The sequence below is a fragment of the Megachile rotundata genome, chromosome 14, assembly GCF_050947335.1.
Source record: "Megachile rotundata isolate GNS110a chromosome 14, iyMegRotu1, whole genome shotgun sequence".
Classification (NCBI taxonomy): Eukaryota; Metazoa; Arthropoda; class Insecta; order Hymenoptera; family Megachilidae; genus Megachile; species Megachile rotundata.
In genome coordinates this window covers 3336360-4489792 of record NC_134996.1, presented here as the reverse complement: position 1 = coordinate 4489792, position 1153433 = coordinate 3336360, and the positions used below count along the sequence as shown (strand labels likewise).

General features: G+C 33.0%; 9 protein-coding genes, 6 long non-coding RNA genes and 1 pseudogene across 74 annotated transcripts in view; 4 read left to right on the top strand and 12 right to left on the bottom strand.

Annotated features, from left to right (window-relative positions):
* Positions 1-157085, bottom strand: part of tmod (tropomodulin) — a 515016-nt gene extending 357931 nt beyond the window's left edge. For 3 of the 5 annotated variants that reach the window (XM_012279167.2, XM_076539662.1, XM_076539659.1), the window contains exon 1: positions 156443-157085. In XM_012279167.2, coding sequence (XP_012134557.1) covers positions 156443-156601 — 159 coding nt within the window. In that variant the 5' untranslated portion in view covers positions 156602-157085. Of the gene's footprint in view, positions 1-44382; positions 44615-44939; positions 45094-156442 lie in introns of those variants that run through there. The other 2 variants (XM_012279169.2, XM_076539661.1) reach the window with 2 other exon arrangements.
* Positions 157086-157685: 600 nt separating this feature from the next.
* On the bottom strand, positions 157686-159540 carry LOC100881809 (methylthioribose-1-phosphate isomerase). 2 transcript variants are annotated; one of them, XM_003700591.3, is made up of 5 exons: positions 159407-159540; positions 158889-159124; positions 158618-158826; positions 158332-158540; positions 157686-158248 (listed from the first exon to the last, which is right to left on the bottom strand). In XM_003700591.3, the coding sequence occupies exons 1-5, from the start codon at positions 159536-159538 to the stop codon at positions 157967-157969; spliced, it is 1068 nt and encodes a 355-aa protein (XP_003700639.2). In that variant the 5' UTR covers positions 159539-159540; the 3' UTR covers positions 157686-157966. The 2 variants fall into 2 exon arrangements, with proteins under 2 accessions (XP_003700639.2, XP_012134569.2); XM_012279179.2 differs by having other exon boundaries at positions 158332-158522.
* Positions 159541-159613: 73 nt separating this feature from the next.
* LOC100881525 (zinc finger and BTB domain-containing protein 8A) lies at positions 159614-357419 on the bottom strand. 30 transcript variants are annotated; one of them, XR_013040452.1, is made up of 6 exons: positions 356797-357405; positions 350583-351136; positions 349322-349501; positions 346248-346371; positions 319911-320052; positions 307985-308121 (listed from the first exon to the last, which is right to left on the bottom strand). XR_013040452.1 is itself a non-coding variant. In XM_012279160.2 (5 exons), the coding sequence occupies exons 1-5, from the start codon at positions 356819-356821 to the stop codon at positions 159614-159616; spliced, it is 1026 nt and encodes a 341-aa protein (XP_012134550.1). In that variant the 5' UTR covers positions 356822-357404. The 30 variants fall into 30 exon arrangements, 28 of the variants coding, with proteins under 28 accessions (XP_012134550.1, XP_076395759.1, XP_076395761.1 ...); XR_013040453.1 differs by lacking the exons at positions 307985-308121; positions 319911-320052 and adding exons at positions 338463-338741; positions 345918-346052 and having other exon boundaries at positions 356797-357404; XM_012279160.2 differs by lacking the exons at positions 307985-308121; positions 319911-320052 and adding an exon at positions 159614-159756 and having other exon boundaries at positions 356797-357404.
* Positions 357420-383775: 26356 nt separating this feature from the next.
* Positions 383776-647753, top strand: LOC105661769 (protein meiotic P26-like). 9 transcript variants are annotated; one of them, XM_076539766.1, is made up of 6 exons: positions 383776-384024; positions 384415-384684; positions 384762-384844; positions 385055-385258; positions 385345-385425; positions 515273-515461. In XM_076539766.1, exons 1-6 carry the CDS (start codon positions 383907-383909, stop codon positions 515444-515446), a joined length of 930 nt encoding a protein of 309 aa, XP_076395881.1. In that variant the 5' UTR covers positions 383776-383906; the 3' UTR covers positions 515447-515461. The 9 variants fall into 9 exon arrangements, with proteins under 9 accessions (XP_076395881.1, XP_076395882.1, XP_076395885.1 ...); XM_076539767.1 differs by lacking the exon at positions 515273-515461 and adding an exon at positions 534004-534123 and having other exon boundaries at positions 383777-384024; XM_076539770.1 differs by lacking the exon at positions 515273-515461 and adding an exon at positions 647682-647753 and having other exon boundaries at positions 383778-384024.
* Positions 385302-516513, bottom strand: LOC100881700 (uncharacterized). 3 transcript variants are annotated; one of them, XM_012279166.2, is made up of 3 exons: positions 516302-516513; positions 386993-388527; positions 385302-386498 (listed from the first exon to the last, which is right to left on the bottom strand). In XM_012279166.2, exons 1-3 carry the CDS (start codon positions 516354-516356, stop codon positions 386163-386165), a joined length of 1926 nt encoding a protein of 641 aa, XP_012134556.1. In that variant the 5' UTR covers positions 516357-516513; the 3' UTR covers positions 385302-386162. The 3 variants fall into 3 exon arrangements, with proteins under 3 accessions (XP_012134556.1, XP_076395864.1, XP_076395865.1); XM_076539749.1 differs by lacking the exon at positions 516302-516513 and adding an exon at positions 459621-459750; XM_076539750.1 differs by lacking the exon at positions 516302-516513 and adding an exon at positions 401666-401770.
* LOC143265785 (uncharacterized) lies at positions 590712-595921 on the bottom strand. Its single transcript, XR_013040489.1, has 3 exons — positions 595792-595921; positions 592012-592044; positions 590712-591685 (listed from the first exon to the last, which is right to left on the bottom strand). It is a non-coding gene; the product is annotated as an uncharacterized LOC143265785 (long non-coding RNA).
* On the bottom strand, positions 621661-624410 carry LOC143265781 (uncharacterized). The gene is made up of 3 exons (XR_013040485.1): positions 623856-624410; positions 622399-622455; positions 621661-621966 (listed from the first exon to the last, which is right to left on the bottom strand). It is a non-coding gene; the product is annotated as an uncharacterized LOC143265781 (long non-coding RNA).
* LOC143265754 (uncharacterized) lies at positions 632287-643135 on the bottom strand. Its single transcript, XR_013040430.1, has 2 exons — positions 642858-643135; positions 632287-634250 (listed from the first exon to the last, which is right to left on the bottom strand). It is a non-coding gene; the product is annotated as an uncharacterized LOC143265754 (long non-coding RNA).
* LOC105664082 (uncharacterized) lies at positions 639950-642862 on the bottom strand. The gene has a single exon (XM_012297021.2). The coding sequence runs from the start codon at positions 642148-642150 to the stop codon at positions 639955-639957; it is 2196 nt and encodes a 731-aa protein (XP_012152411.1). The 5' UTR covers positions 642151-642862; the 3' UTR covers positions 639950-639954.
* qin (tudor domain-containing protein qin) lies at positions 647728-1088795 on the top strand. Of its 2 annotated transcripts, XM_076539747.1 has the most exons (24): positions 647728-647752; positions 750718-750761; positions 1057934-1058155; positions 1067275-1067402; positions 1071235-1071383; positions 1071795-1071881; positions 1071991-1072143; positions 1072292-1072571; positions 1077505-1077661; positions 1077728-1077844; positions 1078021-1078123; positions 1078452-1078621; positions 1078733-1078959; positions 1079152-1079770; positions 1080071-1080219; positions 1080296-1080645; positions 1082142-1082317; positions 1082397-1082516; positions 1082655-1082765; positions 1086154-1086630; positions 1087473-1087566; positions 1087686-1087836; positions 1087967-1088126; positions 1088194-1088795. In XM_076539747.1, exons 1-24 carry the CDS (start codon positions 647743-647745, stop codon positions 1088302-1088304), a joined length of 4365 nt encoding a protein of 1454 aa, XP_076395862.1. In that variant the 5' UTR covers positions 647728-647742; the 3' UTR covers positions 1088305-1088795. The 2 variants fall into 2 exon arrangements, with proteins under 2 accessions (XP_076395862.1, XP_076395863.1); XM_076539748.1 differs by lacking the exons at positions 647728-647752; positions 750718-750761 and adding an exon at positions 832643-832741.
* Positions 658073-658500, bottom strand: LOC143265769 (histone-lysine N-methyltransferase SETMAR pseudogene; annotated as a pseudogene).
* On the bottom strand, positions 775320-1040682 carry LOC143265784 (uncharacterized). Of its 13 annotated transcripts, none has more exons than XM_076539761.1 (5): positions 1040392-1040682; positions 836525-836749; positions 777503-777537; positions 777373-777447; positions 775320-777284 (listed from the first exon to the last, which is right to left on the bottom strand). In XM_076539761.1, exons 1-5 carry the CDS (start codon positions 1040450-1040452, stop codon positions 777201-777203), a joined length of 480 nt encoding a protein of 159 aa, XP_076395876.1. In that variant the 5' UTR covers positions 1040453-1040682; the 3' UTR covers positions 775320-777200. The 13 variants fall into 13 exon arrangements, with proteins under 13 accessions (XP_076395876.1, XP_076395877.1, XP_076395878.1 ...); XM_076539762.1 differs by having other exon boundaries at positions 775320-777269; XM_076539763.1 differs by lacking the exons at positions 836525-836749; positions 1040392-1040682 and adding exons at positions 783975-784167; positions 784266-784402 and having other exon boundaries at positions 775320-777269.
* Positions 1009333-1016776, bottom strand: LOC143265786 (uncharacterized). The gene is made up of 3 exons (XR_013040490.1): positions 1016446-1016776; positions 1016279-1016362; positions 1009333-1009800 (listed from the first exon to the last, which is right to left on the bottom strand). It is a non-coding gene; the product is annotated as an uncharacterized LOC143265786 (long non-coding RNA).
* On the top strand, positions 1074728-1077457 carry LOC143265787 (uncharacterized). Its single transcript, XR_013040491.1, has 3 exons — positions 1074728-1076589; positions 1076877-1077001; positions 1077189-1077457. It is a non-coding gene; the product is annotated as an uncharacterized LOC143265787 (long non-coding RNA).
* CstF64 (cleavage stimulation factor subunit 2 CstF64) lies at positions 1088475-1090799 on the bottom strand. Of its 2 annotated transcripts, XM_003705539.3 has the most exons (8): positions 1090681-1090799; positions 1090525-1090603; positions 1089637-1090208; positions 1089352-1089523; positions 1089256-1089282; positions 1089085-1089182; positions 1088817-1089013; positions 1088475-1088693 (listed from the first exon to the last, which is right to left on the bottom strand). In XM_003705539.3, the coding sequence occupies exons 1-8, from the start codon at positions 1090739-1090741 to the stop codon at positions 1088574-1088576; spliced, it is 1326 nt and encodes a 441-aa protein (XP_003705587.1). In that variant the 5' UTR covers positions 1090742-1090799; the 3' UTR covers positions 1088475-1088573. The 2 variants fall into 2 exon arrangements, with proteins under 2 accessions (XP_003705587.1, XP_012146043.1); XM_012290653.2 differs by lacking the exon at positions 1089256-1089282.
* A 22919-nt stretch (positions 1090800-1113718) lies between these two features.
* LOC143265761 (uncharacterized) lies at positions 1113719-1121878 on the top strand. 2 transcript variants are annotated; one of them, XR_013040445.1, is made up of 4 exons: positions 1113719-1118628; positions 1118766-1119882; positions 1119951-1120076; positions 1120717-1121878. It is a non-coding gene; the product is annotated as an uncharacterized LOC143265761 (long non-coding RNA). The 2 variants fall into 2 exon arrangements; XR_013040444.1 differs by having other exon boundaries at positions 1113782-1119882.
* The last annotated feature ends 31555 nt before the right edge of the window (positions 1121879-1153433 follow it).

Below are 1153433 nucleotides of genomic sequence, written 5' to 3'. Positions count from 1 at the left end.
AGAATATTCATAATTTCGCGAAACAAATATAAAAAAATGATAGATAGAAGCTTTACCATCTGTAATAAGAAACTTTAAAAAGATGTTTAATGCAAATGAATTTATGTCATAAATAAAAATCGATCCTTAATTGAAGATCTCATAAATGACTGTTTGTTACAGTTTAAAATTTAATTTACGTCTTTGAGAACTTCGTATGATGTAAACGCATAAAACAAAGTGAAGATAAACTAGACCACTATAATTTTCACGTTCAAACGCAAATTAGAACATTGTGAAACGCGAGAAATCTCATTTGGCAATAAGCAAAAGAGTTATGCCCGTGTAATTGATGTTTTAAACAATTTGTACATAAATTTATGTCTCAAGCAAGGTTAGCAAAGGAGATTTCTCTCAAGTGTGATTTTAGAAACATTGGAATTGAGAAATTTAAAAATTTAAAAATTTAGGAATTTAGGAATTTAGGAATTTAGGAATTTAGGAATTTAGGAATTTAGGAATTTAGGAATTTAGGAATTTAGGAATTTAGGAATTTAGGAATTTAGGAATTTAGGAATTTAGGAATTTAGAAATTTAGGAATTCAGGAATTTAGAAATTTAGGAATTTAGAAATTTAGAAATTTAGAAATTTAGGAATTTAGGAATTTGGAGGTTTGAAAATTTGAAAACATAAGAACTCGGATATTTAAGCATGTGATAACATGAAAATGAAGGAACTTGTAAATTCAAAAATTTAGAAATTTGCGCATGTGAAAATGCGATAATTTAGAAATTACCTAAAACGACAATTTTGAATTTAAGAACATTTGGTACTAGGAACATTTCAAACAAATCTGAAATTTGGAAATTCGAAAAATTGAAACTTTGGTAATAAAAATATGGATAACTGAAAAACTAAAACTTAAGAAATTTTGAAACTTGAAAATATTATAATTTGGAGTTTAGTAACTTGCAACTTTGAATATTTGGAAACTTCTTAGTTCAAAAATTTAGAAACTTGAGCGTATAAACACTTAAAAATTCGAAATTTCAGAATTTCAGAGTGAAATGTGATAAAGTATTTTTCACAATTTTAAGTATGGTTTAGCAGACAACAAAGTTTCAAGTGCGGAATATCACACATTCAACTCACGCTAATTAAATTATTATATAAAAGTACAAAGAAAGTTTATTCTATTTTTGAAAAGTACTTTTATTCTATTTTTGGAAAAGCAAATACAATAACCTTCATATTTCAAATTGCCAAACAAACAGCAAATAATTAATAAAGGTCACGAACAAATAAAAACTGCAAAATCACAACACAGTAACGACTGAATTTTTGGCATAGCTACGTCAGAGTTTAGATCATAAAATAACCACGTTTCATACGAAAAAGTTACAAAAATGAATTACTTTTATTTTCAATAATATCACAGTTATTTTTAATAGTACTTCTTGCACTGCATTGCAAATATGTTACATAAAATAACATACTATGTAATTCGCATATTTCATTATATGTAAATAAATCAAATTTTATATTCAGATATTTTAACGAGGTTGTTGAAAATATTCCTGAATTTCCAAAATACAATTTTTCCTTCTACCTTCTCGAAATCCTGTAATTTTGTAATAGTATAACATTCTTTTTTAGATATTTTTGTTAATAAAAAATATTTATTTAATGGTTACAGTAATTATTAGTAACCAAAATAGGATTCTGGTCATCAATAATGATTAACAACAATACCAATAAAATTTTGGTCAATGATGATTGTCAGTTACCAAAAGAAAATTCTGACTACATACAATAATTATTGACAATCAAAATACAATTTCGGTCACTTATATTGGTTAATAATAATAAAAATTAAATTTATGTCATCCACAACAGTTATTGGTAACCAAAGTTAATTTTTTATATCAATAATAGTTACTAGCATTCAAAAACAGTTTTAATTATTTGTAATGCTTCTTTAAGCTAATTATTGTTAGTAGTTATGCAAACTAAAGTTGTAATAATATATAAAGTTATGATTGCATTGATGATATTCATTATTGTATCGTATTATATCGAAACATTTCATGTAACAGTTATGATGTCAGATTTGAAGAAAAATTATATAACACTGAAAATTTGTAACTTTATACAAAGAAGAAATATTTAGAAAAGATTTTCGATAATTTTAATTGTAATGAAATATATAAATTATTTCGGTTTTATTTGACAGAATTATCATGATACATAACATTATATTACACATAATATTATTATCTTATACAAAACGAAATTATATATATATTATTTTGTACGTAACAAAATAGTTTATACATGTATAACAAAATAATTTATATATTTCATATATAACAAAATTACAAAAATTACAAAAATTTCCGTTTAGAAATCAATGCAATAATATACCGCATTTTAACAAATGTATTATTTTTTACATAAAATTTCAAAGAATCAATTCCTGTTGCTCTACAAAAATTATAAAAATAAAAACAAAATAAATCACAAAGTTCGTGAAATATGCTGTCGTCAAGTTATTAATTCGATCAACGTTTCAGGCTGCAAATCTGATTAAAATTAATTATATTTTCCTGAAAATTTCAGAAGACTAATTCCTATCATTCCAAAAGACGTTCCTCTTAAAATATCCCACGATGCGTCGTTCATTCTGACGCAGTTCGAGCTTGCAAGGCCGATCCGCAATGAACATTTAAGATATGGGCGTGTACATCCCGTTGAAAGTTTATAGGTCACGTTGCCAAAATATTTTGCGACAATAATACGTTGAAAGACAAACACGAGAAACAACTGTTATTGTCAATGAACAAAACTCGCTAACAAGCTGACGTCGTTGTTGGCGGATGCTTTCATTATTTTCATTAAAAATAGGAAAATGAAATATGGTAAGAGCAACTCGAATTTCTATGACGGACATCATCGCTAAAATATGATTGAACTGAAAATAGTTCAAAAAAGAACAGCGTTGCGAAACAACAATATAAATATTAATTATTATTTTAGGTTCTAGTAAGAAACGACCTGTAGAATGTACAATGAAATAAAAATAAAACTGCAAATTTAACTTTCACATCCTTATAAAACGTTTCACTTATGAGTTAAAATAGCTCTATATTCATTTATGCTAATCTCATTTTTTTAAAGTTCGAAATGTAATCCATTTTTTTCAAGGTTGTCATCTATATTTTTTAAATTCTCAATGTTAATAATGTCATTTCAATATTTATACAAAAATACAAATTGTATCACATTGAAACAAGCTCAATTCATTAACTACAGCTAGTGAAATTTATTTCACAATTTTCTTTTTTAAAATTAAAACGATGAGTCGTAGTTCGAATTTGGATGAACATCAAATCAAACAGTCTTAATTGTTTACAAAACTCGTAAGTTATGATATCAGTGTTTGTTCAATCATACTAATTGCTATTGGAATATTTGTTCTAAATACGTACAAGAATTTAGACTACATATTATAGCGACTATCGCAATAATTTTCTCTGAACGCACGTATGAGTTTATTCTATTTAAAGGGTGAATAAGTACGTACTACAAGATCCCCGTAAAATTTATTGTACGAGGAGCTTCAAGTTATATATGGTCTGTCCTTAGTGCATGTCTAAAGAATCTTTTCGGAACTTATCCATACCTACAAATCAAAATGTTTTTCCACTTTAATGCGGAATGAGAAGGTTACGGAAATTATTTAATTCTGCAAACAATTGCAGCTCACGACAGGAACCCAAAATTTTAAGTGGTTACTTTGTGCTACAGTGCAGACAATTGATAGGATTATGCTACAAAATGTATGGAGTGGGCTCGATTATCGTCTGAATGTGTGTTTTGTCATCAAAGGGGTACATATTGGACATTTATATACGGTGTATAAACTTGGTGAGTCTGTGGTTCTTTTCGTATGTCTTTCATGTGTGTATGTGTAATACATTTGAAGATATAGTTTTTTCAAAATGATTGAATCATTTATGTTAGTCCTGTATAATAAAGAAATGCAATTCATTTGTATCATAATATGGTAACAAGCAGAACACTATTATGTATATTAATATTAAGTAGACCCAAAATTAGTTATGTACAATTTAAAAAGCAAATATAATGAAAAAAATATGTATGATTTTTGCTCAGTGGAGGTACTATACTTATTTTAATATAAGGTGAAATGGGGTAAGTTCGTAAACGGGGCAAGTGCGTATACAGGCTATTTTTATTACAATATGAGCGAAATTTCTCCATTTAGTACGTTTGTTTCCTTGTTTTGTTTCACTATATCCCCTTTTATATTTCAGCTAAGAGTACTTGTTTGCAGTATAGAGTACTTGCATAATGCAGTAAAAAGCATTTTATAGCAAATTTGTTAATAATTCTGCTCTTGCCCCATTGCACATGAAATAAAGTTTCAAAGTATTTAACTTCAAGTTACGCTCTTACCCCATTTTCGGGGAAAGTGCAAAGCAGTTGACATTTTAAACAATTTCCTATCAAAATCTAAATGTACAAGGAAAATTATTGCCCTAGTTAATATTGATTAAATGGTAGTAATTGTGTAAAGCGTTCGATATCGACAGCGTTAAGAATTTACATAGCAGACTGAAAATACTTACGTTTAAATACCAACTTTACAAAAACCAGTCTGCACGTACCCCACTTCACCTTACTTCAAAATTGATTATTTAACCCAACAACATTCATTAATTGTTGTAAATTGAATTGTTCTTTCATCTTACACTAGAGTAAGATATATCAAAATTATTCAATCCCACAAATAATGACCCGAATTCAAAGCCTTTCATCATTAAAAGCCCAATTAAATAGCCTGAACTATTCACCGTGCTCGTAATAACCTCGGAACGCCAAAAGCCACTACTAATATGCTTGGATTCAGTGTATCACGAAATTCCATCGCAATAGAGAAGATGAATGGTCCAGCATACCATTTATCTCATGAGTTTACACATTCCTATTGTTGAAGACCTCTAAACATGCTCAATACGCATTTTCTACTATTTATCGTGTTAATAAGTATAAAGTCTAAAAAAAAACCCAAACTGATAATCGTTAAAAATATTACTTCCGCGATGAAATTTGTTAAAATTTAATTATAAGATTTTAAATTCTGGAGAATGACAAGGAGTTAAACAGACTGATTGTGGAGTTAAGAAACTTGAAGTCACTGTAATTTCTTTTTGCTTTAAAATGAATTTAAAAATTTGCTATCAGATGCTGACAGATAATGGGGTGCATCAAAAGAGAATATAAAATAAATTTTAGTAGCTATATTAAAGTATAATTTGTCTAAACACGGTCAATTTGCAAGTTCTAAAATTTCTAAATGGATTCTAAATTTCTATAAAGTGATCTTAAAACGTTTGCAGTTCATAAATCCCCTGACGGTCTTAACCTGACATTGAGAAAAAGAATTGCTTAATAAATATATCGCGATTTAATGTTTCTTTGAAAGAGCAAATTTTATACGTATTGTTTTATCTACTTTGCTTTTACCAATTAGATGTTGTAAACAAAGTTCCAGATATTTAAAAATCAGAAGGTAGCCAAATTATTACATTCACGAGATTTCTTCTTAAATATACGTAGAAGCGCGACTTCAATTGCATCAACAATGTTACCGCTTCTTGATATACTGATAACCTTCAATATATTGCAAATCTGCAAATAATCTACTAGTACATAAACTTTCAGAATAAAAGGGGTGCATTGATATAAAGTTACATTAGTTTTCCATGTTTCAGGGCTGTATTAGTGGTTGAACAAAAACCTTGACTTTACTTTAAGCGATGTCTCACTCGGTAGGCGTAAGATTTTTATACACTTAAAATTGTAAATAAATTTTCTTGTATAATATAGTATTTGATATATTCGACTTATTATTTTAGTATTTGACCTATGTCTAACCGCTCTATTCTTATTTCTAATTGCATGTATTACTGTTAAAAAATAATACACCGTAATAAAATATTTACATTTACTAAAACGCTGTTATTCGTTCGTGTGTAAGTCACGAAATCATTCAGGTTGAAGTACGATATTCATCCCTAGCCAATTTTACCATTACAACAAAATCAATACAACAAATCGACTCCGGCGAAGAGCGTAATAACTCTGATTTTCTGGTCTCGAGACTCTGAGCACTCCTATAGGACCAATCCCAGAAATGTCAAAACTAATACAATATTGTCACAAAGGACCGTTAGCGAGGGGTACAGATGTGTTAAAAGTATTATTTTAAGGGATGAGATAACAAAGAATGAATCGGAAGAAAAAGAAAGAGTGCATGGAATGGAGGAAAGAGGCAGTGTATAGAAGAGCGTAGAGGAGTAAAGAAAGTGTGGAATTTGTAGATACTATGGATACCGACAATTTTTAAATACATATACATATATAAAGAAAGAAGGTTTTTCAAACATTTTAATTTGATAGGAAGTAGCTATTTTTGAGAAAAGAGCGATTAAAAATTTACTTTGATTGTAAGATACAGTATGCAGGCAGTTTCATTCATTTACCCAATATTTAGATCCCAATACTTTACCCAATAATATATCACATTCAGAAAAATTTAATTGCACGATTTTGAAAATAAGAAAAAATACATTTTGAAGTTTATAATCATCATAATAAACTTTCTACAATCGTTTATTTCGAAAATGTCCGGTAATAAATAAAATGAACAAAACGAACAATATCTTAAAAGCCATGATCCTTTGCGTAAGGCTGTATACAACTAAATATGTTCAAAATGTCCTTTTCCCTCATCCCTTGCAAACTTTCTATGGACCTACCTAACTCCCCGTATAGAATAGTTCTATAACATAAAAGTCTGCACGTGTAAAACAGTAGTAACTCTCAACAAACCGATCATAGCACCTTTAATCTCACAATATATTATATTGCGAAAATGATTCTCAGACTACAAAATAAGACTATAAAAGTACCTGTTCAATTATAGATATAAAATATGAAATCCTTGTTTGAGTACAATAATTTGAACACCCTCAAAATATTTTAAAATTATATTCTTATCGAGTAACAATGCAGACTATCCTAGATACATGTGCCATCTAGGATTTATGTCAAATGTAACAATTACGCTTTTCTACCGTATCACGGATCAGTTTGATCATTTTTCACACAGTCAGCCAGCATTAAGACGCGTAAATTGAAAAGCTACCACGCGAAACCAGAAGCCCACCAGTACCATCGAATTCCGTCCTTGATCCAACCCGGGAGCCATAAATCCTTGCTACGGGAACCCACTCTTTCTATTTCCAGATTTCTTGGAACGCGTGTTTTATCACGAGGCCGGCATTGCTCGGAACCCACGGAAGACCCACAGAAGACAGCTTCGCAAAGATTCGCCTGGTGTTCGTTTATCATCCGCGCAGATGATGCATCGTTGAAGAGAAACGATGCATCATAACTCGGCTTAATTATCCCTACAACTGTGGATCCTCGGAAACAAGATTACAGACGAGGTAAATGCAGAATTAACACTTTTATGATCAGCAATCATTTTAATGACATATGAAAGTGTTTGAACTTTGCCTTTATATCTGAACTGAGGTAGATAACGTACGTGGGATGAGCATTTGTCGTCGTTCTGGGGAAGATCTAAGAAGTGCTGATGATAGCAAGGTTCAGGTTGTTCTACTCTATCTACTCCGAACTCTAACTCGAAATGTAATAGGTCGCATTTGAACACAGTGGTATAATGCGTGATTACATAAAGCGAAACCATGTAATCTAATTATGAATGGGTAAATGTCTAATGATGGATTCGCAAACACAAGGGAAAATGAGATAAGCTTTTGAAGTTTTAAGTTCATAAACTTGAAAATTGGGAAGCTCCGAATTTAGAAAACTGTGACCCTAAATATTTTGGGAATTTAGGTATCTGAAGATATAGGATCTTGAATATTTGTAGATTTAGAAATTTAGATATTTGGTGATTTAGATTCTTGAAAAACTGGGTATTGTATACTTGGTTATCTTGGAATGGTGCAATCTGGAAGTTTAACAATCCGGAGATTAAGCAATTTCAAAATGTGGATACTTGGAGATTTGAAGATTTGAAAATTTAGGAATTGAGAAATTGGAATGTTATATGTTTCGTGATTCTTTCATATTGTAACTTTGGAATTTAGGTTGTTGGAAATTGCAGAATTTAGAAATTTAAGAATTTAGGAATAGGGAATGTGCACAATCAAATATTTGTGGTTTTCATACTTTCTGAATTTGAAGACATTTAAGCTTGAGAATTTCAGGATTTCGGGATATCGGGTTTTAATATTTAGAACCTTAAAATAATCACAAAGTTGAATATTTTAAAATTTTAAAATGAAGACATGGGATGATCTTATGAAATTGTCAATTTTCAAATTTGGATATATGTGATTTTAGAATTTGAGAATTTGAAAACGTAATCGAAAATTCGGAAATTCAAAAAATTCCAAATTTTTTAATTGGAAACTTGTCTACTCATCAATGTTTACCAATGCACGCTGATTACTGATGTAATGCTTGTAAATTAGAGATATGACACATAACAATCAAATACATTAAAATATACAATAATTCGTAGCAATTCAAGCAGCGTAAGTATAATGTGTAGCAGTTGCAATATAATGCGTGGCATTACACTGACAGGAATACAGTAGACATTTGGCAATATAACGCACGTTGTTAAATATACGAGTGGATTTGCAACTCGTGACAGCGTATCACGTGGGTATACGACACGTGGTAATATGCGGAACTTGCAGCCACCTTACGTAAAAAAGTTTAGAACAATATTTGCAGAGTATGAAGCGCACAATAGATATCAGTAAAGCAAATTTTAAAAACAGTTTGTTCTCTTGGCAAAGTCAAGGTCACCTTGGGTTTTTTAAATAGGAACATATATTTTTTTTATTCATAGCTTTAAAGGACATCGAGACGAATTTAAAACATATATTACATGATATTTTTATTAACATATCACTGAATTTACAGAAGTGGAAATGTGAAGTACTTAGCTTTTGACTTTGGTAGTGTTACCATTATTTGATTCCGAAGACATTACTGAATATAAACACGCGACTAGAATGTAAGAAAAATATAGCTTATTTAATTACATGTTCAAAATGTATGTCGCCTTCCATCACGTAATATTCCTGTCTTTTACTTCACATTTCCTCTTCTGTAAATCGAGTAATATGTTAATAAAAATATCATGTAATATATGTTTTGAATTCGTCTCGATGTCCTCTAAAGCTATAAATAAAAAAAAATGTATGTTCCTATTTAAAAAACCCAAGGTGACCTTGACTTTGCCAAGAGAACAAACTGTTTTTAAAATTTGCTTTACTAATATCTATTGTGCACTTCGTACCCTGCAAATATTGTTCTAAACTTTTTTTCGTAAGGTGGCTAACGGTGGGAGAAAAATCGTGAGTAGCGTTACAGGTAACACCCTGTATAGTACATGAATATAAAAAAGCCTGGATGTAGAATTCGTAGATGTAGAACACGTGAATATACAAAGCGTGAATATAGAAAACGTAGATATAGAACATGTGGATGTAGAAACGAGGATATAGAACACGTGGGTATACAACGCGGATACAGAATATGTTCATATCATATGTGAATACCGAATAGATATACAAACTCCTGATCATGTGTGGTAATACAAGGCGTGTCGATCTAATATTTACCCTTCTCAAATCAAATTATATTCATACTTGGTAGAGTTTAGAAAGCGCCTAACTTCGAAGCTTTTGCTCTTTACCTTGGAAAGAAGATTCCTTATTGTCTAAATTTCTGATACGCAGTGTATGTGTGAGATATTTGCCGTCGATCGCGAGTACCATAGAAAAGACAAAAGGATACGTGTCGAAAGCAACGGTTGAATTATTTTTAAAAGAAATATCGTTGATCGAATAACAAACAAGTAACCTTATTGTCAGTATTAACATACACAATGAGACGTGTACAAGTCTATGTTGAGGGTAATGAGGGTCTGCGTAAATTGGCACGATAGCATCCTTGCGGTACGCGCGCGACATTTTGTGATAAGCTTTTGGAGAATTTTGAAAGAACCGGATCGCCGGATCAATTCGTAATAACTGACCCTGGCGGCTCTAGAAATCAAGTTTTTACTGAGGGAACTTCTGTGATGCAATCTGAAAATACGAGAGAGCTATGAGTGATCTGAGAAACCAAATATACAAGGAATTGTGCAGTCAGTGTTGCAAGTGTTAGGATCTAACCCAGGTATACAACTCCGAAAAGAATCTAGCCGAGAGCTTGACCCACAAACATCAGGCCCACTACTATATCCGAATAAGGAATTGTTTACAGTTTACACTATGCCTGTAAGCTGTCCTATTAGCACAGACTAATAAGTAGTAAAATTTTTGCATTTTAATAATGATCAACATTGTTACCTATACAACCTTTTTACAGGAAAGATTTACTTGCACTCAGATATCGCGCCCACGCTCTTGTGGAACAGACTGTACTATTGGCGTTGTTCCCTGGCGTTTATTGTCATGGTTGGATTAATAACATTAGGAAAGGTGTTGTGCACATAATCCGATAGAAGTCAGGAATACCTCGAGAAGAGGTGAAAGGTTTTATGTGCAACAATGTATGTATGCAGGATATCGTAAGTCCTCACATCAGCGTCTGTATACCCGCCTGTCTGGAGTGGCAAGAATGGACAAAACCCCGATAAAATCTTAGGTTCAAAATGCTACTACGGACAATGAAACCTGCAACTAATACAAACGTCCTACTTCGTGCAGTTATATGCAAAATGAGGATGGTTTTAACAGACCATGGTATGAAATCAATATTCATAATGCTGACCTTTGTCGCACCACACAACTGGGCCCTTGAGCTTCATCCGATAGCGTTACAAGCCAAAGAAATGCTGAACAAATTAGCAGGGCTTGAGAGAATTTCTCTTCTTGAAATTGATAATTCTGTTTAGTTCTGATGAATTGAACCATCAAAATTACCTCGATCTCTACTAAGCTGCTATCAACACGGTCATATGCGACAAAGCCTTGGGTGTGCCGGACTTTATAAAATGATTGACCGATTTCCTTCGTTATTATTAACGTTGTAAATGACTTTCCTTAGTAAAACTACGCTGGAAGAATTCGCAGATCAAGAGCCGTTCCCAGATCAAGTGAGAACCCTCAATGCAAAGTCAAAGGAACTATTACGGGAGATAGGGTACTCGGTCCCCATCACGAGCGACGAGGAAAGTAAAGAGGGAGAAAAGTCCAGAAGGAAGAGAAAGGAACAATCGAAATGCACATGAAACCAGTAAAAGAACAAACAAAGGTCATCAAGAAAAAACGATTAACAAGAAAAGAAAGACAAGATAGAGAAAAGAAAGGAAAAGGACCGTCATGCCATCGAAAAGGCCCGTCACAACTGACGATGAAGAAGACACGGCAAAGCTCATAAAATGTTGAAGATACGTCTAACCCCTCATCACGTCCTACCAAACCATCCGCTGCCAAAAAGACAAAAGAAAAAGGAGAAATAATGATCCTCCTTAAAATGATAATAGAAGGGCAGGCTACGATTGTAAACAACCAAAAAACGATGCAAGCCCGCTATCAAGACTACACCAACCGAATCAATGTCATAGAGACACGAATTCATGCCCTTCACGAGTTATGGTGAGTCGAGCAATGCAGGCAACCTTGAAGGAAGCACCGCAATGATACTAAAAAATTCACTGGCGTTAACCCTTAAGAAAATCAAATTCTCGAATTTGAAAACTCGAATTGCGAGATGGTCTCTTCATTTTCAAAACTATAAATTTGATGTAGTAATTTTGATAGTAATTTAATTGTAGTAATTTAATTTTGATGTAGTAAATTTGATAGATCCTCGAATAAGATAGTGTATATTGATTTTCTAAGTCGACATATGTTAAGCATTAACTTTGTTAGTGACAAGAATGAATGGATGCATATTAGCTAATCCAAGATTGAAAAAAATCGCCGAACGTGTCACATTACAAGGAAACATTTTAAATTAACTAATGATCTCTTATTTTATAATTATAAGGATAAGAATTGATTCGTAGTGCTAGATAATATGATGAACAAGGTCATCAATCCATGTCATGACTGCGTTGGACATATAGGCGGGGAAAAACCCTATAAAGGGACACAGATCATTACTGATTTCCCAATTTACAGTTCAAGACCAACAATACATTGATAATTGTGTAAAATGTCTCACAATCAGTCACACTCCATAACTTCACGAAAACCAGAAAGAGAAATGTGAATTCGTTAAAAAGTCTATCCCCGATGCAAACTATACATATCGATAACTTTGGCCTTCTTAAAGAAACTAATGATAAGTTTAAACATATTTTGGTAGTTGTAGACTTTTTTACAAAGTTCCTATGCCTCTCTCTTGCACATTGCATATACATGTATGGTCCCATTCAACGAGTCGATTTCGTAAATTCGTATATAAGGCTCGACGATTGTAAAAATGAAGTTTTTACGAGTACACTTTTTACTACTTTCATCAGTAGTCTTCACCACAGGGTACTTAGATATTTCTGGGTAGCAATAAATAACATATGTTTAATAAAGTCGAATTTTGGAAGGTGCAAGCTTGAAACAGATACTAATGTAAACAAACATGATGATCGTAAAGAAACAAATGCGAAGCATCCACCTTAAAAAGAATCATGTCTTCACTTTCGGCAACCGTTTAAAATCAAGTATTTCATATTAGGTGCAGTTACCTTAACTTCTTGCAATTCGATGACGAATCTGACTCGTGACACACTCGCAATTCAAACGTGATCTTATTTGAATTTTTCATAACCTTAAATCTGTAGTACAAGTCCAATTATAATTTGCATAGTCAAGAAACGCCTAACACAAATTTGATGTAATATTTTAACTTTCTTTATTTGTTTTGATGTTGTAGCAGTCAGTAGTGACTAACGCACCTGACAAACGAATTGTACAGTAAGGTGTTAACCATCTAAGAACAAAATTATTACCTTGAACCGTTACCAAGTAAGCTGAAAATTAACCCGTCTCGTTTTAATTATTCAGCACACCGTTGAAACAAAAGAATACTTAACAACCAAGGATTAATGTAATCTGAAGACTTCAGTTCACCAGTGAGGTATGGAAGATCAAGCACGTTAACTAAACAAATCGATCGCGTTTTCGAAAGCATAGAATAAAATCGATATAATTCGTAGGTGGCCTCCGCTATTTCCATCGACGGAGCCTTCGAGCAAGTAGACGTTGCTTCTATTTAAAATAAGCAACTTTACGGTGCATCAGTGGGCTCATGCTGCAGGCCTTCACTCTTGTGTCACTCTTCTATTTCCAGAGGCATCGTGTGTCTTTTATCGTCGCGATGCGTTCTCTCGAACTAAACGTTCATGTCTCGCATCTTTATCCTCATAATAAACCATGCATGCTCCTCTGAAATGGATCGTTTAACAAATTTCCTGCCATCGGCAGAAGAATAACGCTTGTCAGACCTCAAGGCAGACTTTCGGCTGGTCTGTACAGGGTGTCCCGTTCGCAGCGTTCGCCTTGAATACCTTCAAAGGTCTTTATAATGTGCAAAAATGTTTTGAACAAAAACATTTTGAGAGGAATATAATTGCAAGGTGTAGAGGTCATATGTAAGTCAATGTATTTCTTTAACCAGTTAACTGTGGCGATATTTTTGCAAAGCGATTTTATGAATCCATCTCAAATCATTTACACTTTTTATTTGTTTATGTCATTTCGTGTTGAATGTAATATGTTGACTGTAATTGAAAATAATCGAGAATTATAAGGATGTTATTGCCGATGCTACATTCTCACTGTGGGGTGATACTTGCATTAACACATCTGTCCCCATGTAATGCCAATTACAATTAATTTTTACGCCGCCATTAGACTCCACCTCACATGTTCATATGTTCATATGTTTTATTTGCATTTCAGTGTTTTACATTTTCACGTACTTGAACCGTGCATGTTGAATTTCATTTCTTTAATAAATCTTTTATGTTCTTGACATAATTCATCATGTCACTTCGATCACGGATTCTCTCCCACAACAGATCTCACTATATAAGTTATAAAGAAACACGTGAATATCGGAGGTGAAATTCATATGAACTGTTTCAAAAGTTATACAGGATCGAATGTAAAAGAGTATCAATTATAGTAAAGTATGCATAAGAGTATTAATTACAGTAAAGAGTTCACAGGATAGAAAAATTTATTTTGAATGTGAAATAAACAATATTACTTTAACATTCGAGACGTTGGATGTTCGGCGAATCTCAACAAAATCTTGCGAGACGCCAAGACGAATAAGCATTTGCAATGCGGTAATTAATTGCTAAAAATGCCATGTTATTTGGAACACCGTTGTTCGACCGTTTAAATATATTAAATTTATATTAAACCTATAATATTGTGGTTCCTCCTATTGTATTCCTTCTGTATGTAGGAATATGGAGTTAGAAGTGACATATGTTTCAATGTACATGAATTTGGTCCTTTGAAAACGATTATCGCATATATGTATGTTTTAAAAATCATGGTATTTCTGGTGATCCTTGTGATAATTCTACATACAAAAACAAACTCACAAAAAAGACTATTTTCTTGTATTTGGTTGCACTTTTAAGGAAACTAAATTTAAAAATTATTTATAAAATTTGTAAAGAAATGAAGATAAACTTAATAATTTTTTGGTTATTTCGACAATTAATTGATATTACATGTAAATTAATAAATATACTTGTTAGTATTGGTAAAATAATATTAGTAATAATTAATGTTCTTTATGAAATTGTCTTCCATATATCAATCTTCCTTTCAATTAGATCAGTCGCTATATAATATTATTATAACAGTAAAGTTAGGTAGAATAATCATAAATGATGTTTAATAATGATACTAATGTTTACATTCATTAAACTAACATGCATTAATTGTTCAATTAATGAGAAAGTTCAAATTACAGCTCCTGGCCAAACAATTAGAGTCATTCATAGTTATCGACTATTATTCTACATGTTATTCTACCATTACTATTACTATTACTTTCCGATTACAGATTCTGTTATTCTGTCGTAATAGACTACTATTTCATAATTTCACTGTTTCACTATTTCATTATTTTACTATTTGATTATTTCATAACTTCACTATTTTATTATTCAATTTAAGCAAACGATCTTGTGTACTTATAATAAACAATATATTAATAAGTATGTATAAATTATATTGATAAATAAAAAAGTTAAGCAAAGTGCTTTACTTTGATTAAAAATACGAAAGATATTAAAAGTTAATACGGCTCTTGAATTTTTGGCCCGGGTTTACATTTTTCTTTCTCATAAATTTTCTTTTGCAAATATTTTGAAGAATGTTACGTTTAAGTTCATTTTTCCTATAAAACATAAACAAATATAAAGAGATGTTAAGATGATATTTTTACAATTTTAACTTATTTTTATTTGTAGAATCATCATCCATTTGGTTGTACAGTATATGTATATGTTAAAGCAAACTATTGAGATAACTCACAAATTTCAGTATACCTTTATACACCAGTACCTATTTGCTTATAACTTTAATATTAGATTTACGGAACCTATATAAATGACGGATTTTAGATTTATTTTCAATTATAAAAACTAATACGAAACTCTTATTAAAATGTGTACGTATTACCATTCATCAAAATAAGGAATCGTTATATAAACCAGTTTATGTATTATCCATTTATTTATTTTTATAATTTAGTTTCAACTTAAATACAAGTGGTCGTTAAACGACCATAAATCTAGGGTTAAAATTAATGATTTGTGGATCTGTTCAACTCACGCGAATTCGAATGTTTCTTTAAAATTCAGAGTACCTACTGTGAACATATGGATGAAACAAAAATAAGATGTAGAGATTTTAAAATCATTTCAAATGAAAAAATGTTTGAAACTATCGAAAACAATACTATACACGATTATTTTTTATTTGACGACGACTACCGTCAGTGACGACAAAGTATTGTCGTTAGCGATGATTGATAGAGCTTTCAACATGGTTTCAATCAATTTTATGTGTCAAAAATTATCGGAAACGATATTAAAACACGGTTTTTTATCGATTCAACGTCAGGTTCCTATTGTGAGATCGTCGCCAAAATTTATACAGCAAAAGGGTGTCTTACACATCGATATATCGATAAATATATTCCACAAATTATCTACATTGAACTGATAATTTGAAAACCTAATAGTTTTAGCAATTATTTGCATTCATACGAAAAACTGTCGAGAGATACATTTGGTCGAAATTGATATACACAAAATCGTGGTAGACATACACACACTCACTCAACCCAAGGAAACACTAACCAGTAACAAAGTGAACAAACTCAACCATTCGAGGAAATGTCAACTATTACCCGAACCAAAAAACCACTTTCGGAAACCTCATCCGAAAACCCACACAATCCGACAAATATGGATAAAATAAATAATTTCAAAACACCAAAACAATATACCGCCATTAAAATACAAACTACAACGAACAACAAAGAAAGATTAATAAAACTAGCACCTCTGAGCTGCTCAGCCAAGACAATGAATGAAATGCTTATCACAGTAAAAGGCGAAATTGAAGATCCGAATAAGAAATACGTCCTCAATTATGACAAGTTAATAAGTTTCTTGGAAAACGCATTCGGCGCTCCAAATCCAGCCAAAATCGCCCAAGATTATACTGGAAACGAACTTAACCAAATCCTAATGTTGTCCGTAATACATTCATTACTAGCAGACCGCAGCATAAAGAACAGGATCCGTAGACTAACTAAAACACTACTTGAGCAGTTACCCACCGAAACCTCGATGAACTAGAGCTCAGACTTCGATACATCTTAAAATGCAGAAAATACCACGAAGAACAAAGAAAATTAAATATCAAGGAGGACCTCACAGAAGCAATCATCTCGTCGTACCAGAATACCTTGATTACATTCTGCTAGATGATCGGAATCCTCAATAAGATATAAAACTCTATAGAACCCGCAGTTTTCTCCTCAATCAGTTAGTGAACAACAATAAGTATTTAACTAGTTAACTGTGGCGATCTTTTTGTATGTGTCGCGATAATCAAGCGATGACGAGTTAGCTCTCAAGAATTTATGAATCTATCTCAAATCATTTACACTTTTTATTTGTTTATTTCATTTCGTGTTGACCTCTAAACATTTTAAACATATTACAATTTACGAATATAATTTAGTTTTCGCCAAAATTACAATTTAAGTATCAAATTGTAACAAAATTTTACGCATGACGGACACAGTCGTCATGACACAAAATTCTGACACATCTCCATGACGAATATAGTCGTCAAACACACTTAACTGGTTAAACTAGTAGACAGTCGCTAATAACCCTTGATGTTGATGCGACTACAAACCCTAACTAAAAAAAAAATTCTAGTAGAAACAATGTTAACACGTGAGTCATATTTGAATCGTCATTTCAAGTGTATAAATAGCGTTAGAAAGTTCCGTTTTGTAATGATATAAGACAATAAGATGGTGTCCAACTAGATTTTCCATCGACAATGATGTGAAACTATGAAAAAGATTCGAAAATTACTTTACGTGGAAATTCGTCGAATTCTTCTAACCAGGTATTTAAAAACTACAGGATCTTTATAAGAGATTGTGAACAATGGTAGAAAACCCAGCATTGGTTGAATATTTCTCCAAAAGAGTACTGCGTAATTATTTGTAAAAGAAGCTGAAGCTTTCACGAAATTAATGCTGTCCATTGTTTACAATACCTCTTGCAGTTTCACTTCTTGTATTCCTATAATTCTTTTCTTTATCTACTAAAAGCGAAAAGAGCTTCGCTAACAAATAATAAAAACGCAATTGAAATTTATGTATTCTATGAAATCTGTTTTATGTAAAAATATATTTATTATGCAGCTTTTTCAAATTTAAATATATATCATATAATATACAGCATGGAGTGAAAGTAATTATAGCACAAAACAGTCTATAAAGTCTGTAAACAATTAACATATAAATGATAATTTATTACGTAATTACGATAAAAAATGGCATGAAGAAATTAACAAACAATAGACCTAGAACAATAAGAAACTATTAATAACTCCATTACATAATTAAATCAGATTGTACTTACGGACTATATCAATGAGATCTATAAATCTCAACTGACAATTACAACAGAATTTAATGAAATTTAGATATAATAATGATATGAAGTATTCGATTATACCCATACGATCCATTTTATCTATTTGGTATAAAGTACAGTATCAAACATAAGTATACTAGTTCGACACTTTTATATGTACGGTGATAATCTGATATATTTGGATATAAAGTAGGCATTTTTAGAAGGCATGTACACAAAATTTGACAATTCTAAATTTCTAAATTTGAAAATTTTAAAACTCTTACTTCTTCAAACTTCTTAAACTTTGAAATCTGCAAATTCTAAAGTTATAAATTATTCAAGTTCTCAAATTTCCCCATAGTTCTTTAGATACCTATGCTTCTAGATCTCGAAATCCAAATCTCTAAATCTCACCGTCTCCAAACACACACATCCCTATTTTTTGAAACTTCTGTATCTCTAGATTTTCATATCCCCAGATTCTCAAATTTCTTAGTCCTCAAATCCGAATGTTCTAACATTTACGGTCGCAAATTCCTAGACCGCCATATCATTAAGTCCAGAAATGTCTACTTCCCCAAATTTATAGGTTTCTAATTTCTTGGATCACCCAATGCTAAAATCTTGAAATCAGAAGATACCCAAATTCCTAAGCTCCCATCTCCAAATTCTTCACTAATCATTAACATGACCCTAAATTTTCAAATTCTTAAAAGTTCCTTATAATCAACAATGGATCCCTTTCTCTTTCGTTACCACCTTCTCTCTAGGGAAGCATTGTTAACTGGACTTAAGACTGCTTCGTAATTCAGTGGACAAACGTCATTGAGATCTCAAACCTATTTGTTCATGTACTAAATTTAATATATGTATATATGTATATCAGTTCAATTTATTGAATATTTTTCGATTAATTGAATATTTTATCAAAAAATTTTGCACAGAGGTAGATCTTCTAACAAGAAACGTAAATATATCAATGAAAATTTCAATACTTAATAGTAATAGAAAATGTTCGGCATATTTCTTTTATTTTTACCTTCGACTAACCTGAAGGGCATTGTCTTGAGTCTTTCAACTCGTCTTGAAACACACGTTTATATGATGCGAAAAATGATACACATAGCATTAAATTTAAAAAACTGAAGGTCTGTATACAGCAGAATATATTAAAACTTTCTCCTTTTCCATTTCTTTGAATTCCTTACCGTTTACCTGGGTATTACAGATATTAAAAAAACGAATCCATCCGCTATATGCACAGTAAATATATAGTTGTATATATGTATATACTATGTATGTATGTATAATGCTATGAGATGTATAATGTAGTCTATCGTAAATTTACCTGAAGTCTTTTTTCGTATATTTTAGAAACTAAGGTCAGAAGGTGTTTACATACGTAAGCAAAGTGATTCAGAATGTCAACCTTGACAACATGTTTCAAAGTCATCGAAATCGGTGAAATCTGTAAATAATTACCACATTAAAAATACTTTTGTGAATGTCTCTTTGTGAGATTAAGGACGAGTTATGTACAGGGAAAAAATTTTCAAAATAATGTTGTTTAGAATATGTTCTAAGGTCATTAAAATTAAAGGGAGCTATTATCTACAAAATTACTGAGTAATTTTCATAAACATGAATTACGTTTATTGTCTAAATAAGGGATTCTCAATTCTTTTCTTGCATGGACTCTTTTTAAAAGGACGGTTTTCAAACCCTTCACATGTTCTCTATAATATGCAGCATACAATATAACTATAAGGTGAAGTGGAGTAAGTGCAGATTGGTTTTTGTAAAGTTGGTATTTAAACGTAAGTATTTTCAGTCGGCTATGTAAATTCTTAGCGCTGTCGATATCGAACGCATTGCACAATTATTACTATTTAATTAATATTAACTAGGACCTTAATTTTCCTAGTAAATTTTGATTTTAATAGGAAATTGTTTAAAACGTCAACTACTCTGCACTTTCCTCGAAAATGGGGTAAGAGCGTAACTTGAAGTTAAATACTTTGAAACTTTATTTCATGTGCAATGGGGCAAGAGCAGAATTATTAACAAATCTGCTATAAAATGCTTTTTACTGCATTATGCAAGTACTCTATACTGCAAACAAGTACTCTTAGCTGAAATATAAAAGGGGATATAGTGAAACAAAACAAGGAAACAAACATACTAAATGGAGAAATTTAGCTCATATTGTAATAAAAATAGCCTGTATACGCACTTGCCCCGTTTACGAACTTACCCCATTTCACCTTAGTATAAATAATTTAACATAAATAACGATGATAATAATTAGATTATGAAATAGTTTGCGTTCTTTGAATTTTTTCTTTGATTGTACCTTTTTACCTGCGTTTTACTTTTTATATTGCACTTATTGCATGCAAAATTTGTAGACTTAAAAAAAATGTATTGATTTGGAAAGATACTGAATACTTTTGTGTATTTTTTCTTTTATACTTAATTTAAATGATTTCTTAGAACGTGATATAGCTTTGTGTTAACAAACAATTAATTATCAATTTTATTAATAAATTTTTCGTAAATAATATTTTGATCATGTGAATCAAGAGCCGATGCATATTCGACTGTCGACCTTCCATCGACCCCCTGATCATTATTGATTACTTTTACATTTCATAAACCAATATTTTAGATTTCATCAACTTCTAAGGAGTCAATATCAACCCCGTTGGAAAGTCCTGGTCTAAATTGTGAAGCGATTTCAAGTATCTGACTGTCACTGTATTCAAGTATTTGACTTTCACAACTTCAGTTATTGCCATTGTTTCGTACGTTTCTATAGAACCATTTATAAACGAAAAATGTATTATTTACCATCAAGTAAAAAAAGGCAATAACTAAAATAGGGTGGAATCGTTGAAAATATCAGAGATTGAAAAGATAATTCTAAATTTATCTCGAACAGTTATCAGTGTTACTATTCATGAGGTAAAAATATGGGTAAACGAAACATTTAATAATTTGGAAGAACTATTGAATAATTTTTGTTAAAATTGATAAAATTCTTAGCATACAATTTATATTGATTCTACCAGAGATCAAAACCATTAATTTATATTAATCCATTTAAACAGATTTTTATTGTAACACAATTTTAAGCATTTGAATCAGCTATTACCAAGTGTTTAACCAGTTAAGTGTGTTTGACGACTATACCCGTCATGGAGATGTGGCAGAATTTTGTATCATGACGACTATATCCGTCATGGGGTAAAATTTTGTTACAATTTGATATTTAAATTGTAATTTTGGCGAAAATTAAATTATATTCGTAAATTGCAATATGTTTAAAATGTTTAGAGGTCAACGCGAAATGAAATAAACAAATAAAAAGTGTAAATGATTTGAGATGGATTCATAAATTCTTAAGAGCTAACTCGTCATCGCTTGATTATCGCGACACACACTTGTGCGCGCTTTACAAAAAGATCGCTACAGTTAACTGGTTAAGCACTTCCTGTGCTGTATATGTACATATACCAAGGTATAAATGTAACAAAGTGTTCAATTTATGACTAAAAATTTCCAAAAATCAGTTCCTGTAAACTTCTACGCTAATTTTTAATTATATACAAGAAATGTTCGTTGTACCTGATGAAAGTTGTACTGTTATATAATATAATAGATATAGTTACATAAAACAAATTTTCATATGCGATACAGATGTTATGAATTATTTAAATTTAGTGATTCATACTTCGTAGAAGATCGTAAATATGTAAGATCGATGACCTCACTCTATTCAACGATTCACAGATTATTCTGGCAATAAGATATATCGATGATTTAATCTCCCGAAATCACATAAATTGTACGTGCACGTTTTGCTACATGAAATATATCGATGATTCACCTTCTTTAACAAGAACCATCTTGTGTTTTTCACGTGTCTTTGGTTAGACAACACATAAAATTACACAACTGGTCCATTATTTCACTTATAAATTTGTGCAATTCTGTTTACAACTTCCAACTATGATTTTGCAGATATTTGGAAAGCACTAAATTTACACCCCAAGAATATTATTTATAATTGAAGTAATAGTATTACTTATAATGATTGATTTTTTTAACTACGGCGCACCTTACCGAAAAATCTGAAAAAATTAGGGAATATTAGTTATATATTAGAGAATATGTAACCGCATTAATATAAAGGTAGTGCTCCGACATCTTCTCTAAAAAATCGCATTTTTTCCGGATTTTTTTCGGTTTTTGTTTTTTTACAACTACAATTTGCGATCAAAAAATCTGAAAAAATTCCATAATATGCGCTACGAAGACCTTAATGTCTCAGAATTTTTTCAAAATTTTTGTACAAAATTAAATAGGCAAAATGGATCAAAAACCGGAATTTCGTTTTTTCCATTTTACTACCCCCACAGATGGAATAGGGGATTGAAACTTGGTGTGAGATGTTTTTTTTGGATATGCTACCAGCTGACATATTTGGTTTCTCATTTGACTCAAAGGCACGTTTGACCACCTTATCCGGCTATACCCTTTGTTACTTGTTTTATAAAATGATGATATAAAGAATGTTGTCAGTAAATGTGAATGCAGGTGTTATTAGAGAAACTATACTAAATATGTCAATCAGCAACTGCCATTACTATTTAGCTACTTCACTTATTTGTTTTTCAGTAATTAAAAATCTACTATTACTTTCTATAACTTTTATTTTTTTTACTTTGTTTGTTTCAAAATTTGCTATTATATCAAATTGAAAAATAATTTTGAATATGTCATATTGAAGGTATTAATATACATATATTGAATCAGAAAATCTATCCTTTTAGCAAGACCACATATTTTGAACCTTCAGAAGCAAAAGACTCGTTTTTTTCAAAATATGAATTTTATTCTGCTGTTAGTCAAGCTTTTAATACATTCAAACAAAAACAAAATATAGTACCCATTGCAAATAAGGTTTCATCTATTTTGTGAACAAATAACGTTTACACAAATAGTTATTTTCCTCAGGAATTTAATTTTGGATCTTACTAATAATTTTACTAATAAACGAGATATATAAACCTACCCTGGTCAGATATCTATCAAGAATCAAAACGTTACATTTGTTTTTTAATAAAAGTGCTTAAATTTATGACTGCCAAAGCACCTTTATTTTTATGATCAAAAAATGTTTTGAAACACATTACAGTACTTGAGATTCAGGTTACAGATCGTTTCGAATAATTCATTCGGAACGTTTTGACATCATTCCGCAGATATATTCTAAAATTAATTACAGAGAAACGATCGGACTTCGCAACGGATTCACTGGCATTGCCAACAAATTAAAAAGTCAACTTCGATCATAGTTGATCTACTAAGTATCATCACCTAACATGTTGCTGTCAGTGATGTTTAACAAATGACGATCATTCTGCTGAAAAAACTCCACGAAATTGGCAAACAAGACGTAACTGCGTGACAGGCTTTGACGATGTACAGGAAATATGGATTAAACAATGTTCTACGTACGTTATAAATAATTTGACGAGTTGCATCACAAGATTAAGGATAAGGCGAATGGCATTTTGCCGTAAACACGACGCGAAACCTTAATTCGTTTCACTTTTGCGCAAGATACTCGGATCAAACTTTAGATTCCACATTCCGTCGTCACCTGCGTTCAATCTTTCCCAATCCATTTCGAGTTCTACAATTTTACGACAAGTAGAAATTCAAATAAGCGATGGTAAATATAAAGCTAACTATAATATTAGACTGCCAAATACTTCGCGGCTTTCACATTTCAAAATCTGCAAAATTATTAATCGAAATTCGCTGAAGTCTGAATGAAAGCAAGCAGCGTTTGGACTGATAATCCTTCACGATATTTTTGATCATTTTTCGATTCAATGTGGTAGAATTTTCAAACGATCGGAAAAATTCTGAACTTAATGTTATAATACCTTATTTTTTAGGGTTTTCGGGGATTTAAAAATTTCGAGATGGGTTGAGAATTTGATCAACTTGGAATGTGGAGATATATAAATATAGGGATTTAGGCATTTAATAATCAACAGATTTGAAGGTCTAGCAATTTGGGAACGTCAAAAATTATTTAGGACTTAGGGATGTAAGGAATTTTTGAGAATTTTGGGATTCATGACTTTGAGATTCAGGAATTCATAGATATCAATACACCGGGATTTAGAGAGTTGAGAATTTGGGGATGTAGCAATGTGGAATCATAGGTATTATAAGAGTTTGAAATTTGGGAACCTACGAATGTGGAAATAGCATTTTGAGGACCTTGAGATATGGAAATCTACGAATAAGGAAATCTAATGATATAAAAATCTGGAAATTTGAGAACTCAAAAATTTGTGGATGTAAAGATTATGGGACCTGAAACAGAGAATAACAGAGAAATTTAAGATTCAGGATATCAAAAAATCTACGAACTTGGATTACTTCAAAATCTATGAAATTTAAGAAATTGAGAATTTTGAAATTCAAGTAATTTGAAAATTTGAAAATATAATAAAAGTATAATAATGTAGAAGTTAGAGGATGTGAAGAATTTGAAGCTTGAGAATTTGCAAAATGTAACAATTTAGGGATTTGGAAAATTTAGAAGTTGAAAATATGAAACATTGCGAGTTTAAGAAATGTGAAACTATAAAAATGGTATAATTTGAAAATTTAATGCTGCCAACATTTAGGAACTAAGCACTTTGATAATCAATAAAAATTTGAGGATTTAAAAACTTATAAATTGAAAGATTTGAAATTTTGAGCACTTGAAAATTTGATACTTTTTAAGGTTACTTGTGCGTCGTTGTATAAAGCCTATGGTAATTTTGAATTTACCCATATTTTCAAATTACTAAATTCGCGTATATCTCTAGATAACTGTACCAATATATTTCTATATGCCTATATCAGTACATCCCTACATTCCTTCATAAAGATCACTTAATCTTTATTTTCTCCAAATAGTTCGTAGAGCACATTTTTATACAACACCCTATAGATAAGATCATAGATATACATATATTTTTCTATTATATGAAGATACAAAATAGGATGTTCGTTAATGATATATTTATATAAAACAAAAACTTTTACATAAAAGTATAAAAATTCATGTTAACATATTCATATAGCATCATATCGCTCATGTGATGCAAGTTAATTGATTTTAAGTTATTTGATGTTATCTTTCTAAATTACTGTATTATCTCGTTCGCGACGGTGAATTTTCTTTCTCTCAGTATGCCACCGGTACTTTAATCTATCGCGAACGCGTTAAAGCAAAATTATAAATATAAATCTTCATTTTATCATAATTGACAGGTACTTCATATCTCCACTTATAACAAATGGCAAGTCTAACCCACATATCACTCACTTGATTGTTCGAAAATAGATCTATGCTTGAATTATAATAGAATTCCATCTAGATTTAAATTTTCAACAGCAGAACTATGTACTACGTTAAAAGATATGGTGGTGTATGATATTGGGAACATTGTATTTGTAGATTATGACATTATACATATATTTTTAGGACAGGAGAATTGACATTCTATTTGGGCAAATATTAACTTAGCACCTTTACTTTGTAGATAGTGTAATAAAATCTATAATTTAAAACTACTTTTGAGCAACATGTACGCAAAACTTGAAGAGCATGTAAAATTATTAAAGTTAAAAGCTATTTGATTCATAAAGTAAGAGTTATTGTTTTATCATTCAATAGAAATCTATGCGAAAATAGTGTTAGTGTATAGTACAGCTATGGGTATTGTAGGGAATGTACTTTGTAACGATATATGATATACAATGTATTTTGTAACGTTCGACTATTTTATGATAGAATTTTTCGACGATTCGAGGCATCGAAAATATTCGAGACGTTGAATGTTCGACGGATCGTTAGGTTTTTGTTTTTGGACGCGTACGTTTAACACGTGTGCTTTCCACAGAATCTTGCGAGATGTCGGGACGAATAGACGGGACGAAATTGGGAATTGAAAAAATTTAAAAATTCGAAAATTTAGCCAGGGTGTGTGTGCCGTTAGCCTGTTAAAAATTACAACATCAATCCTGTCCTTCTTAAAACAGAATATGTATTCCTATATTGACTACTATTATTCCCTAAATATGTAACTTCTTAGTCAATAATAATAATTCTTCTGAAAACTGATAAAAACGAGGCCGAAGAATATTTATGATATAAATAGAAAGTACTATTATCGTAATGATTCGTTGTTTGTAAATACGGCACACTTTCTTATGCTGTAAAACGGATATAACTTGACCTTTATGTAAAGGAAAGTGGCCAAAGTCAAACTCCTCCCTCTATGACGGGCTTCCGATATATGTTGTTCATCAAATACCTCAAGTAATGATGGGTGGCGCAAGTACTTCAAAATAGCGACATGAAATTATGGAATTACGGTCATTCATTTCTTGTTGGCAAACATTACTGAATTACACGTTGCGTTCCATTTTTTTTTGTAATTCATAAAATTGCTTCAACTTGCCTTCTTTTTGATATACAGCGACTAAAATTATTATACTCAAACAAAAAATTCTATATTCTATAACTTCATTTGTTGGAATAGAATTTTTATTGTTGGAACAGATATTTTTATTGTAATGTTACAATATGAATCACCTACTATTCGAATGCAATAAGTATCACATCCAAAGACAAAAGTATGGAATAACGCCAACCAAAGCCTTAACTTCACAGAAACATGTAGAAAATACCCTGAAGTACCTGAAAGACATCAATATGTACCACAGAATATAGCCAAACAAAATGTAGGAAACAGGACCCAGTCGCCGCTAATGACCTGATGGTCGATGAGACGTAAAACCTGAATTAAAAAAAAATTAACGAACCTATGACATATCAAACATATGAAACATTAACGAACTTATAAATTAAAACTTTAGAGATTGTGAACAATGGTAGAAAAGACTAATTGCTAATTGTCTTTTGTTTGGTGTAGAATAAACATGTATCGGGAATTCCCGATAAAGTATAAACATTTCCTAGGACGTATATTCTTGTTTGTATGTTGGCTGTACGAATACGGCTGAGAGATGGTTTTTATGGACAATTACATTCTTTTTCTATTTTTTTGTGTTTCTAAATGATAAAAAGTAAAACCGCTTTGTAAATAGATGTAGAACAGTGTAATAATTAATTTTAATAAAGATAAATAAAAAGTATCCCTAGGTAAAGTGGTGTTTTCTCATTTATACTGAACGCGTGTATGCTGTACGAATATGAATGGGAGTAACTGTATATTATATATTTTGTTAGAAGTAACGGACAAAACAGATGAACTGCGCTTTGCGCGTCTGAACACGCACCACGATCCTTTGTCTAGCAGTTACAGTTATACCTTCGTCAACGAAGCACCGCGCATTTTTGTAAAGACACATTCATATAATTAAAGTATTTTCTGTTCACCTCAGCACTGTAGTTTATTTTCCCGAAGCTAATCCTAACATATTTCGTTTTAATGCATTATTTGTTAACAATAGTATATGTAACCAGATGTGAAAATTGAACACTTAAACATAAGTCGTACACTATATTATACAAGAAAAAATGATTATTTAATATTTTTATCCTAATATGTCCTATAATATCCTAAAAGTATAAAAATCTATGTAGTGTCTATTGAGTATAATTCTTAAGGTTTCATAATAATTCGCTTTATGAGAATTGTATTGATAGACTGAAACGTTTAAGAGTCCAACTACTAAAAATGTTTCTCCGAAAGAAACTATTTATTAATTTGGCTTGAAAACAATTATAAATAATTTTTAGAAGTTGTTTTAACATATTTCACGACGTTTTTCAGTAAATTTAAATAAATACGAAAAACATTCAGAAATGTGGAAGAATTGAAAAATGACGGTTTTTATAGAAAAATTAAAAATTTTTCGATTTTAATATAAAGAGTTAAAATTTCAGCTGAACACTCTTGACATATAACAGTTTGAAGAAAGAAATAGTAAAACACCTAGGTTTCAAAAAAAGTATTGATTCAAAGTTTGAGGATATAAAATGGCTAAAATTGAAACTAAATTGGCTGGAGTCGTTTTGTACAAGATAATGTTGCTTAAATTGAAGTCAAGCTTTTCATTCAACAGAAGCTCGAAATGTAGAATTCTTAAAATACAATTATATCTACATATACCTTTAACATTAGAATATATCAAGTACCAATAATAGTTAAAGTTGTGTCTGTTCTATATTTTTAAAAAATAATTTTTAGAGTATAATAATTTGGTCACCCATTAATTTTTAAATCAATGATAGTTCAAGAATTTTCAAAGTTGTGAATTGGAAAAAGTTGAAAATTTATAAATTTATAAATTTGAGAATAATGACTTAGAAATGACTTAAAAATTTAGGCACATGAAATTTTAAAATTGAGGATTTTCAAATTTAGGTTCTTTTAGATTCCAAATTTCTTTTGGAAATTTAAAAATTTCCAAATTTAGGAATGTGGAATCTGAAAATTTACACGTGAATAATGCAATAGAAAAAAGTTCAAGATTTAAGATCTCTAAAACAACTTTGAGGCATTTGCTAATAAAAGTATGAAGGAAAAAGATATACTCGCGACGTCGGTAAATAAAGTTAACAGGGTTTTGAAATTTATTATTATTGTACTCGATTTATTAAGTATCTTCATGTTCTAAAATATATTTGTACTTAAATAAACCATTCTGTTACATAACAGAAACCTATTTTAGTTTTCAACATAATTTATACAGACAGTCTAGTATGTGAGAAATGAGCGGTATGGCCTTAGAAACTTTCCATTATTTCAACAATTTCATACTTTTTCATAAGTTCGAAAAAAATTATTTATTGTTATTTTTTTACATGGCATCTGCGCCATCAAATATTTATGTAACCAGTCAGAAAATATTGTGTCTCTGAATAATTAATTTTAATGTTAACAGTAACGAAAGTGTACAAGCTAAATCAACTATTGTTTAAATTTTGGAAGCATTACATGGGCTAGCTTAATTATTGAAACATTTTCGTATGTGCTGATCGTTTGCAGTTTTTTATTTGCAGTAAAACGGTAAGAAACAAAATAATTGTAATGGAAGATTGGTTATTTTTAACCCGATGTGAATAATTATGTAAATATTTCCGCTATGTTTCGAAACATATCAAATTATAAAATTATAAAGTTACAAAATATAAAATAATAAAATATACAGTTATAACATATAAAATTATAAAATTAAAAATTCAGATCCTTGGTAAAGTTTGAGAAATATCTGCATCAGAAGTAATAAAGAGTAAACTGTCCATTTACTCATGATTATTCAATAGAAAGCTTTATTTTCCGAATTTGAGAAATTCTCCTTCAATTTTAAATTTAAAATCACGAATAAAAATCTCACCCATATTAATAAATACTTATTTTGAATTTGTATATCTGCCTAATTTAATCAAAAAGCGTCATGTTGTGATCATATGAAAAACTGCACAGAAATTGAAGTACATGCGTCAATATATTAAGTTAAGGTTAATAAAAGAATTTTCATGAATAACTAATGTCATTTGAAAGGACATGATTAAATCTTTATCTGAATTATATAAAGTAATTGACTCTTAAATATTTATGTACTATATCTGTACTAAGTACCTCATTGATATTCAAATTAATCAATTATGTCGATTTCAATACTCTGAACTGATTGTGATGTTGAATAGATAATAGATAATTGGGGTAAGGTGATATGCGGGCAGACTAATAGGAAGAAATTTTCTGAACACTCCATATATGTAAGTAGTTTGATTAAATTGTACTATTTAATTATTTATTACGATAAAATGCATGTACGTATGCATTTGTAAAATTGGAATAATTGTATTGTACATTTGTTAAATTGGAATTTTAATTCAACAATTTTTATACTTATAGCAAGAAGACAATGTTTATATGGAGTTCTCAATCCACCTACAGTGTAATTATAAAAAATTAAATCAGATAAATTGGATTTGTCTTACTTCAAAGTCACAGTAATTTTATAATATGTTGTTACTGTGTTTGTATACTCTACATTATTATCTGAGAATAATTCTAATAATGAGACGTTTGTGTAACGACTTCTTAGGTGGTACATTGATACGTTATCTCTGGGTGATATTGATACAGTCATTTTGTATTGATTTACGTCATTTATTATTAACTGCATCCTTTTCTCTTATTTCAACATAATCGCATGAGAATTATGGAACGACAATAAATCGTGGCCAAATATCACAGGACATTGTTAATAAAGTTTATGCTTCATAATATAAAAAAAAGAAAGAAGACTCATTAGCATTAATTATGTAACGTACAAATATGTATAAAATATATAAAACGACTTTAATAAAGTATGTTAATAAAGAAACTAGAATTCTGATGTAGAAATAGTTTATTCAAAACATCACCTTTTAAGTCATAATTTAGAACATAAGCTGCAGAAATACATTAGGCATCCCTAAAAAAATTAACGCGGTTTTACCTTTAACTGTACAGGAATAAAAATCAGTATTAACATTGAGATTATAAACTCATCAAAATGACCCGTTTAAAGTTTTACATTTTATATCCAAAATTGTTGCATTTTGTAAAAATGTCTGCCATATTTTATTCTGATGAAGAATGGTTGCAGATGTTAATGGATACATCGCTATTTACATATCTATTACTTAATTTTCAATTTAAAATTAATTATGTATTTAACGCTAGTAGTTCTAGTGTTAAAAGTTATAGCAAAATATTTGACATGGTATATTCATATGTCATTGAAGACTATTAATAATAAGACTGCCAAACCATTTGACCTGATCACATATTTTTCTAAGTCACAAAATTTGTTAAGGTACTTTCATCAAAATCTGTGCTGATTTTTATCAAGTTAAGGAATTAAGGTGTGTATTAATTTATGTTTCATCTCTTGTTTATTTATTATAAGTTATGTGTGCATTGCACGCCGTTAGGTTTAATGTCAACTTGCGTTACGGTGAGCTAAATTCATAAATTGTGGATTTATCGACCATTTTCCAATTTATTTTGTGTGTATTCCGATCACATTTTTATTTACCGTAAGGTGAGGTGGGGTAAATGCGTAAACGGGGCAAGTGCGTATACAGACTATTTTTATTGCAATATGAGGGAAATTTCTCCATTTAGTATGTTCGTTTCCTTGTTTTGTTTCCCTATATCCCCTTTTATATTTCAGCTAAGAGTACTTGTTTGCAGTATAGAATACTTGCATAATGCAGTAAAAAGCATTTTATAGCAGATTTGTTAATAATTCTGCTTTTGCCTCATTACACATGAAATAAAGTTTCAAAGTATTTAACTTCAAGTTACGCTCTTACCCCATTTTCGGGGAAAGTGCAGAGTAGTTGACATTTTAAACAATTTCCTATCAAAATCAAAATATACAAGGAAAATTAGGTCCTAGTTAATATTAATTAAATAGTAGTAATTGTGCAAAGCGTTCGATATCGACAGCGTTAAGACTGAAAATACTTACGTTTAAATACCAACTTTACAAAAACCAGTCTACATTTACCCCTTACTTACTGCACTTACTTCACCTTATACATACAAATCTAAAATATGTTTTAACGTATTTTTTACTAAATAATTAATTCGAACACAAGTTGTATGAATTAGAAATGGCTATATGTATCAATTTGTTTCGTTCTGTCCTATAAACTACTGGCAACGATGAGATCCAAAGCTCTCGGCTGAAAAATGTTGGAACATCGAAATAAGTGGATAAATAAATATTGGAGAAGCCGGGGGATAGAAGAACGCAACAAAGATATGTTATTCAAGACACGTGCGAAATGATATATGAGAATTCTAGTCGGAAATATCGCTGTTATTCTGCAAAACATTGACGTACGGCTTGAACATATCCCAGGAACGTTCAATATTAACCCCCGAACGTACAGTTTGATTCAGATTATTTTTACCTACGGATACGATTCAATTTTCCGATCTCTGTATATGTACACGGTGATTGAAAGGGGAAAAACATGTTTAAATAGTTATAAAATTCCTACATGTGAAAGCAACTACTTTCAACGTTACGACGAAAATATCGAAAAAACTGGACGTACAAAAATAATCTTTCTTATATTAATATTTCCTGAATACCTTACATTATTCATTTAGTTACACAGTGCAGTAAATATTCGGTATTAAGACCAAGATATAATATAAACTTCAGTTTAAAAGGGAACTTGTTTAACGATGAAACAATTATATCCTTTACTTCAATTACTTACAGAAATAAAATTATTTACAATAGCAATTTAACTATACCTCTTTTGTACACGATTTTACCACTACTACTACCACATCAGCTAAACTGACTGTTTTTACTATTTCATTCTTAAATTTTTACTTCATTGTTTTCGCAATTATGTGATGACTTTTGCAGCGATAACTAACTAAAGGTGTAATGTAATGAATTTTTGCTTCATTTATTCAGCATCAAAATAACTTTGTATCGTGGCTGTTCATACCAATCTCATTGTCAGACATTTCTCCTGGTTCTCCCCAAGAAGGAAAAGATATGATCTTTTTACCAAACCCGAAATCGTTTATTAGACATTTATCGATGTTTTGTTATGAAATTTTGTAGCATGCAACGTTTTATGCTACAACATAAATATAAACATAGCCGCGGTGTAACATAATATGATCATTGATGTTGTTTCTCGCAGTCATTTTGTACACTGCGTATCAAAAGTTTAGACGTACAGTATTTTTTTACAAAATCATACTCGATGCTGATATCATTTTTCTGATGCTGATACTCCAATAACAACATTAGATGCCGTCACCATCCTACCTCCATTTCAATTTTGAAATAGATATCCTCAATACACTTTTTACTTTTACCATTATTTCTTAATAGTTTAGATCATTTCAAAATAAAAATTACCGTTCTCGAAATTATAAAAAAATAAAATATTTTCAGTGTCACTATATTTTTTACAAACATGGTACACTACTGAATGAACAGATACAATCCTTTAATTGCATAATCTAAATTAATCATAAAGTCATTACACTTTATGCACGTACAATTTATGGGTTTAGATCTCGTCAAATACTGCCACCATTATGCACCCATAACGCGGAACAAACAGGATACCTGACTCGGGTCCCATGTTCTGTAGAGGCACCTATGGACCTTCATGTTCTTTTTTTAAATAAATTAGTGTAAAAAATGTAATATAATTCGATTTCCAGAATATTATATACAGAAATCAGTCATGCACCGAACGGAAGGTAAAATGTGCGCATAACTCGAACCATAGTAATATTTTGTGCATGAGAAAAATAAAAAATTCCAATTTATCGGTATTTTTTCTTTGGACCCAAAGTTTACGTATGCGAAATTTGATCAGAAGAGTTCAACGTTTTATTTAAAAAATTTGCAAAATAATGTTAATTTTTAATATATTTTTTAAACAAATAAATTTTTCAAAAATCCACTTACGCCATATTATTGACCTTCGGAAACGGAAAAATTTGCATTTTGAATATTTGTCTAGGCCTACTAGTTTCCGAGATATTTGAGAAAATAATTTTTCTACCTCCAACTTTAAGGGTTATTTTCACCACTGCAAAGTGGATATTCGCCGATAAAAAAAATACGTGATAAATATTTTTTCGAGTTTTATAATATAAAAATTTCATTAAAACCGGCGTGTATCAATTAGGTGATGTCCCTTGTTAGTAAGAAATGTTTAAACATACATAATTTAATCTGGATGGGCCAGATGAATTCAATTCATATTGGCGCAATTTGTAAGATAGCAATAAATTAATATATACAAATATGTTATATTATTACGTACTTTTTAAAGATCAGCCATTTTTACTTATTTTGACAGAAATAGTTTCCGTCGATAGTTTCAGTGTTAACGTATACTGCACAAATTTGAATTAAAAGTAAAAAAGAAAAATGAATACATCAATTCTGTGAGAAACTGTTTTTCATTATGAGTAAAGTTTAAGAGTACATGCATAATAAGAAATGTGAATTGAAATATGAAAGAAGAAGAGCATTTAACTGGAGCGACATTGATGGACAAGCGAGTATTATAACAGAATTGTAGTGTACCGTGTGAATTCAGAGTATCATTCCAAGTATTAATAATATATTACAAACAGTATTAGTTAAATTCTTATTTCGATCTCTATTTCAAAGAAGATCATGTGATGATTTGGAAATTTTAATGTTGAGAAAGAGAAAGCTATATGTTTTTTCTTCATCATCTGGTACAAAGGGATCAAAAGTTTTAAAGGTTATAACTACTTTAATATGAATAACCTGATTTGTAATGTAATCTGGATCAGAGTAAACCATCACAATTATAGTTAAAGAACTTTCATTATTTGAAACTAACAACAAGATATTTTTTCGAGCTCTAATAACACTATTCAATTTGTGCGGTGCTCACATTTTATCGATCGAAGATAACGATCGACCACACAAACATTCAATCAATTTAACAGGTTGAGTTCAGGGTCAGTTCTCTGAAAAAGCTTATATAATTAAATACATGCCTACAATAATATGTTTTCATATTTTTTAAGACATATACAGGGTGTCCCAGTTTTTTCCAGCCAAACTTTGCCAGCGCGGTCTACACGCAAAAGTAAGAAAAAAGTGTTATATGAACATATGTTCTTAAATGTTATTAACAGTAGAACTACCAACCAGTCTAAATGACTGTTTTCAGATTTCTTATTTTATATTACAAAATTTTATTGTCGTGATTTTATGGAAATGTCTATCATATTTTGTTGAGGTAAAAACTAGTTCTATATGTTATTTCCCTTTTCATTTTATTTATTATTCTTCGATAAACGAGCGTTGAATGTCGGTAGTTCTAGTGTTAAGGAGTTATAACTAATAATATAACATTATAATGAACTGGTATTTCGTCGACACAACTGCGCAATAACGGATGTCATTTTGAAATGTTAATTTCGCAATAAAACGTTAATAAAAAATGTGGAGATCAACTAGCAGAGCAAGTAGACATAAGAGTTTATATAAACAAAAATAGAGATATTTATAATACGTTCGTACGAAGTGTCGACGAAATGTCAGTTCATTATAATTTTGTATTATTAGTTGTAACTCCTTAACCCCTTCCTGTGCCATTTATTTATCAGATGTGTCAGTTAAGATCAACTATTCAGAATTATAACATTAAAACGGACAAAGAAAATTAAAATGTTCTGTGTATTTTGTATTAAGGGACCCTTGATAATGCAACTCATAGTTGGAACTAAATATCAAGTTGAAAAGTATGCAAAATTTGAGTAGGGTTTGTCATGTTTGAGCAATAAGTGCGTCACGAGTAAGACTCGTTAAAGCATGGGAAGAGGCTAATAAAAATTTTAAGGGCATATGTTCATTAAGGTGGCCCTTAGCTATAGAGCTCGATTTTTTTTTTCGATTTTTTCATCATCTCACCCCCTAAAATTTTGACACTTGATGAAAAAATGATAATGTCAAAGTTTCAGCATGACTGGATAACAGGAACCCGTGCCGCAATCGAGTTGAAGTTTTGAAATTTGCACGATTTCAGGTTATCGTCGAATATCTTAGTGGCCTTTTATTTTACAAGTATCAGCGAATATTTTATAATGAAAATATAATTTTTTACACGTGTAATACTAGCGTTTACATACAATTACAACACATACTTATTTACATATTTACATACAATACATTTACACACAAATGTAACGTAGCTTTTAAGTTACCGGAGAATGTGGCGGTTGAGCAACTGGGAGCTGTATATAATTTGTACAAAAGTTGATAAATTTTTCAATAGTCTCGATTGTATTCGCACTTATAAACGAATTTTTTTTAAATACTTATAAGCAAAATATTCTTTAAAGGAATTTCAGTTATGTCTTATAAATTAGCCTATTATTAAATTGTACGTAGCGTTTAATATATATTCTGTGTTAATGTAGATTTGCTTACATTAGGATAAAAGCTTTTCTAATTCTCAATTACTTGTAAAATGTATTGTTTTTCTTCTTCATTTTTAGTCAGCAGATTATTATATTCAGATATAAGTTTAACACCACGTTCAGCGGTATCGTTTACCACTTTCAAATTTCTTGCAATTTCCAAACCTTTTTGATATGAAATATCATTTTTCCATAAGGAAGGGTCTTTTTCTAAGAAATCTGTAGGTATATTGTACCTGTTAAGTCATTTTTTGGATTCAGTAGAAATGAAGCTATCAATATTCATATTTACATAATTTTGTACGTTTTCCGGAAGTATTACAAGTTTCTTTGCGGAATGTTCCTTATTATCATTTCTTAGAGCCTTAATCATTTTCCTTTTTGTGTTCAATGGTATTATTTCATTAAAAAAGGATAATGCCACGTTCTCAGATACAAGGTACCATAAATGGTTAGAAAATTTGCGTATTCCTATTCTAGCAATATTATTATCAATTGTAAAATACAAGTATAGATTTTGTAGGAATTTTAGATCTTGTACTGACGCTCTTGCGGGAATTGGTGCATTAATTCAGGCTTGAATGTATAAATTAGCTAAAAGAATACATATATCACTTATCCCTATGATTTGTCGGAATAAATAAATTTTTAGTACGTAAATTGCTTTAGCCATCCACCTAGCATTATGAAACGCTCCAGGAACATGAAAAGTATTTCCATCGTGGAAGAGATCCACCAAGAAAAATTATCATCAACTCCAAAAGTTCTTTGTGATTATCTCTCGGCTGCTTTTGTCGTAAATGGTACAAGCAAAAATATATTGTTTCTTCTACTTCCTGGAGCTTTCCATAAATATAAGAATCTTGTATACCTGTTTTAAAATTTGATAAATTAATCTTAGGCCAAGCTTTTTGAAATTTTTTAAAAAGCGGTACTTCTTACCTGATGCCTTGATCAGGTAAAACTCGGTAATATTTACAACTGCCGGGAATGTTTTTGTATACCTACCATGCAGAGCACCTACTATACATTCTTTTAATACCGAAATATTTGTTTCATTTTACATAAGATCTTTAATGGCTAACTGAATAGGAGATTAGTTTTCGTATTCGAGATGACCGCTTCAGCAACTACAGAATGAGATTCATACTAATATTAGCGGTAACATTCAGTAATTTTTAATATATTTTTGAAAATCATACACCAACGCTAAAATTATATATATAAAAAATGATATTTTCATTATAAAATATTCGCTGATACTTGTAAAATAAAAGGCCACTAACATATTCGACGATAACCTGAAATCGTGCAAATTTCAAAACTTCAACTCGATTGCGGCACGGGTTTCTGTTATCCAATCATGCTGAAACTTTGACATTATCATTTTTTCATCAAGTGTCACAATTTTAGGGGGTGAGACCAAAAAAAATCGGAAGTCGAAAAATAAGGGCCACCCATCCATATAACACTTTTTTCTTACTTTTACAAGCTGACAAAGTTTGGCTGGAAAAAACTGATACACCCTGTATGTGCAAAGGGATACGTCAATTAACTAATTACGGATCATTAATGAATCGGAAAGTAATAACTATACCAATTTTTTTTCATTATACCACAAACGTTCGGAATTTCAGGAACAAACAGATTTCAATTCGGTGGATTGGATGTGAATTTATCACTGTAGCTAGTTAAATCACTTGATTTAATCCCTTTGGATTTTTAACCCGTACGCATGGAGAGTACAGGATGAACTATCCCAGATTTATGAAGATTTTAAGTTTAAAAACTTAATAATTTGATTATTTGAAAATTTAGAAAACCAATAATATAAACATTAGTGAATTTTACAATACAAGAATATTGACTTTTGAAAATTTAAAAATTTATACATTTAGAGACTTGAAAATTTGTAATTTAAGGAATTTACTGATTTGACAATTTGGAGATTGATAAATTTTGAAAATGTTTAAATTTGGTAATTTGGAAAATAAAAAATTTGGAAACATGATCATTCAATTACTTGGTAGTTTAGTAATTTGATAATGTGATACTTTAGTAATTTGGTAATTTGGTTATTCAGTAATTTAGTAATTCTGTAATTTGGTGATTTGTAAATACAGAAATCCAATAACACAAAAATTTGCGAATTTCTATCAATTGTTATTCCCAAATGTAGAACTGTAAATTTTTTAAAATTGAATAATTATTCACATTTTGAGACCAGTGAATTTTAAAATACGTGGACATTTCAAACAAATTTTTTTTAAATACTTCTGAAAAAATAGTTTGGTAATTTGATAATTTGATAATTTGATAATTTGAAAATTCAGAAATCTGATAATATGGGAATTTTTTAAATTTACGCATTTAGAAACGCAGACATTTAAAAATTTAGAAACTTAGTTTGAAGCCTTACAAATACGGGAACTTGGAAATTTACGGATTTTAAAAATTAGAGATTGAAAAAATTGTTAAATATTGAAATTTATTACTTGGCAAACTTTTAAATTTGAAAATTTGGAAGTTTCTGGATTTAAAAATTGAACTCCTAAAAATTTTCAACTGTCTAAATTTAGTAATTTTGAAATATTAAAAATGAGTCATTTTAAAATTAATTAAACATAGGGGTTACAAATTTAAGAAATTTTAAATTTTGAAAAAGAGAAATTGTTTATTTATGAATATCTACGATATATATACACATCATTTATACAATGTGACGCATCTTACTCTCGTGGGCACAGTTGTGCGTTGGTTTAAAAAATATCTTTTAAAATATCGTTAAATGATTCAAGCTATGTAGAGATACTAATAATTATGTTAAATATTGTTAAGAAACCGCCACAATATCAAAAGACAAAATTTGTTGGCCAACTTCAGGTATTGCTACACTGGCGGCCTCACAAATGTCTTTTGTAGCAATCTATCATCCTGTAAATAAATAGTTTATTACTTCATTGTTCTTCATTGAAATAATACTTGAACTTTGGTCTACATTGTATATTATAAATGTCGTACGTCATTGTATACTTTGGCTGAAAGTTATCCAAATGAGCCAAATTCGTCATCCGAGTTCGGACAAATAAATACTAGAAAAATTTATGAAATTAAGGAATTTTCGAACGGTAGATCCATCGACAGCTTTGTTTACCATGCAAACTTTTAGACGAGTCAAAATTTAGAAAAATTAGTTTCTTTGAAAATAAAAAATAATATGGAGTAGCAGTCCTAGCAGTCTTAAGGAAGAATTGCTATATTTGTTAAGGTAATTGAAAATACCACAAATATAGGAAGATAAGAAACAACACTTCACTTATATAAAAAAAAGTAACTTTTATTATTATAAAAAATAACTGAGTGTCTAGTCACATTTAGAAAAAAGTACATATAGAAAAATTTTTTATTTCTTTTATTTTTTTATTCCTATGTTCGAAAAATTTTAAATTTGAAAACATAAATGTTGAAAACTTTAAAATTTAAATATTTGGAAACTTAAAAGTGCGTAGATTTGAAATTTCGAAATTCTTAAATTCGCAAATGTCCGACATTGGAAATTTGAAAATTTCTGTTTCGGTATTTTTAAATTTGCAAATCTTTAAATTGGCAAAATTCTAAAGCTCCAAATTGCCAAATTACCAAATTAATAAATCACCAAATCACCATATTATTAAATTTCCAGCTTACCTAATTTTAAAGTTCCCAAATTTATAAATTTAAAAATCAAAGAATTTAATAACTCTGTGTTTGTAAGTTTTGAAATTTAGAAATATTTAAATTGTACATCCAAAAATTAGTAAATTTAATATTTTCGTGTTACTAAATTATTAAGTTTTCAACGTACCATATTTATACACTTATAAATTAAAAAATTTAATATTTTTATATTTATAAATTTTCCATTTATAAGTTAACAATTATTACAAAGAAAAATTAAACTTTGTCATATAATCCAAAATATAATACAACATATAAACAATGCAATGCTATGTTTAATGCTATATTTATATTTTTTATATTTTTGTTTTAAGTATTAAGAAAAGTGATACACGATAACAAATTTGTTAAAACTTATATAAGCATATTGTAGCAAGTCACAATATTTTGCATGACAATTAACAAAATTATCATGTTTAATTGTAAGTTAATTTTACAAATATTTGTAGATACTTAATGAACATCAAAAATCGACTTTGCTAATACTTTCACTGTCGTAAATGCTTAAATAATCATACAATCCTTCAAACCTACACCTATATTATTAATAATTTATAAAGTTACTAATTGAAAATATTCGCATTAATTACTTGAAACTACGAATAATAAGTATAACAATGTATTGTCGAAACATTTGGTAAAATTTATTCAAAATCAAAATGCCCAATAAAATTTTCAGTCACTTCCGTGTGACAATAAACACGTCACAAACAAAGTGCGATAAACAAAATTTCATTCACCATTTTCAATTTACTGTTACGCGCAGAATCACTTATTTTCTCACCACGGTTTCATAGTACCCTTGTATATTACTGTTCCAACAGTTTATGGAACATGAGTGTAAATCGTTTCGAAAAAAGCTAACAAAAAGAATCCCAAATGACAGTCTGCATACGTGTTTTTCTTTCCTTTTTTTGTTAATATCGTAAGTTTTCGTGGTCGCGACATAAGGAACAGTCAACAGCTGGGATTATTCATCGTGAGCGTTTACGATTTTCACGGGTGTTTATCACGGCTGTTTCAGTTGGAAACCGACCTTGAGTCCTGGCAACGCTCCTATAAACGGAGGAACATCGGAGCACGAGAACATCGTTTCCAAAAGCATATTATCGTGTGAATCATTTCGGCGAATTTCTACTTTAATTTCGTTTCGGCGTCCGCTTTCGTTCGTCGTTCGATCTTCATTTGCATACTAAGAGACAGTTCGAGCAAGTCCTTCCGTCCAACCGGAAGACGCGTGTTTACTCGCGTGTCACGAGACGCTGACAGAAACGTGCGCTATTTTGATGCTACATTTTAGGCAGTCGTCCTATTCCATTACTACTCTGGTCTTCATTTACAAAATCGTATTAGCGTTTTGTGTTATGCAACCGTATATTTCGATGTTACTATGTCTAGGTACAAGATTGGAGGATTTTATTATGCCACCAAAATAACAACACGGTTCATACTTCTCTTAGCTCAAGACTCTTAATATATTACTTATAGAGCAGTTACAAGGTTTCGAACTTGCATAAATATTTGAAGCAAAAAGGAACGAACATTTTAGTATCACCATATCTGGGTTCGAGATAAGAGAATTTCATTATACCACCGAAATAACGACGCGGTTTATACTTCTCTTAACTCAAGATACTTAATATAAGCTTTTCTACTTGCATAAATTCGACGAAAAAAGTGAAATTTCGTTGCTACTATGTCTGGGTCTGAGATTATATCATTCAAATAGTATAATAAGGTTTATAGTTGTTTTAGTTCAAAACATTTAATGTATCATTTATAGAAAAATTATAGGGTTTCGATCTTGCACTGATTGTATATTTGAAGAAGGAACAAAAAGTCGTAAATTTGGAAGTACGTGATTAAGTGTTCATACTGTGATGCTTTATTTGCGTAATAAATGTTTATAAATTCAATTAAACTAGCTTAAGTTAACATAAGTAACGTAAACTAACTTTTTCAGGATTAGAATTTTTTGTTTATTGTTATAAGTTTCGCAAATGTTGATGTATTGCTTGAGTTAGAAATGTCTAAATATAAGCGATTAAAACACTGCGTATTGTAATAATATGCTGATTCTTAATCTGTCAAAAGATATCAATATCTGGAAGATCCATTATAAAGATAGTAACAACTCATAAAGAAAATATATATTATCACATTATCTAGTCATAAATCTATTTATGATTGCTTTGCGTTAATTAATTTTCCCCTTTTCATATCGATCTAAAGATTCAGTTTTAAGATCAGTTTTTAAAACTTATTTTTTCCTATAAAAATTTAATTTTGGAATTATTATTTATAAAATAAAATCGTAGTTTTATTTCATTGATAAAATAAAACAATGTTGATTGACCACATCAAGCAGTAAAACTTAATCAATAATATTATATAAAATTATTTAATCTTTTTCAGAATCTTTTCATCATGGAGTAACTACACCATATATAAATTAAACATTTGTCTACAAAACATGAGGAATGTAGTTAACATGTTTTCATTAGGAAAGTTTCTTTCCTTAAAGGTGCAGCGCGGTGGCGATGAAACGACGGAAAAAATAAAAATATTCGCAACTGAAGTACTATTTACAAAGTACATATCAGTACGGTCTTAACTTGAGAGGATTTTAAATAGATCCTTATTACTCTCACACCTTTAAAAACCATGTATCTTTATACTTTTAGTGATTTTGCAACTTTTCCAAAATTGTCGTCTCTGTGAAATGCATTCTTAAACACAGTTGCAATTGAAGATATTAAGATGTTGAAATGAACAAAATACTACTTGTGCATTTCTTTATTATGTTTTATACGTCTAATATTTTCTTTTATAATTATTTCCGTTGAATTGCTGCGTTCCAACTGTGTTTAAAAAATGGTTGGGTTTGAAGATGTCAAGTTGAAATTAAAGTAAGCAAGAAACTTCATATTTCGTTACAATGTTAGATCATATAGTTTCAGCTTACTTTTATAAAAATTGTTAAAAAATAACGGAAACATATCAATTTAATACATAATGAAGCATTAATGAAAATATATGATTCATTCTATAACGAATGTATTAGAATTTCAATTTCGAGATCGGCAATCGACAAGACTATTTATCATATTAACTAGCCTAAATATGTTTGCACAATGTTTGGTAAAATAAACCTATGTTCTAAAAGCGAAATGTGTGTATACATTCTTGACTCACGAATTCCTATGTTTCTGAATTTCTATATTCTTAGATATATAGATTCTTTAATCTTTATATTTGTGGATTTATATAATTCTACAGAACTGAGTCCTTATCTAGATCTCTATGCTTCCATATTCCCAAATCTTGATATTCGTATATCGCCATACTCCTATACTTCCAAATTTCTATATCTGCAAATCCCTATATCACCAAATTTTTGTATTTCAGAATCGCGACATCCTTGGATCTGTAGAACTCTATATCACCAAATCCCCGCATCCTCAGATTTCTATACCCACAGATCTCTAGATCTTCAGATCTCTACATCCCCAGATCCTTGCATTTCCAAATACCTACATAACCAGATCCCTATACCCCCAGATCTCTATATCTCCAAATATTTATATCTGCAGATTTCTCTGTGTCCCCAAATTTCTACATCTCCAGTTTTCTATATGCCAGGTCCCTACATTCCCAGATCTCTATATCTGCAAATATCTATTCTCTTAGATCCTTATACCTCTGCATCTATATATACTTATATCAATACATCATTCTATTCCTAAGAACCAATTTTCCTTAAATTTTTCATACATAAAATCCTATGCTTTTAGATCATTATAATCTTTAAATCTCTATATCCGTATATCCGATACCCTAAGTACGCATATCTTCAGTCTCCCCTCTATTTCGCTAATTTCCAAAAACAGTAAAATCATTAAATTTCGTTAAATTTCTTAAAAAATAATCCCAAAATTTAAGTTGTCTAAATGATCCAATCTAAACTCATTTCCAAGATATACTTAAATGTTTGATGCAACGAATTAATAACACTTATTTTCCCTATATTCCCAAAAATTAATTACAGCCATTGATCACCACATTAGATGACTTAAATTAATTAGCGGGAGTATGTATAAACTTATGATATATTACAGTTCTAAACTAGCTTTTTTATCAGTTTTCCTAGAATTTTATTTTTACTGCAGATTTACCATACTAGAATGATCTATACGGACTTGAGAAAGCGTCTGCAAGTAAATCCAAGGTATAACAAACTTCCGGGACTAATAGTACTAATTATTTAATTAAGTTTGCTAAAGACTCCAACCATTCATCATCATCAACGAACGCTCAATTTCCTCCAGTCTTACCTCTCGCCTGGTCGTTGTGGTGGTAGTAGTGGTTTTACGGGTGGTGCTCGTCCTGGTCATGGAGCTGATGGTATCATGGGGCGAATCCCAATCCTGGAAGACCTGCGTGGTCGCCATGACGACTTCCTCACGATCCTTCGGCCTCACAAATCAAACTTCACCAAAGACACGGCAGACGGCCCGTGAATAATCCCTTCACTGACTCACGATACGCACTCGAACGATCTTGCGCCTTAAACGACAACCTCTGATCTCTTAATCTCCGCAAACCAACCAGAACATTATCCACCAATCGAGAAACCTACTAGATATATATCCAAACTTGAGACGTTTCACTGAATACCTTCGAGCACTAGATAACGTTTATCATCACCAAATTAATCCAGCCGACTTTCTTAGCTTTTGCAGTCAAAATTCTTTGTGCAGATAAAAATTCCACTCCTCTGATCCGGTTAGAAAGCAGCAGAAACACCATGGACTAAGGGTATTTTGCGAATTAGAGGATTTCGAGGAAATATCCAGGAGGTTCCTCGATTATCAGGATCGATGATCGATACCTACGTGCTCGCCCCATCGGACGAGCCCGATTCACAAAATTGATTTAGCTTCGTGGAGGATGATATCCGCGATTCGAGGTGGGCCACGCGCGACTGAGCTTCGGAAGCATGTCTCAGCTTGATCGCGAGTGAACCGCACCGCGCCCCATCCGCAGTCTAATTCCAGAAATACGGAGAAACACGTATAATTAGGACGACGACGACGGCCACTGCGTCGCGGCGACGCTATGTACGCGACGAGAAGAGCCGCGGTCCTCTACCGAGAAACTACGTATACCCCGTCGCGGATGGATCTATGGAACACGACAATGTCAAGGGATTACAGGCAAACTCTCTCTACTTGGCAATATCCCTCTGCCGAGTGTCAATTACAGAACAAATGGCAGAAACGTTCATGTGTTAGCTAGCTTCTGATACATAGGGTGTATCAGATTTTTACTAGAAAGCTTTATTAACTATTTAATTTGTAAAAATTGAAAGAGACATACCAATAGCGTTTGAAACACTTTACTTAACACTTTGCAGTGTACTTCTGCACGGAACGTTATTATATATGTATTAAATAAATTTATATATATGTAATGTTATTCAGCCATTTAAATGGTAAATGATAGACGATACGATAAATTGCATGTAGATCAGTTTGATAAAACAATAAATGCGTTATAGTAAGAAAAATTGAGACAGCGTACAGTTATATTAATATTCAGGCACTACAGTACATCAGTATTTGTTAATGCATACAGAAAAGAATGATACGTGTATCATATAACTTATTTTACAAAAGCATGTATATTAAATCAGTATATTAAACTGAATCATTAAATCATTTATATTAAACTGAAAATATATAAGCAATTTCATTTTAACTATACAGTTTGAATAACAGGTTTACACATGGCGTTTCACTAACTTTATTGATCGATATTTCCATTATTTTTAATGAAACGCGAAAATATTGTTTTGTTTAGAGGGACAAATATTATGGTAAATAAACTCTTCTCAAGCTCACTTTTTTTCAGATGGAATAACAGAATTGTATTATTGTGACTCAATAGTTGAAGTCAAGAGATATCTGATTACCCCTATGACCTTCACGTGACCTTGATTACAAAAAGTTTGTAAATGTTTGGTAATAAGTGCAAGTTACGAAATAAATGCAGTTACTATGACTCTTCACTATTTACTACCAAATTTAAATAGTATTATTAGCACATCATGACGAATATATTTAGTTGGATAGTGTAACACATTTCAGTGGTCTATGTTCCTTTAAACTCTAAATGCTTGAATTCTATAAAGTTAATTATATATTTTATTTATTATTCTGAATATTTGGCTGAATAGATCTGAACAATATGGTTGACATTTCGATGACATTCGCATAATACCAGAACATAATTAACGGAATCATTAAATGTATCTATTTTTATCTCAAACTTTGTCAAAATACATTCTTACAATATCGAGAATGATAACAGTAACTTAATTTATGACACATGCTGCATCACTCTGACACTTGATAAATGCAAATATATTTATGTTATTAATACATAATAGATTAATACGAATTTCAGCATGTATTTAAAACCATTCGAAGGTTTATACACTGCTAGCCAAAATTAACGCACCACTTTCTTTAGCCCATCGTCATTTCCATCCTGTCAGAGATATTCCCAAAAATATGATTTCAACCCCCAACTTCGAGGGCTATTTTCACCCCTTCAATGTGAACAAAGGCCGCTAAAAAAAATACGTGTCAAATATTTTCTTGAGAACTATCTTTCACATAAGTTTCATTAAAATCGGTGTGTCGTGGTTCGATATGTTTCCTTGTAAGGGATGGTATTTTCGATTTTACTCAAACTTTTACCGAAGCTTCCTCTCTACCCCAGTTATACCTGGTAAAAGTTTGGTCGCGTTTGCACCAACACCTTGGTCGCTACACGCTGTCAAAAAACCACCACTTGCTGTTTTTTCACCTTTTTCACAGTTAAAAATCAATTTTGGACCTGCAGTTCACGAAAAAATTTGCTTCCGTGCCGACGGTATCGTTCCTGTTGATGGTTTGGTCCTGGCGTGAAACCAACCCCCGCTGAGGGGGTTCTTACTCCCAACCCTCTCAATCTACCCCCGGGGGTGAGCGGGTAAATTGGGTGGATGCGATCGATTAAGGGATCATTGGAGCATTTTTGTACAAATTTTCAAATCGATTACTCGAACCATTCTTGCGCGATATGCAAGAAAGTGGAAATTTTGAGATTTGCAATCCCAAGTTCACCCCGCAACCGCAACTTATTGGAGGCAGTTGGCATCCCGCGGATCGACCTCTCACGAAGTTTGAACCCTCTTCTTTTCGATCTCAGAAGGTGCAATCGCTCACATGATCCACACAGCCTCCAGCGGCGTCGCGAAGATATCCTGTCCGAAAAGAAACCAGCAAGAGTGCTGGAAATGTGAACCAAATGAGTTTGAAAAATTGTCTGTTATGTGTTGGCGTGTTGAATACTGTAATTTTTCGTTCAATCCGCAACCGCAACCTAAAGAACTTCATTTTGAAAAAAAATTTCGGATTTTTTCTTTTTTTCGGTCGAATTTAGAGCCTTTTTTGTCGATTTTTCGACCCCCTAGCATTCAAGGGGTCGCCGATACCACAACGGGGTGGCAGGCAACAATGGCACTCCTGTTGCATTGAAATAACCCATGGGCCCACCTATCCTCAAAATTTCAAAGTCCTACCTCCAACAGAACATAAAGAAAGAAACGGCTAAAGAAAGTGGTGCGTTAATTTTGGCCAGCAGTGTAGATGATTAGATTGATATTAACTTCGATTATTATGTCACGATAATACCAACATATAATCTCGTTAAAAAAATAATGATTAACATGAAACATATGGTCATATCGAAAAATATGACCTTAAAAGGAAGTCCTTATTTCCCTAATATCTGTCCCTTTTTCGAAACAAACAATTTACGTCTTTAATTACTTAAATTGTCGTTAAGAAGAATAAACTATACAACAGACTAAGTAAAATATCCTATATACAAAATGATTTTAACAATCTTTTAATATAGTACTGGAATATATTTTTGAGAAAATTGTTTCTTTAGATATAATTAACAATTCAAGTTTCCGAAATATTCACAAAGCTGTCGATGTTGTTACAGTACATTTTGCAGCTAATTTTTTCAATTTATAAATATAGAGAGATGAAAACACAGTAAGGATTAACAATTTTTCTTTTACAACTGTTATCCTTTACATCGAGATTTCAATTCTAATTAATGCGTGACTCCCATATTTAGGTTACTATACGAACAGCCATTGATTAGATAATAATTGGTTTATATTAAAAGTTTGAATTTTAATTTAGTTAATTTGAATTTGATTTGGATTTTCGAAATATTGGTTTTTAGAAATTTCTAGTTCTTGTAATGCAAAATTCTCAAGTTCTCAAATCTCTAAATGTCCAAATTTCCAAATTTCCAAATTCCAAATACCTAAATCTATAAATCCCAATTCTTCAATTTTTAGATAGTCAAACTGTTAAATTTCTAAAATCTCCAATTCTCCAATTCGCAAACTTCAAAATTTATGAAAGTACAAATTTGTCTCCTTATATTCTCTAGGATTTCCGTAGATTGTGCACATGATTAGCTAGAATCTCCTTAGATTCTGTCTACGCTCTTCTTAGGATCATCACAGAATATGCGTAAGATTTCCGCAAAATCTTAATAAATATAAAAAAATTTCTGCATCAAACACTTCATCTTCTAATGATATATTATGCAGAATCATCCAAAAAATTAACTTACATAAAAAGGTACTGTGTTCTATATTAAAGAATTACCTTTGCCTTGAAATCTTTTTCCACGAACAAACTATTTCCAACACACTACCATTCTAAATAACTGTCGCAAAAACATTTTTTTAGAGTGAATCAAAATCCGGGAGTTTATTTTCAAGATACAGTCTTCAAGTTTTAAAATAACAAAAGACGTTTTAGAAAAAGGTTCATTTTATGGGAGTTATGCTTATTTGATTTTATCAAAATTTTTGTTATGACATTGCCTATTCGATGATTTTGCTAAGCAGTGTAAAAGGTGAAATAGAAATTAGTCCTCGGAATTTTTCAGCCTTAACAAACGATCTAGCAAAAAATGTTTTATACTAAGGTTAATCAGTAATTAATCAACATGAAATTCCAATTTTTTAAATTAAAAAATCAGTTGACTTTCGATGAAAGTTAAAGTCACCGTTGTATTTTTATATGAAAGTTGGTATTTTTAACTTTCAGGTGTACTATGCGATCTTGAAAAAAATTGAAAACAACCTAATATACAACTTTCGAATGACAGTGAAAGAAAAATTGAAGTGAATTATTTGCCACAATATTTGAAATAATTCGTGCACAACAAGGTTTCGTATTTAAACACGCACAAATGAACATAATAATTACGAATGCTCATTTATTCAACTTCAGAACTTGAAATAAAAAGGAAAAGAAAAATGTAGGCAAACTAAATTTAAAACATGTACGTAAAAAATGTGCACGTAATTAGCAATGAAATTAAATGTTCAAATTGTATTCCACCTCCTGCAACGCAAAGTTCTGAAGTTAAATAAATGAGCATTTATACTGTTTACGTTCATCTGCTTTCGTTTGAAAATTAAATTTTGCTGTTATATATTCGAATTATTTGTAATATTGTAACAATCAATTCGTGTCAATTTTTTTCACTGTCACCTGAAAGTCACTGTGTAGCAGATCGTTGAATTTTTTTCAAGATCGCATACATACTATGATGCTCAAAATGCCCACGTCTATTTAAAAATACTTTGACCAAAATTTGTTAAGGTGAAGTGGGGTAAATGCAGACTGCTTTTTGCAAAGTTGGTATTTAAACGTAAGTATTTTCAGTCTGCTCTGTAAACACTTAACGCTGCCGATATCGAACGCTTTGCATAATTACTACTATTTAATTAATATCAACTAGGACCTTAATTTTCCTTGTACATTTTGATTTTGATAGGAAATTGTTTAAAATGTCAACTACTCTGCACTTTCCCCGAAAATGAGGTAAGAGCGTAACTTGAAGTTAAATACTTTGAAACTTTATTTCATGTACAATGGGGCAAGAGCAGAATTATTAACAAATCTGCTACAAAATGCTTTTTACTGCATTATGCAAGTACTCTATACTGCAAACAAGTACTCTTAGCTGAAATATAAAAGGGGATATAGTGAAACAAAACAAGGAAACAAACATACTAAATGGAGAAATTTCGCTCATATTGTAATAAAAATAGCCTGTATACGCACTTGCCCCGTTTACAAACTTAGCCCACTTCACCTTACTGGAATTATAAATACTGATTGACTTTAATAACATATTTTGCTGTCACTGAATTATGAATTAAAATGCAATTCAGAGTAATTACTACGTCATTAGAGTAATTTACTTTCATCGACCACCGTCATTCATTTCCAACAATAATAATCACTACGTATCTCGTTTATAATCAATTTTACAATCAACTGAATGCAAATTCAATTTCTGCTAAACTTGTAATCGACATTCTTTCAATCACGAATATCGAGATACAATGAGAGTAGAAACACTGCGAAATTGTAGCTTATTATGTAATCTTTTTATGAGCTGTAAGCATATACATATTCTAAGAAATCTTGAGAATAGATGCAGTAAAAATGTTAGTTCTTTGTAAAATTGACAAGAAAAAGAAAAATCGACAGAAATGTACAAGCAATAAGTACAGTTGTTGTTTTGAACTGCTTACAAGAGATTTTATATTATAAACGTAAGAATAATACTTCGTAGTTATGATTGACATCGTCAGTACATTTGAGAATGTTTTTGCACCAATAGTATTTGAAATATCGAATCATTTAAAACTATCATTGAAAAATGAGACATACGGAAACTATGCTGAGGGGACTTGCGGAAACTGTACTCGTCGTTCACAAAAAATTATTTAAACAATAATTTCACGAAGTTGCTTGTAATTATGTGGTATACAAATACTTTTTACAATCAATGTACATATATCGCGAGAAACGTCGATGGTTTCACGATTCGAGCTTAAAAGAAACAAAGAGGCTTGATTGCGAGTCCGTTCGCGAACAAAATCCCCGCAAAAACGAAGGAAGAAACAGCGAGGAAATCGTGACGGGCATCGATTCGAAAGAATAATGGTCTACGCGATCTCTATTTTGACCACGTGGCTAAGAGATAAATCAAATATCGTCGTTAAGTGTCCGTAAATCGAATTCCTGCGAAACTGGCTCGTTGACAGCTCGGACAGTGTGAATGAACTCGTAAGACACATACACGTTTACGAGCTGCCCTTCTCGTCGGATTTATGACGATTATATACGTTCACGGTGAAAAAGAAATCTTTTGTCGGGCCAGAAACGAGCAATGAATATTGTGAATCGCGGACGACACCGTCGAAATAGGGGCTTTGATCTTTTACTCGTTTCGGCTGTGACGCCAAACGACATAAAGGAACTTTATTTATCGACGTGCTTGTTGAAAGATTGTTATTCAAAACAACACAATATTGACTGTTAAATTGTAGTGTACTCTATTTAAGTTAACCAGTTAACTGTGGCGATCTTTTTGCAAAGCGCGCACCGGTGTGTGCCGCGATAATCAAGCGATGACAAGTTAGCTCTCAAGAATTTATGAATCCATCTCAAATCATTTACACTTTTTATTTGTTTATTTCATTTCGTGTCCACCTCTAGACATTTTAAACATATTGCAATTTACGAATATAATATAATTTTCGCCAAAATTACAATTTAAATATCAAATTGTAACAAAATTTTACACATGACGGATAAATTCGTCATGACACAAAATTGTACCACATTTCCATGACGGATATAGTCATCAAACACACTTAACTGGTTAAAAGTATTTTATACTTCGTATAATAGTATTATTCTAAGTACGGAAAAGCAATATAAATATTTGCTCAGAAACGTTTCCTATTTAGCCCGCACAATTGTAAGAAAACTTTTACTAGAAGTTTTATAAAGTTCTTATATTGTTAAAAACTAACGGAAAGTCCCGGTATATTATTAAAAGTTTCAACAAGTTATTAATAAGTTAGCAAAACTTTAAACTGCAGATTCATAAAATTACGAAATTCAATTTACTTGTAAAATAAGATGCAAGTTACGAAAAGCTGTTGATTATCCAGCGTTGCTAAATTATTCTATTATGCTCCAGACCTAACTTCAGGTTGAAATTAACAGAATTATACTCTATCTTCGAAAAATAACCTACACACTACTTATTTTTAACAGGATTAGAACTAATATATTTCTTCTTTAAATAATTAGTAAACAAATTTATCGAATCAATCGAAATTTACTTGAGACCTATTAAAAATTCAAATAATAAATTTTTTAAGAGGAAAAAACTCACGAAGTATATTCTTAAAATTTTCTTTGTATACAAACATTTAAACATTACTGTGTACAGTTTGCTGTTACACCACATGTTTAATGAAAAATATAATAAAAAAGTTTTTAACGTGTATTTGTGGAATTTTATTGATTTCTAAGAATTATAGAAATATTGAAAAATTTAATGTAAAATATTAGCCCTGTAATGTCTATACACAAAAATAAAGTTAAGGTGGTTGTTTTACGATAGGCAAATAAAAAATTTGGACTATTTGAAAATATGACAAATAAAGCAATTTTATTCCAAAATTTTAATTATAAATTATAGAATTGTTAACACAATATTGGTACAAAATAAATAAAATATTTAGCATTAAAGAAAGCAAAAAACAAACATTTTGTCTGTTAATTATTGGATGCAAGCTATGAATGAGAATTGCACCTGTTTTTATTTTGGAATTATATTTTTTAAGTAATATGTTAAGTCATTTTCATTTTCCTTTACATTAACTTGCTATTATATCCTTCTATGTATATCTCTTTAATTTTTTGAGAAAATTTAAAGTAATTTTTCTCGTTGTAAATAATATTAATAATTTAAGTTAATATCTCATGCAAATGATTTTTCGTTATTTTATACGTTAAATATCAATAATGATATAAAAAATATTGTAACTCTTGTTACAGTGTATTACGACTATAGTATAATTGTATTTAAAAAATAATCCCATGTGCAGTGCAAAAATCATGCTTCTGCAATGGGAACTATTTTTAATTATCAGAGGTCCTATATTGCAATTTGAAATTTCTGAACTTTCGATTTTAAACACTAGTTTCAATTAGAGACAATACGCAATCTAATTACTTCTCCAATTCGTTATTAATAATTCAGTTACAATGTTCTTCATAGGAGGTATTAATATTATAATTTTCAATGGAATTATTTTCATCGTGATACCGTAAATCGTTTTGAAACTCCACTACAATAGATATCGATTCACTGCAATATACTTCACTGTATAGATATCGTTATGATTTACACTCAGTTGACTACAAAAGAATTTTATTATAAATTATAACTATGATACAGTTGTGTAGGAATAGAATTTTTATAAAGTATCCTTCCTTTATTAAGAGAATACAATAAAGAACACAGCAAAAACAAATAATGATTAATGTATTCAACTATGAATCATAAATCGTAAATTGTAAAATCAAACAATTTGTATTTTGCCGTTTCGTCACGTTGTATTCGTTCAAATCCCGTATTTATACTGAATCCCTATCATTACTTTTTCTCGATCGCTAGTAACCACTTGGCATAGCATTTCACATTTTAACATTCGTAACTTATTTCACACTTTATTTACACAACCTATTTCACACTGTCCCTTTCATTATGTCAACATTCATACACGCAGTCATACACGCAGTTTCGCAGTTGTTGCCATTTTATACATTTTACGCTCCTACAGTTGCCGTAGAAAGCTACCAAAAAATAATTCTAATCCAAGTTTTTCTAAGCATGAGTTACATGTGTCTTCAACTACCCAGCCATACAGCTATAAGAAATAAAATAAGAATCCTTCTTCAGTGCAATTGCATAGCGAATACAAACTGAGAATAAATAATCGCAATGATCCTCCTTTTTCGTAACTGTGCTCATGTAGTTGTACGAACAGATGCAAAACGTGCCCGTTAGTTCTGCATCCTGTGTTCTCCATAGTATTAGTGATCATGATATATCATGACTCACATTACAATTCAAAAACCTTGTAAACGACTGCCATATCTCTTCTAAATTATCAATGTTTCGCACGTATCTTCTGGAAAACATTCGATTTACCATATTATGATTTCCATCGGCCGCGCTTCTAAATATCTTCCTGAAATGTCCTCAACCAGTGAATATTTTAATCAGTATCGTCCTCGAATAATAGAGATTCGACAAGTCCTGTCTTGTTGGGGTTAACGTACATTTGCTAGACATTTATTTTCTCGCTCATCATCGTATATTAACGTCTCTCGTCGCTTTCATCAATGTAAATTCTTTTCTGGCATAGTTCATTCTACTTTGGCGATGCGGCTAAATTCTCAAGAAATAGCGCGCATTATTCTCGCTATAATCAAAGAAAGATCTCTTTGGATACCTTCTAGGAGGCAATTTGGCTATCAGCGCTTCCCGCCTGACAAGAGGTATAGCACACATCTGCGCAAAGTGAAACAGACGTAAAAGAGTCGCCGTCAACATGGGATCCATGCTAGACCACATTCTCTATCTGCCTATAGAGGTTCGCTACTCGTACTAGTAGTTTATCGCCAGGGCTCTTTTAACCAGTTAAGTGTCTTTGACGACTACATTCGTCGTGAAGAGGTGGCAGAATTTTGTGTCATGACGAATATATCCGTCATGCGTAAAATTTTGTTACAATTTGATATTTAAATTGTAATTTTGGCGAAAACTAAATTATGTTCGTAAATTGTAATATGTTTAAAATGTTTAGAGGTCAACACGAAATGAAGTAAACAAATAAAAAATGTAAATGATTTGAGATGGATTCATAAATTCGTGAGAGCTATCTCGTCATCGCTTGATTATCGCGACACACACCGGTGCGCGCTTTGCAAAAAGATTGCCACAGTTAACTGGTTAATTATTTTAGAAGTACTTTTAATATCGTATTATATCTTAACTTGGAAAACTTTTGATGTCATTGTATTATTTCTTTCTCATCATTATATTTGTTTTTTAAACTTTCCAGTTAATGTATTTGTATACCTTTTCACATTTCTACTTTTTAATAAATTTACTTATTTTTGACAAAAAGAAATTAAATGGCAAAGATTACATAATACATATTTCATTTTGCTAAACCATAAACTTTTGCGAAGCATGGTAGAAAGTTTCAAAGAAAGAGGGAAAAAGTAGAAAGATATTAAACAATATAAAAATTGTATACTCAACGCATAGGATTTACAGAAGCAGAATAATTAAAAGAAGGGAAAGAAGAAACAAAAAAGGTTATAGAATAAAGAACATTGCGCTTAATTAACTTATAAAATCAGTACATACAAAATTAATAATAAGCAAAGAAAGGAAAAAGAAAGTATTGTATAATATGAACTATATTGTTAGCTTGGCTTTATACAAATGCAGTTAAAACGGAAGAAATAAAAAGAACTAGAATATTTTGTAGATTAATTTATAGAATTCTAGAAATAATAAAAATACTTTCAAAAAGAATGAAGAAACGAGAAAAATTAGATAACACAAAACTTTGTAGTTATTCATTCATAAGATTTGCAAAAGCTGAGTAAAGAATCTCTAAAAGAATGAAGGAGAAAAAAATTAGATTATTGCATTTACTATTTTTACTCGTAACTTAACTCCTTTTCTTTGTGAACTTTGAAAACAAAATAAAATTAAATTAATTTTCCTATCTTTGAGACATATTGTTTTGAAATATAACCAATTCGTAAATAATATTAGGTGCACCAATAATTTTCCGCCGTTTTTCATCAAACGTTACGCATTTATTGTGAAAGATGGGAATCTTATGTTTTATTCGAAGTATTGTCCATCGCTAGTCACTACTTTTCCCATCTTTCTGGTAGCAAATGGATACTGCTTTATCTTTTGATACTATCCACGAATTATTCCAATTTTTAGTATCTTCATATAATGTGTAGTGTTAAGAGCGCAGTTATTTATAACCAGGAAGGGTCCTTTGCCGAATTCGAATTTCTAATCTTTATTTCCACGTTTACGCTCAAGGAAAAAACCTAAATTACGGTCTAGTTTAAAACCTAATTCACTTCCCTTTCATAGTCGTCGGCAATAGACATATTATAAACCATAGGCAAAATATTCATACTATATGCACGTCAATTTGGGTTTTTCCGAAACACGTACCCCGAGGAAAGGGCAGAACAACCCCCGACATCACCCAAAAATGATGATTTGACAGCGACTTTTCTCCACCTTAATTTTAGTTCTCACCTCCGAATACACGTCCACAACCGGACATTGATAAAAAGCACAACTCGATAGTTTTTAAGCAGAATTTTTGTAACAACAAAGAACAACACATAAAATAAATCAGTCATTGTGGAAAGTTCAGTACGCCAAAATTCAGTACGCCAGTACACACGAATTTAACATGTAGTGACTACTGAACAGGTAGTAATCAGAGGGGGCAATGTCTGGAAAATACGGGTGAGATAAAACTTCCTGTTTGAGTGTATCCAAATATGTTTTGACCAGTGACGTAACATGAGGATGAGCATTATCATGTAAGAGAATAACTTTGTCGTGTCTCTGCATCATATAGTGGCTGTTTTCCCTGCAATGATGGTCTCAATTTCACTAATTGTGTTCTGTGGATAGCTTCAGTAATGGTTTTGTTCGGTTTCAACAACTCATAACACACGACACCAAATTGATCCCACCGTATACACAACAAGAGTTTCTTTCCATGAATGTTTGGCTTAGCTATAGATATGGAAGTATGGAAGTATGACTTCTTCCTTTTTGGATTATCATAGTGAATTCACTTTTCATTATCAATGATTGTACGGTGCAGAAAAGCCTTTTCTTTGTAGGGGGTGCTTTAGGAATGACGTCGCCAATACTAGCTAATTAAAGTAATTCGATAGTGAATCGATTCTACCATGCATATCTATTCATTTTTGTTTTTGTTGGTTACGAGGTAACGAGGTATAATTGAAAAGAAGAGAGAGTCGTTGATAAGAGTTTGAAGGGTACACATCGTGGAATTTGTAAAAGCCTGGTTAATTATTATAATTCATAATTTGAAGGTGTGGAGTTGTAGTTTTGATTATTATTATTGTTTTCAATTAAAATTATTTATAAAATTCCTACACCTTTATACCTGGCAGGCAGCATTTCACACGCAGAAAATCAGCGTTCAACGTTTCCCGGCGTTAGTTCATGTGGAACCCAATTTCCTTGTTTCTGAATCATTTTCAATGATTTCAAATGATGCAAAATTGCTTATTGAGTTACGCCTACTGCAAATGCAAGTTTGCAAGGCCTTTTGGTCTTCCGTTACGTTTTTTGTCTTCGGTGTCAGATTCACCATTCTTAAACTTTTGAAACCACTCACGATAGCTTCTCTCACTAAGGTAGCCTCACCGTATGCTTTAACAAGCAATCAATGCGCCTCTGTTGCAGATTTTTTCAATAAAAGAAGTAGACCAAATATTCTCGCAAGTGACGGTTATTCGACGCAAAACTTTATTGATGATAAAACGAAACGATACACGAATTAACATTTGTCTCCATCTAACGGAATTTATTATTTATTACATCACCATAAATATTTCTTCTCGCGTTCGCATGTTTCGATTGAATTTTGTTCTTTGCCTTTTTCCTCACGTTATTGAATTGTTCATTTTGTATTCGTTATTATATAAATATTTTGTTCGTTCTTTATACAATTTATTACATCACTTTTCGACAACGGATCTCTTCACCTACAACAAACTTGACATTTTCGCACACAAAATAATATGTTTTATTGATAAACATTCACTAATATTTCAACGCTATGTTCTTGATAGATGACTTACGGTAATGACGTTAAACATTTGACAATTTTAACCATAAATAACTGGTAGTGCCAACTTTTGTATACGGCAAAAACTTATTTGTAGACTTAATACATAGTCCGAAGACTTCCTCTTAAACATTTATTTTGTGGATTCAATCCCAGCTAACAAAATCACATATCTTTATAAATTATAATAGATATTTTTCAATTTGTTTAAACTCACACCTTTAAATATCACAAAACAAAAAATATATAATTTAGATCACTTTTGTGATCAGGAGTACATATCATATTTATTAATTATATGCAGGTGATTACATGAGTAATAACATGAGTAATTATGTCTTTTTTTGTAATGATTTCATAGGGAGATGTTTGAGACATTTTTTGTGACGATGTTTGCAGATATTTTTTGCCGATAAAATTCGATCGAATAAAATGACAACAATGTAAGAGATGTGACTAATGTGAAATGCATACAAGAGAAACAAAGTATAAATAACTCTAAATTTATGACCGGTGACTATATTGTAGTGTAATTTTGAAGTTCGTGATATATCAGTGGACTAAGAAATTTATAACACATAATTTTCGGATATAAATAAATATAAATTGGCAATTCTTCATTGCTTGTATATTGTGATAGTTATGATCTATGTCTATAATGCACATATGTATAAGCCGTAAAATCCATATGTAGCTAGAAATTTTTTATATTTTTGAACAATTTTATTAAATAGTATAACTTAGTCAAATAAATAAGTGTATAATTTGAAAAATATAATCTGAATTTATTAAAGTTTATTGAAATTTGTTAGTTGATCTAAACACAGATTTTTTAAATATTTGAATATACGAATAAATGGACTATACCACTTTCAAAAGCAGCAGCTTAAATTTTGTTTAAAGTGGTATAAGTTCATTCACAACCCAATATAGCTTAGCGTAATTCTAACAGTTTTATTAATGTCTATCAAAAAATAAACTTTTATATATTTATATCTTGAACGCATCATCTGGTTCTATTTATATTTATCGGTATTTTTAAATCAATTCCATTTTATACCAAATTCAAAAAAAGTCAATGTTTTCAAGAGTGCTAACAAGTGAGGATAGCAAGTTTGTTTATTTATGTACGGGATAAGTATCTTTGTACAAAAAGAAATATAATGTAAAGGAGAAGGTTTATCAGTTTTTACAGTTCTGCAATCACCAAGAGTGAATAAGACACAAATTAGAGTTTAAATAAAAACAAATAATGAAGAGCAGAAATACAATATAATATAGTAAAAAATACAATAAGGTGAAGTGGGGTAAATGCAGACTGGTTTTTGTAAAATAGGAATTTAAACGTAAGCATTTTCAGTCTGCTTTGTAAATACTTAACGCTGTCGATATCGAACGCTTTGCACAATTACTACTATTTAATTAATATTAACTAGGACCTTAATTTTCCTTGTACATTTTGATTTTGATAGGAAATTCTTTAAAATGTCAATTACTCTGCACTTTCCCCGATCGAGTAATATGTTAATAAAAATATAATGTAATATATGTTTTGAATTCGTCTCGATGTCCTCTAAAGCTATGAATAAAAAAAAATGTATGTTCCTATTTAAAAAACCCAAGGTGACCTTGACTTTGCCAAGAGAACAAACTGTTTTCAAAATTTGCTTTACTAATATCTATTGTGCACTTCATACCCTGCAAATTTTATTCTAAATTTTTTCCGTAAGGTGGCTGCAAGTGGGAGAAAAATCGCGAGTAGCGTTACAGATAACACCCTGTATAAAACATATTACATATTAACACGAAAATATAACATGATTAAAAATTAACCCCTTGCCGTACAGTTTATTTGTCAAGTGCGTTAGTTAGAACTAACTATTCATATCCACGATATTAAAACAGACAAAGAATGTTGAAATGTTATGTCAATTTTGTAATCCGGGATCCTTGACTTTGCAAATTATAATTGGACTCAAACGCCAAATTGAAACGTATTAAAAATTCATGTAAGATTTGTCAGTGCGTCACACGTCAAACTCGTCAAAATACAGTAAAGGGTTAAATAAGTCAAGCAGCGAGTGTTTTAAAAATGTTATGAAGATACTGTATAAACCAATATTATTATATACAGAGTTAATATAACTTTTTATTTGATTTATGCAACTGAAATAACCGTAATTAGTGTAATATTATTCAGTACGAATTACTGTGTCGTTTCTTAGGCAAGTTGTGGGTTTAGTCAAAAAGTAAAGCTGATTGGGCAACAGGTCGTACCTTCCATTATCTTGCAAAACAATATAACGTCGTACAGTTTTCTCCTATCGTGTTGTGTTCAAATATTTAGATTATGAAGAATTAAATTATAGTCGTAACAATTAACTGTAAGCCTACCATCGTATAATCCACATTTACATTGAAATTAAAAATGAAGTTGAAGATATACAAACAAGCGATAAAATCTAGCCTAACCCATTAACTGGCAAACTTTTATTTTAATTTTATCGCATATGTAGCAAATAAATGTCAGAAACTTTTATAAGTCAGGCAACATTAAAACAAAAAATAATATTGCAAACTAAAATGTACGTGTTGGCATATTTTATTTAACATATTCCTATTGCAAAAATATACATATATTCAAATCTCTATTTAAGGATCGCGGTAGCAAATGAGTTAATACATACATCAGTTTTTTATCTTCACGAAAATCAACAAAGATATCAAGAAAACTACTTCAACAAATTTTGTAACATAAAATAACCTTGTAAAACGGTCATTTGAACGCTTTGGTGATTCTAGTGTTAAACGACATGGAACAACCACTACGCTTCGTAGCCTTCAAGATTTCTGTTGGAGGCATATGACATCATTAGTACGAGATTCATAGTCTATTTCTGTAGACTCATACACAAAATAAAGAATCTTTGTTAGGTCTTAAAATACGATACCATAGCGAGAACCCAAAAAGTTTCTATCAATATAAAAGTATACCGTATAGGCTTCTGCAGACACTTTGCATAGGTTCAAATCAATAGGTAGCAACAATAATACCGAAGGAGTCGTTACATTTTGTCGAGTATTTTTAGTTTATTATTATTCACATCAGGTTGACACACCCCTTAATATTAGTAGTAAAATACTTTATTTGTGGTTTCCTATTCATGTCCAGGTGTAGCTTGATTCTATTTATTGCTACAGTCACTTTTTTGGAATATTCAAATCCACCACGTTACTTTTTTCATTTCCATCTGAATTTGTGTACCCATTAGAAACCAGGAATCGTTTCCCTCAGTTTTGTTCGTAAAAATTGTACACTCACACCAGGCTTTTATTTTATGACATAAGCAATCGAAAAGGTAAACGAACTAGAAACGAGGTTGTTCACTTGGAAATATCGGATACATAGACACGAGGTTATTCACTTCGGAACAACATGGGATACATATAGACTCGTAGTCGTTCAGTTTGGAACATCGTTAAAAATAAGTAGAAAGCACCTATCGGTATTATACAATTATTCAACCTACGGTCCATTTGTAAAGACAGGACTTCAGACTAAAGTTCCCCGCATCGTTTCATTGTCTTTAATATTGCCAACGCTGGGACACTCTTTCATCTTTACATTGCAAAAGAACATGGCTAATTTAATTATTCAGTTTAACAAAACCGCGATTAATAAGGTATTAATGCATCGACATCATCGTGAAACCAGGAGCCAAACTCGTTTAACTCTCGACACAAGCGTCCCTCTTCCACTGGGAATTCAATTTGGCACTATCTTGGGAGATAATTTATTCGTTGCTCCCGTGTCGCCGTATTGAGAGAATTATTTGAAATCCAAGAGCTGACGATAAACTGTCTCCGAAGTAGATTAAGATCGGGCTGCAACCTGAAACGTTCATGGTCGACGTTTCCTGTCGAATTCCAAAGAAAATGCTCCAATTACTGAAAAACGAGACGCAATAATTTCGTTCAATCAAACCCCAAGATAGAGAGTCGCAAGGGCAAATATTTAGCGAATAAATTTACGACAGTGAAGTTGGAAATTTTCTTTCGATTTACAATTGCTTATTTCCTTCGCAAAGCCAAGAATCTGTGTACCAATTTCCTCTTACCTCTTTTCCATCGACCTATTCGCTGGAAAATTCCGTTTCGTCTTTCGTTTATTTTCTGACTCGATGCCTTCGACCTCTCCTCCCGTTCCGTTGAATTTTCTTCTCGTACGTTTCCATTTTCTTACCTCTTTTTCAGCTTTCTTTCCACGTTAATCGAGTTACCCTTTCTTCCGAGTTAACGGTAAGGATTCTTATCTGTATTTTATTCCAGACCTGTATTTCGCCTTTTGCGCGAATACTCTCCTTTCGTTTGGTACAAAGAGAGGCAAAATTGAAGGAGAAGGAAGTACTTCATGCGACACGGTGATTGGAAAAGCTTCGTTTCAGCAACGGAATTCAATTCTTGACTTGGTAACACTTACGTTTAGGGGCGGCAGCTTCCTTAACAATAATCAATTAACAATTATCAAGTATTATCATATACAGGGTGGCTCACCATATTTTGCCATCTAGATTTGCGTCATTATTATTACTCATTGCAAACAATGTTTCAGACGAAGTGGAATGGTTTTGAGAGGGGCATATGCTGGTGGTATATTGTTTTTGTAGGTGGACGTGTAAAGGACATATGAAGGTCATTAATGTTTTTTTAAATGAAATTATATATATTTTATTGCATCAGCTCATATTCCTTCATATTCTTTACAAAAAAGTATTAATCTATTTATGTGAAAAAATCATTAGTTTAGGAGATATTTTGATTCTAACTTATGAGGAAATCGTGACTTTCTGGTTAATATTATGAATTGCCCTAACTGAACAGCAAATGTTTTTTTACATGCTTTGAGAGATCACGTGTAACCAAACGAATTGTGAGTTTTTGTTTTTTTTTATTACGCAGTAATAGTGAAATTTAGTCTCTAATACGATGAATACGACGGTACGGTGAATTATCACATCATAATGAAGTCTTCTAAAGAAGAAAAGATAGATATGTTATCAGTTTATTTTGAAAAGTGCTACACATGCAGAAAGATTATACACTACGGAATGTTAGTAAGTCATTAATTTCTCGATTCAGAAAGTGTTCTGATGCAAATGGTCACCACATTGAACCTTTTCTATAAGTAGACATTAAAATTAAAATATCTCCTAAACTAATGATTTTTTCACATAAATAGATTAATACTTTTTTGTAAGGAATATGAAGGAGTATTATCTGATGCAATAAAAAATATATGATTCCATTTAAAAAAACATTAATGGCCTTCATATGTCCTGTACACGTCCACCTACAAAAAAAATATACCACAAGCATAATATGCTCCCCTCAAAACCATTCAACTTCATCTAAAACATTGTTTGCTATGAGTAATAATAATTACGCAAATCTAGATGGCAAAATGTGGTGAGCCACCCTGTATATTATCATATATATTAACTTATTGCAAAATAGGTTCTATTTGTGACTTATTGTCAGTAGGTAATAACTTTCTCATAAGAAATGAACGACGGCAAAAATCTTTTGTGTGTTATTCAAGAGTGTGACCTTCAAAATGTATGTCAAGGTCAAGGTCATCGGTACTGTTCTTCTTAAACGTAAGTTTTAAGTTTGTAGGATCGGAACAGCAAAAATTAATAAAGGTGATTTATGAGAATTAATATTATGAGCGGAAATATTATCGTAATCGAAAGCATAGCTATTCAAATATTCAATTATTGCACGAATTTAATATGTAATATAATGGATTTGTGAATTAGAAATTTGAATATTTCAAAACTTAAAGTGTTGGTATTATTTTTGTAATGCATGTATGAGAAAAGAGGATCGCTACGTATAGTTTAGATGTTTAATGGCGATCTTACACGTCGTATGTTTTAACGAATTATTAACCATTCAGTGCATTTCTTGAATTCGTGTAGTTCCTTTTCTTTATCCACTGAATGCGATAAGAAATTCGCTAATACGTTGAAACAAAAAGGAAGTTGAAATTTGAAAGTACAGGAACAGAGAACGTGTATATTAAAAAATTATAAGACATGAAAAATACAGTAAATTTTTAGATTTTTTTGGGTTGGGAACTTGAACCGTTGGACATATGTATATTTGTGAATTTTGTAATTACAGAAATTTCAAAAATTAGGGACTTTAACACTTAAGACTTGGTTGAAAATAAAAAGATTTTGTAATTTGAAAATTGTGAAATTAAAAAATTAAAAAGTTTGAATATCTGAAAACTGAAAAATTAGAAAATTGATAAATTTTAGAACTTCGGTATTTCGAAAATTTGAGACATTTAAAAGATTTTTAGATTTAAATATGGAAAATTTCGGAATTCAAGAATCAAAAAATTGAGAAACTGGAATTTGGAAGTTGGAAAATTTAAAATATGTTGACACTCAGAAAGATATATAGAGTCCTAGAAATTTCAGATTTGGCATTGCGGATGTTTAAATTTGTGGAATACGAAAGAATTTAAAATTTAGATATTTTTAAATTTATAAATTTTGAAATATATTTCAGTGTCTTGAAAATTTGGAAATTAAAAATTTCTGAATCCCAAATATTAGAAATTTCAAAATTTGAGAGACAGAAAATACAGTTATCTCAAAACTGGAATTGGAAAATACAGTATCTCAGAATTTGAGAATTGGAAAATACAGATGTCTTAATATTTGAGAATCAAGAAATACAGAAAGCTCAAAATTTGCGAATTGGATAATACAAAAATCTCAAAACTGAAATGAAAATTCAAAGATGTAGAAAAGTTCATATTTTAAAATAGGAATATGTGAAACTTCAGGGACATATAATAGTGAAAATAAAAACGAAAACATTTTGAAATCAAAAAGTGTTAACGTCTTCAAATTATTAAAATAATTGTAAGGATAAAGGTTGCCATGTTACGAAAAGTAGCGAAGTACTTTTATTTACACATATTAATAGCATAAAATAATAGCTGTAAAAAACGAAAATTCAAAAATTATATATAAAATTCAAAATATAAAGGTTGATAGAATCCACTGTAAATATGTAGAGTAGATTCAAAACTTTTGAACGGTGATGTACAAAGTGGCAATGGATCCTCAATGGTGAATGACACTGACGGCTGTAACCATCAGCAAAATGGATTATTTATAAACGTAATTCCGTTTCGTCGGGGTCTGGCCAGATGGCAACACCAACCGAAAGCTTTCGAAAGCTTCTCGAGTCGAAAGCCTTTCCGCAAGAACCGCCAGATGGAGACGAGCTTACATCGGGAATAATAAAAGAACGACAAGAAAAACATTGTTCTTTACTGTTCCACTAATTTTTCCCAGTATAAAAATTCATTATAGGAGAGTTCATTTTCTTTTCCTTTTTTTGAACGAGTGATTCAGGGAATGCATAAAATACTGCCGCAGCAAAAACTATCAGAATGTTTAAGATTCTTAGTTTAAATTAGAGAACATTTTTAAGATGGTTGTGGTACAACTACGTGACTCAGTATGGAAAAACCAACATTTACTGATGTATTTTAATTTAGGAATGTTATGTAACAATCTTCGTAGAAAATATCAAAGTACAATTCCAGTGTTTCATTTTCATTATACATTACACTTACAGTAACAAATGACCCTAAACCAACGGTAATAACATCATGTAAGGTGAAGTGGGGTAAGTTCGTAAACAGGGCAAGTATACAGGTTATTTTTATTACAATATGAGCGAAATTTCCCCATTTAGTATGTTTGTTTCCTTGTTTTGTTTCACTATATCCCCTGTAAAAAGCATTTTATAGCAGATTTGTTAATAATTCTGCTCTTGAACCATTGCACATGAAATAAAGTTTCAAAGTATTTAACTTCAAGTTACGCTCTTACCCCATTTTCGGGGAAAGTGCAAAGTAGTTGACATTTTAGACAATTTCCTATCAAAATCAAAATATACAAGGAAAATTAGGTCCTAGTTAATATTAATTAAATAGTAGTAATTGTGCAAAGCATTCGATATCGACAGCGTTAAGTATTTACGTAGCAGACTGAAAATACTTACGTTTAAATATCAACTTTACAAAAACCAGTCTGCACTTACCCCACTTCACCTTACTCGAAATGACATGAAATTCACAGGACCGTAAGAAATCGCCGGGACACAAGTATTTGTACACTTAATTATTGCTGCGATTATTGTAGAGGGAATCTTATAAATTAATATTTTGTATAATAATCCTTACGTGAATTACTTCGCGTAATCTATAGGGCATTGACAACACGAAACTTTTAACGAAGTCAGTTTCTATATTACACCATTCTCTCTTTAGTACTTCTTTTAATTGTTCTTTTGACGTTATGTTGTGTTTATATATGTCACACATTTTTTTCCAGTTTCGTCTATGCATGTTCGATAGTATTTAAATCAGACGACTGTGAAGGAGTTGCTAATCTGTAAGGAATATTGTATAACAACCACTGACGCACTATTAAGCTGCATGTTTGGCGTCACAGTCGTGTTGAAAATAAATTGTTTTTCCAACACCTAATTTGTCCGCACTATTCTGTAAATTTTCTTTTAGAATATTTAAATATAAATGTTTATCCATTATTTTGTCGGTTATTACTAATTTGCCGCCTCCAGAAGTAGTAATACATCCTCGCACCATCACACTTCCACCTGCATATTTCGTCGTCGGCACATCAATTTTTGTATACTTACATTACTCAAGTAATGAAGGTGTTCTTCAGTTTTTCTAAATGGAATGCTATTTTTTATAATATATGAAAACGTATACTAAAACGAGTTCAACCAATTACTATTGTTGGTTTTAGGTCAATTCCAGATCAAAAACAAAAATACATTTCAAATATTTCGTATTACTATTACAAATATTTTTCATTAATGTGTAGATGTAAAATAGATGTAAATGTAAAATGTTTACATTTTGTGTTCAATGTGACTTCTATTGGCTAGAATGCATTTTTGGTAGTTTTGCGTTATGATTAAGTTTGCACTGTTGCTGTCATAATATTTACTTCCATTACAAAGTGTACAAAATTATTTCAATATTATTTGAGAAAGCGTTCGATGATATTTTAATGCGACGTATCCGCTATTTGAGGCAGGAGAAAATAAAAGAGATAGCAAAGTACCGAGAAGAATTTCTGAATAGAATAATACTAATAAAGGACATCACTCAAACATTACATGCTGATAATGATGAAATTTTGATTACAGAACTTGAAAAAATATTTGACACGTATTATTTTTACGTGCGTATATCCACTTCATAGTAGTGAAAATACCCTTAAAGACAAAGGAGTTGTAGAAACTATTTTTACAAATATCTTGATAACTATTAGCTCTAAGTAATAAATTCAAAATGCAAATTTTTCCATTTTAGAAGACCAAAAATATGGCATAAGTGGATTTTTGAAAAATTTGTTTATTTAAAAATTATGTTAAAAATTAACAATATTTCAAATATTTTTAATAAAACATTGAACTATTTTCAAATTCCATGTACGTAAACTATAGGTCTAAAGAAAAAATACGAATACATTGAAATTTTTAATATCTCTCATGCAATAAGTATTACTATGGTTGGAATGATGCACATTTCAAATGTGCATCAAATGAATGCACATTTTATACCTTCTGTTCAGTGCACGATCGATGTCTATACATAATGTGCTGGTAATTGTGGTATATTACATTTTTTATACTAATTTATTTAAAAAAAGAACTTAAAGGTCCATAGATGTCAGGTTTATAGGAGGCAGATATGCGTTTGCCCCGCGATATGAGCGCGTAATGATGGTAGTATTCTATGTACGAAAGATTTAAGCGTGTTAACCAGTTAAATGTGTTTGACGACTATATCCGTCATGGAGATGTGGCAGAATTTTGCATCATGACGATTATATCCGTCATGCTGTAAAATTTTGTTACAATTTGATATTTAAATTGTAATTTTGGCGAAAATTATATTATATTCGTAAATTCCTATATGTTTAAAATGTCTAGAGGTGAACACGAAATGAAAGAAACAAATAAAAAGTGTAAATGATTTGAGATGGATTTATAAATTCTTGAAAGCTAACTCGTCATCGCTTGATTATCGCGGCACACACTGATGCGCGCTTTGCAAAAAGATCGCCACAGTTAACTGGTTAAGGTTACTGTATAGTAAATTATCGTGCATGAACTCGATATATCAATCGATAAACAAAATATAGTTTACTCTCACGTTGCATTATATAATTGTGAACACCGACATGTATTACTGTTATTGTGGAGTTGTTTTCGTGACATACATATCAATTTGTTGTAAAATCATATTACTTTAACAAACTGAAGAGATAAATTCAGATTAACATCCGTTTATTTACGGTCACGATCTATTATTGCGTAATTCTAACAAAAAGCATGGATTGTACATGTGTGAAGTGTAATATCTTCATAATTAATTTATATTATGTACAATTAAAGGTATCAAATTAAGAAGTTATATCTGTTCATTGAGAATTGTTTCACATTTGTGAAAGATATAGTAACTCTGAAAAGGGCTAGTTTCGCTGAAGCTCCGAAAGGAGCTTGTTTTGCTGTAAATCTGAAAATATCTTATTTCTTATCATTTCAAAAACGGTGATTTTTATCTTGAAATAGTATTTTAATTTTAATTTATTAATATTAGTAGCAAATATAATTTTTCTTCAAAATTAAACAGAATTTGAGAAAAAGATATTCTACCTTTTTATATTTTTGCATGTAAAGTCACACGGCTGTTTGTACTATAATTTCTGGGACACCCTATATAATTTAAAAAATTTATAATAAATATTTCTCATTTAATGTTTCGATTTAACAGATATAAGATAAATGATCCCGTTACCGGGCATGTAGAGTGATTGTTTCAATATATTCATTTTATATTATAACATTGAGATTTTTTAATATTCATTATTAAGTATTGTTTCTTGTAGGTTTGTAAGTACATCAGTTTTTATTTGAATATTCACAGAAAAAATATTAAAAAGGTTACAGTTATTCTGACGTAACCGTTATTGACCATCACGGTTTTTCCTAATTATTATAAATGTGAATTAATGTGTTCACGTTAATTTAATTTACTGTTAATTACATGTGTCCTTTTAATTAAAACAAATCGATATAGAAGCTACATTTCTCTATTATGGAATTTATAACTTTAGGGTATACATATGTGTTTAGTAATTTATCTTACTAAATTTTTTAATTATACTTGTTCACGATCACCTTAACAAAAAACTGACGAGTAAATAGTTAATAAAATCATTATTTTAGTAATTTAATATTTGGACCAGTAAATTGCTTTCCTTATAAAAAAACTCGTTATTGGTGACTGCATTCACCTTACTTATCAATATCAGTATTAAATTTAGAAAAAACTGGACGCACAACTCGGAAATTTAAAAATGTAGGGGATTAGTAACCCATAATTTTGGTAGTTTATGAAATTTGAAGTTGAAAATTGGATATTCAGAAGTCTAAGGATTTACTGATTTTTAAGTTTAATAAATTGAAATTTTTTATATTAAAAATTTAGAAATTTGGGAACTACAAAATTTGGAAATATAGATTCTTAGAAGTTAGTAACCTAAAAATTTGGGAATTTGAAAAATTTGAAGTTTCAAAATTTAGGGATATGGAAATCTACAAATATGAAAGTGTAGAAATTTAGAAACATAAGGATATAAACACAGACAACTTCAACAAAGTTGAATATTTAGAAATCTACGAATTTTGGGATTTCGACGTTTAGGAAGAGGATATGAAAATTTGTCAATTTCATAGCGTCGAAATGGGCAAGTTGAAAATTTAAAAATGCCAAAATTGACGGACTGAAAATTTGAAGATGTACAAATTTATAAACATAGAAATTAACAAAAATATTTAAGAATTTGTAACTTCATGAATTTATGGATTTAAAAATTTGAAAATATAGAAATTTAGAAATACCAAAACATGTTTTTATCCAAAGGAATAATCTGAATGTACATTCTAAAAACAAGTACATGCGCCAAACATAAAGAGGTCTACTATAAATAAAAAGTTTCAACAATGATTCAGAAATATTATTGAACGTAGTTGTAATAGCATTTAGAAGTACGTTTTAAAAATGCAAAAAGTTGGACTGTTTTAATATCTGAAGAACTTTCACGTGGTTTAATGCTCAACCTTTTTATTAAAGTTGGGCTAAACCCTTGATAACTCTGAGATAACGGTAGCAGGTTTATTAAATTCGATGCTGCACTCGCGTCAACATGGAGAACATTTTCTTTTGTAAATATACAGACAGTCTGCTAATATAGCTGGTATTTATTTTATCATATTGATACTAGATAGTAGTTTAGCTTGGTCAATAATTTATGGTGGTTTGTAGTTTCAAATTGTGCAACAAATTGATACAATATCATGATATGTATTTCCATTAAAATATTATGATCCTATCTGATTAAGGAAGTTATGGCATTTATGAAGTGTTGACATTTCATACGGTAAATTTTGTAATAAATATACAGTGGCGTGCAAAAGTTTCCGACTACAAAAAAACGAGGATCAATTAAGATATTTGTTACAGGTGATGCAACAACATCGAAAAAAATGTTCTTAATGTAATAAAAATGATTATTTGACAAAAAAAATCTGGAGGACGCATATATTAACTTTTTAGAGAGTGCAAGCAAACAAAAAGTGTTTTGAGCCACTCTAATGTATACATACAAATATAGCATACAAATTCCATCATTTAAATTGATATAAATAATATAAATATATTAAATGTATCTATTGGTGATAAAATGATACACATATTAACATATTTGTCTCCATCTAACGGTAATTATATTTTTTATATGGCCATTAAACTTCGTCTTGCATTTGTATGTTCTTTTTTTTGCGTACCGAAACGTACGCAATCCTATCAGCCCTTAACCTTGTCAACAGATCTCCTCAGTCCAAGTTTATTTTCTTCTCTGGTTCCCCCTCTACCATCCGGAAAATTCAAAACATAAAATACACTACTGAAATGCACTTAGAAATTCAGGAAAAATATGATAAACTAACCAAAGACAACAAAATTGTAATCGTAGCGTGGGTTCCTTCCACATGGATATCTACGGAAACAGCATGGCCGATCTTCAGACAAAAATTGCAGCGACTACAGTCATAGAAAACCAGTCGATATTAAACACTTCTGCGGACATCAGTAATCATATAGCGACACTACTAAAACAGTCATGGGACTCTACATGGAGAAAATACAAAGCCAGCTCAACTCATCAACAACTCGACAAATTCTACGATTTAAAAACTAACCCTAAACACAATAGAAGAAATCAAGTGGCAGTAACCCGAATTAGGACCGAACACACCAAATTGATTCATTCATACATACTCTCGAAAACGGTTTCCACAGAAGGTGCGATATATGCAACACCACCATAACCATCAGACACATAATATTGGAACGCAGAAAACATAACCATGCCAGAAGAAGATTAAACGTCAAGAACAACCTCACTGAAGCAACCACATCAACAGCGTATCAAGACATATTACTAAAATTTTGTAAGACTATAGGGACCCTCACCCAACTATGAAAAAATTATGTCAAACCATCCACTTCCAACCATAACTCCGTAAACTGGTCAACAGTTGCTAATAACCTGGGTAGTTGATGCGACTATAAACTACTATTTAAAAAAAAAATCTTGTATTGCTTTATTAAATAAATATTTTTCGTTCTCTATATAATTTTATTACGTCATTTCAATCACGAATCTCCTCACCTACATATCTTCTAAATTTATGCCTAATTGATTACTACAGTGAAAACCCATGTGATAGGTAAATGGAATGTATGATTTTTGAAATACAGACTTGATGTAAGCTATACAAAATTTTAGCAGATATTAAAAATAGGTTTGCTAAATCATAATACGCATCTTCATGAAAATGAGTAGAAGTTCAAGTCCAAAGTCCTTTGGCGTCAAAAGTGGAGGTCACTAGAGACCAAAATTTCACATTTAACAGATTCTCGTTGTAGAGTCGAGTCTCGCTATATGGGCCTAGAACTTTTTGGAGCGTTTGATTGGCAAAAGTCTGCTGCCAGTAATTTGCTGTGGATAATTTTAAAATTGTTGAATTCCTCGATTGCGAACTTACAAAATTTCTGAATATGAAATTTTTAATTTCCTCAGTTACAAAATACAAAAATTTGAAAATTTCTAAGCTTGAAAGTTTTAAAATTTAAAAATTCGAAAGTCTGAAAGTTTCAAAATTCTTTATTATGTAAATTCAAACATTTATATGTTTAGAAGATTCAACATTTTCTTAAATAAAATTATAAACTATAAATACGTACAAAAAAGTTATGAATCCCTGAATTTGAACACCCGAAGACTAAAAACTGTTTAAATTTCTAATATTCAAGTATATAAATTCATAAATTAGAAAAATTAATTTTACTAACCTTGAAAATGTGTAAATTTAAAATTTTTTAATTTCGAAATTATTGAATATTTTGCTATCTGAATTTTGAAATTTGAAATTTTTCTAGTATTAACATTCCTAAACCTAAAAATTCGTAACACTTGGATTGAAAAATTTATGTTTGTAAACATGAAAGTTCTATATTTTACCATTGGACAATTTGGAAATTAAACTTTCTAAATTTTGAAAATTTGTATGTTTCTAAATTTTAAAAATTCTAAATTAGAGATATCCTTCTTCCTCCATTTGAATATTTCTAAATTTGAAAATTTGAAGTACTTAAACTCCTAAATAAATTTCTTGATTCCCAAGATTTGAAAATTTGTGATATTGTGAACTAAAAATTTTTAAATTTCTCAATTTGAAAATTTGTAAATTTGAAACTCTCCAATTTGAAAATTTATAAATAAAAAAATTGTAATATTTGCATATTTATAAATTTATAAATTTGAAATTGATATAATTAAATTGCTAAATATGAAAACTGAATACTTAAAAATTTTGTATTTGAAATGTCTAAATTTCTAAATTTCAAAATCTGAAAATCTCCAATGTGAACTTGTAAACTTCAAGATTTTACAACGAAATCTGACATTTTTGAATTTCTCTATTTTAAAATATTAAAATGTTTGAATTTATATTTATATAAATTGCATTCCACAATATGCACAGGCGTCAAAATATTAAATTAAAATAAATTCAGCATCTCGCAGTTTCCATATACACAGAGGAACAATTATTGAACATCATTCTTCAATTTGATCACACTAATGAGCAGAAAAACAAAAAGAAACGCGTTTATGAAACAAGTCTTTGAACTGCGATACAAAAGCTTTGGCAAACTGCAACGGGACAAATTTTGGCATCGACATGATGAAACGCGAAAATATGAAAATATTCGCAACGTGTCTGACAAATACGATCCAGCACGAATAACGAGAGTCGCACAATCCTCGTTAAATAAAATCCTTGTTGTATTAACTTGCGCGAACGAAAGAATGGTAATTGTTGAAGCCGACAAAAGAGTATTGCGAATATTTTACCAAAATGAAATCGTGGTTGGCAAACGCAACCACAATTAGTTAAACAAAGAAGACGCATTCATGTTCACGATTGCAATTTCGGGTCGGCATCCATTCCGTGAGTAATTAATTCCACTCACTAATTAGCTTCGCATTCTCTGGATTATTCCGAGTTCCCTGGCTTCGAAATGGCGAGGAACTTCTTGTTTCGTGATTGTTAGTTTGAAACGCTTTTGGTGTTCCCTGCCACCGCAATTGATCTTTCTGCTATTTATTCGTTAATCGAAGGTTTGAAATTTTCGATGAATATTGACACAAAGCTCCATTGACCCTGACACATATTATTAAGGGCTTCTTCCTGAGTAACTGTTTCCTGCACTTTAATCGGCGCTCATTGTTCATTCAAAAATTATTAACTGTTGCGGCGAATTTTAACATTACAACTACCAAACCGGCCAAATGACCGCTCCACAAGTTTCTTATTATAACGTACACATTTTGTTAAAGTACATTTCTTCAAATCAGCATTGATTTTTATCAAGATAAAGAATAAATGTGTGCACTAATTTATGTTTTGTCATTTGTTTATTTATTTTTTAACTTCATTTTTAATTTCAAGTTAAGTACACATTATATGCCGGTAAGTTTAGTGTTAAAATCGTAACACCATCAAGTTTATTTCTTGGAATATTTTGGAAGAAACAACAGCTGCCTTTTACAGCTGTTTGTTACGAATAATTTGTATTTCCAAATTTTTTATTTAGCATATTTCGTCAAAGGTCAGCAAATTTTGTGATTTTATTACTGTCAAATCGTTAGGTGACGAGCGACGGCGTAGTTTTTACTCTGGTCAAATTTGACCTCAGTATGAACGTTTTGTAAGGGTGGTTCTTAACCCCTTCACTTAATATTTATTTTTAACCAATGCAATAGTTCATTTTAATCAAAACGTCTGCCCATACCCCACCAGCGTGTCGATCCCACATTTCAGTTTTTGGCGAAATATTCTTTTTAGACTGGTCAGCTCTCAAGAAGTCAAGTACAATTTTAGAGTCCGTAGCTACGAAACGTTCTTTTAAAATGCAACAATCAAATTTTCACTAATAAATAAATGGAACATATTTATCCTGAAATAGTTGTTAGTCTATTGTGCCTGAGTTGTGCAAGTTCATTGTGCATCAGGTGTCATTGATGCATACATTAAATTAGCTCGCATTATCATTCACAAGTTGAATTGCTAATAACAGTATTAACCATGAAATATTTGTAATGATCAAGATTTTTATGTAATCTGACAATGAAAAATGAGCGATTTTGATAGCAGTTTAGTATTGAAGCCTACGATTAGCGGAGGTATAAAACGTGAATTTGTAAATCAAGTTGAACAGATCTCAATGATTTTGAATTTCAACTTCTGTAACCGAGGAGTACTATTCTGACCCAACCCAACATAACATGTTTTATAACATAATTAAAAATCAATGTTAGAGAGTGAATATCATAAACTACAATACATACTAGGTTAGGTTAAGATTGTTTAGATTAATATTTCTTCAAATATTCTTTGTTAATAATACTGCAATAAACAAAAAGCGGCGATTAAGTTCAAAGGAAAAATTACTGAGGACAACCTTGATACCGTACGTCAAGGTCAAGGTTACTGTGGCTAAATCCTCTTTTGTAAATATTTTCTGATTTTGTCTAAATGTTATCATTAAGTAAGGTGAAAGTATGATGCCATTCACTTCGTGCAAAACTAATTCTAAGTCAAGATCTAAATTATTTTTAAAGTGCTCAACTACTTTTATCGTACTTATTCCTGGGTTTTGTTTTATCGTTCTAATAATAACTGGGTAAAATACTGATTAATTTTCCGTGGACGTCCACTTCTTGAATCATTTTACAGTCTGTTTCGTAGTTCATACCTATCGATTGTACTTTGTGCAGTAGATCATGGTTTCTTTACAATCCGAGAAATTTTTACTCGGATTATACAAGTTAATAATAATCTTTCTTCACTCAACGTAGTTTCCGCACGTTTTCGTCTCATTTTTCAATAATAGTTATAAATGATTCGAAATGTTGTATACTGGTGCTGACAACGTTCCCAAACGTATTTTCAATGTTAATCATAACTATAAAGCAATAGCGTTATGTTTACGATATAAAATTTCTTGTAAGCAGTTCAAAATAAAAACTATATGTACTGCTTGTATATTTCTATCGATCTTTTTTCTTTCTTGCTATTTTTACACAAAATATAACTAAATTTTTTTACAATATTTATTCTAGAGATTTCCCAGAATATATACACACGTATTGCTTATAAAAAATTATTCACTAAGCAGCATTTACACGGGATCTTGTTTTAAATTGATCGATGTTCGAATACTTTTGATGAATAGTCAACATTAATCATTAAACATTAAATATTAACGATAAACTATTAAATATCAAGTGTAAAATATTAAATATTTGAAAAGATTTTGATCTAACATTAAATGTTATTAGTGAAAATTAGAATGCTACAATTTTTGCGTAATTCGCGAAATAATTCCCTGTATGGTTCAAGTACCTCTTTTATTCGACTAAAATAAAGTTTCCTGGTCAATGGAAGTTACATCATCCATATAACACAATCGCGAGCTTTAAAAATGGCTGGATTCCAAGAAGAAAAAGAGGAAAATTGAAAAATTTTTCAATGAGAACTCCCACAAGATACTTGCTAGCAGAAACTTTCCATCGCTTCGGCTGTTTCGAGTAGGATGATATTTTTAAGTCCCCTTCCGCCGGCGGTGTCAATGTTAGTAGCCCTTACGTCAGAGATATTACGGTCAATACGATTGTTTTTCCCGTGTTGTATTAAAAAAAAATGTATATTTTCAGCTACAAACCTTCTCCATTGACCTTCGATCTTGAGTGGTCCTCGACAAAATATTGTAATAAATTAATGATTCTAAATTAACCGGTTTAATATTTCGAGTGGATATGAATTTCAGAATTCGTATTACAAGTGTAATAAATTTTCGATTCAGGTTCGAGATAATAAAACTTGTATTTTTGTAGAAATTGTAAATAAATCCTACCTTGGAGGATTTATTCTAAATTATTGTATACCCAATATAATAAGACAATGAAAATAGGTAAATATTTTCTGCTCTAAAAATTTATTTAAAAAATTGTGTATGGTAATGATACCAATATTTTACCAGTCACAAAAAATCTTCCAAGTTAACAATGGTAACTGCTTGTTCTGTTACTAAATAGCGAGAGTCGGTATCTGCAGACATCTTTTAGGCCTTCTAGATTATGCAACAAGAAAAAAAGATAAGTTATAGAAATTTGAAAATTATATTTAAACATTCGGTAAATGCTACAGAAGTTGATCACTCTTAAAAATAAAAGGATTAATAATTAACTCTCCGTTAGTAGCTGACCACCTATACTAGAAAAAATACGTTTTATTCGCTAAGTGTTTATGAATATTTATGTTTTGATTATGATTTATGAACGCATAAATCTTTTTACCTGAAACATAAGCTACTCTTAACAGAAACATTAAGGAAATAGAAATATAACAGTGTATAAATTATGTTAATGAATTTAAATGTTCATTATTAATAGGTATACTTTATTTCACATAAAATTATTGAATTGAAAAATTATTAAATTGTAAAATTTAATTGACAGATGTTTTACCATCTGAAAGTCACTTTCATTTAAACTGCGCAATTATACAAACCTTATTTTTTATACTTTCTAAAAAGTAGTCAATTACTGATATGTTTATATTAACTCTTTGAGGCACACGATTTTAAAGTAAATAAAAGCCCTAGTTGTACAGAATACATAGGCATTACACATTATATAATATTAATAATAATAAAAATAATATGATATTATTATTATATTTAGGCATTTACCGTTAACGCATAGGGTATTGTCAATATAATAAAAAATTTTGAATAAAATATTAAACTGTATGACTATGAATAACTTGGACCTTTCGAGGTGAGTTAAATATATCCCACCATGCATCAAAAGCTAAGCAAAATGTGCGATAATTTTTAACCCACCTAGCCCTAAAGAGTTAATATCTCAAATCTGAAATATTTTGAAAATATATAACAAAAAATTGCTATTATAAAAAGTAAGAAATATTTTCGACAACCACATTAATTATAAAATTTATAATTAGTTGATATTTGACAAAAAATGTGAAGATCATATGATATTATTTCTCGTAGCACATTTGCAACGCAATGTAATAAAAGGTTAATATAATACATTAGGTGTACATTATTAATATAATACACGAGAGTTACATTTTTAGTGCAATATACGAGATATGCATTATTTTTGTCACCATATTATTCATGGAGTGGATGAATAAATAAATAGATGTTCTCGAACATTGAAGCACTATTTACTATTCACGTTTAATAATTAAAATTTATTCAATTAATCACATTATATTTCAAGACTGTTAGGATAGAAAACGATTTTTCAAAAGATTACACACGTGACAACAAAGACTATTAATAATGTAATTCATTTTGTTTTTATACTATAATGTGACAGTGAGGATTTTGAAATCTTATTATACATATATATGAAGCAGGATCGGTTGTACGATGCTGCATAGTTGCCGATCGTCTTTTGATGTTCTCCGCGCTGTGTCCGTTGTGTTTTTGGAAAACATAAGAATTGCAAAATTACCGTTGAACAAGTCGAAAGACGTTTAAACATCGGTTATTGTATTTCCATATCTTTTCTTCAAATAAATACCTTTTGTTCTAAGTAGTTGTCTTTTTCCCAAATCCTTGTGTTTATAATTTCGCTCTCGATTAAACAATATTTAATCCTGCATGTATATATAAATAGGTCGCAGGGAGATAATAAAAATAGGGATTTAATCAAATCCCTCAGGTATATGATAAATTCACGGAAGGTGTTAAAATAACAACTCTGTTAGGTGATTTCCCTGTAGAAAGTAAGTGATTTGATCAAATTCGGTAAAAGTTTGATTTTTTTTCAAGTAGAAAAATGAATCCAAACACAGAAAAGAATCGAACTCTGACCGAATTTGATCAGATCACTTACTTCTTTCAGAACAATCACGCCACAGAGTTGTTATTTTAACATCTTCCATGAATTTATCATATACAACATGTGTCCAAAACATTAAAATAACTTTTAATATATAAATATAATATATAAATATATAAATATTAGTCACAAAGTACATATTGGTATTGGACAACAGAATTCCATATCCATGGCTCGCAGCTGATCGGGTTGACCAACCAATTTTGAAATTTAGAAATGTTTTGATTTGTAGATATCCATATTTAAAAATGTTCAAAGTCACAAATTTAAGAATTTAGGATCTCAGAAATTTGGAAAAATAAAAATTTTGAAATTTGAGTTGTTAAAAATTAAAGAATCTGCAGACTTTGCTATTTTATAATTTTAAATTTTAGGATTTGAAAATAGAAAATTTAGAAATTTAAAAATTTAAGTATTTAGGATAAAATGAGGGATTTAGAAATTTGAGAATTGATGGCTGAAAAATAGAAGAGTTTGAAAATTTAATAAATTTGAGAATTTAGAAGTCGCAAAGTTTGTCAACGTAAGAATTTGCACATTGAGTCTCAGGGTAATTTCTTTCTATGAGGTTATTTCCGGAGAATTTAAAAACTGAACAATTGGGAGATCTGAAAATTTAAAGATTCAGGAGTACAAAAATTGAACGATTTCAGAATGTAGAAATTTCAGAAGCTAGTCATTCAATTTTGAACATTTGAAAATCTGTTCTGAAAATGGGAGTTGAAAGGTTTGAAAATTTGTAAATTTGAAAAATCGAAAATTTGAAAATTTAGAAATTAGAATAGTTGAAAACTTGAAAACTTGGGAACGTAAAACTTGATAGTTTGAAACTGGAAATTATCATTTTTTTCAATATTTGATATTTGACAATTTAAAATTTTGAAAATTTGAATATTTTGGGATCGGAATCCTGAAGGTTAAATAAATTAGAAAATAAATTAGTATATTAGTATATAATTCTGTATCTGTCCGAAAAAGTATATTAATTGCTGTCAATTAAAAGAAGAAATATAAGATCCTTCATTTTGATAAAGTTAATAACTTCATATCAATATTTAATTCTCTAATGGAAAATTTGTCAAGTTAATAAGAAAGATTTCGTCATATTTTTTAATAAATTAGAATTTCTATTGTATTCAATCTTAGTTAAGTGTATTTAAATTTAATTATTATTGAACGTAAGTAACTTCAAGTTTGATTCGAGATTAATTTCAATTTAAGATATTTGTATGATAATTTTACAAATAAATAGTAACAAAAATCCTTAACAAAAGTATTAAACCTTAACAAAAAGGTTCATTTAATCAACAACAAATACCACTGAATTTAAATAAATATCCCCATAATATATCTCTATATATAAAAGGATTAAATGCACATAAAATAATATTACGATAAAAAATATATATTTAGTGTTTCTTTCAAAAGCCTTTCTTTATTGTCTTTTTCGATAATTCATAGCTCCACTTCTACCATTGAAGACAGGAAGCAATATTAACAAACGTCACACTGTGACAATTCATTATGCAAAACGAAAGAAATATATAAATAAATAAATAAAATGGAATCAGCCGACGGGAACAAGAGACACGTGCTGTTTATTACATAACGTAAGAACCTTTTTATCGCGAACGCGTTATTTCCGTCACGAGGCTATTTTGCGAGAACACTTTCGACAGAATCAAGGAAACTTTGTGATGAACGTGAAAACGTACCGGTTTCATATCCGCACCGTTTGATTAAGAATACATATACACTGAAAGGTGGCATTATTTTTAATCACGGGTAGACAGATTACCCGCAAAAGCCATCTTCGAGAGCAGTGACTCCAATGTTTACTGACGCATGCAATATGCCCGTCGACGATCTTTTAACTACATTAACCCTTTCAACGCTACGAACTGTCCAAAACACATTTGCTCGTTGGTAGCTCTAGATTTACGGATATTCCTACATTTTTGCATTACAATATTCTGGAAATTTAAAATCACTAAGTATACAAATTTGTAAATTTTTGTATTCTTAAATTGTTTAATCACAAAATTCTAAAATCTATAAATTCCTAGATTTCTGAACTCCCAAAATCTCAAATTTTTAAATTCTTAAATTCACAAATTCTGAAATCTTCAAATTTTCAAACCGCGAGATTCTCAAATCCGAAACTTTCAGGTCTCAAATTTTTAGATTTTTAAACCTTCAAATTCTAAAATCTCTAAATTTTCAAATTTCGGAATCACTAAATTCTCAAATTTATAAATTACCAAATTTCTGAATCCCCAGAATCTTAAATTATTGAACTCTCAAGTTCTAAATTTATGAATCTCCAAATTCTCAAATTTTTTAATTTATAAATTCTCGAAGTTTTGAATTCTGAAATTCTCAAATTCTAAAATTTCCGAATATCCAAAGTTTCAAATCTAAGTTCACAAGTTTACATCTAAGTTCACAAATTTGCAAATTTTTAAATTCTTGAAATCCTCAAACTTGTAAAATCCAATACCCTCAAATTTCCAAATTTCTAAAATCCCAAATTTACAAATTCTTAAATTTTCAAATTTCAAAATCCCAAACTTCCCTAACCCTGAAATTCTGAAATTTCCAAATTCATAAATTCAAAAATTTCCTAATCATCATATTTAAAAATTGCTGAAATCCACGCTCTAGAAACATATGCTCCACTATTAATAATTCGTATATAAAGAACTGTTACTTTTCTTTAAAAAGTGATTCAAATAATAAACCATGTTGATGTTACAGACCCTTAGATGACGGATGTTTATGCATTTTCGATATACCCATGTCTGCAAACTAAACATAAATCATGTAATCTATAAACTACGAATCTCATATGATTTGTTTATACTCTTCAGGTCTCGATTTATCACAAATGTATAAACGTTCACAATCAATCGATAACTGATAATCAATGACTATTTTATCTAATCATTTAACTGAACAATTTGAAAACTAATATGACAACTAACATAACCCTAGAATATAATATAATATATAAAGTCATAATTAACAATTTGCGACTAGTATAAGAGTAAATAACAGAAACTGGTTAAAAAGATGAATATGACAAAGTATGAGTATGTTACAAATGCGCGTAGTAGTTTTGAATGTGTGAATATTAAAGAAACGGATAAAAAAGCAAATACTAACAAAATTGTAATAAAGCTTCATAACATAAAGATTAAATTGCATTAAAAGATTTATAAAAGATAAGGATTCTTGGAATCATTAAACCCAAATCCTATGACAAATTCGCCATCAGCGAATAAAAAAATCCTTAAGTACAAACTTGTATGAAAATTCATTCGAAAATATTGTATCTGTGAGATTGATTTTACAATCAAAATGAATTGGTAAGACTGTTGTATGAATGAGGTTGGTAAGAGTGTTAAGTGAGTGAATTTGATAAGATTGAGATATTTTTTCGGTTCATGAATATGATTAACCAGTTAACTGTGGCGATATTTTTGCAAAGCGTGCACCAGTGTGTGCCGCGATAATCAAACAATGACGAGTTAGCTCTCAAGAATTTATGAATCCATCTCAAATCATTTACACTTTTTATTTGTTTATTTCATTTCGTGTTGACTTCTAAATATTTTAAACATATTACAATTTACGAATATAATTTAGTTTTCGCCAAAATTACAATTTAAATATCAAATTGTAACAAAATTTTACAGCATGACGGATATAGTCAGCAAAATTCTGCCACATCTCCATGACGGATAATATAGTCGTCAAACACACCTAACTGGTTAAAAAACAAAAGAGTGTTGTGGAATGCGTGGAAAGAAGTGTGCTTTGAAATAAGATGCTCCTTCGACGCATGGTTTAAAAAGAGTTCGTAATATTAAAATATATCATTTTCTTATTAATTATACATTAAATAATATAAAATAAACAGTATATAATATTTCCCCCCACAGTATCAATAAAAATTGTCAGAAATAGCATAAAATTTTCAACTTTGTAACGTGCCGTTGGAGTACAGACACTTAGCTGGGGGTTATAATTGGCTATGGTTTTTGTTAGTCGGTCAACCCAGAATTATTAATTAACCTGAGCACCAAAGGATTTAGTAGTGGAGACCAACCAACGTATGACTAAACGCCGAGTGCTCCAGGAGGAGTGCTCTAGTAAACTAGCCGGGTGTTACAAGAAAGATCAAGACATAGAAACTAGTCGATATACGTACACAGTTCCTTCAAAAAGTTTCGGGACTAATTTTTTTACGAAAGAAAAAAAGACTTTAGGAAAAAGTTTTTATTTAGTTTCCAATATAACCCCCTCCCCTTATGTACAAATTTTGCTGTTGGTCACTCGTACAGCCGCTGGAATGACCTGGAGAACATCTCTGGAATAGCTTTCAGAGTCCTAGTCACATTTCTTTGAATCGCCTCAACATCTTCAAAACGTTTTCCCTTCGTCGTTATATTTAATTTAGGCAATAAAAAAAGTCTGTTGGAGGCAAATCTATAGAGTAGGACGGGTGGTATATCGTGGTAACCGACTATTGGGCCAAAAATTGTGTTACGAATATCGAGAAATGGACTGGTGCATTGTTGTACAAAAGGAACAAGTCACCTGTGAGGTACAATTCCGGTCTCACGCGTCGAATATGCATCAAAAGTCGACCCAGAGCACTTTTGTAGAATGCCGCGTTCACTATTTGGTCCGGGAGCACAAATTCATTATGTATAATCCCACGAGAATCGAAAAAAGAAATTAGCATTGTTTTGATTTTCACCTACTTGAACCTGGCACCCGATTTATAAAATTTTATTTACTTTCGTTTGTACTCCAAAGGGTGCGTTTGTACCGCCTTTCGAAAGTACCAACAAGGGGTAACTTCGCCATTTTTTGAGATATTTCAAATCTTCTTGCGGGCACTGTTTCCTGCTTAGTAGATTTGTTCTAAACTATTGTGTGGAATATAGAGGATTAAAATGAAAAAATTACAATAATAAAAGAAAAGCGGAAATTACATACAATTGGAACAGTGTGACAAAGAAATTTTGTCTGAAACACTGTGTCTCTTCGTTGATGCTTTTGCGTTCCATTTCATACTCAAAGCGCATAAAAATCGGCGTGTGTCGATTGGGTAATGTTCCTTGTATGTATGATTATGTATTTATTTTTATTTTATTTACATTAAACTTGAACAATGGTTATGGGCCCAGGAATGCACAGAGTGAAATATAACCTGAAATAGCGACCACGTGTTCGATTAAGATTCTGTGCGAAAACGAATTATTAAAGTGTTTTTGTATCAATCAGAAAAATGGATAGAAACGAGTTTGAGGTTATGAAGCTGTCTGATAGGAATTATCGAAGCTGCAAGATAGAAATGAAGTGGTTATTGCGTGTAAAAGGATTATTAGAACACGTTTTAAGAGATATAAAATTAAAAGAAAACGCTACTGAGGCAAAAAGAAGAATTTTTATAAACAACGATAATAAGGCAATTGCAGCAATTGGTCTAAGCATACAACCGGAACAACAGATCCTCATAGAAGACAGTGTAACAGCAAGAGATGCCTGGAGATCTTTAGAACAAGTACATCAGCCAAAATCTAGGGTAAGAATACTTCAGCTTAAAAGAGAATTCCATCATTTAGAAATGAAAGACAATGAGTCTATGTCTGCTTACATATCAATTGCGAAAATTATTGCTAATAACTCGACGGAAGCAGATGCTGAAGTAAAAGATGGAGATTTGACATACGTACTCTTAGCAAGCCTTCCAGACAAATATGAAAATTTGAATATGGCATTAGCAAGTTTACCAGATGAAAAATTTATATTCACAGAAATTAAAAGGGTATTATTGTCAGAATATGACTAAAGAATATTAAGAGGAGGCGATGAAGACATACATAAAGAAGCGTTCCAGGTCACGAAGAAAACGGAAGTGAAAGAACCAAAGGGACAATGTCATAATAAGTTTTAAAATGTTACTTCCTTTAATTGCAAAAAATTAGGACATTTTGTTAAAGATTGCAAAGTAAAAATGGAAAAAGATAAGAGGAAGTTTGAACCAAAATCAAAGAAGATAGGATACGTTTTTGGTTTCTGTGAATCATGTTGATATTGAGGATGGACGAATATTGGATAGCGGACGTACACATCATGTCTGTAAAACAAGAGAATGGTTTTCTAGTTTTTAAAAGACAAATGTACATGTAATAAATACAGCAGCTGATCAAAATAGTACTACGTGTACAAGGAATTGGCAATATCATACTGAAAATATTTGTTGTAAATGAGAAAAGGGATGTCATACTGAACGATGTGTATTTTATACCTAATCTTAGAAAAAACTTAATGTCTGTGTCTCAAATAGAAAAGAAAAATAAAGAGTTACTTTTTAGACAAGGAACAGTGAATATAGCAAATACTTTATCAAAACAAATCATGTGTGAAGCCTATAGATAGAATGATTTGTATATAGTCAAAGCTGAAATGTTGACATCTTTTCAAGAAAATTGGAATCAAATAGCTTGAGTCTTCAAGATGAAGCTATATGGCATCAACGTTTTTGCCATGTCAGTAATAATGGAAAGAGGAGTTATTTAAATCAGATCAAGTCGAAGGGCTGAGTAATACAAAATTAGATAAATATACATGTGATGTCTGTTACGTGACAGGAAAAGCGACTAAGAGTCCTTGTGAAAAATTAAAGGTAAGGCAAACAAAAGAAATACGTGAGTTGTCATTCAGATGGCTGTGATTATATGCCAATTCCGACCATTAGTGGCAGTAGATATTTTATAAATTTTACTGACGATTTTTCAAGAATGGTGGCGGCGAAATGCTTGAAAACGAAATATGAAGTAAAGGACGTTATCAAGGTCTATATTACGAAGATAGAACGTCAAACAGGAAAGAAGATAAAACGTTTTCGTGCCGAAAATGGACTGGAATATTGCAATCAAGATTTAACTGCATACTTTAATCAATTAGGAATTAAACACGAGAGGTGCAGCGTAGAAACACCACAAATGAACGGTGTAGCCGAGAGATTAAACAGACCGTTGCTGAATTTAGTAAGAGCCAGTTTGGAGTCTTCAGGATTACCTCAGAAATTTTGGGGAGAAGTAATTACAACATCTGGCTACATTAACAATAGAGTCGTAGCATTTAGAGTCGTAGTATCGTTGACGTTATGGGCTGATCGAAAACACAGTGTGCGGCATATGAAAGTTTACAGTTGTTTAGCACATGCACGTGTACCTCATCAAGGCCGCAGAAAACTTGATGACAGTGTCATGCCCTGATAAGAGATTCGTCACCTCCAGCCCTCTTCACTTTTAGTCACCGCTGACTCCTAAAGAATCTCGGAGTTTTCTCCTTCCGTTGATTTATCACCAACCCTGGGACCCAATTAGGCCCCTCCACCTAAGAACTAGATGTATATAAGACCCCGTGTACAACAAAATAAAGATCATTGTGTATCGAAAGTTACGACTGTATCGAACCTCTGCCCGATATTCCTCTTTCCATGGAATTAGGGACCTCGTATAAGTGGAGGAATCTTTGATATCTCAACTTTTGTGTTCCAGTCCCCGTGACAATAGAACTGTTGAGTGTATATTCATGGGATATGCTACTCAGACGCGTGGATATAGATTATGGTGTCCACTGAAGTCTCTCTCAACTTCTACGATGGAGGCAGAATACATTTCTTTAGCGAATGGAGTCAAGGAAGCCATATGGTTACACATGTTTTTGTTTGAGTTAAAATTAACAGATTATACTTCATATCCCTTACAGATCAATTGTGATAATTAGGCGGCAATCAACTTCGCCGCAAGTGGAATTGAGAAGAGCAAGATTAAGCACATCGATATTGCCTGTCATATCATCAGAGAGAAATTAGGAGAGGGATTGATTAATTTAGAATACGTTTCATCGAATGAGAATTTAGCAGATAGAATGGTCAAAGGTTTGAAGAAGATAGTTATGTGAAGCACATGGGCCTCACAAAATGGGGGAATTGAAGAGAGCAGAAGGAGCTTTAATGTGATATAGTTGATTAAAATTAAACCTCTTAGAGCAAATCTACGTTTTTTTTTTTTTTCAAAATATTGTTTACAGCAATCTTGCGATTGATTTTTCAAAAAAAATGAACGAAGATTCTTACATCGTAAATAAATAAAATATACCTTGCAGTTAGAAATCTTTAATCATTAATTAATCTAATTAAATTGCATTATTTATCTCACTACAATAAGCATTACTTAATGCAAATAAAGTTGCCTGCATATTCTTCTATTACCCTAACCAATTTAATTGAACAATTTCGCGTTTTAATATCCGAATCTCGTTAGTCATTTGGAGGACGCAAAGGAGCATGAGTAGCAGGAAATTCCTGCAGCACAAATCAAGGCAGAAATGTCAGCGAGTTTTCGTCACGAAGAGAAGAAAACCTTCAAAGGCGAGCGTAAATCTTATCCGCGAGATGTAAGTATCTACTAAGCTCGCTTGGTTGTCTTATGAGTATGCTCGAGCAACCTCGGCAAAGAAAGCCTTTGTCTGAAGACAATACGATGAGAAAGGTAATCTTCAGTCCACGAAAAGCTGAAAAGTCTTAGAAACGTGTGTGAAACACGGAGAAAATAGTAATCGTGAAAATGATCTAAATCGTCAGAGACAACCGAACAAATATTTTTCCGTTCCCTCACTTCCAACCATTCGTTATTCTTTGATGCAACACAGAATGAATGTTTAATACATACAAGGCTCTATTTATATATTTTACTATATTTATCTCGTTATGATTATGGGCCATTAGATATCGTTGAAAATGTAATAATTTTCATAATTAAAAAATATATTTATTCCGGAAGTGTCACTTAATTAAAACCCTTTATACTAGTCCACATTACGTATATTGAATTTGGCATATTGCTTGTATGATATTTATGGTTTCCTATTGAACAAACTTTGACAAAATTAATTATCGATGTTAAACATAAAATGGTAAATGATAAAAATGCTAACGCAAACGTTAGTATTAAACATAGATTTAGGTGTTAATTGGTTTGCCAATTTTTCCAGCAAAGCAAATATGAAACTTTTACCGTCGTGTTGAAAGGTACCATCAAAGGTGAAAACATCGATTTTTTAAAAATAAAGTAAAATACTCCAATAAACTCCTTTGGGGTTGCTACTTTGAATATTGATTGGAAAAGGAGGAATAAAAACTTCTCTGGATCCGAGGAACCTTCAAAGTAAATACTAAATTTTCTTCCTTGCATTTTCATCGCATATTACTACAATTTGTACATTATGGAAGTAACTCGTTACTTATTTACACAAAATTAGCTTTCTAGCTTGTCTTACAAGCGTAGGGAAAGAGGAGACAAGATGATGACACGAGGCAAGGTGGGTTCAATCAGTATTTGTGTATACGCAAAATGTCATGTATAAAAAATATTGAAATTAACAAAGAACTGAAACCTTTAAAAGAACTGAAATCATTTCGATCAATTTAGAGTTTTTTTTATGCACAAACTATTCTTCCGTTTCACGGAATTCTGATCTTATTTTCTTTTACCTTTTGAACTTCTTCAGATAAATTACAATTTGCAATAATATTATAAATAATAGTGTACCTTAAAGAATATATTTACATTTGTGGAAGTTATTCATAAGAAAATAAAAATATTATCATTCGTTTTGTTTCAATACGTTTGGGGCAAGATGGAAATTTCATGAAAACTAATTTTCAGATATAATTAATACATAAAATATTAAATTAACATGTAATTTCCAGATAAAATTATATTCGTTTTATTACGTTATAGTGTAAGAAATTATCTCAAATACTACTTGGTTTTTATTATACCTTCCCAAAATACTTTAGATCTTCGATACTCTGTAATTTTTCTTCAAATAAATATTTAAAATAGAAAATATATATTGTTATATTCTCATTATTATTATTTGTAAGATTTCTTCTGCTCGTATGGTTATAAAACGTCGCTAACATTTGTATGATTTGAAAATAATTATACACTTTGTCACACGTATAAAGCAAGGCTTGATTATTATTGCTATCATATCAATAATTATTTTACTGTTCCTTTTACTTATTAACTAAAATATATATTTCAATATAGCTTTATAGCCAAATACGGACACAACATTTAATATTAATTACATATATGCATTTAACAAATATAATGTTTTACAATCATTTTTTGAGTCTCCATCTTGTCCTCCTTCTTCCATCTACATGGAATGGAAGTGCATTCCGCAGAATTATTTACAAAAAATTATAGCTATACATTAATTATTATATAGCTAATTAAACAAAAAATGCTACCGTACAAAATATTAACATTTTACAATTTTTGTATTATATACATAGAATATTATTATATAGAAAAGCATTGCAGAAAATTAAATGTCCAAATACTTCTGCGACGTCAAATACATTTCCTATGTATAATTTGTTATACGACAAATTAATTACTTTAAACAAATAAGATTTTGTAGTACCGTTAAAAAGGACACATGTTTTGCAATTATTAAAAAAATTAAATATGTTAATTTAATTTTGTAAGAAATTGCAGAGCAGTAATTGAAAGAATTCTACAGTGTCCAAATATTAATAACAATTACTACACACTTCTAATGTAGCTGGATTAGCAAAAACGTTTAATTCTGTGTGTTGTCCGTAGCTAAAGAAACAGAAAGATGAAATTGGAGCATACAGATAAAGACAATAAATAAATCGATATTTTAGTTATTGTTATATTCGTTTCGTGTTACATTTGTCTCCGAACTACCCTACATATGTATAACGTTATGTATATTCGTTATACGGTATATTGGCGACTAAACACCATTAAAATTGACCAAGTATTCTCTGCTACGAGTACGCGATCGCCGGTAACATTTACTATCGTATTTCCGTCCCGATTTGAAGCACGTATCGTAGAAGCTCGTTCTAAGTTTAGGAGTACACGATCAGTTTACCGCGTTCATCGACGAATCGAGTGAAACGACCGTTCGAGAGCAAACAATAATTCACTTCCTTCTTGCTAAAACTGTTTCCACAACATCCGGCAAGTTTTGGAATAGAATAATATCTTGAAAAAATTATAATTTATTGCGAATTAAGACAAAATATATTTGAACATTTCCCGCTAATTTAATACTTGTGCAAATAACACTTAATGTTACATGTATTTACTCATTCATATATCAATTATTTTATTTGCTGAAACATTTAATGTGATATATTCATATTTCTTTTCAGAGCGTTGTTATTAAAAAAAAAGTCTTCTTGAATTCTTCAGTTCATTTTATTCAAATACTATTTTTATTTCATTTGCTAAGAAACCTTAATTTTTTTGTGAGATAATATTATTAATATTTTGTTTTTTAAATGCATTATTAAAATTAAAATTCGTTTAATTTTGTTGTTTATATAATATAATATAATATAATAATTATATCTGTACTTTCATATATGTATATTACAATACACAAGTTACACTGCTAACAAGGTTATGAGCCCAGCTATTACGCAAGTAATAAGTAGAAATACATACATTGATGAAGTAAAGTCATTTGCCGAAAAAGAAATTTATAAGTTTATGTAAAAGCGGCCACGTGCCCAAAAGAAGAAGACAATTTAATAAGTACAATGTATGTACCCTCTACGATATAAAATGATATCTGCGGTACCAGTCGATAGAATAGATAAATAAAATGGACATAATAATGGGTCGTGGAAATTCAACATGAAAATGAGCCTGATTCTACGCGAGTTATGGGACTATGCATCTGGCGAAGTCGCCAAATGATGGCGAAGTAAAGGAAATTTATAATAGAAAAGCAGAAAAGGCGTTAGCAATGATCGCATTAAGCATAAAACCAGAACACCAAATACACATAGTAGATTGTTATAAGACGTCTGTTACAAAACGAAAAAATTTCTTTTCAATCCCAGAGCAAAGAACAACCATTATAGAACGAAAACAGGACAAAATTCTCCCGTGGCGTATCAGAACACCAAAAGTCGATACAACCCCAGCTGAATGTAATAAGAATTCTAAAACTCGATACAAAATATACATAGTGCAAAAAATTCTTCACTGATGCATCCAAAACCGGACAGGGAGTAGGATACGTCATCATTACAGACGATAATACTATCAAGAAACGATTACGTACACAAACATTTATTTTTACTGCTGAAGTCTATACAGCACATGACGCACTCAAACATATACTGCAGGGAGGATTTTAACCCTTTACGAACGAGTGTCGGCATATAGCCGCCCGAGCCTTTTTACCGTTCCGGACGCGTGTCGGCATATAGTTGCCTAACATTTTCGGAATTGTGAACCTAAGAATCCTTCGACTTCTGAAACAGCAGAAAGGCTGAGCGGTCTTTTACCATATATATTATTCGGCGAGATAATATAGAAAGGAGTAAAGACTGTCTAGTGTGTTCTAATCGAAATGTAAAGCATGGAAGAAGAGAGTCGAGGTATTATTGTGCAACTTGTACGGTTAAACCAGCCTTGCACATATACTACCGTCCATAAGTATCCGGACACAAGCGAAATATGCATTCGCGTTGCATGAAAGTTATTCAAATATCTGCAACAGTAACTAAAATCGATTTTTTTTCTGAGATCAGAATACTGGAACGTTTTTCGATTGATAATTCTCGTTTAAGAATTTCATTGTTCATTGAGGAAACCTAAACGTCTACCAACAGTTTACAAACACTTGAAACATATCGAAGAATCCTCTGAATACGTTCTGCACCGTAGAAATAAAACACAGTAGAAATTAACATTTTTTTTAGAATCGAAAGCGTTCCGTTAGATTCAGAAATTTGGACTTTGTACTTCTGGACATGAATTTTACTTTCACACTTTCATTGTATAATTTGTACTTAAAAATTAATTCTTTTACGTTATGACACCTCAAAAAAGATAATAATAATTATTACAAATGATACGATAACCCTAAATACCTTTCGTACAAAATTCAACTATGTTTTGTGTAACGAAACCAAGCGTCCGGCTACTTATGGACAGTAGTGCAGTTGAACGATACCACACAATGCCGGAATATAAAACGTAAACATAAACACAACCAAACTTCTTTTGTTGTTTTTTTTTTCAATTTGTTTGTTTATAACTTTTTTTGTATTTTATGAACAATTTTGTGAAACGTTCAACGTATTTATTTTCCTTACTGCTCACTCCAATACCTCTCGTCCACAGCGACGCTCGCTCGCCGAGCGGCTCCGTCCGCAAAGGGTTAAGAATGTTGTCGCCGATACTGGCGCCGTGAATGTAATTAGTAATACGGTTACTAGTGAATTAGTGAATCGATTGTATCGTGCGATATCTTTTCATCACTTGTTTTTTTTTTTTTTTGTTGGTTACGAGGTAACGCAGTATAATTTAAAAGAAGAGAGAGTTGTTAATAAAAGTTCAAATTGTGCACATCGTGGAATTTGAAAAAGCGTGGTTAATTGTAATAGGGTTTATTGTTTTTCATGGCTTGGAGGTGTGGAGTTGTAGTTTCGATTATTATTATTGTTTCAATTAAAATTGTTTATAAAATCTCTACAATACTATATACCTACAAATATCAAAACCACGTAATCTATGCTGACTCCATGAGCGTAATTCGAGCTTTAGCAAATAGTGCCAAAAATAACAAAAACGAAATTATCAGAAACTCCTTAATACACGGAACTTGTCTCCTCCAGCAAGATGGTACATATTATATGGACCCCCTCGCACGAGGGAATAAGTGGAACACACAAACAGACTCCGGGGCCAAAGAAGCAGCCATTATGTAGGCCGAATACCAGCCAACACCTATCCCATATCAGGAAATCATTCACCATCAAAAAGTGAGAATCCAGGAAGAATGGAACAACACTGGTCACTGGAGAATGACGCACGAGTTTCTTATAAAAAAGATAGACCCACCCATGTGTTGTGAAACCTTGCTCACAGTAGACCACTTTCTGTACACTTGCCAAAGTTAACATATTGTACCCAACGACTGAAATTCAAAATTAATCCAAATACCGCCCTTATGTCAGAAAAACACATAAGAAACACCATAGATTTCCTCACACAAACCAATCTATTCCATAAGATATAAAATCAACATAGAAGCCGTCACTAATGATTTTGATGTTGATGCGACGTAAAAGCCTCACATAAAAAAAAATAATGTATTTGGTATAAGTTTACAGAATGTGTAACATGTTCCCAATATGCGAAGAAATTTATTATCAAATGGAAAGAACATCCTTCTGATTGATTTATAAATGTGGGGAAACAAACTTCCATCAATTCTGGATCTTAAATATCTACATACTTAAATATCTACATCTACCTTTTTACATTTCTAATTTTTTTAATTTTCGAACTGTTAAATTATTGAAACATCAAATTACAAAATTTCTACATTTCTAATTCTGAAAATTTTAAGGGCCATCAGTTTTGGAAAATGAGAAATTTGAAAAATTGAAAATTCAAAATTTTTATATTTTACAACTTCTAAAATACATATTCCTAAATTACTAAATTACAAAATTTACAAGTTTTTAGTTTGCAAGTTTAAGAGATGAAACATTTGCAAATTTAAAAACTCCGCATTTTCATATTTTATATATTCTGAAGTATTAGATTTCTAAACTATTAAACTATCAAATTTAAAAATTTCCAAATTTCAAAAATTAAAAGTTAGAAAACAAAAAATTATAAGCTAAAAAACTGAAAAATTTGTACATTTGAATATTATTAAAATTTAAAAATTTGAAAACTTGATGTTGTAAAGTTCGAAAATTTGAAATTAGTATTCACGAAATACCTCTTCTAGGTTTCTTTGATTCAGTTCCACATTTATTTTTTACACAGAATTAATAATGAACCTTACACATGAAAAATATACATAAAACAATTAAAATTCATGTTCACGTTAATGTAACGAATAACAATAATTTCACTTCATACTCGTAGAATGTTTCAGGAAGCTTGAAACAAAGCCGTCAATGGTTTTTGCGTGCATTTGATAGAAAAATGATACAATTAGCTCCTGCATAAGAGATGAGAAAGAAAGCAAAGTGGAAAAACAATGGGAATGTTCCAAGTGAAACAAATACCACCGAACAGTCAAGTCACATACTTTATAATCTACAGTTCCATGAAACACAAGCATCTGTTCTCGAATTAGTTTTTCTCCGATGAAAGTGTTTTAAAAATATTACCATCATAAATAATACTTTTCATAGAGAAAAGTCGTTTCTAAAACGTCTTGCTATGTTCTAAACGTCCATATCTCTCAAAAGAAATAAGTAAATGTAAATTTATGTAACATGAACGAGAACAACAGGTCATTTCCAGAGTCGAATACATCACTCTTAAAAATACATTGCGATAGAAAACGCAAAATCTTTCTTTTTATTTCATTTCTACGAAAATTACACATTTATAATTCACAGCGAAAAGCTAAATGTTTCTTGAATGCTTTTTTTTAAAACTATTTTTTATTTTTAGTTTGGCAAGTGCAATAGTATTATTTTTATTCGCGTTTTACACACAAATTTTATTTATAAAAAATTTCGAATATTTAAATTTGGGATTTGGCAATGTTAAAATGTGAAAGTTTAGTCTTTTGAAATTTTGAGAAGCTGAAAATTTTGGAATTCGATGATTTGGAAAATTTTAGAACTTATAGTCTGGAATATTTCAGAATTTTAGAATTATTATATTCGAGATGTTCAGAAATTTCAAAATTAATATTTGGAAATACAGAAATTAGAAGTTTAGGAATTTGAAAAATGTAAAGTTTTGGAATTCTGAAAAATTAAAGGTTTAGTAATTTAGATGTATAGAAATTTGGAAATTTAGAAATTTAGAAATTTAGAAATTTAGAAATTTAGAAATTTAGAAATTTAAAAATTTAGAAATTTAGAAATTTAGAAATTTAGAAATTTAGAAATTTAGAAATTTAGAAATTTGAAAATTTAGAAATTGGGAAATTTAGAAATTTAGAAATTGGGAAATTTAAAAATTGGCAAATTTAGAAATTGGCAAATTCAGAAATTGGCAAATTCAGAAATTGGCAAATTTAGAAATTTAGAAATTTGGAAATGGAAAAGTTTCCACCGAAATCCCAAATTTTCAAACCTTTATTTTCTCTTACTGATTCACAACATACACGAATAGCTAACTAAATTAGGTCCAAATGGACCCAGATATAGTTTACCATTTTGTCTGGCGAACCATCCATCCTTCGAAAATTAAAAAATAATAATTACCAAAATTATTAAGAAACTTAAGCAAAATGTACACTGATTTGCCTCGCAGTCAACGTCCTTATGATTACACACGCTAATTTATTTCCTACCCTCCTGTAATTCATTTTCAGTTTGAAGGAAGGTATATATCTATTGGTGATAAAACGATACACGAGTTAACATTTACATTTGTCTCTATCTAACGGAATTAATTACCATTAATATTTTTTCTTACATTCGCATGTTTCGTTTCAATTTTGTTCTCTGTTTTTTCCTCGCGTAATTTAATTATGCATTTTGTAATTGTTCTTGAATAAATAGTTTACTGGTTCTATATATAATTTATTACGACACTTTATTCGACCACGGATCTCCTCGCCTTGAACAATATCTAGCACCAGTTGTTCTAGCGTTAGTGGAATAACAATTAGCCGATGCAAGTGACCCTAAGTGAGTCATACTTAACTTTTGATCTACATTTCCTACTCTAGCCTCTCGTTAAATTCTCCCTGCTAATTTGATGTCGCAGTGCACTCGACCCTCTCTGTAAAATTCACTCGACAGACTCCCTTTCTAAACGCACTCCTAAAACTTTCCCTAAACACTCTCGCTCATCACGCATTGTTCACTTCCAAGAGGACTTCTTATTAGCACACACCGGTACATAGGAACAAGGGTTCTGACCTCCTCAAGGTACAGTCATGATCAAATCTAGTTTCCTCACGAAAAATGTTGTAACGAATTGTGAACAAATCGATCACTCATGAATTTAAGGGATTTTGAAGATTTGATAATTTAGAGATACGGGAGTATAGAAAGTTAGGAACTTAGAAAAATATAAATGTAAGAATTTGCGGATAAAGAAATTTGAGGATCGAGACATTAGATGTCTGAAGTTGAAGGATGAAGTCTAAGGATGAAGGAATTTGAACGTTCAAAAATGTGTCAATCTAGGGATTTCAGTATTTTTTAAATTTGAGGTTGTAGGGCTTTAGAATTTTAGGATTATATCATTTTGGGTATTTACTAAACGTATATGTTCATTTATTATTTTTTATATGACTGTTCTACTAACAAGGGATATTATCCAATCGACACACGCCGATTTTTATGCGCTTTGCGTATGATATAGAACACAAAAATATATTTGACACGTATCTTTTTTATCGGCCATTATCAATGCTGAAGGGGTAAAATAGTCCCAAAATTGGGCTTGAAAACATATTTTATAAAAAGTATTTAAAAGATTTTTATAAAAAGTAGTACCAATAAATTATACATCTTGGCAAAGAATGCGGATAAATTGGAATTTTTAAATTCACCGTCATAATAGATATTATTATTCTATAAAATGTACTCACATCTCGACTCTACTAACCCCCCTATAGCGATATCTACGTTCTATTTTTATATAATTTTTTGTAATATTATTCAATTACTTTACTCTGTGCTTTGTTAATCGCTTCATGAGTAGAGGAAAACAACATGGCAAATAGAAAGTACCGGGAATTCCCATCGTAAAAGACGAAAATACGGTAGACGGAATGCGAGTGGTTTGTTGAAATAGGAATGTTTGTTCCTTCAAAATTGTTCCTTGTTTAGAAAGGTATAGTAACTGCGAAAAGAGCTGATGTTATTAGTTCTAAAAAGAACTGATTTTGGTACCCCGAAAAGGGACCGGTTTTGTAATTTCAAAATGTGCTGAAAAAAGCGCTTGAAAAGTTTCAATCATAAGGAAGCAGTAGCTGAAACTAACAGTATATTCCAAATTTTTTGAGGTACAAGAAATGTGGAAGTAAATAAGAATAAATATTTTATAGATCCATGCAATTATATACTAATTTATATAATTGTCACAATAATGGAAATTCAAAGAAATGTATGAAACCTTAGATGCCGTCGACACAACAAACATTTCAGTACAAGTTTCGCGCAATCTAAACAATTCATGGATTCGAATTGATTGAAACAAAATTTTAGAGGGGTTTCAAAATGTTCTGGCCTGATATCCGTGTAACCAGATCGAAACCAGAGATATTTAACCAGTTAAGTGTGTTTGACGACTATATCCGTCATGGAGATGTGGCAGAATTTTGTGTCCTGACGACTATATCTGTCACGCGTAAAATTTTGTTACAATTTGATATTTAAATGGGAATTTTGGCGAAAACTAAATTATATTCATAAATTGTAATATGTTTAAAATGTTTAGAGGTCAACACGAAATGAAATAAACAAATAAAAAATGTAAATGATTTGAGGTGCATTCATAAATTCTTGAGATTTAATTCTTCATCGCTTGATTATCGCGACACACACTGGTGCACGCTTCGCAAAAAGATCGCTACATTTAACTGTTTAAACTCTCTATGTCTAGGTGCAGATAACTGATTTTTATACTTGTATCACGCGTACGTAAATTAATTTGTAAATTTAATATGATTACTAGATCTGAAAATTTCCGAGTAAAATTTTTCCAGATTCTAAAGCCGTACACATCTAAAGACCGGATAAGGCCCACGGTATTTTTTTGGAATTGTTAAGATTGTAACAGTTTTATTTTGCAGTGTGATATTTTGATATTTTCTGGTCCATGAATCTAATAATAAAATGTTATTTTCGGTCGTGTTCGGAAAGTACAGCTGTTCCGACCATTGTTTCAATAACTCTTTATTTAAGTTACCGGACATTGATGCTTCAATAACAATATTAGGCGCTGTGAATATTGATCGTTGTACACGAGGACCAATTCGGCCACTTGTTTCTTTTAGTGCTATATACAGCGGAGGCAAGAATTGCCCATCTACCGATATTGTCGGCTGTATGATATAACTATGTGTTATAGCTGATGATGATTGTATTGTATAATTGAGTCTGTATGTTTTTCTCCTTTGAAAGGATACGGCCACTGCATTCCTTGAAATTAGTGTCGATTTTGAACAAATAAAGAATAAATGTGTATACTAATTTATGTTTCGCCGTTAGTTTATTTACTTTTCAAACTCATTTTTAATTTCAAACTAAGCACGCATTATATGCCGGTAGGTTTTGTGTTAATAACATTTATGGGATTTACTTTCATTTTAATGCAATTGATTTTTTGAATAAGGAATAAAAAATATTGTTACTTTAAAAAATTACGTAAATAAAAATAATTTTACACGAACAAATTTAAATTTAAATTAAATAACTATTACAAGTAAATTATTATTACTGGCACTTGTTTTAATCCTAATGCTACAAAGTATGAATCCACTGTTTGTTTCGAACTACACTCGAACAGAACGTATTATACTCGTACAACACTCGGAAACAATCTGAAGCTGATGATCAGTGAAAACTTTACTGAATTTGTTTTCCATAATCGTTAGGTGACAAACAAGCACTGTTATTGGACGACAAATAATGTGGGTAATCTGTGTATAAAATGTTGTGATTGGCCAAAGGTTTTAGGTGGTTTGGAAAAAAGTGAAAGATGCCATAAAAATAAGTAAGAACAAGCGGGTAGCGGATTCGAAGTCCGATGGTCCATAAACAATGAACTAAAATAAAGAATACGTGTTTTTGGAATTTGTTGTTTGTAGCAATGTTGATTAGATATATAATGTAAGCCTTTATGACCAATATTGTTAACAAATAATTTAATTTAACTCTATTTCTTTAGTTTCTTAAAAATCTCAATGTTTCCAAAAGTTTTAAATATCTTATTTGAACTGAAGACTGTACTGCTGTAAAAATATAAAATCAGTATTTGCAATAAAAGCCTATGTTTCTTACGGCGGTGATTAGAACCGCGTCACGCTCATACCTGCTACGCTTACAATAGTCATTCAGAAATCAATTAACGGCATACGAAAAGGTATAAAATGTCAAGAATATTGTAAAAGATTATAAAAATAATAATATCTTTAATAAAAATGCTGATTGCCCCTTTTCAAAGGAGGTGATTTTAAATTATATATCTAATAAACATTGCTACAAACAAATTCCAAAAACACGTATCCTCTTATTTTAGTCCATACTTTACATACATAAAGTGGCAAAAAATAGATCGACATTTAGTACAAAAATTTAAATTAAAATTATAAATTTTCAAAATATTATTCAAACAAATAAAGTTTACTAAAATTTTTTTACGCACAAAAATTCGCTATTTAAAGACCAATAATTAAAAAGAAAAGCATCCAATTATCTCCTTTAATTCCGAAGATATTCCCAAACGTATGATTTCAGTCCTTAACTTTAAGGGTTATTTTCACCTCTGCAATGTGAACGATGGCGGATAAAATAAATACGTGTCAAATATTTTCTTGAGAATTATCTTTCACATAAGTTTCATTAAAATCAGTGTTCCGGTTCGATATGTTTCCTTGTTAGTAGACAATGGGTTTTTGACGACATCGAACGAATTACCAACCATTTATTTTCTGAATCAGTTCCGAACAAAACGTTTGAGACTTTACTTCGTGTAATTAAAAAGTGGATTAAACCAGTTTCTATCGTTATATCAGATCGGTGGAAATCTTATAATTGCCTCAGTGAAGAAGAATATAAACATTTAACTGTGAACCACAGGATGAATTTTATCGATACAGATAGTGGTACAGACATTCAAAACATCGGACGTTATTCGTGTAAAACAAAAACCAATATTCCACGATATGGAATCCGGAAAGAGTATTCTACATTGCTGAAGTTTTGTTTCGACGGAAGTATAATTTCAATATAAGAATAGTTGCAGTTTTTTATACAATGGCAGACATTTTTCCAATTTCTATTGATAATGATTAAGAAAAGTTAAATTACTAAACTTTAAAATATTAATCTCTAACATAACCTGTTAGCTTATAACATCAAGTCAGATTCGAGACGCATGTTACAGTTCAAATGTGATAAACTTAAATGGTATTAGCATAAAGATCGAGTTTTGAGTTCGATATAAATTGTAAAGTGTATTGCTTAATTCAAAATATATTAGAGGGATCCGAAAGTAATGTCGTTTTTTACATGAAGCTCAAACACATAAATTTTTAACAATTTTCATTTTTATTCAATAATGTAATTTCGTTCGCAACAATCTCTTGGCATCAAGTGTACAAATGTTCAATGCCAGATGTATAAAAATCAACTTATTCTTGAGCAAAATATATTAAGATATTGTTTTGAATGTCATTGAAATTTTCAAATTTTCTACCACTTAGAAAATGTTGAAGTGGTCGGAATATATAATAATCCGATAGTGCAATATCAGGCGAGTATGGTGCATGAGGCAATACCTCCCACCCCAATTCCTTAATTTTTTTTCCGAGGTTCGCCTTGCGTAGGATGATCTTGCATTATCGTATTGCAGAATAACGTCTTTTCTGTCAACAATCGGTACTTTTCAATTAAAGATTGATTTAGATTCTCTATGAAATTTACATTTAAGGACTGTGAATGTGGATGTAGAATTTTTTGACAATTATATAAGAAATATTCTTGCACTATTCGAACTCTGTTTATATTCCCATATTATTTGCACTTTTTAGTAAATTTTGTTAAGGTTCAGATACTCATTCTCGTTTAAAATATCGTCTATAAACACCAATTCACCAACGCCTACATTGAAAATGTACCTCCACACAGTTATAGAACCTCTTCCGAGTTTTAAAATAGATTTTAGACTTTTTGGTTTTAAAGTTTCACTTACTTCTTGCCACACTATACTTTTTGTATCCGGACCAAAAATACAATATTTACTCTCGTCCACCAAAATAATATTCTTCCATTCAGAGATTTTTAAACAAATTCCCCAGCTAAAATGAATCTTTTCTTCCGATTCACGTTATTAATATACGGCTTTCCTGTTGTTATTCAATAATTATACCTACTGTCTCTCACTATTCTACGCTCAGTTTCAGCACTGACTTTTTTCCACTTTCAGGATAAATCTCTGAAGCTAATGAGCTTGTGCAATGTCGCTGCAATATAAAGCGGATTTTATTAACTACTCGTATTTATTTTATTTCTTCTCTTCCATTAAAAATACGAGATTGTCCTTTTTGTTTTTAATTTTCTTCCTTCTATCTTAAAACAATGTCTGTTACTGAACTCTTATTCATTATTAATAACAATGCTATTTCTCGATAAGTTATAAAACTTACATACATATAAGTTGTCCGTTATCATACATTCTTTGTATGGGAAATTACAAGTTGTTTCTCAACAAAATTCGTATTCGTTTCTTTTCGTTGCATGTCAAATTTTAGTTGTTTACTTTTCATAATGCAACTGTACACTAAAGTATAATTATATTCCAAAAGTTTGTATACAAAACAAAGCTAGCCCGCAGTTAAAACGGCTTTTTAGTATTGCTGGCTTGTAGAAAGTGTACCAGTGTCCAGAATATTAATGAGGTATGCAAATACGACAACAATGTGTTTAAAATGAGTTGTTCGACTAAATATTATAACAAAAAAAAGTTGTACATGTTCAATTTACAGTGAATAGTTCATTTTGATGTAAAGTGAGCAATACATCTAAATTAGCTTCTCTTATGCAAAACAAGAAACTCAGGAATACTGCGATGTCCGAATATTAATGTGAGTACTTGCAATTCCAAGCGTTTTGCTTATATTAAAAGTTTTACTCTAAAAAATTATTAGAAACGACTATATCCCGAATTACGCGATGTTTAATCTCACTTTAACCAGTTAAGTGTGTTTGACGACTATATCCGTCCTGGAGATGTGGCAGAATTTTGTGTCATGACGACTATATTCGTCATGAGTAAAATTTTGTTCCAATTTGACATTTAAATTGGAATTTTGGCGAAAATTAAATTATATTCATAAATTGTAATATGTTTAAAATATTTAGAGGTCAATACGAAATGAAATAAACAAATAAAAAGTGTAAATGATTTAAGATGATTTCATAAATTCTTGAAAGTTAATTCGTCATCGCTTGATTATCGCGACACACACTGGTGCGCGCTTTGCAAGAAGATCGCCACAGTTACCTGGTTAATTAGGTAAATGTCACATATCAATTGCGAAATGTATGAAAACAGCACGGAAAATAAAAAAGGTTAGCAACGCAGTAACATTGTAAACAATACAACAGATTTCTGAAGCATTATCAACTGCCACAATCGCAGTGGCATACTATCTTTTCAGTGGAAACTATCTTTTCCTTCGTTCGAAACTTATTATTGTAAGTTAGGGTTTTAAGAATGATGTCGCCGATACTAGCGACGTGAATGTGATAAATGATACGAAAATGAATCAATTGAATCATTCGATATCTTTTTTATCATTTGTCTTTTGCGATTTGGTTACGAGGTAACGAAATACAATTTAAAAGAATAGAGAGTCGATATTGAACTTTTGAGTTGTGTACATTGAAGAATTTGTTAATTTGTTAAAGCATAGTTAATAACTATAAAGTTCATTACATTTCATATTTTTAAAGCGTACAATTGTAGTTTTAATTATTTAAATCGTTCTTGTTAAATTTATTAATAAAATTCCTATGTTATCGATAATTAAACCAGTGAATATAGTCCAAATTATATCGTATTTAGTCTCATTTAGTTGCAAAAATGCAGAAAATCTATTTGCTGAAGTTTCATACCAAACCCTAATGTTTTTGCGACGCGACGTAGGAAAAATTTTCTAATATATTGTTGCGACGTGAAATGGGAATCGCAGTGTTACAACGTGAAGCAGGTCTCTACTGCAGTTTGAAACTGTTTTTGGAAGTCTTCAAGCGAACTGTGTACCAGTTGTCAAAGTTCCGGTCGTCGAGAACAACCGTGGTGTTTGAATGAGAATAATGCGAGAGCTTGAAGAGACACATTGAAGGTGTACAGAACTGCGATTGTTTCATTAATTAAACTATTCTTCTTGAATATTGCTCAGTGGCGATAAATAAAATTTGACATCTCCTAACTTAACTCCTTGGCGCAACAATATTAGCAATTGTGCGACAGTTTAAATAGTTTAAAAAGGCAAAATTTACAACATATAAAATACATGTATATGTATTATAATAAGAATACATGTTTTATGATAATGCATATAAAAAGAATACATGTTTTATGATAATACATATAAGAAGAATACATGTTTTATGACAATACAAAACAAAAAATACGTTCATTTAATTACGTATTAATATACGAAGTAATAACTGATAGAATATTATAGTGTCCGAATATTAACTAATTAATTGTGTTGGATGTGTATATGTTACAGTGAAACACCGAAATCTGGAGAATGTCGACTTTCACCGGTGAATGGCAACATTCACATAGTCCCTTGGTGTATGTCCGAAATATTTGCTAAATACTCTTATTTCTGACTTACACCGGTAAATGTCGACATACACCTAACCTAATCTAACCGTGATTGTCGACATACATCGCCTATAGTTCCCAAGGGATTAAGGGTTTATCCCTCAGTAAGCGTAATTTTGTCGTGTATATTGTGTAGGTAATTTTCGCTTATATCAAGATTTTAATTACCATCCAAACGTTGAAGTGATTCATAGAGGAAGAAAATCTGAGGGGTATAGCAAATCAAGAAAAGGATCGGCGGTAATGCGCGGACGGACAACGAAGCAGATCTATTTAGAGAATCGGTCGCGGATCGGCCTCAGTGCGTCGAGCGTGACCGAACGCCCAACGTTCGCTAATTGAGACACCAGAGACATCGAGCACAAACCAAAGCGGAAGCCGAACAGCCGCTCTACCCTCGTCGGCTCTCGACGAAATTGCCCCTGGATCCCGTTGGCAAAGCGGTTCCACGCGATCTTGCTTCTTGATCAACGAAGCGAGTCGTCGAATTTGTCTTGCGTTGACACGCCTGCACTGTTTCCCGTTTCTCTCATCTTCCACCACATTTTTTACCGTAACTCATTACTGAGAGAAATTCGTCGAGAACAAATTTTGCCTGTTACTACGATCATATATTATTCTTTGTGTTTGAATATTGAATATCGACAGGTGATTGTTAAAATGTAGGAAGTTCAATGAGATCTTAGAATATTATTGGGATGAGATAGAATTTTTATTTCCGCTATTACAACTGAATTGTTATAAACGTTTATATAACCTTACATCTTTATTTTATTTCATAAAATAAATGTATAATAAATAAAATCAATAGTATTATTTTGCCAAGAAAAATGTACAATTTTTGTGACTAGTAATTAAATTTTTAAAGTAGTTGAGATATAAGGTTCTAGGTATATAGGATTCTAGAAATGTAGAGGTCTAAGAGTTTGGAGATAGAGAGATCTATGTATTGATAAGGTGATGAATACAAAGATACAGAGGAGTAGGATTAGGGTTTGATAGATACATGGATGTAGCAATATTGAGATTTAGGGATATAGAGCGTAAGGATGCAGCCAGCAGATATAAAGATATAGAGGTGCAGTACTCTAGGGATATTTTAGGTTTTAGGAATATAAAGCTTGCAAAATACAGATGTCAAGATCAAGGAATTTATAAATCTGGCAATTTAGGGATTTAGTAGTCCAATAATCGATTGACGTAAGAATCTAGCCATTTGGAGATCTAAAGATATCAGGATATAAGAATACAGGAATTTAGTAATTTAAGAGTATATAAGGTGTTGCGTGAACAGCGCGAATTCGAGCGCCCGGCATTATTCTGACCTAGTCACAACTTAACCCTTTCGCTACGGTGATTTTTTCTGAGAAATGTGATTATGGTCTTATTTATTATAATAAAAAGTCAGATATTCTTATTTATAAAAAGCAAAGCTAAAGCCTTTCTATACAGTTTTTTATCCTTCCTTTATGTACAAAGGATAATACAAATGACAAATGTTATAACACGCCGTCATAACTCTTTTTTATAAAAACTTTTTAATCGCTAGGAAAAAACTCTGTTGGTATAAAAGTGGGCGCCTATAGGCGCTCTCAGTAATACAAACACAAAATTTCTAAGCGCCTATAGGCGCCCACAGTAGCCAAGGGGTTAATGAGCTCTGAGTCTGATTATAATTGATAGTCCGTGTTAAGTTGTTGATTCGTGTTATAAGTCGATTCGTTTCGTGTTATAATGTTCGAGATATGTGTTAATTCGTTTCGTGATATAAATACATTGTTTGAGATATTAGTTGGATTCGTTTCGTGTTTTAAGTGTTTACTATTCGATATGTTATTGAGTTCAATGATTCGTTTCGTGATTTCGCTACGTGTTATTCGAGATATTGATGAGTTCGTGATATTCGTGATATTATTGAGTTCTGTTCTTTTCCACAAAAGTAACTGTGGACGTTACCTCGGGATCGGTGATTTGTAAGGGGGTGTGTTTGTTCATTGGTCGTGATTTTTGAGAAGTTACCGTCCTCGTACAAGAAATGGTCACCCCTGGAAGTATCCGCGACCAAGGAGGTGATGCACGAGGAATTCCGCGATTTAGGAAATAGGTAATAAGGTAATAAGGTGAAAAAGCACTCTGACCCTGACTATGACGGTTGAAAATAACGGAATTGGAAATTAAACATGCTGGTTCCAAGCAATAAACTTGGGTTGCCGACGCGAGAGTAATTTTATCTATCGAAAAATGGTCAATGGCTTCATAAACTTATTGCCGGTACGGTCAGTTCGAAATTTTCGGTTTATTGCCTTTTAAGATATGAAAAATAGTTGCATCGCGCTCTAAGGCAATGCAACATAAGGATATAGAAATACTAGAATATAGAAATATTGAGATATGAGAATATAGGAATACTGGAATATAGAAATATAAGAACAAAGAGAAAAATGGATATAGGACTCTAGGGATAAAGGCATGTAGAGATACAGGGACCTAGAAATATACAGATATTGATATCCAAAAATATACAAATATAGAAGTATAGGTATCTAATCTCGAAATGTAAAAATATACGTCTTCATAAAACATACACACAAGCATCTTTTATAGGATAAACAAATATGATAAAAATTTAAAACAAGCAAAATAGAACGTATCCTACTTCAGTTTACTAATTCTATTTTTAAACAGAAATAAAAAAAAAAAAAAAGTAAAAACAAATAACCTGATTAATTTTCAGTAATGTTGATATCTAATTGATCCACGAGAAAACAAGAAAACATAAATGAAGAAACTAAAATAAAAGATTCCGTTACGGCTGTATGTCAGATTAACGAGAAAACTGAAAGTGACATGCGGTACCTGCAAATTACGATGACAGCAGAAACGAAGGAGAACGAATGTATTTTCGCGCTACAATTTTCCTGTATTAGTATTCCCTTCAACATTGTTAAGGCTCCGTGTTTGATCTAGCTTCTTCTTCAAACATATATATGGTACACGTACAACATGTAGCAACGTAACTTTGCTTGCCAAGTGGCGCATTTCATTCAAGATTGCTCGTTGTCTGAATAAAGACCATCCTATCTGCTCGATCCTTCTACATTTCCGCCCCATTATTCCCGATAGTTGCAAATTGCTTCTATAATCACGTACAATCACCTTGGATTCCGTGATCTTGTTACACTCACAAATTTGAAAATCAAGCTCTGCCAACTGAAATCGTTGCACCGTTTTGTTGGAAAACTCCCTGCTTCAGTTTTAATACGCACGAAGACAGAATGGAGTGTTCTCGTGCCTTTACCTTTTGGTGAAATTATCCATGTGTACTTTCAAATTTAGATGGTACCATCAGACTATTATGTCGCTCTGATCCATTTCGCTCTAGATTTCTAAGAGCAAACGAACTTATGCTGCAACGCTTAAGAATGCTTTCTTACTGTAATTATTGATCGTAAGACTGATTAATTTTTTATTTTAAGTTTTTATAATAGTTTCTTACGTTACATTATTAACGTCGTTCAAAACTTATGTGTATAATATTTTGTTAATAATTAATAATAGTATTTAATAATAACAATAATTTTCTACATAATAATAATTATATAAAATATATATAATATTATTTTATATAGGAGTATTTTTTGTAATAATTATTAGTTTAGTAACTAAAACGATCTTCATCATTTTTGTGAAAAAATTGTGCACTGCAGTTTCATATACAGCATTTATTAATCCATGGAAGCATCACTGGAATAAGTAATCTACTGCACTTTTCTTAGACCATTTTCGACTCTACTATGTCATAATTCGAGAGAATTTAGATGCCAACATAGTGGCAATGTGTCTTACGCGTCCATTTTCATTGCGACAAGCATGCGTTAAAATACTACAGCCACTAAATCGCTGCGGGATCAAGATCGTGTGATAAATTACGTTGACTAATTAATATCTTATAGCAAATGCAAAATATCACAAAAAGTTACACAAGGAAACTTGAAATTTAAAAAATCAAAAGTGAATAGAGAGCAGTTATAAAAAAAAATTATTAGAAAAGTAATATAAATCAGGTATTATAATTATGCCAACTCACAAACAATCAAATTTTAACATTGCATCGATTGTATTATTGAATAAAATTGTATTTTAACAGTTGCCCTTTGGTTATTTACTTTATTCTGCAAAATTGTACTTGAATTATTAACAAACAAAATGCTATTTTAAAATAAATACAATTTTATTTGTTTCTAACAAAATGTAATTTTGAAATACATATACATCTATTTACTAATATGAAGATATTTTTATTTTATAAGTGGAGTAAGTGCAGATTGGTTTTTGTGAAGTTGGTATTTAAACGTAAGCATTTTCAGTCTGCTACGTAAATTCTTAGCGCTGTCGATATCGAACGCATTGCACAATTACTACTATTTAATTAATATTAACTAGAACCTTAATTTTCCTAGTACATTTTGATTTTGATAGGAAATTGTTTAAAATGTCAACTAATCCCCATTTCCTCGTAAATGGGGTAAGAGCGTAACTTGAAGTTAAATACTTTGAAACTTTATTTCATGTGCAATGAGGCAAAAGCAGAATTATTAACAAATCTGCTATAAAATGCTTTTTACTGCATTATGCAAGTATTCTATACTGCAAATAAATACTCTTAGCTGAAATATAAAAGGGGATAGAGTGAAACAAAACAAGGAAACAAACATACTAAATGGAGAAATTTCGCTCATAGTGTAATAAAAATAACCTGTATACGCACGTGCCCCGTTTGCGAACTTACCCTACTTCACCTTAATATAAGAATTACAAAAAGTAGAAATATTTTGGACAACGCAATAGCATATTGGTGATAAAACGATACACATATTAACCCCTTGCAGTATTTTGACGAGCCAGGCTTATGACGTATGTACATACTTACGGTTCAAATGTGACAAATCTTGTTTGCATATTTAATACACTTCAATTTAAAATTTAAGTCTATTTATATTTTGTATACATAGTCAAAGACTGCTGACTACAAAATCGTCACAACATTTTGACTTTTTTTTAATGATTTTAGTACTATTGCAGTTAATAGTTACTTTTGCCTGACGCACTTGACAAATTAATCATATGGCAAGGTTAACAAATCTGTCCCCATGTGACGAAAATCATACTTTTTACATCGCCATTAAACTACGTCTCGCGTTCTCATGTTTCTTTTGAGTTTTGATTGTTTCCTGTTTTTCACGTAATTGAATCGTTCATATACTGTATTGCTTTATTAAATAAATACTTTTACATTCGTGCTGGATTTTTATTACTTCACACTACAATCACGAATTTCCTTACCTACAACATAGCAGACTAATAAATTAATCAAAATATTTAAATTTAAAGTCCCATTTTCACTGTTCCAATCGATATGCTATTTTATTCCAGAAATTGTTGGAGATATTTATAAAAACGGCAAAACTAGTCTGTTCTTTTAAGATAATTCATGTATAGGTAACTAGAAAACTTTGATTTCCACAAAGGAAAATTAAGGGAAACTCTCTGCAGACTTAAGATAGTAAAGAAATTAGGAATTTAGAAATTGGAAAGTTTAGGAATTTAAAAATTTGAAAGCTTGAAAATTCAAAAACTTGAAAATTTGTGAGTTTACAAATTTGGAAATTTGATAACTTAATAATTTGAAAATTTAGTAATTTACAGTACAAAAATTAGGAATTTAAAAAATTGAAAGTTTGTGAATTTAAAACTTCGCAAATATGAAAATTTTCGAATTTTTCGAATCTGAGTTTGGAAATTTAGAAATTTGGAAATACTAATATATAAGAATTTAAAAATTTAGAAATTTTATAATTTAACCCTTTCGCGTCGAGCGCCGCATATATGCGACATTCACTCGACGACCTGTGGGTACGAGCGCCGCATATACGCGGCATCCGCGCCTCGACTTTTGGGTATGAGCGTTCTGTTCCGTGCCGGTACTTCGGCAGATGGGCCTGCCGTAGCGAAAGGGTTAAATATTTGGAAATTTGATAATTTAACAATCTGGAAATTTCGTAGTTTAGAATACAAAATACTAGACTTGTAGAAATTTGACGACTCAAGGATTTAATCGTTTTGAAAATTTACAAATTTGAGAATTTGAGAGTTTGAGAATCTAAAAATTGATGAATTTAGGGATTTGAAAGTTTAAGTGTATGAGAATCAGCAGTAAAGAATGAAAAAGTTTGGGATACAAAGATCTAGAAATTCGAAAATTTAAGGATTGAAGAATTTAGAAATTAAAAAATTTCAGGATCTGAAAATTTGCAAATATACAAATTGAAAAACTTGAAATTTTGAGAAATATAGGAATTAGGACATTTCGAAATTTACATATTTGATCTTTAACACGTTCCGTGCCAAGCCATTTTTGTCTGACTTGTCGTTCAGGCCATTTGATATTTTGACTAAAGATTAATATATTATCACACAATATTTCATTACATCTTCAATACATAAGTAATTCTTGTTTTCTTTTGTTCTATACTGCATCTTGTATAATGCTTCATTTTTTAGGTAGAAATATAGTTTACAGAATTATATTTGTACTAAAATATATGTTTTCAGCGCATTGAATAAATATGACTGCGTGTTCCACCGGTGGTACACGTGGCCTGATGATCAAGTTTACCGTGTACCACCGGTGGTACATGTGGCACGGAACGTGTTAAAAAATAATTTTTAGAAAAAAAATACACCGACTTCGAAATGTACTAAAAAGTATAAAATAATTTCTATTTCCTAATGAAGTAATTTCTATTTCATTCAATCATACAATTACGTAACAGATATGAATGAAACCTACTTACTCGTTAGGTAGTATATTAAATACATTTCAACCTTTTTGGGGGCGGCGCAAAATTAAAAGCTTTTCTTGAACATGTCAACCTTTGCAGAGCCGAACATAGGCTAAGCTTGTATAGCTATTTTTTTTTCTATACATATAACTCGGCAGCACGCCGCGAAGTAGGTGTTAGTGCGTATAGAATGTAACTATGGTCTATCTAGCCCTTTGCGGACGGGACGGTTCGAAGTGAACCGTACCGCGGGGCCGAGCTCCTGCCAGGATAGTCATTAAAAATTGCCAGCGCATGTTTCTGCTTAAACGCGGTTTTCGTTCATAGCAATCCAAGTCAAATTCTGGACATATTATATGTACATGCACAGATTTACGTGCATGCACACATGTACGCGTTTCTCGGCTCTATCAGTTGTTTTCGCGGAACGCATAGTTAAGTTTCTCGGCCATAGCCACGCATTTACGTGGGACACATATATGCGTTTCTCGGCTCAATCAATTGTTTTCGCCAAACGCATATATGAGTTCTTCGGCCAATTTGATGATTTACGCAGAACGCATATATGCGGCGGTAGTCCGCAAAGGGCTAGATTCATAGAGTATGCGACGGAAAGACTCGATATATGCTATAAAGATAGAGCCCATCTGCCGCAAATTTGGTAATTCCCGCGTCGTGGGTTCCGTTTATAGGTTCTTAGATCCATGGCTTCCACATGCGAACGAAGTCGATTCAATTTCATTTATATCAGAAACGTTACGAAATGAAGATGCAGTCGTTACATTTACGTATATTACCAGATATATCTATAATGGTTCGTATTCTTTCTCAGGATTTATTAATTTCCAATACGCCATACCACAATCAACTGGTTATTGGCAGGAACGTTTACTGAGGTATTTTTAATTTTGCGCCGCCTCCGAAAAAGTTGAAATGTATTTAATATACTACCTAACGGGTAAGTAGGTTTCATTCATATCTGTTACGTAATTGTATGATTGAATGAAATAGAAATTACTTCATTAGGAAATAGAAATTATTTTATACTTTTTAGTGCATTTCGAAGTCGGTGTATTTTTTTTCTGAAAATTATTTTATTTCACGCTTTTTAGTGAAATGGGGAGAATTGTATAGGATACTGTGAGACAGTTCTTCCGGGCTTTTTTTTGTCTGCGTAAATGCCATGAACATAATTAAGTAAAAGACAACATGGATATTCGTTTTCCAATTTCTTTTTTCGCTAATATCTTGAAAACTAAAGCTTTCTGTCAATTATGCATAAGGAGAAGGTTGTCCAGAACCATGCCCCTGACAACATATTAAAAGGACATTAAAATCGTTCGAAGTTGATTTCAAAAGTTAATAACAATTTTTTTCGCTAATATCTCGAAAACTAAACATTTCCGCGAAATTTGTATAGGAACAAAATTGTTCAGAATCATGTCCGTGATAAGATATTGAAAGCGCACTAAAATCGAGAAAAGTTTATTTCAAAAGTTGCCGGTTTTTTTGCAATAACAACACTTTGTAATTAAAAAATGAAAAATTTTTTGATAATGGTACCAATGGGGAGTCAGAACCTACCAGATGCAAAAGGTTTCGTTCCGATCGGTCCACCCAGCTAGGCGTAGTCGGCGAACATACATAGAAAAAGAAAAAAGTTGCCGGTTTCTTTGCAATAACAACACTTTGCAATTAAAAAATGAAAAATTTTTTGATAATGGTACCAATGGGGAGTCAGAACCTACCAGATGCAAAGGGTTTCGTTCCGATCGGTCCACCCAGTTAGGCGTAATCGGCGAACATACATAGAAAAAAAAAAAAAAAAAAAAAAAATACTGATCGAATTGAGTAACCTCCTCCTTTTTCGAAGTCGGTTAAAAAATCAAAGGCAAGTAGTGTACAGCTATTAACAATACTTGTGCTTTTATATAAAATGAAACCCGTTCAATTGCTGACGTGTAATAGATAGTAAGGCGGAAAATGATCTTAATTGTACTAAAATGTATTGATTAGAAACTGAATATCAAACTTACAAGTGGAAACGAAATTAGTTACTAATGAAAGCATACGAATATTTCAAAACTAAAGTGATAGATGCGTTTCAAAGAAAACAAGGAAAACAACACTTCAAAATCGATAGAAAATCAAGATTCTTCTATTTATTTTCATCAATTACCAATACAAAAAATGAAAATAGCTATCAACCAATCACATAATTAATGAACATTTGTACTATAAAATTTAATTTTGAAAAGACCAATTACGAATGTAATTACGAATATTATAAAAATTGAAAACTCTAAGGATGGATTAAATTGATCATACAATTAAATTCAAGAACTTTTAGAAAACATAATTATTCTGTACTCATGATTAATCCAGACTGCGGTATTCTTTTTCGTTAAACAAAATCTTAACCATCCGAACCGAATACAGGAACAACACTTGCACTTTACAAGTGTTTCATACAAGTGATCTATACAGAGATCTTCAAACGACTTACAAAACCATCAATATAATAGCATAAATATTGTTGGAAATGCAATTCAGTACGGTTTTCCTCGCAGATAATTTCGGCATAATCGAGTGCCTTCTTAATTATTTTTGTCAATGTATGAACATATTAACAACAGTTTTGTTTTTGTCAACTCACTCTTGTTTTTCAATGGCCATGTTCTACACGTTTATGTTAAGATAAAGCTTTATATCAAGATATTTGTGTTCTTTATTCGGTATTTTAAAACTCTCTGCCTGCTCCATTTTCAATAAATGTAATTACAAATAATGGATGCTACCTAAAGAAGGGCCAAATAAATATTACCGAATAAACGAATGATTCTCGTTTTCTTCAATTCGACCTAAATCATTTTTAATAGAATAGTATAATATAAATTATCGAAACGAATTACAAATCCAAACTGTCCTCCATATCCTCCCAATCATTCTCTCGGAAAAACATCTGTCAGCGTCTCTCGCCTATTTCAAGCTGGGGCTAAAATAAAATATCCCAAAAGAGCGGTATCTTGCATGCAAAAAGAACATCACTGGCCTAGGCGTTTTCGTCGCAACGATCAATAACATAACTTACTACGTGCTTTCGGACCAATCTGGCAAACGTTTGTCCGAATAAAACGAACGTCTCTAACTGCACATTCGCATTAACCTAACTGAACATCGTATCCCGTTGTCTTCGTCTGGTCCGTGCAAGCCGCCAAAGAGGATCACCGAACATATTTTTGAGCCTGACCAAGCGATTCGGAAAGCGCCACCGTTCGACGTTGTAATTCACAAGAGAAAAGACGTTGCCAAGGAAGAGAGCACGGGAAAACGATGGCCACTAGCGATCTGCAACGAGAATTCCAATTCCGACTGCAACAGGTCTAAATAGTAGCTGCGAGCACGTAACGCTGCCGGCGACGAATATAAATAAGCCTATGTATACTTACTGGCAAATGACGTTGGACCCTGGCGAAAAACGAACGTTGCATCGACGTCAGACGAAAGACCATCGACGCGTCTCGATAAATGACGCACATTGTGATATTTCAACAATCCACAAGGATTTTGTTAGGTAAATTTTTGTGACGTACTTTTGGAAATATACTCTTGCTACTCCATGACACTAGTGGTGTTTAAAATTAAACTTTTAAAATATTACTTGGATACCCTTGCCTTTATTTGTTGGGTGTATAGTTTATTACTTTTATCCACACAGTAGTATTAACCGTTTGTGCTCGAGAGATGACTCTCAGTCACCATTTTATTTAATACAATAATTTGAAATAAACATTTTTTAAACGATTCTATAAGATGACACGTAAGATGTATAAACACAGTGAAACAAACAATACTGCGAATTATTAGTAGAGATTTAATAACCTCCATAGAAAATAAGTTTTAAAGTTGCTGTTTGCAAACAGTGAAATTATCTTCGAGTGCAAAAGGTTAATACTATAGTTATCTAAGATAAGTTATCTAGGATAAAAATTCAATTTTGTATTCAACAATCATGGATAATAATTAATTGGAGTTAAACTTCAAATTTAAGTGTATTATAACTTCGAGTAAGGTTTGTCACATTTCAAATGTGAGTGCATCAGACCTAGATATTCACTGGTACAATATTAAAACGAATACAGACAGTTGGTAAGTAAAAATCAAATAACAAAGTTATAAAAATCCAAATTATATCAAATTATAAATGAGCTGAAACTTCTTTAAGTATATTAAAAATTTGAAAAAGATTTATTTGAATTTTAGTTGTGATAGCATTATGAGTCAAACTCATCGAAATGTAGCAAGGGATTAACAACTTGTTAACTATGCTGACAAACAAGCTTAAAATTTGGTTATATTTCACAATATTTTAGGGCGTAACCGCTTACTAATATTTTGAAAGACGAAACCAAGCACCTGGTTCCCAATAAATCTGAAAGGCGGATTATCAGCAAGTAGCGCACCAGAAGCGAGCGAAGAAATCCGCTGTTTATTGTTAATAGTTTACGGGCTACGACAGAAATATACTGACATTAACAAATTGATTTTATTAACTTAATATATTTTATATTATATGTCAGACTTGTATAAATTTGTTTTTATACAATCTACACTGCTCAAAAGAAATATGGCATAGAAAAATTTTAGACAAAAATTGGCCAAATTTGACTAATGATAACTCCGTTAAAAATCATCGTAAAATTATGCTTTTTTTTTAAATGAAAGCTTGAGATCTCTACTTTAACACCCTGCAGTTTGATTTTAGATCTGATGCATCCCTACCACAATAACACCGTAAATGCTAACACCGTCATGTTTGCTATATTGAAAATTACAAAGTTCGACGAAATGCATAGACTTGTCACATTTTTTTTTGGTGATACTGTTTACAAGAGCATGAAGTCTAAACCTTTATCTTTAATTTCCCATATGTGAAAAACTGCTACCATTTTTTTTCGCAAAGATACAGAACTTTAAAGAAACCCTTGCTTTTATGGCATATACCACTGGCATTAGCATTACCCGATGTGCACCTCGAAAAGGTTGCTGGACAGATTTTGCACATCCTATCGCTCTGACAAGAGCCTTTTTTTGTGTGTATTTTTGTGTGAGTATCTGTGTGTGTGTATGTTTGAATTCTAATAACGCGTGTTTCCTCCGCGTTGATGACTTTTCACGGAGTTAGCATCAATTAAATTTGGCAAATTTTTGCCTAAAATTTTTCTATGCCATATTTATTTTGAGCAGTGTAAATTTGTAAAGGATAAATAGATTTTTATGAATGTAAAATGAATGAAACAATATTTTCTCATAAACGACATTTGCAAAGTTTTTTTAAAGATCATTCACAGTTAAAGAAAATGACTAGATGGCTCGTCCCATTTAGTAGCTCATCCAGCTTGGTAACTAGTTCGTTCCAGGTGGATAAATAGATTTTTATGAATGTGAAATGAATGAAACATAACTCTTTCTTATAAACGTCATTTGCAAAGTTTTTTTAAAGATCATTTCCAGTTAAAGAAAACAGCTAAATGGCTCGCCCACTTTAATAGCTCATCCAGCTTGATAACTAGTTCGTTCCCGGTGGTTCGATCTGTTCAACAACTGCCAATACTATTATTACTTTTCCTACAACGTCGGAAGTGGAAATATACATCCTCAAAATAAAAAATGGGAATTGCAAAAATAGTTCTCACAATAAATTTGTTCGTCCTCTGAGCGAGAATCAATTTATATAATACGATGTCTGTATTTTATTTAAGCTACTACCGCAAACCAAAGCGTCCTTTCGAACAGTTAAAAGAAGAAATTCATCGTCACTCATCGTTGATAAATGTGGACAACGAACGTTCGAGCATCGAGGTTTGTAATTTAGAAACGTCCTGAAAGCAGCTCGCTGTAAATCGCGACAATTACTAGATCGATGGCCGGTAGCCATACACGATGGAGTCTGGGTCGACAATTTTGGCGGAAACATTAATCGTGTACGGTGACATCACCGTGGATAGCTGCACAAGGTCATCGTAACATCACCGATGCTGTCACGAATAATTTCAGGAAATTCACTCCGTGTGCAACTCCTTCTAAATTTCTCAACGCGACTTTCGCTGCGATAAAGGTTACCTATTTCCTATTGAAAAATTACAATTTTACTAATAACATTGCGCAGTTACATTATTACGAAAAGTTATACCCTTTTGGTAAAACAGATATTCTTTATGAAGAACAAGGTTAAATACCTGTTGCAAAATTTTTTTAGGAAAGAGAAATTCTTGTATTTTAGATTAGATTTAAGATTAGGTATTTCTATAGGAAGAAGAAAGATGAATGCTAATCTGTACTGGTGATTAAAAAAGCGATAAGTTAAAATTATAAAAAAAATAGAATCGTTTATTTATTGCATCAGGATTGAACACATTTTACTTGAAAGAATATTTCTGTTGCGTTTTTTCAGGATTTATTAGGACATTTAAGCGCAGCTCGTTCGTCAAAGAGCGCTAAGGGTGCTTGGGTTCTTGCTCCCATTTATTTAAATTGGTTTGAAAGATTTCATTTGAAATATTTCGAATAAAGATAATCTTTATTTAAAAAGATTTGAATGGAATTTACAGTTTTTTAACTGAACGTTAAAGAGAAGTGTCAATTTGTTTTTAAATTTGTTCTTTCCGATTAAATTAACGTTTATTCCTAAGAGAGTTGTTAATTGGTTCCTTACTCTTCTTCATTTATTAGATGAGCGTGTTTACAACATATCTATGACATTTGTTTATGTTGGAAATCGGTCAATGACGGCCGAATATTCAATTTAAATAGAGCGCCAGTTTACTTTCTTTTGTTTGCAAGATTACAGCTTGTGTTATTTTATTTCATCCACGGAAATTCTGTCGTGACAGCGACGCGGCGGTTCGGCGGCATCGTAATGTCCGGAGGTTTGGCCATAAAGGGATGGCTGCGTAACAAAGATCGACGGAGGGCGCGCCTATGATTTCTCATGAAATCGGCGTGATTGCTAGAAGACGTCGTAGGGGAATGCGTAATATAAAATGATGGATGGCCTTGTGGTCCACACTTCGTCTTTATGATTTGTATAGTCAACTTCGTCTTTACGATTTGTATAGTGAACTTCGTCTTTACGATTTGTATAGTTCACGCGGTTTACGAATTATACATAGAGTACACTTAGTTTTTATGAATTGTATCGTTGATCTCGTCTTTACGATTATGTAGTTTACTTCGTCTTTGCAAGTTAATTCACTTTGATGGTACGAGCTTACGAGTCACTTGGACGTGTCAAGTAATAAACAAATATTAATCAATCTATTAATTGGTTAAATCCCATCGGAGTGCGACCTTTGAATAATCGGAAAGTTCGTCGTAATACACCATTTATGAAAAATTAAATATCACTTAAAATATATTTTGTATTAATCCAATTTTGATTATAAATAGTAACAAGAAATGAAATAGGAGAAGTATTTTTTATTTTTAATGTTAAATAAATTTATATATCGTTAAACTTAACATAAGATATTGCTATTATTTATTTATGATCTTCGTGTGACCGCTTTAAAATATTCATGATGCATAGAAGGTCCATATGTAAAATAATAGCTGATCCGTATCTTTGTACTCTTCGTATGTAATAGGTCTGGCATCGTTATAAAATGGCGCTAGGATGATTCTTTCAAATTTTGGCTGTCTTCCCCGACATGTAGATGATAAATCTAACGTCTTAAATTCTTTGTTCTCCATCGATATTTTATATAAAATAGTAAACGATGCACTTTTACAAAACCTTACCCAACATTTTTTTAACTAGTTTACCTTTCCTCCGTTAGTATCTTTTCTCATCCCTTACTTTTTTTAAATATTTTTATATTTTTTTTTATTAAAGTGACGAAAAATAAGTATTTCTTTATTCTACTAGTAAAGAAAATTAAATTTCATTATCTAATTCTGTCTTCAACCGTAGCATAAAATTTGTCAGTTACTAGAATAAATATACAAACAGATCCATAATACAATCAATAATTTTCAAATTGCCTACAACCTCAGCTATAAAACACTCTAATACTGTTACACCACTTCCGTTATCTTCAACAAGCTAAAAATTTTGTTATCGGATGCCTTGTAGTTTTTTTTCTGTAGTACAATTTTTTGCCGTTGCATCCAAAGATATATTTATTGTCATCGGAAGAGATGATGCATTTCCAAAAGTTTAGAAATATACTATCATATTTCTTTGCAAAATTCATTCATAAGCGATTTTCCGCACTAACGAATAGCCTTTTCCTTGCATCGCGTGCAAACTATTTATGTTTCCTTAATTTTATCCTTAGTATTTCAAAGCGAATTCTGTTTGCTATTTCTTACAAATCTTGTGCTAGTTATGTAGTAAAAATGAATCTCTTTTACATTACACAATATAAACTTCTCATCACGATTATACATAATTTTTATGGTTTAACTGAGCGTGATGAATTACAGTCTAACTTTATTTGTACTTACTGATGATATACTGAACAGTAGCGAAACTTTTGTTTATTATGTTCCCATTTCTTGAAGGCACTTACTTGTACTTTTGTACATATGTACTTTAATTATTACATTTCATTCACCTTCCGTAGTTGCTGTGACCACTGAATTTTGAGAGAAATCGGTTAGAAGAAATTGGAGTAATTGCAGTAAAAGTAAAAGTTAATTTCTGAAATCCCAAATTTAGTTTTTAAAAGCTTCATATTTAACTGAAATATGCCTTAATACAGAGCATTAATATCACTCAAGCTTAACAAAAATTAAGGATTAATAAAATTTAAAGAAGAAAAGTAGAAATAATTGTTTTAGTCCATCTAAGCTTGAAGAATCGATTACAGTCTAAGTTTCTTTGTATTTGCTATTAATATAAATAAATTCTATAGAAATTAATTGCATTAATTTATTATTTAATTATTTGTAGTTTGGGAACTTTTCTAAGAGTCGAAGATATACTGATTTATACATATGTATCAATCGAGAAAATTTTGCAAATTTTCTCATTGTCGCTGTTTGCATCTGTTAATGAGTTCATTTACCTTATATGCTTAAGTAAGAAGAAGATCAATTTAACCAAGTACAACGGCTATTTAACAACGCTTTAGTTAATGTACCACAGGTTGCCAAAAGACGTAACAAATACCTAGAATTTTATCAAAGGTGTGAATTACAGAAGCCAGAATGTCGTCACCTTACGGTCTTCGAGACGCAAGGTCAGAAGACCTAAACGCGGGCCGAGATTTTTGTCAAGACTTCGTTGCTCGTGCCAAGAATGTCACGAACCACAGAATGCGCATTCTGCATTACTTCTTTCTACTTACGAACAGTCTGTTTTTTTCGGCAGATCATTAACGAGTGCCTGAAATGCTTTGCTTCATTTGGTCCTTAACCAATTAAGTTTGACGACTATATCCGTCATGGAAATGTGGCAGAATTTTGTGTCATGACGACTATATCCGTCATGTGTAAAATTTTGTTACAATTTGATATTTAAATTGGAATTTTGGCGAAAACTAAATTATATTCATAAATTGTAATATGTTTAAAATGTTTACAGGTCAACATGAAATGAAATAAACAAATAAAAAGTGTAAATGATTTCAGATGAATTCATAAATTCTTGAGAGCTAACTCGTCATCGCTTGATTATCGTGACATACACTGGTGCGCGCATTGCAAAAAGATCACCACAGTTAACTGGTTAAGGAGGCATACTAAAGTAATTCATAAATAATGTTATTTCAGAATGTTTTCAACTCTATATTGTTACTAGTGTATAAAATGCATAATGTTGTAAAGTAGTAGTTTTTTAATGTTGAGTGTATGATAGAAATAAGTTTTTTAATGTGAATAAGGAATAAGGATAATAAATAAGGTTAATCAATAAGGAAACAGTTCTTAATAAAACGTAATAACTTACATACTTAGGACCTTATCATATCTTGGTCGAACTGTTTAAAAATTAGAGTTGTCAGTACCTATGTGATGAAATGCAAAAACCAATCATTTGTCGACATACGTTTGACTTTCGATACAAACAAAACGCAATAGCGGAACTTGTTTACAGTTTTCATGGGCTTTCTCAATCGTTTTATCACACCTATAAAAGCAATGCTGTAATACTCTTAGATAGGATCAATAAATAACTTTTATTTCAAAATATTTCACACAACATTTACGTAATAAAATAATAAAATAAATATTTAGTGCAACTTAATTTATAACGCTGCACTATCAAATATAAATAATCAATACCTTAACTTTTTACCACTCGACATATACCGTTTCATACTAATTCTATATACTGGTTGTCTCACAACTGGTGTAGGTTCCTGAAATGGGGGGTAGCTGACATGATTCTGAATAAGATTTTCCTTTGCAAAAATAGGGTTTGAAGCTTCGTTTTTCAATTATTAAAGAAAAACCCGGACCAATCAGAGCGCGAGGATTACGCATGCGCAGACGCGAGAGGGACAGCTTCGAACCTAGTGGCTAAGCACGCGTAATCCTTGCGCTCTGATTGGTCCGTGTTTTTCCTTAATAATTCAAAAACGAAGCTTCAAACCCCATTTTTGCAAAGAGAAATCTTATTCAGAATCACGTCAGCTACCCCCCATTTCAGGGACCTACATTAATTGTGAGACACCCTATATAATTGAATTTTGTTACTGTCGATAAAAGATCCAATAATTACCACTAATCTTATTATTGGCATTATTTATTTTTGTTATAAATTAGATCGATTTCTTACGTTTTGCTTCCTATTTATGGGAAAATAGCGCTAAATGCGTATAACAACCATTAACCATTAATTAAAATATTTTTAATGAAACATATTCCAGTTACACATGCGTTTAGTGCCAATAACGAAAAATTTGTATATTATTTTACAAAAATGCGTTTCGAAAAATAATTTCAAAACGATCCTAGAAATGAATATTAGGAACACAGAATAAACTTTGAACATTGTAATGCACATACAATATATAAAACATAAAACACATTTAAAAGCAATGTATTATGAGATGTGAACTTTATATTTATTAACTACTTATTTTGATACAATATATCGAATGAAATATTACTCCGATCAATTCCAAAATAATTTCCTACGCAACTCTTTAAATAAATAATTATTCTTTATATCAAACAGATTAAAGACTCTCTTTTTTAATAAAATACCGAAATAAATCTGATCCAAGTTAGAAGTTGTAACTTGAACCTTCAAGGCTTTCACTTGTCTACAGTTAATACTGTTTGAGGTTTCCGTGTGTAAACTACATTTTTTTAAGAGGTTTCATTCGCACCCGTTTCATAAAAGGCTTGAAATCGCACAAGTGAAGCTTCTTTCCTGGTTATCGCCTGTTTACGAGAGTTTCGCTCTGGGCACGGATTATTGATCGCTAATAATAGCTATTAATTTATATAATTTAATCACCAATTATAGCTATTAGCTATTAAAAAAACTTAAGCCATAATTACATAAAAACCTCGCATCATACTTAAGTAATAATATTAAAAATTTATTACTTTATTTAATATTCTGTTCGTTTTAATTCTGTATCAATTAAAACAAATTTATAATTATGCAAGATGCTAATTAATATTTTAAAAACATTTCATTTAAGTCCATATGCATTATTAAAATTATTTTACAATATATTTTTTTGCAACCCTTTTTCGTACAGTATAAAGTATTAAAATGGTAATTATGAAGGTAAATTAATTTATTCACATTTTCATAAGTATTACCCTGAAAGGACACATTCTTCTAGTAAACAGTCACTCCTTTCAGAAGACACAAATTAAATGTTTCAGTATCACCAGCACACACCATAAATCTTGCAACGCACTGTCATCCATGTTACAGAGATAACTCATAAGACAATTAGTCATACGAAGATTGTATTACTTACTATGAAACATGACTGTCCCATGAGAATTTATTCATGATATTTGCTGTCTAACAGCCACAGCGAAACGAAAATGCATTCGTCAACACTGTGGTAACTTATTCGTATTATTCATATTTTGGATATAAGAATTGAAGGATTTTGATATGTAGGAGTATGGGGATTTAGAGTAGTGAGATCTAAGGATATGGGGATATAGGGATGTTGAAATTTATGAATATTGGAATCTATGGATATGACGGTTTAAGGATATTGGCTTTAAGAATGTTGGAATCTAGGGATACTTGGATCTAGAAAAATTGGTATACGGGAATATTGAATTCTAAAAATAATTGTATTTGGGGGAATCGGTATATATGGATATTGTCATCTAGTGCTATTGGTAACTGGAGTTATTGATATCTAGAGATTTTGATATTTAGGATATTTTCATCTAAAGATATTGGCGCTTAAGCATGTTGTCATCTAGCGATATTGTTACCTGGGGACGTTGGTATCTAGGGATATTGGATACGAAGAATATTGTTGCCTGGAGATATTGATATCTGGGTTCATTAGGATCTCAGGGACATTAAGTCTAGGCATATATGAATTTAGAGACATTTGGATTTACGGATACAGAAATCTAGAAATATAGCAATTTAAGAATTTTGGAATTAAGGGTATTGGCATGTATGAGTCTAGAAATATCGAAATCTAGGGATATACGAATGTAGTAATTTAGTGATCTGCGCAGCAAAAAATCTGGTGATGCATTCATATAGTAATTCAGTAGTATGCGGTTTCAGAGATATAAAAGTTTAGGGATGTAGCAATATAGGGAATCTCAGAATTTCAGAACGGACTTCTCATTACAATACACATTCATGTTTCGCTCGATAATACAGATTTAGGCATCTGGTTGAGTATAAAAGAATAGTTAGGTTATGTATAAAAGAAATTTCCATAAAATGCTTCCATCTGACATAAAAGTTGTATTTTCATTGAAGCAAAGTTAAAAACTGAACGGAGATGTTTTTTTAATTCCAGCAGCTCTGATGTTGTTTGATTCGTTTAATCATAAATTGAAATGAAAAATTTCGTAGTTACGTTAAGCAAGGAAAGAAACAGGAAACGAAAGTTTCGATTCAATTAATCGAAGAACGACAAGCAAACGATAAGAAACGAAAACATCCACGCGTAAACTCGATGGCTCTTTCACAGTTTGCGAAATTCGTCGGGAAAATTACTTGCAGTGCTTCTGACGTCCAATTAATCATCGCAATTTTCACTTACTTGACCGTCTGGCAACCGTTGAATTATTTTCCAGCTCGGCACGGACCGATCTAAACATCTCTTCCTTCCGCTATCGTTACGAACTCCAAGTAGTACTAATGACTAATTTTATCTCATTTATTTTGACAAGTACGTAAATCAATCACAGAATCGGTGTCAAAAAATACTCGTGAATATTATTACATCACGAGTTTAGAAAATCGTTATCGAAACGTTGCAAACGTGCTCGAAGAGGTGTCAACAAACTAATTTTACTGTGTAGTATATAAATAAGTTATTTTAGAAGTCTAACTGTCATAATCTATTCATTTTTCAACGTCCTTTCGTTATACACGTATTTTCAGTCACAAAATCGCAAACAGATTTCATTACAATACCAAAGGTTAACATTTACGTAATTGCAAAAATAATTTCTGTATTTGATATTTGTTACTTTGGAAATTTCCCGCGCAAAGAATATGATTAAACTTCGTATTTGTTGGGTTTTTTAATTAATATATATTTAACTTGTAATATAATTTCAATCTTTACGGATTACAAAATGCACGTGTGCATCGCACCACGCGCCACGCCACGATTCGGACTCTCCTTTTTATTCTTTTGTCTCCCACTGCTGCCAACTCGAATATTATATCTATTTCATACAAAACAATAGAACATAAATGGCGCGAATAATACAAAGCGCGACGCAAGTCTCCACAATTCCCCACCTGCGTAGAGCTTTCTATTTTTCGCAGTACATATAATTAATATAAACCTATTTGATTACAACTCCACACGAGTTTTTCTTTAGTCACCGCTTTGGTAAGAAAATCCGCTTTCATTAATTCTGTATTAGTATAAAACACATGGACACGTCCTTTGACAACTTCATCTTTGATAAATTGAATCTTTAACAAGACATGTCGCAGTCTACGAGATGATTTCGCTTCTTTAAGTACATCGATTGCTGATTGACTGTCGCTTGCGATACGTACAGGTGGTTTACATAGTGTTTCAAAACCAAGTTCGGATAACAACCCAGTTAGCCATTTTACATTTTTAGTTACATCATGAATCGCAAATAGTTCTGCTTCACACGTAGAATCTGCTACGCATTTCTGTTTATGACAATGCCATGTTATAAGAGATTTTCCTAATTGTATTACCCCACCTGAGAAAGACTTCATTTTAACTCCATTTCCCCAACTGGCATCACTACTTCCATTAAGTTCGCCTTGTTCTCGATCATAACGCAACTTATAATTTAAGGTATTCGATAGGTAACGCAATATTCTTTTTCCCATCACGTAGTGACGCTTTTCTGGACGAGCATTAAATTGTGACAGGTAACTTGTCGCGAATGCAATGTCTGGTCTGGTTCTACTACTTAAATAAAGTAACTCCCCAATTAATTCTTGGTAGATCTTTATGTCAATGACCTCATCAGACGGATCAGGCTCTTTATCTTGTCCTGGAACTATGGGTGTGGTCACCGGTTTGCAATCCGACATCCCATATTTTTTCAATAACGTTTTAATGTATTCTTCCTGAGAAATCGTTATTTCCTTCTCAAATAATTTAATTTCCATACCCAGAAACGTATTTTTACATGTAGTCTCCTTAAGTTCAAATACATTGTGTAATTTTTCAATAAATACGTTGCTAGCTTTAGGATTATTATCAATAACAGAAAGGTCATCGACATATACAGTCACACAAATAAAAATTTCACTTTCATTGAATACGAAAATACAGTTATCGCTAGCCAATTGCTTAAGACCTAAGTTTAACAATTCCTCGCAAAGTCGTTTAAACCAATTGCGCCCGGATTGAGGCAATCCGTAAATACTTTTTTGCAACTTACATACTTTGTTAGAACCAATCATACTTTCGAACCCGGGAGGTGGTTCCATATATACAGTTTCACTGATGGATCCATAGAGATAAGCTGTTTTTACATCAAAGAACCGTATACGCATATTTTTCTTGGCAGCGACACTCAATAATGCTCTCCATGCCTCGATATTAACTACTGGGGAATATGATTCCTCATAATCTTTATATTTAACTTGGTTAAATCCTGCAGCAACTAATCGCGCTTTGAATGTTTTCGTATTATTTTCGGAGTTATTTTTAATAGTATAAATCCATTTGCTTTTGACAATCTTTATATTCGGCGGCCTAGGAACAACTTTCCACACATTATGAGAGTGTAACGACTCGAGTTCATCCTTCATAGCCTTGTGCCAATTTACCCAATCTTTATTTTCTTTCGCTTCTTTAAAATTATTAGGGATTACCATATCATTAGCTTCGTTAGCTTCTATATCGTCAACATTACGTGCAGGAGCATTATTGGTATCTCTGTCAGCAACCCGTCTCGACCTACGAACGCCTTGCTCCAATAGTCTTGCTTCACGTTCTAGCCGATCCTGTTGTGAACGAACTTGTATCACAGCATTTGTAGTTCCTCTCGGTCTACCCCTACGATTTTCATTTGCGTTAATATTTTGAAACAGATTATCTCCATTATCAATTATATCTGATCCGCTATCGGATTCCGCATCTACATAAATCTCATTGTCAGATGTATTTTCTTCATTTTCTAATGGTGTATTAATTGACTCCCTATTCCTTCTTTCGAGTAACAACTCGAAGTCAAACGTTTTATACCCCTCTTTAAGTGGTTCCTCGGAAATGAAACTATAACCCATAGTATTTTCATGGAATTTGACTGTACGTTCCTCTATTACTCTACAGTTTTTAATATCATAGATGCGGTATCCGCTACGACTCCTAGCATAGCCTACCATTATACCAATTTCGCCTCTTGGTTCTAATTTATCGCGATGTGTTTTTGGTACATAGAAAAACGCGACGCAGCCGAACACCTTTAAGTGTTCCAATGACGGTTTACGACCGAAAAATAATTCGAAAGGAGTTTTCGCTTTTCCTTTTCTGGGAGTTAAATTTGAGACGTGACATGCAGCTGCTACCGCTTCTGCCCAAAATTCGGGAGGCAATTTACTATCATTAAGCATAGTACGGGCCCTATCCAATAATACGCGATTTGCCCTTTCTACTTTTCCATTACTTTGCGGATTGAACGGCACGGTTTTTTGATGACTAATACCTGACTCATTTAAATGTTTACGGAAACTCTCGTTAACAAATTCTCGACCATTATCAGTTCTAATACCTTTAATCTTTGTTTCTAATCTGTTTTCGAATTTTTTCTGAAATTCAATGAAATAGTTTAATGACTCACCTTTATGTTTAAGAAAATATACAAAATACATGCCTGTATAATCGTCCACTATCACCATCATGTACCTGGAACCTTTAATTGAGTCAGTTGGCATAGGTCCGCACAAATCAATATATACAAGTTCTAATGGCTTACTAGTAACCTCGCATTCTATCGCTTTATGGGGTTTTTGTGTTAACTTTGACATACTACAACACTCGCATTCAATCTCTCCTTTGCAAATTTTATCGGCGTTTTCGACAAGAGATTCTTTAATCAATCTATCAATATATTTAGGACTCAAATGAGCTAATCGTTTGTGCCACAACATTGCATTATTTACGTTTTTCATATTTTCTATAGACTCGAAACAATTATCAATCACAATCTCGCTCTCTACAGTATATTTAGGTCCATTTTTAAGCCCTTTACCTACAAGTGTTTTGTTGCTGTCATAGATTAAAGCTAGATCGTTACCGAAAATGACTTTATAGCCCATTTCATCCAATTTTCGAATAGAAAGTAAGTTATTTCTTAACTCAGGCACAAATAAAATATCTTTGAGGTGTACACTATTACCGTATTCGTTATCAATTTGAAATTTGCTGTTCATTGACCCGATTCCCTTCGATTTAGTTACATTGCCTTTGCCTGCCAGAAAAACGTCACCGTTTATATAATAAAAATCATTAAGTACATACTTTTCTTTAGTCATATGACTACTGCAGCCGCTATCGAGTACCCAATTTACTTTACGTCCATCGCTTACATAGTTCGCTTCGCTCGCTTCAAATGCATAGTCGTCAGTAGCTTCATTGGCTTTCTCAATTCGATCGTTGCGTCTATCCTGGCGATTTTGTTGCATACGGCCATGTTGTTGTACGTCACTGCGTTGATTTCCGCGCCCTCTGTCTTGATACCGATCCTTCCTCTCGTCATCGTTATTAGACCTACGGTACCAGCATGATTTTGATAAATGTCCAGATTTTTTACATACGTAACATTTTTTCTCGGCGTTGCGTTTTCCATCTCTCACTGCGTAGGCTGCATCGTTCCGTTTTTTCTGACTATTCAGCTCTCTTTCTTCTTCCCTTAAATCTTCTAGCACATCGTCGAGTTTCTTCTCTCGCTGCGTTTTTAATGTACTTCTTATGCGATTAAATTTACCGTTCAAACCTCTCACAACATAGTAAACGAGTTCTCGATCTGAAATATTAACACCTAGGCTTTTACATTTTGATGCCATACCTCGTGCACGTGCGACGTAATCTGCGATCGTCTCTTTTTCGTCCATTAATATACTGCGTAATTCGACTGTGGCGTCGATTTTGGAATCTTCAATGCGTCCCACGTATGTTTCTCTGATTTTTGTCCACAGATCCTTTGCACTGGTTTCGCTTGCGAATTGCATAGCCTGGTCATCGGACAATGTTAGTTTTATAATGGATACAACGTCTTCGTTATCGCTGTCCCATTTTCCCCGCGCAATTTCGTCGGTTACAGGTCGATTCGTTTCAAGAACGTATTTCACCTTCTTCAGGCATAATATAGCTTCTAATTTCATAGACCAAACGTAATAGTTTGTACCCGTAAGTTGAGGAACAGAACTCATTGGTATTTTGTCCATTTTTCTTTCGTGGCGTTACTTTTTACTTTCCGGCGTGTCAGCTTCCTACCTTGATTTCGGCTTATAGCTCCTTTATTTCTTCTGCAATTTCCTTCCTCGGTCGCTGTAACCACGCTCTGCTACCAGTATTGTTGGGTTTTTTAATTAATATATATTTAACTTGTAATATAATTTCAATCTTTACGGATTACAAAATGCACGTGTGCATCGCACCACGCGCCACGCCACGATTCGGACTCTCCTTTTTATTCTTTTGTCTCCCACTGCTGCCAACTCGAATATTATATCTATTTCATACAAAACAATAGAACATAAATGGCGCGAATAATACAAAGCGCGACGCAAGTCTCCACAGTATTTCATGCAAAACTGTAGGTATAATAAAGATATAATTTGGAAAGGAAGACACTACTAAATATTTATAACATACAACATAAACTACAGAAAACTTAAGAAATACCTTAGAACAGAGTGAGTCGAAAATGATAATAAAAATGATATCAATGTTGAATATTTATGGCGTAAATTTGTTAACATATTATCAATTTAATACGTGTTTGTTTTACTTGTTAAATTATGTAAGACTAGAACGTGCATACATTTTATTCGAACATTCTGTAAAATTAACGAATTTTAAAACCTATGTACAACTGTTTATTTTGAAATAATTAACGAAGAAACTTCAGGATGAAAACTTCATAATCCACAAATGTTTATTAACGTTTATTTTTGTAAAATGAATCTAGGATATCAAAACATAGTTTCTAAATGTTGCAAAACCTTTGGCTGAAGCTTGAATATCATTTTACCGTCAATCTTGCAGGCACCTTCAACTTATATTTACATCTTGAACTTTCATCTCAAATGATACTGAATTATTTATTGTTGCTATAAAATTATAAAATAGATAATACAAAAACTTCACATCGTAGAGTCATATTACATCGTAAATTGTGCAAATCTGTTTGTACAAGTTTACAGTTAGAATGCGTTGCACACTTAGTAAATTTAAACAATGGTAAATAACTCGTACCACATTGAATACTATTAGTTTAACACTAATAATATTTTATACATTTACAAACACATAGTGTATAAAGATTTTTTATATGAGAACATTATGTAAAAATAGATAATAATTTTTAGTATGATGTTAAGGAAATTGAAATGAGCGAATTGTAAAATTTTTAATTTAGAAACTTTCAACTACTTAGATTATCAAGCTTTTGTGCTTAAAAATGTGCAAATATGGAAATGTTTAAATTCACAAACTTTCAAATTTAAAAATTCACAACTGTTTAGATTTTTGAGCTTCTATATTAATAACTATAAAATTTAGAAATGTTCAAGTTTCAAAATTTATAAAGCTTCAAAAATAAAAGGAATTGTGTTCACAAATTTCTAATAATATTAGTAATGGTTATGCAACAATTTATTTGATAAAATCGTAATTTTTTAAATGGTAATAAGAAATAAGACCGCAATAAATAGAAACAGATTTGGAAGACCGTAATAGCATGAATCTATTGTGTCTAAGCATTAATAGTATTTACTTAATATGTATGAAATTTTACTTGTTCAATCAACGACCATTTAATGCTATTAAATACATATTCCGCACATATATAAAGATCTTCCGTGCGTCGAATACTGCCACCAATACGCGTCCATAACGCGGATCAAATAGGATATCTGACTCGAGCAGCATATTTTTATAGAGGCATTTATGGACCTTCAAATTCTTTTTTTAAATAAAATAGTATCAAAAATGTACCATAATATGATTTCCGGAATATTATGTGTAGAAATCAGTCGTACATCGAACAGAAGGTATAAAATGCACGTATAACATCAACGACAGTAATATTTTTTCCACAAGCGAAATTAAAAAATTTGCAAAATAATGTTAATTTTTAACATATTTTTTAAACAAATATATTTTTCAAAAATCCACTTACAAATAGTATTTACTTAATACGTATAAAATTTTACTTGTTCGATCATCGACTATTTAATGGTATTATATATGCAATCTAGAAAGCGTGAATCAGATACATATTAATTTCTAATGATAATAGCGGACAATAGCGGATAATAACGGACAGATCATGTCTCAGCAAATAATTAACTGAATTATGTAGCAGATGATTTCTCTACTTTGCAATATTTACATTTGGGTTATCTCTTAAACTTACAGCTTTATTCATTTTTCTCGTAATGAATAAGCAGTTATATCTTCACTGAACCATCATGTGATTTAAAATTCAAGTTTCATTTTAAATTCGCTTTCATTTCACAAATATCTAAGTCTACGACGAAATATAGATATACATGCAATAAATTAAGAGGGTATCACTGTTCATTGGTATTTAGTTGAAAAAATGTTAATTTTACAATTAAATTACAATTAAATGTTTTTTTTTTCAATTTGAAGCATATTAAATTATATTCCACAGCGTTGGGATATTTCAAATTTAATGACAAATCTAGTTGTTAATTTTGAAAATGGTTCAAGTTATTGAACCATTTACTAATTCTTAGTAAAAAACCATACATTATTCACTTAATAATTGTTATTATTTTAATAGGAATTGTAAATTTAACTCTTTTAGATACACTTCAGATACCTACATTGGTACATATATTTCTAATGTAGGGAATATATTTTGTAACGATACATAATATATAATGTATTTTGTGAAATGCGATGTATTTCATGATGGAATTTTTCGACAATTTTTCAATGTCTCGAATGTTCGACGGCTCGTTAGGTTTTTGTGTTTGGACGCGTACGTTTTGTACACATGGCTTCGAGAGAATCGGCAAGACGTCGAGATGAGTAGACGTTTGCGCCGCGCTACTCAATTGCTAAAAACTAAGGACACCATTGTTCGGCCGTTTAATTATATTAAATCTATATTAATTTCATTGAAACGCAAACTCTTAAATATCTCAATTTAAATATGAATGTACTTACGCTACTTTCGAAATAAACGTCTCAAATATCTCAAACAGACTTATACCATTTTCAGAAACAACCGTTCAAATGTTAGTGCTTCGTAGACGCATGTATGTCACCAGTTTTAAGCACGATTTGAAATTAACACTGTCAGTAATCTTAATTTCCATGTACTCATTTGTACAACCCATCACGTTGAGCCTCATCGAAAAGGAAGCAAGCAAACGAGCATTGTAACGTATTTTTGCCGACAAAAGGAACACGATGCCGAGTGAAACTTGTACTGTGTTAATTTAGAAGACGAATGAAGGAAAGAGGGAAAAATTATATCCCCGGTGAACGTTAGAATATCACGAAACGCTGAGCATCACCTCATAAATCTAACATGTTTTACCTTAAGACAAAATTAATAATCACCTAGCATCGTATTTGTATCTAAACGCGAAGCAACGATGCATTAACTAAATCGTGGAGTATTTTGCAGCCGAACAACCCGTGTTTGCATAAATTTAACGGCACAGCCTGTTTTTCGCTGGCTTTTGATTATATCGAATGTCCAAAGAAAATCTGTTCGTTAATGAAACGTCCGAAATTAATATTTACGCGACGTCATGGAGTATTTGATGAAATTATTAGCGCATTAAAATAAATGTAATGAAGAGAAATTCCAAATGAAATATTGCATTAGCAGCAACATCGATTCTGGATTTGATTAATAACATGTTTGTCGTGTACACTCGGGTGAAACGTAGAGTTCTTTAAATAAAAATCAACATACTTTCTATCAATTTCAGCATTAACATGTATGATTAAATAATATTAAATTTGTAAACATGGAAATTTTTCAATTTTAAAATTTCGAATTTCCGAATCCTTAAATTTGTAACCGCATGTAATTTTTGAATCTCTACATTTTTAACTTGATCTAATTTTCAAATCCCAAACTGTAAATTTAAATCTTTAAAATTGCATTATTTAAAAGAATAAATCCCTCATTTTTCGAATTCTGAAATTCCCAAAATTGTCAAATTAGCATATTTCCCAACATTACTAAATTCGCAAAGCCAATAAGCGAAATCCCAACCTTTATGTTTCTTAAATATCCACACTTCATATTCGTCTATACTCAATTTCCGAATACGAAAATTATGATTTCTCGATATTTAAAGAGCTCATATTATCAAATCTTGAAATTTTCAAATCACCTAGTTTAATAGTCCACAAATTTGTAAATTTTGAAATTTGTAGATTCCCGAATGTCGACATTTCTAAGTCACTAATTTCTCAAATCTTCCATTTACCAAACTTCCAAATTGTTAAATTCTCAAATTTTCAAATTCTGTAACATCCAGAAGAATATGTTCAAATACTCAAATTTTTGGATTCTCTAAGATGTTAACGAATTTTGCAAAATACATTTTTATCATAAAGGTTTATGATAAAAATCTGAGGAATTGTAGGAGGCAATATTGTATATATATATACCAATGGATTTGTAATAAAATTCTCTACACTTTTTGTCATTATACAAATTTGAATGAATTGTAAAATAAGGTTATGAAAAATTGTTTTGTTATAAACAAATTGTATTTTGCAAAATTCGTTAACATCCTGTTATTATACGCAAGAAACCATACAACTTTTCTATTAGAAGTTTTAATGTATCTCGTATGGTTTTCGAGATAGCCAAAAGGGGTCGAAACTTTAAGGGCTCGTTTCACACCTTAAACCCGCGTCTCAGCCGATAAAAAAAATACGTGTCCCTTATTTTTGCCTGCTTAACAAACCTACGAAGTTTCATCAAAATCGGAGGGGGACACTTGCGTGCCTTTCCTTGTAAGATAGACATAAGACCACTGATCACACTGGCTGTTTCTAACGCGAATTTGAGATGTTAACTCTTTTGATTAACACTCTCACTACCGCGCTTCCTTATCCCTTCTATAGCAACAAGGATAGTTAAATATAAGTCACAAGTGCCCCTTTGAGTTAAATACAATTGATGATGAGAAATATTATGAACGAGATTCTCGTTGAATGTTGCTCCGTTATATAAACGCTAACTGAACATACCAGTGATAGTCAACTTCACGGTTTTTAACTCTGAACATGTCTCTTCGTTATAGACTGAAGTAATCTTTATGATTGTCTGAACTGAACTTGTTCTCTTTTCGGTTTTTTGTAAATCTATTCACCTCTCTGTCCTGTTCAATTTATTAGGTTGAGGAATAAGTTCGTAGCGTTTTGACATTTTTTTTTTTTACAACGACATTTTGCAGTTTGCAAGAGGTTATAATATTCATTCGATAGAGCTCTTTCTGTTCTACAAAACTGTGTTAATCGTTTTTTTTTTTCAGTAGATTTATTCGTCATTACTATTGAGGCTCAGAAATGGAATATCAAGAAGGTAAAAAGCAGCATTTTCGACACCTGCTCTTCTTCGCCTTCCATCGCGGCCAAAAAGTTGTGAAAAGTTGCTGAAACAGGCCGGGATATTTGCAATGTATACGAAGAAGGTGTCATAGGTGAGTTGACAGCACGGAAATGGTTTGCAAAATTCAACCTAAGGTTGGGCAAGAAGTTCGTAGCGTTCACTTCGTGAGGCACGCAGGCTCCCAATTTTTCGACAAATCCCATTGAATGGAGATGATTGAGAATAGTTTTGTGGTTACAGTTCATTTTTTCGACCAATTCACGACTAGTTCGAGGACCATCCTGCTTCACAAATGCTCGAAGACGCTTTTCGTCAAACTCAGAAGGTCTTCCGCTGCGGGACGGGTTTTCGACGTTAAAATCGCCATTTTTAAATTTTGCAAACCATTTCCGTACTATCGACTCACCTATGATACCTTCTCCGTATACATTGCAAATATCCCGGGCTGCTTCAGCAGCTTTTTGGCCGCAATGGAAAACCGAAGAAGAGCAGGTGTCGAAAGTGATAATTTTTACCCCCTGGATATTCCATTTCTGAGCCTCAATAGTAATAACGAATGAAACTACTGAAAAAAATGATTAACACAATTTTTTAGAGCAAAAAGAGCTCTATCGAATGAATATTATAACCCCTTGCAAATTGTAAAATGTCGCTGTAAAAAAAAGAAAATGTCAAAACGCTACGAACTTATTCCCCAATCTAATAATTAGCGAATGAGCTTCCGGGAGTTGGTCTAGCATGAATATCATCAAAGGTAATCAATCAATGTGGTTGTTTGACCTTTGAAAAAATGTGATAAGCTAGTTCTAAACGGCCGTAGACACTTCCCTTGTATGCCTGCCATAAATCCTGCTGTTGTAGTGCACGTGGTAATTGTATATGGTTCAAGCCCGATACCCACGTCCTTGAAGTATGCTTAATGAGAGAACCCCTTGATAGGTCTCATCTCTGACTTCGCGGAAAGCGCCACAGGAGGTTCGTTAAAGACACGGGACGGAGATTCAGAGACGGTGTAAGCCAGTTCAGAATTGTGAAAATAAATTAGACGTAAGTTGGATTTCTATATAGAATGAACGAAGACAACGATTATAGTAATTACTTTAAGAAAAATGAATGGACTGTAAATGAGTGGACATTATTTGTTGTTCTAAATTATATATTTTGTGACATCGCGGAACACTGGCCCAACGTATTATACTTTCAAACGTTTCACCAGTTATACCAAATAAAATAATAGAGGAAATTGTCAACAGAAACAACGTAAGACTCGGCTCCAGAATTACGCCCTTAAAAGCAGGTATGACAGATTCCGAGTATTCCCACATTTCAAGTTTCAGAAGATAGGTATATGTTAATCCGGAAGATATTAATAAAATTCACGGATTATTCACCGTTACATTCAAAGATACCATATATAGAATCTTCACACTTCTGACAGTTTGAACTGCTTCATTTGTAAACAGGCGGGTGTTATAGGCAAACAATGCCCCACCACACCTAACTTACCGAAAGTAATGTGATTGCGGATGACATTAATACAGCCATAAATCAAACCGCAACAACTAGCACACCTAAACACACCATGGAACACCGGAATAAAACAAACCACCTCAGTAACCGAATTAATAAATACATCTACCAACACCAACCAGTAAGGAAGTAAACATGCACACTGAACCAACCGAGCAAAGGTCAACTATTACCGGAACTAAGAGGCCACTTTCAAAAACCTCATCCGAAAACCTATACAATCCGACAAATATGGATAAAATAAATAATTTCAAAACACCAAAACCATATACCGCCATAAAACACAAATTACAACGAATAATAAAGAAAGATTAATAAAACTAGAACCTCCGAGCTCCTTAACCAAGATCATGAACGAAATGCTCATCCCAGCAAAAGGCGAAATTGAAGATCCGAATAAGAAATATGTTTTTAGTTATGACAAGCTAATAAGTTTTTTGGAAAACGCGTTCGGCGCTCCAAATCCAGCCAAAATCGCCCAAGATTATACTGGAAACAAACTTGACCTAATCCTAATGTTGACTGCGATACATTCATTATTAGCAGACCGCAGCATAAAGAACAGGATCCGTAGACTAACTAAAACACTACTTGAGCAGTCACCCACTGAAACCTCGACAAACTGGACCTCAGATTCCGATACATCTTAGAATGCAGGAAATACCATGAAGAACGAAGAAAATTAAATTTCAAGGACGACCTCACAAAAGCAATCATTTCAAAATCGTACCAGGATACACTGATTGCATTCTGCAAGACGGTCGGAATCCTCAATAGGATATAAAGCCGTATAGAACCCGCAGTGTTCTCTTCAATCAATTAGTGAACAACGATAAGTATTTAACTAGTAGATAGTCGCTAATAACCTATGATTTTTTTGATGCGACTATGAACTTGAAATGAAAAAACAAAAAATGTGCGCGACTATCATCTTTTCGAATTTCTACATTTCGTTATTACGAAGTTTCTAAATTTACAAACATAAAAATTTCCAAAATCTGAAATTTCTACATTTATACACTCCCAAATTTCTATATTCTTATATTTCGAAATTATCAAATTTACAAATCAAAACATTTCTAAGTCAAACTTTCACATCTCCAAATGTCCCAATCTTCAAATTTCCGATTTTCCAAATTTCAAATTCATATAATTTATATTTTCAAAAATATTTTGGAAATAGCTATATTTTGAAATTCAAAATTTCCAAATCTCAAATTCTCAAATTTTCCATATTTCTAAACTATATTTCCAAATATTTTCAAATTGTGAAGTTTGAATATGAGTTTTTAAATTTCTTAATTTTCAAATTTCTAACACTGTAATCTAGAACGTTTGAAAATTTGTAAATTTCTGAAGTTGGAAACTAGCCAATTTGTAAGCTCCTAAACTTCTAAATTTCTATATCTGAAAATTTGCCAAACAATAAACAACAGATGTGTCGAGCACATTTCACTGTTTTCCTTAGTAAACCTTACAGCGTTTATCAGTGTATTAACCTAAAATTTCTCCTCCAAAACAGAAAACAGCAAAATCTAAATCATCATACTGAAATAAATTCATCTGAAAAAAATATTGATGGACGTTTGCCTCTCCAAATTCATAAATCGCGCGGTGTATAGGGATCGAGCTTTCTACGTTTTTTTTTTTTAATTAGTACGATGTTCAAAGAGCATTGAAATGTAAAATAATATTACTGTTAAAAATATAACAAATTATCGCACACAAACCCGATACATTAGTCGATTAACAAAAGATAGTTCTCTATCATTACATTATACGAGGTGCGATCATTAAGTTCCGGGATTGTGTCTGCTGTGACCAGGTAGCATATTTATGGTAGCATGCGCACGTTCTCCTTTGCGAAATCACGATGACATAAAAAAAAAAAAGGAACCTGGTCGTCCTTTCCCACCTTCCGTATTCACCACATTTGGAACCCAGTAATTTCTTTTTGTTTCCCAAAATCAAATTAAAGCTCATTGGGCGCCGATTTGACACGGTGGACGAGATTCAACGCGAATCGCAGCAGGTGTTTGACACGCTACGACAAAAAGACTTCTAGGAAGCTTTCCAAAAATGGCAGAGGTGCTGGGATCGGTGCATAGCTGCCCAAGTGGTGTACTGTGAAGGAGATAGTAGCCAAATTTGAAACAGGTGACTTTATCTGCATATGCGGGACCAGTCCCAAAACTTAATGATCGCACCTCACACACGACAAGCATGGAATAAAGAATGAAGTACTTCTAAGAAAATAAAAACACACAACATAACTCAGGATTTCTATGAAACAATGCCTAGTAACGAAATTAAGAAGAAGAACAGTATAATCTTGGCTAGACTCAGAACCAGTCATTGCAAACTCACACACGAGTACCTTATAAGAAAAACAGAGCCACCAATATGCACGATCTGCAGGGAACAATATCTCGACCCACCATCTATTATTCGAATGCAATAAATATCACATCCAGAGACAAAAATATGGAATAATACCGACCAAAGCCTAAACTTCACAGCACAAAATACCCTAAAGTACCTGAAAGACATTAATATGTACCACAGAATACATATAGCCAAACAAAACGTAGGAAACAGGACCCAGTGATTGTATAACCTAATGTATAACCGTATAACGATGTATAACCTAAATTAAAAAAAAAAAAAAATTATGAACACCACCCTGAATTACTTTACATCGTGTAGTTATCGTACCGTTCATATCAATTTGTTGTATTATAATATTACTTTAATAAATCTTGGAATTGTGTTCGGATTAACATCCATTTGCTAATCCTCAATCGTGATCTAATACTGCGTAATTCTAACAATAACTTTTATTTTTAATAATATTCCTCTGTCAAATTCATTGATTTCAATTGCTTCAGAAGTATCATTAACACGAAGACATAATTGTTTATTAAACTCGTGCCAATGTGATTTGCTCGAGTGATTGTCTTTTGTTGATAAATGATTGACGATTGGAGTGAAAAAGAAAGGGGTCGAAAATGATAGTTTCTCTAAAGACAGCAAAAGAGAAGTTTCATTAATATGCATACACAGTTTGCATTAATTAATACTAAAAACCCTTGTTAAAACAAGTTAAAAGTTCTTTTGCAAGGATTTAAATTAAATATTTCGTTATATGTATCTTATAGCATGTTTCTCAATAATTCAATTTTTTTAATATTACAGTTGCGCCGGGAAGTTAAGATAGGAGATGCCATAAATTATTGAACAATACTGAGAAATATTCAAGAACAACAGTTTAATTCATGGAACAATTAGAATTCTATACCTTTTTAATGCGTTTATATTCTTCAAGCTCTCGTGTCATCCCCATTTAACCACCGCGGTTGCGGTGCTCAGTCCGCTTGAAGACTTCCGGGGATAGTTTCCATCTACATGTATGTGTGGTCGAGATCTGTTTCACGTTGCAACATTGCGACTCCTACTTCACGTCGCACCATTACGAAGCCCCATTTTGTATTAATGATACAATTTTTATATCAATTTTTTCTACCATAACTGGTGTTTATGGTCCTCATATAATTACTGTAACTTCTTTTTGTCATATTGTTTTCGATTAATTTCTATAATTTTTATTAGTTTTGAAAGAAAACCGTGATCCTGACATTTTATCGATTAAGATGGCTCAAAAAAAAATTATTTTTTCGCTCTAACCCTCAAAAATATTAACATATGAAGTAAAAAAATCCTCTCTAAGTTTGAGCACAAAAATTTAAATTTAGGATGTCACTCAAAGCAATTATAAGTTTGCAAAATAAAATTAATAATAAAATTTGTCAAGCATTTCTTTACTTATTGAAAACTATTTATTTGTCAATAGTTATTCTTGATATTAACAAGTTATAGACACTCTATTAAATTTATAATGGAAATGTATTTTTATTCATTTAATTTAAGGTCCAGAATTTTTCTGCCAAATAACTATTTTTAATACATGATGGTTATCCTTTTCTGTGTTGTCGCATTACTTGTAATCAACATTGCAACTGATCCTCGTTTTTAATTAGGTATTTATTTAATTCTTCTATTAATGCTACTCCTTGTTTGCCATATCGTTAATAACTAACAAATTTTTTAATATTTCTTGGCAATTATTATAACTTTCATTTAAAATCTAAAAAATAGAATGTAAATCGAGGAATTTATGAGGTGCTAATAAAAACAATTAATGACTTTTGGTCACAAAGTAAGATCTTTTGTAGACATGGAATGAATATTTCTTGACAGCAAGTAATATCAATCTTGGAACAATCATCAAATTCACTTTCATTACAAATACTATTCTTAATCAATTAACTTTACTTATTTATTGATTCCTCAACTCTATAAGTATGATTAAATCAGCTGATCGATATTGCTGTGAAACTTGATACGAACATCTAATTTTGTGCAATTTTATCGTAACTTCCGCAATCGCTTAAATTGAAGTTAAAAGTTGATATAATAAAAATCAGTATAATAAATTTTTTGGGATCCAGCTTATTGTTGATGTTATTTGATTATTTTTATTTATTCTAATTTATTAATGAAATTATTAACGACCAGATAATTATAAAACTTACCGCAAGATTGCAATTAGGTATAAGTATTTTTCAACGATCATACTTATCGTCGATAGAAATTCATGAAACGTAGGCTAGTCGAATCTTCGTTTCGACCTCGATGCTATTTTAAAAGTACATCAGTACAGCCGTTCGATCCCTCGAACCCATGAAACTAGTAAAAGCGAAACGGTTCCTGAATTATCGAAGAAACGAATCGTCTTGTCGCTCTTAAATCGCGAAAAGGAGAATAGAAACATCAAGGTACAAGGTACAGCAAGATATCCTGTTGCTCTCTCGCGAAGCAATCGTCGATTCAGTCTCGCGTTTGCTCGATTTAAGCAATTTCATCAATGTGATAAAAGGATGATTATCTGTCCTCATTTGCTTTTAGACACCTATTCAAGTAGCAAATTGTGCCTCAACGTCTCACGTTTGTTCTTTATAATTGTTTCCGTAGGCTGCAATCTGAATCGTCATTATCTGAAATGTCGGTTTAGAGTGGCGGCTGAATAATTCATGAATAATTACATAAACTCAATAAAACGTTTCTTTTATAAGCTTATAGACTTATTCAAATATTTTATAAATATAACTACATACACTGTGTTAGTAAATCCCGAAATTTTTGAATCTGCAACTTAAATCCATAAATTATCAAATTATTGTTAAGTCCATAAATTATCACATCTTTGAGTCCTTACATTTCAAAATTTTTAAATGATCAATTATACAAATTTGTGAAATACACATATTTTAACATTTTTGAAATTTTAAATATCCAAATTTTCAAATAACTGATTATTCAAATTCAAAAATTTTGATAATTTAAAATTTCTTGCATATTTCAATTTCTATGTTTCAGATTTCCAAGTTACCCAATACCCAAATTTGCAAGTTTCTAAGTTCCTAAACTGTCAAATTCACAAATATTCAAATTTACAATTTCTCAAACTTCCAAATTTACAAATTCCTAAATTTAAAATTTCTAAAATTTTTGAATTACCAATTTCCCAAATTATTAAATCTTCAAATAAGAAATTTTTTCAAGTTCTAAAACTTTTTAATTTTCAAATTTTTCAATACACAAATTTTAAAATTTCAAAATCAACAAATTTTCAAATTCAAAGTTATCATACATTACATTCTAATATTACTGATATTTTAGTACTGTCAACAACTAATCAACAATCAACAAATTTTGAACAACATAATTTTATTCAGATAAATATGTTGTACGCCCAGATAAATAATGCGCAAAAATGTAAGATGCTCTTAACACACCAAAGAGAACATATTTTACTCAAAAATTTCTACATTTTGTATGATTTTATGCATTCCTAAATATATGGATATTAATATTTATTATAAAGATTTATACTCGAAACTGAAAATTAACTATGGCGATTTTTAAGAAATTGTACATTCTCGAAAAAGAATGTTTCTATCTGTTATACAACGGATAAATCTATTGCACGTTATATCCCGAGGTTTTAATGCCTGTGTATTATGTGTATTCTACGATAGCTGTAAATATTCTTTGGTCGACATTTAAACCACATCGTAAAACACCTAAAAATACCCCATTTTATAAAGAACGTCACTAGAGTACAAAAGCCTACTATCCTGCAAACATTGAAACCATGTAGTTAACTATCAAATCAATATTTAACTAAAATTAATACTAAATCCGAGTTAATTTACAGAAAATAAGAGATATAATATAACAAATATTGTACTTATTTAAAATAAAACATCAAATTAATATACATTTTCCAAAACACTATTTAAATAACCTCGATGCAGAAAAAATACAAAATTAACTAAAAAAATATAACCTGAATAATAAAGAATAACTTGAGAAGGTATAGGTTTTCCCGTCGAAGGAAATTTTCGTTGCTTTATTATAACATTAATAATAAAAATTAATGAAAATTATTTCATTAGTTTTGAATCTTCGCATATTATGAAGGGAATATTTGTATAAATTGCTGTGTTAGTAGAATGAAATTGCATTAGTAGAACAAAAACTTCTTTCTAATCGAGCCCCCAAGGATCAATAGTGTCCCACCCAACTTGATCATTTTAAATATCTTGCTTATTTTGTACGGGTAAATATTGTCTAAGAAATTTTTCTCAAGGTCATATTTTTCGGAAATTTCAAAATTATTAAAATTCTTTTAAATGGGACAATATATTTTTATCGCCATGACGTGTTATCTAAAATCAGGATGAATCCAAGGACTTATAATACTATGACCTTCGCGTGACCTTGAAGTACAAAAAATACATAACAACTGATTCACAAAATGAAAATATGAAAAAACATGTAATTAACAGTGAAATAACAAGAAATTAAAAACTTCTGATTATATAACTAAAAAATCATAGTGATTCATAAAAGGAATAATAGACTATGTACAATTGTCATTAATAATTATTTTTTACTTTTTCTATATTACAATTTACAATTAATTTACTTAGAAGAATAGATGTCTTATTAAAAAATCTTTATATGCTAAGACATTACTAACCAATAACGAGTATACCTTATACAATTATTAAAATACGAAAGTATGTAAGTTATTAATATAATACTGTTTATTATGTCGGAGAACATTCACTGATGTTGAACTTGGTGGAAACAAAGTGCGTATCAATAATACTATCTAGATTTGGTTATTTAATTCGAGTATAAAAATAACTGATCAACAATGTATTAATAAGGAGTAGAATCATTTACCTCGGTATAAAAATAATGACTATTATGTTATAAAAAAATTCGTATATCTACAATTATGACCCTCTATTAACAGTTTGACTACCCATATATGGATGAGACTTAAATTTCTACACAGATCTAACATTTATATTATTAAGAATTAATATCTATTAGGGGGACCGAAAAGTAATCAAAATCTTGTTTGCTGGCGAAAGACATTTATTTATTAAAGAAATCTTAAATGCTAATCACCAAAATAATTTCTATTATTTTCTAACGCTTTTTGGCAGCGTAAAGGCAATCGTTCGATTCCCTTTTAAAAAAAGTCCTTCGATTTTTCATAGAAAAACTTCGAAGTCATCGAAAAAATTTTGAATACTTTTCGATACCCATAATATATTACTAAGAAAAATATGTTTAACAAGATTTTGTGAAAATATTTTATAAGATTCGTTAAAAATAAAACTACGCAATGCAATGTTTAATTGCTTCGATGTGGCAGTCAATGTGTTAGAAAGGCATTGTGTTCTAGAATTTCACAAGATGGAGATCAATCACTTTTCCTTCTAAGGATTTCGATATGTACTATCTCCGTTAATTAACAAATTCGTGAAAAGCGTTTATGGATCGTTCTGAAGCGGAGAAATTTATGTGGAGATAATTCAATATCTGTCTGTCGTCGCAACACGACAATGATAATAACGATACGAATGATTTAGTTGAATTATCCGTGGCTTCCTAACCCGTCTACTCATGGCGCACGTGTTTCAGAATTAATGCCTCGGGACGGCCAAAACTATGTCTATCTTCGACACGTCTATATGGAACGTCCGCTCGACAAGCGGCTGAAATTATCCTCTTGCCAACCAACCGATCTCCAACGTGAGTTATTATTGAAATCGTCGAGTGATTCCGGTAGGCCCCGGTGCCGTACACCGACCGACCTTAATTAAATAAATATTTATCTAACCGGCAAAGGTTCCTGGTAACGCGTACCAAACAATCGTAGATTCACCGTTATTTTTGATTCACCTAGGAAAATTATTTACGGAAAGAACATTTGTCCAACTGCCGGCACTGAGGAAAAAACGATCACTGTACGCGGTCTGGAATTTAACTCTTTGCAATAAAGGGTATTTTTGTTGTTGGCAGGTAGCAACTCTAGTTTCTAATGGAAAAGTCTGATGAATTCTTTTCAGGTTATTATTTCTCTGTTATTAATTACCACTATTGTCTGTTTTAATACATTCATCACATGTAGAATAAAATAGATTTAGTTGAAAAATAATTATTTTGAGTTACTGTATTCACTCTTTGACTTATAACGTTATGTCGGACATGTGATGCATATTGAATTAAATATAATAAACCTAAATCATAATAATAATAAACCTGAATCGCACAAGAATTAAGTTTTGAATTCAAGATTGGTTAAAGTTTTAATAATTAAATATTGCTAAATCCAAAAAGTATCTAATATTTAAAATTTTTTTATTGGTCTTAATGTTGCAGTAATAATTAGCTGTGACTGACCCAACTTCCAAAAAAATCATAGGTTAAAGAGTTAAACCGAATAGGGAGCATGAGTCATCTTTTGAGAGCATAAGTTAATATTCTTCTTGGGTAACTTTCATTTTAAAACATAAAAAAATTGTTAATCTCTTTATTTACAATCTGATTGAATATGTGTCCTAATTACGGAGACTCCAAAGAATCTAAAAATATCAGATCTTTTACCGTTTATAAACCTTTACAAGTTTTTTCACAGTTTTTTGTAGTTTCTAAGTAAATCCAACGCCATTTTAACTTCTATTTCTCATCTGATTGATCCACACAGGCAGGTATCAAAACGTTGTTAACTTCCTCTTCGAAAATAAATAAGAAACAAACTAAAGAAATAAGGGAAATAAAACCCGGCAAAAGAAATAAAGTGAAAATATCAGGTATAAAAACAGACTAAAAAAGCAAAGAAAACAAAAACAAACCCAAAAAATCAAACGGAGAAATAAAAGTAAATAATTTTCCGTGCCCCAAAATGAAATTGTACTATGCCTCCGAGTACATTCATAAATTTTATGAAAACAAAATTTGTTATACCCTAATTTTTATTTTATCTTTATTTTAATTCAAAGGAGTATGGACTCTGGTAAATTTTTCCGGGAAAAATAATTCTTTTCTTTGACATATTAAAAATCATATTAACAATACTAGAATTGGTAATACGTAATAAAAACATATGTTGGTTTACTAATAGAAATTAATAATGTGATAAAAGACATGAAATAGAAAGACATCACAATCCACGGTTGAAAAAGAAGATGAAATTATTAAAGAAATGCAAAACCTATAAAAAAACATAGTCATCATTGAATCAAGTAATTAAGTACTTAAACATTACTATTACAGTTCTGTTTCCATTGATATGTAACTTTCTTTTTCAATTAATACTATGCATGTCTCGAATATTTAGCCAGACTTTAATCATTCTTTCAGTGAAGAGTTATAAAATTAATCGTTTTTCTTCGAACCCAAAATTCCTTAGACCCCATTAAAACCCATTCTCTCCTCTTATTATGCTATAATTTCGCAGTTTTTCTTAAATTCTTAAACAAGATCTTAAAATCTGAATTTCAATTTAGAATGGACAATTATCCTTTTCCGTAGGACTCATTAATTATGAATCTAAAAAGAAATTAATGTTTGATATGGTACTCCTCGTAGTCTATACATATTTCTCAAGTGGTTCAAAATCAAAAAATGTCGTGCGATAAAATAGAATAATATGAAATCCTGAAATTAGTCTGTTATTAGTCTATAGACTCATCAATAATTCCCTTCCACGGAAATCTTTAGTAAAAGGCGAAAGATTATGTACTTTAAAAACCAATATATCGGAAAAGTACATCTGCAAAGAGAAATAATGATATTTTTTTAGCGCATTGATACTCTGGATAATGCATGTATAAGGGCTAGGATGATCGGCACAAAGATAAATTATAAAAACAAAGATTTGAAAATAATGATGCGATGCAAAAATACTGTCATACCTTCTTCGATACTAATCGTACCAAACCGATTAAATGACAAGTCTACACGTTTTTATTTTAAAGGACAGAATTTGTTAAAGTGCTTTTCCTGAAATTTGTATTAATTTTCTTGGAGATAAAGAATTAATTTGTATTTTCAAATATGTTTTATCATTTGTTTATTTTCCTGCTATATTTTTATCATAAAATATGTGTGTATTACACGCCAGTATGATTAGTGTTAAATTGGAAGCCAACTGTTATACACATTTAATAAAATTAATACATTAATAAATTGATATTTACATCGTACAGTAAGTTCTGCTGGATATCGCCAACTTCGAAATTAAATAATCATAACTCCACTAAAACAACATATTTTCCATTAAATTCATACACCTTGGTCAACGTTTATTTATTTATTCCATTTACAAAAAAAAAAACTGCGTCGCCTAAAGACAATTTTTACGATAGTGTGTACCACATCACATTTGCTTCAAAATGTTCTCTCCTTCATTACGTGTTTAAAGTGTTTATTATAATCTTTAGAAAAAGATCAGAAGAACAAAACTGTCTGTTATAAGTGCTTTTTATGTTTTGCAACATATGAGAAGAATGAATGATAACGACACGAAAATTCACTGATATCAGACAGCTTGAGTGGAACCCATTTATCCATTCGCTTTGTTTTATGTTATCTATGTTTACTGCCTGCGTTTCCCATATTATCGGTTGATGCACTTCAATGTACTTACTTTTCCTACGATTTTTCGCATTTGGTTCGTATATTTTGCCCAATTATCGCTTTTGAAATACTGTTAGGGTGCGGTCGAGCTCTGGTATACACACCATGTGCCGCCTATATTCTCTCTTCCATCTATATTAAAGGACCACCTGAAGGGAAACAGCTTTCGGACTGTAATAATTTTAGGACACGTTGATTAAGTGCAGTGGTGAGAATTATTTTTCAAGTGTGAGTGTGTAATGTGTAAACGGGTATACATGTACGTATATGTATACTTGATTTAACCTTTTAGTGCTAAAGAACAATATATCATTGTTAGCAATGCTTGCGAAATGCAATTGGCATTCATTTATTTTCCCTTTATTTCGTAATGTGTTGCTCTTTGATTTCTGTAAATATTTCCACTATTTTTGTTGTACACCTTACCAAATTTTGTTAGTTTCTATTAAGTTCGATTTCTTCGCATAGGTACAATTCTTTCGGTCGGAACTACAAGGCTTAAGGAGAATGTTTCGCTGCGGTCATCTTGCTTGTGTACATCAGCGTCTGTCTCACTCATGCACCTTCGAAAATTCGACTTTATTCAGTATAGAGTATTTATTACTGTCTAAAGCAACCAGAACACCCTGTATGGAAGTTCACTGATGGGTGCTGTATTCGTAAAAACTTTATTTTCGCAATATTCGAACGTTAAAGTCAAATCTACGAAATCGCCCCATCTCCTTCGCACATCGCATTGGTATGAGAGAGACGACTCGATTTTCGTAGATTCGACTTTAACGCTCGAATATTGCGAAATGAAGTTTTTACAAGCAAGATGGCCACCGCGGGATACTCACCTCAACAATGTATGAAAGTAATAAAAATTAAAGAGTACGAACCGCTTTTGAGTACAGATGCGAGAAATGTCACCTTTTAGAATATACATATATATATGATATTTGTTTTCAATTATTCTAATATTCTAGTAGACAGATACTGGTGGACACTAAAAGGATTTCAAAAGTACATAACTGTCTTCTCTTGTCATGTCGGAAACCTCATTAGGTCAAAACTCTAACAAATATCATAATCAGTAATGCTTAGTTAATTAAAATATTCAAGAACTTCAAGATTTTTATTTTTTATGCAAAATTTTTGGAACTAACGCTGAACATTGCAATAATTAGTTAATTTAGATCTAAATATTGTATTAACTTTTTGTGCTTTTTTAATAGTAAATAACCTACGTTTAAATTTGTGAATCTGAATTATATGAAGATTACAGTTTTTTATAATCAGATAACGTCGAATAAATTAAGCATTTAATTAAAATAAAAATCAAACAATAAGTAAGGAAAAAGAGGTTAAGTTAATAATTAAAATAATTTAACTTCATTATGAAATAAACATCATTTTCTTTGAAACTAAAGAATTAAAAATGTGGCAGAATCTTCTTAACAACTTAATAGATCTATAAGAAATTAAAAATAAAAAATAGTTCAAAAGAATATGTCTTTTTGAAGCGCGAACAAACGACAAAAGGATCTGCAGCAGTTTCTCAGCTGGAAACTTTTTTAGTGTCTACGATGAGTGAGTGATTAATGCTTCAAAAAATGAGCAACACAAATGTCCATTTATTAAAATTAATTTCCTTTGTATACCTTATACCCTTTTCGCAAAGACAAAAATATTAAACATCATATAAAGCATTGTATTAAAATAATTGTATTAAAAGAATAAAATTGTGTAAAAATAAAAAAGTATTATGAAATATTAGTAAATTACTAATTTCTTTTTCAAACACATTTACTATTTCTTTTCCTATTTCAGTAGATGTATTTTTAACATCTTTTCTATTTAAGGGTTAGTTTTGATTAAAATTTCAGTGCGATCAGAGGTTTGAGTTTTTCGGTACTAACGTTTGTACGCGAAATTGTGTACTGTATGAACTTTTGCCCGTTGATGTATAAAAAACAGGCTATCACAATTACAAGTTATAATTGTAATTACACAAGTTACAAAGAAGCAGCGTATTCTTACCCTCTTATTATATTCGAGATATTTAAAAGTAATTTTTCTAAAAATATTCAGAACGACAGAAACAAAATGTAAGTCGGGCATTAACACGTTCATTGCCACCTGTCCGGTAAAACCGTGTCTTCATTTATCATGTCGTTTTCGTCGATTGATATGGTGTGAAAAGCAAAAAGGCGCCACTGAAATACCAAAAAATAAAAAAGTAGAATTCTTAAACGAAACTATTAAAATAAAAAACTGAACTGAAGTTTTCAAACTACAATTCCTCAAATGGTATAGCGCTTAAACCATATAAATAAAAGAATGAAAAAATATTTTAGCGGAGAACCATTCGAAACTTGTAAATATGTAACATCTGCTGATATACCACAACAATATAGGATCAGTTTTCTGTATGAACGTATCCGTTACGTCCATCGTGTCGTGTCATGCGCGAGGTCATTTTTTATTTACTTGTTCTTTTTCGAACGCGGACAGCGTCTTTTTTTCCAAGAATGTAAAGCGTCACCTAAGACAGTGGGGATATTCGGTGAACTATGCTGAACGCGTAACATTGCATACGAATATTAAAAATCTCGAGACAATTATTTTTCTTTTGTTCTGTTTCAATTGTGTTAACTGAAAATTTTTATTATTTAATAACTCTTTTACATTGAATACTTTGGTTTTCTTACAAATCCTTCAATAGTGAATTTTAAACTGCAATAACTGTTAAGTTAATAGCTTCAAGACGTCAAATTTTGTTTGTAAAAAATAAAAATTGAATCGATTAATACATACATTGAAAATAATATAGTTTTATTAAGAAAGGATGTAGTTGTACTTTTCAATGTTACGCGTAACACTCGAAATGATTAAATAATTTTACTAGACACGTGAATGAATGAACGTTCTTCCCATTTTCAACGATAATAAATGTACAATACACCTTCGCGTACATAGTATTTAAGTAAAATTTCATTCAAGCAACTCCCACGTTAACACCTTTATTTATTATGTTTACGTTACCAGTCAACAAGTTGATGAACCATTATTTTACCACAATTTCACGCGAATAACGAGAAACAAATTGTAGAATATTTGGAAGCAGAAGACAATTATTTTCATGAAAGAAACATACGAGATAAAATATCCCTTTTTTTTTTGAACGATCGACATTCGTCGAGCATTCATCGACCATCGTATTCGCGTTCTTCTTCGTTTTCTCCGTTCGAAGTGAGTTCGTTGCCAGATCTAAAAGCGTCTTACCGACAATGACGTAGAATCTGAGTAAATCGCGCTTATTGTCCCTCATTTTGCATTAACGCCGCTCGACTAATCTTTCTTATTCCACGTTACACCGTGTCGCGTCGATTTAACCTTTGTGGCGCAAGATATAAACTCAGGAACAAATGAATGAATAATGAAAAATTTTGCATAGTAATGTTCTGCTAAGAAGACCGTTCATAAACGATAAAAATAAACGGAAACATTTAAGATGGTTGTACCACAAAGACACGATGTTATTGTAGGTATAATAAACTATTTCAAGAGTTTTGCTTATAGCAAATTGTTGTAAAAGTTTCTCAAAATAATATCGGCTATTTATAGTTCCTTGAACTATTGCTCGTTCAGCTAAATTTGAAACGACTAATATTTCAAATAAATCAATATCTATAAATATCAGTACTGAAAATAACCTATCATTAATCTAACACTTTGATGGCCGCGCATTCTGTGGAATTTATTTCTTGCAATTTTACATACTATTATTTGATGTATTTATGAGACATTACTGATGGAATTATGTTTCATGAAATTAGTGTACGTTGCAAAATTATCACATTATCCGGCAATTAGCATTCGATAGAATGAATAAGAATGAAGTGTAAAATTATAGGGTAAAAAATCATAAATATCTGATAGCAGTAATCAAAGTATTAAAATAAAATTAAAATTAGACCTTATAGATTATATATTAAACCATACCTTTGAAACATTTAAAAATGGAAAAGAAGTCAAAGAAGAAAAAGTCAAGTGATATAAACAGGCCTACAAATTTCTGCAATTTCAACTTTTCATAAATGTAATGATGCACATAAAATACGCAAATGCACCATTTTTTAAAATGAAACTGTTATTTTTTATATGAATTAATTTTACAAAAACAGATATAAGTGTAAAAATTAAAGATCGTGAAATATTATAAATTTAAAAATGAAATATTTTATACAAAAATTCCTCACAAAACATGGTTTTAATTTTAACATTGAACTCTAGTATGTTTTAATGCAGGATGATGAAAAGGATTAATCGGTATAAAGCATGTTATATTTATATAACACAATTATATTTATATTTATTTACATTTCGTAATTATATTTATTCACATAAACAATTCAGTGCATTACTGTACGAAAAAAGTATTATAGTACAATGACAACAAGTAAAAGATGTTTGAGATATGATACACTTTTCGAAAAATGTAATTTCTGTTTTTTACTATTAAATTGTAGTACTTTTTCATGCAGAATTTTTGAAAGAATTGATCTACGTAAAAGAAAATTATATTCTTTCGAAAAACAGAGATATTCATATAGTTTTTGCATAAATAGTTGCACTTATAACATACTTGAAATTGTTGAAATATAGACTCATACTATTAAACCTCTTCCTCAACAATATTTCTTTACTTTTAACCCTTTATAGATATTCTCAACATTTATGTTGGCACCTAAATGTATACATTTCTATTTCAATATATTGTTTTAATTTTATGTTATTGTAAAAATACATACAAATTTTATATACAGGGTGTCCCGTAACTAGTGTTACTCCCTGAAAGGGGTGGTAGAGGACGCCATTCTGAACAAGATTTTCCTTTGCGAAAATGGAGTTTGAAGCTTCGTTTTTGAATTATTAAGGAAAAACACGGACCAATCAGAGCGCGAGGATTGCGCGCGTTCAGCCGCTAGGTTTCAAGCTGTCGTTCTCGTGTCTGAGCATGCGTAATCCTCGCGCTTTGATTGGTCCGCGTTCTTCCTTAATAATTCAAAAACGGAGCTTCAAAGCCCATTTTTGCTAAGGGAAATCTTATTCAGAATCACGTCACCTATCGTCCATTTCAGGGACCTACACTAATTGTGAGACAATCTGTATGTATTAAAACTTCCTAGGATAAAAAGTGTCAGTATTAAATGGTCCCAAAATAAAAATTTTATACATTCAAACTTCACAGAATAAAAAATGTATATGTTACAACTTTCCAAAATACAAACAAATAATATATTAAAAGATATAAATAAATTTTAAATACAAGACTCTTTATCATTCGCTTAAATTTGTAGCATAGCGACGCATCGGTCATCAGTGACCACCATTACAGTCATGTATTAACAGTTGTAGATATAAATTATCAACATTAAACGGCCAAAGCAAATAAAATATAATATATGTTGTAAAAAGAATATTTGTAAATTTTGTTACATAATTCATTTCCATATATGAACATGATGGAAAAATCAAAAATTATTTTCGGTCACTCTAAATTCAGCTGAAGGTTAATTTCCTACGCGAACTTCCCTATTATATTTTCATTTCGCTCTGCTTTAAACAAGCATCAAAACAACCTATCAAAAATATTCAGTTTGGTGTGATAAAAAAACGCGAAACGCGCAAAGTTTGATGAATTTTTTGAAATATCTGATTCACGACACACGTGAAACGCATTGTTTCTATTTTCGCGTTTTAAATTGTTGTTTAAAAGGATGAAAGGGTGGGCGTTGTGTGGAGGTGTGGTTTGTTATTGAGAATCCTTCAAACTTCTCTGAAACTGTTTTCAGAGTTTCATAGAAAGTTTGGAAAAGATTTTTATATTCTGCGCGTAGCTTATTGCGAAGTACATTAATTCAGGTTTCAGAAAAGTATAAAAGATAATTTTGCAAGGAATTATTAGGTTGTATAATTGTAAAATTTAAAAATGTTATCTGGTTGAACTTTTGCATTTTTCTGTTTCATTCGTATTAATTTTGATTAAAAAGTTTCTGTTCGATAATGTATTTTACTTCCGACAAAATTGAGGATTTCATATTGAATTGTCGAACAGTTCTTCAATATAACTTTTTGATATACTCTGAATTAAATATTTGAAAATTAGTATATAGTTTTTATGCAAGTATTTACGTATCACCCTAACATTCGGTTCTTAAACCAAATATTATACATTGTGTTACTTTTATATTATTCTTCAATTTTATATTAATTATATTTATATTAAATAATTATTTGAACAATATTAATGTTGATTCTTCAAACGAAAAGCAAAACAATTTAATAAATTAAGTGCTGTATAAAATGAACATTGAACATTTTTATACATTTTATATGGCGAACATTAATGCCAATATTTTACTTTTTGTTTTCTAAAATATAATTCGGTCAACGATGATTTATTTTGTGTTTTCTTCACTTGACTCTAATTTTTAGTATTAATAAAAACATCAATACCCACAGAAATAAGGCCCTATATGTACAAATTTCAATTAATGAATACCGACTTTAATATAAAATAAACACTTCTATGTTTATATACACAATAACATTTGTAAAATATTCTTTTCTTTTCTAGTTATTAATTTTAATTCCTTTACTAAATGTATCTTTTAATTTACAGAATTCTGAAAATAAAATTAGAATGCACAGAAAATTCCACATTTACCGAGCTTAAATTAAATCAGATCTAAATGAAAGTTTAAGATCGTCCTACACTGGGTGAAATTAAATTTTAAATTCAAATTAAAACTAATTTAGACTAAATTAAGTGTCGAACGGTAATTAAATCCCTATTAAATTCTGTATACTTGGCTCCGAATTTCAGTAGGGACTTTTAAACTTACTGAGAATTATTATGAAGATTGTTTTATTACTAACGCAATTTTCAAACATAAAAATAACCTAAGTGTTAAAATGAATAACAAAATGAAATTTTAAAGAATTTTTAAAAGCCTTCTTTTATATTATTTTTATACTAAACTATAACAAACAATTTTTTTAAAAATTAAGAAGAAATATTTTCACATTTAAGGATTATCATTTGAAATAGATAAAAATTTCATCTGTTCAAAATTTATAAAAGATATTGTTCGGAATAACAAAAAATCGTATCAATTTCCTGTTTATTAAAGTTAGAAAACGCGGTGTAGTAGCTTCAAATGTACAATATAGTATAATTATTTCCGTAACGAATATAAAATATATATATCTGCATTAATTAATTAAAATTATCTCAATTAAAGTGATATTTTAATCCCTAGAAAGATGTGTACTTACTATATTTATCCTCTTTAAATTTCGCAAACATTTTGCATATATTTTGCTTATTTACAGAATATCGTCTTTACGTAAACTTCCGCAGTCTAGTGGTCTACTACCACACTAACAAATAAATGATGTTTACTCTAGTGGCCAAAGTCAATGTTACAATGTTAACAAGTTAATCAATATTTGTCTTATAAATCTTTACTTATATACGTATAAGAACATTATCTCAGATCTACGTTCTTTATTATTGAATTAAATGACATAACAATAAAAACATGCGACTGTAAATCGTATTCAAAATTATCATCAAAAGTGGCCGGGAGAAATGCGGCGATAAGGTGCCAAAGGAAAGCTCGGAATCCTGTTGGCGCGTAAGTTTATTCATTGTCGGCGATAGCACGGGCATAACGCCCAATTTTCATCGCGACCGAGTACGGTTACGCGCCAAATAAAGTTGGTAAATCCCACCGAATCCGGTGGATCGAAATAAGTCCGTTTATCCTTGACGAATATCAGAATGAACCGAGATTTTCGAGCCACCGTCAGAACAGAACGGTCTGCGCGTTTATTTCTGGCGTTGCACGAATCGCCGACATATCGGTCGTACTCTCGAAGAACGCTTTAAATCTCGAGTCATCGTTTTTCGACGCGTGTACCGAACCGGCTGCGACGACGTCCGATTTGATGATGCTCGTTTTGTTGTGCATTAAACAAAACGAGAGACAAATAGTTTTTCAACTAGTCGAATTCATCGAGATTTAAGGCGATTTGACAATGTACGATGACGCGTTTGTAACCAGAACCGCCGCGTGTAGGAGTGCAAATTGTTCACCGCTTAATAGTAGTTAAATCAGAGAAGTGATACATATTCTCATGACCCAATTTAAGAAATCCCATGGATATGTTCTGTAATTTAATGCAAGAAGTACCAATATTAGAACCAATATTATTTCTGACATAAATTTTAAATGTTGTTTTTCTGATATAAATGAACGAATTAAAGACTAGATTATTGAGAACTGTTTAGTTTTGGTATTTTTTGTAGAAAGTTTATTTCGAGAAAAATGTTGGCATTTGCTATTATAACCATTTCTAGGTAAAATTTGAAATTATTCTTTGAATAGAGTATACAATGATTTAAATTTTCAGTACTGGTTATCTCATTTTTGTAAAAAAATATGACATTGGCAGTTCTTACACTAAACCACAAATGAATAATGGACACCCAATACAACGTAGGCTTCCTGACGGAAATTCCTATTTATCTCTACTAAATCCTACTTTCTTGAAGACACACTTTTTTTTAATCCTTTGTTGCATAATTTTTATAATTAAGAAAAAAATGCATTTTTGAATAATTATAGGTATCACTAATAAGAAAATAGTAAAAAACAACTATTTTTTAATATGAAAATTTATTTAAAGAAAAATGATATAATATTACGAATTTGTAATATTTTGAGAAGATATAACAGAGAATCAAAATCACAAAAGACAAGAAATATCTTTGACAGTATTAGGAATTGTATTACTTGGACCTCGTTTAGGTCTAACAAAAGACAAGAATTTAATAGTTTATTGTTTTACATAGTATAGTTGCAACAAAAGAGTTAACGATTCGCTAAAAGAATATTACTACAGTAAACTCTTCTTATATCACCACGCCTTGTATAGCCTTGCTTGTATACTCTCGAGTTGTATAGATATATGTATAATTATATTGCACAGTTTTGTGTTGAATAGCCTCAGATTATATCATTATATCACGAGTGATATAGTCTAACAATATATAGTTATAGCCTCATATTATACAGTCTCGCATTATATCACCACACATTATATAACCGCACATTATATTATCAAATGTAGTATCATATCACAATATATTATCATGCAAGATATAATCCCTGCGATTCATTACTACGCGACGAATAGTTTCGAGTTACATTTTCGTGTGTAGCCTCGAATTATATATTTGTATACTTTAATTTTGTATAATGTCGCGTTATATAGCCACGTATAACATAGTCTCGCGTTACATTATCACATATTGTAGAGCATTGCCTATTCTCGAGTTGTATAAAACTTGCGTTGTATCACCACTCATTATTTAAACGCATTATATTATTACTACGCGTTGTATAATATCCTATTATACAGTCTTGCATTTAATAAACACACACTATATTATCACACATTATATACGTTAAAGTTCTGTAGCCTTTCTTTATATTGCATATTGCTTTGTATTCAAATGTGATATAGTTTATAATTATACTGTACATTACGTAGTCTAACATCACGTTAGATTCACCTTGCGATATACCATCACGTGTTATATAGCTTCATCTTGCATATCCTCGTGTTACCTTACCCACTATAAAACACCACACGTGGTATAGCGCTGCATTATATCACTATGCGTTGCATAATCTCGAGATATATTGCTACGTGTTGTATATTTTCGCGTTGCATTGCTATGCATAGTATAAACCCGCGTTATATCGACACACGTAATATAGCCTCATGTTATGCTACCACGCGTTGTATTATCTCGCCTTACATTATTACATGCTGTGCAACACCATTATATTGTATATCCTCGCGTTATACAGCTTTATATGTACGTTAAGTTTCTTTTAGACCGTTCCAAAAACGAAAACAAATGATGGAGGTCCCTCGCCCTCTATTCCTGCTTCTAACTAAAGAAAGCCTATGTTGCACTGGAAATACATACACTGTAGTCATTTAACTAGTTTTTCGAAGAAGGGCATTTTTTAAGGCCTGCACAAGGACAGCTCATACGCACGCGGCGATTCTGTTTCTGATACACCCACGTCGGGGCGCTAGCGACGAACCCAGGTTACCGTAATTCGCACGTGTCACTTATATGTGTCGTCACTTACTTCTTGGATCTTATAGCTGGTCCGAATGGTTTTACGCTTCGTGGTGGTGACCTCGTACGTCTCCTCAACGGTAGGCGCATCATCGTTTTCGTTGTTGTTCAGAACACCCTCGTCGTTTCCCGACGAAGCGTCAGGACCGAGGACGTCCGTGGCATCCATCCTCGTGTTCTCCGTATCAGCTTCCAGGGTGAACGACCGTTAAAGCAAGCGAACCGTCCGAAAGAAATCGAGAAACGATACTTTTACGCGGAGTTGACCGATTCACACACAACTGTTTTCGGGGTTATGTACGGTAAACTCGCGAGCAAACGACTGCAGATTGGCCTGTGCGACGGCCACACGAAAAACTTTAACGGAGCAACCGCCGAAAACTATTCCGGGATCGGCGAAGTTCTGCACGAAGCGGAGAGACTGGCCGTACTAAAGCACCACGGTTCGAGAAACCCGCCGCGAACGTGTTCCCGCGCGCATTTCAACGGCGAAAATAGATCCTCAAGTTATCCCGAAGGAACTGCACGCGTCGCAATTCGCCGACTGTCGAATCTGTCCGTCGCCGTTACAATGTAAACATTCGATTCGCACTGTATCCGATTGACAACTTTCGATTCTGTATCACAAACGTTTCCGGTCAAAATCACGTCCCCGACTGATCGTGTATAAACGCGTCCACGTGAAAACGCGGGACGAAGCCGCACAACCGACACCGATAGGACTTATCGATTACAAGGAAATCGATTGTTACGGTACACCTTGGCTTCAGTTAATTCAATAGTTAACACAATATTATGGTTGCGAGAAACGTTTGTATTATATTTGAAAATGCAATAAATTTATCGAAGAATCACTAATGTTGTTAAATAAATCGAAAGTACAAATAATTAGATCATAATGTAACGCGGGAATTTACAAAATTTCTTTCACTCAAATCGGTCACTTTATCGCTCGTATATAATCATAGTCTATTATCACACTTGGTATATGTAAAAATGTATATTTTTAAATATATTCACGGACATGATAAATAATCCATTTTGCGATAAAATTAAATCATTTACGCGACACAAAATTGAAAATGGTTAACTGTATGTGGTCTTCCGTCAAATTTTTGATTACGCGCGCCATCTGATGATACGCGGGTTAACCATAATCGTACAAATGCATTATTACAAAAATGTTTTCGATTATTTTATATTTTGTAATCACGATTAGCGATATTTTCTCGTAATATCAATACAACTATCTATTCAAGGTAGTCATCACTATAAATATATTTGTAAAAATCACAGCGAGGTTAATAAGGCATTTTTAAACGCAAATACGTATATCCACGGTACATTTTTCTGCGTTCATCAGGCTTAACGTTTGAAATAAGCGTAACCTGCCAACAATTTTATTATAACGCGAAATTTTTAAATAAACAAGACCTGCTAACAAGTTTTTTGTAACATTGGAACCACTAATTAATCCTTTTGTATAAATGCATCAAAAAGATTTTCTCTTTCCTTGTATTAGTCACTTCTGCTTTTACAAGTTCTCACAGTTCTTCAATTGTATCAAATCTTTGGGTCTGTACACTCCAACTTCTGTTATAATGCCTCTAATCAGACTAGCAGGGGTTACGTCGAAGGCTGGGTTCCAGCACTGTATTCCAGGTGCAGCGACTCGCTGATTGTTAATATGGGTTAATTCCCTTTCTGGCCTTTCTTCGATAATAATATGATCACCACTAGGTATACTAAAGTCTATAGAGGTTCGTGGTGCCGCCACATAGAATGGGACATTATGATACTTAGCTACAATTGCAATCTAAAGATAATGCAATTAAAGTGTTAGCAATATAAATAATGTTTTAGAGATTACAACCAATGTAATGTAATTTTATATCTTACTTGATAAGTTCCAATTTTATTTGCGGTATCACCATTTGCTGCGACTCTATCTGCTCCAACGACTACAGCAGAAATATTTCTTGATTTCATTAGTGCTGCTACCATGTCATCGCAAATGAGAGTGGCAGGAATTTTTTCATAAACTAATTCATATGCAGTCAATCGTGCTCCTTGATTGTATGGCCTTGTTTCTGAGCAATATGCATGTTCTGTAACGGTAAATAGTACTGCATAACTTCATTAAATTGTAAATAATTGTTAGTGACTAAGATCATGCAAACGTTACCAAGACTATTTTTTTTATGGAGAGATCTAATAACACCTAAAGCTGTGCCATAACCTGCTGTCGCAAGGCTGCCAGTATTACAATGTGTCAAAATTCTGACAAAGTTATCCCCGGACACATTTTTTAAAATCTCTTGTGCACCATAGTCTCCAATTGCTTTATTATCAGCAATATCCTTATCAAGCATAGCTTCTATGGCTTGAAGAAACCTATAAATAGTCATCAATTTTATTAATGATGAAAATGAATTACATAAAACTAGTTCTCATACCTTTGTTTCATTTCAATGACATTAACAGTCTCATCTTTGCTAAGTTTATTAGCCAACTGAATTAATTCTTCTGCTGCAATTTTCATATTAACTGCTGTTGGACGGGCAGACACTAAATAATTCAATTTACCCTCTATGTCTCTTCGAAGACTCTTTTTGTCCATGTATTCTTCATTCTTAATCTCTGTCGCTAAACTTAAACAGCCTACAATGGCTATAGCTGGTGCACCTCGAACCTGCACAAATCACACAAACTTAATCAAAATTATAGAGCAAACTTGCTCCATTAAAATAATCAATAATTCTTTCATAGTCAATAAGCAATTTGAATAAAGTAATTCTACTTGCACAAATCATTCCAAAGTATCATGGAATTATTTTATTTTGACTTAAATGGTGTAATATTTTATTTTTTTACTTAACATATCTGTACACTTTAAAACGATATTTTCATCCATGTAAGCTATTGAAATCAACTACGAAAGATTTATTTTTATATTTTCTATAAAGAAACGTACCTGCATATTATTGATCACTTTCCAACCATCCTCCACACCTTTGACAGGAATGTACCGAGAAATCGCCGGCAACAGTATCTGATCGAGGATCTCCAGTCTGCCGTTTTCCCATTTAATCGCTTGTAGCGTCATTTCGGCACGTCAAAGATGAACACGTGTCGTATGCAGCACTATAGTTGGTGAAATATGTGCAGATTCGAGACGCGGTTAGCAGAACCGCGGCTTCGTAGTTTCTGAATGAAACGAGATCCCGTTCATTTGAAGCTCACGTGCACTTCGAACGACCGTGACTCGAAGCCTATCGTAACGACGTATCGTGAAACTATCACGTGTACGTATGTAGACTGCATCTATGTATGAATTAGTCTCTATCAGTGCCATCTGCTGATCATTTGGAGAACTAGACTTCCTCTTTGACGGAAGTCCTGTTGCAGGAATCATTCAAATTATTTCGCGTTGTAGTAGTGTCTATTCTTACTGATTTTTAAATATTATATGTATTGATTTTTTAAATAATATAATGAAAGAATTGATTTTTCAGAAACTGTTATTAAATTTTTTAAAGTTATTTAAATTCCTTTGTTTTTTATTTTTGTCTTCGAACATCATAAAGCTTATTTACAAAACTCTTTTACAAAATATTTATTGTTTTTATTTTATTTTTGTTTATTATTTGTTGCTTCTCGATAAAATAATGACAACATAAGTAATTAAAATTAAAATTTTTTCTTCCTTCTTATACTAAAGAACTTCACAGAAATATTAGTTATAAATGTTTTATCTGCAATTTTTAATTTTGTACTAAATTTATTGTAAAAATAAATGATCAGTCGACGTTTTAAGCACTTTTTAGAAAAGTTTGCAATAGTCCATAGATGCTGAAGAAAATTCGATAATATTAAGAATGAAATTTAGTGTTAACGTTTGTGTTAACGTTTATATTTCTTGTTTCTTTTTTATAAACAATATAGTATGTGAAGATTGTGATAAAATTGATTAGATATTTTCAATTACTTTTCATATCAATTAAATATTGTTGAATGAGATGTTATTGTAGGTTTATACAGGGTGTTCCAGTATTAATGATACAATTGAGAAAGATCTTTTATGAAATAAACCTGATGCAAATGTAGTGCAATGCAAACAGAAGAAGCATTGATTATTCGTGTTATTTTGTTAATTAATTTATCGATATCTGAATCGTTTTACATTATTAACTTGATATTGCAATCTCTAAAGGCATAGAAAAATATAAAATTAATTACACCTTCAGTTCCTATTATTCTGGGTATATTATTGATAAAATTATGAATATTAGAATCGTTATTATAACAAAAAATATGTTAAAATGTATACTTGAAAACTGAAAATATTATGTTAATTTTAATTTATTAAATATACTTGTAGACATTACAAATTATCACTGTTATAAAAAATTGACTTACATATAAATTAGAGGTTGATAATATTGCTTTAGGTTTCAAAATTAATTAAGAGTTCTAATTTCAAAAATAGTAATAAATCAGCATAAAATTAAATAACTTGGTTTGTACACTAACATATACTTACTATTATTGAATTGAATGTTTCAATAAAAAAGCTAAATGTTTTGAATCAATCAATTATGTCGAGTCATTTGATTAATACTCCGACCACGTGATAAGTTAAGTATCATTCCAATCGTACGATGATCACAAATTCATCACTTTACGAAACTCTATCATCTTCAAAGATTATGATCAATTAAAACAGTGAATTTAATTAATAATTGAAACAAAACTTGCGTTTTCCTTCTGCGGTTAGGAAAATTAGTATGCATATAAAACCGATAAAATATTCATTATCCTTCATTTCAAACTGTAATTTTTTTTTGTAGTCTAACAAGGGACCATCCCGAAGTGATAATTTCCGATTTTTATGAAACTTAGATATAATATAGTTCTCGAAAAAATATTTGACATGTATTTTTTTTTTTAGCTGCTGACATTCATGTTAAGGGGGTAAAAATAGCCTTCAAAGTGGGGGTGAAAATCACATTTTGAATTGCAAAGTTGTGTATTTTTTAATGCGGAATCCGAATGTACAAGTAAAATTCGCATTTGTTTAAATAATATATTAAAAAATGACACTTTTTTGTTCATTTTTCTGGTTAAAAGTTGTTGTATTTTCCTGTAATTTTTATGTGAAAAGTATACTAGTAAGTATAAAATACGGATAAAATGGAATTTTCATTTTTACATTGTAAATATAGATAACGAAGTTGTATTTTTATCGTACCTTTGCGGGACGCGGCCTCGAATGCATATAATCAAGTATGTAAAGAGCTTCTACGTCTTTACTGATAACTGTTTTACAGTCAACTTGACAAATTTTTTTCAATTGGGACCAGAATTACCGCCTCAAGTATAAAAGTTAGCCGGCGGTGACCGTTAAGATTTTTCCTCGCGGACACAAAGCTTTTATTGAGGAGGCTTCTGCACTCAAATTTTTTCAAGTTTTTGGCAACTGAAACCAAGCTGTTCCACGTTTATGAATATATGGGAGCTCTGAAAAGAGCTGGTTTTAATATTAGTTCCTGCAATTTTTTAAAAGGCTTAACATCATGAAAGTATTAGGTCATTCAATATATTGATTGCAATAATGATATTCCACTAGAAAATGATTAAAACATAAATGCTCCTGACACCACGAACATTTTATACAAATAACACTACTACAACGATTACAAGTTATACTTGATGTGTTGGTGAAACAAAATTCTACGAGGTTTTCAAATTCTCCAAGCCTCTCGTCATCATGTATAGCTGCATCGAAACCATGCATATTGGAACAATTTTGTTTATCGAGGTGTTGATAATTGGTTGTGCGATTGAATTTTTATTATAGTTTCACTGGCATGTAAATTTATATTGAAATTTAATGTTATGCCCAAATCTGATAATTCTCATACGAAATTTTTCCAAGCGCGACATATAACGGTTGAATTAAACCTGTAGTATTTTTTGGGATTTTTAAGATCTCGAAATTTATTTCTTCTGAGGCAATACTTTCAAATTGACTGTACTACATAAACAAAATGTGATTTTCACCCCCCACTTTGGGGGCTATTTTCACCCTCTTAACATGAATGTCGGCAGCTAAAAAAAATACGTGTCGAATATTTTTTCGAGAACTACATTATATCCAAGTTTCATCAAAATCGGAAATTATCACTTCGGGATGGTCCCTCGTAAGGACAAAAATGTTTTCTTAATGACTCATAACTATTTCTCGTGTTTCAAAACACTTTCTTTCAATATTAGCCGTAAGATAATTTTGAAATACCTAGACACTCTTAGAATTTAGAAACACATAAAATTTCTATGCGTCATCAAGGATTTCTGACATCATCACAATTATAAGGGTATTTGGCATGTTTCAAATACAAAGCAATTGTTTTTAAATGTTTTTGTAATTGTATTTAACTTATTAATTCAACTAATAATTTTTCAGTGATGAAATATTTAATGTTAGAGTATTTAAACACTTTTCAAGATATTTCGACTAAGGTCGAATAAATTAAAATAAATTTGTCACTCCATAAATAAAACTACAATTAGCTCGTAGTTATATTTCGAATTTTATTGTAATATTTTACCATAACGTATTATGTTGTATCAGTAATATCGTTCGAATGCATATGGTAAACAAATATATCTGTGTTTCATTAATTTAAAGCACAGTGATGTTTTTCATCGTAGCTCCAAATAATCAAATATTGCTGTTTGTAACATATCAATTGAGTGAGTTAGCAAATACAAATTCATATTAATATGTTATTTACTTATTTACTGTACAAATATTATTACATTACTCATCTGTTTTAATTTTCCAAGTGACCATTCCAAAATTTAATCTTCCAAATGTGTTAAAATAATCGTTTTATGCTACAATAATTTTCGTACAATTCAAAAAGAATTTTATTCGAGCAAATCAACTTAGAGCCAATTCTTGCAGCGCGTTTTCAATTTTCTGCTTCGTTAGCAATTCAGAAACACGAAACAAAGTAGCTCCGTGAAGAATTGGGGCAAGATAAATCTTAACAAACACAGTCAGAGAACGATAAAACGCGCAAAGCGACGATAATGATAGTCCAAGAAACACTTTCCAGCCGAACTTCTCGGCTGGGAAGTGCGCATAATGCCCTTAAAGTTGAAATCGTACAAAGAAATCGCTCAAATTTCCAATGCAATTCGTCGCTTTGATCCTCGACATGTTTCCGGGCAGCTTTAGTTCGCTCGCGACCGAATGTTCCCAGCATATTTCGAGTGCAAACTATCCCATTTACTTGCTGCGTTTTAGGAAAAAAAAACCTTTGCATTTCAAAATAGACCGCGTGTGCTTCGCCTGTTCATGCGAGAAACACGCTCCACAATGAAAGCGTAATTTCGTGCCGCTGAATTTCAATCGTTTTCCGCGAGCTTTTCGTCTGATGATAAGATCAAGCATACCTACAAAAGAAATTTGACGAAAAACGGAAAAGTATAAAGCAATTGGTATGATGATAAGCCAGATCATGTCAATGATGAATTTGCGGACGTAACGCTTTGTTCGATTCACAAGGCCGCGTTTATATTTTCGGAGGCCCTAGGCGAACAATATGAAGTCTGAGACAAACAAGCCCATTTCGGTTAATTAAATTTATGTAAATTTATACTTGTTGCAGGGGCTAAATAAAATACTTATGTAGAGGAGAAAGTATATAAATAATTGTATTCCAAAAAGGCGGTAGAAATATACATAAACATTTCGGTAACGTTTAGAAGATGGCACAATTAGAAATGTCTATAAAATTCGGCAATGGTATACAGGGTGTTCAGAGATTTACTAGCCAGCGTTTTTCGACTGGTACGGTGGTTTCCATTAGTTAGAAAGCACTTTTGGTAGTTTTATGTTATGATTAGGTCATGATAATGGAAACTACATTGAATACGAAATGTAAACATATCAGTAAAAAATACCGGTAAGTACATACAGTAATATGAAATATTTGAAATATTTCGTTTGTTTCTGACTCTGAATAGGGTCTCAAGATCATGATATGGTTCATCGTTGAATTCGTTTCGATATGCCCTTTCATGTGATATAAAAAAATATATACCATTCCATTTAAAACACTGAAGGTTACCTTCACTTCTCGAAAAATAGTATAAACACGAAAAATTTATATACTTCGTTATGTTGATTGTAAAAAACACTATCACTTTTTCCTCTTTCATTTTTTTCTCGTACCAGTCGTTTACGAGAAAAACGCTGGTTAGTAAATCTCTGAACACCCTGTATACATTCATAGCTGAAATATTTGCAGGCGTATCCAAATCCTAATTAGTCAATGTGCTATAAAAAGGAAGGGAAAAAAGCTGTTTGCTATTTTTCCAATATTTATAGAATATAAAGATTTCCACAGAGTTCAAGCAATATCTATTTTTTACTTTAACAATACTTTTATGTTTAATAATAATAAAACGTTTCGATAATAACCTATTTTAACACATCGGGCAACGACGGCACGCATTCTGTAGAATATGTGAATTTCTTTACACCTGGTATTTGATTATATGCGAGTATTGGTACTTGACTATATCTCAAGTTCCACGCTTTGGAATTAGAAGGACATTTTAACTCTCAAATTTTCAATTTACAAATTTTTAAATTTTAAATTTTTGTATTTCTAAATTTGCAAGTTTCAAATGTTCAAACTGTGAAATTTTAAATTTAAAAAATTTTAAGTGATCACATTCTTAGTTATGAAGATTCTTAAACTTCTAAATCCGCAATTCTAAGGTTCTAACATTTCAAGTTTGATAATATTATTACATTTACAAATTTTTAATTTCACCATTCCCAAGTTCAAAAGTATTCAAATGTCTAAACCCTCGAACTTGGAATCCTTTAAATTCCCAAATTCCCAAATTACCTAATTCTTACGTTTCTAAATATCCAAACTCTAAATTTCCATAATTTTTGTACTTTGAATTACGAAAGTTTCTAAATTTTCAAAGTCCTCAATTCCCAAATTTCTAAATCCCCAAACTAGCAAACTTCTAAATTCTCATATCTCCAAATTTAAATTTCTAAATCGTTAAGACCACAAATTTTGAAATTTCTAAATTTTCAAATTCTTAAAATCATAAGTTGTCAAATCGTAAAATGTCCAAACACCTTATATAAACATAAATTTCCAAACTTTTAATCTCAACAATTGTCGAAATCACCGAATTTTCACATCTTCAAATTACAAATTTTTAAAATTCTCAAACTTCAAATCAAATTTTTTTATTGCACACTTAACCAGTGAGTATTTATTATTGTTCTAAAATGTGTTAAAATTAGGAATATATTTCATGTTTCATATAAATTTTACTTTACTTAAAATTCTTTACGATGCGTTTCTTAAAATTTATGTTAATTTTCAGGGAGGCTTAATCTGTACATTCAGTTATATTTTATCGTTTGTTTGTTTATTTTTCTGCTATATTTTTAATTTTAAAGTACATGTGCACCACATGCTGTTATGATTAGTGTTAAATAATATACAAATGTTTTTCTTCATAACAAGTATGTTTATCTGAAATTGTCATTCTTTCGTGACTTATATATATGACATAAACGTCGAAAGGTTAATGAAATGAAACAAATATAACAGTAGTATACATGCACATGTATTAAAAGAAGTATAAAAAGAAATCGGTTCACATGTAAATTAAAAAGATTATTTTTACAAAAAGCGTCTTCGTGACTTTGATTTCAGTGAATAACTTTATAACGTTATCATCGTTAATCGAGTCCGTTACATCCAATTCATTAAATTATATAATAACGCAACTAATTAAATAATAGCGACAGATTACTTGTGTTGTTTTGATGCAAGTTTCAACGTTGAAAATGAGTGTTCGGTATTTGTGTTAGTAACAGGCATTGTTAACGATAATTTTTAAATTATCTCTATCGTTGGAAACGTAAATTGTAATCCATCTTTTATACATTTTCATATATTTTCAATTAAAAAATTGTTCTTAATTGTTATTACTAAAAATTGCCGTATCTTGTCAATAAATTTTATTCGATTAAAGTTTGTACAATGTTGTTAATAACAGACGTCTATTTATTTTAACCTTTCATTGTATTGCGTTACAAATATGCTACAGAAAATAGTATCCTACGAATTCTTTGTAATTTGTCAAATATTATTAAATAATAAATTTTATAATCAACAAAATTATCAGAAATATTTTTTATTCTTTGTCATTACAATTTTTATGTTGTTTTATAGTAATGCAATTTAAAATATTATATTATTTCATATTAACTAAATATTTTTGACAGAAAAAATCTCTTTAGTATTACTTGTAAAAGTATAAAAAAACATTTTTATCTATCAATCAAGCAATCTTGTAAGTGGAAATCAATTATTACTACATCTTCAAGAAAATTTGTTTAAAAAATATGATCTCCAAATTAACATTAATCGAAAATAACTATTATCCAATGGCAGAAATTTAATTTTAGTTACTATTAGTAAATATAAATGATTGAAATTTCTTTTTGTTACCACTAACCGTTATCTGTGATTAGAATTTTAGTTTAGTTATTCACAACTTTAATCGACGAGAAGAACCTTTTCTTGTTTAGTGCCGAACTAATATCGGCGACAAAAAGGTGTTTACTTCATAGACATAACATGTCGCTCAATAAGTCCCCAGTCTGACACATACATATATGGCGATACTGGTGACAGACCTACGTTATTTTCGAATAATACTAACCTTCAAACAGTACGTGTCAAAATTTCAGGGTATTGTGACCAATAGTTTAGAAGTTACAGTCATTTTAGTACCCCCAGTTTCATAATTTTGAAAACAATGGATAGAAAGGAATTTCGTGTGTTGATTAAACACTGTTTTTTAATCGGAAAAAATACTGCTGAAGCCAAAAAGTGATTTCATAAGCATTATAGGGACTCTGCACCAGGGAAGTGAACTATCATTGACTGGTATGCTCAATTTAAACGCGGTCATACAAGCGCCGATGATGCTGAACGCTCTGGTTGCCCAAAATCAGCAGTCGTTCCGGGAAACATAAAAAATGTCTACAAAATAGTTTTAAAGGGCCGTAAACTTAAGTTGTGTAAGATAGCTGATGCCTTGAAGATATCAGAAGGTAGTGTCTTCACAATTTTGCATGAAAATTTGGGCACGTGCAAATTGCTTTCAAAGTGGGTGCCGCGTTTGCTGTTTCACGAAGGCAATGCGCCGTGTCAAAAGTCGATGAACACGATGGTTCAATTGAATGAATTACGTTTTGAATTGTTTTCCCACACACCGTACTCTCCAGATTTGGACCCCAGCGACTACTGGCTCTTTGCAGATATTAAGAAAATGCTCCAGGGAAAGAAATTTGGCTCAAATGAAGAAGTGATTGCGGAAACTGAAGCTTATTTTGGGGGCAAAGACAAATCGTTTAATATAAAGGGAATTGAAAAGTTAGAGGTGCGTTGGAATCAATGTATCACACTGAAAGGAATGTATATTGATGATTAAAGTGGAATTTCTAAAAAAAAAAATTGTTTTTCTTAGTTAGACCGGAGACTTATTGAGTGATGTGTTAAACCTCTATGTGTCTATGACCCGGTTACATTTGACAAAATCTGTCTAAAATGTAACCTCTAACAAACCGATGGTAAAACGAAAATAAATGGTGACTTATTTTCGTGGTGAAAAACGATCATTTAAAATTTAGAGGTTTCTTAACAAACTATATAAATAACAGGAACGGGGGAGAAAATTATAGACTCAATATAGCAACTGGTATGAATGCATAATAAGAAATGTAAACAGATGGATAAACAAATAAGAAAACCAACGGGAGTTACCAGTGTGGATATTCTCAACAGTTAACGATGGTTGTATGAAATTTATCATCGAGGATACTATTGCACATTATCAATATTGCACATAAAAAAACTTCTAACTTTCGATAAAGATTATTATCAGCAAAAAGGAAAGAATTCTGGAAATCCATAATGGCTATTTGTAACCAAAATACAATTTCCGTCATTTGTAATGGTTATTGGTAATAAAAATACAATTTCCGTCATCTGTAACGATTACTGGTAACCACAACATCATTTCAGTCATCGCTAACTGTTAAGCGTAACCAAAATTATATTTCTATTAGTTATGGTAGGTGACCATGTACCAGTAGATTAGTTTTTAGAAAACATAACAAAGTCTTATAAGTTGAGCACTTTTGATGTATGTGAACTTCAGGTGCCACATCTATCAGTTAAATTTTTAAATTATTACATGTGAAGTGAAGTATTCTTATTAATAATGAAGATCTATATTCAGTAATATGCCGTTATATTTCTGCTACATAACATATTTCACCTATTATATTTCTTTTATAATTTTAATATTTGTAAACCGATGGGCGAAGATAAGTGTAACGAGACTAAAAATGTGGCATTGGCCAAGAATGATTGCTAATATACTTTTGGAGGGACAACTAATATACGAGGTCTTCTTGCTCTGCTTTGACACTAGTGGTACAAAACAACCGATGAGAATCGCCTACTTGAAATGGAAGTACAACACATTCTTTTCCAATTTATTATAACGTCAATTTTCGAGGATCCATCCTTTTGAACAATTCATTTTATAAGGGAAGCTTCGAGGAATATGATCACATTTTTGTTTTTAATTTAAATCTTTTACGCTTGTTATTATAACAACGCAAAAAAAGAATTAGTTAAAATTTTTCGATATTATAAAACAAATATTTTATAATAGTCCAATTCTTTATGAATAAAAAATGTAGCTAAATCGGACTAGTAGTTTCTGAGAAAAAATTTATAAAATGGGCAAAAATTGCAAACTCTGAAGATTTGCTGTTCCTTAACAGATTTGAAATCGGTAAAGTAATGACTTAAACCCCTCTTCATTTCACACGGACTATAACATATTTCTATTAAAACAAAATCTCAGATGGCGAGGTCAAAAAGTGATCGATTTGTCGTGTAATGATTAAAGCAGAGATAAGACACGGTTAAATAAATCATATTCATCCTTGATTAATTGAATCAAAGTATTAAATCACTTAGGGAAGTGCCATGCTGTACCGAACAGTCTAACTTTGTTACTGTAATTTGAGTTAATTTCGATGAAAATTAGATTAACCACAAGTGATTTACAGTATAAATGATAATAGAAGCAAGGAAATTGTCCTTGTTTAATATGATAATGATAATTGTTAATCAGAAGAAGTGGAGGAGTTGTAATTTGTAATGGATCAAAAATTATCATCCATTGCCGAGAACTTTTTACTAGATTTTCAAATGTAAGCGATTAATGTTAGCAAAGATACATTTGAACGTTACATTTGATGAATTACCAAATATCACCAATGAATTGATTATATTATTTAACGATATGTGTTAAATTTTTACGTTTGATGCTCCGTACACAATCTGTGCTAAGTGACTCTTTATAAATGGAACACTTAGTGACCTCTCTTCTCTTACCTTCTTCATTATTTAGATATCATCAATGTTTCTTATATTATGTAGGAGAAAGGAAGAAAAGGATTTGATCGGTATTGCAGAATAGATGAATGGTCCGTACTGGGACCATTCGTGACTACTTGGAGACAATTCATGTTGTGTTTCACGAACTGCGACCGCTTAAATATTTTAGTTGTTCCCCAAAACACAAGTAAGTGTTACATACGGAAGTTGTATGATTTTAAAAACTGAAGAAGGTTGTTCGTCCATTTTCAGTTCTAAGGTTGGCAGTGGGATTAGTTTAGGGATTTTTCGTTTATTGGGTTCGATGCGTGCCGATTTTCGGCCATGCTTGCGTGCGGTTCTTCCCACTTCCGTTGCGACCGTTACAGACGTAAGATGTGCAGTTGTAGCACTAAGTTTTTTTTCCTTTAATTCATTATATTAGTTTGTATTCTTTTGTATCTTTATCTTTTATATTATATACTCTTAAAATGGTTATGTGCTTCTTTTTATTCCACGGAATTATCCCCCGAACAAAAACTGTATAATATAAATGGTATTCTTGTAAGTCTCCACTTGCACCTCCGTGCAAGGAAGAAGCGGTCACCTATGTTCCCTTAACCAGTTAATTGTGGGGATCTTTTTGCAAAGCGCGCACCAGTGTGTGTTGCGATAATCAAGCGATGACGAGTTACCTCTCAAGAATTTATGAATCCATCTCAAATCTTTTACACGTTTTATTTGTTTATTACATTTCGTGTTGACCTCTAAACATTTTAAACATATTACAATTTACGAATATAATTTAGTTTTCGCCAAAATTACAATTTAAATATCAAGTTATAACACAATCTGACGGATATAGTCGTTATGGCACAAAATTCTGCCACATCTCCATGACGGATATAGTCATCAAACACACTTAACTGGTTAATAAGCAACAAGCATTTTCAAATCACCAGGCGAAAAAAACTCAGAAATGTAAATGAACGATGTCGATTAGTAAATGATTTATAGCTCGTCTTATTCGTTGTTTCTTTGTACAGTGAAAGAAATCAATCACTCAATAGTCACATTATATTCGGTTCGAATTTTTAACGAAACTTAGAAGGATAACAACGTATAATGATTAATGGAAATGGTTCGATCCTTCATCCTGATAATGTTCGCGCATATGCCTTGTGTTTGACGTTGCAGAAATTGAGTGAGGTCAAATGTTATCGCACTTGCTGAAATTCCTACATCGATCCTTCTTCTGATACTATTGTTCTACTATTGTGAATACTAATGTCATGGTTTGAGGCAGCTGTGGGCAGATTATGTGTCCTTTTATTAGCTTACAAGCACTGGCGTGCATTATGCGTACCGAATCGAATAAAATTTATAGAAATTGTATGTTAAATATTATTTCAAATACTTGCTATTCTGCAGTTATAATGAAATAATATTTTTGATAGTAAGTTTTAACATATAATATATAATTCATATATATTTATTAATATATAAATAATTTTGTTGTAATTTTGTAAACGCGCGCGGTTGAGAGGAGCGAATGAGGGCTAGAGAGAGAGAGAGAGAGAGAGAGAGAGAGAGAGAGAGAGAGAGAGAGAGAGAGAGAGAGAGAGAGAGAGAGAGAGAGTGCGATTCATGTAGAGAGCGAGTGTACAGTGTAAAGCGTACGCGGAAAAATATAGCAGCGCATCATTGACGGCGAGTCCGAATTATTTTCCTTATTCTTTCCTTACCCTGATTTTCTCCTTTCCTCCCCAATTTTTCCTTTCCCCCTTTTCCTCCAATAATACTACAATTTATTATTTATAAATTAATAAATATATGAGTTGTTTATTTTTTCTTGCAAATAAAATGTTTCATCTTTAAAAGTACACATATAATCAAACACAAAATAAGTCATTCTCTATTATTTGAGACAACAGTTTAACCAACTCCGGGCATGTACAGTATTTTTGTTTTCGAATTCTTAAATTCAGAAATTTTGAAGTCGGAAATTGACAACTTCGAGATTCTAGAATTTGGAAGTTCGGAGCTATTATTGTTATGTCTTGGTGTTAATGTGCATTAACGCCAAAATGTGCATTCTGAAATTAAAAAGTTCTGGACATTAGGGATTTTCAAATTTGGAAATTTGGAAATTTAATAAACTAAGATATTGATAATTTAAAAAGTTGGAAATTTGGAAGTTTGAAATTTTGGAAATGGGAGTTGGAAATTTTTTAATTTTAAAATTGATAAATTTGAATATTAGTGATTGTAGAATATTAAAAATTTGAAGATTTGATTTGAAAAATAGAAATTTAAAGATTTGGGAGTTTTAAGTTTTGAGGCTCAGGAATTATTTAAATTTGGACTCTGGACTCTGAAAATTGCAAAACCTTTAAACTTGATAATTTCAGAATTTGAAAAGATAAGAATTTAACAAGCAAAGAAGTTTTGCGTTTGGGATTTGATAGTTTCAGAATTTTGAAGATTTAAGAATTTAGTAATTTTAAGAATTTAGAAGTTTGGAAATTTGGAATTTTAGAAATGTAGAAATGTAGATTTAAAAACTTAAGAGTTTCAAGATTTGAAAATTCAGAAATATGGCATTATGAGAATTTAATTAATGGGTTTGGACTTGACTTGAAAATTTGGAAACCTGAGATTTTTGTAATTTGAAAATTTAGAAATTTAGAAATTTAGAAACTTAAAAATTTAGAAATTTAGGAGATTAAAAATTTTCAAATTTAGGAGTTTAGAAATTTTTTAATTTTGTTATTTTGGAATTTCGGAATTTTGGAATTCAAGAATTCAGAAATGTAGACATTTAGAAATTTGTGATTTCAGAATTTAGAGATTTAAAAATTTAAGAATTTAAATATTCGGAAATTTGAAAAATATAATAAGTAATTTGGGCATTTAAAAATACAGAAATTTTTAATTTTCAAATTCGAAAATAGTTTATCCATGGGTGTCCATTAGGCATTGCTAACAGTCGAAGGAGATATCCAGGAAATATCTAAAAAAGACATATTAAGAATAACTTAAGGCAATTATAGAGTTTAGGATGTACGGGGAAAAATCTACGGCAGGAATCTAGAAAAAGTCGCACCTAGACACTTTCCCCTGATTTCTCTTTAATTAAAAGAATATAATATCTGATATAATATATCTAAGTGCACATTACAAAAAAATTAAAGTTAAAAATTTTTTGGAATAAAGTAATGTACCTTTCTACGTCGCTACGGAATTTATAATACCGTCTGTTAACAATTTACTCCAAATATTTTAATATAAAGAATTACAACTAAATAAATAGTTCATATAGGCTTATTCGATAATAAAAAACATAAGTTTATACGAAAACACAGAATTTTTGCTATCTAATCGTTTCTTATGCTCGATAAACATTAATATTTACTCAGAATGTGTGTTACCGTAATAATTATCAATATTTCTGTAATTCTTTTCATTCTGATTCATTTTTTAATGCAGAGTTAATAATAATGACATATCTTTGATTGTGATTGGATAATAAAATTGAAGTGCGCATGTTTCACGGTACATATTAGAAATCGCGTTTCCTACAGTTTCTTTAGAGATTTTAGATTTACAACTTTGTTTTTCACGAAGGCAGCTAGCAATTTGTACACTGGACTAACATTTGGCCTGCACGTTGCTAGCGCGTTCATGGCATGCAAGTACCAGAGCTGTTTTTGAGAGTCTTTTGTATTTTTTAGATTTATGATTTCTATGTCTAAGCTCTCTCGACGGTCTCAACAGTTAATTGCCAGTGCCATAAACGTGAATTTCCTGAGGGTCCGAGGACAGGGCCTAGGAGACATAAACCAGGTCCCCTTGTTGACAACCCAACGGAAATTCTGTCTTACGTTCGATTTCTCTTCACACCCCCACAAGGCCCACCGTACTCCGCACGGATCGCGCTAAGGGCGCACGGGGTAGGGTGGTGTCCTTTTTTAAGCATTACTATTGGCAAACAGCAAAACCAATCAGGACAGTTTCCCCATTTTGTCATTTTCCATAGTTTTCCTTCTTCGGGACAAGTCCGGAAGGATCACTCGCAAACATTTTTTCGAACAGTTCAGATCACTCACAAACATTCTTTCCAACAGTAAAGAACTTTAAGACATTCTATCACAGTACATAACTCTCGCGGAAAACTATCTACAGTAAAGATTTTCCGTACAGTAGAGATCAAACAATCTACAGTTATATTTAAACATTTACATTCACGAATCCGGTACACTTTAACACATAGACATTCTTGTTTTTTCTAGTTTAAGTGTTTTTTTAAACATTAAATCGTTATTTACCAAGTTAACAGTATTCTCATCTTTTAACAACCAACCAACTCTATCGCCGTAAAACGCCGTAGAGTCACGCGTTCGAAGTTTTCGGTAATTTTGATCGTGCGCGTAACAGCGTATTTCCTAACTCTTATCTTACTTACGAAGAATATGGAAAATTTGCGGATATTGAACAAAACATTGTTCCTTTCGATTCTAAAAGAAATGAGCAATAAACGGAAATTTCTAGAATGACGATTCCATCAAATTCGTTCTGCATTTGCAGCTTGACTTAACACAGCCATCATGCCTATTTTGTTTTGGATATAGTATGTAAGAGTTAGCTTACATCTACGATACAGCATGACCTATCGAGTTTCGCTGAAACTTTACTGAAATAAAATTGAAAAATTCATGTAGTCGTTCCCAATTAAAATTATATTACTTAAATATAAGCCGTTTATTTTGAAAGTAGAACAAGAACATTTCTCAGAAAAAATGAAGAGAATGATAAGAATAGATAACAGGGTATAGCCGGATAAGGTGGTCAAACGTGCCTTACATTAGAGTTAATTGAGAAAGCCAATACGTCAGTCAGTAGCATATCCAAAAATTTCTTTAACTAATATATCATTTGTATTAATTATGAATGCGAATCTATTTAAAATTACTTAAAATATATACTGATAAAAGAAGGCACGTAAATTCAAAGCGGTAAGTATTGTTTTAAACGAATATATCGGTTTTTTATTTTTTTAATTATGGCGCACCTCACTGAAAAATCTGAAAAAATTGGAATATTAGTTATGCTAATATGTAACTACGACATTAATATAAAAGTAGTGCTCCGACATCTTCACTTAAAAATCGTATTTTTTCGGATTTTTTTTCGGTTTTTGATTTTTTAATTTGCGATCAAAAAATTTGAAAAAATTCTATAATATGCGCTACGAAGACCTCAATATCTCAGAATTTTTTCAAAATTTTGTTACGAAATTAAATAGGCAAAATGGGCCAAAAACCGGAATTTCTTTTTTCCCCTTTTGCTACCCCCACGGATGATATAGGAGGTTGAAACTTGGTGTGAGATATTTTTTTTGGATATGCTACCGACTGACGTATTGGCTTTCTCATTTGATTCAAGGGCACATTTGATCACCTTATCCAGCTATACCCTTTAATGATATTTATATCTGTAAATAATCTGTAGTCAAAGTAATTGAAATTTGCTAATACTTGGGCGAAGGAAGTTTGGGTGATTAACGATATTTGAAAGATGTTTATTTTAAGAGCAGTACAAGTCTACCTGAGGTTCAAATTATTTTTAGCCGAATAAATTATAGTGAAAGTTAGCTGCCGTAAATTTTAGTAATACTGAAAATACTGTGAAGAACAGCAAATTGTATAATACTGGTGGCATTACGTCAGTATGAGTGAGGATCTAGGTTTGTCTAGGTATCACTGCAGATTTCTATTATCAACTTGTAAATAAGTTCCAGTTTCTTATAAATATTCAACAAGGTTGACACGGTGCTTGCTTCAGTATCTGTGCACTAAACTCTTTAACAATTTCACTGTTATTTAAAAATTAATTACGAATTGAGATATGTTTTATTAAAAAAAATGTGGCTCAGAATGATTTCAACGAAAATTGATGTATCTGAAAATAGAGTTGATAAGTAAGAATAAAAAAATAAAAATACTTTTTTGAGTAATAACGCCACTTCAATAAAATACTCATTTCCAATGAATTTTATTATTCTTATTATGTTCATGGAAATAAGACTTATGAGAATTGATAATAAGAGAAAAATCTTGGAATCAGAATTTGAATATGAAGGTAATTCGACCTAAAACGATTCAAAAAAATTAAGAAAAAGAATAACTGAACAACTCAAATATTATCCAGTTAATTAACGATTAAAATAATTCATTTTTTTTTTACGTTAGGCAAGTACATCTAGGTATAGTAAAACCTTTCATTCTTTTTGGCCTACACTCTAAACGTTATTAGATAATAAACCTATACTGTTCAACACCATAAAATACAAAAAGTTTGTCTATTACTGCTTATATATTATAATATTCAATTTATCGAAATCTGAACTCTTAAATATCTTTAAATAACAAAAAGTAGACTTGCCCCACTTTCAAAATAAACGGCTCGTATCGTGGTTCCTTCGATGCCTTACAAATTTTATGAAAATAATTTTCCTATATTTCTTTATATCTCGAAATAATGCAGATAATTAATTCCCTGCCATGTAATTTATTCGTCAGATGCGTCAGTCAGCATTAAAAATCCATTGCCATGATATTAAAACAAATAAGGGAAGTTAAAGTGATATGTTATTTAAGTATACAGTGATCTTTGACTTTTCATATTATAATTAGACTTAAACTTCAAATGGAAGCATATTAAAAATTGAAGTAAGATTTATTACATTTGAATTAAAATGCGTCATAAGATAGACTTGTGAAAGTCTGACAAAGGTTAATATAATTACGTTTTGTGGTTTATCCCCTATATCATTCATTATTTTGCTTTTATTGAAACATTTGAACCAAAGAAAGTGTTTTTATAGCTTCCATATAATTTCTCAAGAACATAATATTTTTAAAATTGATTTAGGTAAGAATCGTACAGTACCGGTCAGTTTGCGGTACCGATCAGTGACTTCTTTCTTTCTAAATTAGTTGGATTCATTTCACATAAATAAATAAATAATTAATAGAGTTCCATATAATACGTTCCAGGCTCATAGCTATTATTTTAAGGGGTAACACCACTCTAGAGCCCGAAAAAGAGGCCTAACTTTGACAATTTTTTTTGGAAGAACGATAAACGGGAAAGAATTTCTTTTCAGAGGGTTTATTTAACACATATCGAACTACAAAAAAATATTTTTTTATTGTCAGTTTCGTACAAAATGGTGGCGACAGAGCCCATCGTCGGAAACACGTTTTGGAAAAACACTGCCACGGGAGGACGGATTTCTCGCCATGTGTGAGTCCCGGAATAAAAAATGAAATAAAATAATTTTAATAAAAAAAATACGCCGACTTCGAAATGCACTAAAAAGTATAAAATAATTTCTATTTGCTAATGAAGTAATTTCTATTTCATTCAATCATACAATTACGTAACAGATATGAATGAAACCTATTTACTCGTTAGGTAGTATATTAAATACATTTCAACCTTTTCGGAGGCGGCGCAAAATTAAAAGATTTTTGAAGTCGATTCAATTTCATTTATATCAGAAACGTTGCGAAATGAAGATGAAGTCATTACATTTACGTATATTACCAGATATATCTATAATGGTTCGTATTCTTTCTCAGGATTTATTAATATCCAATATGCCATACCACAATCAACTAGTTATTGGCAACAACGTTTACTGAGGTATTTTTAATTATGCGCCGCCTCCGAAAAGGTTGAAATGTAGTTAATATACTACCTAACGAGTAAATAGGTTTCATTCATATCTGTTACGTAATTGTATGATTGAATGAAATAGAAATTACTTCATTAGCAAATAGAAATTATTTTATACTTTTTAGTGCATTTCGAAGTCGGCGTATTTTTTTTCTTAAAATTATTTTATTTCACACTTTTTAGTGGAATGGGGAGAACTGTATAGGATACTGTGAGACATTTCTTACATAACAATACCAAAGAATAGGAATTTGCAATAACAATAGTTATTATACATGTATACTGATTTTCGGCCGACAAGACGTGTTTGTAGAAACAGTAGAAAATCGGCGACTGCATGTTGACTCATACACCACCAGAGACACGGAGGCATACGTAGAATTCAATATATTAGTAACAATAGTTTTTCGCTAATAACTCAAAAACTAAAGCTTCCCCTTAATTGCGGATAAGGAAAAAGTTATTCAGAATCGTGCCCCTGATAACATATTAAAAGGACATTAAAATCGTCCAAAGTTGATTTCAAAACTTTTCAACAATTTTTCGCTAATATCTCGAAAACTAAAGCTTTCCGCGAAATTTGTATATGAATAAAATTGTTCAGAATCATGTCCGTGATAAGATATTAAAAGCCCACTAAAATCGAGAAAAGTTTATTTCAAAAGTTGCCAGTTTTTTTGCAATAACAATACTTTGCAATTAAAAAATGAAAAATTTTTTGATAATGGTACCAATGGGGAGTCAGAACCTACCAGATGCAAAAGGTTTCGTTCTGATCGGTCCATCCAGCTAGGCGTAATCGGCGGGCACACATAGGGGAAAAAAAAAAATATATATATATATACTGATCGAATTGAGTAACCTCCTCCTTTTTCGAAGTCGGTTACAAAATTTAGAATCTATATACCATTGGCTATAAAAATACGTAGGGGTTTTTTGATTAATCAATTTTTGTGGAAGTTATGCGTTTTTTAAGGAATGAATCGACTTTTTGCATGAAAAATGAGCACTAAATTGTTTATGAAAAAAAAAGTTTACATTCAATCAAAAAACGGCTACGTACTTCGAAGGACAATATTGTTGTGCAGCTACTGTAAAAATTTCAGTTCAATCCATGCAATAGTTACCGAGAAATCCGTCCTCCCAGTTTGAAGAAACTGGTTTCGAGAAAAACGCGTTTGAAGTTTTATGAACATTTTGATCCTTAAATTCCCTATTCATCGCTAATCTGCAATGCTTGTACTATACATTTGGCTATCCAGATCAGTGTTTGCCACCTTCTCCAGCTTTCTGGATGCTTCTGTTTGTTTTGTAGGTAACAAGTAAACTTATTATTTTAAATGATAATAATAATATGAAAGCGATGAATTGCAACATACCGCGCGAGTACTCGTGCGCGCTCTGAGGCGCTGCGGCAAAATTGATAATTGAACCATTTAAAATTTGTTTTTCACTATAAATCAAACGGCATTCTGTTCTTAAGACCCTAAAGTATTGTTTTAGCAAAGAAAAAAAAAATCGACTTTCTGAAAATTCTAGAGTGGTGTTACCCCTTAATAAAATTGAAGTTAGGCAGTACTGGACGTGTATGTTAATATTCAGTGATTAATATTTTTCACAACTGACGTTTTATATTTTCATTTTGTCCTATCATGTATGCTATCTTTAATTTATACGGTGCTCATAAGTAATATCAGTTTGCAATTTTTTTATACATTATAGAGTGCGTCTCACGAACTTTCTCCGCTTAAATATTTTTCTTATTTTTTGTTAGCGTTCAAGAGACTACATAACATGGTATAAACGGTATTTTTACAATTGGAGGCACGGAAGTTGCGATCACTTTTTCTCCTTAAATGGAATGTCCACTTTTTTACGATCAACTTCGAAATATTTACATATTCCGAGTATGAAAGTGCTGAAGCATATTTAACCTCACAATTACCGTTGCTGAGATATTTGAGTTTTTTCATGAAGCACGTTCGGAATGTCGGCAGCTATGCAGCGTCGCAATCTCGAAATACATACCTTAATGAGAGTAATATTGTAAATAGTAAAATATTTCAACAATAATAAGCATCAGGACAAATGCACCTTAACACCTTCATACTCGGTATACGTAAACTTATTGAAATGAAGCATACAAAGTTGGACATTCCACTTAACCAGTTAAGTGTGTTTGACGAATATATCCGTCATGGAGATGTGGCAGAATTGTGTGTCATGACAATTATATCCGTCATGCGTAAAATTTTGTTACAATTTGATATTTAAATTGTAATTTTGGCGAAAACTAAATTATATTCGTAAATTGTAATATATTTAAAATGTTTAGAGGTCAACACGAAATGAAATAAACAAATAAAAAGTGTAAAAGATTTGAGATGGATTCATAAATTCTTGAGAGCTAACTCGTCATCGCTTGATTATCGCGACACACACTGGTGCGCGCTTTGCAAAAAGATCGCCATAGTTAACTGGTTAGTTGGAAAATGAAATTATTATCGCTGTATATTAGACGATCAAAATAGCCTTGGATAACACAGAGCGCTCAATCTGTACCATTATAGCTGCACGTTTTATTTTTACTACTTTGAATGTCTATATCAAAATACTTGTTGTATTTTTAACCGAACTGAGGATATCACACGAGACTTATCTTATAGAGGGAGGTCTGTCGAAGGCGAGAAGCTTAAAAGCATATAATATTTATAGAAACTATAAATTTCAAATACTATCGTATTATCAAGTTTCTAAACTTCTAAAATGGAAACGAACAATATTCTATGCAGCAAAGAAATTTTAAATATTCTGCACTAACAACTCACGTCTTTATCTGAGATAACAAATAAAATAATTAATTGATAACAAATTTAAATTAGTAGAAAAGAGTTCAAATTAATAGGTATAATAAGTTTAATGTTTTAACAAAGAACTAATGAAGAGTAAATGAATAAATATTTTGTACTAACAATTTATTTCCATTTTGTGAAAATTAAATATAAGTATTGGACATGGAAATTAATTGATATAAAAGGTTTAATGTTTTAATACACAATTAAAAGATAGCATTGTAACTCTCTAGTAACAACTGGTAATACTAAATAAAAATATTATGTTTCTGAATTAAAAGACACAGAATGTTTAATACTCAAACAATAAATTAAATGTCCCAATTTAGAATATAAAATTATATATTTTACACAAATAATTTAATTGGGGTTGTGCTGATATGAAATAAAAATATGGAGTTTATAAGATTGTTAGTTGTAAATTGTCTACAAAATTGTCAATATTTTGTATTAAAAATTACTATAAATAAAAATATGTAATGATGAGACTAAGAAATTTTAAATGTTTCCGAATAACAATTTGCTTCCATTCTGAAAATACTAAGTAAAGATTTTCTAAATTTAAAAACAAAAGTGTTAGTATTCTACTCATTCAAAAAATTTATAGGTAGCATTTTGTTCAAAAAATTCACTACCTAAGTTTAAGAAATATTGAGTATTTAAATGCTTAAAAATAAAAAATTAGAAAATTAGAAATAAATAAAAAATATTCTATTTATCCACAAAATTTATAGATACTGTTAGAACTACTAATTTTCTATCTGTCTTAAGTTTAAAAGTAAGAATATTGCTTACTTTAGAAAGTAAGAATATCCTAAATGTTTAGAAACAAAAATATCTAATTAATTAAGCAATTGTTAATATTTTATTCTAATAATTTACTTTCATCCTAAAAATATTAAATAAAGGTTTTCTACGTTTCTAAAAGCAAACAGTTACATATTATATTCATCAATATTTACAAGTGTTTCGCATTAACAATTCATTTTCATTCCTGAGATAATAAATGAGAATATCAAGTTCCTTAACTTTCGGTAATAGTAATCTTAATATTCCATGATAGTAAAAAAATACACAATAAATCGTGTTAACAATTTACTTCCTTTCTTCAGACATTAAACAAAAGGTCATCGAAGACGAAGATATTTATAGACTTCCCTTGCGCGATACGATAATAAAATATAAGAAAACGACCAATAATTCAAGAAAACATAAGCACGAAAGATAAACAGTGTTGACGTAATTAATAATAATCAATCTTTTCTTACATTAATATAATATTTAACGAGTAAAGAGTCACCGTATCTGTGTCACTCGAATACAAAATCCACGACCTACAATAAACTAAAACTTTTCCTTTATAATAGCGCTATTAGATGACTACTAACTTTTCATTCTTGTGTTCCAGATAAACGATCTTATCGTCGGCGATGATTAAGCGTCTTGTCACTAAGACCACTTAAAGCATTACAAATAACCGCTGAATGTAATTAAACAGCTCTAAGTATTGCGTGAAACTTTTGAAGAATTCTCTGTAATATCATTCCGGTAGTTCTATTGTTTTATGATGCAATATCTCATATAATGAACACAATTGTTATGTAATAAAAATATATTCAAACTATGAAAGTATATTCAGATTATAAATTCAATAGAATGTCTATAATTGATTAATATAAGAGATAAGGTAAAGTGGGGTAAATGCAGACTGGTTTTGGTACAGTTGGTATTTAAACGTAAGTATTTTCAGTCTGCTATGTAAATACTTAACGCTGTCGATATCGAACGCTTTGCACAATTACTACTATTTAATTAATATTAACTAGGACCTTAATTTTCCTTGTATATTTTGATTTTGATAGGAAATTGTTTAAAATGTCAACTACTCTGTACTTTCCTCGAAAATGGGGTAAGAGCGTAACTTGAAGTTAAATACTTTGAAACTTTATTTCATGTGCAATTAGGCAAAAGCAGAATTATTAACAAATCTGCTATAAAATGCTTTTTACTGCATTATGCAAGTATTCTATACTGCAAACAAGTACTCTTAACTGAAATATAAAAGGGGATATAGTGAAATAAAAGAAGGAAACAAACATACTAAATGGAGAAAAATAGCCTGTATGTATATGCATTTGCCCCGTTTACGAACTTACCCCACTTCACCTTAACTATTGATAGCTAAATAATTTTCAATAAATAAAAAGTGGTTAAAGTATCTTATTTTTAATTTTATTTTGGAAACATTTAAAATACTTTGAGCGACTTCTTAAATTTAAATTTTTAAGTAAGAACTTTAGGATGATCCTCTTACACCATATACTGTAGAAAACTTATAACTGAATAGACATTAATTAACAGAAGATTTAAACATTTAATTAAATTTTCAAAGAAAATTACACATGTTTTTAACTGTTCAGGGAAAATATAAGACTAACTGAAAATTAAACGAACATTCACAGCAATGATGTGTTTTTCAACGAACACACGACATCACCTGCAACCCCCATTCACTCCGTTCACACTTCAAGGAGTAATTATAATCATTAACGGGTCACAAAAACAATACGGAACCAATAAATGTCTACAATACTAAATTTTAAAATACAATTAAAAATTTTAAATGACAGGGGAAAAAGGAATTTTTTCAGCCATTCTAATGTTCATACATCTTTCGACGCATAGAAGTATAAAAAAATGCTAAATATGTTTTATATGTAATAATCAAGGACACGATATTAGATTCTAAAGGTATAGGATGAGTAGAGTAAAAAATAACAATATTTTACACTATATTATTAGAAAATATATTTAAATATCTGTAATCTATTTATAATTATCAAGTTAGTAACAAATAAATGACCGTCTTTATTACAGATATTTAATACAATCTAATTTAGAAAAGGATGAAGAACACTAATGTGCATTATAGATGTTCTAAAGAAAAATGGTGATATTCTAAAGGAAAAAAGATGCAGATGAAAAAATATTGGCCATTCAGTTGGTGCTTTTTAATGTATAAACTCAAAAACGAATGAAGTTTCAAGTGTAGAAAGTTTAGGAACTTTTAAATTATCAAAATAAAAATTTTCAAATTTATTAATATAAAAAATTGGCACTTTAGAACTTGAATATTTGAGAAACTGAAGAGTTGGAAGTTTTTGGTTTAATATTTTGAAACTTTGAAGGCTTAAGTATATCAAAAATGTGACAATTTGGAAAATTTGGAAATTTCGACTATTAATTATTTGGGAAACTGGGGTTTTGGAATTTGCAGATTGGGAAATAGCAAAAATTGGAAATTGAAATATTTGAAAGTGTGGGACTTGCGGATTCAAATATTTGAAAATATAGGAATTGGGAAATTTTCGATTTTGGATATTTGAAAATTTAGAAATTTGGAATTTCATGATTCAGAAATTTGGGAATTTGAAAATTTAAAACTTTAAGAATATAGTCGGTTCAAAATAGAAATTTAAGATTTAATATTTGGAGATTTAGAGATTTGGCGGCATATAAAATTTGGGAAACACGGTAATTTGAAAAATGAGGTTCTTTAATATTTCAAACTTTAGGCATTTGGGAAATTGAGGAGCTGAGAATTTTTTAATTGAGGAGTTTGGAATTTATAGATTTGACAATATACGAATTTTGGAAATGTTGGCATTTGTGAAATCGAAAATTTGATATGTACATAGATTTAGAATTTGAGCACATGAAAATTTCTACTTTTAGCAATTTTTAATATTGGAAAATTTAGGGTTCTTACAAATTTATAAATTTGAATATTTGTGAATTTGGAAATGAAAAAATTGGAAAATTGGAAAATTTAAATACTGAAAACTTGAAAAATTTGGAAATTTGAAGATTTGAAAATATTAAAAATTTTATATTTGATCCATCAAAATTGAAGGCAAATTACAAATACATTGCGCGTGAATGTACAATATTAATTACGCTTTCCGAAATTTTGGAATTAACAGTGTCATCGAAATCTTTCACAACCATTGCATTTGCAGCCAAATTTTCCGGTTTTACATAATCGCAAATGCGAATATTTTTGTAAATAATTATAGCTTGTTGGAGACAAATAGCAAAAAACTGATACAATTAATTTACATTTCTTATTATCGCCTGAGAGAAGTAAAAGTCATCATTATCGTACAGTTGAATGAATATCATTCATTACTCATACATCATTCGATTATTTAATTTTGATTGTTTTTTTTCATTCAATTTTTGTGACAATGTTTATCTGTCATGACTGATCCCCACCCATTTAAAAATGTACTAACAAATAATTTCTGCTACAACGATAAGGTAAACTCGAATGTTTTTCATTTCTAATTAATCTAACATGTAACATTTGCATAATATTAACAGTATACTGGCTCCTTTTGATCAATTTTGTTAATTAAGTATATTTATTTAAATCTTGAGTTATATAGCGTAAGTTATTTAAATTATATAAATTCATTGACCTGTGTATAAACATATACATAGATTCAACAATAACTGAGTAAAAGGGAGGTAAGATGTTTTAAATTATAAGTATCATATTTATTTAAAGTGCTAAGAACATGTCCTGTTATGTCAACAATTAAATTATATTAAATGTTACATATTGTAAGGATATCTTAAATTTAACACACAAATTAATTCAAGAACTTTTAAAAAACTAACTATTTTTATGCATGATTAATCCAAACTCCCGTCTTTTTTTTAAATAAAATCTTAACTGTTCGAGTTAATCACAGTTTTGCTTGCAAATTATGAATGTTTCTATACAGATCTTCAAACACAGATGTCTTTGCACAGATCTTCAAACGATCTACAATATTACATATTATTAAATATTAAACATTAAATACTACATATTGAACATTTTAATTTAAATAAAAATGTCGGAAATCAGAAACTGAAAAGGTTTGGATAAGAAATATTAAAAAGGTATTAATATAGAAAAATAAAAAATTGTCAAAACATCAAATTGGTAGAAATAGTATTGAATATTTTTCCGACTGTAGAATTTACGAGTTTTGACTTCGAAAATTTACATTTTGTTATACCCAATTAAAATTATTAATAGAAGAGCTTCGCGTAACAAGCATATGCTGCAAAATAAATAATTTTTAACTCGCGACTAGTGTCAGACAGAATACGTAAAAAGTAAAGAAAGAAATACGTGCAGTATAAACGTTGAACGTCAAAATCAGGAGTACGTGAATACATGAAACTTGAACTTTAAAGTTGATATGCCGGTATCGGTATTTTTAAGTCGTCAGATTGTCAGACTCGATATACAAAAACATAATTAAAAGCACTTGCTTTTACAATTGCTCGTCAGTTTTCACGATGCATTCGCTAAAACAGATCTCGACGATCTCTTTAAATATTCAGACACACGCTTCAAACACGAGGTTTCTGATCTTTGGACCAACACGGAGAGGTTGATAAGATAATGAGAAACGTCGCGGCACCGCGTGACTAATTTCGCTGAAATTTTCGCGTAACAAAAACGCAATTCGCCAAGAGCGAATGGCTTTTACCTCGAACGAAGTTATGAAAATGCACAACGTTGACAGTATTATTATTATCATCAAAATAAACAAGGCGTACAGTGCAAATAATTCGCGCAATAAATGTGCAAATCGAAATTGCTGTATTCAAACGAAAGAGCAAAATGAATTCCACCAAAAGTGTTTATAATCTTTCGACGGATAAATCGTGTTTAAATGGAAATGCCAAATATGAATCTCCTATTTTATTTTATTTTTTATTTATACCGTTCATTCGCACAATACGCTGGGATTACCGTTTCTGCGGGGGATTGATTCTAAAGCCATCCGCGGATACTGAAACTTGCGAATCGTACTGTATTCTATTATACAGAGTCTTCAAAAAGTCCCGGACCAGTTAAATAACTTGAAACGTAGGCGTTGCTCAAAAAAATGGTTGAGACAAAAGTTGCAGGAAATTTCCCTGGCTATCCAACCGCGACTTCGACCGTGACCTTGACCTTGACCTTCAAGATTATTTCAAGGTAAAGTCCAATTTTTAAAATGGCAACCCTCAATTTTAACACCGGAAATGAAAAGGGCGGACAATTTTACGTCTAGATACGATCTTGAACATTCGAAAAATTTGACCTCCATTAGCTGGGTATCACACCACCTTGGCTTAGTTGACTGGGACGAAGGCGAATCTCAGTTTCTTTACGTTAACTTACCTTAATTGGCTGGTATGAATGCAAGTTTCATTTTATCGAATTCTTTAAAAAAATTAGTCCTTAATATGACCTTATAGATCAAGATATTACCATGACACAGCCAGGGCAATTTCCTACAACGTTTTGCTGAAACATTTTTCTTTGAGCGACGCCTACTTTTCAAGATCTCCAGCCGATCACAGCTTGACCTTTACTTGATCTTCCGAGATCAAATTTTTCGAATGGTCAAAATCGTATCTAGACGTAAAATTGTCCGCCCTTTTCATTTCCGGTGTCAAAATTAAGGGTTGCCATTTTAAAAAATGGACTTCGCCTTGAAATGATCTTGAAGGTCAAGGTTAAGGTTACGGACGAGGTCGTAGTTGAATAGCCAGGGAAATTTACTACAATTTTTGTCTCAACCATTTTTTTCAGCAACGTCTATGTTTCAAGTTATTTAACTGGTCCGGGACTTTTTGAAGATCCTGTATACATTATACGTGCATACAAATTTTTAAACTAAAGTTTTAGATTTCGAAGTATTCAGACTAAAAAGTTAACTCTCAAAATTTCTAAATGCTTAAAACTTTTAAATTGTAATTTTTCAAATCTGCAGAATAGTAAATGTACAAATATTTCAACTATTACATTTCCTAGTATCTAGACTTTTGAATTTCTAACTTTTCAAAGCTTAAATTTATTAAATCATAATTTCTAAATTTCTAAATATTCGAACTTCCAAATTTCTAAGTATCCAATTTCTGAATTTTTAAAGTTTTAAGGCTTGAAATTCAAACCTACGTATTTCTACAATTGCAAATATTTCAATTTTTAAGTTTCCCAATATACAAACTTTTGATCCTATTTTACAACGTTCAAGATTGTTAAATCCAAAGAATTCCTAAATTTACAATTATTCCAATTTTTAAATTTCCAGCTATTCAAGCTTCTAAACTTCTATATTTTTAAGTCTTAAAATTATTTAATCTTAAAAATTTCTTTTGGAAAGTTTTAAAATTGTTATGTTTCCAAATTTCCAAAACCTTCAATTTTCAGATTTAAAAAAGCTGAAATTCGAACTTTAATATCTTCAAATACAAAGCTGTAAATTTGATTACTTGAAATTTTTTAATTTCTAAATTCTGCAACTTTTAAACCATTAAATTTAATCTCATTTTTATTATTTAATCGATTTAGTCGACATTTTATGTGCGATCGAATGGGGGATTTTATAGGTATTACACGGATGCAGAACGTATTTAAGGTGCTAAATTTAAACTGTCCAAATATGCCCGGCCTCTCCGGTATTACAATACATATTATAATAATTACAATATATAGTGTCCTGAAATATAGTATTATTATAACATAGTATTATTACAATTTATAAAATATCAGATGTAATAACAGAACTCCAAAAACACTCTTTCTAAATTAACGCGAAACGTATAAAATAAGCACAACTATGCAAAGATAGACAGACTACATATTTGAACGCTGTTTCTCTGAACTACTATTAAGTGACGTTAATAAATTTGCGGATACGGCGGTTTACTGTTTGCTTGATATTTTCATTTTAATACCACATGTTCAAGAAAATGAAATTTTCAAAAGGATAAGGAAAACTGATTACTTCAATCTAATTTCTTTATATGTTATACAATAAATTATGGATATATGATACGTACATGTAGATAAGAATATATTATATATATTAAAAATATTAAGTAGAAAGCTAGACTGAAATAATCCTGCAAGATTTTTTTTACGTATTTGAGATTAGAATAAGGATATTAATTTGTTTATGAACATGTACAGAAGTAATTATTAGAAATTAGAAATTTTGAATATTGTGTGAGATATACTCTTTTCTTATATGAAAGAATACAAAATATGATTAAAAGGTTTTTAAAGTGTGTATATTAGTTTAAACATATTATAGTGTTATCTCAAACTATGTCAAATTAAATATATCTAAATTATCGTAAATAATATCAAAACGTGGTCATTAAAAAAATTAGAAAAAATATTCTTTCTTTCGTTGCCATTGTAATGTAACGTGAAAATTATGCTAAATAAAAGTTATAAGTATATTTATAGTATCTATAATACTAATACACATATTAATTAGGAATTTCTTTCAATTTTTTGTTTCTGCCGATGCTGAGTTGAAAAATCAATCAGACTGCAGATGTACATTTACTTTGATATTCCACCTTCGCGCAAAGACATAAAATAGTACGTAATAAAATCATTTTGCAAATACTTTAACGAAAACTACACATACTTATATGATCCAACATTGTATCAGGAAAAGATTGTTAAATGTAACTGACTATTTTAATTGTCGAAACAGATAAAATAATTCGTCAAGTCAAATGATCATTTAAGTGAAAATTCATCTAAGAACTCCGTAAAGATAATTTGAATATCACTTATAAGGAACTATATGCGGAATATTTAAAACCAGCTGATACCATATCTAATCTTTGAATTAAAATCTCATTAAGTATCCATTTAATTTCAGACTTAAATAAAACTGTTTCACAATCTGTAAGGTACCAAGCATTATCTTGCATACATTCTTATCAGATGATGGGCCAAATTTAGCACTTCCTATTGGAGCTTGTCTGTATGATTGTAAATTTCCAAATTTCTACATTTTTTAATTCTAAGTATTGGAAAGTTGAAATATTTAGGAAATGAAAAATGAAAATTTAAAAGCTTCCAAATTTCCATTTTTCGAAATTTCAAAATTTAGTGTTTCTACATTGCTAAATTTCTGAACATTTCTCACTTCTTAAATTGAAGTATTTGAAAAATCCAAAATTCACAAATTTACAAATTCTCTATATTTCTAAACTGTTTAATTTCCTGAATTTTTAACCGACTTCGAAAAAGGAGGAGGTTACTCAATTCGATCAGTATATATTTTTTTTCTTTTTTTTTTTTTCTATGTATGTTCACCGATTACGCCTAGCTGGGTGGACCGATCGGAACGAAACCTTTTGCATCTGGTAGGTACTGACTCTCCATTGATACCATTATCAAAAAATTTTTCATTTTTTAATTGCAAAGTATTGTTATTGCAAGACAACCGGCAACTTTTGAAATAAACTTTTCTCGATTTTAGTGCGTTTTTAATATTTTATCACGGACATGATTCTGAACAATTTTATTCATATACAAATTTTGCGGAAAGCTTTAGTTTTCGAGATATTAGCGAAAAAAAAAATTGAAAAACGAATATCCATGTTTTCTTTTACTTAATTATGTTCATGGCATTTACGCAGACAAAAAAAAAGCCCGGAAGAACTGTCTCACAGTATCCTATACAATTCTCCCCATTCCATTAAAAAGCGTGAAATAAAATAATTTTAATAAAAAAAATACACCGACTTCGAAATGCACTAAAAAGTATAAAATAATTTCTATTTCCTAATGAAGTAATTTCTATTTCATTCAATCATACAATTGCGTAACAGATATGAATGAAATCTATTTACTCGTTAGGTAGTATAAATACATTTCAACCTTTTCGGAGGCGGCGCAAAATTAAAAGATTTTCTTGAACATGTCAACCTTTGGACAGCCGAACATGGGCAAAGCTTGTATAGCCATTTTTTTTCTATACATATAACTTGTCAGCACGCCGCGAAGTAGATGTTAGTGCGTATAGAATGTAACTATGGTCTATAGTCTATCTAGATTCATTGTTCGCGCGATGGGTAAAATATAAACTGTTTACAGTTATTTACGAAGGTTGTAAATCTTCGTCGACCCATGGAGTTTCCAGAACCTGTTACAGTAGTGGAATATTTTTATAGTTAATATTATAAGTAGAATTTATAGAGTGGTTCAGAGTCCTCCACACTGGTGTGTCCAGGTCATTGAAGGATGTAGATCATCATCCCACTAGTTATAATGGTTATTATGTGTTGTTGTAGTTGATAGTTACAAAGTTAATCTAAGACTGGCTAGTTGCCTCTAAACAGCCAGAAAAGAAAGCACAGGAAGAAGTTCAGGACGTGAAGGCGTTGCTAAAAGGGACCAATCAGGACAGATTGTTATTTATAAAAAACAGTGATTGGTGAGATGGTTCGACGAATGAGATTGTAAGATTTTAGCCTTCACTCCAGGGTTGTAAATAACGTTTCGTTAATAAGGTGACCCAAACAGTTAAGTGATTTGGGTCCTTCAAAAGAACTAGATAATAGGACACATTGCGAGACTGCTGAATGACCGAGTCAGGGTGCCTGGTCCGCCGAGTACGCAAGGATTTTCGTAAACACTGCACACAGCAAGGGTGCACAGTTTAGGACTATGGACATAAACTTCTTTAAGGAAAGATATATTGGCGTTAAAAAGATGTGCTTTTCTGGCCTGTTAAAAGGCTATTGTCAATAGTTAAGAATGTCAAGCTGTAGAGACATCCATGTGATCTTGAAGATCCGTTTGAAATTGCAAGAGTAAAGGTTTGACAAAACACCCATAAATATTACGCTGATTATATTCCGAGTGACTCGGAACATTCATAGAGTATGCGACGGAAAGACTCGATTGCCGCATATACTATAAAGATAAAGCCCATCTATAGTTGTTTTGTTGTTTGTATTTAGAGAATAAACTTCTGTTAACCAAATTTTAAAATTTTCTTTTTTAAGTTCTCCGGATGTCGATGCCATAACAAAAATATTCATCGCCTTGAACATGATCTGCTGTAATCGAGGTTCAAATACTCCATGGTATAAAGTGGATACATATCGTCAAGACCTCATTTTCAAAATCCCGTATTTTACTATGCATCACATAATGAACCACTATGCCACATATGTAGTGACGCAGCAATTATTTTATGTGCATAATGCATCGAAAACCGTTTGAATCATTTCTTCGAGCAATACCACCATTGCCGTGAATATGTTCCTTAACTTATTCAAACTGTCCATTACCTAATAAAGTTAACATATAAAATACCTCTGTAGTTTAACGATAAATGTTAATTATAACGCAAATGTAATTGTTTCTCATTTATGCTTATAAATAATGTTGACAGTGTAATATCGTCCGACTTCATCCGATTTAGTATAGTGTGGAGCGTCAGCGGGCGTGCGCGCGTAACCTTTATGATAAAAATCTAAGGAATTGTAGGAAGCAATATCGTATATATATATCAATGGATTTGTAATAAAATTCTCTACACAAATCCATACAACTTTCCTATGAGAAGTTTTAATGTATCTCGTATGGTTTTCGAGATAGCCAAAAGGGGTCGAAACTTTAAGGGCTCGTTTCACCCCTTGAGCCCGCGTTTCAGCTGATAAAAAAAAAAAATACGTATCCCTTACTTTTGCCTGCTTAACAAACCTGCGAAATTTCATCAAAATCGGAGGGGGACACTTGCGTGCCTTTCCTTGTAATTTTGTAAATCCGTGAATTTTTTAATAAAACGTTTCTGTCTTATTAAATTACTATATTTTCAAATTACCTCATTTCTAAATTTTTAAAATGATCTTTTGAAAGTTGAAAGATTTGAACATTATAAATTTGTATATTTCTAAATTCCTAAATTTTCCAACTTTCCAAACATTCAAATTTCCAAATTCACATATTTCAAATTAATGGATTGAGGTTTCACGACGTAGAAGTTACTCGCGTACACGAAAAATTTAGAAATAACCGTGTGTGACAATCGAGTATGCGTCGCAACGAGTTTGCGAGGTAAAAATGAATGCGTCTGGTATTACGAAAATTGCGGCTCTCACGGTATCGAACTTTGACACATGGAAAATTCATGTGCATACGTTATTAATGAAGTGCGATTGGTCGTGAAACTAGAAAGAGGAAAAGAAAAGCCAACAAATGTAAAATGCGATATTACATCAACTGCTGTTTTGATGTAAAAAGACAATGCCTGAAATTTTCCCAAGCATTACAAGAAGTAGTAAGTAGAAAATTGAAAATATATTGAAAATTTCTAAAATGTAATACTTCTACGTAAAATTGGTTTTACCAATCATCAAATAATACGGATCGTCTGTCCACAGATACTTCGCGTAATCTTAATTACATAATATAATTTCAACAGTAGTAGTCTTGATATACATATGTATAACGATCCGAAACACAAATCGAGAATAGTTCAGGAATATTTCTTATATGCTTGTCCGAAAGTGCTCCATCCTCCATCACAATCACCGGATTTAAGTCCAATTGAAAATTTATGGGACTTATTGGATCGTAATATTAACCTATATTACCATTATAAAAACCCCTATAAAAACAAAAAACGAATTAAAAATACGACTGACGGAAGAGTGGAAACGCATTACTCAAAATTATTTAAATAAAATAATTTCAAACCTGCCAATACGTTTGCAATACGTCATCAGACAAAAGGGATATCCCACAAAATATTAAATTAATATTAAAATTATAATTTTGTTGTTACATATGTAACAACCCTGGAACCTAAGTTCAGTTTATTACAAGCGCTGAAAGGTAAAGAGCGGCTTTTACCCCTAAACGACTCGATTTCTACAAATTAAGATTGTGGGATTCGTGTGGTGCGCGGTTAAGGATTGAAATCCAAAGATCAATATCTTTCAACAATTAAATTTATTCAATAAAAAGAAATAAAACTAACAAATAACAATAACAGCAAATAAAGAAAAATATATAGATTATAATTGATTAATTAGAATAGAGAAACTAAATAGATCTTGAAATAATAATAGTAATATAATTTGATAAATTAAACAATATGTAATTGATAATTGTAAATTTAACGATATGAAACTCGCTATGTAATACTTTATATTGGACCGTATCTGAATCGGGTCTCTGATAAAGCAAACTTCGCATTCGTAATATTAACTAAATTTGATACACGATTTTTGTATTCGACGCTATAATCTAAGAGCAATTCGGTATCTAGATATATACATATAATGAAATTTTATAAAGTTAATAATGTTAACGCTTTGTAATCTACCGCCGCGAGGAATTCGACCTAAGTGAAATTCTCTAAACGCACCTAAATACGCTTTCGCAAAAATTAGACAGATTTAAACTACTATCTAACGCGGTGTAGTCGACTACGGAAAAGACGCTAAGTGAGAACAGTATTCTTTTATTAATTCAAGTTACCAAAAATTATCTGAATCTAATGAATTATTATGATTCGGAACAATTACTCTTGTGATTTGACTCGACAACTAATGTCCATGACCCTTTTTGTCAAAGCGTACACTGACACCCAAAACCAGATCGCTTAATTGGGGAGCCTGTTGTTCACTGGCTACTAAACGACCCAACGATCTAGAGTCAGATGAACAATATACGTCCAACAGGGTAGCAAATCAAACTTGACTCTAATTATGAAATCGTAATTGCTAGACTGCCCTTGCTGGCACGTCAGCAATTTGACTAAGATCAAGTACGAGTAGCTGTGGGCTTTTCGCTCGATGTCTTAATCTTTTCTGGCGCAAAGTATCGCACTCTCCTGACGGAGTTCCGGTTACAAGATCGCTTAAACAGGGAGCCTGTTGTTCACTGGCTACTAAATGACCAAGCGACCAAGTACCCGAATGGCAAACACCCGCTTGACCAGTCAAGGCTTAAGAATCTGTTAGCCCTTTAACAGCGAAAACTGTTCCTTATCAGAGAGTTGTGACTAGCTCTATTTCGAAGACTGTTCTGACCCGAGACGAGTTTCGCTCGCCCTTTTATACTCGCAGGTCCGCAGAATTCCTGGAATTTCTGTGACTTCAGAATATCTAAATTTCATATAATTTCGTTATTATACATTAATTATAAAATTGAACGGTTTAATTATATTTTAAATATCGCTCTCTAATTTCTGACTAATAGTTCGGTATTAAAATAATAATGTGACGGCGTTTTAGCGAAAAATGTATTTTCTATCCTTTTCTAATTAGTTACGCACGAGTTCTACGAGAGTCAAATCTATTCCGATTTACAGTTTTCTTTTGTTGAAGGAGATAATTCTGATTTCGGACATTAATAGTTCGGTATTAATTAATTTTACATATATATATAAATTGATTTAGTTAATTTAATTAATTTAATATCTGATAATCGTCGTAGATAGAAATAAGAGACAGAGAATAGTATCTCTGTCCTTTTCTTGGATCAACGCTGGTCTCAAGGATTTCGGCGAGTATCGCGGCACATAAACACATTATAGCGTAACGGAAATTCTTATACAAACTATTTATTAGAAAAATAAAATAAAATTATCTTGTTTTAATTATTCCAATTCAATATTCAATTATCGGTATGAAAATATTACCTATTCTAAATCAAAATCATAAGTTAATTAATATAAATGAAAATATATATATATATTGATTACCGACTGTCGAATTTGATAGATATGGTAATAGATACCTAATGTACTGTCGATAATTGGCAACTACGGTCGATAATTGACTATTCTAATCGATGGATACAAGATTGTCGCGATGATGCCGGTAGAAAGAAAAAGGGTTTCCCCAGGGACGTTACACATACACTCTAAATAAGAAAAAACTTTATGTAATATTAAGTGTCCGAATATTTTTTCGACAGCAATGTCGGGTCTAATTTCGTTTATGATTTATTATGTGGAAAACAATAAAAACTAAAGTATTTAATTTTACATATTTGTAAACTAGAATATGCGCTTCATTACGAACCAGAAAATTCGATAATTACATTGCAAGTAAGTACAAGAAGCTTTAATTTCGCAAATACCATAGTGTCCGAATATTAAATCGAGTAACTGTAAGTGCAAATGATTTAGATTATAACTACTGTGATCCTCAGACCCGTAGGAGTCCGTGAAATAAATTTTGACATTAAATTTACATTCATCAATTTATCGTTTTTATTCAAATAAATCATTCATTAAAAATTCCATAGTTCAGATTTTTTGTATTTGTTGTCATTTATCTAGTTATACAATCTTAACTATAATACTTCAAGAGAATAACATACCTAGCGTTAGGGTGTTAGACACCAGCCATTAAAAATATTTCTTACAAAAAAGCTACACATTATTTTGCCTAGAAAGAAAGTTATGAATTATCTTTGAAAGTTGTTTTCATATATTTCACAGCTGATTTCAGTAAAATATAAAATTTCAGTGTTGAATATGAACAAAACTTCAGAAACGTGTAAAAGTTGAAAAAGACGATGGTTTTGACAGAAGTATACAAAACTTTTTTCGATTTTAATGTAAGGAGTTAAAATTTTATTTCAACACTCTTGAGATGTAAGCTTCATGATAAAAATAGTAAAAATACCATTTTCAAAGAAGTATTTATTCAAGTTTTCAGGATATAAAGCGTCTAAAATTGAAGTTAAATTACCTGGGACCGTTTTATATCCGAGTGTGACCATTAAAGGTTAACGTAACTGGAGAATAATTGAGCCAGAAGTTAAGTCTCAAAAACGACCTAAAATGTGCAGGATTGGGATGGGGTTTGCAAAAAGAATGTTGTTCGAGAGAGTGTCCTTGGATAATATAAATTTAAAAATCCGCGATTTACATGATGTACGCGAAACAATTATCCTTACCAATGGGAGGGCAAACCCTTCAAAATGCAGAGAAGTTCAGCGAGAAATGTAACGTGATCCAGATTCTGGTATACCCGTGAAACACCACCAATGCAAACATAAAACTTCTTTCTTTCTTTATTATTATTTTGTTATCAAACTTTTATCAATGGACTTTTAACATTCTTTCGGCTAAAACGAGATCAAATACGATATAGTTTGTGTTAACAGTATTTACTGGTTTAAGTAATGATAATATGTTTTGTAGGCAGAGAACAATAGCGAATGAATAAGAAATACAGTTACTCGATTTAATATTCGGACACTATGGTATTTGCGAAATTAAAGCTTCTTGGACTTACTTGCAATGTAATTATCGAATTTTCTGGTTCGTAATGGAGCGCATATTCTAGTTTACAAATATGTAAAATTAAATACTTTAGTTTTTATTGTTTTCCACATAATAAATCATAAACGAAATTAGACCCGACATTGCTGTCGAAAAAATATCCGGACACTTAATATTACATAAAGTTTTTTCTTATTTAGAGTGTATGTAACAACAAAATTATAATTTTAATATTAATTTAATATTTTGTGGGATATCCCTTTTGTCTGATGACGTATTGCAAACGTATTGGCAGGCTTGAAATTATTTTATTTAAATAATTTTGAGTAATGCGTTTCCACTCTTCCGTCAGTCGTATTTTTAATTCGTCTTTTGTTTTTATAGGGGTGATCTTAACATTACGATCCAATAAGTCTCATAGATTTTCAATTGGACTTAAATCCGATGATTGTGGTGGAGTATGGAGTACTTTCGGACAAGCATATAATAAATATTCCTGAACTATTCTCGATTTGTATTTCGGATCGTTATCCTGGTAGAACTTAAAACTATCGCGTATACCCATATTTGTTGCACTTTTTAATAAATTTTGCTTTAATATGTCTAAATATTTGTTCACTGTAGATGCTTCAATTGTGTGCATTTGCAAAGATCATAAACTTGTAGTATTGTTTACAATGTTGATATGTTGCTAACTTTTTGGATTCGCACGAAGTTCATCAGTCTGCTATATTTGTGCTCATTTTTTTATGTTCCTTCACTGTGGCCAAACAGCTTGACTAATGTAAAAAATTTGTACTAGTCAATTTTTAGCGAAGTTTGTAGACAACCTACGGCCAACCGGAAATGACTAATACCATCTACAGACTTCGCTGAAAATTCATCTGTAAAAATGTATGACCAAACAGAAGTGGTCAAATTTTTCAAAAAATCAAGAAAAATGCATATTTTATATAGAACATGTAAAGCAAAAATGTTCTTTAGAAAAAAATATGTAAAAATATAAATCCAGTTTACCTTACGTCAATCGGAAGTGGATAAATTTAATGTTTTGCCCTCTCCGCAAGGAGAAGAGACATAAAATGAGCTCAATTTGCCTCATCAGCATTGTGTGCGAATCCAGAAGAAAATTCTCGCGAGAATTTCGACATAAGCTCGTTTATTTTTAGTTCTTTCTTTATATAACTTTTCTCAATATATTTGTGACACTTTTCTAATTACAATAACACCAAACACCAAGTAATTCGGGATTTACTATCCATTATATATTAGAGTGGAACCCTCAATATAAATGAAACATTTAAAATTGCAAGCAAATATGTTTCAAATTATCGCGATTGGTATTATTTTAATGAGGTAAATGGTACAGATTTGTTGGTAGTTTCATAACAGAAAAATAAAAAATAAGAGTTCTTTCCTTGCATTGATATTGTCCCTTAGATATGTTATTGCAGTTTACTTTCGATCGTTCGGACGTTTTCTTTGCTCACTGACCTTTTCTATGTTGGGCAAACGTCAATGTAAGAACGTCAGTGTACGACATACGCGAAAGTTCAGATCCGAAAAACTCACTTTGATCTAGATTTTATTGTATCCCCAGAATTTAAATAGATAGAATCTATTGTTGGCTGGAAGTTTTATTTTGCAGATTACATATGTGTGCTATTACTGCATTTACAGAAAAAGGATCAGTTACAGACAAGGAAACGTTTTCAAAAAGTTGTAAGGAAAGAAAATAGATACGCAGATACGTATGTGGAATATGTGTAACGTCCCTAGAACCTAAGTTTAGTTAGTTACAAGCGCTAAAAGGTAAAGAGCGGCTTTTACCTCTAAACGACTCGATTTCGCGAATATAGATTGTGGGATTCGTGTGGTGTGCGGTTAAGGATTGAAATCCACAGGTCAAAATCTTTCAACAATTAGATTTATTCAATAAATGATAAGAAATGAAACTAACAAACAACAATAACAACAAAATAAAGAAAGTATATAAATTATAAATGATTGATTAGTATAAAGAACTAAATAGATCTTGAAATAATAATAATGATAGAAATAATAGAAATTGATAAATTAAACAGTATGTAATATGAGACTCGCTGGTCAGTACATTATGTTGGACCGTATCTAATTTAACTTCGCATTTGTAACATTAACTAAATTTGATATTCCTTATATATATTTGATTTTCGTGTTCGAAGGTATCGCAGTGACAAAGTTTATCTCAATTTGTACGATTGATTTGTATAAATGTTCTTTGACGAAATTAATTAATACTAGAGTTTTATAATCTACCGCTGCGAGGAATTCGACCTAAGTGAGATTCTCTAAACGCACCTAAATACGCTTTCGCAAAAATTAGACAGATTTATCTATTATCTAACGCGGTGTAATCGATTACGGAAATGACGCTAAGTGAGAACAGTATTCTTTTATTCATTCAAATAACCAAAATTTATCTGAATCTGAGAACTACTCTTCGGAACAATTACTCTTATGATTTGACTCGACAACTAAATGGTTAATGACCCTTTTAGCCAAAACGAATACTGACATCCGAAACCAGATCGCTTAATTGGGGAGCTCTGCGTTAGCCAGCTACTAAGACGACCCAACGATACCAGAATCAGGTGAACAGTATAAGTTCGACAGGGTAGCAAATCAATTGACTCTAATTGTAAAATCGTAATTGCTGAACTGCCACCCAAAAGACACGGGTTTCAGAGACCAAGCCGCTCAAATGGGGAGCCTGCTATTCGCTGGCTACTAAACTACCCAGAGCGAGCTCCGAGAATCTGATGGCGCGTTAACAATTCGACCAAAAATCAACTATGAGTAGCTGAGAGCTATCGTTTCGATATCTTAGCCTTTCTTGGTGCTAAGCATAGCTCTCTCCTGACGGAGTTTCAGATACGAGATCGTTTGTATGGGGAGCTCTGCGTTAGCCAGTTACTAAAACGACCCACGACCAAGTATCCAAATGGCGTATACTCGCTTGACCAATCAAGTATCAAGATTCGTTGCGGCTCTTAACAACGGAAATTGTTCTGAGTTCTTATTCTTATCAATAATGCTTCTATCGTGCTCGACTGCGAAAACTGTTCTGATTTTAGACGGGTTTCGCTCGCCCTTTTATACTCGCAAGTTCGCCGAATTCCTGGAATTTCTGTGACGTCAGAATATCTAAATTTTCATATAATTTCGTTATTATACATTAATTATAAAATTGAACGGTTTAATTATATTTTAAATGTCGCTCTTTAATTTCTGGCTATCGTTTCGATACTAAAATGGTACTCTAATGGTGTTTTAACGAAAAATACATTTTCTGTCCTTCTCTATCAGAGGCGAGTCTATTTCGATTTACAGCTTTCTAGTTTAAGAAAATAATTTTGGTTCCGGCCATGAGTAGTTTAACACTGGTTGATTTTACGTATATAAATTGATTCAGTTAACTAATTAATTTAATGTCCAAAAATGCCGAAAATAGAAATAGTATCGCTATCCTTTTCTAGAATTAGCGCTGATCTCAAGGATTTCGGGCGAGTATCGCGGCACGTAGGCACATCATAGCGTAACGGGAATTTCTTATACAAACTATTTATTAGAAAAATAAAATAAAATAATACATAACTTTGTTTTAATGATTCAAACTTAATGTTCAATTATTTTCGCGGAAAATATTACCTACTCTAAATCAAAATTATAAGATAATTAATATAAATGATAATATATATATATTATGATTACCGACTGTCGAATTTGATAGATCGATAATCGATATCTGACATACTGTCGGTAATTGGCAACTACAGTCGATAATTGATTACGCTAGTCAGTGGGTCCAAGATTGTCGTGATGTTGAACCAAAAAAAAAATTCTTCCCGGGGACGTTATATGTACATATAATTGCACATATACATATATATTTATAGATACATTATTATACATTACAATAATACTTATAATTGTTTGATGGTTTACTGTATATTTGAAATGTATTTGCTTTGTGATGTAAAGGTAGAATAAGTTGAACGGAAGTAATATTTGTTACAAAGTTTGCATTTAAAATAAAGTGAAATTGATAACTTTTCGAAAGTGGAGTGTAGATCATTTTTAAAATAATCTAAAAGAAAAGTAAAGATTAAACATTTACAGGTTGAAATATTTAAAACTGTGCTCAATATATCGGTAGAAATAAACTTAAATATTTATAGTCAATTTATAATTGTTGTTGCGTGAACAGCGCGGATTCGAGCACCCGGCACTATTTTGACCCAGTCACGATTTAACGAGCTCTGAACCTGGTTTTAAGTGATAGTTCGTGATGTGATGATTCGATTAAGATTCGTGTTATAACGTTCGTTATTGTGATATTAGTTGATTCGTTCGTGTTTTTAAGTGTTTATTCTGTTCGAAATACAAGTGAGTTCGGTTCGAGAGTTAGATATGTGTTGTTCGTGTATTACTGAGTTCTTTTCGTGATTTCGATATGTGATGTTGAGATATTATCGTGTTCTGTCGTCTTTCGCCAAAGTGGCTGTCGATGTTACCTCGGAATCGGTAATTTGGAAGGGGATGTGTACGTTCATTGGTAGCTGATTTTTGAGAGGTGACCGCCCTCGTAAGAAATGGTCACCCCTGGAAGTAGCCGCGACCAAGGGGTGACGCACGAGGGATTCCGCGATTTGGGAAAAACCCGTAGCAGGTAATAAGGTGAAAAAGCACTCTGACCCTGACCCCCAAGCAGTAAACTTGGGTACCGACGCGAAGGTATTTTTTGCCAAACCACTCAGACCACTTTATTCTTTTGAAAACGGGATACTTTAGAAAAAGATGCTAGAGATAAAAATTGTAGGGTTTTCAGCGACACAGCAGGTAACAGTATTAATTTGAATAGCAGCGTTAAGAAGAGTGTCCCACGGCGGTCATCTTGCTTGTTTACATCAGTGTCTGTCTCACTCATGCACCTTCGAAAATTCGACTTTATTCAATATAGAATATTTATTACTGTCTAAAGCGACTAGAGCACCCTGATGGGTGCTGTACTCGTAAAGACTTCATTTTCGCGATATTCGACTCTAACGCTCGAATATTGCAAAAATGAAGTTTTTACGAGTACAGTAGCCAACAGTGGACTTCACTACAAGGTGCTCTGGTCGCTTTAAACAGTAATAAATACTCTACACTGAATAAAGTCGAATTTTCGAAGGTGCATGAGTGAGACAGACACTGATGTAAACAAGCAAGATGACCGCCGTGGGACACTCTCTTTAAGATCATAAGAAGACGACTTCCAATTTTTCAATAGAATCCTCCTTTTATTATTGTATATTCCTATAACTAATCTCAAGAGCTTTCCAAATCACCATAATAACATATTTTTTATTAACCCATTTGCAACCGCAGTCCTCAAATGGAGATTTGAATATAATATATTTTTATATAATGTTATTTTATCACTTACAATAGAATTACGTTAAATACTTGTTTTCAAAATTATTTTTTGTTTCAATATTGCCTAAGTTTGAAAAATAGTTGACATTTAAATTTAAAACTCATGTGGTAAAATGAAAATAAAAATTTGGCATTTAATGGGTTAAACACTACGAGTTACAGCGTTTGAAAGTTACCGTACCGCCTGCATTAGCATTACCCCAGGTGCGCCACGTAGAGGTTGTATGGCCAGATTTACACCTCTTATGCGTATGTGTGCGCAAGCACGTATATGTGTGCATGTGTGCAGCTGATGTAATTGCGCCTGCTGTTTGAAATGTTCACCGTTTGCTTCAATACCAGCAAGTACTCTAGACTCGAAATTATTTGTTGTACGAAGAATTTGATCAGCGTCTAAAGACCGAACAGATTCGTGTAGTCTGCAAATTATATCCTTTCTTGTCGTTTAATGTTCGCGGTATACCAAATCTTTTAATTTTCTCTATAAATAATAATCGAGAATACAAATAATAATTGAGAACCGGTGATCGTGGAGGCCAATTGAATGGATTACACTTGTCTATCTATTTATCTAGAAATATTTCGTTCAATCTTTTATGGGAAACTTTAAAAGTATCAGTTGGGCACCTTCCACGGTACATCTTTTGTAATGCTATTTCAAACCTTATGTGTAAACTGCTTATTATTATGTGTAAAGTGCTAAATAAAAAAGTATATTGTTATAGTGGTTTAGGAAGCTTATGAAATCAGTTATACGAATATGCAATGAAAGAAGAAAGGCTATATTAAATTTATATATATATATATATATATAGTTGGTAGCAGCACTTGTAAAATACAATTGGCATTCATGTACTCTCTTTATTTCACAACATGTTCCTTCTTGAATTTTGTAAATATCATTTTTATTATTTTCTTTACGATTTTTTCTTAAATCTTACTAATGTTTTTGAATTCCTTTCAAATTCGGTTATCTTTACTTAGGTCGACAATTCTTTCGGTCGACATTAAGAGGAATAAAGGTATCCTCCACGTGACTTACAATATTTGTCTCAAACATTCTTTTCTAAACTGTACGATAAAATTGAATGAACCGTGTGGTATGAGATACCCAGTATATGTCATTCCTAAAATCAGCACAGATACCATCGGTCGTTGGTTTTGTAGAGATTTTTGGAGATTTGCAAATTTAGAGATGGGTCAAGAATTTGAGAACACATGAATTTGGAAAGAAGGACATTTAGGTAATCTAGAGATTTGACGGACTAGAAATATGAAAACCTAGGAATTAAGGGCCTTAATTGAGGAAAATTATAAGTATTTTGTAACTTGAGATTTGGAAATCTATTGATAAGGTGATTTGATAATCTACGAACTTAAATATCTAGGAATTTAAAGGTTCAGAAACATGGGAAATTGGGGACTTCGACATTTGCTGTGCATAAAAATTTGGGAATCTAGTAATTCGGAATCTTAAGAATTTGTAACACGTAGGATTTTGAATTATAGGAATCCTAGCATCAAGAATAGCATCAAGAATTTAGTAATTTTGATATCGAAAAATTTGGAGATCAAGGGATTTGGAGACTTAGGAATTTAGGAATTTGAAGAATAGATATACATTTCTATATAATAGAATTGTTATACATTTCTATATACACCTGCATATAATAAAGTATATGAAGGGGAATCGGTTGTTCGTGGTACGGCGGTGTGTCAGTGCCGATCGTCTTTTGGAGGTCGCCGTGTCCGTGACGTTTTTCGGAGACAAAGGAGTAAAAAAAATTCCGTTGAACATGTCGGAATGCGTTTAAATGTCGATTACTGTATTTTTATATCTCCTTTTTAATTAAATTTTTTTTTATAATGTTAGAAAATTCCCAATGACCCACCCCAATAAAGCAGGGACGACGGGCACATGGCTATCCTACGACGACCACCACAGGGTCAAGGTCTGACGCTGTGACATCCGGGCCATAAAACAATCCTGTGGCCCCAAGTTTCGCGGGGGACTAGGAAACCTCGCGAAACGGGAAGAGGGTATTCTTCTTGAGAGACCCTTCGAAGACATTACTTCGCCCACGGAACCGGCTTTATAGAAAATATATAGTATTTTTCAAATCGAACTTATTGTTAGTTAGCGTTTCAATCATTTTCTACCTCACTTACAATAAGTAGCTGTCTTTTTTCCATATCGCGTTTGTAATTCCGCTCTCGATTAAACAATATCTAATTCTACATACATACATATACATAGTAATATAATACACATATGTATTATATTAAAAAACACTTTAAAACTGTATTAATATTATTAAAAACGATAAAACAAATGAAATATATAACAACTGACGTATGGATGTTTCATTTGATTTAAGGGCACATTCGACTATCTTATTTGACTAAACCCTTTGAGAATAGAGGTAGTTGGGGATTTAGGGGTTTGATGATGTAGAAATTCAAGAATTTGAATATTTAGAAAGCTAGAAATCTGAAGTTTTTGATATTTTCGAATTTAAAGGTTTTTAAATTCGCAAATTTGTAAATTTAAAAACTTCAAAGTTTGCATATGTACAGAAACGTACATGAGTGTACAGTACACAGGAAGTACTAGATACTCGAATGTACCTAGATATAATACGTATTATATAAAAACACTACCCGGAATTTCGTCTCATTTCAACACTGTACTTCAGAGCGGTTCAGCGTATTCAGTAATATGCCGAAAAGTGGTCCAAATTCTAAATAATCCATGAAACTGGGTTTATAGCTTAAATTTACGGCCACTTGTTCAGGGACATTTACAGCAACGTCTGTTAATACTACGCGATGTTATTCATTGTATTTATATTCTGAAATTCACAAATTTCTAAATTCTTAAATATTTAGATTTCTAAATTCCTAAATTTTGTAATTCTGAAAGTTTTTACATTACCAAATTATAAAATATTCAAACCTCTAAACTTTCCGAAGCAATAAATTTTCATGTTTTTAATTTACCAAATCCACAAATTCTCAAACTTAAAAATTTCGAAATTAAATTATCGAACAATCAAATTCTTATATTTTCAAATTTTCAAGTCTGTAAATAAGCGATCCCACAAATTTTCAGATGCCCAAGTTTCCGAAATTCAAAAGATATCAATGAAACTGCTAAAACTCCAAATACTAAAATTTTTTAATTTGAAACTCTTCAATCCTCAAATTTTTAAGTAGCTAAATAAATATATATAGATAGATTCACTATCAATAGATAGATTCAATAGATTTACAATAAAATACTCGTCACTTCTTGGATAAAAAATTATTTTGTTATAAAGAAATTGCATTTTGTCCAATTTATTTATATACTATTACTATATGCATATAGGAGACCAATAAAACGTTAAAAGTTTTCTTGTATTTTCGTTGGTTTTCAAGGTAGTACTTGTAAGTCGCAACTTTGAAAAGTGATTTTACTCCTTAACTAGTTAACCGCAGAATTTAGTTTAAAAAGTTCTTGGATGCTTAATCAAGATCAATTAATGACAAGTATACGCATCGAAAGCAGGATAAATGCCTCAGTTATAAATTTTATGAAAAAAAGTATGACAAAACGACGAAGAATTATACTTTCATTCGATAAGAGTAACAATTTGTTAGCGTCAACCGCATCAAAATTAATTTTTGGATTCATGGATTAAAGTAGATATGGTAACGGTACCAGTAGTTGACAAGCTTTTAGAATACAAACATAAGATACAAAAATAAGATTGTATAATGCACATAAGTGCATTTCAAGAATGTGAACTTCGAATGCCACGATAACTGTCAGTTAAATTTTAAAACAAGTATAGTGAAATGAAATAAATTTATTAATGTTGAATTTCCATATTAAAGTGGCAAAAATAAATGTATTAAGAAGACGATAACGTATGCTGATGTCGGTAATAAGACGTCGATAATTATGAATGTTAGATTATCGATTATTTACATGATGCCACTCGCTTTAATTTAGATTCGCAAATGTTAAATAAAATAATTTTAATATTCTCTTTTGTTTCTTGCTTCTTCGTGAATTTTCCTGCATTGCACACGGATATAATATATCAAGTTATTTAAGTGTTCCTTCCTAAGTCTTTCTTAATTATAAATATATAAAGTTTATTTAAAAGTTATAAGTGTTAATTTCTATTATTCAGTATTTATATTAATAATTTTATTTATTCGTTTAATACCCATACCATAATCCATTATTAATAATGAACATCTAAATTCATTAGTGCAAGCAATATGCCGTTATACAGTGAGCAACAAAAGTAAGTAAACATCTGGGGTTTGCAACAAAGAAACATTTACACAACAAGTTGCAATTACAAACAAAAATGTAACAACTTCACATAATAACAGCAGTGATACTCATCGCTGAAGGTCATTTTTTTCTGCGAACATTTACCGGATTTATTGTGATAATTTTTCCAAAACGTTTGACACATATACTCAAATACGATTTGTTATCTTTCTTGGATTTACTATTTCATTTGCTATGATTACAATTTTTCCTAAGTTTTTAGTCATTGAAATAAATCAAAAAATATCAACAGACATCACCGGGAATTGAGTTTCTTCCTCATTTCCTCTGACATTTAAGTATATTTAAACAATTACAATATAATCACAATTTATATAATTTTATTGAAGAGAGCTTACAGAATAATTTGATATATGTGGTGTGTGTGTGTGTATGTACTATGTAATTGTATGATCGGCATGGGTGCATAATATGAATGAAGCTTCCGTATGGTATGATTGAAGTTTGTGTAACCATTCGTATGAGGTTACTCGCGCCGCGAACTGATTGCACGGATTCTTTAACTCCGTGCCACGAGGTCGTAAATCTCGTGACTCGTTTGGCTACGATCCTTCGCGACGCGCTGCTCTGCCGACTTAACTTTGGAGCAGTAGTTCAAAGTGAGTCCGAACGTTTGACTCTTAAAAAATGGTTATTTCCGTAGCGATTGACTTCTCGAAAATTGTACTCACAAGGGACATCACCAAGGTGTCACACGCGGATTTTAATGAAATTGACATATGTTGTAGCTTTTTAAAAATCATTTGACACGTATTTTTTTATATCTGCGGACATCCATGTTGAGGGGGTGAAAATAGCCCTCAAAGTTGGGGGTTAAAAACACATTTTCTTTAATATCTCGGAAACTAGAGGGAGTAGGAAGGTGAATTTTTTTTTAAATTGTGTAGTTTTTAGTCAGGAATTTAGGTAGTATCAAAAATTTCGGGAGAAATTATTTATTTAAATAATATATTAAAAAAATGCACTTTTTTTTCAATTTTTCACCCTAAATGCAGTTCGATTTTTTTGCAGCTTTGTATACTAAAAATATAGATCAAAATAGGGGATACGTGTTTTTGGAATTTTTTGTTTATTGCAATTTAGCAATAATTATTACATATACAATTTTCTTCTACTTTTTACGGAGAAGTAAGTTGAGATCTGTTTTCGAAGAGGGTCAGCCCTTTTTATGCGATAATTTGTCACGTCCTTAACAATTGGATAATATCAGATGTTTATTGTTCCATCGGTAGCCAGGGAAGGTCCAGCAGACAGGTATAAGTCCGCCGCAGTACCAGTCGTCGTAATACGGAACATAGATTTCTATGGTCAATGAAACTTTTAGCTGAAGATATAAGTTTATTTATTTGACTTTTAATAATGAATTTCTTCATTGAATTTTATTATTGTGCACACTATATAGCATAATCTTCAGAAGCAAGCATTCAACTTTTATTACAAAAATCAATTTTTATTACATTGTCTTTTGTGAATAAATTTGTATTTAAATTCAATAAAACTAAAGGATTAGAAATTTTATGAATAAAATTTTTTCAACTTCGAAACCTATTAACATTAAATGGTTGAACAAACGGTAGGGTATTTTTTGCTATTTTTAATATTTCCTGTTTTTTACACTGTTTCTTACCTAGGGATTGATCGTCATAACTTCTTCTCGCTATATCTTTTCCATGAATCAAGAAGCAAAACAATATTTTCTGGTTCACACAGATCAAAAACATATTGGCGGGTTTTTAAATAAAAGGATGTTCCATTTCCTCTTAATTCGCAAAACTAGGCAAGAATTAGGCATACGTCAAGTCATTAAATATAACCTCTTGTTGCATTTCTATATCCGTATATGCGCATTCTTTATACATGTCGATTGCATCTGTTATGCTTTGTGCCAGTTTAACTTTGTTTCGATTTGTGTGCTTCCTACTTATTAGAGTTAAATATTTTCATTAAAATGTTTATAACATTAATGGGATTAACATCCATACTTATAAAAAATAAATTTTACATATGTTCAAAAAGGGAAACAATAATACAATTACCATATACTTATTCATACCCACTTTCCTGCAACAGTATATTTTGGAATAATTTTCGTAAAGAGTTTCATTGGCCATAGAAACCTATGTTTCGTAAAGTAGAAGTAGAAGAAAATTGTATATGTAATAATTATTGCTAAATTGCAATAAACAAAAAATTCCAAAAACACGTGTCCCCTATTTTGATCTATATTTTTAGTATACAAAGCTGCAAAAAAATCGAACTGCATTTAGGGTGAAAAATTGAAAAAAAAGTGCATTTTTTTAATATATTATTTAAATAAATAATTTCTCCTGAAATTTTTGACACTAACTAAATTCCTGACTAAAAACTACACAATTTAAAAAAAAATTCACCTTCCTACTCCCTCTAGTTTCCGAGATATTAAAGAAAATGTGTTTTTAACCCCCAACTTTGAGGGCTATTTTCACCCCCTCAACATGGATGTCCGCAGATATAAAAAAATACGTGTCAAATGATTTTTAAAAAGCTACAACATATGTCAATTTCATTAAAATCCGCGTGTGACACCTTGGTGATGTCCCTTGTCAGTTCGACTGCTAACTGTGTTTCGTCCGTTATGTTCTGCGCGACGGGTAATTTTGTTCTCTTCGAATGTGAGATATGTTCTGTTCGAATGATAATTTTGTTCTGTCCTTAGCTCTCGATCGTGCGAGCTAAGGGCCCTGGCGAAAGTTTTGGAAACACGCTGATTGGTCATCATTCGATTTTTGATTTTCCAATCAACGTGTCCCTTGACTTTCTCCCACCCTTCCGTTACGCCCTTAGCGCGTTTCTTTAGGAGGGTGGAACGGTACCAGAGCGTACATGAGAAATCTGCAAGTCCGGCAACGCCGGGGTTTTTCCTCTGGGTCTCAGGTCCGATGGCCGTAAAGTACCGTAACGAATGTACCGTCAAAATGACCCTTCAGAATTACCGAATTTATGAAAGGAATTGGCTATCGAGAACGAAACGAAACTAAAAATTTAACGCTATTGTATGAAAAAAGGTAAATGAGTATTTCAGGAAGTAAGGAAAAAGTCTTTCTCAAAAATAGCCTTTGTCGCGGACCTATCATAAACTCTCCAAGCGGAATCCTCACATACCGTGTTCCAATGGTTGGTCTTTTTGGTGTGTTTGAATGTTTTCGGAGCGAAGCGAAGAGCTCATTGCTTTGTGTTAATTGATAAACTAACATTGAATAAAACGAAAGCAAAATCGGGATTGATTAATAATTTTATATAAATAATTTAAAATACAAATTGTACAAATTCTTAGATGAAAATATTTGATGACAGTAACAGGATTTGTAGAACGTAAAAATATTACCCGTAATAGACGAACAAAACCAGAAAATTATAATCGATTCGCAAAATACGAATGTTTCGTGTAAGCGCGAGCGAAATAGGTCCTGCTTGTTCAACAGACAAATTTATAATGAATATTCGGGCCTCGCTCGAGCAATGTTCGCGACGCGCTCGGGCCTTTCCTCGAATTCTACCCTTATCTACCATACCAGCTTTCCTCCTAGACCAGCCTGAAGGTCCCGGAGAACCGCCAGGCGGTTCTCCGTCCACTGTCTCTAATTACCGGAGATTTTCGACATCTCCTACTGTGGGACTACCAGCCTCAGGGCGATACATACAGTACCTTCCCTAGCCGTTGGCCTGACCGGCCCCAGGTTTGCCGAAGCACCCCTGTGCACGTAAGGAGATCGCCAGCTAGGCATCGTTTCTAAGAAGTTTATTAATGCTATCTCGCTCGCTCTTACTTCGCTCTTCGATACAAAATAAACTTAACGCTACATTCGCTTTACAATATAATATACGCAATTCGCAATATTTCGCACAACGAATAACCATGGTTATTTTACATTCACTCACACATAACCCATACTTATACAATTTTCACTTAAAAACTAAATAAACTAAATAATCTACGATAAGTCTTTAACACTTTGAGAGAAATTGTGAGAGAAAGACGTGCGAGATTTATAATTCGTGAGATTCCGTTTGTGTTGCTTTGAATTTATATCTAATCATATTTTGTCAATAAACTTCATTAATCTTTCCAACTATTAAATATTATTCTACATATAAAAGTAAACTGAATATAAGCAACTATAAGACCGCGAAACATTTCCAAAGTCGAAAATTACAAATTTTCCTTTAAGTCAAATTTTCTCGAAAACTGTAACCACTACAATAGGTAGAATCTATAAGAATCATTTATAAACAAATTGCAAAATAGCAAGTATTAAGATATTATCGAGCAATGTAGGTTGTGTTTACTTACTTTTGGAACGTGTATTCGTTGTATAGGGTGAATCTTTTTTATTTTTTATCCAGTACTAATCAACATTTTATCAGCATAGTTATGTAGATTGTTACATGCAGTTTCAGCAGATATACATATAATTTGTTTTTTGAAGTTACGTATTTGCTTTGATACAAATGTCTCTTTGCTACAAATTCCAGGTGTTTACTTACTTTTGTTATCCATTATACATATATCCATTTCCCCAACGTTTCTATTAACCAGTTAACTGTAGCGATCTTGTTGCGAAGCGCGCACCAGTGTGTGACGTGATAATCAAGCGATGACGAGTTAGCTCTCAAGAATTTATGAATCCATCTCAAATCATTTACACTTTTTATTTGTTTATTTCATTTCGTGTTGACCTCTAAACATTTTAAACATATTACAATTTACGAATATAATTTAGTTTTTTTTTTAGTTTTTTTTTTACGCATGACGGATATAGTCGTCATGATACAAAATTCTGCCATATCTCAATCACAGATATACTCGTCATACACACTTAACTGGTTAAGAATAGCTGTACGGTTCAGTCCAGTATAAGTGGTTAGTTACTAAAAAACAGTGGCTCAATTATTATTTCTTTAATTTTAAGAGCAGTTAACTTCTAAAATATTTACTACATTTTTAAATGCACTTTTCAAATTTGTATAACTGAACTTTTTTTAAATGTGGTCTTGTCACATAATCAGAAGCTCAAAAAATGTTTCTAGTTTCTAGACATCGAATTTCGCTATTCAATAAAAGAACAAGCGGTTACCACTGTTCACATAGAAAATTTTTCTTAACTGGTCAACTACTGGTATCATTACCTAAATTGGTTAAAGTCGTGTCTCAGCTAATAGAGAAAAATATGTTTTCCTTGTTTTTGTTTGCTGAAAAATACGAAGTGTCATCAAAATCGAAGGACACATCCGTGGAGTATCACAACAAATTTAATTTTCTGACGGCGAAAAACGCACAAATGTACTTCAATTAAGTATAACAAACGTATTACAATCAAGTAGACGAAAAAGTTTGTTCAAGCAACGAAAGTGTCTCTGCGCAATGACAAAAATGAAGTGAAGTCCGGGCCCCGGTGCTCTCGCATATTTTATATGTTTCATTCCCCTACGACGTCTCCTGGCAATCACGCCGATTTCTCCGAAATCTGCCACGTGCCCTCCGTCGCTCTTTGTTTCGCGACCATCCCTCTACGACCGAACCGCCGAACCTCGCGATGCCGCCTGCCCCTTGCGGCCGAGCCTTCGCCCCGTCGCGTCGCGCGCCGGCACTTGCCGGTATCTGCTATCAAACGGAGCGGTCCGCACCTTTGTACGTATTTCCAGAAATTACGCGTCTGGAGACGTCGCCGAGGAATGCCTTTCTTTTCTGCCGAAGTGCGCACCAAGGTTCGCCGACATTCCGTGGTAGATCAAATACTTATTAATTTGCGTTTTACTTGGAATTTCAGAGCATATTCCACGTGCCACTTGCCACGTGCCATTTGCCACGTGCACCACGCACGTGTACATTTCTTAGAAAAATTAATTATTTATCGTCTTCGCGTACGACCGATCCCGCAGACAGCCAGCCGAAGCGCGGGGCAAGTAAGCTCGCCCCCGCCCGGGTTCTCACCTCTCCCGAACGGAGTGGCCCGCGGTGTTTTGGTGAGCACCACCACTCCCGGGCGGATTGGTTACCCCCGGTGCTACGATGGCGTTTTCCATGCCGAAACATTCATGATGCTCGACGAATACGGCCACAGGTTTCCCCGTGCACGTAGAGCTTCGAGGCATGGGACTCGCCATGCCTGCTGCTCTTGACCAGTCGCCCCCGAAAACTCTGCTAAATTCGTAAAATCTTCTGTATACTTAAATTCTTGTCTTATGGTCTGATATTCCTCGTTCGACTATTTCTATCCGTAACACGTGGCTTTTCGTTACCAAATCATCCAATTCTCAAGTGTGCAAATAACCTCCTTGAGTTATCAAATGCCAAAACTTTGTAAACTGTTAGTGCCCAAATTTTCAATTTTACAATTTCAAACTGCCAAACTATTTGTAAGGAAATAGAAAATCGACAAACGGTCGGTACGGGCCACGTGCTTTTTGTCAGTGCATTCCCCTTCCGCAGAGAAACTTCGCTGGGCCTAGGTGCCATAAACAACCATACTGACGGGGGTGTCCTCAAGACGGGACCGTGTCTAGAGAGACATTCCTGTATTGGCATTTGCCGTGAGACGTTTCCAGTAAAGCAGTTAATATTTCACGTAAAATGCCCACCGTTTATTTAGCGAAAAGCCTTACCACTATTTTCATTCCATCCATTCATCTTACATATTCAATTCTAAAATTTCCAAATCACCTAGTTTCAACATTCCGAAGCTCCAGACTCGAGAAAACTTTGCTCCGTCGACCTTGAAAAGTAAATACAGTGGTTAAATTGTCTGCACTCTAACCAAATTTTACTTTATGTCATATTTCAATTAGGCAAAACTAGATATTTTTTGTTTTTTGTCATTACGGAGAGTTTGAAATGTAAAAGTTAAGGCGAGTGTCCCGCGGCGGCCATCTTGTTTGCATAGATCAGCGTCTGTCTCACTCATGCACCTTCGAAAATTCGACTTTATTCTGTACAGAGTATTTATTACTATCTAAAACGACCAGAGCGGCCTGTGGGAAGTCCACTGATGGCCGGTGTACAGGGTAGGTATAGGGTACGCAGGATCTTACGTAATTGGTATCTACGACCTCCTCGTCTTTGTCTCCCCATGAGCTGACTAAAGATGCAAAGGCATCAAACACATCATATGCGCACCGTGCAGTTATGTCTCGCACCACCGTGGCGATGTGAATTTCCTATCTCGATTCCGCAATATAATGGATCTCGTGCGGCTATGTCTCGCACCACCAGATCCAGCGTAATCGAGTATACGTATAACAATCAAAAGCTCTTAAAGAGATCTCGGGTTTATAGGAAATGATTAAAAGCGAATATAACTAAATATAAAATATATTCAATACTAAAGATGATGTCGGAATATAAACTAATACAAATGAACTTAGAATTGTAATATAAATGAAACGCGTAGTTTGGAGTTGGTAGGAAATGGGTGGAATTAGGATGGAAACTTAGCAGAGTCCAGTACGAGGGGATCGGACCCTGTGACTAGTCGGACTGCTACTGCTCGCGAGGCTTTTCGAACTGGCTTTTATATTGCTCGGTGGTGTCAAAAGGGAAGATAAAGAGAGATTAGTTATGATTAGTTAGTCTGGAGATTGCGTGATGTAAATAAAGGTTCGCGGAATTAGATAGGAATATACATAGCAGGATGTTTAGGTTAAGATAAAGGGTGAACTTGAGGACCTAGGAGGAAAGGAATGTGAAACTTACGCTATCTTATTTATAACGCACGCGGGACTGTGTCTTATAACTAATTATGTCAGAAACGCAATATACATATATGTATATGTGCTTAATAATAATAATAATCTTTAGACAAATAGTCCTTAAGCAACTAGATCAAACGTCGTCGCACGACGTTACAATAGTAAGTTTCTCGTCGATGTTTTGATGAATTATATTCCATAATTTCCTTTCAGTTTAATGTCCAGATCAATGAAATGTAATCCCGTTTGATTCGATTCCGATAAACATATGAAGTTCACCAAAATTTTTTGACTGTTTAATTTTGATGTATCTACTTTCCTATCATAATCAGTAACATTATTTTTGAATTAGGATCTAGAAAAGAATGACAAAGTTCTAATATGCTGCTACTAGAAATAGTTTTGTTAAGTTGCTTAGCTTCATTCTCAACTTGTAAAATGCAGTAATAGATACAGCTACCAGATATTAACTCAATATATCCAACACATTGTATGATTAAGGTGCAATCTATTTACTTCTGAACAATATTACCCGTTATTTTTAAATAATTAATAAGTAGATAACCCATTTTGCTTTTTTTAGTTTGGTTCCAATTACCTGCCATTTTAAAAATATGGAATAAAACAAGAGACGATCGCAAATAGTTGGCTATCACTGCAGAGCTTTTGAAATGAATAACCTTGAGGATGTTAAACTTAACATTGGAATTAAGTTTGTACAAGAAGGCGATAAAATACTAATTAAGCAGAAGGCTACATCGAGGAATTACTGGAAAATTTTGGGTAGCTGAAGTTCAATCCTGCGTTTGCTCTGATGAACCCTCGGATGAAGTTGCGGAAGCGAATGAATCAAATTGTTCAAGAAGTTGAGAAACTATCTCATCGTGAGTTAATCAGTAATTTAATATAACTGACTTGTTCTATACGATCCGATATTATTTACAGATTAAGCTCAATAATGTGTTACCACAAAATGTACATACATGTATAATGCATAATATTTTTATGAACTTGTAACAAACGAAGTGAAGTGTTTTAATACTTACCAGAATTGGATAATAATTCATTATTTTTTGTTAGTTTTGTAACTGATTATTAAAAGCAATCATAATAATCATAATCATTAATCAATTAATGGTTCTTAAGATAAATCAATAATCTATGATTACATTTGACATATTGAAACCATTGCAAGGGTGGACATAATCCTTTATTTTTTCAAAAGAACATCTTCGCTAGAGGCTGTGCGGATCATGTGAGCGATTGCACCTTCTGAGATCGAAGAGAGGAGGTTTAAATTTCGTGAGAGGCTAATCCGCGGGATGCCAACTACCTCCAATAAGTCGTGGCTGCTAGGTGAACTTGGGGTTGAAAATCTCAAAATTTCCACTTTTTTGCATATTGCGCGAGAACGGTTCCAGTAATTGTCTTGAAAATTTGTACAAAAATGCTCCAATGATCCCTCAATCGATCGCATGCACCCAATTTACCCGCCCAACCCCGGGGGTGGATTGAGAGGGTTGGAAGTAGGAACCCCCTCAGCGGGGGTTAGTTTCACACCAGGCCCAAACCATCAACAGGAATGATACCGTTGGCATGGAAACAAGTTTTTCCGTGAACTGCAGGTCCAAAATTGACTTTTAACTGTGAAAAAAGTGAAAAAACAGCAAGGAGTGGTTTTTTGACAGTGCGTAGCGACCAAGGGGTTGGTGCAAACGCGTCCAAACTTTTACCAGGTATAACTGGGGTCGAGAGGAAGATTCGACAAAAGTTTGAGCAAAATCGAAAAAACCGTCCCTTTGAGAGGGGCGGAAAATTAGGGAGGAGGTTGGGGGTGTCGCAGGCGGTTGAGCCGGGCATTTTCGGAAAGGCCGCAACCTAAAGAACTTCATTCTGTAAAAAAATTTCGAATTTTTTCTTTTTTTCCGTCGAATTTAGAGCCTTTTTTTCGGTTTTTCGACCCCCTAGCATTCAAGGGGTCGCCGATACCGCAAGGCGGTGGCAGGCAACAATGGCACTCCTGGAGCATTGAGATAACCCATGGAACCAACTATCCTCAAGATTTCAAAGTCCTACCTCCAACAGAACGTAAAGAAAGAAACGGCTAAAGAAAGTGGTGCGTTAATTTTGGCCAGCAGTGTAGTACTAACATTGTAACCAGTATAGTACTTTTCTGGGTTAATAATAATCACAAACGTAATCATTTAATGATACATGATTATTGGTTATCCATTTTGGCTAGTATACTGATTATATATATTTTGATTACTTCAGTTAATAATGAACCTTGATTGCTAGATTACTTAGTAATTAATCATGAACTTGCTGTAATGGTAGTTATAAGCATTAACCCTTTCACTGCGGCGCGATTTTGGAATAATCCATCAATAGGGACGACGCCTTACAAGGAAACATATCGAACCGCGACACACCGATTTTAATGAAACTTATGTGAAAGATAGTTCTCAAAAAAATATTTGACACGTACTTTTTTTTATCGGCAATCGTTCACATTGAAGGGGTGAAAATAGCCCTCGAAGTTGGGGGTTGAAACCATGTTTTTGGGAATATCACCGGAACGAAAGAAGATAATTGAATTCTTTTTTTTGTAAATTGTTCGTCTTTAGATAGGAAATTTTTGTGCGTACAAAATTTCAAGGAACTTTATTTTTTTAAATAATATTTAAAAAATTTATCATTTTTGTTTAAATTTTTGCACTAAATGTTGATCTATTTTTTTGCAACTTCGTGTACGTAAACTATGGACAAAAATAGAGGATACGTGTTTTTGGAATTTGTTGTTTATTGCAATGTTTATTAGATATATAATTTAACATCACCTCGTGTGAAGAGGGGTAATCAGCATTTTTATTAAAAATATCATTATTTTTACAATCTTTTACATTATTTTAGAGATTTTATACCTCTATATATGCCGTTAATTGATTTCTGAATAATTATTGCAAGTGTCACAGGTATGAGCGTGACGCGGTTACAATCACCGCCGTAAGGAACATAGGTTTTTATGGCCAATATTGTTAAAAAATAATTTAATTTATTTTTATTTTCTGAGTTTCTTAAAAAATCCCAATGTTTCCAAAAGTCCTAAATATTTTATTTAGAATGAAGTCTTTACGCCTGTAAAAGTGTAAAAGCAGTATTGGCCATAAAAGCCTATGTTCCTTACGGCGCGGCGTTAATCATAACCGCGTCACGCTCATACCTGTGACACTTGCAATAATTATTCAGAAATCAATTAACGGCATATATAGAGGTATAAAATCTCTAAAATAATGTAAAAGATTGTAAAAATAATGATATTTTTAATAAAAATGCTGATTACCCCTCTTCACACGAGGTGATGTTAAATTATATATCTAATAAACATTGCAACAAACAACAAATTCCAAAAACACGTATCCTCTATTTTTGTCCATAGTTTACGTACACGAAGTTGCAAAAAAATAGATCAACATTTAGTGCAAAAATTTAAACAAAAATGATAAATTTTTTAAATATTATTTAAAAAAATAAAGTTCCTTGAAATTTTGTACGCACAAAAATTTCCTCTCTAAAGACGAACAATTTACAAAAAAAAAAATTCAATTATCTTCTTTCGTTCCGGAGATATTCCCAAAAACATGGTTTCAACCCCCAACTTCGAGGGCTATTTTCACCCCTTCAATGTGAACGATTGCCGATAAAAAAAAATACGTGTCAAATATTTTTTTGAGAACTATCTTTCACATAAGTTTCATTAAAATCGGTGTGTCGCGGTTCGATATGTTTCCTTGTTAGATGCATGTCGGTCGCTGCGCCGTGCAGACCAGTGACCATAACCGTATCGAGAAATTTGATACTATTCGTAGGACTTGGAAAACAATCAATGCAAATTGTTGAAAATAGCAAAAATAAATACAGAAATATGTCGGTATTTTGCCAATAAGTCGGTAAGCAGTATGTATATTTATCTACTATCTATATGATACCGCTCATTTCAATTAGATCCTCAAATGTTAAAATAAAGTAATATCTATATAATTCTTCTTTACTGTTCTCTCTGCAATGACGATATCGTACACGTATATTAAAAGATCTTGTGTTTCATTTAAAGTTCCTTCTTTGTTGTTTCGCGTTTTAAAATAAATTCATTTAGTGTTCAAATTGTGTTAATTGCGTTGTCTTATATTTAATAGTTTTCAATATTATCTTATAAATCTGTACTCCCATTTCCATCACAAATGAATTAAATATATCTATTATTGATTCATTTTAAGTAGCCTTTTATAAAATGTAGCAAAGCTACATCACATTCTTTGCATTTATACCTAGTTTCTCGATGAACTTTGTGCTTACTGGATACTGCACATTTTCGAGCAGGATTTTTTTTTTTAGAAGACGGATTGAAATATGTGCTGGAAAAATGCCTTTCAATAGGACGTAATGGGCGTATATTTAGGTCCCTTGTATATATCGATGAACATCTAGTGACGTATATATACGTTTTTCGTGTATATCGATAGACTTCTCAGGACGTATATTTACGTCTTTCGTAGTGAAAGGGTTAATAACTAATCTCATTTGCCCAACTCTGGTAGGAACTGAACACCTACTACACGCTTAACGAAATTCCGATAATTTCACATAATATTTATTTAAATTTTCGAATGATTAGTAAAAGAGAAGTAAATTTTATTAATCTTGCAATACATATAATTAGCTTTAAAGTAAAGTATATATTATTCTAAAAAATTAATTCCAAAAATATGTAATTTTCAGAAAGTGATATACGAAATTTCTAGTTTCACTTAATGCAACACTTCATTTACAGTATGCAATGAAAATTTTTTATTGCGTCTTAAATGCTAATAGCCCGCATTTTCACCAGTGTAACGAATTACTTCAAAAATTCTACTGTTAATGTTTTTAATTGGAGCTTATGGGGTTGACACGACTACATTATACCAAGCTTGCTTTATGCTGCTTTTAAGCTCTAAAACTGTAGCACACTGCTTTCCACTCGCGTACACGATACGAGTTAGAACTCCCTAAAGGTTTTCAATTAGGTTTAGGTCAGGAGATCGAGCAGGTCACTGCATTAACTGGATATTTTTAGTTTGAAACCATTGCTTTGTGATTTTCAACTGCGCGCGGCGACTATCTTGTTGAAATATTCACTCTTCAGAATTTGATTACTTCTTGAATTAAACTAAAACATACTTCAATATTTTTACGTACTTTTTGGAATTAATTTTCGTTGATATCCAACATATTGACGTCTTCCTCATACAGCTAAATACGACACAAATTATTATGCTTACGCTATTCAAATTTCGACTCATAGCGACATCTACATTTTTGATAAAATTATGTAAATACTAATAGAACTGAAAATCACCTAGCTTTTCCATGTTAAACATTTTTTCGTCTAAAAGAATTACGTGTTTCCATTCTTCTCTCCGAGTTAAGTGTTTTTTTTTTTGCGAATATGAGTGTTTCTTTTTTACGGTGATGCATCAAAAGTAATTTCAAGACGTATTTCATCTACATAAAACATTTATTATTTCTTGAAGTCTGTTGCATACACCGTTTCGTAATAGAAAATATTAAACCCGCCAGTATTCGACCTGTTGTTACACTTTTATTTGCTGCAATTCGAAAGATCAACAATGTAGCTTTTGCGTCAATATCTTATTTTAGCCCTTGAAATATTTCTTTTTATGTTGATCACCTAATCAAATAAAATTATTAATCACGTAGAGTAATCTTCGTATTTTTAGGGTAATTATATTCATTTATTATTAAAATCAGTTATTTTGATCTTTGGTTTTCTATTTAAATAACGTTTGCTTCAGTATACGAGGTGTGACACAAAAAAAACGAGACTAGTCCCATAAATCATTGTATCTTCAGAATCAGTTCTGACATTATCACCGTCAAAGTCCCCTTCAGCATTCACACATTTCTGCATTCGGCGCTGCCATTGCTAGTAACAATTCTGGAACGAGGTTTTTGAAAGTCCCTTTGGAAGATTCTCCGTTTCTGCTTAACCTCTTCAACTGAGGTGAAATGGATTCTCTTTAAGCAAAAATTAACTTTAGGAAATAAAAAAAAGTCGCATGGAGCCAAATCAGGTGAATAAGGAGGATGCCCCATCACAATAATATTTTTGCTGGTCAGAAACTGCTGGACGGACAGTGCCTTGTGAGGGGGTGCATTGTCCTGGTGCAACAGCCATCCATCGCTCCACATCTGTGGCCTTTTTCCCTAATTTTTTCACGAAGTCTTTTTAGTACTTCACTGTAATAGTGTTGGTTAACAGTCTGACCATTGAGAAACCACTCAATCATTACAATTCCATTAATGTCAAATTTTGATTTTGACATGCGTGCTTTTTTGAGTTTTGGGGATCCTGGGGACTTTCACTGCATCGACTGGCGCTTACTTTCTGGGTCATAGATAAAAATCCATGTCTTATCACATGTTACAACAGATTTCAACAAATTTTATAAGAAACTTGATGTTTATTCACTGTACAGTTTTTACATTAGACTTTTTCCGGCAGAATGCAGTTAGCACGTGTTTACTCAATGATGCATTACTCCCAAATGGCATGACGGATTAAATCGAAATTTGCAGCATGGATAGAGGATGTGTGTGGGATGATGCCACCAAAACAATTTTTGCCAACTCCATTGATTTTTCAAACTACACACCTAGCCTCGTTTTTTCTTGTGTCGTAGCTCGTATTTGAAATAAACTAAACTAACTTGAAAGTACACCTATCTCCGATTTATAAGGTATTAAATTTCGCTTCTTCACGGTTTTTACAACGAATTCAAAACAAATTGGCGATAATGAACGGTTTAACAATACCAACGCAAGGATTTACTTTTATATTTTTAATTTTTTGAATATGAAAGTTTTACTAATCGATTTTGATGCATTTTTATTAAAATGTAATTAAACATGATTTAATTTGAGTTATATTTACTAATTTAGTTGATAATAATTTCGATTTATAGGGTATTCATGGTTTTCTGTGTATATCGGGGAATAGTTGTGTACATTATGCAAAAAATAAAATAACTATTTTTTTTATATAGCCTGCAATACTTACGCATTTGAATGAGAGAAAGAAAAGGACAGGAGGTATAGAAATTTCGCTCGAATTTACAATGCGACATATTACGGTAATAATGAGTAATGAATAAATATGAATATTGCAATAATGAAGCCCAAAATTCGGAGGTACCAATAAAACAAAATAAATGAAATTGAAATGGAAATTCAACATTTCATTGTTTCAATCGGTAACAATTAACTGTGAACTATGGAAATTTCGCTGACAATGCATAAAACTGAAGCTGTTATCAGTAATCTGTAACTTAGAACTTGAGACTAAATGAATTTGAAGTATCTAAGATACGAAGTAATCTAAGATTGTTTCTAAATGAAATAACAGACAGCAACTCGATATTTTAATTCGAACTACTGAAATCTACGTTCTACATTTCTGCTGGACATAGCAATTACTTAATATATATCATTAATTATAATTATAGCGGTAAATTTGTGACTCGATACTGCAAATCATAAATTCTCCGATTTTCCACTCACTGTCAAGGCGCATTTCCATAATTTCACTGGCGGTTATGAAAACGATCTAACTGAAAAGTCCAAAAGAATACAAATCTTTACTTTTTTTTTACTTGAATTTTTGTTACATTAATCTACTCGGTTGTTAATAATTATGGTGTCATTTTTGGTTATATTTAAATCAAATGAAACGTTTATATGCTTAACATTTTGACCCTATGAATGTATCGTCTATATTATTAAGAATTTGTCCACTAACCTAGCTTGAAATATTCGTATTAATTATTTGAAACTATGAATATTAAATATAATTAAATAATATGAGAATATTTAGTAAAATTTGTTAGAAATAAAAATACTATCTAATCTAATTTTCAATTGCTTCTGTGTGGCAGTCAACGTGTTAATAAATGTTAGGATAGCCTATGCAATGTACAATACAAATTTGGAAGAATTTTGTTATAGTTTCTTATATTCCGATATTTTCCGTATTTAATTAGTACATGTTCAAAAAGATGTTAACTTCACAAGTGCTGCAAGACGGTGGATCACTTTTAATTATTAATGTTTATCTCTTCCGCTGAGAAACAATGCAAGGCTTTGTTCAGAAATATTTACAAGAGAAATTCTTCACTTCTCTGTACCATATCGGCTAAACATACTTCATACTAGATAAATTTTTTAAAATATTCGCAACATGAATTGATAACGTTATGTGGCTGAAATTCAGATCTTTTATTTAATAATGATGTAATTATACAAATTTAATTCCTTGAGAATTTTGTTTTAGACCAGTTTCATAATCACCAAGAAAATTGACTATCCAGAATAAAAATCTCATCAGAATTCTATATTAGTTTATTAATAATAAAACAGAAAGTAGGTGAGGGATAAGAGAAGACGCATGATTTACACAAATTCATATTCACTTTAATTAAATATATCTATGTACATTATAGGTACATCATAATACATTCACCATATGACGACTGTACAGCTTAGCAGCACTTTCAATACTGTTCACAAAAATACATCGCATATAAACGAGCAATCGGTTTATACGCAAGGTCGGCCCAGGACTTGCGACCGCTAAGGAGCATCTCTATCTCTATTCTCTTTTCTTTTCTTTTGATCTGAATGGTGGCCGGTGGTACGCGGCCATTATGTACAAAAAAGAATTTGGCTCGAGTCGCAGGTCGGGCCAAAAAAGGAAGGAACGTGCCACGAGAAAGTACGATCTCATCCAGGGATCGAAACTGTTACCCAGTCACAACGCTCGAATCCGCTCCACGAAGGTTTTCCTCTTTACAATAGGTGCGAGGAATCGAATCGCCGTCGCAATTGCGACCGATCGAAACTTCGTGATACGATCGGTCGAAAAAGTGCTACAATGTTTTCTCGTACCAGGCTTTGTTTTCATTCAATCGAATCCTGACTGTCTTCGATCAACTTAACTTAATACACTTTTTACGAAACGCATCGATTTTTAAATAACAAAGTGATATCGTTGGCGTTGAAAGCATATAAGGTGTACAAGTAATATGTTTAATTACATTTTTTTAGGTGGAGATACTTTCAATAGTTGTTTACGGATAACTATTTTATATCTTATGTATAATATACAGTAAGTTCGATAAGTAGTAACGCAACAATTAAAATATAACTTCTTTAAGACTGAATCAAAGTACTGTAACGTTTTTGAGTATCTCGAAAATCTATTACAATAAACGGGATTTTGTCGTTTCGAAAATGTAGTAAATCATCGGAATTGTGAAGAAGATAGTAAATCGATTTAGTTTGAAAAAATTCTGTTTCAAATGGTCTGCGAGTACTTACATCCGCTACATGTAACTTCACTAAGGTATCATAACTTTTGAAACGATTCCACGGAAAAGAATTGTTCATTGAAAATGAGGGATATAAGAATGTATGAATGTACAGATACAGGGTCATAGAAATCTATAAGATAAAACGATATAAAGGTGCTGGAATCGTGATCTAGGAATATTATGACACATGCATATTGTGATGTAGAGATATCATCGTATATGCAAAATTGAAATTTACGGATATTGGGATATAAAGATATTGCGATCTAGAGATTTTCGAAGATGGGGATAATTGGATCTAGGGATACTTGAGTCTAAAGATATTGGTATCTAGGGATATTGGGATCTAGTAGTATTGGAATCTAGGGATATTGAGATGTAGGGATATTAGGATCTAAGGATATTCGAATCTAGGGATATTGGAATTCGAGAATATTTGAGATCTAGGGACGTTACGATTTAAGGACACTGAGATATGGGGATATTGGGATCTGAGAATATTTGAGATCTAGGGACATTGTGACTTAAGGACCTGGGATCTGGGAACATTTTTAGGTCTGTGGATATTGAGATACTGGGATATAGGGATCTAGGGATTAGCAGAAGTGAGATACGTATCCAAAGATCTAAGAATCTAGGGATATGGGAAGGTAGAAATATATAAATCTAGGAATATAACCATCCAGGAATTTAGAAGTGTTGAAGTACAGGGACGTAGAGATTTAGGAAGTGAATACTTAGATATTTTGGAGTGAAGGTTTGGATATAAAATACTGCGTTGTTATAATACAGATAAAAACAATTTTAGCAAGAAATGTTCAATAAGTTTAAAATATGGGATAAGCGTTCAAAGGTAATAAGTTTGAAATTTCGATCGAAAAAATTTTAGTACACAGAATCTATAATAAACAATTACACATATTATTTATAGTAGAATGAAAAATCGATGAGCTTATGTCTAAAATGTTTATAATTAAAAAACAAAACCTTGTACGTAAAATTGTACATCACGTATTCGTCTCAATCCTTCACGAAGTATTAGCACGTATTAATCCATAGGTATTAAAGCTATCAAATATTTATTAATTAATTAATACTCTTAACGCTTCGATGGAACCGAAACCTGAGTAACCAGCACGGTTATCGATTTCCGGCTTGATATTATTCTACCTATCGGAGAATTTTATAAAGACTGCTTATTTTCAGAAACGTGATCGTCGCTGTATTCAGTTTTCAATCCCTGAATCTTACGGAAGAATTATCAACAAACAGCCGACCGCCCAAGTGGGCTGCGGATTTACTTTAAGTACCATCGAGAAAACACGAGATATTGACACTTTTCATATCGATGATAATTTTATACAATTACATAGACTGTGTGCAATGAATTCGGCCTTTAGCTGTCGTAACGAGAACGTGTCGGTTCTATTTTACGTCGAGTCTATACATGGCATACACGACATTAAAATGTAAAAGTTTTGATTATTTTTACACGTTCCTGCTGTATTTTTTAATATTTGCTTCAGTTCTTATGATCTTTATCTGGTTATCACTAAACTCATAATATTTGATTGGTAATTTAATATTTGTGGAATAATATTTAATTACAATATTATGAAAATATATACGTAAAACAAAACAATGAAAGAAACAATTTAGAGAGGAGTGGAACAATTCTCGAGTCCTTGTTTAAATGAAGAACAGTATAAATTTCTATTCAAACTAATATTTTATCTTCAAAGAACTGGATAATATGGACTAACGATAAAAGTTACTCAAATTTACATAATTTCATATAAAAATATAATGTATGTTCCATAAATTTTTATATAAATCTTTTTAAACCAGAATGTAAGGAATTTATTTGAATTTAAAATAACTATGCTAATGCACCGAAAAAGCAAGATTAAAATTTTTGCATACACCTAATAGAATGTCACTGATTAAAAAACACAAGAATTCATAAAAAGATCATGGATGTACTTGAATTTTTTTAAACTGTTCAACTTTATATAAAATAGAACAATTTAATATTTTGATTGTTATAGCGAAAACGATTTTATCTCGTAGAATAAATCGTATGCTATTAAAATTGTTAACCCTTTGACTGTAATAATTGATGGTATTCCTAGATCTAATAGGTCTAAAAATTATATTTCAATACGATTGGTGATATATTTATCGTAATTAGTAATATCCCAACCAAGAAATATTAAAGATAATGGTTAATTTAGGAATAAAGTAATAAATATTAAATTGCTTCACCAATTTTATCAATATGTGTGTTACAATGTGTTAAGATCTGACAGTAATTATATTAGAATCAGATATTTTATTGGACATTGAATTTGTATCCATTTTGTATTTTTTTAATGTTAGCAATTTTTATGAATTTTCTTTAATTTCTAGAGTTTTTAGAAAGAAAGTATTTTTTAATTCTTATTACACAATTACTGTAATATCAGAATCTCGTGTCGATAGTTTCTATTTTTCTAAATATCTAATCGAACTACAGTCAAAAAGTTAAAAACATACATATTTAATTTAATTGTTCGAATTTTGCATCACGTCATGAATTTCTCCGACACAATATTATTCATTTCCAATAAAAATTTCGTTATGTACAAATTACCATAATTCCAAGATATGCACAATACTCAGTCACGATCGGACTAATTACTTATCTTATCTCAACACTTAAATTTTGCACAATAGGCTACACAATTTAAAAACTCACTGATATACACAAAAATGATCATACCAATAATAAAAAAAATTAAGCCCAAGAAGATATTCAAAATATTATTAACGATGAACAATGAATAATAACGATGAACTAAATTGAACGTAGAAGTCGACTTGTTTGTTAAGATCTATTAAATGGTCAAATTGACTCGTGTTCACTAAAATCTATTAAATGGTCAAATTGACCCCTGTTACCAAGTACATAGCTGTTATCGCACATGACAACAGCCAACCACAAAATCTTATCAGTGAGAAGGGACAGAACCGACTCGCTCTCGTCGAACACGTTATCACAATTTTTTTTTATATTCAAATCTCATTCACTCTCACTCTCTCAGCCACTCTCTCGCTCTCATTCGGCGTCACAATGTGCTTCAAGGAAAATCGTATAGCGTTTGCTATTCACGATTATTATGTACAGAGACGATTTTACGAAACAACTTAAGGAACATTTGGTATCGAGGGCAATAATTCGGTCGGCGGTCGCGATGGTCTGCCGCGAGAAATCGAACTTCCCGCCACGACTGATCGCGTAGGAACGTTTCTTTCCTCCACCGGAAACCGATTCGACCTCGTTGTTGTCCCGTAACTTTCTGGCTGATCGAATCGAGAATGAAATGACTTTTTTTCATTTCTTATGTGCTATGATATGGAAGATAATGACTTCTTTATTCTTTGTACGCTGGAGCGTGGAAGATGATAAAGAATCCTGATAACAATTCTGACACTGAAGTATTTAGGTTTTGCAGTTAAACTTAATTTATTCGTACAACCTTCAGTTGCTGTAAAATATTAATTATTAATTCTTATTGCTCGATGATCTTTTTTTTATACTACTGATTAATGTAAGTATTAGTATATTTTTATGCTAATAAGATATCGTTATACAGTTACGATAAATTAAAATATGAAAAAAATTTTCCGAACACAAAATCGAATTTTAGGATCTGTTTGAAAATTTGGGGAGCTGAAAATTATGATTTAGAAATTTAGGAGTACGGAATTTAGAAATCCAGAAATTTGGAAATTTAAAAACTTTACAAGTATGGAACTTCGAAAATTTGTGAACTTTGAATTTGAAATTTGGAAGTTTGAAAAATTATAAGTTTGGAGATTGTAAATTTGAAAATGAGCAAATTTGGTAATTTAGAATTTGGGAATCTAGAATTTGAGTACCTCTAAAAATTGAGATTTTATATAGGGATTTACCAATCCTCTAATTTATAGAATTAAAAACTAGAAATACGGAAATTTGGTATTTTGTAAAATTCTTAGTTGAGAGTTTAGTATTTGAAAAATGATGTAATACATATGTAGATTAATTATGAAATTTAGTAATGATTGATTATGGAATTATGAAATTAGTAATTTTTTAATTTAGAAATTCAGGAATTTTGCTTAAGCTGATTTACAACGGTCGACAAAATTCTTAGTTTAATATTTCATCTTTTCGATCTTTAATCAATTACCAAACTTTATTTCAGATAAAGTGGTTTACTTGGGACGATTATATCTTTTGATTGAAGTTAGAGAAGGTAACGCTATATTGTGGTGTTATCAGTTGTATCATTTTGTGATTTTATTAATTAGTTTTATCAATTTTTGTATCGAATTTTGTTCACATTTTGATTTATTTCATACAGATATGTTGCGTCATTCCATTACATCATTAAAGTATAGTAAAAATTATACTAATACTTGTGCTAATTAGATGTAAATGTTATTAAAAACAATTGTCAACCACTAAGGATTAAATTTTCAGCAACATTCGCTAAGCATATTCAGATTAAAATGCATAAAAAATAACACATGAATTTCTTAGTGAATTATTATTTGCTCTAATATCCAGCTATTTTGTATTAAAAATATGGATGAAGTGTTAGTATAGCTATTTTCACCAATTTTAAAATGAACTAAAATTGGTTAAGTATTACTGTGCATACTATTATGTATTAAATCATGTTGAAGCTTTTGTTTTGAAATTGCTCATTTGATATGCAATAACATAATAATCAAGAATAAAAGTTTCCTAAATGAAAAAAATATTAAAATGTGTAATTCAAATTAGAGTAAACAAATTTTTAAAATATTTCAAATATACTATTATTTGCTTTAATATAGCCAACAATTAACAAATCCCATAAAATTGTTTTTAAAATATTTTGTTAAATAAATACGTGTCCTTTAGTACAAATTATACTATAATAGTTTGAGAATAACAGTTGTGTATTTGAGATTCGTAAGAAATAAGTTCTCCAGGTAATGACATTTAATAACTAAACGGGAGAAATACTTTCTAAAATTTAGTGGGAAGTATTAAAATACACAGTAATGTTCAAGACATACTTTTACAGCTTAATTAATATTCATGCGACATAAATCAACAAATAATCACGCGAAACTTGTTCATCACTTCCGTTTAAATTAAAAACAGAAGTATTCATATTTAAATATCAATTGAAACAGAAAACATTAAAACAAGATTGTAAATACAATTATTGTTAACATTTATTATTAAAATATTTTAATTTCGATAATTATGCAAAAGAAGGAAACCGCCTTCAACTGTAAAGACCTTGAAATATGTCGTCAAGGTTAGAATACTTAGCAAAATTTTCGAAAAAATGCAATAGTCACACTTACTTAGTATTTTAGATATATACAAACGAAATATTAATTCAAAGCTACATAAATTATTCACTACATTTTCTGGTCAATAGCGAATTAAATATATAAATACATTTTGTTTATATTTCTTGTTGAAATCGTTAACTGAATTTTTTTAGCAAAGTCATTATGCAATTAAATATATGTGTTCTATGAATAACATACGGTTTATACATATTTCTGATATACTACAAATATGATTATTGCAGTGTTACGTTGAGTAATGTAATTTATGCGCAACAATGAGATTTTACAAGTTTTTAGTTCTCACAGTAAAATTTAACGAATTAATTAGTTATTTATTTAAAAAAAAACGTGGTTCGCGGCAAAGGGAAATTTGGAGCCATTCTTGTACAAATCATTCGTATATGCAAAGGAAAATATAATACCATTTTTTAAATATAACATCAACTAAAATAAAAATTCAGTTTATATTCATAACTTTTCTACTGTACTTTGAATATTATATATTCAGTAATATAAAGGGTGAAAAATTCAGTAAGATCACAAATATGAATTTACACTGATCACGTGTACACAGAAGTATGACAATTTTCCTGATACAGTATCGTAGATGTCAATATATAGGGTGTCTCACAATTAGTGTAGGTCCCTGAAATGGGGGGGTAGCTGACGTGATTCTGAGTAAGATTTCCCTTTACAAAAATAGGGTTTGAAGCTTTGTTTTTGAATTATTAAGAAATATAAATTTTCACTCCGCAATTTCCACGCGTTGTATTTCTACGCATCGAAATTTCTAAGCGCCATAATACCACACACCGTAATTTTGGCGCGCCATAATTTCACGCTCCGTAATTTCTACGCGCTGTGATTCTCACGCGCTATAATGCTACGCGCTGTACTTCCACGTGCCATAATTCCACGCGTCGAAATTTCTACACGCCGTAATTTTCACGCACCATAACTCCACACTCCGTAATTTCCAAGTAATTTATATTAAGAAACATAAATTTTTTTTTAGGCTCGAAGCTGTGACCAATCAGAGCGCTAGGATTACGCGCGCTCAGTCACTAGGCTTGAAGCTGTTGCTTTATCGTCTGCGCATGCGTAATCCTCGCGCTCTGATTGGTCCGTGTTTTTTCTTGATAATTCAAAAACGAATCTTCAATTATTCATAATCATGTCAGCTACCCTCCTTCTCAGGGACCTACACTAATTGTGAGACACCCTGTATAGTTAAGGCAAGTTTTATGGTATGCATACTTTTGTGAATATCTAAAAAGGTGAAAGAGTCTGATTATTATACGTATAGAAACAAGTTATCCAAAGTAACCTTAACTACATATTTCAAGGTTATCGAAAGCTGACTCCTTTATGCTGTATATTTACCTCAATTTGTTTTCACAAAACTCTATATATGTCTATACTGTACATGATTGCAAACAAGACTCACAAAGTATTAAAAATATCAACAATGTTGATAATAACAATACAAAATAAAAGTATGTTTGAACAATTTATCAAACGAAATAAAAGTAAAATATTGCTGCAAATACTGGAAATCAATATGTTGGCGTTTAATGCTTAATAGTATCTTCTGGAAGGCGCAATCAAATTTATAAATAGTTGAATAATATTGGTTTACGAAATTAAATCAGTGATTAATGGAGAGAAAAAGAAATCATCGAAATTTCTCCAAGCAGCGTATAACACTTGCACGAATATTTATGATCATTTTCACTTAATGCCAGGCAATATTTAAATCGAGCTTTCGATAAGGAATGGCTAGAACGCGGGGGTGTATATAGATCGATCATTTGCATTCTCTGAACGTTCTTTCTCTCAGGTATATTTAAAAATTTAATGTGTTCAACTGCAATAAAAGTTCGATGGATTTACGACAGTGGTTAGAATGGAAAACCCATAAATTTGTCAGAAACATGTAAAACTCAGAGAAAACGGTGAAATACTCAGGTGTATTGAGAGAATTCATTAAATATTTCTGTTCGAGAATAAAGAAAACAGAAAAATAATGTGCATCGTATTCGTTTTCACTAAAAAGCTAAACACTGTACATAAGTAATTAAATATTTGTGAAAAATATTTGTGAAAATTGGTTTCTAAATATACCGTTAACAGAATTTGATTTTTGCGATCGGGCAATATCTGAAATTTTAAACCGAACGGAAAAAGTTTCCTTGTTGATACAAAAATCACTAAACTATTTTACGAAGTCGAATTCGTTAATAAGTTTGAAAAGATTTTAAAAACAAAAATTATAAACTCATTTCAAAATGATGCACTTCTATATTCATTTACTAAAAAATACTTGCAATTTTCTTATTTATTAATAACATAAAATATTGTTAAGTTGACCAATTTTATAGACGAAGTTTCCTTCTTGTAAGTCTTTGGTATTAAATTTGTGCGTTCCTCGGAAAGTAATAATTCTTTATGGTAGCTCTGACTTTAATATAAAATATTGACTTACAGAAAACCGATAAAAAGAAAAGTTATCGAGTCGTCTGACGGATGTTCATTGATATCCTGTTAAACTTGTAAAATATACTTCTGACGTCAAACAGAATTTACCTACTACAATTTTTCATTTTCGTATCACTGGTTTTCTCGTTACATTTCAAGAGTTGTACTAGCATTTATCAAGAGATCGCTGTTTGGTCAGCTAACACGTTTTAACGTAATGTATTATCGCTACGAAGAAAATGGCTAAAAAAAATAGCATTATGTGTCTGAGCTGCAAAAAGTCTAGAGAATAATGTACATTGGCGTGGTACTCTTTCTATCTGAAAATTCTACAATTATATTTATATTTTTAATTTATCGTGTAAAATTAATTGTTTATAAAATGAAGTTGAGTATGTTGCGACTTCCAAAGAATATATTAGGGGTACCGAAAAGTAATCAAAATTTCGTTTGCTTTTGAAAAATATTTATTTACTAAAGAAATCTTAAATGCTAATCAACAAAATGATTTCCATTATTTTCTAACGCTTTTTGTTAGCGTAAAGGCAATTGTTCGATACTCTTTTTAAAAAAGTCCTTCAATTTTTCATTGAAAAACTTTGAAGTCATCGAAGAAATTTTGATTACTTTTCGGTACCCCTAATATTATTTACACACTTCTTTTACCATATTTCATTGTGTCTCATTCCTTATTAAAAGCAGAGATACCTTTATGAAATGTAACATTATAACGAGTTGAAACTAATTAATTACATAAAAGAATACTACAAAAAGATATGACACTAATGAAGATATATGTACGGAAATTTTTATTTGTGCTTTCTTTGGATATGGTCGCGAATATTTCCATTATTCTAATACTGACGGAATAAAAAGATTTAATAATTAAACATTCTTAGATTACCATTTCAATACTAATCAAATATTTTAAGATATTTTATTATGGTGAAACTCTGTTATTTAGGAATCAAATTTGTCCGATCTTCTACAGTCAAATAATGTGTAAGAAATCGTTTAAGCTAAGTCTTATATAAAACTGTGTTTCATAAACCATAAATAAGTTCATACAAAACAAGAGAAGAAATTTAAAGTGATTTTTTCATTTGACTTATTTCAGCACCATAGCAAATCATAGAATTATGTACATTTAAAGTAGTAATAATAAAAGTGACAATTTACAAAGATAAAAAGTAGTTCTTTTATAGGTTTTATAATACTATCAACACTATAGTATTCTATGGATCATTCATACTTAGTATATTTAACAAAATTATTTCAATAAAGTTTATAAGCACCACTCATGAAAACAATGTATCTATTTTCGGTGTATTATCATGTTAACATATTCACAGTTGCCGACATAAATTTATGTTACTTGTACTACTTAAATATTTTCTTATTTCATTCCTCTTTTTTTTCCCGCTATAAATTTATAATGAGAAAATTCATTGTTTGTTTATGAAAAGTTACAAGAATTTTTTAATTTCTTACTCTTATTTCTTACAACACATTTTAAACAAACTTTATTTACTTATTCTACTTAAAAATTGTGTAATTTTGATCCTAATTTTAATGACAGAATTCTGCAATCAGGTTTCTAATTTATTTACTCAACTTTGTATCCTCACATAAATATTTAAATATTAATGCTATACAAAACGTAAAGAAAGAATTTTGATCACATAAACATTTTATGTTTCATAAATCTATGAAATTTTATTGATTTTTAAAAAGAAAAGGATTTATAAATTAATTTAAAATATTAGCTTAAGGTTTGTATCTTATATTTCAAATATTATTTTACATTTTTATGCACATAGCAAAAATTATTTAATATTAGAAAACTGTGAACAACATTGAATATGTTAGTCAAAATAATACGAGAAATTTATTCATTAAATAAAGCACCAGAGAGTCATTAAATTGTAAGTGAATAAATTTTGGAGAACAATAACAGCAATGCATCACAGGAGAATCGCGTAGTAATATGAAACTTCTAGCCACTTAACTTAAATTTTGATAGATTTAAGAGTAGCTGAAAACTTTGTTGGCTCCGTTATCTGAATCTTTCGTTTCCGCGAAATAGACTAACTTTATGGTGAATTGTGCTCACCATTTTGGCAGAAACGAGTTTAATAGTGGAAAATATAGGGATAGTTACGTATGGAAATCTCGAAATTTTAAATAGTAGCACTTATTGTATTGCAGACGAGATATTGTCGTTTAAAAGCTTCGAAGCAGTCACACTTTTGGTTAAATAAAATATTCTTTAATAATATGTCGATGAAAATTATTTATAAGAAAACATCGAGCATGATATATAGTTTGAACATTATAGTTTGAAATTTTTTTTCCAACCTTATTTTTTACACATTTTTCATCTTATTTAGTTTTATGTGCATGTTCTATTACTTTTTTCTTTTCAACTGATGAGAAAAGTTTCACAGACTCTATGTTCATAATTAGAATTTGTACAGAAATTATTGAACAGTTACTACAATGAACAAAAAATTGTATGTTTTTGTTCTTTTCAAACTGATTTTGCTATGTATAATCGTAAACAAAATAGATAGATATGTATAAACTTTCATGATGTGTAAAATTTTAAAACTAATAAAAGATCTGTAACTACTTTTAATATTTTGTTGAACTGCTTCCAAGCTTTTGAACGGTACTGTATATACTCGTGAAAAACTGTCACTATAATTTTAAAACGTATATTGCTCAAAATGATAAGTTTACTCTAATAGCCGTATTGTGAATATATGCGCTCAATTATTTTTCAATTTTTACTTATTACGGTTAAGTTACTGTAAATGAAATGACCAATTTCAAAAGTAGAAAGATGACACAAAAGTACAGGAAAATTATTTATGGTGCATGAAAGTGAAGCTTAAAGCTTCAGGAAAAAGTCTTCATAAATTTTGGAATAAAATGATTATTTGCCAATTAAAGAAAAATGCCTGATCTTAAAAAATGACATGAAAATATCGATAAATACCACTTATATCACATAAATTTGAAACTTACATAAAAATAAGTTAAACGAAAATGACTATATAATTTGTGCATTAATGTTTTTCGTCAAAACGTCTAAAACCTGACATGATTTGATGATATGAAAGTGCTGTAAAATAACAATTATATTGTAACAATTTGAAGCTGAATATTCAACGAAAAAAAGCATAAACTACTAATATATGAAACACAAGATGTCTAGCTCTTAATTATAGTAAATAGTGATCGCTTTCAGAACCTGTAACGTCTGATACAATTTGATCACATAAAACCATTAAAAAGTAGCAATCACGTTACATCAATTTAAAATTTAACATTTGATGAAAATAAACAAACAAATTTTTCGTTAATACTCCTAATTTAAAATTGTTGTTTGTTAGATAACTATCTTATTGACAATTACACATATAATCGATAATTCGTACAAATCGATTTTGGCAAATTACAATCGTTTATGAAAATTTGTGCAGTTATTTTCAATAAACTTAACACTTCTATTGATATATCAAAACTATTTTGTAGTAATTTTATGTCATCAAATTCTGTTACATTTTTGATGTTTTAAAATCAAGTATTTCATTTGCAGCAATTCGAGATATCTGAATTTTTAATCAATATAAATTTTTAGATGATTCTAATGCGTAATATTACAAGTTTTGTATTATTTTATTTTTGTATGATAAAAAAAAAATAAAAAATACTTTCAGCAATACGAAGTTCTCAACTGCATGTTACTTTATACTATGAAGTATAAGTAGTCCAATAAAGAAAGTAATCTTTATTCTGTGAAGGTTCTAATGACATCGTGATGAATACGAAATAATTAAAAAATATTTCTGTACGTATTGTATAAAAAGAGAATAGAGATTCTGCAATTATACATTAATTACATTTTCATTTCAATTATTAATAAGTGAAACTATTAACATTAGAACCCGGGTGTTCTTATTTTTACCGTTTCTGCAATTTTAGTTATATTATTTTAATATTCTTGATTTCGCAACTTCAGTACTTTATGACACTGTATATTCCTGTTGAAATATTCTATATGCAAACTTTTATAATTACAATTGAACTCATTTGAAGAAAAAAAAAATGCAATTTATACAAAGTTTGACTTTTTCATAATTAAAAATCAATGTTCTCTTGTAATTTAAAAATTAATTTACAATACTAGAAATTTTAAACAAAATTATTAATTATGAAGTAAGCTTTCATTGCATGATTTTTTGTCAGTTTTACATAGACTGTAGTTCTATGAAATGACAATAAACAAATATTGTTTATTAAGCTAATTTTTGCAGAAAGAAATATCATTGCAAATACAAAAGGCTGTAGGTATTGTTCTTTAAAAAACTGCTTTCTGTTTATAAAAGACGTTTCTAAAACCAATATCAACAAATATGTCATACATCATTTTAGTAAACATAAAATTGTTTCTCTAACTGTAGCATTTACAGTCTCTTTATTTTTACTTTTCATACATACTGCAAATTCGAAACATTTTAACAAGACGCAATGAAAACTTGTAATTACAAGAGACAAGAAATATTTTTAGTAATATTGCCAATTATCAAATTTATTACTCAAGTATATTCAGAAGGCTGAAAGAATTTTGTAGCATAGTTTTATATGCTGAATTAAAGATAAAAATATAACGAAGAGTTAATTACGTTATGGTAATTAATTTCATTAATCAAGTTATAATTATATATACACAAGAATTTACTATTCATTTTTTACATTTTCATAATATGAATAGATTTTCATAATTACTGAGTAGAGAATTTATTAATTATGTTATGTATTTAAAAAAATACATAAGTGAATATGAGCACGTATTTCAATAACGTAAATGAAATAAAAGCGAACGCGATCGAATAGGACCGCTATCGGGTTCCAACGGTAACATATTAATTGAAATGAAAATCTAGTAAAAAAATTTAGTTCAGATGTAAAACAAGCGTTTAACTGTTGGGTCACATTTGACTCCACGCTCGTTAACGACAATTAACAATCCATAATGAGTATTTGTATATTTTCACTAAATTTAATAACTGCCTAGAATATGAAGAAAATGAGAATAAACAGTGAAATAAGGTACTATTAATTGTAATTTGTCCAATTCTAATGTCAAACGATGAAAAAATTATTATTCGCCATTTATTTACTCTTTCACCGCAAAAATGCAGCACATCATCCACGGTAACTTAATTATATCAGACTATGGCATAATTTAAATAGAAGAGTGCGTCAGAGACCAGAGTGCCGCGATTAATCTCCAGCAAAATTCCATATTTCATTTCAGCAAGGGCCCTTTGATTCTCATTAAAAAGAGACCATCGCGCCTCGAACTTTGCAATACAGAACAAGGTGGAAAATTTAAAAGAAAACCCGATACCCCGGAAGAAATTGCACGAAAGCGAACGACGAGAAATAATTCGCTCGAAATTACTGTGTTCGATGATCGGAGAGAATCGTTTCAGAAGTTCTCGAATGGCGATGAAAAGGAGGAAATTTTTATCTGAAACTTGATCGACGCAGTCGACAGAGTTTCGCCTCTTCCATCAAGAAAATAGCAGAAATTCCCCTCTTCCTTTTTTTCTCTGCATCGACACTTTTGTACAATTATCAACAATTATCAATGGATGCAAGTACATGACTACGATATACTTTCTTGTAAAAACTCTGATTGTTCTTTCTGAGCATAATATTCGGCGACGCTACCGTCGATAGAATATTACAAAATCTCTAATTAGTGTACTTAAGAAGATGCGGAGGTGAGTAATATGTAACAGCTTAATTTCGAATTCAACGAACTTACAATTTTCTTGGGAAAGTTGCGCAGCGACGAGCATAGTAGGCTCTCTTAAGGGAAAATAACGATGTCGAGATATCGGGACACATTATTCGTTGAAATCTGTCTAAGTTTGCAACATTTATAGAGTACAGAATTCGAAAGTTCGGATATTTTTGAAGTCATCAATTATGGAATTAAGAAGGTTAGAGATTTGGAATTTGAGGATTAGAAAAGACGAAAGTATAAGGATTTGCAAATTTGAGTATTTGAGAATTTAGAAATTTAGAAAATATAGGAATTTCAGAATTAGAAAACTTGAGAATTTGTGAGTGAAAGTTTGGGCGGTTGGGAATTTGAAAACTTAAGAATTTGAGAAACTGAGGATTCGACACTCTGTGAACATGAAAATTTGGGAGATTAAACACTATTAAACTATGGGAAAATGGAAACTATAGTATTTAAATACATAAGAATATATCAATTTACAAATTGAGAATTTCGAAATTTAAAAATGTTACGATTTAAATACTTGAGAAGTTACAGAATTAAAAAATTGGTAAAGTTGGAAAAATAAAAATTAAAAAATTTAAACATTTGTAAAATCAGAGAATTAAACATTTTTTAATTGAAAATTTTGCAAAATTTGTAAGTTACAAATTTGAGAATTCAAACATTTGTAAAGTTAGAGAATTAAAAATTTAAGAACTTAAGGAGAAATGGGAGATTTTGGTAACTTGAAAATGAAAAAATTTGTAAACTGAGGATTTTAGAAAGGGAATTTGAAAATTTAGAAATTTGTGACGCTGAAAAATTCGAAAATTCAAAAATTAGAATATTTTAGAATTTTAGGATTTGGAACATCCAGGAACGTGATTTGAACATCTGAAAATATCGAGGTTATGCGAACTCAGAAATTTGAAAAATTTAGAATCAAGAAATTTTTAAAGTTGAGAATTTGGGTGTATCAAAAAATTGGAAAATTTTGAAACCTGCAAGACCTTAGAATCAAAGACAAATACTAACAAGTTGAATAGTACTTGATACACTATATATTCCACAAGAAACCTATGTTCTACTAAACTTCCAAACGAAAATTTAATATAAAAATGTTACATAATATTAAGAAAAAATAAACTGCAATCATATAGCAGTTATCAATCAATCGTAAAAGAGTAGAAATTATTAGATTCGCAACTGGTAGTATAAAACATGGCCGTAGAAAAAATGAAGAACAGAAGAAGTTGATAAAGGGATGAAGATTGATGAATTCGCAAGGCAAGATAAAGGAATAAAAGGATATTCTACGAATACGAGAAATTCTTTCTCGCTACGAAGATCTTGTGATTCAGTGAACAACAAACTCGAAGAAAAATCGTGACAAAAAAAGGAATGATCTTCTACTTGTTTAAGGAGACAGCGTAATCTCTCGTTGAGAGAAATGGAAGTAAATTAGCTCGCTTTATGCATCCGCCTCTGACGAGCTGTTCGTAATAAAGTAAAATTCCTTCTATTTTCAAGCAGTAAGACTGAAATTCCGTCCGCGTTAGTTAAACCATACTTGAATGCGTTTCAAAATTGAAGGTTTCAACGAAATTTCAGAAACGGGGCACTTGATAAAATTCTAATCTACGTTGCAAACGAGTGGCTTCAATTTTCTCTGAAGAGAGTCATAAGAATTTTCATTTAACGTTCTGACCATTGCATATTTTATGAATATCGGTGGATTTCATAACTTTAGGTTTATTTTATGACCTCGAAAAGATCAAATGTCGGATTATTGGGTGAGATATTTTTGGGAGATGTGGCAACAAACAACATTGAGAGCTGAAGATTTCTCTGAGAAAAATGGCGCTTAGGAATTTAGGCATTTAGGAATTTTGAATTTTGGGGATTTAAGAATTTTGAATGTTAGGGATTTAGGAATTTTGAATTTTAGGGATTTAGGAATTTTGAATTTTAGGGATTTAGGAATTTGGAATTTCAGAGATTTAGGAATTTGGAATTCTAGGGATTTAGGAATTACTTATTTTAGAATGTGAGCAGTAAAGAAGTGCAAAAACTTCGGAATTTGTAAATTTTAGATAGTTTAGAGATTGGAGAATCAGAGATATGTGAATTCAGAAATTCAAGGATTTAGGATTTTAGAGCGAGAAATCAAGAGATTAAACGATCTGAGTATTTGTAAATTGTAAAAATGTCATAAATAGCAGGATGAAGGATATATTCATTTAGAACATTAGGGATTCGTGAATTTAGGAAATTGTGATTCTAGAATTTTGGAATTTAGAAATTCAGAATCTTAAGAATTCGGGAATTTAAGCATTTTAAATTTAAAAATAAAAATTTGAGAAATATACAAATTTAAGAAATGGAAATTTCATTTCTTGGAAAACTGGGGATTTATGGATGAAGCATTCAGGTATTTAGGGATTTGGGATGTTAGGTATTTGAAAGTATAAAATCTACATAAATTTGTATATCGCAAGATCTAATAATTTTATACGTACAAGCTTGCCAATTCAGAAATATAAAAATGTCAAATAATCAAATTTACGAAATATAAATGAATAAATTACGAAGTTATTCAAATTTAAAAACATAAAAGCTTAAACTTTAAAACCTAAATGTTTCAAGGTTTAAAAATTTGGAAAGTTCAATCTTTCAAGATTAGGAATTCAGAAAAACTTGAAAAATCTAAGGATTTAGGTACCTTGAAATTTCAGAAATTAGAAACGTAATAATTTAAAAATTTAGAGATGTAAGAATTTAGGATTTGAGAAAGTTAAGTATTTCGAAATTTCGAAATTTAAGACTTCAAGTGTGGCTAATGACCACAGCAATCAACTTCAATAAAACGAACCAACAACAACAGAACTTAGGGATTTAAAAATTTCTGAATGTAGGAGTTTAAGAATTTAAGAACTTTTAATATTTCAGTTTTAAAGAACATCCAAAATTTGCAAATTTCAAAAGTTAAAATTTGCACATAGTCAAATAAAAAATTCCAAATTTACAAATATTTGTATCTAGAAATCTTAAAATTACAAATTTGGACATGTAATTCCAATTGTTGTAATTTGTAAATTAATCAATTTTAATTGTCGAAATTTCATCATTTCTTAATTCCTAAGTTCTTAACTTCAAAAGTTTCTAAATTCCAAGACTTTACAAATTTAAATATTAAGATTTCAATATATATTAAGATTTAAAAATTAAGATTTAAAAATTTAGGATCTAAAAATAATGTCATTTCTAATTTCCTAGTTTTTCAATTCAGCAATTTTTTAATTTATAAGTTATTAAATTTTGGAATTCAGAAGTTTTATATTATCCATACAAATATGGTGCACATTGTCCCTTTACAGCAATTTTGATTAAAGGAGCCTACCATGTTTCACTGTGTTACAAAATTACTAATTTCTTTTAGTAAATTAAAAGACACTCAACATAAAAATTTGTGATTTTTTTCAACAACTATATCCTTTTGCCATACACTTGTCATAAGTGTAATCAAAGATTGATCTAATTAAATAATAATAAAAATACTGATTTGTGGAAATTAAAAATAATTAGAAGTATTAATATTTAGGAAGACAAACTATTAATCAATCTATTCGATCATTCGAAATTGTATAAGTATCTTATCGTTGAGAAATATGCAAACTGCTGTTGACAGCACTGACATAAGTAGCATCAATCATTCTGTTCACTTCTAATTAAAAAGTAAATCATAAAAAATACTGCAAAAATATTATATCACTAAAGACGACGGAACTTCGAGTGGTCAAACTTGAAGCGATCCATCACTTTCCATTGAAAAAAGAAAAAGTACATCAAAATTTATCACCAGATATACTCATTAGTTTCATCGATCATCACCTTCAAACTGTCCATAAATATTATAAAATCGTGTTCGATTAAATCGATCAAAAGTTTTTCAATTTTTAACCTGTTCCGTGCCGTGAAGGATGTCAAATTTCTTCCAGAAACCTGACATTGAATCGATGTATTATTGAAATTATAAGTAAGTAAGAGTAAAAGCATTCAAATTTTTGACATTTTTATCAAAAGTCATAATAGTTTTCAGCCGCAATTTTAAAATGATTCAAACAAGATTTTATATTAGAAAGTTATTCAAAATATTTGAGAAGCAAAATTAATTTTATTACCTGTGTGTTATGATTATATTCTATTATTTTGAAATTATTTTGAAAATATAATTGTAATTATTCAAGATAGTTATTGAAAGTAGGAGAATTATAATTAATGGAAATGTAACTACAATATTTGTTAGAATTTTATGTAATAATTGTTAAACTAATTGAATGTAATATAATAAAATGAAATTTGTGTACATAGCAACTGTACAGTTTTGTATTTTTATTGTAATTCCAAAAATTTAAATAATCTAAATTTCCAAATTTAAAAATTTTTCAGTTTTCGAAAAAGAAATTTACTAACTCTTAAATTTGAATTTTTCAAATTTCTAGATTTTCGGAATTTTAAGTTTATGAATTTAGAACTTTCAAAGTTTAGAAATGGAGCAATTTTAAGCTTTCAATTTTGCAAAATTATAAATTTACAAGTACCAAAAATTACAAATTTGAAATTCTCAATTTTCCTGCTTTTAAAATTGGTAAATTTACAAATTTGAAATTTCTAAATCGCTGAAGTTACAAATTTGAAAAATTCGAATATTTAAATTGAAGTATTTAAAAATTTCATATTTCCAATTTATTAAAATTGGAAATTTGCAAATTCTGAAAATTTAGAAACAAATCTGTAAATTTTTGAATTTTGAAATTAAATAATTTACAAATTTGGTACTTAAGAATTTAACAGTTTAAGAGCTTACAATTTTCAAACTGCTAAAATTAAAAATTGTCAATGTTCAAATTTAAAAACTCCGAATTTTGCAACTGAAAAATTTAGAAATTTTAAGCATTCTTACAATTATAAATTTACAAATTTCAAAAGTTCAATTTTTCAAAATTATGAATTTACAAATTTTCAAAATTAAATAAATAAAATTTTCGTATTTCAAAATTGAAGAATTTACAAATTTCAAATTCAGAAATTTCGAAAATTACAAATTTACAAATTATTAAAGCTACAAATTTCAAATTTTCAAACTTACGAATTTTCCAATTGTATGTTTTGGTAATTATCAAATTTTTAAGCAATAAAGACATTAAAACTCTCCCTATTTTTCAATAAATTTTTCTATAAAAAGTTCATGTTATCGTAAATTGCATCTGCACTCGTAAAGCATAGCGATAAAGAGGTCCAATACTTTAGGTTTACAGTAACCTAACGGCACGAAACGATTAACGAAAACATAAACATCGGAAGATTACTTACAATCAGAGGAAAGTAAAAGCATCTCTCGTCGAGTTTCCGGCTATTCCGTCCTTTGTGGTCGTCGGACGTATATTTGCCTTTCAATACCTCGGCTTCGTAGTTATCGATTTAGGAACCGTCGATACAGCCAGGAAGTCAAACAGTCTTACTCGAAGCTGCGATTTCTATCGCGTCAGGCCACCGACGTGCGGTTTTGTGTACACGTATATATATCTACCTATCTATCTATCTATATAGATCCATATTTAGATTTATGCGTATAGGTAATGCGTGTGTATCATATGGATGTGTGCATTCTGGTTCCATTTTGGTCGTGTGTAGGAGTCCGACGATCAGTCGTCAGTCCACGCTGATTCAGCTAGCGCGGATGTTTCTTTTAACAGCAATGTCTCTCTAAAATCGACAGATATCTATCTTCCTATTCGCGCCACATTTTCGTCATTTCTACAGTAGTACTGTTCGAGACTTTTGGGTTTCACACGAATTTGGTTTTTTAAGAATCACAAAATTTTGCCAAATATAACAAATTTTTAATATAACAATATTGTCCATTAGACATTCACAATATACATGAAGTTTTTTCTAGGGATACATTAACACGTTCACGCCGGGGCTAATATTTACATTTTTCTTCGTGGGGCGGGGCGACACTGTTACACCTTTGAAGCTTCGAACGCGCTAGATACGAGATCAAAACAGTTTTAGCATGCTTATAAGTAAATAATTGTTATCAATTTAAAATATTGAATGTTAATGCTTATAATACTCAATTTTTGTTTATAATGTTGACAAAAAATAAAATAAACTTATTTTTTGAAAACCTACCTGTAATGCACGTCGCCTCACGGGACAATTAAGTGTGACTCACCGGTGGGTCACGCTGCCCCTCAGAACAGTCAAGCGTGACCCACCGGTGGGTCACCCCGGCGTGAACGTGTTAAAGGAAGGATTGGATTTTCCTAGGATTTTACGTACATGTACTTGGGAAATCATTAAGAGCTTCTCTTTTCTTGGATCCCCATGGATTCTCTCAGGTATCCCTAAGATCACCATTAGAGTACCTTGATATCATACTGTTGGATACCTCTTAAATATTCCTGGTACTGTTCAGGATCCCCTTTGAATCTCGTTGACATGTTCCTAGAATATCCTGAAGATACTACTGGTACTTTCTGGGATCTTATTTGGATCTCCTTGATTGATACCAAGTATAAATTCTAGGGTGATTCCTAGAATCTCCTTAAAATAGTTCTGGTATCCCCTCGGATTTCACTTGGGCCTTCACGGTATCTCCCTGAGATCTTACAGGAATACCACAGGTATCTCGTAGGATCTCCTTATTACTAAATTTCTGTACAATATCTCCAATATTCTGTAGGACCTCTCTGCAATATCCATGTGATCCCCTTGGTATCTTTTTTATCTAGAATACCCCTTGAATCTCCCTAGGATCTTCCTTGAACTTCCCAAATTATAAATCATGATATGGTGTCGCTATCAACAACAAAAAATTCAAATTCACAAAATAAAATATTCATTTATTAATTTGCAGTGACTAATAACGTGCATGGTCACTGTGCAATGATTTCTATAACAAATCTCAATCGATTAATACGATTTTTTTTGGCGAGCAGTATATTTCTAGAAAAACATTTCTAGTTAATTGCCAATTATTCATTAAACGAAAAATTTGATAATTCTATCAAAAATAACAGTTCCAACAAAAGAACTTTTTAGCACCGTTACATACAAATAGTTTGAATCACAATAACATAAACTCAGAAACTTCAAACAGAACAGTCTATTAAGCTCTAAATCCTGAAATCTTTATGAATCTTACAATTTTTCAGGAAATTAACCAGATCATAATAACTTACATTCAAAAACTTCAAACAGTACCATTTGTGAAAATTCAAATCAACAAATCCTTATGCGCGTTACAGTTCTTCGACAAATAAATTGTATCTTATCTTGAACCCAAAAACTTCAAACAGTACTGTCTGCTAAACTCGAAACCATGATATTCTTATGAATCTTATAGTTTTTCGATAGACAGTAAAGGGACGAACATGTGGACACATACCAGTGTGAAACCTCGTCAGCAAACTCGCTTTTTCTAAAAAAACAAGGTGCTCTCACTGCTGCCATTCAGAGAGGCAATGCTGCATTTTGTTAGAAACAATTTTCCACTGTACCATCGCGATACTTTATTTACAACATCCATCCTCAGCCAGAATGAGACGATCTCGATCAGCCATGACTCTACCGCGTCGTCGAACAGAGAACTCTTTGAATCGCGCATTACCCGCGGACCTTGAAGCCAAAGAACACGTATCGAGTAAAAACAATTTTGTAGTTTTACGAGAACAACCTTAACTTTCCGCTCGATAAAACAACAAACTAAAAAAGCTTCGAGCTTAGACGTGATACGCGGTCTCTGCTTCAAACATCCGAGCAGTAGGACTCGTCTCTGTTTCCACATTGCGAATTAAAAGCCTAATTTATCGTCCCTACGGTATCACATAAGTTCCACGCCGACTTGACCCGCTACGAGATAGCTTAGGAACCACACGCTCGGAGATTTCTTATACCGACGAAAGATTTTTCTTAGGTACTTGAACGAGCCTCGACAACAATTATTTTAATAGACGAAGAGTATTGGTCCAAAGAGAAATGTAATTACACGAATCTGCGGTAGGTTCGAGGCCTCGAGCTTCGAGGATCATCCTATTCCTTGAACAAGTGCCGTCAGCGTTCCTGAAGATGCTCGAGACCTCAGGGACCCTTTCGCGAGTTATGTACAACTGTTGTTGCTATGGACATCGCACATGCACGCAATACTGTCGACACTTAACACCCGGGAACCGTGAGTTTCTCCTTCTTCGAGTCCGCTTCGTGATGCTTGATTGTAAAACCGAGCCTAACGAACAACATTAAGATACATGTAACGTGACAGCGATTATAATTCGTAGTACCCTTTGAGTTTTCGGTGTTCAATAATCACAGCGCGCGTTTCAGCCTTCCATTGCGTAAAGAATTAGACCGTTTAGTTATATAAGCTCGCTGGACCCATCTGCACGTTTCTCCTCTTCCTTCGGCGGCCTTCCTTCTTCGGATTCTACGAAGGGAAGAGAAGGAAGAGGAGCCAACACGCTCGCAAACTCGACGATTCACTGGGATAAACGAAAGGGATCCGCACACGATTACGGTCCAAACGAGCCAGTCTACAATACTTCGATACTATTTACACGAATCCTAGCGAGTTTCGGTGTCCACCGATTTGTACGATCGTTTACACGCGAAGAAGAGGTACAAGTCCGATATACCAGCCAGGAATATGGGGGTAGCAACGTACCCGTGTTCGAGGAGACCGCTCGAAGCGCTACTATCGATTGTCCTCACGAAATTCTGACTCCGTTGCACCTGGTCTTCAACATCTGTTTACTCCGCTTCATCCTCTTCGTGTCTCCTCGATGTTCCTCGCAATCACGAGGGTGATCAGCAACAAGCTGAACACATTCACGCGACACTTGTTTCAGGCCATTCGTTGCATGGTTTCGCCCCGCGAACCGCGTCCTTTACGATCGTAGGAAACTATCCCACCACGAACCGAAATGTCCCGAGGGAACGACCCGTTCGATTGCAAACTAAATAACCGATAACGTCCACATCTTTCGCGATATTTCTCTCGTTTTTAACGTGATTTGAAATTAAAACTCGGTGAACCTTCTGACCGCTTGGACGCTGGGTTATGATTCTTAAACTATGACTGGATCAGGTTATGCGGTCAAAAGGTTGACAAAAGTGAACCAGGTTTAAGTACCCGGGATCGTAGCTCGAAACTAACTGTCCCTAGGAGTCAGGTTCCGAATCACTGAACCGTGTCTCGAAGTACTTGAAGCGTAAATTCAAAACGCGGTCTTCGTAACTTTCCGACCTAGCACCGATACCCCTGTGTATCCCGTTACACGGCGTATCCTCGCGAGATTCGTGATGCTTCAAGAGCCCCGAGATTCCCGGGATCTTCACCGATATAGAAGAGAGAATGTGGGAAATGCTCGTCGAAGGTCTGGTCAGGCGTTCTCCTCGTAGGCATAGGCTCGTTGTCGAGCTTCGAGGCTCGGTCAGGGCAGTCCAAAGCCGAAGAAAGGCGCGATAGGCCTGCCGTCGAACAGACGGGGTGGCGGAAGAGGCGGTGGCCGTTTCCTCCGCGGGGCAATCAGCGTCTTCTACAAGGAACCTTTAGCGAACACTATCTCCCGGTGCTTGGTGCGTATGTGCGATCGGAGGGTGTCGATTCTGCTGTAGGTGGCCGGGCAATAAGGGCACAGGGACCGTTGAGCCGTGTGTATGTGGAAGTGGTGCCAACGGTTGGTCACCTGTTTGCCGCAAGCTCGGCATCTCCATAGGGCAGGCGAACCAAGCGATACGGCGAACATCTCGTGATAGGAGAGACCGACTGGCACGCTGGGCATCGTACCTGCAAACCCAACACGCCTTCATGCGATATCGTCTCTCCTGCGCGATATTTTATCGAAAATTCTCTCGTCCTCTCACTCTTACTCTCTCTCTCTGAATCCTGTGTATTATTCGCGACACGCAAGTTACCTGTGACAACAATGAATTGCATTCTTCTTGGGTAATCTCTTGTGTGTTGCGGATGTGTGTTAGTACCATTTTCACTTAAGGTAGCAGCTGCAGTGATGAGACATTAAGTATTCGAATTATCCCGGTTAACGGATTCTCATAACCAATGGGGCGCAAGAAAAACGTAATATAACTGGACCTAATCAATCAGCAGATTCAACTTGTACTCATCTTACCACTGGATCTGTCACCTTATTTCATTCGACGAAATTATTCAGTAATTTACAGCGTTGAGATTCTGTGGGTTATTTTGCAATCATCTACTAGGAATAGGTTAGTTTAGTTATGTGATGGTTTGTCGATAACTGTTCATGTTGTAACGGTTTATCCGAGATTATGTGTCGATCAAACGAGACAATCATCAAAATATTCAAAACTGAAATTCAGTATTCGAAGTAAACGAAATAGACACACAAAAGTTCACTTAACAAGGAGATGCCTAGATGTTGATATTTTTGTTATTACGTTTGATATCTTTTTTATCTTTGTCACAATGCTTTCCTTAATGATATTATCATTATTAGAAGATTTATCCAAACAGCAAAATGCATTTTTGAAACCATTTCGAGAAAAACAGCTTTCATAGAAGATATGATCGAATAAAGGGGTGAGGTTGAAAATTCATATATACAAATAAGAGTTTTGTATTGAAGTTGAGGATGTATGTTTTGAATAAATACTTATTATAAATACTCTTATTATTAAATTTTACTATGACTGTAAATACTATTATGTTGTATTTATTTAAAATGCATTGTAATTGAAAAAAACCAGAAACAAATGTCTTATCGATGATTTTTGTATTAAAGTAACTTACACTGTGAATTTTCGTATTTTCTCTGTTGAATCACTGTGTTTTATACGATGTTCAATATTTGTGCATTCCGGAATACAGCAGTTAAATTAATAAAATTAAATAAAACGAGCTGATTTAAAATTCCGTTGATTATATTCTGAAATATTGGAGAGAATTTCAACAACATCGATGACCCTCCAACAAAGTATAAACCTACTTAATTGTTGAAAGGTTTTTATACGTAGATTCGAGACACATGGAATTTTATTTATTTTTGTTTTTCGTCAATTACAGTATTAATAATTCGAAACTATACGGCAACGGGCAATGTTAGTTTGGAAATATTTTAAGAATACTTTTTAAATATTTTGGTCTGCAGTATATATGAATAAAATATTCAAGTGCTTTTTATGTTAATATTCTATAATACTTTTACATTTATTTCTTTTTGGTTATTACTTTTTCTTTTAGAGCATACATATGCATGAATGATTTGATAATTAGAAACATTCTAAACGACGAAACTTTTATTCATAAAATTTTTGAATAAAATTAGAAACATAATATTTTAGACAAAAAATTATATGTGCAATAAGAAAAACTTATTTTAATAATAAATTTAATGAAACTTTAAAATACTATTCAAAATCTCCTGCAGAATCTAATTATTAATATCATTTACGTTAATAGATAAATTTCATCAGAATATGGTAATAATGCTTAATTCTGTATAATTTTCTAAAAAATACTACTTTCTAAAGGAAAGGTAATAAGAATACGAAGAAAAAGTTTTCCTCATTTATAATTATTGAACGTTTATTAAATGTATAATTCTGATAAACTGTAAATTAAATTTTCATAAATAAACATTTAAATACGTAAAGCAAACAAAAGAGGAAGTCTTGAATCTTTTAAAAATTGCAAGATTTGTCTTTATACAATCCATTTAGTATACTCGAAATTTTTAAATATTTTTTTGTTTAAATTAGTTAAACGGCGCATTTCACGTATTGGGCAATCAAATCTCCTAATAATGACCTTTCTATTAAGGAAAATAAGATTTGAAACAAAAATCCCAATATCTAGTTGTTCTTTTATAACACATTCTTTTTAAATATCAAATAAAACAAATGGTAAACAATTTTTTAACTAACTCTGAAATATTATGCTCCAAAATATGAACAAATTTGTTTACTACACCAGTTATTTATTATGGAAGTAGGGCAAAAATATGTTTTAGAAAAGAAATTCGATTACACACTGTTTTGGTTTTTACTGAAAATGATTTTACTGAAAGATAGACTTGCCCCACTTTCATAGTAAACAGCTCATATGTTGCATACCTACGCTTCTTGAACAAAAAAATCATAAAATTTGATGAGAGCATCCGTTCAACGCAACCAACGTTAGGTCATAAATGTATATGATCTCCTCGTATATATTATATGATTTTATTTATTAAATTTTGCTACTGATTAAATTTTAAATTAAAGATTAGAAAATAATTCAAATATTCATAAAATTTTATTTATTCAAATAAACCAAGGAGATTTTGTGAATTTCGAAACAGCAAATTCTTTCAAACTTTGCATAATTATAAAAAATACCAGAAGTAGATTTTTTTTAACCATAGCATGCAACTTTTTAAAATAAGGAAAAAAATTGCGTTAAGAATGTCTGTAATTTGCATTTATTTAAGAAAGTGACTATAGTATAAAATTAAAAATGTTTTATAGTTTCATTACCATATATTACGTTTATTAAACCAAACAAAACTTTTTGCATTTTTGATTTCTTTTTTATTTCTTTAATCCAATGTAATTATTTTATTATTTGATGTTTTGAATCTATCATTCCATGATAGATATAAAGAAATAAATTCTATTTAATAAATAACTTCTTCGAATCCTTTTTATTACTTTAAAAGTAACAAAATAAAAGAAAATAAGTTTCCTTTTTTTAATAAAAGTTTTCTGTTCCAGTAAAAAAAATTTGTTTTTTAATCAAAAAGTATGGAAAACAAATTGCGTATAACTTTCGCGGGTATCGAACTCGACACCCCCGATTTAATAAAGCCAGATTTTTCCATCAGATTACAATTCTCGTTTCCATTCCATGTAACAGAACTGAGTATAAATTACAAGAACTTCAAACATAAATTACTTGTTTATTTCGTTGAATTGCGTCTTATGGTTTTGCATAATAATTACTTCTGATGTCTTTCATAATTGTGTCAAATTTGAATAAGATCTGGGTTTCAAAGATTGTGAAGTCTTGTGGACAAATAACGTGGTATGACTTAACGTTCAGCAGATTAAAAAACTGCTCGTTCAATCGAACTTGCCAACTTAGAGAACAGTGTATCGTTATGATAATGAGTTTATGTACACATCTGTGTATCTGTGTATATGGTGAGCAAGTGTGCGTCATAAATAAAAGAGCTCTCAGACTTCATTCACGCACACGAGCATCCCTCTCATTTCTCACGACAAGCAGTAAGGCATCTCTCACAAAATGTGCCAGGATACTCACGTTTCGAGGCGACGCAGACCATGGACGCAGCCGGTAAGAAAAATACTCGAACGTTTGCCGATATTATCGAGGGATTACCTGAGAATGAACCTCGCCTCGCTGCCTCTAACCCTTCTGACAAGGACGCGGCGAAGTTATGATTGCGTTAGACTGCGATCGATACTGAAAGTAGCTTAGGTATCAGTTTCCATATCGCGACTACGTTAGCTTAGTGTTGATGCTATTTAGAACCCTCGAAAATACGAGCACTATTTTCTCTTACTCTCTGTTTCTTCGCTTCTATTCGATTACAGCTAGTTAGTGTTACCTATAGCCACTTTATAGCTAGTTAGTACAAGTATTTGAATTTTAGGGATGTTTTGACGATTTAAAAAAAATACGTTTTCTTTCAAGTTTTTAATATTTCAAGTGTATTGAATATTAAAGGTTTCTTCAAAACTTTAACTTCAGAGCTGTAAGGACAAATAGGGAGCATCATACACAAAAAGGCCTCATGGGCTGGGTAGAATGAGGATGTTCTTATTTCTTATTGTCTCTTAAGGAAATATAATTTTCTTCAAATGTAATTCAAGTTTTTTGTATTATTCGTAGATTGCTACAAAATATAAATGTAAATTAAGATTAGAATTTTATCTAATCTAAAATTCTTGGAGGAAATTTCAGTACTTTTTGGTGTATATAGAGCAGTCTAATGCAAAATTAAGGCTAATCTCACTTTGTTAGTCTTTTCACAACTCATATTATTAAGACAGTACCATTATTGTAGCGTTGTATCCCAAGTGTTGTTCCATTGTTATAGCGTTGTTTACTACTACATGTGTAAAAGTTCAATATTAATAGTGTTTATTTATCTCTGCATAATTGGTTTCAATGCAATTCGCGCACTCGAGTAGCATGTCTTCTTTTTTCTCAAAATTACAGGGTGGTCAATGTACAATCAGTTCATTCTAAACGACGATCAATTATTTTGCATGAAACATTCAAATAAAAGGTCACTTCCAACATGTTGTGATATGATGTACAAATAAAGTTAACTTCCGAAAAAATGTCACTTACCTAATTATACTAAACCAGTATATTATACCAAACCAGTACTTAATATTAAGTAAGATACTGTATATATTTTCTTTTGTTTGGCCGTTAAAACATCTCTGATATTACAAATTCGAATTTGTTCATTATTTCAAATTCAAAGAAAATATATATTACGGTTATTTATCGCAGGTGGTACGATAATCATATTAAACTTTATTTAATTTACTTTGCAAATGATTTTCTGGCAAATACGAACAATAAAGCCGTCATCATTTTGTAATAAATCAATATTTTAACGGGATATAAAGACTGAATATTCATGAACCGAATTTCAATAAATGTATTAAGTTATGTATTAATGAATGTTCGATTAATTTTAAATGAAATTACAGATTCTTTTGTAGAGAGCTTTTTTAAAATTTTCAAAAAACTTATTGTTTATATAGATCGTCACCATAAGAAAATCTATTAAGGTTGAAAAATTGTAATTTAATAAAGGGTATGAAAATATCTAGTTCTCTTTCGCAGTTTTCTTAACGATTTCAAGATTAGATTTCTGAACTGTTCTTGAACTACTCTGAATTGAAAATTTATACAGATTAAATTATATATATAGTTATCCGGATTGATGAAGTAGATATTCATTAGGTTTAGACAGTAGGAACCTGTTGATCGCATGGGCAGCTCTATTAATTCAGGTACGAAATCCTTTAATGACTCAGATTACGCAATTCGAAGGTAACCATTTAGATTTTCAGATGGACTGTTCCGAACTCGTGTATTACATTATCTGTTACTTATTACAACTTATATGTTTAGATAATACATATTTAAAATGGATTATTATCATTTTCTGAAATGAATCGTGAACGAAGTCATATAAATTTGTGAAAATATAGCAAGCAAGAAACAAAACTTTCTCATATATTGTAATTAATACTGTTACTGCAAAAGTACTTCAGGAATTATTTAAGTAGGAATTTATTTGAATTTTTCATTTCATAGAAGTAGAATAAATGACGTAAAAAAGAAGTCATTTTTATATTCAAACCTGATTATTTTAAATAATACACAACGTTCAAAAATTAATTTTCAAGTTTTTAAATTGCTAGTCTTGCGAATTTTTGAATTTTTCAATTCATGAACATTTAAATTTTAAATATTGGAGAATACGAAAATATGAATCTGAAAGCCTGAAAATTATAAAACTAGTAGATCTAAAAATTTAGAAGTATGAAAATTAATATGTAAAGTTGAAAATTTAAAAACATGAAAGTTCAGAAATTTGTGAATTTACATTAATTTGAAAATTCGTGAATTTTAAAAATTTATAAACAATTCAGTTTCGCAATTTGCAAACATTTAAAGTTTCCAATTTTAATTATATTTAAAAATGTTTAAATGCATAATCATTCAAATTGTCTTTGCTCATTTTCAGATTTAGAAATTTAGAAGTTTTCTGATATACAAACTTTTAATATTTCAATTTCATATATAGAAATTGATCTTCCAAAGTCAAAGATGAATAATTGCTTTTTTTGTCCCCACCAGGTAACCCAAATATAAAATACTTGATGAATTTTCGAAACCAATTCCGCCGGAAACAAAATCCTATAAAAGAACTGTGTTCTATATTCCTAAATTATCTTTTCATACAAAATCAACCATTTCTTTATTTATATATCCTCTATATACTATTATAATAATGTCTAGTTAATGTCCTGCATATTATTATAATAATGCGAAGTGGACATCCTGTCCATTATTATAACAATTATTATAAAATTATTATAATAATGTATAATTGACATCCTACATATTACAGTAATAATGAGCAGTTGATATTCTATATTTATTATAATAATACGCAGCTGACATTCTGCATGTTATAATAATGAGCAACATCACATAACATTAAGTTCTACAATTATCCAACACAAATTGTTAAACAAAATTATCATTTTCTGTCGAATAATTGTAGGATTAATTATACATACACAGTATTCTCCTATAAGAGTGAAAACTTCAGGTCTGGAGTTTCACATTTATAGAATAGGTACTACATTCTTTGTAGTGAGCCGAACGTAGAAAAGGAAAACAACACAAACACAAAGAGGACCTGAGGTTCGGCAAACGTGAAAGACTCGTGCGTGTTCTGTCTTTTAAATTCAAAAATCAAACTTCTTTATTTTTGGTTTTTCGTGAATGAGACTTTGATTATCGTATTCGTCTCGTTTTTCTGATTAAAATGATACTAAACATGCTATAATTGGAATCATAATTACTTGTAAGCTGTTAGGAGAAATTCGTATCTCTATCGTAAATGTAAAGTTTGCCGCAAGTGTGAAAGTACGAAACTTTTATGGCTTGTTATATAAGTAATTACGATCGTTATCATATCGTGTTTCGTGTCATTTTAATCAGAAAAACGAGGCAAATACGGTGGTAAAAGTTCCATTGACGAAAAACCAAAAATAAAGAATTTTGATTTTTGAATTTAAAAGACAAAACACGCACGAGTTTTTCATGTTTGCCAAACGCTTTAACCTTCTGCCACTCTTTCTTTTCCATCCGCCGTCCTCTTTTATGTTAAATACTTTAATCATTCGTTACACACACAATTGTTAACGTAATTATATTATGTTTGGTGTCATTTTAATCAGGAAAACTAGACAGTAAAAGTTTCATGAAAACGTAGTAAGAAATAAGAAAATTGCAATCTTTTCCTCTGCTTGCATTAGTATGTGTCTCACCGATATTCGATCCTCGTCGTTTCGGCAACAGATCGTGTTTTATTCTTGACTGGTTCCGAGGGGGATCACCCCAGTAGTGGGGATAAAATTTTTACACTTACGGTAGAGATCTTTTTCACACTTACGGGGAGAATACTGTATTATCCTTCCGAAGTTCAGACAAATTTTCCTACAAAGTACAGACATCCCTTGAATAACACGATACTTGTGCGATTAAAAATTGCGACAACCTTCAAATAACACGGAATTCGAATTACACGAAGTTGCGAATATTACTGGACGGGTAGCACGATATAATTAAGTTCATTGAAGAAAAGAACGATATAATAAACTGAGTGAGAATGAACTTAGTTACAGAAAATCCTTGGTTTCGAATAACCTAGAACCAATTATATTATTTGAGGGATGCCTGTATACGTTATCGTTGACTACCTCCACAAGTGACGTGTATAACTTCCATCGCTCGGTGTCCAAATAAGAATGAAGCTATTCTATATTGTAACAAACCGAATGAGATAGATTAGTCATTCTGCGAAAGTAAATCTACTGTAGCGTTTCCTCTCCAGGATTCAGTTATCCCCTTATTTCTCTCGTTGCCTGGTCTCCAGCTGCAGCTAATCTCGAACAAACAACAGCATGGTCGCGGGTAAAAATGTTTGCCGGCAAGTAAACCATGAACACCCGTTAACGAGGCTTCCCTGCTGCGGTTTACCTGCACAGTATTCGAGCCGTTGAATATTTCACTCGAGCCGAGGTTATTTGAAAACCGAACGCTCGCACGCTGCTTCTGATAATCCACGTTGCAGCGGGAACACAACTATACCGTCACGGTTATGCCGTCTGGTTATCGACATCGTGTACGGAGAAGTTTGCACACGATCTATCGAGCAACGCACCGCGAGTAATCCTATTTGAGCCTGATTGCTGAGAGCCAGCCGTACAGGCTTGTTTACGCTTCTGATACACCGCGGCTAAAATTGCTTTCTCGAAGCAGGCTACTCGTTTTCGAGGCTTTTGCGACTGGAAAACAGTTTATCCTAGATTTTTCCTTCGAGAACCGAAGAAACGGCTACAACGACTCGAGTTTTCCGTTATTGAAATCTTCATGGACAGAGAACAGCTCCAGTTTTACTGCTGGGAGTGATTCCAATAACAAGTTGCGAACATTATTAGCGACATTTTATTTATTACTCGTCAAATCTTTCGCTACTGTACTTTTAGAACCTGTTCACATAATGGATAGCAAATTTTATTCGCTACATTTCAGATAAAATATACTGTAGTCAAATATTTTCATTCTTCTAAACTTTATTTATTATTCGTCAAATTCTGTATGATACTGTTAAGGATGATTTGAATAATGAACTACTTTTGTTCGCTATGATTTAGGAGATTATTTAAATAAGAAATTACCAATGTTACATTTAAATAAAAATGATATCGATTAAAAGTTTTTGTTTCTTTCAAATTTAATTCGTTAATTGTTCAATTTTTAAATGAAGTTTTTTCTATTTTAAATGAAGAATTTATTTTAATTACAAATTTTTAACTTTTAAAATATTATTCATTATCATGATAATCATCAAATTTTGCATTACATGTAATGTTGTAAGTTAACCAAATAACAAATAACAAATAAAATAATTTATCTTTTTTGTTCTCCACTGAACAAGATCAAGTGGTGCAATTATTTAGATAAGGAAGAGTAGAATTAAGCAAAATACTTTATGAATTATAATAAACCAGAACAGAAATCTAAAGAATGGAATTTGTAAATATAAAAACATAGCTATCTAGAATTATAAAGATTTATGTATATGGGGATCTAGGAGTATATAGATTTAGGATCTAGGAATATAGGGCCATGTAAAATAGGGATATAAGATTAAATAAATGCAAAGGTATAGATATCTATGAAAATACAAATCGTGTATTAAATGGATCTAGGGGTATAGAGATTATAAGGACCTGGTGATATATGAATCGAGGAATCTAATGATTTCGGGATATGGAGATATAGGAGCATAGATATTTAGGCGTGTAAGAGTCTAGAGTTACAGGGATTCAATATGTAGATCTAGGATACGAGTTTAAAAATATAGGAATCTAGGGGCATAGAAATTTAAGTCTGCAGAAATCAAGTTGTAGGGATTTAACAGAATAGAAATCTAGGACTATAGGGGCTTAGAAGTGTATACATACAGTGTACGCGAAGCCTATATTAAGAAAAATATGGGAAATTATAAAATACTTTATGTGTACATGGGTGATAACCGGTTAGAAACTCGATTAAATCTAATTACAGCTATAAAACGGCTAGAATGGGAAGTCTTTAGTACAAAACGGAGGTCTTCTAATTTTTCGTCGCACAAACTTCCAGAGGTCTCGAAGTTACGAGCACTAGGAAGTTTAGTCAAGTTGAGAACAGTTAATGTTCGACCACTTTGGACCATGGGAACTTGTAACTTTCGTTAGGATCGAGACTAATCTCTTGCGTGCAACATAATGTTGTGCCTTCTTTAGTTTTTGAAAATTTTAATAAAAACTGTATAGAACTATTTTACAGTCTCGACGAGTTTCAGAGAAGCAAACCCAGTGTAGGTATTTAATTCATAAAAAGGATTTTGTATTCCCCATTTTCAAACTTCCACTCGCATCTTTTAAAAGCTTTAATAAAATATTAGAATCGTTAAAATATTTCATACATTTTAATGGCCTTGCTCTTTCGGTCCCTGAAAGCTTGATGAAAATATTTAAAATATTAAAACGATCGGAGTGTTTTTATTCTCAGGATTTCTTAATTTTATCAAATAATAACCCATTATTTTGCACGGAGCCTTGGTTAAACGCTCTGATTATTAAATGTATGGTTCATATCCTGAGAATCTTGTTTCGTTTTGTTTCAATTTCGAGGTTTCCACAATTTATCTGTGCTGTTAGCCCGTGGTTATTATACTTTTGTTCTTTTACTCCATTACCTGGCAGCTTTAACCAAACATTCTAGCTACCAGAAGTCGTGAATTGTCCTGATAATTGTCTGTTACATTTCCTCTATTTATTTTACACACTTTTAAACATTTCCCCGGGATAATGGATACCGCTAGTCAAATTCACGGTCCCCGTGAATTTCTTGTTCAAATTTCTCGAGCTCTTATTTCCCGTTGAATTTAAAATGCACTACCGTTTCCAACTAAACGACATACTTTTTTATTTAAAACAAGATTTCTGTATATTTCAAGTTGTTTCTAGTTTTTAAGTATTTTATAACGAATTTAATATTTTATAATAGCCAATATTTTATACTTCTTAAAAGAAAAATGTTTTTCATTAAAAATGAATTATATTAAAAAAAAAGAGTTCGAAGAGTACTATGTTTATTTTTCATGCAAAATTTATTGAGGAAATGAAGTAAAATACAGAGGATTTATTACCAAGATTGTTAGATTCTATATTCCTATTAAACCAAGTTTATTCTATTTTTAGTATGCTTTGAGAAAGTAACTCCGGCAATAGTGTAAAATATACAATGACGCATATTCATTGAAACCTTTCTTCTTTATTTCCCCTGGTAACAGCCCCCTCGTAAAATGTGGCAAAGGAGGACTTTTTTTATTCAAAACTAAATGTCGTTTTGCCCTCCATTGCTAGAGTTAAGCTACTTGTAATACACGTTTTTAATCTTTCACGACCCAAATTATAGTGTAAATCATATCATACTCTATAATATAAAATCGTAACGTAACGCGTAACGCGTAACGCTGTCACGCGATTCGCTACCCCCTCTACTCCACAGTCCAAGGTCCACTCACCATGTCATTTTAGAAACGTATTCACACGAAATAGGCGCGAAGCGCCTCGGGGGGTTGGGCCGCGAAGCGGCCAGGGGGCACCGCCCCCTAGTTATTCATAATTGTGATGTTCACAAAGTATCAAAATGAATGATATTACTAAACGATGACAATGCGCCTCATTTAATTATTGAAATATGTATAATTTTGTATGCTACGCATCTAGTAGCGTCAATAAGAAATGCGCAGTAGCTATACCTACATGTGTAACATGTATGTGAGTGAGTGTGTGCGTGCAGCGCTACGAGACTAGACACACTCGACAAAAGACAATTCGTGTCGCAGAAATATATCGAGTGGACACGATGCAAGAGCCGTATCTTGTTGCATTCGTAATCTGCATGAAATAGTTTTAAGAAAAAAAATACGCCGACTTCGAAATGCACTAAAAAGTATAAAATAATTTCTATTTCCTAATGAAGTAATTTCTATTTCATTCAATCATACAATTACGTAACAGATATGAATGAAACCTATTTACTCGTTAGGTAGCATATTAAATGCATTTCAACCTTTTCGGAGGCGAAAATACTGAGGTATTCTTAATTTTGCGCCGCCTCCGAAAAGGTTGAAATGCATTTAATATGCTACCTAACGAGTAAATAGGTTTCATTCATATCTGTTACGTAATTGTATGATTGAATGAAATAGAAATTATTTTATACTTTTTAGTGCATTTCGAAGTCGGCGTATTTTTTTTTTTTAAATTATTTTATTTCACGCTTTTTAGTGGATTGGGGAGAATTGTATAGGATACTGTGAAACATTTCTTACATAACAATACCAAAGAATAGGATTTTGCAATAACAATAGTTATTATACATGTATACTGATTTTCGGCCGACAAGACGTGTTTGTAGAAACAGTAGAAAATCGGCGACTGCATGTTGACTCATACACCACCAGAGACACGAAGGCGTACGCAGAATTCGATATATTAGTAACAATAGTTTTTCGCTAATAACTCAAAAACTAAAGCTTCCCCTTAATTGCGGTTAAGGAAAAAGTTGTTCAGAATCGTGCCCCTGATAACATATTAAAAGGACATTAAAATCGTCCAAAGTTGATTTCAAACATTTTCAACAATTTTTCACTAATATCTCGAAAACTAAAGCTTTCCGCGAAATTTGTATATGAACAAAATTGTTTAGAATCATGTCCGTGATGAGATATTAAAAGCGCACTAAAATCGAGAAAAGTTTATTTCAAAAGTTGCCGGTTTTTTTGCAATAACAACACTTTGCAATTAAAAAATGAAAAATTTTTTGATAATGGTACCAATGGGGAGTCAGAACCTACCACATGCAAAAGGTTTCGTTCGGATCGGTCCATCCAGCTAGGCGTAATCGACGGGCACACATAGAAAATAATAAAAAAAAAAAAAAAAAAAAAAAAAAAAAATATACTGATCGAACTGAGTAACCTCCTTCTTTTTCGAAGTCGGTTAATTAATAAGGGTAATCTATACATATAATTAAATAAAGTCTTATTATTATTATTCATAAAGTGTATTAAAGTGTGGTAGAACCTTTACTTTTGGCGATCTAAAACCCATTTTCTTAACATTAATAAAAGACAAAATTGCAGTCATTCTTTAAATTTCTATAAAAAAAATAACTGAATAAAAAATTATTCACATTTAAATGTAAACGAACTGTCGTTAGGTCTTAATGAAATTTCTCAAAAAAAGGAATGATCGCAAAATATAAATGTTTAATTATTCAACTTATTACAATCTATTTCGAATAATTATTTCTTTTTCATATTACTAAAATGACAAAAATTAAATTTAATTCTGTCAATAACAGAAATTAATTTTAGGCGAAAATATACGTTATTAAAGATGGAAATTTTATATTCATTACTATTGATCGACGCAACTGACATGATTTTATCGGAAATAAGAGTCGTGTGATATCTGAAATTGTTTACGTTTTTCCCGTATTTTTTAACGACCGTGATATTTTATATATGCAGCAAAAATTTATTAAATAACAATTTATATCTGCTTAAATTGTGTCTGTTTTCTATTATTATTGTATAAATTTTTAATTATTCTCTTAGTTTAATTTTTCAGTGTATAAAATTTTTGATGTAGTTTTAGAAATAAAAGAATATTATTAATAAATACATCATTGTGAATATTTTGGCAAGTTTGGGTAAATTTCCTAATTCGAAATTTCTAAATTTTTAATTTTAAATTTCTTGATTCCCACGTGATTAAATTTCTAAACATTGGAGCAAAATAATTGAAAATTTTTATATCTCTAAATATTTAAATATACATATTTGAAATGTTTAAATTTCTAAACTCAAATATTTGAAGAAGCTAAAATATATAAATTGTGAAATTTGAAATTATATATTCTCGAATTCAAAAATTTCAAATATTTTTAAAACTTGAAATTTCGGAATCTCCAAGTTTTGAAATTATGGATTCTTATATTATTCTTAAATTCTGAACTATAAATGTTTAAATTTCAAGATTATAAATTTATAAATTTCTATACATGAGAATTTAAAAAAGCTGAAATTACTAAATAACTTTTAGAATTTATATAATCCTGTACTTCAATATATATAACAGCATTATTTGTAATTTTTAAATTTCAAAGTTGCCAAAGTAAAAAATTTAGGTTGCAAAAATGGTTAAATTTGAAAATTTATAGCTTTGAGACTCGCAAAAAACAAAATCTTAAAATCTGAAGAAACTAAGATTTCTAAACTCCCAAATTAAAAAATGTATGTTTTAAAATATCGAAAATAGCTTCAATTATTAAATTTGAAAATTAAAAAAGGGGACATTTCTAACTATCTAAATTTGCAAATTACTTAATTTCTAAATTGTTAAATTTAGCATATTCAGATTTCCACATTTTTGCATTGCTAAATTTTTTAATTCATCAAACTGTAAATTCCCGGATTTGAAAATTCGGAATTTATAAACTTCTTAACATGAAAATAACTTATAAACTCCCTAATAGGAAAATATGAAATTCGTAAACTTTAAGTTTTGAAATTTAGAAGTTTAAAGACTTACACTTAATTATTTAAAATCTTCCCGTGCACTATATGCATGGCTTCTAATTTTTCAAATTTTCAACACATTTATCTGAAAATTTCATCTGCAACTGTAATTACAATTACGTTTATTATAGCCATAAACCTATCATTCTATCAAATTTCATTAAAATCGATGAAACCACATCTAAAGCGTCCCTTATTAAATTGTGGCAGAAGAAGATAGACTCCCTCTGCTACCTCGTTCGTCGATTTATTTCATGTGAAGGGACATCAAGTGGAATATAGCTGAACATTATTGCTTCTGTACATTAGAAATGTTAAAAACTGAATGAATTCAATGTATAATAAATTCTCCGATAGTACAGAAATATCATTAACCTAGTTCGCCGTTCGTTAACTGCGTACAAAAAATTAGATTAAATTTGAAAAAACCAGTTGAAATATCTTTTCTTTTTTTATCATTTCAACATATTCCCGATCGATTCTCGTAGGTACATTTGTCATCGACGCAGGCCATCTTTTGAGACGTTCTATGTATTATTGAGTATAGCACAGAACATGCATTCCCCTTGTCAAACTCGCTTCTGAAAGGAAATATTTTATTGAAATTTTTCTAAGCGATAAAGCAATATCGTTATTACTTCTTAATTATTTTAACCAGTTAACTGTGGCGATCTTTTCGCAAAGTGCTCACCAGTGTGCGTCGCGATAATCAAGCGATGACGAGTTAGCTCTCAAGAATTTATCAATCCATCTCAAATCATTTACACTTTTTATTTATTTATTTCATTTCGTGTTGACCTCTAAACATTTTAAACATACTACAATTTACGAATATAATTTAGTTTTCGCCAAAATTACAATTTAAGTATCAAATTGTAACAAAATTTTACGCACTACGGATATAGTCGTTATGACACAAAATTCTGCCACATCTCCATGACGGATTATAGTCGTCAAACACACTTAATTGGTTAATACTTTCGGTACTAAGTACCTACTCAATATCATCAAAAAGTTACATGACTTACGAGGTCGCACACTGCAATTCAAAAATTTATAAAATAAAATTAAAAATAAATTTTTTGGCCATTTTCTTATTTATTAGAAACGATTTATTTATCAATAGTTATTTTGTATAGTAACCAGTTATAGAATAATCATTTTTATTGCATGATAGATATTCTTTTCTGTGTTGCACTACTTGTACGAAATATTGTAACTGATCCTCGTTTTTAGTTAAGCATTTATTAAATTCTCCTATCAATGGTACTCCTTGTTCTACTGTACCATTAACAACTTGCAAGCTTTTAAAAATTTTTTGATAATTTTTATAACTTTCATTTAAAGTCAATAAATCACATGTAAATCAAGGAAATCATATTGCAGTTCGAACTGTTTAAATAAAATTAATAACTTTTTTGTTACAAAGTCGTTAAGATCTTTTATAGACAATGAATGAACATTGTTTGGCCCCAAGTCATATCAAACCTTCGAACAATTATCAAATTCACTATTAACCTGACTTATTATTTTTTAACTCAACTTTGTAAATATGGCTAAACCAGCTGATTAACATTGCTGTGAGACATAATATCAAATTGTAGTTAAAAGTAAAAAAAATCAATACATATATCGACAGAAAATTGCTTTGAGCAACCACTTGAATTTAAATTTTTTAATTCAAATACTCTTTGCACTCGAAGATAATTTTATTGTTTGCAAACAGCAACTGTAAAATTTATTAATTAAAATGTTGAATGAATTATTATTTCTTATAATAATTTCTTACAATATCTTCTTATTATTTGAGGTAATAATTTCCACTATTGTCTGTTTCACTATGATTATACATCACACGAGCATTATTATAGAATTAGTTAAATAATGCTTATATGAAATTGTTGTGTTAAATCGAATGGCACTTGAAAGACGCCTTTCGAGCGCAAAGGGCTAAATTTTTAGAGATTGAAAGCGAACAAAATTTATTTGGACCTATCCTAGTAGCATATCTCTTATTGCACAATTTTCTTTTGGATTATTTTATTTATTACACTTCACCCTTTTTAATCCAATATTTTTCACAATTAAAAAAACACACCATTCGTATAAGAAACAGATTAATAATACTGAGTTCCGGACTGAAGAGGTTATTATAGTACACCAATGTCATTTCCTGACAATTCAAATGTAGTTGCATGTACATATATATCATACTGCAAAAATATCTTTTGTTATACGTTCTTAAATTTGAAATAAAATAAATGTTACATACAATATAACATACACAAAACTTTTGAAGAATTAAAATGTACACGGAAAAATAATTAAAAACCTCCACATATGAAAAGTAGTGACAAGTATTCAGGAAACATAATAAATCGAGAGGTTACGAGTTAAATTGTTAATATGAATAGAAGCATTTTAAAAGTGTCCATTGAGCAATAAATACAATAATTCTACGCCTTTCGAGAATTTGAAAGGTTTTTAACACGTTCGGTCTCAGTATAACAAGCACACAGGAGGTCGTTTCTTTGGAATGCGCAATATTATGCAATCGCGCTTAACCAGTTAAGTGTGTTCGACGACTATATCCGTCATGGAGTTGTGGCAGAATTTTGTGTCACGACGACTATATTCGTCATGCGTATAAATTTTGTTACAATTTGATATTTAAATTGTAATTTTGACGAAAACTAAATTATATTCGTAAATTGTAATATGTTTAAAATGTTTAGAGGTCAACACGAAATGAAATAAACAAATAAAAAGTGTAAATGATTTGAGATGGATTCATAAATTCTTGAGAGCTGATTCGCATCGTTTGATTCTCGCGACACACACTGGTGCGCACTTTGCGAAAAGATCGCCACAGTTAGCTGGTTAAAAGTGTTAATTCTCCAAATTTTGAATTACGACTGTCTGATTTTTTTTATTGTTGATATTAAAATTCCATTTCCTTCGATTGATCGTAGTAATCTCCTGTACGTATTTTCGCAAGAGTTTGTTTAGGACCTTGAAATTTTTAACAGTATTGTTTTTTCTACAGAATGTATGTACTTTCTATAAACTCTAGCACAGAATATACCAACTTCGTACGAACTGCAGTACAGAATTTAATTGACCCATATTGCCGAATATGAAAAAGCAGAAAAAAAAGCACAAAGCCCCTTCCTAGGCTTCTATTTATCTTGATTCGTATAACGAGCTAGGAATGTGTTTAAATAGAACGAAACGAGGCTAATAAATGCCTGGTTTTCACGAGCTCATCGTCTTGCACGTGTAAAGTAATTTTCTCGATTGCTCGGATTAGGGTCGAATGGAATGCGAGTGCAAATACGGTGGGAAATTCTGATTTTCCAGAATTAGAAATGTTCTCTTTACGATCTCCACAGCGGGTATACATTTTGCTTTTTAAAATCTCTGTAACAGGATATTCGTTCAATTATCACTGTTATTTTTTACTCGATGCTTCTGCATATGTGGTAACTTTACTGAATATCACTTTATGTAACTGAATATCGAAAAAAAACAAACATAGGATTAAAACGAAAATTGATAGAATAAAAAAAATAGTACTGGTTATTGGATCTTTATTTATAAAAAATATCTATTACATGTCGTATATAGAATTAATACTTTGCACTTTTTGATTAAAAATTGTTTTTTATTAAAAACTTGATAAATTGCGTTGATTTCCTGAATTGTATAAATGAAATTAGTTAACATAAAATTCTGGGAAGTTTGAAGAAGATTCAAAATGTACTGCTTTTATTTTTTTCCAAACCTCAACTAAAATATGGAATACGACATTTTTATTATCGTTATTATCAGTTTCATTATCGAGGTCCTGAGAATCTACATTCGTATAAATTCAAGTTTACACAATTTTTAATATACTTTAAAAATAGTATCATAATTCTGACAAAAGCATAAAATATACGAGAGCTTTAAGATCTACGTTTATTAAAACCTTTCTTGTTTATTTTCATTTGAAACAATGTACTTGTAAAGTGCGACAAAGGGGAGAGCCCTTTCATTTAAACACTGTTTTGTTGAACCATGTATTATTGCAGTCATTATACCAGTAATAATTGTTCTCAAATTTTCACGACCTAAATTATTTTAACTATTCAAAAATTTGAGGTTTACGTATTAGTCTAATTTATAAAGGTTAAAATTAAAGATCCAAATAACATTTCTTTTCTCAAGTTTCTATGAAACAAGTCATTTAAATAGCAGCTGGTTATTGAATTTCAAAGAAATTTCTGAATAACTGATGATTAGAAAATATTAAGTTTTAATTATTTTTATTATTAATAACTATTATGAACTATTCGAATTTTATGTACCATTAGTAATCACAATTGATAATAGAAATTAATTTTTATTACAAATAACTGCTGTCAATGGCATAAACATAAATTGTTGTTATCATTCAAGGATATAAATGAATGGATTTGCTTTTCTGTGGTCACCAATAACCATTATTAATGATTAGAATTTCTTTGGTTAAAGATTTAAAGATTTGGGCTATTGTCTGTACTACTAATTCCCAATAAAAAAAGGAACAAAAAAAAAACAAGAGAAAATATGAATTGTAATTTAGAGGTTTTCTAACAAACTTTGCAGCAGTAACAGTAAAAAAAAATAGCACTGCTAGTTTAACGAAATTTCATCCAAATAATTTTCATTATCAGGTTAACAATTGACGTAAATGCATAACGAAAAGCGTAAATGAATAGACAAACAGACAAACTATTTCTAATAAATAACACAGGTGCGAATAACAACTGACAACGTCGGTTGGCGTAATTAAATAAAACGTTGTTCTTCGATATTGATTAGGCGGTAATCGAAGAAATTTCATAAACATCGATAATGATTATGAGTAACTAAAATAAGATTTTCATCAACGATAATGGCTATTGGTAACCAAAATGCAATTTCGGTCGTTTATATTAGTTGAAGGTAATCAAAATTAAATTTCCGTCATCGATAACGGTTATCAACTGAAACTAAAATTAGTTTCTCTCACCAATAATGGTTACTAGTGTTAACATATTTTAATCATTCATAACGGTTATTCGTTACCGGAATTATTTTATTAAAATTGTAACTGTTATACTAAGTCTTTCGAATTTTTCTTATGATGTCTAGATAAAATAATTTTTATTCATATATTATACAAAGTATTTTTAAAATATATATATTCTTTTTCTTCATACGCTCCAATTATTGTTAATGTAAAATTATATCATGATTTTGATGTGTCTATCAGATTTACGTAGTACCTATGGTATAAAACAAGCCACTTTTAACGACGTAGACCCACATTTCTCTCAGGTGACTTTTTGCCGTAAGTAGTATAGTGGTTCAGTTTATTTAATCTCTTGCACTCAATGGATTTTTTGCTGTTATACAGGGTTTGTCCAATAAGTATCCGGACTGATTTTTTTCTGCTAATTTGGTAGGTCAGGGAGCAATCTCTATTAGCTAGATCGATGCGGAAAGTTGTTATGTATAATAAAAATCTAGGTTCATTTGTTTTCCACCATTTGTTTCGTTTATATCGTGCTTGAAGTGGAAGCGTATTTAACGTTCGCGTCGAGAATCAAAATGCAACGAAACATCGAGCAGCGTTGTGCGATTAAATTTTGCGTTAAGCTAAATAAATCTGCTACGGAGACATTTAATATGATTCGTCAGGCCTACAAGGATGATTCCATGTCTAGAACGAGTGTTTTTGAGTGGCACAAAAATTTCAAAGATGGCCGTGAAGACGTTGAAGACGAGCAACGCGTTGGACGACCGTCGTCGTCCCGATCCGATACGAATGTCGACAAAGTGCGGGAAATTTTGAATTCCGATCGCCGTTTAAGCATTCGTTTAATTGCACAGGAATTAAATTTAACGAAATCCACTATTCATTCTATCGTAACCGAGGATTTGCAAATGCGAAAAGTGTGCGCTAAATTGGTTCCGAAGGTTTTAACAGAGGAACAGAAAGAACGCCGTGTGACAATTTCTCGTGAACTTTTAGAATGTTTGGAGAGGGATTCAAATCTTTTAGACAGAGTGATTACCGGTGACGAAACATGGATTTTTGAATACGATCCGGAGTCAAAAATGCAAAGTGCTGAGTGGCACACAAGCGGCTCTCCTCGACCGAAAAAGGCTCGCATGAGCAAGTCAAGGATAAAATCGATGCTTATTGTCTTCTTTGACGCAAAAGGTGTTATCCACAAGGAGTTTGTGCCTGCTGGACAAACAGTGAATGGCCAATTTTACGCAGAAGTGCTCGAACGTTTGAGACTTAAAGTACGCCGCGTACGAAGGGAGATCGCGAATTCCTGGATGCTCCATCACGACAACGCGCCAAGTCACACGTCGTTAATTGTGAGACAGATACTGACGAAGCATAACATCACAACACCACCCCAACCACCCTACAGTCCAGATATGGCACCCTCTGATTTTTTTCTGTTCCCTCGCATTAAAAGAAGCCTTAAAGGACATCGTTTCGGGACGATTGAGGCGGTTCAAGCGGCTTCGACGGAGTGCCTGAACAGTCTTACGCTTGCCGGCTTCCAGGAAGCGTATAAACAATGGAAAACCCGCTGGCAACGGTGTATTGATGCAGGAGGGGGGCATACTTTGAAGATTATTAACTCAATGTACGTATATCTTCAACGCACTTCATTTTAGGACATCAATCCGGATACTTATTGGACAAACCCTGTATATCAACTTTAAAACATTTTAATTAAAACGTTTGATAGAATCTTTTAAAGTAATTATTTTTCTATTCTTAATTACCACAGAATATAATATTTTGAAGTACAACTTCATTTTCGAAAGAAAACTCAGTTTGAACAATTCTGTATTTGTAAAAGTATTTGTTCACAGTACGAAGAATGATAAACACAATCATTCCATTAATTTAAAGATTATTGGATGTCATTGAAAAACACTCGAAAAATGATCTATTTTGCTCTTCTCGAAAATGAAATTGCACAAAAAATGTTATTCAATATTTTTAACGTATTTTTCACGCGAATTCAAGGCTTTTTTGTATGAAAATACTGTATATGAAATGTTGGCAATACCGTATTTTAAACCAAGAGTTGCATCTGCTCCATTCTTAATAAAACCATAACTCTTTTTTTATGTCATTCATTTTCATCATGAGAGAATATCGAGACAAAATCCGTCACTGCATCAGTCGTCTGCAGGGTAGTAATAATGTTTAAGAGCAAAAGTGTCGGAGAGCCATCGGAAGCTCTGAACGCACGTGATGTCGGGACAGGAAATCCATGCACATCGGTGCCAACGGAATTCGCAGACTTTAGAGTCGTCGTAAAACGTTTAACAGTGGCCATCAAATTTTCCGCTGCCACGTTTACGGCGTTAGAACCGCGTCAGGGTGACGAGAAGTCGAGTCAAATCGAATCACGTGGATTAATAACCTTGGCAGGACTGCAGCAAAACGGGCGTAGACGATCGAGAAAACTTGATCTTTAAGTTCATGGAAATACAAATACACGAGCACGCTTCGAACAGACACATCTTTTATTTTGAACGATCAAAAAATTGCTACGGAAACCGATTTGGACTTGATTAAAGCAATTTCGACGAAGGTTTATGGCACCTCCTTAATTTATAGAAGGAAAATAAGGGCGATCCTTCCTGCTTCTCGTTGCAGCATCGTACAGAATGTTATGTTTTAATTTACGTATGATATAACGTCGTGAATTTTCTTTTTCAAATAATTTTTGCAGTAAACTTTACGCTGTTTTGAGAGGAACATTTGTTTCTATGAAATTACAAAACTTTTAAATTTGTAATTTGTATGACTTTTTAATTAGAAATACATAGATATGTGAGTTTTTAGTATTAAATCATTGAATATTTGGAAGTTTGTAAATTTTAAATTAATAAATTACTGAACTTTTATGTTAAACATTTAAAATGTACGTGTAAATTAAAAACTGATACATCGTGAATTCGAAACCTAAAATCTTATAAATTTGTAAGTCCAAGATTTTGCATTTAGTAAATTCAACATTTCAAAATTTGATACTGAAACATTTGAAAGATTGTAGGTTCGAAATGTGCAAAGTTCTACATTCAAAAATTGAAAATTGAAAATTTTGATACTTAAAACTTCTTAATTTAAATGTTTATAAAGTGAAAACTTTTAATCTTACAAACCTAAAAATTTAATAACTGAAAATTTGAAATTTAAACATTTAAATGTTTGTAAATTTGAAACCTACAAATTTCTAAATTAAACAATTTGATATTTAAGATTTTGGTATTTACATGATTTTAATTTATATATACATTTACAAATTTAAAATTAAGAAACTTCTAAATTTGAAAGTTTACAAACTTGAAATTTAAAACCTTATAAATTTTATAATTTAACATTCAAAATTTTAACTACACGAATTAAATTTTAAACTACACGATAAAGCTTAAATTCTTTAACTTTGTACTATCGTACACTTTTAGGTAAAACATTTAGAAAAATAAAAAATATAAAGTTACATTGATAACACACAAAGTAACAAAATGGAGACCTTGGATTAAAAAATTAGAATAGTAAACAATTAAAATGTTAAAAACAATAAGACAATTTTACATGTAATATCACAAAATAAAAATGAGATGTAAAATTACAGATGCAAATTTACATATTTTAAGGAATATATTGTATAGCATTCGATTTTTAAATAATCATTATCCAAACAGTATATTTCTTTTTACAATATGGATACATCGTATACAAACATTTCTTTCCAACAAATAGGAAAAATTCTAAGACATTATTTCCTTCCACAACAATAAAAAGTAATTTTATTACATAATCTGATAATTCATTTATTCAATTTTCTCCAATTCTCTATTTTATGATTCGATCATATATTTTGGTCCTCTTCCGATTTTTGCAACACTATTATAATAATTTTATTTACAATGCTTCAATTCCTTGCATGAAACGCATTAAACAACGTATGTACAAATTGTTAACAGATTTTGTTAAATGTGTAACTTAAATATGCATTATATTAAAAACATGCGTATTAAATATATTAACTTCTTACTTTGGCTGATATCAGGGTATCTATAAATCACAAGATTTCTTATGAATTAATTAAAATTCTCTTGCAAATGAACTGAAAGTATATTAGCGAACTGTTGGCGCGCTAAATAATCCAAATTTAGGAGATCAAAATCGAAATTTAAACGAAAGATATTTGGACCTGAACCAAAACGTACGCCATGGATTTTTGTCTGATCGTAAAATCTGACACGAGCAAGCTGGAATCAGCTGAAATTTTCGGCATAAAAAATCAATGAAATGTGGTCCGTGGTGGGGTAACTAAAATTTACAAGCAGTGATCTACATTTACGAAATTTCTGTTCTCAGCCGTGATTACCAATTATTTTAACCTTGAACTTTCCAGACGAGGATAAATTGTTCAACTCACCATCTATAAAAATGATTTCAAAAAATTTATGAACCAAAACTGTAAAACTGCTAACATAAAATCTCGATTTAACCCAAATGCCTGCACTGAAAGATCCTGGCTATTCTCCAAAATTTTTTAACATAAATGAAAAATCATTAAAAATAACAAATATTGATTTTTAAATAATATGTGTAAGTAATTCTGAAAGGTAACTTCATAAACAATTTAAAAGAACTTAGAAAACATAAGATAGATAATTGTGTATAATTATTGAAATTAAACAGTTTTTCGTGAAAATCTGAAAAAATCAGAAATTTAACAAACATCGACCGACAAAATTCAACGAAGGAACTCTGCAGAATTTTTAAAAACAATTTAAAATTAAACTCGAGCTCGTACAAAAATATTTTCAGTTGAATATATCAGAAGACCCTCGTCATTTTTCAAAACCCCCTAAAAATACGAATAATACATTCTGAGAAATGTAAATATAAATTTTGAAAAACACTTCGAAAAACTTCAAGTTCCGCTCGATAAGAACGAAAACACTGGAGACAGAAACTCCCAAGGGTTTGAAAGTTCCAAACGTTGCAAACTTAAACATTCCTTTCCATTAATCTTGAAAAATTAATTTCCTACGAACAGATAGAAAAGTCTAGTTCTGGAACTTCTTAAAAGCTTCATTTATTTATTCATCGGTGAATATTTCAACCATCTTGAACAATTCCAATCCAACAATGCAAACTGACAATTCGTTTAAATAGAATGTTTTGAAAAGAATAAGTAATAACTTTTACACTGTTAGATGAAACTGGTTTAATATTTCACTATTTCTGACTGTAAAATTCAGTCCATTCGATTGACTGAAAAAATCAGCGTTTCAAAAAACTTCAACTTTCTTCGCGATAACTGAAGAAGTCAAAAAACAGTACTTTTTACGATGAACAAATGTTTGACAAACTTAAATACCTCTTTCCTATTTAATACAATCATGAGAAATGAATATGTTGAAAAATTATTTTTCTAACGATAGGATGGAATAAATTTTTCTCAATTTTGGAGTACAGGAATTTTGAGTTTCAGAATTTCAGGATAATATTTGGAGCTGTAAAAATTGAAAATTTAGACATTAGAAATATAAACATTTGGAAATTTAGGAATTTATAAATATAATAATTTAGCACTTTAAATTTTTAAAAATTTCGTAATTTGGAAATTTAAAAATTTAAAAAAATCAAAACCTTAGTAATTTTTAGATTTTGAAATTTAGGAATTTAAAACTTTTTCAGGAATTTGGTAATTTGATGTTTTGGAAATGTATGAATCTGGGAATGTTAGAATTAGGAAATTTGAGAATTTAGATTTGAAGATATTCAAATTTCTACGATTAGGAATCGCAAACTACCGAATTTAGAAATTTATGAATTTAGAAGTTTAATTTGAAAATTTAAGCACTTGAATATTTGAACATTTGAAAATTTAAAAATCAGCAAGATCAGTACTTACGAAATTTAAAAAATTGGTAAGTTGAAAATTAAAAAAATTAATAATTTGCACTCACAATTTAAGAAGTTGGAGTATTTACGAACTTAGGAACTTGATGAATTAGTAATTTGGAAATTTAGAAACTTGATAATTTAAAAATTTCGATTTTTAAAGATTGAAATATTAAGAAAATTAGATATTTTGAAATTTAGTAATTGGTAACTACTTGTGGACTTCGACTTAAAAATTTAATAACTTGAAAATTTGAAAATTTCGAAATTTGAAAGGTAGGTAATTTGATAAGTTGGTAATCTTGCAAATTTGAAATATAAAAAATTAGTAATTTAGGAATTTAAGAGTATGAAAATTTAAGAATCTGGAAATTCGATAATTCAATAATTTGGTAATTTAGTAATATAAAAGTGCAAAAATTCTTTGATTTAAAGATTTGCAAGCATGGAAGTTTAGACATTTGGAAACTGAGAAATTTAGAAATCTGAGAACTTGGAACTTAGATATTCGAAATTTGGAAGTTTGAGAACTTGGAATTTAAAAATTCGGAATTTGGGAACTGAAAAACTTTGAAAACTGACAATTTGCAATCTGCAAAATTACGTGAATTTGGGCATATAGGAATACAGGAAAATAATTTTAGATTCAGGAATCTATAAATTACGCGATATATAAAAATACGAAGTGTTTACATTTTTCAGTTTAGGAATTAAAAAATTTAGAAATACAGAAATCTTAGATTTTCAGATTATGACTTTGGATATTCACCGAAACTTACGAGTGCAAGGGGAGAACAACAAAGCAACTGAACAGTTTTTTTTTTTTATCAGAGAACGTTTTTAATCTTTTCGAAAGGGTGCCAATCGAGTGATAGAAGATGTCTCCTCACGCCCCATTGAATTCAGAACGTTTAGTATACTCGAAAAGTACCTCACCCATCCAAAGAGGGTTTAAAAGACTTTAGAATAGATGAACAATTAAAAACGATAAAATGTCATCCAAATTGTTGAGTGCGGAATTCAACACAAAGCAAAATCCCAGATACGAAACACTCCACACCGTTTCCACAGAGCTCTCATGAGTCTCGCTGAAGAGGCAGCAAAACTTATCGAAAGGGATTGAAGAAAACAGAAATTAAGAAAAATTCTACTAAAACAGCAGTAATTTCACAAGGTATCGACTGTAAAGTTTGAGACAGAAAATAAAACGATCGCAACCTTAATACATAAGTATTCTACGATTATAGCGTACCTACCATATATCGCATAACCGTTTCCAGTATGACACTTAACATGATACAAGAAGTCAGGAAATTTTACACAAACAGAATATGTAATTAAATATTGGATTTCTGTCCACCTGAAGCTTCAAATTAACCTAGATCCGTGAATAGATGTTGTCTAGAAAATGTCATTCCAAAATAATCAACTAGTTCAATACTCTCCGTTCCTGAATTTAGACGTCAGTTGCCGATAATTTTAAAAGATCAGCATGTGAGAAAATATCAAGCTTCCTCCCAAAGAGCAGGACTTTTACGAATCAGCGAACATTTCCTCGATTTAACCACTCGATGCAAATAATTCTGAAAAATCGTGTTCGTCCGAACAGATAGCAAAGACGAAAATCGTAGAACTTCCTGGATCCCTCGAAACTTTCTCATTCATGACGATTTTTGGTAAGATAGCCGTCTGGAATGGGGCGTCACAGTTGACCAGGGGTGTAAATTTGGGTCGAACAGAATTCCCTTTTGGATCGATCCTAAGGGATCCGCGCGCTAGATCCACAGCTGACAGGACGTGTGTATACGCTATTGCGCGTGCGCGTGTTTCGTACGCGTGTGCATGAGCAGGGTGTCGCTGCGCGTATAAACTGCAGGGCAGAGCGGACAGGCATATTTTCCCGGAAAATGCACGTAATAGTGATTGCGTACGTTCGTCACGACCTTACCGCACAACGAGCATCGCCTCCTCTCGTCGTTGTTACTCTGTCTCTCAAATATTTGCGAAATCCGCCAATTTTTCAGTTCTGCAACAACAGAAACCACAGGGTCAGCAAGCGTACGAAAGCAGCGCGCCGCGTCATCTCTCTATTTCCGCTTCTTTTCTCTGTTTCTTTCCCCCGTTCGAAAGTCCCATCGTGTGTCTACGCTAAATGCATACAGGGTATCCGGTAGGAAGTTGCTGAAGCTAACGTGTCTTTCCGTCATTTCAAACGATATCCTGTTTCCTGAGACGCATGTCTGAGCCTCTGCAGTTTTATTCCAGCTCTAGACGAAATAACTAGAGCGGCCAAGCCGAACTGAAAGCACCCTCCAAAATTCAAATAACATTTTCTGCATTAACATTCGAATCTTCTATCCAGGAAAATTATATATATGCATAACTGGCAGATATGAAAATTGTATACGGCTGTTTCGCTAACTCTGTTATTAGGCGACATTTTTGTTATTTTTAAGGATACGTGAAAATGTCAAGAGAAAAAATTGTTTAATTCGAAGGAACAAATATTATGGTAAGCGGAAACGTTTTTTCAAGATTTTTCGAGACTTCAAGTTGATTGATCTCTTTTTTAACTAGTATTTTATTCAGTCATTGCGACAATAGTTGAGGTAAAAATCAAAGATTCGATTATAAATCCTTGTAACTCTATTGCCTTTACGTGACCTTAAATATGAAAAATTTGGAAATGTTTAGTAGCAAATGTAAATGATGAAACAACTACAACCGATGTGACTCTTCAGTACCAAAACACTAATAGTATTATTTTTGTGTCATGACCAACATATTCCTTTTTAGTTTCATAGGTCAATAGAGTGTCATGGTTGAAAAAGTATTTTTAAACTCCAAAGGTTTGAATCCGACATATGATTTTTTGAACATTTGACAGTATTTACCTAATACCAACAACGTATCAACGGAATTATTAAATATACCCAATTTTTGTTGAAACTTCCATAAATTAAATCTGTACAATACTGAAAGCGAGCTGACAACAACTTTATTTATAACACCTGCAGCATTATCTTGTAATAACTGATGAATGTAAATATTTGTATTATGTTTATCTCGAAGTTCGCTGCTTTTAATACGATGATTAATGGCAATACAAATTTATTTATTTAAACATTTTTGAACGTTTTATGTTAAAGGTTAGGCGAAGGTTATTGTGTTATATATTATTAGATTGATCTTAACCTCACCTATTATATTATGGTAATACTGGCACACAATTACATTAAAAAAGACATCCATCAACTTGTCCCGCAAAATGTGACTTTGAAGAAAAATGTTCACCATAACATTTTTTTCCCTGGAATTTTAATATTTTCGCATATCATTAAAAATAATAGAAATATCGTCTTGTTAAGGAATTAGTGAAGCATTTTGTAGATAATTGTAAGTATAGAGATTTGGAAATGAAATTTGAAGGTACAAACATTTGGGAATATAGAATATTGAAAAATGTCGAGATATGCGAATTATAGAAAGTGCGAAATATAAAACTTGGAGACAATAGAAATAGAAAAACACAAAAATTTGATGGCATCAACACTTTTAAAGTTAATGATTTGAGAATAATGACAATTTGGAAACATACGGAATTCAGAAAATATAAAAATTGGAAACAACAAAAAGTTAAGGAAACAGTAACTTAAGATATTAAAATTTATGTATATAATCATTTAATAATACTGAGATATGGGAATGTAGAAACTTGGAGAGAAAAACACTTAGAAATTAGAGGAACATAAAAGTTTAGGTACACAGACTTCTGGGAACATGTAAACTGGATAATCTGAAGTTTTAAGGTACAAAAATTTGAAGATATAGTGATTTCAGAAAATTAAAATTTGGAAATATAAAGATTTTTATATATGGAACTCAAAAATTGTATAGATTTGAGAAATATAAGAATTAGAGTTGACAAAACGCTGGAAATACAGAAATTTAAAGATACAGAATTGAGGAGTGCAAGGGTTTGAGAATATGGTAATTTGAAAATACATTCTTATTGCAATAGATGTGCTGGATAAAATTACTATTAATAAAATATTATATACAATAGTTTTTTGATATAGTTAAAAACAAACATAGCATACTTCAGAAGAAAATCCCACAAAATCCATTACACCTCGCTCATATGTGAATCTGACAGCCACACAAAGTCGTGACATGGGCACTCTACGATTGAGTGGAGCGTGCCAAAACATGAAGTGGATGGATAATAGTGATTTTTTATCTAACATAGTTTTACATGAACTATTATTTGTTTCAAAATATTTATAATTTCCTTTTTGTGTATGTTTTTCTTTTAATTTCACAAGAAATTTATAAAAATAGATCTAGGGAGAAGTGTGGCGATGTTGAAATAAAACAAATAGATCACTTCACGCGTTCTACGTTTATTAGAAGACTTCAGTAATAACAGCAAATGTTAAATTGCAAAATAAAATAAAAGTCATATCTGTTGAATAATAGACAACAAAACAGTCATTATCCATCCATCTCAAATTTTACAGACATTTTACAGAATACGTTTCTTTAAATCCAAACTTCTGTAAATTGTGTTATTAAAAAAATTTATTGTAAAATATTTTTACTTTTCAGTTATATTACTTCTAGACCAGGAATATGCTACTCCAGGGGCTTCATTATTTTCAAATTACATTAATTTCTTTATATGCTGTATGATATAAATTCCTACTGTAAAAGTGAAATATGTACGAATGTGTTGCACCTAAGTTTCTTAAATGTTGATACTCTAAATTTCAAAATTCGAAATCCCCACATTCCTAGAGCTTTATATCACCGTAATAATAATAGAGATACGCCTTCATTTTTAAAACAAAAATCTAATCAAATGCAAATTTTCGAAAGGTGAAGGTAGAATGTGAGAAATATGTAGTGTTAATATACAAGTAAATGTCATCACACAGGAAAGTCGACGTTTAAAAAATATTTCATGATACTTGTATCCATTCGTTTCTTTAATTATTGATTTCTATTATAAAAACTTCAAAGGAAATAAATGCATTTATAAAATTCATTTTGTTAATTCTGGCCAAAGATATTTCAATGCTGTATTCCTTGATTCGTCGCTTATGTAACCACTACTAGGCTAAAGTTTTAGAAGAATATATCAGATATTATTTTAAGAAACACTGTTCTGAAATTCAGATAAAATTGTATTTTGAATAGGAAATAAAATTTCAACAAGTAAAATATTGTTACTCTCACAATCTAAAGGATAAAATAAAATATTTTACTATGGTATCATAAATAATATTTAAAATGTCCCTTACGAACTAAAATAAATAAAGGAAAAGTTAAAATTGAATTACAAGAATCCACAATACCTGCAAACTAAATCTACTTGTTTTTTAATACAACTTTCAAGTCAAGATTCAAACAGTAATTTTTTAGCTAACGATATTAAATTGCAAACGGGTGAAATACAATCTTTTATTTACTTTTATTTACATACTTTTATTTACAATCAACGAAATGTTGTATAATTTCAATATCACAAAGATAGCAAACAGTACTCGTATTATCATAGAGGGACGTATTGATATTTTAAGAAATAATAACTAATCGTTAAGAATGAAGAAACAATTAACTGATTGAAATATTTCAAAGATAATCCTCGATACTTTTAGCAATATTTAAGGAAAGTACTTTCAAAACTTCAAAAACAAAAATAAACATTTGATGTAAATATAGAAATTGCTGTTGCCATTGCTACATTGACCTTACAATATGTTGCCAAAGGCATAGTTAACAAAATTATACCATCTTTCGATCTCCATGACCTTGAAATATATTGCCAAGGACAATTAAGTGAAGTTAATCGGTTAGCCTTAATGTCACCAATATTTACACAAATTATCATTTAAATTTGTGTTACCATTCTATAAATGTATTTTACTACTGTATATTTATCACGCCATTGATTTATTTTTCTTTAAGAATATTCCTAGCATACAATTAGGTATATGTTTCATTGTGAGATATTCTACTGTCATATATCCACTACACCATAGATGAGATTATCTGGATTTATATCTGGGTGATATAATACATACATGTGGCGGCATACAAATATTAATAACGATATATTTGACTACAGTACATTTACGTAAATTTTACCGCGGAAATTCTTAAAGGATCGATATTATGGTGAACCTACAGTAAACCATATTAATACATGATATATGAATTCCGAAAGCTTGTAAGTATCTATTAATAACATAAAATTAATTGAATGTTTTACGTACATCATAGAAACTACGGTCAAGAAGTTATGTACAAATTGTCCCAATAAACTGCTCGATATGTAATGCAAGTGACGAACTGTACCAAGTAAGAAAACTTTAGGAAACATAAGTCGGAAGGTTATCTGTTTCTGAGGTATAAACATTTCCGTATATTAATATTAAGATTGTTTTACAGATTTCTATCACTGCATAAGAAACTGCCTCAGTGTTTAGAAACTGCAGTATAACTGTCCTCATTCAATTTCTATACAATCTTTAAAACGTCATAATTGCATTAGTAATCAGTGAGTTGTAATAAACTGTCGATTGCAAATATATGTATTTAGTTGGAAACTACCTGGCTGAAAATTTCAGCGTATTGAACGAAAAAACAGTAGATATGATGTTAATGACAGTGCTTTAGTTCTATGCCTTTACGTAGGAACATTTTCTAATCAAAGAATCCCCTCTCACATGCTGCTTCAAGATCTTAAACAATTTTTGCGAATCAGACTTATATAGAAACCACCGCCGAAACTGGCAAATCAAGATTTACATTGATGCCCAGCACAGAAAATCACGCTTAAAAAATTGCGGAAGAAAATTCTGAAACCAACATAAAAAGAATATCCGATGCCGTAAGAATCGGTACTACTTTCCTCTGCAAAATACTTCATAAACAGTTCTCTACCCAGCTCATATCTAACAAGTGCAAGCACCCACTACAGTAAACTATCAAGCAAGAAGAGGATTTTCGTAGTGGCTACTCGTAAAATGTGCTTGGAATCCGAATTCCGCATTTTGCATTTTGTTCACTGATGAAGTTGCTTTTACCCAAAATAGAATCACAAATTTCCGTGGTGATCACAAATGGACAGAGTAAAATCATTACGGATTTATTAAAACAAATTACCAAATAGTTTTCGTAAAATATTTGCACGAACACTATAGGAGATTACCTTATTTGTCCTATAATTCTCTAATATCGGCTTTCACATGTGTATCACAATTTCTTGGTAAATGTCTTATTGTACTTCAGTTGGATGACAAAATTTGGCAAGATTATTGATATGGTACATACTTTATGAGATTCCATCTCATTTTGAAAGCAATTAAATACAGCATTCAGTTAATGGCGGATTAGATGTGCACCAATTACATGGAGTTCCTCGATTCCTCGATTCCTCAATTTTAACTCTTTGGTCTTCTCATTATTTGAAAAAGAAAAAATTCAACAGAGACGCAGAATTTTCGAGAAAGTTCATGATTTTCCATGAAAAAGATGCCAAGTGTGGATGAAAATGAAAGGCAAGCATGTGGAACACCCTGTGTAAATATCGAAAAACCAGGAATAAATTAATCATGATGCTAACAAAAATGTTCACATCTCAGAAACAGTTGACCTGTGACCTATGCTAAAGCATTTTTAATGAGTATAATGCATCCCATACAAATGTTGACTAGGTTTTTTACTGCTTATATAAGTAGAGTTATTCAAGACGGTGACCGTAATAATACATATCAATGTTATCAAAATTAACGAAGTTTTCTTGTAAACAATTATTACACTGTAAATATTTTAGTGAATATTTCTAAGACTAAGGCCGAACACTAATTTTATGTTCAAGAAAAATTGCTTACAATGTTCTCGTTACCATACTTCAAGGTCATCGAGGTCGGAAGGCGGTACACTTTTGTGAACACATAAACGATTTATGAATACAATTTGTAAATACGATTTACAAATGGTCTCAGAAGTTATAAAAGATTGTTGATTAAGCTATTAAGGGAAAGTTTCTCAAACTCGTACCCTTGATAACATAGTTTTGAACAATATAATTGGAGATGACATCAATCTATTTACTATTTACCGTGTGAATGAAATTTCATCCAGCTCTGAACTAACTATGCACGTACGTATATCTACTGGTTATGCCTCCGTAAAATAGTGTTTATATTTCGCCCTGTTGTTACACAGTATATGCTACGTGTTAATTTGAAATTAGATGGAGTACAACGTAAATTCATTAGGCAGGAAAAAGAGTATCTCGTGCAGTGTTGTTTTAAAAAATAAATTTATTGTATGGAGGTTAATGCACTGTGTTCGGAACCTGGAGAGCGAAAGCATTTTGACAAGGTAAGATATTAATGCAAATTTATATTTATTAACCAAGTCGCTTACGTTTTAAGTTATAATGACTACCGATTAATTTAAAAGGAAAATTATTAATAAAAATTACATTTGGTTTATCCATTGCGACCTTTTATAATTATGTAAATTGGAATGGATATTTTGTCATTTTGCTGTTAATTGCAAGTTTCAGTTATGTAAGCATTATCATATAGAATCACATATTTTTTCCTATGAAATTGACAATTTCAAAAAAACGTAATTATAATACTTAATAAACATTTTAATAAAAATGTAAGTTTCAAAATATTGTAAACATTTTTAACTTCATTGTTTTAAGGTTTTGGTCATTAGGTCACTTTATTTGAAATCTTTTATGAAATAAAATAGTTCATCACTAACACGTGGTTACTAACGAATTTACTTTAAATATCATAAAAATAATAAATTAGGTTTGCGAAAATGAAATGATTAGACGTCAGAATTTTTAACGTACTTAACACGACGCTTAAAGTGTTAAACTGCAAAATTTTCTCGATTTAGGGCAATGTTATTCTTTCTGCTAAATACACGCGTTTTTGGACCGTACCCAAGTAATTTCAATACCACCCTTCGAGCAATAACTTTCTATAACGGCTTCAATAATTTCGTGTAATACAAATTTTCGTTTTTAAGAAACCAAACGTTTCCTACAACTTGCAAAAAGATTCGCGGATATAATAGATTCATGATGGAACGAAGAATTCTCTGTTCAATACAGGGACCATTATTTATCAAGCCCTGAGTCCATTTACAACATTGTATGTACACGTACCGGCGATTAGATTCTCCTTTTACGGGGACACGTATTTACGATCGATGAAGCGAACGGGTTTTCGTGGTCAGCAGATCTTCGACACCCTCGTTGAATCGGGTATGACCACTTGGGTGGTCAACTATAGCATTAGACCGCTGGGAACTTGTTGCGCTGGAGGATAGTGCAAAAAATACCACAGCACGAACATTTCTTCGATTTCCTATCTGAGAATTACCTACGAAGTCCGTAGTGAATCGATTTAATGTTGGAGGAAAGAATTTTAATGTTATACCGTAATTTGCTAGACCTTCGGTTCTGGAAAGACTATAAGTACAGGAACAGAACCAACCAGATATACTACAAATACACTGCGTTATAAAATTATAATATTTTTCAAGTGTTTAAATTTGAGAGTTATGAAATTTAAACATTGGAAGTACGTAAATTAAATAATTGGAAAATTGGAAAATTCGAAATTTGATAATTTGAAAATTCTCACTGCAGAAAGTTCGTGCGAATGCAAAAATTCAGGCTTGAAAATTTGAAAGTTTGTAAAACTTGATAATTTGAAAACTATTAATAATATAACAATTTTTTAATTTGGAAATGTCACCATTTAAAGGTAAAAAACTTAAAATTTATGAATTTATAAATTTGTAAATTTAAAAATATCAAAATTGTTAAATAAAACATTTGACAATCTGAGAATTTGTAAATGTAAAAACTGGAAGTTTGTAAATTTATAAATTCGTCAATTTAAGGATACCTAAATTAGTAAATAAGAAAATGTATAAATCTCTAAACTGGAAAATTAAAATACTTAAAAATTGGAAAATATCTGAATTTCCAAATTAGACAATTTGAATACTTGAAAATTTCTAAAACCAAAAAGAGAATTATAAGAAAAGATTGTGTTATAGTGAGAGATTCCTCCCTTTATCCATACGCTAACCTTAAAAGGCCTACATGATGATACATATTCCCGAATAAATATGTATCGAATATGCCATCGACGATATTAGTAAAATGCTAATATAAAACAGCAGGATACCAAGCAGTGGTAAAATACAAGTATAATAATTTTCCTATCCTCGTATAAACATATTTTTATGCGTATAAACATATCTATAGTCAACACGCATATTTCTGTGTAACTTCTTATAACAGGAAAATATGTCTAGCTCAATTTTTCAGTAAACTACTAGGTGTTATCTACATAAAAGTGTACGATAATGGAACCCCTCCTCATACAACCTCCGCACATAACTTCCTATAACCGTCCTACCTTATTAGCTCGTTAACTAAGTCTTCTGAATTTGAATATCGATTGAAGAGAAGTCGATATAACTTCTACAGCGTAATAAGTAAAGACTGCTGATAATTTTTGTATATCATTATATGTATCAAGCGTAGAGTTTCGTCGAACAGATTCTTCTGCTGTGAAATAGTTTTAGAAGCATCGAAAGGAAGGAATCTTTCAAGGAAGTTGTGATGAATTGATTTACTTAGAACACCTGGTGCGCCTAGTTTTAGTTTAGTATATAATTACGTAGTTACCGAATATACAGCTTAACACATAGCAAACTGCAGTTACCGTCGTCTTAGGACTTTGCCTTCGGATACTCCAAATTTCTAGAACATACGTACCTACTAAAAAGTTTGGGTACTTTGATCAATTAGACGAACCTTTGAAGACTTTTATACATTAGAAAAGTGATATCCAAATAACTAGAACTAAATTTATGAAATTAATATGTGATAGTAATTCTGGACCATATTATGCTGGACTAGTGAAGATTTGGTTCATCTGAAGATTATGACTATAGATGTTAACATTCATTTAATTACTACAGGGTATCTGACATTCCGCTAATGTTTATTAAATCGTAATAAAAATACAAATATCGAATAAATGTCACCTTTCTTCTTGTTCTATGAATTAATAATAAACTGAATGAATTAATAATGGACTCATTCTCGAAATGCTTAAAAAATCAAGAATATTTTCTCAGATCATCTGTGATATTTAAGGATTGAAGAGAGAAATCGTTTTAAAAGGAAAATTGTACAATTCAGAATATTATAGTAGTTAATCATAACAGATGGAATTGTGGCAAGGGATGAGTAAAAATCCTTTGCAGTTCAAGTGTACTTCCTAAGTAAAAGTAGGGTGTTGTTACTTACAATAACTGAATGTTGGAAATTTTAATAAAAAGAAAACTTTTCTTCTCCGATACTGATATACATGCATTTTACTTTCTAAGAAGATTGGTGTAGCACTTATTACTTTGAAGTGAATTGGATCAAATATGAAGGTTAACATTTGGAGTGCTCTTGTAACTTTATATTCTTTCTTATCTCGGATGTGGTAGAAGGGGTGATACACTGTAATACAACCTTCTTTTAACTGAAGTAAAAGGAGGAGTTTCGCACTGTTTGCTTTTAATTTTGGGAAAACCTAGGAGAACATCATTTAAAAATGGCGACGTAGGGAAAAATCACTCTGGTGCAAAATTCATTTAATATTTACTTTGTTATCACTTACATGCCGAATTTTATGATAGTAATTGAAATTTACACTATTTCCTTTTGTTAATTAGTATCCTCGACATTCGAATTTTAATAATTACTAATTATTCCTTTCATCAATAGGAATAATATAGGAGGAGATTCCTACGGTTTCTTTTAAATTTTGGAACACTAAACATGTAAATTCAAAAATTTGAAATTTCCAAATCTTCGAATCAAAATCCACAAATTTCAAACTTTCCAAATTAAGAAATTGCGGCATTTCTTAATTTTAAAAATTCCGAATTTACAAATTTTTTAATTTTGACATATGCGAATTCTTATGATTTGATTTTTTTGACATTCTTCAAATTTTCAATTTTCCAAATCCCTATATTTCCAAATCTTTAATTTCTCAAATCGCGCTTTGTTTAAGTTCTCAAAATTTCAAACTTTTAGATATCCTAATTCTGAAATTTCTAGCTCTATAAATTCATAAATTTCCAAATCCTCTAATTTCCAAAATAAATCCTAGAATTTCCAAATTTTCTAAATTCTCTCCTTCCACAGTTTCGAAATCTTCTGAATTTTCTACTTCTCCAATAACTAAATTTCCCACATTTTTATAATATGCAGTTGCGCAAATAAGTTTTCGAACAAATATTAATTTTTATATTTTGTGCAATTTCGTATTATTCTTTTGTAGTTACAAAGAACTCTTATGATATGCATCGGTAGGAATTTAATGAGCTACAAAAGTTCATTAAAAGATAAAATTCCATATTGTTCGTAAACTTTTGTCCATAACTGTATTCAGTAATTTGTAACTTGAAAATGACCAAATTTGAGAATTTACCAGCCAAAAACCAAGAAATAATGGGGCTTTGTTCAGCTATATCACTATTTTCCCTAGAGAAACCTACCACACTCGCCAGTGTTCCACATATTCAGCTACCTCCTAAACATAAATTGCTACATATAATTCCAATTGTATTTCAAATACGACAATTTATACTAAATAAACATTGCGTAAATATATTTTCCTGGTCCAAATATAATTAAAAATTAAATTCTGTTGCTTCACCTCTTGCTTTATAATATCGTATCCATACGTGATTTTAGTTTAAATGTAATAAACCTGATACGTGTTTTTACCGCGATTAATTTCGAGTTTAATTCCAATTGTGATTTGCACAATCAAGGATCGCTGAATGCAAAATACACTTATTATTTCAACTCTGTTTATTTGCCTTAATATTGTAGCAGTAATTATTTAGCTCTGATTCACAACTGTCATAAATTAACTAGTTAAAATACCTGTGAACTGTTATAACTCCGACAGTAAGACGCTTATAAAATGAATTCCTGGTTTCTAAATTTACCATAAACGTTTGCGGAAATAGTTTCATAATTAGTTCCAAATATATAAAGCGAGTAAATGAGTCACGACGAGATACCGTGGTAAAATAAGAAACATACAATTATATCCAACGTCCCGTCTCTTCGTACTCCACGATGAACAAAAAAGAGATCGATTGCGGTGACAACGATAATTGAATTGCACGTCAGAAACGGAAGAACATGACTCGCAGACGGACGAATTGTCGGACGTTTCGATTCCACTTTTTCCGACAAGGAAACGTCCGAACGTCCAGACAGAAAAGCGGAAGTATCGGCAGACAGACGGCCCTGAAACTCACGGATCGATTCGACCCGCGAAATAGAACACTTGGACGGATTGGAAGCCGCTGTCAACCTTTTCACAAACGTATCCTAAAGAACGCTGAAATCACGCTGACCTCGTGTTCGCTAGCGTGCATCATCTTGTTCGCATGTTAAACGGTCCTCGGCAACGCGTTAACTCCCGCACGATGCTCGACGATCCCTTCGATTTAATCTCTCGATAAATATTTGTGATTCATAAATAAAATCTGAACCGTAAGTCGAACACCGTACGAAGGTTAACGGCAGGGAGAACAATGATCTGGAAGAAAAAAGAAAGATAGACGGCTCGGTTAACACACAATTATGTTTAATCAAAAAATTAGTATGAAATACATTAAATGCACATGTGATTAATTCTCCATTATTTTTTTTTGTTGTTTTGTTTATATATATATATATATATATGCTTTGTAATGTTTCTTTCGTTTATCCTCATCATCCATATAGTATCTACACTATGCAGTAATTAAAAGTGTATATAATAATTGCAATCGTAACATAACACTTGCAATGTTAGAATAACCATAAGAATAAGAATATAATCGTAGTAACAATAAGAAGTAGTAAGAATAATCATTTTTTTCTTTTCCTCGTAATAAAATCGTTTTACGCCCTATGATCGTGTTAGTCCTTTGTTTTTTTTTTAATCTATCAGCATGGTCAGCGATTTTCGCTTTCACAAACGTTTATTTTCCTTTCTATTTTTTTTGTGGGGGACTTTTAATTTTCAGCATACGGTTCATCTTTTTACAACGGCCCATCTATTGTACATTTTTTCAAAATGATACGTAATAATTCGTACGATAGAACGATGGAAACTGGCGTGCAGGTAGCGATCCATCGTCGTCAATGACGACCGCCATTACTGACACGAGGAGGATGCGCGTCCACCGAACAGGAAGGACAACTAGATCACTCGATCACGTGATCGACGCATCCTCCTCGATGTCGTCATCCGGTCGACGACGGAAGGCTCACCATGCTAAAGCAATCGTGTCTGATCAGATACCACACCCTTTCTTTCTCTACTTACACAAACCACTTGAACTCTGCTCAGTCACTTACAAGATCAACAACCCACTCATAATCTCAGATTTTAGTCGAGTATGGAAATAACTACGTGATATGTAACGTCCTACAATTATGATTATTCAAATTACGATCGTGTCAGCTTCCAACTTATGCGTCTCATATACTTGGAACTCGACGAAATTAAAATGCAGATCATTTGAAAAATCTAGAAACAAAAGATTTTCTAATAGAAGAATTTAAAAGTCTATACATTTTAAAATTCTGGAATTTAGAACTTTGGAAATTAAGAATTAAAAAATTTAAGAATATACGCAATTTTTAACTCAGAAATTTTCTGGTTTAGAAATTTCAAATTTTCAAATTTAAAAACTCATACATTTTATTAATTGAAGAATTTAGAAAATTTTTAATTTCCAATATATATATTCAAAGAAACATTTTTCATTTAAAAATTTCACAATCATACATTTAGGAACTTCAAAAGTTGAATTTCCCAAATTTTAAAATATCGACCAAAACTATAGCAATTAAGTACCGCACAAAAAAGGTTTCGTTTATATAACCTTTTCCACAATTTCCACAAGAATCTTTGCTTTGAATGCAAAGTAAACACATGATTTCAGTACCCTGCATTTAAAATTGAAATTCCGACAAACACTGCTTAGAAAATCATAAGACTGCCGATTAATGAAATGACAAGTGGAAAGTTTAAATTGAAAACTGCAACGATCGTATTCAGAATAATTGCAATTATAGTGTACTGTACTAAATACGTTCATTTTCATCGCGGCATTTAACGAGTTAATTAACCCTTGAACGACGGAAGCCGGGTCAAACGTGACCCAGATCTACGAAGTGAATATAAAGGTATGTCAATTAGAATGAGGTACTGAAATATACAAACGAAAATACTACATACATTAAACAATAATATTTATAATCCCAATCTGAAATATCAATCTTAATAGATACCTCAATTCAGACTTCAAATTATTGTTATTTCGACACGTTGTTCATCAATTTACACATTAATTACATTGGAGTCATCTGTCACTGATATCTCTAATGTAATAAAATCAAATAATTGTTAGTAGAAAAGAGAATAATTCTTCGAGAAACAAATTGGAAGTTAATACTTAAATGTTAATTACCCGTATGTTTCGTAATTAAACTTTCAATATGCCCACTACATATGCGAATTTTTATGACAATTCACGCTATAAATTCTGCCGCTCAATAATATGAATCTTTCTGTCATCGATGCAGACATTTATTAATTTGAAAGATATTTAACACTTTCATTATGGTACACCCACCCCAACAGTGAGCAAAATAATTGTTACAAGCTAATGAAAACTGCTGTTATTGTGATAACAAAGAAATACAAAATCGTGTTTTCATAAATTGTTTTGAAATTTCATTAAATTTCTAGTTCGTCATAAATTGTAATCACAAATGATTATAGAAATTTATAATAATTGTGAATTTTATTACAAATAACTGAGAACTGCTACTAAATTACTGTAAATAGTAGTTATGGACTACTATATAATAATTATAAATTTGCAATTACAGATTATTAAAAATAGTTTAAAAATATTAGCATTTCTTTCAAACAGCGCTACGTAACAATAACAAATGACAAAGATTCATACATTATATTATATTGAAACTGGATATAATATAGTTTGAATCAAGAATGACCAAATTGTTAACTTGATATAAAATTACAAGGTACCAAGTCCATAAAAGTATCAAATATAAAAAATAATAAAACGGTCAATTTTAGAAGTATATTTTGTGTCAACTAATGCTTATAAGATTGAAGGTCCTAGAAATATACTATAAAAGAATATGTTAGGTTGTATAATAAAAGATACAAAGTACGTATATACGTGAATGATCTTTACGTCCAATCCATTCGTCAGTTTATAAAATGAAATGTGACCCGCAGCTTGGAATCCTGTTATCCCAAATCAGCTGTAACAGGCGACCAAATGGTATTAAAATTAAAACGTTAAATATCCTTCAAACCATTTAACCGTCTGCACCGGGATCCACAGTAACGCGATCTATCAGTATGCAAAAGCTGATTAAAATCTGAGAAAATTGAGAAGTGCTGTGCTTGTTACTGTGCGCGGAGTGTCGCGACTGAACGAAATGAAACGAAGGAACAGAAGGAAAAGGAAGAGAAAGAAGCATCAGACGGTGCCTGGAGTTCCACGTACCAGAAACGTAACGAAATTGGTAAAAGAACGAAAAAGGGATGTTTCCCATTTCGAGAGGGTAGGGGAGGTGTATTTTTTGAGGACATAAGGAAATTCCTTGTCGGTTTTGGTTCCTTCTTCTATATGTTACACACGTACACGTGTACCACGCACGCACGATCTCTCACTGTGTCTGCACATCAACTGAAAAATGCAACGTTTAACGACCTTTTACTACCACTCGTCTCGCCTAAACCGTAGAGACCCACTTTTGTTTCATTTTTTTTTCTCTTTGTTTCGCTTAATTTCTCTGCTCTCTATTATATACACATACACACGTGCCGCGTGCGCGAAATCACAACTTTCAGTCTGACAGTCACGCCGATTTCTGTTTTCTCATTTGAATTATTCTTGTTTTCGTTTAAATCTTTGCTCCTTTCACGCTCGTTCTATTTAATCTTGGTTTTGTTCGTTTTACCGTCAAACGATAAAGTAGAACACGCAGAAATTAGTCCAGCGCACGGAGAACATCGACATCCCACGCGCGCTACCATTTACAATTAATACATTAGTATTTTTTATCAATTTTCCTTCATTATTCGCTAATATATTTATATATATATATATATATATTATCCCCCGAGAAAAATAACAAAATGTATATTTATATTTATATTCATATTTATATATTCATACGAAGATAGATATATACATATAACCGTGTGTTGTGTATATACATATATATCCATGAATAATCCGCACTTTATATATATATATGTATATATATATATATATATATATATATATAAAGAGATTATTAATAATAGTACTTTTTTTTTCTTTTGTTTAATTAGTTCGGTAATGTACAAGAGCGAACGGGACGCTGTCACTCGACGAGGTGAAAACAAAACGCATCTAAACGTGCTCCTTATCCTATGATCAGCTAAGCCTAGACCCTAGGTAACACCTACACCTATGTAACTACACTCATAATGTTCACTTGCACAGCCATAGTTTCTTTTCTTCTTGTCGTCTCTCTCGTCTTTGAATCTCCTTTTGATTCCCGCGCTTTTTCACCCTGTTTCAGATCCTTCGTTGTTCGTCGACGAGTATGAAATTTTCAGAAGAATGATTATGATCCGAGTCTTTTCGAATTTACGAGTAGCGAATTGCATTTAGTTTAAAAAAGAGACGTTGCTATTGGCCCCTTTAAATAATTACTGACTATTCTCTAATATTGCTTATCGTTATTAGGAACAGCAATGCATTTTTTCTTCCGTACAGTGATACAATTTTTTGATAAAAACGAAATAAAATTTTATTGCAGGAATTAGAAATTTGTGTAAGTGGTTCTGAAAATTGCGATTATTGACGAATTTTATTGACGAATACATCAATTGTCATTGTGCTTTTAGATAATTTATTTTAATTAAATTATTATGGAAGGAAACAGATTTTGATACTGTTGGGACCAGTAGCCGATTAAATAATTTCTTGCTTTCGGGGCTCTAATGATGAACATTAGTAAAAAGTGAGCATATACCAAGTGTCAATGGTATGTATATCTCTTTTTAGTTCGTTTGTTTCAATGTGAGTTAATTTTTTAAAACTAAGTCTACAGTGATCAAATTATGAGATTTGCACAAATTGATAATTTTACATAATTACATTTAAATGATATTATTTTCTTTTTAGTAACGGCTGATGTTTGTAAACTGCAAATATACTCTTGACTATACTATAACCAAAATTATTTATCAGAAAGCACGTTATTAGTACTGTGATTTTAGTAATTATCACTATTTACTAGATAATCATTAAGTACTATGGTGTCAACGTACTCTGACATTTACTAGTAACTTGGTGCTAATCACTTATTACAGATAAAGAATAAAATCGAACAAAATAAAATTGAATAAAATTATTTACAAAATAATTATTTACAAAATAATTTTATTAGACAGATTACTTATAATGTAAGTAATTGTTCATTAAATACTGACAGGATTAATGACGACACAATTAATAAATCTCTTGCTAAAGATTTCGAACAAGCAAATATCAAATGACTACTATATTACTCACTAAAATGACTACTATGATACTCACTAAAATGGTAAATAAACAACTTTAATTGAAACATTATTCAAGTGTTTTAACGTTACAATACGTTAGTGAACGTATTAAATGATACTAGAAATGAAGTTAGAAACTTTGACATTTCAATAAAACTCTAAATGGATTTTATGGAAAATAAGAACCAACTGATTACCACGGCAACACACATATAATTCAATTTGGGCAAATAATTGTGAAACCAAGAAAGAATTTTCTGGTAGTAATATTTTCCCAACAGTATGGTATGTTAAACTGAATAACCTGAAAAATTAAATTATTGTGTTAATAAATTTTATCCGGACACTACGGCAATTGACATATTAATCAATATTAGAATTCAAAATAGATTTCTTAAAATTTATACAAAACGAAGTTAATATACTATCAACCAAAATTTTATTGTAAAAGAAAAACTCGGAGCTACTTTTACAAACTGAATTCAGGAATATGATTGAATTTCAACAATAAAAAACAGAATTAAAAATTGATCTAATAATATTTTACTAATCATAAAATGCTAAATTGAACGATATAATTAAAAACTTAATAAAAACCCTATTATTGATAATCTTCCTTCAAGAATTTCACTGTTACAATTAACGCATAAATTAAAATTAGCTGTTTTCAAATTTTACAATAAAAGTTCGTCTTTAGAAAATCAAATTCTATTAAAAAATTTGGAATATATTTCTTTAAAATACCAAGTAGCGCTTAATTTGATTAAAAATTACTATTTGTTAAAGTTTAATAAACAAACTTGTAAAAGTGCAAGAGTCATAAATTAAATTGCTAATTAAATGCATTAATTTCGTAGGTACCAATCGAAAAATAAAAATTTTAACGTAAAACAACCGTAATTTAATCAATTATACTTACACCGTCCATATTTTACACAACCATTTGCACTGTGGCATTAAACGCGTTATTATGTTTATAACAATATCCGTAACTATTAAATTTGAAAATAGAACAAAGGAATTAATGATCGAGGAGTATTCCTTTCGTATGGAAAATCGCGTATTGATCGCACAGAGAAAGATTGGCGCGACAAACAACGTCGGAAAAGAAAGCGAACGGATAGGAAAAGCTGCAGAGACAAAGAGATCTCGATTTCACAGATGGACAGAACACGATCGTCATCCGCCAGACTATTTCGTGTGACTATCAGTTGGCCGATGTGTTGCGACGCGACGACTTGGAAAAGTGAACGGAAACGTGATTTTCATTCGTTTTGTGCCTCGCTCCATTCTCCCGCCACTTTTTTTCTTCTTTTTTTTTTCTTTTTTTTACCACGGAAAACTGAACGCGTTCTTCGGCGAGTGACAGCGACGCGGTCCGCATTTTACTATCGCAATATTGCACGATTTTTTTTTTTTCATTTCTTTAAATTCTTCTTCAATTTCAATAAGGTGTTAGCACCAATCTATTATATCACAATGTTCCACTCCACACCACGCAATTGTAAATATATAAATACCTATATGTAATAGTAGTAATAGTAATAGCAATAGTAGTAATAGTAGTAGTAGTAGTGGTAGTAATAGTAGTAGTAATAGCGGTAGCAATAATAGTAGTAGTAGTGTAGTCATAGTAATAATAGTACAATAGTAGAGATTTCCGTTTAATTAATAAAGGTTTCGATATAACAGCCAAACGACTCGCGCACGACGACGTTCGAAACATATCGTGTGCTCTGGTCATTTTCGATATTTTTGTGGATCCTATGTGTGCCGAGTATTTCTCTCTTTTTTCACCCTTCGTCGTCATTATCCTTCTCTCTTTCGACTAGTCGATTACGTGTACGTCGTGTTTCCGTGTGCTTCTCATGCGATTCCTACGGATATGTATTTCGTGTGTGTCACTGCATGTTTCTCCCTTATTGTGTCTCCGTTTTTCTTCCTATTTCGTCAACGAATGGCTAATCCCGAGGATCCCGTCCGGAAAAAAATGACTGAATTCGTGATTTGAAAGAAACTACGATCTTTAACTACCGGAATTCCATTACAAAACTTCCGTCTCCCAATTTCAGTGGTGCTCGATTCATTGAATTTAACGACTTTTACTTTAAATGTAAATATTTCAAAGAAATATATGAATATTTAGTATTTAATATATTTTGAATATATGATGTATTTGAAATATTTTGAAAGAATATTCAAATATATAATATACTTAAAATTTATTTAAAAGTATTCAAATATATATTTTTAATATTTTTAAAGAATATTTAAATATCTTTTAGACACTTTTAAAAAATATTTTAACTTATATAGGAAAAATGTATAAATTCACTCTTTGCTGTTATATGTATACCTTTAGCTACCGCATCATAAAATTATGCACTATATTTATTTCAAAGTCAACACTTACTGGGCATACAACTCATGTATCAATAAAAATTCAACAATTGTTTTTGGACATAAAAGAGATAATTAATTCCTTCGTTACGAATTTATAATTAGTTACGACCAATGAACAATTAATTTCGACTGGCGGGACATGCAAAATTTGAGGAAATACGACTACGAAATGTTAAAGATATACATATAGATATGTACTTCAATTCTAATAGTATTCATCTTTGGAGATATTCACTATAGATCCGCATTTTAGAACTGTTCACTGTATTGCATAATTTATGTATGGCTTTCTTATGGCCTAATACAATACTTCGTATGTAGTATTTTTGTATTCACACGATACGTAATGCTCTCAGTCACTATATATTATTTTATGTATTTTAATTGTGAACATATTACACTATTTTTATGTAGTTATTGGCATTTACTGATGGGAGGAATATTTTATTGCAACCAAAAACTAAAAATTTTCGAAATTTATATTTTAAAAAATATGTTAAATGTTAAATTTTTTATGAAACGATTAGATTTTTTTGGATATCAGACTGTGATTTAATAATCCATGCAACCGTAGTTTTAACGACCTTCGTGACAAATAGATGAAATAAAAATTTGCGCTAAACGTGGTGTTATGTCAGTAAGACAATATGTGGTGTCATATGGATCGTGCATACAACAAAAATTACACCTTTATCTACTTTTTATAACACATCCTTCCTGCTTGAAAAATGACCCATTTAAATCAGGGTTGAGAAGCCTTGTGTACCATTAAAGGCGTTAATTCTATTCAGCTTTCATTATTTTTACTTGAATTCCAAAATGAACATAATTCAAATATCAAAGAGTGAAATGATTTTCCTAATTAATGACTATAAATAAAATGTAAGTTATTTATTATAAACGCAATTATATCACATTGGAAATTTGTGCATTTATTGAAGTAGGTTAATAAAATATTGTTAAAAATAATTTACGTTTTTGAATGATAATAATATTGTACTGGAATTTAAAAGTAATTAAACATTCCTGTTCTACGATAGTTCCCACGTCATTCCTATATAAAAATTTCATATCACAAGAAATTCTACACGCTTTTAAAATAATCGTATTAAGTATTTGGAAATTACATCAGTAATTATATCATTAAATTTTAACAAAATTATGAGAAATTTTGACATGTACATTATTTGTCGCAAATAAAGCATTAAAAAGCAATGTTTGGGACGAAGAAAAGGATTCAAATGATTAAAGAAAGTTGCTTGCAACATACGAAACATGTAAGTATGATAAACGAATATTTTCTGGATGAATTTAAGGACTTCATTTTCTTAACATAGTCATCAAAGAATAATGTCATTAATAATTTCAATCGCCAACAAATATTTATGTTTGTTTCATTCTGATAGTGGTACAACTAAATATACAAAATTTGGAAGAGAAACCTTTTAACGCTAAAACTCTCAAAGCTGTCAAATGATGTTTTATGAGTTTCTTATTTCATGTTACAAAATTGGGTAAGGTTACTTCCTTGAAATTTGTGTAGATTTTCATGAAGATAAAGAATTAATATGTACATCAATTTATATCTTGTCGTTTCAAAGTAAATATGATTTGAAATTTATATTTTTGAAAATATTAAATACAACAAATTTTAGCTAATAATTTAATATAGGCCGTTTTACCCCATAAAAATAGAAACACTATTTTGTATAAAATAAAACCGAATTTTCAATTCTTGTGTTGTGCCACTATCGACTGCAAACAGGGAAATTGCAGTCTGTCGCATCTAAAGGGTTGAAACGTATAATTTTTAAACAAGAAAAGATGGAAACGATTAGAAAGATATTTGCTTGTAAAGTGCAAGATATGAGAAAAAATTTGCTGAACTAAATAGTTGTCGTTAATCTCGTGAAAGATTCGATACTCGATCTCGTGTATATCAGCGCTGAGATCCTCTTACACGCTTAGGGGGTGCTACTCGCGTCATCCTCCATCCCCTACTCGTTTTTCGTTCCGTCAGCTTGAAATACACGGCGTGCCACGAGTGATTCGCATAGCGATCAAATACTGAAGGCGTAACGAGCTGCTCTATCCGTCGATTCACGCGAATGCCTCCGAAAATATTTGCGTGGCTGTGTAAGTAGGATACCAGACACCGCACGCACGAGGGAAATGTTTTGAAAGCAAGCTGCACCTTTCCTTTTCTCTTTAATAATTCCACTCTGGTATGTTAATTAGTAGACTAAAAACGATTGAGCGTAGTTCGAGCGAGATTTTTCTTTCCTGTGTGATCGTTTTAACTGACATTTCAAAACTGTTCTTTGATGTAAGTACATGTACTTATCGGGTGCGACGCGAATTATTATTATCAAGTGAATGTTCGATAAAATAATTACTATCAAAAAAATATGCGTCGAAGATGAAAGTACAATTCTAAATTTTTTATGAATTCGTTTATAATAACACGCTGACACACTGAACCCATTATATAATGCACGTTTCATTACAAATTGAAAATAAAATAAAAAATACATTAATCATGGATACAATGTAAAATAATATAGACGATGACTCCGTATCTCTATAAAGATTAATTCATATTTTTAAAAAATTGTGTAACTAATAAACTACAGGAACTTGAAAACCATTCATTTTTACCGCATTCGTTTTTCTAAATTGCTTTGATTGATACTTTATGTCTATCGAATAAATACCTGTTACTTATAAATTACTGAAACTTTTTATTGACGTGTTTCATTAGAATCGAAAAATTCATTACAATAAACAATTTCATAATTTATGTAAATTTTTAAGTATGTTCTCGTTTTAGCAGGAATTTTTGAAATGATATAGTAAGTGTACAATACCCCCTTTTGTAACACGATGATAAAAAACCAGTAAATGTAGGCTTAAGTTATGCACTAAAGAAATTTAAATAAATTTATACTAATTCCTGATTTTACTGATAAATTAAAGCGTTGCATTTTTATTTGAGTGCAAGGTTGCATTTTCCTTTCGCGTGCGAAATAAAAAATTAACGAGGAAGGATTAATTTATCCTGTACTCGACGTAGTCTGATAAAATGTATTTTTATCTAAATTATGGATGATGTAATTACATTGTTCCTTTCACAGTAAATGTGATATTTAATTTCACGTATCGTTCATTAAAACGATCATTATTACCTTTCATTCAAACAACTTTATTCATTTTCCTTATTATTTAATTCACAAAGTAATTCAACTCTTTTTACTTCTTTAAAAACGATGACCAAGGTTCTATATCCTACTCGAACTACAATCATTCAGAGAGTACTAAAAAATGAAGAAAATATATTTTTCTACTGAAAATCAAAATTAGATCAAAAGCTGTTAAATACTTATGTGTAAATCGTTTTTATACAGTGATATACCAAAAAATTTAGTTGTTCTAGAAGTCGAAGGTAGACCAAGAATTATTAAATCTTGATACAGAAATCATTTTTGAACCAGGTTATATTAAAAAATCTAAGTTTTCTATTGAAAATCTAAGATAAACTAAAAGCTATTGAATCTTAATAAGTAAAATGTTTTTATGTCTGATCATTTTAATAAATTAGCTGTCACATTTATGAGGAATTCCCGGGTTACACAATACAATAAAACCTGTTAAAATTTTGTAAAAAGGAATATTTAAATATATACATAATACAATCCTGTAATAAATAAAAATTACTTAAAATTTATTTAAAATTTAAATATTTAAAATGTAAATTTTGTAATTTTACATATTTTACACTGTCAGTCACCTGACACGACCTGAACGGAAAGGTCAATGTCAGTCAAAGGTGACTAACGTGACAGCTAACGTGTTAAAAAATTAAATTTTTCAATTGAAGATTAGAAAACTGTTGTCGTGCGAAGTCATATAAAAAATCTTTTTCTACTGAAAATCAAAGATAGACCAGAAATCTTGGTACGTGTGTTTCCGCAAGCCAATCACGTACAGCTTTTTCCGTCGCTCAAAGCGGAAATAAGTGGTGCTGCTAAACAACAGGCACGCCCGCGTAAACCGAAAAGGTCTGGCTCGACGATGCTTGTCTACCTGGTTGCTAACGATCCTGTGTTTCACAAGGCTGGTTGCCTCGAGAGTCGACCAAAGTACCGTTTAACTATTTCATTACCCACCGCATACATATGCGCCTTCGAAGATCGTCCATTTATGGCAAAAATTCGAACTATCTAATCAATATTGAGTAGAATAAAGTGCGTACTAAATGTGAGATATACATATACATTACTGAATTTTTGTTCTCATATATTTACTGACATGCCAGTAAGATTACATAAGTAATATGTGTCTATTTTTGGTCTGAATAGATTAGAACAATAATTAATTCATCTTCGGATTTATAAGTTTACTTTTGTGCAATAATTTTTACGAACATCTAACTTTAAAATTTAAACAACCTCAAATTTTAAACTCCCAAATTTTTCAATTTCTATATTCGCAAAATTTTATTTCCAAACTGGAATTTCAAAACATTCAAGTTTTCAAACTACACTTTCGAAATCTTCAAGCTGCCAATTTTCTAAATTCTTGAATTGTTAAATTTTTAACAATTGGAAAGCTGCGTAACATTGAAAATTTAATTATTATAAACTTTTATAATTTCAAATTGCCAAGCTTTCAAATTATTCAATATCCAAAGTTTAAAATTTAAAAATTTCGAAATTCAAAACATTGGAAATTTAAAATTTTCCATAATTTGTATACTTAATTTCTGTATACCAAAATTTCAAAATCCGTAATTAAAAAATTTTCAAATATTCAAATACTTCCTAATTTTTTAATTTTTTTAACTTTCAAATCCGTAGTTTCTGAAATTTTTTAATTTTTTAATTTCAAGACTACCAGGTTTAAGAATTTCAAGACTTCTCTGAATTTAGAAAAATTCTAAATTTCCATATTCCTATGTTATTAAATGCTTTATGCTAAACTTGAAAATTAAAAAGTTCCAAATTCAGAAATTTTTAAATTCATAAATCTGTGGATTTGAATTCAGTTTTGAATTTTGTACAATTGAAAATGTGAAAATGGAATACTTTGGAATTTCATACAATTTAAAATTAAAAAATTTATAAGTTAGGATGTTGTAAAACTGAAAACTTAATACTTATAAAATTCTAATATCGAAATACCCAAGTTTCTAAATTCCTAAGTCTCTACATTTAAAAACGTTTCAACTATTTTTCACTCACATTCAGTACGCCATTTGATCTACAAATTTTTCTCGAGTCTCGACACGACCGGCAAACGAATTACATTTCAATTTTCAGCGATCGAATAACGCATTCTTGTCGCCAAACGTATCTACCTCGATCCATCGAAAGTTCACACTAAATTGATCGATCGACTGTGAACGTCAACACAGGTCATCAGCCACGCGAATCGATAAGACCAATCGCAAATAGACGATTCACGATTAACGATCGATCGTTTGACGACTTGTACGTGCAGACAATTCCGGAAATTGGCAGTGCTCGAACATATCCAGCAGTGGGTTAGGTATTAGCAGACTCAAAGAGAGGACAACGTCGTCGAGAATGAGGGATCGATACGTTCAGCCGAGAGGCTAATTATATGTGTAATATATCGTGTCGATGCGGTTCTTATAATAAAATCACGTTCAGTCGCGACGTGTGACTCGGCGTGAAACTGTCCATCGCGGATAAACGTTATTCACTTTGCGATTAATTCCTCTGAAACACTGGTGTCGCGTGGCTCGTGAAACTCCAAACTACACCGATGAGAGATGATCGTACGAATTAACGCACGAAAATCTCCAGCATGTCCTGCGATTAGAAGTAACGTTCAATGCAATCACATCGATTTAAATTGATAGTTTCCCTATTTGATCATTCTGTCTTTATAGATTTATTTATAGAAGAAGAGGATAATATATAGATCATTGGTGAACGGATCGACTGTTTACCGAAGGGCCACCGATGTGCACGGTAGGTGCAGCGATATGGTTTCGGAGATGAGTAGATATTTCAAACTTAGAGATTTGGTGACGTGGAAAGATCATGTCACCAAATCTCTAAGATCAGTTTTTAGACTGACAAGTTTACATCAAAGCAAACAGTTTACATAAAATTTGGAAATTAAGTAATTTGAATAATTGAAATTACGAAAATATTTAAAAATTAAGAAATTTAGATATTTAGGAGTACATACATACTGAATTAAGTTTACAAATTTGGAAATTTAGAAGTTTAAAAATATAGAAATCTAGTAATTACATAATTTAACAATTAGTAATTTAGAATTTAAAAATTTGCATTTTTAGAAACAAAATATTAAATAATTCGCTCAAAAATGAAACTTCAAAATATAGAAATATAAATTTCGAATCTTCATACTTTTAAATTTTCTAAATTTCAAATATTCATATTTACATAGATAATAATTTGCAAACTGATAAATTGAGATATTTGAAAAGGAAAAAATACAGAAGTTTCTAAATCTCGTATCTTCAACATCTACCTCTAAACAAATTCCATGTGTTTAGATACAAGGTTTCGTCCGGAGGAAACAGGAAATATCCGACATTCAATCGATATAAAAGAAAGAGTGAAAAAGAATATCCTGCCCAGAATTTCGATCAATTTTTTTCTACGGAAAAACGTCAGTTCTGCGGTTGCGCGAACCGTGTGTATCCACGATTCGAATGACAAAATGAAACGAACCACGCGACTCTGGCGTAAAAGATAAAAATCAGAGAGCACCGCAGAAACACGAAAACTTTGTTTCGTGTTCCATTAATACTTGGCGTCGCGTGAAGTCAGCTCGTCCAGTCCCGTGTTAATCGAATCCTATATCGCCGGAATCGGAAGATAGCGATCGAATTTCCTCGTAAAACGGAATTAATCCGTCACTAAGTACGAGAACGTGTGCGGACACGTAATCACGAACTGAATTGCTCCGCGGTTAGAAATATCAGAATAACGACAAGAAAGAGGCATCGAATTCCCTTTAGAAATCTCGAATGATCTTAATAAATCCGGAAGATCTTGAAATCTAAGCTTACATGGAACGCTGAACCAGCATGATACGGCTGTAACTTTTCATCCAGTAATTTTAATCCCTTCAATTCTTTTGTCAAAGCCAACTCGGTATCGTATTCGCCTTAATCGTCTCTCTTTCGGTTGAAATATGAAATTGTGAACAGATTCTGAAAGAATATCTGGATAGAGACTGAATTACATTTTCCTGAATTATAATTGAAACGACGAGGCAGACGTTAAATTTTCATTTAAACACTTTTTTAGGACAATCAGCTGTGCCTACCTACAGTCTAACATACACATGATATAATGTGTAATAATAACTGATAAATGATGATACAAAAGCGCAATAATAATCAAATCGTGTTCTTTTTTATTTAATTGAAGGGGGATCCAAATTAATTTCTGGATTTAATGTTGAACTTTATAGAGGAAATTTTTTAATTTTTTTTTCATAGTTGACTATTTATATTTGTAATATTTTTAATTTCAATAATTCCTTAACCTGGGTTATGATTAATCTATACACCGTCACTCGTGAGCTAAAAGCTTTGAAACATTGATACATTTAACTTCAGCCAGTAGCTAATGCAAAAGGTTAAATCGTCAAATTTCTCAACTTACAAAGCAGTCTAAAAGTTTGTAGAGAAAAATCGATTAATCATCCCTCACAAATTTGTCGTACAACCATTGTCTATAATCAAGAGTAATTTAACAGTCGTGATAAAATCACGTCGCGAATTTACTCAATTTTATACAGTGAAAGCCTTGTATTCTATGCACAGTTGATAAAAATTGAAGTTAAGATATCATTATGAGCAACCATGGCTATAATTACGTGAATATACTATTGATATGACATGAGAGACGATGAGTAATGGAGCGAAGAAGGTGTACTCGCAGAAAAGCAGTGAAAATAACCGTAACTGATCAGACACGCAAGTTCCATGTATGGATACCGCTGACATAGCATGATTTGTCGATAACAGGTACAACTGTAATGTAGAAGTCTAATATCAAGTAAATTTAATTATATAATATAGACAGTTCTATCATATTTTTCTGTTGAACAAAACTATTCGAACTGAAATGATTCGTACTTACATATTAATTTGTGTATTAAAGCAGAAATATTTTTCTTTGTTTGCGAATACGTTTATTAACGGAAATTAGAATAATTTGAGTTTTCATTTTTGTTTATTGCTATAAAAATTTGATTAGGTAGTACATAATTTTATTTTTGATAAAATTTTTAAAATACTTCGTTACTGAATCCTTAAATTCACGACAGGTTGATTTGTCTTTTCAAATTTCTAAATTTCCAAATTCTCAAATACCAAAATCTTTAAAAGCCGAAATTATACAATTCTCAAATCCTAAATTTCTATATTTATAAAATTTCAAATACTTCTATTCCAAAGTAATCCAATTTTCAAGTTATAAGATTTAAAATTTTGAATTTTCTAAATTTTCAACTTCCCAAACCTCCAAGATGATTAATTTCCAAATCCTCAATTCTCAAATTTTTTAATTTTCAAATTCTTAATTTGTCCAACCTATAGCTTCTTAAATTTTCAAACGTTAAAAAATAAAACTGATCGACCGCGGATAAACGAATCGTAAGTACCGAGATCCTACTACGCATCTTTTATTCATAACTTTTAATACGAAATACGACTATTTCTAATTAGATAAGTAGAAGAATTTTTAATAACAGGGTTGATGAATTTTTATGGAAATTCCAGCATCACCCACGTACACGAGGCGTGATATTCAACGTATTAACAATTCTTATTATGTCGCGCCAAATATGAATATTTTAATTGGTACAGTGAGAAACGATCACGTGCTTCTTGGCATTGTTAGTGGTGTAAGTCAGAAATTTTTAACTGCCTTCCTTTTACACATATTGATTTTGTGATAGTAATATCTACGACATTTAGCATGGACAGTACGGAGACTTGGATGAATTAAAAGAAAATGTTGCGATTAACATTTAACTACTGTTATTCTTAAAAAGTTTTCATTATTGAATTGAGGTCATGACAAAAAGTAATTCGGCATTCTTTTATAAATCACGTGAATTTCTGTTTATTAGCGAATCTGCAATTTTATATCACTGATAAATACTGGAATTAAAATATGTATGCTGACATTGCTACCACGGGAATAATCAACGCGTTAATAGACTGTCATAGTAAAAATAACCGTAACAGTGAAACATATTATAATAAAAGTAATTAAAAATTTTTATATTCTATTTTACATTATTAACACTTTGACTGTTACGAGTGTTATAACTGATTGATAACAGAAATGAAATATAATTGAATAACTGAAAATATGATTACGAACAGAATTATTGTTATACTAACAGTATAAAGTGGAAAATGAGAAAATTAAATTTGAAAGTTAATTAACGCACTGACCGTCGCAGGGTCCACCAATGACGCCACGAATTTAATACAATCAAATATCTGTAAGTAAAGCATCGATAACAAGTGACAATTTGAAGTAAAAACAGGGAAATGCTGAATAACCGGAGATTATATAGTCTCCATTAAAGTATTAAAATGTAAACTAATATTAACCCTCCGTAAATTACGAATTTACTCAATAAAAGTTTCCATAATATGCAAATCAACAACATTATATTAATCTAAAATGATAAATAGTAATTGGAGAAAATCATATTGTTTCTACCAATTGTAATTATAATAAATTATACAATTCAAACGTCTACGAAGAAATAAGAATGGTATAGTTTAGTTTTAATGTAACATATTTGCAACATGATGCAGTAAAGAATTAACGATGTTAAAAATTTGTATTTATTTCTCTTTCTCAAAAACTGTCACTGAAATTACTAAAAACTTCGTAAACTGACAAATTCTTTTCGATAAACTGCAAACGGGATCCATTAAAAAAGGAATGAACTTAACAGACTGAAGATCACTAACAGAAGAGAGCTCGAAGCTCTTTAAATAAATGTCTAACTTCCAGTCTTAGAAGTTTTAAAATTTGATCCGTTCTGGTTCGAATTATGTTTGGAGCATCGAAAATTTCTGACGAGCGTCGGGTCTTTCGGGTCCTAAAATGATATCTCGACATCTCATCTATTAAGGAAGTCATAAAATTTCAAATGACAAAACTCGCGGCGACGAAAGTTCGTTGCGCGAGGGTCACAAACGAGACGGCTTCTTAAAATTTCATTTTATCGGTCCATCTATTAGAGAAGTTGTAAAATTTCACGTAGTTCGAGCAGTCGGCGAGGCTAACGTGGCTGCACGGAAGATAATCAAGTCTGACGCATCGAGAGCACCACGAAATCGTGTTTGGAAGGAAAAACGGTGACACCTTTATAGTTCCGTCGAAAAATGGAGGACGGAAGAATTGCGAAATTTCGTTATCGCGTCCCTTGCTCCTCCCTTTCGGTTCCAGGACTCTAACGCGATGCCATTTTAGTTCGTCTTCTTTGACCAGCACTCGGAACACTCGGCTAGCTTATTATTTGGTGCAAAGTACATTTAAGAAAGAAAGGGAAATAAAAACAAACAAAAAGAGACGTAAACGCGAGCAAAGATTGTATCGTTGCCAACGAAGATAAGCCAATGAGAAAAGAAAAGGAAAAGAAAAGTGTACAAAGAGACAACAAGAAAAGAGGTTGAAGGTAGGCCTACAAGTACACCTAAATTCTCCCCTGTCCCATGAATAATAAATAATAAATTCTGCGTATACCGTGTTACTGCAATTATAATAATATTGTGTGTGTATTTATCTGTACTCGTGTCTCTCTCTCTCTCTCTCTGGGTGTACGTATGTATTTCGTGGTAATATATAAACAGTGAATAACACGTATATAAAATCATTAAAACGATAAAAACAAAAAATAAAATAAATTATCCAATATATTAATTAATATACTTAATCATCTGCATAATATATTAATATTTCTGGTTATTATATAGTTGTATGTATATATATTAGATATCGTTAAATTATATAGGTAATATGCGTGTTGGGTAGTAGCCTTAACTATGCAAAGTGCCCCTTCTTGCAAAAGAGAGAAGATCGACGGTAATATCATTTCATCACAATAATATAGCAGTTTGGCTCTTTGAATAGCTAGCGGACTCGACGTAACACTATATCAACGTGCACTCGAATTTCGAAGCGCACGTGACCACTCGAATCTGTCCATCGACATGCTTTTCCAGCTTCTGAAACACACGTGTATGTATATTTACGTTGGTCCGTCCGTCTGTCTGTCGGTCATCATGTACGTGGTACGCAGTTGACGTAGAACATCAAGCATTACAAACTCGCCTAGGGAAACCGGCGACTTAAGAAAAAGAAACCCATTAGAAATTACCGAATATGGTAATATTGCCCGACGAAAATGGCAAAATAACGAAAGGAAGCCGCAACATTCTTAAAAAACAGTTAATGCCATAATAAAAATTTAAAAACGTTTTAAAGTACAAATTTTGCAACTTTTAAACGTCTAAATATTTTATTACCAAACCTTAAAATTTTGCAACTTTTAAACGTCTAAATTTTTTATTACCAAACCTCAAAATCTGAAACTTCTCAAACTTACAAATTTACAAATTACCAAATACTCAATTACTTTAATTTTGAAATATTTAAATTCTAAACTTTCACATTCTCAATTATTAAATTTTCGATAATTTTTTGGACTCAAATTTTCGAATTACAGGATTATAAAATATAAAAATTATAAAACTTTAAAATTTTCAATTTCGAAATCCTACGATTCTAAAATTTACAAATCCCCTTAATCAAGAATTTATAAATTACCAAATTATGAACTTTCAAGATTATAATTATCAAATTTTAAAACAAATTCTCAATTTTCAAATATCCAAATTTCAAAATCCTTAAATTCCCAAACTTTCAATTTTCAAATTTCCAAATTATAAGAATAGGAGCATAAAACAGAATAACTGTTGAATGTTACAACAGATAGTAAAGTTTTCTTCCCTTAAATCGCGATTTTCCCCAGAAGAAGTCTAAAATACTCCGGAGCGTTCAACTGGTCTCCATCCACTATGTTTTAAATCTTTAATAGTTAAATGTTATGTATAAGGAAGTAAAGATAGATATATATTTATATAATATATATTATGTATATAGATAAATTTTTTGTTTCGCGTAAAAAACAAACAAAGAAGAAAGTAGAACAAACAGATTGTACCCCAACCAATTTAAATATCAACGTGTAACGATGCGATGAATATCGTGTAACCAGCCCTCTGAATAAAATTGACCGTTATTTAACGTAACACTAGTCTCCAACCGATGTCGATTACTACAACTCGTCGATTATAAATAACGTGATATAATTATTGTATAGTACTAGAAATCAATCCGATACAGATAGATTCTTATTGTGTGTGATCGCCTATGCACTTAAGTCCCGAATCGTGGAATGTCTCGCGTGATTTCCACTATCATTTGCTGCAATGTTGCATTCGCGGTGAAACCGTTTTAAATATCATAGATTTTTTGCTTCTCCTTTTTTTTTCTTTTTTTTTTTTCAGGTGTTTCAAGTGTAACAAATAACGCGTTTTATAGTTCAGAGCTCATATTAGAACTGCAAAGCGTCGCTTCGCTTGTTTCTTCTTTTTTTCTTTTTTACTCTATTAAAAAAGACCATTGGAAACGATGCATAGGACTAAAAGATTTCGTTGTTAGTCGATTAATATTACGTGTAATCCCGTACACTCGACCTGTTCCGGAAGTACGCGAGGGTGTCGTGTGGTTGCGTACTCCGAGTTGTCTATCGATGTACGTGTGTGTATGTGCGTGTGTCGTGTCTGTGTTTCTGTGTGTTCGGATATGAACTCCTATCCCCCGAGCTGAAAGTCCGCGAACTGGACTTGCACGTGCGTGGGCGTAATAATTGCCAACGATTCTCGAACGCCGATGAAACACACGATTACACTCTAATATGAAGTCCAACTATAAATTCTTCAACAACTATTACGACTCACCCTGCGTATCGAATGAATTACCTCCAGTAGATCCGCTTTAATTAATAATTAATTAATTAATCGATTAATTATAATTCTTTCCGGTTGTCGAACGGCGTGTCTTGGCCGTTTGACAACAGCAACTACGGGAGAAATTGGCACCACGTTTTGCTCCCACTTTATATATACATATGTAAATATGTATATAGCAATAATGCGTGAATCGTGAACTCTCCCAAGCTAACTCTCACACTCTCTCTCTCTCTCTCTCTCTCTCTCTCTCGTTCGCTCGTTCTCTCTCTCTCTCTCTCTCTCGCTCTCTTTCTCTCTTTAGTATCGTCGATCGGCGCAGCGCTCGTTCACCACAAAAAAAATAAAGCTGCCCGGTCTTTGGACATGTTCGAAACAACGTTTCGCACGTGAACCGCTTCGATGGCACACGTTCAATGCGCACGAATCGTGTAGGGAGAAGCGCGCGTACGCATGCGTGTCGCCGATCGGCTCCGAGGTTCCACGAGATTCCACGAGGTGAAAGATCCGAGATCAAAAGCGACCCGCGCCAACTTCGATTCGTCTCGGTCTCTCCTGCGGACTCTCGGACGCGCCGATCGTCAATGAAAAAACAACAACAAACAACAAACGGCCAGCTTGGCCAGCAATCGAGAAGGAACTTTGTCGTCGCATCGATCGCAGAAAACCGATTCGAGTCCGCGACCACCGTGGACAAAATTGAACGATTCACGAATCGGCTCGTTAGAGAATGTTCCCGCGGCGTCGGACACCGCGCACGCGCGTGCGCCATTTTCCCTTCGTTGCCGATCATAACCCGCGCATGCGCACTCGTGAGGAACATCGCCTATCGCTCCCCCACTCCATCGATTCGCTGGCTCGCACGTGTGACACTCGGTCAGCTCGTTCTTTTTCTCCTTAAAAACGTTTTGTAACTAACGACAAGCCCACCCAAGAAACGTCGCACGTCGATCATTGTACACACCCAGTGTTACAAACCCTACCCCTCCCCGCGATAGGAGAATCTTGTCGATTTCTTAAGCGTAGAACCTATAAAAGATTTGGTGTTTCGAAAAAGAAAAAAGCCGAGAAATCAGCCTTTGCCGTTTGGCCGTGATATCAGGGCCGTATCGTATGTTCTTAGGTGCGACAATACCCCCTGTGGGCGCAGCCACTCACGTTCTTTGTTTTTCTTATGCATGCGTGTATATATATATATATATTTATGTATATGTATAATATATATTATTCATTGTTACTTTTTTCCGCTTTTCTTTGTTTTCGGAACGTGTATGTAAGTGTAAATATGTATATATATATATAATATATATATATATATACAGACGCGCGCAATTCATCCACGTTTTAGGACAGCGTGTTCATAGTATCGTTAGTCATTGCGGAGAGCGCTAAGGTGCCGGTCATGAAATCGTTTAGATCGATTTTTCTTGCCTCGGGATGTTTGAATTTAAAGTGCGTGCGCAGGTTGTCGCTACGTGTATACGTGGCACGACAGAGAGGACACTCAAACCTGCCGGGGAAGTGGACGTGGTAGTGGTTCCTGATGTGCGTCACGACCTTGCCGCACAGCTTGCACCTGTGAAGGTTGCAGCCGCCTGGCACCCGGTCAAAGGTCAGCCGCATGTGCCAGGCTTTTGAACCTGCAACATCAACACAAGACAAGTCACTTTCAACTGTTGGCCTCCCAACGCGACCTACGACGACGAGCCGCCTGCGGCCCACTCTGTGTCGACGGCGGCTCGATCGCTTCTTTCTTTCTTTCTTGCTTTCTCTCTCTTTTTCTTTCCTCATGTCCACTCTCTCTCTCTCGTTCTCTCAGCCGCAGTTTCTCTCGCTCTGCTTGCCTCTCTAGACTCCATCTCCTGGCTCTCCCATCCGAGCCTCTCTTCTTTAATTCCCCGTTAATTTACCCTCCCCACTTATGAATCAAGGAGACGTGATACGCCGTGCGACAGTACCACGCGTTAGTATCTACACACGTGCTCGTTGATTCCCTTCCTCTCTATACTAGACCTTCCCTGAGCCGTCTCTCACCTTAGAATTTCTTTTCTCCACCCCAAGAGAGAGGTCGTTCGCGTGTTACTCTTCGACGTGTCGTGCACGAGAGAGAGGGTCGAGTTGACTAGCGGATCGATTATAGTTGTACGTGAAGTATACGAGGAGGAGATTTTAGAAGGAAGGAACGGATTATGAAGAAAGAAAAAGAGAAGCGGAATGATATTTCGAGACAGGACGCAGATCATTTGTAAAAACGAGTTGATTAAGAAGAGAGCTGAAACAAAATCATTGGTTCTGTGCCGCGTTTCATACTGGCATCACAAATTTAACATTTTCAAATAATTCAAAAAAATATAAAATAATTTAATCGGTTAACCTGTTAATCTTTTATTAATTTTCGACAAATATATTCACTGCTAAGATATAATAAGGTTGTAATTTATACTCCCAAGAAGTAACATCAAATATCTAGACCTTACCAAAAGTTCTATTTTCGAGTTCAAAATATAACAGATTGACACTTTAGAAAATGTCAATGTACAGTCATGATTGAAGTTTTACATATTTTAACATCTGGAAAATTTTCAACCTCACTATTTCGTATAAATAACCGTACCTAATGATACAATTATAAAAAATTGTCGACTTTTCTACATAAGAATTAAATAAGGAATTAATTTTTAGCTTGCTACTTTATTATGTTCAAATAATTCTTTTCAAACTTTATCTGTCTCTTCTATTCTGCTTATATGAAATTTGAGGTGTTGATCATCGGTGACCTTCATGGCAGTCAACCGCGTTAATGTTACCTTCTGATGCATAAATTGACTCTACTGTAAAACACGATAACTGATGGAATCAAGTTTAACGCGTAGTATTGAATATTAAGCACTTAATCAGGCGTGATTTTATGTGGGATCCCACAATTCTCGTTAATATGAGGACTCTACTCTAAGTAAATTAATGCAACTAAACTTGTACCGAACTTTATAGTTATAATGCAATAAAGGAACAAAAGAAAAAAACTGTAACATCGTAAAAAAATTATAAACTACGTTTTACTCGACAATATTTCAACAAATAATGTTTTGTTGAAGTTTTATCCTGTTCAAAAAATTCTAAAAAATTTGAATGTATTTTGTTAGAAATTATTACTTACGAAGACCTTGATCGCATCATTGACTATGACTGCATTTTAAAATTGACAACTAAATTACTATTCAATGACACAATATAAAAACTTAGAACTTGTTTCATCTTCTTAAATGAATTTTTTTAACGTGAAAATTAAAAATTAGCCTCTTCTTGATCAACTCGAATCATTTTTTCACAAAACATGATCGATTGAACGCGATTTATTGTGCAACTCTGTATAATTCGATCACTTTTATCGCACACCTTAGAGGACACTCCATTGCGTGAAACAGTGATACCAATTTATGATAAAAATTAAATGTCACGACGACTTTCCTTGCTTACAACACAAATAAAAAATAAAGAATAATAATTATACCGTATAAGTTATAAAAGGACACTCTGTACAAATGGGATTAAGTGCAACACACATTTACTTTTGCGTAAGTCGTCTGTAAAAGGTCGTTCAAATTTCAAATCAGTGCAATTAACAAAGAAAATGCATGACGGGTGACGTGTACAAGTTTGCTACAAGTTCTGTGCGTAGGCAAAGCGAGCTATCCAAAGATTAATTCGGACTGGTTACATCTGCGTTAAAAAAAAAATTAAAGAAAAAGACACTCCATCCAAGGAGAATGAAGAAAGAAAAAACTTCAACATTGTATCAAATTGATTGTTAATTCCAAGGAAGCATTGTTTCTCGCCAGGAAGGATTAACAGGGATACAAAGATGTTAAGAAAAAGATATATCTTCGGTATGTACACGTATAAGGGATTCAAAGAACAAAATTAAATCGAACGCGTAATGGAGTAGTCTCTAAGTGTCTAAATCAGCTGATTAATGCAGTTAACAAACTCCCCAACGTGAAAACACATAGAACACCGAGTGTCAGGATCTTTTGCTTCTATTTAGCATATTTCTCTCAAATACAGTAAAATATAACGGTGGAATCGTTCAGTGAAACGTTCTGCTTGGAAGCTGGGTAGCATAAAGCTGCAGCTACTTATTGGGTACAGGTCGACGGAAAAGGAATTATTATTCGTCGATTGGATTCGCGTTGGAGCAAGTAGTGATGGGAATAAGCGAATCACGAGCAACAACATGAGAATATTAAAAATGATATGAACAAAATCTAAATGTACCGACATGTACATAAAAATGTATATTTTTCAATGCAAAATGATTTAGATAAAATGCACATCTAAGGGACATAATTTTGAAAATATAAGTTTGAAAGTTATATTCAAATTGCAATTTAAGTTTTAATATAATTAACTTTTACTATGATGAATGTAAATTTATTACTCTATGTATTTCTTTTTATAATGAAAGCTATACTGATTATAGGAGGATAGTAAGCATAGAGAATGCAATAAAATATGAAAATGACTCACACTGATTGTTTTATAGGCACACAACGTTTGAAAATCTATTAAGACTTACTTAGAAGACGGGTCGTTTCTATTTGCCATTTGTCTGATACAAATAAAATATTCTTAAGTAACACTTGATGCGTAAATTTTATAAATAATGAAATTAATTTAATAAAGCTACAACTTTAAAAATACGTATGGTTCCGCTAAATTTCTTTAAAATAATTTAAATTTAACATAACCCGTCTTTTAGGTATTAATGTACCAGAACAGTATCACGAAACATGATTTCTTCTAATCCAAACAAACAAGAACTGCGTATTATAATACAATACTATGCGTTACAGAAGATACTTCACACTTTAAGTCGTACGTTAAATATTTGAGAAATATGAATTTCTGCAAAAATCTGTTATCAATTTTTGCGTAAAGGATTTTACTTAGACAACTGAAAGTAACTTTATTAAATTTTTACAATTTAAGTCTATGTCATAGAAAAATCTAGATATCTTAATACTTCATTTGCTAAATATAAAATTAATAACTAGATGAATTTCAAAATGATAAACATGTTAAATCAATGTGTATTATTATTATTTTTTGGATTAGAGTGTATCGTATTATCCCAAATTATTGTTCTGGTGTGTTTCTAAGAAGTAAGTTATTAAGGGCAATTTCTCGGAGTAATAAATAAATTAAAATATGACTTGCTTTAACCCTTTCGCCACGATCATCTCTTCAGAAAACTGTTCCCATTCGTTTATGCAGTTACTTATTTAATTTAAAAATTATCAATGCATTGGTTTTAAACTAATTATGAAATGTTCGAAATTCATTTCATTGGAATTAAAAAATTTCCAAATTTTGAGATATTTGAAATGTTGCTATTTTTGGAAATTTAAGATTTTTGGACTGTAGAACTTCGAAATTTTAAATATTATCTTTTTTTAACTGTAGAATATTGGAATTTTAATTAAGAGTGTTTGAACTTTAGAGTTATCGAATTTTAGGATTTTCGGATTTTGGAATTTTAAAATATTTAAATTTTGAATTCTTAGAATTTTAGAATTTTCAATTTTTAAAACTTGGAGGTTTTCAAACTTTGGAATTTCGAAGCTGTGAAACTTAGAAATTCTTGAACTTTAGGATGGTAAAATTCAAAAATACCAAATCCATGGAAAATAATGCATTACAATTTAATGGACATGGCGAAAACTACCCATTTTGAAAATGAATAATCAACCTACAAAAATTTAATATATCAAAAATAAATCTTTGATCATATTATTTCTACTTCTATTGCAATTAAAAAATTTCTACCGATTATCTTTTGATTCAAAATGGACGACGATTCACAGTAACGAAAGGGTTAAGCAGTCAACATAACGCACTATTAAATCATCCTAATACTTCTGCGATAGTATTTAGTAAAATTATACAATTTCGGAATTAACGTTAATTTCAAAATCAAAATTATATATAAATTACAAATTTAAACACTCTATGAAATAAAATGATAAAATAATGCGTTATATTCCCAAGTAGAACGACGCGTTCTAATTTATGTGCTTGGCAATATATCACATTACTCCGAGAGACAATTCTGATGCCCATTCCTGCATTAAATTCATCGGTACTCTCGAGTGAACATTAAACTCGTTCCCATCGCTAGCAAGCCTTCAGTCCGAGGTGTTCTATGATCTGTAAAAATGGAATCCCACGGAGATAGATCGAACAAGAGAGAACGAGAGTGAGGAAGAGAGAAAGAGAGAGAGAGGTAAGTCTGATCAGAGAGACTGATCAATATTTTCTCAAAGACTTAAACGGTTCCGTGCTACGTGGATGCACGTGGCTCAAGGTGCGTGTACCGGTGTCGATAACGGGAACGGTGATCTTTTTATTCTTGCCACTCCAGGGGGCTCAATGAGCGTGTACAGACTCCATTTTAATAGTTACCCAAAGCACGAGCATGTCAGTATATACGCGCGGCACTTGAGCTCTTTCGTGTACAATGGCTGATATAAATATACGTATGTACGTGTTCATGTGTGCATGTCAGGCTAGTATCTCTCTGGCCCTTTTGATGAAGATTGATTCATAGTATCCGTTCAGACACAAAATGGTTCCGTCAGGCATAAATACAATCACAATTTTTACATCATCGATTCAGTTCCGACAACGTTAAACAAACGTTTTGATATTTATATCTATTTTCCTATTTATCATATTTACATCTAAAATAATGGAGCATGCATGGCTTTTTATTAATTTTCTGTTTATCACACTTATATCTGGAAAATTTGTGTTTGACCATTTATTAATTTCCTGTTTACTATATTTACATTAGAAAAATGTTGCATCTATGATTATTTCCTAATTTTCCGTTTATCGTTTTTATAACTAAGAAATTTACCATCTTTTATTATTGGAAGAAAATAATGTCCGTATGTATTATGTTAAGGGAATGCTAAAACGGAGAAAAACTGATGGAAATTGGACGCTGTTCAAAGAGCTAGTGGATGAGAAAGGGAAGTTGTTTTAATACTGAAGAAAATCTGTGCATGATTTCAATATTCTTTTTAGGAAAATAAAATATTTCATTGAATATTGAAATTTTAACGAAGAATGGGAATGAAGAAAACCGTAAGTGTCATTTTATTCGTAAGTTGTTTTTCGTTTATATAAACGAAATGTTTATATTAACATGAAAACTAATATCAGTAAATTAAGATAGGAAGTGTTATTGAAATATTTTGTAACCTTCACGAAAAACAAGTTTTTATGTATTTTATCAATATATAACATTTTGATTAAATGAAAAGTTATTTTTCTAAGAAATTTAATGTTGACACTTACAGCCTTATTTATTTGCATTCTTTAATATCGTACATGTGCTACTAAGCATGCTAGTTTTACTGAGGCAAATAGGCTATGTAGGGAAAAGAAACGCTATCTATCGCCTTAATACTCGAAAGTCCGCGCTATTATTTATTTAGTACTAGTTGATTATTTAACAAATAAATGACAAGTTCAGCGCACTAACTATTTCACTAAATATTAAACGAATTACTTGTCTTTAGGAACACTGATTAAATATTAAATAAAAAATAATGAATACTGAACCGTATGCTGAAATGCAGTATGTCGTGTAAAGTACACATAATAACTCTCGAGTACTACGACAAATGATAGGGTTCCCTTACTCTGCATCACCATTTTCCCAGAGATCCCTAGCGTGCTCACTCCTGCATGTACTATGTTGGAACAATTTAGGTTAACATAATTTTGTCCTAAATGATCATTTCAGACTTCGACAAAAAGTAATTATTTTTGAGTTTATTATTCTGAAAATTATTATAATATGAAGAGGTAGATCAATATATACATAAAATTTTAGGGATAAACATTACCAAGTTGTATTTGCCTTATATCTGACGTTACATGATCCCAACTGCTAAAGTTACAAAATATTGAAGTTATATTTGCAGAGCAGCAAGATCAGAAACACACTCTAGCTTTAGAACAAAGTGACGTTAACCTGTTTTAAAGCTATCCCAACATATGATATATTTTCATCGAAAATGGAACATTGGAACTGTTACAGAAAAGGAGAGAAAATGAAGACTGTTCGAGTATAAATGCTCATTTTACAACAGAATATCGCGAAGTAGTATCGAATCAGCTTCAAAATATTCTTTTAATTATAAAAGGTATCTAATTTATAAAAATTCGATACTCGTATATATTAATATTATTGTATTGACTTGATACTATTTAGGTGTTATACTGTTAAGTGAAACATAACCTAATGAACATCATACAATTGTATCCGTTCATATACGCTTCAAAGAATTCGCAGACCACAGCCATGATGTACAACGCAAGTAGACATTGCACTTTGTGAGAAAAGTTGAAGTCGACGTAAGAGGGAGAGAAAGAAAACAAGAGTAATAGACGTGGTCATTTCCTCTCTTTCCAATATATATGTGAGTTAGAGAAGAGATTCTTGTACCCTTGTTATTCCCTCATCGTCCCTATTCGCATCCTCCCCTACCTATGTAACGCGTAAGGGAGGAGATTCTATAGTAGGGGATTATAACTGCCTTCCGGTGTGAATCTCAGTACTCCTGTAAGAGCGCGCTGTCTACCTATATGTTTATGCTTCACACATGTTGTAGTCTATGCTTGAAATGTAAAGGTGCGTTTAGACTAATGGCGGGCAAATCAAGTACTCACCGAAGAATTCAGGGGAGTATAAGCTGTATTCAGAGATGAGATGTGCAGAAGAGAGATACTAAATCTATTTCTCGTTTTAAAATATAGGAATCTGGCGAAAGTAAAATTTTATAAATTAGAAATATAAAGAGTTACAGATTTAGTTTTGGTAATAAAAAAATTTGAAAACTTTAACGGTCTGAAATGTAAAAATACGGTACATTAAAGAATAGAAAATTAGGAAATTTCGAAGTTCAGTCATATAGATGATTATGGAAATTCAGAAACTGTATCATTTGAGAATTTAATAATGCATAAATTTGAAAGTGTAGACATTAAAAATAAAAAAAAATGTAGAATTTTGGGAATCTGAAAATTTAGTAATTCGATATTTGAAACTTTGTAATTACAAGGATTTAAGACGGCAATTTGGCATTTCAAAGAATTGATAATTTGGAAATTTGAGCCTTAGGAATTGACATATTTAATAATTTTTAAGATTATGGGTTTAGAAAACTGATATTTTGAAAATTAACAAATCTATAAATTTAGTTATTTGTAAACAAAAAAATTTGTTAAATTTAAACATCTAATAGTTTGAAGATTTAAATATTGTTAATTTGGAAGTTTCAAGATTCATAAATTAATGTGTTTGGTAAATTGGAAATTTTGAAATTCTAAAATTTAGTTAAAACTGTATAATATGTATTATTCGAAATTTATAAATATAAGAATTTAGTAATTTCAAAAATTAGAAATCAACAAATTTACTGATTTGGATTTTACGGAATTTAATAGTTCGATAATTAACAAATTTTTAAACTCCATACTTTTCAAATTTAGAAACTAAAAACCCTAAAAGTTTGGTAATTTGAAAAATTGGAATTTACAAATTTAGAAAATATGTAATTTGGAAATGTGGAGATTTAGAAATTAGTTACTTGAAAAATTATGATATCGAAAATTTAAACATTTAATTACTTAAAAATTTGTAAAGAAGTTTAGGAATTTTTGTAATTACAAATTTTAGGAGTTTAATAATAATTTGAATATTTGAAAAGTTAGAAATTGAGTAACTTAGAAATTTGAAAGTTTAGAAATTCAGAAACTTAAATAATTATAAATTCAGTAATTTGGAAATTTGGGCATCGAGAAATTTATAGTTTCGATATTGAGGAATTAAGGAATTTTATGAACTAAAAATATAACAATTTTTATAAAAAATCTGTAAATCTTGGAGTATAAAAATTGAGTATTACTAAAGGATTTGAGAATTGAACAATTGGGAAATTTGGGATTTTGATAATCTGTAAATCTAAAAATGCTAAATCTCTCAAATGCATATCCAAGCTATGCGCCCTCGTATGCACAGTTACTCATCTCCAATTCAGACCAGAAGAAAGCATCGAAAACTCAACTGTGAACGAAGTGGAAAGAGAATACTGTATTTCGTCAAAATGGGAAACGGGATGGGAATCAGCTCATTTAATCTAAACGCACTCTAACTTGCCCAATGAAATCCTGTCTGGTAGAGATAAACATTCTCATGATATTACTTACAAAATTCTTTGCCTGAACGGAACCGTTCCACGTCTGAACGAATAATATGAATCTAGCTTAAAAGGCACCCTACGGCGAGTCGATGTATCGATCTACCGCTGCATCCACGCTACCTCCTGTTCCCGATTAACGTACAATTTAAATAATATTCGCGTGATAGGCTAGACAGCAGACGTTTCACGGGGAAATGTGAAAGGTTGTTTCGTTGAATTGCGATCGATCAGCCGTTGAAAGGGAAAAACGACGGAGGGGAACACGTAGAGGGATGAAAAACGTTAGGCAAAGGGGGACGACTACCGCCGCTATATACTGTTCAAAGACGTTAAAACTTTTGACGTTCTGCAGCCAGTTCGATTTTCAATAAAATCTGATTTCTGGCCGGCATCGCACGCGTTTTCATTTCGCGAGATCTTCAAAGGTAGCGGGAGAGGAGCGCAGTCTGCAGCGGAATACAGTTCAAGCGTCGATCCATCGACGACGACGCGTTTGCTGCAAGAGAACTTTGTACAACCTTTTTCCTTTTTCACATTTATATACATACAGATAGGCGACCGGGATATTCTGTAACAGGTGGTGCACACGGGGAACAAATCATTCTTTGCGAAAAAATAAAATATATTGAACTATATTCCTCCTTTTGAATAACTGAATGTGCAGTCGGTGAGTACAATCACACAGAATGTCCCGTTGAAAGCGATCTCCTAGAAGATTTCCGACATTAGTCGTGTTTCCAGAAAATGTTTCGGGTACGAGTTAAAGAATTCCGAGATGTAATTCGATGTTGAATACGAAGATCAGCTTCATGTATTTTTTAACACATCGACCAATGTAGCTCATCATTCTTTAAAAATCATTACTCTACTCATATAAAAAAAAACTAGTAATATGCTCAAGGTCCAATTTACTATCTATGAAATTAAGCTGTTTGTACTTTTTTAGGAGTTTGTAAACAGACATTATTACGTAAGCTGTTTGCACATAGTAAGTTACTGCCACAATAGCATTTCAACGAACAAAGCTATTTTGAAATTCGATTATAAAATTATTAAATGACGTATTAAAATTAAAATATCTCAAAGTAATAAATTCTCGACATGAATATAGTAATTTATTACAGGAAATGATGAGCTTCGTCGATAACTGCTTTTAAAGACATAATGTTGCGTTATAAAAACAAACTTGACTTTTATATGTCGACGCTTCCGCTACAAAAAAGGCAAATAACATCAGCTATTCCCATCGGAACTATTTAATTTTTGTCCGAAACATTTTCCAGCATCATAGATAATTTTTGAAATATTTGAGGAGATCGCTTCAAATGAGATACTCCGTATAATGTCGTATAATAGGAGTCATATGGTATCATATGCAAACGCAAAATCGATTCTGTGTTTATACTGGAATTTTCCTTTTATTAAACTTTTTAATTAAACAGAATCTATGTAAATACACTGTAGTTGTTTCTGTTTATTTCTTCGGCCGAAGGAATACACACAGGCTGTTTTATTATTAACGAGACTCACTTTAGCAAATAAATAGTTCGTATGATCTACTTAACCCTTTTCCGAGTGATCAACTCTAGTTATTGATTACTATCATAAATGGTTCACATATATGGAGGATAAAAATAAGATTAATTGTAAAGAAAGTACATTAGAGCACTAGTAAACCTAACCCTTCTCCGAATTGTGGATCAAACATACTACAATTTGTGATCAAATGAATGGAGCATACAGAGGTTTAATTAAAAATCTATAAAATTCTCTTTATAGGATATTCACTTGTTATTAATTTGTAATGCACAATATTGTAAAAAAAGAATAATAATAAACAACTCGTTCAATTTTACTACGTGACATTACGTAACTGAATATGCAAAATAATAAAATGATAAAATAAATCTTTGTAAAATCAAATTGATACACACCTCGTATCTTCACATTTAACATATGTATCTACTGTTTCATATACAAATTTATTCTAGAATTCTGTCAATAATAGAATGAAATAAAATCGCAAAAAAGCTGGACAGAATCAAATTTGAACAAATCTTGTATCTCCATATTTAATGCACAATTTCATACACAAATTTATTCTAAATTTCCGTCAATAATAAAACCGTATAAAATCACAAAGTGAATACTGACGAAATCGAATCTGATACTTTGACAGCCGGTGTCACGTATTCCGGACTTTGATATGTAAATTTTTACTTTAATATTCTACTTTATCTCAAAAGCTTCCACATATAATTCTCTCAATAATCGTTTTTCGTTGTAAAAAGAAATTTGAAATTGCAAGATCCACTGATCCCCTTGATTACATGTGACCATTAAAACGTTGAAGGGTTATAGCACATTGGTAATTTCAACAAATATGTACTAGTTTTTTAATAATTTGTCTGTACATTCCAAAAATACTTTCATTGTTCAGAATTTTTAATAAAAACAAAGAGATACGTGAATAGCATAACAAAAAATTTCTTTCCAATTTTTCCTCGCATTTGTATGTCACAAACAAACACGATAGCCAAAAATATACCATCATGCGTACCGTCATGGTTGAACCGTGTACGTGATCAATTTTAATAATAGGTTATTAAATAAATCTAAATTGGCTATCGTTTGACGTAGAATTTTTTCGTCTAAAAAAATATGAATGTACAACACTTTTAACCCAAAAATCCGCTTTTTGCAAATCATGATTTATTTGTACATCAGTCAGATAAAAATTAAGCTATCATAAATATTCTATGTTAGACGATGAACAACTTATTATTAGACTTATTATCATACTGTTTACATCATTTACATAGAATTGCTGATTCAACAGCACACGCAATGGTATATTTTTAAACACCATATTTGTTCCTACAAAAAAATGATAAAAAATTATACAACAAATCTACAAATTATACGATTTCAAATAAAATTATATTATTACTAATAAAATTTTATTATATCGTGGACACTACTTTAAATAAACATCTCACCTGAGGTTTCGTCGTTAATAAAATGAATCTTGATAAAATGAAATCATAACTTTAGGTCGCCGCGTGTAACACACAAATCATATGATTTTTAACTGCACCACCTGTTACGAGGCCAGTTTTTTGCGAACGCACACCCGATTATAAATAAAATAATACCTTTTGTTAGTGTGTAGGATCCTCTTTGTTAGACTTTGTTAGACTCTCTGCTGGTAATATGCATTAGCGTGAGTTGCTGGTTACACGGTTACATACTGCGTGTTTTCCTCTCTCAGGTGAATGACAAAGGCATATACAATAACTGTTCCCGGGTACACAGAGTGGGAAGGAAGAAAGAAAGAGAGAGATAGAGGCACGTAGATACATATGCGTGATGAGCGAGAGAGATGTGAGATTAATAGACACTGAAAACACGGAAGGGAAAAGCAGCCGTTCGAATTCGAGAAGAGACGATACGTGTCCGAGACGAGACGTACCCCGACTGAAACGAGAATCTCCTCTTTTATTTTTTCTTTGTCCCAGAGAGAAAAAAAAACTTGGCTTTTCCGTAAAACATCACGGTCCACCGGCAGAACAATTCTCGCGTGTATCAGCTGCGCGTCGAAGCGCACCGACCACGAAGCACACATCCCCCTTGTTTCATTTTTTTTCTTCTTTGTCTCCTTCTTTCCTTTTTCCCCCTTTTCCTTCAACCCTCACCCCCTCCCGAAAAAAAAGGAAAAAGAAACAGAAAAAAGATAGCCCCGAGTCGAGGTGTTTGCAACGGTATCGAGCGATAATCCGCGCATACGATAAAGTATACACATCCGTGGTCCACGGTTGTAATTTGTCTTAAATCATCGTTATTTATTTCACAAATCTGCTCAGTACAAAAATATTACAGTATGTATATATATATATATTTTTGTAAATATATATATAAATGTATAAATATATATATATATATATGTATATATATATTCCTCTTCGATTCCTCGTCGCTTAAATATTTAGTACACGCTAGTTAGGAATTTCTAATGGCTAGGTACATTATGTGTGTTAGACTTCTCGAAAGCAAGTTAATTAAATACTTAGGTATTTAGAGCTACGCTGGTGTAGACAGACAGACATATGTCACGTTCGGTTCTCCTTTCATCCAACAATGAAGAACAAACAGCAGTCTGAATAACTAAATCATATTCGCGATAGTCGATTTGCGCGATTCGTTCAACTTAACCCCGCGTTGGGGATTTAAATACATGAGTAAATAATATTTAAGGAATCAAGATAAAGTAATAATTACAAAGCAGACATGCTTCACAACTGTTGATCTGTAATAAATTTCTTTAAAAATAATTATTTCTGTTCTATATATTTCAAGTTTCTTTCATAATTAATCAATGAACGAAGGTGGTCGGGTGAATATTGACCTAGGCCAAGGAAGGGTGTATACTCGAGTGCAATGCAAGACTTCCTTTGGCTAAGAGTAAGGAAAGGTGAACTCTTATTGGTTTCCAGAAAATCGAGAGAAATTTCAAGAACTGAGAGAGAACATAGGGACGATTTAGTCCAATGATGGGCAGATCAAATGCCTGATCAAAGAGCTTATAGGTCACAGCGTGCGCGGTGCGAACAGCGATGAGACGTAAAACAGACACTGACCTTGCTCTACATATTTGTCGTATTTCAAATTTTCAGATTATAAAATATCCAAATTTCGCAATGTGGTAATTAAAATACTATGGAAATTAGGCAATTTAGAAACTTGAAAATATAAGAGTTTAGTCATTTCAAATTTCCGAATTTATACAATTGAAAAATCTGAATTTATTATTTTGAAATTTCAAATACTCAAATTTTCAAATTTTTGCATTGGTGACCTTATAAATTTACAAATAACCAAATTTTTTCAAATTAGAAAAACGAGGATTACAAATTTTCAGAAGTTTGATAATTCAGACATTTGAAAATTTGAAAACATAGAAATTTCAGATTTTCAAATTGTCCAACTTTCATATCTTTCAAGATTAAAATTTTTTAATTTAGAAATTTCAAACAATTTTAAACAAGTTTTCATACTTAGAAGTCTGATAATATAGAAATTAAAAAATTGATAATTAAATAAGATTTGCTAAATTTAGTTATATACCAATTTAATGATATATTTAAAAAATGAATTGCAACTATTAATTCGGTAATTTGCGAAGTTAGATATTTTAAATGATAAAAATTAAAAAATCTTCAAATTGAGAACTTGACCACCCTGTCAGTGTCTACGAATGCACACCATTTACGCGCCCATGTGCTATGTATGTCCTCACAGGCACAGCTGCCCAACACTGAACTAACCTACATAGAACCTCCTATCCTTTCCCTACACGTGTTGTTAACTAAGAGAAACCTAAAGTGTACAGGACTTGAACAACCGAAGGTCCATCGCAAAGGACACCGTTTCAAAGTTCCAAATCGCTAATGGAAGCCTACGTTGTACCCAAGTACGTAATCAATGCATCTGTTAAAATTGTACGCTCATATCTGTAACACATCTAAAATGTCCAAAATCATAACTTAAATTTCACGAAAATGCGAATGAAGTTGAATATGAAAAGATTCAGCTTAGTCACTTTTGGATTAAAGAAAAATTTTCCGATCATCGAGCGTTGTTGAAGAAAAAGTCGTTCACGGCTTCGTGTCAACCGTGAACATCGCTTCAACGGGGTCGTTCCGTGTTTTTGTCATCGTTCGAGGTGAACGAGCCAGCCCATTGGATGTCATCTTATCCGAGCGAAAACACTGAACGTGTCAGCACGGGGATCAGCAACATAAATCAATGTCTCGTTTCATTCGCGAGTCCACGCTTAATCGCGTTTCGTCGTGCACAAAGTCGATGGAGCAGTGGTTCGCTTGGACGAAAGTAAATTGAACGAGAAAATGTCCGTAACGTCTGGAAGTTGCAGGAAATCATTCGAGTAAATCATACCTAGCGAAGTCTAGCCCAGACCGTCGATACACACCCAAACATCTTGCTGCAGTTTCGCGGATATTTCAGAAAACACTGCAGACCAAGACTGTACACGTTCCCAGCTACCTTCCACGAGGGCAGACGAGATTGAAACCGCGATACGAGCGTTTAATCGCATGGAGGATCTGAGCAAAAATACCCTCTGAACCGAGCAGAGGCGAAGTCCCTTTCACCCTGAAATTATCGATGCAAACACACGTGCATCTCTTGCACAGTGGCTCGCGGATCGATCGTACGTGGAACACCTTTCGAAAAGAAAGCACGAGCGGTTAAAACGAACTGAAAGCGGAAAAGTGGCACGCCCACGGGGTTGACCAGAGTCTGGGTCAGCCAGGATACATTTCGAAGCTTCTCTTTTTCCCCACCCTCCTTCCAAAGTGGCTATCGCGACTTCCTCGTGCTGCATTAGCTAATCAAGCTGAGAGAAGCAACTACAAAACGCTTCGTTTCGATTGAACGACGCGCGTACGTGATGCGGTTCTCCTCTTGATCGCCGTGCAGGGAGATGAAGTCATTGAAACTCCAGCCTTTGTTTCGTCCTTTAAACCACGAAACTTTTCCCGCAAGCTAGCAACTCGATCGGCAGAAGAGGTATCCTCGCACGAATCGATTTCACTCGAAGCACTTTGAGTCGATGCGAAAATGCGAAAACTGAAACAACAAGACACCTGACCGGCTATCTAGCTGCAGCCGGTACACCTCGTCGCCTCGAGTTCGATTATGTTCGAGAGTTATAATTACATCGCCGTGACTGTACACGGCGCTTTCGAAGGTTATTTCTACGCAACAGCTCCTAACACCAATCTCGAGGATTTTCAGCTACTCGAACGACCTTCGATCGCGCGTCTCGGGAAACAATGCTACGTCAAATCGATTGAATCTGGAGAGCACTTTCCTTACGTGGATATGGTAGAACCTGAACGGACATTCAGGTCATCTTTAAACCGCTAACACGCAGTTACAACAACGGTCAGAGATAATTCCAGGACGATAGCACGATCTCGTACAATTCCATCGGTTACTGACCGACTTGCCACAATGGAGGCATCTGTACAGTTGGGAACGACAAGCGGTCCCCAGTTAAACGTACGGTACCGATGGTCAACACCAGTGTCACCACCACCATCACCACCACCACACCGGCACCACCGCCCATCACCCCTGCACGAGCATTCCGCGGCTCAGAGGGTTGCTAGGGCGGAGGCATCCAGCAGGGCAGCTGGAACTCGCTGCCTGACCTTGCGGGCCAACCCCTCTCTCTCTTCAGTGAGACACCAGTGGCCAACACTGTAACAGAGAGAGAGCGAGAGAGAGAGAGAGGAAAATAGGGTGGAAGTCGATTAACGTGCGAGGGATCAAATGAAAAGGACGAAGGGAGATCCCTTTACAACGGCTCGAAAATGGATGATGATCTTTTCTACGCGAAACCCAACATTTGCATACACACACAAGGACATCGATCATCGCGTTATATTTCCGTGCGACTGTGCTGCAGAATTAGGAAACTACGAGAGAAAGAGAGAACGAGACGGTAAGAGGAATAGGGAAACTGGGATAAAGAAGGTCACGGGAGTGCAGCTACATCTCCCTCCCAGTTTTTCCCTCTTGTATCTCAGCTCCCGCCAGTGCATTTGACTTTTGGGAACTATGGATGCAAGAGAAACTAACCCTGATATACAGCCATATACTGTGTCGAGCAAAACTGAACCAATAATATTGTTTTCATAAAAAATTAACTCAACCTGTATAAAGGGCGGGACGTGCAAGTAGAACGACTTGTGACTCGATTTTAATTCGAGATAAGGAGAAATTGTAAAGACAAAAAATTAAAAGGGTAAAAACGTCTATTTTTCTAGAAGTTCAATTTTTATATCAATACACCGATGCGTTTGGAACACGTTTAAAACTTTTTTGTTCTATCATAATCATGTATAGGTACATCGATGATTCAGAATATTTTACGAAAAGATACGATGTGATATGATGTTAAAGAGTGGACAATTCGTAATATAGTTGATATCAAAATTTGCACATATTAAATAACTGAAAATAGTTTACACAGTTATATACAGGTTGAGCTATTTTTCTATTTTGCTATACATTGTACACTACTATTTAAACGTATTTGCCCAGTATATTTATATAAGGTAAACGAGAAACTAGTTGCAGTAAACAGTGAGGAGCAAAACTGAACTAATATTTCACTTTAAAAAAAAAAACATATCTTATTTGTCTTCTTTAAGATATCTTTTTCCATACAAAATTATTATTTATATCTATTTTAATACGAAATTACAAACATTTCAACCTTTATGTAATTTTACAATGTAAGTATAAAAACCAATTAATATTATAAATTTAACTTGTTAGTTAGAATATTATCTTTTCTGATTATTTTTTAATACATATACATTCTTCTGTGATCTTTGATTAAGCAAATCAACAGTAACTGACAAAAGTATGGAATAGCACAAAGATTTATATTTTAAAAATACTATTCTTAAATAAAAATAATATTTAAAAAAATTATTATTGTAATTTTAGAATTTAATAGTGAGTATATTAAGACAGTTAGAAGTATGTTACGGTAAAAGAAATACTGTATTATTATAACTGGTAAACTGAATTTAACGAAGTTAAAATATTAACTGCCTTTTTGCATTAATATATAAATAAATAAGTTGCTCCTCACTATATGAGTATTAACAGGTGATTTTGATAGAAAATGTAACTTGTTTTTAAGCAACTTTTGTAGAAAATTATCAAATAGCTTATTTTACTTTAAAATTAATATACACCCTCTTAACACTTTGAGGACGAAGTACTTCTGAAGTTAACATCATGAACTTATATACTTTTCTTTTAAGTTAAATTAAGTAATATATTTCCTGTACATCTTATTTTTATTTGTGCTGAAGTTACAAATATTTATGAAACGTGTAAATTAAAATTCGTTATATTCCCACAAATGGGGTTGTGAGAACGAAACATTCTAGGAATTGACAATACAGTAGACTACCGTTATTTGGTAGTTTGAAAATTTATAATTTAGGAACTTAGAAATTAAAAAATTCAGAATATAGGCAATTTCGTAATTTAGTAACATGACAATCTAAAACTCTAGAAATTTACTAGTTTCAAAATATGAAAATTTATAAATATAGTAGTTCAGAAATTAAAATGTTTAAAAGCGTAGATTTTGTAATTTTCCAAATGTAGTTATTTGGTAAGTTAAAAACTTAGAAACTCTAAAATATGAAAATGTCAACTGTTTAAAATTCTAAATTTTGAATTTTAGTACCTGCTCCCATGTTATATATCTGTAATAATATAACGGAAGTCTACTATATATGAGAATTTGTAAGTGACCATAATGAACGTATACGTGCATTTATCGACCTCAAGGGTTTCAGGCGTATTAATATCTTCTTCTTGAATTACTGTATAAACCCAGAACATTATGTTTTTATCAATATATACTTAATCCCTGAAGAAATTGTAAAATAAGGAATTAAATTGGCAATTAAATTCACGACTTTTAACTCTTCTTCCAGACTTATTTATTAATTTTCAACAACATCCATTTTTAAATAATTTTTAATTCCTCCAAGATAACATTTTTATGGTTTCAAAACAAAACAAGTGAAACTGTCGTAAATTTAGTTTGCCAGACTAACAAATGATATAAGGTTCTAAAATTTGAATTATATGGAAGGTTTACTATGATTATTAACAGTGGGCAGATACTTTTGAATCGTAGTGTATGTGTGATAATTCATCAGGGAAGTTTGCAAATATTATGGAAACTGTTTTGGGACACCGCTGGCTCTCTCTCCCTCTCTCTTTCCCATTCACACACGCATGCACAATACACGGACACACAAAGGACCCTAACCGTTCTTCTGCTCGTTTACAACCAGGTGACGTGGACTACGCGAAAATTTTCAATTCTACGGCCAGACGATCATTAGCCTTGGGTGACTCCATGGGAACCAACGAAGGATTGCACTTGGTCGTTGCAAATTTCATAAAGAGAACCAAAAGAACCTTCGACCTCGTGAAATATTTAACATTTTATTGCGTGAATGAACGAAATAGAAGATTACGACCACGAAACAGCGATCGCTGATGGAATCAGGACGATACGTTTGTTCACCTAAGTGCTTTCTTGGCAAACCGTTCATTTTTAATGTCCTTGAAATATCACGCCGGCATCCTCGAAACGAACGAGCTAGGTTAAAAATAATGCTACTCTACGTAACACGGGATCTATAAATTTCCATGACGCTTTCGGATACTGTAACCCATCGTTCCGTCTAGATCAGAGAAACTTCGAGATCGTTAAAACCAATAATTGATTGATCGCCCGGAAGAAGTTTAACAAAGGAGGAGCAGCAGTCATTTCATGGCAGTGATTCTTTGCACTAAAAATATGAAGTTAAACAATCAATTTTTACATGATACATTCGTTTTGAATGTATTGATTTTTAATATCCACGGAGCGCACAAATATGAAATTGTAATTCTCAACATTTTTCTATTTCTTCTTTTAAATAAAGCAGCTATATTTTTTAACACCAACAGAGTGTAACTATGGAGGAGTTGCATCATAACTAATATTCTTTCTTTTCCTTCTTTTTATGAGGTAAAATTTTTGGCAATTTATATATGTTCATAGTAAATTTTATATGATCAGGTAGCTGCTACTTATTTCTGCAATATCAACTATTTTACACGATCATTTTTTTATTTTCTCAATTTTCAATTTCAATTGAAGAACTAAAAATTAGAAGTTAATAGAAATGTTAATTAGAAGGTATCGTTTGTTATTAGAAGTTTCATTTAATATTATTAATTTAAACGTAAAACTGAAACTAGTAAATGATTCAAAACTAACGAACGAGAATGTACAATAAATTTGTTGAACGTTACATTACTGAAATAAATGGAAAGTGTAGTTTCATTTGTTCCAAAAACAAAGCTCCACTACACGAAAAGGTTTATTCCGTATCTTAAACGAATTTCTGCAAGAATTGCTATCCTTTTTGCTCTTTATAATACAATTCCCAACTGAGCGTAACACCGTGAGGGCATAATATAGCAGAGTTAAAGAAGACAAGCGTTTGTAGGAGGATTTGAATCACACGTTCAAATCTACATTTCATATTATCCGAACGTTTTAGCCTGCAAACATTTCCAACAAACGTGCGATCTCTAAATAGTACAGGCCGTACGAATAATACCAGCTTTCTGAATAATTCCAGATTCAAATGATATGATGTTCTAAAGAGATTAAACATCGAATTAAGCCTAGTTAAATTATTATCAAGAACAAAGGTGTAGATTGATACTAGAATCGAAATAATCGTTCAACTGATCGCTACATTCTAATATAACTCAATTTCTCTATAAAGCATAGAATATTTCATATGCTATGATAGTTATAATTTAAATATTTGATAAGCATAATTCATATAAGTTAAATATATGGTAAGTACAATTTCAATAAGTTAAATTTCTAATAGCTATAATTTATATAATGATTTATTTCATATAACGTAAATTATTTCTCTGAGACAAATAGAAAAAATAAGAACACTTTAAAATAAAGTTTAAATACTGCAAACACGAAAAATCATAATAATTTAACTATTTTGAGCAAAGTATCTACAAACATGATTAAGTTTGTGCAATTTTATTAAGTAAGAAATAGATATACGTAACAACATGAACGTTTAAAGTTTTTCGAAGGGTAATCCCAGGATACTTTTTAGAAAACCTGCATTTCACACACGTGCCTCGAAAACGTGCGAAAGCAAAGAAACTACAAGAAAGTTTCTGGATCGAAGAAAAACCCTCAACCACTTTGCGGAACAATTTTGCACGAGGGGATTTGCAGGACTTGCGTACACATTTACTCGTTGTAAATGCCATTAATATTTAAAAAAAAATCTAATGATGCTATCGCATGTTCTATATGGTCGTAGACTATTTATCACTTTGAATATGTACTAAATTAAGCTATTAAACTTGATAAATACGATTCGTGGATAGAAATGAAAATGATTTTCACAATTTCAATGATTTTAGATTTAATCATTATATGTACGTTCTGAAGCGCTGTATGCTCGTTATTGCTGTTAATAACTTTTAAACAAAGTTTTCAAGTCTATCTTTCTATGGCATTGTTTTTGTTATTTCTCACTCGTTCAATCTAGCGAGAAAGTTTGATTATATAACTCTGGAGTGCAATGTATAATATGTGACACACGTTACAAATCACGTTAAATATTGTTTGAAATTGGCAAATATTATTCTAAGAAACTTTAAAATATTGACAATAGAGCGTTAAGCAGTTAATATTATTTAATAATATAATACACCATTTATGTACATGATAAAAAATTTGATTTATTTTGAACAATAATTCGACTGAAAAGAGAATGAATATTTAAAAGGTTTTTAATATCCTAATCATTAAAAAGTAAAGTGATTATATTAAATAAACAAGATAAACACTCATTTTTATAAATTTTATATGATTGTTCAAATATTATTTCACAATAGGACCACCCAGTATAACTAAGTTAAATAAAGAATATTATTTTAAATTTACTGATACAAATATAATTGATCTATCTTAAAAGACAAATTTCAAGTTCCTAAACTACAAAATTATATTATTCATTTATTATCGGTTTTTACGAGGTTCAAACCTTTTAACAAATTATTTTAACTATCGGAACAATTCCAAATTCTTTATCGAGCGAATTGTTGAAAAATCATAAGAGAGAGAATATGTGGAATATTCATCGCTACCCACGAGTAATGAAAATAAAAACTTTTCGAGAATAAATACCCGAGCGATTTTAAATTCTACATCGACTGAATTGTTGGAAAATTTGTAAGGAAAAGTACAGTAGAACATGTGTTATCGGAACACCGATCACATTATGCGCAAGTTCTAGTATCCATAATTTGTGATGTATTTACTTCCTCCGACGTACATAATGGCTGAATTAAAATCCCTTCACAATATTGCAATATGAAGTTTGTATTCAACGTACAGGATTATGTTACCGATTTTCCTGCCTTTTTTAATTATAAAAAAATGAAACCGCCTATTATTTTTATTTCTTTTACCGGTTCACGTCAAAAATAACAATTTTCTGATAAAATGTTTGTTAGTTTCAATAACAGCGGTTCTGTTGTACACTGAATGCCCTCTAAAAAAACGAGAAGTTGGAAAGGAAGCACAGAGAAATTCTGGCACCCAGAATCCTTCGATTCAGTGGCTCGAATTTTCGACAGATCGCAGGAAATTCGATACTTCGCAGAAAGTTTCATCGAGTTTTGACGAGTTTCACCTGGATCTCAGGTAAGAGGCAGTTCGAGAAACGAGCCAAAGCTATTCTCCACCGCTGGCTAAGCTACCGAAGAGTTTAAGGCAGAAGAAGGAAAAGGCGAAAGCCTCTTGTTGCGTGCTCGAGAAAACGAAACTCCTTGCAGTAGCTGCACCCAGTGATCCTCTTATCGAGTACCCCGTCGAGACCCTACTGCAACCGTTCATCCACGAGCTACAACCCTGTAATAAAGGCGAGAAGATATGCCTTTAAGGAGCTTATCGTAGAAAGGACCTCCTGCCATCTAGCACGAAAATTTCTTCGTCTACCATATCATCCCTTCTACTCTTCAAATGTCACCCTTTTCGACTCCTTTAACTACTAGCTACAAAAATATTAACCTTTAGAAACTCTACATGATAAGATATCATCTAACTGATGATGCAGTCGAGACGAAATTAATTGTTCGCGTGCGCTGTACGTTCTCGAAAAAACTGAATTTTAAAATTATTCCAAACACTTGTAACGCAGTTTATTTACGACAAGGACGAGAACAAGTGCAGCAACTCTTTTATTAATTTGAAAATTAAGGGATGTCATAAATTATACGTACAATTATTACTGTCGTTAAAATATATTATTAGTATCATGTATAATATTGTTGCATATTCATGTATTTATCAGATTTGCAACTAAAATCACTACTTTGTATATTAATGTATCAATAACGTTTTGCAACAATAATAACGTTCCACAGTGTTAATAATTACATTTATCAAGTTATAGAGTCTGCTAGTATGTTACCTTATGAAAAAAATCATTCGAAATTTAATTTTTTCTGCTGCAGACAAATTTTCTTACAATTATTTAGAAGCATATCTGAAAAGATTTTATTCTATATTTTTGTCTAATTTTTTTTAAGAATCGCCCTTTCCTGAATTCTACCATTCGTTACATGACATTCTGTAGTTTTATATTCAAATGCATGTAATTATTCTGAAAGTAAAGATAGAAACAAGAGCCTGTCACCATTTGATATCGATTTTAGAAGAATTTATAAAAAATCAAGACCTGGAGAAAATATAAGCCTGAGAAAAATTCTTAACCTAGGAAAAGCAGAGACGTAGACATAAAAAAAAAATATGAACTTCAACCTTGGAAAACCTAAAGTTAAAAACATGGAAAACATGAACCTAAACGAAACGTAAATTTGGAAGCAATCTATACTTTGAAAAAATTTGCACCTGTACAAAACTTAGATTCAAAGCTAAGGAAAATTTACGCTTAGAGTAAACACAGATCTGAATGTAGAAAAAATTTACAGTTTGAAAACATTTAAGCTAGATTTAGGAGAATCGTAGACGTGAATCTAGCATTAACTTAAACCTAAATCTAATGAAAACTTGAGGCAAATCTAAACCTAGGAATAAATTAAATCTGAGAAAAAGCTTAGACCTAAATCTAGACCTAAAAAAAATTTAAACTGAGAAAAACGTACTCCTGTCCACACACGCCACCAATTTAGTTATTACAGTTATAATTTAGTATAGTCTTTTGTATGATTATAGAATAATCATAAAAACATATTAACTGTTAGCATCACTAACTATTTTAGTTATTCCGATGTTATAAATAATGTTAGAACAAAATAATTTTACGTAAGAACTATTGTGGAATGAAAAAACAATTGTTGAAGTATTATCTATAAACTTTTGATGATACACGAACCACACCTATGTAAATTAAAACAAAGCTCTTAAATTCAAAAAAGTATCTAACAATATTTGTGTACCGTGATAGTATTATTGCAACAAAAATCTCAAAAGAGTACATTGTTATAAACGTGAATAATACTTTTGAAAAACTACGAATTGGTCACTTTAATTGATTCGATAGTTCTAGTGTTACGAACAAAGCCAAAATTGGAATGGATTTTTTCGATTTAGTCTACTCGCCATAAGAAAATTCCAATTTAAGAAAATGTCATCAACTGATCTATTAACGCGTGATATAAATGAAATAAATGTAAAACTGTTCGAACATCGTTAAGAGCAACTTTTTCCATTTCAAACGGAGAATCTAAAGTTCGGGCGAAGTCGATTATTGCTGTACATAGCGTTAACAAAGCGACGAAGATGGAATTTCGGAATTATAACATTATGACGAGTACTCGGTCACGGTATGAAATTTCAGATAGCAGATGCGTTGCCATAAGTTAGAACTACTTTGCGTAACTTCTTCGTTCCACAGGAGACATAGCAAGTGTCCAACAATATCTGGACAAACTCTGGGATCGTGTTTTACTAAATGGAAGGTAGGAAATGTGTCATGTAAATATAAGTGTACGAATGTTTCCGTTTCGAAGCAGACCCTTTTAAAGTTGCATGTCACGGAAAACGCTCAGGACAGCGTGTTTGAATAACACTCTCGCAAAAACCTTGCAACGAAAAGCTGTCGTAATACTTTACTCGATGATTCCAAATAATTTCATTTGTTAAATTAAGAAACAAGAAATGTTTCTGAATACTAAATTAACGTAACGACTATTGGTAGCAATATATATTTAAATCAAGCATTTCTTTCGAAGAAATGCTCATTTGAATTTAGAAGTATACTGCTGTCGATTATCGATATCTTATATACACTTAATTAAGGATATATTGGTAACGTTAACGTGATTGTCGTTAAGGCTAGCGAAAATGACTGATAAAAAATGTAATACATAGTTTTGCCATTCAAATCTACTCATTTTTATTTAAACTTAAAACTTAACCTAACTTGATACTTGATTTCATTATTTGCATCTATTTAGTCTTATTTAAACATCAGATACATTCTCATGTAGTGTCAAACAATATAATGGACTTGTACACCAAGTTCGATTAAATCTTATGATTCCAGTCTATTGGGTTCGATTAGGTTTAAATTAAATCTAGATCACAACAGATCAGGATTGAGGTTATATTAGATCACACAAATCTATTGAGCTAAGTTAGGCCAAATTAGATTAAATTATATTGAATCAACATTCTACTAGATCAGGGTTAGAAATACATTAAATTTTTCCATTCAGATATATTCGGTTATGTTACACCAAGTGAAATTTAATTATGTCAGAATACATTCAGTTAGAGTTATATTTGATTGGAGTTACATGTTTAAATTAGGATTGGATTATGTTATACTGGATTATGTTTGATGAGGTTAGGATACGTTAAATTTTGGTTAGGACCTGGTTAAGTTAGGTCCAGTTTCTTCATTCAGATCCATTACTAGATTAACTTCGGATGACATTAGGCTAAGGTTAAGATTATATCAGGTTACGACTACGTTCAATTAAAGTTAGATTAGGTTAAGTTAGGACACATTAGAACTGTATTAGATCAAGGTTACGGATGCATCAGTTAGAATTATATTAGATGATAGTTTCGTTGAGTTAGGTTACATTATATAGATTAGATTCTATCGTTCAATCTAGTTATTCCTATTAAAACTGCAAATATAATTTATGTCAACTTCGCGGAAGAATAATTAGATTTAAGTGGCAACATCACATGTAACAGTCTACGTCATTCACGTATTCGTCTTAGCAATACTTTAATCATATTATCAACCTATCGAATTAACGATAACATTTGATATTTGCCGACAGTAGCAGTTCTAGTTAGCAAACTTTCCACGATACAATAATGTCTTAAAGTATTTGGCACAGAGATTGGAGGAACACGGTTCGCAAAATTAGCAAATAAAAATATTTTCGAATACTAACATTACCCAAAAATTATCACTTGTAAGGTATACTTAAATCGGTATCTTAAAAAATGAAGTACATAATGTGTGTAAATAACACATCATCAAATTTTCCACGATAAGAGAAGTCCTTGCAATGTTCCGCAAAAATTCGAAACACACGTCTCGTTAAATAAAAAAATATTTAACACTTCGAGTCCCGTATTTAAGTGACTTTTTAATTTCCATAAAAAAAAAAATCTGTCATTTTAATTAAAATTATCGTACTGAAGTTAAGTCAAATATAAATAATTTTCATAAAAGTCTTAACGGTAGATATGTCATATAAAAAATACCGTATATTATTATTTTTATAATTAGTTTCCTAAGTCTTAGTTGCTGGGTTTATTACATGAATATATAGCAAATAAAATTGCTATTTGAGAATAATCTGTAATATTTAGTATGGTCTACTAAATGTCAAACTTATCATTTTTAAAAGCAAAAATACAGTCCACTTTTCAACAATTTTGTCCTTAATGACCCTTCACAAATTTAAAGACCGTCAATTTTAAAAAATATGCTCTAATGAGCAAGTCGACACTGCATAAAACCTTTATCAATTGTATAATAAGCATCGATAACAAACGATCACGTTCCCTCTTAATTATCTGAGCGGCTAAAACGTGGTTTAAATCATCCTTATCGCTCGAGCGTGAATATTCAAGTTCAAGATTATCGCAAGGTCGAGTCACCAAACTGTGACAGTGCATTTCTCGACGAGATTAATCAGAGGAAAATAGATTAAATCCGGCAAAAAAGCTTCGAAACGAATTGAATAAAAACTACAGCACTTATGCACCCCAATGAAAGGAGCATGCTCTTTACAAGACAAGAAACAAAGGATTTTACCTAAGCCGTTAATTTACAATGACTCGAGCTACCAGCCAATCACAGTTAACCGACACAACGTTAGAAAAACGAAGAGAAATGTACAGAAGTTGCCGAAGGAGTTCGATCAAAAGGGGGAATACAAAACGCGCAAAAAGAATAATTACGCTAATGAAGGGAGAGCGATGTAATTAAATGCAACGACTAGCGGACCGATGAACCGTATCCTCACGGGCTGACGCAAAACGACGAAACGCTTTTTATCGCTAACCGTAAAACGCCCTTTGACTGGCGACGGCCAGGGAAAGTCGCATAATGCTAATTTCCGTTTCATCTCTCTACAGGATGCATCAAAATGAATGCAAGAAATAGAACGATTCTGTACGAAAGTTAAAGTTAAAATTATGGAGAAAATTGATCTTTTACAGATGCCTGTTTGGAAATTTTATTCGCGAATCTCACATATTTTTTTCTATAAAATTATTAAGCTGCATTTACGGATTTTTTAATTTAGAAATTTAAAAATTTGAAATTTTTTACATATTTAAATTACCAAATTTTTAAACTTTTAATCTCCCAAAGTCCAAATTTGAGAATCTAAAAAATTTTTAAATTCCCAAGTTTCTGGATTAGAAAATGATCAAACTTCAGAATTTCTTAACTAAATTCTGAAATCTGCAAATTTCTGAATTCGAAAATTTGAAATATTAAAATCTGAAATTTTTACATTCCTCAAATAGTAAATTGCCAAATTATCAAATTTCTAAATTTGTTAAATCAAAGATTTAGAAATTTGTATATCTTTATTTTTTTATTTATATTCCGATTCATATATATATGTATACACATACATATGTATATATAAATCGAAAAATCTGAAAATTAAAAATTAAAAAATTGTAATATTTGACTTCATATTTAGTTGCAGAAGATCCCATAATTAAGGAAACCTAAACAAATGCACGAGTCATAATATTTGCAACCTAAGGATAAACTATCACTTCGAATGTTTTAATTACAGCTTGTAACAAAATTAATCAAATTCACTTGAACCTAGCAGATTTTTAAAAGTATTATTTGAAAAAAAAAAATCAGTTACTAAAAAGAAATTTATTCCATAATCAAAACCTAATTACTCCTATGGAGTTACCCGTATTTTAAGACACCCTATACGAATACGTGAGATCCAGCGATTCCCTGTGCCGTTAAAGATAGCCGGCACAAGTTGTGACACGAGAAGGCTGCTATTGCCTAGAGATGTGACAACGTGTCCCGTATGATGACACCAAGAGCTGGCTGGAATTCCCTCTTCCTCTCTATGTCGAGAAATTTGCAGAATTAATCAAGATGTCTGGCATATAGTTGATAATTAAAACAGAACAGAAACAGCGTTTCGTAACTGTACTCTCGTATTTTTATTCGGAAACGGTGAACGATTTTTTACTTGAACCGATCAACAGAGAACTGACTTTCTGCTTGTTTCTGATTTTTCAATGTTTTCGACTGCTGTATGTTCGTCAATCGCACAATCCGCTTATCCGTCACGTTTTCGAGCGAAACTATACTGAATTTCGCTACGATAGCAACAGAGTTACAACCCAACACGGTGGACCTACGGTTCCTCGTTCGTTTTATCGTAAAGCCCCGTGCTTTGACCATCTTGCGTGACTAGCATCACCGTTCGAACGAGAAACTTCGTTCTCGAATACTTCGCGAAGTGTACTTATCGCGAACAAGAAGAGTCTGCCGAACGAATGAAGGAACCAAGAAAACGGTCGCTGACGAGACACATGAAAAAAGAAATTAAAGAAACACCCTTCGTAAAATGCTGTGCAGAAAAGGAAATGTCAAAACGCGAGAGGATCGAAGATTTTATGGATAAAACGCTTGCTTTCGTTCATTTTAACATTTGCAAACTGGAAAACAAATAACTAGGCAACTGACCAAAAGTAAAAAAGAGGCCTTGCACGTTATTTTTCCCGCTTAATATTTATATGCAGTATACAGTTCAATTGTTCTTATTCGTACCAGTTACAATGGTGCACAGTGAAACAAATGAAAACGAAAATTTTTAATTTGGAGCTGAAATTTGATATATTAAGTGAAATGAAAATAATAATACACGAAGGTTTAACACAGTGATGAGTAACTGCACTTGTGAGGATGCATAGTCTGCTCTCGAAGAGCACACTGATGAATTACCAATTTATTTGGAAATTTGAAATTTAAACATTTATGCTTTTATATTTCTTCCAACTTATATTATTATTATTAAAAATGTTCAAATTCGTAAGCTGCTGAATCTAGCACTTTTCAACGAATTTTTCTCAATTTTTCAAATTCTTAGAAACCCAAATGTCCAGATTTTCTAAGTCTTCCAACTTCCAAATTTTTCAAATTAACACAAGCCCAAGCAGTTAGCAATTTTCAAAATTTCAAATTCTTAAATTACCAAATTTGTTAGATCCCCAAACCTTCAACCTCTCACATTTATAATTCCTACACTGTCAAATCTCCAAATTCGTAAAACTCAAAATTTACAAATTTACAAAAATTCAAAAAATTATTCCCAAATTATCGAATTATCGAATTCTCGAATTTTCGAATTTACTACATTCCCAAATTTCAAATTTTCATATCACCAAATTCTGAAGTTTCTAAATTCTCAAATCCATAGCAATTTAAATCTCCAGGTTTCTATGTTCCGGAATTGCTAAGTTCATAAAAGTTTTAATTACCAATTTTTTAAATTCTCAAATTTCTTAAATTTCTGAAATGTTTAATAGTATTTTTAAATTCCTCAGCTTTCAAACATTCTCAGTTTTTCAAATTTTCAAATCTCTAATTTCCTATATTTCCAAATTATCTAAAGCTCAAATGTTTGACTTCTTAAATTCACAAATTTCTCAATTTATTAAATTCCTCATCACTTTACACCCTAAATAAAACGATTATTCAATAATGAATTAAAAAATAGAGGCGTTACTCACACGAAAGTAATCCACGTTAAAGAAACGAGTCTACGAAAGTAATCCACGAAAGCAAGCGAATCTACTTTTAAACCCTTAATTTTATCGAATGGTTATACTTGGATTATATGAATATTAATGAACGCACGACGGCCGTTCACGATATTATGAAAGTAGAAAAAGGACACGCTCAAGTGTACATGGTTTCAGATAGCATCGGCATTACTGATATCTCAGGGTGTTTCTGTTTCATGTGGCCCTTCAGATTATCCAGTCGGTTCCTACGGCAACCGCACAACGGGCACGTATAATTCCCTGGGTTGTGCGTCAAATAATGATTCCTCAGATTCGACACGACCCGACCGCATAGCTTGCATTTGCTACTGTACGAATTCGGCAGCTTTTCAAAATAGTCCGACAGATTAACTTTCTCAATGTTCGGCGGACACTCGGGGCCCTGAGGATTTAAAAGTGTCGTATCTGCAAATAAGACAAAAGTCGTGTGTGAAAAACGGCCATCGACTTGACTCGACTGGCGGCCACTCCGTTCAAACGGGCTCTTTTTCTTTTCACTTTGTGATCGGACACGCTGTCGGAGGTAGAACAGGGTTACATGTGTATACGTGTACGTGTGTGTACGTGTGTATGTGTACGTGTATTTGTATGTATATGTATGCGCAGCAAAGAAGATCGATAACGCTCGATTATCAGAGACGGTCATGCACTGTCGACGGAAGAGACCCGTTCGGTCATACGTTACACACATATATTACACACGTTAATATCGTAGCTGTTTATTATATTATATATCCGTTCTATCGATTATTGATTATAGTCAAGTATTGTACTTTAAAGGGAAAGGCACCATTAAAACATAAACAAAAACAAAAAAAAATCTTTTCATAGTAAAAGTCTGTTCTTGCAACAGCCTTCGGGCCTCAGAGACTAGTTCATCATGACTATTTTATCGAGCCATTGTCGGCCCACGAGAATTCATCGAATCTTTCTTTCGTTTTCCTTTTCTCTCTCATACTCAGTCTTCGACGTCTTTCACAACCTACGATATATAAATATAAATATAATATAAGATCTATAAATAGGCGTATAAATAAATTACTTAATACTGATCTCCTCCACCTGCGGGACAAGGCTGGCACGTTACGAGATACAAAGTTACACATGACTCGGACACCGGGCATGGAACTATATACTAAGGCGGCTCAAAAACCCTAGACGAACAATCGACTTTCATGGCTGAAGTTCATGCATGTTATTGTTTCACCCCGTAAACAGTTCACAATAAATTTTTAATAAACTGTATCATATGCAGGACTACTACATTAAAACTTAAGTTTTATCACACAGATCTATTGAGTGATTTCACAATGGAACAGAAAAAAGAGTGTAAGTTAGATCGCTGCTAAGTTTATCAAAGAATGCCTAGGTTCTCCTAAGTTACCTAGAATTCTCTACATTTTCTTAATTTTCTTCTAGGATTTCGTAAACGTTTCTTAAGGACCTTATGTAACACGAAGTTCTTCGAAGATTTCCCGCAAGACTGCAAATACTACTGACCTTCTCCTAGGATCTCCTAGAGTTTTCGAAGATTGCTCCGGTACCGTTTAGAATTATCCAGATACCCCTAGGTCCATTCAGCTTCCACTAGGATTCCCAAGGTATTTCTAGATATTTCCTATTTTTACCGATATTTCTCACAGGATTCTTCAAGTATTTAACTACTCTCTAGATGTCCCATGGACTTCCACTCTGTTTCCACATTTTCACAACGATTATCTAGGAATCTTCCATAGAAATTTTAAGGATTTCCCAATATCTCTAGATTCTCCCTAGATAACCCTAAATTCTCTCCATATTTCTAACACGATTTTTAAAGACCCTACTTTTTGATACTCTCTCTAGGATTACCTATGACTCCCTAAGATTTAGTAGAATCCTCTAAATATTCTTAGCTGCACCCAAAGATTTTCGTGAAATTCTCTAGAAACAAGAAAATGCATGAACAATGAAACATTTCGATGCTCGAATTTTTTTGAACCACCGTACTATTCAAGCGCACCTTAGGACCTAACGCTGTGGACACAGGTGTCTCGTTATCGGCAACGAGCAAATTCGAGGACAATTGGCTCACGATTCGTGGTCACTCTCACGCGAAAATCGAAATACCGTGTATGTGTGCAAATCGAATCGAAATCGATATCTGCCGAGGCTCCTCGGCAACGATAGAAAAATGCAGTAAATCTCAGTTCCATGCGCCACGTGTTCATAAACTGTAGGAAATAAGAGAATAAGTTGAGAAATTCGAAATGATAAATATCTTGCGTATGCGCTTTGGAGGTAGTCTGTACGTACACGAACACGATTAAAAATTCATTTTTTCCTTTGTACTCGAATTGAATTCGACATGAGATCTAGCCTAGAATGATCCTACGAACACTGGTGAAAATAATTTAATTAGTAATTTAATTTACTTAAACGTTTACTTCTTAATTAATCTAGAAAACTAGACAAATACGACGATTAAATAATAAATAGTTGCATTCCGTACGAGAATAATTTAAACGAAGAACACGATGAAGAAAGGAAAAATAAATTAATTAGGTAGAAAACTGTTAGTTGACCGAAGTATTAGGTACCATATGAAACAATCGATTTCGAACGGTAGATTGTCGATATAATTCAATGATTTAGACGTATTGCATAATAGCATTTATCACATATCAGATTACATTTTAAAATATCGTGAAAATAACTGTGTAAACGTTTCATCAATATTCTTGGTATAAAGTGGTTAGCGCATCGCTGAAATAAGCAATGAATATTCATTAATCAATACACGCGTTTCAGTTTATGGAATATAATAAGAATACTAAGGGTGCTATTATACGATACTTTTACTATCGAATTGTGTCGAACTTTCTACGTTTCGATATCGACAATTTGATACGGTATACTTGGATGCAAAGTAGACTTCCTTCAGTTGCGAACTAGTATAGAGGAAAAGCATCTCATGACTTACTACCGGTTTCAAGAAATCACGTACAAATTTTCTAAATTTCCACATTTTTGCATTTTTAAATTTCTAAATATCCAAATTCGCAAATGTTGTTTCCAAAGTTTCTGCATTCATAAATTTCAAAATGTCCATACTTCAACGGTTAAAAATTTAAAAGTTGTAGATCTCATAATTTCTAGGTTTCAAAATTTCCATTTTTAAATTTTCAAACTTAAAAATTAAAAAATTTCCAAATTTCTACATTTGCAAATTTGAAATTTCATAATTTTGAATATTTAAAAATTTTTACATTTCAAAATGTAGCAGATTTAAAAATGATCAAATTTCCGAATTTCTAGATATGAAAATATCTAAATGTTTGAATTCTCAATTTTTCAAATTCAAAATTACTAAACTTGAAAAGTTATAAATTTTCAAACTTTAACGCTTGCAAATTTGAAAAGTTGTAAAATCTCAAAGCTTCCGTGTTTCGGAATTCTAGAAATTTCCAGATTTTTATAATACATTTGACAATGTAAGAAGTCTAACATATGAAAATGTTCAAACTTCGATGTGCGAAAATTTGTAGACTTATATATCTGAAAATTCCAAATTACTACATTCTTAAATTCCCAATGTCTATATTTGAAAATTTTCAAATTTTTAAACTTTGAAATTTCAAAACTTGAAAATTTGTAATATCTAAATTCTCGAATTTCCAAATTTCCAAATTATGAAATCGTGTAATTTCTAATATTTTAAACCTGAAAATTCAAAAATTTTTTAATTCTGAAATTTAAGAGTTCGAAAGTTTATGAACGTGAAAATTTATTTCATCGACTGGACAAGTGTTTGCAGTCCTCTGTTCGCAACGACCGTGGGAGATCATTTTTCCTCTACACCGTCGTTTTCCCTAGGGAAGCATGCCATGCTCGCCAATGTATAACCGACAGATTAATTAAAGAAAAGACAGCGTGGATGAAGAGTAGAAAAACGGAAAGGATCCTGCGACAATGTCGGTTCAGATTCCTTAGTCGACCATGTCCGCCTGGTGTGCATCTCTTCGTATGTTTTACGTAGAAATACGCGATTTCGCACGGATTCGCAACGCTATTCGTGGTTCGCGTGCGTACAGGAGATTCTAGGTGAGGTAAGCCGATTCCGATTTCGCTAGAAAGTGTTTATGTTCTAAGCGCATGAACGGCGGTATCAATGATCCCTCTCGTATCCCGTGCTTCAATTTAATATGCCTTTTCAGATTGTCGGATCTCGTTAACGATATCATGCAGATTTGGCACTGATATTTATCGGGGAAATGTGATTTCATGTGCTTTTTTATGTTGGCTACGCTCTTGCCGCAAAGCTTACAACACTCCGTACCGAGGTTCGGGTGTTCTAACTTAGCCTGACCGTCTTTATTTATATCCTTCTCTTTTTTGCAAGTTCCTGCTGTTCCTGGAATACAAGATCCCGTTTCAATTAAATTAGCTATTGATCATTCATCTTTACCGACAATCTCTACTAGTTTCATGATAATATACAAAACACTTGTATAGACCTGTCAATATATATATATATATAAATAAAAGTCACACTCTACGATCAAGTCAAAGAGGTTGCAGAAAAGAGGGGATTCTCTCAATTAATTACGTTCTTCAATCAAGTACGAAACACCACACTCGTATATAGTAACATTACGCATAGATAACGCCTAGAGATGCCTACTCGTAACAGGAAAATCATTATCAAATATATAAGGAAGAGAAATAAAAAAAAAGAAAGGAGAAAAAGCGCACACCTACTGTCTTATCATTGTCAAAAGTACAATTGAACGCAAAAGCTAGCACAATACAACCGAAGAGACTGAAAACCAACAACGACAACGACAAAAATAAAAATAGAAAGAAAAGAAAAAGGGAAGGAGGAGAGGTGAAACAAAAGAGAGAGAAAAAAAAGAATCCGTTAAAAGATCAACGCAAGCGGAAGTATTCTGTTGAAGAGAGCAACTGATAATGTAAAATACTTTCTCGACGAGTGCTCGTATTCCGAGAGAGAAAAGTGGTTCCAGTTATCAGAACGTTCATCTACTGCTTTAGTTTTTTCCGTTTTTATGCTTCATACACGTTGACACACGCGCAGCAAGGCAACGAGAGATTCATACCAGCGTTGCTAGAAGTAAAAACTTCATCTATCCTTTGCCATAAACAACGAGCACAAGATAGTAATCGGATCGACTACGATGACGACGACGACGACGACGACGATGGCGAGAACAACGATTTTCTGCAAGATCGTCAACTGGGATCAAGAAAATGGTAAACGGACCGTCGAGTTAGCAACAAAATCCTTGTCTCTTTTCGCTCGCTATTCGACGAATGCTAAACAATTTATGATTAACTTCTCAGGATAGAAATGATCATATTTATGTAATTACTCTTTACTATTGGACCGGTACAATGACGTTCGCGTCAATTGATCGATCGGTCACGTCACTGGACGCGTACTGCATTTTGTTGCTAATATCCCCGTTTACTCGTGCCGTACGGGTTAAAAACAAACAGCGCAACAGAGAGACACGTGAGAATGTAAGATTATGATCGCTAGTTACGGTGACGTAAGACGTGGCAAAAGGTATATGTATGTAAGAGGATAGAGAAAACAGTGTGTAAAAAAACATGCACAGAGAATCCCGTCGGTAATGAATACGTATATATTTACACACATACACACGTACATATACATCTCAGCTATATGTACATATACCGAGTGTCCAGTAAGTCCTTGACAATTTTGAGTCAAAATTAGAGTAACACTAAAAGATATCACGATTTTAATAAAAAAATGTTTAACGAAACACAAAGGTGTATATAATTAATAAGATTTTCAAAATTTTTGCTCTCAAAGCTGAAAATAATTGCTATATCGACATTGGAGATGATACTAGCGATGATATACAGATAGATTATCGATATCTCACTTATACTCGATGATATATAAATAATTGCGTTCAGACGTCGTTACGAGAGTGATTGATAAAATGTAACCTGTCACTTTTTTATTCACGTAGACCGATTTTTGTTTCTTATAATCTAATTTCATCTAACATGACACATAATTTTACTATTCAAATCTACTTATTTTTATTTCATTTTGAAACCAAACCTATCCTGATACATATTTAAATCGCTCAAATTCATTTATTCTTGCTTAAATTTAAAATCTAACCTAAAATTTATATCTATTTGTACTTGGTTAAACTTCAAATGTAATGTAATTTAATTTAAAACAAGAATAACTTGATACGTATAATAAAATGATGTATTGGCTTAGATTAGATTTGAAGGATAAATGAGAATAACTAGATTTGAATGATAAAATTACGCATTACGTTCTACTTCAGTCACTCTCATCTGCCTTAACAACATCTTAATAATATGAACGATATATCAAATGATTGGTAACAATTCAATATTATCAATATTCATCGATAACAGCACCTCTAATCCAACCTTTATATAGCACAATCACTGGACATCGTTTAATTTCGTAGTTTATGAGATCCTTTTGTACGGTAACATGGAGGACATCATAGCCTACCTCACAATTTGCAGATTAATTACATACATAAAAAAGTTGATACATTCCGATCAATTAGTTCGATTTTTAGATACTACATTGTGTTCGAAAAAAAATATCTCGAAAACCTCATCAATCAAATACCGCTTCTGCATCATATTAAACATTTTTTTAAAATAAAGTTTTCATACATTTTAGTGTTACTTTGTTTACCTTGAATCCCAGTTGTCAGAGACTTATTGATCACCCTGTATATACAGTATGTCCGTTTTATCTCAGAAAGTATAAATATCACAAAAACGGTGGGCGATACGAAAAAATATTTCAAACGGATGTCGTATGATGTAAAAGGAAACATACCATCATGTTAATATTTATTTTAACTTACAATGACATTGAAAAACACTGCGAAGATCACGATTATATTTTTAAATAGAAACTATATTCATGAATTCCATATTCTGACAGATATATGGCATCAAGACGCTTTTAAAATGCTACTAAACTGAGTCTTTCGCATAAATCGCTGTCAAGAAATTAAATTTCAAAATTGAAATACTGCCAACTTTAGTGTTACACGATGTACGTTCAAGTACAACATATGCTTCATTTGACTGAGAAGTGTAGGAGTGAATATCGCACCACTTGTCTTCGATTTGAGGAAATCAAATATGTAAATTTGAAAATCCTCAAATTCAAAAGTTAATAAATTAAAAAATTTTGTAATCCAAAAATATAAAGATATACAAATTTCTAAATTTGAAGATTTAAAAATTTTAGATTTTGTAATACGAAAAACTGAAAATTTATTTCGTCCATTTAGATGACTTTTACAGGACGTTTCAAGGTTATTGCAAGGTAAACCATATATCGTCGTATATTTCTCTCGACATCTTACAAGATTATTTTGAAATATTTAACCGCATCGTTCATAATTTTTAAAATATTGATACGTTTTCAAGTAAAACGAACCTGCCGCATACATAATCGTTGTTTTATAAATAAGTTGTAAAACTATGTAACACACGTATATACACATGTTCTCGTGACAAACAACGCATTCACACACAGATACACACACACGCACTCACACACATTCAAACTGAATTCCGTTACTTTATCACGCGCTCAAAGATCCATCAACTCGTATGTGTACCTGTGATGCAGTTTCTGTGTGTATATGTGCGTGTACGTGTAAGATAGAAAACACATATGGGACCATGTACGCACTCGGACACACACCGTCTCGAAAATTCAAACAGACAGACAAAGTACGGTCCATTTGCTGATACCAACGGAAAAAATGTCCACTTTATATCGTATACCACTTCCCAAGGCCAACACAACACGTGTTTTGTTAGAGATACTCCTAATAATGTATTAAAACACACTTACGGATTTTTGTTGTTTAAACTACCACATAGTGACATAGCAAATGCACGATACCATCACCACAACACCAAGGATAATTGTGTCATTATGTTAGATGTATACTCCCATATATACATATAGATACATATATATACACGAGCACACGTCGTTCACGTATGCATATGTATATACATACATACAGTTATATATACAGGATACACATTCAGCAAAGAAAGTTTGTTTTCGTGTTTCTAAAAAGAGGTTACCACTCACTACGCTTGCCAGACTTGGAAATAGAGGGATGCTCGCTTCGTACGCCTATGTACGACTCGACGCGCAAAAATTCTTGCAAACGTGCATGCACATCTCCCTCGATTTCTTAGATATCCTGTATTCCCAATGCTCGTCCTATCATTAAACATCCTGTTATTTTAAAATTTCTGATACGCAAGTTTTCAGTTCTTTACAACGGTATTGTTCAAGGATTATGGTTTTCCTTGGCTACATCTATTGTATATTGCCTTCGCGAACGAGCAACAGGGAAATACGTGAAATCTAAATGTAATTTTGATTGTAAATGATATGATGCTTTTAAGGTCTTACCATCAAGTCCGTCGAGCATTTCTGGGGGATTATGGTGTTCAGACGATTCGATTCCAGGCACACCATCGCTTAGCGTGCCTGTTGTAGCTCCTCCTTCTTCTCCTAGCAGTCCAACTGGATGACCCTGCACATCACATAAGCAATTTTATTAATACAAATGAAAAAAAAAAGGATTCTGATGGTTAGATGGTAGAGAAAGTGTGAGATAAAAAGTAGTTTTAAAACGCGATTACCGAAAAATTATTAATATAAAAAGCGAGGAAAAAAGTGGTTACAAGTCTTCCAAATTAAGAAAAGATTTTACCTTTAAAGTATAAAGGTTATTTTCGAGCCATAAACGAAATAGAATTCTTTATTAAAAATTCAGTCAAATAATTTTCAATATATATTTTTAGATATTTTAATGTTGTATAGGATTATAATTCTATATTAAAATTTTTAATCTTTATACTCCAAAGGTTAAGAAATTGAATCTGTATATACTTATAATTGAATCTAATACATGGAATAGATTAAAATTTACAACAGTCGTTCTTTATTCACTATTTACATCATAGATTGTAATTATAACAAAGAGAGTAAACTTGTTGACTTGATAAAAAACAAGTTATTAAATTCGCACCTATGTGTAGATTTGTTACAAAATAGAATTAGTAGAAAAAACATTCAGTTTTTCATTCCATGCAGGCAATATTCATCACAGAAATGCATCATTTCAGAAATGCACATGCTTTGGTAATTCAATTATATCAATCATTTACAATATATACTTTGCAACTGTTTAAGAAAATATAACCTTCAATACTAAATACATTACTATTTTTCTTCGTATAATAAATATATATATACATATACATATACATATCAAGTGTAAGTTATATAACTTTGCTCTATATTTTTATAAACATCTGTACGTTTTATAACATTTTTTTAAGACGTTAACATTTACTAAAACATTTTAATGTATACGTAGTAAAGATTTTATTGTTATTTGACTAAATTTATAGTTGAGAAAATAGGCAAAGCTAATTGTGTTACTTCTAATGTTACGTATATCATTGTGTGATTGAACATTATAATATAATATTAGAACTAATTGATTTATAACATAATGAAAAATATACAATGTATAATTTTAATTCATGAAAAAATTCGCAAAGGCATCAGAAAGATTGTTAAAAAATATATTGTCTAAAGTAATTCTATTTGTAATGATGGCAGCGTTAAAAATATGGCTAGTAATAGGCACTTTTTCTAATATCCTCCAAATTTGATACAACCTTTATGTATTTCTAACATACACATCTATAAACTTTTTTAATGCTCAATTAAAATTAATAATGCTATAAGAAGAAAGACGACATCAAATAGCTTTTAAAGTATTATGGTATGAACATGCTTGCAACAAAATACAGATTGTAAACATACATCTTTTATGAAAATACGGCGTGATTAATAAATCGTTTGTACAGTCTTAAACAATTACAAACATGTAAACATGCATGACTGAACACAAAAAAAAGGTGCTTATGTATTTTTATCTAATAAACAAAACTTATCTGTTATAACAAATTTCTTAATGATTGTAGTTAAACTCAATCATAACTAAGTAAAATTAATCACAAGTCAATCGAGATTAAAATGTAACTATAATATAAGATCAACAGGTATTCATGATATACGTATAACTTTGTTTTGCTGCACTCTCTTTAGCAACACACAAATTATGCGCTTTACATTTATCATGATGGTTTACAATTTCAAGTCTAAAATTGCCATTTCCTGCTGCAAATGAAGTACGAATTTCAGGAATTGAATCACTCCATTTCCTGCAGTATTTACAAAACATAAGATTTGATCTTTCATCGTACTGAAGCCAAGAATACATATCTAACCAACCAATTTTAAATCTACCAGACTTTCTACCATGAGAATTCGAACGCTGTGAAATGTTGCAGAAAGTTGATTGTATTACAGACATGCCTTGCTGTTGATTTACTATTATTGGTCTATTAGCATTATTATTATAAGAATTTTTAGCATTTACATTATTTTCCAGCAATAAATTGCACAATGAATTTGATTCTGTATTGTTGCTATCATGTGAATTGAATTTTTGAGGCACACATTGCTTTTGTAAAGATTTATATGAGTTCTTATAACATTCAGGCGCAGTTTCTGACATAGTGATAGACAGGGAACTTCCAGCCATGATAGTACTTTCACAAGAAACTTGTATCACAGCGGAATCTGGTTGATTTTGGGTCATGTTCTGTACATCCATAGTTTCGTCACTCTTCCCATCTCTTTGAACCTCCCACTCCACACTAGTCTGTCAACAGAGAAGGAAAGGATATGTGTTTAATCAACACATCTTTGATTTTACCCTTTTAGCATATAAGAAGCCAATTTTGTATCTATTTAAACATCCCTTCCTTCCCATGTTTGTTTGGACCAAGTAATTGTAGGGGGACAACAATAGGAAAACGTTAATTATGGGAACAGTAACGAAACTTCATATTTTGAACATGTTATACTTGACGCAATATATTATTTCATGAATAGCTTAAATACTATACATAAGGAAATAGTTATTTTAGTAAGATAGACAGATTATAAAGTAGAGTAGCAAGAAAATATGAAATAATAAGCTGAAATAGAAATAATACGCAGCACAGAAAACAATTTAACATAAAAATAATATAATAAATATTATGCTATTTCAGAACAACTTTGAAAAAAAAATATTATTTACCTATATAATACAATGAAAAGAATTTTCTGAACAATAAAAAGGATAACAAAAGTGTTTTAATATTGCACCAAATTTCATAACATTAAAAAGAGAAATAATTCTTTTTAAAATAAAAAACAATTCAAACAACAAAAGATAATTTAATTCTGAATTAACTATATACTGTATAACTTTCATACTAAACAAGCATATTCATGATATCAGTCATTTAAAAATTACTACGAACTGTTTACATGCTACGAACTACACTTTTAACATGCAGATAACATTTTTACTGTAAGAATTTAAACGAAATTTCATGTATAAAACTGTTACTTACTGGGAGGGAAATATTGTCATGGAAGTCTGGTAAATGATGATCTAATTCTTGTTTGATAGAAGGTTGTGGCTGCGATGCAGGAGACATAGGTCGACCACCATCTTCCATATCACCTCCCATTGCATTATTTAACTTTGGAATTACGGGAGGACTTGATTTGTAACTACATTGTGAGGATGCCTGAGAACAGTAAAATAACAGATTATAAATCTTAATAATGTAATAAAGCTATTACAAATTATGATTTGTATACATATATTTATTGACATTATTATGAAAACATACATCAAAAATATAATTTTGATTAGTCAAAAATAAATTATTTACGTGATATTTGATAAAATACTAACACGAATTGATAAGAATTGTCTGAAATGTAATTACTTTTAAAGGATCAGAATATGACAGAAAGATTATTTGCTTTTTATTTCAAGGTTATAAGGACAGATATTTGGAAAGCTGTGCAATTACATACACACATAATTTAATGATAAAATTCGATCATTATCTTCGAATTTTAAGCGCTACCTATATGAAATGTTTGCACGTGTCCATGCGATCACATACATATGTTTACTTACGTATGCACGCATGCACGAACGCACGCGCGCAAGCACGCGGGAGCATATGTTTTGAAAACGATTTTCGCGGACGGATAAACTAGTTTACATCTGGTATTATAATGTAATTATGCATACAATACAAAAAGCAATAACTTACACAACTAATTAATACCAATAAATTCAATAAATCATAATAATTTACTTTCTGACATTAAAAAATGTTGAACATATTTTCTAACTTTTGCACGTATTGTAAATAATGGAAAATGGCATATACTAAAACATGTTGATTTTTTATAGTTTTGATTATGAAATACTGAGATAACATTACGTGTAGAATAATGAATATGTAATAATAAAAATATTACTACTTACAAATAGCAAAATGCATAAAAATGTTGGCAATCAATCCAAACCAAAAGTTAGAAAATGATTTAAAATACCTAATAAATAAATAACATACAAAATAATAATCTAAAATATACATTATACATTATTTGACTCCAATTATTTTGACAAAACTTTTTTATGCTCCATTTATTACTCATAAATATTTAGCTAATGACGTTAAGAAATCAGAACAAAACAGAAGTACATGCAAAATATAAATTATTCACCAACAAAAATATAAATCTAAAAATATTTATATGCGCAAAGTAAGAACAGACTATCAATATACAATATTTAAAATGACATACCTGAGAATCTGACATGAACCGTTCACTGGGTGGGCCACTAAGGGAAACATCATAGCTGCCCGAAGCCTTCCGTTTCCTCTTTTCAGGAAGAGGTTGAAGGCTAGGCGATTCAGTATGCCTAATGCCAGTTTGCGTTTCTGGTTCTGGCGATGGACTTTTCTCTTCCGTCTTGTTATTTACACTATTATCAGTGAGGCCTCTAATCTGTAACGCCTCAGCTGTTTTAAGGAACATCGGTAGTAGATGCTGACTAACGTTAACTTCTCCCTTATACATAAAGTGCAGCAACGCCTTCATTTCCGTGTCATTGACATCCTTCAGGAATATAATTGGATGGGGATGGGTATTCTGGAGGAAAATGCTCTCGAAATATGGACTGCATGCAGAGAGTATCGTCTGGTGTGCCTTGAATGTCTCTCCAACACACGCCAGGGTAACGTCGCAGAGTGCCTCTCTGGCAAGCAAGGAGCTGAGAACGTCTGTGAGGTTGGCTGGATGATTGTTCCACCGTAGGCAATACTGTTGGTCCATCTTGTCTATCTCCAATCCCGACCCTACAACCAAACTAGCTGCCCTGAACTGTCCACACTAAAGACTATGATCACCCTGAGTACAGAATGACTCCCTAACCCTTAAAACGTTAACTCATACGCCTTTCTTCACGCACACTTTCCTATATCGGCTTAACGATATCTTCTCGGAGATTATATCGCAACTCTAGACCCACACAACTTCCTCCGTGCTTCTGCAAATGTGCCACATTGCAGTATAACTGTAAAACCCTTCAGGGTTCACGCGTCGCTACTATACGTGCCGAAAACATTTTTTCGCATAACCTAAGCAAACCAACAAACTACTTTGTTCGCGATTTCACTTCGATAAATGTGACGCGAATGGAAAAAAGGTTAGAATATTAATTGCGACGCAGTATGTCTCACCCACGGATATGATAATATCCAATATTCGAAGATAATGTTTTCGGCAATGTCAATATTCGCGAGGCTTGGGCGCCATTGTCGACCGTGTTCGTCTAGCCACGAGCCTTCTCGCGAAAACTAGATTTGTTGATACTCGATTTCTAACCATTCAAACACGCTTCACACGCGGCTTTATTTACCTAAACCCAGCGCCAGTTAACTAACGCACCGTATACACTAGCAAACCGACTTTGTTTATCGTCCCGATGATTACTCACCTTTCGCAAACTTTTTGCCATTACAACGCCACCCGACCCTTAACGTCCACTACCATACCAATCTGCCAATGCCTACGGCCTTATTTTTAAAATACTTTTGACCTTCGTGCATCTGCCGGGGGGAATGGCGCGAAGGGCGCTCGAATTCAAACGCTACTAGTCACGCGATAGAAATTCGTGCAACAGTTTCAAATTGACTAAATCTTTTCCTCTTTTCAATATTCAGAATTTCTTATCGATGTATTTGGAAATATATTTATAATGTAATATGCAACGATGAACAACGAAAACTTTGTTTTTATCTGTAATCAATGTTTACGTATTTTTTCAAAGTGTAGAAAGATTATTTGTGTCGAATAAATTATCGTCTTTATTTAATAATAAGTTTTAAATATTTCGTGTCACAAACTAACCGTATACTAAAATGTAATGAATTATTAAAATAATTTGACTACGAAATATAGTAACAGATAACACGTGACACATAACCTATCAAGACTAAATCTGTTAGAACGTGTTCATGATTAGATCACGCAAATGACGAACGTTAAAGTAAATAAATAAATATTTAATTGAATTACCTTTCGTACTAATGGCAAAATAAACACGTTTATCCTATTGATAACCCGGGACGCGATAATTAAACAGAAATTACTATTCTGTTCAACAAAAACGAATACTTTTCTCTCACCAACAGAATTCTTACTGTATATTATCGGAAGTATAAATAATTAAAACGGTTGCATTTAGCGCTAAAGTTCAATCGAGAAGTTATAATGTTTTCTTACAGTCAGCGCAATAAATAAAACAATTTTCTCGCATGAAGATAATTACGACCATAATCATTAAAAAAAAACTGAGCAAAAAGTATCTTATATCATAAAGCATTTCGCGAACGCGCATGAAAATGTTATAAACGTATTAAAGTGTTACGCAAAAGTTCAACTTCTCATAAACTTATCACAACGCGTGCAATGTATGTAAGATTCATAGATCCTTAAAGAAGATACTGCAAAAGGAAACTTTCAAAACCTGTTTCTTCCTTAGACATTCCAAAAAAAAAAATCCAAAGCTGTTTTAACCGAAGGATCGTTCGTATACTTTTATCTCGGCAGCTTAAACAATTCGCGAGATTCTCCCTGCCTTGTTTGATTCTTCTTTTCTCTTCGTTTTTTTCTTTTTTTCGTTTCTTTCAGGAAATGCGAGTTTGCGCCACGTTATACGGGAGGGGATTACATTTCGCGGAAAATCATGCGGCGCAAAGGGGTCGTTCGGCTTCATTTGACTCCAATAAACGGTAATTCACGCAAATCGTGAGCTTTCTGATATTAATTTCGCCGGTCTACGGGCCGAACGATAATCGTGTTAACCGTACGAAATCAATAGGCAGCGGGAAAATTGGAAAATCTCCTTAATCGGTTTTCGAGTGCGGATTTACAAGCATTGCCTGACCATTAACAGATTTAATCCGCGCTTTGATTGGCACCGTGCGAAATTACTATTCGCTTGCTTGTCTACGACGAAGATACAGTCGAGCCGGTAAATAGGAATTCGGTGTATTAAACGGATAACGCAACGAATATAACTGGATTTATCTCGAGCACGTCTCTGGAGAATTTAAAAAGTTAACTAATGGCACAATAACGTTAAGACGCGCCGTAATATTTTCAGCGGCAAATCAGCTACAATCGTTCAGAATGACAACTTCGTTAAGGAATACTTATTCTGGCATTCAACTGCTTGGTCATAAATTATATCGGATATTGTCCCTGACGAAAATGTCTCACTTAACGAAGACGCGATTTACGCGAACGGAGAACAAAAGAGAAGAAATCGTCTTGAGAGTCACAAGGAACTCTAACAAATCTCCGCGTGAATGAAATTTAAATGATCCTCTCGGAATTTACTCGTCACATAACTCTATTTCCAGAAAATTTTTCGCGATATTTTCTTTTTTTCCATCCGGACATCCGTGGTAGAATTAGCGGGCCACGCGTACGAGAGAACGGGAAAAAAACGGAGTAATCGTATCTGCTGGTATCAGGTCGGATTTACTCGTTTCACCGACGAATAATTACTGAAAGCGTACGGTAGTTAGCTCACGGCACGTTTGCGCGAGTCCTTTTAATCGTGGCTAGCCTGATTTTATTGCCTCCTAGATGAAGCTTGTTCGCAAAATTACTTCGCAGCCTGTTAGACATCGGTAACATCATCCTGGACCAAATAAGCGGTTACGCAATCAATTGCGCGAACCGGATCCTTCGAACGAGTTAACTTTACTATTTGAAAAAAAGTCTGCTTCGTAAAAATCACAGAAGCAACCAATTTGTGTTACCTAACGACCGTCCACTTATCAAGAGTCAAAAATGTTCGACAGCGAGAAATTAAAGATTAAGTATAGTGTAAAGGACAGACACACAGAGAAAAGATCATCTTAGCCAAAGGAACGGACCTGTAGATCCTCCATGCAGGTGGGATACCGGTGAGCATCACCGTTATCTGCATAATTATCTCGCGGCGGCCTTGACTGTTCCACGAGGAAAACAAGTCGAAGCAGGCATCGTTGCGACGTATTGTGCCTCGATACGTCGCCGCTTCTCGCCCTAGCGCGATCAGAAGTCGCGCTACGAGACCCGATTGACGTAGCGCAACGAAATATCGTTTCTCTGTCTTCGGTGCGGTTGGCAGATCTTCAGGGACGATCTTCGCGCGTTGCACGCCGGAAGTGCAGCGGAGATGTCTACGCGAGTAGCACGGGCCATTGCGCATGCTCGCGCGCCGCTGCGCGCGCAGCGAAATTGCGACCCGCGAACGATTCAATCTTCGCGAGCAAACTAGCCTCTCCGTTTCACACGAAAAATACGTATGGCATCGTACGGAAACGTAATATCGCATTTCTGGTTTCATCATACTTTGTTCGGATTTAAGCTCAAAAAGACGATCGCGTAAATAATTCACGGTGGAATAAGCAACAGATTCGACGCGAAAGCGGGTGTAGTCTTTTTATAGAAGATAAGAGTCTGTATATTACGCGCTCAACTATTTTCCTGGCAACAATAGGGCTTAGAAGGAGACAGAGCATGTTTTGAACGTTTGATCTTCAGATGGAAGTTTCTTAAATAAATGGACAAGTGTTGACGTTTCTCCGTCTGAACGAAAGAAAACCACGATCACTGCGTTGCAACGAATTTTCCTCCCCCTCGACGAGTGTCTCTTTTGATCGGCGCGTCATCTCGACGCAGAGAGAGAAAAAGTAACGACACGGGATTCCCATTCTGTTCCCTCTTGTCTTCTTTTTCGGAAACGATCGAGCGTAAATACGTTGTTTGCGTCGATTTATGTCGGAACCTTCGGCCAACTCGTTTAACAGAGCCACCGTCTGGCGTACAAACGCGACGGAAAATAAACGATAATAGTTCAACCGGCGTGTAAATTCGGCGCTGAAATTTTTGTTCGTTGTTGTATCATCTTTTTAGCTTAATCCGGTGGAACGAACAGCTATGCGCGAGGTATAAATTATGGATCGCTTCCCTACGACCATCGCGGCAGATTACAAATTAATCTTGATATACCGTTATTGCAATATTTGTCCACCGCGACGTAACGTCTAAGGAGTTACGACGTTTTGTATTTGCATAGGGAAGAACGCTGCTGGTAAAGTATCGCGTAAATAATTCCTGTGGAAATTCTAATAATGCTAACACTTCTTCCGTCCGCGAACTTTTGTCTCCGAAATTCTCACCTAGCTTTATTATCACGAATTTCATTTTTGGCGTGTATTTGCATTGTAAAGTTCGCGAGGACTCATTTTCGTGGGACGTTACTTTTCCATTTTTGTCCCGAAGAACATTTCATTTTTCGCCCGAGCGAGATGTAGCGAGCGAAGTTCAATTCTAGAATAATATCCTCGTTCGACGAAAACAAAGTTTTTATATCATTTTTATCGAAAATGACAGGTTTATTACGCGTTGTGCACATAAATTGCATTTTTGGATGGAAAGTATATAATAAATTGCACTTCGCTGCGCACTCGTTCATGATGCGTTTGGTCTAATTACGTTTGGATCGAACTCGGAGCACAGCATTTTGCTAGTTTTATCCGTAATGCAGTGCTATACGATATGAAATATAATTTCACGTTGAACATTTTATCGAAAATTAATTAAAAGTCATACAACAACTTGCTTACTTGTTTAATTGAGCAAAAGTCAGTCTACGCTTTTCAATTTACGAATAACTCGTTATCGAACGTTTGACGTTTACGAACTTCATTTTTCAATTTAACTCTAATTGATAGTTAACACTAGAATTTAAAAAAAATATATTCTGTACAATTACGATTAACTGCGTAACGTTCTCGAAAATTGACAATCGCGCTAACGCGTGTTTTTCCCCACACCGTGCCAGTTTATGTTTCAATTGGACGCCGAACCAATAAGTGCAGTCTAGTTTGCCGAGCACATTATTGAAATCCGTTAAACTATCCGGTTCCATGATCAGTTACGGAATTTAACGGTGAAATTCTCATCGTCCGTTTCAACGTTTTCCCTATTTTCTATGTTCAACGTTTTCCCCTTGATTTTCTATTCAATTATCGGTTTACGTGAAAGACCGAGAAGAAAACGAGAGCAATCAAGTGCAGGTTCGCGTCGATAAGGTTTGATCGGGCAAACGAGCGACAGAGGAAATAGAAGGAATCCACGTGCAAGTTGAACCGTGATTAAACGCGTATCCGTCAACTGCTCGTGTCTTATTATTTTCGAGCGAAATCGCCGGAACGAGAGGGAGGAACACGCGACGCATGCCTCTAGATCTCGCGATCGATGAGCCCAGTTCTGGCGTAGGCTGTTTGTGGGCCACAGAATAGGCGCGTATCTGTCCTCCCCTCTCAACGAGCCGCGTGTAACCAGGAAAGTTGAGCGCGCAAATCGAATAATACCCTACGTGAGCACGTCTGTCGAAGGAAAATCTGAAAATCGACGCGCCGATTCCGTACTGGCGGGTTAGGCGCATCGTTACCTGGTTTACTGAAATTCGTGAACATGAAATCCTGTCGGCCTGCCGTAGCCGCTCGACGCTGATCAAAGAACGACTCTCTCCGCTTGATCCCCCACGAAAGATCTTCCTACGACGGTCTTCCGGCGACGATTCACCCCGGACGAGCTGCTGCACCTCTTCAGACGGTTGGTCCTCTTGCGTTTTCACGCAGTAACCGCGATTTCTGTCGTCTTCGTGGACAGTACATTCGCGCACACGATATCAACGGTAAACGCACTCGCAATGTTCCACCGAGTATCTTCAACTTGTCGCGATCATGATTCGAACGCGACGAACCGAGGGTGCCAGACGAGTGTCGGAGTCGAGATTGTTGCGAAACACAGAAAAAACAGTGTTTCAACTCGAGTCGACGTTGTGCAATCGACGGATCAATGACTGATCGAAGCGAAATATCGCGGCATGATTATCTCGCGACGCGACGTCGATGGCGTAGAAACGCGGATGAAACTCCGAGAGGGAGAGACAACAAAGTGGCGTGTGTACCAAGTTGGCCGCGGAACGCGACTGAGGCCAGGGGTGGCGCCGAGAGAGAGAGAGGGTGGCGTGGATGCAGGTCGACGTGTACGCTGCACGGGCACATCCCCCCTAATGAATGCACCAGGCATGTGCGAGGGATTTTATGTTCGCCGCCGCCGCCGCCACCACCTCCGCCACCTCTCGCTCCCCTTCAGCCTTTGCCACCACTACCACCAACCGAGAATCGGCTGCCACCCCCGTCGCCCAACCTCCGCCACCTCACCCGTCCCCTCCAACCTCTGCATGCTACCCTTCTTCCTTCTCCTCTGTCCTCCTCTCTTCCTTTTCCATTTTCACTCTTCCTCCTTCACGCATCCCTCTTCCACTCTGTCGCTCTCTGTCTCTCCAACCCTCTCGCGCTTCTCGACGCTCCTTCTCCACCCTTTTCTCTCCAACGAGCTGAACAGCGAGCCACCACCCAACCAAGTCGCGTTGAAGCCCGTTTTCGCGCGCGGTACTCGGTGTGTTGCACTCGCCGCAACGCGAGCAGACGCGCGCCGCTCTCGGCAAGCAGCGTGGGCGGTTTTGCCCCGTTTGCCGGAACCCTCCGTTCCTAGGGCTGTACCCGGTTTTCGCCTCCTCCTGCGTGCCTGCGGACGTACCCTGCACCCGCGATTGGTACGCACAACTCACCCGCCCGTACGCGAATCCTCTCCTGCACCTGCCACGTTTCTCCCTCTCTATCAATTCGTCTGTTTCTGTTACCTCTCCTCGTGCTATCTCTCTTTCTCCCTCTCTCACTTTGCTCCTCTATTTACCCCCATTCCGCCTGCGCGTATTCCGTTCATCTTCGTCCACAGGTTCTCGCTACACTCTCTGGACCACTGCCCTATCTGTATTCGAAGTTGACCACTGAGAACGTCGCCGAGGTTCGGCTGCGGTTTTCGTCCTCGAGTTCCTGGCACGCTCGTGGCCGAACGAGGCGCAGCCGATATTGTCGCTCGTTCTTCACCCGCCCCTTCCTTGATACTCTGCCAACCACTGCTTCCTCACGATGTTACGACGAAGAAGGATCCATGTATTTCTAGCTGAACTTTCGTCCATCTTCGACTACCGAGTGTTAGAGTTTAGGTATTATCCATGTCTGTCGCAAGAGCAACGAGCTTTACACCCCCGGTTTTACGATCGTGGTTCAATCGTGATCGACAAAGTACGCGTTGGTTGTTCAGCAATCGCTTATCTGTATGTGTCGGAGCTTGGTGCGAGTGTAAACACGGGGTGTACCGGATCAAGGTCCTCGGAGGCAACTGGCGAAGGGTAACTAACTTCCGATACCCGTTACTTCTAATATTAACGACGGGTGAAGGAGGGTGCTGATGCCTCGTTAGCCTTCGTACATCGTGTTCCTCTTTTGTAAACTGATGCAGTCCACGATGGATATCGATTTCTAATCGCCACGGCTTGGCGTATGGCGTGTGGCTGATCTTACGTGCAAATTTGGATAAGAATTGGTCCCTTTGCGATCTCTACGCGATGTCGTAATATCATGACATACGTTTGAATCGACGCTGCTTGTCATGAGAATAATGCTCTCCAAAGGAAGATGTAAGAGAGGAAGATGTTAGTCCGACGGAATTTGCGTGACTGGAAAAGGGAATTTTCGTATTATCTCCATCCATTTTGGAGAACCTTCACGTTTAAATTCGCATTCAGGCCAACTCGGGCGTATCTCGACCCATCCTCGCGACATTTGGTTGTATACGCTTCGTTATAACAACTCGTATTAATATCAGAATTACATCAGTCTGTTTATCAGGCTTGATTACAACCACATCCGAAAAGGATTAACAAAGATCGGGCTTTCAGGGCGTTGAATATTCGCGTGTATCCGCGAAGAAACTGTACTTCATCCGATTGAAAGGCTTGTATTGTGAATCCCTTTCAAAATGAACGACACAGGGTTCTAAAGATTGAAATAAAGTGTATACACCGTCTTGACTGAGGATTGTACCTCTCCTAAATCCTTCAGTAAAACCACAGCGACGTTGGACGTCTTATTCAAAGTGCCTTCGACGTGGAGTCGTTAACTGGCTGTATTACAACGTTTCTACCGGTCGGAAGAAATAAAAACCGCAGACAAAAGCAGCCGGGGCTGAGAATAAACAGGATGAAAGGAGGCGTCTTAGGCGGGAAGCGGTATTCAAATGAAATTTTTCGTTCGTTGCACGGAAGTCGGACTTTAATAAACTTCTCGACTCTTTCCACGTCGCGTTCAAATAACTGTTACCTATTAGCTGTCAAGTGCACGCGTAGGAGTCTAGCGAGCTCCTTGAACACGTGTAACATGGAACGAGATGTTGCAGTGAGCTTGGTGAAACAGAGGACGAAGAAACAACGAAAGACTATCGAAGCAGAAGAACGGCGTTGACTAAAGAAGCAAAAGGAAACGACGATCTCTCTCATATTTTCGGCGTAATCCTGTTTACCTCTTGTCGCGTAAGTCTGCAACCAGTCTTCGTGCTTCGCTGACAGTTTCAAAGTTCCAGTTTCGACCACGAAACCGTGTCCTAAGCGAGGGTAAAAAGCGAGAAAATCAAGACCTAGACGTCTGTCAGTCTCTCCGGGTGTCGCGGTGCACCGGGGGCTCGTCGGTGTCATTAACGATGCGTCCTACAGTGTACCATCGACGTCGATGAACAATGGAGCAGTACGGGCACCGACGCCGTGTTATTCGAGCATCTAGTTATACACGGTTATTCAGAAAATTGTGCTTGAATGAAGTATGCATCGCTGATTAAATAATACCAGCCTGTGCAATAACGATTTCATCAGTTTATTGCGTATCATCGATTGAACCTAACGCTGCCTCTATTAATTTACCGACACTGGGCCCAGAGGGCATCAATATGTAGCCGTCGGTTTGCTAACAGCACGTACAACACCAAATTGCGAAGCCACGATGAATCGACGCGGTTGTGATACACGGCCATCGCAATTTTCCATCTCGAAAATTATGAATTCATTGGGGCACGGAGCGGAGATTGGAACGACGCTTTTTGTTCCGTTATTTCTAAATTCGAATCACGATGTTTCGAGAAGGGTATCGCGTTTGAGGTTGAAATTGACCTTTGTCTCTTTTGGTCTTTTTAAGATTCAGAGGGAATCAATTTATATTAATAATGATAGTTACGAGTTTTTATTCAGTTTTTGTTAAATAAGATGCAGCATTAATCATTTACTATAGTGGCTACCAAAATTTGAACCATTTTCACTAGGCAATGAACTTGGAAGAAGTTTGTAAACATCCGCTAGTCATTTTACCAGTATCTGTGCAAACAGACATTATTTTCACACTAAAATCTGCTTTGATCCAATGTAGCGTTTTATATTTTAGATTTTTTAAACTTGGCAATAATATTACACTTGATCGTTATGAAAAACAGTTAAAAATGATAAAAAATCCACGTATATTTCAAAATTTCCTTAAAATACACTTAACATCAACGAAATAGGAGACAGTTTATCTCTTCTCATAAGTATATATTAATTTTATGCAGTGTTATGGTCGTTGAGCCTCTTAAAGGTCATCATACCTAACCAACTGGAAAGTCTTACACAATATTTCAGGGCTACTTTAATGTGATATTTTCCACTTTTAATTTTTGAAACACTATAACGTTATTTTACTCTAAAATTGATAATAATAATTAAAAATTTTCCAAAGTCAGAAGATTAACTAAATTACGTTGCACTCCGTTTGATGTCAACATAATGATTTAAGATTAATATTTTTTTCATCAGAATACATTAATTAATATAGTGTCACGGTTGTATAATCTGTTAAAAGTTAATGTTGGTGATTTCCTGGAAAATGTTATAAAATATTTCAGTCTTGTGATCAAATCCTGTTCACTTTCGGCTTTTGGTTTCTTGCGTAGATGTTTTCCTCTTGTAATATTTAAAAACAGTTACCAGTCATCAAAAGTCAACAAATGCGTCCGTATTATTTTCTAGCTCAATCAACATCGACATTAATGTGGTATAATAATTGTTTAAGATTTTAAAAATAGTTGTTATTAGTTTGTCTTATAAAATTTTAAGTTACAAACATAAAATACTTCAATTTGACTTTTATTTTGACTAAATACTTATCATTCTCGATTTTTTAAGTATGACGTCAATATTTTCTTTTTAAAATCATTATAGAAACTCAATTAATAGGTCAGAAAAAGCTTATATCGATTGGTATGGCGTTATGGCTGTTTAACCTCAAGAAAGTGGTTATTACGGGAGAATTTTGTGAAACATTTTAGAGAGAAACATAATTTATTCTTTCAAATATGGGCAAACTATTTTATGAATACATATATCAACCTTATAGTTAACTTTTTTTAGTTATTAGCAAAATTTCATCGCGAGTAATCAGTTTTATTGATTACTATTTCATCTATTTCATTTTTAAATAATAGAGAAATATGATTCCAGGTATAATTTTCGTCATATGACTGTCAATGCTGATTTTGGAACCAATATTTTTAACGAATAACAGGGAAAATGATTTAGGAAAGATATCGAAACAGTATACATTCTAATGAAGTACAAAATCGTTAAAAATAAATAATTTATAAATATCTGATAACATATTATTAACTAATTTGGCAGAAACATAATGAAAATCTGTAAATATTAGATTTACAGTTAACAAAAAACCACGAACACGTTTAAAGCAAACAGAAATTTAAAAAATGAGTCTAAATCTAAGGAAGTAATACTTATTGCTCTTTATTTACATAATATTTAACAATAAATTATCTTCGATCTCTATTTATTAAATGTGAGTGTGCAAAATATTATTATATAAACATTATAAATGCTGTCCTAGTGCGTTTTTAACATAAAAAGCTACACAGACATCAATTTTCAAACAATAAAGGTTAGAAATATGTTCACTCGCGGCGGACAACACGATTTTTCTAGTCAATATCAAATTTTTACGAGAATGACACTTATTTCAGTTATCAGAAAATAGAATATTATAACGTCCAGCTGTCACTTTTTAGAATCAATAGAACCTGTATGTAACTTTTAATGTAACAGTGTTTCAATGTTAAAACTCAGAATATTAATTAAAAAATGTTCCATTTACGTCAGTCTTTGTAATGCATTATACAGATAATCCAAATAACGAAATCTGAGTATCATTGATATCTAGTCGAACCAAAACTTTAGAATAAAATATTGTAAACACTTCGTTACTTGTGGGGGTTAGATACGCAATGTTGCGTGGATATCGAAACCGCGAACTATGAAAATGGGCTGTCACATGAAACAAATGAGTACAATTATTGTATTCAATAACGGAGATGAAAGCACGAAAAAGGATTTGAATGATAAAGAGCTGATCTGCTGCGATGCAAGATTTGAGTGTTAATTTCATCTTCTAACCGCGGAAGAATTGCAGAAATGGAGAAATTACTGTATCTGAATATCAAACTTTTACGTATCAATTAATGAAAAAAAAACGTTCCGAGTCCTACATTCCCATTTCTGTGCCACGTTAGTTGGTTTGTCATAAAGTAGAAAATTTTTCTGCCCAGCGCACTTTCCCCACGAAGGGTGAAACCTACATTTTCTCAGCGTCGGAAGCGAGCGGGAAAAAAGGCTGAAAGGGAGAAGGTAGGCAGACGCAGAGGAAGAAAAACAAGTCGCCGTCATTGTTGTCGTGGACAATGTGGCTGTACGGTTGCATGGGAGAACAGGTTTCGCTACGAACTCGTACGGATGCTGCGTTAAACTGTGAAGAAAGCGAAGCACGATCCGTCGTTCGCATGAAAACTGGGGTGAGTTCGCCAGAACGACTGGAAAGGAGGACCAACCGAAAGGGGGATGAAAAGCGGAATAGTGGAAAGAGCATGGTGCAACTCTATCGACCACTTGGTCGTCTGTCTCGGCGAGTGCGAGCGTCGTATCTTGGTCTTTGGAGCAGATTTCGTGCAATCAAGAGGTCAGACAGAATCTTCAGGTGGCGAAAAGTCCTGATGAAAAGTGAAGTTGTTAATTTTCTCGTTTCTCTTCGCTGCTACATCCTAGACTCCGTCGCTAATGTAGCAGTACTTTTGAACTATGTAACCTGACCGCTTCAAGAAAAATATTAATATTTTAACGACGAGTGGGAACGTGTGTGAATATAAATTGGTAAAGTGACATTGCATAATCAAACGATACAGTCTCAATATTTTTAAGATCGCTATTATATATTCGTGATGTTAACATTTGATTTGTTTTTCCATTATTTAGTACTTTAGTTTCATGTGTTTTATTAAATATTTCCTATAAGTCGAAGGTTAATAAATTTGCTACGAGCTTCATCTGGGGATTTTATGTATTTAACACCAGAATTTTGCAATTTTATAAATGTCAAATCTTCATATTTATAAAATTTAGAAGTTTAAGAAAGTATTTTATATAAGATTATGTGTTATAGCTATGCTTTTGGAATATAGCGGTAGAAGTGTTGTTACAATTTTTTAAATGTCAATATGAAATGTATTATTGAAAAAAATATATATTATAAAAAAATTGGCAGTTAATGGATTAATAACTTTACTGCACTAATAATAATCCTAATAATATCCTAATAGTAATCTGTTGTTAGGTACAAAATAATACTGAACATTGTTACAGTCAAAGATTTTACAAAATATGAATAAAGCATGAAAATAATATATAATTTTATTTTGATCTTTACATCGTATTATTCGATTGTGGATTACAAATACTGTAGAGAATTTAAGACAATTTAATTATTGATATTAATTATTGGCTCGTTAATACATAATATAGTGCACTTGAGCGTTAAGATCTTTATTATGCAGACAACTAAGAATGAAATAACTAAATCAAACTATTTAATTTTATATTTGTTATGAGACTTGTTCTAATATATCTCCCGCTGTTACTAATTCCATTAATGATTGAGACGTTTCATTGCATATAATTCTTAATTTTAATTAGCTGACATTTACGTATAATAAATATGATATTAATATTTTAAGTATTTGAAAATGGCGACTGTTTGAATTTAATATAATGTTATTAAAAATTATGAAAGTGAACATAGATTTCTTTCAAATATTCGATCTACGTGAACAGCTGTAATAGTGACTGTAGTTTTTAACGACCACTATTTTAGTTATACTTCAACATATTACAGTAAAAATGTAACATACGTAATAAAACTATGATGTAATATTTCGTTAGTAAAAGTAGAGAATGTGGTTTAGAATAAGATTATTGACTTTAATATTAAAGATTAAAGTACGAAGACATAATCAACGCGAAAATCCATTAACTGTTTTTTAAATATAGTTAAAAAGAAAAGTTCCATGGCACGTGCAGCCTGTCAACAACCACCTTCTTTGCCTGTTTCGATCACTTAAGAAAGATTAATGCGCAGCAGTTAATCAGTAGAGCTACTATATACCTCCATAAACTTCACTCTTATCGCCAAATGTATCTCGCAATGTCAAACAGCGCTGAAAAGACTTCGAGAGAAACTAACGTTTCGTGACGTCGGCTTAATCTAATATCATGATCATTCGAAACTGTTTGTAACAGTGAATAATCGGGCCGAGAAAACAATTACGATGCAAATTCATTAACATGTTTTTTTAACTTTTTTGCTACACTATACTACATCGTAATTTGATGGCAGAAAATATATGAAGTTATGCATCCGTTTGCTTCGGACTTTTTGGAATATACTTTTGTGTTTACCTGAGACAATACTAATTTCATTTTCAATGTCTGTATTTACCATGGTAATATTTGTAATAAATTACAAGTTTTCAAATAATCAAAGTTCCAAGTTCTTCACTTTCCAAGTTTCGTATAAAAATTTATGTTCGCAAAGTTCAAATTCCGAAGTTAAATTTTTAAATTTCCAAAAGTCCCTGAACTGTTATTTTTCAAGATTGCTAACTTCCTAAATTGAAAATATTTAAATTTTTATATTTTTAAATTATTAACGTTCCAAATTTCCAAATCCTAAAATTTTTAAATTTACAAATTATTAAATCCTCAAATTACCATTTTTCAAATTTTCAGAAATTATTGCCACAAATTTCCAAGTCTCAACGCCGTCAAATTCTTAGATTTCCAAATGCTCAAAGTTTCAGATCTCCAAATTTGCACGTTCTCACATCTAAAGTCCAAATTCTCTAACTCAAAGTTCCAAGTTCGTAACTTCTCATATTCCTAAATTCTCAAAATTCTGAATTTTTCAAAATCGCCCTTAATACACTAATAAGTCACCGTTTTGTGATTTCTCAGATATACAATTTTATAGTGACAATATTAAGATTTGTCAATTTTTATTATTACGTAAACTTTCAGACTGATATTTTTTACGATATATTTGTATTATTTGAAATTATACATCCAGCAATATTATAAAATTTGTTGTATTCACTTGATATTATCCTGCATGCGCGAATAACCTGTTAGGTAAGGACTTTCTAGAAAGTGAGGAGTTAGTTATCATAACAATGTGAAGTGAAGTTTCAACAGTATTCTACTAACGTTTTTTCAACATCAGCTACCTTGTAATTAGCAGTAAATGTACGTTCATTAAAATAAAACTTTAGTTTCCACGGTAGAACATACATTCTACCGTTATACACACTTGATCTTTTATTTCTGCTCCCAGAACGCAGATAATCCTCAAATCCTTGCTTTCCGCTTTAAAGAAAAACGCAGTGATTTTGTGGAAACTTAACAGGCGGCACAAAAGGTTCGGTATGACATTGATAATAAAAGCTTCATAAATCCAGGAGCATGATAACTGTTGAAGTAAAAATGGAAATTTCCTGTAAAATCCATTGGAACTTTCATTATTATCCAGATTAATCGTCAATTTGTAAAATTTTACGATTTAACAAGTTCAGAAACTTGGAAATCTGATAATTTGGTGCTTTGAAAACTTGGGAAATTCGAAATTTAGAAATTTTTTTATTTGTAGATCTAAAAGTTTAAAGCCTTAATAACGGTACTATAAAATCTGATTTCGAAATTCCTACATGCCTAACGTCTCATAATTTCATAGTTTCATAGTCTTATAGTTCAGTAACTTAAACATTTATTGAATGGAAAATCTTAAAAAATTTGACATATTGTCCAATTTCGTATTGACCACCCATTAATGTCACGTAAGCCATTTTCCAGCAATTAACTTATCTTTCTACATTTTTAATTGGTATCATTAAATTGACATTTGTTAAAAGAGAACGAAGCACATGTAAGCAGAGTTTAAAAATTTAATTCACCAACACAGTTCAAAAATTTAATGAAACAAACAACCTTTTAATAAAACAAGTCGGTCAATAGTCTTGTTTACATTTAACCCTCTGCGCTCGAGAGGCGACTCTCAGCCGCCATTCAATTTAATATAATAATTTTAAACAAATATATTTTAATTAATTCTGTAGTATTACAGTGAAACAGACAATAGCGGAAATTATTAATATGGAAATAATAATTTCAAAATAATTCGTTAAACTTTTTAACTGGTAAGTTTTTACGTTACGGTCTGCAAATAGTAAAAATACCTTCGAGTGCAAAAAGTTAATAGGTTCTCGCAAGCTATTGAAAACTCAAGCCGCATGCCAGAGAGAATATTACTTAATGTTTCAGAAAAAAGGCGGAAGTAACACGTAGTTACACAGAAGATTTCATTTGATGTGGTTACGTTTATCAGTGTCTCAAGGTTCAGAAAGAGACGGCAGACGGAACATGGTAAAAACAACAGCAATGAAAACAGTCTGGAAATGAGGGGTTGTGAGGGGTCACGCGCGCGAGTCGCAGGCCGACTAAAGCAGCTGAATCAGAAACGAGATAGATGCCATTTTCTTTCGTGCAAACGAGCGAGAAGAAAAGATTCAGTTGGTCAGGACTACGCTGGGGTAGAGCTACAAGTGGTGATAAACGAGGCCGAATCCTCGTTATTACCCGTTGGGGAAGGCACGGAAATTCCAGTGGAATTCAGCCAGCCGACTCAGCCAGAAGTTGCCCACCTGCTTTTATTGTCGCTCTTCGTCCTGCGAACGAGGAATGTACACGTTTATGCGTGCATCGCTGCTGACCTAAATAACACGTCAACTCGAACTCCATCCTAAGGTATGAAGGTTATTACAGCCCTCGAGAAGAACGAAGAACAAGAAGCAATTTAGAACTAAATGATCGCCTTCGATGATGAAATTTTTCTCTTGAATAACGGATGATATTAATAATTGATTGATGGAGACCACGTGTGTGAAGAATTGCTACGGAGGAAAGTTTAACCTAGAGATATGTATTTTACCCGCCGGGCACGTGGCACGGATGCGCAAGAAGTGTGCACTTGCAGGCACTGCTTCTCAATTTTTCAGATTTTCAAATTCTCAATGCTATAAATACCCATCAAATTTAAAGATTACGAAGTTTTCAAGTACCTAAATTACTAAATTTACAATTTCCAAATTTTTAAATCTTCAAATATTAACATTCTTAAATCTTGATGTCATCTCCAAACCCCAAATTTCAAATACCAAATTTTCACATTTTTAAATTTCTTATTTTTGACATATTCAAATAGATATTCTTGAATCCTCAAATGTATAAATTTTTAAACTTTCTGATTCTTAAATACAGTGAACCTTTGAATTTTTTATACTTTTACTTTCGTAAATCTTTAAAGTGACAAGCATCCAAATCACCAACTCAATAAACTATAATTAAATACTCAAATTTCCAAATTTTTAAATCTTTAATTCTTTAAACTCCTAAGTCCTAAAATTTTATAATTGCAAACTCTCCGAATGCAAATTTCCAAATCACAAAATTATTTATATTTCAGAATCTGCACATTTTCAAACGTTTAAGTTTTGAAACATTCAAATTTTCAAATTTCAAGATCCTAAAATTTGTATATTTATTTTCAAATTTCGAGATTCTTAAACGTCCAAATTTAAAAATTACTTATTTTCCAAATAGCCAAATTCAATTCTGAAATCAGCAAATCTTCAAATTCTTAAATATTTAAATTTCCAAATTTACAGATATCTGAGTTATCAGAGTATTAAATTCCAAATTACTCTTAAATTGTTCTTAAAATTCCTAAGTTTCTAACATCCTAAACTCCAAAGTACGAAATCACCAGAATTTATAATTGCATACTTTCTAAATTTAAAAATTTTGAAATTGCAGATTTCCATGAATTTCCAATATTTGATTATTACAATCATTGTCGCCACATCTTTGTAAATACTGAATTATAATATTTTTTTAAGAGCACACAACTTTATACATAGCAAAGTGTGTTACTGATCTGATATGAATTAAAACAGATAAATCTATAAAACGTAAGAAATATAAATATTGATTATAGAAGCTTATTACGTTGGGCTATTTGAAAATAAATGATATTTTTGAAAACATATTTAATAGATATTTCAAAATATTCTGTGATTGAAACAACCAAATCTACAGTAGTAGATATCCATAATAAATTGATGCAAAATATAACACGAGTTCGAGGAACACTGCTAATAACAAAATAATCTAATTTTGTTTAGTGTTAATAAATTTAACTATTGACAAAATACTTATTGTTTGTTAGATACATTCAAAATGATTTTCAGATTGAAGTTTCTAGAGAACAAAATATTCTATTTAAAACCTTCAATTCGTTTTGTTGTTGTATTCTTAGTTTTATCATTCTAAAATAACCTACATGTAAATGAATAAGTAAATTTCAAAAGCAACAAGAGAAACTTTTATTTAAAAATATCATGTGTTAAAAATCTAATTAAATATACATATTACATGTACAGTATGTCCCACTTAAATCGAATATTTAAATTATTTTCATTACTATTAAAAGGAGACGAAAATAGCTTATAGAAACCTATTTGGTTTCAGGAATTGTATTTAATGGTGATCTAGCTACTGTTATTTTCGTTTATACTTTTAATAGTAATAAAAATAATTCTTAAGAAATATTTTATTGTGAGTCTATAAGATCATAAAACAGCTTATATTTAGATTTATGCACAACTTCACATAATCAAAATCTTATTAAATGCAGCATTTAATAATAATTAAATTTAATTTGCTCAAAAGCAAACTTCTTTTCAGAAATATTTTATTTCAAATATTCTATTTGTTTTTTATATATAAAAAATGTTGTCAACAATTGTTTTTATCAAGTGTTTTTATCGTTATAAGACAGTTTATATTAAAATAAATAAGTATTTTTGAAAATTACAGAAAGAAATTATTACCTACTGAAAACTCCATATTATCAAAACCTTACCAAATGGAAACACCTAAAACAATGATTAAATGTTGCTTTCTTAAAAACGGAGCTTTATACGAAACGATATTTTTAGTTCGGACGTTCTATTCTATTCTATTCGGACAATTTATTCTCGATTGTACTTATACAAAGCAGCTCGTGCTTTGATAAACAATCCCTCTTCAACGTTTATCGAGATAAATCGATTGTTGGATTTCTAGTATTCACAGAAAAAGCATCCTAATAGCCTAATTCTATTCTTCTTCCTTGCTACGGGATAAACGTTGCCTTGGCTGTTTTAAAGGAGGACAAGCGAAGCGGTGATCGCGCGAAACCGTTCACCGTCCGACGAATTTCACCTCGGAACAGTGGCTCGGCTCTTTCTCCGAGAAATCTCGTCCTATGACGGAAAATGAAATCCGATATTGTAATTCCACGCGCTTGTGTAACGCGACCTGCCGTTGGAAATGTCGGGAACGTTACGCGCTTCGTCCTTTTTGTTTTTTTTTTTTCGAGTCTTTTTTTTCGAACTCGACGCTGCGTTTCGTGAAATGAATTTTAAGCGTGCACACAGGTGGACGCGCGAACGCGAATGCCTCGATATTAAAACACAACCAACTGAATGTCGCCTGAAATTCACTGCGAACAGTCACCACGGTTTATACGGGCAGCTAATGGTTACCAAACGGGACGCGGAACACGTTTGAATTTGACCCGCGAACGGGCAATATGAAATTAGTTACAATCGAAGTGTATAGTGATGTCCGAATATGTGTGCTCGCGAATCTGTACACTTATATGGCCACGAGTTATCCCCATCAATTTCTAGTATTGTTAATCCTGGTGGACTATCGAATTGCCACAAGAATAAAAATACAGTAACGTTTCGATATACGCAAATTTGTCGGACTCTAACTTTCGCTTATATCGTACAGTTTTTACATTGATTAAAGTTTGTCAAGTGTAGAAAAGGACATTTGAACAACTGTATGTAAACGGTAATACACCAATAGAACGATCCTAATGCAAAGACAGAACATTTTTTTTAACATTTCGTTATGAAATTTTTTCCAACATATTTGTATCATTTTCGTGATTAAAATGAGATCAAACACAACGTAATTCGAAACATATTTAATTGTAATTCCAAGCATTTCTCTTATAGCTAGAATTTGCTCTATAGTAATTCAAGATTTTTAAGTGGATTGAACACCTTATTGTACGATTTATTTGTTAAATGTCAGTCTAATTGCTAATATATTGAAACGAATAAAAAAATTAAAAATTTTTTATTCAGTGTCTTTTGGCTATGCAAACTATAATTGGACTTAAACTGCAAATTAAAACGTATTACAAATTCAAGTACGATATATCACAACGAGACTGTGAATAAGTCATGAGTCGAATCTGTTACAGTATGACAAAGGGTTAATCGAATTATAGAGATCTGTATGATTAAAATCGTATGATTAATCGGATATTTAAATAGAAAATACCAGGTTGTGATGTAAATGTATATGTTGTACGTATGTAATGTGTGTGTCTTGAGGTAATGTAATGTATACATCTTAAGTTACGTTGCATTAAAGCATTTAATATAAACAGGAAAGATAACAATATAAATAGGAAGAATAAGCATAATAGTAAATAATAATATTAAAATACTATTACTGATTGATATAAAATAAATGAGGCAAAACGGGAAAAGAATTAGTAGGCAATGTTAAGTAAAATTAGCACTAAAAAAGCGAGAAATTGATTTCCACGAAATAGATTATTAAAATTTTTGTACTATATATTCTGTATCTACTTTAATTTTATTTCAGATTTATGTAAAAATAATGCGCAACTGTATTTTGTGTTTGTTTAAATAATGATTTTCAAAATATTTTATTTCAATAATACTTAAACTGAGTATTAATTGATGGAGATTTTATACGGTCATATTCTTCAAATCCCTTTTTAACAAAAACAGCAATAAAAATAATCAGAGTTAAACAACTTTGGCCAATTTTCAGAAATTTACCTCTTCAAATATATGACCATGCACAGTTCCGATTGATGGTCATATATCCCGACATTATTATGTCAAGCCTTCAAAGCTTTAAATGTCAAGGAGTTTTACATGATACGCAGTTAGTCAAAATATCAGTGTTTTTCATTTAATTTATTACAGTCGTGTGCTAGAGTATATAATATTCTACTTTTGCACTTCAATGTTCAATAAATGGATGAAAAATATAAATTGTTGATTAATATTGATATCAGTACATGGACGATGCAGTAAACGAATATGCTACTATTAATTTATTCATTATATTGCGAATAATAGAAAATTTATAAATGATTCATCGATCAGTTTGAATTATATATTCCGAATTACGTTATAACATCACGCGCTATAATATTGTCAAATATAATATAATAAAATTATAATATTTTATAGTTTGAAAACGGAATCAGGTTAACCTCCTCCTTTATAAAGTTAGAAAGAGAAATAATTCAATTTTTTATAATTATATTTTACCCATTTCAAATCTGTAACAATTACACAAATTAATCCTAGCATAAATTATAATGTACAAAAACATGCATGATATTTGCATAAAAATTTAAAATGTATCACAAAAATTAACTCATGAGAAATTTCCAGCTTTTCTATTAACTACCTTATTAAAGCATAAAATGTCTGTTTCGAAGTGCAAGAAAGTATTATTAAACGTTTGTTTCATGTTACACAATTTTTTAACCAGATCTTATTGTTATATGCTTAATATCTTGCATCTCATACACCTTCATCTCACAAACATTTATCCACGTAATTTTAGAAACTACATCCAATGGTATTGAAATCTTGGTGTCAATTTTCTTATTGGTAGAACTACCTTCAGTCTGGCATGCTAGAATACACACAGAGTCTGTCCTACTAATGGTGTCATACGTAGGTATGTAGGTACATTTACATGTTAAGTTTCTAGGGACGACAAAATTAATTTCAATTACATAAAATTCAAATGTAATAAATTAATTAAGGAAATTACAAGATAGATCATAAAGAAATAATTTATTTATTTTTTGTTAAAGGCTAAAATGGTCAAGATCAAAAAGTCTTACAGTTTGTAGTTTGAAACACTGCCGAGATTTTAAAGTTTAAGCTTTAAGAATCAGAAATTTATTATAACAGATCTTGATACAAAGATAGCGACCATTCATGAGATGTTACAATAATGCCAGAAATAAAAAAAAAGATTGACCAATACATGTCGCTGTTGCAGAACTTAGTTCCTAAACAAAGTGAAATTGAAAAGAAATCTATTAGATTTCGATGTTCTTTGAAACATGTTCGATTAATGGCGTGAACAGTTTTTATAAAGATGACTTAGCTTCGTTAATTAATAGCGCTAATTGTTTTTTAAAATTTTAGGAAATGGGAAATGTGTATATTTAAAAAATTTGGTGATTTGTGTATTTTGAAATTTGAAAATTTGGAAATTTTGGAATTTGAATTTTTTTGAAACTTAAAAACTTGACGTTTAGAGAATTAAAAAATTTAAGCTTTCCAAAGTTAACAAATTTTAAGATAGGAGTATTTGAAAATATATGCATCGTGAAGTTTAGAAGTGTGAGTAACTGGAGATTTGGAAACTAGGACATTTGGAAATTTGCCAATTTGTGGGTGTGGAAATCTAAAACTATGACGATATAAATCTTGAATATTTGGAGATTATAGTATTGGGAAGTTAGAAATTTAGTTTCAGAAACTAAAAATTAAAAAATTCGAAGATTGGAGAATTTTAGAATTTGGGGACTTGCAGGTTTAAAGACTGAAAAATGTGAGTATTTGAAAATCAACAAATTTAAAATTGATGAACTGGAGAACCTTGAGACTTTGTACGTTTAAAAATTTGCGAGTTTGAAAGTATGTAACTATGAAAATTTTTAAATATCCAATGTGGATATTTGTACTTCGCATGTCTGTCCATATTTTGGCGAGCGAATGGTGTGGAGGGGGAGGGGAAATTGTAGTTAAGTCAATATGTTCGATCCCATCACGGTGGTCACAACAACCAGTCTAGCATCTAAATTCAATCCCGTTGACCCAGATTAGGTTCTACGTGACATGATGGGGATCCGCTGACTGTTTCCCTCTTGGTCGTTATACTGAAAGGAACAAACACATACGTCGACGCGTTTTATAGCCGCGAAACAAGTCCTGTAATACACCAAACACGCTTTAGAGAGGCAAAAGGTGCGAGCTAAAACGAGGTTTCCGACCAAGCTAATATCGAAGCTGCGCGAGCACAGAATTCCTTGTCGCAGGACTCGTCGTCGTCGCTTTCAACGAGGTGGGACAGCAAGAAGAGAGATAGAGTGAGAGAATGAGAGAGGGGAGAGTTAAAGAGAAAAGAGGGAGAGAGAGCGAAAGGAAAGAGCGTGAAATAGTGGAATAGTCCAGGCGTCGAGAAAGAGATCGATGAATAATTTTGAAGCAGTGAACGGGCGAAAAGCCGTCGATTTGAAATTTTCATCGCGCTTTCGCACGTTCGCGTATGTTCGTTCAATTATTTATTCACGAAATAACGAACGGGACAAGCAGACGTCTGGCTCGCGAACAAACGAGTGAGCGCCGAGCGGATCGGACCGGGTCAAAAAAGATGAGCAATGTCTGAAACGCCTTTAAATATTATGGAAAGTTACGCGGGCTTCCCTGTTGAAACTTTCGAGATAGAATCCTCGAGATCACCTTGTTTGTTAGCGCGTTTAGGAACGGAGAAACGGAGGAACGGCGCAGACCTCGGACGAAGATGGAGAGTGTTCGTAAATCAACCATTCGGACGCGTCGTAATTTTGATGACGCCGGCGCTCAGGATCGTATACTGCATCCAGTTTTAAGGATCCGTTTTAATATATTGTAGAAAATAGTCAGGATCAGAAATACTGACGATGAAACGTGTGTATTTACATAGGACGACGAAATTGGTTTAAACTCTTCGGATTTCGAGTTTATTGAACCATAAAAAGAATTATAAGATGCGTTACAACAAAGTCATTTATTCTTTTTCTGTCGAATTTACGCGTCAACAGACTGGTAATTAAATTTCCATTTTCATTGTACGATAGAGTTTTCGATATTTTTAAACAATACGTACTGAAGTGCTGTTAGTATTATAACAATATAGTATGTTGATTGATAATTTCAAATTTGGAGATTTAAAAATTTGAAAATTTGTTAATTGCAAAAAGAAATTAGAAAATTTGGGAATATGTATAGAAATTCGCACATTAGAAAATCGAAGTATCTAAGAAACTAAAAAAGTGTACATGTGGAAATTTGATAATCTGCGCAAACTTGAATATATTGACATAGGATACTTGGAAATTTGGGGGTTTTGAAATTTGTAAATTTGTAAGTTTGAAAAATTAAGAGATTTGTTAAATATTTGAAAAGTTTGGAAACTTCACTATTTGAATATTTGGAAATTTGCAAGTGTATGGATTTAATAACTTGCTAGTGTGAAAATATAGAAATTCAGGAATATGAAAGTTTAGAAATCTAGGAAGTTAGGTTAGGTTAAATTGTAGTGTCATGAATGACTCGCAAAGAACCGAAGTTGAATTAAGAGAGAACCCAGAATACGGAGTCCAGGGATTTGAAGAAGTACATTACCGTCCATAAGTATCCGGACACTTGGTTTCGTTACATAAAACATACTTGAACTTTGTATGAAGGGTATTTAAGGTTATCATATCATTTGTAATAATTATTATTATCTTTTTTGAGGTGTCATAACGTAATAGAATTAATTTTTAAGTACAAATTATACAATGAAAGTGTGAAAGTAAAATTTATGTCCAGACGTACAAAGTCCAAATTTGTGAATTTAATGAAACGCTTTCGACTCTAAAAAAAAACTATAATTTCTACTGTGTTTCATTTCTATGGTGCAAAACGTATTCAGAGGGTTCTTCGATATGTTTCAAGTGTTTGTAAACTGTTGGTAGATGTTTAGGTTCCCTCAATGGAGATAAGAATGAAGGTAACGCTACGCACTCGGCAGTTTGGGTTTAGTTCATCTGTAGCTTTTTTTTCATCGAGATATGAGTTCCAAACGAGAATTATCAATCGAAAAACGTTCCAGTATTCTGACCTTCGCAGAAAAAAAAATCGATTTCAGTTACTGTTGCAGATACTTGAATAACTTTCATGCAACGCGAATGCATATTTCGCTTGTGTCCGAATACTTATGGACGATAGTGTATAGAGAAAGTTTATGGAGAGCAGAGATTCAGAAATATGGCGATATGGTAGTTTAGGAAATAAAAAATTTGGGAATTCCAAATCTTGAAAATTTAGGAATTTAACTTTCGCGTCATCATATCCCATAATTAAAATTGACTTTATAGATTAACTTCTTACATGTTTCAAGTTATAATAATGGAACGAAAGAAAAAATATTAAAATTCGCATTTTAAACATTTTAACTGATTTAGTATTAAATTTTGTTGATTATACATTTTTGAAACCTAATTTTTAATATTGTAGTTCTTCTTGTAGTCATAGTACAATTAATTTTATTACATAGCATGATCTTGTATTAAAATTCTCTTATATTTATTTCATAATTATTTGAACTTAATCTATAGTTAACGTTCAAATCTATAAATTGTATTAACTAGTAGCACAAATAGAATTCACTATTTTTGTACGATGTTTGCGGAGCCAGTTATGAACCAGATTAGATAACATAACCTTGAATTAAGCGAGTAAGAGTAAATTTTCGGTTCGATTTAATTCGTAACAACGAATATCATAACTGTTACAGCGCTTGTCGTGTTAGCGTCTTTGTTCGCACAGTAGAAATGCAGCTCGCTCAGTAATCAAAGGTTTATCAATTTCTAGAGCAATATGCATCACAAATTTTCATTTAATATGGTTATCTGAATCTCTAGAAATTTAATTAGTTCTTCTTATACGAGCTACTTTATACGCAGCATATAGGCTCATAGTCAAAGCTTTGAATATGTAGTATATGTAAAGTAACTTGTCCAGTAGGTTTCTAGCAAATCCTAAGATTTTTCTTTTGACGCTGAAATCACGTTAGGAAAGTTACGCGATAACTGTCGAACCAACTGTTCTCCGCTATCGTGTGAGCTGATTAACTCTTACTTTGGGGATTAGAAATCATCGTGCACAACCGATAAGATTCGAATATTACTATGTACTCCCTAAAGGCACGATTAATCGCATACTCTGGTGCAGTGTATACTTCCTTTGGTCAAGAACTGATTTAAACAATGAAGCTTCCTTCATTTGTCTTCAGTTTTGCAGGATTAAGTATCCAAACACGACATTTCAAAATTTACAAAATCATGAATTTTCAAAACTTTCAAATTTTCAAATATCTAGGTATCCAAAATTTCATATTTTCTAATCTCCAGATTTTCAATTTCGATATTTTCATTATTTTGAATTAGATTTTTATTCTTTATTATTTGCAATTATATAAAACAATACAATTTTAGAGTCATCCAATTTTAGAACTTTTAAATTATTTTTTATATAAATTTTATATATTTCGAATTTCAAATTCCCGTACGTCCCAAATTTCCGAACATTAAATCCCCAAATTCCTAAATTTTCAAGAATCAAACTTCCAAATTTCTAAAATTACAAATCCATTAAGTTTCAGAACACTCAATTTGTTTTAAAAACTAAAATGCTCCAAGTTGTTAAATTTCCATTTTGTACAATTTCCAAATGATGAAATTTCTAAACATCTTAAAACCTGAATTCCCAAACTTCTTAATTTTAAAATTCCAAATTTGTAGATACTTAAATTTTTCTCTTCGAACTCCACAATATCTTGTCCAAATCGTAAAATTCTTGATTTTCAAAACTTTTAAATTTTCAATTAAATTCACAAAACTTTTTCATTTTCAAACTATAAATCTTCTATACTATACTATAAAGCTTCTAAACTATAAATCTCTAAATATTTAAATTACAAATTTCCAACCCGTTTATTTTTATATTTTCAAGTTCTACGGTTTCTCAAATTTGCAAAGTTCCAAATTCTCAAACTTCCAATTCGCAAAATTTCCTACATTTCTAAATCTTAAATCATGAAATTTAGATATTATCAAATTTCCAAATTCTCAAATTATTCATAGTGAATTGTAAAATTCATAAACATCTAAATTCTCAAATTTCTCCATTTTCGAAGCTTACAATTCCTGAATGTCTGAATTTATATATTTCCGAAATATTATACATTCTTGGAATCTCTGAATTTGTGACTTTCCATGTATTCAATTTCCCAAACTATCAAATTCGCCAATTTCTAAAATTAAGAAACGTATGGGTGGTGGTGCCTTTTTTATTTACGTCGTTATTTTCCTTCAGAAACTCAACCATGCTTGTCACTAAGCTTCTGAATTTTTTATCAATCCAGACGATCGCAGTACTAAATACTTATATACTTTGCGAACGCAGAACACAGTGTTTACCTTTACGATTACTATTCGACACCAGCTAGATCTCGTATCGAATCGATTAACATTCATGAATTCCCATTGAACTTGATCTCCTCCCACTATCTACGACGTTTGCATACATACGGCATGATAATTCACCTTAAACTAGCTCGATCCTCGCATAAATAAAACATATACAGTCAGGAAAATATTTCTTTCTTTTTCTGTCGCCAACAGCTGCTCCTCTGTCTCCCATAATTATCTCATTTGCGGATGCTCAAGCTGGCTGGTGGCTGGTGAACTCGAACAATTCCTTCCCGCGAAACAAGAAATTCCGTTTCTTGACTCCTAGTCTAAGTTCGTACATACGTAACATCCTTGTTCCTCTTTGTCTAACGTTCACGGCAATAGTGTACGTGGCCGCTGTACGCGGATGCACGAGGCATGTAAATAAGCGATCGCAAGCAACGGCAGCCCAGGCACGATTGCCGCTGAATTATTCCGCGGATCGATCATACTTTTGTTGCGTATTACAGTGGCGAATTTCGGGAGCGACAGCCACTGAACACCAGGCAGGAAGTAATGGACGAGCGATAGAGTTGAGCTCGGGGAATTTTTATGGTAAATCGATGTTGCACACGGAAAGGACGGAGTAGAGAGAGAAGAGGGACTCCTCCGGTAAAGAAATAGACAGTGAAGTCAAAGAGGAAACGAGATAACGACAGGGAGAGCTACGCGAAGTGAGCTACGCGGTAAGAAGAGAGGGAAGGTTTCATTTGACCGAGTAGGAGAGAGACGAGGACAGAGAGAGGGAGAGAAAGAGAGGAGTCGGTGAAATGTGCACGGACGAAGGACAGAGTGAGTGGTCGGAGAGGTAAAGGGCGCTAGAAATCTGGAGCGGGGATAGATCCGGGGGGCTTTTGCGCTGTGCACGCGACCTTGAATACCAGCCAGCCTAGACCTTGCCACAGCTCTTTCGCTCAGCTTGCCTAGTCCAGAGACCGTTCCGGTCTATGTTACCTACATGTATATGTACATACTGTTGTTTCGAGAGACGGCCTAAATCCGATATCTCGCTTCCTCTTTCGTCTTACCTTCGCTTACTCTGCAACCTGTAGGTCACCAGCAGGGAATACAATCGCCGATATTATTTACAATACAGGGATTACGGGATATTTTAAGGTGGCTGTATCACAGCAATCAAGTTCAAAAGTTAGGATACCGTCTTAATGAGAAAAATGAAGCAATTTTAAGGTGGTTGTATCACAGCAATCAAGTCCAAAAGTTAGATATCGTTTTAATAAGAAAAATGAAGCAATTTTAAGGTGGTCACACCGTAACAGTCAAGTTGAAAAGTTAAGACGGGTAAATTTAGCAAATAAGGTTATCGTGATCAATAATTCTGATTGTAGAATATATTTTTCTTGATATAATATCGATGTTTAAGTAAAATACTTTAACAATTATCTTTCCTATCAATCATTGAATTTGCAACTGTCTGTTTCATAATCCTTTATTTATGAAACTACACAGAAAATCGTCTTCACTTATGTTTAAATAAATCATATTACATTCTTCTATAATTCGTTCGTTTTTAGAGAAAATTCGAAATAGCGTTTTTGCATAGTAAGAAAAATGTCTTTTATACAACTCTATAATTTTAAATTCGATTATGTCCATTTTAGTACGATTAATCCTTTTAATTAAAAAATGTAACTTTCGGTTTTTTCATATTCAAATAAAAGCAAAAATTCTATTACTAAACAGATAAAAAGATGAGTTCCTAATATCAAGCTGAGTTTGAAACTTATTTCTTCTATGTTATTTCATAATTTGGTCATACGATCTCTATTTCTTTTATCATCATGGTTTGCATGAGTTATTACCTTTGTAATACTTAATGCACTTCCCCATTAAGTGTACAAAATTAACTTCATCGTTAAGTATATCAGGTACTACCAGTGAGCCCAAAAAGACTATGATATTAAAGAATAATTTTATGTGCTTATATTGTGATAAGATACAGAAGGATTAATTTATTGTTTACTAAAACTCGATTCATAATAATAATTTCCAAGTACCTTGTATTAAGAGATAATCACATTGTAACTACCGATTAACTTCAAAACTGAATTTTTGTTATTTAAGGATGTTCAGCAGTAAATCTTAAGCATCATTACGTGTACTGTATAGTAGTATCTATGAAAATAATTATACATTTGAGACTACTTAATTCAATAACTTTGAAAATGTTCTGCAATGTAATTTAGACGTATATGATTGCTAAAAATGTTTAATTGATTTTATAGTGTAGATTTTGAAACTTTGACACTTTAGAATTTTCAAAGTTCGAGATTTCATAATTAAAAAATTGATGAATTTCCGAATTTCGGAACTTTGTATTTAAAAATTGTAGAATTTTCTGATTTCAGGACTAGATTTTAAAAAAATTAAATCTTTGGGATACTAAAATTTTTACATTTCGAAATTTTTGAAATTCAGAACTATGAGATTTTGATACTTTAAAATTGTAGGATATTAGAGCTCTGAAATTCTAAAATGATACTAAAGCAAACATTAGCGAGACTGAAATACGAGATTAGGTACTATTTTGCTGAAAACTATTCTGGCTTTATGTAAAACAATCATGTGAATTTACAGAAAATATAATGTTTGTTTGGTAAAAAACAGTACAGTTATTTGGTCAAACTAGCTTTACTGAATTTTCTAAACTTTTCATATTGTGGTTTACTCACCTTAATAAAAGTTTCAGGGAGCGTGTTTTCAAATTTTTCAGTTTTAATGTGTAACAATGTTATATGGTTGTGATAGAAATTGCGTCACATTTCCTATTTACTCACGTATACATTTACCAATGTAAATAGTACGTTAACGTCGCGTCATGGCAATGTCTGGAGAAATATTTTACAAAAAATAACAGTATAACATATATAATTACTAAAATATAAGTAATATTGTTAATACAAATTAAAAATAGTGTCTGGCATTTATCTTAACTAATAATAATATTCTTATAATCTATAATTTTAACCAAAAATTTACAACGGATTTATAAGGACTCATATACTTTCGTTATTTATGAGAATATATAAATAACATTGCCGAATACTAATCATCTTCGTACATAGTCGAAAGCACATTACAAAATAGATACAATTTCGAAATTTTGGGCATTAGGATTTGGGCATTAAAATCCAAGAGGACTTTAGAATTCTGAAACCTGAAAATTTAGAAATTTTTGAGCTTTGGATCTTTAGAATGACTCTATAAGTTAAGATATACGAATTTCAGAATGTCAGAACTTTAGAAATTTTGAATTTCAGAACTTTGTTCTTTCAGGAGTTTGGAATCTCAAAATTTTTAGATTTTGGAATTTTTAATTTTGAAGTTTTAAAATTTTAGAACTAGATAGACTTTGGGAATCAATACTTGTTGAATGTTGTGGTATTAGCATTTTGAAATTTTTCTTATAATTTCAGAAATTTCTGATATGATTCTATATGACTTGAAATTTCTGGAATTTTAGAATCTTTAGATTTCTAAAAACAATGTACTATTACCATCGACGGAAGTTTTGAAAGTTGTGCTTTTGGTTCTTATCTAATGCGAGAAATAAATAGAGACCGTAAAAAAGTAATTTTCATTTAATCTAGAATAAAAATATCAAGAGATTACATTCACTGTAATTGTATAAGATCACCAGACTTTTGAGACCAAAAAGCAATCAGAACGACAAGAAGTCATATCTTGGGACAGTATTCCGCAACCGCAAGCGATTCTACCGATTACATAAAAATGATAACTGAAATTATCGCCAGCTGTGATCGCCGGTAATTTTATTTAAAGCTACTCTTCAAATGGTCTTCGTGATACAGTCGACGATACCTAGTACTACTTCAAGGAAATAAAGCACGTGAAATAAAAGAACGATTGTTTTCAACGATGATAGGCATGTTTCATCGTGAGAATGTTAGAATATAATAGAATTTGTAATAAAATACTACATGATTGAAATTTTGTTATCAAATTTGATGAAAGCTGGTGTGGGAGTTATAAAATAATTAAATTTTCCCATTTTAATTTGGTATATTATTGATAAATTAAAAAGTTGCCGATGATCTTTGTTATTCGTCTATTGGTAGGGATCTTTAACGTAGTCAAGCTAGAAATCTGAGGAACAGAGTTTGAAAGCGTAAAACGGATTATGTCTGCTATATAAACACTGAAAATAGACTCTGGACTGTAGACCGACTTTTCTATCTATACTCTTCAAACAATGACGAGCTCTTAAGGGAATGGTTAGAAACAATCCATTTACTAGGCAGTTATCAAAAAAATGTAAACGATGCTATCTGTATAGTACTTGCACATTCCTGTGCATATATTAAGCGTTTTTACTTTGATGACGTATAACGTGCCATAAGGTACAGCCATTGGTGTAACTTGAATGTTTACCTAAAACGGGATTTTGCTTATTCATATTTTCATCTAATAAAAACATTACTGTATTTATTATGTGTAATTAATTGCATATTGCATTTTAAATATTTATTCCTATCGTTGCTCTTATATTTATTTTAATAATTTCTGGTAGAATAGGGTATTTTAAAAGTGCCAAGCCTATCCTGGTCCACATTTAGCTACGCCATTGGGTATAACTATCGTTTCGATGAATCACGTATTCGTTTTTCTGAATATGATTTGTATTCATCGGTCACGAAGCATTCCAAGTGAAGATTATTTTGCTATGTTATGGTTCTAGAACATGACGATTGAGGTTCAAGATACTCCTGTTTGCTGTAACGATCGAGTTGGGTGGGATCATAACGGACCCTTGCTTATGACCGCGCCTAGAATCCAATGGATCCAATATAACTTCACCGCTTATCCATACTTATAGCTTTTTACGTTTTTGCCAAATTATATCCCGCTTAAGATTGCTGCGGCATCTATCTTGAAGATCGTGAAATGTTCATAGTCACGTGACTATAATTGTGCCTGTTTTACATATACCGATCACATGATCTATGGAAGTTTACAAACTGTAGAGCGGGAAAGCAATTTGAAAGTTGACTTATTGCCGCCAACTCATGAAATTTCTCTCCTTGATTTTGAAATATCTTCGACTGCAAATTACTCTACATTTATCATTTAAATATTGCTAATATTTGTTTTATATTAACGTTTATATATATTTTTATATATTTCATAGTCGACGTTTAATTTATTTAAATAAGAATATACAAATTATAAAATAAATCAGTAGATAAAATACGTAAATTTATGTCTAAGGAAATAGATTTCCTTTGTATAAGATCTCATTAAATTTTTATGTAATTTAAATATATTTGTAAAATACAAGTTATTATTACAAAATAGTTTTAGCCACCAAATAGTAGAATAAAATTAAGATTCTTAATTTACAGCAAAATATTATTTAATTTAATTTGCAATTTTTTAAGACACATTTAACGTTATCATATAGTCGCATATAAATGTGAGTGCATAATGAAGAAAATACGTACTTTCTTTATAGATTATTTTTATTATAAATAGAACTTTACACAGTTTCAGTTTACTTACAGCGTAACAAGTATTTAAATTTGCCACCTAAAAGTTCAAGTGTATGCGTACCTCTATCCTCTGTCCCCTACCGGCACGCGGTGTTCCATTCAAATGTTTGCTATTGGATGCTTGAGTTTCCGCGTGGTCGTGTCGTGGCGTGTAAACTTCAAACAGTACTGATCGCAATAGTGCGCGTTTAAAATTCGTAATTTACCAGTCGGTGATGAACAAAATGTTCAACACACGAGATGATAACAAGTGTTCTCGTAATTATACATTTCCCACAACAAAACTTCGTAACGTATTTTGTACATATTGCAAACACCAGTTTTTTTTACGAGGTAATCGAAAAACATTTGATCACATGCCGGCTTTTTCATGATTCAATTATTTATTCGTCTTATATGTTAACGAACGATATATTAATTTATCACATTTAATAGTATCGTTTCAATTATTATTCTGTATAAGAATTTTTTTTTGTTTTTCCTATATATATACGTAAATTAACATTGAAGGTATTCCAACATGTATATAAAAAACATTGTCAAGTTGTAACGTGTTTCTGTTACTAAAAATGAAAAATGTAGAAGTATATTTATAGAGGTTAGAATAACGTGTATACTTAAATTATGATTATTTATTTTATACAAAGCTTTATGTATTTATTTATAAAACAAATAGTACTTGAAAAAGATATTTAGAAATATTATTTTTTTTGTTTGTTTCAGAATTTGTACCTTTACGTGGCTTAGTTCCTTTGTTGTTGGATTGTGGGCATGTAATATGCGATAGATGTGCAAAATTATCTATTCCTAAACCTTGTCCTTTATGCAATGTTATTTCACAATCTGAAGATAACAAAAAGATATCCTTACCTTTAAACATGTATGCCCTTGGACTAATGGTCATATCGCATAATCGACCAGTTGATACAGATGATTCTGAAATTTCTTTTTCTAAATCAATCCCTTCCAAATTGAAAGAGCAATCTGAGAAAGGTTTGTAATGGATCAGGAAATAAAGTATTTTTAGTAAGCTTTTGAATTAAAGTAAGACAATTTTTATTTATTTTTAGGTCTATGTCATGAATGTGGACTTCAAGCAGTACTAAAGTGCCCACAATGTATTGCGTTATATTGCTATATCTGTTATGGGAAGGTATATTTCTCTCATAACTGTTATATACTTAGCTTCTTTCTTTTATCAAAACATAATGTTAATAATTTTTGTTATTATTCTAATATGTACATAATATAAATAAAAATACTTTCTTGTGAAGATTATTATAATATGGAAATGTTTAAAACATAATGTAAACAATTGTTTAACAATTGTTTAATCTTTTAATAAAACTATATGTTTCGCTAGATCCATGGTAAGGCATTACAGAGCCATTCAAAAATCATGCTATCAGAAGGCATACATGATAGTTCTTTCACAGTAGAAAATACTTGTTCAAATCAGTGTACGGAACCCTTAGGATATTATTGTGAAAACTGTGAAATTGCTGGATGCTCCCATTGTATGTTACACTTGCACAAGAAACATAATTACAAAACATTGTTAGCAAAGGTTTGTATCTTAAATAATTGGGAATTAAAATTCTGCTAAAGTATCAATTTAGGAAAATAATATATTTTTATTTTTATATTTTACAGAACGAGGAATTCCTTCCAGAATACTACAGTGTGGTTAAACGTGTAACGGAGAATCTGCAAAGGATTCATCAGTCGCAAAAGGTAAGTTTTTATTGAAACTTTTATTTTTATTATAAAATAGTATTGCTATATTTCTTATACAGTAACAACATTATTGCCATATTCCATATACAATAACAACTGATGATAAATAAATAAATTTGTTCAATATATATAATACCATAAGAACAAAGATAAAACATTAATTATCGCAATGCATAAATCAAAATTGTAAAACTTGTAATTAATTTATTATCAAGCCTGCCTTTATTAAAAGATATATTGTATATGTGATATGTTTATAAACATAACCATAAATGTCTTTACAATGTATGCATGAATACAAAAATTTTCTGTAAAGTAATAAAAGTACATTCGGGCATAAATAAGTAAACAGTACAAATATGACTAGAGGGAAACAAAATACTTACTCATATGTATCAGTTATTTTATACTTATTTGTTTCTGACATGTTTAACTATTTTATGCATGTTGAAATAATTCATTTTGTTGTTACGCTTGCATAATATCTTAATAAAACACAATTTGATTTTTGTTTGTAACTTAAACACCTTATGTCAAATTTTACTTATAGCAAACTAAATATAAAAATCACATTCAAAACTATAATATAAAAATATTGCACATTTTTCGAGTTTCATAAAATTTTCTCTACATACACTGATACAGCCAGCGCAACATATAATAAATTTGTTGCTATTTATAACAAATAATGGCAACAAGTATACAGTAACTTAATTACATCCTAGATAGAGCAATTATTCATTTTCTTTTGCCGGTTGTGGTTTGTCTTTGAGCTTTTCCTTGTCTTCCTGTTGCTTCTTCAATTTCTTCTCCTTCAATTTTGCTTCCATCTCTTTGAATTTGAGCTCCAAGTAACGATCGACTTCCGGTCCAGTAAAATCTTCTGGGAACTTTGGCATTACTGGTAGAATATATTTGTACAACCGTTCGTTCAACACATATAATTGAGTCGTTGTTTCGCATTTAACATTGAACCACCAATCGCAGGTTAACGCTACTTGACTGAATATGGTACCATTTGGACATAGGAATGACGATTTACCACCGTTAAGGTCACAGTAGTGCCACACCTGTAATCATATTATCAAATTATCAAAATAGAATCATAAAACTTTTGTCAAAAAGGGTTAAATTTTTATTTCTTAAACGGTCTCAAAAATCCTATTTATTTTAGGAGTTGTCCACGGCAATAAAGTCTTGATAGAAAATTTAAAAATTGTCAAATTTTGTAGCTTCAAATTAAAATGTTTCAAAATCAAAAATTTTCAAATTCAGAAGTGTAGACATTTTTAAATTTATAAACAGAAAGACTTTCAAATTTTTTAATTTTCAAGTTTCTAAAGATTTTTAATTTAGAAATTTGGAAATATATTAATGTTTAAATTTACAGACTTTCAGGTTTCGCAAAGAAAGATTCCTTTTCATTAGTAATTCCACTAATTTTTCGCTCTTTCACGTGCGTCCGTAAAACACTTGAGATTTGAATAGAATGAAGGACAGAAAATCGATATCTTGAAACCGTGTGAAACTTGTACCCCTTTCTTCAGTAATCAAAAAACCTTACCTGACAGCCAGTTTCTGGGTCACCAAAGAACCCTTTGTATCGTTGTTGTTTGCAGCTGAAACTTGTAGCCGGTATACTGGCATATGCTGGATAATCAACATTAGCTTTGCCTCTTGTAGCACCATATTTGACCTGAGGTTCAGTTTTATGCGATGTCGAAATTTCGTTAGGTTCCGTGTAACTGTAAACTGGGCTTTCAGTGGTTACCGATGGAACAGTAAACCTTTCTTGTTGCATAATGTCGTCGTTAAGGTCCTCCGTAATTTCATAAGAATGATCAACTTGATCTCCTTCAATCTGTGGACTATTGGTCGGTAGAAATATGTCTTTGTTCTTTGTAGGGATCTCCTGCACCACAGGAATGTAATATTCCACTACCTTGTTGCTAATTAGACCATTCGTGTTGTAATTTGATTGAGACGGTTTAGGTTTCGGTTCCTCGTCGTACGATGTTTTGGTGACTTTATAGCGTTCAGGGTCATCGGTTAAGTACAGAGGATTCGGTGTTGCTTGAAACCGACTTTCGGTTATCACTTTTGGCCTTGTTTGTGGTCGTACCTTGTAATTTCGAACCTTTTGTGGCAATCTTGGGGGAAGTGCCTGGATTTTCGGCAATTCGTCTTTCCTTGTGTTGTGGAGAATGTTCAATATCTCCACCAGAGTCTTCAGACTGTTATCTAGGTTATCCTTATTTAACATTTCTGGCAATCTTTCGCTTAGCAAAAAGCTGTCGATTATTTGCTGCAGATTCACGTTCGGATTCCGATGTGATGGAGGCAGTATCGGAGGTTGTTTCTCTGGTACAGAATCTAATACTTGTACGTCAGAATACGGGGGTGGATATCGATGTCCTTGAATGTCTTTAACAGGATAATGAATGGCAGGATTACCAGTTGGTCTTATGTTGTAATCCAGCACGTACTCGTCTTGAACGTTAGCGAGTATAGGTTTAGCTAGTTGTTTCCTAGGCAAGTTATCTCTGCCATTTGTCGTGTAAGGTCGTAATGGTCTCACGTTTGCGTAGTACCTGTTCTCCTTTTGTGTGATCTGACTGGATGCCGTTGTTATTTCAGGATAGGATGCCTTCTGATCTCGATACAACTGATAGGGCAGGGAATAATCCTCGTAAGCAAACTTCGAGGTGTATTTGACGGGGGCGAAGTAGTCTGTGTCACCACCCACATTGCGAGGATCAAATTGCACGGAAGGAACGAACTTTTTTTCCTGATTTTGTACGTTCACGCGGTAATTGTTACTTTCCTTAGGTAGATTATTTACTCTAGCATATGGTTGGTTGTTTCTGACTAAGTGATTTGTTTGAAAATCTTTCAATGAGGGGTTTTGTGGTTGTACCGCGCTTTGTGCGTTGACGTAATTATTGGCTACGTAATAGGTCATGTATGGTATTAACCTCCTGTATCTTTCTTTGAACTCGGCTAATGTTATTTCTGGGAACGATTCGTCTTCTTCTTCTATTACAATTTTCGTTGAGTTCGAGTCTGGCGACGGTTCTGCAGAGCTACTTGTAGATAACACTGTAACAGAAGGAAATTGTGATAAATAATTTAATCGTATGTTCTAAAGTATATGACAATATTTTAATTAAATATCATAATAGGGTTCAATTTAATTTTGCTAAAGTTGATCCATCAGTGTCTATAGTTGTGTGTTGTGTATCATATTGTTATGTCTCTTTTTATCTCGAATTCGGCTTCTTTGATACCTATTTATCTTAAATCAATATTGATATTATTTGTTACTATTATAATGTTATAAATAAATATTTATTTAAACAATCTGTGTATTTGTTGTTGTTTATAATAGAAAGTACTGTTCTGAAGATAGTGTAATTTCAACATCTGAGAATTAATAGTTTATTTACAAGTGGATTATTATTGAACTGGATTATTGAACCTCGATAATTTGAAAATATGAAAAATTTGTGAATTGATGAATCTGAAAATTTTTAATGTAAAAAATAAAATTTTAATTTTTTAAATTTAATCTCAATTTCAAAAATTTAATTTTACTTTTTAAAAAATCAGTAAACTCTTACGTTTCAAACCTGGAAATTAAAATATTTAAAACATGGAGAATAAATTAATAAAATTAATGGCTTTGACAATTAGAAAACTTTTAATTGTTGAAATTTTCAAAATTTGCGGAAGTACGTATTTATAAATTTTTAAATTTGTGATTTAGAAGTTTGTAAATTAAAAAATTGTTGAAATTTAATGATGTCAAAACGTGAAAATAATAACTTTGGTATTTTGAAAAACACGTATTTTCTTCGTTATATTAAAAATCTTTAAAATAGTTGCCATCCATTTATGTCAGCTATTACTGCGTCATTTTTAAATAAAAATATAGACTCGGAATCGTAGAATCCGTTGGTCGTTTAATTTTTTAGCTTTAACATAATTTCATATAGAATGAAATAAATCCACTCAGAATAACGTCCGGTGAATACTGATACCAGGAAGCCAGATAAGGACGTTTCAGTTGAAATTTTTCAATTTTCCTTTCCACACGTTTCCATATCTATAAATTTTAAACATTTTTAAAAAGTATGTCTATACTTCGTAAAATCTATCAATTTTTCTGCACATACAATTTGTCAGATTGTGCTTTCAAAATCTTAATAAATTCAACATTCGTAAACTAGAAGGAGCCCCAGACAAATTAAACCCGTCAAAGACGCGTCCTCTCATTAACCAAAATAAATTGATCCTTCAGGAGTCCGCGTAAAATACGCGGTTGACTGTAAATGTTGGATTTGGCGGTGTGAAATCGCACATCCGGTAAACGTTCAGACCCAGTGAGCTCCTCTGAAACTCGAGTGCTGTTAGTTGGATTCTAAATGTTACGACGTTTCGTTACGGTTCAATGAAAGAGGAGACAAAAAGGAAGAAGAAAATAAAATGAAACATTTGGTGTACGTTTTCGCGTGGACACTTAAAGTCATAAGTTTTGCTGTCGTGACATTGACATTTTACTCGGGAAACCGAGGAAATGTAAATTTAAAATGTCAACGTAATAAGAAAACATAATTCAAAGGGGAAAGATCACAGAACAAGAATATATATTTTCCAAGACTTGAATCGCGAATAAAGCGTATCAAATAATAGTATATTACATCAGTTAGTAGTATTTTAATATTATTTTAATATTATTCTCATTCTCATCCTTCTTATTTTTATTCTTATTATTATTTTTATGCATCCTGTTAAATTATGATATTTCTCGTCACTTATTAAGGCAATAAAGTCTAAGGGGATCAGAATAAGGCCTTATCGATATCTTTCTTTTCAAATAAATTCATTGTGTTCAGTTATAGACAAAAACTCTCACATCTCTTGATTTTGACTTACGTTCGCCAACTGGGATTAGGTTTAAGTCATAGAGCTTCGTTGATTGCTTCCCGAGTCTCCTAATCGTTCACTTTTTAAGACTACTATCGTGCATCGTTATATCGTACGAGACGCGTGCTTCTCGATCTCAATCTGTTCCCTTTTCCGGTGTGATATACGCGCGAAGTAATGCGTGCACTGCACTACTCCGGTCGGTGAAATTAAATTAGAAGGAAAATATTCGAAGAGCCGGCCAACGCTTTTGCACGTGCACCGAGATAGCAAGAATAAAGGCTACGTGTGTGTGTACACACACGGTGGTGCATGTGTGCGTGCACTTGTGCAGGATATATTCACTCTGGCACGTTCGAGTGCTGCAACCACTAAAAACGTACCAATCCTCCGGCTTCACGCTCTGCCTTCGACCCTCAATCCTCGACCCTACGCATATACATATATGTACGTTTTGCGACTACCTTTTTCCCTGTTATTCGCGTCTTTCTCAATCGCACAGGACGGCTCAATCTTTCGTTAGACGAACGCCAGCCCAGTTCACATCGAATTTGCCAGGAAACCGGAGGGATGTTCGAGCCATTCCCTTCGCAATTACCATGATTTTCACGGAGAATGTTGTTCTTTAGTTTTGAGTAGGCGTAGGGTTTTTTTTGAATTAGCTTATTAAGGAATTATTGATTTCACGGTGGAAATTTTTTTCTGTTATATGTTTAATTCTAGAAGTTCCATGCATGACCATCAACTATAGTTTAAAAAAAATAATTCAAATAATATATCAATAATATTGCATTTCATTTAGAAAATGGCATTTTATGAAACGAAAAAATTAATATTTTACTAAATAATATTTGTTATGATAAAAATTATTTTCTTTTAAATAGTTTATATAGTACTCTAAAATTTATGTCTGGTTTATACCTTACTATTAAAATTTTTACATCTTTGATTTTTTCTTCATTAAAGTTTGAAAAGCGTGACTTATTCCTCCGTTGCTCAAAGTATAATTTTGTTAGTTTCGTGAAAGAATACATTTTTAAACTCTCATAAGCAATACTAATAAAAAAATAGTAAACAGATATTTTCAATCGAAAAAGTATATAACTAAAGAAAAATTATATAATTTTACAAAATATCATTTTGGGAAAATACAACAAAGAATTGTAATTATCAAAGACAAGAAATATTTTCAATAATTCCATTACTTATGATTTGCTTTCATAATGTGTTTTATATTATTTACTTTTGTTAAGACATCAAGGGGACAACTTTATGATACGGCTAAATATTCGTAGAGTCATTTGTAACCGTTAGTTTTTTCCTTTTTATGAGTTTCAGTAGGCCGGCCTGCAGCCAGTATGCGGCACATAAGGTCACTTAGAAATTTAGCTATTGTTCAGTTTTTTGCTTCAGCCCGGGTATCATAAAGTCGTATTCCAGAGGGTTCCTTAGAAATTCAGAAATTAGTGTCCCCAAGGATCTTGACCTGACGGAATTTCCCCGATGTTGCCAAACATGCGTTGGCGACAGTGACCAGCCTGTCACCCCCGCTCCAGGGATGTACCGCGCTTTGGGCGCACTGGAAGGGGATGACATGGTATTGGTCACCTTAGTTTTAAGAAATAGCAAACTTAGAATTAGAACCCACCCTCTTTTTAGGAGAAAGAGGTGGGGTGCGAAACCGACTTGACGTCGAAGCGAATGTTGTCAGGAAAAATCAGAAATCTTTAGCACTCGTATCAGTAACAGTTTCAGCTCAGCAAATCTTGTCTCAATATATCAGTTTTCCAGTTAGAATATATCAGTTAGTAATCAACAGACTTAGTTTTTTATTCCCGAATCAGTCGGGTGGTCCTTCGGAGTTAGACGGCACGAAGTGCAATACCCAAAACTCAGAAACTCAGACTCTGGGTTTAACAACTTTTATAGTTTTTACTGTAAAACATTTATGTTTTGATAGAATATAAAAATTTAATACTACGTTTTATATAGCATATTTGTAACTGAATGCAACCAAGGATTAATACACCCTGGTACTGGGATGCGGATATGTAAATTTTAATGATTTTCAGATTATTGTATATGTCGCCAATCAGAGTGAAAATTGCTTGTGAACGTGTAGTGGAAATAGTTACGCATATAATGATGAAATGTCATATTACACCTACGAAATATTTGAAAAATTCAGCGCATTGTATAATAATTGAAATTATTTGCAAAAGAAAAGAAATTATACAAGATGCATTTAGACATTATATGGTCGTGGTTACAGAAGTGTTTTTAAAGAAACTAGTATTCTGACGACCAAATTAGGAAAGTAGCTGGATTACAATTCAAATGTGATAGATATTGCTAATCGATATCAAGTGCCGTCTGGCATTAGGAAAACTCTATCTATATTCTATCAATTTTCTATCTGAAATGTGAAAATAAGTCTCATCGAATATGGCACATTAAAATATGGTTTTTAAATATATTAATAATGTAATCTTCAAACTATTTTAGTAATGTTTGGATTATTCTATTGTTTTCACGTCTTAAATATTTAAAAATATCGTTGCGTTGATTGTATGCAGATTAATGACACAAGTAACAGTATTATTATACACGCTGAAAAATATATTTAATTACATTAATTTTTATTTATCAATTTTCAGTTACAAAGGTTTTCTTACAAATCATTCAATTTTCATATTAACGATTTAATTTTAAAAATTTGATATCAACATGATTCACATTTGAGATTAAACATGATAATGCAAGTTTAATTCTATATAAACGTTATCTTCCAATTATTTGATAATGAAATTGGTAGTTAACATGATAAATGAAAAACAAATTAGTTTTCATATTCATAATCTTGAGAATATTAATGCTGATTTATAAGAAATTAATATACTTCTTTAAACATACATAGAAATTTTAGGAATTGAGAAATTTGGGAATTTGAAAATTTGGTAGTTTAAAATTTGAAAGTTTTTTAATTTAAAAATCAGAAAATGTTAAGATTGAGGAAGCTGAATACTTTAGAATTTTGAAAATTGCAAAAGTAGCAATTGGGAAATTCGAGGGCTTGAAAATGTCATAGTTTAAAATTTAGAAGTTTAAAAATTTGAAAATACAAGATTTGGGACCCTTCAAAGAAGATTTGAGGGACCCATTTATCTGGTGTCTAGGTGACTTGGAAATTTGAAAGTTTGATCATTTTCAATTTAAATGTTTAGAAATTTGAAAATGCGAGGTTCTGTAGTCTGGAGAGGAAATTTGAGATTTGATGGTTTGGTGATCTGAAATTAATAAACTTACAATCTTTGAACATTGAAAGCAAGTGATATGAAGCTCCTCCTTCAACATTCGTCCTTAAGAATTAATCGTTAGATCTATTAGTCCTTGAGAATTAATCGTTAGATCTATTCTTTCCTTCCAAAGAAAGCCTTAAGTGAATTGCACCTTATTATACACTTGCCAGACATCTATGTTAATTTCTCGCGGAAAATTTTAGTGAAAAGAACTACCCTTAAGTTTCCGACATTTGAACTTAGTATACAGCTCAATCCGCTAACATAAAAAATTAAGACACCTTGCACGTTGAATAAGGTGCGGTCTAACGGAACATGTATCATATCCATCAAGAAGAGTAGCCTCCTCATAATCTTTGCCTGTCCATTCGTCAAGCGCTCGCAACGCAGGTCGAAAACGTGTGGCCGGATATAAACTCATCGTTCCGCTAGACTTGCCATGAATTTTTATAAACCGATTATTTAGTGGCGATGTAACAAAGTGCAGAGCGGTATCGCCGAGAGAAAGCTCGATGGTATTCGAGCATGGCACATCAAAGGGATGAACGCGCGCTGCTCGTATCTCTGTTACACTCATACAGTTACACACACGTATATAGAGAGATATACACCGACCCCGACCTGGAAATCCAATTCGATTCTGCATGAAATGAGTCTGGAAACTCTCCGCGTAGCGTGGGCCGCTTTATTAATCCTGTCAGTACGGAGCGTGATTGAAAAATCCGCAAAGCGCGTGTGCCACGACCCCTAAAGAGGTGCTCGTCCTGAAAATTTACAAAGCTCTATAGCGATGTCTGTATCTGCATAAAGATGTACGGCCATGATCCTTCGAGTAAACTGGACTCTTGTCTCCATCAGTTTCCTTTTCAATCTTTGCTTTACTCCTTTTACACGATTTGGATCCTAAACCGAGAGTTAAGGCGCTGTTTAAACCTGCTCCTCGCACTAAGCTTTCTAACGACAAAAAACTTCATCTCCTTTTCCTTTTTTAGTTCGAAAAATATTTAACTCGTAAAATTCTCTCCTTGGTCTATGATAAACTTCCGTTGAATTAGCTAGATCTTGATATTGTGTTACACGTTCTTCCTGTGGGAAAATATTTAACACTAAACCTACCGACATATAATGTGTACCTCACTTGAAATTAAAAATGAAGTTAAAAAATAAATAAACAAACGACAAAACATAAATTAGTACATACGTTTATTCTTTATCTTGATGAAAATCAATGCTGATTTCAAGGAATGTACTTTAACAAAATATGTATTTTATAATAAGAAACTTGTGGAGCGGTCATTTGACCGGTTTGGTAGTTTTAGTGTTAACTTGCAAGATTTTATCCTAAGTTTATGATAATTTGTTCTTGAGTTAGTCAGATTTTAATATTCGACACACGCGGTTTTCGCGTTTTTTCGAAAAAACATTTTGCTAGAATTCTGACTTTAGTTCAGGATATTTTTCTGCCGCGTTAGTTGCATTTTGATATTCGTTACATGTGAATTTTCCTTTTTCGTGAAAAATACTTGTTACGTTTCGTAGTTGGTTAACAATAATTTTCTCCAGGGTTAAATAGAAATATTTTTTTGCACAGGACCTTTTTCTTAACAAGTATTTAACGTGCATTATTTTATTTCTGATTGGCAATAGTTTTCTTCTGAGTTAATTGGATGTTGATATTTGTTACATTAGGCGCTTATAATGACAATGGAGTAACTTTATTTTTTTAAAGTTCTAATACTTCTTAAACTTTGCATTTTATATGTCTAAAAATATAAGAAAATTATAAGAAAAATGAAGAAGCCTCATTTTTATTTATATTTTTATTTATTTATTTCTTAAACATTAAACGCGGAAGGTTCCTATATCTGGTGCAGGATGATTTTTTCTTGAATTTTTCTGTGATTTTGTAGTTCGTGTCTGGAAATATTGATCAAACGGGGATGCGTTGTATTTGTGTGAGGATATATTGCAAGATTTTATTTATTGGTGATAGTAGATATTGGATTTTAAAAATTTAATGGGGCAGCTTTGTAAGTGATGTTATGTATGGAGAAATACAGCGAAAAAGGCTAATAAATATAGAATTCTTTATAAGCTTTTAAAACGATTAAAATTTAGTTGAAAATTTTTGTGCGTTTTTACGCTGATCGTACATATTTCGAAGTTTTAGATTTTTCAGTTTTTTAAGCTTCATGTTGCTGAATTGCAAGTTATAGTTTGCAGAATTTTATCTTTTATCGTTGCCTTAGTTTTAGTGTTTACATTCTCTTGTGCTTTCAGAACTTTTATAGTTTTCGTAGTTTTCGTGATATTAACTTTCTTAGTCTCTTCAATTTTTTAAGTTTTAGTTTTCTAAACTTTTAAGTGTTATAAGCTTCAGATTTCAGAGCTATCAATTCTTTTTAAGTCTGCGAAACGTTTTGATTGCGAGTGCATTGAATTGTCTGTTTTTTCATTTTTTCAAGCTTTCTAATTTGCTAACTTTCAGAACTTCAATTTTTAGATTTAAAATCTTTAGTTCTCCAAAATTTTAAAATTTCTTAATTTTTACTTTTTCGCGTTTTCTGTATTTCTTATGCTAAGTTTTCATGTGTGTAGATTTTTAGTTTTTTAATCTTTAGATTTTTGTATTTTCCAAGCCCTCTAAACTTCTTAAATTTTCTAACCTCTAAAAGCTTTTATTCTTCGAGTCACTAATGTTTTGTAATCTTTAGTTCCTAAAATATTCTTAATATTTCATGATTGAGTTTTCAGAATGTACTTCGTTTCTTCTGAGCTCTCTATTTTCTCTGCGTTTTCTATGGTTTAGTTTATCAAGATTTGTTGTATTTTTCCATATTTCACATATAAATTTTCGTACTTTAAGGTATAAAAGAATCGCGTACTTAAGAAATAAGTACTCCTACTGCATATGAGTTATTTGTGCTCCTAGAACGTCAGCTTTCTCAATGTTAGTGACTTCAGTTTCCTAACCCTTCTAATATAACCTTTCCCAAAGTACTCGCAGTAGTACTTGACGAGTTGGCAAGTTGCATTTAATTTACAAGGTAAACGGCCCACAAACTGTTACTGTTTATCCCTATTTCCATATTTGCATGATATCACGTTCATAGCATCTAAGTTACACTGATGTGTACGTACACCTGTGGATCTGTGAATACAGCAGCTCATGCTTCGAGGCAACAGGATCGAAATCAATCGTGTTACGAAGAGAAGTTCACAAGGTGCGGTACTGACTTTCTGATCAGCCTTTGCACAATGGTAGATCATATAATAGTGAAGCTAATGATATTCGGTTTTGATGTCAAAAGGTTATTCTGCCACTAAGGATGGTTATCTTGCCATATCAAATTTCAGACTAAAAAGTTGGGTTTTCTATGCATTCTGTGTGATGAGCAATTGTTTTAATAGCGTAATTAGTAAGAGGTACGAATTACAAATTTGTTCATTTTTTGAAAAATGTTGTTTTTTATTTTTAATTATTTTTTAATTATTTTTAAAGTTGATCTTATCCAACTGCTGCTCTCAGTATAAGATGTACAAAAACTAAAATGGTAGTTATGATAATAACTTTCGAAATATAACAATTTTGAAAATACATATACGAGGAATGATTCTAAGATTTTCCTTGGGTGGTTGTAAATCCTATTATCAATCTTCAAATTTTTAAATGTCCAAATCTCAAAGGGTCTAGCCGGATAAACATGGGGAAACGGCCCCCGCACCAATTTTGATATTTATTCATTCTAAATATTGCTTTATATCCAGAAATCAATTACAGAAAATTTCAAACGCCTACCCCGTCGTATAAGGGAGATATAGGGATAACAACCCTCAGAGTTAACGTCTATTTTCTCGAAAACGAGTTGTGATATCTGCACACATTCAAAAGGAAAAGACAGATATTTATTAACTTTATAACATATATTTTTTTCAGAATTTTAGTTTAATCACAAGAGGTGGAAAAAAATTATTTTAATTTTTGTGGGTGGTTTTTGAGAACAACCCCTTGAGTGACAATCTCCAAAAAAATTAGAAATGATGCATTGCTATCGAACTATTATGTATAAAATCCTCAAGAGTGTCGGATGGGTGGAACATGGTTAAATAAATTAAAGAATATGATGATAGCGCGATTATTTCGATAACCGGTAGCACACAGTTTGCAATGATTGCCTCTAACATATTCTGATTTTGCAATAGTAAGCAAGGAATGGAAATAGCCATTTTTAAAAATATATTTTACACCATTTACAAAATGCACTGTTTTGTAATACCGACCGCGGAGCAGGTATTCGTTCTCTCCTCAGCTACCGAGCGAGTAACTTATAAGACGCTTGTTTTCCTTATACCTCAAAATAAAATTAGTTACATTATCACAATGTTTGTATTAATTATTTACGCCTCAAAAATCCTGCATATGCACCAATATAAAAAGTGTGCAAGGGTATTGGGAGAATTGAAAAAAAATTCTACTGTTATGAAGGAAAAGTTTTTATTTAAAACCTTCCTAATTGATTTCTGGATATAAAGCAATATTTAGAATGAATAAATATCAAAATTGGTGCGGGGGCCGTTTCCCCATGTTTATCCGGCTAGACCCTTATCAGCTTTTCGAATTTAAATGTCTAGTAGTTAAAATTTACAATTTCTAAATTTTTAAGCCATCATATTTGAAAATTTCTGAATTTTCAAGTTAAACAATTTTTAAATTCAACTATTAACAAATGTTGAAATTTATAAAACTCCGAATTCTCCGTTTTTCAAATCATGAGATAAGCAACTTTAAAAATCCTTAAAATTTACAAAAAATGATTCTTAAAATGAAAACTTATTGTATAAACATTTTTTAATCTGAGGATTTGAAAAGTTGTCAGTTTTCAAGTTTAAAAATTTGCAAATTAAAAATGAACGGAAGATAGTGCCTCTTATTTACATGTGACTCTTTTTTCGGCCAGACGGGTAAGTAAACCCACGAATTCGGAATCTTACAGAATACTTTAGTTGGTAGTAGAAATACACGTTGCATTCGTAGTTTCTCAATCGTGAAACACAATCGTTTAAAAACATTATTTTTCACTAACCATACCGACACACTATATGTGTATACCAACATGTATACATATTTTGAAATTAAACATAAAGTAAACAAAATCAAACAAATTATATAATTCAATTAGATATACACATTAATTGTTTATTTTCATAAAAATTATTATAAATTTTGAGAAAAGCATCTTAAAAAATTTCGTAATTTAAGGTAATAAACATTTGAACTCACTTCATCGGTTCAGTATGGTTAGTATCAAAGATCAATTACAAATAATAAATGATATGTTTATTTTGAACAAGTAAAAAATATATTGGAATATAACCAACGGGAATTGAATCGGCAACAAAAAAAATTGCAACATTTCTGTAGACAGACGTTTTACTAATAACTATACGATCGGTATTAAGAATATTACCCGCTATACAGAAGGTAGAGGTGAGTAATAAATTTAACATGAAATATCTCATCAACCGATAATTGTATGCACTCAAGTCTGGCCATCATTAACTTGAATTTTTCATACCATACCATTATGCAAAGACTGATAAAAACTCAACGTTATACTTTTTATACCGGAATGATTAAATTGCTGATGGTGGCAATCAAAGTTTTATATCCATATTTACAGTGTATTCGAGTAACGAACTTCTATCTGTGTACACAATTCTTCATTATTCGATTACCTCGTTCTCAATTTTCTTTCGTTTCAGAGGCACGCTTTCGTCCTCCCGCATTCCATTTCGTACTCGATCCACGTAATATTTCGCGCAAAATGCCAGCCGGTAGTTTTTCACTCGTTAAAGAACTTTCGCTTTCGTTATGGATGTATACGAAGAACGACACGATTCCATCGGATGTGTATATTGCATCGTTGTTTTGACACGGCCCTTCGTCTCGTCGCCCGTACAATAAATAAAACCTGCGGTCGCAGTAATTTTTCGCCACGGTGTCGATTGGCTGTATCGACTTTATCAGTTTCCATAGGCGATATCAATTGTCCACGGTTTTCGTTCTTCTGTCCACCGTTCTGAATTACGATTGTAACGATTGCCTTCTATTACGTGGCCGTGTATATATTTTTTCGTCCTGTCGAATGGTCAACAAGACAGAATAGACAACGAGAAAACGGGAGGATTTTGTTCTGAAACGAATGTGACGCTATCGAATAAATTTTTTTTCACCTGCACGTTCTATGATAAATCGTAGCATGTTTTACGACGGATTTGACTTCCCTGCTTTTTTTCTAGCCAGAAATCCTTCTTCGTTTTTTGGTTGAATTTTCTGTTGTGTTTCCAGCAAAATAATTTTGATAGTCTCGTGTTTCATAGAAACTATGATTTTCGATATTTTAAATTCCTATTGCGTTTAAAAATAGGTTGATCGAAACTGAAAAGTGATGGTTCTAAGTGTAATTAACTGGAAAATATGAATGAAATGTTTTTGAAGCCAATGTGATATAAAATTAGAAAAAGTTAATAGTGAACATAAGATAAAGAAAATTTTCAGCTCATTGAAATCGCGATTCTATAACTGATATTTTAAAATTATGTAGTTCTAAATTATGATTATAGTATGTTAAAATATATTAATTGTTGGAAGATGAATGCAGGGTAGTTTGACTTATAATTAAAATGTATCAGATACGAATCCGAAGGAAGATCCAGGCACCCCCAAAGAGAAATGCAAATAGATTTTTCGAAGTTCTCTGCTTAATTGAAATTCACTTTCTTATTTGTGTAATTTCATGGCTTTTATTTTTGTATTATTTTCGTTAACTATTATAAATTTGCTCCCTATGAAGTAATTGAGAAGTATTAAAAGAAGAAGAGAAAAATAGATTTTATTCTTGAAATGAACTTTTGTAATTGTTAAATAATATTTATCTACAGTGTATTCAATTTTATTGAATCTGTATTACAACTCTTTGTATCGGTTCAACTCGGCACTCTCCAAGATTAAATTTTGAATGCGCCACTGAAACGTGTTACATACGAGTTTGAAGGTTAATTTATATGCAGACCTGTACATATATTTATATGTAGCAAAGCATAGAATAGAGAAGAACTTAACGGTTGATACTACTGTAAAATAAAATTGTATATTTTCATTTACTAATATCGATTTTAATTTACTGCAATATTTTCTTATGCCAAATATTTTTATGAACTGGTTAGTTATCAAATTTTGGAAACGAAATCTATTTTTGTTGAAAGTATGTACAAATTAAATTTTGAAAAGTAGAGACGCTGCAAAATTTTCACTGATGTACGTTTTCTTTACAGTCAAACTTAGGATTTAATGGCAAACATGTAGAATAACATTGATTCTAAACATTTTTGTAAAAAGTCATTGAATAAATTTAATTTTTTATTAAAGAAAAGCAAACTATTATTTATCTCAAAGAATAATATGACTAAAAATATTAATTTTTAGTTTCGATTTAAAATAACTATTCTACATTAATATAATTTATAGGTAACATGTGACCAATGGCAATGGCCTACATTGTCAAAGTTCAAGCCTTAAAATTCCCATAAACTGTCAGAGTTCAAAAATTTCAAAATTCCAACTTACCAAAACTCAACAATTTTAAAATCCAAACTTGTTGAAGTTTAAAAATTTCAAAATTCTAAATTACCAAAGTCCGAACATTAAAAAATCAAAGTTCAAAAATACTAAAATTTTAAATCGTAAAAATTAAAAAATTACAAATTGCAAAATTACAAAAGTTTAAATATTTTCAACTTCTAAATTTTTTAAGTTTAATAATTATAAAATTCTAAATCATAAAAATTCCAAAATCCTAAATTGTCGAAGTTTAAAAATTCACAAATTTTTAAATTATAAAAATTCGAACATTTCAAAATGTTAAATTATTGAAGTTCAAAAATTAAAAAATTCTAAATTATTACAGTTTAGATATTGAAAAATCCTGAAGATATGAAAAATGTCCACATACCGAGGTTCAAATCTTAGAATCCTTCGAATCGGTTTGTCCTTCTCATTTTAGAGGGTATAAGTAAAGAGTAAGAGGAAGGTATGGGAGGTGGGTGAGACATTGGATACCCAAGGCAGTTTCCGAATTCCGTTTGCATCTACCTCGTAGTCGTCTCGCGCTGAAACTCCGCGTCCGTCAAGCTTCCAAGTCACGTGCGTTCGAAATAACGTAATCCGGGAAACCAATAGCCGCCAATTAATATTCCGTATCGATATACCGATGAATCGGCACGACATTCTGCCGGACACGTCGAGTTTTCGTGTCGCCCCGCTACAATATGTTGCGCAAACGTAGAAATCCAGCCGCAATTTGCCTACCAGTCGTACCTATGTACCTGTCACGTTGTTATATGGAAAGGAAAGAGAAACAGATGGTAATCAATCCGGTAGAGGGTCACAGATACACAGGTAAAAAAGACGGTAATTGTTACTTTCATCGATATGAACGATCGGCCGGAACACTGCTCGCTTTTTTACGATTGATGTAGTATCTGTTCCCGTAATTTTATTCCTTTAATCCAGGGATCTGTGTTACGGTAATATATATTGCTGATATCAGCATGGCAATTTTCTGCAATTAATATCACAACTTTTGTTACTTCCATTTATTATTTACTATTTACTATTTACTATTTACTATTTACTATTCATTATTTACTATTCACTATTTAGTATTCATTATTTACTATTCACTATTTAGTATTCACTATTTACTATTCACTACTTACCATTTATTAACGTTTAAGATTTTAGTGTATCTTTCTACTTTACAGTTCCGTGTAATAATGACATTTTCGTGTACTTCATAAAACTGACTGAACAATACTTTATTAACAATCAGAAATTCTTACTTATACCGTGCATAAGTTTACTTTTATAAATTTCAAGTTTATACATTTACATGTTTTGAATATTTATAATTTCCAAATTTCGACTTTAAAGCTTAAAAGTTGAAAATTTCATATTTTTCAATTAATGGATTTATGTTTTTAGATTCAAAAAATTAGTGATTTAGACATGTTTAAGTTTTTTAATTTAAAGATTTGTAAATCTTAAATTTTTGTACTCTCAGGATTAATGATTTAGATATTTAAAAAGTTTTCCATATTTAAAAATGTTGAAATTTTGAAATGTAACGTAACAATTTAGAAATTTAGAACTTTAAAAATTTAGAAATTAAGAAATGTAAAAATTCAAGAATTTAGAAACTTTCATGTTTATCAAATGGGGAAATTTCAAATTCTTAAACCAATTTTGTAGATTCAATTTTCAATAATTTACATATTCTCAAGTTTTCAAATTTTCAAATGTCAAATCAGATTTAGGAATTTAAAAATTACAAATATTTTCATATTTTTCAACTGCATAAATATAAAAATATGTTTCATACGAGGTTATGCACTCGTTTAATACGTTTAGAGTACTATGATAAAAATTTAAATACTATTTTCCAATGCTTAATACCGATTATCTTTTATTGCTGAGATGTATACGTATATAAACTTTATGTAATAATAGATTAAAACAAATTGTTTACGCCCAAGTTAGAGCAAATATTGGATAAGTAAGCATAAAATATCATATGAGTTTATCTAATTTAAACTAACAACTTTAGTATACATACATTTTACGAATTATATTTTTTACTAAAGATATTACTTTCGTGTTAAAATAAAGCTACCAGTGATAATTTATAAAAGTATTATTTTCTGAAACAAAATTTTAAACTAATTTCTTTTACCTTTTCTTACATTTTTGAAGTATTGTCTTAAAAAAAAAAGTATTGTCTTAAAAATTCGAGAAGATGAGAAGTGAGCATCAGGTTTAGCATGCTCTATCTTTCATTGATGCTATTTAAAGTGTAATTCTCGTCGTATATAAAGATCTTTTGACTATGTTCTGTAGCATTACTCCGGATCACACAACATGCACACACAAAAAAAAAACCTTAAACTTTACTTTGTAGAAATTCGTTTCGAAACTTGTATTTCAAGTCACGAAGGGATTTTTGCTATAAATCTTGCATGGGCTTTTTCAGACCTTTAAGACTTACTAGACCTCACTGTAAGGTACTTACCGGAACCTGAAAATGTACGAAGTATGGTAGATAGCAAAAAATTTCAGAAATATAGAAAATATAAGGAACTGACTTTAATTAAAGAAGGCAAAGATGCATGATTGCTTGAACTGCATATTTATGATAACTTTTATGTTGAATAACGATTTTAGTAAGAAATGAACGCATTTCGTTATATAATACGATCATATAAAAATCAATATTACTGATTTCATATTTTTAAAGCTTTGGTTCAGGCTACTGCAAGATACTTTACACTCTTTTAGGCATTTCAATTTTTTTTTCTGTTTGGAAACATTGCAGTTGGGATATTAGCTCTTTGGGACTTCACACTTTTGGGATTCTGAAAGTTTAGTTCGATGCTTTGGAATTTTTAAATTTTCAAAATTTGGGATTTTGGTGTTTTAGAATTTTGATATTTTGATACTTCGCAATTTGTCGTTTAGAATTTTATTAATTTTGATATTTAGAACTGAAATTTTTGAAATTTGTGCTTTCGGATTTGAATATTTTAAATTTTGCGTAATTTTGCAATTTTCTAAGCTTGCAATGTTGAAACTTCGGAACTTTCAAATTCTGTGATTTGGGAATTCCGATGTTTGGAAGTTTGACATTTTCAAATTTCAGGATTTTGAGATGTTGGCATTTTGGAATTCCGGAATTGTAATTCAGTTTGTTCAATTTGTTTGATTATAATATTTCGGTACCCTGAAACTTTGGAATTTCGGTATTTCAGTATTTTTAAATTTTTCAATTACGATATTTTGGAACTTGGAAATTGTTCAATTATACTATTTTTGAACCTTGAAGTTGTTCAATTATGGTATTTTGATACCTTGAAATTTGTTCATTATAGTGTTTTGAAACCTTAAAATTTTGTAATTATAGTATTTTGTATTAAAGTTACAGACTTTATTCGTTGCGAGTACAGTAATATATAAAAACATTTATAACTAATTACGTTCGGCACAGTAAAAGGGAGGGAAAAATGTAACCCATGGACGCGGCGACAGTCTTTTTGATTCAGTAGGAGTTTAACGTGGAAACATATCGAACCGCGACACAGCGATTTTAATGAAACTTATGTGAAAGATAGTTCTCAAGAAAATATTTGACACATATTTTTTTTTATCATTGAAAGGGTGAAAATAGCCCTCGAAGTTGGGGGTTGAAATCATATTTTTGGAAATATCTCCGGAATTAAAGAAGATAATTGAATTTTTTTTTTTATACATTGTTAGTCTTTAAATAGGGAATTTTTGTGCGTAAAAAAATTTCAATAAACTTTATCTGTTTAACCCTTTCGCTACGGAGGTTCACTCCGCCGTAGCGCCACTCCTGAACGGGACCTTCCGCCGAAACTGTGCACATTGCGCGTGGACAGTGTATTTTGGAAGAAAAGAAATTTTTCTTTAAAACAATATACTTATAATATCTACGTAAGATATAAACTTATATAACGGGTAAAAAAGTCTCATTAATAATTGAAAAAAGTGAAGAAATAATATATAATATAGAGTAGAGGGCGATCATATGAATGTCGGATATATCCGGCGTTCGTCTCCAGAGGGCGATCATGTGAATGTCGGATATATCCGGCGTTAGGCTCCGCAGGTTTTCATGTGGATGACGGATATATCCGTCGTTCGGAGCGAAAGGGTTAAATAATATTTTGAAAATTTATCATTTTTGTTTAAATTTTTGCGTTAAATGTTGATCTATTTTTTTGCAACTTCGTGTACGTAAACTATGGACAAAAATAGAGGATACGTGTTTTTGGAATTTGTTGTTTGTTGCACTGTTTATTAGATATATAATTTAAAATCACCTCCTGTGAAGAGGTGCAATCAGCATTTTTATTAAAAATATCATTATTTTTACAATCTTTTACAATATATTACACATTTTATACCTCTTCATATGCCATTAATTGATGTCTGAATAATTATTGTAAGCGTCGCAGGTATGAGCAGGTAAAATATTTTCTTGAGAACTATCTTTCACATAAGTTTTATTAAAATCGGTGTGTCGCGGTTTGATATGTTTCCTTGTAGGATCCACCGCATGGCCAGATATCGCTGTTAAAGTTATTAAAGACATCACTAGTGCAATCAGAGGCACGGAAACCAATTGTACCTTACAACATTTTGGGTCCTTGAAATTTTTATACTGAGGGATTGAATAATTTTCGAGTTTTTTAATTTTTGAACCTTAAAAACGTCAATTTTAAAAACATAAAATTTTTTAATTTTGAAATTTGGGAACTTAGAACATTTGGAATTGAAGATTTCGAAGTGTCAGAATTTTTTAATTTTTGAAGCGTACAAGAAAGTTTTGTGTCGTATTTTTGTGTTGGGTAATCTGTCAACGTGTTTCACCCTTATAATTAAATAGTATGGTATCTTTTTACATTTTTTAACGAAACATAAGGGATTGTTGTCTATTTTGTGTATTTTAAAAGAAATAACGCAATTTTCTTTTCGACATATTGTAAGTTTGAAATATATTTTTCTAACATTGTGATATTGTTATAAAGTAAAGTGAATAATTATCAAAAATAATTGCCTCTCTATAAAAATTTATTTTGAAAATAATAGCATTTATTCAATAAAATTGATTTCTTAATATGAGGATATTCTTGTCGAGATTAGTTAAATAACAGCATGAAATACTATTTTCTTTGTTTATTTTTGATATGTAACTTGTTGATAATCCGACTCTCAAATTTATTGAGAACTAGTGTGTAAACTTATTATTTCAAATATTATTAGGTGGGTAACATTCTCTAAAATATCATGAAATATAATATAATTTTAACCGGTACTTTTTTAACACAGAGAACAAAACGGGCCCAAACATTAAAAGTTGAATTTGAAGTACCACCTTATTGTAGATATTTGTCGTTACTCAAAGGAAGGCTACATTTTAGCCAGGTGTACAATGTAACTGTTAACCCACAGAAACATCTGCAAGGACCGAATAGAAATTAAAATCGTGTTACCGTTCAAAGGGTCGTGAAAATGGTGCTTTGAAGACCCATCGAAACGAGCGAGCCACTCGAAGCAATGCTCAGACACCTGAAAGCGTTTTGAGAGTTACGATTCCGCGTTGGATTCACGAGTGTATTAAGTTTCATAAAAATCGAAAGGGGAGTCGCGTAGCGTTATTGTGAACCGTATTTTCCCGCCTCGAGTGGACGTGTAATGGACCTTTTCGCTTTCGTATCAGCGTACATGTAATTACCTTCGTTATGCTCGTGCACACACATGTACGCACTCACACTCATACGTGGCCCTGAATGAAACGACGGTATATTTTCGCTTTTCCTTCGTTCCCGTTGCTACCCGCCGGCATCAAGATGAGTGAGGGAACACGCGTTATAATTACGCGTTATAAAAGCTTCCATTTAAAATTTCGAATTCGGTATCGAAAAAGGCAGCCGCGATAATGCGATCAGCTCGGCAAATGAGGTTTTAATGATGCTCGTTTCAGTAACGTTCGCATCTAGGTGTCATCGATAATTAATGGTTGTTGTGGTTTTTTTCACCCATCATTTTCCTTTTTCCACGACATTTTTTTTCAACGTTTTACACCCGCAGTATCATGCTTATGACGTATTAACTGTATTTTCCGGTTATTTATATATACATACAAAAGAATTTTTGTAATTCCTTTTTTGCATTTTATTTCAGTTAATAGATGTTTTTGTTATTATTTTATTCGGCGTTGTGGAACTTTTCAATGTAGAAACTGTAGGATTTTAGGAATTTGAAGCTTTGGAATTTTGGACTCTGTGACTTTGGAGATATGGATATTTTTGAACTTTTGAGTTCAGGGTTTTAATACTGTGGATTTACAAAAATTTGTATACTTGCGGTTTTGGGACTTTACATTAGGATACAGGACATTAAACATTAGGATTTTGATACGCTGAAATTTTTAAAGTTTTATTTCTGAGACTTTGGAATTTTGGGTGTTTAAAAGATTGAAATTGTGGAACATTGGGATTGTAAAACTATGAATTTTTGAAACTATAAAGCATTAGAATTTCGTAACAGTTGAATTTTTAGATTTTAGAATTTTAGAACTGTGAAACTTCAGAAATTTGATATTTTTTAACGTAATAATGTGGTAATTTTGTAACTTATTGACATTGGAAAATCAATTTCAGAATTTAAAATTTCTGATGTTTAACTTTAACATTTTGAAATTTGCTAAGTTTAGAAGTTCGGGATTTCAGTCCATTCGAACTTTAGCATTTTTGAACCATGGAACCCCGAAACTTGAGTACTTGAAGAATTTAGAATTTTAAATGTTTCAGATTTTGAAACTTTGGTTCTCTTCGCACTCCGTGGGCTCTTTTGAATTTAAAAAATTTTGAATTATGAAGCTTTGAAGATCTGAGAGTTTTTAATGTGATATTTTTAGAATTTTGAGTCATGGTAAAATTGGATCTGCAATTTAATTAATTAATGCATTATCTAACACAATTTCTTAAAAGACGAAGGTAACACATCAATGTGATAAAACTTATTATCATAATATTGTGATAAAATACATTCAATGTTTACTAAAAGAAGAAGAAAGAAGAATGAAAGAGTAAGAATTTTTTGCTTAAATATAACTTAGTAAATATACGTCTTAAAAGATATTTTTTTAAATTGCATTTTTTATTAAGTAAAGATAACATTATGCCCTTAGTTACCCTTTTATTTAATTTCTACTTTCTCTCGAACATTTTCATATTTTTGAGGAAATGTGTATATTCGCAAAATAATATTCGTAGCATTGTTTGTCGAATATAAACAAAATACATATATTTAATAAATGAGAAACACGAAACAAATTAATGCAGACAGAGATTGAGTATTTTATGCTTTTATGATGAGCTTACTCTTTTTCTTTTTTGAGGTTATGTCCTATCAATCACGTGGGTCGAAAATTAGTATTCGTGAGGACATATCACACGCACTACAAAATGAAAGCAGTTATATTTAATAAAAAACAAAATTACTCTTTTAAATTTTTAAAAATGTAAATAATTAAAACAGAGAGAGTATCTCATTACATAATTCAGTTTAAACTATACGAACTTCATCCACTTTTTGCCAAAAGTATTACTTCGTATGATAAAATTAAAATATATCCAAAGTTAGTGTGGTTTTTCGATACTATTAAGTTAACATTTTTTATACACAATTATGAACCAAATTGACCAACGTAACACAAAGTACTGGATTTCATTTAAACATAACAAGTTTGACTTTCATATGTACTCCACACGTCTATTTATAGAAACACTAATAATGTGAAACTGTCCTTCTCGATTCCGTTCAATTTTCGTCCGAAACATTTTTCAATAAAATCGTTACATATACGCAATGATCAGAGTGGTTCCAATTACGCGCTACACTCAGTATAATACTTCCGCTGAACGATAGATGAAATAAAAAAACTTGATTGTACGTAGAAAAAGAAATAAGAAAAATAGAATCAGCATAGTCTCTAAAACCCGTTCTGATCAGTTGAGGGTTAAACCGATTTCGTGTCGACAGAACCTATCCTTTTCAGAGCTATTATCGCACACCGTTTACATCGTGGTCGTTAATTGCCACGGATCGGAGGAAAACTCGCAATTAACACGGAGCTCGATGTGCGTTAAACGACCGAGAGAGAAAGGTAGTATTACGGCGGTGTATATTGTTTCAATTTGCATAAAGTCAACGCGGATTCAGCTTGTTCGCGAGCGAAAGGTCAATCAGCGTGGAAGATTAATTTGTATCGGGATGTGGGGTAATAAAGAGTGTAGCGGTCTCTTCGCGATCCATATCGATTCAATGATATATCGGTTCTTAAGCACGGAGTACTCTTGTCGGCATGGTTAATCGAAGATAGATTTGTTTCATTCACTTGTACCGTTGGTAATATCGATGGTAAATATAAATTAGATTCGTTCCGGTGGTATTCCAGTTTCTGTGGTCGCGAACATGAAATAAGCTGCTGTAATTAAAGGTTTATGAAGTATCATTGTGCGGCTTCTCCATGTTATTCCGGGGATGAGTTTTGATAGTCGGAGGGTGTTAAAATGCGAGATGAAACTGGATACTTTGTTGTAAAAAAATAAAAGAGAAGTTAATCTACGCTTTATGTAAGCGTGCTTCATCAAAGTGAAGCGACCGCGTTGGGAAAACGATGAAAATAAAAGGAAGTTTAAGAGGTTTCCCAGAATGAAATGAATATCCATGTATTTTACATAAGTTTCATTTTGCAACGCTGCTACAGATTCATGTTAATGCCTGTTATGTTTAAATAATGAAGAGTTTTGCAGCGTTATTATAAAAGTATTACCGGGAATTTTGTTTCGTTTCACAACTACCATCACGAGCTCCTTTCTACAGGAAATGCTTCGAATGATATAGGAGCTGTTACGTAAATTCTTTTTTGCAATTTACTCTTGCAGAAATTTTCTAATTATTTTGTCTGTCAAAACTTCGAGTTCTAATCTTAGATATAGACAGCAGAATTGTTTCAAGTTTATATTAACTTCAATCAGTTTATAGTCTGGTAAGTTGCAATGAAGTTTATCGTTGACGGGTAACTTTAGTTTTCAAATATTTTTAATTCGGAAAGATATTTTGTTATTTGTTTCATAGTACTTATTATTTTTTGTTTTGAGTAAACTGTGCATTTTTTTATCATATACCGCTATATGTTGTAATTATAATTATGATACAATTATAATGATTATAATTGTGTATAAAAATGTTTCAAAATATTTTGACACAATTTCAGGAATGGATTTTCTATGTGAAAATAATATGATAAATACAATTACAGTAATTATAATTGTGTATGTAAGTATTCCAAAATATTCTGGCATAAGCTTAGAGATGAATTCTGTATATGATAATAATATAATTTTGTGTAGAGGAATGTGCTACTCGATGTGAATTTATATGCGAGTTAAATATTTCCTTATTATACTACTATTGCTTATTAACTTTGTAGGGAATTTAATGAAAAGTTATATTTGCACTGCTACTTTTACTGCCAGAACTTTGTTATTGTATTGTAATTTATGAATGAAACTAATAATTGTAACAGGTAAACGAAAAATAAATGCACTTAACTATTTAAATAATGTCAGGATTTAATAATTTTAAAAATTCGTGAGTGAATGGCGAAACGACAATAACGAATGAATACTTATTTATAACAAAAGTCCTGGCAGCCAACACACATGATTGCTACAATACATTGATGCTTGCCCTAAAGCAACCAGAAAATAATCATGTTCATACAAAAACATTTACAAAATTATATTATATATTACCGCTCAAAAGTGTTCGAATAATTTGTTCTGTAAGACATAGTTTAACTTTGTATGAAGGGTATTTACAACGTTCATATAAATTGTAACTATTATTGTTATCTTTTCTGCGGTATCATAACATAATATAATTATTTTACAAATTATATAAAATTACATATTTACGAATTAATGTAAATTATATATACAAATTATGTACAAAATATATGAGTATGTAGAAATAAAATTTTTACCCAGAAATATGAAATCTAATGCAAAAGTCCCGATTTTTTAAAGAATCTAAAGTTCTGTTTCGTTTCATCTCTATGGTGCAGAACAACTTCAGAGAGACTTCGATATGTATTAAGTGTTTATAAAATGCTGATGACATGTTTATATTCTCTCGATAGAGATAATGGTGGTAACACTGTGTATTCGACAGCTTCGGTCTAGTACGTTTGTAGCAAGCAGTAATGTCTAATATCTAATATCTCGAATTTAATTCAAATATAGTATTGATAAGTTCCACATACATAATTCTTAGTTTGAAACGTTAAATACTTTAGAATCAAAATCGTTTTTAGTTAGTGTGTTAGGCATTGACATTACTTTAATGCAGTACCAGATACTTTTGAGCAGTAGTGTACGTACACAGTATTAACATTGTTGCACATCGTGTAATAATTGTTGCAACATAAATTAATTACTTTTTACTAGTTCATAATTACACATTTGAGGAAGAAGTAATTTCTTCCTGGTTAAAACTGAGCTAGCGTAACTAATTTCTACCGAAGAATCCACTATCAGCACTCCGCCTTATAACGGTACAGTATTGCAAGTGAATGAAAAAAACACGAGGTATTTTTAGATGTGTCAGAACTTTTCTTTAATTGTTTGTATTTGAAGTTAAGACATTTTTAATATTATTTGTATTCCTGTTAGGTAAACTTATTTATTTTAGATTAATATAGTTACTTTCCTTTTATAATCGCTATTTAAGGTTTTTAATACAATAGCTGGGATTTGCTATATTTCTAAAATACGCAAAGTTACAAACAAGTTGAGTGAATAATAATAAGTTTGAGTAAATAAGATTTATATTTTCAATATTACAACTTTTTGATCAGTATACACAGAAGAAATATATAACCTTTTAATTGAACAGTATATATTATTTAAATCGATTTTACTAAATATTCAGCACACTGATTTCTTTATTTTAAATTGTAGAATTTGTTAAAAAGCCTTTCGTGAAAGGTATATTGTTTCTGATCTAGTTAAAGAATTAATATATATGTATATATTGTATATTAATGTACATTTTATCTTTCATCTATTTGTTTTTAACTTACTTTTAAATTTCACATTAGATGCGCATTATACGCTGGTTGCATTGGTGTTAATTGACTTTAGAAACGTTGAAAGTGTTATTTTTATTGCCTAGACAATCTTTTTTGTAAATGTTTCTAAAACTTTCCACATTCAGTTGTCTAGAAAACAAATTCAGAGATCTACCCCAAAAACCCGACAACTATAATTCCGATGTTCATGATCCCGACAGCCAAACCCAACAGCTAAAATCCTGACGCTCGAAAATATTGATATGTTAAAATCCAGATGTTATTTTCAAGTTTTATAAACTTTTTTAATATTTTTCAAAATGAGTTGCATTTGAAAATTAAACAAATATTTTATTTTGAAAAGAATATAGTATAAATTTATAACATGATTATCATATTTACTAGAAAAAATATATAAAAAACCATTGTGTACAATACCACAGAAGTAATCCATGATGGTTTTGTTTATTATTCTGTTTCCACGTTCAGTTGTCGTTTATAAAAATAAGCATATAAATCAAAAATACAGGATTGAAATAGTTTGTCTGATTTAGTTATTTGAAGAAGAATGTTATTTATAACAAACAGAGAAATAATTGTTATTGACAAGGAAACATATCGAACCGGGACACATCGATTTTAATGAAGCTTATGTGAAAGATAATTCTCAAGAAAATATTTGACACGTATTTTTTTTATTGGTCATCGTTCACATAGAAGGGGTGAAAATAGCTCACAAAGTTAAGGGTTGAAATCTTACTTTTGAGAATATCTCCGGAATTAGAGGAGAAAATTGGAAGCTTTTTTTTTTAAATTATTCGTTTTTAAATAGAGGATACGTGTTTTTGGAATTTGTTTGTAGCAATGTTTATTAGATATATAATTTAAAATCACCTCCTTGAATTCATTTCCTCCAGTCTGCATTTTTATTAAAAATATCATTATTTTTACAAGCTTTTAGAATATTTTAGACATTTTATACCTTTTCATATACCGTTAATTGATTTCCCAATTATTATAGTAAGCGTCGCAGGCATGAGCGTGATTTATTCAACATATACAAACATAACATTTATTTTGACTTCTATTTTTATGTAAAATCGCTTGTATTGCTGTTGTACCATCAAATCGGAAACACCCTGTATAAAAAAAATAACTTTATACGTCTATAAAAATCTCTGTGCAGGACTTTTTCATCATTTCTGTTTACCAAATTCATTCACGGATTTGAACTCCTGTGCTATAAAACATCCTGTACAAAATGCTAGACGAACTTTTCCAAACCCGCCACTCGTCTCTGAAAAGCTGCAAAGGTAAATGCAGATATGGTAATCAAAGGATAAAATAAATCAGGTAAAATCTCGAAAACGAGCTATCTTGTTGATTCATACGATTATCTCGCAAAGGCAAGACTTGTCGGTAGAAACAGCATTGTAGTACGTTAATACACAGGAGCAACTAGAAGCGTGCGTTTCTGGTTTACGGTTGACCCGTCTCAGCACAGGTTTCTAGAAAGGCGAATCTGTGCTACGCGTTTTGCACGTCATTTAATTAAAGCCGGAAAATGAGCCACGTAACGACACTCGTTCCATGAGGGGCGAGTTTTCGAGGCATATCGTTTCTATTCGGGGTCCCAACGGTCGTGTGTGTGGGAGTTGGGCGATCCGAATGGAGAATCCAGCAACAGATACGTTGCCAAGAAGCGTGTACCGCGCTTGTAACCGAAACCTGGACCTTAAGGGGATACAAAGCTGTGAAATTAGACGGAACAAGAACGGTTCACGTGTAAGTTCCTCGCCAAGTTCTATGCATTAACGCTTCCCTATCGTACTGGCGAGAGCTGTTCCTTGGATTTAGTCGAATTTGCTAACGGTCATTGAATATAACGTCTTGGATCTGTTAATTTCCTCGGTGACTTGAACAACCTCGCTACACTGCAGGTTTCTTCGGCCATCGAAGAACACAGATGAATTGAAAATGTTGATCAATTATATTAGTAATTCAGATAATGCATCATTATTGTTCCAGACGACATATGATGATTAGACTTCTTTCTAATCAATTAGATAATTTTCTATTTTTTCGATTTTGGAACTATCGAAATTTTGAAATTTAAAAGGTGCTTTAAAAATGTCGAAGTTTTGAAGTTTTATAATTTTCACAAGCTCATATATGTCAATTTTTGACAGTTGCAGAATTTTTTAACTTTCCAATCTTGAGATTTTCAAATTTTAAGTCTTTAGAACATTGAAATTGTGGAATTTTTAAGCTTTAAGGCTTTATGATTTTGAAACTTCGGAATTTTTAAACTTTGGGACTTCAGACTTTTTAATTCGTGAGATCTTAGTTCACCGAAATTTTTTAATTTTTAAATATTGCTGTCTTAGAATTTTGAAACTTTCGAATTTGGAATCTGAGAATTTTAGAATTGCATTATATACTCTAGAAATTGCAGATCTTTTGAATTTTAGGACTTCAGAATTTCTAAATTTTTGAACTTTGAAGATTTTGAATTTTTCGCAGCTTTGGGATTTAGAGACTTTCAAATTTTTTTGTTTAAAAATTTTAGGACTTTGAGCCTTTAGTCAAATTTACTAACGGTCATTAAATTATAAAATCGAAGATTTGTTTGGCGATTTGAACATGTTATGTTCTCTTGTTTCTTGTTTTCGAATGAAGGATAATGATGAATTAGAACTTTTTAGTAAGTTAGCTACTAATCATTTTGCATGCAATTTGAAAAACAAAAATTATCGAAGAATCTACAAAAAGTGTCAAGAAATATTGATATATTGAGGACCCTGATATATTGGTAATACCTGTCGATTATATTATATTAGATATTATAATATATTGTATTAGATATGTGATATTTATTATTAGAGTATATTGTATTAGAAATATTTCATGTATTATTGCTTTAATAGCAATATTAGATTCAACATGCAGCTTCATTTTTTAGAAGAGAAATACTAATATTTTTTAACAGAATTACGCATTACTTTTATACATGTCTCTAGAATATTGTAAGGAAAAAGTTGAATGTAATATCTCAATTTTCAATTTAAAAGAGACAAAAAAATTACTAATTTTTTTTATATTACATCGTAATACATTTTTACATATGATACTGTTAAGAATTAATCCACATAAAAAGAATAACCTACTTACTACTCTGTTTAAAATTTAATCTTCACTGGACTTTCGAACATCGCCATAAAGTTAGATTAATTTATATATGATATAAGACATCATATATGTCCAATGGTACTCTATGATTTTTATTTGAAGTATGTTTAAAATATGTTTAAAATGTTTTTCTGTATCGTCCATATTTTTCAAGATATTAAGTTGCTGCATATGAAACGGCTGAAACAGATGGCCAGACTATATCAGCTCATAGTATATTAATTTGAAGCTTAATATTACTTGAAAATAATTATACATATAATAATACAAGCAATAAAGTTAATAAAGAAGCTGACATATTCGATTCAAATTTCTGCCGAACTCAGCTGATTGTGATAGATTATTTGTTCTAAACTGTTTATTCTTTATGAACCACGCAATTTATTCAGTCACATTTCATAAACTTGTCGCTCGCAGATAGATTGTACACGCTGCTTTGAGCGGGAACGATCGAAATTCTACCGACATTTCAAAAATACATCAAATTGAATAAAACTTGCTTTAAAATACATTTTATGTCCCTTGAAATGTCACTGCGACTTTTGTTTTGTTTAATGAGAAAACCAAATCATTGAATCCGGAGACCTGATATCTCATTCGAGAAATAAAATTCTTAAAAACTTTTAGAAATAATACTGTAAAAAACATAACTATAACCCTCGAATTTAAAATCCTAAATCCCTAAACCTCTCAAATCTTAAACCCTTCAAACATAACCTTATAAAACCTGAAATTCTAAATTGTAACGTCTTTTGGTTATATAGGTTCTATTGTTTCTGCGTTTGGAATGTAAGGTGTTATAATTTAGAATTTCAAGTCTTACAGGTCATGTTTAATGAGTTTAAGAGTTAGGAGCGACAGTGGCACTCCAAATAAAAGACGTAAACCAATTAATTTTTTGAAAATTTTGAAAAGTTCTTTGATCTCGATGTAGGAAAAATCTTCAGGACCACATTGTTCATTGTATGTGGAAAAAGAATAGTGGTCACTACATCTAACGATGTCTTCAAACAAACATGACTAGTGCTAGGAGAATTGCTGTGATACAATGCGCAACAACTCTGCAGGAAAGGAGGTTCGTTAATACTATGGATTCGTACGAATTTCGCTTCGTAGATTCATGGCACTTGTAACTGTGCGGTCCATTCTTTGAACGTAGTCGATCCTCGTGGGGAATACGGAATTTCGCTCGATCGATTGATTCCACTCGATTGTGCCCGCGGACAATGTGGTCTCGATTAAGCAACGAAAGGCCGGCAAACGAAAATTAATACAACATAGCCGTACGCGTGTGCCCAATAGCGGGTGCATTTGCTCCCTCCCTTATCCTTCGATAGGTTGCTGGCATTATACGCATCCTGTTTGTTGCTTTCCCTCGTATTAATCATTGCACTTCCACAAAATAATCATACACTTAAGTACGATATTCTTTAGTTATAAGATCAAGTTTGTTCCTTATCAACGTTTATCTGGCCGAACTAAGTCCATTGAACTCAAATTTTGAAATCGTAACGTTATTGGTAGATACTGATAATACAGAGGTGTTGCTGTTCGATATATTGTAAACTAATACGTTGTCTTGTAAGTAATTCGAAAAATGATTAAAATACAGTATAGTGCGTAATTTTATTATTTAAACTTATTTACTTTTGTTTAAATTTAAAATCCAATTGAATCCAGTTTAATTCACCTAATTTATCATGAATAATTGAAGCTCTGTTAAATATTATTGTTACGTTCCGAACAGGAATATTTTTCAAAATTTCCTTTGTATTATAGTTCTCACCGACCGGATGTGTATCGATAATGCGTATTGCATTCTGGGACACCCTGATCGAACGCAGTAACGGTCTTTTATGTTATTAGATAGACTATCTTTTAGCGACTAAACCAAGATTGTTAATATAACACATTCCTTCCTTGAAATCAACGTGGTCCCACGGCCAAAATCTTAGATCATTTCATTTCTCCGAACCGCCGAATATAAACGGAAGTCACACTCGTGTGGTCCGATAACGCCAAGCGTTCTGGAATGTTCCTCAAGGGCCGCGACGCAATATAAAATTATAATAGAAATTGTCTTTGTAACAGTACAAAATTATATAAATTACCCATAGTATTTCTTTATACCGTTATTATGAATACGCACACGTCAATCAGTTCCACAATAGTTACAGTACCGAGCGCGATTTAACTTTAATAATTGTAAAACGAAATAGATAATGCTTCATTCTAAATTTTTATAATGTGTACAAATTAACATTTTATACTGTATTGGTTATGTATGTAAAATTATTCAATAGCTAATTAATAATCCATAGCTCAAGGGTAAAGGAAAGAACTGTATAGAAAGAGAGAAAGATAAGAGCTGGACAAGGGAGGAACACATGCACCCACCATCACCGCCTAATTAACGAATTACGGTCTCTTACGCATTGGCCTCGCAGCCTAATTCGTTAGGCGCATATCAATGCAACATAAACAATTTCGGACTAGGCCCACTCTGGTCTTCTCCGAGAGGTGCAAGTTGCGACACTCTTTGGTGTATAATGTTCGCCGGTTTTTCTTAGGTGGGTGGTTCGATCGGAACAGAGCCTTTCGCATCTTGTAGTCTGACTCCCCATTGGTACCATTACCAAAAATTTTTTCATTTTTTAGTTGCAAAGGATTATTGTTGCAAAAAAGATTGAAAAATGAATATCCATGTTGTCTTTTACTTAACTATGTTCATGGCATTTTCGCAGACAAAAAGAAAGCCCGGACGAACTGTCTCACAGTATCGTATACAATTCTCCCCATTCCACTAAAAAGTGTGAAATAAAATAATTTTAAGAAAAAAAATACACCGACTTCGAAATGCACTAAAAAGTATAAAATAATTTCTATTTCATTCAATCATACAATTACGTCAGAGATATGAATGAAACCTATTTACTCGTTAGGTAGTATATTAAATACATTTCAACCTTTTAGGAGGCGGCGCAAAATTAAAAATACCTCAGTAAACGTTCCTGCCAATAACCAGTTGATTGTGGTATGGCGTATTGGAAATTAATAAATCCTGAGAAACAATACGTGTCATTATAAATATATCTGGTAATATACGTAAATGTAACGACTGCATCTTCATTTCATAACGTTTCTGATATAAATGAAATTGAATTGGCTTCGTTCGCATGTGGAAGCCATGGATCTAAGAACCTATAAACCGAGCCCACGATGCGGTAATTACCAAAGCAGATGGGCTCTATCTTTATAGTATATGCGGCGATCGAGTCTTTCCGTCGCATACTCTATGAATCTAGATTGACCATAGTTACATTCTATACGCACTAACACCTACTTCGCAGCGTGCTGTCGAGTTATATGTATAGAAAAAAAAATAGCTATACAAGCTTTGCCTATGTTCGGCTGTCCAAAGGTTGACATGTTCAAGAAAATCTTTTAATTTTGCGCCGCCTCCGAAAAGGTTGAAATGTATTTAATATACTACCTAACGAGTAAGTAGGTTTCATTCATATCTGTGACGTAATTGTATGATTGAATGAAATAGAAATTATTTTATACTTTTTAGTGCATTTCGAAGTCGGTGTATTTTTTTTCTTAAAATTATTTTATGGCAAGTGTAGCGAACGACGATATATCGTCGTCCGGCACTAAAAGGGTTAACCTCTTATCTTTAAAATCCCTAAATTATGATATTTATATATTTTAGAATTTCTAAATTCTTAAATAATCAAATTTTAAATTATCAGATTAACAAATTCACGAGTTTCAAAATTCCTGAGTCTAGTTCCTAGGTTTCTACATATTTAAATTCCTGTATTTTCAAATCATGAATTATTCAAGTTTCCAAATCTTCGGATTCTAAAATCTCGAAATTTTTAAATTTTCAAATTCCTATATCTTCAAATATAAAAGTTTTCAAATCTCCACATTTCCAAAATCCCAGAAATTTTTCAATTTCTAATCCTCATATTTTTCTACATGTTTTTTATTTGAAACATAGGTTTGTTTGCATAAAGTATGATAAGACCATTTTTATGAAGTAGGTAACAAATTTCTGAACAAATCCGTCCATCACTTATAACTTTGATGTGTCATTTATAGAAATAATTGAAGTTTCAAAGCTCGGTGCTTGCTCTTCTCGTTTTCATGCGTCACGAGGCTGTTCAATTAATTGAGCCAAATCAGATCATGTGGATACCGATTAAATAAAGGCTTTCAATCGAAACCGCGGTCAGTAATAAATAATCGATCAGTTTGGATTTTGCTTGATCGTAATGGATCGATATATCTGAGGTTTATGATGCGCCCCCGATAGTAAACGAATTGTTTTAGTAACATGTCGATTCATAATTCATTATTTTGTCATTTTTACGTTATAATTCTTATAACTGGTAAAGCTTTCATATTGACGTAGATGTAATTATATTTTTATTTTAAGATAAATAATACAAAAAACTGTATTTTTTCATACATACTTATTTAAATTATAAATAATAAATGTTTATAACATTCTTCAAAATGTGAGTCAGTAAAGACAAGTTTAAAGAGGTCCAAAATAAAAGGCCCGAACGAAAATTTCAATAATTGAATCTTATTTCTCCAAAATTTAATTCGAATATCCAATAGAATAAATAAGAAAAGCAAGTTTTGTTTAAAAATCAGTGGTTCTTGCGGATTGTCTTGCTTTCCTAAACAATAGTTTAGGAATCTTGTTTATTTAACAGTTGATTCATATCGAAAAATTAATAGAAGTTTTTAAATTTTGACGATAATATGCAATAACAAAAATGTAGCAGTCGTAAGTTGTTCTATTAAATCCACGTTAATAAAGTGTATAAACATAATATGTTCTAATGTGTAAGTTAGTCCATTAGATCTGAATTAGTAGTTAATTAAAACGGTCCTTTTTTGAAGTCTCCGGAAACTTTGATGAGTGATCGTATATTATAGGATAAAATTATTAGTCTCGAAAGTTGGTTGAGCGAGAATGGTGTTAAATCATGACCATTGAAAAGACATCGATTATATAAGTTACGGTGTTAAAACGTGACGGAGAACAAATTGTTTCTTTCAATCGGACAATCGAGATGGAGATTCATTGTGTTTCATATTTAATTACATCGCGGGCCTTTAATTTAAAATTAATTATTCCGTTCGCGGCCGGGCCTTTGTTTCGTTTAGAAAAGTTAACGGCACAGGGGGTTGCGAGTGGGCTCTCTTGTAGGAACCGGTTCGAATTTATTGAAACAACATATAATTGCGGCGCGAACGCGCTGCTATTATTCGAATTTTCAGCCGACTCGTTCATTTGGTTGAATAATTTCAACTATTCGCTCCAGGTATTCCGCAAATTTAAATCGATTCTATGCGCCGAATCTTATTGGCCCGGCCGGCGAACACACGTAATATAAAATTAGCGATGAAACGCGTTGATAATTGGATATTAAAATCTTGCGATAACCGCACTTTGTACGCCCCTTTTCCTCTTGCAAATATTTATGGACCCCTGAATTTGTTATGATGATAGCACTGTTTGATGCACAATTTCATGGAACAAATTGTTAATGCCAGACCCAGCCACATTTGCAATAAAATTATTTGAAATGTTATATCGAATATGCTTATCTTATTTTATAATTATTCCCTTTTCAGAATACAGTCGAATGGTTCTATTTCGGAAAATAAGCTCAAATATGATCGTTATGTGCTTAATAGATAATACTGAAACTATTATCTATTCTACTGAATAATCTATTATATTATTAACGTTTTCAGAAATATTTATGATAATGTCATTCGTATTAGTGTAATAGGCTCGCCGTACCCGCGGTTATGAGTATGTATATAACGAATTAAAAAGGTTCAGTTATAATGAAAGTTGTAACTAACCGCATTAACTAAAACTTTATTTATACTAGCAAGCACTGTAAACTTCGATTTGGAAAATTGTGATATAGAGGAAAGGTTCGTAGCATTCATTGGCTTTTACTTAGAAATTTTTATATTCGTAAATTTAAAAACATTCAAAGTCTGAAGCATTAATACTCCAGAAATTGTGAACTTTAGGGATATTAAATATTTAGTAATTTAATTAAATCTGAAGACTTAGAAATTTGAAAACGTAGAACTTTGGTAAATCGGAGAATTTGTAGATTTGGAAATTCGAAATTTTTGATTTAGAAATTGGAAGATCGAAGAATTAAAAAATTTGTAATTTTTTTAAATTGAAATGATTTCAATATGAAGAAATTTGGATTTCAGAAATTTGCAGATTTAGAATTTGGGGATTTGAAAATTTCCGAGATGACTGTACATCTATAATATTCGTTCTGATCGGAGACGCACATGAACTGAAAGTAAAAGTGATTGCTTCCAATTATTAGATTTATTTAGTTAATCTTATTTTAATTACAGATCTGGTTCTATACCTGTCATTTTATTGCAATATCGTTAAAGTGAACGTATATTATATAATTTTTTTCTTGCCGTATCGTTAGATTTTTGCGCATAAAATGATTAATTTATCTCTAAATATGTATTTCAGTAATTACAACTTTATTGAAATAGTGATTATTTATTTCAAGAGTCGTCATTTTGGAGCTTATGAAATTTTATATTTTTTTAATTATTTATTCAAATCTTGTCTTTAATTTTTTTAACGTTAATAAAACAAAACCTGTAGCGAGTAATTCTATTGTAGATTTTTCGTTTTAATATATGTTAATAATTTTAGGGCGGATTTTTCAAAATGCATATTAACACTTGATGAGATAAAGAACGACTATTACATGGTAACTCAGTGTCGATACTTCATTTATTTGTCCGCAACATTGACATGAGTATGCATTTGACGATAGTTCTAGTATTAATTTATCAGTAAGAAAACAGTACACGAATTGTACTATGCTCCATTTTTTTTTTTTTCATTGAATGCTTAAGGCTTAAGGTCACATGCACCTTCTTAGATTATTAGTGACCATATTTGATTTGGGACTGTGTCGTAAACTTATTGGTATTACATTTGATAATAGAGACTGATGTCTATCAAAAATGTTAGAATTTTTCTGCACAAATTTACATTTTGTAGCATACTTGTTACGTTTGATATGTTATATTGTACCCTTTTAACGCGGTATTTAGGGCATTGAATTAGGATATGGTCAATGGAAATTTGTGCATTGCACACATCACAAATCGTTGGGTTTGATTTAGTAATAAAAAATGAATGTGCTAATTTGGTGTGACTAATTCTTAATCTAGTTAGTATTACTTGATCTTTTCGATTCATAAAGATTGCGAAGCTAATATCGTATATTTTTATCACGAATTTTATGTAAAGCTATAGGTAGTGAAGTTTTCCAAACTGTATTCCAAAATTCTTTTACGGCTTTGATAAGCTGTTTTTGAAGGTCTTGCTTAACAGTATCATATGTAAAAATGTATTATGGTGTAATATAAAAAAATTAGTAGCTTTTTTGTCTCTTTTAAATCGTTTGTTGTAACTGATAATCACGCATATTTTACCGAATATATTAAATTAAAGAAGGTACTGCCTCAAACTTCACATTGAGGTAGCATTGTAGCTATTGGATACTGTTGACTCGTGAGCAAAATTGTCATCTTTTATATTGAAAAATACTTTCGAGAATGCTCACTTCACACGCAGACTTCACGGCGAATGAATATTTGAAAATGTTGGATAGTGAATAATATATTAAAGTTCCATGTAACACTTATTATATTTAATAATACAACTAAAAAAATTTTAAAGTATAAGTTTGTGAATTTTATCGAACGGCACGTAGAGGATTATTTTAATGTTGTTCGTATGCTAGTATGTTTGTATCTGCTCTTTCTCGCAAAATTTTCGATCGACGTTAACTTTTCCTTATAGTGGGGGCTTTTTCTAACGACGTTTCTTATTGGTTATTCGAGATTTTCTCTATTTTGGGGAAGTGACATACATTTGGCGGGGACTACCGTTATACTCAGGTAGCTTCTCTGGAGCTTCGATGTTTAGGGCGGTTAAGATTGTAAATTTTTTAAACTTTCCTAAATGTGTAAAACCGGTGACCTTTTTTATGGTATCTATAAGGGTAATTATGTATATTACTGAACTTTTTGGCTTTATGATCTTAGGAGGTTTCCTCGAAATATGTTTTCCAAATTGCCCTACCTGAATAGTTAAATTTTGTTATCTTGGGAGGTCATGAGTCACTTAAATGAATTATAAAGTACAATATTTGTTACGCAGTAACAGATACTTTTATGCTATCGGGGACTGTCTTAGACTTATTACTGATCTGCCAAGTAATCTTAAATGAAATGGTATTGTAAAATTAACTATAACAAATGTAGTTTGTCTACAGGTTATGATAATATATAATAATGTATAATATTGTATAATAATGTATAATAAGATAATAGATAACAGTATTTATACATCTAATTATAATTAGCTGTCACAACATTTGTAAAAAGGAGTAATGTTTCATAACATTTCCTAAATTATATTTTATTTATGTTTGTATTTTGTTCTTGTGTTTCAGGTATGTACTTTTCTAACATAAGCATAGAAATGAGGCATTTATTTAATGTGCGAAGTGGTAAGTGATAGATGAAATATAATCGAATAACTTGCATGCTTTGGAATGAATAAATGGTGTATTTAAAATTAGCGATTTATCAGAATCAGATGTATTTAGAGAAATTACAATTGAATGTATCAGATACCGTTTCTGTATTAACTGTATCAGATTTGTAAATGATAGTAATATTAAATCGCTTAAAATTAAATATTTCGGAACATCAAAAGTCTGGAGAGGTAACACTACTGATTGTGAGTGTTATCCACACGCATGCGATATACTAATTATCAAATTTGCTGGTTGGCTCACTGGAGCCAGTTATAAATGTAAAGTAAATAATAATAATAAAAAATCAAAAGTCTGATGCAATTTGAAAAATATAAACTAGTACGTTAGTTTGAAGTTTAAAATTTGCTGAAAATGACTATGCAAATCTTTTATAAACGTTATTAATTTCATTTAATTGATTGTTAAGAAGTCGTATTATCAATAACTTTTTATACTGTACAATGATATTGTTGCCTAACAATTATTCATTTTATATTAAGAATATTAGCTTTGCAACTTCGAAAAATGTATATAATGATTTTCAACTAACATTAAGCTTCAAGTTAATTTATGAGTGCTACTTTGTAATGATTTCATGTCATTGAATTTTGTTAAATTCTGAAATTGGCCATTATTTGCCATACGTAGCGATTCATATATTTATAATATTGATCAAGTATTTATACATTTTAATTGCATTTTAAGTGTTTTTAACAATAAATTTACGATACTTTTATATTATCAAATTCTGTTACATGTTTGATATGTCAGAATTGCTCATTTAGTACATTATGGTTTAATACATGAAAACAAATAAAAAATATTAACGAACAGATTACACAGTCATTTCCATAAATTGCCATTTAAGCTCAGTTTAAGTAACATACGTTGTAATTTTTGGATGCTGTATTATCAATTCGTATAAAAGCTTGTGATTCAAAATCATTTACCGTTTTCTTCAGTTAGCAATCTTCCATTTTATATTCACAAAAAATTATTGAAGAGCTTATGCATTTTTTTCCTCAAACTGTTTGTTTCAGTTTTACACATCAGAGTACTATTTTACCGTGCTGCTATTATTAGATTACTGCATATGAAATAGCCGTTTGTCGAAATAATAATGAAAGTACTACAAAGTAGCACTTATGGCGTATTTCATATGTAGTATTAAATATTTTTGCGAATTTAAATGAAAAATACGAATAAATTAGTTTTAGTATAACAGAGTAGTGCAAAAATGTGTGCACGTTAATGTAAACGTTGCGTGGTTATTTAATAATGGAAAACGTGCGAAGGAACCGATGGCGGATGCTTGGAAATCTTGAAAATTGCCAAGGATGAAGAAAGTTTGAGTAGCAACACAGCATGAACTCTTTTAAGCCAGGCAATATTCGTTCGATCCAATTTTCTCTTATGCTAGTATTCACACAGTTATTCAGGTAGTTCCAGTGGCATGTACTAACCAGTATGCGATAAACAGGATGTTCCATTCTGGAATGATATATAAGCTGTTCGATAAAAGCTGTTATACCTAATGGCGAAGAAATATTTAAATTTTCTCTCGCACGATAATTCTTTTAACAGGATACCTTTGAAACTTCCTTGTACTGTCGCATAAAAAGTGCTTTCACTTTGTATATAATGAAATATTGACACCTGTCAGAAAATTAATTTTATAATACAAAATTATAACATTTTTAATTCTGATGAATTCAAATTTTAAGTTTAACAAGCATTCAATTTGAAAATTTTTATTTTTCTTATTTTCAAATATTTAAATTATTAAGTTTAGAAATTTAATTATAACATTTAAAGATTCATTTTCAATTTGATATTTGACTCTGCATTTGGAAATGTTTTTAATTTTAATAGGCAAAAGTTTTCAAATTAAGGAATTCAAGAATTTAATAATTTCATACTTTTAAATTCAGAAATCTTTAAATATATGTATTGCAAATTTTAAGAATTTTCAAAATTACACATTTCCAAATGTTTAAAATTATCCATTTAGAAATTTAAAAAGTAAAAAATTGAAAAGTTTTCAAATTTACAAAGTTTCAAAATTTGAAATTTGCACATCCACAAGTTCACTGATTTTAAAAAACCTTTGAATTTAGACATTTGTATATGTACATATTTTCAAGTTTGAAATGATTGAAGTTCTAAAATTGTTAGAATTATATATTTTTAAATTAAACAATTAGAAAATTTTCATATTTGCAAGTTTTTAAATTTAGAAATTTGTATGTTTATACACTTTTCAGTTTAAAAATGATTAAAGATACAAACAGTGATAATCATAAGTTTTTTAATTAAAACCTTGTGAATGTGAGAAATATTTAAATGTATGATATTTCAAACTTCAATGGTTATAAATGGGAGAATTTTTACGTTGAGAAATTTATTTCCGTGTTTACAAATTCATTTCCATGTTATTTCAAAATGAAATTTCGCATTTTTAATTTACTCCATTCAACGATTAAATTCCACGCTTTAAAATTCTGATAGACATTCCCAGTTTACATTCCTGACAGCTACATTTCATTGGACACAATATTAATAATTTCGATAACAATGAAATTGGTCGGTACCAAATTCCAATACTCACTTCTCATTACAATTTTCACATTTCAATTTCGTTTCTCGTAATTTATTACCGTAATGTCTCAGAATTGCGGTCCGCAATTCTAATTTACTATGATGAACGATTAAGATGCCATTTTACAAAGGTTTGATATACACTTCTAATTTATTTCTCTGGAAAATTGTATTTCATTTAACACAGCTTTAATTACTTCTGTCAGAAGTTAACTTCCATTTAAACAAATTTCTGCCATATTCTTTAATTTCTTACATTTATTTTCATAATATCTTGTAAATCGGTTTAGAGTACATCATTTCTTTAATATTTGATGTAAAATTATAATGGAAAGAAATACTTCTGTATATTAATATTTCGAAGTGTAAAATAGTTAAATATTTACAAATTTCTAAATTAAAAAATTTCCAGATTTCTCACTTTAAAAATTTGAAAATTGCAAACATCCATGTATCAAAATTCCTACATTTTCGAATGTTCATATTTTTAAATTTCTGAATTAACAAATTCCTAGATTTCTAATTTTAGTAATTTGGCAGTTGAAAATTGTTATGTTTTATAAAATATGTTGGTAAAGTTTGACGACAAAAAGCAGAAACACCCTGTGTCTATTTAAAAACATATATCAAATAAGCCAAACTTAACGTGCGAATAAAAAATATATACATGATTGTTTGTTAAATAAAACAGCAGACTTGTAACAATTGAAATGGTCTGTAACCGAAATACAGTGATGTGTCATATGAGTAGAGGTCTTCACATTAGGTAACTGCATTTAACTACAGTCCATAACGTCCTTCACGGTTCTTAACCTCTCGAAAGTGATCAAACTGTTCTCACACCGCCTGTTGCCTCAGTTCTTCGGTGAATGCGATATGCAGATGACTTTCAAAGCATTCTCTGCCTTCGAGCGTAGAGTATCACGGTCAAAGGACAGACGAATGGTTATAGCTATCACGATGAGTATAGACTTCAATGAAGGTCCGAGGGACGAGAGGGATACAAATTGGAAATATTCGACGGAATGGAAAATGATACTCGAAGGTTTAATACGATTTATACGAGCTTCATCGCAAATTTAATTTGGTCCTTATGAATCTGCATCGACTGTTCATGTTAATTGAATAGATATTGCTCATTATAAGTAATCGTACCAATAATCGTCACTTTTCGTTAATCTGTGTTTGCATCTTGCCTATCGCCGCTACAAATACGATTTTTTCTTCTTCCATTTTTTTTCAGTATAACTATATTCCTGATGTAAGACGGAACAAATTCGGAATACATCGAAAATTTCTAAATTGCTCCAAAGTCTAAATCTTCACATATCCAAATTTTCATATAATAAAATTAAAAAATTCTAAAAATCTCAAATTTAAGTACTTTCGAATTTATAACATTTTTGATACCGCCTACGTCATGAGATTTTTTAATATAAAAATTCTCAAATATCTCAATTTACCTTCAAATTCTCAAATTTTTGTTTTTTCGAATTTCGAAATTATTAAGCATCAAAACTCTTTCTAAATTTTTAAATCTTCACATTTTCGAATAAAAATTCCTAAATTATTCAAATTACATTCATAGGAATTAAATAAGAAGTAGGGTAATAGGGATCTTAGAGGCTCCAAAGACTGAAAACGCAGGATTGTAGGAGTATGTCGGAATTTAGAGATTTAGGAAGTTATAAATATGTAAATCTGGGGCATTAAAGAATCTGCAGATTTAGAAATTTATAGATATGGAAATCACAACTTTTAGGAACCTATGAATTTAGGGAACTATTGATGTAGAAATTTCGGGTTTAATAATACAGGAATTTAGATATTTAGAATTTAGGGATGTATGAATATGTGAATTTAGTGCCCAGGATCTAAGAATTACCCACATACATCTTGAAATAACACACGCCCGTTTTGCTTGTACAATATAGTTCAATAATAGCGTAACTTCATAATATATTGGCTAATTAAAACTTGATAAGCATTTAGTTATTACGATTAAAGTTATTGTCTTACTTATTAAAAACGAATATAAAATAGAGATTAAATATACATATATGTCCAAGAGTTGGTATAACATATTAAAGAATGGTTGGAATGCACGCTGGTTCTTTTAGCAGTTTAATTATTTTACGCTGATCAATATTACATTCATAATTACGCCGACGTTAAGAGTTTCAGGGTGTTTCTAAGAACGTGTTTACATTTTTTCTTTTAGAACGTTCAACATCACCGGCGAGTTTCAGTTAATTACGAGCCAGAATTTCTGAGCGGAGTTCTTCTCAAGATTTTATATTCAGAAAATTGTGCGCAGCAAGCATGGCACCCTTTTAAATATTTTACTTCGTTCCAGCCAGTTTCTGGTGATTCCTCTTCTCGTGTTTGCACGCCGAAAGATCGTACGCGTTTAATAAAAATGCTACGATAAATAACCTTCTCTCTTTCTCTCCTTCTCTATCTCGTTCGTGTACACTTATCTGAAAAACTGATAAACAGTTTTATCCTTTAATTTATTTCGAATATGTTTCTCAAGCGTGATTACACTTTTACGATTGTACCCTGCAATATTCCTCTTCGATGCTGTACTTTTTTATTACTTTCTTTGATCGTGTTATTCATCAAAGTTTAATACTCAGAAATGAATTTGTATAAATTGAAATTTTTTAAGCAGAGTTTATTTGAGTGTATCGACTGCTGATGTTTTCCATTTCATAAAACTGTAACTTTTGATATATTTCTAGATACGTTCCATTTTTTATATCCAGTGGAGATGATTGATAGAATAGTTCAGTACGTCGCGAAATTATTAATTTTGAATCAGAAAATGGCAAATAGAGTTCGATAGAAATGTCATAAAGAATAATGTGAACAAGAAATTCTCGTTATAGTGCCACTATATAGTATAGACCTTACTAATTTAGAAGACTGTATTTATTTTATAATAATTTATAATATTATAGATTTCCATGCGTATCGTGGTTATATTGTCACGTGTTGTATCATCGCATGCTTGTTAGTTACGCGGAGAATGATCAATAATTAGATCACTGTGTATTATATACCGAAATACATATTACGATGTCAAACATTGTGTAGTAACATCCTAAATCGCATGTATTGCATCACTACATATTGCTCTATTGCTTGTTGTATCATTACGCATAATTTCTTCACGCGTTGTATTTCCACACGTTGTTTTACTACGTATTGTATTTCCACACGTCGTTTCACTGTGTGTTCTATATCTATGTGTTATATTTCCATATGTTGCTTTATTACGCGCTGAATATTCACGCTTTGTTATAAATTACAGATTGTTTCGACACGCGTCATATCGCCACCACTTCAATTACTACGGTGTGAATTAATATGTGTTGTACTGTCAGACATTATATTGCCACATGTTGTATTTCTGCATGTATCGTCGATATCTTGCATCACTACATTGTTTTTCCACGTGTTGTTATCACCTCGTTTCTTATTTCCACGTGCTATATTCAAGCATTAGACCGTCGTGCATGGCATAACCACTTGTTATATCACCATGCATTACATTATTACGCGTTGTATTTCGTTGTTACATTTTTACGCATTGGATCAGCACATTACTACGCGTTGGTTTGTCACGTATTTAGTTCATACACGTTGTATTGGCACTTGTATTATATTTTAATACACTGTATCCATACATGTTATATCACCACGCATTATACATATGCCCAAGTATTAAATCGCAATGCTTTATACGACGAACTTACCCGACTGTAAGGTCAAATCTGTGCCACCGAATAATTTGTCCATAATTTATAACAGTGCAGTAAAAGTTTACTGCAGTTATTTGACCCGATTATCGTATTCCATATATCTGGAACAGTTCAGTGATTCAGGTGTGATCGACTTAAAAAGACGAAATATCATTTCGAGTGGAAGAAGCAGCACGTGGCTGATCGTGAAACTAACGAATGCGCGGTGCAGTTAATTTGCATGAATCGTTGGAACTCGATGCGTTGGATAATCGAGTTCCGTAACGTCGACGTCGAAAACGTTACGGTTGCGAGGTTTCCGCTCGGAAAGAAAAGGTGTCGTCTGTGAGTCAGGAGTGTCGTCGAGATACAGTCGCGTGTGCGTGCGCGTGTGTATAGAGGTAGCCAGCGACATTTCACGTGAAACTTCTTACACTCGAACGAGCAGCTTGCCGCTCGGCACCGAGGATGAATACTGTCTTCGGGCGTTGAAATTACAAACGCGACGACGGCTTGTCCTCTCTCGTTACGATCTTCGCGACCAGTTCCTGCCAGCCAGACACGTCGAGAGTTGAACTTCGCGGAGGGGAACATCCGCGAGATACACCCGTGTCTCGAGTTACAAATAACGAAAGTATTCCTACACCTCCACCTCCTCGTCTCACACCTTAGTTGCACGAGTTTCAGACTCCTCGAACTTTTACATGGTAACGTGCTGAAGAGGGTAACTACAAATGCTTCGAACGATGCCCTTTATTTACCATTTGCGGATATACTCAATGTCCCAGTTAACTCGACTCTTTGACGTAATTTTGTTTTTCTTTTTTTTTCAATTCAATTTTTAAGGTTACATCCGCCTACTCGGTTACTAGTAACCACAATATGTCGTCGATTATACTCAAATCGAATGAGATATATTTATTGCCTTAAGAAATTGTGATAGTCTGGGCCATGTTAATACTGTTGTAGTGTGCTCTTTTCGTTTTTTTCCTTATTAGGAGACAGCACGGTTTCGAGGTTCGAGGGTCGAGGTTGTCAGTCGATAGGTAACTGCATAAGTTAGGTTGTTGCTGATTTGATTTATTCAGCATTGACTTATATATAGTTAGAGATGTTACTTGTCTTTCTGCTGAAGCGTTTCTATCACTTTTACATTTTCGTAGAGTACAAGTAAATAATTTTAAAGCTATGGAGTGGCGGTTGTAGCTAATTTGCAGTTAGCTTTCAAATTAGAATGAGAGATGCTGAGTTAATGTTTCGCTCTTTCAGGTAGATTCGAGGATTTAGTTTTCAAAGGACGTGTCTACGATATGCTAGTACAGTATGTGCTAATCACTGCTAATCATATTCGAATTATAAACATGATGTATAACAATTTTGGGTGTTTTCTCGTCATAAGATGCTAAAGATACTGTTCAAGATTTACACATTCTGAAGGAATTTCGTGATGAATTTCTTTACCCTTCTATTTTCTGTATTTAGTTAGTATGTTTCTTACTGATGTTAACTTCATAAATATTACAAAACGATCGACCGCTCTTAGTTATTTGGTATAGATGCGTGGAATTTGTGTATCCAAATTTTAGTCTGCTTAGAACTTGATTTCTGTCCTTGAAAAACAACGCAGAAAATATTTCTACAATAAATAGTTCATTTATTTGTTAATACTGATTACGGTTCTATTTAATTTGGCATTCTATAAATTTTAAATTAATTATGAAATGAATCTTATTTTACGTAGTTTTTATTGCATTTCAATATTTGATATTTGTAACATTGTACCTTCAACGTAAACACAATCTACTTACAATGTTGTTCATATTAAGTGTTTATTTGATGTATTGAATTCGATCATTTAATGTGCAACATTTTGATTTATAGATTTCAATAAAGCATATGATAAATGTTTTTTTGTTGTATATAGATGAGTCATTTATGATCTTCCTGATTTACTGTTTCACGGGCAAGCGTTATGTTTGTAACTGCAATTTATTATCTTAAATATCTCATGAATTTCTCCTAAATGAATAAAGTGTTAAATCGTCGTTCCTGATGAGGATTTGCAGTGTTGAAAATGGTTATTACTTTTAATACAGATTGAAATAATTAAAGAGGAATAAAGTTAAGCAAATCTTATTTTTTAATGATAATTTCATTTGAAAAATTAAATAAACTCGCATAAATAGTTATGGTTTTTTAATAATCAGCTAATTTATGCAAAAACATTATAATAAAAATATTATATAATGAGGAATTTAGATGATTTCGACAATAAACAATAGACTTTTAGTTGATATATTTAGTTGGTATTATTTTGACATTATTTTATATTACTGCATTCTTTGCTGTAGTATACGACTTTTTATATTTTTTTAAATTATTCATTTTTTACTACTACTAGTAACCAGTCATTATATGTATATTAAGCATATTAATTCATTTTCAAGAGTATTATTTGTAGAGTATTAATTAATTAAACATTTTAAACAATTTTAATTAATAATTTATAATTTATTAATCTTTTGACGGTCTTATTAAGATCTTGCGTATAAATGATTAGATTTAAAAAAAAAGTCTCATGTTAAAAATACTATGAAATACTACTTATCGGCCACTTATTTTTTATTGAGATCATTAACAAAAGATTTGTTTATTAATTACTTTTGATAGATATTGAGCTTTCAATTGGTGTAACAAGTACCAGGTAAAGTATTATTTTTATTAGAATAAATGACCCTGCCATAAAAGCGGCCACACCTTCATTTTAATTTCATTTATAAATTAATTAGCGAATAAATTTTAACTTTATTCTTGGGCTATTTTATTTCCAAAATTAATCTATCATTAAATTATACGTCATCATGCATAATTTGAGATTTCAATAAAGTGTATCTGTATGATAATTTGTCTGAATTAACGATAAACATGCAATTAAGAGTAAAATAGAAAGTATACATCAGTTTTATTCATATTCAAAATCATAATTGTTTATAAAGAAGATATTAGACAGTATGAAATTTTATCTCATGAACGGTAAAATTATAAGAGAAAAAAATAAAAAATAAAGTTATAACAGATAATAATTATTTTCAAATAATCACATTCTTACACGTCCAGTAATGAAATTGTTTATCTTAAAATTTGTTGCTGTACCTTCTTAAAATATTGTTATTGTACTGTTATTATTCTATTATTATTCTAGTAGCTCATAAATACATTTTATCCGCAATTGAGGAAATCATGTAGCAAAGAAATAATAAAATGTTTGTGCATTTTCATTGAACTTGAATCTTTACATTGACGTAACACACGTGATTTTATGGTATTTCAGTGTTTTCAAAAGTTAGCAGGCTTTCAGTATTTGAAAATCGTCCATTTGATACGCAACAACCTAATAATTGCACTTGTGGCACCGGAAGTGTTGTCAAGGATGCGTTTAATCACGCCGGTGAGTGTCCTCAATAAGTAACGAGCGAACGGTTGGATGGATGCTGGGGTTCGACGAAGAATCGCTGTGTTTTCGTGAAATTACCACCCTTCTCTCCCCCGTTTAATTCGGCTTTTCACCGTGAACAACCCCCAGCACCGAAGCGGCCTTTATTTCTGCCGCACGTCAACCATAACCAGTACGTACGAGCATCGGAGGAACGAAGTTCGCGCAATCACGCCAGAGAGAGGCGACGACTAATGTGCTTAGCGTTAATACCCGGTCAGGGATTTTGGATGTTGAAAGGAACGAGACGGTAAGCGTTTTGGGTTCTAACTATTGAAAGAGACAGATACATGTAGTACCGAGCTGTTCACAGTGATACAGAGAAACCAGGTGCGCGGCCGGTCTATACCTGGTAACTTTGAATTAATAATCGATGCGTACTTGCATTGGGGCCGTACACCTGTAGAGAGGATGTACTCGACACGAACAAGAACTGCCCAAAACGGAACCATCTACATACACACGGCCGTCTACTCTTATCCTACGAACTAAGTTGCTCGATTCCCTATGGTCACTCGACTGTCGAGTTTCGAACGAAGCTCCTCGGCTTCCTCCTCAGCTTTTGTTATCCCGTATTGCGAACAAACCACCGTGTTTCGATTTGTTTCGCAAACATTGCCGCTAAACCGTAACAAACCGCGGATATGTGACTGTTTCTTCGTTCAGTTTGATTTCGCACTAAGGACGATTGGTCCGCTCTTTGTTGTCTTTGTGGATCAGTCGTACTTGACCCATTTGGGTTCATTGCTGTTTCAGGAGATTAGATTTCAAATTTGCTTTTAGATACTTTACGTCGATTTCACTTTTTAGCGCAAATAAGAAAGCTGTTATTTCACAATGGATTTTTGTCATAAATTGCGAATTTGTAATTGATTCGTTTTTAGGTTCGATTTGATTTTCAAGAAAGGCTTTGTTTTTGTTATCTTTGTGGACCAGTTGTGTTTAATCGATTTGAATTCATTGTAATTGTTTTAAGACATTACGTTTGGAAGATCCTTCATTGCTACCGTATGTACATAGATCTAATGAGTGGTGGTTTGATTTTTTAATATATAAGTAATAGGAATTTTGATACATAAGTTTGATACATAAGTACTACGAGTTGCATAAATATCACTGCCATGTGGTAATATATTACAGATTAGTAACTCTTTGTCTGTTAGGTTTAATTTGAGTGTATAAATTGTTCTCAAATAGTTTTGAGAGTTCATTTTCTCTTCTCTTTCTCGGGAGATTAAATTTCGTAGTTATTATTTTAATTCTCATTTCCATCCGCAGAATAATTATTTCTTAATTTAACATATATAATCGAGGGTAAATAAACTGATAAATCATTGCGGTAGTATAGATGATTATATAATAATTAACAGTGGTCACATCTGAATAGAAAAATATTTGCCATCGATAGCTTACTAATGTTCAATGAAGATTGTAAAGTTGTCTACTACTTAGTAAAAATTTTGAACATGTAAAATAGTTGTTCGTAATCAAAATCATTTGATTAAAGATATTGATTGTTATACTACAACCTTTAAAATTTGTTTCACAACGTTATATGTTCGTAAATTTTTGCGGTTTGGTATTTCATCTTATGTTGAAATATTCTTAGAACGTGAACCGTTCAACCGATGCAAAGGAAAATCAATTTCCTTTTAAGCTGGAACGCGAAAATAGCCGTCGACGGGACGCATCGTTGACAACGACTAATAAAAACGTTCGAACGTTCGAAGTAAAGCAAATCGTCCCTGGCGATCATTAATTAACAGAGAGGTGGCACGACTGGCTGCACAGTGGCCCCCATTAGGCATTTTCCTCTTTCCATTTCCCTGATCTACCCCCCAGTCGTTGCACCCTTTTGCGCCAGTCAATTCACCGTCGTGGAAACAAGCGGCACAAATATAACAGCGAGAGAGAGAGAGGAGAAAGAGAGTAGGTTTTCGATTTCTAAGAGTGCACACGACCGAGGCGATCATTAGCAGAAAGCACGCGGATGGCATGCAAATTGCACGAACGGAAGCCAATTATGATACCCGGGCCTTTGACAGTTTATAATGCAATTAGAAAACGCTTGGCCTTCCCCTCGACGCACAATGTCTTCGTTGCCTTCCTCGTGGTTGCCTTTTCTTCTTCCGCTTCTTCTTGGCCGTTTCACCAACGAAAAGACAAATGTTCCTTTCCGTGATCCTCGAACGTTTCATTGGAGAATGACTGCTCAAAGTTCAACCCCTCTTTTCGTTCTTCAAGAGTACCTATTGTGTGTCTTGCTTTTCCGTCTTTCTTCACGAGTAATACCAGTTTTGGTCGTCTTTCATTGTTTACGTAACCGTGGACCATTTACAAAAGGAATATCTGGTAATGGTCTACGTTAAGGACTTCAATGTAAAAATAGGTTCGCAATTTAATTTCTTGTCTTCAAATTTCTTTTTCTGTACAATTATGTACTAATATAATAGTTGGTTAGGCCACGCGATGTTTTTAACGTTTTGTGGCATAGTTCTTCGCTTCCTTTGTATTTACTGTATTAGATATTGGCTTAAAAAATTATTGCCATTCGAAATGACTATTTTTTTTATAAGATAAGTGTAGTTTTCTCTGAATTTTATATCAAATTTGTAAATTTATTATTTTCAAATTTCTAAATTATTAAATTTTTAAATCTCGAAATTCACAAATTTCTACTACTATTTAATATTTTAAATTTCTGAATTCTCATATTTCCAAATTCTTAATTTCCTAGATTTCCAAGTTCCTAACTTGTAAAATCCTAAATTTTTTAATTTTCTAAATGCCCAAATTCCCGAATTTTCAAATTTTAAAATTTGCAGATATTCACAAATACTCAATATTTAAAAATTCTGAATTCTCAGATGGTGAAATTTTTCTACTCCTCAAATTTTCAAAATCATACTTACTGTTTCAAAGTTAAAAATTTCCAAATTTCTAAAATATGTGATTCCGAAAATTGAAAATTTCCAAATTCACAAATTGCCTCAATTCCAAATATTCATTGTTTTAAACTTTGAAATTCTTAATTCTGTTAGTTACCGCATTCAAGTTTTCAAATTACGAATTAAATTTGTCCAAAGTGTTAAATTCGGAAGTATAAATCGGAAAATCGATCAATGTAAAATTGAAAAACGAGCATTGTCTCTTTCCTCGAGATTTGCATTCTTCCTAAGGAAATATATCATTCGCGCAATTTTTCCTCACTTCGGAATCATTTGGTAGACGCCAGAGGATCACTGGAGAAAGCTAACGGATAGTTAGTTGAGTTTTGGTCCGTTGATCTTACGGTGTCCACGGTGCGTTGTTGTACTTTCGAGCCAGCTAGATTTTCGTCCTGTTCAGCATATCGATAGTTGACGCGTTAAACGTGTCGAGAATTCCGGGTTATGTAATTTCCGCACGTTTTCCTTTTTTCTCCTTCTATCGAATTGAATCGCGTCGCTGCTAACTCGAATCCTACTAAAAGGCACCTTTCTTCGCGAACCAGTCTATTTACAACTCGAATCGATTCTAACAGACCGCGTCATCTTAAATCATTGCCACTCTTATCACTTTCATCGGGGCTCTGGCTTTTCATTCTCTGTATATTTGATTCTTTTTAGTCTACTCCACTTATTATTGCTAACTGCACTTTGTATACATTTTTTTATGTAATTGGTGTACGCGGATAAATTTAAATTCAACATATCTAATTTACTGTAAACTATACGTCATGTTATTTTTTTATATATTAATGTACTGAAATAAATGTTAATGTAATTTATTTAGTTTACCCTTAAGTATTCTTTGTATATATTTTTTCGTGCTTAGAGTAGTACTTAAATAAATTTGAGCCTGACATATTTAATTATTATTTTCTGGTATATTGAGCAATTAAATAGTGTTGGTATTAGTGAATGTAAAACATCTTTGATTTGGTATTGTAAGTTTTTACATTCATTTTTAATACGCGCTTATCCTTTCATTTATACTGAACGTATAAAGCCATATAATACTGTATAATGACTCAAGAAACCGTGTAATTCAAAATTATTGTCCATTAAATCAGAAATATAGCTTGGTTTTATTTTAATAAAAACATGTAAAAAATCTATCTATCTAACATTGCATAACAAAAAAATAAAAATTTTAAAGTTTTATCATTTCTGCCTTTGATATTAATAGAATGTTCACTTATACCAGTTATTTCTTTTAATCCGATATTTTAAAGACCTCGTAAAAACCAAATCGTCAATAAAATATCGAAAATATGATTGCCTCTTTTTAACTTGTAATCCTATATTTATGGACGTTTAATAACCACTTATACTCAAACTGAAACTAAACTATAAAAATAAATAATGGGTAATACATAAACTGGTTTATACAACGATTCTTTATCTATATGAAGGTTAACATATATTTTGATGAAAATTTCTTAAAAACTTTTATAATATAAATTAAGAAATTTATAATCCGTCATTTTGTGTCATAAATCTGGTGTTAATATTCTTAGTAATATGATTTTGAGTAATAATTTTGGTAATTTTTTTATTTTAATGATGTTTCAAGGTGGCAACATTATGTTGTTTTATGTTAGTTTCTTAGTGTTATTGATAGTAAAAATTGAAAAATTTGTTTTTCATAAAATTGAAAATTCATGCAATAGAATTATCTATCACAAAATTAGTATAGTTCATCAACACATGTCGTAAATAACCATTTATTATAGCGAACAAATTTACACATATGATTGACGTGTTACGTAAAGTTATTGCAACTGCATGTTTACTTTATAATTCTTGTTTACTGTGCAAATCAATCAACATGAAACTTAAAAAGTAATTAATGTAATATTCACAAATAAATATAGTAGAAAATTCCTTAAACGTTGTTAAAATGTACTGTGTTTTCTTTAGAAACGCAATTGACACGTGGAATTTGATGTTACACAAATGGGTTAAAAATAAAAGTTCCATTACGTAAAACTGAATGCTTGGAAGAATTCGAGGAATTGTGGAAAGGGACAACTTTCCTCGAATAATTGCCAAGCAATTGTTCTACCGTTGTACGTACGTATTCTGGTCAGTGTTATATGACTCAACAGAGAAAATGAGAATGGTTTAAACGTTTGAATAATGTATACAGTGTCCGACTGTATGTAGTAACCAGAAAATAGATAATTACTTAGAAGAAATAAACCCGATTGTAAATAAAAGTAAATCGGATTAGGTTACGTAGATGCATGAACTTTCACAAGTGATTTTCTTAGAAATCAAGATTTGCACGTTTTATGCATTTTTTATCGTTAGCTGTGTTGGCAGATAATCTGGAAAAATTAATGCGTTTCAATATCTGTGGATGTAATATACTTGTGTTATAATTTAAACGTTAAATGGACTGCGAACACGCGATTATCTAATGCTATTAATTCTGGAAAAAATCGATACTAGGTTTACTCTTTGCGATAAAGAAGGAGAATTGCATGTTACCTCGATGAAATATTAACAAATTCTTGCTTACCTTAGCTTTCAAGTTCAATATGAATTTCCTGATCGTGTATAAGAAAAAAGTGAGTCATTTTTAAACGAATGCATTATTCTGTTAATACCTTACTAATCTATTTAAGTCAATAGTATTTGTTTCCACATACATGTTTTTAAATATGTAGACATTATACTATATCAGTATTTCACTATTTTATTGCTGTTCTGTTTCACTAATTTACCATTTCATTACTTTCATATTTCACTATTCTATTATTCTACTATTCTATTATTTTCACTATTTTATCATTTCAATATTTTATTTTACCACTATACTATCTTATTGTTTAATTATTTTATTACAATATTTGATCACTTTATTATTTTAATATTTTGCTGTTCTACCATTTCGACAATTTTACTATTTTATCGTTTTATTATTTCAATATTTCACTGTTCTATTCTGCTGTGTTCTTCTACATTTTCACTATCTTATAATTTTACCATTTTATTATTTTATTGTTTTGCTATCCTGTTACGTATTACACTATTCCACCTTCGTACTATGCTATTGTGCTACTATTATACCATCTAGCAGTGTTGCTGCGAAACTACAGAATTCTTATTATTTTACTATGTTATACTAAAATTTTTCTGTACTGTTATTTTACTACTTTAAATAGAACTTTGCGCTGCGCATCCAGTTATACACGGTGTTTTCGAAATGGCGGTAGAATCAAAGAAAGAATGGATTTAAATGAAAAAATAAGGCAAAAATATAGAATAATTTTTTTTATTTTTGAAAGAACTGAGTTTAAAAAGTTTCAAGTATTTATAAAAAAAATTTGTTCACGGCACATAAAATAATAAATACAACTTCTCATTACTTTAAGAATTAATAAGTGTTATTATACAAAAAAATCTAGTCATTAATACTACTAAAATTCGTTATCAGTGATTATTCATAACATTATTGATGTAGATTGTAATGTTTAGTGCGATAAATGTAATCGATAATAAGAATCTACATGAGTCATGAACCTAATAAAGTAAAGTAAAATAAGAAATCTATTCCAGCGATATTAGTAATTATATCTGTTAATTTATAATATTTGTAGAATTAAAAAACACTTTACTACAACAAACATTTTATTGTAGAATTAAAGAACAAATTGTTGCTTTTATCATTTTCTACACTGTGCTCAACCTTTTTTACAAATATTGACTAAGTGTTCAAATTCAATTTTCTTGAAAATAAAACCGTATACGACAAAGTTTATTTCATATTTTTTACTTATTTTTTCATGTTGTTACACCCATTTTTTGGTTGTACCACCATCCTGAAAACATCCTGTATAGTAAAAATTGCACGTGTATGTGTTTTAATGTATAACATTTCTCTATCGTTCGCCCTGCTGAAAGATTGCATTCTTCTAAAATTTCTCAAGTTTTTTTGGTGAAAAACTGTTCACCGTCTAACATAAATCGACTGGACAGCACAATACAATGATTGTTTGGACAAAGACCATACTAGGAATAATAGGTATATGGCTTAATATGAAATGTGAAAGTTTCAGAGAAATAAAAAATATCAAAATGGGTTTGTAGACTGCTGTGGTGAAAACGGTCATGTGTAACACGACACGCCATAATTGCAATTATAAAAGATACTATCATTTTATTTTTCTATTATTGCTTTCTTATAACTGGTGTGATATTTTTTATTTTCTTTTTTTCCACTTATTTGATTACTTCGAAAATCATTTTCATTAACTGTTACGTAAAAATCATTTTCATTAACTGTATGTAAGAAAGTATCAAATGTTAAGGAAAGCGAGCGTTAGTATGTATTATGTGTGTTGAGATAAGATATTAAAAAATTACAAATGTCCCAGTTTAAAAATTTAGAATTTTGATAATTGGATACGTAGAAGCTTCAAAATTTTATAACTTGGAAGTTTAGCAGTGTGAAAAATAGTACTATGAAATTTCCAAAGCTTCAAATTTATAAATTTACAAATAAAAAAGTATAAAATTTCTGAGGTTATAAATTTTCTGATCTGATTATTTAATAACTTTGAAATTTATGAATTTACATTTGGAAAGATACAAAATTTACAAAGCTACATATTTCTAAATTTTGCAATTTTTTAATTTTCATTATTTCAAATGAGAAAATTTTATAATTTATAAATAATATCGACGGTTACAGCTTTATAAAAGCAGAAATTTTGGAATATAATCATTGAAATATATTATCAATGTACAATTTCAAACATTTAGAAATTTGGAAATACAAAAGTGAATAAATTCTAAATGAACAAATTCACAAATTCACGTAGCTGATAATTTATAAATTTTAGTAATATGAAAATGTAGAAAATTGGTAGTTTAGAAATTTCGAAATATAAATATAAATTTCGAAATGTAGAGATCTACATATTCAAAAAGTTAGAACTGTATGAATATAAAATTTTCGAAGTTTCAGATGTACAAATTTGCAAATTATAAAAGCAAGAATTTAGAAATTCCGTATTTCAAAAATCTGATAATTTACTTAAAAAATGTAGAAATACTTTCAGATTTCTAAGTTGGAAATTGACTACTCATCAGTAGTCGTGAGTGGATATCTATACATCGCATCTTCACAAGTGCAGTTGGTATACAGTAATATTCATACTGGTTGGATCTGAAGAAAAATAAAATCTGATTTGCAATCGTTCCACGTACTTCTCTCGCAAATAACAAATGAATTCATCTTTCAACATTAATATCTTACTATCATCCAACCAACTTTGGTATCTCTCTTCGGAACAGTAATGAACATTCCTACGAAACAGTACCGTGATAATACTATGAAATCTCGTGTTAAATACAAAACTAAACATTTCTAAACATATCCGAAGCAACATCGTCGATAATGAACGCGGTTTCCGCGCGGAGTTCCCCAATTGCGAGCTGGTCGAGCTAGTCTGACCGCGGACGGTACTAATTTCACTTACAACCTCGAGTCTGGTCACTCTATAACCATGGTGTCTCGAAAAGAGTGCTCCATGAAACCCGCAAAGCACTCGTCAGTATCAGGACAAAGACACGAAGGTTTGAAATGGTGTCCGTTCCCCAAAGCCGGCTCGCAACAGAAAGAGAGAATATGACACGAGTGTAACAAGCACGGCAGAGAAATTGTGGTTTCATAGTCAGTGAACTTAGCAGAGTTTCGGCTAACGGGTGTCTTCCTTGCACGCCTGTATACACGCTGAAATATTCCAGTTATCATGGTTATTTTCCATCTGCCAACTAACACCAGGATGAACGTTGCGCGTCGTTTCTAAATACCCAACTTTGCTCAGCTTACCAATTAATGATATCCACATTCCTGCGAGGAGCTGCTAATTAACACCTTTCGTTAAATCTTGCCTCCCTCCCACGCTTGTTCTCCCTTTTCCGGTATTGTTCTCTCACCAGATAGTGTAGCGTCGTCATTACTTTTGCGACGCTTCGCGGAGAATAGGAATCGCGGTACAACGGAACTCTTTGTCGTTGCTTGCACGTTTCCGGTCCAGTCTCGTGGCAATTCATCGCGAAATTTCCATTTCGATGCCTCCCGCTCTCCGTAATTACGTTAGTCGAGAGAAGGTGAAACGAAGTCGGACTCCTTTGGCGAGCGACACCGTCCGCAGACATTTTTATGCTCGAGACAGTTAACGAACGATTCGAAGGAACAGGGGTAATTATTGTTTGACTGGCATCACTTCCACCTAGATTTATAGCCTGTTGAATGTGAGGTGATCGGAGATTACGTGTCTAAACACGGTTGAAAAATGATAACTATGTACCTTGATGGAAGGTCAAGTAAATTTCCCAGTGGTCAAACAACTAACGAAGCAGTTAAGATAATTGTAGTTTCTTTTATATTTAGACAATGCAAAATTGTAACTAAAGACGTTTATTCGAAAGCGAAAAATTTCTACTTTCAGATAAAATAAGATTCTACATTTGTGATGAAACAATTTTTAGTTAATTTCAATCTGAAAATGTTCATATGGGCCAGTAATTAAACAGAATTTATGATATGTTTGAGTCATTAATTATTACCAATCTAAATATTATATAATTATTTGATAAAAAAATGTGGTAACATTTTGTGAATTGAAAATATTTTGTTTGTAATAAATTCATTTAGTCGATTATAATCGGGCTTTTCTCCTAAATTATAACGAGGTAACTGTCTTTATGACTTTTCCTGTTGCATAAACATTTTTTTGTGTGTAATCTTTTCCTTCGGCATTTTGAAGGATTTAAGTAGGTTTATAATCTAAAAAAAATGATTAAAAGTATATTATAAAATTTTAAGTCATGTTGATATTATAGATTATAAGAATTAACTTCAATTTCGTACTAAATACGTACTATTTAAACAAAATTAATAAACAGTAAGATTAATTTGAATTTTTTGCTATTTACTACATTTACAGCAATGTTACTGTTTAAAAAATTATTGTATAACATTAATCAGCTACAATTTCACAATAATATTTTTGCATGATATAAGTATTGAATTATGGAAACTTACAATTATACTACATTTGGTACTACATTTTGCTATTATATTTTGATTGGATTAAATGTACAATATATGCAGGAATGTCATTATTAAGAAAATTCCCACTCTATTGGTAATTACCGAGATTGGTTTGAACATTTGGGACATTTTCCTTATGTAATCAATGAAATTTCCATACATCCATGTAGTATTTCTTTGAAATTTTGGGTACTTTGCAAAAAATAAATAAATTTCGGAAGTGTGTAAATTCTTAAATTTCATAACTTCTCGATTTATAAATTAGTAGACTTAAACAATTGAAGATTTGAACATATTTAAATTTTCTAATTACAAAATTTAGAGCGTAGAAAATTTGAAAGATTCGGATAATATACATTTGAAACTTTGCAATCTCTGTGCATGCACGTGAAATTGTATCTAATAGAGTTCACTCAACTGGCAATATAACTAGAGTCTGTCGAAGTAACCAAAGGTTAGTTAAAACCTCGTGTGTTTTTTAACCAAAAATGACAGTTTGTGAACAAAGATCGATTTGTTAGGTTGCTCGGTCGCTGAAAAAAGTCGTAAAATAACTATCAATGCACCCGTAAATAACGTCTCGATTTCAACAAGCTTTCGATCTTTGTCGAGGCGTTTGCAGCAAAAGGTTATTTAAAAAGAACGATATTTCTGTGCTTTCACTTGGGCAGCTACGCAGATCTTAAGGATCGTTGCACGCTCCTGTCTGTTCGTTTCTAGTGAAGTAATTTCAGCGTGACTGAAGAATACTCGCCAGTAGGAAAAAAATGTGCACTTTATTTCATATTATTTCCGTTAACTCGTGCGGAATAACGGAAAATTGTTATAAAATAAGAAGAATTCTGGGTAGGCGATGGTGTCTATTCGTTGTATGGAATGAATCGAGGCTGCCGTGTACATTTTGAAAGCACACGAAAGTCACGTACTCTGCTGAAACGATGTTTCCCCATAGTGAGTTTGTGCTCGTGTGAATCTTAATTTTAAACCATAGACTTTGTTTACTTTATTTGACAGACTGCTTCTTGGCACGCGTGAAATATCCTTGTGAACGTTGTTGGAATGCTTTCCATTATTGTATTTACCGTGTGTAATCCTTCGTTTATTGGAAAAGCGAATTTCTTTTTCGTATATTTCTGAAATTTAAATATACACGAGTTTTGCACCGACATTTCGAAAATTTTAGTACTCATTACGATAAAAGTGACTTATATGATAAGAGATATTTTGATACGTTGTTTTAAATAATCAATAGTCATATCCCGAGCTGTGTTTTTTCGCCCACACGTCGTTTTTAGCAATATTTCGAAACCACTCATTGGTTTCTGGTTCGTACGTTTTCCAATTTATAACCTTTCAAGTTTAGAAATTTTTAGTTTTTTACATTTAGAAGTTAGGAACTTTTAGGCGTTGAAACTTTCGAAATTAAAAATTGAGTATTTGAGTATATCAAAAAAATGGACGATTAGAGGTTGGTGATTCAGAAACTTAGAAATTTGAATATTTGGCAGTTCCTAAATCTATGAATTAGGGAATCTAGGAATTAAAAATTCGCGAACACTGTAGTTTAAAAATGTAGAAATTTTTAAGTTTGAGCGTGAAAATTTAGTAATTGGAAAGTTTAAAAGCTTAACATTATATTTAAAAGTATAGGAAATAAAACTATAGGAACTTAATTAATTGGAACTTTTATAATTTGAAAATTTCGGCATTGAAATTTTTGGAATTTATAAATGTGGAAATTATGGTTTGAAAAATTTAGAAACATGGGGATTTGGAAATTTTTTAATCTGAGGATCAATGAATTTTGAAACTTTCATATTCTGAGATTTAAGAATTCAGGAATTGAAAATTTAGATACATATTGAAATTTTATAATTTTGGATGTTAGTTTGAAAATTTTTAAGTTTAGTGATTTTTAAAGTTAAGTACCGTGAATTTTTAATTTAGAAATTTAAAAATGTGAAAATATGAGAATTTAGGAATTTGGTAATGTGACGGTTTATAAATTGAGAAATTTGAGAATTTGGAGGTTTAGAAAATTTAGGAATATTAACGTTTGAAAATTTTCAAGTACTCAAATTTTTATATCTTCAAGTTACTTAACCAGTTAAATGTGTTTGACTATATCCGTCATGGAGATGTGGTAGAATTTTGTGTCATGACGACTATATCCATTATGCGTAAAATTTTGTTACAATTTGCTATTCAAATTGTAATTTTGGCAAAAACTAAATTATATTCGTAAATTGTAATATGTTTAAAATGTTTAGAGGTCAACACGAAATGAAGTAAACAAATAAAAAGTGTAAATGATTTGAGATGGATTCATAAATTCTTGAGAGCTAATTCGTCATCGCGTCACACACTGGTGCGTGCTTTGCAAAAAGATCGCCACAGTTAACTGGTTAAATTGTACATTTGTTAAAGCGAGTAAGCAATTAATAATGACGGTGGCCAGAGTCGCTTTAGGGCCATCGTAAATAAGGGACTTTCAGGGAGAACTGGGACCGAGTTCGTGCGGCACCCGCTCACTTTCATCCTCTCGCCAGATGTTTTCCTGGCCCATACTCGCGGAAACTTGTGTTTTTCCGAAAATGTGAAGTGGGGATGCATTTTCCATAAAACTCTTGGAAAAGCCCGAGGATAGAGCATTATGTTAAAGACTTTTTGAGAGGTCGCGAAGAGAAAAATAATATAATTTGTAAAACTAGTTCTGTATGTATTATACCCATCCTTACATATTATACTTTTTCAAACCTCCGGATTTCTAAATTACCTAAAAATTCTAAAGTTTTTAAAAATCCTAATTATAACCCAATTAATCGTTGTTTAGTGAAACCGTGCTTACCGTATTTGCAATTACGATGTTCTTACAGTGCATTCATTAATAAATATGAACCGTATATTTCTTTTCATTAGTCAGGCTCAAAACTTGAAACTTTTCTTAATATACGAATTATCTTGGAGTTCGCACATGCCCTCAATAAAATTTTTACCTTTCCGATTCTCGATTTAGCTCGGTGACCTCGATTCACCGAAATTCATAAATCCTCGTATCTAATCAGCCTGCAAAATAAAAGTGTCGACGCTCGAATAAATTATAGTAGAATTTCTGTTTCCCTCGGCTACGTAGGCGTTCAGTAAAATTGTTACTTTTCTGATACTCGAGTTTCGAGGCCACATCGATTCACCCGATTTCCTGGTTACGATCTGGCGTGGAAACCGCAAGTTTTTCACGGTTCTCCACCGTTCTAAACAGCTTTTCCTCGTTTCTCCGGTGTGTGCCAGCATCGACCCCGACGGTTCATGCTCCTTCAGATTTTCTCTGTCGAGCGACGAGCGTATTGAAAGGCTCGTCGTCGACGATGACGACGAGGTGCGACGGATGTTTGCATAGACCAGAGCCAGGTCGATGGAGTGTATACGGTCCACATTCTGCCAAGCCTCGTAGCACGCCCTTTCGAACGAGAAGTTAACTTCTCGTTCTGGAAAATTTCAATTATTCGCATCGTCTGATCTTTGACTTCGTGCCTCCCTTTCTCTTCCTTTACCCTCGACTATTTGCTCTTTTTTATTTCTTTCTTCATCGTTTCGCTTCTTCGCTCGCTTCCTCTTGCTACCGTTACCATTGCTTTACTTCTTTTATCATGGCTTGCTCCTTTCATATCTGTCTGTTTGTTCCGAGCAGCTATATTCTCAGCTGAAATACATTTCTGCCCGTTTTATAAGGGATTTAGATATTTCGTTAGCTCTTGTGCTGCTTGTTGCACAGTTCTTTGACTCGAACGATTGCCAATAATCTTTGATTATTGTTACTTGCTTCTTGCTTGAATTTTATGAAATATCAAATTATTGCTGTAGCTAGTGCTTTTTGAGTCAATTAAGATGGAACAACGAATGAGACAGACAACAGTTCTAATTAACAAATAAATTAATAAATATTGTTATTTTTACATTCAGAACTGACAGTACTGTAATCGGAGATTAAAATGTTGTTACCATATAGTTTAATAATAACGAAAGCAGTTCGGAAGGATTTTACCTTTTCGTATAAAGCATCTCATTTTTCAGTCTAAAATATGTTTTGAGTTCTTTAAATATTATACCTTGAAACTTTTTTAAAGATAGTTGTTACGGCGTAACAAATAACATATAAATCACACTACACATAAAAATTTTAGGAAAAGGTTTACGACGTGGCGAAAGAAAGTAATCGCTTTTGAAGACCTTCAATTTAGTATCCGTACCATCTGTGTATCAGCACTAGGATGGTACGTGACAATTTAGTTTTTAGTAAATTCATTTATTGATACATCATTAGTCGAATCTTTGGCTTCAGCGGTGCAGGCCATGTCATAAACCTTGCGGACCCAAAAGTCGAAGGGTAACGTGGGCCTGGAGAGTAACGGTTCCAGGTCCCTCAGGAAGACGTCACAGATTTTGGGAAAAACCTATTTTCTGTGACGTTGTCCTCCCCCATACAGACAACTCTGTTCCCCTTCCAAAAATGTACCACGCCAAGGGCGCAATGGAAGGGAGAGCAGAGGTTTTAAATACAGTAACATATGCCGAAAAACGGCAGAAATACAAAGTCAAGGAAATACAAAGTCAAGCAGAAATAAAAAATCAATCAGCAAGGCAAAGTCAAACATTAAACACTCAACACATTGAATCGTTTAAACATAACATTCAAACACATCCTAATTATACAAAACTGTTAGTTCACTGGCATTATTAAATAATAAATAAGTGTAATTTGTTGCTAAAAACAGCATCCATTTTTTAAAAACTGCAATATTCACTCGCCGTTAAGTCAGCGGGTGAAGTGGAGCATCCCTGAAAGTTCCTTTCAAAAATAAAATTTTTAATCTTTGCTCTGCCAAAACAATAGTGTAATCTTCATCGTACTTTCAATTCAAGTTTTTTAAAATAATTTAACATAATCAAATAAATTGGTCATATTTTATATACATATATGCATGGCACTATATTTTAATATTATTATGTTTTCAATATCTTCTTCTATTGTTTTGCTGATTCATTTTACGTACTTTATATTGCATAGTAATAATTGTGCTAATAATTGTAGTAATGGTAATTATTGTAACAAAATAACAAAAGCTTGTTTTACAATCACGATTAGCTATATACATATATACATAGATGCAATGAATTTATATTGTTCATATATTCATTTAATTTGTTTCACTTCTAAACTAATAATTTCACTTGTTATTTTATTTAATTCATGTAAATACATAATACAGTTGCAAGAATTATATGAAAAGTACATTGTAAAATCAATAACACGTTCGTACAAAAGCAAATGTTTGTTTGAATATACATACTTTCAGAGAAAATGAAATTATATAATATGTATTACATTTATAACAATATCACTCCTGCTAATTTTCGATACATGTATTTTCTGAAAACTGTTTTAAAATTAAGATTAGATTTGAAATTCACTTGAAATTACGGTTTCGAATAATCAATGAAGTTTTTAATGCAATCGATGTTCAACTAACAATTAGAATTTAATTTTGAACTACGTATTTTTTAACGAAGAATTAAATCATAACTGTTATGGGAATAGGTTTCTATTTGAAAATTGAAGTTTAATTTTTATTTTAATTTCTTCTTTAACTGGAAGTTAAAATTCAATTTTTCATTCCTTATTCAAACTTATTTTTTAATTGAATGTTACAGAAATAAAAATTATTAATCGTAGTAAGTAACGTAAATATGGATATTAATATATTTAACTTGTGATAAACAGGATTTTTATAATTAAAGCTTTAGAGAAATTTTGTGACAAATACCATCTTACAATGATTTACTGGAACTAGTTTTTAAACTATAAACTAGAATAATTCATTTAGAATTCATTCATAAATTAATCTGGATATTATTATTTGTTTCTTGATTAGATTTTATAGAAGATGAAAATGTATTTAAAATTGTATATAAATGAAATTTTAAATAAATGGCTTTTATCTTTTTTCATCATAATTAATATGCATTTGATTATTATAGTTGAGTGTTATAACGGATATTAAATGGATTAGTAAATTGGGAAGAAAATTAAACAAATTTTTTTATTAATTTCCCAATTTTTAATTGAAAATATGCGCTGAGCGTTGCTTGCTTTTACCAAACCAGTTTAGCAACCTAATTTTTAATTGAAAATATGCGCTGAGCGTTGCTTGCTTTTACCAAACCAGTTTAGCAACCTAATTTAGATTTAATCAATTCGATAATTGATTTCATTGTTATTGCTCGTTTTCTAATTGAATTTTGTGAACGCCAGAAATAGAGAATAATTGCGAAGGGCGAACAGTTTTGTTTAAAATTTTAGATAAATGGAATTTTTTATAAATGGCTTCAGTCTTTATTAGTCCAATTAATATGGAACCAATGAATTGATTACTATGGTGCGTATTGGAGGATGGATTCGTTAATTGATTTGATTGTTATCTATTTTTTGGTTGAAATTTGCGAAAAATAAAATTGAGTTGATAAATGGTTTCAATTTTGATTAGCTTAATTTACTATAAGCGAATATCCCAATTACGATTACATATATTACAAATATTTTGAATGCAAATGCATTAAAAATTTATTATTTATCGATAATTCCATTATGCAGTTTAATTGAAATATTTTTAAAATACTCGTTAAACTATTTATTTTTCAATTTGTATCAAAAGTATTTTTTGTGCAGACTTAGAACTTGAAAATGTAGAAAATTGTTTTATTAAAATTCATTAAAAGGACTACGTTTTTCAATCAACAGTTTCTCTTTCATGCAATATATTGACTGCCGAACAATCTCAATAAACGTTGACAGTTCTTTTACAACTCGTCAGTCACTTTTAAAAGATTCTCGCATGATTCCAATAGTAGAATACCTCGTGTAATTTATTTAAATATTACATGCATCATCAATTGTACAGAGACAAACCATTCATTTTCTACAGAAGTTAATTCGTGATACTCTTTTTCTTAAAATATTGATATTGTCAATTCGAGAGTTTTTAGTCAGACAATTTCAACTTCAAAAACAATAATTTTGAGTCAGACAACGCTATAGTTAGTGTTCTTTGACCTTCATAAAATGAAAACTTTCAAACTGTTAATTTTGTTAACTTTCAAACTATATTTTGTAATCGATACGTATGATTTGTATTATTGCAAATCTGTCATTAATACCAAAAGTGAATTTTTAGTATTAACGTTGCCTGATAATAAACTCTCAAATTTATAGTTGCATTTAAACAAAATTTCAAATCACTTTTATTTCAGTTACATTTATTTGTACCTTAATTATTTCATATTGTAAACAGTTAGTAATCTTATATCAGAGTATTTTCAACCATTTCTCCATTAAAAAACACTTTCTTTCGCTTTAATGAAAGTACAGAATTACGTAGCGAAACAAATGTTTGTTAGCATAATACTTTTACGACTGACAGAATTAGACACGTTTATAGTCTTACTGGTTCTTCATTTTCACGCTGAAACATCGCTAGCAGTTTTCAGTAAGCGTATAATTTCTCTTCGTAAATACTATTGTTACTCTGCCAAGGTTTTTATTGCACAAGAATTTCTCTATCCAGTGTTTATACTGTGAACAAATTACAGGCGAAAGCGTTATCCTATAGTTTCCTGTAGACATCATTTTTACACCCTGATCATAAAACTCGTTTTACTGTTATGCTCGAAGAAAATTACAAATATATCGACTAATTACAGATATCATCTCAGAACAAATACAACTTTATAAAGCTGAATTGTTAATGATGTTTGGTGAAAAGTTTGTTGACTTTGTTGGCGGCGAATGAAGATGTTTACTATTTAAATTCAACGAAACATGCAGTTTCTAAATTTCTAAATTTGCAAATGTAATAGCTAATAGCTAAGCAATAAATGTATGTGTGCGAAAATTTGTAAACTTAATATCTCTGCATTTCTACACTTAAATAGTAGGAATTGGTAAATTGAAAATTATAAATTTCTCTTTTTCGACACTTGACAATTTGAAATTCGAAAAATTGAATTAAAAAATTGTAGGATTTTTCAATCTAAATGTTTGAAAATTTGTTAACATAGTCTTTTAAATTTTTAAAATGGATATTTAAAAAATTGTAAATTTGAAATTTCTAAATTCTGAATTAATAACTGGACGTTTTTAAATGTTCAAATTCTTATAGCATATTTGCAAATGAATTTGCAATTTCTAAATTCTTAAATTAACAAGTTACAGTTTTGAGGCTGTTTAAAAAACTTTTCAAACTGGTTAATATTTTCAGATTTCTTAATTTAAAAACTTAGAACTCCAAAATTACAAAGGGTATAGCCGGATAAGGTAGTCATATTCCGGCATATAACCGACTACGACGTAAAGTTAATTAATAAATGAATTTTATTTCCTTAACTAATATATTATTTGTATTAATTATGAATGTGAATCTATATAAAATTACTTAATATATTATATATACTGACAAAAGAAGGCACGCAAATTTAAAGCGGAAAGTACTGTTTCAAAGGAATATATCGGTTTTTGATTTTTCTAATTACGGCGTACCTCATCGAAAAATCTGAAAAAATTAGGGAATATTAGTTATGTTAACATGTACCTATCATATTAATATAAAAATAGTGCTCCGATATCTTCACTAAAAAATCGTATTTTTTCGGATTTTTTTTTTGGTTTTTGATTTTTTACCACTGCAATTTGTGTTCAACAAATTTGAAAAAATTCTTAATTTTTGGACGATTTAAAGAATTTTTAAACAATTTTTTTACGAAATTAAATATCCAAAATGGGCCAAAAACCGGAATTTCGTTTTTTCCCTTTTACTACCCCCACGGATGAAATAGAGGGTTGAAATTTGGTGTGAGATATTTCTTTTAGATATGCTACCAACTGACGTATTGGTTTTTTCATTTAACTCAAGGGCACATTTGACTTATCCGGCTAGGCGTTTTGTAATTTCTAAATCGTGAAACTGAAAATTTATAGATCTGTCATTTCTAAATTTGGGTATATAGAAGTCTATAAATTTGATAATTTGAAAATCTAACAGTCACTGAGAAAACTACGATGTTTCAAAGTTCTAAATACAGATGCAAATCAAATTGCTTAAAAAGTCATAAACTTGTAATCGAGTAACGGTTAAAGGTTATCTTATCACCTATATTTCATTCTCTCATTTTTCTGTCGTTGAAAATACCACAGAAAGTTTTGAGCAAGTTCGTGCAGCTTTGTCGATGCTACCAGCATTTCAATCATGTTAGTCTAATTCACGTTCAAGTCTCGGTATGGAGCTTGTTAAAGTTTAACCCGCAAATGATTTGTTTCGTCGTTATTGCGGTTAGGAATTGGATTGCTAACTATGTCGTATTGTTGTGCATCTCAGTCATCATAACAGGGGAAAATAGAAATTTTGAGCGCGGTAACAGTGGGTACAGCCTATTGTACGGACGAGAGTTAGCGTTGTCTGCTTGAGTTAGCGTGGAGGAAATTCCTAATATAAAGCCGACGGTATAATTAATTGTTACCGTGTACCGTTTTAATATAATTATACAAGGCCGCCAATGGTACTGCTAATTGCGAAAGTTTGCCCGGTTTGCGGGCTACATTTTCGCTCGACAATTAACTGACGTCACGATCTAACTGTCGGTCTGTTTATCAGTTTTGTTTTAAAATCATTTACGCAATAGCTCTCGTTCGAATATCGATTGATATCCAATACCAATTAAAATATATCAGTTCTAAAGTATCCATATTTTTACAAGTTTTGCGTTTCATAGATACTTTGCACGTTATTTCTGGTTTGTTAATTGATCTGATTTACCAAGGAAATGCTATTATTGTGGATATATGTAATTTTATATTTTCGAGTATTTTAGAATATTGAAGCTTGCCATAGCAGCAATAAAAGACCAAGGAACCATTACTTGTCCGTTTTGCCAGTTGCTAGACACATTGAGCCCAGGGTTGGCGTAGTTGTATTTTTTTTTTTTTTTTCGGTACATATAGTTTGAAAAGTTGATGCAATCCTTAGGTTTATTACTGTTACGGTAATTTGTAAGTCGAGGGCCGGATGGATCTCACCGGTCGGTTTTGGGCCGGATGAGCGTCGCAGAGGAAAGTGGGAATTCCCGATTTCAGGAAACATCGCCTCCTTTACCACTCCGATTTTTCTCCCTTCCCAGCGTCCTGGGAAGACATAAATACTCTGTACAGGAAGATGCGCGAGAGTCTATCCTGAGAAATTGAATTCAATATTAAACACATTCCGTATTCCTGTTATTCGTTAAATACTTGTTTCGGCCTCTAATTTATTTTTTCTATTTTTCCCACCTTTACCTGAATAGTCTACATTATTGAACTCGAAATAGATATCGACGTTCAGTGATGTATAATCATTGAAATCCAAATTACGGAACTTGTTTGGTTTTAATTCCTATATAAAAATTGTTTACAGTCATACTGGGATTCGGTATAAAAATATTTATTAACTAAAATATACATATTTCGATACTGCATAGCATATATCGAAATATGTCAGTAATACATTTTTGAACCCTTACAAGTAATAGATACTAGAAAGAGAATAATAATGTATATCTTCCATAATATTGTACATTTGCAATATTTTTAAAAGGCGTAACACTAAATTGTAGTTGTGAATGTTTTGAAAAACTTTGTTAATTATTTGTATATTATTTTGTGTCGCGTATTTGTAACAGAACGCAACAAGATATTCCTTTTTGCATATCTTGTAATCGATGTGTAATTCACATGCTGCCATTATTCAAAATTTAATATTTATTAAGTGTATTAAGTCATTGGCAATATTAAACAGATAATACAAAAGAATTCATCAATTATGATATACAAATTGTAATGGTTTTGCTCTTTTTTACAAATCCATATGTGAAATTCCTACGTTTACAAAACCAGTGAAATGTAAGTTATCCTGCTCATCCACATCCTACTCAAATTACTGATCAAAAACAAAAATAATAGATATTTGATTAATCTATCATTCCTATATACTTATTAAAGTCATAAAGAATGTGATTTTCTATTGTCTATACACATGTGTTCCATGCACGTACACGTCGTGTCGATAAAAGTACGAGCTTTAATTAATGCAAAAGTGAGAAACCTTAATTGTTAACATGTACATCTGTAATATTTTAATTTTACTTTTGAAGGTATTTCTGTTGTTGGTTAATAGCAACTCCACATATTTACAGTTGAGAAGTTTAATGAATTTTTTTGAAATCGTGTTCCCACTAGTGACCAACTGTTTAGTCTATTTTATTAAAAATTATAAATGACACAATCTACTGGTCAAAAGTTCAAGACATTGTTAATGTAAGTGTTTTATTTACTATTTTAATAATTCTTCAGTTGTTAAGATGCTTGTTAACAAGTATAATTTCAAATTTGAATAAGTTTCTATATATGTAGCTGTAAACGCATTAATGTCATCAAACAAAAGTGTAAGCTTCTATGATCATTTATTCAAATTAACAAAAAGCAGGCTGGAATAGTTAAATTAACACTAGATTTGATACTTCTGGTAACTTTATATCGGTCCCTTTCCTTTTAACCACACAAAAATTCATAGTCCATAGTCATTGAATAAGGAAATAATGAAATTTCAATATTTGAACCTACTTCCTCATCTTAGGCCTTGGGGAAAATTACAAATATTCAGACTTTCAGTTCTGCAAACTTTAGAATTTCACAAAATTTAAGTTTGCTATTGGTCAAATCGTCAAACGCCTCCATTTCAAATTTTGTAGTTTCCAAAAATTCCTCAAATTTTCAAAAACCCCAGTCTTCAATTTCCCAAACTTCGAAAATACGAGTGGTTCTAATTGAACGGGTACGGGTTATAAAATCAGTCGATAGACAAAGAAAAGCACAAGGATCTCAAAGAGCGTCTCATCCCCTCGCTGAAAAATCAGCATCGTCAGGCTTCAGTGTTGTAGCGTTGAACAAGCCATCGGTACAAAAGGCCTGTTCAGTTCTATCGATATCCAATATCGTCGGATACGGTGTAGAAAAGCCTGGTAGAGGCTGACCTTCTGACACGGTTTCCTCGAGTGAGACGTCGAAAATCCAACCCTAAACCGGCGCGTGGTCTCTTTCTTTCACAATGACCTGCCTCCACCCTCAGGAAACGGCCTCTTGAACGTTGCCGTAGTTTCGCGCCGACGAGCGAATAAGCGAGCGAGTGAGCGAGCGATTTGACTCTCGTGCAACAGGTAGACGTGGCTACGGGCCAGCTGCTACCCCTATTATGCATAATTGCTCGAGAGGGAACGACGAGGAATGGAAGACTCTCTCATGGCAATCGAACACGTGTTCCCTCATACTTTGTTTCGTGTTTCTTCCCTTTCTTTTCTTATTCTTCTCTTTTGCAAACGAAACGTATATCGAACGGTATCACTAACAGGATCACACTTGTTGGAACGACGATCACGATCAAACTTTTTCTCATAAATCTAAAACGAAAATCGCTACATCGTTATTTGGCCGTTTCGGTCCATTCGTTATTGAGGAGATATTTAATACATTTAGTACCGGAACGGATTGACTCGTTTTTGATGTACGTTTTGATGTACTTTACGAATTTTCAAGTTACACGATCATAATTATTCAGAAAAGAGATATAATAAACGCAGTATGCGTTTTATCAAAATGCCTATATTTGACTCTACGATAAATTTTTTAAAAATTCTTCGTTTTTCAATGAGAATTCCAAGCGGCCCGAATGGGAAGTTCTGCGTTGGTCGTATACGTTCTGAAGGACGTTGTCCATGAATGATGTTATCTTTATATTTTTTCTATCTTATGGAACTCTTTTTTATTTTCATATTTATTTCTTATTCTTGAAAGTAATAATTTTTATCTAAGTTTCGAAAGACTTTAATTCTGAATGTCCCAAATTTTCGAAAATTGCAATTTATAATTCACCAAGTTTTCATAAACCAAAATTTTAAATTCTCCATGTTTCTTAAATCCCCCAAGATTCTAGAATCTCCCATTTATAATTCACCAAATTTGAAGAATTCCTAAAAATTCTAAAATTTGTAAGAATTCTGTCGACGAAAATCTTTTTTTCTGTTTACTTATTTAGCGAATTTGATATTCTATAAATGTAGATATTTATAAATTTTGAAAATTTCTCTCGTTTGGAATTTAAGAATTTGGACACTTAGAAATATATAGATTTTTTTTATTTTAGTAAATAAAAATGTATGATCTCTTGTGATTTTATTATTACCTATATACTTCATCATATTCGTTAAATAAGTAGTAAACATTGAAGTAGTAAATAAAAAACTTTAAACCTAGTTGTTTTAAGATTTTGGCCAGTGTTACGTGCGGGAAGCGCGCGTATAAAGCCTCGAAGATTTGTTTGCCCTAACAATATTAATTGTTAACGGGACTTAATGTTTTGTGGATCCGGAGATACGCTAGTCCCATACGGGCCCTTTCACAAGATCGCAATGTTTAGAGGAAATGACGGAGGTATGTAAATGAGGAAATGTAATTCAACTAATTAAAATATTCAAAAATTATATTTTATAAAATATGAAACGATTAGAATGGTAGCGTATATAATATAATGTGAATTCACATGTGAATTAATCAACCTCTTGTAAAATGTGAAATAACAGCTGCGCCTGGTTCCTGGGAAGAACACACACACATGAAAGCGCTCCACCAATGAGAATTTTGAAAGTGACCAATTGTTGAACTCAAATAAACTATAAAATAAAATTATACTTTAAAAATTAAAAAGAATAAAATTGAATATAATTAAATGGAAAAATAAAATAATTAATTGAATTGAAAATTTAATGTGATAATTAACGTGATTATTTAACGCGAAAGCTTTACGTGAAGATAGAGTCTTTGTCTGAATTTTGCACTTTAACAAATTCAAGAACAAACTCGTCTCTAAACCACTTCACGGACCCTCACGATTATACACGCTCCTCGCGATTATACACCGAAGAGTGTCGCAACTTGCACCTCTCGGAGAAGACCAGAGTGGGCCTAGTCCGAAATTGTTTATGTTGCATTGATATGCGCCTAACGAATTAGGCTGCGAGGCCAATGCGTAAGAGACCGTAATTCGTTAATTAGGCGGTGATGGTGGGTGCATGTGTTCCTCCCTTGTCCAGCTCTTATCTTTCTCTCTTTCTATACAGTTCTTTCCTTTACCCTTGAGCTATGGATTGTTAATTAGCTATTGAATAATTTTACATACATAACCAATACAGTATAAAATGTTAATTTGTACACATTATAAAAATTTAGAATGAAGCATTATCTATTTCGTTTTACAATTATTAAAGTTAAATCGCGCTTGGTACTGTAACTATTGTGGAACTGATTAACGTGTGCGTATTCATAATAACGGTATAAAGAAATACTATGGGTAATTTATATAATTTTGTAGTGTTACAAAGACAATTTCTATTACAATTTTATATTGCGTCGTGGGCCCTTGAGGAACATTCCAGAACGCTTGGCGTTATCGGACCACACGAGTGTGACTTCCGTTTATATTCGGCGGTTCGGAGAAATGAAATGATCTAAGATTTTAGCCGTGGGACCACGTTGATTTCAAGGAAGGAATGTGTTATATTAACAATCATAGTTTAGTCGCCAAAAGATAGTCTATCTAATAAACATTGAAAGACCGTTACTGCGTTCGATCAGGGTGTTCCCAGAATGCAATACGCATTATCGATACACATCCGGTCGGTCAAAACTACAAAGGAAATTTTGAACAAGATTCCTGTTCGGAACGTAACACCAGTGAATCAATTTATTTGCCATTTGTAATAAAATTAAATAAACTGCTGATCACTAACTAGGACAGTTGTTAATGAGTATATTTACTTTATACATTAGAACTGGAAGCACTAGCTCAATGTAGATTAGTATACCTCGTTATAAAATAGTTGAGGCTGCACTTGCAATAAAATTACTTGTTTATTTTACTGTAATTGTGATATTATTTACAATGTATAGAATGGTATATGTTTTACATATACCACCTTACGCATTATAAATATTATATTAAAATTGCGGTAAATTAAAAGCGTGAAATATATAAATTACTAAGCAGAGTAAAAAATAATATTAAAAAGAAACAAAACATATAGAGATGTATGAATATATCTGTTAAAAAAAAAGTAAGAAAAAGAAACAATTGTATGTATATATAATAATTAACCCTTTGTACTCGAAGTTTTTTTTCATTCATATTTGTTACCTTAATGCAATAATTTAATTATCTTGTTCTGAAAGTTTAATTAATACAGTATTTCTGTAAGTAAAAAGATTCACTGTATCCTTAAATGAAGATTACAGTAATTCTTCTCACAGTGCAACGGATGTCGGAATCGAAAATACTCACTGTGGGAATGGTGGACACTTTGAAACTGAAATTTGAAAAACGGCGGCTGTCCTTTGTTCGCCGCGGCTCGCCTTTGCCGGCGGTGACAAAAGGGAACCATCGCTGGTTCGCCAATCTAACAAGTAAAATATAAGACAGCGTGACATTTAAATACCTTATGATGTTCCTACAACGTTTTCAAAAGCAATACGGGAATTGAATCTGGGGGATACGTTGCAAAGTGAGAATTTGGTATGTCTTTTCGGGCCGATCACAGGGGGATGCGCACTTTCCGTTGCAAAGTAAGAATATGGTCACTGTTTTCGGGCCGATTTGTGAAAAGAGGCGCTTCTTGATGCAAAGTGAGAATTCAGTCAGTTCTCGAGTCAATCTGTTGGAGTAATCCATCTCTTAATGAATGTTAAATATTATCCAAATTATATCGTGTTTAGTCTCATTTTAATCGGAAAAACCTCACGAATGTGTTAAAAGAAGTTTACAGTAAAAAAAAAGTAAAAATGAAAAAATTATACTTCTGTATTAAAAGCTAAAAATCTGATAACTCCTGTCAAAGGAACCGCGATAAGTTTCGTGTTACATTTGGATTGGCTCGAGCGAGGGTAACATAGGCGCAAGTATAACGCACGCGAAGGCGCAGGAAAAGATGTTTTGCACTGTCGGAGGATTTACTGTATTGGTAAAAACAATCAACCATGTGGTTCGATTTTATTTTAAATTCATCAAAAAAAGTTTTACGAAAATCTATGTCTCAATATAAGCATTAAAAATCAGCTCCATTTTTAATAAACGGATGTAACAATTTACAACTCTGAAAAGATGTAGCAATGTTTATTTCTATGCAACCTACATTAAATAATTTGTACTTGTTATTTTTGAAAATTTATTTGGCTTGGTTTTTACAGAGTAAGGAAAGATGTTGCTCCAACTTCTGTATTTTTATGGTATATTATTTTAGACTTTATACATGCTCTAAAATCTATCACTGTTTGTTATGAATGACAGTTACTTTTGTATGTTAAAATCTCTAAAGTGCGGTTTACTTAATTATTTTTGTTATGCTTCAAATTGTAATTTGAATGGCATGTAATTTAATATGAAAGAATGCAGTCTAAGTTCGTTGACATTGATTTTTGTGACTTTGTTATATCAAATGTCGTGTACATACATACCATGTACATACGTATCCAGTGATATGTTCGAGGTGTCAGGTATCCAGATATCAAAAATTATCAGAGAATGATAAATAGTATCGAATCCGAAATATTATGTCAATGAATGATCGAAAATAAAGAAAAGTGTTATATTGTGAGCGTGGTAGTCCAACAGTTTGTCTAGTTTTGTTGGAAAGTTGATATACTTTACATCAGAAATTAAAAATTTCCAAATCTAAATTTTCGAATTTCAAAATTTCGAAAATTTCTAAATTTCCAATTCTTGATATTCAAATTTCCAAATTTCGGAATTTTTATATCTCCGTATCCTCAGTTTGTAAATTTTCAGATTTCACGGTCTTAACCCTTTGCACTCGGCTGTCCCCTCTGAGGGGACATTTTGAACGATAAAATAAACTTTCCGAGTGCAAAGGGTTAATATTCCTACATCGTCAAGTACCAAATTCCAGAATTTCTAGGTTTGTACATTTCCAAAGTTCTATATCTTTAAATTTTCCCAGATTTTCAACTTCTCGTATTCTCGAATTTCTGAACTTCTAGATTTTGACATTAAAATTTCAAAATTCCATTATTTCGAAACTGTCATTACCTAAGTTCCCAAATTTATAAATTTTCTACGTTTTAAATTTTTCGATTTTTTAAGTTTTCAATTTTTTAAATTCTCTTTTGTTCAAAAGGTAGATTGTGACTGTTGCACATAAAAACAGCTGTAAAAGACTGTTAAGTTTAACAGTCTTTGAAGCTGTACAAGTTTGTTATTTATTAATTACAGCTTCTAATTGAAAGTTGTAATTCTTATTGTAGATCTCTCATATTACCAATTTCGCATGTAGTCACGTATGAAAATTAGATCGACAAAAAATGACACTCTTATAATGTGTGCGCATAAATACGTAAACAACAGTTCAAATTATAATGTAAATATACTTCAATTTTCTGTACGCATATTTTTTCCCGCAGGTTGGTGGAAGGCTTAAGACATTTTAAATGATTCATGAAATAACATTTTTTTATCATGTTAACAGTATTTCTATTTAGAATGTAATGCTTTAAATGGACAGTTTCATTATTCAAATATTTTTTAGTTCCGTTTGGACAAACATTTTTGTATTAAATGTACAAATTTTTACTTTACTTTCCTATATTCAGTTTTTCTTATTAATGTGTATATTAATATCAAATTGTAATTTTTACTTCAATTTTGTATTGTTTTCGTTCTAATTTATAATAACTTGAGGGAACATCATTGTTATCATTACTAGTATCTTTGCTATCATATTTATTTACTAATAAATATAAATTTATGGTAGGGATGGAAAGATAATTCAGATCTAAAATAATAATTAATAATCTCGTGACATATTAATTAAGCAAAATTCGATGTTACTGAAAATATTTATTATAAAAATGCCGTTTAATATAGTTTAACTTAACATTCTGTAAGCTACACAAGAAGTTGAGTTTTTACATTCTCAAATAGCATAAAACAATGTTAACATACAATATTGATGAAAATAATTAAAGTATAATTTTGTATGACCCAAATAAATATAGTAATCGGTTTGCAATTTTCAGTACCTTAGAATCGTCAGGATCTATAATAATATGATTAAAATGAAGTTTGCTTCACGTCATTGTACTTAAAAGACAAAGAACATCGAATTAATCAATATGCGTATTAATTTCTGAATCGGATATCAGTATAAAGATTTCCGATTGAAAATAGCAGATACTTTTTTTACAGTGTAATTTGTGAAAGAAATAGAACGAAATTACATGTCAAGAGAGTCGAGAAGACCGGGAACCGTATTAAAACTTTCTTAATTTTGTATTGTTGATGGAAAAGGAGAGAATGTTTTTGTTGCATCTTGTAGGAATTTTAAACGAATCATCGGAAGTTACGTTTTCTTCCGGAAACTTTAATTGACCAAGAATTATTCTAAACAGGTTTTCCTTTCAGCACCCACCCTGCTATTATTGCCTTGCTTTTCGAAGCCGTCGAGAGGAATTTCGATGGTACAACGGGCACTTCAATATGTCCTGGCGTCAATCAAATGCCGTCGATGGATTCTAGTGCGTTTGAAATATAATAATGCGTCCGTCGATCCATCCTCTATGTCACGATACCAGCCTCCATATGAAATGACGTATACTTCCGTTGAATATCCGTTGTAGTATCGATCCATCAAAGAAATTAATGATAGAGTTACCAGCTACGGAAAAATTCTATTGGCTGGTTACTGTGATGTTAGCCTTTCGATTTTATAGTGTTCGGTCAAAAAGCATTCGTGTTCGGAAAGTGTGTTATAACAGTGATGGGCAGATCGCGTGCCCGCTCAAGAGCTCACGGGCATCGACATGTACGCCATGTACGCCATGTAAAACGATAATGTGAAACGGATTGAGAGTGAACGATACCGAATCCTTTTTCCCCTTTCTGACATTTTACACGTTTAATGCTAAACATACTAGCGTACAATATACATTTGCTTTGAAATTAAAGATGCACTTAAAAAAAAATGAACAACAAAACAAATCAATTCATACATTAATTCCTTATCTTAATGACAGTCGACACGAATTTAAAGAAAACCATCTTGACATTTTGATTTAAAGTAACAAACTTGTTAAACGATCATTTACGCTTTTATAGATTTCGTGTTAAATGTGTATAGAAAATCAAAAATAAAATGCGATCCATAATTCAAATAGATATAGACAAATAATATGAAGGTGCCACTAGTTGATCAGTTTTTAGAAATCATACAAAAATAAGGTTTTAATAAATTGTGCACTTTTGAAGAATGTGAACTTCAAATATCACGATATCTGTCAGTTAAGTTTCAAAGCAGTTACATGTGAAGTGAAGTATGCTTACTAATAACGAAATTAATGTAAGTAATACGCCGTTTCTATTTTTGTAATGTTTCTGTTAAGAATAGCTATGCATTTCAGATAATAAAATTCATACATTGTGAACATTTGGCGTATGTAATGTATATATATTTTTTCCAGTATAAGTGCTCAGTTACTAACGAACAGAGGGTCAATTACTATTTCTTTGATTTTTAGGAATGGCCAACTTCTGAAGAATTTTCCGAATTTTTAAATACACTTTCCTTATTTGTATCTAAAGGTTTTTTAAAAAGTGGTTTTATTATATAACTTAGAAGGCCTAGAATATGTCTCCAGACATCGACTTTTGTTATTTAATGATAGAGCACGCGGTTACCATTGTTCACGTGGAAGATTTCTCTTAACCGGTGGACTACTGGTACCATTACCGTACTATGCATATAATTAATATCATTTTTCCAGCATTGTCTTTGTCGTTTTATGACAACTTGTCGATTGTTCGTTTCTTTCATTTCTGTGTTCCTTAATTCAGGTATTAGGTGCGTATTCGATTCATATAGAAAATAGGCTCCTCAGAAAACCATGTAAATTAAAGTCGTATAATCCCCTGAAATTGTAATGAAATAATAAAATGGTACAAAATTATAATTTTTATTAGTAATCAATTAATATGAAGAATAGACGATTACAAGTTTGGGTTTTTACAAACTGATGAAATAACGAACTGAAATTTTGAGAAATTATGGAGTTTGAGAATTCAGATATCTAAATATTTGAAACCTTTAAGAATTTGGAAATTTAGAAATTCTGAAAATTTGATATTTGAGGAGTTACAAATTTATAAATACGGATATACAAATGTAGAAGTATTGAATTCTGGAAATGTGAAAATTTTGAAATTTGATTATTTGAAAGAATTTACCTTTAAATTAAACAATATTTATCATTGTTCACGAGTGCAATTTTAATTTCGGTTCCTCATAATTTTTTCCTACTCTGGATCTGTGGAATATTTCGTTTTGTCGAATAAAAATTTTTTAAAATAAATAAAATAATTCTGCAATGATTAACTTTCTTTAGAAATGATTTTGAACTTTTTAACAAGATTGTCTGGGTGATGAGATATTTTTCTCTCATCATTAGTTCCTTACAAAAATGTAGGAAGGTAGTTGAGGAACGTCATCATCTACCACGGAGCAATAAACTCCAGATGAATAAGTCAGACTGGAAAATTACTGTAATGATATGCAGTTGTAATTAGATGGTCGCATGCCTGTGAACGTCTTACTTAAGAACCTGATTGAACAATGGCCGTTTCAGTGCGTAATTGGCTAATGAAGTTAATGTTGCAGAAACATAATTACTGTAGCTGTTGAAACGTGAAATTAGAATAAAGACTTATTGTCGAAACGGTATCGAGTTTCAAATGTGTATATTTCTATTTACAGAAGTCATTCGTTACTTTTCATTTGCTCCATGATGAATGAAAATTGACAGAGTAAAAGTTTCTGAAACTTTTCATTCGACAGATTGAGATTGAAAGCTTCCATTTTCCTTTTCATTTTAGTTTCGACCATTTCTGGTTGCTCTAACTTATCAGATTTATATTTACGGGGACTCTCCGTAATCTAGTTATACCTTTCAGTCGATACTACGTAATTTATCTGCGTATTTACTTATTGCATGGTGTGCTATATAGAACACGAAATGAATCTTTATCTATTTTAAATGTAAAATGTAAATACGTATATCATAGCTCTGATATTTGTTGTATAGTATTTATTACAGTACGGTGCAATGATTTTTAAGCAAGATTTGCAAATGTGGCCAGAAGAGATAACTTTCTCTGTAATTTATTCATAATATTGTGAAATTCAAGTAACAAGTATTAGAACAGTCTACAGTCTATTACACAGAAAATGTGAATTTAGCTTTAACTTGTAAAACTTGGTATAAACTACAAAAGTACAGTTATGCAATTTATTTTCATACAAAATAATAACGATAAATATACAATTTAAAATTAATAAATGTTCGAAGCAATTACGAAGTATGCTAAGTAATTTTTGTTTATTTAATAACTTATCAAGAAAGAAGTTAAAAAGAATCATGTATTCAAATAACAAATTTACAGTAGTAAGATTTGTTTTCTTGAAATTATGTTTTACGTTGACAATTGAAGTAAATTTAATAATAATTATTGACTAAAGCTTAAAATTTCACTCAAGCAGAAAGCATATTCTAATTGTTTTAATATAATTCATGAAAGTTTATTTCAAATCTTGTACAATGATTGCATAAATTGAATGCTAGGCTTGATACTTATAGTAAGTTTGTATCTGCTTCTTTTCTCTGAACCAAGTACAAATTCGTAGCCCATATTCACTGAATAAAGAAACAATTCAGATGTTCAAATTTTAGTCCCTCAAAAATAATCTAAAATTTCAAAAAATCTAAGTTCGCTAGTTCACAAATTTGTAAACGCCTCAATTAAAAATTTTCAGATTTCCAAAATTTCCTAAAACATGAATTATCAATTCCACGGTTTTCAGTTCTGAAAGTTTCCAGAAGCAAGTTTCTAAAAGCTATAATTTCTTATTCCGAAAGTCACAAAAACTCCAATTTCCGCTTTCCACTTTTTTCAAACTGAAAACATTTTCACTTTTTGAAATCTCAAATTAATTATGTCTCTGCTTTCCCAAATTTCCAATTAATGATGTTTCCTAAAAGCCCCATTTTAATTCCTCGATTAAAAGTCCGTTATCGTAAAATATTTGATTAAGCACTAAAATTTCGGAATATATATTCTGTCGGTATTTACGAGCGTCGATCGCAAAATAGTAGGTTTACATAAAAATACAACAAACAGTTTGCGACTGATCACGATTCTTCGTGGGTTCGATCGATTTCCTATCAGCAATTCCCCGGGACGTTGATACTTGATACTCAACGCGTTTCGTCGTCTACCTGGAAAAGGGTAAAGGGATAAACAGGCTGCGCTGCAGTTATCCCTAGCTGGTTTTACGAGCGGCACTCAACGCGTTCGAAACAGGCGCCTCTCCCTGCGATGCAGCCTCGTAAAACTTAATTGCCGTTGCAATCCATACATACGTACATCTATGTATTCCCGCCCCTATGTACAACCCTATCCATCGCGACAGACCGTATATTCGTCATCTATGTATGCTCCTGTCTTTCCGGAAACGTCTGTATTAGACTTCGGAGCGGAAACAGATATTTTTTCTTTTAATCTAATTTTATAGCTATTGCGAAACATTTATGAGTATAAACAAAGATTGAAATTGGTAGTATCTAAGAACGATATATTTTATTTTAAATTTAGAAATTTTTGTAACTTTAATATAACTATTATTATTACTGCACTATTATAATTTTTTATTGTATTTAGGCAATCCTCACATTTTTAAGATTTCGAATTCTTCGACACCTAAATGTTTTGGTTCATAACTTTTAGATTTTTTTAGTTTTGGGAGCTCAAATTTTTATAATTTCTACATTTGGCAGTTAAAGAATGTAGTAGTTTGGAATTTTATGAAATTTGTAAATTTGGATATTTTTAAATTTGTACGTTTGGAAACTAAAAATTTAGAAAATCGGAGAAGTTGCAAGATTTAGATCTTCAGAAATTAGGGGGATTTGGAGATTTCAGTATTTAAGAACATGAAAATGTAGCATTTTCAAATTCTGAAAATTTAGGAATTGGTGAATACAGATTTTGGAAATTTATGCTATAGGAAAATTCGAAAATTTGGGGATTTTGATATTCCTAAAACTGGAAATTTGGAAATTCCGAAATGTTTGCATTTTGACTTGTAGGGATTCTTTGAAAATTTACAAATTTTAGTAATTTGGAAATTAGGAATTTAATATCGTATAATTTAGTAGTTGCATATTAGAGAATTTCGCAATGTAGTAATATGGAATATTGAGAATTTAAGAAATCCAAAGATTGGTATACTTGAGACTTGAATATTGATAAAATTAAAAATTCTGTAATATGAAAAGATAAAAATGAGGAATTCAAACTTTTGAGAATTTTGGAATTTAACATTCTTGAAATCTGTATATTTAGGAATTTTGAAATTTTAAAATTGTGGAAATTGGTAAATTTAAAAAATTTAAGGAAACATTAAAATTTAGAAATTAGAAGTTTTGGGAATATAATGATTTTCACATTTGACATTTAGAAATAAAGGATTTGGAAAATTAGTACTAGGAATTCTGTTGACTTTCAAATTTGGACATTTAAAAAATCGGATATTTGTTAATTTAGGAAATTCGAATTTTTTTTTTTAAATTCTGAAATTCAAATATTTGAATTTTTGATTTTTAATTTCGGATTTCAAGAATTTGACAATTTGGGCATTTTAAAATTTGGTAATTGAAATTTATGAGCTAGCGAGGTTTAACCCTTTGCGGACGAGTGTCGGCATATAGCCGCCCAAGCCTTTTTACCGTTCCGGACGCGTATCGGCATATAGCCGCCCAGTTTGTTTACAACTTTTTTTAGATTTTATGAACAATTTTTTTGTGTTGAATAAAGCCATAGTTTTTATAACGTTCAACGTATTTATTTTCTTTACTGCGCACTCCAATACCTCTCGTCCACAGCGACGCTCGCTCGTCGAGCGTCCATCCGCAAAGGGTTAAACGTTTCCAAATGCAAAAATGTCGAAAATTGTAGTTCTGCCGACTGAAATTTGAAACTTTTTAAATTTGCGATTTGAATAACTTGATAACTTGAAAATATAAGAACTGGAAAACTTCAGAAATTATGAATTTGAAGATTTGGAAATTTACAATTGAGATTTTTCTTTTCTGAATTCAAAAATTCAAAAATTTGGAATTTGAATATTTAGATACCTAGAAAATTTCTAATTATAGAGCGTACATATGTAAAAATACAGAAATTTGATATGTTTAATTGAGGAACACCGTATCCATCAGTGTCCGCTTTATACGGCACTGCGTGTCCGTGTGGCACGCTCTCGCGGGTGCAGTTACCGATCACAGTTCGACGTAATTTTATAGTTCGTAGGGGACCATTTTAAAGCAGATTAACTGTAATTGTCTTACAATTAGATCAATCGCTAAGATTCAAAACACGAGAACAACATTCACAGCGAGAGGATTAAAAACAGCAGATGTTATTACTGCAAAATAGTATTTGGCATCTCTGTTTCTTTTGAATCGTGGTTCTTTGTTCCTCCGGTGGCTGCTGTCTAGTCGGCACGAAAACAGTGAGATTTTACGAGGTAAACGTAGCCATTCCAAACACCCATCAACAGTCCCAATGATTCTCTTTCCGCTTTCCTTGTCGTTCTTTGCTGCCCGAATCGGTGAGTTTGATCAAACATAGTCGATGGGTATGTACGCATTCTGTGTGCACACGCTGAGCACGTAGTAGTAGTATCCTGATTAATCGTGCTTTTCGTGATCCTTCCTTCTGCTCTGAAGCCAACACTCCTCGTGGCTTTTCTCGGCCCCTGCGGTTACCAACTAACGTGGAAAAGAAACTACTTTCAGAATCCGCGGAATACCGCGGCGCTGAACTTTCTTGCGTGTTTTATATCGGCTGCCCACAAATCTGCTGTTCGCGATTATATTATGAAGTGGAGAATTTCTATTAATAACTTCCAACTATGCATAACGAATTTTCTCGCGTACATCGGCAAGGGGAATTGTCTTGTTTACTCTGCCGGATGGTTAGTAAATTGTTCTCCAAATTCGCGGTGTTTCATATTCCTGCAAATACGAGACTTTTATGGTCGTTGATCCGTACTCGAGTTTCCGGAGTGTTTGGATGATCGTTCGGTTTCGTCCGTACTCAATGGCTAAATTTTCATATTTTTAAATTTGGAAATGTAATTATTAGGTAATTTAAAAATTGGAAATTTTGTAATTTAAGGATTTACAAAATTAAAATATGTGAAAATTCAGACTCAGTAATTTTACGCGATCAAATCTTTAAATTATAAATTTTTCAGTTTAGGCGTATAAAAGTTTAGAAATTTGAAAATATGGCTTCAGTCTTTCCAGTTTTTTAACCTTTCAATTTTTTAATTTCTGAACGTTAGAATTTGATAACTTGAACATTTAGAAACTTATAATGTAATAATTAAAAAATGTCGCATTATGACAATTTTTGCTAATTTTGGAATTCAAAAATTTTTGAATTTTGATATTTCTAAATTTTATGATTTACAAATTTGCAAATTAAATTTAAGTGGTTTGAAATTTAGAAATTTTGTTATCTGGATATTATTAAATTTGAAAATTTATAAACATATGTGTAAAACGAGGTAGAAAATGATTGAAACGCTAAGTTCGATTTCAAAAGTACTATATATTCAGTAAAAGTCGATTTCGTGGGCGAAGGAGTGCCCTCGAAAGGTATCGCAAGAAGAATGCCTTCCAAAGGTCTCCAGAAGAATGCCCTCTTCCCGTTCTGCAAGGTTTCCTAGTCCCCGCGAAACTTGAGGCCTCGACCTCGTGGTGATCGTCGTAGGACGGTCATGTGCCCGTCGTCCCTGCTTTATTAGGGTGGGTCATTGGGAAGTTTCTAACATATGGCTTTGGTAAATTATGTTTTTGAAATGTTGGTGTTTTCGAAATTGAAAAATATGTAAATTTGACTGTTTGAGATTTAGACATTTTTTAGTTCCTTTTGAAATTTGTGATCTCAAAGATATTGATTTTAAAAGCTTGAATCGTAAATATTTGCAAATTTAATGATTTATTTATAAATTTAAAAACTCAGAATTTTATAATTTCAAAAGAATGGGGAATTTATTAGTTTAGAAATTCAGTAATTTGAAAATTCAAAAATTCCTGTATTTATTATTTTTTTAAATTTAATTTGGGATAGACTTCAGTTATTAAAATTTTCAAGTATTCAAAATATCCCCTTTCAATTTTAAAATTCCGAAGTTTGGAATTCGCCAATTTAGTAAGGACTCAATAATGTTATTTTAGATAATAATATTATTATCTAAATTAATATTATTATTTTTAAAATTAGATAATAATATTATTATCTAAAATTAGGATAATGTAGGACTCGAGAAATTTATAATTTTAATAATTCAGAAATTTGATTAATTGCTATTTAAAATTAAAAAATTTGTTGCTGAAAGAATTTCAAACGTGAAAATTTGAAATGTTAAGGATAAGTTGGTCTTAGGTATGTGAACTACATGCTGTAGTTGAAGAAAAATATCGGTGGCTGTAGAGCAAGAGTCGAGCAAAGGGTAGTAGCTCATTCTCGAAGTAATTTTTCAAGTAGGTAACGACAACGATCAATCCGGTGCAAGTGGAGGTTCAGGATTTCGAGTTAATTGCGCGCTCTAACACCTGTTAATGGGACTGGCAATAGGGCTGTCAGGTATTTTGTGCCCGCGAGGTAAGCAGGAACGTGTACGTTGAACGAGGGTGCGACAGGCGGTAGTGTCAGGGCACGTACACGTCCGCCGATTGGTCGAGTCGCTGTATTGAAGCGAGATGGAACTAGCTGGCATGTCGAAGAAAGAGAAACAATAGAGTGAGACGGAAAGGCTGGATAGAAGCAGAGGAGAGAAGGGAATCGCAATCTGTTCCCGATGGCTCCCGCACCGTGCTCTGTGGTTACCACTTTACAGTCCCTCGCCTGTAAAGCCATCCTTGCTCCCATCTGTGTGCGTCACCTGTTCCCTGTCTTCGTCTCACTATCTTGTTCACTCTCTCCCTTCTTTCTTCGCCCCTCGTCTGGTTATCCTCTCTTCTACTCCCACCCTGGAACCTATCAACGTCAGGGCAACCTCATCTGCCCGGCTGTCCGCAGGACATTAACCGAACTCAACGTTTGGTTTCCGTTTATCCGCGTCCACTTACGCACTGCCGCGTTCGCACACGCTGCGCATACCTTCGTGCCATCGGCTCGCATCCTTTACGCTGTCATTTCGTTCGATATTCCAATTCAAGTTGGATAGGGACACCGAGAGATTCGGCCCGAATCCGCTTCGACCTCGCACCGACCCTAATGTAACGCGTTGCCTGTGTATTACGGCCAAGGTAAAGTGATTTTCATCGGTTTCTGATCGCTTTCGTTTCCTGTCTCCCTCCCTCCCCTTCTCTCCTTCTATTTAGCGTGTTGGAGAGAAAGGGGATCGAGTAACTATGACGATTGAATTGCTCATTTTTGTTGAGAGCTCGATGAACCTGGAAACCTTTTTTACTCGTGTACTGGATGTAACATAATATTTATTGTGAGATTATTTAAAATTTGATATTTTCACGTTTCTTTTATTTAAAAATTTTCAAATCCCAAAATTCCCAACTTCTAATTTTCTAGATTTCAGAATTTTTGTATTATTAAAATGTTATATTCCGCACTACTTTCATAAGTCTCTTTCTAGAACTCTGAATCCTTAAAATAACACGTAGGTAGATCTCTAAATCTTAAAGATTGCAACTTTCCGGATCTCCACATTTCTTCAACCTCAAATTTCTAAACTCCATAAATTCCTATATTTTCAAACTCCAGATTCTGCATTCCTTGACGTTTTCGAATTCTTTAAGTTCTCTAGGTTTTCAAATTCTTAAATTTTCTTTGTTTTCCGTAAGTCTTCAAATGACTATATTTACACATCTCTTTGTCCTCAAATTCCTAAATCCATAAATTCCTAGACTGCCAAAATCCTAAATTTCCGAATCCGTATATCGCTGAATTCTGAAATGACCGTTATTTCAGAATACCCAAATACCTGCATCCACCAATTTCTGAGTCTCTAAATACGAATCTCTAAGTTCCTAAAACCCAAAAATTCCTAAAATTCTACAAACGGCGAGATCTTTCCCTCTTTGTCATATTTGTCTTAAGAAATCCAGATTTTCTTTTTACTACGTTTTGTTGCAACTTAGTGTTTTTTAACGTTAAGAGTGGCAGTAACTCTTACTTTCAATTCTAGGAGAACCTAGGGTGTAATCTATGGAGACTGAAATAATCTGTGAGGATTCTAATAAGGCAGCTTATGAACTGGTTCTCAGGGATTTCAATAATGTTTAGTGTGAAGGTATTTGTACATGTAAAACGTATGTTAGCCTCAGACAGTTAACTAATTATGTGAAAATGTATTTAAAGCTTAGAAAAGTCGTACTTCAGTATGTATACAAGCAGTTAGTTAGGAACGTATGTACCCATGTATTTGTATGTACAGTTTTCGGGTTTATACAAGTATGAAAGAACCAACTCGTTGTGTTATGTCACGTGATTTCACCCTACTTTTCAATGATGTAAGGAATTGGAAATGTAATTTTCTACTTGAAGAAATAATAATTAATATTGTAATAATATTACTGTAATGTATGCGGGATGTTTAAGCGTTGGCAAATATTTTACTATTACAGAACTTATAATCTATATTAATACTGAAATCTAATAAATGAAAGAAGTTTATGCAAAGTTATGTTTGAAAAAATTTTATTACAAGTTTTATTGAAAAATAGTATAATAATGATTTTTAAAATAGATTTAATTAGAAGTTACATATTGTAGTTTCTTGTTTTTCTTGTACTTGTTCCAAACAATTATGTCACTAACATACCATCTCTCTCTTAGTACGTTTTCTAAACTTTTGTTAATAATTACCGTTTTAAAACATTTACGAAGAAATTATTTTAAATGTTGTCATAGTCGCGTATTTTATTAAAAAAAAATAAGAAATTTACTGAAATTGTACATGTTGCACTAACGTTTTTCAATTTTTCAATTTTTCTATTTTCTCTATTTCTTGTTGAACTGGTAGTCCGAGAAAATTTCTTATTAAGAATATTATTTATGAATTTGCAACAGTGGCACTGCATACAGCAGTAACTGTATATTTTAAAAAAGGAAAACCGAAACTGTTTCACAGACATTTGAACTCGCACATAAAAATAAATACTGCCGCAGCTTTCTATCGCTTAATTGATTATTCCATGATTTTTTTATCCAAAGTATATTTTACAGCAGAAAGGATAAATTCTATCGAAATTTAAAAATTCAGTGTATTGCAAACTGAAGTGGAAGAAGAATATATGCTACATATAAAATCGATTGTTACTTTTTTGTTTCATCTGACTAGCTCTAGCAATTTAATGAAAAAGAACAGTTTTTGTGTAAATTTATAATATTGTGCCATGTGTCCTTTTTGTATCGAGCTTTTCAACGACTGACCATCTACATCCAACACCGAATTATATGTGGAGACATTTATCAGCTTACAAAACCTCATTAAAGTCTGAAGGGGACACTTGGAGTAGGTTTCTTGTTAGGAAAAACTAAGGAGAACTTAGAAGGAGTTTAATGGATACTGAATGAGAGTCTAAGGAGATTCTAAGGAAACCCTCAGAACGAATGTAGAAAGATCTTCATGAGAACTTAGGGGAAGTGTATAGAGAGCTTAGGGTGTACGTAAGAACCAAGGGGAATCTAGAGTCTATATTAAGTTCTAGACACTCCTTGCCCTAGATTTTCTCTTAATTAAAAGAAATCTAGATTTTCGACGTTCGTGATGACAATCGTCATACTACGTTTTTACGTTATTTCCGGATGATAATCACTCTGATTCGAGGTTTAAATAAAGTGAGTCTTACAATACCAAAAAATTTGCTTTCGTAATATAGTAAGTTACTATAATTGAGGTCGAACAAAGAGAAATCATTTATAATTTCGATCGAAGATTTATTTTGAAACAATCAGTAATTCATACATTCTGCAATATTTAATTTTAAACGATTTTATGAATTTAAAGTAAGACTTGGGAGCTGTAGAGATTTCCGGTTTCTGTGCGATTCGTGCTGGATTCGGGTGAAAATTCAATTTTCTCCAACCAGAACAATAGTGATCATCACCATGTCCATGCTGACCTAATATAAGTAACCAATTCACATGTTACACATTGACAATGTGTTCATCTCCAAATACCTCTGAGTCTTTATGAAAATGATTTTTCGTTAAGGATCAGATTTTTATTTAATTCTACTTTGAGAGTTAATTAATTATCCTTATATATTGCAATCTGTTTCAAGTATGCTTTATAAAATAATATACTTATTATAAACTTTTTATATTTTATCAAACGTAAGTGAATACTACGTTATAAAAATTTCTCTTATCTTTATAATTACAATTTTTTACGGTGTCAGCACAAAATTTAACAAATTTTCAATATTATCTTTCTTCCTTAAATAAATTTTGTTTATAGAAAACATTTATTTATCGTTATTTTCTTGTATTACTCGTGACAGTTTAAGAATACTTTTTTCTTTTTAACAGTGAAAAAATTGTACAACAGATGGTTAAGATAAAATAATTATATAAAAAAGAAAATTATTTTTATCGTCATTTTAATAAATATGTTTTTATCCACAAATAAGGGTTGTGGTAAAAAACAGGTCGATTTTATTTGAAGGAACTGGAACATGCATCAGCCTACAACTTATGTTCAATAATATTAATATTTAAATATTTCATTACACGTTGATAAATTTACAAGAAACAGAAGAAAGTTTCTTTCGATATTTTAATCTTTTTTCGCGAAATAGAACTTGATTTACAAGCTATCTCGTAGCTGCTTGTATCGGTGAGAAAGTGTCAATGACTGTTTTTCATTTTCATCGGTTATCAGTAAAATCATAGCGTGTAGGAGAGAAACGTTTTACCGACGGCAAGCATATTTGCTGGACTCGTAAAAGGCGGGTACCATGTGCCCCGTTCGACCGACAAATGGCCGTAAAAGTCCATCACGCTGGTGGAAATTATAGTAGTTCAGTGATATACGACGAGTTTCTGTAACGATCTCTAAACGGAGAACCGCAACCGTTTATATTGAATGCGGCAAAGACACCGATATTGTGTTTTGTTAGCCTCGATACCACGTAATTGATTTATCGATTAGTCGTGCTGGAAACTCGCTATATTACAGACTATGGATGCTATTATTACTAGTTTTCTCATTCTGAACGATTCGATAACCGATATGTTTAAATAATTATCATTGGCACTCTCATCTTCAAATTAACTTTATATAAGATGGAATCTACACGATTCCAATATCTTTGAATTTGCTACACGAAATTTGCAAACTTCAAATTAGAATAACACAACAGATGAAGTCGTGAAGAGCACATTCTTTAATTGACAACGTTTCGTTTGAAAATTGCAACATGTAAATAATATATGTCAAATACCAAATTTTCACTTGGTGGATACGTATTATAATCTTTGAATCAATATAAATTTTAATATATTAATAAACTTCTTATTCTCTTCGTTATATAAAACCGTAGTTTATTTTCCATTTTATCTGCATAATCAGTTACTTGCCTTAAACGAGTACTAGCGTCTTGTAATTTTGCCATTAACTTTCAGCAAGACATCCTTTTGTCCTGAATATACTAGATAATAAATATATTTTTTTAGTGTATCAGTGTTTTCAATAATTAATTTTCCAATTTATTTTTTATTTATAGCTATTAAGCAGTTATTGATTTACTGTATAATGGAACAGATTTTTTAGGAAAATGTAAGTTTGAACACGGAATTATTCCTGTTGTATTATACACAACTTTTCCGTATAACTTGATTAAACGTTGTAAAGTATCTTGTGTATGTTTGCATAATAGTTACGTGCGGTGAGTCTGATGAACTGAAAAATTGAATCCAACAGAATTTGTCTATACTGTTCTTTGCCCTCAGATACTCAATCATTTGTATGCAGTCGGAAGTACACCTTATTTACATCTGAAATTGTTAGAGTCTCATTTATCTTGCTTCACGTTCCCTAGGGCCTAGTTTATTCCCCAAGTGCCCTAGGTCATTTGTACATTCGTGACAAGCATTCGAAAGTTTTAAGCATTTGATATATTAACACCTTTACGGACAAAGTGAAGGTCGAAAATGTGTATTATGATGCCCTATAGTATTAATTATTCTAAATTTACTACAAAAAGAAAAGTTTTTGCTTTAATAAATTATCATTTTGCTTATACAGTTTAAAGTTGAAATTAGAATTAAATGTTTTAAATTGAAAAAATGACAATTATTAATTAACTTGAAAGATTTAAAAAACCAAATTTAATGTTAAAGTTATATATTACAAGTTAAAGAGTTAACAATTATTAAGCAACTTGAATTTATATTAATATGAATTCGCATTATAAGAAATAGTACTAAATGGGAAGTTTTCTACATAGCACGTATAATTTAAGATAACATGTTTGAAATAATTATGACTATGACAACTTCTATTTTCTATATTTTATTAAACAGGACAGTATTTTAAGAATTGTATTATATGAAAACGGTAGGCGCAATGTCCTATAGAAATTTGCGTCATATAGAGCTCTTCTGTAGAGGAAAAAGTGATCCGTGACAACATACTGCAAGGTCATCGAACTCGGCAAGGTGTGTATTTTTTTACATAAATACCGAACTTTTGTTCAAATTAAGGACCTAATGAATGTCACGTTCCTTGGTGAGTATTGTTTAAGAAGTTATCTACTGGAATGTATAGATAAAGGAATGAACGGGAATTATATGTGACTCTACTAGACTTATCTTAATCTTTGTAGTAGGTCAGGGTCCGAGCATAAAGGAAAACTAAAAGAAACTAGTTAATTTTAAACCATAAGGATATTTATTATTTTAACACATAAATCGCCTCTACTCGCTACCACACAACGCTAGAGACGAACGACGACTCTCTCGACTGTTAGACGTCGCCGCCCGGCGACGCAGTTGCTCGATTTTCTTTTGTTTAACGGTTACCCGATTCTGAACTATTCCAGTCGATGGAATATTCCAACGACGCAAATAATACTATATCTTAAAAAGGTTAAATACAAACATAGCTAATGTATAAAAAAAAAAAAAAAAAAAAAAAAATATACTGATCGAATTGAGTAACCTCCTCCTTTTTCGAAGTTGGTTAAAAAGAATTAAAGTAGAATTGGGGGATTTAGAGGTTTGGCATTCCCATTGGAAAACGCAACCTATTATCGGGTGTCTGGCCAGATCGTCGAGTCGCGAAATGACGTCGATCGTCATCGATTCCGCGACCCATCGTCCGTCTTTTCCATAAACGGCCGCGAATACGGTTGCATCGGGAACGATGTCGGCCATCTTCCAGCGTATTTGCTCGGCGTCGATTGGCCAGACCATATAAGCGTGGCTGTTTTACGATCCGCGGTAAAATTTTCTACGCTACAAAGTTATGAATTCGTTCCACGGCGAATCTCAACCCAGCGTTTGCCTCTTCATCGTTCGTCCTCTTACTCCGTGTGTTGCCTTCTTCCGTTTTCACGCGTGCGACCACCACCCCCTTTTGTTTCCCGTTCGTTTCACGACCTAGCCCCAGCTCCACGTTTGACGACTACACCGCGCTTTATGACATGCGATATCCTTCATCCGAAATATTATGCCTTGCTGCACCTCGTTGGCCCTCGTCGCACGCCCCTGCTACAACCAGACATGCAGACAGAGGCTGGCCTAGCCCGAATCCTTGCATAGCAAACGGAATATACTCCGTGCGTGTGTACCTGCAGACCGGAGATTATATTGAAACCGTAGTAAACTTTAATTTTGTCAAATCCCGGCTGGAGCGGAATCTAAGAAGCAGAAACGGTTCGCCGAGTACAAAGAGTGTGCATGTCAAAGGACACGAGAGGGTGAATAGCGTAGGAGGCTGATGAACAACCTTAGCTCGATGTTCCATCTAACAAACGAGACAGTTTATTAGGTGTTTCACCGTGAAAGTGTATTCGCTGTAGCTTCTTTGTGGAGATTCCTGTTCAACCCTTTGAGGACGATGGAGCTCGTGGTGGTTCGTTCGAGGGAAGTCTTCCTGATTGCTTATAAATTTATACCTATGCTTAATCTTCTACGGATCGTTGAGATCGCGAGAATTTCAATTTCATTTTGTACTATAGTTGCTGAATGTAGCGAGGCTGTTAAAACGACTCGATCTGCATTTGTTCATTTGTCTGTATCGCACCACAAATCGCAATTTTGGATCTTTCTACTTGAAATTTTTAGGGTGAATTTACTCTATAGATTTTAATGACGATCTGATGATAGGAACCTATTGTCATCGACGTCGATCGTCGTCGAATCGATAAAAAATCTTGTTCTGGTGTCATTTTCGATAGTTTTTGACGCAAAACATCAACTGCAACCACGTTAAAAGTTCTATAACTCATCGTTGATGAAACTTTCATATTTCGAATTTGTCGCCAATTACCTAACAGTAGATACGACGCAAAATCTTCATTCAAAAATAAATTAATTTTTAAAATTGGTGGACTTAGAAATTTGGAAAAGATAGGAATTTAGGAATACGGGAGTTTTTGAAATAGAAAATTTAGATATTTGGAAGGTTTAAATTTTGGAATTTTGAAAATTTAGAAATTTAGATATTTGTAGATCTTTAAAACTTTTAGTAGTTTTAAAATCTTGAAATTCGAGAGAAAATATCATCTTGAGAAGTCAGAAATTTTCAGAATTTTAGAAATTTGACAGTTTTGGAACTTTCGTCTTGCAAATTTGAAATTTTGGTAACTCTCAGAATGTGATTATTTGAAAATTACAAGTTCTGTTATACATTTTTTAAAGTTCAGAAAATTTGAAACGTGGAAATTTTGTAATTTTACGATTTAGAAATTTTTGAGGTTCGAAAATTTGTTTATTTGAAACTGGAAATTTTTGAATTTAAATATTTGCTATTTTAGGAAATTTTAATGTTTGAAAATTTGGCAATGTGTAAGTTAAGATGTTTAGAAATTATGAAATTTAATGATTTGTGAATTTTGATTCTTGAAGCTTGAAAATTAGGAATTTGAAAGATTAAAAATTTAGAAGTACAAGAATTAGGTGTTTCGAATTTTTCAAATTTCAAATTGAGAAAATAACTTCGCATCATTCTTTTAACTTTAACGTTTTACTATTCTACGCAATCTTCTGGTTCATGATAAATTTAAACCTCATGTAGTTAGCAAGTACGATATTTTATTAATATTCTTTCAAATAAAACGACATTGAATTATCGATTCTTTCTTTTTTCCTGTAATTTGTGAAAGTACCTATCAATTTCCCAGCGTTACATCGAATACGAAAAGTCTTGTTCCGCTCGGATGAGCTCATGTAACCAGATTATGTTCGTTCTTGTTTGCTTTCACTTGAGCGCTCTCGTCACGTAAACGGGTTAATATCGTCGTCAATACCGGACCCATTTAGGTCTTCGTTTACTTCTTGTCGCTGCGGAGGTTTCAGAAGGTAAAAATTCCGAAGGATACCAGGAAACCCACTGCAGGAAATGGAGGACCTATTTTATTGGCGAAAAACCCAGTGTCATTTGTAACCACGTAACGGTGGAACCGGTTAATTGAATATTTTGCTGCTTCTTTAGTCATTCTTACAATTCTTCAAATTTTTTACAACAATTTTCCCACACATCCCTGTTTTCATGCTATTTAAATTATGACGTAATATTTTCTTTTCTGTGCTTTTTTAAAAATTCGATAATACCTGGGTTCAACTATTTCATAATTTAACAACTTATACTATTAACACTTTAACGACCGCACGTCCACGCAGTCAAACGTCGCCAGGGACCGGCAGTATTTTTGAAGAATTAATTTAAAAGAACTTTATTAAATTCACGAAAAAGTTAACATAAAACAAAAAACGGCAACAATTTAACAACAAATTTAATATTTCGTAGAGCGCCGACATTTGCTCTATAATTTACATGGTACACCACTGTAGTGTAAAATGCAAAATTAAAAATAAGCAATAATTACTTAAAATCAAAGACGTCGCGATGAAATACAAAGCCAATAGCAATATCCACACTTGTTTACATTCATAAACTATCACACAGAAAGTGTGGCATTGGATAACAACCTTCGGCGGTAGCATCACACACATGTTGTGTGAACGGTCGTTAACGGTTGTTCCGGCTATCACACACGTGTTGTGTGAGCGGTCGTTAAAGTGTTAAAATCAATAACAGTTTGTGCACTTTAGTCACATTAATCTTGTAATTTTACAAGTTGTATAATTTCTCAGATTTGGAAGTTTCTTGTTTGTGAGTTTGATAATTTTCTATACCTCAAATTTCTTGAATTTTTTGATTTTCAAATTTTCAATTTCTAAAATTCTCAAATTTCCAAATTTTTAAACTCCACATTTCCGAATATATAACCTCGTATATTATAAAATTTCCAATTTTCTGAATGATGAGTCTTTTCCCGTATCGAAATCTGTAGTGTTCCAGTATTTACATAAATAGAATAATATTATATTGATGACAATACACAATAAATCTTAAACAGCAGAATATTGGTAAACTTTTATAAAAAAAGTACAAAATATATAATTTAATAATTACAAAATCGTATCAATTTAGTGTAGAAATTAATTTGGAAATCATAACACATGTGCATATTTATAATATACAATTTTGATTGAGTGAATATGTAATGATAAAGAAGCATGGTGAAAGGGACGAATTTTAGTTTTCTTCACCAATAAGGAAATTCTTATACAGCACGATTCCGCGTGAACAATGAAAAATGTAACTGTCATTTTCCGGGAAATGAAGGAATTTTATGAAAAAAAAAAACGGTTATATGCATAAGTTTGACTATACTTACAACTCATTTAGTTGTTATTCATAATAAATTTACAAACTTTTAATGACTAAGAAACTACAAAATTTTATTCTTAACCCTTTGCATTCAAAACTTGACCCATACTCACTGTTTGATTTAATATAACAATTTAAAATATATATTTTTTTAAACTAAAATGTATAAGTATAAAGAAGCATGTAATAGTGACATAGAAAAATAATAACTTCGAATTCGTTAAACCTTTCAACTGGAAAGTTTTTGAATTGCTATATTCAAGTGTAAAGAATCAAATCGAAACTAGTAGTAGAAAAGTAAATAGATAAGGAGTGATACGTAACCTAACTCGTACAATCATTCTTTACCTCTACAAAAATTAACATACACTTTGACAAAAGCTTTTCAAGCATTTAACACATGATTTCTTTCAGATGCGTTAGCCAGAACTAACTGTTCATTGTTCGCAAATTAGAGTATAATTTATCACACTTTAATCGTCAATGCGTCTAAACTCGTTACAGTACAGCAAGGTTAATATGTTAAACACCAAGTCTGTTTTGTTGTTGACAAAATAAGTTAAAATCTTCTGTGAATCATGTCCAGCAAAACTATTTTTGTGTATACCGTATTTTAATAATTCTAAATTACTCCAGTAGCTAATAATATTTATTAAAATTCCTTTTTAGCAGTAAGTAATATTTACGTACATTCTTATAAATTATAATCTTTTAAATTGTATATGGTCAGTCAACAATGCTTGATACAACCTGACTGAAAAATATACTGTCAGTGGTGGCTAACATAGTAATTAATTTGCAAACAACTTCCGCAATTTAAGGTAAATCTAAAATTCATTTTGAAGGGCTTCATGAATCTAGTGTTAATACATGCTGTATTCTATTGTACTTTAGTCAAATTCCCAAAGATAATATTAGGTTGGGGAATAAGTTCGTGGCGTTTTGGCATTTTCTTTTTCTTACAGCGACATTTTTACAGCGAAGAAGAGCAGGTGTCGAAAATGCTAATTTTTACCTCCTGGATATTCCATTTCTGAGCCTCAATAGTAATGACGAATGAATCTATTGAAAAAAACGATTAACACAGTTTTGTAGAGCAGAAAGAGCTCTATCGAATGAATATTATAACTTTTTGCAAATTGCAAAATGTCGCTGTAAAAAAAAAGAAAATGTCAAAACGCCACGAACTTATTCCCCAACCTAATATATACATCTTTACTAGCATTATCAATGTATTGTTGAATGGCAATAAGATATTGATAATCGATAGATATCTCTCCACACCAATGCCTCGGTGTTAGTCTGTCCGTCACTGCTGTAATGATTAGTGTATGTTACGTAGAGATCCGTGTATAAGAGATTTCCACTTGGTAACAATCTGTCGAAGACAATCAACGTATGGAATGGTTCTTGTCGCGGTAGAGCTCGAAGGATAAATCGTATATTCCAGACATATTTTTATCCAACTAGTAGATACCGTGAAACTTGACGAGGTTTGTCATATGGTAAGTTAAGCAGAAAAGGTGGTTAAGCACAGCTCTGCTTTTCACGAACTAAATTGTTCGGGCAAGGAGTTGTGTCCAAAGGAAAGTCGACAAAAGTTATTTCTGGAAATCACTTTGCTCGGCATGCTTTTGAACCGAACGTCATCCTAATAGCCGGCGAGTATCGCTGAAAGGTAAAAATTCACCGGGAAACGGATAGATTGGGGGTATTTTTGCGCGGATATTTGTGCGATACACGGTTCGCTTTTTCGCTACAAGCCCCCATGTCCACCTTTCGCCTCTATTTTTACCCCTCTGTTCCCTTCTTCCTCTGCCTGTCTGATCGCTTAGTATTTTATCGCCAAACGTAGCCGCGAGCTGTTTCCTTTTTGCTATCGATATCCCGTTCAGTCTCGACGAAATTAACGACGATACAAACGACACGCCACTTTGAAGCCGGTTCAGCCGAGGTTTGATCGACGATCGATCCATCGATCGTGGCCGACCTTCGGGCTAAAGTAAGTCGTCCGTCTCTCTGTCGCAATGTTGAAGGGAAGAAAGAAACCACTGGCGACCCTGAGCTGTACCGTACCGTTTTTACGCTCTATGCTTGCCAAATAACTGTTCGCTGCAATCTGTCCGTTCAAAGAGAATTTTTATTCGCCAGCTATGCTCACGTATACAGTTTTATAATTATAAAATGTTTCTCGATTGCATCGTTGTTATTGTACAAGCTTTCTATCAACATGACAAATTCGTGGTACCTTTAGAACTGCTTTGTCGATACAGGATACATAATTCTTATATCGAAAGAGAAGACTAACAGGGAAAGGCACGCAAGTGTCCCCCTCCGATTTTGATGAAACTTCGTAGGTTTGTTAAGCAGGCAAAAATAAGGGACACGTATTTTTTTTTATCGGCTGAGACGCGGGTTTAAGGGGTGAAACGAGCCCTTAAAGTTTCGACCCCTTTTGGCTATCTCGAAAACCATACGAGATACATTAAAACTTCTAATAGAAAAGTTGTATGGTTTCTTGCGTATAATAACAGCATATTAACGGATTTTGCAAAATACAATTTGTTTATAACAAAAAAATTTGTCATAACCTTATTTTACAATTTACTCAAATTTGTATAATGACAAAAAGTGTAGAGAATTTTATTACAAATCCATTGGTATATATATATAGGATATTGCCTCCTACAATTCCTCAGATTTTTATCATAAAGGTTCGCGCGCGCGCCCGCATGATACTAAACCGCATCATATCGGACGATATTACACTACCAGTCAACGTCATTTTTAAGCATAAATAAAAAATAATTATATTTGCGTTATACATAACTGTTAATTTTATTAAATTTGTATTACAAAACATTTATTATTAAAGTACATAGGTATTCTATGTATATGTCAATTTTATAGGTAACGAATAGTTTGAATAAGTTAGGGAACATAATCGTGGCAATAATGTAATAAAAATAATGTAATTAAGTATATGTAATAATTAGTACGTCACGGCATACGTATATGGCATAGTGGTTCATTATGTGATGCATAGCAAAATTCTACTGTATTTGGAAAATGAGGTGGTTTTGACGATATGAATCCACTTTTATATCATAAAATGAAATTTTCAAATCGTGGTGAAGAAAACTGATTATGAACAAGTCATTGTAGTTTTAGAATGCTATCTCGTGTGTGGAGATTAATGTCATATTGCAATATAACAACTATGTCCGAAAAGCGACAAACAAAATTTTTCCATACGCGAAATCCGTACACGTATAATAGTTGTAAATATTTTGTAGTTCCAGTTAGAATCACAAATAACATTATTTCTTTATTTATCGGAATAGCTTCGTCAACCCTATGACAACAATGCGCGCTCCAAGAATCTAATAATAGAGCTGTTTTGTTGTTTGTATTTGGAAAATAAACTTCTGTTAACCAGATTTAAAAATTTTCTTTTGTAAGTTTTCCGGATATCGAAGCCATAACAAAAATATTCATCGCCTTGAACATGGTCTGCTGTAATCGAGGTTCAAATACTCCATGGTATAAAGTAGATACATATCGTCAAGACTTCATTTTCAAAATCCCGTATTTTGCTATGCATCGCATAATGAACCACTATGCCACATATGTAGTGACGCAGCAATTATTTCATGTGCATGGTGCATCGAAAACCGTTTGAATCATTTCTAATGAAATTAACATACAGAATACCTCTGTACTTTAACGATAAATGTTAATTATAACGCAAATGTAATCGTTTCTCATTTATCCTTATAAATAATGTTGACTGACAGTGTAATATCGTCCGACTTCATCCGATTTAGTATAGTGTGGAGCGTCAGCGGGCGCGCGCGCGAACCTTCATGATAAAAATCTGAGGAATTATTAATAGGATGCAATATTGTATATATATATACCAATGGATTTGTAATAAAATTCTCTACACTTTTTGTCATTATACAAATTTGAATAAATTGTAAAATAAGGTTATGAAAAATTTTTTTGTTATAAACAAATTGTATTTTGCAAAATTGGTTAACATCCTGTTATTATACGCAAGAAACCATACAACTTTTCTATTAGAAGTTTTAATGTATCTCGTATGGTTTTCGAGATAGCCAAAAGGGGTCGAAACTTTAAGGGCTCGTTTCACCCCTTAAACCCGCGTCTCAGCCGATAAAAAAAAATACGTGTCCCTTATTTTTGCCTGCTTAACAAACCTACGAAGTTTCATCAAAATCGGAGGGGGACACTTGCGTGCCTTTCCTTGTAAGTAAATATAACTACTTAAGGTATTTGGAATTAATTTTTGGTTACGACTTTCGAAACGTTTCTCTTGTAACTATTGGTAGTTAACTTGGATCCAAATGTCGCAACAATTTTTAATTTTAATTCTTTGAATTTCTCAATTTTGAATTTAGAAATTTTTGAGTTTATATTCAAAAATTTCCCTCCGAATTTACTGCTTTCTTACACTTAATTTTTCTTAATTTTCGTACCCATTTTTCCCTCTTATTATGTTACAGATTTATGTTACCAAATTATATATATATCTACAGTATTCTCTTCGTAAATATTACAACTGCCGGTCTCGATTGTAACATTTATGGAATAGGTGCTACATTCTTTGTAGTGAGCCGAATATAGAAAAAGACAGCAACACAAAAGACAAAGAGGGAGTGAGGTTCGGCAAACATGAAAGACTCGTGCGTATTCTGTCTTTTAAATTCAAAAATCAAAATTCTTTAGTTTTAGTTTTTCGTCTATGAAACTTTGATTATCGTATTCGTCTTGTTTTTCTGATTAAAATGGTACCAAACACGGTATAATTAAAATTATAATTACTTGTATAGCAAGCCGTTAGGAGGAATTCATATCTCTGCTGTAAATGTAAAGTTTGTCGTAAGTGTGAAAGCCCGAAACATTTATGGCTTGTTACATAAGTAATTACGATCGTAATCATATCGTGTTTGGTGTCGTTTTAATCAGAAAAACGAGACAAATATGACAGTAAAAGTTTCATAAAAAAATAGTAAGTAATAAGAAAGTTGCAATTTTTTCCTTTGCTCGCATTAGTATGTCTCTCACCGATATGCGATCCTTATCGTTTCTGCGACTGATCGTGTTTCATTCTTGACTGATTTCGAGGGGGATCCCCCCAGTAGTAGGGATAGAATGTTAACATTTACGGTAGAGATCTTTTTAACATTTACGGAGAGAATACTGTAATATATAACTAAATAAAAATCCATTTCATAAACTTATAATTATAGTATTATATGCGTCGTGGAATATTCCAGAATCGACCGTTAAACGAAAGAATTTCGGCAACGACGTCGCCGGGCGGCGAACAGTCGAAAAGTCGAAGGAGTCGTTGTTCGCCTTTAGCGTTGTGCGGTCGTGAGACAATTATGTATTAAAGAATAAATATCCTTATGTTCAAGTGAATTAGTTATCTTACGTTCTTTACGCTCGAGCCTGTCCTCCTACTACATATTAATAATAATATCTTTATATATAATTTAAAAAATCAAGGCATTTGATTAAGTTTCCTTCATTAAATCAAACAGTTTTCATGTGAAGCATTTGTTTGCAATTTCAATAATTAGGAAAGTAATTGTTAAGGACTATGATTTATATATATATATTAAAAATATAGAAAAGGTCGTGAAACGCAAATATAAAATTGTTATACGCAGAAGTGTAGTCGACGCGTCCGATCCGCGTGATCGCCAGGAAGAGAAGAAGGAACCTATGCAACGTGCATCGACACGAACGCCAAAAAACAAATGAACAACGCAATATCGTTATTAACTTTACCACGCGATGATTGCCGCGTATTTTGAACGAACATACTAACAGTAATATCATAAAATACATTTAAACCAGACGTAATGTATAGTATACTTGTTCTGTGTATGAACAAAAGTGGGCACATGTTTCGTTGAAAGCTCGTTAATAATTTCTATAACTTAAAATAAAAAGTTGGAAATTAACAAAGAATATTGGTTTCCATTGCCCGTCTTGATAATCAAGCGACGAGTGGTTAATTCCAGCGTACTCAATTGGTAAAATAATTCTAAAGCAAGGGGTTAATCGGGTGAACTTGTTAGTGGGTCACCCTGTCTGGTCTCGGTTTAATCGGACAGATTCATTGACAAACGTTCACAGAAAATTTTGAAGCTCATTTTAATTTCGATTTAAAGAACCTATTATTTATTTATATGTTTGTGAAATGAGAAGTGAAGCATAAAATATAAAAAAATTGTCTGTAATTTCAGTACTAATTTAATCGTTGTAGATATTTACAAAGTCTGCAGTTTCCCGAATATTTAAATCACTTTCCACCGAATGCAGGAAGTTTAATCGACCGTGTAATCATTTTTCTACGGATTTAACGGATTATTTTCGTAACCATTGATTGGTTACGAAATATGTTAAAAACATTACTCGTTTATCTCCTTTATCCCTTTTTACAAAATCTGCTTTCTCTACAGGTTTATTTATAGCTGACTTTGTAAAGAAATATTATTTTTATATATTCAATATGTAAATTCATATATATTGAATCAATATTCTAAAATCGATTTCCTGTTATCTTCTTCCTGTATCATGTTTGAATTTTTCAGTAATTTACTTAACATTCTTCAAAACAATTTACGATTTTGCACAATTGAAAATTCTCCGAATAACATTTTATGAATACAAATTTGTATTCATATATTTAATCTATTCTACAGTTGAATTCTTGAAGTTTGGATCTTTGAAATTTGGGAATTTGGAAATTTAGGAACTTGGGAATTTCAAAATTCCCAAGCGATTCTCGGATATTCGGGATATGAGGATTTTGGAAATATGGAAAGTCGGAAACTTGGGAATGAGAAAATTTGGAAATTTAGGAATTTAAAAACTTTCGGGATTTTGGGGTATAGGGATTTGGAAATTTGGGAAGTCAAAAATCTAAAAATTAGAAAATAAATAACTCAATATCTTACTGCACTGTTACTATATTAGTAATTTGACAATTTGGAAATCCGAAACTATAGAAATTCTCAAATATTTGATTTGGCAAATTCGAGATAGAATAATTTTTGGATTTAAACATTTTGAATTTTGGGAATTTAGGGATTTGACCGTTTGAAAAGGACAGAATTAGAGAATTGAATATTTTAAAAAATTTGATAATTCAGTAATTTAGAAACTTCATAGTATTGAAATATGAAGAATCTGGACAATTGGAAAGTTGCAAATTTGAGAATTTAACAAATTTACGACTTCTCATAATATAGGAATTTAAAAACTGAGGAATTTGTCAGTTTGCTGATGTAATAATTATAGAAATTTGAAAATTTGTGACTTTGGATAGTTTAAAATTTGAGAAGTTTCATAATTTGAAAAGTAGGAATTCGAATATTCGGAAAATTTAAAAATATATAAATATAAATCATACTCGACATATTCCTAACATCGATTTATTCAGTAATCTTATACGACAAAATGTTACTCTATTTTTACGACTTATTTTTTCCTACAATTTCTAGTTGTACCATCAAATCACTATCACTCTGTGTTGCACACATGTCGGTGCATAGCAATTAAGCTACTTAAAATTCGACAAAACATCAAGAAAAATTTGTGTCAAGGCTTTGTACGTTGAAGAATTTGATGGAAAAATTTGTGCAGTTTCTACGGCATTTAACGAACGTTTTTCCAAACGCAATCTCGATTTGCATAGCTCGCTGGAAGTTTTCACTTATCTAAAGGCACGAACGATCGTTTTTGGACGTGGATAAAATAGCGCAGAGAGGTAGAGGAAAAGGAAGAGGTATGCAGGCATGGGGTTAGCGAGTAAAAATGATTTTGATGGATATGGGAAAGGAAGAGTCGAAAATGCGACGGCAAACATACACGGTACGTCCATACAAATATTATCGGGCCCCGGATGGCTCGAAATCGAGGCGGCACTATCATCTGGCTGCTATCCCAATCGGGCAGTACTTAATCCTGGCAAATATAGTCGGAATTCCAAAGCATTGTTGCGCATACGACAGCCAGATTCGAATATCGCTACCACTGCGTACGTCCTACTAATCGCTCTGTCGTTCATCCGTACGCCGATTAATTATCGGTCGACTGTGTTTAATCCTGCAAGCTCGAATCACACTCACAGATCTGTTGTTCGCGTGTCCTGCCGGTATTTTCAACAGAATCATTCGGATTCGGCTCGATTCTAATCGAACGTCAACACCGAGTTACACGCGATAGATACTGTATTTTTCCTTTTATTTAACTTTTTCCTCTACCATTTAATTTCCCGTAGTTTTCTATTCATGCCGGGCTACACGAACTTTTCATTATTTGGCCTTTTTATCGCTGACGGTGAACGCGATATAAATGAAACGCTACTGTTCGTTTGAGTGGTGTTCCTTGAAAATTTAGAAATTTTATCATTTCTGATAATGTAGGGATTCGGTAAAGTGGAGAATCTAAATTTGAGAATGTAGACGATTGGCCCTTTTATTTGCAGTTATACTTTAACAACGTAGATTCGCTTTTGTTTGTTTACAAACTTTGTTTACATCAGCTGTGGTGAAGTCGACTGATGAGTGCTGTCCTTGTAAAAACTTCATTTTTGCAATCATCGAATTTCACAGTCGAATTTGCGAAACCAGTTGATTTCGTCGAACGGGACCATGCAGATGCCTTATTGCGAGAGAGAGAGAGTCGACTGTAAATTCGACTGTAAGGTTCGATGATTGCAAAAATGAAGTTTTTTATAAGTACAGCACTCATGAGTAGAATTTACCACATACTCATGCATTTTTGGATAGCAATAAATACCGTTTAATAAACTCGAATTTTTGAAGATATACCTGAGTGAGGCAGGTGCTAATGTAAACAAACAAGTTAGACACAGAGGAAAATATAGGAAGTATTTACCTTAAGGCTTGAAAGAATATGAAAGCATATTATGAGTGCGTGACTAATGGACCATTCTGATGTGGGTCATGTATATCCTCAACCGAGGAGCTTTGCTTTTTGGGAAGCAATTGAGGAAAAGACAGTTATTTGCTATTTCTTGTTAGACTCACATCGCCCACTTGTATAATAAACATATTTAGCTCTATAATAGGGATTCGGGAGGATGGAAATGTTGATGTTGAGAATGTGCGAACTCGAGAAGGAGGAATTGTTGAAATTGAGAATGTCAGGGATTCAGGAAGGTGGAAATGTTTAATTTGAAAATGTAGGGATTTAGAAAGGTGGAAATGTTTAATTTGATAATGTAGAAATTCGGGAAGATAGCAATGTTGAATTTAAGAATGTAGAGATTTAGAAAGGTGAAAATATTGAATTTGAAAATGTAGGGACTTAGAAAAGTGGAATGTTGATTTGAGAATGTAAGGACTTAGAAAGATGGAATGTTGAATTTGAGAATGTAGGATTTTGAAATATAGGGATTATGCAATGTAGTGTGTGTGCTCGATAAGATGCAATAAAAATGTCATTTGGTGGTATGTTTCCTTAACATTACCAATATAACTAATACAATCTGCTTTATACAAAAGAAGTTTGATTCATCTCTTTGGTATAGGATACTCCCTGTGCAACATATTACCTTTTTACAAACGGAGTTGATTACTTTCTCCAATATACCTGATGTTTTCTGAACTGTTTTCTGTACTTTATTGTGTACGTCAGATATTCTCTGGAAGAAACTACACGGAAGTTAATTGAACTTCTTAAAATTATTCTTCTTATCAATTTTTTTTATTTACGTATTTTATTACTTTTTGACAATTTCTAAATTTTTAATAACAGTAACTTTTTTGTAATGAATCGTTAATTTTTCATTGATTAAGAATGTAATTCTTCCTTTTTTTGTTTGGCTTCTTTTCGTGAAACTTAAGACAGGGTCATTATCCCTGCGTACGACGTGTATATGTATGTTACCGTGAAAGACCGAAATTGGAGAATGTCGACTTTCACCGGTGAATGTTAACACATATCAAATACATCGGTGAAAGATCGAATATTTGATTAGATTCTTGTACATTCGAACCCTCACTGGCGTATGTCGACAATCATAGTTAGGTTAGGTCAGCTGAATGTCGACATTTACCGATGTAAGTCAGAAATAAGAGTATTTAACAAATATTTCGGACATACACCAAATGACTATGTGAATGTTGACATTCACCGGTGAAAGTCAACATTCTCCAGATTTAGATGTTTCACTGTAGCATATATAATACTTGTCATTGCCTAATTTTAATTACGCATTTCATGAGAAATTTTTAAAACTAAATTCCTCGAATAAAGAATTGAGAAATGGTTAAGCTTATACAGCCATTTTTTCATTTAATTTTCTCTATTGAAACTAAAAAATATTTGTTTTTAATTCGTTTTAGTAAAAAAATTAAAGAGAATAAATGTTAAAAACATATTTATATAAATTTCACGAGGTTTAATAGTGCTTTTCTATAGTAGTTTATACTGTACTTAAACAAATAAATATAAATTACAAAAACCTTGTAATTTAAATTTGTAGACTTGTTTCTTATTTTGCAGGCTTGTAATTGAATTATATTTGAGAGCTGCTGATGTTGCAAAATCATTTTTTATGCCTTCTCTAATAGTAGGAATTGTAAGACTTTGCAAAACTGGAATGTATTGGACGTTTCGAAAATCGTGAAATCCCTTTATAAGCGCACATTGTGACAATAAATACAGTGAACGTTTTACTGTTTAACAGTGAATGTTTACTGTTAAAAGTACGACAATGTTTTCTTTAAAAAAGATTGACAAGATTTGTTGAATTATGTCTTTACGTGACAAACAAGGGTTTTGCACTACAGAAAATTGAATACTTTCAGAAATAGTAAAAAATAATTCGCGTAAATTACAGATAACGTAAAACAATATTCATTCAGATAAATTGAATCTAACTTTAATTTATCGCACCTTCAGGATACAGTATATAATACTGCAAGTATTTTTGTATTACTACATACTGTTTATCTTTGAATATATGTCATGGTCATTGAAATTGATCGGATGAATTCTTATCTATGCATATAATTACTTCGGTATTCGAGTAACCGATCGCTTGATGACCGGAAATTAAAATCTTACAAACCATAATTCAATACTCACGAATTACATTTAAAATCAGGTGCACATGAATATATTCACCTTGTCTCTTTTATGCACATACATGATGTACATGCAAAACAGTCTATTAACGAGGACAGTGTTGTTTTATTTTTTTTCTTTTGTTATCATTGAAATCTGACCGTCCTGTTTTATTTTTTCTGTTATTTATACGTCATAACAGAATGATTAAAAACGGTTCCATTAAAATCCATGAGGGAGTATTGAACCGACAATTTAAAAATTATTTATTCGTTTATTAAATATTAACTGGTTCATTTATTTGGTATAAGAAATTTATATATTGCCACTTGCTTGACCGACTTCTACGGTGAACGTCCTTTCAGTTTCATGTTATGTAATAGCATCATTGTGAATGTCATTTCAAGGTTATCGTTTCGTAGTAGTAAACGTAATTATGAATGTTCGACATACGTAGGAGACACTATACAGCGATTAATCTTTAAAAGACTACATTCTCATTAGACTGCTTGCTAATATCATTTTCAAATTTTTGCAGTTGCATATTCAAGTAATTTCAGATACTCTAGTTTCTTAATTTAAATAAAGAAGTTTGAGAGTTAAAAATTCCTAGTTTTAGGAATATTAGAATTTGAGAATTTCCGAACTTTCAAATTTAAAAACTCGAAAACATCGGAATTTTTAAGTTTGAAAATTTGTGAGTTTAGCAACTGGGAAATTTGTAAATTTCAAAATTAAATAATTCAGATATTCAGAAATTAGAATATACAGAGATTGGGAAGTGTTTACACTTTAAAATTCGTAAATTTACGGATTTGTTAAATTTGAAAATTTAGAGGTATAAAGAGTTGGAAAATTTCATATCTTGAAAATTTAGCGGTTTAGAGAATTAGGAAATTTAGTGATAAAGAATTTTGAAATTTCAGAACTTGGAAATGTGGGCAATTAGAAATTTGCAAGTTTGTGAATTTAAAGGTTTTAAAATTTTTGAGCTTCAAAATTAAAAAATTTTGAAATTGGAGAATATAAAATTTAGAAAATTTTTGGCACTCTGAAATTCTGAAAATTTCTTAGATTTAAAAATTTGAAAATTTGGCGGTTTTGATAGTTGAGGAATTTTATAATTTTGAAGATTTGAGAATTTCGGCACCTGGAAATTTATGAATTTGAAAATTTTGAACTTTGATAATTTGAGTAATTGCAGAATTCTGAAACTTGGTAGTTTAGGAATTTAGCAATTTGGAAACTTTAGTGTTTGCAAATATTTAATTTCTCATATTTATTCGATTTCCTACAATTGGAGATATATGTATTAAAATATTCGATTTGACAACATATGTCAAGGTCAATGTGAGTTGGGGCTGGGTCCCCTTTTGTCAGTAGTTACCAAAAAAATATATAGTATTAAGTACATGTTAGGTTTTTAAGAAAATTTAAGCACTCATGATATTATTATTTTGATAAACACATTTTTCCATGTGAGCAGCTTTACACCACAATTCATTTTCAAAAAAATATTTCATATTTCGTCCACGCGTCTTTGGTCTTTATAGTGGTTTTAATGCGTTCAGGCATACTTAAAATTATATTTTCGTAGTTTTTTGCAGTATTAGAATATCACTTGCTGCACTCTTTGCTACAAATTATATTGGTGGAGCACTGTATTCATTCGTTAGTTTCATTTTTAAATATGCTCAGACATTCTCGATAGGACTGAAGTCTGGACTTTGAGGGGGCCACACCATCCTTTGAAATTGTTGTATCTCGATTTTTGAGGCTTCTCGCAGATTTCACGGAGGCGTTATCGCGTTGGCAAACCATAACATTTTCGTACCAGCATATTATTAACAACAACCAACAGATTTTGTTCTAAAATCTGTTTGTAAGTGTAACGGATTAAAGAAGTTTACATTCAAGCTGTAGCAAGTCTCTATCGTTTGACGAACTCATGGTTTTTCTTCCACCGCGTTACAAACCACCTAGCGACAACTTCGTTCTGTCGATCGTGTCGTTAACGTATTTGCGGCATGCGAGAGAAAACCACGTGTTTTTGTACAAACACGACATAAAATTCTCATTATCGGTATATTTTATAGTCATCATTAGCAACTTAAGCTTAACACAATATAATATCTAGCTTTCTAAAAAAAGGGGAACACTTTCGTTAAAAATGTGTATATATTTAACAACTTCTGAAGTTACTGAAAAATTAATTTTAACGTTCTGTTTGCGATCACTTCGTTTTTACACGATTGATTTTCAGCAAAGTTCACAAAAATCAAAATTTAATTTAGTATTTGACTTGAACGATGCAAAGATCTTTAACCAGTTTTGACGAATGAAGACGTAGCAACTGGTGCAAAAAATAGCTAATTGGTTAAAGTCCACTCTCTTTAAAAATCAACTCGAATGCATGAAAAATCGCTTGACATGATGATTTTTCATCTGGCTCACGAATAGATTTTCGTTCAAGTATCGATCGAAATTCAGCAGAATAGTTTTTTTTATCACGAATGCTGCTGCTCATAACATTTGTTACAATTACCGGACGGCGGTACTGGCCAGGACAAAAAGGTTGAATAGCAGTCGGGGTAGGGGGTGAAAAAGAAAAATAAACGAAACGAAAATTTGTTCCCATGTTTTACTGTCACCTGTCACTTTTTATTCGAGCGCGTAAAAAAGCGACGATGCGCCGCGACGCATGTTGATTTCGCGTTTAAATATCCACAGCCAGGGCTGGCTGAGCGGGGAAAAAAATATAAATGCAAATAATACCATAAATTTCGGCTTTTAATTTATTTGGACGTTTTAAAAGCGCCTTTTTTCATCGGTATATCACGTTATAAATGTTATTGGCCGTCGAAAAAAATTACGTCGAACGCTTGTAGTTGTCTGCTGCATTCGTGGCAAAAATTTTCTAATCATGCTGCTGCAGGATATTCGAACAACAGTATATTCTCACATTAAACACCTTTATTAAATACTTTTTACTTTACATTATCTAAAATATTTCTTGTTTTTTGAATTAGTCAGTGTTTATGTCAGAAATAACCGTTTTGTTCCCTTACATATGTAATAAAGAGTGAACAACATGAACAAAAACAACTCTTAACATAAATCAATAGTGACAAATTAAAAGTAAAATCTTGCTAATAGAGATGAATTCGTGATTTTCAGAGTGGGGCAAGTCCATTTTTGAAAGAAGTGAAGATAATGATAATAACAGAGAAAATTTAATATGATATTATTATCTATAAGCAATCTGATTAATGGTATTGGAAAGATGTTTATTTTGAAAATGGTGCAAGTCCTTAGGTTGAAATTATTTTAAGCCGAATAAGTTACGGTACAACTTGGCTCTGGTAAATTTTTGTAATGCCGAAGATACTATGAAAAATTAAAAAATGTATTGGTCGCATAATCTCAATGTAAGCGAGGATCTTTCTAAGTATCATTGCAAATTTCTGTTATCAGTTTGCAAATAAGTTCCGGTTCAGTTTCTAATAAATATTCAAGAAAGTCGATACGGTTCTTGTTTTCATATCAATGCACAAAGTTCCTTAACAACTTCATTGTTAAGGCATTGATAAATAGTTAAATACACGTAATTGCAAGAAATAAACATATTTCGCTTTCAAAATAAATCGAAAAGTAATTACATTATTCTTCATTAATTTTCAGATAGCATAGGTAAATTAATTTTTTTCCGTGTTTTTTCTTAATAATTCGAAAACGAAGCTTCAAACCCCATTTTTGCAAAGGAAAATCTTGTTTAGAATTATGTCCTCTACCGCCACTTTACGGGAGTTACACGAGTTGTGAGACACCCTGTATATCTGTTATTAAATCTTCTAGTTATGAAGATTTCTGACAAAAATCTTGATTATACTGCGGTGTAATATTCATATTAAAATATTCTATAGAGTCTGTGTATTACATTGAATGTAGGATTTGAGGATCTTAGGAATTTCAGAATTTCAACGCTACAGAATTAAAAAATTTTATTATTCATTAACTTAAAATTCAGGAAATTATATAACTTGTAAAAATTGATGAAACTGCTGATGCACCCACGTGCAGAATTTAGAATTTCAGTAATATTTTTGTGTCATACGTCCGATATTTCAAAATTTGGAGCGTATTTAAATGAATAATGTAATAAGTATTATATTGCTCTCTGTATTTCTTTAAGCTGTGTAATAACTTTTCTGATATCATCACTCATGGGAAGGGTAGTATTCGTTGCACCAGAAACTAATTTTTTTTTTTAATAAATTACGTTTCTTTAAAACTTTCATAAGTGCGATTAGAATGCCAATACTTGTAATGTGCATTAAAACAATTTCACATGCTTTTAAATTTATACCATATCCAAGAATAAAAACGGCATAGCGTTATCGTGTGCATCTGTACTTTCGTCGATCGGAATAAATAAATTAATGACTTCAGTTGATTCCGTAAATTCCCGACTATATCATAAATTTTGCTGCTTGCGGTATTTCGAGTAAAACCTATATTTTTGAATTTATTTTTAACTGTTTCAGATGTAAAACCCGCGGTTGTAATACATTCGCGAATAAATTTCTCTTTGATAAATGATTTTTATTAAAAGTGATATCAGATAATTGGTTTTAACAGCAGTTATACTATCTTCCATAAAATTGGTCAATGTACTTTATTGTTTTTGAAATATTAACCTTTATACGAAAAATTTATCTTCAGGAAATTTCCCAATATATTTATCATAGCTTTTTTTATAAATGGTATTATAGTGTTATAATATTATATCCCTTGCAAACTATAGTAAAATTTTTACGTATAAGACCAAATTTTATATGTTCTTTGCCTACAAAAATTGTAATTTCTATATTTTTTTTTTTTTTTTTTTTTTTAATTATTATTATTGTGCGATATTCAGTTAATCGTTTGGTACTCGTTTTGCTAAAAGTCTTCAATATTATTTACAAAATTTTTGAATTAATTACAAAGGAAGGTACCAGTTTTAAATAAGTCGAAAATAATGATTTGTTTAAAACAATAATGAAACAACATTGTCTACTTTATCATAGAATATCTCACTATATGTTTCATTGTTTTATTCTACTCGTTCAGTAAGGAATTGGCTTACTGCTTTCCTTGTTATACGGTTGTCTTACTCTCGTTTTTATTACATCTTTTTATAATAGGCATCCATTACGAACATTCTGGCTTCTCAAAAATGCAAAATCCCGGTATTTTCTGGGTCATTACAGACATTTATACAATAGTACACGTATTCACATGACGTTCTCATATCTCATGCAAGTTCCATTATACAAGTCTCGCAAAGTCTCCACGTATTATCAAATCTCTTGTGACATGCACTTATTGTATTCAACATATGCAATATAATCGTAATTAGAAATGTTAATCTTTTAAAATATGTCTACGTTAATTTTCTGAAACGTATCTATGACACGTTGACTGCCATACCAAGGCAGTTGAAAATTAATAATTGTATCGTGTTACAAATTAATATTTGTTCTATCTAATTAAATTACATTTTTAACAAATATTACCAAATATTTTCACAATATTTTGTTATATTTATTATTCGTAGTTATAGCTGATTAATCCAAATATTTTCAATTAGATAAGTGAAACAATCCTTAATAATGTGGATCATAGGTTCTGAAACTATGATCCGTATATCAATTATCGGACAATAATTTTGACATTAACTTTACATCCTCTAACTTTTCGTTTTCATGCAAATAACACATATAATAAAAATCCTACATATGTCACGACCTTTTGTATTTATTGTTACTTAACTAATTATTCACATAACTAAAGAATAATTGAGCAAAAAATTAAGTCTTAAGAATGACGTAAAATGGCTAAGGCCGAGATGGGATCTCCAAAAAAATATTTAATAGGTGGTCTTTGGATTGTATATCTAACAATAAGTTTAAGAACTTCTTGTATAGATGACAGATTCGTATGAAACTTATCCATATACAGTTAAACCCATATGTAATTAAACTATTAGCTTAATATTAATTCAAGTATTCAGATTGATTAACTGTACTGGTTACCATTTTTAGACCGTAGACCACGTGTCCAGGTGTTTAACGTGCTTCATGTATAGATTCGTTACATGAGAAATATCTCTTTAATTGAGGAAACAAAATTGAAGAGGTCGTGTATAGCGTCGTTATCTGCAACGGAGGATCAGAACGAGAAAGACAGACAGTAAACAGAAATGTAAATTCATGTTGAAGAGCATCGATCGCCCTCGCATTCTGTTTCCACACCAGCTAAATGTGTATACATATGTAGTTTAAGCGGTTTTGTCACGCGTGGACATCCGATGCAAATTGCACGAGATACGTCTTTCATTCGTTTAGCTTTCACTTGCACCGACGTACACCTGGCCAATCTTAAATAACGAACGTCTTGTTCGTGTTATCGAGATCGGCCAGCTCGGGAAAGTGAGTGCCTCCACGTTACGATAATCTCTGCCTCTGCTCTGACTTTCCTCACAACCCGAACTATCGGCTTTGCTATGCAAACGAACCGTTATCGCATAATTCTGATCTCACGTTGTCTCCAGGAAACTGATGAAACATTTCGTGTTACATGAAATCTTTTTTAGTACTGGGACCTCGTAAATTTTCCAATTTCGAAAGTCTACTGTTGGTTTATCGTATAATTCCACGTTCTTGCCAGTTCTTACACTCTGTCTATGTCAGAGTGGTGAATTTCTGTGAACTTTTCTTTTCATGACTTCTCAATGTTTAAAAAAGTCTATATTTTTTCAATTTCACAAGGGATGCTTCAGGTCTGTTTTTCATGGATTTTAGTAAAATTTCCTGTAAAATCCTTTGTATAAAATATATAGTCTGTAACTTTAGTCTCAGATTGCCACCTAATTATGGGAAAAATTCTAAAATTCGTCTATTGCTACGTACGTAAGTATTAAAGTTAATTCAATGGTAAGATGAAAAATTTTATCCCTATTATTGGGGCGATACCCTCGGAATCAGCCAAACATTAAACACTCGGTCTCCGAATCGGCAAGGATAAAATATCGGTGAGGTACATATTAATGCGAGCCTCGTATTCGCCTCGTTTTTCTGCTTAAAATACTGCAAAACACAATATAATTACGATTGTAATTACTTGTGCAGCAAACCATAAAAGTTTCGGACTTTTACACTTATAGAAGACTTTACATTGACTGTGCAGTTACAAATTCCTCTTGATGGCTTGCTACACAAGTAATTGTCGTAATTATATCGTGTTTGGTGTTATTTTAATCCGAAAAACAAGTCAAATACGATAGCAAAAATTCCATTGACGAAGAACCAAAAATAAGGAATTTTGATTTTTGAAATTCAAAGATTGATCTCGCACGAGTCCTTTCATGTTTGTCGAACGTCTCGAACCTCAGTTCATGTTTATTTTTCTGTCGCTATCCTTTTCGACGTTCGGCACACTACAAAGCTTATAGTATCTCTTCTATAAATGTAAATCTGCAGATCCGACAGCAGTTCACACTTACGAAGAGAATACTGTATCATATTCATGTAATATATAATATTTGTACCATACGGCGAATATTTAAACTTTGATTTTAATTCTATCAGGTTGGTACTAAAAACAAATTTCTTCACATTTCCAAGCTTGTATTCTAAAAAAATTTCATCTACAAACTGTTGATCATTTTGTAGTTACAGTTTTAATGTTTTTCTATAAAATTTGATACGGTGTATCCAGTACACCATCACCTGACAGAAATACACGAACCGTGTGCAAGATTTAAGTCAAAGTGTCGGCATAAACAGTCGGGCGTACCTCTCGTAAAATTTACGCCAGTACTTTTGGCAGACAATGCACGTTCACAACAAAAGCCTGACGAAGTACACGTCGAGCACGTGCGAAATATTTCGAATTGTGCTTGGTTAAAGGATTAAACACGCGTACATAAAATAACAACTTCTTCATTTGTATCTTCCTTAACGTTTTTCGTGAAATGAATCTAAACCGACTTCAACGTTTTTGCAGTAATGTTTGTTAATAGCTAACTATACGTTTACTTACCTTTTCCATACTTTGGGTTAAATTAATCCGTATTTGGTTACTATGAATTAAGTAGAGTGATTTTTACTAAATTCTTATTCATTTAATTTTTAATATAATTCTTATTATCCCAAACTTATCCTAAAGGTAAACTAAATTTATTACTTATTAAAATCATTATTATCAGTTTTTATGCGTATAATGTAATGAATTCTGGTTGTTTGTCGAAATTTATATAAATTGTTTATCCAGATGAAGGTTAGAAAAAGTTAAAAATTAACAAAATACTAAAGAAAATTTCTAATCAGAAATATTTTGTAAAATAAATTAAATCTAATTTAGAAAAATCTCATCGCTGATACCTATTCATTCTTTTGTTTAAAACCTTTGTGTAATTTTTTCTGTCTAATATTCTTCATGAATTTGTATAACTTTTAATTCACAATTTATAATTCATAATTTTAAATTCGTATTACAGTTATATTGTAATTTGTAAATCTATACAATGCGTTGTAGTTACGAATTATATTATAATTTAATTGAATGGAAAATTTGAATTACAAATTAAAATATAATTGAATATAACCTAACTGAAATATTATGCTATTACGATTCCAGGAGTAAATCAATTACAATTTTGTGGAATTCTTGTGCAATTGTTAAGATGGAATTTTTGTTAAAGAATATAGGGAATATAGATACTTTATAAAATTTAAGGATATTGGTCTATTATAGGTACCTAGGGGATATAGAAATCTAAGGGTGCAAGATAAGCAAAGCAAAGGTCCATGGAGATAGGGATTGAGGGACATAGTAATGTGAACATTTAGAAAGATGAAAATTGGAAGACGTAAGCATATAGAGATATAGGGCAGAAGGGCAACAACATAGATACATCAGGATAAAAGTATGCACAGATCTAAATATACTGCAGTGTAGAGATCCTCCTACTGCTATAGGTGTATAGGGATTTCCCAATATACATCTCGGCATAATGCACGTACGATTCGCTTTTACAAAATTTGAATAGAATGTACGATTCAGAAAATTCATTAATTTTGTTACTTATATGAAGCTTATTACATTCTCTCAATTTCTCTAAAATCAAGACAAATTAAATTATATTACACTTAACAATATTTAAAGTACAGTAAATTCTCGATATATTGTCACGGGAGGTGGTGTAAAAACGAAAGTTCATCGGTTTCAACCCTTTGCAATTAGACGCATTGCTCTTGAATCTTTGTACATTATAACAGTGGAATTTTTATACGTTGGAATTCAGCTTCTTTAAGTTATGTTTCTAGTCTAGGAAATTTTCAAATATTATTTAAATTTATATATTCAAAATGAGTACTAAAGTAATAAAGTTGATTTAATAAAAAAATGTATAATATTACATTTTGGTTATTATTCTTTTAAATCAAAAAGTGGTCAATGGAATAGTAACTTATTTTGCCCGATCAACAAATAAAATACAGCGATGTATTTATATCATCAAATGCTCTCTTCTAATAATATCCTTGGTTACTTCATCTGTATAATTTTCCTTTAATCTATATACTTGATTACTATTATTAATACCATTACAATAATGGTAGGTTCAACCATTCTCCCGAAGTATTCACCCGACGATTAGGAACAACTACTACTAATAATACTATTACAGTAATGAGGGGTTTAACTATCGCGCAAAAGTATTCAGCCAGCGATTAGGAACGATCCGCGCAGTCTATGGATGGCGAAACACCGAGACGCAATAAGAATACCGGTACATAAAGCAAACTTCATTACACAGGGGCGTAACAACGAGTCTCGTTCTCCCGGGTGGCTAGGGCTACAATTCGAGTAATTTACAACGCGAGTAATTTAACGACGGTCCACGGAGAACGCGAAAAAGGACGCTTTATTGCCGCAGTTTCCCTTCTCCACCTCCTTTTCTTGCATCCCCATGGCGAAACCTTTTATGAGAGGCTCCCATAAGCTCGGGAAATTCAAGAGTGGATGCTCGTCCACGGAAGGGATGGATAGAATTGCGAGAGGTAGAGGGAAGAGGATAAAAACAGAAGGGGGTGGTTGGTGACAAGAGAGGAACGTAGAAACGGAGAGCCGACGGCATGCATTCGATAATACAATTTACGGTCGCGAACGATGGCGTATAAATTTTTATGGTGATCAGGTAGTACACCGGTTGATATACCCATAGCCGACGTCCACGGTACCGCACCGTATGCGACGTGAATTGTGAGCGCAGCCACGATTACGGGGGTGGCCACTGCACGCTCGAGGGTGGCTCGAAACGCCCGGATAGCTGCTCGATCACCGGCGTTCCTCGCTTCAATCGAACAAACAATCCTTGCTCGAGTCTCTCTGTAACCCTACCTTTAACCCTTAACCGGTGGGGCGGAAATCTTATCACTTAACTGTCGAGAAGGGGTTTGGCACAGGAGAGACAACGGAAATGCACAGCTAGTTAATTAAAATCTGAGACATTTAATCAGTCGGATTAAATATTTATGAGAACCTTTGGGAAGCAAGCGCGCTCAAAAGTAAATCTGGCCTTTCTAGAAAATATGTGGCAACGAAAAAGAAGAGGACTCAATAGGTGAATCCCCATTTTTAGGTATTTTTGTGGACTTAAACATTTGGAGACGAGTTCAAAGTATGAGGATGCAAGAATTTTCGAATAAAGGGAGTTTAGGATCTAAGAATTTGAGGACATAGGAATTTAGGGAGCTAAGTATTTGGGAATTTTCAAATTTGGCGATCGTGGTTTTGGCGATCATTAAATTTCGGGATGTAGAGATTTAGACACATAGAGATTTAAGGATTTAGGAATATAAGGATTTGAGGATCTTGAAGTGTGGAAAATTGCGAGAGATGGAACGCACGGACTTGGAGTCTAGAAATGTGGTAACCTTGAAATATAGAAAATATATGTTTACTAAGACCTTGCAATTTAGAACCTAAGGACATGGGACTTTAATCATCTAGGAATTTGAGTACATTGGGATTTAGAATTTATGAATTTATGATTTATGAATTCAGAGGTTTACAAATTTCAAGACATAGGTATTTAGAGACCGAGGAACACGAGAAATCTCAGCATTCAAAATTTCTATATTCTAAAATTTCACATTTAAAAATTTTAATATTTTTGAATTCCTATTTCCCAAGTATTTAAACTGCTAAATTTCCTAATTTCCCAATACCCAGATTTAAGTTGTCAAATTTCCAAATTCGCAGATTTAAAAATTTTTAAATTTCCAAATTCCAAAACTGAATAATCTGTAGTTTCCAAATCTTCTATTTTCCAAACAACCCTATTCAAAAATTCTCTCAAATTTCGACATTTCCATATTTCATATTTATAAATTCCCAAATTTTTGTAGTTTCAACATCCACTTGATCGTATGCGATACGAAACATTTACACTGCTAGTAAATCTGCGGAACCTAACGCACTATAAAGATAATAATTCTAGTCAAATCAGTGTTGGTTTATGTAATAATTTGTGTATAAATAATCTATGTAAAAATTTTCAACGTTAAAAACAAAACCGAATTGAAACGAAATTTACATTTGGAATTGGATTGACCAAGTGTAGCGTGTTAAAAATGTCGGTTTGTTTTGCATAAATCAATAGTTTTGAGTACTTCAAAAATATTTTTTTAACACATAATTAAAAAAAATGAGTCGATGTGGTACAGCACGAGCGCATCACTAGCATCTTGTTCCAGAAAAGCGTACTTTGCAATTTATAGTCAAAGTCTGGAATCCCACTCTAAAAAAGATCGATGTTATAAATGCATACTTTAATGTTGAATAAAGTCAGTCTTTGCCATTTGATTAAAAGTATACCATGTTCCTCTAAACCCTGTCCATTACTTCTAAATTGCGATACATATTGGAATACTTATCTAAATTAACTAAGTTAATTAAATACAAGTAGAACTTAAATCAAATATTAATGTCGGTGCTCAGCATTTAGTTTCTTTTTTATTTGAATTATTTAAAATTAATATTCTTAATTGAAACTAAAATAAATTAAGGAAATGTCACAATCATAATTTAGGAAAAGATAACAGACATTATAATTAACGTGTTGCTTCTGCTGATGAATTTCTTCGTGATTGGATACATTGACTGGATGAAAATATCTACACCAATCGATTGTATGTAATCTAGTTTCATTCAGCTTTGGTGATGCCATTAAAGTCATTAAAACTTGTCAGTTTTATACGCTTAATATACTTTTTTATATTAATTCGTAGTACCTCAATCAAATTAACAAGGAAAGGCATGAAGACACTTGGAACTTCGTACGTTTGTAAAACAAGCAAAAATAAATAACACTTTTTTTATCGGCTGAGATACGACTTTGAAGAGTAAAAACACCCTTCAAAGTTTCGTCCTGCAAGTACTATCTCGAAAATCAACGAAGATACATAAAAACTTTTAATAACAAAGTTTTATGGTTTTTTAAGTACAGTCATAAGTACAGTTATAAGATGTAAATAACTGAACTAGTGTGCAATTTGTTTATAACAAAATGTTGGAAATCGGTCAATGACGGCCGAATATTTAATTTAAATAGAGAGCCAATTTACTTTCTTTTGTTTTTTTCAAGATTGCCAACTTTCCTTTTACGTTTTTTTTTTTTGTGCTTCTTCTTATTATACATATAATTTTATGTGTGTATTATTATTATTCCTTATTTAATAAAGTGCGTGTTGGCCGACCACAGTTATAAATGTTTTATTGAGTGTCTCTAAATAAAAATTACAACACAAAATAATTTTTTCTCACCTTTTTTTAACTTATTCAAATTTATATAATGACAAAAAGTGATGAACATACTATTCTAAATCCGTTAATATGTATATTCATTGTTCAAGTTTAATATAAGTGAAATAATGAATACATAATCATAATTAAACACAGTAAAGTAAGGAGATAATACATATATAGCAAATATAAACTGACTGAATAACAAAGAAAGAAGTCTCTTAGTTACAAATACGCATCTTTACTCTCGAAGCGTCGCAACGGAAGTAGAAAGACGAATACGCGAAGACAATAAACAAACGCGACTCGCGAAAAACTCAACAAAGCCAAAGAACCCTATGCTCTTCGCAACGTTGCCAATTCAACGTCAAAAATGGACCGAACAACTCTCCATTCAGGATGTCGCCTCTTACAATTCTTTAGATTCTTATTGTTCATAGTATCTGTGCAATATCAAATCGCACCGTACCAGATGATATTATACTTGCAATCAACGTAGAATATCATAACGATGATATTATATTTGATAAACATGAGCGAAAAATAATTATTTTTGCTGCATATAGTAATTAATTTTATTAAATTTAAAGTGCATGGTACAAAACATTTAAACCTCTGTACGTTTTACAGGAAATGAATTACACAGATAGCGCTGCTATATAATGAATAATTGGGTCCGTATATTCAATACCTTGCATTGTAATTGCTCATTTAATATTTACGACTTTCGTACTTTCTATATTTAAATTTATAAATATTAAAATGATTTGAAAATTATTTAAAATTAAAATTATATTAAAAGTACGTTGTGCAATGTCCATTATATACATGTCTATAAAATAATTTTGTAAACGTTAATCTTACTTATTATTTAAATTGTTATGGTCTTCAATAGTTGACAACCACTGTGTATATAGCACCGGTGAGGGTTTGTTATATCTTTGTAACTGTTCTGCGACACTTCTCCAAGCCCGTTTGTGTCCGCTTGACCCAGAGCAATTCATTTTGGTCTCATCAAGGTATATAACTCGTGTTTAATCAGCTTCTAGCAACGATGCGCATCAATCAAATGTAAACCAGAGCATATCGATTAACTTTAAATATTTTATTGTAATACAAAAAACGTTGAGATGTTTTATTACTAATATATCTTGTGGAGACCGTAATTTTTAAAACACAAAATGAATTTGAACGGCTGATGTAGAACAAAATATTATAAAATATTCAATTTCAGGAAAAGGAAACATTGATCATTAGCGGGTTAGTAACATGAATTTAAATTTAGAACTTTATTGTTTTAGTAAATATTTTTTGTAGTATTTCTATCTGAAGAAATAATCATCTCTTTTCTTTAAAATGTCACAACTGTTTTAATTTTTCATGTTTTAATTTACACAGAGGTTTATGCAAAATGTATGTTCGTATATTAGTAAAATTTTGTTAATTTAATATGAGACACCATCCGGTGCAAAACGTCTGTTTCACTAACAACTTGCACATCCGGTGTTTGGATTTTGTTTATATCCAAGAATGTTCTATCTAACGAAAAATACATTTTTACAGTTCTATAGAGCAATGAAATATCCTCAAAGTTTCAAAGATTTCCCCCAAAACTTATAAATTTTTTGCGGTTTACATTAAACCTCTTCCTTAACAATAGAATAATCACTCTAATCAAAATGACAGATTTTACAATCATTTTAAAATTCCTACTTTACGTTATATCTTTTCTGTAATAATATAATGACTAAGTTTAGTTATCGATTGCTTTGCAGCAATAACTAAAGAAATTATCTAATGAATTTTATTTTCTTTATTTATTCAAAATGAAACCAATTTTGTATCATGTCTGTTTATACCAATTCCTATCAAAATAATTGATACGTCTAAAATATTCAAAGGAACCTGTTTTCTGAGCCAGAATTAACCAGTTTCCTTTGTATAACTTTTCATACGTTTTTGAAACTTTTACTGCTTACAATTCAATATGATTGCGATAATTATCAGGAAAATCCTGGATGATGTTAATATAGAAATAATTCATTCATATGAACATTTGTTCAAATCATTGCACTATTTTTTTTCTTTCTTTAGCCGTTCATTTAGATCTGCCGTTAATTTTCTATCATGAAATTTTGTTATAGAAATGCAAAATTAGGGGTGCAATATGGAGAAGCTAATGTCGAAAGAACTCGAAACAGCCTTTTATTCATATAAGTAATGTCAAATTAGTAATAATAATAGGACTATCGCCATTTGCAATGCCTGGAAGAAACATTTGCGGAAGAAAAACTACGTTTGTATGAACTGTGACAAACTATAACTTCTCATACCTAATAATTTATTTTCTATTACAAGAATAACTTAACTTTGAAATTGCAATTTATCGTAAAATTTTTGTTAAGGTGTTCATTATATGCACCTGTCGTTATTGATGTGTAAGTGATAAAATGTGCCAACCCTCGTTTAGGGACCATACTCCCAGATGAGGTAATAACATTACATAAAATGTATTACATAATATGGAATTTTTTCTAAATCACGGAATATAAAAATATTCTATTATTTAAAATTTCTTAAAGACCACTAATTTTGACCGCTTGTAATGAAAATAGCTTCTTCTTAACTTTTGATAATTCTAACTTTGAAAAGACCAAACATGTTTCTTTCTCGACGTATTTACGTTTTATTGTGTATTTTCACTAATTACGGGTTGAAAAATTTGACCAGCAAACGGGCCAGCATTTTAGTCAGCGTTGAATGCGAACGTGAACAGAAAACATTTATTTTAGATTGAATGACCAAGTGGCGGGATTGTTATCTGCACGAATATAATTCACGGGAATGAATACGGTTCCATCATATATCCTTTCTGCGCCTTCCCTGTTACGTGTCAGCTTCTGTTTTGTCGTGTCCCGGCGTCACTGTCGGGACAATGAAGATGATTCGTTTTCAACGGCGACAATGATCGCGTGTCAATAGTAACGATATTCAAGTAATGCGAACGTGATTCGCGATTCGTTCGGAAATATTTATCCGTTTCGACGTACTCGTTCCTCTCGTGTTTCATGTATCCGTTCGCGTGGAAATCCATTGATCCCGGCTTGTTTTCCACGATGCTTTGACTCGCTGCTGTTCGCTATTTGTAACGCTGCTGGCGGGCAAACTCGATTTTCTCTGACGCGGTTGACACACTGTCGCGTTATGGATTGGATATGTCTAGAATCGCCATTGATTCCGCTGAAAATTTCATTGCTCGGGTAATTGAAAATAACGGATACGTGTTTTTTTCGGCAACTCGTCGCTCTAAGCCTCAAGGATGCAGATTTTTCGAATGACTGTTATTTTGGATAACGTTCGCCGGAGATTGGTATTCGAGTGTCGATTTTGGTGTCAATTATTCTTCAGATACGCGAAGTAATTGTAGCTATTGGACGTGCGCTGACAAATTTTTCCTCTTGAAAGTGGAACTCTACAAGGTTTGAACTGGAACATTTTTATATTTAGTAACTTTTGAACGTTGCCATTTTAACATTTTACCTCTAAATTTGTTAGATTTTGAAGCGCTAAAACTATAAAAGTTTGAGACTTTGGGATCCTGGAACTTCGGTAAATTGTTAATTTCAGAATTTTCGGAATTTGGGAGTTTGAAACATTGGAATTTTTTAATTTTGAGACTTTTGAACTTAAGAATTGTAGAATTTTTTATTTCTTAACAATGGAAGGAGATTTAATATTTGAATTCTACATATTTCAAATTTATTTGAAAAGTGTAGACATTCAGATTTTACAGTTTTTATCTATTTTTGTGAAAACTTACCTTGACAACTGTTTATTGAATTGACTTCTGTTTCTATTTCATTTATAAATTTATACGAATAATAAAATATATATAGTACACAAGAAATTGTTATTATACGCTAACAGATCAAATACTTGTCTATTGAAGTTACGGAAGACACATTAAAGAGCTGTTCAGTTATATAAATCAGATTATATCAAAAAATTTCTACAATTACTTGATACATTATGTGTATTTTATGAAGAAAAAGAAATTAAACAAAACAGTGTAAAACTTTAAAGATTAATAGCCTTTAGAATAACCTGGTCATGCCTGACTTGAACAGCTTAATCAATGTGTCCCAGCGTTTCAATTTTGCTGCCGTAATTACATGTATAAAACATAATATTTTATTGTTCTTGAAGGTAAAATAAATTTAAAAAACACAGTGTTCTAAAATGCAAAATTGAACCGTCTTCATTTACTCATATTAAACATTTTGATAATTATTTTAATATTAGTGTGATATTATTTTTTTAACAAATATTCGGCTATTCCCTTTTATTGGTATTTGTTTTCTTCCAATACATTTTTTAACTTACTTGCAGAAAAATAACTAAGTATATCATAAAATAATAATTGATAATATTTAGTGATATTTAGTGATATTTAATTATATAATTAATTTTTGGTATTTCACTGTACTAATAGACAAAAGCATAAGTAACAAAATAAAACGAAATTTAATTTTAATCTGAAGTTCTTAATTAAAAAAAAATACTACAACATATCATTTTTCTAAAAATATAGTGATTATACTAAAATATTGAATATCATTAATAATATTCATTTAAGAAGGAAATCGAGGTTTCTTAGTAAATGAAATAAGAGCAATATTCAAATAATATGAATTGGAGAATTCAAAAAAACAAATGTTTGCCTATAAAAGTACTAAAAGTTTACCAAGAACCACATATGAATAGATTTATTAATATTTAAATAACAGAATGGAATGATTTGTTTATAAATAAGGCAACCATTAAATGTATTACTCGCACAGGTGTCCAACTACTAACACGTATCTAAGTATTAAATCTTTCACTTTATTACAGAAGAAACAAAACTGTACATAAATTGAAGAAACGGGTCGTTTCCAAAGAACAGATTCTTCCTCACGTTTCTGCTCTCGAATAGTTTTCTAAAATTCCTTAACTTCGACGTTAGATAAACGGGCGTTCTAAATTCGGTGAGCATCCGTTCCAATCATTCTCTCCTTTCATCGAGCTTCCTCTTCAGGAATCGAAACATTTCGGTACACAGAAGAAGTGTTTTTGCGCCTCGTACGGTGTACGAGACACGGAGAATTAACGTCGTTACGTTTTATGACCGCCTCGTCGGCAGAAACTGATTCGTTGTAAGGAGAAAAACGAGCGGGGACAGCACGTAACGCGAGGAAACGTCGTCGCGAGGCGTTTCACGATCAACGTGGAGGGAGAAGATCGTTTCTGCAGGAAGTCGGGGATGCTGAAGGTGTCTGGGGCGACAAGAGGCAAATAGAGCTTTTCGAATACCTTTGTCAGCGTTTAGTACTCAGACGACCGTAAGAATTTTGCGCTCGTCTCGCGATGTACCGCGTGGTTTAATGGCGCTATGCACGTGTTCCATGCCCGAGTCTCTTCCTCCACCCCCGTATCCGTGAACACTTATCCACGTTAATTCGTCTGGAATGCTCTTCTGACTCGACTGAATTGTTGCATGCCTTTCGAGAAGGTCTCTCGTTGATTGGATTTACTTCTGGTTCTTTTGATTTATATACTTTCATGGACTACAGCGACGCATCCAAACTTAACACTGCATCTATTTGCGTATAATGTTGTATTTCATTTAAAATTAAAAACGAAGATGAAAACAAATAATCAAACGATTAAATATAAAGACGTTCATACGTTAATTCTTTATCTTGATGAAGATCAATATCAATTTCAAGAAAAATTTCTTAAATTGTGTAACTTATAGAAACAAGGGAATGATCATTTGGCCGTTTTGGTAATTTTAGTGTTAAGGCACGCGCTACAAGTTTAGTCAGATTTACATAATTAAAGTTATTAAATACTTACAACAAAGTTATTTTTTATCGATCTGAATTATTCAAATTTGCGGAAGATGTATTTTATATCTATAGGAAATAGGCGATGAAATAAAATAATTGATCGAACGTTTTCTAAAAAGAAACTTCAATAAATATCAGAGAGCACTGAAAGACACATCTTTACACTTTCAAGAAAACCTTCAGAATGAGAAAAATGGTTACGGAAAAATTTGTCACACGCCTATAGATCCTTGCAGTTGAAATAAACAATTTAAGGTGTATAGTTGCATCCTCTTGACTCAAGCCTTAAATGTTAGAGCATATTTATGACTTGATAATTGTTGAAAAAGGAAACATTCAATTTTTGTTAAATAAGCCTAAAAATATCCATTTTAATTGTGTTGATTTCCGGTAGAATTCGCAACACACTTTACTTAAGGAAACTCGTACAGTCTGTATTGGGTCAAGTAAGTACTAGACTCTTTCTGAACATTTTTCAATATTGCGAGTTGTTATATACTATTACTGGAGTTAGGTAGAGGTAGAAACGGTGGTCAAGGGACAGTGTGACATAGGATGGGTCGAGGTCCAGGATGAATAAGATTTAGAAATCGCGATTAGTGTGTTTGTAGGGGGATGAGTCTGTAATGTTTGATGATTTGTTTGGCCGTGTTGATCATCCAACAATTGTATTGCAGCAATAACAAAAGACGAGTACACACCCATCTTTGTGTCAAATTTAAAAAATTTTTTTAAACATTCTATTCTAATAATACCCTGTCAGAGTCACTAATTCAGAGAGTCCTTTCAGAGTCACATTATTTCAAAAATTTTTTAACATTTAAAATGAGCTATAAAACTAATTACAGTCAGATAATATCGATCAATACTCAGAAATTTATCTCTCCGAGCATTTAGCCAAGCACTGTTCCGAACAGTGATAATATACTCGAATATCATTGTACGTGTAGGTAGAGAAGAGGAGTGTGCCTCAATATATTTTTGATTTTCGAGACCTAGTTAGAATCAAAGATCCCTGTTTCTGTTAAGCCTACGTTGCATTCCAATGCAATATATTCGAACATCACTGTACTTGTAGATAGGGAAGAGGAATCTGCCACCATTTATTTTTGGTTTTTGGGACCTAGTGAGAATCAGAGAAACTCGCTTCCTACATTTCTGCTAAGCTAACCACTCTACGTTGCACCCAAATGTACCGTTCGAGCCAAAGTGAACTGGAGAATATGATCCTATCCTAGCCAGATTACGAAGCAGATCCAAATCAGCGTCGCCCTCGATAGAAAGACTTTCGAAATCCAATGACAGACAGACGACCTGATAATTTTGCGGGAAAATTTGTAGCCGTTCTTTAATTTGCATCTACTTGCGGACTTAATGATCGGAGACATGCGTTGTTCCCGCGGAGTCGGTAGGCACCATAGGGGCCGAAGCGTAATGAAATTCAAGAGGAAAATCAGCGCGAATGGGCCGCGCGAACAGAGTCGAGAGGCCGACGTTCCGAACGTGACATGGCCAGTCCCATCATTTTATGCAAATAAAAGCGGAGAACGCTTGATTTCCCTTGGTGTTCGACGACGGTGACGGCGACGTCGTCGTCGTCGTTGGTCGACGCCAGACGCTGACTGGAAACACAACCGCGTTCACCTGGCGTTCGAATTATCTACTCGATGGGTGGAGGCGTACCGGCGGATGTTCACAAACGAAAATAAATCGGAAACATGATTTTTTCTAGCTGATTTTAAACAGAATGATATTTGGATGATCGAGTGGTTCTCCACGTGCTGAAATATTACTTGTTTATTGACCTTTTAATATTTTAGAGCGGGTCATTATAGAAATCTCTAAGATCGATATAATATACTAGAACGTAAGAAAATGGACTTCGACGCCATTATTGGTGCACTATTGTACTCACCTTTGCACTCGAAAGGTGACTCGTACATTTAGTGTAACTGAATCATATGAAATAGGTATTTTTAAATTAAGTCTAGCGTTGTATATATATGATGTGTAAACGCAACAAAACAGATACTAGTGGAAGCTAGTAACAGAGAAATAATAACTTCAGAAGAATACATTAAGTTTGTCAATAAAACATTTTAAGGTTGCCATCTGCCAACAGCAGAAATACCTTCGAATGCAAAGGATTAACACAGAATTTTGGTTTGAAAATTATTTAGGACAACTTTTACTGACGTCTGTTCCAGTTAAATAAGTTTTAAGTAGCGGGTAGCTTATTTATGGACATTACATACATATTAAGCTGGTGCTTAAAATTTAACTGTTAAACTATTGCTTGGGCAATTTAACATTTTGTTCTGTATACTGAGAAATACGCATACTTAAAATTTTGTAACATTTCATAATATTAGAGTGTATTACGTATTTATTAATATTATGAATAAAATATTATTTTAAAATATTAATAAACTAGGTTGTGTCCAGTTTTCAATAAATCTACCAGCAGATTAAGTACAACAAGCAACATTTACTTCTATTAATTAAACATTTTCAACAACAATATCCTTATATTAGTAGACTGACTTTATTAGTCAAATGACCTTGTTTGTAAAAAAGATTTTTGTAAATGTGAAATGTCTATTCTTAAAAATTGTTAGTTCACAAATTTATTTTGTAATAACATTTCAATACTAAACAAACATATAAAATTCTGAAAAATATAAAATTCTACGTCTAGTAGCAATCCCTAATATTTAATTAAAGAATATAAAAAAAAAATGCTACATTCCTTATTCACGAACACATTCATTACTTATTTATAAAAGTATCTTATAAAATAAAATGCAAACTTACTTTTATCAGATAAACATCTGAATTACTTTAGAACGCGCAGTGCATCAGTACCATCGTTCTAGTATTCTTTCAGACAGTGTTGCTAACCCTGTTCGGCCCAAATAAACAAGAAGTTATTATGTAATATAAATGTTATACATGAAAAACGGAAGGACAATCTAATCAATAAAGGAATATGATGCTCCTATTTAGGGCAAATGAAATTTCATTACGAGCGAAAATGTCAAGCAGTTGACACAACGCGTTGTTCCATTACATTAATACTTCAGTAAATATTTAAACCGGTAACAGGTACATAAATTTGGCTCACGATACTGTTAGCCATCACACACTTTATGCTCCGTGTGGAAATGTTGGTCGTATCTAACCAGCTCGCATCGATTCCCGTAGGACCCGAGAAACACGTGTCTGGGAATACGTGTTTACATCGTTCTGGGACCAGTTTCACACTATTTTACTGTCTGCATTCCAGACGCGTTCCCTCGATCAATTTACACCTGTATCCTGATCCTCTTTTTCCTTCCGTTTTCCACGGATAAACCCACAAACAATTTATCTTCCGCCTGTACTGTCCTGGATTCAATGACAGCGCTTTAAGATTAACAGAAAATTATTATATTTACTCTTACTCCAAGAATTTACACGAATTTTGTGGCTAGATTTTTTTTACATTTTGTACTTTTGAAAATATTATATCCCTACGTGATATATTTTCCACGCGTTGTATTGGCAGTGTTATATTTCTATGTGCTGTATTTTCGTTTGTAATATTCCCGCATGTTATATTGCCACCCATTGTAATCATTACACATTGTGTACCTACGCGTTGTATTTTCACATGTGATGTTGCTTCATGTTAAATTGTGTATGTACGGTATTCGACGCGTTGTATTTCCATGTGCGATTTTCCTACACGTTGTATTGCCATATGTTATATTGTCGGTGCGTTGTATTACTTCAAATTATATTGTCTTTCGCTATATTACATTGCCTACATCTCGCATTTTTATGCGTTGAAGTTCTAATCATTGAATTTCCACGTGTAGTTTTTCTACTAGTTGTATTTTTATATATGGTATTCCCATGTGTTGTATTTCCACGCGAAGTATTTGCATGCGTTGTATTGCCATGCATTATGCAATTATAATTATAATGTATTGTCACCCCCTATATGCCTACGCGTTGTATCTCCACGTTGTATCTATTCTCATGCGTTGTACATCCATATATTATATTTGTTGCAGACTGTATTCGTACGATATGTATTACCACTTCTTAGATTCTGGTGCAACAGACTGCCACACGTTGTTTCGGTATGCGTCAGACTGCTACGCGTTATATTATCACATGCTAAATCGCCACACGTTAGATTACCATGCGTTGTATTCCCACGAGTTAGATTAACACGCGTAGCATAGTCGCGCGTTAGATCACCACGCTTAACACCGTGAGATCGAAGGCCGTAGATCTAACCCCTGTGAAACGAGCCGTGGATGCTGACAACACAGATGTGGTTGCTTTTGTGCAGTGTACAATCACGGCAGACACACAAGAAGAGATCGTCCTTGTTTCAAAGCGTTAATATTGTTGCAAGTTCTATGTATAGCCACATATTACATCCTCACGTTGACAATGTTGCTAGTTCACGTTACATGAGTGTACTATTGACTAGTTTATTAAATTTTGGTAAATAACTGTGTAATAAAAATATTTGAAGGTCACAAATGTAGCACATATTGCAAGACCTAATTGCTCCCTGTTACTTTGTGTTTTTCTAACTCTAGTCAAGGTAATTTTGAAACCGTATCCTCAGCTATGAATCATGAGCGTTCATGGATAAAATACGATTTATGACTAGCGATCACTTTTTGAAATAACGTTATATATTGAAAAATAAATGTCAAGCACTCATACTCTTTGATTTTATAAGATGCCTTTAGTTGTCTAACAAATGTTTATGAATTTAGAAACACTAATCGCAATTCATGGCTTTTAGTGCAAAATATTAAAGTAACATAATGTCGTTCCTAAGTGCTGCAACATCAATCGATGTCGTCTTATTTTAATATTTTAATTCACGACTTCACCTTATCGCGGCCAAGCTCCAGTTGCCGTATGAGGTTCGAACTTGTTAAAATTGCTCTTCCTAAATCAGCAACGGCAACTTTTTCTATTAAATTTAACACACTTTCATTTCTATAGACACTGGATCACTTGTGTCGTGCTGCGTAAGGCACAGGTGGAAAACGGTTTTCATTCACACGGCTACTCACCCAGACCACTTAGTAGAACGTAAACAAAGCACACGGGGACACTGTGTGACCGCATTTTCCTCGTGACACACAGAGAGAACACGCACAACGCGACGCTGGTAAAGCCGTATCAAGAGGATGAAGAGGAGGCGCACGATCGAGCCTGCTACCCGTTACGACGAAGTCCACGCGGAAACTGTCGGTTTTCGTTGGCACACGGCTGCTAGTATTCTCGACACTTGGAGCAGAACGAATCGCGTATATACGTTTGTCGACTTTTGCTTATACCACGCTGAAGTGGCCGTCTTTAGTCGGTGCCGCTACCGGTCTCTTCAACTTAGACGTGGTGGGAAGAAAGAAAAGGTGGAGGCACGCTTACATCTGACGAGACGCTCAGACCTGTGAATACCTTCGAGGTGATCAGGTGGTTTCCTCACCAAATTCAGAGAAATATCGAGGCAACTTCAGTTTGAAAAAACACAAGGAAAATATTTTTAACTTATTGTTTATTTCAATATTATACGCGGACCACTCTTGTAACCATTTCCTTTGTGTTTAAAAGGTTCTATGCTTTGTCGATACTTCCTTTATTTTGATTTGATTACGTTTACGTTACAGCAACGATCATCAATGTTTCAGTTCGTCGAACGACTTCCTAATTAGATGGGATACTTATTTCTGATTTCTCGGTATAGTATAAGGAATATATTGAGTTTTGCATATATTAATAAATATTTTGTACATATATAAATGTGTGCCCAACCCGTAGCCCGTGGACTGTATGCAACTCAAGAAGCAAACGCGGAGGGAATGAAATATCAATAGCTTACCAAATGATTCTATTTCAATGCCAAATATCATATTAATTTTATAATTTGTAATGAAATTGTATATGTAAAATATCAGACGAAATATATAGAACAATGTTAAACTAATTCTATATTGCTGTTTTTATAATAAAAAGAAATCATAAGTTAAAGAAGCTTAAATTACAAAAAATCATAAATTAATGAAGTTTCAGTTACATAAATGTGTTGACTATATATTTTACGTTTTATTTTGGTCATTAGTTATCATTAGTGTTGGATACATTTTGTATGGTTCAAAATACCTCATCTCTTTCCAATTTTACCTAGGCAAGCTCGAAACCACCACCTCTGAATTATAGTAATTAAATCGATACCAATATTATTAATGATATTCAATTCTATCTGATCCCAGAATACTTAGTAGAAGAAGTATCAATTATTGGCACTGATCCTCCGTCAATCGATACAAGTGTGAATCAGAATTTGTGAGTTATAATTTGTAAACTGTAGTATAACCTAAACCGATAAATTGAACAGACGCATCACTCATTCATTATTCATCAAGTATATTATTCATCAAGTATATCAAGTGGATATCAATATTTTTGATCCGTATTAAATCGATATCTATATTTTTGAGTACATATTGAGCATTCGTACATGTTTATGTATAAATATGGGAGAAGTATCGATACTTTTTAATGCCTTTATCTTTGATATGTACCGATACCAAATTGAAATTCAAAAACCGGTATCGGTCATGTAGATTTGGTATTAGTCATATCACCAGCTATGTAAACTATATGTATGTCATTACGGAAGTTCTCAGCCATTTTGTACAATCAGATTATTTACCACTTACGGTTGAGGATTTCTTCAAATGTACTCGCTGGGGTGAAGTGTACTCCGCTTGTATGATAATGAAGGAGAAGATAAAAAAATATGCCCAAATATTCTACAGACTCGTTTTTATTTTGCAGAAGAAAGGGCGATGATTGTACAAAAACTTTGACTTTTTAAAATTACTGAGCATCATGCGCGACTTGAAGAGTACAACGGTTTAACAAATAAAATCCTCGCTTTGCCAATCTGCTACGGTTGAATAACCACCCCTAGATAAGAATGGATAACATGTTTTCTCTGGTAAAGGTATAAAAATACCACCAAACTCTTCTAGTCCAGCGAAAGTAAAGAGAAAGTTACCTTGACTCGAGCGAATGGTCACCAGATGTGAAGTCCGCAAAGACCGATTCGCCCAAGCCCTTGCTGGGATACACTTAAATCTAGAAACTTCTTTACGAAAACTTTTGACCAAGCGGCAACAGCAACATCCGATTGCAAAGGGTTAATCCTACATAACTAAGCTTGAATTGGTGTTACTTTGTAATTAATTGTTGGAGTGAGATCGTGCCATGTTGTGTGAACTGTGTTCTACCTATATTCTGAGGTGAAGAACCATACAAAGATGAACGGCTTTGGAATCATATTAAATTCAGAGCACTTTGTAGTGTAATTGTTTATTCTGAATTGTGAACGTGTGTTGAATAAACGTATATATTTATGTGTATGCATATTAGTTCAAATATTGAATTCTTTCTTTGTTGAATACCTAACTTGTGTTAATTTTGTCTGACTACGTGCTTCATTAAATTCTCTTTCAACCTTCATCGCCTTTTGGCGTTTTCACTGTATATCTTGTGTCCTGTATTCCATTGCACCCTTAGTATGACACCTTCCTAGAAAAGAAACAGGTGCTTTTAGAATTAAAGGATTATTATCACATATACGTGTATATAAACTTACATACATGTGTATGTCACACGGCTTAACAAATCTGTTAACAAATTTGAAAAATTCAAATTTAGCAGCAAAAGCTATTTTTTTCAGTGTTTACGATATTTTTTGCGTTACTGAGACCTAAAAGTTCTGTGAATAACATGTAATAATTAGAAAGTCTAGAAAAAAGTTATATTTGTCACGTATGTCATGGTGGTACATGGGTAATGTTGGCACTAAATTAAAAATAACAAAAGTAGCTGTCTTTCCTTGTCATGTTCTAAACTCGTTAGGTTGAAACACATTTGTCTCATGGGCTATGAATTAAGAATACGTATATTTTTATATTTCCCTTACTCATTTCAATTAAATTAGCGTAATTTATGAGTAGTATTATTATATTTTAATGAAGAAATAGTAAAGTAGTAAAAACTGATGTTTGTGATCTTGGCGAATGTTAAATAACCTTTGTGATTCATAAATAGCCTTATTACAGTTACTGTGAAAAAAACAATTATTTCATTTAGAAGATCTTATTTATGCTTATTTATAATTAGATACAAGGGCTTTATAATTAGGTCAGGCTTCGTAATTAATATATTTACCCTAGTAAGGCGATTGAGAAACATAGACAAGAGTTTCATAAGTTGCGGCTATTCATGAACTTTAGTTTCTTTTAATGGGTCAGCAATTTATGATATATTTCAAATGGATTGGTTAATAGATTATTTTAGAACTGTCTCGACGGAATTGAAGTTTTATTGGCTAGATTTATTAAGTAAGTCCACAATAGAAGTAAAACTTTACATTCGTTCGTGATATATTTCGTACTGTACTGTGAGGAGTATATCATTTATTATTTTATATTCATAATACATTGTTTCAGTGAGTGAGATATATAGAATTTGACGTATAAAGTTAATTTGGATACAGCATATATTTTCTCCGATTAAAAACTTTGATTCCTAATTCTCATATCATCAAATCTCTTAAATCCTCAAATTCCACATTTTTTGAATTTGCAATTTTTCTAAATTCCGAAATTCCGAAAGTACCATATTTTCAAATTGTGAAATCTTCCTTAAATTTCCACTTCCTAAATTATCAAATTCATAAACTTCGAAATATTAAAATTTGCCATTTAATAACTAACGGTTGTTATTATGACGTAACAAACATAAATCATATAAAACATAGAAATTTTGAGAATAGATTTACGACGTGGTGAAAGAAAGTAACAGTTTTTGAAAACCTTCAATTTAGTATCCATGGCATCTGTATGAGAGCACTAGGTTGGTATGTGACAATTCTAGTTTTTAGCAAATTCATTTATTGATGCATTTATTGGTAGAGTTTTTGACTTCAGCGACACAGGCCACGTCATAAACCTCGAAGACCCAAAGGTCGAAGGGTAATTTAGGCCTAGAGAATAACGGTCCCAGGTCTCCAAGGAAGACGTCACGGATTCTTGGAAAAATCCAGAATTCCCTATATACCGCCGGCCTCCCCCATGTAGAAACCCCTCTTGCCCTTTTAAAAATGTACCACGCCAAGAGCGCAATGGAAGGGAGAGTAGAGGTTTTAAATGTGCCAAATATGCCAAAAAAGATCAGAAGTGAAACAGAAATGAAAGAGACGTCAATAAGCATTCAAACAGAACAAGTTAAACACCAAAATATTCATACAAATTTAGAATTCACTGTTACTGTAGTTTAATAAATAAGTGTTACGTTATTCATTCAGCAAAATCACTATCCATTTTTTTACATACAATATTCACCCGCCGTTAATTCAACGAGTGAAGCGGAGCATACCAGAAAGTTTCTTTCAACATTAAATTACTACCTTTAGTCTGTCAAAACAGTTGCTGTAGATCATTTTTTATACATTGTCATTTTCCCCATGGAAATCTACCATATTTGTCAACATACATATACCTACGTAGATGTAAATGCACGAATATAAATATATGGATACGAGCAATATTTCACCTCTATAATTATTGTATCAGTATAATACACTATACCTAATGAATGAAAATAAATTTTAAATCATTCAAGATAAATTTCTTCACATTTGTTACTTTCATTGTAACATGGAGGGCAGGTTTTAACATTAAAAGTTCATCCACATTTAAATCTAATAACACATTATTCGATTTTCTTCAGATATTTTGTTAAGTAATTTTCTCGTCAAATGGAATGGCAGCATTCACATGCACGACATTTCCACTTTGTTTTTTAATACACCTGTACCTCATGTGTGATTCTTCTGAAAGAAAAGGTGATGTAACAAGAAACAGTAGCGATATGGTTCTCAATTTTGTGAATGAATTTAGTCTGAGATCGTTGAACTTGATACGTGAGGTAAACCTCCTATATGTTATAAGATAATGAATTTTTTGACAGTCATGGGTGCGAGTCAGACGCCTGAGAATTCGATTATATCTTGTAATGAAGTATAATGGGAAGGATGAAGAAAAAGGAATATGAAAGTATACGGTTTTAGCAGGCGAATATCCGAAATGTAAAATAGTTGGAGTTCATTCGGAGGATACACTATTGCTTCAAAGTTTAGACACATTTGCGAAATTTTGTTTCTAATAATTTTGGTATACATATGTATACATGTTTTTATCCGATTTAATTTTTAATTTAAATTGGAAATACTTCAGTAATTATTATTTAACTTTTAAGCTCCAATATTTAACAAAATTATTTACTTCAATTATTTACAAAGTTACTTAAAATTAAATTAATATTTATGAATTAGCCAGATATGGGTGACATATTCAAAATCTTAAAACATGACATGTATGTAAACTTGAAAATTTTCAAATTCTCATATTTTTAATTTTCCAAATAGGAACTCAAATTATATAATGGATTCAATTTGGACCCAATTTTCAAATTGTTGAATTCTTAAATTTTCAAATGCACAAACTCCCAAGCTTTCGTATTTTTAGAAATTAATATTTCCAATTTCTAAATTTCTAAAATAAAAATTTTCCTCTTATTAAATACTCTACCTTCCCAAATTTCTAGTTTTCTAAATTTAAAAATTCTCGATTCTAAACACCTCAATTTCCAAAATTTCCAATTTTTAAGTTTCAAAATTATTTAATTTTTAAATCCCAAAATTTTCAAGATTCTAAGCTCTTAAAATTTGAAAACCCTAAATTCTCAAATTCCTGAGGTTTTCAGAATTCTAAATTATTAATCTACAAATTCTCAGTTTTCTAGACATCTAAATTTTCGCATTATGCATCTGTTAATTCTGCAGTTATCAAACCGTACTTTAAAAACTTAAGTTTTCAACAGTCCACATTTTACAACTCACAAATTATCAGCGACTAAACTTTTCTAATTTCCAAATATACTAATTCCAACAATTCTAAATTGCCGTGTTTGGAATCTTGTAATTTAAAAGCTTATAATTTCAAAATTTTAAAATTTCTAAATTTACAAATTTTTAGCTTGACTACTAATTTTTATTTCACTGTACCTTTATTATTTTATTTTACTTATACTCATATTCTTTTAAGATAAAAGTAAATATATACGATTTAACAAATGGAATTTATGTAAATTATTCAATATTAAGAAAAGTAATCACAATTTTTAATGGAAATTAATCAATATTCAATATTAGCGTTCTACTATACTTGAATTATGCAATATTAACCCCTTAATGCACATTTTTTTAATCAATTTAGGTACAAAAAAAAATCATTTATTTTTTTTGCAAATAATTATTATTTATGCTTATTTTAACTAATTTATGCAAAATAAATTTTTTTTATTAATATTTTAATTGTGTATGGTAAATTTTAAAACAAGGTACTACGCAGAGTCCCACCTCATACTCACTGCACCAATATCTTGTTTCTTTTCTGATTTTTTTGCCCGAGCTGTCTTTTTTTGAACAACATACTGCACAATTTCTATAAGGTACTGCCTTTTTTTCAGTTGAAGGAATAAAGTCAGGAAAATGTGACAGATACGGACTTAAAATATGTGGAAAATTATATTTCTATATTAACTGTGCCCCTATACTGAGCTGTAATATTTTGAGACATATAAAATTACAGTGACCGTGACGTTCACGGAGCTGCACAACTCTGCCGGTAAACGTTGCCCGTATATGTCACGGAGGTGTGCATTAAGCGGTTAAAGAAATTGCTTTCAGACTATAATTTGATGAGAGAAAGATGCACAAACATATTTATATAAATATAAACTTATCATTAAGTAATTTCAATTGCTTAAATGTTTTACAATATTCGATTAGATTCAAGTTTAAATGGTGCAGAAAGAGATTGTAGTTTTAAAATTCGCTATAGCTCATTGCGAATATTACTACCGGATATCTTTTCCTCATTGAAACCCTTTCATTGATTTCTTTGTTGCTTCTTTTTCGCGACGTTATTTTTCTTGCAACGATAACTTTCAAACGTTGCATAAGTATGTTACTATCGAATTTCCGTTCGTATATTGAGCAAATGGGTGCTCCAGTCCCGTTCAAGTAAAGTGGAAAAATATCGGTTCAAATTGCCTTTATGTCGAAGATTGTTCAATGTTACATATGTGATTTATTATAATCTGACTTTCTCCCATTGTTCAATCATCTTTCCACATTATCTGTCTGACAAATTTAATTTTCTTATAGTTTATTAAATGTTGGCACTGTAAACTTAATCATAAAAATAATTTTACATGATTGATTACTTTACTTGTAGGAGGAATAATTATGTTAATTATTTGAATAATTTTTATGGTATGATTTAACTAAAAATTGAATATTATTCCTATGTAACATATATTAAATTGATTGTTGTACAAAAATGATTCAGTTTTTTGAACATTGATATGGCACGAAAACAACAGAATTTGTTAGTTAAAATTCTGTAATTTATATGGCACTTGACAGTTTTGTTTTCTTTGTTATTAAATTTGTAATTATTGTATATATTTTTATTTTTATTAAATTTAGTTTATTATAATAAATTTCATAATTTGTAATTCTAAATAGCCCATTTTAAGACCAAGTTTTTAAATTTATATTCAATCTAATTATATCGTTTCTTCTTTTTCATTATTTCTAAACGTGTGGTCTAACTTCTCAAAAACTAAAGATTTCTTGTCTAAAATTTGTATTTTAAACAGTCAAATATTCGTTTTTTGTTAAAATTGGACATGTAGACTTGTACAGAAAATTCATATTTACATTTAATTTAACCAACATTTTTCTCCATAAAATCAAATATTCGACACAAAATATTTGAATTTGCATTTCACATAATTTCATTATTTTTTCTCACATTTATTTAGTTATTTGTTCGCTAAGTGTCATAACTTAGATGCTTAATAGTAAAACTACCAAAACGGTCAAATGATTATTTTATAAACTTCTTATTTCAAATTACAAAATTCGTTAAGATGGTTTTCTTGAAATTTATATTGATACTTATCAAGGTCAAGAATCAATACCTATATTAATTTATGTTGTATCGTCTGTTTACTTATTTAACTTTATTTTTTAGTTTCATACTATGTGCGCATTATTCGCTAGTACCTTTAGTGTTGAGTCTCTATATCTCTTAGCTCTTATATTCCACGAATCCTATATTCCGATGTTCATATATCTCTAAATCTTTATATTTCTAAACAGTCAGTATCCTCAAATCCCAGTATTTTTTGCCTTCTATAGTAAACATCCCTAGATTACTAAATTCTGATATCCCGAAATTTCTGTAGTGCGAAATATTTATATACAGGGTGTCTCACAGCTTGTGTAACTCCTGGAAAGAGGTAGTAGAGGATATGATTCTAAATAAGATTTCCCTTTGCAAAAATGGGGGTTGAAGCTTCGTTTTTGAATTATGAAGCAAAAACAAGGACCAATCAGAGCGCGGGGATTACGCATGCGCAGACGCGAGAGCGAGAGCTTCGAACCTAGCGACTGAGCGCGCGTAACCCTCGCGCTCTGATTGGTCTATGTTTTTCCTTAATAATTCAAAAACGACGCTTCAAACCCCATTTTTACAAAAGGAAAGTGAAACGCCCTGTATGCATAAACTGCTTTTCTATATCCCAAGTTTAACATAAAGAATGAATATGTACTACTGCCATAAAAATATAAGATGAAGTTTTCATTTAAACTTAGTGGCTACTATAAAATTATGAAATTATTTTTTGGTGGATTAGTAGTACTGTCATTGACATCTAAGCATAGTCTTATGACAAAAATGAAAAAGACTTGTTTCGAAGATTCGAAAAAACTTTGACATAAGTACATTGTGTCGGATGGGAAGTATTTTGAAGGCAATGAAATTAGTTTAGAAGAATAAATAAAGATTTGATATTTTGTAAACAGATTTACCTTACTTTTTTATCACAGTAGTATATTAATTTATGTTTCACCATTTATTTATTTTTTAATTTCAATTTTAACTTCAAAGTCAGCATGCATTACACGACGATAGGCTTGTTCACAAATTTTCTCAAGGAACGTGTATGTTTTCTTATTGTATATTTCTGTCCTTTTACATACTGGCACTGTTTTTATTTTATTATACTGATCAATACGTAACCAATTAAGGCTAACAATAAAATGAACTTCTTATGTTCCAGGTATGTACAATTCCAAGCGATAAACAGAGCGTAATCGTTGCAGTTAACGCGTGAGTAATTGGAAACCTTCTTAACATTCACTTTTCAAACAATTAATTTTCCTCGTTTCGAAATAGCCTTTTTCGATCTACCAATATCCCGACACATCTTAAATCTTACATACCTTTCTTAAATAACTGTCTGAATATGCAAATGTGTTTTTTCTTCGCTACGGAAAAGTGGTTTATTATTAAACAAATCTAACAGGTAATTAAAAATAACATAAAATTTAAATTACACTTGTTCTTTTTGGAAGTCACTGGATTCGAAAGTGGTCCAACTACTTTCAATCATTTACGAGAAGCTGTTTCTGAAGTTGACTGCTAATTCGCACGTCCGAAGAAACTAATTAGAAATTACGAATTCCGGATAGAACGTCAAGTTCAAATAGATTCTGCAGATTGAAAGAGAAGTTTGACGAATGCTTCGCAAATTATACAATTTTATTTGTCGTTTTTCAAATTGTTTAATTTTTATGAAAATTTATTCCAAGTCTTTACTATTTCATTTTTAATGATTTTAGTATACAGGGTGTTACCTGTAACGCTACTCACGATTTTTCACCCACTTGCAGCCACCTTACGAAAAAATGTTTAGGACAATATTAGTAGGGTATGAAGTGCACTATAGATATTAGTAAAGCAAATTTTTAAAACAGTTTGTTCTCTTGGCAAAGTCAAGGTCACCTTGGGTTTTTTAAATAGGAACATACATTTCTTTTTATTCATAGCTTTAGAGGACATCGAGACGAATTCAAAACATATATTACATGATATTTTTACTAACATATTACTCGATTTACAGAAGTGGAAATGTGAAGTAAAAGATTGGAATATTACGCGGTGGAAGACGATATACATTTTGAACATGTAATTAAAGTGTATTTTTCTTACATTCTAGTCGCGTGTTTACATACAGTAATCTCTTTGGAACCAAATAATACCAAAGTCAAAAGCTATTATAAGTACTTAACATTTCCACTTCTATGAATCGAGTAATGTGTTAATCAAAATATCATGTAATATATGTTTTAAATTCGTCTTGATGTCCTTTAAAGCTATGAATAAAAAAAAATGTATGTTCCTATTTAAAAAACCCAAGGTGACTTTGACTTTGCCAAGAGAACAAACTGTTTTAAAAATTTGCTTTACTAATATCTATTGTGCACTTCACACCCTGCAAATATTGTCCTAAACATTTTTTCGTAAGGTGGCTGCAAGTGGGAGAAAAATCGTGAGTAGCGTTACAGGTAACACTCTGTATAGGAGTCTCACTATATGACCCAGAATGAAGTAGTAATTGTAAAAATATTTTTGAAAATCTTCCTAGTTTGAAAATTTATCAACTTTTAAATCTGAAAATTCGAAACTGAAATTTCTAAATTAGGAAATTTAAGGTTTCTTAATTCTTTAATTTCAAGGATTACAAATTTGAAATTGTTTAATTGGTAAATTTTAGAGTCGGTGGTGTTGAAAATTGATAACTTTCTAAATTTAAACATTTGTACTTCTTAACTTTTATATTTTTAAATTACTAAATTTTTATATTGATTAATTAAAAAAATTAAATATCTGAATTCAAAAGTTTCTTAGCCCATTATATTAAAAAATTTGATATTTCGAAATTATAAAGATTGTAAATTTTCAAACTTAACGTTTCTTGTTTCTTAAATTGGAATATTTGTATATTCTCATAACTTCAAACTTGTAAACTAGACATTTTTTTATTTCTAAACATGATTAGATGATATTTTAAAATCTCTAAATTGGAAATTGATATATTTAAACATTTACATTAAACATCTGCCTTCGAAAATTTACAAATTCCTAACTTTAAAAATTCGGAATTTTCTTACGTTATGTTTGAAAATTTTTTAATTTGTAAATTAATTTCTAAATATTTAGATTCATTAATTTGTTAATTTAACATTTTTAAGGTTCCAAATACGTAATTTACTAATTCTTACACTTGAGAATTGTGGCTTTAACGTTTATGATTTCTTATGTTTAAAAGTTGGAAAATTTTAAATTTCTTTTTATTTGCATTTCTTTTCTGCACATGAATATTTGAAACTTTTAAGTTTCTAAGTTTGAAAGTTGATAATTTTGCAATTTTGAAAACTCATAGATTTCCTATTTCTAATATTTTTAATTTTGTAAATTAAAAAATAAAAATTTGTAGTTACGAAATTTCTTAATTCCTCACATTGAATATTTGCAAATTTGAGCCTTTTAATTTACTAAATTTGGACAATTGCACTGAAAATAAATAAATTGAAACTCAGAATGGAAAATTCAGAAGTTGGGAAATTTTGAAAATTTTGTAGTTTGTAAATTTTCTCATTCGATTATTTTTACCTTCCAGAATTTTAAAATGTGACATTACAAAAAATTTGCAAATTTCGAATTGAAAACTCTAATATTCCAAACTGGAAAGGTTGCACATTTATAGTCTCATAATTCTTCCCTTCGGAAATATATCGATTTCTAAATGACGAAGTTGATAAATTTAAAAGTACAAAAATTTGTAACAATGGACAATATAAAATTCTTCAAGCTCCTCGTTAATGAACGTACCGCGTGAAAAATATTACAGAATCTTTGCTAAAACTCAAACGAAACCGGGACGAACTGTATCCAAATCAAATTGAATTTCGTCTGAAAACGATGTCGCTCGTTGAGAACAAAAAGAAATAAGATAAAAAAAGGGAAGTTAAGAGATGCGCGTTCGTTTGAAACGTCGCTAGAGTGTTCGTTTCGCGGCTCTTTGAACCGCGCTAATGCACGGATAAGTAAATAAACGAACAAGCAAAAAGAAAAAGGAAAAAAGAAGGAAGAAACGGTTGAAGGGTACAACCCGTTTAATTAAAAGCGTGTAATTAATCGTAATTATGCTAGTAGTTCTCTTTTCGAGTCAGCCTGACACGTTTTGCAAGACGCGGCTCAATGGATAAACGAATCAACGCCAACAGCGAGAATAAAGATGATGAGCTACCGCTGGAAATGGCAACTGCACAAGACACTCGAGCCTGTTTGTTTCCAATGCTGAATGTTAACTTAATATTACGTGTTAAATTAATGAAGTTAAACGTTCCTATTCGACGATTTTTTGTCGACGTTTTCGCAACACGCGAGGCCACTCATTCGTGTATAATCTGTTGCAGAATTACAGGCATTTATTATGGCATATAGTTCAGAAGAAAATTTTAATGTACAGAATCAACTCATTGATTATGCTGGAATCCATATTTTAATTATTCGAATAATTTGAATATTCGGATATTCAAACGTTTTCGAATTTTCGAATATGATCAATTTTAGCTGTGTCGTATAGTTTTACGTATGTACTTATAATTTCAGTTCGGTTTCAAGTTTTCCTTACATTTGAGTATTCAAATTTTTTTTAGATCTCTAATTATTTAAATTTTCCAAATTTTAAAGTCGTGTAGGGTTATTACAAATATTTGAATACTTGAATTGCATAAATATTTAAAGTTGTGCAATATCTGTGGTGTTATAACGATAATTGGAACATTAAAATGTTTGAATGGCAGTAGAATTTGGATTTAAAATTCGAATACTTGAATACTCATATCTAACAAAGTTGTTATGAAAATTCGATCAATATTGACTGAAGCGAAACCAGCTCCAATGACCTTGACTTTTACATATGTTGCCGAAGTTAACATCCAAACCAAACTAACTTAACTCAACGTAACATGTCTTGAAAATCATGGTATTCATTCTGTGACATTGATTTTTCATTATATTATCAAACATGTTAAACTGAGTCAGATCAGAAGGGTATTCCTCAGATTACACAACCTGAAATTCAAGATGATTGAAATTTCTTCAGCCCGATTTATAAAATCAGTTGTTATACATACATCCCCCGGTAAAGTGCCCTCAAATACTAAATCATAACTAAAATCGTTAAGTTTTTCTATGTCAGATAACGTACAAATCTTGAGTTTTATATAAATTTTTATGATTAATTTTTGAATGAACAATAAATGACAATTATGTTAAAAGGAAAAGTTACTGGGGAACATGTCCCTAATAAAATATGTCAAGGTCATTGGTGTTGGATCTCTTTTTATTAATAATATCTATTGAAATATTCGAACACCAGCTGAATTGATATTTAAAATTTGACTCTTAAGACATTGTAATTATTCGAATAATCAGATTTATGTTGTGACAACATTTGCATTGTATCCTTCATTATCCAAAAGAAGGTATTGACTATGGACTTTCGATGAACACTATGCGTCACTATTGGCCCACGCAATATTCACCGTATTAAATTATTCATTATGTTCTAAGATGAACTTTTATACACATGGACTGTTACCATAATTCAATATACACAAAAAAGAAAGTTAAATAATCGCTTTTCCGTTGATTTAAAATGACTTGCATGTACAATTTCACGCGACGCAACGAGAATTACAAAGCAAAAATGTTCTGCATTGGCAATTCGTAGTAGTTCAGGTCGTAAATGTTTACACACTGTGATTTAATCATTATGCAACACGTTCGATCGAATTTTTCACATTTATTTTTTTCCTTGCGTCGTCAGTGTACATATTCATATTATCATACGCGAATTTCTGTTAAGCTGCATGTTTATTGAATCTTGTTTAAGCAACTCAATAATTGCAGCTGTATTTGCATTTTGCATATTGCTTTTTGTTCGGATCGGAACGATGATCGCGCTCGACGTTGTTGCAAATTTTATTTCTTCCTTGTTCCGATTAATTCACAAGCCAAATTTCACGTGGCCGGCCAATGCAATAAACGAGAAATGCATAAATTATTAGTCTGTTTATCTACACGAATGAATAATTATACGTGCATCGATAAATTTGTATCATAATTATAGGGAAAAAATGGACGAGCGATTAACTGCGCGTGCAAATATTTTTCATTTCCGAGTATCATTCATTTTTCTCATTTTACATTACATTTGTGGAATAATATTTTGAAATTTTAAAGATGCTTGAAATGCGAATAAAACATGCATTGTATGAATTTTATTTATTAATATGCCATTTAAATTTGCATTTTTTCCTGTGCATATTTATTTCTTAAAATTAAATGAGTGATAGTTTTAATCAAAGTAATTACTATTCGAATCGATAATGGTTTTAGGAAAATATTTTTAGTAATATATTTTGCAAAGACGCGCAAGAGACAAAAATATACTGCATGAATATTTTCCAAAAATTCAAAATTTCCAAGTTTAAAAATGTAGATGTTTTTATTATATACAAATTTAAAAATGTCCATATCTTCAAATTTATGTACATTCGAATTTGTAAATTTGGAATTCCAAAATCGTAAGTTTTCATATTTAGAAGTTTAATCGTTTTCATAATTTATAATTTGCAAGTTTTCAAGTGTAGACATTTTTTATCTTTTTAATTTTCATATTTGTTCACATTTTGTTGATTATGCTTCATATAATTTCTTCTTTCTTTTTGTGAGCAATGTGTATAGTCCGCAGAAGATACAAAACAATACGATATGCGAAAGATTTGAAAATAGCGGAAGATTTATTTGCCTGTTTTATTTAAATACATATTTATTTTCCAGAATGAAAATGGAATTTTTTCAGTTTTCTTTGTGAATGCCTTCATTGTTACATATTAGGCGCCATCTTTTTAAATTCCTCACCGTGAACTTTCTTTACGCCCATTATCATAATTTTAAGACATTTATATTTTTACATGTGCATTTAACTTAATATTTTGCCTTATTTGGCATTGACCTCGATACAGAGAAAGGTATTCTTATTTTTACTAATTCTAAGCTTTTAAAATCAGGTGTTCTAAATGCAGTTACATTACACAGATTTCACCAAAATTATTTATCCAACAACATAGCTGATGCATTGTTGAAACGAACAATGAATCAATAGTCTATAAATTGTTGAATTCTTATTTTATTATGTGATTAAAGAAATAATTCTTAGGAATATTAATCTTAATTTCTAAAAAGGAACAATTAATCTAATTAATCTGATTAATCACCTGGAATATTAAAGATATTAATGAAATTGTTATATAGTTATCTTCATCAAACCTTAACGTCAAACTGATGTGACGTGTTTACTTGCTATAAACGAGTTGAAATACTATTTTAATCCTAATACTGTATACATGTTTCACCTTCTGCACAATTCATTTAATTTCCTCACACGTATCCTACAGATTGCATGTTTCTTGTAAATTTTAGTATGCTATAAATACGTAAACATCAATCAATTTTATCACTTCTCGAAGGTTAGTTTCGTAAAAAGAAATCATATCTCTATTTTTAGCATTTAAAATCAGCTCTTCCATATCTGATACAGTTACCCTACTTACGAAAATACTTTTCAAACTTTGCCTACTTTACCTACATGTTGCTTATTTGAACAATTTTGTCGACGACGATAAATATGATTGGAGAAATGAACGATACGTAATAAATGGTTAGTACAAGTTACTACAGATTTGTGAATCAACAAAAGCAAATAACATTTAACCGGTAAAAGGTTTGGAAAGAAGTTTATTAGATTTCTTTTATCTGTTGTATTTTTTGTGAAATGTGACATGGAATATGTTTTCCATGGAATACAACATGCAGTGACGTTTGTATAATTCACAATATCGACGACAAATAAATAATCCCCGTGGCGTATCATAAATAGTTGCTAGCTGGTGATGCTTTTTTTCCCCTTCCCTCCCAGTTTCATTACGAATGGAAATTTTTCGCACTCTCGTGTTTCATCCGGGATATCCCTGCCGAAAAAATAGCAACGATAACGAACATATCAGCGGTCGTGAGCAGTAATTGTCGCCCCGCGAAACTGTTGCTCGAAAGCTTTTTTCGCGTACATGCTCTGCCATTTGCCGACTAATATTCCGTTTTTCGCACCAAGTCCCTCGTCATTATGACGTGTTTCGACTGTGTGTTACATTTTCAGAACTTCAAATCGTAAAATTTGATGAAACAATCCGCACAGAAGTCTTCTAGCTTCAATTTTCTCTGTTATAAAATAGAAAAATAAAAATTACTCTGTTTCTTTTGCTAGTTATTCCATACAATTTTATTTTTACAATTGTGGATTTCATTGTCTTCGTTTAATGAATTATTAGTCCCTGAAGTAGGCAGATATATTTCAAATTTTATTACACCTGTTATAATTTTATAAATTTAGATACTTTGTGAGATTCAAGCTCCAATTTCCTGCTAAGTAAGGGAAATATTGAATACAGTTAAGTAATATTTGTAAAGTTGAATGCTCCTACGTTTTCTGATGCCAACTTTGCTCTTCGTTTTCAATTTGGAATTCCATTACGAAAAGTGTGAGAAATTTAAAATTTATTTTACGACTTTCTTATGAAGATATATTTGTATACTCATTTTAATAACTTGAAGCAGGTATTTGATGGAGCTTTTCTATTTTGTATTTTCTTAGAATGTTCGTTTAAAATAGCTTGTATTCGAGCGGCGCCATTGACCCATGTTCGCGGAACAAGTTGAAGGTGTACCTCTGTCTAGGCACTATTTTTATCAGAGTTTCAGTATATTTCCGAAATCAAAGTTTCTCGAATTGCAAGTGTCGAGGATATATTATTAAGTATTCAGCGAGTGGAGACGAATTACTGAAAGCTGTTGCACGGAATTCGAAACTTTTCTCATGAAACAAGTTTGAGGCGTCGAACGGGGAAGATGAGGGATTTCGTCGTGGAATTTCTAGGATCTTTGATGTTTCCAGAGTTCCTAATTATCACCTTTTTCAGGTATCGTCAATCGTAATTCGAATCAGTAGACAAGATGTTTATAAAAATGTAGATATTCAGTAAAGTTAGTATTCACAAACGGTAACAAATGTTTGGTCCATAAGAATTTTAACATTATCAGATACGTATCGTTGTGGCCCTATTAAATCATATATTTAAGAGTTTACACACAGGAAATATTTAATCATTACATAAATAGTGTTTATTTGTAGTGTTAATAAATGAATATTTATTTAAATGAAGAAGATAAATAACTTGTACACTCCATCTTTTTTAAATTTATCTAATATATTATCACTTTTCTTCACTTTGTACATTCTATTGCCCACAACTGAAAGTGTTGTTACTATTCCACGTAGAAGATATACTTGGAATGATAAAAATATGACTTATAATACTATGCAATATTAACAAAAAGTATATATCTAATATGAAACATGTTCCACATTACGTATAGCCAATACATTCCATATTTCGACAAGTAAATAATAATTATCCGACCAAGAAAATAAATTTGATGACAAACACTTTAATAATAAATGTGCGCTTAAAACCATATACGCTTACTGAGTAATCGCGTGAAACTATTATTTTACAGTTTTCATTAACAAATGTGACTTTTGGATACTATGAAATATAATAGTGCTTTACATTTAATGATACACTTTCTTTTAGATGTATGTGCCATCGCGACATCATTGGCCCATTTGTTTTGATACTACCTTGAATGGATCTGGTGAGTTGTGTGTGATGGTGTTTTTTGTAAAGTTTACTGAATGAAAGTCTTTGATGTGGATATATTTATAGCTTTAATACGGACGTTATACTTAATTATTTCATATTAAAAATCATAGGGAATTGACATTTTCAATTTGTTGAGACGTGGGCAAAGTAGACATTGAATTTTGAAAGTCAACCTTTCGGGTATGCCCACTTCATACGCCAACGTTAATGACGGACGGAATCCTTACAATTCGGATGGTGGAAGGTGTTAATTAAGGTTAACTCGAATTACGCAACAAACAACTTATAATTTTATTAATAATTTAAATAACAAGTAAATCAGAATATTAATCTGTTGAAGACTAAATTCTAATGCAGAAGATCTGTATCGGTTAAATATTTGCGAGAATCTGATGTTAGGGTCAACGCGGTTTTCGTAAATCATCGCAGTGAACGTAGTTTGATGGAGATGAAAAATTTCTAATTGTTTGAAATTGTAAAGTGACGTTTTAGTAAAGTAACCGCCAACAAATTAATGGTCACCCTCAGGTAATGTAAGTACCCACGAGTGGCGTGTAGTGAATTTCCCAACGCATCAACTGTGGCAGATAATAGCCTTATGAAGCTCTGTAAATTTACCAAAACACGCTGAAATTAAAAAAACAAAGTAGAAATACTAATTCAAATAAAAGTAGCAATTGTTGCTAGAATGATTGTAAAGGACGAAAAATATTTAATGGATTCATAAACTCAGTCTTGCTAGAGGTCAATTTTATTTTACATATACACCGCAATAAGAGGCTGTCTACACTATGCCAGTAATTGGTGCTTAGCAGCTTTGCCAGTAAGTAGTCACAATTTTCTGTTTCATATTTTGTCTGTACCAGGCAAACCATTTTCTTTTAGAGATGTTTGAGATTTTGCTGGTACGTAAATTTACGGATGTGGGGATTTAGGAAGTTGGCAACTCAATAATTTGCGTATTTACGAATTTGGCAATCCAGCAATTTAGGGATCTGAGGATTGAAAGATTTCAGGATTTAAGAATTCGAGAATCTAGACATATGGAAATATACAAATTGGGAAATGTACAGATTTGGGGATATAGGAATTTGGAAACCTGGGAATCTAGAAATTTAGTAATCTGGTGATCGAGAGAATTATGAATGTAGGCATTTGGAGATTCTGGAAAGAAATCATTTTCTGTGCATGCCTAAATCCTTATATCGCCAAATGTCTAGACTCCCGAATTCCTAAATTCTGAAATTCCTAAATCTCCAAATCGTCAAATCCCTAGACTCCAAAATTGTTGAATTGCCAAATTCCTATATCCCCAGATCTCTACATTCCCACCTTAAAATTCTGAAATTATGAAAAAGTCCTAAAAAAAATGATTTCTTTCTTTTCTTGCCTTCCTTTTCCAACCTGATACAATCAAGATAGGAAAGGCAAAAATTCGACTAACTTCTAGCAACGCTACTGGTGTAATGTGGACGGACCCTTAGAAAGAAATTACTAGTTTGGTGTATAACTTCAGTAGTTTCTAAAATTATAAAATTATATCATGTGTAATTTACGCTGTTTATTTCGTGGCATGTTTTACAACTGACTGCAATTGCTGTATAGTTTTTAGTCAAATGTATTTGCAATTCTGTTTATTCAGAATAAGTGTATAAAATCGTCCTGTTCACAGGTGCTTCACACGAAACTACAAAAGGGATTTCCAATCAATTATCGAAGATAGCTTGTTGATTTAACAAGGATCAAAAAACTGACAGCATTTGACGAGCGATAATTTACTTTACACCGATTCTTTCAACGCGTATGAAAATTCATTATGCTATTAGTCGGTAATCGGCTTTCGGAATTCCCGGTTTTGATCCGATTACGTTGCGATTATACGGTTCTTTTTTTCCGTACGATGGTCCATCGAGAGGAAAAGATAAAATTTCATTCGAGCGAGAGAAAAAACTAGCCATTTTCTTCGCGTTATCAATATTATAACAGTGTTTTCCCGTGTTACCTCTCGATTGCACGAATATTCCACACTCGATGGAAATGGTCGTTATAATACTCGTTCTAGTGGGTACTCCATAAAAGATGATTCCACGTGAATAAAAAAGGAGAAGGTAAATAAATAAACTGAAAACGTGAATCGAGCCACTGTTTTATACGTTACCGGTCATAAGTATAGGTACGCTTATAATTTAAAGCGCAGTCTTTTTTAATATTTCATCAGGGATGTCTAGATATAATTTTATTTTTTACAGTTTTTCATTTAAAACCTTGCAATAATAATGTTTTTGCGAATGATAATTAAAATCTAATGTAAGTACAATCTATTAGCAATATAACAAAACGTATGTACCTATGTGAAATGTCCACCTATGATGTACATACAGAATGTATGTAGTAGGTAGCTATGTAATTATATAGTCCTGTAGGGTTCAAAAAATTCTTCCAAAATATGTTTTATTTGCGTATTTATACTTTCTGTAAAAAATCTAACAATTTATTTGTATTAAATATTTAATGTTTACACATGAGGTACAGGAAAATCAGATATAACACAGGCTTCCTAATGATAAGTATATGTGAAGAAACACTCCACCGCTGGCCTTCAATTTTAAAGAATAAAATGTATAATATGAACATTTCTGAACTTCTGGAAGACGAAATTCACAAATCATTAAATGCTATAATTCCCAAATTTCTAAATTCTCAAACGTCAATATTTTCGAATCTCCATGTAGATCTTCAAAGTTTCATATTTCTACATCTCCAAATTTTTAAATTCCTAGATTCTTAAATTCCATGATCATAAATTTCCATGTTGTTAAATTTTCAAAGTCTTAAATTCTCAAATTCCTAAATTTCTACATTTTTAGATCACTGAATTCTTAAATCCCCAAACTTTCTATTTTCAAATTCGTATACTACCTAAATTTCCCAAATTTCTAAATATCCAATTTCGTAAAAGCTTAAATTTAAAAATTGAAAAATATCTGATAAAAAATCAACGGGTAATTGGACCTTTTTTCCATACGGCATTTTTCCATAGAAAGTCTACCGTGCTCGCTAATGTGATATTAAATTATTGAACTTTGTAATTCATCAAACTGTAAAGCTATTAAACTTCCATTTTTAACGCGTGAAGCTATGAAAATTGTGTAGCTGAAAAATTTTTAATTATAAAAATTTTTTAGTTTCACATTTTAAATTTCTGTGCATTAAAGAAACTTCAGGAACTACTTACATTATACTAAATCCTGGATTTTTAAAAATTTTCCGGTTTCGTGTTATTATTTACTGAGTGAAATAAGTTTATACGTCGAGAAAAACATTTTAATATTATTATACATAAGGTTATTAGAACAAAATAAAAGACAAAATTTTAGGTAAAATAGTCGTGTAAATCGAAATTAGCGTCACTTAAATCAATAAATATAGTCTAAATTAAACTATATTCGGTTTCATTTTAACCATAAAAGTGTAAAACGTCTATTAGTAAAAGTTTAATAACAAAATATGAAAAATACAAAATGTCGGTCCTCTTATTGCTATTGTCAAATGTTCGCTTTTACCAGTTGTTTTAAAAACCGCGTAAAAGCAAAATCGTGTAAATAAAGTTGCAGTGTAAATCAGAGGATTGATGTTTCTCAGTTTGCATTAATAATACTTTCAATTTTCGCATGAATACTTTAGTGGTTGTACTTTCAGAACTTTTAATTTTCATGCTGTTGAAAAAGTTCTGTTACTTTGTAGCAAATTTTATAATTATTATTTAGGTAAAATAAAAAGCAATGTTTTGTTATCTTTCGATGATAAAATACTTCTGCAGAAAAATATTTCTGTAAAAGTAATTATTATGTTCTTCCACAGTCTAATTAAAACAGTGATTTACATTAATGGTTCTGATTTATGTTAATTAGTATTCTGATCAGTATTGCACAATGGACATAAGTTATTATTGTTGTATAATACTACCAAGATATATGTAACTGCAAGATTGATTTTAAGCCGCGGCAACGGGAACGGGATGAAGAACTCGTAGTTGCTTCTAGTCAAGTTTTATTATTTACTAAGGTTCGGAATCATGTACAGAGCATTGTGGTACAGATCAACAGACTGAGGATAACTGAGCTGTTTTGGGGAAATGTCCGGGGTTTTTATGTCCTTCGAAAAACAAACTATAACGCTTAGGTTGAAAGAGCGATTGTAACGCATAGAGGATGACGACAGTGTTGCTTTCGGTTATCGGTTTTTTAGAAATATCGAAAATACAAACGTGACGACGAATCCTCATTGAAATACTGTGTTTATTGAACGATTATTACATTGAACACTCGTCGATTATTACATTTAATCGTGTCAATTATTGAACAGTATTTGCTTCTGCCGATAGAATGGTAATGAAGGGACTGGAAAGCTGAGCGTTTAATGAATCGGTTGAATTGCAAGCTCGATGCAAATTTGCATGTGATGTAAACAAATGATGCAGTTATTTTCGTCGTACAACGTGTCGTGACTTGCAATGCAAAAAAGGGGATGGTGTATTGGTGAATTATCGATGCAAACATTGCATGTAACCCATTTCGAAATGTCAAAGTGCAAGGGTGCTGCTACAGATTTTATTTTGTATTGTAGTTAAATTATCAAACATGAAATTGTAATTTTATTTTGTGTTATGACACGTTTTTATCACCTTATTGCGTGATTGCTTTAATTTTGAAAAAAAAGCATTCTTGAACGTTAATAAAAAGCTAACATATCAATATTTCTTATTTAAAGAATTGATTAAAAGGATTTAATCATAACACTATTATCATGACCTAATCATAACATAAAACCACCAAAAGTGCTTTCTAGCTAATGGAAACCACATTGAACACGAAATGTAAACATATCAGTAAGAAATACCGGCAAGTATAGTAATACGAAATATTTGAAATATTTCGTTTGCTTTTGACTCAAAATGGATTTCAAGGTCATGATATAATACATGGGTGGCCAACCTGCGGCTCGCGAGCCACATGCGGCTCTTTGAAGGATTATTTGTGGCTCTCGATAAATGTACCCAAGTTCCCTTTTCATTTTTGTGCTATTATATTTTAAAAAATTATTATCATTCCGTATGTGGTTCAAAATGTCTTTGAAATTACTAACGACAAATATGAAATATTAAGTGCAACGTTGTAACAAATTTCATTTCCGTCCAAGTTAAGAATGATATGACTCATCGAAAACTGCGCCATCGAAAATTGCGGCTCGCGAAACATTTCAAATTTTGAAAAATGGCTTGGACTATCAAGGAGCTTGGCCACCCCTGATATAATACATCGTTGAATTCGTTTCGATGCGCTCCTTCATATGATATAAAAAAATATATACCATTCCATTAAAAAAAATGAAAGTTACCTTCATATCTTAAAAAATAGTATAAACACGAAAAAAATACATACTTCATTATGTTGATTATAGAAAACACTATCACATTTTCCTCTTTCATTTTTTTCTAGTACCAGTCATTTACGAGAAAAACGCTGACTAGTAAATCGCTGAACACCCTGTATACAGAAGTTAATTAAAATTAATTGTTATATTTATATTTAATAAATAATTCATTCTACCTTTTAGAAAATTTATAAATATAATAGAAAATACACAATTTTTACAAATAATTCTTGCAAACAATTGGATGTTTGGTATTCTAATAATTTATACCGAATTATAGTTTAATCTTTGAACATCAATATTTTGTTTTTCAAGGTTCGAAAAATTCAAAATTCTTGTAATTATGTTTTATTGTTAGACGTAAATATATGGGTTTACAAGAAATTTTATAAATTCTTCCAAAAGTTTCTCATATTGAAATTTACAGAATTTAAAATCCTTGTTTATTTGATATTTTTCAATTTTCCTACAGTGTGAATTACATTTCATTAATTTTTCTATGAGCTCTTCATTTCGAAATTTATAAATACAGTATTTTACCAAAAAAATTTTAGTTCAAATTTTAATTTTTCATTTCGATTATTATAAAATATTAGAATATAAAGACTTTGTATACAAATATCTTTTTATTAATTGTAAAAATTGTGTTAAAATGTTATGATCATATAAACTGTATCTCGTATAAATTAGCAAGAAATAAATCTCTTTTCTTCAAAAAATTAGAAACTCTACCTCTGTAAAGAAGATCATGAACTGAATAACATTGGTTGACGTCATTTTGGCCTTGAAGAAATCGAGGTCATTTCTGGCAGATTTGAAACGCTGATTACGAATCTGGCCATCTAACTTCATTTTACAAGTATTTCGTAAACTTGGTATGATACATTTTCACAGTCCGTTTGGTAATCGGTGCATCAAGATCTACCAAAAATGACCTTGTTTTTTTTTAAGCCCAAAATGATATCAATTAATGTTACTTATCAAATAATCGTTTTTTTATCGACTTCAGTTTTTTCAGTTTTTTGAATGAAATATAACAGTATTTTTGCATAACTTATTTGCAATGTCAGTCTTTGAAATTCATTTTTTAATGGTATATTCTATATTTTCGTAACTATATTTTACAACGACTTACATCTATTTACAAACTTCATAATAAGAACTGTTGCAAATAAAAATTGTCCATTCAAATTTTCCATTGGTGCCATTTTCTCGATATTTGAAACAAAACTTAGACTTGTGCATTTTGTATGTGGTTGGAGGACAAAAATTTTCCTTGAAACAGACTACTGTATATTGTCATTTTTATTTATTAGGAAGAAAGATTGACACAAAGTAGTCTTACTAAGATTACTTTGTTAAATACATAATAAGATAGTTATCTAACAGTCAACAATTATATATTAGGAGTATTAATGAAAACTGTTTATAACCATTTTTATCCAATCGAAAATTTAGAGTCATACAATATTAACCCTAAAAATACAGTTTTTGTGTTAGTGACGGATTTACGATTATAAAAGTCGTAAGTTTTGATTACAAAAATGTCGTTATAAAAAAATAAATACTTAAAAAGTTTTTGAAGATAACATTCTGAGTTTGTGAAATTTATTAAAAATAAAAAAAAAACTAATTAGACATAGCGTTGTCTGACTCTATCTTGTTTTTGGAGTTAATGTTAATGAATCGGACTCTAAACGTTTACAATGTTAAGGTGCAAATTGATTTAATGTAAATGGTTACTCTGCAATCATTCTGTATCTCTAAATTGTATTAGATTTTCAAGATTCGCAGTTTAATCAATGTTTGTTGTAACTGTGAACTAGCTATTCTGTATTCAAAATGGTAATTACGTGTTTATGTAGTCATTTTTTTCGAGTTTTAAGCTTCAACTGATATAAATCTTATTCTGCGGAACTTTCGTGTCACTAATTCCTATTAAAGTTGCGACATTTAAAAATTGCCAATTTAATATGCTATGATTTAATACACGATAATACGGGTTTTTAACAATCAACTAATTTCACAAAAATACTAATAAACCGATTATGTATTGTTTTTTAACCGACTTCGAAAAAGGAGGAGGTTACTCAATTCGATCAGTATATTTTTTTTTTTTTTTTTTTTTTTATTATTATTTTTTATGTGTGCCCGCCGATTACGCCTAGCTGGATGCACCGATTGGAACGAAACCTTTTGCATCTGGTAGGTTCTGACTCCCCATTGGTACCATTATCAAAAAATTTTTCATTTTTCAATTGCAAAGTATTGTTATTGCAAAAAAGCCGGCAACTTTTGAAATAAACTTTTCTTGATTTTAGTGCGCTTTTAATATCTTATCACGGACATGATTCTGAACAATTTTGTTCATATAAAAATTTCGCGGAAAGCTTTAGTTTTCGAGATATTAGCGAAAAACTATTGTTACTAATATATTGAATTCTACGTATGCCTCCGTGTCTCTGGTGGTGTATGAGTCAACATGCAGTCGCCGATTTTCTACTGTTTCTACAAACACGTCTTGCCGGCCGATAAAAAGCGTGAAATAAAATAATTTTTAGAAAAAAAATACGCCGACTTCGAAATGCACTAAAAAGTATAAAATAATTTCTATTTCCTAATGAAGTAATTTCTATTTCATTCAATTATACAATTACGTAACAGATATGAATGAAACCTATTTACTCGTTAAATAACTTTAATTAAATAACTTTTAATTTTGCGCCGCCTCCGAAAAGGTTGAAATGTATTTAATATAATACCTAACGAGTAAATAGGTTTCATTCATATCTGTTACGTAATTGTATAATTGAATGAAATAGAAATTACTTCATTAGGAAATAGAAATTATTTTATACTTTTTAGTGCATTTCGAAGTCGGCGTATTTTTTTTCTAAAAATTATTTTATGCCGGTCTCGATTGTACATTTACGGTAGAGGTCCTACATTCTTTGTAGTGTGCCGAACGTAGAAAGAGACAGCCATACAAAAGACAAAGAGGGATAGAGTTTCGAGCGTTCAGCAAACATGAAAGACTCGTGCGTGTTGTGTCTTTTAAATTTAAAAATTAAAATTCTTTATTTTTGGTTTTTCGTCAATGGAACTTTTACCATCGTATTTGTTTCGTTTTTCTGATTAAAATGACACCAAACACGATATGATTACGATCGTAATTACTTATGTAACAAGCCATAAAAGTTTGGGATGTAACATTTACGGTAGAGGTGCGAATTCCTTCTAAAGGCTTGCTATACAAGTAATTATTATTTTAATTATACCGTGTTTGGTACCATTTTAATCAGAAAAACGAGACGAATACGATAATCAAAGCTTCATTGATGAAACCCCAAAAATAAAGAATTTTGATTTTTGAATTTAAAAGACAGAAGACGCACGAATAGTTTCATGTTTGCCGAACGCGTCAACCTTCTGCTTCTCTTTCTTTTCTATTCGCCGTCCTCTTTTATGTTAAAAACTTTAATCACTCGTTACACACACAATTGTTAACGTAATTATATCATGTTTGGTGTCATTTTAATCAGGAATCTAGACAAATACAACAGTAAAAGTTTCATGAAAAAATAGTAAGAAATAAGAAGGTTACAATCTTTTCCTTTGCTTGCATTAGGATGTGTCTCACCGATATTCGATCCCCGTCGTTTCGGCGATCGATCGTGTTTCATTCTTGACTGATTTCGAGGGGGATCCCCTAGTAGTGGGGATACAATTTTAACATTTACGGTAAAGATCTTTTTAACATTTACGGAGTAAATACTGTATATTGAATTCTACGTATGCCTCCGTGCCTCTGGTGGTGTATGAGTCAACATGCAATCGCCGATTTTATTTACCAATTTTACAATTAATAAAAAAAAAAATTGAAAAACGAATATCCATGTTGTCTTTTACTTAATTATGTTCATGGCATTTACGCGGACAAAAAAAAAGCCCGGAAGAACTGTCTCACAGTGTCCTATAAAATTCTCCACATTCCACTAAAAAGCGTGAAATAAAATAATTTTAAGAAAAAAAATACACCGACTTCGAAATGTACTAAAAAGTATAAAATAACTTCTATTTCATTCAATCATACAATTACGTCACAGATATGAATGAAACCTATTTACTCGTTAGGTAGTGTATTAAATACATTTCAACCTTTTCGGAGGCGGCGCAAAATTAAAAATACCTCAGTAAACGTTGCTGCCAATAACCAGTTGATTGTGGTATGGCGTATTGGAAATTAATAAATCCTGAGAAAGAATACGAACCATTATAGATATATCTGGTAATATATGTAAATGTAACGACTGCATCTTCATTTCGCAACGTTTCTGATATAAATGAAATTGAATCGACTTCGTTCGCATGTGGAAGCCATGGATCTAAGAACCCATAAACGGAGCCCACGACGCGGGAATTACCAAATTTGCGGCAGATCGGCTCTATCTTTATAGAATATGCGGCGATCGAGTCTTTCCGTCGCATACTCTATGAATCTAGATAGACCATAGTTCCATTCCATACGCACTAACACCTACTTCGCTGCGTGCTGTCGAGTTATATATATAGAAAAAAAAATAGCTATACAAGCTTTGTCTATGTTCGGCTGTCCAAAGGTTGACATGTTCAAGAAAATCTTTGAATTTTGCGCCGCCTCCGAAACGGTTGAAATATATTTAATACACTACCTAACGAGTAAATAGGTTTCATTCATATCTGTGACGTAATTGTATGATTGAATGAAATAGAAATTATTTTATACTTTTTAGTGCATTTCGAAGTCGGTGTATTTTTTTTCTTAAAATTATTTTATGGTTAAATTTATTTTTACATAGACGTAACGTAAGTATGTTTGGATATTTTATATCATGAATTTATATCAGATTCTATGCTTCGAAATCATTGTTTTCTTCAATTGGCAATTAGTAATTTTATACAAATATTATTATTGAGAAGTGTGTGCAGTTTTTCCATCAAACTTTGATTTTTAATTTCATCTGCTATGCACATTATTTTTCAGCGTTTCTGTACATCAAATCGTATCTGGCTTTCTATTTTCAAAATCAGCCATTTCATATGCAGCCAACTAATAACAAAGAGATATTTGCATACAAAGTGATTGGTTAAAAAAGTTGTCATTCAGTTGTCGAGAACTGTGCACAAAAAGCACTCAGAGGTATAAATTTAACATGCGACACTTTCGGTCAGCGTGTGAACTAATAAAAATACCTGTATGTTTTCGTCATCGTAAAAAAATGCGATGCTATTTGTTTATAATATGAAATGAAAGCAAACTTTCGATTATCATTATATAACATTCTAACTGTTATTTACAAGTTTCGTTAATAAATTTATAGTGTTAGCTTTTAAAAATATTTTTATAACTGTCATCATTGTATTCGACACTAATGCCTTTTTGATGATAATTTTCTTTTCTAATACCTTAGAAATAATGTTTTCACAGAAATTCGAGTTTAGACTGTGAAAACAAAGAGCGTTAACTTTTATTATAATCCTTAAGTAAATAGATGTTTGTACAACAATTTCCGTAATCAAATTTTCCACAAAAAAGAATAATTTTCGTGCAAACATTTTTTGCATCATACATAAAATTCCGAAATATTGACAGTTATACGTTTTCCATCTTCAACTTCAAGGACTGCTTTTAACCATCAGACCCAATATTTTTTCGAAAACTGCGTACTATATGTTTCCTTAAAATCCGTTATTAACGGTCGAAAAATGTTCCTTATAAATTAAGATTTAAATTAGGTATCTGAATTTCCATTCCCACACCTAATCGTACCTAACTCCAGGATACCGAGGATCAAACAACTTTTGGGATACTTTACGCAGTCCATGAACGTAGTCTCTATACAGAAGTCTTGATGCAAGCGAAATTAATCTGTACGTTATAAGTGAAAACAATCTACTCGATATAAGCGAAACTATTATCACCGCCATTGTTCGTGCCCAAATTCTCGCGAATTTCAATTTTCAGTGACAAAGAAGGGTTGTCGTTATTCTATAAGATTGAAGCCTATTTTCTTTTCTTTACAATACCAATGCGTTGCTAATTTTTTTATTTTTAGTCCCGTTCTATATAACTTTTCCCAACATATTTTTGATATCTTCCTGATTAAAATGCGATCAAATATGATGTAATTCGCGACATATTTACCTGTAATAACTTATTGCAGCAAGATCCTCAATATAAACGGAACGTTCAGAATTACATGTAAATATGTTTTTAATTACGTCGAGTTCGATATCATTTTAATTAAAAAAATGTCGTAAATATGTTGGGCGATGTTTTCTAACAAAGCAATCAAAAATAAAGAAGTTTTATTCTTGTATTATAATTGTTCCAGCGATATTCTGCTACTTGTTTATGTTTAGTCGTTCGGATATTTCCTGCGCTCGCTGTTTTTTCCTATATTCAACAAACTTCGATCATTATAGGAACTGCATGGTTTAAACGAAAATTTAAACCCGGAAGATTCGCTTATATCGAAACGTTATTGTAGCCTTCATCATTCTTTTCGGCGCGCGTTTAGATTTTTAAGACAGAAATCTATGATTTCGACTGTATTAATGTATCACCTATTATCTGAATAGTACCAGAAAGAAATGAAGTTATCCGATATGTCGCTACCCGTCTACTTATTACGAATCTTACTAACTACAGTAAAGCCTCGATGTAAGCGAAACGCTTGAAATTACAAATATATATGTTCAGGATTACTACGTATTTAGTTTCATTTTATTCAAGAAAATATTATAAGTATATTGGAAGAAGCTTCACAGTAAAAGTCAAAAGTAAAAGAAATTCTATTCCTGCATTATGATTGTTCCAGTCGTGTTTTTGTTTACATTCGGTTATTTGCACGCTGTCATGTTGTACATTCACTTATATCGAGACTTTTTTGTACCTTGCACATTGGAATACATTGGAACACATATAACCGCGATCTTGAACTGCATTAACGTTCGCCGTACATCTTCTTATTTAAATTTAAATATCTAGCACAGGATATTCAAATTGTCTACAAAAATGCGTCTGGTACGTAACAGAAAATTTCACGTAACAAATTTAATAAAGTTCTGATATAGGTCGCCACGAACGTAACAAGTATCGTATGTTCCGAACAATTTCATTGTTGCACTTATGATCCCTATTGAGTCGGCCATGGGAAGATGTTTTCTATTCGAAAGCGGCCGCCATTGTTCGTTGTTCGACGAGAACGTCCTGAAGGTGCATACGCAGAGCAAGGAGTAGCCGGATGTTGAGTGTGTTCCGCTTGAATCGTGGCGTGGAGCTTATTACGTTGGATAGAAAGCCGTGGAATTCGATCCTTGATTCGTTCAACGTAGCATCGTGAGTCCATCGCGGCCTTGAAAACGATATAATTGGAATTTGAAGAACGGTGAAAGTAGTCCACTCTCTGTACAAGTCCACCGGAGACTGGTTTCCACACAGAACAGGTTGGCAAATGACCAAACTATGAAATTCGGAATAAATTCAAATGATGCATTCTTTTTTGTTTTACATCGGGCATTTTGAACATTACACGCGAATATTTGCATTAAAAAGTTCGTCGACATTATTTTATGACTTTACGAGTGATAATCGTACTGTTTATGATGTCGATTATAGATGTGATGTCGATTGATACAGTATAATAATGATGGAATTAAAATTTTGGTTAGTCGCAAACTGGAAAATTTTGTTTAGGAATTAGAGGTTTGGGTGGTTAGTCAATTGAGAATTTCGTAAGTTATAGATTTATACATTCATGAATTTGGCAAATCGGTATTTTGAAGATTGGGAAATTTTGGAATTCAGGAATTTAAGTATTTTAGAGTTTGGTAATCTAGGAATTTGGAAATTTAAGTACTTAGAAATTTGATCATCTGGAAATTTAGAAGCTTGAATACTTGTAACTTTGATAACTTGGAAATAGAATTAAAAATTTTAGCATTTTATAATTCAGTATTTGAAGATTTTGAAACTGAAAAATTTTCAAATATGCAAATTTTTTATTTGATAATTTGGAAATGTGGCGGGTTGAATATTTACAATTTTTTCTTGTTTATAGCATTAAATATAGGGAAATAAATTTATACTGTGCCCCATTCTGAACTAGTCCTGCTATAGTCTCTTGAACTGCTTATTATTTGAAAAGAAACGTTTCAGGCATAATTTACTTCATTTTGAAAAAACGCATCATGCACATCAATCTTGCTTAAAAATGGCAGAATTGATTTTTGTAATTATTTGAAGAACACATGGTTTTAACTCATTTTTTTAAATGACAAACAATTAGTTCTGTCTTTTCAATGGCATATAACACACAATACCACACATTGGATATTTAAAGTTATGCATGAATATTGAAAATTTTCTAAGCGTCATAACTACATCGATGATACTAATATTATATTGGCGCGGTAATTTGACGCAAATCATGTTATGTATAATATGTTACTTGGTTCATTAGAACTAGTGGAACGACACATGCTTACGCATGGGGTGAATAATTGATTGAAATTAGTAATTCGTTGGACATGAATCATCCGAAGCTCTAAACTGTATTGCATATAAAATAATATTATTTATTTAAAAAATTTAATTGTATACAATATTATTGACCTTTAATGCTACACACAGACGCTGTTGATAACGAAAATGCATAAATGTGTGCAATAAAATTTATATAGTGAGTACATCGCGCTAAAGTGCGATAATTTTATTGCGCATTATTATTATACATACATGCATAGTTAGGAATACGTTATGTTGTATATTTAAGATGACTTTATTTAAAGAAACATTTCTTTAAAAACTATTATAATTTACGGTATATTTGATTTTTAAACTTTGTGAAATTAATGAAATTCATTCTTATTAGTTTTATAATATTAAAAATTGAAAATTTAACATTTTCTTTGTACTCAAAACACTTATATAAATAAAAGTTTATATTTGATAAATGTCTCACGTATATAAAATTGTATACGTGAATATACGCATGGAGTTAATTCTTATCGTGTTTAAAAATTAAAAGGAGTCACGCTAAAATGAAGTACAATTAAATACCTTTCTTCGTATTAAAAAAGAACAAAAATCACATAGTATGTTTAATTGACACGAGATGCAAACAATTTCATAGTTTTATAATATAACAAAATGAGCAATTTAATTAGTATACAATGATATAATTCACGAAAACATGTGATAATCAAAATGTTATTGTAGATGATCTGTGAAACTAGAGATAAAATCTGTGAAATATGAAAATAAAGTGTGTTGAAGCCCTGTGAAGCGAGGACGTTCACGAAAGAGCAGCTATTTTGCCAATTTAAGGAAGCACGCAGTCTATCGAGGTTCATTTCTTCGCGGGAAACCCTGTTGGTGATAGAATACCACTAACGTGTACCGTTAACCGAGAAATCGTATCGAAACGATTCCTCCACCAAGAAGCCGGAATCACCGGTATTTCCTATTCATCACGACGTTCCTTTGATACACGCTCCAAGAAACCGAGCGAATTTCATACTTTCACGTGTTTGCCCGTGGTCTGATTACATTTTCGAGCAACTGGTTGTCAGTACAGAATTTACTTCTTATCCATTTTACTCACAAGGAAACATATCTAACCGCGACACACCGATTTTAATGAAACTTATGTGAAAGATAGTTCTCAAGAAAATATTTGACACGTATTTTTTTTATCGGCCATCGTTCACATTGAAGGGGTGAAAATAGCCCTCGAAGTTGGGGGTTGGAATCATATTTTTGGGAATATCTCCGGAATTAAAGGAGATAATTGGAAATTTTTTTTTAAATTGTTGTTCTTTAAATAGGGAATTTTGTGTGTAAAGAAATTTCAATAAACTGTATTTGTTTAAAAAATATTTTGAAAATTTATAATTTTTGTTTAAATTTTTGCATTAAATGTTGATCTATTTTTTTGCAACTTCGTGTACGTAAACTATGGATAAAAATAGAGAATACATTATTTGGAATTTGTTGTTTGTTGCAATGTTTATTAGATATATAATTTAAAATCACCTCCTGTGAAGAGGGGCAATCAGCATTTTTATTAAAAATATCATTATTTTTACAATCTTTTACTATATTTTAGACATTTTATACCTCTTCATATGCCGTTAATTGATTTCTGAACAATTATTGTTAGCGTCGCAGGTATGAGCGTGACGCGGTTATAATCACCGCCGTACGGAACATAGGCTTTTTAATTATATTAATAAAAATGAATGTTAGAAACATTATTAATCATTTTTAGTAACTTAAGTTAAAATTTAGTTAAATAAAAACTTAGTTTTCATTCATTCAATAAAAATATGCCAGTAATTATCAGTATTAATCTTAATAAAACTATAATTATTATACTCTCAATAAAAATTAAACAATTCTAATAGACACTAATACTAAATTTTGATATATTATTCTATAATATATATTCAGAAATTTGAAATATTTATAATTATTATATTTTAAGATCATTGTCTTTAAAAGCTCGTGGTTTTGTGAATTTTTAAATTTGTAGATTTGTGAATTTTTAAATTTGTAGAATTTAATAATTTATTATTTTAAAAATTTGTAAATTTAAAGGTCTAAAATTTTCTAAATTGGAAAATTTGTTGGCTTAAAAATTTATAGCTTTTACTGATCCTCAATAAACAGAAGATAACCAGTTAAGTGTGACAACTCGCTTTTGAAACCTCGAACACTGTACAATATCACAGTTCTACTATAATTTAGATCATATAATTCAATTATCAGTAATATGCGGCTAACATAACAACTAGTGTGTTGACGTTTTAACTTAGTTCATAGAATTCTTCTGTTCAACAGCAGAATATAAGCAGTGTTCCAACGTAGAATCAGCTGGTCTTTTCTTTGGTGTTACCTGATTCAAGAAATGCGGCAATTCTATTGAAAAGATTGAAAAAAGAGAAAACCGAAGTGTCGAGAGGGAGGGTTCATTACGTGAAATATCTCGTTTGTGTATCTCGTTCGACGCCCGCGGTGCGACTGTTTGAATTATGTCTTGCACGTTTGTGTATGCTTTATATAAAAGGCTCTTATTCGCGACCAGAATAGAGGCCATTTAGCTGCATGTTCACCGTTGCTACTTCAGTATCCGTATGTATACGTACGAATAAATTAGCTTCATTGTCCCGATTCATTGGAAAATAATGTCATCACGCCCCATGTGATGCTCTGGATTTTCTTGTAAAGCGATTTACCGCTACAAATCGAAGAATGATGATTTTATTATCCACCTGATGCGCCTGAAACGTGAGTTTAACTTCTTTGGTGTCACGTAGCTATGACTCTTCATAATGGCTTCTCAAGTTCGTTGATCTTTGCTGTTGGAAGTATAGCTACAGTTTTATATGCGTAAGTTTTATGAATTGTCTTGGGAATCATTTATTGGAAAACTGGAATATATTTATAGATAGCTTTAAATTCGGCTGTTCATTTTAAACAGAAATTGTGTTGTGTGCGATGCAATATATTACGTAGTACCGTAACGTTTGAACGTATAACGCTTAATGATTCGACACGTAGCAATCTGACGCTTGGCGATTTAACGTGGGGTTACATAACACGTTGCGATCTATAGTGTGGTTACTTAACAGGTATAAATCTAATGCGTGGTGAACTGACGCATGGCAGCGTAATGTATGGCAGTATAACGCGTGGCAATCTAACGCGAGATGATATAACGCGTAGCGGCTTAACATAGCAAACGTGTTGCGATATAATGTATGGTAATACAACGCGTTGTAATATACTGAGTGGTAATATACCATGTTTTATACAATGAGTGCTTATCTAATGGATGGTAATATAATGCATGGCGATATAGCGCATGGCAATTTAATATGCGGCAGTATGACGCGTAGCAAACTACCTCGTGGCAATATAACGCGTGACGATCTAGAACATGCCATACTTTGTGTAACGAACTAACGCATGCAATACACTGAGTCGCGATTTAATATGTGACTGTACTCCATGTGGGGATTTAATACATGACACCGCGTAAGAATACAGTGCATGACAATACAACGCGTGGTAATACAGAGCACGCTAATAGAACGCGTTACGATTTAACATGTGACCATATGTATAATGTTTGGCAAACTACCATTGAGCAATTTAGCATATGACAATAGAGTGCGTGGTGAACTAACGCATGTAATACAGCGCGTAGCGAATTGCCACCTAACTGTACTACGCATAGTGATTTAACGCGAGATAATACAGCGCGTGATAATACAACGTATGGCAATACAACGCGTGCCAATATAGCGCGTGACGATTTAACATGTGACATTATATTATGTTGTAATATACTCCTTGGTAATATAACGCGTGGCGGTCTAATATGTGACCGTACAGTGTGTGACGAATTAACGTATGTAATACAATGCGTGATAATTTAACATGTGACTACATAACGCATGGTAATTTATCGTGTAATGATTTAACACGTCACAGTACAATATGTGACAAATTATTGCATGCAATACAACGCAAATCAAGTTAGTATATGACAATACAATGCGATGCGAACTACCGCTTGGCAGTAAAATGTGTGAAAGTTTAATACGTGTCAAAATTAAGTATAGCAATCTACCACGTGACTATAAAACGCATGACGATGTAATACGTGACTGTATAACGTATAATAATTTAACAAATGCCTATAGAACGTATGGTAATTTGACACGTGCCGATACAAAAGGTAGTAATTTAAATACAATGCGTAAGTAAACAACTCGTAACAATTAATTAATTCTATTTATACGGTTCATTGTAAAACGATTCATTGTAACTCACCATTGTGATTCAAACAGTTAATTACTGTTATTAATCATTGATTTTATCTTATGTTTGTATCTTTAGTAGAACATCTCTCCATTTATTAGTACCTGTCAATAATATGTAATAATGATAATTATTTGATCTAGTTATTGTAGATAGTATCGGTATTTGTTGAATACGCGGATACAGAGCAATGCATTCGATCGGCTGTTACTTCCTTTAAGAAAGTGAAAGGATGCCGAGACTGGATTCGGTGTATCTGCTCGTGAAAGCAAAACGTTGAAACATCGGAAGGTTTCGTGAAAAAAAGCTGGGTTACCTGCCGGACAACCTCATTCGTTTCTTTAAGGACTGTTTTCACTTAGATAATAATTCTTCAAATTTTTAAGTTTACTTGTATGTGTTTGTGCTGAGCGCAGCATCCCATGTTGAGTGTATTATGAAATTTCGTTTCTTTAAGGACTATTTTCACTCATGAAATAATTCTTGAGATTTCTAACAAAGTTTAAAATGTGTTCGTATTTAGCATTAGCATCCCACGCTGAGAACATTATGAAATTTATATTAAAAATTTCAAAATTTCGCGAAAAATATAGCTTTCTATCAAATACTTCAGTCAGTTCCATCAATCAATTTTTTAACCCATTTACTGCCAACTACTACTTATCTCGTAGTAAATGTTGTAGTGTTTTCTTTTTCTTATTACTGTAAATCCATTTTAATGCTATATCTGCAACTAAATTATTATATTTTATGAAAATCTATGTTTATTTCAAAATAAAATTATGGCGCCCAGGGCATTGCGCTCTAATTTGACTGGCAGTGAATGGGTTCAACATTATTTTTATGTAAGAACTTCTAAAAATTTTTTAAAATTCTGTTTTACTTTAACTTTTTTGTGTATTACGATGATAGAAATATTTGATATTGTACATAGTGCGACATTTATTTAAAAGGTTCCAAATTTTTATGAAACGATCGTTTTCCAAGTAATTTAATTCATATATTTAAATACTGACTTCATAATTATAATAATTATATTAAACTATTATATTATAATAAATTATATTAAATTATATTAAACTCCATAATTTTGTAGAAAATATAATTGGTTATAAATTAATTTTAATGATTTTTTAGAAGACTTTTTATTTCATAATTCTTAAAGTATACAAATATTTTACTTTATTTGTATCTTATCTGAATTGAATACGTAATTTGGAAATTTCAAAATTTCAAAAGGTAAACAGTTTAGGAATTTAGAAATATAAAAATTGAGAGATTTAAAATATTTTGGTATAAGAAGGATTGGGAATTGGGACAATAAAAAATGTAGGAGTTTGTGGATTTAGAAATTTAAGAAACTGAAAATAATATTTAGGAATTCGAACATTTGACAGCTAGTGAATTTGGAAACTTGAAAATCGTAGAACATGAAAATTTGAAGGCTAGATAATTTGAAGATTAGAAAATTGGTGAATATAAAAATAAAGAAATTTAATAATTTCAGAATTTGTATATAGGGAGAATTAGAAATTTGGAAAATTTATTAAGTCCAGTGTTTAGGAATTTGATAATTTAAAAATTTAACAGTTTGAATATTGGAGAACTTGAGACTTCGAAAATTGATAAATTTTGAGATATGAAAATTTGAAAATTGAAGGGTTGCCGAAATTGTATACGTATGCTTATACGACTGAAGCTTACATATTGCTTTGAGTATGAATACAGATTCAAGTGTACAATACCTGTTTTCTGATCGAACGCAGAACGATCCTCAGAAACTATTGATGAAAGATGATTATATATAACAAAAAGGAACAATACTACTCTAAATGATATCTTCGATAACATATTTCGAGGTCATCAGAATTCTACAAAACAGTATGAATCTATTCCAAATAATTACCAATAGTTTTTGTTTTAAAAATAAAATGTAATAAGTGTTCAAATATCACATCAGAACGATAAGATAAGTACCATTTTCAATTTTCGAATATCATTCGCATTAACGGTTAAATTTCTCATTTTTCCACAAAATGTTGCCCCAGGAATCATGCATCGATCGAACAGTGTTTTTTGTTCAAAAGTAGCATCCAGTGTGCATTAATATAGAAATTAACAAGCACCGAAGAAAATCTATCTCGTGTCGGCGTTCGAGGCGGCGGTCGTCGAATTTCGCGTCAACTATTTCGCAAATATTGATGGTTAATAACGTGGATAGATACCGTTTAATGGAACGGCCGAAGTTGATCGTGAATTCGTTTTCCAGCTGTTCGCATATCATTCTCCCTTCGGTTCTCGTTTAACGCTCATTAATCCTGCACGTTCGTTCGTTCGTATTATTACACATTGATGTCCGTATAATCTGATTATCCGTGTGCATGATCGATCGCATGTTTCGCTCGTTAAGAACACCGCTGCGTTCCTCGCGAACGGAATTTTCGTTTGGAGCATGCCCGAACGTTTTTCCTCCACGGCCGGCGAAACGACGCCAGTAATTTAATTCGTTTAAACCGACGGAATGGAACCAGCTTCCGGCTATATCGGGGGATTACGAGGATAATATTGGCGGGTGTGCGCGAGACTGTTATAAGTTACTTTTGTTTCTGTAGTTAACGATCAGCATGGTGAAACTTAGAAAAGATAGGTGTAAGTGAGTACTTAAGTTATAACGGCGAGTTATAATCGAGCTACTGCTCGTAATTTTAATAATTCTAATGTACAATATTAACCCCTTGCACTCGAGGGCTCCGGAGCGGAGCCATTTAAAATTTGTCTTCAAACTCGAGGGCTCCAATACGGAGACAATGCAAATAATTTTCAGTTTTTAACATAAGAATAAAAACAAATCGTAAAAACTATTTATGATTTTATAATTTTTTTTTTTTTTATATATTATAACATTTATATTCATAAACAATTAAAAAAATAATAATATACAACGATGACTTTTCTTTTAATGCGTATATCATTAACTTACATGTAAATATGACCTTTTCACTAAAATTGCTTCAAGCTGCTGGTAATATGAATGAAAAAAAACTTCGAGTGCAAAGGATTAATGATTCTGCGCGGACTTGGTAAAAGTTACGTTTGTTTCTGTAATTAAGGTAAATAGAGATATTATTGGAAGTATCTTATGTGTATTTTAAAGGTGAGGCAACTCGAATAATGCGATTTTTAAACTATCATTGTGGAAATATTACAACGATTAAGAATGATTCAGATAGAATGATTCAACGGATTAGTGGGCCTATAAGGTTTGTTCCGCTTCATGAAAGTGAATGTCAACGAAAAGTATAGGCTCGTAGAAATCTAATTGCCAAATGTGTAACTTGGCATTGACCAGACTTGCACGAGACCTTGAGCAAATTGAAGGTTATAAAATAGAGAAGGAGATCTTAGAAGTGTCCAGAAAAAGAAAAAGAAAAACTTCGGAGAAGATAAGTATGCAGCGTTTTGGCAAAAATATGATGGCAAACACTGCCACACTTTACCCTACATTTTATCAACATGTCTGATTGTAAAAACAGTAGGAATAATGAGCAAATAAAAATACATTTTCATGTCATACATTTATATTGTATATTGATAGGTTTATATATTTGACAATAACGTGATACAGTGTTCATTCCATATAAGCAAAAATGTCCTTTCCGATATAAGCAAAAATGTTATCCCCACCACTGGGGGGAAGACCCCTCGAGACGCCCGTGGTTCGCTCGCCGGGAAATGTAACGTGACCCGGGTATTAGTGTATCCGTGAGACAATACCAATGCAAATATAAAACTTTTTTATTTTTGACTTTTTCGTTATCAAACTTTTACCAATTAATTCTTGACATTTTTCCGATTAAAATGAGACCAATCACGATATAATTTGTACTATTTTTACTGGTTTAATTGCCGATAAAAGTTTCTCACGTCGAAGAGGATAGCGAGTCAAAAAGAAAGAGACGCTACGATCGTGGCAGTCGGCAAAGATCAAAATTCTGTTCGATTGTTTGCAATACTGGAGCATTGGTAATTTTTTTATTTTTCATCCATTTTTTTATATAACTTTTTCCATCATATTCGTGACGTTTTCCTGATTAAAATGAGACCAAACACGACGTAATTTGAGTTATATTTACTTGCAATATCTTATTAGAGTAAAATCATTGATGTACGCGTAACACTTGAAATTACAAGTAAATATGTCCCGAAGTATGTCGTGTTTGGTCTTATTTTAATGAGAAAAATGTTACAAATATGATGGAAAAAATTTAAACAAAAAAAAAAAAATCAAAAATAAAAAAGTTTTATTCTTGCATTAGGAGTGTCCTTCTAGTAGGTCACTGTTTGTTTACGTTCGGTCTCCTTCGCTCGAAATATAGCACCTTTACGATATTCGCAAACGGCGACCGTGATATTTTTCTCTTCTGTCCTTTTCTACGTTCGGCAAGACATCAATCGATGTAGGACCTGTACGATATACGCAAAACCTCACTCCCGAAAGATTTGCTTATATAGAATATCCACTGTATTCTCTAATTATATTTGGAAACAATTTTTCATTTCTCATTTTTCATTTATTTACGTATCAATGAAAGCAAAGAGGTGTTGTTGAAGATGTTATTAACCATTGCAATTAAAATACTGTCACGTTTGGAAACTGCATTCCTTCCGGTGCAGTTTTTATAAGTTGAGATCATCATCGTTATGATGTCCGAAAGTGAATATTAAGTGGATTAAAAAATACTATTATTTTTGTCAGTAGATGGCATTTATTTAATTCATGTGTCGATATCCCTTTTTCCTTCAACAAATGTATATATGAAGGGTTACATTTTAGAGTGTCTTATTAAAAGAGCAGTGCTAAGCATATAATAAGCAATTATCGTACTTATCTAATTATCATGTAGATTCTGGTATTAAGTACTTCAAATTATACAAAATAAAAACAACGTAATACCATGAAATTAATACATATTTCGTAAGTAAAAGTTGATTTTGTGTATTGTTATTTCCAAAGGTATCTGCATGACAGTTAATTATTAATTGTGTCGTATTAATAAATTTAATTTGGATATCAAATAATACTAATAATATTTGGTATTTATATGAAAAGGACACCACCTCACTGTTTTTTAATATCCTTAAATTATATTGTCAAGGTTACTGATAATTTTGCTTGCATACATATGTAGCCCGCTCCCTATTTTAGTTTTTAAAATATACACAAAACACTTACAATTAAATGTGCAATATACGGTAGCATATTTTATTGCTGTATGTGTACATATTGTTGTGCCGGTGCGTTTCCTCGCGAGTAGCCATCGCAGATTAAAACACACAAACTCGGAATTTCAAGAACTCAAACGATTTATTAACAAAGTGTTAAGATTTGTAATCAAGTCTGTACTCTTCGAAATCTGGCGCGGTTCTAATATTTAAACATCGTGGTTGCTTCCAGCTACCGGAAGTCCTGGCCACACGATCCGCTCGTCCTGTCTGACAGCTTCCGCGGACCTCTTCATTTCGTAGCCAGGACTAGCTTCATTGCCTTCAATCGCGAACCAGTTTCACATTGCAAAGACTGACTTCACGGCATCATTCATGAGCTGGTTTCACGTCGCAACAATATCATTTGTCTGCTTTCTTTAATATTTGTTAGGGTGCGATGGAGTCCTAATTATTGCGCTATGTGCCGTTGTGATGCTGTTGTGAATGAACATCTAGAGTCTAGAGTTTGAAAATGGTTTTTTGGCATCGTAATGATTTCAGGGCACGATATGTGATGTAGACGTATTTATTAATTAATCGGGTGATCCAAAAACGCGTCTAAGAGTGTGTACGTGCGTATGTATTCTTATTAAAGATAATGAATTATTCTAGCTATTTCAAATTTCTATGCCATCTAACAAGGAAAGGCACGCAAGTGTCCCCCTCCGATTTTGATGAAACTTCGTAGGTTTGTTAAGCAGGCAAAAATAAGGGACACGTATTTTTTTTTATCGGCTGAGACGCGGGTTGAAAGGGTGAAACGAGTCCTTAAAGTTTCGACCGCTTTTGGCTATCTCGAAAACCATACGAGATACATTAAAACTTCTAATAAAAAAGTTGTATGGTTTCTTGCGTATAATAACAGGATGTTAACGAATTTTGCAAAATACAATTTGTTTATAACAAAAAAATTTTTGATAACCTTATTTTACAATTTATTCAAATTTGTATAATGACAAAAAGTGTAGAGAATTTTATTACAAATCCATTGGTATATATATATACGATATTGCCTCCTACCAATTCCTCAGATTTTTATCATAAAGGTTCGCGCGCGCGCCCGCATGATACTAAACCGGATCATATCGGACGATATTACACTACCAGTCAACGTCATTTTTAAGCATAAATATAAAACAATTATATTTGCGTTATACATAACTGTTAATTTTATTAAATTTGTATTACAAAACATTTATCGTTAAAGTACATAGGTATTCTATGTATATGTCAATTTTATAGGTAACGAATAGTTTGAATAAGTTAGGGAACATAATCGTGGCAATAATGATATTCTTCGAAAAAATGTTTCAAACACAACGGTTTCCGACATTAAGCATATGTAATAATTGGTACGTCACGGCATATGTATATGGCATAGTGGTTCATTATGTGATGCATAGCAAAATTCTACTGTATTTGAAAAATGAGGTGGTTTTGACGATATGAATCCTCTTTTATATCATAAAATGAAATTTTCAAATCGCGGTGAAGAAAACTGATTATGAACAAGTCATTGTAGTTTTAGAATGCTTTCTCGTGTGTGGAGATTAATGTCATATTGCAATATAACAACTATGTCCGAAAAGCGACAAACAAAATTTTTCCATACGCGAAATCCGTAGACGTATAATAGTTGTAAATATTTTGTAGTTCCAGTTAGAATCATAAATAACATTATTTCTTTATTTATCGGAATAGCTTCGTCAACCCAACGACAACAATGCGCGCTGTAAGAATCTAATAATAGAGCTGTTTTGTTGTTTGTATTTGGAGAATAAACTTCTGTTAACCAGGTTTTAAAATGTTCTTTTGTAAGTTTTCCGGATGTCGATGCCATAACAAAAATATTCATCGCCTTGAACATGGTCTGCTGTAATCGAGGTTCAAATACTCCATGGTATAAAGTAGATACATATCGTCAAGACCTCGTTTTCAAAATCCCGTATTTTGCTATGCATCACATAATGAACCATTATGCCACATATGTAGTGACGCAGCAATTATTTCATGTGCATGGTGCATCGAAAACCGTTTGAATCATTTCTTCGAGCAATACCACCATTGCCATGATTATGTTCCCTAACTTATTCAAACTATTCATTACCTAATAAAATTAACATATAGAATACTTCTGTACTTTAACGATAAATGTTAATTATAACAAGTGTAATTGTTTCTCATTTATGCTTATAAATAATATTGACTGACAGTGTAATATCGTCCGACTTCATCCGATTTAGTATATAGTGTGGAGCGTCAGCGGGCGCGCGCGCGAACCTTTATGATAAAAATTTGAGGAATTGTAGGAGGAAATATTGTATATATATATACCAATGGATTTGTAATAAAATTCTCTACACTTTTTGTCATTATACAAATTTGAATAAATTGTAAAATAAGGTTATGAAAAATTTTTTTGTTATAAACAAATTGTATTTTGCAAAATTCGTTAACATCCTGTTATTATACGCAAGAAACCATACAACTTTTCTATTAGAAGTTTTAATGCATCTCGTATGATTTTCGAGATAGCCAAAAGGAGTCGAAACTTTAAGGGCTTGTTTCGCCCCTTCAACCCGCGTCTCAGCCGATAAAAAAAAATACGTGTCTCTTATTTTTGCCTGCTTAACAAACCTACGAAGTTTCATCAAAATTGGAGGGGGGTCACTTGCGTGCCTTTCCTTGTAAGTTGTCTACGAGCTATGATAATTCTATGTTCTCAGTCTATTTCATCGTATTTTCCATTCTACTGTGCCCTTGGCGTGTTACTTTTTAGCAGAACGGTAGGCATTTTTTGGTATGGTTTTGAAATGGTAGAGATGGAGGTGGTTAATGATTTCAGAAAACATGGTGACATAGTCCGACGTGGTACCTTTCTGGTTTTTGGGGTTAGTGAAATGACTTATACTTCCGTGACCTAAAATTGTATAAACTCGCAAGCAATGTTTAGAAAGTAAAGAAAAAAAATTAATTTTATTAAGTACCACCTTCATGCTGGTATGTAGATAACACCAGCACTCAATAAAGATTTGAACGGTAGCTTTCTGTCCCATGTCGCAAACCTCGTCAAGCTACTCTCCAACAGTGTCTTTAATTTAATACACTTAAGTATATATTGATTTCATCGCTTAAACATGTATAGTGTAATGCATGTATGATTACAGAAAATATCACCTTGAATTATGGTATGCTTGGGTGTATTATCCCAGGTATATTCTTTAAAAAAAACTAAATCGATATTGTAGTGAATCTATGCAGTATCATATGTCAGTCAAATATCTCTGATACTAAGATCGATAAAAGGAATCCCAAATATTATGCTTACTTATTTATAAGACGTTACCATCTTGTGGAGGATATTTAACATCTAACAATATATGAACGATCATATATTCCATAGTAGCAAACGACTAATTATTTAAAGCAATGAACAATTCAAGGTAGTTACTAGTAAAATCCTGAAGCACTCAATTATATGTGAATTTTTTTATACCGAAAAGTGGCTAGAAATGTTTTCTCTGACAACGTATTTCAAGGTCGTTGAAATCAGCGAAGTGTTTACTTTTCTATATAATTACCATATTTTTGTTCGTTATTATAAATTTTAATTAACAAAATTTCACTACATATTTCGTATTCATACGATGTTACGTTACCGGATAATTTGATCAACAACAGAAACGATCGTTCACGCGATAAAGAATTCACAGGTGTGCGAACGAAATCGAGGAATATCGAAGCGTAGCCGATTATGATAGCTCGATCCGCTTTCAGCGAAATTCATGTAAATTTCAGCAAGATTTTCAACCGAACATTTCGTGTGGCGCACATGACGCACTACTGTTGCTGCGAGAAAATCCCCTCGTCGCTGGTAGATAATTCGCTGATGGCTAATGGCCGTCCAACCGAAGCGGTGTACGTGCAACGCGAATTTAATTCGGTGTACCTGAATATTGGGGCACTCGACGAGAAAGCGACAATATTGAGCCGCTTCTGAAAGCTACTACGAAAAAGTTAACCAACTGCCGAAAAAACTGTACCATTCTCTCAAACGTCGATCAAAATTTATTACTGCCGTATTTCAATGTTAACGAAATCCTTCGATTTCGCATCAAGTTATAATCTGTCAAATGTTCGACTTCGAAGCGTCCAAAGTCTGATGCAATTTCAGAATATAAAAGTGTCATAAAATAGTATTTAGAATATATCGGTTTAGATGTGTCGGGATTTGGGATTTGAAAATGTGGGGATTTCTAAATTTAGAAGTGTAGAGATTAGAGAATTTTGATATTTAAGTTGAAGATTTAAAATTATACAGATTGAGAGATTTAGAGATCTAGGAGTTTATAGATTAGAGAATTTGGAAATTGAGAATTTATATATTTCATTTATATTTTTCATTTGAAAATTTGGAAAATTAAAAATTTACAAATTTACAAATTCGAGGACTGAGAAATTTGTAAATTGAGAATTCAGTAAGTTATGAACTTGAAAAATTGACAAATTAAAAATTTGGAGTTCGAGGATGTGGAAATCCCTGAATTTACCAATTTTTTAATCTAATGATTTGTGGATCTAATAAAAGTCTATTATTATTGCTATTCTTCTTCAGCAAAACAGTATTTCATCTTCTAATAATAATAGGAAAATTTGCAAATTTGACAATTTGAAAATTTGAAACTTTTAAATTTGAAAAATTTTAATAAATTTGAAAAAATGTGGTAATTATAAAATTTTAAAGTTATATAAAAATGAAGAATTTATACATTTGAAATTTAAGTTTGAAACTGTGGAGTTTGAAAATTGAGATGTTTTGAGATATGAATTTTGAATATTTTGGGAGATTAATAAAATCTGGGTTTTGAAATTTTAAAATTCGAGGATTTAGAAATTAACGAATTTGAAAATTTAGAGCGCAAATATGGGATATTTGGAATTTAAATGTTTATTAATATATTACATTAAAGATTCAAAAATTTGAAAATTTATAAATTGAAAAGTAAATATTTGTGTATCTAAAAATTTAGAGATCTAAGGTTTAAAAATGTGGCACTTTGTGGGTTTGTAAAGTTGCAAATTCAAATATTTAAGTCTGCTCGAATTTGAATACTTTACAATTTAGAAATTTTAGGTTTTCAAAATTAAAAAATTTTTAAATTAAAAAATTTTTAAATTAAAAAATTTGGAAATACATCCGAATGTTATCCACCTCGACTTACATTAGGTAATAATTTTCAATCAGTTAGTTCACAAATGTAAGATACAACTGTATGTACAATTTTATTTTTTACACTTCATGTATTCAATCGTCGGTACATTCTGTAAACAATTCTTAACATTACGAGACTCTTTGTGGATTTGAAGATTATGATGTCCTCTCTGCAATGACCTCACAACTTGATGCTGATAATTTTTGTTGACGTTCTATTGACCTTTTAATAGAAAGTGTGTCTCTAACACTAGAATAATTCAAGATACACCATGAAGGGGCACGCAGCCGACCTCGTATGTATAAGCATGTGTGTTTAATGCACACGAAATGATTTTAATACTATCAGTTATGGAGTAGAAAAAAATGAAAGTTTTGTATAATAATATTACTAAAAATAGGAAACAATAAATTAACAAATTTCATGGTCGTACAGCTAATTTTGACAGCTTCATATACAACGACTTTTGCTAATATGAATCCTCTATAGTCTTATATAGTATATTTAGAAAATGACAATTGTATTGTAACGAAATAAGTTTTTGAGAAACGTCAGGTGAATCAATTTTATAATTACTAGTTCTTCGTATTAGCAGAAGGTGCTATACCTAAGGATTATATTTAAGATTTCGTAAGATTGTAATTAGAATTAATTTTGACGAATTATAAAGTTAATTCAAAATGTCAGATCTTAATATTCTACTGGCATTTATCAGCATTTATACGTATTATTATAAGAAGAAAATACTTAAATTCAACAGTCCAAAATACTTTTTGATTATATAACGGTTAGTAATTGACAGTAATTTAAGATTCATTGCGTAAAATGATAATATATACTCAACATAAGAAACTATTATTACATCAATGAAACAGCAAAACCGCGATCAACTACACCACTTTTTGCCTAGCTTTCGCCTCATCCATTTCCGATATTCTGTTAAACGTTCAATTATTCAGCAAACTTCAAAATTCCATAAGTCTCTAGAATCCTCTTATATCAAAGACAGATTTTACTAATTAATTTTCAGGCAAAATTATTATCGCCTTCTCTAGCACCTATTCTTAGTCAGAACACGTTGTATACGAATACTGACCGTATTTCTATAGCTTCATAGATGTTTTACAGAGTCCATTGGTCGAGCAAAGCTCCTCCCAGTGGCCGTTCGAAGCTGAAGGAAACTTCGTTTTCCAATTCTGCTTGGTGCGACGCAAATCGGTTTATGACGCATCTTAGGATTAGCGAAATCCTCTCGGGGCTTCCATATACTCGGCAGACAGTGGCTGCCTGATCGATGAAAATTTCAGTAGCTTTTCGTCTTTTCGCCACCGTTTATTTACTAATTTCATCGTGGCCCACGTACTCGGCGTACATTAATTTCAGATTTCCTTTTCGTACAGCACGTATCTCGGCTGCGGACGTTATTTGATCAACAGAGTCTGTACGTGGATTCAACGCGTGCGTTTTGGACGTTGTTTCTTTCATCTTCAGTCTGCTCTGTCAGGTCGTGTCTTTGAAATTGGTAGATAGGCTTTTGGCTGGCTGGGTGGTTGTGAGGTTCGTTATATAGTATTATATGCATCGTGGAATATTCCATCGACTCGAATATTCTAGAATCGACCGTTAAACAAAGGAATTTTGGGCAACGACGTCGCCCGGCGACGTCGAACAGTCGATGAGTCGAAGAAGTCGTTGCTCTCCTTTAGAGTCGTACGGTCGCGAGACAATTATGTATTACAGAATAAATATCCTTATGTTCAAGTGAATTGGTTATTTTACGTTCTTTACGTTCAAACCTGACCACCTACTACTACTACAGTTATTATATTCGAAATTTGAATTTTGTATGTAGCGGCTGTTATATGTTTCCAATAATTATGCGCCTTTGTACAGATATTAGAATTATAAGGGATTTGAAGATTTAAACATTTAGGAATCGGGTGTTTAGAAGATTGTAGACTTCAAATAATAATTTGGAAGTTTGGTGGTTTTGAGAAGTGGAAACAGGAATATTTTCGAATTTCGGAATTCAGGAATTTTAATATTTGGGAATTTGATAAAATGAGAATTTGAGGGAATGATAATATTCGGAAACTCAGATATATAATAATTTGGGAATTTTTAAATTTGAAAATTTTTAAACTTCAGCATTGGGGGATTTAAGAATTTAGAAATTTGGAAATTTCATAATTTGAAGTTTAAGATATTCAGAGACATAGAAATTTAAAATGTTCAAAGTTACAAATTCTCACAGGAGTAGGTTGCCATCATTTAAAATTCATCCATAAAAGCAGCATATTTGAAACGTCATAAAACTTCTCATACATAAAAATTCACGAAATTAGAAAATATAGAAGTAATGAGGACCTAATACGTAAAGTAGTCTTTAAGATTTCTGTGCTTATAATAACAATGATTTTTACACCTTCGTTTTATCGCGGTCGAACTGCACGTGTTATTCTGGGATCGAACATGTTAACGCGACAACTAAACGACGAAAATCCCACAACATCGTGGTATTGCTTCAATTTCCGTGCTAAACTACTACCAAAAGTGGTACATTATGAGAACTCAGTAGATTATTATTTGGTAAATCGAAAAGGCTGAACGTTTCTGTCAATAGGTATCTCTTCCTCTTTCTCGATATTGTACCTTGTGGTAGGTTCTGTATGGTTTTACGATCGTAGAATACAACAAATAATTGTCACACTTAAGCTATTCGAAATAAGCAATGCTTATTACAATACGTCAAAAGTCATGTATTTCGAGTGATCTAACAAGGAAACATATCGAACCAGGACACACCGATTTTAATGAAACCTATGTGAAAGATAGTTCTCAAGAAAATATTTGACACATATTTTTTTCTTGGCTATTGTTCACATTGAAGGAGTCAAAATGGCTCTCAAAGTTAAGGACTGAAATCATACTTTTGGGAATATCTCCGGAATTAAAGGAGATAATTGGAAATTTTTTTTTAAATTGTTGTTCTTTAAATAGGGAATTTTGTGTGTAAAGAAATTTTAATAACCTTTATTTATTTAAATAATATTTTGAAAACTTATAATTTTTGTTTAAATTTTTGTACTAAATGTTGATCTATTTTTTTTGCAATTTTGTGTATATAAACTATGAACTAAAATAGAGAATACGTGTTTTTGGAATTTGTTGTTTGCAGCAGTGTTTATTAGATATAAATTCAAAATTACCTCCTATGAAGAGAGGCAATCAGCATTTTTATTAAAAATGTCATTAGTTTTACAACTTTTTACAATATATTACACATTTTATACCTCTTCATATGCCATTAATTGATTTCTGAATAATTATTGTAAGTGTCGCAGGTATGAGCGTGATGCGGTTCTAATCACGGCCGCAAAGAACATATTTTATGGCTATGATCGTGTTAGGTTTTTCTTAAAATACAGTAAACTTTTACTCTGCAGAAATTAATTAACGATATACTGATACGTAATTTCAACAGAGATGGCATAAATTTTCATTTTATGTTGTACCTCGTAACTTTTTTATAGATTTATTAAACCTGAATTTCGTTTAGTTTAAACTTTAGATCACTTTTACCACTTCGTACAAATGCATGCATCTTCGGTCGAAATAGTTTTAGACTAACATATTTATCCTGAAGGATCAAGTTGCAGAGTAATTACAAATTATTGCATGATTATTAAGATAGTACTTCAAATTCAATTTTTGAAACATTCCCTTAATAATTTTGTTCTGTGTGTTGGAAATCAATCTCGGTTAAAATTTTATTACTTTTTATAGATTATACAAGGTACTACCCACTTACAAATGTTATAGATAACAAATTCTCACGCTAAGTTGTCAATAAATAATAAATTGGATTATCAACAAGTTACTTACTAAAATAAACAGTATTCATCGTTATTAGTTAAATCATTTTGATAAAAATATTTTCACATTAAAAAATCGACTATATCATATTAACCAAATGATTTTATTTACGAAATAGATTAAAAATGATATATATCAGAAAGGAAAATGTATTCTTTAAGAAAATACAAAATTTACTAGCTACTAACAACCTTTAATATTTCATTAGAAAATGTAAAGTTACTTTACGCAAGCATTCTCTGAATAACGCGAAATTCAAATTACATAAAGTCGCGAATATTATTGTAAGATCACGGAGTAGGCTGTGTCCGATATAATTAAATTTACTGCAGAAAAGAATGATATATCATATATGTACATCATAATGAGTGAATTGAGTAGAAAATAATCTAGTTACAGAAAAAACCTGGGTTCGAATAACACAGAACTAATTAACCGTGTTATTTGAGTGATGCCTGTAGTACATACTAATACTTCACGCTCATATTAATAAAGGTTGACATGATGTTCCGTAAAAAAAAGCAAACAAAAATTTCGACTTCGCAACTACAAAACTGCGTCAACACTTCAATGAAAAAAAAAACAACATTTGTCCTACTTCGTCTAGCAACCTCATTCCACGTCGATCAATAGAATCAGCAACTGGCAAATAAAAACGTACGCTGACGGCGATAACTAAAACAGCATCACCGTGGAAGATGGTAAGAGAAGTAGGGGGTTTTCTCTGTGTCGGGACACATTGCCAAAAGCACTGGTAGTCTCGGTTATGACGGTCGTAAACTCTAAATTACAGGTGCATACCGGTGGATGGTCTGGCTATTTTGCATTCGACCAGTCGTTATTCTCTCGCTCTCTGTCGTTGTAATCTTCGTGCGACCTCTCGCGGAAAAACGCCCGCTTGCTTTCAGAGAGGATCTTTTAGTCGCCTCGAATTAGTTCACAGTGCGGTGCATAATTAATAGACGCGAAATAGAGCTCTCGAAGGTGTTCAAGAGTCTACCGAGAGCTAAGCGATGGAGTCGTCTCTTTTATTCGACCACCCTTGCTGTTTTCTCGTGATATGACTACCAGCTGCGACTGTAAAATTCCTGAAATGTGGCTGCGATTACGTTCACTCAGAGTGCGATGCAACTATTTTTCCGTATTTTACAAGGCAATAATCGAGAATTTCGAATTGACCGTACCGGCAATAAGTTTATGAAGCCATTGACCATTTTTCGGTAGACAAAATTACTCTCGCGTCGGCAACCCAAGCTTATTGCTTGGGACCAGCATGTTTAATTTCCAATTCCGTTATTTTCTACCATCGTAGTCAGGGTCAGAGTGCTTTTTCACCTTATTACCTGCTACGGGTTTTTTCCAAATCGCGGAATCCCTCGTGCGTCACCCCTTGGTCGCGGCTACTTCCAGGGGTGACCATTTCTTCCGAGGGCGGTAACTTCTCAAAAATCACGACCAATGAACAAGCACACACCCTTCCAAATCACCGAGTTCGAGGTAACGTTGACAGTTACTTTTGCGGAAAAGAACAGAACTCATCAATATCTCGAATAACACGTAGCGAAATCATGAAACGAATCATAGAACTCAAGAACATATCGAATAGTAAACACTTAAAACACGAAACGAATCCAACTAACATCTCGAACAACGTGCTTATAACGCGAAAAGAATTAACACATATCTCGAACATTTATAACACGAAACGAATCGACTTATAACACGAATCAACAACTTAACACGGACTATCAATTATAATCAGACTCAGAGCTCATTAAGTTGTGACTGGGTCAAAATAATGCCGGGTGCTCGAATCCGCGCTGTTCACGCATCAATATTGATAGCCCGCACGCTTCACACGGAAGTAAAGTACACAGGTAACTGTATTTCTGAACTTTCATATCGAATAATAAATGTCAACCGATAAAACTATCGGCAACGTAATACGGCGAAAGACGAAAAAAAACGCAAGACGAGCATAAACATGTTGTGTTTCTTTCCTCGATCAGACGTTTATTTGAAATAATAACTATTGAATTCCTGAACTAAAGTGATTTTGACAAATTGACGACGTCTGTCAAAAATTTGAATAAAAAATAATGTATTGAAACAAACAAACACTTTTCCAATAAAAGCAAATGTATAAAGAATATTAAATATTTGCGAATATTTCCCGGTCCAAAATATGATATATGTATACCCGCAAATTGTACTTAATGTTACGAAAAAGAAAGTTGAAATTTGGAATTAAATTAGACCCTTCTCACTGTCCTTTAGAATAGTCAGAATAAATAGAAAAATACCGAAAGTATGAAATAATTACGGAATACGAAAACTATCCAACTTTTGATAAAAACTAATTTTGAGAAAATTTTTCATCAAATTATTGTAAGCATATGAGCAATTATATATTATATTGAAATGAAGACCCTGTAAGGGCGCGTCTACATTATAGCCTTGCTACTAGTCGAATTTTTACGTTCATTACTTTGTCGATATTGAGTATCATTAAAAAAGAAGGAAAAAAAAGAAACAAATCATTTTCTGTAAAAAATCCCAAATTCCTACATTCTCAAATTTCTAGATCACCGAAGAGATAAATTCCAAAATTCCTAAATCTTGCAATTCCAACACCTCCAAATTTATATATCTCCAAATATCTCATTTCCCAAATTCTTAGGTTCCCAAATTTCTAAACACTCAAATCTCTATATTTCCAATGCCTAGATTCCCAAAATCTCTAGATTTCCACACATCCAAATTCTGAAATTCTCGAAAATTTCTAAAAAAAAAAATGGTTTCTTTTTTATTGCCTATTTCCAATAATAACCTAACACAGGCAAAGTGTGAAACGCAAAAATTTAGCTCCCTTCTGGCAAGGCTACTGGCACCAGTTACTGGCATAATGTGAACGCACCCTAATGTGGACGCTTTCTAGTAAAGGGACTTCAAATCGTTTTAAGTGCTTTGGTCCCCAAAGGTCTTATTGACAACTGGGTAGGTTGGTTAGGTCTCCATAACCATTTTTCGCCGAACAATTACAATCTTCTCATCAGAAGGAATGAAAAATAAAATCAAGAAGTGATTTCATTGACGTAGAGGCATCTGGATCCTCGCGTTGCAGTTCGTGCGTTCGTCTGAGAGAAAGCAAACAACACGTGCACTCTTGTGTAATTGAGAATCAGGGATTCGAGAACAGTCACGGAAGAAAGAAATATTCGAGGGGTAAAAACAGAAATACGCGTCATCTCCGACGGATAAATGTAATTAAAAGTTTCGCAACAAGCTATTGTAGGTGACAGACCTTTCAGCGGGTTCTTCTTGTATGTTTCTCTTTCTTTGCACGTTTTCTTTCATCGTCTCGTGTGCGTGTAACGAGCTACCTCTGTAGGGTGACACGACATAGAAATTATCTGCTGAAAGTTTTATTAGCGAGCCATTTAAAACATTTTTTTTAAGGAATCTATACAGATGTTTGTAACAAATATCATAATTTTCATTCTATTTTGGAACTCATACAGCACGAATGCTGCAAACACGGTTCGTTAATTTTATTTGAACAGTTTTTTTTTTTTAATATTAAATTTCCAAAATCTCAATCTCCATATTCCCAAAACTCGATTTCGAAATTTCGAAGCTTTTCTAAATTCTGAAAGTTTCAAAGTCCTCAAACGTTTAAGTTTCCAGTTTCTCGTGCATCTAAATCTCCAGATCTCCAAATTCTCAAATCCTTTAAAATTTTCTAATTCCAAAACTTGCAAAATTCTAAACTTTCAGACTTTCAAATTGTAAAATTTTAGAATTTTCTAATAATGTCTAGATGTCATGTTGGTTAAATTAAGAATCTGCTTGCAATTCGCATTATCAGAAACAGCCAATAGTCTCTTGCACACTGGCAACTAACAGCAGCACTGAATTCAGTTCTCGTTAAACTCACTAAAATAGTATCTATAATAAAAAATAATATAATACAAATTAATATAACAATAAGAAATAATATATTCTGCTAAATTAAACGAATTGATCGATAAACTCGTCCGATTATCATGATTCACTCATTATTAACTCCCATGTTGTTATCACCTTAAATTTCCCCTTCATAAAAATGTCTCTTGATCGTTCTAAAAGTAACCAATCTACTTTTTCCCGTTCGTTTTTATATCTCAACACACGCGTTCGTTTGGTTATGTTCTTGAGCTTCTGTCAGACAGGCATCGCTCGAACAGAGACATTATTCAAATGGGAACAAACACAATTTTTGCGGTATGCTCCAGCCAGACGATACTAATTTTTAATAACTGTTGCAGCACAGTAGTCTCTCTTTCTTCTGTCTACCTATGGTGTAGATATAACATGGTTGCGCGTGTTGAACCCTCTTGCGCACATCCATCTGCTCGTTTCACGCGCATACGAACGACCATTTACATAGAGGCGGGCCGCAGTCGGTGCCTCGATCCTATGAAACTTAAATTTCCTTCGAAACGGCCACGAAGTTACGTTCTCTCCGCGAGTGACGCTTCTGAAATTCCTAAGGCAGATATATCTTCCGATCTTTTATCCTTCTCGTTCGTTCTTCTTCGCTAGTACATCCGTCACCCTCGTCGCTGTCACCCTTTCTCGCTCTTTCTCTTCGGTGTGTTGCTTGGTTGGCGTGAAACTGCTGGAATTACCGGCTCTCGGCATAAACTCGCGTGCATATATCGGGTGACGTAAAACTCGGAGCGACAAAGACGCGAACGAGGGTGAGAGAAAGAAGAACAGGGTGCTGGGCTTGAATACCAAGCAACAGAGAAGGAGAATGGGACGGATAAAGCTGGCGATAAAGAGGAGCGAGTACGATGCTGGAGAGATGGGTGGTGGTGTTCTGAATTTGGCGTTTAAATCCCCGCTACCTCGCCCTCCTTTACACCTCTCGACCGTTTTAGTCCCTCTCGCTTTGCCAACCCTCTTCGTTGCACTCGTTCACCACGCACACGCTTCCTATTGCACCGCGAAATGGCGGCCGTCCGTCCTCACCCGCGGGAGAGATAACTCTCCTCTCTCTACGCAAACAGAGAAACACAAAGGACCAGAAAGGGGATTCAGCTGAGAATCAGCCAGAAGTGAGCGTTATTGAAATTTTGAAATCGATAGGCGATGACATCTCTCTTGCGATCTGGACGATTGGGTTTCATGCTATATTCTTTGAGAATATGTAGGATCCGGTTTTTTTGGAATTGTAAAATATTCTTGAAGAATTGAGATGCTGCAAAGGTTTAGATCGAGATATAGTATAAAACAAGTTTTTTTTACAGTGTGTTTGAATTAAACTGTGTTGGGTTTGCTTTGTTGTTAAATTTATTATTAATTATTTTATAGAATATTTTCAAGTAACTGTATCCTTCACATATACTGCGACATAAATACAATTTTCAGATCTCTGCAAAACTATTGCATTTCCCGATGACTATATCTCCCATTTCCCAAATGTCACATGTGGACACCCTCAAATGTTTACATTTCCCAAATTCTGTATTTCTAAATTTCTATAAAAATTTCTGTATTTTCAAAATCCTCCATTCTCCTATTTCTATCATTCTCAAATTTATATATTCTCGAATTTCATCGATAAATAACTGTTAGTTCAAATTTCTACAATATTTTATTCAATTTTTATCACATACTGTTTTCCTCAGTATAAAGCTTTAATATTAATTTCATCAATTTTATTTGATTTTTTATTGAGTTCCATCATTTCCTTATCGAGTAAGCTTCCTTTTTAATAGGAATGAGTTAGATCTAGGTTAGGTTAAATTAGGTTAAGCACTTTTTCAAGTACGTTTAAATTGTTAAATGTTTTTGAAGTACATAACGATCACAGTAGCCGCTTCGAAACTTTAAAATAAGGAGATAGGGTGGGTGTTGAATAAACTTTTGGTTCAAGTTAGGTTAGATCATTTTTTTCAAATGCATTTAACTTCTGTAATATTCTTAGAGAATTAATAAGAAGGGATGCTAGAGTCTAGAAGTGAAGATATGCTTGAGTGACGCTTTTTTCTTAATAACTTTACGTTACGCGAGATTAAATGTATTTTTAAAATAGATCTAAATTAGGGACTATTGTTGAAAAGTTAAGGCATTGCACAAATGTTGCAGTGCTAGATTGAGAAGCTGAAGTTTAGACTGAAGCTGCTTTTATTTTATTAAAAAATTTTGTAATTTATTCTGGATTGTAAATTTTATAAACTTATTTCAAACCATTGATTGATGAACTTTATTATTGATTGTCAGAATTGCTATTTTTATAACATATTGCAATTTTGTATAGGTTTTTAAATGGTTCTTCGTTCTGAATATTTTATAATTTGCTGCTGAATTTTAGCCTTTAAATTGTCTTTATAAATCGCGACAACAATTTGAATAATTAAATCTGAAAGCAACTGATACAAAATATACAATCTCGAGGAACATTATCTTCATTGTATTATTCATTTTTGATGTAGTAAAATGAACTGTGCAGTTACTGGCACCTGAAAGCATAACAATTTGTAATTATTGTTGTATGGAAATAGTAAATGGTAAAGAATCACATTTTCCAATTTTGTCAGTTGAGCAAAATTAATCAAACTTTTGAATTTACAAATGTACTACGTTCATGAATCCACATTTAAAAAAACAATATTTTAATTCATATTTGTTTAAATTGTTACTAAAATTGTTAGTGATTAGTGTATTGCAAAAATGATTAATTTACCCTACATTGCTTTCAAAAACATGTGTAAACATTGACAAATGGTGCGGTACTATCACAGAATCCCGTTAAAAATCAATATTTAAAGAATTATCTGCAAGCATCAAAAACAACTCGATCGGTTTTATCACTCACGGCGTTTCATAGTGATTGCACGAATAAAACCATGAAAGGATAGAAATCAATCATTTTTGTGGGCCAGGTAAACCTGCTAGTTTACATCAAAACCACACGTTACACAGATAAAATCGTATACGAAACAAAAAAGAAGATCATTTCGTCCTTTTCAGCTTACCTTTGCACAAACAATCGTTTGTATCCCAGTTTCAATCGCGATCCGGATTCACCGCACACGATGCGACGATATTCCCAAGTTAAAAGGTCCGAAATACTCTCAAAGCAGTTTTACGATACCACGTTCCATTTCAATTTTTTTTTATATATATCCAATCCCGCTGCGGCCAACAACACGAAGAAAGAAACCATTAAAACAAAGCAGAATAGAACAAAAAACAACGAAAAAGTGAACCAAACGATATACATTCGAATCCCGAGTTTTTTCAGGGTGTTCGTTCGCGGGAATTAATCCCGTCTTTGAAGTGCTGGGCGTTAAACGAGGAAAGAGGGTAGAAGAGGAGGAGGAAAGAGGATGCTCGATGGCGCGCGTTACTTGGCCGCAATTAGCGGCGCGAGCACGCGTGAATTTATTTTTTTCTGTTTTTTTTTTTTTTTTTTTTTTTTCACGCAGCCGATGAATCTCGAATCGACGAAGGGAAAATGAAAGAAATCCATCCATCGAGGGAGCTCGTCGTCGCTTTTAACGAGTGTCGCGCCAGTTTTCCGAACCTACGGCAATTGAAATCCAAACACACCCTCTCGCCTTGCCAGGCTGGTACAACCCCCTTTTCTCTCGCCAACCCTTTTTCTCGATTCACGCGCGACGGTGCGTGTTTTCGATATTTTCGATCGATCCATCGTGCGATTCTCGAGAAATCGAGACGGGGTCAACGAGGCTTCTCCTCGAGGAACTGTACGCGCTCGGTAGCGAGCGTCATTACAAGTCTAGCAGGCAGGGACACCGCGAAGCAAGCTTTTGTAAAGCTGAACTCGAAATCAAGCGAGTCGTCGAGCGTACCGGCGACGAGCTGCCATAGAAACACAGCTTGTGCAGCTGTTAATGACTCGCTATTATCGTCCTGGTTTTCACTCTCGTGCCTGCAGCCCAATCAGCGTCTGGTTTATTGGCTTTTAATTGATTACAAGTGACAGATTGATTGGCCTTCTCGCTCCTGCCGATAGGATTTCTCGTTGTGTTTCTTATTTTTCGTTTCTCGTGGTGATTTAACCCTTCAATGATTGTTAGCCTCTGTACGGGCTTTGACCGTATCCGAATGATGCTCGAAGGATACTTTACTGTTTAACCCTTCCGACCCAATGATTTGAATAATTTGTCCGCAAACTAAGTATATTTACATACGCTTTTTTCACGTGGCCTACTTTCTTCGAAAATGAAATTGGAAACTCAGTTTTTGTTGTATAACAATTATTTTTCAAATCTTTATGGAAAAAGTCTTTGAATAAAATTACGTTCGTATTGCGATGAAAGCCACCTGCTTTCTCGAAAACGTTTTTCAAAAATAGCACGATTAGAAAATGTTAATTTTTAATTGTTCTGGTTACTAAGCAGTATTATGAATAATTAACAGTTTTTTAACCATTTGTAATCATTATTAGTGATAAAAATTAATTTTAATTGCAAATAACTGTTATTAATGGTAGAAATTTAATCTTAATTACTATGTATCAGTATATTATGCAGTAAAATTTCTTTTTTAGTTATCAAAAACGTTCAGCGGTGTTTACATTTCTATTTTAAGGTGGTTACTAATAACCATCTCCGCTGACAAGCAGTTTTATTTGGCTATTTCTTAATTAATGTCAATTATTGGTTTGCAATTCGCAATATTTTAAGTTTTCAAGTTCGCAAATTAACAAATTTTCTATCTTCAAGTTTCCAAATTTCTGAATGTCCTAGTTTTTAGATTCTCAAGTTACTAGTCTTCGAAATTTCTAAATTTCCAAAAGTACGAGATTCTACAGTTTCTAAATTAAATCTTTTTTCAATAATTTTACTTATGGAACTTTAGACTAACTAAACAAATGTTGCAAAATGATTCAAGATAAGCACACTTTAACTCATTACCATATAATATTTTTATTGAGCTCAAAAACTGCATTCTGAAGGTAGAAAACATTGGCATTTATTTAAAAATACTTCTTAAATTGTTTATTGCTGTTAAAATTGTGTATTTGATAAAAAATTTGAAATGTGCATGTTATGTGAAAAAGTAAATGTTTGTATATTTTTTATTTGATTTGTCAGGAATTTAAAATGGGATGAATTCTTATTTGAAACGAAATATCCATTTATCAAAATTTGTAACGTTTATATTTAATCGTGTATTAAAAATCTCTAAAGAAACATTACACTGCTGAAATGATAATTTTTCATAATAAAAATAATTAAAAGACTACATTTTACACTTCCAAACTTTGTTTACAAAATGTGAGGAATCATAATATATACTTAAACATATATTTAACACTAAAATTACCACACAAAGCAAATGATCGGTTCACACGTTGCTTGTTTTAAATTACAAAATTTGTTAAAATATTTTTTTTTTAAATTTATATTAACCTATATCGAGATAAAAAATTAATGTCTATATTCAATCATATTTATGACGCGGTTCGATATGTTTCCTTGTAAAATAAAAAGTCTCTTTTAAATTCGCGATCGATTTCAAGAATCTTTTCTTATTTTCTTCTTATTTTCTTCTTGTTTTCTTCTTATTTTCTTCTTACTTTCTTCTTACTTTCTTCTTATTTTCTTCTTATTTGAAACTGGTTGTGGATATTATCCAGTAGCTCTGTTGTATTTTTAAGTAACGATCGTTCGATTATCCCGTGTTATTTCGCCGTGATAAAGGCGAGAGGAAAAACTCTGTGGCGCCTTTCACTCGAGGCAATAATTTGAATAAAAACCACGAGAAACTCTTTTACAGCGCGCAAAATCGCGTTCGCAATGGGTGTCAGGGGTGCGTAGGGGGTTGAAGGGGGTAACGCTTTTATGGGATTGCGCGTCGTTAGAATTCTACGCGTATATCTGTCCGGTTTTGCCATCCGCTAATTACGATTTAACCCTTTGCCCGCTATCTCTCTCTCCTCTCACAAAGCTGAAATTTACAATTCCGTTAATGCGACGCATTAAACTGGAATCAATTATTCGAGTGATTTTATATATTTGATCGTGATGTTCTTTTTCGCGATATTATGCCCGTTTCCATCGATGTCCAAACGGCGAGAAATATTCCGATAATAGCGCGATACCGTTTTCAGCTGCCAATCTCTACTAGCCCGTTTTGGATTTCAATGCATTTTCACATTTTTATCGATTTTGATTGTAAATGATGTTTAGGTTCTGATTTAACGAATATTCGAAATCTACAAAATATTTAAAAAACTGGTTATTTCGTTCGGAATTAATTGAGTTGTAAATACAATAAATTTCAACTGTGAGCGAAGCAATTTCATTGCTGTCAACGCAAGTGTCACTCAAATAAGTCAATTTAATTTCATTGCTTGTCGTGAAAAGCGACATTTGTTTGCACTATTTCAAACAGTTGGAATAATTTATTTCGTTAACAATGCATTTACTATTCATACATGTTATTACATTTTAAACTATTAAATTTAAACAACATAATTTTGATCTTGTTAAAAAACCAAGAAATTGATCTTCTGTTGCATAATTGTTACAAATTTGAAAGAAAAATGCATTTCTAAAATTTCCACAAATAATACTAATGAGAAACTAATAAATAAATATGTCTTATAACCAAATTTATTTGTTAGAAAATGAAATACTATCGCAAATTTTTAATATATTGAAAAAGTAGAACGAAGGGTTTTTATTGTAAAATATAAACAGTATTTTTAATAATTCAGTTACAAAATTTACAATTTATTTATGTTCCATAAAATACAAGAATTCCACAGTATATAATTTTATGTAGAATATTTGTAATAAGGATGTAATTAAATAGAAAGTCAGTGAATGCTAAATCGGCCGGATGAAGTACATACCTACTGTACTTATTGTAATGCAAGTCTTTTTTATTGGATACAATATTTAAATTTCTTATCTTAAACGAGATTTGAATTTTATAAAATTCAATGTACCATTCATTGCTACACAAAACTACGTGTACGTACTTGAATAAAACTGTACAAATGGAACTAAATATTTATTATTGTTTGATGTGGTATTTAGCAATATTTTTGCATTTAATTGTTCGTATGTTTTGAAATCTAACATTTGGTATGTAACAAGTTAATAAAACTCATAACGCGAGGTGAGGATTACGCGTGCGTAGACACGTGAGCGACAGCTTTCGAGCCTAGCGACAGAACGCGCGTAATCCTCGGGCTTTGATTTGTCCGTGTATTTCCTTAATAATTCAAAAACGAAGCTCCAAGCCCCATTTTTACAAAGGGAAATCTTATTCAGAATCATGCCAACTACTTCCCCATTTCAAGGACCAGCACTAATTGTAAGACACCCTGTATATTCTATGAAAGATGCTACCCCAAAGATGAACTCTAGTCTTCGGATGCTCTCTCTATAATAGTCTTTTCCGGTTCCGGGAAGTTTCCTAGTCTCCCGCGAAACTCAGGGCCTTGTGGTTGTTTTATGGCCCCGACGTCTCAGGGTTGGGCCTCATGACCGTGGTGGTTGTCATTGCGCGACCATGTGCCCTTCGTCTCTGCTTTATAGGGGAACACTATAAAGCAACACTATTTTTTAGAATCTCAGACTTCTACATTTTTTAAATTAGGAAATTTCTAAATTCCCAAATTTCCAAATTCTCAATTTCTAAATATTAAAAATTTTTAATTTTTTAATTTTGCACATTTCCAAATTTCCAAGTTCGCAATATTTCAAATTGTTCAAATTTCCATGTTTTAATTCGGAAAGTTTCAAACTAAAAAACTTACAAACTCCTAATTTCTCAGAGTACTCAAATTTGTAAGTTCACAAGTTTGGGATTTCTGTGCTATTCTCACATTTTTATATTTATAAATTTCCAAATCCACAAATTTTCTAAATTTACAAATTCTTTGCTTCACAAATTGTTCAAATTTCGAGATCTCTAAATTTTCAAATTTGCTACTTTTCAAATTTTCATTTTTTTTAATTTTATCAATACTTTAATTTTTCTACATTTTGTAGTTCCTGGTTTCTAAGTTCCCACATTTCCAAATCCGCAATTTTTCAATTTTACGATCACTATAGAGTAAATTCAATATTGTTAATATTTCAATATTATTAATAAATACTAAAAATTCTGAAGTATTCTGTATAATTCATAAGACTTTCATGAAAATGCTATGAAGTTTTTATCGGGTCAAAATTCGATCACTCACCGTGATTCGCGATTTCAATAAAGTAGAAATAAATTTCCTTCGATGATTCATTTTATAATTGTCTTTATGATTTATTGCACTTGAATTCCGCATCGTTTAGATAAGTTTTGCCGTTTCGCACAAATACACAAGTTACACCATCGCCAGCACAGTTCCTGGTGCGACCCGTGAAAGTAGAATTATTGATGAATTTAGAGTAGAATTATTTATGAAATTTCTGTACCATCAATCAAATCCTAAAAAACTTTTATTGTACAAGACTGCAGATTCTGTTTAATTAGCGCTAATGAAGATACTTCTAATGAAGATACCTTGTGTTTGGAACATCGATTTTGTTTAAACTTGATATAATTATAAAATATGGCAAAAGTAACAATTATGCAAAACCATAGCGCGCAACTCGCAAAAATGTTGCAGAATATTATGTAAACAATCCAAAAATTACAAGCTGATGAAATGGTCCTAGATTTATTAGATCGGAACTTCTGAATACGAGACCCACAAAATTGATATATTTTATTTATTTGTTTATCCTCTTTAATTTGTTTACTAAAACCAATTAAGAAGTAAGTAATTTTTTAATTCTAACAGAAAAAATTATGGGTGCTGTACATTTTTTTGTATTTACTTAAATTTATTATGAAATAAAAGAAAATTTTAATAAATAAATTCTTTAAATAAAACAAATAAAACAAATAAAACAAAATATATTTTTCTTTTATTAAATAAAAAAATTTTTATTTCCTGTTTTTTATTTCATTATTCTTGAAAAAATAAGGAGGAAGCGGAAAATTGTTTGCATTTAACTTTTATCCTTGATATTATCTCAAACGGTTAAATATAAAAAAGAACTTTCTTTTACAAGAACTTACAACGTAAATTACTCCACCATTTTGGAAAGATGCGCGCCACAGTTTTGCAAAAGTATTACTTCGAATGACATTACGATCATACAAAAAATCGAAACAAACGTTCTGAAGGTCACTAGTCTGTAAGAAATATGCAATATAAGAAACGAGAGGATCGAATTGCAGCAACCAGCTATAGGCTAATAATCCGATCATAAAGAAGGAATTTGTTTCTCATGCAAAAGTTAAATATAGTCGAGCATGTAACTTAACGTATCATTAACTTTTAGTGCGCCGTAATCTATTTTAGTAGCATCGTTACCCAGGGACTTTCATCGAAGTAATTCCATGCATTTTCACTGGAATCGCGCACCGGTGCTTTCTAAATACCCAGATAGTGTGTTGTCTCCGTATCTGATAAATCTCGATGCGGTTTGTAGCACAGAAAGTCCGTCATCGTGGTGTCGGCAAGTTTTCCTTTGATTTATAGCCAAGACATATTAACTCGTTCGACGACCTTCTCTTCTGGCATCCACGAGATCTAACCCCGCCTTTCTCACGGTGCCGTCACAAAAGAGACTTACGTGGGATTATATCGAATCCTAATCACCTAAGAAGGTTACGTGTCTACCTAGGGAACGGCGAGCCATGGTCTCGGCTGAGGCGAACGCTAATTACACTAACGAACTTAACAGAATACTGGTTGCATTTTGCGCGTGCTACGTCAATCGTGTAATTACCTCCCGTTGATCACCTCTCCGTTTAACTTTGACATTGTTGTCGATAATCGAATTGCCTACTTTCTTTTAAACTATTTCGATTGATTTGTAATTAATTATCGTTAATTGAGTTTGCACTAATGCTGCAGCTTTTGGAAGGGAAAGATTCGTCAGGATTTTTTGAAAAATAATTCGAGTACTGTGTATGACAAATGTCGATGTTGAAAGTTGTGTTTCTACGTGGATTAGAATATTAATGATCTTACTCACAATATCGGTTAAGATATTTTAAATTTTCCTTAGGTATTTTACTTTAAATTATTATTTATATTGTATGCTATGAAGGTCAAAAAACTAATATAATATTAATAATATTAGCAATAGAATAATAGGACAAATTGATATTTTGTTTTGAGGTACTTCTTACTGGGCAAAATTATTTTTATAATAATCTGATACTTATTATTAAAATTAAACTTTCCATCTTAAATCACCTCTTATATGTATAGTAAACAGTTCTGCACTTTCATAGTATTTAATTACAGGTTGCGTGACGTATGTTGTAAATGACAGCTTCCAATCATAAAATTTTCAATCCCCAATGTCCACTGCTTAAATTTCCAAAAAATTTTAAATTTAGATTGTTCAAAATTCAAAATATCAAAAATTGTAGATCCTTATATTTTGAATGTTGAAATTTTTTAATGTTCGAATTTTCCTAATTTTTAAATTTCTGAACTCTAAATTTTTTAATTTTCAAATATCCACTTACATTTTCAAACTCCTAAACTTTCAAATTCTTATAGATACACGTTTTCAAACTTCTACATTTTTAATCTGCATAGTAAATTTGTAAATTTTTAAAATGTTCAAACCTCCCAAGATATTCAAGTTTTCAATTGTAAGACTTCGGAACGTATCAAAAGCCTTGAGTTTTAAATTTTAAAATTCCTAAATTTTAAATCCCTTCATTTCTAAATAGTTTGTTTAATTGCCTCATCTCCAGATTTTCGAATTTCGAGGTATTTAAATTTTCAAGTTCTTATTTTTAGATCCTCAATTTCCCAAATTCCCAGTCGTCAAAATTTTCAATCTTCGAATTTTTAAATTAAAAAATTTCCCAGTTTTATACATATATTTCTTAAAATTCTTGAATACTCAAATTTTTACATTTTCGACTTCCAAAATTCTGGAATTCTCTAAATTTGTTTATATCTCTAAGTTTTCTTCTTACCGAACAACCAAAATTGCTAAATTTTCAAATCTCTCAACTTTTAGAACTTAAAATGAAAAATTTCGCAAGTTTTGAAATTTGAAAATTTTTTGGTCCAGAAGTTTGTAGACTTGCAAATTTATAAATCAAGAGCGGTAAAAATTTTTTTTTTTATATTGATTATTTTCGAAAAGCTGGTGTATGAATTTGTTATTCAAAAACTTAATAGACGGATATCATCCTTCAAAATGTTATAAAGCTTAATAAAATATTGAAGTGTCAGCAATATTTAGAAACCTGAATGTAAAACACCGTAGTATACGTAAGTTCTTGTACGTGAAAATACGAAAGCGGAAAATAAATATTGAAATGAAATTTTCAAACTCAGTTTTTTTCAAAATTAATCCTGAAATAAAGTTTGTTACAAACGCTAGAAAAGTAAAGAGCGGCTTTTACCCCCCTGAACGACTCGCTTTGCAAATAAAGATCGTGGGATTCGTGTGGTGTGGGGTTAAGGAGTGAAATTCACAGGTTAATATATTTTAACAACAAAATTTATTCAATAAAACGGTAAGAAATGAAACTAACAAATAACAATAACAACAAAATAAAGAAATAGATATTATAAATGATTAGTTAGAATAGAGAACTAAATATATTTTGATATAACAATAATAGTAGTAATAGAAATAATAGTACTTGACAAATTAAACAATATGTAATAGATAATCGTGAATTTAATGAAATGAAACTCGCTGGTTAATACTTTATATTGGATCGTACCTAAGTCTGATCTCTGATAAAGCTACATTCGCTTTTATAATATTAACTAAATTTGATATTCTTTATATATTCGATTCTCGTGTTCGAAGCTATCGCAATGACAAAATTGTGACTTGTATAAATATTCTTTTACGGAATTAATTAATATTAGCGCTTTATAGTATACCGCGGCAAGGAATCCGACCTAAGTGTGATTCTCTAAGTGTACCTAAATACGCTTTCGCAAAATCTAACGCGGAAATCGACTACGGAAATTACGCTAGAGTGAGAACAGTATTCTTTTATTAACTCAAATTACCAAAATTTATTTGTATCTAATGAATTATGTCTTCGGAACAGTTATCCTTTTTATTATCTGACTCGGCAACTAATGGTCCATGACCCTTTTAGCCAAAACGAACACTGACAGCCGAAAACAGATCGCTTAATTGGAGAGCTTGCGTTAGCTGGCTACTAGAACGACCCAACGATACCGGAATCAGGTGAACAGTATAAGTCTGACAGGGTAGCAAATCAATTGATTCTAACATAAAGCCGTCATTGCTGAACTGCCACCCAAAAAACACGGGCTTCAGAGACCAAGCCTCTCAAATGGAGAGCCTGCGTTAGCTAGCTACAAAACGACCCAGAGCGAGCTCCGAGAATCTGAAGGCGCGGTAGCAATCCGACGAAAAATCAAATATGACTAACTGAGAGCTATCGTTTTGATATCTTAGCTTTCCTTGGCGCTAAGTATAGCTCTCTCCCAAAGAAGTTTCAGATACGAGATCGTTTGAATGGGGAGCCTGCGTTAGCTAGCTACTAGAACGACCCACGATCAAGTATCTAAATGGCGTATACCCGCTTGACCAATCAAGTATCAAGATTCGTTTCGGCTCTTGACAGCGAAAACTGTTCCGTTTTCTTGCGCCGCCTCCGAAAAGGTTGAAATGTATTTAATATAATACCTAACGAGTAAATAGGTTTCATTCATATCTGTTACGTAATTGTATGATTGAATGAAATAGAAATTACTTCATTAGGAAATAGAAATTATTTTATACTTTTTAGTGCATTTCGAAGTCGGCGTATTTTTTTTCTAAAAATTATTTTTATACTCGCAGGTTTGCCGAATTCTTGGAATTTCTGTGACGTCAGAATATCTAAATTTTCATATGAATTCGTTATTATACATTAATTATAAAATTGAATGGTTTAATTATACTTTAAATGTCGCTCTTTAATTTCTGACTAACATTTTGATATTAAAATAATAGTATAATGGTGTTTTAGCGAAAAATACATTTTCTGTCCTTTTCTATCAGAGCCGAGTCTATTTCGATTTATAGCTTTCTAGTTTAAGGAAATAATTTTGGTTCTCGGGGCTTTCGGGGCGATCATCACGGCACGTAGGCACATCATAGCGTAACGGAAATTTCTCATACAAAACTATTTATTAGTATTAAAATAAAATAATACATAATCTTGGTTTAATCGTTCTACTTAATATTCAATTATTGGTGTGAAAAATATTACCTACTCTAAATCGAAATTATAAGATAATTAGTATAAATGAAAAAATATATATATATATGTATATACTGATTACCGACTGTCGAATTTGATAGATATGGTAATAGATTCGTAATGTACTGTCGGTAATTGCCTAATACTGTCGATAATAGATCTGAGGTGTGGTGTTGTAAAAAAAAGGGTTCCGCGGGACGTTACACATGCTAAAAAGTTTTATGATATAAATGGATAAGAAGTATTCTTCTGGCTAACAAATTGGTGGTAGTGAACAATAAGACCGTTAATTGCGGAGTGTTCAGTAAAAATAAAATAATACGTTTCGTAAAAAGTGGTTTACCTGTAACATTTCCTAAACGCCGAAATATTAACGAAACAAAAGAAAGGTGAAAAACGAGAAGACCCGCGAATGAAAATAAACTGTCGGCCGTGTAGACAGTGGCACAGAAAGGGAAAGAGCACACTGTTGCTTGGCAAGCCAGCACGCTTTCGGCCTCTATGTATACAACCACGATTCGTGTAATCGTGCTCTTCACCCCGTTTCTCGCTATAGAATGCAACACGCGACCCCTGCACACGCTCACGTGCCTGTTACGTGCGCCACAAGTGGCTGCGAGCAACATCGTTTACCAGTCATGTACCCTGTCACTTCCGCCCTCGTGTTGTTGTAACTTCTGCACCATCCTGTTCCTCGTTGTATCGTTCATTTGATGCTTTGTACCCTCGAATCACTGTTTGCGTAACGATGTTATTTTTCCGTAATACTTTCGAGTTGTTTGAAATATGATACTTGACGCTATACGCATGGACTGGCTGCATACAAATATAATAATTACAATATATTTATTATTATATGTGCATTAGACGATATATGACGTAAAATATCGATAAAATTACTCTTTTCTTTGATCCTAACCTTATTATAAAAATGTTGATATTCACTCTCTACCCGTTCTAGAGTAAAAGGGCTTAGCCGCCTTACCAAAAGGAGTCCTCGCCTTGCCCACTCCGCGATCACATCCTTAAGGAATAATGTGCCTATTCACTTCAACACAACGACTAGCTGCTTGTTTTTCTCCGTTCTCCACATTCGAACAAATAAATAGACCTACGATATCCGATTGTCATGTGATTTCAAATTACTGGCAATCGTTTGTCGCTTGCATTACTTGCTTATGATCATCTTCTTCAAATTTCATGCTGTCCATTACTTCCATAAGTCGTGTAAAACCAAAACAACAACAGGCTAATTACCTTCAACGATTCTCAAAAATACGTTAATTGTTATCCTGAAGTTGAATATTTTATTAGGTGATAGTTTCATTTTTAATAAATCGTACTAAATACATTTACATTATTTTGTTACATTTATTGTTCATAGTGTCAAGTACTTAATGCGAATATTTTCAGTTAGGCAAGTGAATAAATTCTTATAAATAATAGAGGTTATATTAGGTTATTTAATTCTCTATAGATTTGTCAAAGAGAATATCGAAAGAAATAAAAGTCGTGTAGATATCAAACTACATATTTCATTAACTGATAATTCTAGCCGTAGCAAATGCAAGTATTTATATCCAACTTGGAAAAATCTGAACCGTGAGGGCAATCTTCCACCATTTGATCTACCCATTTTCAATACAATGTTGAAACATAGTGCACTTAGACATTGGAAAACTACAGATCTAGATTTAAGTATGTCGGTGTAGAGAACTAGGGATTTGCAAATATATGTCCGTATATGCTTGATTTGAACACGTATCGCTTGCATAGTACAGGTAAAAATGCATGGACCATATAACGTGTGAGAGTACGACTCATAGCGACATAACGCATGATTTCATAACGCGTGGCTACACAATGCGTGATTATGCAATGCATGTCAGTGCAACACCTGACAATATAGCATCAAATAATACTGTAGTACAGTAAATAATATAGTAAATAGTGCAATAAAATATTAAGGTTAATGACATAGCTATTCTTTCACACGCAATCAAATATAAAATTTAGGAGGCACAAAAGTTGCGAATATAAAGTATAAATGTTAATCGTGATTTTTGCAGGTAAATATTTGAAACGTCAGGGATTTGAAAATGATTAGGTTGTTAGCATTTTGAAATATGACAGCAATTCGCACAGATTATTACAGAGTGTACAATATTAATTTAATTGAAATATGAGGGATGGACAGAACGTTAATTTGACTCTAATTTTGCACATAGTTGGGGGAACACCGTGTTTAATAATGCATTGAATGCACATGGGGAGGATACTGCTCAAAATTTCATGAGAGATTTAAAGTTTTCGCTTTTCCATATGCTGTACACGTAGTACTAGAATCATAAATAAAATATGATACAGTGGACACGTGTTTTCGCATATACATATATAGATATGTTTTTTCCTTTAATTGTTAGTTATTCTAACTCTGTGTTCCTACTTTATAAACGTGATCCTTTTTTTAGAAAATTCGAAATACTCGTCAATCTTTATACGTAGTATTTGATTGTCCTGTGTTGTATGCAAAATATTTAGCAGAGTGTAAAGATATATTTAATGCGACAGACATTTGGAGTGTATCTACATAATTTCTTATGCCCTACTGAATATAATAATGTTTTGCATAACAATCGATACAGCAAAGGTCAATTAAACACCAAATATAATAAACTAATGAATATTCCACATAAATTATTCACAATAAATTATTTATTTCAATTTACGCTGTAGTAATTTGTACATGAATTATCATTAATATTGGTTACATAGAAGACTAATTTATAAGCATTTATCGACTATAATAATTAATCAAATTCATTTAACGAATCGTTGCGCACTATTTACCTGGAGGATTCCTTAATAATTTATTAACGTTCTGAGTAATTAATATTTTTCTTTTATTTATTCAGTAAAAGAAATCGGTCGGGGATTAAGGAGACGAACAAATTATTAAATTATTTGTACTTCAATCTTATTTTTCAAAAACCTAGAAATTCTTCAAGTATACGAGTATTATAACAACATTTGTATTTAAAATTTTCAATAATATTTTTATTTACTACTGATTATAATTATTTTCAATTCTTAATTAAATAATTAAATAATTTTTCCACGCAATAGACAAACGATATTCTGCAAAATGACATACTAAACACGTTAACCGCAGTTGGAATTATCATTGATTATTTCAGTCATAATTAATTAATAACTAAACGTTTTTTTTTAACAAGCGAATTTAAACTATTGTCCAACCTACCAATATCGGTTTTCATAAAAAGAGCAATAATTTATTTTATTACAATAAGAAAATCTTATTGTTAGCACTGTTTTTCTTGTATTATTACGTGAATTTGTGGTAACCATATTTCTTTGAAGAAAATAAAAACTATTTACTGGAAAATATAAACACGTGCATAAGTTTAAAAAAAAATTATTTTTACACTTTTCACAAAAATGAATTATTTAAAATCAATCAATCTGCATTTGAGAAACTCATAACACTATGTGCAATATTAATATAAAAATTGTATTTAATATAAATGTTTCGATTTTCGAGTGCGTCTTTTCATTGATCCACGTATTGTTCATTATTGAAAATATTCGTTCTGTGGGAGTGATATTGATTTGGTTAGAGTTATGTCGTTTTTATCAATAAATAACATTTATTCAATTCATATGTCAACACCTTTTTTCGACAAATATATACATGATCTTGAAGTTTGCATTTTAGGGTATTTTATTAAATAGCAGTGCTACGTATACTTTAGTCTTTCGTCTATTCTATATAGTTAAAAATAGAAGATATAAAAATGTAGTTTAAACTTAAAAAATATAGGTTATAGATAGTAATTCTTGTACATTGGAAAAGCTATTGATATGTTATATGATAAGATTTTAGTTACCTATGTAAGATTTGTAATCAAATATGTCCTCAAAAACAATAAAACATTTTGGTCCATTCATTAGATCTGGGAAGTGAAAAGTAGAATTACAATTTTTAGAATGTTTTTAAGCACTGTGGAAACATTTAGAAATTTGATTCCATCACCTGTTAATAACAAGAAATGTCAATCTAATGTCTCTGTGGACCTATTCAACTACACATCTTAATTCGCCAGATACATACCAAAATGGCTGGTTCAGATGGAAAGAAATAAACCTAAAGGACAAAGTAGTAAAATAAAGAATCGACGTCTAACATAAAGTACGTATGATCACAGTAGTGATACCGCAGATAATAAAAACAGTAGTATTATTTATAACAGTAAGCTAACTGCTAGTTAAAAACGAAGCAAATTTATAATTTTGATCAGCAATGCAGTTATCGTTTCATCCAGCAAAAATTGTCGATTGGAAGTACAAAAGCTTCCTGTGCGTATCGATTAAGTATTTTTATTCGCTCACACGTTACGCGGTTCTCTGTCTGATGTGTCAAAGTAAATCCTCTCGCTGACAGAATCGCGAAACTCATTGCGTATAATAACGCAGGGCCACGGGGTTCGGTGAATTTACGATTAACGGGAATACGAAATGACAGTCGTTAGCCCTTTGATTAATATTGAATCTGCAGGATATTGTAAATAATTGCGCATAGTCGATTAACGATGCGCTCGAACGTACAAACGCGATCCAAAAACCAGCCGCGTCGACTCGATTATGAATGCTGCAGGCTATGCTGTGAAACGCTCGCTCGTCATCGCTCGAGTTAACTGCAATAGACACGGTTAACCCCGCGGATCTTAACGTGGATTCTCGTATGTCAGACTCGACAAAACTGTCCTTTATAGATCAGGTTAATCATAGTTCACATTGTGTCTATTGAAACGATCGAGTCTCTTCGAGACTGATCTCTATCAAACTTAAGCCATTTATTTGCGAAACCTCGTTATTCGTATGTGATTGACAACCATTTTTATGCTTTTGTAGAAATCTTTATAACCAAATCAATTGTATAGGACAAATAACGAATATTTTTAATTATTTCGAGTAAAAATTGTTATATAAATATATGTTTCATACACAATATTTCTGGCGTCTTTATGGAAAAGTTTGCAATTATATCGATTAACTATATGTTAAGAATAAGTAGACAATTTTTATCACATCAGTTTGGTCCACTGTAAATACAGAAGCAAAAGAAGGTAAATTTTAAAAATGTTGTATTTTTTATTCCAATTATAAGCAGGCAGATTTGGTAATTATTATTTGGTTTAAGGACTGGGGCAATTTCTGTAAATAGTATCGATGACTTTGTCATGATGAAATTTAGAAAAACCGGTAAACTGGAATTTTGGATTGAATAAATTTATTATGTTTTGAATATCTAGCTAGCTCTATTAAACATAGGTTATGAAATATTACAAAATTATTTGTAATTAATTACCTAAATTTAGCAAAAGTTTGAAGTTTTGATTCTATATATAACAAAATGATCTGATGTTGACCCATTGTAATTCATTGAAATAAACATTAGATCCATAAGAAAATTTACAAGTCACGCAGCTATAGATGATATAGATAATGTAAGGATGGCTTAAATAAAAATCCAAGAATCGATGTAAACGTGTTTATTCGGGCAACCGTTAACGAATGACGACCGGCTCCCGGTCGTCCGCTCTCTCGTCCGTTAAACAAACGACGATCGGCAATAATTCTTACGATGTACATGCATCTCGCATAGCGCACGCTTACAATAAAGTATTTACATTCTTAATTTACATTCTTTTTTAGAAGTTCCATAACAAAGACGTAGAACGCTAAGCATGCATTTAGCAAATTTATTTGTAATAAGCTAATCAAACACGTTTACATTAAAATCACATTAAATTAACATTACAATTCATAAATTACATGCATGTAGCTATCATAACATTCAGTGTTAATCAATATTGCAGTCCTGTAACCATCCATATAAAATCTGAAGAAGATTTTAAAAAATGTCTACAAACCTCACATTTTCTTTTAGAATATTTCGTAAGAAAAACTTAGAACCTGGTCCAGTATTTGATAAAATTATTTATAACTAGTTAATTAAAATCGTGTTCCTTAAAATTGATAACAAATTTATATAAAAATTCCCAAGTCTAGATATTTGTGATGTATTAACACTTATGAAAATATTCTATATATTAACATACAATCCTGTGACATAGTTCGCCTTCAAATACTTTTATAAATTTTGTATCTTTTTTCAAGAGGTCTCATTGCGAAAGAGTAGCACTTGTGTAATTATTATATGTTGTTAATATTGAAGTATTAATAATGAGAACAATATTAGAACTACAGTAATAGAACCTGAAAGAAGTCCACTTTCATTAGAATCTCGTATCCGTTTCCAAGAAATCTAATTACAAAAACGTAGAACGTGTATGATTATTATATATAGTGATCATTGAAATATTAATAATTTTAACAATATTAAAGCGGTGGTAATAAAAATCTAAAAAGATTCAATTTGAAAAGGGATATATGATAGAGGTATCCTTTTCCAGGAGGTCCCGCATTAAAAATTAGGAAGCATGATCTCGTAGCCGGGAGAACTATTAAGATCGAGATTGCGCAAGGTTATTAGCCCCGTAAGTTGCAAGCAGGACGAGGGGGCTAGAAATTAAATCTAATCGTGCCAATGAAGCCCGTCGCCTTCATCCGATTTCATCTTCATCCACGAAGATAGGTGGCGGAGGATCGAGAGACAGATCCACGCGTTTAACTCTCACCAAACAACGAAAGCGAGAATAGAATCGAAGAGGAGCAGCTCGCGAGCAACAAGAGTAGAATCGCAACGTGGACGAGATAGAAACGAGGATAAAACGTGGCCACGCGGCAAGGGTGAACGGGAGGGTGATTTGGGTGCAGAGTAGATGGGCGAAAGGTGGTGGAAATGTGCGGGACGGGCGGTCGATTTGACATGGGGCTCCATATAATCAACCAGCTAGCGTATTTATGGTCGAGAGCCACCCACTACCCTCGGTGTGTACCCATTCCTCATTCCTGCGTCCTGCTCGACACACAAGGCTATTAAATTTGGAAACTCTATACTCCCCGTTGCATGCATACACGTTCCCATCGCGATACGTGCATGTATACTGTACCGACGTTACTCGCTCAAACCTACTGCGTTTTATAAGCGCATCAAAGTTAATGGCTGAGGCGCTCCCTGCAATTCCGTCTAAAGCGCACCCCTCCTCTGTTCTCTACGTTTGTGCCATCCCCGCCAGAGCCTCGACCGACTGTGCGCGGATTCATGAGGTGACGTATACAGGGCTGCTTTTTAGTGCGACGGTAACTCTGCAAATTTTGAGAAATAATGGCCAATACAAAGAAATTGCAAGAAAAGCAATGCAAAGCTATGGGCCATGCTTTTGAGACGGATCATATAAGTGTGTAATGATTGTACTTCGTCTTTCGATCACTCAATTTACTTTAAGGACACAAAAATTATTTAATAAATGGTCACAAAATGATTGAGGGTATATGGTGTCTGGTCAACTTCATAATTTGCCCGAGCATCGTGATGTTGTGTTTTTATGCTCCTTTCGAAAATGAGAAGTGTAGAGTAGAAAGTCGGAGGAGTGAAAGAGAAAGTCGACGAAAAATGTGGATTCGTATAAGTCTGGCTGCCAAGTGTACAGTTTGACACTGGCCAGGTGTGCACGAATCTCTGAAAACATTGAAGATTATAGAATAGGAAAGAAGTGCTTTGGAAACACCTTAAAGAAGAAAATATTAGGAAAGTTTAGGAGAAGAGATAAGTATACCGTGATTTGCCAAAGACGTGATAGCAGATGCTACCACAATACGATCTGCGTTAGCTAACTAGCTATTTTGGGCTGATTATTGCCGATATATAGTACTGAAGCAGGGTATAAAGTCCTTTTTTATCCAGGATCTTACTATTATTGGAAATGTAATCATGGAAAATTTTGGTTGTTTACTTACAAAGAGAAAGGGCTGTAAATTAGGTAGAATGAGTGGATGATACTTTACCTGTGGGACTGAACGGTGGGTGGAACATTACACCTGGAAAGACGAAAGGTATTCTAAATTCTAAATTCTCAAACACATACATTTTTCAACTTTAATACTTTTTATTATTATATATAGGAAATTTTTAAATTTGATACTTTCAAATTATTTATCTAATAAACTTTTAAATTCCAAATTTAGAAATTCTTAAATCTCCCATTTTCAAATTTTAAATTTTTTAAATGTTTCCATTCCTAAATTCCCTACTCTCTTCAGTAAATTCAGAATTTGGAAGCTTGAAAATATGAGAATTTAGGGATTTGAACAGTCGGAACATTTAAAAATGTTATGGTTTTGAAATTTGAGAATTAAAAGATATGAAAATTTAATAATTCAGAAATTCGGGGATTTAAAAATTTAATACTTTGAAAACTCGGAGACTTGAAAATTTAATAATTTGAGAATTTGAAAAATTGAAATTCCGTTTGAAAATATGGATTTATTAAAACTCGAGAATTTGGACATATAAAACTTGAGCAGTACAGAAATTGAATAATTAAATTAGTTAGAAATTTCGATATTTTGAAAATTGGAAATTGGATCTTTTTTAATTTGACAATTTGGAAATATATGAACTATTGAGAATTTAGCAGTGTAATTATTTAGAAATTCAATGTTGAGACATTTTTAAAATATAGACTCCTAAAAATTTGAAAATTGGAGAATTTGGAAGATTCGAATTTCAACACTAAGGAAATTGAAGAATTCCATTATTTAAAAATCTAGAAATTTGGAAATTATGTGACTACGAAACATTTTCAACTTCAGTAATAGAAATTTTAAACAGTTTTTAAATTTAGAAATGACAAAGTTAAAAAAATTGTACTCTTAAGATTAAAAAATTAAAAAAGTAAAATACTAAAATATAAAATATTAAACTATTCAAGAATTTGGAAGTTTTTAAATTTGGAAATGTATAAATTTCGATATTCGCAAATTAAAAAATATAGGAGATTGAGGATTTCAAATTTGCATATTTCACCATAATCAAAGGCAAGTAATATGAATGCTGTTCTTCTACACCAATTACTATTTATAGGAAGACTTCGTTCTACCAGAACGTATTAACATTTACCATTGTTCATTTTACTCTTCAACCCTGATCATAAATTTTCATATTTCCTAAAAAACGTATCTGCCACGTGAGAAGTGAATAAACTAGAACATCAATTACACAACACCACACTAACTATCGTACGATAGTTATTATAACTGTCTCTAAGAAACGAATCTTTTAAGAGGATATTTTACTAAAGATTTATTACCATGAATACGAGTTTCTTGTTACGACATGAAACGAAGACAGTAGAATAGGTGAACGTAGAGCATTTTAAACGCGCGCGATAATGCTGTCCCTGACAGCGGTACGCGGCGAGTAACCGAGCGGCAAGTTTTAACAGTCATCCCTTTTTCTTGACGCGGCCGATAGTAAAGTTGGCTCGCCTGGATCCAGTTAAATTACACCGATCTTTTATTGCGACACGTTTATACGTCGGTGCAGCGATACGTGTATCGTTACCGGAAACTCGTGGGGCGCCTCCACGGCCGTATTCCGGCTTGTTCGACCTACAGATTCGCCGGGGATTGTAAACAAAAATACGATCCTACCACCTGTACGGCAGCCAGCTCGTATAAGAGGTGCTTTTTTAATGGTTTATGCTGAGTTGCGTCGACAATCGTTCACCCTTGTTTTGTTGCTTTTTTCATGCTCCAAGTACGGTAGAGCTTTCCGTATCCGAATACTCTAATATTTGATCATTCTAATATTTAGTGTTAGAAGCTCGACTATACATATTACCAGTTTATTTTAGTCTTTTCGGACTTGGAAAAATTCCGGTTATCAAGTAATGAAACGAAAGGTATAACGCATCTAATTTCAAATCCTCACTTTAGAATGTGATTTTATTTTGTTTCGAGTGTTAAAATTGCATTGGCAGTAATTTTGGAATACTATGGCGTTGCTGAGGCTCGCTTATCTATGAAATATGAATGTAAATAGTTTAAAAATAAATCAGTCTTGTAGTCTTGCCAGTAGCCATGCCAGTAGGTAGTCGAATTTTTGCGTTCCTTGCTATCAGGTCTATTGTTGAAAAAAAACGGCAAGAAAGGAAAGAAACAATTGTCTTTCCAAAATCGCCAAATCTCTAGACCGTCAAATAGCTAAATTCCCAAATTCTCAAATTTCCAAATTTCTAAATCCCAAAACTGCTCCAATCCCTACATCTACAAATTCCCACATCCCCAAATCTTTAGATTTTAAATAGCTAAATTTCCAAATACTTATATTCCCAAAATCCAAAATCCTGAAATTCTCAAATCTTCAAATCCTTAAATACCTAAATCCCCGAATCACTGGATTGTCAAATTCCTAATACCTTAAATCTCTGGATTTTTACACCTCTAATTTCTGAAATTTTTAAAAATCCCTAAAAGAAATTGTTTTTTCTCCGTTATCGCCTTCCTTTTCTAATCGTATATGGTAGAGCCAAAGCAAGAAGCGGAGAAGTTCGACTAACTATTTGTAAGTTGCTAGCACGCGTTAGTGGCATAATGTGGATGTCGCCTTAGAAAAGTTCAGTTGATTAGTTACTTATATTATACACACAATGTACTATAATACAATTGACGTAATAAGAATGTATATTTATGAACGAAAAACTTTTAAATTAATTTCAGTTTGAAAGTGTCCTCATGGCTCAGTAACTAAACTATATTTGTGGTATGTCCTGGTAATTATTTAATAATACTGTCGCAAATATTATATATGTATTTATTTATTTTTATCATTTGATAAAAGAAGATGTTAATATGTTGTTAAATGAAAATGTTTTATTTATAATAAATTCATTTGACCAATTGCAGTGGGTTTTTCTGGCCACTTTTGTCCCCCTATTAATGAAGACGCAAGTTGTATACTATTGTTTTCGATTTGATTCGTTGCATATTACATATCGATATAAAGTAAAAAGATCGCATTCCGATTTGTGACAAACTAATATTTCCTTTTATTGGAAACAACAGATAAAACGATATGTTGTTCAACATTTTAAAATATTGAAATCAGTCGCATTTTATTGTTACGCGCCGGAGGGGTACAGCACGTGGCTGGGGGCTGTATTTAATTATGGTAGTTGTTACTAGGCTAACTCAGGTTTAATTAACCTGAGCGCCAAAGGAATTAGACGTGAAGGTGAACCGACGTGTGCCTAACGCTGGGTGCTCCAGGAGGTTGACTATGGTGAACTAGCCGACGTATAGCTAACGCCGGGTGTCAGAGGAAAGGTCAAGACGTGAGGATGAACCGACGTATGGCTAACGACGGGTGCCCCTTGAAAGTGATATATGAACTAGCCGGCATATGGCTAACGCCGGGTGTCACGGGAAATGTTAGTGTAGGTCTCATAACTAGATTTTACAGTGTACCTCAAACGCCTAAGATGCATTGACAGGTGGGTTTTTGAACTCTGGTTACAATCAATTGAGGCAGTATTTAAATATATAAAATTGAACATTTTAAGCGATCCTTGCCAAAACCGGGTTCTACAAGTGTTCGAGTGTACTTATCGATTAAGGTGACTTTACTATCCGAGAGTTTAAATGTTACTTTAATTTGAATTTGACGAATTTAACAAGTTTCGACTTCAATGAAACGAGAATCTAGTCCTTCCCAGTTTTAACGAAAACGAGCAAACGGGGACCCAAAAGTAAGTTAATAAAATGCGTAACAGCAGACTTACGTACTGTATGGTTTAATTTGTCTCGATTGGGACTGTAACTTGATCTTGATTAAACAGACTTCTCTAAACTTGGCGTAATGATTCTAATAGAACTCGAACAGAAGTTCCGTGTTAGTCGACGTGCAAGAATTAACTGGGCCCGACACGTCTTCCCCACAACCCTTTTTATACCCAAAAAATGGATGTAAAAACGAGTGGCGGTAGAAACGGAGTGAACGTATCAACGCGACGAATGATGCGTCTAACGAATTTTCATCGTGTTGGCCTACAGACGTCAGAGATTCTTGGGCGAAGCGTAATAAGGAAACCTTAATCGCTGGGAAAACTTGACGAGATTAAACTCTTTTTTCGCGGTGGTCTTTCACTATGTTCGAACAACCAACTCCGAAATAGAAAACTTTTGGCGTACAGAACATTATTTATTATTTTATAGATTAATTAGTTATTAAAATATCCGTTAATAACTACATTAATAACTTTAGTAAATTAGTCCATAAAATATGTATAGATTGTTTTTTTTTCAAGCGGTATCAGTTTAAAAAAAAAAAACGGATAAATAATAGTTTTAGGTGAACGCAAATGTTTTCTTTTCATACTTATAATAACTCAATCAGTGGTATACATTATTTTCATAAATCAATTAAAAAATGTTTAATTATGAAATGTTATTGTAAGAATTTTTGTTTAAGTGGTATAAATTTGTTTGTATGAATCAATAATTAAAACAACTTTCTGGCACCAATAATTATTAATTATTATAACTAAAGCCCTTAATGTCCTTGCAATTGTTAATAGTTCATACGTTTAAAACGTCATAGGCAAGCTGGTTGTTTGATCAAATAAAATCATAAGAAGTCTGATTTTCTTTATTCCATTTAGTTTTGTTTCGTAAGCTTTAAGTGATTGCGTTGTGTTTCTTAACTTAATTGCTTTTAACGTAAGTATTATTTGATATCATTGTTATCAAATTAGAAGATCTCTTATACAATTAAAAATGAAACTATGGAACAAACTTTAGCATCTTATCCTGATCGCACAGTAATGCTGGTTAATATTAGGGGTACCGAAAAGTAATCAAAATTTCTTCGATGATTTCAAAGTTTTTCTATGAAAAATCGAAGGACTTTCTTCAAAAAGGGAACAATTGCCTTTAATCTGGCAATAAGCGTTAGGAAGTGATAGAAATTATTTTGTTGATTTAAGATTTCTTTAGTAAATAAATATTTTTCACCAGCGAACAAAATTTTGATTATTTTTCGGTACCCCTAATAATACTAATAAAGTTTTTCCGCTACTATATTTTAATTATTTTTATTATATTTCCCGAAATGAAACCCACGAATGGATAATATTAATTCAGGATTTTAGTGATTCTAATTCAGGATAATAATTCAGGATTAGTATAAAATAAAATTCTTGGTTATTAGTTATTTGAACGATATAATATGTTGTACGGTTGCTTTATTATAAATTCTTATTAAATATATTTAAAAATATTTCTTAATAATCTTATCGGCAAATCAAATTATCGTCATGTTTTCAAAGACATTTACATTTATCAATAATAATATTAATAGTCACACGTAATTTCATCAACAAGAGTATCCAATTTTCCTTCAACTTTCTTTGTAATTACTCTGCACCAACAATATTCTCTCTTTTAGTATCATATAAAAATAAATAACAATAGTTCAACGTACTATAAAACAACATAATAGTCATTTTAACAGTTCATATACAAAACGTTTGTAAAAATTCATTTATACTTAGTAACATTGAATTAAGTTAAATTAAATTAAATTAAATTAAATTAAATTAATTGATAGCGCATGCGATAACAATTGCAACCATCCAAATTGATTTTTTGAAATTGAAATACTGCACTAATAATTTTTATAAGTTTGTAAATCCATAAATCTCATCAAACCACTGTTATAAATCTATTTTCAAGTAATCAGAAAGTAAAATAATTAAGTATTCTAAATATCATTAACACTTCATTAACATTAGGAAGAAGTAAACAATAGCGGTATAATTCAGTTTAAAAGAAAAACTTCTTACTTTCTCATAACTTAAGTACATTTTCACTTTGGCAACATATTAACGATTGCGTGCATCAAAATTATAAATTATTTTATACGTTTCTAGTTACGTAAATAATAATTCAAGTTAGTTGAGTATTACGTTACTTTCGCCCTTCTATAAGGAATAGGGTTCTATCTAATACTGATTTGATTGATTATAAATTTGCAAGCCATGTAACGTTTCGAACGATCTCTTGACGGTAACGAGAAGATTCTATATAGAGCGATATCCTCGTTATTAATTCCCGGTTTGAAAAGAAATAAATCACCGTCTGTTTGAACGTATTTCGTTCACGCAACAACTACGAAATCAAAGTAGCATTTACATCACGATCGCCCGTGGTACTTTCGGTATCACGCGATAGCACCGCAATAAATAACATTGGAGAACGTTGCAGAAATGAAGGGAACGTTCGTGAAACGTTCTACCTTGCGTAACAACCAATGTGTGCTCCTATTAACGTTTTATAGTCCAGATTAATTTCATCGTTTGATTCTATCCGGCCTGCATAAATTTAAAGCACTCTGAACGCCGCAATAGGGATTGCGTTAACGTTAACACTTCACTCCTTATATTTTTTTCCTGGAATAGTTTGCATAAAAGTCTTTGCTTCTTGCGTATCAAATGGTGGAATTGAAACTTGCCTAACCTGGCATGACTTGACCACAAAAATACAGCAATGTATCACTTGTGGCATATTAATTTGAAGCTTAAGTCTCAAAAAGCTGATGGTATTTAAAAGCATGTGTGATGTATGTTGCGTTAAATGCGAAAGTATAGTAACGCTATCTTTGCACGTGCAAGTTATTTTTATTCATTGAATTTGGGTATTTTGTGGTAATTTTAAATTTGGAAATGTAGAAATATGGCAGTTGAAAATTTGGGGGATTTTAAGTATGAAGATATGAAAATTTAAGAATTGCGAAATTTAGGTATTTATGAATTTGGAAATAGAAAAATTTGGATTTTCATAAATATGGAATATGTAAATATGAATTGTTGTAAATTAGAAATATTTGAGGGTTTTGAAATTTTAAATATGTATTTTCTAATATTTCCAATACATTGTTGGAAATAAATTATTGGAAATTTGACAGTTTGGTAATAGATTTTTAAGCAAATTATGGATTTCAAATATTTGAGAATCTGGAAATTATATTATTTGGGAATTATGATAATTAACTAGTTTGGAGATATGGATTTCAGAATCTTGAAAATTTGCAAATTTGAAAATTGGGGAACTGATTGAAAATTTAGAAATTTAGAAATGTGGAAATTTGGGAATTTTGAGATTTGAGAGAATTTTAAAGATTATTGTTGGAGTATCGCGATCTTCCATTAGATGTCGCAAATTAACATTATCGTTATTCTTTTGTTTACTCTTCGCGAACGACCATGAAGTCGCACATTTTTGCTCCAGTGTGAATAAAGAAACCGCAGTAACGAGACATACGTATTGTACCATTAACCTGTTAACCGGGCGGGACGTATAAATACGTCAAACGTAAACTATAGCGTGTACGGGTAGGACGTATGAATACGTCGTTGAAATATGTGTTGCGCCCTGGAACGGATGGGACGTATAGTTTCGTACAACAAAGGTATTAGTCATCGATACATGTGTAACGACTCTGGAACCTAGGTTCAGATAGTTACCAGCGCTAGGAAGGTAAAGAGTGGCTTTTACCAACTAAACGACTCGTTTTGAAAAATAACTAAATCTAAAGATTGTGGGATTCGTGTGGTGTGCGGTTAAGGAGTGAAATCCACAGGTCAATATCTTTCAACAATAAGGTTTATTCAATAAAATAACGAAGATGATGAATTTAACAAATAACAAGTAACAAATAACAACAAAATATGAAAAGTATATTGGTTTGATCAAAATAAACTAAATAGACTTTGATATAATATTGATAATAGAAATAATAGAACTTGGTAAATTAAACAATATGTAATAGATAATTGTGAATCTAACTAAATCTGATTCTCGCTAGTTAATACTTTATATTATTTCGTACCTAAGTCTGATTTCGGATAAAGCTAACTTCGCTTTTATATAATTACTGAATTTGATATTCTATATTATTTAATTCTTGTTTCGAATGCTATCGCAATGACAAAGTTTATATTAATTAATACGTTTGTAGTTTATATAATGAATATTCTTTTCGGAATTATTAATATTAGCGCGTGATAGTCTACCGCAGCGAGGAACACGACCTAAGTGTGATTCTCTAAGCGTACCTAAATACGCTTTCGCAAAGTTAGACAGATTAACGATTTTATCTATTATCTTACGCGGTGTAGTCGACTACTGAGATTATGCTAATGATTGAACAATATTCTTTTACTAATTCAAGTTCAAAATTTGTTTGAATCTAAATGAATTATTTCCTCGGAACAGTTACTCTTTTAATCTGACTCGACAACTAATTGTCTATGACCCTTTTTGTCAAAACGAACACTGACAGCCAAAACCAGATCGCTTAATTGGGGAGCCTGCGTTAGCTAGCTACTAGAACGACCCAACGATACAGGAAAAGGGTGAACAGTATAAGTTCAACAGGGTAGCAAATCAATTGATCCTAATTATAAAATCGTGATTGCTGAACTGCCACCCAAAAGACACGGGCTTCAGAGACCAAGCCGCTCAAATGGGGAGCCTGCGTTGGCTAGCTACGAAACGACCCAGAGCGAGCTCCGAGAATCTGATGGCGCGTTAGCAATCCGATGTAAAATCAAATATGAGTAGCTGAGAGCTATCCTTTCGATATCTTAGCCTTTCTTGGCGCCATGTATAGCACTCTCCTAGCGGAGTTTCGGATACAAGACCGTTTGAATGGGGAGCCTGCGTTAGCTAGCTACTAGAACGACCCACGACCAAGTATCCAAATGGCGTATACCCGCTTTACCAGTCAGGTATTAAGAATCGTTGCGGCTCTTGACAGCGAAAACTGTTCCGGTTATACTTATCTGAAGACTTCTAGCTGGCTCGACTTCGAAAACTGTTCTGCGATTTTGGCGAGTTTCGCTCGGCCTTTTATACTCGCCAGTCTGGCAGTTTCTCGGAAAACCCCCATAACGTCGAAATATATAATTGTCGTATAAATTCGCAATTAGACACTAATTGTGCAAACGAACGATTCAATTACATTATTAATATCGCATTCTACATAATGGTTTATATTCCTGATATAAAAATAGTAATTTAATAGTGTTTTAATGAAATTGCATTTTCTATCTCCTTCTATACACTACGCACGACTTCTATACGGATCGGAGCTAAATGTATAAGCATACGATGCTTCTAGAACATTTCGTTGAATAATATTACAATTTACAATATATACTGCAATAAACTAACGTTTGACTTTAATTCTGGATAACATAATATTAGTACGCTTGATATATATTGACTGATTTGTTTAGCTAATAGTTTATAATAACTAATAATATCGCAATTGTAAAATATATTCCTATCCTTCTCTAGGACTACGCGAGAATTCCAGGAAATTCGGGACGAGCTTCGCGGCACGTAAACACATAGCATTGCGGAATTTTCCTTATAGAATTATACATTTATTACCGACAGTTTACTGAATTCTTATGATACTCGATTTGTCTAATGTCGCGGTCGGTAAGGGAGAAATACAGTCGATAATTGAAGAAATGAGACTGCAATAAAAGTTTGAAAATTCTTCAGGGATGTTACACATGTTTCGACAAGAATTTAAGACACAGAGAAAATCGGTATCATTTCGCTATTGAGAGTGGTGGACATGTTCCAAATAAAAAAAAGTAATATGTAATATGAAAGTACGTTCTAGTGAAAGAGTTCGCGCCCGTTGTATGCTGCGTAATTAAAAAGGGAATTCCCCGGTTAACAGGTTAAATAAAACACACATTTAATAAAAATTGTGTCTGTTGACACTTGTTATTATAACAACGACGAAATATGGAAATAAAAATATTTATAAATTTGAAAATTCTGAAATTCAAAAATTCGACGCTGTCAAGTTTGGGCAATTAGAAATTTGAAAGTTTGGCAAACATTGGAATTCGGAAATTTTTTAATATGATTCATAATTGTTCAAGTTTACAAATCAGATCTTTCAAAATCGAAGATAAATAATAATACACACTTTCTCGCCGTTCTCTTTATCTAAAGGAAGTCTACACTTATTTGAGTGTAAATAAAATTCCTTTTTAAATTATCAAATAATTGTTGTAGTCTGCAATTTACGAATAATTCCAATTTCCGCCAAGCGAAGCTAAATATTTCACGAAAATCATTACACACGATGTTGCTAATAATTCTAAATACGAAACAGCTAACTGTTCGTCAGAGCAAATAAAGTAGATTTACGGTACTGTAATATAGCAATTATCTTTATGCAATCAAAGCATTACGGAAGATATTCGTGAAATTATCTGATATATTTATAGATAATTGTAAACTTCCGTGTTGAGCTGATCTGAAAATAGAAGTGGTTGGAATGAAACACAATATGCGGCGTAACTGGATACAAAACCGCAAAGGGTTAATCCACAATGGCCGTTTGAATAAGGTCGAACTGATGGCAAGAGTATGTAATTTCGTAAAATCTTTGATAGTTTGCGGATTCTCTGATGGTTTTGCAATGTTTGCTCTCGAGTACTTACTTCCGTCCATTTATAATTTATTGGTCTTCTAACTGTGTGGATCTTCTACGAACTACTCTCCTCGAATTCTTTACACTTTCTGCCCACTTTCTTAAAAGCTTCTGCTCATTGTGTCCTAAGTTTTGTGTGGACGGTGACCTAATCAATGAATGGTCACAGTTTTCAAAGAAACTTCGAAATCCAAAGTTCTTCGAAAAGTAGCAGTATGTGGATTTTGCTACGCTCTGTAAATAGTCTTGTAACTTTTTAAAGTAGTTTCTTTAACGTTTATTTGCATGCATTTACGCGTGTTCGTTCGCTCACGTGATTCAAAGAAAATACGCTAACTTTATCGTTAGACTTCTGTTATGAAAAAACATTTCCGTGAAACTTCGTAAACTTTTTGAATGCATAAAAGTATACGACACATATTTTTTGCAGATACACAATCAGAAGTTTGAGGGATGAAATCACACTGTCCGATGACGGGTAGTTGATGTATGGTTGTCCACCGTACTATAATACACAGGCTGATCCATTGACTCTGTTACAAGGCAATTTTTCTGTAATTTTTAATGTTATCAAAAATGTTAAAGGAGGAAATCGACAGGTTCGGAATGATACGTAAATATTATTATAAATAAGAATTTTTCCCCAGTGTTTTTTAAAGCGCAATTACGTATTGATATCATTAGGATATAATAGCTGAGGTGAAAATTAATCCAATGACCTACAATGCTATGACCTTCAGGTTAAAATTAGGAAAAATTTAGTTGTTGTAATAGTTACTATTAAAACGTTAATAGTATTAATATCAAACGTATGCCTTTTCTATCGAACGGCGCATTACAAGGTAAAATTGAAGGTCACTTCTGAGCACCTAATCTTCCTATATGTTTTGTACTGATTTGATGAGCTCTATAAGTTCTATACATGTCTGGTCAGTTAGCACGTTAATCAATAAGATTCTCATTACTTCCAATTGCCAAGTTATCAGACGTATAATGCTAACAGTTTACAATACAGAGCAGTATCAATTTATTAACAGTAAAGAACTTTTAAGCTTTACAGATATTCTGAAACGGCAATGTTTAATTATGCCCGTAGCTAGAAGGAATAGCTGGACCGCAAACGGTTAATTATTGTTTTGTTAGTCAGACAGGATGTTTATATTTAACGATTCAACGGTACAGTTTCAACCATACTATCATGAATATTTCGCGAGGTGTCGCCTGTAAATGGGCTGCATAATTATGGATCACGAGATTGCCGGGAAACATCGCGTCCAACACGGTGGAGCTTTACATATTTTACAGGCGTTTATATTTCTCTAAAAGCGGCGCAAAGGGTTGATTAAAAAGCGACGAACGCTGTGCAATTCATCTACAAAGCTCGTTTAGGTTGGAAACGGATTCCCTTTGTAGGTTATTGTCGGCTGGATCGAAATTCGTCGGTTTTAAAAAGCTTCATGTTTTTCGGCGGGACGTCGATTAAACCACGCTTCCGGGATGCTGGGTCACTTTGGCACGCTTGCTTTGACAATTCGCTATCGTGAAACTGCCATATCTACTCTCTTATACTGTTCATTAATTATGCCGATATTATAATCCTTTTGTTAATACCTTAGTATTTCAGAAATCGGAAATTTTTTAACATGCGAGACTTTAGGATGGGCTTTGAAATTTGTAGAATTTAGAACCTCTAGAAATTTCGAACGCGGGGCTTTTCAACTCAGGTATTTCGGAAATTTCAGAATTTCGGATTGATATTTTAAAAGTTAAATAATTTACAATTGTTTACTTTTGGAGTTTTGATTCTTAACAAATTTGGAATATTTGATTTTTCAAACTGAGACTCAAATTTTTTAATTTTAAAATATTTAAATCTTATAACTTTGAAGGACTTTGGAACCTTAAAACTTTTGAAGAATTCAAGAATTTTAATACTTGAATTTTAAAAGCTAAGTATCTTAGATGTTTAGAATATTTAACTTTAAAACTACAAAATTTTGAACAGACTTGTGAACTTCGAGAATTTGGTACTTTTGAATTTTGAGACTCGCAATGTTGAAAGATCAAGATTTTTTGTAATTTAGAAATGTACAAGTATTATAATCTTTAATTTTGCCATTTTACTGTAGAATTTTCGGCAATTTACAAGTATTACAGCTGAGATTTTCGCACTATAAAAGTCCTAAATTTTTCTATTTTGTCATCTTTAGACTTCGGAACTAATTTTGACACTTTACACGTTGTTTAAATTCATAAATTCATAAATTTTTTAATTCCCAAACTTTATTATCATCCGATCTCTAAATTCACAAATCAGAAGATATCTAAGTAATTATGATCCTAAGTTCCTAAGCCCTCAAACCCCTATACTCCCAAACTCCTATACAAATACCTATCCAAATACCCAGGTCTTCAAGTTTCTATATTCCTAAATTGTGCGTCCATTAAATCCTGGAAAATAAACAAGTCGAAGGTCTCTTCCTCCGATCTAAATATTTTTCATGAGAATGCCATATTTATGATGGTTTGTTCTTGCTCGTTACGGATTGAAAAAATGTGGAATAAACGCTGCGATTTATTATATTTTGAAACCGGTTTGAAGTTCGACGATCGTTGCATACAATTGATCGTAAATTCTTACGCCCCATACACCTAGGACTCCAAATTTCTATGTTCGCAAATTAATCTATAAACTATAAAATTAATGTAAAAAATTCTCAAAAATAAAGAAGTGTGGAAGATGTCTTTGTATGAGATTTAGATATGTTTCGTTAAAATTATATTGTTATTGAGAATTTTATTATATTTGTTGTTGACTATGTTCGCTCGTTACGGACTAAAAAATTGTTGAATGAACGCTGCACTTCATTATGTTTTCAAATCGTTTAAAGTTCGACGCTGGTTGCAAGCAACCGATCGATGTCCAACGTTTCGTTGAACATTGTGTGCGTGGCTGTTAGACACTGGGTGGGATGTAATTTCGCGCGATTATTGCGGTTAACTTCACGAGATAGCTGGTGTTCTGCTCGTATTACACTATCCAATATCCTGCACGTGTGAATACTTGTTTCTATGGTCGTACAACGGTGCTCTTAATCGCTAATCGCTCGCTTGATGCTCGCGTGCGGCAGCTTTTAACGCTATCATCGTGTGTCTCGCCATTTTTCGCGCTATTAGCCACGAGAATGTTAGCGTTGGATTGTTGGGTTTACAGGTTTACGAAGTATTAACGGAACACAAGCTTTGTGTTTACACAGTGGTAAGAAGACGAAAAACTTGATAAGATTTCAGTGGGATATTTAGATACCAGTATTGTGGACTCCTTCACCATTTTAGACCATGATGATTTACTAATTTCATTGTCATATTAGAGTATCAGATTTTTACTGGGCACCAGTTTACGGAATGCTCCAAAATGACGCATCTTATTGTTAGATGCTTTGTTGTAAATTACAAAAATTATTAACAGTATAATGTATAATGCGCGTATAATGTGCACTTCATTTAAAATTAAAAATTAAATGAGAAAAATAAATAAACATACAACTAAATATAAAATCGTACAGACATTAGTTCTTCATCTGATGAAAATCAACGTAAATTTCAAGAAAAACATATTAACAAATTATGTTTTGGTAGTTTTAGTGTTAAAATACTTTTGTCGAAATATATGTTAATTTTAGTCGAGGTAAACAATTGTATAAATTACTCTGTTTCGTTCTCTATATATTTGTTGTTGTCTTTTATTTCTAATTTAAAAGTAACTGCATCTAGGGATGTCTATAAACTTAGTGTAAAGTATGTATTGTAGACCATTAATTAGGTGATTTATAAGAAAAAAAGAGGTGAAAAATATTATTGCTCTAGAGTTTTAGATTTTTTCTACCATTGCTCGTATAACTACCGCTTTATTTATTTTAATTAACTGGAAAAGTGATTTAAATAATCATGCGCGAAAAAGTTATTACAATCTATGTTATGTATAAAACTTCTACATTGATATACAATATGCAATTATGTTTAGTATTTGAATAAAATTAGTAAAATGTACATATATATTTTGAACGTCATAAGTAGGATCCTGTAAGCAAGAACTGGCCCCAAGGTTACATTTCCCTAATATACACTTCTAATTTAATTATTTTATCTATTAGTGTTACTGAGATCACATTTTGATGGTATGGACAAAATTAGTTTTTAATAATACCGTAATTGCAGTATCACTAATTCTTGCTAAATTACAATTACTGTTCTAATGACCATGGCAGTCGACGCCCATAACACTAATCAACAACAACAATAATTACTGTTAATACTCAGGTTCAGTAAACCACAATGTGCATGTATTTAACTGCCACTTACAAGGGACATAACCAAGGTGTTACACGCGGATTTTAATGAAATTGACATATGCAGTAGCTTTTCAAAAATCATTTGACACGTATTTTTTTATATCTGCTGACATGCATGTTGAGGGGGCGAAAATAGCTCTCAAAGTTCGGGGTTGAAAACACATTTTCTTTAATATCTCGGAAACTAGAGGGTGTAGGAAGGCGAATTTTTTTCTAAATTATGTAGTTTTTAGTCAGAAATTTAGCTAATGACGAAAATTTCGGGAGAAATTATTTATTTGTGTGATATATTAAAAAATTGGATTTTTTTTCAATTTTTCACCCTAAATGCAGTTCGATTTTTTCGCAGCTTTGTATACTAAAAATATGGATCAAAATAGGGGATACATGTTTTTGGAATTTTTTGTTTATTGCAATTCAGCAATAATTATTACACATACAATTTTCTTCTACTTTTTACAGAGAAATGAGTTGAGATTTGTTTTCGAAGGGGGTCAGTCCTTTTTATGCGATAATTTGCACATGCATATCTCAACAGCAGATATAAAAAAATGCGTGTCAAATGATTTTTGAAAAGCTTCCACATATGTCAATTTCATTAAAATCCGCGTGTAACACCTTGGTGATGTCCCTTGTTAGTGATTGTAGAGGTTGCAACCTCTTTCTAGTGCGATAGAATCCGCGTTATACAATCTTTTCTTTCCTTTTTCTCTGGAGCATAATACGTATCTTCTATTAATTGTTCACTTGAAGATATTATTTTTGATTGATTGCTGTTATACTAATCTAAAAGACTGAGAAAAATCATCTGGGTAGAAAAAAGTTCACAAACGATTTCAAGTGGCGGTAAAATTCAAATATATTCATATAAAAATAAATATCAAGTCTGTTTCATAAGGAAATAACAAAATATGTTATATCAATTTAATGGCAAAATTAACTAACTGAATTTTTTTATCAGTTGAATATGAAATATTAAAATATAATCTGTTACAGCATCGATTTTCATTTCAAAATTATTAATTTTAATTTTAATTTGAATATGTGCATAAAATTGAATTTCAATAATAAAATAAATATTTTTATCGATTTTATATAACATAAAACATATTTTATTTCAGCATAAATTTCCTTATTATCTCTAATATATACAAACGCTATTTTCGTATACATTTATTTTTGATAAACGTATAGGTTAAACAGTGATTCAATGAAGGATGTAAACTTGAAAATTGTAACTATTTTTTAGTACAAAATTAATAGTATAACAAAATAAATTTTAGAACATCATATAAAATTGATACAAATATTTATTTTGTTATATATTATACAAATCCGTTTCAAATCTTCCGTATTTCAAATTTTGAATTTTATAAACCTGAGGCCACATTCTGTTTTGATCAGTATGGCGGAACATTTTCCTATCACGTTTTTGAGGATCACTAAATAGGACGTCTCTATGCATGAGACCTATGGTGTAAATATTTTATTAATCATGCTGTTGTAAAACTCCAGTGTGTATATTAAATAAGATTGTATACACATATCCATGTATTTCACCAGTAGGTTTCTAGTTACGTTAATTTTGTAAATTAGTATTTGTTTTGATTAATTTTTATTGATTTTATTTTTTAATTAAATTAAGGAAAAATTCTTTATCAATTTGGAAATTATATTAGTTCTACCGAATAATTCTATACAATAATGTCATTATTTTAGTTTATCGCCTCCGAAGATGCGTTATTATACAGAAACTAAGTCCACAAATTACCTTCACGTTGGAAAAAGGTCATTAGTAAATGACAGTATTCACCTAATATTAATAAATACATTCAAAGTTTATTTTTTACTTTTAATAAGGGAATGAACATAACGTTTTGGAACACATGTACTTTTAATATAAATTCTGTTACAATGTCTTGACAATAACATACTATTTATATTCAGTGAAGAGACCAACTGGTAATATTGTAATGTTATATCTAACTTGTAATGTTAGCTTTATATGGAATATTAATTGAGAAAGCTTCTATAATAAATCACATTGTTACGCTTGTACGTAGTTATCACAAATCTGATTAGTTAAATCACTTTTAACAAACATGAAATAATAATCCAAAAGATATTAACGCAATTTGATTTCAAAATAAACAGAAATTTATTGCGGATAAAGGAGACAGTTCTGTCGCACTTGAACAGTTAAAAAGCATCGACCTCTAGACTAAAAGGAACTTTAATAAATTAACCATAATTCATTTTCGTTTGCGAGATTTCTTGAGGGAACTCCAGGAGAAGATCATAAATTCTATTGAAATATCGTCATGACCACAGAGAACATACAATTCATTTAAAACTCTTCAAGTACTACGAATTTTGCATTAAAGCGACAATAAAAGTATCTGAAAATTTCTCATTAACTTGTTATGAGAATTAAAAATACTTTAAATCTTTTTTTATTCTTTACACATGAAATGAAATAAGGCCTACTAATAGTGAAGTACTATAAGCTGAAAAGTGAAAGTTTCAAGCTTATTAATGAACAATTTCTGTCGATATGATTTTCATAATTATGTTTATTAATTGTTATTTAAAAATGGAATGGAGGGACTTTTCGGTTTAAAGTAACAGTAACAGTTTTCAAATTTTTCAGAACTTCTAAATTCTGTTTAAAGGTTTTTTCTGTTTGTTTTTGGTGGCTTTTGTTTTACAACTCCATGTGAGTTATCCTGTAAAAAGTTCTGATTTAAAGGACCCAGAGGATGAATAATTAATTGAAATTAAAATGTTTAATTTTTAATGTTTCTACTGTACTCTCAAAATTCTGTGCCATATAAAATATTACTATAAATTATAATAATCTTATTGCGTACAATTAGTATGGTTAAATACTATGTATGCCAAGGTGATTTTAAATGTACTTGCTTAAAAAAGTAACATAATTTAAAATATATTTATTTTATAAATTTTATGTACGTAATTGTATATCGTCATATTATTAGACGATTGATACTTTTAATTGTTTCATAGTATTCACGATTAATATTTTCCATCCAATCTAAAATTTAAATTCCAATTTAATAAATTGTGTGCACACACAATTCCGATAGTTAATAAACGATAGTTTATTTTTCATTTTATTGCCTGCACAATTAGTTTTTGACCTTAAAGAAGTAGCATCAATCATTTGTATCTTTCCTATTAGCGTTTAAAAAGCGTTTCTTTTGCCCCAAAAATACTGTATTATGGATATCACAATTTCTTTTTCATGTATTATTGCAATATTTAATTTTTTAATTTTGATTTTATTTATATCTACTGCTTTTTGCTTTTTTTATAATTAAGTAGATATTTTTAAGCACTTTATTTTATAATAAAACGCAACTTTCAACATAAGGTCGTTCATATTTCCAATTACAACTGAATTGAATGATGTATAGAATTTCGTCAAATGTAACATTTTGCTGTTTTCATTTTAGCGTAACGAAAAATCTCTTTTCAGACTATTATTTTATATCAGGCATGAGATAACAGTTGAAACTATATTACACATTTGTAACTGTGACTAGATGTTTAGAAAAAATATGATACTTGCACCAGCCTTACAAAAATACAGTTGGATGAACAGCTGTGATTTTAGATCGTTCTTGCAGACAGTGAAGAGTGAAACCGAAAAATAGAAAAACTGCCGAATCGCTTGGGAAATAGTGAGAACGAACGCTCACGGATAACAAAGCCATAAATCCCATTTGCTATGTGCACGATTTCAGCAGGGCCACACCGGTAATGTGCGCACTGGGGCCGAATACTTTGAGAGGGAAAGACAAACTCGAAAACGACCATTACTCGGCTAGCCGGATAGGCAAATAAACGCGTTTGCCCGGTGGCTAAGTCGCATAATAGAGTGCGATGTTTACAAGCGAATCTGGCTTCAAAAAAGGACGACAATACCGTTTGAAATCCCAAATTTCAATGGTACAATTTTGACCAAGATTTGTCGGGTTTGGGACACTTACAGAGAGGAGTCAACGCTTTCAAAGCTTCAATTTTACATTTTATGTGCTGTTACAAAAAACTGTCTAGGGCTCTAGTGATACGTGGTTCTTTCTCCTTTTTATTTTTCTTTAATATGCACAAAAGGTACCGTGACATTTTTCTAACAAAGGAATACCGCAAACTTTTAGTCTCTGATTTGGTAGAAACTTTTTGTGCATTTATAAAGCTATTCAATACGAGAATACTGGTATGTCTCATTCGTGCCCAACTGCTCTGTTTGAAAATGTGAAAGCCGACCTTAAAGGCTAATAGGCATTTCCATTTTGTTGAGATCTGTTTCAGATCTGTGTTTAATTCGGGACATTAGCGTCTAGATTTATAAAGATCCAGAGATATCAGTGTACGTACAGAGATGTAGGAATATAGAAATCTAGGGTTGTTTAAGTATGTGGATGTAGAGATTTTAAGACACAAATATTTACAGATATCGAAATTAAGGCATGTAAGAGGTACAGATATCTAGAGATCTATGATATAAGTATGTAGTGATTTTATTTGGCATATAGGTATATAAGAATGTAAGAGTCTAAGGATTTTGAGATTTGTAGGTACCGCGAGATATATGGGTATAGAACTATGCGGATCTAGTAATATAAGGAATTCCGAATTTAGAAATATACTGGACTAAAAAAATTTCTAAATTTTTACAGTTCAAAAATTTGAAATCTTATCAACACACAAATTTGGAAATTTCAAAGCTTCTTAATTTTTTAGCAAACGCATTACATCTATCCCTGTATTAGTAAAAATTTGTTAAAAGTATTAATTGTTAAAATATTAAATTTATATTCGTAGGATTTAATGACAACATATGTAACTACTACTGTCATATAAAATGTTAAAAAACAATATTTTCTTAAAAAAATAATTTTTTAAGTCTTTCTATTTCCGAACAGACAACAGCCAAAAGAAAGGTAACATTTTATTAAAAAATTAATTTATTTTTGTAAAACGAATATTACTTGTTAACAAGCGTAATTTTCTTACAATAATTTTTAATTTAACATGACACGATTAAATCTAAAATACTTAAATCGATAAAAGATTTGAGAATTAATGATGGGTACCAAATGTCTCTTTACCAACTTCGAAAACCGCGGAACTAGCGGACATAAAAAATTTAACTGATCATTTTTTACAAAAGTTCAATTACAGCAAGTTCATACTGGAATAAGGCAAATCTATTTTGTAAGCCGCTGGACATCTGCGTCCAATGATTTCAGTTTGCAGAGAAGGAACTATTGGATGAGGGAATTTCATCCTGCGTGTTGTCCAGCGATTGGAATCTTTTGATCGTTTCCATCTCGTCGAATTGAACACTTTCGATCGAATTTAATTTACACATCTACCTGTAACTTTGTCCGACGTCTCGTTTGCTCGTTTCTTTTTCATGGTGTTCCCTTTCACGCATTCACTGCGACCAAATTGATTCTTTATTTTCGATATAGCTTATGTTAAAATAGTTAATTTCCTAATTGGCAATATCTAATCTTGTCTGTTATCAGTTCAGGATCCATTATTATGCTCAATAATCGTCAAATATTTCGAATAAGCAGAAGATATTTAAAACACAAGAATAATGATTTCTTTGAATGACAATCTATTGGTGGGTCTTGGGACAAATATTCTAAAAAACATTGAATTTTTTAAAATAAGGAAATATATATTAGTAAATAGTAAACATATAAGTAGCACAAGAATAAGATGTAGGGATTTTAAAGTCATTTTAAACGATTAAACATGTGTGAAACTATCATAAACGAAATGAAAGGTGATTATTGCTAATTTCACGACATTAAATATTATCACCAACGATGAATTATAGCTGATTCTGATAGCAAGACACGGTTTTTTATCGATTCTGATTTTATCGTTGATGATTGACGTCGATGACAACAGGTTCCTGCCGTCAGATTGCTACCAAATTGCATACAGCAAGAGGGTGTCTCACGATTCTACTTATTCTAAAGTACTTATTTAAGAATCTCTGTTTGAGATTATGTTATTTAATAAATTATTACATATTACCAGTACCAGCATATTGAGCACTCAAGTGTTTAGCGACACAGGAACACGTTAACAAAAACTAACTTTGAGTAACATCCAATGCTTTCTTAACAATGCAACAGACAAAATTCATCGCGTAAATTTGAAAACTAATTATTTTGTGTCGTTGGACTAATTCTATTTAATTGAAATAATTGGATTAATTGAATTTTCATCATTTTTTACGTATTTTTTAAAATTTGTTTCCAATAATTAATAATAAATGACTCTTTCAATAATATAAATTGTTATTATCTATTTTTAAATGGAGACACTATGTGTGCAATATAGTGTAATGTGCATTGCAATAACATTTGGAAAAGTATTTGAAATTTTTAACATAGGATAGTAAACATGGACGTACGTTCAATTCATGTTATATTTCCATATATATACATTTCTATACGACCAGAAATCAATTAAGGGCGAATAAACGGAGATTTTATTTACAAATAAACATTAACTCATGAAAATCAGTTTAAATTCATTTACAAATACGGTATAAATTTCATAAGTACGAAAATATTTTGCAGAAAGTTTCCCGCTTAAATAATTATATTAAGCGTAAAATAGATTTTTCTACTTATTTCTCTATTAATGTATTAATTACCAATTTTGATACATTTTATTAATTTTGAAAAAGTTATTAATTTAAGTCTTAAAGAATATTTCATTAATTTTTAGAAAATCATGCATTCGAAAGTTGAAGAATGATTGAAAAAAGGAATATTCTTTTAAAATTTGATTCCTTGCCACAAAAACGCCCAATGAAATCAAATCAGTGAAAGCAAAGAGTGTACGCATGGTATGGAATATTTGCAGTAGGGACTTATCTTATTTCAGAAACATCTGATAATATTTTTAGCTCGCGGAGCAGACGACGGCTTATTATTGATCGACTCGATCGAAGTAACGTCCTTAACTCGACGTGCACGACAGGTTACGCATGTCGAACGGTAATGTCGTTGACAGCCGTGTCCCGTGAAAAAAATATTGCGGCTGATGAAGAAGCCGAGGATTAAGGGATCTTTGCCAATTTACTAGCCAACTTATGGTCAACAGACTGCATGTAACGATTCGATTGGAAAAACACACTTTATGAGTATGGAGATTTCTCTCCGCTAGGTGTTTCTGTACACCTTTAGTCATTATTCAAATAATACGGGGTAAATTATTTGTTAGATTTTAGAATACAATATTACGACGTGAGAATTATACCTCGATCCATATTTTTATCGATACAATGATATAGCGTTTTTAGTTTTTCGGGACACTTTCAATAGGTTCAAATCAATAGGTTTTTTGCCCGTCACAGCAACAAAGAGTCGTTACATGCTATCGAATATTTTTAGTTTATTATTATTTACGTCTGATTCTCAGAACCCTTAATCTTAGTATTAGATTCCTGTATTTGGAGTTTTCTATTTATGTCGAGGTTTTGCTTGGTTTAAAATCTTAAGCTTATTTTAAATGCATATTTATATCAAGATTATTATGTTTTGAAATTGAGACAGCGTTTCAATATAAAACGTATTTGTTAAATTCGTTTGTACTGGTGTACGGGATTTTAAAGTGATGTAGCAAATGCCTGCTTTGCCTTTCTACAATTATTAGTTTATTTCATGTGTTACTGTGTGTTGTTACAAGAATTCTGCTTAAAAACTATCGAGTTATGCTTTTTATCAATTTTCGGATGTGGGCGTGTATTCGGAGGTGAGCACTAAAACTAAGGTGGGGAAAAATCGTTGTCTAATCATCATTTTTGGGTAATGTCGGAGGTTGTTCTGCCCTTTCTTCGGGATGCGTGTTTCGGAAAAACCCAAGTTGGCGTGCAAGTAGTAAAAATATTTTTTCTATGATTTATGTTGTATTTATTGCCGATGACTATGAGAGGGAAGTGAATTAGGTTTTTTCCTTGAGCATAAACGTGGATATAAAAATTAGAAATTGGGATTCGGAAAAAGACCCTTCCTTGTTACAAAATAACTGTGCTCTTAACAGTATTCCTGTTTTTCTAAAATTCAATTATATTTATCTCCTTTTGTTATTTTCTTTTTTATTATACACTAGATTTACGGGCGTTTGATAACTTGAAGTTATTTTCAGATTGAAAATAAAGTAAAAGAAAGAAATAAATATAAGACACAATATAAATTAGTTTATACAATTATTCTTTGTCTTGACAAAAGTTTTTATACAGTTTGACAAAAACTTTTTAGAACTGAGAGCAATAAATGAATATTTACTTCCAAAATGAGAATAAAGGGAAAATAAATATGTACTGAAGCATAAACAAATATACGTAACCATTCTTTATTTCAGTAAAGTATGATGGACATTTCCACAAACGCACCGCAACAAAATTTTGTAACATAAATTATGAAACCTGAACTCAGTGGTTTTGACTAGTTGGTAGTTCCAGTGTTAATAACTGTATAATTTGTTACGAGGAAACCAAAACTCGTTATTTTTATGGGTGCCATAAATCCAGTGTTAAATGTTATTTGTTCCAAATAATTAAAATTATATTTAATAGTTTTTTCACTGTTCTGTACCTTACGATGTGCAACAATCTGTTAACTGAGTTAAAAGATCCATATTATAAAGGATTAACGAACAGATAGCTTCGAATCTCAAAAAGAGTGTAATAATCTGGGTATTATCTCGGATCTTCACATTTTCGCGTAACAACGTTAAACCATTCCAACGAGAAAGATTCTCCGTTTAGTTTCATTGTGGAAACAAAAAAAGAAAATGGAAATAGAAGAAAACAGAAGGGAGAAAAGGTAACAGCTTTTACGTTCACCCCCGTGAAATCGCGAGGATCCCCCAGCAAAAGTTTATCCGCGATTTTCCGTGCAATTGTATTTCACTCGCGTCGGCATCCAGGCGCGGAAAAAGTACAGTTATTTCACTGGAAACGCGACGATATAAGTTTACAGAAGCGTACGCAGAATTTGAGGTTTGAAACAGGTATACTCGCGTCATTTGTACACCGGTTAAAACGACCGATCATAACCCCTCTTCGCATTTCATTCGATTTTTAATAGAGCAACGTTCTATTTGATGTTGCTTTGGACCGTGACGCGACGCGTCGCGACGCTCCCCTGACGATGATGGGCATTTGGTACTCTCTGTCGCAAATTTTCAAGCAATTCAATCACCACAGAATTTCGAACCCTCTTTCGAGGAATGTTCAGAATCGATGATCCTTGAAATTGCTGAGTATATTGAGAAAGTTAATAAAGCCTAATCAAGCTGCTAATTAAGATCGTTTTGAAAGTTTTGAAACGTTATTGGTGTTCGAAAATCATACTCAGGCTTCGCATTTATTTATAAAGGGATGTCATTTCTTTGTAATTTAATTATCTATTTTGTACAAATATAGTATAGAAACGATATATTATAAGTACCAAAAGATGTAAATCAAGGCCGTTTAAGTGTTTGCTTTATTATGTTAGTATTGGGGTTTTATATGTACACGGTAAAGTCAATTTTTTTTTTTCACAAAATTTCTCACAGTTGTAACTTTATTAACAGTAGCATTTAGTTATGTATACATAATCCAAGAAATTTATACTTTTCAATGCTATCAATTTTGATGATTATACGCTTTAGTTGAACAAAGTCATAATTAATATTGAAGGTTTGTGCTTTCTAATCGCAATTTATGAAACTAATGTTATGTTGTGCGTTCGATTGGTATACTTTCTCCACTTGCTGTATTGAATTAACAATTCTTGTTTGCGATCTATGTTAATTCAAAGTCGTAATGAAACGGCCGTCTGAATTCCAATTTGATCCGTGTTAGTTTCTTTTAATAATCACTTACTTTTATTAACAATATTTATTAAACGTTTAAATATTCATTCTTAGAAAACTTTAAACTTTAATTGGATGTAGTACGTATACTGTTTCGCAATATTTTTCTTTTACGAAATTGTGTCAGACAGTTATTTTATATGCAGTTATGTAATGAATGTACGTTGAAAGACAATCAATCATTTTGTACTAAGAATATTAATGGAACGCTTATACAGTGATTCAGCTAAAACTCGATACAGTTTGAAAGTTTTTACAGTTACAGTTTTTATAGTTTCAAGTCTTTGCATTATTTCCTAATGTTCTTATATTTTAAATTTAATTACTTTATATGTAACAGGAATAAAATATTAAGTGATATCTTTATTGTATTAACGTAATATCTTTTGAGTTACTCTGTACTGGTTACATGCATTCATTTAGTCACTTTTAAGATTTACCAAATCTTCTAAACAGAAGCTTTTAATTTTTATGGACATTTAAAAGAGTTTTTAAACTTTATATCTATTCTCTCTATTTCATATTTCTTTGCTGTTTATTTAAATTGTCGTTCATTCTTAATTTGTGACTTTTGATATTTTCTAAAGTTATGGGACCCTTCCTGTTGACACTGCTGTACTTCACATTGTCTTATAAGGTAATGATTAATTTATTGTTTGGTAATGATGAAAAGATTCTTATCTTTAAGTTTAAGTAACTTACTACAATATACAGATCGTAAATTTTTATTCATATTCCTAGTAAAATTCCCAGAATCGAAAATGTCAAACATAATTCATTTTTTCCGTTTATCTGAACATTTAATCCTTTGCACTCCTATATTGAATGTGGCTCGACATCACATTTCTTTTGGATTTTATAAATAATTCAGACAAATGGATTTGTATATATATATTTTTTTTCATTTATTTATTACTTATAATAAATGAAGAATATAATTGTCATATACTTCACACTGTGGCAATACATTCTATCCAGAACTCCTTTCTTCATCTATTTTGGAAATTGAGTAGTTGGTAGGTAAAAGAAATTAAAGAGTGCAAAAGGTTATACAATAAAATTACTAATACTGACTTATTCAATTGTTCACAAAAATCGAGTTACAATTGATTAACTGTATGCAATCTCGAACACTCTCAAAGGTACGTTCTACGAGTTTCACTCAATTTTTAGCTCGGCAATCCGGTCCTCATTATCTGTGTAATTACGTTAATGTTATACGAGCATGGCAGATGAATTCACTTATTAAATTCACGCTCATAATCAAGGCCGATAAATGTGTGGTAGAGTACTGAGCTAACTCGACTAGCTCTCGTTTCTTTCTTTCATTTATTCTTGGGCTAGTTTATACAAATGTTATCGCACCACCTGTATGAAGTTAGCACCCCATTTCGAAACTTTTTAAATTCTAAAAGTTGTTCCAGGTTGTTCTAGACTTCTTCTAAATTGTTCCAGAAGATAAAAGTTTTATACTAATTATTTTGATAAAAAATGAAAAAAAAAACAGTTTTTTGGTCTGGCACCCCATTTTTCGAAAATCAAATTTTTTATGGTTGTTCCAGATTGTTTTAGTTGTTCCAAATATTGTTCCAAAGTAATAATTTGCCAAACAAAGTATTTACAAAGATATAATAAAAAAACGATGTCGAGCGCGCAAAGAGTATTCTTATATCTTCGGGTATTATTACCATTTTCTAAACACCAAATTGCATATTTGATCTAATAATTAACGTAACAACCTGGAACAACTTTGATTTTTGCCAGAACAAATTTTGTAAAGATACTTTACTCGTGGACGTAAACATATTTTTCCCATTTTGTTATTTTTCACTGATGATGACGATTTGAGAGTGATATGAAAATGATTCTACCTATAATGGAAAGCCAGAAAGAAATTAACCGATGTGTATAGAGAACATGTGTTGACAGTACGCCAGTACCAGAACTGCTTTGCAAAATTTCGATCCGGCAAAAAAATTTTGATGTCGAAAATGCACCGTGCGTGAAGCTGATAAAGACACGATAAAGGCATTTGTTCCGATCACTGCAAAATTTTTTAGACGGTAAAACCTTCACTTCAAATGAGGAGGACAAAAATCACCTCGATCAGTTTTTTGCCAGCAAAGACCAAAAATTTTATGAGCGTGGAATCATACTACTACCAGAAAAATGGCAAAAGGTATTGGATCAAAATAGCCAATATATAATTTAATAAATTATTTGTTCATTATGCCAAAATTGTTTTTCATTTTCACAAAAAAAGACGAAATTACTTTCTGAACAACCCAATAAAACTGTGAAAGATAGTATTATTTCTCAATTAAAATCTGGTTTATCGATGCGAAAAGTTACAAAAAAGTTTGCAGTCAGTCAGGTTGTGGTACATAAAGTAAGAAAACGGAATTGTAATGAAGTCCCTACATCGTTAGGAGGACGTCCAAAATTATTGTCTTACCAGGATAAGCGGCGATTAACGATAATGGCTGCAAAGTTGTTGGAAAGCGATGTTGGAAAAAAATAAGTAAATGGACAGCTCAAAGAACAATAAGAAAAGCTAATTTTATATCAAAGGAGAAGAAGAAGAAACCTGCTTTTTCAAAAAAAAAATATTAAAGCTCGTTTGAATTTTGTCCAAAAATATATAAATTAGAATACCGAACAATGGAAGAGTGTAATTTCTTTAGATGAGTCTAAAATAAATAGAATTTTATCGGATAGACGTTCTTGGTGTTGGAAAAGAAAAAGTGAATATCTTTCGGCACGTCATGTCAAACAGACAATCAAATTTAATGATAATGATATGTGGTTGCATTACGGCGCATGACGTAGGTCCATTGTATAGAATTGAGAGTACGGTGAATCAGTATACGTATAAACAGATTTTAGAAAAAGATTTATTGGATGTCATTGATAATATGCCGATACGGGAATGCAATGTTGTCTTCCAACATAATAACGCCCCCATACATTCCAAACTACAAACGGAGTAGCGTGCACAAAAGAGTTTAAAGAATATTTCCAGTACAGGTAGAATCATTTTCATATTACTCTCAAATCGTCATTATCAGTGAAAAATAACACAACACGGGCAAAATATGTTTACGTCCAAGAGTAAAGTGCCCTTAAAAAATTTGTTCTGGCAAAAATCAAAGTTGTTCCAGATTGTTCTATGCTCATTTGATATTGTTCTCCAGTTTGGTGCTGCTATCACGCCGTTATAGGTCAAAAATGTCAAAAAAAGGGGGAAAAATTTGTTTACTTCCAAGAGTAAAGTGCCCTTAGAAAATTTGTTCTGGCAAAAATCAAAGTTGTTCCAGGTTGTTACGTTAATTATTAGATCAAATATGCAATTTAGTGTTTAGAAAATGGTAATAATACCCGAAGATATAAGAATACTCTTTGCGCGCTCGACATCGTTTCTTTATTATATCTGTGTATAGTACAGATTTACTTTAAGTTTATTTAATGTATTATAATGGAAAATTTATTTGTAATGTTTAATATCAAATGTATGTTAATGTTAAGTTTCCATTAAAACTATAAGAAGCGCATTTATTTCAGTCTGATGTTTATTTTATAAGCGATTGATGCACCGATTCGCAATATTGTAATCATAGACGCGGGAATATTAGCTATAAAGGGCATATGTTGTCATTAAAATCGGAAAAGTCTGATTGTGTCAACTCTCAACGGTGTAGCCCAGCGTGCGAGGAAAACTAAAGGGTTTTCTGTGGCCGTCAAGCTCCCCGCGTGTTCGGAAAGATGAAAATCTTTTCGAGGCCACTATAGACCTCAATTGGGTAGGCATCTACCGCTATGAAGGTCCACGCGTGCACGGGAAGATGAAGTCGACCCGGGACCGGCGAAACCGGCTGAGTTGACTTTTTTAATGAGTGATTATTCGAATATATAAGAAAATTCGATAGAAATGCTCGTAAGTAGCGAGGTTCCGCGTCTATGAAGGGCGAAGCATTTTCGGACGTTATCGGTAGCGTTCGTCAACAATCGGTATCGCGTTATCGCTCCGTCGAGTCCGTGAGCGCGGAGCAGGTATTCATTCTCTTCCCGACGACCGAGTAAATAGCATTAAGTCGCTTGCGTTCCTTGTTCAATACTTTGGTGAAATAAAATTGGTTATATTTATTTAAATTTGCAGTTAAATTATTTATGCCCGCAAAATCCTGTACAATCTGTATAAATACTTTGTTTGGGAAATTATTACTTTGGAACAATATTCGCAACAACTATTATAGAACAATCTGGAACAACCATAAAAAATTTGATTTTCGAGAAATGGGGTGCCAGACCAAAAAACTGTTTTTTTTTCATGTTTTATCAAAATAATTAGTATAAAACTTTTATCTTCTGGAACAATTTAGAACAAGTCTAGAACAACCTGGAACAACTTTTAGAATTTAAAAATTTTCGAAATGGGGTGCTAACTTCATACAGGTTATCGCATCTTTTGTATTTTGTAGATTAATAATAATTTATTCATACGTATTCATACATATTCATTTTTACGTAGAGAGTGGAGAAACAAATAAACTAGTAATAAAATTATTTCGACAGAAGACAATGAACTGCTGAAGGTTTATTAAATAGAATTAGAAAAATATTATACGATCCTAAATGTAGTGACTGTCAATTTTGTTTGTAATTTAAGCAGCCGCATTAGAATTTCTACATATACAGGAAAATCTAAACCGTGTTAATGCAGGAAGAATGGAAAGATATGAAAAGGTAGACGTAAAAGGCAAGAGAAAATGGATTATATGGTCAGACGTATTCGTATTTACTCTAGTGTAATAATACACCTATTCATAGATATCTATTTAATTTATGACCTTTAATCTAATTTTTCTATATCCTCATTGCAGATTATATGCACTATTATAAATTTATAAAATTGTAAACAAATTATTGTTCTACAATATCTAAAATTTTAATAAATCAGAAGTCGAATACAGAATTTGGAAAATGATAAATTACAGGGATTTGAAGTTTACAAATGTTACGTACAGGCCTTTAAATACTTCCTGTATATTTATGTACATAGGAGATGTATCAATAAAATGTCTACACACATGAATATTAATTGATTGATTGTTTAGACCATGGGCGTCGAGTGTTGTCATTGGCTGCACATGAATATTGATATCAAACCTAAAAATGATAGGAATAATATTGAACGACTTTGAATATTGGCGTTATTTTATAACTTCCACAAAGAATATAGATTAATGAAAATTCCAGTAATTTAAGAAAATTACTTCATAATCATATGCTTTTATAAAATATCCTATAATTTCTTAAAAAATTATACTACATATTTTTTTATTACATGAAATTACAAAACAACATGTTTGTTGATAATGTGCTTATATGGTGAAGAGCATATTTTTTTCATAAAATTATAGACATCAGCATATAGTACATACAATATTATGCTGCTTCTCACTACAAATGGTGAGTGCCCAATATTGCTCATGTGATTTTTAGTGAATAGTTTATCATACCTAACATTGATTTTTTAAATCGTTGTGTTAAACAGGAATCATAAATATAAATCTTGATTTTATTAAAATTAGTACATACTTCATGTCTTCGCTTATAATAAGTCCACTTTTCCTTCATTTGGTAGTTTGAAAATATCTGCAGAATATAACCATACTGTATCATTATTACTATCATAAACTATATGAAAATTAGCATTTAACCAGTTAACTGTGATTGACGAGTATACTCGTCATGCGTATAAAGTAGTGACCATTGGCTATTTAAATTGCAATTTTTGAAAAAAAACAAAACATATTCTTAAATTTCAAGATGTTTAGAATATTTTGAGGCCATGCCAGAATAAAACAAACAAATAAAAAATATAAATAATTTGCGATGAACTCATGCGTCCCCCGTATGCACCGGCTGAAACAGCTTACCAGTTCGCACAACGAATTTATTTATGTGCGACAACAACGTTTTTTAGATGTTAGTGTAAAAGAAAAGCAAAAGCAAAAGTCGGAAAGCTGATTTATGATAGGGTTCCTTCAGGGATGGTCTATCATATGCATTTAATTTTTATTGTGTTTTTCATCTAATAAGTATGTAATATATGTATGTTTAAGTTAACCAAATAAATATACATTAGTAATAAAAGTGTCAATTTTATAAAATAAACCCATCTTTTTGATCCAATATCTTACCAGCGCAACTTACTCTGTGATTGACGAGTATACTCGTCATCGCTCGATTTCGGCGACACAGTTAACTGGTTAAATTCAAACTTTCATCAGTTGAGCTATCGTCTTTTATCATAAAGTACAAAATTAGAAGGAGTACAATATTAGGGAACATTGCGCTTTTATGTTATAAGTATACCAGTTATGAACAGAGAAAAATTAAAATGTTATATGTATAAACAATAACTTCTCTCTACATTACACAGAATGTAACAAAATCTAAGGATTGTAGTTATTTCTAGGCAAAAGAACGAGTTTTGAAAGCATGTGCATAAATCTGGGAAAGTAGTATCTTGTATAATTAACGCTGATGTCGTTTGGCATGAAAATGGAGCATTGTTACTTTAGCTTTATATAACATATCTATATTAAGATGTTATTGCTGCAATAATGCACTACTGCAAAATTGCAGTTTCGCTATACGATATTATGCACCTTTTTTATCATTATCCAGAAAAAAATATGTTTTCCATGTTTTGAAAAATATATTTTCCAAAAAATGTTATGTGTGCATAATTTGCAAGTGAAATATTTATTAAGTTTCATAATTTTGAAAGTCACTGAATTTTAGTCGTGTTAACGAATCCATAAAACCTTTGAATGAAATAGTGCATTGACAACATATCGTATCTTCGTTGCAGTTATTACACTTTCTAAAACTCGTCGGTAGAACAAGTCCCTTTACAAGCGGTGCCACGCCATCAGCTTCTCATGCAATCGTTCCTTTTATCCCGTGAACAAAAGGATCGGTTATTTCGTTACTCTTGACCAAGATACGGCGTCCCTTTTCAAACTGGCTCGATCCTTTCTACCCACCTTTCGTTCGTCCATTTGTGCCGCGAACTAGCTTAATCGTTCGCTCGTGCGTCAGCTCGACCCACCTCTCTCCACCAGCCACTTTTGCATCCGAGTTCGCGACTTGCCGCCTAAGTGAACGCTCGGTGAATGGGAGAAGCCACGTAATCTCACCTGCCACGTGGGATTCTGATCGATCGAACCGGATCGAACGCATTATGTCACGTTTTTCATGCTGAGTCACGTCGAATTTGAACCGGAGATTGTTTAAACTGGTAACGAGTGCAAACCCGTGTCGGTAGTTCACTTTGTAGACTGCTGTAACAGTGTTTTCGCTTTTATAATATTCGAATAAAAATATCGTCATAAAGTATTCGTTGTATAGAAATAACAAATTTATTACAATGAATAGCAATATTAACGAGTACACTTGAAGCAATGGAAATAAAACAAGGCTGCGTCATTATTAGAAAAATAGTATTTTTTAGGTACTTTATAAACAAAGATTTTATGTATTAAAAGTAAGCTTTAAAGACTAATTCCAGTAAATGTGATTCTAGTTTTGATACAGTTTTGTTTTCTGCAGCCGTAGTTATTAAAACTTATTTAACGCTAATGACACAGGAGATTATGGAGTTATATGGATGAAGACATATCCCAAATCTTGGAGTATATGTAGAAATATACATAGATAGATAGATATACCTAGAGATACATAGATATAGGGATACAATGATATAGGTATACTGTACACAGGAAAATTATAAGGACTGAGGAATATAAGGATATATTAGTGATGTAGGAATTCAGGGAGTTAGGAGTATACAGATTAATAGATAGAGGGATATTATGAAGATATACAGATTGAGGCATGTAAGAATATATCTAAGGAATTAGGGATTCGAGTACCTAGGACTTATCTAGGATATAAATAATATCTTTTAGTAGGTATATGGATTTGGGGATATAGGGATACAGAAATGCAAGAATATACATATATTTAAATTGAGGTATATACATATGAAGAGAGATAGAGATTTATGGAGATATTTTTCATCAAAAAACACTGATTTTTACTGTATACGTATATTCTTGTAATTAAACGGTATAGCTGCATCCGACAAGAGCAACAATAATTTCAACAATTTTGTAACTAACTCAGTAAAATTCTTTTGATTGAAAACTTTGTTTGGATTTTTTTTTCAAACCAATGTTTACATACTGTTTGAACATTGTCTATTAGCACAATATGCGTTTACATCACTCAACAGTGTATGTATAATATTGCCATAACAATAAAGGAATTTGGAGGATCTTAAAATATGATTTTCTCTGAAATTATGTGCAAAATTAACGAATTCAATTCTATATTTTTTCTTATTTTTTTTTTCATAAGAAATTACATGATATTCATTCCTACACGTTATTTGACGCATGTATTGATAAAATATGAGATCGAGTCGTTCCACACGCAAAGTCATCTCACCTTTTTGATAACTGTTAAAAATATATTCAGGTGCACAATTATTCACAGCACTGTACATTGCACTTATTAGGCATATTCTTGATTAGTACGTTAGGAAAAATAATATTCCCTAAACAGTACTCGCAGGATGACTGACTATATATTTACTTAACCGTACTTGCATCCCGTATAATCGTGTTCGAGTAAAACGAGTAACAAGAACGATAGAGTTTCCTTCGGTTACACCTCGAAACAGCTGCTGCGGGAACGTAGTTCTCAGAGATCGGCCAGTCCGCATCGTGCCGATTAAATTAGGTCCCGACTCGGCACTGCGAGTATAGCGTGTTCCTTAAGACTGTTGTCTGGCATCTTGCTTCTCCGGATAAACTTCGTTCACCGCAGGGATGAAGTACCGTTGATTAGACGCGAGTATCCGCTATCGTCTAGCTTTATAAGTAAATTTGCAATTGTACAATGTATTGGTATCCCCTGCTGTCTGGAAACGATGTACATAAAGATAATATACCCTTTTTCTGTCTTGAAAAAGAGGAAGAAGAAGAAACGAGATAAAGTAAATGATGATGGACGTCCATCGATTTCGAGAGTAACTTAATTTCAATTCGTAACAAGTCGCTATTTTGATAATCACATCAATGGAGCGACGACGGTATTGAAAAGTTGAAATTCGTTAGAAATACTTGTTGCATCGCCTTAGAATGCGATGCAGCTATCTTTTGTATTTTTACCAGGCAATAGACCGAGGATCCCGGACTGACCGTATAGGCAATAAGTTTATGAAGCCATTGACCGTTTTTCGTTAGCAAAAAATACCTTCGCGTCGGTACCCAAGTTTACTGCTTGGGACCAGCATGTTTAATTTCCTATTCCGTTATTTTTAATCATCGTCGTCAGGGTCAGAGTGCTTTTTCACCTTATTACCTGCTACGGGTTTTTCCCAAATCGCGGAATCCCTCGTGCGTCACCCCTTGGTCGCGACTACTTCCAGGGGTGACCATTTCTTGTACGAGGGAGGTGACCATTTCTTACGAGAGCGGTCACCTCTCAAAAATCAACGACCAATAAGAAAACACACCCCTTCCAAATTACCGATTCCGAGGTAACATCGACAGCTACTTTGGCGACAGAACACAGAACACGAATATATCTTCTACAACACGTATCTAAAACACGAACAGAACACGATAATATCTCTTATAAGACATATCTAACTCACGAACGAACTCATTTTAATAAACACCTAAACCACGAACGAAGCGACTAATATCTCGAACAACGAACCTTCAAACGAATCATCACATCACGAACTATCACTTAAAACCAGGCTCAGAGCTCGTTAAATCGTGACTGGGTCAGAACAGTGTCGGGTGCCCGAATCCGCGCTGTTCACGCAACAATACTATTTACTTATTTTTTAATCTTTCAAAGTTGTGTCTTTGCTTTCCGTCATCATATCAAGACACTTGCTTCGCTCGGCTTTAACAGTAAAAATTAATGGGTAATTCTAATAATTATTTACGGAGGGGCATACACTTCATTAATTTTGATGATTCTGAAATATATTGTCAAAGTCAATATTTTGAATAATATTGTTTGCATATGTAATTACTTCTCGACGTTAGTTTCTAAGGTCCATGCAAAACGCTTCACTTAAGTTTTCAATATACAGCAATACATATTTTACTACAATACCATTCTTTAGTTATATATCATTGGTGCAATATCATAATTATATAATTTTTTGTTTAAATGTATATATTAATAATATATTAATCTATTAAAGTGTACTATATTTGAACATATCATTGTCTAGATTTGATCATGTTACTTTTGGCATATGTAGTGAATATATGATAGTAGAAAATGTTACGTTCAAATATAATGTAACAAAAGTAACAAACTTCTCTCCGCTTCCATAAACGTTTTAGACAATTTGTTCTTCATAGTTGCATATCGATTTTACTCTGTTGATTGAGTTATAATATGATTCGTACACGGTGGTTGAACTCAGTTGGTAATTTAAATCATTCAAGTAAATTTTTACCTTTTTGAAGCATTTGTTTTATTCTTAAAAGAACAAGTTACAACATGCTGTGAAGCCTGTAGAAGACAACTATTTTTGTGTACACCGTATTTCAATATTATTCATTAAAAGTTTTTTTGGCAATAAGTAATATTTGTATACATTCCATTATGATCTCCGAATTATTCAAAACTTATTAATAGGAGTATACAATTTTTTAAATCATGCGTCGTCAATTAGCAGTGACTGACGCAGTTTAATTGAAAAGTATACTGTCAGTCACCGACGACTGACACGGCACTTAACGTGCCATGACAATCAATCATTTGTTAATGGGTACTTAGATAATATCTTTATAGGTTCCTATAGTTCATTGCAATGAATCATGTATAGCTCGTAGGTTATAAGACTTCTGTTTTGGAAAACTCGATTGGAGACGATAGTAGTATATTACTATGAGGGCGAGATTATACTGCAGAAACTGTACCAAGGGCGACGTGTTACTTATGTCATAATTGCAATTGAGAATAGATAAATAAATCACGTATACTGTACCGAAGAATCCAAAAATGTCGAAGTAAGTGGTAGCTCATTTTTTGTTATTTGAATGTACGGGTATTATTTTTATTATTACTTAAAGTATAATGTATTTATTCAAGTCTTACTTCTTATTATTTTTTATAAAAAAAATTTTACTTCGCGTTAGAAATCGCATATTAACCTACAAAGTGATTAATTAATGTTACTTTCGTTCGGATGAGTCAGAAAGTAACAATGACAGTAACTGCAAAAAAATGTTACAGCTATTTGTCAACAAGCATCTAACTTTAAGTTACATGACAAATAAGTAAACATAATTAATTATGACGAGTATCACTGCTGGATCACACTCAAGTCTCTATTTATTCAGGAAGTCTTTTTATTTACTTGGTATTCTTTTTTTTTAATTGACTTACACCACTTTCAAAGTAGACGATCAATATATTAAAATTGCAGCCCAGGGCGTTTGAATACGCGCGCCGTCCCATGGCGGGAAACAGAAAAAGCAGCGTCGCCAAATGAAATAATGCATGAATACGCGCGCCGCCCTACAGGGAAAAACACAAAAATCAACGCCAGGTGAACGTGTTAGAAGATGATTGGCAAATACGCCAAATACAAAAAGTGTTGTTTTTGCCTCTACACTTCGCTACTTGTGTGTATTATACTAAGATCTTTCTGAAGATTATTTCGGATACGGATTGTATTAGAGATACTCTATAGTAGTAGTAATGGATACTCTATTAGTAGTATTATACAGAAAAGGTGACTCAAAATATTACCCTTGACAATATATTTCACGGTGATTAAAGTCCGTGATAGCCTTTTTCTATGCAGTTATCAAAATCTTTACTCGAAACAGTCCATACTGTCATTTTCTGAAGTGTTTATTATTTCTTCTATAACCTCCTATATATAACTAATTAAGTTTCTACTTGATGCATTCAAAATGTTCAGGAATTCTTAAATAGAAGAGTAATGAAAAAATGAAACACGTAATATACAGTCTTCGATTGCTTTCCTTATATGCATGTCAAGATTTGTAATAATCGGTTTCGTAGTTGTCTTGTAATTGTTTATTACATTTAACTGTAATTTGTAATTTTGGTCATTCTTAAATGTGAATAATTTCTACGAGCAAAAGATAAAGTTCTGTTTTCATGGTACATAAAGGTCTGTTTTAATCTTAAGAACACAGCATCCGAAACAGGAGATATGCTCCAAATTGCTTTCGATGATAAAAGTCACCAGCAGACTTTCTTCTCTTCCTTCGTCTGAAACGAACACCGGAAAAGCAACGTTCCGTTACTCGAAACGACACTGTTAGAAAATCGCAGAAAGAGTTGATGTGGATTCCAAAATTAGATTACCAGGAAGCGTTCACAATTTAAAAAAAAAAGATTGTATAAATTCATACATGTAGAAGAAGAATATTTTGAAGGCAATATATCATAAATGCCATTAAATCTTCGAATGCACGATGTATGTATAGCAGAAGTCCTCGTCGTTTTTGGACACACCTTGTATACTCTAAACTCATTTTCCATCTACCGTCTCTCGGATTTATCATAAGCTTCAGACGTTGGTAAAATCTGTCCAGAAAGATTAAAAACGAAGATCAATCTTCCGGTTGAAGGAAACAGATTCATCCTCCCTTCTTAATTGATTACAAACGCGGAGAATCGAAAACAGTCAGTCGGACTTTCGTTCCACCGCGAAAATTAATTAATACGTCCCAACGCTGTGCACGAAACGGATTCGTGCGGGTCGCGTGCAGCCCGTGGGAAAGGAACTCCATGCGTTGTTCAGGTAGGCAGGTAAAAGTCAGTTGGAAGCTGACTGTAGCAAACGGTACCTTTTCCACCTTCGACGGCCCTGCGGTGAGCAGTTTGATCGACTAAATTGCCAGCGGGCTGTCAGTAACACCGAGCGTTCTTTGCATCCTCTCGGCGAGAAACCACCTCTCGAACAAGCCCGATTTCAAGCATACTGTGTTCGACTCGGTGCAACCCGTTTCAGGATTTACCTGTTCCAGGCCTCCGCCGATAAACGCCCGTCGAACTTCCCCGCCCTGCGGGAAATTAGTTTACACGAATTTCTGGCCCCGCTAACATTCTGCGTTTTATAACAGTGATTCCCTCTGAATTCCGTTCATTATACTTACTCGTTGAACACGTGTATGGTTCCCTTTCTCGTTTTCCTCGATTTCCGCTGCCTCCATCAAACTGTCGATGTCGTTAGCTCGATGCTTTTTTCAACTTCATATGTTTTAAATTGATGTGCAATTTCAATTACACTGCTGTTATAACGTAAACATAAAATACAATTTTGTATTCGCGATGTAGCAATTTGTGGAATTTTCAGACTTTGAAACTGCATTAATTGGAAATTTTGGAAATTTGGAATATTTGGAACTTTAAAATTTCAGAATGTACACTAAAATGTAGCAACAAAAAAAAAGGACTGAGCTTCGGTAAACATGAAAGACTCGCGCATGTTGTCTTTTAAATTCAAAAATCAAAATTCTTTATTTTTGATTTTTCATTAATGGAACTTCGATTATTGTATTTGCCTAATTTTTTTTTATTAAAATGACACCAAACGTGATATAATTACGATCATAATTACTTGTATAGCGAACCATAAAAGTTTCGGATTTTCACACTTACGGTTGAAGGAAACTTTACAATTACGGCAGAGATACAAATTCCTCCTAACAGTTTACTGTACGATTATGATTTTAATTATACCGTGTTTGGTATCATTTTAATCAGAGAATCTTTCATGTTTGCCAAACGCTTCAACCTTCTGCCTCTCTTTTCCATTTGTCGTCCTCTTTCATGTCAAAAACTTTAATCACTTATTACACACGTAGTTAGTAGAGTAATTATATCATGTTTTGTGTTATTTTAATCAGGAAAACGAGACAAATACGACGGTAAAAGTTTCATGAAAAAATTGTAAGAAATAAGAAAATTGCAATCTTTTCGTTTGCTTGTATTAGCATGTGTCTCACCGATATTCGATCCTTAATCGATCGTGTTTAACACATGACTGATTCTAAGGGGATCCCCCCAGGAGCGGAGGTAAAATTTTTATTTTTACGATAGAGATCTTCTCCCACTTACGGAGAGAATACTGTATTTTAACACTTTGAGACTTGACGACGTTGGAAGTTTTGAACCGAAACAGTTTGGAGCTTTGGAACTTTGAAAAGATTACTTCTGTAACTTTGAGACTTTTGTTAGTTTAGAATCTTGAAGGTTTTTAATATTGGGATTTCTAAAATTCTTTATTTTTTATGAAATAAACATAGGATTTTGGGGCTACTGTTAGTCTATACATCCGCGCACAGACCATGTAGCGAAAGCTAAACATAATTAGACTATGTGATCTGTACAACTAAATTGTAATCAAAATACAGGGTGTTCGGCTACTTTTGGGCATAATTTCAAGGATAGGTAGCTGGGGTGATACTGAACAATTTTTTCCTTTAGCAAAATATTGACTGAGGCTTAGTTTTTGAATTATAAACGAAAAATACTGACCAATCGGAACGCGACAATAGTGTGCGCCCGGACCCGAGAGCGACAGCTTCGAACTTGACGGCTTACCGTGACTGTATCAATTGCTCACAGAAAGCCGCTACATCAAAATTAAATCAAATAACGAATAAAATTATCAAGAATAAGCACAAGTTATGCATAATTTACAGATGGAGGATAAACCAATTATTTGTTCTTAACTTAAACCGAGTGAATCGAATTTGTTCGATACTTGTTATTCGTTATTCGAAAGGAATAAGGAATAAAATATCGAAAATTGTTCTTGTCACCCGTTATAAAAATACAAAGTAACAGATTCACACATTTTGAAGGCAAAATAACTTCTCTATTCGTCATAAAAGATTTTAAATCTAATAATTAACAAATTTATTAAAACCCGTCTATTTTAAATGGAAAGAACACATAGAAATAATTTAAATTAGATTCACCTATTTTTTAAAATAATTCTGCTTCAGAGATAACGTGTCCTTGTGACTGGATTATTTCACCCGTCTTGACCTACCGTACAAGCGATACGGACTTGGGTTTCTCATTCGGACATCATGCGTCTTCTATGAAGAAAATAATAAACCATTGTTTTACAACAAGGCACTTCCACGTTACATCACTTTATGGGTCTTCCGCTGTAGATCTAATTATTATAATCTGGCTTCATCCTTTGAAAAAATAGGATTAACTCAAACTAAGAATTGTCACTGTAAATCATGTTCTGTGGGATTGCCTATCCAACAGAAAATCAAAGTACATTTTACTTAAAAAACTGAAGAACGAACTGCTCCATATAAATTCGAGCCATTCATCATGGGATCGAACATAAAGGCGATAAAAATTACTAGTGAATTTTCAATAGAAAATAATTTATTTATATAAAACAGGGGACGGTAACCTTTTTCGAATGACAGATAATTTTCAAAAAAAAATTTTGTATGCGGGCCGCACATTCAAATGTAACTTAAATAGTGTTTTTATATCATATACGAGTATAAATAAATTAAAAATAACATGTATTTCTCATTACTTATTGTAGTGAAACGTCATACGGTTGTCAATATAAACGTGTTTATGTGCAAAATACACATATGAACATACAGTAGCAAACTGGCGAAATGAAAGAATAGCTACACTTGCTAAGCGAACTGTCGTATTCGCTGGGGAGTGGGGACTAAACTTGCGCAGTAAAATAGGTTTCCCAATATACTTCTGTTAGCGCGCATTTTTGTCACCGGCCACATGTCGGCACGCTCACGCTCTAAGTTTGTTGATTTTTCCTAAAATTGTATTGGTGCTTTGGCGGGCCGCGCAAAAAGTTGCAAAGGGTTGCATGCGGCCCGCGGGCCGCAGGTTGCCGACCTCTGATATAAAACATTGTGGGTACATTTAACACGTGCTGATTTTGGGGCCAAGCCAAAGACTGTATGTTAGTATTTATAAGGAGATAGTAGTGTCAGTATTAATTTGTAAGGAAATACTTTTCCTGAAAAGTACAAATTTGAAGATCTTTAAAAAAACGATACCGATTTCCAGGTCACACCACGTGGAGGTGGCTATGGCAATGACCCACTCTATTTCCAAATCACTGCCACTCTCCAATTACAACAATCTCATTTATTGGAAGGATAAATGAGTTCTTACTCTACTTAGTCAATAGATTCGCATACATAAGTTCTTTACGTTCTTTATTTTGAAATAGCAAAGAACTTGAACCGCACGCACGCACGCTGTACAACTTAAAATTTAATACGCTTGCATTCTAAGATTGCACCCGTGTTATTCAAAGCGGTATATTAAACAAAGGGAGGAAGGGAAGACAATTAGAAGAACTTTCACGAGAAGATTAACCAGCATTCTTTATTGTAAGCGCTCACGTAAAAACTTACTTATAAGTTTAATACTAATCTTATGAGATCCCACATACACACTAAAATAAAAGGAGAAAGGAAAAAGGGAAACTAATACTTATACACTAACACATAACAAACTTATTCTAAAACTCACGCATGTGCCTCTCATTCTAATATTGCACTCATATGAAATATAAACGAAACAAAAATAAAGGGAAAGGAAAGAAAGTTAGCAACATTTTCTATAAAAATGGGGATCAGCATTTTCCGCCAAGTGAACCTCGTCCTCCTGGATCAAAGGGTAGTCTTACCGTAGAGAGGATATCCACACTGTGAAGTGTTTCCTATTTCTCCCTGCTTCCGTTGTAGAGAAGTCTGACTATAGAGAGGATATTGCTTCGCAAAGATGTCCCAGGCGCTACACCAGCATTTTCTGCTCACAACTGCTGCGTGTTCACAGCATTATCCAACCCCCAATAACCCATTTGGGTTTGGACCAATTAACAAAAAATAGTTGGGTATACTACAATCTGGCGCGTAAAAAATTTAGCAATTATGAAGACGAGTGCAAGATAGAATAAGAGGCACTTACAAAGACCCAAACCAACCGCCCGCCCCCAAGCTTAAAATTAATTTAAAACTAATGCACGCTTCCCACGATGCTCCCTCGATGATATCTTCAAGTTGCGGTATGCATATTTCACACATACTCGCTTCAAATAATAAAAATACAACCGGTTCCCGTGCCGCTTCGGACCATTCGTCCTACGACGTGAAGGGAGCAGGAGGAATCATAAAGCATACGATTCACCGATCGCTGACTTGTATCACTTAGCTCGTAGCGCGCCTCAGATCGATCGGTTGCACTAAGATCGCATCGTTAAAGATTGGTTGGCTGCATCTCGGAGAACGGCTGCCTTCGTACGGTCAGGATTAGGTACCTCGGCTTAGCATAGAAACGTTCTTTTGTAAACAGAAAAAGTCAAAGCACGTTAGCGAACTCTTTATCGATTCGTATGTTCCAATTCAAATTATAATAAACAAGTATATTTGCAAATAAGTAACATGCAAACAAATACAAGCATGCAAAACTAAAACGCATTCAAACATTTGCATAAACATGCTACAACGTGTAGTTAACGAAACCATAGCATTTGAAAAAGTACGTTGAAACACTTTAGTAAATATTGTTTAAAACTTAATACAAAATTTGAAAATATGTAAAAATGCGTAGGTAACCACATCATAAAACCATGTAAAAATTTTTAAATGTTTGTAAAAACACATAGGTAGCTCTATAAAACTGACTGAAAGGATCACTAAAATATGCCAAATCACATAAGTAGTCACACTATAGAACCCATTAAATATTCACTGAAGTATATCAAAACACATGGGTAATCGCACCATAAAACCCGGTAAAAATTCAAAAATGTTTGTAAACACATATACATAGGTAGCACTACAAAACTGTTAGAGTTTCATACAGATGAGGTTTACGACATGACGAGAGAATGGTCACTTTTGAACCCTATAATTTAGTATCCGTACCATCTGCGTGCCAGTACTACGATGGTACCTGACAATTTGTAGTTTTTAGCAGATTTATTTATTGCTGCACTAGTCTTTAGAGTTTTGGCTTCAGTGACACAGGCCATGTCATAAACCTCGAAGCTTAGAAGGTCAGAGGGCGATCTGGCCCTTAAAGGTAACGGTTCCCACAAACCGGGAACGACGTCACGGCATTTGGGAAAAACCCAAATTCTCGCCGTCCTCCCCCGTAGGAACTTCTGTTCCCCTTCCAGAAAAGTACCACGCTAAGGGCGCAATGGAAGAGAGAACAGAGGTGTTGACGAAGGTAGAAAATTAAAAAATCGTTAGATAGAAAACAGTACAGATACCAATCAGAATAGATAGCAAACAGTTTAGTTAGAGAATAGAATAGTACTCAGCACAGTATAGAACAGCATTAGTACAAACATAACTTAAAGTACTTAGAATATTTAAAGACTTTGATACACACTAAGTTACACACACACACATCTGTCGCACATACACACACTCACATATTTATTAAAGACTATCGTTTAATATAACAAAGTGAGTGTTATTTCATGGCCCCAATCTGTAACACATTGGGTGGTCCTTCACTAGCAATAACATAGACTTTTGACGGCACCTTGTGCAATATCAGGGCTCGACCAAACCCTAACAAAAACTGACTACAATGTTCATTAAAATATGCCAAAACACGTAAGTATTCACATCATAAAACCCAGAAAAGTTTCTGTAAAATAGTGGTAAAACACTTAAATAACCACACTAAAGAACACACTAATGTATCCATATACACATGTACAATCACAAATTAAAACACACTAGTAAGCACATAGGTATATGGAGAACCTCAGTATAACACATGTTAATATACATCCATATGTACACTAAAAAACTTGATAAAACACACTAGACATTTGCACTAATACACTAGGTGACACAGGAATAAACACACGATCGGTTAATTAACGCTTTAAGTCATACCTGTAGCAGATGTCACGTTCGATCCGAACACTTCGACAGCTTGAACAGTACTGATTATCTATGACACTTACCAAGTTAAGAATGATAGGTAAACCGCTGGCCAATCATGTCAGTGCACCAATACCAAGCATGTTGAACAATACTGATCACCTATGTTATGACCTTAAGTTATCAATGATAGGTGATCCGTGGACCAATCAGCTATCATGTATAATCAGCTAATTGGTTTATCCCCTATTTGTAAATAATACATAACTCGTTCTTATCCTTGATAGTTTTATTCGTTATTTGATTTAATTTTGACGTAGCAGTTTTCTGTTGGCCATTATACGATCACGGTGAAAGCAATGCTTGTTCACGATCACGCTGAGCTGTCAAGCTCAAAGCTGTCGCTCTCGCGTCCGTTAATGATTCAAAAACTAAGCCTCAGTCAACATTTTGGTAAAGGAAAAAGTTGTTCAGTATCCCCCAGCTACCTCCCCTTGAAATTATGTCCACCAGTAGCCGAACACCCTGTATACTATTATAAAGTCTTCGGTTCTTTATTGCAATACTATCTAAAACGATCAGATTTTACTTATACACTAAGTTTTACATATTACATATATATACGTATTACATATTTATTACTGTATATTTATTACTGTAAGTACTTTCTTAGTAATTGGTCCCTGATTACTGAATAAATTTGGGGAATACTTAATAACACATATAAACAAATTAATATATTAAATCCGGAAACGATTAACCCATTCATTATGTTTTCTCTAGAACTACTAAATAGATTGCAATAAAATTTGGGACATAGCATGTTCAATAACGCGATATTTGATCGTTAATCCCTGGATTAACTTCTGCACTATTCGCGTTTCCTTACTCCTTTTACGGAGGTAACGATGTTTCAAATGTTATTAAAGCTTTTCTTTTAAAATGAAATATCACTTGGTAAGAAAAATTGGAATTCGATTGCTAAACGACGCTGTTCCGAAAGCTAAACGACTGCAAGTGATCGTCAATTTGAAACCTTTTCACTCTGAATGTGTCTGTTCGCTATAGATTGAAGTAATATTTACAATTGTCTGAACTGAACTTGTTCTCTTATCGGTTTCTTGTAAAGTGATTCATCTGTGTTGTTTACATTATCAATTATCGGTAGTATACAGATTTTTGTTATGGGACGCTTATATGTTGAATCTGCTGTCTTGACTGTTACAACACGTATCGCTCCATCCTTCCCCTTGTGTGTCTGCATGACCCGCGCAAGACACCATCGCAGCGGAGGAGAGTTGTCTTCCTTCACGATGACCAACATTCCCTCGATTGGCTGCTGAGGTGGAGTGGTACGCCATTTGTATCTCTGCTGCATCTGATGAAGATATTCCTTGTGCCACCTTTGCCAGAAGTGCTGAAACATCTGCTGGATCAATTGGTAACAATCTAAACGATTTACAGCAACGTCCCTCAAATCGCTGTCTGGCAATGCGCACAAAGCGTCGCCGATCAAAAAATGACCTGGAGTCAGAGGATTCATATCGTGCGGATCGGAGGAGAGGGGACTAATGGGACGGGAATTCAAACAAGATTCTACTTGCGTCAAAAAAGTATACAATTCTTCGAAAGTTAATCTTTGCTCTCCAATTATCCGCTTTATATGATATTTTGCGGATTTGACCGCACTCTCCCAAAGCCCACCAAAATGTGGTGCCTGTGGAGGAATGAACTTCCACTCTATACCTTCTTTTAATAAAAATTCAGAAATACTATTATTGTGCCTTTGATCGTTCAATAAAATTTCTAATTCTTTAAATCGGTTTCGCGCCCCAACAAAGTTGGTAGCATTATCCGACACTATACATTTGCATCTTCCGCGTCTAGCTATAAAACGCCGAAAACAATTGAGAAATGCCTCCGTGCTCAAATCTGGAGCAAGTTCAATGTGCACCGCCTTTGTCACAAAGCACACAAAAATACACATGTAAGCCTTAATACTAATCTTGCTCCTAGTACGGTCCTTTGTCAAAAAAGGACCTGCATAATCGACTCCGCAGGTCATAAATGGCCGTGCCGGAGTCACCCGAGACGCAGGTAGCTGACCCATTGTACATTGTGTGTCGCGTGGCCTAACCCGAAAACACTTGACACAAGACCTAATTATGCGTTTTACATTAGTGTTCCCATTTATGAGCCAAACTGAATCCCGCAATGAACTCAATACCTGCTGAGAGCCAGCGTGTAATAATCTAGCATGCTCGTGTCTGATCACGAGGTCCGAAAATTGATGCCTACCAGGCAAAACAAGTGGATGTTTTTTATTATACTGTATGAATGCGTTGCTGAGTCTACCGCCCACCCTGATTAATTCCCGCTCATCCAGGAATGGGTTGAGCGAATATAACGCACTCGCTTTATGGACCATTTTGCCCTTTCTTAAGTCAACTAATTCGTCGTGGAAAGCTTCTGACTGAACTAATTCAATTATTGTTTCTTTCGCACGATTTATCTCCACACATGTGAGATTGCCCTGTAATGTCTCTTTTTTACGTAATTTATCAACAAACCTTAAACAATATGCAACTACCCGCAATAATCTAGAGTAATCGGAAAATTTTTCAAATATAGAATACTTAGACACTTTTGATACTAAAAATGTTGTCTTAGCAATTCGAGCTTCCGGAGCTTCTATAATACTATCTCCTGATTTCGGCCAACAACCAGCATCCTCTGATAACCAGGCAGGTCCTGACCACCAAAGACTACTCGCCGCTAACTTATCAGGAGTTGTCCCTCTAGATATTATATCCGCTGGATTATCAAGCGATTGAACATGACTCCAGCTGTCTCTGGAAGTCACACTATGAATTTCTGCAACCCTATTTGCTACAAAGGTCTTCCATCTATTAGGTGAACTATTTAACCATGCAATTACGATCATTGAATCGGTCCAAAATCTTTCGCTTGATATTTTTAACGAGAGCGATTCTTTAACCTTTTTAACTAGACGAGCTAAAACTAACGCCGCACACAATTCTAATCGCGGTAAGGAAAGAGATCGCAGGGGTGCAACCCTGGATTTTGCACATAACAACCGAACCTCCCATCTACCTGGTCCTAATTCGGATCTTAGATAAATGCATGCCCCGTATGCATCCTGAGAGGCGTCTGAAAAACCGTGCAGTTCTATTCTATTATATTTACTAATAATAGTGCATCGCGGCACTCGTAAATTAACTAATTTCCCTAAATTCGATCTATACTGTAACCATTCTAAATGTAGTTCTTGGGAGACTGATTCATCCCATCCTGTTTTAAGCTGCCATAACCTCTGCATAAGTATTTTTGCCTGAATAATAACAGGCCCTACTAAACCTAATGGGTCAAATATCTTAGCTATTTCGGAAAGCATGACCCGTTTAGTGACCCGTGTCGAATCTGAAGAGGCGACCGACCATTGTAAGGTGTCTGCCCTAACTGCCCAAATCAACCCCAGGGTTTTTGGGTCCTTTTCAGCTGCGAGCTCTTTATTTGCAACTGCCTTTAAATCTTCGTCCTGACTAAGCGGGCAATTTGTAGCCCATTTCCGCAACGGAAACCCTGCGCTTTCTAAAATGCTTGACAACTCGTGCTTTAATTGTTTTATATCTGACGATGTTTCCGCGCCCGTCAAAAGGTCGTCAACATAAAAGTCATTCATGATGACTCTACTCGCGGTTGGGAAATCCTCTAAATTATCTATTCCTACTTGACGCAAGACGCGCGTTGCTAAAAACGGAGCAGATGCAGTACCATATGTAACTGTATTAAGCTCATATATACCCACTGGCTGATCAGGGGTTTCTCTCCATAAAATTCGTTGAAATCTGCGATGTGAGGGCTCTACTAAAATTTGCCTGTACATTTTGGTAATGTCAGCAGACAAGACATACTTATATGTTCTAAATCTAAGGAGGATGGTAACTAAATCGCTCTGAACTATTGGGCCTATTCTCTGAACATCATTAAGTGACAAACCGGTTGTTGATTTGGCAGAACCATCGAACACAACACGTACTTTCGTTGTTGTGCTTGTTTCCTTAGATACTGCGTGATGTGGGAGATAATACGCGGGTTTATCATCTGACTCGCTGATTCACGTCATATGATTCAATTCTTCATATTCTCTCATAAAGCTGACATAGTCTTCGCGCAATACTGGCTGTTTTCTAAAACGCCTTTCTAAAGCTTGCAATCGTTTTTCAGCTTGCTGCAAGGACTCTCCTAAATTATTAACTGTTTCTAAAAAGGGAATCTTAACAATGTACCGCCCGTCAATGTCCCTACGCGTGTTTTCTGTAAAATGTGCTTCGCACTCATCTAAACTATTGTTGGGTTCTGAGCCCAATTCCTCGACTTTCCAAAACCTTTCTAATTGCTGGTGTAAATCGTTATTTGTGACTAAGTGACATCTGGATGTCGTTAAACTGTTGCCCTTTGGCCATGTTAGAACTCCTCCAAGAACCCAACCGAAGTGGGTCCTTTGCCAAGTGACATTGGGTCCTGCTTTTTGTTGCCCTACACAAAGGAGTCTCCAAAATATGCCTGCTCCGACAAGCATGTCTATCTGTCTACTTTCATAAAATTTAGGGTCGGCTAAGGTAATGTTTGAAGGTACCAGAATTGCTGATTTTTGAATGGGAAAATTAGGCATGTCATCTGTGATTTTCTTGACTGAATAACACGGGATACTAATTTGAAAGTTATTATAATTCGACCGAATCTGGACTTCGGATTTTCCTTTAATTAATTTAACAAAAGACCCTAATAATGATATTTCAGCTTCGAATGGTGATAGCTGAAGCCCTACCCGTTCGCAAAATGCATTCGTTATAAAATTCGCTTGTGAACCTGAATCTAATAGAATTCTACAATCATGGTTATGACCATTCTTATCTTTAACTGTAACTATTGCTGTCGCGAGAATTGTGTGTTGGGAGGATTCATTTTGAACGTCTGATACGCATGATAATGTTACCTCCGGATTTGTTATATCTGATTTTGATACTGCTGATTTAACTGACTCTACCTTTCCTGTTTCTGATTTCGTTTCTGATCCTGATGCACCGGAGTGTATATCATCGCGATGTAATAATATATTGTGTTTCCCTTTACACAATCTACAATGATTACGGGTACACGCCTGAACTCTATGCCCCGCCTGTAAACAATTAAAACATCGTCGCGCTTCCATGACATGTCGCGATCTTTCCCTAACAGTCATTTTCTTGAATTTTTCGCAAGTGTGTAGCGGATGATCTGCCTGACAACAAGAACATTTAGGGACCTCATTAACTATATGCGATGCTACACGCGGCGGTTTACGCGTGGTCGTACTTTGCGCATTCGTTTCCGACCGATTACCTAATATTTGATTATTAGCTGCAACATTCTCTAAATAATTAGACCTTTCCTCTAAAAATTCCGCGAACATTTTAAATGTAATATCTCCAGTACCTGAAGCTACGCGTTTTTCCCACTCCCTGGAAGAGACTAAATCTAATTTCCGGGATAAAATGGGCACAATCAAAGGATCCCAAGCATCTACGCTAATTCGTGGTGCCCGCAACGCTATTAAGTGATTCGTTGCGTCATCAATAAACTCGCGCATCGAAGTTTGCGAGTTTCTTTGCGGAGTCGGCAAATCCAACAACGCATTCACATGGTGTCGCTTTAGCGCACTTGTATTTTCGTACCTCGCTTTCAGTACGTCCCATGCTAATTTATAATTTGTGTCTGAAACTCCTAATGACCTAATTACACGAGCCGCGGAACCCTTTAACGCTGAATTTAAATAATAAAATTTCTGAACTTTGGACAGTGACTCATTGGAATGTATTAAAGAAATAAACGTGTCTCTAAACCTAATCCAATCACTATAATTGCCGTCAAATGACGGCAATTGAATAGTGGGCAACGTTACAGCAGGTTGCGGATCGGCAATTGTACTCGGAGTACCTGAGCGGCCAGCGACGGCGTCTGCTGATCTAGACGCACCGGAGGCACCCTCAATATACTCCTCGACTTGCGCGACTAAATTAAAATATACATTTTCAAATTGATCCCTCTCTGCTGCATGTGTTGCCTCGAAATCTGTCCCTGACACTAACATCTCTATTCTATTTTGAACTTTATTAAATTTATCATATAAAGTGGTATTTGCTTCTAATCGCTTTTTTAACGCTCCAACAGAAGTAGATGACCCAGAGTCTTTAAAAAACGTATTAAACCGCGTTAATGCCGCCTTTATGGTTCCACGCTCGGAAATTAAAGGTTTCAATTCTGTATCCATACTAATGATTTTTTGACGCAAGCAAATCAAGGAAAAAATGGACTTACTGTTTGAAGGAATATGACCGGACGACGCTTACTGCACCTGATTGTCCAGTGATGTTGCCCAATCCGTCCTCAGCAGTCTCGTTTCGCCCTGGAAGATCTTCTTTCCGCTAATCTTCAAGTGATCTTCAGCACCTTGACCTGATGGGTGTCCTGCGTGCCTCTGCTTGCCTCTGCTTCTTACTGATAGTTGAAAGAGTTCCGACGGTGACCTCCAGTAGCCTGATCGCTGCTGTTATCTCCGCGAATCCTCTTAAATTTACCACGTTTCCTTACGTGAATGCTCTTAGAGTTTTTTCTCGATATACACACACTTTATGTAATTGTTCTGTCCACCACTGCACTTCTAATAACTGAGTTTCTTTCTAATTCCGACGAATAGCCCCAATGTGATGAGTCACTAATTATCACCAATACACTGGCTAAACTATTGTCTTTCCTTCGTGTCACATCCGGCTCGAAGGACCAAATGGAAAGGGGTGGGCTGATCACCCCTTAAAAATTATGTGCACAGTAGTGCCTCCTAAAACTCGAAGGACCACCCAATGGCTAAATTGGGAACAAATGATACCCAAGCTGATCCTCAGATAACAATTTATTCAGTAGAAGTGTGTGGTGTCGAGTGTACGTGTGTAGATGTGTGTATATGGAAGTATTAATTACAATTTGTATGTGATCCCTGAACTAAATAATTACAACTGACTGATCCAGTTGACTGACTGAAAAACGACTAAGTACTGATTCAATTGTCTAACTGATTTTGACCGACTGATCTGGTCACTGATTTTTGCTGAACTGGTCACTGATTTAAAAATATTCGTTTCCTGGTCGCCTTCCCTTCCAGTGCGCCCTTAGCGCGCTTCCCTGTGGAAGGGGAAGACGAAAATCAGAGTGGGCGAAAGTTAGACCCAAGGCGAAACCAAGAGTCCCAGGAAAACTGTTTTTCGTCACTCCTTGAAACCCCTAGTCCCTGCCATAAATTAGGCCGTACCCTAACAATTAATTTCTACATACGACGAACAAGACAATAATTACAGAGATTATTTAAAAAAATGAGTGGCTTGTATTTCATGTTATGACTATACAGAGTGTTACCTGTAACGCTACTCACGATTTTTCTCCCACTTGCAGCCACCTTACGAAATAAAGTTTAGAACAATATTTGCAGGGTATGAAGTGCACAATAGATATTAGTAAAGCAAATTTTGAAAACAGTTTGTTCTCTTGGCAAAGTCAAGGTCACCTTGGGTTTTTTAAATAGGAACATACATTTTCTTTTATTCATATCATTAGAGGACATCGAGACAAATTCAAAACATATATTACATGATATTTTTATTAACATATTACTCGATTTACAGAAGTGGAAATGTGAAGTAAAAGACCGGAATATTACGTGATGGGAGCGGCATACATTTTGAACATGTAATTAAATAAAGTGTATTTTCTTACATTCTAGTCGCGTGTCTACATTCAATCATGTTTTCGGAATCAAATAATGGTTACATTACCAAAGTCAAAAGCTAAGTACTTCACATTTCCACTCCTGTAAATCGAGTAATATGTTAATGAGGTTACCGTTAGAAAGCGTACAATATTTATGATTGTCAGGTAGAATCACGTATAATTGTCAAACTTCCGACACGCTAATTTCTCTAACAAGCCTTAAACTCGCGTCAGTTAGCAGCGTCGCCGCTCAAATCCGTCTCGTCGCGTTCCGTACTGCGAATACTCCTCTCCGGTGACAAGGAAAAACTTCCGCCTTGTCATCGGATCATTTTAACTTTCGATCGGTCTCGCCTCAAGATAGAACATCTTTCGATCGACTGGCAAAAGTGGAACTTTTAATTGGTTGACGAACTAACCAAAACTTGGCCGATGCGTAGATAACGAGCGAAACCAGCCAGTAAGATAGCGTTCTTCGTGATTTGCTAAATATGTTTCTGAAATTGCTTTGCTTCAGTGGATTTACCTGCTTTATATAGAAAGAATATATTTTTACTGCCACGGAACATATTTGTATACAGGGTGTTCGTAGATATACTATCTTACGGATTTTGCGTAAATGGCGGGAACTCAAAAAAATGAAGGAAACGAAAATTATAATATGCTTTACGAGGTCGTACATCATTTGTTTATACTTTTATTATTTCTTGAGAAATGCAGCTGATCTTTAGTTTATTAAGTGGATTGTTATATGCAGGCTTCCCTCAAATAATACGGTCAGTTGATTCCGTGTTATTCGAAACTGGAATTTTCCTGTAACCAGCTTCTTTTCTACTCAATTCAGCCATTATACATACGAGGTGTGACACAAAAGTAACGAGACTAGGTCTGTAACTTGAAAAAACAATGGAATTAGCAGCAATTGTTTTTGTGGCATCATCCCACATACCTCCTCTATCCATGTTGCCAATTTCGATTGAATCGGTCATACCATTTGGAAATATTGCGTTATTTAGTGAACACGTGCAACTGCATTCTGCCGGAAAAATGTCTAACGTAAAAACCGAACAGCGAATAAACATCAAGTTTCTTGTAAAATTTGTTGAAATCTATTGTAACATGTGATAAGACATGTATTTTTACCTATGACTCACAAAGTAAGCGCCAGTCGATGCAATGGAAGTCTTCAGGATCCCCAAAATCCAAAAAAGAACGCATGTCAAAATCAAAATTCGACATTAATGGAATTGTAATGATTGAGTGGTTTCCCAGTGGTCAGACTGTTAACTAACACTATTACATTGAAATACTAAAAAGACTTCGTGAAAAAATTAGGAAAAAAAGGCCACAGTTGTGAAGCGATGGATGGCTGTTGCTCCGGGACAAAGCACCCGCTCACACGGCACTATCTGTCAAGCAGTTTCTGACCAGCAAAATTATTATTGTGACAGGGAATCCTCCTTATTCGCCTGATTTGGCTTCATGCGACTTTTTTTATTTCCTAAAGTTAAATTTTGCTTAAAGGGAACCCATTTCACCTCAGTTGAAGAGGTTCAGGCAAAAACGGAGAATCGTCCGAAAGGACTTCCAAAAACCTCGTTCCAGAATTGTTACCAGCAATAGCAGCGCCGAATGCATAAGTGTGTGAATGCTGAAGGGGACTACTTTGAAGGTGATAATGTCACGGAGAACTGATTCTGTAGGTACAATGATTTATTGGACTAGTCTCGTTACTTTTGTGTCACACCTCGTATATACCATTCTTTTCTTCGGTAAATTTAATTATATTGGACATTGCCTACTCAGCGATGTTACAGTAATATTCGTCATCGCAATTACAATACCACGTTTGAACCTCATAGTTAATAAAAATGATTATGTGAACGTTTCATCAATCAAACTGTTATATCTAAATAGTGTTCAGTGAAAATTTTAGCTCTTAATATTAAAATCAAAAGAAATTTTGAATTTTTCTGTGAAAACCGACATTTTTCAATTTTTTCGCATTTCTGATTTCTTTCGTATTCAACATTTAATTACCCAAATCAGCTGTGAAATATGTTATTAATGTTATTAATTTTTTTCAAGTTATAATAATGAGTAACTTTTTGGAAGAAACATTTGTAAGACGAGGTAGAAAATGATTGAAACGCTAACTAACAAGGAAACATATCGAACCGCGATACACCGATTTTAATGAAATTTATGTGAAAGATAGATCTCAAGAAAATATTTGACACGTATTTTTTTTATCGGCTATCGTTCACATTGAAGGGGTGAAAATAGCCCTCGAAGTTGGGAGTAGGAATCATATTTTTGGGAATATCTCCGGAATTAAAGAAGATAATTGGATTGTTTTTTTGTAAATTGTTGGTCTTTAAATGGGGAATTTTTGTGCGTAAAAAAATTTCAATAAACTTTATTTGTTTAATTAATATTTTGAAAATTTATAATTTTTGTTTAAATTTTTGCACTAAATGTTGATCTATTTTGTTGCAACTTCGTGTACGTAAACTATGGACAAAAATAGAGGATACGTGTTTTTGGAATTTGTTGTTTGTTGCAATGTTTATTAGATATATAATTTAACATCACCTCCTGTGAAGAAGGGCAATCAGCATTTTTATTAAAAATATCATTATTTTTACAATCTTTTACAATATTTTAGACATTTTATACCTCTTCATATGCCATTAATTGATTTCTGAATAATTATTGTAAGCATCGCGTCGCAGGTATGAGCGTGACGCAGTTATAGTGGTTCCGGGACTTTCGCAATGGTATGCTCAGACCTGTATGAAGTTAGCACCCCATTTCGAAAATTTTTAAATTCTAAAAGTTATTCCAGGTTGTTCTAGACTTGTTCTAAATTGTTCCAGAAGATAAAAGTTTTATAATAATTATTTTGACGAAAAATGAAAAAAAAAAACAGTTTTTTGGCCTGGCACCCCATTTTTTGAAAATCAAATTTTTTATGATTGTTCCAGATTGTTCTAGTTGTTCCAAATATTGTTCCAAACTAATAATTTCCTAAACAAAGTATTTACAAAGATATAATAAAAAAACGATGTCGAGCGCGCAAAGAGTATTCTTATATCTTCGAGTATTACATTACCATTTTCTAAACACCAAATAGCATATTTAATCTAATAATTAACGTAACAACCTGGAACAACTTTGATATTTGCCAGAACAAATTTTTTAAAGGCACTTTACTCCAGTTTGGTGCCGCTATCACGCCGTTATAGGTCAAAAATGTCAAAAAAGGGGGAAAAATTTGTTTACTTCCAAGAGTAAAGTGCCCTTAGAAAATTTGTTCTGGCAAAAATCAAAGTTGTTCCAGGTTGTTACGTTAATTATTAGATCAAATATGCAATTTGGTGTTTAGAAAATGGTAATAATACCCGAAGATATAAGAATACTCTTTGCGCACTCGACATCGTTTTTTTATTATATCTGTATGAATACTTTGTTTGGGAAATTATTACTTTGGAACAATATTCGGAACAACTATTATAGAACAATCTGGAACAACCATAAAAAATTTGATTTTCGAGAAATGGGTGCCAGACCAAAAAACTGGTTTTTTTTTTTTCATTTTTCGTCAAAATAATTATTGAGTAGAAGTGCATAACGTTGTAAGTAGCCAAACTAAATCTCTTAGGACAAATTTTCATTTAACAAAATATTATTTATTAACAGAATGTAGCATAATATGTTTTGTAAAAAGCTATGAATAATTACATTTTTTGTGTTATTAAAAATAATTTTATTGTTAAAGAAAATTGTGTTATTCATGTGTTAACACTGACATTCGTATATATATTTTGTTTTTAAAAAAAAAACATTTTTCTTTTTAAAAAATCTTTTCACAATCGCCTTACTTCCAGTCTTCGTTTGTTCTATGTAATATTTTGCAACCACACGAAATATTTAAATCACTATTGAAAAGCAATATATATATACTGTAAATAACACAAAATAATTGAATAAAATTGATTATGAATTGTGTACTAATCAGTGTGTTTTCTTATTTTCTAGGTATGTAGATTGTTAAGTGTGCAAAGGATAATATGGAAAATTCTTGCGTTGACCTAATAGTATGCAGAGTGGTAAGTGAACGAAGTGTAGTTAAATAATTTGCATGCTTGATAGAATATTCCTTTTAGAAACTTCTGTTCTCGTTTAGTTTCACTTGGTAAGAAATAACGTGAATTTCGAACATCGTGTTGCAATTTTCATGATGAGGTCAAATAAATTTTCTTCTGTTTATCGAGTTTGTCTAGTCCTTCTTTTCATTTGTATTATATGAAATAACGCGTTCAAATATTGCGTTTTTAAAAAATTAATGCAGCTTTTATGCATTGGACCATTTATCGCATTAGAAATTCTAAACAATCTCATTTACATAAGATTAGATAAAGGCATCACGTTCAGGTGTTCCCCATTTTTGAGGTCGTTGAATATTTCAGTTTCTGCAGTTGCTATAGATGCAGCATTCATAAAATGTTATTATTTATTAAATGCTTTGCTGCAGTAAGCTCTTATCGTACTATCAGTAATTGTATAAAAATTGCTTTAACGTTTGAATTAGATTGGTGCATGAAATATTTCATTTAAAAATCGAAAGTCAGATGTGATTTAATAACATATAAGTATTACAAAACAACACTTAATTTTGTTTACATAAGATTGTCGTTACTGAAAATTTATAGTAAGGGTAAGCCCATGGCTTAGAGTTGTTAGTATAGTCTGAGTCTACCATGGTTGATGCAAAAATGACAATGTGCAGGGTCGCTTTTAACAGTTGCATCGTAAACTTAAACTAAATTTCAACATGTAGGTTATTGTTAAATCGTTGAAGACGTGTTACTTTGGTTCTTTTAGCCCATATTGTTTAAAGGTCATACAGGCTAGATGCAGTAGCTGCACGCGTGTGTAACACAAGGGGAGTGACGATGAAAATATTGGCCTAGGTTCGCGTGTTTTCTTTTTTTCTTAAAGGTTGTGGAGCAAAAATCGTGGATAGGGGTAAATAGAAAAACAGAAGCGAATTGAAAAGAAAATTCACAGAAGTGATTCACGATGCATAAATGTAGGATTGAGCTTTTTCGATCGAGAACGGAATTAGGAACATGAGGATTTGGAAAAGCAACTACTTACAAAACAGGAAAGAATTTAATTGAAAAAAAATGATAAAATAGAATAACGGACGCTTAAACATGTTCTGACTTGTTTGATGGTAATGTTGCGACTTTCCTTTGTGTCCCCAAAAACGCAACGGACACGGTAAAATATTATGTCATATCAATTTGGAGTTCAAAGTTCAATGAAATAATTTGTATAAACGTTTTATTACTATTCTTAATATAAAATAGTTGTTTGCTTATTACAACAAACAGTAATGCATTTCGAAAGCTCTACACTCTACAACAATGATTGGTAGGTCAAATGCTCGCCAATGAACTTGAGAGCAATGATATATACGGTGCAGTCAGTAGTGTGTTGGGGATCTATGGAAATCTGTCGATTTTAATTTGTAATAAACTTTTAATATGTAAATTGTCAGAGATCGAAAAAGTTTTTAAAAATTTGAAGATTGGAAAATATAAGAATTTAAAAATTTGTAATTTGGAACATTTAAGTATTTCCAGATTTGAGGATTTGGAAATTTTTAACTCCATAATTTTGCAAATTTAGATATTTGGGAATATCGACGTTGGAAGAATTTGTAATTTCTCGGGAACTCGTGGATTTAGAAATTTTATAATTTGGACGTTTGTAAATGTGAGAAGATTATGTTGCAATATGTGTAAATTTGGAAAGTTACAAATTGGAGAATTTGGGATTTTAGGGACGTGGGGGTTTGGAAGTTCGAAAGTTTAGATGTTTAGAAATTTTGATATTTTAAACGTTCGCGGACAATCAAAATTTCAGTGAAAAATAATATGAAAATATCTAAAGAATCAGTTTGTTATTAATTTGAAATGCATAATAATTACAAAAACTTAAGGTTGTACAAAATTAAACAAATAACAGTAGTCGTGTCATTCTGTATTACAATAAAAACGAATGCTGTATAGCAGTCACGTCCGCGAACGCGATAAATTTGAGGAATTTGAGGATTTTGTAATTTAGGAACTAGTACATAGCATAAATTGATGTGTAGAAAATTATAAGTTTAATCATTTGAAAATTGAGGAATTTTGTAATTTGTAAATTTACGAGTTTTTGAATGTGTAAATATCAGAATTCTTAAATTTAGAAATTTAAAAATTCAGCAATTTTAGAATTAGAAAATTTTCGAATGTCAAAATATGGAACCTGAAGAATTTGGAAAATTGGAAATTTAGGAATTCATAAATTTATAATTTTGAGAATTTGATAATTTGAAAATTTTTACATTCTGAAATATGAAGATTCATGGATTCGAGGATATAGAAATTTGAAGGTTTGTGTACGTGAGAATTTAGGGATATAGAAATTTGTGAATTCCAGAATTAACAAATTTTTTGAATGTGAAGAATTGTAGAGATTTGAGAAAATTGGAAGTTTAGGTATTTGGAAAAGTTGATCTTTAAAAATTTGGGTATTTGCAAATTTAATGATTTGGAAATTTCAAATGTGATTTTGGGAATAAATGGAATTGAAATTTTCTAATTGAGAAATTGATTACCCATCAGTGCCCTTGAATGCACGTCACTTGCACGTCCAGCACGCCCTGATGTGCGCAGTTGCCCATCACTGTTCTAAATTCTAACTCAAATTGATGACATAAAACTTTCGCAAGGTAACATTGTTACGACAGATTAAAGCTCAATTTTTGCTGAAAATGATCATACAAGATTTATATTAATATTCCTAATATAAAATGGATACTATTGCTAACATATTATTGTTCTGCTGCGTATTAACAATATAATTAATGAGATTATTGTCTGATTATTTATATACATAGTTTACGGTGACACATTTATGAAAGTTTATAGTGAATAGAGTGATTTTCAGCAAACTTTTGAGGTTTAGGCTGATATACATATGAGCCGTTTATATCGAAAGTGACTTATGTCCATTTAGTTTAAAATTAAGGTATTTAACAGTTTTAACAAATTTAAAAATATTGGTAATTGATAATGTTGTAGTGTAATATTTTTATTTTTTACATGTGGGTTTAACGTCTCATGGGTTATTAGCAACGCTTGATAGTTTGCCTATGAGGTTTGTTACAAGCACTAAATCCAACCATCCGCTCTTCACGTTGCGCAACACATTACTTATGTCCTTTTCCGTAGTTTTGGATATTTCCTGTTGAATGCGTTGTTGAACTCCTCAACATTAGTAATGGTGTGCGAGTACACCTTAAAACAAAGCTCTTAAAATGGTACTTGAATAACTTTCGAAATACAAATTGTTATCATTCTATTAATCGGATAATTTCCTTCTTATAAACTGTTATCGATTGTAAATATCTTAGTTACACTTTGCTTTAAAATGAGAAGATGCGTAGAAATAAAAATATTATAATAGTTAACTTGACTATTTTAAAAGTGGACCTAGGCCACTTTTACCACTACATTTACGGACGTGCAATGATGTATTTATTTTTTAATTAAAAGTAAAATAGGAAAGTAAATAAATGAGGTTTGATACGTAAACAGGCTTATACAATAATTCTTTATCTTGACAAAAGTTAACCTAGATTTTGAAGATAGTTTCTTTATATTTTTCGTAATTTAAAATAAAAATTGTAAAATCAGATTTTGACGAGTTCCTTAACACGTTCCGTGCCGGACCGTTTTTTCAAGACTTTTCGTTCAGGCCGCGTGGGGCGCATACGCCCCACGCTTTAGACTTGTGTTTTTTTGATTTGGCATATACTTTACTATGATTAAAATAGTGCAAAAATCATAATCATCAAGGGAAGGATATACATTTTAAGATGCATAATACACCAAAGCAATAAATTTATTTTTCTAGGAATTAGTTTAACAAATACCTGGTTAAACATTACTCTATTAAGCGGCTTGTCCGGCCTGAACGGAAAGTACAGCGTGGGGCGCATACACCCCACGCGGCACGGAACGTGTTAAATCTAGTGTTAAATTGACTGTTCATAAGCATACTATATTCTAGTACTTAAATAGTGCTATTTACTATTTTGCAATTTTTATATTATCAAATTGCATCAGATTTTCCATGTTTCAAAATTGTGTAACGACTCTGGAACCTAGGTTCAGATGTTAACAGCGCTAGTGAGGTAAAGAGCGCCTTTTACCAACTGAACGACTCGTATTTACAAATAACTAAATCTAAAGAATGTGGGATTCGTGTGGTGTGCGGCTAAGGAGTGAAATCCACAGGTCAATATCATTCAACAATAAGTTTAATTCAATAAAATAATGAAGATGATGAATTTAACAAATAACAACAAAATATGAAAAGTATATTGGTTTGATCAAAAGAAACTAAATAGATTTTGATATAATATTAATAATAGAAATAATAGAACTCGGCAAATTAAAGATAATTGTGAATCTAACAAAATGAAACTCGCTAGTTAATGCTTTATGATAAATCGTACCTAAGCCTGATCTTGGACAAAGCTAATTTCGCTTTTATAAGATTAGCTGAATTCGATATTCTATACGATTTGATTCTCGGTTTCGAGGCTATCGCAATGACAGAATTTATTTTGATTAATTCGAATGTAATTTATGTAAATGTTCTTTTACGTAATTAATAATGTTTGCGTGTGATAGTCTACCGCAGCGAGGAATACGACCTAAGTGTGATTCTCTAACAAGGGACATCACCAAGGTGTCACACGCCGATTTTAATGAAATTGATATATGTTGTAGCTTTTTAAAAATCATTTGACACGTATTTTTTTATATCTGCGGACATCCATGTTGAGGGGGTGAAAATAGCCCTCAAAGTTCGGGGTTGAAAACACATTTTCTTTAATATCTCGGAAACTAGAGGGTGCAGGAAGGTGAATTTTTTTTTAAATTGTGTAGTTTTTAGTCAGGAATTTAGTTAGTGACAACAATTTCGGGAGAAATTATTTATTTAAATAATATATTAAAAAATTGCACTTTTTTTTCAATTTTTCACCCTAAATGCAGTTCGATTTTTTTGCAGCTTTGTATACTAAAAAAATAGATCAAAATAGGGGATACGTGTTTTTGGAATTTTTTGTTTATTGCAATTTAGCAATAATTATTACATATACAATTTTCTCCTACTTTTTACGAAGTGGGTTGCGATCTGTTTTCAAAGAGTGTCAGCCCTTTTTATGCGATAATTTGTCACGTCCTTAACAATTGGATAATATCAGATGTTTATTGTTCCATCGGTAGCCAGGGAAGGTCCAGCAGACAGGTATAAGTCCGCCGCAATACCAGTCGTCGTAATACGGAACATAGATTTCTATGGTCAATGAAACTTTTAGCTGAAGATATAAGTTTATTTATTTGACTTTTAATAATGAATTTCTTCATTGAATTTTATTATTGTGCACACTATATAGCATAATCTTCTGAAGCAAGCATTCAACTTTAGCTTAATCAATTTTTATTACATTGTCTTTTGTGAATAAATTTGTATCTAAATTCAATAAAACTAAAGGATTAGAAATTTTATGAATAAAATTTTTTCAACTTCGAAACCTATTAACATGAAATGGTTGAACAAACGGTAGGGTATTTTTTGCTATTTTTAATATTTCCTGTTTTTTACACTGTTTCTTACCTAGGGATTGATCGTCATAACTTCTTCTCGCTATATCTTTTCCATGAATCAAGAAGCAAAACAGTATTTTCTGGTTCACACGGATCAACAAAATATTGGTGGGTTTTTAAATAAAAGGTTGTTCCATTTCCTCTTAATTCGCAAAAATAAGAAAGAATTAGGCATACGTCAAGTCATTAAATATAACCTCTTGTTGCATTTCTATATCCGTATATGCGCATTCTTTATACATGTCGATTGCATCTGTTATGCTTTGTGCCAGTTTAACTTTGTTTCGATTTATGTGTACTTCCTACTTATTAGAGTTAAATATTTTCATTAAAATGCTTATAACATTAATGGGATTAACATCCATACTTATAAAAAATAAATTTTACAAATGTTCAAAAAGGGAAACAATAATACAATTACCATATACTTATTCATATCCACTTTCCTGCAACAGTATATTTTGAAATAATTTTCGTAAAGAGTTTCATTGGCCATAGAAACCTATGTTCCGTAAAGCGATGACTGGTACCGCAGCGGATTTATACCTGCCCGTTAGACCTTCCCTAGCTACCGATGGCACAATAAACATCTGATATTGTCTAATTGTTAAAAACGTAACAGATTATCGCATAAAAAGGGCTGACCCTCTTCGAAAACAAATCTCAAATTATTTCTCCGTAAAAAGTAGGAGAAAATTGTATATGTAATAATTATTGCTAAATTGTAATAAACAAAAAATTCCAAAAACACGTATCCCCTATTTTGATCCATATTTTTAGTATACAAAGCTGCAAAAAAATCGAACTGCATTTAGGGTGAAAAATTGAAAAAAAAGTGCAATTTTTTAATATATTATTTAAATAAATAATTTCTCCCGAAATTGTTGTCACTAACTAAATTCCTGACTTAAAACTACACAATTTAAAAAAAAATTCACCTTCCTGCACCCTCTAGTTTCCGAGATATTAAAGAAAATGTGTTTTCAACCCCGAACTTTGAGGGCTATTTTCACCCCCTCAACATGGATGTCCGCAGATATAAAAAAATACGTGTCAAATGATTTTTAAAAAGCTACAACATATATCAATTTCATTAAAATCGGCGTGTGACACCTTGGTGATGTCCCTTGTAAGTGTACCTAAATACGCTTTCGCAAAGTTAGATAGATTAATGATTTTATCTATTATCTAACGCGGTATAGTCGACTACGGGAATTACGCTAATGACAGAACAATATTCTTTTACTAATTCAAAATTCGAAAATTTGTTTGAATCTAATGAACTTTACTCGGAACAGTTACTCTTTCTTTAATTCGACTTGACAACTAATTGTCCATGACCATTTTTGTCAAAACAAACACTGACAGCCAAGACCAGATCGCTTAATTGGGGAGTCTGTTGTTCACTGGCTACTAGAACGACCCAGCTATCAGGTATCCAAATGGCCTATACCCGCTTTACCAATCAAATATTAAGAATCGTTTCGGCTCTTGACAGCGAAAACTGTTCCGGTTATACTTATCCAGGAGACTTCTAGCGTGCTCGACTTCGAAAACTGTTCTGCGATTTAGGCGGGTTTCGCTCGGCCTTTTGTACTCACAGACCTGTCGATTTCTTGGAAAACCCCCATAACGTCGAAATATATAATTTTCGTATAAATTCGTAATTAGACATTAATTATGAAAATGAACGGTTTAATTACATTATTAATATTGCACTCTACTCGGTAGTTTATGTTCCTGATATAAAAATAATAATTTAATAGTGCTTTAATAAAAATTACATTTTCTATCTTCTTCTATATATTACGCACGAATTCTACAAGGATCTGATCTAAATGTATAAGCATACGATGCTTCTAGAACATTTCATAGAGTAATATTATAATTTACAGTATATATAGCAATAAACTAACATTTGACTTTAGTTCCGGATAACATAATATCAGCAAGCTTGATATGTACTGATCGATTTGTTTAACTAACAGTTTTTAGTAACTAATAATGTCGTAATTGTAAAATATATTTCTATCCTTCTCTAAAATAACGCGAGAATACTAGGAAATTCGGGGCGAGCATCGTGGCACGTAGGCACATAGCATTGCGGAATTTTCCATATGGAACTATACATTTATTCGAATAAAATAAAATAATACATAAATATTGTTTTAATCGTTCTAACTTAACATTTGATTGATTTTGTGAAACATATTACCCATTTTAAATCAAAAACATAAAATAATTATTGCAAATTAAAAATATGTATATATCCTTGATTACCGACTGTCGAACTCAATAGGTATAACAATAGATACATAATATACTGCCAGTAATTGTCTAATACTGTCGATAACTAAACTATTTTTGCGGTGGGTAAATGAACTGAACACAATACTGCCTTGATGGTGAAGAAAACAAAAAATTCTTCCAGGGATGTTACAATTGCATACTTTACACGTAACTGCAATAAGGCTTTCATTGACTATAAAAGAAATGCGGATGAATTCGTAAGTAATTTACGTAATTCCCGGACAGAATATTCACTTTTGAAACTTTTAGACGGTGCTACAGTTCCGTCTTAGCACGCAAACGTTACAATAAAATAATTCCTATAGAAATTATTGTATCACATTATTCGTTTCGCTGAAGTTGGTACAGTTATTGATAGTCGACGGTCCGTGAAGGCGCGAACTTGTCTTCAGAGGTACATAGAAGGATATAATCAGTTTAAGTTCGTCGAAGTACGGTGTCTCAGAATTCCATCACAAGTTTCAGACAACTATCCGTCATTTGTCTGGCGTCGTTCGAACGTGTCGATGAGTTAAGAAATTTCGTTGAAATAGTTGCAATTGTATTTGCAAAATCTGCTTGCCAATTGAATAAAATTATTGTCCTTGTTACAAACCCTGGAAGGTACGTAACAGACCATCAACAATTCAAGGACCGTCATTTAAGGACCATGCTAGACATCTTTCTATGCCATTTGGGGACTCATGTATTTACGCTGCTACATATTAACATGAAATTTATGAAATAAAATTTAGGAATTTCAGAATTTCAAAATTTTTATAATTTGAAAATTCAGGAAATTTTATGTATGGAAATATGTGAATTTCAATATTCAAGAATTTGTGGATTTTACAATTTGATAATTTGAAAATTTGAGTTTTTAGGAATTTCAGATTTGTAAGATTTAGGAAGTTTTGGAATTGTGGAAATTTTGAAACATGAAAACATGGAAATTTGGAGATTTGAAAGTTTGGAAACTTGTAACCTTGAAAACTTTAGAGTCTTAGAAAAGAAATAGAGGGATTTAGAAATTCAGAAATAAATATTTAAGAATTTGAAAATTCGCGAATCTAAATGTTTAAGAATTTGGAAAGGCTTCTGAAAATGTTAAAATTATGGGTTTAAAACTTTTATAAATTTAAAAAGTAAAAAATTTACGAAATTCGGTGACTTAAAGATTTGACAATTTAGAAATTTGATAATTAAAAAAATTCTGAATATCATTTAGTAAAATCAATTATTCGAATATATTAGGGGTACCGAAAAGTATTCAAAATTTCTTCAATGACTTCAAAGTTTTTAAATGAAAAATCGAAGGACTTTTTTTAAGAAGGGAATCGAACAATTGCCTTTACGCTGGCAAAAAGCCATTTTTAGAAAATGACGGAAATTATTTTGTTAATTAGCATTTAAGATTTCTTTAGTAAATAAATGTTTTTTTGCCAGTAAACAAAATTTTGATTACTTTTCGGTACCCCTAATAAATGAATTTAGTGTTGGATACTATTTGATTAAAAATAATAAATAAATAATCAGTCGTCAATCAATTATGTATTACTCCAATTATTCCTTATTCCAATTATTCATACTTCACGTGAAATATCATTGTCCGATATTTGTTATTTATTAATTTTTATTTGCGATTCTTTCCCTATAATGAAATATTATTTACGCAATTTATGCCATTGTATGTATAGCTGTACTCAAGTCTTCCCTATAAATAAATAATCTGTGACTGCAGACAATTAGAATTACAATATTTGTAAATATACATATATCTTATTATTTATTATACGAGAGTTGAATATTTAAATATTTGAAATTTTAACATTTGACATTTTACGTATTCGGATCTTTAAATATTTGAATATCTAAATATTATATGAAGTAAAAATTTTTGAGCGTTTTTTCGTTTTACTTCGACGATGATAACAGCATAGTTAGGATTATCCGATTTAGATGAAATATGCATCATATTGTTCGATAACTTTCGTCCATTTTGAAGACAATTTCATAATTCCTCGATTATAGAAGTCCTCGTCCCTATTGGTAAAAAACTGAACCAGTTAATTTTCACAAACCTCTCTTGAAGTCAGATTTGTACCATCGAGAAAATTTTTTACAAATGGTTAAAAAGATGATAATCGCTTGGTGCCAGGTCTGGACTAAACGGTAGATGTGATAGAACCTCCCATCCAAGTTTTCGGAGCTTCTGACGCGTTCTTAAATATGTGTGGGGCCTGGCGTTGTCTTGATGGAACACCATACCCCTCCTATTGGCCAATTCTGGCCGCTTCTGGTCGATCGCCTGCTTCAATCTCGTCAGTTGTTGACAGTAAATGTCCGAATTAAGTGTTTGGCCCGATGGGAGCAGTTTATAGTGGATGCTTCCCTTCAATCCCACTAAATACACAGCAAAATCTTCTTGGCCGTTAATCCGGACTTGGCGATCGTTTGAGCCAGCTCACCGCGATTGAACCATGATATTTTGCGGCTGTTGTTCTCATATGTGATCCATTTTTCATCGCCAGTCACCATCCGCTTCAAAAAGGGATCGTGTTCATTGCGTTTTAGTAAAGAATCGCTGGCACCAATTCTGTCCAATAGGTTCTTTTGCGTCAATTGGTGCGGCACCCATATTGAACTTTTTCTTGAGACCGGCCTTATGCAAATGGTTCCAAACGGTTTTCTGGCTAATCTTTAGTTCTTCGGCAATAGAATAGGTGCTCACATGCCAGCCCGACTCGACGATTTCCATGATTTTATCGACATTTTCGACGATTGGCCTACCAGAGCGTAGCTCATCTTCAACGTCCATATTACCAGAACGGAATCGTAGGAACTAGCGCTTTGCTGTTGCATTCGATACTGTATTGGGTCCGTAAACAGCGCAAAGTTTTTTGGCTGCCTACTCCTCCTTTTTACCTTGATCATAATGGTACTAAAGAATGTATCGAATTTTCACGTTTTTACCTCCATTTGGAACGCTGTAACGCGTAACTGGCATCGCCAAACAAAAAACTAACAAGGAAAGGCACGCAAGTGTCCCCCTCCGATTTTGATGAAACTTCGTAGGTTTGTTAAGCAGGCAAAAATAAAGGACACGTATTTTTTTTTATCGGCTGAGACGCGGGTTTAAGGGGTGAAACGAGCCCTTAAAGTTTCGACCCCTTTTGGCTATCTCGAAAACCATACGAGATACATTAAAATTTTTAATAGAAAAGTTGTATGGTTTCTTGCGTATAATAACAAAATGTTAACAAATTTTGCAAAATGCAATTTGTTTATAACAAAAAAATTTTTCATAACCTTATTTTACAATTTATTCAAATTTGTATAATGACAAAAAGTGTAGAGAATTTTATTACAAATCCATTGGTATATATATATACGATATTTCCTCCTACAATTCCTCAGATTTTTATCATAAAGGTTCGCGCACGCCCCGGTGACGCTCCACACTATACTAAATCGGATGAAGTCGGACGATATTACACTGTCAGCCAACATTATTTATAAGCATAAATGAGAAACAATTACATTTACGTTATACATAAATGTTAATTTTATTAAATTTGTATTACAAAACATTTATTGTTAAAGTACATAGGTATTCTATGTATATGTCAATTTTATAGGTAACTAATAGTTTGAATAAGTTAGGGAACATAATCGTGGCAATAATGGTATTCTTCGAAAAAATGTTTCAAACACAACGGTTTCCGACATTAAGTATATGTAATAATTGGTACGTCACGGCATATGTATATGGCATAGTGGTTCATTATGTGATGCATAGCAAAATTCTACTGTATTTGGAAAATGAGGTGGTTTTGACGATATGAATCCACTTTTATATCATAAAATGAAATTTTCAAATCGTGGTGAAGAAAACTGATTATGAACAAGTCATTGTAGTTTTAAAATGCTATCTCGTGTGTGGAGATTAATGTCATATTGCAATATAACAACTATGTCCGAAAAGCGACAAACAAAATTTTTCCATACGCGAAATCCGTACACGTATAATAGTTGTAAATATTTTGTAGTTCCAGTTAGAATCATAAATAACCCTACGACAACAATGCGCGCTCCAAGAATCTAATAATAGAGCTGTTTTGTTGTTTGTATTTGGAGAATAAACTTCTGTTAACCAGGTTTAAAAATTTTCTTTTGTAAGTTTTCCGGATGTCGAAGCCATAACAAAAATAAATATTCATCGCCTTGAACATGGTCTGCTGTAATTGAGGTTCAAATACTCCATGGTATAAAGTAGATACATATCGTCAAGACTTCATTTTCAAAATCCCGTATTTTGCTATGCATCACATAATGAACCACTATGCCACATATGTAGTGACGCAGCAATTATTTCATGTGCATGGGGCATCGAAAACCGTTTGAATCATTTCTAATGAAATTAACATATAGAATACCTCTGTACTTTAACGATAAATGTTAATTATAACGCAAATGTAATCGTTTCTCATTTATGCTTATAAATAATGTTGACTGACAGTGTAATATCGTCCGACTTCATCCGATTTAGTGGAGCGTCAGCGGTCGCGCGCGCGAACCTTTATGATAAAAATCTGAGGAATTGTAGGAGGCAATATTGTATATATATATACCAATGGATTTGTAATAAAATTCTCTACACTTTTTGTCATTATACAAATTTGAATAAATTGTAAAATAAGGTTATGAAAAATTTTTTTGTTATAAACAAATTGTATTTTGCAAAATTGGTTAACATCCTGTCATTATACGCAAGAAACCATACAACTTTTCTATTAAAAATTTTAATGTATCTCGTATGGTTTTCGAGATAGCCAAAAGGGGTCGAAACTTTAAGGGCTCGTTTCACCCCTTAAACCCGCGTCTCAGCCGATAAAAAAAAATACGTGTCCCTTATTTTTGCCTGCTTAACAAACCTACGAAGTTTTATCAAAATCGGAGGGGGACACTTGCGTGCCTTTCCTTGTAAGAAACATCGTTTTTTGCCAATGTGGCAGCCAAAAAACATGTAGCGAAAAACGCTCAGAATTTTTTTCTTTACCTAATATTTCTAAATTTGAAATTTGAGTTTATAAGTATTCATATATCGGATATTGGAATATTTGAATATTGGGAAATTTGTAATTTAAAATTTAAAAATTTATATGATTTTGGTAATTTACAATTGAGTGTTCAATTGTATTCAAGTATTTACAATCCGTGTACAGTATTCACTCCGTAAATGTTAAAAAGATCTCTACCGTAAATGTTAAAATTCTATCCCCACTACTGGGGGGATCCCCCTCGAAATCAGTCAAGAATGAAACACGATCGGTCGCCGAAACGACGAGGATTGAATATCGGTGAGACACATACTAATGCAAGCAAAGGAAAAGATTGTAACTTTTTTATTTCTTACTATTTTTTCATGAAACTTTTACTGTTCTTTTTGTCTAGATTTCCTGATTAAAATGACACCAAACATGATGTAATTACGTTAACAATTGCGTGTGTAACGAGTGATTAAAGTTTTTAACATAAAAGAGGACGGCGAATGGAAAAGAAAGAGAAGCAGAAGGTTGACGCGTTCGGCAAACATGAAAGACTCGTGCGTCTTCTGTCTTTTAAATTCAAAAATCAAAATTCTTTAGTTTTAGTTTTTCGTCTATGAAACTTTGATTATCGTATTCGTCTTGTTTTTCTGATTAAAATGGTACCAAACACAGTATAATTAAAATCATAATTACTTGTATAGCAAGCCTTTAGGAGGAATTCGCACCTCTACCGTAAATGTTACATCCCAAACTTTTATGACTTGTTACATAAGTAATTACGATCGTAATCATATCGTGTTTGGTGTCATTTTAATCAGAAAAGCGAGACAAATACGATGGTAAAAGTTCCATTGACGAAAAATCAAAAATAAAGAATTTTAATTTTTAAATTTAAAAGACAGAACACGCACGAGTCTTTCATGTTTGCCGAACGCTCAAAATTCTATCCCTCCTTGTCTTTTGTATCGCTGTCTCTTTCTACGTTCGGCACACTACAAAAAATGTAAGACCTCTACCGTAAATGTTACAATCGAGACCGGCAAAAGTAACATTTACGGAGTGAATATGTACTGTATCTGAGGATACAGTATTCGAAAATTTATTGGTAAAAATTGTATTATATTCATATTTAATACTTGAACTAATAACTGATTAAAAAACTTGTACTTCTTTAGTGATATTACGAATAACGGAATTGAATATCGACTAAATCAGAAGCGTTCGATTACTGTTTAATCATTAATCTAAATAATATTTTCTAACACTGATCGATTTTTCACTATTACGATACTACATGTTTTGCATAACTTATTCATGAAAATTTGTCTCACATATAAGAATGAAGAATTATTCCGAAATTTGTTCTTCTGTAAATCTCGTAAATCATGGAACGATGATGGATACGTTTTCCTTGATCATGCCTACCAAGTCTTTTCGCCCTATACAATTTTCATGGAAACTGTTATTCGAATATACCCCGGAAGTGTGAAGAAAATGAGGTAGAACGGCGTCTTGCATAAACTACATGCACTATCGCTGATTAAGAGGCACATCCTCCAAGGATGACGGTAAATCAGTGTATAATTTATGGGACTTACAGCGACAACCAGGCAGGATATATTCTAAGATTTGCTACTAACACGGAGAAACTTTCTTTAAAATAAGAAATCACGTATAATGTAATCAAATAAAATGGACAATTAAAGAGCAATCTATCGATGTGAATACATTATATTTATTTAAGTTTGTGATAGTTAAATTTATTGATTTTTATTGAAAATATTGTTTATATAAGGTAATATTTGTGGGTCTTATAAAGAAATTAAGAAAAATTTACAATATCATTGCACAAGTACTTATGACAAGTTTGTTACCAAATTTTTTAATTTTCAAATTCTTACATCCCGCAAGTCTCAAGTTACTCATTTTTTAAATTTTTAGATTCTCATATTTGTTAATTTCTAAATGTTCCGAATTCCTAATTTAACAATTTTCTACATTTCCAAATTTTCAAATAATCAAGTTGTCAAATTATTATTAAATCCACACACAAACACACTTTGAACCTATATTCATATAGGTTAACAAAAATGAATAGGATATTTCATTTGTCTCGAGGAGATACATTTAACTACCTTATTCGACTAGACCCTTTGAAAGTTCTTTAATTTGAAAATTTGATAATGTATCTAGTCGGAGATTAATGAATAATGGGACTTATTTTCCCTACATTTTTATTTTTTAAAAGATAAAAGTGTTTCCAAAACTTTTGCAAAATTTTTATCGCCTAATATGGAAGAAAATATTGCAAAAGGTAAAATGTTTTCGTCCATAAATGATGATCAAAAACTTATGAATTTTATAAAAAACTTGCAATTTTAAAAGATAAATAGTCGGTATAAAAACTGCCTTAATCTACTGAATATACTCCGACGACACAATATCGCGTTTAATTAAAATAACAGTCCTAATTAATGAATGTAATGAAAAAGAATCATGTCGACAATCTTTGATTTCTTCGAACTTAATTAAATTAATTAATACAGCTAATTGACTGGTACATAAAGCCAAGGTATGATTAACTTTGTCTTCTAAGCAAGTTAATTTCTTCTAAGATCGTTAGTGTAGTATGAAGCTGAATTTCAATTTAAGATACTTTTTAATTCGTTCAATCGCCTTAATCATTCTTTAAACGTTTCTGTTCGAAATTCCAAAGAGAGATTTCGCAGTTTTTACAGACGAGCGGATATTTCTTTCGATCGGTCTTCCTCGAACTTCCAAGCCAGATTAACGAATTCGCTTGTAAAATTCGTCCAAGAACTTTCAGCCCTTTTTCCTCGCTTTTATCGTTTTCTTCCTCGAACTGCTTTCTCCGCGAAACGCCTGGACGCTTAAATGTCTCCAAAGAAGATTGCGATTCTCCTCTTTGCTTTCAATATTTTCCAAGTTTCCACGACGAGTTCGGTTCAACCGGGTTTGTAAAACGTATTCTTCGTGTTCGTCGATATAACGGAACGTCGATTTTCGATCGTGAAATGTGTTTTCTGGGAACACGATGCTCATTAGCATTGCGTAATTATCCTGCTGCTTTTGATGCTTAATTGAGAGGTATTTAATTCGTCGGTTTGGGCAATTTTGAACCGATCGTTGATAATATTTAGCAGGTTCTGTGGTGCGTGCTGCATTTATGCCAGTCCTTGTTTCGGTACTTTTAGAATTACTTTATATTTCTTATCGTTTTTAAATGAAATGGATACGAATTTCGACTTTACGACCTATAAACACTGATTGTCGTTACGACATATTGTTATTACGCATTGTGTGAATGTCCTTGTAGAAATTCACATAGAATGAAATTTCTCCTAAAAATAATACATTTATGGAATTGTTACATGTATATTTCTGAGGTAAAAAGGAAATTTACGTCGAATATTTGTTAACTATTATTTGACAAAATCAATTTCAAAATTTATTTTTTATAATTTTGTGAATTTTAAAATTTTAGTAATTTGGTAAAGTGAATATTTGATGACTTGATAACTGTTAAAATTATGGGATGATATAAAGTAATAGATATTCTCTTTTGGTGTAGGATGCAATCAATATACTTTGGCTTCTATTGGTTATCTATTTATTCACAATATATATTACGTTACAAACCATGTGACGTGCAATACATTAGAAAACAGCCTAGAAAAGCAGAAGCAAAGGACAGGACTCGTCGCTATATACATGCTTCACGCATCAGTTGCATACACGCATACATACTACTAGTAACTACAATGTTTCATTGATTCAAAAATTACAAAATTTAATAGCTCGCAAATTTAAGAATTTCGCTTAGTTTAGTAATATACGACCATTCCACGCCAAATCGACCATTTTTAGACGTCACCATCTGTAATTTTGCTCTAATCAAAATATGTTGTAGTCCATATAAAATTGGAGAAGGGTTTAAGTCATCATTTTGCCGGTTTTGAATTTGTTAAGGAATAACAATCCTTCAAAGTTTACAATTTTTGCCTATTTTTGCGATAATAGGCTTCAATTATGAATTTTTTTTCTCAGAAACTATTTAACTGATTTAGCTAAATTCTTTTTTGTGTTATTCATGATGTCTTGGACTATTTTAAAATATTTTTTTAATTCCATCCATTTGCTATAAAATGTTGAAAAATTTAAACAAATTCTTCTTTTGCGTTTCTTTCAGTAAGGGGCGTAAAGGGTTTAAGTTTTAAAAAATTTGGTCATATTCTTTGAAGCTTCCTGTTTACGATGAGCCCTTCAGAACGATCGAGTCTCAAAAACTGACGTCACTGCAAGCTGGAAAAAATGCGGGGTACCTCCGTTTTAGGTTGGCGAGTCGCCAGCTCAACTGCTATGATCGGTTGTTTTATGTCACTGGATCCAAAGCAAGCTGCGCGCGCAACTCACCTACCTAAAACGAAGTAACCCCACATCTTTTCCAGCTTGTAGTGACGTCAGTTTTTGAGGCTCCATCGTTCTGAAGGGCTCATCGTAAACGGGAAGCTTCAACGAATATGACCATATTTTTTTAAAATTTAAACCCTTTACGCCCCTTACTGAAAAATACGCAAAAGAAGAATTTGTTTAAGTTTTGCAACATTTTATAGCAAATTCACGGAATTAAAAAAAATATTTTAAAATAGCCCAATCCTTCATGGATAAAACAAAAAAGAATTTAGCTAAATCGGTTAAGTAGTTTCTGAGAAAAAAATTCATACGTGAAGCTTATTTTAGCAAAAATGAGCAAAAATTCGATTCGATCGATTTGGAGTGAAATGACCCATAGTAATTTAGAAATTTAATAATTTGAAAATGTGAATATTCAGTAATTTGATAACCGTGAAATGAAATTGAAAAAAAAATTGTTTAAATAAAAAATTAAGAGATTTACTTACATGAAAATTTTGTAAATTAGTATTTAAGTAGATAATTTTGAACTTTAAATATTTGATAGTTCAATCAAATATTTAAAAAAAGTAATAATATAGTATTTTAGAAATTAACAATTGTCCACATTAACAGTTTGCAAATTTAATGATGTAATAATATTGTAATTTGGAAATTTGGTGTTTCCAAAAGTTCGGTAATTTCGTAAATTGAAATTTGCAATATTAAAAATTTAAGAATTAAAAAATTTCTTAAATCCCTATTTTGTTAGATAAGTTGCAATTTCTTTAATATATACATTTGGTACCGCGAAAAATTAAGAAATATAAAAATTTGGTACTACAGAAATTAAAAAATTTCGTAATTTGATGATACGGAGATTTACAAATTTGGAATTTTCATTTATGTCTTTTGGGTGAAATGCAGTTAACACACTGGAAATTCTCTTAAATTAATTGTAGTTTAGAAACTAGTAAAATTGTAGCTAATATTAACCCTTGTTCATAATGCCGAATCTGTTTGACTCATAAAAAGAACTCGAATATACTCGTACATTTTGAAGAAAGTTTATACCAAAGTTTGCTTTGGTTATTTTGTTGTAATTTAAACGTTTGTGTTTCCACCGTTGAAATGGTTTCGATCGTTTACCGTGTAATTTCTCAAATTTTAAGAAACGCGTTGAAATTTCACAACCCCAGGTGCATATTTGGAGGATGGAATGCGTCGATAACCATTATTTTCAACGATCAGTTACCACTCACTGCTATTTCTGCTCGTTAAAAAATATATATCGAACTCTCGATAAACGAAAAATTCCAGTTTTTACATTCGAACATTCCGAGGGGTTGGAGTATCGTAATAATTGCTTCAAGCACGTTAAGTGGAAATTCTGCAACAACGTGTGATACCGTTTATCGATATTCGAGATCGTTTTGAATTTAGAATAGAATTTATTGAGAACGATATTTGCACACTATAAAAATTGGGAATATATTGTACAACAATGTTATCATAGTAATGTTTCCACTTTAATTCTTTTTTCTTCATTTTTTTTTTATATAATTTTATATGTTATACATCGTCGGTTCGTTAAAATAAAAATAAAATAAATAAATGACGATTTTTAAATCGTCTGCAAAATTTATTACAAAGCGAACTATGTTTTTACGTACTGTGAGCGTTATAAATATTAAAACTATTATATTATTTGACAAAAATAACATTAGAATTTAGCAATGTTTTAACTCTTTTTCCAAATAGCACATAATGAAAGTAGCGTCTTATTAATAGTTCTTAATATCCAAAGAATATTAAATACACCTTAAATGGGGAAACAGAATTTTGTCATAACTAAATATTGTATCAGTAAGTATTGTATTTGCCACGGGAAGTTCAAAAACCGATTTTTTGTTTAATTTTTTCTGTTTACAGTTAGAAATATAAGTTAGTTATTTGATACATATTATTCTTGTAATATACTGATTTATACGAGAAGGCGTGTGCATAAATATTTACAATAACAAATGGTATTAATAATTAATTGATGAAGTTAAATTAATGATATTTCGATTCGATTAAATGCAGTGTGCATTTATTTACAAATAGGATCATAATTTCAGGGGAATTTTGTCGAATTTTGCAGTAGTGTTAGTAATTAAGCTTTCACGATGTTTTTTTGAACACTTTTAAAAAGATTGGTTAGCGACATCAGCGTTATGTCGTAAAATACAATACAACACCCAGAGTATTAGACCTTGATACTTTCTGTCGATAGAATAACAGACTGTTCTTCGCATAATTTCAAATCAGTAAGTTCTTTACCCGTAGCGGCACTAACACCCAACAAGTTGTTACATTCTATCGAGTATTTTTATCGAGTACGTCGAGGTATTGCTCGGTTTTATTACTTGCTACGTTCACTTTTTAGAAAAACCCAGATCTACTACATATGTCACTCCGATTTCCATTTCCGCCCAAATTTTAGTAGCCAATAGAAAATTAGAAAACTATTTTCCTCATCCATACTACAAAAATTGTAATACAGAAGGATTTGTGAAGGATTAAAGGATTTGGAACGACTCCAAGGATTTGTAAAACAGAACAAACGTTCAAAGAGGTATTGTAGAAATAAACATTGATCTAAGTACTTCGCACAACAAACTATCGTCATAATACAAACGTGTTCGCAGTCATAACATACTTATTAGATACCTCCCACTCATTAGATACAACCCGCTCGTTGGGTATTCTAATTAATTCATCGTATCTTTTAATCGTCACTAAATGAAGCCGACGCTATGACGCACATGCAGAGAAGCTAACGAATTATTTAAAAGTTGGTAGAAGGCTGCGAATTTCGAGCGTATTTGTGTACTTTTACGTATGTGTTTCTGCAGGAGGATGATCGGCGAATTTTGAGCGTTCAATTGTCCATGGCTTCGTCGTTATTACTGATCAAACAAATCCGCTTTAGAAACTCTCCGCAATTATTAATATTCTCCATTAGGTGCTATCCTATCGGAAACTGGCAAAAAATGCGATTCAACCATTCCCCCTTTGCGTAATTCGGATTCTCGTTTACCGTGCATCTTGCAGTACGATCGATCAAATATTTTTTGCAATTCTTGCAGCCATCACTAATAGTAGTCATAGCAGTTTTTGTCGAATTCGATCATATCGAGAGTACTAAATATAATAAAGGAAAGATTTGTTGCAATAATTATTGTCGAATTTTGTTATTTGGAAGATATTAAATACAATAAAATAAATAAAAAATGGTAGATATATTTTAGAAGAACAAATACCAATCTTATATTTTTCACGAATATCGAAATAATTCATTTAAAAAAATGTCAAAAATTATAGTAATAAACGCGAAATTTAAATGAACTTGTTTTAAATAAAAATAGGATAACTCTATTTTGTATGAAAATTTAATTTCCTACATTCTTTAAGTTATTGCGTTTTATACAATTGAAAAATACTGCAGATCGCATTTTACGCAAATGCTGCGTAAATTTTACATGCGTGATTGTATTGCAATGAAACGAAATAATTAATTCTGTATAAACTTAAAATACAGAAAAATGAACACAGAATTCAAATGCATGTTCGTATTAGATTGCAAATGAAATGGCTGATTTCAAAACGTTAAAAATCTGACGCAATTTGATGAAATAAACATACCAAAAAATGGTGGTCCTGACACATCAATTTTAATCCTAGTTTGCTAAAAATAACTGTTCAAACTTTTCATAAACGTTTTTAATTTAAATTAATTGATTGTTTAATGTGAACAATTTTATATTTACAATATTAGTGACAAATTTTACTGTAACGTTCAAGAAACAAAGCTTCAAATTGAAATAGTACGAGTCCTAGGGTTTGCATTAGCTATTTCAAATTTAAAAATTTTTAAAGTTAGATTAATGTAGGATAGTGTTACAACTTTCTTCGTCGTGTTCAGTCGTGTTTACTTAAGTGTAAAAAATTACTTTTCTTAAGGGGGGAAATACCTTTAGACCGATGAAAATAGGCTGATTTTTGTGAATTTTTTTGTACAAGATATCTTTGTTTTGCGTTTTTGAAATTTCAGGTATAATTTATTATAACTATTGCCTATTACACAATATATTTTATTTTTAAATACATTTAAGAATGGCGGAATTATAACAGTCCTTCCTGGAAGTGTTTGACGCGTCTCGTGAATCGGTGTGGGTTCTAGCCTTAGATCCATTGGTCTGAAACAAGTTTGCAGACAATGTTTCGAAAACTAACATTCACAGTTAGTAGATGAACTTCAGAAATGTGCAAAATGTGTAAAATTGAAGAAATGGCGCGATTTTAAAGAAAAACTTTGAATTTTCCTAAAAATTTTTGCACTATTTTGCAATAAAAAGGACTTTAATGTTCAATTTATTTCATACATTTAGGTTCATATGTTAGATACTATTGTCATGGATATGTGCAAAAAATTTGAGTGCGATTGATAAACTAGTTTTTGAGTTATCAGCCACACCAATTGTTAAAATGTAGTTTTGAGAAAAACGCGTTTAAAGTTTCAGTCCTCCGCACTGAACGCGTGAATACTCGCGACTAATCGGCCATAACTTCAAAAGGGTTCGGTATTTCGGTTTAAAATTTGGAGACCATATTTTTAAGATGTTGCACTAACATTTTATGGGAAAAAAAAAAATTTTCAATTTTTTAAGATTCTAAAGGTATTTCCCCCTTAATATTTGGCTTTCCGCAACAGTTCTTGTGGTACAAACATTTCAACCATGACAGATCGTAACAATGAAAATTTTTCAATAAATTATGTGCGGATGCTGTATCTAACTGCTATACATTTCATCATTCCACCAAAACTATTGAAAGTTATATTAAAGATATATACAAAGTTTCATTTAGATTATTACACTTTCATATTTAATTATGAAATAATAGCCAGTGATATGAGATAGGTTCGGTAATTTCGTACAATTTACAGACATTAGTGTGTTAAAAACAAATATTTGAAGCCATAATACTTATAGAAAGGTGGTCTTTATGTCTCGGATTGTATAGATCCCGAGTGAACATCGGGATTGAAAATTTTCTAGTTTAGATCGAGAATGAAGCAAGAAGATCGCGAACACGTAACCGCTAATTAATCGGAGTATCCCTGTGCAGAAACTTAAAGTGCAAAGTTAGCTGGAGCTGAAACATGGGAGAAATGTCTCCATCGAGTTTCAAGAAACGCGTTGATCCCTGACGAAATTCAGAAACAGTTTACCAACCTCCTATTATCGTTGCCTGAATCTTGATTAGAGTTGCGTAGAACTTTTGCTTCCTATTATAAAAAACGAAAAAAAATTCGAACTGTTCCGACGGTATAGAGACCAGTTTTAACGTCGATATTCCTGCGGCTGTGTTTTCTCTCGGACTTATTAATTCGCGAATTCGGCCGCAGTTTGCCGAGCTTGGGCTTTTAATCTTCGCCCCATTAATTATTAATCCGTCCGCTAATTAAAGACTTGAAAAACAAACGCGCTATTTCCACGTCCCGAAGAAAGTAATTTAACAGGTTTGCGCATTATTTCGATCGCGATACATTTTTGCCCTCGTTCAATGCGTTTTCTGAAAATTTGTTCCACCAACGTTTCATAGCCTCTGATCAAAAAATTAGGGACACTCACAATTTTCAACCGTTACTCTATACATTATTGTACCATTCTACTGTTTTACTATTTCGCTATTTTTATCATTTACCATGTTACCAGTTTACCATTGAAATTTTTCATTATACTTCATTATTTCACAATTTTAGTTTATATTATCTAATTATTACATTATTCTACTGTATTGCTTTTTTATTATTTTACTTGTTAAATATGTAATTAATAAAATAGACAATTACATTCTATACATATTTTCAAACTTCATTAAAAACTGGAAAGTTCTTACAAATTGCTAGTGACACCAATTTTTTGTTCAGAACAATATAGTCTTACCTTTAATATATTATTATTTTAATAAAAATATGCATGAATTCTATCATTCTTCTTTTGAAACATTGATTTCTATTATGGTCAGCCGGAAGACCACACTGACAATTAGAAGATTAGGAACACAGAATAAGTACAATATGAAGTATTAAGACACAAGAATAAAGAACACCACAATCCACTTCTGAAGAAAGACAAGCTTATTATTGAAAAAAGTGAAGTATTTAAAAAGAAATAAAATCGTCAATAGTTATTTTTGTAGTTTTTCTTCACTGATATATTTTGTAGTTATAAAATCAGTCTTTACGTCTTCTATTTTTAACCATCCATAACAAATGATTTCATTATATTTAATACTACTTTTCTAATAAGATATCATAAAATGAAAGTTTCAAGGCTATGAATACATTTCTTGAAGTATTTGAAACATAAATTAAATATGTAAATGTCATCTACTGACAAAAACGACATCATTTTTTGGTCAACCCTATAAAAGTTATATAAAATCAGTGTTACAGTACTATGTATCCGAATAAACTCAGGGACTTTCGTATCCTCGTTCGAATCTATTTCTGAGGGTTAAATGTCATCTATCAATATATGACCAGACATATTATTATAAAGCATCCCCTTGCTTCGAATGTTTGCAATCAGTGAAGTTACATATCTTCTGTAGTCAGCATTAAAAGCGACTCATCCTCGTAACTTTCTATTTTTTTGTTCCATGTCAGCTTTGAAATGAAAAAGGGTGAAAAAACAAAATGTCGTGGCACGAGGACGATCGCTAGGCAACGAATGATCCGTTAAAACTGCTACATGACGAGCCATAATTCTAACTGATTAAACATGCATGGCATTTACTATACCTCACGATTCTGTGACGTGACAATAACGTGGTTGGCACCTCCCTCTTTCTCTCTCTCTCGCGTTCTCCCTCTCTCTATGTTTCATCCCTTTCACCATAGAACCAACCCCGACGAACCTCTGGTGTTTGCCTCAATTCGCTGTTTATCCGCTAAATGCGCGATAAACAATGGATCTGCACCAGCACGACCAATAATGGCGGCCTTTTCATGACCACGAACCGTCGATACGCGTTTTCTGTTACGAAAATAGAGTGAACTTTCGTTTCACACGGCTGGCAATTAAACTGGCAGGCCTAATACTTGCGGAAAAATCATTGGTACCGGGTAATTGGATTTCCCATGGATCCACAGTAACGAGCTTGTTATCGATATGTCGATAATAATTTGCCGTGGATGGCATTCTTTAGATATGTTTCTGTTACAGTTTCTTTTATCCAGATGATTGTTCTAGTACTTATACAGGTATAGGTGCTTTAAGAGTAATACTTAGAATAATTTAATATAATATCTAATAGTCAATTTCAAATCGTGATATTTCGAAAATACAGGGTGTTTCCGAAATGTACAACTGAATTATAAGGAAGGTATACCAGAATAGAAAATATAAAAAAGTGAGTGAGAAATATGTAATAAAATATTTTCGTTGCTAGTTTCTAGTGCTAGTAGAAGAGGGGTGATGTGGCGGTTTCACTCCCACGTTCATCGCCACTAGACGGTGCATAGGATCGAGACCTAGACTTTCTCGCTAGTACTTAAAGAGCCTTCTCCTATTTATATATATTGTTCCTGTCCATCCCTTCCTTACATCGCGGCGTCTAAGGCAAGGGCCTACTAGAACGCCTTACTGATGAGTCCAACTAGCAGGTCCCGGACGAAACGTTCTCCCTCTCCTTTACTTTTCCTAGCCCTTCTACATAGCTACCTGAACCGCCAAAGTATTTGTAAAAAATTTGTTTACATATAAAGTGACAATTACTACCTGTTCATTAATTTAAGAATTTATGAATGTTATTCAACAAATAAATATTGTCATTAATTCTACAGTAGTTCGTTATCAATCATTCTTCGTAATATTATTGATGCAGATAAGAACGGACATTTTACTAAAGTAACATACCTATTGTAGTGGTATTAATAATTACATTAATTGATTTGTAATATTCATTGATTGTAGAATAAACAACTTTTTATTTCATTTTCTACGATATAAATAATCTTTCTTACAAATACTTGATAAATACTCAAATTTCGAAAATAAAGTAGTAGTGAAATATTGAGGTGTAAAATATACCTTTAATTTTTGTAGTTTCTCAGAGGTTTATGCAAGAGAAGGAAAGTCGGTAAGAAATACGTTTTATTTGGCGTAAAAATCGTCTCGATTTTCTCTCGATAGTATTCAACGTACAATCTTTTAATTTCCATGTTTAATTAGTAAATCCATCAAACCGTTTACCTCGTTTGCCCTCTGGGCATCTGTTCTGTTTCTCTCTGTCTCCCTCTATCTCCCTCTCAATGTTTTGCATTTTTGTGGTGACGAAACTCATCGTACCTCGATACTGTTTTCGAAAACCTGCTGTTTCGTTTCGATACCTGTATCATTTAATGGAAAAGCGAACCGAAAAAAGAGGAAAAACGGAGGCAAAGCAAATTTTTCGTGTTTCAATGGGAATGTTCACGTTCCGTGGTTTCTCTTTCCCGTGAAAATTGAATTTTCTTATTGGAAGCGATGAATAGAGTGAATAGTACTAAAACAAGTATTAAAACAATTGTTCTAGTTGTTAAGCGTGGATATTTCATCACCTCCGAAATAATATTTTTAAACAATTTATTATACAACTTATTGGCAAATTTTAATAGGCACAATATTATTTTTCCCTTACATATTTAACCAAGGTGTATGTACAGGTATTAATTCACCTTTTATATAAAAATTATGGGTTTTACGTACAGTAAGGCAAAATAAACTGGTAATGTAGAAAATTGAGGCTCTTTCATTCGTTGATTTTTGATTGGTTCAGGACTTGGTGAATTTCTGAATTGAAAAGCTTGGAAATCTATGCACATGAGGATGTGACAATTTGCATCAGTGGAAATTTGCGGATTGAACATTTGAATATTCAAGTATTTAGGAATTTAAGGGTCAAAAATTAAGAAATGTAGGTATTTACACATTTTAAAATTTAGAAACGTAGATATTTTAGAATTTGTAAACATGAAAATTCAGAAACATGGATTTTCAGATATTTAAATGTTTAAGAGTTTGGAAGTTAAGAATTTCTGTTGGAAATTTGGCAATTTAAAAGAATTAAAAATCTATTTAGGAAGTTTTAAATTTGAAAATTGAAAAATTTAGAAATTTATAAGTTTTTTATTTATAAATTTTAGATGTTAACTAATAAAAAGTTCTGGAATTTTCGAGTTTGAAAATGTGAAAACTTAAGTATTTGTAAATGGAATATGAAAATTTGGAAATTTAGGAATTTGAAGAGATTTGGATATAATGAATGGTTATACAACGTCAGAAATAAACCACGTGGTAGCTGACCACGTGGTAAGAATACAGTACGTGGTAATATAATAAGCCGGAACACAATACAGTAATCATTCTATATACGCAAAAACGTCCTTTACGATACAGTGTTCATTCTATATATATACGCAAATCTTTCGGGCCTGAGGTTTTGCGTAATCGTACAAGTCCTACATTGATTGATGTTTTGCCGAACGTAGAAAAGGACAGAAGAGAAAAATAACACAGTCGCCGTTTGCGTATATCGTAAAGGTGCTACATCTCGAGCGAAGGAAACCGAACGTAAACAAACAGTGACCTTCTAGAAGGACACTCCTAATGCAAGAATAAAACTTTTTTATTTCTGATTTGTTTTTTTTGAAATTTTTTCCATTATATTTGTAACATTTTTCTCATTAAAATGAGACCAAACATGATATATTTCGGAACATATTTACTTATAATTTCAAGTATTACGCGTACATCGATGACTACTCTAATAAGACATTGGAAGTAAATAAAACTCAAATTACGTCGTGTTTGGTCCCATTTTAGTCAGGAAAACGTCACCAATGTGATGGAAAAAGTTATATAAAAAAATGGATGAAAAATAAAAAATTAGCAATGCTCAAGTATTGCAAACAATCGAACAGACTTTTGATCTTTGTCGACTGCCACGACCGCAGTGTCTCTGTCTTCTTCACTCGCTATCCTCCTCTGCGTTAGAAACTTTTATCGTCAATTAAACCAGTAAATATAGTCCAAATTATACCGTGTTTGGTCTCATTTTAATCGGAAAAATGTCAAGAATTAATTGGTAAAAGCTTGATAACGAAAAAGTCAAAAATGAAAAAGTTTTATATTTGCATTGGTATTGTCTCACGGATTCACTAAGGCTCGGATTACGTTACATTTCCCGGCGAGCGAACCTCTGACGTCTCGAGGGGTCTTCTCCCCAGTGGTGGGGATAACATTTTTGCTTATATCGGAAAGGACATTTTTGCGTATATAGAATGAACACTGTATAAGCAAAAATGTTATCCCCATCACTGGAGAGGAAGACCCATCGAGACGCCCGAAATTCGCTCGCTGGGAAATGTAACGTGATCCGGGTTTAATGTATCCGTGAGACTACACCAAAAACTTTTTTATTTTTTATTTTTTCGTTATCAAACTTTTACCAATACATTTTTTGTATTTTTCTGATTAAAAAAAGACCAAACACGATATAATTTGGACTATATTTACTGCTTTAATTGAAGATAAAAGTTTCTAACGCAAAGGAGGATAGCGAGTGAAGAAGACAGAGACACTACGGTCGTGTCAGTCGGCAAAGATCAAACAACTGCTCAATTGTTTGCAATACTTGAGCATTGCTAATTTTTTATTTTTCATCCATTTTTTTATATAACTTTCTCCATCATATTCGTGACATTTTTCTGACTAAAATGAGACCAAACACGACGTAATTTGAGTTATATTTACTTGCAATATCTTATTGGAGTAAAGTCATGGATGTACGCGTAACATGCGAAATTACAAGTAAATATGTCCCGAAGTACGTCGTGTTTGGTCTCATTTTAACACTTTAGCGACCGCACGTCAACGCAGTCAAACGTCGCCAGGGGCCGGCAGTATTTTTGAAGAATTAATTTAAAAGAACTTTATTAAATTCACGAAAAAGTTAACATAAAACAAAAAACGACAACAATGTAACAACAAATTTAATATTTCGTAGAGCGCCGACATTTGCTCCATAATTTACATGGTACACCACTGTAGTGTAAAATGTAATATTAAAAATAGGCAATAATTACCTAAAATCGAAGATGTGGTGATGAAATACGAAGTCAATAGCAATATCTACACTTGTTTACTTTCATAAATTATCACACAGAAAGTGTGGCAGTGAACAACCTTAGGCGGTAGCATCACACACATGTTGTGTGAGCGGTCGTTAACGGTTATTCCGGTTATCACACACGTGTTGTGTGAGCGGTCGTTAAAGTGTTAATGAGAAAAATGTTATAAATATGATGGAACAAATTTCAAAAAAAAACAAAAATAAAAAAGTTTTATTCTTGCATTAGGAATGTCCTTCTATGTACAGTGTTCATTCCATATAAGCAAAAATGTCCTTTCCGATATAAGCAAAAATGTTATCCCCACCACTGGGCGGAAGACCCCTCGAGACGCCCGAGATTCGTTCGCCGGGAAATGTAACGTGATCCGGGTATTAGTATATTCGTGAGACAATACCAATGCAAATATAAAACTTTTTTATTTTTGACTTTTTCGTTATCAAACTTTCACCAATTAATTCTTGACATTTTTCCGATTAAAATGAGACCAAACACGATATACATAATTTGAACTATATTTACTGGTTTAATTGACGATAAAAGTTTCTAACGCAGAGGAGGATAGCGAGTGAAGAAGACAGAGACACTGCGGTCGTGGCAGTCGGCAAAGATCAAAAGTCTGTTCGATTGTTTGCAATACTTGAGCATTGCTAATTTTTTTATTTTTCATCCATTTTTTTATATAACTTTTTCCATCATATTCGTTACGTTTTCCTGATTAAAATGAGACCAAACACAACGTAATTCGGCACATATGTATTTACTGTCTCATTTTAATCGAAAAAATGTCAAGAATTAATTGGTAAAAGTTTGGTAATGAAAAAGTCAAAAATAAAAAAGTTTTATTCTTGCATTAGGAGTGTCCTTCTAGTAGGTCACTGTTTGTTTACGTTCAGTCTCCTTCGCTCGAAATGTAGCACCTTTACGATATACGCAAACGGTGACCGTGATATTTTTCTCTTCTGTCCTTTTCTACGTTCGGCAAGACATCAATCAATGTAGGACCTGTACGATATACGCAAAACCTCACTCCCGAAAGATTTGCTTATATAGAATATCCACTGTACTGGGTACGAACCTCATACTTTATTTTCATTGGATTTCGTGGAAATTTGTTTTTCTGTTAAAGCTAAAATTAACTCTGAACATAACTTATAGTATCTTACCCATAAAGATATGTCTATGCCATATGGTCTGTATTATTTTACTCATTTTATAATGCTCAAAGTGAATGCTCTATTTGATGTTGTTGAAATCGAAAAAGCTTACTGAGAATATAGAATATCATTAAAGCGAGAACGCCAACTGAATACTAACTGTATTCAAATGGGTTTAAAATGTTATTACACTTACGATGTGACTGATATATTCAAGTATCTATAAAATTATACAGAAGAATATGATCATAACAGACAATATACATAATATATTTACACGATATACAGTGAGTCACAAAATTATTGGCACAGGGATACATTTAAAAAAAAAGGCGTCAAACAAAGGGTTTGCAAAAGTATTTTTATTATTTTTTCTTTCATAACATGTTCTTTACACTCTAAGCTAACTGAACAATACAAAAGAATAACAATATTTATTGTAAACAAAAGAAAATAACAATTCATAACACAATGTGTACATTTTCGAGGTCACAAAATTATTGGCACATATTGTAAAATAATTAATTATAGTACTATTCTTAAATGAAAATTCGCTTTCTAGTATTTTGTAGGATAGCCTTTTTGCTTAATTACCTCTGCCAATCTTTTTGGCATTGATTCGATTAATTTTTTAATATAATCCATATTTATAGAATTCCATTCTGATTTTAATTTAGTTTCCAAAACATTTTTGTTAGTAATACAATGTTTTCGTACTTGGACATCAAGTTTGTTCCAAATCATCTCAATAGGATTGGGATCGGGTGATTGTGGGGGTGTTTCGATAACTCTGGGACAATTGTATAATAGCCACTCTTTTACAATGTGTGCTTTATGTTTCGGATCGTTGTCTTGATAAAACAGGAACTTATCTAAAATACCCATTTTTGAAGCACTCTGTTTTAAATTGTTTCGCAAAATGTCTAAATACATTGTTTTATTCATTGTTTCTTTAATAACATGTAAGTTCCCTACGCCATAATAACTGAAACACCCCCATACCATGACGCTACCGTCTCCATGCTTCACAGTTGGTTGCAAATTTCTAGGCTTCAATTCTTCATTTGGTTTTCTCCATACTGTTGAACGACCATCTGATCCCCAGACATTAAATTTAGATTCGTCACAAAAAATTACATTATACCAAAAGTCAGAAGTTTTCAATATGTATTTTTTGGCAAAATCTAATCGTTTTTTTCTATTAATAGCACTAACTAGTGCTTTTCGTCTGGCGATACGACCATTATAAGAGTGTCTTCTAAGTACTCTTCGTACTGTTTCATTAGAAACTGTTTTTCCACAAAAATTTTCCAACATTGCAGTAATTCTGGGAGCACTTGTTTTCGGATCTTCTTTTACTTTTCTTACAATAAAACGTTCTTCTGATGTATTTAAGCTTCTCTTTCTACCACGTCCATACTTATTTTCTATTTTTCCTTCCCTTTCATATTTTTTAATAATATTTCTTACTGTACTATAGCTTCTTCCTATAATTTTACTTATTTCTCTATACGATTTCCCATTCTTCCAATGCGAAATTATAATATTTCTAACTTCTACACTTGTTTCTCTACCTTTATTAACCATTATAATACAAACTTTCGTAAAAATTGTATTTACTGTAAATTTTTACAATTCAGCGTCGCTCTTTGCGAGTCAAGGATACACCAAGCAATGTTACAATGTTCTTATGGAAAACAAAAGCATTTGAAGCTCATGATATTCAACTGGACTTATTGAATGCAGACTGTGCCAATAATTTTGTGACCTCGAAAATGTACACATTGTGTTATGAATTGTTATTTTCTTTTGTTTACAATAAATATTGTTATTCTTTTGTATTGTTCAGTTAGCTTAGAGTGTAAAGAACATGTTATGAAAGAAAAAATAATAAAAATACTTTTGCAAACCCTTTGTTTGATGCCTTTTTTTCTAAATGTATCCCTGTGCCAATAATTTTGGGACTCACTGTACATTAACAAGAATACTTGTCTTCGAAGAATTGGAAACGAATTTTTTTTTACTGACATTTTCATTTTACTACCATAATTTAAAAAAAGAAAGATTAGTAAAAAAACAAAGACAAATGGGTGGTGGTAGTGTAATGATCTGGGCTGGAATTTAAACGGAATGGATACAAAGGCAAAACAAATGTACAGTTTCTTGAGGGAAAAATGAATTCTCAAAAATATATAAATTTAATCTCAAAACAAATTAATGAACACGCACTACGAATTACCAAAAATTAATTTATTTTTCAACATGGCAACGCTGCAATTCACCGAATTAAAATCGAAGAACAACTTTTTCAAAGAGAAAACGTATCGGTTTTACCGTTGCCCGCACGCTCCCTGGACCTAAATGTTATTGAAAATTATTGGGGAGAACTAGTACGTGCTGTATATAAGAATGGAAAACAGTATAATAAGATTGAACAATTATAAGAAGCTATTAAGATAGATTGGGATAATTTGCCACAAAATACAATTGAAAAGTTATACAAATCCTTACTAAAGCAGGTACTCGTAGTAATAGAAAATAAAGACGGATTATTATTATTATCATATCATTATTAACTTTGTATTAATTGCAATGTAACTTTCTTTTTTGTGAAAATATATGTATAAATTCTGTGAATGTGCTATCATTTCGCCGGCAGAAAAATTCGACATTTTTACATATTTCGAGCTTTAATATTGAAGGACATTTGTACTGTAGAACGAAACATGTATGTTATACAAAGGTGTATATTTCTAAATTTCTAGATTCCTACATCGCCGCGTGCCTGGATTCCCATATCCCTACATTTGTACATATTGCAATTCATATATCGCTAAATTTATTTATTCTTAGATTTCAATGTCCCATATCACAATTTATCATAGAATTTCCTAAACACTATGTTCCCAGATTTTGGGAATATCTTTTAATGTATGTATCCCTAGATTTATATATATCTATATATATTCCTATATCGGTATATTTTCATGCATTTAATCCCCCAGATTCTTATTACATAAGCATGTATCCTTTATATCACGCAAGGCATGCATTATGTCTTATATTAAATCCTTATTAATCATATATCTTTTACTCCATTTACATTTAGATCACTATTTCTCTATTAAGCATATTCCTAACCATTATATTTTTATATTTTAAAATACCTATATCCTTATATTCATGCATTACTACATTCTTATACCGCTAAATCACTAGATGTTCACATCCTTATTGTGCTATGTTCTTATATCCCAGTATTCCTAGATTCTTTTACTCCAAATTTTTCTAAATATCTCGGTATTCCAGTTTTAATTAATTGCTCATTTTCATTATTAACAAACGTGATATACGTTTACAAATCTCAAAAGCCCGTTCTAAAAAACTAACTGAAAAACTAATTAAATTAAAATTAAATACTAAAAAGAGATATTCAAAGACAACTGGCAAATGAAAGAAATACTTAAAAATTTAAGAAAATAATGGAATAATATTTAACAACCAAATAATTAAAATCATATAAACAATAATAAAAGTATATTAAAATATTTTAAACTGAATAAATACATTCATTTTCCTTTTGGGGTTACAGACGGAAGATTAATAGCAGGGTTGAACAATGTATTATTTCTGACACCATACAAATTCTTTCAAGAAGAAAAAGAAAGTGAAATTTTATTCTCCAAAATTCCCATGACGTCTGTGAAACTCGAACGTGAATGAAGATCATTAATGTCGTCAATATTTCCTTGAATGCGTGCCACAACATGTAACCATTTCACTTCCGTCTAGTCGAATTTCCGGCTAGAATGCTCGATTTATATCAATTAACTTCTTCTTGAGAATAAAACGAACGTGAGAAACGTAGCGTAACGCAGTCTCAGAAACATGAACATGTAAAAAGTACAAAAAAGAGGAAAAAAAGATTTAAACTGATGTAGGTACCTATGAAAGGCTAAAGGAAAGAAACAGGTTCTGCTTTCACTAAATCTAATCCAAAACGAAGAAATTTTCAGATTGATAGCATTAAGTTATAAGATACTTTAACGAATTAACTACTGTGAATATCAATTTCTCTCATTGATAATAGTTTAACTCGCTAATTTATGTTTGTAAGTACTTCATTTTAAAAATGAATATAAATTCTAAGCGTGTTAAAATGAAACACATTGAGTTCAATGCGATTAAAATGTTTTTTAATAAAACGTTTTACTGTTGATAAAACTCATTCCAACATTTAGAGCGTTGCATTTTTTTTTACATGACTATTTAATAAATTCACAGACAGAATTTGATTAAAATTTGTATTTAACACCTAAAATAAATTAATATTTTAAAAGATGAGTTATTATTATTTTAGTTCAAAATAAATTTCGTGTACTGCATTTTTCACACTTGATATCACCAGAAACGATATTTCAGCAATGTTTCACGCAAGCTTCGGACATCTTCGCCGTTGTTGCCATTAGTATGATCTATTAATCAGCCTCTAACATTACACGATTCATAATTATAGGATTGTGTGTGGTTCACACACAACAATTGCGCCAAAATACCTCGCAAGTGACATCAAGTGTGAAAGTTACTATATGTAATTTCAACATGATGTAGCAAACTCATCTACAAACTACCACATATAACCAATTTATAGTCCACAAACCAGTCGTATATAATAAAATATGAGCGACTTAAAGTTCAAATTTATACTTTAATACAGGAAATACTGGAAAAGGTCTGCTTAATTATGTAACAAACCAATAATTGTTGAATATAAGAAGAATTAAATCAAGAAAAACAGAATTTAATTATTATAAATGTGTCCGACATAGAAACATAAAATATAGGAAAATTCCTTATATCAAGGAAAATTAACTCAATAAATACAAAAATTTATTTCATATAATTATTATTATTTGGAGATAACATTGTATTTGTTTAATTATTTTAAACATCTTCAAATGTTTGAACAGTAACTTCAGCTACTTAAACATTTTAAGTAAAAAATTGCATCCAAAGCATCCGGATTTGGAGTGTAGCCAGAATCGATTCTTTCTGTTCTACAAAGATAATTTGATGCAAAGTAATATGAGATTATTGTAACTTTTAAGAAAATTTAAATTTGTAAATCTTGTAATGATTTTACCAATATAGAATGAGGTACATTAACTCTCAATTTTTATTACAAAATAATTTCACTGTAAATTTTGTATTATTTGTTTCAAATATTCTATTGCATTTCATATTTCTATGAAAATAACTATTATTTGAAAGTTGTTAACTGTAAAATGTTATACTTGTTCATATGTAACATCCATTCAATGTAAAAAAAGAATATTTTAATCAAACCGATATGTTATAAACAATGTAAATCCGTTGTTACTACGCCATAAAGTATAGGATTTACAAGTTTACCATTAGCAAGATTGCATCAACAAGGACTAAAGAACTTGGACAGTTTGCTAAGTTTGTAAGACATTGTGTTACTTGCAAAGGGTGACAGGCGGTTAATTAGAGACACTTTCGCGCCGTCAGTAGCGAAATTCGAAACATCAACATGCTAATTCCTTTGTAATCTTTCCGACATACAAACCTCCTCGTAATCCAGCGTTTAAATTTCGTCCAATTACTCTTTTACTTTAAAAAAACAAGAAAAGGATATCTTTCTTGAAACTTATACTCACTATAGATCAATTTTAATCCTTTACAAACATTCAAAGAAATTTGTTATAACGTTTTCAAGATCCATACAAATGTTTAATTTTCTTCTCTATCGATGTTCTTTTTATTATCTTAACAAATCTTACAAATCAAAATTGTAAACATAAATAAAAAATTAAAAATGTAGAATAGAGTGGGGACAAAAGTTACATATTATTTTTTTCCTCAATCACGTTAACCAAGACAGAAGCATTGTAACCTACAAACTATATATGATTTGTTAACAGTAATGTAGGAACTTATAAAGATATTAACAAGTATTTGGTTTAATACATATAGTTTAATTATGTATATTAATAAGACAGACGAAATGGTAAAAACTTACATGAGCAATCTAAATGAATAATTCAATGTAACTACCACATGCAATTTATGTTATGGTTCAGTGTCAATCAACGGAACAAAACAAATATTGTGTATATGCAAGTATAAAAAACAAATTGTATAAAAAAGTTGGTGGAAGTAGAAGAAAAGCGTGTTACTTTTACTCCAACATTTCCCTATATTTTCGAAAGAAAAAATATTTAATCTACACCATAAATGTATTACATCGAGGCGTGTATTTCTAAAATCCCCTAAAATCTTATTTCATTCCTACATTTCTATGTTTCCAAATTATTATCAAATACTTAGTATCTCTAAGTCCCCATATTCTTAGATATATTCGTAGATATCTATGTATATGTCTAAAACCCTTACATTCCTAGATCACAATCTATTTAGCTCGCTATACCTCACAAACTTTATATTTGATGTAAGCTTAAATCCCTATACTCTTCAATATCTCGAATTTCCTGTGTCCTTAAATTCTCAAGTTCTTATGTTTCAAAATCCCGATTCCTAAATCCCTATTTACGATCCCTATACTCTTAGATCTCCAAATCGCAGAATTTCCGTATTCCTATATCCCTAAATCTTAGGAACTCCAAACTCCTATGTTACAAAATTCTAATTTTCAGATCTTCATAATCCAATATCTCTAAGCCATTATATCTCCAAGTTTTTATATTCCCAGATCTCTAGAACCCTAGACCCTTACCTCTAATTTCAACAAGTGAAACATGATTTCAGGCATACACCTCATACAGTTGGGAAATAATTAAGGTTGTATCTATTAAGCAATTAAAATTATTCATGGAAAAAGTATGCTATGTGAGTGAATATCGTGAAATAATCAACCAAGCGTTAAAGTCGTTTAATGAAGAAAAAAGAAAAGCATAGCAGATCTTTTAATAAGTATATCTCATTTTAGTAGTATTTTAATGCTATGCAGATTATGGTGAACTTACGCTAGAATTCTCCAGAGTTCAATTGAATCGTTTAACAGTTTTACCAGCGCGGCAAGTACCGGAGCGACGTTTCGTTAAAATGTTTGCCGAAACACAGTTTTGTCTAATTTCGGCACGTCGGAGACACGACTGAAACAAGGTTTCCAGCGAGTTGAATTAATCTGGATCCTGCTTCATGGATACCAGCTTTTTCGCTTTAGTAGACACAACGAACGAGTAAGAACGTTAATGGAACGGAGTTACACGTGTTGATTACGACACGGATGTTTTGTTTAACTTTAATACGCGTCTCATTACTTGCGGTCTCTGTCTGAGAAAACAAATGTAGCATATTCTTCGAAGTGTTTACTTTTTAATAAAATAATATTGTAGACGATTCGTGCAGAAATTCATAATTCATAAAATAATTAAAAGCATCTTTTAACGCTAAAGACAAGTGAAGTGCATAAATACAAGTTCAAATTGAATTTAACACTATTTGTAGAAATTAAAATTTGATTCTTAGTTTCTATTTTAATTTTCTAAATTTTAGATTTCTGCCTCGGATATTATTTTTTTACTATACAGAAATTATTCTTTTAAATATAATACCGTTGAGTTTCAGATCAAATATTACTGTATACATTCCATAATTTTAGGTCACGATCGATTCAAGAATTACTGTTTAAAGATTGAAAGTAGTTCATTTCATAACTTGTTATTATAATAAATAATAATTATATAAATTATGTTAATAGTAATTACCTCAAAAGTACAAGATGGTTAAGCATTTATAAATATTCGAATAAACGTGTCTGTAAGATCAATTTAAATGAGGAAACGAGAACTAAAGCATGTCGATAATTTGTTAATATCGAGAATATCCTTGACTTCGAATTGATGAAGGTTCAGAACCGCAATCTTCGAGTTCGGGGCATAAGTTTAGACGTCCCTTCAGCAGGAGACCGAAATGATGGACAGTTAATTAGTTACTTTACCCGCAAGCCTGGAAATTCCAGCAACTTGATCCATAATCAAAAACGACCTATTTACCATGCTTGGTAAATGCTCTATCAATGGATCAAGCATTTTCTAAATATACAACTCGTTGAAGTTACATATATATAAATGAAGTTATTTTTGGATAATCGTTCCAGCATTTTCACTTGTTTACTCATCGTTATTACATTAGAAAATTAGTAAAAAGTGACAAGAAAGTATTCCAGTACAAAGGGAAAGTGAAGTGAACCGACAGTGACAGTAACTATTGTGGCGTCCATATTATTTTTATGAATAATTACGATCGATAGAGTGTTCTAATTACAAGGATCCATTTTCAATGAAGGATTATTTCTAAACAATGGGTGCGTGTTATTTTAATTGTTTATAAATTGTTTGTAAATTTAAAGTTTAAAATTTTGATTTTTTCAATTTTAGTTAATAACGCATAAGTAATTTATTTCTAATTCACAAGAAATGACTAAGTGAACTCGTTCTGCTCATTATTTAACTGAATTTTGATTTAAAAGCTTTTGTATTAACGCGTTCTGTACCACGTAAGGCATATATGATCCTCGTTGAACTTTGTGTTTAAACCCCTTTGGAATTCTCATTGCAAAACTAAGAATTCTTAAAAATTTACTACAGAGTCAAATGTAGAAATCTTAATATTATGCATACTGCCTTTATTAAAGCGCTTATTAGCCCTTTTTTGAAAATTATAACTTTGTAACTTCAAAAAGAAATTTATCTTTTACGACACGGATTACACTCTCCCGGCGCAACGACGCTTGCTCACGATTATCCTCAGGCGCCAAGCTCGAAACTGTACCTACCTGAACTTAGCACCCGACTTTCAAAAATTTTATTTCTTTCAATTGTATCGTGTTTAGCATCGTTTGTACCCGTTTGTACCACCTTTCATTTCGTTTGTACCCTAAGGGGTGAAAAGTTACTAGGGGGCGAAAAATACCCCAGCACCCCACTTTAACATTTTTTATTTCTTTCAAAGCCATCATAAAAAGGGACGTCCGTAGAGGTTTGTACCACCCTCATTTTCGTTTGTACCCCAAGGGGTGCGTTTGTACCGCCTTTCGAAAGTACCCCCAAGGGATAACTTTGCCATTTTTTGAGATATTTCAAATCTTCTTGCGGGTGCTGTTTCCTCTTCGCCTGTAGAGGTTTGCACCACTTTTACTTTCGTTTGTACCTCAAAGGGTTCGTTTGTACCGCGTTTTGAAAAAATTCCCCTAGAGGCAACTTCGTCAATTTTGGGAATTTTTTTAAATCTTCTTGAGGGTGCTGTTTCCTCTTCACCTGCACAGGTTTGTACCACTTGTACTTTCATATATTTATTTGTAATTTCAAACGTTGAACGTACATCGATGACTTTGCTACAATAAGATATTGCATGTAAATATAACTCAAATTACATCCTGTTTGGTGTCATTTTCATCAGAAATACGAGGCAAATACGATGGTAAAAGTTCCATTGACGAAAAACCAAAAATAAAGAATTTTGATTTTTGAATTTAAGAGACAGAACCTGCGCGAGTCTTTCATATTTGCCGAACGCTTCAACCGTCTGCCTCTCTTTCTTTCCCATTCGCCTTCCGTTTTTGTTAAAAACTTTATTCACTCGTTACACATGCAATTTTTTTTTTTTTTTTTTAATCCAGGTTTAACGTCGCATCTACCTTCAGGTCATTAGCGACGACTGGGTTCTATTTCCTACACTTTTATGGACTATATACTATGGTACAATTTGATTTCTTTCAGGTACTGTAGGGTATTCTCTATGTACTTTTGCGAAGTTAAGGCTGTGGACGGTGTTATACCATACTTTTGTCTTTGGGTCTGATATTTGCTGCATTCAAAAAGTAGATGGTAGGTCGAGATATTCTTTCTGCAGACCGTGCATATTGGTGGTTCTGCTTTTTTTAAGAGGTACTCATGTGTGAGTTTACAATGACCGGTTCTAAGTCTGGCTAAGATAATTCTGTCCTTCCTCTTAATATACACATGCAATTGTTAACGTAACTATATCATGTTTGGTGTCGTTTTAATCAGGAAAGCTAGATAAATACGACAGTAAAAATTTCATGTAAAATTAGTAAGAAATAAGAAAATTGCACTCTTTTCCTTTTCTTGCATTAGTATGTGTTTATTGCTCGTGTTTACCGTGAGGGTGTTCGAGCTTTGTAGGCGTTATGCACGTTTGTGCCAACAAAGAAAGTAGGGTTCTATACTCGAAGGACCACCCGATGCTTCGGGAAAAATTGACTAACAAGGGACATCACCAAGGTGTCACACGCGGATTTTAATGAAATTGACATATGTTGTAGCTTTTTAAAAATCATTTGACACGTATTTTTTTATATCTGCGGACATCCATGTTGAGGGGGTGAAAATAGCCCTCAAAGTTGGGGGTTAAAAACACATTTTCTTTAATATCTCGGAAACTAGAGGGAGTAGGAAGGTGAATTTTTTTTTAAATTGTGTAGTTTTTAGTCAGGAATTTAGTTAGTGTCAAAAATTTCGGGAGAAATTATTTATTTAAATAATATATTAAGAAAATGCACTTTTTTTTCAATTTTTCACCCTAAATGCAATTCGATTTTTTTGTAGCTTTGTATACTAAAAATATAGATCAAAATAGGGGATACGTGTTTTTGGAATTTTTTGTTTATTGCAATTTAGCAATAATTATTACATATACAATTTTCTTCTACTTTTTACGGAGAAGTGAGTTGAGATCTGTTTTCGAAGAGGGTCAGCCCTTTTTATGCGATAATTTGTCACGTCCTTAACAATTGGATAATATCAGATGTTTATTGTTCCATCGGTAGCCAGGGAAGGTCCAGCAGACAGGTATAAGTCCGCCGCAGTATCAGTCGTCGTAATACGGAACATAGATTTCTATGGTCAATGAAACTTTTAGCTGAAGATATAAGTTTATTTATTTGACTTTTAATAATGAATTTCTTCATTGAATTTTATTATTGTGCACACTATATAGCATAATCTTCAGAAGCAAGCATTCAACTTTTATTACAAAAATCAATTTTTATTACATTGTCTTTTGTGAATAAATTTGTATTTAAATTCAATAAAGCTAAAGGATTAGAAATTTTATGAATAAAATTTTTTCAAAAATTTAATGTTAATTTAAAAATTTTTTTAAATTAACATTAAATGGTTGAACAAACGGTAGGGTATTTTTTGCTATTTTTAATATTTCCTGTTTTTTACACTGTTTCTTACCTAGGGATTGATCGTCATAACTTCTTCTCGCTATATCTTTTCCATGAATTAAGAAGCAAAACAGTATTTTCTGGTTCACACGGATCAAAAACATATTGGCGGGTTTTTAAATAAAAGGATGTTCCATTTCCTCTTAATTCGCAAAACTAGGCAAGAATTAGGCATACGTCAAGTCATTAAATATAACCTCTTGTTGCATTTCTATATCCGTATATGCGCATTCTTTATACATGTCGATTGCATCTGTTATGCTTTGTACCAGTTTAACTTTGTTTCGATTTGTGTGCTTCCTACTTATTAGAGTTAAATATTTTCATTAAAATGTTTATAACATTAATGGGATTAACATCCATACTTATAAAAAATAAATTTTACATATGTTCAAAAAGGGAAACAATAATACAATTACCATATACTTATTCATACCCACTTTCCTGCAACAGTATATTTTGGAATAATTTTCGTAAAGAGTTTCATTGGCCATAGAAACCTATGTTCCGTAAAGTAGAAGTAGAAGAAAATTGTATATGTAATAATTATTGCTAAATTGCAATAAACAAAAAATTCCAAAAACACGTATCCCCTATTTTGATCTATATTTTTAGTATACAAAGCTGCAAAAAAATCGAACTGCATTTAGGGTGAAAAATTGAAAAAAAAGTGCATTTTTTAAATATATTATTTAAATAAATAATTTCTCCCGAAATTTTTGACACTAACTAAATTCCTGACTAAAAACTACACAATTTAAAAAAAAAATTCACCTTCCTACTCCCTCTAGTTTCCGAGATATTAAAGAAAATGTGTTTTTAACCCCCAACTTTGAGGGCTATTTTCACCCCCTCAACATGGATGTCCGCAGATATAAAAAAATACGTGTCAAATGATTTTTAAAAAGCTACAACATATGTCAATTTCATTAAAATCCGCGTGTGACACCTTGGTGATGTCCCTTGTTAGTCTCGTTACTTTTGTGTCACACCTCGTATGTACAAATGGATATATGAATAATGTAATGATAATAGTTTTTAGAAAAAGGGCATTATGAGCGAAAAATATGATTCTTGTTAATAACAATTCAAAAAAATGAATTTACATAAAAATATAGTTCAATGAAAATTCAATAAGTAATGTTTTTATGTAAGATTAATGAAAAGCATACGAAAAACTCTGCATATGTCTTTTGTTTGCCTAACTGTAGTATTGCTACAAGTTAAACATATAAATTAAAAATCAAATTAACAATTTAATTAATTAATAAAGTTACAAATTTGTGTATAATTATAAAAAAATAAATGATTTATGAGCAAATCTAAATCTTTCAAATGTATTCATACAAAGTGACAAATGTACAGACTTGTTGAAGTTCACGTGAGAGTAAGTTCGTTTGCGAAGCAATCGGCTAAGAGAGCATCCGTGTCGAAATCTACATAACTAGGGTCCGTTGAGAATACAAGCACCGTGTCCAGAGTACGCAATCTCCGTGGATTAAAGGCGAGTTCTTATCACGGTCCATCAGCCGGATACTCGAGGTTGGCGAAGGGAATTGGAAAACTACTCAAGTGTCGAGGAAGTTGGAACCAGGTTGATGGGGTTTGGCTAGAGAAGCGCAACAAGTCGACTGCTCGTCACAATTTCTTGCCAGATCGATTTATCCTCTACCCTATTCGCTAATTTTTGAATTTGCTAAATATGTGCCAGAAATGCATCATATCGGGAATACTATGATAAATTCGAATATTTCAAAATCTATCTATTAATTATAAAATTAGGTATTTAATTTGTAACGTTGCAAATAATACAGACAAAGGACCTACTAATTAACATTTATAGATAAACCGTAATTTTAACGTTTTTGTTTTAATATATAGGAGAATAATTCGCAAAAGTTTTTTAGCAAGTTACGAAGAAGCTAATATTTAGATATGTCTCACTAGTTGGGTGCATTACATTTTACTTGTTGACTGTCACTTTGAGACAACTGAAATTTAATTACGTAATTTTTTTATTCCCAACAAATTTTACCGAATTTCTTAAGAATATTTCTACATTTATTATTTATAGTTTTAGGTAGTTAATACGAGCATTTCTAATTAGATAAATGAATAAATTCTTAGTAACATAGATGATAGATTAGAAGATAATATTTTTACTTGCAAAACTGAAGTACTTTTATAAACAAAAGTTGTTTTTTAAACTTTCCAATTCATACTATTTAAAATTTTCCAATTATTCCATTTATTAATTTATTTATTAATTATTCCATCAAAAAACTTCGACTTTTTCTTAAATGATATTATTTATAACATTTAGTATTTTGGTATAATAAATGTGTTTTTAGAAAAATTGTACATTGCAGAATCATTTTGGTGAATGGAAGATTAAAATAGAATTTCATTTTATCTTATTATTCATGCGTCCACGTACTAAAACAGTGAAATACTAGAACATTTTAAAATTTGACCACCAGCGCAGCAAAAGATATCATTGTAATTATTATTTTGTACTATACTTACTTATTTTTCTGTCAGTATTTTATACTTTTATCTTGCATATATGATAATTTTCATTTCATGGATAAAATTTGTATTATAATAGTGCCTATAAATAAAGCCTTGAAATTATTCTGTGACGGATCGGTGGGAGGGACGAAAGGAAAAGTCCCAGGGAAAGCGGTCCTCCACGTCCCGATACGTACACCCACGGACGATTTCTTTAAAGGGGCGCCAGTGCAACGCACGCGTCCGGGGGAATCGCCCTTCCGGCAGCTCTTCCGGGAGCGGTACTCAAGGGGGGACAGAAAATAAGTAGAGAATCCGCGAGTATCTAAGGTAAATCTAGCTTTATTGTGGGCCGAAGCTAGCCCTTCGAGAAAAACGAGAATGAGCCCCTTGTGGTAGAAAGTTCGGTAAGGGAACGGGGTCACGATCGCTAAGTGCGACGAAGGTATCGCGACACGGAGGCTCACGGTACGCGCGAGTGATACAGAATCGGAGAAGACGAGAAAAACGTGGTACGCTTTGGGGAGCACGCCCTCTTGGGGGTCGTGGACAGTAAAGGGAACGCTGGGCCTAAATGTAAAATAAAATGAAAAAAAGAAAAAAAAAGGTAACCCGAACTGGGGTCAGCGGCCCAGGATCGCGGAAACGGAAAACGCAAATCGGTACAAAGATATTCCGCGAATACAGTCCCTAGGGTCCTCGTCGCCGGGGATAGTGGTCCTATCGTCAGGTACCACCCACACGCACACACGCTCACGCACGCACACGATAACAGGAAAATCGCCAGGAGGCAAGGTCCTACCTTTCTGGGTCCTTTATTCGTCGGGCGTATCTCGGAATGCGCAGTGTCGACGTCGCCGTCCTCCCACACAATCACACACACGAAAAAAAAAAACGGAGGAGGGGGACAGAAAATAAGATAAAAAGAGAAAGAACAAAAAAAGAAACAGAAAGTTTAGTGTTAAGGGAACTCGGGGTATGGCGAGATTCAAGGCGCGTGGTTGCGTACAGTTCTCGTCGCAGCTCGCTGACTTCTCCCTCCGTATCCGCGGCTCGGGTCCTCGGTGCGCGGAGTTCCCCTTCCCCGAGGATTTCGGCGCGAGGGATGGGCCAAGTAGCGTGTCTTGGCCAGGTCCTGGGGCCCTTTCGGGTGGCAGCTGGGGTGGCTCGTCCCCAGGCCTGGCGTCCCTCAGTGATGGCTGCCGGTCGCCCCCGCGGAGGTGGACGGGTGGCTCGGCGACCGGTCAGCAGGCGGCTTCCGTTGATGGGCACCATCCCGCGCCTCCATCTCTCAGGTTGGGGTTTTCCCCGCGCCCGGGGCCGTGGATACCTCTTCTTCGGCCGCTGATCTTCATGCCGGTGCGGGGGGGGGGGGGGGGGGGGGGGGGGGCGCGAATAATAATAAAAGAAAATATAAAAGTACAAAGAAAAAAGAGAAACCGCGCTCACACTTTTCATACGCCCCGCCGCGAGGGGTTGGCAGGGCGGAGGAGAGAGGCCGGCGGGCCTAGTGGCCACTCGTAACGAGGCATAAAAATATGCCTCGTTGCAATTCATTCAATAATAGAACAGTGTTACTCCATTTTTTACTTATTTTCAAAAATTATTTGTAAAGACAGAATATCCCAAAAACAATAAAAACAGAGGAAGGACCGAAAAATGTTCTCAATTAAAAAAAAAGGTAAAGAAAAGGAATTGAAGAAGAATATTTACAAAATGGTATTGTTACGGATACAACTAGTCGAACGAGGCGTTTCAGAGCATAAAACGAGAATTTAGAAATATATACATATATGATTTACCGAAATGAGCGGGGTTTTCGGGGGCGATTGGTCAAGAGCAGAAGGCATGGCGAGTCCCATGCCTCGAAGACCTACGTGCACGGGGAAACCTGTGGTCGTATTCGTCGAGCATCATTAGTGTTTCGGCATGAAAAATATCATCGTAGCACCGGGGGTAACCAATCCGCCCGGGAGTGGTGGTGCTCACCAAAACACCGAGGGCCACTCCGTTCGGGAGAGGTGAGAACCCGGGCGGGAGCGAGCTTGCTTAACCCGCGCTTCGGCTGGCTGTCTGCGGGATCGGTCGTACTCGAAGACGATAAATAATTAATTTTTCTAAGAAATGTACACGTGCGTGGTGCACGTGGCAAATGGCACGTGGCAAGTGGCACGTGGAATATGCTCTGAAATTCCAAGTAAAACGCAAATTAATAAGTATTTGATCTACCGCGGAATGTCGGCGAACCCTGGTGCGCACTTCGGCAGAAAAGAAAGACATTCCTCGGCGACGTCTCCTAACGCGTAATTTTCCAGAAACGCGTACAAAGGTGCGGACTACTCCGTTTGATGGCGGATACCGGCAAGTGCCGGCGCGACATCGGTATCGGCGCGCGGCGTGGCAACGCGAAAGCTCGGCCGCAATGATGAGATATTGGACGGGTTTTTTCGCGCATGCGCGGCAATTTTAGTCTTAGTAAAGTACAAGTTTCAATAAAATGGGGTACCTTAATCACCCCTCATTATTTTTCAAAAATGTTTATAATTTGGTTGTGAAATATGAATGTATAGGTTGAATAAGATTAGATTATATACATATTTTCATATTTGAGGAGCAGATTGAAAGGAAGGGTACTAAAATAACTGTAACCAAAATATATAATAAAGCCATCTAGTGGTGCCGCTGAATACATACGCTGCGTATGTTCCTGCATTTCTCGCGCATACGCGCAAAAACCCGTCCAATATCTCATCACTGCTCGGCCGCAAAGGGCGGGCGGCATCGCGAGGTTCGGGGGGCCGGTTGTAGAGGGATGGTCGCGAAACCAAGGTCGACGGAGGGTTCGTGGCAGATTTCGGAAAAATCGGCGTGGTTGCCAGGAGATGTCCTAGGGAAGTGAAACATAAAATGAGCAAGGGCACCAGGGCCCGCATTTCACTTTATATTTTGCCATTGCGCATTATACTTCGTATTTGTCATTGCGAACTTCATATTTTGTCATTGTGCAAAGTCTTTCATTGCTTGAACAAACCTTTCGTTACTTGATTGTAATACATCCATTGATATCGTAAATTGTCAAATTGCTTTCGTCTGTCACTCGCTACAGGACTTAATTATAATACGTTGTTATACGATAACCGAAATAAATTTGTGCGTTTTTCACCGTAGAGAAATTGAATTGTTCTGATACAGAGATACAATGGTTTCAAAAACCATTGAAAAAAAGAAATACTAATAAAACTGAATAGCCGAATTTTGTCTTAAAAAGTAATGTTACATTAATCAACGAATATGTCTTATTTTATAGATTGATTGCTTAATTTAATTTTGATTTTTTAAACACAGTGCTTTTTGAAATTTATTTCCCCTAAAAAAAAAACAGTTATGTACAAAAGTATTAGATTCTATCATTGCTTTATTCAATTTCTAAACAAAATAAATAGAATTTATCAAAATAAATAGAATTTAATTACAGACTTATTTAATATAATAAGATTTATATAATTGGAAAATTATCTAATGTTACTTCCGTACTTTACGCGTCAAAATATTTGAACTTCTTAGCTTAATCAATCACTACAATCGTGGTCAAAATATGTCAAAGCTTTGACAGAAATCATTTAATTTACTCATATCGTTTGCATTCTAATCCTGTAGTTTTACGTCAATTTCAAAATGTGCCTCTGTTGTATGAGTATCAGATGACAGTAAAAGAAGAAAAAAAAGTGAATGCAGTGTTTTTTGTGCGAAATCTGAACATACCGTGAATGTGTGTGCTGATGATGCCTCCAAAAGTTACTGCCCTGACTGCTTTGAATGAATTTCAAGACATAGGATTGATATTTACCTACGATGATTGCCCCTACACTGCATTTATGACCGATTAAATCATGAGAGAAAACTTATGATCTAATTATTATATACTTGTGTTTGTTATTTTATAAATTAGAATAAAATTATATAGTGAATACTGAATTTTTGGGTAACCTGCACCGTAACAACAGTGGTACCCTATGTCAGTTTTCAATTAGACCACAGCTTTATACACTTCCTATGTTTCACCACTATCGAAAGTTCCAAATATTAATGTTTATTAATTTCCCAATAATATTCTACAATATTACTCGTATTTATTTTCGACCTTTGATATAATTTTTTACTCAAACAAATTAGTATTTCAAATAAGCTAAACTGTTTTTACATGATAAAGTAAAATAATTTTAATGAATTTGTATTTCACATGCAATTAACGTGCGCAACAACGAGTGAAGGGGTTTATGTAGCCACCGTGACGAAGATCGTAGTCGCCTTCGACAGCGCCATTATAAATCCAGGCTAAGAACAAACTTTTTAAATTTGAGGAAACCTATTAGCGCCATCTATTCAAGCATTATGCTATCTAAAAACAGTATATGCTCCCTACAAAACGAAACAATCATTATTGGAATCGAACAATGCATTGTAAACTTATAGCGTTAAATGCGACAGAACCTTTTGTCGTCGTGTTGCAAGCGCAACAAATTTCTCGCGTTGAATATTGTGAGGATCTTATCAAAACAGCCAAACGGAGCTGTACATTCATGAAATCCATTCTATGTAAGTGGTGATGAGACTTGGTGCTTCAAGTATGATCCTCAAACAAAGCGCCAAAGTGCTACGTGGAAATCTCCAAGTTCTTCAAAATCCACTCCAGAAGTCCCGAGAGAAGACAATGCTAATTTGCTTTTACAATTCTAAAAGAATTATACTTCCAGAATTCGATCCACAGAGACAAAATGTTAATGGCGAATATTATTTGGGTATTATGGAACGTTTGTGGAAGAAGAATGTTCGTGTGAGACCCGAATATCGGGCGCCGGGAAGTTGATTTCTGTTACATGATTATTCATCATGTCACAGCAGTGTCGCGGTTCGTGAATTTTTGAAGAATAAACAAGTCTGTAGCGCGAACATCCTTCATATTCGCCTGACTTATCTCCATACGATTACTTCCTTTTTCCAAAACTGAAATTAACTATAAAAGAAACATTTTATGACACTGTTACACAAGTCCAAGCAGCTGTAACAAGGGTGATTGAAGCGATTTCGCAAAATGCCATAGGAAAATCTATGTTAACATTGCTTGAGCGTGCCCAGTGGTTATTTTGAATGAAAAAAAAATAATTTTAGCAAAATAACTAAATCTTTTCTTTTCATTTAAAAAGATCCGTTACTTTTCTGACATACTGTGTAGTTGTTGATATATCACGGCCAGGATGGTAACGGGACCATGTGGAACCTGGTCAACCTGACCCTGATATTATGTGACAATGCGTCGTTGGGTTTTTTCCAAACAGTGAGGATTTGTTTACCATAAATAGAGTAGAAAAAACAAGAGGATACACATTACGATTTTTGCTTTCAACTTGGCGAGGAAGCAAAGTCGAATGATAGAATAAGTTTATTTTAAAAATTAAAGCGTTCTTTTTCTGTGTGTAACCCAGCCATCCTTACGTTTTTGGTAGAAAAATGGTATATAGAATAAAATATCGTTTTAAAAGAATTGATATCAAAGTTATAATTATGGTATTATTTGATAAAAATAATGTTTTTTAATGCCATAAAAACAGCGATTAAAAAGTGGCGTATACAGCGAATACATAGTCCGAACATAGTACGTGTTTTTATTTATAAGTTTTAATTAATTAATATTTTTTTTTTTATATTTATTTCAACATAATTTTGTTTCCTTATTTCGTTATAACCTTTCCAGTACAAAATTGAGTATAAACACTAATTTCCCCATTAAACGCCTCAATTATTTCAAATCAAAAAATGACAGAAAATTATATCAAAATAAGTATAGCATAATCGAAATGTTTTGTTGAATTGAAAGTTTTTAACGCTTTTGTATTGGTATAAGTTTACAGTCGTGAAACGAAGTTAGGTGCGAAACGGAATTGTAATGAATAGGTTTAATATACGGTCATTGTTTGGGAGATGTGGAAATGGTACAGGGTCTTAAGAAGCGGAGCACAATTTGCTTTTCACAAAATATTTAATTTGATGATCGACACACTAGATATTCTTCAATCACACGTTACAACCAAGACGATAAACACACGGACACGAGAAAACAGCAAGTTAATTAAATGAAAAATGGGAATTGACTATATTATCCTTTTCGCCACTACGGGCGACTATAGTCGCTCTACATAAAATGCCACTGACGTACTACGGACGACTATAGTCGCTCTCCATAAAATACCACTGACGTACTACGGGCGACTATAGTCGCTCTCTATAAAATGCCACTGACATACTACGGGCGAACTATAGTCACTCTACATAAAATGCCACTCACATATTACGGGCGGCTGTAGCCGCTATGTATAAAATACCGCGTTTTGAACATTGTATGCACATTTTTGGCGCGGCGGCACGTTCAGCGGGAATACCACGACGGAGAAGTCGCTCGTAGCGAAAGGGTTAATTTCGGTCTTCGCTGAGACCACTCTCATTCGAAGTTCGGTTGTCTTCTAACCGGCGAGAGCTAGACGATCATCTGAATTCGGAAACGCTCCGTGATGTCACGCACCAATCAGCTGTCACTAATCCGGCGCACCGTGCGATCGGAGCCAATAACCGGATTAACGACAATGCTAACGGTAATGCGACGGAAGAAAGACATTGCCGTTGGATTTAAATACAGCAGGGATGCGAGGAGACGAAAAGGTTTGTTTTCGTCTTGAGGTGAATTCAGGGCCACCTGCGCTCGTCGGTTACAATACGAAACAGTCATGTAACTGACCAAATCCCTAAAGTTATTAATTACATATCTACAATGTAATTTCAACAATAAAGTTACAATATAATTTAATACTGTAACATTAAAAAATAGATAATATTGTCTTTTCTAAAATTTGTATGCAACTGAAAAGCGAAGAAATAAATATTTGTAGTTCATACTCCTTTCAGTTTGATGTTTTTAATCCTTGATTTTAAACGTTCTTCTCAAATAATTGTTTTTTAAAATACATTTATACAAACATAATCATGAGCTCTCATCAATAACATTATATTTTCAAAGTTTTTAAATTTCTATATTCCAAAATGATATTTTCATTTCAAGTTCTCAAGTTTGTTAAATTCTTAAACTACCAAAATCTAAAAATTTAAAAATTTGTAACTCCATTATAATAACTCAGTTATTGTACTTTGTAATTAATAATAACCAACCATTTTAAAGTAACAATATGAACTGAGAATTTAGGAAGTTTTTCTTTGTTGTACTTTAAGCTTCATATTAATACGAGGTCTGTCCCAAAAGTATCCGACCTTCTTTAATTTCTTCGCACCTGACAATTTTAACGTCATTTGCCGGGTATGAGTATCAACTGCAAAGCTTTACGAACTCCCACGATATCGCAGTTTTCGTCGGGACGCCTTAGTTCATGTGCAACGTGCATTTCTTTACGAAGCGTTTTTTACGTTCGTCGCATCCTGCTGTTGTGAAAAATGAGGGAAAGATCGGAGCAACGAATTTGCATCAAATTTTCCTTAAAACTTGAAAAAATTTGTGCGGAAACCATCGATATGATGAAGAAGGCATTTGGAGATGAGTATATGAGGAACACACAAATCAAAGAGTGGTATAAGCGGTTCAAAGATGGCCGCACATCTGTTGATAATAACCTACGCTCTGGGCGGCCTTCCACGACAACAAGACCTAATAATATCGAACGTGTGCGACTTGCGATCAACAAAAATCGTCGATTGACTGTGCGAGAACTAGAATGTGATCTTGCAATACCGAAAACTAGTTTTGGCCTCAGTTTTGGTCAAGCGGTAATTGGCTTCTTCATCACGATAACGCACCAGCGCATGCATCGAATCTTGTGCAACAATATTTGACGAAGCACAAAGTCATACAGCTCCATCAGCCTCCGTACAGTTCTGATGTAGCTTCCTGCGATTTTTGGTTGTTTCGAAGATTGAAAATGCCACTCAAAAGACACCGATTCGACGATAAAGAAACGGTCGAAACTAATACGAAAGCTCTAAAGGCTATTCCGAGTTCCAGCACTGTTTCCATAAGTGGAAAGGTCGTTGGCAGAGTATTCTACAATCAATAGGGGACTACTTCAAAGGATGCCACCAGCCTGATGATGCAGGATAACACCAGCAGAGAAATATGAAGGAAGGTCGGATACTTTTGGGACAGACCTCGTATACCAGAAGTGCTACTGAGCGATACCTTTGTATCATCAAATCTGTCTAACTTTCTATTTTCGAAATGGTATATTTCATATATACCAAACTAATGAAAATAAACGTTTAATGTTCAAAAAATCAATCTAGTATGAATGATTTGATTATGAATCATAACCAACTTAAAATTATGATAACTGCAGAAACAGTCAAAACTGAAGGAGAATCGGTATACTTGCCCTATTACGCCGTTTTATTTGTTCTCAATTTTGCATTATAATTTCTTATCAGTCTTAACACTAAATTAACAGAACCTGTTAAAATATGATTTCTTATTTTAAATTACGAAAATTAGTGAGAAGCTTTTATGAAAATGAATGTTAATTTTCACCGAAACAATGTATTATTGCATAAGCTAGATAACGTATTATTCATTATTTTGTCCATAATTTAGTTTGAATTTAAAGACGAATTTAAAGGTGATTAAACGTCCGTAAATTTGGGGTTAAATAAACTAGAATTCAGAACGCAACGAAGGGTTAACTAAACTTCGAATACCAGATAAATATAAATCTGATGTTCAATGTGTTAAGATCTGTTGCGTCAATAGAGAGACCGCTAATCCTATCGAATCGTGGCTTTTATCTTCTCCCGCAGATGCATCGCGCGTTTACAGAATTCTCGAGGATAATCCCCGAATATATACGATGTATGTAATCGTGCGACTCCAGCTGCCGGAGATCGTGTTTTATAAACGATTCTACTTTTTTCTCCTACCCCTTCTCCTTACACCCTTCTTTTATCCCCAACGAAATGATACGCCGCGCCATTTCGGAGGAACATGTTTTTCGAAGCAGACTCGCAAAATGTTCGTTTTTGCGTCGCGCTCGTATAAAATAAAACGCTGACAGTACATGGGAGAGATGATGTTGTAGTAAGAAAGAAAGAGGTGGACGTATGGATGAAAAAAAATTCGGAGAAACAGCGATGAAATAGAGCATCGAGACGCGAAACAACGAGAACGCTGTGCAATGTCGTAAAACTCTTGGTTCCGTGTAGACAGAGCTCGTAAGTTTTGCGGAAGTAAGTACATATTTAACATGTTTACGGCTTCAACCATTTTTTAAATAAATTTTGTTATAATATTTTTTTGACAGTTCGATACTATTCTATTTAATTTAAATTTTGTCTGTACTAAAATAAATAACAGCCAATAAATATGCAATTTGAAAACTTTTAAATTACAAATATTTAACTGCGGATTTTCTTAAACTTCTTTTCTTTATTGCGAACGCGAAAACTTGAGTGCAAGAGGTCAAAAAAGTAATGTATTTTTGTAAAAAACTACTGCTACACAACACTGAATCTTGCCCATACATGCATGTCTACCCGTAAGCTATGTGTAAGTATGTTATTTGTTCTTCTGTTTTCATCGTAACAATCGTAAAGTAGTCGCTATAATGTGCGACCTTAACTCAGTGCTGTCCAAAAGACATATTGCAACGGATGTAAGGAGAAAAACTTCGACTTTTGTAAGATGTATAAAGACAAAGACCATACTTAAAACATCGAAAGAAAATGGAGAGGTGCCAGATCCTCTTATAAGGTCTACAGAATATATGGACTTCGTCGCTAAACTTTTATTCTATTGTAGGTATTAATGAAACCTAACAGTGGAATTTTCATACGTAACTTTGCGTGTGTGTGTGTGTGTGTGTGTGTGTATATATGCATTTATTATACTGAATATGAATGCGTATCGTTGAATGTAAATGTGACAAAGGTGTTAGTGAGTACCTTTATAAATCGTTACTTCTTAAGAGTTAGTATATCTTTAAATCCTTAAATCATTACCAAAAGAATTATGCAAACCTTAACAAATTCAAGTCTCTAATTATATAAAGCAAATACATTCGAATAAAAATTTGTAAATTGTACTGCAGAATCTATGCCATATTTGACTCGATGGTCTCCATTGTCCAGTCTGAGTGAGCATCTTGAGTCTAGTATATTATTCGGATGATCCCTTTGAGCAGACATCAAAGTTTATTAGTGATTACGGCGAATGAACTGATTTCAACGCAAATTTTCGAGAAATGCAGGTTTCCTAAATGTTTTTCATTGTAATGGCACAAGAAAGCAAACCGTGGGAAGTGCGTTCAAAACGGTCCGATAATTTCTAGAAGAAAGGTTGGTATGCAAACATGCCTCGATCTATATGGTGAAATTTCAAGATAAATACGTAAGCCTAAAATTGAAAAAAAGGTTTTCAAAGCTGAAATCAGTTCGTATTGAACTTTACAGATAAATCCCTACACTAACAAGTCCGAAAAGCGGTCAAATGATATTCTTTTGATAAATATCATTTTGTAATTTCGCAATTTACAATTAGAAATTTCCAACACATTTATTAATCCATTTTTTTTTTATTAAAGAACAGTGGCAAAATGTATGTAGACACGTTAGAAAAAAAAATAAATCTGGTAGAAAACTGAAGTAGTGACCGTCATACGCAATTTACAAGATAATATAGAAATCGCATAGATAGTGATGGTGATGTAAATAGTGCAGAAAAAAGTATACCGGTAAATGACAACTTATCGTCAAATGAAGAGTGAGAAGACGTCACTGAATCAGATGTTGCTCCAGTAACAATATATTTTTATTTTTCTGCAAATATATTGTTGTGTTGTTTGCGCTTCAACTGAAAACGCGAACTCATTTAATGTGTGAATCAGTGACGCCATTTTAAAAATGGTGATACCAGTTTTTTAAAAGATCACTTCATAGTTGCGGGTTCTAAAATTTTGTACTTTATTCGTTGAGAGCTGACGACAGAATCTGATAAGTCTAACAAGGGACATCGCCCCTTATTTTTATTTAACGGCAAATATCCACTTTAAAGTGGTGAAAATAACCCTTAAAGTTCAATAAGCTATTTTCGTAAATACCTCGGGAACTATTAGGCCAATAATATGGCGTAACTGAATTTTTGTAAACATTATTTGTTTACAAAATATGTTAAAAATTAACATTATTTTGCACACTCTTTTAATAAAACCTTGAACTATTTCGATCAAATTTCATATAAATAAACTATGGGTCTAAAAAAAAACTACGGATAAATTGGAATCTTTAATTTCTCTTATGCAAAAAATATTACTATGATTCGAGTTAGACGTACATTTTATACTTTCCGTTCCGTGCACGACTGATTTCTATATATAATATTCTGGAAATCGTATTATATTACATTTTACATACTAATTTATTTAAAAAAAGAACTGGAAGGTCCATTGGTGCCTCTATAAAACATGGGACCCGAGCCATGTATCCCGTTTGCTGCTCACGTATTGGTGGTATTATTCGATGTACGGAAGATCTAAACGCGTAGATTGTAAGTGCATAAAGTCCCATGATATTATGATTAATTTAGATTATGCAATTAAAGGAGTTATATCTGTTTATTGAGTACTGCTCCACGTTTGTAAAACACATAGTAACTTTGAAAATATCTTAGTTTTTTATAATTTCCAAAACGGTCATTTTTATGTTCAAATTGTATTCTGAACTAGTGAGAAATAGTAGTAAATGTAAGAAGTGTATTTAGGATATCTATCTTAAAATTGGAAATGTAAATTATCCGTAATAAACAGCTGCAAAAGACTGCGGTTGTTTGTTCAAAAATATTCCATAAAATGCAGATAAACTTGGCTTTACAATTTTAAGAGTGCGTCGCAGCATATACAGTTTTTCGACTCCTACAAATTTATATACAGTTCTGGACAAACTACTTCGAATTTTTTAATGTAATACATACCATTATAATTGTTACATGGTAGAGAGAAGGAACTTCTTAGTATGTAAATATAGTTGACCTTGCTAGCTTTCTGAGCAAGCAGAAGAAATATACAAATACTGTCGGCGAAATGATAGCACATTCACAGAATTTATACATATATTTTCACAAAAAAAAAAGTTACATTGCAATTAATACAAAGTTAATAAAGATATGATAATAATAATAATCCGTCTTTATTTTCTATTACTACTAGTACCTGCTTTGGTAAGGATTTGTATAACATTTTAATTGTATTTTGTGGCAAATTATCCCAATCTATCTTAATAGCTTCTTTTAATTGTTTAATATTATCATACTGTTTTCCATTCTTATATACAGCACGTGCTAGTTCTCCCCAATAATTTTCAATAATATTCAGGTCCAGGGAGCGTGCGGGCAACGGTAAAACCGATACGTTTTCTCTTTGAAAAAGTTGTTCTTCGATTTTAATTCGGTGAATTGCAGCGTTGCCATGTTGAAAAATAAATTAATTTTTGGTAATTCGTAGTGCGTGTTCATTAATTTGTTTTGAGATTAAATTTATATATTTTTGAGAATTCATTTTTCCTTCAAGGAACTGTACATTGCTACACATGTGCTATCTTTTTGTCCAAGACTGTAGTATAATTTATCAAATATGTATGTCGACATTTGTCGGCGTGAAGAAAATAACTTACTTTTCACACGTTGTTTATTTTTGTAGTTTATTTTAAAAGTATGAAAAGTCATGAAACGTCCGTAAATCTAGTGTTAAAAATTGAAGTCTTGGCATCGAAACACGTGTTCACTAAATCAAATAAAATGTTAATATGTTTTGACCAAAGTAGCAAGGTCTCTAAGCGGAGAGCTTTGCACAGGATAATTCCGTCTGGATATTTTATCGGAAAGGCTTAAACTTCCGCTACGGCTTAAACCCACACGCTTGTATCCACTTGCTCACCTACGTAACTTCGTTCAACAATTTGCGTCAAAGGAGGCTGCAAGATGACGCCATCGCGTGTGCATGAAAAAATAACAGGTCTACGAACTTCTGCCTCGAATCATTAATGTAATTACCCCGGTGAAGCCGGGATACGTTATTAATAGGGGTGGAAGTGTCGAGGAGGATGAGCATCGCTCGTTAATAGAGGCTGTTGGAATAAAAATTTCCTTCCTCGGACTTAAATGTTAGCCCTGAACCCTTCGATTGATTGTGGGCTGAGATATTCTGAGCGTTGGGATTATTTATAGGGTTACCCTTTGAAACTTTTTAAGTACAATATCTGTACATCCGTGTTTGATTTAAATACAACCTCTTGCTGTAGCATATAGCAGCATATGCAAAAATTTCACGTTATTATTGTTATGTAATTATATCATAAATAACTTGTTCTTGATTACCTAAATTATTAACAAATACGCAATTAATCGAGTATATGTTGACTTATTATTGTGATTTAATTTATTAAATTAATTTAAATTGATTTATTATGAAATATTATTATATTTGTTCGGCCGCGAACCGAAACCTATGCCGCAGCTAAGCAATTTATTGCAGGGCCCAAGCGGTCGGCGCGTAGGCCACCGTCAAAGTTTTTACTTCGGAGTACGGGTCACCGAGTACCCTATTGTCTATCAGATCCGGTCCGAACGAATCTTACCGTAGACATGTACATACCATAAATCAGCTAACAGCTGAGTTTTTCGTTTTAAAAACAGTTTTGGGCAAACAAAAGCATAGAGTTCTTTCTAACCGTTACCTTCGGAAACGCGAGGGTATTTAGGCGATTTTTCGTACAACGAAAAGGACAGTCGAACGTTGAAGCTTGCACGGTTCGGATCGAGAGTCGAAGAAGTTAATCGCGAGTTAGAAGTTCCGCGTAACGCAACATAATATAATCAATGCAGGGTGATTCGAAAATCATTCACGACGCCATTCGAGCGAGACCCTGCACTCCTCGAATGGGCCACGGTAGGGTGGTTAAGTCACACACTGTACATTGTTCAGGCGAGACCTACACCCTCGAACAGGCCACGGTAGGGTGGTTGAACGTACATACACTGTACACTGTTCGGGCGAGACCTACACCCTCGAACGGGCCACGGTAGGGTGGTTGAACGTACACATCAACATGATCCGAGTGAGTCCTACCTTCTCAACTCGATCATCGTGAATAATCTCACGCAACGTGAATTATCACTCAAATCGAACAACATTGAGCGAGACCTTGTTCTCCTCATTCAACACGCAATCAACACAACGTACACATACTCGTACACATTTTCATCGTAGAATCATTAACGAATACATAATTTTGTAAGGGGTTTTTTATGCTGCAAGGCTTTTTCCACTAATTCGAATCATTCGAGCCAATAAACGATCATGATTTTAAGGCTCAATTACGACTAAACAAACTTTATTTACCCTCTTCCTCAATCGAATTCATCTATTCCTTGAAACACGAAATTTCTCCATGTTGGAAAGATTTCGACGATACAATATTTATTGATTGAACATTATGGTATGACATCTCAGTATTTGTTGTTATGTTTATACATAGCAGCAAATTTGTATATATTTGTAAGCACCCATTATGTCTTGCATTAGAACATTTTATAAGTATTAACCCTTTGTTGCGTGAACAGCGCGGATTCGGGCACCCAGCGCTATTCTGACACAGTCACAATTTAATGAGCTCTGAGTCTAGTTGAAAACGATAGTTCGTGTTTTGAATATGTTTATCCGCGTTATTAACACTGATACGATTTGAGCAATTGTTACAATTGATCGTGATGTTAACGTTATTCCGAGGTTATGAGCCGTTCGATTCGTGTTATAAGTAGATTCGTTTTCGTGTTATAAGTGTTATTCGATATACGTATTGATTTGTTTCGTGTTATAAGTACGTGTTGTTCGAGATATTATTGAGTTCTTTTCGTGTTTTAGATACGTGTTGTTCTAGATATTATCGAGTTCTGTCATTTCTCGCAGATTTAACCATCAACGTCACCTCTGAGTTCATGATTTGGAAGGGAATGTGTTTGTCGATTGGTTGTCATTTTTGAGAAATTACCGCCCTCGTACAAGTAATGGTCACTTCTGGAAATAGTCGCGAGCAAGGAGTGACGCACGAGGGATTCCGCAATTTGGGAAAAACCCATAGCAGGTAATAAGGTGAAAAAGCACTCTGACCCTGACTATGATGATTGAAAATAACGGAACTTGAAATTAACATGTTGGTCCCAAGCAATAAACTTAGGTTGTCGACGCGAAGGTATTGTTCGCTAACGAAAAATGGTCAATGGCTTCATAAACTGTATTGCCGGTACGGTCAGTCCGAAATTCTCGGTCTATTGCCTTGTAAAATTGCCTTATAAAAATAGCTGCATCGCACTCTAAGGTGATGCAACACCCTTGATAGTACTTTATCATATTGTGACAAATCCATATTATATTTATGACACTGTTTAAGTTGAAATTTAATAAAAAATTATTCGACAAAAATATTTTTCAGGACTTTACGGATTAAACTAATTTTTATTTGCGGGTTGTATTGATTGTTTTACGAACACAAATACAATAAAATAATCTTACTTTGTCAGAAGGTGGTTTTGAATTATAATTTTTCGAAGGTATTTTCAAAATCCATTCCATAAATAGGTTGCACGAGTAAAACGCTGTACCGATGATGGAAACCGAGCAGAAACATTTTATAGGAATCCGTGTTGTTCGATTCAACAACGTACAATCCTTGCTCGGTTATTATTTGTCAATGTTGCCCGCGCGTATAATAAACTTTAAACACCGCTGGCTTATCGCGACCCAGCGGTTTTTATGTTGTTTTTTATGGCTTACGCTCGCTCGTATTACGTATCGATCTAGCCGCCGTCCAAAAGGTGTCATATTTTTCGTTAACGCTGGACAAACCGATTAAACTGAAAATTTCGCGCGAAACATCCTCCCTGCTCGTCAATTTTCACGCAATTTAGAAATGGAGATAAAATGAAATAGCAAAGGAAGCTTTACATTATTGCGATTAAAATTTGAATGGAACACCAGGGATAATTATATAATCGATTGATCAGATTAGAGTTCGAAGGGAAATTATAAGTGACAATTTTTCTGCAATAAATAATTCAGTTATTTGAACCGAAATGTGTGCGCGTCTGGTAAGCTGTTATTCGGATGAAATATAGATCCTATTAGTATGTCGGATGTCGCTATAAAAAAAATACGTAGACACATGAAAAGCAAGTACTGCGTGTAGCTAAATAAACGTAATTTCTTTACAAAAATCTTTATAATAAAAGTGTTACATTGTATATAAATATTTGTTCTTGTCTTGTTTCTTCTTTTCTTAATACCACACTTTCATCATTTCTTTTATGGGATAATCGTAAAAATATTAGTAGGTTTTTGAAGATGTAACTAGATCAAGTTCAAATAAACTACACTCGTAAGCATTGATGCTTCAGTCAAATCCGGAACTTTCAATGTTTCAAAATTCAAATCTTCAAATTTTTAGTTTTAAAGTTTTCAGATACATAAATTTTCAAATCCCCAAATCAAATAATTTTCAGCTTTTTTTTTCAAATTTTTATATCCAAAATTTTTCAAATTTTCAAAGTTTTCCAAGTTTAAATTCCTAAACATCGAAAGCCTCAATTTCTAAATTTTTGAAAATCCAAATTCTTAAATTTCTCCACTCCCAAATCATTAATTTTCTACATGTTTAAGTCACGAAATTAATGTAATAATATAAATTCCTAAACCCCAAGATCTTCAAGTTCCCAAGCTTCCAATCTGTAGGTCCCAAATTCCCCGATTCCAGAAATGTGTAACGACTCTGGAACCTAGATTCAGATAGTTACTAGCGCTAGTAAGGTAAAGAGCGGCTTTTACCAACTGAACGACTCGTTTTAGAAAATAACTAAATATAAAGATTGTGGGATTCGTGTGGTGTGCGGTTAAGGAGTGAAATCCACAGGTCAATATCTTTCAACAATAAGGTTTATTCAATAAAATAATGTAGATGATGTAGATATAATATTAATAATAGAAATAATAGAACTTGGCAAATTAAACAATACGTAATAGGTAATTGTGAATCTAACTAAATCTGATTCTCGTTAGTTAATTCTTTATATTATATCGTACCTAAATCTGATTTCGGATGAAGCTAACTTCGCTTTTATATAATTAACTGAATTCGGTTTTCTATAGGATTTGATTCTCGGTTTCGAACGCTATCGCAATTATAAAGTTTATCTTGATAAGTACGTTTGTAGTATATATAATGAATTATTCTTTTATGAAATTAATAATATTAGCGCGTTATAGTCTACCGCAGCGAGGAACACGACCTAAGTGTGATTCTCTAAACGTACCTAAATACGCTTTCGCAAAGTTAGACAAATTAGTGATTTTATCTGATATCTAACGCGGTGTAGTCGACTACGGAAATTACGCTGATGACAGAACAATATTCTTTTACTAATTCAAAATTCCAAGATTTGTTTGATTCTAATGAACTTTACTCGGAACAGTTACTCTTTCTTAATTTGTCTCGACAACTAATTGTCCATGACCCTTTTTGTCAAAACGAACACTGACAGCCAAAACCAGATCGCTTAATTGGGGAGCCTGTTGTTCACTGGCTACTAGAACGACCCAACGATACAAGAAAAGGGTGAACAGTATAAGTTCAACAGGGTAGCAAATCAATTGATTCTAACATAAAATCGTAATTGCTGAACTGCCACCCAAAAGACACGGGCTTCAGAGACCAAGCCGCTCAAATGGGGAGCCTGCGTTAGCTGGCTACGAAACTACCCAGAGCGAACTCCGAGAATCTGACGGCGCGTTAGCAATCCGACGAAAAATCAAATTTGAGTAGCTGAGAGCTATCGTTTCGATATCTTAGCCTTTCTTGGCGCTAAGTATAGCACTCTCCTAAAGGAGTTTCAGATACGAGACCGTTTGAATGGGGAGCCTGTTGTTCACTGGCTACTAGAACGACCCACGATCAAGTATCCAAATGGCGTATACCCGCTTTACCAGTCAAGTATTAAGAATCGTTGCGGCTCATCACAGCGAAAATTGTTCCGGTTATACTTATCTGTAGACTTCTAGTTCGCTTGACTTCGAAAACTGTTCTGCGATTTTGGCGAGCTCTGCTCGGCCTTTTATACTCGCCAGCCTGGCGAATTCTCGGAAAACCCCCATAACGTCGAAATATATAATTGTCTTATAAATTCGTAATTAGACATTAATTGTACAAACGAATGGTTTAATTACATTATAAATATCGCATTCTACATTATGGTTTACATTTCTGATATAAAAATAGTAATTTAATAGTGTTTTAATGAAATTGCATTTTCTATCTCTTTCTATGTACTACGCACGACTTCTATACGGATCGGAGCTAAATGTATAAGCATAGGATGCTTCTAGAACATTCCATTGAATAATATTATAATTTACAATATATATTACAATAAACTAACGTTTGACTTCAGTTCCGAATAACATAATATTAGTACGCTCGATCTGTATTGATTGATTTGTTTAACTAATAGTTTTTAATAATTAATAATGTCTGAATTGTAAAATGTATTGCTATCCTTCTCTAGGGCAACGCAAGAATTCCAGGAAATTCGGGGCTAGCTTCGCGGCACGTAGGCACGTAGCAGTGCGAAATTTTCCATATAGAATAGTACATTTATTGCAATAGCTTATAAAATAATACATTAACTTTGTTTAAAATAAATTAACTTAACTTTTGATTAATTTAATGAAACATATTACTCATTTTGGATTGAAAACATAAAACAATTATTGAAAATTAAAAATACAAAAAAATATATATATAAATATATCGATTACCGACCGTCGAAATTAAATACATAAAGTAATTGACATACTGTCGGTAATAGTTTATACCGTCGGTAATAGAACTGCTGGTAAGGGATTGTTCTTGACATAAGACTGTAAAAATAAAAAAACTCTTCTTGGGACGTTACAAATGCATAAATTTCTATATCCTGTTACGAGCCGGAGAGGTCACAGTCGCGTGGCTGGGGGCTGTATTTTGGTAATGGTAGTGTTACTAGGCTAACTCAGGTTTGTTAGTCAACCTGAGCGCCAAAGGAAAACAGACGCGGGGATGAGCCGACGTGTGGCTAACGCTGGGTGTCACAGGAAATGTTAGTATTAGTGCTCCTAACAAAGATATGTCAGTATACCTCGAGCGGCTAAAATATACCGGCTGGTGGATTTGTTAGGACTTTGATTATAATTAACAAAAGGCAAAATTAAGTTTGAAATAAATGATTGAAAATATATTCTTCCCAAAACCGGTTGTAGCGGCACATAGTTCGCAGCGTTGGTAGAAATTAGCATTGACCGTTTACAGATGTTTAGGTGTAGGCAGTTAAGCCTACCCTAAAGTCTGTAAGTCGGCGAAATTATTTTATGTTTTTTGGACGTGCGTAGCTCAATAGACTACCCTATCATAAACGCTGCCAGCCATGTCCCGTTACGGTTCATTAGGCCGCATGGTCAGCGCGGTCCGAAAGGACATTTTCGACTCTCAAGTTCTAATTTACAACACTCTTTCCCCCATCGAAAATGGGAGGACTCTGCGAGAAAAATAACTCCACCCTCAACTGTGTAAGGAGTTACGCCTTCTCCGAAAAGTTTATATATACTGCGGAAGGGCGTCAAAACAGATATAATCAGTCGAGCCTCCGATTCTGTATCATCGAATATTCCATACCGTTTCAGTAACATTGTACTTCATTCTGTAACATCATATATAGTTTCCATAGTTCTCATTAAACACCTCACTTCTTGCGAACATACTGTTGCGAGCAATATTTATTTATTTCACACCTAACCTACCTCGCGACACCGGTATTACAAATGTTGTAGTGTATTTGTCGGTTAAGGTGATATTACAAGAATTGATCTTGACTTGACTTTAAGTTTAGTTTGAACAGTTTCGACTCCGACAAAGCGAGAATCTAATCCTGTCTAGTTTTAACGAAATACAAGCGAAACAGGGACCCAAAAGTACTCTGGAAAAATGCCTAACAGTAAACTATACGTACTGTGTGGTTATTAATACTTGAAGGGAACTCTAAGCCGATCTTGCTCGAAATGACTTCTTTAAATTCAACGCGGTGATTCTAACTATACTCGGTCAGAGGTTCCACGTTAGATGACGTTCAGAAATCAAATGGGTCCACAGCGTTTTCTCCACAACCCTTTTTATACCCCAAAGATGGGTAGAAGACGGGTAGTGGTGGAAACGGTAGGAACGAATCAACGCGACGTTTTCGTTTAAGGAATTTTCATCCTGTTGGTCCCAAGACGTTAGATGTTCTCGAACGAAGCCTAATAAGGAAACCTGGGTAACTAGGAAAGCTAGGCAAGACTAAATTCTCTCTTTGCGGTGGTCCTTGACTATTCTCGAATATTCAACTCCAAGGAATAAAAAATCATCGGCGCACGTAACAATCCATAGATCAACAAATTCTATAATTGTGGAATCTTAAGTCTCAAATCCTTCTACATTATTTCTACATCCTCGAATTCTTATATTCCCATAACCGTAGTTTCTCAAATTCGAGGTCCTCAAATGTACATGTCTCCAGTTCTTATTCTATCCCAAAATTTTCAAATCAATAAAGACTTCTAAAAATCAACACGTTAAACGCCCGTTCCCTTCTCGGTCCCCCTAAACCCCGAACCTTGCTTTGGTTTTTTGCTGACAAGTAAACCTACCCAAGTGTCACTCTCCGATTTTCATGAAATTTGGATATGTTATATGTAGTACATGGAAAATTAGGGGACACGTATTTTTTTTTAGCTGCGGTAAAACATATTTAGGGTATGAAACAACCCCCCAAAGTGTGAGGGTAAAATGGAAAAATTGCGATATTTTCGAGATCAGTGAAGCAATTTTGATGATTTTTGGTATGAAAGTATCTTTCGATAGAAGACAAAAATTGGCCTAGGTATGTTGGAAGGGGAGTGAAAATTAGGGGGTGAAATACCCTAAAGCGACCAATTTCTTGCTGTAAAAAAATCGGTTTTGATCTGATCGAAATAAAATCTATTAAAACTTCAAGAGGAAAGTTAATTAGGGAACACGTATTTTTTTTTTTTTTTTTGTTACATAAATATTTGGGACGTAAATAACTCCTAAATTACCGCGCTCGTTTGGCACTACGCATGAAACACCTTGCAAAACTGTATCTCTTAACTGTTCGATCTTTTTAATATATCGGTTTTTTACGTTACTGAATGGAAATCTGAAATCAACATTCAATATAACGGATCCATTATGGCGGACGAAAACTCGAAAACCTACTTAAATAGACTGTATCTGTAACATGCGATTTTCAAAATATAATACAATTTCTGACATTCATTGTTAGGTGTGTAAGGTGAATCAAGCGTGTTAAGAACATATTGTATATTGTTTATAACAAAATTGTTTGAACAAAGGAATTAATAAAATATATGATCAATGTTTCCATACACATTTTTTGCATACAATGAATGCTGTCATCAGATTTAAAAAAATTTCATTTTTAAGCTATATTGTTCAAACAATTTTGTTATAAACAATATACAATATGTTCTTAACACGCTTGATTCACCTTACACACCTAACAATGAATGTCAGAAATTGTATTATATTTTGAAAATCGCATGTTACAGATACAGTCTATTTAAGTAGGTTTTCGAGTTTTCGTCCGCCATAATGGATCCGTTATATTGAATGTTGATTTCAGATTTCCATTCAGTAACGTAAAAAACCGATATATTAAAAAGATCGAACAGTTAAGAGATACAGTTTTGCAAGGTGTTTCATGCGTAGTGCCAAACGAGCGCGGTAATTTAGGAGTTATTTACGTCCCAAATATTTATGTAACAAAAAAAAAAAAAAAATACGTGTTCCCTAATTAACTTTCCTCTTGAAGTTTTAATAGATTTTATTTCCATCAGATCAAAACCGATTTTTTTACAGCAAGAAATTGGTCGCTTTAGGGTATTTCACCCCCTAATTTTCACTCCCCTTCCAACATACCTAGGCCAATTTTTGTCTTCTATCGAAAGATACTTTCATACCAAAAATCATCAAAATTGCTTCACTGATCTCGAAAATATCGCAATTTTTCCATTTTACCCTCACACTTTGGGGGGTTGTTTCATACCCTAAATATGTTTTACCGCAGCTAAAAAAAAATACGTGTCCCCTAATTTTCCATGTACTACATATAACATATCCAAATTTCATGAAAATCGGAGAGTGACACTTGGGTAGGTTTACTTGTGAGTATAAATCTAAATAATTTCGTTGCCATAAAATTAAAATTCCATATTGGCAAAAAGATCCATCCAAGTTGCAAAAATAAATTGAGTACTCTTAACAGATATTTATTTTAAATTATATTATAAAACATATTAAGTTGGGTCAGGTTAGAATGGCATTGCTCAAGTTACATGATCTAAAATTCAAAATGATTGAAATGTATTCAACTTGATTTATAAATTCACCTGTATGTACTTCCTGGCAGAAGTGATCCCAAATTCTAAACCACCGCCAAAAGCAAGTTTTACGTTGTCGGATGGCATTCAAATCTTGATCCTTACAAACCTTTTATGGTTAACAACTGTTAATTGAGCAATGAGCGACGATTAAGTTATAAGGAAAAGTTACTCAGGAACTCGCAATTAATCCCTTGGCTATAATATCGAGTCAGATGTAACTGCAACAGTTCAAATATGGCAAACCTAAATTGTTTTTACATAAAGGTCGAATTTTGAGTTCGACACCAATCGTAATTTAATAATTGAAGATTGCTAAATCCAAAATGTACCTAATAGTTTAACGTTCTTTATTTATCTTAATACTGCAATAATAATTACGTAGCTCTGACTGACGCAACTGTCAAGAAACTTTTAGATTAATGGGTGTAATAATATATATTTTATATACATTATTATATATATTATTTTACCTTTTTATCAATATTTACTTTCATCTGAAACGAAATAACCGTAGATGTTGCGTTAGTTACTTTCATCCTTGTTTGAATACCGTTTTAATCGTTAGTAGCAAAATGAGTGTACGTCTCTTTCACGATAACAGCATTTCATTGAGCTGTCGGTTCAGCACGTACAACCGTGTACACTGCAGAAACGTGTAGACGATCCGACACGAAAGATCACCGTGTATTGCGACAGGGATCTTTCTCGCGGTACGTGCTGCTGTTCGCCGCCCATCGGCTTACACCTTCCTCAGGTAGCTTCGTAAATTCGCCCCAGCTAGATTGCAAGAACACGCTGTACACGAACCTCTGACAAACAGAATTAAACGTCCTCTAAATAATTTTCATCTTACGGATTTTCGATTGCTTTAAATGAAAGCTTTTCTTTCCTTTCCTTTTCGAGTTTTTTTATTATTTGCATACCATTTCCAAAACTTCCTAATAATATTATTTCCTTCCTTTTGAAATGAATACTGCTCTTCAGGATTATAATAATTTCGTCTGATGTTCTGGCCACCAAAGATCCCCACTTTTGAATATATTTAAGAGAGAATGTAAATGTCGGATGCTTTGGGGGTCACTGATGAGCAATGATGCGTACTTGGAACTTTGGAAACTCAATAATTTAGAAATTTACACTTGTAGGAATCTGAAGATTTGGTAATTTGGGAATTTGTGGATTTAAATATTTAAAATTTGACAATAGAATTAACCAGTTAAAATGACTAGTTTCAAGTGTTTAATTTTATGTTGCAAAATTTTTTTGCTGTACTTTTGTCGAAATATTTGTCATATTTGTTGACATGAAGAATGGTTTTGTATGTTAGTTGATGCTTTAATATTTACTTATTTATGTTAAATTATTAATAAATTTAGCATATAGCGACATCTTACAGTATTAGAAATGATGTGCGATGTTAGTAACAGAATAATTGAATATTAGAAACAGAATAATTGAATATTGTACTTCCGTCTTGTCGTTATGAAAATGTAAGCGTTCGTGATGTTTTATTTGAAGAAAAAAATAATCCCTGTTTAAATGGTTAATCTTTAAGTTAAAATGTTTGTTGTTTGTGTTTTATATTAAATAATTTGTTCGTGTTCAAAAGTGTATTATTAGTTTTGTTATTTTCCATAATTCTGATTATTTAACAATTTATTTTTATACTTCATTTCCAATTGAAAAGTGAATGCTGGTAGTTTTAGCCTTAAGGACGTTATGGAATTTGAACTTAAATGTGAAGTTAAACGTATTCTAGAAGCGTAAATTTCAAATGTTGAAGATTTAACTTTTGAAGTGTTTGACAATTTATTAATTTAATTTAGAATTTAAGAAATTAAGAATTTGAGGAATCTTAAGAGTTTGAAGCTAACAATTTATAACTATAAAGATTTGGAAATTTGGACATTTGATTTGTAAAATTTGAACGATGGAAATTTGAAACTTTGAAAATTTATAGATTTGTATACTGTGGAATGCAAATCATTCGAATTTTGAAACTTTGAAACTTTGGTTCTTCGAAATTTGTATATTCTGAATTTTTGAAATTTTGAACTTAAGAACTGGTTAACTCTGAAAAATCATAATTTTGGGCATTACGGTAGCCATCGATTATAAATTTCTAGGAAATGATCATTTAACAAACAGGAAAAAAACGAATATTTTTTGTAGGTTAGTTTCATTCCACTTTGCGTTGCAGCTAATAGAAGCTATACGACGCTAGTTTTCAATTGCTCCAATCACGTGTCGAGAAAAACGACATTGTCGTGCGAAAAAAATTAAAAAGAAAATATGGCGGGAACGGTATGCTATGTCAAACCATGCAATTGTGGCTGTTTTCCTATGCACGAACCACGTATGTCGAGTAGTAAATATTGTCGTAGCGTTCTATAAAACTCCTCGTCTGTTAGTGTCTTCTGCTATTTACTGCTGAAATGTGACAGTATCTCAATTCATGTTGATACTTCAATAGTTGCAGATCTCTTACTCACTGCTTGCCATAACTTACAATTATTTTGTTCTCAATAAATTAATACGTTACTTTTTTATGTTTTATCAAATTGTTCACATTGATAATATATAACACTGTGAATAATTATGTATAGATCACATACAAATGGATGATGCGATGGTCAATGTATTACAATATCTATTAAATATAACCACATCTCAATTGCAACTGCAATTAGGTTTTAAATTGATGTAATTATTTGTATAGATTATTCCTTATTTTATTAATATAAAAATTAATTTGTCTATAATTGGTGTAACTTTCTTGTGCTTATTATCATTCAGTTTTGCATTGCCTTCCTATCCAATTCATACAGAACTAGATATTATCTTTCAAATTAGTAGTATTAGTAACTATCCTAACCCGTTTACTGTATCAGTATAAACTGGATTTAGATGATGGAATTATCAATAAAAATCTGTTCATTAAATAAGATAATTACATGTAACATGAAACTCTGGAAACAGCGATATGTTTTATTTTTCACAAGACTAACGATAAAACATGACGAAATTAATAGACTTGTATCTTAGTGATTAGCTAACAGTTAAACTTGTTTAGAAACTTGTCAGCAGTATGAGACACAATAATTAATGATAGGCTTTAAACCTACTATTAAAAGTTCATATCATTGTTCTTTGTTTTCAAGAAATATTTCACATGGTTAAGAATAGATTTCTTCTTGTTACTTAAAATATTATGGTGTTGCAGTCGAACGTTGTTGCTTATTATGTGCAGATATTCTACAATATGCCCTATATTTGATGGCACAATCGAATGAGCGATTCTACGCACGCCTATTTTTGAAATTAATGAAGACAATGATAACAATAAATTAATATGACACTTAAAATAATACAAATTCCCTAATATTTGGGGGACGTTAATTTAAGTGATTAACGGTGTTGGAAAGATGTTTATTTTGAAAATGATAGAAGTTCATCTTATGTTAAAATTATTTTTAATCGAATATGTTATGGTACAATTTAGTTTCTGTAAATGGTAGTAATATTAACAGTACTGTGAAAAACTACAAATTGCATAATATGGTGGTATACACATCTCAATATGAGTGAGTTGTAAAGTCTAGGTGCCATTGCTAATTTCTATTATCAGCTTGCAAGTAAATTCTAGTTCAGTTTCCAATACTCAACAAAGTCGACACGGTTCTTGTTTTAGTATCGGTGTACAAAACCCCTTAATAATTTCACTATTATTTGAAAATTGATGACGAATCGTGATTTATTTTATTTAAAAAAAATATAAGGAAATGATGGATTCTCTTGTTCATCATGAATACTTTAAAATGTTAAATCCTAATTAAAATTCAAAACATATATATAAAGTCATGCACATTATTAATGAAAATATATAATTTCATTGAAATTCTTAATGGTTTGTCTTTTTTTATATTTTATACTATAATATTTAAAAACTGTTGACTTTGTTTTACTTTCACTGCAAATGAATTAATTTTTATATAAAAGTGTACATTATTTTGTTTTTCATACTAAAAAGGAGTGCTGCAATTGAAATATTATCCAATTAATTAATGATTACAATAATTCATTAATTTTGAAAGTGAGGCAAATGCATTTAGTATAATAAAACCTTCATTTTTTTATTTAGCACTGATGCTAACCCTAGAATATCAAGCAATAATAAAGAGTGGACTCGTCTCACTTAGGAACTAAGCGATTCATTGTGTGCTATCGTTTACAAGAAAATTACGTTGGAAAAGTCTGCAAATATTTTTAAGAAAACTTATTTATATCAAAGAAAATTATATTTTTAATAGCTTCTACTATATTTTAACAATTACTGGATATTATAACCTGATAAATGTACATAATTATTAACATTGTGGAAAAATCATTGTTAATCATAGTTCTTCATGATATTGCTGTACAAGGTGATGAATTTAGTTGACCATATGATAAGTACTTGCGTAAAGACTGATACTGTTACAGTATTGTAAAGAGTCTTTTCCAACTATAAATTTTAACATTATAACTAATTGCATTTATTAATTCATATGAAATATGTATATATTGCTGAATTAATGGAAGTATTGTTAAAATTATGTTTTTCTTGATATATCATTATTCTTACAAACGGTTTGAAAAGTTTTCATATTTAGGTATTACTCCCAAAAACGGAGTTGCATGTAAAAATTTTTACCATTCATCTTTGTCTTATTTTTTTATATGTAAACATTTTCTTCTCGGTAGTACGATGCCTTACATGACACCTTGTATGTTGTGCTGCGCGTCAACTTAACGAGAACGCAAACTTGTTTAGTTGTGAATCAGTGACACTACTCTTACAAAACAAATGAACAACTGATTTAAGAGGTATATGCTGAACTTTATTTAAATAGTGAATGTTTTATTTCTAGTACTTAAACAAAATGACACAACGTAGTTACGGACTTTTAAGAGTGTTGTACTTTACTTGTTGAGAGCTGATGAGAGAATTTGTCCTGACTAAAAAGAATGTTTTCCAAGAAAACTAAAAATGAGGAGTGGGATCGGCATGTTGTTGGGGGCGGATAAGCGACTTGTTAAAATTGACTATTAGATTGATTGAAAAAATATTAAGAGAAGGGGACAAGAACCGCCCTTACAAGGTGTTTGTGCTGAGGTTAACTTTGATCTGAAATGTCGACTACGCCGTCGCTCGTCACCTAACGGTTCGATCGTAATAAACCATAAAGTATGCTGGGTCCTAACAACATATGCAAAAATATAAAAATTTTTCGAATTATAAATTGCTTGTAATATACCGCTGCAAAGGTAACGATCATTTTCTTAAGAACATTACAAAAAATAAAAATATAGTGTTACGATTTTAAGAGTGAATCCCAACACTGTATATTGTACTTGTTTAAAAAATTACAGAAGTAGTTAACAGAGTTATTGCATGCAGAAAAGTTACATATCACCAAACGTGTTGTTTCTAGTATATTTCAGTATGTTTGAATATATTCTAGTATATTCTAGTATCTCGTAGTTAAATCTATCAGTGTAATACATTTTAGGTTTGCATATGCTATTAATCAGAGAACAAACTTTTATTAATAAAAATGTCAGAAGTCAGATCTTGATTCACGTTGACATGCTTTCAATCTTTCTTTATGATCTTACAAATGTACTTGAAACTGTAATGATTTCCATTATCTGTGAATAGGAATTATTTTCAACGTTGTCCCAGCTTTATGTCACGAGATCTACAATACGTTGATATCGCTTGACATTTCATCTCTTGCGTTTGTCGTCTCTTTAAACAAACATCGGGATAACACACGGTGACGTTATTAATTGCGATTTTTATCGATTGTTTACGATATGGAAATAACCCGGATAAATGTCGCTGCGTGGTTGACATCCTTCGCGATGTACGTGCTTTTCAAATCGGTTTTTTCCACCTATTGCAAAAAAATCTGTCCGTTTGTTTTATAAATTGTCACGCGTCTGGTACTGCGAAACATTTTGAAAAAAATGTTCATTTTTATTCGAACATAATTATGATTTTAATTTACCTCAACGATTTTCAGCTTGTTTCATTATAAAATAATATTATAAATTCATTTTGTTTAGAAATGCGTTGACTATATACAGGGTGTTCACGCCTAAGTGTGATAGCGCGATATTTCATGAACTATTGATGACACAAAAAAGTGTTTATATGGAAATTGCAGGATAAAAGCGGCTCTATGTTTCGGCGTAAACAAAATTGTTTTAATGTTATTAATGCAAAAGATATGATGGTGAAGTTTCGTTTCTTAAATGGAACTATATATTTTTTTTTCGATCACGCGATAGTGCTTTTCAAGACGAATTTTTATTAATTTTCGAGATATAACGCTTAGAAATTTACTGATTTTCTTGTTACTTACCCAGAAAGATGAACATATTGACAGTCTTATATAAAAAATTAAATAAATATCTTATATACAAATAGTGTGTTATTAAAATCATATGATTCTTACACTGGTTTCTCCCAAGTCCCCATTTTTCAAATTTCCTATTTTCTAAATTCCTACACTGCCACGTTTTCAAATTTCTAATTTTTCAAATTTTGGAAATTCTTCCTTTTAGAATTTCAAAATTTTCACATTTTCTAACCCTACATTTTTTCTAATCTAACCCATCAACAATCACGAAACATGTATGTAGGATGTTCAAATGTTTGAAGTCCTAATACTTATAAGTAGACTGTAGATTGGATTATTGTATCACACTCATATGTGCTTTCTACTTATTGTAATGATATAGCAAACTGAATGTTTGTGTGTCTACATATCTAATATTGTTGTGAAGTGAACAACCTCGTATCTATTTTGAGTCTATTTTCTCAATTGCTTATTTCGCAAGATGGAGCCTCAGTACGAGTGTAAAATTGCTATGAGCAAGGGTGGGATCAGGAAATAGTTCTTGATCTTCTATTGGGTATACAAATTCGGGTGGAAATGAAAAACTGAGTGACGTCTGCGATGATTCTAAGTATTCCCAAAAAGTGACCATAATAAGTATTATAATAAAAGCAAGCACGAATAGGAAATTGCGAATAGAGTAGTCTCTATTATTAAAATTAAAAGTTCTGACAACCAGATGCGTATAATAATAATCTAAATGTACTCGATAGAATGTACCAACTGTTATTGTTGCTGTTGCAGGTAAGAAACCTATTGAGTTGACCGTGTACAAAATGTTCAGAGAAACTAAAAATGACATATTATTGTATCAATAGAAACTTAGATCGAGATGTAATCCTCTCGCCATGATATTGTATTCTAAGACCTAACAAAACATATCACTATTTCTCCAATCAAACGTATTAGAAACCATTACATGCTACTATAGTTACGTACTTGTACAAGTTACACGCCGTAAAACACCCCATATCATGGCAGAATCGTCTAGGGACACGGTAAACACGGTTGGTGAGGGGTAGTGAAAGAGAAGAGAAAAGTTTCGACGCGCAGCCTTTTGTCGAGGAACAGGCGAGCCTATAGCTTCGAATTATCAGCAAACCCGGCGTGTGAAACGCTATGTAGAAAACAAATACCATTGTAATTCCAGCGACTTTTTCTACGCTTCATATGACACTCGATACAAGCGAGACAGTTCGCGGCTCGGCTCTCGTGTCGATGAAAAGCAAATCCATTTTCAGCCAAATTACACGCGCCTCTCTAGTTTATATATTACCGGACATTTTCCTCTCTTTTCGCCATTAACTGTTCGCATTTTTCGATTTTAATCACGCTACGTGATGGACAACGTATCAGTGCCTTTTAACGAAGGACCCGAAAACACAAGGGGATTGTTACCCTTTTTTATGCTCTGTTAACTTTGATAGAACTGTGTTTTAGTTTACGTTAATTTTATAGTCGCTATTTCCGAAATATTTAAAACCTGTTTTTTTCGATATCGGTTAGAATGACCAGTGAAACTCCCAAAACTGTCAAAGGAGCGCTCCACATGTTTCGAACTATAAGTTGCATAATCTGTTAAAATGCTTTTTTTTTAAAAGGCTGCATTAATTTTCACCAACAAGACAAAGAATTAATGTGTGCACGATTTTATGTTTATTTATTTTTCAGTTCCTTCCTTAATGTTATATTAAGAACGTATTACACGTCGCTAGGTATAACGTTAATATATAACGTATATAGTATATAACGTTCTACACAAGTAGAAATGCATTTTGATAAGAGCAGCTCATAATTTCTGCAATTTAAAATAAGAAATCTACAATTTGTCATTTTTATTGGTTCAGTAATTCTGATACGGAAGAACATATACATGTAACTAATTTACTGAAGTGTATGTAACAAATATTTTTGTAATGTATACATACAAGAATTCTAATGATTTAACTTAAAATATATTTGAAGTAGAAAGTAGTTTCTCTGACTACCGGTAAAACAACAAACGACATATAACATTGTCTAATTTTTAAAAACGTTGTAAATGATTGTATAAGATGGGATACTCTCTTCAAAAACAAATCTCAATACTTTCTTCTGCAAAAAATAGGAGAAAATGGGATACGTAATAATCATTGCTAAATTGTAATAAACAAAAAATTTGGAAAACAAATATTCCCTATTTTGATCCATATTTCATACATACAAATCTGCATAAAAACGGAATTGTGTTGAGAATAAAAAATTAAATAAAAAATCTAATTTCTTAATATATTATTTAAATAAATATTATCTCTGAGATATTTTGAGATATTTAGGAAAATGTGTTTTCAACTCTTAACTTTGAGGGCTATTTGCATCCCCTCAACATGAATGTCAATAGATGTAACAAAACACATATCAAATAATTTTTTGCTACGTCATATTAAATTGAAGTCGACTGTTGAATATGGGCCAATGGCGGCGCCACTTGCCTCTTTTCGGTTTGTTGTTGTTCTTCTCGTGCAACGCGTTCCTTTGCACGTGCGATAAGAGGAAATATGCATGCGTTCCAATCTAAGTTGAATTTACGTCTCTTTCGATTCAGAGTATTATAGATTTATGTTCTATTGTATTTTCTATAATTCCATTTGAGTATTTCTTTTTGTTCGTTTGTCGTGTCGAATATTTTTTCGAGAACTACATTACATATATCCAAGTTTCATAAAAATCGGAAATTATCACTTCAGTCCCTTGGCAGTGTCAATCAGCGAGACAAAACAGATATTATACACATATAATATGAAAAACAATTTGTCTCAAAACATTTACGATAGCGGGGAAAAGACGTGTTACTTTCATCACATCGTTACTTTTGTCCTCATTTTCCCCTACTGAATACGTGAGAATATTTCAGAATGGATCATGAGTTCAATCAACGAATTGGTACGAATATTTCACACGCTGAGGTTGAACCAAAAACTTCAGAGCCATACCGCGGGAGTTATCTTCATCGATGCGTACAACAATGGGTACAACCTGCGAAGAAAGGCTAGAAACACAGAGATATAGCAGCGTAGAGAGAACGATTGGAGGGAAGAGGGTGGTTGGATGAAGAGACAGCAATGCGATTGAGTATCCTTTGGCAAGCGGACGAGCAGCAACTATCCAGCGATCCAGAACAGGGTTCCTCTGTCTGCCTTCGATACGCCAACAGGATACAAACAGGAACACCAAGCGAGCGAGCAGGTCTGCATTCGATCTGTTTCCATGAAGCGTGCACACGCGTCGACCAGTCACTAAACGCTTACCTTCTGTGCACGTGGTCGTGTGCACGCGAAACATGGGCCAAGTCGAATCGAGGCTGGAAACGGTAACATCGGACGAAATTCGATGAGAAACACATGTTTCCGGGGAATAGATCGACGCATTCACAGCCATTTAAACGCGATTTAGTCAATGGGGCAGTATCGACGTCCCACCAATCGACGATTATTCCTTCATCCTTTTCGCAGATAGTTTTGGATGCCTTTTCTCTAATATGCCATTTTGCTTGCTCTATTGTTTTCTTTCCATTTACTTTTACTGAGAAAATACATATTTATACGCGTTCGTACATTTATTGATACTATGACTACCAAACTGTTTATTCAACTGGTTTACAAGTTTAAGATATATTTCATGAAATACGAGGTGCGATCATTAAGTTCCGGCACTGGTCCCGTATATTCAGATAAAGTCACGTGTTTTAAATTTGGCTACTATCCTCTTCAAAGTACTCCCCTTGTGCAGCTATACACCGATCCAGAGCCTCTGCCATTTTTTGAAAGCTTCCTAGAAGTCTTCTTATTGAAGCGTGTCAAACACCTGCTGCGATTCGCGTTGAATCTCGTTCACCGTGTCAAATCGGCGACCATTGAGCTTTAATTTCATTTTGGGAAACAAAAAGAAGTAACAGGGTTCCAAATCTGATGAATACGGAGGATGAGAAAGGACGACAATTTTCCATGTTTCTTTTTTTTTTATGTCCCTTTGTTCCAATTTGGAGTCCATCGTGATTTCGCAAAGGAAAGCGTGCGTATGCTACCATAAACTTATATAACACAGGATTCAATGAAGATATCGCTTTTAAACTTCGTGTCATGTGTCTCGAAGATTGTTATTCTTATGCTCTGCGAGCGCACGTCAATCGTGTCATTCGTTTGGTCACAGCAGACACGATCCCGGAACTTAATGATCGCACCTCGTATGTGCTGATTTTTATCGAGATAAGGAATTAATTTTCATGTTAGTGTTAACATGTAGAGTAAGAAAATATGTATTATCCCCTACCAAATTAGTGTTAATCTAAACTGTTTTGAAAAAAAAAAAAAAAAAATTTTGCATACATTTGAAACTGAAATTCCTACGTTATAAATAGCTGCAGTTAATTTTATTTGTATTAAATTTTCTAAATTAATTTATAACTTGTTGTTTTCACTTTTCCATAATTTTATAACAATTAAATCGTAAATTAATTATAGAAGAGTATAAAAACGACAAGTTTTTTACTTGCAGACGGGAAAGCAGGATATTAAAGAAAAGGCTGTAATTAGAAAATTGAGCTTATAACATAGCAAAATGTAGTGTTTCAGATATTATAAAAATTGTGAAGAACAATATGCATTATAAGTTAACGAATCATTAGGTATTTTAATTTAATATTTGGATGCTGGCGATTACGCCCATTGAAATTATTTTTTAATTATTTTCATGGCAGTAATTACTTATGCACACAACGTCTTACGTTATTTGTGTCACCCATACCATTTGCAGTCACGTGCTATGCAGCTCGTTTTAGTAGCGCAACGTTCTCGAAATGGGTTATCTAAATAAAAATTCTATGTAGTATCTAACTTTTGTAAGTACCTGCGCATAAAATACCAAAATAAAATTGTATATTGATTAATTACATGAAGTTTGGAATAGTTTTTAATATTTTGTAGGAAATAAGTACTAAAAGAGAAAAGAATTGCATTATTTTAAGGAGAATGTACAAAATCCTCAAATCTCTATCAAATCTGCGATAGCTGTTAAAGCAGGATATCGATACAACATGACTTTATTCTATAAAAACGTGTAATATAAATGTTGAGGACTTATTAGGGGCCCATAAATAATAGTTTATTTATGGCAAGTACCGTCAGCCCATCGTTGGGTCTGGGGTTGACTGGGGTCGAGGTCAGCGATGTTGTAAACCATGTGGCAGGCAGAGAAATTAGAAAACTGTGCAAACATCACAGTTGCCTGTCACATGGTAAAAATAGGGAAAGTTTTCAACCCCACTTTGAACGCCAAAAATGTCTAACACCTCTGGAAGGGGAACCGTCAAGGGTTTACCTTCTTTCTGATTTTCGTCGAAAGCGACAGAAATTTTTCATCAGCCACAGGGGCTTCTTGGTGTTCCGACCGTCGGACATTTACGATTCAAACTTGTATTTTCGAAGGGACAGTCCCTTAATAAGTCATGCGTCCAAATTAAATAGTAAAGTTTTATACAGTCCACGTGCAATTGTTTAATATCACCTCTCCTACCTCACTCGTCATTTTTAACCGAGCATTCGGGCGCGAACAATAAAAATACTTTTAGTTCACGTAAATCAATAGTAAGAAAGCGTTTTTTTGGAAAAGCGACAGTACATAAACTGGCAGTATTTAGTTAGGTGGTAATATACATAAAACTGAGAGGTCAGTAATACAATTGAATAAATTTTGCGGGGGCCAAAATGCATTTCTCAAAATAATGAAATTGTGATTTTGATCATTTAATACAGAAATATGCGGTAACATCGGTTACATTTCTTAAAGTGTCTATAATTGGATCTTTTAACTTAAGAAGAATCAAATGAATTTGATTATCTCATTGTCTAATTTGACATAAGTTTGTTTGATATGAAGACACTTCCTAACATGAAACTGTGGGGAAAAAATGGTCCCTTTTTGTAATAATATTTAATATATATTTAATAATTAATTTATATAATTTTAATATTTAACTCGTTTCATTTAACCACATCGAAGGGACATTTTTCACCTTCATAGCACACTCTGCTTCTTGCGATCCCTTGCTTCTTGCAAAGAAGTGAGGTTCTCACTTCTTTTAACATTCATACCAACTGGAAAAATATCTTTGTCATACCAATTTCACTCAATCAGGACTCTTACCAACCTCATTCATATAACACTCTTGCCAACCCATGTCATTGTAAAAACAATCTCAGAAAAATCCTAGCTTCGCATAACATAAGATCACCGGTACAAAAATTACAGGGATACTGTTTTACTTCGTAATTAATCGTATATGTTTATTTTATCCGGACATTGGTTTCAAAATCAGTTAAACTTTAGCAACACATATTTATTAGGTTGAGTCATAAGTAACTTCCGATGTAGCTAAATAGATTTTATTGTGTGTATGGTGAGATTATGAAGGTATAAGTCACCACGAGTTGTTGAAGTCAAATTTAACGATTACTGCGGATAAATACATTCAGCAATTGCAAAGAGTGCAAGAGAAACTCCTAGAAAAGCGCCCTGCACTCGTCAATCGCAGAAATGTCATTCTTTTACACGACAACGTACGACCGCATACAGCAAGGGTGACTCAAGAAAAAATTCTTGAGCTTGGATGGTCTGTTTTACCATATCCACCTTACTTCTCAGATCTTGCCCCGACAGACTACCATCTTTTCTGTTCCTTACAAAACTTTTTAAATGGAAAAACCTTCAATTCTGAAGAGCAAGTCAGGCAGGCTGTTGAAAGCTTCTTCCAGTCCAAACCAACCACATTTTACAAGGAAGGAATTGATAAACTACCAGGAAAATGGGAGAAGGTTATAGAAAATAGTGGTGAATATATAATAAAATAATATAATTTTGTTGTTTAATGAGAACGAAATAAGTGTCTGATAAAAAAACGGAAGTTACTTATGACTCGACCTAATATAAAATACGTTGCAGAAACCTACCTGAACCTGGCACCCGACTTTCAAAAATTTTATTTCTTTCAATTGTATCGTATTTAGCTTCGTTTGTACCCGTTTGTACCACTTTTTATTTCGTTTGTACCCTAAGGGATGAAAAGTTACTAGGAGGTGAAAAATACCCCAGCACCCCACTTTAACATTTTTTATTTCTTTCAAAGCCATCATAAAAAGGGACGTCCGTAGAAGTTTGTACCACCCTCACTTTCGTTTGTACCCCAAGGGGTGCGTTTGTACCGCCATTCGAAAGTACTCCCAAGAGGTAACTTCGCCATGTTTTGAGATATTTCAAATCTTCTTGCGGGTGCAGTTTGCTATTCGTTTGTACCCGTTTGTACCACCTTTACTTTCGTTTGTACCTCAAAGGGTTCGTTTGTACCGCCTTTTGAAAAAATCCCCTAGAGGTAACTTCGTCAATTTGAGGAATTTTTTAAATCTTCTTGAGGGTGCTGTTTCCTCTTCACCTGCACAGGTTTGTACCACTTTTACTTTCATGTATTTATTTGTAATTTCAAATATTGATCGTACATCGATGACTTTACTACAATAAGATATTACAAGTAAATATAACTCAAATTACATCGTGTTTGGTGTCATTTTAATCACAAATACGAGGAAAATACGATGGTAAAAGTTTCATTGACGAAAAACCAAAAATAAAGAATTTTGATTTTTAACCGACTTCGAAAAAGGAGGAGGTTACTCAATTCGATCAGAATACTTTTTTTTCTATGTATGTTCACCGATTACGCCTAGCTGGGTGGTCCGATCGGAACGAAACCTTTTGCATCTGGTAGGTTCTGACTCCCCATTGGTACCATTATCAAAAAATTTTTCATTTTTTAATTGCAAAGTATTGTTATTGCAAGATAACCGGCAACTTTTGAAATAAACTTTTCTCGATTTTAGTGCGCTTTTAATATCTTATCACGGACATGATTCTGAACAATTTTGTTCATATACAAATTTCGCGGAAAGCTTTAGTTTTCGAGATATTAGCGAAAAATTGTTGTTAACTTTTGAAATCAACTTCGAACGATTTTAATGTCCTTCGAATGTGTTGTTAGGGGCGTGGTTCTGGACAACTTTTTCCTCTTGCATAATTGACGGAAAACTTTAGTTTTCGTAATATTAGCGAAAAAAATTCTCCCCATTCCACTAAAAAGCGTGAAATAAAATAATTTTAAGAAAAAAAATACGCCACCTTCGAAATGCACTAAAAAGTATAAAATAATTTCTATTTCCTAATGAAGTAATTTCTATTTCATTCAATCATACAATTACGTAATAGATATGAATGAAACCTATTTACTCGTTAGGTAGTATATTAAATACATTTCAACCTTTTCGGAAGCGGCGCATAATTAAAAATACCTCAGTAAACGTTGCTGCCAATAACCAGTTGATTGTGGTATGACGTATTGAAAATTAATAAATCCTGAGAAGGAATACGAACCATTATAGATATATCTGGTAATATACGTAAATGTAACGACTACATCTTCATTTCGCAATGTTTCTGATATAAATGAAATTGAATCGACTTCTTTCGCATGTGGAAGCCATGGATCTAAGAACCTATAAACGGAGCCCACGACGCGAGAATTAGCAAATTTGCAGCAGATAGGCTCTATCTTTATAAAATATGCGGCGATCGAGTCTTTCCGTCGCATACTCTATGAATCTAGATAGACCATAGTTACATTCTATACGCACTAACACCTACTTCGCGGCGTGCTGTCGAGTTATATGTGTAGAAAAAAAAATAGCTATACAAGCTTTGCCTATGTTCGGTTGTCCAAAGGTTGACATGTTCAAGAAAATCATTCAATTTTGAAAAGGTTGAAATGTATTTAATATACTACCTAACGAGTAAATAGGTTTCATTCATATCTGTTACGTAATTGTATGATTGAATGAAATAGAAATTACTTCATTAGGAAACAGAAATTATTTTATACTTTTTAGTGCATTTCGAAGGCGGCGTATTTTTTTTTCTTAAAATTATTTTATTCCATGTTGCCTTGATAGTATTATAACGAATTTTTGTAGTGCATATAAATTAGAACTTTCTGAAGTCTGATATAATTTGGTCACATAAAACTATCATGGAGTAGGATTTATGTTACATCAATTTGAAGTTTAACGTTCGTTGAAAACAGCCATGAAAACTTTTCGTTAATGTTCACAGTATAAAACTGTTGATTATTAAATAACCATTTTATTGCGCATTGATAACGCGACTTTTTGGCAATCAGTCCATATTAAACACATTTGCAAATAATAATTTACATAGTTTCAACAAATTTCATGTTTAAAATCGATATATTATAAATATTGTACTATATATTTTACACGTAATACTTCTGTGTTATTAAACCGTTTCACTTTTTAAACTCCGAATTTGGTTATTTCACATACAGTAATCTATCTCCCTTTTTGTTGTAGCTGCTATAGCTTTATTTTATGAAAAAATTTCTACTTTTGCTTTCATTTTAAAGGCAGATATAAAATTAAAACTCGTAGTAATCATATAGATACAACACGAAAAAATCTATTTCTTTTTTTTATTCTCCATTTACCTAATATTTTTTACAAATTAATTAATTCTAATACATACTATTAAATTTAATAAAATTAATTAATTAACAAAATAAATTAATGTTTTATTTTTTTCTCCAAGAATTAATTTCAAACTTTTCATATAATTTTAAAGCATTATTTCTTTTAATAGAAATTATTATAACATTTCTATTTTACGTTTCGTAGTCGATTTCTGCCGCCATGTTTATTCAATGTTACATAACAAATATTTTATTATTTTCTTGTTATGTATCAAAGTTAGTTTGTTAGTAGATAATTATCTACTATTGTTGTTACAAATTTTTAAACAGATTTCTTATTGTATTATTTATATTTTTCCATCTGAATATTGGGGTAGTTAAAAAAATGTTGCCACTTATGTTATCGAATTATTCCGCTTTTATTAATTATTTAACAGTTTATACTACTATTATAAATAAAACCTACACTCCTGAATTTGCATTCTTTCGTTTCTAATATCAGGTTTTATAAGTTTTTAATACTTGCAGAAATTGCAGACGATTTATAATAGTGTCCATAACTTACTGACAATATGAAAATATGTATGAAAATATACAGTATTCCATTTTTTCCCTAGAACTTCACTATAAACAAAAATAAGAAAAATGTTATTTGCACGTATAGTTTTATCGGCTTTATTAAAAAACAGTAACAGAAATATGAAATGACAATGCCTTTCTATTCGTTCCCGTATATGGTTTTTCCCACAAAACTTTACAACATATCCATATTAGCAAATTAAAAAAAATTATTGTGGAAGTAAGCGCTTTTATATGTTTTATTTAAAGTTATAATGAACATTCGAGAACTATGTAACGGCCAATAAGATATTCGTCTGATCCATTTTCATCTCATATTGTTGTTACAAATTTTTAATACAGCATTAAAAAGCTTATGTTTACATACCATTTTTCCTTGCTTTTACTTACAAAATATGCTTTACGGAAAACACTATATGCGGTGCCAAATAAAAAGACAGTTTGTTGTTAATTCGTATTTTTATTGTATTTTTTTTATAAAGCATTAAGAACGTACCATTATATGTATAAGCATTTTTTTGTTTTTACCAAGAGAATATGTCGGTAATATTTTTCGAAAAAACTAGAATTTTATATAACATTCTTTTGACTTCCCTTGTTCACTTACAAATATATTTTCATAAAAGACTTTATTATAGTACTGTTTAGCAGCACCTTTTACGGTCAATTAGAGATGACGAACACCTACGTACATCTTTTTGTTTACTTTTCCCAGCAAACATCAAATCCGCGAATGTTATTTCCAGATTATCCTAAAAGCACGCACGAAGTGACAATGAAGCAGCTATTAGTTTGTTACAACAAAGGGTTTCGTTATTTCGTTAGTCGAAAAAGGATCATTCCGTTGCGAATTTCCACGCCACTGGACCGATCTGTAAATGATACAGGTACAAGCTGTATCGCTATACGAAATATTAATTCCCCGTGTATTCCGATTGTCCGCGTGCGCACGTAAAACGGCGATGAGCAGAAAAAAGAACGAAAGCCAAAAAAAAAAGAGGTGCAGCTAAAACGAGCAACGAAAAAAAAAGGACGGTTTCTCCCGCTCGCGCACAATATTTGTGGTGGTTTGGTCGGTTAGAGAAAAACGCAGGAATTACCAGAGTATTCGTGTTCAGGGAGAAAAAGGGCGTTATACGTGGCTGTCAAAGCCACAGTGCCGACAATTTTCATCGAACGAGAACGTTTTCAAACGCGTTAATCATATTTCCAGTGCCGCAACTATCGCATTGTTAACGTTTTCAATAACTTTTAATGTAATGAGAGTCTTTTGAATTACGCTGATAGGTTGTTGAACAAAAGTACCTTCTTTCTATATAATTGCATCGCGCCATTTAAGGGCTCTTCGTAATGTAGCGGACCTTATAAAAGGCAGGTTTTATAAAAGTGTTCAGCTATTCATTCCCTTAGTTTTATAAATTACAAGTACCGATGTTGAGTCACGCAATGAAAAGCTCGAGACCCACCATTATCATGCTTACAAATATTTGTTATCCAAAGTGAACATAATTAAGACTTGTTTCTCTAATACATTTAGGATATGTAGATCTTGAAATATAATAAATTAGTTATTTCGATTCCAACCCTATACTAATTGTAAGCACTGTTTGCATGATTGTAGAAGTTATCGAAGGTTTTCATAGTGGAAGAATGAGGAAATGACGTCTATTGTTGATATGTCTACAATATGCAATTGTTTTTATTAATTTTTCACAATATTATTTACTGCGCACCTTTATTTAGTATTGTTTAAGATTTAGTTCATTTATTGCTACACAGTCGAAAGTAACAGGTGTTTTTCGTTTTTGTTTATCATTGTTGTTATAAATTATTACGTAACATGTAAATATTTTGAAACTTTTTGTACAGTTTTATTTCTAATCCTAAATCTACCTAAATATAGGTAGATTATAAAAGGAAGGAATCAAAGTAAATTTGAACTAAATATAATTTGATTAAATATTTCACATTCAATTTTATCAATTAATGTACATTCGACTAATTGCGATGGTACGGTATTCCATAGTTAAACATTGATGTTCATAAGTATTTAATTTTTTAGAAGGTACATAATTTTGTTCGAGATAACGGTATGGACGGTAACGAGAATGTGTACGATATTTCGCAATATTTTGGCCATAACTGTAAAATATGGTGCAAATCTCATTGTGGTTTGCGAGTTCAATCAGAATATACTGAACTGAATTTGGTTAACGGTTTTGTATCTTAAAATTATTTTAATCTATAAATCCGCTGTATTATCCTTCGATATGGACAATCACAATCAAAAGGGTTGTTGGTTTAACTTTTTGGACATGATGGGATTCATTGGTGTGACGTTAAAAATGTTTCACCTTTCTGATGTACGATAATGCGTGGTGGCATCCGTTATGTTGCATTCATATGGATTTATATTTAATCTTACTTACGAAAAGCAAACGGATAATTAAACAAATTGAATTATTATTTTTTTATATTTTGATATTGTGTGATTTCTTTGTTAATAAAAATAGTTTTATTAGATTTTTAATAGTTTTAAAAATATGAAAATATAAAGAATGGTCAACGTGCGAAAGAAGAAGCTTCTTTCTAAGTAAATAAAAATATTTTTTATGTTGTAAAGTTCAAATTTTTTAGTAATTGAAATAGTTCTTCAGCAATCCAGTAGATATACATGCACTCGATATATTTATAAAGTTTAAAGTCAATCGGATGATCAATTTCTGAGATATATCAGCTAATTCAAAAAACTTTGTTGTGAGAAAAACGTATGAAGTTTTGCAGTTTTAAACTGTACGCAAATAAAAACACACAATTGACCCTTTGATAAGTGATACTTTCAATTTCGATATAAATACGGTTTTGAATTTTTGCATGAAATAATAACAAACTAACTATAAATAAATATTATATTCTAAACATTTATTTAAAGAAAAATTATATATTGAAAGTCTACAAAATTTTGGAAAGGTTCAACAAAAATTTGAAATTTACTTATATAGATAAAATGTAAGTATTTTGTATTATATTATTTCGTGTAAAGCTTGCAGAGCAATGCAACCAAGGATTAATTAGCTATTCTGTAATGTCTTGAAATCACTTTGAAATTAAAAGTTACCAGAAAATGAAAAAAGAAATTTAATTTTATAAGCACAAGAAAGTGGAACGGCTATTTAAAAAAGTGAAGTTGGCACCTCATCAATAGTCGAACACTGAATTATTTTTGTTAAAAGTTTTAAATTTCTAACTTTTATAATATTAAATTTAAAGCTTATGAATTTAAACATGTTTATATTTTTAAATTTTTTATCTGAAACTCCCTATCTTCGAAATGAAATGGAAACGATTTTTTTTTTTACTGACATTTTCATTTTACTACCATGATTTAAAAAAAGAAAGATTAGTAAAAAAACAAAGACAAAAGGTTGGGGGTGGAGTAATGATTTGGGCTGGAATTTAAACGGAATGGATTCAAAGGCAAAACAAATGTACAGTTTCTTCAAGGAAAAATGAATTCTCAAAAATATATAAATTTAATCTCAAAACAAATTAATGAACACGCACTACGAATTACCAAAAATTAATTTATTTTTCAACATGGCAACGCTGCAATTCACCGAATTAAAATCGAAGAACAATTTTTTCAAAGAGAAAACGAATCGGTTTTACCGTTCCTGGACCTGAATATTATTGAAAATTATTGGGGAGAACTAGCACGTGCTGTATATAAGAATGGAAAACAGTATGATAATATTAAACAATTAAAAGAAGCTATTAAGATAGATTGGGATAATTTGCCACAAAATACAATTAAAATGTTATACAAATCCTTACCAAAGCGGGTACTCGAAGGAATAGAAAATAAAGGCGGATTATTATTATTATCATATCATTATTAACTTTGTATTAATTGCAATGTAACTTTCTTTTTTATGATAGTATATGTATAAATTCTGTGAATGTACTATCATTTCGTCGGCACTATTTGTATATTTCTTCTGCTTGCTCAAAAACCTAACAAGGTCAACCATATTTACTAAGAAGTTCCTTCTCTCTGCCATGTAACAATTAGAATGGTATGTATTACATTAAAAAATTCTAAGTAGATTTCAAGAAATTAAAGATAGCACATGTGCTATCTTTTTGTCCAAGGGTGTATATCTTCGATATATTATAGAAATATTGTATAATTCGATAAATTGCATACTGTATACACACTATAAATAATCGTAAACAAATAATAAAATTACTAAGGGTGAAACCACTTATATTTAAATTGAAACTAAATTATAAAAATAAATAAATAATGGATAATGCACAAATTAATTTAAGCAATAGTTTTTTATCTCGACGAAAATCTTGACTAGTTTCTTAATAATTGCCATAAGTTAAAATAAGAAATTTAAGATTCATTTAAGTTTGTTTATTTATTGTTTAATGATATTACAGTGTTCCATATCATTGAATTATATTGAAATGTTGTTTTATAGAATATGTCGATAATTTTTTAAGTTTTTGATACCATATGCATTAATAATTTTTCACTTAGAATTCGATATTGCTTCGCATCGTGTTAAGTATTACAAGTACTCAAATTTACTTTCTATAATAAAGGGCGGAATACGGAGAAACTATTATAACATTATACAATCCCTCTAAATACATCTTCCATTTGAAAAGAACGACAGGTTTAAACGTAATTTAATTTTAAGTTTAGGTGGTACAGTTATACGACCTACGTTGTATATTCATAAGAAACGAAAAAAAGAACATGTCTTTCCACTCAGAAGTGGACATAGTTCCTTTCTGTGCAACATTTAGTGGGTTAACGAGTCCCTGTTCAATCACAAAACCATATATGCAAGTGATTCGCGAACGTATCTACGCCATCTGGCTTCTCTCGTTTTACGTACCGGACGAAGTTATATCGAATGCTCGAGAAAACACATAAACTGGACTCTCGAATGGGGGTCATTTTTGTTTTCTCTCGTCCCGTTACGACTTTCACGTGAATCACAAAAGATAAATCCACAGATTGACCGATTTTTGTGTAAAATAAGGCCTTTTGAAAGAACCAATTCATCTTGTTTTTACTTTAACTATTGCAGTTGGTTACGTTGATAAAAAATAAATAATAAAAATTCGATAAAGCCGCCAGTATTTTTAATATAATTATAAATGGTGGTAATGCGCTGCTCAAAAAGCATAAAATACTTTATGGAAAGTGAAGGTATTACACTTTTTGCTATCAGTGGATACGCAATTTAATTTATTATGTAGGTTGCTGTACAATAGGGTGGCCCTTATTTTTTGACTTCCGATTTTTTTTGGTCTCACCCTCTAAACTTTTGACACTTGATGAAAAAATGATAATGTCAAAGTTTCAGCATAATTGGATAACAGGAACCCGTGCCGCAATCGAGTTGAAGTTTTGAAATTTGCACGATTTTGGGTTATCGTCGAATATGTTAGTGGCCTTTTATTTTACAAGTATCAGTGAATATTTTATAATGAAAATATAATTTTTTATATATATAATTTTAGTGTTAGTGTACGATTTTCAAAAATGTATTAAAAATTACTGAATGTTACCGCAAATGTTAGTATGAATCTCATTCTGTAGTTGCTGAAGCGGTCATCTCGAATACGAAAACTAATCGCCTATTCAGTTAGCCATTAGAGATCTTATGTAAAATGAAACAAATATTTCGGTATTAAAAAAATGTATAGTAAGTGCTCTGCATGGTAGATATACAAAAAGATTCCCGGCAGTGGTAAATATTACCGAGTTTTACCTGATCAAGGGATCAGGTAAGAAGTACAAAAAATTTCAAAAAGCTTGGCCTAAGATTAATTTATTAAATTTTAAAACAGGTATACTACAAGATTCTTATGTTTATAGAAAGCTCCAGGATGTAGAAGAAAAAATAAATTTTTGCTTGTACATTTACGACAAAAGCAGCCGAGAGATGATTACAAAGAACTTTGGGAGTTGATAATTTTTCTTAGTGGATCTCTTCCACAAGTAAATACTTTTCATGTTCCTGGAGCGTTTCATAACGCTAGGTGGATGGCTAAAGCAATTTATGTGCTAAAAATTTATTTATTCCGACAAGAATTTTTATTGGATAGTAACAACCTCATAGGGATAAGTGATATATATATTCTTTTAAAATTTCTACAAAATCTATACTTGTATTCTATAAATGATAATAATATTGTTAGAATTGGAATACGCAAATTTTCTAACCATTTATGGTACCTTGCATCTGAGAATGTGGCATTATCCTTTTTCGATGAAATAATACCATTGAACACAAAAAGGAAAATGATTAAGACTGTAAAAAATGATAATACGGAACATTCAGTAAAGAAACTTGTAATACTTCCGGAAAACGTACAAAATTATGTAAATATGAATATTGATAGCTTCATTTCTACTGAATCCAGAAAATGGCTTAACAGGTACAATATACCTACAGATTTCTTAGAAAAAGACCCTTCCTTGTGGAAAAATGATATTTCAGATCAAAAAGGTTTGGAAATTGCAAGAAATTTAAAAGTGGTAAACGATACCGCTGAACTTGGTGTTAAACTTATATCTGAATATAATAATCTGTTGACCAAAAATGAAGAAGAAAAACAATACATTTTACAAGTAATTGAGAATTAGAAAAGCCTTTATCCTAATGTAAGCAAATCTACATTAACACAGAATATATATTAAACGCTACGTATAATTTAATAATAGGCTAATTTATAAGACATAACTGAAATTCCATTAAAGAATATTTTGCTTATAAGTATTTAAAAAAAATTCGTTTATAAGTGCTAATACAATCGAGATTATTGGAAAATTTATCAACGTTTATACAAATTATGTACAGCTCCCAATTGCCCAACCGTCACATTCTCCGGTAACTTAAAAGCTATGTTACATTTGTGTGTAAATGTATTGTATGTAAATATGTAAATATGTATGTGTTGTAATTGTATGTAAATGCTAGTATTACACGTGTAAAAAATTATATTTTCATTATAAAATATTCACTGATTCTTTTAAAATAAAAGATCACTAATATATTCGACGATAACCTGAAATCATACAAGTTTCAAAACTTCAACTCGATTGCGGCACGGGTTCCTGTTATCCAATCATGCTGAAACTTTGACATTATCATTTTTTCATCAAGTGTCACAATTTTAGGGGGTGAGACGATGAAGAAATCGAAAAAAAGAAATTGAGCTCTATAGCTAAGGGCCACCCTACTGTACAAGTTACTCATGAAGTCGTAACGACTTTTTGAACAGTATATTTATGATATAACTTACATAATTATAAATCGAGACAAAAGTAATAGACCAAGGCTAATGACTATTTTAATACTGGAAATTTTATAAATAGTAAAAATACTAGAACATTACGTGAATGAAATATATTTTTCTTCTTACAGAAATGTTAGCGAAGTATACACTTCCTCATTTGTATGAAACTTCTGATGTGGCTCTTACAAGGAAAGGCACGCAAGTGTCCCCCTCCGATTTTGATGAAACTTCGTAGGTTTGTTAAGCAGGCAAAAATAAGGGACACTTATTTTTTTTATCGGCTGAGACGCGGGTTCAAGGGGTGAAACGAGCCCTTAAAGTTACGACCCCTTTTGGCTATCTCGAAAACCATACGAGATACATTAAAACTTCTAATAGGAAAGTTGTATGGTTTCTTGCGTATAACAACAGGATGTTAACGAATTTTGCAAAATACAATTTGTTTATAACAAAAAATTTTTCATAACCTTATTTTACAATTTATTCAAATTTTTATAATGACAAAAATTGTAGAAAATTTTATTACAAATCCATTGGTATATATATATACGATATTGCCTACTACAATGCCCCAGATTTTTATTGTAAAGGTTCGCGTGTGCGCCCGCTGACCCTCCACACTATATTAAATCGGATGAAGTCGGACGATATTACACTGTCAGTCAACATTATTTATAAGCATAAATGAGAAACAATGACATTTGCGTTATAATTAACATTTATCGTTAAAGTACAGAGGTATTCTATATGTTAATTTTATTAGGTAACGAATAGTTTGAATAAGTTAGGGAACATAATCACGGCAATGGTGGTATTGCTCGAAGAAATGATTCAAACGGTTTTCGATGCACCATGTACATGAAATAATTGCTGCGTCACTACATATGTGGCATAGTGGCATCGTAAAATAAATTTTTACGATGATTAAATAATTCCAATGAAAATTAGTCAAAATTTTTTCGCTCCTTAATATCGTGTAAAAAATTGTAAAGAAATTATTAACACAAGTAAATTAGTAATGCAGAAATATACTGTTATCTAATACAATGTTTTATTTAAGTTTCATTAAAATCTCAAAGAAACTTGTTTGGAAATTAACATAATTATACAAAAAAAGTTACATTTCTTTTAAGTACTCTGTCAAAAGAAGCTATATTTCTCTGTGACATGGTGGATTACTGTTGTCTCAACGTTTTGAGAAATTTACTATTAAAGAAGAATCAGTTTTAGTTGATAATATGTTAATTTAAATTGATACATGTGTTTAGAGTATTAACAGAAACGAAGGAATAAGTGAAATAAATGTCGCGAATGTGGAGATTTCGACGCCCGAACGTATGCCGGAAGTGAGTTCGTATTACCAGGCGTCGGAGTCCCTTTTACTCCTAACTGGACTTACAAACTCATCGAATTTACTATCATTCAAATTATTTATCTTGACTTGCAAACCTAGCGTGCTGAACAGCAGCATTAAAACGAAGTCTTGTCGTTTTAATGCATACGTAACATTGTGTATATCTATTTTGCACGTCTTTATGTAAAATCGGATTTTTAAATTGAGGACGACTTTGAGACGCGAGAATTTTGAAAGATAATTAAGAAATAAAACGATTTAATTAAGAAAAATGAACAATACAAAACTGCCGTCGAAACATGCTGCAACCAGTTCGACACGACGCGACAGTACTATTTCGACTGTTCTTTTTCATACACATCATAAACGTAACTGTGATTGCCAAAAACTTGATCGGTACACTGAGGTCACCACTAACAATCGATCCTCCTTCATTTATCAATAAATTGTTATTCTTTCAATGAGAAATATGTAGGTACATCGATTAATGTATGTCACTATCTATTTCTGGGTACAGATCCTAGGTTTAACTTTGACGGAGGTGAAATCTGAATCCGTCACGCTGCTAGAGATTAATGAATTTGTAGAAATATCAACAAATTTATATATGAGGTGTTCAAAAAATCTGTTAAATATCATCGAATTAAAAATTTTAGTTTGATCTCAGGTATTTATACCTAGATAAACTTCAGTTTATAATCGACCTATATCAGTTATAAGTTAACATTTATTTTTCAATTCAAACAGCGTTTCATAATGTTTGCTTTTCCCATTTTTAGTTTCTGAGAAAATGAATGAATACATATCTATTGTGATGAATTGATGACATGTACCTGTGTCTTCTAGCTTAACAATTTTAATTAGAATTCATTAACTATTAATTGTTCTCTAGCATATGTTTTTAAATTGTTTAGTTATTGCTGTATTCCATTCATCATAGAATTTATTTTGATATTCTATCGTGTCCGTAGCTATTTATAAGATGTATTTGGGAAAGATACTTATGTTCTTCTTTTTACTTATTAAAATAAGCGCCTTAGTTGTAAACACATTAGACATGGTACGCTGAAACTATGCATTACAGATGCTGAGACTGCTGGATTGTAATAACCGTAATAGCTTATGTTATCTGGAATTGATGTGATCTATTAGCTTTATGACGCCTCGCTGGAAATATTTTTTGACAGTTACAAATACGGTTGTCATTTACTTATTGAAGTACGGAATGTTTTCAATAAGTAAATGTTTTTACTATTATTGAGGTGATTTTTACGTATCATTATTTTTTTTCGTAATGGATCATTATTGAATACCCACTCTGAAGTATCATATTAACACTATTAAATATAGATAATCATTTCTTGCACTACTCGAGCACAGTATTATTGAATTTCAAGTATAGTGGACACACGGTGTTTGTTATTGGTGTTAAGAAGTTCTATTCAGTTTTCAAAATGATTTTCATGAGTGGACCAATGTTTTATCAAGTTGCCTTAGTTTCTCGATTATTTGTCAGTTGGAACCACTTGTAGACATTTGTCCACTATCTCTTTGAGACACAGGATTTCAGATCAAAAATACGAGGTGTGACACAAAAGTAACGAGACTAGGTTTGTAGCTTGAAAAAACAATGGAATTGGCAGCAATTGTTTTTTGTGGCATCATCCCACATACCTTTTCTATCCATGTTGCCAATTTCGATTGAATCGGTCATATCATTTGGAAGTATTGCGTTATTTAGTGAACACGTGCAACTGCATTCGGCCGGAAAAATGTCTAACGTAAAAATCGAACAGCATATAAACATCAAGTTTTTTGTAAAATTTGTTGAAATCTTTTGTAACATGTGATGAGACTTGGATTTTTACCTATGACCCAGAATGTAAGCGCCAGCCAATGGAGTAGAAGTCTCCAGGATCCCCAAAACCCAAAAAAGCACGCATGTCAAAATCAAAATTCCACATTAATGGAATTGTAATGATTGAGTGGTTTACCAGTGGTCAGACTGTTAATCAACACTATTACATTAAAGTCCTAAAAAGATTTAGTGAAAAAATTTCGAAAGAAAGGCCACAGTTATGAAGCGATGGATGGTCGTTGCACCAGGACAATGCATCCGCTCACACGGCACTGTCTGCCAAGTAGTTTCTTTTGCTTTAAATTTTGCTTAATGGGAACCCATTTCACCTCAGTTAAAGAGGTTCAGGCAAAAACGGAGAATCTCCTAAAGGACTTCCAAAAACCTCGTTCCAGAATTGTTACTAGCAATGGCAGCACCAAATGCAAAAGTGTGTGAATGCTGAAGGGGACTACTTTGAAGGTGATAATGTCACGGAGAACTGATTCTGCAGGCACAATGATTTATTGGACTAGTCTCGTTACTCTTGTGTCACATCTCGTAGACCCATGTTGCACAGGAATTTTATCGGGTTTTAAATGAAACAAAATTGGTATATTTGTGGTAATGGGAAAGAGTGAGAGAGTGACCGAATGTCGGTAATCAATTGGTATGGTAATTGATCGTCGGTAATGAATGTTTACCGATATTTCAAGGCGTTGCGTTGTAGAGCGAGCGGGCGGGTTTCGTTTTTTTTTTAAAAAGGAAAACGAAAAAAGAGCGTTGTTGATTAGAGATCAAAGAGCATTGATAAGAACGAGACGTTTTTGCAAAAAGTGAAAAGGCGTTTTAAAAGTTCAGTATTTATTAAAAAGTGTTAAATAAAGCTCGTTCTTTAAGTTATAATTTGTGTTTAAATTTTTAAAAATATACAACATAAACAATAAAGAAAAATTGTTTTTTGTATTACTCCACAAGTTGCATGGTGAGACAAATGAAAACCCACTATACTTTCATCCTTTGCAAACAAATTTAACCATTATGAAGAACTAATTATGAAGAACTAATTTTTATAGAAATTAACTTACCTCTGCGTTTTTTAACATGGAATTAAGGAAAAAATGTAAGTGCAATAAACCTTCCGTTTATAACAATTGCTCAGCCGGTAATTGCATGTTGAATGTTGCTAACACAATGAATACACATTTGTAACATTATTTGAAAACTTTACCAACTGCTTTACGTAAATAAGGCGAAATATAAACCTATGCACATGCAGCTACTGCAAGATTTCTTGCAGTAGGGACTAAAAATGGTGGGACTAAAAAAGTGAAAAACATCAAAAAGGCGGGACACTTTTAATCCCACCGTGCCCCAAAGAGCTATATGATCAGCTAGGTTATGTGCTTTTAGTCTACTCTTTTATAAGTTATAAGCGGAAAAATTCTAAATTGCCTTCTATTATGATCCTAACGATAATAATAAAAATATTTAGCGTAATATGGATTAAGTTTTTGCACAAATATTGCAGTGCGCATTATAAATGCAATTGAGTCTCCATTAGGATTCTGCTAGATGCGGAGTGTTTACTGTACTAACAAATTTACTTAAAAAAACATTATAGACATAATTTTTTTCACTTTGCCATTTTGAAACGACATGTGTTTAAAGAAAAAATGAGTACTTATTCCTTTTAGAGTCAAATAACAATGTGTCCTTAAAAACAGTTGCACCTAAGCAAAGAGTATCACCCCAATTTGATGTAATTAGTAAGATTTGCGAAAAATTACATAAAAAAGATAGTAAGAATGATATTTACAAAATTGAGAAAGGATCATATTACAAAATAAAGAGATAATAAATAAATGCCTGTTATATTTGATAAGTCGAATTATATGTCGTCATTCGACACTAAAAGGGCTAATATAAATGTGTTTAATATACAGGGTGTCCCATTTAAGTTGGACCACCTCGATCTATCCAACGATCAGTAAAATCCGAATGTACAATATTATTTGCCATGCAATACGTGAATAATGAGTTGTGCACCCGTTGTGTTGGAACATGTTTTGTCTACCTACTAGGCTTATTGTTAGATTTTCAAGTAATACAGGTAATAATTTGCTATGTAAGAAGTCTCGATATTTATTTTCATCTAACGTGTCATCAATAATTCATAAGGTACTAATGATGCTTGAAGATGTAAACCTACCAAATATAATATTGAGCTTACAATAAAATGTATCAAACAAAAGTCATATAGAATATGATTCCGAAATAAAAAATAGGAATTTATGATAAGGAAAAACGAAACAACCTTGAAATAAACTTGAAGACGTCCATGTATTAAAAAATCAATAATGCAATTTGATTTTCTACTCGAAATACTGAAGGACACGTGTCATTTATTTTTCTACAATCACACGCTTTTGAGATTTTTTTACAATGTCAACTTAAATGGGACACCCTGTATATTAAATGTGCATTATATTCTGAGAGATAAATAAAACTGTAAAAATTCTGTTAATATCATTTACTGGTGTGTTATTTACGTCAGTTATATTTATCGGCAACATCGAAATACAGTTTCTTTTTAACAAGTTAACTGCGGCGATCTTTTTGCAAAGCGCGTACCAGCGTGTGTCGCGATAATCAAGCGATGACGAGTTAGCTCTCAAGAATTTGAATCCATCTCAAATCATTTACACTTTTTTTTGTTTATTTCATTTCGTGTTGACCTCTAAACATTTTAAACATATCACAATTTACGAATATAATTTAGTTTCGCCAAAATGACAATTTAAATGACAATTGTAACATAATTGTAAATACCAAATTGTAACTCGATATAACCGTCATTTCACAAAATTCTGCCACATATCCATGACGGATATAGTCGTCAAACACACTTATCTGGTTAAATACCGGTAATACTGGTGACTGCAGAACCTGTAATATTTTAGTAAAAGTCATCATCAGTGAATCAAAAATGTCTAAAAAGATACAAATTTGTTTACGTAGGTGATAATAACACTCAAGTTTAATTAAGCATCAGGATCCTCGAAAACTCACTTTCCAATTGGTCGTAGCTTGTCAGCACCCGAGGTTCAAGATTCATGGGTGAAAAGACAAGGAAGCGACCTTGCTGGAAATGAAGAATCGTATCTTTAAATCTTCTAGTAGCCAGAAGAGAAAGCCTGTGTTCTCTGAGCTTGACACTGACCGATTTAGAAAACGAGTTTGCGTTCGATGACACGAATTCGGAGCCTGATCTAAAATGATCCACGTTTCTGCAGTGAAAGCACATAAACGTTTGATAACACGGAAGATTGGTTTTTAATTTATACAGACGTGATTTACAAACTTGTTTGGTCCTTTTAATACTACGACTGGCGCAACAAAGTAACTGGAAGTCTGGAAACAACTTTACTGTTTAATAGGACTATTAAATCGTTTGCGCGATATTTTCATTGCTTCTATTAAATATACTCTCCAGTAATAGGTCAAATTTATAGTTGTATATGCATATATGACTTTTCAGGAAATAGATGGCTGGTTACTGTAGAAACGTGTACCATCAAGATATGGACGATGAAAGTATTAATGACCAGTACACGGCTATTTGAAGTTATTAATGGTTATAAATTATTCCTTTGAAGAATAATTGTAGAAAATGTATGTATTCATGGAAATTAAATACATACTTAATCAGTGGCGTTTTGAAAAGAGCTATTAATAATTTTAATTTAAATTTTGAGGCATTCACTTCTCCGACCGTATTTATCGTTTATATGGTAAATTGGCACTTACGATGTTTATAATTTACATATACCTTTTTGTTACAAACATTTATATTTGTAAATTTAACCAATTTCATTCTGTGAATTTTGTGATACATACTGGAACTCTTTTTTCCAGAGATATAAAAATCTAAGAATCTGAGGATATAGTGATATAGAGATATAGAATTAAGAATATAGAGATGTAAGGGTATGTAAGAATTAACCCCTTGACATCGAGACAGACTCGTGACGCACGTTACCGTTCAAACGTGACAAAACTAAATCATATTTGTGTAACATTCCTGGAAGAATTTTTTGCTTTCTTCACCATGGCAGTATTGTGTTCAGTTCATTACCCACCGACAGGAATAGTTTAGTTATCGATAGTATTTGACAATTACCGACAGTAGTATTATGTATCGGTTATTATATCTATTGAGTTCGACAGTCGGTAATCAAGTATATATATGTACATATTTTTAATTTGCAATAATTATTTTATGTTTTGGATTTAAAATGTTTCACAAAATCAATCAAATGTTAAGTTAGAACGATTAAAACAATATTTATGTATTATTTTATTTTACTCGAATAAATGTATAGTTCCATATGGAAAATTTCGCAATGCTATGTGCCTACGTGCCACGATGCTCGCCCCAAATTTCCTAGTATTCTCGCGTTATCTTAGAGAAGGATAGGAATATATTTTACAATTGCGATATTATTAGTTATTATAAACTATTAGCTAAACAAATCAGTCAATATATATCAAGCGTACTAATATTATGTTATCCAGAATTAAAGTCAAACGTTAGTTTATTGCAGTATATATTGTAAATTGTAATATTATTCAACGAAATGTTCTAGAAGCATCGTATGCTTATACATTTAGCTCCGATCCGTATAGAAGTCGTGCGTAGTGTATAGAAGGAGATAGAAAATGCAATTTCATTAAAACACTATTAAATTACTATTTTTATATCAGGAATATAAACCATTATGTAGAATGCGATATTAATAATGTAATTGAATCGTTCGTTTGCACAATTAGTGTCTAATTGCGAATTTATACGACAATTATATATTTCGACGTTATGGGGGTTTTCCGAGAAATTGCCAGACTGGCGAGTATACATAAAAGGCCGAGCAAAACTCGCCAAAATCGCAGAACAGTTTTCGAAGTCGAGCCAGCTAGAAGTCTTCAGATAAGTATAACCGGAACAGTTTTCGCTGTCAAGAGCCGAAACGATTCTTAATACTTAATTGGTAAAGCGGGTATACGCCATTTGAATACTTGATCGTGGGTCGTTCTAGTAGCTAGCTAACGCAGGCTCCCCATTCAAACGGTCTCGTATCTGAAACTCTTTTAGGAGAGTACTATACTTAGCGCCAAGAAAGGCTAAGACATCGAAACGATAGCTCTCAGCTACTCGTATTTGGATTTTTGGTCGGATTGCTAACGCGCCATCAGATTCTCGGAGCTCGCTCTGGGTCGTTTCGTAGCTAGCTAACGCAGGCTCCCCATTTGAGCGGCTTGGTCTCTGAAGCCCGTGTCTTTTGGGTGGCAGTTCAGCAATTACGATTTTATAATTAGAATCAATTGATTTGCTACCCTGTTAGACTTATACTGTTCACCCGATCCTGGTATCGTTGGGTCGTTCTAGTAGCTAGCTAACGCAGGCTCCCCAATTAAGCAATTTGGTTTCGGCTGTCAGTGTTCGTTTTAACAAAAAGGGTCATGGACAATTAGTTGTCGAGACAAATTAAGATAGAATAACTGTTCCGAGGAAATACTTCGTTTAGATTCAAACAAATTTTGGAATTTGAGTTAATAAAAGAATATTGTTCTGTTATTAGCGTAATTTCCGTAGTCGACTACACCGCGTTAGACAATAGATAAAATCATTAATCTATCTAACTTTGCGAAAGCGTTAGAGAATCACACTTAGGTCGGATTCCTCGCTGCTGTAGACTATCACGCGTTAATATTATTAATTCCGTAAAAGAGCATTCATTATAAATTACAAACGTGTATTAATCAAGATAAATTTTGTGTTAAATTCGTTTGTACTGTTGTACGGAATTTTTAAATAATGTAGCAAATGCTAACTTTGCCTTTCTACGTGGTGATTTATTTTACTTAGTGTGTTGCTTTGAAATGTTACAAGAATTCTGTCTTAAAATTATCGTGTTGGTCTTTTTATTAATTTTCGCATGTAGGCGTGTATTCGGAGGTAAGGACTAAAACTAAGGTGGGAAAAGTCGTTATCCAATCATCTGTTTTTGGTAATGCGGGGTTGTTCTTCCCTTTCCTCGGGGTACATGTTTTGGAAAAACCCAAGTTGGCGTGCAGGTAGTGACAAATTTTGCCGATGGTTTATGGTGTGGTTTATGAGAGGGAAGTAATTAGATTTTAAAGCGGACCGTAATTTAGGTTTTTTCCTTGACAAGCGTGAATATAAAAATTAGAAATTGGAAAAAAGACCCTTCCTGGTTGTAACCTAACGGCGCTCTTAACATTTTGTTATTGCAATAACTTCGAAACAAGAATCAAATATTATAGAATATCGAATTTAGTTAATTTTATAAAAGCGTAGTTAGCTTTATCAAAAATCAGACCTAGGTACGATTTAATATAAAGTATTTACTAGCGAGTTCCATTTGTTAGATTCACAATTATCTATTACGTACTGTTTAATTTGCCAAATCCTATTATTTCTATTATTAATATTATATCAAAATCTATTTAGTTTCTTTTGATCAAACCAGTATACTTTTCATATTTTGTTGTTATTTGTTACTTGTTATTTGTTAAATTCATCATCTTCATTATTTTATTGAATTAAACTTATTGTTGAATGATCTTGACCTGTGGATTTCACTCCTTAGCCGCACACCACACGAATCCCACATTCTTTAGATTTAGTTATTTGTAAAACGAGTCGTTCTGTTGGTAAAAGCCGCTCTTTACCTCACTAGCGCTGTTAATATCTGAACCTAGGTTCCAGAGTCATTACATTTGCATAAAGATCGAGTTTTGAGTATGACACCAACTGCAGTTTGTATAATTAATAATCGCTAAATCCAAAACATACCTGACATTTCAACATTTTTTATTTACCTTAGTGCTGCAGTAATAATTAGGCAGTTCTGACTGACGCACCTGCCGAAAAACTTGTAGGCTAAGGGGTAAAGAATATAAGGATTTAAGAATTTAGGAATTGAAAAATTTTTGAATTTATGGGTTTACAAGTTGGTTAAATGTACCTTTTGATATAAACATGCACATACACGTTTTGTTTTCATAGTACAGTTGTGGATAAAAGTTTGACATCTTGACAAAGCAGTCGCAATTTATTAAGCTAACGGGTATTAATTTTTAAAAAGTGCAATCATTCTTTCCTTAAAATATCACATTTAGACATCTGACCATTACATCGAAGTATTAAAAAGGTATTAAATATATAAAACTTTTTATGTTAATAATAATCTTGCATTTTTGGTACGTTTTTGATAGTTTATACGAAATTCAAATTTTCAAATTCCGAAACTTAGAAATTTGATAAATTAAGAATTTAAAAATATAAAAATTCGGTAATTTGGTAATCTGTTGATTTTGAAGTACAAAAATATCAGATAATAAAATTTCTAAATTTTCCGCCCTTTAGATTAAAGAGTTTAGCAATCTAACAATTTTGGAATTTAGAAATTTATAATTAAAAATATATTTTCAATTTTCAAGTTTTCAAATTTTAAAAATTTTGAAATATTTAAAAACTGAATATTATCTACATGTCGTTGCTCGCAAGTGCACGTCGCTTACACGTCCGTGCGTTGCGCTCTCGCAGACTCATCGCATTGTTTTCTACATAAAATAAATTTGCTATATTTTTAAAACTCCGTTGTAAATATTTCATACAATTTATAAAAATAGATTATTTCCCTTTGCTAATTATAAATAATATTTCCCGAAAGCTTGTAATCAAATGCGCCATTTTCCTGAACATTCACAGTTTAGTTATAACGTTTCCGCGAAAGTGGTAGTGGAACACTGGTGTGCAGAGGTGCAAGGAGAAAGGTATAACCGGGGTGGAATGGTGGAAACGCGTACACAACCGATCGAGAATTTTACCAGGCAACTAGCTGCGTCGCTGGCTGGGAAATATCATCGACGTCTGTGGCCCGCGGGCCTGCCGCGTCATTGGTCGCCGAAAATTAACATGCGAACGACCAGGAAATATCGGACGAATTAAAAAACCGAATGAAATGGACGCAAAAATAAAAAGAGCGCGCAAAGAGGAGGGAGTTCGAAAAAAAAACACGGGGAAAAATAAATATCGTAGATGCTCGAGGCGGTCTCTCCTATCCACCGCCCCCCCGCCGGAAAACGTTGTTCGTCTCGTGTTTTTCTCGCTCACCTTCCATGGATGTTTATCCCTGTTCCGTGCGCACCCTCTTTCTTCGCGAAACCGCGTCGATCATCTGCGCCTTTTGGGGCTATTCACCCTCCGTGTCTGCAACAACTGGTTACTGGGGATTTATGCTGAAAAGCTTCTGTTTAGGACTTCAGCTACGTTTGTTTATGTATTTTAAGCACTCGTATAAGAGGTACGTTTCTTGAACAACAGAGTGATCTCGTGTAAGATTTTTTTGTCTTTGGTGGTTTTTCGCGATGTATTTTATTCCTAATTTACTTCATTGTATCACAGGACAATCATTACCAATATATGAAATAAATGAGGAATTTTGTAGCTCTATTTCATAAATTTATTATCTAGTATTGTATAAATTTGTTATGCTGGATATTTGTAATGATTATCTACGTCTGAAGTTTTTTGTACATAACCCCTTAGGGTGAGTCATTTGACTATGCTACTCAAATAAAAATACTATAATACCCCATCCCAACCACATATACAAATGTACAGGCCAAATCGTGCCAGATGCGAATTTTATCAGAGAATTAATCTTTCTTCAAATGGGTCAAAATCTCAAGAAAAATTGTCAGAAATTCCGAAAGCTGGCTAAAGGGAGTCTAGGGCGAAAAGTCCCCCAGAGAAGGAAACTGTTTATAACATGTAAAAATGGTTTAATCGCAAGCTATTTGGTGTCAAGCGGGGCATACAGTGCAATAACTGCTTTTTTGTTATTTTTTACTTTTATTGAAATATCCAAATTACCTTGAAATTAGTATTCGTAATGTCTAATATTTGATCTCGCGTTCCAAAACGTTGAATATTCAGTAAGAAAGCATTGAGATATGCGAAATAAATTAGTGCACATATTTAACTGATTTTTTATTTAAATATTGTTCAAAATAATATCTATTATAACCTCGACAAATATCTAAACAATCACAGATACATATTTAGGTGCCGTATTTCACTGAAGAATATTTTGATACTCATCGACTTTTTACCCCTTATATCTTAACAGGCTGTTACTCATATTGAACGTTCTTTCGAATCGCATATTCAAATGATACATATTATGATATAACAAATCAAAGCTAACTGTCACATTTCGATAAAAAGACGAGATATTAAGAAACATACAATTAAATTGTATGTTCGCTTTTATGCTAATCAATTTTATTGTGAAACATTCTAATATAGTCCACAAATAATTTATAATTATATTTAAATTTATTTAAATAAAATCAACGTTTTTATACATTGTGTGCCATTAAATAATTTCAAATTAAACTGAAATACTACATTTTAATGGTTATATACAGTTTGATCTTTTTAGGCAGACATAGTAAAATATCTCGGAGAGAATTGAAATTATCAAAAAATTGTTTTTTAAATATTATTTGGAATGATGGGAAACATAACATTACATATACATATATGTTTTACTGTTTTATATGTGAAATAATAAAGGAGATATAAGAATATCAAGAACAATATTTTATAAATAAAGCTTCTAATAATAATAAGAAAAAATTTCTTTTAATTTTATTAACACAATGTTTTTTTTTGTTTCAGGTAAGATGTGGAAGTTTTCCTATGAAAATGGTGTTATTTGTGTGGTAAGTTTGAAATTGATTATTATTGTAAATAGCTTTCTTCAGAACAATTTATAATGGTTATAATTACTAAAAATAATTTACAAGCGGGTTATGATCAATTTGCAAACTATTTGCCTATTTATGAACCAGATTATATTTTATTCCCGATGTTGAATTAGCATAGATTCTCAAGTTAAATCGTGTATTTATGGATTTACGAAATCGTGGAACACGGCGTTTCGTCATTCTCATGCTCCGCATTTAAACTTTCACCCATTCGTAATGTAGCAGCTCTGCACGAGTAACTTTTCATTATTTAGTCGGTAAGGACCTCATACCAGTCACATTGTTTCGCCATGATCTCTGCTTTCCCTTACGTCACTCCGTGTCTGGACGCTGTACTTTACTCAAAACAATCGGTTCTCGAATCTACCCTCTTCACAAATGTAGTATGGCATTTGGTATGATCCTCAATTTATTAATACAACAAGTTCGGATCAAAATAGCAATATGAACTGAATTATACACAGCTCCATGATAACAATCATTCTTCAATATTGAAAACGTAAATACCACTTTCTGTTCAATTTGTCCTGCAAATTGTATATACTTCTTACTGTCTACTTATTCTAAAAATTATATTTAACCCCTTCCCGTGCCATTTATTTATGAGATGCGTCAGTCAAGACTAACCATTCAGGACTATAACATTAAAACGGGCAAAGAAAATTAAAATGTTCTAAGTATTTTATATTTAGGGATCCTTGGCAACGCAAATTATAGTTGGATCTAAACTTCAAGTTGAAGAGTATTCAAAATTATTTGAGTTGTGAGTGCGTCACGAGTGAGACTCGTCAAAGCACGGAAAGTGGTTAATTATCGTGTGTATTTGCACTGAAACACTATATTAATATAATAAAATATCAGATAAAACAGATAAGTATGCATGCCTACTTACTATCATTACAAAGATTATACATAAGCAGTATTATGGAATGCACTTCAATACTATTTATTGCGACAAGATTTAATACGATTCATAAAAATATTTAAACATTATTTTTTATCATATCAGCAACTACTGCTGAAGAGTGCTGTAATAAAGACTGAATATTGTTTGTTTCTATGTGTTCTTGGTTTTAAACAGTAGCGACAAATTTAAAAATGCATTTGTTTTATGACATCTAGTGAAATTAATTTTATTTATTTTTAGATTGAAAATCATACAAATATCCATTAAAATATACCATCTCGCAAGAACTGTATTACAGTTCAAAATAAAAGTGTTTTTTCTTTTTCGAATAAGAAAATAAACAATATTTTATACGAATTTTAAATGAATAATATTTTGTTGGAATAGTTCAAAACTGACAAATAAATGGTTAAAGTATTAAAAAAAATTTCATTTGTTTATTCCAATCTGATCACTTCGTGTCTTTATTATAATGATTAGGGATATGGAGAAACAGGGATATAAGGATTTAGGATTATAAGGATATAGAGATGTCAAGATGTAGGTATAGGGATATAGGGATATAGGGATATAGGGATACAGGGATATAGAAACATAGGGATATGAAACATAGGAATTTAACGTTATAGGGATACAGAAATCTGAAGATTCAGAGATGTAGGAACATGATGATCTCAGGATTTAAGAATTTAAGGATTTATGTATATTAGGGTAGAAGTATTTGGAAATTGAAGGAAGTTTATCGTGATATAGGGGTATTGTTACATAGAGAGTTAGAAAGCTAGGAATGTATACGAATTTGGGGTTTGGGAGACTGAAAATATGTAAATCTGAAAATGTAGGAATATATGAATGTGAAAAAAGATGTAGAAGTCCCAGGATCTGAAAATAAACCAATCTAGGGATATTAAAATATAGGAATATAGCAAGGTAGGGACATTGAATAGTAAGAATTTAATTATACACATAAAGATATAAGAAATTTGGGATTCTATAAGGATCTCGGATTTAGGGACATGGAAATAATAGTATGCAAAAACATGTGGATCTGGAGGTCTAATATAGTACAAATAAGATGGTAAGATTTCAACGTAAAACTTAAAGAAACACCCGTATTTAACAGTTATTTAAACTCTATACGACAACAGTTTTTCAAGAATATTAAAAAATGATCAACTCTTATAGAATGGTTCAAAACCACATATTTAAAAAAGATTGTTATTCGTCGAAAATGTCGAAATAACATGTGCAATTTATCCATAAACACAGGTAGAATCAAATACTTCCATAGGGCGATATATTTCCTCGGCGTTGACCAGACCAGAACGAGACAAGACTCCATCGCGAGCCGCAGCAAGCGAGCGAGATATATACGCGTTCGCCGGCGAATTATTTTCGTTCGCATAAACAAAGTCACGACTTGAAAGGGGAGTTTAAATTGTTCGCTAGTTTTACGTGCCCACGGCTCTCTGTTCCCTCACCCCTGGGGCACTCGGTCCCTCTTTCTCTCTTTCGCCCTCGTCCCGTTTCAGCCACCCTCCTTTTCCGGTGGTCGTTCTCGCTTACACTTGTGAGACAATCGTTCGATCTTTCTCTGTCCCGTAGCAACCAGCATCCCGGCGTTGTTACTGGTGTTGTTGCCGCTGTCCATCAGGAAAGATCCCGGGATGCGAGCCTGCGCTTGAAGCCCATTGATTAACCGTTGTCTGCTGCATGTTGCGAGTGGCCAGAGTGAGTGACGGAGAGAAGGAGACAGTTCGTGAAGCAGATCGAGAGAGAGAAAAAGATCCAGTGGCCACGAGCAACGTTTATGAAAACTTTCTGCATCGACTGCACCGTGGCCACGAATAAAATAACGCCCCGCGGATTATTCCAAACCCTACCCCCTTCTGTTCCCACCCCCGCCTCGCAGACGCTTACCTTCTGCCAACCGGCGTAACCAATTTGTGCCCGAATTAGGGTAAATGCATCGTTTGTGAATATTTTACGGATTCTTTTAAGAGTACTGCGAGTACAGCTATAAGTTTGAATACTAAATTGAGGGAGAGAAAGGTAGTAGGGACTATAAGAGTAAATTTTTCTCGAATAGAGAGTTCAGAGAATTTGGAATTTGAAAATTTGGATGTTTCGTAATTTGGCTGGTTTAGCTAGGTGTAATGAAGAGGTTAAGAAATATGAAGGATTCGTCCGGAACCTGCTAGTGGACTCGTCAATAAGGGGCCGTCTACACTGTGCCAGTAACCCATAGTAGTAGCATTGCTAGCAGGTAGTCCAATTCTTGCGTTTCTAGCTTTTCCTGCATTAGGACTGTCGTTAGGGAAAGAAGGTAAGAAAGGAAAGAAACCATTTTCTTTTTTCAACGATAGGCCTGGTACAGACAAAGTATAGACAAACATAAAAATTCGAAAAACTGGTAAGTGCTACTAGTACGAGTTACTGGCATAGTGTAGACGACCCCCAAGACATTCTAGCAGGCACGTCTGGTTGCAGAGGTGTATGGTAGAGATGGACAGGAACTCTCGTGTATGAACTGGAAGACGAGGACTCATTGAACACTAGCGAGAAAGACGATCTCACTGTTATGCGTCATATAGTGGCGATGAGCGTGGGAGTGAGACTGGCACGTGTAACATAAAAAGTTGGAGATATGAACTATTGGAAATTTTGAATTTAGAAGTTAACAGGTTTTTGAGATTTAGAAATTTACAAATTAAATAAGTTGAGAATTTCAGAATTTAGAGATTTGGTAACTTGAAAGTTTGAAGATTTGAAAACGTAATAACTTGGAAAAATACAAATTTTTAATTTTAAAAAATTCTAACTTAGAAATAATGCAAATTGAAAATTTCAGAATTTGGGGATTTAATTTGGAAATTTGGAGGGTTGACAATTTAGTACTTTGAAAATTTGGAAATTGAAGAATTAGTAATTGTGTCATTTGGAGATCTGAAGAGTTGATAAATTAGAAATTTGAAGATATGCACTGTGCCTAAAAATGCAAGCGTTATGAATAAAATAATCGATAAATATTGATAATGTCGAAATATTTCCGATGCATATTTTGATGTATCAATAATATCATTACTCTTTAACTTAAAATATTTCGTCACACTCGTGACGCACACTACATTTCAAATACAATGAACCTTGATCATATATCTGTATATTTGCACCGTGATTGAATTTGGAGTTTAATACTAATTTGCGCAATTAAGTATTTCCAAATTCAAAATATACTTAATAGTATAACTTTTCTTGTGTGTCATAACATTTAAATTATAATTAGATAGTTCTGGCTGATGCATTTCTGGCCTACGGAAGAAATCATAAGCTAAGGAGGTAAGGTATTGTTAAGGGGTACAGGAACAATTGTGACTGAAACTTACAGTAGCAAATTTTTATCTTGCATTTCTTAAATTCTCAAACTTCTCAAAATATCGCATCTTTCAATTTCCAAATGTTTAAACTCTGTACTTTTAAACTTCTCAAATTTTAAAAGTCTTAAATTCTGAATTCCTCAAATTTCAAAATTTTGAAATTCTAAAATTCCGAAACTTTCAAATTTCTAAATTCACAAATTTCCATATCTTTGATTTCTTAAATTACCAAATATATAGATTCCTAATTTATTTGATTTTGTTTTTATTTGACAAACTTCCAAATGCCTAATTTTCAATTTTGGAAGTTTTCAACCTTTTAAATTTCCAAATTTCTAAATTTGTTGATATACTAATTTAAAAAATTAATGAGGTTTGTGTTTTCTTCAAAGCTTACGACGCTTTCAAATATACATAAATTCAATAACAATAAATTACTAACGGTACACGTAGAATCATAAATAACAACATGCGGTTAGATATTCATAAAAAAGTGTAAAACGTGAAATAATCATTAATAATAATGTTCAAATTCCCACCCACGTACACGTATGCATTTTATATTTGTATTTATAATGTATAAGTTACAGAATCTGTAATGTAAATTTAATGCACGTTGCATTTTACTTTGTCAAAGTTCAGCGACCCCTTTTACTATTGGCATTAATGATCTTTTAACGATATTATAGATATATCATTAAATGTCAGTAAGATATTCATAATCGATAGTTATACCTCCACCTAAAAGGGTTAATATATGTAGTTTGTATTCTTAGGTCTTACCAGAAGTGACTATTTCACCAAATAATTTTGTCCCATGAAGATAGATCTAGTATATTTATGTAAGGGTTATTCAGATAATGAAATTAATAAAAACTTGATTTTCTATTTCAGGCGGTTGTACCACAAACACAGATTATTATGAAATTTCTTTAAAAATCAACCGAATGTTTACAATGTTTATATCTATTCCTTAATGAAATTTTAAAAATATTCACCGTGCCAAAACCATAATAATTCCATTTAATATCATAATATTTAAAATGTGACAGATAGTAAAAACGTCTGCTGAAAATACATTTCTAATTGTATCATAAAAATATTTCAAATTTTCGTTGTAGATGACTATGCGCGTATAAAAAAGTGATGTTTTATTTTATAATTTAAGAAATAAATCCTTCAAAATAGAGCAAGTATAGCTTTCATTCATAGCTTATATTCAATAATTGACAGGAAAAATATGTATTTTCTGCTTTTTTATATTGGTGCGTTCTATTTATTTTGCATCAATATTATATTCAAAATTGTGTACTGTATTGCCCATACTTTTTTTTATTGAAATTACTTCATTTTTCATATTTTTGTATTTGAGAACCAGATTTGGGAACCCACTATTTTTCACTATTTTCTATTTCATAGTAAATCATCTTTTATACAAGAAACGTGTTAGTGTTCATATTTTTTCTGCCTTTTTTGAAAGGTAACGAAAGTGCACTTATATTAGTCTGACTGTTAGATACAGATTTATCAGTGTTCTTGATTTTGAATTTGACTGTCGTACTATAACCACCTTGAATTTACATGATTAAACACTTAAGCTGTGCATAGCCTATTTTTCAATAAGAGTTTAAATTTATTTTTTGTAATTCAGATTATAGTTTACACTCTGTTCGTTATTTATTTTATAACTTTTTAATGTAGTTCAATCTTAAACGTAACTTAAACTCAGATTACTTAAACGTTAAGAAATAATGCTTTACTCATCCTTTTGATAAATCTATAAAATTTATTATAAAAGTTTATTTATTGCTGCTGTAAAGAGGACTACGTTTTATTTTATGATTCTCTATTTCATTCTAAAAAATTGGGACACGTTACATAAATTTGATTTAATTACAATGTTGTTATTTTGATATTTTGCTTATTACGTCGATAGGAGTAAAAATTAACTGTTCAAGTTTCTGTTTCGTACACGATCAAAAAACGGTACAATATGTCCACAGTATTCTAGCAAGGATCGGATTTACAGAGAAGAAATTGAAGAAATAGTTTGAAAAGAATCGTTTTGATTCTAGCTGTGAAATTTAACCGATTCTGACGACGATTCGGGGATTTACGTGACAGAAGAAAGAACGATCGGTAAGAAAGCTAGCCCTGTTGAATTCTTCTCGAGAAAGTTAAGCTGGCATCGCAGTCTGTCGGTCTCACCGCCAACTAAGAGAATTACTTTCGAACTCGTAGACCGATAAAACAGGCCCTCTCGTTCGCGCAGCACCGCCTGGACGAACCTAAAAACTTTCCGCGCTCGTAAATGAGCCCAGCCTCCGGATCCAGCGAGTTTTATGGGCCATTTGCATCCGGCTTTAAAAGTGCCGCGAGTCCTGCAATTAAAGGCGGCCACTACGTCCTCTGCTGGATCTTTCGCTCTACCCGCCCTGTTTTTTTGACGGTCCCACTTTCCACAATTTCAGACTTTACGTCGAGAACGAAGAAAAACTACTCTTCCCGGGAACCAAGCTTCGACGAAAGTGTTCCTGGGGTTGGCCCTCTATTTCCCTTAACTCCATTCGCGTGAAAACTCTTCTCGATTGACTTATTCTGTCGCGTTATTAGACTTTCACGGAAAATTTTTATACCATAGCTATGATATTCGAGTAAAAAGCCTGTGTACTTGGAGATTAAAGAAATATTTGTAAAAATGCGATAGCAGTGTTTAATCAGTTCCATACCTATAGGAAATGTAAGGTACAATAACATAAGGTTAATCGTATATTTCTTGTTTTAAATGACAGCAATTATTAAGATGCTTCTGCCGAAATGTATTATAATTTCCTTAGAAACGGAAAATAATTGTGTACATTACTTTATACTTCATCCCTTAGATATTTGTCATTGTACTTCATTTTTAATCTAAAAGTAATTGCACATCGGATGTCCGCAAACTTAGTGTGAATGACCAACTACTTCTTTGTTATAAATGACAAATAAACCGACCTATGGTGTACTAATAAGTATAATTGCAGATTTTAATAAGATAAGTTTTTTCAATTATTGCATAATTACTTTGACAAAAAAGATGGAGTTTGGTATTAAATTAAGCCATTCACTTTGTCCTTCAGATTAGGCAATATAAATAGAAAAGTACTAAAGATAAAATTGTAGAACACTTACAAAGCATCGACATACATAGGTTTTTTTCAAAATAATTGTTGCACAATGGTGCGACAAGTCAGAAAAACAAGCAAAGAACAAGTCAGAAATGTAGAACAACATTTTTTTCTTACGCAACTTTATTTCGAATAAATTTGATCGAGAATTTTACTTTATATTTCTTATTTATTTTTGATGTGTTTATTTAATTGCACCACCATTTCGGAAACGCACTATATTTAATCTGACAAGAAGGTATGAATATTGACTTGTTAGTTGAAAATAAACTACTTTTATTCTTTAATTACTTAATTCATTTTAATAATTATTTAAACAATTGTTGAGTTTTATTTTGCGATAAATTTTTCTATTCTCCTAATGATGAATTATAAAATGCTTGCATAAAATATTTCAAACAATTTTATAATATTGACACTATGTTTGGGAATAAGTCATTACAAAATTTATACGTACTGTATTACAAAATATACTGTAATATCTTTTATTTGATAAACGTGAAAATCTATCTTTAGTATCCCATTGTTCCGCCTAATTTAAATATTATCTATTACTCATTTTTCTTTGAATTAACTGCGTGTTGGTTTAACATTTTAATAAATTTAGTCCACAGAATCGAGTTACATATCTCCATTTATCTGCCGTTGAACTTCTTCAAAGTCGTAGTAACTAAAACTACCTGGTGATATATATTTAAGTTCTTTTCATCATTAACTATAACTATATTTCATTGCTTTTTTCGCGACATTTGTTGTTTTGCAACTCGTGATTGTTCTTTTCATTGTTTTGTTGGTAGGAAGTTTCTATTCTTCTCAACCGGATATGCTGTATATCAGATTATATTTTGTATGTTAAGAAATCGGTCGGTGCTAGTTGCAACTTTGTTAATTCTCTGTTTTATATTAAGAATATTCATGAAATATTTAAATTCTTGGTTATATCTACTCTTCAGTTTCAGAGTGATACCCCACTTGCACTATTTTCGTTATCGGATGGTGAAAACTGGCATTTAATATATTTCAACCTAATAAATCAATCTCCTCAGACTTATGAATTGTATTTCAAGAAGTGGAGTCCATGTGCAACCCGAAGTATTTTAATCTTTATCGTTATCAACATCACCATCTGCATTGTTCATTGTAAGAAAATTAATCAACTTTAAATTTTAATTAATCTGATCCATTATTGATAAATGCAATAGTCATCATTCCATAACGTTTCATTGTTATTATTAACATACAACATGTACAATCTGTGAGTTTCTGCTATTTTTATAATGCTTGCAGCAATCTGTCTAGACAATGCTTCTAATATAAGTTATGTAAGCAGTCTATTCTTTTACAAGTTGCAAAGGTTCACGACGCTCCATCAAAAATTACGATGTTCCTTCTACAAGGTTCAGTCATACGTTAATACATCATAATCTGAGCAATATTATTGTGTTCATATAAAATCTATTATGTTAGTCATCACAAATAAATTGTAGAAATTACTTGCGATAAAAATTGGTTGGACGTATGTTAATTTGTTGGCAAAGAGATACCAAGAATTTTTTAATTTCTCTCTATTAAAACAGTTATTATTAATAATGTAATCGATCAATATTGATAAGATCGTTAAGACGAATGTATAGATTTATCTAGAATTTAAAGAATAACTTTATCGTTCAAATTTAATTATTGTTGTCTAACATTAGGTTAGTCCGCATTACAAATTTAAAGAGGAATAAATAGAATTCAAGGACAAAATCAAATTCTGCTAGTATAATCCAATAATTTAAATTATTTAAACTCGAATAACCTATCTCAAGCTTAATCTTATTTTGATAAAACCCTAATCGAACATAACCTAACAATAATTTAATAGAACTCAATTGAACCTGGCCCAAACTAACTTGACTCTAATCATGAGCTAAAATAACCCCAATCTTACTTAACCTAACTTAATGCATAATTTCATTCACACTTTCATCCTTATTTCAGCACTGACATGTTCCAATATTGCTGAATAAGTTATTGTATACTCTTGTTAAAAGTTCTAAAAAAATTTACTCTGGCCGAGTAAATTAAGATCGCTCATAAAAATATCGCGTAAATAGTGTTATAATTTACCACGCAAAAATGAGGCTCGCATTAAAAAATTGCCATCGTAAATTGAGAAACGAATATATGATAACATATTAATGCGACATCGATAATGTACCGATAATAATCAATAACAGTAGCACAACTTCCGATTGCATGTGATTGATTTCAAGAATCAGCATTGTTAATCAGAGAACATATAAGAAATGTAAGAAATTGATTACCATAAGGAAATAAAGAAGAGAATGAGTGAAAGAAAACTGATTCCTGAATTTAAAAGGATCCACCGTTTTCGAGCGAGTATTAAACAGTCATTTTCTTTCATCATACGTTCTCCAAGTAACGAACCTTCTATTTTACGATTACAATCCGGGGATTATGTCTCCATCGCCAATAGCTATCGAAATCTAACGCGATACCAAGAACTTTTAACGAGCCAGTTAAACTTTCCGACAAAGTCTCGCCTATCTTCGCTATCTTTGAGGATCTGCCTCGTGGTATCGCGATCTTCGGAGGTGAACGAGGTTGCATGCGCGCCAAGAGAAAGCGGAAGCCGGTAATGCAGAACGGAAAGGAAGAGAATAAGAGGGACAGAAGGAGCGAGACTAAAAATGCTAGACGAGATTGGATCCATGGAAGTGGTTCGCCCCGGCTGATTACCAGTTTCGTTGATGGATTCTTAGACCAACCCTCTGCCCTCTTCTTCACCCGACACTTTCGCCAATCCACGTCCATCGGCAGCGACAATCGTTCTTTTCGTGCTTCTCACTCTGGCTTCGGCTTTATGGCCATTTTGGATAAACGATCTCCTGTATTTGTGTGCGAAATACGACCACCGTCAGAGGAGAAGCGGAATAAGGTACCCTCGAGAACCGATCAGACTTTGGTGTACGCACCTGAGGCTACCTGTGAATTCTATTCTGTGCTCCGACACGATGTGTTCTTGGAAGATTCTTCAACGAGAGCGGTAATATACGAGGTGTGACACAAAAGTAACGAGACTAGTCCAATAAATCATTGTACCTGCAGAATCAGTTCTCCGTGACATTATCACCTTCAAAGTAGTCCCCTTCAGCATTCATACGCTTTTGCATTTGGTGCTGCCATTGCTGGTAACAATTCTGGAACGAGGTTTTTGGAAGTCCCTTTAGGAGATTCTCCGTTTCTGCCTGAACCTCTTTAACTGAGGTGAAATGGGTTCCCATTAAGCAAAATTCAACTAAGGAAATAAAGAAAAGTCTCATGGAGCCAAATCAGATGAATAAGGAGGATGCCCCATCACAGTAATATTTTTACTGGTCAGAAACTACTTGGCAGACAGTGCCGTGTGAGCGGATGCATTGTCCAGGTGCAACGACCATCCATCGCTTCATAACTGTGGCCTTTCTTTCCAAATTTTTTCACTAAATCTTTTTAGGACTTTAATGTAATAGTATTGGTTAACAGTCTGACCACTGGGAAACCACTCAACCATTACAATTTCATTAATGTGGAATTTTGATTTTGATACGCGTGTTTTTTTGGGTTTTGGGGATCCTAGAGACTTCCACTCCATTGACTGGCGCTTACATTCTGGGTCATAAGTAAAAATCCAAGTCTCATCAGATGTTACAAAAGATTTCAACAAATTTTACAAAAAACTTGATGTTTATATGTTGTTCGACTTTTACGTTAGACATTTTTCATTGATATGATAAACTGTATAGTAGTTAAACATAGCATCCGCATATTACTGGTTGAAAAACTTCGTTGAAAAATATAGCATTTGATATTTATTCATTAAACATGTTATGAGGATTTAATTTCTTTTAATTACAAAAAGGTTTTATATGTAAAGAATTATTTAATAACAGCTTGATTTTTAGAATATTTATGTAGATATTTATATAGCAGTTCTGTTTTATTGATATCGTATATGATTACGCAAATAATATTCCGTAATCAGCGTTTCAATTGCGGAAGTTAGTGTTTTAACTTCTGCTATTAATTATCGATACCTTGCTGTTAAGATATTGCTAATGCCAATGCGTAGAGAAGTCACTGAATTTAACCGAAAGGTCATTCCACACTAAATCGATTACTTTTGGACCTCACCATCTACGATTTTGCTCTAATCAAAATATCTTGTAGTCAATGTGAAATTGGGGGGAGGGAGGGGGGCGGGTTATCATTATTTTGCCGGTTTCGAATTTATTAAGGAATAACAAGCCTTCAGAGTTTGCAATTTTTGTTCACTTTTGCGAAAATAGGCATCACTTACGAATTTTTTTTCTTAGGAACTACTCAACCGATTTAGCTGAATTCTTTTTTGTTTTATTCATAAAGATTCGGGCTATTTTAAATTATTTTTTTAATTCTGTCAATTTATTATAACATGTTGCAAAATTTAAACAAATTCATTTTTTGCGTTTTGTTTTTCAATAAGGGGCGCAAAGGGTTTAATTTAAAAAAAAAATATGGTCATATTCTTTGAAGTTTTCCCTTTAAAATAAGGCATTCAGAACGATGGAGTCTCGAAAACTGACGTCACTACAAGCTGGAAAAGTCGCGGGATACCTCCGACCAGCCTCGTCGTCGTCGATTACATCATATATCACTCGTTTCTCATTCACAGGTATTATGAACATAAATAGCTAAAATACATATGTATGTATACTATATTACATGTTCCTCAAAACAGTCATTGCTTTATGCATGCATCGTATAAATATCATTTTCCACATTTTGCACGGTCTCGCTAACATAATACTAAATTTATAATAATACTAAAATAAAGTCATATGACTTTATGTACACCGATATTAATTTATGTTATTTTAAAAACAGGAATTTTTGAATTTTTATATTTTGGAATTTGTAAATTTACAAATTTGAGAATTAGAAAATATGACATTTAGAAATTTAAGAAGTTTGGAAATTTGGAAACTTGGAAATTGGTAAATTTAAAATTTGTTAAATTTGGTATCAAAATTTACAATTTGAATGTAGGGATTTGGGAATGTATAAATTAGGGCATTCAATGGATGTAATTATATATTTCAATGAAATAAGTTACATGTATCTTTTAGTGACAATGAGGCTGTTTACGAATTTCCATGGCTAATTTCTTCAAATTAAAGGACGTGCAAGTATACAGCAAAAAATGTTAACATCAAATGTAATTTTCATCAATAAAGTGATCGTAAATATTCAATAGTGCACTTAAAAAGTGATTTGTTTAAAAACTTAAAGCTGTCAGCAATTAGTGGTCATCATTTTATGCAAAAATTTATGTACGTCATTAAAAATTAAATATTTTTAAAAACAGGACAGTTTTATATATCCAATAATAGAATCATTTACATTTTCAATGTTTTTATTTGTTAAACTTAAAAATGTTGGATACTTTGAGTTTAAAATCTAGGACGGATACTTAGAAAGTTACTTTCCATTTCTTGATGTAAAATTTAAATAATACATAACATATTTAATTATCCTTATATTTAAGTTTAAACGCAATTATTTGTGTGCAAAGAGTGTCGTAAAGATTACATTCATTTTAGAATAGAACTTAATGTATACATTTTGAATGCGAACATAAAAACTTGCAATACTTACTCTTTAATGATGAAATGTAAGAATAATATAGGTTTGTATTGTTCAGTAAAGAAATATTTAAACATGACATCTATAATATTTAACGAGTAAAAGAAAAATTGAGGTCAAATATCCTAGGATTGCCTTTTCAGTAATACTCTTATAGAGTTAATAAACAAATCAGAATGTTTAAAGCGTACGCCTGGAATGTTATCTTGAAACTTTAAAATATTTGGAATTGATAATTGAATAGTTCAATTATAATGTTTTAGTTTGTAAGGCAGTTAATGTAGGACTTTTAGCGATTTCAAGTTCTCTAAATAAAATTAAGCATTGTAATGAAGGAGGCAGATTTCTCGAGCTTAATAGAAGCAATAAATTTTTCGAGCTGCCAAGCACGGGAATCGCGCAATTTTCAACAAAAAGCAACTTTTAATTATTCTGCAATTTTCTTCGTCAACCGTTCCTCATTAGCGAATGGCTACTAAAGGGCGAACTTTCTCGTTAAAGATACATCGCATCGAGAACTTTTGAAACTAATTTACTTTAATTTGGCGTAAGGCTTGTCGTTTCGGTGCATTAAATTCGCATTTTCCGTAAACCCATACGTACATTTAACACTAAACATGTAACGTTTAATGTCTACCTACATTGAAATTAAAACAAAATTGGACGGATAAATAAATAATTTTAAATGTTGATGTCAGGCCTGATTGAAATAATCATTTTTTACTTTATTTATCTCATTATTTAAGTAATGATTTTGATAACATTGTCAATAAGCATTTAAGTATTCAATAAAGAAAAATGATTTTCGACTATTGTATTAAAATATCTTCTTTTACATTTAACAATAATAGACACAAATATTTTTAAATGAAAGGGAGACACAATGATTATAATTTTTAAAGGCAAATATATAATATTGAAAATTATTATCAGAATCATTAATCAAGTAATGCTGTAATTCGCTTCAGTCGATGTAGATGAAGAATTAAACTTGAAATTAGAATTGAGATTTTGAAAGATTTGAAGAATAAAGCATTTGTCAACTATTTAAATTATTATATAAATAGGTACTGATGTGACTAAAATTGCGATTGTGAACTAATTTATATTATTAGTGATTGTAAACACAATGTTTGTTTTTAATCTTTTAATTCCTTATACCAGACATTGTTGGTGGTGTATTACAAACATTCTTTTTAAAACACGAGAACAGAAACATAATACTAACATTTTATCTTAATATTGATTATTTCTCTTCAATATCTTGACACTAGAGATTAAAGACATATTATTAAAATGTCAGATATTATTTTTTATATGACCATTTTATTATTTTATTATAATATTTCGTTGTTTCACAATTCCACTATTCTATTATTCTGACATTCTACTATTCGATTTTTCTGTTATGAACAAATTTTAAATTTACACATTTTTTTTAATATTGAAGGCTTTATGGTGAACTGTTTTAATACTATGAACTTAAAATATGTTCAGTTGCGATGCAAATGGAATTCTATTCTACATACTCATTTATTCTATTCTACATACTCAGTTATTCTATTCTACATTTCCATTGCGGCATAATATACATTTGTATGCATTTCTGTATAGAATCAGGAAATGATATCAGCATCGTGGAGAAAATTTGGCTTACTCAGAGAAAACTGCGGTTAATCCGACAAAAACTAAGAATTGTGAATATATTCCAAGCGAATGAATTAAGTTGTGTAATTTATGGACCATAAACTTTACAAATTTTGCGTTTATTAAATTTTCACATTTTCAAATTTCAAAAAGGAAAATTTTCATACCTTTGGAGTTTGGACGATGGAAAATTTTGGGATTTGAGAATTTAGATATTTTTAAATTTCAGGATTTCGGAATTGGAAAATTTTTGACTATCCGAATTTTTAAATTTAGAAATTTAGAAATTTCGGAATTTGGGAATTAGGTAATTAGAAAATTTGAAAAGTCGAACATTTGAAAATTTGTAAATTTAAGAATTAGAGAATAAGAATTTGAGAATCTGAGAGTTTTAGAAATTTTCGCATTTATGAATTTAAAAGTTTGGAAATGTCAGCTTTTGTAATGTTTATACTTCCACGTATAGAAATTTATAAGTGTAAAATTTTACAAATTATTAAATTACTAAATTTAGAAATTTCAGAAAATATAAAACTTTAAAACGCTATAAATTAAAAATTATTCAAATCACCAAGTTTTCAGATTGAAACATTTAGAAATTACAAAATTTAACGATTTGTGATTCGGTGATTTTGGAAATTTCGGAATTATAATTTTAGAAAATTTGAAATGTTAAAAATCTGTGAGTATGAAAATTTGGAAATTCGAAAGTTTTTTTCTTGAGAATTTAAAAAATTTTCAAAACTTTAAATTTTCATACGAATTGCTTTAAATTCTCTCTTTCCTTGTATTTGTTTTGAACCATAAGAATACATCGCATTCAAATGTACACTGTACTACAATAACCTCTTTAGATCGAAATTCAGTGTTATTAATCTGCTTATCATAAATAGTTAAGGTAGCTTTCATCATAAGTTCTGAACAGAAAAATAAATTTCTAGTTTCGTTTGTACAGAATTCTTAATTTCGATAAATTCCATCATCGCCGCACTGGAAATACAAGCAGTGAAATGCATGAACACGAGAGGAACAAAGAGAACAAAAACGTTACGGAGTAACGTTCGATCAAAAGTCAACGCTTTCAGAATCGATATCCGCTAATAGAATTGTGCACGCACGACGAACCGAACGAAATACGACAACGGTAGGTTTGCCGGCAATTAGTAATGACGTGTCGTGTCGTTCGATCGCGACATATTGCGTGCACGGTCTGTCGCCTGAAAACGATCCTCGCCCGACCAATTTCTCATTTCGTCGACTCTTCGTCTGCGACATTCAACGTCGAATCATTTGTACCAACTTTTACGCGTATCTTCCCGTATTAGAAAAATTTCGTTTCGGACGCAAAGGGTATTGAAGCGATTCGTAACAACCCAATTTTACCTACAAAAATTGTAGTTATAAAAATTCTTGAATTATTGATATTTGAACCTATTCCATATTTTATAATGCATTATTTAAAAATGTATTTTAAAAAAATTTTTATAAAATTGATGTTGAATGTATTATGACATTTTTAATTTATTTTTGTCAACTAATTTTATTTTCTAGGACCACCTGAAAATTATTTTCTACGTATAAAATTTGTATAACAATGTACACATAAATCCTTAATTACTCGCACTAAACTAAACGTTTGTGCAATATTCATTATTGACATACTTATTATTGAAGTTCCCTCATTCATAATGAGTAACCAGGAAAAACACAGTGTATAATGCAAAAATGAAAAATGTCAATCAGCGAATTAGTATTAGGATCTTCTGTTTTAGGTAATAGTGTACATGAAATATAAATTGGTAATAAATTTTTATGGTAATATGTTACCTTAAACAATTTATAAGGACCATGATAACAAAGTTAAACAGAGATTTAAATGAAATTTTCATTCGACAGCTTTAAGATTATTAAAAACCTAACGTGGATGAAATGTATATATATAAAAACTTATTTGTTTTGAGAATTTTTGTGGAGGTAATTATTCGATTCAATATTTTTATTCTTTTTTTTTTAATTTTTGGTTTAAGGATTTTTGGATTTATAAATTTGGTAATTAAGAAAGAGGTAAATGTGAATATTTGATATTACTATATTTCTATGCTTCTAAATTTCTAAATTTCTAAATTTGCGAGTTTAAAAATTAGATATTTTGGTATTTATAAATTTTTAAATTCCTATCATCGTAATCTTTTAAATTTTAATATTTTTATACTTATAAATTCAAGACTCTAGAAATTTAAAACTAGAGAGTTTAAAAATTTCAAATCCTAAAAATTAAAAAATTTCAAATTTCTGTGTTTTTGAGTTTGTAAATGAAGGGATATTAATAATAGTGATGCACCAAATAAAATCTATATTTTTTCATAATTTGTTACGATTCATTGAAAGCTTTATATTCTAGAAATGACTGAAGATCTATTGAAAACTATATTTTATTTTAATATTTCTCATTAAATCGGGTTATGTATTTCCTTTCACATTTTTATCGCTCCAATCTCTTTCAGTAACTGTGCTCTGTAACTCCATATTCAAAAAAACTGATCCTAAGTTAACTATTGTTGAGATCTTGATGTCTAGCATAACATAAACATTTATTATATCACAAATATGTAATAAGGAATCTATTTTGAAAATATGAGTGCATATTAGATGCAAAACAATTTTGTTATACACGGTGTCCCGCGGAACTGAAAAAGCCTGTATCTCCCAAACTGTTGGGAATACATGAAGATATTATACAGGGTGTATAAAAAAGGTCGAAACCCTTGAATATTTCGAAAAATATAAGTTTTATCAAAAAATGTTTCAGACAAAAGTTGTAGGGTTTAAAAAGTTCTATTTACGGGGAATATCATTTTGACGTTGAAGAGTCACTGGAAGGTCACGTGAAGGTCACTTCAATTTTTTTAGATGGAACACCCTATATATTTTTGCATATTCTTGTAGCTTACCTCGAGAGCTTTCTAAAACACTATGATAAAGTATTTTTTGATTAAAAACTTTTTGAGTTATTAAGGTTTGAAATTTCCAATAATTTTGACAAATTACAAAATATCTTACAAAATATTCATTTTTCAATAATCTTACCCTAATACTTTTATGCACAGAATAATGAGATAAATTGACTGGCGTAAAGAAAATACACAATTGTTTAAAAAAAAATTGTTTGAAAATTACTTATTTTTTTTTTAAACAATTGTGTATTTTCTTTACGCCAGTCAATTTATCTCATTATTCTGTGCATAAAAGTATTAGGGTAAGATTATTGAAAAATGAATATTTTGTAAGATATTTTGTAATTTGTCAAAATTATTGGAAATTTCAAACCTTAATAACTCAAAAAGTTTTTAATCAAAAAATACTTTATCATAGTGTTTTAGAAAGCTCTCGAGGTAAGCTACAAGAATATGCAAAAATATATAGGGTGTTCCATGTAAAAAAATTGAAGTGACCTTCACGTGACCTTCCAGTGACTCTTCAACGTCAAAATGATATTCCCCGTAAATAGAACTTTTTAAACCCTACAACTTTTGTCTGAAACATTTTTTGTTAAAACTTATATTTTTCGAAATATTCAAGGGTTTCGACCTTTTTTATACACCCTGTATGTAAAAGTTAAATAGCTTCAGGCGGAGTATAAAATGCAACTAATTTTATGCACTTTTATGCATAGGTGCACCAGAAAAATGCAACTGTATTTATTTTTTAAATGGAAACCAGTGTTTCTGACTACAGTTGATGCAGTTGCCTGTGCTGTACATAACAGTAGTAACATATTTCTACCTTGAACTTATATGTTAAAAAATTATTGAAGCTGAAATTACCCCGATTTCTTAGCACTACGCTTCTTAGAATAGTGTTAGAAATACCATAGAAGCAACATAATTTTTCATGTATTTTAAGTAAAAACAAAGTACTTCTCACGTGCACTCTGTATAAAGTATTTTTTAGGAGATTGTATATGTGAGCTGTTTGTTTTGCTCACTTTAACGTGAAGCGAATCGATTTTTGCAAAAAAAAGACAATGATAACAATGGATGAAACTTAATATAATTCTTTATTTGTAAGCAATTTTTAGCCAAAATAATTCAAATTCCCCAATAATTATCGAACGACGAAAGTTCGAGTGTTTAACGGTACTACAGCAATGTCTATTTTGAAAGTGATGCAAATTTAGCTCAGACTGAAATTATATTTAACTGAATATGTTATGGTCCAATTTAGCTTCATTAAATATTAGTACTGTTAACAATATTGTGAACAACTACAAATTGTATAATATTGGTGGTAGGTAGCCTTAACATGAGTGAGGACGTGCTGAAGGTCTGTGTAGGTGTTGTTGCTGATTTCTGTTATCAGCCAACACGGTTCTTGTTTTAGGATCTGTGCACAAAACTTCTTAACGATTTCATTGTTATTTAAAAATTAATTATAAATTGTGGTTTATCTTATTTAAAAAATATGTGACTCAGAATAATTTCAACGAATATTATTGTAATGTATCTAGACGTAAAATTGGTAGGTAATTATAAGAAAATAATAACACTTTTATCAAGTATTCTCTTTATCCCACTACATTGTCGCATAGATCGTATGCACCAATTCTCATAAGTTTCTCGATGAGCATTTGATTTACCATTATTGGACTGTAGAAAAAGATCACAGTTGAAAGAGATAAAGTCCCTATTTAAATGATCGAATCAACTGAAATCGATGGACAGAGAGATGTAAATACGAAATAACGGTACTATGTGATCCTGTTTATCCGCGTTGCTCATGTTTTCGCGATGAAGCGTGGCTGTGCCACACCGTGTTGTGTCGTGGCACAATAATTTCCCGGTTCCATTATTGCTCGTATAATCGCGATCTCGTTCCACATGTAATCGCAATTGTTGCACGTATGACTGATCGTCAATTGGTTCGTTGCTAACCGAAGCGTCAAGCCTTCGGGCGGACGCGAAGCAATTACGCGACTGTAAGACATAAGCTGATCGAATGTATACGCACTGCAAACGGTACTCTGCTTTCAATGGGTGTATTCGTTGCAATTGCGAGTATTGAATAATGATTCGAAACACGATGCTCGTGATGATAAACTTGTCAATCTTTTTTGTTCCGTTAATTGCAAAGCTCTATGGCGAATAATTTTGAAATGTTACAATTATGCCGGGAAAAGCTGGTAAGAGTGAGACGCTGAAGATTTAATGAAGCACAAAAATTACAGAATTATCAGAAACACAATTTTCGTTATTTTTCTCCCAAAGTATGTGGTGTGAGGCTTTGTCCGTTTTGGAATTTGATTATATATTTGTTAACAGAATCGAATAACTCTTTCTTTATATAGTGTTGGCAAGGAAGGCTGAAAAATGTATAGGTGAGAGATAATTGAACATATTCAACTTATAAAAAGTATGTTATCACTTATTTGTTAAGGAAATTAGAGATGAAAAGAATGTAAAGAATTTAAGAGTATGTACATCATAAACACTATACAATGTAATATGTAGTACATATAATTTGCATGTAATTTTCCTGCAGTATAAGAAGTATTGGAACAGAATTGAATGTTAAACATTAAATTATGAATTATTATAAATATTTAATGAAGTCCATTTCAATTTTATTTTGCACTTTTCGTTTTTGCGTTTTTGAGTCATGTACTCCCCAAAAGAAAAGCATATGAATTTAGTGTTTGATTCATTAATTAACTAAATATTAAACATTTAAATTGGTAATCTACATAGATATCCTGTAAATAAATAGAATATTACTTACGATGCTCTAGAAATTACAATTATTTGAACACGATTAAAAAATTTCGTATAAAAGCAATTAGGTTTATCAATAATTGCGGAAATAATAATGGCGTATTTTATTAGATACTAGAATAGTAATCACTGCCAATAATAGTGACATTAAAGGACATTATTTCTCTTTGCCGCGATTTCTCCTACACGGACATTTACGTGATCATTTCTATCGTTTTCACTTTATGTGACTTGAGTACACTTGAAATTCTGAGTCGTCTTACTTATGAATAGGAGACATTGATTTCAAACACGGTAAGTGTAAATTTAGTACAAAACATATGTTAATTTTAAAATTACATAGACTTACAAGATTCCATAATCGCAAAATCTTGATATTTCAAGTTTCATCATTTCAAATTCCTGCAATTATAAAATTATGAAATGTGAATGTCTCAAAAATTCCTAAATTAAAAAATTGCGAAATTTTGACATTTCAAGTTTTATAATTTCAAATGCTGGTAATTATAAAATTTCAAAGTATTATTATCGCAAAGTTAAAAAAATCGACTACAAAGTTCTCAAAGTCTAAAAATCCTAAAATTTTATGATCGCATAGATTCAAAGTTGTAGTGTTTTGAAATTTTCTAAAACCGTCCGGTTATATAATTTTAAAATCCCAATATTTTGAAGTTTTAAAATTGTAGTATCTCAAAGATTAAGAGTTTCCAAAATTCAAAAAATGAAAAAATTCTAAAATGTTAGAATTAAGAAATTCGAAAATCCTGGCATTTGAAAGTTTGAGACTGAAAATAATCTGTCGTGTCCCACCACTTGGTCGAAAGCTGTGCCCCGGGATACCTCGAGTGTGTACTATGAAGATGCGAAATTGCATCACATCCTCAAGGATTTCATTCATCCCCGAAGAACAGTGTATCTAAGCAAAGTTTCCTCGCACCAGCCAGGTTTATAATGACATTCCGGGTGTGTTTACGATACGAAGCATCTCGATTCGTCGATCGATCATCATGGCTCATTGGTTTCTACACAGGTACACTTCCGTCGTGTATTACCTGGTTGGAAGCTCGGTGCTGCCTCCTCCGGTAAAGATCGACTAACGGGGCTCTTTATTTTCACGACGCGAAGAAGGGTGGCTTGTGACGAGGGTGAAAGAAAGGGAGATTCTCTGGTTCGTTCTCATCAACGATTAAGAACCACGCCGAGAGTGCAGCAGCGCGTCAAACCAACTCGAAGGGAAAGAAGATCGTAGACGAATGTCTCCTTCGGTCTTTTTAAATCCTTTTCTTTTATTAGCACGACATTTCTCGTCAAATCTTTTCTTTCTTTCTTCTCTTATTCTTCTTTCCTCGGAGAACGAATTTATTTCTTTGGTTCGAATATTCATCGATGCTTGAACGAACGTTATTAATTTCTACCTGGATGTTAATATTTCCTGCTTTGAAACACTCTTTCCAGATATGGTGTGGTTTTGTAGTTAAAGTGTGTATTTAGGGACGGTGGATGTTTGAACTGCGATTTTTCGAACAAATTCCTTGAATTTAGTGAATACTGAATGTTTCAACTGAAGAGGGTACTTAAATATACTAGTATCTTAGGATTGTTCAATAGAGCATGGACGAATTCTATACAATAAAATAAAGGGAATATTATAGAATAACGATTTGTTTTATTACTGCTTCATTATTGGAAATTGTAATATGTTATACGCTATACATATATTGTAATATGTTTATTATCGTAATTTTAACAATTAATGGATATTATGGATTAATAAACACGGCTAAAATGTATCGTCACATAATATTCTTCATAATACTTGATATCTATTTGTACAGTGAAAACGTAATAACCATCTATTATACGCTTGAGTAAAAGTATATTAGAAGCTAACTAATAGTATGTTCTAGGGATATTAATAACTACATTTAGTTGCTGAATTGACAAGAAAACAATTGATATTATAATTTTATAACTTAATTTTTTTTATAAGGAAGTTGCGAACAAAATAATCGTTATTGTATATTTTCCACTTATTCTTTCATAACAATATACCCTACTTATCTTGCTTATTATTATATCAATAAACTTCTCTGAATGTTACATTATTTTGAAAATATGTTAAAAAAGTCAAAAGTTTGAAATAGTCTAATAGGTCTAATAGTGAAAGAGAACTCTTTGAAATAATGTAACTTTGTCTTGAGAAGTTTTTTTTACATAACAATAAACAAGCGGATATTTAAGTTGCTTACTTTACCTGAAACACCTTATAGATCTTTCATGGCATAGATTTTTGATGACACAGAATATGATATGGAAGAATACTATGAAATATAGTATACTCCCCACCCCCGCCCTGTTCTTACTTATTGCATCCGCGCTCAAGAACAAATTGAAATAAATTACGATGGACTCATGCTGCTGTAAGGCATAATTGCATTCATTTATTTTATGTGGCTTCTGCATTTCATCATCTGCATACCGTTGTAAGAATCTAATCCTCGTGGATAACGAACGGGGCATTACTGTATCGAGGTTGTTGGCATACAAAATATTATTATGTACGTGAACAACACATAAAATATTTAAATTACTTCTAGTAGAAATTCAATATTTATATATTTCTACAATGAAATGAATATAAAATTTTATTTCATATATTTTTAGTATAAAATTAATTTAGAAACGAATTCTTTCAATTTAGTGTACTACAACAGATTGTTACACAGTAAAGAAGTATCTTTTATTATCTTTACCAGTCTTAGCTGGAGCGATTACAATATTATTATTTCATCAAAATTTGTATCACTATAATTTTTACATGAAATTGGTTACTTTGGAAAAAATAATAATAAATACTTTATGTATGTTACATATACATATCTACAGTACATATTCATTTCTTTTTGTATTTGATATAATAAGATTCGTGGATAGTACTTAAAAATATTAGGAATTCAACAAAACGGATTATCTTTCTTTTTGCAATATTTTTAGCTTAGGCAATTAAATTTGGGGATAATTAAATTTGGGGAAATGTAATAAGAAAGACTAGATTTGCGTGATATTTGTGCTTAATATTTCATAGAAAATTGTATGCTGTTTATGACATGGTGCAACTGTTATGATCGAAGTTACTCTGATCGCGATTGACCGCACGGATTGTTATGTTCCGTGACGCGAGGTTGTAAGTCTCACAGCTCGTACGATTACGATCTTTTGCAACACGCTGCTCTGTCGAATATACCTTAGAGCAGTAGTTCAAAAATTAGTTCCCTTTCGACTGAAAATGGAGCAACTGATTGTCGACTATACGATTGTTGATGTCCCGAAAAAATAAACTTTTTCGTTTTAAAGGTTTAGTTAATATTTTCTCGTTCGAAAACTCAATTGATCTGCCTTTGCTCCCGATCGTATGATATTTAGAGAAGCCTTGGCGAAAGTTTTAGGAAATAGACTGATTGGTTGTCATTCGATTTTGAATTTTCTAATTAGTATATCCCTCGACTTTCTGCCATTCTTCCATTGAGCCCTGAGTGCGTTTCTTTTTTGGAGGAAGTGCGTACGTTAGAAATTTGTAAGTCCACAAACGTCAGTATTTTTCTTCTGGACTTCAAGGCCTAATGGTTAAAAAGTACCTTAACAAATATACCCTCGAAATTACCCTTTGGAAGTACCAAATTTATGACCGCAAATTGCTATTGAGGACGAAACGAAAACTAAAATTTTAGCTTGTACGAAAAAAGGGAAAGGAATTCTGCTACGAGTTAGGAAATATTCTTTCTGAAAAATAACCTTTTGTTGCGAACCTATCATAAACTTTTCAAGCGAAATTCTCACGTACGATGTTCCAATGGTTGGAACATATGGAATCAAATTACAAAAAACCATCGCAAAGAAGATAAATTTTTTCACACTAATTTTATTTTGAATATGGTATAATAAAATGTTTGTGAAATATTTATATTAAATTTACAAGATACTTTATAAAAGCCATCAACTTTTTATTTCATATACAGAAGTTCATAGGAAATAATTGTAAATTTCAACAACAATTCATTTCTTTTTATTTACAATTAATTCATAACCTTTTGTTGCGTCGTATTGCAAATATACTGCACAAAATAATATGGTGTGAAATGATTGTATTTTATCCGGCATAAGTAAATTAAAAAATTTCTTAAATAATAACACTGTTGAAAACATTTTTTGTTTCTTGTAATGACAATTTTTTGCTATATCTTCTGAAAATATTACAAATTTGTGATAATATACATTTTTCTTTACATCATTTATTTTCACAATTGAAGAAATTGTTCATTAAATGATTAATTATCCAAAATTATCAATCTGTGTTCGATGAAATTAGGATTTCAATTTAATTTAGTTGATTTAATTTTAAATTCTAAACTTTTATTCTATACATATAAGTAAGTTATTCAATTTTTATGTATGTCATAAAATGATACGCATTTTCAAATGTTTAGTCAAGTAAATTATATTTTAACCTAGAACAAGCGAGTCGCATTTTTCATATACTTCCAGCAAACAGAACACACATTGTACATTCTTCTTGAGTAATAATAATCTTCGTTCTAAATGAATTCAGTGGCACTTTGAACAGCATCTTAATTGAAAATGTAACTATTCACATTCATTGGTCTCATTTCAAGCACACGTTGCGGAAATTACTATTGTAATATACTGTTTAATATCAATCATTGTATCAGTCACACATCGATCATCTATTTCGCATAGTTATCCAATAAACAATTATCACTATATCTTATTAATTAAATAGATGTCCTTATCTTTTAATGTATGCATCTTTTATAGGCTACTGTTGAATTATAATCAACATCTTTTACAGGCTATTGTTGCATTATAATCAAAATTGTAGTAAGTTGGTAAAACTCATTGAAAGCACAAATTTGTAATAAATATTTCCTCGATACAAAACAATTCTTAAATATTCAGTGTAATTTTTATGAAGTATTTGTGTATAATTTTTTGTTTTCATCGATAAATAACATTTGACAGCAAAATAATAACATTTACGATAACGGGCTGTTAATTACGTCACTCTATAAAGCGTATATGAAGAATAAGTAAGTTATTTGTTGTGTTCGAGCGACTCAGTTGCAGAACTGAATACATTTATGTAATGAATACATTATATAATGAATACAACCATATTAATTCATAACGGTTCCAAGAATAAAGTAATCCATTTGGAAACATTAACTAAAATTTTTGTATTCTTTTCAGTGAGTTCTATTAACCTACCAGTATATATCTGCAGGGTGGACTAGTAATGAATAGATATTTCGGTACACTGAATACTATAAATCGTAGAATGTGGAAAGTCTTCGGTGATTTTTGCTACAAATTTATCATAAACCATAACTGAAGGAAAAGAAACAATAATAAGGCAGTATCAATACTCTATAAGGTGTCTGAAGCAGACGGTACAAAAAAATTGAAAAATAAAGTAATAAAATTGTGCAAATTATTCCTTTCTATTTTAAAACGATGAATACTGTGAGAGCCACCGTCTAGCATTGCGATTTTAGCATTTAGCAATTTTGTATTAACATCGTAGCAATAATGAGTTAGCTGTGAATTACGCAACTGGCTAAAAAATTATAAGTTAAGTGTACAGAATGAGTTTCCTTGATAGAAAGGTACCATTGTTGCATCAATTCTACTGATTACTAGTCCACCTTGTATAATTCGATTAATCTTCTTGTATCTTCCGAAAATTTCATTGTCGACTCTGTCCTGAATAAAAATACATCCACCTCAAAACCTTCTCAGTCGACTGGTTAAAACAAGAACGCTAGATTCTCGTTCATTTTCGTCTAACAAAAATATTCTCGAGCAATTCCTTGGTGATGAGGCGATGAGGTCTCGTCGGACTCTCCGTGGGCCTGCCATAAAGTCGACTGTTGATAACGTATAATTTGGGACTAAGTTCGCACCTGACGTTGAACCACCAGTCACAAACGAATACTGCTTGGCTGAATTGCGTACCATTTGGACACAAAAATGTTGCTTGTCGACCGTCAATGTCACAGTAGTGCCATGCCTGGCATCTCGTTTCCACATCTGCGAAAAAACCTGGATACGGTTGATCGTCACAGTAGAAATTTGTGTAGGGTACCTTGCCTAACACTGGATAGTCCGTACCCGCTCGTCCTGCAAATTTAAATGGATATTTGTTAGTTTCTCGAATTTGAATTTTTGCTCTTATGCGTATTTTCTTAGAAATACGAAGTGAATGAGATTGATAATATACCTGACCTAACACAAGATATTAAAATGGTCTATTTATTTGTTAAATTAACACTTTGAGACCGAAAGGTGTAGATGTACCACCGTAAGAATGAACTATGAATGCTTTGAACATAGATTTGCGTGTTTTTACGTTCTTTATAGTCTCAGCTGCCACACAGGATATTAAAATCTTTCTGATCTCAGAAGAATGTTTAAACAATTTAAACAACAGAATGTTTAACAACTTAGTATACGGTGCCTATAACTTTACGTCGCTAAGTTTTTAAGTAATTTGTTATAAAATAATTATTTAATACAGCATAGATGCTGGGTAGTCTTATTAAAAACATAAAGTGGGTAATATGTCTAACTTAATACGAAACATTGTATTAGTTTGCTTTCCTTTGAACAATACCCTTTGTATAATGTGCTTTGTAATTTTATAAATACAGACAAAAAAATCTGTATTTACCGATTTTCTTTAAGAAATTTTTACAATTTTGTGTTTTATGTTAGGTTTGATATACTACTAACCTTATATTTTTAAGGAGAATCTTTAGAAGCTGTATAAAATTTTTTTATGTCGAAGAAGATTTGAAAGCTACCTGGCAGGATTTTATTCAGGCAAATTGCGTCGTTCTAAAAGATGTAACTTTTATAATCCTGTGCAATTTTTTTCCTTATCACAATCACAAAATTAAAAAGTTCAGTAGTCGGAAAATCCAAGTGTTCGCCATATGGTTTAAGGGGGGCAATACCTTTAAACAGATGAAAATAAGCTGATATTTGTGAATTTTTTTGTAGAGGACACCTTTATTTTGCATTTTCGAAATTTCAGGTATAATTTATTATAACTATTGCCTATTACAGAATATTTTCTGTTTTGCAAAATATTAAAAAATGCCGTAATTATGACAGTCCTTTCTGGAAGTGTTTTGGCGCGTCTCGCGAATCGGCGTGGGTTCTAGCTTTAAATATATTGGTCTGAAGCAAGTTTGCAGACAATGTTTCGAAAACTAACATTCACAGTTAGTAGATAAACTTCAGAAATGTGCAAAATATGTAAAATTGAAGAAATGGCGCGTTTTTAAATAAAAACTTTGAATTTTATTGAAAATTTTTGCAATGTTTTGCAATAAAAAGGACTTTAACGTTCAATTTATTTCATACATTTAGGTTCATACGTTAGATAGTATTGTCATGGATATGTGCACAAAATTTGAGCGCGATTGATAAACTAGTTTCCGAGTTATCAGCCACGCCAATTTTAAGAAGGTAGTTTTGAGAAAAACGCGTTTAAAGTTTCAGTCCTCCGCACTGAACGCGTGTATACTCGCGGCGCTAATCGGCCATAACTTCAAAAGGGCTTCGTATTTCACTTTAAAATTTTGAGACAATATTTTTAAGACGTTACACTATTTTTTATAGAAAAAAAAAATTTGTAATTTTTTAAGATTCTAAAGGTATTGCCCCCCTTAAGTAATTTCTTTTTGTTATATGTGATAGATTCACATAAATGTATTTTTTGATGTTGGTTGTATGTATGTGTATATGTGGGGATACATACATATAGGTATGTATATGCGTTTGTAGGTGCATACGTCTGCATAAGCATAAACACACATTCAATTATCAGTACAGGCATCCCTCAAATAACGCAGTTAATTGGTTCCGTCTTATCCGAAACCAGATTTCTCCTGTAATTAGATTCTTTTCTATTTAATTTACCCATTATATTTATTTTCTACAATAAACTTAATTATATCGGTCATGGCCTACTCAGTCATCCTACAGTATTATGCGCGACAATGTGTAATTTAAATTCCATATTATTTGAGAGTTGTCGCAACTATGTAACCGTGCTATTCACGACGTTATACAATTTAACACCTTGCGGACGGATGACGAGATATCTCGTCATTCCTGTTTCGTCGCTCGGAGCCGTTGACGAGATCTCGTCTTGCGTCTTCCGTCGTTCGGGCCACTGACGAGATATCACACAATTGCTACGTGATTGTCAACGGCAGTTTTTTGTAATTTGTATTTCGAATTAATAATTATTATTTGAAGCCCTGAAATATGGATAGAGACAAAACAATTAGCAGTATTGCAGAAATATTTGTGGACAGTTTATCAGATACATCAAGTGATGACAAGAATGTGAATATTTATGAGGACGATGGTGACTGTCAAGATATAACTGTAACAAATCATCATTAGTTTAAAAATATCTGACGCCAAAAAATGCCCGGCCACTGGGGACGGTTAGCAATAGAATGCCCGGTCCGCAAGGTGTTAAGTACCGTGTTACTCGAAGAATGTCTGTATTAATAAAGATATTTACATTTATGACGCAGTACATAAACAAATATTTGTATGTACAATATAACGTACATACAAGTATATACACATATATTTATTTATATACACACACGCGCACACATCATTAATGAATATGTGAATGTACATCCATTACACATAAACAGAGGCTAATTTTATTTAAAGTAGGCAATAGTCAGAATTGGTTGAGGGTCACCATTAATTAACGAGTCCCTCAGATTGTTTCGTGACCGGTTTTGAACGAGACTCGGTTAGTGTTTTCCAGGCCCGTAGTAACGGCAAGCTTGTTTTTCTGAAAATACGGCATGAAGATGCGTCCCCCATAAAACTTTCAGTAAAGCCCGCGGACGATGCATTTTGTTAGAGACTTGTTAGAGAACGTGAAGAAAGAAATCGGACGATAATAATATTTGTTAAACTGTTCTGACAAGTGAAATATAGCCATCCTTACAGATAACATATACTTCTATTTTTTCTTGGTTGTGATCAAGGAAAAATTTGTTTAAAATTATAAAGTGTGCAACATATGTTAGAACGGAGTAAAATGATCTTCAGGTAACTACCTTTTCCTTTTGGATCATTTATTAAATATAATAGCGTGATAATATACAGTGATTTGTTTATCTCATTTGTTTTATCTTTTCTATTACTGAACAAAGTTTGGTCCAGAATTAAAATATTTTAATTTATTATCTTTGTTCGATAATGTCACTTTATTCAAGTTTGTAAGACCATCGACTGTTTTTTAATCGTAATGATTATATTTTGTTATTCTCTTGTAATAGTCGTGTTGTTTGATTAAACACACGCCAGACTTCTTCTTATTACTATTTATTAATACATATATATATATATATAAAGAATGAAAAATAACTATATTTGACGCTGGCCACTATTCGTATACTATCGTTCATCTATCCGTGCTAATCTATCGAGGACTGACTCGCAATTTCGGTTAAAGGTATCGCGATCGCTTGTACCCCGCACCAAACTACGGGCGCTCGTAACATATAATATATAATACAATAGGCTACACACTCCCCCTACGAGCAACGTAGTTTGATTTAGTCATTTTTGTATAACTTCGTCGATATCTATCAACCCGATTTTATTTAAAGACCATAAGAGTTTATCTCGCGTTACTGCTTTAGTAAGAAAGTCAGCAATAATGCATTTTGTATCTATGTGTATAACATTGAGTCTCCCGTCTTCAATTTGGTCGCGTATAAAATGAAATCTTAAATTTACGTGTCTCGTTTTATTAGATGAACGAGCACTTTTCATCCATGCAATGGATGCTTTATTATCGCAGTACATGATTGTTGGCTTGGGGCCAAAATATTTATAAATTCATTTCGGTTAACATATTGATAATCCATGAGGCGTCTTTTACTATTTCAGAACAGGCGAACAATTGCACGGTGCACGTCGAAAGACCAACACATTTTTGCTTATTACTACGCCACATGACAAGTAAATTACCTAACATTATTGCTCCCCCTGAGAAGGATTTACCTTCTTCGGCATTTCCCCAACTCGCATCTGCGTAAATTTCTAGCTGACCGCGCTTGTCACTGTAAAAAAGTATTTTATTTTTTGTGCCTTGCAAATATCTTAGTACTCTTTTCATTAATAACATATGTCGTTTTTCTGATCGATGATTGAACTGCGACAGATATGATACCACGAACGCAATGTCGGGTCGAGTCCGGTTCGCAATATAGAGCAATTCTCCAATAATTTCTTGATACAATTCCTGGTCAACTAAATCTGACGTTTTTTCGCATGATTTGTCCTCTCCTGGGACTATTGGAGTTGCTACCGCGTTACATTGGTACATTTTATATTTACATAATAGTTTTTCGATGTATTCTACTTGTAACAATCCTATACCAGTTTCGAATTGTTCTATTTTAATACTAAGAAATGTGTTAGCACCTGTAGTCTCGACGACTTCGAAAGTTTCTTTCAGTCGTGATATTATTTTATCACATAGACTCGAATTTCCATATATTACCGTAAAGTCATCGACGTAAACTGCGATCGTAATCGTGTCCCGATCTTCTGTCAACGTAAAAATAGAATTTCCTGACGCTAATCGTTTAAAACCGATATTTATTAGGGTAGTTTTTAATTTTATATACCAATTTCGTCCGGATTGTGGAAGACCATATATACTTTTCCTAAGTTTTAGAAACTTGTCGTCTCCATAATATTCTTCGAATCCTGGTGGCAATGTAAGATAAACAGTTTCGTTAATTTCGCTATATAAGTAGGCTGTTTTAACGTCAAAGAATCTGAATTTCCAATGTAATTTTACGGCTATCATCATTAATAGTCGCCAGGCTTCTATAGATACGACTAGTGCATACGACTCATCATAATCCTTGTTTTTTACCTGGTTATAACCTGCACAAACTAATCGCGCCTTGTATTTAACATTATTATGTTCCCTATCACCCTTTTTAGTGAATATCCACTTGCTTTTAACGATTTTCTTATTAATTGGTTTATCAACTATTTCCCAAACCGAGTGTTGCTCAATAGATTGCAACTCCTCTTCCATAGCTCTTTTCCAATCTAACCAATTTACACTTGTTTTTCTTCTAGGTAGTTACCCGGTATTTTATTACTATCTACTAAATTAACTTGAGACCTATCTTTAATACGCTGTGACCTACGATAACTATCTTGCTCTGCTCTCTCATTACTTTCAATTCTACGCAATGTATTTTTTAATTCTAATACTTCTCGAGTCGAACCTGGAGGTCTACCTCGTCGCCGCGGCGCTTCTGTATTTTCATCATTTTCTTCATTGTAACTATTTAATACTACGGGTTGATTAGAGTTTTCGTTTTCATCTCTATTGCTATCTTCTGATTCACAAGTAGTTTCGCCTATATTTCTATCAAACGTTTCATTTTCACGGGTTGGTATAGTAGGATACTCGAAATCATATATTTCTTTGCAGTTATTATGTTCTCGCGGTTTCATTCCTAACTCTGTTTCATTGAATTTAACCGACCTCTCTTCTATTATTTGTCCCGTATTCGGATCTTATATTCTATATCCGCGTCTTTCACGAGAATAACGTACAAAAATACCTTTTCTGCCTGGTAGATCAAACTTATTTCTTTTTTCTTTCGGAATATAATAATATGCTACACATCCGAAAACTCGTAAGTAATTTATATTGGGTTTTACGCCGAAGAACAATTCAAACGGTGTCTTCGTTTTGTTTTTTCGCGGCGTAAGATTGCTCACGTGACTGCTGCAAGCTGCAGCCTCTGCCCAAAGTTTTGACGGTAAGGAACTACTATGCAACAACATTTTAGTACGTTCTAATATAATTTGGTTAGCCCTTTCAGCTTTGCCGTTACTCTCGGGATTATATGGGATAGTTTTTTCATGCGTTATTCCATTTTGTTCTAAGAAATGATACCAATTTTGGTTTACAAATTCCCGACCGTTATCGGTTCTAATTCGTTTGATTTTCATACTCAGTAAATTTTCATATTTTTCCTTGAACGCGACTAATTTTTCAAATGTTTCGTTTTTGTGTTTTAGAAAATACGTGAAATACAATCCGGAGTAGTCGTCTACAAGTACTAACATGTATTGTGATCCGCCTAAGGATGAAGTTGGCATAGGCCCACATAAATCGCAATGAACTAATTCTAATGGTAGCTTACTTTGAACTCTCGTTATTGTTTTATGCGGTTTTTTACTTAACTTTCCGAGATTATAAATATCGCAAATGAATTCTTTGTCAAAGCAAGTTATCTGTATTCCATCGGCTAAATTTTCATTACATATTTGCATTAAATATTCACTATTTATGTGTCCTAACCGTTTATGCCAAATTTCAAAATTTTCTTTTACCTTTTGTACATTATAAGATTCATATTCAACGCATTTATCAGTGTACGGTTCTGCTAAGAACTTTAAATGTTTTTCATGCATTTCGCCGGTTATTACTATATCGCCATACTTATCGTAGATAATGACTTTGTTATTACCTTGTACTAATGTGTAGCCTTTCGACGTCAACACTGTCGTGGATAATAAATTTTCTCTTAACTCGGGTACGAAAAGGACATCTTTAATTGTTATTGTAACGGTTATGTTTTCATGTCTCACTTTAATTCCGTCAGTGCCTATCCCCTCGTAACGTAATTTACAGTTTTCTCCTGCTTGATGTAGTTCGCCGCTCTGAAAATTAATATCTCGAAACCATTTTAGGTTATTTACCATATGATTGGTCGCTCCGCTATCGAATAGCCAAAAATTAGATAAATTTTTTATGTTACCTCGGTTTGCCGACTCCTCGACATTAAACGCGTATATTTTGTTTTCGACATTATCTACTACATTACTCGCTGGCTTTCTTCTAATATATTCGTTCGGTTTTGTGTTGGTCGTTTTACCTTGAATTTCCCCTTTGTTGTATTGCTTCGATCGCTGCTTACCGTTAGATTTTCGATACTAACACGTTTTCGCTTGGTGTCCTTGTTTGCCACATATGAAGCAATTCCTGGTATTTTGTTTTCGTACAGCATAGGCGGCTCCTTCTGTCTCTTTGGGGTGACCTTCCTTTCTTTGAATTTCTTTCTCGCGTTCTTTTAATATTTCATAAATTTCTTCTAGCGATTTATCTCGCTGCGTTTTGAGGATTTCCCGAATTTCTTTATACTGATTATTTATACCTCGCACTGTATAATATGCGAGTTCACGTGGCACTATAGTTACGCCGAGCGATGCGCATTTTGTCGCGAGTCCTCTAGCACGCGTTACGTATCGCTTACCGATTCGTTGTGTTCCATCCTCAGGAATCTTAAATCATTAGTGGCGTCTATTTTTTTATCTTCTGCTGCCCCAGCGTACGACTTCTTTATCTTCGCCCACAGTTCCTGCGCATTATTTTCTGTTGCGAATTGTAATGCTTCCTCATCTGAGAGATGTAGCCTAATGTACGCCACAGCCTCTCGATTCCTTGTATTCCATTCTGCTTTCACTGTTTCACTCTCATTAATTTCTGGCTTCTTCTCACTCAACGCTTTATCTAACTTTTTCAAACATAGTATTGACTCCATTTTCATTGCCCAAACTAGATAGTTAGATCCAGTCAGTAATGGTACTGCCGGCAACGTATTTTTTTCCATTTCTTACTATTCTCACACTCTCTGGACACGTGGCAATACTTATTTTTCTTAACTGCTTCAACCACGCTCTGCTACCAGAATCTGTTGTTTGATTAAACACACGCCAGACTTCTTCTTATTACTATTTATTAATACATATATATATATATAAAAATAACTATATTTGACGCTGGCCACTATTCGTATACTATCGCTCATCTATCCGTGCTAATCTATGGAGGACTGACTCGCAATTTCGGTTAAAGGTATCGCGATCGCTTGTACCCCCCACCAAACTACGGGCGCTCGTAACATATAATATATAATACAATAGTCTACAAGTCGAGAAAAAGTAGATGTCAAATATGATAATATGTCGATTTTCAAACAGCCTTAAAAAAAGTTACAGTAGATATTTGAAAAAAGTAAATGGCTGAATGTTGTTCGTTTTTATGCAAGCATTTACACTACGAAAAATGTTCCCTATACTAAATCACAAAGTTTACAGTTTTATTATAATACAAAATGTAACATACAGAAAAAGAAAAAATCGTAGTCGTATACCGTCTTTTATGTACTAACGGATTTAAAATTACATAATATAAGTCAGGTAAGTGTATCTAGAATTTTCCCAACTCTAAAAATATTTGAATTTGCAACTCTCTAAATTATTAAATCTTTAAGTTCACAAATTTGTAAATGTCAAAATTATGAGATTTTTCAATTTTCAAATTCCGTAATTTTCAAACTTCTAAATAGTTTCATTTCCAAATCTCTAAATTTTCAAATTTCGAAGTTCACGTCTTTTCCAAATCCCAAAATATTAAAATCTGAATGTTTCCAAAATTCTGAAATTTCTAACGACCAAAGCCTCAAACTCTTAAAGTCGCCGATTTTATAATTACAAAATTTCTAAATTGCAAATTCTTAAATTATGAAAATTATAAATCTAATGTTTCGCGAATTAAAACATGTTTAAATATTTAAATTAAAAAATGTATTAACTAAATGTTAACGAGTAGTGAAGACGCTTTCGTTTAAATGTCCATTTTCCACATATGTATCTATAGATTGATACTAATTAAAACTAATTAAGTATGGTATATTTAGCAGTTTATATGTCGAAAATTTGCAGAAAAATACTATTAAATTTTCGTTTTGTGTATTCATAAATTATTATTTGAAAATGCCTGTGAAACATATATATTATATAAACAAGGGAATCAATAGCTACTCCATATTTTTTACATTTTATATGAGTCACTTTGCTCTTGGGAAATTTACACCACATTCATAAATGTATTTAAATTGATTATAATACACGATCATCAATTATTGTTTATTTATGAATAAAATCTCCACTTATTCGCTTTGCATTGATACGATATTATTTAATAGTTACAATACACTGGAATTCAACATATATTAATCGTACTTTGTTTGCTCATGTGTGCTACATTAAAAAACGGATGTATTGCTAAATAGTAGCAGATTTAAGGTTAAAAACAAATTATTAATTATCCGAGTGAAAAGGGATTTCAAAATTTTGTCATCAGTTGAGATCAGCGAGAATTAATGCAAGACTAGGTTCGTGTACCTAATATTTTCTAGATACTGTATAGTTCGATCAGGGCAAGATACTTATTGTTTATTATTTAACTGTTTATCGTAATAGAATATATGTCTATGTAAAAAAAAGTAAATTTTTTTGTTGACTTCTTAATTCAATTGAATACTATGTACAACTTTATATTCTGAATTAGTTTGAATTTCATCTATTATTATTTCTATTATTTTATTGCGTCTCATTATTTACACTATTTTTAAGTGGTTTATTTTGTTTATTTCTGCAAGAATGGTTCAAAGTTATGTTAAAAAAATAAATAGCGACGAAAAGTAAATTGTGATGATATATAATATGATATTTTTTATATCAGCTTCTATCACAAAGAAAGAGATGTTCATATTGTCATTGAAAATCTAAAGAAAAGAGCAAATGTGTAAAAATAAATAATGTGGCATTGTTAATATACATTAATAAATGTAAAAGTAGAAATCTTAATGTGAAAATAAGCTATTCAAAATATCGTTAAGTTTTATGTGATAATATAGAATATAGGTTATATGAATACATTTTGCACTCCTTAGAAATCGAATATGGCATTACGTTGAAAGATACAGTATTAAAAATAATTATCAAAATTATAATAAGATATATTACACTATTATTCTTATGTTCGGGAACACTATCAACTTATTATGTGATAGGGTAACTATAATATAATGTCTTAGATTTTTATGTCATCAAATGAACATATTATAATTTAATTGATTTGTGGTACACATCTAGAGGAAAGCCCAAAATATATTTAATAATTTTTTAATTAATAATTAATTTGAAGAAAAATTGTAAAAATTAAAAGCTGCAAAATCTATCAACTTATTACGGTTTATCATCATTAACTTTTGAACTGCACAGGCAAAATCTAAAGAAATGTCCATTACGTGCATCACTGAATTTAATGATTAAATTAAGTAAACAATTAAATACTTGAAGGAAGAAACCGTCAACAGAGATAGTTTAATCCCAAACGACACACCATAGGAAACCGCAGACAGCCACCCTCCAAGAAACCTATCGGAAGCTCCTTTTCCAATCGGATCTTCAGTTTCTGGCTACGATTATTCAAGTAAAGAGAGACGACGCTCGAAGCCGGGATTTCATCCGGAAATCTCATTAACCGATACAACAGGATACAGGACGATTCCGTTGACGGCTGACGAAGACAAGGAGTACCGTGATCGTAGTCCCTTCCTCAAAACCGATTCGCTTCCGGCTGCATGATTTCCATGAACGGATAGACCATGGAGGCTGAAGCAAAGCTTCGTCCGCAGACTGGTCGGGTTTAGTTGTATCCTCGATTAATCGCTGCAAATGCAACGAGCCGAGATGCATCGTACGTGTTCGGCCCACCTGACACCTGTATTACCTGCACAAAGCACAGGCACCCCGCCAGGTATCGACGTTCGTCGACCGACTGCCAATTGTACATCTACGTCTCTCAAATCGTTTACAACGACCGATAACAACTGGCGAACGTTTAATCGAGAAATTATTGAGGTTTCGGAGTTGCTGTTTAAATACTCTCGTTAATTAACTGATTTGTAGACGCACCTTCATAATTGAACGGTTTATTTCGGAAATTTGTAATTACATTCATGTTTGCTTTCAGTCGCTACATTCGTTGCAGTTTCGTATTGTGCATAATTGAAACTTGTAATTTCGAAACGAAATTGCTTACAACGAATAAGAATTATCGAACTATTGAATAACTAATACTGCGGAGTGACTAATTTGACTAATATTACTAGATTTACGGCACCAATCAAAATGACAGATCTTAGATTTCTTATTTTAAATTACGAAAATTACTAAGAAATTTTTTGTCAAAATGTTAACCTTCATTGAGATAAAGAATCATTGTATAAGCTAATTTATGTATCATCCATTATTTATTTATTTTTTTCGTTTAGCTTTAACTTAGATATAAGTGGTCATTAAACATTCGTAAATCTGGAGTTATTGCAGAAATAACTCAATTTATTACTAAGGTATGAAGGTAGTGTTTCTACACGTACTGAGATTAAGTAACAATTTTGTTATTATGGGATTAATTAATTATAAATTCATTTTAGAAATTTGCGATTACCCTCATTTTTTACTTGTTACACTTTCAAATTGGGTTTATGACAAAATCTCTTAGTACAAGAAGTAGCACTATCATTATTTGTGAATTTGTGAATATTATTAATACGTAAAGGTATGTTGAAAAATTCATATTAAAATCATTCCTGACAGAAATTATTGTTGTTCCAGATTTCTTTTTTAATACAAAGTGAGAGTCAAAGCTTAAGTTGTTTCTGCTTCTAACAAATGTGTGGCCATAAGTGATTAAAAAATATAACATCGACAGATACAAATACCATTATAGTTATTTCTGAATATAATTTGAAATCTGGATATAATTTTATGTATAATAAAATATACAATTGTTTACAAACTCAATAATGGCTTTAACTTATATTTATATAAATATAACATTAACTCTTTTTGCGGGTATGCGAATATAAAAATCAACGTTAACGGTCTTGGAAATTGGATACATAATAATTTGACATCTAGCGATCTAGGAATCCAGGGATTTGAGAACTTTGAAATTCGGGACTAATTTCTAGATTTCCAGATCTAGAGATTTGGGGACCTAAAAATTTGGGGACTCAAGTACGTGGCCATATTGTAATTTAGAAACTTTGGTATTTCGATGCTTGGTGACTAGAAAATTTGAAAATATATACATTTTAGAAATTGAAGATTTGAAAATTACGATTTTATGGTATTTGAAGGTGTTAAAATGAGTAAATTTGGAAATTTGGTGATATAATAATTTGAAAACTTGAAAATATGGAAATTTAAAAAGTTGGATAATGAGCATTTTTCAAGTTTATAAATATATTTCAGATCTACGTTGTACCCGAGTATACGTAACAAGGTTTACTATTTCTAGCAAGTATAGAGCTTTTTAATTACAATTCTTTATATTCAATTCTATGTTTCATGTTTTTATTTTTAAATATTAACTATTACGAAATGTATTATCAGTACTTACATAGATACACAATATAAATTTAACAATCACATTTTTCTCATGCTTGATTTTTAAAATTTTATTCGATTATGTAAAATAAATAAAACAGTAATGATACGAGTGCTGTTATATTCCCCTATGGATAGGTACTGTATTTTTTTTAAGAAACCTACTTAATTCGTTGGAGGATCTAACAAACATTTTCTCATGAATAAAGCCCATTCAACCTTCACAGTCAATTCAACAAATCGAATCTGGGAAAACGGCAAACGTAGTTGAGGAGAATAGAACGCAAGAAGAGATAAATACGTGCGCGACGAAACGCAAGGGGTGGTTCTCAATCTGTCGTTGTTGTATCTCATCTCGAAACGATTGATGTCTCATTATGAGCATCTAGAATCGATGAAATCCCATGATATTATTCGTTAATGGATACGACCGCTAAAGAGAAACATTATTGGCAACCGCATTACAGGCGAACCGGAGCGCAAAATATAATCTGGGAAAGGGAGACACGCTCGGTAAGGAGCTTCCCTTCGTAAAAAGGAAAAAGAAAGTATCCAAGAATGTTTCCATGCGAGTTCATAACTGTTCATAACGATAACAACGAGCAACCGATAGCGAGCAAAGAGACAAACGTGTTTATCATCGGCGAGACTCGTTAGAAGAAGCTTCTTCCAACGGGAGAGAGACGAACGAGAGCGGAAGAAAGAGACGCGAAAAGGAATCGGTAGAAAACCGTGCTTTGATTCGCGTACACGACGAGTTTTGCTTATTTATTCCGGCCCAGCAATTCGAGACTGAAGGCTCTTAGAGCAATTTCCTTCTTTACGCGAGCCACTCGTTGTGTTCCTCGGATATTTGTTGATGCTCGACCAGCTTGCTTTTACCTTGTTTTAACGGCGTTCCAGTCGCTCTGCTGAATGTCTTTACAAATTCACCGGGAATTCTCCGGATTTCAATTAGAATCGTTGGAATTGTGCGTGAACGAAGATAGATTCGAAGCAGAGACGCGATGGTAACGGTGCCCCTTCGGTGCTGCGGAGAGAACTCGCCACCCCTGTGGTCAGACAATTTTCGAAATACGTTCCTATCACTCACATACGTACTAATTGCTTCTAGCATAGCTAATGCAGCTCATAAAAGACGTAAATTAATTGAAACGGAGGCAATTCGGGAAATAGGGAATTTAATTATGTAATTAGGGTGTAATGTAAAGAATATAATGAAAAAAGCTTCACATATGCGATTGGTAGGTAAACAAATAAGTAATGTTAATAATTTCGAAATCTCAAAATTCCTAAACTTTTAAAGTTCAAATTTCTCACGTTTCCAAATTTTTAATTTTCAAATTGCCAGATTCTGTAACTCTTCAATTTCCAAATGCAAAAATAACAAAATGTTTAAACTAAGAAATGTTTAAAATCTCAAATTCCTAAATTTTCAAGATTTTGAATTCACAGAAATGCGAGTCTTCAAATTCAAAAATTCATAGTTTTCAAACCACAAAATTTTCAAATACCAAATTTTGCAAATACATAAACTCTTAAATTCTCAAATTTCCACATTTCCAATTTTGCCTGTTTAATTTTCTACAAAGAAAAATCTTTATATCCTTCCATTGCCAAAATTCGCAAGATTTTCAAATTTACGAATCCACTAATTTTCGAATTTTCAAATTACCAGTATCTTGAACTTTTTAATCTCTTAATTTCTTGTATTCTCAAATTTCCAGATATTCGACTTGCCAAATTTGTACATACTTAATCTCGAAATTTTTGAATCCCTAAATTCTCTAATTTAAAATTACTAAATTCAAACAGTTCGATATTTTATAATTGCTACATTCTTAAAATTTCCAAATGTTCATGTTTGGTAATTCTGAAATTCTCAGTTACCCAAATAATCCTAAATTTTGAAATTTCTACATTTTTAAATGTTCGATCATATAGATTTACAAATATTAATGTTCTAAAATTTTCAAGTTATCAAATTTGTATATTTCCATATCTCTAAATTTTCAAATTTCATAATTTCCAAATCACCAAGGATCCAAATTTCTAAATCTTTAAATTTTTAAATGTTGAAATTTCTATGTTGTAAATTGGAATATTTCCATATTTTTAATATTCTAAATCTTTAAGTTTGAACATTGACCAATTGAAGTCGAATAAGTGGTATGATTTTATTCTTCAAATTACTATTTCATCTTGGAAAGGTTACTATAATCGCACATGGCCATTCTTACATATTATATAAATACTAATGCTTATAGCTTCATGCTTTGGCGAAAAAAGGACGTAAGTGCGAAAAAATGTAAGTCGAGTGAATGTAATTCGAGATACAATTATAGTAGTATTTTTATTGCTTCAATTTAAATTTTGAAGAACACCAAATTTTGACAACTGTCCAAGATGCCTAACCCTGGAAAAAATGAACGCAACCAAAGGAATACGATAAACACTTGCAGAAAGGATTACTCGGAAGCGACGCGATCAGAGAGGGTTGGAACGCGCGAACTCACTCCGCTGGCAAAGCTTCTTAACGAATTATAACCAACCGTGCGAAGCTTTTCCCCTCTCCGTTGTCCGTCTAAACAACTTTGCATCAGCGTACACCCTCTCTCTCCGTCTCTGTCTCTCCCTTTTCCCCATTCACCCTGTCGCTCGATGTTCCTCCTGCCCCATAGCTATTCGAATCTCATTCGACGAGCAGCATAGTTTCAGGTTGCACATCGCGCACGGATCTCGCCAGCCAGCCCAGGAATACGCTTGTTATTGCTGTGGCGCGCATCGAGCTGGCTGATGGCGGAACAGAGACGGAACGTGCACTTTCCAGCGTGGTCGCAAACTCGTTCGTATCGCGGTGACATCCATACGAAATTCGCACCTTCCGCCGCTTGTCCGACCTGTTTTGTCACCGGAAGAGATTCCCGTGTACCCGCACGGAATAAACGTCCCGTACGCGTCTCTTTCTCGCGCCTGGCTCTCCCTTTTCAATCGACTCCTATCCGCCTTTGTTCGTCGCGCTGCGCCGCGCCGCGTCGCGTCGTCGCGATGTTCTCCGAGCCAACACAGTGTTGTCCAGGTAATTATAACTTCGACGGATTCCTGCCTCGACGACGCGAAACACCGCATATTCTCGGCTTTTCATCCCTTCCGTAACGCATCGACGATCGTTCTAATTATTTCGTTCCTTCACTCCTAGCTAACCTCCATCGTCTACTTGTGGTGCACCCTTTTGTCAACTCTTTGCGGTTGAATGATGCCATAGTTCGATCACGTTAATGTTCGTCTATGGGGATGTGATTTGAATGTCATGGGACATGACATAAGGGAAACGGTGCCAAGGTGGTTGAGATCTTAGTCGTAATTAGATTTATGTAGGTGATAATTGTGTCTAAGGTATTGCGAAGAAATAAGAATTCGTTTACTTGCTGTTGAGGATGACCTTAATAGTATTGAAATACTTTAGGATGAAAATATACGTCACTGTGTTTATAATGTCGTTAGGAAGTAAGAAATATCTAGGTTCTGAATTCTGAAACTTGCAATAAGGATGTCGGATACTTCCATATAGATATTTATCTAATTAGTAAAATCGCAGATACAATGATATTAGGCATAAAATACGCTTGAATTTTGCGTGAATTATGTATGAATTTTTAATTATAAATGTAATACTGATAATTGTGAACTGTCAGTTGAGTATTACTGAATTTTTATTTATAAAAGTGACGCTGACAATTTTCAGTAGATATCAATTACATGGGCAATAAAATGTTTCATTTGCCTACGATATTATTTAAAAATTAGGTATATTTACAGCTTGAATTCTGAAATTTGCAATAAGGGTGTAGGTACTTCTGTGTATTTATTTATGAAGATAACAGCAGTAATTTTGAGAATCTACCAATGATAAGGATTATTGAAAAATCTACCATGGCAGATGTAATAATCACTGTATTTAACATGTTTTTTAGAAAATAAGATGCATTTTGATTCTTTATTTTGAACTTTGTAATAAGGCAGCTGTTTTTTAGGTTTTTATTTATACAGGCGTCGCTGATAGTTATAAGAAGCTGGAAGTAAGATCATACGTACAATGATGCGATTAGAATGTTGTTTACCAGTTACGTAAAATTGAAGTTTGAAATGTAAGTAGGTTAAAATCACTTGATTTTTACAATCGGAATCTTGTAGTATGAGCGTAGCACAGTTTTGTGTATTTATGTTTGGAGGTAACACTGATGGCTTTATGACGCTATCAACAAAATTACAAGCTCATAATTATTATAAATATCTTATAAAGTCTAGTGAAAGTTTTCAACAACTATAATCATAGAGCTAATGCAGCTTTGTATCTGAAAGTGATGTGCTCTTGAATTCTGAACGTTATAATCTGCAATGGAAGTGTTTAACACTTTTTGTTTTCTGTTGACACGATCAAGGTTGAAAACTCTAAAAATCCATCAATCCTGTAGTATTATTTATGCGAAAGCTATCTACTGTAATTCTGAAATAGAGAATGGTAAGAAAAGATTTTTCATACTAACAATTGATAAAGCCTCATTAAATTTGTATTCCTATATTTTAAAACCACGAAAATAGTTCATAACATTGCACCAAATTTCTGTTCATAGTTGCTTTCATTTAACAAAACAAAAGCTATGAACTACAAACAGGGGCTGGAGTAAAAATGATATACATATTTTGAATATATTTACCGGAACATTTCCAAATTTATGAATTCGTAGCGTAAGAGTTTGTCAACGCCTGAAGCAGTAAGATTTAAAAGTACAATGAAACTTAGAACAGTAAAAAAATTATCGAAAGGCAAGAGGTCTTTACATTAAATTAACGAAATGAGACTCGCAGAAGTAAATAGATTAAATAGAAGCATAGGCATCATGGTTAAACCATTTACCATTCATTTCCTTTCTTAAAATGCCAGCATGGCAGACAAGAAATTGTAAGAAAGGGACTGGATGGTTGGTGCAAGGAACGAACAGCAGGGTCGGAAAATAGCCGAAGGGTAGAAACGTGGTTCACCAGCCGATCGTTTCGTCCCGAAGGATGGAAAGCTATCATGCTGTTTGGCAAATGAAGGACGAACGCCCGGGAAAATGCATCAAACCAGGACTGTCTCTTCTATCCCCTCTCCCTCTTTCTCTCTTTTATGTCTCCTCGTGGCAGCCATCGTCATAAAGTCAGTCAGGCGAACGGGACGAGGTTTGCTGTCTCATCCTTCTCGCTCCTTTTACCATTATTTCGTCTCTTTTTCTCTTTTCACCCCCTCTCTTTTTCCTGTTCGTCTCTGTCCGCGCGTGCTCGCTCGTACGCGTCGTGAAACGCACGAAATGAGACCTACGCTTAGGTTGAACCGGGTTCGCGAGAGGGGTTTACTGGAAAAGGAGGGTGAAGTCTGTGTTCTCTGGCCTCGTCCCCTGCTGCATTGGTCCTGCAGCCCCTGGAATGCTCCCGCAGGATCTGGCGCCTTTGCTCTGGTGCAGAGGTCGCGTCCCGGGCTCTTGGGTATTTCATTATCCTATCCGAGAGTGGTACGCTTGGTGGAGGGGCCGAAACGTGGGGGTAGGTCGGTTCCGTCGCAACCCTTCGAGAGATTGAGAGAGGAACGTTAAGACAATGAGATAAGTTTACGCTGTACTATATCGATTTAACACAATGCGACCACCCCCCATTTCCCTTCTGTTTTTCTTCCTCTTTCTGATCTGTACTTAAATGTAGATGTCTGTTTTGGATTTGCTGACCTTTTTCAGTGCTTTGTTTTGTACGGTATTCGAGTTAATAATTGTGACTCTGTATTTTGTAAGCTTTTTTGGTATTTATGATTCTGTTAAAATTTTATTTATTTTTGCTCAATCTGTAAGCGAGGGGATGTTCGGTAAAATAGAGTAACTTGAAAAATTGTCATACAAGAAAAATAAGAACAATGTATGAAACTTAACCAGAAGAGAAATAACCTCAATGTTAACTTCCAGCATACAGTTTTATACTTATATGTTTCCGCGTACACTGTTAACATTTAAAACTCTAATTGAATATTAAAAACGAAATTTTTTAGTTATATGGTCTTTTTAAGGATCATGCCGGATTTTGTTATTAAATGAATTTTATTCTTACAAGTTCTTACAAATTTTATTCTGTTTGGATGCATATCTGGATAGTAGACTTTACACTGTAATCATTTAGTTATTCTTTTTCATATCTATCTTTATACTTTTTTTATAGTTTCTTTACTCTTTTATACATTAACGTTAACAATTGATTTTTTAACTTTTACTTTTTGTATTTTTATAGTTAGTGTAATAAATTTCTGAAAATTTTAAGGAATATATTTGACAAAATTGTATACACCGTATAAATTTCTTCATATAATCAATATATAAAGGGGTACCCAAAAGAAACGAAACTTATTTTTTTTAACTTATTTATTCAAATTTTAAGCACAAATCTTCAACCCCCTTCAAAGTACTCTTCAAAAAGTGATATTTTCAGAGTTACCCAACCTAACAATATATATTTTACAATCGTGAGGCAATTCTTGATCGACAGATGCAATTCTCTTAATAGCATGTATTCTACACCATTATGAAGATATTACACTTCGCACAAGTACAGTTTACGCGTTAAGATCTTCCGTGCGTCGAATACTGCCACCAGTACGCGCCCATAATGCGGATCAAATAGGATATCTGACTCGAACGGCATATTTTTATAGAGGCACCTTTGGGCCTTCAAATTCTTTGTTTAAATAAATTAGTGTAAAAAATGTAATATAATACAATTTCCAGAATATTACGTATAGAAATTCGTCATGCACCGAACGGAAGGTATAAAATGTACGTATAACTTCAACGGCAGTAATATTTTTTCCACAAACGAAATTAAAAATTCCAATTTATCCGTGTTTTGTCTTTGAACCTACAGTTTACATATGTGAAATTTGATCAAAATAGTACAAAGTTTTACTAAAAAAATTTGCAAAATAATGTTAATTTTTAACATATTTTTTAAACAAATAAATTTTTCAAAAATCCACTTGCGCCATATTATTGGCCTTCTAAAACGGAAAAATTTTCACTTTGAATTTTTTGTCTAGGCTTAATAGTTCCTGAGATATTCGAGAAAATATGTTTTGCAACCCCAACTTTGGGGGCCATTTTCATCCCTTCAGCATGGACGATGGCCGACAAAAAACATATGTGTCAAATATTTTTTTGCGTTCTGTATCATACTCAAAGCGCATAAAAATCGGCGATTGTCGATTGGGTAATGTCCCTTGTAAGTATTCGTAATGTTTGTCATCATTTAAAAAATTAAATAATTGAAATTTTATATTTATGTTGTTAGAGTTAAATACGTTTCGATTGATATAGTTGAAAATAATTATTGAAACAATTCTTATTTAATTACAATAACTAAAGTTATTAATCGATATAATAATTTTTCTGCAAATTATTAGATATAATTGTCTGAAATAGTATTTTATGTCCCTACCCTTACATTAATCATTTGAAATAAGTATTATTTTTTTCATTTACGAATGATTGATACTTGCATTAGAAACCAGTCAAATGAAATGATACTTGAAATATACAATAATTATCTATTAAGACACTTGTTAATATAAAGAAAATCAAGTGCAAGTGACAATTAAATAAAAGTATATTAAATATGTCAGTACAATCTTAAGGAAATACACCTTTATCCAGGTAACTTCATAGTTTTTCAATATTAATTTTGATTAAAATTTTACCACAATAAAAAAATGTTTCTAGTTGCAGCACCTGTTCCTACTTATTTTCTGATGGAAATTTATTTTATACTTTCAATATTATTTTATCCGTTGTAGACTATTTCGGGTAGTAAAAATCAATCAAAGGCCGACAACTATTTTAAAACTGGATACGGAGGAGGTTTAATGTTTTCAATGACAATTCTCAATGCAGACTCTCTCGCATCTTTCCAAACGTGGTATTTTATCAACTTCTCGGGACTCCGAGAAGGGAGGAAACATGGGGTGGGGAAAGTGTGACGTTCTACGAAATTGGAAATTCCCACTTTCCCCTGCAGCGGTCATCCGGCCTAAAATCGTTGACCGGTGACCCATCCGTCCCTCGATTTACAAATTACCGTAGCAGTAATAAACCCAAGGATCGCCTCGACTTTTCAAATTACATGTACCGAAAAAAAGAAATATTACTACGCCAACCCTGGGCTCAATGTGCCTACCAAATGTTAAACCGGACAAGTAACGGTTCCTTGGTCCTTTATTACTGCTATGTCAAACCTTCAATATTATAAAACATCCTAAAATCTAATATTATGTCTACACCGTTATGGTAATACGTTTAAATTATAAATGTTAATACTTCGATTAACGTATTCGCAGATTCTGAAATTAGAAAAAGCTATGGCATTTATCGTCAGAGTCGAGATCTTTTGGTATGGGGATTGCGGAAAATGCCGTCCACAATAACATCCCTCGTGTCACAATGGGTGTTACGTGTTTGAGGGGTGGCGTGGCGATTTGCGGTGGACTGGCTGCACAACGAAACATCCCATTGTCCCAGAATTTGTGATCGATAATCAACGTAACGCGAGACTCGTCCGTCGACCGAGTCCATCGGAATCCTCGAAACGCTTAAGTCCGTCTTGGGGCCATGTTAATCGGATTGACATTGAGAAAAATAATTACGACGGATTGAACGGCTTTCATCCTCGCAGTGCTATAATCGGATATCGTTGTATCGCTGTGGTACTTGTTGCAAAAAGGAAGAACGAGATATTTAGACGACAGGGAAAGGGAGAAAAAATTGCAAATAATTATTTGATGCTCCTTGGTGTTTGAAACTTCAATCAACTCTTAGGTGGCGAAATCAGTCCTCCGCTTATTTAATATAAGATTTAACTTTAATTTTTAATTTTATTCCTAATATTTTCATTTTTATAGCAGTTGTTCGCATGTTCACTTTTTTAATCTAGGTGAAAATCTTCTATTTGAAGATTTTATTGATTCATCAAATTTGTCACAGTTTGAAGAACACAAAAGTTAAGTGTACCACATTTTAAGTAAATGCTAATGACAGTTATCATTTTTCGAGAGATATTCTGGAAAATTTTGCAAAAATTTTTTGTCTACGAGGAGATTCAGAAATGACCACTTTTTAACTTTCTTTATAACCTTCTTCATCTTTTTGCCTTTATTTCATGATTACAGAATCTACATTATTAGATTATGCATACATGATTACCTATAAAAAAAATTAAATCAGTATGAAGTCTTTAACTAAACAGTATAGTACTCAACTATTAATGTTGTACATATTTTCTATTTAATAATTACATGCATCAGTCCTATTTATCATATCATTTAAATGCTTTGCGCGTGTATTATGATTTTATAAAGAAAATCTTAAAGGAGTAGGTTAAAAAATAATACTTTAAACTGTGATTCTATCGCTTGAACCTTCGTTTAAATGACCATGCAGAATGTACCTAACCCTCTTTCACCTTATCTTTATAGCCATACTTTAAAGCTTGCTGGTATCAGCTTTAGGCCAGAAGAAAGGTGTCCCTTCCGCTGGATAGCATTTAATTTACCGCATCAGTTTTATAATCGGCCGTTACACATGTGCCCTCATAGATCCTTTCCCGATAGAATTGAACAAATACAAACAAAAGTTTTTTTGAACATTTTTTTTTTATTTAAAAATGTTCAAGTACAAATTATAGTTTTTATAATTCATATAGTTTGGCATTTTAACTTCAGTAGTATCTCAAAAGGGATATAATTCTTATTTCAAATAATTTTCGATATTTTTAATCATTTCAGTTTTCGATTTCAGTAATATCCCAAAAGTTATGAATAATTATATTTACAACACGTATGCAGTATGTACAATTTACTATGAGAGCATTTAATACATATTTGTTTTTAATAGTTTATAATAAATATAATCGTTCGAATTAGCGGCACGAATAATTTCTCGAGTTAAGAGATAATGTGTGAATATTTTTTAATTTTAATTATACGTTATTCATCATTCTTGGAATAATTGAATTTTATTTAAAAGTATTTAAGTGCATTTCTGTTTAAACGTATAATTATTTGTTAGTCTTATATCTAGGTATATTCTTTTATTGACAAAAATTTGGATTTGAAGGATATAAGTTTGCATATGTACCTCATCTTGAGAGGCTTTCCTCGGCGTAAGGTGTATGTATAAAGAAGTTTCGAAATAAGAAGCATAATTTTCTGTTTATACAGATTAAGATACTAAGACAAAGCTGAAAATCTGTTTCCTTCCGCGTCTTTTGGACAGCGCCGAAGTCAAAGTCTCAAATACACTGGACCGCCGAGAAAAAAAAAGAAATTGGCCGGTGAATAACGGAAGAATTTGAAAAAGGTTAAGGAAATTGTAGGGTAGACCTAGATACAGTCTAATAAACGCCCTTGGAGGCAATCTTCCAGACGCCGGAGGTCGGAATAAAAACGGTTCCAGGTGAAGAGAAGCGAGACAATACGCGGCATACCTCGGCGAGCAATAACCGTCTATGTATTTATTTCTCGTCTTTCGTTCCGCGTCTCCGCAATCGCATAAAGCGCTCGCTTAAACCGAGGGAACTTGTCGAAAGATAGTATTCTGCCGTATAAAGAAGGGACACGAAGAAACGAATTTAAATGCAGCGTTTCCTCGCGAACGACCAATTTCCACGAACCTCCTTCCCTCTACTCTCTTTTCTTTCTCGTTCTCTATGATGTTGATGTACAGCGTCTCTGTATCTTTGTTGAACTTTTACAGTATCACGATTCCTGATACTATAAAAATGATAAAATTACAAAATTAATGTTTATATACAGTAGTAAAGATTATTCCACTGTTATCAATCCATCATGATTAACCAATCAATAAGTTAAAAAACAGGAGGCTTGTTCTTGATTTAGTTTATCTTTGCTTTAAAAGCTATTTATATTCCTAAAAGAAGTAAAAAAAATTCATAACTACTATATGCTTTTTTCGTTTACTAGATATAATCAATTGTTTTTTCAAATAATAATAAACTGCTATATCTTCAGCAGAAATATTCAACATACTGTTTGCAAATAGTAACTTGTATCACTGTAATCAATAAGTGGAAAACTGACAAGCATAAAGTATATTTACTTCCTGAATGTAAATTCGCGCGAAATACTAATGTGTCAGCTGATATGAAACTGTGCATATAGTAAGTATTTCTATAAAAATGTTTTGCAATGTTATACCTAAATAGGCAATTCTTAAATTAACGGTTTTCAAATAAAAGATTTTATCATGAATATGTTATAATTTTACTAATTTTTTAATAATTAATAATTAATTAATAATTTTTTATTATTTTACGAATTTTCTACTCGTTTTGAGTAGATTTTTACTTACAAGGTTACTGATCGGAATACTTAAAATCTATCGAAGATTTAACTTTTTATTGAACAAATAATGATCAGACTATAAATTTTTCTATAAATTGGAAGAACATTATGAACTATTCACAGTATAGACCGATTTATAAAAAAGCGTTTATAAATTTATCTCAAAATACAATATGAATCATTTTCACATTTTTTGAAAATGTATGTTGGATAATACAAAATAAAGCACTATATTTTACTATAGCGAAAAACACTATATTAACCGAAGACAGGTAGAATATACGCTTGAATTTTTTCATTATTTTTAGTATACGAGGTGTGACACAAAAGTAACGAGACTAGTCCAATAAATCATTCTACCTGCAGAATCAGTTCTCCGTGACATTATCACCTTCAAAGTAGTCCCCTTCAGCATTCACACACTTATGCATTCGGCGCTGCTATTGCTGGTAACAATTCTGGAACGAGGTTTTTGGAAGTCCTTTCGGACGATTCTCCGTTTTTGCCTGAACCTCTTCAACTGAGGTGAAATGGGTTCCCTTTAAGCAAAATTTAACTTTACGAAATAAAAAAAAGTCGCATGAAGCCAAATCAGGCGAATAAGGAGGATTCCCTATCACAATAATAATTTTGCTGGTCAGAAACTGCTTGACAAATAGTGCCGTGTGAGCGGGTGCTTTGTCCCGGAGTAATAGCCATCCATCGCTTCACAACTGTGGCTTTTTTTTCCTAATTTTTTCACGAAGTCTTTTTAGTATTTCAATGTAATAGTGTTAGTTAACAGTCTGACCACTGGGAAACCACTCAATCATTACAATTCCATTAATGTCGAATTTTGATTTTGACATGCGTTCTTTTTTGTATTTTGGGGATCCTGAAGACTTCCATTGCATCGACTGGCGCTTACTTTGTGAGTCATAGGTAAAAATACATGTCTCATCACATGTTACAAAAGATTTCAACAAATTTTACAAGAAACTTGATGTTTATTCGCTGTTCGGTTTTTACGTTAGACATTTTTCCGGCAGAATGCAGTTGCACGTGTTCACTAAATAACGCAATATTTCCAAATGGTATGACTGATTCAATCGAAATTGGCAACATGGATAGAGGAGGTATGTGGGATGATGCCACAAAAACAATTGCTGCTAATTCCATTGTTTTTTCAAGTTACAGACCTAGTCTCGTTACTTTTGTGTCACACCTCGTATGTTCGGTTTTTTAACCGAATATGTCCAACGTATTCGACTACACCTTGTAGATAGAGTTCAGAACTTGTTAAAGTAAATTTCAAGGTACTAATGAGAATAATCACATATTTTTTCTTACATTCTCTCTTGCAATTTGTACTTCCAAGTACAGTTATTCTGCTTCTCTAAGCTGCAGAATCTCCAGCAGAATCATATTAGACATAGTGGAATACAATTATTATTTGATATATGCAAATCTTTCGAGTCTGAAGTTTTGAAGAACGAAGAAGGCCGACGTGGACAGTAACATATCGGTGGGACAATCCTAATGCAACAATAAAACTTTTTTATTTTTTATTTTTTTTTTTATCAAATTTTTTCCATCATATTTGGAACACTTTCCTGATTAAAATGAGACTAAACACGACGAAATTTGAAATATATTTATTTGTAATTTTGAACGTTATACTAACATCAAAGATTTCACTTCAATAAATTATTGCAAGTAAATATGACTCGAATTACGTCGTATTTGGTTTCTTTTTAATTAGGAAAATGTCACAAATATGATGGAGAAAGTTGTATAAAAAATGCATTAACAATAAAGAACTTAAAAACGTATTTAAATTACAAAAACTTGAACTGACTTTTGATCTTTTCTAACTACTACGATCGCAGCGTGTCTCTTCCTTTTACATTCGCTATCCTTCCCTACGTTGAAAACTTTTATCGTCATTTAAACTAGTAAATATAGCCCAAATTATATCGTGTTTGGGCTCATTTAAATCAGAAATATGTGTAAAATTTATTGGTAAAAGTTTGATAACGCAAAAATAAAAAATAAAAAAATTTTCTACTTATATTGGTATTGTATCATGGATATATCCGAACCCGTTTCATGTTACATTTCTCGGCGAGCGAGTTCTGGCGTCTCGATTTTTTAATCGCCTTAGTGATGAAAATAAAATTTTTGCTTATATACAGGTAAAATGATTACTATATTTAATACTTAGTTTGAATTAATATGCACCACAAAAAGCAATGTTATACCTCGTGTTTTCATCGTAGTACCGCTAACTTAATATTGAGTTACCAGGACCAAACGTCAAAATTGATAAAAATAAAAACAAAACAAAGCGAGTACATTTAGAGCTGAATTTGTATTATTTGGACCACCAGAAGAAATTTTGTACCTGTTACTGTTTTTAAGAAAACTAGGATAATATAAGATTGACGTCAAGCTACAGGACAAAAATGTTAAAATTAACAAAAATGAATAAAAGCAGATACAGTTTGTGCTGAATTTGTACTAAAAGTACCACTTAAATTGATTCTGGTTATTTCTGTTTTACCCTTCAAACAACTCTTATCACTTAGCGTTAACAGGAAGTTCTGTTGTGTTTATTTAACACTTAAAGTAGGAAAATTTAATTAAAATGTTAGAATATTTGATACTTATTTTATACTATTTTGTATATGCAAAAATAATCTTGCCGTTTAAGAAAATATCGTCCTACTGGTAACTTAATTTGGTGCTTGCTGGTGTATTAAAAATCATTTAAAAAAGCGAAATATACGTAGGTTCAATTAATATTGTGCTGGTATTTATTTTACCCTTCCTAAGAATGCGTTTACTCGACGTGTAATGAATAAATATTATTTTGCATTTTAATGTTCAACGAAGTTTTATGATTCAGTTGTGAATTATACCGTTGTGTTTCTTAATTAAATAAGTGATATATAACGGAAGAATTGTCCCTGAAAAAAAGATAACGTGTCTATTATAAGTTATACTTTAAAAATTATATAGTAACTATATAAAATTTATTTTTTCGATACTTTGAAGAGTGCAACTAAATGTATAATAGAACATGTATAAATATCAGTTTCGTATGAAAAGAAATTTGCATATGTTTTAAAATATTTTAAAAGTATTATTGTTACATACAAAATTCGATTCCTGCTTTTGAAAGGTTGAAGAAACTACAAAAAATTATTGTGGTAAATTCAAAAGGAATACAATTTTTTGTTGACGAGTATAAAATTTACTTTAAAATATGTGAGTAATTGCTTATTTATTTTAGTTTACAATTAAATACGAATTACGTTAGATAAAAGAATATTCGCGCTAATCTGTAACCGATGTTCGTCAAAATGATCGCATTGCATTATATTTGTTCTATTAAATTTATTATTAATAGACTGTGATGATTTTTATTTTAAGATTGATAAATATAAAATGTAAAAAAAATGTGAATTTAATTGTTTCTACTTTCATTTAAATTTGCTTTAGTTGGCATTAGGGCTATAAGGTAATTTCTAATATTCAAATATTATGTAGTATAAAATTTCTTTTGGCGGAACAAATCAGCACAAATTCGCCTCTAAATATATCCGCTTTGTATTTTTTATTTTATTCCCAATATTAACATTTGGTCCTGTTAGCTCAATATTAAACTAACAGCGCTACGATTTTTTTGTTGATACTCTACTCTTACAATGTTTCCGACCGATGAGTGGAGGACAAGCATACTACCCGACGGATGTCAGCGCCTCACAAAATCATTTGGATAGGAACGGGTACCGTATCCGCGTAGGAACGATTTCCCTTTAGGAGGAGAGGGTGTTGCCGGAGTATTGTATTCGCGATGGAACGATTTTTCCCGCTAACCAATTTTGCTTTTCAACTTGTTTCTTTGTAGGAGCAGGCTTGTCTATCTGTTCTATGTATTTTCGACCGTATTTATACCTATCTTAGAAGCTATATTCATACAGGGCGCGTATGACGGAGCACGCGAATTTTATTACCTTAACAATATGTATGTATGTAATCATGGGGCAATATTTTATTTCACGTTCATGAATCGCATTTTGATCATGAGCTCTCATGATACATGAGGCATGATTACATTTTAAAGAAAACTTCAAGATAAATTTATAAATTACATACAGTAAATTACATACGGTTCAGTCCACGCACAAACACTATACTTGTGTAAGGAAAATCGATTGAGCGATAGCGTAAAAGGTTTAATTAAATAATGATAAACTGTTTGTGGGCGTAAAGTAACGTAAGTGTATATTCTGTGAAACTGTGCTTTGCTCTCGCTAAGACGTCTACAACAAGAATGCCCCAAAAAAGATACATACTTCCAGCCTTAGGACCCCATTCACCAATCCAGCCTGCCAACTATTTATGGCTTTTAACGGTTCCCTTCAAGGACCATTGACAAAGCGTTGATGATCTACGTACAACTTTCTAATTTACGAAATGCAAGTTTTCGAATTTTCTTACACTTGCTGTATGGCAATTGATAAAAATCGTTTTATACTTTGAAGAATAGAAAAATTGCTGTATACTATGTACCAATAAATCCAAATAATAATTACACTCATAAACAGTAGTGAGATTTTTTAACTCGCTTTTGCTTGCTGGGGAGTTCTCCGTCTCCCAGACTCACCGCTAGCCACATTTCGGCACTTTTGACAGTTCTTTTTGAGGGTGATAGGGTTTGGTCAAGCCCTTATATTGCACGAAGTGCCGTCTAAAGTCTGATATAGGATCGAAGGACCACCCAATGTTTTGCGGATTGGGGCCGCGAAAGAACACTCACTGTATTTATATTAAACGATGATTTTAATAATATATATGTGAGTGTGTGTGTGTGAATAAGATGTGTGTTTGTGTGTGAGTTAACGTGTATATTCTAAGTACTGAATATTCTAAGTACTAATTCTGTTTTATGCTATACTGTTTTTAACTGCACTGTTTTCTGATCTGTACTGAGCTATCTGTTCTGTTGGTATCTAACCTTTTTGGTATTTTCTGCTTTCGTTAACACCTCTGTTCTCCCTTCCATTGCGCCCTTAGCGTGGTACTTTTCTGGAAGGGGAACAGAAGTTCCTACGGGGGAGGACGGCGTTCCGGGGAGAATTTGGGAAAAACCCAAATTCCGTGACGTCGGTCCCGGTCTGCGCGAACCGTTACTTTAAGGGCCAGATCGCCCTCTAACCTTCTAAGTTGCGAGGTTTATGATATGGCCTGTGTCACTGAAGCCAAAAACTCTAAAGACTAGTGCAGCAATAAATAAATCTGCTAAAAACTACAAATTATCACGTACCATCGTAGAGCTGGCACGCAGATGGTACGGATACTAAATTATAGGGTTCAAAAGTGACCGCTTTCCCTCGTCATGTCGTAAACCTCATCTATGCGAAACTCTAACAGAGGGTTTTGGCCTATTTTTAACCGACTTCGAAAAAGGAGGAGGTTACTCAATTCAATCAGTATTTTTTTTTTTTTTTTTTTTTTTATATTATTTTCTATGTGTGCCCGTCAATTACGCCTAGCTGGATGCACCGATCGGAAGGAAACCTTTTGCATCTGGTAGGTTCTGACTCCCCATTGGTACCATTATCAAAAAATTTTTCATTTTTTAATTGCAAAGTGTTGTTATTGCAAAAAAAACCGGCAACTTTTGAAATAAACTTTTCTCGATTTTAGTGCGCTTTTAATATCTTATCGCGGACATGATTCTGTGCAATTTTATTCATATACAAATTTCGCGGAAATGTTTAGTTTTCGAGATATTAGCGAAAAAAATTGTTATTAACTTTTGAAATCAACGTCGAACGATTTTAATATCCTTTGAATATGTTGTTAGGGGCGTGGTTCTGGACAACTTCTTCCTCTTGCGAAATTGACGGAAAGCTTTTGTTTTCGAGATATTACAGAAATTGTTGTTAACTTTTGAAGCCAACTTCGAACGATTTTTATGTCCTTCTAATACGTTATTAGTAGCATGATTCTAAACGAGTCTTTCCTTATGCATAATTGGCGGTAAGCTCTAGTTTTCGTGATATTAGCGAATAACTATTGTTATTATTATTAGTGGAACGCCCCGTGCTATGCACAGGAAAGACAAGAAAGGGCAATTACAATGCACTGTACCAAAACACTAACTAAGCTTTGCCGCTTTGACACGCAACTTATGCAGCAAGATGAATTCACGTTGACGTTGGTGTATTATTCCCATTGCTTGGTAAAGTCTCCCTACCGTTCTAACAAACATTTTTTTTATTTTTTAGTTGCAAAGGATTATTTTTTCTATGCATGTTCGGCGGTTTTTCCTAGGTGGGTGGTCCGATCGGAACAAAGCTTTTCGCATCTTGTGGAGTCTAACTCCCCATTGATACCATTATCAAAAATTTTTTCATTTTTTAGTTGCAAAGGATTATTGTTGCAAAAAAGTTGAAAAACGAATATCCATGTTGTCTTTTACTTAATTATGCTCATGGCATTTACGCAGTCAAAAAAAGCCTGGAAGAACTGTCTCACAGTATCCTATACAATTCTCCCCATTCCACTAAAAAGCGTTAAATAAAATAATTTTCGGAAAAAAAATACACCGACTTCGAAATGCACTAAAAAGTATAAAATAATTTCTATTTCCTAATGAAGTAATTTCTATTTCATTCAATCATACAATTACGTAACAGATATGAATGAAACCTATTTACTCGTTAGGTAGCATATTAAATGCATTTCAACCTTTTCGGAGGCGAAAATACTGAGGTATTCTTAATTTTGCGCCGCCTCCGAAAAGGTTGAAATGCATTTAATATGCTACCTAACGAGTAAATAGGTTTCATTCATATCTGTTACGTAATTGTATGATTGAATGAAATAGAAATTACTTCATTAGGAAATAGAAATTATTTTATACTTTTTAGTGCATTTCGAAGTCGGCGTATTTTTTTTCTTAAAATTATTTTTAGGAAAGTTTGATTCTTTTAGTATTTTTGTTGTGGATTACAGAGCAATATACGCAGGTTTAACTACGTGAAAAATATATATTCGTTTATTAAAAATATATATGTTACCGTGAAAGACCGAAATCTGGAGAATGTCGACTTTCACCAGTGAATGTCAACATTCACATAGTCGCTTGGTGTATATTCGAAATACGAGGTCTGTCCTAAAAGTATCCGACCTTCCTTCATATTTCGCTGCTGGTGTTATGCTGCGTCATCAAGCTGGTGGCATCCTTCGAAGTAGTCCCTATTTGATTGTAAAATACTCTGCCAACGACCTTTCCACTTATGGAAACAGTCCTGGAACTCGTTTATCGGAATAGCCTTTAGAGCTTTTGTCGTATTAGTTTCGACCGTTTCTTTATCGTCGAATCGGTGTCCTTTCAGTGGCGTTTTCAATCTTGGAAACAACCAAAAATCGCAGGAAGCTACATCAGGACTGTACGGAGGCTGACGGAGCTGTATGACTTTGTGCTTCGTCAAATATTGCTGCACAAGATTCGATCCATGCGCTGGCGTGTTATCGTGATGAAGAAGCCAATCACCGCTTGACCAAAACTGAGGCCAAAACTAGTTTTCAGTATTCCAAGATCACATTCTAGTTCTCGCACAGTCAATCGACGATCTTCGTTGATTGCAAATCGCACACGTTCGATATTATTAGGTGTTGTCGTAAAAGGCCGCCCAGAGCGTGGGTTACTATCAACAGATGTGCGGCCATCTTTGAACCGCTTATACCACTCTTTGATTTGTGTGTTGCTCATACACTCGTCCCCAAATGCCTTCTTCATTATATCGATGGTTTCCGCATAGCTCTTTTCGAGTTTTAAGCAAAATTTGATGCAAATCGTTACTCCGATCTTTCTGTCATTTTTCACAACAACAGAATGCGACGAATGTAAAAAACGCTTTGTAAACAAATGCACGTTGCACGTGAACTAAGGCACCTACCTGAACCTGGCACCCGACTTTCCAAAATTTTATTTCTTTCAATTGCATCGTATTTAGCATCGTTTGTACCCGTTTGTACCACCTTTGTTTTCGTTTGTACCCCAAGGGGTGAAAAGTTACTAGGGGGTGAAAAGTACCCCATCACCCCACTTTAACATTTTTTAATTCTTTCAAAGCCATCATAAAAAGGGACGTCCGTAGAGGTTTGTACCACCCTCACTTTCGTTTGTACCCCAAGGGGTGCGTTTGTACCGCGTTTTGAAAGTACGTCCAAGGGGTAACTTCGCCATTTTTTGAGATATTCCAAATCTTCTTGCGGGTGCTGATTCCTAGTCGTTTGTACCCGTTTGTACCACCCTCACATTCGTTTGTACCTCAAAGGGTTCGTTTGTACCGCGTTTTGAAAAAAATCCCCTAGAGGTAACTTCGTCAACTTTGGGAATTTTTTAAATCTTCTTGGGGGTGCTGTTTCCTCATCGGCTGTGGAGGTTTGTACCACCTTTACTTTCGTTTGTACCTCAAAGGGTTCGTTTGTACCGCGTTTTGAAAAAAATTCCCCTAGAGGTAACTTCGTCAGTTTTGGGAAGTTTTCAAATCTTGTTGGGGGTGCTGTTTCCTCATCGCTTGTGGAGGTTTGTACCACCTTTACTTTCGTTTGTACCTCAAAGGGTTCGTCTATACCCACTGTTCAAAAAATACCATAGGGTTAACTGCAACATTGTACATATACAGTATGGTGTTCGTAAATGTGAAAAACATCTTTGTCGTAAGAGTAAAAATTAATAAACAGTCAAAGGCTATATACGATCGTTTACAAAGCCGACGAACATCGAGTATCGGTGAGACACATAATAATGCAAGCAAGGGAAAATATCGCAATTTTATTTCTTATTATTTTATTATAGAACTTTTATTTTTATAAATTTTATGGGAATTTTATGGAACTTTCTTGTTTGAAATGGCACCAAACACAATAAATTCTAATCATAATTACTTCTCTAGTAAACTATGAATCGGACTTTTATACTTAAGACTAAATTCGCGTATACGACAGAGTTATGAATTGCTCCTAACAACTCACTACTCAGGTAATTATGATTGTAATTATATCGTGTGTGGTATTATTTCATGAGAGAAACGAAACAAATGCGATAGTAAAAGTGTCATTTACGAAAAACCGAAGACATAGAATTATAACTTTTTAATTTAGAAGGCTGCACACATTTTTTGTATCGCTAATCTTTTCTACGTTCAGTACACTATAAAAAATGCAATACCTATTCTATAATTGTGAAATTTCAGACTCGAAATTTTCATACCTATGGAGAAAATGGTGTACTACATACAGTAATTCGTCTCAGAGTGCTGCTCTTGTTTCCCTCCCACAGTACGCAAGACATCTCTTTCTGCGCCTATGCCTTGCGTTATTGCTGCGCCTATGTTAGTCTCGCTCGAGTCAATCAAATGCAACACTGTATTCACCGCTTTGCCTTTGACGCAATCTGATATAGCAATATAATTTTTTCTAATGTATGGAAAACTCATAAATGTTTCTGATATAAATAAATGTTCGTAATATAGAAATAGAATTTTTTAATTTTTACATTTTTTGACTGCTAACTTGTGTAACATTTTTGTGAGGGTTTTTCAATTAAATTGAGACCAAACATGGCATAATTTGGATAATATTTATCATTCATTAAAAAACGGATTGCTCTAACATGTCGATTCAGGATCCGTAAGTGATTTTTGACTTTGCAGCGAAGAATACAAATTCCCCACAGACCGGCTTGAAAACAGCGAATGAATTTTCACTTCGCAATGTGTCCCTTTCCCCCCACCGTCTTTCCGAATCAATTCCTGTATTGCTTCTGGAAAGTCTGTTAAAACATCGACAAGCATTTAAATGTCTCGCCGGCTTTTTCTGTTAGTTTGGCGAGTCGGCGGTGCAGCGGCTCGCTTTTGTTAACGCCGGCAAAGACAAGCCGCGGCGGGTAATAAAGAGCTGTCGAATTTCGATTTTCATGTCTGCTGTTTACACAGTGTAAGGTTTAGGTTCCGACCTACACTACACTGAGAATTAAATTACTGTATAAAGAAGATTAAAGAGGTGGCTAGCGCGATGGTCATGATCGCTCCGTTCATATAAATCAATAAAATATAGCAATTAAATTAACGCGTAAATTATATTATTAATTTAACAACGAATTAAAAATATTAAAACGTTTCTGATCACATCACGTTTCGTTTATATTTTGTATACTTCTTCATTGACTACATTAACTTAAACAAAAAAGAAAATATACTGATCGAATTGAGTAACCTCCCCCTTTTTCGAAGTCGGTTAAAAAGTGAAATAACGCATCATGTTTATGACGCATCAACGCGCTGCACAGTACTTTGCATATGTGGGCATTGCGGACAAAATTTATAACTTATCTTCTGTATAGAATATTCCTGTTATTGTTCGTCTAATTCAATTTTATATGGTTGTTTTTTCAATCTGCTATACTGTTACAAAATTTAAAGTTTGTATAAATGCAACGACCAAAGCGGGACGTATGCATGTTAGATATACTATTTTTTTAATTATCAGCGATGGGTATTCGGTGAAGGTTCTGGGTTAGGTGCCATGCGGTCTCTTTATTCTCCCCACTCTGTGACCAGATCCTTCTAGAATATCCTAACCGCTTTTCACGCGCTACGCAGCACCATGACAAGTCATTGATTACGAAGCACAATACTTTCTGTAAACTAAATCATTCAAAACTATAGGAGGTAGTGAAGTGGAGAGCGAGGCAGTGTCTAATTTTTAATAATAAATAATAAAGTTCAATATTTTATTCACAAGCGAAGTGTTGCAAAACAAATGTCATTGAATAGAATGCAAAATATATATTCTCTCGGTACAACGAAAAAGTGGGAAGAAAACGAAGAATATAAAAGGGGGTGACTTTCTGAAACTGGGAATTCCTCAATATCTCCGCCAACAGTCATCAGGCCCAAACCGTTACAGGGTTGACCGTTCGGCACTCGGCCTTCTATAAATTACCGTAGCAGTAATAAATCTGAGAATCGCCTCGGCTTTTTTAAATTACATTCGGAATCAGAAAATAACAACTACGTTAACCTTGGGCTCAACGTGCAAACCACCCGAGTAAAAACTATTTAAAAAATGTTCAATATTTCAAACCTTCTTAACTTTACAATAATTATCTTATGGATCTGCACTTTGACGATTTTCAAAAAAAGTGCATCGACCTCTAATCATTATACAGTATAGTATTGATTCGTAACAAGCAACAGTTTTGTGATTCGTAACAAGCAAATTTCTATCCCCTCTTGTTTGTTTAAAGTCGGCTGCTGAGTAAGAGATCCGAGAAAGAGTGAGAGGTCCGCGAAACCGAAGAAGTCATAAATTTTCACGGTCAACCGAACAGTTCAGTGGAAAAAGGACAGAATATATATATTGTTTTGTCACTCTGATGCATAGCGATTCTGTCGTCCATTCAACTAATTCTACATTGATTCGTAATAAGCCACTTGCTCGGGTCTGACCATTTGTTTGTTACGAATCCGGTATATTATACATAGACATGTTCCATTCACAAAATCTTACTTGTATTAAAAAGGGAAAGAATGTCCTTGTCTAAAGAATAACATCTCTGCTCGACCGATTATTTTATAGTTTACCGCTACCGTCGCGTCGTCGCGCTTGGGAACAAAGGCAAGCCGAATAGTATACGTGATTCGTAACAAGCAACTCGCCAGACCCGAGCGAATTGCTTATTACGAATTAATACTGTACACTATTCTCTCCGTAAATGTGAAAAAGATCTCTAACGTAAGAATAAAAATTTTATCCCCACTACTGGTGGGATCCTCCTCGGAATCAGTCAAGAATAAATCACATTCAGTCGCCGAAACAACGAGAATCAAATATCGGTGACACATACTAATGCAAGAAAAGGAAAAGATCGCAATTTTCTTGTCTTACTAATTTTTCATGAAATTTTTACTGTCGTATTTATCTAGCTTTCCTGATTAACATGACACCAAACATGATATAATTACGTTAACAATTGTATGTGTAACGAATGAATAAAGTTTTTAACATAAAAACGGAAAGCGAATGGAAAAGAAAGAGAGGCAGACGGTTGAAGCGTCCGGCAAAAATGAAAGACTCACGCGAGTTCTACCAATTAAATTCAAAACTCAAAATTCTTTATTTTTGGTTTTTCGTCAATGGAACTTTTACCATCGTATTTGCCTCGTATCTCTGATGAAAATGACACCAAACAGGATGTAATTTGAGTTATATTTACTTGCAATATCATATTGTAGTAAAGTCATGGATGTACGTTCAACAATCGAAATTACAAATAAATATATGATAGTAAAAATGGTACAAACCTCTGCAGGCGAAGACGAAACAGCACCCCCAAGAAGATTTGAAAAATTCCCAAAATTGACGAAGTTATCTCTAGGCGAATTTTTTTTAAAACGCGGTACAAACGAACCCTTTGAGGTACAAACGAAAGTAAAGGTGGTACAAACCTCCACAGGCGATGAGGAAACAGCACCCCCAACAAGATTTGAAAAATTCCCAAAACTGACGAAGTTACCTCTAGGGGAATTTTTTTCAAAACGCGGTACAAACGAACCCTTTGAGGTACAAACGAATGTGAGGGCGGTACAAACGGGTACAAACGACTAGGAATCAGCACCCGCAAGAAGATTTGGAATATCTCAAAAAATGGCGAAGTTACCCCTTGGACGTATTTTCAAAACGCGGTACAAACGCACCCCTTGGGGTACAAACGAAAGTGAGGGCGGTACAAACCTCTACGGACGTCCCTTTTTATGATGGCTTTGAAAGAATTAAAAAATGTTAGTGGGGTGCTGGGGTATTTTTCACCCCCTAGTAACTTTTCACCCCTTGGGATACAAACGAAAACAAAGGTGGTACAAACGGGTACAAACGATGCTAAATACGATGCAATTGAAAGAAATAAAATTTTTGAAAGTCGTGTGCTAAGTTCAGGTAGGTAACTAAGGCGTCCCGACGAAAACTGCGATATCGTGGGAGTTCGTAAAGCTTTGCAGTTGATACTCATACCCGGCAAATGAAGCTAAACTTGCCAGGAGCGAAGAAATTAAAGAAGGTCGGATACTTTTAAGACAGACCTCGTATTTGCTAAATACCTTTATTTCTGACTTACACCGGTAAATGTCGACATTCGCCATGAACTAATGGTGAATGTTGAACATGTCGGAGATTTATATTTTCTTCTCCGTAATTTAGTCGCTATAAAACGTCACCAGGGTGACATAACTTTTTTGCCTCTTTTTTTGAGAGGAGTGACCAAGAATTTAAAACACATAGTACATTCTAAGCATACGTGTTCTTCCTCCGTGGCCTATTCTGGCGTGAGTTTCATATAGTATACTGAACAATTCTTCATTGATAACCACTTCAGAAAGTATTTTAGAATACTTTTCTTGAGAAAAATAAAAGCAATTGTCTTCTCATTTACCCGCAATTAATGCATTTAACTTTTCAAGAAAAAGATCACGATTTACTGCAGTATCCATTCAGTATAAATTACGGTATTGGAAAAAAAAATTAAGAAAACGCTCGCATTAGCAAAGCTTGCATAAGATTGACAAAGCTGACTGACTCCCAGCAGAACACAGGATTTGGCGGGAGAGAGCCAGTCGCTTCTTTGTCGGCTCCTCTCTTTCTCCACCAGACCATATCTGTGATTGTCGACATACACTGGTGAGGGTCCGAATGTACAAGAATGTAATAAAATATTCGATCTTTCACCGACGTATTTAGTATCTGTTGACATTCACCGGTGAAAGTCGACATTCTCCAATTTCGGTCTTTCACAGTAACATACGAGGTGTGACACAAAAGTAACGAGACTAGGTCTGTAGCTTGAAAACACAATGGAATTAGCAGCAATTGTTTTTTGTGGCATCATCCCACATACCTCCTCTATCCATGTTGCCAATTTCGATTGAATCGGTCATACCATTTGGAAGTATTGCGTTATTTAGTGAACACGTGCAACTGCATTCTGCCGGAAAAATGTCTAACGTAAAAACCGAACAGCGAATAAACATCAAGTTTCTTGTAAAATTTGTTGAAATCTGTTGTAACATGTGATGAGACATGGATTTTTACCTATGACCCACAAAGTAAGCGCCAGTCGATGCAGTGGAAATCTTCAGGATCCCCAAAACTTAAAAAAGCACGCATGTCAAAATCAAAATTCGACATTAATGGAATTGTACTGATTGAGTGGTTTCCCAGTGATCAGACTGTTAACCAACACTATTACATTGAAGTACTAAAAAGATTTAGTGAAAAAATTAGGAAAAAAAGGCCACAATTGTGGAGCGATGGATGGCTGTTGCACCAGGACGATGCACCCGCTCACACGGCACTGTCTGCCAAGTAGTTTCTGACCAGTAAAAATATTACTGTGATGGGCCATCCTCCTTATTCACCTGATTTGGCTCCATGAGACTTTTCTTTATTTCCTAAAGTTAAATTTTGCTTAATGGGAACCCATTTCACCTCAGTTAAAGAGGTTCAGGCAGAAACGGAGAATCTCCTAAAGGGACTTCCAAAAATCTCGTTCCAGAATTGTTACAAGCAATGGTAGCACCAAATGCAAAAGTGTGTGAATGGTGAAGGGGACTACTTTGAAGGTGATAATGTCACGGAGAACTGATTCTGCAGGTACAATGATTTATTGAACTAGTTTCGTTACTTTTGTGTCACGCCTCGTATACATATATTGATATAAAGGACGTAATGGAAATTCGGTAAATATTGACAAAAGGGGACCCATATAATTTTTTAACTTTAATCACTAATAACTTTTTAACGAGTCGCGACCAACAGTATTATCTTTATATAGAGTGTCCAAAAATAATATACTAATATGATGAATTAATTATTTATTGGATACAATTTGCTCATTATTTCAAAAAAAGCATCAATAAGTTTATCGAAAGCATAGACTCTTTTAAATAAGAATTCGGCAATATAATGGTTATAATGATATTCTCGAGTGCCAAAACGTGGAATATTACTGCGTAGTTCTCTCCATAATCTTTCTATGTTTTGAGTATGAACATTAGTATTTGGATCTACAAAATTTTCACTATGATTAACTGTTTTATGTACATAATTGTTGTCATTTTCGAGAGCAGTATATCCACGCCAACAGTCACTATAAATAATTGATCTAGGAGCAATATATTTTGTAATTAATGTTAATAAAGTTTCAGATCGTCGGTTTTCTACAGGCACAATAAAAACTTTGCGTGTAACACGTTCTATTCCGCCAAATATCCATTGTCCTTTTACAAGGCGACCTTTATAAAATTTCCGTTTGCCAATTTTGACTTCGTCTACTTCTACAATAATTCCTGGTCCGCCAAGCTGCTGTTGTTCGTTCATTAACCAATCGAATAGTAACTAAATATTTAAAAAAATATATAGAAATAGTAGTATATTTAACAAATACATAGATATGTACCGGTAATATTAATTTCATTAAAATTTTAATTTACCTCTCTACAAAAATTTGTCCAATCAACAACAGTTCTGTCACATATTTCTAATTTATTGCACATCAAAGTGTGGCGCCCTTGGCACCACATACGCCATTGCCTTTTCTGTTTTCTATATTCTTTCAGTTTTCTGAAATTCTGTTTCCTGTTTTCTATCTTCTTTAACTTTACGTTCTCTAATTGTTTTCACTTTCTATAGGGTCTCGCCGGGGCCTGGTCAGTGTCAACGCTCAGTCAACGCTTCACTTTCTGTTTTATGATTCTCTTCCGCTGTACTTCTCCTTTTCCGAACTTTCAACGGTTTTTCTGGATTTTCCCACTTTCTATATTTTCTCTCTTTCTAAACTGTTTCTTTTTTCTTTTACTGATGAGTTTTCGAGGAGAGGTTTTAACCAGCGACGACACAGTCCGTCAGAGTCATTCTTATAGCTTACATCGTTTTCACTGCTCGTACGCATTTTAATAAACTTGTGTGGAACATAGACTTGATTATTGTATTTACCCTTATGCGATTCCCACAAAAGAATGCTGTGGTGGTTTAATTATTAAAAAATATCTAATAAACCGACAAATTTTTATTATGTCCAAGTGAGCTTTAGCAAACCAAGTAACACGTCACTCAATAAGTCCCCGGTCTGACACATATATGGCGACACTGGTGACAGACCCACGTTATTCAACGTACGTGTCAAAATTTCATGGTATTCTGACCAATAGTTTAGAAGTTACAGTCATTTTAGTACCCCAAGTTTCGTAATTTTGAAGACAATGGATAGGAAGGAATTTCGTGTGTTGACTAAACACTGTTTTTTAATCGGAAAAAATACTGTTGAAGCCAAAAAGTGACTTGATAAGCATTATAGGGACTCTGCACCAGGGAAATCAATTATCATTGACTGGTATGCTGAATTTAAACGCGGTCATACAAGCACCCATGATGCTGAACGCTCTGATTGCCCAAAATCAGCAGTCTTTCCGGAAAACATAAAAAATGTCACAAAATAGTTTTATAGGGCCGTAAACTTAAGTTGTGTGAGATAGCTGATGCCTTGAAGATATCAGAAGGTAATGTCTTCACAATTTTGCATGAAAATTTGGGCATGTGCAAATTGCTTTCAAAGTGGGTGCCGCGTTTGCTGTTTCACGAAGGCAATGCGCCGTGTCACAAGTCGATGAACACGATGGTTCAATTGAATGAATTACATTTTGAATTGTTTCCCCACACACCGTACTCCCCAGATTTGGACCCCAGCGACTACTGGCTCTTTGCAGATATGAAAAAAATGCTCCAGGGAAAGAAATTTGGCTCAAATGAAGAAGTGATTGCGGAAACTGAAGCTTATTTTGGGGGCAAAGACAAATCATTTAATATAAAGGGAATTGAAAAGTTAGAGGAGCGTTGGAATCAATGTATCACACTGGAAGGAACGTATATTGATGATTAAAGTGGAATTTCTAAAAAAAATTTGTTTTTCTTAGTTAGACCGGAGACTTATTAAGTGACGTGTTATTGTGCAGTATGCTCATTTTAAAATTGCACGCTACTCGTTGCCTTTTTCGTCCATGGATAGTCTTATAATATTTATTTGTAGAATGTATAGTGAAATTTGTATGTATGTTTGTATACGTTAACATATTTCCACATTTTACACATGACATATTTCCATGAATCACTTTTTTGTTAATAAGATATTGCATGAGATTATTATAATTATACGTTAAATGCAAAAACTCGTGTAAATGCATTATATGTATTAATACAAAATACACTATTATAAGTCTATCTAACTATCTAACAACTTCATTTTGACGAATCGAGAAAGACTGTCTCAAAATGAAAATTTACAAATACATACAGAACATAAGATATAAACACGAGAAATATGTAAACATTTGAAACAATTGTAACGACTCTGGAACCTAAGTTCAGATAGTTACTAGCGCTAAGAAGGTAAAGAGCGGCTTTTACCAATTAAACGACTCGTTTTGGAAAATAACTAAATCTAAAGATTGTGGGATTCGTGTGGTGTGCGGTTAAGGAGTGAAATCCACAGGTCAATATCTTTCAACAATAAGGGTTTATTCAATAAAATAACGAAGATGATGAATTTAACAAATAACGAGTAACAAATAACAAAATATGAAAAGTATACTGGTTTGATTAAAGAAACTAGAATAGACTTGATATAATATTAATAATAGAAATAACAGAACTTGGCAAATTGAGCAATACGTAATAGATAATTATGAATCTAACTAAATGACTCTCGCTAGGTAATACTTTATATTAGATCGTACCTAAGTCTGTTTTCGGATGAAGCTAACTTCGCTTTTATATAATTAATTGAATTCGATATTCTATATTATTCAGTTCTCGTCTCGAACGCTATCGCAATTACAAAGTTTATATTGATTAATACGTTTATAATTTACATAATGAAAAATCTTTTACGAAATTATTAATACTAGCGCGTGATAGTCTACCGCAGCGAGGAACACGACCTAAGTGTGATTCTCTAAGTGTACCTAAATACGCTTTCGCAAAGTTAGACAGATTAATGATTTTATCTGATATCTAACGCGGTGTAGTCGACTACTGAGATTACGCTGATGACAGAACAATATTCTTTTATTTATTCAAGTTCAAAATTTGTTTGAATCTAAATGAATTATTACCTCGGAACAGTTACTCTTTTAGTCTGACTCGACAACTAATTGTACATGACCCTTTTCGTCAAAACGAACACTGACAACCAAAACCAGATCGCTTAATTGGGGAGCCTGCGTTAGCTAGCTACTAGAACGACCCAACGATACAGGAAAAGGTGAACAATGTAAGTCCAACAGGGTAGCAAATCAATTGATTCTAATTATAAAATCGTAATTGCTGAACTGCCACCCAAAAGACACGGGCTTCAGAGACCAAGCCGCTCAAATGGGGAGCCTGCGTTAGCTAGCTACGAAACGACCCAGAGCGAGCTCCGAGAATCTGATGGCGCGTTAGCAATCCGATGTAAAATCAAATATGAGTAGCTGAGAGCTATCCTTTCGATATCTTAGCCTTTCTTGGCGCAAAGTATAGCACTCTCCTAACGGAGTTTCAGATACGAGACCGTTTGAATGGGGAGCCTGCGTTAGCTAGCTACTAGAACGACCCACGACCAAGTATCCAAATGGCGTATACCCGCTTTACCAGTCAAGTATTAAGAATCGTTGCGGCTCTTCACAGCGAAAACTGTTCCGGTTATACTTATCTGTAGACTTCTAGTTCGCTCGACTTCGAAAACTGTTCTGCAATTTTGGCGAGCTCCGCTCGGCCTTTTATACTCGCCAGTCTGGCGAATTCTCGGAAAACCCCCATAACGTCGAAATATATAATTGTCTTATAAATTCGTAATTAGACATTAATTGTACAAACGAACGGTTTAATTACATTATAAATATCGCATTCTACATTATGGTTTACATTTCTGATATAAAAATAGTAATTTAATAGTGTTTTAATGAAATTGCATTTTCTATCTCTTTCTATACGCTGTGCACGACTTCTATACGGATCGGAGCTAAATGTATAAGCATAGGATGCTTCGAGAATATTCCATTGAATAATATTATAATTTACAACATATATTGCAATAAACTAACGTTTGACTTTAATTCTGGATAACATAATATTAGTACGCTTGATATGTAGTAACTGATTTGTTTAGCTAATAGTTTTTGATAATTAATAATATCGCAATTGTAAAATGTATTTCTATCCTTCTCTAAGACTACGCGAGAATTCCAGGAAATTCGGGGCGAGCTTCGCGGCACGTAGGCACATCGCATTACGGAATTTCCCATATAGAATTATACATTTATTCGAATGACTATAAAATAATACATTAATTTTGTTTTTAATTGTTCTAACTTAACTTGATTGTCTTTGTAAATTACATTATCCTTTCTAAATTGAAAATATAAAATTAATTATTGAAAATAAAATAAATATATATGTATTGGTTACCGACCGCTGAACTGAATACATAAGGTAATTGGTATATAATGTACTGTCGGTAATAGTCTATTATTGTCGGTAACTAACTATTCTCACAGTGGGTAATGAAATTGAGCATAGGACTGTCATATATGAAAAAAAAACTCTTCCCGGGATGTTACACCTTCCCCCTTATGAAGGTCTCTGGTCCTCCAGAGACTGTTGTTTGGCAAATTTGTAGATAATACATTTTGTACAGCGGCAGTTGTCTTCATTATTTCTGGGTGACGCAGCTCCCTGCCCAAACAGCCATAACAACTTCCAATATTCCCGCCTTGGATCCTTAGGATTGCTTATTTTTTTATAATCCTTGTACGGGGTGTCAGGAATTTCAATTTTAATCAGGTTCCACTTATTAGTGGACTCCTCCTAAATTATATGATAATTTGTTCTATTTAGTTTTATATGTATATATGTTATATGTTTTTGGATTACCTTGCTCAAATTTTTCTGTATTTTCTTCCTCAAATTTCTCAACACGGCTCGTCTGCCTGCTCTTCTCGCCATTTTTACAATAATTAATATGGCGTCGTTTTGTAGAAGTATCGTAGAATATATTGCAATAGCACGTGTTTAATTTATATATGTTATATGTTTCCTTTCTTTTCTTCTTTTTTTTTTCTTAATTAATTTTAATAGTATGGGTAACAATGATTTATACACCATCATTTATCCGTAAATAACAAAAGAATTTATTTTATATATTACAATAAAATTAAAATTTCTCTCTTTCTTTATAAAATATAGATAAACACAAAAATATATATATATAATTAATTTTGAAGCCCAATATTTTCCGCTTCGATAACTGGATATGTCTCCTCTATATTCAGCATTACTCCGTTATTATATGCCTCGATGTCATTTATGTCCATAGTAGCAGTTTTATTATTGCATTCGCTGCAAGCTATTGCTGGCATTGTGTAGGATATTATATTCCCACAAGCTATGCAACAACTTTTTTGCAAGGCGTAATCCTGTTTTACCATAAAATGTGAGCCTATATGTACAAATATATATATTTATATATGTATATCAAATCATATTAGTTAAAATAATATTAGAAAATTAATTCTTGCCTATGCTCCACCATTGCTCTTTCGCTTCCGGGTGTGCCCCGATTATGCAATTTAAGCATAGTCTGCCCATTAATGGGTTATATTTGAAGAAGAATGATAAGTTAATATCTTTTACGCAAATTGCGTTCAATACGTTTATGTTTTGAACCATTTTTTTCACGAATTTGTCTGATATTTATTGGAGTGATTTATACGGTTCGAGCGGTTCACTGCACTCTTGCGTTCTGACGCAATTCGAAGTGCGGGAAATTTGAATTACTTCACCCTTGGTTACGCGCATGCTCATCTTACTATTGATTCTTGATCTCTTATTGGTAGATGAGCCCTCTTAATGCGATCTTTATGAACGATTCGCCTTTTGTTTTTCCTACCGATTTGCAATTCTACATTATTAGGTTCTATGGTCCTTGTAATTTTGTATGGACCAGAGTATTCTTTCTCTAATTTGTTTTTTCGTGGTGGGTTGAGAAGAAATACGTCTTCGTTTGTTTCGTATTGTATGGGTCGAATCTTTTTATCGTAGTAATATTTTTGACGATATTTTGATGATTTTAAATTGTTTCGCGCAGTGGTTCGGAAATTATGTAATTTTGTGATGAGGTTGTCTACGTAATCCGGGTATGTACATAATTCTTCTTCAACTGGATAGTTTGATGGTTGCCGCGCTTTCCTGCCATATACCAATTCGTGAGGCGTAAATTTAGTTCCTTCATGTATACTTGTATTATATGAGAACATTGCCTGTGGTAACCAATCGTCCCATTGTTTTTCTTGAGTGAGAAAATGTTTTAAATATTCTACTAAAACTTGATGGCTTCTTTCTAGAGAACCGTTTGACTGAGGATGGAAGGATGAAGTTCTGTATGTCTGAATGTGGAATATTTTTGCGAGCTTTTTCATCAAGGAACTCATAAAGCATGTCCCCTGGTCCGTCAAAATTGCTTTGGGGCAACCAAATTTACAAATGAAGTGCTCAGTGAATGCTTTGGCAACATCCTCTGCAGTTATCGATACAATAGGTGCTGCTATGGAGTATTTAGTTAGATTATCCTGGATTGTCAGTATATAACCATGCCCTTTTGAAGTTAAAGGTAACGGTCCTAATATGTCTAATGAAACTTTGTCAAATGCATCCAATGGGGTGTCTGTAATGACCATCGGTTCTTTATTTTTGACACGAACTACCTTATTTCTCTGACAATCTATACAAGTTTTAACGAAATCAGCTATGTCTTTTTTCATATTTTTCCAGTAATAATTGTCTCTAACACGGTGATAAGTCTTTCTTATTCCTTTATGTCCCCCAGTGGGTGTAGTATGATTTTCCTGGATAATGGGAATTCTTTCTTCAAATGACGGAGTCTTAATATCACCTGTACAGATTGTGATTCGAATGGGTATGTCAGCAAAGATTATGTATACTAATTTTCTAAGATATTTATCATTTGGTAAGCTAATGTCAATAATTTTGTGTTTTCGAAGGAGTAACGCAAGTTTCCTAAGAATTTGTGGTAATTCCTTCTTTGATGTTACTGTTACGCCAAACAACCATTGTTTCTTTAGCTTAATTTGTATAATTTCTTTCCTAGGTGCTGGTCTGATCTTCCTTCTTTTAATAAACAGCTCCGATTCAGGGTCAAGAGGATTTCCCTGAGAGTTCCAGAATACTGCTACTGGTCCCTTCCTAGTCCAAAGATGATCTTTAACTTCTGTTATAGAACTCACTATCTCTTCTGTTATTTTCGGTTTTCTTGCTTTGCTAACAGTAAGTTCTCCATCTTCTCTTTTAATTTTAATAGGAGTTACTGGACCGGTTTTGTTTAATATTTCAGGTGTAATAGGAGGAGTTTCTTCTTCCTGGGGTGTTGGAGAGGAAGAGTCGGCGTTAATTTTAGGAGGATCTTTGAATAGGTGTTTGGGAATTATGGTATCTTCATTGAACTCTTCTATTTCTTCCCCAATTACTACAGGATCATTTTTCCTCAAAATTAATGGTGGCGGAGTTTTTACTTTAAATTCTGAGGGTGGTGGATGTATTTCCGCTTGTACTTCCATCTTAAAATCTTCATTTCCTTTTTGGCTAGTCATTTCCTCGTCTGAATCGTCTGTATCATAGTAGTTTGACTCGTCGGAGGTTTCTTCTTGTTTCATTTTTCTTCTTCTTTTATTTGGTAGTTGATCAGTACTTATGTCTTCTAATGGACGTGTAGGGTATTGGTGAAATCTCTTCTTCTTCTTTTTAACTTCTTGCGAACTGGTTGTTGATTCTCGTGGTCGGGTTTTGTATTGGTGCCATTGTTTCCTTCTTTTAATTTCTCTGGAGCTAGTTGTAGTGGAATCTCGTGGACGAGTTTTATATTGATGCCATTTCTTCGTCTTCTTGATTTCCCTTTTGGTATCAGTGCTTGTGGTTGATGGTCGAGGTCTTTTAGAATTGACTGGTAGTATTTTCGTCTGAACGGGATTACGGGATAATGCGTCCGTATTTGCGTTCAAACTTCCAGCTTTATATTTAATTTCATAATTGTATTCGCTTAGTTTTATTCGCCAGCGTAATAACCTTGACGTTGGATCAGCGACACTGTTCAGCCAGACCAAAGGTTTGTGGTCCGTGATGAGAAAGAATTTCCTTCCGTAGACGTATGGGCGGAAATGATGTACTGCATAGACTATGGCAAGTAATTCTCGCTCCGTAGTTGAGTACCGTGTTTCAGCAGGGTTAAGAACTCTTGAAGCGTATGCGATAGGCTGGTCCTTTCCAATTTCACCCTGGCTGAGGATGGCTCCAACTGCTATGCCTGACGCATCTGTGGTAATGTTAAATGGTTTGTTGAAATCCGGATGCGTTAGGATCGGCTCTCTACATAAACTTTCCCTAAGGATAGTAAAGGCTTCTTGCTGGAGATGTGTCCACTCGAACTTCCGCTCCTTTTTCGTCAAGTCCGACAATGGTTTGGCTATCCTCGAGAAATCCTTAATAAATCTCCTATAGTACCCGCAGAGTCCTAAGAACTGCCTTACATTTTTGACTGTTTCTGGTACTGGAAATTTCTCTACTGCCTCTATTTTTTTGGGGTCTGGTTTCACTCCGTTTTCATCGATGATGTGGCCCAAGTATGTCACTTCTTTTTTCAAAAACTCGCACTTGTCAGGCTGTAGGCTCAAGTTGGCATCTCTGAGTTTCTCCATTAATTTATGGAACTTGATTTCGTGTTCCCTAAGTGAACTGGCATAAATTACTATATCGTCTAGGTATACGAATATTTCTATCCCTTGAAGTCCGGATAGTACATTGTCCATTAGTCTTTGAAAAGTGGCCGGTGCGTTCTTCAGTCCGAACGGCATTCTATTGAATTCGTAATGGCCATAGGGGGTTGAAAATGCAGTTTTACTTTTATCGTCAGGATGCATAGGAATTTGATGAAATCCCGACTTCAAATCAAAAATTGAAAAATATTTCGCGCTTCCTAATTGGTCAAGAATGTCAGTGATGTTAGGAAGAGGATATGCATCTCCAATTGTTTTCTCGTTTAATTTCCTGAAGTCTATTACTAGTCTCCACTTCTTTTTGCCTTGGGAATCTTCTTTTTTGGGTACAATCCATAGGGGTGAATTGTAGGGTGATGTTGACTGTTCTATTATACCCTTTTGGAGAAGGTCGTCAATTTGCCTATTAATTTCTTCTTTATGGCATTGTGGGTATCGATATTGTTTAACGTTAATTGGTACATCGTTGGTAGTAATGATCCGGTGGTGTACTTTATTTGTTGCTGCTAAATCTTCCCCGGGCAAGTTAAATCTATCTGCATGTTTCCTGATTAAATTTTCAACACTAGATTTTTCCTCGGAGTTTAAATGGTCTAAGCGTAATAAATTAAATAATTTTTGTACCCTAGGTGTATCTGGTGAAGGTAAATTTTCAATGGGTGATTCTTCAAATGGTTGTAATTCTACTTCTGGCATAGGAATTTTAATTTCTTCAGAGGAAACGTTAATTGCGTATATGAATGCTACTCCGTTTCTATTAGTGACAATAGCGTTACCGATATGTAATTTGGAATTTATATTTAATTTAGGAACGTATCCGGTGCTGACATTAGTGTTTAAGACTTTAATTGGAATCACGTCTCTTTCCCTAGGTTGTATATGGATTACTGGATCTTCAAATGGTATTGTGAAGTCTTTGGTAATCACAATAGATTTTGGATAATTAATGACTGCTTCGGTGTTTTGAAAAAATTCATTTCCAAGGATTCCGTCCTGTTCAATCGGCAAATTTTCGGCAATGTGTAATATCGTCTCGTGGTTAAATATCTTCATTTTGATGTACCCTATTGTAGAAATTTTCCCTTTAGTTATACCACTTAATTGCAAACAGACATCTGTATAAATTTGTGTAGGGTGTGCTAATGACGATTCTTTAATTAAATTTAAATCAGATCCCGTATCGATCATAAGTAAGGCTGACCCGTTTTGAAAAATTCTATTCTTTACTGCGATGCTAGGAGGTTTCTTAATGACTTTAGTAGGTATTATAAAATTTGTTCTACTACGCACCTGCTCAGTCTTTTTATCTTGATATGCTTTTTTCCTGCATTGTTCTATAGTATGCCCAATATTTTTGCAAAATGAGCAAGTAGGAGGAGGAGGCTTGGCTACTGGAGGCCTTCTAAGAATACTTTGGCTAGCTATCTGACTGTTTGGACTTGGGGCTGCATGTTGTGGCCCTGGTTGTCCTTGGTTAGTTTCCGTCCATGGTCTTCTCGGTTGATTTACATTTCGACAGTCCTGCGTTCTATGCCCTAACCTTTGGCAGTGTTGACAGAATTTTTGCTGCCACTGTATCCTAGCCGTCTGCTGAGACCCTGGTATATAATTCGGACGCCTATAACTACTAGCGCGAGAGTAATCTTCTGCCATTTTTAAACGAACTTGATTTTCCCTAAATTCTGCTTCGGCGAGAATCGTTGCGCTAATCGCGTCGTCTAAGAATATATATTCATGACTTCGTAGCCTACCGTAAATTTCTGACCTTAGACCTGTTAGAAATGCCCTAACTGCGTTTGTCTCGGCGGTTTTGTTATATTGCGGCGCTAACTGCGGTTGCTCTATTTCATTACAATTTTTGATTTGCAGTAAAAGACTCGAAACACGACTACTATAGTCTACTACTGCTTCATTTGGCATTTGCGCAATTTTAGAGAGATCACCGTATAATTGGTACGAAGTATATAGCGGTGCAAAGCGTGATTTTAGAACATTAATTAATTCGTCAATAGTATTATAATCTCCGCTTGAAATGACTCTAGACGCTTGTCCGAATAATTTATTTTTGATTAATTGAACTAAACCGTACTCAGCGTGAGGTGAAATAATGCTCTTTGCATTCAGACAATTTTTTGTAAATTGATACAAAGGAATATTATGGCCGTCGAATGCAGGCACAATATCTGCTGCGTCCCGTATACTAATCTGAGGAACGGGGAGAGTAGTGCTCTCTGACTGAATTCCTAAACTTCCTTCCTGAGCTTCTAATTCGTTCTCCATTTTGAGTAACAAAATCTAATCTACTCTAATTAATTAATTAATATATGTATTATTTATTATATATGTTTTTTTTTTCTTTTATATTTTCCTCTTTATGTATATACTTTTCAATTGCCTATTCTTTATTTTAGATATGAATGATCTTGACCTCCGCAGAGAAAAGTTCTCTTACCACACAGGAGATCAGTGACACGTATCTGCAGCTACGTTCAATGACCTATACCTGCCAATCAAATCCAATCCCACCGCTGTCACCAAAAAATTTATTTGTTATTAAAACGTGTAACGACTCTGGAACCTAAGTTCAGATAGTTACTAGCGCTAAGAAGGTAAAGAGCGGCTTTTACCAATTAAACGACTCGTTTTGGAAAATAACTAAATCTAAAGATTGTGGGATTCGTGTGGTGTGCGGTTAAGGAGTGAAATCCACAGGTCAATATCTTTCAACAATAAGGGTTTATTCAATAAAATAACGAAGATGATGAATTTAACAAATAACGAGTAACAAATAACAAAATATGAAAAGTATACTGGTTTGATTAAAGAAACTAGAATAGACTTGATATAATATTAATAATAGAAATAACAGAACTTGGCAAATTGAGCAATACGTAATAGATAATTATGAATCTAACTAAATGACTCTCGCTAGGTAATACTTTATATTAGATCGTACCTAAGTCTGTTTTCGGATGAAGCTAACTTCGCTTTTATATAATTAATTGAATTCGATATTCTATATTATTCAGTTCTCGTCTCGAACGCTATCGCAATTACAAAGTTTATATTGATTAATACGTTTATAATTTACATAATGAAAAATCTTTTACGAAATTATTAATACTAGCGCGTGATAGTCTACCGCAGCGAGGAACACGACCTAAGTGTGATTCTCTAAGTGTACCTAAATACGCTTTCGCAAAGTTAGACAGATTAATGATTTTATCTGATATCTAACGCGGTGTAGTCGACTACTGAGATTACGCTGATGACAGAACAATATTCTTTTATTTATTCAAGTTCAAAATTTGTTTGAATCTAAATGAATTATTACCTCGGAACAGTTACTCTTTTAGTCTGACTCGACAACTAATTGTACATGACCCTTTTCGTCAAAACGAACACTGACAACCAAAACCAGATCGCTTAATTGGGGAGCCTGCGTTAGCTAGCTACTAGAACGACCCAACGATACAGGAAAAGGTGAACAATGTAAGTCCAACAGGGTAGCAAATCAATTGATTCTAATTATAAAATCGTAATTGCTGAACTGCCACCCAAAAGACACGGGCTTCAGAGACCAAGCCGCTCAAATGGGGAGCCTGCGTTAGCTAGCTACGAAACGACCCAGAGCGAGCTCCGAGAATCTGATGGCGCGTTAGCAATCCGATGTAAAATCAAATATGAGTAGCTGAGAGCTATCCTTTCGATATCTTAGCCTTTCTTGGCGCAAAGTATAGCACTCTCCTAACGGAGTTTCAGATACGAGACCGTTTGAATGGGGAGCCTGCGTTAGCTAGCTACTAGAACGACCCACGACCAAGTATCCAAATGGCGTATACCCGCTTTACCAGTCAAGTATTAAGAATCGTTGCGGCTCTTCACAGCGAAAACTGTTCCGGTTATACTTATCTGTAGACTTCTAGTTCGCTCGACTTCGAAAACTGTTCTGCAATTTTGGCGAGCTCCGCTCGGCCTTTTATACTCGCCAGTCTGGCGAATTCTCGGAAAACCCCCATAACGTCGAAATATATAATTGTCTTATAAATTCGTAATTAGACATTAATTGTACAAACGAACGGTTTAATTACATTATAAATATCGCATTCTACATTATGGTTTACATTTCTGATATAAAAATAGTAATTTAATAGTGTTTTAATGAAATTGCATTTTCTATCTCTTTCTATACGCTGTGCACGACTTCTATACGGATCGGAGCTAAATGTATAAGCATAGGATGCTTCGAGAATATTCCATTGAATAATATTATAATTTACAACATATATTGCAATAAACTAACGTTTGACTTTAATTCTGGATAACATAATATTAGTACGCTTGATATGTAGTAACTGATTTGTTTAGCTAATAGTTTTTGATAATTAATAATATCGCAATTGTAAAATGTATTTCTATCCTTCTCTAAGACTACGCGAGAATTCCAGGAAATTCGGGGCGAGCTTCGCGGCACGTAGGCACATCGCATTACGGAATTTCCCATATAGAATTATACATTTATTCGAATGACTATAAAATAATACATTAATTTTGTTTTTAATTGTTCTAACTTAACTTGATTGTCTTTGTAAATTACATTATCCTTTCTAAATTGAAAATATAAAATTAATTATTGAAAATAAAATAAATATATATGTATTGGTTACCGACCGCTGAACTGAATACATAAGGTAATTGGTATATAATGTACTGTCGGTAATAGTCTATTATTGTCGGTAACTAACTATTCTCACAGTGGGTAATGAAATTGAGCATAGGACTGTCATATATGAAAAAAAAACTCTTCCCGGGATGTTACACAATCTTACTCTTGCTGCGGAGCTCAGTGAGATTCGTGCGGAACCCGGGGGGGGAGGTATGCGCGTACAGACCACGGGCCTTGCCTGGGTGTCAGGGGTGTTCTAGGATGTTCAAACATATAATATATTTAAATGTATGTAATGTCACAAATATTAATTTTATTTAGTAACTTTTAATGTTAATAACTTTTTAATAAACAACGAGCGACGGCTAAAATTTATTGTAGGTTACTCAAGACAATATATGTCAAGATCAATGTGACTTGGGGCTGGGTCCCCTTTTGTCATTATGTACCGGAAATTCTATACACAATAGTTCTATTTACACGCTGTTACACTCTCTCTTTTGTTTTGTTCGCTAGGACGATTCGATTTAAACTAAACTGCTGTTGCCTGATGTTTACCTATTTATACAGTCATGAGTCTAGAATGTTCGAGACATTACGATAAAGACAAAGCAATTTTGAATATCCCGAACAATTTTGATACGGATTTTGCACTCCACATTACTTCTTTTGTAGATCATATTCATCTTCTTATAAATAAAATTCATCTTGTTAATCATTTAAAAATGAAATACTACAATATTAGTTTGTCGTTTTGATTCAGAAGTCTAAACATATAAACTTTAGTACAAGCTCCGGTCGAAGTGGATTAATTAAGTTACGGATCACTAAAATGTGAAAGAACAATTACCAAGCGGAAAGTGGATGCGGTTACATTTTTCTCGAAATGCCTAAGAAGCAAAACAAAGAGTAATATTCATTGACAAATCGGGAGTTATTTAGCATTTTCGATGAACAAACACGTATAAAAAGTTTGTACCCTTCATATCTTCGTACCAAAAATTAACGGACAAAATTTTCCAATTTATGTTTCATAACATTAATAAATATTATTTCCTACGTCCTTAAATCGCTCAGTCAAAGTTTTTTAAGAACGCTGAGATTATAAGAATGTTATACTGCCATTTAATGAGATCTGCTTATAAAAGTATAATTTAGTCTCCATAGTAGATGTTACACTCATATTAATAATATTGAATACGTCCAGTACAAATTTTTAAAAGATGGTGCCAAGCACAGTTGCCCGACATCGTTTAATTCTTAAATGTCCAAATGCAGTACAATAGAAGAGAAATGCTCGGTGCCGTATTCTCTTGTAAAATAACGAAAGATATGATATTTTTGTAAAAAATATGTTATCTTGTCCCTTGATAATTTAATTTTTCTCATTGAATATATCCTCAATTTGCCTAAGAAATTACATTTTAATTCGTACTGAACCACATGACACTAATTGCGGTTAATTCAGTTATATGCATCGAATTGGAAATTGTATTAACTCAGTGACGTGTAAGATTTAAATATTATATTTTATACATATTATGTGTTAAAGTAAGCGAAAAATTCATGCCCAAATAAGGTAAAGTTCTGGCCGTTGACTAGGGTTATAAATCATGCTGGGAAAACCCCAGGGTCATCTATGCAGTCGTGTCTTATTGCTGACCTTTTTGGACAGCTTGACCGTTTTTCGTTCAGTTCGACAAGCGAGTCGGTATAGGCAGGACATACCTGGTACAAAGTCTGCTACACACATTTCTTTTAATATATTAGTTCAGTATTTTTAAACTGTTTGTTTCGTTTTTTTAACAATCCCATCTACGTCATAACCTTAACAGGTTATGGGCCCAGTATAAATAAGTGGCAAAGTTGTTTAAATAAGTGACAGTTCTTAAAGTTTAAAGTGTGTGTGTGGAAAAATGGAAGCTGCAGGTCTTAAAATAGAGAAGCTGCGTGATAAGGATAACTGGCAGCAATGGCGTTTTATTATACGTACATTGTTGGAGGAGGACGATAATATGATTGATGTATGCGAAGGGACACTAGTCCATCCAGAGTTAGGTTCAGCAAATTATGAAGTGAAACTCAAGAATTTTTTGAAGGCAGACAGGGCTGCAAGGAAATTAATCGTCACAACAGTGGAGAAAAAACCGTTGGACTTGCTGTTAAGTTGTGCAACTGCAAGGGAAATGTGGAAAAAACTGAACGCCGTGTACGATATGAAATCGGAGGAAAATCTGTCCTTGGTGCAAAAACAGTTTTTCAACTTCAAATGGGATGAAAGTGAAAATGTTGCACACAATTTATCAAAAGTGGAGCAGTTGGCGTCGAAAATGAAGAATCTCGGGAGTGAGGTGCCAGATTCAATGCTCGTTACACGGATTTTAAGTACGTTGCCGAAAAGGTTCAATCATTTTCATAGTGCATGGGATTCTGTTGAAGAACGGAAGAAAAATCTTGAAAATCTAACAGCGAGATTGATGTCTGAGGAAATGAGAACAGAGGAAGAATCTGCTGAAGAAGAGAAGGTTGTTGCGTTGGTGACAAAAACAAAATTTGAAAATAAACCACTTAGGTTCAACGAAAATAAATTTGTGAATAAGAATGCAGATATCGTCTGTTATATTTGCGGAAAGAAAGGTCACAAGAAGCAAGATTGTGTTGGCTGCTTTACATGTGGTTCAAAAAACCATCTAAGCAGGAATTGTTTTAAAAGAAGAGAAAATTTCAGGGAGAGATCCAGTACGCAGGGCAACAATTCATATCAAGGACGGCGCAATTCAACAGCAAAGCAGGCGTTTTATGGAGGCTGCAATACTGAAGAGGACAATGTTTCTTGGTTAATCGATTCAGGAGCGACGGACCATATGACTCATCAACGGGAGTTATTTTGTGATTTTGAGGAATTCGAGGTACCCTTAAGCGTAAAAATAGGTAACGGTGAAAACATCTCTGCGCATGGAAAAGGTAAAATAGACATTGAAACGTATGTGAATGGTGAGTGGATTGAAGGAGTAATGCATGATGTATTGTTTGTACCGGACATTAAGCAAAATTTATTCTCTGTTAAAGTAGTTGCGAAAAAAGGGGTTAATTTTTCGATTACTGATTGCGGAAAGAAATGTTTATTCACGCGTGATGGAATAGTTGTAGCGACGGGTTCTGATAGAGGTAATTTATATAAAATTAATTTGCGGGTTATATTGCCGAAAAAATGTAACATATCTGAGAAGGCCGATAAAAATTTAAAGTCGGAAAAATCGAGTTCATTACAGTTATGGCATGAACGTTTATGTCATCAAAATAAAAGGCACGTGAAAAGTTTTTTGCAAAACGTGGGTATAAATATAGATACGTCAGATATGGATGATATTTGTGAAGGCTGTGCTTATGGAAAGCAACATAGGTTAAGTTTTCATGAAAATTTGGAACGCGCTAAAAAACCTCGAGAAATTATATATGCTGATGTGTGTGGGCCTATGGAACAAGAGTCGCTAGGTAGAAAATTGTATTTTCTGATGTTTAAGGATGATTTTTCGAGATTTAGGACAATTTATTTTATTCGTCATAAATCAGAGGTCATTGATAAGTTAAAAATATTCTGTAATGAGATAGAAAATCTTTTTGATGAAAATATTAAAGAGTTTCACACAGATGGTGGTAAAGAATTTGAAAATAGAGGGGTCAATAGTTTTTTGAGTAGCAAAGGGATAAAACATACAGTAAATGTTCCTTACACACCGGAGCAAAATGGTATTGCGGAGCGCGAAAATCGTATTGTAGTCGAAGCAGCGAGATCAATGATTTATGCTAAGTCAGGAATTTCTTTGTCTTTGTGGGCGGAAGCAATGAATACCGCTGTATTTGTAATTAATAGAACAGGTCCGACAAAAATCGGGAATAAAACTCCTTACGAGTTGTGGTATGGGAAAAGCACAAAAATTGATAATTTAAAAGTCTTTGGAACCGAGTGTTTTGTTCATATACCGGTGGAAAAACGGAGAAAATTAGATAAGAAAGCGGTGAAAGAGTTTCTTGTTGGGTATATTGAAAATTGCAAAGGTTATCGTATTTTTGTTCCGGGACTAAGAGATGTTATTCTAAGTCGTGATGTTGTATTTAAATCAGAAAGGGTATGTTCCAATGAAGTAACGGTTATTAATTCAAAAGTAGATAATGAGGCTAGTAATTCAATTGAATATAATAATGAAAGTGCAGATGAAAATAGAGAAGATGAAAGCGAATCAACTGAAACTTTGCAACCTTTAGACAATAACAATGAAAATGTAAGAAAACTACGCGATAGACGAGGTATTAGGCGTACTGACTTTTATGGATGTCCGATTACATATATGGCAGAAGCGTTGCCTGAAAATTATGTTGATGCAATTAATTCTAGTGAAAGAGATCATTGGGTAGAAGCTATGCAAGAAGAAATTAATTCGTTGCATGAAAATAAAACGTGGGTACTTGTAGACAAACCGGAGAAACAAAAGGTTATTGGATGTAGATGGGTTTACGTTAAGAAATTTAATGCAGATGGTAGAATACGTTTCAAAGCGCGATTAGTTATTAAAGGTTATTCGCAAGAGGAAGGATTAGATTATAAAGAGACATTTAGTCCTGTTGCTCGTTTTGATACAGTTAGATTTCTGTTGAGCGTTGCAGCTCAGTATAGTTTATATCTTGGACAATTTGATATAAAAACGGCATTTTTATACGGTGACTTAAAAGAGGATATTTATATGATGCAACCGGAAGGATTTAATGATGGGATAGTGCGGGTCTGTAAGCTGTTAAAAAGTCTTTACGGGTTAAAACAAGCTCCAAGGTGTTGGACTGAACACTTTTCTAATTTTGTGAAAAGATTCGGGTTTTGTCAAAGTTTAGCTGATCCTTGTTTTTATACTTATAAAGAAGATGATCGGAAAATATTTTTAGTTATTTATGTTGATGATGGACTTTTAGCAGCTTCACATGATTACTTAATAGATCAATTTTTTACTCAGTTAGCTAAAGAATTTAAAATAACTAGTACAAAAGATGTAACAAATTATTTAGGTGGAGAAATTATTAGATTGAAGGATGGGTCTATTTTTATACACCAGGCTAAATATGTTCGAAGCATTCTGAAAAAATTCAATTTAAGCGAGGCTAATAGTGTCTGTACTCCCATAGAGGTAGGTTGGGATGCAGGTAGTTTAAAATGGGACAATTGTAAAGCACCTTATAGGGAGGCCGTAGGTAGTCTTATGTATCTTCAGGTATTTAGTCGACCAGATATAAGTTATGCTGTAAATATTGTTTCAAGAGCGTTAGAAAAACCAAGTGAAGCGCATTGGTTACTTGTTAAGCGGATTATAAGGTATCTTAAGGGGACTGTAGAATTAGGATTATTTTATACTAAAGGCGGTAATTTTAAGGCATATAGTGACGCAGATTATGCGGGAGATAAAGAGACGCGTAAATCGACATCAGGTATAGTGTGTCAATACGCACATGCAGCAATTTCATGGCAAAGTAAAAGGCAACAGTGTGTATCGTTATCAACAACAGAAGCTGAATTTGTTAGTGCAGCATCAGCCGTTAAAGAGATTGTTTGGTTAAAGAAATTGTTCTGTGATTGTGAAATTAATGTAGAGTATATCTTATCGGTAGATAATATGAGTGCGATCAAGTTAATCAAAAATCCCGAGTTTCATCAAAGGAGTAAACATATTGATGTTAAATATCATTTTATACGCGATCTGTATAATAAATCCGAAATTGATGTACAGTATGTTAAGACTGATGAGCAGTTAGCTGATATATTTACAAAAGCGCTATGTAAACCACGATTTATACACTTTGTAAAGAAATTAGGACTTATAAGTAAGGGAAATATTATAGCGTAACATTGTAAATTTTTTTTTTTGGGCCTAGAATTTTAGGGAGAGTGTTAAAGTAAGCGAAAAATTCATGCCCAAATAAGGTAAAGTTCTGGCCGTTGACTAGGGTTATAAATCATGCTGGGAAAACCCCAGGGTCATCTATGCAGTCGTGTCTTATTGCTGACCTTTTTGGACAGCTTGACCGTTTTTCGTTCAGTTCGACAAGCGAGTCGGTATAGGCAGGACATACCTGGTACAAAGTCTGCTACACACATTTCTTTTAATATATTAGTTCAGTATTTTTAAACTGTTTGTTTCGTTTTTTTAACAATCCCATCTACGTCATAACCTTAACATTATGTAACATCGTATTCCTTCTCCTCTTTAATTCGAGTCTTGTTTACTTTAGGTAATTCTATAACTATGTAAATAAATAAAATAAAATAGAAAAGTATGAAAACATTCTAAGGTGAGGGTTAATTGCCAGAAGTAGAATTAGAGCATAGCGCCATTGTTCACATCTGTAGTGGGCATCCAACACGACGATAAAACACGAAATAGTAGTTCTTTTTCACAAAGTCCAACAGCCAACAAAGCTCTCGTTTTAAAAAGTGCCTTGTAACATTGCCGGTACGGGATTCTCGGATTTTTATTTGTCGATTCGTTTTCACGCTCGCGATTTCAACAACGTGCCGTCTGGAAAAGGAGCCTAAAAAAGACAGAGAGAAAACTCGCGAAACAGTCGTCGGTTGGATAAAAGAGAGAAATCTGAAAAAGAAGAAATTCCTGAACGTGTGCACGAGATAGAAAAAAAAGAAGGCGTAGAGCAACGGGTCTCGCGAAAGGGGCAATTTCTCGCTAGATGATCTTGTTTACGTACCAGGTATCGATTTACCGAGATCGAGATACTCCCTTACAGAGGGACTAAGGAATCCGGGAGGCACTACCGGTGCCTCATTCGTCGGATTGTTTCTTTCGTCCACGTCTTCGTAGTAGTAGTCCTCGTTGTCGTGGCCCCCTTCGTCCAGGTCCACCGGTTTCGACCTTTTCGACACCTTACCACCCTCGTGCACCCCTTCACCACCAGCTGTGTCTCGCACGCCCTCTGAAACATGAGTGATATTGTTATAAACGCAGTTCGATCCGCCTTTTGCGAGCTATGTCTTTCCCGAAACCTGGTGTTGCGTGTCCTTTCGATTGTTCTGATCATTTCACGCTCTGTTTAGAAGTTAAATGTTTTGAAAAGACTTTAATGTACTGCGTGCCTCATTTAAGTATGACCACTTTACTATTTCTTCGAATTGTAGAGTTAGAGAGAAGAAAAGATCAGATTCATGGAAATCTGATTTTTGTAATGTTTTATTATATTTGTTATTTACAGTTCCAAGTAGTTAATACGAATATTTTCGTATTATTTTTACAAATTATACGAAAATGCACAGATTTTCAATAATATAGATGCTAGATTTGCATAAAAATATATGGCTAACGCAGTAGTCATAGTGTTAAATGTTCTTAAAGAATCTATTTACTAATTTTTTTTCAGCGAAAAATTGTTATACTTTCATTTTTCGGCGTTTTCGTGGATTCTTCTTTTTGTTGTCCGATCGTTTGATAGAACGATAAGGTTTAGTTTTCTTAAAATTCTAATTAACGATGCTAAAGTCTTAAATTTTATTAAAAATAGGCTACACTGTTTTTCCCGCGGACTCTTCAATTTTAATAATACAAAAAATGTTTAATATAGCATGAAGATATTTCTCACCGTAAGCTGCAATAACTTTAATCAGTTTAATAACCTAGTATTAAAAGCAGAAAATAATAATTTTTGATCTTATTTCTCTGAACATTGTTAAAACGAAGTAGGTGGCAATAATTCGTGTGACCTATATTAATATAACAGTTTGCAGAGCGGACCAGGCCACAATAATAATTTTCTAGTTCTGGGCCAAAGTCACGTAATCTGGTCAAAATTATCCCAAATTATGGTAATTCGATTGAAATAGGAACGACCTCATCAATTTCAGTAATTTTGAAATACGTTATCAAAGTTAACATTCTAAGTGATTTTTTCTACAGCACATAAAAACGTTTAATATTACAAGGAAACATATCGAATCGGGACACATCGATTTCAATGAAACATGTGAAAGATAGTTCTCAAGAAAATATTTGACCGTATTTTTTCTTATCGGCTATCGTTCACATTGAAGGGGTGAAAATAGCCCTCAAAGTTAAGGACTGAAATCGTACTTTTGGGAATTATTTCCGAAATTAATGGAGAAAATTGAAAGTTTTTTTTTTAAATTATTCGTCTTTAAATAGGGAATTTTTGTGCGTAAAAAAATTGTAATAAACTTTATTTGTTTAAATAATATTTTGAAAATTTATAGTTTTTGTTTAAATATTTTTACTAAATCTTGATCCCTTTTTTTGCAACTTTGTTCCATATTGGATATATATGTACGTACTTCGACAAATAAATAAGTATAATACTGAGAAGAAAATATTTAACCGTAAATCTTTCTTGAAAGTACGAAAACAAACATATTAAATAAAAAAACATTATTCTTAAGTAAATTACATAAGAATAATGTTTTTTTTTTAACTTATCGTTGTTAAAAATGTTCAATATACAATATATAATGTATAATTTTTCGACCAAAAACTTTCACTTTAATTGAAACCCAAATGTGAATACAATCTGTTTCTATTTTTAATGAAATATCATATTAGGTGTAGTTATCCAACCCATTTAAGTCAAATAACTAGTTGCGCAAGCAATACAATGAAAATTAAATTATAGTTTCGTATATAAAAGGGAATACGAAATTCATTAACATATTAACATTTGTGGTCACACAAGGGTAATTTATTGGAGAAATCGATGCAGTAAATACTCGTAATTTTAGACACGCGTTTCTCGAAACGCTCATGCACTGTAATCACCGATCAGGTTAAGCATTAGGCTTAAGTGGATAGCACGAAAACAGAAAACACAGTACATAAAAAAAAAGGGCAATGTGGCTCTTGCACTTCTCACGTCAGTACACTCCCACATTTGACATTTGGACTGATTTTTGTCAAACTGAACTCGCAATACTTTGTGGCATGAAAAACCTCTATCGTCCAACATCAAAGCTTCATTATTATTAATTGTAAGTGTATCGTCGAAATCTGTCCAACATGGAGAAATTTCGTGTTTCAAGGAATATATAAATTTGATTGAGGAAGAGGGTAAATAAAAATTGTTTAGACACAATTGAGCCTGAAAAATCGTGATCGTTTATTGGCTCTAGCGATTCGAATTAGGGGAAAAAGCCTTGCGGCATAAAAAACCCCTTACAAAAATATGTATTCGTTAATGACTCTACGGTGAAAATGTGTACGAGTATGTGTACGTTGTGTTGATTGCGTATTGAATGAGAATCGTTTTGAGGAGAACAAGGTCTCGCTCAATGTCGTTCGATTTGAGGAGAACAGAGTCTCGCTCAGCGTTGTTCGTTTTGAGTGATAATTCACGTAGCGTGAGATTATTCACGATGATCGAGTTGAGAATGTAGGACTCACTCGGATCATGTTGATGTGTACGTTTAACCACCCTACCGTGGCCCATTCGAGGAGTGCAGGGTCTCACTCGAATGGCGTCGTGAATGATTTCGGAACCACCCTGCATTGGCTATTCTACGTCGCGTTACGCGGAAACTTCTAAGTCACGATTGACGTCTTCGACTCTCGATCCGAACCGTGTAAGCTTCAACGTTCGACTGTCTATTTTTTATAAAAGAAATCGCCTGAACACCCTCGCGTTTCCGAAAGTAACGGTCAAGAAAAATTCTATGCTTTTGTTTGTCAAAAACTGTTTAAGCGAGAAGTACAGCTGTAGCTGGTTTATGATACGTACATGTCTACGGTAAGATTCGTTCGGGCCGGATGTGATAGACAATTGGGTCCCCGGTGACCCGTATTCCGAAACAAAAACTATTGATGATGACTTACGCGCCGAACCGCTTGGGCCCTGCAATAAATCGTTTAACCGCGGCAAAGGTTTCGGTTCGCGACCGAACAGTAAGGTCGTTGAGATGTAGAATTTATATTAAAAACACTGGTTTATAAATTATTGTCTATACTCGTCGAGTGAAAAATAAGATTAACCGCTCTTGACTACTTAGATTTTGCAAATATATTTATTGTTTATTAATACCTTGCAAGTTTTTGATAGAACGCTGTAAAAGTTTCTATTCTTCTCAGACTTTACTTTAATACTGTTTCGCGATTATTATAAATTAGTTTATAAATTCCTCATAACTAATTTGAAAACTGACGGAACGGTATGCACCTTATTTATAGAATAGTTAAAGATATCAATAAACTCCGCACACAAAGTTTAAGTTAAAAGGCATGATCTCAAGCCAGAAATCAAATGTTCTTGACGTCTGGCAGAGCGGATTTCCGGCGGGAAAGCCACAAGGCCTTTAGACTTGACCCAGTCTCGGTCGAAAGGGGAAGTTGGTGCTCGATTCACGGCACATTGGAGCAAAGTTTCATGGGACTCTAACGTTCGGACAAGGCTACCAACACGAGAAAGAGAAAGAGAAAGAGCTGAAGGGTGAAGTTTTGCGACCGCGTCGTTGCGAGTACAGGAACCACAGGGTCGTACATGCCTGTTGCGTTATTTACGACAGATACGTATACATACTCGCTGCAATTCAAGCTGGCTAACACTTTATCGAGGCGAACAGGTTCGGAAGTCTGCAGCTAATTAATTTCAGCTTTGTATACCATTGTCGTATACATTTCCTCTGTCCGACAGGCCATGATTACGTTCTCCCGTTCCTCTACCACTGTTCATGAAATATTCAAAATTTCCGAAATCGTTAGGGTTACCGTGTGCATTGGCAAGCCATAATCGCGGTGTAGAGGTACATGGCTGATCGATTGATCGTGTCCATGATGTTGGAAAATTGAGTTGCTTCGCGTGAAAATTGAATGCGAGAAGCTGTAATGATAGCGACGAGTATTTTCATAGAGAATTTTCATAGACAGAATTTCTGATTAATGTAAGATATGTTTAGAAGTTATAGATACTTTAAGGTATTGTATATTAAGAAAACAGCATCAATTAAGAAATTTATGAAATGGATTTTTAATAGAAATCAGTTTCGAAAGGAGAATATTAAATATGGCCAGGATAGCAGATTAATCACTGGTTAAAAAGAATCATAATTAAAAATTGAAAATGTTTTTCTCTCAAAAACACTTATTCCAAATTGGCAGGCAACGTACATATGAACTTGTTCAGGTAATGAAATTCTAAGAATGATGAAATGTTTAACTTTATAGCTGAATTTGGTGTTTTTCGTCGCAATTAATATTTTTACTCTAAACTGCAACTACTTTGATGATTTTGTAGTTTCATTTGGATATAATAAAATCTATATTTTTTTAGCCAACACTTTAAATACTATTGTGTAACAGGCATTTATTATCGAAGACCATAAAATACCAAAAATTTGTCTATTAATATTTAACAATATTTTTAAATTTGTTGAAATGCAAACCTCCAAATATCACATAATAACAAAAAAATGGACATACTGCGCTTTCAGAATAAACGGCTCATTATGTAAAAAGGCTAGTGATATGATTCGTAAGTATGGAATATGGAATCCCATTGTCCATACTCGAATTAATCCGTTGCATTTAGACGCATAAAGTTCGGCTGGTCGATGAGCCGTTAATTAGCTTCCACGTCACGGACGCACCGGTATCAAACGGGATGAACGGTGGGATCGTATCCACCTTTCCTCGTGAAGTAACACGTACTGCCAGTGTACGCAAACAACACACTATATACCGAGAATTTCGCGCGATCCGTACTCGCGGAAGCATAGAAACCGAGCTACCTGCCAACAGAATCAAAAGTATTTTGGAAACTATTAACCTCTTGTGCTCGACATGTTTCGAAACAACTGTTAGTCCATCTCTGATTTTTGTACATCAATCTGCTTTTGTTTTACTGGTTTCGCGATTTAACACTTTTTCCCTGATATTTCATACGATTAAATAATTTCGTTATACATTGGGACTCATTAATACTGAACTTGTACATATTTTTATTTAGAAAATAAATTTATATGGATGTGAAATTGTATAAGGTATTTTAATATCTTCGTTACTGTTGCTGATTCAGAAAATTTTGTCAGGTCAAAGACGTTGTGAGTGAAGAGTAAGGAGTTTCTACTAACGACTTTTACTGTCATCAACCGTCATTTATACATTAAAATACATTTTTATAGTGCAATACTGTATTGGATATCAAAATGCACTTATCGCTTTTTAGTATAACACCTTGAAGTAATCACGATTGAAAAGGTCACAATAATTTAAGTTCAGAATTCACATTTTGCATGGAAAAACGATAAATGCTCAAAGTGATTTCTATCAGTATTATTTTTATCATATTCGCTTGTATTATATTATTTTCTTTAGTTATTATATTCTCGATAATTTTGAAATAATTTGATATTTATAACCATTGTTCCTATTTTTAGTAAACAGGCTACTTATTACGTATAAAATGTAACGTTTTTATGATATTATTATATCTTTATAATGATATATTTTGATTATATTTTGAGAGTAGACCTTAGTGAAAATGAGAGATTAAACTTTTATTAGTAAAGTATTTCATAGAATTTCAGCTTATACAATTAATATTTAGATATTTAGAAATTAATTTTTAAATAAATGTGGCAGTTTTTTAGCCTTGTTTATATTAGTTTGCTGCTACTTTTGTAATTTATAACTTTGTTATATAATAATAATAATACAGGCTTTATAAAAAAATTAATGTATGTGTAATTTGTAATCATAAAATTATATTACAAACATCTCAATGTACATAAATTTGTAAGATTACATTCAAGTAAAGGTTGACTTGCTTTTCTATTCGTTTTGTGTAATAAATATATTAGAAAGGAAGTTAACTTTAAGAAATGAAATACATCTATTTTTTGTCGGAACTGCACTAAATCTTGAGGATTCAAATCGATCCATTACAGTATTTCTGGCTGAAAGGTTCTGCAGAGTCGTTTGGATTTTCTTGAAGAAAAGATTAAACTCATCGATCTTTCAAGGGTAGCTGACTTTTCATGAAACGCTTGTTCCACCTTTTCGCCATTCAATTATATACCTTTTCCACGGTTGCTCGCGGTCCAACGGTTGACAATTGATAGCGAAAACATTTCATCTCATGTCTCGCGTTTCATTTCCGTCCAGCGGTGTTCTCAAAGTAAGCTGCAAACGGTTGCATGCGTTTCTTTGTTAATTAACGACCGTTTAATTACCCGGGCCAGAATTGGGTTGCCGCCGGCTGGAACGATGACTCGTAAATTTGCCCAATTTTTCGAGCCCCTTCGTTTCTCCCTCGGATATCATGATAATTAGACCGTGATGAAAATTACCGTAACCAGCAATGGGTATTTGCTCAATATTCTCTCTTTTGCAAAATTTTCAAGCAAATCGATCAGCGTAGAGTCTGAAATCACTGCGATTCTTTAAACTATTATTAACTACAGAAAATTTAATATTTTTTATGAATGTAACATGTCAGTTCATAAATTCCGGCATACCGATGTAAAACCGTTCTTGTAATTTTATTACAAGTGAAATCCTTCTTTATAAATTAAATTAAACGCTATTTAAACGATGGTAATAAATTGTTGGTAACAAAGAATAATATATTACTGTTGAAAATATATTTGTATTGTTTAAAAATTTCTGGAACATGTGCAAAATTTTATGGTTTGACCTAATACATGTTTGTCAAATAGTCTTGGTTTTTAAACATAAATTATTATTTTCTTTTACATTGGATCGAATTTGATACACTAGAGAAATGATATTTTTATTTAAAATATTCAACTTTACAATTCTTGATAAATATCCTGACGAGGGTTACGTGCATTTAATGGAAAAATTTCTTAAGCAATCACAAGATGAGAAAAAATATCATTTATATTCAGCCATTAACGTCTGCCGTATTCATTCCAGTACACTTCATTTAATGAGGTCTATTTAATCTCGTTTCTTTTTGTGCTTCGTCTGAGTGTAAATATATTGTTATTTCTCTTTTTGAATGAAAGAAGACAAAGTTTTGGTGTGTACTTAATTAAATTTATTGTGTGTTCAGATAATTTGAATGAAATATTTTTCTCCACATTTCCTCTTTGCTTCGAACGATAATATGTTAAATAATTACTTTGAAATGAGATTTACGTAATTTTATGAATACAGATGAAGTTAATTTTTATGAATACCGATGGTGTTAATAGTTACTACAGGAAAACAATTTTTTTAAGAAATTCTTTATAGAAAATTTGTTTCGGGAATCTTTAACTTGTTATGTCTTGAGTTTTATAGATAGTACATACATATGTAAGCGTGCGCTATTCGAGATACATATATGTACGTTGTAGGAATTATTGCCGATCGTCGCTTGTTTTAACGGACGAGAGAGCTGACGACCGGGAGCCGGTCGTCAGTCGTTAACGGTTGCCCGAATAAACACGTTTACATCGATTCTGAAATTTTATTTAAGCCATCCTTACACATACGTATACAAAAATGAAATTTATACCAGAATTATGGCCATGTTACATATTTATATGAACCACTGATAGAGAATATTAGCTTAGTAGATCAACAATATAGCTGAGAAAATCACAACACTACAGTTAGGAATTGCAAGCAAGATTATATTCATTGACAAATCTGCACGATTGGATTCTAAAGGATTATGAAAATTTCTACATATGTGGATATCTCCATATGTATAAGTCATACAAATCTTGAATTTTCAAATTTTTTACCAAATCTGTATTTCAGATTTCTTATACCAGATTTCTACATTCCCAAATTACAACACCTTTAAATTTTAACATTTACGAGTCCTCATATTCCCAGATCGTAATAATCCGAAATTGCCGCATCCCCAGATTTCAATAATCTCAGATCCCTATAGCCCCAAATTTCTATATGTCTCAATACTAACACTTCTAGATCCTTCTATTCCGAGACACCTACATTCCCAGAACCTTGTACATATCTCCATATACCAGATATCATCTGATTCCTATACATGTATACTCTCCTTCGTATATCCCCGGACCCTTTGACCCGTGGATTCCTATATCTGTGGATGCTTAAATTCTTAGATTGCTGTATTTCTATATTCACAGGTAAAGTCAATATACTGAGTAAATGGATCCTATCTTCAAAGCTAAAATATTTACGATTCGAACTGACCATTGATCCGTCGCAAATCATTCGATCCGATAAATTGTCGGTTGTTAATTTGAACAGACTGAATCTAAAGGTCGATATCGGGTAGTGCCCTCGAGCAACCCCCAGAATCCGCGAAAACGGATTGCTCTTTTTATTGTTTTTTTTTTTTTTTTTTTTTTTTCCGAAATTCACAGCATAGTCCCGGGGCAACGCGCGATCGATCCGCGGTATTCGTTTGTTATTACACGCAACCGCGTTAATTTAGTTCCGGCCGGGCTAGCTAGTGCGATACTCTTTCGTCGTGGAAACGCAGCGAATCATTGATAATTATTTGCTATTCGCTTGGCTGCCGAATAATTACACCTGTTTGTTCGTGGCATTTAATACAGCAAGTATTATTTGATTTCGCGTCCCTACTTACTCGCGCGTATTTTATGAAATTTGGCTGGCGAAGCGCGACGATATTGCCCCGGTCTGATAGAGAGAACGCCTGCTGGATATATGAATCTACCCCGAAAAGCGGTTTCTCTCTTGCCAGGAGAAATAAAAAAAGGTCAAAGCGTGTAGAACGTTCGTTCTCTCGTTTGTTAGACTATTCATTTTTGAGAACGAGGATTTCTCAGGTAAATATACAATGTATCTGTAATCCTCGTATAAGTAGATAAGGGATGATTCCTCTTGAAAAAATAAATCGAAAATACAAGTGCAACAAAGCTGCGTTATGAGGAGAAAAAAATACTGAAGGTACATTTTTACCTGAAGCAAGATATAAAACGGAATAAACAGTTTCTTAACTTTTATTTAATACCATAAAACCTTCGTAGACCTACGTACTTTTGTTATCAAATATGCGACTATTTAAAAACTATTCGTAGTAGTGTGTTATCGAATAAGTGTTCGTAAATAGTTTTTATACTGTTTTTAAACACATAAGTCAACTATGTAATTACACCTACAGATAACAATATTATATCGATTTTTATATTTATGTACGTACCTACTCCTTAATTTTTTCTTAATTTACTTTTGCTACTTACCAAATTTTTCTGCCGTGCTTTTATCAAAATGTCAATCACATTTTATTGAGATAAAGTTAATTGTTAATTTAAGTTAATTTAATAATAATTAATTTCGCTATTGACTTATTTATTTTTCCGCTTTATTTTAAATATAAAAACAAGTGTGCATTTAACGCTGGTAGTTTTAATGTTAAATACCTTTCCTATAATTTTTGGACCTAGTGATGATTATCCCTCGATCCGTTGGAATGTTCAAAATAATTGAAGGAATTTTTAACTCTTGAATGAAAGAAAAAAGCCACAGCAAAAAAGGTCAGTTCGTAATGAGTTGAGGTGCCGGTTACATTTTAACGTGAAGAATAATGCTGCGAAAAAATTTTTCGTTTCCCGTCGGTTCCAAAAGTTGATTTTCCTAAAAAAATGCACAACTTTTTAATTCAAGTGGATATATAAACAGATATCTATTATCAAATTTCTATATTCATGAATTTATAAATTTACAACTTATCAAATTTCTGAATTTGATTATTTAAACACTTGAATTTTCAAAATTCGATTTACTTTCTATAATCTACATCTTATCACCAGTGCGGTGAGCTTTTCAGTGGGCAATTATCCACCATATAGATAGATTATCAGAAATTATTATATTTCTTTAGTCTCGTATTGCTCCGACCATTATTTCGATTTCCTTCAAATTGTAATTTATGGCAACCAGGAGAACTACCTATACTACATAAGAAATAAATGCAAATTTGTTCCCTGTATATGGTAGAGCCATGCTCTGTATGGGATAAAACTGTTTGAAAGCAACAACCTTCCTTAAAAGGGAAGCCTTCTCTGAAGAAGGTTCGTTTCTCGATTACGGCCTTATATCTAGGAGAACCTCCTTCCTTCTTGAGCCACTCGATTAATAATTTTCTTTGCATTCCATTAAAAGAAAAAATCCCACGGTTCCTTTTCTATAAAGGAGAAATTATTGTGAACTTTGTACAAAATATTCGCGTCGTAAGAAACTTGATCGTTCACGTCCGGTTAGTTCGATTTCTCCAAACAACGCACTGGTTGTCGAGTTCCGTTGTGCTCGGGTTAAAACTCTTATCGTATAACGAAAGATCGAGGACAGGAAATCGTACGCGCGCGTGTACGAGCATCGTGATGCTTCGTCGAGTAAAATTCGAAGCTGACTCCGCTGAAAGACATTTCCTCGGAAACGGAGACTCGAAAAGCTTGAGAGAAGAGCGTTCGTGAAGAAATTCTTTCGGCATACAAGCAAGCAAGTTCGTTTTGTCTGAACGGGGACAAAAATGAAAGATAGAGGGAGACACGAATGTGGAAAATCGAGGGAAATAATGACATTTGGTGAAATGAAGAAGAACAGACGACCAACGATAATCCGGCAGAAAGTTTGAAAAAGAACTAAATTTTGTAGAAGAAGACAACCCGCTACGAATGAAACATGAAATACAGTATTTCTGCCTACATGATTTTGTTTCTATAGTTTTTATTTACCGTTGAAATATATACCTTCCCTACAAAGAAGTTAATTGCAATTCATAATTTTAATTTGTACTTTTTTATGATTTCATGTATTTCCTTACTGTTTTTTTCTTTTAATGTCTGTATCACAATTCAGGACATTATTATTACGTAGCTTTTAATATAATAATAACGTAAAGTAAGTTTAAGGCACTAACTGCAATTTTTTCGATTAATAACATATTTTAAAAATAATGAAAGGAATAAAATCGAGAAAAGATGTAATTTTTTCAAATTTTAATTATGTATAGCTCTTAAGTACGTTAACCAATTTCAATGAAACTTTCTGCATATACATAATTTGTATTCCTCTTCTTTGTGTATTCCCGTATTTCTGGATCTGCATGCCCCCAGGTTCTCTAGATTCTCAGATCTCCGAAAACATAGATCTTCGATTTCTAGAATCCCATATCATTATATTCCGATTGTACACTTAGATCCTAATCCATAGATTTTTATTTCTCTATACTCCTAGATTTTCAATCCATAGATTTTCATATTTCTATATAATGTTTTTTTCCTTTTCGGCTACATGTAGTGGGCGAATAAAATCAACTGGGTTTCACTATAAATAGGGATACTTATTGAATAATAATTATACTTTACACTATTTACATTAATTACCGTTTCTTTACCTATAAATAGAGAAACGGCATTTGTAGCTTATTCTCCCTATAACTTTTTCTTATATTATTTAATTAATAACTTTTCGATTCTCGTGCACGTGCTTTTCTTCTGTTCTTACCTACTCGGTTCTGTCTATTGTTTTTTCATGTAATCTCTATTACCGATCCCGCGGCAACATTCAAATGGGTTATTGTAAAGTAGTATCTATACTACTTTATATCTATACTCCCATATCCATAGTTCATTCAATCCTTAGATCCCTATTGTTTATTGTAAATATGTATACTCGTAATACCTAGATAATGTAATATGTTTCTTTTTGTTATTATCAACGAAGCTATTCAGAAAATCACGATTAATTTCTCGCATTCGTCAGCCATTAACGAAAATCGTTACTTCCCTTGAGCCGCAATTATCGCACGCGAAGTAACTTCAATCGTTTCGCGCAAGACTTTGAAAAGTGGGAGATTAACCAAAGAAACACCAGCAGAGAGGGATGAGAAGGGTAGTGACGAGAAAATCTTTTCGCCAGGTTAGTCCGGAGGTAGTAGAGCCCTTTAACGGTGCAAGAACGATCCTGATTCCTTTGTGTTCCTCGCTTGGTCGATCTCTTACAGAAAGAGCTATTTAACAGCGCATCCCTCCGTCTTTGTCTCGGTTCACTAGCGACGGACTCGACACGTTGCTCGCAATCAGGTATTCTAGAACGATTTCTCTGTTTAAAGCTGGTTTTACTGCTTTGATATATGCACATCCTTATACCTTTTGTCTTTACAAGTTAACTCGTCGTTCAAGTAGAATACAAAAAGAATTTTGCTGCACCATTCTTTGATTAACCCTTTGTGGTCGCCCGTCTATCTGCAGCTACCATCATGTTACTCTTCAGCGCATCTTTTATGCTGAGTGATCACTTTTTGACATGAAATGGATATTTCATAGTTTCTTAAAGAAATTTTAGTGGGTTCCCAGCGTGGCCTTGACAAATATTCCTTAGGTTCTTCAAACGTTTTATTTTGTATGAAGTTCAAACACTCAGATTCTTTCTCGTGTGATACTCTAATCTTAAGATTTGTTTGGAAATAAATATACGCATTGCAAACACCTAATATGTATTAACCTTCCTGAGTGTGCAGTGCAACCAGAACCAGCTGCTTTCTAACATTTCGTTGACTTGATCCTTGCTTCTTTGAAATGCTGAACACTTTGCACTCCGAAAATTCATTTTACCATTTAAAATGTCCCATTTATTAATGTATATTAAATTATCAATATTATGTTGTGAAATAGTGTTTCCTTTCCAGAATTAATAATCGTAAAAACAAATGTGTTGAACTTATAAAAATTATTCAACAATAATAGGTAAATTAGAGGGAGGATTAAATTACATGTTTAATGTTTCATTTTGAAATTTTAAATAATTAGTACGATTCACAAAGAACTTTAAGTAGGTGTCACTTTCCGATTTTATTCCCTCTCACATGTATTGCAGTACTCGAAAGGCTAAGGAGCACATATGTTTTTATATCTGCAGAAAATCATTTTTGGGGAGTGACACAACCTATCAAAGTGAGAGGTATCAATTGTTTCATATATAACAACGCAATCTTTCTGGACGAAACCAATTGCAAAAGTTGTCACCGAGAGGAATAAAAAACTCAATTTACTCAATTCGATCAAACGATTGTAGGGGGGTATACCGCCCTAAAATACGGTAAAAATTAACCAAAATTTCGTCGCTTAACGTGTTAACATTCCTTCCAGATAAGCTGGAAGAAACATATGTGGCGTATTAGTAAAAAAGTAAATTTCTTTTAAATTGATTTCATTATATTTATCCTTAAATTCATTTCATCGTATTTACGTAAAGATACTCACCTTTGCAATCTAATCGGTCATTTTGTTTGACCCCTTGAAGGTACAGATGTAAATCACACTAAAATATCATTGCAAGCATACTAAAATTAGCCGAATATGATAAAATTCGAGTAAACAAATGTGAGAAAAGATATACGTCAAGTATTAATAGAAAAATAAGTTAAAAGATTCTTTTATTTTTCTAAATCACCATTTCAAATGGTAACTACCCTTACAGAAATTTGTAGATACTATTAATGACATTTCGATATAACTTTGTTGGAATTATGTTACAGTTCTTGCATATAGTTTCTGTGTTCAAGAAAATAAAACAAAATCTACAACGCTTTTTTTGAATCCTTCACATGCCGATGTATTAAAATTCACACTCTATCCAATTTTTCGATCACAATGCAATAAATCGATTATAGATTTTATAGAACGGTTTGTTGTACATCAAATTAATTTTATTCAAAATTGGAGAATAATCTTGAAATTTCGGATTTATTTATACTCTAGTTCATTTTTATGAGAAAAAATTGATACTTTAATGGTACTTAACTAGCTGTAGGTATAACAACAAACTCACTTAAATATTACTACTTCAATTATTTATTGAGAAAAGGTTCTTGTTATATTGTGTAAGAAATTATGTTATTTTGCAGTATGTTACTGTATACAAACATACCGTCTTACCTTCAATTCTTCTTAATGTAGTTTAAACGATAAAATATAATAAAATGTACAGATTAATTCCTTATCTGCAGAGAAATCAACGTAGACAATAATTGAACTTACAGTTTTGGTCAACTTTGCAATAGAATTTTTTAAATTGCCAGGTCTCTTCTTACGATATTATTTTCCAACATTTTTATATGCTACCGCAAAAGAAAAAGGTAATACATCGTAAAAGTGCACTACCTAAAAATGGAGTAAACTCATAATTGTAACCAAAAGCGTGTATTATTTGATAGTACTTTCATGTCATCAAATGTTTGATTTTCTAATTATTTCCGAAATCTTATGTTCCATCCTAGCAAAAACATCTATCGTTTCCCCAAAAAGAGTCAAAATAATCTCTTAAAGTTCCCTGATACGGTACGGATAAACTCGGCCTGTATTACCGTCAGCTCCCATCTCACCCTAAAGTCTTTCGCGATCCGACTTTCGAAGCACCCTTCAGTTCCACCGTCGATTCGATCGTTCACGCGTCCAACTCTCGGCCCAGAGCTCGCAGCGTTATAGCTTCGCCCAACCCTCCTGGCATCGATGCAACCCCTGCGTGAAGTGCGTACATGCACCTATGTAGATCGCGAGTTTTCTCATCAAAGGCAAACTAATTACGCAGCTATCCCTCTCTGCAATCGCAGTTACGATTCTCCGGTTCACGATGAAATTTCAGACCGGTGCGATGCGGCTGTTGCACGAAGGGATGAGAGAGAGTGAGAGGGGAAGGGAGAGAGAAAGAGGGTGACCGGTTAACGGAGGAGCCGCGTTAGAGAGGTGGAAGGATGTGCAACGGATGGAAATACAGACAGAACGAACGGACGTTGCTTCGGGGCTAAACAGTACGCCAGTGAGAGAATGATCAAGGGGGGAAGAAGGGGTGCAATGGGTGGGGGCGTACAGAGTGCCGAGAGCTTCGTTAAATAATTAATCGATCCGCGTACCGCTCGACTGTCGAGGATTTCTTCCTATTCTACGCCGGTCCGCACAAACGTTGCGTTTTCTGGAGCTTCACCGTGGAACAAGGACTCCAGTTGGGGAATGAATCGCTTCTACAGGGTTCAAAGGTGAAATGGTATGAACGCGAGAAAAACCAGTGACGACTGTATCCCACGGGATCCGGAAGATTCGATCGATATATCCTTCACGAAACGATTCAAAGTTTACGCTTTCGAAGCATTTTTTGTAGGAGTTTTTGTAGGGTAAATTTTGGTACATTTATGGTAACTTTAGAATACTTTTTATTAATATACATCTATATGTATACATCTATGAATTCTTACTGGGATACAAGAACAAAATATGCAAAAAGGTGTCTTTCTGTTGTATGCTCGAAAAGAAGGTGATTTTACATGAAAAGGCACGGAAGTTAAAAATGTAGAATAACATTTTTTACGTGTAGTTTTATTCTCTAGAAAATTATGTTTGAAAATTTTTCAGATATTATATTTACGAGACGAAGAATGACAGGTCCAACAGACTGTTTATTAATCAAACAACTAATAAATATTGCAAGCTAATAAATGTAATTATTAGTGTTACTAAAAAAGGGACTTTATCTCTATTCGTTGTAATTTAGAATTCATATTGTTACTTCTGTGCTTTTTCACCATCTAAATTTAGGATGTAACATATTAATATATTAATGAGAAGAATAATGACTAATAATATATTTTAGTGATCTGTTCACTTGTAGTACTACAATCATTAAATTAATATAAAGGTTGGTGACATTTGTCATTATTTGCGCTTCTCATAAATTTTCTGTATACTATTGTACATTTTTTATTGTGTATTATTAATTTTATTATACATTTTTAGTAGATTTTTTCGTAAACAAATATCTCCTTTCCAAATGTATTATCAAAGCAGAAACACCACGTATAAAGTTTATTTTTAAATCTCATGAATTATATGTAACATTTGCAAAATGTATTTAAAGTTTTTCATAATTTAAACTAAATTTGAGCTAAAAAATTTGAGAGAATTTGAAGCATTGCAAAAATGTGGTTCATACCACTGTATATGTGTTTAGCACTCTAAAGACGAAATCATTTTCTATTACCAATGAAATGGTTCGAAGAATGAAAACATTTCTTTAAAAAATAGAGAATTTTCATGTTAAACCTCAAAAAGAGGTTTTTTTTTCCAAAATTGTTTACTACCATAATTTAAAACGTCAAAGACACATAACGCTACATGCACAAAAAAAGCCGATTTTCATCTTTAGCATTATTTCATTACTAAAATATAAACTAATTGCATTATTAGCATTTCTTGAATTACATTTTCTTTTTATTTTTTAATTTGCCAAACTTCCATAAGTTATTATTCTGTAATATATTTTTATTGCAATAATAGTTACACAAAAGAAATATACATATTTGAACGTATATTTCCATAAACATCCGCTATTAATTCATCATTATCATGAGGTTGTTATACTGAACTGCCCCTCTCATTGTTAAATCAAACGCAATCAAGGTATCGGTTCAAAATTTCACTTATATCTGACAATTACTTTTCGTATTTCTTTCTAATTTCTTCAAAAATTTCTAGAATTCATTCCACATTTTCTAAATTTTCTCATAACGATTTGATTAATTCATAGGGAAATTTACTTGTAGCAATTCGCAATCTAGGAATTGCATTGTGTTACAATCTAATTAGGTGTAAAAAAATCCGACGAAATTTTTTAATAAAATTTTCAAAACAAGAAAATCGATAAATGACGGGGATAAAACTAGAGAAGGAATCGTATAACGCACTATTTATGAAAAAGTTATTACTTATTTGAAATGTAAATGTAACTGAAAATATAAATAAAGAGATAATTCTCCTTTTGTATATTGAACAGTTTTTACAGAATCGAGCACAGCTTATATTTGCAGTAACGTTTGGACTTATATGGATCTTTTACGGATTTATGTTCATATTTCAAAAGTATACGATGTAAAAAAACGTATGAGTATAAACATTATATCATGACTTTTTCATCAGATACTACATTTAAAAAGTAATAATGAATTTGTTATTTAAACTATAAAATGGCGTTATATTTAATTAATTTTCCGATTTTGAAGACACCAGATCTTGTAAATAAAATTATGTTACAGAACGACTCCATAATCTTTCATTAAATGGAAGTGAAATGAAAATTCGAAAAAAGTGGGTGCGGGGGGTTTTCGAAGTGATTTCACACTAACATTTAAAAAAAATATTCGAGTGAAATTTATTTTAGGAAAGAAAAACATTGAAAGTATGAAGGTTTTAAAAAGAATACATATTTTGTCACATATGCCTTCATAATTAAACAGTACAATGATTTCCAATGTCACAACTCGATTCCCACCACAAAATCACCGTGGACCCGCGAATTCTAATCATTCCAGATCATGCTTGTACCACTTGATTTATCGCTCGCCGAAACGACAATTCAGGAATTTCACGTTAATGAATTCCAAATTTCGGCCTATTAATTCCAACAAGGATATACACGAATCATCTCGAATTAACCCTTTGCTATTGAACGAGTATACCGGTAGAACACCGTAGCAGGCACGTTCCGCGGTTTCCGCTCATTATATGCGGCCAGTTATTACAATATTTTCATTCTTCGTGGTGCGCAGAATTAACCGTGCTATTTAAAGGACACGTATCCAACCACTCCGAGGAACAAACTCCATGGAAAGTAGAAACGAATTCGAGGGCGAATTTTACACGGCGACCGTTTATGAATTCGCGTTCAATTTCTTTTTTTTTACGCGTGAACGTTAAAACGAGCTCATTCGAAATTGTTCGTGAGTTAATTAACTCCTTCCCTACGGCGTGTTTTAATTATTATAAAAATCACCCATTGTGCGTGGAATATGTGATCACGTGTCAGAAGATGGAGTTTGAGTGTTTCATAAAAAAGAGAATAAAGAAGTTTACTAAGAAAATAAAATTTTCGTGCGAATTAAAAATGGAAAAAATAATATCTTTCCACTTTGAAGACAGTTTGAACGAGGAGCAAAATTAATTGAAAAAATTTCGGCGATTGATTGTAGCCTTCATATATGATCGTTATGAATTTAGTTATCAACTTCTTTCCACTTTGGCTCTTAATGTGAAGTGACACAATATTTATTAGTCAGTTATTCTTGTAATTTATGGTCACTAAATGCGTGTTTATTGCGTGCTCGTTTATATTTAAGCTTTATTATTATAATTTCTATTGTTATAATAACAACGTAACTTGCTACTGCTGTTGTCACTGACATAATATTTCTGTTATATTTAATGCCGTATATTAATTGTATTTTTTCATTTTTATTATTGTTTATGTTTTTATTTTAAACTTCTTTATATTTACTTTTATTCTGGTCCGTCTGATACTATCTCACTACATTGCAATACTTGCGTAACTATTATTTGTGTATGTATAAATATATGCATATTTACCACTTTATTCTCAACTTTTTGCAGTAGAAATATTTAAACTTTCAAATTTTAAACTTTTAAATTCCCAGAAGCCCAAGTTTCCAAATTCCTATATTTAAAAATTTCCAAATTCTGCAGTTTCCAAATGTTTCAGTTTTTAAAGACCTGAATTTTTAAACGCTTGAGGTTATAAATTTTCACGTTTACTACTTTTCAAGTTTATAAACTCCCGGATATTTGAAATTTCCAAATTCCTGAATTCCCAATTACTAAAAGTTTCAAAATTCTTAAATACCCAAAGTTTCCAAATCGTCAAATTTTCAAATTCCCTAATTTTCATATACCCAAACTTCTAAAAATGTTAATTATTCTTAAAATATGTTCTTGTTTATATTTGATTTATTGATATGAATCAATATTAGATTCATCAAATCCATCGGTTTTTTATAAAAATCAAGCTTTTCCAAACTGTTAGAAAATTCCCAGTGACCCACCCCAATAAAGCAGGGTCGACGGGCATATGGCGTCCGGGTCATAAAACAACCCTGTGGCCTCAAGTTTTGCGGGGACTAGGAAACCTCGCAGAACGGGAAGAGGGCATTCTTCTACAGACCTTGGAAAGACATCCTTCTCTCGAGGACACTACTTCGCCCACGGAATCGGCTTATAGAAAATATAATATACAGTATTTTTGAAATCGAACTTAGCGTTTCAATCATTTTCTACCTCGTCTTACAAAACTTTCGATTGAACAATATACACAATACGTCATCAATTAACCGTAGCAATGTTTAGTGAAATATATTTTAAGTAAAAATTCATTGATTTCAAATCAAGAATTTATGAATGGGAGGAAGCATTCAGAAATTTATTTTTATTAGAAAAATTGTCTGCATAGTACTATGTCTATTTTTCTGTTCTTATTCTACAGTTACATATGAAAACTAATCCAATGATATAGTGCTCCCTATTATTTTAATTATCCCTTTGGAAAATAATCTCTCTTCTTTTGGTTATTTATAATTTCCCACAAATTGATTATTTAAGCTACAGGAGTTATATAGGTACATGAAAACTGAATATATTATGCATTTTCACTGGTTGAATAAGTTCTCTGTTGCTTCTACCAGTGAATTTGTATTTGAAACATTTTTTATTAATTTATCACATGAAATATTTTAATGAAATGTGAAACTAATTCAAATCCTACACACCTTTACAGCATAAGGGATTCAATATTTTTTAAAGTACAGTCTAATAAATGTTCGATATCTGCACACTTCTCGGGTCTGAACTGGTGCAGATATCGTACAGGTCCTACATTTCGAGCGAAGGAGAGTGAACGTAAACAAACAGTGACCTATCGGTAGGACACTCTTAATTGCAAGAATAAAATTTTTTCCATCATATTTGTAACATTTTTCTCATTAAAATGAGGCCAAACACGACGTACTTCGGGACATATTTACCTGTAATTTCGCATGTTACGCGTACATCCATGACTTTACTCCAATAAGATATTGCAAGTAAATATAACTCAAATTACGTCGTGTTTGGTCTCATTTTAGTCAGGAAAATGTCACGAATATGAGGGAGAAAGTTGTATAAAAAAAATGGGTGAATAATAAAAAAGCAATGCTTAAGCATTGCAAACAATTGAACAGACTTTTGATCTTTGCCGACTGTCATGACCGCAGTGTCTTTTTCTTCGTCACTCGCTATCCTCCTCTGCGTTAGAAACTTTTATCGTCAATTAAATTAGTAAATATACTTAAAATGATATCGTGTTTGGTCTTATTTTAATCAGGAAAATATGAAGAATCTATTGGTAAAAGTTGAATATCGAGGAAATCAAAAATAAAAAAGTTTTATATTTGTATATGTATTATTTCACGGATATACCCCTACCCGGATCACGTTACATTTTTTGGCGATCGAGCTTCGCAGCGTCTAGAGGGGTCTTCCCCCCCAGTGGCGGGGATAACTTTGGTGCACATATCGTACAGGTCATTTGTGCAGATATCAAATATTTACTGTATTAGACAATTAGCAGAGAGAAGTAACGTCGTTGTTATGTGGACATGTGCGCTCTCGCTATCCCCGGACGTCGCCACATTACGACGCGTCGTGATTTCAGGCATCGTTAAGTCTCTGTGAGTGCGATCGGTTGGTTTCTCTCAAGCGGTCATTTGGCATAGGATCAGATATTGTATACAGTAATAATTCGGCATAAAACACTCTCTCGGATCTGAACTTTCGCTTACAATCGTATAGATCTCACATTGCTTGATGTTGTGCCGAACGCAGAAAAAGCCAGCGAGCGAAGGAGACGTTCGAACGACCCAACGTAAACAGAACCGAACAATAACGTATCGATGAGACGACCCTAATGCACGAATAAAACTTCATTATTTTTTATCTTTTTTATGAAACTTTTACCACCATATTTGACATTTTCTTAGTTAAAAATGAAAATACACATAACGTAATACGAAACTATGATAAATTATTTGTAATTCCAAACATTTCGTTTATAATCGAGATCTTTACTCCAATAAGTTATTAGATGTAAATATATCCCGGATTACGTCATGTTTAGTCTCGCTTTTATCAGAAGAATGTTATAAATATAATACAGGAAGTTGCATACAAAATGAATTCAAACTAAGAAAGTTAGTTGCACAGTAGCATTGCAAACAATTGAACAGGCTTTAGATCTTTTTCGACTGCCAGCAAATTTTTTTTTTCACTCGTTATCCTTCCTTGCATTCGATATTTATTATCGCACATTAAATCAATAAATATAATCCAAATTATATCGTGTTTAGTCTCACTTTAATTGAAGAAATATAAAAAATTTATTGCTGAATATTGGATAACAAAAAAATCAAAAGTAAAAAAGTCTTATATTAGCATTTGTATTATCTCGCGGTTATACTTGGACTCGGGTTACGTTACGTTTCTCGACGATTAAGTTTCATCGCATCTCACGATGTCTTTTAGAGTGTTGAGGATAATTTTTTTCGTTTATATCGTATAGATAATTTTTGCTTGTAAGAAATTATTACTCTCTGGGGCAGGGATCGTCTGTGGTCAGCCCCACTGATGAGTCCTGAAGACGACTCCAAGACGAGACGTCAATATTCTTACAATATCAAATTTTTTACATTGTTTCATATTTGAAACGCGTAATTATCTTATGAAATAGTGCTTTTTTACCTGGTATCTCTATTTACACGCTTCTCTATATCATTATTGCCGCTATATTAAGCTGCAATTTTGAATAACGCTAATCGCTTCCCCCTGAAATCCCGCATATTTTATAAAGCATCATAAAGCGACGGCTTGTCGTTCTCGCTAACCCTGTACATCTCTTTCGTTCTTGCTTCCATTGCGGCGAGGCGGTTTTTATCCGCTCGATTCGTGAAAAAAAACGCATGAAAGAAAAAGAGTCGCATAGCTATTTCCTGCGTTTCGCGACGCGCAAATATCCCAAGGAAACGTCGTTTTAATATTGCGGTACTGTATGAAAATTCACCGTATGAGAAGAATGAGAGAGAAAGCTAGTTACACGGAAAAAGAAAAAATCAGTATTCTTGTGTTTTCGTACTGGTTTTTCCTAAGAAATGCGTAAAACAGTTTAAAACTGTAAAAGATTTCTTTAAAGCAGGTTTTAATAGCCAATTTAGAATGCTTCTTTGTTTGTAATACAAGCGCCTGCAAGTAATGAATTTTGCAATCTCTGCATTTCTAAATTTCTAAATTTTCGTAATTTCTGTATTTCTAAGTTTCTAATTCTGGCAATTTTAAGGTTCCAAGCTTCGGAATTTAGCAAATTAAGGTATTTAAAATTTTTACATTCATAAATTTCTAATTTGCTAAACTACCTAATTTCTGAATTATTCGATTTCGATACTAATTTACAAGTATTCAAATTTCTAAATATGCAAATATCAAGATTGGGGACTTAAAAATGATCAAATTTCAAAGTTCGAAATATCTATATTTCTAAGTTTTCAAGTTTCAATTTCCCAGATTTTCTAATTTCCGAGTGATTCGATTAATTGTATAGATTAACAATTTTGCAACCTTTCAATTTTTCTATTTTTCAATTCTTTAACTCTGTAATTTGAAATTTTTAACTTTTTCAACATTTCCGTTTTTCCATTTTTCCATTTTTCAAGTTTTTAGTTTTCTCAATATAAAAATTTTTCTCGTTTTCAATTAATCAATTTTATAAGTTTTTAAATGTGAATATTTCTCCTTATTTGAAAATATGGAAATGTTATAATTGTATTTTTTTCAATACGGTTACAACTTGTCGTTACTAAGAAGGGACATCACCAAGGTGTTACGCGCGAATTTTAATGAAATTTACATATGTGGTAGCTTTTCGAAAATTATTTCACACTTTTTTTTTATACCTGCTGACATGCATGTTGAGAGAGTGAAAATAGCCCTCAAAGTTAGGGGTTGCAAACACATTTTCTTTAATATCCCGGAAACTAGATGGTGTAGGAGGGTGCATTATTTTAAATTGTGTATATTTGAGCAAAGAATTTACTATTTATAATAAATACGCAACAAATTACAAATCAGATTTTAATACAATATTGAATGAACTCAAAATACTACAAATCATTATAATGTTGGAAATAAACTGAATTCTCTGTGTAAACGATTTCTACGTCGAGGAGCTTAAAACAAGCGAGCGAAAGGACAGTTATCGAAAGAATGCCCGTGCTATCACGTGGCTCTTCCCCCTCTCCAATCTATACAATTCTAGACCTAGCGGCTTTAATTCTAGGTTAGCCTGAACATCTCGAAAAATTATCCATGTAATCTTCTGTCCGCGGACCCTCACAAAATGCCTAGCATTTCCTTAACGGGGTCAATGAAGGCCTCGACGGGACGTTGTGAACAGCCCCGAATTCGCAGAAGCACCCTTATGCACGCAAAGAAATCGCCAATCCAGGTTACCAATTAATGAAATTTTAAATGTTCTATCTTTCTATTCGTGTTTTTATTGGCTCCTTTAGAGGCTTTATTTCAACTTAAGATTATAAGAGGTATACATAGTCGCATAACAAAACGAAATCATATTTCAACTTTTAACAAATAACTAAAATTACAAGAAACTAGAGAATAATAATAACGCGCAAAATAAATTCAAGATTTTGATGTTCCTGTTCTCAATAAACAGAGTTATGAAAAATACTGATCGTTAATACAGTTTTGTTAGTAATTATAGTTTACAGATTATACTACACTCTTATTCTTAAATTAACGGAGATTATTCAAAATGGCATCGTCTAACTCTCAACTGCAACTTGCTTTCAATGCATTACATCCAATGAATGTGATATGAAATTTTTGTATTTTGTCAAACATGAAAAAGTCGCAGATTTCATAAACTTGTGATGTATAATTTTATCTAAATAAATTGTTGAAATAAAAAATTACTTATTTTTCGTTAATTTTTTCAAAACTGGAAAAATATGCAGCAGGAGATTAATTTAAACAAACTTTCTTACAAATATTTCAAGGAATCTTCCCATATAATTTTCTCGAAAACGAAAGCATGGCAAAATTTTATTTTATTTTTTTGTTTTATTTTTTCTCATGAAATCACCCCTGTCCGGTGAACCACCAGTTAGCGGACACCATGTATATACATTCGTATTTATCTATACGTGAGGGTGATTATACATGTTCCTGTACAAGATTGAAAGATGTATCTAGAGGGTGGGTTTCACGAAAAGTTGTTACTCTACAGGGAACGAATCATCGATTGCATCGTTTTCAGCAATCTAAAATTCAAATACTGCGGGTTGAACGTCGAGTTGTCGAGGATAAACAATAGTACTCGAACGGACTATGAGAAATTGTAAAAGAACGTGGCATTGTCTTTGAAAGATTTTGAAATTCGATGATTTTTTAGAATCATTCGCATATGTTGTGTATAATATTGTGTATTTAAGAACGATTGAATAGATTTTCTTTATTTAATTTGGATTGATCTTATCCGAGAAAATTGTTTAGAATATAGGATTGAACACTGCAGATTTTCAAATCAGTTATGCACTTATATCTTTATATCAACAAATGTATAAGTATATTTCAGTATGAAACATATCTAACATTTCTTTGTATTATTTGAAATATCGAAATTACAAGATGTCCGATTAGAATGAGAAAATACTTATTACTGAATTTTTTTAAGAGCATTAAAGAGCGATGATATTAACGCCAATTTTTGTGCTGTATAAAATATGCAGGACTGAAAAGATTAATTGCTTGATCACAGCTGACGCGAATTGTGTGAAATATGCGCACTATTATCTACGATAATTATTCTATCTAGAATTTAACTGTGTGCAAAAGTCTACATATTAATTTCCAAATAATAATTTCCATATTTTCAAGTACCAACGTCCCTTATTTGAAAATTTAAAGTTATTATAATTCTACATGTCTAAATTTAAAACTTGCAAATTGATATATCTGAAATTTTTTAATTTCTGTATTGCCAAAGTAAGAAATTTGGAAATTTCTAAATTTCCAAAACTTCGAATTGCTAAATTGCCAAATCTCCAAATTCTCAAATCCCTAAATTTCCAAATTCCCAAATCTTCAAATCCATAAATCTAATTTATATAACCTTCAATCTCCAAATTACCTATTTCCTACTTTCCTAATTTCCAAAATTTCCAAAACTTTAAATTTGATAGATATTTGTTCCCTGACTCCGTGCACAATTTATAAGTGTGATTCACATATTCATATGATAATAGGTATATTGCTTGCTATCTACGTGATAAGACGGTAGCATTTTGTTACGTTTCTCGCGAATTTCTTGAAATTATCTGTGAATCGTTACTTTAATAACTTGCATTTTCCCATATCTTTTACTAAAGTGAAAAAGAAAAATTCATCACAGGAAGACGCCAATCTTTCCGACGTCAAATAATTTACGGAACTTCCATGGGGTTCTGCGTCGGACAGGATATTCTTTTTCCCATCTTCTACTATTTTGCTACACTTTTTCCACATCATCCTCAGAACTTTCCGGGTGGACAGGTGCTAAAAAGTCGATGAGCAACATTTTCATTAACATCCAGATAACTGCTTATCAAATAGTTTGATAATATTTGTGAAATTTCTTGAAGGTGATTAAATTAACCTTTTTTCTTGTGATTTTTATAATAGTTGAAAGATAAGGCCAGAGTAAGTATTCTGTGTAACTTATTTTTACCAATGTTACGTTCCGAACAGGAATATTTTTCAAAATTTCCTTTGTAGTTCTCACCGACCGGATGTGTATCGATAATGCGTATTGCATTTTATAATTTTTAATTTTTAACCAATGCTAAGCTAGCACATACAATGATTTATTATCTTGATGAAGGTTAACATTTTGATAAAAGCTTGTTAATAGTGTTCGCAACTAAAAATAAGAAATCTAAAATCCGTCACTTTTACGACTTCCGTGAATCTGGTATAAACTTTTGCAATTACAATTTTTTATTGTAACTTCTCAAAATGTTGCAAATTTGTAACATTATAACAAGTTCCTGTATATAAATTTCTTTTATAGGAATATTTTGTATTATTTCCTTATTAATATTACTTATAAGAATTCAAAAATTAATAAGTTTTGAATAAATTTTTAATTATTATAATACATGAATTTTAAAATAGTTAATTTGTTGGGAGAAAAACAGGGTATAATGAGTTAAATAATGGGTCTATAATAAGTACAATAACTAGCTATGTAATAGCTACAATTTTTATAGTATTTCAAATTCTGTGCGATTTTTAAAATTGACCGTTCAAAAATCCTTCAGCTCGTTGCTCTGGCACTTCATAAACGTTTCTTCATGGTTTATAAAAGTCCCAGCAAAACTCATTGATCTTTTTCCAGCTTGTTGCTGAAAGTTAAATGCCTTTCGGCAGCTTTTTCGCGAGTTTATTTCTCAGTGGCGCAAACCAATCGCGACTTTTGATCCTAACTATGCGTCTATCTGGAATTTCATGTTGACCAACTACCTCACAGTTGTCACAGAAAAACGTACTTTTGGGAAAATAGTTTAGCGCGAATAAGGCCACTGTTGAATATTTTTTAAATTGAAGTAATATAACTTCGGGCCATCTGCATATGTTGTTTGTGTATTATAATATTTGATGGCATATCGAGCAAAAAATCGTTGCTACTTTTGTTATAAATATGCGGGGAAAACAAAAATTTTCTGTCCATAAAGTTTCATGAATTTATGTACATGATATTAGCTGTCATGAAAAGTTATTATCTGTTGTACTGAGTTATTGTTATAACAATATAGCTGCATGAAAAACATTTATGATATGGTAAAATATTAAACCCCTGCAATTTGTAATTTACAGTTTCTGGAGTTCTTCTGGGTTATTTCACCTTTAAATCAAACTCGTGTTAAATTTTTGAACGGTTCATTTACTACGAGCCATGTTTGATTTGCTATGTGAAAAATGTACAGAAGAATAATTTTAAAAACCCATTTTGCGTTTCTCTAATTTATTACTTGGAAAAAAGGATTCGTTGTGAAATGTCTGTAAAATGCGTACTATATATGTATAAATCAATAAATAACTGCCGCCGGAAACTTTTTAATTCATTGTTGTGTCAGTTGAGAAAACGTTGTTCACACACTTTTTGCATTTTGTGTGACTTTTTTTATTGATATAAATACGATAGTATTGTTAAAATACTTTGGATAAAATTTATATTAAAATTGCATATATGTTTAAGAACATATAATCTTTATATATTCTATATGGATATAATTTCTATCTTGATAAATAATTGTTTCTAATTGATTTGCGGAATAAAATGCTTCTTTAGTTAATAAAAAAGAGTGAAAATATATAGTACTAATTTATAAAACTGAAGTAACTGAAATAACAATTATGAAGTTTATGAAACCGCAATTTTTATCGACATAAATAATGAATCTTTTAATAGCAAAATGAACAAAAGAAGTTGAATGTACATTAAATATCACAACTATAGTATAGTGATTAGATTCGTTCCATAAATATTGCAATAAGATTGAAAATTTAGTGAAAAATTGGTAAAATATTAACAAAGGGTACAACAAATTTCACAATATTTGTAGCGTCTTTATAGTGTACATATACATCCTAAACCATTTATGGTTATAAGTGACGTCAGGGAAAAACCCAAATTGTTTTAGGGCACCATAACTTTTAAGCAATATTAACCGTACTTAACCGCCATACTGTAAACCGGTCCCTAAAAATTATAATTTTTCCCAACTACCTGCACAACCTAACCGTTAGCCCAGCCTTCCTCCCTTTATCTTCTACTTCCTCCCTCTATCCGTTTCCTCCCTCTACAACGCACCCTGCGATTGGTACAACCACCACTCTATTACAAAAAAATTGTTTTCTTCACACCTACCGAAATGTACAAAAAGCAGAATCAATCTAACTCTCAACAAGTTAACTTAAAACCGAATACAAACCTAATGCTGAATAAACACATTCAGCAATCTAAGTAATTTGTCAATTCTTTTAAAACCTATTTTATACAAAATCAAGTTCACCCAGCACATTGGGTGCAACAATCGTGCTGCCTTCAAAAACATTGCGAAGAGCACGACACAACAATATTGATTTTAAATAAATACCTGTTCAGATATACACAGACATTTTAATGATTTTCTAAGTAGTGATAAGAAACTCTGTCTACGTTTTTATGACGTAATATGAATAATTTAGAAATATGAAGAAAAACAGAAGTCAAAAAAGATGATAGTAATCATCGTAAATAGTGATAAAATTCAAATTTATTTGTATAAAAAGGAATTTTTACAATAAAATAGTAAAACAAATATTCTTAATAATTGGCGAATTTTCACAATAAAATAACAAAATACATGTTGTTATTGATTTAATGTGAAATACTGAACCTTATTTTGTTATATGTAGAATCATTTTTCTTCGCTCTTATTAGTACGTAAAAAAATTGGTAATGTTTTAATTTATAACTGATAAAAAAAGGTTAGATGTTGGTTCAACGAAAAAGACTTTCAGTTAATATTTAAAAAATAGCATTTATTTCTTGTCACAAAATTGACATTATGACATGAAATGTTAAAATGCTCTTATAGTATCAATTTTCTGTTAATAGTATCTCATATTACTGAAAAAAGAACGTCTAAATACAAATACTCTAACAAAAATTATATTAAACTAAGATTAAAGTTGTTTTGCATATCGACTAAATTAGTATTTCGGGGTAAGTCGATGAAAATATTTAATTTACTGCTTTATTATGAAAGTTGACCTGTATACATACATATATGCAGATTTGAATCGTACCGTAATTTGAGATTACGTCCAGTTTAGATAAGTATGCTGGAACATTTTCCTATCGCTTCCTTCACGATTACTAAGATATCTCGTCTTTGAAATATGTGAAATATAATTAACTTTCGAATACGTGTCTTTTCTATATTATTATTTCTCCTCTATTTTAGTATCACTAAATTATATTTAATTCTTTTTTTGCGAAATGGACCTTCTGATGTACAAAAGACTAATAATTAGTAACTAATAATTACTCAGTTATAATTAATTCTGTTAAACACTCGAGACTTTGTCTGGCTGAAAAAATCAAATGCTTTAAAAATGGTACACGAATAAAATTTTATTAGTTGCTAGTATTTTGTGCGATTTTAGCGTGATGATTAAAATAAATGAAATAAAAAATTAAAATTAAGTGCTTACATAAGTTCAAAGTAGAAATCAAAATGTTTAGTAGAACATAAATATAATAGGTATACGTAAACTTTTAGTACGCGATGTTAGTAGCGAATTTATTAATTTTTAGTAATAAATCGCTTTCGACTACAAAGGTAGAGACCATCCATCATAGACCTAGCAGTGGCAATTTATCTGCGGGGAGATTTCACACGTACAAACAGCAGTTCGAAGCGGTGGAGAGGATCGCTCGTGGTCCGAAAGACATGCAATCGTAGCGAATTCTGACGAAAATGAGAATATCCGTGCACGGTTATACCGGCGAGCATTTCATTTACGGGTTACCATGGAAATGGACCGTGTGTACATTCCGAAAAAGAGAAGAACCCATAACCCAGGAAAGAAAAAGGGGCCAGGAATTTTACATAGAAATCGATAAAGTAACGTTTGAATAAAATAAAAATAATAAAATTAAATGAACCAGATGGGCAAGGGAGATAAAGGGAGAAAAAGGTATGCGTATCCGATATGAAAATGAAACGAAAAGGGAGTCATGTTGACAAGCTGATTTACATCGACAGTGACGAGAAGACAATAAAGCCTTCTTCCTCCCCTAAACGTATTTACTCTGATAACTTGCAGCCTACCTGCACTGTTTGACGCGATATCTAATGATGGTGGGGAGGGAGACAATTCAAATGTCCTTTTACAAGGACTCCCGTAGAGGAATGAGTTTCAGTCCTTGTTGATGTACGTGCAAGTGTGCTTGTGGCATTTCGTGCTCTTATGTTCGCGTTATTTTAGTATTTTTTCGGTAACTGTTGCTAAACGTGTATTTTATAATTATATTTTATACTGTTGCAGGTGAGTGCCTTTTTCTTATTTCGATGCTGAGATCAGTTTACGTAAGTCTTTTTTAACCTTCCTTTTTAATGAAGTGATTACAATGATATTGTGAGGAGAAAAATCGTGAGTAGCGTTACAGGTAACACCCTGTATATTGGCATAATTTGTTTCACTACAGAATTTCTACTTAAACAATGACATATTCTGATAGTATAAGATACCTCGCAGTGTTCTAATACGCAGGATAATTTAGTCCACGGTAAATATCATGTGACATACTTGTCATACTTGACATACTTTCCATTAACTAAAGTTATTGTAATTTAAGGATACAATTTTGGAATCAGGAGATGTGGAAGTTTGGGAATTCCAAGAATGAAAAGTTTGCAGATCTAAAAGTATAGAAATTCTTCAATTAGATTTGTAGTAATTACTAGATTTGTAAATTTGTACACTTAAATATTTTAGAATTTGGAATAGGAAATATTTTAAAAATTTCAGGGTATATGGCTTTTTAAATGTTAGAAATTGTAAATTTAAACATTTAGAAATTTGATAACTTGGTAACTTGAAAATGTTTTGAATTTAAAGCTTTAAAAGTTGCAAGATTTATGTAATTTAAAAACTTAAAAAATTTGGGAAATTGAAAAAATTGATATTATAAATTTAGATAGGTAGAAATTGGAAGATTTGATGATTTTCAATTTTAGAATTTGGAGATATGAAAACTGATATTTAGAAATTTTAATATTTGGGAATTTGAGATGTATGGCACTTCGAAAATTTAAATATTTAGAAATTTATTGATTTAGATATTACAATTCAGGATTATTAATATTGCAAAATTTTTATTAGGCTTCAAAATTTCGAAAACCTTATAAAATATTAAACATGTATAATTTTATATAAATATTTCGATTCCTTCAAAATTGAACGTGTAATAAAATAAAAATTAATATCCTTGAGCCAAATGAAATTCCTGATATGTAAGTCGATAGCATATCCGGAAAAAAACACACCTTTCATTTGTTTCAATGGCATTTTTGACTTATTCGGCTAGACCCTTTACAATTATTTCGTATATCACAGTCCGTAGTTAAACCATAAATATTTACTCAGTAAATTTCTTAACAGTTCTAAAATTTAATTTTTAATGATTTAGTCTAAATTTTTGTCTGTTAGTATTGTTTTCAGTTTAGTTTCATTCAAGAAATTTAAAAAGATCCTGATTACTCAAAGATTCGTTTTAAGATTGCAGTAATATGGATGTTACTTTTAAAACTTTGTTCATTAACTTACATTCAACAACATTTACTAGATTTCCTTGTGCACAGTGATAACTTGTTTTAAAACGACCTATTAAATTGTTACTATTTATGATGCGTAAAACAAGTTACACAAGCCATGTTGTGAAAAACATTTTCATTAAATGCAGTCACAAAAATGAGCTTCTTTCGTCACAAATTTTTGCTGGGACACGATTCTACGACAACGTTAACTTGATTCAGAGCCAAGAGTTGACTCGTGCTAATTTCGTGACAGGTTAAGTAATGTTGATTAAAACCGGCGTCCATTACGTGATTACTATGTGACTATTTTAATACATAAAGATGAATTTGGACTGTAAACGACCAACATTTATGTCTGCAATGTCGTCAGTTTTTCACACAATATCTTTATACATTTTCTGAAGTAAATGAAACTGCATTTCAAATCTTATTCGCAACAAAATCTTTAAATTTTTTGACATGGTTTTAAATCTTTCATATTTTTCAAGTGAATTCATACTAAATTTTTGATCAAATAAAATGGTAATAAATGCAGATAGTTTTTGGTGGTATAATGTTCAGTAATTAATAAGTAAACGTTAAATAATTAATTAAATAAAAATTGATGGAAAAAATATGTGTTAAATGGCAGAATTGTTAAAATGAAAATATGATATTAAATATTAATAAGATAAAAATATTGAAATTAAATATTAATAAGACATAATTTTGAAAGTAATTGAGATATTTTTATTTAAATGTATGTGGGGAATGAAGCGAGCAATATATGTGACGTAAATCAAAATTAAAACAATGTGCGATCAACGGCGAGAAGTCTAGGTAAGGAAGTGTAGGACAATCAGTCTATGTCCAACCTCTAACCAGAGCATTGTATCTAATTATTTTTTCTAAATATACATTGTTAATACCTTTTCATTATCGATTTCTTGCATTTTCGTTTATTTACGAGGATGCTTATTACCCAAAGACTCGTTCAGGCATATTCGGCAAGATGCGCAGAATCCCACATGTATGTAGCTTTTGTCAAGATTGTACATGCTAATTCATTTTTGGTACTCTTCACTCAACGGGGTTCATAAACGAAAAAGGTAGACTTGATCCTAGGAGACCTTTTTCTTAAATATGCTATGTATGTTATGTAATAAATCTTTAATTAATTTTTTATAATATATGTATATCTGTGACATTATCTTTTATACCTCTGTATTTCTCCATTTCAGTAATTTCCAGATTTCTATGTTTCCAGTTCTCAATATTTTCCAATTTCTGTTCTTAAATTTTCATATCCAATAGTTTTTATTCTTACTTTTTTTTACATACATTATGTTTCTTAGTAGAAAATTTTAGTATTATTTCTGTAAATTGTACTTACCTTTGTAGCGTGCTTTCAGTTCAACTTGATCGTTTTCATTCATTCTTAATTTATTGATTTCTACGATTTGTTTTCAATGTAAAGGTACTAGCGTTAATGTAAAATGCATTTAACGCTAATTCTTTTTGTGTTAGGAAACGGGACATTGTGAAAGCGTATTACAATAGTTACCTCACGCTTTCCATCATGTATGACAACGACGTGTTAATCATGGTAATCACATTTCAATTTTCGTCGAGTTGCCTCAAGTTTTTCACTTTCACTGTGGCTCGTCGCATTACGGTATACCAGGCACGCTTTAGAAAGGTGATGCACCGTCATGGGTTAATATTCGCTTTGATTCGCTTTAAATTATATATCGATGAGTTAGTGCATTAACTATTGCATATCCACTTTTAGTATTTCGAAAAACGAGTTTAAACGATGTATAATGTTGCTATAGAAATAGCAACAATTTAAATTCATTTTGTGAATAATTTAAAATTAAGCATTAATTTCAAAAATCTTGAAAAATCTTAAAATTTTTTAGACTTTAAACATTAATAGTATTACAGTGTAAATTTAGTGTTTTTGGAATAAGATGTGTACTGTTTGTATTCATGTGGCAAAAGTTTCAATTCATTTTGAGAATAATTTGAAATTAGAACTTTTTCTAAATTTTCAAGAACTTCAAAGTCTTAAATACATTGGATAGTTGTAGAAATGATTAGAATTATAAAAATATTATAGTTCTCTATATATTTTTTGTATATTTCTTTCAACATAATACACATGATATGATGAAGGTTCTCGATTAGAATTTAAAATGAAAATTTATGGGTCTTGAACATATTCCAAACATCAAAAGTTTGTGTGGAATTATATTAGTACTTCAATGCTTCTTTTAAAAATCCCTTTAATGATTTAATATGCTTAAATTATATAGAATATAATATTAATTTCGTTCATAATCTTTCAAGTAGATTAGGAATCTGCGAACAATGTTTTAAAGCTTCTAGAACTTCCAAAATTACTAAATTATTCAAATGATTAACTGTTAAGTTTCTGAAGTAGTACTAATAGTAGTAGTTGAATTGTTATAACATTTTGGAAGGGAAAGAATATTTAATGTCATCAGTGGGTGTAGCAGCGTAGGATGACTTTAGAATGTACGCTGGGTGTGCCAAGAGCTGCTAAGACTCTAATCGTTCTTGCTACTCGATTCAATGACTATCGATCGAGTTGGGTCTGATACAAGGCTGAGCGGTAAAGGGCTTAAGAATAAAATCCATATATTTTTAACACTTTAATTGCCTAGTCAGGTGCCACATACTTTATTAATAAGAAGCTTGCGTCAGTCCTCTTGATTCTCATAAATAGCTACAAATCTTGATCTTTCTCTATATTTTTACATGTTAAAGAAATAGATGTATCTATTTTGTTTCGAAATAATATTTATCGTTTGTACTTGACACGATCGAAAAGTATTTTGCTGTTGCATCATATAAATATTTGCGCTCACTTAGTACAAATTATTTGCTCGTATATAGTACAAAAATTGCATGTAATTTCAAAGTTGGACGAGAATATTGTACAGAAATATGTTTTCAAAATTTGAACAAATTAAGACCAAAGGTTTTTAAAATTATTTAATATACTAACAAGGAAAGGCACGCAAGTGTCCCCCTCCGATTTTGATGAAACTTCGTAGGTTTGTTAAGCAGACAAAAATAAGGGACACGTATTTTTTTTATCGGCTGAGACGCGGGTTTAAGGGGTGAAACGAGCCCTTAAAGTTTCGACCCCTTTTGGCTATCTCGAAAACCATACGAGATACATTAAAACTTCTAATAGAAAAGTTGTATGGTTTCTTGCGTATAATAACAGGATGTTAACGAATTTTGCAAAATACAATTTGTTTATAACAAAACAATTTTTCATAACCTTATTTTACAATTCATTCAAATTTGTATAATGACAAAAAGTGTAGAGAATTTTATTACAAATCCATTGGTATATATATATACAATATTGCCTCCTACAATTCCTCAAATTTTTATCATAAAGGTTCGCGCGCGCGCCCGCTGGCGCTCCACACTATACTAAATCGGATGAAGTCGGACGATATTACACTGTCAGTCAACATTATTTATAAGCATAAATGAGAAACAATTACACTTGCGTTATAATTAACATTTATCGTTAAAGTACAGAAGTATTCTATATGTTAATTTTATGAGGTAATGAATAGTTTGAATAAGTTAGGGAACATAATCATGGCAATGGTGGTATTGCTCGAAGAAATGATTCAAACGGTTTTCGATGCACCATGCACATGAAATAATTGCTGCGTCACTACATATGTGGTATAGTGGTTCATTATGTGACGTTTAGCAAAATACGGGATTTTAAAAACGAGGTCTTGACGATATGTATCTACTTTATACCATGGAGTATTTGAACCTCGATTACAGCAGACCATGTTCAAGGCGATGAATATTTTTGTTATGGCATCGACATCCGGAAAACTTACAAAAGAAAATTTTAAAACCTGGTTAACAGAAGTTTATTCTCCAAATACAAACAACAAAACAGCTCTATTATTAGATTCTTGGAGCGCGTATTGTTGTCGTAGGGTTGACGAAGCTATTCCGATAAATAAAGAAATAATGTTATTTATGATTCTAAATGGAACTACAAAATATTTACAACTATTATACGTGTACGGATTTCGCGTATAGAAAAATTTTGTTTGTCGCTTTTCGGACATAGTTGTTATATTGCAATATGACATTAATCTCCACACACGAGATAGCATTCTAAAACTACAATGACTTGTTCATAATCAGTTTTCTTCACCACGATTTGAAAATTTCATTTTATGATATAAAAGTGGATTCATATCGTCAAAACCACCTCATTTTCCAAATACAGTAGAATTTTGCTATGCATCACATAATGAACCACTATGCCATATACATATGCCGTGACGTACCAATTATTACATATACTTAATGTCGGAAACCGTTGTGTTTGAAACATTTTTTCGAAGAATACCATTATTGCCACGATTATGTTCCCTAACTTATTCAAACTATTCGTTACGTATAAAATTGACATATACGTAGAATACCTATGTACTTTAACAACAAATGTTTTGTAATACAAATTTAATAAAATTAACAGTTATGTATAACGCAAATATAATTGTTTTTTATTTATGCTTAAAAATGACGTTGACTGGTAGTGTAATATCGTCCGATATGATCCGGTTTAGTATCATGCAGACGCTCGCGCGAACCTTTATGATAAAAATCTAAGGAATTGTAGGAGGCAATATCGTATATATATATACCAATGGATTTGTAATAAAATTCTCTACACTTTTTGTCATTATACAAATTTGAATAAATTGTAAAATAAGGTTATGAAAAATTTTTTTGTTATAAACAAATTGTATTTTGCAAAATTCGTTAACATCCTGTTATTACACGCAAGAAACCGTACAACTTTTCTATTAGAAGTTTTAATGTATCTCGTATGGTTTTCGAGATAGTCAAAAGGGGTCGAAACTTTAAGGGCTCGTTTCACCCCTTAAACCCGCGTCTCAGCCGATAAAAAAAAATACGTGTCCCTTATTTTTGCCTGCTTAACAATCCTACGAAGTTTCATCAAAATCGGAGGGGGACACTTGCATGCCTTTCCTTGTAAGTTAAATTAAAAAATTTCACATTACAGCATAACTATCCATTGTTCGAAACTTATTATTAAAAAACAAACACACAACAAATTTACAAATATGGAAAAGAACTTGAGTTTTTATTCTTTTTTATTTTGTCGCAGCCTTATGGATATTTCGTGCAATGGACATTTCGGTGCCTAACTAATGCCGAACATGTAAATTATTTTCATTATTATTAAATATGGAAAAGTCACTAATAAGATCTTATATGGTTACAAGACGTATATTTAATGATGATAACAAATCTGTTCTCTATTTTTTGTGAATATCATTCCAAGATTATTGTTATTTCATTGTAAAAATAATTTAGATGCCCTATTTAAATTGTTTATTAAAATTCATCGAATTAATATAAGATCTAAATTATTATCAAATTTGATTTTGTATAATAAGCACATGATAGCAAATTCAAATAAACATTGAACTTACAAATGGAAGAAAAATTTCCTAAAACATAATAAAACATAATTAATATAATATAGTACGAAATTAATGATTGGTTCTACTTCATTTTATAATTTCGATTTGCACCACTTCCATAATCATCGATACGTATATTGCGTTTACCATAAAGGTTTTTCCTTTGACATTGCAGTCTCATTGAATTCTAATGTACATGCAATGATGTTGAAGTACCATTAGGTACTATGCACTGAAGCCCATATAAAAGTGGCAATATAACAAGGATCTCAATTATATAAAAATCTATGAATACATAATGCCAACTATTAAAGTTACAAAATATATAATTAATCTTTTAATAAAGATGTAATAAAAGAAGTGTTAATTCTTTCAGTGACCAATTTATCATACCTACAACAAAAACGAATAAATTAAAATATTATTAGTAAAAGTAACCTTTATTTTTCGTTTTATCTCGTAAAAAATTGAAAATTCGTGAGAAAATTTAATACGACACAAACAATTACATCCGACAATCTTTTTCCTTCGGTTGGGAATATCTTAAGATACATTTCCTGAAATAAATCTGAATGAATATTTCAATGTGTAAATAGATTGACATTTAAAATCAGTAAAAATTCGTGGCGAAACGTCAGTCGTACGTATTAAGGGCAAGATTCAGATTCCTGACAGACATAGCACGCAATTTCACGTCAGGAGGCTAGCAATAATAGGTGAAACGGTGTCAGGTGCGGAAGAATTGCGAACGCTATTCCGTAGGAGATTTTTACAAAATGCATCTTTTCGTGAAATACGATTGACGCGCTTTTTTGCAGGGAATCTGCAACGAAGTTTTACGTGAAAAACCTTTCACATGAATCCCGTTTCATTTAAAGAGGGATTCATATTCCAACGATCGTTTAATCTGTCCTTTTTCATATTCAAATGTAATCGATTTGGAGAAAAATAAAGAAGGATGATTCAATATTTCTCTGTCACAAAGTGTCTTTTTAAAATTGTGCTTTAAATAATTGTAAATAGTGCAATTTTACGCTGAAGAATTCTTGTAATATTCTGTAAAAACAACGTGAACTAAAATTAAATCATTGGAATTTTTAATTATTGTAGACAAAAAACCGCTTTGTCAATCTTTATAATAAGCTCTTTATTTATAAAGCGTCTTTAATATTCGTCGTCTAAATCTATATAAACAACAAACGCAAATTGCGAAAACAGTTCGCGCGCTGCAAATTACCGAACATTACCGTACCGATTGATTCGTACACATTCTATGGTAGACATACAATTGTTCCTTTAACGTTCCTTGTCAGCATTAACCCTTTTAGTGTTAAACGACGATATATCATTTAATTGATTTAATTTTTTATTATATTCTATGTTGGTTGGTGTCGAGGCTCTGTATACGCTGGAGCGGTAATATAGGAACTACGGGATAGTTTCTTGTGACCGTAATCACATTCTGTTTATATATTTATCAAAAAGTTCAATATAGGAAAATAAAAAAAAAACCGAATACTAGATTATAAGGTTAATACAAAGAATTAACCGGATGGTGGGCCTGTGCGAAGATTAAGCACAATTTGTAATTACTGCAATAAAGGGTTACGCGGTGTATGCATCAATATGCATCAATACTAAATAAATTGTTTGCGTAATTAAAAAATAAGAAAATATTACATATTTTTAATGACCAAATAACTAAAAAAAAAATATATATAATACCAACATTTTTTTCAGTCACGTTTAGAATCCATTTGTGTAGTTGATCTGTCTGATGCTTGCTGTGCATTATGGTGTTATTATTTCGTTCTCAGGTCTGTTATTGGTTATTTTATTAAAAATGTTTGAAAATGAAATATTTATATTTCATACTACGTGTAATTGATCAAACGATGATTCATGCAAATATTGTTTGTAGACGAAAAACTTGTTTCTATGGTTTACATAATTGTCTATATTGTTGTTATTCATAGGACTTTCAATAACTAGTGAAATACAGTTAGCATCCCAAATACAAGTACTTACAATATTATTCTCCCTGTCTTTCGTAATATGCTGCATTGTGAATTTTTTAAATATCATTGTTAGTTTGGTTTTTATGACCTTTTTCTCAAACCTTAGTAAATTCGTCAAATTTTCCTATTATCTTCGTATAGCCATCTGTTTTTTGCGCGGCACTAATAAGGTTAATAAATGAATGCAATTTAGTTGTGCATTGGAAAATTTCTGAACTTAAATAATAAATACAGCATTTAAATTTTTTACTAGTATACGAGTAAAAATTGTTCTGAACTTTTCTAACATATTGTCCACAATACCAAGGATATCTGTAATATCACTTAAATATACATATACACTATAAATACACTATTACTTATGCTCAACTATCATTTATGTTAGGAAAATATTATTACATGATTATTTTGCTTGGTAATTTAGACTCGGTAATTTGATCGCCTAAATATACAATTAAAAAATAAAAACACAAAATTTGTAATCTATCACTAATAGATTTTGTGAGATATCACAAAACCTCTTTTATTAAAATTCTTTTATTTTTGGGTTTATATTTGAAACAGAAACTAATTATATCGTCGAAATCCTTTCAACATGGATAAACTTTGTGTTTCAAATTATTGTCTGGATATGATTGAGGAGGAGGGTGAATGAAAAATAAATTAGATAAAATTGGGCCTGAAAGTGGACAACAAAAGTATTGGACCAGAATATAGAAAATATTGTTTTTTTTATTTCTATATTTCAAGTGTACGAATACTTTTGTCATCTACTGTATGTATGTTCGCGATTGAACGGTAAAAATGTGAACGGTTCACGTGTACAATGTGTATGTAATGCGTATTTATAGGATTGATTATTTTAAATTGATTGTTGTGAGATCTCAACACGGAAGTGTGATCTCTATTGGCTTTAGTGAATAGAGCCAATATATTCAAGTAGTGCAATGTCTCACTCGAATAGTGTTTTGCATGGCGTGTAAGGAACGCAGTGTCTCCTTAATAATACTGTGTGATTTGGAAATCACGATGACGCGATAGCGCGACTCGCGCATGCGTTACGATCCAGATTATAATCCGCATTGTACTAAACTATTCACGAAATTACGATGCGCAATACTTTCCGAATCGCGTTCCGACCCGCACCTAATTCAACAATGGATTGACCATTTGATATGTTAAGATCGTTCGAGGACCCACGCATATCAATGAATGGCAGATAAGAAAATTGTATCCTTCACTTGTTAAAGACTGTGCGGAAAGAATATATATATTTTTTAAACGATTTATGGCAAGCACGTTTTTACGTTGGCACCGATCCGCGCGAGTCTTGACAGACAAAAGGTCGTCCGTACTAAATTTCTTCTGTCGCGACAAAAGTCTACGTTCGTTTCTGAGGAGTAATATTTTCTGAAATGAGCCAAACAAAATTTTGTAACTTGAATAGTCTGGCTCTCGTTCAACGCGACAACGTAAATTAAAACTGTCGTGGAGCTTTGTAACCGACTGGCTGACAAGAAACTCTGTAACTTGCTCGATTAACCATCGACTAAGTCGACCATGGTTTCAAGGCACACTTACACCAGCCCCCCCCCCCCCCATACCATGGATCTTCTTGTGTTCAAAACTTCTCGCGTATTCGTAGAAAATCACTCTAAAATGCGTTTTACTAAAAACTAAAACACTTATTCTGCAACATTATATAAATAAATATTCTGTCTTTAACTTCAATCTTCCTTAAATTTGTTCGTAACAAATTGATTAAAATATTTTGGACAAAATTGTGTATATCATTCAAATTCAATATATTTTTAAGAGAACAGGAACAGAAATTTCAACTTTCTCACATCACTTATTTATTTGCATATAAGGTGTCATGAGTGATAGGATGATAATTTTACATGTAAGAATGAATACAAAAATAAGACTACCATTTTTTCATGTTTGGTTCCGTTTCTGTGAAAACTGAATTTAACAATTTTCTATATAAATTGAGTAATGAAAATTTCAACAATGTTTTCACTGATAAGTAATTAATAGATGTAATGAATCAATAGATGTAATTATTAATGTTACTGAAATACATTATTAGTTATATTTTATCATATGTTGTAATTTTGTAAACGCGCGCGGTTGAAAGGAGCGAATGAGGGCTAGAGAGAGAGAGAGAGCGAGAGAGAGAGAGAGAGAGAGAGAGAGAGCGCAAGAAACAAAAGGACGCGAAACGGCCGGAATCGAGTGAGTGCGATTCATGCAGAGAGCGAGTGTACAGTGTAAAGAAAAATATAGCAGCGCATCAGTAACGACGAGTCCGACTTATTTCCTTATCTTTCCTTTCCCTAATTTTCTCCTTTCCTCCCCAATTTTTCCTTTCCCCCTTTTCCTCCAATAATTACTACACATATTATTGATATATTGATGTATAGAACATGCTGACAAATAATAATTTTCGAATTTTCGAATGTGGTGTTTCGTACGACGGTACATCTGGATGAGGATTTCGAAAGTTTATTTATGATCGTTCCGTTAGGTAGCCATTTTTGAGTTAGAATATTTCGGGTTTTTTCTAGTTGTTAATTTTACTACATGTCTTGCCATAAATTTAGAGTTAATTTTCGCTTCATCCTCAACGGTCACTTTCCGATCATAAATACAGTTTTTTCTAAAGGGTACTTTAAAAACGGTCACGCACGGACCTAACGGTAACTTATGGTCGCCAAATGTACCTAGAAGAAAAATCGCGGTATTGCCGGACGTTCGGGATCCTCCCGCCAACTCACCGGATTCCCCACCCTTCCTAGACGAAGACGCTCTAAGGGAGCTATGAAGGATGGGCCCAATCTCAAAGAACACGCTGATTGGAATTCCATAAAAAGGCGAAAAACCAATCAGCGTACGACCTCTGACTCCATCGTCAACGTAGGAGACAAGCCGACAGCGAGTCGTCAGATTTACTTACATAGTATTGAAAGAAACATCTCACCTATTCGCTCTTCAATCGTTGCGAACATTACAAACCTTCAACAGTCGGGAGAGCTTGAAACATAGCTTGTAATATTAAGTCTTAGAAGCGAATCGTGTTACGGTATTTTTTAATTTTAATTTTTTATCGTAACGTAGTAGCGATACATTTGACACGCTACATGTGGAAAGCAGAACATTTGAAGTTTCGGAATCTTGGTAATCGTAAATTTGTAAATTTGAACTTCCAAAAGCTGTGAATTTAAAAATTTCAGAATTAGTAAATTTGGAACTGAGAAATTTCAAAAATTTGGATGCTTGAAAATATTCTCAATTTTGAATTTTTAAATTAGGATATTTAGTAATTAATAAGGAAATTAAATTAAATTAGAAAGGTTGAGAATTTGGAAATTTGAAAATGTTAGTATTTCTAATTTGAAACATTCAAATGTGAACATTCTAAATTATAGAATTTCGGAATTTAGAAAATGTAGAGAATTTAAAGATTTGTAAACATACAAATTTGGAAATATATACATCTGAGAATATGAAAATTTGAAACTATAAAAGTTTAAAGTTTTTAAATTTCCGAGTTTTTCAAATTGAAAATTTAAATACTTAAAATTTTGTTTGTAGTAAACGTTTAAAATTAACATTTAAATGACTGTCTTTTTTGTTTTAAACGCGTGCTTCTGTTTTTCGATTATATGAATCGACGGTGAGTGAATCGTTTTCTGTCGACAAATATTTAACCGGAAGTACAAAATGATACGCGATTTCAAATTTATGGAATTCATGTTGTACGAGCTGCAGCGATAGAAGTTATTGCTGCAATCGAGCACGTGTATTGATTTTCTTTTTTATTTAATTTTAACTAAAATTCTACGATTAAATTGCACTCGTTTCTCGAATTCTGATAATTTCTTTTTAAATATTCTTACCGTGTTTAATGTGTTGTTGTTGATTAACAGAGTATCTAAAAACGAAATAAATATTATTATCAAATGCCATATTTGACTGTTTCAGAATTCTTCGGGTTACGAAAAGATATTATATAAAATACGTCAATTACTTAGAAGGAATTAATTATACAAGTTTAATGAAATAGATGAAAAAATTCTTGACAACATAGGTCTTAATCTATTCAATTACCTCCAGGAAGAAGACAACTAAATTCCCTAATTGCAATATTCCTTAAATAACTTCGTGCAGTAGGAAGTAAAATAACTTGATTATAATTCTGCAAAGAAATTTTTCGCTTCGTTATCCCTTGTTCTTTTTGTCTCTACGTACATTTTTAATTTATTATCTAAAGAACATGGGTTCATTATAAGTCAAACGGTAGACAAATGGAAATTTAATAATAATTAGTTAATTATTGAAATTAATATTCTTTAACGATAATTGATATAAACATTTCCACAATTCTTAAATAATAAGATATAAATCATTATTAATGTTAGTTAATGACAAGAATTAATCATTACTGACTAATGATTTATTAATGTCAGTTAATAACATTAGTTAATGATTGCAGCGTCAACGTTTGCTATAACATATTACTTAATCATCTCTCAATTATTCTTAAGCATTTATAATGCGTTTATGTTATAGTAGTTAATAATATTGCATTGTTCACATTATTGTTGCTGTTCAAAATATAAATAGCTAGATACTAAAGTAACATTTAAGTTTTTCCCAATTTACATATTTTGTTACAAAACTACTAAAAATAAAACACCAAACGTTCTTTATAAGTGTCTACTTCCAAAACTTAATAAAGTAATTCCAATAAAACACCTTATATTTATAAGAAGGATTGTATAATGAAATTAATTATTATACAGTATTAATTCGTAACAAGCAACAGTTTTGTGATTCGTAACAAACAAATTTCTATCCCCTCTTCTTTGTTTGAAGTCGGCCGCTGAGTGGGAGATCCGAGAAAGAGTGAGAAGTCCGCGAAACTGAAGAAGTCATAAATTTTCACGGTCGACCGAACAGTTTAGTGGAAAGAGGATAGAACATATACATATAGTGTTTTCTCACTCTGATGCATAGCGATTCTGTCGTTCGTTCATCTAATCCTACATTGATTCGTAATAAGCCACTCGCTCGGATCTGGCCATTTGCTTGTTACGAATCCGGTACATTACAGTGAATATTCTATATACGCAAATCTTTCGGGTCTGAGGTTTTGCGTATATCGTACAGGTCCTACATTGATTGTCGCCGTTTGCGTATATCGTAAAAGGTACTACATTTCGAACGAAGGAGACCGAATGTAAACAAACAGTGACCTACTAGAAGGATACTCCTAATGCAAGAATACAACATTTTTATTTTCGATTTTTTTTTTTTTAATTTTTCCATCATATTTGTAACATTTTGCTCATTAAAATGAGACTAAACACGACGTACTTCGGAACATATTTACCTGTAATTCCAAGTGTTACGCGTAGATCGATGACTTTACTCTAATAAGATATTGCAAGTAAATAAAACTCAAATCACGTCGTGTTTGGTCTCATTTTAGTCAGGAAAATGTCACGAATATGATGGAGAAAGTTATATAAAAAAATGGATGAAAAATAAAAAAATTAGCAATGCTCAAGCATTGCAAACAATCGAACAGACTTTTGATCTTTGCCGACTGCCATGACCGCAGTGTCTCTGTCTTCTTCACTCGCTATCCTCCTCTGCGTTAGAAACTTTTATCGTCAATTAAATCAGTAAATATAGTTCAAATTATGTATATCGTGTTTGGTCTCATTTTAATTGGAAAAATGTCAAGAATTAATTAATAAAAGTTTGATAACGAAAAAGTCAAAAATAAAAAAGTTTTTTATTTGCATTGGTATTGTCTCACGGATACATTAAGGCCCGAATCACGTTACATTTCTCGGCGAGCTAACCGCGGGTGTCTCGAGGGGTCTTCCCCTCAGTGGTGGGGATAACATTTTTGCTATCGTAATTATTACACGTTACACATTTTTTATATCGTAAAGGACATTTTTGCGTATATAGAATGAACACTGTAATAGGTGCCACTTCACACTCCTTGAAAAATGTATATCAAAGTTGTATGTCAGTTTAAATTAATATAATATTATTTCTTATTTTGTCGCTTATTTTAATTTCTACTAACGTTAACTTGTACCTAATGTAAACTAAGAATATTAAAACATCATTTCCTTTTTATTTGGCAATTGAATGCCGATCTCGTTTTTTATAAGAACAGCGTAAGAAAATGGAGAAACAAAACTCGGAGGATAATTATGCCCTAAATTGTCCCACAATAATTTTTCTTTCGCAAAGAGATTCGTAAGCTGTCATTTTTCAACGTGGCCCGTTTACAGTCGGTTATTGCAGCGAATTCTATAAATTCCACGCGACATCTGTATTTCGATAATAAAGCAGCTAACAAGTACGTCCAGGATAAAGGGCGCCGCAAAATTAGTCTGCAGCCAGGCTGAATGGAATCCTTTGCATGCATTAATGCACTCCTGTACAAGCAGAATGCGGGAACACGCTGGAAATGAGAATACACATCGCAACCATTGCGGCTACTACATTCGGTTCCACGTGCTGTGTACACACGTTGAATCCCCCTTCTCTATGTGAGTGGTTGGAAGTTGGTGTAGTATGTGGAAGGTGCACGTGCGTGCATTTTGCGGCCTCACACACTTGTGCACATTCTAATCCTAAGCTAGTCCACGTCGAATCAGGGAATCAATAATACAACGTTTACCTGTTGCGTAAAATCCTGTCCCGGACCGCTTACTACATGACTTACTGGTCTCCTCTAAGAAAACTCGTTTAGAAATCATTGTTCGTTTATTTGTTTTTAGATACATATTAATACTCATTGTTAGAATTTATATGAGATTTCAAATTATCATCTCGTTTCAAAAATCGTATAGTATGATGAATTTGAAAAGTGAGTTCGAATCCAATTAAGATGATTTTGAAAGATTTTACTCATTGTCAGATACAATTTATAAACCCGTTCTCTTTTAAATAACTATCAACTTAAAAATAATTAATTTCATACTAAAAATATTTTACCTATATCATTGTTCACCTCCAACAGCCTGTCAACATATCAAGTACAATATTTTAAGAAGTCCGAAGTTACGAAGTGTTATTTTAAAGTACTAGAAGCAAACAGTCGTTTTTAAATAAATTGCGCATAGTTCTCTTGAATCAGTAGTAAGTTCATTTTATTTGACAGGGGACATCACCCAATCGATACACGTCGATTTTAATGAAATTTATATGTTATAGAATTCGAAAAAATTTGACACATATTTTTTTTATTGGCGAATATCCACTGTGAAGCGGGGAAAATAACCCTTAAAATTGGAAATACAAAAGCTATTTTCGCAAATATCTTGAGAACCATTAGGCGGGTATCAATTGTATGATGTCCCATGCTAGCTGAATATATTACGATACAATTTAGCCCCGGTAAATGTTAGCAATAGTGAAAATACAAAACTAGGTCTGGCTAAGTCAGCCAGGTCAGCAACTAGGTCAGTTTGTAAGTTCTAATTTAATTTTTAATAAATACTCAATAAAATATAAACGGTTTTTGCTTTAGTATCAGTGCAAAACACCCCATAACAATTTCACTGTTATTTGAAAATTAATTACGAATTGTGATTTATTTTGTTAAAAAAATAAATATAGCTGAGAATGATTTCAACAAAGATTATAAATGTAATGGATCTAAAAGTGAAATTAATAGGTAATAATATGTAAATAAGAATATTTTTGTGGGTAATAACGTCACACCAATAAAATCTTAATTTCCAAGAAATTTTATTGTTTGTATTATACAGGGTGTTACCTGTAACGCTACTCACGATTTTTCTCCCACTTGCAGCCACCTTACGAAAAAAGTTTAGAATAAAATTTGCAGGGTATGAAGTGCACAATAGATATTAGTAAAGCAAATTTTGAAAACAGTTTGTTCTCTTAGCAAAGTCAAGGTCACCTTGGGTTTCTTAAATAGGAACATACATTTTTTTTTATTCATAGCTTTAGAGGACATTGAGACGAATTCAAAACGTATATTACATTATATTTTTATTAACATATTACTCGATTTACAGAAGTGGAAAAGTGTAAAGTACTTAACTTTTGACTTTGGTAGGGTAACCATTATTTGGTTCCAAAGAGATCACTGAATGTAAACACGCGACTAAAATATAAGAAAAGTACACTTTATTTAATTACATGTTCAAAATGTAACATATGCCGCCTTCCATCACATAATATTCCAGTCTTTTACTTCACATTTCCACTTCTGTAAATCGAGTAATATGTTAATAAAAATATAATGTAATATATGTTTTGAATTCGTCTCAATGTCCTCTAAAGCTATGAATAAAAAAAATGTATGTTCCTATTTAAAAAACCCAAGGTGACCTTGACTTTGCCAAGAGAACAAATTGTTTTCAAAATTTGCTTTACTAATATCTAGTGTGCACTTCATACCCTGCAAATTTTATTCTAAACTTTTTTTCGTAAGGTGGCTGCAAGTGGGAGAAAAATCGTGAGTAGCGTTACAGGTAACACCCTGTATTTATAGAAATAAGACCTATGAAAAATGGTAATAACGAAAGAATCTTGGAGACACAATCAGAATATGAAATCAGTTCGGACGAAAACGATTCAAACAAATTAAGAGAAAGAATAACTAAACAATTGAAAGAATTATTTCTTTTATTAACGGTTACAATAATTAATTTATTTTGAAAGTGGGGCAATTCGATTTAGGCATGATAAAACTATTTTTTGTAGTCAGTAGTTTAAATACTATAGTATAATAAATATGTAGGGAATGAAGCGAGTGACATGTAACGTAATTTCTTATAAATCGACAATGTCGAAAAAACAATATAAAATCAACGAAGAAGAAGACTGGATAAAGAAGGCTGGAACGCGCAGTTTACGTTCAGTCTCGACTGAGCCCACTGTATTGAATCATTTTCTTAATTATACTATTCATATCTTTGTTTTATCGAACCCTCGCGTTATTTATTTATTTATTTATGAGGATCCTGTAAGGATGGTTATAATATACACAGAACTAGTTTTACAAAATATATTATCATCGCATTTCTTTCTTCTCGTTCTTTCAAAAAGTCTTTAACATAATGGCCTGTTCTCAGGCTTTTCCGAAGGTTTTATTGGCAACGCATCCCCACTTCATTTTTTCAAGAGAAACAAACTCGTCGGCATTGCGGGCCTGAAAAGATCAACTGACAAGGGACATCACCAAGGTGTTACACGCCGATTTTAATGAAATTGACATATGTGGTAGCTTTCGAAAATTCATTTGACACGTATTTTTTTATATCTGCGATCATCCATGTTGAGGGGGTGAAAATAGCCCTCAAAGTTCGGGGTTGAAAACACATTTTCCTTAATATCTCGGAAACTAGAGGATGTAGAAAGGTGAATTTTTTTTTAAATTGTGTAGTTTGTAGTCAGGAAATTATTTATTTAAATAATATGTTAAAAAAATGCACCTTTTTTTCAATTTTTCACCCTAAATGCAGTTCGATTTTTTTGCAGCTTCGTATACTAAAAATATGGATCAAAATAGGGGACACGTGTTTTTGGAATTTTTTGTTTATTGCAATTTAGCAATAATTATTACATATACAATTTTCTCTTACCTTTGACGGAGAAATGAATTGAGATTTGTTTCTGAAGAGGGTGAGTCCTTTTTATACGATAATTTGTCACGTCTTTAACAATTGGATAATATCAGATGTTTATTGTTCCATCGGTAGCCAGGGAAGGTCCAGCGGGCAGGTATGTATAATTCCGTCGCGGTACCAATCGTCGCTATACGGAACATAGGTTTCTATGGCCAATGAAACTTTCAGCTGAAGATATAAGTTTATTTATTTGACTTTTAATAATGAATTTCTTCATTGAATTTCATTATTGCGCACACTATATAGCATAATCTTCAGAAGCAAGCATTCAACTTTAGCTTAATCAATTTTTATTACATTGTCTTTTGTGAATAAATTTGTATCTAAATTCAATAAAACTAAAGGATTAAAAATTTTATGAATAACATTTTTTCAACTTCGAAACCTATTAACATTAAATGGTTGAACAAACGGTAGGGTATTTTTTGCTATTTTTAATATTTCCTGTTTTTTACACTGTTTCTTACCTAGGGATTGATTGTCATAACTTCTTCTCGCTATATCTTTTCCATGAATCAAGAAGCAAAACAGTATTTTCTGGTTCACACGGATCAAAAACATATTGGCGGGTTTTTAAATAAAAGGTTGTTCCATTTCCTCTTAATTCGCAAAAGTAGGCAAGATTTAGGCATACGTCAAATCATTAAATATAACCTCTTGTTGCATTTCTATATCCGAATATGCGCATCCTTTATACATGTCGATTGCATCTGTTATGCTTTGTGCCAGTTTAACTTTGTTTCGATTTATGTGTGCTTCCTGCTTATTAGAGTTAAATATTTTCATTAAAATGTTTATAACATTAATGGGATTAACATTCATACTTATAAAAAATAAATTTTACAAATGTTCAAAAAGAGAAACAATAATACAATTACCATATATTTATTCATACCCACTTTTCTGCAACAGTATATTTTGGAATAATTTTTGAAAAGAGTTTCATTGGCCATAGAAACCTATGTTTCGTATAGCGACGATTGGTACCGCGACGGAATTATACCTGCCCGCTGAACCTTCCCTGGCTACCGATGGAACAATAAACATCTGAGATTATCCAATTGTTAAAGACGTGACAAATTATCGTATAAAAAGGACTCACCCTCTTCAGAAACAAATCTCAATTCATTTCTCCGTCAAAGGTAAGAGAAAATTGTATATGTAATAATTATTGCTAAATTGCAATAAACAAAAAATTCCAAAAACACGTGTCCCCTATTTTGATCCATATTTTTAGTATACGAAGCTGCAAAAAAATCGAACTGCATTTAGGGTGAAAAATTGAAAAAAAGGTGCATTTTTTTAACATATTATTTAAATAAATAATTTCCTGACTACAAACTACACAATTTAAAAAAAAATTCACCTTTCTACATCCTCTAGTTTCCGAGATATTAAGGAAAATGTGTTTTCAACCCCGAACTTTGAGGGCTATTTTCACCCCCTCAACATGGATGATCGCAGATATAAAAAAATACGTGTCAAATGATTTTTCGAAAGCTACCACATATGTCAATTTCATTAAAATCGGCGTGTAACACCTTGGTGATGTCCCTTGTGAGTATCCTACAAACCTAATCCCGAAACACTTTGAAGGACTCCTTAATTTATAGCAGCCCTAAATCAATTTCAGCCATTGTCCTCTCGCTCTTACAATCCTTACTTTTTGAAAGAATATTTAGGAATATTCGAGGATACCACAAAATGCAAATAATTTGTTATTAGTGCTTACCGATATTTTTATATTAATTGAAATGCAAACCTTTAAATATTTCGTAATAGCAGAAGATGGACTCGAGCCACTTTCAAAATAAACGACACATAAGACAAACTTGATCATGTTTAATCGGTCATTGACTTTACGAAATTCAGTATCAATTAATTTAATATTAAATTAATTCGTACTTATTTATAAATATTCTGTAAATTATAAAATTTTACTATGGATGGTATTATTCATTTTAAGTAGCGATGAATGTGATAATGAAAGAATTACGGAATGTTTACACAAACGGTATATTCGAAATGGACAAAATCCATTTACATTTTATGCAGAGAAATGTAAATAATGTTTGCGAATGTAAATAAGGCTTGTTAATAATGAATAATCGCGGTTCTTCTGTTCTGCCGGTTGTACAGCTGATAATATGTATGCGATTTTAATATTTTTTCTATCTCTGAATAATTAGAAGTTTTATTTGTAGCATTTATTTTATTATCCATTTTACTTTATTGTTATTAATGCGATGTGTTACAGATAATAATTTTAAATAATTTTTCTAATGCCAGACGCGAATGAACGGTTTACATCAAACTTATTTTCGCTACAAATTTTTGTTATATTTACATGTCCGATTGTTTTTGCATTTCACGTGTATGTTTTGCTTAGTTGATACAGTCAAGATATTATGAAAATAGTGGTATGTTTTGGAAAACATGAATATTTTTTATTCACTGAAGACATTGAACAAAAATGATTTTCACGGTGATAAATACATACAGGGTTTGTCCAGTAAGTATCGGGATTGATGTCCTAAAATGAAATTCGTTGAAGATATATGTACATTGAGTTAATAATCTTCAAAGTATGCCCCTCCTGCATCAATGCACCGTTGCCAGCGGGTTTTCCATTGTTCATACGCTCCCTGGAAATCGGCAAGCGTAAGACTCTTCAGGCATTCCGTCGAAGCCGCTTGAACCGCCTCAATCGTCCCGAAACGATGTCCTTTAAGGCTTCTTTTAATGCAAAGGAACAGAAAAAATCAGAGAGAGCCATATTTGGACTGTAGGGTGGTTTCAAAATTCAAAATTTCCCGCACTTTGTCGATATCCGTATCGGATCGGGACGACGTCGGTCGTCCAACGCGTTGCTCGTCTTCGACGTCTTCACGGCCATTTTTGAACTTTTTGTGCCACTCAAAAACACGCGTTCTGGACATGAAATCGTCCTTGTAAGCTTGACGAATCATATCAAATGTCTCCGTAGCAGATTTACTTAGCTTAACGCAAAATTTAATGGCACAACGCTGCTCGACGGTTCGTTGCATCTTGAATCTCGACGCGAACGTTAAATACGCTTCCACTTCAAGCACAATATAAACAAAACAAATGGTGGAATACAAATGAACCTAAATTTCTATTATACATAACAACCTCCCGCATCGATCAAGTCAGTAGAGATTGCTCCATGACCTTCCAAACTAGTAGAAAAAAATCAGTCCCGATACTTATTGGACAAACCCTGTATTTAATGTTTTTATCTTGAAGGAATTCATATTTAATGACTATGAATTATTACCCAACTTAAAATGATTACATTTACAATTAATTTCGATCAGGTGTTTTTGAGTTTTATTTCAGAAGTGAGCTACGTATTTCATCATAAAAGATAGATGTTTATAAAAAAAGATTCATGTTTGTAAATTGATCAAAGATATAATTAAATCGTACTACTTGAAGAATTTTTTATTATATCAAGAATTGGTATACTTATTAAAAGAAGTATTTTTACCAAGGCGATATATCATTAAGCATTTTGATGCATTAATGTATGTATGAAGTTTTGTTATTTACATATATTTTACATTTTAAAAGCGAGTATAATGTGTGATTTTGGTAACCTATTTCCTGAGTCATTCTAATAAAATCTGGCTTGAAAAATAATAAGTCGCAATTATTAAGAAAATAATATATTTATAATTAAGGCAGTCGTAGAGTGTATTGTTGTTTAATACTCCTCCGCAAGCTTCGTGTAGCTATACTTTGCACCTAAGATACTGAAACTTTTTTTTAAGGCGGACTTCATTATAATAAAACATAGGATCAGTTTTTTGTGTGAACTGATACAAATGCATCTGAAGGTGCACTTGACCACGTATTATTTAAGACAGTTCTTCTTGCACGATTTAAAAAAACTTTTCTAACACCATGTGTAATATTTATCTCATCCTCAAAATGATTCTTAACACCTTAAGAAAGTTGCACTTGTTTGTTTATATTAGCATCTGTCTTAAACATGCACCTTCCAAAATTCGACTTCATTAAACATGTGATATTAAAAAATACTTTATTACTTTTGTGGTGAAATTTATTGGGGAAGGCTGTATTCGCAAAAACTTCATTTTTATAATCGTCGAGCCTCATGGTCAAATTTACGAAACCGACTGGTCGCACATCTTTCCTTCAGAAAGTGTATACGATGTGCGTCGTAAAATGATTTCTTTCCTTCCTTTCCTTCTTTTTCCAATGACAGACCTTGTACAGGCAAACCAAGAAATGCAACAATTCGACTATCTGCTGGCAATGCTATTAGCACCAGTTGTTGGTACAGTATAGACGGTCCCTTAGTCACATGTCAATTACTCTCTACATCTTGACCTTTCCTGTGACACTCGGCGTTAGCTATAGGTCGACTAGTCTCCACGCCTAAATCCTTTACCGCCTATGGTGATTAACAATACTGAGTTAGCTTACTAATAAGCATCATAACTTATATAATATATGTATAGCTCCCAGCTACACGACTGTACAGTCGCCCCTTGGGCTTAAAACATGCAGAATTAATTTTTACAAGTATCTGAAAATTAATGATTTCAGACTCATATATATTCCGTAAATTCATAATTCTAAATTAGAAACAATTAAATAAGGTGTTTTCAATAATATCCGATAATATTAATAAATGAAAGCTTGTCGAAGAGCGAGTTGAATATAAATCATGAATCGATCTGAAGTCGTTGTACGAACCTCAAGAAAAATTTCAAGTAAAGTACCTCGTTCCTTCTATTTTTACATTTTAAATTGAATATTCATTTGCACGACTGTCGAAGATACTCGAACCCAGGTTTCCCCAATGAGGCTACGTTTGAATGGCATTTCGTGAATCAAACGAAAAACGGTGGATCTCTCGAGTCGAACGAGGGAAACGGGAAACGGAACAAAGGCATTAACCGAACGAATTCGTTTCCGTATCGCAGGAGGTACGTAAGTACACGCATATTATCGTTATATCGCGTCAGCTGGTCGAGAAATTAATGGGTCTTGTTCGAACAAAAGCACGTAAAAGTTGAGGATGAAAGGCGAACGCGGTAACTGGACGATAAAAGGAAAAAGAAAGAAAAAACAATTCGGTATTCTGCTTTATATGATTTGTATAATTTGGCGCCCAAAGAGGGAGGAAGTTCGAGGTGCAAATTTATTATTATACATAATATCGTTAATCCAAATACGAATATTCGGTTTTCGTGACAATACTTGGAACCCGGTCAACATTTTTCAAACTTGGTTCTTTCTTCGTTAGTTTCATTTTAACCCTTAAGAGTTTTCATCACGAGTTGATCTGTTCCTTGATGCTGGGGAATGTTAGATTACTAATTTTCAGTTTTACAAATTTCCTAATTTTTACATTTGGAAATTAAAATACTTGGAATCAGTAACAATTTTTAAACTTATCAATGTGTACATATACAGGGAGTAACAAAAGTATGTAAACACCTGAAGTTTGTTGAAAAGAAATATTTGTATCAAAGCAAATATGTTTATGAAATAATCTACATAACTATGCTGCAAAATTTTCGTTAGTATTGGATTTCTTCGTCAAAAATAATGAATTTACGATACGTAACGAATACACATTCCAAAAGTAGGTAAACACGACATATATTGCTCGATATTTTTTAATACTGGCAATGTTGTAAAATTTTGCAAACAATGTTGCAAAATTTTTAAATTCTGCCTCTATATTTCTAAGTTTTTAAATAACTTAAGTTAAAAATTTGCTAGAGTTTTAGAGTTTTAAATATCCATACTTCAAAATTTCAAAGTTTGCTAGATTACAAATTTATAAATAGTTAATATATACAAATTTATTTGAAAATACATAATATGTACTATAAGCACTTTATTTTAACCAAAAGTAATAAATTCGGAAATAATTATGCATGTAATTAAAAGTATATGTATCTGTTACGTACGCCAATGATTTTTACTCCTCGGAGATGAATATTTGGGAATAGCCTAAGACCACCGCGAAGCGAGAGTCTAGTCTTGCCTAGCTTTTCCAGTTACCAGGGTTTCCTTATTAGGCTTCGCTCGAGAACATCTAACGTCTTCGGACCAACGCGATGAAAATTCGTTAGACGAAAACGTCGCGTTGAATCGTTCTCACCGTCTCCACCACTATTCGTTTTCTACCCATTTTTGAGTATAAAAAGGGTTGTGGAGAAGATGCCTCAGACCCATTTAATTCGTGAGCGTCATCTAATACGGAACCTCTGTCTGTGGACCCAGTTAATTCTCCAACGTGGACTAACGAGGAACCTCTGTCAGTGTTTAGTTAGAGTCATTCACGTTGAAATAAAACTAAGTCACTTTTGAGCAAGATCGAGTTAGAATCCCCTTCGAGCAACATTGATAACCATACAGTACGTATAGTTTACTGTTAGGCATTTTTTCTAAAGTACTTTCGGGTCCCCGTTTCGCTTGTTTTCCGTTAAAACTAGGCAGGATTAGATTCTCGCTTTGTCGGAGTCGAAACATTTTAAACTCAAGTGAAGTCGAGTCAAGAACATTTCTTGTAAAAATCACCTTAACCGACAAATACACATAACCATTTGTAATTCCGGTTTTGGGAAAAGAATATATTTCCAACCTTTTATTTTAAACTTAATTTTTGCCTTTGTCAATTATAATCAAAGTCCTAATCAACCCACCAGTCGGTATATCTTAGCCGCTCGAGGTATACTGGCATATCTTTGTTACGAGCACAAAATACTAACATTTCTTGTGACCCCCGGCGTTAGCCATACGTCGGCTAGTTCACATATCATTGTCCTGGGGCACCCGGCGTTAGCCATACGTCGGCACATCCCCGCGTCTTGACCAATCCTGTGACCCCCGGCGTTAGCCATACGTCGGCTAGTTCACGATAACCAACCTCCTGGGGCACCCGGCGTTAGCCATACGTCGGCTCATCCCTGCGTCTATTTTCCTTTGGCGCTCAGGTTAAGTAACAAACCTGAGTTAACCTAGTAACACTACCTTGACCAAAATACAGCCCCCAGTCACGCGGCCGTGACCCCTCCGACTCGTAACATATCTGTAATTTTCTAAAAATCAGTATTTCATATTATTAGAAAGTTAGTATATTACTTAAAAGATTTGTAAAATTTATTTAAAACTTTTGAATTAATAATGAGTACTCTAATATGCAAACAATTACATATGCTGATATATTGTATTGGTAAAATCAGTACAAATTAGTGCGAAAAGAAAACAAATTAAAACTTGCAACATTAGTATTCCATTGGAAATGAATAATGTCAATTAGCAGCAGATTTATTTTAAACTGTTGCACAGTGCTAGTGAATTAACTAAATTTCACCGAAATTTACAAAGTACAAAACATTATAATTACGATTCAGGCAGCAGAAAAGTAAAACAACAACAGCCGAATGATCAGAATATCATTCTAAATCGATCTGTATACGAGAGGATACTTTATTATTATCCAATCTCGACATAAATAAAAACAAAAAATTCGAATAATCATGTATATATTTCAAACGAAATTTGACTAGAATTTTTCAAAAGGCAGTAAATTGAGTACCTTATATAAAAAAATTAGTATAAATGATTAGAAATTTTTTTAATCAGTAAAAGTGCTTTACTTAACACTCAATACTTTAATACTACATGTTCTATATTAATAAAATTAGTATTGATAATATTGTGATTTTGAACTATGTAGTCCCAGTCGCTAGGTACATAGTGTACACCCTAACTCAGGGGTCGACAACCTTTTTCGGATGGCAGGTCATTTTCAAAATAAAATTTTTTATGCGGGCCGCACATTCAAATGTATAATTATTGTTCAAATGTATAAATATATAATTATTAAAAATAATATGTATTTCTCATTACCTATTCTAGTGAAACGTCATACGGTTGTCAATATGAACGTGTTTATGTGCAAAATGCACATATGAACATACAGTAGCAAACTGGTGAAATGAAAGAATGCTACACTTGCTAAGCGAACTGTCGTATTCGCTGGGGAGTGGGGACTAAACTTGCGCAATAAAGTAGGTTTCCCAATATGCTCCTGTTAGCGCGCATTTTTGTCACCGGCCACATTTCGGCACGCTCACGCTCTAAGTTTGTTGATTTTTCCTAAAATTATATTGGTGCTTTGGCGGGCCACGCAAAATGTTGCAAAGGGCCGATTGCGGTCCGCGGGCCGCAGGTTGCCGACCTCTGGCCCTAACTGAAATAACATCACTTACGATTGACAGTATTTAAATATCATGTCGGGTCTTTCATTACGGAGATGAATTGAAAAATTCAATTTCTAAGCCGAAATTTTCAGCGTTTCAATCGACATTCGGAAATACTGTCGTTCGTTATATCGCACCGTCGAAAAATCCTTCTAAACAAATTATTGAACTGATAAGCCGGATACATGGGACGGTCGAGTCATGTTTGAAAATAAAATAAAATAAAAAAATATATATATGTATATGTATATGTATATGTATATATACATATATATATATATACCCTGCCTGTCCACTTGTACTTTGTTTACACGTTTTATTTTTATCGACGCTTCGCTCCGCTTTCTATACGATTCGAGCAAGCGTCGACATTGTTTAATACTATTGTTTGCCCCGATATGTCGTATTTTGTGCCACGCCCGTAAAAACGAACGCACCCCGTAATTCGCAAAAAAACATTACAAAACAGCCCGTGCAAATATCGGCTCTGCAAAGCTCTTTTATGCGTGGCTCCGTGTCGACGTGAGAAAAATATGATTAGTGGAAACGAACGGCCGCGACAACCCCGGCGAGAACACAATAATAATTCCGTGGATTGAATAAAGTCCGGCTGAAAGTGGCGAACATCTATCTTGCGTAACTTTGGATTTGTTTTTCTCTTTTTCTTCTATACATTTTTTTATTACTCGACTAAGTGTCGAATGACAAATGCTGGGTCAATTGTGACCCACACTTGTAAAGTGTATGCAAAAAAGCTTCAATTACAATTATTCGTTTTAATTTTTCAGAGAAAGATCTTTATGATTTTGGAAGAATAATGTGTAGACAGGTAAATAATTAACAGTTCGAAGAGTGAAAACGAATAACGTCGGTAAATAAATTTGAATTAAAGAATGGAAATAAATGTAACTCTAAGTGCTAGAGGTAGGAGAATAACAGATTATTTGTTAAAAAAATGTACAAAAACTACGAATAATTGTTATAACAGTTTTGTTTGTATTTACTGATAATGGCTTTCCCATAAACATTTTCTTCAAAAACAAACAGAAGTTTTTCAAAAATGGTGCTAGCTTTTTTTATTTTTATACTGTAGTAGAAAAATTATTTGTATACTGTTTATATACTGTAGTTTAAAAAAAAACTGCAGTCGATAAGACTAGACGTTCCAATCCCTACACAGTTGACATATCTGGATCTGTCCAGACACCTGCAATGTACTTTTGTATTAGCAACACAGATGGGCAGGTCAAACATATACATACGTATACATATCAATGGATTTGGAATAAAATCCTCTTCACTTTTTGTCACTATGCGAATTTGAATATATTGTATAATCAGGTTATGAACAATTTATTTGCTATGAATGAATTGCATTTTGTTCAATTTGTTAGCATCCTTGTTGCGTGGACAGCGCGGATTCAGACACCCAGCGATAATTCTGACCCAGTCACAATTTCATGAGCCATGAGTCTAGTTGAAATGATCGTTCGTGATTTAAGATGCTCGATCGCTTTATCGATACTGGTATGTTTAAGCGATTGTTACAACTGTTCGTGATATTAATATTTCGTTTCGTGTTATAAGTCGTTCGATTCGTGTTATAAGTCGTTTTGTTTCATGATATGAGTTGATTCTGTCGTTTTTCGTAAAGGTAACCGTCAACGTCACTTTCGAAATAATAATTTGGAAGGGATTGAGTTTGTTGATTGGTTATGATTTTCGGAAATTTACCGCCCTCGTACAAGTAATGGTCACGCCTGGAAATAGCCACGACCAAGGAGTGACGCACAAGGAATTCCGCGTGATCTGGGAAAAGCCCGTAGTAGATTATAAGGTGAAGTAGCACTCTGACTACCACGTGTTGAAAATAACGGAATTGAAAATTAACATGCTGGTCCCAAGCAATAAATTTGAGTTGTTGACGCGAAAGTATTTTTTCTTAACGAAAAATGGTCAATGGTCTCATAAACGTATTGCCGTTACGGTCGGTTCGAAATTCTCGGTCAATTACTTTATAAAATACGGGAAACAAATGCATCGCACTCTAAAGCGATATATCAACCCTGTTGTTATACGCAAAAAACCATACAACTTTCTTGTTAGAAGTTTTAATCTATCTTGTATGGTTTCCGAAATAGCACCAGTGGGTCGTAACTTGAAGGGATCGTTTTACCCTTTACAATTGCATCTCAACCGATAAAAAATGTGCGTCTCTTATTTTTGCCTACTTACCAAACGTATGTACGAGGTTTCATCAAAATCGGAAAGGGACACTTCCGTGTCTTTCCTTGTCAGAAATTTAAATGTTTTCAAATTTTTAATTTGTAATTAGAAATTTGCAAATTCCAAAATTAGTAATTAAAAAATGTTAATATTTAAATATTTAAGTATTTAAATATTTCTGTTTGTGAAAGGAATTTGAAAATTTAACGACTCTAAAACTTGGGAATTGAAGGACTCGCAAATTTGATAATTCGAGAACTTGTGAATTAGCAGTTGAAGAATTTCAGAAATTTAGAGTTTCTAGTATTAGAAAATTTAGTAATATAGGAATTCAACGAATTTTACGAATTTGAAAAATAAATAAAATTCGCTAACATTACAATTTGAAAATTTTGGAATTTATGGACCTCAAAATTGGGAGACTTAACATTTGGGAATGTAGACATTTGGAAAATAGGAATATTGGAAACTTAAAAGTTTGGAAATGTGAAGATTTGGAAATCCAGGAATTATCGAGAAAATTAGTTCATATCTTACAAGTATAACATCCCTGAAGAATTTTCAAACTTTTATCCCAGTGTTATTTCTTCAGTTATCGACTGTATTTCGCTCTTATCGACCACGACATTAGACAAATCAAGTATCATAAGAATTTAGTAAACTGTCGATAATAAACGTATAGTTCTGTATGGAAAATTCCGTAATGCTATGTGCCTACGTACTGCGACGCTGGCCCCGAATTGCCTAGTATTCTCGCGAAATCTTAGAGAAAGATAGAAATATATTTTCCAATTATGACATTTTTAGTTATTAAAACTATTAGTTAACTTCATTAATCAAACTTACTAGTATTATGTTATCCGGAGTCAAAGTCAAATGTTAGTTTATTGCAAAATATACTATGAATTATAATATTACTCTATGGAATGTTCTAGAAGCATCGTATGCTTATATTAGGGTGTCCCAAAAGTTTCTTTCTTTTTTCTAATATGAATGAATACACAATATTTCCTATTTAAGATATTATTTATTTTGTTATATAAGAACCCTTTTGCTTTATTATCTTTTTCCATCTCTCAGGAAGCCTCATTATGCCCTTATTATATCCCCACCGATGTAGTGGGTGGAAATAAAACCGCGAGGAAAAACGTTGGGTCCTAGTCCCGATTTCAAGAGGTGCAAGGGAAATTAACTTAATGATTATAAAATGATGAGTATAAAAACGTATATTTTACGAACTGTTTGGAATGGAGTACTTTACGAGAGTGTTGTCTCTTCGTTCGGTCTGGATCAGGGTTAGGAGTCTTGGTTTGAAGGAAGGGGAGATTCTGGGTAGGTAAGCAGGAAAGGACAGTTGGACTGTGGGAATAGGACTGTGCTGTTCTTGTACATTCTTATCATGAAGTTACTCTTATGCTACTTGCTTATAATGAAATGGTTACAGTAATACGCATAATAATAATAATAATAATAGTAATGATGATGATAATAATAATAATAATAATAGTAATGATGATAATAATAATAATAATAATAGTAATGATGATGATAATAATAATAATAATAATAATGATAATAATAATAATAATGATGATGATGATGATGATTATAATGACGTTAATAACGACGGGAGGAGTAGGATATAACAGCCCTATTTCCAAAATTGTTGTGTTTTGGATGAGAAATAATTCTCGAGGTGCACTTTTATTTCGCTGATGGATTTAAAGCGCTTATCGTGAAGAGAATTTTTTAAGGACAAAAATAGGTAGTAGTTTGATGGTGCGATATCTGGAGAATATGCGGGATGCGGTAAAACATCCCAATCAAATTGTAAGAGCTTTTCTCTTATCGGTAATACAATATGTGGTTTCGATCAGTAAGTGCGGAACCCAAACTTCGCAGCGATTAACATAACCCATCCTGGTTAGGTGATTATGCACAGTTGTTTTGGGAATCCTAGTGACATTCACTATCTCCCGTACACTATATCAGAGATTTTCATCAAGCATGATCTTGATAAGGTCGATATCTGTCGTTTTTGGGCGACCACTGCGGTTCGCCCGCCGTTCCTCTTTAAATCGCTTAAACCAATTGCGAACGGTTGTAACAGTAACAGCACCATCCCCGTACACAGTACAAATCTCGTTAACAGTATTTTTTACACTATCACCTTTTTTAAAACAATGCAGCATGACATGCCGTAATTGTCGCCTTTCGCTGCCCATGTTTAAAAACGTGGTTGAAGGTTTTAAAAGATATTGTAGCGTAAACAAAACGTACTGAAAAAGAGCTCTGGGATGACTGAAACCAATGACGTAGACGTCTAATAGATGAGCCTTCATGTTTACACAAGCAGAGCCAGATGAAACCACTTATAGTGCGAAAAAAAAGAAACTTATGAGGCCCTAATACATTTAGATTCGATCCTTGACACTATTAAAAACACTATTAAATTACTATTTTTATACCAAGAACATTAACTATCAAGTAGAATGCGATATTAATAATGTAACCAAATCATTCGTTTGCATAATTAATGTCTAAGTACGAATTTATATGAAAATTATATACTTCGACATTATGGGGGATTTCCAAGAAATTGTCAGGCTTGCGAGTATAAAAGGCCGAGCGAAACCCGCCTAAATCGCAGAACAGTTTTCGAAGTCGAGCGAGCTAGAAGTCTTCAGATAAGTATAACCGGAACAGTTTTCGCTGTCAAGAGCCAAAAAGATTCTTAATGTACTTGATTGGTAAAGCGGGTATACGCCATTGGGATACCTGATCGCTGGGTCGTTCTAGTAGCCAGTGAACAACAGGCTCCCCATTTGAACGGCTTGGTCTCTGAAGCCCGTGTCTTTTGGGTGGCAATTCAGCAATTACGATTTTATAATTAGAGTCAATTTTAATTTGCTACCCTGTTAGACTTATACTGTTCACCCGATTCCGGTATAGTTGGGTCATTCTAGTAGCTAGCAAACACCAGGCTCCCCAATTAAGCGATCTGGTTTTGGCTGTCGGTGTTCGTTTTGACTAAAAGGGTCATGGACAATTAGTTGTCGAGTCAAATTGAAAAAGAGTAACTGTTCCGAGGAAAATTCATTAGGTTCAAACAAATTTTAGAATTTTGAATTAATAAAAGAATATTGTTCTGTCACTAGCGTAATTTCTGTAGTCGACTACACCGCGTTAGATAATAGATAAAATCATTAATCTGTCCAACTTTGCAAAAGCGTATTTAGATACACTTAGAGAATCACACTTAGGTCGAATTCTTCGCTGCGGTAGACTATAACGCGTTAATATTATTAATTCTGTAAAAGCACATTTATATCAATTCAGAAACCGAATAACACTTAGGTAGGATTCATTATAAATTATAAACGTATTAATCAAGTTTAATTTTGTCATTGCGATAGCTTCAGAAAAGAGGATCAAATCATATAGAATATCAAAGGGTATAGCCGGATAAGGCAGTCAAATATGCCCTTATGTAGAATTAGAAACCCAATTCGTATACATTTTATACCGAACGGAAGGTATAAAATGTACATATAACTTCGACGACAGTAATATTTTTTCCACAAGCGAAATGAAAAATTCCAATTTATCCGTATTTTGGTACAACGTTTTATTTTAAAAATTTGCAAAATGTTAATTTTTAACAAATTTTTCAGATAAATAAATTTTTCAAAAATCCACTTACGTCATATTATTGGCCTTCTAAAACAGAAAAATTGGCACTTTGAATTTTTTGTCTAGGCCTAATAGTTCCCGAGATATTTGCGAAAATAGTTTTTTCAACCCCAACTTTAAGGGTTATTTTCACCACTTCAGAGTGGATGTTTGCCGATAAAAAAAATACGTGTGAAATATTTTTACGAGTTCTATAACATATAAAAAATTCATCAAAATCGGCATGTATCAATTGGGTGATGTTTCTTGTTAGTAATCTACAGAAATGAAGCGTTGTGTATTTGTTTTTGAATCATAACTAATACACCACCACTTTAATTATCTTACGAATTCATTTAAAAATTGGTGTATTTATAATTAAGATATTTAATTATAATCTTAACTATTTTTTATCTCTCAGTTCCATTTTATAATATTATAAATAATTAAAAACCGTTTTTATTTTATTAACATCTTAATGTAACTGGATGTGTACTCCATACAAAAGTTAATTATTTTTTAAATTTTTAATAAAAATCATTCTAACATATTTTACTTCTACATTTAGTTTACAATATATATTTTAGTATCAATAAAACTTAATAACGTTAAGCAAGTACATATTGGTCATGCAATAATAAGTAAAAGTTAGCCATCTTCGAATATATGGTATGTATGATCAAAAATAAAAAAAAACCTGGCGAGTTTGCCGTTATAAGTACAAAAACAACTCCGAAAATATTCACGGGATACACTTGCTGCCATTTCCATTTTTAACCGACTTCGAAAAAGGAGGAGGTTACTCAATTCGATCAGTATACTGTTTTTTCTATGTATGTTCACTGATTACGCCTAGCTGGGTGGGCCGATCGGATCGAAATCTTTTGCATCTGGTAGGTTCTGACTCCCCATTGGTATCATTAGCAAAAAATTTTTCATTTTTTAATTGCAAAGTATTGTTATTGCAAGACAACCGGTAACTTTTGAAATAAACTTTTCTCGATTTTAGTGCGCTTTTAATATCTTATCACGGACATGATTCTGAACAATTTTGTTCATATACAAATTTCGCGGAAAGCTTTAGTTTTCAAGATATTAGCGAAAAATTGTTGAAAAGTTTTGAAATCAGCTTTAGACGATTTTAATGTCCTTTTAATATGTTGTCAGAGGCATGATTCTGGACAATCTTTTCCTTATGCATAATTGACGGAAAGCTTTAGTTTTCGAGATATTAGCGAAAAATTGTTATTAACTTTTGAAATCAACTTCGAACGATTTTAATGTCCTTCGAATACGTTGTTAGGGGCGTGGTTCTGGACAACTTTTACTTAATTATGTTCATGGCATTTACGCAGACAAAAAAAAAGCCCGGAAGAACTGTCTCACAGTATCCTATACAATTCTCCCCATTCCACTAAAAGGCGTGAAATAACATAATTTTAAGAAAAAAAATACGCCGACTTCGAAATGCACTAAAAAGTATAAAATAATTTCTATTTCCTAATGAAGTAATTTCTATTTCATTCAATCATACAATTACGTAACAGATATGAATGAAACCTATTTACTCGTTAGGTAGTATATTAAATACATTTCAATCTTTTCGGAGGTGGCGCAAAATTAAAAGATTTTCTTGGACATGTCAATCTTTGGACAGCCGAACATAGGCAAAGCTTGTATAACTATTTTTTTTTCTATACATATAACTCGACAGCACGCCGCGAAGTAGGTGTTAGTGCATATAGAATGTAACTATAGTCTATTTAGATTCATAGAGTATGTGACGGAAAGACACGATCGCCGCAGTTCTATAAAGATAGAGCCCATCTGCTGCAAATTTGGTAATTCCCGCGTCGTGGGCTCCGTTTATAGGTTCTTAGATCCATGGCTTCCACATGCGAAATGAAGATGCAGTCATTACATTTACGTATATTACCAGATATATCTATAATGGTTCGTATTCTTTCTCAGGATTTATTAATTTCCAACACGCCATACCACAATCAACTGGTTATTGGCAGCAACGTTTACTGAGGTATTTTTAATTATGCGCCGCCTCCGAAAAGGTTGAAATGTATTTAATATACTACTTAACGAGTAAGTAGGTTTCATTCATATCTGTTATGTAATTGTATGATTGAATGAAATAGAATTATGAAATAGAATGAAATTATTTTATACTTTTTAGTGCATTTCGAAGTCAGCGTATTTTTTTTCTTAAAATTATTTTATTTGTTTGTCCTGTCAATGTAGATATGTATGCATAAGTTTTTCGTTTAACATTCGACCGCTTTATACAACGATTAAACAACGCGTGTGACTTTTATTGAACAAAAATTTTTCCTCGTCCAATGTCTATTTTCAACTCATATATCCTGGTATTGTAACCTTCCAACGTAGAAGTGTTCGTTCATTTTCCTGCTTTTGTTATTGGTAGCCGTTTGACAAGCGATTTTACGATTAATAATAGCTTGACCGTGTAGTTGCCGTTTGAACTAAATTCTTTTTGTTCGTTGAGGATTACTTTCGCTTTGAAAACATCGCTCTTTTATTAAACATAAATTATGAATTCATACCGTCAAAGTTGTTAAGTTTTAAGCATTAAATGGTAGAATGGTTTTAAAATTCAGGCTAACAATATAAAACTTTACATGAATTTTAACTATTTATTCTAGAAATTTTTTTTTAAAAACACAGAGGTTTTATTTGAATATTTCAATTATAATAAAGTAATAAATGAATAGTAATAAAGTAAAAAGTAATTCTCTGTGCAGTCGTAATATATGAATTTGTTATGCGGATTTGTTATATAACGATTCTCTTTTCATTAACATTTTTTTCTCACAACTGTTTTTGTATAAATTTTCAGAACAAAAATACCCAATAGACTGTATAGTAAATTGTGATTTTGTTACAAGCTAAATTACTAATAAACTTTCGCTTAATAAATAAATGTAAAATATATGTATAAATAATTGATATTGCAGTGTATAATTATTTATTTTCTTTTCTTCATAATTATCTTAATAAGATTTCTTATTTTTATGTGATTATTATAATATATCTTGTTACAAAAATAAAGTAATTATACACAAATGTACGTAAAATAAAGCTTCTGATCAACAACAGGTTATATATTCATGAGTTTTGGAGAAATTAAAAATGGTACGGAGTTTCGATTACGTGAACCTGTCATCCGCATTATTCGAGAGATAACTCTATACTAACAATAAATAGAAAAAAATAAATTAAGTTTATCAATATGCGTACAGAATAAAGAGTTCAGTACAAATAAATTAATAATTTATTACTATTTTTCTCTTATGCGATTTTATTCTAAGATGATCTTCTCAGACTACTGTCTGAAGAATATACAATTTACTTTGAAACATGTGATCGACGTTATTGTGATCTAAATTAAAGACTAAAGTTACGTAAGAAATGAGAAAAAACAACAGATCAAGGCAAGGCGTGAATTTGTAAAATAGGATTGATTTGGTAGTATACTTCGTTTATTCTGTGGAGTGTTTCCACGGAAGACCAACACATACAGAAGAAGAATGTCTTCTTGGCAAAGCATTGGCCACAAGAACACCAATGTCATTATGGTCCTTGACGACTATTCGTTGCCATTTTTGCTGCAAAGACTTTCTCTTGGGACCAGGAAACTGCTCTGACAAAACGTACATGACCCGTTTTGACCATTCGCATTTATACAAACTTTAAATTTTCAAATCCTTCCATTGCTGTATATTTTACGTGAAATCATTCCTACTGATGCACGTGTTCGCTCCAAACGACTTGACTTGCAAGTAATTTTCATCTGTTCTATTCGGATCGCTAACTATCGTGGCAATTTCTCCGAAAACCCTTGGGTAAGGCACGATGGTGATGGTAATTGCGTTGACTGGTTGTTCTCTCGATCGATTTACAGGTTGATGGTACACGCGTGAAAGACGGATGAGCCGGTGTATTGACAGAATCGTGCCGTAGCTCTGGCTTACGTAAACGTCTGTGTTACGTAATCCTTGTCCACGATGGAGAGATAGAGGACGTACGCGCGGCCAGAGATATACTGATCGCTTTGTAACGCGTTAGACACGACTACCCAGCATGCCGATGTTGCTTCAAACCACTTCTCGACTCTTTCCCTAGAGAATATGCACCGGCATCAATCGTTTGAACACCATATCGTTGACAAAAGGGATAATACGAGTTCCGAATTTACCCAGCACGATTTACCAATAACGAATTTAATGTGACCGAATAATTGAAAAATGAAAATTGTGAAGTTCTTATCGATACTGTTAAAGTCATGTTAACACTAGATTTACGGAACCCATCAAAATGACGGATAATAGATCTATTTTAGATGACGGAATTTGTTAAGAAATTTTTGTAAAAATGTCAACTTTCATCAACTTTCAGCAAAAGAATCAATGTTTTAGGCAGTTTACATATCATTTGCAATTTATTTATTTTTCTACTTTCGGTAAATTTAAATAAAAGTGACCATCAAACGTCCGTAAATCTAGTGTTAATAATGTAATAAAAATCGAATTGGCTCATTGTTTTAAAAAAATTAGTTTGTAATATTTTTACACTCTTAACCATTATACAATTCGATTATGCGCCATTTGATTTAACGCGATTGAGTACAACGCGATTCAGTTTAATGCGATTCGAGTGCTATTAGACTTATCGTGGTTCAATTCAGCAAGATCCAATGCGTGCATTTCAATTCGACGCGATCAGTTTAATGAGACATAGTCAACGCATTTCAGTACCATATAAGTTAGTGCAATTCAACACGATGTAATTTAATTCGACATGATACCATTCGTTGTGACTCATTTTAATGCGACTCAATTCAACGCAATTTATTTTGGCACGAATTAACTCAACACGATTCGGAACAGTATTTTTTAGGACAATATGCGTGTCACCTGAAAGGAAAAATCTCGGCGTTGTCGTCCTTCGAGATCCTCCTGCATTCATCGGTATTTTTCCCACCCTCTTTCAAAAAAGGTGCGCTCAGGGCGTCAGAATTAATGCAAAAGTCAGTCGTGTTGGACAGAACGTCAGAATACATACACAGGTCAATCGCTTTCGAACCTAGAATCGAGTTACATATCAACTGTTTCGAACTGTAGAATTCATTACAAGTCAACGTTTCGACTTACTTAGAACGAATACGAGTCAACCGTTTCGGACTCAAAATTACACACGTCAATCGTCACGGACGATCTGCGTTAAATCACTATTCTTAAGATTAATTTCTTTCGAATAAACCCGCGTCTCGATTAACCCTTAACTGGTCTAGTGGGGTTTAGAAAAGTGTACGTGTACGTGTACCTGGGGTCTGTTAAACCCCACTAGACCAATTAAGGGTTAAAATTCACCGCTGATTACAAGGCCCGATCATTTTTTAATCGAAGACGCAGTTGCTGAACGTATGCTAATCAGCACATGCAATGTAAGGTAAAATAAAAATACCAATGCCAAATTTTGTCTTTCTGTACTTTACAGATACTATCTGCTTTACTACTACTACTTTACTCAGAATAACTGATAATTGCTCATGACTACTATTGCACACCTGGTGTGCAACCGGTTTTATAACCTCGGAAATCAATTGCGCACACGGTGTGCAGTCGGTCTCGAATGGGTTAAGTATAAAACGTTCGAATAATTTTTTAATTTTTTCAATACTATTGGCAGCTGTAGACATTCAACAAATTGTCCGTACTATGTATATCCTAATTAATTTAGTTTTCATAAGGCATAATTGCTTTCAGATCCATTATAAAGGACTACAAATCATAGTAATGTAAATTTAGATAATTCGTGCTAACTTATTTCTTGTTTTAAAAGGCTTATTTATTTTCATAATCAGTTAGATTATAATTTTATTCATTACTTTATTTCGCTTTATCAAGGGCAAACCATTTAGAAAATAATAATATAAGTTTAATTATAGGTCATCCTTCACTCATCAGTACAACGTATGAATAGCATTAGGTTAAGGCCAATACATTTTTTGTAAATATAGGTAAGATAAATGTGCGATCATGTCCCCATTAACTGTGGATGAAATTAACAACTGTTTATTTCATTCCAGTAGAGATGTCAATCTATTGGTCAGAACCACCACATTGGAAAGTTAAAAATATTCAATTTAATATTTCAAAGATCATTTTCTATTATGTTCTTTGTTAACAAATGTGAACACACATTTTAATACTACAAATTACTAAACACATATGGACTTCTCAAATCATCAATTTTTTAAAAAAAGTACGAATTATATTTATTCAGATTACCAATAAAATAACAATACATTTATTTCTATATAGGTAATTACAAAAAATCATAGTTGTCAATAAAGCAGACCAACACAAGATCACCAGACTAAATGTAATTCTTACCGATGACCTTTTTGTAAATATTCCATGTTATACTTGAAACGAAATTTATTTGTTAGAAACGTGGAGGAATTATTATTCGATAATAAATATCTTATGCAAAAATTTCGATTATTTTTAAATCATTATGTGTAATAATAGGGCAAACTTTTTTTATATCTCGTGTTGATGCTGTTCATATGTTGAATTGTTGAGTGAAACATGACCTATGTACATCATTGTAATTATTAATTTTATTTTATGCTATTTTTCTATACTAGTCGCAATTAATTGCTTTTAATACTTTAATGATCGCAAATCTACGCAGTCAAACGTTGCCAGGGGCCGCCAACATTTTTGGGGAATTAATTTTAAACTTGATGTGAATTCACGAAATAATTAAACATGTGCGAACATATACATAAATAAAAAACAATAACAGTTTAATAATAAATTTAATAATATACAAACAATTTAATTTGTAAAATACGGTAGCTTTGGGTACGACACCAACGTAGAGCCTCCTGCATTTGCTCCATGATTTACGTGGTATACCAGTGTAAAGTCTAAAAATGAAAGAGTCTAAAATTGAAAGCAGGCAATAAAATAATGATTATCTAAGATCAGAGATGTGGCGGTGAAATACGAGGCCAATATCCACAATTGTTTATATTCACAATTCATCATGCATATGCTGTAAAGGCGGATGCTGACGGTTGGCCTGGCCATCATACGCATGTGTGTGAGCAGTCACTAAAGTATTAAATAAAGTAGTGTAAATTCTTCTTAATTAATTAATTTAATTTTTAGATCGTATATAATAATGTTATATATAATAAATTAAGGTTGTAGAAATGTTCATATAGCTGTAACATATAGGACATTTGGAAATACGCGAGTATTACCTCACAAGAGAACTCAGAACACTAAACTAAAAAAAAATTCATATGAAATATAAATTTTGATATACAATCATTTTTATGTTGTCCTTACAAACATGACTTTTTAGACGCAAAAGGAACAAGTATTTATGTGAATCTTCCTCTTATTTAGCGTACTAAATTCATCAGTAGAGTTACACATGTGTATTCTGTAGAATTTTGTATAATTGTAAACGGAACACGTCAGTTTACAAGAAAGTCTGTGGAAATGACATATATCACTATGAATACATATTAGCCCCCTATATGTTGTTAATATTTCTTTAAATTTTCTAAGGTTAATTTTCATCTTTTCTGTTTAGATTGAATAAGTATTGTCTTATTATTCAAAGAGTACGTGTCATTATTATAAAGTTACTACAACCAAAGATAAAAAATTCACTTTTTCTGCTTTAGTTCTCCAACTGTTAAACCAATAGTCTTTCGTAACAAGAATTTCGGTTTTACCAGAAGAAAAATGTCCGTTCTCATGCAACTGTCTTATTATTTGACTCTGCATTGCACATGGCACCACTATACGAACATCGTCATCGACGACTTTAAGGGGTAACGCCACTCTAGAATTTTGAAAAAGTCAATTTTTTTTTTTTTTTTGCTTAAATGATGCTTTATTATGTGTAGAATATGAGAAAAAAGTTTTAAGTGGGGGGCAGGTCGGAAACACGAATTTTTTTAAGTGGACAGCAACCACTCTGTGGTTGGCTCAGCGTAACTTGCGGATACGCGCACAATAATCAGCGTGGAGAACGGACCTGGGTAAAGGCAAAAGGCCTGATTCAGCTAGGTTAATAAACAATGACCCCCAATTTGAAGAAATAGACAAAGTTTCTTGAAGGAAAGGGAAATTTGTCAGGAAAGCTCATTGATGAGTTGAATATTTATTATGGTTTAGACAACACCGTTAACACTATGAATCCGTCGAAAAAATATCTATTTATATATTCAAAGATGGACTATTCACTATAATGGAACTAATAAAAGCCTTGGATATGGCTGTCGGAGAAAATTGTTACAATATTTGCCTACAAGCCGACGCCCGATGCATAGAGTTTTCAGAACGATCCTTGAATGAAGCTTCAAAAATGTCAAGATTGAATGTTAGATCCAATAAGAAGGAAAAGGACGTGGAGTATGTTAATATAGAAAGCCAAATATATGGTGCAGGCATAGCTGATTAAAGTTATATAACAAATTTCTTATGCTGAATGGTAATCAAAACTTTAAACGCGTTTTTCTCGAAATCACTTTATTTGAACTGGGCGGACAAATAACTCGAAAAGTTTTTAACTAATCGACTTGAAATTTCGTGGAGAGGTGCAAAATAGTATAACGCAGTGAACATCGTACGGATTTTTTGATTAGTTAACTACTTAACTTTTTATTAACAATTTAATGCTGAATTTTCTGCCGTTTTTCGAAACTTTTTGTTCATATCTACACTAAATTAACAATTATTAATATTTTTTAATTTCCGTACGATGTTCCATAGATTTTGGTATATAATATGAGAATTTTTTGGATTTTTTGACCTAGGACCATGCGTTAATGAAAAAACAGTCCAGCCATGAAGTCCTTTCAAAGAAATAATGTTGTTGCTTGCTAGCACTTACAGCCGCCATTTTTAGTGCAAATTGTTTATAAAAATTTACCAACCATCTTCAAAACACATCTAATAAACTGACTTCTAGAGTGGCGTTACCCCTTAAACAAATTCCGTTTTTTAGTACATAATCGCTATCGCTATTTTGCTTACTACTCACAGACTCTATTATTTCTGTTATCTCTTTGTCTTCACGTTGCGCTTTTCTTCAGTCTCACCAATACACTTGTTTCGCACTCATTAATAAGCATACACACCGGAATAGGGTCTCGGCTTAACGCATCAACATGTCTCATACTACATCCTGGGTGATGTTCAATGGTATAATTAAAATCTTCCAGCAATAATACCCATCTTGCAACTATTGCGCAAAATCTTGCACAAATCTTTTTTTCTTCATGGTAAGAGTAAACACGCGACAATCATTTACTATTCTAAATGGTATTCCTAGAAGATAAGCTCTAAATTTATTTAACACTTTAACTATAGCTAATATCTCTAATTCATAACCAATGTATCGCGATTCTGCTTCCGACGTTTTTCAGCTCGCGTAATATATCGGATGGTAACGTTGATCGACATCGTCTTTTTGCATTAAAATTGCACCAACGCTCGACGTATACGTATGCAGCTGTGTTTCCGCACCTACACAACATAACTTCAAAACTGGTTCATTAACCAACTCTGCTTTTAATTGTTGAAACGCAAGTATCTGTTTTTCATTTAGCACAAATTTTGCATCTTTTCTCAACAAATTGTTGAATATTGTGAAATTCTCATTCGAAAATAACCGGTTAATCCTAAAAAGCTTTGCACATCTTTGATATTTTTAACGAATGGAAAATTCGTAACACTTAATATTTTATGTTTTGACGGGCGTTCGTGCCCTTCCTCAATTACATGACCTAAATATTCTATTTTACGTTGAAGAAAATGACACTCCTTCCAATTTATATGCAGTCCGTAGTCACTCGCAATACACAAAATTTCCCGTAATCTCCATGCGGCTTCGCTTTCGTCATTTACAGAAATAATCAAATCGTCTATGTTTGTTAATACGATATCTGTCTTTATTGAATCCCGAAATATGCTATTAATATATTTCTGAAATACGGCTGAAGAATTACAAAGACCGAAGGGTGTTTTTTAGAATTCAAAATGTCCATCAGGTACTATCCACGCAGTATATTTACGGCTATTTTCCTCTATTGCGACGTGAAAGAAACCGTCTTTTAAATCGAGAGTACTAAATATCGTAGCACCTTGTAGACGATCTAATTGATCTTCTATAAATGATAGTGGATAACGATCTTTGCATATCTTCTTATTGAGCAATCTATAGTCTACACACAAACGCGTTCTACTATCTTTTTAACCGACTTCGAAAAAGGAGAAGGTTACTCAATTCGATCAGTTTTTTTTTCCTATGTATGTTCGCCGATTACGCCATTTGGGTGGACCGATCGGAACGAAACCTTTTGCATCTGGTAGGTTCTGACTCCCCATTGGTACCGTTATCAAAAAATTTTTCATTTTTTAATTGCAAAGTATTGTTACTGCAAAAAACCGGCAACTTTTGAAATAAACTTTTCTCGATTTTAGTGCGTTTTTAATATGTTGTCAGGGGCATGATTCTGAACAATTTTGTCCTTATGCAAATTTCGCGGAAAGCTTTAGTTTCCGAGATATTAGCGAAAAATTGTTGTTAACTTTTGAAACCAACTTCGAACGATTTTTATGTCCTCCTAAGACGTTATTAGTGGCATGATTCAGAACGAGTTTTTCCTAATGCATAATTGACGGAAAACTTTAGTTTTTGTGATATTAGCGAAAAACTATTGTTATTAATATTAGGACAATTACAATGCACTGTACCAAAACACTAACTAATCTTTACCGCTTTGACACGCGACTTATGCAGCAAGATGAGTTCACGTTGAGGTTGGTGTATTATTCCCAATGCTTGGTACAGTCTCCGAAAAAAAAATAGCTATACACGCTTTGCCTATGTTCTGCTGTCCAAAGGTTGACATGTTCAAGAAAGTCTTTTAATTTTGCGCCGCCTCCGAAAGGGTTGATTGAATGAAATAGAAATTACTTCATTAGGAAATAGAAATTATTTTATACTTTTTAGTGCATTTCGAAGTCGGCGTATTTTTTTTCTTAAAATTATTTTATTTCTTTATAAGTACAATCGGACTACCATACTCAGATGTATTTTCTCGCACAATCCCTGCTCGCATCCATTCATCTATTTGTTTATTCACTATTTCTCTCTGAACCGGCGCTAATCTACACAGAGGTTGATACGTAGGTATATCATCCTTTAATACTATTTCCAATTTAATATTAGACTCTTTAATGGCTTTCGGCTCATAATTATATATAATGTCTTCTAATTCTTGTTTGACATTATCATTTTTAATATGCTATAAGTCTACTAAGGAATTAATTAAATTGTTGCTGGACTCATCGAAAGTGTCAATGGATTTAGATACAGATTTATATACCTTATTGTCCCTAACGACAACTGCTGTACATTCGTGTACTTGCTTATCCTACCCCTTCTTAGAATCTACGGCCCTATGCCCGAACTCTCGGCACGCAAAACATCTTGGACCTTTATTTTTAACCGGATAGTTCACGCCCAGATGATTCTTGTCACCGCAGTTGTAACATCGCAATTCATTATTTGGCACTTCCTTTTTATCCTGCTTCACATTTTCGCATCTTCGCTGGTAACCACTTGTTTTCCTTTGGCCTAGTCGCTGGGATGAACGGCAACGATCTTCCTCGAAGTGAAATTCTGTCAAATGCCGCTAGCAGTTCTCCTTTCGTTGCAATTTTTTGAACCCGTGCAAGATCTCATAATCCCCGATCACGTATTCCTTCTATAATATACTCTATGATTTCCGTGTCACTAACTGGCGTACGGTTTCCTAAAATAACTTTCCGATGCAAGTACTCGCTAAAACTCTCTTCTTTCTTCCAAACACGCGCCTCAAAACGTCGTCTCATCTCAAGTGCGTTCTCAGGGTGACAGAACATTTCACACAAATTGCTCAGTAATTCTTCTACTGACATCGCAATATGCTCAGGTCTCGAATGTAACCATTTAAATGCATTCCCTTTAAGGCGTGATTCCATTAAAAGCTTTGTCATGTCGTCTATTAACTGGTACGTTGTTTTTAAAGTTTATACTTGACGCTCCCATGTAATATAACTATTACCACTTCCGTCAAAATTACTTAATAGATCTGCAATGGCAGATATATTTACGGGTGCCGGTCGTCCTTGTCTTGTCGATGTTCTTGTCGATTCTTCCGCTTTGCCTCGGTCAAAATTTACGCGGTGCATTCCTTGAAATAGTTCGATTTGTTGTCGCACTAATTCAAGCTCTCGTTCTCCCAATTGTTTTTCCCTGTGTCATATCATCGGATCCTGAAGCATTTTCACTCGCGATTTCTTCAACGTCGTCACTTGCATGCACTTTTAACTATTCTTCCGTTGGATCGGCGTCAGTCCTACACTGAATCAATTCCGCTTTCACACCAGATGTTGGGAGTCCCACTTCTCGCAACTTCTCTTTCTATTCTGCAATGCAGAAATCATTTGGATTCTTGATTACCGAACACATTTTATCGATCACTACAACTATGAACTAACACTTCCAAACTATACTGGCAATTAATAATATTTTAAATGTTCACACAAAATGTCTGCACAAATGTTCTGTTACGACTCGGTTTAAATTTTGATTCCGAGCAGATTCTTTTTAGAATTTTCGATATCAATATCGATCACATAAAAAGACAATCTTGTTTGCTTTATACCAATCTTCATTACCAGCAAGCTTCATACCAAACTTCATTACAAGCAAGCTTCATTCATATCATGCACCCATGCCACTCATACAACTACATAGTTCATGCACACACCACAATATGTGTGCCAAAAAGTTCTTAAGCGCATTTTGCTCGTATCTGCTAATACGTATACAAAGTATTTAAAGCTATGAATGTGTCCAAAATGTAATTTCTGTCAACTTTTGAACTTTCGTTCCCGTTATTTGATTTATTTAAATGTAGTATGTATTTCTAGTAATCAATGGAATATGACAGTGTTGCAATATTTAATTAAAAGTCCCAACTTTCATTCATATGGGTATTCTGTTTTTAAAGCAAATACCAATTTACAAAGGAACTTCAAGAATATCCTTTTTTTCGAATATCTCAGGACCTATAAGGGATAGAGTAAAAATTGGTAAGAATATTTTTTCTTCCCTGAAAAATACCGTAGGAAGTTCTACATAAGTTTTCCATTTCTAGGTGATGCCAAAAGTATCTATGTTTTAACGTTTTCCTTTTGCGTATTGCGTTGAACTCTTCTATAGTGACAGAGTTAATGGGAGTTAAGGCTATTAAGTGTCGCATAATATTAATGAGCATTCTATAAAGAAATCTGGGCGTATAAATCCGATAAGGCAAACGACGAAGAATTTTGGAAGATTGAAGGGGTGGCAAGCATCGTAGTCGGTTGATTGTGATCCGCGTGTTAGGTCAGTCTTCTCGTATTCTAGATGTCTTTCGAGAATGACGACGATGTCGTCGACGTGATGGTTCCCTTTGGGAGCGACTGAAGCAACATGCCATGGCATAGGAAAACAGTAATCACGGAGTAACTCACAGGAAACGAAGAGAACTCGAGAGAAGGTGGTGGATCGAGTTGGCTGTAGTGTAATGTGGGCCGCAATGCATACAAATGTCATTTCGATCTCTCGAACAACCCTCTTCCTTTTCTCACCTTCTCCTTCCTTCATTCCTTCCTTCCTTACTTCCTCCCGAAAGCCGGATATTCCGTAGCCACGTGGTCTACATACATATTGGATGTTTTGATAACTTGATTAGAAGAAGATTTTGGATGTTGAATGGTATCTTAACGTTTTTACGACTGTGAGTTTTGTTGATTTGTTTGAATTACATTTAAGAAGACAGTCTGCTCATATTGTAATTTGGAATTTCGAGTACAGATTGCTAAACAAAATAATTTTGTTACTTTTGTTAATTTAATTGTGTTTTGGACAGCAAATGATTTATATGGATAAGCGTAAATCGAAATAAGTTATCTTTCATGTTTTTTTAAAATTATGTTCGAACTTATATCTTCCCTTTAAGAAAATATCTGTTTCCGTAGAATTTTTATGAAGATAAATGTCATCTTTGGGAATTTCTTTAAAAAATATTCTCATTCAACCGATGTTTTAGACTGTACAATGAAAGTTCGACGGTAACATGTTATTTTACAATGATCGTTGAAGAAGGTTTTATGAAATTAATAATATTATAAAACTATGTAGTACTCGTTTTATTTAATAACATAACATTACATTATTTATATGTTTACTTCAAAAAAGATATAAAAACCGTAACGCAAGTATTTAAGAGCTTCACAGGAAGTATTGAAATAAAAAAAAAAACTTGTTAACTATTACATGTAAATAACTTTTATTTTTAACTTAAACAAATTGAATAATACATAGAAACATTATAAACACATATTGTAATAATTGAAGAATTAAATAAACATTTAAGTATTACTATACTTTTTAATTAAACTATAATAAATAATTTGTATAATCATTATTAAATAATCATAGTATTATTCATTAAATAATATTCGTCTGTTATAGCGGTTAAGAACTTTTTAAACATTGGTACATTAAATAGCTGTTTTTGTTAAACAATAATTTTTATTTTTATATTCTATAAGTTCTGCATAAATAATAATTTTTCATTTGAAAAACTTTTCTTAATCTACTGTCATTGGAACTTGTAAAACGAAAAGGTTTCTTAAAAACACTTTACGGTTATGTTTTAAATGCCACCTATTAAAAATTTATATTATATTTTCGAAAATTTTGTATACAATAAACAAATTATTCTTTGGTATAATTTTTCGTTAACAAATTTTCTTGCTGTATAGTAGTTTTAGAAATGGAGCCTAAGATTAAAACAAAGGTGTAACTTTTTAACTTAACTGTTGCAGACTTTTATTTAGAACAAATTGATATATAATATTGCTCTGTATAATGAACATTTTATTCGATTTCAGTTATTATACGTAATAATGGGTATTGTTCGTTCATGTCGTTATTTCCATGCAACCCCGTCTGAAAGTATTTCTCATTAGGTATAAATTCAGATAAATTCCTTGCTACATTCATTTGTAAATTTATGCTTTGCTACATTCATTTAGCTGATCGTTTACTTGTTTATCATTTCCTATTCGTTTCTTAAATTCGCTTACGAGGTGTGACACAAAAGTAACGAGACTAGTCCAATAAATCATTGTACCTGCAGAATCAGTTCTCCATGACATTATCACCTTCAAAGTAGTCCCCTTCAGCATTCGCACACTTTTGCATTTGGTGCTGCCATTGCTGGTAACAATTCTGGAACGAGGTTTTTGGAAGTCCCTTTAGGAGATTCTCTGTTTCTGTCTGAACCTCTTTAACTGAGGTGAAATGGGTTCCCATTAAGCAAAATTTAATTTTAGGAAATAAAGAAAAGTCTCATGGAGCCAAATCAGGTGAATAAGGAGGATGCCCCATCACAGTAATATTTTTACTGGTCAGAAACTACTTGGCAGACAGTGCCGTGTGAGAGGATGCATTGTCCAGGTGCAACGACCATCCATCGCTTCATAACTGTGGCCTTTCTTTCCAAATTTTTTCGCTAAATCTTTTTAGGACTTTAATGTAATAGTATTGGTTAACAGTCTGACCACTGGGAAACCATTCAACCATTACAATTCCATTAATGTGGAATTTTGATTTTGACATGCGTGCTTTTTTGGGTTTTGGGGATCCTGGAGACTTCTACTCCATTGGCTGGCGCTTACATTCTGGGTCATAGGTAAAAATTCAAGTCTCATCACATGTTACAAAAGATTTCAACAAATTTTACAAAAAACTTGATGTTTATATACTGTTCGATTTTTACGTTAGACATTTTTCCGGCCGAATGCAGTTGCACGTGTTCACTAAATAACGCAATACGTCCAAATGGTATGACCGATTCAATCGAAATTGGCAACATGGATAGAGGAGGTATGTGGGATGATGCCACAAAAAACAATTGCTGCCAATTCCATTGTTTTTTCAAGCTACAGACCTAGTCTCGTTAGTTTTGTGTCACACCTCGTATATCCTTGTAAAATAATTTTGGGTTATCATTTAACAGCAGAGCACCTGAATACCATCAGGTTAATATCAACATGCAGTTAAGTAGGGTATATGTATGTATAATATGTATACGATAAAAGTAATTTATCATACAATTATATATACATGTGTATTGTATACGCATATTATACGTATGCGTATATACAGAATTGTGAATTATAGCTGAAACTTGAACATTTGAAGCTGACTTTTAATTTTTTTGTTATGATCGAAGATAAATAAAATTTAATTGATTATTAAAATATAAAATTTTAGGTGGTGCGTCTAATTAGTGCCCTAATTACGTTGAATACCTTCACACTGATTACTTTTTTTTAACAATTAAATATTTGTCAAACAGCAGATTGTCAGATATAAATATATCAAAATGCTATTCGTAATACAAATTTATAAAAAATAAGATGAATTAATATACATTATTGAAGTATAACAAATTATTATGAACGATTATTACTAAGCCCTTTTCAAGTGACTTCGTAAATTATAGGAACTACAAAAAAAAATTAAATTCTTTCTCTTTGAATCAATACATTTATCATCGGAGTTTGAAATTGTTACGTGCGGGAAGCGCGCGTATAAAGCCTCGAAGATTTGTTTGCCCTAACAATATTAATATTAATTGTTAACGGGACTTAATGTTTTGTGGATCCGGAGATACGCTAGTCCCATACGGGCCCTTTCACAAGATCGCAATGATTAGAGGATATGACGGAGGCAATAAAAGAAATGTAATTCAAAATAATTAAAAGATACAAAAGATTATATTTTATAAAATATGAAGAGATTAGAATGGAAGCGTACCTATATGATATAATGTGAATTACAATGAATTGAACAAAAATATTGTAAATATCCGAGACGCGCAATTCGAAGATTTGAAGGAGAAACAATTACTTAAATGCAAAATAAATTTATAATCCAGTGAGGGAAATCCCAAAGTTAAATAATTAACTACTGATTTACTTGCCGAAAAATTCATAAAATAGCTGGAAGAATAAAGGAAACAACTCACCAAAATGTCTGTATTTGTATGAATTTAGAATTAATCAACCTCTTGTAAAATGTGAAATAACAGCTGCGCCTGGTTCCTGGGAAGAACACACACACATGTAAGCGCTCCACCAATGAGAATTTTGAACTGACCAATTGTGAAATTCAATTAAACTATAAAATAAAATTATACTTTAAAAATTAAAAGAATAAAATTGAATATAATTGAATAGAAAAATAGAATAATTAATTGAATTGAAAATTTAATGTGATAATTAACGTGATTATTTAACGCGAAAGCTTTACGTGAAGATAGAGTTTTTGTCTGAATTTTGCACTTTAACAAATTCTAGAACAAACTCGTCTCTAAACCACTTCACGGACCCTCGACACGCACCTCGCGATTATACACCGAAGAGTGTCGCAACTCGCACCTCTCGGAGAAGACCAGAGTGGGCCTAGTCCGAAATTGTTTATGTTGCATTGATATGCGACTAACGAATTAGGCTGCGAGGCCAATGCGTAAGAGACCGTGATTCGTTAATTAGGTGGTGATGGTGGGTGCATGTGTTCCTCCCTTGTCCAGCTCTTATCTTCCTCTCTTTCTATACATATAGTTCTTTCCTTTACTCTTGAGCTATGGATTGTAAATTAGCTATTGAATAATTTTACATACATAACTAATACAATATAAAGTGTTAATCTGTACACATTATAAAAATTTAGAATGAAACATTATCTATTTCGTTTTACAATTATTAAAGTTAAATCGCGCTCGGTACTGTAACTATTGTGGAACTGATTGACGTGTGCGTATTCATAATAACGGTATAAAGAAATACTATGGGTAATTTATATAATTTTGTACTGTTACAAAGACAATTTCTATTACAATTTTATATTGCGTCGCGGGCCCTTGAGGAACATTCTAGAACGCTTGGCGTTATCGGACCACACGAGTGTGACTTCTGTTTATATTCGGCGGTTCGGAGAAATGAAATGATCTAAGATTTTGGCCGTGGGACCACGTTGATTTCAAGGAAGGAATGTGTTATATTAACAATCTTAGTTTAGTCGCCAAAAGATAGTCTATTTAATAACATAAAAGACCGTTACTGCGTTCGATCAGGGTGTTCCCAGAATGCAATACGCATTATCGATACACATCCGGTCGGTAAGAACGACAAAGGAAATTTTGAAAAATATTCCTGTTCGGAACGTAACACAATTATTAAAATTAAATAATATTTCTTAACATTATTGTCGAAAAATCATCGATTTGATTATTAAATTAGTATTAGTTACAAATCAGATATAATCACAAATCCACTGTGATAGTTAATTAACTATTTTGTTATGTCAAGTATAAGTAATAACTTATTTTCTCTTTGTTGCTAAGTTGTATAATTTATTTAAAAAAACTTCCTTCACAAAAACTTCTTATTTCGATTGAAATTTAAGAGAGCTTGAAGTGCGGTGTTAATACGAAACAGATACATGTACATGAGTAATGATATTACTTAGTGGTAACTGTATCAACACAATCTGAAAATTATGATAAAGGTATAAAAATTATTAAAAACGGTAAGTTGGAAAAATGATGTTTAATGTGGAATACCTAGGAAATTTGATAGAAAACTGCCAAAATTTAATTTTTACTGTAGAAAATAAATATTTATGGAAATAGAAAAGAGAAGTAGACGAATATTCATCATTTTCTTCAAATTGATTGGATCTGGTGTTCATGCGTCAATGCATTCTTTATCCATTATTATCAGTACAATGTACATAGAGTGCTGAAAATTTAGTGCTATGTTACATTAGCAAGAGCATGTATTCTATATGAAACATGTTCCATATCACGCATACTCAATATATTTCATACTATGTATGATACACCTTTCAACGTTAAAATACATCGATCTCCTGATTTACACGGTACTTTACTTACGCTATTTCGCTTTCGCAAGGATTTAGAAAAAAATACCAACACAAGAATAGAATAAAATTATATATTTTTAATTTATTTGTTATGGAATTTTTAATAAATTGTGTACACTTTTTTTATTAAAATGAGAGTAAATATAGTCCCTATATGAAACTCAATCGATTTTATTTGGCTGGTATATTTATTGGTTTAACATATTCCCGACGGGCTGGACCATCCGTGGTACATTTGAGGAAAGAAAATTCAGACTTCGTCGTGAATGCCTTAATTGACGATAATTTGGATTTACATGATTTCTAAGGAACCTATGTTCAATGCAAATCTAGGAATAGACGTAATAAGTATTCTAACAAGGAAACATCGCAAAGCGATACTTTTTCATTTCTACAAAATTGATCTGTAATATAGATTTCAAAAATATAAATACGTGTTTTGTATCGTCGAGGTAAATATGCCGATGGAGGGAGCCAGCTCGGTGACCTTGACCTTGACTTATGTTGTCTAGGTCACCCTCCTGAGTGACCTTCAGAAGGTTTTAGTCGTCGCTCGTTTTTTATTAAAAAGTTATTAACAAAGGAAGTTTGACAAATATAGCAGTTATTTTGGGCGTATCCCGATTGGACACGGCTCGATTGGACACGCACGATTGGACACCGCACAGTCTTCATACACTCACACACTGACATTGGTTAGGGTTGGGTTAGATTTTGCAGGGGGGAGGGGACTATCTTTATAGTACATATATGCGGCGATCGAGTCTTTCCGTCGCATACTCTATGAATCTAGATAGACCATAGTTACATTCTATACGCACTAACACCTACTTCGCGGCGTGCTGTCAAGTTATATGTATAGAAAAAAAAAATAGTTATACAAGCTTTGCCTATGTTCGGCTGTCCAAAGATTGACATGTTCAAGAAAATCTTTTAATTTTGCGCCGCCTCCGAAAAGGTTGAAATGTATTTAATATACTACCTAGCGAGTAAATAGGTTTCATTCATACATGGTATGTCCTGAAAGTAATGTCAGTGACTTTATTGTGACGCGACTTCACGTCGGACCGCGATTTTTTCGGTTAAAATTGGTAGTACGGGAAGTCGGCTAAACAGATCTCCGCTGCTGAAGGTGCTTCGAGCATCAGGAGAGTGAGGACGAGCGTATCCGTGAGAATTGTGTTGTGTCACTGTACAAGTCAAAATGCAGCGCTCGTTAGAACAAAGAATTGCGATCAAGTTTTGCGTGAAACTTGGAAAGACCGCGACGGAAACGGTTGCTATGATCAAGTCAGCTTATAAAAAAGATGCCCTGTCAGATCAGCAAATGTTTCGGTAGCACAAGGCCTTTTTGAAAGGCCGGGAAGAGGTCGACGACGAGGACCGTGCCGGACGGCCATCCACGACCACCACAGCCGACAATGTGACACGAGTGAGGGAATTGTTGCACTCAGACCGACGATTAAGTGTTCGTTTAATGGCCGATATGCTAAATATTCCAAAAACTCAAGTGTATGGCATCGTCACGAACCATATCGGCAGATAACTGGACGTTGCACCACGCTCCGGCCCATACCGCCTTTATCGTCTCCAACTACTTGGTTAAAGCAGGGGTGCCAACGATTCCCCAGCCCCCGTACAGCCCGGTCATAGCTCCCCCCGATCTTTTTTTGTTTCCACGAGTCAAAACACCCATGAAAGGCAAGATTTTCGGGACAGTAGACGGAATCGAAAGAGCTTGTACGGCAGCATTGAAGGAAATTCCGGAGAAGGCCTACAGCAATGCATTCGAGAGCTGGAAGATTCGCTGGAGCCGATGTATTGACGCAGAAGGAGCCTATTTTGAAGATTTTTAATCATTTGTAACGAGCAGTTCAATAAATGATTTTTAATCGACTTACTGACATTACTTTCAGGACATACCATGTATCTGTTACGTAATTGTATGATTGAATGAAATAGAAATTACTTCATTAGGAAATAGAAATTATTTTATACTTTTTAGTGCATTTCGAAGTCGGCGTATTTTATTTCTTAAAATTATTTTATTTGAAGTCGGTTAAAAATCATGATAATTTATTAGCTCGAATGATTCGATTTAGGGGAAAAAGCCTTGCGGCATAAAAAACCCCTTGTAAGATATATATTTGTTCGTGATTGAACGGTGAAAGTGTGAACGATTATGTATACGTTGTTAAGTATGATCGTTAATTGATTTGAGCAGCACAGGGTCTCGCTCAATATTGTTGTGATTCGTGTTATAATCCACATTGCGTAGGACTGTTCACGATGATCTATTCAAGGAGCTTAGGGTCCCACTCGAATAGTGTTATGATATATGTTCTATACCACCCTATATTGGTCTATTCGAGGAGTATAGGGTCCCACTCGAATAATGTTGTGATTGATCTTAGGAACCACTCTGCAATGGTTGTTCTACGTTAGTCTATTCGGGGAATGCAGGGTCTCACGCGAATAGAATTATGATTTTCTTGGAATCCATCCTGCACTGGATATTTTACGTTACTCTACGCAGAACTTCTTCTACTTTCGGTTCGACCCGAACAAGGTGCAACGATCGACTGTCTATTTGATATACAGGCTGTCTCACAATTAGTGTAGGTTTCTGAAATGGGGGTTAGCTGACGCGGTACTGAATAAGATTTCCCTTTGCAAAAATAGGGTGTGAAGCTTCGTTTTGAATTATTAAGAAAAAACAAGAGCCAATCAGAGTGCGGGGATTCACATACAAGCTTCGAGCCTGGCGACGGAGTGCGAGCGCGATCAACTGTCTTTTCCTCGCGACAATATAAACGTCTAATAAGAAGTCCTTATATCGAAACTCAGTTAAATAACGAACAGAATAATTAAAAGTAGTATTCATTTATTCATTCTTTGTGAATACATAATAAGCAAATTTGAATCAGACTCACCTATTGTTTAAAAATAGTCCTGTTCCAGTAAAATTGTGATCTCGTGACTTGATCGATCTTGATCTTCCATAAAAACACGCACTGCACAATATCTGATGTCACAGCTTGGTCAATAAACTCATTTCACTTCACTGTAACTTTTAATTGTCATTTTTAATTGTAATATTCTGCTGCCACTGTTCACTAATTTCCTAATGAAATGACCACAGATAAAAAACTCGAATGAAAACGCGTGAACGATTATTCATAAATAATTTTAGCGACTTTTTATTTTCTCTTTGATGTTGAATACTCGACGTTCTAAACTGCCGAATGAAACGCGATGAACATCTTCGACGGAAAATTTAGACAATGGTCCCTTGCAACAAGGACGTTTGACACGGAAATGAAAGTGAGAATATGCTTTTCTTTAGAAAAAGACGAAAACCGTTTTCTGCCTATTAGAAAGGGAAAGGGACAACGGTTTTCTTAAATACCTACGAAGTGACCGTCCAGGAAGCAAAACGGAGCCGTTTAATTATTTTATGATTCTTTGAGTGGACGGTCCAAACAGATGAAGATGTTGTCCAGAACTCTCGTTTTCTCTAGGCGCGAAACATTTGGAGTCACAATCGGCACTTTAGGACAGAACGTTCGAAGCGAAACGTTAAAGAGAAAAAATCACAAAAGTTATTTTCGGATAATCGTTCACGCGTTTCTCCTTGTTTATCCATCATTATTATGTTAGGAAATTAGTGAAAAGTGGCAAAAAAATATTACAGTGAAAAGTGATAATAAAAAATGATAGCGAGGTGAAATTGTGTATTATTTTTACAAATAGTAACGATCGATAGAACAATCTAGTTACGAGGATCCATTTTGAATCAAGCAGGACTATTTTTAAACAATTGATGAGTCTTATTTTAATGGTTTATGTTTTATGTAAATCGAAAGTTATACAAATTTAATTTATTCGACTTCCAGTAATCCATCTCTTAATGAATGTTAAATAATATCCAAATTATGTCGTGTTTGGTCTCACTTTAATCAGAAAAACCTCACGAATATGTTGAAAAAGTTTGCAGTAAAAAAAAGTAGAAATTAAAAAATTGTACTGCTGTATTAAGAGCTAAAAATCTGACAACGCGTATCAAAGGAACCGCGATGAGTTTCGTGTTACATTTGTACTGGCTCGAGCGGGCGTAACATAGGCGCTAATATGACGCACGCATAGACGCAAAAAAAACAACGTTTTGCACTGTGGAAGGGAAACAAGTATTGCACTGTGGGAGAATTTACTGTACATATATGGAATAAAATTCTCTTCACTTTTTGTCATTATGCAAATTTGAATAAATTGAAAAATAAGGTCATGAAAAATTCTCTTGTTATGAACAAATTACATTTTGCCCAATTTATTAACATCTTGTTGTTATACGTAAAAAAACCATACAACTTTTCTATTAGAAGTTTTAATGTATCTTGTATGATATTTGAGATACATCATATAAAATGCAATTATATGAGATACAAAGAAATATAAGTTGTTGTGCTACATGTTAATATATTCAAAGTTTCAATAATATTTTTCGGATATTATAGTGAATAATGTAACTAACTCCCCCTATGTAGTCATTTATTCGAGGGAAGCCTAAAATCAAAACACTATTGTATAAATACGTCTTGAAGATATAATTGCGAACGACGCAGTATTTCATTCGAACGTTAAGAACTATGAAATAATGAACTCAGTTACTCATAGATAATCAACGGACCATACACTGAGTAAAGACCCGCCGTTCGCCACAGTAAACAGTCCGAAAAAACCTTGAAATCTTTTTGCAGCGATCGATCTATTATCCTGGGGGTCGGAAACGAAACGTTCACCAGAAAATTGAACCAGTCAAGCTAGCTAAAGCAGCGCGTATCCTTTGTCCGGTAGCTCGTTCTTGTTCGCTGTTAGACGAGGACCAGCTCGTTCTAGATTCCGTTGTATCCTGCGTTCACACGTGTATAGCCGATGGAAGAAATTCGCCGGCTTCGATTTCGTGGTAACGGCAGGCTCGATTACTCTCGAGAGCTGTGAGTACCTGGATAGAAGTACGAGAACAAGACGAGGCGAGAAAGGGAAGGAGGCATGTTGTATCAAGAAGACCGTAGTCGTGTACCGAAGGAGCTGCATAATTCGGTAGACGATATTAGATCTCATTGTTAGCGGATTCGATAGACACGTATATAGAGAGAAGTTCGACATTCGCTTGCTGTTGCACAAAATCGAGTCAAAGGAGAATCGAATGTTCAGTGGGTGTCTGGAAGGAATGTACCACCATTTAGGTTTTATGGAGTTAGCGGAACTGCCTGGACCTTTGTTATTCTATGAAATAGACGGGTATAGCTTTTTGTATTTTATTATGGCTACGGAAGTTTCTACATTTGTGAAATAGTAACGCAAAAAGTTGGTATACTATACAGTACGTGCACGGGAATGGAATACTTACATTGTTTAAAATATATAAAATATACAAAGTATATATAAAGTAAGGTAATACGTAAAATCATCGAAAGGCAACAAATAATTGCAGAAGGTAGTATTATTATATTTAAATAAATAAGGGTAGTTTGGTTGTGATTGTTAAGTGTTACACTTTAACTCTGCAAAGATACCGGTTCTGAACTTTCGTTATCGATCGCGATATATTTAAGAGCCACATCTATGTAAAATCTGTGCTGCAGTACTAACTTTTGCAAAAATGCTTTAAAATTATATGAGGAACATTTAATTTTACTAAACTGGTACTCCCTCTGTCGTATAACAATAGTAGCAAGTGAATATTTAAATAGGAATTATTGATGAAGATAGCTGTATGCTGCATTTTATCACGAAATTAGGAAGCCTTAAATTAAAATCAATGTTGCATGACATCTATCATTTGTTTTGACACACTTTTAATTTTTAAGTTAACATACTTATCCTAAAATAATTATACATTATTTTTTTAATTAGTTTTTTTCTTATTATTACGAATTATAACTATTTTTCCAATTTTATTAGTTGACCGAAGTCAGTTATTTTATTTCAATTGAATGTCAACCCATTGTAAAAGCAAGATGAAAGCAAGGGAAATATGCTGGAAACAATGAAAGAAAAGATTCGCAGACACGTGACCTTACAACTTTATAACACAACGAAGTTATTGAAAAATCTAGAAACTATTTATACACGCAAAATAAAAATTGGGAGCAATATTTTTAATTTATTATTTAATTTAATCTAGTTTTTTTTATAATAAATGCTGCGTTCTGTATTTATTTTCTTTTGTTACTACATATTATTAATGGGGCAAAAGAAGTATAATTTATAAGAAATTTTTGTTATAGTTGAATTGATGGCAAATAATATGAAATTCTAAAATAATTTGTACTTGTGTAGAATTTTATTCCTCCTTATTAATTTTTTTTTACATACGTGTTCTCTATCTTAAAATTTTATATTTTGCCGAAAACTATTTAAAATTCTTCTTTTCGTCACTTTCGTTCTTCGTAATAAAAATATAATAGCCCCAGCCTGAATTCGATACATACATAACAGTAGTATCATTCTATCTATTCAATACATTTCTATGTTAGATTCATGTTAAATTTTTAAAAATGTTTCAATATCTTAACACTTTGACGGCCGCACGTTTCGGGAAAAGACTTGCGCGTGTCGCCGGCACATTTTGTCAGCTTTGCGACAAATTGACAGACTTTTGAGTAGCCTTATGCCTTTTATTCCCCGGGCACAATATATATCAAAGTTACAAATGTAACCAGATCGTGTTTCGCACAACATGCGTACTAATATTCCATACTTGACAATCTTATCAGGATTATAAACGCGGAAGCAAAACTTTCCGCGCCATGGTATAACGGCTTCGTCTAATGATAATTCTTTTGTTGGTTTATTGACGGCTTGAAGTTTATGTTGAAAATGGTCTGTGATGTGTTTAATTTTGTCAAATCGGTCTTGACATTTTTCGTTATCGTTGAAATGCCAGTATCTCCAAATTTGGCGAAATCTATTTCTTGGCATGACTCTTCCGAAAATTGGTGTGCAGATTAATGGATTTGTTGACCAGTATCATCTTTTTCTGACTTTTTTACCAATCCCATCAGAATTATTAAAGCGAGAAATTTTTGCATCTCCTGAGCGTCTGTATGCGTCCACTTCCTATCTTTACTTTTTTTATCAATTTGTAGCTGTTCACGATATCGATTCGTTTCAGTAACGAATAATTTAAATAAATCTTCGCCAAAAAAAGGTCTATAACTGATTTTATACTCCATTCATCAAGCGATACTTGCACTCCTGCTTGTTCCTTACAGTCTTGCATATTACCGGTGCCTTCTGTACGGGTCCATTCCATTTTCCCTTCATCGGAAGTACTGCTATCCTCCTCATCGGATTCTATTGCTAACTTCAACAAATTTTTCAGTATACTAACAATAATTTCGCTTTCACTGTCCGAATTTTCACTGTCATTTGACTTTGGCGCACTAACATTTGACAGGTTATCAGCGTATATCTCATCGTCACTTTTACTCATTTTTGAGTATTGGATATTTATATGAATATGAATAAATAGATAGATAGATAGATAAACAGATAGATATATTATAGTAGATATAGTAACTACCGATACTCAATAGACAAACAATGCAGGAACAATAAGCAACTGATGCTTTGCAAATATTTGAATACATGAACGCAGTCGGTATCTGACAATAGCGCGAAGTCACGTGTACGTGACTTTGGCCGTCAAAGTGTTAAGAATTGTCCAATTAATTAAATCGTTTCACAATGTTCAAGCAAATGAGATAATTATAATTAAAAATAATGTCATAGCTTCAACAGACTATAAGCTGTTGTCAAACATTAAATATTGATTTCAATAAATTGAAAACAAATTTGTATTGCTACAGATAGTGAATGTAGGAGGGTGGATCCGTTGAAACTTAACCGTCGGTTATTCTCTCGTCCGAAAATAGCGTTTTCGTTGACCGGCAAGCGTTACCGAATTTAAAACGTGCGACTTAAAAAATACGCGGCGCCGAACGAACAGTAAAAAAGAAGACAATAAACGACAGGACGCGAACGCGAGGGAGGGATAGAATGAGGTATGTAAGTATGCATGAAATCGGTGACTATATATAAACACAGAATCAAATGAGTATACAAATGTAAAGACCGAATAAGTGTGAAAAGTGAAAAAAAGTAAGAAGTGAAAAGGAAAAAACAGAGAAAGAGGAGTGAAGAGTCGGTTGTGTGACTTTTTTTTCTGAATTAAGACTAATAAACCCAAATAATTATACATGTATAAAATATCTTTATTCGTTCTAATAAACATATTGAAAATTTTTCTTTCAAGCTACTCTTTTCTAATCAGCCTCATAATACCTATGTTTATAAGTACAGTAAACGCCTATGCGTGCGTCATATTTGCGCCTATGTTACCCTCGCTGGAGCCAGACCAAATGTAACACGAAACTCATCGCGGTTCTTTTGACACGAGTTATCAAATTTTTAGCTCTTAATACATCAGTATAATTTTTTAATTTTTACTTTTTTTTTTACTGCAAACTTTTTCGACATATTCGTGAGGGTTTTCCGATTAAAATGAGACCAAACACGACATAATTTGGATAATATTTAACATTCATTAAGAGATGGATTACTCCAACAGATTGACTCCAGAACTGTGACTAAATTCTTACTTTGCATCGAGAAGTGCCTATTTCTTCACAAATCGGCCCGAAAACTGTGACCAAATTCTCACTTTGCAACGAAGAGCGCGCATCCCCCCTCTGATTGGCCCGAAAACACATGCCAAATTCTCACTTTGCAACGCATCCCCCTCAGATTGACTCGCAAACACATACCGAATTCTCGCTTTGCAACGTATCGCCCAGTTCTAATTTCCGTATTGCCTCTGAAAACACTGTTGAAAGATCATAAGACATTTAAATATCTCGTCGCCTTATATTTCACTTGTTAGATTGACAAGTCAGCGACGGTTCGCCTTTGTCGCTGTTGTGTTACTATTCCCACAGTGAATATTTTCGATTCCGGCTTCCGTTGCATTATGAGAATTACTGTATACCCTTATATGTATATCCATATATCCATATACCTAACATCTAAATTGGTTGATTTATACATAAATTCCACGATGTATACAGGGTGTCCGCACCAAAGTGTGACAACATGATATCTCATAAACTATTGATGTCACGAAAAAGTGCTTATATGGAAATTGCAGGACAAAAGAAGCCTTATGTTTTGGCACAAGCAAAATTTTTTATTGTTATTAATGTAAAAGATATGATGGTGAAGTTTCGTTTTTGAAATGGAACTACGTATTTTTTTCGATCAAGCGATAGAGCTTTTCAAGATGAATTCATCAAGGTTTTATGTACTTACCCGATTTTTATTAGTTTTCGAGATATAACGGTTAGAAATTTAGTGATTTTCTGCAGTGACGTCTCGGTTTGAGTAGTAAGTCATAAAATCGGTCTTATTGTTGCGGTAAGTGCCGCGGGTTTGGCTCTTCCTGCCGAAACCGATAGCCGAGGGTCTATGGTCCCAACGGTAAGTCCGAAGAGTACGAAACGTGGAAATTATTGTCCATTACGTTCTAAGTTTTCCGCATCGAGGATTATGGACACGTCTTTCTTTCCACGTCTCTTACTCTTCGGACTTACCGTTGGAACCGTAGACCCTCGGCTATCGGTTTCGGCAGGCAGAGTCAAACCTGCGGCACTTACGTGGATATCCTGTATGTATATTTATACATTTGTAACGACTCTGGAACCTGGGTTCAGATGTTAACAGCGCTAGTGAGGTAAAGAGCGGCTTTTACCAACTGAACGACTCGTTTTTACGAATAACTAAATCTAAAGAATGTGGGATTCGTGTGGTGTGCGGTTAAGGAGTGAAATCCACAGGTCAATATCTTTCAACAATAAGGTTTATTCTATAAAATAATGAAGATAATGAATTTAACAAATAACAAGTAACAAATAACAACAAAATATGAAAAGTATACTGGTTTGATCAAAAGAAACTAAATAGATTTTGATATAATATTAATAATGGAAGTAATAGAACTCGGCAAGTTAAAGATAATTGTGAATCTAACAAAATAAAACTCGCTAGTTAATGCTTTATGGTAAATCGTACCCAAGTCTGATCTTGGACAAAGCTAATTTCGCTTTTATAAAATTAACTGATTTCGATATTCTATATGATTTGATTCTCGGTTTCGAACGCTATCGCAATAACAAAATTTATCTTGATTAATACACGTTTGTAATTTATAATGAATGCTTTTTTACGGAATTAATAATATTAGCGCGTGATAGTCTACCGCAGCGAGGAATTCGACCTAAGTGTGATTCTCTAAGTGTACCTAAATACGCTTTCGCAAAGTTAGATTAATGATTTTATCTATTATATAACGCGGTGTAGTCGACTACGGAAATTACGCTAATGACAGAACAATATTCTTTTACTAATTCAAAATTCCAAAATTTGTCTGAATCTAATGAACTTTACTCGGAACACTTACTCTTTTAATTATTCGACTCGACAACTAATTGTCCATGACCCTTTTAGTCAAAACGAACACCGACAGCCAAAACCAGATCGCTTAATTGGGGAGCCTGTTGTTCACTGGCTACTAGAACGACCCAACGATACAGGAAAAGGGTGAACAGTATAAGTTCAACAGGGTAGCAAATCAATTGATTCTAACATAAAATCGTAATTGCTGAACTGCCACCCAAAAGACACGGGCTTCAGAGACCAAGCCGCTCAAATGGGGAGCCTGCGTTAGCTGGCTACGAAACTACCCAGAGCGAACTCCGAGAATCTGATGGCGCGTTAGCAATCCGACGAAAAATCAAATTTGAGTAGCTGAGAGCTATCGTTTCGATATCTTAGCCTTTCTTGGCGCTAAGTATAGCACTCTCCTAAAGGAGTTTCAGATACGAGACCGTTTGAATGGGGAGCCTGTTGTTCACTGGCTACTAGAACGACCCACGACCAAGTATCCAAATGGCGTATACCCGCTTTACCAGTCAAGTATTAAGAATCGTTGCGGCTCTTCACAGCGAAAACTGTTCCGGTTATACTTATCTGTAGACTTCTAGTTCGCTCGACTTCGAAAACTGTTCTGCAATTTTGGCGAGCTCCGCTCGGCCTTTTATACTCGCCAGTCTGGCAATTTCTCGGAAAACCCCCATAACGTCGAAATATATAATTGTCTTATAAATTCGTAATTAGACATTAATTGTACAAACGAACGGTTTAATTACATTATTAATATCGCATTCTACATAATGATTTATATTCCTGATATAAAAATAGTAATTTAATAGTATTTTAATGAAATTGCATTTTCTATCCTTTTCTATGTACTACGCACGACTTCTATACGGTTCGGAGCTAGATGTATAAGCATAGGATGCTTCTAGAACATTCCATTGAATAATATTATAATTTACAATATTCAGTGCAATAAACTAACGTTTGACTTCAGTTCCGAATAACATAATATTAGTACGCTCGATCTGTATTGATTGATTTGTTTAACTAATAGTTTTTAATAATTAATAATATCGCAATTGTAAAATGTATTTCTATCCTTCTCTAAGACTACGCGAGAATTCCAGGAAATTCGGGGCTAGCTTCGCGGCACGTAGGCACATAGCATTACGGAATTTTCCATATAGAATTATACATTTATTCGAATGACTATAAAATAATATATTAATTTCGTTTTTAATTGTTCTAACTTAACTTGATTGACTTTATGAAATATATTACTCCTTTTAAATTGAAAGCATAAAATAATTATTGAAAATATAAATATAAATATATATATGTATCGGTTACCGACCGTTGAACTGAATACATAAGGTAATTGGTATATAATGTACTGTCGGTAATAGTCTATTATTGTCGGTAACTAACTATTCTCACAGTGGGTAATGAAATTGAACATAGGACTGCCATATAAAAAAAATTCTTCCCGGGATGTTACAACTGTTCCGGTTATATCTGAAGACTTCTAGCTCGCTCGACTTCGAAAACTGTTCTGCGATTTAGGCTGGTTCCGCTCGGCCTTTTATACTCGCAAGCCTGACAATTTCTTGGAAATCCCCCATAATGTCGAAGTATATAATTTTCATATAAATTCGTAATTAGATATTATTTGTGCAAACGAACGATTTAATTACATTATTAATATCGCATTCTACATAATAGTTTATGTTCCTAATATAAAAATAGTAATTTAATAGCATTTTAATGAAAAATACATTTTCTATCTTCCTCTATATACTGCGCACGAATTCTATAAGGATCGGATCTAAATGTAATAAGCATACGATGCTTCTCGAACATTCCATAGAGTATTATTATAATTTACAGTACATATTGCAATAAACTAACATTTGACTTTAGTTCCGGATAACATAATATCGGTAAGCTCGATGTGTATTGATTGATTTGTTTAACTAATAGTTTTTAATAACTAATAATGTCGTAATTGTAAAATATATTCCTATCCTTTTCTAAGATAACGCGAGAATACTAGGAAATTCGGGGCGAGCATCGCGGCACGTAGGCACACGGCATTACGGAATTTTTCATATAGAACTATACATTTATTGAAATAACTATAAAATAATACATTAATCTTGTTTTAATTGCTCTAACTTAACATTTGATTGATTCTATGAAACATATTACTCATTTTAAATCGAAAACATAAAATAATTATTGGAATTATTGGTTTTATTCAACACAATAAGTGTTGCTTTCAGCAAAAATCATCGGGTCGTAAACTTTCACTAACATTGGAGTTTCGACTCAAGAGGTTGCAGATGTTTGTTTTTCACCATAGGATCCTTAGGGTCTATAGACTCGTAACGGTTTTTTCCTTCGACGAGTTTTCTTGACTACGGTTTTCCTTGACTAGTAAAGACGTACCTTTCCGAGCTTCAGAAGTTAAATTAAAGTTTCTGTTAAAATATAATTGAGTATCATTATTTTATCTCACTGCCTATTTCCTATAGGAAATTAAAAATATGTATATACATCGGTTACTGACCGTCGAATTTAATATATAGGATAATTGATACATAATGTACTGTCGGTAATTGTCTAATACTGTCGGTAACTAAACTATTCTTACGGTGGGTAAATGAACTGAACACAAAACTGCCAAGATGGTGATGAACATAAAAAATTCTTCCAGGGATGTTACACATTGTAGGAATTGTTGCGCGAACGTACCAATCGTCTTTTGTTTTAACGTACGAGCGAACGGACGACCGGGAGTCGGTCGTCAGTCGTTAACGGATTCTTGAATAAACACATTTTACACCGTTCTTGTATATTTCTATAAGCCACCCTTACAAAGAGCTACTTTGTAATCAATTAGAATTGATAAGTACTTTTCGGTAGGTAAGACTTTGCTGGTCAGTATAACGTAGACCATTAACTAATAACTTGGACCCGTGGGTTGCACCTTGACGAAAATACTGTACGGTACTCGCTGTTGAAAAGTTAAATATTAAAACTCTCAACTTTGCGTTCTCCTTGACTATTGGTACTTATTATATTTAATGAAATATTCTCTTTAAATCCTACTTTATGATAACTAGGCTTTGAATAAATACAGTAAAACCGATTATAAAAAATATAATTCCTTTATTGGTTATGACAATACTTATACAACTAGCTACAATTAGCTATAGTAAAAATTGTAAAAAGAGTAATATTTGTTTGATAGAATTTGTTAAATTATATTTTATCTATCTTTATATCTTTTTCTTATGTTCTAGGTATGTGCCGTGTTTAGTATATAAACATAGAATTTCTGTATCCATCTGGTTTTCTGTGTGGTAAGTGCATAATGTGATGAATAATTTGCATGTTTTATAAAGAAGAAACAATGTATTTAGGATTAATGGTTTATCAGAATTAAATGTATTCAGCAAACATTTGAATTGGATAGATCAGCTTTTGTTCCTATATTATTATTGTTATATCTATATATCAGAGATACTATAGACTAACTTCGGGTTAAAAATGGGAGGTGAAATGAAACTGAGACTGAAACAACTATTTAACAAAAATTAACAAAATAACGAGTATGAATTTATTCTGCAACGAGTATAGCAGGATAGACTAGCCCGCGTTTTTTCGTAGAAAATATGTATATGTTCCCAAGACCCCGGGAAGGGAAAAAAACAAGGATTGGGAAAGGGGATGATTTTTCCCAGATCGGAAATTCCCGCCTTCCCCTGCCAGTGGTCGTCCGGCCCTCGACCTACAAATTACCGTAACAGTAATAAGCCCAAAGATCGCTTCGACTTTTTAGACTACATAGGAACCGAAAAAATAATACAACTATGCCAACCTCGAGCTCAATATGCATACCAGCTGGATTAAAACGGACCAGTAATGGTTCCTTGGTCTTTTATTGCTGCTATGGTAAACCTTCAATATTCTAAAGCGCTCTAAAATCTATAATAATGTCTACAATACAAAATATTGAGTTATTACAAACGTAATAGCTGATTTGAGAATTTTTAATCTTACGCAATTTCACGATATAAAAACACCATAAAATAATATTCCTGATAAAATCAGTTTATAGCTTAAAGTTTGCTGAAATTAATTATGCGAATTTTTCATAAATATTTTTTATTCAAAATAATTATTAGTCAGAAAATCGCATAATCGATTATATTGTTCAATTTGCAATAAGAGGGTCATTTAATTGTGAACAATTTTATATTTCAAATAATAATGAAAAATTTGCATAATCATTCTCAGCAATATTTAAATTGTAATAATTGCTATTCAATAGTTTTATAACTGTTACAAAATTTATTTTGTAGCAGTTATGACGTTAGGTATAGGTCAATGATTCTCAAGCTTCTATGCTATACGTACACTACTAAAATTGTAACACATCGAACTGACGCATTAAAAGTAATATTAACCGAGCGTAAAGAACAAATGTTCAGCAAGGTACAGAAAAAGTCGTGTCTATGCTCAGATGGCAGTATCGCTTCTTAATAGATTCTAAGAATGCATCTAGAGTTTATTGAAGGAAATCTGAGAAGTCTACACTTATTCTTTGTTACAGTTTTATGCTATCAGCTGGACATGATCATCTAGCTTGTCCAATATCCATTCATAATGTTATAATATCATATGTCTTCTAAATTTATACTACTTTTTCTGGAATATTTTATAAATTTATTTATTTATTCATCTGAATACGAAAACTATTTTGAAAGGTATGATTGATACAGAAATCTTTCTGCTTGAGACAAAAATTGTATGATACCAAGGGAGACATATTTCTTACTTATTTAATCTTGCAATGATCTTGAAACACTTGGCAAACACCGTTTTAAATTATTTATGAAAATGAATGGCATATCTCTTTGTTTCTGTACACTTTTACATAAAAATCTGTTACGGTATAACAAAACAATCAGGAACTTGTGAAATGCATTAAATTGCAAAATTTAATTTTATAAAAGAAATTGTATAAAAATATTTAAATTATTTTGTGAATTGTTGATTTTGCTAATATTACAATTTCATATTTTGTTACGTAAAATACTATAAGATGTGCAGTTGCAGTAAACACAAAAGAACTTATTCCACTTTTCTAAAAAATAAAATGCGTTTATTTTTTCAAACGAAACAGCATATTGATTTTCACACCAACCGAATGTTTGGAGCATTCTCTGTAAAAAGCCAATAGGGTACAACATCGAAACAATCAGCGTTTCGTGTGATATTACAAATGTTTATGTAAAATATTTCATTAAACTTTTAAATTTAAAATATCTCGTAAACTGTTTATTGTTTAATATAATATTTAAATATCTCTTTTACACAAGAACTTTCGTAATATACCATTGCAATTAAATATGGCTTTAATATGGCTTTCATATAACGGTTCAAGATCATCACAACGTCAAATAGAACATAACCTGTTCATTTTGTTGTCACGCAATTTTCGCCCGAAATATATTTCCGTGCTAGCCATATTTTTCGGAATATCTATCTAAGTGTACAGTCAGAGCAAATCTGATTTCTATAGGAGAAATAACGTAATCGAGTTGGTAAAAGCTTACTCCTAGTTGATTTATAGGGCTTTTTGAGGACGCGAGAAGTTGAGCATTGATTAAAAATTTGGAAATGTAGGTATCTGAAAATCTTGGGATTTAGGATTTCTCGAAGATCTAGAAATTTAACGAGGTAAGAATTTGAGGATGTAGGTATTTTGGGCTGTTAGGATTTGAAAATTTTTGCATTTGGGAGTTTAGGGATTCGAGAAACCAGGAATTATCAAATCTAGGAATTTGAAGATTGAAAAATTTGGATACTTATAAATCCAGTTATTTGAAAATTTCAGAATTCGAGTAATTCAGTATTCCAAAATTTTAGATGTTTGAGAATTTGAAGATATAGAATGTTTGGAATTTGATGATACGGAAATGAAAAAATCCAAAATACGAAAATTTGCGCTAGGCTATGTTACACAACGTATTCAAATGAAACAAATGTACTGTATGCATATACATATAAGGGTGTCCAACTGAAGGATGCCATTTGAATATCGATCTTGTTTATTGCTGTGTAGAAAATAGTTTCAAGATTATGTTAAAACAAACTAATACATAGTTTGTTTTCGAATTTGTCTTTTTATGAGACTTTAAAGTCATTATTATCTTTTTAGAAGGAACTGTATGTTTTTTATGTAAATCGACCCTGTTTAAATCATTTTGCTTGATCATTAAGTATAACAACGCTGATGTTCATAAAACGACATTCATATCTTTTAAATTTAAAAATGAAATATTTCATACAAAAATTTGAAAGATTTCATGAATTTTTTATTTTTATAACAATATACCCCAACATTTTTTTGAAATAAGTATATACTTTAAAATAATGTTACTTTATTTTATGAAGTTTTTTCTAGTAGTAATAAACAGGATAGATATTTAAGTAACGTCCTCGGCTGAAACATTCGGTATATTAATTTCTATGTTGATAATTTGAGATCTTTGATTGATAGATCTATATTTCGTGTTGTATCTACAAACGTCTGCAATTTATATTTATGGAATACTGCCTATTTTTGAAATTATATTTTACCCTTTGAAGAAAATCTTAAAATTTGTCGTATCTCATGTTATGTGCAAACATCGTAACAAAATTAACATACAGGGTGTCCGCGCCAAAGTGTTACACCTTAATATCTCATGAACTATTGATGTCACGAAAAAGTGCTTATATGGAAATTGCAGGGTAAAAGAGGCCCTATGTTTTGGCAGAAGCAAAATTTTTTTATTGTTATTAATGTAAAAGATATGATGGTGAAGTTTCGTTTTTTTAAATGGAACTATAATTTTTTTCTCGATCAGGTGATAGTGCTTTTCAAGACGAATTCATCAAGGTTTTATGTACTTACCCGATTTTTATTAGTTTTCGAGATATAACGCTTAGAAATTTACTGATTTTCAGCAGTGACATCTCGGTTTGACGAGTAAGTCATAAAAACGTTCTTATTGTTACGGTAAGTGCCGCTGGTGTGACTCTGCCTGCCGAAACAGATAGGCGGGGTGTATGGTCAAAATGGCAGGTCCGAAGAGTAAGAAACGTGAAAACTATTGTCCATTACGATTTAAGTTTTCCGTATCGAAGATGATATTAATTGTAATTTGGAAGGTTGGGACATTTATTTAAATGTTTCAGTATAAGGTAGGTATAAAGACAATTTAACAAAAAATAATATGCAAAAAATTTATTCCACGTGCTTTCCGCTATTTGAAATACAAGTTTGTATACGTTTTACAAATTCGTTCTCGACGTTTTCCATAATTTCGCACGGGATATTTACGCATGCATTGTGTATTCTATTTTTCAAGTCAGTTATATTGTTAAATTGTCTTTATACCTACCTTATACTGAAACATTTAAATAAATGTCCCAACCTTCCAAATTACAATTAATATCATCTTCGATACGGAAAACTTAAATCGTAATGGACAATAGTTTTCACGTTTCTTACTCTTCGGACCTGCCATTTTGACCATACACCCCGCCTATCTGTTTCGGCAGGCAGAGTCACACCAGCGGCACTTACCGTAACAATAAGAACGTTTTTATGACTTACTCGTCAAACCGAGATGTCACTGCTGAAAATCAGTAAATTTCTAAGCGTTATATCTCGAAAACTAATAAAAATCGGGTAAGTACATAAAACCTTGATGAATTCGTCTTGAAAAGCACTATCACCTGATCGAGAAAAAAATTATAGTTCCATTTAAAAAAACGAAACTTCACCATCATATCTTTTACATTAATAACAATAAAAAAATTTTGCTTCTGCCAAAACATAGGGCCTCTTTTACCCTGCAATTTCCATATAAGCACTTTTTCGTGACATCAATAGTTCATGAGATATTAAGGTGTAACACTTTGGCGCGGACACCCTGTATATTAAACATTTCTTATGAATAGACCATTTATACACTAAATCATTGGCACCTTCAGAATTTAATTGTATAAGTTGAACAACTAAAAATATTTTAAACACAAATCCAATAAAATTCGATAGATTATTCTAAAAGTTTGTTGAAAGGACGAAGTTCAGTTGTCATTTCTTGTTATGAAACTCTTAAATTACGTCATTCTTACTGTATATATACAACCAAAAATTTGTTATATTACACACAATATAAATAAAATTATGAACTTCGATTAAATAAGATTTTTTGGCAAATTTTCTGTTTGATTTTCTTAGTTCTTCAGAGGGTATGACGTTAAATGCTGCATGTATCTATTGCGTGACAGTATATTAAAAAATATGTCACCTGTTAAATTTTAAGTACTCTGTTGGCTATTATCTACACGTTCATAATATTTCAACAAACTAACTAATAGACGCTTTTCGATGCTCCTTTTAATACGTTTGTGCCAAGAAATTGAATCGCGATTGTAGCCCTTGTAACAATTAATGAATTTAACATCGTTTATATTGTAGTATCGTCTAATTATAAGCGATACTCATGCAATTATCTGATGAAGGACCATCGTTGTGTTTATTTGTGATTCGTACACCTACTCTTTGAAGAACGGCCCAGCTAAATATTCTAATGAAAACGTGATTTCCGTCAGCATGGAATCTTCAATAATAATATTTACAAAACAATTGGACGTTTAAACGTGAAAATCATTTCCTACGACGATGAAAAAATGATTTTAATGTAGGAATATGAATTAGGTTTTAAATTTTAAGTAGTAAGCGGTGTTTGTTACATTTTCTGCTGATGTAATTTTGCAAAAGTATGATCATTTCTCCACTGAAAAACAAAAAAAAAAATGAAAAACATAACACTTAGAAAAGTACTAAGTCCAGCGGGGCTTGAACTGGAGCCCAAGAAACATAGCAATTTGGCGATAGGACTTCTACTCTCTTCATCAATGATATCATTGCAGTAACGTTTTCCTTAGTAGAACCAATCACAACTTAAAATTATTTAATAACTGAATTTTGTTTCTTTAACTAATATATTCTTTTTATCAGTTACGAATGTGAATCTATTTAAGATTACTTCTAAATATATTGTATACTGAAAAAGAAGACAAATTCGAAGCGAAAAAGTTTTAAAGCCAATACATTCCTTTGACTTTTTAACTATGACATACGGCACCAAAAATTCTGAAAAAATTATAGAATAATAGTTGTGCTAATATATAACTATCACATTAATATAAAAGTAGTGCACTTCGATATCTTCAATAAAAAATCGCATTTCTTTCGTTTTTTTTTGCGGTTTTTCATTTTTTACAACTACAGTTTATGATAAAAAAATCTGAAAAAATTCTATAATATCCGCTACAAACTGCGCAAGTTGTTCATGAAATTAAAACCAAATTCACTATTATAAGTGACCTAGTTATTATACTCTTTTACCTGCTTCTATTATCTTCACAATATATCTATCTAGATTAAAATAACTATTTTATTTTATCCTACTTTTATATTGATTAAATTTCGTATTTTCTTGATACAAAATATAAATTCGTTAAATAAATCTGACTCTGTGAAATTTAGGTTACCATCTAGATGTAAAATGGAACGCGACTGTACGTTAATTAGTAACAGAATATGATTGTTAGTGTTCGCGCCCGAATGCTCGGATAAGTATGACGATTGAGGTAGGGAAAAGTGATGTTCACAATTGGAAAGTGGACTGTATATAAAAGCTTTACTGTTAACACTTAGACGCGTGATTTATTAAGGGTCTGTCCCTTCAAAAATACACGTTCGAATTCGTAAGTGTCCGACGGTCGGAACACTAGCAAGCCTCTGTGGCTGTTGAGAAATTTCTAACGCTTTCCACGAAAATCAGGAATAAGGTAAACCCTTAAAGGTTCCCCTTCCAGAGATGTTAGACGTTTCGGCGTTCAAGTGGGGTTGAGAACTTTCCCTATTTTTACCATGTGACAGGCAACTGTGATGTTTTGCACAGTTTTCTAATTTCTCTGCCTGCCACATGGTTTACAACGTTAACCTCGACCCGAGTCAACCCTGGCCCAACGATGGGCTGACGATCCTACCATAAATAAACTATTATTTATGGGCCCCTAATAAGTTCTCAACAGTTTGAATGTGTACCATTTTTAATACCATGTAGCTGTCATTTAAAACATCTTTCAAATAACAATCAGTGTATGAAAATTTAATTTCGTATTAAGTAAATGTTCTTGTATAGCGATGTCAAACTCATTTTGTAGTTCGGAAATTGTTGAGGTCTAAATTAAGCATTTATGCCAGAAAAATAATTGATACTTTTGATCGGTTGATTAGGATGCTTCCTTTAACACATTTCATTTCATTTTCATTGGTTCAGAATGATAGTTGAATTAAAAACGATCGTAATCAACGGTACATATCATTGTCAAAAAAGCTCAATTCGTTACGTATCGGCTGATATTAGCAGTGTCAGTCACGAAACAAATGCCCGGTGTCGGCTAATTTGATCCCTTTTTGAAGGTTTGCAAATCGAACGCGTCCGGCACTCGAGTCAACAAAACTTTTCCATTTAGCAATTTGCGCGTGTCTGTCATTCGAACAGCGATCCTGCGACGCGTCTCTGTGCAGATAGATGCACTCTTACAGGATCCCTCGGTTGATCGATATATCGAGTCAATTAAAATGCCGTGGAGAACAAAAACATCATCTAGCATAACAATCCGTCGAGTAAATTAAAGCTGGCCGAATAATTACTCAGTTAACGTGTTCGCTTTGGCTGACATTCCAGCTATCTGCTGATTAATGCGTTAACCGCTACTGCAAAATGTGAGTTTAGTGATTAATTCAAAAAATAGCATACTAAATATTAGTTCTTCATTGTATTCTATTGAAAATATATTTTATAAAGTGCTGTAATATGAAACATTTCGATGTAATATATTTCGATATAAATAAACGGTCAGCACATTCTACTATTAATTAAATTAACAAAAAAGAACTTCTTATCTTTTACAATTACATTGTTTTCGTCTGATTTTTACTGTTGTAAGTTTGCGGTACTATATGTATACTTCTCTTATAAATATATTTCTAACAAATAAAAAAATTTCTATTATTAGTTTTTGTAAAAAAAAACTGTATCTTTTTCTGGACTTGACAAAAATCGTGCTGTGTAGCAGCACTAAAATTACATTAATAATTGGTAGATAATAATCGAGCTGCGAATATATATGACACGTAATAATGTATGAAATGTGTATTAAACATATAGTAGATGTATTAAAGTAATATAAAATATTAAGGAGATATAAGGTATGTAAAATTTGTATCGTATAATAAATATAATCACTTATTGTTAGATATATACTGCTCAAAAGAAATATGGCATAGAAAATTTTTAGGTAGAAATTGGCCAAATCTGACTGTCGGTAACTGTGTAAAAAATCATGGCAAAATTATGCTCTTTTTTTTAAATTAAAACTTCAAATCTCTACTTTAAAATACTGTAGTTCGACTTCTAATTTGATGCATCCCTACCGCTATAACGTCATAAATGTGAGGGCATGTTTGCTATATAGAAAATTACAAAGTTTGACGAAATGTATGGTCTTGCTACATTTTTTTTCGGAGATACTGTTTACAGAAGCATAAAGTACGAACCATCATCTTCAATTTTCAGTAAGTGAAAAATCCCTGCTATTTTTTTTCGCAAAGATGCAGCATTTTAAAGAAAGCGTTCTATTTATAGCATACATATATCGCTGGCATTATATCGATGTGCACCAGGCAAAGGTTGCCGGACGAATTTTGCACATGTATTCCATACATTTAACGAATGTATATACAATACATTTAACGAGATCGAATTCACCATGCTTTTCTTGTGCGAAAATTCAGGATGACGAGTTTAATTTATAAAATGAATGACATTTCTCCCGTCTCTCATTTTATGAAGATAAATGATATTCATCTGGAAATTTTCTTCAAATTAAATTGGTTTCCTAGGATTTAAAATTTAGGACCATATCATTTTTTTCGACTAGTTATTTATTAAAATTTAATGAATAATAATCTTCAATGAAATGAATAATTTGTCACCATATTTTTGCTGCTTTTAATTTATCTGCAAGATAGATTTAGAACAATTCACAATGATTGATTTCTGCAAAATCGGCAAAAAGTCTTCAATTTAGTTATTAAGTTCATATCAATTTATATATTGTTACTATTAAAAATTATCTTTTACTGTCAGTATTATTGACCTGAATAAAATTCAACGTTTATTTCGATCAAGACACCTTAATAATTTCTTTAATTTAGAATTTAAAATCTATAATCTATCATTTTGACAACTTTAAGTGTCTATACTTTAATTAATATTTTCTCACAAAAATTCATAGAGTTGTGAACAATTATTTATAATGAATTATGAAAATATCGCGAATATTTATGCATTTATCCAAAATATGAAGGCCCGCACCTTATAAATTACATAATTCATGTATAAGTATATTAAAGGCTGTGATATTTCAGAAATATTCGGAGTGTATTGATTAGTTATTGTGTTAAATTTGATCACAAAAAACAAAAAATGTTTATTAATCTAACAAAAATAATAAAAGAATAGTTTGAAAAAAATTAAAAATGGATGCAACTAATGAGATAATATTTTATTTTGCCTATAACCATTTATTCCAACAACAAGCTTAGAATTATTAAAGTAAAAATAAAAATGTTGACTGCAATGAAAATGCATTCGATTTTAAAAATGTTCGTGTGAAAATAAATGAACGAGTGGGGAATTGAGATACATATTCGTTCGAATTAATTTCCCTTTCTCTAATATAGATCTTTATTTCTGCATAAATTCATTCTCTTCTCTCCTGGCTTCATTACTTATCGTAATTTTACAGGCGATTCTTCATCGTTAATTCTCGCTGCAGAACGATATTAAGATAATTACTGTAATATTTTGCAAATGCAAGGCACCAAGAACAATAAATTATCGAGCGAGGCGAACCTTCCAGCTTAGAAATTGCTTAAACTCTATAACTGTTCGAGATTAAAAAATCCAGTTCACAGATTAAACTCTTAGATTAATAGATAATAAACGGAGTTAGATTAATGGTTCACTAACTTCTATCTCCAAAGATTGAAGTTTACAATCTTAAAAATTTTCGAATCAAAGAATTAATAAACTCCTACATCTTTAAATTTTCTTATTTTCAAATATATTCTGAAAATATTAAAGTTTACGAATTTACGAATTTTCAGACTTTCAAATTTTGTGTACAAACATACAAATTTTCAATAGTTTAAAATGTATAAATTCATACACTTTCAAGTTTACTAACTTACACATTTCTTGTTAAATTTTCAAATTTTAATTTTGTACCTTTGAAGATTACAACTTTACAAATCTTCACATTTTCAAATTTATGAGTTGATTAATTTTTAATTTTCTAATTTACACAGCAAAATTTGGATATTTTGAAATTTATCAGTGTTTTGGCATGAGCGAAGGTTTTAATTTTGAAAGAAGCTATCGGATATGCTCCGCTTCATTGACTGATTTAACGGCGGGTAAATGTTATGTGTAAATGATGGACACTGAATGTTGCTGAACGAATATTAACACTTATTTATTATTAACAGTGAAATTTAGATTGTATGAATGCTTTGGAGTTGAATGTTTTTTCTGTTTGAGTATTTGTTCAGTTCTGCGTGTTTTTGGCATATTTTGCCATTTTTAAAACTTCTGTTCTCTCTTCCGTTGCGCCCTTCGCATGGTATATTTTTTGAAGGGGAACAGGGGTTTCTGCATGGGGAGGACACCGGTTTTTTGGAAATTCCATTATTTTTCAGGCCCATGTTACCCTTCGACTTTCGGATCTTCAGGATTTATGATAAGGCCTATGCCACTGAAGCCAACAAAAATCTATTAATGAATACAGCAATGAATAAATTTACTAAAAACTAAAATTGTCATCATAGATGACACGGATACTAGATAGAAGGTTTTCAGAAGTGGCTCTTTCTTTCGCCATTATGTAAACCTCCTTTCAAAATTTCTATGTTTTATGCAATTTATGTTTGTTGCGCAGTAATAATTACATTGTAAACACTTAAATTTGTAAATTTGTAAATTTTGTTATTCTGGAATTTGGAAATTTACCAACTTACAAAATTTCAAGTCTTAATATTTTCGAACATCGTATTTTACTTTCGTGAACTTACATTTAAAAACTATTATAATTATTCAAAGTTTGGATCAAATTGATGTTCCTAAGATACATTTCTCTTCTGTCGTTAGTTATGAATTTTTTAATTGATATGATTTCCCTATAATATAAGTAATGTAAATTTTCCAATTAAAAATATCTGCCGAAAGAAGAAATGATTTTTTTTCTAAAAATCAAAATTACTGATATTGAATTAATCAATTTGAGATAATTAAAATGTTTCCCCTTCGTTGCATTCGATTTCAAATGTATTATATATAATACATATTCTATGAAATTTTTGTATGTTACAAAACAAAATCAAAGGACAATTAGAATCAAACTTACTAACTATATCTTTACCTTATAGCATTATAATTTCTTCTTGTATCTTTTTCGAATGTTACAATTTCTCGTCAAACGAATATTGTTATTAGAAGGTATTTACTTATTATTTTCTTATTATTATTATCTGTAAGAGTAATTTTTCACTTAGAAAAGAATATGAACATCAAATCAATTAACACTGAAACTGCTAACACGGCAAATGACCGTTTTATAAATTCTTTATTTTAATTGACAAAATTTATTAATGTGGTTTCCATGTAATCTGCCTTAATTTTCGTGAAGATAAAGAATCAATGTATGTATTAATTTATAGTTTATTATTTGTTTACTTATAATTTAACTGCGTCTCTAATTTCGTAGTAAGTGTGCATTATTTACTGGTAGGTGTTGTGTTAAGCTACGTTGACTATAAATTCATAATTAAAAACATTTACTTTATGTCTGAATAATGTTTCCGTACAAATATCAATCCTTTCAACGCATAATAAATGTCGATACCAAGTTAATTAATCAGAATTGATTACAAACTTTTAATTAAAAGTACTCTATTTCGTTTAAATCATCAAACGACAGGAATATTCGCGAATGCAACATTTATCGACATTCATTTTGCATAGAGAGACCAAGTTGACCCGTTGTCGTTCATCCGGTTCACGTTGGTCCACGTAGACGTTTAATAACGAGCATATTACTTGGAAACGCATCGTGCAGACTTGTTTACCCAGGATTTGTTAGCGCTTCCTTGCGATTCGTGCGCATACAGAGGGTTTTGCTGCAGCAACGACGACGTGCTCTAACGGGCTGCTAGCTTCGATACATGTTTTATCGCGTTTCGGATTACTTTGGGGGTAGCTGAACGTTTTCTGAACCGAACCGTGTACGCGTTTAACGTTTAATGATTTATTCATTGGCGCGTGGTACGGGAAAGATTCCGGCTGAATAGCGAACAGGAATTTGTAACGAACCTGTATCTCTCTGTTTTTGAAGCTCCTTCAAATTGTTAACATTTAATGGTCTACTCTTATATCATTTGCTACAATATTCTCTTATTTTTTAATGATAATTCTTTATTTCGTGAAATTCAACTAGTATATTTTTATTCATCGGCTACAAAAATGATTCAGCTTATTTCTCATAGATTTTCTAATAGCATTTGAAAGGTTCAAAAGAGAAACTGTCTTTCATCAATTCGTACACAATGAGATGAACTTGCTCATGTATACGGATGTTTTATTCGTTTTATTAGCAAAGTGTACAAGTAATCCCTATCCCTATGTTAAATGCGTACAATTTTTACATATTATTTTTAATTATTTATTTAGATATTAATTATAAAGCAAATATTTTTATTAATTCGTTTGTAATATATTCTGATTAATATTGAATAATTTTAACATAAAAATGATAGTTCAATAATAGTTTAATTCGAAATATATTCTCTGTCCTTTTCTACTTGCTGCGCGCATCCTACAAGGGCCTAAGCTAGCAAAACGCGTGATCTTTGTTTAAAATGTAAGAAATGTCAGAAGTGTAAGAATGTAAGAAAAATACACATTTTATTTAATTATATGTTCAAAATGCATGCCACCTTCCATCACATAATATTTCGGTCTTTTACTTCACATTCCCTCTTCTATAAAACGAGTAATATGTTAATAAAAGTATGATATAATATGTGTTCTGAATTCGTCTCGATGTCTGTTTAAAAAAATTCAAGGTAACCTTGAATTTGCCAAGGAAACAAACAAATTGGTTTAAAAATTTGCTTTAATATCTATAGTAAAGCTTAATATGCAAATATTGTTCTAAATTTTTTTTCGTTAAGTGGTTACAAGTGAAAGAAAAATTGTGAGTAGCGTTACAGGTAACACCCAGTATATATACCCTATGTATCATCTTTTGTAAACATAAATAATACTGGCGTACGCTACTTTGCGTTTCACCTTTTATTCATTTATTTTTCTTCTTTATTTTTATGTTTAAAAATAAGTGTTTTGAAAGTTGGTAGTTCTAATATTAATAGAAATATGTTTGCTTTTTACTAACTATACTGTTATGTCTGTTATCTATTAAATGTTTTATTGTAACGATGCAGTTAATGTATTAAAAAAATGAACAAATTAAAATTTAACATATAGAGTACCATAGAGGTAAACAGTTATATTATAATGACTCTGGTGTTATGCAATTATAGTGCAAATTTGTACTATAATAACATTTTAATGTTGCAACTGATAATTATCACTTAGAGAAATATGGAATATAAATATTTCGACATAAAAGTTGTGCAAATCAAAATTATATTAACTGTAGAAATTTTCAATTAACATCAGTACTTCAATGATAAATTTATTCCAACTGAACTGTATTCGTAATATAGCATAATTGATATTTTTTAAAAATTCGTTTATTACATTACAATATTACATTATTTGCTAATTACAATTGGCACAATAACATCAGCATAAACGGTATAACTTCTAAGATAATGCCTTGATTTTTCATTTAATTGTTTTATCATAATCATTGAGATTTTATTAAGACTAATTATTCATAATTAGTCTTACTTCATAATTATTAATAGCATTTTAAATAGTACTATTAAAATGTATTAATGTTATCGTTTTTTCACTTATGGTTAAACATTCATAAAATATATTCACTCTATTTGTAAGAGTGAATATGTTGGAAGAGAAATTTGAAATGCAGAATTTTTTTACTAATACTAAACTATATGTTGCAATGTCTCGTCTATACATAAAAATTAGATTTCCACTAATATCCTAATCGAGAATAATAAATCCGCCATTTAAAATTGGTTCATTTCCTTTCAATTAACAGTCAATTTCTTGTAGGATTTCATTGTCCATAAACGGGGATATTAACGCCGTGCACGAAAGAAAAGCACAAGTATGGCTCGTCAGACGAAGGGTTAATCGCGGTAGTTAGGTTTAATTGTCGGCAAATGGTAGAAAAACAAAAATTGGCGCTCATAAAACATCCAACGAAAGACATCTCGGTGTTCTCGAGAATCCAAGTCACCTGTCGTGGATAAAAGAAGTCTCGTGTGTTCCAACTTTGACTCGGTGTTGATTCCCATGAGGAATCGTTCCCTCTTGGGAAAGTATAAATATGGCTTTAGCACGAAAAAACCAGTTGATGCTGGACAACCGCAAAATACGTATCGTGTTTCGTGATGTCCATTTGATACTCACTATTACAAATTTTCAAACAGTCCAATCGTAATTTTCAATCACTTTAATGCTTATCCGACGTTAAAGGTTACTGAAACTCTTATAAACCTTGAAAAATTGGAAATCCAATAAATGGATGCGTGTTGAAAGACATGTATCGATCTGCAAATTATACACAAATCTGCTGATACAATAAATCAATCTGAAGAGAGCAGGAGGATACGAGTAGAAATAACATTTCTATCAAACCACATAACGAAATTCGAAAAGAGATATGCTGACACTCTGAACTAAAAACGAACCGGACCAACGATTACCAGGAACGACACGAAGAAGAACGTTGAAAATGTTCGATGTTTCTGAACAGACAACAAGAAAGACACAGTAGAAAAGAAGCGTTATGAAATGTATAGAAAACACGAGAGACAGAGGAATCTTCATCCGAGAGAACAAGCTAGGTAGTTCTCGAGGCACCATAATAACTCACGTCGCGAAAAATCGATAAAGACAAATAAGCTCTTCTCGTGCCAACAATAAAATTCCATGCTGTCTACGTCTGATGTTCCTTAACGAACTGAAAAAGTCATAATGCGATTTGTAGATGGCAGAATAATAATCGGTTATATCATTTCGAGAAAAAGGTTTTACATCGAGGACCTTTTAGCTCAGTTTTTTATAAGTCTTTCCAATTGTTCCTGAGCCTTTGACTTCTACAAATACTTATATGTGCTTGTAAAGGTGCATCTGCACTGCGAATCCCACATTTTATACTTATGTTAGTCAAATTCAATCTCTCGGTTCTTGTGATATGATCTCATTCTTTGCATTTGGATGTCAACACAAAATCAAGTATTAATTAAAAATGAATAACATTTGTCAAATCTACAAGTAGATGACACTTTTGGTCGATCTACATCGATTTTAGGAGGTGTCCCAAAAGTACACGAGACAGAGTATAAGGGAATTGGAGAACATTTCAGTTCCGGCACTTCTATCGCAAGATAGACACTCAGGATGAGAGAGGAATTTAATTGAGAGCCATTGTTTCCGCGTTGGCTCTTCCTCGTTTTGCTGGAAGGCTCCGTATTAACAGTCAGTCACAATTAAGTGTTATTACGTCATCATCAAGGTTCGAGGACCGAATGGGAAAATGCTTGATCTCATAATACCATGACACCGCGATTAATATTATATTTTTGACAAGCATGTTTGCAACTTCAAATCTCTTCCGATTCGCTTATAGATCGCGGATTGATTTTCAACGTATCAAACATGCTAGATTTTAGAAATTTTACCTTTGAGACCCTCATATTCTCAAAAATTAGGATTTTAACTTAGGACTTTGCAAAATATTAAAATTTCAAAATTATAACGCTCTAATGTTCCAATTTTTAAGTTTTACACTTCGATTATTGAAGACTTTAATTTTGGAATTTCGGAATTTTAAGATTTTGAGACGTTGGAATTCTCGAATTTGAAAACTGGAATTTTTTAAATTTGGGACTTTGAATATGTAGGTTTTAGGACCTTGAAATTGTTGAATTTTAGAATTTTAGCGTCTTGAAATTTTGAAACTTTGAGGCTTGAAGATTTTAAACTTTAGCACATTTCAATTTGAGAATTTTAAGGCTGTGCGGCTTTTTAGAATTTTGAGACATTGGAATTTTGAAACTTTTAGAACTTTTAATTTTAAAATTTCAAGACGTTGGAATTTAAGTATGGTAAGATTTTTGTCTTTAAGACATTGGAATTGTGTAACTTCGGAAGTTTAGTTCAATGAAATTTTGAAACTGTTACATTATGGGTTTTTAGGACATTGGAATTGTATAACTTTGGATCTTAAATTCCTTTAAAATTCTGAAACTTTGAAACTGGGAGACTTTAAAATTTCACAACTTTAAGACTATTAAAAATAACAAGATCGCGTTACAAACGATTGAATCGTAAAAACTGACTATTTTCGTTCATAAAAATTGTGGAAGCTATATGTATAGTATATGCTACGGACAATATAACAGAATAATTTAATTTGTGTATACTTGTTTAAATAATTCTTTGCACTAATTATTTTAATGGTTAATTTCAATTTTGGCACATCAATCATTCTGATATACCTATCATTAAATTTCTGCAGCATTTATAAAATATTGATTGCCATTATTCGGCCATTATTAAATTTGTGTTGCCGATGTCCCGGGCACCATATAACATTTAACTCATTTTTGTCATTAATTACTAATTCGACTGGACAGTATTTTCGATCGGAAAATACAATGACTAACAGGTTAATGAAATTTCTTTACAGGGTTATAATCATTTTGCAATTTCTCTTATTGAAGTTAGAAAGAAAATATGGTGAAATGTAACAGAGAGACGTTGAAGGAACGTGGTTCCTGTAGCAAGAATCGAGCTGGGGAGTTATTAAAGTTTAGCGGTCGATGTTGCATACTAACAAGCCGCAAATTGGCTGCGTTAGCGGTTCAAGTCGAATTTCGAAACAATGAGGGAGAACGTTTTCGACGGCCGGGCAATTTTACAACGGACATTAGGCTATTTTACTTTCTACCGTTTCCTGTGATTCCAGCAATCTCGCAGCTTAATTCCTAATGATTAATCGTGGACAGAACACTTGCCGGGAAATTGCTGGCGTTTCAAATAATTTCACGCCATCCGTCTTGAATCTTACCGTCCGTTTTATTTGGAAGAAATTAACACAGCAACGCACCTATATATAAATACAAGGTTTCTGCGAATTAATTGCATAAATAAAAATATTTTAGAGAAACGATATTTAATAACGATAGGTATGTACTCGTTATACATTGTTGATTGAAATTAGAATTAAGCCACCTAATACGGCGACCGCTGCTAATATGAAATTTCAACTTATCTTCATTATAAAGGTTGGTTTTTTAATAGTAATTCAAACTTAGTTTTTATTCCTCAAATTGTGGTTTAAACTCTGCTCGTTGTTTATTTTATTATTTTTTTGTATGTGAAAATAATAGTTTAATTTTTATTTAACAAACCTACAAAGTCGTTATAATAATTCATTCATTATTACTTCGAAAGTTAGGAATATGTTTAATGTTACTTCTTCCCATTTCGTTTTGAGAACATGAGGACACGTGAAACAAATGTAATATTTTTATAGAATTAAATTTCCTACATTTTGTGTAAATTGCATCGATACGAATTTTAATAATTTTCCGAAAAGGTTGAAATGTATTTAATATACTACCTAACGAGTAAATAGGTTTCATTCATATCTGTTACGTAATTGTATGATTGAATGAAATAGAAATTACTTCATTAGGAAATAGAAATTATATTATACATTTTAGTGCATTTCGAAGTCGGCGTATTTTTTTTCTTAAAATTATTTTATTTCACGCTTTTTAGTGGAATGGGGAGAATTGTATAGGATACTGTGAGACAGTTCTGCCGGGCTTTTTTTTTTGTCTGCGTCAGACAAAAATGCCATGAGCATAATTAAGTAAAAGACAACATGGATATTCGTTTTTCAATTTTTTTTTGCAACAATAATCCTTTGCAACTAAAAAATGAAAAAATTTTTGGTAATGGTACCAATGGGGAGTCAGACTCTACAAGATGCGAAAGGCTTTGTTCCGATTGCACCACCCACCTAGGAAAAAACCGGCGAACATGCATAGAAAACAAAATAAGGGATACTCTTTCAGGGACAAGTACAAACTAATTACATCATGGTTGAGAGTGCTTCATCCATTTGTTCTTTGTTAACTTTCTTTGCAAAAATTTACTGCGCATGTGTATCTCTTACGGTTTAGGACTGCGCAAGGGTCAAAGTATCCGTAAAATAATAGCAGATCCTGCGCAACAAATTTTCTAACAAATCAAATTGATGCATTTTTAGAACGATACGGAGACTGTACCAAGCAATAGGAATAATACACCAACCTCAACGTGAACTCATCTTGCTGCATAAGTCGCGTGTCAAAGCGGTAAAGATTAGTTAGTGTTTTGGTACAGTGCATTGTAATTGTCCTAATATTAATAACAATAGTTTTTCGCTAATATCACGAAAACTAAAGTTTTCCGTTAGTTATGCATAAGGAAAAACTCGTTCAGAATCATGTCACTAATAACGTATTGGAAGGACATAAAAATCGTTCGAAGTTGGTTTCAAAAGTTAACAACAATTTTTCGCTAATATCTCGAAAAATAAAGCTTTCCGCGAAATTTGCATAAGAACAAAATTGTTCAGAATCATGCCCCTGACAACATATTAAAAGCGCACTAAAATCGAGAAAAGTTTATTTCAAAAGTTGCCGGTTTTTTTGCAATAACAATACTTTGCAATTGAAAAATGAAAAATTTTTTGATAGCGGTACCAATGGGGAGTCAGAACCTACCAGATGCAAAAAGTTTCATCCCGATCAGTCTATCCAGCTAGACGTAATCGGCGAACATACATAGGAAAAAAAAAAAATACTGATCGAATTGAGTAATCTCCTCATTTTTCGAAGTCGGTTAAAAAGGTAAATTGTGTCAGCGAAACTAAAGCTTCAATTATTTGTACGATCGCGAACTCACGTGATGATAGATAAAAAATGAATTTAGTTCCTACTCGATCGCTGTGCTCGGCTGCAACTTAATGTCGTGAGGACAAGTTTGTATGGTGGTAAAGATTGATGGTGTTTAAACTCAACACTTATTTTATTTTAGACTAATTCTTAACTCTAACGATTACAAGTGTGTATATTGATGGTTTGATCTGTTCTGATATTTGATTTGATGTGATGTTTGATTTGTTCTGCCTGTTTCGGTGTGTCCCTAAAAAGAAAAACTTTTTGAGTAAGTGTCTGTGGTGGGATGATGGGAAAAGGAGGAAGATACTATGTAAAAAAGAGGGAATTTTGGAGTTGTGATTGGGTTAGGAGTTATGGAAATTAGCAAGGGTGGAAGTAAGGAGTGGAGGAAAAAATGTGGCAGTGGGGATGGCGAGGAGAACGGTACTTTTTGGGTTTTTCCGGAAATTTTATTGTGGGTCTGTAGCGGTACACGGATTGGGATTAGGACAGATGACTTCGGTATTGCTTTATGGTGGATGATAAAGTGCATTCCTATATTGCCTTTTTTAGAGTCGATGTTTATGATGTCACAGGTATAGCGACCCTAAGTTGTACGGTGCTGTGCCATCGTACATTATTGTTTTAACTCATGATTAAAAAACTGGATCTAAAAATAGTGAGTATGTTGCTTTATTTCGAAAGTAACTGTGCACGTCTGGTTTATCTATGCATGCTCTGAAATCAGTTAAAAAAAACTTTCAAGCAAGCGTATAATTATGAAATACATACTCTACAAGAAGCGTTTGAAGCTGTTTGATAAATATAATATAATTATTTTTAAATATGGTGCCACTAGAAAATGTCGTTAGAAGTCAGGTATTTCTTATTAGGTGCACTTACTCTGTAAATTCTTGTATAAAAAGGACGATTTATTTAATGCCTAAATGTTTAATTAACCTGTTAACCGGAGAATAAACTTTTGCTCAACTCGTTTTGCAGTGTGTAAGATAAATAGGTAAAATAAAAGTGAAGGTAAAGTTTTCACTGAATAAACGGTGGACGTTTTTATATGAAATACTAAATACTTTACTGAAAACGTTTCATGACAAATGCCAATACAGGAATGTCTCTCTAGACACGATTCCGTCTTGAGGACACCCCCGGCAGTATGGTTGTTTATGGCACTTAGGCCCAGCGAAATTTCCCTGAGGAAGGGGAATGCACTGACAGAAAGCACGTAGCCCGTGCCGACTAGTTGTCGATTTTCTATTTCCTTACAATGAGGACTTTTTTCTTGATAATTATCATCACACCTCAATTAATAAAAGGAAATGGTTTTTAACTTATAAAAGTCTTTACAGTGTCTTGCTGCCTCTTAAGGTCCGAAGGATGCAATATCCTCCCCACTCTGTGACCAGATCCTACTAGAATACCCTAATCTCTGTGCACGTACCACGCACTTTTTTGATCCTCAAAAAAGAAGGCATCGACCTCTAACCATAACATTCGCGACTCTTAGAATTCGTCGCGGTCCCTAGATATCGGTTACCACCGATCCTTAGCTCAATGACGGACATGAGTTTATATTATTGTCATCCTAAGACCCCTGAGAACCGGGTGAAAATCCGGGATACGATGACCCTGACATGTGTGCCATCTTTGCACACGGCTTGACGCTAACATACTAATGCGTAAAATACGTGACAGATTGCGAAAATGTAAACAATATACTTGCATATAACCACGCTAGGATAGATAAGAACTACATATAAAAATAAATGCGTTAAAAATATTACAGTAAATTTTCATGACAAAAAATGTCGTCATGCCCATTGCAGTAGCACTTCACGTATGACGAAATATTTCGTCATACGCAGTTAACAGGTTAAAATTGTTTTTAATCAATTGCTTCATTACAATTACTTAACTGAAAAATTCAAGTTTTCTTATTTATAATAAGGTTCTCTGTTAAGATTTTAACAGTTTCTTCTGAAGTTCTGACAGTGGCTTTTAATTATCGAACAGGATAATATTTTTCATTCTCTTTGAATATTGCAATCTTAGGTTAGGTTTGTGTAACACCATGTTGCTAAATAAAAGCATTATCTTATTAAAATATTAATATTTTATAATTTTGTAGATGAATAACAAGCAAACGTGATTATTCACTTTTATTTCAGTTGTGAATTCTCCAAATTCATTAAAAACTTCACATATTATTGCATAAACAGCATTAAAATTATTTTTTGGGACTTTTTTTGTCTTATTGATTAATGTGTCATTAAGAATTAAAACCAGCTGTTAATTGCTTGTGTTTACCGTGAAGGTTTTGGAGCTTTGTAGGTGTTATGCACGCTTGTGCTAACGAAAAACTAGGTTCTATACTCGAAGGATTACCCGATGCTTCGGGAAAAAATGACTAAGTGTCTAAGGTTTAAAAGATCTATTTGAGTACTATGATAGTTTATTCTAAGTCAAGTGCTATGTTCTGTTGAGTGCTATTTTGTATCTAGTGTTGTTTGTGTCAAGTTCTAGTTTGTATCTATCTAAAATCTAAAATGTCTAAATCTATAATCGATGTAACCTCGGTAGGGATGTTCTTGGCGGGAGAAGAATGTTCTGATTGGTTTACAAAAAATATGAAATCTAGGGAAGGGAGATAAAGGTTTCCGCCCTTCCTGGGCTTTTCCCAGTCGCCAAATATGACTAATTTCGGCCCTTGACCGTGGCAAGTAATAAAATCAAGCAGCGCGATGACCGTCGTAAAACATGCGAGAAATAACGGACTAAAAAGTTGGAAATGATAGTACCTGGCGACCATATGCGAAATAAAGAACGAAAAAAGCTATGGTAAGAATCGCGGATCTTTACAGCTTCATGAGTTTACTGCTGCCACGGAACGGTTTACAAATTTTCAAGGGATTGACTATAAATCAAGAAAAAGGCTAAATACTATGAATTTACAAACTAAGGTTAAACTAAATATGTACAGTTGAATTTTATATGGCAAGTCTTAACACCAGCTATATAATTTTTACGAACTTTTTTCTGTCGCAAATGATGTAAAAAATTGTTCATTAAAATTAAAATTATATTTTTTACGACGGAGACTTTCTAGAAATAATATGACGGTATCGTAACCTTATAGGTCATCAAATTATAAGGATGAATAATGAAAAATATCACGGAATTTTATAATCATATTATGCTATCGAATCCTCAAGAAATGTTGAAGTAATTATATTCAATATTACTCACGTTTCAACAAGATAATGTTCTTATTCATGACAGTGCAGATATATAACATGACTTATTACTGAGACCGTGCAACTAGTGCTGGCGATTTGAATTTGTTAAGGGAATTAAAGAATACTCGATCATTCAATAATTAAAACCCATATTGTTGGAATGTAGGAAGAAAACGATTAAAATGGACTTAACAATGGACCATTGTTAAGAACAAAAGAACGTCAATTTTCGTAATTAATAGTAATGGAATAGTAATTGATTATTAAATACACTTTCTGTTATAAGAAAACTTCTACTTTTGTTTGCTTTAAAAATAGCATTTTATATAAAAGAAGCGATAATTAGAGGAAAGTATGAAAAATTGCAAAATCTTGTCTCGCTGCATCATCTTTCTTATATTTTTACATAATATTACATAAGATATCAACAATAGTATTATGTATAACGATATATTGTCAAAAAATGTATTATATAATTTCAGTTAGCGGTATATTTGGAAAAATAATTAATCTGGAATAATTATATATTAATCGGTTATGAGAGAAAAATATAATAACGAATTATTAAATGCAACTAGAGAAATGGAAAGCGATTCCTGCAGAACCCAGTTTAACATACAAATAGGAATCAGCTTAACCGTTCAGATTTTTTACTGAAGATAAATGAACGTAATCTTAGTACGAAGAATAAGATGGCTACGGGAAATTCGTTTCATAGCTTATTTTTTCTTTTGAAAGAACATTTCTCAACTATATCGTTATTACGTTCATTTCCACTCGTATGCAACGAATCCGTTGGAAACGGCTGGAATTTGCACTCGCCTAGAGTAATTATTTGAACGGATTTTAATGAAATAATTGTCAGAAATAATACGTAGAACAAATGTCGAGAGCCAAGTGAGGGATAGCTGTATCGAGCGTGGTTGTCGAATGTACACTGAATTGTATAAATTTTGCGCGTGTTCGCGAATTCGTTCGTGATCGAACGATAATTCGCATTTTCATAAACAATACTAAATACCCTTTTGCGTAAACGAGGTAGCTACGAGTGTAAACATTTGAATTGTAGGAAATAATATGGGATTACGGATTGAAAGGTTTTGAAGTCGTTTGCGAAATGCAACTGATCGACTTCGATGTTAAAAAATATATCAGTGTTCTCGAATCGACTAAAATCTGAGTTTAAATTTTTGGACTTCGTAATATTGGAATTTTACAATTTCCGAACGAAATTCTTGAACACTGAAATTTTTGAAGGTTAAAACTTTGGGTCTGAGACTTTCGGTTTTCGGGATTTTAGAACATTGCGACTTGGACCTATTGGAATTTTGAAACTTGGAAATTTTATTATTATGATATTTATCATTAGAGTTTGGAATTTTTAAATTTTGAGATTTCGAAACCTTTCTATTATGACACTTTTACAACCTATGATCTTAGAATTTTTTAATTTTTTTAATTTTAGTATATTGGAATGTAGAAACTTTTGCGTCCTAAGAAATTAATGCATTGCCAAGAAGGGAGACAAGTAAAAACGAAATATGACTTATTAACCGACTTCGAAAAAGAAGGAGGTTACTCAATTCGATCAGTTTTATTATTTTTTTTTTCTTTTTTTTTTTTTTCTATGTATGTTCACCGATTACGCCTAGCTGAGTGGACCGATCGGAACGAAACCTTTTGCATCTGGTAGGTTCTGACTCCCCATTGGTAACATTATAAAAAAATATTTTATTTTTTAATTGCAAAGTATTGTTATTGCAAAACAACCGGCAACTTTTGAAATAGACTTTCTTCGATTTTAGTGCGCTTTTAATATCTTATCACGGACATGATTCTGAACAATTTTGTTCATATACAAATTTCGCGGAAAGCGAAAGTTTTCGAGATATTAGCGAAAAATTGTTGTTAACTTTTGAAATCAACTTCGAACGATTTTAATGTCCTTCGAATATGTTGTTAGGGGCGTGGTTCTGGTCAACTTTTTCCTCTTGCATAATTGACGGAAAGCTTTTGTTTTCGAGATATTAGCGAAAATTGTTATTAACTTTTGAAACCAACTTCGAACGATTTTTATGTCCTTCCAATACGTTATTAGTGACATGATTCTGAACGAGTTCTTCCTTATGCATAACTAACGGAAAACTTTAGTTTTCGTGATATTAGCGAAAAACTATTGTTATTAATATTAGGACAATTACAATGCACTGTACCAAAACACTAACTAATCTTTGCCGCTTTGACACGCGACTTATGCAGCAAGATGAGTTCACGTTGAGGTTGGTGTATTATTCCTATTGCTTGGTACAGTCTCCGTATCGTTCTAAAAATGCATCAATTTGATTTGTTAGAAAATTTGTTGCGCAGGATCTGCTATTATTTTACGGATACTTTGACCCTTGCGCAGTCCTAAACCGTAAGAGATACACATGCGCAGTAAATTTTTGCAAAGAAAGTTAACAAAGAACAAATGGATGAAGCACCCTCAATCATGACATAATTAGTTTGTACTTGTCCCTGAAAGAGTGTCCCTTATTTTTTTTTCTATGCATGTTCGCCGGTTTTTTCCTAGGTGTGTGGTGCGATCGGAACTAAGCCTTTTGCATCTTGTAGAGTCTGACTCCCCATTGGTACCATTACCAAAAATTTTTTCATTTTTTAGTTGCAAAGGATTATTGTTGCAAAAAATATTGAAAAAGTTGTCTTTTACTTAATTATGTTCATGGCATTTACGCAGACAAAAAAAAAGCCCGGCAGAACTGTCTCACAGTATCCTATACAATTCTCCCCATTCCACTAAAAAGCGTGAAATAAAATAATTTTAAGAAAAAAAATACGCCGACTTCGAAATGCACTAAAATGTATAAAATAATATCTATTTCCTAATGAAGTAATTTCTATTTCATTCAATCATACAATTACGTCACAGATATGAATGAAACCTATTTACTCGTTAGGTAGTGTATTAAATACATTTCAACCTTTTCGGAGGCGGCGCAAAATTAAAAATATCTCAGTAAACGTTGCTGCCAATAACCAGTTGATTTTGGTATGACGTATTGGAAATTAATAAATCCTGAGAAGGAATACGAACCATTATAGATATATCTGGTAATATACGTAAATGTAACGACTACATCTTCATTTCGCAACGTTTCTGATATAAATGAAATTGAATCAACTTCGTTCGCATGTGGGAGCCATGTATCTAAGAACCTATAAACGAAGCCCACGACGCGGGAATTACCAAATTTGCGGCGGATAGGCTCTACCTTTATAAAATATGCGACGATCGAGTCTTTCCGTCGCATACTCTATGAATCTAGATAGACCATAGTTACATTCTATACGCACTAACACCTACTTCGCGACGTGCTGCCGAGTTATATGTATAGAAAAAAATAGCTATAAAAATAGCTTTGCCTATGTTTGGCTGTCCAAAGGTTGACATGTTCAAGAAAATCTTTTAATTTTGCGCCGCCTCAGAAAAGGTTGAAATGTATTTAATATACTACCTAACGAGTAAATAGGTATCATTCATATCTATTACGTAATTGTATGATTGAATGAAATAGAAATTACTTCATTAGGAAATAGAAATTATTTTATACTTTTTAATGCATTTCGAAGTCGGTGTATTTTTTTTCTTAAAATTATTTTATTTTGAAAAGCGAATTGCGACCGATAACACTTTGGAGTTTTGTATTTAGTTAGGCAGGTTCGCCACCGCAATAAAAACGAATAACTTTCAATTAATTTATTAATATTTAAACTGAGCCTTTAATCTCTATAACTTAGAAATATAGTATATTAATATGTAAGCTACAGATTTGATTTTGACAGGAGTAGTTCTGACTTTACCATGTTACTTAAGGGGTAACACCACTCTAGAACCCGAAAAAGAGGCCTAACTTTGACAATTTATTTTGGAAGAACGACAAACGGGAAAGAATTTCTTTTGAGAGGGTTTATTTAACACATATTAAACTACGAAAAATAATTTTTTTATTGTCATTTTCCTACAAAATGGAGGCGACAGAGCCGATTGGCGGAAACAGTTTTTGTGGAAACACTCCCACGGGAGGACGGATTTCTCGTTATGAATGAGTCGTGGGATAAAAAATCAGAAAAATTTAGAATCTGTATACCATTGGCTTTGGAAGTACGTAGAGGTGTTTTGATTAATCAATTTTTGTGGAAGTTATGCGTTTTTTAAGGAATGAATCGACTTTTTGCATGAAAAATGAGCACTAAATTGTTTATAAAAAAAAAATTTTACATTCAATCAAAAAATGGCTACGTGCTTCCAAAGACAATATTGTTGTAAAGCTACTGTAAAAATTTCAATTCAATCCATGCAATAGTCACCGAGAAATCTGTCCTCCCAGTATAAAGAAACTGATTTCGAGAAAAACGCGTTTGAAGTTTTATGAATATTTTAATCCTTAAATTCTCTGTTCACCGCTAATCTACAATGCCTGTACCATACATTTGGCTATCCAGATCAGTGTTTGCCACATTCTCTAGCTTTCTGAATACTTCTGTTTGTTTTGTAGATAACAAGTAAACTTATTATTTTAAATGATAACAGTAATACGAAAGCGATGAATTGCAACATACCGCGCGAGTACTCAGTCAGTGCGCGCTCTGAGGCGCTGCGGCAAAATTGATAATTCAACCATTTAAAATTTGTTTTCCACTATAAATCAAACGGCATTATGTTCTTAAGACCCTAAAGTATTGTTTTAGCAAAAAAAGAAAAAATCGACCTTTTGAAAATCCTAGAGTGGTGTTACCACTTAAAAAATGCCTAAGTATTTAACTTGCAACTCAGAGCACACCTTGTGGTAATTGAACTACAATTTAAGTCGATCTTATTGCATTTCAAAATTATGTTGCAACCTGCGATCAGAATTCAAACTTTCCAATTAATTCAATTGCTAATTATTGTAATCGTAAATATAATTGAATTATACTCATTTCTGTTTAAATATCATAAATTTATGAATACTAGTCATTGATAATAATAATTTCCTTTTATTTGAAAAATTTAAGTTGTATAATTACCTCTTATTACCAAGGTTTGTGTCTAAATCCATTATTCTGAATCGGGTACATTGTATTTGTAATTATACTTATTTTGCAGTTATGAATTGCGTTATAATTTAATTAAATGGTAGATTTGAGTTATAGGTTACAACGTAATCGGATACAATGCAATTGAATTAGTTTGTAATTGTAATTTATTAAATAACTCAATTTGAATTATAATCGAGTAAATTGCTGAAATGGATAAGACGTACACTTTTTCTTAAATTATCTCTGTAGCTGTACGTGTTATTAGAAATAAAAAGAAGTTTGATGTAAATGTGTTGAGATGAAAAGAAAAATTCTGAAAACTTCACGGATTTTGAGAAATTAACAGTAAGGGTGTTAGAATTGACAAATGCCGGAGGTAAATGAACTGTGAAGTTACACGAATTCACTGAATGATGCAGCTTCTGAATTGTTCATACATCTCTCCAAACCATGAATGAGACAGTTACCCAACCCTATCGGCCGCCGGTCCTTTTTCCAACCCCTGAGTTCGCGCGCTCTCTCTGCCTCTCTCTCTTCCTCTCTATCTCTCTCTCTTTCTGTCCCTCTGTCTCCATTACGTCGGCCCATCAGGAACAAAGGTTGAGTCATGGCGTGGTATACAAAACAAATATGGGGGACGACGACGCTGTCGTCGACGAGGAAAACGACCACCAATACCGACACACGAGAGTTGAAGTACGTGTAGAAACGGGCATTTCTCTACGGAGAAGCGATTCTCTGTAACCTGTTGCTCCATTCTTGAATTTGCCTGGGTTAAACCTCTTTGCCATCCCCTTTTGACGCGGTTCACGTGTAAGGTTCGTTGCTAATTCAAACGTTTCAATTTGGGAATCACGAATTTAAGAAGGTTTTCTTTTCTCTTCTGCTAGATTCATCTTTTCTTTAGCTAATTTTCGTCTTCATTCTTCATAATAGGATGTTTAGAACTCAATCTGATTTCATTGTAATTCTAAACTAAAATTGTACAAATTCCTCATTGAAGTTTGCAATTTCTTTTTTGTTCGATATTACTGATGTAACAGATTTTTTATACAAGTTATTTATGTAGTTTTGCTTATTCATACTTCGACCCATTATTAGTACTACGATTGGTAGTATTCCAGAGTAGAGCACACAGAATTGATGGCTATGATGTATCTAGTAGAATTTCGTGTAGTAAGAAATATAATATGATTATATCTGTTATCAAAATAAGCATTTTATTAATAAAGGAGAAGTAGTGTAACTGTTCGTACGAGGTTACTCGCGTCGCGATTGAACGCACGGATTTTTTAATTCCGTGCCACGAGGTTGTAAATCTCGTGTCTCGTTCAACTACGATTTTTCGCGACGCGCTACTCTGCCGAATTAACCTTGAAGCAGTAGTTTAAAAGAATTAGCTCCCTTTCGTAAAATGCCGAATAGTTCGTTCGATGTTCGACAGTTGATATTCATCTATCCGACGTTTGATTGTGTTCTGCCCTTAGCTCTCGATAGTGCGAGCTAAGGAGCCCTGATGAAAGTTTCGGAAACACGTTGATTGGTCATCGTTCGATTTTTGATTTTCCAATCAACGTGTCCCTTGACTTTCTCCCACTCTTCGCTTACGCCCTTAGCGCGTTTCTTTAGGAGAGGGTGGGACGGTACCAGAGCGTACATGAGAAATTCGCAAGTCTAGCAACACCGGGATTTTTCCTCTGGGTCTCAGACCTGATGGCCGTAAAGTACCGTAACGAATGTACCGTCTAAATTCTAAATGACCCAGAATTACCGAATTTATGAAAGAAATTGGCTATCGAGGACGAAACGAAACTAAAAATTTAACGTTATTGTACGAAAAAAGATAAATGAATAAATATTGCAGGAAATAAGGAAAAAGTCTTTCTCAAAAATAGCCTTTGTCGCGGACCTATCATAAACTCTCCAAGTGGAATCCTCACGTCCCGTGTTCCAACGGTTGGAACAAATAGGATTATGAAGTTCAACAGAAACATAAGTGTTACTGCGTAACAAATATTGTACAAATTTATAATTCGTTTAGGTGACCCGTGACTTCCCAAGGCAACAAAAATTAACTGTCCAGGTAGGGCAATTTTGAAAAACATATTTCGACCAAACATCCTAAGATCATAGAGCTAAAAAATTCAGTAATATACATAATTACCCTTATAGATGGTAAAAAAATTTCACCGGTCTTACACACTTGGGAAAGTCCAAAAAATTTACAATCTTAACCGCCCTAAACATCGAAGCTCCAGAGAACCTACCTGAGTCTAACGATAGTCCCCGCCAAGTGTATGCCATTTCCCAAAAATAGAGAAAATTTCAAATACCCAATGAGAAACGTTGTTAGAAGAAGCCCCCCCTATAAGAAAAAGTTAACGTCGATAGAAAATTTTGCGAGAACAGACAGATTAAAACATACTAGCATACGAACTACATTAAAATCAGACTCTACGTGCCGTCCGATAGAATTTACAAACTTGTACTTTAAAATTATTTGTAGTTGTGTTATTAAATATAATAAGTGTTACATTGAACTTTAACATATTATTCACTATCCATTATTTTCAAATATTCACTCGCCGTGAAGTCTGCGTGTGAAGTGAGCATTCACGAAAGTATCTTTCAATATAAAAAATTGACTATTTTGCTCACGAATTAACAATAAGGTTCCAAGATTTTGTTTTGAAGTGGTTGCGTGGATTAAATACGCGATGCTGACTTAACTAATTTATTAAAATTAACACTTAACTATTTTACAGACTAGCTATATATAAACTATTGACTAACAACTATGAACTATTAACTATAACTAAAAAGCATAAAGCATAAAATGAAACTCTGTACAAATTAGCGAACGCGTGTGGATGAGGCGAAATTCGAAGTTTTCGGAGTGCGGGCTGGACGACGACTTTTTGATTGACCCGCGAGCCGGCTGATTTTTATAGGCAATTGTTTTTCGCGAAAGTTCTTGATCACGAACGTTCTTGCGCGCGCCTCGTCGCGAATGTTCTCGCACGCGTCTCGTCGCGAATGTTCCGGCACGCGGCCTCGCGAATGTTCTTTCACGCTCGCGCTGCATAGCGAATGTTCGCGCGCGTCCAGTATTTCCGGCAGCGCGACGGTCCGCCACAGTTTAATATGCCGTACTCATATCTTTGACAATGTTCGGAAATTAAGTATTATGAAAACCATAATATCCTCAAAGATCGTTTTTTATTATTGTTTTCTCATTTATTGTATGTTGTTCAAATTGATCGTAACGAATAATATTGGCATTCGTAATTCATGTGTAATTTATTTCTGAGTATTTTATAATTTTTAGAAAAATCAAAGAGGTAAATCATTATATACTAGGTCAACGAAGGGTGTAAATCAACATCCCACAAGTTGACAAGTTTCTTCGACGTAGTGGAAGAAGTTTGATTGTAAATTCGTGGAATCAATTTGGTTCTGAGTTTGTAGTGAAGTCGGTTTGTGAATTCATCGTGGCTTAGGGATCTTCACACTGGTGTGTTCAGATCAACGGAAGCTACTTTATCCGCCCCACGTGTTACGAATGTTGTATAGTTGTATTGCGTGTGGCTCAGGGATCGTCACAAAGCTGATCAGATCAATGGAAGCTACTTTATTCATCCCGCATAGTACGACATGTACCCTCGCGTCTTGAGTGATAGTTGAATATTACTTGAACCTCTTATATTGAATGTTACGATGATTCGTAAAGGTGAGTGCAGTTCACCAGAGATTTACCAAGACTAGAACGAGTTGCCCAAAGACTGTAAGACTAGAGAGAATTACAGGGGAGGTCGGGTCGTGAACGGGTTTATCATAAAGCACTGCTCGGATTTAGTTGCACTTTTCGGGCCAATTTCGGGGTAGACGCCTACCGTACCCCCACTCCCGCGCTAGACTGCCCACGTGACGTCGTGTGCCAGGGACGTCGTACGATAGATTTGTCGGGATCCAGCCGTGATTAAAAATTTTGCTTGCATTGTTAATAATTATTATTTTTACAGACTATTAAAGTTATTAATACTGTGCTTACATCTATAAACATCTTTTATATATACATATAATAACAATAATACATGTTATAATAATTACAATTTTGTCAATAGTTTTCCATATCACCCAAGAGGTACTACTGTTGATGCAGTTTTTTTAATTGGTTTTCCCTATAGGCCTATTTCACTAAATAAGAAAAACGACAGTGACTCGACAGGAGAGTCCAACCGACCCAGAAGATCGAAGGAAAATTAAAATATTTTCGATTTCGACTTTTCTGCTAAGTCACTGCGTTCTTCTTATTTAGTGGAATAGGCCTATAGGAGAAACCACTTTAAAAAAATGCATCAACAATAGTACCTCTTGGGTGATATGGAAAACTATTGACAAAATTGTAATTATTATAACATGTATTATTGTTATTATATGTATATATAGAAGATGTTTATAGATGTAAGCATAGTATTAATAACTTTAATAATCTGTAAAAATAATAATTATTAACAGTGCAAGCAAAATTTTTAATCACGGATGGATCCCGACAAATCTATCATACGACGTCCCTGGCACACGGCGTCACGTGGGCAGTCTAGCGCGGGAGTAGGGGTACGGTAGGCGTCTACTCCGAAATCGGCCCGAAAAGTGCAACTAAATCCGAGCACTGCCATAAAGGATCAATCAGGACAGTTTGCAATTTGGTAAAAATACCGATTGGTAAGACCACTCAGGGAATGGGAACGCGAGACCTTTAGTCCTCAGTCTAAGATTGTAGATATTGTTGGTTGATATAGGTGACTCAAACACTTGAGTGATTTGGGTCCTTTAAAGGAACTCGGTAATGGGGCATACTGCGGAACTGCTGAAAAATCGAGCTCGAATGCATTGGCCCTCCGGGACAAGGACTTCATTAACACTGCAGGGGTGTACAATTTAGAATGAAGGAAATAATCTTCTTTAAGAAAATATATATTGACACTAGAATAACGTGCTTTTTGGCCTGTTAAAAAGTTGTTGACAATAGTTTAGAACGTCATATTGTGGAGACATTCATGTGGTCTTAAGTATCCATTTAAAATTGCGTGAATAAGATGTAGACACGTTTTGGGTTTGACTGGATACCCATAAATGTTAAGCCAATGTTATTTCGAGTTACGAGAATGGTGAAACTCGGAACAAAAAGGAACAAGGTAAAACGTGTACTTGGCTTCTTTTTATATCTCTATAATACGTAAACAAAACTATAGAATCTCATGAAACTAAAAAAACTCTAGGTGTCCTTGGTACAACCTTGAAAAATTGTATCTTTTGAAGAGATAGCGTAAATATTGGACTAGAAAATAAGTCGTTATCCCTTAATTTATAGTAACCTAATGTAAGATTAGTCATAGAATTATATATTTTACATTACGAAAGTATTAATTAGCAAATTACAGTTAAATTACTTACAGTCTCAAGTATTTGTACACAAGGTTACAAATTCCAATGTGACCTGAGTTGATGATTTTTCTAAACGATCATTTAGTTAGTGATTAAAAGAAAATTCTAGATTAAAGCAATAATCGTTTTCATATTCCTTTTAATCACTAAAAGGAAATCCTAGATTAAAGCAATGTTCATAGGTGTCCGTGAGTGGACCACATGTTCGTGTGCGTGTGTGTATATGTGTATGTTGATACATGTGTGTCGCGTTTCGTTGTCAGTTGCACATGCGAAAGTGAAAGTTCGTGGCTGATGTACGATATAGATTCTATCGTTCCCATAACATCGAGGTGAGCGTCGAACGAGCCCATAATATGAGACTCGAGTATTTTCTGCGTTGATGCACCCACTCCTAGGATATCTGTATAATTGATCGTCCCTGTGTTTAGTTATGTTTTATTCGTGGTCTCGTAACCAGCAGTGTTTACGTTGCAAGACCAACACGAGCAGAGGATTCAATTTAGGTATAAATTCTCTTACGTTGAGAATTTAATCCTTTCACGTACTTACAAATGTTCCATTTGTATACTGATGATAAACGACGGGAAATTTAGTGTAAAAAGATTTTGGAATTTAAGGTTAATATTTACCCACATTTCATTGTTTCGCATTAAACAAATTAGGAACTTATTTTCCCATAACTACACAGATGTGTTTAGTTGATGAATAAATAAACTTTCTATATTCTAGAATTGTTTTGCTGAGATTGAGACAAAATAATCCTTCAATTGTCATACCAATTACACCATTACGTTAAAAGTATTAATTGTTTGTCGTAGACAAATAAAAAAAAATTGATGAAAATTACTCAGTATTAATTCGAAATACCACAAATCTGTACACTAATAATAATTGACCACGATTGTGAAAGGAAAACTGAAAGTTTACTAAAAAGCATATTATGATTAAAGTAACTAAAGCAATAAGGAAGATTCAATTGCACGCAAACACGAAGTAAATTACGCTACTTTTTAGAACTTTGTTGAATAGTAATGAAACTTGCCTTTTTAGAGTATGAAAGAGAATTAGAGAAAGTTAATTTGAGTGAATAAAATGACGCAAATGATCCATATGACTCTGGTAAGTCACGTAACGATATGTGCACTCACAGGACATCACACTGCTTTTCTTTATAGAACCTACTTTCTCATAAGCGTAGAAGTTTGACTTCAGTAATCGTTTTCATATTCCATGATTGATAGGAAATATAATCTTAAACAATTTGATGAACTTAAATGAAGGAAGTTCGTAAGAAATAATTAAAGTCTATTGAGAAAAAAAGTTTACATTTTATTAAGAAAAGTACATCTTTTGGGAAGAAGGGTGAGGAATCTTTTGTGATATGACAATATACTAGTGATAGAATATTTTTTTTACACAATTCAGGTGCTCGTGTTTGAACTTTATAGGCTTTTAATACAATTTCCATATGTATTGTTTATTAAAAATAATTGATAAAAGTACTCTATTTTACACGATAACATTTTTTTTTTTTGAATGGTTATATAGTAAGAGTATAATTTTATTGAGTATTTGTATTAACATTAATATTGATCACAACAATAGCATTAAATATAAATGACATTTAAATAAAACATAACTGCAATAATGGCATCAATATATGTATATGTATACATATTACCGTGAAAGAATAAAATCTGGAGAATGTCGACATTCACATAGTCGCTTGGTGCATGTCCGAAATATTTGCTAAATACCCTTATTTCTGACTTACACCGGTAAATGTCGACATTCACCATGCACTAATGGTGAATGTTGAACATGTCGGAGATGTAAGGTAATCAGGAATGTTATTGGTAACGGGTGAGGTTTACCAAATAAACTAGTGGGCGCGATTTAAAAAAAAATACTGCAATGTTTTACTGTGACTTTTCACGGCAAATGTCAATACAAGAGTGTCTTCATTGACACGATCCTGTCTTGAGGACACCCCCGTCAACGTGGCTGTTTAGGGCACTTGGGCCCAGCGAAGTTCCCTGAGGAAGGGGAAGTGCAATGACAAAAAACGAATGGCCTGTGTCGACCGTTCGTTAATTTCTATTTTCTAACAGAGATTTATATTTTCTTCTCCGTAATTCAGTTGCTATAAAACGTCACAGACAATCGTCAGTAATCCAAAGGTGTGTTGTGTAAGACGAGGTAGAAAAATGCTTGAAACGCTAACTGAGTTCGGTTTCAAAATACTATATATTTTAAATATATGTCGAATCCGTGGGCGAAATAGCGTCCTCAAGAGAAGGATGCCTTTCCAAGGTCTGTGGACGAACGCCTTTTCCAAAGGTCTCTAAACGAATGCCCTCTTCCCGTTCCGCGAGGTTTCCTAGTCCCCGCGAAACTTGAGGCCCTAGGGTTGTTTTATGGCCCGGACGTCAGGCCTCTACCCCGCGATGGTCGTCGTAGGACGGCCATGTGCCCGTCGTCCCTGCTTTGTTAGGGTGAGTCACTGGGATTTTCTAACACTCGGCCAGCCTGCAAATATGCTTGTCCTCAAGCATGGTTTTCAATAGGTTTCTGTAACAAAAGATTCAGCATTTGCCTGAGTATATTGTTCAATCTCTAAAATATCAATTCGAGCCTCGAAAGAATATTCTACGAATAATCGATAAATAGTAGCCACTATTACTCCCCTTTCTGGTCACGGCTTTTGCCTTTGCCGTTGATCAGCTTTTATCAGCGATGACTCTTGTTCATCGCTCGATTTCTGGATCTCGTCAGAGTTGCCAAGTTGCAACCCCTTACTGATGTCTCTGGTATTCCGCTGCCATTTGCTGCTTGAAGAATCTGATGTCTTCATCATGACAGTCTGCAGCATCTGCTCTCTGTCATGACACTTTCGCGAATCAGACAATAAGAACTATTGTCGTGACCGCTCATCGTATCCAGTAGTGGTGCACCACCACTACTGGCCTCCGGCTAAAAGGACGTCATAGAACAACGGCGAACACGTTTCACCGTTGACAATCGGAACCTTTTTCTCAACATTCAGTAGCAACCCTGCTCACTGACATATCGGCTTCGCAGATCAGGCAATAAGAACTATCACCATGAAACGCTCATCGGTCTCCAGTAGTAGTTGTGCACCACCACTACTGGAATTCGGCGAAGAGGTGGTAACCAAACAACAGCGAACACATTTCACCGTTGACAATTAGGACCTCTTTCCATCATTCAGTAGCAACCTTGCTCACTGACATGACAGCTTCAGTATGATCTTGCAAGTGGCCACGCCACCTCTACAAGCATCACACCAGCAGCATCGGCCGGGGCCGATCTCTATCGCCCCGACACGATGTAACAAAACATCTTCTTTTCCAGCGATGACTTATTTCATGCTGCCGAAGATGATGATATCCATAAGCAACAGCTGTAACCGGTGACCTTCGACCGCTGCTGTTGCCGTGTACTAACTACCACGAGTTACATACTCGTGATAACACTAAACAGAACGAGAATAGAACATACATTAACATACCGTCTACAACTCAAGATTTCAATTTTACCAGGAAAGCGAGTTTGACTCGTCTACCTCCCTTTATTAAACCCTTGACTTCGTAACAGTTATTTACGTGTCTGCTGCATCCTGACCGGCTCTTTGATTTTGGAACAAAGCTACCTGCTTTCTCCCGTCGTTCGGTCAATGGTCATTTTGGCCGTTACTAAGTCTCCCTGTTGATACCTGCTGGCCTCTCGTCGAGTTCAACCGTATCGTTGTCCGTTTTTGTTGCCGTCGCCGTCAATGCGTAAACGCCAATATATCGCTCATTGTCCAATATTAACCTGTCTTAACCTGAAACAAAATTTATCCAAGTGCCCCGATTTATTGCAGAACGTGCAAATACTTCGTTCTTTGCTGCATTGGGCAGAGAAATGTCCAACTTCCCTGCAATTATAACATATCACCGCCGATTGTTGAATCTATCCCTCGGTCGTCGATGACCCAGGGCTTCCCGTCGGCGTAAATACTTCGTTTTCATTTTCGCTATCTGTCCGTTGCGGCATAGCTCCCATCTCATTCATTGCTGCGTACAGTTCGTCTGCGTCCTTGTACCGTTTTGACCTGATGGTCCTGGTCACGTTTTCATCCTGGATGCCGCCGATTACCGCGTCTGCCAGGTAAGCGTCCGGAATATCCAATTTGAGAGCACGCAATTTCGACAACTTTTCGAAACAATAATCTCCCAAATGTTGTCCGGCACTGGCCGTATAGGTGGCTGCTTCCAATAATAATCGCGCAAACGGTAACGGCTTCTTAAAACGTCTCAATAGAATCGTTTTCAACGACCTCCACGTATGATCGTTAACTAACTCCTCATCATACACACGTCGTGCATGTCCCTTTAAACTTCGAGCAACAACTAGCAATATATCGTCGTCACTCCAATTATATCGCCGCGCTATGCGATCAACCTGACGTGTCCATTGCTCCACATCCGCACTATCTTTCGCAGGGTCGAACTTCGGTATCAGGAATTCCTCATTCCCTGGCCGATAACGCACCGCTTGAAGCTGTTGTCTTAAACATTTTACCGTCGCACGTAAATTCTCTGATCCAGAACTGTCCATCGAACGGTTCCGACGGCGCGAGTGTCCACGCGCTGAATTCCGTTCACGGTCCCATAAACGCCTTCGTTCTGCACATGCATCATTATGCAAAGATTCACAATAACTGTCCAATGAATTATCCCGCGAACTATGACGCCGACGATCTCGCGATTTGTCACGTCTGCGGTTTCGCAAAGTGTCTCTTTTTCGGTCCCGCGATTCATCGCGTCCACGGTCACGAGATTCACCATGATCCCGATCTTTAGAACGATCACTATCGTACACATTTTGCCCTCGCGAACGATTTTCTCGCTCGTACCTTGAACGATTTCGCGAATCATCTTGCGAACGGTTTCGCGAATCTTCTCGCGAACGATCGCGTACACTTTTTCCCTTATGCACGAAGTCCTTCGATTGTTCACGCTCACGCAAACGTCCCCGTGAACAATCCCGAGATGACCTGCACGACTTCCTGCTTGGTCGAACCATTGTCACCAAAACACACTATTACTTGTCTCACTACTCACAGGCACAACCGCGTTAAAACGTCTAAAATTGGCACTGTATATCACGAGCGGATTTAAAACGCGAGGTTTATCGAACCTCTTTAGGTGTATCCCACTTCTGACTTGTAAGACGAGGTAGAAAAATGCTTGAAACGCTAACTGAGTTCGGTTTCAAAATACTATATATTTTAAATATATGTCGAATCCGTGGGCGAAATAGCGTCCTCAAGAGAAGGATGCCTTTCCAAGGTCTGTGGACGAACGCCTTTTCCAAAGGTCTCTAAACGAATGCCCTCTTCCCGTTCCGCGAGGTTTCCTAGTCCCCGCGAAACTTGAGGCCCTAGGGTTGTTTTATGGCCCGGACGTCAGGCCTCTACCCCGCGATGGTCGTCGTAGGACGGCCATGTGCCCGTCGTCCCTGCTTTGTTAGGGTGAGTCACTGGGATTTTCTAACAGTTGCACTTAGTTTTAGCAGAAACCACTTCGGAAAGTATTTTAGAGTACTTTTCTTGAGAAAAATAAAAGCAATTGTCTTCTCATTTACCCGCAATTAATGCATTTAACTTTTCAAGAAAAAGATCACGATTTACTGCAGTATCCATTCAGTATAAATTACGGTACTGGAAAAAAAAATTAAGAAAACGCTCGCATTATCAAAGCTTGCATAAGATTGACAAAGCTGTCTTACTCCCAGCAGAGCACAGGATTTGGCGGGAGAGAGCCAGTCGCTTCTTTGTCGGCTCCTCTCTCTTGAACTTCCACCAGAGCATATCTGTGATTGTCGAGATACACTGGTGAAGGTCCGAATGTACAAGAATGTAATAAAATATTCGGTCCTTCACCGACGTATTTGGTGAATGTCGACATATTCTCCAATTTCGGTCTTTCACGGTAACGTATACACATTTAAATCTTAAAAGAATCTTAAATCTTAAATCTTAAAGATTTCCAAATACTAAGTGTTTTAGTACCCATAGTTCTAAATTTCCAAATTGTTACATCTATAAGTTTGTAAATTTAAAGGTATGTAAATTTGAAATTTTTAAATTAAAGGTGTTGGAAGATGGAAAATTAAAAAACTTGAAATTCCTGTTTACAAATATTTAATTTTTCAGCTTACTATATATATATTTGAAAATTTAATTCAATATCATTTTCTCTTTTCCACAACTCATCGCTGCACGTACTATGTACACCGGTATGAAACCATAATCCCTTCAACGGTCACTAATTCGGCTGTCTGGTGCAATATACCCTACATACTGTCGCATTCGTATTTCTAGACATATCGTAACACTTGGATATAGGAAAGGTAAGGCGATAACCATTATTACAGACATGAACCATATTTTATAAGTTGTCTTGAATCTTGTCACCTAATAGAGTGTGACTCTTGAACTGTCCTGAATTTTTTCACATAATTAATCTGTATTTGAACACTGTTTTAGTTTAAACTCATTTTATTCTATGATGTATTTACAAGTTTTTTTCTTCTTGGATTATTTATCTGAAAACTTATTGGATCCAGTTAATCTTCCTATTAATTCGAATAATGGATGTCTCACTATATCGATCAAACTGCTGATTAGAAAACAAGTTATTAAGTTTTAGCAATCAGTTATTACGTAATGAACGTCTTTGTGCACAGGGTAATATACATACATATATACGTTCAAAATACAACCGCAGGCAATCATATTCACCGCGTTAACAAAAGTGTCTATTTCTTGCGATCATCATAACTCATTTATAACCCACGTAAACAACGAAGCCTTGAACGAACTGACCCAAATCCATTTATCGATCTATTGTTCGAACAGATCGAACGAGTAATTCCTCGTATCGAAATGGAACAATCGTGTCTACGTGTTGCGATAGAACGTCGATCCTCGAATACGAAACATATTTGGCAACGAGGTCAATGTTATATTAGCTATGTTTTCTCGTCCTTTCGGTTCAGAGGTACGGGTCATTATGCAACTTAGTTGCCCAACCGGATAATGCGACTACATAATCAAGGCAACTGGTCACAAGTAAACTCGAACTCGGACCAGTGACCGGCAGTCGAGTCGATGGAGCTCGATAAATTCGAGCTTTTCACGCTTTTCAAACCGGTTCGTTGCTGTCCCTTTGTCCACAGGCTGCTATTTTATTTAACAGCTCGATGATCTTACGTGTTTGATTAGAGCTGAAACAAAGGCTTCCGTTGTAACGGTGGTTAAGTACAGTATTCTCTCCGTAAATGTTAAAAAGATCTCTACCGTAAATGTTAAAATTGTATCCCCACTACTAGGGGGATCCCCCTCGAAATCAGTCAAGAATGAAACACGATCAGTCGCCGAAACGACGAGGATCGAATATCGGTGAGACACAACTAATGCAAGCAAAGCAAAAGATTATAATTTTTTTATTTCTTATTATTTTTTCATGAAACTTTTACTGTTGTATTTGTCTAGGTTTCCTGATTAAAATGACACCAAACATGATATAATTACGTTAACAATTGCGTGTGTAACGAGTGATTAAAGTTTTTAACATAAAAGAGGACGGCGAATGGAAAAGAAAGAGAAGCAGAAGGTTGACGCGTTCGGCAAACATGAAAGATTTGTGCGTCTTCTGTCTTTTAAATTCAAAAATCAAAATTCTTTATTTTTGGGGTTTCATCAATGAAGCTTTGATTATCGTATTCGTCTCGTTTTTCTGATTAAAATGGTACCAAACACGGTATAATTAAAATCATAATTACTTGTACAGCAAGCCTTTAGGAGGAATTCGCACCTCTACCGTAAATGTTACATCCTAAACTTTTATGACTTGTTACATAAGTAATTACGATCGTAATCATATCGTGTTTGGTGTCATTTTAATCAGAAAAACGAGACAAATACGATGTTCTTTCTGTATCTTCTAAAAGTTCTATTGACGAAAAACCAAAAATAAAGAATTTTAATTTTTAAATTTAAAAGACAGAACACGCACGAGTCTTTTATGTTTGCCGAACGCTCGAAATTCTATCCCTCCTTATCTTTTGTATCGCTGTCTCTTTCTACGTTCGGCACACTACAAAAAATGTAGGACCTCTACCGTAAATGTTACAATCGAGACCGGCAAAAGTAACATTTACGGAGAGAATACTGTAAATCGCAATTGATGTGATCCAAGTATATTTTTTGAAGTAAATACTTGTTTCCATATGAATACACGATTAAGCTTATAGTAGAAATTTCATTTTTTACATTTGTCAATAAATATTTAAAACACATATGCATCGCATGTAGTATTTACCGAAAACTTTAAGTAAATATTAATGATTTTTTAAATCTGCTAGTTGTTTGTCTTCATTCCTTCTCAGTTGTAATCACGTCACTAAATTGTATTATTATAAAAGGTAGTAATTAATCAGCATTGTCATTACCAGTTACTTGCTTTGGAAAAAGAAGTATGGGAAGTCTAAGGTCTCAATTGCCGTGTCGAGGACACTTCGGGTCCTAGACATCTACAGAGGAACGTAACGAATTCGGTTAGATCAACGATGATCAAATGATGGTTAATGACTCACGTTTGTGTATCATCCCTACTTTCTCGTTTCATTACGTTGCAAAGGAACAATACCATTATATTTACTTGCAGCCCGGAAGAAGATTTATATTAGAAATTCTTATATTTTCAAATTCCCAAATTCTCTAATTTTTTAATTTTAACATTTTCTACCCTCCAAAAACCCAATTTCTATGTCTCAGATTCACAAATCTCCAAACCGTTTTTATGTCATCGCATTTTCAAATTTCCAATATTTCAAATTTTTTAATGTCTACATTTTCACATATCTTTTTTTTTTTTTTTTTTAATTAAGGAAGACAGAAATCCAGTAACGGACATCTGGGAAGATAGCCTAGATAGTGTGAGACTCCCGCTTCCGGCGCCCCTAGAAGAGGGGCGGTTTCCACGTCCTACTCACTAAAACTGTCTCCCGCCCCCGCCCCGAGGGACGGAGGGTGGCGGCAACCCGCCAAGGCTTCCGTACCGGAAACGACATAGTCCCCTTGGTCTAGGCCATCGCTCGCAGTTGTGAAAGAAAGACTACCCCCCTCCCCCTCGCCCCCCACCCCTCGCGTATGTGTTCCATGTGTGGGGAATGGATGCTCTCAACCAAAGGGTTTTGTTCCTAGGGGCTGCGTCAAGATCTAGGGGAGGCTCCCAGGCAAAATGCGCTGACCTCCAGCTGACCTTGTAACGCCCCCTCGGCACCGCCTCCCGGTGGGCTCGAACATACGGTAAAACCGCGACCTCCTCCACCATTTCCCACCTAAGTGTCGATCTGTAGTCTATTTTCTACTGCCTATCCCCTGCGTGTTGCCTGTCGCTCATATTTCGTTTCCGTATTTCCGCCCCCGCCCCAGCCCCCCGCCCCCTCGGTCGTCGATTAATACGTAGATATCTCCGCGCTTTACAATCTTTCCTTCCCTATGCCTAATTAACGCTATTCGTTTCTACTCTTGCCTCTGTTTCGGTCCCCCCCCCGCGCTGTTTCTTTCCTGCTCCCCCTATTTGTTCATATGCGATTCCCTGTGTGCGTCATCAGTACTAATACCGTCGCTGTTAGACCTAATGAAGTAATATAATGAATAAGTATGTAAATAACAGCAGATAAACATTTTCACATATCTGAATTTCTAATCCCCACATTTTCAAATTCCCAAATTCTTAATATCTAAAATGTTTAAATTTAAAAATTACAAGACATTTCCTAAATATTCAAATTGTTGATTCCTCAAATTTCTGAGCTTTGAACTTCAGACCATTAAATTCCAAAATTACGAGAAGAAGGAAAATTTTCAAAATTATCAAAGTCCAAGTGCCGAGGTTTTCAAATTAAAATGAATATCTTAAGGATTCTCTTGTCGATCTTACTTTTCTTAGGCATCTACCACGTAGAATAGATTAGTATCGTTGTAACATTTTTGGTCTAATTGAAGTTTCGATAAACGATGAAACTTTTACAAATGTTAAAAGTTTTCGAGCTTTCGCAAGAGTAGCATGGATGGCGATAAAAACGGAACCCAGAAGTGCAGTGGCGTTGAAAGTTGTAAAAAATTAAATGAACCGTCGAATGAATCGATCGATCCGTCTCCCCTTTCATCGAAATTCCCTGATTGAATTCCATAAGTCCGCGTAGGATGGTTACTTATTACTCGCGATGCAGAAAGAAAAGGGCGACGGGTGGATGAGCGAGGAGGGTGAGCTACGACTGTGGAAACGGGTTGACGAAGGCAACTCCTATGGAGGGTGAACGGGAACGGGACGAGCCGACGGTAGTAACCCAGGGCTCTAAAACTAAAGCGGCAGCTCTGACAATTTCGATTTTACTGTCGTGCCACCCCCTGATCCCTCTCGTCACTGGAAAAAGCCCGGCTGTTCACCAACGTCAGGGATACTCACGTTCTGGCTGGCCCATTCGCATTCAATCGTTCGACCAGATACAACTAGATGTACAGAGTGATTCGAGGAACTGACCTGTTCAATCTGGATAGAGAAATGTTTGCTTGATTGCGAATTAAGATAGCGTAAACTTTATTTAAACTTAACTCGTGTTTTTTTAGTTATATTCGCATTTCTTGTATCCGGGAAAATCAATAGACGATAGTATCAAATTTTAAGATTGTACAGTCTGCACTTACCTCGAATAGTGAAGCTAATTAATTTTTGTTTTTTCGTTCTTTTTATTATAAATGAGTGTAAGGGTGTGTAAGTGATGGCACACTCATGGACATTAATGGGTTGTCAATTTCTTGATTCCAACACTTTGAAATACTTGCATTTCTAAGCTTCTACATTCCTAAATTTGCGAAATACTAAATTTTAAATTGACGAAGTTTCCAAATATCCATGTTCATAGATCCTCAAGTTTTTAAATTCTCAAATTTCTAAACTTAAAATTCAAATATATTAATTTCCAAATCTTCAAATTTTTTAATTTTTAAATTGTAAATTCCCAAACCGCTAAATAATTCTAATTCTCGAATTTCTAAATTCTTAAATTTGCAAATTTAAATGTCTAAACATTCAAAATTTCCAAATTGCCATATCCCCAATTTTTAAATCCCCAATTCACAACCGAAGGTCTTCAAATTACCATATGTCAAAGTTAAAAAGTTTCCAAACATTCAAGAATATTTTAATAGATTTGCTCCTTTGAAAATAAAATTCTCCGCTTTTCTTCGTGATTAAACGAGGACAGATATATTGAAGCTACTTAAATCGAATCGAACATCGTTGTATCTGATGGTTTAAAAATCAATATTGATGTGCTGCGGCGATGAATCTTCCTTTTTCCACAATCAAGCTTCATTATCTTCGAATAAATTCCATTACGTCCGGAAACGCGTTTCCATTCAGCCGCGATTTTTACTATCCGTAAATTTTATTCCCGCAGCGAATCAGAGCTTCCTTTGGAAATTTATCGTTCAATCGTTTGATCTCATTGTCTTTGACCAAAAGATGAATCTTAGCTTTCGTTTCAACGCCGAACCTTCGTTTCTTCGATTCTCTTTCCCAATCGTCCATCGAAAACTGAATTAAAATGTTCATTTTTACCTTCGTTTATTCGTGTTAGAAAGAAAATTACATTTAATATGATTACCTAACACTGTTTGTAATAATTTTACCTTTTTATTTACGATGATTTGGCAAATTTACAATTGTTACCTAGTCGAATTATGCGCAGTAATATCAACCCATTTCTTATGCGTCCCATTTAGAGATTTTAATTGTTTAGCAAAATAAAGATTAAAGAATCATAAGAAGAATTTCATACGAAACTTACTTGTAATTTACATAATTAAATTGCAAATAAAAGTTAAATAAAAATCTGACTATTGATACGTTGATTCTACAAAAATATAAAAATATTCGCCAAATTAATAAAAAAACTAATTCTTAACTCTTAATTTTGTAACAAATTAGGTATATATTATATAATTACAATCAAATAATGTAAGTATACGTAGAATGCGATTTCAGCAATGGTCAGAAAAATTAATTTTGGGGATTAATTTCTTCGATGAATCGATTAAGTGAAAGAATATAGATCCAACGTAGTTAAAGTCCCGAGGGCGACAAGATCAAGTCATAAAGTCAGTCAATTTCTTTGAAAAAGTTCAGAGGAAAGAATAGTTTCCTGCCATGGAGGCTGGAGCTACGGAAGCTGTATAGTTTATAGGGGACTCTTGCAATTTCAGTTAATACTATAAAACCTTTGGTACACGTACGTCACTCTCTGGTCGTGCTTGCGCAAGCTACACGTTCCTGGACTCGTCCGAATTTGTCGGTGGAAATATTCGTTTTATTACTTTTCGTTCGAAACTCAAGAACGAGTTGTATGAATGTATGTACATACATTCATTTTGATAATTGATTCGTTGAGACAGTGAAAATGGACGCCCGTAAAAATAAATAGCGAATAAAAATTTTGAATATTATTATAATTCGTAATCTTCGAACAGTGAAGCATAAGTCAGTCTACGAAACTGCAACTTGTACCTTACAGGTTACGACCCATTTTAGTTCTCAACTATTATTCCGTTCTTTCAACATTTTACTACTTTACTGTTGTCTTCTTTATAATTTTAGTCGTATAAATATTTCTACAGAAAAGCTTTATGCACTGTTTGTCGTACGCAGTTATTCATTAAAATCTAACAAATAGTCGTTTTCCACTAAGGGGTAACGCCACTCTAGAATTTTGAAAAAATCGATTTTTTTTTTTTTTTGTTTAAATGATGCTTTATTATGCGTAGAATATGAGAAAAAAGTTTTAAATGAGGGGCAGGTCGGAAACACTAATTTTTTTACAATTTTAGCCTACAAACCGACGCCCGATGCGTAGAGTTTTCAGAACGATCTTTGAATGAAGCTTCAAAAATGTCGAGATTGAATCTTAGATCCAATAAGAAGGAAAAGAATATGGAGTATGTTAATATAGAAGGCCAAATATATGGTGCAGGCATCGCTGATTTAAGTTATATCACAAATTTCTTATGCTGAATGGCAATCAAAACTTTAAACGCGTTTTCCTCGAAATCACTTTATTTGAACTGGGCGGACAAATAACTCGAAAAGTTTTTAACTAATCGACTTGAAATTTCGTGGAGAGGTGCAAAATAATATAACGCAGTGAACATCGTACGGATTTTTTGATTAATTAACTACTTAACTTTTTATTAACAATTCAATGCGGCATTTTCTGCCGTTTTTGGAAACTTTTTGTTCATATCTACACCAAATTAACAATTATTAATATTTTTTAATTTCCGTACAATGTTCCGTAGATTTTGGTGTATAATATGAGAAACTTTTTGATTTTTTGTCTTAGGACCATGCGTTAATGAAAAAACAGTCCGCCCGTGTAGCCCTCTCAAACAAATGGTGTTGTTGCTTGCCACCACCTACTGCCGCCATTTTTAATTCAAATTGTTTATAAAAATTTACAAACCATCTTCAAAACATATATAATAAGGCCTTTTTTATTCTGACCTTATAACTTGTACGATTATTACTTTAAAAATTCCCAAAAATCACCTTTTTTTCTGAGTTCTAGAGTGGCGTTATCCCTTAAACTCGAGTAAATAATACTCCGGCCAATAACTATTCTATTTGCGGTAACTTTTTAATTTCTCTATGGTTAAACGTATTCAATTTTTATGTAGAATGTACGGAAACTTTGCGTACATTCTACATAATTACATTTCCTCAGAGTAATATATTTGAAGAAATAGCCTAAACGTTATAAAATGGAAATAAACAACAGTTCCTATAACGTTTAATTTACTTAATATCTAAAAATTTGAATCAGAGGTCAATTATAAGAGCTTGACATTAGCTACTTTTTTATATCCGTTATATTAAATGACATTATGATCTGTTAAATAAAAACATAGTTTACGCAATGTTAAAAAAATTCAATTTTTATCGCCATAAATTACAATTCATGATAAAGGAACAAATCACATATATAATTATTATCGTTAAAAGTTTAGGGTCGCAATATAGGTCAAGATATTATTATAGGTCGTTGAACTTGTGTTTTAATCCAGCGTAGAGTAATTAAAAAAAATTCGAGAGTACCTTGATATTGCAGAAAAGATAGGGTACAAAAAGTTCAATTTCACAATGAATCTCTTAAACTCCTGTTTAAGAGAGTTTTAATTTTATTCGAAACATTTTTCGTCATAACAAATACGTAACGGGTTATTTTAAATATTAGTTTCTATTGATTCACCCTGTATATAAATTAAAGAATTATTCAGAATGATGAACTTGACAACATATTTCTATAATATTGAAAGGTATCAAAATTAGTGAAGAAGTAATTATTTAGCAACTTAATAAAAATTTCAAATTCCGTAATTTGTAAAAATAAAATTTTATATCTACATAATATATCTACATTTCTGTTACACGTTTATTATAATTGGTTAACTAACAAGTATGAAATTTCAGATAACCAATAATAATCATGAGTATTATTACAATCAAGCGAGAGCAAAAGTTTGTACAAATCCAGGTAGAAAGATTACTGGTTTCGAAGTAGCATACCGTTTCCTACAATCATAGTCCTTATCGAAATAGTGATTGTACTATATCTACCAAGAAAAGTGGCTCGTTCGTTCTGGTTTACGTAAACTGGCTTCTATTGAAATGAACCCGTTGCAAATTGATATTGGGAAATAAAGGAATCGCATAGCAAAATGAAGAATCTAAATTCATTCATTTGCTTATAAACTTGTAACGATCCTCATTCTTATCAATCCAGAAACCTTCTGTGAAACAACGTGACGAATACTACGTGTTATTCAAATATGTATTGCAAATTAAAGTAGCAACGAATAAAATTGCTTTGTTAAAGATTCTCGTATTGATACAATTCCGTTATCTCGGTATTTTGCAGTTTGAACATTTTTGAATCGAATAATTTTTATAAATTCCTCTTTTAAAGTGAAATAGTATTTGAAAACTTGTCTGCATTGCAGTTAACAGAAGAATTTTAATCTATATTGTACAGTTATTGGTATTTAAATAGATACCAATTTTATTTTCCGTAAAATGTGATACTTGAACCGTTTATAATGCCAGTGGGTATAACTTTGTGTCTTAGAAAAATTTGATTTCTTACATTTTTCAAGCTTCTTCAGTTCATACAACTGAAAAGTAGAACAAATAAAATTTAGAAACAAATCGTTGCTCCATTTTCATTAAAAAGATAAAAATGCAATAGGAAGGTTCTTTTCGAAAATAAAAATTTTGAATTCAGTCTTAATTTTATTCGTGTATTGTTTTTAAACTTTAGTTTTTACTTTCATTTTCTGCAAAAGGTCTAAAATAGTATTTATAAACCTTAATTCAGGTATTCTTTAGTTTATCTGAAGTGAAATTTGCACTTTTGTTTTTAACTGCGTAGTATCTAAAAACATTCTAATTTCAAAAGTACTCATATTTGAAAGAATGAAATTTCAATAAAATTTTGTTTCTGATTTTAGTATTTTAAAAATGTTATATAGTTATACTTTTATCGCTTGAATTATACCATGTATAGTATAATTTGTATTTAAGAGATTGTATTTAAGAAAAAGTTAAAATTTATGTAAAACAAAAGAGTAAATATTTAGAGAAATCTAATTAATAATTTGTAATTTGAGGATGAGATATTTATATAAATACAATTCTGAGAAATATGTCTCTATAACTCGGTACTTTCCCGTGCAACTTATGCCAAGTAGAAAGGGAAAAAATCAGAAAGGAAAGAAGAAGCGAAGATGTATAAGGGAAAGGAATGAAAAGAAAAGGAGGAAGTAGACAAGAAAAAACATAAGAATGAATGCGAGTTTGTATCCATTCGTTGTATTCCTAGAGGGCATCGCGATTCACCTGCAAACAGAGGTATTGGCTGCGCGTGTACCTTTATTCGAATAAAATGTTACCATCTTATATTTTCTTCGTGCAACTTTCAGCAGCGCGAAACGATTATTAGTTCTTCACAAAAGCTTGACATTTAAATTCTTGATGAAATTAAGTATGAATTATTTATCTATTTTAAATGAAATTAAAATGTACGTACCAATCATTTCTACATAATAACTTTATATTTATTTTGCGAGTATAGTGACAAAATTGAAAGGTATAGTCTACATGAAACTTACCTTGAAATGTATAACTGCGTTAATAAAAAATGAAGCAATGGTGTCGATAAGCTTTCAGTCAAGTTGATAGTTATTTCTATGAACGACAGATAAAAACCGCGCGACTGAAGCGTTGAAAAATAAATCCACCGACCCCTGGCACGCTTGTTATTGTTCTTTTTGCTGTTCGATCCTACATCGAGGGGAGCGTACAATGATATTTTCGCGTTTACTTGCCGAAATGGGACGGTTTTCATTCATTGGAACGCGATTTTTCCACACCAGAATTCGCGACATTCAGTGAAATACACTAACGAACGCCTCTAATAATGCATCGAGGAGCGATTGTGTTTAAAATTCTGCGTTTCTCGATGTTTTTCAACTTCGCAGTTACTCATATTATGACGATTCGTGAAAGGAGTCCGTAAATTGCACTCAACGATTCATCGTTTTCTTGCGAATCACAGGTTGAAATTAAAGCAACGTGAACACACGTGACTTTGTTCTTTTTCTGTTGATGTACTTTATTTTTTTGCTAACGTTTGCTTGCAATACTCCTTTATCTTATTATGATATATAGCCGAGTGTAACATACATTTCTTTTACTTGAAAATAATTAAAGCAGTACATAAATCTGTTTAAGAATAAAGTATTAAAAATTTAAATACTATATGAATAATAAGATGTTAAATTGAGTCATTATCAAAATCTTAATTTTGAAGATACAATTTTGCAAAAAGAAAAAGAAGATACAACTTCTATTTATTAATTATTATAAAATTTAATGCAGGTAGCTAAAGATGCTAATTTTAAGATTAATTAAAACAATGTATATATAACCTATATATATTAGATGCTACAAAAGTCAGTACATTTTTAGCTGGACATTTTTAGACTATAAATTTAAATGGAAAATAGTATACTTAGGATACTTTATTATTTATAAAAAAAAATTTGCAAAATCACTCGATTAGTGGAATCCATACATGGCCAATAAAAAAGAATTGACGACACACAGGCTCGTCGATCGCGTCCCTCAAAGCAATAAATGCAATTTTTCGTCGGATAGTAGCACGTTCTGTCATGAAAACCCGCTTCTTTCTCCCAGTTGTACGTGATATTCGTGCGTGTTACGTAACAACGGATCGAGTTTGCGTGTCTAGGGGTCCAATTGGCTGGAAATGCGTGTGCACAAACAAATTTTCAACGCGTTTCACCGGCTACGAAACGAACTTTGCGGCGTGTCGGGCGAAAACCGAGAATGAACTACGCTCCACGGAAAATATTCCAGTTATATAGGTCTGGCATTCTGTTCGTCGAGCCCCATGGTATTGTGAATGTTCGACGATGTTCCAGCGAGACGGAAAACGATTGCCGAGTATCATTGGAATCAGATTTTTCCTTTTTCCTCAATTATTTACTATCGACTGTAAGAATATCTTATTACACGCGTTTGCTTCATAAACAATATTTATTTGATTAATTATGCAGAATAGAATACACTCCATTTAATTTGTAAGAGGAGTGTTCCGTTTTTGTTTATCTCCGAATCGATCATACTACCGATGTACATAAGCGGAGAACGGTGGAAATAAAAAATCTGTAAATCAGAAAACTTGCGTTGCGTCATCTACCGGTTATACGTACAAAAGTAAATTGTTGTTCCTATTATCCACCAAATTTGATAAAAGAAATACCACGAGTGCATAGTTGCCAGATCGCTACTATGTTGTCACATGTATCATATTCATTTTTATGTCAAAAAATTGTAGGAATTGTTCTTTTAATTTAATTTTATATCGCTGTTTTTTCAATCCTTTATACTGTCAGAAAATTTAAAGTTTGTATAAATGTAATGGAAGACCTCTCGGAAAGCCAGAAATTCGATCGACAAGAAGATAACGTGAATCTGATCCATACGTATCCGTGAAATAATACCACTGCAGATGTAAAACATTTAACCTTTGCCTTGTGTACATCGGGTAATGCCAATGCCGGCGATATATGCCACAAATACAAAGGTTTCTTTAAACAGCTGTATCTTTGTGAAAAAAAATGGCAACGACTTTTCACTTACTGGAAATTGAAGATGAAGATTCATACTTTATGCTTCTGCAAACAGTATCTCCGAAAAAAAATGTAGCAAGTCCATGCATTTTGTCAAATTTTGTAATTTTCTAGATAACAAACATACTCACACATTTATAGTGTTATAGTAGTAAGGAAGCATTAAACCTAAAATCGAACTACCGTATCTTAAAGTAGAGATTTCAAGCTTCAATGTAAAGGAAAGAACACAATTTTATGATGATTTTTCACGGAGCTACCGTCAGTCAAATTTAGTTAATTTCTGCCTGCAATTTTTCTATGGCATATTTCTTTTGAGCAGTGTATGTAATATGTAGTGGACAAAAGTATTCGTACACATAATTATTGCTACAATTATTTTGACACGACTTTTATAAATTAACATTTTGTATGTTAAGCCTTCCGGCGAATCACTTCACGTAATACATATATCGGGCATTGACAACACCAAACTTTTAACGAAGTCAGGTTCTATATTACACCATTCTCTTTTTAATATTTCTTTTGAGTGTTCTTTCAACGTTATATCATGTTTTCGCACATTTTTTTCTAGTTTCGATACATACATGTTCGATAGGATTTAAGTTAAGCAGTTGTGGGGAAGTTACTAACCTGTGGAGAGTATTGGTATTAACAATCACTGGCGCACTATACATACAGGCTGTATGTTTCGCGTCACAGTCTTGCCAAAAATAAAATTCATCTAGTTCATAAATCTTCTAATCATTCTAATTTATCTGCAGTATTTTGTAAATTTTCTTTTAAAATATCTAAATATAAATGTCATACTTTTTTACTTCCGTCCGACTCAAAAATATTAAATTTTAACTCGTCGAAAAATACTACGTTTTTTCAGAAGTCCTCGCTAGCAATTATGTATTGTTCTGAAAATTCTGATCTCTTTTTTTTGTTTACTTTGCTTATGAGTGGTTTCTTTCTTGCAACTCTACTGTTATATCCGGTCCGATACAGCAGTCTTCGTACTGTTTTAGGGTGAATCTGGTTTTTCTTTAATATTATAGTTCGGACAATTTTACGTTCTTCCCTCGTAGTTTATTTTCGGGGTCTACTGGTTCTTTCTTTATTCCGCAATATTCTTTCTTTTTTATACTTGTTTATAACACTTTGTTTAGTCGATCGACTTCCTTTAATATTTCTGATATATTCCTATATGATGTACCTTCCTTATATAACCATATAACAATTTTTCTTTCTTCCAATGTTGTTTCTTTTGCGTTTTCTCCCCATATTGCAAATGTTAGTGCTAAAGTGTACTCCCTACGATTACCACTGACTAAATTAACATAACATTTACCAATGTAATAGTTACATTGATCAGAATATCCTGAGCTATCACAACTGTTGTATTTATTAACATAAATGATAATGTACGAATACTTTTGTCCTAACGATTTCTTACGGTCTTGTGAAGTTTTGGGTCATTTATTGTTGTAAATGTTATGTATGATATATAGCTATATATGTATAATTAAATATACTTAATAATATAGATAATATAGATAGAAACACTTCCAGAAAGGACTGTCATAATTACGGCATTTTTAAATATTTTGTAAAACAGAAAATATTCTGTAATAGGCAATAGTTATAATAAATTATATCTGAAATTTCGAAAATGCAAAACAAAGGTGTCCTATACAAAAAAATTCACAAATATCAGCTTTTTTTCATCTGTCTAAAGGTATTGTCCCCCTTAAATCCAAAGTGATTGAGTTCAACCGCTATTCAATTCAGCTCAATACTATTCAATTCAAATATCAATGATTTGACATGATTCTATATTCATCGTTTTAATTCGAATCAATTTCATCTCTGTACGGTTGAAGGTAGATTAACTCGACACGTTTCAATTTAAAAAGAAATTGAAGTATTTAATATAATAGTATATAATATTTTCTTTTTAACCCGTGAATGTAGAAATATATAACAGTATTTAAAATACAGTTCGAACCTATAATAAAATAATTACAAAAGTAAAATGACAAACATAATATTAAACAAACTAAATGATTTATATTCCAAAATATAACGAATTGCTGTACAGGAATAATTAATAATTTTATTTTATTTCTGTAGTTAGTATATCATTTGTATCAATTATTAATGTGAATCTGTTTAAGATTTATTAAAAAATATACTAAATATACTAAATATAATAAATATATTAAAAAAAGAAGGCTTACAAATTCGAAGCGGAAAGTATCTTTTTAAAGGTAACTATGGCGCACCTAGCCGAAAATCTGTAAAGAATTATGGAATAATAGTTGTACCAATATGTAATTACCACATTAATATGAAAATAGTGATCCGACATCTTCAATAAAAAATCGCATTTTTTCCGATTTTTCTGCGGTTTTTCATTTTTTACAATTACAGTTTGCGGTGGAACAATCTGAAAAAAATTCTATATGGTCCTTACTATTTTTTTGTAGAAATGTATTTTTGCTAATTTTTAATTTTCGTGGAAATGTATTTCTGCTAACTTTTAATTTTTGTAGAATAGTATTTCTACTAATGCAGAATTTTTCTAGAATTTTTGTATGAAATTAAATAGGAAAAATAGGCCAGAAACAGGAATTTTAATTTATCCTTTTTACTACCTCCAGTACTATCAACTGACGTATTGGGTATTTAATTTGACTCAAGGGCATTTTTAATCTTATTCGGCTAGACTCTGTGACTGATTTTCATATGATTTAAAAGAGCTGTGTTAATATGTGTGTAAACATTCATGTGCTTATCTAATCACACAACTTTGTGACAATATTTAATTTTTAAAATCAAATAAGTTCTGACAATGTTCGAGAGAATTTGCGAATTCAATACTTTGTTTCGTTAATCAATGACTTTTATAAAATATGGAAAATTAAACTGTTGTTCAGTTTTCTTTAATTGTAAATTAATTTGAAAAGCCGTTTATCTTGGTTGTGTCTCAGAAGCAAAGCGTTCTGTTTGCTCGACGTTGATTCTGTTTGCAGGTGATCCAATTAAGCTCTCGCAGCTAGTTAATGATGTTCTTATTAATCCTATAAAAGTGAAGTACGTGTAACGAGAACGCGAGCACGACAAACTCTGCCAAATTAATATTACTGACGACTGGCCGCGATAAATCAACTTTTACGACAGAAGTGAAATAAACGTAGTGGGTTTGAACTTTAGATTAAAACTTGCATGGCTCGTTCCCCTCGTGCCAGGTTTTACCTGTTCCTCGTAAATCGAACAAAACTCCTCGCCTATGGGAGATATTTTCAATTCTTTTCGGATATTGGCAAAGTGTTAATTGTTTCACTGCCAATTTCTTGTATCTTACAAAGTGGTATACATGCATGCCTACCATTGTTTATAAGGTATCGACTTGGAATGTAAATGTAGCAATTCTTAATATTTCTTAATATTTCAAATTTTCAAAAATTTTAACTTTCAAATTTTTAAGTTTATAAATTTATGACAAATTTCTCCAGTTTAGAACTTCAAAAATTTCAAGTTTTCATATTTTTGAAGTTTCAAATATTCAAACTTACAGATTACCAAGGTTATATATTTAAAAATTCACAAATTTATAGATACTCAAATTTTTTAATTTCTATACTTCAGTGTCTAAAACTCCACACTGTCACAGTTTGTAATTTTTAAACCGCTATATTTTTAAAATTTATTATTTTCGAATTTTTAAATTTCTAAATTTTGCAGTTATCAAATTTACAATTTTTTAAAACTTAAAAACTTACGAGTTTTTAAATTTACAAGTTTGTGTATCTTATGACACATACACCTTCTTCTATTTTGTATTTTTTTATATAATCATTTTTTAGTTTATAGAGACATAATTTTTTTCGGGATAGTATTTTTAAGTTCTGGACGACGTGATGATTTAGACAGGGTGCATTTCTCTATCAAAATAATTCCTATACACTCCGAAAAATTAAACACTTGTCACTTTCTGATACGTTCAACGAAATATAGCGAAATTGGATGATGTTCAGCTTGCAGTTACTAAGGGAATTGTAATTCTGTAGCTGGAAGTTCGAGCAACCAAGCTCTCTGCTACTTAAGTTAGCAAGCACGTTTATAGGTGCGCGACGCAACCGGCAGCCACCCTCTGCTCGAAGTTCACGATAGGTAGGGTATTATCGTGCGACACTCGAACTCGATAATTGGCTACTAACAACGCGATGTATTAGTTTCTGTCTTTACGCGGTTGTACGTACAAATTCTGATAACGAACGTTAATTCAATTTCCAGTTATAGTTTGTTTACCGAACTAGCCAACGGCAAAGATACTGCGAAACAGATAATGAAAAGTTGCAGTTTCTCGATCAGAGCTAAAGGGGATGAACGAAGGAGTAAATAGATCGATAATTAAACAAACAAACCAGTACGGGTTTTCTGCGGTGTAAACAAAGCAAACTGCTATTGTTTCTTTTGTCTATGACTAGATATTTCTAAATAGTTGTGAAGATAATATGTTCTTACATACTAAATGATGGATTTTGAAATGTGGAAAATTTTACATGTATTCGTAACATAAAAATATCACAAAATGACGTACAATAAACATGATTTTATGATATAACTACAGGGTGTCCACGCCTAAGTGTGACAGTGTGATATTTCATGAACTATTGATGTTATGAAAAAGTGATTATATGGAAATTGCAGGGTAAAAGGGGCTCTATGTTTTGGCGTAAACAAAATATGTTTAATGTTATTAATATAAAAGATATGATGGTGAAGTTCCGTTTTTTAAATGGAACTATATATTTCTTTTTATCCGACTTCGAAAAAGGAGGAGGTTACTCAATTCGATCAGTATTTTTTTTTTTTATTATTATTATTTTCTATGTGTGCCCGCCGATTACGCCTAACTGGATGCACCGATCGGAACGGAACCTTTTGCATCTGGTAGGTTCTGACTCCCCATTAGTACCATTATCAAACAATTCTTCATTTTTTAATTGCAAAGTATTGTTATTGCAAGACAACGGCAACTTTTGAAATAAACTTTTCTCGATTTTAGTGCGCTTTTAATATCTTATCACGGACATGATTCTGAACAATTTTGTTCATATAAAAATTTCGCGGAAAGCTTTAGTTTTCGAGATATTAGCGAAAAATTGTTGAAAAGTTTTGAAATCAACTTTGGACGATTTTAATGTCCTTTTAATATGTTATCAGGGGCACGATTTTGAACAACTTCTTCCTTATCCGCAATTAAGGGGAAGCTTTAATTTTCGAGTTATTAGCGAAAAACTATTGTTACTAATACAGTATTCACTCCGTAAATGTCACTTTTGCCGGTCTCGATTGTAACATTTACGGTAGAGGTACTACATTCTTTGTAGTGTGCCGAACGTAGACAGAGACAGCCATACAAAAGACAAAGAGGGATAGAGTTTCGAGCGTTCGGCAAACATGAAAGACTCGTGCGTGTTCTGTCTTTTAAATTTAAAAATTAAAATTCTTTATTTTTGGTTTTTCGTCAATGGAACTTTTACCATCGTATTTGTCTCGTTTTCCTGATTAAAATGACACCAAACACGATATGATTACGATCGTAATTACTTATGTAACAAGCCATAAAAGTTTGGGATGTAACATTTACGGTAGAGGTGCGAATTCCTCCTAAAGGCTTGCTGTACAAGTAATTATGATTTTAATTATACCGTGTTTGGTACCATTTTAATCAGAAAAACGAGACGAATACGATAATCAAAGCTTCATTGATGAAACCCCAAAAATAAAGAATTTTGATTTTTGAATTTAAAAGACAGAAGACGCAGGAGTGTTTCATGTTTGCCGAACGCGTCAACCTTCTGCTTCTCTTTCTTTTCTATTCGCCGTTCTCTTTTATGTTAAAAACTTTAATCACTCGTTACACACACAATTGTTAACGTAATCATATCATTTTTGGTGTCATTTTAATCAGGAAATCTAGGCAAATACAACAGTAAAAGTTTCATGAAAAAATAGTAAGAAATAAGAAAGTTACAATTTTTTCCTTTGCTTGCATTAGTATGTGTCTCACCGATATTCGATCCTCGTCGTTTCGACGACCGATCGTGTTTCATTCTTGACTGATTTCGAGGGGGTTCCCCCAGTAGTGGGGATACAATTTTAACATTTACGGTAGAGATCTTTTTAACATTTACGGAGTGAATACTGTATATTGAATTCTACGTATGCCTCCGTGCCTCTGGTGGTGTATGAGTCAAAATGCAATCGCCGATTTTATTTACCAATTGTTCTGTGTTCAACTTCTACTATAATAATCACGCAACAATATCAGATCATTCTACGTGTTTACTCTACCTAGCTATTCATGTCTACACAGAACTTGACATTATTGTCTTGACGATTAGGAAAAGCCATTATTACAAAAGGCCTGTCTTACACGTTTTTCTTCTTTTTCAAAAACTAACATGTTCCATCACAAGGGTTGGAACTTTCTCTTCAATAAATTAAAACGTTTAAGGAAAAGGCAACCCTCATAAATGACGGGAACGCCAGTTCTTATGTGCAGTCCATTCAATTCATTTTGAATAGATAGTTTATGACTTTTCAAGAACATTTTTACAACGCAGCTTTCTAAAACGATTCCCGAAGGTTTCCTAACAGACCAAAAGGCCATCTTTCAATGTCAATATATCTTTCTTTAAAGAGGTTTATTTCCGCAGTCCTAATCTGAGCATCCCTGTGGTGTGTAGTACAGTAAATATTCGATATGTGCACCATTCTCGGGACCGAACTGGTGCAGATATCGTACAGTTCCTACATTGATTGATGTTTTGCCGAACGTCGAACTGGTGCAGATACAGTATTCACTCCGTAAATGTTAAAAAGATCTCTACCGTAAATGTTAAAATTGTATCCCCACTACTGAGGGATCCCCCTCGAAATCAGTCAAGAATGAAACACGATCGGTCGCCGAAACGACGAGGATCGAATATCGGTGAGACACATACTAATGCAAGCAAAGGAAAAGATTGTAACTTTCTTATTTCTTACTATTTTTTCATGCAACTTTTACTGTTGTATTTGTATAGATTTCCTGATTAAAATGACACCAAACATGATATAATTACGTTAACAATTGTGTGTGTAACGAGTGATTAAAGTTTTTAACATAAAAGAGGACGGCGAATAGAAAAGAAAGAGAAGCAGAAGGTTGACGCGTTCGGCAAACATGAAACACTCGTGCGCCTTCTGTCTTTTAAATTCAAAAATAAAAATTCTTTATTTTTGGGGTTTCATCAATGAAGCTTTGATTATCGTATTCGTCTCGTTTTTCTGATTAAAATGGTACCAAACACGGTATAATTAAAATCATAATTACTTGTATAGCAAGCCTTTAGAAGGAATTCGCACCTCTACCGTAAATGTTACATCCCAAACTTTTATGGCTTGTTACATAAGTAATTACGATCGTAATCATATCGTGTTTGGTGTCATTTTAATCAGAAAAACGAGACAAATACGATGGTAAAAGTTCCATTGACGAAAAACCAGAAATAAAGAATTTTAATTTTTAAATTTAAAAGACAGAACACGCATGAGTCTTTCATGTTTGCCGAACGCTCGAAACTCTATCCCTCTTTGTCTTTTGTATGGCTGTCTCTTTCTACGTTCGGCACACTACAAAGAATGTAGGACCTCTACCGTAAATGTTACAATCGAGACCGGCAAAAGTAACATTTACGGAGTGAATACTGTATCGTACAGTTCCTACATTTCGAGCGAAGGAGACTGAACGTAAATAAACAGTGACCTACCAGAAGGACACTCCTAAGGCAAGAATAAAACTTTTTTATTTTTTATTTTTTTTTTTTTAAACTTTTTCCATCATATTTGTAACATTTTTCTCATTAAAATGAGACCAAACACGACGTACTTCGAGCCATATTTACTTGTAATTTCAAATGTTACGCGTACATCGATGACTTTACTCTAATAAGATATTGCAAGTAAATATAACTCGAATTACGTCGTGTTTGGTCTCATTTTAATCAGGAAAATGTCACGAACATGATAGAGAAAGTTTTATAAAAATTTGATAAAAAATAAAAAAGTTAGCAACGTATTAGGATTGTGAACAATTGAATAGACTTTTGATGTTTGCCGACTGCCACGATCGTAACGTCTCTTTCTTTTTGACTCGCTATCCTCTTCGACGTGAAAAACTTTCATCGTCAATTAAACCAGTAAATATAGCCCAAATTATGTCGTGTTTGGTCTCATTTTAATCAGAAAAATGTAAAGAATCTATTGGTAAAAGTTGGTTCTCGAAAAAATCAAAAATAAAAAAGTTTTATATTTGCATATGTATTGCTTCACGGATATACCCGACCCCGAATCATGTTACTGTAAGACGCGTGAATAATTGAGACGATGGGGGCTAAGTCCGTTTATAAAAATACGGTTTATTCTATGGAAGATTGTCAGGGAAGAAACGACGACTCCGAGCGCTCTTTCCAGAATGGCCTCTTCGCGTTCCGCGAGGTGTCCCAGCCCCCGCGAAACTTGGGCCTCAGGGTTATTTTATGACCCGGATGTTACCGCGCCAGGCTTCGTTGCCGGGCGGTCAGGGTCAAGATGGCCATGTGTCGCTTGTCCCCTGCTTTATTGGGGTGTAGTTGGGAATTTCCCAACATTACATTTCTCGGCGATCGAGCTTCTCGGCGTCTGAAGGGGTCTTCCCCCCAGTGGTGGGGATAACTTTGGTGCACATATCGTACAGATCATTTGTGCACATATCGAATATTTACTGTATTTACCGAATCCTTATTTTTCCGTCGGGCCAAAACATTCAAACAATCGACAGTCTAGCAGTGTGCCCCACTAAAGCGGGACTAGGCACTCGGACTCGATCAATCAACCGTCTAGCAGTGTGCCCCATTAAAGCGGGACTAGGCACTCGGACTCAAACAAACAAAACGTCTAGCAGTGTGCCCCACTAAAGCGGGACTAGGCACTCAGACTCAAACAATTCACAGCTACACATGGCGCCCATCACCAACTTCCTTTGAAAACCCCAAATCACTCAACTGCTTGGGTCACCTTATTAACAAAACGTAATTTACAACCTTGGAGCGAGGGCGAAAAGTTTCATGATCCTATTTGCTAAACCATCCCACCAATCACTATTTTTTCCAAATAACAATCTGTCCTGATTGGTCCTTTTAGTAACGCCTTCACGACTTGAACTTCCTCCATTGTTTTCTTTCTGGGAGCTTAGCGGCAACTTGGTCAGTCGTAGATTACCTTCGGAGAAACATACTATTTCATGCAAGAGAAAGTACCTATCAACGATTTACATAGACAACAACTAATTTCTATCTGTGGAAATGATGAGTTCCAACCTTCAATGACCTGGATACATCAGTGGGAAGGATTCTGAGCCACACTTCTATCCTCTTTTTTCATATCATCATATAACCTCCATCATTTTAACTAATTTTGGAGAAGCAGTGAATGGGAGATTAAAGCATTCATCCATTTGAATAGTTTACGTGAACTTTTCCTTCCTTCATTGCAAAACACCAATTTTACAACAATTAATAAAAAAAAAAAATTGAAAAACGAATATCCATGTTGTCTTTTACTTAATTATCTTCATGGCATTTACGCGGACAAAAAAAAAGCCCGGAAGAACTGTCTCACAGTATCCTATAAAATTCTCCCCATTCCATTAAAAAGCGTGAAATAAAATAATTTTAAGAAAAAAAATACACAGACTTCGAAATGCACTAAAAAGTATAAAATAATTTCTATTTCATTCAATCATACAATTACGTCACAGATATGAATGAAACCTATTTATTCGTTAGGTAGTGTATTAAATACATTTCAACCTTTTCGGAGGCGGCGCAAAATTAAAAATATCTCAGTAAACGTTGCTGCCAATAACCAGTTGATTGTGGTATGGCGTATTGGAAATTAATAAATCCTGAGAAAGAATACGAACCATTATAGATATATCTGGTAATATACGTAAATGTAACGACTGCATCTTCATTTCGCAACGTTTCTGATATAAATGAAATTGAATCGACTTCGTTCGCATGTGGAAGCCATGGATCTAAGAACCTATAAACGGAGCCCACGACGCGGGAATTACCAAATTTGCGGCAGATCGGCTCTATCTTTATAGAATATGCGGCGATCGAGTCTTTCCGTCGCATACTCTATGAATCTAGATAGACCATAGTGTGAAGTTGGTTTTTTAATAAGTGCGTGAGTTGGTATGAGTGAGTAAGTTGGTAGGAGTGAGTAGGTTGGTATGAGTGAGGAGTTTGGGATGCGTGAGAAGATTGGTAGGACTGAAACAGAAGAAAGGGGAAGTAATAAAAAATGAGAGTGGAGTGAGAGCGTGGGAATAATGGAAAAATGGTTTTATGTATTTTTACAATGAATTAAAATAGTTTAGTTCAAAGAAAGATAAATGTTAATTTCAAGATCACCAATTCCCACACATAGTTTGTATACGCACTAACACCTACTTCGCGGCGTGCTGTCGAGTTATATATATAGAAAAGAAATAGCTATACAAGCTTTGCCTATGTTCGGCTGTCCAAAGGTTGACATGTTCAAGAAAATCTTTTAATTTTGCGCCGCCTCCGAAAAGGTTGAAATGTATTTAATATACTACCTAACGAGTAAATAGGTGTCATTCATATCTGTTACGTAATTGTATGATTGAATGAAATAAAAATTACTTCGTTAGGAAATAGAAATTATTTTATACTTTTTAGTGCATTTCGAAGTCGGTGTATTTTTTTTCTGAAAATTATTTTATTCTATCGTAAAATCATATTAAATTTGCTATGTTTCAAAACCTACCATTTGATAAGCAATAACTTAAAAGATAATTTTGGTGATGTTTAAATAATATTTAAATGAAATTTGGCATTTCTCAACCATATATCATTTACAAAACATAAATATCAGTCGTTCGAAATAGGTCACAGTAGTCAATGTCCTTTTCGAACATTTTTCGGATTAAAAATGTACATTATTAAAACTTATAAACGAGTTTCCAATGCCATATTTAACTCTCGTATTTCTTAAAGTGAGTAGCACAAAACATTTACTAGTCATACATTGTAAGACATTAAGTCATGCACCTCATTACAGAGAAGTATCAAACGAAAAATCATGCTTCTGTATGATCTGTCCATTTGTTCATTGCATTACAACATGGAGTCAGCTAAAATGGAATTCATCTGCTCGTGATGAATTCGGTCAATAAAAACAACATGTAATTTTTACATTCAAACCTCTTTTTTATTGTAACGAAATAGGTCGTTACGAAAGTAACCTTGCCTGCAGGTGTATTGAATCAGGTCTTTTAAAGGAACTTGGGTATTGTGTAATCGAGTAACAGAATGATGCTTGACCTTCTTTTTTTGTGAGCAGATATGACCGGTTCATAAGCATTTAACGGATTGACTCATCAGCCCTTCGGCAGAATGCGGCGAACGAGATTAAAACATTTTCTCTTAACCACAAGGGTAGTGGTCACTTCTACTAGTCCGTACTAGTAAAAAATAAGTAATATTGATACATTCATTACAAATGAGTAAGAAATAAATCATTTAATTCCATTCGTGAACAAGAAATAATTCATAACTATTATTTTTTAATTAGTATTCACAATTTTCATAAAAGAACAAACAAATTTCTTTCCCAATTAGATAATAATTTATTGACAAATAAAATATAAAAAGTAAACATTAGCATTATAATAATGAATGTTTTAACTTGATATACTTAAGTACATATTCGAATTTCAAATTGTACTATACTCAAATATAACAATTCCAAACTTTCAAATAATTTAATTTCAAATTTTTTAATACTTAAGCCTTTTAATATCACTACTGCAATACTGAAATATTTTAATATCCAAATACACGAATATTTAAAAATCAAATAAGTTATACTCTCGAACACTTATCATATACTTGAAAAAACATTTATAAATTGGAAAACTATGATAAGTATAGTCGAATAGTTTACTAATTATTAATAATAAATTCATGCATGTTTAATTATTTATACATCGTCTATAATAAAATAAATTTTATAATTTTAATAATAACCAATTACAGTTAATAAACGTACAGCATTTACAAACATTCGATTAATTTGTCTTGTTTGAAATCATTATGTAACATCAGCACTATAGAAACTTTCAATTCTTTATTTAGCTTGTTTAAGTGAGTAATTATATTTTTGAATATTTTTTCTTTCTTTTATTATATCGCTTTGTAATTTGTACTTTTACCGTAAAGGTCATAGGAGTATATTAGATCTTTATATCTATATTAGTTAATAATTATGCTAATAAGAAAAGCAGTAATAAAAATAACAGAAATTACATTTGAAAATTTTTTACTTCTTAAATTCGTATGCACTGATAGTTTACTAATAATGGAGCAAATGCTAACTTCGCCTTCCTACAATAATTGATTTATTAATGTTTGGTTGTCTGTTGTTACCAAAATTCTGCCTTAAAACTATCGATCTGTTATTTTTATAAATGTTCGACTGTGGACGTGTGTTGGGAGGTGATGACCAAAAGTAAGGTGGGGAAATGTCGCTGTCCAATCATAATTTGTAGTTGATGTCGGGGGTTGTTCTGCCCTTTTCTCTGGGCACGTCTTGTGGAAAAACCCAAGATCTTGTGCAGGTAGTATGTACCTTTGAATATTTGTGCCTATTATTTTATGGTATGTCCATTGCCGACGATTATAAAAGGGAAATAAATCCTGCACCGTAATTTAGTTTTTTTCTGAGTATAAATTTTGAAATAAAAATTAGAAATTCCGAATCGGCAAAAGATCCTTCCAAATTGTAAAATAACTGTGCTCTTAATATTACTCCTTGAGAATTAAGTAAAAAATTTATATTACTATAATTGAAAATTAAATTTAAAATTCTTCTACCGCTCTGAATTGTAAAAAACAGAAGGAGAACAAAGGAAATTGTAATTAGAAATTTATAAATTCAAAACAGAATGATTTCAAATTTGAGGATTTATAAAACACGAAAATTTATAGCTTGATTTCACGAACAAATTCACTAAAAACGTAACTTTTAATTGGAATTAAAATTGATTTCTTATTCAATATGTGAAGACAAGCAATTTTAAAATTAATTATAGGATAAAAATAAAATAAACATAAAATAATTGTATACCGTCATTACGAAAAATCAGTAACACATGTTTTTAACTATGTCGAGTACGCAAAGGTCAAATAGTAAAGTGTTTCTAAGAAAAAATTAAGAGAACTGCAAATATGTTGAACGCAATTATTATTATTATTCGCTCGAACGCGTTAATTTACGTATTAATTACTAGTAGTTATATAACTTTTCTTCAGGATATTCCATTTCAACAAGTGTTATTTAATAGGTCAATTAGAATTGACTAATTAATACATTTTATGTTAATCAATAATTGTCTCCATTAATTCAAACTAAAACACATTTTATTATATAGTTTCAAATTCGCTAAAAAGGCGTAGAATTTCTAAAGAACGTTTTTTCTTCAACATTATTTCCAATTGAAGCATAATTATTGACAGTACTTAAAATTGTAATTAACAGTAGAACGCGATAATACGTATTATATTTTACTTATACGTTTTTATATTATTATAATTATACATTAACTATTTGTAAGTACATACAAAAATGACACTTATTAACTGCTTGCTGATGCTTTTTCCTTTATTTTATGAAATGTTATCAAAATTTATGTGAATTTGCATAATATCAAATCTGTATAGAAGATGTTAATGTTGTTTGATAACTTTTGTCGAGCAGCCGGGCAGTATTATCGTAAACTACGTTTACCGACGTTTGAAAATTATTTTCATATGGATTTCATAGTAAATTGCAGTAAATGAAATGTGCTCGCGTTGTGAAAGCTGCTTTCAGAGAATCTCCGTAAACTGTTTAATTCGTTTTGCGGAAAATTGGTAGTTAATGACGTTTGACAGCGCTATGACACATTCGTCACGTAAATATTTGCAAACGAACAGATTTATATTCGTAAAAAAAAATCTGGAAAATCCTTTTCATATTGTCAAAATTTTTACAAAAACCCCTACATTTCATACACTACATTGTTATTGATTTCAAAGTTAATCTTTGTATAGTAATACCAGTGTATAATGACTTAGAAAGTGGAAAAAATACAAACAAAATTAAATAATAATGCAAAAGAAATATGAAAAATATTTAGTTAAGGTCTATAACTTTTTCTAAAAATGCAAAAATAATACGTAGGAAATGCGTACAACGGCCGTTTTTTAAACTTTCATCAATATTTACACCTATTTAGAATTATGCAATATAACAATTATATATACCAATTTATTCAGGACACTCTCCTCTATCTTTTAAAATTAATTTGAATGTCCTAGCTTTTTTAGTTTCCTCGCAATATCGCATTTTCTACCCAAAACACGTGTTTTTACCAAAGCTCGTGTTTTTCAAAAACTGAGGGTGATAGAGCAATTCGGGTTTCGGATTCTTGTTCAGGACGAGAAACTCTACAAGGATCACCCAATGGGTATTAGAAAACATAAAAAAAGTTTAAATTTGTTGGACAGTGTAATTATTTAACTAAATTATATCTATGATAGTGATCTTCAATGAACACCGTAATAATTACGGAATTGATCAATCTACGTGATGACATAATAACCACATTTAAAACGTCACCACGGAATGTTGTCATTTAAGGAACGAGAAGAGTATGTTCCTTAGTAGCTGACAAGGTAACGTGAAAAGTCTAAGGGGAAGTTGCGTAGATTATCGCAACGTGTGTAGATTGTCGAACAATGAACAAAGACTACTGAGAGCGAGTCATTAGTTCACTCGGCTGGAAAGCGAATGTAACAGCTGTTTCTTTCTTTCTACAGTATTTACAAAGGGACTGCAATTCCTCTGAGACATCGATCTGACCAAAACTTAAGTCGGTTACAGAAGATCTATAAATATCTAATAACTTCGAAAAAATAAATAGTAAAAAATAAATAAAAGCATAAATGGTCTTGAAATATTGGAGGAATTCAAATCGAATGTTCTCTAATTACTATTTAACTGATACAAAATGAAAAAATTTTACGTTTAGTAATTTAGTAATTTGAAACTTTGTATATTTTGGCATTTAGTAGCTTGATAATTTAGAAATGGAGTGCTTTGATAATTTAAAAATCTGAAATTTTGAAAATTTCACAACTTTTGAAAATTTAACAATTACAAAAATTGGTAACTAAATATTCAATAATTAAACTGAACTAAATTTGGGAACATGTGAAACTTGTCTGTTTTAAAAATTAAAAATTTTGCTATTTGCAAATTTAAAGACATAGTAACCTAAGAACTTGGAAATTACAAAATTGGATACCTAAAAGCTGAAAAATTAAAAATTTGGAAATTTCAGAGTTTCAAAATTAGTCATATAATTCAAAAATGTGGAAATTTGGGAATTTGCAAATGAAGATGATGAATAATGAAATTTTGAAAATTTAGATCAATTTTAAAATCTTAAATTCCGAAGTTTTCGAATGCCCACGTTTTGAAATTTTCAAGTTATCAAATTTGTAAAACTAATGTTCTAAATTGCAATATTACCAAACTCTTAAATATATGTGTATAAATTGGAAGACTTGTAAACTAAATGTTCACAAATAGAAAGATCTGTTTCAGTGTACGTATTTCCTCCGTTCAAAAGCAGGAAATACGAAAGCAATTTATTATCCACCATCAAGCATTAAAACCGCAAATTGATCGAATGACTCTTGTCAGACAGGTTGCATTAAAAAACGGCGGAAACCGGAAGGGGTGCAATATATTCGCAAACGAAGTTGGAGATCCAAGGCAGATAGAAACGTCCGTCCACTCCTCGATCATCAGTTCTAGTTGTTCTCGGCCAATGCGCGGTTGTCTGTATCGTTGGCACGTGACTTTGGTGTTAAGCGAGGTCTGTCAGGTTCATGTTCTAGGCACAATATAAAGGACGATGCTTCAGGACGATAAAAACAAGCAGCTGGGGCAAGCAAGAATGGACCCCCATGCGAAATAACGTTAACCCCAACACCGTCTGACCAGTCACGTGCGACACGGGAGCCTTTTAAATTCGAGCGTTTCTCTTGCTATGTTCGCGACAAAATCGTGCAAACACCTTTGGTTTACCTTCAAACACATGACGTTCCTCTTTTTAATTTTTTTGTACGAACAATTTCAACTTTTAGATAATCTTTGTGCTTGGAACAATAAAATACCGCATACTACTTGAGTGTTTATTTTTAAATGCGATTCTTGCGAATTTATTTCACGAATATTATAATCTTAAGGGTTTACGGACCGTTTATTGAATACCAATTCATTGAATGACAATTTACCGAATACAATGCACTGAATGGACAATTTATCGAATGTACAATTCATCGAATGGACATATCATCGTGTACCAATTTACCGAATGAGAAAATTCATCGAATGTTTCTGATCTTATTTTGTTTTTGTGTCTACTTGCCGTTTTTTATTTTATTTTGACTAAAACTGTCTTCTTTACGTGTACAGTTTTTTTTTATTTATTTTTTTATTTTTCTTTTCTTTTATTGCTTTTTCATAAATTAACTCATTTTTATATATTAGGTTGGGGAATAAGTTCGTGGCGTTTTGACATTTTCTTTTTTTTACAGCGACATTTTACAATTTGCAAGGGGTTATAATATTCATTCGAAAGAGCTTTTTCTGTTCTACAAAACTGTGTTAATCGTTTTTTTCAGTAGTTTCATTCGTTATTACTATTGAGGCTTAGAAATGGAATATCCAGAAGGTAAAAATTAGCACTTTCGACACCTGCTCTTCTTCGCTTTCCATCGCGGCCAAAAAAGCTGCTAAAGCAGTCCGGGATATTTGCAATGTATACGGAGAAGATGTCATAGGTGAGTCGACAGTACAGAAATGGTTTGCAAAATTCAAAAATGGCGATTTTAGCGTCGAAAACCCGCCCCGCAGCGGAAGACCTTCTGAGTTCGACGAAGAGCATCTCCGAGAACTTGTGAAGCAGGATGGTCTTCAAACTAGTCGTGAATTGGTCGAAAAAATAAACTGTGACCACAAAACTATTCTCAATCATCTCCATTCAATGGGATTTGTCGAAAAATTGGGAGCCTGGGTGCCTCACGAAATGAACGCTACGAACTTATTGCCCAACCTTAGGTTGAATTTTGCAAACCATTTCCGTGCTGTCGACTCACCTATGACACCTTCTCCGTATACATTGCAAATATCCCGGCCTGTTTCAGCAACTTTTCACAACTTTTCACAACTTTCTGGCCGCGATGAAAAGCGAAGAAGAGCAGGTGTCGAAAATGCTGCTTTTTACCTTCTTGATATTCCATTTCTGAGCCTCAATAGTAATGACGAATGAATCTATTGAAAAAAACGATTAACACAGTTTTGTAGAGCAAAAAGAGCTCTATCGAAGGAATATTATAACGCCTTGCAAATTGCAAAATGTCACTGTAAAAAAAAGAAAATGCCAAAACGCTACGAACTTATTCCCCAATCTAATATTTAGTACCTAAGTATGAAATTAATCTCCAAATACATATGTAGTTTAAACTGAAAGAACTTTGACCGCTGCACAAACGTAATCAATTTTTTCTTCATATGTGCCTGTTTTGGCAGAGCAAAGATTAAAAATTTTATTTTTGAAAGGAACTTTCAGGGATGCTCCACTTCACACGCTGAATTAACGGCGAGTGAATATTGCAGTTTAAAAAATGGATGCTGATTTTACTAACTAATAACACTTATTTATTATAACAGTAACAGTAAACTTTAACAATACTTGATATAATTACGTTGTGTTTGAATGTTATGTTTAAAAGATTTAATGTGTTGAGTGTTTAATTTGTTTTGACTTGACTGATTTTTGTGTTCTTTCTGAATGATTTTTGCTTTCTTTCTGAATGATTTTTTCTTTCTCCTTGATTTTGTCTTTTCTGCCTGATTTTTTCTTTCTCCCGTTTTTCGGCATATGTTGCTGTATTTAAAACCTCTGTTCTCCCTTCCTTTGCGCCCTTGGCGTAGTACATTTTTGGAAGGGGAACAGGGTTGTCTGTATGGGGGAGGACAACGTCACAGAAAATAGGTTTTTCCCAAAATCTGTGACGTCTTCCTGAGGGATCTGGAACCGTTACTCTCCAGGCCCACGTTACCCTTCGACCTTTGGGTCCGCAAGGTTTATGACATGGCCTGCACCGCTGAAGCCAAAGACTCGACTAATGATGTATCAATAAATGAATTTACTAAAAACTAAATTGTCACGTACCATCCTAGTGCTGGTACACAGATGGTACGGATAATAAATTGAAGGTCTTCAAAAACGATTACTTTCTTTCGCCACGACGTAAAACTTTTCCTAAAATTTTTATGTGTAGTGTGATTTATATGTTATTTGTTACGCCGCAACAATGCCCATAATTATGAAAGTAGTCTAAGTCATGTATTTTTTGTTTCGAGATATTTAAAAAATTACATTTGAATAAATTAAAAAATAGTTTTACATTACGCGACGTTTTAATTCAGAATTTTATTAGTTTTGATTAATGTAAACTTATTACGAATATGAAATACGGAAATATTGTTTTTAAAGTTTGAATTCACTTAGACCATTTTCAAAATTAACTGAATGTCGTACAAATGACTTAAAGGAGTAAAAAACTATAAGTTTTACTAGAAACAATAATTTAGTGAAATCACTTTCGATGAGAAAAAATTCCTAACAGCAACCTCGTTCTATAGAGTACCTTTTAAGATTGATATACATACAGGGTGTCCGCGCCAAAGTGTGACAGCGCGATATTTCATGAACTATTGATGTCACGAAAAAGTGTTTATATGGAAATTGCAGGATAAAAGAGGCCCTATGTTTTGGCGGAAGCAAAAATTTTTTATTGTTATTAATGTAAAAGATATGATGGTGAAGTTTCGTTTTTGAAATGGAACTATGTATTTTTTCGATCAAGCGATAGAGCTTTTCAAGACGAATTCATCAAGGTTTTACGTACTTACCCGATTTTTATTAGTTTTCGAGATATAACGGTTAGAAATTTAGTGATTTTCAGCAGTGACGTCTCGGTTTGAATAGTAAGTCATAAAATCGGTCTTATTTTTGCGGTAAGTGCCGCGGGTTTGGCTCTTCCTGCCGAAACCGATAGCCGAGGGTCTACGGTCCCAACGGTAAGTCCGAAGAGTAAGAAACGTGGAAAGAATTGTCCATCATCCTCGATGCGGAAAACTTACAATTAGAGCGTAATGGACAATTCTTTCCACGTTACATACTATTCGGACTTACCGTTGGGACCGTAGACCCTCGGCTATCAGTTTTGGCAGGCAGAGTCAAACCCGCGGCATTTACTACAACAATAAGACTGTTTTTATGACTTTCTACACAAATCGTGACGTTTCTGCTGCAAAACAGTAAATTTCTAAGCGTTATATCTCGAAAACTAATAAAAATCGGGTAAGTACATAAAACCTTGATGAATTCGTCTTGAAAAGCTCTATCACTTGATCGAAAAAAAAATACATAATTCCATTTAAAAAACGAAACTCCACCATCATATCTTTTACATTAATAACAATGAAAAAATTTTGCTTCCGCCAAAACATAGGGCCTCTTTTGCCCTGCAATTTCCATATAAGCACTTTTTCGTGACATCAATAGTTCATGAAATATCGCGCTATCACACTTTGGCGCGGACACCCTGTATAAGCATCCGTACATCCTTTAAAGTAGCGCGTTAACATTTTTAAACCACAATCAACAGACGCACAGTGTGTGGTTTGGCCAATCTAGCGGGACAAAAATCCTGCGTCAACGAAATGTTGATTATTTTTCGTTTTATTGGTTTTTTATTAATCAAAAACATGATATTTTTTTAAACATTAATGATTATATATATTTGCTAAATTATTTAACAGTTAAATAAACATAACAATAAAATAAACATACAAAATCATTATACAAATTTTTCGATTATATCATACATTATTTATTCGATAAAACTAATATACAAAATCTTTATTATATTTTTTAAAACATGAATATATTTTTTAGTCAACGTTGCTTTCATGTGATACGTCTTCCGAGGAACTGGGATCAACTAATGGTTCTTAAAAGAATTGTTGTATTTCTATTATTATATTTTTCCGGACAGTTTTTTGAGAAGTTCGTAAATGTGAAATAAGCGGATCTGAAGAAAATAATAATCTGTTGAATAAATCCCTGTTAGTATTCATTCTTGAAGCTTTTCCGTTTTAACGATAAAATAATTTTAAGAAAAAAAGTACGCCGACTTCGAAATACTCTAAAAAGTATAAAATAATTTCTATTTCCTAATGAAGTAATTTCTATTTCATTCAATCATACAATTACGTCACAGATATGAATGAAACCTATTTACTCGTTAGGTAGTATATTAAATACATTTCAACCTTTTCGGAGGCGGCGCAAAATTAAAAGATTTTCTTGAACATGTCAACCTTTGGACAGCCGAACATGGGCAAAGCTTGTATAGCTATTTTTTTTTCTATACATGTAACTCGACAGCACGCCGCGAAGTAGGTGTAAGTGCGTATAGAATGTAACTATGGTCTATCTAGATTTATAGAGTATACGACGGAAAGACTCGATCGCCGCATATACTATAAAGGTAGAGCCCATCTGCCGCAAATTTGGTAATTCCCGCGTCGTGGGCTCCGTTTATAGGTTCTTAGATCCATGGCTTCCACATGCGAACGAAGTCGATTCAATTTCATTTATATCAAAAATGAAGATGCAGTCGTTACATTTACGTATATTACCAGATATATCTATAATGGTACGTATTCTTTCTCAGGATTTATTAATTTCCAATACGCCATACCACAATCAACTGGTTATTGGCAGCAACGTTTACTGAGGTATTTTTAATTTTACACCGCCTCCGAAAAGGTTGAAATGTATTTAATATACTACCTAACGAGTAAATAGGTTTCATTCATATCTGTGACGTAATTGTATGATTGAATGAAATAGAAATTACTTCATTAGGAAATAGAAATTATTTTGTACTTTTTAATGCATTTCGAAGTCGGCGTATTTTTTTTCTTAAAATTATTTTATTTCACGCTTTTTAATGGAATGTAGAGAATTGTATAGGATACTATGAGACAGTTCTTCCGGACTTTTTTTTGTCTGCGTAAATGCCATGAACATAATTAAGTAAAAGACAACATGGGTATTCGTTTTCCAATTTTTTTTTCCGCTAATATCTCGAAAACTAAAGCTTTCCGTCAATTATGCATAAGGAAAAGATTGTCCAGAATCATGCCCCTGACAACATATTAAAAGGACATTAAAATCGTCGGAGTTGATTTCAAAAGTTAATAACAATTTTTCGCTAATATCTCGAAAACTAAAGCTTTCCGTGAAATTTGTATATGAACAAAATTGGTCAGAATCATGCCCGTGATAAGATATTAAAAGCACACTAAAATCGAGAAAAGTTTATTTCAAAAGTTGCCGTTGTCTTGCAATAACAATACTTTGCAATTAAAAAATGAAAAATTGTTTGATAATGGTACTAATGAGGAGTCAGAACCTACCAGATGCAAAAAGTTTCGTTCCGATCGGTCCACCGAGCTAGGCGTAATCGGTGAACATACATAGAAAAAAAAAAATATGCTGATCGAATTGAGTAACCTCCTCCTTTTTCGAAGTCGGTTAAAAATCATGGGTAAGTGTCGAGAAGCTTCTCTTGATGTACTCGTTTTTAATAAAATTAACTCTACGTGTTACTTAAGTGTACATAATATTTCTAAAGTAAAATTAAATGACTGTGCGCGGTAAATCTGTTAAAGAAATACTACCTTAATTTGAAAAAATTTTATTTGAAAACTAGAGAATAAATGATAAAGAATGAGTTGCACAGTTTCATCAAAGGGCTGGAATTTAAATCGTGGCGGCAAAGGGCCAAAACACGTTAGCATACACCTGCGTTCTGAGATACTTTGTGCCAAGAAATTCGTGATAAATATTTATTAAACGCAATAGGGAATGTTTCATAAAGAGCACTAGCATGTATGACCTGTAAAGATATTTACGAAGACATTTGCAAAACGTCCAAAGTATTTGGTTGCTTGTGTTACAGAGCTTTCATGTTTCTGAAATGAGAATGTTATTTCGCATATTGAACTTAATCATATGTCATTAATTTGAATTACTTATTTGTTATATGAACGTTTTCTTGAAAATTTAACGATTTGCTACTCTAAATATTTGGATGTCTTAACACTATGCCGTCCGGCGACACCACTGTGGTGACCTTCGCAAAGTGTTGCCTGACGGCCGGCGACACCACAGTGGTGACTACCGCAAAGTATCGCTCGGCGGCCGGCGACACTGCATCGGCAGACTTTCCTGTGACCTGAGGCAACACCAGCTAGTACTCATTTCCGAAACGAATAAACGGAAACGAAGAATGTGCCATGTATGTTCCAAACAAAAAAAAAGAAAACCAACAAATTTGATGTGCAAGTCGTGCGGAGTTCCATTACATATTGGAGATTGTTTTGCTTCGTATCATTTAAAAGAGAAATACTAAGTGAGTACCAAATAAAATGTAATTAATAAATATATAAAATACAAATTTTACATTTATTTATCTATGTACATTTTTGAATTTTCATCTCCCGTAGACTTTCAAAATTTATCATTTCCCAATAACTTCAAAAACAGCCGGCGACAAGCGAAGTAACAGGGGAGGGGTGCCGGCGCCAAGCGAAGAAATTTTAGCAAACAGTGCGGCCGCCAAAGTGTTAATATAATTCGCAATGAAATAAAAAGTAATTGTTGAATTCTAAGTACAATCATTTTCTAAATACATTGACTTTTTGAAAATCATCATTTCATTTAATCCAAATATGCTTTTAAGTGTATCTATGAACGGTATTTAATACAGAACAATTTACCAAGTAATAGTTGTGAATTATAAGTTTATTTATCACAGTTATTTATGAGTTATAGTCCTTGCGGAAAGAATATTCTAACATAGATTCTACCTTGTTAACTTTGACTTTCTATCTAATTAACTCCAGTACTCGACGAATAGAATCAAAATAAACATGTTATTATCAAATTATATTTAACACATAGAATAAATACATTATTATAAATAGAACCAGGGCCAGTGCTGTGCAACTAAGCTGCCTGCGGCAAATACTTAACCAGTATTATCAATGCAAATCACAATTATATTCATATCTTAATCCAGTGATGGGCACTTAATATTCGTGAGCTTCGCAATTTTGAGAATGAAAGTTTGAAAATTTGGGAATTTTAGAAATATGAATTTTCGTGAATTTGGAAATTTAAAAATTCGGAAGAAGAATTTTGAAAATTAACTATTTAAGAATTTGAAATATGAAAGTTTTAAAAAAGGCCAAATTTTGAGATTTTCAATTGAATAATTTAAGATTTTAGGAATTCAGAATTTAAACAAAATTCAGAAATTTTGAACTTTGAAACTTACGAATTTTTTAATACAAAAGTGTTAAAATTTGAAAGTTTAGGAATTTCAGAAGTTGGGAACTTAGAAATATGGAAATTTTAAAACATAGAAATATAAAAATTTTGGAATTTGAAAATTTAGGCAATCTTAGAATTTGGAGATTTAGAAATTTGATAATTTCGGAATGTAGTGAATTTTAGATTTTGATGGCACGAATACCCACAACGTCCTTTTGGTCTAATTCCACGCATGAGTGCCTAGTAATATTTTATTTTAATTTTTTGAAAGAAATGTAGCAAAACTAAAATTCCAAAATACAGGAATCGAGCTGAAAGGAAACAGTTAAATTGTACTGCATTTTTTATTTTAAAGTACATAAAAGTGCTCTGTTATATATGGTCATAATATTTAATTGTACTGTAATTTTGTTCGTTAAAGTGCGCTAGTTGTCTAACATTAAAATTGGGTTATTAATTTTGGATATGACAGCGAAAAGGGAAAATAAAAATTTAATAAACAAGAAAATCAACAGTTTATTTGAAAGACACGTAAAAAGAGAACAAGTGTTCCAGGCGACACTGCTTTCCGCGACCATTCTCTTGAAAAGTGCAAAACACAATTGTCAAACAGTCTATACGTCGCAACGCGTTTTTGAAAAACAGTCGAACATCGTTGACACGGCGGCAAGACGTGTCATCTTTCTAACGAACATTTCTGGAAAAATATAACACAATTGATTATCGTCGACACGTCGTGGCGGCGAGCTATGTCATCTTTATAGCAACGATTGTTTATGGAAAAATCCTATATTAATATGCGTGCATGTACTGCATTCTGACTAAAGTTGGTGCTAATTTGATTAACAAAGTAAAAAAAATACAATTTTTCGCAATGAAAGAATTTAGTAAATTCCTTAGTCCGTTCAATAAACGCTTCCATAAACAAGATTAGTCAAACAAGATTTTTTATTTTCTCTGCCTCTCTTCACCATTTTCCGAAAGGTTAATAAATATCACATAAAGTGTAGCCGTCTAACAAAATTTTATCTAACCAAACTCTAAAGATGAATACTTGTCCGTGTTAGGAAATGAAATTAGTCATACGAGGTCTTTTCCTGTCGTCTGTTTTTCCATCATTTCCCGTCTCGCAAAGGTAGGGTGGAGCAACGTCCCTCAGGACCTGTAATGAACGTAATTTAAAGTCGATCTCGCGGACGTGTCCCACGAACAGCAGACACACACGGCTCGTTTGCCGTCTTAGAAACTTCGTTACGTTGTTCGGGATGAATATCTCTCGATTCAACGGGTACATCGTCGACAAGTTTCCTCGCCGTGACGAAAACTCGCCAAACTTTTGACATAATACACGCAGTACGCATAATATCATTATTTCAAGTGAAATTATTGTTTGCATGAACGGGACGAGGTTCGTGTCGGTGTCTGACTGTCAGGATTCCTTTGAAAGTTCATAGTGAAACTGTCGATGAACCAGTGAATGGATTTTTCCGTCAACTTTTTCAAGACAATGAACCAGATAGCTCAAAAGTGCATGTCTTTGAGCGAATCACTGTACAAGGATTCGTGTAACCAGGCGAAGAATTGACGGGGATGAGTTTTTAACAGAAATTCGATAGATTCCTTAAAGAAGTTTGCAGTAGATGAAGCAGAAGTGCGTTGTTTTAATGCGAATGTTTAAGGGTTTTATAAAGGTTTCTTTCAAGAAAGATGTAAAAAATCTTCATTCTATCGAGGTATATTGGCAACGTGAAAATGTCTTGTATTTTAAGAAAATTAATTCCTTTTATTTATAAATAGAATCTATTACATTTTTTAAGTGGACCTAATGGTGACAATTTAAATTTAGTTAAAAAATTCGTTTAATTTTCGTTTCTTGAATTTTGATTATAACTATATGTATTATTTTTTAACGTATATGTACAAATCAAGTCATATATATTTCATAGACTTATGCGTATTACGATTGAAAATGTTTCGTTCATTTTGATACGAATTTTGAAGAAACAAAGGATTTTTCAACAGTTGAACAATGATATCGTTCATATCTAAAACAGTGACTCGCATTAATATTCGGACACTATATTGTTGGAAAAATGGTTGCTCCCTTTTATTGTTCATATTAGTATTATTGAATCAATTGCTTTTTTATGTAATAAAGCGCTTCTTGAGGTTAGTAAAAACATAAATTTTATTTATTTATTGTAATATATTTGTTACATAATAAATTACAAACTATATTGTAACGAAATTTGACATTACAAGAATATTCGGACAGAATATTTCCAAATATTTGGAGCATCATTATCCCGTTCGTCAGGGACCGCCACTGATTCAACTCCGATATTCATTAATTTACGTTAAACTAAAAGTGAAAGTTAAAATAGTGTTTTAAAAATCAATACAGAAGATCAGTCTGTTGTGCTGTGTATTTTTCCAATGCTGATTTCCGACATGCTTGTTCAACAAGGTCATTAGCGATATCGTTTCCTTGATCGAACCAAGGTTATACGATATAAGTCCAGATCACGAAACAAGGTATTCCAGTTTCTGGAACTGGCGCAGCTGGAAACTTTCGACTTGCTTTATTTCCTGGCCCTCGATCTTCCGGCCTTGCTGGCGCGCCCTGAAGGTCTTGAAATGAAATTCCAACCTATCGAAGGAAAACGATGTTCAAAATTGAAGCTGCAGTCTTCCTTGAATTTGATAAAAATTTTGTTTCATTTTTCGGACAAAGAAAAGTAGGAGCAACCGCAATTTTTTTTTTTTAATCGAATACTTAAGGTCACATGCCCCTTCTTAGGTTATTGGTGACCACATCTGATTTGTGACTATGTCGTGAACCTATTGATATTACATTTGATAATAGAGATCGATATCTATTAAAAATGTTAGAATTTTCTTGCACAAATTTCCATTTTTAACCGACTTCGAAAAAGGAGGAGGTTACTCAATTCGATCAGTATATTTTTTTTCTATATGTGCCCGCCGATTACGCCTAGCTGGATGGACCGATCGGAACGAAACCTTTTGCATCTGGTAGGTTCTGACTCCCCATTGGGACCATTATCAAAAATTTTTCATGTTTTAATTGCAAAGTATTGTTATTGCAAGACAACCGGCAACTTTTGAAATAGATTTTCCTTGATTTTAGTGCGCTTTTAATATCTTATCACGGACATGATTCTGACCAATTTTGTTCATATACAAATTTCGCGGAAAGGTTTAGTTTTCGAGATATTAGCGAAAAACTGTTAAAAAGTTTTGAAATCAACTTTGGACAATTTTCATGTCTTTTTAATATGTTATCAAGGGCACGATTCTGAACAATTTTTTCCTTATCCGCAATTAAGGGGAAGCTTTAGTTTTCGAGTTATTAGCGAAAAACTATTGTTACTAATACAGAGTGTTCGGCTACTGGTGAGCATAATTTTAGGGGATGGTAGCTGGGGTGATTCTGAACAACTTTTTCCTTTACCAAAATGCTGGTTAAAGCTTAGTTTTTTAATTATTAATAAAAAACACTGACCAGTCTGAGCGCGTATAGACTGGTCGCGCGACAGCGTGAATAATAAGAAATTATTATTGACTTTTGACCCTCCATATCTCGGAAACTATTCAACTTACGACCTTGAGCCCATTGGAACTTTTGATCAGGACATCATGAACTACATCATATAAAAAATTCAGCTAATTTAACCGGGGGCCATTTTCCATAAGATCTGTGCGGGGTCCTTTGTGCATTGCACACAGTACAGATCGTTGGGTTTGTTTTAGTAATAAGAAACGAATGTGTTAATCTAGTAACTATTATTTGATCTTCTCGATTCATAAAGGTTGCCGGGTTAATATCGTATACAGGGTGTTCAGAGATTTACTAGCCAGCGTTTTTCTTGTAAACGACTGGTACGAGAAAAAAATGAAAGAGGAAAGAGTGGTAGTGTTTTTTATAATCAGCATAACGAAGTATATATTTTTTTCATGTTTATACTATTTTTTGAGATATGAAGGTAACCTTCAGTTTTTTTAACGGAATGGTATATATTTTGATATATCATATGAAAGAGCGTACCGAAACGAATTCAACGATGTATCATATCGTGACCTTGAAACCCATTTAGTGTCAAGAACAAACGAAATATTTCAAATATTTCGTATTACTACACTTACCGGTATTTCTTACTGATATTCCATAATAACATTAAAATAATTTACACTGGAAAGTATTGTAATTTGCAAATATTGTGGGTTTTTGAATCATGTTTTCTGAGCTAAATTAATAACATTACGTGAAAAAGTATAATAAGAATTCAATGGAAACAGTGCGCAAACGATATTTCTTCAGAATTATGTACACCTACGGTAATAAGAAGGATTTTTAATACGTTCCGTGCCGCGTGGGGCGCATACGCCCCATGCTGAACTTTCCGCTCAGGCCATGCAAGTCGCTTAATAGAGTAATGTTTAGCCAGGTATTTGTTAAACTAATTCCTAGAAAAATAAATTTATTGCTTTGTTGTATTATGCATCTTAAAATGTATACCCTTTCCTTGATAATTATGATTTTTGCACTATTTTAATCATAATAAAACATATGCCAAAACAAAAAAACACAAATCTAAAGCGTGGGGCGTATGCGCCCCACGCGGCCTTGAATGGTAAGTCTTGAAAAAACGATCCGACACGGAACGTGTTAATTGCTGTGTATTTATAGCATTACCGTATTAATATTAATTATTATAAAGCAAATTATTATAGTATAGTAATAAGTCATATATTTTCTATTGACTTTTGATCTGAATATCATAATTGTTATTAATTAAATTAACCCTCCATTCTGTTGAAAATGTGCTACATAAATACACTAAAATATTATAAAATTTGTGTAGTTTATCAAATATAAATGAATGGTAAGTTTCGTAATTTACGAAAATATTGAAAACAATTTTTATTTCGCATAATTACAATTAATATATACAGTTGAATATTATTAGATTAAATAATAGCTTGCTAATAGTATATGGTGTCAAATAAAAAATTAAAAGTAAGATATTAAAGTAATAGTATACAGTACGATGGTATACAGGATGTTCGTTTGAATACTTCACAACCAATTATTACAGCAAATAGGTACATATTTCGATAAAAATGTTTGCAGCACGAGTTTCACAGATTCAAGGGTAAAATCCAATAATTTTATTTGTTTTTATGTTTTAACGATTAAGGCATAATAGATAATGATTAATGTTTAATCATTTTCAAGGTAATTTGAAGGTTAAAGTTATTTTTCTAATTAGAAATTATATTTTCCTTTTACAGATTCTGATCGTATAGTGAAGGAGAAATCATTTGTACACGATACATTTTTTTATCAACTGTATTTTAAAACGATGCTTATTTAAATAAAATTCAGTTATTCAGGTATTGTTGCGTTTAAAAATTAGATAGCGAAAAATAAGTGTCGTTACTTTTTTTGTTTTATTTTATTATTAACGAAGTTTTACAAAACAAATTGGTTTCATCTAAATGTATTTTCACTCTGTATAAAATAAAAATCTTTAAAGAAAAACTTAGTTCAAAAAAATTTGAATTTTCAAGTTAAACTCTTCAAACTTTTGAGCTTTCAAATTGTAAAAATAACTAGAAAAGGAAACAAAGAAAATAATTGAATGCCCCGTTCAAGTTCATAAAACTTAGTGAAGTACTAATTTTTTTGTAACTAAATAATTTGTAACTTATTTTGTCGAAATGTGTGGTATATGAATTGTATAGTTTTATCCACCTCGCTTTGCTGTGGAGCGGTGAATAACAGTGGTTTCCCAGACACCAAAACTTCTCAGCGTTTGCCTGTGTTTATTTTTCTTCAAATCGTTATCGTTTTCTTGCGGGTGTTATGCTTCAAATACAGGATGTCCACGCCTAAGTGTGACAGCGCGATATTTCATGAACTATTGATGTCACGAAAAAGTGTTTATATGGAAATTGCAGGGTAAAAGGGTTTCTATGTTTTGGCGTAAACAAAATTTGTTTAATGTTATTAATGTAAAAGATATGATGGTGAAGTTTCATTTTTTAAATGGAACTATATATATTTTTTCGATCAGGCGATAGTGCTTTTCAAAACGAATTCATCAAGGTTTTATGTACTTATCCGATCTTTATTAGTTTTCGAGATATAACGCTTAGAAATTTTCATGACATGAATAATTCATGAAATATCGCGCTATCACACTTTAGGCGTAGACACCCTGTACGTCCATACTGTAAAAGCACAGCTGTTGAAGCATGTTTGTACTTTATACATATATGTATACATTTACAAGCTGCTGAATAGATCTATACGACGATTTTAGCACAAATCTTTCATTTTTGTCAATTTTGCCTCCTGTCCCCCGGTATTTCGAAAACCATTCTTGTATGCAAGCTTAAATTTTTATCTGAGTATCAGGTTATCATAAGATATTACTTAAAACGGGCAACTTTTGCTGTGGCTCTTTCAAGAAATCCAGTTTTACAAACCAGGTAACATGCACACACAATAAAATATGTAGAATTTTTACAAGCAAATTTGATATAATTACTTCTGCTGCCTAATGAAGTGCAATAAATAGAATGATGCAATCACAATGGGAAATGATTTATTGTTTCTACTTTTTTTTTGGCAAATTACTATAATAAACATAAATAAACGCCCTGTGTATATTATGCATATGAACATCTATTTTCATATAGTACCGTGTATTAAGTGAAATTTAAATTTCCCTTTATTGATGTTGCGAATGATATTTAAACAGATCTAAACTATTCTATCAATAAGTTACAATTGCTGGATAACGAAGAATGTTTATAGAAACTGAGCTATTCGAGGTAGGAGCTAGCACAGCCTTCAGTATGTTTCCAGGTCTCAACCTACTCGCGACGGATGAACGCGCTTCGACGTGGCCAGGTTAGAATTTATCAGTGCCGTTCAGACTAGACAATTACGCGCACGGTGAAAGGAAAAACGCGTCGCAGTTTTACAATTCCAATAGAGAAAGATGTACCGGAGTGGTAACATCGTTTCGTGATACGATAAATTATTAAAATACTCGAACGATCCTAGATCGAATGGAACTGGATAGATATCATGGCAAACTGAAATCGTATTCATAAATCTAGTCATTAATTTCAGTCTATTTACAGTAGACTATAGGTTTTACCTTAGATATTATAGTAGTTCTCGTAGATTTCTATACTATATGATGGCGATATGTTATATGAATATACAATGTACAGTAATCAGATATGTGATGATCAAACGTGTAGCTATTATAAAAACCGTGAGTTAGTTGCTTGCGGTTATTTCAAGAATCGAACCTTCTAGGTGTTTTGCACGCGTGTGCCAACAAAAAAATACTGGATCGAAGGACCACCTGAATATTCGGAAAAAAATTTTAAAGTATTGCCTTGTAGTTAGTATATTTATAATTATTGAGCTGCACAAGTGCATTATAAACAATGAATTAAATTTTTATGATGCGACAACTATATAAAATTGTAGGATTTACCACACTAATCGAATTGCACCTTAAATATGTAAGTGGTCGTGGCCATCTATATGTTAACTTACAAGGCAACATATCGAACCACGACACACCGATTTTAATGAAACTTATGTGAAAGATAGTCCTCAAAAAAATATTTGACACGTATTTTTTTTTATCGGCCATCGTTCACATTGAAGGGGTGAAAATAGCCCTCGAAGTTGGGGGTGGAAATCATATTTTTGGGAATATCTCCGGAATTAAAAAAGATAATTGGATTCTTTTTTTGTAAATTGTTGGTTTTTTAATAGGCAATTTTTGCGCGAAAAAAATTTCAATAAACTTTATTTGTTTAAATAATATTTTGAAAATTTATAATTTTTGTTTTAAATTTTTGCACTAAATGTTGATCTATTTTTTTGCAACTTCGTGTACGTAAACTACGGACAAAAATAGGGGATACGTGTTTTTGGAATTTGTTGTTTGTTGCAATGTTTATTAGATATATAATTTAAAATCACCTCCTGTGAAGAAGGGCTATCAGCATTTTTATTAAGAATATCATTATTTTTACAATCTTTTACTATATTTCAGACATTTTGTACCTCTTCATATGCCGTTAATTGATTTTTGAACAACTATTGTAAGCGTCGCAGGTATGAGCGTGACGCGGTTATGATCAACGCCGTAAGGAACATAGGCTTTTATGGCCAATATTGTTAAAAAATTATTTAATTTATTTTTATTTTCTGAGTTTCTTAAAAAATCCTAATGTTTCCAAAAGTTTTAAATATTTTATTTAGAATGAAGTCTTTCGCCTGTAAAAGTATAAAAGCAGTATTGGCCATAAAAGCCTATGTTCCTTACGGCGCGGCGTTGATCATAACCGCGTCATACCTGCGACGCTTACAATAATTATTCAGAAATCAATTAACGGCATACGAAGAGGTATAAAATGTCTAAAATATTGTAAAAGATTGTAAAAATAATGATATTTTTAATAAAAATGCTGATTGCCCCTTTTCACAGGAGGTGATTTTAAATTATATATCTAATAAACATTGCAACAAACAACAAATTCCAAAAACACGTATCCTCTATTTTTGTCCATAGTTTACGTACACGAAGTTGCAAAAAAATAGATCAACATTTAGTGCAAAAATTTAAATAAAAATTATAAATTTTCAAAATATTATTTAAACAAATAAAGTTTATTGAAATTTTTTTTCGCGCAAAAATTGCCTATTAAAAAACCAACAATTTACAAAAAAAGAATCCAATTATCTTTTTTAATTCCGGAGATATTCCCAAAAGTATGATTTCCACCCCCAACTTCGAGGGCTATTTTCTCCCCTTCAATGTGAACGATGGTCGATAAAAAAAAATACGTGTCAAATATTTTCTTGAGAACTATCTTTCACATAAGTTTCATTAAAATCGGTGTGTCGCGCTTCGATATGTTTCCTTGTCAGATCGAAATGCGATCGATGAGATTTTTTTTTGTCAAATCGTGGGGAACCCACACGTTTAAGCGATTTACGTAACCAAATTTTACAATGTGCTCATGTACGGTAGATTTTGGTATGTTTAATGTTTCTGCCAACTTACGTACTGTACTGCGTGGATCATTTGCTATTAGTTCTTTAATTCGATATTCTTTTCTAGTAGAGGGCTTGCCAACCGTTCTTGATCCTGTAGGTCGAAATCATCATCTTTAAATCGAGCATACCATAAGCGTCGCATATTTCTTTCTGAAGTTTGTGTGGCATTTTTACCTTTCTTGTAAAAATTAAATACCTATAATGCATTTTATTTGTCTCCATTTTTAACGCTGTTAAAAATGATAATAATACACGTGCCTTAACCAAACTTTTTGACAAATATGCCTGAGGTAACGTCTTTTAGAATAAATACCAATATCATTTGTTTTCGATAATTCTACTATTTTCAGACTTTTTTTTATGCCACCTATTGAAAATCCGCACGAACTTTCCGGACGAAACAATAGTTAACAATTCTTTATGTAAAGCGTTTTCATAACTTCGGTATATAACTTTGTATTTTATTGTTCTTTAATTTATTTCTATCGATTGCACCAAAAATTAATTACAATTTAACAACGCGTTATTCTATGTTATAAAATATTCGACGTATAATAATACAAAATATGTTTCTTTCTATACAAAAAGTACATGAAATTTGGAAAATTATAAATTTAAGAATATAATAATTTGATGATGTGAAAAATTTGTAAATTTGAGATTTTGCAAATTAAGGTTCCTAAAAAAGTGAGAATTTTTAATTTTGACAATTTTTAAATTAGAAATTTGAGAATTTGTAGAATTAAAAAATGTAAGTATTTGAAAATTGCAAGATTCGGGCATTTTTGTAAATTTGTGAATTCAATGATATGAAAATTTGATGATTTCGATGTACAGAAGTTGAGGCAGTCAAAAATTTTGGCATCAGGTATTTTGAAAAATTGAAAATTAAAAACTTACTAATTGAGAAGTTCTAAAAATTGAGAAATAGAAAAATTGGGAAATTGAAAAATTTGGAAATTTCAAAATTAGAAAATTCATATTTCTAATTATTGCATTTTGGAAGTTATAAATTTAAATATTTTAAAATTCTTTAGTTAAAGAATGTGATACGTCTTCCAAATTTCATAATTTGAATTTTTTTAAATTCCAAGATTTCACTGTTTAAAAGCGGACTCTCCGTAAATGCAAATTCTGAAAAAAGTCCATCATTCTTTCCGACCTATAAAGATATTAATATTAAGCGGTATCAAATAAAGACGGTCTGGTCTTCTCATTGAATCTTGCATTTCTTCTGTTTTATTTAAAGCATTTCTGAAACGAGTATTTCGTATGAATTACTTTATTATAACTAACAACAAATTATAAATAATAATTTTTATCAAATAGGAAGTTGAATTGATTGCTTCCTGGTTATATAACATACATTTTCCTAGATATTCAATATTCTCGAAACGTTCTCACATTTGCTCGGCGTATCCCATCTCAGATAGAAGGATCAACATGCAAAGTGTTCGAAGAATAAAAAGAGAAAAATATAAAAGAGGAACTGAAAGGGAGGACATATTCTCTCCATGTGATTCTTGCTTAAGCGATGAGTCATGCGTTGTTCGCACGAGCATTAACGGTGGCAAAGTATTTTTTTTTGCAAAAATTTTAATTGAAACGCGGCTGGATATGTGATACGATTAATTGGATTCGACGTGGATCCTACGTTGCGCGTTATAGCGAGCGATTTATTAAAATAATTTATGCATCGCTATGGAAGGAGGATGAGGGTGCAGCACAGAGAAGAATTAATACTCTCACGTGCGAATTTGCCTTTTATCGCGGCCGATTAATGTCGTTTTCAAAGGCAATTTTCGAACGTTTCGAGCGTCCATTCACGTCAGGACACTTTCCATCGGTTCTAGATATCCTAGTATAGCTGTTGTTGCTCTTGCCATCATCCGTGGTAAAAGCGACTCTAACTGGAGGATAGGGCAGCTCCCGTATTTTTATCGTTTTTACTTTCACCGTTTCTCTTAAGCCGTTTTGTTATGCATTCCCTCTCTTCTTACTGGCAATAAGCTGTTAATTGTCAGATATCAGCAGTACATTTTAGGATTTATCATATTGTTGGCTGTTATTCATTGTCGGAGGTGTTAAATGTGCCGATATTTATGAAAGTATTGTATTTAGTAATACTGTCGTTTCAAATGACCAACTTCGAAACATAATAAGTTTGTCGCAGTTTTGTGACATAAAAATACTATAAAATACCTGCTATTGTACATCAAATGACAGTTTCAAGTTTTATGCAAATGATTATATAAAGACTTTATTAATATCCTTATTGTATAGTAGTTAATTAAAAACAGACAAAACTTGACACAATTTGATGAAGAAATAACATCACAGTTTGATACTTATACCACTTAAGAATTGATAAAAATTACTATATAAAGGTTTCAGCAATATTCTTAATGTTAAATGACTACTTAATAACCTTCAAACGAGTAGTATTGCGAAAATTATTATGCAATATTGATATTCCTTTGGATCCAGCTGATCGATTTGTGTCTTTCAGCGACAGAGGGACAATGAATGCATTTATAAATTAAAAAGTGGTAATAATGAATTCCGAATGAATTATTGGCGGTAATAATTAAAAGGAGCATTGCCTATTATAATTAAAGATTAATTATTGGTAATAATTGTCATGAATATTCTCTGCACTCGATCGATTTATATACGCTTCAATACGAACGATTCACCTGATGCACGTTTATTGCAATAACGACTTCGTCAAATAAAACTGATTTATTTTAAAAAATGATTTATTAATCTATATAAATGTTCAATAATAAAAATAAGTAAAAATTAATCATACCAATCTATGTATTACAAGATATTTCTCTTTTTTTAATAACTTACAGAAACTTTTGATGATATACATAGATTTTCTCGTATTATTAAATATTTGTCGTAAACGAATGCAATCTTTAAATTACCACTATACCCAACCTTCAAATATCCACGCATTGAATTTATAATTTTACTTTGAAACTGCAATGTGCAGTCCGTTACAGTTGGTTAATTAATACGTTTATTCAGCGACCACTCTGAATCGAATTATTTTCACAAGAAATAAATTATTAACGCGCAACATATTGGTAGGTTAATAAATTTACGCTTACGGAATAAAAGAAACGAATCGAAACGCGCATCGCGTGCATAATTATTAACGCGAATTAAATCGACGCGGTATCTCGAATTGTGTTTCGAGGAACCAAAAGATTATTTTATATTCCGTGTTTTCACTTTAACAGGGTAAAAGAATTATTATAGCCTCAGTTGTTTTTGTTATGTTGTATTAAAAATATAAAATATGTTATTTTTATTTCAAATTTACATTCATTTAGTTAAGCTGAATATACAACTTCCAGGACAGTGAGATGCTTTGAATTCTAGACGGTTATAAGAAACATTAAAAGAAATAATTCTACAAAATTACTGCACATACCTATCCAGAAAATAAGGAAATATTAATGTCCTCCGCTCTTTAGATTAAAAGCAACATTTCTTTAGTTTTATTAACTGAAATCTTGTGTTTTTAATTTTCATATTTTTTAATTTTCGGGCTGTTAGATTTTCAAGTTATCGGAATGGCCAATTTTCTAATTATCAAATATCTAAATTTTTCAAATTTCTAAGTTTCGAAATTTCCTAACTTCAAGATTCTTTCTTTTCTAAATTATCAAATTATCAATTTTTGGTATATCCATATTCTCAAATCTACAAATTTCAGAAAAGTCGAACATCTTTAATTCCGTAGTTTTTCAATTTTCAAACGTCAAATATTTGGATGTTTAAATTAAAAATTTCGAAATTCATAAATTTCGAAATATTTAACTGCAGAAACTTCTTGTACTGATACTACGGAAGTTTGAGTGCAAATTTTTCTCATATGAAGTAAATGGTACATTATAATTTTGCAGAAATCTACTGAACCTCTGTCGCACAAGCATTTGAAGTTCGGACGTGACACGTGTTATAAAGGTTGTGTACTTGTCATGTAAAATATAACGTAGAATAATAATAACTATTACTATATTGTAGGTAATTTAATATAAAAATAAATGTATATAAGCAGAAAAATAAATTCAAAATATAAAACAAAAGTTTCAGAATAAAACAAAAGACTCTACGACTAAGGCCTAAGGGTTCTGATAGCAGATGTAATCGACAATAAATCAAGGAAAAAACTCACTAGAATGTAATGACTCCTTGGGTCCTATTTCTGTTCCGACTTGAGAACTATGAATTATAAATAGCATACATTTCTAAAAGAACAAAAAATCTATTAAACTATTGTATTGCCAGAACTTAACTGAAGTCTAACCCTCTCGTTGCAATATGTATTTCTAAGACCTAACAGCATTGAAAACGGACGGTGGTGCCGTATACTTCTACACCTATACAAAACACCACAAGTAAATCCAGAGAATTTCCTTAAAAATATGTTATCTTCGATGCTCTTTCACAATTGTCTATCAAATTGTTCTTTTAAGGTTTTATAATTGATAACTAGAAATAAAGAATGCTGTAATTGTCATTTTTTAAAAGATTGCTTTTTTATTTATAAAAAGAGCCTTTGTATGAATGTCAGTACCAGTAATTGTGAATGGAAGTATAATTACAATTATTTATCGACCTTATAAGCAATAAGTTTTTATATATTTTGGCAATATCTTCTCATTTTGATAAGTAGAAGTTGCTTTCCTATTTTTAGCACTTATAGCTTTATTCATTCCTATTCTTCACCATTGTACATGCATATTTTTTGCTATTCAAGTGTACAAGTCCACAGTTATTATTGAAAGTATTAATTTTGTAAGTGACCAGAACGAAAGGAGTTTGAAAATGAAAACACGATGATAATAATTTACTTCTGTTTAGTATTAGGCAGGCAATAACTGTAATACACTCGTCATAAAAATCGAAGAAAATCCGGTTAGATTTCCTGAGCTCAAAGAAAAGTCCTAAAAGAAGAATAAAATCGTGGTTGGGAAAAGAGAATAGGTTGATTGAAATCGAGTGGTGAGCCAGTTACGTGTTATAAAAAGGGGCTCTCGGGGCAAAGCAAACTCAATGGATACCACTAAGTATTTATCTTCCGTTCTCGAGCTGCATTCGAAATGTAAATTGGGCAGCGTTGCTTGAGTGGCGGCTCTGCGAAAGCGTCATGACGCGCATCTTACGCTTTATCGAGTTTTTCAGAGTCACGCGCACACAACGGCCAAGAACAAACGACAGACATTTTCTCTCTGTGGATCCCCCTCTTTACCTGTCTCCGTTCCGCGTCGATCGACGATTTGAAAGGCGTTCCACTTCGAACCATTTGCTCGGTCTAGATCGAGAAATAATTTTCATTCAAGGATCGCTCTTTCAGCCTCGCTCTCTTTACGGCGAAAACTTTGCCGATGCGTCGCAGTTGACGCTTCATCTTGCTATCCGAAATTAACATCGATCACACGAGGATCTTGACAACTGTTGCTCGATCTGTTCGTGCTTAGCTCCGATATGGAAGATACTTTATAAGTAAACAACTAATAATAAAGTAATATTCAATATCTTTTTGTATAATAAAAGAGATGCAAGTATTTTAAAAATTTACTGTATATTTCTGTCAACGATTCAACATATAGAAACATTTTTGTAATTTTAATACGTTTGATTTCTGTGACATTATTAAGGTCGTTCTATGTGTGTTCGGCGTTGGTGGTGCTGGTCAGCGTGCAGTTTTTCCGCTTTTTTATTTCGTGCAGCATCAGGAAACAAAGCGAATACATTGTTTAATGGAATTATTTATCGGAAGTATCTAGACCCAATAAAAATGTATAAAATGACTGAATATTATCCGAGGCCTTGAAAAAATTCAAATTTTTTAAGTAAAATTTTCGGTTTAATTATGCAGTAAATATAGTGTAAATAACAGATAACATAAATCTAATAACTTTATCCTATAGGAAGAAGATTGAGGTAATACGAGTGATTAAATGTTTGTTGAGTTATACATCACGATAGCTTAAAAAAGATGCTCTCGAGAAAAACGTATTTAAAAATTTCAGTTCTAAAAAGTCAATATTTTTGAAAACTTACCACTCTCAGTCAGACACTAATCTACGATTCCAAGCCCGCATAAGTGACCTTCTCTTTTTTCATAATAGCACTAATTTATATAATAAGAAAATCGATTGTTCTGAAACATTACTCGGTTTTTCCTGCTTACCTCATAATTTAAAAAATCTAAAACCAGATTGTTCTAGACCCGCTCTAAGTTGTCCCTGAAGATAAAACACACGAAAATGAAGATAGCACAAATCTCTACAAACGATTAGGAAAGAGCATCCGCAAGAAGATTTAGAAAATTTCAAAAAATGACGAAAAAATGACATTACCTCTGGGGGATTTTTTCAGAAGACGGTACAAACGAAAGTGAAGGTGGTACAAACCTCTACCGGCGAAGAGGAAACAGCACCCCCAAGAAGATTTAAAAAATTCCCAAAATTGACGAAGTTACCTCTAGGAGATTTTTTCAGAAGACGGTACAAACGAACCCTTTGAGGTACAGACGAAAGTAAAGGTGGTACAAACGGGTACACACGAATAGGAAATAGCACCCGCAAGAAGATTTGAAATGTCTCAAAAAATGGTAAAGTCACCCCTTTGGGGATACTTTTGAACGGCGGTACAAACGCACCCCTTGGGGTACAAATGAAAGTAAAGGTGGTACAAACCTCTACAGACATCCCTTTTTATGATGGCGTTGAAAGAAATAAAAAATGGTAAAGTGGGGTGCTGGGGTATTTTCACCCCCTAGTAACTTTTCACCCCTTAGGGTATACGCGAAAAGAAAGGTGGTACAAACGGGTACAAACGAAGCTGAATACGATACAATTGAAAGAAATAAAATTTTTGAAAGTCGGGTGCCAGGTTCAGGCAAGTAAAATTCAATCGTGATGAACATAAATATCATGTTTATCACATTTAGAACCGCAACGTGTAAAAAGCACAATATTATTATTACAATATTGAAAATTAAGGAGCTATCACCATTTGGTGTGATTAAAGAAACGATATTTTTTAGTCATATTTTTGTATAAGCATTAGAATTCATAAAAATAATAAATACTTAACGATTCAAAAAGAATGATGTACTCCGAAACCTATTTCTTGAAATTATGTTGTAAATTAAATTCACAGTTAATATGTAGGTGGAACAAAAAGTTACAGTTTGTTTTCAGTTGACTATCAACTTTTTAAAAGCGAACGGAAACATTAAATTGAATTAGGAAATTATTTATTAAATCGAACAGTATTTTTTACATTAATATTTTTTTTTAGTTACTAAAGATTATATGTATTCATTAAATGATTATTGCAGTCGCTCATAAATCTGAGTTCTGTTTACTTTACTTTTTATTAGTTCATTCAGAATTTTTAATTTTTTTCAGAATTTTAGATAATAACATTATTATAGTTTATCCCGTTAATAATATTGCGTCTAAATTTACCCCACGTGTTGAGTTCGTCGGCACAAATCTATCCCTCGTATTTCCATAAAATACAATATAGTGCTGCAAAGTCAGGTGAACCTGTCGCGCCGGCATATCTAGCCATTTGTAAACCATTTGAACCATTTGTAATCCATACTTAATTCTTCCAGCTGCAGCAAAAATAATAAATTTAAAATCACGACTGCATAAGGATAATCATAATGAATGTTATTTTCCACAATCTAAAGAATATTGCTGCAAAAAAGCAGAGTTAATAAATATTTCCCTAACTCAATTTTGTGTCTCCATTTGTTATTAAAATTTATGCAGTCAATTGAAATCAGAAAGTGATTTTTCGTCCACCTTGTGTTGGAACAGAAAGTATAACATTTGATAATTCGAATTTTTATTGCAAGTTTTTAAGAAATCTAAATTCTATCTTTAACTCTCGATAAAATAATTTTAAGAAAAAAAATACGCCGACTTCGAAATGCACTAAAAAGTATAAAATAATTTCTATTTCCTAATGAAATAATTTCTATTTCATTCAATCATACAATTACGTAACAGATATGAATGAAACCTATTTACTCGTTAGGTAGTATATTAAATACATTTCAACCTTTTCTGAGGCGGTGTAAAATTAAAAATACCTCAGTAAACGTTGCTGCCAATAACCAGTTGATTGTGGTATGGCGTATTGGAAATTAATAAATCCTGAGAAAGAATACGTACCATTATAGATATATCTGGTAATATACGTAAATGTAACGACTGCATCTTCATTTCGCAACGTTTCTGATATAAATGAAATTGAATCGACTTCGTTCGCATGTGGAAGCCATGGATCTAAGAACCTATAAACGGAGCCCACGACGCGGGAATTACCAAATTTGCGGCAGATCGGCTTTATCTTTATAGAATATGCGGCGATCGAGTCTTCCGTCGTTAAAAATTGTATTACATACTCTATGAATTTAGATAGACCATAGTTACATTCTATACGCACTAACACTTTCTTCGCGGTGTGCTGTCGAGATATATGTATAGAAAAAAAAATAGCAATATAAGCTTAGCCTATGTTCGGCTGTCCAAAGGTTGACATGTTCAAGAAAATCTTTTAATTTTGCGCCGCCTCCGAAAAGGTTGAAATGTATTTAATATACTACTACCTAACGAGTAAATAGGTTTCATTCATATCTGTTACGTAATTGTATGATTGAATGAAATAGAAATTACTTCATTAGGAAATAGAAATTATTTTATACTTTTTAGTGCATTTCGAAGTCGGCGTATTTTTTTTTCTTAAAATTATTTTATTTCACGCTTTTTGAGGGAATGGAGCGAATTGTATAGGATACTGTGAGACAGTTCTTCCGGGCTTTTTTTGTCTGCGTAAATGCCATGAACATAATTAAGTAAAAGACAACATGAATATTCGTTTTTTTCTTTGTTAACTTTCTTTGCAAAAATTTACTGCGCATGTGTATCTCTTACGGTTTAGGACTGCGCAATGGTCAAAGTATCCGTAAAATAATAGCTGATCCTGCGCAACAAATTTTCTAACAAATCAAATTGATGCATTTTTAGAACGATACGGAGACTGTACCAAGCAATGTGAATAATACACCAACGTCAACGTGAACTCATCTTGCTGCATAAGTCGCGTGTCAGAGCGGTAAAGCTTAGTGTTTTGGTACAGTGCATTGTAATTGCCCTTTCTTGACTTTCCCGTGCATAGCAGGGGCGTTCCACTAATATTAATAAGAATAGTTTTTCGCTAATATCACGAAAACTAAAGTTTTCCGTCAATTATGCATAAGGAAAAACTCGTTCAGAATCATGCCACTAATAACGTACTAGAAGGACATAGTTAGAAGGACATTTGAAGTTGGTTTCAAAAATTAACAACAATTTTCGCTAATATCTCGAAAACTAAAACTTTCCGTCCATTAAGCATTAGGAAAAGGTTGTCCAGAACCATGCCCCTGACAACATATTAAAAGGACATTAAAATCGTCGGAGTTGATTTCAAAAGTTAATAACAATTTTTCGCTAATATCTCGAAAACTAAAGCTTTCCGCGAAATTTGTATATGAACAAAATTGTTCAGAATCATGCCCGTGATAAGATATTAAAAGCGCACTAAAATCGAGGAAAATCTATTTCAAAAGTTGCCGGTTGTCTTGCAATAACAATACTCTGCAATTAAAAAATGAAAAATTTTTGTATAATGGTACCAATGGGGTGTCAGAACCTACCAGATGCAAAAGGTTTCGTTCCGATCGGTCCACCCAGCTAGGCGTAATCGGTGAACATACATAGAAAAAAAAATATATATATATATATATATATATACTGAGCGAATTGAGTAACCTCCCCCTTTTTCGAAGTCGGTTAAAAATAACAGTCCACGAAAAAATGTGCAAATCATCGATTTACATTGTATTACAGAATTTATTTTTTTTCATGTTACGTTGCCCGAAGTCTGGACAAAATATATTGTATGCCAACGTGAGCGAAGCGTGACTCGTCGTCGTTCGAAGCCTACCACGATAAATTCCATTTTGACGTAGTGCGGGCAAATCGGCGGTGACAATAATGCATAGGTGCATAATCCGCGAGTTGTACGCGCGTCGCGTGAATGCACCGATCCTTGATACTACTGTACTCTCGTGCGAACGAACCATTGCTACGTGAACAAACAGGACATGTACCTGGTGTCTTTTTCACCATGAAACGTTTTTCTGCATATTTCGCAATAACTTCGACACGTTGATTACCATGAGAATTGCTAATAATTATAAACCAAATTTTCAGCACTTCATTTATTATTTATTTGAAATTATCGATAATTTTAAAACAATAACAAATTCGTTTATGGTCACAACATTTAATATGTTATGAAATTAAATGTTTTTGTACGAAATTCAGTAGAAATTCCATTCAGAACTGGAATTTCAATTCTTCCTTTTCTGTTACTTCCACAGATAAGATAGAGGATTGAAACTTGGTGTGAGATGTTTTTTTTGAATGCGCTATCGACTGACGATTGGGTGTTTCATTTAGCTCAAGGGCATGTTTGACTATCTTATGCGGCTAGACTCTTTATTTGAAAAGTATGTAGTTTCAAGGAAAGTGACGTTTCTATAATTGCACTTAACATAATGCTTTAGTTGCAGTATACATATAGCTAAAATTTGTCACTTCATCTTTATGTACTAATGACATGTAGTTCTACCATTTTTATGAATTGTAACCATTCTTTTGTGAATTTTGTACTGTTAACAATTGTGTTACATATTTGAAATATCCATCTTTTAGAATCAATTTTATGAATGATTTAAACCATTCTCCAATATATCCACGTACTTTTTGGTATTAATTTTGTTGATATTCGGAATATTTATGTCTTCCCCATGTATCTAAATACGAGCATAGCTGAAATTGTTACGCTTTCATTGCCAAAATTTTAACTTATAGCAACATTCTGATTGTTGGACAAATCTTACTAACAGAAATGAAGACTGTATAGTTTATTCAGATTCAACATTTTTTGGTCTGAAAAAAATAGATGTATTGGTGCTTCTCTTCAAGTCACACGACTTTTTAAAAACGCGAGTCTTACTTCTTTATGTTGAAGCGTCGAAGGCAATTTCGAGACATTTAAATCTATTTTAATATGACCTACTATTACACTTTCATTTGTTACAGGTATAAAATTAATTATATGTCCCTTCGCAACAATTTCTTATATCCGCTCTTGCCCGATCTTTTCTGTATGAATCACATAATCGGATAAAGTTATTAATTCCACGATGTGATTTTTATATATTTTTTCCTCCTTTGTTCTGAACATGCAACGGAACACAATACGCGAGGATTTCGTAGGTAGTTTATGATAGGCCCGGGACTAACAGTTATTTTTGAAAGGCAGATTTTGGCCATCGCCGGCAATTTAGTTTTACATATTTTCAAAAAATGCCTTTAGAATTTCTAACTACCATTTCGTCTTCAATAACTACTCCATCATAAACTTGATTTTTCCTAAAAGGTCACCGAAGACGGGCCTCGGTCCTTTCGTAGCAGTACTTTTTAGGACAACGTGCGTATCATTTGGAGGGAAAAATTCCGGCGTTGTTGACCTTCGAGATCCTCTCGTACTCATCGGTATCTTTTCCACTCTTTTCCAAAACGGGCGCGCTCAGGGCGCAAGAGAGGGTGGGTCCTACGTCAAGGCACATGTTGGTTGGAAAACCAATGTTTCTAATGAGAACCAATCAGCATGCCTCCTTAAACTTCCGACGTTTCGAGGGAGTCAAGACTAAAACGTATCGTCAAAATTCATACAAAGGTCATTCATTTCGGACCAAGAATTAGAATTGATACAAAGGTTAATCGTGTCGGACATAAGTAAAAGTATTCATACAAAGGTCAACCGCTTCGGACCTAGAACCAAGTACACACGTGAACCGTTTTGGACGTAGAATTCATTACACAAGTCAATGTTTCGGACTTATTGTTAGAGCGAATACTAATGTTGCAAAATAGCAAACTGAAAGTTTAAAATATTTGTAACAATTCTTATCCAAAATCCTTTCAGGACCGATTTGTTTTGAGCTGTAGGAATACTTTTTGCCTAGCAATTGTTAGGACCATAGTAGGTTAAATAAGATTTGGGCGAAATTTTATAACTCTAGATTACTTAACTTGGTCACAGTAAATATTGCATACGAGGTCTGTCTCAAAAGTATCCGACCTTCCTTCATATTTCCCTGCTGGTGTTATTCTGCGTCATCAGGCTGGTGACATCCTTCGAAGTAGTCCCCATTTGATTGTAGAATACTCTGCCAACGACCTTTCCACTTATGGAAACAGTCCTGGAACTCGTTTTTCGAAATAGCCTTTAGAGCTTTCGTCCTATTAGTTTCGACCGTTTCTTTATCGTCGAATCGGTGTCCTTTGAGTAGCATTTTCAATCTTGGAAACAACCAAAAATCGCAGGAAGCTACATCAGTACTGTACGGAAGCTGACGGAGCTGTATGACTTTGTGCTTCGTCAAATATTGCTGCACAAGATTCGATGCATGCGCTGGCGCGTTATCGTGATGAAGAAGCCAATCACTGTTTGAACCAAATTGAGGCCAAAACTAGTTTTCGGTATTCCAAGATCACATTGTAGTTCTCGCACAGTCAATCGATGATTTTCCTTGATCGCAAGTCGCACACGTTCGATATTATTAGGTCTTGTTGTCGCGGAAGGCCGCCCAGAGCGTGGGTTACTATCAAAAGATGTGCGGCCATCTTTGAACCGTTTAGACCACTCTTTGATTTGTGTGTTGCTCATATACTCATTCCCAAATGCCTTCTTCATCATATCGATGGTTTCCGAACAACTCTTTTCGAGTTTTATGGAGAATTTGATACAAATTCGTTGCTCTGATCCTTCCCTCACTTTTCACAACAGCAGAATGCGACGAACATAAAAAGCGCTTTGTAAACAAATATACGTTACACATGAACTAAGGCGTCCCGACGAAAACTGCGATATCGTGAAAGTTCGTAAAGCTTTGCAGTTGATACTCATACCCGGCAAATGACGATAAAATTGTCAGGTGCGAAGAAATTAAAGAAGGTCGGATACTTTTGGGACAGACCTCATATATGTTTAAGTGATTTGAAACTTGTCTGTGTAACTAGTATACGAGATATATGAATAGGAAAATCACATTTTTGTTTTAAGTATAACGAAATGTTTATTTATTTTGGAATGATATTTTCGTAATCATCCGAAACTAAATGTAATCAACCACAAGAAATTCTTTTGTTTCAACACATACCCACATCAGTCATATTCAACTTTCGGAAGCCTCTTTCACGCAACGATAACCAATCTCATCTTCCGAAGATATCATTCATGCTTTTCCCATATATTATTATCGTTCACGCAAAACTAACCACATAACCCAGTTAGCATGTGTGTCATGTAAAAGTGTACGTTATTGCCTTGAACAATATATTCAATGTAACATTTATGTATGCCGTATGATCAAGAGGTTCGTGCAATCGCTAAACTTCGAAAGATTGAAATATTTATAAAAAGTTCTTCTTATGAGATCGGTATAAGTGCATTATATCCAATAAGGACAATTTTAAATGAGACAGTTTAAATTTATAATGAGTACATACTTTATCAAATAAATAAAAGTTGTATGAACTCCTTTATCACACCGTGTATTGGGTTGGCAAATAAGTTCATTCTATTATTTAAAGCAGAATAAAACGCAGTTTTTTGATACACAATGTAAACTTTAATCAGTTATTTATTGGCCATTTTTATTTATAATTTCTTGCCATCATTTCACCAACTTCATTATACCGCATTCATAAAACGTTTGGGGCTTCTCGGCGAAATACGAATCCAGGTGGTTTTTGACGCTCTCTTCATCCCTAAAGGCTTTTCTGTTCATAGAGTTCTGTAGCGACCAGAACAGGTTGTAGTCGAAATCGGCAAGATCTGGTGAGTACGCAGGATGAAGTAAAACATCTCAGCCAAGGCTAATCAATTTATTCCGAGTCGTCAATGACGTATGAAGTTTGGTGCTGTCATGGTGAAAGACGACACCCTTCCGATTTGCTAGTTCTGGACGTTTTGTGCCGATTGCTTAGTCCCATCCATTGCTTGATTCATTAATTGCATACTATATGAAGTTGAATCAATCGTTTTGCCTACTGGTAACAATTCGTAATATATGACACCCTTATCTACAGTATCGTAGACGACCCATTTTTTGTCTCTCAACACCACTCGCTTAAACAATGGGTCGTTTTCTTGGCGTTTCAGTAGCGACTCACATATGGATATGCGTGCGGCCAATTTAGCTTCAGTTAACTGATGCGGTATCCAAACCTTAAGATGAGAAATATAACCCAGTTGGCGCAAATGATTTTCTACGCTTGTATGGTACATTCAGTGTCGTACCGATTGGGATGGATTGACTTCGACTATAGACTTAATGTCACTTGAATTAACGTCGCTTGTTGAACCTGAGCGGGGCGGAGGATTAAGTCATCATTTAAAATATTTTTTTTTAATTCCGCCAATTTGTTATAAAATGCTGTAAAATTTAAACAAACTCTTTTTTGCGTTTTTTTTTTAATAGGGAGCGCAAAGTATTTAAATTAAAAAAAAAATATGGTCATGCTCTTTGAAGCTTCCCCTTTAAAATGAGTTCTTTAGAACAATGAAGCCTTGAAAACTGACGCCAATACAAGCTGCAAAAGATGCGGGTACTTCCGTTTTAGATAAGCGAGTCACGCGCTCAGCTATTATGATTGGTTGTTTTATATCACTGGTCCAAAATCAAATACGAAAAGACCTCATATACGACTTAATGACTCTGTTTATACCCTGAAAAGTATATAAGTAGCAACTCTTGGCCGTTGACATATTTTTTAATCATAACTACATTTATAGATATTAGTTTCTATATTCACTGCTTATGTTCTACAAAAAAGGCGTCATTGCTTGACGGAAACCGCGAGAAAGAGGTTCTTTCCTCTTATGAGAATGGCATGAAAGGGGTTATGATCAAATGTATGGAGAGCATTATTGTGTAGGGTGGACTAAATAATTGTGGGAAAAATTTGATAGAAGTTATTTCATTATATTAAACGCAGAATTATCATTATCGCACTGGTAAGTCTTACATAACATTTGTTTATACGATAATGGCGCAAGGTTGTGAAATTTCTAGTGTCTATAATAACAGTATTCCAGTGTGTGTAAAAAATAAGCTTCTAAACAATCAGTATGTTTAATGTATTAATTTTGTGTTACATACTTAAATGCCACGTTTAATAAAGGTGATTCTGCCCATTCAAATATATATTTAGGAGTGCGAATTGGATTTTCTAACAGTCTTTGTATGCTAATGCGCATTGCAAGTCTTTTAATGCTCGCCCCAGTACCATCCCTTACTATAAGTTGTTACAAAAAATTGAAGAATGTGTTACAAAACATTTTTCAGAAATATCGAAATCATTAGAATAATGAATTGAATTAATTTAATTTGCTTACTTTTATTGCCCAGCTGCCTTGTTAGTCATGTTTTCTAAAACCTAACAACTTTTACGATTTTAATATTTTTAAACCAATGACCGAACAAACGGATCACATTCATATTACTTCAGTTTTTTAATTTCGGGATCTTTAATTTTTCAAATAAATTCCCTGATTTAAACATTTTCAAAGCTCTTAATTTTCCCAGTTTTCTAATTTCGGAACTTTTGAATCACCAAATCGGCATATTCCAAGTTTTTCAAATTCTCAAATTTTAAAATTCCCTTATTGTTAGGTCTCCAGAACCCATAAACTTTTTATTTTGAAATTTCTTAATCTCTAAATTCTGAAATGTCCAATTTCTAAATTTTCTAAATTTTCGATGTAGAAATTAAAAATTTTCTATTTTCATATTCCCAACTGTTTCAGAACCTCAAATTTTCGTTTAAAAATGCCTGAACCTTTAAATTTTGTAAATGTCCAGTTACACATAATTCCAAATCTACAAATGGGATCTCTGTAAAAGTGATTTCGAACAAATTAGCAGAAATGCACAAATGTGTAAGTCTAAATGGTGCTGATGAAATACCTACAGACATACGTTTAAAAAATATAAAAATACGATGGCTTAAAGATATGTAAAGTGCTATATGTATTATAAACGTTTAAAAAAAATGTATATGTATACAATGTATATTCGAATGTGTACACTGCTCAAAAGAAATATGGCATAGAAAAAATTTAGGCAAAAATTGGCCAAATTCGACTGATGATAACTCCGTGAAAAATCATCGCAAAGTTATGCTCTTTTTTTTAAATTAAAGCTTGAGATCTCTACTTTAAGACCCTGTAGGTCGATTTTAGATTTGATGCATCTCTACGACAATAACACTGTAAATGGGAGGTCATGTTTGATATATTGATAATTACAAAGTTTGACGAAATGCATGGACTTGCCACATTTTTTTTTGGCGATACTGTTTACAGGAGCATAAAGTACAAACCTTTATCTTTAATTTCCAGTATGTGAAAAACCGCTACCATTTTTTTCTGCAAAGATACAGAACTTTAAAGAAACTCTTGCATTTATAGCATATACCGCCAGCATTAGAATTACCCGATGTGCAGGTCGGAGAGGTTGCTGGACAGATTTAGCGCATCATATGCCTCTGACAAGAGCCTTTTTTTGTGTGTATTTGTGTGTGAGTATCTGTGTAACTGTATGTTTGAATTCTAATAACGCGTGTTTCCACCGCGTTGTTGAATTATCCCTTGCAGTCGATTACTCACGTTAATGCAAGCCCTAATTTCTTCCTGTGGAGTGTCATTCCAAATTTCAGTTAAGACTTGCGATAGATCTTACAGATTGGTAGGTTGTCTTGTTAAATTTCTATAGGGTTCAAATTTGGACTTACTGCAGAATATGGAAGCAATCAAATTGAATTGGGACTGCAAAATTCGAGAATGATTCTCAACGAGGCTTCTCGATGATAATTCATACACACACACAGATTCTCACACACAAATACACACAGAAAAGGCTCCTGTCAGAGCCATATAATGTGCAAAATCTGTCCAGCAACCTCTCCGACCTGCACATCGGGTAATTCTAATACTGGCGGTATATGCTATAAATGCAAGAGTTTCTTTAAAGTTCTGTATCTTTGCAGAAAAAAATGGTAGCGGTTTTTCACATACTGGAAATTAAAGATAAAGGTTTGTACTTTATGCTCCTGTAAACAGTATCGCCAAAAAAAAATGTGGCAAGTCCATGCATTTCGTCAAACTTTGTAATTATCAATATATCAAACATGACCTCCCATTTACAGTGTTATTGTCGTAGAGATGCATCAAATCTAAAATCGACCTACAGGGTCTTAAAGTAGAGATCTCAAGCTTTAATTTAAAAAAAAGAGCATAACTTTGCGATGATTTTTCACGGAGTTATCATCAGTCGAATTTGGCCAATTTTTGCCTAAAATTTTTCTATGCCATATTTCTTTTGAGCAGTGTATATACATATGTATATGCGTATCTGTTTACATACATATGTGCCTTACGCTGAATAATAGTGATCATTGGCAGCGATGTCAATTCTTTAATGACATTTGTATGATATACTTTTAAAATCATATCTAAATCATATCATATCTTTCGTATTCTTTATTTTTTTATCCGTTTGCCTATATTATTCATAGGTAAAGTGTCCTTTGATACGTAGGAAGATTCTCCTAAATTCTTTCACGATCGCGTTTAAAGATTTTCCAAAATTGACCAGTTAGTTTGATTATCCGATACATTTAGCTACTTGCACGCGCGTTACAGTATAACATTTAGCAATATGATACGTAATAACGTATCGCGATTCTAATTTTCAATCTGAAATCTTAGATTATTAAAATTTCAGCTGAAATATCATCTGATTGCAGTGTCACCATTTAGTTTTCATAACTTACCAGTAATAATCAAATTTACTCGCGAAATATAGTACCGCTCATATCAAATTTCTTAAACACGTTTCATTCAAGGTTCTTTGGTTTACCTGCAAGTCCAAACAAATACATCTTCCCTATGGGGATTTCGATTTCGAAAGTCATTGAGAAACACTTCCGTTACATCATCGTCTCTTCATCAATCGTACTCATTGGCATTCTCGATAGGTTTTAAATTCACAAATGGATTCATTGCTAATAATAGCGCTTCTTTGTATTTCAGTGAAACGTTATAGAACTGAATTATACCAACGAGTTCCCATTTACATAGGTGGAATTAACGAGACTGCATCCGCTGCTGGATTTTCTGACCCGGGCAAATCAATGTAGACGGAACAACGCGGGCCCGTCGATCATCGACGAGGATCGGATCGAGAGGTGGCACGTTAAGTTGCGGGAATAAATTTCGAAATTCACGGTTAATCCGTGTTTGTTCGTGGATCTCGATCGATCTCACTAATTAAATATCGACAGAGACGATGGAACGATCGAGAGAGAGTTTATCAAGGCGGATATTGTATATTGATCGTTTGGCTCTCGTAAGACTCGTTTCCAGGTCGGCCTCGAGAGAGAGCTCAAACTCCCGCCGAGGATGAACTTAATTTTCTAGCTCTGACAAGGTCTTTCCCGCGACTACCACTCGTTTCTCCTCCTTCGAGGACTCCCTTTGACTGTTTACGCAGTATAATTAACGCTGCGTTGCCGCGAAAACGTTAAAGTGGATTCTCTGCGGCTGATTTAGCAAAGTAAACGAGATTCCAGCTAGCACTACCTCTACCTACGTTTCGCTCTTTCTCGTGACATAAGATGTATCAGTTGCACGGAAACGTAAACTCGTACGAAACTTGTATAGATCTGTTTCACCTGATTTGAATTTCGAAAGTTTGCCTCTCTTTTCTTTAGTCTTTTTGTAAGATGCAGTAAAAGAAAATAATTATTGATGAATAACGATTAGAATATAATTCCTACAAATCGTGATATAGTATAATTTATTTGAAATAATATAAAAAAATAATTATTTGAAATAATGAATTATTATATTATATTATATTATATAAAATGAATATTCGTTCATTTTATTTTACGAATATTAATAATTAATAAAAAATTAATGTAAAATATAAATTATTTTTCAATAATCTTTTACTTCAGGTGAAATACAAGAACGCAATAAATAATATGACGTAAGATGTTATTGGATTAAATTAATTATTGAATTTAGAGGACAGAAAATTTTTCAATTTAACTGTGCTTTTTAACCGACTTCGAAAAAGGAGGAGGTTACTCAATTCGATCAGTATATTTTTTTTTTATTATTTTCTATGTGTGCCCGCCGATTACGCCTAGCTGGATGCACCGATCGGAACGAAACCTTTTGCATCCGGTAGATTCTGACTCCCCATTGGTACCATTATCAAAAAATTTTTCATTTTTTAATTGCAAAGTGTTGTTATTGCAAAAAAACCAGCAACTTTTGAAATAAACTTTTCTCGATTTTAGTGCGCTTTTAATATCTTATCACGGACATGATTCTGAACAATTTTGTTCATATCAAAATTTCGCGGAAAGCTTTAGTTTTCGAGATATTAGCGAAAAATTGTTGAAAAGTTTTGAAATCAACTTTGGACGATTTTAATGTCCTTTTAATATGTTATCAGGGGCACGATTCTGAACAACTTTTTCCTTATCCGCAATTAAGGGGAAGCTTTAGTTTTCGAGTTATTAGCGAAAAACTATTGTTATTAATGTATTGAATTCTACGTATGCCTTCGTGTCTCTGGTGGTGTATGAGTCAACATGCAGTCGCTGATTTTCTACTGTTTCTACAAACACGTCTTGTCGGCCGATAAAAAGCGTGAAATAAAATAATTTTAAGAAAAAAAATACACCGACTTCGAAATGCACTAAAAAGTATAAAATAATTTCTATTTCATTCAATCATACAATTACGTCACAGATATGAATGAAACCTATTTACTCGTTAGGTAGTGTATTAAATACATTTCAACCTTTTCGGAGGCGGCGCAAAATTAAAAATACCTCAGTAAACGTTGCTGCCAATAACCAGTTGATTGTGGTATGGTGTATTGAAAATTAATAAATCCTGAGAAAGAATACGAACCATTATAGATATATCTGGTAATATACGTAAATGTAACGACTGCATCTTCATTTCGCAACGTTTCTGATATAAATGAAATTGAATCGACTTCGTTCGCATGTGGAAGCCATGGATATAAGAACCTATAAACGGAGCCCACGACGCGGGGATTACCAAATTTGCGGCAGATGGGCTCTATCTTTATAGTATATGCGGCGATCGAGTCTTTCCGTCGCATACTCTACGAATCTAGATAGACCATAGTTACATTCTATACGCACTAACACCTACTTCGCGGCGTGCTGTCGAGTTATATGTATAGAAAAAAAAATAGCTATACAAGCTTAGCCTATGTTCGGCTGTCCAAAGGTTGACATGTTCAAGAAAATCTTTTAATTTTGCGCCGCCTCCGAAAAGGTTGAAATGTATTTAATACACTACCTAACGAGTAAATAGGTTTCATTCATATCTGTGACGTAATTGTATGATTGAATGAAATAGAAATTATTTTATACTTTTTAGTGCATTTCGAAGTCGGTGTATTTTTTTTCTTAAAATTATTTTTTCTTAAATTGTTTTTCTTTTCATTGACTGGAAAGACATTGCTTTTGTAGTAAATCTACGTTTATAATCAATAAGAGCAACGTTTGCATTAATGTAATATTTCATATAATTTACCCTGACATACGGTGAGTCTTAAAGTTGTATGCATGAGGTACTATGCATATGCATAGAAATTTTCATTCTTGACGTAGTTCTTGATGTAGACATCACACAATTAATAACGGTCCTTGTTGTAGAAAATGATAGTATTTTTTGCTTGTGATCGTTTTGATTCTGATTTTTGTTTTATATTCTGACCAGATTAGGATATGTACAAGAGCACCATAAAAATTCTATAAATATGTCTGCAATAAGACAATAAAAGAAATCATCTTATTAAAGAATTCTGTTTATTAATCAATGTACTAACAGAAATACCAAAAATTCAATTCCTTTAGTCGATAAAAGTAAAATACATGGTACTCAATATGCACTAGAACTTCTATAAAAGAACTAGTATAAAAGCTGGTTTAAAAAATAAATGAAAAAATGAGTTCTTTAAATATAATTATAAAACCGTAAGAAAAATTCTGTTGGGAAAATAAGTTTGCATACAAAGTTTGTTTAGATACGGAAACAATAATAAACATGTAAAAGATTCTATCATTCTGTTTTATGAAAATATCGTTAAGTGGTAAACATTTCATTATAGAGGATTCCGATATTGAAGATTGCTGTTTCTTCAACTACTTCCCAAATCTGGTTTTAAACGTTTACACATCAACTTTATGTTGTCCTTCATCAGTGAAAGTGATAATTAATTCTTCTCGTTGACTATAAAACAATATTGCAATTCTAATGATTGTCATAAGGAAATTAATCATCAACTAACTGTTAACTGTGTATTTCGATAGAGAAAGTATAGTGTTAGGTGTTCACATTAGGACTTATATACGTCCATTATTTAACACTGCTGAGAATTTGTTAAATATCGCTCAGTCCTGGAAAATAGGCCTCTGTGTACTCTTGACTCGCTAAGAAAAAAGTAATCAGAATGGCCGGGTACCGAGACAATGGGCTTGCATCACTAATATTTCGCGGTACTTTCGTTTCTCGAAGCGCAACTCTAGCATGCGTAATTTTAGCCTGTACAATCGCACCGGATGGAAACTTAGTGTCAAAGTTATCTTTAACTCTTTACAGTATTGAGTTGTATACATCATAAATGAATATAACAATGTGTATGCAGATTATATATGCAATACATTGCTAAAATTAATCCAACGAACTGTAAAATAAAGCATTTTTGATATTTTTCTTTGCGAGTGTATACTAGGTAAAATGACGACATGAATTTTCATTCAGTGTACAAGATTTTCGTCCAAAATATAAAGTATGTGTAATGAAATGTAACCCAATCTTATTTTCTATAATAATTAGGATAATTTTATTCTAATCTTTTTATTATCAAAGTTTTGTTATTGATTAATTTAATAAAAAAAGTAGCGATCGATTTACCATAAAAATAAAACTTTATTGGGAGGGTGGAAAACTGTACAGGATCCGCAAAGTTCATCCATTCCAGTTTAATTTAAAATGAAATAATAATAGGATTGATTACGTCATATTTAAAAAGAAATATTATATTCACAGTTTACCTCCAGTAGTTTAGGTAATATACACGTTATGATACCTAAAAAAGATACCATATACTGTAATATGGTAGTTCGAAATCATTATAATTTATATATTACCGGGAATGCGTAGATAGTGCATACTTTGTTTTGTTTATAAGATATCTACATATAATTACAGTTTTATTATATAACATATTAATGCGTTAAATGTAACTGTTCTTTTACAATTAGTATATGAGGTGATCTTCTTGAACATGATCTCATTTGATTATTATTGACCACACTTGACTTTGCCGAATATGGATCGTTTCTCGCAAGAATAGTTTTCACTTAGAATATTTTTAACACAAATTTTCACAAAGCTAAATTATAGTATTTACAGTACACGATACGCGAAGATCAAGATATTTTCTATCTTTAACCCTTTCTAATTATATTTATCTAATTATAGCTCTTTCTATTAATTATCATTATTTAGAACAGCATCGTTTGATTTTCCAAATTCAACATTTCATTTACAATCTTTCGAAATTAATATAATATTACTGTCACTCAAATACCTTTTAATTATTATTTGCCTTCATTGATTCGATTATATTATATTTTGTATCTGACAATAATCCGTTTTCTGCAATGTTCGATGTATTGAAATTAAACAAAGAAAAATTATTGATCAAAGTAAGTATCATTAGAATTAATAACCTTTCGTCATATTTTTATGCAATCTTTGCAATTTTGATACAAAATATGTGAAAATATCATTTAAATTTTGCTTGAATTATATTGATAATAATTTGACAACTGTATTTTAGTTGTAGATAAATATTGTTTATCGATTTATTTTTGCTAACAGGAGAAAAGTATCAAAAATTAAGCAGATATTTTCAAAAGTATATGTATAAACTGTTGTACGGTATGTAACATTGCTCCGTAAAAAATAAACTTCATGGGGGATTTCGTTTCAGAACAAAATGTTTAGGAATTTGAAGAAACTGAATATTCATTTTGTTTTTCTTGTATAGTTGTTTCCGGATTAATTGCGTGACCGTGGTACGACTAATTGGCAGAATACCATATTACTTTCTTTAAATTCATTAATTATTGACGTTGAGAAATTTAAAGTTAATAAGTACGAATTACACAAACAGTTTATGTGATTAATATTGCAAGGGCGTTGAAATAGTAGTGTTGATTTTCCAATAAATCTAATTGAAACCCAAAATTGTCTATGAAATAATACATATAAAATATAAAAAAACATGAACTATAAATGTGGCAGTCGAAAATAGTGCTACCAATATTTAACTTTATTCCATTTATATAATATCATTCGATATTTCTTACCGTTTATTTAATGAAATCTTCTAATTTCTGTACACATATGATAAGGAAATAATTTTGTAGGGAGGAAGTAGAATCTTTACGCATAATCCGCCATATTGGTCACTACTGACCAAGATTCTCAGTTATATAATGAACTACAGTTAACACATAATCGTTTACACTAATCTAATCATACGTATCATAAACAATAACCAAAAAGTACACAAGATGTAATAATTTTTTTAGTTGTCATAATGTTATCAGCCTTTGTTTATCTTCCAAATAATAAGCTTACATGTGTGTCATAAAGAAATGCTAACTTTCTCCACGAAAACATTTCCTCTATCGTTATTCACCGTTTGAAATCTACAAAACTTGTCTTTGAATTGAAACTCATCCTAATTATTACCAAACTCGAGAGCGAATTTAAAAAAAGACGCGAGTCTTCAAGAAACAGTCAGAAACCATCAAAATAACTCACCAACAAGTAACAAAAAGAACGCAACGTATTGCAGGACACATAAATGATGAAGTAGCCACATGATCCTGTACTTTCTAACCTTGATGACTCAACTGGGAGCTAGGAATCCGAATATTGGACAGGTAGCCTCATCTTTAACACCCACGAGGCACCAAAACGTTCACAAAAAGCAATAGAGAAACAACGTAACGTGAAGACACGTGAACTTCGATGGTAACCGGTCCTCGGGACGCGAAAGACTGGAGAAAGGAGCGTTTGTTAGGTGGTTCGGTTCGATGTTAACCATCGACTTCTGCCCACCTCTGTTCCTTTTGCTCGCTGCCATTCCAATCTGTGCCGCTCTCCCTTCACGGCAAATAGATAAGTCTCTTCCCTTCACGGAGAATCTTCGTAGAAAGTTGATCGACACCGACCTTCTAGTTCACGGCAAAATGATGACATGTCGATAATATCAGTGGGTTTGTTGATACTCTGGGCTTGTGGCAATGTGATATCGGCACATTAAGTCCACAAAATCCGCGAATTTCTAATGTAACAAATGCTGAGTCAGTTAAGAGTGTTAAGTCGTCGATTTTTGAATGAAGACTTCCTGATCTAATTTTATTAAACGAGCAACATAATACTATTAATACATTCTGAACGACAGTGAAATTCATTCTTGATATTTTCTTTGTACTTAATTTTTCGCATTTTAGCTTTCTGATCAAATAAATATATATGTGCTTTTCTGTTATAAAATGATGAAATAAGATGACATCCCATTGATAAGTTAAATTTGTTATTTTATCCTTCCTCTTTAATCGCAATTAACGGTGTGAACAGATATTTCTCCTTAACCATTTAACATAGCATATGTATGATTATTTCTATAAAGTTTTAAATAAATTGTAACGTCCCCGGGAACATCACATTAAATCCAGTCGATAAATAAAGAAACATGCTAATGCGTATATCTTTTTCTATTCTATTACCGACCGCAAATTACCGACTGCACCATAAAAATTCGCGTGGTAATGGGATGGGGTAGCTCACGCGTGCAACATTGTTTAGAGTAGATCACCGATCGATGGCGCGCGCGTTAGTTAGAAAGAGACAGAAGATACAGTGAGGAGCAAAAGTGAACACACATACGATATTTTTACAAAAATGAAATTTTATTCAATGTTTCCATATAGAATAAAAAAAAAAATACATAGTATTAAGTACAATGTTTTAGATTTCCAAAAAAGTTTTACCCGTTATGATGTCATTAATATTTTGATAGATACAAATGTTTTCCGTGTAGTCGGTTTTGCACCACAATTCATTTTCAACGTTTCAACATTTCATATTTTTGTACATTTACAGTAAATATTCGATATGTGCACAAATGATCTGTACGATATGTGCACCAAAGTTATCCCCACCACTGGGGGGAAGACCCCTTCAGACGCCAAGAAGCTCGATCGCCGAGAAATGTAAATTGATCCGAGCCTTAGTGTGTCCGTGAGACAATACCAATGCAAATATAAAACTTTTTTATTTTTTATTTTTCCGAGATCCAACTTTTACCAATAGATTCTTTACATTTTTCTGATTAAAATAAGACCAAACACGACATAATTTGGACTATATTTACTGGTGTAATTGCCGATAAAAGTTTCTCACGTCGAAGAGGATAGCGAGTCAAAAAGAGAGAGACGCTACGATCGTAGCAGTCGGCAAAGATCAAAAGTCTGTTCGATTGTTTGCAATACTTGAGCATTGCTAATTTTTTTATTTTTCATCCATTTTTTTATATAACTTTCTCCATCATATTCGAGACATTTTCCTGATTAAAATGAGACCAAACACGACGTAATTTAAGTTATATTTACTTGCAATATCTTATTAGAGTAAAATCATCGATGTACGCGTAACACTTGAAATTACAAGTAAATATGTCTCGAAGTATGTCGTGTTTGGTCTCATTTTAACGACAAAAATGTTACAAATATGATGGAAAAAATTTCACAAAAAAAAAATAAAAAATAAAAAAGTTTTATTCTTGCATTAGGAGTGTCCTTCTGGTAGGTCACTGTTTGTTTACGTTCAGTCTCCTTCGCTCGAAATGTAGGAACTGTACGATATCTGCACCAGTTCGGTCCCGAGAATGGTGCACATATCGAATATGTACTATACATAGTCTAAATTATTTAGTGTTTAGTCTTATTTTAATCGGAAAAGTATGAAGAATACATTAGTAAAAGTTGGATAACGAAAAAATGGAAAATAAAGAAGTTTTACTCATTAGTATTATCCCTTAGTATGTTTCCGTTTGTTTACATTCGGTATCCTTCGCTCGCTGTCCTTTTCTACGTTCGGCAAAACATCAATCAACGTAGGAACTGTACGATATCTGCACCAGTTCAGACCCGAGAATGGTGCACATATCGAATATTTACTGTAATATTTTGTCCACAAGCCTTTGGTCTTCATAGTGGCATGAATGCGTTTAGGCATACTTGAAATTATATTTTCGCAGTATTCTGGAGTAATAGAATACCACTGATGCTGCACTCTTTGCCACAAATCATTTATTGTTGTTGGGGGAGTACTGTATTCATTTGCTAGCTTCATTTTTAAATATGCCCAGACATTTTCGATAGGATTTAAGTCCGGACTTTGAGCAGGCCACACCATCATTTAAAATTGTTGAGCCTCGAGCCAATTTTTTATGCTTTTCGCAGAATGTGCAGGGGCGTTATCGTGTTGGAAAACAACATCACATTCTGGTACCGGCATATTATCGACAACATCCAACAAATTTTGTTCTAAAATGTGTTTGTAAGTGTATTGGTTTGCCGAGCTCTCAATTCGATACAATGAACCTACACCATACACCGAAATGCAACCCCATATCATGAATGAACCACCGCCAAATTTAATTGTCTGTTTGACATGACGGGGAAAAGCGGTTCACCTTTCCGTTTCCAGCACCAAGAACGTCCATCCGATAAAATTCGATTTATTTTGGACTTATCTGAAAAAGTTACGCTCTTCCATTGTTCGGCATTCCAATTTATATACTTTTTGACAAAACACAAACGAGCTTTAATATTTTTCTTTGAAAGAGCAGGTTTCTTCTTCTTCTCCATTGATGTAAAATTAGCTTCTTTTAATGCTCTTCGAGCGGTCTATTTGCTTATTTTCTTTCCAACATCGCTTTCTAACAATTTTGCAGCCATTGACGCCGTCGTCGCGACTTCCGAAGTTATGTATTTTGTTAATCGCCGCTTGTCCTGACAAGACAATAATTTTGGACGTCCTCCGAAAGATGTAGGAACTTCACTACAATTCCGTTTTCTTATTTTATGTACCACAGCCTGACTGACTGCAAGCCTTTTGGCAACTTTTCGCGTTGATAAGCCAGATTTTAATAGAGAAATAATACTATCTTTCACAGTTTTAGATAATGTTTTCATGACAGTGTGTTAATGTGTGTTACTGCACGAACAACAACAGTGCAACTACTAGAGAATTCCCGATTTCAGACAACACTGGTCTTTGTTTACAAAGCTATCTTTCCGTTTCTCAACCACAAATTTTCTGATGCGGTGCAAAACCGACTACACAGAAAACATTTGTATCTATCAAAATATTAATGACATCATAACGGGTAAAACTTCTTTGGAAAGCTAAAACATTGTATTTAATATTATGTATTTTTTTTTTTTTTATTCTATATGGAAACATTGAATAAAATTTCATTTTTGTAAAAATATCGTATGTGTGTTCACTTTTGCTCCTCACTTCGAAACAATGTAATTATAAATTATTATTTAAATGTTTATATTATATATATTATTAATTATTCACTCATTATAAATTGCGTTATATTTTTAACTATTATTTCTTCTATTAAAACACTTCTAATTTGCGTATCTAAAAATGATTAAAAATACGATTTAACGGAAAAACTTGTGAGAAACTAATTAATAATAAACCAAAGCATATTTTTATTAATCAAACTAATATATATTTGTCACTAAATAAAGCGTAATAAAATAATAATACTTTTTGAGCGGGAAAAACCCATGATTCTCTGGGTATAAAAGGGCGTGTAGCAGCGGCTGCGAGCGCAGAACAATCTTGGAAGTATGTACTACGTGCCGGACCTCTTAGGAAACGACTAACTGGAGCAGTTTTAACTGGTAAGAGCCTACAAGATTCTTAGTTTTGACTGGATAGCGGGTATCAGCCATTTGGATACTCGATCGTTGGGTAATTCTAGCAGCTAGCTAACGCAGGCTCCCCGTTCAAACGATCTTGTCTCTGAAACTCCATAAGGAGAGTGCTATGCTCAGCCCCAGAAAAAACTAAGACATCAACGAGAGCTCGCCAGTCACTCATACATATTTCTTATTTTCCTGAATTACTAATTCGCCGTCAGATTCTCGGAGTTCGCTCTAGGTAGTTTAGTAGCCAGCTAACGCAGGCTCCCCATCATCCAGCGGCTTGGTCTCTGAAGCCCGTGTCTTTTGGGTGGCGTTTCAGTAATTTCAATAAATAATTAAAGTCGAGTCATTTTTATTTGCAACCCTGTTGGTCACACGTCGGTCACTTGATTCTTGCATCGTTGGGTAATTCTAGCAGCTAGCTAACGCAGGCTCCCCAATTAAGCGATCAGGTTTTGGGTGTCGATTTGTGTTCTGACAAAAAGGGCCATGAATCTAATTAGTTTAGAGTCAAATAAGGAGTAACTGTTCCACGTTTAATACAAATTTTAGAGGTTTGTAATTAACCAAATATTGTTCTGTCAGTTTTGTTAGGATCTAGATCCATTATAAAATTGCGTTATATTTTTGTGTTGCGTATATCATTATAAAACCGCGTAATTGAAGTAGTTAGCTACCGTTCTGCGATTTGCGTCAACAACAAGTCTATTATACTCCAATTTGCTTATAGAATTCAGTCACACATACATTTTTATATTTACTAAAGTAATTGTTAATTATAATTCTTTTTCTCATCATTATTTGAATAAACCTAATTAATGAAAGGTATTAACCTGTAGATTTCACTCTTTAACCACACGCCACCACGATCCCACATTCTTTTAGAATTAGTTATAGTAAAAACGAGTCGTTTAATAAGCAAAAGCCGCTCTTTGTTTCATAAGTGCTGTAAAATACCAGGTTCTAGTACCAGGGACGTTACAAAATTGTAAATATAAAATATTGTCCTGATAGTACAGAAAAATAAATTACACGTTTATACAAGCGATAAAATCGAACTACATTGCGTTAGTTTATATTTTTATTACAAACATTTTATTTGTGGTGAGATATTAATGAATCGCTTTTGCACATCACTCTGTAACGTCCCCGGGAAGAATTTTTTTTTGTTCCTTCATCATCGCGATAATCTTGTACCCACCGATTGGAATAGTTAATTATCGATAGTAGTTGTCAAATTACCGACAATAGGTCACGTACCTATTACCGATTCTATTAGATTCGACCGTCGGTAATCAATATATACATATACATATATACATATATTCATTTATAACAATTATCTCATGATTTAGATTTGGAGTAGGTAATATTTTTCGTGAAAGTAATTGAATATTAAGTTAGAATGATTCAAACAAGATTATGTATTATTTTATTTTAATTCTGATAAATAATTTTGTATGAGAAATTTTCGTTACGCTATGATGTGCCTACGTGCCGCGATGCTCGCCCCGAAATCCTTGAGATCAGCGCTAATCCTAGAAAAGGATAGAGATACTATTTCTATTTACGGCATTATCAAACATTAAATTAATTAATTAACTAAATCAATTTATATATGTTAAATCAATCAGTACTAAACTATTCATGACCGGAACCAAAATTATTTTCTTCAACTAAAAAGCTGTAAATCGGAATAGATTCAGCTCACGAAGAAATTGTGCACAGTTCATTAGAAAAGGAGAGAAAATGTATTTTTCGCTAAAACACCGTTATACTATTATTTTAATATCGAAATGTTAGTCAGAAATTAAAGAGCGACATTTAAAGTATAATTAAGCCATTCAATTTTATAATTAATGTATAATAACGAATTTATATGAAAATTTAGATATTCTGACGTCACAGAAATTCCAGGAATTCGGCGAACCTGCGAGTATAAAAGGGCGAGCGAAACCCGTCTACAAGCAGAACAGTTTTCGAAGTCGACCTATTCACAAGTCTCTTTGATAAGAATAACTAGGAACAGTTTTCGCTGTCAAGAGCCGTAACGAATTTTGATATTTGATTGCTCAAGCGGGTATACGCCATTTGGATACTTGGTCGTGGGTCGTTTTAGTAGCTGGCTAACGCAGGGCTCCCCATTCAAACGATCTCGTATCTGAAACTCTTTTGGGAGAGAGCTATACTTAGCGCCAAGAAGGGCTAAGATATCGAAACGATAGCTCTCAGTTACTCATATTTGATTTTTCGTCGGATTGCTAACGCGCCTTCAGATTCTCGGAGCTCGCTCTGGGCTACCCATTTGAGCGGCTTGATCTCTGAAGCTCGTGTTTTTTGGGTGGCAGTTCAGCAATCACGATTTTACGTTAGAATCAATTAAGTTGCTACCCTGTCAGACTTATACTTTTCACCCGATTCTGGTATCGTTGGGTTGTTTAGCAGCTAGCTAACGAAAGCTCCCCAATTAAGCGATCTGGTTTCGGCTATCAGTGTTCGTATTGGCTAAAAGGGTCATGAACCATTAGTTGTAGAGTCAAATAATTAAAAAGAGTAACTGTTCCGAAGAAGTAATTCCTTAGATTCAGATAAATTTTGGTCATTTGAGTTAATAAAAGAATACTGTTCTCACTCGAGCGTAATTTCCGTAGTCGACTACACTGCGTTAGATTTTGCGAAAGCGTATTTAGGTACACTTAGAGAATCACACTTAGGTCGGATTCCTCGCCGCGGTAGACTATAAAGCGCTAATATTAATTAATATCGTCAAAGAACATTTATACACATCAATCGTACAAATCAAGATAAATTTTGTCATTGCGATAGCCTCAAATGCGAGAGTCAAATACGTATGTATATTAAGAATACTAAATTTAACATTACGAAAGCGAAGTTAGCTTTATCAGAGATCAGATTTAGACGATCCAATATAAAGTATTAACTTGCGAGTTTCATTTCGTTAAATTCACGATTATCTATTACATTTTGTCCAATTTGTCCAGTTCTATTATTTCTATTATGTTGTTATTATTTCAAGAGCTATTTAATTCTTTATTCTAATTAATGATTTATAATCTATATATTTTGCTTTGTTTTATTGTTATTGTTATTTGTTAGTTTCATTTTTTATCGTTTATTAAATAAATCTAATTGTTGAAAGATATTATTTGCAAAATGAGACGTTGAGGGGGGGGGGGGGTAAAAGCCGCTCTTTACCTTTCTAGCGCTTGTAACAAACTGAACCTAGGTTCCAGGGTCGTTACAACTGTAGTTCCTTGACGTATAAAGTGAACAATCCTTGACAATGATTATATCATTGTATCATTTTTATTCTCAACATGAATTCAACGATTTTGATGAAATAAATTTCAGTAAATGTTAGTTAAAATGATACGTCTTATTCATATATCCTCCTACTTTTGGGTCAAAATTAAACTTAAATCAATGCAAGAGGTTTGTGCCACGTTATAATGTTGCACACATATAATGTCGTTTCGTACAAAACGATGTTCAAAAAGTCTTCTATGAAATATACTAAAACTAAAGAACCTAAATATTGATTTTTATTAAAACATGAAGTCTAAAATTACCCTTGATACTTATACATTATTAATAATTCGAGCCCGCCTAGCTAAACTAGGTATTCTGAATACTGCAATATCATAATAACTTGGAAACAGACATTGCATGAAATTCTAGTATTGAAAACATTTGAATTGGTCCTTATTATTGTTAATATCAGGTTTGATTTTTCATAATTATTGAATGATGAAAAAAAGAAGGTATATACTGACATTTTAAAAAAATCTTACTTTGTTCTTTAACAAGTGCAATTACATTACAATCTTTGAAAAAGTGCAGAATCATCGCCATCTTGACTTTTAACTTTCTCATTATAAATGGTAAACATTTGATTCAGATACCTTTATGGATTCATCTAACCTTTATCTTTTTTGAAGTATTCTTGTAGTTATGGTAATAGAAAATGTTAATATTCTTATTTACGACGTGGCAAAAGAAATTAACCGCTTTTGAAAACCTTCAATTTAGTATCCAAACTATCTGAGTGCCGGCACTAGGATGGTATGTTACAATTTTAGTTTTTAGTAAATTTATTTATTGACGCATTCATTGGTAGAGTGCTCCAGCGGGTAAATATGCTGGTAACAGTTCTGGAATGAGGTTTTTGGAAGTCCTTTCGGGAGATTCTCCATTTCTGCCTGAACCTCTTCAAGTGAGGTGAAATGGGTTCCCATTAAGCAAAATTTAATTTTAGGAAATAAAAAAGAGTCGCATGGAGCCAAATCAGGTGAATAAGGAGGATGCCCCATCACAGTAATATTTTTGCTAGTCAGAAACTGCTTGGCAGACAGTGCCGTGTGAGCGGGTGCATTGTCCTTGTGCAACAGCCATCCATCGCTTCACAACTGTGGTCTTTTTTTCCTAATTTTTTCACGAAGTCTTTTTAGTATTTCAATGTAATAGTGTTAGTTAACAGTCTGACCAATGGGAAACCACTCAATCATTACAATTCCATTAATGTCGAATTTTGATTTTGACATGAGTGCTTTTTTGGGTTTTGGGGATCCTGGAGACTTCCACTCCATTGACTGGCGCTTACTTTCTGGGTCATAGGTAAAAATACATGTCTCATTACATGTTACAAAAGATTTCTACAAATTTTACAAGAAACTTGATGTTTATTCGCTGTTTGATTTTTATGTCAGACATTTTTCCGGCAAAGTGCAGTTGCACGTGTTCACTAAATAACGCAATACTTCCAAATGGTATGACCGATTCAATCGAAATTGACAAGATGGATAGAGGAGGCATGTGGGATGATGCCACAAAAACAATTGCTGCCAATTCCATTGTTTTTTCAAGCTACAGACCTAGTCTCGTTACTTTTGTGTCGCACCTCGTACATACAGGCTGTATGTTTCGCGTCACAGTCTTGCCAAAAATAAAATTCATCTAATTCATAAATCTTCTAATCATTCTAATTTATCTGCAGCATTTTGTAAATTTTCTTTTAAAATATCTAAATATAAATGTCATACTTTTTTACTTCCGTCCGACTCAAAAATATTAAATTTTAACTCGTTATGTATTGTTCTGAAAATTCTAATCTCTTTTTTTTTGTTTACTTTGCTTATGAGTGGTTTCTTTCTTGCAACTCTACTGTTATATCTGGCCCGATACAGCAGTCTCCGTACTGTTTTAGGGTGAATTTCTTTCAGCATATATTCTTTAAGGTATGATGCCATTTTAGATGCACTGGTATCTGGTTTTTCTTTAATAGTTCGGACAATTTTACGTTCTACCCTCGTAGTTTATTTTCGGGGTCTACTGGTTCTTTCTTTATTCCGCAATATTCTTTCTTTTTTATACTTGTTTATAACACTTTGTTTAGTCGATCGACTTCCTTTAATATTTCTGATATATTCCTATATGATGTACCGTCCTCATATAACCACATATGTAACAATTTTTCTTTCTTCCAATGTTGTTTCTTTTGCGTTTTCTCCCCATATTGTAAATGTTAGTGCTAAAGTGTACTCCCTACGATTACCACTGACTAAATTAACATAACATTTACTATCACAACTGTTGTATTTATTAACATAAATGATAATGTACGAATACTTTTGTCCTAACGATTTCTTACGGTCTTGTGAAGTTTTGGGTCATTTATTGTTGTAAATGTTATGTATGATATATAGCTATATATGTATAATTAAATATACTTAATGATATAGAAAATATTATTCTTTTTATTTCTATATTTCAAGTAGACGAATACTTTTGTCCTCCACTATATTAGTATTTATTCGTGCATGTGTTAAACTAACATTTGTTTGTAGAAATAGGTGTATAAGAAATGTACGTAAACCTAGTGTTAAAATGATACCAAACATGACGTAATTCGGGACATGATTTGTAGTAATTTATTACACCATTCTATTCGCTATAATCGGAACGCTTGGAATTACGAGTGAATATGTCTCGAATTGTGTCGTTTTGTATTTTTATCGCCATTGTCGGTAACTTGGCCAAAACTGCGAAAATAGGTGTGAAGTACTACGAGCGCTGATAACGGATAATCGTTGAAGTATTTACAGCCATGTAGTTCGTTTATATCAGCATCTGTCTCATTCTTGCACCTTCAAAAATTTGACTTTATTAAACATGCAGTATTTATTGTAGTCTAAAAATACGTGACCACCCTGCGGTGAAGTCTACTGTTAAGTGCTGTACTGGTAAAAACTTCATTTTTGCAATCATCGAGACTCATAGTCGAATTTACGAAATAGACTCGTCTCTCTTGCATATCGCATATAGTATACGTATGGTACCGTTGTCACGTGACTAAGGATGTGGAAAAGAGACGAGTCCTTTTCGTTCGAAACGGTGACCTTTCAGGAAAAACTTCGTTTATGATAGAGCGTAGTTATTGAAGACGAAATGGGAGTTAGACATTCTAAAAGTATTGTTCGAAAAAATGTAAAATTAAATTGTCGGCGATGACTAAAATCTGTCTTTCAAAAATAACTGTTAGTCCCGAACCCATCATAAACTACCTACGAAATCCTCACGTATTGTGTTTCGTCGCACATTCGGAACAGTGTTTTTGATTAACGTTATCAAACATAATATTTATTACAGGAGTCGTTTGTAAAAATAATCAATCTGCGTCAGTTAGTTCATTAGTTTTTTCGATATTTCTCCTGTTATTAATTTCGTGCGACCTCACTAACAGCAGCTTCACTTTTAATTACGAGCAAAGTTTCCTTTAACGAGGTCCTTGACAAAATGAAACAGTATTATGTAATTGAAAAAAAAAGAAATATTTTGTTTAATTAATTTATCGAATCATCCGAATGTTACGAATACAAATTAAGTAGTAAACTAATTTAGGTACATTAAATACAATTGAGCTTTTATCTAATTTCAAGTTATGTAAATTCAACAAATTATATCAATTTTTAAGTTACTGAATTAATCGGAATTCCAAAATTTCAATGTCCCAATTTTAACGGTGTCAAGAATTAAAATTTTTCATTATAAATTATTGTATAACTGTGAGCTATATTCACATTTAAAACTTAAAATTTTCAAATTATTCTAAAGCTAATAATAATTGTCAGTTATTTTTCAAGCCTTAAAATTTACACTGCAGAAACTAATGAAAATTTTCTCGTACTAGATTTGCAATTTCCATAATAAAATATTATATTTTTCAAACCTCTAAACTTTCCAATTCAAAGTTATTACTAATCAACATTATCAGTCATTGTAAAATTTTCAGTAATTTTCAAACTTTTAGTTTTAGATTAGCGAAATTAAAAAAGTTTCCTGCTTTTAGTGTTATTATTCCATTAATAAAATTTTTTGTTTTCCAGGCATCCAAATTGTAAAAAATATGTTACTATTGCTAATTAACATTTTAAGTCATCTATTGTTGTAATTTTTGAAATTATCAACAAAAAGTCGATGTCTAATCAAAATCAAGCAATGAAAAATTCTAAATTTAGTACTGCGGAGATTCTTATTTATAAATTACTATTACGTTTCAAAGCATCCAAAACATACATAGAATTCTCAGTTCACCTACAATCGAGATACGAGTGCTCCTCAGAAGCAATTTCACCAGCATTACTAAAGATGCCTCGATTTCTTAACACGACTGGGAAACGACCGGTCGAATATCAATCAGAATATTACATCAGTAGGCAGTACACGTTGCACGTAACTCATACAGGACACGTCATAGAGCGATTTCTCTATTTTTAATCGTACCGGCATGCTATGGAATCTGCTTTGACGTTAAGACAAATTTCATATTGGTGTTCACCTAACTCGCTCATTAAATTCTTTACACCGGTCACTAATTTTAATCTAGTTAATACAGTTGTTAAACCCAGAGTCTGGTGAGTTTAGAGTATTGCACTTCGTGCCGTCTAACTCCGAAGGACCACCCAACTGATTTGGGAATAAAAACTAAGTGTGTGTTTAACTAAACTGATATAATCTAAGTTTGAAAAACGCTGATCCGATACAGTAGTTCGCTAAGTTAAACTGTTGCTAATACAAGTCTGTTAATATTTATCCGCTTCGTCGTCAACTCGGTTTCGCACCCCACCTCTTTCTCCTGAAAAGAGGGTGGGCCATAATTCTAAGTTTTGCAGTTTCTTAAAATTAAGATGATCAATACCGTGTCATCCCCTTCCAGTGCGCCCATAGCGCGGTACATCCCTGGAGCGGGGGTGACAGGCTGGTCACTGTCGTCAACGCATGTTTGGCAACATCGGGGAAATTCCGTCAGGTCAAGATCCCTGTGAACACTAATTTTTGAAATTCTAAGGAACCCTCTGGAATACGACTTTATGATACCCGGGTTGAAGCAAGAAAATGGACAATAGCTAAATTTCTAAATGACCTTATGTGCCGCATACTGGCTGCACGCCGGCGTGCTGAAACTCACAAAGAGGAAAAAACTAACGGTTACAAATGACTCTACGAATATTTGGCCGTATCATAAAGTTGTCCCCTTGATGTCTTAACAACAGTACAAATTAATACATGTAACGTCTTAGGACTGAAAAACTTAAACTGTTTATGGAACACGTTATGACGGAAAAAACCCAAAACTGTCTTACAAGAAAAGCCACGCAAGTGACCCCCTCCGATTTTGATGAAACTTCGTAGGTTTATTAAGCAGGCAAAAATAAGGGACACGTATTTTTTTTTATCGGCTGAGACGCGGGTTTAAGGGGTGAAACGAGCCCTTAAAGTTTCGACTCCTTTTGGCTATCTCGAAAACCATACGAGATACATTAAAATTTTTAATAGAAAAGTTGTATGGTTTCTTGCGTATAATAACAAGATGTTAACAAATTTTGCAAAATACAATTTGTTTATAACAAAAAAATTTTTCATAACCTTATTTTACAATTTATTCAAATTTGTATAATGACAAAAAGTGTAGAGAATTTTATTACAAATCCATTGGTATATATATATACGATATTTCCTCCTACAATTCCTCAGATTTTTATCATAAAGGTTCGGGCGCGCGCCCGCTGACGCTCCACACTATACTCAATCGGATGAAGTCGGACGATATTACACTGTCAGTCGACATTATTTATAAGCATAAATGAGAAACAATTACATTTGCGTTATAATTAACATTTATCGTTAAACTACAGAGGTATTCTATATGTTAATTTTATTAGGTAATGAATAGTTTGAATAAGTTAGGGAACATAATCACGGCAATGGTGGTATTGCTCGAAGAAATGATTCAAACGGTTTTCGATGCACCATGCACATGAAATAATTGCTGCGTCACTACATATGTGGCATAGTGGTTCATTATGTGATGCATAGCAAAATACGGGATTTTAAAAATGAGGTCTTGACGATATGTATCTACTTTATACCATGGAGTATTTGAACCTCGATTACAGCAGACCATGTTCAAGGCTATGAATATTTTTGTTATGACATCGACATCCGGAAAACTTACAAAAGAAAATTTTAAAACCTGGTTAACAAAAGTTTATTCTCCAAATACAATCAAACAAAACAGCTCTATTATTAGATTCTTGAAGCGCGCATTGTTGTCGTAGGGTCGACGAAGCTACAGTATTCTCTCCGGAAATGTTTAAAGGATCTCTACCGTAAATGTTAAAATTGTATCTCCACTACTGGGGGGGATCCCCCTCGAAATCAGTCAAGAATGAAACACGATCGGTCGCCGAAACGACGAGAATCGAATATCGGTGAGACACATATTAATGCAAGCAAAGGAAAAGGTTGCAACTTTCTTATTTCTTACTATTTTTTCATGAAACTTTTACTGTTGTATTTGTCTAGATTTCCTGATTAAAATGACACCAAATATAATGTAATTACGTTAACAATTGCGTGTGTAACGAGTGATTCAAGTTTTTAACATAAAAGAGGACGGCGAATGGAAAAGAAAGAGAAGCAGAAGGTTGATGCATTCAGCAAACATGAAACACTCGTGCGTCTTCTGTCTTTTAAATTCAAAAATCAAAATTCTTTATTTTTGGGGTTTCATCAATGAAGCTTTGATTATCGTATTCGTCTCGTTTTTCTGATTAAAATGGTACCAAACACGGTATAATTAAAATCATATGTTAGAAAATCCCAGTGACCCACCCTAATAAAGCAGGGACGACGGGCACATGGCCGTCCTACGACGACCATCGCGGGGTAGAGGCCTGACATCCGGGCCATAAAACAACCCTAGGGCCTCAAGTTTCGCGGGGACTAGGAAACCTCGCGGAACGGGAAGAAGGCATTCGTTTGGAGACATTTGGAAAAGGCATGCGTCCTCAGACCTTGGAAAGGCATCCTTCTCTTGAGGACATTACTTCGCCCACGGAATCTGTTTATATAATATATATAGTATTTTTGAAACCGAACTCAGTTAGCGTGTCAATCATTTTTTCTACCTCGTCTTACACATAATTACTTGTATAGCAAGCCTTTAGAAGGAATTCGCACCTCTACCGTAAATGTTACATCCCAAACTTTTATGGCTTGTTACATAAGTAATTACGATCGTAATCATATCGTGTTTGGTGTCATTTTAATCAGAAAAACGAGACAAATACGATGGTAAAAGTTCCATTGACGAAAAACCAAAAATAAAGAATTTTAATTTTTAAATTTAAAAGACAGAACACGCATGAGTCTTTTATGTTTGCCGAACGCTCGAAACTCTATCCCTCTTTGTCTTTTGTATGGCTGTCTCTTTCTACGTTCGGTACACTACAAAGAATGTAGGACCTCTACCGTAAATGTTACAATCGAGACCGGCAAAAGTGACATTTGCGGAGTGAATACTGTATTAGTAACAATAGTTTTTCGCTAATATCTCGAAAACTAAAGCTTTCCGCGAAATTTTTATATGAATAAAATTGTTCAGAATTATGTCCGTGATAAGATATTAAAAGCGCACTAAAATCGAGAAAAGTTTATTTCAAAAGTTGCCGGTTTTTTTGCAATAACAACACTTTGCAATTAAAAAATGAAAAATTTTTTGATAATGGTACCAATGGGGAGTCAGAACCTACCAGATGCAAAAGGTTTCGTTCCGATCGGTCCATCCAGCTAGGCATAATCGGTAAACATACATAGAAAAAAAAATATACTGATCGAATTGAGTAACCTCCTCCTTTTTCGAAGTCGGTTAAAAAGAACGATGATCTTTGAAAGGAGTGGACTGTATACGATTTTATTCTTGCGCATGAATTATCAAGTGATTGTCCCTTCTAACAATAAGTATAACCACAAACTTCGTAATCGACTGTCTGAATACTATTAGCCTATGTGGCTGCTAAAAATCTTCTGTCCGCCAAAAAATCTAACTGCCAAGAAGTAAACTGCCCGGTAGCTCCCCTTCCAGGCATTCCAGTAATTTTAACGTCAATGTGAGGTTGGAAATGAGGTGAAGGGTGAATGAATCGTAGACCGATTAACTATAACAAGAACTTTATTCAATGAAATGTGCGTGGTGTTTGAGAATCTAAATGTGACCGTACGAAATGAAGTCGGTTATGAGAATGACTTTTCCCGTTGCCTCTTGAGCCTACCCCCGCAAGCATGGGGGAAAACTCAAGAGGAGAAATCCCGTAAACAAACGACGACGGAACATTATCATCTGGTCGGCGAAAGTTTTATTGTCTCCGGTACTTGGACATTTCACAGGCTCGGAAACGTCGACTTTGTAGCGGCGAAAAAATCAACGCTGCACGCTATAGAAATTTTCCTTAGTTTTGCCATGTGGCGGTAAAATGTACATAGTTTAGTATTTTCAAGACCTGCCACATGGTTTACAATACACGGTTCAACTTTAACCTTGGTCCCAGCCACAAACCGACGGTCCTGTCATAAACCCAGGTCTCTAAACGTTCTTAATATAAAGTACATAAAGATTTATTTTGAAAAAAGATTAGATACATCCAACTCCCATGCGAAAGAGAAAATTAACGCAAAATAAGCATGCAAAATTGTCTTAAATAATGCATTAATAAGTGCATCATTATCCATCTCAAAAATATGGAGTATGAGATGTATTAGACGATGTTTATTGTCACGAAAAATATAATATTAAGTAGTAAATCGTTATATATTCATTTACTGCACTAAAATGCTTAAGTATCACTTTATCATTTGATAAATATATTTTTTTAAATACGAATACCCATTTTTTCTATAATCTGAAATTTCTTAAACACTATGATTTTAATGCTTCTAATAAGATCTTCGATTAAATTTTCCTGAATTATTAACTACGTTCTAACTATCACGATTTTTAATTCTTAAAACATTGAATTATATTTTGTTCTTTTAATAAATTTCATTCACTAATATTCCTCATATATTTTCAATAAGATCTATACCTGGAGGTAGTATCGGTCATTTTAAATTTGATCCCTAAAACAAGTTATGTGCTTGCACTGTAGTAACAGGGGCAGCGGTACTATGCTATTAAAATATGAGTGAAATTTTACTATCATAGGGATAATCCTTCAATGTTTTTTTTATTATTGATTTTTATAATTGTGGTCATCGGCGCTGTACTAAAAACTCTGCATTACATTACATTATCATCGACAAAATTATGTATTGGAAAACATGTTTTTCTTTTGGAATATCATATTAATAGAAATTAAGGCAATCTAAACTGATTTTATCTTGAAAATTGTTAATTTATACTAAGATACTTTTTTCGACGTGTAATTTTAGTAGAGTATATGAACTCATAAATACCAGTGAACTAATCCAATGAAAACAACAAAAAATATTCCAAATTGACAAAAATTTAATTGAAAATTTTGTTAAGAATGTTAAAACCAATTAATTAATCGTAATGTAATAGACGTTTATTATTAATAATAATATTTATTACAATTAGTTAATAAATAAGCAGTTTCTTTTTAAGCGAATCTCTACTTTTGTCTAACCTACAAATACCATTTTTCATAAAAGTAGCAACTCGTAGTATTGCTTGCTTTGTATTTTTGCGTAATAACACAAAAACGGACTAATAGTATTAACCACAACAGTAACATAGCTGGAAATGAATTTATATAAAAATTACTTTTATATAAACATATCTAAATAAAACTTTATAATTGAAAAACGAAATGTTAAATATCTTACACTGGAATTTCCAAATTGGCAATACAATAAAAGGATATCGAATGGGTACCTTTAAATGATTGTGTGGAAATTGCTTGATTTGTTATAGTCAATCTAATTGTACAATTGGTTGTATTAATCAATTTTTACATTGATGTTCACAGAAATTATCACGAATTGCTATCTACCCGAAGGAATCTCATAATATCGACAGCGTCGAGACAGCCGTCACACAACATTTTGCTTATTTACACGGTATTTTGCAAAATGTTGAGAAAAACATCATTGATTCTTTACACAATCATCGAAATTCTCGAAGTACTAATATTGAGGACATCTCGCAACAGCTGCAAGATTACGAGAATCAGATACAATCTGCTTTAATGGTAAGTAGCATTTATTGCTTTAAGAAATTGATAGATATAATTAAGTTTCAAATATTAGGTCGAGTCATAAGTAACTTCCGATGCAGCTAAATAGATTTTATTGTGTGTATGGTGAGATTATGAAGGTATAAGTCACCACGAGTTGTTGAAGTCAAATTTAACGATTACTGCGGATAAATACATTCAGCAATTGCAAAGAGTGCAAGAGAAACTCCTAGAAAAGCGCCCTGCACTCGTCAATCGCAGAAATGTCATTCTTTTACACGACGACGCGCGACCGCATACAGCAAGGGTGACTCAAGAAAAAATTCTTGAGCTTGGATGGTCTGTTTTACCACATTCACCTTACTCCTCAGATCTTGCCCCGACAGACTACCACCTTTTCTGTTCCTTACAAAACTTTTTAAATGGAAAAACCTTCAATGAGCAACTTGAAGAGCAAGTCAGGCAGGCTGTTGAAAGCTTCTTCCAGTCCAAACCAACCACATTTTACAAGGAAGGAATTGATAAACTACCAGGAACATGGGAGAAGGTTATAGAAAATAGTGGTGAATATATAATAAAATAATATAATTTTGTTGTTTAATGAGAACGAAATAAATGTCTGATAAAAAAACGGAAGTTACTTATGACTCGACCTAATAACTATGCGGAAAGACAACTATAACTTCACACAGAATTTACAAATATTATTATCGTCCAACTTCTCTCTTCGATATTCTTTAAACTAGCCAACGTAATGCCTCGTCCTTGTGCTTTTTCGAAGGTTTTATGGCGAACGCATCCCCACTTTTTGGGAAGAACTCAACATCGCCGGGGCTTGATAAATATCAATTGACGAGAGGGAGAGTGCGACCGAATGTTGCACCAACTCTGTCCCGAACCATGCTAAGGGTCTCAGAGTGGTTTCCTATTTTACGATGGCCCTAAATCGATTCTGGCCACCGTCACTCTTACAATAATGACCAAAATATATAACGGAGAACAAAAATATTCGTACACTTCAAATATAAAAACAAAAAAAAACAATATTTTTTATATTATTAAGTATATTTAATGATACATAGCTGCATATTAAACATTACACTTCCAGCGACAAATGACCCAAAAAACCGAAAACAACAACATCACGTAGTAACTTGAAATGACTTGAAATTCACGAGGCTACAAGAAATCACTGGGACAAAAGTATTCGTACATGTAAGACGAGGTAGAAAATGATTGAAACGCCAGCTAAGTTTGATTTCAAAAATATTATATATTTTCTATAAGCCGATTCCGTGGGCGAAGTAGTGTCCTAGAGAGAAGGATGTCTTTCAAAGGTCTGTAAAAGAATGCTCTCTTCCCGTTCCGCGGGGTTTCCCAGTCCCCGCGAAACTTGAGGCCCCAGGGTTGTTTGTCGAGGCCCATGGTGGTCGTCGTAGGACGGCCGTGTGCCTGTCGTCCCTGCTTTATTAGGATGGGTTACTGCGAATTTTCTAACATACACTTAATTAATGTTACAATTATTTTAACACGACTTTTATAAATTAACATTTTGTATGTTAAGCCTTCCGGCGAATCACTTCACGTAATACATATATCGGGCATTGACAACGCCAAACTTTTAACGAAGTCAGGTTCTATATTACACCATTCTCTTTTTAATATTTCTTTCGAGTGTTCTTTCAACGTTATATCATGTTTTCGCACATCTTTTTCTAGTTTCGATACATATATGTTCGATAGGATTTAAGTTAAGCAGTTGTGGGGAAGTTGCTAACCTGTGGAGAGTATTGGTATTAACAACCACTGGCGCACTATACATATAGGCTGTAAGTTTCGCGTCACAGTCTTGCCAAAAATAAAATTTATGTAATTCATGAATCTTCTAATGATTCTAATTTATCTGCAATATTTTGTAAATTTTCTTTTAAAATATCTAAATATAAATGTTTATCCATTATTTTATCTGCTCTTACTAATTTGCCGCCTTCAGAAGCAGCAATACATCCCCACACCATTACACTTCCACCTCCGTGTTTCGTCGTCGCACAGTGGCGAAAAACGGCGAAAACGTGGACAAAAGTCGAAAAATGAAAATTGCAATTCTTGAAATCCGTTTAGTGGAAGTAGTTTATAAGGAATCTGCGTAATGTTCTCGTACTTTAAATGATTTTATTATTACCATTTCAAAGATATGAGCCTCCAAAGTTGAACATTTTTTAAAGTCTATTTTTCCGGGCAAAGTTTAACATAATGTTGTTGATTATTTTGTAAATATTATGTTCATCCAGCTTTTATATGGGTCATTCCACGCCAAATCGATCACTTTTGGAAGTCACCATTTCCGATTTTGCTCTAATCGAAATATATTGTAGTCCATGTGAAATTAGGGGGGGTTTACGTCATCATTTTGCCGGTTTCGAATTTGTTAATGAATGACAGGTCGTCAAAGTTTGCAATTTTTGCCCATTTTGGCGAAAATGGGGTCCACTTGGGAATTTTTTTCTCAGAAACTACTGAACCGATTTAGCTACATTTTTTTTTTGTTTTATTCGTGAAGGTTTGGGCTATTTTAAAATATTTTTGTTAACTTTGTCAATTTGTTATAAAATGTTGAAAATTTTAAACAAATTCTCTTTTTGCGTTTTTCTCAATAAGGGGCGTAAAGGGTTAAAATTAAAAAAAAATATGGTCATATTCTTTGAAGCTTCCCCTTTAAAATGAGCCCTTCAGAACGATGGAGCCTCGAAAATTGACGTCTCTACAAGCTGGAAACGGACGCGGGGTACCCCCATTTCACATAGGCAAGTCGCGCGTTCAGCTATTATGATCGGTTGTTTTATATCACTGGCCTCAAAACTATACAAGAAGACTTCGTACGCGATTAAATGACTCTGTTGGTACCTTGAAAAGTGTATTAGTAACCACTCTTGGTCAATGACACATTTTTTAGTCGTAATTTGATTTATAGATATTAGTTCCTACATTTATTATTTATGTTCTACAAAAAGGCATTAATACTCGATGGAAACCGCAAAATAAGATTGTTTTCTTCAATCGGGATGGGATAAGAGGAATTATGATCAAAAGTATCGTGTGGGGTAGTCTTAGGAATTGTAGCAAGAAAATATGATGACAACTATTTTATTACAATAAACACTGGGCTATCATTATCAGTTATTTACATTTTTGTTCACACGCGCGCCTTATTATCATATGCGACAACAGTTGATTCGGACGTTTTTCAAATATATCGTCGCTACCCTTGGCAAAAGGTCTTGTTTTGTAGGTAAAATTTCAAGATTCATATCCGTATATACAATATTACATATTAGATATTTAAACTTTATTCAAAAATTTAAAAAATAAAAATTTAGTTGCAATTTCTGATATTAAAAAATTCATTTGCTAATGAAAAAAAATATTATTGTGATAGTTCAAACATTCAAGATTAAAATGAAAAAAGATTTAACTAATTTCGATAAATAGTTTCTGAGATAAAAATTCATATGTACAAGTTAACTAACTGTATTAATTAATTAACAAATCAAAATTCGATTTTCGACACGAAAAATTAATTTGTAACATTAATACATTCATCTTATCAAAAAACATTTGAATAATTCATCTCAAAATCGAAGATATTAGTTTTGTCCACGTTTTCGCCGTTTTTCACCATTATGCGTCGGTCGCGTATTTTTGAAATCCAATTCAGTATTAGCTTTCCGCCATACTTTTTTACTTCCGTCCGACTCAAAAATATTAAATTTTAACTCGTCGGAAAATACTACGTTTTTCCAGAAGTCGTCACTAGCAATTATGTATTGTTCTGAAAATTCTAATCTCTGTTTTCTGTTTACTTTTCTTATGAGTGGTTTCTTCCTTGCAACTGTACTGTTATATCCGGCCCGACGCAGTACTCTTCATACTGTTTTAGGGTGAATTTCGTTCAGCATATATTCTTTAAGGTGTGATGCAATTTTAGATGCACTGATATCTAATTTTTCTATAATAGTTCATTTTTAGGGTCTATCGGTTTTTTCTTTATTCCGCAATATTCCTTCTTTTTATACCTGTTTATAATGCTTTGTACAGTTAATCGACTTTTTTTTAATATTTCTGATATACACTGCTCAAAATAAATATGGTATAGACAAATTTTAGGCAGAAATTGGCTAAATTTGACTGATGATAACACAAAAAAATGGCTCTTTTCAGAGCTTTATGATGTGCAAAATCCGTCCAGCAACCTCTTCGAGGTGCACATCGGGTAATGCTAATGCTGGCGGTATATGCCATAAAAGCAAGGGTTTCTTTAAATTGCTGTATCTTTGCGAAAAAAAATGATAGCGGTTTTACTCATACTGGAAATTAAAGATAAAGGTTTGTATTTTATGCTCCTGTTAACAATATCACCAAAAAAAAAATGTGACAAGTCCATACATTTCGTCAAACTTTGTAATTTTCAATATAGCAAACATGACCTTACATTTACGGTGTTATTGTGGTAGGGATGCGTAAAATCTAAAATTGAACTACAGTATCTTAAAGTGGAGATCTTAAGCTTTAATTTAAAAAAAAAAACATAATTTTACGATAATTTTTTACGAAGTTATCATCAGTCAAATTTAGCCAATTTCTGCCTACAATTTTTCTATGCCATATTTCTTTTGAGCAGTGTATTTCTATATAACTTATCTTCTTCATGTAATCGTATAACAGTTTTTCTTTCTTCTAATGTTTCGAATGTTCTTTCTTCCCATATTGCAAATGTTCCGAACGTGCGACAGAAGACAATACGCGAGGATTTCGTCAGTAGTTTATGATGGGTCCCGGAGTAACAGTTATTTTCGAAAGACAGATTTTGGCCATCGCCGACAAATTAGTTTTACATATTTTCAAACAATGCCTTTAGAATTTCTAACTTTCATTTCGTCTTCAGTAACTACATCATAAACTTGATTTTTCCCAAAAGGTCACCGAAGGCGGGCCTCTTTCAGGGCAACGTGCGTATCATCTGGAGGGAAAAATTCCGGCGTTGTCGACCTTCGAGATTCTCTCGTACTCATCGGTATTTTTACCACTCTCTTCCAAAAAGGGCGCGCTCAGGGCGCAAGAGATGGTGGCCCCAATGTCAAGGGACATGTTGATTGGAAAATCAACGTTTCCAGTGACAACCAATCGGCATGCCTCCTTAAACTTCCAACGTTTCGGGGAAGTCATTACTAGACATAGCGTCAACGTATCGGACGCCTTTTATAACGTTTTCGATTGCATTTGTTTCCGGATGCATATAGACGGTCGTGTCAACGTTCAGACACGATCTATCTTAAATTATTATTCTTAAGATTAATTTCTTTCAAATAAACCCGTGTCTCTATTTGAATTCACCGCCGATTAGAAGGCCATTTTTTAATCGAAGACGCAGTTGCTGAACGCGCGCGAGTCAGCGCAGCAAATATTAGTGTTAAAGTGTACTTGTCACGATTACTACTGACTACACTAACACAACATCATCTAATGTAATGGTTACATTGATCAAAATGTCCCGATGCCATCGCAACTGTTATATTTGTCAACATAAATGATAATGTACGAATACTTTTGTCGCGGCGATTTCTTACGGTCTTGTGAACTTCAAGTCATTTCAAGTTACTACATGATGTTATTGCCTTCGGTTTTGGGATATTTTTTGCTGTAAGTGTAATGTTTAATATGCAGCTATGTATCATTAAATACATTAATAATATAGAAAATATTGTTCTTTTTATTTCTATATTTCAAGTGTACGAATGCTTTTATCCTCCACTGTACATCATGCAGATGGTTTATCGTCTTTTTAAATTGGTATTTGTAGTGGGATTATGGAAGCATAGTGCTATTTAAATAAAACGCAGTTGTTAAATTTTAACTTTGAAAATGAAACAGTGAACTCTTTATATATTCTTTCATGAGATGCGTTCTTAAGACGTGCGCTTTTCAGACTGATCCTCGGACCGTTTTTCCTCGTGTTCGAGAGGTCCCGCGCTTCATTGATACTTTTGTATATCTCAGCATGCTTACATTAGAAGGACCGTCTTGGACAACGCAGTTCGTCGAGTTCTTAATTAGACAGGATGTTTATTCCTTGTCTTTAAATAAATTATGAAAGAAATAACGTGGGATTGATTTTTGTATATTCCAACAATTTTTATAAAAGCCTTATATAGCTACCAAATAAGGTTATTGCTTTAATTAAATAATTGTAAATTATCAATATAGTATAAAGAAAATATATTAAATATTTATTAGCAAATGAAAGGTGTAATCAGAATTTAATCATACAGGCATATTAGGAATAATACACATAACATATCAGTTAGCCCATGTCGTGATCCCGGAGGCGAAAGAAATATTCGAAGTCGATATAGATTTTTATAAAAACAGAACTTTATTAGACTTTTGACTTTTTGATGTTGACTAGATGAGGGATAAGATAATTCTGGTTCTAGAGTAAGGGTGCGAGTTCGACGAAGGAAAAAATTAAGGTGGGGGCTAAGGACTGAGAGGGGATGTTAAGGTTTAGGCTGGTCAGTGAGAGGGTGGCGGAAGTGCTCGAGGAGAAAGTTTGGGACTTAGGAAGGCGGTGATTTATGTTTTGAAGGACTTGAGGACTGTGGGCTTGCCTGTTTTGGGGTTATAGGAACGGAAAATGTTTGGGAAAGGACACAGATGTTTTATTTTTAGGCGCAGAAAATACGTTAAAATTTACAGGCGGTAAGAGTATCTCACACCCATTATCCAATTAATTTTATAAAACAATAATAATTTGTTACGAAAAAGAAAATTTATCTTAATCGAATTACTATGTATAATATTTTTCATAGGTAACGTTTAAACCTCTTGTTTCATTCATTTATTCAGTTACGTTTGCGTATTTTTAACAAAGTATGATCTATTAGCCCCATAGTGTCAACTTGATTGCTATAATTAGTAGGTCTGTTGGGATTTTCTGTCGCTTTTATTCATCCGTGTTTAATTGCACGCAATAAACGAGAATGCTTAAAATTGTTATGAGATTTTCCTCTGATCTCAATGCAATTTGGTTTAGATAATACTGTGATTTCAAAATAGATATTATGCCCTATGATGAAATTTTGTATAATTTTATCAACTTAGAATTGAAAAGAATTTTATTTTAAATTTATTAAGCAAGCGAACGAATAAAGGCCGGTAATTCGAATTTTGTGATAATTCATCTTTGTAAAATAAAATAATTAAATTTGATATTATTTAATAAATTAAATAATTTAATTTTTCAATGAGAAATTATATTATCAATAGAATATCGTCACAGACTCAATTCAAATTTAAGTTAATTTTAATAATCTAGAGAAAAATAGCGAAGTTGGAACAGGAACGAACAAGAATTGTTTGAAAATACATTTTCCTAAAATGTATCTGTACAAAATAATTCCCTGAAATATACCATTTTGGACATCACTAAATACATATGTATACCTACAATGGTAATACATCTAACTGTAAAGGGTCTAGCCGGATAAAATAGTCAAATGTGCTCTTGAGTCAAATGAAAAACCCAATACGTCAGTCGGTAGTAATAACCAAAAAAAAACATCTCACACCAAGTTTCAACCACCTATCTCATCTATGGAGGTAGTAAAAGGAAAAAAAATCCGGTTTTTGGTTTATTGTGCCTATTTGATTTTGTACAAAAATTCTGAAAAAATTCTGAATTGGCAACGCATTGGCAAGTTATAACAAACAAGAATCGACTCCCATCTACAATTTCCTTAAAATTTATCACCGTGAAATAAATCGTTGAAATATAATGGTTGACATGCAGAGAGAGATTTCTCGTGAAACGGTTCGAAAACGCTACAACCGAAAGTAATTTAAGTAAAATTAGATGACAGTGTTAATTCGCGGCGTGTCATAAAACGGTCCGAATTTAAAATCTCTTCCCTAGCGTGCTACACCGTGTGTATATGACAGTGGAGATACAAATTTTCATAATGAAATCATTATGAACAAGCCAGAAACGAGTGAAATGAGGTGACACGTGAACGAAGATATATTGTCACTGTTTTGACAATTAATTTTCATGAATTTTTGCACGTTGTATCGTGAAAAAGGAAAAAGAATTAAACTCTGCAATTATCATTTAATTTCATAACATATAACTTAGTAATATGATAATAATAAAGATTGTAGATTATGAGTGAACTGTTGAATTAAATTTTAAATGTTTGATGAAAGTTTAAAAAATTATGTTCCTAATATTTTAGAAAATATTTTGAAAAAACTTCCTGTAAAAGATTATTCAAGATATGTTAATGTGCTTAGTCACTGTGATTGCTTGAAAAATTACATTAACATTACCTTAATGATTCTTACCGTAGCTTTTTTCGTACATTGCTCACATTTGGTCGCCAGGTACATACCAGCATTTCCACCTCTCTAGTCTGTTATTTCTAGCATGTTTTACCACGGTCAGTGCGCTGCTTTATTGCTTGCCACGGTCAAGGGTCAAATTAGTCAGATTTGGCGAGTGAGAAAAACCCAAGAAGGGTGGAAACCTTCCACCCACCTCTCTTCCATAGATATTATATTTTTTTAACGTATCAGAACATTTATACCGAAATTACATCGGCCATAGTTTTAGATACTCTAGCTAGAAATCAACTAGAAATCAACTAGAAATCAACTAAAAATCAACTAGAAATCAACTAGCAAGCAATAGAACATTTTAGAACATAGATAGTGACACTTAAAAATCGTAGATCACTTAGAAGAAACATAGTCAAATATGCAATTACAAAGTAAACGCTTAGAATTTTTCTGGCACTATCGAGTGGTCCTTCGAATACAGTCTATAGTTTTTCGTTAGCACAAGCGTGCAAGGCATCTACTAGGCACGAACACTTTCGAGGTAATCACAAGCAGTTAACAATTGCTTTCCACTCATTTTTCCGCATCTTCTTTGAAAAAAAAAATATTTTTATATACATATACATATACCTATTCATTTATTCAATTGATCAAGTTTTTGAAACAACTAATAGATGGATATTAAAATATAAAAGATGTAAATTGATCAATTAATTTGAAAATAATTTACTTTTCTTTTACAGATAACTTCTTCGATATTGGATAATCTTGACAAAATAGATATCCAACAAGTGATACAAAATTTGCAAAATTTAGCCGTTATTCCGTGCCACTTAATATTAAATTCCATTCCGGCTGACGAAGAGATCACGTAAGTTATACTAATTTGTTACTAATTTATAAATGTAGTCCTATAAATAGTAGCACAGCTGTCAAGCAACTCCAACTTACGGTGTGTCGTTGAGTAAAATCCACCGGTTGAGACTTTCACCTAAATAAGAATTAGATTAATAATAATGTATGAAAATATGGGAAGTATAATGTCAGAAATTACAACTAGACTGAATAATCATTGAATGATACGGTATCCTATAATAGAAAAAGACTGAGCTTATCAATTATGCCCCGTGATAATTATGAAGTAAAGAATTGGCGTTGTTCAACAATTACTGGAACATGTTGAATTATATTAAGATATTGCAAAAGGTCTAGCCGAATAAGGTAGTCAAATGTGCTCTTAAGTCAAATAAAATATCCAATACGTCAATCGACAGTATTATATATCTAAAAAAAATATATCATACCAAGTTTCAACCCCTTCATCCGCAGGGGTAATAAAAGGGAAAAAACGAACTTCCAGTTTCTGGCCTATTTTACCTATTTAATTTCGTACAAAAATTCTGAGAAAATTCTAAAACATTGAGGTACACATATCGCATATTAGAGAATTTTTTCAGATTCTTTGATCGCAAATTGTAGTTGTAAAAAATCAAAAACCGAAAAAAAATCGGAAAAGTAGTGAGGTAGTTACATATTGGCATGCTTATTATTCCCTAATTTTTTTCAGATTTTTCGGTGTGGTACGCCGTAGTTTAAAAAATCAAATACCCATATACAGTAAAGACTGGATAACTGCAACGTTACTATCCCCACCACTGTAGGAAGTTCCCCCTTGAATCTTGACACTTGACAAGCGAGCAGCGTATCTAATGTAATCCGAATCGGCGTATCGATGTGACAACACTAATGCAACAGTAAAACTTTTTTATTTTTTGGTTTTGCTAAATATTATTTTTACCAATGTAATTGTGAGATTCTTCTGATCAAAATAAGACCAAACACGGCATAATTTGAACAACATTTGTTTATGTAGTAATATTGTTTGTTTTTTCGAGTGTATTGAGGTGCGATTTTATATGGAACCAAAAGACCATTCTCCATCGGACCACTCGACGGACTTTTCAAAAAATTTAATTTTAAATAGCCTCTCTCGTTCGCACTTTGTCCTTTCCTACGTTTAGCGGTCGGCGCGGGCCAAATGTAAACAAAGAATCGACACCTCGACCCGATAACTGCAACGCTTAGGTCCCAATTTTGTTGCAGTTATAGATATGAAAAAAAAAAAAAAATATATATGCTGATCGAATTGAGTCACCTCCTCCTTTTTCGAAGTCGGTTAAAAAAGAGAGAGTTATAATTAACAATTTCTTTAGCAAATATAAAGATATATGTACGACTGAATTCTATAAGCAAGATGGAGTACACTAGACCTGTTGATATCGCAAATCGTAAGACGGTAGCTAACTACATCAGTTACGCGGTTTTATAATGACGTACGCAACGCAAGAAATTAACGCAATTTTATAATAGATCTAGATCCTAACAAAACTGACAGAACAATATTTGGTTAATCACAAAAACTCTAAAATTTGTATTGGACGTGGAACAGTTACTTCTTGTTTGACTCTAAACTAATTAGTTTCATGGCCCTTTTTGTCGGAGCACAAATCGGCACCCAAAACTTGATCGCTTAATTGGGGAGCCTGCGTTAACATACCTGGCTACTAGAACTACCCAACGATGCAAGAATGAAATGACCGACGTGTGACCAACAGGGTTGCAAATTAAAATGGCTCGACTTTATGTATTTATTAAAGTTATCGAAACACCACCCAAAAGACATGGGCTTCAGAGACCAAGCCGCTCCATATGTAATGGGGAGCCTGCGTTAGCTGGCTACTAAACTACTCAGAGCGAACTCCGAGAATCTGACGGCGAGTTAGTAACTCAGCAAAAATAAGAAATATATGTAAGTGACTGAAGAGCTCTTGTTTGATGTCTTAGTTCTTTCTGGGGCTGAGCATAGCACTCTCCTTTCGGAGTTTCAGAGACAAGACCGTTTGAACGGGGAGCCTGCGTTAGCTGGCTACTAGAACTACCCAACGATTGAATATCCAAATGGCTGATACCTGCTGTCCAGTCAAAACTAAGAATCTTGTAGGCTCTTACCAGTTAAAACTGCTCCAGTTCGTCGCTTCCTAAGAGGTCCGGGCACGTACTACTTCAAAGATTGTTCTGCTCTCGCAGCCTCTGCTGCGCGCCCTTTTATACCCAGAAAATCATGGGTTTTTCCCACTCAAAATGTATTATTATGTTATTACGCTTTATTTTGTAGCAAATATACATTAGTTCGATTAATAAAAATACGCTTGGATTTATTATTAATTAGTTTTTCAGAGGTTTTTCTGTTAAATCGGAGTTTTAATGATTTTTAGATACGCGAATTATGAGTGCTTCATTAGAAGAAATAATTAATTACAAATTATACATCAAATAATAACTAAAAATATAATGCAATTTATAATGAGTTAATAATTAATAATATATATATGTGGGATTGGTTTATTCGGTGTTCATCGAATACGATCGGGCGCGAACGGGCGAGCGGGAAACGTGGACGATTGGCGCCAAGATAGTTCGGCCGTATTACATGTTGGCGCGAAAATTAGCGAGGGAACGAAGAATTGGCCTGCATTTGTTTCGTTTTACGCGGGAACCAGGGGAGAACGCGGAAAAGGGCGTAGCGTCGGGATCAATCTCGTTGTAACGTTGAAAGTAGGAAGTCGTCCGAAAAAGTTGTATCAGTGTCCGTATTTGATTTTTATATTTCGTTGATTATTATACTCTTGTTAAATTATTAAAATTATTATTCTGTTATTATTATTCCAAAAAAAAAAAAAAAAACTAGTAATCCGTCAACCTCGATTATTTCCGATCCTACATATAATATAAATATTTAAATGATAATTTATAATAACTTGATTTCGAAGTATATCTGCCGTCTCTTTCTAACTAACGCGCGTGCCATCGATCGGTGATCTACTCTAACAATGTTGCACGCGTAATCTACCCTATACCATTACCGCGCGAATTTTTATGATGCAGTCGGTAATAGAATAAAAAGGATTTACGGATTAGAATGTTCCTTATTTATCAACAGAGTTGATTGGATGTTCCCGGGGACGTTACACAAATGTAAATACAAAATCGACACCTCGACACTGCAACTCTTGGGTCCCGATTTTGTTGCAGTTATCCAGTCTTTACTGTATTCCCTTAAAAATATACTTTCCGCTTCGAATTTGCCTGCTTTCTTTTCTCAGTACATTTATTAAGTGATTTTAAATAGAATCATATTCATCATTGATACAAATGATGTATTAGTTTAAGAAATAAAATTCATTTATTAACTAATTTTGCATCATAGTTGGTTATATTTTGAAACGTAAAACGTCATTCCACTGAAAGGATTGGCCAAGAGGTTAGGAGTCATTCCGCGTAATCTTTGCATGTTTTTTGGTCGCAGATTTGAGCACGCTGGACTTTGTTTTTTTCCATGTGTTGTTTTTCATTTTTTCTTTTGTAATAATGTAATAGATTCAAAGTGTTCTTGATTAATTGTTATATATTTCTGCATTTACATTGTACAAAATAATTATATTTTATTATATGTATTAAATCCTATTGTAGGTATCCTATTAAATACAGGTTCTTTGTACCCTGTGGATATATCTGTGGATATCTGTCTTTTTCTACTTAAACTATTACCATCTAACGTGATCAATTTAAAGTCACATATCAAATACTGCAAGGTAGTAATTTGCAACAAAATTTTTCACACGATACGAATGTTTAACTTGCAGATTTACCGTTGACAAAGGCCTCGTTGACGCCATTAAGAAACATTACACTATACAGATTCCACCATCACCCAAACTTATTCTACAACGAACTGACGCACTGCCCAGTGATTATGAGCCAGAACCGCTGACTGAGGAGCTTAATATTTCAAGTAATATTTCAAATAATACTAATTCTTCTGTTACAACGGGGACATTCTTCCAAAATAGCAGAACTATTTTCAACTGTGGGCGTCGTAAAAACTTGAATTTGTTCTTTATTTCTAAAATTATTAAATTGAAAAACAGTCAGTTATAAATAATTATTAACTTTCTGGAAAACATTTTTCATCTACCTTTTCTAATATATCTTATCTACAAACAAATGAAAATTGTTCTAAACCAATTAACAAATTAGAATCGTCATTCTACATTTTATAGCAAAAAATGCATAATGAATAACGAAAAAATTAACTGATGATCCAGGAGCAGTTCAAAATTATTTTTTTTTTCAGTTATTTCTTATCTTTCGAATTTGTATTTCTTTCACTTCTTTTGATAATGAAAAATTTCATATTTTACAGTACTTAAGCGTAAATCACCTGCTACAACAAAATCCACGTCAGTAATATCGGCGGCGCCTAAGAAAAGTGATAATCTTCCTGCTGTAGGTATGCAAATATTCTAAGAGAACCATTGCTGTTCACATAACTTGAAAAAATGTTAAAATAGGATTAATGGTATTGGAATGCCTCATCAGTCATGCTTCTTTGTTTCCAGGATCCTCGGAGATGATTCGCGTTACTCATGTAGTGGATCCATCTTGCTTTTTTGTTCAAATGATACAAAATCAAAACAAAATAACAGAAATGGAGAAGGGATTATCTGTATTAGCCAACACTTCAGGGGTTATACCAACGGAAGTTACCATAAGTATGACATAATGATATAGAAGTTGTATATTTTGTAACAATTCAAATTGAAAATAATTGTTAAATGAAAAATTGATTGATGTGAACCTTTCAATTATGAACGTTTAGTTGTCTTTCACAGTTCCTGAATTTTTTACGTTTGTTCCTAGATGCATTGTATATTGTGCAATGTTTCGAGGACAAAGATTGGCATAGGGCACGTATCATTGACAAGAAAAGGACCTCCACCGACGATGAAAAGTATAGCGTGATCTTTATTGATTATGGGATGACAGAAGATAATGTTCCATTGGCGAAGATACGAAATATCGTACCTCAATTTGCTATGTTACCGATGATGGCAGTTAGATGTACTTTGCACGACGTCGTACCGAACAATGGCGAATGGCATCCCGATGCCATTCAAGCTTTCAAAAAGATGGTTTATTCGTAAGTAATATTAATAAATCGCAAGTTCTTTTTTCAAACTATATTTCTACTTATTTTAAAATATGGTTAATTTTACGGGTAAGAGAAAAATCACTTATTGAATAAAGATACTCTTGATTTTTTACACTGAATTTTTATACTAAATATAAAAATGTAAAAAAAAATTTATCAAAAATTCTTCAAACACACCTCAGCAGAAATGGAAAATATTTAAAAAGTATTTGGGAATGGGACATTTTAAAGTCGAGAATGAAATATTGCATGCAAACATTAGAAAATATCAGAAATATTTTCTTTTCCTTTTTTTTTAATATTGTATTGTAATATTTAATTATAAAAACTATTATAAAGAATAAATTCATATAAAAGAAATGCAGCTCTATTAAACAAGTGAAATGTAAATTTACTGTCCCTTTTTAATGGTACTGTATAGTTTTCGTACGTAATTGATTCTTCGGAATATTCTATATGTATAAAGAAGTATTATTGCAGTGAAGAAAATACAATGTAAGAAAACTTAAAATTAAAGATAATTTTAACAGTTATTCTCTAGAAAACTGTAAAAGATACAAAAGAAACGTTGATATCTATCTACTTCGTGTTCTATTATTTGGAATTGGTAGATATTAACCCTTTGCGGACGAGTGTCGGCATATAGCCGTCCAAGCCTTTTTACCGTTCCAGACGCATATCGGCATATAGCCGCCCAACATTTTCGGGATTCTGAACCTAAGAATCCTTCGACTTCTGAAACAGCAGAAAGGCTGAACGGTCTTTTACATATTATTCGGCGAGATAATACAGGAAGGAGTAAAGACTGTCTAGTGTGTTCTAATCGAAATGTAAATCATGGAAGAAGAGAGTCGAGGTATTATGTTATTGTGCAACTTGTACGGCCTTGCACATACACTACCGTCCATAAGTATCCGGACACAAGCGAAATATGCATTCGCGTTGCATGAAAGTTATTCAAGTGTCTGCAACAGTAACTAAAATCGATTTTTTTTCTGCGAAGGTCAGAATATTGGAACGTTTTTCGATTGATAATTCTCGTTTGGAACTCATATCTCGATGGAAAAGAAGCTACAGACAAACTAAACCGAAACTGTCGAGTGCGTAGCGTTGCCTCCATTTTTATCTCCATTGAAGGAACCTAAACATCTACTAACAGTTTACAAACACTTGAAACATATCGAAGAACTCTCTGAATACGTTCTGCACCATAGAAATGAAACACAGTAGAAATTAAAATTTTTTTCAAAATCGAAAGCGTTTCATTAGCTTTACAAGTTTGGATTTTGTACTTCTGGACATGAATTTTACTTTTACACTTCCATTGTATAATTTGTACTTAAAAATTAATTTTATTACGTTATGACACCTCAAAAAAGATAATAATAATTATTACAAATGATATGATAACCCTAAATACCTTTCGTACAAAATTCAACTATGTTTTATGTAACGAAACCAAGTGTCCGGAGACTTATGGACGGTAATGTAGGTGACTGTTTTGAACGATACCACACAATGCCGAAATATAAAACGCATACGCAAACACAACCAAACTTCTTTTGTTGTTTTTTTTTCAATTTGTTTGTTTATAACTTTTTTTGAATTTTATGAACAATTTTTTGAAACGTTCAACATATTTATTTTCCTTACTGCGCACTCCAATACCTCTCGTCCACAACGACAAAGGTTCTCGTCCGCAAAGGGTTAAAGAGGTTGTAAAATGGCAGTGTAGCAACTTAAACGGAAATGCCTCGTGCTTGATATAAACTTTTAAGTGGAAGAATTGCAGTAAGAATTGCTATATGAATTGCAATTGTGATGTAAAATGAAAAAAGTTTTTAATCTATATGTCAAAGTTGTTACAGAAGTACACGTGGATTTAATCTGGAAATAGTGAACATGTAAGAAGAGATTCATTTTTAACTTTAAAAGTACCAAAGTAGCTTATAAAATGACTTATTAAAAAAAGATTCTAAGTTCCTTAAGCGATATTTCGCATCCTTTTCTACATCATTAAACTCTTAATTACAGACAAAAATTCACATAATAAATAAACTTTATAAAACCACATACCTTATCTTTTTATATTTTCCTAGAAAGATACTTATAATTTTAAAAACTGCAAAGTGGCGCTATTCTGTGACAGATTACATTTTTCATTGTTAGTTAAGTCATTTGTACAATTACGAATATACTCCTGTGGATAAATGAATCTCAATTCTGATAGTATGAGATTAATCTTAATCAAATATACGTATACAGGGTGAAACAACAAATATTCGTAAGCTCTAGGGTAAATGTTATTTTGTAAATGATGAGAAAATCTAATAAGGGTTCACTAGAAAAGTAATAATTCCAAAGTTGTAAACAACGTCTAATGTCGCTTAACACGTTCACGCCGGCGTGACCCACCGGTGGGTCACACTTAATTGTCCCGTGGGGCGACGTGCATCACAGGTGGGTTTTCAAAAAATAAGTTTATTTTATTTTTTGTCAACATTATAAACAAAAATTGAGTATTATAAGCATTAACATTCAATATTTTAAATTGATAACAATTATTTATTTATAAGCATGCAACTTTTTAAAACATTCTAAACATAATACGAGCTGGCCCTTACAACTTTTACAATATGTTCTTACTTTTTCACTTTTTTTCGCGGCGTATAATCTACCTTGTATTTTCTATAATTGTTTGTAACATTCTTTACATCGTTTTCTTGTTTTTTTGGCAGCCCCTTTGAACGATTTTAGAAAATGTGTGTTTTCTTGACCGTTTTTTCTTTTCTATTTCACATTCTTTGATTTCTCTGTGAAAAATTCAAAAAGGAAAAGTGCTAACTGTCCCTGTAGAAGAAAAGATAATTTTATCTACTTTTACACTTGATGCAAGAAATGTGCGTTCTGAAAATCAATGTCAAAACTGTTTTGATTTCGTATTTAGCGCGTTCGAAGCTTCGAAGGAGCAACAATGTCGCGCCGCCCCACGAAGCGAAACGTAAATATTTGCCGCGGCGCACAGTGGTCCAAATCGAGAAATTCAGTGACATTTCATGAAAAAATCAACTTTCTAATATGAATACCTACCTAGTACACATTGATTCCTAAATGTCCACTGATGTCGAAAATGAAAAAATTGAAAAAATATAGTACTACTTTTGAATAATATGAGCATTCAAAGTTGGATATTTTCAAAGTACAACTGTTCGCCCGAAAAATCGGGTTTTTCTGTTGAAGATTTTTTCAGGGCTTACTTTAATAATTTGCTTTCATTTTTTTTTTCTTAATAAAGAGCATTCTTTCTAAATTAGAAATATGCTCTTCGTTAATAGTTACTGTACGTAGTGTCTTTAGAACATAGCGTTAAATGAAACGAAGAAAATTCTTAAAACTCGTTACAATTAACAGGACATATCTTTCAAGTCCCAAGGAGTCCCAGTATGTAACAAATTGGAATCTTTTCAGTTGATTTTCTTCTTTATAATCATGTAAAAACTGTTTCTCCCCTCGTGTCACTGTTGAAATTATCACTATTTGAAGTTGTGCGTGGCATGTCATTTTACGCGTATGCGTTTACATCAGCTATGAAATCCCTGCATGGCAGTAAGTTCGTTCCTCGAACGAACTGTTTAGATGAACACACTTAAGATGTTTGTACTATGACTCTGAGAAGACTTCGACTGAGGCTACAATTTTCTGACTGCAGTCAGTTAAAACAGTACCATTCGAGCTGCATCAGCGAAATATTCAGAGAGAAATTTCCGAGCAATAATTAACCGTGGCTATTAATTCTATATTTTATATTGTGTTTTTTGTGTATTTTATATTGTACTTTTTGTGTATTTTATATTGTGTTTTTTGTGTATTTTATATTGTTTGCCTTTTATTTTATTATATATATACATATATGCGTGCGTGTGTGTTTTAAGTTACCAATTTTATTATATTTTGTTCTGGACTTTATTCTTTTTGTATCTATTACACTTTATTTTACTTTTTGCTGGTAAGTACAAAAATATTTAAAGAGAGATTATACAAATTTTTTTATAATTTTTCAATTTTTTTCAAATTGATTTTTTTTCACTCATTTAGGAAAAATGCCAAACATTCATAAAAATATAGATTTATATTTCGTATTAAGAAATAGTAACAGAGATATGAATGATTACGAATTTTTATACAAAAAGATATGCGAATATAATAATACAATACAATACAATAATAATAATAGTAACAATAACAACAACAACAACAACAATTATGATACAGTTTTTTTTTACCTATTAATAGCCTAGTATCTCTACATTATCTGGTTCAAATTGTGTGATGATATCACGTACGGTTTAAAAGTTACATCAAAATGTCACTGAATTTCTCGATTTGGACCACTGTGCAGCGTGAACGTGTCAAAATAAGTAATTTTCTCATGTTGAGAGCTATCATGACTTATAGAAACAATAAATTATTTTTTTATAGATCCCAAAATGAGAAAAAATTTGTTTCACTTAAAAATAAACATTTCAATTTTTTGTTTTCCGACCCATATTTATTAAGACATTTTTTTCCCCATTTAATAAGTATTGTCTTCTCTAAATGTTACAGACTTATTTTAGCTTTACTTATATACATATAAACGTATTAAATTAATCAGCTGCTAGAAGTTATTATCATTTTTTATTGAAATTTGTCAACATAAAGCAAATATTATGTAACAAATAAAATTAATCAAATTTTAATGAATAATAAAAGTTTAAAAACTCCATGTATTGATATAATGAGTTATTAATAAGTAATAATAATTCATATAATAAAATTACAAAAGATACTGCGTATGTCATGTATTTTCTATTGATTTAATATTATCTGATAACATAATTAAAAGTGATAATAATTAAAAGTGATTTCTTATTTATTTCAGAAATGCCATGGTATCAATGTCCGTCGTTATGATAACTGGAGATACTTATTATGTTGATCTGTCTGTTATTTCCTCAAAGGACTGGTATTTAACATCCGTGAAAGATTCGTTAACTTACATGAAATATGCTACCTGCGTTTCACCAAACAAATTAATGGTAATTGTAGACTGCTTAAGATACCGACATTTTTGTCAAATTTCACCACTGATTTTCTACTTACAGAGAACAAATCCTGATTCTACGCGGACTTACTACTATAAAGAACAGTTGGAAATAGAAGTTTACACGGATGTTGAAGTTCTATTCGTCGAGTCTCCTAGTTGTATATACGTTAGAAAAGTGAGCTGTTATATATTTTTTCCAACAATATTTATATAATTAACAAATATATTAGAATCTTACAGGTGCACTAATATTCAAAAAGCTTCTATTATACTTTAAGGAGAAGCTTCTAATTTCAATTAATAAATGAAAGCATTTGCCAATTTATGTTAATTTATGTTTTTATGGTACAGGCACACGCAAATAGAACATACTTCTGCAAGTTGGTATCTGATATGACTGAAAACTATGGACAGACTTTATCCTGTAATGATTTTATACCTGTCCTTTGTAAAGGTAATATGTTTTTCACAACTTTCAAGGTTTTATGAATAGAGATTTCACAAAATATTAGGATATATTTTAGAACAAGCGAATAAATTAAGTACCCACCAATGAATTTATGAACATCGGTGTTCTAGTCTTCAAGACAAACTGAACATAGCCTTAGAGATCTCCATATTTTCAGATTTCCAAATTTTTAAACCAAAATTTTCAAATTACCATATTTCTAAATTTCTAAGTTTCCAAATTTATAGCGCTAATGCAGAAACTGAAGTCTGAAGTCTTTGTTCTTATCTGCATTGTTCAACAATTAAATTTAGATAATTAAATTGTTACTTAGATCTACCGTGTGCTGCACGAGGCGTAGATGGTATGTGGCATAGAGGTATCATAAACGAAGTCACTGAAAATACGATAAGAGTTTTCTACGTAGACTTAGGATATACGCTGACGTTAAGTTATGATTCTGTTAGAGCTCTTCCTAGAAGGTATATGAGCTGCAAAACTCAAGTAAGTTTAAATATTATAATTATCTAAGTTCTTCATGTCAGTATATTAATCAATATTTCAATATTTATGTTTGTTCTTATTGTATCTCATTGCGCCTTATACACGCATTAGGCAATAAAAATTTCACTGAAGAATTTAAAACCGAAGCTTGATGATAAAGAGCAATGGGGACCAGAGACCATTGAATTTCTAAAAAGATTTTTGATGGACATAAGAAATGTCAAGATTATAGCTTTTGATAAATCTGAAGATACATATAGTGTAGCTATGTACACATATGACAGAATCAATGTTACTACTGTATTAGTCAGTAATGATCTAGCTGTGCAAATTTATAGGTATACATTACATTTCAGTACGAAGTTTTTCAAATATTTTAATCAGTACAATCACTATATTAATTTGGATTAGTTAATTTATCTGTTTCTTATACACTATATTTTTCAATTATGAAAACTGAAACCACGGATACTATAATCAAGATTGATAATGTTTACAATAAATATTTTCTTTCCTACTGTTTGATATAGTTCTTACAACAAATCCAAGAAAAAGAGGAGTAAAGCCAAAAAGGAAATTATTAGGACTATAGAAAAACCTGAAAATCTTGTAGAAAAATCAGAAAAATGTAAGGATGTACCAAGTAAAAACATAAAAAACAGAAGTATGGATAACAATGAAGATCCTTTTAAAATAAGCGTCTTAATACACCAAGTACAATCACCAGATTGTATTTACGTGTCAAACGCTAAACATGATCAAAGCGACACAGAAAAAATGATGGCAGAAATGCAAGAATTTTATAGAAAATATCGATCTGCAAAACGTGACATCTGGAATAAAGATGCAGTTTGTGCAGTTTATTCATCGAAAAGTGAAATGTACTATCGTGGTCGAATTATTGAAATCAAATCTCCGGATAAAGTAACTGTGTTCTTATACGACATAGGAATCGAAGAAATTGTTACGATAAACGATCTACAATCACTGTATCCGGTATTCTTTGAAACTCCAACGTATGTTTTTAAAATAAAACTGAGCGGTATATTACCATGCGGAGGATCGACATTTTGGACGTCATTATCCTGTGAGAAATTGCAAGAAATTGTGAATAATAATCAAAATTGCAAATTTTACATATCAAAATTGGTAAGCGATTTACTACTACGTGGATATTTTAAGCATGACTACACTTCCCAATTTTCGAAATCCTACGTTTCGAATTTCTATATTTCAAAGCAGAGTTTACTAACAATATAAATAACGCCAATATAACGATAAGAGTTTACTGTAGATCAGACAGCTATATCAACAGAAAGATATTTACTTGGTCATATCCGTTTTACATTAATCTATCATTATCATGGCTATAATAGTAATCATATATTGAAGATAATATTACAATTTATAAACTATTTTCATTCAAAGCGTTGTTCTATTTTTATGTAGGAAGAAGAAGATATAGAAGACTCTGTGATACCAGTGGAACTTTGGATTAAACAGGTGAAAATGGATGGACCATTAGCACCAACAAGATATGAAATAAATTCCATTAATAGAATGTTAGTTGAAAACGGAGTTGCTTTACCAATAAAAGAGTATGTAGAAGTTAAAATTTACAGTATTTTAATTTTCTTTGAATTGGTTATTTTCATTGTAAACTTTTTTAATTAGGTATGCAAAAAAAAGGGATAAGATTTTAGCAATTGAATTGAAACGGATGTTGATGAAAAAATTAGAGAGATTAGCAAAATGCGAACCAAACGTGAAGTGGTTTGAAATTAATAACGATCTCAACGATTCTGTGGAAATAAACATTAATCGAGTCACGTCAGAGGCATCAAATCACTCAGATTCTGATTTAGACAATCAGGAACTTAACATAGAAGCATTTGACAACATTCCAATGCTTCCCAAATTGACGGATTGGTTACCAGCAAAACCAATATTGGAAGATTCATTTATTGCTATACCAACATATTTAGATAGTGAAGGCTTTTTATATTTACATTCTAAAGACCAAAGTATATATTTCTTATACAATTTGTTGACCTTGATATAATCTAATACAAAATATAATTTAACCAGTTAACTGTGGCGATCTTTTTGCAAAGCGCGCACCAGTGTGTGTCGCGATAATCAAGCGATAACGAGTTAGCTGTCAAGAATTTATGAATCCACCTCAAATCATTTACACTTTTTATTTGTTTATTTTATTTCGTGTTTACCTCTAAACATTTTAAACATATTACAATTTACGAATATAATTTAGTTTTCGCCAAAATTACAATTTAAATATCAAATTGTAATAAAATTTTACGCATGACGGATATATGGTTGATACAAAATGATACAAAATTCTGCCACAGCTCCATGACGGATATAGTCGTCAAACACACTTAACTGGTTAATACAGTGTTCATTCCATATAAGCAAAAATGCCCTTTCCGATATAAGCAAAAATGTTATCCCCACCACTGGGGGGAAGACCCCTCGAGACGCCCGAGGTTCGCTCGCCGGGAAATGTAACGTGACCCGGGTATTAGTGTATCCGTGAGACAATACCAATGCAAATATAAAACATTTTTATTTTTGACTTTTTCGTTATCAAACTTTTACCAATTAATTCTTGACATTTTTCCGATTAAAATGAGATCAAACACGGTATAATTTGGACTTTATTTACTGGTTTAATTGACGATAAAAGTTTCTAACGCAGAGGAGGATAGCGAGTCGAAAAGAAAGAGACGCTGCGATCGTGGCAGTCGGCAAAGATCAAAAGTCTGCTCGATTGTTTGCAATACTTGACCATTGCTAATTTTTTTATTTTTCATCCATTTTTTTATATAACTTTTTCCATCATATTCGCAACGTTTTCCAGATTAAAATGAGACCAAACACGACTTAATTTGAGTTATATTTACTTGCAATATCTTATTAGAGTAAAATCATCGATGTACGCGCAACACTTGAAATTACAAGTAAATATGTCCCGAAGTATGTCGTGTTTGGTCTCATTTTAATCGGAAAAATGTCAAGAATTAATTGGTAAAAGTTTAGTAACGAAAAAGTCAAAAATAAAAAAGTTTTATTCTTGTATTAGGAGTGTCCTTCTAGTAGGTCACTGTTTGTTTACGTTCAGTCTCCTTCGCTCGAAATGTAGCACCTTTACGATATACGCAAACGGCGACCGTGATATTTTTCTCTTCTGTCCTTTTCTACGTTCGGCAAGACATCAATCAATGTAGGACCTGTACGATATACGCAAAACCTCACTCCCGAAAGATTTGCTTATATAGAATATCCACTGTACAAGTCGTTGAAAAATTGTAGAAAACCTAAAAAAAAGTATAAATACAAATTCCTTTAACTGTATGTTTTGTGTTAGATTGTGCATACTGCCACATTTATATTTTAAGATGGTCTCTTATAAACTGCAGAATTATTATATAATAATTATATAATAATAGTAATTATTATATAGTATTTCTTAATTAATGCTTCTATTCTCTTTCTTCAGATGCAGAAATATTGCGATATATAGAAAGAAAACTGGAAAAGTTGTATACTAATTGTCCAATTGAATCACATGATACTGTATGGGCTGCAGGAGATATGTGTATTGCACAGTATCATACAGACAAAAAATGGTACCGTGGGAAAGTAGTGAAAGTTGAAGAAAATGATATAATAGATGTAAAAATTTCATCAGTTCCTTTATTTCAAAAACTTATTTTCAGACCCTACAATTAACAAAGCGAAACATTTCTTGTAGGTTGAATTTGTAGATTATGGAAATATCGAAGAATGTTCAATTGGAACTTTGAAAAAAAGAGTTATTTTGGAAGATATTCCAATTCAGTGCACGAAATGTACAATCTATGGTCTAAATCCGGTAAGTATTTAAAATCAATTTTAGCATATTATTTAGCAAATGGTGCATTATTACATAAACTATACATAGCTTTATATCTTTAATAGATATTTATATTCATAATTCTAAATATATTTGAACTAATTTCATTTTCAATAGGCAACTTCAAGTGGAAAATGGATAACAGAAGACCTGGATAAGATACATGGGCTTTTAATTGAGAATGAATGTAAAGTAACTGTTATAGATAGAACTAAAATGCACCTTGTTGTAAGTAATCTCATATTCTACTAAACGAGAACGTCATCTGTTAATATAAATCAAGAACATAGATACCTAAGCATATACCTGTATACAGTAACATCTTCCACATTGTCCCTACTGATATGTCTATGCATATGTAATCCTTATTGCTGTGCCTATGCTATCTTCATCGAAGCCAGTCAGGCGTGCGGTGGATGTAATATGATATATTACGCGACTTTTTTGATAAGACTTTCTAGCTTAACAATTCAGAATATAATATTATAACTTTTTACTTTAATTTTTTCTAACACAAAGTATTTTTTATATATTCTGAGATTTTTCCAAATAAAATGATACCAAACATGATATAACTTGGGCAACATTTACTACATTTATTCAATACTTGGTTTATAAATCATTTAACACAAATAGTTTCCTACATTGTCCGTAAAGCATATACTGATTTTCACATTATCTATAAAATATAAGCCGATTCTCACTTTGTCCGTACAAGTTAGGCTGTATTATCACATTGTCCAAATACTATTTATATATTCAACGCATAATGTGTACAAATATTTCATATATTTTTACAGCAATCTGTTTTAATAATTAATTTAAAACGATTATTGACATGTAATGAGTTACAGACTCATTAAATAGTTAAAAATAAAAAATTATTGGAAAGTTTATGTAACATTTGATACGCTGAGAAATTCCATGATTACCTTAACTATCTTTCCGTCCTATCCTTATACTTTCTGCCCATTTCTTTATTTGATAAACATCAGACATATTGCGAGACTCAAATTACGATTATAATATTCCCGAACATTATACTATTTTTATTCCGAACAAAGGGATAATGCGACAGATATTACTGTATGTATAAATACCGGGATGCAAAGATACAATATACATGTAAGATGTAGAAATATAGGAATAAAAATATATTACATTTTTCTTGTAGCGTATATTAATAATATGTAGCACAGAAAGAGGAAATTATTATTTCACATGTGAAATCTTGCATTTGAATAAATAAGAAATAGGTCAATAATTATTATTTTATTAACAAAAACATGACATTTCATACATGTATTCTATATTGTTGTCCTTTATTTATTATTCTAATAATATACGATAATTTTGCTTTACTGGCACTTTTTAACCTTATAATATAACAGCAAGTATAAAAAATTGCATACTATACTTCACATATTATAATATTATCCTAACTATACGAAAACAGTAGTATAAGTTATACTTGTTCATGCACGAGAGACACATGATCATTAAAAAATGTGTATTATGCTAACAAGGAAAGGCACGCAAGTGTCCCCCTCCGATTTTGATGAAACTTCGTAGGTTTGTTAAGCAGGCAAAAATAAGGGACACGTATTTTTTTTTATCGGCTGAGACGCGGGTTTAAGGGGTGAAACGAGCCCTTAAAGTTTCGACCCCTTTTGGCTATCTCGAAAACCATACGAGATACATTAAAACTTCTAATAGAAAAGTTGTATGGTTTCTTGCGTATAATAACAGGATGTTAACCAATTTTGCAAAATACAATTTGTTTATAACAAAAAAATTTTTCATAACCTTATTTTACAATTTATTCAAATTTGTATAATGACAAAAAGTGTAGAGAATTTTATTACAAATCCATTGGTATATATATATATACAATATTGCCTCCTATTAATAATTCCTCAGATTTTTATCATAAAGGTTCGCGCGCGCGCCCGCTGACGCTCCACACTATACTAAATCGGATGAAGTCGGACGATATTACACTGTCAGTCAACATTATTTATAAGCATAAATGAGAAACGATTACATTTGCGTTATAATTAACATTTATCGTTAAAGTACAGAGGTATTCTGTATCTTAATTTCATTAGAAATGATTCAAACGGTTTTCGATGCACCATGCACATGAAATAATTGCTGCGTCACTACATATGTGGCATAGTGGTTCATTATGCGATGCATAGCAAAATACGGGATTTTGAAAATGAAGTCTTGACGATATGTATCTACTTTATACCATGGAGTATTTGAACCTCGATTACAGCAGACCATGTTCAAGGCGATGAATATTTTTGTTATGGCTTCGATATCCGGAAAACTTACAAAAGAAAATTTTTAAACCTGGTTAACAGAAGTTTATTCTCCAAATACAAAAACAACAAAACAGCTCTATTATTAGATTCTTGGAGCGCGCATTGTTGTCGTAGGGTTGACGAAGCTATTCCGATAAATAAAGAAATAATGTTATTTATGATTCTAACTGGAACTACAAAATATTTACAACTATTATACGTGTACGGATTTCACGTATGGAAAAATTTTGTTTGTCGCTTTTCGGACATAGTTGTTATATTGCAATATGACATTAATCTCCACACACGAGATAGCATTTTAAAACTACAATGACTTGTTCATAATCAGTTTTCTTCACCACGATTTGAAAATTTCATTTTATGATATAAAAGTGGATTCATATCGTCAAAACCATCTCATTTTCCAAATACAGTAGAATTTTGCTATGCATCACATAATGAACCACTATGCCATATACATATGCCGTGACGTACCAATTATTACATATACTTAATGTCGGAAACCGTTGTGTTTGAAACATTTTTTCGAAGAATACCATTATTGCCACGATTATGTTCCCTAACTTATTCAAACTATTAGTTACCTATAAAATTGACATATACATAGAATACCTATGTACTTTAACAATAAATGTTTTGTAATACATATTTAATAAAATTAACAGTTATGTATAACGTAAATGTAATTGTTTCTCATTTATGCTTATAAATAATGTCGACTGACAGTGTAATATCGTCCGACTTCATCCGATTGAGTACAGTGTGGAGCGTCAGCGGGCGCGCGCCCGAACCTTTATGATAAAAATCTGAGGAATTGTAGGAGGAAATATCGTATATATATATACCAATGGATTTGTAATAAAATTCTCTACACTTTTTGTCATTATACAAATTTGAATAAATTGTAAAATAAGGTTATGAAAAATTTTTTTGTTATAAACAAATTGTATTTTGCAAAATTGGTTAACATCTTGTTATTATACGCAAGAAACCATACAACTTTTCTATTAGAAGTTTTAATGTATCTCGTATGGTTTTCGAGATAGCCAAAAGGGGTCGAAACTTTAAGGGCTCGTTTCACCCCTTAAACCCGCGTCTCAGCCGATAAAAAAAAATACGTGTCCCTTATTTTTGCCTGCTTAACAAACCTACGAAGTTTCATCAAAATCGGAGGGGGACACTTGCGTGCCTTTCCTTGTAAGTTGGATGTACGTTATTTAAACATATTTATATGTAACGATAGTATACAATAATATAATTCTATATATATTATATATCTTTTTCAGATTTCTATAATGATGTTTCCAAACAAATATTGTAAAAATAGATGCGATTTAATTACATTTCTTTCAAAGGAATGGGAAATGAATATTAAACATAATGTTAACACTAGCGTATCCGACCAAAGTGTTTCTACAACAGACACCCCGGATATAGTTATAGAAAATTCGAAATCTTTTTGTTCGGATAACGAAATAATGAAAGATGCGATTATTAGTGGAAATTCCATATTGGTTTTAAATCCGGTTACAATCAATAAAAACGAAAGTCCCAATACAACTGATATTGAAAATTTATCATGGTGTAAAATAAACGACGAAATAATCACTTCAACACCACAAGTTGTTTCTGAAGAGAATCTTTCGATGAATTACAAATTGATCGAGCTACCACAAGATACAGAGTTCATAGAAGTAGAACTGTGCTTCAGTATTAGTACAACTGAATTTTACGCTCATCTAAAAAACAACTCACACTCAGAGGTATGCAATAAAAATTAATACAGAGCATATTTGATAAAACTTTTTCGCTGTAATTCGAAAATTCATAAATTTGAGATTTTTAAATTGAAACATTAAAATATTCAAAACTTTTAATTTCTAAATTTCTAATTTTTAAAATTAGCAATTCCTGAAGGAGGGGTATAAAAATTAAGTTTTTAAAATCCATTTAACAATACGACGTTTAAAAAAGGTTAAATTTCTACATAGTATGTGCTTATAGCAACACTTCTTAATTTCCACATACGTTACAAATGTAATATTCTAGTCTTTAAAACTATTTATAATTCCTTTTTACTTTTGATACTAGGATGTATCGCAAATATAATTTGGTACATTATTCATCTTGTTAATATGGTCACATACTAGTATATTACCTTAGATAACACTTTCGTAACAAAGTCTGATATCCTTTAATTACAAAATATGCATAAGAAATGATTATATAGATAGTTCCTCAATATTCTTAATATACAATGACTGATACTTCATTCAAGTAAATAACAAATTAACATTACGATACTTTTATTATTTTGTAAAAACTGAACTCACTTAATTTAAAAAAAAATATACATATTATATCATTTAAATACAGTCTACCGAGATGTAAATCAGAATTATTTTATTCTTTTTAAATAAGGTCGATTTTCTTCTCTAAAATTTTGCAAATTTGCAAATTTAAATTTCCAAACTTTAATAAAAAAATGTTGAAGTTGTAAACTGGTAATTTTTAAATCCGAATATGTAACAAATATTAAATTTAAAAATATTACTGAAGTAAATAATATGTAAAAATGTCTACTTTGGTATTCCTTTGATTCTAGATTTTAAATAATTACTACACACAGTATGAACTTTTAATGAAAGATTTGCAAGAAAATGCGTCTAAACAACAAATAATTACAAATTTTACACCTAGTGAGTACTATTATCATTTATACTTTTAAATCCAATATCTAGAAACCTTTGCAAAATCAGTTATATTTGATAACCACTAGACTACACGGTAGTGCATGTACTGAAATTTTCTTTTATAGATACACCATGCTGCGCAAAATACAATGACGATATTTGGTATAGGTGCCTCATAGTAGAATCTGAACCAATTGAAGATTCAAGTGAAACCGAAATTAAATTGATTTATGTCGATTATGGTAACTGCGAATACAGAACAGTACATTTTGACCAGTATGTTATATTTTTATAATCTCAAATTGTTTTTGATGTAACGTAACCAGTTGGATCTGCCTGTTATTATTTTCAATAAATGTTGAAACTACAAAAAAACTAAAAACTAATTGTTTTGTTCACATAATAGGTGTGAATTATTTGAATTGAAAAAAGAATGGATGAATGTACCAGTTATGGCAATTAAATGCAAATTATGGAATATTGAATGTGTTCCGACAGCAAATCTTGAGAGTTTTTTAAATCAGCTAGAAGAAATGTATAACAGACGTGTTGTAGCTACAATCAAAGTAACTATTACTTTATGATAATAATTGGTTACAAATGATCTATTATTTACTAAAGTAATTATTTCAGGAAATCGACGAAGAATTCATGCATATTGAATTGTATGATAATGAGGAACGTAAAGAACTTTTGTATAAGACGCTCATCGAAGAAGGTTTATTCACATTAAAAAACAAATGACGGATTTTATTATAATCAAGCATTAGTATACGTTTATTTCTATATGATATAGGGTTATTTTTAATGGTAAAAATTAATCTTTACCAAAATTATTAAATTTCATATTTTTATGTTTATTTTATATTTCTAATGTCACAGAGTTATTAAGTTGCGATTACTGACACAAGGAATAATTTTTTATAAGTTTTATTTACTGTACCAGATTAAATTTATATAATATAATATTGGTATTTTTAGATAGGTTTATACGTTTATTTTAAAAAAAGATATTAACGTTGTGTACTTTTAGCAATTTGTTCTTTAAGCACTAGAATACTTTGTCTTTGTTCGGGTGGTAACATAGCGATTTGTTCATCTGATAATTGCAGTACTTGCATTATTAAAGCCGCCTGTAATAAAATTAACAGTTACATTTATACTTGTATTATTAAGTGTACTCACAATTATTGTACGATTTGATATATTTTTATGATACTTTGACTGATATGTAATTATAATGTAATTATTTATACCTTCTCTTGATCAGATGCTCCGCTAGGTATATTTCCAGCCGGAGACATGCCTGCCATAAGTCTTGAAGTTGCAGATGTTGCAGATGTTGTTAATGCAGCAGCAGAAGCTGTAACAGTACCTGCTACAATATTCGACGGTTGAACAGTTGGCGCAGCAACAGGTCTTGGTACCACCGGTGATGCTACTGGTATTGATGCTAAGGAAAATTCAAATTAATTTAATATATTTCTAAGAACTAGTAAATGAATTACGTTTGCAAAAACTTACGATTAGCTTTGGTAATTCTGGGATCAATAGGCATTCTTGGATCCCTGGGATCTCTAGGATCTCTTCCAAATCTATCTGTTCTTGGATCGCGACAGAAACTGAAAAAAAGTAAAATGTTTTTAGAAATATCAGAAAGTTACTGTTTAAAAGTATCTAAAGTAATTATGAAACCTCTCAACTCCTTCAACAGGAAGTGCACTGTAAAAAAGAGTAAATTTTTTAATTATATTAGTGCCAAATTTTCTGTCCAATAAACCAAATACTAACTTATCTGTAACATTAAATGTGTTGAGTCCCCTAGGGTCTGTAGTTGCAGTTGCAACTGATGGTACACTAACAGGTGTTGGCTGTACTTGTTGGGGACCTCGTAAATCTTGATCCATTCTAGCTAAACGAGGATCCATTTGTCTATCCAATGTGCGCAGATCAACATCTTGTCCTGTATCAGAATTACAGTATTTGGTTAAACAAATATTAATATATTTTTAAACAGTTATTGTTACAATGTCTGTCCTTAATATTATAGCTCTTTTAGTATTTTTTTATATTTACCAGCAAATATTGTCGCTGGTGGATTTGTAACAGGGGCTGGACACGAAGGAGCCCATGGTTGTTCAATTCTTGGCACAACTGGATGTGCAACTGGCTTTTCAGATGGTGTTAACACACCTGGAATTGGATTTGCTTTATGTAACATATTAACTGCTGTGTGAGGGTCTACTATTCTCATCACTACTTGAGCTTGTAGCAAAGCATATGCTAGTTGGGGGTTCTGAAGTAGCATTTGACGTGCTTCGTTTGGATTATTTTGTACACAGAGTTTCATCTGTTTCATAAGTTCAAACATCTGCTCAGGTGGCAAAGACGCTACAGCTTTACTTATAGCTTCAGGGGCCTTATCTGCTTGCACCGCTTCTCCATATGGATTTTCAGTATTTTGCCCTTGAAGGAGACTCTGCATTTCCATTCGACTCTTTTCAGTACAAGCATTATCAACACGTAATGTTCTTCCACCAATTTCATAACCATTCAAATTTCTCATAGCGCTAAGAGCTGTTTCTTGATCTTTATATTCGCAGAAGCCATATCCCTTAGGTTTGCCTGTTTCTCGGTCAAATACTAATCTATTTAAAATAATTCAAAATTTGTAATATCAAATTAAATTTTAATATTAATTTTAATATACTATAAATCATTCACTACTGAATAATTTTGAAAAATAAGTTTAAACTAGAAATAAGAAATTTTATATTAATTATTTGCTTTTTAGGTGTACGCATATGTGTAACTTACAAAGAACATTTTATAATTGTTCATGGATAACAATTTATAACTATAAAAAGAATATATATGAAAATACTGTAGACTGCAAGGTTATATTTGAAAGATAACAAAACTGATTCTAATAAAATTAATATACAAGATCAAAAATGAACTTACTTAAATGAAAGCACTGGTCCAACTTCACTAAAAATATCCTTTAAATTCTCTTCCGTAGCTTCGTACGGGATATTCCCGACTATTGAAAAACATTACGCATATTTAGAGGTTATGTATCATATTACGGGTAGAGTAATTTAAAAATTATTTTCTTACCGAAGACACTTCGCATAGATTTGTCCATGAGTGATTGATCAGAAATAGTTGAATTACTCATTTTCGTAATTTATTCGTTTTTGTTTATTATTCGAAGTTTAAACTTGGTATGCGTTTAACTGAAAAAAAAAATAAACACAAACCTTACAAATCTAGGGAAATGTAACTATAGGATGTCAAAATAAGCATCAGCTTTTGTTAACCCTTTGTCACTTTTCGTCACGTCTGCTTGCAGTTGTAACGCGAGCGTACTTGTTATCATCCTGAATATAGTCAGTGTAGTATGGCGACACGACCGTGAGAATATTTACAGAGCACATCTGTACTTTGTTATATCGATGACCATAAATTAAGAGCGAAATTTAAACTATCTGAGCGTGCGATCATGTACAATAGACAAAGCTTATATTGTTAAAGCCACTCGACGTGGGTGTTCATGCTTGGGAAAGTTTGGGAATCCAGAGAATAAACATAGCTTCATTCTGAATGTTTGTAGAGATTAATTTATTAGGGACCGTATCGAATTCGTTGCTTTTGACTAACAAGGGAACATATCCAACCGACACACGCCGATTTTGATGAAACTTACGTGAGATATAGTTCTCAAAAAAATATTTGACACGTATTTTTTTTTATCGGCAATCGTGCATATTGAAGGGGTGAAAATAGCCCTCGAAGTTGGGGGTTGAAACCATATTTTTAGGAATATCTCCGGAACTAAAGAAGATAATTGAATTCTTTTTTTGGTAAATTGTTCGTCTTTGGATAGGAAATTTTTGTGCGAAAAAAAATTTCAAGAAACTTTATTTGTTTAAATAATATTTAAAAAATTTATCATTTTTGTTTAAATTTTTGCGCTAAATGTTGATCTATTTTTTTGCAACTTCGTGTACGTAAACTATAGACAAAAATAGAGGATACGTGTTTTTGGAATTTGTTGTTTGTTGCAATGTTTATTAGATATATAATTTAACATCACCTCCTGTGAAGAGGGGCAATCATCATTTTTATTAAAAATATCATTATTTTCACAATCTTTTACATTATTTTAGCGATTTTATACCTCTTCATATGCCGTTAATTGATTTCTGAACAATTATTGTAAGCGTCACAGGTATGAGCGTGACGCGGTTACAATCATCGCCGTAAGGAACATAGGCTTTTATGGCCAATATTGTTAAAAAATAATTTAATTTATTTTTATTTTCTGAGTTTCTTAAAAAATCCCAATGTTTCCAAAAGTTCTAAATATTTTATTTAGAATGAAGTCTTTACGCCTGTAAAAGTATAAAAGCAGTATTGGCCATAAAAGCCTATGTTCCTTACGGCGATGATTGTAACCGCGTCACGCTCATACCTGTGACGCTTACAATAATTGTTCAGAAATCAATTAACGGCATATGAAGAGGTATAAAATCGCTAAAATAATGTAAAAGATTGTAAAAATAATGATATTTTTAATAAAAATGATGATTGCCCCTCTTCACAGGAGGTGATGTTAAATTATATATCTAATAAACATTGCAACAAACAACAAATTCCAAAAACACGAATCCTCTATTTTTGTCCATAGTTTACGTACACGAAGTTGCAAAAAAATAGATCAACATTTAGTGCAAAAATTTAAACAAAAATGATAAATTTTTTAAATATTATTTAAACAAATAAAGTTTCTTGAAATTTTTTTTCGCACAAAAATTTCCTATCCAAAGACGAACAATTTACCAAAAAAAGAATTCAATTATCTTCTTTAGTTCCGGAGATGTTCCCAAAAATATGGTTTCAACCCCCAACTTCGAGGGCTATTTTCACCCCTTCAATATGCACGATTGCCGATAAAAAAAAATACGTGTCAAATATTTTTTTGAGAACTATATCTCACGTAAGTTTCATCAAAATCGGCGTGTGTCGGTTGGATATGTTCCCTTGTAAGTCGCGTTCGGTTCTGGAAAGCTTCGAGATCTCCTACGAATATCTTTTCATGCACTCGGAGAGGGTCGTAAATTTTCGCCCAGTACAAGGACTTTGTTTTCGCGTTTCTCTGGGTCCCACGCTTTCTCTAAGCACATGTTCAATGTTACGTTCCCGCGTCTTGGTGGAGCCTCCACCACCACGCGGCTGAGGGTGGACCACAGCCAGGAGAAGGGGCCCACATCAGACGGGGGTGGACTCCTCCACCATTGGACAAGGGATGATCCTGAGGGAGGATCCAGGATCCAGCGAGGAAGGGGCGTCGATCCGCATCACCCGAAGATCTCCTCCGCCAAGCGCAGAACGATCAGACTAATTTTGTATTTCATACGCTCCAGTTGCTCTTGCAAAATAAGTACTTTGTCAATTATCGGAATAAATAGTTGGACTTAGTCGTTTTCCATCTTAAATCTGTTTCGAATCATTTCTACACACCGCGAGCAGAGCGCTCAGCGCTCCACGGGTTAACTTACCCACATCCTAAATTTCCTAGCCCGCGAACGGTAAATGCAACAGAGTAGGTATAACAAGAAGCGATACTAGACAACAAAACCTACCTGCTAGAGAGAGACAGAAAATACAACCAATTTAAATGTCCAAATCAAAAGAATCAGGGGTGCACATGTGTATAATCTGGGTGCTAGAAGTATGGCGGACGAAAAAGAATAGTTTAAACTTGTGTAACATCCCTGAAGAATTTTTAAACTTTTATTGCAGTGTCATTTCTTCAATTATCGACTGTATTTCTCCCTTACCGACCGCGACATTAGACAAATCGAGTATCATAAGAATTCAGTAAACTGTCGGTAATAAATATATAATTCTATAAGGAAAATTCCGCAATGCTATGTGTTTACGTGCCGCGAAGCTCGCCCCGAATTTCCTGGAATTCTCGCGTAGTTTTAGAGAAGGATAGAAATACATTTTACAATTGCGATATTATTAGTTATTAAAAACTATTAGCTAAACAAATCAGTTAATATATATCAAGCGTACTAATATTATGTTATCCGGAAATAGAGTCAGATGTTAGTTTATTGCAGTATATATTGTAAATTATAATATTGTTCAATGGAATGTTCTGGAAGCATCGTATGTATAAACATTTAGCTCCGATTCGTATAGAAGTCGTGCACAGCGTATAGAAAGAGATAGAAAATGCAATTTCATTAAAACACTATTAAATTACTATTTTTATATCAGAAATGTAAACCATAATGTAGAATGCGATATTAATAATGTAATTAAATCGGTTGTTTGTACAATTAATGTCTAATTACGAATTTATACGATAATTATATATTTCGACGTTATGGGGGTTTTCCGAGAATTCGCCAGGCTGGCGAGTATAAAAGGCCGAGCGGAGCTCGCCAAAATCGCAGAACAGTTTTCGAAGTCGAGCCAGCTAGAAGTCTTCAGATAAGTATAACCGGAACAGTTTTCGCTGTGAAGAGCCGCAACGATTCTTAATACTTGACTGGTAAAGCGGGTATACGCCATTTGGATACTTAGTCGTGGCTCGTTTTAGTAGCTAGCTAACGCAGGCTCCCCATTCAAACGGTCTCGTATCTGAAACTCCGCTAGGAGAGTGCTATACTTGGCGCCAAGAAAGGTTAAGATATCGAAAGGATAGCTCTCAGCTACTCATATTTGATTTTACATCGGATTGCTAACGCGCCATCAGATTCTCGGATCTTGCTCTGGGTCGTTTCGTAGCTAGCTAACGCAGGCTCCCCAATTAAGCGATCTGGTTTTGGCTGTCAGTGTTCGTTTTGACACAAAGGGTCATGAACAATTAGTTGTCGAGACAAATTAAAAGAGTAACTGTTCCGAGTAATTAATTCATTTAGATTCAAATAAATTTTGAACTTGAATTAGTAAAAGAATATTGTTCTGTCATTAGCGTAATCTCAGTAGTCGACTACACCGCGTTAGATATCAGATAAAATCACTAATCTGTCTAACTTTGCGAAAGCGTATTTAGGTACGTTTAGAGAATCACACTTAGGTCGTGTTCCTCGCTGCGGTAGACTATAACGCACTAATATTATTAATTTCATAAAAGAATAATTCATTATATATACTACAAACCTACTAATCAAGATAAACTTTGTAATTGCGATAGCGTTCGAAACCGAGGATCAAATCCTATAGAAAACCGAATTCAGTTAATTACATAAAAGCGAAGTTAGCTTCATCCGAAATCAGATTTAGGTACGATATAATATAAAGAATTAACTAACGAGAATCAGATTTAGTTAGATTCACAATTACCTATTACGTATTGTTAATTTGCCAAGTTCTATTATTTCTATTATTAATATTATATAAAAATCTATTTAGTTTCTTTTGATCAAACCAGTATACTTTTCATATTTTGTTGTTATTTGTTACTTGTTATTTGTTAAATTCATCATCTTCGTTATTTTATTGAATGAATCTTATTGTTGAAAGATATTGACCTGTGGATTTCACTCCTTTTAACCGCACACCACACGAATCCCACAATCTTTATATTTAGTTATTTTTTTAAACGAGTCGTTCAGTTGGTAAAAGCCGCTCTTTACCTTACTAGCGTTAGTAACTATCTGAATCTAGGTTCCAGAGTCGTTACACTTGCATATTTACCAGTGTTGCGTTTACCGTCCGCGGTCTAGGGATTTTGGGATGTGGGTAAGTTAACCCGTGGAGCGCTGAGCGCTCTGCTCGCGGTGTGTAGAAATGATTCGAAACAGATTTAAGATGGAAAACGACTAAGTCCAACTATTTATTCAGATAATTGTCAAAGTACTTTTTATAAGAGCGAACTGGAGCGTATGAAATACAAAATTAGTCTGATCGTTCTGCGCTTGGCGGAGGAGATCTTCGGGTGATGCGGATCGATGCCCCTTCCTCGCTGAATCCTGGATCCTCCCTCAGGATCATCCCTTGTCCAATGGTGGAGGAGTCCACCCCTGTCCGATGTGGGCCCCTTCTCCTGGCTGTGGTCCACCCTCAGCCGCGTGGTGGTGGAGGCTCCGCCAAGACGCGGGAACGTAACATTGAACATGTGCTTAGAGAAAGCGTGGGACCCAGAGAAACGCGAAAACAAAGTCCTTGTACTGGGCGAAAATTTACGACCCTCTTCGAGTGCATGAAAAGACATTCGTAGGAGATCTCGAAGCTTTCCAGAACCGAACGCGACTTAGTCAAAAACAACGAATTCGATACGGTCCCTAATAAATTAATCTCTACAAACATTCAGAATGAAGCTATGTTTATTCTCTGGATTCCCAAACTTTTCCTAGCACGAACACCCACGTCGAGTGGCTTTAACAATATAAGCTTTGTCTATTGTACATGATCGCACGCTCAGATAGTTTAAATTTCGCTCTTAATTTATGGTCATCGATATAACAAAGTACAGATGCGCTCTGTAAATATTCTCACGGTCGTGTCGCCATACTATACTGACTATATTCAGGATGATAACAAGTACGCTCGCGTTACACCAGTAATAAAAGACTAAGAACTAGTCTTACCAACTAACTATATACAGCTTAACCTAAGAAATAAAAAGTAACTAGTAAAGGAACTGTTTCAGAGGGCGTGTGTGTCGCTGTCGCTACAGTCGCCATATCACTCCCCTCCGAGTGAATTAATACGCGAACGTAACTTTTTTTGTACATAAATTTTTGGTACGCTATTTCGATTTCGTTTCCTTTATAATCAATTTTAAATATTCGATCGGTAACCCTTTGCACTACTCTAAATGTGTAACGTCCCTGAGGAAACCTTTTTCTTTCTACCGGCATCATCGCGACAATCTTCTATCCATCGATTAGAATAGTCAATTATCGACCGTAGTTGCCAATTATCGACAGTACATTAGGTATCTCTTACCATATCTATCAAATTCGACAGTCGGTAATCAATATATATATATATATATTTCTATTTATATTAATTATGATTTTGATTTAGAGTAGGTAATATCTTCCATAAAAGTAATTGAATATTGAGTTAGAATAATTAAAACAAGATAATATATTATTTTATTTTATTTTTCTAATAAATAGTTTTGTATAAGAAATTTTCGTTACGCTATGATGTGCCTACGTGCCGTGATACTCGCCCGAAATCCTTGAGATCAGCGCTAATCCTAGAAAAGGATAGCGATACTATTTCTATTTACGGCATTATCAAACATTAAATTAATTAATTAGCTAAATCAATATACGTAAAATCAACCAGTAATAAACTATTCATGGCCGGAATCACAATTATTTTCTTCAACTAAAAAGCTGTAAATCGGAATAGATTCGACTCTCGTAGAATTCGTGCGCAGTTAATTAGAAAAGGACAGAAAATGTATTTTTCGCTAAAACACCGTTATACTACTATTTTAATATTAAATTGTTAGCCAGAAATGAAAGAGCGACATTTAAAATATAATTAAACCGTTAAATTTTATAATTAATGCATAATAACGAATTTAGATATTCTGACGTCACAGAAATTCCAGGAATTCGGCGAACCTGCGAGTATAAAAGGGCGAGCGAAACCCGTCTAAAATCAGAACAGTTTTCGAAGTCGAGCTAGTCACAACTCTCTCTGATAAGAATAAGAACTCAAAACAATTTTCGCTGTCAAGAGCCGCAACGAATCTTGATACTTGATTAATCAAGCGAGTATACGCCATTTGGATACTTGATCGTGGGTCGTTTTAGTAGCTGGCTAACGCAGAGCACCCCATTCAAACGATCTCGTATCTGAAACTCCTTCGGGAGAGAGCTATACTTAGCACCAAGAAAGGTTAAGATATCGAAACGATAGCTCTCAGCTACTCATATTTGATTTTTGGTCGAATTGTTAACGCGCCATCAGATTCTCGGAGCTCGCTCTGGGTAGTTTAGTAGCCAGCGAATAGCAGGCTCCCCATTTGAGCGGCTTGGTCTCTGAAATCCCTGTCTTTTGGGTGGCAGTTCAGCAATTACGATTTTACAATTAGAGTCAATTGATTTGCTACCCTGTCGAACTTATATTGTTCACCTGATTCTGGTATCGTTGGGTCGTTTTAGTAGCTGGCTAACGCAGAGCTCCCCAATTTAAGCGATGTGGTTTCGGATGTTAGTATTCGTTTTGGCTAAAAGGGTCATGAACCATTTAGTTGTCGAGTTAAATCATAAGAGTAATTGTTCCGAAAAGTAGTTCCTCAGATTCAGATAAATTTTGGTCATTTGAATTAATAAAAGAATACTTTTCTCACTTAGCGTCATTTCCGTAATCGATTACACCGCGTTAGATAGTAGATATATCTGTCTAATTTTTGCGAAAGCGTATTTAGGTGCGCTTAGAGAATCTCACTTAGGTCGAATTCCTCGTAGCGGTAGATTATAAAGCGCTAATATTAATTAATATCGTCAAAGAACATTTATACAAATCAATCGTACAAATTGAGATAAATTTTGTCATTGCGATAGCTTCGAACACGAGAATCGAATACGTATAAAAGCGAAGTTAACTTTATCAGAGATCAGAATTAGATACGGTCCAATATAAAGTATTAACCAGCGAGTTTTATATCGTAAATTCAAGATTATCTATTACATATTGTTTAATTTGTTAAATTCTATTATTTCTATTATTATTATTATATCAAGATCTATTTAGTTTCTCTATTCTAATTAATCATTTATAATCTATATACTTTTCTTTATTTGTTGTTATTGTTATTTGTTAGTTTCATTTCTTATCGTTTTATTGAATAAATCTTATTGTTGAAAGATATTGACCTGTGGATTTCATTCCTTAACCGCACACCACACGAATCCCACAATCTTTATTTGTCAAATCGAGTCGTTTAGGGGTAAAAGCCGCTCTTTACCTTTTAGCGCTTGTAACTAGCGGAACTTAGGTTCCAGGGACGTTACAAATGGATCTTCGTAAGGCGGTTCTAAAGGTTTTCGAATCGCGTCTACTCGCAAAAACACGTGCGAACATGTATATAAATTTTTATGAGTAAATGTCTTTTGAGCGCTATGGTGCGATATTAGACTTGGTTTAATTTGTCTGATATGTTGCCTAAATTTCTCTAAAAATATTTGCGAATTTGTAGTTTCGTCTTGAGCTATGAAAAACTTTCGCGGCAATTTTATGGGAGCGCCGTATACCATTTCCGCCGCAGATGCACCAATATCGTCTTTAAGGGGTAACGCCACTCTAGAAGTCAGGAAAAAATGTGATTTTCGGGAATTTTTAAAGTAATAACCGTACAAGTTATAAGGTCAGAATAAAAAAGGCTTTATTAGATGTGTTTTGAAGATGGTTGGTAAATTTTTATAAACAATTTGCACTAAAAATGGCGGCTGTAGGTGCTAGCAAGCAACAACACTATTTTTTTGAAAGGGCTTCAGGCCGGACTATTTTTTCATTAACGCATGGTTCTAAGTCAAAAAATCCAAAAATTTCTCATATTATATACCAAAATCTATGGAACATCGTACGGAAATTAAAAAATATTAATAATTGTTAATTTAGTGTAGATATGAACAAAAAGTTTCGAAAAACGGCAGAAAATTCAGCATTAAATTGTTCATAAAATGTTAAGTAGTTAATTAATAAAAAAATCCGTACGATGTTCACTGCGATATACTATTTTGCACCTCTCCACGAAATTTCAAGTCGATTAGTTAAAAACTTTTCGAGTTATTTGTCCGGCCAGTTCAAATAAAGTGATTTTGAGAAAAACGCGTTTGAAGATTTGATTGCTATTCAGCATAAGAAATTTGTTATATAACTTTAATCAGCGATGCCTGCACCATACATTTGGCCTTCTATATTAACATCCTCCATGTCCTTTTCCTTCTTGTTGGATCTGAGATTCAATCTCGACATTTTTGAAGCTTTATTCAAAGATCGTTCTGAAAACTCTACGCATCAGGCGTCGACTTGTAGGCAAAAAGTGCAACAATTGTCTTCGACAGACATATCCAAGACTTTCATTAGTTCCATTATAGTGAATAGTTCATCTTTAAATATGCAAAGAGATATTTTTCGATGGATTCATGGTGTCAACGGATGATTAAATCATAATAAATACTCAACTCATCAATGAGTTTTCCTGACAAATTTTCCTTTCCTTCATGAAACTTTATCTATTTTTTCAAACTGAGGGTCATTGTTTATTAACCTAACTGAATCAGACCTTTTCCCCTTACCCAGGTACCGTTCTCTACGCTAATTATTATCGTGCGAGTTATGTTATGGTTTTTAAAATAAATGCACAATACTTTGAAATAAACACGTTTCTTTTAATTTTTATCCGTTCGTACAGGCCACAGGCTTAATTAAGAATGAATCAGTGCCTCGTCGCCAAGGCGATGGTACCCACGGCTCTTATCTTTTGTTTCGTCTATGGCGGGGCCTCATCCCGCCGGTGCACAGTGGCGAAAAACGGCGAAAACGTGGACAAAACTAATATCTTCGATTCTGAGATAAATTATTTAAATGTTTTTCGATAAAATGATTATATTAGTGTTACAAATTAGTTTTTTGTGTTAAAAATCGAATTTTGATTTGTTAGTTAACTAATACGGTTAGTTAACTAGTACGTATGAATTTTTATCTCGTAAACTATTTATCGGAATTAATTCAATCTTTTTGCATTTTAAACTTGAATGTTTGAACTATCATAATAATATTTTTTTCATTAGCAAATTCATTTTTTATTATCAGAAATTGCAAATAAATTTTTATTTTTTAAATTATTTAATAATGTTTAAATATCTAATATGTAATATATATATATGGGTGTGGATATTGAAATCTCACCTACAAAACAAGACTTTTTGCAACGGTCAGCGACGACATATTTGAAAAACGTTCGAAACCGCTGTTGTTACGTATGATAATAGGGCGCGCGCGTGAACATAAATGTGAATAACTCAGAAAACCGCAAATTACCGCAAGATATCTTTACAGATTCTTGTTCCGGAAGCTTCCAGCTTTCATTTAAGCCTATTTGGTAGGTGAACCGAGGTGAAGATCACAACTTTTACCTTACACAAACATTAAATATGACTATGGTTTATATGTTTTTCCATATCAGTGTTAATAATAAACATTTTGTTGTGCAACCTACATAATTATAATGTTAAAGTATCATATAAACAGCCGATAATAGTGGATGAACATAATATTTAAAAAATAATGAACAGCATTATGTTAAACTTTACCCGGAAAAATTGACTTTAAAAAATGTTCAACTTTGGAGGCTCATATCTTCGAAATAGTAGTAATAAAATCATTAAAACTGTGAAAACAGTATGCACAGATTCCTTATAAACTAATTCCATTAAACGGATTTCAAGAATTGCGATTTTCATTTTTTGACTTTTGTCCACGTTTTCGCCGTTTTTCGCCACTGTGCGGTGGCGATAAGGTCGGACTGCAGGTGGTCACATAACTTGCGCGTATCCGCAAGTTACTCTGAGCCAACCACAGAGTAGTTGCTGTCCACTTAAAAAAATTCGTGTTTCCGACCTGCCCCCCATTTAAACCTTTTTTCTCATATTCTACACATAATAAAGTATCATTTAAGCACAAAACAAAATCGATTTTTTCAAAATTCTAGAGTGCGTTACCCCTTAAGGGGTAACCACTCTAGGATTTTCAGAAAGTCGATTTTTTTTTTGCTAAAACAATATTTTAGGGTCTTAAAAACAGAATGCCGTTTGATTTATAGTGAAAAACAAATTTTAAATGGTTCAATTATCAATTTTGCCGCAGCGCCTCAGAGCGCGCACTCAGTACTCGAGCGGTATGTTACAATTCATCGCTTTCGTATTATTGTTATCATTTAAAATAATAAGTTTACTTGTTACCTACAAAACAAACAGAAGTATCTAGAAACCTGCAGAAGGTGGCAAACACTGATCTGGATAGCTAAATGTATAGTACAAGCATTGCAGATTAGCGGCGAATAGAGAATTTAGGGATCAAAATGTTCATAAAACTTCAAACGTGTTTTTCTCGAAACCAGTTTCTTCAAACTGGGTGGACGGATTTCTCGGTAACTATTACATGGATTGAATTGAAATTTTTACAGTAGCTGCACAACAATATTGTCCTTCGAAGTTCGTAGCCGTTTTTTGATTGAATGTAAACTTTTTTTTTATAAACAATTTAGTGCTCATTTTTCATGCAAAAAATAATTTTTAGAAAAAAAATACACCGACTTCGAAATACACTAAAAAGTATAAAATAATTTCTATTTTCTAATGAAGTAATTTCTATTTCATTCAATCATACAATTACGTAACAGATATGAATGAAACCTATTTACTCGTTAGGTAGTATATTAAATACATTTCAACCTTTTCGGAGGCGGCGCAAAATTAAAAGATTATTTTGAATATGTTATTTAATTTTGCGCCGCCTCCGAAAAGGTTGAAATGTATTTAATATACTACCTAACGAGTAAATAGGTTTCATTCATATCTGTTACGTAATTGTATGATTGAATGAAATAGAAATTACTTCATTAGGAAATAGAAATTATTTTATACTTTTTAGTGCATTTCGAAGTCGGTGTATTTTTTTTCTAAAAATTATTTTATTTCACGCTTTTTATCAGCCGGCAAGACGTGTTTGTAGAAACAGTAGAAAATCGGCGACTGCATGTTGACTCATACACCACCAGAGACACGGAGGCATACGTAGTATTCAATATCTTACAATTAGTAACAATAGTTTTTCGCTAATATCTCGAAAACTAAAGCTTTCCGCGAAATTTGTATATGAACAAAATTGTTCAGAATCATGTCCGTGATAGGATATTAAAAGCGCACTAAAATCGAGAAAAGTTTATTTCAAAAGTTGCCGGTTTTTTTGCAATAACAATACTTTGCAATTAAAAAATGAAAAATTTTTTGATAATGGTACCAATGGGGAGTCAGAACCTACCAGATGCAAAAGATTTCGTTCCGATCGGTCCATCCAGCTAGGTGTAATCGGCGGGCATACATAGAAAAAAAAAAAAATATACTGATCGAATTAAGTAACCTTCTCCTTTTTTCGAAGTCGGTTAATAAATCGGCCGGTTCGCGGATCAATTAATCAGTTGATGTCCAGCTCGCACGCCGAACACTCCGAAGTCATTTTGTCAACGCGCGTTTCTTGTACAAAGTCTAATTTTATAGTGCAATAGTTTAAAGTCCCTAGTTCTTAGTTTATTACTATTACTTTAGTCTGTAAATAGTTAAATGTTTATTTTAATAAAGTAGTTAAGTTATTTAATCCGTGTATTCGAACCACGCAACCACATCACTTTATATTGACCGTACCTAAGTCTGATCTCTGATAAAGCTAACTTCGCTTTTGTAAAATTAACTAAATTTGATATTCTATTGATATTCTATTCAATATATTCTATATTCTATATATGTATGAAGCTATCGCAACAACAAGATTTTACTTGATTAGTACGTTTATAATTTATAATGAATCCTACCTAAGTGTGATTCGGTTTCTAAATTTATATAAATGAAACTTTACAGAATTAATAATGTTAGCGCGTTATAGTCAACCGCAGCGAGGAATCCGATCTAAGTGTGATTCTCTAAGTGTATTTAGATACGCTTTCGCAAAATTAGACAGATTAATGATTTTATCTATTATCTAACGCGGTGTAGTCGACTACGGAAAAGTACGCTAGAGATAGAACAATATTCTTTTATTAATTCGACTTCTAAAATTCGTCTAAAGTTAATGCACTTCCTCGGAACAATTACTCTTGTATAATTTGACTCAACAACTAATTGTCCATGGCCCTTTTTGTCAGAGCGCATACCCGCACCCAAAACCAGATCGCTTAATTGGGGAGCCTGTTGTTCACCAGTTGCTGAAACAACTCAACGACCAAGTAACCAAATGGCGCATACCCGTTTTACCAGTCAGGTATTAAGAATCTTTTTGACTCTTTGACAGCGAAAATTGTTCCGGTTATACTTATTAAGGAGATTTCTAACGCGTTCGCCTTCGAAAATTGTTCTGCTGCTTAGCCGGGTTTCGCTCGCCCTTTTATACTTGCAGGTTCGTCGAATTCCTGGAATTTCTGTGACGTCAGAATATATAAATTTTCATATAAATTCGTTATTATACATTAATTATACAATCGAATGGTTTAATTATATTTTAAATGTCGTTCTTCAATTAATAGCTATCATTTCGATATTAAAATAATAGTACAATGGTATTGTTACGTTCCGAACAGGAATCTTTTTCAAAATTTCCTTTGTAGTTCTGACCGACCGGATGTGTATCGATAATGCGTATTGCATTCTGGGAACACCCTGATCGAACGCAGTAACGGTCTTTCAATGTTTATTAGATAGACTATCTTTTGGCGACTAAACTAAGATTGTTAATATAACACATTCCTTCCTTGAAATCAACGTGGTCCCACGGCCAAAATCTTAGATCATTTCACTTCTCCGAACCGCCGAATATAAACGGAAGTCACACTCGTGTGGTCCGATAACGCCAAGCGTTCTGGAATGTTCCTCAAGGGCCCACGACGCAATATAAAATTGTAATAGAAATAGTCTTTGCAACACTACAAAATTATATAAATTACCCATAGTATTTCTTTATACCGTTATTATGAATACGCACACGTCAATCAGTTCCACAATAGTTACAGTACCGAGCGCGATTTAACTTTAATAATTGTAAAACGAAATAGATAATGTTTCATTCTAAATTTTTATAATGTATACAGATTAACATTTTATATTGTATTGGTTATGCATGTAAAATTATTCAATAGCTAATTAACAATCCATAGCTCAAGGGTAAAGGAAAGAACTATATGTATACAGTGAGGAGCAAAAGTGAACACACATACGATATTTTTACAAAAATGAAATTTTATTCAATGTTTCCATATAGAATAAAAAAAAAAAATACATAGTATTAAATACAATGTTTTAGCTTTTCAAAAAAGTTTTACCCGTCATGATGTCATTAATATTTTGATAGATACAAATGTTTTCCGTGTAGTCGGTTTTGCACAATTCATTTTCAACGAAACATTTCATATTTTTGTACATTTAATATTTTGTCCACAAGCCTTTGGTCTTCATAGTGGCATGAATGCGTTTAGGCATACTTGAAATTATATTTTCGCAGTATTCTGGAGTAATAGAATACCACTGATGCTGCACTCTTTGCCAGAAATCATTTATTGTTGTTGGGGGAGCACTGTATTCATTTGCTAGCTTCATTTTTAAATATGCCCAGACATTCTCGATAGGATTTAAGTCCGGACTTTGAGCAGGCCACACCATCATTTGAAATTGTTGAGCCTCGAGTCAATTTTTTATGCTTTTCGCAGAATGTGCAGGGGCGTTATCGTGTTGGAAAACAACATCACATTCTGGTACCGGCATATTATCGACAACATCCAGCAAATTTTGTTCTAAAATGTGTTTGTAAGTGTATTGGTTTACCGAGCTCTCAATTCGATACAATGGACCTACACCATACGCCGAAATGCAACCCCATATCATGAGTGAACCACCGCCAAATTTAATTGTCTGTTTGATATGACGGGGCAAAAGCGGTTCACCTTTCCGTTTCCAGCACCAAGAACATCCATCCGATAAAATACGATTTATTTTGGACTCATCTGAAAAAATTACGCTCTTCCATTGTTCGGCATTCCAATTTATATACTTTTTGACAAAACACAAACGAGCTTTAATATTTTTCTTTGAAAGAGCAGGTTTCTTCTTCTTCTCCATTAATGTAAAATTAGCTTCTTTTAATGCTCTTCGAGCGGTCCATTTGCTTATTTTCTTTCCAACATCGCTTTCTAACAATTTTGCAGCCATTGACGCCGTCGTCGCGACTTCCGAAGTTATGTATTTTGTTAATCGCCGCTTGTCCTGACAAGACAATAATTTTGGACGTCCTCCGAAAGATGTAGGAACTTCACTACAATTCCGTTTTCTTATTTTATGTACCACAGCCTGACTGACTGCAAGCCTTTTGGCAACTTTTCGCGTTGATAAGCCAGATTTTAATAGAGAAATAATACTATCTTTCACAGTTTTAGATAATGTTTTCATGACAGTATGTTAATGTGTGTTACTGCACGAACAACAACAGTGCAACTGTAACGTCCCTAGAACCTAAGTTTAGTTAGTTACAAGCGCTAAAAGGTAAAGAGCGGCTTTTACCTCTAAACGACTCGATTCTACTAATTAAGATTGTGGGATTCGTGTGGTGTGCGGTTAAGGAGAGAAATCCACAGGTCAATATCTTTCAACAATTAGATTTATTCAATAAAACGATAAGAAATAGAACTAACAAATAACAAGAACAACAAATAAAGAACAATATATAGATTATAATTGATTAATTAGAATAGAGAACTAAATAGATCTTGAAATAATAATAGTAATAGAATTTGGTAAATTAAACAATATGTAATTGATAATCGTGAATTTAACGATATGAAACTCGCAATTTAATACTTTATATTGGACCGTATCTGAATCGGGTCTCTGATGAAGCAAACTTCGCATTCATAATATTAACTAAATTTGATATTCGATTTTTGTGCTCGACGCTATAATCTAAGAGCAATTCGGTATCTAGATTTGTATAAACGAAATTTGATAGATTTTATAATGTTAGCGCTTTGTAATCTACCGCCGCGAGGAACTCGACCTAAGTGAAATTCTCTAAACGCACCTAAATACGGTTTCGCAAAAATTAGACAGATTTATTCTACTATCTAACGCGGTGTAGTCGACTACGTAAATTACGCTAAGTGAGAACAGTATTCCTTTAATAACTCGAATTATCGAAATTTATCTGAATCTAAATGAATTACTAACGTAAAGTCGTAATTGCTGAACTGCCACCCAAAAGACACGGGTTTCAGAGACCAAGCCGCTCAAATGGGGAGCCTGCGTTAGCTGGCTACTAGAACTACCCAACGATGCAAGAATCAAGTGACCGACGTGTGACCAACAGGGTTGCAAATAAAATGACTCGACTTTAATTATCTATTGAAATTACTGAAACGCCACCCAAAAGACACGGGCTTCAGAGACCAAGCCGCTCAATGATGGGGAGCCTGCGTTAGCTGGCTACTAAACTACCCAGAGCGAACTCCGAGAATCTGACGGCGAATTAGTAATTCAGGAAAATAAGAAATATGTATGAGTGACTGGCGAGCTCTCGTTGATGTCTTAGTTTCTTCTGGGGCTGAGCATAGCACTCTCCTTACAGAGTTTCAGATACAGGACCGTTTGAACGGGGAGCCTGCGTTAGCTGGCTACTAGAACTACCCAACGATCGAGTATCCAAATGGCTGATACCCGCTGTCCAGTCAAAACTAAGAATCTTGTAGGCTCTTACCAGTTAAAACTGCTCCAGTTAGTTGCTTCCCAAGAGGTCCGGCACGTAGTACTTCCAAGATTGTTCTGCACTCGCAGCCGCTACTGCACGCCCTTTTATACCCAGAGAGTCATGGGCTTTTCCCGCTCAAAAAGTAGTTATTATTTTACTACGCTTCATTTAGCAGCAAACATATCTCAGTCCGACTAACAAAAATACGCTTTGATTTATTATTAATTAGTTTTTCACAAGTTTTACCGTTAAATCGTATTTTTAATAATTGTTAGATACGCAAATTATGTGTTTTAATAGAAGAAATAATTAATCGCAAACAATACATGAAATAATAGCTAAAAATATAACGCAATTTATAATGAGTGAATAATTAATAATATATATAATATAAACATTTAAATAATAATTTATAATGACTCTGTTTCGAAGTATATCTACTGTCTTTTTCTAACTAACGCGCGCGCCATCGATCGGTGATCTACTCTAAACAATGTTGCACGCGTGAGCTAACCCCATCCCATTACCACGCGAATTTTTATGGTGCGGTCGGTAATTTGCGGTCGGTAATATAATAGAAAAAGATAGAATTAAACTGCTTCTCTATTTATCGGCTGGATGATGTACCCGGGGACGTTACAATAGTTTTGTTCAGTTCATTGTAATTCACATTATATTATATACGCTACCATTCTAATCGTTCCATATTTTACAAAATATAGTCTTTTGTATATTTTAATTATTTTGAATTACATTTCTTTAATTGCCTCCGTCATATCCTCTAAACATTGCGATCTTGTGAAAGGGCCCGTATGGGACTAGCGTATCACCGGATCCACAAAACATTAAGTCCCGTTAACAATTAATTTTGTTAGGGCAAACAAATCCTCGAGGCTTTATACGCGCGCTTCCCGCATGTAACAGCTTAGAAGAAAATTGGTGGCAGCGGTGGGATCCCTTTAAAAGCACGGTGGGATCCCTTTAAAAGCACGGTGGGATCCTTTAAAATCACGGTGGGAGCTCTTAAAATTCGGTGGGATATTTTAAAATCACGGTGTGATCCCTTTTTCAAAATTTCTACTTTCTTTTATTCAAAATTAAAATTTAAAAATCTTACAATTGGAATTTCAAAAGGTTTAGAGATACTCGTATTGTTCCGAAATAAAGATAATAATAATAGACCGAGGCACTTCTGTGCCATATTACATCGCTGCGTACAGGCACTAATCCCTCCCGCACGGGATTAGCCCTATCGCAACGCCATCGATCGGATCGATGGTTCAAACGATTGCCGTTCCGATTTTAAAATTCAGATCCTTGTAAACCTTTCACGAAAGCAAACGTGTTAGCAATTCTCAACCTAAATTTCAACCACTTTTCCGAGTATTTCAACCAGTTTGTATTATCGGTATAAGTCGTCCATTGTCCCGAGGTGAGCGTGCGTGTGAAGTGTTTAATAAACCATTTTGTGAACGTTTAAAGTTATATCTTTTATTTTATTTTAACAACTTCACGTGACTCTGCCTAAACATCCTGTGCTCCGTATCCTCGCTAGGATAGAATTGGCGATCCGAGAATCGATCAACCGACTCGAGAAAACTCGTCGGAAAAAGTGATCACGAAACACGTATTCATAGGATCGCAATCAAGAAATTAAATTTTTGAAGTTATTTCGAGAAACGTAATTTTGCAATTTCTTAATACACAGATTGGAGGGAGAAACAATTTGGTTCTCTTGATAACGCTTGCTATTGGATTTTATTGCCATTATCACTTATATTTTCACAATCTTACTTATACTTATTTTATTGTGTGTATATTCAAAATTATTAACATATAACACAAAATGTCGCAACCATTGCATAGCGCTGGTTCGAGCGCAGAATCTCCTTCTCGTACCGAACAAATGACTGCAACTTTTGCTGAAAGTTTTGCAATACAACAAGCCATCGCTAGTATACCATATTTTGACGGAAATAATATACCGCTTAAAGATTTTCTTATAGATATACAAAACAGTGCATATTGTCTTCCACCAGAATCAGAACGACCTTTTATACGTACAGTTTTAACAAAATTACGCGGAGAAGCAAGAGATAGCATTTGCGATTTACACTTTGACTCAATTAACGAATTAATAAAACATTTAAAACGTCGGTTTGCTGCGGGAAAAATTTACGAACATTATCAGCAAGAGATTTCAAATATTCGGATGAAAAGAAACGAATCTGTTTACGCTTTTTACGATCGTTTGAGAATTTTAATTAGTGGGTTTCAAAATTTATTGAAAGACAGTTACGCTGACGACGTGGACAGTATTTTAAAGCTTGTAAAAGCAACAGCTATTAATGCATTTATTAGAGGTTTACCAGACGAATTAGCTAGAGCAGTAGACGCACGAGATCCAGACACATTAGAAAAAGCATTAGAAGTCGCAATTAAAGTCTACTAGGATCTTACTAGGATGAAATCCGGAATTGTACCATCTTATGAACAGAATAAGCCTTCTATTAATCCAGAATATCGATATGACTACCATCCACGTGAAAATTACAGATCTAATAATTATCACGAATATTCTCATAATCCGCATTCGCTTCTTTTCAAAAAACTAAATCGTTTCGACTCTCATACCCTTGACACTCTCGCAATGTACATTCTCTCTTTCTTTACATGTTCACTCTCTCTTTCGCTCGCCAATGTTTCCCTTGTTCGCCCGCATCCATACTTCGCATTCGCACTATCTCACTCGCACCGTCGCACACGCACTATCGCACTCGCACTGCTTAACGGTAATCGCTCGAACGGCTGTAACGCAGTGTTTTTCTAAGCGCGCCCAAACATATGATCAGTGGTGGTGAGGCTGTCGTGGCGAGCGCACGTGTTCGGGGGTCGCTCCGCGATAAATTACAATTTTGGTGGGAAAAAGTGGTTTAAGTGTGATAAATAATGTTGTGAAGTGAGGGGAGACCGTGGGGGAAGTGGGCGGTGAAATTTTGTGAAAATCGAAAGTGGAATAGTGAAGTTATAAATAAAAAACGAAATTTCGGTAATGGCGACCTCCACGTGACGCGAGGAAAAGCATGGGGTGCAAACCCATGAGTAATCGAAAACGAGGAAGCGAGTGTTCGGTTCGGAGTGTTCGGATCGACCGCGGAATAAATAAATATGTGCGCGACTTAAATACGATTATTTTTATATATCGCGAGTGAAATAGTGCAATTTAAGGGTGAAAGCTGCCCTCAAAGAGGGACTTGCGTGAACACGTGGTCGTGCGGCATGTAGAAGTTGCGAGAGAAAGTTGTAGAAATTAGATTAATTAATTATAAAGCAAATGTCATTAGGGATTTAGAGTGCGGGAAGGGGCGAATGAGGCATACTGAATGCACGCGGTGATTGGTTTTGGCTATTTTTGTATTTTCTTGATAGTAAATAAATAATGGCGTCGGTCAAGCATGCTTCGATATATCGTACGAACACGTGGGCATCTCCGCGCGAGGGAAAGCGTAGAGCGTAAAGGCCGGTTCACAAGCATTCAACATGGCCGGGGAAGAGTCGCTGCAGGCGCATGGAGAGCGGCCCTTAAGGACGAAGCCTAAAGGCAAAGCGAAAGCATGCGGCAACAAGTAAGATGGCGGAGGAAGGATCGCCGCAAGCGCTTGGAGAGCTGCCTTCAGGGACGAAGCCTATGGGCGAAGCGGAGGCACGCGGCAACAAGCAAGATGGCGGAGACATGGCGCGTTTTTCAAATGGTAAGCGGAGGGGAAGAAGTAAGAAGACAGCGAGAGGGAGAAGAGGTAACGGCAAGAGGAGGGAAAGAAGCAAGAGGACAACGAGAGGGAGAAGAGGAAGAGCAGGAGCAGAAGAAGCGGCGAAACAAAATAGAAATGACCGATCAAACGACTCAAACCCGCAAGGGAGGAAACCGGTGTCAGCCTGGTCATAGCACCATTAGGGGGCACAAAACGGGGACCGACTGAGCGGGGGAGAGGAGGGAGAGAGGTCAATTGAGCAAAGCACCCTTCTGATCAACTGTTGATTCAACTAGGGACCCAGTCGTCAGCCTGGTCATGGCACCATTAGGGGGCGACAATGGGGACCAAGTGGGATCGGCGGAAGAGAAGAAGGAGAAAACAAGACACGATCGATCGAACGACTCAAACCTGCAAAGGAGGAAACCGGTGTCAGCCTGGTCATAGCACCATTAGGGGGCACAAAACGGTGACCAACGGAGCGGGGGAGAGGAGGGAGAGAGATTAAACTGAGCAGAGGATCCTTCTGATCAACTGCTGATTCAATTAGGGACCCAGTCGTCAGCCTGGTCATAGCACCATTAGGGGGCGACAATGGGGACCGAGTGGGATCGGCGGGAGAGAAGAAGGAGAAAACAAGACATGGTCGATCGAACGACTCAAACTTGAAAAGGAGGAAACCGGTGTCAGCCTGGTCATAGCACCATTAGGGGGCACAAAACGGGGACCGACTGAGCGGGGGAGAGGAGGGAGAGAGATTAAACTGAGCAGAGGATCCTTCTGATCAACTGCTGATTCAATTAGGGACCCAGTCGTCAGCCTGGTCATAGCACCATTAGGGGGCGACAATGGGGACCGAGTGGGATCGGCGGGAGAGAAGAAGGAGAAAACAAGACATGGTCGATCGAACGACTCAAACTTGCAAAGGAGGAAACCGGTGTCAGCCTGGTCATAGCACCATTAGGGGGCACAAAACGGGGACCGACTGAGCGGGGGAGAGGAGGGAGAGAGATTAAACTGAGCAGAGGATCCTTCTGATCAACTGCTGATTCAATTAGGGACCCAGTCGTCAGCCTGGTCATAGCACCATTAGGGGGCGACAATGGGGACCGAGGGGATCGGCGGGAGAGAAGAAGGAGGAAACATAAGGAAATTTGGCTGGCGCCTAAACGGCGGCAACAAATGAAAGCAGCAATAATGGCGGGCAACGCTACGAGCGACCCGAAAGCTTGGCAGACTTTTTAATCGGAAAGTACTGGAACGAGGAACTTGAACGTCAGCCTGGTCACAGCACCATTAGGGGACGGATTGAGAACCGAGGGAAAGTGCTGGAAGAGAGAAAAGAAATAAATACCGAGAGCAATGGGCTCAAGTAGTGTTGTGAAAGAGGACTGGGACGAAGTAGGAAACGCGGTAAGAGGGAACGGGGTAACAGCCGGGGTGAGGGGCACAAGCGAAAACCGAATGCAAAATCAGAGGGAAAATGAAATTAGGGTTCGGCGTAATGAGATAGGAGTAAGGGTATGCGGGATGTGCAGAAGAGAAGGAAAATAAATCTCCCACTTAACAGCATATCACTATTTATTCATATATTTATTTATTTATCTATATAATTATTTTTCATTATCACTCACTGATACAACATATATATACATATAAGGGTGCGGTTAGGCTTCGAAATCTGCTCACTTTGCGTTGCTTGCGGTTGCTATAAAGTAAAGTAGTATAAACATGGGAATATTAAGCGTCGCACAGACAGAAACCTAGGGGATGAAGCAGGGAAAGAACAAACCGGAAAGCGGGGGTGGGAGGGGCGGGGGGGCGGAGGGAAGCAAATAAGGAAACAAGGAATAACTACAGAAAGGAGTAAATACAAGATACTCAGGAGTCATAATACGGAGATAAGATAACAGTCAGGAACAGTGTTGTGGGGGCGGGGGGCGCGCGGGTGGGGGCGGGAAACGAGAATATAGCTGAAACGAACAGAGCTAGACTTACCCTAGAAGAAACAAATATAGGACAACTAGGAAGCATAGTACAGAAACAACAATAGCAGTCAGAATACCGTTTGCGGGGGCGGGGGCGGGGGCGGGGGCGGAAATAACGAATATAGCTTAGCGAACAGAGTTAGACTTACCCTACATACTTATCTTTAACACCAAGTCGACAGCGACACATAGGTGCAAAATGGTGGGGAGAGGTCGCGGTTTCTTGCCGTATGTTCTCGCCCACCGAGAGGAGGCGCCGGGTGGACGTTACAAGTTCAGCTGGAGATCGGTGCTACACGCACGGGAGTCTCCCCTAGTTCTTGACGTGTCACCCGGGTCAAATCTCTTTGGTTGAGGGCATCCATTCCTCACACATGGAGCACATTCGCGAGGGGTGGGGGGAGAGTCCTTCTTTCACAGCGAGCGATGGCCTAGACCAAGGGGACTATGTCGTTTACGATACGGAAGCCTTGGCGGGTTGCCGCCACCCTCCACCCTTGTGGTGGGGGCGGGAGACAGTTTTAGTGAGTAGGCCGTGGAAACCGTCCCTCTTCTAGGGGCGCCGGAAGCGGGAGTCTCACACTATCTATCTTCCCAGGTGTCCGTTACTGGATTTCTGTCTTCCTTAAACAAAAAAAAAAAAAAAAAAAAAAAAACATATGATCGGCCCAGGTTATTGCCCTCCTACAATAGTACAGTATTGGTTGATTCTACGTATATTAATTGATTTAGTTAATTAATTAATTAAATGTATAATAATGTCTATAAATAGAAATAGTAGATTTCGGGGCGAGCATCTCGGCACGTAGGCACATATCATAACGGAAATTTCTTATACAAAACTATACATTTATTAGAATTAAAATAAAATAATACACGAGTCTTGTTTTAATCGTTCTAACTTAATATTTGATTTGGTGAAACATATTACCTATTCTAAATCAAAATCATAAGATAATTAATATAAATGAAAATATATATATATGTACTGATTACCGACTGTCGAATTTGATAGATATGGTAATAGATTCGTAATGTACTGTCGGTAATTGCCTAATACTGTCGATAATAGATCTGAAGTGTGGTATTGCACAAAAAAGGGTTCCGCGGGACGTTACACAAGGATAAATATTGTAAATTTGAGAGAACTTATTTCTGTTTTTACATGTATTAAAACTTGTGGCTATTCTTAAACATCCCCCCCACGCTCGATCTCGATGAAACTTTGACCCATTAATGGGGTGGGGGGTGGGTGTTGAATATGATGATGCAATACCAATCTGCGGAAGCGCCCCCTAGCGGAGATATGAAAATTCGAAAACTGCCATTTCCGGTCTCACGCAATGCCTATATAGTACTGTACCAATGCTGTCCCCATCACGATCGAATATTTCTCACCTCGAGAATCTTCGTCAGCCCTCAAATCTCTAACATCTAAGGGTGAATATCGGTTTCATGCTGTCCCTGGCTCATAACGCCGTCACTTGCTTACACAATCGCTGCTCACTCGCTCACTCACTTGCTCACTCACTTGCTCACTCATTCGCTCACTCACTTTCTCATAGCCTCATCATTCATCTACTAGCATTCATTCCGTTCACTTCATCATACAATGGTTAGGTTAGGTTGGGTTCATCAATGTTAAAAGCACGGCTGGCTGTCGTGGCGAGCGCACGTGTTCGAGGGTCGCTCCGCGATAAAGTTCAATTTTGGTGGGAAAAAGTGGTTAAAGTGTGATAAATAATGTTGTGAAGTGAGGGGAGACCGTGGGGGAAGTGAGCGGTGAAGTTTTGTAAAAATCGGAGGTGAAATAATGAATTTATAAATAAAAATCGAAATTTCGGTAATGGCGACCTCTACGCGACGCGAGGGAAAGCATGGGGTGCAAACCAATGAGTAATCGAAAGCGAAGAAACGAGTGTTCGGGCCGACTGCGGAATAAAATAAGTATGTACGTGACTTAAACACGATTATTTTTATATATCGCGAGTGAAAATAGTGAAATTTAAGGGTGAAAGTTCTCCTTGAAGAAGGACTTGCGCGAACACGTGGTCGTGCGACGTGTCGAAGTTGCGAGAGAAAGTCGCAGAAATTAAATTAATTAATAATTTAAATGTCATTAGGGATTTAGAGTGCGGGGAAAGGCGAATGAGGCATATTGAATGCACGCGGTGATTAGTTTTGGCTATTTTCGTATTTTCGTAATTTGATAGTAAATAAATAATGGCGTCGGTCGGGCAAGCTTCGATATATCGTACGAACACGTGGGTATCTCCGTGCGAGGGAAAGCGTAGTGTTTCGACGTAGATGTTGTGTAGTCGAATTGCCGGAAAGCTCAGCGCTGAGCTAGATAACGTGGGATTGGTTTTTGGGTGCAAGAAAAGTGCAAATGGACAATTAACAAAGTTTATTTAAAAGTTAGATTCACGTATGACTTTGTACACTCACGATTACACGACGAAAACTTAACTGTACACTTTATTGAACGGCACATAAAAATATATATATATATAAGTTCAAAATGAAATGAATTGTCTTTTATTGGGCGACGCAGTCGCGCTTAGCTAAGTCACTTTGAACGGGATTAAATCTCGCAGAGATGCTGGTTCGTGATTATGTTAACGAGAGTCTTCGTAAATCAGTAGAACGCCCAAGGGTCTCACGCTCTTATATGTACTCGCCGGTATTCCGCGATTGGAGCATTCAATTTTTCTCCGTTGCGGCAGTTCGAGAATCCAAACAAAGCGTGGAGTTCCGCGGGTCGCCTGATTGGCCTAGCTGTTGCCGTGCGTCGGTTTGACGGTTGGAGTCGCGACAACAGCTAGGCTAGAAAAACAAGACACCGCCAACGACTTTTGCTGCTGTTGTGAAACGGTGCCTAGAAAAAGTGTATTTTTCGCGGTTCTAACGGTTTGCGCTATCTCTTTGTTTGGATTCTCGAACATACCGCCCGCCTCGAAACGTTAGTTTCGAAACCCGGTACGGCCGCGCGCGGAGAGCGGGGGGATTGTCTCGTAGAGACGTACATTCATGGGTCTGCGTTGTTGTGACGGCGGTAATACTTATCAATAAGACGTAAGAACACGAGGACGCTCGCAAAGGGGGGAAAGGGGAGTCTCGCAGAGACGTACATTTTCGGGACTCGTAGTTTATTTTGACGGCGGCACTGGTACTCATTCTTCAGTGTCGACTGGTAATGGGCAAAGTTTGACGATTGGTCTTTTTAATATAGAGTTCGCTGTCTTGATCGTTACAACGCGTGTTAACCCGTCGTTGCCAGGGTGTAATTGAATTATTCTGCCTAGTTCCCATTTACATGGGGGAAGCAGGGGATTCTGGACAAGAACGAGCTGACCGATTTTCAGCGATGGGAGTTTTTTGCGCCATTTGCTGCGTTGTTGTAGTGTATGAAGATAATCGTTTTGCCAGAGTTTCCAAAACCTTTCAGTCTTCTGGCGCACTAACTGCCATCGCGACAATCGGTCTTCGTTTAGAAGAAGGAGTGAGGGTTGCGGAGGGGTTGTAACCGAAGCTCCGATTAAAAAGTGGCCGGGAGTAAGGGGGGTAAGGTCGTCCGGGGCATCGGAGAGGGGAGCAATAGGCCGGGAATTCAAACAGGCCTCTATCGAGCACAACAGAGTGTAGAATTCTTCGAAGGTGAGCGTCGAATCACCGAGGACGCGTTTCAGATGGTGCTTGACACTTCGGACCCCGGCCTCCCACAAGCCACCGAAATGAGGCGTGGAGGGGGGAATAAAATTCCATTTTATTCCATCGCACGCAGTGCTATTTAAGAAGTCTGGATCGCGCAACGTAGCTCGGTGCGCGAGCGTTAGTTCACGATCTGCTCCAACGAACGTGGTTCCGTTGTCTGAGTAGATGGCTGCTGGGAGACCGCGCCGGGAACAAAACCGTGAAAGTGCGTTTACAAAGGCGGGTGTAGAATAATTTGCCACCAACTCCAGGTGGATGGCTTTGGTCGCCAGACATACGAATAAGGCAATGTAGCCTTTTATTGAGGTCCGACCTCGACCGGCGGAAGGGCGGACACGGACGGGCCCGGCATAGTCTATGCCGCAGTGCTCGAAGCACCTCGACGAGGGGTTAACTCTCGGGGCCGGGAGGTTCCCCATTAACTGCGTGCTAGTGTGGGCTCTTTCCCGGGTACATCGAACGCATGAATAAATTACAGAACGGGTTAGATTCCGAGCACGGAGAATCCAATATTCTTGTCGGAGGCAAGTTAAGGTTAATTGGGTCCCGGCATGCAACATTTTTAAGTGCATGTGCTCGATGATACGTTCAACCAGAGGATGCGACCCGAGGATTATGGGGTGTTTGGCCGAAACTGAAAGAGATGTATTCTGCAGTCGTCCACTCATACGAAGGAGCCCGTCTTTATCGAGAAAAGGAGTTAGGGCTAGCAAGCGGCTTTCTCGAGATAAGGGTTTAGCGTTTTTTAAGGCTTGAATTTCTTTACTAAATATTTCTTGCTGAATTTGAGCCAGCCAGAACGTTTTGGCAGCCGCACACTCTTCTGCCGTGAGAGCACAAGAGTTCTTTAATGGAGAGACGTCCAATGATGACCTCGAGCGACACCTGTTTACAAACCGTCTAATATAGGCTGTCACGCGTATTAACTTTGTCCACGATGAAATTCTAATCGCGAGATCCCAAGTTGGGGTTTGGGCAGTTGCATGGCACGTTAATACGCGGCGTTCGGACGCGGCAGAATCGTCCGAAGGGGTTACTTTAGAAGGCCATCCGGATTCAGGCTCGCGGAGCCATGTGGGGCCTTGCCACCAAAGGGTTTTCTTGCGCAGTTCGGTCCCCTTGAGGCCACGAGAGGCGCAATCAGCTGGGTTGTCGCTAGAGGGGACATGACGCCACTCCGCGTTGGGCACCATCGACTGGATAGCGGTCACTCTGTTGGCCACGAAAGTTTTCCAATGCGATGGATGTTGGTTTAACCATGCTAGGACGACGGAAGAGTCAGTCCAACAGAAGCATTGAACTGGTGGGACGCATATCGAAGCACGGATGAATTCAAATAACCGCGCCAATAGAACTGCCGCCGACAATTCGAGGCGCGGTATTGTAAGAGGCTTGAGAGGCGCTACTTTCGATTTGCAAGCTAATAAGGAGACGGTTGTCTCTCCGGTAGAGGAGACAACCTTTAGGTAAATAACAGCAGCGTACGCGACGGTCGAAGCGTCGGCAAACCCGTGGAGCTCAACGACGGGGGAAGTGGGGTGTAACCCGGTCCAGCGCGGAATGGAAACGCCATCGAGGCCTCGCCAGTGAGTGTAAATATTTTGCCATTTACGTAGTGACGATTCTGGGAGGGTCTCGTCCCAACTTACGCGGAGGCGCCAGAGCTCTTGGATAAAGATTTTTGCCGAAATTGTGGCGGGAGCAACCCAGCCGAGAGGATCATATAATTTAGCGATAATTGAAAGAATAGACCGTTTTGTTGTGGGGGCAGTGCGGGCAAGTGAAACGCGAAAATGGAAAGAGTCGCGAGATGGATTCCAGGCCACTCCCAAAATTTTTACTTGATCGTCGGGGGACAGTTCTTTACTGCACGCGAGACCGTGATCGGACGAGTCGATGTTGGAGAGCAATTCCGCCGAATTGCTTGCCCACTTACGTAAGGAAAAGTGACCGCGATTGAGGAGCCCGATTAATTGCTCACGAGAACGTCGCAACGACTCTACATCGTTTTCTCCGAACAAAATATCGTCCACGTAAGTGCAGTCTCGGAGAAGAGGAACCGCGAGGGGGAAGGCGTTACCTTCGTCCAGTATCAACTGCTGAATCACGCGCAGCGCGAGGTAAGGGGCACAATTCATGCCATAGGTCACCGTTAGCAGTTGATATTCGTACGGTTGATTCGGATCCGAAGTGGTCCATAGAATCCGTTGAAAATCAAGATCGTCTTGATGGACTAAAATTTGGCGATACATTTTAGCAATATCCGCTGTATAAACATAACGAAACTGTCGCCATCGATTCACAACGGAGGGGAGGTCGGACTGAAGTTTAGGACCAGGCAACAACAAATCATTCAAGGCTAACCCGGATGACGTCACGCTCGACGCGTTAAATACTACGCGAAGTTTGGTAGTTGTGCTGTCGTCTCGAATGACTGGGTGGTGGGGAATATAAACACGGAGATTTTTCGAAGCAATAGCCCGAGGAACGCGACGCATATGGCCGAGGTTCTCATATTCTTGCATGAATTGTTTGTATTCCGTGGCAAGTGTGTTTTGAGACCGAAATTTGCGAAAAAGAGAGTTTAACATTATCAACGCTTTCTGACGCGAGTGCCCGAGCTGAGTGATGTTTTCGTCGCGAAAAGGAAGACGCACTATGTATTGACCGGTGGAAGTACGAGAGGTGGTTACTTGAAAGAATTTCTCGCACCGCTCGTCTTCGGGAGAACGAGCAATGACTTTGGAGGGAAGCTCCTCGATCTCCCAGAACTTTTGTAGAGTTTGGCTAAGAGATTCATCCACCGCGCTATGGTGTACCGAAACGCGGGGGAAAGACGAGACCGCGGAAGAGGGGCCTGAAATTATCCACCCGAATATTGTCCTCTGGGCGATGGGTTGACCCCGCCCGCCCTTTCGCACACCTTCGAGAATTATATCGCTGTATACGTCAGCGCCCAGAATAAGATGAACGGGAACTTGGCTGGAGGGATTGGAATCCGCCCACGGTAAATCGGCCAAGTGTGCTAACGCTCGGTTAAAATCAGTGCTTTTCGGACAGTACGTTGACAGTGAGTTGAGTACCAGTGCCGTCGTAGTGATCGTCGGAGAGGGGACTACGCGCGGAGAAACAATGATTCGCGTCGCATGACGCGCGGTGCCGGCATGAACGCCGCCGACTGCCGAAATCGACGCAGATACTCGGGTACGTTTCGCGTGTAACGCTTGTGCAAGGGCCTCGGAGATGAAACTCGCTTCTGATCCTTGATCAATTAGTGCGCGAGTGACCAAGCAGCGTCCGGAAGGGACTTGGACCATCACAATTGCAGTCGCTAGTAAAACCGGAGACTGAACTTTAGCGTTAGCGGACACGAGGTGAGTGTTTATCTCCGAACCCCCCGCCATGAGAGAGGACACGTTTGGTGTATTCGGCGCATTTGCAGGTGCGGCCCGCGGAAAAACGGTTTCCTCATGCAACAAGGAGTGATGCCTCTTTTGACATAATCGACACGAATATTTGCTAGAGCATTCTTGGACGGCGTGACTTTGGCTCAGACAATTAAAACAACGTGAGTATCTTTTAATTACATCAGCGCGTTGTCGTGGTGTTTTTGCGAGGAACGCCGGGCACGCGACGAGGTAGTGACGCGATTTACATAGAGGACACATATTGTTCGTGTTTGTTGATGTTGTCGTCGCGTGAACGCGGGCCGACGGAACAGGATTACCGACAGGTTTATTCGACGCGACAGTATTAAAATCTTCTAACGCACGGACGCGAGCATCGAGAAACGATTGCATAATCGCAAAAGAAGGGGGATCATCGTTTTCGCTTGTGTGCGCGGTCCATGCTTTTCGTGAGGGGGAATCTAACTTTTGTGCAATTAAATGGACTAGCATGTCGTCCCAAAGATCCGCGGGCGAGCGTCCTAAATTTTTCAGCGACGCAACGGTGAAATTGACGCGGTCGCGCAATGTTTGTAATTCCGTTGCGGATTCACGCGACAGCGGCGCAAGGTCGAGCAACGCTGATAGATGCGATGTAAGCAAACGTCTTTTGTTTTCGAACCGCTTTTTCAATGCCTTCCACGCTATTTCGAAACTATCCGCCGTTACCGGAAGGTTTGCGATACAATCTAACGCGCGTCCTTTAAGAGCAGACACTAAATAATGCATGCGTGCAAACCCGCTGATTTCCGGATTTTTTAGGATTAGAGAGTCGAAGCGGTCTCGGAAGCTTACCCATTCGTCGAGCTTGCCGTCGAACGGAGGGAGCTGGATGGCTGGTAGCTGGGCCAACGGCAGATGACCGGACTTCGATGTCGCTGGAACGGCCGGAGCGTTGGAGGCTGCGCTGACTGAGGCTCGAAGCTCCTCCAGGCGGTTCTCGTAGAAATCCAGCGTGGTCTGGTATACCTCCTCGGTGGCTTCGAATCGCTGGTCCCGGAAGTAGTCCAACGCCGCTCTCTTGTCGGCAGGAACTTTCTCCGCCAGAAGAAGATCGCCGGCCTGGAACTGCTGCCACGTCTCCTTCAAGGTCGAGATGCGGGATTTCACGGTGGCGATGGTCACATTGTCTTTGCCAATCTTTTTGAAATTGACCAATGCTCGGTCAATCGAGTATTGTAAACGTTCTTGTTTGGCCACAAGTTCAGCCATTGCCACTCACTCGCGTTTTGCACTAGCACCTTTATCGACCACGTTACCTATCCGGCTCGAAGGACCAATGTTTCGACGTAGATGTTGTGTAGTCGAATTGCCGGAAAGCTCAGCGCTGAGCTAGATAACGTGGGATTGGTTTTTGGGTGCAAGAAAAGTGCAAATGGACAATTAACAAAGTTTATTTAAAAGTTAGATTCACGTATGACTTTGTACACTCACGATTACACGACGAAAACTTAACTGTACACTTTATTGAACGGCACATAAAAATATATATATATATAAGTTCAAAATGAAATGAATTGTCTTTTATTGGGCGACGCAGTCGCGCTTAGCTAAGTCACTTTGAACGGGATTAAATCTCGCAGAGATGCTGGTTCGTGATTATGTTAACGAGAGTCTTCGTAAATCAGTAGAACGCCCAAGGGTCTCACGCTCTTATATGTACTCGCCGGTATTCCGCGATTGGAGCATTCAATTTTTCTCCGTTGCGGCAGTTCGAGAATCCAAACAAAGCGTGGAGTTCCGCGGGTCGCCTGATTGGCCTAGCTGTTGCCGTGCGTCGGTTTGACGGTTGGAGTCGCGACAACAGCTAGGCTAGAAAAACAAGACACCGCCAACGACTTTTGCTGCTGTTGTGAAACGGTGCCTAGAAAAAGTGTATTTTTCGCGGTTCTAACGGTTTGCGCTATCTCTTTGTTTGGATTCTCGAACACGTAGTGCGTAAAGGCCGGTTCGCAAACATCCAATATGGCAGGGGAAGGGTCGCCGCAGGCGCATGGAGAGCAGCCTTTAAGGACGAAGCCTAAGGGCGAAGCGAAGGTACGCGGCAACAAGCAAGATGGCGGAGGAAGGATCGCCGCAAGCGTATGGAGAGCTGCCCTTAGGGACGAAGCCTAAGGGTGAAGCGGAGGCACGCGGCAACAAGCAAGATGGCGGAGACATGGAGCGTTTTTTCAAATGGTAAGCGGATAGGTTGAAGCAAGAAGACAGTGAGGAGGAGAAGAGGAAGAGGCAAGACGACACGGAACGAAGTGAAGGAAAGAAGGATTTAATCAATTAATTAATTAATAAATAAATGAAGTGAATGAGATTATTAATAATAATAATAATGATAATAACAATAATAATAATAATAAATAATTAACTAATAAATTATTTATAAATAGTGAAGTGATTAGTAGATTAATGAATAAATAAATAATATAAAAGAAATAATTAACAGATAGGCATTTAATTCGGTGTAGTGCTGGGAAAGTGTTATGGGAGTGCAGTGAAGTGCTGGGAGTGTTGTGGGTACAGGGGAATATACGTGATCACGTGCGCAAGCGCAGAGGAACAGTGTAAAGTGGGAAAACGGCAGAAAAGTGTTGGAAGAACTGCGGAAAACGCTCCAGCATCCTGGAAACTCTGAAGTCTCAACGACGGTGGAGCAACGGGCCCGCGCTGAGAATATCCGGCATGGCGGAGGAAGGAACGCTGTGAGCAGCCCTAAAGGGTGAAGCGAAGAGATGAAGCGCGCTTTTCAAAGGGCAAGACGAGTGGAAGAAGCGAGAAGACAGCGAGAGGGAGAAGAGGAAGAGCAGGAGCACAAGAGGCGGAGCAACAAACATAGACACGACCGATTAAACGACTCAAACCTGCAAGGCAGGAAACCGGTGTCAGCCTGGTCATAGCACCATTAGGGGGCACAAAACGGGGACCGACGGAGCGGGGGAGAGGAGGGAGAGAGGTCAAATCGAACCGAGCACCCTTCTGATCAACTGTTGATTCAGCTAGGGACCCAGTCGTCAGCCTGGTCATGGCACCATTAGGGGGCGACAACGGGGACCGAGTGGAATCGACAAGAGAGAGGAAGGAGAGAAATTTTTACCGAGAGCAATGGGCTCATGTAGCGTTGTGGAGAAAGACTGGGGCGAAGTAGGAATAAAAAGGGGAAAAGCGGGCAGCGAAAAGGGGAAAAGGACAAGCGGAGTCTTAAGCGAGAAGCGGAAGTCGAAATTAGACGCGGGGCGGAAATACAATAATGCGAGCGAATATCAACGAATTTGCGCAGGGGGCGGGGATGAGAGGAATATTCGAATACGTTACACATATATTATGTCATACTATATATTTATACTTTATACGTACATTTTACGTGTCACTTATTACATATTTATCTATCTGCTGTTATTTACATACTTATTCATTATATTACTTCATTAGGTCTAACAGCGACGGTATTAGTATTGATGACGCACACAGGGAATCGCATATGAATAAATAGGGGGAGCAGGAAAGAAACAGCGCGGGGGCGGGGGGGGGGGGCGGCGGGGACCGAAACAGAGGCAAGAGTAGAAACGAATAGCGTTAATTAGGCATAGGGAAGGAAAGATTGTAAAGCGCGGAGATATCTACCTATTAATCGACGATCGAGGGGACGGGGGGTGGGGGCGGGGGCGGAAATACGGAAACGAAATATGAGCGACAGGCAACACACAGGGGATAGGCAGTAGAAAATAGACTACAGATCGACACCTAGGTGGGAAATGGTGGAGGAGGTCGCGGTTTTACCGTATGTTCGAGCCCACCGGGCGGCGGTGCCGAGGGGGCGTTACAAGGTCAGCGGGAGGTCAGCGCATTTTGCCCGGGAGCCTCCTTCTAGATCTTGACGCAGCCCCTAGGGCCAAAAACCCTTTGGTTGAGAGCATCCATTTTCCACACATGGAACACATACGCGAGGGGTGGGGGGGGGGGGGATAGTCTTTCTTCCACAATGGCGAGCGATGGCCTAGCCTTGGCTAGGCAAGCCTTGGCGGATTGCCGCCACCCTCCGTCCGTCGTGGCGGGGGCGGGAGACAGTTTTAGTGAGTAGGCCGTGGAAACCGTCCCTCTTCTAGGGGCGCCGGAAGCGGGAGTCTCACACTATCTGGGCTATCTTCCCAGATGTCCGTTACTGGATTTCTGTCTTCCTAAAACAAAAAAAAAAAAAGGTAATGGTAGTTCCGCGCAGCGACGAGCGACGGGCCACGGAATCAAAACGGGCACAAAAACTTGTCGCGCCGTCTTAATCCGGGCGTGCCAAACCTTCCTAAATTGGCATGTTTGGGTTAGCCTAATGCAATTTAGAGGCTTGGTATTTCCATCGTCGTCAGTTTACAAACAGTATTCTCCAGTACGGTAATTTCTCACGCTCGTCGAGCAGCTGTTTCGTAACGCGAGTTCATCGACATCAAATATAACGGCGGATACTCAACGTTAAAATCCGAAACCCCAAATTCCGCTCGATCCTGGGGTGGAGGTGTCGTGCGGCATGGGCGATCAGTGGAGTTGCCTTCTATTTCTCCCGTCTACCGAACAGAAAAGTCTGTCCCCAGCAACGAGACGGAGAAAGAGGCAGTGAGAGGATGAAAACGTAACAAAAAAGAAACGATCGATATGGAAAGAAGAGAAGAAAAAATTGAAGTGAGAATACTGCTGCGCGGTAGCGGTAAAGACAGCACGAAACACACAAGAAATAAAAAAGAAAAAATGAATCAAACAAAACAATAATATACATGTAATAATAGGGTGTCGCCTAAGTGGACGACATATATAAAAATGACCAAAAGGGTACAATAAAAAGAAACAAAATTTTGGGGTTAAGACCCTTCTACGAAATAACTAAAAAAAAAAGAAATAAGAAAATGGGAAGAAAAATACTATAACCTAAGCCCGCCACCAAAACGTATAAATATATTTTTTTTTATATTTTTATTATTTTTTTTTCTTTTCTAACTAAATTACCTTAAAATCTACCCACCACCAACACAGCACACGGTACGGTAATGCTGCCACTTTCGGGAGGTCCTCTACTGCCTCCGCTGTGGGGCCGCCCTGCGCTCCAATTGCCATGCCTGCGAACAGCGCGGGCATGACTGCAGGGTCACCCCAGGCCACCCATAACGGTAGCAGTATGTGCCACTGGAGGGGTATGGGCAACTGGCCCGATTATGCCCCCTCCGTCGACACTACAAACACACTCCTGGGGGTGCAGGACCTACTTCCGCGGGCAGAGCGGCGGTGTCGGTCGGTGCCCTACCTGCCAACTCTGCCATCAGGAATAAAAACTGCACTGTCGTGCTAAGGATTTGCCCCGTGGGCATATCCGCCACCGGCGGATGGCCGTGAGGGCGGCGGGCGGAGAGCCTCCACCGCTAGACGGTACCCTTTGCCGGCCGCTGGTCCGCCGGGCGGCGGACCTGGTCGCGCGGAGGGGCTTTTGACGGGAGCGCCGCTCCCTTTTCGAGGGCGCTCGCCCCTTCGGCCCTTCTTCGCCTCCTTTTGGCGAAGGCGGGGGCTGCGGCGGCTGCCTTTGGGCCGTCCTCCTTTCGCGCTCGACGTCTCCTCTGCCTCCTGCTCCTGGTCCTGACCGTCGCCCCGCGGACCTCCGCGGTGGCCCGTCGGAATTCCGCCTCCGGTCGGTGTTGCCGGGTCGGCATCCAGGACGTCGGCGTCCTTCCTCCCCTTCGGCCTCGTCGCTGCATCCTGTGGTGGCAGACAAAGATTAGAAGGGGTCGACACCGTGCCGTTGTCGGGATCGTCACCGACGAACGGCTTCAAGTCGGAGACATGGACTTTTGGAACCAGACGGGTTCCGGTCGTCTCCAATTCCTAAACCACTGGCGATAGTACCCTAATTTTAATTTTAACCCTAAACGGGCCAGCGTAAGCTGCCGCCAGCTTCGCTGCTACGTTTTCTGCGACGGACGAGAGGACCCTATTTTTACGCCAAACTAAATCGCCTACTCGGTATTGAATGTTTCGGTGTCGCGTATCATAATATTTGGCTTGGCGTTTGTGAGCACGTTCTAACTGCTCTCGCACTAAGTCGTGCAACAATAACAAACGACGAGACCGCTGTATCCAGGCTTGCGGGTCTCTGCGGGAGAGCAGGGGTTCTCCTTCCACGGCGCGGCGAAGACTGCCGACTTGTCGTGGGGCTCTTCCAAAGTTGAGCACCGCTGGAGATTCGCCGGCTGAAGAATGCACAGCGGTATTTACAGCGAATCGAAATTCGTGCAAGTGCACGTTCCATTCTCGGTGGTCCTTTTCGATGAATGAAGAAATCATCGTTTTCAGGATGCGATTAATTCGCTCCACCGGGTTCGCTTGCGCGTAATACGGGGGAATCGTGTAATGTGTGATTCCCCAGTCCTTTAAAGCGGTATCAATTTCTTTATTACAAAACTCGGTGCCGTTGTCAGTGAGGAGTATTTCGGGGGCTCCCCGACGAAATAGTACGAGGTCTTCGAAAGCTGTTAAAATAGCCGACCCCGCAGCTTTTTGGCGGACCTTGCACTCAACCCACTTCGTAAAATTGTCCAAGAAGACTACAACGTACCGAGCTTGATAACGCTTGGGCGGAAAAGGGCCCATTACATCGGCGGATACCACGACCCATGGCCGTTCGGGGATTCGCCGGCCCATGTGTCCAGCGGGAGTGCGCTGCTCGACCTTGTGCTGCTGACACACGGGACATCGCTGCACAAATCGACAGATGTCCCGAAACATCCCCGGCCAGTAAAATTCTTGGCTCACCCTTTGGTAGGTTTTATCAATACCTGGGTGACCGGCGGCCGGAGGATCATGGGCATTTCGAATGGCCTTTTCTCGAAGATCCTCGGGGAGAACCAATTTCCACGCGTCATCGTCCTCACCGATAATATCTCGCGTAGGAGACGGACGATGATAGTACAAACGACCGTCTTCAATTCGCCAATCGGGGTACGATGCGGGGTGTGATTCTACTTTCTCCAAGCGGCCAGTGTACCAATCACTCTCAATGTCCTTGAGGGCCGCTAGGAGATCGTGGGCGGTAGATTCTTCAGTGACGACGTCGCACAGTGTTTCGTGTATATGGACGTTCGGGACAAAATTCATAACTTTGCTGCAGTATGGAATTTTCTGATAATTCTTTTTTTATATTGATTTTTACGATGTTCTATAATTCTCTACGTCCAAATTTCTTTCATGCCTGGAAAAAAGTTATATGACTTAAAATGATACTGTTTTTATACTACTTATTGATAGAATGGTATGTAATAAATAATTTGTAACAATAATTTCAATATTTATAATCAATTGCAATATATCGTTTTCAAAGGAATCGAGCATGAATTACAAGCAAATTGTTATAAATAAATACCTTTTCCACAGATAAATATCACTTACAAGATGTTTATATTAGATTTATCGAAATATATATAAACTTAAATGTTACAACAAAAGTAAATTGAATGTTAGAATATTAAAAACGTACCTATATTTTGCTTTTCTCAAATTAATTCTGAATCGGATTCGGAACCAGTGTCTGTACTGCACTCGGAGCTCGCATCTGACGAATCACTTGTTATAATATATTGTCTTATGTCTGTACTTTCAAGTTTTTTACTTTTGCTATGTTTTGTTTTAAATTTCACTATTCCTGGGTCAGAATTCACTATCAGTAAATTTAATGAGTCTTTGTTGCTATTTTCTCTTGAATTTTTCCGAGTATGATGTTCTCGTATGTATCGGATTTCTTTGTGTCTTGCTTCTATTGCTTCTTCTGACAATTTTCCAATCGGTATTATAGAATTAGAAACTATATCTATTCCGTGGAGCAAAAGTTTGTGCAGTGTTACGGACATATAATACCATTTATAATTTTCCAAATATATTGTCTGTATTTCTATTATTAATTTTTTTAATTCAATTTTATTAATTTTTTTCCCACTTGAAATGACAGAAAGAAGGACTCCTAATTTATGTATTAAATTGTAATCAATTCCCGTTATGGTAGCACTTGTTGTTGCATTATGAAAAAATCTACGGGCAGTATTTCCATCATTTGTTGTTCCATACCCAGGTTTTGGTATGTCGACTAATAGTCCCATTTGTTGTTTAAAGTTATCCTGAATTCTTCGTTTATTTGTTGAAAAAAGTTGTTTGGTGTCTTCTCCTCTTATTTGCCACGTTTTGAAGGGTAACCTATATGCTATATGTAACAAATTTTCGAAGCACCTAATCCACAAGTGCAGAGGTGACAAGCCGTACTTGTACATGCTTACTTTGGATGTTTTATTGTACGCAGCCTCAGTGTTCATTTCCTTGGGTGTACAGCCGCAAATATAGCATACTTGGGATGACATTGTGTCGGATATTATATTGCAAATGCTTCCATCTATCATAGTTAGTGTAACGTCATAAAAAACTGTTATATTTATATTATTATGAAAAATACTAGTACTATTTAGTTTTTCTATTGTATCTTTTAAATCGGTGTATTCTTTTCTAACTAATACTGCTGATTCTTTTGCGAATATAATTTTTAGTGGTCTACATAATGCTGTGGAGGATGGTGTTGGATTTTCCCATACTATTATGTTTTTGTCATTATCTTTCATATAAATGGGCACTATTGCCGATGTAAATATAAATTCATCGGTTGCAGATGGATCGCTAAATTTTTGTTTATACCTACTGTGCCCTGAACTTCCATCGAAGCCGCATTTTAGGTAAAGGGTTGCCGATTTGAAATTTGTATTTGATATAAGTTCTACAATAGAAGAACTAGTTTTGTCTAGTAACTCCTGCATTTCAACTTCTGCACCGTTTTCGGTAATTGTGCAGTTTCTTGGCAGCAACGTGTTCTTAAAATTTTTTATACTATGGTATGTTGGAAAGGGGGTGTCCCACTTGGACGCGTCCCGATTGGACGCGTCCCGATTGGACGGTCCCGATTCGACGCGTTCCAATTCGAAGCGGTGCCTATTGGACGCGTCCCAATACGAAGCTGTTAAATTTGGTTAGGTTATGTTCTATAAGCCCTGCTTCGAATTGGAACGCGTCCAATTGGCACCGCTTTGAATTGGAACGCGTCGAATCGGGACCGTTCAATCGGGACGCGTCCAATCGGTCGGCGTCCAAATGGGCATCACTCGTTGGAAACGTTTCTGGATGTAATAGATTTATTTTGGCACGTGGGGTTTTATACTGCCTTACAGTCAATTTTAGCTCCAGGCTCAAAGTTAAAGATTCTTCCGCTATTTTTGCCGCAAAACTAAGTTCTTCGACTGCGGTATTTTCGAGTAAATCCTTTTCGAGTAATTTTACGTCTTTTTGTTCTGTTCGCACATTCTGCCAAAGGTTTAACAGGTCTCCCTGGTCTTGATCCTGTTTCCATGCTTGATCCAGCCTGTGTATCGTCAATATAATTTAATATGGAATTGTTAATAAAAATTTTGGTTGACAACCATTCCGCATGTTGTTCATATATTCGGTTGTACATCCTATTACACTTAGCGTACTTTTGCTTTATTTTTAGGTGAACAAATCTTGCTGTTTCAAGAACAATTTTATCCACCCAATCAGGTACATCGCGTAAATTCAAATTTTCTTTAATAAACGCTGATATGGCCGTTGCTTCATTTCGTCTGGAATTTTTCCACACTTCCAAGCATCGGCCATAGGTAATGAAGTGATTTTGACCTATAATAAAAGTTAACTAGAATTCAAAGAGCCTTTTCCAATTTTAAGATATTGCTTGGTGAAATATCAGAAACCACGTAAAAATATTGTACATTACCACTTATTGGTTCTTGACTCATGATCTTATAAAATAGTAAAATGTCTATATTAATATATATTATATATTTATATTACACTGCACTATATACACTACACTAATACTATAAAGTAATGAAAAATAGCACTAGGCAGTATGAATTTATGAACTGATAATACCACTAGGAAATGAAACTGAAAGAAAAAATAACTGATTATATTCGCTGTGTGTCACCTCTGAATGCTCTTCCAAAACTGAAGACAGAATGTTCAGAAAAGGCAAATGTTTAGATTTTCTAACTTGCAACGCCACATGGCCCATAGCGTTGGTAGAAAATAGCATGGGCCATTTACAGATGTTTAGGTGTAGGCAATTAAGCCTTAGGTCCGTAAGCTGGAAGTGGAGGGGACCTTGAGGGCTGTCGTGGCGAGCGCACGTGTTCGGGGGTCGCTCCGCGATAAATTACAATTTTTGGTGGGAAAAGTGGTTTAAGTGAGATAAATAATGTTGTGAAGTGAGGGGAGACTGTGGGGGAAGTGGGCGGTGAAATTTTGTGAAAATCGGAAGTGGAATAGTGAAGTTATAAATAAAAAACGAAATTTCGGTAATGGCGACCTCCACGCGACGCGAGGAAAAGCATGGGGTGCAAACCCATGAGTAATCGAAAGCGAGGAAACGAGTGTTCGGACCGACCGCGGAATAAAATAAATATGTGCGCGACTTAAATACGATTATTTATATATCGCGAGTGAAATAGTGCAATTTAAGGGTGAAAGCTGCCCTCGAAGAAGGACTTGCGTGAACACGTGGTCGTGCGACATGTAGAAGTTGCGATAGAAAGTCGTAGAAATTAGATTAATTAATTATAATGCAAATGTCATTAGGGATTTAGAGTGCGGGAAAGGGCGAATGAGGCATACTGAATGCATGCGGTGATTAGTTTTGGCTATTTTTGTATTTTCTTGATAGTAAATAAATAATGGCGTCGGTCAAGCATGCTTCGATATATCGTACGAACACGTGGGCATCTCGGCGCGAGGGAAAGCGCAGAGCGTAAAGGCCGGTTCGCAAACATCCAGCATGGCCGGGGAAGGGTCGCTACAGGCGCATGGAGAGCGGCCCTTAAGGACGAAGCCTAAAGGCGAAGCGAAGGCACGCGGCACCAAGTAAGATGGCGGAGGAAGGATTGCCGCAAGCGCTTGGAGAGCTGCCTTCAGGGACGAAGCCTATGGGCGAAGCGGAGGCACGCGGCAACAAGCAAGATGGCGGAGACATGGCGCGTTTTTCAAATGGTAAGCGGATTGGCTGAAGCAAGAAGACAGGGAGGAGGAAAAGAGGAAGAGGCGAGACGACACGGAACAAAGTGAAGGAAGGAAGAAATAAATTAATTAATTAATTGATTAATAAATGAAGTGAAGTGAATGAGATTAATAATAATAATAATAATAATAATAATAATAATATTAATTAGTTCATAATTAACAAATAAATTATTATAAATAGTGAAGTGATTAGTAGGTTAATAAATTAATAAATAATAAATAATAAATAATTAACAGATAGGCAACTAACTCGGTGTAGTGTTAGGAAAGTGTTGTGAGAGTGCAGTGAAGTGCTAGGAGTGTTGCGGGTACAGGGGAATATACGTGACCACGTGCGCGAGTGCAGAAGAACAGTGCAAAGCGGGAAAATGACGGAAAAGTGTTGGAAGAACTGTGGAAAACGCCCCAGCACTCTGGAAACTCCGAACACAACGATGGTGGAGAAAGGGGCCGCATTAAGAATATCCAGAATATCCAGCATGGCGAGGGAAGGAACGCTGCAAACACTTGGAGAGCGGCCCTAAAGGGTGAAGCAAAAGGATGCAGCAACAAGCAAGACGGCGGAGGCACGGCGCGCTTTTCAAACGGCAAGAGGAGGGGAAGAAGTAAGAGGACAGCGAGAGGGAGAAGAGGTAACGGCAAGAGGAGGGAAAGAAGCAAGAGGACAGCGAGAAGGAGAAGAGGAAGAGCAGGAGCAGAAGAAGCGGCGAAACAAAAATAGAAACGACCGATCAAAAGACTCAAACCCGCAAGGGAGGAAACCGGTGTCAGCCTGGTCATAGCACCATTAGGGGGCACAAACGGTGATCGACTGAGCGGGGGAGAGGAGGGAGAGAGGTCAATTGAGCAAAGCACCCTTCTGATCAACTGTTGATTCAACTAGGGACCCAGTCGTCAGCCTGGTCATGGCACCATTAGGGGGCGACAATGGGGACCAAGTGGGATCGGCGGAAGAGAAGAAGGAGAAAACAAGACGCGATCGATCGAACGACTCAAACCTGCAAAGGAGGAAACCGGTGTCAGCCTGGTCATAGCACCATTAGGGGGCACAAAACGGTGACCAACGGAGCGGGGGAGAGGAGGGAGAGAGATTAAACTGAGCAGAGGATCCTTCTGATCAACTGCTGATTCAATTAGGGACCCAGTCGTCAGCCTGGTCATAGCACCATTAGGGGGCGACAATGGGGACCGAGTGGGATCGGCGGGAGAGAAGAAGGAGAAAACAAGACATGGTCGATCGAACGACTCAAACTTGCAAAGGAGGAAACCGGTGTCAGCCTGGTCATAGCACCATTAGGGGGCACAAAACGGGGACCGACTGAGCGGGGGAGAGGAGGGAGAGAGGTCAAATTGAACCAAACACCCTTCCGATCAACTGCTGATCCAGCAAGGAACCCAGTCGTCAGCCTGGTCATGGCACCATTAGGGGGCGACAATGGGGACCGAGTGGGATCGGCGGGAGAGAAGAAGGAGAAAACATGAGACACGATCGATCGAACTACTCAAACTTGCAAAGGAGGAAACCGGTGTCAGCCTGGTCATAGCACCATTAGGGGGCACAAAACGGGGACCGACTGAGCGGGGGAGAGGAGGGAGAGAGGTCAAATTGAACCAAACACCCTTCCGATCAACTGCTGATCCAACAAGGAACCCAGTCGTCAGCCTGGTCATAGCACCATTAGGGGGCGACAATGGGGACCGAGGGGATCGGCGGGAGAGAAGAAGGAGGAAACATAAGGAAATTTGGCTGGCGCCTAAACGGCGACAACAAATGAAAGCAGCAACAATGGCGGGCAGCGCTATGAGCGACCCGAAGGCTTGGCAGACTTTTTGATCGGAAAGTACTGGAACGAGGAACTTGAACGTCAGCCTGGTCACAGCACCATTAGGGGACGGATTGAGAACCGAGGGAAAGTGCTGGAAGAGAGAAAAGAAATAAATACCGAGAGCAATGGGCTCATGTAGCGTTGTGGAGAAAGACTGGGGCGAAGTAGGAACAAAAGGGCTTATTACATATTTATCTATCTGCTGTTATTTACATACTTTATTACTTCATTAGGTCTAACAGCGACGGTATTAGTATTGATGACGCACACAGGGAATCGTATATGAACAAATAGGGGAGCAGGAAAGAAACAGCGCGGGGGGGGGGGGGGGGGCGAAACAGAGGCAAGATTAGAAACAAATAGCGTTGATTAGGCATAGGGAAGGAAAGATTGTAAAGCGCGGAGATATCAACCTATTAATCGACGACCGAGGGGGCGGGGGGTGGGGGCGGGGGCGGAAATACGGAAACGAAATATGAGCGACAGGCAACACGCAGGGGATAGGCAGTAGAAAATAGACTACAGATCGGCACTTAGGTGGGAAATGGTGGAGGAGGTCGCGGTTTTACCGTATGTTCGAGCCCACCGGGAGGCGGTGCCGAGGGGGCGTTACAAGGTCAGCTGGAGGTCAGCGCATTTTGCCCGGGAGCCTCCCCTAGATCTTGACGCAGCCCCTAGGGCCAAAACCCTTTGGTTGAGAGCATCCAGTCTCCACACATGGAACACACACGCGAGGGGGGAGGGAGGGGGGGGGGGGGGTAGTCTTTCTTCCACAACTGCGAGCGATGGCCTAGACCAGGTACACTATGCCCCATCCGGTAAGGAAGCCTGGCGGGTTGCCGCCAACCCCCGCGTGGCGGGGGCGGGAGACAGTTTTAGTGAGTAGGCCGTGGAAACCGCCCCTCTTCTAGGGGCGCCGGAAGCGGGAGTCTCACACTATCTGGGCTATCTTCCCAGGTGTCCGTTACTGGATTTCTGTCTTCCTCAAACAAAAAAAAAAAAAAAAAAAAAGGTCCGTAAGCTGGAAATCTTATTTTACAGTTTTTAACTGAATGGCTACCCTACCATAAACGTGTAAATAAAATAATTTGTCGTGTACAATCAGTTACCTTGACCGCGACAAACTCAATTGCTTTATCGCCCTGCCGAATACACGAGTAAAATTCGTATGCGAAGCCCCACAGATGCGCTGAGGGCCTGAGCGGAGAGCGTCGTATTAACAATTTTCATTGTGCACTTCGTTTTGGGCAAATATGGGCAGCTCAAATTGACAGATATATAAACTATAATGTTTCCTGAATTAATGCACGAAATATCAAAGAGGTGTTTTTTGGGCTTTTTTTTTAAAAGTCCTCTCAAAGTGAATAAATATTTAAATTGAAAATTGAGAAAATTAATTAATATTTTTGAAATCGTGCTTCGCGCATTTTAAAGGTATTATAATGATTAATAAAATCCATATAGATGAACTAAAATATACAAATATTCTACGAAATACGTTTGTCCAAAGAAAATTCACAAAAATCTACGGTAAACTTTTACTCTCAATTTTAAGAAAAGGTTACTCTATTTATTAAAAGTATAAATAGTTTTGAAATCTACGTTTCTTTCCGGACAATATGGTATATATAACATCATGATTTAAATACTACAGAAATTTGACTTTTGTCCATTGCATGAAACACTGTGCGTCGTTCGGGGGTACAATTGCACGTGAAAGTGCATCCGGAACTTGGTGGAGGGCCCCCTTACGATGCTCAATAGTAAAAGAATACTGTTGCAAATCAAGGGCCCATCGCGCCAATCGTCCTGTTGGTTCTTTTAAATTGTGCAACCATTTGAGGCTGCTATGATCCCTAATGACTGTAAAAGTGTACTCCTCGAGATACGGACGGAGTTTTTTAATGGCCCATAAAACTGCCAAACATTCTTTCTCGGTCACTGAATATTTTTGCTCGGCAACGCTCAAGACTCGATTCATGTAACGTCCCCGGGTACATCATCCAGCCGATAAATAGAGAAGCAGTTTAATTCTATCTTTTTCTATTATATTACCGACCGCAAATTACCGACCGCGCCATTAAAAATTCGCGTGGTAATGGGATGGGGTAGCCCACGCGCGCGACATTGTTTAGAGTAGATCACCGATCGATGGCGCGCGCGTTAGTTAGAAAGAGACAGTAGATATACTTCGAAACACAGTTATTATAAATTATTATTTAAATGTTTATATTATATATATTATTAATTATTCACTCATTATAAATTGCGTTATATTTTTAGCTGTTATTTTATGTATTATTTGCGATTAATTATTTCTTCTGCTAAAACACTTATAATTTGCGTATCTAAAAATTATTAAAAATACGATTTAACGGTAAAACTTGTGAAAAACTAATTAATAATAAATCAAAGCGTATTTTTGTTAGTCGGACTGAGATATGTTTGCTGCTAAATGAAGCGTAGTAAAATAATAACTACTTTTTGAGCGGGAAAAGCCCATGACTCTCTGGGTATAAAAGGGCGTGCAGTAGCGGCTGCGAGTGCAGAACAATCTTGGAAGTACTACGTGCCGGACCTCTTGGGAAGCAACTAACTGGAGCAGTTTTAACTGGTAAGAGCCTACAAGATTCTTAGTTTTGACTGGACAGCGGGTATCAGCCATTTGGATACTCGATCGTTGGGTAGTTCTAGTAGCCAGCTAACGCAGGCTCCCCGTTCAAACGGTCCTGTATCTGAAACTCTGTAAGGAGAGTGCTATGCTCAGCCCCAGAAGAAACTAAGACATCAACGAGAGCTCGCCAGTCACTCATACATATTTCTTATTTTCCTGAATTACTAATTCGCCGTCAGATTCTCGGAGTTCGCTCTGGGTAGTTTAGTAGCCAGCTAACGCAGGCTCCCCATCATTGAGCGGCTTGGTCTCTGAAGCCCGTGTCTTTTGGGTGGCGTTTCAGTAATTTCAATAGATAATTAAAGTCGAGTCATTTTATTTGCAACCCTGTTGGTCACACGTCGGTCACTTGATTCTTGCATCATTGGGTAGTTCTAGTAGCCAGCTAACGCAGGCTCCCCAATTAAGCGATCAGGTTTTGGGTGTCGATTTGTGCTCTGACAAAAAGGGCCATGAACTAATTAGTTTAGAGTCAAATAAGGAGTAACTGTTCCACGTTTAATACAAAATTTAGAGTTTTGAAATTAACCAAATATTGTTCTGTCAGTTTTGTTAGGATCTAGATCCATCGTAAATTGCGTTATTTTCTTGCATTATAAATTGCGTTATTTTCTTGCGTTGCGTATATCATTATAAAACCGCGTAATTGAAGTAGTTAGCTACCGTTCTGCGATTTGCGTCAACAACGAGTCTATTATACACCAATTTGCTTATAGAATTCAGTCACATATACATTTTTATATTTACTAAAATAATTGTTAATTATAACTCTTTTTCTCATCATTATTTGAATAAACCTAATTAATGAAAGGTATTAACCTGTAGATTTCACTCTTTAACCACATGCCACCACGATCCCACATTCTTCTAAAATTAGTTATAGTAAAAACGAGTCGCTTAATAAGCAAAAGCCGCTCTTTGCTTCATAAGCACTGTAAAATACCTGAGTCTAGTACCAGGGACGTTACAATTCACGTAAACAATAGGATGTTCCTCTCCGTTTTGTTTTTGTGTGAGGACCGCGCCGATTGCATAGTGACTCGCGTCAGTCTGAAGAACAAACGATAGCGAAAAATCAGGACGTGCTAGAACGGGGGCGGTGCTCAAGGCTTTTTTCAAATTTTGAAAAGCCGTTTCCTGAGCTTTACCCCAATGCCAAGGCTCGTTTTTCTTAAGCAACTGCACCAAGGGGATTTTATCTCGCGCGTGGATTGGCAAAAATTGGGCGTACCAGCCAACCATGCCGAGGAAACTCTGCAGTTGCTTGACCGTAGTGGGCGCCGGGTACGATAAAACTGACGCAACCTTTTCGGGTTCGAGGCCTTTTCGGTTAATTAAATATCCTAAATACCGGACCTCTTGACGACAGAATTCGCAGTTCTCCCGATTAATTTCGAGCCCTGCTTCGTTCAAAATTCCAATGACTTTTTCGATCCACTGAAGATGGTCATCGAAAGTCTCATTGACGATAACAATGTCGTCAAGATACGCGAAGGCGTGAGGTTCGAGTTCAGGACCGATTAAACGATCCATCAGCCTTTGAAAAGTGGCCGGGGCGTGGGTCAGCCTGTACGGCATACGCGTAAATTGGAATAACCCTTTCCCTGGAACTATGAACACGGTAATCTCTTTACTGGACTCTTCCAGAGGAATTTGGAAGTACGCCTGACTCAAATCTATTGTAGAAATATACATATATTAAAAAACTGAATTTTTTTTCAATTTTTCACCCTAAATACAGTTCGATATTTTTGCAGATTTGTATACGAAAAATATGGATCAAAATAGGGGATACGTGTTTTTGGAATTTTTTGTTTATTGCAATTTAGCAGTAATTATTACATATACAATTTTCTCCTACTTTTTACAGAGAAATGAGTTGAGATTTATTTTCGAAGAGGGTGAGCCCTTTTTAACCGACTTCGAAAAAGGAGGAGGTTACTCAATTCGATCAATATATATATATTTTTTTTCTATGTATGTTCGCCGATTACGCCTAGCTGGATGGACCGATCGGAATGAAACCTTTTGCATCTTGTAGGTTCTGACTCCCCATTGGTACCATTATCAAAAAATTTTTCATGTTTTAATTGCAAAGTATTGTTATTGCGAGTATTGTTATTTTCGAGATATTAGCGAAAAATTGTTATTAACTTTTAAAATCAACTTCGAACGATTTTAATGTCCTTCGAATATGTTGTTAGGGGCATGATTCTGAACGAATTTTTCCTTATGCATAATTGACGATAAACTTAAGTTTTCGTGATATTAGCGAAAAACTATCGTTATTAATATTAGTGGAACGACCCGCGCTATGCACGGGAAAGACAAGAAAGGGCAATTACAATGCACTGTACCAAAACACTAACTAATTTTTACCGCTTTGACACGCGACTTATGCAGCAAGATGAGTTCACGTTGAGGTTGGTGTATTAATCCCATTGCTAGGTACTGTCTCCGTATCGTTCCAAAAAGGCATCAATTTGATTTGTTAGAAAATTTGTTGCGCAGGATCTGCTATTATTTTACGGATACTTTGACCCTTGCGCAGTCCTAAACCGTAAGAGATACACATGCGCAATAAATTTTTGCAAAGAAAGTTAACAAAGAACAAATGGATGAAGCACCCTCATGATGTAATTAGTTTGTACTTGTCCCTGAAAGAGTGTCCCTTATTTTTTACTCTATGTATGTTCGCCGGTTTTTTCCTAGGTGGGTGGTGCGATCGGAACAAAGCCTTTCGCATCTTGTACAGTCTGACTCCCCATTGGTACCATTACCAAAAATTTTTTCATTTTTTAGTTGTAAAGGATTATTGTTGCAAAAAAAATTGAAAAACGAATATCCATGTTGTCTTTTACTTAATTATGTTCATAGCATTTACGCAGACAAAAAAAAGGCCGGAAGAACTGTCGTACAGTATCCTATACAATTCTCCCCATTTGTTCGGGAAAAATCCCGAACCATCGAACCATTCAAACCGCGCTCTCGTTCTCTCGCTTCCACCTGTTGCGTGTCTCTCTTTGTTTTGAAACGTACTACGAGGTGAGGGGCGCGGAGAACGAGACGAGCTAGCTCGCGAAAGATCGCGAAGGCCCGCTCTACGCGAACCTTCGCGGTCGGTGACACCTATTTTGTAAATATTGCGTCGAGAAGGTTCGTACTTCGAGATCTATCGACCTCGTTAGGTTTATATACACGCCGAATTCTCGGAAACAGTCAGTGTATGTTTGGAATCTATCAGCTGTTCAATCGCTAGCGCTCAATCGACGTCATTGTAATTTTGCGGCCCTTTCAATAAAATCTGACCTAAGCGAACTTTTCTCGTGGTGACTTACACACTCGCAACTCCCTCCTTTACAACGTGAACGCATCGGGCACGATCCGGACCTTTTGCTCTCTTAGCGTAACGAGATTGAACCGGAAAAATTCAAACTTTCGGCAATCGAGTCGCACACCATTCCACTAAAAAGCGTGAAATAAAATAATTTTAAGAAAAAAAATACGCCGACTTCGAAATGCACTAAAAAGTATAAAATAATTTCTATTTCCTAATGAAGTAATTTCTATTTCATTTAATCATACAATTACGTAACAGATATGAATGAAATCTATTTACTCGTTAGGTAGTATATTTCTATGCCTCGTTACGAGTAGACACTAGGCCCGCCGGCCTCTCTCCTCCGACCTGTCAACCCCTCGCGGCGGGGCGTATGGAAGTGTGAGTGCGGTTTTTCTTTTTTTGAACCTTTCATTTTTTTTTATTATTTCTCGCGCGCCCCTTTCTCCCCTTCCCCCGGCACTCGCCAGAAGAAGCGCCAAAAGAAGAGGTATCCGCGGCCCCGGTCGCGAGAAAACCCCAACCCAAGAGACGGAGGCGCGGGATGGAGCTCATCGATGGAAACCGCCTGCTGACCGGTCGCCGAGCCACCCGTCCACCTCCGCGGGGGCGACCGGCAGTCAACACCGGGGGACGCGAGTATTCTGCATTAGAGGCTTTTCTTTGTTCTTCCGTTTGGTTTGAAATTTCCGTTGGTTGTCTCGTTATTTTCGCTAGCAAGTTTTTGTTTGCATATCGCGAACGGTTAGTAGGGAATCGTTTTTGTCACTTTGACATCTACTCGTACCCGTTGTGTACACGTAGACTTCTATTATCGTTGCCGCGATCGTTGGCAGGGTTATAGTACAAAAAGACCTGCTGTTATTATTTACGTGCCTTTTCGAATTTACCGATATACCGAGTTGATTTAAAAGTCTGATTTAAAAACAGAACACTCTGTTTTGTTTCGTATTAGGAGTCGGCACCTGTCGAAGTTTAGGCTGTCGTTATTATTGATTTTTCTTTTGCTATCGTCAGTTAAACTCCGGGTTAGTTGTTCCAATTCGAAATGTCGAACCTTGAAGTCACGGAAACTGCCCGTACCCGCCGTCACGCTCTCCGCGAAGAGAGAGCTCATGCACGGGAGCAGTGTCGCTCATTTTTGGAGCGAAGTGACGTCTTGGATATCGTCATGGTAATGGATTTGCTGGGACTAAAGGTTTTCGGTAGATGGACCGCGTTGACGGACCGTTTTCAACGTTATCATTTTAGGCGCGAATTCGGACCCAACGCGGCCAGTTGGAATCCCGACGAGGATGAAACGGATGGTACTTTGGCCACCGCGGTAGAGGCGATTTTGTCGAGTAGGCGGGGGGAGTATTTAATGTCCCGCTACGAAGCAATCCTCTGCCGATCCTCTCGCACCGCACTTTCGTATTCCCGTCGAACGCGAGCCATTACAAGCGCCACCCCCGCAGCTGCCCCGGCCACGATCGTGACAGCCCCTTCGCGCACGATCGCGGAGCCACCTGCGAAGGACAGCCAGACCGCGCTTACCTAGGGGCTCAGTGAGCAGGTGCGTGCGGCCCCAGGGGGAGTCCATTGTGGACCTCACGTGGGCTTCCTCTGCGGCTGCGCGCACCGTCACGAGCTGGCGGGTGGCGGAGGAGGTGGAGACCCTGAGCGATCATCGCTACATCAGGGTCGACTTCTCCTCCGACACCCCGTGTCGCCGTGGCCGACGCCCACCACCCAAGAGGTGGGCGCTGAAGAGGCTGGACAAAGACATGTTGGTGGCTGCTGCCGTCGCGGCTAGCTGGCCGGCTTCTCCGGCCAGACAGGTGGCGGACGCCGAGGGTGAGGCTAGGTGGTTCCGGAACACCGTGCAGGATATCTGCAGTGTGGGGATGCCTCGGGCCACTCCTCACTCCCGCCGAGGCGCGTATTGGTGGACGCCGGAGATCGCTTCGCTTCGCGATGGGGGTCTCCGAGGGGGAACTCGTCGATGCCGTCAGACGGGCGAGTGCCCGGAATACAGCTCCGTGTCCTGACGGCATACCGGGCCGGGTCTGGGCCTTGGTACTCCCTTATTTGGGTGAGAGGTTGGCCAGCCCCTTTAGCGCCTGCCTCAGGGAAAGTAAATTCACATCGATATAGAAGGCGGGGCGGCTGGTTGTGTTAAAGAAGGAAGGAAAGCCCGACGGGGAACCGAGGTCGTAACGGCCGATCGTCCTACTAGACGTCGTGGGTAAGATATTCGAGCGCGTTATCGCGAATAGATTGGTGGCGCACCTCTCCGGAGATGGTCCGGACGTGGCCGACTGTCTGTTTGGGTTCCGCAGGGGACGTAGTACTATTGACGCGGTACAGCGAGTACGGAGGATAGCGGAGTCGGCCACGTCCAGGGGCGTGGTAGCGATAGGGATATCGCTTGACATAGTCAACGCGTTTAATACCCTGCCCCACCGAGTTATTATTGACGGATTGGAGAGGCTCCGCGTGCCTCCCGATATAACGGGAATCATCGGGGACTATCTCCAGGAAAGGTCCATACATTGCGTCGATCGGTCCGGTACGGAAAGATCGTGGGTAGTAAGGCAGGGCGTACTTCAGGGATCGGCACTGGGGCCGTTCCTGTGGATCATGGGGTACGACTCCGCCTTGTGGGCCCCGTTGCTACCGGGTTTGCATCTCACTTGCTTCGCCAATGACACTCATATCTTGGCAACGGGGCGCGACTGGGTTAGGAACGGCCGCCTAGCCGAGTTGGGGGTCGCGGTGGTTGTTTCAGCCATCCGGGGGCTCGGGCTGGAGGTGGCTCCCCACAAAACGGAGGTGATGGCCTTTCACCGCACACGTGGGGGGAAACCTCCGGCCGGGGCTCTGATCCGGGTTAACGGAGTCGATGTACAGATCGGGTCCGAGATGCGTTACCTCGGGCTCCGACTAGACAGCCGGTGGAGTTTCTATGGCCACTTCGGCGCTCTGGCCCCCAGATTGGGCCGCGTGGCAGACGCGTTGGCGCGTCTTTTACCCAACCTGAGGGGACCAAGTGAGAAGGTTCACCGGCTTTACGTGGGAGTCGTGCGGAGTATGGCCCTATACAGCGCTCCAGTTTGGGCGGCCGACCTGGGAGCCAGCCATCGCGCGCAGGGTGTTCTGCGACGTGTGGAACGGCGACTGTCGACCAGGGTGGTTATGGGGTACCGCACGATCTCCTGGGAGTCGGCGATGGTTCTGGCGGGTGTAATCTCTTGGAAGTACCAGGCGGAAGTGGAGGCGGAGGTGTACCGTCACCGATGAGCCCTCCGTCTGGACGGGGACTTTCAGGGTGGTCCGCCGGAACGAAGCGTCGAGGAGGTCAGGCTCCAGGTCCGCCGTGTCGCTGTCTCCCGCTGGCGCGCGGAGCTAATCGTCAGCGGGGCCGCGGAGAAGCGCGCGGTCGGGGCGATCCTTCTACGCCTGGAGTGGATGGATCGTGGCCACGGGCGGCTCTCGTTCCGGATCACGCAGGTGCTGATCGGGCACGGGTGCTTCGGTTGGTACCGGCGCTGGATCGACAGGGAACAATCGCCGAGGTGTTATGAATGCGGTGTGAATTTGGCGAACACAGCTCAGCATATGCTGGGCGAGTGTCCGGCGTTTGCGTGGCCTCGTCACTTTCTGCAGTGCGAGGTAGGTATGGATGTGAGTGTGGGTACGCTTGTGGAGAGGATGTTACAGAGTGAATATGAATGGAATGCAGTGGCCTCTTTTTGTGAGACAGTGATGTCTCACAAGGAGAAGGCAGAGCGTGTGTTCGGGGAATTTGTTCGATAGAGAAATCTCGAATTCAAATTGTCTGCCCGAAATGAAAATTTGCCGGTCTGCTACCCGTTATTCGTTTGCAAGGGTTGGAAGACTGAAAGAGTGTATTTCAAAGAGAGATTTAAATGTATTTAAAGAATATAAGTTCACAAAAAGACTGTTGACGTTTACTCGCTCGCTTCTATTTACGTACTGTACTCGCGACCGCGATTACCCCTCCTTTTATAATAGATTTCCAAGAATTCTCCAGAACTATTCTGTTACTCGAAATTTCACGATGTCTCGCGGCCGCCCTCCCGCTCTGCACCACTCTCCCTGAGGCCTACGAGGCGGGAAGTACACAAACGGAAGGGAAGCACGTCGAGACATCGTTCCTCAAATTTAAAACCAAAACATGATTGTAAAAACGTTCTGGGAATTTCGGGAGCGATCCTTGACCGTTCCTTGAACAGCGTGAGAGGGAGCGGCGCGGGGAGGTCGCGATTAGAAGAAGGAGGCGAAGGCCGGGAAATTTGATTCCGGCTGCCCGGCTTTCATCCTGAGGGTAGTGGGGCGGAGCGGCCTCCCCGCGTCGCCCGCGGTCCATCAGAACGCATTGTCTGGGAGGGAGTGAATGTGCTGTGTGAATGTGAAGTATGAATGTGTGCGTGTGTGAATGGATAAGTGAGGTGTATGTGACACTTTGTTGTTGTTATTGTGTATTATTATTGTAGTATGCGTGCGGTGTGTGCCCTATTATTATAGTGTGCATGTAAGGGATTTGGTGACGGGGCTGTCGTCCTCCCCGGCGACAGTCCCCGTCCCAATATTTTATCGGGATTTGGCGGACTTCCGTCCGGGGTCCCGAATTCCCCGTTTGACGGGGTCCGCCATGGCCGCAGGTGTTACGGGTCGGGGGACCCGTGGCACCATTGCACGCGGCTGAGGGGTGAGCCGACGGCGACCGTGGTGGCGTGGTCGGCTCAAACCGGGGTGGATTGTTTGAGGGGGAGCTTCTCTCCCCCTCAGGAGAAGGGCGCCTTCCACGCATAACGGGGGTGAGTCGCGGAGCCGGAGGAGGATCCCGTGACTCACTTACCCGTCGCGGTGACCACCACCGAGGGGTTTTAGTGGGTATAAATCCCACACTACCCCCGCTCCTCCTCCGGGGAGTGGGCGTGTCTTTTCGAAGATTTCCCCTCGTTAAAAAATAAAAAGAAAAAGGCCGCGCTTACCTTACCGAGGGGGCCAGTTACCTCCGACCTTCCGCGCGGTTGGGTTGAGAGCCCCCGTGGCTGCCCACTAGTCAGTCGGGCGGTCAAGGGAGAGATTCCCTTAATTTTCCCTCTCGCGAGGTCGAAAACGCAAGGCCGACCGAAACTTCTCCCCACCGCCCCCTAATTGCAGCGAGTTCACCGCGAGTTAGGGACTCGCGAGCCGCGGAGCCTGTAGTTTCAGGAAGGGAGGGTGAGCGCGTGGCGCCCCGCCCTGCCCCGTGAAGGAGTTTGAGATGCTATTCGGCCCCCCTCCCGGTGATAGAGAAGATCGGCAGCGATTGCCGCGCGACGCGTTCCGAGAGGGGGAAGACTCCTGCCACGTCACGTAGACAGCGAGAGAGAACGACGGGCCGGCATATTCATCGTGAGTCGACTCCCCCACTCCCGCGACAACCGGATGAGTGCGACAGCACCGCGCGCAGTGGGAGCGACGGAGAAGTCCTACTGCCGGCAATAGAAGTATCTCGCGTACATAGGCACTTGCCTCAACGCGAATCGCGGCGCGAAGGAGCTGGTGAAATTCGCGGTCTTCTTCTAGCGGATCGTTTGAGATTCCGTGCGCCACTGGACAACATGGCGTCCCGTGGTCACCCTCGCGAACCCTCCCCGCACGATGACGTACTCTCTGTGTTCGAGGAGTACGAACGGGAAAGTCGACAGAGGGTTTCGTCTCGAAACACGGAGCCCTGTGACCATGCCCCGAGGGCGCCGGTGGAGCCGTCCCGTGACCCCGCACCGCCGATACAGGAAAGGGAGACAGAAGCTCGTCCACCTTCGTGCTAGTCGTGCTGCTCCTGTTCCCGCCATGCGGATGGACACCGGGAAGTGGTCACGATACCCGTGGTAGCTGCTCCTCCTCCACCCCAACAGCCAGCTCAGGGTGGCGGCCCCCGCGAGGCGCAAATAATAGACGTCTTAATGAAATGGCGCATCTCGTTTAGCAACGAATACGAAAAGGACCCCAAAACCCTTTTTGGCCCGCCTCGAAAAGTGCGCTAGGAGCACCAAAATCAGGGATTCTGATTTGTTCCGGCTGTCCTTGACGGAGAGACATGGGATTGGCACCAGGTCAATGAGGGAGAATTCAAGAACCTACATGAATTCTCCCAGGCCTTCCGCAAGCGCTTCGGGGTGAAGGATCTACAGCTTCATCTTTTAAGCGACGCTGGCAATCGACTGCAGGGGGAGCGAGAGTCGATTGGTGCGTTTATCGATAAGCTGGTAGCCATCTTTGCTCGTATGCCCTCTCCCCCGCTGCTTCAAGACCGCCAGTGTATTGCGTATAACAACCTCAGGCCGGTATATCGCCATAGGTTTCATCGGTCGGAGTTTGACACTTTCGAAAAGCTCCGCGACCTAGGGAGAGAAGTAGAGGCTGCCGCGGAAAGGGGAAGGCTCGGGCACCGTCCGTTGGTATTGCCCGATCCGGCCCGTAGGCCACTCCCGCGAGAACCTCGCTCGAGATTACCCGCGATTGACGAGCAACCGGGCTCTGATTCGTCACCGGATCGTTCGAGCCGCGAGGAATCGAGCAAAAAGAGAGTGGGTTCTTCAAAACCAAGGGCTGTAGAGAGAAGAAGTTTTCCGGCCCCAGTACCGTTACCGCGGGCGGGAATCTCTCGCCAGCCGCCGCAGAGGAGCACCCATCCGCGATCTTCGACGTCGCAGAATGTGCGGAGGAGCCCTGCGAGGTCGGCAGCGACTCCTCAACCCGCAGCACCGACCCCGTCGTCTTCTAGGGGTGGGTGGGTGGGTGGGGGGGGGGGGTGTTGTAATTGTGGGTGGTTCGGACATTGGGCCGCCGACTGCCCCCAGCTCCGCAAGATATGGCTGTGTTACGGGTGCAGTCGGGAAGGGGTCACTATTTTGACATGTTCTGACTGCCGGTCGAAGCGTTCGGGAAACGTAAGTCGGAAAAGTCGCTAGAGGCCTGCGACTACCCGAAGAAAGACGAGGAGGCCTCATTAGAAGGCACCACTCAGGTGGAGGAGAGGTCGACGGATCCGAATCTTTGCTCGGATTTTCCTGAAACTTCAAAGATCCCGTCAGGGGTGACACTCTCGTCTCCTTCCCCAAAATTTGCGGGGCCCTTTCCCGCTCCACTTCCGGAGAAAAGGGAGGAGGCCACCTCCAAGTCCCTACTTTGTTCATGGGACGGCAAAACAGTCGGTTGGACCAGTTGACAGCGAGGCGCCGATTTCGAGTCCGCAAAAACGCCTTCCGCTCCTCCACTTCCGGAGGAAACGAAGGAGGAGACCACCTCCCGATCCCTACTTTGTCCATAGGACGGCCAATTGGCCGGTTGGACCAGGGGACAGTTAGGTGGTCGTTTTGGCTCGCGAATCATCGAAATTTCATCGTGATTTTCCGCCAGGGTATGTTGACCGCCGCTATTATGTCCGTTTGCAGTTAGCCGGACATCCGCTATGGGCCTTGATCGATAGCGGGGCCACGCGTTCCTATTTGGGACCGGACGCGATCGATTAGTTAGAATCGCGTTTAGATGTCACCTTTTCCGGTGAAATGCGTATGGCCAATGGCACGCAAGATCATATCGTAGGCGAAGCGGTAATCGAAATCGAAATTGACGGGCGGAAGATAGACTTGCCAATTCAAGTCGCGAACAAGTTAGATTATGATTGTGTGTTAGGGATAGATTTTCTAGAGGCTTTCGAGATCTCCCTAGATACATCGAACGCGACTTGGAAAATTAGGAATGGTCCCGTTCATTCTTTTATAGTTTCCGGTTTTCAGGATTCGGAGGAAATTATCTACGCTGATTGCGCCGCTATCGTAGAGCTTACTCCGAAGCAAAGCGATCGCCTAAATCAGCTGTTGGATAGAATAATTTCCCCTCCTGCGGAAAAACCTCCTGCGACGAATCTTGTCCAGCATCGGATCGACGTACAAGGACACGACCCGATCAAACACCGCGCGCGACGTGTTTCTCCGAAAATTTATGAAGTCGCGCACGCGGAAGTCGACAAGATGCTCGCGGATGGGATTATTGAGCGCTCGTCAAGCGCATGGGCGGGTTGTCCCGTGATAGTCCCAAAGCCGAATGCGAAATATCGTTTTTGTATAGATTACCGCGATGTAAACAACATCACAAAAAAGGACGCATACCCTCTTCCGCATATGGACGCGATACTGGACAAATTACGCACTGCATGTATTATTTAAATAAATAATTTTTCCCGAAATTTTGGTCATTAACTCAATTCTTGACTGAAAATTTTACAGTTTAAATAAAATTCACCTTCCTACACCCTCTAGTTTCCGAGATATTAAAGAAAACGTGTTTTCAACCCCGAACTTTAAGGGCTATTTTCACCTCCTCAACATACATGTCAGCAGATGTAAAAAAATACGTGTCAATTGATTTTTGAAAAGCTACCACATATATAAATTTCATTAAAATCCGCGTGCAACAGCTTGGCGATGTCCCTTGTTAGTTGTATTTTTTCATCATTATTAGTTAAATTACATGTACTTTTACACAGTGCACTTTGGTATTTATTTTAAATTTCCTGGTGTACAAATATTGGTCCTTCGAGCCGGATATTGAAAAAAAACGAACTTTGAATCAACTGTGTGTGATCAGTGATTATTATCGAAGAAACATTATTCTTATATTGTGACACAACAAGGATAGTCACTAGAATACAAATCATTTAAGTGCACAGTTGGACTTTGCATAGTACAAAAACTGAACTGTTTTAAAAGACTGTGACAATTAATTTGAATCTTGTGTTGATACGACGAGACACATCAAATTATCAGCATATCCAACACCTACTTTGCAAACCTATTGGACGAGGATAGAACGCAGCGCAGCAGGTAGCAGCAATCAGCAGACAGCAGCAAGGCCAGCCTGATTTTCACCATCATAGGACTCGGTGAATCTCCGATTTATTTCCTTTCTTCTCCTATTTTTCTAATCCGCGACTTATGTTATTAAATTGTATACAATGGAAGCTCTAAGGAAAAAGAGGGCAATTATCAAATCAACCTTAACGCTTTTCAATAATTATTTGGACATGTTTATATCGTTGTCAGATATTGAGGACTTACAGTTACGATTAGACAAAGCCATTCCGTTATTGAATAAATTCGAAGCAATGCAAGAGGAAATAGAATCACTTGATGAAGTCGATTTAGATGAAACCGTTCGAACGCGTGAAGATTTTGAACGTGAAAAACATTTACGCGAAGAAGAGGAAATTAACATTTCCGAAGATAGCTACCATAAGGTAATTGGTAAAGCAAAAGGATTTATAATGAGTAAGCAATCCATTGTACCTTCTTTGGAATCGGTATCTCGTAGTGCTACCGAATCGCCAGCACTGCATTCAGAAGCGGGCCCAATAGGGGTTAGTCTTCCAAAACTAGTATTGCCGACTTGTGATGACACGGTCAATAATTAGATGAAGTTTCGTGACACATTTAGGTCATTAATCCATGAGTATACGGGACTGAGCAATATCCAGAAAATTATTTGAATTCAGCATTGACTGCAGATGCAGCTCGTACTATTGAAGCTCTAGGCATTTGAAAGGCGAAAGCTTAAAGTCTCGCTATGAAGACCCGCACACTTTAATGCACCATCATGTTCAAGCACTATTTGAAGCACTCATTTTGACACGCGATTCGACATATTGTAGGATAGTAATTAGATGGCGTTGAATAATACCTCAGTCGCTATACTGATAAATACATATGAATATACTTTATTATATAAATTACTAATGATTCGCTTCTTTTCGCTATTCACGTTTTCGCTGTTCGCTACGGACTGCCGACGCCTTTTCCAACCATTGGAATATTCTGAAACATTCCATCGACGGAAATTATACTATTTTACTCTCGCTCTTGCACACTCTACACTCGGCCGTCGTGACTCGGTACCTGATCTCGCGTATCGAAATCTTGACCCTCGCCCGGATCGTCCTCTTCGCTAAACGTACCCACTTCATCGTACGCCCACCACTTCAGGTGATCCGCCGCAGTTGAGGTCGTCATAGGACCCTCGCAATCACCTACTTTTTCCACTAAATACCTATCGTTTCGCAAAAGTTAGGTTATTTTATATGGTCCTAACAATTTATTAGCGAACTTTATAATCTTGATCCCTGCTGAGTTTGTTTTATTGCAACAAGATCGCCTGCGTTGTATTTCTGTGCTATTTTCCTTCTACGATTATAAGTATTTCTATTCTCCGCCTGAATTTTATGTATTGTCTGTTTGGCGCAAACACGAATCGCGTTCCGCTCACGGTGAAATTCTGCTATACATTCTTTTTCTAACGAGTTTAACAATCCCTCTTGCTTTCCCCGCTTTCGCTGCGCTAAAACACATGCATTACAATTCGCAATCACTTTCTCAATTTTTGATGTCGCATTCGCTATAATATAATAGTCTCGTTTTATCAATTCGAGGGTTTTGGCCACTGAAAAATGTTCTCTATTGTGCGTCTGCCTAATTATCTGCGTTTACATAGAACTAGGAGCTACTAATAAATATTCACCCCCCACTTCCTTAAACAAAAGACCTGCTTTTATTATGTAACTGGCAACGTTTTGCTGTTCCGCGTGCTCTTCAACATCTGTTGAATATTTTTATCCTCGCGCTGCGCTTTCCATAAACTAATGGTTAGCGCCACTTCATTAGTTAGTCTTTTCGATCTTGCGCGTTTACTTCGATTTTATCCGCGGGTGCTAACCGCCTTGCACGCTGATACAGTGGTCCTTCATGACGAAGAATAACTTTCATCGCCACATTCTTTCTATAACTGAGCTGCTGCACGGTTTATAATTGTTAATGAGCTCATTCACTCGCCGCCGATAATCGCAATTTACAACATACGAAGTGTCTATTTTCGCCGAGTCACACGCGACAATATTAAAAACTTCCGGAATACTTTCCACCGCGGGAATGTTCTTATCCGCCTTCGATATCGAAATACAGTTATTATTAATTGGAACGTTCACGGTTTGCAAAAAGTCAGTACCTATAATTAAAGCTGGTCGCATAATTCAGTTGGCTACTACATGCACTGTTATCGGGTATGATTCTTTATCTATGAAAATTTCCGAGCTAAAAACACCCCATGTTTCATTATCGCCAGAGCCTGTAGCGTACCGATACTTTGTCTCGGGTGTAGCGTACCGATACTTTGTCTCGGTTGTAGCATACCGAGATACTTTGTCTCGGTTCGGTATTTTCCATGGGTAACGGGCTGGGAATTTTCCCGAAAATTTTCCCTCATAGCATTCCGGATTACGTCTCCTTAATGAATACACGTGCAGTAAAGAACTACTTATTACCAATAAATTGTTATTTGTTATTGTTGAACTGTTAATACAGTTTTATTTCATCCCACCAAAACCTAAATTGATGACCCCGCGTTTAAAAATTGGTACGTGAGGTGAAATATTATAAACTTTGTAGTTATAGTGTACTTTTTGCGTGAACATGTCACTGATCGGACAAATTGGACCCAGTTCGGGCACTGGTGGTGAGGGTACGAGTGCTGCTTCCACCAGTGCTATGCGGATCCCGGTATTTTGGCCGCAATAGGTGGCTTTGTGGTTCAAGTAGCTAGACGCCCAGTTTCTTATCGGCAGGATAACCAAAGTTGAGACAAAGTTTGGTTACATTGTGGCACAGCTCGACGGAAAGTACGCCGAAGAGGTTGAAGATGTAATCTGTAATCCATCGGACGAAGACAAATACGCGATTATCCGATTCCGACAGTACGCGTGTCCGGAAGCTTCTGGAATTCGAAGAAATCGGGGACACCACGCCGATGAAGTTTTGGCGTCATTTGAAAAAATTGGTGGGCTCCTCGGTGAACGACGAGTTCTTAACGGAGATGTGGAAAAATCGTCTTCCGGTAAAAACGCAGCTAGTGTTAGCTGCTACATCCAATAAAGATGGCACCAAGTTTGCCGAGATAGCGGACAGAGTACATGACATTCCGCCAGAAAGAGGACGAATAGCCGCGGTGGCAACTACCTTAGAAATTGACCGTTTAAGCGAGCAGTTGAAACAGCTTAAAATACAGCTTAATACGGACCTACGAAAACTCAGACTCTACGGAAAAAGTTCCGGTCACCGGCACGCGGTTTGTCGCGGGAGGCGAGCAAAGATCGGTAGCAGGCGCGAGGCACGAAGCTCCCGAACTGGTTATGTTGGCACTATTATAAGCGGGGCAAAAAGCAACAACGTGCAAAAAACCTTGTGCGTGGATGGCGGGAAATGCGGAAAACCGTCGTCCCTAAACGCAGCAAACTTCGACGGTTATAAATCTAGCCTCATTTTCGTCATCGACAAATTGACAAAGGTTCGGTTTCTTGTCGATACGGGCGCGGACGTATGCGTTTTTCCGCGACCGAAAACAAGTGGCTGTGCGTGGGAAAGTGAATATGCGTTGTGTGCGGCAAACGGTGCACGCATTGCCACTTATGGGACGATGACCATGAGTTTGAATTTGTCGCTGCGCTGCGATTTTACGTGGAGTTTTATTATAGCTGACATGAAAGGACCGATTATCGGGAGAGACTTTTTGGCACACTATAACTTGTTAGTCGATTCGCGCAATAGACGCTTGGTCGATGGAACTACTAACTTGTTTGCAATGGGCCGGTATGCCAGTGCAAGTCACCCGATAGTAAAGACGATCGCGAGTGATACGCTATACCATCGGCTTCTCGCAGGATATCCGCACCTGACCCAGCCTTTTTTTTTTGTTCAAGGAAGACAGAAATCCTATTACGGGCACCTAGGAAGATAACTCAGGTAGTGTGGTGTAACCGTGCTGGTTACATAATATAAGAACGATCGAAGGAGGTCGATGCGAGGATCAAATTCGACACTCTACGTCTGGAAGTGAATCGAGTCGGTTCAATAATTATCTTTTCTGCGAAACACGGTACGCGATCGCGAGGTCAAACCGACCTGATAGATTCGTCAAGCCGACAATTTATCCGCGACACGTAAACGCCTCAAACTGAGGAGTCGATCGTTCAAGCTGAACGGTGGCACAGTCAGAATAAGATTTCGTAACAATTATTCGGTCGTATACAGCGTAGTAGTCAAAACATAGATATTAATTTGTATTAAAGCAAATAACCGAATACGGTAATTTCTAAATTCATTGGGTAAAGAGGTGGTAAGTAATGGTTGATTGGTAGTCAATTCTCTTTAATAACCTTCGACGATATTCCCACAGTTGTGAATAGCGACTGAGATCATTTAAATTGTACATTTTGGCGTGGTACAGCTCTCAGGCTCATACAGGCAATTGAAGTGTCGCTCGGCCCACGTAAAGTGCCCCGCCGTATCTTCTAATTGTACCTGTGTGCCCTTGCGAGAGGTAGTCTCGCTGGTGTAGAATTGTATGATTTCTGCCATGTTTGATCGGGGCACAGCTCACAAACTGGTTTGAGTAACCAGAGTATCGCCCAGCTCACGAAAGTGCCCTTTTTTTTTTTTTAAACGAGGGGAAATCTTCGAAAGACGCCCCCACTCCCCGGGGGAAGAGCGGGGGTAGTGTGGGATTCGTACCCACTAAAACCCCTCGGTGATGCCGTCCCTCGGCGGCATGGCGGGCTATGGGGTCGTGCCATATTCGTCGCCACGGCCCGCCAAAATGCCGCCATGCGACAAACGCATCGCCCTTCTCATGGGGAGGTGAAGCCTCCCCACAACAATTATAAATCCCGCCCCACCCTTATCGGAGCCGACGACGTCATCACGCCCACCGTCGTCTCCACACACCTGGTCGCGTGCAATGGTGCCATGGGCCCCCGCCCATGACACCTGCGGCCATGGCGGCCTCGGTCAATCCCGGGAACTTCGACACCCCGGACCGAGAACCGCCGACACTCACACAAGGGGATGAGGACCGACGCCGGGGAGGGTGGCGCGATCCCCATCCCACCACTTCTCTCCACTTACTAACTACACTCACACACACACAATCACATCACAAGCACGCTGACACACACACCAACACATTCACTCATCTTTCACACTACCCTCAAGAGGGCGCCCGAGAAGCGGATCGCCTACTGCCTCTCATTCTTCTTCCTTTCACTCCGCGTCTTTCCCTATCACGCTCTGCCTCCTCCTTCCGCGAGATCACCGTCTCGCAGAAGGAGGCGACAGCCTTCCATCCCTCGTCATTCTTAAGCATTCGCTCAACCACATCTCCCAGGCACGCAGCATCACACTCAAGCTCACACTCTAGGTGGTGCCTCTGCAACGCGAATGCAGGGCACCGACCCAGCACGTGCTGGGCGTCGTCGGGCCCAGCACCACCGCACTCGTGACACATCGGTGTCCGTTCGCTTCCGATCCGGCACAGGTACTCCCCGAAGCAACCATGCCCGTTGAGTACCTGCGTGATCCGGAACGAGAGCCGCCCGTGGCCGCGGTCCATCCACTGCTCCATTCGCGGAAGGACCGCCCCTACAGCGCGCTTCCCC

What these genes read in the sequence shown, in the direction of transcription:
- LOC100881809 (XM_003700591.3), bottom strand. Translation starts at nt 159,538, where the DNA reads ATGACGCTACAAGCGATTAAATGGGAAAACGGCAGACTGGAGATCCTC. An exon ending in AAGTGATCAATAATATGCAG is followed by an intron (nt 159,125 to 159,406) that starts GTACGTTTCTTT and finishes TGATTTGTGCAG; the next exon opens with GTTCGAGGTGCACCAGCTAT. An exon ending in GTCATTGAAATGAAACAAAG is followed by an intron (nt 158,827 to 158,888) that starts GTATGAGAACTA and finishes GACTATTTATAG; the next exon opens with GTTTCTTCAAGCCATAGAAG.
- LOC100881525 (XM_012279150.2), bottom strand. Translation starts at nt 356,821, where the DNA reads ATGTTCACGAATTTCAGTAAACCAG. An exon ending in CACGAATTTCAGTAAACCAG is followed by an intron (nt 351,137 to 356,796) that starts GTAACGATGCGC and finishes GTTTGGTTGTAG; the next exon opens with GGTCGGGATTGGAGATAGAC. An exon ending in GGTTCATGTCAGATTCTCAG is followed by an intron (nt 349,502 to 350,582) that starts GTATGTCATTTT and finishes TACTGTTCTCAG; the next exon opens with GCATCCTCACAATGTAGTTA.
- LOC105661769 (XM_076539766.1), top strand. Translation starts at nt 383,907, where the DNA reads ATGAACAAAATGTTCAACACACGAGATGATAACAAGTGTTCTCGTAAT. An exon ending in ACACCAGTTTTTTTTACGAG is followed by an intron (nt 384,025 to 384,414) that starts GTAATCGAAAAA and finishes TGTTTGTTTCAG; the next exon opens with AATTTGTACCTTTACGTGGC. An exon ending in GCTATATCTGTTATGGGAAG is followed by an intron (nt 384,845 to 385,054) that starts GTATATTTCTCT and finishes ATGTTTCGCTAG; the next exon opens with ATCCATGGTAAGGCATTACA.
- LOC100881700 (XM_076539749.1), bottom strand. Translation starts at nt 459,720, where the DNA reads ATGGTTCCCTTTTGTCACCGCCGGCAAAGGCGAGCCGCGGCGAACAAA. An exon ending in AAGTGTCCACCATTCCCACA is followed by an intron (nt 388,528 to 459,620) that starts GTGAGTATTTTC and finishes CTTCTGTTACAG; the next exon opens with TGTTATCTACAAGTAGCTCT. An exon ending in ACCCAGAAACTGGCTGTCAG is followed by an intron (nt 386,499 to 386,992) that starts GTAAGGTTTTTT and finishes ATATGATTACAG; the next exon opens with GTGTGGCACTACTGTGACCT.
- LOC105664082 (XM_012297021.2), bottom strand. Translation starts at nt 642,150, where the DNA reads ATGGATACAGAATTGAAACCTTTAATTTCCGAGCGTGGAACCATAAAG.
- qin (XM_076539747.1), top strand. An exon ending in AAGAAAATGATATAATAGAT is followed by an intron (nt 1,082,318 to 1,082,396) that starts GTAAAAATTTCA and finishes CATTTCTTGTAG; the next exon opens with GTTGAATTTGTAGATTATGG. An exon ending in AAAACAACTCACACTCAGAG is followed by an intron (nt 1,086,631 to 1,087,472) that starts GTATGCAATAAA and finishes CTTTGATTCTAG; the next exon opens with ATTTTAAATAATTACTACAC.
- LOC143265784 (XM_076539752.1), bottom strand. Translation starts at nt 784,316, where the DNA reads ATGTCGAAAACAAAATATACGCGTTTAATGTCGAGGAGTCGGCAAACC. An exon ending in CGAGGAGTCGGCAAACCGAG is followed by an intron (nt 784,168 to 784,265) that starts GTAACATAAAAA and finishes ATTAATTTTCAG; the next exon opens with AGCGGCGAACTACATCAAGC. An exon ending in AGGCTACACATTAGTACAAG is followed by an intron (nt 782,182 to 783,974) that starts GTAATAACAAAG and finishes CATTGCCACCAG; the next exon opens with GATTCGAAGAATATTATGGA.
- CstF64 (XM_003705539.3), bottom strand. Translation starts at nt 1,090,741, where the DNA reads ATGAGTAATTCAACTATTTCTGATCAATCACTCATGGACAAATCTATG. An exon ending in GGACCAGTGCTTTCATTTAA is followed by an intron (nt 1,090,209 to 1,090,524) that starts GTAAGTTCATTT and finishes TATTTTAAATAG; the next exon opens with ATTAGTATTTGACCGAGAAA. An exon ending in ACATTTAATGTTACAGATAA is followed by an intron (nt 1,089,283 to 1,089,351) that starts GTTAGTATTTGG and finishes TCTTTTTTACAG; the next exon opens with TGCACTTCCTGTTGAAGGAG.